This window comes from Equus asinus, chromosome 29, assembly GCF_041296235.1.
Source record: "Equus asinus isolate D_3611 breed Donkey chromosome 29, EquAss-T2T_v2, whole genome shotgun sequence".
NCBI classification, from domain to species: domain Eukaryota; kingdom Metazoa; phylum Chordata; class Mammalia; order Perissodactyla; family Equidae; genus Equus; species Equus asinus.
The window spans coordinates 35,328,096-36,374,978 of record NC_091818.1 but is presented as its reverse complement, the minus strand read 5'-3'; the positions used below and the strand labels follow the sequence as shown (position 1 = coordinate 36,374,978).

At 41.4% G+C, this 1,046,883-nt stretch overlaps 3 protein-coding genes and 2 long non-coding RNA genes across 56 annotated transcripts; 3 read left to right on the top strand and 2 right to left on the bottom strand.

Annotated features, from left to right (window-relative positions):
* Window positions 1-172,154: 172,154 nt before the first annotated feature.
* CELF2 (CUGBP Elav-like family member 2) lies at window positions 172,155-672,358 on the top strand. 42 transcript variants are annotated; one of them, XM_070501030.1, is made up of 17 exons: window positions 172,155-172,304; window positions 174,468-174,697; window positions 176,375-176,563; window positions 290,802-290,837; window positions 513,216-513,412; window positions 562,882-562,964; window positions 592,352-592,400; window positions 600,717-600,851; window positions 609,256-609,335; window positions 613,575-613,733; window positions 617,385-617,448; window positions 629,082-629,216; window positions 655,499-655,618; window positions 662,685-662,864; window positions 667,118-667,261; window positions 670,295-670,466; window positions 671,842-672,358. In XM_070501030.1, the coding sequence occupies exons 3-16, from the start codon at window positions 176,511-176,513 to the stop codon at window positions 670,420-670,422; spliced, it is 1,563 nt and encodes a 520-aa protein (XP_070357131.1). In that variant the 5' UTR covers window positions 172,155-172,304; window positions 174,468-174,697; window positions 176,375-176,510; the 3' UTR covers window positions 670,423-670,466; window positions 671,842-672,358. The 42 variants fall into 42 exon arrangements, with proteins under 42 accessions (XP_070357131.1, XP_070357127.1, XP_070357154.1 ...); XM_070501026.1 differs by having other exon boundaries at window positions 172,257-172,304; window positions 655,499-655,630; window positions 662,667-662,864; window positions 670,295-672,358; XM_070501053.1 differs by lacking the exons at window positions 174,468-174,697; window positions 176,375-176,563 and having other exon boundaries at window positions 172,257-172,304.
* A 36,569-nt stretch (window positions 672,359-708,927) lies between these two features.
* Window positions 708,928-714,070, bottom strand: LOC123281942 (uncharacterized). The gene is made up of 2 exons (XR_011499229.1): window positions 713,635-714,070; window positions 708,928-710,667 (listed from the first exon to the last, which is right to left on the bottom strand). It is a non-coding gene; the product is annotated as an uncharacterized lncRNA (long non-coding RNA).
* Window positions 714,071-752,034: 37,964 nt separating this feature from the next.
* LOC139042517 (uncharacterized) lies at window positions 752,035-770,487 on the top strand. Its single transcript, XR_011499308.1, has 3 exons — window positions 752,035-752,354; window positions 753,829-755,359; window positions 758,433-770,487. It is a non-coding gene; the product is annotated as an uncharacterized lncRNA (long non-coding RNA).
* A 361-nt stretch (window positions 770,488-770,848) lies between these two features.
* Window positions 770,849-1,025,407, bottom strand: USP6NL (USP6 N-terminal like). 11 transcript variants are annotated; one of them, XM_070501182.1, is made up of 18 exons: window positions 1,025,183-1,025,407; window positions 1,002,844-1,002,934; window positions 978,152-978,324; window positions 971,958-972,071; window positions 909,581-909,667; window positions 841,151-841,218; window positions 838,953-839,035; window positions 829,274-829,313; window positions 817,547-817,627; window positions 808,925-809,032; window positions 804,004-804,113; window positions 801,177-801,225; window positions 799,448-799,568; window positions 796,139-796,233; window positions 795,427-795,492; window positions 795,234-795,333; window positions 792,846-792,998; window positions 770,849-774,218 (listed from the first exon to the last, which is right to left on the bottom strand). In XM_070501182.1, exons 5-18 carry the CDS (start codon window positions 909,582-909,584, stop codon window positions 772,804-772,806), a joined length of 2,493 nt encoding a protein of 830 aa, XP_070357283.1. In that variant the 5' UTR covers window positions 909,585-909,667; window positions 971,958-972,071; window positions 978,152-978,324; window positions 1,002,844-1,002,934; window positions 1,025,183-1,025,407; the 3' UTR covers window positions 770,849-772,803. The 11 variants fall into 11 exon arrangements, with proteins under 11 accessions (XP_070357283.1, XP_070357289.1, XP_070357286.1 ...); XM_070501188.1 differs by lacking the exons at window positions 978,152-978,324; window positions 1,002,844-1,002,934; window positions 1,025,183-1,025,407 and adding exons at window positions 854,766-854,886; window positions 972,169-972,341; XM_070501185.1 differs by lacking the exons at window positions 971,958-972,071; window positions 978,152-978,324; window positions 1,002,844-1,002,934; window positions 1,025,183-1,025,407 and adding exons at window positions 910,463-910,538; window positions 911,342-911,452; window positions 930,727-930,916.
* Window positions 1,025,408-1,025,659: 252 nt separating this feature from the next.
* ECHDC3 (enoyl-CoA hydratase domain containing 3) lies at window positions 1,025,660-1,046,627 on the top strand. Its single transcript, XM_014849483.3, has 5 exons — window positions 1,025,660-1,026,061; window positions 1,030,155-1,030,276; window positions 1,031,701-1,031,798; window positions 1,036,060-1,036,260; window positions 1,045,789-1,046,627. The coding sequence occupies exons 1-5, from the start codon at window positions 1,025,889-1,025,891 to the stop codon at window positions 1,046,098-1,046,100; spliced, it is 906 nt and encodes a 301-aa protein (XP_014704969.1). The 5' UTR covers window positions 1,025,660-1,025,888; the 3' UTR covers window positions 1,046,101-1,046,627.
* Window positions 1,046,628-1,046,883: the final 256 nt, after the last annotated feature.

Below are 1,046,883 nucleotides of genomic sequence, written 5' to 3'. Positions count from 1 at the left end.
GTTCAGATGAGTCAATAAAGAGAAGTCTCTCTCCTCAGTGTTTGATTAGGGGAACCTTTATGCAATTGATTTTCCAAGCTCCTAGTCATATTGCAGAAAGGTCCCCATACATTTCAGGAGTATTAACTGTTAAAAATAGTTTTCAGTTGCTGGGTAAATACCAATTTGCAGCAATTGGGAAGAAAAATTTAGCATGACTGTTTACATACATTGTAGAGAGAATATTAACATCACCTTGAGCTATCCGTTGTTTGCTTGTGTGTGTGAAGGGAGAAAAGCCAATGCTTAATACAACACTTGGAACTCACATTTGCTATTGTATGTTCATAAATATTAATCTAGAGAGATAATTAGCTCTATAAATTTTACAATTAGCCTTTCAGAAAAGAAGTGGATGCTAATAAAAATAAGACATGCTTTTAAGCTTCTCCCCTGCAAATGTTTTCACTCTAACAACTCCGAGGCAGAGACTGTCTTTGCTTAATCTTTTCCTGAAATAGGCATGATTTACACTTATTCCAGCCCTCCCTTGAGACCATAACCTTGCAACAGGGAAAATAGGTTTTCTGTTCTTAAAATCTAGTTACCATCTATTTTTAAATCTTTTTTTTTTCTGAGACACGCTGGGATAACAGAAAGGCTGTGGTTCACCCCCTCGGAAATCGCTCTGAACAGGGGAAGTGAAATCTACATAAGCACCCTGCCCGCGTGAAATCAACATGTTTGTGAGCTTCTTTGCATGTATTGATTTTAAGCAATATTCTAGTCCTTTAATCTAAGAGTTAAACTCTAAAATTTAATGTCAGTCGTGAATTAGGAAGATGTTCATCCCGAAGAATTGTCAATGCCCCCTTTCAGAAACTATGCAGTGTAGTGGGAAAAGTATTCACTTGGAAGTCAGCAGTGTTAGTCCTAGTCTAATTGATATGAACTAAATGTGTAAACTTGGGCAAATCACATAATATTTTTCTTTGAAATTAAGAGGGTCAGCTTGATCAGTGGATTCCTAATCTTGTCTATACATTAGAGTCTATTAAAATACAGATTCCTGGGCCCCTCTCCAGCACTACTAAGTCAGAATTTCCAAGGAGTGGGGCTCATGAATGTATGTTTTTTTAACAAGTTCCTCTGGTGGTTCTTATATCCCAAAAGGAACCAAGTGGACTGTTTATGGCATCCAGGGGACTCAATGGTCTTTATTGTTCCTTCCTGTTCTAAATGTCTATAATTGAAGAGTACCCATAGATAGATACAGGGGCTAGGAAAGAGACCTTGGAAGACAGGCGTTGATAGTCTGGATCATGCAAATAAAACACAAAATGTAAACAGAAGCAGAGGCTGGCTGTGGCCTTTATTATTCACTGAAGGCTATTTCTTATCTGTCCAATGAAAATGGTTTTGTAAGACTGGTCAAAATTTTCCCTTGAGGCAGCCTAGAACATGCCCAGGATGGGAAATAGTTTTCCACTCTCATGCCAACCATAACTGTTCGGTGGTGGAGCCTGGAACCTCACATTAAGAAGAACAGCAAGGCCAAGTCCAAGGCCAGCTGAGAAAGACGCCAGAATGAATGATTAATGACAGAGTGGCCACATAAGCATCACCTGCTCTGCTTTTAGACCCTGTAAGATGTCTGAAAACCCCAGGCTTCAGAATCAGGCCTGGATTCAAACCTGAGCCCTACCATTCATGGTCTTGTCACCTGGAGGAGGTCTGCTTCCCCTGTCGCCACATTCATTAAAATATAAGGATAATAAAACTTACATCATGAAGTAGTTTGAAGAGTAAATCGATAATGTTTGAAAAGCTCATAACACACCTAGCACTTAAAAGGTAAAAATATTAGCTCTTCATTTCCCCACTTGCCTCAAGCAAAGGATTCACGTCTGATCCATCAACATACCTCCCAATTAAGCTAGTAACAATACCTGGAAGATGAGAGATGCTTGATTAATTACAAATGGATATGAATGAATAACAAAACACATACATAATGCTGTCTGTGTACCTGGCATTGATCTAAGCACTGAATAGACTCGTTCATTCTTCACATCTGCCTTTTTACAGACGAATAAAACTGAGGCACAAACGCATGACGTAACTACCCCATAGTCACACAGTTAATAATTGATGTTCTGGCATCTATGCTCTTAACCATTTTGTCATGCTACTGTTTAGAGGAGGGAGGGAAAAAAGGGAGAAAGGGATTTCACATCACCTGGCAGAATGTGAAGGCAACAGGCTCCACCTTGGGCAAAATGCACATTTTCTGTGACCTGCATGAGATATATTATTAAAATTTCAATGTCACAACTGTAGGTAGGACATGCACATACCAGTTGCTCCGGTCTCACTGCTTTGTTATTGTATAACCAACCTGCTTCACTCATTTCACTCATATATGTCCCTGCCTGGCCCCAAGAGTGTTTGAGTTTGAGAGTACTCTTAGTACAGCTAAGCAGGGCCCATAGAACCCTTGCCAAACAAGTGCCCGTGGACAGTGGAAGTGAGTCCTTGTTACCCAATTAAAGGTTTTGAAACTCTTCCAAATTTCTTTGATTTGTATGACCCATGTGCAAAACAGGTCACTTTTTTTAATTTAAAAATAAAATTAAAACAAACAAAACAGTAAGTAAATTCTAAGGATTTATTTTTCCTTTGCTCTTTTCAAGTCAAGTTCCTAGGAGCTCAAAACATCAGAACCGTCCAGTTTACTCACAGTGTCGCGTTCTGAGATTTCTAGCTCAATTCTTTTTGTGTTCTATTTTTTTGTTGTTTTTTTTCCTCTCATAATTTTTGTACGGAAAAGCCTGACTTGGCTAAGTGCAAGAGGAGAAAGGAGGGCTTGTCTGAGATGGGAAACTAGCTTATGGCTTTCTGGGATTCCTAGAGAAGATCCTAGGGCACATTATGAGTAGATATTTGCAGCCCTGAGAAGAAGTTTACAAGATGCCCCAGCCTGAGTTCATGTGATCTGGCCCCTACTCACCCTGAGGAGGAGGAACTGAGAGGAAAAGTACAGATTCAATTCTTTGTTTTTACCTAACACAAAATTTCAATGGTCAAAGATAAAGACATGACCTCCTTCTAACAGATTACATGTTAAAGTATTGTAAAAATGTTTCCACTGACTGAGCCAGATGGCCTGAAATTGTGTGTGTTTTGAAACTAACAATCTCTTCATGGACTGGTGGCCCTGTGACCCCTTCATTCTCCCAAATCTTGGAGAGGCTTGAGACACCCTGGGGCCTCCTGAGGATTACTATTGAAATTTTGAGTCACGGGAGGGAAATTGCTTCAACCTTGAAAGCTTTCAAAAGCAGGAAAGAGCAGGTCGGTGAGACAAGTGACTCTGGCTCCAACCTTGTCCCTAACTGCCGTGGCAGGCATTTACTCCTCCAAGCCTCAGATGAACCTCACAGTGCCGGAATTCTGTGACTGTGAGGTTGGTGCAGATGTACCACTGCACCATCCTGGGATACCCAGAAGCATCTGAGGGGAGCTGTGGCTGTCATCCTAGGCTTTACCCCAGAGCAGCGATGCTCCGTCCAGTGGTTAGGGTGAGTGGGATGGCAAGAGGCAGCTCTTTGACGGGTTGTAGACAATTTAAGTTTGGTCTTGATAGTCAATACATTTTGCCATTTCAAACAGCATTAAAGAAGCACAGAAGACTTATATTTTTTATCAAAAGAGGTCATGAGTTAAAAAGGCAGAGCAATATTTTCTCAAAGCCGTTAATGGAACCACGACCCCTCTGGCTGTTCTGAGGGTAGTCCAGGCTTTGATCACCTGATTTGAACCACATCCCCTTCACCCCATTCTGGTGTGAATGCTGATATTAGCAGAGCACCGCTCCCTTTGGTTGAAATGCCATTTAAACTCTCACTCTTCTTTCAAATTCATTCATTCACGCTGCCTCTAGTGCTTTTATACACCTTAACCTACTGGATCCCTACACCTTCCCACCATTTTTTTTAGGTAGATGCAGCAGATGCTGTTAACCTCCATTTGAGAATATGAAACTAAGGCTAATGGATGCTTGGTGATCACTCCAGGCCATGAGCTGGTGCCTGGCCCAGCTGGGGACTGGAATGTGTCCCTTCCACCACACTGGAGACTATGTCACTGTCTTCACTATTAATGTGAGAAAACCATGAGACCCAGAGGAATTAGGTGAGTTCTCAAGTCATTTAGTAGAAATACTAAATGGTGGCAGAAAGCAGGACTACAACCCAGGATTCCTGGCTCAGAGTTTTATATTCATTTCTCTACACCATGCTGCTTCTGAAACACTGGCTCAGGTCCTAGACTCTAGACCTCCCTGAGACACTAGGAGCAATGTCCTTGGGACCTTAAAAGTAGTGGGTTTGAGGTTCCCCACCTCTGGCTAGGCAACTTATCAATCATGGTAGGACGTCAGAGGCAACTTGGCCCAAGTCTCTTTATGGGCAGCTCAAGAACTTTCCACATCCCCACACAGGTGACTGCACGTGAGGCCACAGTACTGGGCATTTTTTCATCTATAAGACTATAAAATACTCTGACTTAAGTGTGACACGCCAAGGACACATGCAAACATACACACACTTATACACACTTTTCTAGAATCTCTCTGTATTTGAGGTGGAGAAATGGGGAGAAAAAGCTTCTTAAGTTAATTTGTTACTTTTTGTGGCAACACAGGTCAAGAAAGATGGGTTATCTGGAATCCAGAGATAATCCCCCCACCCTCCCTTTTTTAGCCACTATTTTTTAACATTTCACAGAAGCGTTTATGAGCCAGGAAGTGTCTAAACCTCACCCTGGAGCAAGAAAAACCAGGAAGGAGAAGAATTCACAAACGGAATTATTAGCCCCAACTTGAGAGTAAGTTATATAATAAAACGCAGAATTATCAGCCCCAAATCGAGAATAAGTGGAATAAGCAAAAGCAGAATTGCGCTTGGCTGTTTTCATCTCTGGTCTATTTGGTAATTTTCTTGCACTGTTACTACCACCAGCCTTGGAGAATCCCAATATCTTCACATCTCAGCTTTACCCTCTCTTGGTTCCCACCACAACAGCCCAGACAGGCCTGCTCTTCCTGGCAAAGCTCTGTCCCACCCCTTGTTCCACATTAGATGTCTGGGCAAAGCTTTTAGAAAATACCAAATTCTGGCCTTTCCATAATCAGTTAAGTCAAAATATTCATCAATTTCTCAACTGATTCTTTTGCCCAGCTATATCTAAGCTTTGCACATTTCTTTCTTTTCTTTCCTTTTTCCATCAAAACTTGCTTGTCTGTGTCCCATTCTTTCAAATCCTATTCCTTTCTAGGGCAAAATGCATAAGTTAAATTGCCATGGTAGACAAATAAAATTGTTTATCCCTACTTAGAGCAAAAGACACGAGGTAGGACTTTTCATTTATCGCATCGACAATATTTTAGGATATTTAATTCCTAGTCTTCACAAGAATAGGGTAAAACGCAATCTTCTCTACCATTAAGTGAATATAAATTAACGCAACATTTCTAAAACAGCAATTTTATCATCTGTATTAAGACCTAAAAGAGCTCTAATCTCCTGACCCATAAATTTTATTTCTTTGAATTTACCCAAAGGAAATAGTGAAAGATATGCAGAATGGTTAATTATGAGAATGTTCAATATTGTATTATTTATAATAGGATTGATAGAGCAATGAAATGAGACATTGAATAATAATAATGGAGTAGTTAAATATATCACAGTCCACCCACGCTATAGAATAAGTATCTAATCTTTAAAAGTTACATTTAGAAAGATAAATAGCAAGGAGATATGCTTTCAATATATTAATATTAGTGAAAAAAACGATACAAAGTTGTGTATATGAGCGCATACATGTATACATAAATATGAAAATATAAAAATTTAAAGAAAATGTGTAGAACTTTGAGTGGTTATCTCTGGATGGTGGGATTATACATAATTTTTATTATTTTTATCCCTTGGCTTTCTTCATTATCTAAATGTTCTGACAAAACGTGCATTCAAAACCAAAAAATGCATTCTTAATTGAAAATTGTTATAGAGTTAACAGTTTGATCTGTTCCCTTTCCCAGATAACATACTTGAACTTTTTCGGAAACCTGCCTTTCGTTAGGACACAGGGTTTCCCTGAGTAGAAATATGTGGCAGTTCAGATAGAGAAGATAATTCTGCAGAAGGAGTGTTTACCAGCCTCTCAACCATCATAGCCAGGAGCTGCCTCCTTCGCCAGCAGTTCCAGTGTTCCTAAGCCAGCATTTAGGACACTAACCGCTTCTGCGCTACTGTCAGACCTGATTCTGGCTTAGCGTGTGTTTGCCACCTGTGTGCCTGTGTCTGCTCTCATACACACACCCTCTTGTAGTTGAACATGTATTTGTTTCCTTAAATTCACTCAGTCATCCGTTTCTGCTCTAAACAGTCCCTGAGGCCAAAAGAAGAAAAAAAAAAAAACAGTAATCAACATACTACTTTCAAGTACAGACTACCAACCTATTTATAAAAGGAAATTAAGTAAAACCGGTAATTATAACTAGCGTACAACCTTTCAACATAGTCAATGAGAAATTCAATTTGCTTAAAATAATGAGATACTCTGGCAGGAACAATCTGTTCATGTGATTTTCCCAAGAGCCTCGGCATGGAAACGAAGCCCTGGCTGACATTTGATACTATCTGTCAGTTTATCAACTCCAACTCAGGGTGAGTTTTACCAGGGCGGGCTAGGAGGTTTGGGATGGAGAAAGTAAAGAAAAAACCTCTTTTTCTCTTTTCTACCCAGTTACAGGAAACCTGTTAGAAACTGGATTCAGATTTCTATTTTGAACACTTGAACAAGTTAAATAATCAACCTCAGACCTGCTTTTTGTGGGTTTAATTTAGCTACCTCCACTCTTCTGCACCATCCCCCAAAACCAAAGGTTGAAGTCTTTGAGATATCTGCTCTTTTGGCTACTGGTTTTTTGACCCTCTTTGCCTAAAGTCCATCTGGATTTTTGTTGCTAAGTTCATCCCTTATTGAGGTAAGATAAAGATATATAAAAGTTGAATTGGGGGTCAGCCCAGTGGCATAGGGGTTAAGTTTGTGCAATCTTCTTCAGTAGCCCAGGGTTCACGACTTCATATCCCAGGTGCAGACATAGCACTGCTCATCAAGCCATACTTTGGTGGCTCCCCACTTAAAAAAATAGAGGAAGATAGGCACAGATGTTAGCTCAGGGCCAATCTTCCTCACCAAAGAAAAAAAAGTTGAATTGAAGAGTGTCAATGCCAACCTACTGATTTGGGGCCTTTGCCTAGCTAGCTACAGACTACCTCCTGATTTCCTTTCTTCCTTCCTTCATTCATTCACTCAACAAGTTTTATTGACGATAGTTAAGGGTCAGCCACTCTGCTAGATGTTGGGTGGGGTGGGAGAGAGAGAACAGAGTGTAGACTGTGTCTTCAGAATCCTGCCATCTAGCAGGAGACTAGAATCATAACCAGGCCATCATGACACCCTTTGGAAGCGTGGTGATAGGGATTTTTCAGAATGGTTAGGAGAGGTGCCTCCCTAACCCAGCATGAAGGGCCACAGGGGAGGGTTAGCAGAGCAGCGTCAAGGAAGGAAGAGGGAGATAACATCGAAACTGAGTAGTAAAGGATGAGTCAAAGTTAACCAGGCTGAGAGGAAGCACATTCCCAGCAGAGGGCTCAGCATCAGCAAAGGCAAAGAGACAAGAATCAAAGGCCAACAAGCAGAATGCCATCACTAGATAAATAGTGGCAGGCAAGGAGTGGTGAGAGATGAAGGTGCAAGAGTGGGCCAGTGTATCAGTTGACTTCTGCTGTGTAACAGAGCTCCCCAAAACTGAGAGGCTTAAAATAATCACCATTTTCTTCGTTCATGACTCTATGGGTCATCCGGGCAGTTCTTTTGATCTGGGCCAGCTAGGCCAGAGATGAATGGTCTAGGATGGCCTTGATCACACATCTGAGGCCTCAGCTAGGATGACTGGGATGCGCTCTCTCATCCTGGAGAAGTTAGCCTTGGATTCTTCATATGGAAGCCAAAGGGTTCCTGGAAATCCATAAGAGAGGGTAAGGTCCAATGTGCAACCATTTTTCAAGGCTTCACTTGCATTACACTTGCTAATGTCCCACTGGTGAAACCAACAGTCCTTGTGGGAGAGGACCATTGAGGACATGAATACGGAGGTGAATATATTGCAGGCTGGTACTCTAACAATCTACCACAAAAGGATAAGGTGATAGAGGGCATTGAGTGGCATGCTAAGGAAATGGGAGACCATTTAAGGCTTTGAAACAGAAGAAATTTATATAGATATGTTTTGGGGGTTTTTGTTTTGTTTTCTTTTGCTGAGGAAGATTAGCCGTGAACTAATATCAGTTGCCAATTTCCTCTTATTTTTGCTTGAGGAAGATTACCCTGAGCTAACATTTGTGCCAATCTTTATATGTAGGTCACTGCCACAGCATGGCTGACAAGTAGTGTAGGTCTGCTGTGCCCAGTATTCAAACCCATGAACCTGGGCTGCTGAAGCAGAGTTCACTGAACTTAACCATTAGGCCATGGGGTCAGCTCAAGACATTTATATTTTAAGTGGACAACCCAGGCAACTATGCTTTCAGAGAAATCATAGACTCTGTGATAAAAGCACATTCTCTGAAGACTGGCAGACCTGGATTTGCATCTTGTCTCCACCACATTCTAAATGTGTGACTTTGAGCAAGTTCCTTGACCTCTGCAAACTTCAGGTATCCCATCTGTGAAATAAAGGTAATAACCCCAAAAGCCTACCCCCACAGGGCTAACGTGAGGATACATGAGAAGGCATCTAATGCCTTGGTCTATAATTTAAAGCTTGTGATAAACACCCACTAAACATTAGCTGTCATTGCTTTATTGTTATCATTATTAAGGATCTGAAGGAGCAGTGAGGACCTGATACTGAAGTTCAGGTGAGAGAGGATAAAAGATTGAAGTGGGCAATAACAGTTGAATCAGAGAAGAGAGATGAGCTTTGAGAAATATTTGGGGGTTGACATTGGAAGAAGAAAGAAATTGATTGTAGGTGGCATTCTAAGGAGAAAGAAGACTCAAGAGAAATCTCCAGATTTTCTAGCTTAAATTACTAGGTGAAGTGTTTGCTTCTAACTTATATAGTTAATATAGGAGGAACAGCTTATTTAGAAGGAAAAAGGGTGAGTGCTATGTGACTAGAGTTTGAGATGCCTGTGGACGTCTAGGCTCATGGGCACCCATTGGATAGATACCGTGAGTGTAAGTTCAAGCCTACTTGTACTCAGTCATGAGATTCCATAATGTGAAAAGAAACTCCAACTGTAAACTCTAACTACACTCACAGGCAAAGGGTTTCATTTTTATATATTTTTTCCATTTTTATTGAGATAGAGTTGACATACAACACTGTGTGAGTTTAAAGTGTACAGCATAATGACTTGACTTACAGATATTGTGAAATGACTACAACCATAAGTTTACTTAACATCTATCATCTCACAAAGATACAAAAAAAGAAAAAAAATATTTTGTGTGTGTGTATGTGTGTGTGAGAGATGAGAACTCTTAGGATTTATTCTTTTAACAACTTCCAAATATACCATGCAGCCGTTTAGCTATAGTCATCCTGATGTACATTACATCCTCAGTATGTATTTATCTTATACCAGAAAGTTTGTACCTTTTGACCACCTTCATCCAATCCCCCCAGTCTGGTGTGTTGTTGTTTTAGATTCTACATATCATACATTATTTGTCTTTCTTTGACTTACTTCACTTAGCATAATGCCCTCAAGGTCCATCCTTGTTGTCACAAATGGCAGGGTTTCCTTTTTATGGCTGAATACTATTCCATTGTACGTGTATATACCACAACTTCTTTATTCATTCATCCATCAAGAGACACTTAGGTTGTTTCCATGTCTTGGCTATTGAAAATAATGCTGCTATGAACCTAGGGTGCAGAGATCTCCATGACATAGTGTTTTCATTTCCTTTACGTATATTTCCAGAAGTGGAGTTGCTGGATCATATGATAGTTCTATTTTTAATTTTTTGAGGAATCTCCATACTGTTTTCTATAGTGGCTGTACCAGTTTACAATCCCACCAACGGTGCACAAGGGTTCTGAAAGGTTTTATTTTGGGAGGAGAATAGAGCATTATTGCTCTATAAAATCCAAACCCTAACAGGCAAGTGTGGGTGGCTGGAATTCCTTGTTTTGCTCTGTGTTATTTAACTGACTGCAGCTTCCCTGAAATGTAAGACAGTGCTTCCCTTGTCATTTCATCAGAGGTCTCTCTGGGAAGGGGAAATGCAAAGAAGACCAAAAGTGGCCAACCAGGGGAGAAGAGCAGGAACCTGGGGAAAGAGGGACAGGATTTTGCTTCCTCTGGGAGGGAACAACAATTCAAGACTTATCCAAACAAGGGCACTGCAGATTCCCAAGCAGATGATGAGAATCAAAAGTCACCAGGCAGGAAGAAAAGAGAGATGCTCAAAAACCCCGGGACTTCTACCGGGAAAGCGTTGGGTACCAAGTCAGTTCTTTTAGGAATTCTCTCAAAAACGTTAATTCTCAGAATTCTGGGGCAACTCAAGTTCCATCTCTACCCTCTTCTGGAAGCCATCAGGTCCTCCAGGCAGAAGATTTCTGGGGATGGGCTGCTTGCCCTGCTTAGACAGCATTATAGAAGTGGCCTTTGGCTTAGCACAGACAGGACAGTTTCCAAACCTGCTAGCAGACAGGTCAAAGGATCTGGAAATAGAGACCCACTAGGTCATTGGTTCTTAAACTGATGAAAACCGTGGACCATCTCACCATGAAATTTATTCACACACAATTACCCATACGATTTCAGGACTTGCCCAAGCCTCTGAAAGGCTGTCTCTGGACACATCTAAAGATCTGAGGACCGAAAGCTAGCAACCTGAGATAGAAAGTGGGTACAAAGTGGGGAAAAGTGCGGAGGGAGTAGAAGAGTGACCAGGTAATTGGGAGCTCACTCACAGGAGTTGTGCTGGGACCAAGTCAAGGCAAAGATACACAAGGAATGCACGATTTTACTGTGATATCAGCTGGAATGACTGAGAGATTGGACAATGACAAGCTGAAAGTACTCCATGAAAATCATCATTAGTGCTCCATTTTGGTGTCATGGGAACTGAGGCTAATAGGATTAAGTTTGGTGAAAAAGCAGGAAAACTTGGAATTTAAGAAGGAATTCCAACTTTTACCTGTAAAATTCAAACAAAAAAAGAACCAAAAAAAAAACCCTAACAGTACCAAATTCAAGTCTTCATAATAATGTTTGCTTTGAAAGAGGCATTTAAGGAACTTAATTTTCACTTTCCTGGGTTTAGATTACCCCTCCAGGACAGCCCATCCACTTTTGCCTTTGTCTCAGAACCGCACCCAGGGCTCGGTATCCTGTCAGAGAATATTGCGTGCATGAAGCTTGGGTCTGTTTTGCTGTGCTAGGTGGGCAGCAATGTGTGCAGGAGGAGACCCAGTTGCTATTGCACAAAGGGTAGGTGTCCTGGTAGTATCAGACAGTTCTGTATTACAGAGCAAATGGGGCATGGAGATGGAGTTTAAGTCCTCTCAGCCACTTCACAACTTCCTATTTTAAAGAGTTTGAAGTTCACCGGTGTGGGCTCCTGCTCAGCACCCCTGTGTGTATGTGTGTGTGTGCATGTGTGTTGTCCTTTTTCTTACTCAGTTCTCAGAGGTGAGGAAAGCCATGGTCACATTGCACTCAGAATGATGGTACATTTGGATATACTATTCTGAACAATGGGAACATTTCTGTTTTCCCTTTTTTTTTTTTTTTGAAGAAGATTAGCCCTGAGCTAACATCCACTGCCAATCCTCTTTTTACCGAGGAAGATTGTCCCTGAGCAAACATACATGCCCGTCTTCCTCTATTTTATTGTGGGACACCTGCCACATGATGGCTTGATAAGAAATGTGTAGGTCTGCACCCACGATCCGAACCCAGGAACTCTGAGCCACCAAAGCGGAGCGCGTGAACTTAATTGCTATACCACCAGGCCAGTCCAAGGAATATTTTTATATGTTTTAAAGATTTTATTTTTTTTTCCTTTTTCTCCCCAAAGCCCCCCAGTACATAGTTGTATATTCTTAGTTGTGGGTCCTTCTAGCTGGGGCATGAGGGACGCCACCTCAGCATGGTTTTGATGAGCAGTGCCATGTCCGTGCCCAGGATCCGAATCGACGAAACACTGGGCCGCCTGCAGCGGAGCGCGCGAACTTAACCACTCGGCCACAGGGCCAACCCCTCTAAGGAATATTTTTAAATAAGCCTGGAGAATATAATTTCTTCTTGTCTTTTCCATGTGTATTGTATAGACCAAAAAGCCCCTAGAGAGTAAACTCAAGCAACATACTTTAGCACACTGTGGAGAGAGCACTCAAAGCTTTGGGTTTATTGAACAATAATGATAAAGCATACTTTCAAATCCTTTCCAGGCAGGCACAGATGTGACACCAACAAAATAAATTCTAATGACCAAGAGAACATTTTGTATAATTACTCTTTGATATTATATAGTATTTATAATTAACTTTGAAGGACCAGCATGTGATACACAGTCCTCTAAAAACGCCTTGTAGTTCGTTGCACATTAATGGTAAGATTGGGCAAATGAATGCAGCGGAGTGCAGCGACATTAACTAAACTCGCCTTTCGAGGGCCCTGATCCCTGGGCGTCTTCTACCACAGGCTCAGTGTTTCCCAGTCTTTCTCAACTGCTTGTTCTAGTGACCCTGACACTTGACTAGAGATCAAGCAGCCTATTTGTCCTATTACATATTTTCTCTTAAATATTCCCCAGTGCATTCAAAAAGAAAATGGTGTCCAGGATTAAGGCATAAATATTATGTCTCAATCAAACCCAGGTGTGAGCCCTTTCTTTTAATGAATCTAGTCTGAGGAGACTACCTTTTTGTGCAAAGAGGATATCATTTATCAATACAGTGCTTTCTGGTTAAAAAGGAGCCCCTTGGTGCCTGGCTGAAAAGCGTTTCAAATAATACTTTCTCTTCAACAGATAGAAACCTTGTGCCCAGAGGGAGGAGAGATCTTAATGAATGTATCTCTTCTGGAGCATTTAGCTTCAAATCTTATATTCCACGTAAATATTTATTATGGACACTGATATGGCCAAAGATTGTGTTCTGAACATATTTATTGCATGTGGTTTCAGTCCCTCCTCAGGAAAAGCCCTTTATATATTTATATCACTCATCATTCTTTCAGAGGAGCTGTTTTTACCTTTACCACCGTTCTTCAGGGACATGGCAGTGGGTTATATACAATGGCTGTGACTCACGTTGGACAGCTATAATAATCAATATCAAAACACAAAATGGAGACACTGCAGCAAATGCTTCGCCTCACGCAACTTGGGTGTGGTGAAGTGGCCTGGGTCTCTGACCTGACAGCACATTGGTCAGGGACCACCTGCTTCCCATTACAGCATCACAATACATAAACATGTAGTTATGAGGGTACTCATATCTGTGTCAATTACTATGAACGTGAACGGATATTCAGAGCACACTATTTAGACTGATAACTCAACTGAAACTAAAGAACTTAGGCATGCAGAGCAAGCTGTGGGATTTTGTCAACTCTTGACAAAAAATTTTGAAAACCAAGGGCTGATTTTCTAATTTGTATGTTATTCAGCATTTTGCTTCTCTTGCTTCCCTGTGCTCACTTTTGGGCCTGATTTTGAGCTGACTAGTATATTGGTAAAAACTATTAACTAACATAAATTGGAAGAACAGTTGCTATGGTCTGAATATTTGTGTCCCTCCAAAATTCACATATTGAAATCCTAAGCCCCAAGATGATGGTATTAGGAAATGGGGCCTTTGGGAGATAATTAGATCATGAAGGTGGAGCCCTCATGAGTGGGATTAGTGCCCTTATGAAAGAGACCCCTGAGAGCTAGCTCACCTCTTCTGCCATGTGAGCTCACAGTGAGAAGTTGGCAGTCTGCAACCGAGAAGAGAGCCTTCTCCAGAACCTGACCACGTTGGCACCCTCCTCTTGGACTTACAGCCTCCAGAAGTTTAAGCAATAAATTTCTGCCATTTATAAGACACCCAGTCTGTGACATTTTGTAATAGCATCCCCAATGGACCAAGACAACAGTATAGAGAAGTTAATAACAGCAATGGCTTCTGATGAGCCTTGAATTGAAATTTTGGCTCCACCTCTTATAAACTATGACCAGAGCCTGTCCCTTGACTTCTCTGAGATTCAAGTTCCTTACCTATAAAATGGAGATGAAAGTAGTATATCCCTCTGAGATATACTCAGAAGTTACTGAGAGGATTAAATGAGATGATGCACTACAGAACTTAGCACAATGCTTGGCTCAGAATGTGTGCTCAATAAATAGTAGCAGTCTTTATGTTTTTTCACAGCAGACAAAGTCATATTATAAAGAATTTATTCCATTTCTGATTCCAATTGATATTATTGAGTGTGCCCATCAAGACTGTAAAACCACAGCAAGTGGACAATAAGAGAAACATGAGCTTTGAGCCTGATAGTCCTGCAAAGGAGAAAATGCTTTAAAGGGTGAAAAGATTATCATGATGCTCTTTGCTGCCAAGCCACCTGTGACATGTTTTTTATTTTTTTCTGTTGTCTTTATTGTTTCATCTCTGCCTCCTTTCTTTGCATGCCTTAATACTGACCTCCTGTACAAATGCACCATTAAATGTTTAACGTTATTACCAGCTAATGTGGTGGGGGCTAATGAACACGGGCAACTCTGCCACCAGGAAAATGAAGAGTAATTCACACAGCCCAGGAGGGAGATGCAAGGGAAGAGGAAGCTGGCTTCTGATTTGAAGATATAGGATTTTGCATAGTAAGCTTCCATTTAAAAGTTATTTTCTCAATTGGAATTCATAGGGAGTCAATTACCAAGATCTATTTTTCAAACTTCTCACAGGAGCCGGGTCTACGTCCGAAGTCTTTGGGAGACCACAGCGCTGTTCCTAACGTGTAATTGCCTCTCTACTTTGTATTCTTTTAACTGAAAGGATTAAAAGGAGTTTTGCTTATAGTATTTTTAAAAGAAATAATTTGGATAAAAGCAGAGATACGGAAGTTGCTTGCCTGGTGCTGATGCTTGTAGCCATGGAAACAAAGTCCCAAAGCGCAAGAGGAAGCATGAAATCTGGGTGCAGACCTTTGGGAAAAGCCTTCGTTCAGATGATGGATAGAGGAGGGGAGACAAACCTAATAGTCTGAGAGGGAGAAGAACCAATATATTTATTCAACACATAAAGCAAGGGAGGAGGCACAACTCGAGTAGGGATCGTCAAGCTTTTTTAGACACAGATCCTTCTTCTCAACCGATTTTACATGAAGTTCAATAAATTAACTAATGAACGCAAACCAGTGGGACCTATTCTGTGGCATTTTCAACTACTCTATATACAGGGACTCGTTTACATCTTATGCAACCTGCGAAATAGGTGCTATTCTCACTCGCTTATTTTCCAGATAAACAACTGAAGCACAGACAAGTGAAGCAGGCTGCCCGAGGTCACCCAGCCAGTAAGTGGTAGATCCAGCATTCAGATCCCAAAGACTGACTCTTGGATTAGAAAGGTCTGGGAAGAGATTGTGGAGGGGAAGGAATGGGCCTCAAAGGAGTCAGAGCAGGAGCCAGACTAGGAGAAACGGGGAAGAACAATGATGTCTTGGCCCCAAAAAGTTCAGCCAACATCCTAGCCTTTAGAACTCCTTTTTCTCTTCATTCTTCACAACCGAATGGGGTTATGATTTCCCTGCTGAAATCCTGTGGAAGATAGGCCCAGCCTCTCCACAGTGCTTCAGCACAAATCTCAAAGAAATGTTCCGAGGGAAATGGAGAGAAAGTCACTTCGAATCGTCACTGCTTTGGAGAGGGAGCAGGGACGGGGAGCAACAGAAAAGGACATGAGAGGAAGGTTTTAATGGTCCTGTAAACACTGCAGCACATCTCCAGTCGGGGTAACAGGATTTAATCACGGAGCATAAAGCACTTTTGATAGCCCAAAGCTGCGCTGCGCAAAAATGAATATATGTTTCAGTGGAAGACAGACCACTCCCTTAACCTTGGCCCAAGAAAGCTGGCACCAAAATGAGGCACGGTTAAAGTGCAGTTGGTTTCTCTTCAAAATGTCGTCTCTAACCTTTCAAATGTCGAATTGACTGCATTGTAAATCTAAGGAATGGCCTAGCTGTGCTCTATTCCCTCTTACAAACAAAAAACAAAGTTAGTTCCCATATTCTTGTTCCCTTAATAGCAATTTGGCTTAAACGTTCAGTTTCTTGATTCCTGGGAGTGGTGGCTGCACCCACTGTGATGAGCTGTGTACACGGGTTTTCTCTGAATTTCTCAAGGCTTTGCTGACCTTGTACAATTTCAGGAAGTCGCTGAACCCTGGCTTCAAGTCTGAGATCCTTAAATACAGGCACTCATTCTTACTCGTATCTCTTCACCCCCCCCCCAAAAATTGATCACACATTTACACATACAGTTGGTGCTCAATCACTTTAAAAAATAGAATAGAACTGAATTGCTTGGAGTAGTATTATGACCTGGATAAAGCAAAAGCAGCAGATATTGTGACTTGAAAATCCTTTACATGTAGGTAAATTCTTTTCCATTCCACAAATATTTATTGAGTGTCTAGTGTGTACCAAACTTTAGGTCTGGTGATGAGATTTCAAATATTAATAAATATATTATAATTTGTGCAATGAGCTCTTTCCAAAGCTGGAGGGAGATAAGAGAACTTTATTTCCTAACATGATTTTCAGCTAGTTTTTGATTGATTGACACTTGGTGAGCACACATCCTTTTTTTAAAAAGAGGCAGGCATCTGGCTGGCCCTGTGGCCGAGTGGTTAAGTTCGCACGCTCCGCTGCAGGCAGCCCAGTGTTTCGTTGGTTCGAATCCTGGGCACAGACATGGCACTGCTCATCAAACCACGCTGAGGCAGCGTCCCACATGCCACAACTAGAAGGACCCACAACAAAGAATATACAACTATGTACTGGGGGGGCTTTGGGGAGAAAAAGGAAAAAAGTAAAATCTTTAAAAAAAAAAAAAAAGAGGCAGGCATCGCAAAAGCATCAGTGATGGCAACAGGGAGCTGGTCTTGTGTTTTCAACCACTTATCGCGAATGAGCCACCAAATGGACAAACCATAAGCAGATCGTTCACAGATCATTTTTCCTGTCTTTTCCTAACTGATATTGTTTGGGGGTTTAGAGTTGTCTCTAAAACATGAGACCGTGCATATCAAGGAGGGATACACAGAGAGAATATAGATTTATGTTTAAAAATATTTTGGATCTCGTTTGTACCTTTGCCAAGTAGTCGTAAAGCTGCTCTTACACCAGTATTTTCATCAAATCACACTGTAACCAAATATCTTCAATTTCATTTCCTATGATTTCTAACTAAAAGAAGAGTCAGATAAATGTGTGCATATTGAAACACCTGGTAGATCTTTAATAGTGCACTGCTCTGTTGGATGGAGAATTGGAAATTCAGTCTTGTAGAGAGAATTAAATCTGTTTTAAAGCAATGTTAAGTGTACTGGCAAGACCCAAAATAGTTCCACACAGCTTCAAAATGAGAAAAATAGCCAAGAGGACAATGAACTGGAGGTAGAATTATTTTCCATATATTTGGCAAACCTGGGCAATGCATTCTCCATTCAAGCCACAAAATGAATGAATGGCGAAGAGAGCAACCTGAGATGAAGCCTCAAATTGCTTTTACCTCAGGGCCACTGTCTTCTGCCTCTTGAGATGCATTTCAATCTAAACTCTCTTCTTATTTTGGCAGAATGGGGAGAAAAAGGGGATAATTATCACAAAAGCAGACTTCATCCTTAATCTTATCACCAGAATGGAACCACTAACTTAAAGGAAAACCTTGGAATATTTTACTGTAAAAAAAAATCCATTCTCTGAATAAAATAAGAATCAATGTCTTTTCTTTAACAATCTCCTAATAAACCTCTAAGTCTTGAATGTAACCACAGAAAGTGGTCAGATCTCTCACTGCCCAAAGACACACAAAGTAAGGAAGCAATGGCTGGGATATTTTACACACACCAAAAAATCATTCTTAAAAAAAAAAAAACTTTAACTTATAAAATTAATATTTTAATTAATAAGTGATAAAGATTGGAATGCTTCAGAGAAAGATAAAATTAAAACATTGTTTAGAAGATTTATAAATAGTAGCTATCATAAAGTAAAATAAATGTTCTGGTCAAAAAGAAGTTTAATGGCAAAGAGAGCTTGACCAAAAGGATAAAAAATGGTGAAGATATTAGCTTCAGTGGGTTTCCCTCCTATAGACAGAGTAAAATGATTTCTAAGATTCTTCATAGCAGTAGTAGTAGTAAGAAGAAGGAGAAGAAGAAAGAGAAAGAGGAGAAGAAAAAGAAGAGTTCACGGAATCATTATTTAAGTTATGGTGAGCGAGCTGAGAAACGAATATAAATGCTTGGAAAAAAGATGTATCGAATTTACTCAGCTGTTCTTTCTACAAAGAGCTATTCCAACAGACTTGACTAGAATGACCAACCTGTTCTAGCCAGCATCCAATCAGTTAGTAGCACAGAAGTCTTGCTCAGATAATGGAAAAAATAGTCAAATAAGCATGTCTAACTTCTTCCTTGTTGATACAAACTTTTCTGTTCAAACTAATAATTATCAATGAGGATACCTTTCCCGTTGTATAAAAAATGGAAGTATTCTTGATGTCTATCCTTTGAATATGTATATTTGTTGTCAGTATCCCATTACTATCTTCCTAAGAATATTACTACAAATGAAAACACGTAAATTCCAACCATAGAATGAAGCTGTGGATTTTCCATATGATCTAAAAAAGCTCTGTCTTTACAGCTGAATCACTCCAAATGATTACTCTTTTGGCTGACTTATTGGTCAAATCAGAGTGGGTGGTTGATCCTGTGGTTTACCGCATAGTCAAACATGAAATCAGCTTAAAGCATTGACTGGACCACACCCTGGGCAATCTCAGCACATTGTGCGAGCAGGCTTACTCTGAGAAGCGACCAGGAAATGGAGATCATTTGCCTTTGCACAAATGTTCTGTAAAACTCTGTGTAAGAACATAGGGTCACATCAGCCATGAGAGAAATAGCAAAGTCATATAGCAAGTAGAAGGCATACTTTTGGAAGGCTTCCTGTCATCAGTCCAAGGGACTCAGTAAAGAAAGCAAATACAATGAATTATTTGGAACAGCTCTAGAGCATCGGAAATTACTAGCCTGTAATCGTGAGCCAAAAAGCATTTGCATCATGTGCTTGAAATGCATGATCCATGCTGAATGTTCTGCCAACATTGTCAGGGCTATAAGTCATTTTACAACACTGCATGTGACTCAGAGAGTTGGAAGGTGCTGGTGTTTTGTTGTGCTCAGTGTTCCTTCCCATTCCTTTCTGTCCCAACCCTTCTCTCCCCTTTAAACTAAGTAGATATGGCTGGTTTTCAGAGGTAAGCCAAAGGGTTACTAGGATTCACGGGCTGTGTTGATTCTACAAGTTAGGGCACGTTTAATGCACTATCTATAGCACCGAGATATCTGTGTTTTAGCCAGAAAAATGTGACTGAAGAAACTTGGCGGGGTTCACTCCTCCAGGAATCCTTGGGAGGATTTAGACTGTGATGGAAAATCCGCTACACAGAGGATAAAAGACCTAAGCTTTTGTCTCAGTCCCTAAAGGCAATTACATAATTTTTTGAGCATGATTGTCCTTTATATCAACGTCATGCTATGAGCCATGGTTAGTTGAGAATGAGTTTTGAATTGGACATGATTTATTAATGATAAACTGGGTACAAGCAGACACTACGGCCACTCTTCAGGCCAATGGCACATATTTTCACAAGTTACAGGTTTCTGTTATGGTCATGAAAGAGAAAACTAACTAGCACTGTATAGCTTTCGAAACAACAAATTTGGTTCCTTGTAACATGTTTTAACCAAGTGAGATTTTGTGAAATAAATTCTATTGGTCCCTTTATGAGCTCTTTTTAAAGCCCTCTGGAGTTGCTAGAGTAGAAGACCGAAATAATAATTTACTTGATAAAATTGGGATGGGTTAACTACCATAAAGATAGGGAAAAGTCTGGTTCCTCATCTTTCTAGAGATACATGGCTTTGTGGAAGGATGTCAGGACTGGAAGATGGCAGATTGGAGTTTTAGACTAGATTTGTTAAGAACCAACTGTGTAAGGGCTGGCCTGGTGGCGTAGTGGTTGAGTTCGCATGCTCTACTTCAGTGGCCTGGGGTTTACAGGCTCGGGTCCTAGGCATGGACCTACAAACTGCTCATCAAGCCATGCTGTGGTAGAGTCCCACATACAAAATAGAGGAAGATTGGTAACAGATGTTAGCTCAGGGCCAATTTTCCTCCCCAAAAACAAAACAAAATAAGGAGTGTGCAACAATTAAAAAAAAAAATCAACTGTGTAACCTAGGGAAAGTTTATCCTCACCATTTATCTAGAACTTATTTTAAAGTTCTTTCTAGACCTGAAATTCCATCATTATTTGAATCAAAGGAGAAACTGAGGAAAAATATTTCTGAGATCATCTTTAAACACTACTATGGTATTCCATGTTCTCCATAAATATTCAAAAGCTATTTAATGCTGGAAGGTGATCCTTGACCAAGAGCAATTTTATTTCCTTACTCAGTTTATAACCTTAGCAATACACCTAATGCTGCAATATTCAGCGAAGATCGCGCACCAACCAACCGCTTGAAATGAATAATGTGAGTGCTCTTTGGGGCACCTCATCATGTGTTTTTGCTCAGGTGTTTCATTTTTCACAGTGTTACATTTTATTTATGTAAAGAGAATGTTAAAAATAGGAAATGGCAGCGAAATGAGCTAACTGACAGCCTAACAAAATGCCTGCCACAGGAATTGTGACTTCCATTTGTAACCTGCAGATTCAGACTACAAGTATTGAGATTACAGGTTTATTCTTTGATAGATCTCAAAGCCAAGCATGGGTAGAATCCTGTTCTGAAAAGCGGCCAGTGTTTTCCATCCATCCTGATTGGGAACCCCCAAATCACAAAGGTATCCAAAGGTAAACATTGTAAAGAAAGAGGGGGAAGTATTAATAATCAATTTCCTGTTAATTTCAGAACAAGACCATTAGGTAAATGTTCTTCCTCAGATGCAAGAAATCAGAGGAGACGCAGAAAAGGTGGACTACTCTAAAACTAGTGAGTGGCTCATTTTCAATCAGCTTCAACTGCCAAAAAACACCAAAATGAGAGACCATGCATTTTAAAGCCACACAAGATTGTGTTTTCTTGGATACCAACAAAGGAAAGGTCTAAATATCAGTTGAGTAAGGAAAACATTTGTTACAACCTTCATCCTGGAAAGCTGTGGAATTACATGGAAGATATTGTGTTTGGGGATTTCCAGCTTAAAGTAGCTGTTTGATTTAGATGAGAGAGAGCATTTTTGAACACCAGATGTGTTTACCTTAAGACAACCAGATTAATACTGGCCTGGGGACCCAAAATCGTTCATTCTTAGTGACTGTCCATTACTTTAGGCAAAATAACATCCTAGACTTAGTGCATCCCACAGGATGCTTAATTAGCTCCAAAGATAGAATTAGACAATGCTGATGCCTCTATTTCATCTTAGAGCTTGAGGGGTTGAATGGATCTGGGAGCCAGACTATTTCATCATTGTTAATGGGTGTTCTTTAAGGAAAGATTTAAAACTCTATCCAGGTTGAATTGGAGGCAAGGGAAAAGGATCTGGATGAAATCAAAGCAGATGAGGCTTGACCTCACAGGCAGCACTCAACTTGCGTCCTACAATCAATACTTTTCCAGTTCCCCAAACTCTCCGCAGCCCAAGCACTTGCCTAATGGGTAGGTCTAGACTCACACTGAGACCAAATAGATGGTGTGAGTGAAAGTCTCAGGAAAGCTTTGATTCTGCCAAATATCTCTCCCTATTTTTGGAATTCCTCAGTGTACAGTAGTGATTCTTAACTTGAGCTACCCCTCTAGAAGTACTTATCAGAAACTTTTTAAAAATATAGCTATGGGTACCCAGGGGACCCCCTGAATCAACAGGCTTAGTATTAGAGATTGCAAATGCTCTGGGGATGTGGATGACTGTGATTTATGGCCAGCGTTGAGAACACTGGCCTAAATGGACTAGGATTGAAAAGCAGCCTTGCAAATGTGATCACCCCTGAGAGGACCACTGAGCTTTCCCACCTCGATTGAACAATTTCCATCACATTCTCCTATAATTTCAGAGGCAGCACAGTCTGAGTGTTTGTCTAGTCTACTGTGCCCTGCCTATACTCCAGGTGGGAGAATTAAGTCCAGAGAGAAAAAACACGTGTTAGCCAAGTTCACACAGGTTTGGTGGCGATAACAGCCAAAGCCTGAATCCAGTATTTTATTTCTGATTCAATAAACATTCCACTTTGCCACTGCCAGCACCACCACCATAAATTTCTTTATGTAGCATATATCATATGTATCATGAAATATGGTCCCGCTTCAATAAGTTCTAGTGAGACTGGAATAAGAAATGGTACCAAGTACCCAGAGCTGCATTTAGAACAGAGAAAATGGTTAATAAAGGCTTCCTTTATCAAGGATCTCCTTTACCACCTGAGTACACATACCCCTCTCCCAGAGCATCCTATAGCAGAAGGCTTTGTACAGCTGATGAGAATATTGTGGTTGGAAGCAAAGCGGGTAGGTAAGAAGGATGGGGTGCAGTAAGAATAGAAGAACAGGAGTGGAGAAGTCTAGGCAAACTTTGCTCTATCTCTACTAATATAGTCAGTAGATTCTTCTTACAAAAGAACAGATAATTGGCTCCCTAACTCTCGTTAAAGAACAGATGGGAGGTAGGAGTTGAGAACTCTATTCTAGGATTGCAGTAATCACTTTAGATGCTGTGGTTTTAGCCAAATCACCCAACTGGCTTGGGACTCAGTTCTCTCCATCTGCTAATGTGCTAAAAGAACGGGCTGCACCATCTTCTGCACGTTCTTGCCTCACAGATATGCTCTGAGGAACAATCTTGCAAAGCATCTCAGAGATGTTGGATTAATTTTTAAAACTACTCGAGGTACAAGGAACCCAACTAATCACTATTGTTAAGGGGAAACTAATTTTAATCTTTGGATTCACTGAGTTTCTGAGGTCCTTCCTAAATGTAAATATTCTTTTCAAAAGGACGATTGATCTCGGACCAATTCATGTGGATCAATATATTTTGCTGTGCATCATATCAATTAAGATAACTAGTTTACGCTGAAATACCCTTTAATATTTTGATCACAACTAAAGGACAGGAACAATATGAACTTTGCTTTTCTTCAGTTAGTTAAATAAGGTCTATTAAAATGAATAAGCTACAAGTTTGATCGAATGTGCCTCAACCCCCAGCATCGCTAATTAGAACCATATCTTTAAGATATTGATGGTTTAAAAAAATGAAAATATTCTTCCTACAGACATAAAGATACATCTTCACATTCCCTCTCCCTCAATGCTTTCTTTAAAATGGTGCCAAACAAAATTTTTCATTCTAAATTTTAGAGCATGTGTGAATATAATTTTATTCTGTGAGGGGCTGGTAATACTTTTTTTTAGAGTTGACATTTTTTGATGGTTCATTTAAATGATTATTGCTCCAAGTTGTTCTCACTAATGTGAGATAACTTTAAAATCTTAAACTTATCTTTGGACAGACTTACATGTTCTTTAAGATGGAAGTTAGAAGTTTGAAGAAAGAAATTTTTCTTTGATTCAAGTCCGCTTCACTGCTGGGAACCTGTTCTTTCATGCTAATAAAAGTTTTTGTGTATATGAGCCCAAAAGAGTCAACAGTGGATTCAGAAAGGTCAATAAAAAATAGTCAAACTGATAATTTGGCAGGTATAAAGAAAACCGGTTAAGTGGCTCAGCGTCTCACTTTTAGACCAGTTGCAGCGGTTAGGGGGAGTAAACTGTAGAATTCTGGGTTAAAAAAAGAGAGATAAAGTTGACAATAGAGCCAACACAGACATTTTTGCAAGTCAGTTTTGGTCCAAATAAAGATGGAAGCAAAATGACCACATGGGACCTTAGGACTACATTACTTTCTGTCACTTGGGAATGGGAGAGCGGAGATAAGGGTGATGAGTTTGGTGGAGGTACTTCCAAATGCTCCACTATGTTCTACTATGATCTGACTATGACGTGAGCTGGAAAGGAGAGTTGGAAACACCTTGTAGTGGGGACAAGTCAAGTGCATTACTCTGTACTCCCTGAGTTAGCATGTGTGGGAGGAATGCACTACCGCTTGGCCTCCAGAGCCAAGGAGGCAGCCAGAGGCTTGTGCACCCCACTTTGCTGCATGGAGCTACCGGGAGAAGACATGTGCAGCAGGCAAGTCCTTCCAGAGGGCTGATCCTATAGCCAGACATAGAGGCCCCCTGAGAGACAGCGCATCAGGCACATTCACTTGTCCTTACTTCCATCACTGAGTTGCATTCTTCTGCATCATCTCATTTCTTTTTCCACTTTCAGCTGCAAGGATGCCATCTCCAACAAATTTACCTTGGCCAACACTTGAAAGAGTGGCATCACTGAGGCATTAGTAATGCCTTTTAGAATCCATAAGTCACAAACACTTGAAATAAAGACACAGTCATAATAAGCATGTTTATAACAAAACATAACAAAGGTCACTTCAAATTGCTGCTCCTAAAAATCCTACCTGACTGAAGAGCCTTTTCCCTGAAAGGATCCTGAAAATCAGTCATCTGTGTCCATGTCTGACTTGATTTCCTGGTTTGGTCAGAGATTAAAGACAATGAGGCCAGAGACACGTGAGGCCCTTTAATTATGTATGAACACTCAAGCATGTACACACACGCACACACTTCCTCTCTCTCTATATATAATATATGTTACATATGTATATGTTATGCATACATATATAATATTTTATATATAATTTCTATTTTATGATCAGCCAACTACCTTGTAAAGGCAAGCTATTTGTCGGCAACCAGGCACAAATTTAGCACAGCCCATCATAACTGGGGGGAAGGAGGAAGCAGGGAGTCTGTATTCATTTGTAACATTATCTAAACAGTAAACATGACTCCAAGGACATCTATTATTTCAGTCTAATGTGTATTTAATTTGAAGAAAAAGAGAAAAAGAAGCACTCTTTCTACTTGTTACCGTATTGTGTAGCAGAAACAGTCAGTTGGAAAATTGAAAACTTCCCTTCGAGCCTAGTTATTACAGTATTAGGTAGACCCACCCACAAAATGCGACAGTAGCTTTTATCCAAACTATGGTCAGTGGTGTTTTCATGATAGAAATAACTACAAAAAGGCCCTGTTATATATACTGTATGATTCCAACTATATGGCATTCTAGAAAAGACAAGACTATTGAGACAATACAAAAATCAGTGGTTGCCAAAGTTTAGGGGGAGGGTGGGATGAACAGGTCAAGAACAGAAGATGATTTTTAGGGCAGTGAACCAACTCTTTATGTTACTATAATGGTAGATATACGTCATTTTAAATTTATCCAAACCCATAGAACGTACAACATCAAGAGTGAACCCTAATGTAAACTGTGGATTTGGGGTGATAATGATGTGCCAATGTAGGTTCATAAGTTATGACAAATGTACCACCTGGTGGAGGATGTTGATAATGAGGGAAGTTGGTGGGGGGAGCCTAGAGGGTATGTGGGAAACCCCTAAACATTCTGCACAGTTTTGCTGACTTCTCTGAAAATTAAAGTCTATTTTTTTAAAAAAGGCCCTATTGCCCAAAAGAAAATGCCAATTTGCATCATGGGTAAATGAAATCCAATCATACATTTCATCCTTCACTTCTCGGCTACTTTCCTGAGGAAATGATGAAATGATAAGCTTTTCTATAGATTCTGTGAAGAGGAGGAAGCACAAAGTAATAGGAGGAAAGCACACACATAAATAAATATGAGTTCTAATCTCAAATCTGTCACTAATTAGCTGTGTGACCTTGAGCATCCTATCACCAAACAATTATTAAGAATTTCATGTGCCAAGAACTCTGCTAGATGCAGGGACATACAAACCAGAGACAAAAAAGGGCAAATAAATCATTCTGATTAACAGAGACAAATCTCTGATAGAAGCAAGTGGCTTACTCTTCCTGGACAGAAGGAGCAACATGTGCAAAGATATAGAAGTTCTGCCATGAATGAAACTAACAGGGCAATAGAAGGAGGTTGAGGCATGATGAGCAAGCCTCTTAATTCCTCCAGGCTTCAGTTACAACATCTTTAACATAATTGATTTCTATCGGACGCCCTTCCTCTGCTAACCTTGTGATCTCCTTTGCGACTCTCGTTTGGGGCCACCACGTCTGACCAATTTGCATGTCCTTTCAGAGCCAGATTCTTGTATTGGTCTTCTTAAGTTAGCCAAGATGATTGGTCGCTTCCTCCTGATAAAAAGCCTTGTTTTCTACTAATAGAAAGGTCTTGTTGATGTTTGAGTTGCAAGGACAAAGTCCTAGCTGGATATTTCAATCAACAGTCAGATGAGGGCAAGTGTTTTGATCATCCAATTAACATGAAGTGACAGATTTAGAGGAAAACAAAATCAACATGAGAAGTAAGGCAGTGTAATAAAGCCTACAGCAAACACCCATTCAAGGCTTCATTGTCAGAAATCAAACTTTCTTAGCTTAAAAACCCTTAAACTTTTAGCTCAGTAGCTTTTAAAGGCAATTTTTTTTTTTTTTGGTATTTCTTTTTCCACACATCATGAAACAAATGTCAAGTGGAATTACAAAAGGTGTTTTCTCTCTTGGTACTGGAAGTGAGGGTGGGCCATGTGGGGGACAGGAATATTACTGTTGCTTGACAACATTATGCTCAGAAAATATCAAAAAGCAAAGAGAGTCTAAAGTGGGTATTTACATATAATATCCATGCATATTTACATTTAATATCATATTGGATTTAATTTTATTACTTTCTGGAAGGCAATTGGGAGAAAAATAAACACAATGGAATGTTATCTCACTGGCATGCAGAATCAATACGATAATCACATGGCTGATATAAACTCATAAGAAAATGCTTCTGACATTTCATCGGAGCTTCTTAATTTAGTATTTACAATGTCTGTGTGAAATGATATAGTAGTTCTATTGTTTAATTATGGAGATGGCAGAATGTAACATATTTCTGACTTTTTCCCCTTAATTACTATTAGCCCACTCTCAAACCCTTGAATGCAGAAGTGTATAAGTTGGTCTCCTGTTAGGCTTGCTATTGCTTGGATTTCAAATAATTTCTAATCCTCCCTGAAAATGCTTTTTTTTAAAAAAAAAAAAAAAAAGCTTTTCCTCTCCAATATGTGGACTTTTATTATAAGCAATAATGTAACACAGGGGTATGATTAAGGTAAGATAATCACAGTGAAAATAGAAACGATGCTTTGGAGGACCATAACCTGCCTGAAATGATTATTCATCTTGTTGATGTCCTTTAGATTTATTGCTTCTTCCTGTAAGGTGATCAGCTCTTTTGGAAACGAGGGCTGAATTTTTTTATCACACTCAATATGTATAATTTTCAAATGTCATTATTTGTGCTAGCAAATGTATAATAGAAGGTAAGGCAAAATGAGGAGGTAAACAAAATGCTTCGGCCTTCTCCCCAACTGATATAGAATTCATGAGCATGGGCTGTAACCTGGAGAAATGTCTGTGGAAGGGAGACTGAGCTTGTGTTTCTAGAGTAATTTGGGTTTGAGGACCTAGGTTAACTGATCTCTAAGGCTGATTAGGTTGACCAGATGTCTGCTTTCTCCCCCATTTCTCCTTTGGTAATTTTGACAATTTTTATTATGCCCTTGCATTTAACACTCATTTAGATGTCTGTTGCCATTCCTACTCTACTGCAGTAGTAGAAGGATGACCACCCCTACCCCATGTCCCTCCAGATAAGCCATTTTCCTCATCCCTTGGACACAGGCCCCCACTATGAAGCCAAGGTGATGTATGTCTCTCCCCCAGCAGCAACATCTGTAAGGCAGTCTCTGCAGAAGTTGTTTTTCTGATTTTAAAGGCAGATTTATCTTATGGAAAATGGCTCCATTTAAACAAAACAAAACAAAAGTTATAAAATTCCACTGTCTCCAGAGCTGATGGTGAGTGATTAACATTCCCCACAACTTCACAGAGGCTGCCACGAGGAACTCAGCAAGGGAGAATTGATTGAGTCACTTATTTAAGAATAAAAATGAACAGGGGGCCAGGCCTGTTGACAGGGAGAGATATGAGTCCAGCCTTATCTTCATGTTATTGCCCTTGCCAGTTGCTATCACACTATTAAGATAAAGCAGGTTACCCGGGTTCATAAGCCACTGATTGGAAGTTGGATAGTGAATTCTGAATTTTTCTCTCTGCAAGTGTTGGCCAGAGGCTAGACAATGGTGAGCTGGTAAATGAAAGCTGCACTCTCTTGGAAACAGACATAAAGAGAAAACCAAAGTGCTTGTATAGTGGAACAGAGTTTTTAGCATCAAATGGTGGGTTGTCGTCAAGTGATGGGAACTGATGAAGGAAGCTCTGAAGAGCTTGATGGTATCTATAGGCTCAGTTAAGTATGGGTTCAATTCAGTCAGCCTGGCTCCTGACTTCCAGGCCCTAGGAGCCGTCTTCCCATCAATAAATGAAGTCTACTAAGTTCTAGGCCTTGTTCGATGCCTGTGTGACCAATTCACTATTGTCTGTTATAATTTATGAAACCATGCAGTAGAGATAAAAAATATTTAATGCAAGTATTGAGGAGATAAGAAATATATCAAAGTACAGTCAATCCTCATTATCCATTGATTCCATATTTGTCAAGTGGCCTACCCACTAAAATTTACGTGTAACACCAAAATCAATACCTGAGGTACTTTTGCAATCATGTGTGGACATGTATAGAGCGACAAAAATACTTGTCACCAGATGTACATGTTCCCAGCAGAGGCTGAACAAGGCGACGCCATGACTTCTTGTTTTAACCTCCATACTGTAAACATGTCCTCCTCCCAGTCTACTCTGTGCCACATTTTCCACCTTTTTGTGCTTTCTCTTGGTGATTTTGCCATTTAAAATGACCCCAGCATAGGACTGAAGTGCTATTTAGGGTTCCTAAAAGCAAGAAGACTGTGATGCACCTTACGGAGAAAATACGCATGTTAGATGAGCTTTGTTCAGGCCTGAGTTACAGTGATGCTGGCCATGAGTTCAGTGTTCATAAATCAATAATATGTATTAAATGAGTTGTTTAAACACAATCACAGATTTCCTTAAATTTCAAACATATGAAAGAAGGTTATGTGTTGGTTCATTGATGAAAATGTTAGGACCAGGGGCTCATAGGAACGCAATCTTGCATTTCCCCTAGGAGCAATGGCTCAGTATTTGCTAATTCGGTGTTTGCAGCAACTTTCATAGAACATGACTACCACAAATAAGCATCAACTGTATTTTGGAGAGTAAACAGTACTATGTAGACTAAAAGTACTATGTAGTAAAAGTATCTAAAAGTTCCTCTACAAAGCAAATTTGGAACCTATTGCTCAGAGGAAATGGGAGAATGCCATGGCCTCCTGTCCTAGAAATGACTCTGATGTTAAATAGATGTTGGTCTTTAGCAAGTCTCTCAATCTTTCTGGGCACAGCTTGGTATATAAAATAAAGGGGTTATATAAAGTTTGCTTCCAGGTGTCAGGTTCTCTAGAAAGGCTTAACAAGTATTTGTTGAATGAATGAATGGAATTCTATAGTAATCCTAACATGAGAAACTATGCTATGCTGGTAATGTCATAATGCAGCCAAGCCATTCTCTCTTTAGGCAGAAAGAGGATGTTATCTACCCAGTACCCTCCAAAGAATGAGAGCAATAATACTGCTTCCAAACTCTCCAAAGTTCTTTTAAATTGGAAAAATCCTGGGTTGGCCAATATCAACTCATACCCATCAAATAGTTTCTCAGATCTCTGGCAGCTGCATCTTCTAAAGGAATGAGAGTTTTCATGGTGATGGGATGAAATAGTAACTTCAGGAGTATAGGTTCACAAAATGGGGATGAGAGAACGTGAGGCTTAAATGGAATGCTGAAATAATAGTTGATATTTATTGATCCCTCGCTCTGTGCTGGGCACTCTTTCAGGTGTTAACTCATTTAATACTCTCAACAACACTAGGAGGGAGAGACTGCTGTTAACCCCATTTTAAAGTGAAACAAGTGAGACACAAAGAGGTTAAGGAACTTGCCAAAGTTTACACAGCTATTAAGTGGCTAAATTGGGTTTTGAACCTAGGTCTTCGATGCCTTTAGCCATCAGATGAAGCAGCTCGCCCAAGTTTCCCTTAGGAAACATGAAAACACCAGAGACTCAACAGTGCCTTGAGCTTTGGAAAGGAAGAAGATAGATCCAAAAGAGAGAAGAAGGTACAGGAAAGGGAAATCAGAGAAAGAGGCAAAGCACAAATCTTTGCCAGGATGAAATAGCCACGACCCAGAGTGCAGTGGCATGGCCAAAAAGGGTATACATCTAGGGGCTGGCCAGGTGCCAGAGTGGTTAAGTTAACATGTTCTGCTTTGGCAGCCTGGGGTTCACAGGTTCAAATACAGGGTGCAGAGACCTAGCATGGCTTATCAAGCTATGCTGTGGCAGCATCCCACATAAAATAGAGGAAGATTGGCACAGATGTTAGCTCAGGGCCAATCTTCCTCACCAAAAAAAAAAAAAAGGGGGGGAAGGTGCAAGTCTAGTTTACATTAATAAGTCCAATTCTATAACACCTCATTCTTTCCTAATTGGTGCTAAATTTCTGTGCTGAAACCAGAAAGTAGAAGACTCAAAAGGGACCCCGGACATTACTCTTGACTGCTTCCTTTCCCTGATTCCTTCTGTAATCAAAGAAATCTTGAGTGCTTATCAAAGCACTATCTTAATACTTCATGACTCTGACCAGCTCTCTCAAACTCACACCTTCGTTTAGCCCACCACCACCTCACACTTGAATTACTGCCATAGCCCACTCTGGTTTCTAGACTTACAACTTTCAAACTCATTATCCATAATCTAGCTTGAAAGATCTTTTCAAAATGTAAATTTGTTACTCAAAACCATTTGATGGCTCCCTAGTGTCCCTAGGAATAAACCCCTTTCAAGATACATGATGACCTGAGCCTCTCTTTCTCCCCAGCCTCTTCTCCTGAAACTCTTCCATTTTGGCTCAGTGTTCTATGTCTTTCCTTGAAAGGAGCATGCTTCTTTTCACCTCAGGGCCTTTGCACTTGCTGGCCCTTGGCTTTCTGGCTCAGTATAAAACTTGCCTCATGGAATCCCACTTGTCTTTTGCACATCAAGTGAGCTATCACATCATCCAGGAAGCTGCCCTCACATATGATTGGGTTTGATGACTCCACCACGCAAGTGCAAAGCACCCCAACCAATCCCCATGGCGGCACCTCTCATGGAATATTGTGATGGTGTCTCACCTCCAGTAGACTGCAAATTCCCTGAGGCCAGGAACTGTATCCCCAAGGCCAACCACAGGGCTTGGCATATAGTAAAAAGGATTTCAATGAGGATTTGCTAAAGTGCCCTGCCACTTACTAGCTGTGGAGAAACCACACGGACTTTGAGTCTCAGTTTCAAATGTATAGAAATAACACCTACAAACCTTAGAGAACAGCTCGCACACTGGTAGTCAGAGGGATAACTTTAGTCCATAGGTTGGTTTTGTCGACAAACATCATCGTTTCTAAAGATTGATGCGAATTCTTCAGGCACAGTGTGCCTCAGTTCCCCTCTCATTTCCCGACTCCCTGTGGTCTCACCTACCTGGCCACTGCCTGATCTCGAAGGCGTTAGAGTTTTTGACCACTGCTTCACAAGATTGATGGGAGATGATAGAAGTTTAATGAGGCAGAGAACATTGTATTATCTAAATAGTTAGCACCAGAATCCCTTTCAATAGGAGAATCATCTTTGCTTGGAAAAACATCTTCATAAGAGTTTGGAGTAGAGCTTGACACCCAGGCGCTTAGGTACCACCAGATGCCAAGGTTCTGGAGACAAAGAGAGAATTGCTCCATGTAGGCAGAAAAGATAATTTAGGATTGTTGGTGATGATAGGGATGGCAAATAGGATTGACAAAAAGAGATAGAGAAGGGAGAAAGAACCCGCAAGATATCAAAAAGAATTTTCTAGGGCAAGGCTGGCAATTTTTAATCCACAGGCCGAGTCTGTCCTGCCACTTGTATTTTGTAAAGAAAGTTGTATTGAACACAGCCACACTCATTTGTTCATGTATTGTCTACAGCTGCTTTCACACTATAAGGGCAGAGCTGAGTAGTTATGACAGAGACCACATTACCCACAAAGCCTAAAATACTTACTCTCTGGCACTGGATGGAACAAGTTTGCTGATCCCGATTTAGGGAAAGAGAAAATGGGCCAACCCTTCCCTTGTTAGGGTGGCTGAATGGAAGTTTTCAGATCAAAAAGGCCTAATATGCAGTTGAATGTACAGGGTAAACAGCCTCCTTCAGTTTTGGGGAAGAACTAATTTGTTCATGAAGCTTTTTTTGAGACAACTTTATATGGCAAGTTTGATGGAAAGTTGAGTTTTGCATCCAGGGCAAAGGAGCAGATTCTTATAAATGGAAATAGTTTCTGCAGCCATGAGAGCTGGGATTCCTGCTCAGAATGCACAGAAATCCCTGAGAGGGGTGGATTTCCTGATTAGAAATTGAATAGGCTATAGATTGTGAGGAAGGGGTCCTGAATCCAAATTTACCCCCTTCCTGAGGGAGGAAACGGCGACTGACATGGGTTTCACGTATAAATTCCCTAGCACGGCGCCTGGTACCTCGGGTATTCAAGAAACAGCAGGAATAATAATAAGAAGAATTATTATTATTTAGTCCATTTTCACCCTTCATTTTATAGTTGAGAAAAATTGAAGAGCAGAGACAAGAAGCATCTCCCTCAAGAATGTGAAGAAACGTGCAATGAAATGTATAACGAATTTATTTTTGAGAGAGAATAAAATTAAGCCAAAAAGAAGGGATTGAATCTACTTGCCAGGAAAGCTAAAACAGATTCTGTGACTGAACCCAAAATTTCCTCTAAGCTTCCTTATGCCGGGTATAAAAAGAAATAAAGTGTATTATATAAGTCTCTCTATTTAGGAGAAGAAAGCAAGCTGAGTCTGTGTTAGAAAAAAACATTTCCTCAGCCCTAACTTCTGAAAGGAGTTTCTCCCGTTGGACAGTGAGGGGCAACATGAAGCTCATGTTTCACAGGCTGACTGTACATTGTAAACCCTGTGGAAGTCTCCAGAAGTGCCCATTGCTATGCCTCATCCCCACCTATCAATGATCTCTAGGGTTGAGGCCCAGACATCCCCATAAATCACCACAAGTGGATTCCAAGGCACAGCCAGGATTAACCACCGCAAAGACAGTGCACTCTCTGATTTAGATAATCCCAGAAGCAGACTTCGAATGAATATATTTTTGGTTTTGAGACTTACGAGGATAAAACTTTTAATGTAACTCAGTGAAGGATTAAGCGCCTGAAAAATGGACTGATTCTCGAAAAGTGCCAAGATTATTGCCATAGCTTGGGAAAAGCATCGAGCATTTGAAAGTTGAGAAAAAGATTAGCGATAGGGTGAGGAGTGAACTCCAGGCAGGATGTGTGTTTGTGTACCTGGTTTCGAAGTGAGTGGTTGGAGCCCTCTTTATGGCCATAAACAACCTTGCTTGAAACAACACGACAATTTGATGAAATGCTTTCACTCACACGGGAGATGCAGCCTGTGAATCCGCTCCTGTGAATAATAGCGTGGCTGTCTCTACTTGCCAGAGTTAGAAACCTATCCGCAGAGAATATGCAGAGGAAGCTCTCCTTATTCTCCAGAGGGCAGCCAAGGTGGGTAATCTGTGCCAGAAACACACGTCAGAAAAGAGCTCCCTATTTCGCTAAAAGTAAAAGGGCAGTTTGCAAGTTGATTGCAGAATGATCATTTAATTTACTCTGAGTTCTCTCTACTAATACTACTAACACAAATTCTGATTCTGCAAAGATGCTCATCTTAGCAGCGGGAAATTCTGTCATGCTGGCAGTATGTTAATGGCATCAAGCCTCTTTCCCTTAGGCAGAGTTGGCCGTCACGCCAGTTTCGCTGGCCACAATGTAACCCAAAGCCGCTGCAATAGGAAGTTCCCCTTGAAACAGCATGCCAGCTCTGGTGGCTTCGGGATCGCGGAGGAAGCATCCCTGAGCAGCAGAGGCCAAGACCAACCAGAGGTGATGAAAGGGGGAAGATATTCTGAAATCAGAATGATAATAAGGATAATAAAGAGCTTATATTTATTGAGGATTTAGAATGTGCCAGAGACTGTGCTAAGTGCTTTACATAATTTTATCTCGTCGAATAACACAACTTTATGAGACAGGCTCTATTATACCCAATTTACTGATCAGGAGGTTGAGATGCAGAAAAGTTAAGTGAACCCCCAGTGTCAGCCACTGAGTGAAACTGGCAAGCTGGGCCCAGAACCCAGGGAGTTTGAGCACAGAGGGATGCACTGAACCCACACTCAAGATGATGCAGTACCCGTCTGATAAGACTGTTGAAACTGGACTCCTCAAGTCTTTCGGGATTGTGCTCTTGTCTCAGCGTTTCCATTGACTATCCAGTGTTTCAGGATTTTTTACTTATCTCTGTGACTTGGAATGAGAAAGAACAGTATGTACTAGGCAGTGCGCACTAGGAAGGATATTCTCATGGGCAACAAAGAAGATCCCTTTCTCCATGGCCTCTGCTTCATTTTTACCATCTCTTCTTCTTTAGTGACAGTTGACATGGATCGAGGTTGAGCTCGTGTACAAACTTCTACAATCCATACCAGAAATCTGCCTCCATATCAATTTCTAAACCAGAAGAGCCTTTTAGCACCTTTAACCTTTCACCCTTGTCTAGTACGTGTGAGCCACATTGTCACTGCACACACGTAATACTCCATAATGCATTGCATTATTCTAGTCTGCATCTACACAATCAAAACGATTTTTATTTTGATACAGTCAATTAGCAAATCTAGCTACCTTAATCAATTCACATCACATTCAGCTAATTTGGTCAATCGATGCATAATGGCTTGTAAAAATGACCCAAATTAATGCTGCATCATGTTTTCAGCATATAAACCTAGTCGTGGTGCTATTATATATGTTGATTGCAGAAAACCCTGAGGGACAGCCTCAAATCCCAGTAGATGTGGAAATCTGTGAATAACATACTATACTCAGATGTTTTCCTGGAAGGTGACAAATTAAGACAATCATCCTGGGCACAGAGATTTTTGAGAGAAATTCTACACTGCTGAAAGCACTAGTGGATAATCATCTCCCTCCAGGGAATGAAGGGATGAACAGCAAATTCAGGGACACAAAGAGGCAGATGGCAGGAGGAAAGGTCCTGGTTCTGCCACTTTTGCTGTTAATAAGAAAATAAGATGTCACATAGACACATACATCCACTCTGCTAATGTCCTTAAGTAAAAATACAGGGAAGGTGGGAGATTTTTCCATAATTCTGTAGGAATAGCATCAATAGAAGAGACAAATTAAAAATATCCCCCATTTAGCCTTTAATCCAAAGGCTGTGTTATCTAATTGCCTGCCTTCTGAGTGTCATGAATGATGGAAATGCTTACTATGGAAATATGGCCGTAACAACCACAAGGACAGCAGAAACAACAGCCAGAGTTCATGGACCTTGTACTATGTGAGGCTGCCGTTAGGAATTAACTCATTTAATGCTTGTGGCAACCTTTTATAAGGTACTTTAGCAGGTACTATGATTAATTCCACTTTACAGATGAGGCAACATTGCCTGTGTCGGAAGCACAACAAGGTCCTATATTTTCAGAGAACAAAGAGCATCATGCTTTGCTGAATCAGCTGGGAATGTAGTGAAGTTTCAAAACTTCAAATCTTGATGCTCTAAACAGAAAGGTTTTTCCCATAATGAAATAGCCTCAGGGCCAAAGTGAAAACCCCTTACTTGATCATTTATAGCTCAGGCTGGGTTTAGAAAGCATCCTTATAGGGCCAGCTTCCTCCAGCTTCCTTTCTTCACTGCATCCTTCCCTTCAATCCTTAGCCTGAGCTCTCCATTTGGACTTCTTATCCACTCCCTATTGAAGAAGTGCAAAAGGTACAAGCCACACACAGCATCATGCTAAGCCCCAAAGGGACAAGATAGATCCAGTTGTTCGGGTATCTCTAAACAAGCACCATATTCTTAATTCACTTCACTTGTTTCTTTGAAAGTTCTAGCCATTGCATCTATTTCATGTGATTTTTTTCTCCTCTAAAAATACCAAGTTGTCTGCTAATCAGATTCAAGCCTAGGAGAGTGCAGTTTCATTTGGTTTCACCTGCCACTGCTTTCACGTAGAAATAGAAGGACATTCTGGTATTCGCTCCCAACTTGAACCAAGATAAAAACCTAATGTAGACTTTTTCTCACCTCGACTTTACTTTCATACACTGGTATTCTCACGTGCCTGCACCTGATTGTGAAGCATGCTAGTTGCTTTATCGATTTACCGCATAGTCCTGGTTTGGAGCTGCAGAATCACATCTTCGTCAAACAGCTCAGGAATTGCATCAGGGCTGTCACTCATATGAAAGGAAAGGATTATTGTCAAGTCAAGACCCACACATTCATGTTAGAATGAATTTGTATTAGTGATAGGTGTAGAGTAAATGCAATAAGACTGATCTTGGGCAGTAAATCTGCCCGACTTAAGTGAGTTTCATATGCAGTTAACAGCATGTAAATTTCCTAAACGTGATTAACAGCTTCATGCTTGTGAGAACCGTCAACTCCTGACAAAGCTTTCACAAGGGGGTGAAAAAAACAATCACAAATAAACAGATTTTCTTGACTTCTCCCTCTAGGGTTTTGTCTTTTTGCTATAGATTTTTATTCTTTCCACTTTTTTTCTTATTTTAGAACTTAAGAGTTAATGCTTTTAAGGGCTCCTATATTATTGAGTTGAAGCAGAATAATTCTTCAGCTGGCTGGCTCTGATAGCAGGCAGCAGTATATTTTCTATTTGGTGTACATTATTGACAGCTTTTTAAAATGCACTGTCTCTTGTATATTAATTTTGGAGTCCTCAAATCCTGAAAAATCAATGCTTAATCACTTGCTTACAATAGAATTTTAAGATGCTTGGTATTTTTCTCTGTCAATATCACTGATGTTCTGATGTCATATCAGGCGTTCCAGGCATTAGAGGGTTTGGGGAGGGGGTAATGTTTTATTTGTTTGTTGGTTTTAGCATTCTCTAAACCCTCGCACGGGGCTTTGTGAAATAAGCACAAGTTGTTGGAGAGGCCCCCTAATTCCAAGCTCCAGGTCCCTGTCGTTTAAGAAGCCACTGCTAAACGGCTGTAGTAACTGAACAAAAAATTTGTCAGAGGAATCCTAGTCCCAGGGTCACCCAATAAAAATGTATGTGGGGCCTCCACAGCCCCCCAAAAGAGCTTCATGTTATGCCGGAAAGGAGGTGAACAAATTTGCTTTCGTAGTAAGAATTGCTAGTTAGATCTCTAAGACTTCACATCGTAGAGCCTAACACTTTCTAACAAAACCTCTGAGTAAATGCATACACCTTCAGAGGGAAGGGGCGGAGCGTAGATCAGGGACAAAGGGGGCTTTTTAAGGATGATTAGAATTCAAGCAGTTACGTTTCAATGTCACTGACATTTTTAGTTGCTTGTTGGCTAATAAATAAGAGAGCGGTCTCAGAACTCCCTCCTGGAGTCCTGGCTGTGCCCAGGGAGCTTACACCTGAGAGCAGAGCAGGGAGAGAGCCTGCAGGAGATCAGAATTCCCTAGGGTGTGGGCCTGCAGAGAGCTGAGGCAGGGCCCTAAATAACTAAACATGTTAGGGCCAACACTCACATTATATATCCCAACACTCTTTCACAGATGTTTTCTCATTTGAGCTTCGTCATCTGCCTCCAGGCAAGCAATGAGCTCAGTGGCTGGTGACACTTGGGGCAGGATGAGTGAGGAGGAATGTGTGTGATGCAGCTCAGATCCCCACCCTGAACCCGGCAGACCCAACCCTCTCCCTGGCCTCCTGGTCTTTTGACCACTTCAGCTTCTGCCCTTTGAAGGAAACCTTCTATATCCTCTTAAAAATTGGGATTTTTTTGTCACTTTCTTCCAGAATAGAAGCTGCAGGATGGTAGAACTGTGTGCATATAATTTCTTCATCATTATATTCCTAGTATTTAACATATTATTTGCAACATTGTGGATGCCTAATTTTTATCTAACCCTCTTAAAAGCAGTAAACGCCACATGGCACAGTCAAAAACTCTTATCAGGATCCTTGTGTCTAGAGAAGCAAATATTTTATTATCATGTAGACTAAACTGTTCCCATCCCAGAAAAGGCAACAGAAGGCAAGGAGGCGAAGAATAATCCCATTTATGGAGCACCAACCATATGCCAACCACTCTGCTAGATCCTTTGTGTGTGTGTGTGTTTCCCAATCCTTCCAAAAAATGTATGAAGTGGGGAGCATAATCTCCATTTTGGAGACGAATAAATAAAGTCTCAGGGACATTAAGTAGCTTATCCGAATCACTGGGCTAAAAGTGGCAGACTCCCATACTTATGTGTCTATGAAGCTTTCCTCTTTACCAGGCAGCCTTCCCATAAATTTGTGGCTATAAAGAAGAGGATCCCCAGAAAAGGATGATGGCTTTAAAAAAGAGAATCACCTTCTAATTTTAAGGCCCTAAAGCTTCTAAAGAGTAGAGAGGAGCCACATTTTTAAGCCCATGGCATTAACAGACTGTGATGTGAAGACAGGGTATTCCATTCTCCCTAGAAAATTGGGTAAGGCAGAATCTCCCAATTACTCTGGGGGATAATTGCCTTAAACTTCTCCGGCACCTTGACCTCAGACCTCTGCCCCAAACATTCCTCAGTCCTCTCTCCCTGGTTCACTTTCCCATCCTCTAAAAGTAGCCTCAAGTTAATCATTTCCCCCCGACCATGATTTTAGGAGGAAACTGAGTTCATAAAAGTCACTCTTATTTCTCGAACCCAGTTTACAATTTATTGAACTAATGGGTACATTTGCTTTTTTTAATTTAATGTTAGGATCATTATATTCCCCAGAAAATCTGTAAACTGTTTTTAACCTCTTTTTTAAAATTTGATTTCCTTAAGTTTAATTACGCCTCCCTTTACATCATCTCAGATAAATGTCTAACTATCATGCTTTCTGCAACATAAACTTCTGAATCATTATTACTTGAGCTGCATTCTTTCTGGATTACATAAACCAAGATACTTCGGGAACAGCCATCTCTCCCACAAAAGAACCCATGTGCTCACAGATAGCAGAACTCTTCCAGTGAAATGCTTTCTGGTGAGAATGCTGGGGTGCCCGGCGTACTCCATCGCAAAATACTAATTGGAGGCATTTGTTTTGGGAATCTGCATGCATGGCTCTTGATGTCATGTTATGCAGGAGCTCTTTGCATCAGCGAGCCACTGTAAGGTACCAACGAAGACAAAATATCAAGCTTTTGTAAAGCTTTAAACAATAGCCTGTTAGTTGTCTTGGCCCTAAAGGAGTTTCACCTGATGGTTTTTTGCTGACAAATCTGTACCTGCTATTATTCTACATTCTCCCATTTCAGAAGTTAGGTAATCAAAGAATAATGGAATAATATCTTGCCAAGCAAGACACTCCATCTGCTTTTGTTTGTTATGTTTTTCCCAACCCATCGCCCACTTTCCCCAAATGCTTCCTCTAACGCAATGATTTTCCTTTAACACAGACCTATGATTTTAATCAGCCCATCTGTGTAGCTCTGTCTGGGGGAAGAGATTGTTCAATGCACATTTTGAATGTAAGGGCGTCTGCAAGCACACGGTTACCTTCCGAAACTCAGGATGAGCGATGGTAAAGACAGTCCGCAATCCTCATTAACTTTTTCTTTTTCTTAGTGAGAGTTATGTTAAATATTAGGCAAGGAATTGTGTATCCTATGGGAAGAGAGCAAATCCCTAAGCCCACCGTCTGGATCTCTCTTCAATAGTGATTGGACCCTCGCTGTAGAAAGACAGAAGCCAAAATCTTGACTGAATGTGACAGGACTCTGGGGACTACTTGGAACCAGGTCCATGAGGTAGAGCTTGTCACTAGATGCTATAAAACATTTTGTAGCCATTAAACCAATAGCTCATAAAATGAGCGAGATTTGGACGAGCGTAAACATAGAACCTGTTAATAGTTCTGGAAGATCTTATGGATTGGAAGGGAAATTAATGAGAGTAGGGAAAATGGAATAGGAAAAGCATTTGACTAACGTCTCTATAACACTTAAAGCCTGTGCAGTGCGTTAGAATTACTGAATTATAAGAGCTGCAGAAAATATAGCTGCAAATAAAGAAACCATATAGATGAAACATTATAGCTAAGATTTCAAAGAGATGGCTCCCACTCTCCCCCTAACTCTGTTCCCCCTACATGTGAATTTGCTGTGCAGTGCACAAAGGGCACATTTCATGCCTCATTAGATAAAATGTGATGTCACAGAGTGACAGTTGCCGGGAGAGCCCTAATCTGGAGTTACCAATGTTACACACCTTGAGATTCTCAACTATAAGGCAGCATTAAAACGCTTCTCACTGAATTTCTTTAATAAAAAACATAGCTGTGAGCATTCATTCAAATATGTACTTATCATGTTTTATTCCTATGAGTAATCACTTCCAGATTCAGCCTGACATTTGGAACTTTGTTTCTAAGTGGAAGACTTTAGAATTAATGAAGTTACCTTTCCTCATTAGAAAGAAAGCCAAGCTCACGGCAAGTTTGAACAAACTAGACTAGGGCTAAAGAAAAAGCTAATTTAAAAGTGTGTACATGTATTTCAAAATTGTAATTTAGACCTGATCCTCTTCTGTGTGTGCACAGAAGTGACTCAGAGGGCTTGGGACTCACCTACCAGCTCCAGCCCAGAAATAGACTTCACATCTGTCTCTGGAAGGCATGTCAGTCTGAAGAATGTTAGATTTAGAAAATTCCAGAAACTCTCAAAAAAGCTAGGATGAACAACAGCCATCCCTCACCCACCATTCTGTTGAGAAGTGACTTAACACTTGGTAGTAAAATTGCTTACAGTGCTTAAAAATAAGAAACATAAAACCTTCCTTTATCTGAGGAAAAGATGAGGGAAGCTCTCAATTCCTGGAATGTGAGTTGAGGTTTCAGTGAATCACCATAGTTTTTCATATTTATAAGAGCATCCCCATTTGACTTTCGCTCCTCTTCTGAGTTCTTGGCATCAAAATTTTCCTTAGCATAGGTGAAATTCTGCTAATGAAGGCATAATGATGTTCTGCAAAATGTGAGATAAGAAAATGGGGGAGTATTGAAGAAAGACGCTAGATGATGGCCCAAGCTCTGGTGCAGTGAGAATCCAGAGCTGTGCAAGACGGAGGCTGGGGACTTAGTCTGCTTCTTACCAGCTGCAAAGCTGCACTTCTCTTCATGCGTAAAATGGTAGTAATGCTACATACCTCTCAGTGTTGTTGTGAGGAGTAAATGAAACCTCTATGAGAACTACTGAGCACAATGCTCACCACACAGCAGGTGTCCCTAACTATTAGTTCTCTTTGCTCCCACATACCAGCTTTCCCCTTCTGCTTTGCTTTCAAATGCCGGAATGTTTTAGGCTATGTTCTCATAACTAATAACCAAGTGAACGAGTTATTATTTCTGAATTTATTTCAAGACATAAATTTGATCCATACCTTCCACACAGTGGAGCAAGGAAAATGGCGCGCTCTTCTCTCTTAGAGATGGATACAGAGGGTGGGGGTACAGAGAGGGCTCGAATGGGTTTTATATTCATCACTCAACCTTGTAAATAGCCACCTGGCTCACCCAGGGATTTCTTTGACATTCACAACTAGTTCTAGAAGACTCACATTGTATATTCTGCAAGTACGACTCCATTCCCAATTTTTGCCTGAAAATTACTTAAAAAGTATAGGCTTCTACTTTATGGAAGAGCAGATAATCTAGACCTACTAAGAAAGAGGTGAGAGAAGAGTAGAACTGCTCTGTCGTCTGGCAATTAGATCATTACGAAAAGGCAACCCTCAAGTGCAATTTGTCTTTTACACTTCTGTTAGAATTATTAACACTTAGTGGACCTGCACTCTCCATAAAATCTCTGAGCCTTTTTTTTGTTTGTGTTTTCTAATTTTTCTTTTAAAAACTATTTCAATGGTTTCAGTAGATGATTAAAAACACGTAGTAGGAAATTCATAAGGTGGAGAGAAAGTCCTTCTTCGTACTTCTGAGTATTCCAATTCCTATCCCCAGAGGCAGCCATATTGCCAAGGCTCTAGGATGTTTTTCCAGAATAATGCTATGCACACACACACAGGTACAAACACATACACCAACATTAGCATAAGTTACACCCTGCTCCGCACCTGAACCTTGCATCTCTCACTTAATAATATACCTTGTGGTTCACTCCATATTAGCACATATAGAGATGCCTCCTTCTTTATAAAGGTTGCATAGTATTCCACTGTATGAATATATCATTCTTTCTTTAAACAAGTTCTCTTTCTATGGGCATTTGAGATCATTCTTCAATCTCTATTATTATTATCATTATTATTATTCATTATTACAGAAACCATCTTGGGCTCTATACGTAGACCTAACTCATTTCACACTTGTGTGAGTATATGTGTAAGATAAATTTACAGAAGTTAAACTAATGGTTCAAAGACTATGGGCATTTTTTTAAGGTACATAGACATTGCCAAATTACTCCCCTAGAGGTTTTATCAGTTAAACCATCAGAAAGGCAGGCGAATTCCTGTACATCCTCATTCACATTGTTTGTAGGCTGTTTTGATCTTTTCCCATCTGTGAAAATAATCTCTCAGTGAGTGTTTGCTTGCATTTCCCTGAGATGGTATCTTTTTGTATGTTTCTACTCCCTTGTATGTGCTTTATTTCACATCCATTGCTCATGTTTCTATTGGATTGTTGGTGTTTATGTTGATTATATTGATTTGTAGTTCCTTTTATATTAAGGATAATAACTTTTTGTCATATAAGTTGCAAGTATTTCTTGTAGTTTGTCATTTATCTTTTGTATGTGTAATGTTTTTGTCACACAGAAAATGCGTTTTTTGTAACTACAATATTTCATTTTTATCTTTTACACCTTCTATGTCTTCTAAGCTTTATGTCACATTAGACGGACCTTCCCTACTCTGAAATTTTGGGGTTTTCTAGTATTTTAATGATTTTAGTTTTTCTAACCTTCAAAAATTTGACTCTTCTACCACGTATATTTGTGTAAGGAGAGAGGTAGAGATGTAATATTTCTCATGATACCTATCCATTGGTTATTTAATGAATATTACATCTTTTCCCACTGATTCAAAATATTGTTTTTATTGTTTATTAAATCCTTTATGTATTTGGGTTTATTTCTAAATTTCCACTCTGTTCCAATTATCTATCTGCTTAGTCAACTACCAGAATCATCGGTTTTTAATTACTGTAGCTTTACAATACATTTTAGCAAGAATTAAGGCTAGCCTACTCCCCATTACTCTGCTTTCCTAGAATTTTGCTGAAATTTTTGCTTTTTATTTTACCATATGTACTCTGGAATAAACTTGTCCTGATTTTTAATTGGATCACAAGAAATTTACAAATTAACACAAGAAGATTCTTAAATCATTATGATGCTGTGTCTTCCTATCCAAGAACATGACATACTTTTATATTTTTTGAATTTTCTTCTGAGTTCTTTAGTAATGTTTTAAAATTTTCTTTATATACATTATGTACATCTCATGAATTTTATTCCTGGGTATGTTTTCAAATTTGGGGGCAGTGACTGGAAATAAACATTTTTCTTCTGCCGTACTTTTATATTTATTTAGGTTGTATATTTGAAGGGTATTCATTTTGCATATTAATTTTGCACCAGACATCTTACTGAATTGTCATGGTAGTGGTTTTTCAGCTGATTCCCTGTGTTTTGCAAGTAAATAACGTGCCAATTGCAAATCTTCCTTCTTAATTTGGTTATTAGCTTGCGTTACTCAGGATAAGCTAGATTATGGTGCAAACTAAACATCCCCAAATTCTTGGAGGTTTAGCACAACAAAAGTTCATTTCTTGCCCAACCAAGTTCTGCTGTGGGTCCAGGTGATTCCCTAGGACAGCCGCATCCTCCGTGTGTTGGCTCAGCACTCCAGGTGGCACGACCTTTATAGCACATTCATATTAGACACACTTCTATGAAGGCCATGCAGCGGAAGGGATGGACAAAGAGCAGGATATCAGCAATTAAAATCCAGAAGGCCCATGCATCATTTCTGCTTACATTTCATTGTTCAACGCAAGTGATGCAGCTCCCCTCCAATCCAAGGGGTGGAGAAGTGTGATCCTATGCATCTCTGGAAGTAGAGGGGATTCAGAAACAATGCAATGTGACTTCTCCCTTCATTCCCTTGATGGAGTTAGCGAATCATTTGTCCAGTTGCCCCCAACAGAATTAGCTCTTTAATTTATTATCTTGCAAGTAAAAAAATTTATACATGAGTGATTCAAAAAGCCATTTCAAATGTTGCTAAAAGAAATCCTTATTAAAATCCAGTTCTCAAACATATCTGAGGAATGATTCCAAGCCCATTTCTCTTTCTCTGTGGAAGGTCCCATGTACCAGTTTATCAATGTTTCTTCTAGGAGACCATTCCACATTGTAATCGTATTCCACCATAGGGTTTATGCCCTTGATTTTTTCTTCCATGTTCTCTCGCTTTAATTCTAAGTTAACTTTATGCCTCTAGGGCGAGGAGAGAGACTTTCTTTCCTTAAGTGCTGCATGTTATATAAAATCTATTTTTAAAGATCTGTGTGGAAGGGGAATGAATGTACGTCTATGAAGACATGTATCTTTACCTTCTCTGTCTGGCCTCATCCAAAGCCACAACTTCAAAAGTAAACATAATCAAGTAATCTCTAAATAATTAGCAAAATTAAAAATGTTGGCTTAGGAAAAGAGTGATACTAGATGCCTATGAAAAGATTTTTGCACATCATTTTCTTCAAATTCTATACAAAAACAAGATAATTAGTTGATTGGTAAACAGATACCATCCCTGTGACCTCCAGATCCTTCTTTCCTCGTGGTTGGTGTGATGACTATGATAATATAATTTCTGATAACTCATGTTTTCTTAAGAATGGCTATTATCTTTTTGGAAAAATCTTTCCCTCTTCCCCAGACCCACTTGGGTCTATCTAGACAGAAATATATGTGACAAACATCCTGAAGAAAAGATTATTGGGCAGAAAGCTTTTTTTACATAAGAAATATGTCAAAGAACCTAAAGGAATGAATTTTTAACACTTCCAAAATGCCATCTTAATGGCCAATTAGTCAAAGTTTTTATTTGAATTATTCTATTCTGATCAATAATAAATACACAAGAAAATATCTGTTTTAAAGAATTCCCTGCACGATCCAAACAATATATAATTGCTACTTCACTTGACTTACTCTGTAGCAGAGCTAATATTTGGCTTTTCAACCTGCAATAAATACCTTCCTCTCTATTCTTTTCTGATTGTGCCATAATTAACACCAGGGAAGCACAAGTTTAACTGTATATGACAGATATTTATTCAAAATACCTTCTGCTGCATATATTAGCATTTTTCTTTCTACTTTTTAAAGTAGCCTTGAGTTCAGCAATAAAATCAGATTCACATTTCTGTTCTGTTAATAGCCACATGCTAGAGCAGAATATATCATTTCAGGGAAAGTCAGTGAGCTGCATCACAATAATTGTGTGTTTACTGCATTGGGCAATTTAAATGGAAAAAATGCTATGGAAATATGGCATCCTCAATCTCCCCTCCCATCACCAAGCACAAACACAGAGGTCATATCCAAGCTGACTAACAATAATCCATTAGATGGGTGCCTAGTAGTCAGTTTCTTTCTAATTTCTGAAAAAATGGAAATCCCCACTGCTTGAGAGTCTTTACTCTAACATCATGGGGTCAATAATTTAAGTACAAGGGTCCCCTCTTATCCACGGGGGATATGTTCTAAGACCCCCAGTGGATGCCTGAAATGGCAGATAGTACAAACCTTATATCTACTGTGTTTTATCCTACACATACATACCTATGATGAAGTTTAATTTATAAATTAGGCCCAATAAGAGTTTAACAACAACTAGTAATAAAATAGAAGAAGTACAACAATATACTGTAATAAAAATTACCATAGATCTTAGCAACCTCAGCATACGATTTTTTCTCTTTCCTCATTAAGCTGAGAACTTTCACTTTTTCACTTAAAGGAAGCACTTTACGGCCTCTCTTGGGCATACATGAATTGCCAGCATCACTGCTCTTTCCCTTTGGGGCCATTATTAAGTAACGTAAGTGTTACTTGAACACAGGCACTGTGATACCTCAACAGTCAATCTGATAATCCGGATGGCTACTCAGTGACTAATGAGCGGGTAGCGAATACAGGTATACAGTGTAAATCCATTGGACAAAGGGATGATTCAGGTCCTGGGCAGGACCAAGCTGGATGGTGTGAGACTTCATCACGCTCCTCAGAACAGTGCAATTTAAAACTTTTGAGTTGCTTATTTCTGGAATTTTTCACTTAATATTTTCAGATCGCAGTTGACGGCGGGTAACTGAAAGCACGGAAAATGAAACTGCAGATCAAAGGGGACTACTATATGTCAATTGTCAAAAACAGCTTCCATGTGAAGATAATCTGTAAGAGAGATTATGAAAGGAATGGTTCACCAAATTCTAGAAACCTAAATTTATGAGACATTTGCATATGTGCAATGAAAATATTAGGATAAAGAGAAACACGTGCTATTTTCATATTAGGATATAAGTTTTAAAATGTCTCTCTGCCTAGGGAAGAGATACAGGTGGACTACATCAGTGAAACGTACAAGCCAAAAGAGTTTCGAGGTGGAAAGTGCACTAGATGTCATGATAATTGTGTAAATGAGAGAACTGGGTCTCAGAGAGGTTTGATAGTCACACAGCTCATAGGCAGTGGCACTTGCATTAGAACCCAGTGTCCTGGCCAACCTAGATTCACTTTTCTCCATTACACCACGTGAGTGATCAACCTCTGGTAAGTTACTAAAGGAGAGCTATAAACGTTGGAGCAAAGTCTGCATCCTATAGGGATTTATTGTGTCCCCTCTACACATACTGACGTGGACCAGAACCCTAGGCACAGGAACATTCAGCTGAAGACAATATATTTATGCAGGGGTAGGATTGGGACTAGAATCCTGTCTTCCCAGGTCCCAGGCCAGTGCAATTTCCCCAGCACTGTGCTTTCTCCCTTACCACCACAGACAGAATCCATCCTGCAGCCGTCACACTGGAGCTTCTGTTTTTCTCAGAGCAGCAGAGACATTCTACATCAGCACTGTCTCTGGTAGCCGGTGGCCAGAGAAGAAGCTGTAGCCATCACTCAAAAATTAGAGAGCACAGGGGCCGGCTCCGTGGCCGAGTGGTTAAGTTCGCGCGCTCCGCTGTGGTGGCCTAGGGTTTGGATCCTGGGCGTAGACATGGCACTGCTCGTCAGGCCACGTTGAGACGGCGTCCCACATCCCTCATATAGAAGGACCTGCAACTAAGATATACAACTGTGTACACGGGGGGTTTGGAGAGATAAAGCAGAAAAAAAAAAAACATTAGAGAACACAGGGGCTGCCCTGTGGTGTAGTGGTTAAGTTCCCGCGCTCCGCTTCCAGGGCCCAGGTTTGCAGGTTTGGATCCTGGGTGTGGACCTAGCTCTCAAGCCACGCTGTGGCAGCATCCCACATAAAGTAGAAAAAAATTGGCACAGACGTTAGCTCAGCAACAATCTTCCTCAAGCAAAAAGAGGAAGATTGGCAACAGAAGTTAGCTCAGGGTCAATCTTCCTCACACACACACACACACAAAAATTAAAGAACACAATACTTTCAGAACTCTGATGCATTGTCACTTTGATACTTCAAAGCAGGGAATGCCAGGCAAATATAACTGTGGTAAAACTGTGCTCTTCCTCCATGGGCATGCAATCATAATGGTTATCTGAAACATTCTGATTTCACCTTTCAATTTGACTGTGAGTCTCAAATGATTTGAACTTACCGTGGAATCTCTGCTCTGCTCAAATTAACCTGAGCAGAACATTGTTGGCGCTTTTTGTTCCCTTGCATAAGAAGCTTCCTCATTGCTGCTACACTAAATTCCACATCCTAAATAAGGGTTAAGTAGAATTTCTGAGGTCCTAAAAATAAGCGTGATATTTACAAGGTTCAATAATAGGTGAGTTGTACTTTAAAAAAAAAAGAAAAGAAAAATCAAATGTTATTGTGTACAGTTTCCTGTTTGGTTCGACTGATGAATAGATCATCAAAAACAGAATCTTGAGAAATATTCAGTTTAATTAGGGGCACTGACATGGAAAGAGTGGACTATCTTTAAATATTGTAAGCAATGTTGCCAGCATCTTTCTGATACACAGAATAAAACAACACCCCCATCATGCTGTTTTCTTTCATTCATATGAGTTAATGCAACCAGATGAGCATCATGGACACTCTTGAGTACTGAGGGGTCCATGCTTATATAAATCCTTGGATCCTCATGGTTTCTGTATCCAAAGTTCTGCTGTAAGTATCCTCTGCTCCAAGGTTATAGTTAACTTTACCATCAAAGGCTTCATTCATTAACAATTCCTACATGAACTCATTCATTCACTCATCCATCCATGCATTCATTCATTCATGAATGAGGGGGAAATGGTCATATTGTGGTGTAATAAGAACTTGGAACTCTGAAATCATCTCTACAATATCTACTGGAAGGTCATGAATATCATGAATAAGATTAGTTCCAGATTCTCTGTTTTGAGACATTAATGGAAAATAACTGCTTTAAGGAAATGCTATCTGGAGATGAAACTCATTTTGGTGGGCATCCATTGCTATCATGACACGTAAAGTTCTAGAAGTAGGTGCTCACTGAAGAAGTTGCTCTTAGAAGCACATGATGAGGAGCACAGGTGCCTAATTATAGCATCAGTCTCAAACCAAGTCAAGACCTGCTGGCAAAGGACTAAATTCTCCATTCCTTCTGGACCAAATATTTTCTCCAAATGCAGAACTCTCTTCAAGACCGGGAAGAGTTGGTTCATATAGGGATTGAAAATAATGTCATTTTATTGTCAAACTTTTCAGCCTCACTCTGACTAGCAAAGTAGAAATCCCTTTATGAAACTCAGCAAACACAGAGCTTGGGTGGACCCACAACGAGGGAAGTCCTGCACTGTCCAGACCTGTTTCCTCACCTCCAGTGTTCGGATTGTCACATACATTTAATTAACATTTCCTCCTCCAAGATTCTGTTTGGTTCTTGGTTTTGCTCTTTCTTTTGAAAAAATCCAAAAGAGAACTTTTACTATCAGACTCCGGCTACCACTTTATGATCATAAGAAAACAAACTAAGATATATCCTAGAGAAACGTGCAATTGTTCTGGATTGAGTGATTAGCATGGACATTGTGAAATTCTTTCTAAGTAATTGAATACCGTAAGTGTCTTGAGTATTTTTAATAGCTACTATTATTGTCAGCTTGTGGCATATGGTGCTGTTAATTATGACAAAAGAAATATTTTCCAATCTGGACTAAACCACAAGCCGTGCTATACCTCTTAAGATTTCCCTCTTTGGATACTGAAATAATGGTTGCAATTTACAGGACTTGTGCCTTTTTGAAAATGTTCCTATCTTTTAAAAAATTAAATATAAAGTGAAAAGCATGTAGGGAATTTTATAAATGTTGAAGGAGATCTCTATTTTTACAAAGCATTGACGCAAATAATAAGTTCACTCTTTTTTATTTTTACCATTTCCTCTTGGACTTTGTTCAAACTGTATTTTACAAAAGAATTTAGAAAAACATAGATTTTAATTTCCCTGGTATATATCTTTAAAATCCTTCAAAAACGTTATTGAAATGATGAAAGAGCTCTAGGCAGTTCCCAGCCAATATTTGATAATGTTGTTTAGTATACTTTCTTATTGGGGCAGATAATTACCATATTTCAAAATAAATCTATTTTATTTTGGCAACTAATTTTCCAGGAGTTAACTTCCAAATGCGAGAACTTTCCTGTTGTCTATATCAAGCAAAGAAAATTCACTAGGGGCAATCAGTGAAAGTAAGACTGTCAGAGGAGATGCAATCGACATGGCCAGACTCATTTCTTATAACTTCTGTGTATGCCATGCTCCAGCCCACAGAATAGCATCCATTCCTGGAACAGGCCCACACCTTCCTGTCTTTGTGCACATTCTTCTTGCTACCTGTAATTCCTTCTTCCAATACTGGCTGTTGGCAAAACCTTCTTCATCATTCAGTCCCCATTTCAAATGCCATCTCCTCCAAAAAGCCTTTCCTAATCCCTTAATTAACAGTCCTTTCTTCTGGACTCTAAGCTTGCTATTTCCACCTCTATTTAACACTATTTTCATTATGCCTTTATTTATTTTATTTCATTTATACCATTATTTATATATCTGTCTCTCCAATGAGATATTAAACATGCTAAGAATGAAGACCCGGTTGTATCTTTGTATCTCTGCGCTCCTAACGTTTTGACCATATTAGGTGTTCAACAAATGCTTGGATTCGATTATTTTTGCAATTCTGTGAAGATATCATTCTTTTTATCACCTATATGCCTTTGTCATACTGTTGTTCCCTCTGCCTGGGATACCTTCTTCCAAGCCCTACTCCCTTCTCTAACCAAATCTCCTTCTCATGCATCCAGACTTCCCCAACTAGCATGCCCCTGTAGTAGTAAGACTTCTCTAAGTATCACCTTCCCCTCCACCAACAACCAGGAGAGATTTGAGTCTCTCCTCTGCACTTCCATAGAAATCTCTATCTTCCTCAATTATGGCAAGGATTGTGTGACTCTATAATGGCTTGTTTACACAGTGGTCTTACTCAGTCTTGTGAGTTCTTTGAGGACAGGAATCATTTCTTGTATCTCTGAATTTCTAAGACCAGTATAATAGGCACTCACTAAATATTTGCAGAATGAATTTGGCAGATAAATCAATCCATCTTGCTATCATTCTTGTAATATTTTCCAAAAGTAAATGAAAGAAAACAAAAATTTAATTGACTTAGCATGTTAGAAAATCCTTGACTTCATTTTCCTTCTACCTCTACTATTCATTACATAAGTATAATGACCCAGTTATGGCAATGAACCGGCCCACCTCACAGCCATCTTTGTTTTCTTCCACACTTTGCCTGCCACTCAATTTTATCTACTTGGCTTTGAGGAGCAAAGAGATTCTGATTGGCTAGAAGTCAACTACATAAGCACGATGCGTCTTCTTCAAAGAAAAAGAAAAGTTTAAAAGTTTCTGAATAGAGTATAAACTATGCTGTTGAAAACTTGTGGTACATCAATCTTAGTCATATCTCACTGGACATTCTGGATAAATATAAAATTTCACCTACTTCCCATCGTCTGACCTCATCAACAACATTAATTATATTTTTATTTGGAAAGCAGTATGTGGTAGTACAAAAAAGTATAGACTTTGTATACAGATGACCAAGGTTTAAACTGTATAACTCTACTTCCTAGCATGACCTTAGGCAAGTTACTTAGCCTCAATTTCTTCATCTGTAAAATGGAAAGAATATAGTACTTCATCTTGCTGTTCTTATGAGGTAAGCATCATAATATATGTCTATACTTAACACAGTGTCTAGAACATACTAAATACTCTTTTCCTTCTCACTGTTGGTATAGTGCTATAGAGTTTTTGAAGCAGATTTCTCATTATCTGTTTGCTCTCTCGTCACTCGGCCCAATCCCCTGTTATCATGTTTAGATAACAGTGGGTTAACATAATTATCAGGACTCAACTCGGTATCCCTCAGGCTGCATTAGCTCTCCTCCTTGTTCCCCTGACACATCCTATGTTGTCTATCATATCATTTTTCACACTGTTTATTTCAATAAGCTTTCAAACTAGATCATAAACCCTTGAGAGGAAGGACACTGCTTTTATTTCTGATTCTGAGTGCCTAGTAAAGACTTGACAATGGATGGTCAGTAAATGATTGATCCATTCATTTATTCAATAGTCAATCAAGACCATTCTGAAATAAAAAAGGAAAACAGGAAGCCTGCTACACATAGACTGAAGAGCAGAAAGGGGCACTTCCCTTTGCCTTGGCAAGAATATTTATGAGTCCCAGGATTGTTGGGTTTTGTGTTTACTATCTGAGGCAAGTTTTTACCCCCTTCACACGATTATTGCCCAGTATCTTATCACTATAGTGATGGAGCAAAAGGGACTTCAGACAGATCATATCAACCATCCTACTCTGAATCATTCCTCCAGCAAAATCCCAAAGCCAAATTCAGATTACCCTACAATCCACATTACCCCACAGACTTGGAATGTTGCATGGTTGCCTGCATTAAATAATGATGTCACAGCCAGACTGAGGATGTCTTTCTAGCAAGGAGCAATGGGGAAAGCGAGACAACTAGGGAGAGAAAATGTTTATTGAAATGCAAATGAATCCTTTGTGCCTGTTCTTTAGCTCTTTTGAAAAGGAAAATCTGTTAGAAGACAGCAGCGTCTGTGGTGCTCCCCTCTTCCTTTGCTTATCTCTATAATGTTATAGGGCACTAATAATATGAAAATATATAAGAATTTGGGAGAGGAAATACTTATTTTAAAAATGCATCCTTCTTCTGAAAATAGCAAAAGGAATGGTAAGAGTTCCCAGAAGAGTAAATTAATATTGGCTCAAAATCCTTCTTTTTCCCAATGGGTCTGTGTACGATAGGGATGTATGTGGAACCCTGCCTGCTCCTTAGTTAGACAGGAAGCCAGAGGCAGGGGTGTGAGTTGAGATCCCCAGGCCTGGTGGGCCATCTGACCCATGGTGTCACTCCACATGGAGTGCCTCCCAGCCAGCTTGGCGGCTGCTCCGCCTTCTCAAAGAACAAGGACATTTCTCATCTGCATCCGTGGTAAACAGCAGTTGTCATCCTGAGAATTGGAACTGGCACTGCCTTTGCGTTCCGCAGATAAGAAAGTTCTCTTGAAATGTAAAATATTAAAAAATGTTTTAACCATCACAAGGCTGCATTCACTGTAATGCTGAACAGGGCTAGCAGAGGACATCTCTGGGTTTCAACATCTCACTTGAGTGAGCCCTTTCCAGGGTCACATTTCCGACAATTCTGTAATTCTTGTAAATGTAAATTTTTGAAAAGTTGGACCATAGAGTTTCCCATATTTTCTTGGTTTATACCCAAATGTTTTGTCTAATGCTGTCTGTTATTAATCAGGGATCCTATGGAACCACATCTAAATATTGATCCCCGTGGCGTTCCTTCTAGAAAAGAGAACCCCAGGGATTTCTTCTGAGCCTACCCAACCTTCTCCCAGGCCTGAAATTGAATCTCTCTATTTTACTTTATGTCTTTATGTAGTCTCTGAAAATTCTAAATTGCATCAGTCTTAGGTGGCAACTTCTTAGACTCCATTTGAATTTTGGACATTTGACACAGTTACGAATTAATGAGTTATAAACAGTAAACTCATATTGTCCATAGTCCGAAATAATCTTAACTCTCCTGTCTTCTAAAAGATAATTTCTTGGATATTGCCTTAGCCCTGAGGTAGAAATGCAAGATTGTGGACATCCTCCCCTCTCCCCCACCCTAAGCCCAAGCTTTGCTTTATTTTCTATCGGGTGACAAAAGAGGTTTACCTATGGCTGGAAATACAACACTGCAATTTAAGCTTTCTTTACAAAATCACAGCTCCTCTCTACTACCCCATGATAAATAGAATCTGTACTGCCTGACACTTGTGAACAATGGGTGAAATGGATATTAGAAAAATCTCATTTATCTTCTGCTTTATTTCTTGATAGGGGTCCTTGTCACTAGGGCTGTTGTGTGACCAGCTCTGGAAAGGGCACCTCATTAGTTTTTCTTATCAAGATAGCAAGGTCCTTTTAAACAGCAAAGCACTTACATCTTAGATTCAATTAGGAAACTGCATCATGTGTGTGTGTGTGTGCATGCACTTCAGAGCTTCCGCGTTGAGACAGAGCAACGTCAGCTTTATTCTTACAGATTCCATGTTCACCGTAATTGGAGCCAGTGGCCCGTCACAGTGAACCACGCCCTGGGACTCAGCATTCACATCCACGATGGCAGGCTCATCAACTAACCTCATCTGGTCCCATGGTTTTGTGTGAGGCAGGATCAATCTGAGCAAGGTAGGGGAAGCAGGAAGCCATCTGCGTATTGAGGGATGTTCGTGGATTTCTTTTCCGAGGTGGTTTGTTTCAAAAATCAAACGAAAGTCCTTTTTTGTCTCCACAAGCTCCCAGAGGGTTCGTCCCCGTTTCCTCAGCCCCCTCTCACTCAGCGGGGTCTTTTGACAAAACCACTTTGGAATGTCTCACAGTTGCCACCCAGACGACTGGAAGAATGTCAACAAATCCACAACGATTTCGAATACGTTAGATGGAATTCAGCTTTTTCACTTCGTTTCAAAAATCCCCGTGACAGGCTGATGAAGTGGGATACCTGTACATCAGAGCACTGTTGGGTAAGGTTAGCCGGCACACTAACGGGGAGCTCCTCTCCACCAGCAGCTGTGAAAACAAACTGAAAATGAAAATATCCTGCCAGGGTTGTGAATGATCTCCTGGGGATACTGGCCTCTTTTGAAAGCACAGTGTTCTCTCAGGACAGTAGGATGCCGTGTAGCTCGCTTGGGAAGTGCATATGGGCTGCTGTTGGCTTGCAAGATTGAATCCCCCCTTGCTGAATGCTGTTGAATCCCCTCTTGTTGGATGAACATTTCAAGAAGAAGGTCCATTCTCTTGGAATAGAGAGCACCACTCATGATTCACACTCATCCCAATTGTGATGAAGTGATTTGCTCAATAGTAGATAAGCTTCCGGAGTGCTTGGAGAATGTCTTCTTCACTATGTATCTCCTGCATCCAGCAGGTGCCTGGCAGAGAACAGGCACTCAATATATTTTTTTATATTGGATGAATGATGGAATGCAAAGATGCTCCTGTCTGAAACGTTCTTTCCCTCATTGAAGCAACTCCAGTATGAGGTTCCATGAGAGCGCCATGTAGGGTGACTGAGTCCTGGTCTGGCTTTGCGCCCTGCTAGCTGGGACTGACATCAGGACCCTAGTTTCCTGGTGCCTCAGTTGACTCTCATATGATGAGGGATGTGAGTCAGATCTTTCCAAATGTTCTAATCCTAGTCCACTGGTTTAGGATCCTGGGAAGATTGACTTCTTACTCTCCTTTGAATCTGCAAATTCTCAGATCAGGGTTAATCCATGGGGTTGCTAACAATTTATCAGACTATGTTGGTCATATTTTCCCTGTGAGACAGGGCCTCTGAGGCTGCCTAAGTGTTCTGAGCATCTACAGATAAAGGACCACAAAGAGGGGAGCATCCTGACTGAGGACAGAAAGGGGAGAAGAAAACCACCAAAATCAAAATTCACTTACTTCACAATTTTCCCAATGGCCAGTCAGTAAACACCTATAGGAAAAGGCAAAGTATGTTCCTGGGAACAATGAAAATCAACAAACCCATGAAAATGCAAGCCACATCTAATTGATGGTAATTTCACAATTTTTCCATAAAGCATGGGTCTGTCATTTGTCAACCCCTTAAAGAGTTCTTGGTTTTCCGGACATCTCACTCACCCCCTTACCTTCTCCCACACTATTAACCAAGTCTCTTTCCATTGCTACAACACTTGATAATGTTAAATATTATAGCAGTCCCATCCATCTTCATGCTTAATTAAGAAATGGATTAGATGCTTTGGAAATGAAAATCACTGCCACGACTTCCGAGGCTAGAAAAATTATCCAAATCCAGTATTACTTCCTGAGTTTTGTTTCATGGAATATTTATGACAAGCTGTGATAAAATATTGAACCAGGATGTTCCGACTGGAAACAGGTGCCATCAAGGTGTCACATTATTATGTGGCACTTGCATGACACTTGTTTGCCAAGAGCCTCTAACACTTCAGCTTTGCTTTGTCCTCACTTTGTCAGCTCACTATTTCAGTGCTAAGAGTGAAGAAATGGAACCCAGAAGGGTGAGTGCTTCGCCCCACGTTAACGATTTCTCCCTGCCCTTCAGTAGCTATCCAAGTCCTGCCCATTCCACTTCCCTTCAAGCCTCCTCTCTGGTGTGAGCAATAATGAGCTGAAGAACAAATCACTGCCATCTAATAGCTCCATGTCTTTATAAACAGGGTCATGGGGACACGGCTGACTCTCCCCTCCTTCTTGGATTCAACCCTGATTTCTGAGTTTGTTGACCTGGTCCCTCCTCTCATAGCTCACAGCCCGGCCCTGCCCCTTCCCCCGCTTCATCCCCAACTCCTCTCGCCCCATTTCTCCTCCAGGCTAAACCCTGAGCTTCCTTTAGAGCTTGGCTGAAGTGGCACCTGCTATAAGATTTTCTTTCTAGCCCTGGTCCCTGAGGTTTCCTGTCGTTTGAACCCGCTCCTGACCCCACCCCATGTGTAAGTATGTGAATCACCACTCCCTTTTGATTTGATCTGAACTCTTCTGCGTGTTTTTAACAAAATAAGAGCTATTTGTACATGCAAACATAAATGTGGGTAGAATTTAGCCAACAAATTCCAAAGGCATTTTTCTTTCTTTTTTTTTAAAGATTGGCGCCTGAGCTAACATCTGTTACCAATCTTCTTTTTTTCCTTCTTCTTCTTCTCCCCAAAGTCCCCCAGTACATACTTGTATATTCCAGTTGTAGGTCCTTCTGGTTGTGCTATGTGGGACGCTACCTCAGCACGGCTTGATGAGCAGTCCCATGTCCGTGCCCAGGATCCGAACCTGCAAAGCCCCGGGCCACCTAAGCAGAGCATGCGAACTTAACCACTCAGCCATGGGGCCAGCCCCCAAAGCCATTTTTCTATAGCTGAAGTGTAGCTCTTGCTTTGTGGGGATGACCTATCAATAAATGATGATTACACAGGCTGGCCCCATGGCATAGTGGTTGAGTTTGCATGCTCTGCTTCATCCACCCAGAGTTCGTGGGTTTGGATCCTGGGCTTGGACCTACATACCACTCATCAAGCCATGCTGTGGCAGGCATCCCACATACAAAGTAGAGAAAGATTGGCACAGATATTAGCTCAAGAACAATCTTCCTCAAGCAAAAAGAGGAAGATTGGCAAAAGACATTAGCTCAGGGCCAATCTTCCTCACCAAAAAAAAAAAAAAAAAAAAGATGATTACAAATCATCAAGACCACCACAGTGCCCTACATTTTACCCAGTGCCTCCATAAACAGTACTCTCAAACTTTTCCTTCCTGGGACAGTGGATGTATATCCTTAGGGTGTGGGGATATAGCCCCAAAAGGCAGGCAGGTGTAAAATATTTTGTCTCTTGCAGTATTTTAAAACTTCACGTGAACTTTACATCTTCTATGATAAACTTTCTTACTTTCTATTTTAAAATGTTTTAAATTACTCAGCATCAAGTAAAAATGCTAATCCAAAAAGATCCCATGGGTCTACAATACCAGTTTGAAAACATTAGCATGTCATTGAACTTGATCCTTTTCACTACTCAATGAAAGGTGAGACATTTGTTATTAATTCATTGTTATGGGAGAGAAAGTGATCCTCAGCTTGATTCACTTCCCTGGGTCACAGATTAGTGACAGGCCAGGATTCAGACCCAAAAGTGTTAACTCTAAATCTCATGTAAAAATTTCTTTGCCCTTTGAGAAGCTTCCAGGCTCCCTAACCTAATGATATATGAAAGTGTGTCTTTTATCCACCACCAACTTCGTAGAAGCAATGAAAGAAATTACTCACTCCCCAGGCAGTGCAGTCCCCTCCACCCATATTGACTTACTCCAGTGGAAACCTTGCACCCAGCTCTCAGCCCTGGTCCCTTCTTCAGCCACATTCAGCATCCAACCTAGAAACCCAGGGAAGCTCAGCATGCACCCTGTGTATTCATATATCATAGCTCCCTGGAGCACTTTACTGTCCTTCTTATTATCATACTTCTGTCCGTTTTTTACAAGACTATAAAGTCCTTGGATATAGGAGCATCTCTTCTGAATCTTAGTGTGTTTCCTCACTCAGCTCAGTGTCTAGCCTTTCTGTACCTATTTATAAAATGAATGAACTAACTTACTAGTTTCCCAAAACTGGACAGGGAAGGTTGGAGTGGGTAAAAAAAAAAGTCACCATTTCCCCAAAAGCCAAAGCTAAAGAATTATTGCAACAACAAATACATCACGCAATGTTGCATCACTCCAGTCTATAGCCTTCCTTCTAATGATATATGGGGTTCTAGAAGTAATGGTCTGTAGCTTAAATGGGTCAGGTGTGTATTTTGATTTCCTCTTACTGCCGGTTGAAAAATATTTTACAGTTTTGTAATTTTGTTTCTTAATATCCAAGATGATTGACCATGCTGCCCAGCAGCCCGAAGGAAGACATCCTTAAATGTCATGATTATTTACCCCAAAATATTAGAACAATTGTAGTTGAAATTTGATCTTCTCAAAATTGTTACTGTAACTGCCTTCTGTTTGGCTCAACGACTGAAATAAGGCAGCGTGGACAGGCTGCTTACAAGCTATGCTCTTTTTTATTACTCTACTTCTCTCCGTGTGAGAACCGCGGAATTGAAATGTTACATGTTCCTCACTTTTTCTTATGATATATTGTAACTTCTCAAGGCTTGAGATTTCAGTCCTGGATTTTCCGCTGATAGGCTAAAACTGATTTCCCATCTCTTCCTCTTTGAAAGAGGTACTATGTCTAAGCAAACCATTATCCTCTGAGATTTTCACTCTGCTGAAACCAAGGATCGTTAGACTCCTTAATCCTACACAGACTTATACGCTCTCATAGCCAAGAATGGCGAGGCCCTCCTTTTCTAATAAAAGGTAACTACATTTTCTGAATATTCTCACCTTCATGATCTTAGAAGAAAAAAAAATGTCCATTTTTCTATTGGGAAGGTTGGCAATTGTTATTAGTAGATAGCAGGATGCCTCTTCTCTTACATATTTACTCAGGTCAATATTACCAACTGTTCTTTCTGAAAAAAAAAAAAAAGCAAGTGGGCCCCTCCCCAGGATTGTGTCTGTATGTTTCACGTATAGACCCTTCCTAGAGAGAGGGATATCGCCCCAGAAGCCCCACAGCTTGTCTTAGACAGCAGTTTAAATTCTCAAACAGCACCTCTGTGTAATAAAAGACTTGCAGAGCAGATTCAAAGTTGAATCTAGAGGTGTAATGATTCACGCTTCCAGAAGCTGAGTCCTATAACCCCAGATATCTCTGGAGTTCCGAAAACACTGGATGCGGACTATACACTTCCAGGCTCTGTATAAGACCCAGCACACAGGGGAGATAAACCGAACATCTCTGATGCTGCCCACTTGCTTTGGGGATATTCCGATGCCTGAGAGTCTGCATTCAGACTCCCCCAGATTGTGACAGTCCATCTGCTCTGCTCACTTCTGCCACCTCCGCATCGATCTCTGTGGAGGAATGATTTAAGCAGCGGTTTAGATCAATTCCTGAGACAGCTCAACAAAGATATCCACCCTGCCATAATCTGCTCATTCTGTATGGATAGACGTGGGCTTAGTTCCAAGAACTCCAACTGCATCGCAATCTGCCGAAAACTTTCAGACTATTTAATGCTCTGCAAATGCTTTTCCCGAATGTAAGGAATAATAAAGAACAATGCAAAGTACAGCCTTGTCCCTTAGTAGTATTTTATTAAAGCTTCAATTTGAGACAATAAAAGGAAATTGAAAACAAAAATAAACAAACAAACTAGAACAAAAAGCCCCCTGTTGAAAGCATTGTGAGTGTTCAAAGCATTCACTTGTGTAGAAATAGATGCAAAGAGCAAGACATCTTAGTAAGAGAATCAAAATGATTTTCGTTGAGCACATTCAAACTTCTGCTATCCATCTTACCTCCAGAGTGCTAAACCTATTGTTTTACTTAAACTCTTAGTTAAAAAATAATTACCATAATTTTTCATAAAGTTGAAGATATGCATACTCTACGACTTGGAAATTCCAATCACAAATGTATTCCTACAGGTGTGCAAAAAAGCTCATGTAAAAATATACATAGACCATTACTTATAAGAGCAAAAAAGGAAAGAACCTAAGTATCCATTAGCAGAAGAATGAATATTTCTTAAAATGGAATACTATACAGCACTTTAAAATGAAATAGCACCACAAGATGCCACTTCACCTTCTCTAGGATGGCTATAATCAAAAAGATAGAAAATAATAAATGTTGGCAAGGATGTGGAGAAATTAGAATCCTCATACCTTGTTGATAGGAATGTAAAATAGCACAGCCATTTTGGAAAATGGTTTGGGAGTTCCTCAAAATGTTTAGCCTAGAGTTACCATCTGGCCCAGCAATTCCACTCTTAGGTATATACCCAAGAGATATGAAACCATACGTCCACACAAAGAACTAATACATGAATGTTCATAGCAGCGTTATTCATAACAGCCAAAAAAATGGAAACCATCCAAATGTTCATCAACTGATGAATGGATAAATAAAATGTGGTATATCCATGCAATGGAATATTACTGAGCTATACAAAAGAATGAAGTACTGATACATGCTAAAACATGAACCAACCTTGAAAACACTAAGTGAAAGAAGCTAGAGACAAAAGACCAAATAATGTACGTCAATTTATTTGAAATGTCCAGAATAGGCAAATGTATGCAAACAGAAATAGGCTAGTGGTTGCATATAGCTAGTTGGGGAGGCAACATGATTGCTAATGTGTAGAGTGTCTTTAGGGGAGGCATGAAAATGTTCTAAAATTAGATCGTTGTGATGGTTACACATCTCTGTGAATATACTGAGAAAAAATGAATTGTATGTTTTAAATGGGTAAATTGTATGGTATGGCAATCAGATGTGAATAAAGATATGTTTTTAAATTACAAAGGCGAAAGGAAATAGAGGCAAAGTTATCATCGTGATTATTCCCACAACATAATGTTGAGTAAGAAAAACAAGAAGATCCACGAAATAGGATTCCAATTACATAAAGTCTAAATATACACCAAACAATACTAGATTTATATTAAAGATATATATGCATATGTAATAAAGAAGGGCTAAGAGGAGAGAAAGGGAGAACGTGCTCTGGGAGATTTACGCAAGGTTTACATTTCTATTTGTAATATTTTATTTCTTAAGTTAGGCTGAGGATACAAGATATTCATTTTACCATCCTTTATGTCTTTCAAATTTTTTGAGCAATTTTGTAACGTTTATATATTAATAATTACCACCAAGTACATTCACCCAGAAGGGTTAGCTGAATTTTCTTAGGCTGTGCTTTGCCCTATTATAACTTTCTGCTCCCAATCAGGTTCCACTGATTGCAAAATCAAAGAAAAGTTAAATCTCCTATGATTTTAGGTTGCAACCTTACCATCCCACTATGAAACTTGGAGGAAATTAGCAATATATTCCCACACTTGCCCCCTAATCTCTAAAATCCAACTATTGAGCCTTAAATAAAAAGATCTATTACATGGTTAGCTTATGGACCACTAGGATCATTGTGGTCTCCTTCTGCACATTTACTCATCTCAATCTTCTGCTACGAGGGCCTTAAGAGAGTTGAAGTATATGTTGCATCATCGATTATCAAACAGTCATTTAATCGTTTCTCTTTTGACCGCATCTCCACTCTTTGAGATTATCTTAAATTTCAAATCTGGAATCCAAGATAACATTGATATTTTTATAAGTACTATCACCCATTAAGCTATTTAATTAATATGCTTTGTTTCTATTAGGAAAATTGGTATAAATCTGCACGTGCTGGATCTAGGACCAGAGCCCCTACAGACGATCTAATCAACTGTGTGCATCCACCTAGTAGGAAACCAAAATCTTCTCTTGTTGGCCAATTTTTATAGATATTTTTATCAGCAAAGTATTTTAGACTTATTTTTCTGCTTTTTTTCCAATTTTCTGCAATAAAGCCAAATTCAGAAAGTTTGACCTTATAAAATGCATTCTGTATTATTAGAGTTTCTGAATATATGAGTATATTCCATACAGATTCTTCTGCTTCTTTTCCAAGTCAAGTATTTAACATTTTAACTGGCCTGATAGAGTTTGCTCTTCAGAGTCTAGATGGTTATTATCCAGTACTTGTCATGTTCCAGGACTTTGTACATCTTGCCTGGATAGTATGGAGAAAATGCCAAGGTTTTTTTGAGAATTGTAGGTTCTTCAAACAAAATGTGGGGACATTTTCTTTGGTTTGAGGAGTATCTGTAGCATCTTACCTAGAGGTGACGTTGAACTCATAAATCAGTTTGCGTTACTCTTTGAGAAAAAGAAGGAGTAAAGTAATGAATGTTCACCAGAAGAGTGCTTAAAAATTAAGTTTGTCTTCTGATTATTAGAAAAAGCAAGCATATGCTCCCCAGTCTCCTGTAGTAAAAATGCTCTTCAAATTATTTTATTGAATATAAAATGACCTCAAGAGCTTGATAATAAGAGCTTTGTTCTTTAAGATCTTCTCGCCCCATCTAATCCCTCAATTCATAAAGAAAACAGGAGCATATTAAGGAGATCACGTCCTGTATACAAATAACTTCTCACTGCTTTTATAATGAGGGAATCTTCTTCCAATGACGTTAGTCAGCGAATTGTTTGCTCTTTAATAAAATATTTATGTTTCCAAGTCTAAAATGTCCTCAGTGTTGCAATATTTAAAGGAATTTCAAAGTGAGTAATTATAACTAAGTCCTATGAAACTTATTTTCCTTTAGTGATTGCCTATTCTGTCAAAACTCTGAACATAGGAAATCCGTGTTTCTCCCTCCCTTCCCTTCTTCATCTTCTCTTCAAATCTCCTCCCTTGCTATGGTGATTCAGGGTGACATCCATTTTTGGCAAGATCAAGACACTGGGGAACTTCCTAGTTCATATCTCACCTGGCCCATTGCAATGACTTCCAAGGTTGTGGTGTCACCTCCGGTTCCCAGACGTTTCCTAGCCATCCTCCACCCCAACCAGAACTGGCCCCCTGAAGCACAGATCTAAGCTTGTCCATGAGAGGCTTCTTCAGTGTCTTCTGCTCCAGCTTCCTCTCAAGGGCATGAGACTTTTCCCTGGCCCCAAACAGCCTCTAATCTACTCTGTCCCACCAACCTTGCCTTTCAACTGCTCAGATTCACAAGAATGGTCTCAAGAGAACTCACATATAATCTGTGGTAGGCTGAATAATGCCCCCTCCCCAAAGATATGCACAGGCAATCCCCAGAACCTGGACTATAAAATATATACAATTTTTTTTTTATTTGGGAAAGATTCACCCTGAGTTAACATCTGTTGCTAATCTCCCCCTTTTTTTTCCTCCCCAAAGCCCCAGTACATAGTCATATATTCTAACTGTAAGTCCTTCTAGTTCTTCTCTGTGTGCCACCGCCGCAGCATGGCTGTGAACAATGGAGTGATATGGTTCCACTACCAGGAACTAAACCGGGCTGCCAAAGCAGTGAGAGTGCCAAACTTTAACCACTAGGCCATCAGGCCTGGCTCAGACCTGGACTATCTTACTTTACATGTTAAAGGGAACTTTGCAGGGGTGATTAAGTTAAGGATCTTGAGATGAGAAGATTTTCCTGGATTCTCTGAGTGTCCGCAGTGTTATCACAAGGGTCCTTATAAGAGGGAAGCAGAAAAGTCACAGGCAGAGAAGGCAATGTGATGACAAAAGCAGAGAGAAAGTAGGAGATGTGCAATTGGGAGCAGAGGTCAGAGACAGATTTGAAAATGCTACACAGCTGGCTTTGAAGATGGAAGAAGGGCCTGTGAGCCAAGGAATTCAGACAGCCTCTAGAAACTGGAAAAGATAAGAAAACAGATTTCGTCTTTGACCCTCCAAAACCAAAGTTCACCAGTAATCTTTGCTTACTATTAGACTGAGTTGCTAATTTAATAAAGCAAAATGTTAATGGATGATCGTGACTTAAATATATCACCTTTCCCAGGTGGTAATAATAATAGTGAGATATGATGTTATGGCAACACTGCAAGGTATTATTATCCCAAATTAGAAATACTGAGGTGGAGACTCAGGAAGGATAGTGATAGAGTGTGTTGGAGCAAAGGTCATAACTGAGGTTTGCCTACATCCAGCATCCTCATACTGTCTCAGCCCCATACTGCAGGACCACACTGTCTCTCAAGGTTTACTAAAGACTTGGGGGTGTTATTTCAAGCATCACCTCCTTTAGGAAGCTTTTCCTTACTAGGAATCCCCAGATGGATTTCTCCATCTCCCTCCATTCAGCATCTGCTGTGCCCAGTACAGTACAGATCTTCCTCAATTTACGATGGCGTTATGTCCTGATCGACCCATCATAAGTTGAAAATATCATTGTCAAAAATGCGTTTAATACATCTAACCTACTGAACATCCTAGCTTAGCCTAGCCTAACTTAAATGTGTTCGGAACACTTACACTAGTGTACAGTTGAGCAAAATCACCTCGCACAGAGCCTTTTTATAATACAGTGTTGAATATCTCATGTAATCTATTGAATACTGTACTGAAAGTGACGAACAGATGGCTGGATGGGTACAGAATGGTTGTAAGGGTATTGGTTGCTCTCCCTCATGATCACAGGGCTGACTAGGAGCTGAGCTCCCTGCCATGGTCCAGTATCACGAGAGAGGATTGTACCACATATGGCTACAAAATTCAAAGTTCGAAGTACAGTTTCTACTGAATGAGCATTGCTTTCGCACCATCATAAAGTTGAAAATTTGTACATCAAACCATCATAAATCAGGGATTCTCTACTTACTTCTACTATAGTCCATCCAATATTCTATCACTGTAATAACTACAATCAATTTCTTTAACACACTCCTTGAGGCTGAGAAAATGTCATGTTTCTTTATATTCCTAGCATCTATTTCAGTACCTAAAAGTAAACTACAGATGTTTGGTAGAAGAAAATGAATGAATGATGAAACTTTTTATATTTTCTCCAAATAAAGTGTCATCAAAGAGTATGACCTGTTACATTCCTTGTTTTAAAGCAATCTGGAGAGTTAACAATATTTCTCTCTCTCTCTTTCTTCAAACACCAAAGTAAACCTGAAATAAATTGAACCCTAATGGAACACTATAGAACAGAGGCATAGGCACGCTAAAATATTGCAACCAATCACTTTGGTCCATCTCTGAGCTAACTTTGTTATAGTCCCAGGTCAACACAAGTTAATGATCAAAATAAGACCCAGAAAAAGATGTGTTTCTCACATCCGCTTTTTCTTTTAATTGAGGTATGATTTACATACAGTGAAATGCTCAGATCTTCAATGTATTCTTCAATCAGTTTTGAAGAATACAAATCAGGGCAGAACATTTCTATCACCCCAGAAGTTCCTTCCTGCCCTTTTCTAGTCACTCCCACGGCCCCCTCCAAAGTAATCACTGATCCAATTCCTGCCTCTGTGGGTTAGTTTTGTCTACTCTAGACTTTCATTGCAATTGCATCATATAGCATATACTTTCCTGTGTCTGGCTTCTTTCACTCAGCCTAGTATTTTTCAGATTTACCTATGTTATGGCATGTCTCAGTAATTCATTCTCTTTATTGCTGAGTTGGATTCCATTTTAGGAACATACCACAATTTATATTTCCTTTCTTCTGTCTACGGTCATTGGAGTCATTTCCAGGTTTGGGGTTTGATGAATAAATCTGCCATGAACGTTCTGGTCCAAGGCTTTTTGTGGACACATGTTTTCATTTCTCTTGGATAAATACCTAGGAGTGGAATTGTTGGTTCACATTATAAACATATATCTGCATTTTACCAGGTGAATAATATACATCTAAATTTTAGAATGTTCAAAATATTTAAATCATCATAATTGTCCTATGAATGTTAGTACATTGCAATAGGAGACTTAGTTACCATGTGTCTCGGGTCATGGTTCTTTACAGTAGATGCCAAGACAAGGATTCTTGTGGAGGTGATATATGGAGATAGTGCTTGTGGGAGACCCCTGATAGGGAGTGAGGGAAGCAGAGCAGGGTAGGGAAGAAGCTAAGCAAAGAGGTGGTTTCAGCTGAAGCCCAGCTTCATCCTTATCCCACAGAAAGCTCTGGAGCATCTCATCTTGAGGTAGGTGCGCTGGGCCTTTGACCCACAATGTAGTCAGTCATTTGCTGAAGACTGACCTCCTCCAGGAGGGTGGAGTTTGCATGTAGGAAGTAACCTCCCAGGCATCTCTTGGATGTGGTGGCTCCTGTGGGGCCAAGAGCAATTCATTGGAGAAGAAAGCAGCTGTGAGCCATTAACAGTCAACACTCATAGCTACTCCGGGATGTGAACACTAGCCTGGTAAAGGGATCTGGGCAGGGCTCCAACAGCATGCTCTCTACCACGTCCATCACTAGAATACATACATTTTCTCCGTACTACAATTTACCTGCATTTGTTTGGGATAGAACAATCCATACAAAGAAATGCACTCAGACATTACTCTGAAGGGCTCAGCTGCATGGCCCAGATCAGATGACTAAGATGAGAGATATCTGTGCAGGCTAGTACATGCCTGACAACTTGTATGACTTCTCCAGGAGTAAAAGTCAACAGTGGCTGCCACCTTTGAACTTCTACCTGGTGACCTTGCACTTCAGGGATGGTGTGACTGCTCTCTCAGATCTTTCAGCTGTTCACCCCGGTATCTTGCTTCATCAGTCACCCTCATAGCACAGATTTGTAGGCCCAGCAGGCTTGGCAGGCATATGAGGAAGGACATGACTTGTGACCTGAAGGAAATTCATGTGCCTAAGAAGTCTCATTTCACACTAAAAACTGACCCCTCCTCCATGGGCCTGGTCTTCAGAGTAAGTGGTGTCTTTCTTTGAGGGATATTTTCATCCTAAATTGACAGAAATAGGTATGACTATCAATAAGAAAAGGTCACAAAAATGGTGAAAAATTAATAATTATCTCCTTTCCAGCCAAACCAGTAATGGTGGAGGGATCCATTGGCAAAGGGGACTTACGAGCCACCAGATGATCTTTTGACACAGTAGCTTGGCTTTCTGTTGTGTTCATTGGAACACACATTAACCACTTGCCGAAAGAGAGCAGTGTCACTACAACATCGTTATGCATGCATGGCAACTCCATATCAAGATGCCTTTCCATGACCCTTGTGGCACTTTGTATGAAGAAAGCCCCGTTCCAGTGTCTCAGTCTGAGCTCCACTGCTCTGGAGGGTCTTATTCTCAGCAATGTAAGGAGCTATTGTTTCACTTCTTAGAAATAAGATGGTGGTGGGAACGAGAGCTGTTATTGCGAACTCATCACAGTTTATTATTTCCATCAAAGAAAGGGAGGAAGTCCTCAGGCAGGCTTAGCTGAAGTATTACAGGGGCTAAGAGGTGAACTTGAGAAACCTTTCATTTTAAGCTTGCAGCTGCTGTGTACACTCAAAATACTGTGAGGAAGAACTGGCCCCAGAACAACCGCCATTAAATTGAGCAACGTTTATTAATCTTTGGTTATTTCTCTGTGGTTGTTCAATAGCAAGTAGCCACAAGTTAATATTTAGGGCTGTTCAGGTGGAATAGTGTCATCAGCTGCAACTCCTCTCCAGTTTCCCCAAAAGAATAAAAACACGAGAAAAATGTAGAGTATTTATACACCGATTAAGAAGAAGTCACCATCAGGACTCCCCTCATAACTCTTTAGATTTTGGTCATTCTCAAAGTCCTATGACATTGATTTTGCCTACTAAAGCTGTGCAATCCATTTAATAACCATGGCCCAAAAAATGTGTACGTCAGCAGCTGAACCAAGGCGAAAATAGGCAGGAAGAGATACCTAAAGTTCACTATTTCTCACATAACGCCCAGTACCTAAAGTTCATTATTTCTCACATAACGCCCAGTTGTTGGGAAAGAGAGACTTTGGATGTAGAAAATTACGCAGCAAGATGGTAAACAGAGCCTCAGTTGGCTGACCCACTGAAGGGTATCTTAAGGCTGACTTTATGTTTGAAATGACTGATTACCGATATCACAGGCTCACGTCCCTGGCCCTGAATATCCATCCTTTCCCTCAGAGATGAATCACAGCATGTTGCAGAAATATTATTACATTTCTAACTCAAGTGGCGACATGTTATGGAATTAGAGCACAAATAGATTCTTCAGCGTGTCATCTTCAGTTTACTACCGGCAGTTAACCTATTGGAACAAAAGAAATCCATTTTGTTCTAAGTGACATTTGGAAAGAGAGATTGACTTTGAAAACTTACATTGACTTAGCCTTCTGGAGCTTATCTCAAAGAACTTTGAACTCTCAAAACAAATTAGGTTAAGGAGAAAACCCCTTGAAGATGGATGCTTATTAACATGCTTAGAGTCAGAAAATTGGGACTCCATTCAAAATCTGGGTAAAAGAAGTAGGCAAAAGCACAAACACACAACTTTGGTGGTCCCAGCAGATCACAAGCTGAAGAGAAATTTACAGCAATTAAAAACAGTAGATATATTGAGATAATGATGGTAATGATAATGGTTATCTCTTCAGAATGAGATGAGGCAAGAAGTGAAACTGCTACTCAGTTTCAACATTCACTGTCACACTCTTTACTGCAACCAGTTTGGGGCTCAAGTTTTGAAAAATGAATATACAAATATAAATACAATGTGCCATGGAACAAGCTTTGTGATGAAATATTAACCATAATAGAGGTGTTTTAACCTGGAAAAGTGAAGCTAAAAAAACTACCCTCATAGCAACCCTTGGGTATTTGAAGCAATATTGCAAAGAAGGTACAATGTGAATTTTCTCTATTTTTGCAAAAGAGAAAGAGCAGAAGTAGAGTTTGGCTAGAAATTACTACACATAAATTTTTAACACTGGGACGGGCTATCAAGGAAAAGTTTGGGATCCTAGAGATCTTTAAAAATAGCTGCGTAGAAAACAAAGCAGGATAGAAAACCATCCGGACCATCTGCCTTCAGTTCTGCTAAACATACAATAAACTGGAGAGAATTTTTGCGTTTGCCTTGAAGGTCACAGCCGCAGGTGCGTGGTTTACGTGAATCTCTCCTCATCTGTATATCTCATGCCTGCATTCTTTTCCTCACGTGTTTGGATATGATCCTTTAAAAATTATTGAAATAGTTAAGACATTTTTGCAATGGCAGAGAGAGATTCGCAGGAACTGTAGCAACTAAAATCCTCATCATTCCTACAAATCAAATATAACCCAGGAAAATAACAATACCAACAAATGAAGCCAGTGTGAAGCCACTCAGCACTGTGGTCCTGGATTACTCGTGTTGCTCTTTGAGAATTTAAAGCTTTTAATCATGTAGAGCTGCAGTCTTTGGTTAAAACTCACGGGCACTTTATGAGTTTATTTTGGCCCCCTGGGCCCCTGTATTGTTCACTCCGTACAATGGAAACCTGTTAAGAATAAAGAATAAAAATTAATGTCAAACTGAAGAAAGGAGCTGAAAAGGTCAAAACTTGTTCCTAGGGCCAAGGAATATGCCTGCCAGTGGAAAAGACAGTGGAAATCAAAATTAAATAGAGACCTTATGCCCAGAGATTTGTGGAACTAGCAAAATTGTCTACAAATCAGCTTTTCAAGGGCTCTGCATTACAAGCACATAATATGCCTAAGAACATATTAGGGATATGAGTAAATATATGTATAAGCAAGAAAGAAATTTCTACTTTTTCTTGCAATTCAAATACCTTGAATTATATCTTTAATCATTAATCCTCAAGAAGATGGGGAGCAGGCTCTCCTGGAAGGCCCATTCTACCCTGGATGCATTAACCCACTAGCAGGCATTAACATTTTGGTATCCATTTTGTAGTTGAAAATAAACGTAATACTGACATAATAAAATATAATTCTATTTATTTATTTAATCCCAATTCCAATACATCACAAATTAGTTTGAAAAGAAGAGTGATGGCATAATTTTGCAAATCATTTATTAATAAATATTAGGATTTAGGATTGCTCAGGGAGGCAGGGTTAGATACATCAACGTCCTGCAAATTATTCCTAAGTGTTAAGGTCCACAAATAGCTCATTTGGTAGAAAAAGGTCATAAGATCCTAAAGAGAAAGAAAAAAGTATATTCTACAAAACCAGCAATCAATGGTCCACGAATGAAGCTAAAGTCCATGAAACTAATACTGGGTTTCACCCATCCTGACAAGGCCAGCGATCCTAGTGGTCAGGGACTTTCTCTGCAGGCTTCATCCTTCTTCCTTCTTGCAAAGGGGAGAACATCCTTCCATTACTCTGCTGCCACCCTGGCTAGACTTTCAGGCATCTTAGCTTTCCTTGCTTTTGTAGCCATTTTCTGGGTTTCCAAATCTATTCCTCAACTTGACAGCGCACATACCATTCTCTCCATTCAGGGCCCCCAGAGTTTAACCTTTCCCTACTCCAGGTGAAAAGTCCCAGCCAAGCACAAGTGACAGAGTGTGTACCATTTATAGATTCCACTCGTCAAATCAGTTCAAGGTTGAAGGGCCTGGTTGGCTCCATGTCTCCCCAGGATAAATGTGACGGAGGAGGGCAGTTCAGTGTTCAATGCCCACCACAGCCCCAGGCAGCCAAACACTGGCAGCAGCTCTATCTCCAACCTGTATGTGACCTCCAGCAAGCCACATGATGTCTGCCCCTTGAGCATAGTAGAAGAAATTGAGAGGGGTCTCAAGTGGTAGTGGAGTAGCAGATGAGGAGGGAAGGAAAGCCCTGAAATGACTTGTCTCAGAAACATCCAAGATTCCTACCTGGGGAGAAAGGTTGTATGCCAGCTAGAAAGAGCCTAGTTCAACTCATAGCCTGTTCTCAGGATTCTTTTTCATTTGTTGCACATACACAGGCACACACACACACCACAGCATACACTGATAAGCCAAAGGCCCTCCAAAATAAATCAGATGGAAACATATGGAGGGGTGACTAGTGGAAGGAAAATGAATATGCATTCTGGGCAATCCAAAGGGTCCCTATTCATTTGAAATGTTTTAAGATGTCAGTTTGAAAGGCACCATGCTATTTGAACAAATGAATTGATCCGCTGGCCTCATGGCTATGGTGGTTATGGTTATTACTATTCAAACAGCTGACTTTTTATAAAGTTATGCAATAGAATTAGGAAAACTGTCTGGGGTCCACTTCCTATTTTAGTAACTGCCTGTATCAGTGAATGTTATGAAACTTGACCAAGTATTTGTTTTAGAAGAAATAATATATTCAAAATGTATTCCTGCATTTAGCTCCTTCCCAATAAATGAAAGCATATGTGTTAGTGACTGTGGGCTGGTTTTCTCAGGTGTCGACATATTGAAATGGAGATGTTTTTAAGCACAAAAGGCCACAGGAATAGTTGCCAAGCTGGTCACAACTTTAAATCAGTGTTGAAATGTTTCCTGTAACTTAAAGAGCATGTAAGCTGGAGTTATTGAATATGTTCCCCAAGTTTCAAGGAGCCTTTTTATTTTTATCTGCGGGAGCAATGTTATATTTACTGATGGATCTTTTAAACACTCTGCGGTATGTGGGCTTATGCAAATTCAGTTTTACAAAGGTGCCTCTGTCGGTGCACATGCATTAACCCTTGATCCACTGGAACACCTAGGATAAGTGCACAGGGTGGAATCAGATGAAGCTCAGATTGAAATAAAATTGAGCCTTTCCGCTTGCGAGGGGCATTGCCCACATCATTTTCCAGTCGGGATTGTTCTGAGCATCTCAGAATGGCAGTTCGTTTTAGCTTATAACCCTTTAAACTAACCCTATGACTACATTAACTGCTCAAATTAGGTGCCCCAAAGAGGCACAGGTTCACAAAAGCAGCCATGCCAGTCCTTCAGTTTTCTCTAATGTTCAAAAGGATGATGTGGACAATTCAGGCAAAACACCAGCTTAGAGGGAGAGACAGAGATACCCAGAGATTTACAAATGAGCATTTCTATTGATCTATGAATCACTTTTACCATTAACATTTTTAACAGTTTTATTGCAGCATAGTTGACATACAATAAACTGTACGTATTTAAAATGCACAATTTGGTAAGTTTTATCAGGTGTAATCATCCATGAGATCATTGCCACAATCAAGATAGCACCCCAAATTTTCCTTGAGTCCCTTTGTAATCACTCCTTGCACCATTCCCTGCATTCCCCAACCCCATGCTCCGATGGATGCCCTTGATCTTGTAAGGAAGTCAACCCACTCGTCCTTCCAGAATGCCCTGCCTTCTGGATTTGACTGGTTGATACTTCTTGCCGCTATTTGGCTTATTCCTCCATCTTTCGTGTTTCCTATGAAGTGGAAGTTATATTCAGAGGCCTCATGGATTCATATTAAGCATTTTTGGCTAAAAACAATGTATGTGTTTCATGAGGCATCACGTCAAAGACACTTGGTATCTAGTTGACCCAACTATTTCTATTTTACTCTCTCTGATACTAGCTTTTATTTGTTGTTGTTCTCTTATTCTTTGCTTTGCTTTTAATGACTTCTTTTTTTCTTAAAAGTTACATCTAAAAAAATCTAGCAACCTGAACATGAATATTAGTTGGGTCATGGTTAAGGGAGTTTCAACATTGCCTCTGTTGCAAAATATACCCGTCCTTATTCATTCCTCGCTGTGAAGACAGGCAGGTTAATCATGGTTTGGTGGCAGTAGACGTGGATGTGAATTGTGGTTCTCTCACTGAAAGCAGTGTGACCTTACACAATTTCCTTTTTTTTCCTCTGAGCTTCAGTTTCCTCGCCTGAAAAACAGAGATTAAAATGCCAGTCCCGTGGGACTACAAGGTTGGTTGTACAAACCCAAAGAGATCACATATGACTTGATGTTTTGTGAAGTCCTAATTAAATAAAAGGTTTTATTCTGCTGTTCCTTTGAGATAAGGAGGAATCTTAAATATCATATTGCAGGGGTGGAAAAATTGAGACAGAGAGAACAGATGACTTTACAAGCTAGGGAACAGAGCATCATCTTCTTGGCTCCCACCACTGCAACGGATGCTGATTTGAAACTAGCAATGCCTCACCCGGAGCCAGGACCCAAACGCATAGAAAAATCACAGCCTACAGCTCTGTCATCTGCTATCACTCCCAAAATGCAATCAGCAGAACACCCAAACTGGATTGTGTGTTTTCTCAACACAGCCCCTGATTAACTGCCATTGCTAATGCCACCTCTTCTGTGACATCTTCATTTATCCTCACGAGATATAATTTCCTTCCCCTCTGAACTCTAGACAATTTAACCTGAACTCCTCTTAGAGATTTTACACATTTTTCATAGTATTATTGCTACTTATTTAAGATTGCATCCTCCTGTAGGCAAGGACTGAGTCACATTCATGCCTTAAACACAGCATATACTCACCATATATTTGTTGAATTAAACTGACTTTCAATCCAGTCTGAATTTTTCGTGAGTGTTAATTTCCCTACTGATTGGCCAGCCCAGCTGTGAGCATTAGACCAACAGATCACTTATCAAACACCAAAATTCTGATTAAAAATTGACAAAAAATAAAATAGATTTCTTATATTTAGCTCTTAGACTTTTAATAACTATGAATACCAAATTTAAATTTGGAGAATTAAACTGAACCAGTCTTTATAATTAGTCATTATTCTAAGGGCTGGCTGAGCTAAATACTTAACCTTTAATTGCCTCTATTTATTAACATTATAAAGTCTTTTAATATAGTCCAAAGAAAAAAAAAAAAGAAAAGCAGACTAGTTTGACCCAGCTGCTCATGGCTTTATTTGACAGCTGCAAGGTAATGATGATTGTAGCAATGTGTGGTCTGGGGCAAGAAATCTGCCAAGGCTATTCTCTGGTGACATTAGAGTATACATTTACATAACATTAATAATATACTTTGGAGGGTCACATCCTCCATATCCTCAAAATTATATAGAAGCCAAGTGAGTACCATTTATACAATGGCCAAATGAGTCTTATGGCTTGCGGATGGGGCTATTGGATGCTGGGTCATAGAATGCGTGAGGCTAAACATTCTGGAATGAAGCACATGAATTACATTGCAAGAGTAGAAACCAACTGCCCCTTGTGGAGGCCTAGAAGCAGTTCTAACTGTTTGGGCTACAGGACAAAAAGAAACTTAGTGTTTCTCTCAGGTTCGCTGAAAATATCAATATCAGAATAACTGGGGTACTTGTTGAAAATGCATATCCCTAGGGCTCCAATGCAGAATACTGAATCAGTATCTCTAGAGTGGGACCTAGGAACCAGAGTTTTGGTTTTTGTTTTTTTTTTTTTAAGGAAGATTAGCCCTGAGCTAACATCTGCTGCCAATCCTCCTTTTTTTTTTTTTTTTTTTTTTTGCTGAGGAAGACTGCTGACCCTGAGCTAACATCCTTGCCCATCTTCTTCTACTTTACGTGTGGGACACCTACCGCAGCATGGCTTGCCAAGCGGTGCCATGTCCGCACCCAGGATCCAAACCAGCGAACCCTGGGCCACCAAAGCAGAACGTGCGAACTTAACTGCTGTGCCACCTGGCCGGCCCCGGAATCAGAGTTTCTACACAAGTTCCATTAAATGATTATTATGCACAGGAAAATTTGAGAACTGCCAGTTGTGTGCCCCAGCTCTGCCTGCAACATGTGGTAGTGCCACCCACTGGTTTGTTCTCTGCAACTATATTCTTTACTTGGAAGCAGCCCCATGGTTAGTGCTTTAAATGGCCCAAATATGGCTGACTCAGGCTTTGGGGGAATCCGAACCACTATCTGCTAACCAAGGAAACAAGTTGCCACAGGGTCAATTTGATTGAGTTGTTCAGTTGGCCAGAACAAGCCACTAATCAATGAGAGTGGCCTGATTATTCAGGGCCATATGAACAATGAAATGAGATGAAGCCTGGTAATGCAATTACCAGGAATTGACTTGTGACAGTCAATCTGGGTGACTTTAAAAAGGCAATCACTTTATCAGATGACCCAGTAAGTTTCCACGTTCAGTCTACACATAGCCCTTTGTCTGAGCAGACCACTGATGGAGGCCTGTAGCAAAACTGCTTCTTTGGCAGACTTTGCCTACTCTACTCAGCTACATAGCCGCCATTTTCATAATCGTTTTCCCTTTGCGAACTATAATTACGTTATTTTATAAGAGATACCCGTGGACCAACATCTAGTAAAAATGCTTCCAACCTGTGTTGATATTTAGGTTATCTTCAAAGGTCAATAAGTTATGTCTGATATCTTAAGAAGTTAAATGAATACTTAAAATTGTCTTACCTGACCGTGATCATGTTACATCTCTATTTCTGGGCCTTGTCAGCTTTGTCAGATACTAAGCACTGGCAATTGCTACAGAAGTTCAGTGATCTGGCTGTAAGCAATCAGGAGCTTTTTTCAAGCTCCTCTTCCTACATGGAAGATGATGGCGGTCTTTCTAGATAACAATATTGCATGTACCATGTAGACACGTGAGGCTGCAAAATGGGCAGAAACTGGGCCTGAATGGATCTCTGCAGATGCAGGGAGCGGACAGTTGGTGGATTCTAATCCTCCTCCTGATCAATTAGTTTAAAATTACTCACCGAGGCCGATTATCTTGCCTCAGTAGCTGAGATTCTAAAGTCATCTGACCTGACCTATACAGACGGGGTTCATTCTGCTACAACTAAGTCAAAACAAGAGAAATCACATACTGTATTCCCAGATACACATATGAGCAATGGGGCAGAATTTCCAAGACTCCAGGAAATAGCAAATAAAATAAATTAAAGCCAATATTCTATCACATGACCATGAGAATTGAGATTATAATCCTTGAACAACTAACTGACTTATTCTTTCAAGAAAAATAGAGACTAGTCCTTGAGTAATGAGACTAAGGACAAATTGGTAATCTTTTGTGTAGCTGGATGCTTTAGTTGCTACACTAGACCCCGTCTGTGTGTGTGTGTGTAATTAAAGTTACATGATATATGTTAATACCCATTTAACCACCATCAGATCAAGAAACAAAATATTGCTACCGTCCTAGAAAACATGCGTCATACCTACCGCCCAACCCTGGTAACCACTAGCACGATTTTTGTGATTATGTGTATGTGTGTGTGCAGTCATGTGCCACATAGCATTGTGGTCAATGGTGGGCTGCACATATGACAGTGGTCCCATAAGATTAGCACCATATAGCCTAGGTGTGTAATAGGCTACTATCTAGGATTGTGTAAGTACACTCTATGATGTTTGCACAAGGATGAAATCACCTAATAATGCATTTCTCAGAATGTATCCCTGTCATCAAGCAACACATGACTGTATTTAACAAATTTTAAATGTACATATTCTAGTTTTCAGGGGTCCCCGAGACCACCTTCACTTCTGACACCAGTTGCAAGTTAGAGGGTCCCCAAAACCATCCTCAGGTTCTATAATTTTCTAAAAAACTCACAGAACACATCAAGGCTGTTACACTCACAATTATGGTTTATTACAGTGAAAGGATGGAGATTAAAATCAGCCAAAGGAAGACGCACATGGGTCAGGGTCTGGGGCGGTTCCAAGTACAGAGCTCTTAGTGGTCCCCTTCCAGTGGAGTTGTGTGGACAGTGCTTAATTCTCCCAACAATGATGTGTGACAATATGTATGCAGTAGTGCCAACCATAGAAGCCCACTCAAGATTTGATGTCCAGAGTTTTTCTTGGGGCTCAGTCACATAAACACGGTTGGTCATCTGCCAGGCTGACCTTTGTCTCCAGCTCCTCTAGAAGTTGCGTTGATACTGCATGGTCCACGACCCAACCCCCAAGGGCCATTAATCACATTGGTGGCTTAGATTATCTGGTGCAGCACAAGGCCCTCAGGTAAATAATGACACTCCTGTCAGACAGGGTATTCCAAGGGTTTAAAAATTATCTCCCAAGAGCCAAAGCCAAAGGCAAGGTTTGGGCAAGGTTAATCCTTTGCCGCTCATATGTGAATACATCTTTTCACTAAAAATATAGTTTGATCATACGTGTTTTTGAACTTCATATAAATGCTTAAGTATTATATGTATTATATGCATACTTTATATAAATACAGAAACTTTTTAAATTTCCTATAGATGCTTCATGTAAATCATTATATGCGTACTTATATATTGTTTTGCTTCTTTCAAGAATTGTTTTTCATTTATTCCATATTAAGTTAATGTTCTATATATTCTTATCAAATATTAAGGAGAGTGTTGAAGACTCATAATACAGTAAAAAGTAGACTCGATCAACCACTATAATAGAGCAATGAAGCCAGCCTAGAACTTCCTACACAAAAAGCCAAGGACTCTATTTGTTCCTGACTGTGCCCCTCTTGATCTACGGTGAGCAACCTAAATGACTCCAGAATAAAATACAGTCACTTTTATTTTAATGGTCTTAAAAGTTGTCACTTGGCTACCTAGAGTGATCAACCTCTATGATTAGGATCTCATCACATTACCCCCCACACACCTCCAACAAAGATGAAATCAACCGCAGCCTAAGCCAGAGGTCAATACATTTTTTCTTAAAGGGCCAGGTGGTAAATCTTCCAGCATTTGTAGGCTGTATCCTCTCTGTTCCAACTACTTACCTCTTGTAACTACTTACCTGCTTACCTCTACAGTGCCACTGTAGCGTGAAAGCAACCACAGACTCTCAAACAAATGAGCGTAGCTATGTTCCAACAAAACTTTATTTATGGACACTGAAATTCAAATTTCCTATAATTTTCATGCACTATGGAATAGTATTCTTTTTATATTTTTTTCAACAACTCAAAAAGGTAAAAAACCATTCAGGGGCCTGCTCCGTGACCGAGTGGTTAAGCTTGCACGCTCTGCTCCCGGCGGCCCAGGGTTCGGATCCTGGGAGCGGACATGGCACCGCTCATCAGGCCACGTTGAGGTGGCGTCCCACATCCCACAACTAGAAGGACCTGCAACTAAGATATACAACTATGTGGGGGCGGGGGGAGGGTGGTTTGGGGAGATAAAGCAGAAAAAAAAAAAAGATTGGCAACAGTTGTTAGCCCAGGTGCCAATCTTTAAAAAAAAAACAAAAAAAAACACCATTCTTAGCTCAGGCATCATATCAAAAGAGGTGGCAGGCTGGATTGGGCCCATGAGCTATGGTTTGCCAACCCCTGGCTAGACCAACGGATTCAGGGTTTCTAGAACTGTGTTCAGGTTCTCCACTTATAATAGACTATTCCTCACTGCTCCTAATTTATCAATCTTATACCACTGACAACCAAGAAAATGAATTGTAACTCGTCTAAAACATCTGAGCACCTAGTGTGCATTGCTTGGCCAAAAAGTAAAAATATTACACATACTAAATGGATATTAGGAAGCACTGGACTGAAAGAACCAGCTAATGTTCTAGGTTATACAACTGAAATAAAAGAGACTAAGCAGATTTGTATAATAATCCTCTGATAGTAGGTCCCTAGACAGAATTTCTGTGGCAGAAGAAGGGCATTCATTCTCTTCCTTTCCCACGATTCAGTCGATATGGATAAAATAAAAGGTAGCCATCGGCTATCAAAATCCTCAAGAAAATATAGACAGACTCTAGTAAAAGTCTTATCAGCATGGATGTGGCAGAAATCAGAAATCAATTATGCAGCACTGTCATTTTACTCTGAAGAGAACTGAACAAGTTCCCTGCAACTAAATTTCACTCTTGCCTTCCCTTTGGGTCAATGAACACAATGAGCAATTTGCAAGAGCAAATAACGCAAAATTCACCTCACCTGCTTAATTATTAGACTCTGCCTTCATTCCAACTTTTTCTTTAACAAAAAATGAGTAGTTTCTAAAAATTACATGTTAGCATAGAATATCTTTCTCAAATTAAAGGACTGAACTTAATTATTTCTTTTTTTCCTCGTCTTTAGGTCTACAGAACTAGAGAAGGAGTGACCCGGTCAAGCAGGTAAGAGCTTCCTCGTTGGCAGACTTAAGGTGGATTGCTCAAAGATCCCTGCTAAGAAGGTAGGGATGGTGCCTTACTCAGGTGGATGTGATTTTCTGATTTTCTGCTTTTTATGCTTTCTGATATACAAACATTTCTGTTGTTTCTCTTTGGATTTTTCTCTTCTGGATTTTGTTCACTGTTGGGTCTGATCCATTGTCTCTTTGGCTCACCTTTATATCAAAGCCTACTTGTTGTATATTGGCATTCCTGGATGGCTATTAGATTTCCCATTCCTATACTACAATTGGTTTTGTTTTATTGCAAGATGTTTTATTTTGATTTTCCAAAACATTGGCTTCTGTAAAAAAAATATTTTGGCAAGATTTTTGGAAAGATATTCAGAAAATTAGTCCTATGGGTATAGTTTTGAGTTTGGAAGCAGTGGATTATATGCCAACTCTGTCACTCTTGAGTTGACAAAATGGCACATCATGCCCAAGGACTCTTAACATCACTTTCCACCTGCGCATACCACTCAGCAAGATTCTTTAGAATGGGATCATTCTTATTTTTTCTTTCCTGTGATTCTGAGTATCAAAATAGTACTATGCAAATTTAAAAGAATAATTAATTCTCCTTAAATAATTTAATACAGGGAGCTTCCCCTACTGTAGTATTTCTGTATCCAGACCTAGTGAAGATTTATGCACTGTCCATTATGCAAGACATCCCAGAAGACACACAGAAACTAATCAACCATTTTCAAGTCCGCCTCACAGAAAGGCTGTTCAGAATGCTTTCCCTTCTTTTAGGTTTTTAAATATCATTGCAATTGAATATTGAGGACCACAAACTCTGGGACATTGTTACTGATAATTGATTCCTATTAATAGCAATTTCATTCATTAGAACTTTGTGATTCATTTTGGTTTTGTTGATTTTCATGCCTAATTTTTTTCATTTTTTTCAATACATTCCATTTTTCTGTTTCTTTTCAATGTTTTAATCCAATTACCAGCCCCGTAAACAAGCATTTGCCACATCTACGGTAGGGGCACTGAACTGTGAGTGGAAGCGATTTCTGATTACAGACGAGCTAATTTTCAAGGGACAAGAGGAACAAAATGCAGTGAACTGAATAAAAGAATAATGGAAAATACCTTGTTAGGTGACATATGGCACAGATTTGGAGCACAGATGGGAAAGGAAAAAGTTACTTAATCTTAAAATACATATGCATTGCATGGATAGGAATTGCAATCTGGGTCATATAGGATCTGCTTGATTATGAGAGGGAAGATATTTTACACATCTTATTGCTCAAGAGTATTCGTTAATATTAGGATTAGCCTCTCTAAGTGAGTGGGTGACAAAAAGCAACTTAGATCCTTTAAGTCCTAGAGTTTTGTCAGTAAGGCCCAAAACGAAGGTCGTTAGGCAAGAGGGTCTCCAAGATCTCTGGATTTTCAATTTCTTATTCTTCTCCTTCTTTCCTGGTCCCCTTTCTCTACTCCTTTTTAGAATTTCTAACTTCATGGCCTCCTACTCCCACAAAAAAATCCTCATGTAGTTCCCTCCCCTTGAAGTATGATTAATAACATTTTGGGGAGTTGTCAATGTTACCACCTTCACATATTGCCTAGCATTCATGCCCTGCGATAAAAAAAGAGGAAGCACTGATGATGGAGAATTTTGTTTTAATATGAGCCAACAGATGAGAAAACATTCTGGGGAGCAATAGGACTTTCACAGATCCCCTAAAATCACGGAGTCGTGCTACAAAAAGGGTTGCTTCTCCATCAATGTGATGGCAGACCATGATTATCTATTGGAGGCACAGTCAAAACAAAGTGAGTTTGGAAACTACATTGAAACTTTTTTCTGGCCCTGTTCTTACTTGGCATGTGACTGATGGGTGTGGGGTACAGCGAAGGAAAACTCTTTGCACTGGCAGAGGGCCGAGTAAAATAAAAATCACAAATAACAACGAGTGCTTTGTCACAATTAGGCCACTTTCCATCACAGGAATAGAATGTCCTGTTTGGAAGCTCCTAAATCAGAGAAACAAGGTTCATAGGCTACAAAATCGTCAAGAAAACTAGCAGGCACATGAGAGTCACAGCCCGGGAAGTAACTTCACTGAACCGTTATGAGTTAAGATTCTTACATAGCGATGAGTTCTCTTTGGTCACAGCAAAGCTAACAAAGACAAGGGGCTAAACATGAATAACCGCTGGAGATCAAAACATCAGTTTCTTATGAGAAAAGTAGAGCTTGAAAGTATTTTCAGAGCCAGTTAAACGCAGTGGTGGGAAAACAGGTAAACTCTTAATTTGCTCCATGCATGGTGCAGATCTGATGAGCCTCTGGGAACGGGGAGTCCAGAGGTAGATAGATCAGCTCAAACTTTGGCCCTGCCCTCCTCTTCTCAGAGGTCAAAGGAAACTTGTGTTAAGCATCTGCCTTCTGAGGAGTTTATGCAGCATACTCTGCCTCTACTTAGTAATGCAGCTTAACACATTTCTTTTAGTTCTTTAGGCAAACATTAAATCATAAAACTTTGCACACTATTTAAGAGACATTCAGCTGCCAAATGATGAATAAAATGGGTGATTTAGATACTGAAATCCAAAGCTTGATGTCACTTTTATCATCTCATTTCATTATATACTATAAAATACAGAGCTGTAACTTAAAATGACAATGACAATGACAATCACACACAATATATCCTGTAGATTCATTTCTAATACTAGCAGAATGTATTTTAGACAGACTATACAGTCCATATACAACTAACATATAGGGCTTTTGACTTTATATGTTCTCTCAGGGATCAAGACTCAAAAAATCAGAAGATGTTCATTTGAATTCTGACTTAATATGAGGCTATGTTAGAGTCCAGGACCCCTATTGATAAAAAAAGACTGTTCTGGATATGGATGTGAAACAGTCTGCTTTCTAAGTAGACCAAGGACGTTTGCACGAGCTAAGTAAAGAGAGTAAACCCAAGTAAGACTTTAAGTAAAAGAAGACATTTAGAAGCTGAATAACCTAGTTTGGTTTTCTACGTTGATCAAAATCACTGACTAATTGCTTTACTGTCCTCTTCCTCTACTTGAAGAGTCAGAGGAAAGAGGCCAGCTCAGAATGGTGCTGGTAGAACAGGGAGTGGATTGCCTTCCATGGTCTTTCTCACCCACAGCTGTCACAACAGTCTGTGCAGACCATGGTTCCATGTTCAGTCTCCTGCTGCATGATGCAATGGGGAATTTTATTTATAATTCTTCTGTCAATATGGTGGCAATACCATGAGTAGTTGGACTTCATCATTGGCAAAGAGTACCGGATTATTCCAACTTGTTGATAAGATGAGGGGAGTGTTTCACTTTGCGTGGCCCTATGCTATTTGCAGTTTACATGGGAAGGAGTTTGAAGCTATCGCCATGGAAGTCTAAATCAGCTAGCTTTAACAGGAAAAAATTGTTGGAAAAACTTGAAAGTTCTCTGTGTATGTGTGTGTGTGTTTCACAACTTCTCATTAGGTCATCCCTTCTTAAGCCAAGCAGGGCAAACTGTCCATCACATCTCAGGGTTGGTCTGCCTTCCAATGACTGGCCCGGTGATATGCCTTTCTCATCTTCCTGCATTTGGGACTCTGAGTCTTCTCTGATTTCACATTCTTGCTTAAAGCTTAAATAATAGTTTTCCTACCTAAATTCATGACCTCTAGTAGTTGTATATTTCTTAGCCCTTGTTTAAGGAGCCTGGAGCACTCACCTCTCATCTATTTTGGTTCTGTCTTCCTAGGCCTGATTTATGCCTGAGGACCACTCTTCCTTTCCTGTCCTCAGGCTCGTGAAAACATTCTATGCTTAAACTTGGGATCCCCTTTTCCATTTCAGTCTTTCAAAGAGTCTCTTGTAGGATCGCCACACAGACTGGCATAGCTGCAAAGCACTGATGCTGTGGATCTGAGCTGTTTTTCATTGGATGCGCACAGTCTATGCTGAAAAGCACTGCCACAGAAATACTAAAGGTTAACTTTCCTCCACCTCAGATTTGCTACTGAAATTAGCGGGGCTCATTTGAGAGATAAATTTGCTCTTTAAAAATTTATTTCCTCTGCATTCATTTTCTCTTCCTATAAATGGAAACCTGGGATCTCATAAAACTGAATTAAAATTATCAAATACTATTGAACTAACCTAATGAAAATTTTAACCAAAAGTCATTGTAAATTAGGTATGTGCTACACTGAGAATACAAGCCTTTGTAAAGCAGATATTGTTCTTATGTAAACTCATGAATGGAGACTTTCTTGAATAAATTACTTCTTAATAACATCGGAGAGTCATTGGCTGGGTAAATATCTCCCTGAGGCATTCACTGAGATTCTGGAATTTAAATGTTCAATAGAACTTCATATTTGTCACCTTTACTAACGAGTTTTTCTTTATGAAATCATTATTAGCATGAAAAAGTTAAATTTTGTGTCTAATTTCTAGAATTAATGCTATTTAAAAGACCCCAAGGGGCTGAAATTTGTCTTGCTGGAATGCAACATTTACATAATTTCTATTACCCAACATTTATGCTCCCCAATCCACTGTCAATTTGCTACCTGAAGCAGGAGGGGGAAAAATGATCAGAACAGCTCGAATGTCTGGGAATTCCTGCTGAGAGGAGCAATGGGCCTTCTCCAAGGACCAGATAGCAAAATCATTTCTTTCATTCTAACCTGTGATCAAAACATCTAAAACCTTTACAGCTGTTCTTTCTAAAGCCACATATAAGTTTATCAAAATGGTGAAATGATTCCCTGTTGTAAGAATCTGCTTGGTTATGGTTGGAGTTTTTTATATTGGGATTTAGGGTTTTACCTTCATTCCTTTCATTTCAACATTGCAGCAGATCTTCTAAGGATTCTCTTATCGAGGCAAAGAACTATGGGTCCTATAACTTCAGCTTGGAATTATGGAGAGACCCCATTCTGCAGAACTATTTAAGGTAGAAGATGAAATGCTTGCTTATTAACAGACCTGAATTGCTTTTTCCACCTATGGAGCAACAAAAAAAAATGCCATGAGATTTCAAAGATGCCACTCTAATGACCACACTCAGAAAGAAAGAAGCAAACAAGTTATAATTACTATTCTCCTATGCTTCTCAGATCCTGCCCAGGCTCCTGCTATTTGAGGCTAACCATATTCCCAAATTTAGATGACTTTACACCACAATGGAACAAGCCAATAGGATATTTGCTGCATGTCCAATACAGAGAAAGTCCTGGGAGCAACACAGAGACTTCAATGCATTGTTCTCTGCCCACTAAGTGTCCACAGCAACTTCACGAGATTTATAGCACTTAGCTTCCCTAAAAATTGAAACACCTTAAGACTAAAGCATAATGATATAATTGGTTGTAACAAAACAGCGACCCTTTCTGAGTGCCATAATTTCCTGTCACTTCTGTAATATATCAGGTCAAAAAAGTATATTTAACAAAACCATAACATGATTAATTAAAACTAGTACTTGAATATTCTTCATATTACTGTGAAATTTTTTAACACAAGCTAAAGATATTAACAAAAGTAACTCAAGGATGGTTTTATGCCAATGAATTTGCTCCTAAGCAATCATTCAAGAAGGCATGCAAGTCGCCACGGCACACGACAGATTTGCAAAGAACCCAGATTAGCCAGTAACGAGTGCACACTCCGAGATTCACAAAGAAAACCCTATATTCAGCCAAAAATTTTAAACAGAAGTGGAAGTTGGTTCCACATTATACTACAGAGTCATTGAAATACATATATTCTAACAAAATGCTATATATGTACATAACATTTTTCCACTGAATTTCAAATCAAATCAAATATGATTGAAATCAAATAAGAAATCCCACAGAAAATACTTCCCAGGTCAATGCCTGCAACATGTATAGATTGAGAACAGTCTAAGCACCAGACAGATTCTAGTGGCCGGAGTCAGAGAAGACAAGATTGAGAATGAGGTTTAAACGGTGACCAGTTCTGTGGAGCAGGAGGGGTGAAATGCACACACAGTTGCTAGGAGGTATGGTGTCTGGTCAATACTGTGGTTTCTTTCTGTATCATTTCTCCAAAGTCTGATCTCTCTCCTCTTCCTCATTACCCTATAAGACTATAGGGATTTCCTCCATGCCAGAAGATTCTGTGACCTCTTGAAGTTTCCAGAACTTTGCGACTGTCCCTCTTTTGACTGGTTTATTACAATGTCTGAGTTGCAGGTATCGCCTTTGAGGGTAGGATGTACTCTACTCTGAAATTCCCTTATGTTTGAGGCTTGAGTGATACAAAAGAAGTATGTTCCCTATCAATTTTGTGTGGTTTAACTTATCTGTATATCTTAGTTAATAAGAGTTATCCATATCTATGCTCAAGCAGCACACTACATATAATATACTGATTTGACGAAATCAAAGTGAAAAGCTAAGTCAAGAATGCCCATCTCTCCCATTGAGCATCCCAGTGGTATTTGCTTGTTGGCAATAGAGCAGGTCTTAAAGAGAGAACACCTGCATGCAAATTCCCACATCCATCTCCTTGAAGCTGTGTGTCTTTGGGGAAATTTTCTTTTGCTGTCTCAGTTTCCTTTTCAGAAAAATGGAAAATCACAATATTTCATATCTCACAGTGTGGTTTTATGGATTAGATAATAAAGTATGTTTAAGATGCTTGGTGTCATGACCAGGACATGTTGCTATAATGACATCACACCTTAGAACAAGGCAAGAGAAGTAGCCATCCCCTTGGAGCAAGCCTCCAGTTGAGTTCTGGGGGAAGGTGACTATAACACATGATTATGGAGTGTAATAAATGATGAGACAGGAACACCAACAACGAGGCCTGGGAATTACCAACATAGTAGTAGATTTTTGCAGGATGTTTTCAAAAGGACTGAGTTGTGGAGAATTGGTAATAAATTATCACAGCATCTCTTGAATGACAGCTGTCCTTTTCAAATATGGAGGACCACAGAAAACCCATCAAATTAAGAGAGCTCCTAAGCACTGCTTGGGGCGAGGTGTAAGAACTAGGAGCTGTGTACAGCTCTCTTGGCGTCAGAGAGGGTTGGCGTGGCAACCTCAAGCCCAAGCATGATACCAGTCATTCCATTTCATAAAGCCTAGAAACTCGTCTAATAGGGCAGTAAATCCATGGTGGAATATTCGCTTTAACTGGAAAATGGCCCCAGGAGAAGATCTTAAGCCAGTGGAATGATTCATGGAGCTCGGAGTGGTAGAACAGCTCACAAAGCAAGCTACTCCTGTTATGTTATGCAAGTCAATTGACTTCTCTGCCATAAATGTCAATTACAGTACCTACTTCTTTCAGGATGTGGGGAGGGTTAAGTAAGAAGGATAAGACATATGAAAGTGCTGAGCAAAGTCCTTGATGCAAACTAAATGATACAGATATATAACATTCCTTTCTTTGTCTTTCCCTAATTCTATCTACTTTTAAAAGGAGAAATCCTATGTTTTCTCAAAATTGCATACCCATTAGTTTTCGGGGTAACCATGCAAACCGTGGAGCAGCCTTCTCAGTAAACCACAGGTCTGGGGCTCTGGCCCAGTAACGTGCTGGTGCAACAAACACATTGTGGGCTCAACTGCTTCCCGCCTGACTTCTGTTTTATCCTCTCTCACTTTACAGAAAAGTCAGCAACGAAAGACTTCTCATAGCATCCATCTATTCATTATCACAAGCAAACAGCAAAAGATGGTGTAAAAATTAAAGAGACATTTTCACACACGCCAACACAGAAGGAAGGGTTGTCTGGAGTCAGCCTTTTCAAACACCCACGTAGAGTTATCACCATCTTAATCATCACTCTTGATTATAAAATTCAGTAATAGATTCTGCCTTTGCAACTAGCCTGCAGTGTAGCTTTAGATAAATATATATAATACACTGGTAAATTAGTGTATATATAACATAGATATATCTGTAATGTATGCACAATATATAATTATATAGTATACTGGTAAATTAGTATATATACAATATATCTACTATATGGTATATAAGACTATAGTAGATATCTACTATTACATACTATATGCTATACATATATATTCACATCTTAATTTCTTCACAATAAAATGCCGTACTTTCCACATAGAGACTTTTTGATGAACAAATATGATAGAAGATGTAAAAGATCCTTTGAAAAATCAAATATCATCCCAATTAGGCTGCACACTTATGTATAAATTTATACGCATACACATCAAACTTACCAAAAACAAAATAACATGTTTTGAAGACAACTCCATTTAAATTACTTCCTTCCTGATCACTAAATTAACCATCATGATAATAATTATTCAACCAGGATAGGAGAGAATTTCTGCAAAGCTTTTCAGGGTTTCAGTATAATTTGTCAGTCCTGTAGATTAACCATTGGTATCAGAACCACTTCTTGCAGCCCCTCTGCCAGACAGTGTCCTAGAGATGGGACATCCATGGTGAGCAATTCATATGCAGTGGCTGTCTGTGTGGAGATTTAGTAAATAATGGCACAAATAGATGTATAATTGCAAATTGTCTCACCGCTATAATGGATAAGGATAGAGCAAATAACAAGAGAGTGGGACCTGGTCATCAGAGCATTCCCTGAGAAAGTGAAATTCGCTCTCACATCTGAAGGATGATTTGCAGCTATGCAGATAGACAGATGGGGTGGGGGATGGAGAGCAGGTGGGAGGGGAGGATGTGCCTTCCAGGCAGAGGGAGGATCAGGCATCCGGGTTTGGAGGAGGTGGTGGCCTGAGGCAGAATGGCTTGCATGGTTGAGGAACAGGAAGAAGTCCATGTATGGAGGGCTCATAAAGCAAGAGGAAGCGAGGTTAACAGAGAAGGCTGGAATCTCCTGGTGCTTTGCTGATTGTCTTAAAGATTTTGGTCTTTATTCTAAGAGCCATGATACAATGTTTCTGGCTTTCAACTGGAGTGAAGACATTTGTGTTTTCTAAACAACAGCTCTGGCAATCGATTGTAAATAGAATGGTGTTGTCAACAAAAATAATCCATAACCAATCTATAAATGAAAATTTGGGATGAGTTTATTCTGAGCTAAAATGTGAGGACCATGGCCCAGGGCCTTTCTTCCCAAAGGAAGAAAGGACACTGAAGAAGTGGGGTGTACAGAGTGGTTATATACCCCCAAACAGGATGTTTCACATAAGATTGAAATGTCCCTTTTACAATAGTCGCGAGACTGCTCTGTCGGTACAGCGATTGATGGAAACAGCAGGTAGGTCTGCTGTCTCGGTGAACACAGCAGGATGGCAGGTCTATTGTCTCAAGCTGGGTGATCACAGGTGAGCTCCTGGTCAAAGGCAAACCCAGCAATCAGTTCCTAGCCTAAGGAAAGATGCTTATCCCTAAGGAAATGTCAGGGGAAGTTGCATCTTTATCTTAAGGGCATTTGTTCTTGCCATAGGAAATGTTTAAAGCAGATGCACAATGCATGCTCAAAGGCCATGGTCAGGCCCTTTTGGAAAAAACAAAGTCAGGCCGAATTAGGTTTACACCAAATGGCTTCCTCATATACTCCAATATATCCTATTGCTTGCCATTTCTATTTGTCAGTATCTTCAAAATATTTTCCAGATTTCACACCCTTACCTTGATCTTAGGAGAGCCTGGTCTTATGTATATAGAAATAGCATCTAAGTTAACATGGGGTTTTTTTGTTTCTTTTTTAAAGATTTTATTTTTCCTTTTTTCTCCCCAAAGCCTCCTGGTACATAGTTGTGTATTTTTAGTTGTGCGTCCTTCCAGTTGTGGCATGTGGGATGCCTCCTCAGGATGGCCTGATGAGCGGTGCCATGTCCGTGCCCAGGATTTGAACTGGTGAAACCCTGGGCTGCCGAAGCAGAGCACTCAGATTTAACCATTCAGCCACGAGGCCGGCCTCTAAGTTAATGCTAACTTAAATGTGGACATTCAATAATTCCAGCAAAAAACTTTAACTTCCATCTTAAATGAAAATATGGCTCCCACTGGATATCTGAAATTCCCAGACAAAAGGTTTAGTCCTTGGGTTTAAAGGTTTTGTCCCTATTATATGAAAATGCTAAAAAATAAAAAATAAAAAAATGAAAACCTCTAAGAAGTAGCATATAAACCCCATCTGTCGATTATACTTCAGTGTGAATTAATCATTGAGTCCTTTCACGGGGAGAGATTTGTTTAGGAAGAGACAAAATAAAAACCAAATATAGGAGGATGGATAGGATGAAATGAGTAACATCAAGACAAAGGAAAAGGAGACAAAGGGAAAGCCCAAATACCAAATTCACAGACTTTACAATTGATTCTGATCACTACCGTGTGTGAGGCAAGTTTTCATGAAGCCCTCACATACCAACTTCTGGTTCCATTATTCTTTCTGTTGTACCTCAACTCAGGGATCCAATCCTGACGTCTCCATTTTTCCCACTATAATAAATCATAACTAGGAGACCTAAACTTAGATTTATCAACAGCACTCAGGTATAGCAACTCATAAAAGCTCAAAGTAGTATTTGCATTTCTCCTGGAGTAGAAAACATCAGCCTCCAGGATTGAAGCCCCAGGCAGAAAGGGAGGTGGGCTTCTTTGAGCCTTCTACTGGTGAGGGGACTAATACCGCTTCCCGACCTGCTCACAAGAATTAGACAGACAAAGCCCAAACATAGAAAAAGATGCAAATATCCCCAGGAACTGGGGCAAGTATGAGCCTCAGCTCCAAATGTCAATTACTGGAAGCCTCCAGAGCCTGGTTAAAAATAGATATGCAGGTTTCTTTGTTCACTTGTCAGAAGGGTCATCCCATCAAATCAGATTCCCATCACCCTCTTTTCACTCAGTAGCTGAGTTGTCAACCATTCTCAACTGTAAATCTCGGTTACGGTGCTGTCACAGGGTCCAAATTAGCATGCGCCTTTTCAATTATATCCAAATACCATGGTCACCAGGTTGGCACAGGACGCACAGGATATGGGGATGCACAAAGACATAATATGCATAGACATTGCTCTACCCAGGATGTTTTTTTTTTCAAACAGCCTCTGTGTATTTGTGCAAAGAGGGTGGGAGCAGTCACTCACAAGTTGCCAACAGGCAAGTTAGGCAAACCAGGAGGAGGGGCAGGTGGAGATGATGAAAGCCACATCCCATTTTCCGTTTCTGCTGCCATCTCACTTAGGGACCTTTAGAAAGTCCCTTACACTGTTTTCCTCTTCTCCATACTTTCGCCAATCCCTAGCTACCCACCTTTGCCCACGAAATATTGTACAAATGAATTAGATTTAGTCTGAATGACTCATGAACTTCTCCTGCTAAAAGTGCTTAAATTTGCAGTCAACTCCAAATGAGACTTGGTAATTGAAGGAGCCGCAGTACAGATATTCCCAAATAACAGACGATCTAAAAGTCACTTTGACGCAATTGTGGCATGCAATGTTTGATTTTTGAGGGGAGCAGCGGATTTGCTTCCCTAATTCGTTTTAGCTTAAGCCAGTATTAAACCTGCATTCTCTATTCTGTGAGCCCTGCCTGACTTGAAACAAGAAGATCCAGAACAGGAAGGAGAGCCCCCAAATGGAAACTTTGCTACTAAAGGGGGAAATATCCACAAAATGAACAATTTACAAATTCTCAATAAATCTGGGTTTAACTTTAGAGAGAGGAATGGTGATGGCATGCTTAACTTTTTATTCTTGCCAGAAACTTCCTTTTCATTTGACTCACCTCTTTCTGTGTCTCTCACCTATGAGGTTTTGAAATTTAAACTTGGGGAGCCCCCACCTCACCCCCACCAACCCAAATGAGTCACTGGAGTTGTGTCGACGTTTGGGACATCTTAACCAAGCCTATTACATCTCTACAGTAGTTCCGTCGACAGATAAGCAAGCATTTTAAGAACTAGTCTTCCCTCTAAAAACTATTCCAGATCCATTTTGGGAGGCGGACAGAAGTTATTAGAGTTCAGGGATACCTCTCTTCAAATATAAGCAGTATTATTCCCCTAGCCCTTTTCTAACATAAGTTTTCTTCCCCAAAATAGGTACAAAAATAAAAGATCCTATAAAACCAACTTCGTTTCAAACCATTTATGGTCTCTACCCAAAGGGTCATCTTGTTTTTCCCAACAGCTCTCAGCAATTCTGCCATCTCCTGTGGGTCCCAGCCTAAGCTTTTCAGAACCTACAGGCCTTGTAAACAGACCTTCTGCTTCCTCTGTCCTTGCCCTCTGGGTCCCTCTGAATAACAACCAAGAAGTTTACGGTTCTTGCCATGTGTTGAGGACTGTTCTAAATCCTTTGTGTAGATTAACTCATTGAATCACAACTCTACAGATGGATACTTTTATTATCCACATTTTACAGATGAGGAAACCTAAACAGAGAGACATTAAGTGAATTTCAGTTCATAGCATGGCCAGTAGTGGTAGAGTAAGAATTCAAACCCAGTGTGCTAGTTCCAAGGATGATGCTTTTACACCATACTTCCAACTAACTGTGAGACCATCCCCTACCCAATCCTGAAATCACTTATCCTCACCGTAGTAGCCCTACTAAGGACACAGAATATGATAATGAAGATTCAGCACAAAAACATATCTATACGTGGGTCATTTCAACTATCAGTGGTCTCATAATGGCTCTCAATCATCAATTAAGGCAGAATGTCTGCACACGGGGAATGGTGTATTTAAACAGTGTTCCAGGTGGTTCCATGTACAGCCATGGTTGAGAACCAGCCATCAAGATTAATAGAAGGGAAAGGAGGAGGAGACAAGAGAAAATGATAGGTCATAAAAATCTAGCTGCAGCTGATTCCAAATCCCAACCTTATCCCTGGGCCTGGGTCCTACTCTGCATGTAAAAATGTGTAGTCCTTTCTCATACAAGGTAGAATTGCATGCAATTAAGTTGGACCTCCTTCTTTCTTGAAGGAAAAATCAAAAAATCCTAATGAATACAGCAGTGTAGTAGGCTAGGAGGTTGGTTAAGAGAACATAGATGAGATCTCTTCTGCCTCTAAAGAGCTGTGAGTGCAGAGAAAAAATAGTAATGCTAAATGACAACCATAAGATGGATTAAAATATCTTTTTACCTCTCTTCCTCACTTTGCATTTACAGAACTTCCATCGTTCTCACTTCAGTACTCTGTAAGCCAGATAATTATTTGAAACCCCCTGCAGTCCCAAAGCTATCTCTGAGCAAAGATTTAATGTCTGAGTTATATAGCGAGATTTCTGATTACCAAGACTTCATTATCTTTATGAAACAAGCGACAATACATTTGCTGATGTACGGGAAAGTTTTATCATAGACTGTTAAGTCTGAACTACCTCTGTCAAAACAAATGGATAAAGCATATTGTGTGATTTACTTTCCCTGATGTTTTATGTCTGTTTGCATACCCACTCGGCTGCAAAATTTGGTAATTCACAATAGGGCCCTCGTCATTACTCTGAATTAGTAAGTTTCTACTGTATTTTAGAAATCAAATTGAAGTCCTCAGGAGGTTGAAATGCTCGAAATTATCTAAATGATTTTCATTATTGTAGCTCAGATTTTTATTAAACATGTTATTACTTTTCAGAAATAATGAACAATAATACAATAATTAATAATCAAACATACGTCAAGGGGTACTTTATTTCAAACTAAAACAATTAAAAGGCTGATGATCAGCCTCTGTGGCAGTAGAGTGTAATCTCCAGTTTCTCTATGAGACTCTTTTGCTGAAAAGTTTGGGCTGAGTTAACTCCCAGGCAGGCACAATGCCTTCTCCCTCATCTCACTATCTGTCTACACTGAGGTCCTGATGCATCATGTCTATTGGGTCCCAGCACGTGCTCTTAACCATAGAAGCAGAAGTTTTAACAATGTTTATAGTATTTAGCGGCAAGAGAGAGCCAGCATTCCCATTAATATGTCCCCAGACCATCTCAGCAGACAGGAAGAAACTTGTGTAAGAATTTTTTCTCTTCTCTTTCCCCTCCTGTTCATCCACTCCCATTTCAGACTCTTCCATGGATGAACATAAACTCAGAATAAATTTGTGAAGCTCTTAAACTGTGTGAATGGATGAGACCCATTTTCTTCTCCTTCCTCCTATGGCTCAGCATCCTGAACTCACTACAATAGAGAAATTTACCTCTTTCCCTATATGAAACTGAGAAAGTCAAGGTGCGACTTTTCCCTAGCAGTGGGGTAACTCTCTAAAGCATTTGCATTTAAAATATTTAATTCCTCTTATGCAATGAAAGGCTGTGTTTGAACTCAAGGGAGGACCGAGGGAGTAATGGTGGGGGAGGGTAAAGAAACTCCACTTGAAATTATACACAAAAATCTCAAGTGGAGCCTCAGACTTCTCACTTACTCACTTAGCACATAGGAGATCCAAAAGACTATGAGTTGGCTCATAGCTTCCCCTAAAAGCTTCTTGGATTTCCCCTGTCATTCCCTTGTTAAAATTAGGATGAACTACTTTTAACTATTTTAAATTCCTTTAATTTGCTAATTATTCAAGGTGTTCCCTCAGTCTGGAGTAGTCTTCTCTCCTCTTTCCCTCCCCATCCCATCCCTGAATATATCAGCCCCATCTTTCAGGTTTCAGAGTAGACAACTTTTCCTCAAGGAAGCCCAGCCTGGGCTGGAGTCCCTTCTATGCTCACTTTTCCCAACAGTACGTAAGAAATCATATTGTTTGATGGTATCCTCCATGTAGACCCCACTCTGAGGGCAGGAACCATGTTTACTTAGTCATCCCTGTCCCTAGTCCCTAGCACAGTACCTCACACAAAGTGGACACTCACCAAATTTTTGTTTAATGAGAGCGTGAGTGAATGAATGAGTAGATGGATATCAGTGATGCTGGGAAATTTTGCATCATCCCCTCTCTCTGTTCATACCACTACTACTGGTCCAGATATCCTTCCAACTCATCTTACCATCCTGGAGCCATCCATCAATGAACATCCTCTACTTAAAGTATCTTAACTCAGAGTGTCTACTGTATGAAGGGAGACCTCCAGCCTTCATCTCTCTCAAGGATGGGAAGGAAAAGGGTGTGCAGAAATAGAAAGGATCTGTCAAATAGGAGAATATGGTAGAATTCATGCTTCCTCACCCTGTAAAATGGACAGCAAGACCCCAAGTTTTCCAAAGAGAAGATGCGAGTATCAAATGGTAATAATGATGTTGGTGGAGGGGGAGGGGAAGAAAAAGAAGGTGAACTAGTCCATGGAATCAGGGAATCAAGAGAAATCAGTGACATTGACACTGATTATACATATAAGAAAACTGACCAAATGAGAAACTGTATATTAAAAACTTGGACTGGCTATGTGGATGTAACACTAATTGCGTTCATTTATATAAATTGCTTATAAATTTTGTCTGAACGTGATTCAGTAAAAGAATAATGTTATTTATCACAAGATACAAATCAATGTTTATTCTCGTGGTCAATCTTCTCTTATTAGAATGGCAAACCCAACACACATTCCATTCTTCTTCAATTTTCTGTGTATTTAGCTTGGTCAACTCTCATAACTTTAAAAATCTAGGGAGAACTTTATGACCATCTATGCATGTGTTGACTTTTGCAAATCATTAACTGTTTTAAATAACTGAAATTGGCTTTCTCTAAATGGATTACTCCTTTAGGAATAAAGTAGTAGCAACTAACAAAATTTTTCTGTCAGGACCTACTTCTAATTCATCTGAATTCAGTTCAACCAAAGTTAAATGAATACCTTCCATGTAAACAATTGTAGAAATAGCAGAAAGAACATTCTTTTCTCAAATCTCCTTCTCCAAATAGGTCTTTTAGGAAAACCAACTCCAAACATAACTGGGGTCAATCACATAACCAAGATCCCAAAGAAATTGTCAACCTATTAGCAACCTCAACCCACCAACCTCAAACTGGATTCACAGCATTTAGAGCACCACTCTTTCTCAGCTTCTGCTTTCATAGTAATAAGAGTCACAGGCCTCAATTTGGTAAGGAAAGAACACGCCTAATTCATATTAGCAGGTTCTCAACCAAATGCAACCAACATTTAGCTATTCCTGATAATGGGAAGCAAGAGGGCACATGTATTAAAATTCTCAAGTAGTTCAAAATCCTTCCTTAAGAATATTACTGTTGAGGATGAATGGATCTTAAAGATATTTGACTAGATGCTCTCAGATTAGGTACTATTAGGAAACTAAAATCCAAATAACTCAACTGAATTGTCAAATGTCACAGTAGTTAGTGGCAGGGTTAAGGATAATACTCAAGCTTCTCAAGATACATATTCCAATGACCTTTCTTTACCTAAATTTTACAACTTTAAACTTTATAGTTTTACAAAAACTTTAGGCAGATAGATTTGCCAGCCACCCAAAGAGTCCCTCTCTCTGTGTCTTCTACTGATGTGAAGAAGAGAAGATAAAGCAGATGAAAACCAAAGTTTAGAAAGCCTTTAATTTTACAAGTAGGAGAGCAACTATTCCACAACTCAAACTTTTATCTTCCAAAAACAAACCAGTTTTCCAACAGAACCTCAATCTTTGGCGTAAATACTAAAATCATGAGCTCTGACTTTTGGGGTGATTGGTTTTCCTCCAGTTTATCAATCTGGGTTAAATATTCAAATACATTTGAAAGGCTGGCTCTTTGACTATGATGCTGTAGTGTAAATGTAAAGAATAACTCAATTTTAGGGTGCTAATTACAGAAGCCAGACTCTATAATCAGTGCACAATTTTATCTAGAAATTCTTCAATGGAGTGTGTACCCTCAATCTCCAGACACTTTATTAAATGTCAGCAAAAGCCTATAACCATGTGATACTATTAGGGGTTTTTGATACATCAGGCAGAGGAGAAATAGATTTATTTCCTTTGTTTAAGGCAGGAAAAATTGGTCCGTCAAATGAAGTTAACGTAGGGTAATGGTGAAATGATAGTTATCATTAAAAACTTGACTGGTGACAATGGTAGATGTGTTCCTTGTTAATCTAGAGGCAAAATTAGAAAAATTGGGTGAAGTACAAGGAGATAGACTTTCGATTCACCTAGAGAAAACAACCCTCCCCCACTTCCCCCATCAGAGCTGGTCAACAATATAAATGACCCACCACAAGGCTCTGTGAGCAACTGGTCACTGTTGAAGCAGAAGCAGACCAGATGACCGTCTGTCAAGGGTGGTACACATGCGATTCCTGCATTGTGTGGGAGGGTTGAATAAGATAATCCCCTTTTCAATAATTTCCTTCTAATAACAGGCATTGTGCAATTCAGACTTTATACATGATTTTAGTCGGGTTTGGATTATTAATTTAAGTCAACTATTACTAAGCATCTAAATTTGCAATTTGCTAGACCCTATAGAGCGAGCACTTCAGGGACATGGACGTAATCCTTATGGACTTAAATACATGTCACAAACAAGGGAACAGGCGGAATTTCACATTTTATGATTTTGGAGCTGATTTGAGGGACAGAACTTATGAAAACACTGAGTATTTGAGGCGGGGAACAAAATCAAAGGGCATAAAAGAGGAAACATTAGCATATTGTTAGATCCAATGTCCCTGTTGTACAATATTTCACAGCACTGGCCCAGTCCAAGAGCTGGGAAACACCGGGTCGCGTTAGATACTATAATGAACATGTGTTTTAAATAAATATATATATAATAAAATCTCAGAGCCAGAAGACATTCTAGAATCCCATCATCTTGCTATATAGATGGGGAAATTGAGACCCAAGAAGGTGAATAACTTGCCTACAGCTCATGGGATCATCCTGGTGCTGAGTGATTTGGGCACTGTTTCTAGGCAAACTAATTAATTTACGTAAGGGATGATGTCTTGGGACACAAGACAATGACATTAAATGGTCCTGAAGAAGGAAAAGCAAACAAATGACTTGGCACATATAAAATATTCCAAATTAAAACATAACAAAAATCATGTCAGTGTGTAAACCTAATAGGAAAGAAGAGAAGATTATAACGCTTCGTGATAAGAAAAGTCATTGACTCAAGAAAGAAGAGGAAATCATAGCCAAAGGGTTATAGATTATTCCATTTTAGAATTATTTTTCCTGTTTTCCTCTCTTTTTATTAACCATATCTCATTGTGAGATCTTGCCGTGGAGTTTGATATAAATGGTATTATTGAGCCAAGAATAAGGTCGAACATATATGATTGAAATAATATACTAAGAATGGTTGAAAATGTATTTAAGTTAAGAAATAATCCGGTTAGCATATCAGTGTTCACCTTGACCCTTCCAAACACACACACACAAACACACAGGCTAAATTTTTATCTAAAAAATGAAGGCATCATTATATAAACTCTATAAAGGCAAAGACTCTTTCTGGCCTGTGGTCTTTAAGCTGCCTGCCCTTGCAAGGTATTATATATGCAATATATGCTTAATAAATACTCATATACGAAAAGGATGATGATGATAACAATCTTTGCCAAATGCCAATTACAGGACGTCCAGTCAAAGCTTCATGGGTCAATACATCAGCAGAAAGGAAGCAGCAAATGGAATTAAAATAATGTATCTGTTTGTTCATTGTTAATGGCTGCTATGAATTTGAATTAGGCTAGTAATTGCTTCCCTGATATGAGAGCAAAATGCCAAGGTAAAGACTGTAATTAACATTCAGAAGGAACGTAGGCCCAGAGTATGGGGAGTCTTTTGAAAAGAAATCACCATTTTCCTCTATCCCTCTTCCAAATCTCTTCCTAATTTCTTAGCATTCTTTTCTCTCAAAATTCTATTTTTGTCATTTTTATCTCTCCCCACCTCTCCCCTCTCATTTGAACTATTGTTACCAATTTTGAAGTTAGCAAAATACCTGTGTTTAAGGAATACTACTTCTTTTCCATGAAAAGTTAGGGACTGGGGAGTAACTGCCCCACTAGCAATAATGGGAGTCTTGTGGAAAAGCCTCTGAGATACTCAGTTTTTTTGGGATTTTTTATTTTTAAAGATTGGCACCTGAGCTAACATCTGTTGCCAATCTTCTTTTTTTCCCCCCTTATTCTTCTCTCCAAAGCCCCCCAGTACATAGTCGTATATTCTAGTTGTGTGTGCCTCTGGCTCTGCTATGCGGGCCGCCGCCGCAGCATGGCCTGACAAGTGGTGCCGTATCCACGCGCAGGATCCAAACCAGCGAAACCCGGGCCCAAGGAAGTGCAGAGCGTGAACTTAACCGCTCAGCCATGGGGCCAGCCCCAGATACTCAGTTTTTAAAATAACACTTTTTGTCCAATCTCCTTGGTGTCCATGAGGAGATGAGCTGTTTCCTTTGGTCATATCTGATCACTGTTTAACAGGAAATGAATATGGCCAAACTTCTTATGCCCAAAGGAACCAATTGACTCAGTTACATTCATCATGAAATAAATAATAGTTATTATAATAATTTTAAAAATCAAGCATTTTTTTTTAAATTTCCATCAGTTGGGATCAATTTGGATCTCCTGCTCTTTTTACTGGTTTGGAATGTGACTGCTCGATATGTGTTAGATCATCTTCAATTTCGTCTCCAAGTTACACTCTTCTAGAAGGAAAATCAGTCTCCCCAAGAGAAGCTGAGGGCTTGGTGTTTGGGTGAAAAATAAGGCTAAGAGCATAAGCTTTGTCCATTCTTTTTCCCATGGCTCCTCGCTCTGGGCTGGATTCCTGGATCCTTAACAATGTTTTGATTGAGGATTCCAGGATACAGTCATGAAAACTCACAGAGCCCCGCCTCCCACTTTACAAGGACTCAAACTCCTATGGCACTAAAAGAATGCTTTAAATAGCAAATGAAAAACAGTTTTCCTCTCTAGGGTATGAGGCACAGGAACAGTACATTTGAAACAGAATAGTGGGAGGAAAAATGCATTTCTCAAAGTGAAATCTTCAGGCAGGTTGAAGTTGTTACCATCAGGAAGAGGGGTAAACAAATGAATCTGAAATAAGAGACTCAGTTGTCTGGGGATAATTAGTGTCCCAGGCAAAAATTTCCTAAGACCAGGATTTCATATCTCTAAGTAGGAATAATTATAGGAAAGCAGGAAGCACAATGTCATCAGTGGGCATTGCTTATTCAAGAAGCCTATACTGAGCATATGCTGCGTGGATTGCACTGTCTTATGTCTTACAGGCATAACTGAGTCCAACAGAAGTATGTTTTTGATCTGATAATATGATTAGGGAAAGAATTGTTTGGCTGAAAATCAATTGCGCTGGCAACCCACTACCCGGTGAGCTTAAAATCTGAATTTTATTTTTTCCATATTTGTTCCTCTCTTGGAGTGACTTTAAAATGTCAAATTTTGTCTCAGGAGCAGTAAGAGTTTCATTTGCAATATCAGCAACACAAAAACTTCACAAGAAATGCTAAAATGCATTAATGGAATCAGCAGAAAGCTGTGGGCATTCTTGTGTTCCTCTAATGGAATACTTTTCTCATTTTGTTTTTTCAAAAGTGAAACAAATGGCCTAAAACCAGGACATTGATATTGTATATAATGGTTTAACAGTCAGAAAAATGAACTAACAGGATCGTAGTCTCAATCCATTTTAAAATTAAGGCTAGTGCTGAGAATTAACTGTGGTTTTTAGAGTTTTCTTCATGTCAGAGTTTGTTAGCCTCAACACTACTGACATTTGGGTGAGTTAATTCTTGTTGTGAGGACTGTCTTGGGGATTGTGGGGTGTTGAGTATCGTCCCCAGCCTCTACCCGCAAGACGCAGCAGCAGCCCTCCAGTGTGACAACCAAAACTACTTCAATCTCCAGACATTGCCAAAAGTCCCCTGGGGGCACCATCGCCCCCTTCCCATTGAGAACCCTGCTGTATATTGATGCCTAAATGACAAATTGTGTGAGTTGCTATTGGCCATCAGAGAAAATTTTATCTAAGACATCATGATTGCTCTAAGTTTAACAGAGAAATTCCATAGGCAGGGAACTCCAACATTATGGAATTTATATTTTTATTGCGTGACTCTTGGGTTTCTTTTCTTAAGAAAAAGATGAAAGGCATCATGATGTATGGGTCTTGGGATGCCTTTCTGAGCTACAGAGTGGCATCTGCTGCCTGGTCTCCGGAGTCCACTCCGAAACACCACTGAACAGAGACACTCTGGAGCAGTCGCTCCAGTTTGCACACTGGGGGTTAGCTATAATGACTAACTATGTGCATCATGGGAGTAGAGGGAGATATGAATATATTTATTCTACCAGCGGCTCACCTCATGGGAGGATGGCAAACTATTTACCTCTGGATTTGCAAGGAAGAGAACGCAAGGAGTACTGAGGAGTCCTGACTCAAGCAATCCTTAAGGCCTTCATTTTCCTGTTTAGGAAACGGTTCAGGGGTTCTTTAGTCTCTGACTTTTCTCATCTCAAAAGATTCCAGCATATCTCTGTCGTTTTATGAAGTTCCTTAAAGATCGGTAGGATATAAATACACAGAACTGGAATCTATCAGAACAAGGCAAGTGTGTCGGTCTCCTTTTAATGGCAGGTCAGCCCAGGCTCACATTATAGATCACAGGCAAGCAAATCCGTCAGATGAGATTTGCATCCCCATGAGACACAGGGAGTTTTCAGAGTGGACAGTTCTGACCTAACATTTCAGTAGCACTTGTCTTGATGGAGTACAGTCTTCTTCTCTAATCATGCCATTCTCTTGACTTCCATGGTCTACATTTGCCTGGTTTTCCTAATACATCACAGGCCATTTTTTTTAATGCTCCTTTACTGGATCCTTCCTTCTACAAAACCCATAAATATTTCAGAGTTTACAGGACTCTGTCCTCAGCCCTCCTCTCTTTATACTCCACTCCTGCTGTGTGAGCTCATCCAGTCCCACGGTTTCAAATGCAATCCACATATCAATGATATATTTCCCCAGTCCAGATCACTCTACTGAGTTCTGTCTCGATATAGCCAACGCCTACTTGGCATCTTCATCTCAATACTGACTGGGCACCTCAAACTTAACATGGCCAATGTACAACTATTGACTCTCCATATTCACTTCATCTACTAGTCCACTCACACCCCTAATCCTCTCCCAAAATGTACGAATCATCCTTTCTTTGCTTCACACTCATATCCAGCTGTCCAAAATGTATTCCAAATCCAACCACTGCTCGCTTTCTCCACTCTTACACCCTAGTGCAAACCACTGGCATCTCTCCCCTGGATCAGTGCAATGGTTTTTGAACTGTTGCTCTGTCAGCAAAGTACTTCTAAAGCTTTAAATCCTCTGCATCCCATTATACTTGGTTTCCAACCCTTATTAAAATCTACAAGGCCTCCAAAACCTGGCCATCAGCTCCCACCACTGCCTACCTCACTCACAACACAAGACCTTACTTCTGGCACACGACACATCTGATTTGTTTTGATCACAAGGCCTTATTGCCAGCTGTTGCTTACGTTTGTGACACTCATTCCCCAAATCCTTGTAAGGTGCCTTCTCATCATCAGTAAGGTCCCAACTCCAGTGGTTGCTCCTCCAAAGGCCTTGGTAACCTGCTTAAGCAACCCCACTTCCTGTCATTCAAATAGAACATTCACCTCTTTTATCTTATTCATAGAATGGATTCTTGAAATTGTCCTATTTATTTGTTCCATGCCTGCTGGCAGTGACTCTATTTCATTCACTTTTGTATCCCTGGAGCCTAGAATAATGCCTGACACATAGAAAAGCTAAATAAACACTTGTGAGCTGACTATCCAGATGTAATACAGACAGTGGAAAAAAACCCGTGATAAGTTACATGCTGTCTAATAAGCCAACTGCTTGGCTCTCTCATATGTCTGCCCACCACCACAGTGCATTTATCCCTCTTGAGATCTGCAGATCATCCTGAATTGCCCTTCAGTGTTTTAAGGCCCATATATGAACTAATCAGATGAACTCCGGTTTCCAGATAGCTTGCTTCAAGACATGCTGGTATGTCATGCAATTCTGCTTTCATGTTTTTGGTTCCCTCTAGGACCCAGATGCCAGTGCTCATGCAGTTTAATTAAGGACAGCATGAGTCATTGTGAATGAATGGAACTAGCACCAAAAGAAAATATAGGTGTAGATGCTTTCAAACCAATGAGAGCAATACTTTCAGGCAATGTTTAGATGGTGATTAAAAACAGAATCCCCCAAAATATCAAACATCTTTTATCCACTAGAAAATACGGACTTTGCCTCAGGAGCAGCCTTTAAATTGAGGCAACTTTCTGAAGTGCGTTCTTTGCATTTATACCACCGTTATTTTGTCTTTAACTACTTTATTGTTGCCAACATGACCAGCATTATCACTGGTAAAAGCAATTTCTGTCGGGAAAAATAGAGAAAGTATGCCGTACAATTACCAATATTGACCTGAAATATAAAACAGGATGGTACCTGAATGATAACTAATTGGAGACTAGCCATCAGAATTAGGGAGCTCTGCTGGTTAGACATGTTCAGCTTCAAGAGGAAAAGAAAGTGTGAACTAGGCAGAAAAAAATTCACAGAATCTACTTTGCATCTTTACACAGTTGGGCAATTAAATGAAATTCACACCAATTGAGATCAAGGATGCCTGTGAGCTGACACAATAAAAGAAGGTTATATGTGCCCCTACGACATGTTGACAGAATTACAATCATTTCAGTGCTAGGACAGGGAATTTTTGATGAGTTCTTTACAAGGGATATCTTTTAATCATAGGGAAAATAACTTCTCCAAAATACGAAAGTGGGCGTGTTGAAGTGCTTCGTTTTGCATCCACAAGCTTATATTTTAATTGACAAATAATTACGTTGGCTCAGATTGACAACGCGCTCTTTCACTTCTCATCTCCACACCATACGCACATAAACATTAGAAAGTCATATATTCCAAAAAGAAATCTCATTTATTGGAAATAGTTTATATTACAAAGGGGTTTTATTTCCACCATATAAAAGGTTCATCGCTGGATGACTTTGCGAAGAGCTCTCCTGTGTTTTTAAGTGTTTGCTTAGAGATTATTATTGGACCCAGACGACAGAAAGAAGGGAATTTAGAGTTCACACTCTAGAAGCCGTAAGCAACTGCAGAGCTATCAGAATGAAAAGAAAGCATCTCTGAAATCATTAAGTGTGTCAATAGGAAAGTAAGTTAACATTGTAAGAACTTCGTGGATCATTTTAAATAACAAAACATGATATAAAACGGGACATTGGTAGTTAATCAAAGGCCAGTGAGTAGAAAAAATGGACCCTTTGCTTTCTCAGTGGAAAGAAAGGAATCCTTTCGGGAAGAAAACAATCCTTGTTCCACACCATCTCCACAGAATGTCCAACACTCCAGCCTCCAACTCATAAGTTAGACAATCAAATTGCACTTTTGAAATAAATTTTCATATATCAAAACTCTTCTGCTCAGTGTTTAGTAACCTCTTTTTACTTTCAAGTTGCTAAACTTTGTTCTTGGCCAAAGGTTATTTTCCATTCTTTTATGAAAGCATCTTTACCAATATTTACTGCTTACTACCTTTATAATGACAAGAAAAGGCTTAACTCATGGTTCCTCTTATTCTTCTGTGTTGCATAACATGCTGGGTTCAGGGAGTAGGTATAAATCACCATAGCATTGTTCTATGAAACCAACATACCCGACACATTAGTCAAAAACTCTTTGATAGAAGAGTTAATGACCCTGGGTTGAGTTTTGGTCCCATTACATAACCATCATTTTCCTCATCAGTAAAATGGCTCATCTATCTGCCTGCCTTGTAGGGTTGCCAGAAGGATAAGATGGGCTGAGCAATCTGAAAACTCTCTGAGAAGCATAAATAGTATACAAAAAGCTAGTAGAAATAGTGGTATTTAACCCTAGCATGTCATTTGCCTTTATAAGCAACAGAGGATTAGAAAGTTATTCCATGGTGCCCATGAAAGATCGAACCTTCTGTCATGTCCTCATTTGTGGTGAAGGGTCACTACCTCTGCCATGTGACCTGTTCTTTTGAAAACAGCTAGAGTTGATATAGTCCAGATAGGGTTCACTCTGTACTTTAAAAACAAACTTCATTTCCCATTAGTTAGAAGAATTCTATTTGAACATCAACACAAAACATGTGGAAGGAAATAAGAATGTATCCAGCTGATTTTCCTAGCTGGCCCACAGATATGAACATGGATAAAAATTCTGTCACCATCAGCACTAAAGAGAAATTTCGATCAATGATATTCTGTTACTATTCAACAGATATAGGTCAAATAGTTCATGAAAATTCTATCATAGTGTACTTACTTTTTGTAAAAATTATTGAGACTGATCATTTAAAAATGAATTCCTTTGTGGGGTTTTTTGCTCTTTTTTAAAAAAATTCGTGTCAGCGCTACTTCAGTTTACTGTCATGCTTTCATCTCTGTTTTCATTTTAATCCCAGGTAGTCACCATGTCTAAACATCTGAGGCCAAAGTGGTCAGTTCTAACCAAAGCCCTGGCAAAGATAACCTCCTGTTGGAACATACCTATTCCTTTCAACTTTTTTGACATTTTTTGCGTTTATTGCCATTCCCAAAGTTTGTACCTAAACTTCATGACCCAGATGCTTTAATTATGCCTAACATAACTAATAAATACCAGTGAAATGCTCCCATAATTTAATAGAGCAGATAAAGCCTAGACGCTAAGAGATAAGGATAAATCATGTGGGCATGTGAATCACAGTTTTTATCAGAGACTCAGTGGGATCATAATGTATTCTTTCAATCTGTACTGAAGGTAGTAGCAGGAAGCTATTTTATAGATTTCTTGGTAATCTGAGCTGATGTTATACCTGTTACAGGACTTTTCCAATAAAATAGAAACACAGCAGGATAAAAAAGATACAAATGGTGATTTTATAACAGTCAATAAAAGCATGACTCCGTAGTAATGGAACATTTGTTCACGAATTGTGGAGTATCCATGGCTCAGTTGGGGTGGTAATAAAATAATGTGTGTCCTGCCAATGGAACTTTTTTCAACGTGTTAGCGTGTACCTTTAATTTACTGGTTTTTTTCTTCCCTTTGAGAGAAGAGTCACCAAAGGCAATGGAACTTATTAAGAAAATAATGCATCTTCATCAAATGCAGGCACCTAATCAAAACAGCCTCTTGGATGGTTTTTTAAACTACTTTATAGGCCGTTACTTTTATTCATCAAAGAAAACTTCAGCCCATTATGTGAAAAATAAATTTATATTTAGTTCTCCCCTTTCATGTAAGTGGGAATGAGCCACTCTATGTATAAAATAGTTAACATCATGCCTCCCGAATTAAGAGTTTTCACTACATTTTAAGTCATACGTTGACCTATAGGAAGTAAAATGCAGAATGAATGAGCCATCGTCATTTTATGTGATGATTTAAATGAGAAAAAAAGAAAAAGCAGAGAAAAAGGAACTAGGGTCACTTGAGAGACGAGGGCAGAAATGATATATTCTGTTTGATGCATCAAAGTATGTTCTATGCAAAATATTTATCCCCAATCCTCTCCAAAGGGAATGTTATTCTATAGTTTTCTCTTAGTGTCTTGGTGGATGTTAATTTGCTAGGAAAACTTTCTTCACCCCCACCTTACCCCAGGGTTCCTAAATTATTATAAATAATTAAAATAATGGCAGAATCCTGTTTCCTAGTGAGGCTGTACTAACAAATGCATGAACTAGGATTATTCTCCTCCCGTGACAAGATGCATTCATTTAATTATAGGACTTCATATTTGCTATTAAAGACAGGGAGAGAAGATAATTATTATTTCTAGAATATAGTAAATGAAATGTCAAAGGGAGAAGCAGCCCCTTATAAATGCTTTCTTGCCTAACAAACCAATCCAGTTTTCTTTAAGTTTCTAAGATTTGAAGTAAACACATCTGAGAGCCATATTTGAGAAACTGAGTGCTACCCTGTTCTTAACAGGAAGCCAAAGAACACTTGTAAATTTGAACCAAGAGACATCTATTCTGTCTATTCTTTTGTCCTTTTGGTGACTTCCCTGCCCACGAGTCTAGGACTTCTTACCAATTATTTTTCTGTGATGGAAAAGCTTTAAGTGCCCAGCAGCATAGGTCATGAAGATGTCCCCAGCAGCCTGCGTCGTATTCTGTGGTGCTAATCAATATCATGTTCCTTTAAGTTGTTCTGCTTATCTCATCTTCATTGCTGTTGGCATTTCTCCTTCTTTCACTGGGCTCTTCTCAGACTGAGGTTCACCACTCAGACCCAGCCATGCCAAGGGGATAGGAGCAACATCAAAACCACTGCACTCCAGCTGGCAGTGTTTGCAGGGCCCTCAGAGGTGGAGCAGGAGCAGCTTTGCCATCCTGTGTTTGCACAATTAACACAATGCTAAATGTGCAAACAGAACTGGAGTGCAGACAACATGCCACTGCAAACACAATCATCGTCACACAAGGACTCAATGGTTCCGTGCTTTGGGAAACAGTGGGGTTTGTTTTCCCTCCCTCAATTCATTGAATAAAAAACCAGCTCTATGGGGGCTCACCACACTCCTGCTGAAAAGTTTGGTTGAAACCTACATGTCACTAGGAGTTCTCCTCCAGGAAGCCAACCAAAGGTAGGCCACCCAACTCCATGCCCTGGGCAGCTGTTGTCGGATCTTCCCCACACCCAGGCAAAGAGCCAGACCAGCAGGTTTCCCATAAATGGCAGAGAAATTGTCACCCTGGGAGAGTGAACCTGATTGTCCTCTGCACCAACTCCCCAGACTTCTTTACCCCAAACATTTTAAGAAGCAAAGAGAAGTGATTATGTAAATATTCCCATTGAGTCCAAGGAAGCCTGAGTAACTTCTTTCCAGAATAACTAATTACTGGAAACTTTATATTGCTTTTGTACATTGTATGACAGTGGCCAAGTGCTCCCTTCAACCCTATGAACTCCAGGATAGTGCAAGAGCCAAATTATCTGGGCTCCTTTCCTGATCCAACCACTTATTATCTCTCTGTGAGACCTTAACCTCTCTGTGCCTCATCTGATCTGTAAAGGAGGAATTAAAGGAGTACCTATCCCATAGGGTGATTATGAGGATTGATAGAGGTGAAATAGCACAGCATGAATGCAGCACACAGTAAGCGCTCAATAAATGTTAGCTATTGATTCTGATTTGGGTGGTGGGTATTACAGCAATCCATAGCCTAATTTGAAAAGGACAAAGGCAGCTGTTTCCAGTCCAATGACAGCCATCCAATTAGTCACAGGTTACAGTCTTGTTATTAGCTCCTTCATCTGCCTGAATTTCATCATTTCTTGGTATCTCGTTCAATTCTAAAAGAATACAACTTCACACAATTGAGTGGATCCAGTCGGGCTTCTTTTCATTAAGCAGGGCAGGAAAATGTGACAGTGAGTACTGGGTTGTCATCAGGGACCCTGGGATTCCTGATGTCCCAGGGTAAACACTGTCTTACCACTGAGTAGGACATGTGACAAGCAACTCATTTATAAATAGAGATAATAATAATTCTACTTATCTCAGAGATTTAGTGTATTAAACAAATTTTTAAACAGGATCATATTAACTATAGACTATCAGGCAAATATAAAGGACTGTTACCAACTTCAAGAGCATGTTCCCTGCCTGCAATTAATTTTCCTACTTCCTCTTTGCTTTTTTGACCCTGCTGCCAACACGCAATGCCTAGAGATAGTTCTCATTGCCAGCACCCGCTCTTGGAAACTCCATGAAATGATACTACAAATGATTACATGAGATCACTTATATAAAGCAGTTAAAGAACAATAGGACAGTTTCAAGCCAGCCCTAATGGCCTAGTGGTTAAAGTTCAGTGCTCTTACCATTTGGCAGCCCAGGTTTGTTTCCTGGTCATGGAACCACACCACCCATCTGTCAGTAGCCATGCTGTGGCAGCAGCTCACATATGAGAACTAGAAGGACTTACAACTAGGATCTACAACCATACATTGGTGCTTTGGGGAGGAAAACACACACACGCACAATAGGACAGTTTCTTCAGATAATTGGTCCCTTCCCTGATTCCTTTCTTCACGTGCACCTGTTCCCCTACTTAAGGAGAACAACCGGTACAGAATCTGGGATGCAAAGATTTTGAGAAGGATGAAGCAATGCCAAGGATTAGATCATCATAGCCTGTAGTAAATGTTGACTGGATGTTCTTGGTTAAAAAATAAAGAAATTCAGAGATAATATTATAAGCCGAAGAGTACCATTGAAGTCTGCTTATTTAAACCTCTTTGTCCAAAGTAACCTTTGTTAATCGTGAATCTAGTCATTTGATCTGGACTCAAGTAATCTTTCTTTTTTCCTAGTTACAATGTATTGAGAGCCTACCATGAGCTAGGTGCCATACAAGGCTCTTTGCATGTATTATTTCTCCTCCTCACAAATGCTCTGGGGATGACATATCGGCCCCGGCCTATAGATGAGAAAACAAGGCTTGGAGAAGTTTAATAACTCATCCAATCTCACATAAATGGTGAGTAACAGAGTCTGGATTCAAACCTGGAGCACAGAAACCCAAGCTCTTCCTGTATGCCACAGAGCTCCACTGTGGGACAGCTGGTATTGGATCCAAGTAATCTTGATGAGCAACTGCTGCACAGAAACTGGCTGGGTTCCTGCCTGAGATCAGGTTGCAAAGCAACTTTTATCCCCCGGCACCTCAATTGAATTTGGCATCTAGTGCACAAAAAAGTAAGCAGAAATAAAATCTTCAGAAAGCCAGTTGGGAAAAATATGAATGGAAATCCTAAAACTATCATTTAAAACCCCACTGGACGTACAACAAAATGTTCTGCCTGGTAACACAGATTAATAAAATAATTAAGCTGTGTTACACAGGTAATGTTTTAGTCAATTTAGTGTGGCTAAAGCACTCTCACACAGATTGCAACTTCTGCTCAGAGACTATAAACATTTGCATTTTATGAGTTTTTAAAAGCATATCTTAGTATAAATTCAAAACCTTAATGTCACATACATTGCATTTGATGAAAAGTTATTATTGCGCCATTTGGAAGAGAAGCCAAATCCTGGGTTTTGGCAGAAGTTTTGAAGTAGGGTGAGGTCAATCGGTAAAAGTAGCCAAGTAGATCCAGCTTGAAATATTAATCATTTGTTTACCCGTACTTAATGCATTTTACCCCTGTTAATCTACACTGAAATCTCACTTGGAATTTAACAGCAATCTATACCCGACCATCAAATATTTAGTGTCTGTTTAGGAAAAGTAATAGGTAGAAGTCAAAGCTACTATTTGTTCTGTTTGATTAATGTTTACCAAGTGGAAGTTTGGGAACAAAATAATACATCAGTGTTCCCCACTCGCTGTGGCTTCCTCTGCTTATCAATACCTATCGCCTTCTGAGCCTTTGCATCATCCTTTGAAAATGGAGCCCAATGAATTTTTGTTTAATTAAATTTTAATTTCTGTAAAAAGGTTGCATTTTCTCTGGAAGATAGGCATTCACCTTTTCAATTCACTCTAAATAAACTAATAGTATATCCACTTCTCACTATCTATTTGCTTTCTCTTCAGAATCACTAACAGCACTTATAGCAAAGAGCAGCCTCTCAGGCTGGTTCCTTTCTCACGTCACAGTGAATGCTGTGCTCTCTGGGTGTGGCACAGTACCTAACACGTGCTATGGGTTCGGGGTCTGACGACTGAATTAATGAGCGTCCTCATCTGTACGTTGAGGATAATGGCGTCCATCCTGCCCATTGGACAGGCTGTTTCAATGATTAAACAAGGCATCGTCTAGGGACCCATTTTTAAAATAGTAGAATGATGTATAAACATATAGTCATTAAAATTGAAGGCCTTTGTGTGGTAAGAAATATTTGAAAGAAGTTGAAGAATAGGAAATACCTGTAGGCTTATAAAAATTTGCAAAGCTTAAATAACTTTGTTCCCTGAAACAAATTAAATAAGTTAGTGTAGTTTCCTTAAAACCTGAACTGAAAAATTGAAAACAGGAGCCAGCCCGGTGGTGCAGCAGTCAAGTTCCCACATTCTGCTTCGGCAGGCCAGGGTTCACCCGTCTGGATCCCGGGTGTGGACATGGCACCACTTGGCATGCCATGCTATGGTAGGCGTCCCACATATAAGTAGAGGAAGATGAGCATGGATGTTAGCTCAGGGCCAGTCTTCTTCAGCAAAAGGAGGAGGATTGGCAGCAGATGTTAGCTCAGGCCCAATCTTCCTCAAAAAAAATAAATAAATAAAAAATTGAAATTAAAAAAAATTTGCAAACAAAGCAATGTCCTTTTCTTTTTTTTTTTCTTTTCTCCTCTGACTCAGAGCCAAGCTCTCATAACGAAATTGTTTTTGAAATTAAAAATTCTTTTTTTCAGGAATAGAATTTTGTAGCTTAATGCTTCAAAGGCGTCAACATACGAGTTTTAACAGGGAAGGATTCTGCTGTGTCTGAAACGTAAATGACACCAGATCTGCTATGACCAACCATCCAATGATGACCAGAAAAATTAAGAATAATTTGTATGACTGCATTGAAAGTCCTCACTACATTTTCAGAAGCTTTAGCATTTCCTTTTACAATAACCTTCTTGGTTATCTTGACTTAGGCAGGATGACACCATAGTGGGGTTTAGGGGCTGGACCAACTACGAGATAACGAAGCGTGGCCCTTGCTGTTCTGACAAGGAGATGACACTCCTCTTTCCTCAATTTTGGATGCTGATATTAATCTTGTTTTGATTCTTCTAAAAGGAAATACTAAAGTCTTACCTGCCAAATTGATTCCTCCCTCATAAATCTTTATGTACCGTGATATTCATGTGTTTTTTCTTTTCTCTGAATTTTAATTCAGTGGTATCTACAAGGAATATGACTTTTGACCCAGTTGTGGTCAATTGGAAATACTAAACATCCCCTAAATTAATCTGTTTTAATGTGAGCGTGTGCCAATGTCTGTGTTTCCTCAAGATGGCTGTTCTTCTTGTTGTCTTAATGGGAAGGGTTGCATGATGAATATGTAAAAGTGTGTATGGCTCTTTCAAAAAGAAGTCAAATATATCTTGACTTTGGGTAAGTGAAATAAGAAAGCTTTTGGTCCAAAAGATTTTCTAAGCAATGTCCCCAGCATCCAAGGAAGGAAATTCTCAGTGGCTACCCAAACAGATCCAGCAAAAGAGAGACACTCTATGAGAAACTGGTAAAGACTACGCAGCGTTTTGCAAATATGTTTTCAGCTCTAAGTTCATTATCATTTGAAACATATTTGAATTGCTGGCAATTCTTCCAGAAATTCCAAACAGTTCACCAATTACCATTTACCTTGAAATGTGAGTCAGCCTTTTGAAACTTGCTTAAGGCATCTAAAGTGCCCTACATCCTATATAGTCCCTTGTTTTCTAAAGCACAAAACCACACTACTTATATGGGAAAGAGAATTGATGATCTTAGGGAGGATAAAGGAATAAAGCATAGAGAACTCCTGGAAGCACCTGTGTGCCGTTCTGGGAGAAAAAGAGAGAATTCTAGAGGAAGTGAGAATTAAAAGCAGCCCTACCTATTCCAAGAAGAGCCAAAGCATTTGCAAATGATTTGTCATATTTATTTAAAATCATATCTTATTGGCAGTATTCTTCACATCTTGGTCAGATAGTTGTTCTAAATATCATTCGTCGTAAGGGTAGTAAGAAGAGGAGGGGCTGTTTGCTTCTTTTTTTTTAAAGCAAAAATGCATGTGATCTTTAAAGTAGCAGTAATATTACATATTAATCTGTTCAACCAAGCAATCTAGAGTCAATGTATTGATGTATTCAGTAAGGGAACATATGAGTTCATCACACTTGTGTCCTCAGCCCTACCCTGTGATGCTGCCTTAGAGCTGCAGAGAAATCCAAGCCCCATCCTTGAAATTTACAAGCATGGTGAATCACCTCAACTCTGTGTATTCTCCTTAAAAGTTCTATTCCTTTTGTTTTGAGTGAAAACAAATCAAAAACAAAACTAAAGACATCCGGAGGGTATTCACGACATATTTTTATCCCGGGGCCATCTCGTCTAGGACATACCAATTTGGAAGCATCATTTCACCTCTCTTGGCCTCAGTTTCCTCGACTAGAAATGGAATTCATAGTTTAATCATGGATTGTTTGACTGTTTTGTGCTTTAAAAGTGCAAGGTTACACACAACCTAATTATGTGGATTTGGTCAATTATACTCTTCAGCGTGGTGTTCATACTGAAGAGGTACTGATTGTTTGTATCTGTCTCTCGAATCCTTGCCTCCTGTAAATGTTTCTAGTCCATGAGTTTCTGTATAAATGGTTCAAGATGGCCCAATGGGATTGACTTAATGATTCTGTCTGTTGGGATATTTATAAGTGGCAGTGATTTTGGTATAAATTCAAAAACTTCTGAAGGAAGTGTGATTTTTAGTTTAATCCTAAAATGTACAAGATGGCAGTTCTACTTAAGTTTCATCCTGATTAGTATAACTACTTTTCAATCCCTGTTTTATGCCGCTTTGAAACATGTTCAATTTCAGCGCTAACTTTTGTGAATTATTCTTGGGTTTACTTTGCTTTTACCAGAATTCCAATTCTTAACTCAATTATGGACTGTAATTTCCCTAAGGGTGGCTTTCTTTCTGTATTACTAAAAAATCAATTTTTTGTTTCTGGATATGAATTGAAAAGTGACTCTAATTGGCTGCCACGCACAGGAATAATAATAATAACTACACTGGTAAGTGCTTACGTTTATGTAGGGTATTCTTTCTATCAAAGGAGGATAGAGTACTTCTGTTTGACAGGGTGATAAACAAACTGAATCAAAGTGATCGATTCCATCACCTAGGGTGAAATGTAGCAGCTATTAAATAGTCCACAGCAGTACAGGATTGAAGGGTGAAGAACAAAAAAGATTTCTTTATTTATTGCCTTATGGAATGAATGTCCACTGCTGGTGGCCCTCCTTAGACTGCCAGAGAAAATCCCAACTTGCTTGTAACAAATTTCATCTCTAATAACTTGCATTCCCTCCTTGGATGCAGGATTAAGACTCTGTGTTGAAATGGAACAAGCATGGGCTTAGAGCCAGATAGACCCATTTTCTAGCTCCAATTCTTCCACTTACAAGCTTGCCAACTTGGGTCAATAATACAACCTCTGTGAGCAGCATTGTCCCCATGTGGTAAATGCAGGATGTGATGACGGCTCTCTTGGCAGGATATTATAACCATTAAATGACGTACGATATCCAAGTTGCCTGGTGTATACTTCAATATGCTGCACGCGATAATTCCTCAGGGAGGAAAGTACAGAATTGGCATCCAGGGCTGAGAGCGGGGCTGTGGGTTTTTTCCATTGCGTTTGGCTGGTTATTATCTATAAGTTTTCTGTCTTGTTAGTTTGTCCCTTTCCTTGTCTTTTGGCCAGAGAGCAGACATTTCTTATGACACTCATTGTTTATTCCCATTGAAGTTTTTGGGTTGTCCCCAAATGTCCAAGATGCCTAGCTTGGCAGCCTTTGTCTCTCTACCTTTCAGAGTCTTCTTATTTCTGTTTATATTTTTTAAGCTTAAAGATTTTGTTTATTTATTTATGTTTTTGATGAGGAAGTTTGGCCCTGAACCAACATCTATTGCTGATCTTCCTCTTTTTTTTTTTCTCCCCAAAGCTCCAGTACATAGCTGTGTATCCTAGTTGTAGGTCATTCTAGTTCTTCTATGCGGGACGCCACCACAGCATGGCTTGATGTGTGGTGCTAAGTCCACACCCAGGATCCAAACTGGCAAACCCCAGGCCACCAAATTGAAGCACATGACCTTAACCATTCGGCCATGGGGTTGGCCCCCATGTCTGTTTCTTATACATAATGTCTTGAGTGTTTAGCTGTACTTAGCAGGAGAAATGTGTCTATGCCATCTTGGTTATGAACTTGAAACGTGGATTTTCTGTTTCGATGTTTATTTTTTGAAAAAGACATTTCTAGAGTATTTACCTAGTTTCCTACCTTTATAAGCATCCCATACAAAGCATGATTTAATCTTTTATAATTAAGAATAATGCCGTATTGACTATCATATGCATAGTATAGTAGATGTAGATGCTACAGGAGATTAGCCCCTACTATAAGTTAAATCCTAAAAATTACTTTCAGACAACATTAAGGCCCCTATAATAATTAAATCCGTTTGCTTCCATTTTCCTATGCCACTTTTTTTTTTTAATGTAGCCACCTATCCTAACATTATTAAAGGGTTTTGTAACTCTCCCCCAATATCTCCCACATCATTTCTAAACCACTCCACTTTCTATTGATACTGAACTGAACTCCTAGCTGGCTTTATAAATCATCATCAGCCACAGCACAAAACACCTGCCCTTGATTGCTTTGTAAAGAAAAACAGGGTGCTATCTTAAAGATTCCTTTATGGTATACAATAACTTTGTCAAAAAGAAAATATTTTCCATTTAATCCAATTCTTTTTTATTGAGCACTACAATAAGCCAGGCCCTGAGCTGCTAGGGACACAAAGATGAATAAGATCCTTCTCTCAGTTGCTTACAGGAGAGTGAGGTCACACACACTCAGGACAGGTAGAGATGGCATGACGAATGCTGACTTGGTTGGGAGAAGGCCACGGGGAAGAGCCTCTGAGTGGAGGTGATTTTTAAGCTGGATCTTGAAATACGAGAAGGGTGTTTTTGTTTCAGATTAAGTAAAGGGGTAAAGAAGAAATTACAGGCATGAGCACAGAGGCGTAGAAGTGCCCAGAGAAACCCAGCAGTCGGCACAGTGCCTGCTGCTCTGGAAGTCCCCAGCAGAGCTGTTGATTATGGTCACAGGGTGAATAGGAGAGGGTAGGAGAAAGTTAAAGGACTTTTATGACACATTATTTCTGTCATTTTCTACTACATCAAGTGCCTCTACTGTTTTCTTTCTTTTCATTTGCCTCTGCTATATGGTGATGATATACGCGCATCGCAAACTGCACAAAGTGAGAATTTACTCTTGTAGGAAAGCATACCACCAGTAGGTTCCTTTCTCTTTTTTTTTAAACCCTAAGAACATGAACTGGTTAAGATATTTTGCCGCCTCTAAATGTGGAGGATAGTTGAGTTCTGGAGGGGAAAAAAATTGATTGCCATAACAAGGTCTACTGCTAAACTGAACATATGTTGCTCATAATGTCACTTTCTAAATCAATGAAATTATCATTATAGAACATGTCGACAAATTAGACATGTAAAGTGCCGGCTGTATGTGGGAGAGATGTAATTTGGCTCCATAAAAAGAAAATTAAACAATAAAATATCAATGACAGATGTAGTTAGCTAAAGGTTTTGAGGTTTAAATACCAATTTGTGGGGAAAAAATTTACGCAGACAAACTGAGGGTACCGGATAAAAATACCAGTCTTCACAGGAAAAGGAAGATTCAGTCTTTTAACCAGATGTTCTAAGACCTTGGCTGTGCCCTTTATCTAACAGATGAGTATACTGACAAGTTTCTAACTTTTTCAAATCCAAATAGAGTAGGTTAACGATGATAAAAGAAATAAAGCCGATCAAATGTTTAACTCATGTCTCTGATTTGAAAGAGTAGAGTAGATTAGGTTAGATGGGAAAAGCCACGTTCTTCCTGTCCAGGGCTCCTTCAAGTGGAATTTGTCTTGTGTTTCTCTCCTTATAAAGCAACATGCCCAAAAGCCCCAGGTTCTGACGTATTTCTAGTTGTGGTTAATTTTTCCTAATAACAGTAGGATTGTGGAATTATGTAAGCATCTTAAAGATAAGTATGAAAAATAATCAGCATAATTATTGATGGTAAGCTTATTGTTATTACCATAAAAGCTGTATATTACTACTAGGAGAGTAAAATAAGTGAAAATTAATCTTCTTTTATACTTCAACTACATTAGTTATTCCATGTGGGTTTCAGACTTGCGACAGCCATAGCTGGAAAAGTAGATAGACTCAAACTTTTTTCAACATTGAAGCCTAGGACAGAGTAATGGAATGTAAGCAGTACAAAATGCCTGATGGGCTTTACAAATCTTCAGCATCTATAGATTAAGATAAGGAAAAGTGACTTACACCAAGATTATAGAAACATTGGAGCATTTCGACATCAGTGAGACTTACTAAAGGACTTCAGTTTTGCAGAAATCCTCTGGTGCTTTCTTCCACTACGCCCACCAATCTTGGGAACCAAAAGTGGGTTCACCATTCTGTCCCTGGGCACTTAGCGCAGTAATGTGCACATACTAGTAACTAAATAAACACATGTTAAAGTAATGTACAGATGGATAGATGCAGACATGAAAAAAGGAAAGTTAAAATATTTCCCATGGGAAAACCATTAATCCTGTTCGTAAAATAATTCTGCCTCTGTATGTTCTGGGAACTTGGGAGGGTTGTAATACTGGTCCCCACATAGTTGAGTGGGGCTGCATGAGGAGTACTTCCACCCATCAGTTGTAAGGGGAAGTGACCTGGGCAATTCCAGGCTGGACCATCTAATTGCTGGTGTGAGACCCAGCAGAAAGTTTTTTCTCTTTCTCAATGTTTATGCCAACTTCTCTGTCAGCCTGATTCCAGATTAATTATAATGAGTAGTCCCCAGCTAACATGTGGACATAATGCATGAATGAGAAATAACCTTTTGTTGTTCTAAGTCCCGAATGGTACAATAGGCAAAGATAGAGTGGCTACTAATATTTCCCAAGAAACATTGCTTCTCATATTAAAATGCCATACGATAGACATCTTTGCAATTATCTTAACCTCGCTCCCTGTCTCCATCACATTCCCAAAGGGGAAAACTTGATTGAACATTAAATATTGCAGTAGTCCAGAAGACTTTCCTCCAATGGAAAAACTTTTTTCAAAGCGTGTTTATTTGCTAAGGAGACAAGGATGATTCTGCAGAAAATTACAGATATACACATATACACACACACACACTGTCTTCTTAGACAATATAGAAAAACCTGATTTGATATAAATAGCTAAATTATCATGATCATTCAGGTAGATTTTTTTTAATTCCCATGTCTAACGTTATTGAAATGGTGGCTCCATTATATTGCACACAACATAATTAATAGGAAAAAATGCCATAATCATATAAAGCAGGAAGAAATAAGGATCTAACATAAGTGACATTCCCTTCTGAAAGTTGTGGATAGAAAACTTCTCTAGCATCTGTTACGGAAATATGGAAACTGATATTTTTAAATGCAGTGTGAAATGTAAAATAAGACATAAAATGTGGTTAGTCCATATTTGAGGATCCTTGCTTGTCAAAATAACACTTCCAAAAAGAAAATCATCTAGAAAGGGTACCCCTCAAAATACTGCCACCAACAGTGCTATTTTCAATAAAGGGTGTATTTAGTATATCCATACAAGATTCAACACTACAAAACTCAACCCAAGACCACCCAAGAGGAACAGAACAGGGAATGTACCAGTACAAATAAGTAACCTCCAGACTGTGCAAAAGGAGCCATATTTCAGCAGGCAGGTTGGAACTGCGGAGCCCACCCCAAAACTGCCTATGAAGAGGAAGAAGTTATGATGTGGGCCAATTAGCTAACAATGGAAGTTAAGACGGGAATATCAAGCAGTGAGGAACATGACGTAGCATAGAGTAGTTATCTCCTGGAAGTCAACGATAGGACCATTTTCTTTGTTTTAAAAAGTAGCGTTGGAGTGCGATCTATTAACAATCAAGTGATGGAGACTACACTCCTCAGGGAGAAGTGATGAAGCGCGTCTCAGCGCCTACATTCCACTTGCCCATAAGTAGAGTCTATGCCTAGGCATATTCGACCCGTCCGTTTCTCTAAGAGATTTGCTATTCTTGTTTGGATCTGCGTGTAGCGGATCCATAATCACATCCATAATTTATATTTTTCCCTTCAAACTTTCCCTCGTTCTATCTGCCAATAAAGATAAATGTTCCAACTGCAGTCATCAAAGAAACAAACTTTAAGCATGTAAAGAAATGGAAAGTGTGCCCAAAGGAGGCAGCAGAAGGAGGACAGCCTGGGGAATCTGTCTCCTCTGAGGCCTGAGATCCAGCCAGGCATGGTTCTAGGCATTGTGGGACCTAAACATCAAATTTGGTAGACCCTCTTTAAGAACAATACAAAATTATGAAAACAAAATCAGCTTAAAAGTAAGTATCTAGGGGCTGGTCATGTGGCCTGGTGGTTAAGTTCAGCGCGCTCCATTTGGTGGACTGGGTTCACTTCCCAGGCACAGACCTGCACCACTCATCAGTTGCCAGGTTGTGGCAGCGACCTACATACAGACTGGAGGAAGATTGGTAAGGATGTTAGTTCAGGGCAAATCTTCCTCAGCAACAACAACGACAACAACAAAAAGTATCTATTTAAAATGAGAAATCACGGGAAATTACATATTTTATTTTAAAAAGCCCATAAAAATAACATATATTTATTAATAGCCATTTAACATATCTCAAAAATACCCTTTCTCCTACATCATTTTTCTTACTGCATAGTCTTTGATCACCTTTTGATATGACAACAATCTTGTGGGTTTTTTTGGTGAGGAAGATTCTCCTTAAGCTAGCATCTGTTGCCAATCTTCCTCTTTTTGCTTGAGGAAGATTGTCCCGGAGCTTACATCTGTTCCAATCTTCCTCAATTTTTTTGTATGTGGGATGCTGCCACAGCATGGCTGGATGAGCAGTGTGTAGGTCCATGCCCAGGATCCGAACCTGCGACCTTCAGCCTGCCAAAGCAGAGCACACAAACTTAACCACTATGCCCCTGGGCCAGCCCTCTTGCGTTCCTTTCTGTGTAGAAAATGGAAAGGTAATTCAGTCTTCCAGAATGACTGACCAGAAATTAGTGGTGATTGTTATTATTACTGTGAGTTCTTCCAACTTCACAACTTGCCATTTTAACAGCATGTATAGGGGTCAGCCCAGTGGCAGAGTGGTTAAGTTTGTGCCCTCTGCTTTGGTAGCCTGGGGTTGGCAGGTTCAGATTTTGGGCATGGACCTACACACTGCTCATCAAGCCATGCTGTGGCAGCATCCCACACAGAAGAACTAGAAGGACTTACAACTAGGATATACAATTATGTCCTGGGGCTTTGGGGAGAAAAAATTTTTAAAAGAGAAAGATTGACAGCAGATGTTGTCTCAGGGCCAATCTTCCTTACCAAAAAGGTAATAGCATGTATATATTTGGAATTATTGCTAAATTTGGGAAAAACTCTTCACGTTTCTCTCCAATATGAACTGTGAGATTTGGAAGAATTTTCTACAGCAGAGCTTCTTGATCCATGCATTTCACATCCTGTTTTCCCTCCACCTCCCACATCCTTCTGGCGCAGTGTGCTATTAGGACGCATTTATACCATGATTGCCCATCATCATGTGGCAGTGCTAGGTGGGTTGGCCAGGTGGGCAAAAGAGCAGTCCTGGAAGCCATTCCTAATCTGGGATCACTGGCAAAGAACTAACTGCCCACAGAAGTAACTGTGAACTGCATAAACACGTCCCACTAATTGCAGCTCAGCCTCCTCTTAGCTCCAACCCCAAAGTGTGTGGGGCTATTCCAGCAACACAAGGGGAGGTAAGATGAAGGGGAAGAAAATATGAGTGGGAAAAGGCAGCTGTCTTAATCCATTGTGGTCATAATATCTTACTTTTTAAATTTTTTTGCAAACATATGACCCTTTATAATACGGTGGCCAACCATCCCAGTTTGCCAGGACAGTCCCAGTTTTGGCACCGAAAGCAATACGTACCAATAAACCCATTATCCCAGGGAAAGCAGGATGGTTGGTCACCCTCTCTTGTAAACACATTTCTGGGGCACCTCCCTGGGCCCTGGGGGGCCCATGAGTGAGGGGTCCTGAAGCTCAGACTTCACTACCCCTTGGTCAATCTAACTCTGCTTCCAAACCTTGTCCTGCCGGTTACTAGGGTGACATTGGGCAATGTCCTTTATCTTCTGAGTTCCTTCTCATTTAACAGGTATAAAATAGGGATGCTTGAGAGGATATATGAATTTATAAGTATAAAGTATCTTGCACAAAGTGGGAATTCAACCCTTGGGAATTATTATTACAGACTACTTTTAATATCAGGACCCAAATGATTTCCATGGGTACAAGGCTTCAATATTTTAATGTGAAGTCAATGGTAAAAAACAAAAAAGCTAAATTCTCAATGTGACTTTACAGTCAATTTTTCAGAATCCCATCCCATCCTTGTCATGTTTCATGGACTATTTCTAAGTAGCAATATGTTGTGGAAAAAAAATTGTCAGCATAACCAGAGGAGGACAGCAGCTAAATTGTTTTTATGAATTTTAGCATCTCAGAGAGAAGAAAATGATGAACTTTATACCCAAAACAGCTCTGCGCTTAAACCCCTTGGAATTAGTAGTTGAAATGGGACCTCATGAGAAACAAAATGAATAATTTGCAAGAAAATTAGAGTTGAAAACTAATGAATATCTATTTCATTTTATACTATCACAAAGTCCCTCAATAATTTCAATGCTTAATCACCATGGCATCCAAGAAGTTGTTTCTTCTTTTTAACTGAACTCTATTCTGCTGTACATGAACCCGTTTGTCTTCTCTGCATCCCTCTGGTGATAATAAATGGTCAGCATCTTCCTCAGAATATTTCATATCCTTGTGGACAGTTATTGTCCCTTAGTCTTTCCTAGTCTAAGTCAAACAATATTGTGTTTTCATCATCTATGAGAGAAGCAGTGTGACAGCCCGAATGTAAATGCATGACAGCTTACTTGCCGCTATCTTTTCTGTGCCTAAAATTCAATAATTCTCAATTCTCAATACATGCTCAATATATAGCCAATAAACACCTGCTAAATGAAAAACCCTGCCCACAGTTTAATGTATGAATTTAGACAAGTCACCAAACCTGAATGGATTTAATCATTCTCATCTTTAAAATAAGGAAATTAGATTTTCTTGAGCACTGGTCCAGTCCTGAAATTCTGCCATCTTAGGATCAGTTTTTCATTCTTCATCCTGGGTTCTTTCTGAACAGCCAGAACAAGATTTTTAAAAAACCCTAAAAAAGGATCTGGTCCAACATAATGGCAGAGCTTTCTCCTTGCCTCTCCTGCTATTTTGCTATAAATGTTCATTAAAGCCTGCTTTCTTTTAAAATAAAGATGCTAGGAGTGTAGCCCACTGTCTAGCTCAGACTTTCTTGCTGTAAGATCATTTCTGTTCATTTTTTGCCCACCTCTTAACTGTTTGGCACACCTGGTTACAGAGATGTATCAGGCATGTCAAACTGGCAAAATCTGCATATCTGTAGATCAACACCTGATAAAATACTCTATAGTAACAATTAATTTAACCTAAGGGAAACATGTTGAGGTTTTGTTTGCTTGGGCTCATAAAGCCATACCTATACAGTGAGATGATTGACTTGAGGGGGAAAAAGGGAAAAAGAAAAACTGTAAGCCCAGTCTTTTCAGCCTTCTTGGAGGACCAAATACGCTGACAATCAATTTTGTAGGATTTCCTTAGTAAGAAGATCTAATAATTTTTTTAAAAGGAGACAACCCAGACTAATCTGTTGAGTAGTTTCCTATGAGTATTGACTAATAATTTTGGTCATGATAATGTAGTACCCTGACATTCAAGTTTCTAATACTGTAGGGATTGAAAGAGTCAATGGGCCTTCCAAATGGCACAATTTAATCCTACAGAGAAAATTACTCAAGTGGGACGAGCTGCCCCTATCTGTGTAATTATAAATTATAAATAAGTAATTAAAGATTAATTCCAAGTCTCAGTAGGCCCTATGACGGACGGGCCATCTGGTTATTCCTGAGATGTTTAAAGAGTCCTGGTACTTATACATCACAGTCAATGGCAAGACTGTTGGAAAAAGTGCAAGTTTTAGCATTTTGTTCTTTAATGTATTTATTCGTCCCACCTAACTATTCCCTAAATGTTTAAAAAAGTTTCCTGATGGGTCCGTTTAATAGCTCATGTATTGTTCCTATAATTCTCTTTAATCCTTATTTATTTATTTATTTATTTATTTATTTATTGTGAGGAAGATTGGCCCTGAGCTAACATCTGTTGCCAATCTTCCTCTTTTTGCTTGAGGAAGATTGTCGCTGAGCTAACGTCTATGCCAATCTTCTTCTACTGTATGTGGGATGCCGCCACAGTGTGGGTTGACAAGCAGTGTATAGGTCCACTCCTGGGATCTGCACCTGTGAACCCCAGGGCCGCCAAAGCAGAGCACGGGAATTTAACCACTATGCCACAGAGCCAGTCCCCTAATCCTCATTTTTTAAAAGCTATGAAGATTTAGGAGATTCTAGTACTTTATATCAGCCCTTTCTCATCCCAAGTGTGATCAACATCTTTGTATAAAGGATTACTAAGTCACACCAAAAGATATATATATAGAATCTCACACAGAATTATCTCTGAACAGCTCTTTCTGATGCTACCTTATGTCCTCCTTATCCTGGGTAATGTATTTGCTGCCAGGATTCAAAACTAGCAGAAAACTGTCAGCTGTCTGGGAGTGGTTACTTTCACCTCCCCATTGCCCTTCATTTCAGTGCAGTACACTATGTACACGAGGCAAGTTTGAATTCATTAGCAGAGTTGTTTGGAAAGCCTTTAGCACTGGGGATGTTCTTCCCATTCTTTGCCCTATCCCTGCCACCTAATCCCTTCCCTTTGAATAAATCATCTTGTTACTCCCTCTTTTCTTTCCAGTCCTACATTCTGCATTTCCCCACTTGATGGCAAGTTAGATTGACATGAGAAAGAATGGCAGGTCATCTGTCACATTGCCTTTTTATTTTGATGACCTTGAGCCAAGATCAAAAGAGAAACACCCAGCCATAATCTAATGGACCACTTTAAGAAATGGAGACATGGCACACATCGCATTAAGCAGATGAGATCCCTCCCCTGCTAACAAGCTTCCAATGGCCTCCCACTACATTGAGAATAAAAGGCAAGCTCTTTGCACATCCTGCACAATTCCGCCTCCGCCCACCACTCCACCATCATCTTGCTCATTCCAGCTACATACACGTGGTATAAAGAAATGGCATGCTCTCGCTGATACATGCTGGTGGAGCTATGAGTTGCCGTAGATATTCTGAAGATCTATTTTGCACTATGTGTCAAAAGCCTTGCTGTACATAGTCTTTGACCTAGCAATTTCACTGCTAACTTTTTATCCTGAAGAAATAATAAGTGATACATGTAGAGATAAATTTTCTTGGCTAGGATGCATGGCAAGGCTCTTTATAGTAATTAAAAGTTGAAAACTCACTATATGTCTACCAGAAAAGAATTGCTTAAATATACTGCAATACGTTCATATTTCTGAAGCCATTAAAATTAGAGTGTATCCTTAAAAGTGGGATGTGCATAATAACTTTCTTCTAAAGAGTACAGTACAGAAAAATGGGGAAAATAGTAACTACAATGGAGAAACCTGATAAACTATACCTCAGCCAGGTGATCAATGTCAATGTCAACATGTTGATATAAATCATGTTAATGGTATACACCCTCAATCTGATGTTGTGAGAATGGCATTTTACCTCTGTGGTCTTCCTCCTACAACTCTATTACCCGAGTCTTATCTTGAGAAAATCATCAAATTCCAATAGACGGGCATCCTACAGCACACCTGACTAGTACTTCTCCAAACCACCAAGGTCGGCAAAAATAAGTACTGTCAGAGAAACCGTCATAGTCTAGAGGAGCCCAAAGAGACATGAAAAGTAAATGTAGTGCGGTATGCTGAATGGGATCTTGGACGAGAAAATGGAAATTAGGTAAAAACTTAAAAATCTGAATAAAGTATGGACTTTAGTTCATGATAATGTATCTCTATTGGTCCATTAATTGTGACACGTGTAACATAAGATATCAATAGTAGGAGAAACTGGGTATGGGGTATACAGGAATTCTCAGTATTCTCAGTTTTTCCATAATCATAGTAAAGTGAACAAAACTGGGCAGTTAACATTGATATAGTACTAGGAAAAAAACTATAGACCGTATTCAAATTTCACCAGTTTTTCTGCTATTGCCCTTTCTCTCTTCCAATCCAGGATGCCACGCCGCCTTTAGCTGTTGTTTTTTTGGTTGCCTCCAATTTGTGAAAGTTTCTTAGTCTTTCCTTGTTGTCTCTGAACTTGACATTTTTGAGAGCACCCATCGGTTATTTTGTAGTGTGTCCCTCCATTGGAGTTTGTCTGATGTTTTCTCCTGAATAGAAGGAGGTTCTCCATTTTGGCGAGAATACCACAGAAATGAGATTGCCCTTCTGAGAGTATCATATCAGAGTGTGCATGAGGCTGATACGCCTTATTACTGGGGAGGTTAACTTTGACCACTTGATTAAGGTATATCCATTAGGTTAGTAAAGTCACTATTTTTTTCTCTTGAAATTCCTTATCTTAGGGAAGATACTTTGAGACTATGCAAATATCCTGATTCCTCCTCAAGCATTTGCCTCCTAATTTTAGCATTCGTTTTGTGGCTCCTGTCTGCCATACTTAACTGTGTTACTTGTTTAATGATGATTTTTCTGTTTCATTCTCTCTATATTTATTAATTGGAATTCTTAAGGAAAAGATACTCCTCCTGTATTTATGTGTTTACATCAGTATGAACTTATGCCTTTCTATCATTGTTTATTTTAAAATAAACAATATACAAATATAAATATATCTAATTTTTCCAGACTTTGCCATTAGGAACATCTTTGGGTTGACTCCTTTGTCCTTTAAACATGCCCCTATTTGTTTAGGAGCAATGACTACTTTACGGCACCACGAGATCTTCCATGCTCCTCTCGTACTTCTCTGCTCCAATCCTGGAATCAACCACGTCTCCAAGGAGCCCTGGTCTCTTTTGTCACAAAATGGTGATTAGAAACCAAAACCTAGACCTAAGGTATGCTGTTAATACTGGAAAATCATTGCTTCAGAGCAATGGAAAATCGTAGGACTTCTGAGCAGACAGAGCTAGGAAATACGTGTATGTATACCAACCCACACATACACAAAACACCTATATTTCTGAATCCATCTGTTTGCATGCTTAGGTAGACAGATTCCACTCCAGCACCACAGGTTCGTTTTCACCGTCCTTGTTTGTGATGTCTTTCCCCAGCACTGCAGAACCTGGTCCTCATTATTTACAATGGATTTACTTATTTGTTCAATCCTAGTAAACACGTAAACTAATTTCAGAATTGCTAACCCATACTGTTATAACAAATTTAATAATCAGATTTGTATACAGTTGGGGGAGGGGTTGTTGGATTGGTTGTTTTTTACCTTTTGTCTTTAGATTTACCGTATGCAATCAAAATGTTGCTTTCCAAAGTTACCTTGGTTAGTTCTTTTCTTCCCTACCCCCTTCAGTGTGGTTCTGAAGGTTAGAAATATAATACATTTTTAGGTTCATTTGTTTTTGTTAATGTTTTTCTTGAGTTTTCCACACATCCTGGTTTGTTTTAAATTGTTTTTAAACTTTCTTCACTATGTGAAACAAAATTGTGGTTCTAAGAATTAGAGCTATACAGAAAGGTATACTCAGAAAAGTGTCCATCTCTCTTCATCAAACTACCCCATTCCCATTCTCTCACTCCCTTTCCCACCCACCCTCTGTTGGGAAACCAATCTCTTTAGCTTCTGTTTATCTCTCTTGTATTTCTTTCACACAAATAAGCAAATACTTGTGCATTTTCTTGCATCCTCCTCTTTCTTACGTGAAAGTAGCATACTATAGATTCTCTTTTGCACTTTGCTCTTTTCAGTTAACAATATATTCTGGAAATTTCCTCATATCAGTTCTCAGAAATCCCCCTCATTCTTTTTTTTTTTACAGCTGTACAGTATTCCATTGTGTGGCTGTACAATGGTTTATTTATTTTTTCTCCTACATATGGGTATTTAGGTTATTTACAATATTTTGCAATTATAAACAGTGCTATAAGGAAAATCATTTATGCACACATATTTTCATATCGTTTTAGGTGTATCTTCAGAATAAATTCCTAGAAAGTGGAATGGCTCGGTCAAAAGATAAGTGCATACATAGTTTTGATAGATATTGCCAAATTCCTCTTCAGAATTTTTATATCAGTTTGCATTCCTACTAGTAATGTACGACAACAGGAGGTGTTGTTATTATATTTTTTAATCATTGCTAATCTGATAGGTTAGAAATATATCAGGGCTGTTTTTTAATTGAAATTTAGTTTAAAATTTAAGATTAAACTCTAAACATATTAATATTTTTTCAGATGTTAAAGAGCTTTTTATAAATACATTTCATGAATTTTATTAGAATCCTTTCCCATTTTTCTATTGTGTCTTTGATCTATTGTCTCTAAGTTTTTAAGAAATCCTTATACATTAGGAATATTAGCCCTTTGTCTATGACGTACGTTGCAAATATTGTCTCCCAGTTCATCAGCTGTCTTTTGGTATTTTTTTATGGAAGTTTTTGCCATGCAAAAATATTCCAATTGTTATGCATTCAACATTTTATGACTTCTGGATTTTAGGACATAGTAAAAAAGGCTTTCCCTACCCCAAGATTAAGGAGGACTTTACCCATATTTTCTTCCAATGCTTGTATGGATTCATTCTTCCATTCAGATCCCATACCAAGATAAGGTCTATTCCTGTGTATGGCCACACGCCCCTTTCTCCACCATCTCTTTACAAGAACATTTTCACTCAGGTGAAATCAACTTGCAATAAATAAGCTTAGAGGAAAGATGGGGTATTAAGTTAGCCATGAAAAAACAGAAAAGCTTAACTTGAAATTGTTAGAGGCAAAGCCAGTGCTTACTATGGGTTACTATATGGTGTGTTCTCTACCTGCCTCTCTCACTTCATCTCTCCACAACCAGGGCAATGTTCTCTTCCCTAGCCAGGATCTCGGACCTCACTGGAAACAGACATTAAGGCAAGATTTACGATCTCTATTAGCCAAAAAGGAGAGTGGCAGCTTCCTGTGAATGAGGGATTCAAGTTTGTGCTCTTTGAAGTTAGAATCTTAACTTAGCAGTGAAACGTTCTCAAAGTTATATAGTAGGTATTTCCATCTTTGCTCTCGTGGTATCTATTGCTATGTTCGTTTATCCATTGACTTAAATACTTTTGAGCACCTGCTACTTGTGGTTAGACGGTGAAGAAAACGGTGTTGGCTCCCGTGGAGTTTACCTCCTAGTTGAGAAGATATTTCCATAGTTCATGGATTCCTCTGATCCCATAGTAGTCTTAGTCTTTACCCAAAAAAGTCCCTCTAAACTTGGAAAGGACCCAAGGACACCCACTGTGATTGGTGTGTGAATGCAGCTGGCAGTCTCCACTGGAATAAGAGGTCGTCTTTAGAGGCTGAGCAAGCTTCTTTGGACTGCAAGAAAGAACATTTTTGATGAAAAACAAAAATGACAAGTTACAGGTACACACAATAGTACAGTTTTTCTGCAAAGTGTTTCATGTTACACAGCTAGATAAAGGACTGCCCTTTGAGAAACTGAGAATAGCTCTAATCTCTAAATGGCTACGTATAGTGGGGCCATTATCACCCCTGATGAGAAGACACCATATGCCCAAACTCACATTTGAGGATTCCCTCACTGACAGGTGACTTATAAGTGCAATGAATTTTTTAATTGGAAAATACTGCTGTTCCATTTTGTCTATTTCCCGCTCGTTTATTTAATGCACAAGCAGCCTCTTTGTTTTAGTGACGTTACATGCTTGTTGCTTATCCCACACTCAAAGTCATAATCCTCTTTGTGACATCTTAACCCATAAGTGGTTGCTATGGAAATGATTGCAAAGTCATACACAAAGGATTATTACCTTTGGTTGGGTACCATCCAGACGATATAAACTCTGAAAGACACTATTTAAGACAAATGTTCCAATGAGAAATTAAGGAGAAAATAGATTTCTAGAAGCATAAATGTATTGATGAAAATAAAATGCTCCAGTTCAGGATTATTGGTCACCTCTGATAATTCTAGGGTGTGAAATATAGAGTTGAAATTTTTCTTAGTAACTCCTTTTCCTTCTCCTCATTAATTGAGTTCTACTCTGAGTTGTTTTTTTCTTTAATCTGTTTGTAAGTGGATTTTTTTCCTCCAAATAATTCAGATAATACTGTTTTACAAATATCTGAAACAGTGAAAATGATCCAAAGCCACTTTAAAATCTCAAACCCTTGTAAAAAAGTACAAATGTTATCAGTTCACTCCATCTCCTGTGTATTGGGAATAGCATTAGAAGCCACACTCCCTTCTAAAGACGTATTTTTTTCTCTCTTTGAGTTTAAAAAGATCAGTGTTATTTTGCATCCTAAATCATTCAAATGCGTATAATTTCAGTGCCTGGAGATGTTAGGTGTAATTATTCATATTTGCAAGAAACAAGAAGAAATCTTTTGGTCATAAGTTAGCAGTAATAGTACATGCAATTTAGTACTTATTTATATTAGTGCATTTCCAAAGTGTTTAAAGAGTACATTTCAAAGAAATTCCCTGTGATATCTCCTCGTACCCAATTAAAGAAAACTTGGCACAAGTGATTATATTGATCCTATGCCATACCAGCCATCTCTAGCTATTGAACACCACCATGGGTTGTACACATCCCTCATCCCATCCAACCAAGCATGTCCTACCCTCCATGCCAATTCCCAAAACCTATGTCATGAGAAGACATCACATTTTTTTTGCCTTAAAAATATTCATTTAGGGGATGGCCCAGTGACACAGCGGTTAAATTCGCACGTTCTGCTTTGGCAGCCCAGGGTTCTCCGGTTCAGATCCAGGGTATGGACCTACGCACCACATATCAAGCCATGCTGTGGCAGGCGTCCCACATATAAAAGTAGAAGAAGATGGGCACCAGTGTTAGCTCACGGCCAGTCTTCCACAGCAACAAAAAAAAGGAGGATTGGCAGCAGATGTTAGCTCAAGGCTAATCTTCCTTAAAAACAATTAATAAATACAAAAAAAATTAATATGCATTTATATCTGTGTCTATTATGATTTCACTATTTTTTTTTCAGCAAGTGTTTGTTGAGTACCTACTATGAGTTGGGCCTTTCCTAGTCTGACATTTAATTGGCAAATACAGTCATTAATTTTCTTTTTCCTTCATGCTCTGCCTACAGGATCCAGATTTGTAAGTCAGAGAGAGGTTCTCTGTGAAGAGGAGGGATCTTTTCCTACCTAAATTCACTCTCTACCAAAATTGGAAGCCAGTTAGCAGTGTTTCCTGTTTTCATTTTACGAACCTTTCCTGGTGTATGGGGTGTATAAATGGGGTTCTCAAAACAGCACACTCATAACCAGACTTCCAGGATGTAACCAGAGCATCAAGGCTTAGAAAAGCCCACTCAGAGACACGAGTATTGGTTTATTCCTGTGGGAAAGGCTTCTGCTATAAAAGATATGCAGAATGTGCTTGCTGTCAAATCCATCAAAACTATGCCATGTAAAGCTATAGGAACAAAAAAACGAAACTCTGATATAAAGTGAAGAGACATTTGCAAAGAGGCCTGTTTTACGAATGTGGCCTACTTGTGATTTTTTTTTCCTTCATCACAGCAAGCAAGCAGAAAAGTTACAGAATGAGGGTTAGAACTCACATGCAAAATAACACCTTATTGGTCAAAGCTGCAGCTCCATTGCCTCGATTTCTTAATAAATTATTTTCTTTCTTTATTCATATCTCTTTTTACTGTTTTCAAGACAATTTCCTACTCCATGTGAATTTGCTCAACCTCTTCTCCTAGATCCATGTAAACATTTTTACAAGTTCATCCAAATTCTTCTCTTCGTCCGCACCCCTACTGAGCTCTCTTTGAAGTGGGGAACTTGGCAGATCCTTCTCAGCAAAGCAGCAAGCTTCTTCCTGGGGGTTTGAGTTGTGTGTTGTGTTTAACCTCCTCCTAACTGGCCTGCTTGCCAATGCTTAGTATAATTTTAAACCAGTTCCATTTCCCTGCAGTGGGTATATCTATTCTCACAAAGACCACCTATCTTTGTTCTGCTTCACTGTTTATGGATTTTTTTCCTGCTGATCCCTCTCTAATGGAGGATTCCCTCTAAAAGCACCATGGAACTAGCCGATCGTCAATACTCCCTGTCATTGACCTTGACGTAGGTATCATTGGGTAAGTCGAATAACCCTTGATAATTTCTCAATACTTCTGTATTCGAACAGGGACGATAATCTGGTCTTCCCGTCTACTTTGTGCTAGAGGAGGGCAAAACATCTTTTAAGTTTGCCTGCATTATGTTGATATGATTTCTTGCCTGTCATTTGGATTGGATGACATAGAGATGGAAATGAACATTCTGAAAGATAGTGCCCTTATTTTGCATTTTTGCCTGATTATTAATTCCCTAAACTGCTTAGCTTCTGCCTGTGCCATTTCTCATTTTAATTAGATGGCCAGTCCAGGGCATGAATCTTGGTGTCGCCTAAATCTTAACCATTCATCTAAGGCAAATCAGCCGCCTTGCCTTTCTCTGCTTTCTTTCACTGGCTTACTTTTAAATCTTGCAGCAGGATTTGTTCTTATGAAAACTGAATAGTCTGTGTTCTTTGAAGGCAACAAGTAAATCTGCAGAAAACTAGGATAACAGAGAATACAGACAATATTGACACAGACTTTCAAAATCAGATGTTTAATATTTAATTATGTGTTTATTTGGCAAAATGTGCTATAATCAATCTGTTTGCATATGAAGACTATAAAAATTTGAGGAGTGCTGGCAGCCTCTTGGAAAGATGTTGTGTCACATAAGCGCAGCCAGAAAATGACCTAGTTTTGGGATAGATCAGCCATCTGATATAGAGTTCAAATTAAAAAATTTTAGTAGTTTAAGTCGAATTCTTTTAACTTTAATTTCTGAATGAGGCCAAATTCAAAAAATAAGATCTAACACATGTTGTAAGAGAGAATTCTCATTATCCTTCCAGTGTCTTTCTTCTTAAAACTGCACAGAAACCAACAATCATTGTCAAGCAGTTTCTTGATTTTTTTTTAAATCTGGCACTGAATCTCTTAGACCTCAAAATTGGAGATTTGGGTGAAATTGGTTTTAGAGTTGCTATCCTTAGTAAAAATTAATAAAATAATTATATTATTAAACTATTAAGATAGTTTAAATATTGCAAACACACCAAAAATAGGTAAGTGCCATATCACCATTGAATCATGTTGCTTAACTGTTTTACAAAGCATAGCCTTCACAATGTGTTGTTGCCGTGTGTGAAACAGAGACGTAAATGGTTGTGTTAATTTCTAAAGTGAGAATTAGGTGGCCTTGGAGCAGCACCTCCATAAGCTATGGCTACCCTGAAGTAAGTACTTAGAAACTATTTGTTGAATTTATTAAACAGGAATCAAGAATTTTTCAGTAAGCTTTGAAAAAAATACTAAAATAGTGCCTAGTGTTCCCCGACTTGGAAAAGATCCATCCTTTAGAAGCCTGTAAGTTGGTGGACCAATAGATGGAGATGTCCTAATTTATCCCTACACTGCCCTGGGGTGATGGAACCTAAGGTCCTGTCTCTTTCCACAAATATTTCTGAAGGGTGTACTATGTGCCAAGCTCTGTGCTAGGCATTGAGTAAAACACTACAAATAAAATCGATGGTATAGTCCTTGCTTTCTTGCAGTTTTCAGTCTCGTGAGGGCGACAAAGAATAAACAAGAAAGCCGATAAATAAACATGTTTGCAAATTATGGTAAGTTCACTGAAGGAAATGAAAAAGGCACATTGCTAGAAAGTGATGGGTGTTGTAGAAGGTGGCATATGCTTAGACCTGAAGTACAAGAGGGATCCAGCTTTGTGAAGGGCCACAGGGAAGGGGAGAGGGATGCAGAGCAAAAGAGGACAGCCTAGGTGAATATTCTGAGAAGAGAAATATTGGACTCTCCACAGAACTTACTAAAGGGCCTGTGTACAAATCAGGTCGTGCCTTGGAAGCCATGGTAAGGAGTGTGAGTTTGTATTATATTAAAACACTAAGTGCAAAGAGCGGTGTTGCACTGTGTCCAAAAGAAGAAGGGCAGGATCCTCTCCCTGGAAAAGGTCAATAGTGGAAGTGGGAAGACCAGAAAGAAGGTCTCACCATGAGCTGATGGTAGCTTGGACCAGGGTGATAGCTGTGGGATGGAGAGAAGTGATGGACTGGAAGTGGTCTGTAAAGGAAGCAACAGGACTTGCTATGTGGGGCGAGGGAGCTAAAAGAGTCCAGGATGATTCACAGCTTTCTGTTTGACAAGACAAGTGAATTGTAGTCCGATATATTGAGATGGGGAGGAAGGAGAGAGATGGGTGATTTTTTTGTTTGTTTTATGGGAGATTCATAGTATTTATTGAGAGTTCAGTGTATGGGTGTGTTAAGTTTGAAATGCCTGTAAGACAACCAAGTGAAATGTGAAATCAACACTTGGATATTCAGTGTACAAATATTTCCTTAAAGCCTACTATTGTCATACACTGTTCTATTATGATAGGAGGGAAGTGATTCTGGGTCTAGGGCAAGTTTGGACTGGGTATAAAATCATCCAGAGCTGCTGTGAGCTCTGGCTTCATCACAGAAGGTTCGTTGTCCTCCACCGCCCCACTGATAGGCCATGTCTTGAGACACATCATGAGAAGCTGAGAGTTACTCAGCGCTCCTATAAAAGGAACTAAGTTACACCTTTATATACTACCCATGAGATTGTGGATTAAATGACACCTGAGTGACAGGAATCAGTCAACAATGTTTACTAATAATTAACATGGGAAGAATATTGCCATTTATTTATAATAGTAAACTATCAATATAATCTAAACATCTAACACAGACGGAAAGGTTAAATAAGATATATTCATATGGGGGCCGGCCTGGTGGCATAGTGGTTAAGTTCACGTGCTCTGTTTCAGCAGCCTGGAGTTTGCAGGTTCAATCCTGGGCACAGACTAGACACTGTTCATCAAGCCATGATGTGGTGGCATCCCACAACAAAATAGAAGAAGATGGGCACAGATGTTAGCTCAGCAACAATCTTCCTCAAGCAAAAAGAGGAAGATTGGCAACAGATGTTAGCTCAGGACCAATCTTCCTCACCAAAGAAAAAAAAATTAATAATATTTTTAAAATTTTTTAAAAGATATATTCATATAAAGGAATGTTTAAGCAGCCAATGTAACTAATAGCTTTGAAAAATATTTGATGACATGAGCCAAAATATTTAATGGCATGAGATAATATTAAAATGTCTAAGTGAAAAGTAGACTAGTAGGGCACATTTTTAGGATAATCCCCATTTTCTTTAAAGACTAAAGATAATATATGCATAGAAAAAAAGATGAAGGAAATTAGTAAAAATGTCAATTATAATTATCAATAGGTGGTCAAATTTAAAGTGATTTTCATATTTTCTCTATGCTTTTAAGTATTTTTAAAATGTTTCGTAATGAACTTACCCTACAGTTCTAAATTGAAGGTGGTGGTAATTACTTGCGAGAAAAGAGGACCATGACGAGAACTTGGTGAAACAAGAGGAACAAGCAGATATGCCCCTACCCTCATGTTAAATGTATAGAATAGATTTATGAAAAACAGGTCATTACTTCCTCTTAAGTCACTGAAAAGATCAGTACTTTTGTTGCTACAGCCAGCGTATCATGTGGAGAGGGCTCCTCGGGAAAATGAGCAAAAGATCAGACAGAGATTCTCAACAAGGAAGAGAAATAAGATAACATGTGAAATTGTTACCATTAACTAACATTCATTGCACACTTACTGTGTGTCAGGCACTACTTTAAGCATTTTACACTGGAGAAAGACAATTGGAGAATGTTAAATTCATACTGGATTAATTTGCATTAAACACTATCCCTTTCCCTTTAAATGCTCTGACATAAAACAAGGAATTGGAAATTTTTAATTACTAAACAAACAAATACATATGTGCAAATATATGTGTGTGTGTGTTCCATCTTCCTATAAAGTTAATTAAGGAAGATAAAGTTAATATTTAATTAAAACTTTTGTCACTCATTCTGGCCCAGTGATAAGGTGGAGGAATATAATGGTTGTCACCTGTCTGTTGATTTATCATTAATTAAAGCCTGGCTACTAACAGTGTCCTTGAAACTGACATGGTGAGACACTGCTCCCATGCAGTTGCCATGGGTGCAGATAGTGAGGTCCCCAGAGTCACTAAATCCACTCTTATTCCAACTTAGATACCAGCATCTATAAAGTACAAATCCCTTTGTTAAAGCAGATAGAAAGACCTGTAGAAATAACAAACATCACTTCTCAAAATAGTTGTTTCAGGATTTCAAAGCTGTTTCAGAGATGTCTAGAAATCCCTGAATATTCCTTGTGCTCTTTATAGAATGCAGCAAGCTTACAATCCCACCGTGCTAACAATATCTCCTCTGAGAAATGTTGGAGTGTTGAGCTGGTGGGGAATCTTTCTGCAATCTTGGTTTGGGGGTCTGTTCATAAATCAGATTTTCCAGCAGCTCCTCCCCTTGTCCTTTTGTTTAAAAATAAGTATCACTACCTTACAAGCAATTGCACCAAATGGAGAGACTGCCCACTGGGTTCTATGAGCACCTTCGCTTTAAAGTGTCACCCGACTAGTCGGGAGGTGGAGGAGTGAACATTCTGGAAAGCAAAAGAACATAATTCCAATTCAGATATAAATCCACATCTGAGACAAAATCAAGTTTGCATCTGAGGGGCACAGAATCAACATAGCTCCTTAAGGGGTAAAGTAGACCACCATAGAAGAGTCATTGTATGTGTCAGCCATTTTGCAATTCCATCCAGATGGTGCCTTTGCCTTTTTCTTCCAGAGGTCCTTTGAATAGAGCTTCATGCTGATGAGCAAAGCACTGTATTCAGTATCAATACTGATCAGTCAAATTACTTCTCCTTTAGGGCTGTAAATTTCATGACCAAGCTTTATTAATTGTTACTCCCTGCTCACAAAGAAGTAAGGTGAAAATGGAGATAGATCAGCACAAGTCTTGTACTGGTTTTGGAAAGAACCTTACTACTATGCTTTAATGAGTTGAAATTAGGTGTATTTGTGAAATATATCATATTTCCAATTTGTGAGTGGAATTTCTTTAAACATTGAGTGACAAATTAAATACTCAAGTATGGGTTCTAGTACTGATATATTCTTTTCTTGCCCAGCCCTCCTGACCTCATCTTCATTGATTAAAGTTTAAAATACTGTACATTCCCAAGTCAAATAGACCAATATCATTGCTGAGAAAAGATGCACTAGTAACAACAAATTATCACCTGCTTAGGCCATTGAATTGACGAAGGTGAGGTTTTACTTAACCCACTGGTTCTCCAACTGAAAACACTCAAGTGAAAGCAGGGAGGGGCGCTCTTCACCATTACAACAGGACATGTACCCAATCCAAATCCTGGTTCCACTTGGCTTGTGCTCCTCCTGGGAGAGAGCCTGGACTGTAATCCAGTGAATGGATTCTCCCTGGATGTTTTCTGTCACCATCAACCATTGCTAATCTGTCACACTGTGGAATCTTCCTTATGCTCTGAGATGCTACCAGGAGCACGTGGACAGCTGGTGCTTTTACATAAATTTGGCTCTAGAAATATGACCTGGCAGGAGTGTTTTGCTTCAGTGTTTATGTTTCAAGATATTTCTGGAGAGCTAAAAAATGTTCAGGCTAAATAATTTATTGAGATTACCCAGGAGGAAAAAGTGCTGATAGTAAAAATATTTCCACCATAGTAGGCATTAAAAATGAAATGCTGAGGAGCCAGACCCATGGCGTAGTGGTTGAGTTTGGTGTGCTCCACTTCAGTGGCCCAGGTTCACAGGTTTGGATCTCAGGCGCAGACCTATACCACTCCTCAGCCATGCTGTGGTGACGACCCACATATAAAGTGGAGGGAGATTGGCACAGATGTTAGCTAAGGGCTAATCTTTCCCAAACAAAGATAAAAGAGAGAGAAAGAAATAGTATGTCTCAGAATTATTCTACTGGGAATCCCTCATCCAGGAGATCCCTAGTCCACACATTCACAGACCAGTATTACGTATGTTTACATATGTTACAATTGTCCACAAACATGACTTAATGTACCCAAAGACAGTGATTTCCAGTTGATGTGACCTGTTAGTGAGTTTTGAAAATAGTCTTGTGGGTTGCAACTTTCTCATTTTTATTTTTAAATGAAAGATATAGAATAAAAAATTCTCTGAGTGCATCTCATATTAAAAAGGCAAGTATGGCTTACTGAAACATTTGTTTCCGTTTCTATGTATTTGGTGGGCTTGTATCTCAAGTCACAATGTGAAATAAAATTTAAAGCCAATATCACACGAAGTTTATGTCCCTTTGAAAACAAAGGGTCACACTTTTTAAAATTCCTAAGAGTGAATTCTAATTTCCAAAGTGCTGTGTGTATGCATACACACACATGCACAAAGAACAAGACTATGTGTGGGCTTTTACTTATTCATTTGTGTGTGCGTGTGTGCGTGTTTGTGTGTGTGTGACTCTACAACAGAAAGAGTGATTCATTTTACCACAGAATTTCAATAGTCTCCAGCATCCTTTCTAACCCTATTCACTTAGAAGTAGTGGAACACCTTCTTCTCTTGCTTACTGGGAACATCATGGAAATTTGCTAATGAACAGAGTCTTATGAAAAGTGAACTCACTTCCAAAAAAGAAATGTCGTCAAGGATTGGGAAACACAACACCATGTTAATTGGTTGATTATAGCTTTTATTCCTGGGCAACTAAATAAGAGTAGCATTTCTTTCCTCTTTTTTTATTGAGATATAATAGACATATAATGTTATATTGGTTTTGGGTGTACAACAGAACAATTCAATGTTTGTATATATTGTGAAATGGTCACCATAATAAGTCTAGTTAACATCCATCACCTCACATAGTTACAATTTTTTTTCTTATGATGAGATAGCATTTCTGTTTCCTACATAAAGAAATTCAGGGGCCAGCCTGGTGGCGCAGCAGTTAAGTTCGCACACTCCATTTTGGGGGCCCAGGGTTCACTGGTTTGGATCCCAGGTACGGAAATGGCACCACTTGGCACGCCATGCTGTGGTAGGCGTCCCACATATAAAGTATAAGAAGATGGGCACAGATGTTAGCCCAGGGCCAGTCTTCCTCAGCAAAAAGAGGAGGATTGGCAGCAGATGTTAGCTCAGGGGCTAATCTTCCAAAAAAAAAAAAGAAATTTAGAAGTCTTTTGGAAGAACTCCTAGGATGAGCAGTTGACTTTTGTAACTATCAAATTCTTTGTGATGTCCCTACCTTGGGGATGTAGTCACATGACTTCCCTAATTAAAACTAAAGTTTATGCAAAGAACATAGACCCTTCCTGAGGTTACACAAGCAATTCCAGAGCAAAATTTATGACATCTAGAAAACAGGTTACATTGCTGAACATGGATGCGTAATTTTGTATTTTCAGTGTATATTTATAGGTAAAGGTTTATTCTGAACAAGATGTTCATCAGATCAAAAGCATTGATGTAATTAAATTGCTGCTTGTTGAGACATGTTTTATAGCTCTTATTGAAAGTAAATATAAATAAGCGTTGTTTAGAGATTTGTGCTTCTTTTAACATTTGACTTGAAAAGCATTTTAAATTAACCATTTCAATGATGAAGCAGATGTGCTCTTATTCATGTTCTTTAAGATACTAGAGGAGAAACGAAGACACTAGACCAGTTTCAAGTGGCAAATACTATTAAGCATGATCATAAAGAAATGACTTTGAAGTGAACTCTCCTGCCTTAGAATGTGATCATTTAAGAGTGCGTAGTCCTGGGTCTATTTTTGTTGTTCACAGGTTTAAGTCCAGATTCTTTAGATCTCTTTTCTTAGGCTTCAACTATTTTTGTCAAACCTCCTCTCCTGCTACATTCCAGCCCCAGCCCGCTTTGCAGATCTGAACTCTGTGCATTCTCAGAAGCCCAAAACACATCTCTCTGCCTACAAAGCCTCTCCTGGTTAGCAAAGCCTAAAAGTTAACGCCCTCTTGAATTCCCGAGCCACGAACTATCTGCTTCAGTCAATTGACAATAAAAATATACTTAGTAGGAGTCGGCCCAGTCACATAGTAGTTAAGTTCATGTGCTCCACTTCAGCAGCCCAGGGCTTGTGGGTTTGGATTCAGGGCACAGACCTACACACCACTCATCAAGCCCTGCTGTGCTGGTGTCCCACACACAAAATAAAGGAAGATTGACATGGCTCTTAGCTCAGGACCAATCTTTCTCACCAAAAAATATGCACATACTTTGTGTATTGTGTTAGTTATTATTGCTTTCTAGAAGTTAGCGTTTTGTTTCCCTAAATAGATAATTTGCCTCGTGAGCAGAGACCATCTTCACTAGATTCAAATACGATACTAATCAGTAACTTTAAATAGATTCCAAGGTCACGTTTATAAAAGACCAATATTGGGATGAAAACTTAAAAAAGAAATGAGGAAAAAATAAGAAGTGATCAAATATAGGCTTATAATCTCAAAATGTCATAAAAACCTTTGTATTAGGACATATAAAGAATTAACATAATTAATTACTATAACCTTTTATCATTATAGGCCTGATATTGGGAGTTGGAGTGAGAGCTCACATTTTTTCCATTCTCCTATTTATCTTCTGTTGCCTCTTCTTCATAGTATACTAATATTCCAATGATTTAGCTATTATTTAGGATGACTCTGGTTGCAAGAAACAAAAAATCCAGCTCAAACTCTCTTCAACAATAAGAGCATTTATTGGCTTAACACACTGGAAATCCAAGGGTAATACAGGCTTCAGATTTGCCTTAATCTACTGGCTTTGCTCCATTTTCCTGCAATTCATTTGGCTCTGCCTTCCTGTGTCTGCCAGCTTCCTCCTCAGATTGATCTTGAGATGGCAGCAATACTTCCACACCCAACATTTGCATAGGATAAATCGTCCAAAGGGAAAAGAGAAGGGGACATTTTTGTAACCTTTCCCAGAACAGCAGGGAAGAACTTTCCTACCATGATCCTGCACGTGATGTCCACGTGCCGTTGTGACAAGTTGCACCGCATGACCCTTCCTGCAAACTTAACCTGACCAACCTGGCCCATTCTTGCAACTGTGGGTGGGTTCTGATTCACCTGAGACACCTGAGCTGAGTGGAAAATAAGTAGGTACTTTAACAAAATTAGGGTTGTTTGGGCAAGAAGAAATGAGAGAAAAGATGCTAGATAGGCAACCAATCACAGGCCGGCTCCAACTTTCCAAAAGATCTTTTCTTCCCAAGTAGAACCAAAGCATAACATCCTAATGATCATCTCTCTATTGTTGAGTATTAATATGTATTGGCTTTGTTAAATATAAAATGTTTCCTGGGCAAAGAGTCTATGTTTCCCATAGTAATTTCATAGGTAGATTATAAGGGAGAAACTAGCAAGTAAATATTCAATTATTTTAGATGAGTCCATTTCATATATCATCAAGAATAATGTTTCCTTTGTATTCTGCATACCTGAAATAATACCAGGAACATGGTAATTCACCAAAAATACTGACACTGTTTCTTTCCATTTCTATATATTTTCTTTTGTAAAAAGGCTATACTTTGCAGGTCATTTAATATTCAGATGCAGCAGACCTTTCAAAGTTGCTCAGTCTATATTTAAAAGTGTTTTAGAAAATTTAGCTCACTGATTACTAATGATGATAGTTCTCTCTCACTGTTGCAATGATAGTTTTTGTTAGCAAGGAAATTTGATTTTCACCATTTCATTCTTAAGGACCACAATAAGAAAATATCTCTGCTTATAAGCATCACCCCAAATATCTAATAGTCCCATTATTAGTTATTTGAGGTAGAGTCATTATGTTTGGGGTAGAGCTTTTTTTTCCTCCCGAAAAAAAGCATTCTTGTAGTATTCAACTAGAGATTTTATTTTCACTCCTCTTAAAGTAATATATTAAATCTTGATTTATAAAATGTATACTATATCACATAGATTTATTTCATATTTGTTTAGTAATTTTTCACTGAACATCAGAGGCACCTCACAGGAATTGACTATGTCTCTCTGATATGCTGACTTTTAATGGCTTAGTTGTATCGATTCAATTAAATTAACTAGTGATACTAATGGTATTTTGATCGATTCTTTCATTTTTCTTTTCTTGAATTAACACTTTATTAAAATTCATTTATGATTAGTAATTTTCTAGAAATCATTGTCCTAGGACAGTATGAATATCAAGACCCTATAAATCAGATTGACTTAAAGAATCAATAGATTTGTTAATCACTAGACAAAAGGTCAATATTGGTAATAAAAAAACTATGAACTTACTGAATTCAACAATGATAACAACAAATACACAAACATATATGCATCTATGTGTGTGTGTATATGAAAGGCTGTAAAACCAAATAGACAAATGACTGAAAAAGAAAAAGAAATAATTAAGAAACATATGAAAAGGTATTCAACAGCCTATCAATAAAAATAAATACCAATGAAATCAACTATAAACTGTTTTCTAAAAGTACAAGGCTGAGCTACTTGTCTTTAAACATATAGTTTGAAGAGATTGAATATACACCTGTGATATAAAACATATACATTATGGCAAATACTCCTTTTTTTTTAGCATAAAATGAAAGCAATGTAGAGAGAAATAGAAGGTACAGTTCATGTCCTTCTTATCCCACCATTGAATCAGTTACAAGACGGTTACATTTCATCTAATTTAAAACATGTAGAGAATTCCTCAGTAATGAAGAACCAAGTTTGTAAAGCAGGCCCCTTGTAGAACTGAGTGGTTTGAGCCGCAGGAATTTCTCTCCATTTATCGATGGGTTCAGATGCCTACACTCAATCTATAGGTACCACAAATAAAGTGTTGTTAGCAGTTGAATGATATTGACAGAGCTATCAGCAATCTGCAGATTTTCATTTTGAACCGTGGCATCCTGAAACAAGTTGAAGCAGAAATAACGTCTCTGTTGAAAGATTTCAAATTCTTTTTATTGATAGGCGAAGTCCAGGACTAGATATGAGAGACTGAAGAATGCTTTGAGAGGGCAGAAATAACAACTTGACTGCTGACTACAATTCTGGAAGGGAAAAACAAAAGGAAGGAAGAGAAACCATCCGTGCTCTATGCTGTTTGGTATATTAAGCTTCAATTCACCTTAGGCACTTTATCTCCTTTTCATCAGGTTTGCCTCTCTGCTTTATTCTCTTCAGAGCTCTAGAAGGAATTATCGACGCCACAACCCTTTGGCAACACTTAGTGAGAAACCCTGGGAGGTCAGCAACATGAGCCCATGTAATGACATCTTCCTGCCTGGAACAAAGATAGCATTCGTCATCCTTGAAGTAGACACATGATGCTGCTAGACAAAACCTCAGCCATGGATTACATCAGTGTCCCATATGGAACCAGCCCGTGTACCAGTGTCTACATGGAGTAGGAATCTTAAGGCTGGATAGTGAGAGCCTTGCTAGAACTTTAAGGAAAATTAATGCACTAAATCAGTGGGTTAATTATGTGTATCATTGACCTTGGTGTCTTAATGGAAAAAGGTAGTTCAGACATTGCATGGCTGTAAACAAATAATTCTAATGTGGCATCCATTGCATAATTGACAGATGTGAGTGTGTTTAAATAGTGTGGAAGGAAATAAGCCCCTTAGTCCAAAACAAGTGCTTCTCCTTTTTCTTCCTTATTTCATACATTTCTTGTTCCCTAACATATGCCTCACTCAGTTTCCTTAAGATCAATACAATGTGTCTTCTAACTTTATTTGTCTTTTGATTAAAACTGACTTTGTTGAACAAAGCTACTCGGATAGCTTTCTCTATCTCCTAATTGTCAGACAGTCCTCTGAATGCTTTTAACCTCGCCAAAAGCTGAAGTTATTTTTAGTTGGCACAGATCTTTGCTTCGCAGTGATACAAGATATCTCTTCCTTGTTTGCTTCATAACACGGTTCGGTTCTTGCCATCCAGTCTCTGAACTGGAGCAAAACATACAAACTCGCCATTGAAGCCAAATCCCAAAGGCATAATACTCCACGAAACCAAGGTGAAATAAGAACACATGGATGAGATGCCAAGTTTGACACACCCACCCTACAATAAAGTAGGTATCAGCAAGTATTGGCTGAACTCAGTGACCTCACCTAGCAGCCAACTGTGGCTCATCCTGGGCCACACCCCTAGCCAGAGCCACATGGCCCTAGCGACACACAGGAGAATCACCATTGTCATAGAAGGTTCTTTCAGTGGTTTCATAGGTCTACATGTTTATCTTCCCCTCCTCACGAAAAAATAAAAGTCTCAATGTCAGATGCCATGTTCTTCCTAGATTCCGTACATACCTGCTGAAAACCATAGAGAGAAGACAAATGACAATCTTGAAAAGAGAGTGCTGTTTCTAATAGAAACGGTAGCTAAAATAGCTAGGTTTTTATCATCTTTACCACTGTTCTCCTAACTTTTACCCTTTCTACCTGGCACCTCCTCCTCTTTGTCCCTGAGAATGTGGGATTCTAGGAGTCATCTGTTATTGCCCTTTGGAGTCTCCACATAATCTAGACCGACACTTGGATGGGGAAGAGATTCTGCTACTGTTAACTTGGTTTGGTATCTGATTGTGTAGGAAAAGCCTGCCATTTCACTGGTTCATTCACTGCACTCATTCACTTGTTCACTAAATCATTATCCTTTGACTCACTAAATGGCTCATATCCTGTATGAGCCCTGTTTAACCTGCAAGATGAAAATAATTCAGACGGCTAAAACTTACAGTCTGGAACGGGAGATGGGCATTAAATATAATTACGAGAGCAGTGAATTAATGATGCCTAAGATTAGAGCTGTAACAGAGAAGCACAGGGTGCTATGTGTACACATCCACCTAACCATGTGACTCAAGATGTTCTGGGGGAAGTGACGTGTAAGCTGAGTCCTGAAGACGGTACAGAACTTGTCCAGGCAAAGGCAGTAAAAGGCCAAGAATGTTTTTAGCAGAAAGAACAGTATCTTTAAAAGTGTTCAGGAGGAAAAGAGCTCTATGTGTGGGAGGAACTGAGAAAAAACTCCCAGGGACAAAGTGAATAAGAAAGATCGACAAGATAAGGCTAATGATGTTGGTAAAGGTCACATCATGCAAGGCTTTGCAGGGCTTGTTAAGGAGTTTGGATTTATCTTAAGAGCAATGGGAAGCCAGAGAAGAATTTTAAGCTGGGTGCTAACATGATGTAATGAGCATTTTTAAAAATCACTCAATGCCTTCTGAAGTATGGGTTTGGCTGGTGGGAATCAGAAGCCTGCAGGTGAGTTTGGTCAATAGTCTTAATATTATGATGACCTGAGTTAAGTAACAATAGAAATGGAGAGAAGTATACAGCTTCAACAAACGCCTAAGAACTGGAACTTGAATTGATGGTTTGAGGGAATGTGAGGTAAGGGAGTATGAAAGATGGCTCTCAGGTTCTGACATAAGCCCTTGCACGGGCGGTGGTGTCGTTTTAAGTTTTCAGGAATACTTGAGGAGGAATAAATCTGAAGGAAAAGATTATACACTGATTTTTTGACGGGTAAAATTTGAAGGACCTATGTGAAATCAAAGTAGACACGGTAAATAGGCAGTTAGACATGTAAGTTTCTGAAAAGTTGTGATGGTTAATTTTATATGTCAACTTGCCTGAGCCGCAGGCTGCCCGGACATTTGGTCAAACATTCGTCTGGGTGTTTTTGGATGAGAGTAACATTTGAATTTGTGGACTGAACACAGCAGACTGCCCTCCCTTGTGTGAAGGGGCCTCATCCGATCGCTTGAAAGTCAGAATAGCACTAAAAGGCTGACATCAGTCTTTTCCTGTCTTTGGACTTGAACTGAAACATCAGATCTTCTTGGGTCTTAAGCCTGTTGACTCTCAGACTAGAGCTTACACCACTGGCTGTCCTGGTTTTCAGGCCTTCTGACTTGGAACTACTCTATTGGACCTCCTGGGTCTCTAGCTTTCCAAGGGCAGGTTGTGGGACTTCTCAGACTCCATAATCACATGAACCCATTCCTTATAATAAATCTGTTCCTCTGTGTGTGTGTGTGTACACATACACACATCCTTTAGTCCTGTTTCTCTGGCGAACCCTAATACAAAAGCTATCCGAGTGGTGATATGAATTTGAAAATTCTGAGCACATAGATGGTAAATGGAGCCATTGGAACTGATGAGACAGCCTAAATTGGGAGAGAGATAAGAGATCCTAAAACTGAGTTCTGAGGCATTTCAACATTAGAAGTTGGGTAGAGAGGGATGAGCCAACAAAGGAGACAGAGAAGGAAGGACCAGAGAGGGGGGAAGCAAAAGGAGACTGAGCCATCATGAAAAGTGGGAGGAGAATGCTGTGAGAAGGGGGTGCATGGGTGTCCACTGTGGTGAATTTAAGAAGGTGACCAAACAGTATTCATCAAGTTGAGTAATACGAAAGTCAGTGCTTGTAACTGTAGCTAGTTATGAATTGTGCTAGCAGAAGTCAAGCAGAAGTAGTTGAGGCATGACTTAGAAATGAGGAAATAGAGATAGTGAGTAGGAAATCTGTCTGAGAATTTGGTGTAAGAGAAAAGATTGTAGCTACAGTGATACTTGGAGTCCTGGAGGAACAGTCACCTATGGCAGATTTTTACATGTTGATAGAGTTCCAACTAGTGCTCAGGAACTAAGACCACATTCCAGCATGTTCTGGGAAAGCCTAACCTCTAGCTTTTGGGGGCCATTCTCAGGTCTCAGGAATTTTGAATTTACACCCAATATCTACACCAGCAGGCTTGTATATAAGTAAAGCCACTTACCCTCTCAAACAAGCAATTCCAGAAGAACACAGCAAAGAAAAATTTGAAAAAACAATCAAATTTTTACAGAAGCAGCTTCCACAACTGCAAAATAACTGCTTGAGCTAAAGTCGACCCATAACCACATTTTTGGAGCTGTAGTTTCCAGTTAGCACTAGAGCTTCATGTTAGAAGTTAGAACTTCGTGTTAGAAGTCCTAGATTTGAATCCAAGATTTTCCATATACAATCTCCTGTTAACCTCTCTGAACTTCAGTTTGCCCATTAAAAAATGTATACATGATGATACTTATCTTGTTGAACTTAGAGAGCAGTTGTGGGAATGAAATGAGATTAAGCATGGGAAGGTGTGTTGCTAAGTATAAAATGCTGGCCAAATTTCTATCTCTGGAGCACCTGCTTTTCTTTTGTGCAAAAGAAGTCATTTGAGCAGTCCCAACAGCTTGCAAAAGTTTTTTAACCCCCTGTTTACTGTGCTCAAAAGCAACCACAACCCTCGTAGTGAGCCTTGTGAAGTTGTTTATGAGAGATATTTAATAATGGATTTAGAAATTGAGATCCTGAAGAATCCAAGAGTCTGTAATTGTGAAATGGAGGCCCCGCCACTCACACAACCTGGGAAGGCTTCTCAGGTCAAGAAAACCCTCTCCAAATGGCTTTTTGACTGAAGAGCCCTTTTATAAGGAATCTTATACTCTCTGTAGAACTGCCCTGAATATGAAAGAAGAAGAAGAGGGTTGTAGAGAAGGAAAGATAATTTTCCATTTACCCTTCTAGGTTCTTGGCTGAGACCTCTGTAATAAAAGGATGGAGGTCTTTTTATTGTTTCAAACAAACAGAAGTTTAATAACACGTACACCTCCTATATACATGGGAGAGACCCGGGAAAACTGGGTAACTCCTCAAAAATGGCCCAAGCCATCATCTTAAATACCAGCTTCAGCTAATGACAAAAGAAAGATGTCAAGGACTGAGGAGGCCTGTTGATGGAGGCTACCAGGAAAAACACAGTAAGAAGTAACAAGGATAAGATTGTGATGCAGATTTAAGTCCTTGCCTTCTCCGTTGACAAGAGTTTCTGGAGATTTAGTCATTTTCGTCTTCCTGGTCCAGAGAGGGAGACACTTTCACCAACAGAGATTTCACTTATAAATGTTTATTACAAAAGGGTAACTTCTGGTCAGTTTCAGAGCTTTCTTTGTGTCTGCAATTTCTTTAAAATAATGAGCCTAAAATAATCCTTATGCCAAAGAGGCATATTTAGGGGTAACAAATTCTGCTCCCGTTCAGAGAAGAGGAGGCAGAAGGATGGGTCATGACAGGTGAGATTGAAACATATAAACCATTTCCCTTGTGTACATCATTTTTGCAATTGTGTGGTTCTTCAAACTGTGAAGCTGTTTTAAATAGAATGAGGCATGAGTATGAGAACAGAGGATCAATGTAGTTTCACTAGGTGAAAATATAAAATCCAGCTGGAAAGAGAACATTGGAACATGGAGAAAGAGGAGGACGATTAGAAATGCAAAACAGAAGGAGACTGTCTCCTATAATATTTATTTGTGACAGGTAAGTCAGTCCATCATATCACCTGAACCATGGAGAATTGTACTATTGTATTAATTACTCTCTTTAGTGGCTCTCTGAGCTTTGGACTATTTGAATTCCAGGATGAGAAAGCGCTAATGGATATGGTATTGTAGATGTAATGAATTAGTGTTTCACGCTGTGCTGCTATCTGAAAGAGTTTTAAATGGTAACCCACAGACTAGCAGCGCCCCATGCTTTTAGTGTTCATTCAGCCGTCCGTTCCTATTAGTAACAGAGCAACTCTGAGGTCATGTAAAAATTCAAAAAGGAAGAAAAGGAAAGTAGATGTCAGTGGGACACTTCGGGAAGATTAACATGCTTTGCTGTGAGGCTATTTATGATACACCGTATTGTGTACACTGACAGTAAAATCCCAATAGTTCGTATTTGAAAGGGAAGTCATGTGTCCTGCTTTGAATGGTTTTTTTTTTTTCTTTTTGGTGAGGAAGATTGTCCCTGAGCTAACATCTGTCCCAGTCTTCCTCTTATTTTGTATGTGCAGCCACAGCATGGCTTGATGAGTGGTGTGTAGGTCTGCGCCTGGGATCTGAACCTAGGAACCGTGGGCCCCCAAAACAGAGTGCGAAAACTTAACCACTTCGCCACTGGGCCAGCCCCTGAATGGGGTTTTTTAAAAGCTATACTTTCCCAAAAAATTCCATTTGGTGAATTAGCATGAATCCTATGTTGTGCCTTTACACTTAGTCATTTCTACCTGCCTAACCTGGGTTCCCACATAAGTAAGAAGTATAAACAAACATGCTCATGGCAGAACCTTTCAAAGCTCCAGCACAATTACTCATGAAAATCTGATCAAACAATGGAGGGACACGAAGTATGTTCTGAGAAGAGGCACGGCCAAGCTCTCCACAAAGAGGCATGAGCCTGGAGATCAGTGTCTCTGCAGGGGAAGGCACCAGGCTAGGTGTTAATGTCAGAGAATGCACATATGAAATGGTCCCCCTTCTTTACATGTCTCATAATCTTACTTGTCCATGCCTCTAGTGTCTTTTTAATAATATTATCAATAGTTCAAAATTTGTTGAACTGGAAAACAGAGTCAAGAAGAAAAGTGTCTGCCCCACCTTTCAGGCACATCTACCCCACCCCCGCTGCCTGCTAAACGTCTGCTTCTAGATCTTCTGTACAAACTAAACCTCTCTGCTTCAGATCTCTGTTTCAATTCTACCTGGGCTAGGCTCCCCAGAAAGCAAAGCCTGAGGCAAAAGCTCATGTGCAGTATTTTACTGGGGAGTACAATCCCAGGAAAACAGGATAAAGGGGAATGAGGAGTGATGAAGGGGAGAAGTGAGACCCAGCACAAGGGCAGGTGATGGGTACCAAGCTGGCCGCCTTTGGGGATTTGAGGGTCACTGATTGCTTGATCTTATAGAACTGACGGCCAAGGAGCCATATGAACAACTGTAATGTCAGACCTCGTGTCTCGGGGAGGAGGAAGGAAGAATTTACCCACCAGCTCCCACTTCTCATTGGTCAAAGTTCACTTCGTGGGATAACCACCCCATACTTCTGACTTGCACAAGATGTCACTGAGAAGATCTCAAGGCCTCTCTTGCTTTAGTTCTTGCCAAAATAGAAGGCCCAGGGCATGAGGCAAGAGTGCTTGGTGCAATGACATAAGGTGCAGTGGTTTGGGCCTATGTGAAATTGGCCAGAATCTAAGGAGGTCTGGTTGTACAGCAGTGGGTAGGCCAGAGTCCATGGCCTAGGCCCTGGGGGCAGTGAGTCTGTCAGACTCGTCCACATTGAATTGTATTGACTTGCATTGCATTGTATTGACTCCCCTCTTACAATTTGGGCTTAGTTGCTGAAAGAATGAGATGCCCTGAGAGGGGGTACCAATTTACAATAACTGCTTTATTGGCCTCTGGAACACTGACCTGAGTAACCAAGTGCCCCTACCACCATCCTGGAAACCAGAACACCTAACCTGGTAGAAACTAAGATTGCTGGAACAGGAAACACAAATTCCATAACCTGGTCATTGAATGATGGCAAAGAGGGACCAATGCTATTTCTGTCCCTTTGGTACCCAGGCTCATATATTCTAGCTACTGAGAACACCATATGTCAGACACTGGTTAATGTGAACTGCATGTATGCATGTATATATAGGATCGTACACTTACCCATAGGATGGTGTTCCTAAGCTGGTGCCTTAGCTGAGCCTTTAACAGGCCATTCCATTGCTCTATAAGGCCGTTACCCTTTCTGAGTGATGAGTCCCATAGAATAATGAGAGGATTCTCTTGCTGTGTGCTCATTATTGTACATTATTAAACAGTATTGTCATAAAATGCATCTGGGATAAACCAATAGGTTGAGGCATTGAGAAAAGGGAAGGTGAACCATATATGGAGAATATCTGGGTTCTGAGGGGAACAAACTGCTGTCTCCAATGGGTGGAAAGGGTCTGGTGCAAGTGACCAGCACAAGTGTCGGTCTAGGCTCCTTGAGGAACAGTGCATGTGAAGGCTTAGCATCAGTCTCTGCTGCTGGAAAGCTGGGTACTCAGCACAGGCAGTAGCTAGATCAGTCTTTGGGAGAGGTAGCCCATGCCATTGGACTCATGTTTAACCTCTATCTCTGCTACCATGGCTATTCTGTTCATGGGCCCATTACACCCCCATGGAGTTGTCAAAGATGCAGAGGCTGGGTGACATCACAGAATGAGTCATCCTGCCCCTCTAATTTTCAAGAGCCTGCACTTCAGAGGATGCTTTCTCGAGGGCATGACCATAAGACAGAAACATCTGCATCTGCTCTGTGCCCACTCACATACACCCACCCTCATATGAGTTCCCCAGACCTCCTTATCCATGATCTTCCAATTGCTTCCTTCTGAGGCCATGACCAACCAACCAATTTACTTGCCACTACCAAGAATCCATAGATATCCATATCTCAGGCCACTTCTCCATCAGTAAGACAGGAACAGTTAGCGTCCTCTGGGATTGTGCTTGACTGGGGCTGCAATGTAGCATTAATCTATTTTGACTAGTACCAATATATCATGCTAATCTATCAATGAACTGTAAACCAATCCCAACACATTCAACTGATCGTAAGCAACCCCCACCCACCACCACCATGATGCCTGACACCACAGGTGTGCATTGAAGGACAGGTATCCATACTTCAGAAGCGGATGACAAGGTAAACTGGGCTACATCTTCATGTGATTTATTCATGTCTTCTAGATCTGCTTAGGCCTGATTCCAAGCCAAAAATATCCAGAATGCCATCCTGAGGGTGTGTTTTCAAGGGTCATGCCTGGTACCAACTGTCTCATCCTAAGTCCCCAGAAAGCAGAGACGAGGATTAAAGCAATAATAATAAAATTAATAAAAATGTATATGCTACTACGTTATTAGAGAGTACAATCCAAGGGAAGCAGGATGGGGGAAAGAGGGAGTGAGGCAGAGAAAGAGAGCCTATCCAAAGTGTGTTAGTAAGCAAACCACTGCTTGGTATTCAGTTTGATTGATTGCTCAGTCTCATTGGAGTGTCTTCCAAGGGGCTATATGAATAGTTTCAGCTTCGGACAATCCATCTGTGGAAAGTAGGGAGTAAGAATTTATCTGCCAGTTTCTGTATCCAATTGGTCAATGATTTGCCCCATGAAGTTGTTGCTCCCAATCGTCTTGGGTTGCAGTTCATAGGTCTTTGCTGCATGGGGGCATCTCACACCTCAACCCCAGGCTGGTAGGTAAGAGGTAATGTGGGCATGAGGCAAAGCGCTGGGAGATTGAAGTTCCATGAACTTGGTTGGAGCTCATAAAGAGTTGTTTGCTGAAGCAACTGCTGGACAGGAACAAGCAGCCAAAGGCCCTGGAAACCAGTAAGGTCAAGAGGATCTGAAGAACGTACCTGTCTGATACAGGCTCTTTCTACCTCTGTCATTGCCCTTCTCCAGACCCCACTTTTTCTTTGCAGATTTTTCTTTTCTACCAGAGTGTGTATCTCTACTGATAGCCATCATCTGCAGTGATCATTACGCACTGTTCCCTCCATCCTTCCTTTCACCCACCAAATATGTGCTCTATTATAAAGAAAATTATAAAATAAGCAAAGGGGGTTTTTGCATTCTTCTCACTTCCCAATTTTTCTGTATTCTCTTCATCCTTTTGAGATTGTCTCCCCAAGATATCCTTCAGCTCAGTACAACAGATGTTTGCTATAAGCTTATTATGAGTTTGGCATTTTCCATGGAATAAAAAGGTAGAGATTAAAGATGTGGACTTGTCCTAATAAGCTTACAATATTTCACGAGAGACAATACAAAAGTGGAACACTTCTCCTAATGTGGAGCACCAACCAAGTTTTCCTGGAAAACATGAGGCCTGGACTGAGTCACAAAGGATGAGTGGGAATGGTCCAGCAAAGAACCAAGGGAAAGGCATTCCAGGCAAAGAGAATTGCCTGATCAAGGCACAGAGGCTAGCACAGGGTATGGAGAGAACTCCAATCAGGTCTATGTTACTTCCACATAAAATGTGATGCAGTGGGGCCGGCCCCACGGCGCAGCAGTTAGGTTGGCACATTCTGCTTCTCTGCGGCCCAGGGTTTGCCGGTTCGGATCCCGGGTGCGGACATGGCACTGCTTAGCAAACGCCATGCTGTGGCAGGCATCCCACGTATACAGTAAAGGAAGATGGGTGTGGATGTTAGCTCGGGGCCAGTCGTCCTTAGCGAAAAGAAAAGGATTGTCGGTACTTAGCTCAGGGCTAATCTTCCTCAAAAAAAAAAAAAAATGTGATGCGGTGACTGGCAAATGGCTAGTGGGTCATGGGGGATCTTTCATATCATAATAAGGGGCCAGGTCTTTATTCATCAGGTGATATCGATCCACTGTAAAATTTTAAACAGAAAAGATATTCAGAATTACCTCTTAGATACGTTACTCTGGCTGAAGAGTAGAGGATCAACTTATAGCAGAAGGGACGCTAACTGTAGTATTCCTGCAATTGTCCAAGCAAAGGATGATGAAGGTCTGAACCAGTAATATGGTTACAGAGGGTTAGAGAGAAAGAATTGTTAGAGATGTATTTAAACGGTAACATCAGCAAGATTTCGTAATCAATTAGATTTAGAAATCGAGGTGAACAGAGGTATGTTGGATAACTTGAAAGTTTCTGACTTGGTTCCAAAGAGGATGTGGTGCAATTAGCTGGAGTTGAGAATATGAGAAGAGATATAGCTTTGGCAGAAAAGATAATGCAATCAGTTCTGGCTGTGTTGAGATTGACATGACCATGCAACATCCAGGAGAATGTCTGGAAGGAGGCTAGGGCTGGAAATATTTGGGAGCCATCAGCATGGATTTGGTGGTTAAAAATATAAGAATATATGAGATCAGGGGCCGGCTGGTCAAGTGAGCACGTTTGCTTCTCAGCAGCCCAGGGTTCTCCGGTTCCGATCCCGGGTGCAGACATGGCACCACTTGGCAAAAGCCATGCTGTGGTAGGCGTCCCACATATAAAGTAGAGGAAGATGGGCATGGATGTTAGCTCAGGGCCAGTCTTCCTCAGCAAAAAGATGAAGATTGGCAGTAGTTAGCTCAGGGCTAATCTTCCTCAAAAAAAAGCATATATGAGATCACCTTAGGTAATTATATAAAAAGAGGAGATGAATGGGTCATGAATATATTCTTTACTAGGTCCAATGAGTAAGGAATGAGCAGACAAAAAGTAACCTACAAAGAAAAAGAGACGGAATACGGAGAGAAATAATATGGGACTCAAGGAAGAGTTTTCAAGGTCAAGAGAGAGTAGAGAGGCTCACCATGAACACGGAGAGGAAGGCTTAATTCCCTGAGGATAAAGAGAAAGAGATAAGTAGGGATCTAAGTACAGATGCCGATAAATTTAATGTTAGAGTTGGATGGCTAGGTGGCCCCAATTTTCTCAGTGAAGGAGTGAAGGATATGACGAACGCAAGGGTTGAGTGGGTGGCATGATGGGAGCAGGGCAGGCATGGTCTATGATGGTAATAAGATGAAGAGGTTGCATGATAAATCAAAGTCTGATGGATAACCTTGAGGTCAGGCTGATGTTATCCACCATGATTTGGCATGTCTTTGTACAGTTCCCTTAACAGTGAACAGCAGCTGGCAGGTATGAGGGAAGAAAGCAAGATTTGGGACTGATCCAGGACTGAAGTCTGGTGAGCTGGTGGTACTAGAAGAATGAGGTTACAAAGTAGTTGCAGCAGCTATATAATCCAGGCTAGTGAGGGAGGAGATCGAGCCCAATATGAAATTTTAAAAACTAAGAAATCATAAACTAGAAGTATGAGGCTGAAGAGCAGTTATAATAGGAATGAGAATGAGAGAGAGTTGGAATAATAAACTGTGGTCAGAAAATGGACTCTGAGCCTAAGCTCATTCTTAACTGGACAGGGCCCCACTGTAATGACACATCCCACCTCTCTACCCCTCACCCCAGACCCCATTTGTGCCAGCCCAATTTCCTCTTTTCTTCTTCATCAAATTGTATTTGTCCTGCATCTCATGCCTTTGAAATCCAGTTAAATGAATTAGGCTAATCTGTTGAACTAATTCATGATGAGTTGTAGATGGCTGATCAATGCTTGATATGTTATCCATCTCAGAAAATAGACTCCTGATGATAAATTTTAAAACAGTGGTTCTTAACTAGGGATATAGCAGAGTCCCCTGTGAGGCTGTCTCAATAATAAGTCCCCCCTGGGCTCCATCCTAAGAAGTTCTGATTCAGTTGCTCTGGGATGAGAACCGGGCATCTGAATTTTTGAGAGCACCTCCTTTAATGAGGTAGGTGAATGGAAGGGGACTGAGGAATAGATAAAATTTCTTCCAGCTCCTCAAATTAATAACTCCATCTATACGTCATTGACTTTTACAGTTACTCTCTTTGTCTCTCCAGGAAGCTGTTTTGTGCCCATCTTCCAGTTTTGTATCTACCTCTGACCCAACTTGCAGTAACCTGGGCAACTTTGGAATTCTTTTCCTCTGGATACCAAAGAACTAATTAGAAGCACATAAACTAATCAGAGACCTTTTTTGAGGTTCAGAAATAGATTTGGAAGCCAATGTTTACAGTGGTGTTGCTAATTTGGTATAAATCTCAGGCCGCTGATGGCCGTCTTCCCAGATGTTGGTAGGAGTCTATTTATAAAACAGGGCCAAGTGGAGGTAAGCAAAAATGACGTTTGAGTCCTTATTCCTGCCCCTGATTCTGGTTCCTGAGATTCTTCCTTCAATCCTTTGTGCTGCCCCAGTCTCCTTCCCAGGGATGGGAGCCAAAAATATCAATTTCAGTCACTTGCAATTAAAGAAGCCCTGTAAGGCAAATTCTTCCTAAACACATCGACTCGTCATTCATTTCTCTGGGTTCATTTATCTGCCTGGAGAGGAAAGACTTTTACATTCACACGTCTTACACTACAGCAGAATAGAGTAGATCCCCATTTGTGACCAACCTACAGGAAGGGAAATGAGGGGAAAGGTCTAGATTTGTAGAATGTGTTTTATGAGAATTATTATTACGTTCAAGAATAAAAACAGCTGGAACTAGCATAAGAGTTTCCTGAGGACCTGTTTGGAATGAACAAACGGGAAGGTCGCATGACACAGCAGTGAGCCTGGAAACCTGTCTTCTCATCTTGGCTTTATCACTCTCCAGAGGGACTGGGTAAACCTTTTGAGCCCTCTAAATCCAATTTCAACTGTTAAATGTAAATTACTTGATTCTAGATATTTAAAAATCAGCTTTCAAGTGTTAAATATAAATTAGATACATATAAACATTAAATAATTTTTAAATGTTTAAAGTTCATTCTCCTACTCTGGTCCCAGTTCAAATGGTATTTTTAAATTTTTTTATAGTTTACTAATTTGCTAAGCAAACCTTTGTGATACACGCGTCATACACTTCGGCCTAGTCCTGATCTGAATGTTCTCAAATTAGGGTCTGAATCAACGAGCTTGGGATGCACCCAAGTGAACAGGTGGGATAGTACTCTCACAGAGGGAGCTGCAAGAAATCTCTATCAACAGCCAAAAGCTGTAAACTCACCATTGCTTCTTATTTCTCCTTAAGGCAGAGCTAGAAAGGAGAAGCCTGGATTTCCCTTTAAATTGTCCCCGTGAGATAATTAAACACAGATCCTTTATTTTCGAGGAAATCTCCCATATGGGTAAAAGATGTGAAAGATCAAGGCAACATATGTGAAAATGTGTCAAGTAGAAAGAAAACTCACTTATTTGAACATCTTAAAAAATTGAGATAAAAAAGAGAGTGCCAAGGGAGTCATAAAAAGTTAGCTCTAGGCCAGAGAAATGTTGCTTTTAATTTCTATACAGTAGAAGAAAATTTAGTGCATGAATAACGTTTCATTAAAAGGTGTGCCTTTAAAGATTTATATTATCAAATTGGAATAGGCGAGAGAGCAGAAGGTAGTTTAAACTGTCTGACACATGCCGATTTGGCATTTATTCAGTAAACGGGATCTACCACTTGCTGTAAAAATATAGAGAGCATCTCTTTAAACACAAATGTGGTGTAGATTTCAAAGGAATATGAAACGGAGGGAAACATAACCCCACACCTTTTAAGACTATTCTCAGTCAAGGGGCTTGCTGCGTCGTGTGTGCCTAAGCTCATCTCTCTAAGGATCCCGTCACTTTAGGCATTAATACATACACAAATAATCATAAAAAAACTGAAAGTGAGAAATTCTCCTACAACTTTTCTAACAGAAACACTTCAACTGAAAGCCATTTGCTTCATTTTGTAGTTCAATCTCCAGCGTTATTTTGGTGGTATGTTTTAATTACGACGTTGAAAATTCCTAGACATTTTTATATATATGGGCTTATTCCTTTGTTTTAAAGCTAAGCGTGTCGCATCAGTAAGAAGGCCTTGGAACAACGTAAGGCTCATTAGTTGAGCAGCATGCTGAGTTTTAACTTGGTCAGTCTGAGACATTTGTTCTCCGACTTCAGTGGTTGTCAACCCTGGCTGTGTATTAGAATTGAGTGGGGCACAGACATCAATATGTTTTCTTAAAGCCCAGCCCACGTCCTCCCATTCTGTGATTCCTCATCCTTGACCTTGACCTTTCCCCTGTCAGTGAGTGCTCTCCTCTCTTCACTTTCTTCTCCACATGGCCCAGACCCCACTGCCCATCTTTTCCATCAATTTCCTCCCAAGATTTGTAACAAAACTGCCATTCCAGTTCAGTCCCACCCTCACCATTTTCTACTCTCATGGAGAGAATTAACCAAGATTGGTGCCACTAGAGATGCAGAGTCCCAGATCTAAACTTAGGCTTTCAACACTGCCTGGTAACTCTTTTTAAAGAATCTTTTTTATAAGTTGCTAACGCTTTTTAATCAACCAAGAAATATTCATTGAACCTTTACTCAGCACTGTTTTATGTGCTGGAAATACAATTTCAATCATGATAGATGGAGTCCCTGACTTCGAGGAGCTAACATTTTGGGGAGGGAAACAGACAATAAATATAGACAAATCAATGAACGTGCAAATATGGAGTACTGATACACACTATGAAGAAGCTAAAATAGGATCATGTGGTGGGTGGGTGACAGTGGATTGGGTAGTGGTGATGTGGTCTCCAGATTACTCAAGAGAGGACTCTCGGGTGAGGTGACTTTTGAGTTGAGACCTGCAATATGAGAGGACAGGCCTGAAAATATCTGGAGAAGAACATTCTGAGCAAAGGAACGGTAAATACAAGGGATTATGAATAGGGGTGAGCTTGACATGTTTGAAGGATGGAAAGGAGGCCCCTGTGGCTGTGGGAGTGGTAAAGGGAGAAAGTAGGGAAATGGAGTCAGAGGTAGCAAGCTCAGACCATGGGACCTTTTAGGTCATGGAGAGTTTCTGATTTTATTCCCAGTGTGATGGGAGACCAATAAGGGGTTTTAAGCAGGGGCTCTGGACCATCTGATGATGACTTCCTGTTCCATTGCCTCCTTGGCCTCTGGCTCTGGTTTCATTGTTCTTCTGACAATGGTCTGGCAAAGGTCACTGCATCCTCCTTGAGGCTTAGTCCACCACATTCTCTTCACTTCTCCTCTATGGCGTTTGTCACAGCCACCCAATCCCTTATTCCTAAATCTTCTATTCCCTTCAGTTCCATGACACCCCTGTCTAGAATTTAATTCCTATTCTCTACCTACTCCCAACTCTTCCGTCTCTTGTGTGGAATTCCCTTGTCCGTTTACTCTTAATGGTTAGTATTCTTCAGTATTGTGTTCTGGGCCCTGGTTCCTCCTCACTTTACGTACTCGACCAAGAAAATCTCTTCTACCCCACAGGCTGTAAATATATCTCTGTGCTAATGACACCCAAGTTGTAGCTTCAGCCCAGATCTCTTTCTCAAGCTTCAGGCCTGTGTGGACAAGTGGCTCCTATGCATCCTCACATGGATGCCCCTGGGTACTACAAATTTACCACATCCTAAACTGAATTCATAAGCATATCTGCAAAGCATTGCCTCTTTTTACACTTCCTCTCTTAAAGAAGACTATCCCATCTAATAAGTTACTCAAGCTAGAATTTGAGCTTTCATACCTGACTCCTCTCTCTCCCTCACCCTGAACATCCCATAAGTTGCTCAGTTCAGTCTGATTCTATCTTCACAGCATCCTTCTGTTCACCCTCCCCTCCTCTCCTCCCATGACAACTGCCTTGATTATCCTCCTCTTTCATCCCTTCTCTGTGTCAACGCCGTGCTCCCTAACTGATCCCTCTGCCTTGGGTCTTGCTTCCTTCCAGTCTATTTCTCAACTGCAGTCAGGGTGATATTTTCAAGTGCAAATCAATCATGCACTCCCCTCCTTAAAATCTGTAAGTGGTCCCCCACCCCAGCCCCCTTTGCCTTGAGGATGAACTAAAACACCTAAACACAACTTCACAGCTCTCCATGATCTGGTCCCTGCCTACCTCACTCTCCACATTTATTTCTTATCACTCCTGCCTCGAACTCCATGCCCCAACCCTGATGAACTTCCCTCAGAGCTCTGCTCTCTGCCTGCACAGTAGGCTTTGGTCACACCTCTTTTCTCTTTGGCAACCTCAGGTCTCAGCCTAGAGTTACCTCCTGCAAAAATTCTCCAAATTCACCCCTACCTCCAACTCTCGCTTTCCTTCCCATATGCTCCTATCATAGCACCACAGACCACATTTTTGAGTGAAATAGAAAAGACAGCATCCCCCTTCCCATTTACAACATCACCAAAAAGAAATATATCTGCCTCCTGATGAGAGTAGTCATTGGCACAGCTGGGTCCAGGAGAGAGGGACCTTTAACACATTTTTTGGAAGGAGCCCAGCATAGTAACAGCAAAACTATGATTGAGTTTTCCAGCCTGGAGGGGGTAAGGGGTGTCAGGGGATGGGGGATGTGTCCCACTTTCTTGGGCATAGTGACAGGCAGGGTTAAGCACCCAGGGAAGACTGACAGGAATCTTAAGCAAATACAATGACCTGAGAGAACCATCCAACCTGGTGCAACCAGGGAAGCAAGAATGTGAGGTATCTTGGTGCCTTTCTGCATGGATGTCCAAGCACACACCTGCATGGACAGAGAGCTCAAGCATCAGGTGACCCTTCTGCCTCCAAAACCTTAGTAAATTGTAAGCTCTCAGCACTTAGACCAAGTCTGGGAAAAGGGGAGAAATTATGAGTTAACTGAGAGTTAACTGAGCAGCACAGTGGCATGGGAGCTGAAAAAAAAGGAAAAAAAGCAAGTTGAAGAAAACTAATGACATATTCTTGCACACTTGAATTATAAAATGTGAGATTTGTATTGCTCCCCTTATTACTCAGAATAGTTATCATCTATCTACTTGTTTGTCTCTCTAACTAGACCATAAGTGCCTTACGGTATTATATCTTCTGCTTTGCCCAGAGCATAGGATCTGGCTAATAATGGGTGAGAAATAAATATATGGGAAAGGAATAAATAAATGAATACATGTTTTAGAACCGAAAATGAGTCATAATTAAAAACTCTGAGAATCTCAGTCTGTTGGAGAGAGCCAGGGATGTACAGGTAACTATGGAGCAGCGGGTTCCTGTAGAGTTGGCTATATGGGCAATAGGAGGATTGGAGGGAACAACTAAACTTTTTGCAAAGGAAGTCCAGGAAGGCTTCCTGGAGGAGATGACATTTGAGCTTTGATGTGAAGGTAGACCACAGGTTTTGATAACCAGTTGGATCCCGCATCAAGCCTAGCTAATGAAATCTGCCACCATAAGTTGTATACACACAACTCCACTAAGGGTTGGTCATCACAGAAAGAGCAAAGGAGGGCACTGAGTGCGGACTCAGAGAAGAGGCATTTGGAAAGAACCTAACAGAAGAGAACGCATTTGACTGAGTGGGAGTCGCCTTTTCTTCATTCGCATTTTTTTTTTCACCTACCTCCCCTGTGTCATCTTTCCATAACTTACATTTGTATCAAGGGTTACAGTTCACAAACCGTGTTCCTCTGACCCTCCCATGTTGTAGAATATTGCTAAGGTTTAAGGAATAGTTTCGATGCTCAGAAGCCAGAAATTTGCAGACTGATTTTGCCCTGTTTTCTCTGCCATGTTTTCCTAGGTCAGTTAAGCAACATATGGTTAATGTGGAGTGAAGAATAGAAATGGAAGCCAAATACTTTCCAAATGTGAGATTCTTACTCAAGGAGCAGTGGGCTCTTTTACTGTTTGGCCTCTTCCATTCCAGTCTTACAAATCTTCCTATCTCTCCTTCCTTCCTTCCTTCTCCTTCTGTGTTGCTCTCTGCTTGCTCTTCCTCTTGTCCTTTCTTGTTTCTTGTGGCAGCATGACACTTTCTGTTAGGAAGCATTGGTCCCAGCTCTGCTGGTACAAACTGAATGACCATGGCCATCAAGCCGAGTGGTTCTCAAACTTCAATCTTCGTCAGATTCATCTAAGGAGGTTTTTTAAAGCAGATGCTCATGGTCTCATCTCAAGAGCTTTGAATTCTAATATTCTAGGGTGAGGCCAAGGCATTGGTATTTTTAGATGCTTCCCCAAGAGATTCTAAAGTGCAGTCAGGGTTGAGAATCACTGATCTACACTTTCCCTTCATACCGTAATTTCATTTTCTGTAAAATGGAGTCATTGGCCTGAATGCTATCTAAGAAAGCTTTCAAATTTCCAGTATATGATGCCTCTTAAAGGCCCATATTGGCGGGTCCCTGGGGAAAGGTTTGGTCAGGACTGGGAGCTACAGAGGACAGGAGGGTGAAGTTGGCTGCAGATCAGATGGGAAGGAAGGGAGAGTGAATGGATTACTGACAACTTGTCTGTCCACCTTAAGTTCCAATATTTGTGCTAGTAAAGAGTTTAGTGTTTTTGTTTTGTTTTGTTTTTCTCAAGAAGGATCATCCACACTTCCTTTGAGGCAAATGCCTTTAAGTTATATATTTGGACATCCGATATGATTTAAATACTCTGGCTGTTTTGTTTGTTCTTTGTTTCATTTTCATATGGTGTCTAGAGCCAAAGAGTCATTTTGTGGAGCTTCCGGATCCCACCCAAATTCTATGCATGTGGATATCTGAAAGAATAAGAATAAAAGATTCTTGGAGGCACTTACCCTGGGTGTTTTTAATAAGAGGATTGATATCCAGTGCTTCTCGTTGCCGGATCAGTGGTACAGCTCAGTTACTCTAGAGATCTCTTCTCTTTCTGATCTAACAAAGTGACTTGATAATGGAGGGAAACACTTCGAAAGTCAAGAAGCTCAAACTTCTGTGTCTGCCAGTATCTGTAAGGGTTTCTTTCTTTCTTTGCTTATTTGTTTTATTGGGGTCATATTGGCTTATAACATTATGTAAATTTCAGATATCCATTATTATATTTCAGTTTCTATATAGACTGCATCATGTTCACCACCAAAAGTCTAGGTTTTTATCCGTCACCATACATATGTGCCCCTTTAACCTTTTGGCCCTCCTCTGACCCCCTTCTCCTCTGGTAACCACTAATCTGTTCTCCTTATCCATGGGTTTATCTTCCACTTATGAGTGAAATCATATGGTATTCATCTTTCTCTGTCTGACTTACTTCACTTAGCATAATACCTTTAAGGTCCACCTGTGTTAGCACAAATGGCACAATTTTGTCTTTTGTTATGGCTGAGTAGTATTCCATTGTATATATATTCCACGTCTTCTTTATGCATTCATCAGTAGATGGGCACTTCTATTGCTTCCACGTCTTGGCTGTTGTGCATAATGCTGCCACGCACATAGGGGTGTGTAGGGGAGGAAGACATTTCCTCTACCCACTCTGGGTTCTTCTGGCTGGAAAATGAATTAAATTCACATGAGACAGAATAGCAGGAGAAAATAAACAAAGCTTTATAACATGTATACATGGGAGAGGCTCAGGCAACCTGAGCAACTCACCAAAATGGTTGAAGCCGTCACCTTAAATATCATCTTCAGCTAAAGACAAAGGAGGATGTTGGTGATGGGGGGAGTCAGTTACAGGAGGTTACCAGACAAGTACGGTAAACAAGAGTGAGATTATTATGCAGATTCCTCACCTTCCGCACTGATAGAGTACAGAGATGGAGACCCATTTACAGATGGAGATTTCCTTTATAATGTAAATGTTTCTTAACAAAGGGTAAGTAAACTCTGCTTTTCAACACAATTGTAATTAGTTTAACTTGTCGATGGGTATTAAGTTGAGGTTATTACAGACTCTGAGTAACTGTTCTATTCCACTTGAGGCTCAGCAGGTTTCAAGAAGCAACATGCCCTGTTGATAAGAATTCTACTCTTCTTGAGTGATAACAGAAACACTAAGAGGGGCTGGCCTGGTGGTGCAGCGGTTAAGTTCCCACATTCTGCTTCAGCAGCCTGGGGTTTGCCAGTTCAGATCCCAGGTGCGGACATGGCACTGCTTGGCAAGCTGTGCTGTGGCAGGCATCCCATGTATAAAGTAGAGGAAGATGGGCATGGATGTTAGCTCAGGGCCAGTCTTCCTCAGCAAAAAGAGGGGGATTGGTGGCAGATGTTAGCTCAGGGCTAATCTTCCTCAAAAAAAAAAAAAAGAAAAGAAACACTAAGAAATCAAGCAACCTCATCAAAGAAAGCATTTTGTGAAAAGGAACCCTCTTACCAACAAAGCTAGTCTTCAGTGTCTGTCTCCCCTTGCCAATAAATAGTATCTGTGGGAAATTCATAAAGTGGTAGCATTGTGTTTTCCTTTTTTCCTCAGCATCTCATCTCTTCTTTTTGTTTGTTTTCTTGCTGAGGAAGATTCACCCTGAGTGAACTTCTGTGCCAGTCTTCTTCTACTGTATATGTGGGCCACTGCTACAGCATGGCTGACTAGTGGTGCAGGTCTGTGCCTGGGGTCCAAACCTGCAATCCTGAGCCACTGAAGTTGAGTGCACCGAACTTAACCACTAGGCCATGAGGCCGGCCCCCTAAATGTCTCACCTTGAGCACTCCACTTCCTGAAGGAGGATATATTCATCTTCCTTTGCCTTCTTGCAGCCAGACCATTTTCTTTGTGACATCAGCTCAGTAATTCTGAGTTTTCCCAGCCATCGTGCCTTATGGTCTGTGTTGAGTCAGGATGGACCCCTAATTTATTTGGGAAGAACAGTAGACATAGGTGGAGCTGAATGACTGAACTTCAACCATGGCTCCTCCCCCCAACCCCACTATCAGTTGTGTGGCCCTGAAGGGTTTAATTAAACTCTCTGATTGAAATGTTATTTAATAAATGTAAAGGGCCACTACAAGGATCATGCATTATTGTCTACGAATATGTTTTATAAGCCTTAACATCCTATACAAGTTTGAGCTATGGTTCTTATCTTTTATCCAAAAAAATAAGAAATTTCCTCTCATTAGGAATTTTCACAATTTCTGGTTAGTGATAACTTCTTTCAGTTGGCAGAAAGTATTTGTTATGGGTTGAATTGTGTCCTCCAAAAAGGTATGGAAGTCCTAGGCCCCAGTACCTGTGGAAATACCGTCTTTGTAGGTGGTTGTGTTAAGATGAAGTCATTAGGGTGGGCCCTAATCCAATAGGATCCTGTACTTATAAATGGGGGAAATTTGAACACAGAGACAAAGACATGTAAACAGAGAGGATGATCTGAAGACACAGGGAGAAGACAGCCATCTATAAGCCAAGAAATGCCCAAGGCTACCTGAAGCTGGCAGAGAGGCCTGGGACAGATTCTCCCTCACAGTCCTCAGTAGGAGCCAACCTTGCTGATACTTTGATCTCAGACTTTTACCCTCCAGAACTGTGAGACAATAAGGGTCTGTTGTTTAAGCTACTCAGTTGGCGGGCATTTTCTTATGGCAACTCCAGGAACTAACACGCTTTTATTTCTGGAAGACCTGAAATGCCCTGCAGCTGAAGTTCTAAGAGACAATCTTTTCAGTCTCCAGCAGGGCTGTTCTAAAGCTAAATAAGAACCAGAGGTCATGATCTCAAACTTGCTGCCCTGGGGTCAATGTTTTTGGAGTTTCAATGGCTTGAGATATTTAGCTAAACACACTTGGACCCATTGCACCTGTGTGGGCATGGGTTCCTGCCCTCCACATACCTTCACCTCTCCTGCTAGATTTCATATTGGCAGTCTTCGATCCATGAATACTTACAACTAAAATTGAAAGGGCTTAATTATGCAATTTTATGATTTTCAAGCAGAATTCCACTGTGTTTCCATGCTAAAACCACTGTGAAGGATTATTGTCAAATATCAAATGAAGATTGATAAAACTTCCCTGTGCACTTGACTCGAGTTTGAATTATAGCCAGTCCTCATCTCGACTTTTCATGGTGATCAATAAAGACATGCATGTAGCGAGCACAGTGCTATCAACCCACCCTGCACGTTAGCATCACCTGGACGTTTTTAAAAATACGGATGCCTGGGTGGTGCCAACCTCAGAGATTCTACTTCAGTGTTGTCTGGAGGGTGTCCTACATGTTGGAACTTTAGAGCTCCCAGCCAAGGTTGAGAACCGCTGGTGAAGCGAAGGTCCTGGAGTCAGCCACAAGTGAGCTTACACGGCTGCTCCACCACTTAATGGCTGTACTACTTTGGGCTTACTTCCATTTCCTCATCATGAAACAAGGGCAATAATAATACATACCTCATGGTTTTTCTGTGAGCCTGAAAAGACATAATGCACGAGGCCAGCATGGTGGTGTAGTGGTTAAGTTTGCGCACTCCACTTTGGTGTCCCAGGGTTTGCAAGTTTGGATCCAGGGCATGGACCTACACACCGCTCATGAAACCATGCTGTGGCAGCAACCGACATACAAAATAGAGGAAGATTGGCAACAAGATGTTAGCTTAGGGCCAATCTTCCTCACCAAAAAACAAAAAGAAAGAAAGTAAAAGAAATAATGCATGTAAAATTCTTGTACCATTTTAAGTGTCATCAGGAATAAAAATTTCCTTTGGACTGTCTTTTATGGATTTCTGGTCGTGTCAGGTGTTTCAAGGAGGCAATAAAAATGACCTTAAGCCACCACATCACAAAGGTACACGGTTGACCTATCATAAAACTTGGATCTGGATAATGAGAAGTCCTCAATGACACCTTATGATTCATCTGAAAAAAGAAAAAAATCCCTACAAAGGGTTAACTGTTTTAAAAGGGAGTTATACAGCCGAAACGCTTGAACTATTTCTGTGTTTCTCAATCTGCTATGACAACTGTTCTATACTCTGTGATTCAATGCAAAGAATGGGAATCAAGTCAACAGAAAACAAATGGCCCCATCTTATTTGTAGGCCACAGGGAAGGAAGGAGAGATTTGGGGAAACACATTTCCACACCGACCAGATACTCTGTCACCTCCCTTGAAGGTGCCACAGGAGAAAGAAGCATTCTATAATTAAGCAAAGCGAAAATCATAAACATAGTGAATTTACCGCCTCTTCACTCCCTGTTCCTACCGGAAATATTTACCTTCTTCTCCTTTCCATCTTTATTTGTCTATAAGGATTGTTATTAAAACACACGCACATAGGGATCGGCCTGGTGGCACAGCGGTTAAGTGCGCATGTTCCGCTTCGGCGGCCCGGGGTTCGCCCGTTTGGATCCCAGGTGCGGACATGGCCCACTTGGCACACCATGCTGTGGCAGGCGTCCCATGTATAAAGTAGAGGAAGATGGGCATGGATGTTAGCTCAGGGCCAGTCTTCCTCAGCAAAAAAAAAGGGGGGGGGATTGGCAGCAGTTAGCTCAGGGCTAATCTTCCTCAAACACACACACACACACACACACACACGTAAGCAGATGCACACACCCAAAGAAAAGCCCACCAAGTAATCTATCCTCATTTTTATAGCAAACTCATCATCTCAGAAACTATTTTCAAGTTTTCAAGTGAGTGATTTGAGATACCTACTTTGTAGAGACAAAACATGGACAAAATGGGGCAAGAATTACAGTATGTGGTTTGTGTTATAACTTTAATATGTGTTAAATATTCAGTTATAAAAAGCTCCCCCCTTGCATTTGTAATTATAACCTGACATATTCATTTAAACATTGTCAACAAGAAATCAGAATTCTCACTTTTTAATGCTTCAGTGGGAAGAAAGCCCTCAAGGTTTGATATCACACACTAAAAAAAAACAACCATTCCTCATTTTAAAGGTTATATCAAGCCTTGCTTTGAAAATGAATTACGCTATTTCCTGGTCCAATAATGTCAGCCTAATAGCTAGGATATACTTGTTTTCGTGCCATAATAATCTGAACAGTCTCATTTTCTCTTTTTTATTTAATACTTTTAAAAACACAATATGCTTCCAGTAAAATAGAGGAATTAGAAAAAACAATGGCTGGTTCAAAATGAAATCCAGATTTTTCTCTCTGTTTTCCCAATTTTCATAAAATGCAAGCTTTATAAACAAGAGAAATGGTCAAATAAGCTTGTTGCCAAGAAGCCTCACCCTTTAAACAGAAGACACTCGAAGGGGGAAGTGTGTAAAGACTATTATATGTGTGCAGCAGAGATTCTGTAATTAATTTGTTTTGAGCTTTGTGAAAAGCATTCTTTGTCCCTTCATAAAGAGAAGGCTTTGTAGTTTTTGCCAGTTATTTTATCATAACTCTCAATCGGCTGAGCCCGTTACATTCTTTTTTCCTAGATTGAGTACTGTACTTCTTGGCTACATTCCTTTTTCTTTTTTTAATCCCCTTTTGTAAGGTGACTATCCAGAGAAGCACATGTCGGAGAAATGGCATGGCAGTGCTAACTTCAACCTTAAAGCTTTCTTTTCTGTTTTAAAAGCCACGCCTGTCCAAACAGTTCTGGAATGTTCTAATATTTTAAATGATAAAAGACACTTTGGCCAGTGGTCTGTCAAAATTCTACCATCCGTGGACTCCACCACTAGATTCTAGAATTGCTTGACATCACCTAGCTCTAACTATAAAACTAAGATGATTGAAATTATGCTAACAATTGCACTTTCGTGTATTTCTTTCCAGTTGTTTTTGCATTCGTGCACATAAGTGTGAAGGTTGGAAGTCACAAACTTGAAGCTTCTCAAAGTGTTTGGTTTTCACAGTGTTTATATGTATATAAAATCTTATACACAGTGTATGTATGGGAATATACATAGAAATAATATTGTCAACAATTAAAAGTCAGAATTCACATAAAAAATAAGGTTTCTGTCATCCTTGAATAAAGTGCATGACCTGGCAACATTTGGGCTGCATTCTGCCATGGTGAGAATAGACTGGGTAGGATTCCTGCCCTCAGAAGGCTCGTCTCTCCAGCTAGCCACACTCCTCGCTCTGAGAGTTGTTCCTTAATGTGATGCTGAATTTCTATTGCCAGTAATTACATGTTCTTACAATCAAGATATATTTTTCTGTACTTGATCTTCAATAAGAATGGGAAAAAAGAAAGATGGGTGGTGGGGAGAGGAAAGATAATCGTAAAAGAAAAAGCTAGACTAAGAAGGCTGAATGTTTCCAGAAAACCTGGAGAAAGGAAGACTGTTGCATTTTAATAGGCATCTTTCTCGCAGCTTTACTCACAAGGACACCCCTGTGGACTGTTGGCAATGAAGTTTACAATCCCTGGTAGCAATACAAAATATTGATGATGCACAATATAGAATACGTTGTGTCCTGCTTTTTTCACTTATTTTGGAAACTTTTCAAAGTTATTCCACCAAAGCATGATTTTAATGGCTTCATTATATCCCATTTTATAGTTATGACATTGTATGTATATATATTTGTAATGTATCTTAAATTATCAGGCATGTAGTTCGCCTTTACTAGCTCGTTAATATAATTAGTACTGCAATGAATATTATTCTACATAAATCTTAAAAACAAAAACTTTTATAAGTGAAATTTCTAGGTCAAATAGTAGGAATATTGTTTTAAATTTTTGGTACATATTGCAAAACTGCCTTCTGGACAATTTAAACCTTCATAAGCCATATATGAGTGGGTCCATTTAATTGTACCTCATTCTACCAATACGTAGAAACGTTTAAAAGTGTTTACCAATTTGATGGGTAAAATACTGTATCTCATTTTAACTTATATTTTTTTGACTCTTGTAGAAATTTTATATTCGTGTTTTCCTTTGAATTCCTTCTTCTGTACATTTTCTGTTTCCGGCATTTGCCCACATTTTTTCTATTATTGTATCTACAGGATTTTGCTCTCTTACAGATGCATGTATGTTTCTTAATTTGTTTTCCCTATTTTAATGCTATATACATTGTTTTGATAAATGGATTTTTATGGACTCAAACATATAAAACTTTTCTTTATATTTTAAATAATTGCTTCTGTTTAAAATTGCCCTTTTTAATGCTTTTACTTAAAAGCAGAGAAATTATCAAGACAAAGATTTGTCTCCTTTACATTTTCCTTTAATTTTTTACGGTTTCATCTTTTACAGTTAGTTTTTCAACCTATCTGACATTTATTTTAGTTTGTTATGAATTGAGGGTCTAATATTTTTACCTCCAAGTTCCCACAATTTTTCAAATGACATTAGTTCAGTCCTTATTCCAGTTCCCTATCTGTTATGTTTTCTTTATCATCTATTAGTTTTTCTATTCAAGGCATAGTATAAATACTGTGAGGGCCATATTCTGTTCCACTGACATATTTGTTAAATTTTGTGCCAATAGAATCCCATGATAATTATTTGTGTAGATATGTCTTCTTTCCTTCCTTTTTTCCTCCTTTGGGACTATCTCCTTCATAACTGTGCTTACATGCATCTAGGTGTGCCTTATATATGACAAATAGTAATTCCCAAATTCGAAGTGTTCATATGGCTTTTGCTGCTTACACACTCAAGGACCTTTGATCCCTTTGTAAGTTCTGTTAGAGTATGTATAAATGGTACATATATGAGGGTTAGAGCAGCAGTTGTTTTCTGCTGTAAAGGACCAATTAGGGTCGAATGTTCACAAAGAAGAGAACGAAGGCAAGTGAGTGGCCATTATATTACTACAGTTATCTTACTCAGAAAGGATGCTGAGAGAAGTGGTTTTAAAGGGAGCTCAGTGGGTGACCAATGACTCTTCAGTGATCTGAGAAGAGTAGACCTATGGTTTTCTGCCTTCTGCCTCCACCTATGAATTAAATATGTTCATGGGAAAGTTTTATCTAAATCACAGTGCTCATTAATTTAATTGTCCAGTTGAATTACATTTATGATTTGAAAAATGCTTTACCTTTCTTTCTGACTGTCAGTTAGAGGATGCCCCTTGTAGATGGAATGACAGTATGACTCTAAAGCCAGACCACTTGGTTTCAAATCTTGCCTCTGCCGCCTACTCACTACGATAATCATTTACCTCATCTGTGCTTTAGTTTCCTCATCTGTAAAATGAAGACAAAAATAGAGTGTGCCTCATAGGTCGTGATGAGTATTCAATGTGTTAATTTTTGTAAAGTCTTTAGAACACTGCCTGGTACACAGTAAGTGCTATGGGTTTGTTAAGTCAATAAAATTCCCCTCTATTTTCACTTCTAGGCCCTTCTACTTATGACTGTGTCTCAATTGTTCAGTGATCTAAAAAAATGCTTTAAGTACATGAGTGAAAATTAATTATATTAGGAACCCTCCAAAATATTTTGAAATCTAAGTGATCCTTTGGGGAGTGCATTTGGATTTTTACATATTGAAATATCTTAAATTGTGGCAAACTGGCAGCTGTGTTTAGTTTTCTCTCTCTAGTGGAGAATAAAATAGGAATTAGAGGAACCGGTTAGAGCTGTGTCACAGGCAGTTAGTAATTTCCAGTCAACTTGCCAGTCAACAAAGAATTGTTTTCAATGAAAGCGAGGCCCAATTTTTAAAGCATTAATGTAATTATAAATGATTTTTAAATTTCTCATTAAATGGTGACTTTAGGAATGTTTGGCATCAGTTGGCTATTAAGTTAACTGATTTTAATTTTCCAGTTTTCACTAGACTAGTGTATTTTTTTCTTTTTATCAACAATATAAATGGGTATAGTTACTCTTCACCTTCAATCATACAGGGATTAGTTCAATACAGGTCCAAAACTATTCTTTAAATGTCTCTAGAAATTGTTTTTTTATTGTTTTTGAGTATTTTCATCAGTATCCCTCAGAGGGTGGAAAGCAGACCAGTGTGGCTATGTGGATTATTTGTTTATAACAATTAAGAGTTAAAAATGCATAGCAATTTTACGGAGTAATTTTATGTCTGTTAATCCACTAATTTAAAAAACTGGGGTTTATACTTCATATGAATTTGCTTTATTTTTTTTCCTAGTAATCCAATTTCATTGTATTTTACAAAAGTATTGGTTCATAATGTATTGGAAATTTAAAAAACAGAAAAGAGAAAGAAACGTGGTCCTTCACCATGGTGAGAAGCACTGCCTTACCTAGAAGACAAATAGAAAAATGCTTTGGCACGCTAATGGGTCATCTGATTGCCAAATAAACACTTAATACAATCAATTAATAAGCAATCAATATTTTTGTTTCTTGTGGCTACCCCTTTGAATTACGTTAACAAGTTATTAAGTATTTAAATCTGTGCCTTCAAGTGAATTTGTTGCACTCTTTAATCCCACTTAGGTCTGCTGGTTTTCCCTTTGGCAGTAATGACGGAAGGCTTATCTTTTCCTTGTAGTGACTCCACGGCCATGTTCCTGGTCAGGCACTTCCTGTCCATGAGCAGATGTTGACATGGTTTCATTGGCTGAAAATTCGGCAGTTGTGTTTGACTTCCCTCTAAAACTCAGATTTCTCTCTGAAAAACCAGTGAGGAGTCCTGTCTTTAAGGACACAAACACCAGAGTAATCTGAAACTACCATTTAAAGAAAAACAAAGCCAAACAAGATTTTAAGATCAATGTTGAGGTTTTTATTTCCTAGCCTGGGATATGGGGACTGTCTGAATAATACATCATTCTTCTGGGCATTCCTTTGTCCCTGTTGGTGTAAGCTGTGCATGTGAACAAAAGCAGACTGGAAATTAAAAGAAGGACATTACACAGCTTCGAAAATCTCATCTTCTGTGGCAGTATAGGAGTTAAAGCTCGAATCTTTTTTTTTTTTTCCCACTGTATGTACCAAATTTGGCCTGTGATTCCTTTGAATGGCATGAAAAGCAGCCGGCTGGGTGTGAGTCTCCTCCCCTCTCTTCCTTTCTCACTTTTAAAATATGCCTGGCAAAGACCCAACACTCCCCCTCCTCCTGCTTTAATCCATTTTACCCTCCTGTTCAGCTGACTAAGACTCCAGAAGAAAAAAAGCATTCCTTCTCAATTGTTCGAGAACCTTCGCACCAATGGAAAATATTCGGTACATTTGTAGGCTCTGGATAACACGTTTGGTCGTTCCCTATACTTAGCAGGTTTTGTTGCTATCTCTTTAGAGACCCTTTAGAATTTTTTTAGCTTCCATAATAGCAATTTTTTTAGTGTCCCGTAAAATAGCAATTCTCAAGTCACTGACAAAGCACCAAAACACGTATCTTTGTTCATAGGCTTTTCATTGTATCAGGTGTTGCAAGCCAAACACGAAAGCACTTGAAATTCCATTAAAGTTACATTCACTTATTTTTAAAAAGGAAAAAAAACCCACACCATCTTTGGAAGTTTGTCTCTATAGACGTTGTTAAAGTGAGGATATGTACAACAGACATTTTATGGAACTGAAGATGAATGGTTAACAGTTCAGGTGCAGACTCCTTACAGGAGGAGCTGATGCTTGGTGCAAAAACAAGAAAACACAGCAGCTGTGTTAACTGCCAAGTCACTCTGTAGAAAATATAGAGATGCTCCCAAATTTTCCAAAACGTCAATTCCAGTGCTTCTGAACACATCAATGGTAAGAACACTTAAAAATGCATTCAACTAGCCATTCTTAAGAAGGTTGCACGGCATTTCCTAATTTCCAATATTGGAAAATATAGGCATACTTTAATCATATCACTGCTTTGTTGAAAAAGCAACCTCAAATGGGGCTTTTATGTTTGGCTTATAGCAACTAATACAAAAAAAAAAGGCTTTAGGAACATTTAAACAAATGCATTATGATGCCTGGTCAATGACATCAGGATGCCTTTACAGAATTCCATAAATGAAAAATAACCATCACAGTGATGTTGCTATTTTTATTTAAAAGTCAATCTATCACACAGTTACCAGATTTAGCAAATAACTCAGGATATAAAGTTGAAGTTCAGATAAAAAAAAACAAATAATTTTTTAGTTTCAGTACATCCCATGCAATATTTGGGGGCATACTTATACTAAAAATTCCCTTGTGTTTCTCTGAAACCCAGCTTTACCAGAGTGTGCTCTATTTTATCTGGCAACCCTTGTCTATCATCGTTGCCACACTGTGGTTTGCTATGAAAGGCATGCAAAGCTAGATCTTATTTCCAGGGTCAAGAACAAGTGCTGGAGTTTCTGAGCTCACTCCATCTGCCAGCTTTAAAACTCTGGCACATCAACAAGACCGGGAAAGCTTCTTTTACGGAAGTAGAATGCATTTCCAATTAGTCATTTCAGTTTCTTAAAGGGAGAGAGAGACCTTACCCACTTGAGGAGAAGGTAAGAGCTGACAAATAAGAAAAAGAAAAAGGAAAAATCTGGGACAAGCAGAAGGGAAAGGAATCTTTATTAGGAAGTAACAGGATTAGAACAAATAAGTTAGAAGCAAGACTTTCTAAACGAAAAATGTATATATTTAGGATACTCAGATTCCCAGGGATCAGAAATTGGAGGCAGAACAAGAGAGGATGAAAAAAGGGCTTTAAGAAAATTTTATATGTTTTTCTAGCAAGGCTGATTTTTTTCTAAATTGCTGACTATCAGGAAGTTGACATTTTGTAGGAGAGAAATTTCCTGGGACATTATACCTGTCTCTCTGAAGCTGTTCAATAGTTGCTCTAACCTCTAGCTGATGGAGAGTGCTTGTTTTCTTTCTTTCTTTGGCTAATTCACACCCCCAGGTCCTTTTAGCTCCTCTACAACATACTAAACAAGCTTCTACCGATCTTTACTACTTGCTCCAGTGAGATTGGCCACAACCATGTGAAAACTCGCTTGGGATACTTTACGACCAGGGGAAATTTTCTGCTTGCTGAATCTGTATCAGCATTTCCAGGGTGTTCTGTGAGCACCCAGGTCTGGTGTGAAATGCAGATTCCTTGGTTCCTGCTCTTGTCTCCTGACTGAGAGTCTGCATTTCAATTTGTTTCTCCTGTGACTCTAAACCCAACACATGTGGAAACCACAGGCTCATAGGGTTTGGGGCTTGGGGTTCTGTTTGTTTGGATGGGAGAGGTATAAACAGTGGGGTTGCTTTCTGTTTGGATTCGAATTTTGGTTTCGGTTTCTGTACCTGGGAAGAGGAAGGCTATCACAAAAATTTTAGTTACATAAGTCTTATTGCTGGTAAGAATTCATGAATGTTGCTGTGTATGGACCGATTGTATTTTCACAAAGAGGGAATATTCAGAAGATCCCAACTGTGGAAGAGCCATCACAGCCATAAGCAAAAACAAAACAATTTGATTTAAAGGGGTAAATTGATCAAAATAAGAGAAAAAGGACACAAATAAAATTAAGTCTTGTAATTCACACAGTGACATGGAGGAAAATTATATTTCTGGGCCCAGGTTTCTCAAGGCTAAGCTTAACCTTTGAGTTTTATATATAAAAGTTTATTATTGCTTTTCCTGAGTTATACAGGAATAGTTGGCCCAATGTTGAACAGGGCAGTATTTTTGTTCCTTTGTTTGTTTGTTTGTATGTTTTTAGCGAGCATCCTCATAGTTGAAGGTGAATGAATCACTCTGATGGCCTTTTTCTTATCAGGAAATGGATCCATTGGATGTGAAGCATTCAGAATCAGGAATGGAACACTTAGGGGAAAGGGGAAAAGAAAATCTGCTAGATATTAAGTATGGAATAATCTACAGTGTCTATCAGAAAATACTTAGTCCTCAAAATTAAAAAAGAAAAGAGCAAAGTATTCAGCCCATTTGGGACTCAAGACTACCTGGAAAAGACCATTTCTGTCCCTCATCACCAAATACTTGCAGGAAGTGGATTTCAAAGTGTGTTCTCCTGAACACGAGGGTTTCTCAGGGCACCTTAGGAGAGAAAGCACGAGACTCATGCAGCTCCTCGTACCCACCCCAACCTGATCCCAGCCCAGGCCAACCCCAAACAGACTCTGCACTCCGCTTCAATCACACCTTCTAGGTTCCACATCGCCCCCTACGGATGACTAGCCCTGGGAGCTCAGGCCAGTTGCTTACTTTCTGCATGCATCAACAAAATGGCGGTGCTACTGGTAACGCACCTCATTATAAGTTAGATATGAGGACTAAACGAGTTAACACACCTAAAGAAATCAGAACGGTTCCTAGTAGCTAGTAACAGACTTTCACTATTATCTATTTCTGTTCTTGGACTTGATGGAAGATTTTATTCGATGGAAAGTTTCTACTGCTTTTAGAAGTTTTTGGAAGGACTACTGCTTTAAAACACTATTTCATAATTTATGAGCATGCTTTTGCCCTTTGTCCTTTGGTTGATAGCCAAGTCCCTCCCCTTTGCACCCCTTAACCCTGAACTCCAAGGGTAAGGACTCCTTTCTCTTCCTTCCCCAGATCTGAATTCAGGCGTGTGGTGGGTTAACGATATAAGGATGATGTCATCAGAGTCGCAGAAACTATTTCATTATAATCTTTTGTTTTTCTCTAGCTAACTTTCTAAAGGGAGAAACGTTTTATTAATTAAGCATTCGGAACCTTTTGGAGGTACACTCTATACAAATATTATCATCACCCACATTCGCTGAAGCAGTTGGGGCTTAGACTTGTTATGTAAATGTTTACACATTATGACGCTGTGGCCCAAGATCCACAGTGGGACAGCAAAGACAGCCCAGGAAGAAGCATGAAGCCCCAGAGAGACAATGGTTTTTGTAAAAGGTATGGAATTCTCTTTAATTTGAGCATAAAGATAGTTGCACTTCAGAAGAGAGTCATTTATAGCCATTACGGAAAGTAGACGTGACTAAAAGAGAAAGCGCGTCTGACTGAGTTTGCTGCCTATTTTCAGGACGGGTCCTCAGGGAAAAGGGTGAGAGGGAACAGATTTGAAAAGCTGTGAGGGGCACTTGGAGTTGATGAGAGAAGAACTTCCTGAGAATAAAAGCAGCTTTCTTCCCAAAGCTTTCACCACATCCTTCCCTGTGGAGACTCAGGAAACAGTGGAGATTCTCTTTCTTGGTAGTTTCTGCCTGAAGGCAAGAAATTGGAACCCCTTCTCCTGGCTGATGGTTGTAGGTAGTAAGGTCATTACAAAACATTGAATCACACCTGTTCTTTTTAAATTTTTACTGTTGCTTCCGGGGAAAGTCTCTGGTTGGCACAAGCACATCCTGAACACCCCCTAGCACTTACTAAACTCTCTTTTCAACCAAGAGAAAAAAAGACCTAAATCAGTGCCTTTAGCTGGCCCACGTGTCTAGGTACAATCGTAATTGTTCTCTTAGGCCAGTGAAGCTGATTTTCCATGTAGGGTAATGATCTTAAAAACTCCCTTTAAAATAAGTGTAAGAAAAAGAGGAATTTGATATAAAGAGAGAGAATGTAAAGTAAAGCTCACGTGGCATGCAGAGGTAATGAAAATCTTGATGACCTGAGAGACACTAGTCTGGAGGCTGCTGGACTAGATGATGTCAAGGTCATCTAAATGCAGGATCCTGTGGGGACAGGAGGCGGAATTTCTGTTGCAGAGTCTTAGCTAGAACCGGGGAGAGCAGAAAACGATGCTTAAGATGCAGCACTTAGGAAAATAAGAAATCTGGACACTCACAAAGAACCTACATCAGCACAGAAAGCAGACGAACTATGGATGCTCCAGGACAACAATCCTGCTCTTGCTATTTCTTAGCATCTGCCATGCACGGTTTCAGATGATTATTGAAAGCATGTTCAGTTTTAAATAAGGGACGAGAGGTATGCAAGTTGAGAGAGAAAAGTCCACACCCTTTTCTCTTGATGTTTAGAGAGATGCTACAACTCCCCGCTCCAGGTTATTTAAAAACACAAGAAAGCAAGCTGGGGCGAAAAAAAAAAAGCAGTGTAGCAAAATCTCTGCCAGAAAACACACAGTAAATTCTAGCTTGTTAGCAGCCGGGTTCCAAATTATTTTTAAAAAACAAATCCTAACCGTCATGTAGTTACAGCCTCTGAGAGAAGCTGTAAGCCCGATGCTAGTGTCCCAGAACCCGAACCACGAAAACGGGTAGAAAGCAGCCTAACCAGTCTCCTGAAAGCAAAGTCTGGGAATGCCCCACAGGAGCGGAGGACTGCAGCTTGCCGTAATCTGTAAATGATTGCTGGTAAAGTCTCGAGGCTTCGGGCTTGATCTGTGTTTGTTCCAACAGAAAGCCAAGGAGGATGGTGTTAATAAAGAGAGATTTAACTGAGAGCTGTGCTTGGAATAAAGTGGGCTACAAAAAGGTCAAATTTGATCAGTTGGAGCAGATTACAAGGGCTTTAAAAGGTGGTGTGGAGAAATGAGCTGGGCCTGGGAAGTAATATAGTGCAAGATTGATTGGGAGGTGGAGGAAAGCCAGGACAAGTGCTTATCAATCCTAGAAGGAGGAAGAGCCCTGCTGGGCGCCCAGAGGCTCCTGGCCTGAGTCGAGGAGCCGGCCTGCGTTTCTCTCCTGGTCACCCATCCCCTCAGCCCCTCCTCTCCGGATTGGATTCGCCTTCCACTGCCTTTTAGACAATGGTTTCCTTAATCTCTGACTTGGATCCACTCAAAGACTGGAAAGTTTTAAGGTAGGCCTGCTTTTCTTTCTTTTTTGTCACTGTTCCGGTTGATGGCCAAGTTCCTCCCCCACCCCACCCCCACCCCAAATAAGGAGCGCTGGATGTTAAATGAATGCCTGTGGTGGGTTTCGGTGACAACCAGATCTGCTTAGAGGAAGACTCTGTTTCGATAGGGAAACAACTTCCAGCAGCTGTGTGAAGAGAGGCAGAAGTCCTCAATTTCACTACAGAAGGGAGGGGAGTGTGGGTGCATTTTAATAACAGAGTACGCTCATTGACATCACTGCTGACACTCAGGGAACCAGTTCTCAAATTTATTATTGCATTTCCTGGGACACTGAAGAGGGGAGAGGGGATGTGGCAAATTTTCTGGGACTTCAGATAAAGAAGTGAACTTTTTCCAGAAAACATCATCCTGTCCTCTTTTAACAGAGTCTGTGGAAGTGTGTGTTCCTCCTGCGACCTCTCCCCCTACTCAGCGTTTTGGCAAAGCCAGTCATATAAAAGCTCAGCCGGCCTTGAATGAGTAGGATTTATGAAATGAGGTCTTTCTCTGAATGTTCCTAAAAGGGTGAACTCTGACCTCTTCATCTCTCAGAGGCTCAGAAAAAATAGAACCCAAGCAGCTCAAAGTGGCAAAGTTCACACATTTCCTCCACTTGAGTCTAAGCTGCTCCTTCAGTAGAGTTCAAAATGAGTGGGTAGGTTTAACTCAACTTACTAAATTGTATTTCCCAGCAAAAAGCATTTTTGGCAACTTTAAAATATAAAAATGTTAAATTGAGGGATTTCTTTTAGAAGTGGTTCTACACAATGTTATGTGGTCCCAAATACCTACCTCAAAACATAGTTCCATTGGAACTAAACCAAGACCCAAGTAAGGAGTACAACTAGAGATGTGTATGTTACTGGGACGTCCTATCTGACATTTATCTTGTATTAATTATTTATTATTTATTTCCCTCTCAGGAGTTCTGCCTCAGTGTCTTTCTAATCTTATTATTTTTAAAAACAACAACATCATAGAGAAAAGCAAAGCAACAACATTACAGAAAAAAGCAAATAAAAGGAAAAATGGCCAATAGCCATCTTACTTAATTTCTTTTTTTAAATTCTTGCATCTTGGGGGCTGGACCAGTGGCGCAGTGGTTAAGTTCACACATTTCGCTTCAGCGGCCCAGGGTTCACCAGTTCAGATCCCAGGTGTGGACCACATACTGCTTGTCAAGCCATTCTGTGGTAGGCGTCCCACATATAAAGTAGAGGAAGATGAGCACAGATGTTAGCTCAGGGCCAGTCTTCCTCAGCAAAAAGAGGAAGATTGGCAATGGACATTAGCTCAGGGCTAATCTTCCTCAAAAAAAAAAAAATTCTTGCATCTTTCTAGAATTCCACAGGTGTACATTTTGTACATCATATAGTATACGCCATTTTATGATCTGGTCATTTTCCAGTTAAGTGTGGAACATATTTCCATGTTTCTGCCTACCCTTCATAACCATAATTTTAATGGCTAAATAAAGCACCATGGTATTGATGTATGTTGTTTTACTACATTACCCTGTTTGTTGAAAATCTGGATTGTTTTCAGTCCTTGATTTGTACAACAACTCAGTGAACATCTTTATGCATATATCTTTTTGCTTTCGTTAAATAATTCCCAAAATTTCTAGATGAAAAGGCATGAACATTTTTATGGATCTGTCAATGATCCTTTCTTCTGTTCATAGGTTTAAATTTTATTTTATTTATTTATTTATTTATTTATTTTGAGGAAGATTAGCCCTGAGCTAACTGCTGCCAATCCTCCTCTTTTTGCTGAGGAAGACTGACCCTGAGCTAACATCTGTGCCCATCTTCCTCTACTTCATATGTGGGATGTCCACCACAGCATGGTAAATTTTATTTTAATTGGATGATGGTAAAGAACTTCCGTAGATGTTTTTATGAGGCAGCTATTAGAATAAATTTCATTCTCCTTTTCTTGAATTAGTAACCTATTCCTAAAATTGAAACATTTCTTGAGTGTTTTTTAAAAATACTGTTTTGGGCGATTAACGTAATAATGTTATTGCACAACTGCATAAGGTGGGCCCTGGCTCTTAGAATGGGTGTGACCACGATGACGAATTTGGAAAACGTAGCCCTCCAAAGGCCTTTTTAGATAATGATCCCAAGTCTTATCTCATTTCATAATCAGTGATAATGTTCCCTTTCCCCTGAAAGTGTCCCTAATGTAAGTGAAGTTTATTTTATGGCAAGATTAAATAATGCTTCACAAACTTGGGCTGGCAAGACTGGGGAAAGCGAAACATTTACATTGACCACTTTGTGTACACCAAGTTCATTCTGTCCACTCTCTTCTTGGCAAGCACTGTTCCACCAGCTTTTTAATTGTGTGTGATGCTCTCTTGAAGTAAGGAATTATAAAGGAGGTAGTGTTTATGAATTGCATTTTAAATTCCTTAATTGTTTACAATGAGGCATCCTTTTGGCTAATTCTGATTTATTGAACCATTCACTCATCAACAATAAGTCTCTGCTTATCATATGCGGGAGAAGCAAAGATATATCATGGCCTTATAAATGGAATAACCCAGCAGGAGAATGAAGATGTGTGTGCTCATACCATACAGGGTTGTATGTGATATGAGTTACATCAATGCAATGCTTCAGAAATCCAGGAAGGAGAGACTCCATTATTGTAAAGAACCAGAGCACTGTTACAGCCCTTGCCTGACCACAAATGAACAGAAGGCTTGGTTTATAACCACAGAAAGGCTTTCAAACCTGCATAACCTGGAGTATTTTCAGATGTTTGCTCCAGGTATGGGCCTGGAACTCTGCCAAACCTGTTGCTCCTGAAAAGTGATTGCAGGGCACAATTTTTAAATCTGCTTACACCACAATTTAGTGTTTTAAGATATGATCTGCTGGTGGGATACAAGTTCAGGTCATAAACCTTTCTCAAGAACTGTATATCTGACATCACTCCATCCCAGGTCCATTGTGTCAAATGGAAAAATCAAGGCTGGCAATGGTGCTGTTGGCTGTTTTAACCACTATCTTCCTCAAGGGGCATGAAAGAAACCCAACTGCCACCAAAAGACATGCCAACAATTGTCAACAGTAAGACTCCGCTCTTGACCATGGGGAAAGTGCAAACGCGAAAGCTCCACTCAAAAGAATCAAAATCAGCTAAATCAAGAAAAAATATTCTTAGTACACAGAAGTAAAAGGAAATGACAATGTCGTAGATCTGTGGTTAAAAGAATAAAACAAATGAACCTGGCAATATGATTAATACAAGATTTAATGTTCATCAATATGACTTGGGGGAAAGAGTTGACTGCGAGGGGAGTTAAGAGGGGCTGGAGCTCTGAATACCTGGCCTTTCCTCTACCCCTGCCCCAGCGCCTGCATCAACTCTGTGGAAGAGTCTAGAAAACCCCAAATCTAGTTTAACTCTGTCATTTAGAGATGAGGGAATTGAGCACAGAAGATGAAGTGACTGGATGAGGTCACAGAACTCATTAATGGGACGAGTTGTCTCTGCTCCCTTCTCTTCTAACTCCATCTTCTCTGTTGAGGGGTTTATTCACCACCTCCACTTCTGCTCCCATCTATCTTCCTGCAATTTAAGACAGCTCAGCCCAGACCCCTCCTCACAGTTCCCAGACTTCCCCTCAGCATAGCCAATTGGATGTCTTAAAGATGACTCAAGTTCAACAGGTTGCAAATTGTACCTATAATCTCCCCAAAGACCTGGTTCTTTCCTGGTGCTCACAGGCTTATGAATCACACAGCTGTCCAACCAGGCCGTCAAATTGGAAAACTGGGCATCCTCCCTTATCCCTCATTTTCCCTCTTAATGACATCCAAACCATCACCAGCTCCCGTTGATTTCAACTCTACACTTTACACCGTGGACTCTACACTTTTCTCCCCCTTTCCTTGCCATCCACTTGTTTTGCTTAGAACTCCCTTCTCCCTCTTAACGAGTCTCCCCACTTCAATTCTTGCTCTCAGAGTTTATTCCACACAAGAGGAATAAAAGCGCTTTGAAAGCCATATAGCAGATCAGGTGACTTTCCTATTTAAAAGCCTCCCCTTTACTCTCCAGATAAAAGCTAATGTCCTTATGCTGACCTACAAGACTCCATCTGACCAAATCCTTGGATTCTTTCCAACGTGTCTCCTCCCTCTTTCCCCACAGCCCACATTGCTCCAGCCACTCTGATCTTCCTTCTCTTCCTCAAGCCCAGCTTATTTTGGCCTTGGGGTATTTGTATAAACTACTCCCTCTCCCTTCCAGGAAGTCATCTTCTTAGCTATTTGCAGGGCAGGATGCAGCTTGTTATTCAAGTCTTAGCTCAAAAGTCACCTCCTCCCTGAAGCCTTCCATGACCCCCCATTTTAAACTCATCCAAAAGTCATTCTCTAGCTTACCTCCTTGAGAGATTGAACCTATAAAATTGCCAATATTCAACCATTATTTGCCTGTAAAAATTTCAATTTCATTTGGTTCAACTAATATTTTCATCAGAGCACTTACCAATACTTGCTGTGTTAATATGGACTTATTTATTTTATCTCTCCCTCATTAGAATATATGGTTTGTGTGGTTAACTGGGTGTGTATACCCAGTACCTAAAATATATCCTGGCACATAACAGATAATGAATGAGTGAATGAATGAATGAGGAATGAATGAAGGAATAAATGAGTGGTCACTGTTTGTCTCCCTCCATTGACTTTACACTCCATGAAGCCAGAGTCTTTATGTATTTCATTCACATTCTAACACCAGTATTGACCACAGTGGTGTATTATGTGGAATGAATGAGCGAATGAATGCTTCCTAACTCCCAGTTTAGCAATCCTGTCCTCAGTTCCTCATTTCTGTTTCAATCAGCCAAGTGTCTGGATTTGATAACATGGAAAATTTTTAAATTCTCTGATAGACATCTATTCATGAAACAGAATTCATTCTTTCTACAGAGAATGATCTAGATTAGGGGTTGGCAAAATTTTATAAAGGGCCAGATAGTAAAGACTTTAGATTTTGCTGGCCACACAATCTCTGTTGCAACTACTCAGCTTTGCGGTTGTAGCATGAAGGCAGCCATAGGCAATATGTAGATGACTCAGCTTGGATGCCATCCAATAAAATTTTATTTACAAAAACAATCAGTGGGCTGAATTGGCCCATGGACTATAGTCTGCCTCTCTTCCATTAACTAGGCTAATGATCTGACCAACAAGAAAATAGGAGTGGTTTTGACAGACAGTGGGAGAGCTGTTTCCAAAACTCATAGGATAAAGTGTATATCATAAATTTGCCTCATTACTGGGAAAAAAATTTGAAGGTGTCTTGGTGCTATTTCAAAGGTTAGAGATGTTTTAGGTCACAAGCACTTGATCTCGCAGAGATGATGATGGTCTGGAGAAAATTTATGGCTTACCACATCTCTTAAATGTTTGGATGAGCCTTAACACTATAGCAAAATAGACCTTTGCCTGTTCCCTTACTGAGTGTGTGAGAAACTTCCATTAATGAGAACAGCACATGTTGATGGAAAAAATAGACCCATCGCTGACATGTTTTAAGTCACTGCCTGGCCTTGTTTCTTTCTTTTTCATTGCTTTCTCTATCTCATTTAGGAGACATTCCCCTTTCACAGGCCTGATAAATCTCCTGGGGTGAATTCCAGATTTACGAAGGAAAGCATGCTGTATAATTTTGAATGAATGCCATACGTAGATACTCTTCGGCTCACGTTACATGACATCTTGGAGATGCATGGAGTGGGGAGAGGTTATGTGGAAGATCTCTTGGTGTCTGTTGAGGGTAGGCTGGCCATCTGAAGATCAGAGATTAGTCTTTTTAGATGATGATATAAGAATTACTAATGCTTTTGATGTGCCAGACATTATGCTAAGTGCTTTACATTTAACGTCTCATTTAATCTTTGCAACAACCCTATGAAATAGGTGGCAGTACTATGGCTCCCATTTGCTACAATGTGGACTTGGGTTTTGCTAACTGAACCAGAGCTCTTAAAAAATGATGCCACAGGGGCCGGCCCGGTGGCGCAGCGGTGAAGTTCGCACGTTCCGCTTCTCAGCGGCCCGGGGTTCGCTGGTTCGGATCCCGGGTGCGGACATGGCACTGCTTGGCAGCCATGCTGTGGTAGGCGTCCCACATATAAACTAGAGGAAGATGGGCACGGATGTTAGCTCAGGGCCAGGCTTCCTCAGCAAAAAGAGGAGGACTGGCAGTAGTTAGCTGAGGGCTAATCTTCCTCCAAAAAAAAACAAAAAACAAAAAAAAAAGACAAACAAACAAAAAAATGATGCCACAGAGGGCTGGCCTTGTGGCATAGTGGTTAAGTTCACACACTCTGCTTGGGCGGCCTTAGGGTTCACAGACTCTGATCCCAGGTGTGGACCTAGCACTGCTCGTCAAGCCACACTGTGGCAGTATCCTACATAAAATAGGGGAAAATTGGAACAGATGTTAGCTCAGCAACAATCTTCCTTAAGCAAAAAGAGGAAGATTGGCAATGGATATTAGCTCAAGGCCAATCTTCCTGAAAAAAAAAATGATGCCACATATTGTCCTGACATGGCACCTTTCCTTGGTACGTTGGTAACTTGAAAAGCATGTTGCCTTCACTATGCCTCAGATGGGAAAAATTTGCACCACATCATTCTTCCTTTTCCCGTAGGAAAGTCTGAAGCATCGTGACCCAGTTCCTACTGAGTACTTTTAAAAACCTTTGCAGAGCAGGGGGGAAGGAGGCTGTGAAAATATAGAGGACATCCAGTAATAATTCTCTAGGTAGAATGAATTATATGTTATTGAAAGTGAATACAAGACCTGGGCCTTTTAAATAAGTTATTATATTGGATAATAATCTATCTTTCCCAAAGCTGGCTAATGTAGCACAACATAACTAATGATGGCAAAGGTTATTATAAGATCACATAAAAATGTAAGATAGAGAAATCCTGTTATCTATAAGTTGAAATACTACTATTATATTTTCATCTCATTCCAGGATTCAGAAAAAACAAAAAAAATCTCGTGAGTTGTTTTCACTTCATTGACACAAATAATCAGTAAAAAAAAAATATTCGCTTGACAATCATTCTTCCCCCTCTTGAAAGGGACTGTTTCCCTAGGGGGCTGAACTAACAAAGTATCATAACAAAAGCAACAAATACATGATCTTTTGAAATCTCTCTTAGGAGAAACACAGGGAGAAATTCCTCGTGTGATCTGGTAACGTCTCCCAAAGGTCAGAGACCGCAGTGAAAATATTTTCCCAAAATAGAGGAGCATCATGGCCACTTTTATTCCACCATTTGGGAACAGAAAGCAGAATGTGCCACTTCCCTCCCTACACTCCCCAAATATGTGTTCAGGCTCAAAGTCCCAGGATACTAGAATCGTACACTATTGAGTACATTCTAAGAAGAGGACTCCGTGTGCGCGTTCCTGTCTTTTCTCACACAGAGACCCTGTGTAAACCTGCCCCTCTCTGTCTTAGTACAACAGGAGAAGGTACCTCAAGACATCAACTAATCACTCTCCTTTCTTCAAGTCTATGTGAAAAAAAATCTCCCCTCCCCAAACACCATATTATTCATGAGGACATGGACTCTCTGTCTTGTTTACCACTGTGTCTCCAGCACTGCCTGGTCCTGCCCTAGGTTTGATATTTCCTGATTTCAGCTGAAAACATCTCACTAAACCTCCCTCTCTGCCTTTCCCACACCATCCCAGCTCCCAACAAGAAGGACAATTTTCTTCCCCTGAATGCTTATAGCACTCAATCAAAACTTTAGATCCTCAAATGCAAGGGCATACATTCCACTTCGTAATGTTTATGTGTATCTTAGTTCCATTAGTAGGCTATAAACTCTCTGAAGACAGATTAAGGTCCGTGTCGGATTCTCTTTGCATCCCCTTGCATCCTTTCTATCACCAGACACCGTATTTTGCCTAGCCAGTATTTGAGCGGACATCGCACATTTCTCATTTGTAAGATGAGTGATTGAACCAGATTATATCTGAGGACCCCATCTATAAAATTATGTGATTAATGTGAGATAGAAGAAAGAAACACCCTCCCACAGGATCCCGAGTCCCCTCTCTGAGCCACACCATGCATCCTTTTCCTACACTGTCGAGTTTTTCTCGCAGCAAAGCAATTCTCTTTATATTGATCCTCATTTTCTTTCCAGGCTCTTTTATTCCCAGTCCTTCTGTAGAGTTGATGGACTAAACTACAAACCTGTTTTCAGATGTTCTGTCTCTGAACTAGGGCTATAATGTAAATCAGCTGTTCTAGCAATGAGTTTCGCTGACTCGTACTGACGTTAACAATCGTATGACTAGTCCTGCAGGGCTGAGTATCACAATCAATCCAGGTTGCAGGTGTGTCGGTTAACCATGGCTTTGGAACTCCATTTTGTTTTTCATTGCACTAGTTTTTCATTCTTATAGAGACACAAATGTCTGAGCCAGAAAGAATGGTTAGAGGCCCATGGAAACTGCAGTTTTCTATATTTTATCATGTTTCCTGGAGGATAAGTGAAATATTTTGTAAACTGGAAAAAAGGTTGCCCTCATTTAAGTTTGGTGTTTACAAATGGGACTTAAATGCTTCTTCTGAGCCTTTGCACATGACATTCCTTTTCTACCATCATTAGCATCATGATTGACCATAACAAGTTTTAGTGTATGCCCAAAAGCTGGAATGCTCTTCCCTTCGTATCCATAAAAACACACAAGTTTAAAAGGTTTACTCTCACCTGAGCTCCTGAACGAAACTTTGCTTGAAAACCCTATTCAAATTGCCACTTGAACTTAGAACCTTCTCAACATTCAGTTATCACTCTACAGAGATGTAGTTTAAATAACTATTTGGAATGTGGGCTTTTTTTTAAGGCATGATTGACATATAATACTATGTTAGTTTCAAATGTACAGCATAATGCTTCTATATATGCATATATAGCAAATTCATTGTCACATATACATTTTTTTCTGTAATAACAACTTTTTTTTTAAGATTTTATTTTTTTCCTTTTTCTCCCCAAAGCCCCCCAGTACATAGTTGTATATTCTTCGTTGTGGGTCCTTCTAGTTGTGGCATGTGGAACGCCGCCTCAGCGTGGTTTGATGAGCAGTGCCATGTCCGCGCCCAGGATTCGAACCAACAAAACACTGGGCCGCCTGCAGCGGAGCGCGCAGACTTAACCACTCCGCCACGGAGCCAGCCCCTGTAATAACAACTTTTAAGATTTACTCTCTTAGCAACTTTCAAGTATGTAATGCAGTATTATTAACTATAGTCACCATGGTGTACATCACATCCCAGGACTTATTTATTTTATAACTAGAAATTTGTACCTTGGACCCCCTTCACCTGTTTTGCCCACCCTCCACCCCTACCTCTGGCAACCACCAAACTGTTCTCTGTGTCTATGAGCCTATGAGCTTTGTCGGTTTGGGGTTTTTTGTTTGTTTTAGATGCCACATATAAGTGAGATCATATGGTACCTGTCTTTCTCTGTCTGACATTCACTTAGCAAAATGCCCTTGGGGTCCATCCATGTCGTTGCAGTTGGCAACATTTCGTTCTTTTTTATGGCTGAATAACATTCCACTAAGTATGTAGACCACATTTTCTTTATCCATTCATCCATTGATGGATGTTTAAGTTGTTTCCATATCTTGGCTATTGGGAATAATACTGTAATGAACGTGGGGGTGCACATATCTTTTCGAGTTACTGTTGTTGTTTTCTTCAGATATATACCCAGAAGTGGAATGGCTGGATCATATGGTATTTCTATTTTTAATTTTTTGAGCAACCTCCATACTGTTTTCCATAGTGGCTGCACCAATTTACATTGCCACCAACAGTGCACAAGGGTTCCCTTTTCTTCACATTCTCACCAACACTTGTAATTTCTTATCTTTTTGATAATAGCCATTCTAACAGGTGTGAGGTGATATCTCATTGTGGTTTTGATTTGCATTTCCCTGATGACTAGTGACATTGAGCACCTTTTCATGACCTGTTGGCCATCTGTATGTCTTCTTCTGAAAAATGTCTACTCAGATACTTAGCCTATTTTTATTGTATTTATTTACTTATAATTGAAGTAACATTGGTTTATAATATTGTACAGGTTTTGGATGTACAACATGATAATTCAACACCTGTGTATACTGTAGTGTGCTCACCACCAAAAGTATAGTTTCCATCTATCACCATACAATTAACCCCCTTTACCCATTTTGCCCTCCCCTCCAACCCCCTTCCTGCCTGGTAACAACCAATCTGTTGTCTACTTCTATAAGTTTGTTTTTGTTTTATTTTATTTGCTTTATTTTGTTTTGTTTTTTATATTCCACACATGAGTGGAATCATACACTGTTTGTCTTTCTCTGTCGAACTTTTTTCACTTAGCCTAATACCATCAACGTCCATCCATGTTGTTGCAAATGGCAAGATTTCATTTTTAAATTATGTTTTTCTTTTTGCTGTTGAGTGGTAGGACTTCTTTATACATTTTGGGTGTAACCCCCTATCGGATACATGATTTACCAATATTTTCTTCCATTCAGTAGGTTGCCTTTTCATTTCATTGATGGTTTCCTTTGCTACACACAATGGAAAGTGTTTTGATTTACTTATCTATTCCTTTGGGTTATAGAGTAAGCTCCATGAAAGCAGAAACCACGCCCCCATTAGAAGGTCCACTATGATGGGTATTTACGGAATGCACACATGTAAATGACATCATAAATGTAGTTCTTTTACACACAGATGGAAAGTAAGAGTGAGTGCTAATAAGTGGCATTATGCTCAGGAAACCCAAGAATATTTGGGTCCTGATGTAGACCACAGCCACCCCTCTTGTATAAGTTCCCAGAGGGGCTGGGACCAAGATGGAGCCCGTCAGTTTCTCAACTGAGGATTCTAAAAACCATGTGTTTGAGAATCTCTGGGGGAGCTGGAACATCCTGTGATACTCAGCCAGCTTCTCCTACTGCCAGTTCTGCCGAACCCAGACCCTCACAGCCTGAAACAATGACAAATTGAAGCAAAGTAATAGTTTATAATTAAGTGTAGCATTGGCTGAAAACACCAATACTATATATAAATTTAATGAGTTGGGCTGGACTATGTAGAACACTCATTTTTTCCTAATCTAATCTAGATCGTCCCAAATAACTTCTGCTCTATTTCACATTGAAATTTCAGTCTATTAGTTAGAATGTTTCCACTGCAGGTAACCAAATACTGAATATTTCAGCTCCATTTTACAATGGTCTAAACCAAGAGTTGGCAAACTTTTTCTGTAAAGGGCCAGTTAGTAAACATTTTTGGTTTTGCTGACGAACCGTATGGTCTCTGTCACAACTACTCAAGTCTGCTGTTGTAGCACAAAAGCAGCCAGAGACAATATATAAATGAATGGGCATGGCAGTATTCCAATAGAACTATTTACAAACACAGGCGGCGGGGTGGATTTGGCCCACGGGCCATAGTTTGCTGATTCCCGCATTAGCCAGTAGACCATATATGCTCCACTGAGTTTTAGACCTTTCAGAGCCAAGGCAGCCCGGACAGCAGTGGGGAAATTGAACCAGAGAAAGCAGCAAGAGAGAATACGTTTCCCCAGATGCAATGCACTGAGCTGGCCCAAGCTATACTGGGCTTTAGCCCCTGGGAAGAAGAGAGAAGGTACAAGGAGTGAGGGAGGGATAGCTGGACTGTCTCAGACCCAGGATCACCTTTCACTTTGGCTATATTGAGGCAAGAAGCAGAGCACACTTCGCCTTTTAAGGAAGACCCAGCACTCCTACCTGCCTGTCCTTTACAATGACCTGGAATCTCATCAATCCATAGCAGAAACTCATCCCATTGGGGAAGGGGCAGACAGATCATGAGATGAGGCCAAGGGAGGGAAGGAAAGAAAAGAGGATCCTTGAAAAAGCTTTTCTACGAGGATTATCTATGGAAAGAGGACAGCTGGGATCATTTATTGCCCAATGCTCAAGAAAGCCAGAATTGACTTCTGAAGAAATATAACCTGACTCTTGGTGCCTTTGGTCTGTATCCACTATTGCTGTCATCATCACCAGAAAATTGACCTCTTCTTTAGGATGTGGCCACGCATTTTATTATTAAACAAAAATAAAGCTCCTCATGGATTGAATGTGAGCTTGAATACATGCACGATCATAGCAAGCAGAGACATTTAGCATCTCCTAGAGGCCCACGTATCCTGCTATACGAGGTACATCTTTGTCCCCACCATGATGGGCCATTCATCACAATCACTACAGAACAAAAATAGTATTTTTGAAGCAATTTAGTGTTAAGAACTGGCCCCAGGCCAAATGCAGTCACATGGCTTTCCCAGCTTCCTCCTGCATTGTAAGTCTCTTCAGAGAAATTACCCAGTTATAGCTTACTATGAATTTAAACCAACATGATATGACATCAGGGAATTTACATTTTAAGACTTACTTCCAATTATGCAGCACAGAGTGGGGTGTGGAGATAGAAGAATTCAGGAGTTGGAAGAAGTTTGATGAGGCTTTCTGAATCACTGAGATCAAGCCCCATAGGTTCCATCTAGAAGACCCGAGTCAAGAACACTTGAGTGTGAGTTGAGTTCTGTCCTGCTTATGAGAGCTCTCTCCACTCTTGAATCTTACTTAATAAATTACCACTCACAGTAAATTACCCTTAAATTACTAGATCAAAAGTGTCAGTTTCCCATGCCAAAGAACTAGAATTATACAAGAATAGGGCTTAAAGAAGACCACTCAAGAGGGAAGGTTTGAGGCAGAATTTCTCTCTTGAAGACTTGAATTTCACTTGTAACTTCTTCTCGATGGGCAAAAAGTCCTCTGGAGCACCTGCGCTACCCTGGATTCTCAGCAGGTTCCCTCCAGCTCGCTGCCTTTGTCCTCTGCCTTCCCCTGGAGGGAGATTTTACATTCTGGGCACCTGGCATTGGTGATGGGGAACAGAAAACGGCAGGAAGGAACAGTGCTGCATAAGGCCTAATTTGCTGAATCAATATTTCTGTGGGAAAGGAAGGATTATAGTTTTCATCTTTGAAAGAGGGCTGGCTATGTTTGGCGACAATATGCCTTCAGAACTTGGATTTTGTTTCATTAAAAACCAGCAACTGCTCTGGCCCAGTGGTGTAGTAGTTAAGTGTACACGTTCTGCTTTGGCAGCCCAGGGTTTGCGGGTTCAGATCCCAGGTGTGGACTCACACACTACTCATCAAGCCATGCTATGGCAGCGACCCACGTACAAAATAGAGGAAGATTGGCACAGATGTTAGCTTAGCGACAATCCTCCTCAAGCAAAAAGAGGAGATTGGCAAAATGTTAGCTTGGGGCCAGTCTTCCTCACAAAGCTAAACAAACAAAAAGACAGTAACTGAGTTGAAGAGTAAAGCCTGTTTCCCCGGTTCCTGGACTAGTATCTGCCTTACTGTCCCCTCATTACAGAAGGCAGCAGCAAAGATGGTTTTCCATTTAATGAACATATCTTGGGCAGAACTCTTACAACGGAACTGGCATGTCGTGCCTTTGAATCCTGATTCTAAGCTCAGTCTGCAATCAGGCAGAGCTCTCTAGAGGATAAAGCTATATTAGGTTTTAATTTTCTAGGTAATTTTGTTTGTTTGTTTCCCTAAAATTGGTTTCCTTGTCTTTTGTTTATTCTCTGCAGGTCGCCATTCAGTAAATCAGCAGAATCACCAGCACCCTCAACAAGCCCATTAGTTAGATGGGGATCAGAGCGAAATATTTTGCATATAAACTTCAAACACCATAAAGTAGAAAAAGAGAGCGTAAGAGGATTTGGAGTCCTTGACGCTCTATTTCATAGCTGGGGTTTTTCGCCCTGGTAATGGGCTTAAATCCCTTTTGATCATCATTTCTTATTTTTTTGGCAGACAATGTTTTTTCTTCATAAAAACGGTGAATGTTTTTTTCTTTATGAAAACAGAGAATGTTTTTTCTTTATAAAAACACTGAATGTTTTTTAACTTGTGGCAACACCATTCTCCCGCATAGTTCTTGTGCTTTCATTGACCCCCGCAACAGCATCTGCTCTGAACTTTAACCTCCAAACCTTAAAAGAAAAGTTGAAAGCACATCCTGAGGCAGTAACTTTCTGCATTTGCCATCGGTACGCATGGGGGCTTTAGCTAATGAGAGTTAAAGAGGAAAAAATAAACCTGTTCTAGAAGGTCGTGGAAAATGCCCTAATGTTTCACAAATCCATCGATTTACATTTTGATTTGTCTTTATATCTTATTTTTTTAAAAGTAATCAGAGGCAAATTTAGTTAATGTTGTCTTATCAGGTGATTTTGAGAGCTGCCTCTCTGCTTCTGACTTTAGATAAACCTCTGTTTAAAAAAGTATTTGCTGAAAACCTAATCTACCTGATTATAGCAATCAAGATGTTTCGGGTATATCTGAGTGTATTTTGCAAATGCACGATTTAATTATGACATTCTCTGTGTCCCTTTTCCTGTAATTATTTTACTCTGCGTTATGCACATACTGAATAGCCAAAGAGCTGTCTGTAAGGGGAAAAATGAGTAAGTAGAAAATTAAATGTCCAGTTAAATAGCAATAAGCCTCTGTGTAGATATGGAAAACAAGTCATATCTTAAAAATACAGTGCATTCTTCTGAGGGCCCTTGAATAAATAAACTTAGTATTACTCAAGCTAATCATATGGTACTAATTTGCTGTCTTACTTTTCCATTAAACTCTCCACAGGTGACTCCATATAACAACCGGTTTAGTACATTCCAGATTCAGGTAATGGATTAAAGTTAAGCAGATATTCTTTTTAAAAAGACAGCATGTAACGAGAGTCTACTAGAGTTTTCAACATGAAAACCTCTAGTATAGGATAAATAAAGTATGTTAATGCACTATTCTGACCCTTCCTTGAGAAAGAAAATTGGGAGTTGGGAAAGGAAATTGGAAGGCTGTAGTCAGAGTTATGTGGTGTCAGCAATTCAGACAGGTGACTTGGAAACTGGTTCCAGAAGTTTCCATATGGTACACAACAAACATGACAGGCAGTGGAGGAGAGATTGCGTGAAGAGAATTGATGCTTCCCAGGAGTTGGAGCTAGAAGAGAGGGAATGGACACATCTATTTCAAGGCTTTCTTTGTCTTGAATTTTGAGCATTAATACTATTAAATAGTAAAATAGTAAGATTAGTGAATTCGCTCCCTTCCTCAGCATTTCTTGTTCTAATTTGTTCCTGAGGCCTGATGTGTAGTGAGAGAGTGGGCTTCAGAGCAAGGTAGATGTGAATTCAAATCCAGTCTGCCACTTAGTAGCTGTGTGACCTTAGGCAAATATAGCCTCTCTGAGGTAGCCCACCTTGATGGTTTGTGGTTAAGCTCACAGGTAATCTTTATAAAGCCCCTGGCCCATACCCCTCACTCACTCACCTAATAAACAAGCTAGTGTTGCTGTTAATATCACTTATACTTAAAACCAAACACTTCTGATCTTACTGGGATTTACTTTGTGGGAAATAAAATTGTTTAGGCAGCATTTATTCAGAAATGATATTTTGAGGCTATCAAGCAAAATTTTAAGAGGTAATCATATGCCATTAGTTTTGTGTTAATAAGCATTTTTGAGACCCATAGGAGCACATTCAGTGACCTTCACATCTGTTCTGCCTGAATGAGAAAGCCATGTCACCTGCAAGGGCATATCAATGATATGTACCAGGTGCCAAAGGCGGGGGACTCAAGCAGATTGAGCTTCCCAACCACTGAAGTCGTACATCCAGAAGAAATGGTTTCTCACTGGAGATGAGTTCAGTTTTCATTAAAGACATGATCATAGAAGCCACTTACTTACAGGAGCAGATGAGGAAAAAGCAGGCAGCCTGTTTCCTGGGATCTGAAGATGGTCCCAGCCTTCGTGGCTCCGACAAGCAATATGGTGTCTTCCAAGTGGAGAGATGAACTTCTAAACCATGGTCAGCTTGGCTTGCTGTGTATGAGTGTGTGTTTCCTGTGGTAGAGGTGTGCTTGGCTGATACTGTTCATAGCAGATCACCGAGTAGACTAACGAGGAAGCATCTAGCACACTGTCAATATGGGAGGAGCCCAGATTCAGGCCAATTGTGATTGGGGCATTTAACTGGTTGTGTGATCCCTGATAGATCCTTGACCTCTCTGAGCTTCTGTATTCTCATCTATAAAATGGGGATAATATCTATCCTATATATCTCTCCAGATTGTTGGGTAGTCAAATTGTGATCATGTGAAGCAGATTCAAAATTACTCTTGTTTGAATTGGTTTTAGTTATGTTTTAAAGTTTATTTGTTTTTTTTTTTTTTTTTTGCTGAGGAAGATTTGCCCTGAGCTAACATCTGTTGCCAATCTTCCTCTTTTTGTACATGAGCTGCCTCTACAGCATGGCCACTGACAGATGAGTGGCGTAGGTCCACACCTGAGAACTGAACCCATGCTGCCAAATCAGAGCATGCTAAACTTAACTACTAGGCCACTGGGGCTGGCCCTCTTTGGATTTTTAAAATAATATTAAAGAAGAATGTGAGATACTTATGTTTAGCAAAAGGGAACCTGAGTTAAATAAGGTCAGAAACAGCGCACTGTGGTAACCCTATTTGTTGAAAAAAATGCCAAAATCAACCTGGCTCGAGGGCTGGAAACCACGAATTTTAGTGTAAATTTAGCATGAAGCTGCTTTTATGAAGGTTAGTGATGCCAAATCCAATAGCCTAATTTTAATCCTTGTTGTACTTGAAGTCTCAGAAGCTTGAAACTGTTGACCCACTCCTTTCTCTTTGATAAGTTTCCTCTCCTGGCTTCCAAGAGACCATACTCCACTGCTTCTCTCCTCCACAATCATTATTTCTTCATCTCCTTTGCCGGCTTCTTCTCTGCATACCCGTGGTTTTACCTTTGGCCTTTTCCTCCACTCTCCAAGATGTCAAACAGCCCCCTCAGAGGGCTGAATGGAATTTGCAGAAGTGTTCTGTTTTGCTGATAGGATGATGTGTTTTCATCTGATTTTGCATGCCTGACAGCAGAGCATGCATCGTCCAGTTTCCCCACCTCCACTTGTCTCCTACTTCACCACTTCACACACATTCCTTTTCTGGGTGGTCCCTGGAGGCATTTGAGCTACAACTCTTCTTTGTATCTGCCCCCTTAGCAAGGCAAAGTTTCAAGGACATAAGCATCATGACTCCCAGTTTCTACTTCTCTCCTGAAACTATTTTTGTCTATCCCACTACCTCCTTGGCTAGCCAATGGAGACGTAAAAACGAAGTCTATAACTCATCTATCCAACTCTACCCATTGTCTAACTCTATTCTCAGCTTTGATCAATGACTTTATCTGTTCATCCACATTAGAAACTGTGGACTTATTCTTTATTCATTTAGCCTGTTTTCAGTTGAATATTTATTGAGTATCTAATATGTGCCAGGCCTTGTGCTAGAGGAGAAGAATTCCATGGTGAGCATCAATGTTAAGGGGTAGATAGAGAGGTACATAGTGCCGTGAGAACTGTATATGGTCTCTGACCTAGTTAGGGTCCTCAGGAAAGGTCCTCCTCTGGAGTAGTTAATTAAGCTGAGATCAGAACACAACATAGGACTTAACTAGCAAAGAGAGCAGAAAAGGTGTTAAGACACATTCTAGGCCACGTTGAGGATTTTGCTCTTTCATCCTAACGGCAATGGAAACCACTCGCATTTTTCAACAGAAAGAGTACCATGAAGAGATTTACATTTTCGAAAGTTCACTCAGACAGTAACAAGGAGAATGAATATGGATGCAGGAAGAGCATTTTGGACACTTTTGCAGATTTCCAGGCCAGAGATGACAGTAGTTTGGGCTGGCACAATAAGCAGTGGGATTGGAGATAAGTGGACAGATTCAAATGAGATTTAGGAGGTAAAATCTAAGGATGTGGAGTGATATTGGATATGGGGGTGAGGTAAGAGAAAGTATCGAAGATGACTCATGAGTTTCTGGAACGATGGAAGTGTCATTTACTTAGATTGAATCCTGCAAGAGAATCAGATTTGGGGTTGATTTTGAACATCTTGAGTCCCAGGCGCCTCTAATATACCTAAGAAGACATCCCAAGCACTGAGTGGACCCTGTGGATCTGGAATTCCAAGGAGAAGCCTGGAGAAATCTCTTTATTATTCATTGGTGTAGAGAAGGTAATTGAATGCAGTTGTGGTGGTTGAATGCATGCATGTGACACTGGCATGGAAAGAGAAGAGGAGCTAGGACTGAGGCTTGAAAACTGCCAGTCATCATGGCTGAGCTCCTGTCTCTCACCACATATATTTAATTGTCATTAAATTCTTTCACTTTCTTCTTGAAAGCACCTCCTAAGATCCTTCTTGTCCTTACTGTTCCTGCCATAATCAAGGTCTTCATTGTTTCTTTCAAATTCTGTAAATTCTTACAGGCCTTACTGCCACTTTCCTTCCCGACTCCAGAGCCTCCCATGATGCTGCTGCCTTTATTGTCTTCTTTTTTCCCAATTATTTTATTGAAATCATAAAGGTTTATAATATTGTATAACTTCTGTGTACATTATTATTTACCAATTTCTGTATAGAATTCATCATGCTCACCACCAGTAGTCTAATTTTTATCTGTCACCACACGTATGTGCCCCTTTACCCCTTTCACCCATCCTCCAGCCCCCTTCCCCTCTGGTAACCACTAATCTCTTCTCTTTATCCATGTGTTTGTTTATCTTCCACATATAAGTGAAATCATGCAGTATTTGTCTCTCTCTCTGGCTGATTTCGCTTAACATCATATCCTCAAGGTCCATCCATGTTGTTGCAAATGACAAGATTTTGTCTTTTTTATGGCTGAGTAGTATTCCACTGTGTGTGTGTATGTGTGTGTGTGTGTGTGTGTGTGTGTGTGTGTGTGTGTGTGTATATATATAGCACAGCTTCTTTATTCGTTCATCCATTGATGGTCCCTTGGGTTCAAACTTGACTTCAAGTTCTTTGGATAAATTCCCAGTAGTGGGATAGCTGGATTGTATGGTATTTCTGTTTTTAGTTTTTGGGAAATCTCTGAACTGTTTTCCATAGTGGCTGCACCACTTTGCATTCCCACCAGCAGCGTATGAGGGTTCCCAAACTGGACAGCCACATGCAAAAGAATGAAAGTAGACCACTATCTAGCACCATACACAAAAATTAACTGAAAATGGATTAAAGACTTGAATGTAAGACCTGAAACCATAAAACTCCTAGAAGAAAGTATAGGCATACACTCTTTGACATCTGTCTTCACAATATCTTTTCAAATACCATGTCTCTTCAGGCAAAGGAAACAAAAGAAAAAACTAACAAATGGAACTACATCAAACTAAAATCTTCTACAAGGCAAAGGAAGCCATGAACAAAATGAAAAGACAACAACCCACCAACTGAGAGAAAATATTTGCAAACCATATATCCAACAAGGGATTAATTTAAAAAATATATAAGAACTCATATAATTCAACAACAAGAAAACAAACAACCTGATCAAAAATGACTTTATCTTCTTTTTTTTTCCCAGTAGTTTTACTGAGATCTTAATGGTTTATAACATTGTGTAATTTTTGGTGTACATTATTATTTATCAATTTCTGATGAGACTTCATCATGCTCGTCACCAGTAGTCTAATTTTTGTCTATTACCATACATATGTGTCCTTTTACCCCTTTTGCCATCCCCCAACCTCTTTCCCCTCTGATAACCACTAATCTCTTCTCTTTACCCATGTATTTCTTATCTTCCATGTACAAGTGAAATCATGCAGTATTTGTCTTTCTCTGTCTGGCTTATTTCGATTAACATTACACCCTCAAGATCCATCCATGTTGTTGCAAATGTGACCATGTTGTCTCTTTTTAGGGCTGAGTGGTGTACCATTGTATATGTATACACCACATCTTGTTTATCCATCCGTAGAAGGGCCCTCGGGTTGCTTCCATGTCTTGGCTATTGTGAATAATGCTGCAATGAACATAGGGGTGCATAAGTCTCTTTGGATCATTGATTTCAAGTTCTTAGGATAAATACTCAGTAAAGGGATAGCTGGATTATACGGTATTTCTGAAATAATGCCTTTATCTTCTTAAAGACAAAAGTGCTATCTTGTTTCTCCCCTACTCCAAACACTGTGGGGCTTCCTGTCTTCTCTTAGAGATTGTTTATTGGTCTGCCTAGCAAGAATCACATTGTATGGTAGCTAATTATTCAAGAGTCTTTGTTTCCTCCTTGGCTGGAATGCAACAAGCTCTCTGATAGAATGAACTAGACTTCACCCACTTAAGCCTCCCCAAAGCCTGGAAAACCATTGGGCAACTCAGAGGTGTGCAGTGATGTGAACTCTGCTGCCATCTGACCTTCATCTCGTGCGGTACACATGTAGATGCAGCCCTTTGCCTCTTACCTTCCTTAGAGGCACATTTTGCTGCAAGTGAAGAGATCTCCCCTCCTGAAGGAGAGAAGTTATATAAAGAAAGCTTAGAAGATATAATAGTAACTCAAACGCCATCACGTATTTTTAAGTCAATAGTCAAAGCTACTCTACTGGTTTAGACATGACATTATTTTTACTCAAAATAAAATGCCCTCAAAACCCCATTGGATTCAGTTCCACAGATTAATTATATGTGTTCAGTGAGAAAAAGTTCAAACTTCAATTTGAGGAACCTCAGGGGAAAAAACTGTCTTCTTAGGCAATTAACTCTCTGTGCGTCTTGTATGTAGACCTGATTTACTGTTTTACTATGTTTTCCCTATTTAGTTTCTTTGCCTACTCTCTTTTCATATGGAAGAGCATGAGAAAGCACATGGACATGTTTCTGATTAAGTTTTGAAACCTAGTCATTTGGAATAAAGAAAATTAGATTATTTACTTATTACAGATTTTTGGTTTTCATCTTGATTGGAGAGCAGCTGGCTGGCCCTAACAGCTAGCCTAGAAGTGAAGCATTCGAAGAACCTACTTATAAGGAAAATTTCTGTACATTTCCAGGATTTTCACTTGTCAGGCAGTGATGGATGCTGACAAATCCAAAATGGAGTTTTTAGAAATTATTTGCTTATTTTGATAAGAGCCAAGATACATGTGGGCTCTTGAAAATAGAATATTTTCTTGAGACTGAACAAAAAGACCCTTAAAAATGCGTATATAATTCTATTCTTCTGTTGATTCCTTGGGGAAAAAAATCACAATCAGAAAGCACTTTTTAAAGCATTTTTTGGTGCATAGAAACATAGAGAAAAAATATATTGGTATGGCCTGTACCATCTAGAGTGGTAGTTAAAAATAAATGTATAATGAGCCTATAGTTGAAACTATATATTATTAGCACAAAATCCAATACCTCAGCAGTGTCTCAAAGCATTTTGGTTGCACTGATTCCGCAGTTCCAGACCTTTCCAGCACAGTCTTACAGGATGAGTAGGGAAGAATTAGCATCTAAGCCCCTACGGGGACAGAAATTGGTTATGGGATGGTAACCCCATCTGGGCTCTAGGAATGGGGAGGCACGATTCGTCTCTCGCTATGAACTTTCAGATTTAGATTTCCCTCTTCGCTGCACCTCGTGCTTTCTAACCTATAGGCAAGAGAACTAAAGTAAGATACTTAGTTAACTTAGCTGTGCGTGTGTATATATGCGTGTGTGTATGTGTGTTTCCTACAGACAAAAAAGTGGAGTGGCTGAGTATGTGAAATGTACATGCAAACCATCAAATCAATTGTATCCATTTAAAAATACTAAACTAAATGGGATGCAGGTAATAGTATTAATAATAAATCCTTAAAAGTATAGTATCAGCTGCCATTTGAGTAATAATCATACACCAAGCCTTATTCTAAACATTTTACATCTGTTATCTCATTTCATCCCTGCAACAATCCTATGAAGCAGGTATCACTATCATCCTCATTTTATAGATGGGAAAAACAAGGCACAAAAGTAGCCCAAACTCATACCGTTAGCATGTATGCTTATTTCAGATCTTTCGACAAATGAACAATAACTAAGCAAAAAATATATATACATATTTATTTTATATATGTATATATAATTATATATTTCTATATATAGTTTTAGAAAGAGAGTTTTGTGGCTGATAGAAATGAAGTTCACCACAACTGAGAGATAAAAGCTCATTTTCCCTTCAAATGCCATTTAGACGTTGTCTCCATTATAAGAATACTCTTAGTTATGAAAGTTTAAAAGCAGAAAGTCTAGCACATGAAAATCTATGCAAGAACTTTATGAAAACCCTTTGTTTTATCATCTAAATAAGGAGCTGTGTTATATGGGTCAGCTGCGCTAAGGAATGCTGTTAATAGCGTGTGGTTGTTATTTATATATTTATTTGGCCAGCAAACACAGAGTTTCCAAGCATTTTCCATTTGTCTCATCTCACAATATTTCTGAACCTTCAGCTTTATCCACAAATCCCCAAAAGTCCAAATGCATGTCTGGAACCTGAGGTATTCCACCAAAACTCTGAAGAGAAAGGAATACGAGTAAACTAAACTTGAGGATATTTGAAATCCCCTTCAAACCAGCCTTCAGCACCCATGCCAGATAGGCCTGTTTCCTTAGCTCCACGTGACTTTGGGATGATAATTATGCACAGTCTCTAATTGGGGAATTAACACTAATAATGTTAAGCCACACTTTTAATAAGAAGGCAAAGGGTAAACCCACTAAAAACGACTACTTTCTTAAGCCATGTCAGAAACCTTTAGTCTCTGTTGCTGAACAGACTGTGAGCGATCTTCAGCCAAAGGAGGTCAGCTCAGATATGTGCCTGCATGTTCAAGCTGCCAAAAATCGTAAGAAAATGTTCGGAACAATGAATTGTAAGTTGAAGGTTCCGAACTCTCGTGGAAAGTTAACTCTCCAGCCCTCACTCACACCTCCTTTAGCCTCTAATTAAGAGGGAAAACAAGGGGAAAAGCATGGAACTGGGCCACCCAATGGAAACATTTCATCAGGGAGTGACCTTTCTGTGTGTCATTGTTTGTCTTCTCTGCCTCCTTGGGCATACTGTTTTAATAAGCATTTGTAATTTTCATCGACGCAAGCATCTTAATAGTTTCCAAAGAGACTTGGATACTCGTTCGAGCTGTTTCACAATTGGAAATTGGCGTTTATTTGGAGATGTCTCCAGGAGGATCATTAGCTTCAACCTCCCTGGTGTCCCCTTGTATGATTGCAGTGGATCTTTTTTGGGAAAGACGCCAATGTTTTAAGCTTCCAATGGTGATAGTAAGATTTCTATGTTCCTATAAACTCTCATAATGGTACAGTTAATATTTGCACGTGTTTAAATATGCCTGGTATTTTTGCTTTGTAGGGGTAAATCCTTTATAAATTATATCACTTAGCTAGATATCCAGAGCATTAATGTACCTCTCCCCAAAGTCGTATGATATAAGAGCAAAGAGCACCGAGGACCCCAGGCTGTGTGCCTACCTGGCTAGGAGGCTTTGAGTAAATCATTTAATCTGCTTAGACCTCGGTTTCCATCTGTAAAACGATAAACTTAGACCAGATCATCTCTCAGATCTGAAGCTCTGATTATATGATGCTTGTAAATCCATCTTCAGGTTATGGGGTAGGTTATTCGTACAGAGGTATTTTAAGAATAACAATATTATTCCCTACATCTGATGATAACGATATAAATGATGATGATGAAAATGAACTCTGTGCCGGGAGCCATACTAATATCTTGAAGTACAGTCTCTAATATTAATCCTTACAGATTCGGCTTAAGAAGAGGTATAGCCAAATAGATGCCAGAGTAATCAAACCATAAGAGATTTTGTTTCTAAAAAATTAAAACCTTTCTTTTGAGCATTAATTTATTATTAAAATAAAACAGCTTACTCCTACTTTCACTGAATAAATTTCATGCAAATATTTAACTAATATATTTATTGGAATGGGGGAAAAATTGTTAGTCTTCCCAAGGACCCCATTTATCTTGAGCTGGCCCTCCTTTAAGGAAAATTATTATTATTCACATTCAACAAGTGAGGAAACCAAGGAGCGTGAAGGTTGTGTAACCTGCTCAGTTATTCATACAGCTATGACCAAGATGGACTGCACACCCACAAGACTCATGCTCTCAGGCTTGCAAGATTCAGCAAATAAAATATAGGACATTCAGTTAAATTTGAATTTCAGATAAGCAACGAATAGTTTTTTAGAGTGAAAATGGAAGTATCCACAAGAACACCTGAGTAGCCCTAAAAAATAAAGTTTTGCTTTAGGGACCCTATTTTGGACTTTTGCCTTTGGGGTCTAGAATTTGCACTGCTGTAGGCACCAGGGCAGTTTGTGCAAAGTAATCAAGAGAAGCAGAATTCTAGAATTTCAGTTTTGGGAAGTGGACGGCCTTAAGAATCCACAGATTCAGATCTTTTGTTTTATAGATGAGGACACAAACCATACCCAGGGTCAAAACTAGTTGGGCTAAAATACAATGTCCTGACTCCCTTCCCAAGGACCTTTCAGGGAATGAGAAATAAAGGAATGTTCCAGGTGGTGTAGGACCAATCAGATAGGACTAAATAATCCTCTGGTTTCCTGGAAATTTTACTGTGATCAAACTGTTTTTGTGGATAGTTAAGTAGGAAATTCTACTATCCTCACCCAGATCCCTGGACCACCGAGGGTCATGTTCTCCATTTTACAAATATTTTTATATTCCCATGAACAGGTGTTACTGTCCACCCATGAATGTTCAAGAGCTAAATATCCAAATAGTGGGTTACCCAGGGATTTTTACACTGCATCTCTCATTTACTAACTTGCTAAGAATTATTTCAAAACCAACACTCACTCTAACCTCTCAGTAAGGTCTCTTCTTAAGATAGGAGGAAAAGATAATAAAACATAAATCATTTGTCTTTACAACCTGAGAACTCTGGAAAAGCATTAGGGAGGGAAAAAATGTTTAAAGAAAGAGCTCAACAGGGTTTATCTGTATTTTTTCCAATTCATCATGTCCTGGACCCTAGCTACCAAAGGTGATCTAGAATAGTCAGTGGATTTGTTAGCCTTTGCTTTAGACACGAGAGTTATTCATGTTCCCAGAGCATCACAGTGGAGCTGGATTATGGTTGGGAATCTTAGTCACTCTTTAAAATACCTCTAAAAAGTACTCATGTCATATCTGGCAGTGATTTTATTTTCCTGTATGCAGAGAATATTGCTACACAAAAGTGTGTGTGTATGCATATGTGTTTATTACAAAAATGAAATAATGAAAGCAAAACATGCAAATCATGAGTGGAGAAGTGTGAGTTACAAATCTCACTTTTCACTGGTATAAATGTCTCTCCAGAATAGAATAAAATACCTTCTTCAAAAATAAAACTAATTTGGATTAGGGAAATGCAAAGCCAAGCCCCAAGATACCGCCTCAACCCATTAGGATGACACTCTCAAAAAAACAGGACATAACAAGTGTGGACAAGGATGTGGAGAAGTTGGAACCCTTGTGCACTACTGGTGGGAATGGGAAATGGTCCACCTGCTATAGAAAGCAGTACAGTGGTTCTTCAAAAAATTAAAAATAGGATTACCATACGATCCAGGAATTCCACACCCGGGTGCATACCCAGAATAACTGAAAGCAGGGTCTCAAAGAGATGTTTGTACACCCGTGTTCCCAGCTGCATTACTCACAATAGCCAAAAGTTAGAAGAAACCCAAGTGTCCATCGGCAGATGAATGGATAAACAAAATGTGTATATACATGCAATGGAATACTATTGACCCTTAAAAATGAAGAATATTCTGACACATGCTACAACATGGATGAATCTTGAGGGCATTATGCTAAGCGAAATAAGCCAGTCACAAAAAGACAAACACTGTATGATTCCACTTATATGAGGTACTTACAGTAGTCAAATCCATAGAGACAGAAAATAGAATGGTGGTTTCCAGGGGCTGCAGGAAGAGGAGAGTGAGGACTTGTTGTTTAGTGGGTGTAGTGTTTCAGTTTTGCAAGATGAAAGAGTTCTCGAGAGTGATGCACAGCGGTATGAATGTACTTAATGAACTGGATACTTAAAAGTGGTTAAGGTGGTAAATTTCATGTTATGTATATTTTACCATAATTCAGAATAAACAAGTAAGTAAATAAATAAAACTAATTTGGTACTTTATTCATTTATTAAACCAATATTTATTGAACATCAATTATATTCCAAACAATAGCAGGACCAAGAACGTCCAGGGCTAAGACTGATATTCTGAGGTACTTTCGTGGGCATTCAATAAATATTCCTGAAATGAATTAAGTAATAAATAAATGTATGGACTCCCTGGAACAGATGCTGAGCCCGATTAGGAGTATTCCTCATGGGCATGAGAGAAGGAGAAGTTGAAGTAGTGGCGCTTAACCATGTGTATGCCTCCCATCACCATCCACTAAGTCACAAATGAAAAGCAGTGCATGCCTCCAAGACCCTCAAAGTCTAGCAGAGGAGATAACAGTGGGAAAAAAATTGTAATGTGAATCTACAAGTCATAATACAGAGAATAAACCCATAGTGATGATCCCCTGTGTTGAGGGACTGTTAATTATTATCAGCCCATCTTCTTACATTTGTTTCATCAATGTCATATGGACTAATATTTATCTTGAACATGGACTTTCAAAACCTACCCATGCTGTCCACTTTTGATTCATTTTTGATGAAAGCTAAAATAAGACAGCAAAGAATGACAGGTTGTACAAAAATAGTCATAATTTTTTGTTTATTAAAAACAGAATTGTCTAAAAGTACTTTCAATTGGAAATCAATTCCCAATCCAGGAGTCGGAAAACCTGCGTCTATGTCTCTATAAAATCATTAACAAGCTGTAGATCCGAATTGGATATATCACATGCTCTCAAGATTCGTTTTGAGATTTATAATGTCCAGACTTCTGGACAGCGTTCTTTCCAGAGATGACTTGCTATGAATTTATGAATTTGAAATTTTGATTGATGACTTTCTATGAATTTATTAATTTAAAATTTTGATTGATTCTAATAAATTTGTGTACTCTATTTGGGTGCTATATATACATGTGTATATATACAGTTTTTCTTAATCCTTAATAATTTCATGTAATTTGGATGTGAATATCTTCATTCCTTACCAGAAGTTAATCCAGGGGAATTGCTCTGTCAAGTTTGTAGGTACAGGAGACTATGGGATATAAGGTACAAAGATTTCTTCCAGGTACCTTTCGATTAAAAGTTTTTAAGAGGTACTTTCGCCTCTAGGCTTCAGGCAGCCAACATGCCCAGGGCTAAGAAGCAAAAGGTGGATACTGAGGTGGTTGAGACGTAATGAACTGCACAGCGTGGCCCTGGTGGAGCTGAAATTGTGGCCCGTTGGCCCTGCAGAGGTGGACTTCTGTGAACGTGATGCATACGTTCTAATGGAGTCCCTTCATATTCCAAGTGGTTGGTTAATCTTTGGAATTTATGTAATACCATCTTTAACATATAACCGCATTTCCTAAAATCCAACAGGAGCAACCTGTAACCCATAGGCCAAGTTCTATTTGTTTCTCCCCATCACCGTTTACTTGGCACTCTATCACATTTGCTTTGTTGCCTGCCTGGCATCAGTATAGAAAGGTAATTGAACTACAGCCAGTTGAGGGTCAAGATACAGTGATTTCTATTGAGAAGTTTTATAAGACTCCTTTCTTAAAAATGTATGTATGATGTACAGTAACGGAAGTCCCCCCACTTGGATACATAAAAACAATTGTTTAGCCTAGGCTGTGAAAAGATTTCCAAAGGGCATACAAATTGTGGACTACTAAATGCCATAGATTTTTTTTTTAAAAAAAGATCAACAGGAAGTTATTGTAGAATTACGTAATGATACAAGTAGTATATATAGCAGAATGTTGGAGTGTGAGTTACAATGTAATCATAGCTATTTTATAGCAATAGTCTTTATTTCAATGCCAGTCTATTTTCTGAAAGGTTAAAAACATGTAACATCGTTCATATAATATGTCACTCCATAATGAAGCCAAGATTGACTCCTCATTTTATATTATTCTTCCCTGGGTCCCTGAAGGATATTTTTTTAAAAAAAAAATTAATAGCTTACAATCCCCTCCTTTTTTTCTTTTTACACAACTTCCCACTCATGACGCCCTGTGGGAAAGACTAACTAAGGAAAGAAAATAAAAGGACTGTGGGAGGGAAATCAGACAAAAACGAGCCCTCTAAACTCAAGGGGCTTTATTTCTTTTAATTTTTTTTCTTTTACACAGAGAATATTCGCACAAAAAAATAAGAGATTTATAATCCCCATAATTTGGCTAGAATCAGCACACAAGTACACACTTCCTGTGTGTTAGTCATTTTTGGTTGCCTAGCTGCAAAACACAAATATATCGCAAAACTATTTTTTCATCACAAAAGTCCACGTCTGTCAATGAATCTACTCCCCTAACTTGTTTTTTAATGTGCTAAAAACAATAGACGTCACCATATCAAATTCCAAATTTCTGATTACTCCAGACTTTCTTAACTCTGTATTTGATCCCCGATCTAGCTTAAATGTTGGGCTTGTTTGAGGCTGCATAAGAGAGAATTGCCTAAAATCAACCCAAAGTGCTGGAAATGGGCAGTGGTGATATCCTGAAAGACCTTTTCTTTTTTTCTGAAACCAGTAGAACAAAGAAAGAAATGTTCTTATGCTGAGATGAATTAAATTCCCAATTGCAAATTTCAAGTATGTTAGCATTATTCTAGAACAAATTGCTCCAGTGTTGACTTCTGATGGTGTAATGAGTATTCTGGGATACTTGAATACCATCCCAGATTCCCTGGTGTTTACCTCCTCAGGGTTGTCTGAGGGTCATGGCTAACACAAAGGGTAGCAAAGGCACTTCTGCAACAGGGTTCACAGAGCTGGTTCTGTCTTTCCTGTGCCACACGGTTGGCACAGGCTGATGTGCACCAACTTCCTACAAAGGCCCTCAGCCTGAAGAGGTGATTCAATACATCCTAAAGGAAGGTGTTGAAAGAAGGATGAGAATGTGATAACAAGCTCAGTTTTCTTGGACTTATCCTTTCCACGAGGTAGGGATATGAGACAGCTCTTCATTCCACCACGAACAAGGGGACCCCTGATGTTGTATTGGAAGCCTGACAACCTGTCTCGTGTCAATGTCCCCCCAAGGGAAACTAGCACAGTCCCTGGCACATGGTAGGCATTTAATAAATATTTGCTGAATGAACAATACTTGGAGAACTCTGTAGAAATGGGTTCAGCACAGGCATTCTAGAACTACTCAGAGATAGAGTTGAGTATCTCTGGAACCTCTCCCAAGATCCCAGATGTGAGGACAAATAGAATCACCCATAGCACAAGAATCATTTTCAAAAGCAAAAAAATAATCCAGGTCCTTCTCTTGCAGTTTCACATTGGATCTTAACTTCTTGACAAATGCCATTCTAAGAGCAGAACAAAGGAGGGAATGACCCTTTCTAAGAGTGATTGGAGTTTTGTGATGGGCATGCAGGAGAATGAGTTCAATAAAATACTGGTAATGAGTCGGTTGACTACATAGTCCATGATTCAAGATGGAGGACCCATCCTGATTTCAGGATCTTCTCCCTGGGGTCCTTGATAATAGTCTCAATGTTACTTCTCCCCTGCCCAGAGCCTTGTTTTTACAGTGGAAATAGTATTTTAGAAAAACAGAAAAAAAAAAAAACAACCTCTGAGAACAGGTATTCATCACACTAGAATTGGAGGGGAGAGAAGATGAAATGCAAATTCAGCCTATTACTAAAAAGAAAGGAATGAGATGCCCCCGTTATCAAATCTAGCTTTCTCAACCGTAGGAATCACCTCAGGACACCAGTTTAGAGTTCTCCATGCTGGGTGTATCAACTGGCAATTTTTGGAGTTTTTGAAACTAATTCACACGCAGAAGGGTATCAACAGGTATTTTTAAATGTGAGTTCTACGAAGCAAAAATTTCAGCAAAGAGAAAAAGTAAAGCCACTTTTTACCCTTCATAGATTTGAGGATCTGTTCTCGTGCATAAAACATTTGTGATAATGCCTCTGTTTATGGTTTTGTCTTCTCTCCAAAGAGCATTAAGTCTTTTCAGAATTGTGGCATGTAGCCCATTCTAATCAACTTGGTTAACGTAAATGAAGCAATAGCAGACATAATCCAAAACCACAAATAATTTTACAAGGCATTTATGCTTGATTTTGGAATGCACATGATATTTTTCCTTACCAACTGTGTTTATTAGACTGATATTCATTTTGAACTCCTTCTCCATAGCACACAGCAATTGACAATATACAGAAACTGCCAAGATATCTCTTAGGGCCAGGATGAGGTCAAACCAAGAGGAAGAGCTTGCTGTAAATAAGCTACAAAGTGGGTAATTAGGAGCAGACGGCATTATCTCGTTTATTCTCACACTGTCCCTTGAAACTAGGTAGGAACATAATCAAGGATTTTGAATTATGAAGATGAAGGGAAATATGGGAACAGAGAGGATCAGGTGTGGGCTGGGATTTATATTAACACATGGCAGGGGCCATGCCCACTGAAGGCTATGTGTATGACCTAATTTTAATTCTCACAACAACACAAAGTTGTTATCCCATTTTACAGAAGATTCTGAGAATCGGAGAGGTTAATTAACATTCCAAGGACACACACCTTGGGAGTGGCGGAGCTGGGAGTTATACCCAATTTTTCACTTGACCCCAAAGCCTTTCCTCTTTTCATAAGAACTGGAAGATCACCAGACATCTTAAACATCACACTTAAGACAGAAATTTGGTTTTATGTGGTACGAAATACAATTATAGAATTTCATTAACAGCCCTAAAGGAAACCTGATCAGTTTATGGTGCAGATACCTCATAGGCAGATAGCTCGAGGTGCTGGTATCCTGCTTCATCTCCAGAAAGCTTGTCTCAGCGATGAGCTGATGTGTCTGCCCAGGCTCCATGCCTTAGAAGCATCTTCATTCCTTCTCCTCTCTCTTCTCTGACCTTATCAAATTAGTAACAAAATTCTGTCTGTCTTCCCTTCCTGTTGTCTCTCATATTTGTGCCCCCTCCGTCCCTTTTTTCCTTTATATAGGAGGCAAGAGTATAAGTCAGGGATGCAATGCCTGGACTATCGCATCAGCCTCCTAACTTGCTTTGCACCTTGAAACTACCTGTGCCTTGTGACCAGATGAATGTTTAAATATTTGAGTCCTTACCATGCATCAGATCCTGGACTTGCATGTCGTGATAAGCAAAACAGGTATAGCCCTCCCCTTTGGGAGCTTATGAACCAGTAGGGGAAGTAGACAAAGACATGTAAACAAATTCATAATTATAAGACTATAGAGCTCCAGAGGATGTAAGTAGGGTGTTGAGATAGAGAACAGCAAGGAACCTACTTAAATAAAGTGGCTGGGGAAGGCCTCTCAAGAGGTGATATTTAAGCTGAGATGGAGCTGATCCTTTTAAAAGTCGAGGGTGAGGTTGCCAAGCAAAGGCAACAATGTGTGAAAAGCCCCAAGACAGAAATGAGCTTGCGTGGTCACGTGTCTATGGATGAGGGGGAACATGTCATGACACGATAGAAAAAGTGAGCGTGTGTCCATCCATACAAGGCCTTGTAGTCCATGTCAAAGAGTTTGTGTTTTGTTCTGTTTGATGGAGGCTATTGACGTAAGGGTGGTTGTACAATGAGATTCATATTTTAGGTTCTGAAAGAAGGCTGGTGTAGCAGAAGTGTAAAGAGCAAGAAAAAATGTGAAACAAGGTAAGGCCAGAGGTAGAGATGGGGCATGACCAAGGAGGGTGTGTTAAGTATTTTGAATTTTATCCTAAGAGCCACAGGAAGCCACAGAAGTACTTTAAATAGAGGGTGACTTGAGTGAATTTGTTGTGGCAGAGAAAAAGGGTTGAGATAGACAAGAGAGGAAGTAGGAAGACCAGTTGAGGGGCTGCTTCAGGTTCAGGCAAAAGATAACAATGACTTGGACTTGGAGCCAGGAGAAAGTGGACAATTTAAGGTAATTTAAAATAACTTTTTTTATTTACTTAGTTTTAATATTTTTTCTTTTGTACTTAAGAGCACTTAAGATAATATCTATATTAGCAAAATGTTTCCCAGCTTTAATGAGCTATAATTGACATATAACATGGTGTAAGTTTAAGATGTACAGCATGTTGATTTTATACACTTACGTATTGAAAAATGGTTACCAGCACAGCGTTAACTAACACTTGCATCATATCACATTATTATCATTTCTTTTTTGTGATGAGAACATTTAAGACCTACTCTCTTTGCAAGTTTCAAGTATGCAATACAGTATTCTCAACTGTAGTCACCAAGCTGTACATTAGACCCCTACAACTTACTCATCTTATACCTGGAGAGTATTGTTAACTATAGGCCCCATGTTGTACAGGAGATCTCCAGAACTTATTCATCTTGCATAACTGAAACTTTGTACCTTTTAACTGCATCTCCCCATTTCCCCCACTCCCTGCCCCTGGTAACCACCATTCTATTCTCTGGTTCTATGAGTTTGACGACTTTAATTCCTCGTATAAGTGGGATCATACAATACTTGTCTTTCTGTGTCTCGCTTATTTCACTTTGCATAATGTCCTCCAAGCCCATCGTATTGTCGCAAATGGCAGAATTTCCTTCTTTTTTAAGGCTGAATAATATTCCTTTGTGTATATATACCACATTTTCTTTAAGATAATTTTTAAAAGTAAAACTGACATAAAAGGCTAATGGATTGGATGGGTTGGGGAGAAGGGAAGCGGTGAGGCAAAGGGCAGAAACAACCCCAGGTTTCTGTATAGAACTTGGAGGAGGGTAGTGCCATTTATGAAAATGTGAAAGATTGGGGATGATTTGAGGAAGACAAAAGGGAGATTAAGAGAGCCATTTTGGACATGTTAAATTTAAGACAGCTCTTACATAACTCTTAGGCATCCACACAAGGGTGTCACATAAGCAATTGTATCTGAAAGAGTGGAACTCAGAAGAATTCTGGGCCTGAAATATAAATTGTAGAATTAAAACCAAACAGATGGAATGAACCATGCCTTGGGAATGAATGAGGTGAGCCAGAAAGAGTATAGAGAAAGAAGAAAAGGGAGAGGGAAGACCTGAAGAACCCTATCACTTAGAGATTGCATAGAGAAAGAAGAACCAGCAAAGAACAGTAGCCAGAGACATGAGGAAAAAGTCAGGAAAGGGTGGGGTTACAGGGGCTAATAAGAAACGTTGTTTCAAGGGGGAGCCATTAATAGCGAGTTAAATGCTGCTGAGAAACTGGAGCTGAAACCAGGAGTGTGACTATTAGATATGACAACACTGAGGTAGATAACGGCCAGCCGAGTGGTGGTTGGGCAGAAGCCTTTCTGGAGTGAACCGAAATGGAAGAAAATGTGTGCAGGTAAATCACTACCTGTGTTTAACTATATTACTTATTTAGTGAGCAACTGTAGGTGGCTTCCTATTTACTGTGTGAAACATAAAATCCAAATTTCCTAGCCTTATTTCCAACTTCTCTTCCATATGAATGCTCCATTCTGGTCAAACTGAACTACTCCTATTGCTTTCTTTCCTCTCCGCCTCTGCCCATGTAAATACTTCCACCGGGAATTCACTGCTCTCTTCTTTGTGACCCAGGTCCTACAAAGAGCCTTTCATGATTGCCCTGATCTTTCCATCCCCTGAATTTTTATATATCCCTTTATTTTTTATACTGTCTATCAAATACTGCTTTTATTCATGTTTATATATCCCTTTATTTTTTATACTGTCTGTATCAAATACTGCTTTTATTCATGTTATCTTTCATGTCTTATCTTACCAAAGGGTAGGGACTACAGTGGACATTGCATTTAGCTTTTTCCCAGCACAAACTCTTACACATATTAGTACACAGTATTAATTGTCTGACAGCTGGTGACATGCTCCACTCATTTATTCCTAACTTTGCAGTCAGTGTCAAGGAGAGGAGGCCTACCCATATACCTCCATAGATGTCTTCCTGAGGAAAAATGATGGCAAAGTGACAAGATCCTGATCCAGGGACTATGTTTTCTTTTGCTGTTAATAACCTTTTTTTCACTTTAGAATAGTTCTAGATTTACAGAAAAATTGAAAAGATAGTATAGAGTTTCTATATACCCCACATCCAGTTTCCACTATTATTAACATCTTATATTACTATGGCACATTAGTTACAATTGATGAACCAATATTTATACATTATTATTATTACCTAGTGTCCATACTTTATTAAGATTAGTTTTTACATAATGTCCTTTTTCCGTTCCAAGGCCCCATCTAGGATATCACATTACATTTAGTCATCATGGTTCCTAGTCTCCTCTTGGCTATGAAAGTTTCTCAAATTTCCATGTTTTCGATGAGCTTGACAGTGTTGAAGAGCACTGGTCAGGTGTTTGGTAGAATGTCCCTCAATTTGGATTTGTCTGATGTTTATCTCTTGATGGGGTTATGGGTTTTGGGGAAGAAGACCACCGAGATACAAGTGCCATCATTCTCATCACATCAAAGGTACATACTGTCAACATGGCTTGTCGCTGTTGATGTTGACCTTGATCACATAGTGTTTGCCATGTTTCTCCACTATAAAGTTGTTCCTTTTCCCACCTTCAATTTTGTACTCTTTGGAAAGAAGTCACAATGTACAACCCACAGTTAAAGCATGGAGAGATCAGCTCCACCTACTTGAAGGCTGGTATCCACAAAAATTATGTGGAGTTCTTCTGCCTGGGAGATTTGTCTCTTGTTTCCCATTCAATTAGTTATTAAACCATCTCTTTATATCATGATAGACTCATGGATGTTTATTTCATACTTTGGATCATAATCCAATACTAACTACTTTATTTATTTTGTTGTTCAAATTCTTCCAGCTTTGGCCATTGGGAGCTCTTTCAGTTGTCTTCTGTGTCCCTTTGGCATACCTGCATCCTAGCAGGCTTTTTGTTTTGTTATATTTTGAGTACTTCTTTGCTCAAAAACAAGATGCTTCATGTGCATCTTCTGTATTTCTTGCCCCAGTCCTGGACTCAGCCATTTCTCTAAGGAGCCCTGGTTCCGTTTATTGGAAAATGGTATTAGAAACCAAGATCAGGGCACTAAGTGTGCTCATTGTGACTGGGTTGTCATCGCATCTAGGCCTTCTCAGCTTACAGAGCAAGGAAATATATACACATATACTAACCCATGCATATACATGTATCTCTAAATATTTCTATATGTAACTATTCATATCAATATTAAGCTAAACATAAGTTCATACTGATGTCTCCAACTCTAATCCCTTATCTTCTCCTTTGTATGTTTGCAACCTCCCACTCTAACAGCAAGACACTTGGCTCTCACCTTACACCATCCATTTACTAAAGTGTTTAAATTTCATAGGTATAGTGGTTTCAGAATGTTAAGCCATACTTATACCCCATTGAGAAACAACTATATCAATTATAGTGTTTATATATAGTTCCTTTTGCTTTTAGTCTTACAGACTCCACTCATTTCCAAAGTTACTTAGGTCAGAATCTTTCCCCTCTTGCCTTTGGTAAGGTTGTTTCTTATGTTTATAACACAGATTCTTTTGTCTAACATTCTGAATTCCATCCTGGGATTCTCCGAACTCCTAACTGATTTCTTTTTAATTTGAATAAATAAGGTTCATTCTTCATACTGTGAAGTTCTAAGGATTTTGACAAATGCACTGTCATGTGTCCACCATTACAGTATCATACAGACTAATTTCACTACCCTAAAACTTCCCTTCTGCTTCTCCTATTCAACCTCCCCACCCCAATCCCTGGGCAACTACTGATATGTTTACTATATCTAAAGATTTGGCTTTTCCAGAATGTCATAAACATAGACTCATACAGTATGTAGCATTTTCAGACTGACTTCTTTCACTTCACAATATGCGCTTAAGGTTCCTCCATGTATTTGCATGGCAGCTTCATAGCTGATTCCTTTCTATCACTGAATAGTATTCCAGTATATAGATGTACTGCAGTTTCTTTATCCATTCACGTATTGATGGATATATCTTGGTTGCTTCCAGTTTGGGGCAGTTATGAATAAAGCTTCTATAAACATTCATGTGCAGGTTTTTGTGTGGGCATAAATTTTCAGATAAGTTGGGTAAATACCTAGGAGTACGATTGTTGGATCATAAGTTAAGTCTATGTTTAGTTTTGTAAGAAACTGCTAAGCTATATTCCAAAGGAGAAGTACCACTTTGCACTCCTCCCAGCCATGAATGAGAGTTTCTGTTGTTTCACATCCTCACCAGCAATTGGAATTGTCAGTTCTTTGGGTTTTAGTAATTCTAAAATCTGTGTGGTGGCATCTTATATTGTTTTAATTGGCATTTCCCAAATGACAAATGATATTGGGCATATTTCCATACACTTATCTGCCATGTGGACATCTTCTGTGAAGAAGAGTCTTTTTCATATAGTTTGCCTGTTTTTAAATTGGGTTTCTTGTTTTATTGTTGAATTGTAAGAGTTCTTTGTATATTTTGGATACAAGTCCTGTATCAGATATATGTTTTTAAAATATTTTTTACAATCTGTGGCTTGTCTTTTCGTTCTTTTAACAGTAGCTTTCTCAAACTAAAAGTCCAAATTATCCATTTTTTTCTATCATAGATTATGATTTTCATGTTGTATCAAAAATCCTCTTCATCCACCATACCCCAAATCATATTAATTTCCTCCTATGCTTTCTTCTAGAAGTTTCATAGTTCTGTATTTGAGTTAATTTTTATGGAAGGTGTAGGTCTGTGTCTAGGCTCATTTTTGTGTACATGAATATCCAATTTTTGAGCACCATTTTTTGAAAAGAGTATCCTTTCTCCATTGAGTTGCCTTTGCACCTTTTAAAAAAATCTCTTGGCCATATTTGTGTAGACCTATGTCTGGGTTTTCTATTCTACTTCATTGATCTATGTGTCTATTCTTTCACCAATACCATACTCTCTTGATTACTGTAGCTTAATTATAAGTCTTGAAATTGGGTAGTGTGAATCTTCCAACTTTGTTTTTCTTCTTCAATTTGGCTATTTAGGTCTTTTGCCTTTCCATATAAACTTTAGAATCAGTCTGCTGATATCCACAAAATAACTTGCTGGGATTCTGACTGAGATTGCTTCAAATCCATAGATCAAATGGGAACAGTTGATATTTAAACAATATTGAGACTTTTAAACCACGAACACAGACTCTTTCTTCATTTATTTAAAACTTTGGTTTCTTTCACCAATGTTTTGCCTTTGGTAAGTTTGTTTGGTAAGATAGCTTTTTTTGTATAGGTAATATATATTCTTTGTTCTAGTTATACTTAAGTATTTCATTTTCTTTGGTAATGTAAATGGTATTTTTCTTTAATTTCAAATTTCAATTGTTCATTGCTAGTATATAGGAAAAATTTGACTTTTGTGTATTGAGCTTGTATCCTGCAGTCTTGCTATACTTGGTGATTAGTTCCAGGAGATTTTGTAGATTCTTTGTAATTTTCTCCGTAGACATCTACATGTCATTTGTGAATAAAGACAGTTTTATTTCTTCCCTTCTAATCTGTGCACCTTCTATTTCTTTTGATTGCCTTTTTCCATTAGCTAGGACTTCTGGTATGATGTTGAATGGAAATGGTGAAAAGGGATATCCTTGCCTTCTTCTCAATCTTAGGGGGAAGGTGTCTAATATTTCACTATTAAAAATGATGTAAACTGCAGGACTTTTTTGTGGATGTTCTTTACTAAGTCGAGGAAGTTTCCTTGTATTCCTATTTGTTTGAGAAGTTTTTTTAATATTCTGAATGGGTATTAGAATTTTGAAATTCTCTTTGTGCATCAGTTGATATGATCATGTGATATCTCTGCTTTAGCCTGTTGATACAATGGAATACATTGATTGATTTTTTAATGTTGAACCTTAAGTTAAGCCTTACCTAACTGGAATAAATGCACTCAATCATGGTGTATATTATTTTTATTATATTGTTTGACTTGATTTGCTAAATCTTTTGAGGATTTTTGCATTGATATTCATGAAAGATACTGGTCTTTAATTTTCCTTTCTTATACTGTTTTTTTCTGACTTTGATATTAGGATAATGCTCCTAAAATGATTAATGGAGTTTTCCATCTGCTTCTATTTCCTGGAAGATACTGTGGAGAATTGGTATTATTTCTTTCATAAATGCTTGGTTGAATTCACCTGTGAAGCCACCTTGACCTGATTCTTTTTTTTTTTTTTTTGGAAGATTATTAGTTATTGATTAAATTTATTTAATAGATATAGGGCTATCTGTTTCTCCCACAAGCTTTGGTAGTTTGTGTCTCTTAAGAAATTGGTCCATTTCGTCCAAGTAATCTGATGTGTGGCCCATAGAGTTGTTGCTAATATTCCTTTATTATCCTTTTGACATCCATGAGATCAGTAATGATGACCTATCTTTCATTTATGATTTTGGCAATTTGTGTCCTCTGTTTTTTATTCCCACCTGGCTAGATATGTATCAATTTTATTGGTCTTTTCAGAGAACAGCTTTTGGTTTCATTGGTTTTCTTTGTTATTTCCTATTTTCATTCATTTATTTCTGGTCTAACTTTTTTTATTATTTCTTCTCTTCTCTTTGCTTTTGGCTTAAATTGCTCTTCTTCCTTTAGTTTCAAAAGGTAGAAACCAGTTATTGATTTTAGATCTTTCTTCTTTTCTAATATATGCATTTAGTGCTACAAATCTCCCTCTAAGCACTGCTTTTGCTGCATCCCACAAATTTTCTTGAGTTGTGTTTTTATTTTCATTTAGGTCAAATTATTCTAAAGTAGTCTTGAGACTTCTTATTCAACCCATGGCTAGTTTAGAAATGTGTTATTTAATTTCCAAATGTTTGGGGATTTTATAACTATCTTTCAGTTATTGGTTTAATTTAATTCTGTTGTGGTCTGAGAACATAGTTTGCATGACTTCTGTTCATCTAAATTTGTTAAGATGTGTTTATGACCCAGAACATGGTCTGTCTTGGTGAGTGTCCCTTGTGAGCTTGTGAAGAAAGTGTACTCTGCTGTTGTTGGGTGATGCATTTACAAATGTTGATTAGATCAAGTTGATTAAGAGAGCTGTTCAAATCATCCATATCCTTGATTTTCTGCCTCCTTAATCTATCATATACTGGCAGAAGGCTGTGAAGCAGTGACCATGTTTTATGATTTTGGAAACAAGACCATGCCCCAACGCTACAGATCCAACTTCTCTCTGGATCCACCCCAGGTGTCTTTCCATGAATTATGAAAATGAGTATCCTTGAAAAGTGATGATAGTAAATTCCTTGGCCTTAGAGCTATGAAAAATAGGCTGAACAGCCACTTATGGAGGATATTGTGGAAGGGAATCATGAATCAGGACAAAATTGAGTTAGACGATTTCTAAGATCCTTCTGACCCTGGGATTCTGGATTCTCTTAGTGATATTTTTTACTTGACTTTTCTACTTCTTTGATCCCATTCATGGTCCTGCCTCACAGTCCTGCTATTTTCGTTCTCAGTAATGGAAGTTATCTGTTAAATAAAACCTAATCCGGGCATTGGGAGTGGGCAAAAGGGACAAAGGGGCACATATGTATGGTGATGGATAAAAATTAGACTATTAAGGGTGAACACGATGAAGTGTATTCAGGAATTGATAAACAATAATGTACACCAGAAATTAGTGTTATAAACTATTATAATCCCAATAAAATTACTTTTTTAAAAAAAGCTAATCTGTGAGCTCTGAGCAATATACAAGAGTATATTCATTGGAGGACCTAGTGGTAAGCAATCCATGCCCTCTGTGAGTCGGACAAAGTGACAAGTCTGAAAAAGTTGGAGAAAAATAAGGAGTCTTTATCAATACTTCTGGCTAAAACACAAAACAGTTCATCTCTTGCTGCCTTCTCCTGGAATAAAACTGTTTAAAAAAAAAACTCTCAAAGACACCTGAACTTGGAGACACCTGAACTTGGAAAGTACAGAAGATTCTGCTAAGTGGGGAGAAATAGTCCACGGAGGATTTGCTCTGCTGCTATTTGCACTTTTATCCACGGAAAAATGAAGAGCCTGGGGAAACTTTGACAAATGACTCTTTTATGATGTCTGTAAATCTGTCATGCAAATTAGCATATGTCTCATGCCTAATACTAAAGAAATTTTCTAATCCTCTCCTCTCTAAGTACTCTTTGTTGAGTTTTCTTGGGATTTCTCTGACTTTAGGAAATTCTAACTATGTTTTAGGTCCATGAGGAAGGGGAGTTTGTTAAGTTTAGCAGGAAAATCTGGCCCAGAGCTTGACATATGATCTGACAAAGGGACAGAAAATTTGCAATCAAAATTGTCTTGGAAACTCAACAAAATACAGCTGCTATTTTACTGCTTACCTCTCTCACAAGGACTTCCTTTGGAGAAAGAGCCTTGTAACTATTCATTAGTTCTCAGAGCTTCATGTTAGATGGATGAATGACCAGAATTTTCATTCCATTTTTGTAGACAAGAGTGGGAAACAGCAAGGTTTTAATTATTTGCTCAAGGACAGGACTGGTGTTCTAATTCCAGTTCCTGTTGACTGCCTAAGCAGTTTCATAGCCTGTAATATTTAAGTTCCTGCTTAAATGTTTTATTTAATGATGAGTAGCTTTTGCCATCATAGATGGCAAATAGCTCTGGCCATTTTCTTGCTTGAATAACCAGAATCTCTGAGAGGGTAGGCTTATTCTTCTAGGGCCTCAAATGAGATATCTGTTTTAAACATGTTTCTAAGTGCAAATTAGCTTTCTTAAGGGAAGAAGGAAAGAAAACACAGTCCCAGCTTGCTGTCCATTAGCCTTCAGATCATTGCTCCAAAGAAAATGGGAGTTGTTTTTGCAAATAACCCTATGTTATTGTGATGATGTTTCTGGAAACTCCCTAAAACTTTAAAACAAAATAAAATAGCAAAACAACACACACACACACACACACACACACACACACACAGAGTCATAGCTAAAAGCCTGCCACACATTTCCCAGCTATTTCCTCCAAGAGGAAAATAGTGCCTTGGGGAGAGGTGTCAAAGAGGGATTCTAAACACTGAAGATAAAACTGGATATTATATCACCATTCAGTTCAGCGATGAGCAAATCATTAATTCAACAGAGTAAGTCAAGATGTAAGGGCATCTGTGTGTCTCCGTTTCTCCATCTGTAAGATGGCTCATTGACCTGTGAGGCCTCTTTTAGTGTAGGCATTTGGTGATTTGAACAGATCCTTCCATGTTCTCCGAGTTCAAATAGGAGCCAGCATTTCTTTTGACAGCCTTTGGGACTATTCACAGTGAGGAATCTGCTCCCTCCTCCTTTTCTGCTAAGACCTGGCATTTTCATGATTAATTATATAGAGTATGGCCATCTCATATCCCAAGGTTTCAGTGTTGTTTCCCAGCTTCTTTGTGCTTTCCAGGACTTGGTTGTTCCCAGAGCGTTTTTGCTGACAATGAAATCTTTCCACTCGCGCCCAGAATTTTTCACAGATGTTCCCTGTATCAACAGAGCAGCAGCTGCTGCCTGGTCAGTGAGAGTTGAAGAAATCTGCTGGTGTCTTTTCATCTTGGCAAATATCGTTCAGATAAGCAAATAACTTTCCAAAAATCCCAGAAGAATCTATGTATGTGATAGTTTCCCTGTCACTTTCTTTTCAGGAACTTGTCTACATTTTGATGTTTTTATCACCGGGGATAAAGATTTAGAAGGGATCCATAAATGGCAAGAGAAAGCAGTAATTGCCTTCTGAGTTGAGTGTAACATACAAAGCCAGTGTGAAGCCCTGAATGGTCCAGATCTGTAATGGATGCTTTATGCATTGAGTTTACTCTTAACACAAAGCAGAAAGACACACTTGTAGATATTCCTGCAAGCAGAATGCAGTATATATGAATCTTGAGATCAAGCTCCATTTTGCTGAAATGAGGTTTGAAAACAATATAAAGAAAAGTCATGTTTTCCTAAAATAAAAATTGAGTTTGGGCACCAAACGCTTGTACATGCTGTTTAAATAAGATTTGAGCACTTTCAAGTGATTGCAGGTTTTGGTTTTCTGTTTGTAATTCCCTCTTGCAATTTTCCTGTACCTGCTTGCCTAAGGTTAAGAAAGATACATCAGATGTGATTTCTTTTATTACCCACATTTTAATGCACAATTTTGATAGCTGTTCATTGTTAACCTTAAAGAAGGTGATCTCAAAAAACTAAACAGTATCTTAATATTTTTATTTGCATAAGATATATATATATGTTGTATATATAAACATATATAAACAAAAGTGGAAGATATACTAATATGTTATATGTAAATATAGTTATATATTATATATTATTATATAGAAGTATATATTGTATAAAGGTGATTTGTATATAAATTTATTTATATATCTTTATATATATACATATATGTGAAGAAGGAAAGCACCGGATTAGGTGGAAAGAGAACTGTACGCCTGTCCTGTCACAAAGATCATTTTAAAATGTCATTTCATTTCTCCCCGATTCCTCATCAGTCTGGAAAATAGAGATGATACCATCTGACCTACTTACTTTATAAGCTCAAATGAGAAAACATTCTAGGGAAAAAAATGTAAATGTGAAGTCCAGGTGGTATCCCTTTGATGCACATGTGTGAAGAAATGCATCTTCATTCTACCAAAGGTACCTCGCTTGGTAAACAGTCACGTGATTTGAAGCAGCTACAATGTAAAAAAATTCAGATTCACATTTCTGAAACGGAGGACGGCTTCCACGTTGAAAAAGCGTCATTGTAAAATGACTTTCCATATTGACTTCTAGTGAATTTTGAAAGGCTTCCGTTTTCAGGAGTGTGTTTATTGTAGAAAGCAGAGTGTATGTTTTAAAGCAGTCGTTCTTGGCCCTCAATATTCAACAGAATCACCTGGACCCCAGCTACCCACAGAGATTCTGATTCACTGGATCTCAGCTGAGACTAAGGAGTGGTGTAGATTTAAGCTCCTTCGGAATCCTAATGGGCAGCCAGATTTTATAGCGTTATCTCTGAATTTGAAGATAGGATATTTAACACACATTCAGGAAAAGGGACTTCATTAAAATGGCTACATTCAAGTAAATATTGTCAGCATTGAGTTTTAACCAGGGAACTATCACAGCACATACAGAGGATGATCTCTCTCCCTCCCACGCTCCCTCCCTCCTTTCTTTTACCCTCCAGGTATACAAGTCCATCACATAACTGGAGATTACAATTTCCTGCTATATTGTGCATATTAGTTCAGATTAAATCCTTTAGAGGAAATTTCATTTCCTTTTTCCACATGAAATTGCTCTTCTAAACAAGTGCATTTCAGGTAAAAGCTTTCCTATTTGATCTGTTCAGTACCTGTTTACTGCAGTAAAAATAGTGCGGTCCCGACTAAGTTTGAATGCTCTGGAGTTATGGGGAGAACCCAGTTTATTCATCTAAAATTCATGCTGATGCCTTTTTCCTTTGTGTACTGTAAGCTTTAAAATTAGCAACAGTGCCTTGAATATTGAGGTGGAATCATTTTATGTATCACACTCTTTAAAAGCATGACATGTGAAACTTAAAAACTACTAAATATTAGGAATGTTGCTTTTCACCAGAAGGTGCTTCAGGGGAAATTAAAGTTTGGCTTAAGGTTGTGAATGGGATTAAGACAGAAGTCTTTAATTAAAGCAGTTCAGAGCCATGCGTAACAGAAGGCTAGCTGTGTCAAGGGTTCTGTTTTCTCCCACTCGCTGGAAGACTCACACAGTGTTATGGGATTGTGCTGCTTTCTTCCCTTCAGAGAAGGAGGGGAAGTGTTTGTTTTGGCCTTGTGTAGACTGGGTCATCCTCCCAGGCCAGTGGGGGAGGCAGAGAAGAGATTTCAAAAGAGCAGGTTCCTATTCCTGCTCTATCAATCAAGTAAATTGAAAAAGCCATTTCATTTGTCTCTATCGAGTTTCTTCAACCATCTAGAAAATGGTGATTTATAGCACAGGGTTTGACAGGGAGTCTGATAGAAGATGCCATGATGGTTTAGGTGGCATCTGAGTCCCATGATTAAGGAGTACCTCCCTTCTCCAGGCCATGACTGTTGGTTGTTCTCACATGGTCTCCAGGAGAGAGTATCTGGGTAGGGGAGTGAAGGGGAAAAATCATGAGAACAGCGTCCCTCTTTGCTATAGACTGAATGTTTGTGTCCCCCCCCAGTTTGTATGTTGAAGCCCTAATCTCTAATGTGGTGCTATTTGGAGGTGGCCATTGGAAATGACCTGGATTACATGAGGTCTTGAGAGCGGAGCCCCCATGAAGTGATTAGTGCTCTTATAAGAAAAGAAAGAGACCAGAGCTTGCTCTCTCTCTCCACCATGTGAGGACACAGCAAGAAGGGAGCCATAAGAGGAATTGGCCTCTTACCAGACACCGGATTGGCCAGTGCCTTAATCCTGGACTTCCAGCCTCTAGAACCATGAGAAGTAAATTTCTGTTGTTTATAAGCCACCCAGACTGTTTATAGCAGCCAAAGCTGACTAAGACAGTCTCTAGCCGTGACTCCTCATTATTCTTCTGTATTAGTAGAGTTCTTAATTACAAACAACAGATTACAAATTACAAATTACAAAATTACAATTTACAAAATCCACTTTGGCTCATTTTTACGCTTTATTTTTGGTAACAATTTCAAACTTGCCAAAAAATCAAAGGATACTGCAAAGAATACCATATACCCTTCTCCAAGATTTCTTACTTCTTAACATTTTGCCACACTTGCTTTATCATTCTTTCCATACATTTTTTTTTCTGAATCACTTGAGAATAAGTTGCAGACCTGATGCCCTTTACACCTAAGCTATTCAGCATATATTTCCTAAAATCAAGACTATTCTGTTATATAATAATACAACTATGAAAATCAGGAAATTGGTGTAAAACAGCACTATGATACAATCCACCTCATTCAAAATTCTCTAACTGGAGGCCTGCCTGGGGGCATAGTGGTTAAGTTCATGTGCTCCGCTTCCATGGCCAGGGGTTTGCCAGTTTGGATCCTGGACATGGACCTACGCACCACTTATCAAGCCATGCTGTGGCAGGTGTCCCGCATATAAAACAGAGGAAGATGGGCACTGATGTTAGCTCAGCAAAAACAGGAGGATTTGCAGCAGATGTTAGCTCAGGGCTGATCTTCCTCAATAAATAAATAATAAATAAAGGAAATTCTCTAATTGTCCCAATAATGTCCTTTCTATATAAAATATATATATTATATCTGTTTATATATGTCTAAAAATATTTTCTGTATGTGTGTATATGTTTTTAAAAATGATCTATTTAAGCCATACACACACGCACGGTTTTTTAAAATTTGCTAATTTAAGTGGCAAGGGAAATTATTGAGTAATGTTAGGTAGTTTGATAATCTCTAAAAAGGTCAGGCAGCCACACTCTGAAGCTATACAACTAGGAAAAAAAAATCCCAAACAAAAGACAGGGCTCTCTCCAGGAAGAAAACCAATACTTTGATGCCCAGTGCTTATGTCACCTGGGACTGACTTCTGGAGTGGTGCCATGGCCGCCCCTAGAAGTTCTTTGAAAGAGTGAATTGCTGGTCCATGGCCGTCTGCTTTTATTGCTCACTCCTGAACCCAAGGCCTTTCTGTCTGCACCTAATTGGTAGAACCTAAGCCACATGCCTTTACCCCAGCCACAAGGAAAGGTGGGAATGCAAGTTTTGTGGCTTCTTCCTGGGAACTCACAATGTGGGAAATCATCAGAATGTAGGAAGGATGTCCAAAGATGTTGGAAGCCACACAAGATAATAGCAGCAACACCAATTGTAAACAATAAGAGCTAACATTACTGATCGTGCCTTACAGGCATTCTTTTAAAATACTTTGCTTTCCAACGCATTGAATTCTCATAGCAACCCAATGATATGGGCAATAGTATTGTCCCTAGTTTATAAATAAGGAAACTGAGGCACAGAGATATTTAGTAAATTTCCTAAGATTACAAACAAGGGAGAAACAGAAGCCAAATTCATGCAAGTTATTAACGCTTAAAAACATCTTCCTTTTTCAAATACATAATGGAAAATAGTTTGGCACTTTTCAATAAAATTCAGCAGTTGCAGTCTTGGGCATCTATCCCAGAGAAATGAAAACTTAAGTTCACACAACAAATGTTCATAGCAGCTTTTTAGTACCAGACTTGCCCTTCCTCCATAAACAACAAATGATGATGGAACAATTAGACATCCATATGCAATAAATGAACTTTGATCCTCATGCCATCTTCAACAAATTAACTCAAAATGATCACAGACCTAAATAAAAACTTAATATTAAAAAACTTCCAGAAAGACATTAGAGAGAATCTCTGTGGCTTTGTATATGCAAAGATTTCTTAGATATGACTCTAAAACCATGACCCAAAAGTTGGTATATTGGACTTCATTGAAACAAAACATAACCAAAAAAAGTCTTCTCTTTGAAAGATATCATTAAGAGAATGAAAAGACAAGCCACAGACTGGGAGAAAATATTTACAAATAATATCTTTGATAAATGAATTATATCCAGAGTAATAAAGAACTCTCTTTTGAGAGTTCTTTATTTATTTTTAAATAAAAATTGGATTATTTAAATAATAAATTATTTATTGAATAAATAATCCAATTTTTTAAAATATGCAAAAGATTTGAATAGGCACGTCCCCAAAGAAGATATGTGGCTGACCAAAAAGCACAGAAAAGATTCCAAAAATTATTAGTCATTAGAGAAATGCAAATTAAAACTAGAATGAGATATCCCTGCATACCTATTAGAATGCCTACAATTAAACACCTCACCATATCAAGTGTTGGTGAGGATGTGAAGGAACTGGAATGCTTGTAGACCAGTGGTGGGAATGAAAAATGATACAGCCACTTTAGAAAACAGTTTGGTAGTTTCTTAAAAAGTTAAATATACCCCTACCATCTTACTGTTTACTCAAGAGAAAGGAATTCATATTTCCATACAAAAATGTGTACATGAATGTTCATAGCAGCTTTATCTGTAATAGCCCAAACTGGAAACAATCTGGATGTCCTTCAGCACTTGAATGTTTAAGCCAACTGTGGCACATGCATACCATGGAATATTACCCAACAACAAAAAGAAATGAACTATTGATGTACACAACTTTGGTGGATCTCAAGGGAATTATGCTGAGTGAAAAAAGCTGATTCCAAAGATCACGTGCTATATGACTCCATTAATGTAAAATTCTTAAGATGACAAAATTATAGAAATGGAGAGCAGATTAGTGGTTGCCAGAGTTAGGGATCAGAAGGGGGCATGAGAGAGGTGTGTGATTATAAAAGGAGATCATGATGAATCCTTGGGGTGATGGAACTGTTTTGTATCTTGACTGTGGTGATAAATACACAGCCCTACACATGTGATAAGATTGTGTGAAACTAAACATACACACATAAATGAATGCATAAACAACCAAGGAGACCTGAGTAAAATCCATGGATTGTATCAATGTCAATATCACAGTTGTGATATCATACTCTAAATTTTGCAAGATGTTACCATTAGAGGAAAATGATTAAAGGGTGAAGGATCTCTGTATTAGTTCTTACAACTGGATATGAATCTACAACTATTTCAAAATCATAAGTTTAATTTTTAAAAAAGTACACATACATATCAAGACAATAGCATTAGATGAAATACCCTTAGCCAGGTCTTTGTCGATTCTCAAAAGCTGACATTGGAGGCAGGACAGGAGGTATATAATATATTTTTGTATCCTTTTTTAGAACACAGGATTAACATTTCAATTTTACTTGAACACAGGAGGGTTTATGCACATATGATGCAACTATTAGTCATTAATTTAACTTTGTCTTTTCCAAGTTTATCAGACGTGGAGTCTTGCTTGCAGTAATAAGAACGAGCTTAATTATCTGTAAGCAAAAAAGAGTATTTAGTGAAAGGATTTGGGGAGCTCAGAGAATCCACTGGAAAGTGACAGAAGCAGTTTTAGAAACGAGCAGAAACAAAAGCAACTCTGGAGGTCTAGGAAACAGAACCACGTAGAGCGGTCTCTTGATAGGAACAGGTGGCTGGGGAGGCACGATGGCTGGGAAGAATGCACTCCAAGCATTTTTCAGTCATAACATCACTTGCCCATGGCCCAAAGTCCAGCAAAAAAGGCCTCCCATTGGAGGACTTACATCACGTGCCTTCCTCCTGGCCATATAGAGACAATGAGAACAAGGATCTGGCATTCTCTGTCTCCTCAGTGAGGAGTGGACACCAGAATTTAATGTTGCACTAAATTTCCCACAGTGTAAGAGTGGTGGCTTCCCTCGAGAAAATAAGGAAGCCATTAGAAGGGAGAAATGAAGGCTGGCTGACCTGATAATGCTGAATGTCTGCCTCAACAAGGATGTTCAAAGGGAGAACAAGACTTATACATATGCAAAAGTCAAAAAGTGTGGGATTTAAAGAGTGCTGGAAAGGCAAGTTTTCTACTCCCAAAATTTCTTCTTCGTGTAGTTTCTAAAATTCCATCATTTGGGAACATTTTTCTGTTAAGCATTAACCCTCATTTGATAGTCCATTTAAAATACCCATTCTTCTGGCAGAGGCAAAATGCCAAGTCATGAATACCTAAATCTTGATTTCAGATTTGTCTGGGAAATATTTAGGAGGGCTCTGTGTCAACAGGAGAACAGAACCTGGAATGTGGAAGTTCAAAAAGAGGCTGTGCCTGCTCTAGTTTTGTCCAGAGCTGGTCCAACCTAAGGAACATTTTAGGAGTAACATACCTGTTACTTTTTAAGGGTTTTAAGGGTTGTCAGCCCCAGGCTATGAAAAACTGCAAAGCAAGGCAGAATCAGGAGTTAAGTTGTGTATGTGCTGTGACCACTAGCAAGATGTTTTGCCAAAACTGCAAATGGCTCCTTCTGAGTGGTCATTTATTCTAGAAATGAGTGTACATGTACCAGTCAGCTAAAAAACCACAGGTAAGAAATTGATTCTATTCGAACGTAACCCAAATAAACCCCAGGGTCCACATGGCCTCTTGTTGGTGTAATACCTCGTTCAGATGAACACAATCAAGAACCAAAAGTAATTACCGGCAGAAATGATTCCAGTTTTATTTACACTTCCCCAAAAAAGATTAGATGAATTGTGTTCAACTCATAATCCATGACATTTCTCAAAACCCCTTTCCTCATTTCTCTACTCTCTACTTCTCCACTAAACAGCAAACCTGAGGACTCTCTCTTCCTCTAACTTTCAGTTCTCAATCCAAAACCCATTCTCACCCCTCACCTTTCTGTCAACTGACCGTTTTTCCTTTCACATATAATTATTAAAATATCTAAATTCAAATCAGATATCACCATCCTCTCCTTACCCCCACCCTAATCTTCTATCTGGTTGCTTTGATCTGCTCAAGGGAGACAAGAAGAATAAAGAGCCTTTTTCACTCACAGTAACGTTTGGCCCTGTTACACAAGGATTTAATCATACATGAGTGGGCAGAGAGTTGATTCCACGTGAGGAAAATTAGGGACAGAGTTGTCCTGTCAAGCATGGATGAGTAAGCTTACATCACCAATACAATGAGGGTACAACTTGGCTGAGCAGACGAAAGTCCATCAAAGTCCATCTTCACCTGTGAGGAAACTTCTTTGGGTCATAAGTGTAAGTCCACCTGCCTCACTCTGGTTCCTGAATTCTTACCACCTTGTTCATCTGGAGTCCAGTCACAGTAAGAATCTGTACACAATGCACAAGCTGTATATATTTTCACAGCACTCACATTGAGGGTCTTCAGGCCCCCTCCACATGTCAAGATGCCCATTTGGCATCTATTCTCCCAGTCACTTCCTCCAGCCTTGTAACTCAGAGGGGCCTTTGGCATTTTCATCTGCAAGTGTGATCAGGTGTAAAAGAGGATGCAATACCAAAGTGACACTGCTGTCACCTAGGATGGACTTCCTGCAGCTGACACGTATGCACACAACAGCAGTGCACAGTTGGCCCATATAAATCCATTGGCACCAGAGTGAGAGCCAAGGACGGGGCCTCTGATAACAGGAAATATAGTGCCCTGTCACCAGAGACTAGCTGAGCATAGAAAGATTTAATCCTTTCAATATCCCTGACACATCAACCCTACACAGACTGTGACTTTAAAAGGTTTAGCTACCAGACTTAGGATACAGGCTGTTTCTGACAGATACAAAGCAAGAAAGCTTCCCATTCATTGTGCTACGGAAGGTCTCAACAGAGAGGAAAAGAATCAGGGTGGTTAAGTTAAACTGAATCATTCTCCATGACAGCAGTTCCCAAAATTTGTTCCCTGGAATACCAGGATTCTTGGAGGTGTTAACAGACGCTAATATTCAGCATTAATTCCAGCTTAATGTTTACTGAGTTCCTACTATGTGCTAGGTGTGATTCTAGGCTCAGGAGATCCATCAAAGAAGAAAAGAGACAAAAATCAGGAAAGGTGGTAACGAGATCTCAGTTGGGGTAAACAGGATCTAAGAATAATTCTAGGAAGGGTATTTGAGGGGGAAAAAAGAACAAAATTCATTAGACTTCTTTGGTAGATATTATCTAGTATTGTCTTCCTAGTTAGTTAATCTTTCCAGAGAACTTAAAATTTATAAATGCCAGACAGAACTGTGTAAGCCGTGACTTCTACTACCTAGGGAGGAGAAAAGAAGTTGGTATTTCATTGACCAGTATGATTGACACTTCATTATATTTTATTTTGATTCAAACACTAACCCTATTATGTCGATGTCAATCCCATTTTATACACAAGATTGCATTGGTTTTCCTAACTGGAAAACAATGGAAAGCTAATGTTTTATTTTTAAAAGTAACCAATAGACCAGCACCAAAACCCAGAATTCATCCACGACAAGTCATGCACATGTTGTATTTTTTAAAATATTTTATTCGATCCCTCTGGATACAGAGATCCTCAAAAGAAAGTATCTGCATAATGGAACAGAGAGATTTAATATTAAGAGATTTTTAAATTTGGGAGGGCAAAATGACTCCATTTTGACCAAAGATAAAGAACAAATGCTTTATCATATTTGCTGTTCTTCTCCCTCAAATTATTTGATCAGACAATAAATAATGGAAGTAGCCTTTTCATTACACACTAATTTTTACTCTATTACCCTGATTTTATTAGCATCTTACTTTAATTCTGAGTTACTGGATAAAATTCCCATTCTCGTTATTGAAGTCAAGCCCTCTGCTCACGCACTAGTTTATATCCATTCTCACTTTCTCAAAGGATTTGCTTCTGAAATATCATTTCTCTCAAGCATCATCAGATTTCCCTTCTTAATTGGGCCATTCTCATTGGCATATACCATTGCTATAGTATCTTCCATCTTCAAATAAGTAACAATCTTCTAGGCTTTCACTTCCATACTTGATGGGGCAAGTAGTATTGGACTTGCCCTCCCATCATCAACAATTAGAAACTTGGTCAAAATATATCAATCAAATTTGTTAGGACATTGTACAATAGGCATCACAGGATTCTAATCCTTTAGAGAGGGGAAAAAAGTGAGGTAAGCCTCATGATCACTCCACATTTCTACCATTCAGGCACTTTCTGGACTTCAGGACAGGAAAGAGAAACCCAAGAAGAACAGCAGTCTCAGTGAGTTTAGCAGACAAAGATTTGACTTTGGAGAGGCTTGGGCAGCTGGAATTTTCAGGGAAGAGAAACAGAAAAGAAGGTGCTTGCAGAGAAAGAGCTTCAGAAATCCATGAAATCACTTGAAGTCTTTGGCTGAATTCTAAGCTTCTCATACATTGGGTGAATCTCCATAAGGCTAGGAAAAGAACAACCAGGAATCCTACAAGCAAAAAAAGTTGCAGAGCTCTCAGAGGGCTGGGAGATGTTTGAGTTCCAACCAGATGGAATGGAGAGACCTTGTTGAACACTCAAACCATTCAAAAGAGACCCCAAAAAGATTACTTCTTAGCAGTAGGACTAAACTGGCCCTGGATAAAACTACTGTTGACTCACCCTAATAAAGCTTAAAAAAAATCTCAGAAGGATCAAGCTTCCCCCCAAGTAACTTAATGGCCTGCCAAAACACGCTTTAAAGAAAGACAACAGTGTAATATTAAAACATCCAAGATCCCAACAAAAATTGCTGGATGTACAAAGAGACAGGGAAATGTAACCATAGGTACAAGAAAAATCAGTCAATATAAAAAGACCCAGAAATGACAGTGATGATTAAATTAGCAGGAAAGGACTTTAGAACAGCTATTATAAATATGCTCATGGGTGTAAAGGAAAACATGAATGTAATGAGTAGAGAAAGAGAATATATAAAACACAACCAAAGGGAGTTTCTGGAATTGAAAAATACAGTTTTAAGTCATTAAATGAGCTTAATAGCAGATTAAATACTATAGAAGAAAATATCAATGAACTTAAAGACATAGCAATGGAAATTATCCAAAGTCAGAATGAAACTCAGGGAGAACAAATGCTGAGAAAAAAAAAAAAAAGAACAGAGCGCCATTGAGTCATGGACCAATTTTAAGTGGTCTTAAATGTCATTTGGAGTCCCAGAAGGGAGTGAGGGCAGAATAAATAGCCAGTGAAATAATGACTGATATTTTTAAAGTATGATGAGGACTACAAATCTACAGATCCAAGTGGGGATGGGTGGAATGCCTGAGGCCACTCTTCACCTGGCTTCTCATCATGTAGTAAGCTAACCCTGGCTTGTTTAAATGGTAGAAGGAGTAGCAAGAGAGAGAAAAGCCCAATGTACAACTACTTTTCAAGACTCAGCTTAGGTCCCATTTTCTAATGTCCCATTGGCACAGCAAGTCACATGACCTGAGCCTGATTCAAAGGTTAGAGAAATAAACTCTATCTTTTGATGAGAGAAACAGCTATGTCTTATTTCAAAGAAGCAGGCATAATGAGATAGAAAGAATGTGTGGCCGTTTGCAATGTACCCAGTCACTCACTTCCTGAGTATCTTATTGAAATATGTTCCCTTCCACATCCCATCACACTCTATGTTCTTGTTTTATTTTTCTGCCTAGCACTTGTAAGTATTCAAAATTGTATTAAATATTAATTTGTCTATTAGATAGAGACTCCACGACATTCTCTCTTTTCCGGTGTATTATTTCCAGTACAGGCACACAGTACTTGATCAACAAATAGTTGTTGAATGAATAAAAGAATACAGGAATGGATATATTTTCTAAAAAGTACATAATATGTACAGTCTCCACTTTTCAATAGAGTATTTAAAAAACATTATCCCTTTAATTCACTTAAAAGATTCGGAAAACCAGAAGAGTATATAAACCAGGAAGGGATATAATTTTGTCTAACAACTTTCGATAAAGTGTATGTATACAGGTATAATTTAATATTAGGTTAGGACACTATGGTCACTTTATCTTTTGTACAATTTTTATGTACCTACAAAGTACTCAGTAAATAACAGAGAATAATAAGTAAATATTTATTTTTCTTGGAAGGATTGACTTTCAGAGAGCAAATTCAAAATTATGAGCAGGCACTGTAAGAATTGGACTTTTTCAAGAAGTCTTATGAAAATTATGTGGGATTTTTCTTTTTCATTTTGGGGAGATTTTTGGCCATGTTTACTTATTCATTTCAATTTGGCTACAAATGTAATTTTAAAGACCTGAAAGCAAGTCATTAAACAAGAAATACAAATTGCACATTTCCTTAAAACTTAATAATCAGATCAAGGCTTGGCTGAAGGCTCAGGTTGGTCAGAGTGGTTAATTTTTATTACCCTAATTAGAATCTAATTTCAGGATTTCTTAATCAAAAGTGATTCAGTATTCTCATTTGTTGGCTAAGAGGCAAGAGGCTAAATGGAGTGAGGGTTACCAATCCTTTGGACTAGAAGGATGTGACCCTTTTTCATATTACCTACTTTACTAAGCAAACGAGGAAACAATGAAGAGCCACCACAGTGTGACTCTGTTATCTGGTCTGAAAAGAGAAAGAGGAGAGAGTTTCAGAGAGAAGATAACCTAATTCTTCAATCAGACACAGACACGCAACACACACACACACACACACACACACACGGATGCTGCTTTTTATACTAGCCAGAATCTTTGATTCAGAGAGTTCCAAATAACTGTCTGTCCTATCCAGGTCGATCAGTTAGGCCATACACTACACAATGATGTTTGTGATTCTTATGAGAATTTTTGAGATTTACAACAGAGCTCTGATTTAGAAGTTTAAAATTTTGATTTACCGAGAAGTATAGATGTTATTAGTTATTGTCAGTAAAATAATGTTTATTTTCTTAGGTAAGTTACTAACCAAGCAGTTCTTAAACAAGTTGATCTCAGTCCTTCTTCACATTTTAAAAAAATTTTGAAGATCCCGAGTATTTGTTTGTATGTGTTATGTCTCCCAATATTTACTTTAGAAATGAAAACTGAGAAAATATTAAAATATTTATTAGTCAATCATCAATATAACAAATCCATTACATTAATAATTTTTAAGAAAATGTAATTAGTTAATAATTTTATAAAATAGTTATATTTGACAGAAAAAATTAGCAATAAAAATGGCATTATTTGACATTTTTGCAAACCTTTTTAATATCTTGTGTAATAAGACAACAGGGCTCTCATGTACAGTTCTGCATTCAATCTGTTGCAATATCACACACCATGCAGCCTCTAGAACATGCCACAGCACACTCAAGGGAGAATGAGATGAAAGACGGCAGTCTTAACATTATAATGAAAATAGTTTTGACTTCACAGACTCCTGAAAGGGTCTCTGGGACCCACAGACATCCCCAGGCCACACTTTGAGAATGGCTGTTCTAACCAGTTCAAAGAACTTCTCTCTCTGACCAGAGACTCCTGATGGCAATTGTATGACTCATGAAAAAGGAATGAAAATTATCAAAATCATAAGAGAAACAAAGTAGATTCTATTCCTTGGGTTTCTATGGCAAGACTCCATTTTTATTCAGTGGATAAATTTTGTGTGATAGGACTTGGTATATTTTTATAAAAGAAAAATGTGTTTGCATGGTCTTGTGAAAGGTACTGATCCCTGGAATGTGTCTCAGCTCTGAAAGGTGCTGTAGGCAAGTCCATCAGAAGAGTTAGCCTGCAGTCACTTTCTTTCCCAATCCTCCTCCTTACCTATAAATTCCTAATATCTTACAAGAAGGGGAGCTTCCTACTTTAGAAATTATTAAAAATGTTTTATTTTAAAGTGAAAAGTGTTCAAAATTTCTCTCTTAAAAGTTTTGATTCTCCTAGAAGACATGATCAAGACAGACAAAATTTACTCACATCCTTGAGTTTGTGAAACTAAGAAGATAATTAATATGCTCAAAGTTAGACAAAGACCCTTGACTCCCTAACCATTATATAATTAGAAATAATTTTTTTAAAACAATAGTTCTAGTAAAAAGACTTGGCAGAGTGAACCTATTTTCTTTTTCATTCTCTTTGTGTCCAGCTCTCCAAAATGCTGACAGACAAGGTTCTTGCAACACTTTAATGAAAATGAAGCTAGCTTTTCCTACTAACATACGACTTCTATCTGTGAAAGTCTACTTCTTTGGAAATATTAATATATAGTTTGTAAGACTGTAAGTTAGACCAGATGGCAATGAATAAAGGACACTTAAGCACGTAATGGCTCTAATACCCATGTGTTCTGGTGTATTACCTGTGAACAAATTATCACCAAGTTTAGCAGATCAAAACAATTATTTTATTTTGCTCACAAAATTTGGTAGCTCAGAAATTCTGGAAGGACCTGGCTGTGAAGTTTTCACGTACAGTCTTTCATGTTGGCAGGGCCGCAACATGATCTGAAGGCTGGACTGGGGTACGTATCCAATTGGGGTCCCTCAGCTGCCTGGCAGTTGATGCTGGTTGTTAACTAGAACTCAGCTGGCCTGTCAATCAGAATGCCTAAATGCAGACTTTCCATTGTGACAGTGGCAAACTTCTTATGTAACATCTGGTTTATCCCAGAATAAGCATTGTAAGAAAACCAGGCAAAATCTGCTTGGTCTTTTCTGAGGCAGCCTCAGAAGTCCCTTGGCATCACTTCCCCTGTATTCTACTGATTACGGGACGAGTCATTAGGGTCAACCTGGATTCAAAAGAAGGGCACATGAATCCTACCTCTCAATGGGAGGAGTGTTCAGTAGTTTGCAGACATGCTTTAAAATCCAAATACCATATAAAGTTGAGAGTGCCTGCTTTAATGCTTTTCAAATGAGGAAAAATATTTCCCGTGAAGACTACGGAACATCAGTAAAATTCATTCTATCTTTATTCTAATTAAAAATATTCATTACCACATGAAAACAATTTATGTTCAAAATTCTTATTTTAATTCTGTTAAAAGTGTGCTAGTCTATCTAAAGGAAGCAAGCTTTTTCAGAAAACAGATTCTAAAGAATTTTATTCTAAAGTTAATTTGTTGAAAGCTTCGGACTGCTAAGCCATTGCCAGAGTTACTGTTAAATTATTGTACTAAAAATTGTTCAGATAAGCTCTAAGTCAAGAAACTATTGAGAGAAAGATTGTTCCACTCTTCTGGTTGTTGAAAACATGTACATAAGTGGAAAGTTTTTATATTCTCAACAAGAGGTTGACTAATGTAACCTCATCTTCTATGTGGAAGTAAAAAGGGACAGAGAAGAAAGCTAAAAAGAAATCTATGCAGAATTGCAAGCACTTTGGTGGTGGACAATAAATGAGGGAGGCTATTGACTTGATTCCCAAAACTAAAAATGTCCATTTCCTACAAGCTGAAAGAAACTCTAAGGGCTTTGGACATTGGATTGGCCTAAAGTCGAAGAGTTGAACCAGATCCAGGGCATATTAACTACCAAGACAGAATTTAGGGTGAGTTAAAATGGAACATTCTACTTTAGGACTGAGAATTAGAATAAAGTTCAATTAAGTTGAAATTCATAGTAATTATATTACTATGTTAGAAAGACAATATGATACTTCTATTTTAGATGCAGAAATTTTATGATAAGTCATAAGAAAAAGCTTGGAAACACAACCCCATATGAATTTTAGATAAAAATTCTCCCTTTACCTTTTGCTTGCATTATTGCTATCACCTCCTAGCTATGCTCCATACTTTTACCCTTGGCAGCAAAATTATTCTTTTAAAGCCTAAGTCAGTCTCAAAATTTTACAGGTAAGAAGCAAAGGCCTTACAATGACCTATGAGGCTCTCACAATCCACGTGTACCCCCACCACTCCTGCCTCTTGCATCCTTGACCTATTCACCCACCTCCTCAGCCCCTTTTCTGTGCAAGTACTCATGGCTCACTCTTTTCCTTCCTTCCTCCAGAGAATGCCATAATGGGTTTCTCTAACAGATAGTTGGAAATTTAAGTCTAGAAATCAAAATAAAGTTCTTGTATGGATATCTGGACTTGAAAGTTGTGAGAACTGCTTTCATAAAAGTAGAGATCCATGGAAAGAGAACATAATTAGAATAGAACAATTTGTAAGGATGGAACCTTGAAGAGGAGCTCAAATTTAAAGTGTGGTTAGACTAAATGAAATAATGTAAGGAGAGTCCAGAAGAAATGAGGAGAGAATCCTGACAGCCAAAGGAAATGAAAATTCTAAGAAGCAGAGAGTGGGCAACGGTGTTAAGTTTTCCTGCACTTAAATTGGGGAGGACCAAGAATAGGCCATTGACTTGGTAACTGAGCAACAGGAAAGTTATCCATGAGTTTGAGACAACAATTCAGTAGAGCCATCTTCTGAAACCATCCCATTGGGGTGGTGTTTGTACATATTATAATGTAACAATATGTGAGTTAGTACTCTTTTTCTTCAGCATTTCTCGGCTGTTCAGATTAAGAGCCAAAGGAGAAAGACTAAACTTATCTAGAGTTGGGGTTTTCCACTGTCAAAGAACAAAACAACACCAGGGCTTTAAAAAGATGCAATAGCTATTTATTAACCTTCCAGGCAAGAAAACATACACCAGTGAAGAAATACTCTGAGTAGTTAGCTGGCAGAAAAAGTCCGAGGTCATTAAGTATTGGGAGTGGGACGATTCGTAGAGATTATGCTAATTAAGGATTAAAATTTAGCCCTCTAGAAAGAATGGAATGAGTCCATAGGTCTGTACAGGGCTAATTTTTAAAAGTTTTGATGCTTATTAGTCAGAAAAGAAATTTCAAGTAGGTCTAGTAAAGTCTCAAAGTTTGTTATCAGCTTCAGCTGTTAGAACCAGTTGTCACAGAACACAACATTCCATTTGATACCTCGTAGGCAAGGGCTTCTGTAAGTAGGAAATTTTCCCTTCATTCCAAGTAGATGAGAAGGAGAGGGAAAGACAAAGAGAATGACACTGGTGGGGGACCATGGAATCTAAGCTGGGTAAACAGGAAAATGAAGACAAGAGGCTGAAAGAGATGCGTCCTGTCTATGGGAAGTAGTTCTCCATCCACTTGAAGGGCAATTTCAATGGGGCTGTTGAAGCAAGCAAGCTAGAAGAAGAACTTGTGCCTGGAGAATGAGGTGCATGAACCTGTAATTGCAGACATGATAGCAAAGTCAAAGATATGATGGCAGAGTCGGGGTGGGGTAGCCAATGGTGTGATCAGACAAGATCTGAGAGCCAGAGTATTGGATGTGTCATTTGCCTAGACTTTAGAGTTTCTTAAAATGATGGCAACAATTGGGATACTAAGGAATGATGGCACCAGTTGTGGTGAGAGGCTGGTGTAGCCACATATCTGAGCCTCAAAGTTGCAGAGGATTTGCAGTGGCCTGGAAACAGCATGGATGAGCAAGGAAGACTCTCATCCTTCCTCCCAGCTAGGCCATACGGAGTGAGAGAGAGAAACGTTTTCATTAGAGTTGCATTAACCCTCTGAGGAAGGTATTGCCCCAATTTTACTGATGAGGAAATTATATAATTTGTGGATTTTCACATACGTCAACAGTATGTGAGAAAGTGCTAGGGATCTACTGATCAGCCTTTGTTTATGATTTAATTTGTTCCAAATTGTTTTACATTTCTCACCTTCCAAAACCATTAACGTTTCATTCATATGGGTTCAAAGCCCACCTCTGATTCCACTAGCTATGTGACCTGGGGCAAGTTAGTAAATCTCTCTAACCCTCAGTTTTCTCCTCTGTCAAGTGGGGCCGGGGTGGTTGTGAGGATAAAATTAGATATTCATGTAAATGTTTATTATGTTAGTTAGCATAGTAAGGGCTCAGTAAAAATTCACTGAATAAATGGGTAAAAAATGTATTTATTCCTATAAATAAACACAAAATCTCAGTTAGGATTCTGGTTCTGCCACCAACCATTTTTTTGACCCTGGGCAAATCACTTTGACATCTGGGCACGGTTTCTTCACTTTGTCACGTTTAGGTCTCAGAGAAGAACTAAGTCATTTCTCAGTGCATTGCATTAGCACCTCGTGCATGCTTCTGCCTAAGTACTTATTGAAATCGTATGTGTACGCACTTCTCTTCTCCCTAGACTGAGCTCTTTGAAGACTATGTATTTGTTAGTGCAGGCTGTCATAACAAAATAACACAGACTGGTGGCTTAACCAATAGAAATTTATTTTCTTGAAGTCATGGAGGCTGGAAGTCCAGGGTCAAGGTGCTAGCTGATTGGTTCCTGGTGAGAGCTCTCCCCCTGGCTTGCAGACAGCCGACTTCTTGCTATGTCCTCACATGGGGAAGAGAAAGAGAATGAGCAAGCTCTCTCTAATCTCTTCTTATAAGGGCACTGATCCCATCATGGGGGCCCCATCCTCATGATGTAATCACTTCCCAAAGGCCCCATCTCAAAATACCATCACATTGAGGGTTAGAACTTCAACATATGGATTTGGGGAAGAAACAAACAGTCAATCTGTAACAGGCTTCCTTTAATCTTTATGTCCACAGTGCTTCACATGTCATTTTTCTCTCTGGGAAAGCTTGTTAAAATTTTAAAGTCCCTTCTTGTCCCTAAATTCTATCATCTAGACGTAATAAAAATAATATATATTCACAATATAGTAGTTTCCCCTTATATAAAATAAAAGAACCATGGGTGTTTTCGAAATCTCATAGTGTGTTGTTTTGATATAGCAAGCTTAATTTGCTGTATCATTGCATATTCATTTAAAAAATCCATTTTAATAAGTGCCCTTGGAAGGAAAAATGAGGAAAATTATTCTTCCTGGTTAGATAATTTTCATTCATTAAACAGAGTAACCATTAAACAGAATTCACCGTGTGCCTCACTTTTCATCTGTTCTCAGTAGGAAATAGGGTCTGTTTCCTACTGTAGTCAAGGGAAGATATGGAAGGAAGCCTTCACGAGACTAACGTAACACCTGCAAATGCCTAATGGGATTATCATTGAAGCCACCTGGATAAAGAATGTCACAAAACAGAATTCAAGTGTGATGAAGGATTTGTTAGTGCATTTCTTCTGTCTCAAAAATATCACCCTGCATTTCAACACCAGTTATTACATATTCATCTCTTCTAATTCTCCCCAAAATAAAATACATTAATGTGCTCCCATTTACTAGAAACAGAACAAGCGAAAATGCTTCTAATTTTAATGAAACCTTTCAAGTCTATATTGCAACTCTGAGTCACAAAGAACTTTATTACCCTGCTATTCACATCTAAGTCATTCTCAGTAAGTTTTTATTGCATGAATGGAAAAAAATATTAATATAGTTTAGTATACTAAGTAATAGCTCAAAATTCCCAGGTTTTGCTTTGCCTAGCGGATAGAATTTTTGTGTCTTATTTCAAACCTACCAGATTAAAATCCTCCGAGGACTATGCTTTTATTCACATTCCCAGGAACCTTTTCTTTCTATTGTGCTAATTCATTAATTTTTGTTACTAGCCTAAAGCTAAATGGGGAAGAAAAGTGCAGACAGTATTTGAAAGCTGAACTGAAAAAAATACCAAAAAGTTGAAGCAGGAGGATAAGCCTGTTTGGGCCCTAGATTGCAATATACTAGCTACACTATCGGGCAAATTGGGGAGATGAATAGGTTTTTTGAATGACTGGTTTATTTAGCGTTCTTTGCACTACCAATATTACAGTGTTTGCAAACTGAAGGTGGAGGGAACTGGGCATTTTGGGGTGGATTTCTGCTCCCATGACTTTCAAGTGGCATGTGGGCACAGACGAAGGAGAATGCTTATCCTGACTTCACTTCCTCTTCTGCACAAGCTCACTGTGAAGAGAGACCAAAGTACGCCAGTTTTCCCCCTTCTTAAAATAATCTTTTCACAGTTAATCCTCTTTTCAATTCCATAGCTGTTATGGGACCCACATCTCCACATGGCTGAACTTCGCTGACTTCAGCCTGTTTTGCTGCCTTTTTCCTTCAGTCTTGGAATGTTCTGGCAAAGGAAAGAAGAAGAAGTGTGTCTGCACATGTAACACATCACTTATCTTGAATCCAACAGCAGCTTCATGCAGTTCATAAAAGCACGGTCAGATCATCTTCCACTCACGTCCTTTGCGCCATACGACATAAGCTAATAGATACACATTTATAACAAAGGTACGAAATGAAATGCTCTTTCTTGTGTTAAAGAGAGTATGGGAAGGGAACGTGTCATGGTGTGCTGGTAAATGTTGAACAACCCACTCTCTGGGAAACAATAGCCCTGGTTTGTAGTGTCTGCAAATTTTTGTGGTGTGACTATTCCACTGTGGCCAATTTCAAGCTTCCAACGTGACGTTGCTGACCACAGACATAGAAGGAGATGTACACGATCCGCTCTCGCAAGTGGCTGTGAGCTGGCCCCAGCACACCACTGTAGGTGGGCAAATAAAAACCTCAGTCTCACCCTCCGTTGTGAATCATCTTCCCATCTAGGGGTGTTGACAAATTGATGACAAGTAGAAATATTAATTGGTTTGGATTTTTTTGTTTCTTAGTCTTTAAATATTTTATAGGTAAAACTCAATTACTAGTGAGGTTATAAAAACATACAAAGACAGAAAAGAATTCAGTAATATTCTATTTTTGCATCAAAACTTATTTCTCCAGCTTTTTCAATCGCATCTTTCACATAGCTAATCTTTTTACCTCAAATTTCTGCATTGCCTTTTCTTTTACTTCTGTTATCAGGTCTCTCCCAGTTTCATTTCCTTTCCCTACAAAGGCTAAAGCCCATGACCCATTGCTTCAAGTAATACCTACCAGAACCCACAGCTATCTTGCTCTCTCTCCCTTCCTCACCTGCTCGTTAAAATCGCAATCTCAGATCAATCCAGTCATATGATTTCTCTTCTCCTAACCTGGACAGCTGAGCGTACATGGAGAAAATCCCTACCCCCAGCATATGGTATTCTTCAAATTTATAGCTTGCAACATCACCATGGCCTTTAAATATGTCAGTGAACTTTTGCTGTGTTCTGTCTCCAGCTGCACATGTCTGATATTCCAAATATCTATCCCTTTCTTAAACTCACTACCCCATCTTTTTCTCTTTCTTACCAAGTGATATTGCTTCCAGATTCTCAGCTCTCATTTGTTATCCATTCAATCTGTGAATGTATCTATAGCTTGTTCTGGTCTCTTTTTCTGTCTTCCTCCCATCAAAGCCAAATTCCTATATCTGTGTTTTGGTACCTGTTCCAGTTATTTGTTCTTGGTTAGTATACCACTCCCAAAATTAGTGGCTTTAAAACCATTTATTGTTATTGCTCACAGTTCAGTGGGTTGACTGGACCCAGCTGGGCATTTCTCACTGGCGTCTCTCAGGCAATTGAAGTCAGACGTTGGCAGGAGCTACAGTCACCTGAGGTCTTGACTGAGCGAGACATCCAAGATGGTACTTGCGTGGCTGGCAGTTGATGCTGGCTGTCGACTGGGAGCTCAGCTAGGGTGAGACTGAAGCACCTACACATGGCCCTTCCCTATGACTTGGGCTTCTTACAGCCCAACACTGGGTTCTGGGAGAGAGCATACCAAGAGCAAATATTCCAAGAGGCAGGAAGTTGAAGCTACCAAACCAATTAGAGGCTATGCCCAGAAATGACACAGTATCCTGTCTATTGTATTCTGTTGGTCAGAGCGGTCACAGAGCCCACCCAGATGCAAGTGAGTGGAGAAATAAACTCTACCTCTTGAAGGAGAAGTAGCAAGGTCACATTGCAGATCACATGAGATGGGAGATATTACTGCTGCCATCTCTGAGACCTATAATCTGCCACCATACTTAAAATCTCCTAGTTTTCATCTGCTTCCTTTCTACTGGCTCCTCTCCTGCCCTAACCTATAAGTAAGCTCTTATCTCTATGTTGCTAAAAAAAGTACGTATAGAGATCAATGAATTCATCACTTACATATGTATACTTTTCTCTGCATATATTATACTTTAATAAAAAAAATTAAATGTAGTAGGAAAAAGGGAAGAATTTGTGGTTCACTCCTAGCAAGAGTGTGGCTCTTCATAATATGCATTTTTGGTACTAACTTCAATGCTAGGTGTTGCCCCAAACTTAGCACTTTTCTTTCTAGACTAGAGAACTAATTAATTTTTATCACACATAAAAATCAGAATATTATAGTAACACATACTAATATTATGATAAATACAACTACTGTATATAAACCTTTGCTATATGTATCTATCACCTATCTATCCATCCATCTATCTTTCTATATACCTAGAAAAGCAAAAATTTTCAGTTTTTCCATGCATACTTTCTTTCTTTTTTTTTTTTTGTTGTGAAGAAGATTAGCCCTGAGCTAACATCTGTACCAATCCTCCTCCACTTTGTATGTAGGTCACCACCACAGCATGGCTTGACAAATGATGTAGGTTGGTGCCCGGGATCGAAACCTACAAACCCCGGCCACCAAAGCTGAGTGTGCCAGACTTAACCACTATGCCATGGGGCCTGCCCCATGCCTACTTTCTTTAACAGTAAAATGAGATAATAAACTGGGCTCTTAACTTGGGTATGGAGGGATTAGATAAGGTGTAGAAAGGCTTTGTGGTCTAGGAAGAGAAAAAGTCCATGTAAATACAAGGTATTTGATTTCTATTATAGATCCAATGAAGTTAGATAAAATAATGTCCCTTAAAAATTGCAATAAAGATGGTCCTGCCATATTCATTTTAGGATAGAATTTCTCTGTCTCCAGGCAAGTAGGACAAAACATTTTCTAAGCCCTAGTTTTAGGAAAAATTACAAAGTAGGCAGTCTTTGGCATCCTCCAACTTTCCTTCTGTGTAGTGTTCACTTTCTCTGCACCCTCTCCTCCATATCGTATTCTTCCACCATGACTTATTACATTATGGATCTCTTAAAAAAAATCAGCTATTAGTCATTGAGATAATTTCACCCTGATGTGTAAATGTATGAGCAGTTGCAGGGTATGTACATTTAAATCTTCTCTGTAATTATACAGTATTTTGGTGGATTTTTTTTCCATGTTAAAGCAATTTGGGCATCAAGGCACAAAGATAAGTGTCCATAGGAAAGACTCATCCTAATGGAAACACCGTTGAGGCTCTCCATGTGACGGGTATTTTCCAAAATACCAGTAAATCACTGAGAAGTTTTACCTAGGCATTCATCCTTGAACCAGCTTTATGTGAACCAGTGACATCTTGTGATTCACTGAGTACATACATGAACCAAGATCAAAACTCAGAAGCTTGGGCCGGCCCGGTGCCGCAGCAGTTGAATTCACACGTTCAGCTTCTCAGCGGCCCAGGGTTCGCCAGTTTGGATCCCGGGTGCGGATATGGCACCACTTGGCATGCCACGCTGTGGTAGGCGTGCAACATATAAAGTAGAGGAAGAAGGGCACAGATGTTAGTTCAGGGCCAGTCTTCCTCAGCAAAAAGAGGAGGATTGGCAGTAGTTAGCTCAGGGCTAACCTTCCTCAAAAAAAAAAAAAAAAAAACTCAGAAGCAGAAGTTTCCAAATTAGCCAGATCCCTGCTACAAATTCTCGAGTTTCTTCTTATTTCCATTTTCAATACTTCAACCTTAAATCCGTATGGTCCCTAGCCCATTATCTGCCCAGCCTTCCCCAGCCAGGCATCAGCATACCGTCTGCCATATCCCAGGCAGAACCAGAGCAGAGTGGCAGCTGTGCTGGCCTGAAAGTAGTCTCCAACCAGTGGAAAGTGATTTACCACCTCTTTTTTGTTAATATATCTTGGTTGCCTCCAGCCTTGTTATTTTTCTCTAGATATTACTGGGCTTAGGAACGCAGTGGCCTGGAGTAGACAAAAGGCAGAGTACACTCCACCCCACCCCCAACTTGCTGAGAAGAGCAACTCCCTGCTATTGCACCATAAATAATTTAAAAATCTCTTCCAGGCAACACAGTCAAGATGCAGATTTAATTTATTCCCTGGGAGGACTAAAGGTGGCTATATAGACCTGGTTCACAGTCAAGCTGAGTTGGGGACACTAGTTCCTTTCAAAATGTGTCAGACTTACAGAGCGCATGCCCTGGGGTCTAACACGGAACTCTGTTGCAAGGAATGGTTGGGGGTTTTTTTGCTTTGCTTTGTTTTGTTTTTCCTGAGTAGTCACCATTAGGGAAAGAAACTTTATTCCACAACAGAAAGGGAAATAATACTGATGTCATTGTGTGGCATGTGGCATATCTCTCAGGTCACAGAAAGATGTATGCACAAATTCTAACGTTGCTGATTGGTGATTGTTGCATCTTTTTTACTTTCTTTAGAAGGTTTCTTTTTTTAAACTGACACGTGACCTGATAGCTGGAGTTGTTGTTTACATAACAAAGACTGAAACAGACACCTAGTAGGAGCTACAGTTTCTTTGCTCATATTCGTTATGGTCCTCACCTGAAAAGAAAGAAAGACATTCTAACTCAGATGCTTCAAAACACTTCTAAGAAGGACTCAGGGGTATACAGCCAGCAGGGGAGGTGGAGGAACCCAGAGACCAGAAGCAGAAGGAGATCCCAGGAGCAAAGAGAGGAAATCGTCTTTCCAGAGAGGCAAATATGCCAGAAACTTGATAACTCAGCCCAAAGCAGGGAGCAGCGGGGCAGAAATACCCCAGTCTCTCTCTCCTTCCAACCTTAGATTTCCTGCTGCTTTCATTGGCCCAACCCAACAGGAAGCCAGCTGTCAAAGGCTCCAGTGATGTAATCTTAAGGCTCAACTTCCCAGAGCCCAGAGGGACAGCTGAGATTGGAGAGAGGGAGGCAGACAAGAGGCGGTATGCAAAGAGTAATGGATACACAGCTGAAACACCCAAACGTACTTGGATCCCTAGTAACTACAAAATTGAATTAATTGATTTCCACATATGATCTTCCATCAATGTTTTACAAAAGCATATTTTGCATTTCAAAGAAGCATATATTTTAAAGATCTTCTTGTCTGCCTTTTAATTCCTCCTTTTAGAAAATGGTTAATGTTTTTCCTGTGAAGTGGTTCCTTCTGGAAAGCTTTCTTCCTACCCTCCCTCCCTCACCTTTCACAATGAGGGCGTTTGCAAACTACATAGAGTATGGCTGGAGCCTTTTTGACAAGTACTGAATAATCTTCAGACTTTGTTTTCAAGTCTGGATTGTTATGATTGTATTCCTAAGGAAGTTTGTTACGTTTTGGAAAGATGATATAACTCAGAGGCCTGACCTGTCTCTCTGACCTCTGAGGTGATTTGAGGAAGTGACTCAAACAAATTAACTTTTCAATTGTTTCGAAATGACTTTGAGATTCCGAGCGAAGGAAGTCACTGCAGAAGTTCAAAGTAGTGATGTTCTGCTGAATGTTTTACAAAAGTTTTAAGTAAAAGTTTCCAAATAACAGAAAAACATTCCAAATAATGTGTCATCTGATTCATTTCACACAGCTGTCAGCTGACTCCAAACATTTATGGTTCCCATTAAGAGCTTGGAGGAATAAGATAAGAGTGACTTCTGGTCCATCTAGACTGATAAAAGTCCAAAGCTGTGCCAACTCTACTATAAACATGTAAAATAAACCCACAGAAACAACAACAGAAAATTCTACCAAAACGTTAAAGACTCTCCCAAAGGCTAATGGGCTTTTTTGGCTTTTGGGGCACATGGAATGAGGAAGGAGGAGAATTTGGTTCTCCTGGTGAAGCTTCTTGCCATGGAAGACTTGTAACATATAAAATTACATCATTTCTGGAGCGATGGCTTGTGCGTTGTATTACACATACAGAATTTGGGGTTATAGGTCATAGGGTTGTTACGGGGTTCTGAGGTTCCACTTCACCGGGAGCTCATTCCAAGAGTTTCTGGGTGACCCTTCTTGGTAGTTAAAATATAACACAAACAAACCATTCAAGTTTTTCCCTCGCTTGCGTTGAGTCAGCTCTCCTCACTCGGTGCATATTTGGGTAAATGTACACACATCTACTCGTTGACTTATGTACACACATAGATTGTACCAAGCTGGCCAATGCAATATTTATGTTTGTACTTTGAGCTGCCTAAGATTTTGTCATAAAATCTAAGGCTGCTGTAGGGGAGAGAGCGCATAAAACTTTCATGACCAGTATAAAAAATACAAAATGTTATCATTAATATTTAATAAAATTTGCAGCAGTCAATGAGCAAAATCAATGTTTTTTAATTAACTTATTCATTTGTAATACGAGCTGTACCTTGGTGTGTTAGCGTGGAATTCAGTAGGTTGAACTTAAAATAAATAAATAAACTTAATTTTAGCCCTCAGGGTAATGGCATTAGTAATAAAACTGTTAATTGGTTGCCTTTTTTTTGATAAGCAAACAGGGTTTCTTCAGTGACAACATCTTGTATTCCAAGGTGTTTTATGATTCTCAAGCTGGCTGCTGTCCAAGGTGTTTAGGAAGATGAATTGTGGTTCAGACCGTTTCTAACAGGTACCTCCATGCTCCTAGCATATTGTCTGTTCTCACCACGTCTCTTTTGACAGGAATTAGGGCAGCTGAGGGGTAGAAGTTTATACAACATGAGTGGGCTTTTAACTAAGGTTTTAGAGTTATCATATGTTAAAGAAATCAGCAGTAAACCAAAAGCTTGTTAATCTCTCCACCTCTACGTTACTTGAGCATTCATTTTTCCAATCTCTAGTCTCTGTCCCGTTCTTCTTTCCCTGAGTCCTCGTTGTGGATTTTCAGAACCTTGATCCTTCGTCTGGCCTTCTTTTGGAGGGTGTGGAGGAAACAGTTTGCTAGAAGCAAAGTTGACCTGTGCAGGTGGTACATTGTTTTTGCTTATGGCCATTTAAAATACAGGTTTGTTAGCATGCTATTAACCTAGCATCTGTACATTTCCTAAACCTAGTTGATATAAATAATACATTGAAATTGTTTCTTAAAATATTTACAATACCCTTGGCCAGATTGCAGGGAAAAGAAAATACCTTACCTATAGTATACCACATTGTCCTTACTAGTTGTTAACCACGAATTGAAAAATATAAGCAGACTTCTAAAGACTTCTGACACAAAATTTTAGAGGTTTATACAAGAAAAATGCATTTTTCCATCAAGCATAATTATAAAAGAAATACAAATTATTCATATAATTTCTTTTTTTGTAATTTTTTTTCATGAGGAAGATTGGCCCTGAGGTAACATCTGTTGCCTGTCTTCCTCGTTTTTTTCTTTTTTTTTTTTCCTCCCCAAAGCCTCAGTACATAGTTGTATATCCTAGCTGTAGGTCATTCTAGTTCTTCTATGTGGGATGCTGCCATAGCATGGCTTGACGAGCGGTGTGTAGGTCCACCCCCAGGATCCAAACTGGTGAACCCCGGGCTGCAAAGTGGAGTGTGCGAATTTAACCACTTGGCCATGGAGCCAGCCCCTCGTACAATTTCTAAATGCAAAAAGTTTAAGTGCATTATTATACTTATTATAATTTCTGTTGGTTAAATATACCTAGTGGGGACATCATGAAATCTCTGAAGGCTCAATTTGAACAAAATAACTTAAAGTGAATAAAAAATCGTAGATACTGGTAAGAAGTGGTGTATAGAATTTGAGATTAACTTGATAACTTCTAAGGAATAAACAAAATGAGACATGCATCGTGTTATTCCAGGTTTGTTAATAACATGAAACTGAAGAAGTGAAGGACAGGGTGGATCTAGCGGGTAGCCGCAAAAAAGGATTTAACTTTGATTTGTTTTAAGAATCTCAAGAAATAAATATCAGGTGTAAACTGGACTTAATTAGAATAGATCAAAGGTGATTTCCTTATCAGAATTATCAAGAATGGTAAATATAGACCCTTTGAGGGTTAGAAGAATGTGGAAAGAAAGTGTGCTAGCTTACGTTATTCTCAGCTTTTTTAGCTGTTTATTGAAATGTGTCAACATTATTGCTAATATTTCACTGATGGTTCGTTCTTCATTTCGTCAATATAGAATTCAATTTACAATAAAACTCAATATTTCGTCCGAAAATTTCAATTCCTGCCACAAGTAAAATTCAATTAAGTTGCAAATATTTCTTTTAAAAATACAAAATAAAATCATTCTTTCTACATATGCTATTTCTGCTCAGTTCCAAAAGGATAAAAAACTCCATTTGTTTAGTTTTGGTCCATCTATCACTTTGTACATTTTTATGGATTTTTATGTGTAATCAAATTTTCAGAGGGTATTTTTATATAGTCTGCTCCATTTCGGCAGAGTTATTATCTTTCAGCCTTAAAATTATAAAAATTGATACACAATCTTTGGTTTCTCTCTCCTTGGGAACGTGATGCGTAGCCATTCATCACTTGTGGTGACAAGTTGAACTCACTTTGTTTACTGAAGTGAAAGACGACTTGTATTCTTGTTTCTTACTAGCAATGGTCGTGGGGATCACAGCAGCTTGGATGTTTGTGCTGGAGTGAGAGGTTGGGCATAGCCACCTTATTTCTAAGCCTCGGAAAGAATCTGCCTCTTCCCTCTAAAAGCTCGATAAACTATGTTACTTGAAAAAAATTTATAAAAGAATTCAGACTTCCATCTGCCTATGCTGTTGAGGCCACTCTCCATATATCTCTTCCCCAGCCTCTCCCTACCAATTTGCTCTTTATGAGATGACGGCTCTATCAGACAGAAAATGCTGCCTTTTTCACTTAACTATGCGACAGCCGCTCTCTGTACTTCTAGGGCAGACTTAATGGTGCATTTATATTCCATTCAAACTTGAACACAGCAAGAAAAAACCTACCCGCAGGGACCATAAGTACTGGTGGCATTTGTGGGGATCTGCAAGTTTTGCATATGGCATTATATTTACCTGAGCCATTCTGAAGTGTTATCATTAAAACACAATTGTGCTTTACAGGTGTCAGCTGGACACAGGTGAGGGTTAGAATCATTTTTATGCCTCTTCCCTATGGTTTATGTTGAGGCTCATCTTAATCTCTGGATTTGAGCAAATGGCCATATAAAAAAGCCTCACATACATCAGTCTCTTAGAAGTGAACCAAATGTCACTTTCCATTTGAATGCCAGCTAGAGAAATGCCTACTTCCGTAATATGGTAGGAGAAATGACAAGTGGTAAGAAGCAGGGGGCGCTTTGGAGGAAAACTCTCACAACGGGCCACTCTGGTGAGATGTCATCCAACTCAGAGTTAAATCCTCAGAGACAGAATCCCCAGCTTGCCCAAAAGAGTCCTGCCCCTGATTAGAATGTGGGTGCCTAATGTGTGCCCTCTGTGACTCTTTCTTCTCACGCTGTGGAGGCCCTCAAATGCATGGATAAGCATGTCTACCACAAACAAGATGTGGCAAAAACCGTTGCATTTTATGAGACCGATCAGTTTTAATACAGTTTGATCCCTCAGATTTTCTGATGGCTGCAAGACAAACTTGTGAATTATGGAAACGGCTTTTCCCTGACCCCAGCCCTCCTTATAGATTTGGGTTTCTTACTCAAGCGAATGTTCTTCCACTTAAAGGAGTAATTCTCTTACGGTCTTCTCTGCTTCCTTCCTGCTACTAAAACTTGCTGCCAGGAAAGGATGGTCATTGTGCATTCCTCCACATGAAGGTGAAATTTCAGATATGAATTAAGAGCTGTTCTTTGAAACATAGCAATGTTTCAGGTCAGAGTGTGTGTGTGTGTTTGTGGGCACGTGCACGCATGCACACACACTTACGTGTGCACATGTGCTTGCGTGTGTGTAGATAAAGATTGAGGTCCTTACCTAAAATTCTTGAACTCACGTCTCTTCATCTGAGTGGCATCTGGAAAGTTTATTTACACTACTCCCGTATATTAGCAGTTTCACACTCCTTTTAGAAGAGTTCTAATCCAGTGTGTGTCTAAAAATTCTCAGAAATTACTCTATAAAGGTGAGCAATTAATGTAGACTAAGAATAGGCAAGCTAGAGTGCACTTGAGTGGCCTAGGCCAACAGTAATTCAACCTTCACTCATCCTAACCTTCCAGGCAATTGGACCAGAAGTTTTTTGAACGGATGGAAGAATCTCTCATCTACCTGGAATCTGGGGAAGGAGAGCCAGTAAGGCTGGGAGACAATGAGTGAAATGGGAGAGTTGCATGGGGGGAGCCAGATTATTTCCATCCATAATGATGGTTGGAAAGATTCCCCATGCATGCATTCATTCATTCATTCATCAATTCTACTTCATGCCTATTATATTCAGTAGGCCTGGCATAGCCTCTGGCCTCCCTAGTTGACAGCATGCATTTCTTTGATTCGTTCAACCAGAAAGGACCTAATTTTTCAGCAGTCTGAACCAGAGCATGCTAATGAAGATGCACTCTTCCAAGGTAGGAAATTTGTAGACCAAGAATAGGGCATTGGGCCTCCCTGTCTTCACAGGAAGCTGAAGCAATCCAAAAGCTTGAGATTGCTGGCATGCCAGCAGGAATTTCTCAACTGTACACAGAAATGACTACCATCCCGTATACCTTCCAATGTGAGGATCCCATTAGCCCCCGACCGCACCCCCACACATAATGTGACTATATTTGGATCCATTATACCTAAACTAGATGGAAGAATATTAATTCCAATGTCAATATCAGTCATCCTGAGTCCAAGAGCTGCCCTGTTCTCTGCTACTTTGAGGGTTCATTCTCCTGGGCAAATCTGGTGGCCAGTCCCACATGGGAGATGAACCATAAACCTTTCTGTGAGTCTCTGAGCACTAGGAGTTACTCTCCCAAAGAGAAAGGAAGACACTGAGCAAACACTTCCTGTGTGTGTGAACCAGTTCCCTTTAATGAAACCTCCATTCTGACCTGCACTCTTGTGCTCCGCCACTGTCTGCTCACCTTCACAAGCGTGAGGTTCAGGGCTTCTGTCCCCTCTTTGAGTAGGTGGTACGTAAAGACCTTGAATACAAATGTCCAAATGGGCAGGCCTAGACTAGGAGCTCTGCCCTGGTAAGCACCCTCCGCAGCTGTGCAAACGCCCTCAGATCCAGCCCGAGTTCTCGCAAGATGATGGTGTGTGCTAACAAGACTCTCCTCTTCTTGAGGGAGTGGAGGATTTTCTGAGTAACAACACATAACGACTTTTGGAGGAGAAAGTGTTTATTTCCCGTTAGAACCGAGATCGCATAATTGTTTATAACAGAAAACATGGTTTTCTTTTCCACAAATACACAAGTACACAAATACTCCCCCCATACAAAAATGATATTGACATTGGAATTAATATTCTTCCATCTAGTTTAGGGATAATGGATCCAAATATAGTCACATTATGTGTGGGGGTGCGGTCGGGGGCTAATGGGATCCTCACATTGGAAGGTATACGGTAACTGAAAGCAGCTGTACTTAGTGCAGCCTGGTCCCAGCATTTCCTTGTCTCTGCCATGCCCTGGGTCAAGGTCAGGGTCAGGGGAAATGAAGGGCTATGACTGGTTTGCCGTTGACTCCCTCCCTCCACCCTCAAATGCATTGTCTAGAAAAGCAAATGAAGAACTGATCCTTTACTTTTTGCATGCCTAACTCCAAGGCTGTTCCACATCCAGTTTGTTTTTGCAAGAAGGCACGAGGGGCCATTAATTACTTGTCACTTTGTATCCAGGGGAATAACTGGGAAGATGGTACCCAGAGGTAGTTATCCTTTAGGTAATCACGTGAAAACAGTTCATTCCAAGCCCTCACAGCAATGTACTTCCTCCTAATGGAAAGTAAACAGTGTGTCACTTTTCTAGCACAGCTGAACATTTAAAGAAGAGACCGGGTGAATCCAACTCCATGTCTGGCAAAGACGGGAGAACCATGCTGGCAGCCGCTGTCTCTCTTGAAGCACCCACTCCTCAACAACTCGCCACTGTATAGAAGAAGCAGTGCCACACTCTGGCTAATATTTTTAAAGGCAACCTGGTTAAACCCAGCCTCGATTTAGAACTTCACTTTGACCTATCCATTTAAAAAGAAAGTTACGGGGCCGGCCCTGTGGCATAGTGGTTAAGTTCGGCGCACTCCTCTTTGTTGGCCCGGGTTCGTGGGTTCGGATCCCAGGCATAGACCTACACCACTTGTCAGCAGCCATACAAATTAGAGGAAAATCGGCACTTATTTTAGCTCAGGGCAAATCTTCCTCAGGAAAGAAAAGAAAAGAAAAGAAAAGAAAATTAAGTTGTTTAGAACTGAGTTGTTGCAAAACTCATTCTTGACATTGTTCATTTCATAGATTCTCAGAATTGTAAATAAAATATAGTGTTTAATTTACCAATACCCTCCCAGGAAGTCCTGCATTTAAACCATTCTGAACGGATAGATGGCAATTCTATATTAAAAGCTCGCTAGGAAGTCTACAGGGCCACTGCGTCGATCCTTTGACATCTGGTTCAAGAATCTCTCCTTCTGCCAGATCCAAATTCTTCCCAGTCAAAAGTAATCTCACTATCTCCTGTCAACTCTGCCTTCTACATGGGAATAAACACTGTCTCTCTTCAACTCTCCTTCATAATCTGTAGTCCTGTTCCTAAGGCTTCTCTTGACCACATTGATTTATTCCACTGTTTTCAAATAGTGTTGCTGCCCCTCGCCCACCCACCACCTCGCCACACACATATTTTGTGCACTCTCTTATCTAGTCCGACAGTAATGGCACCACAGAGATGACCATCTTCCTAATTAGAGAACCTGACATCTAACCTCCTGAGAAATAGGACACGGGGTGAACTCAAGCAGTTCAATTTCCATTTGTAAATCCATTTAGCAAATATTTATTCAGCCTGCTAAATAGAAGAAAATGTGCTCCATCTAATGGGAGTCAGGAAGGGTAAGATAACATTCCTATCTTCAAGGACCATACATCTTAAGTCTGTGAAAGTTAAATAAAAGAATATAGTAATGAGTCAAGAAGTAGCACAAAGGAGGGCAGCTCCTTATTCATTGAGGAAGGATTGGTTCCTACAAGCTCTGTGGAGATTATAAGGGGCTGTGCATACCAGGGAGATAAACACAGATTTGAGTTTGGGAAAAGTTAGATTTTCTTCCATGCCTACGGTTAACAAGGGATATATTGTAGTTTCTGCTGTCTTTTAACTTACAAGTGGCTGAAAAGATACATGCACTTACATTTTAGGCCTGAATATTTCAGAGCAGAGAGACAATGGGGGTAATAAATGTCCTATAGAAATTCTCAGGCCTCATTTCTTAGGATGATCAAATAAAGAAGGATGCAAAGGAGAACATCGCCATCTTCAAATCCTTTTGGGAAACTGTGACTCTAACCTGAAGGGTCCTTCAAAGTAGATGTGGGTTATAAAGACACACTGGCCGCACTACTACTAAAATATGGGGGGTGGGGGGGGGGCGGCATATGGATCGTGAGGAGGGCACACTTTCTGAAGCCTGAAAAGCAGACTGGGGAAAAAATAAAGGAAGACCTCTCATATTATACATCCTCCGACATCAGCGCTCTTCACGGAACTGCCACTGAACCAGATCAAAGCCAACAGAAGTAGAAGGAAGGTTCTCTGTTCTGTGAGAGGGGGAGGAAGCAGATGCCCTGGATGAGGAGAAGATGACATTTGCTCCCTATCTCCCAAACACAGATCTGAATAACACCTTCTGTCCAAAGGTGAGCGCCACGGAAGAAATGTGGGCAAAGCCGCACGTGTTTAGGGCCTGAGAGGGTTGTATGGCTGTTCAGGACAAAGAGAGGATTCTTCACAATGCCAATTTCAATCACAGCACTTCTGTTGCTTTCACTTAAACTGCGTGATAATTGTTGATTTAAGAAATATAGACATTTTTCATCATGTTAAGGAAGATTACTTTCGATCCCATTTTACCTAAAGCCTTTTTTTCCACACCTGTTTATCTAATATACTAACTCATAGATTACAAAATATGCAAACAGCGTTGCCTCTTGGTGGCAAACCTAATGAGTTCTTGAGATTTTACTTAGAATATTTTCACATCTATCCTCAAAAGGGGAATGTCTTTAATTTTTTCCCCTCTCTTTTGAATTTCGATAGTAGAGTTTTGCTATTTTCACCAAATATACTGGTTAGCTTTTTATTTTTCTATGCTCTGGAACAAATCATAGTAAGGATTAATCAGTTCCTAAAAATGTATTGGCTTTTTTAGAGTGGGGGGTTTAAGGCAAAAGGAAAAACTTTACCGGGAAAACTGATATGGGGGCCAATTAAGAAGATCATTTTTGGGGCTGGCTCAGTGGCGTAGTGATGAAGTTCACACGCTCTGCTTCGGCTGTCCAGGGTTCACTGGTTCGGGTCCTAGGCGAGGACACACACACTGCTCATCAAGCCATATGTGGCGACATCCCACATAGAAGAGCTGGAAGCACTTACAACTAGGATATACAGCTATGTACTGGGGCTTTGGGAGAAAAAAAGAGGAAGATTCGCGGCAGATGTTAGCTCAGGGCCAATGTTCATCACCAAAAAACAAAAAAGAAACTACCGAACCTTAAAAATAAAAAAGATCATTTTTTCTACTTCTTTTTGGTTTTCATTTTCTTTTTCTTTTTTTTTTCAGCTTTATTGAGGTATAGTTGACAAAATTGTGAGATATTTAAAGTGTATAATGTGATAATTTGATATACAGATATATTGTGAAAGGATTTCCCCCGTCTAGTTAATTATCACATCCATCACCCTACATATTTACCTTCTTTTTTTTTTTTTGGTAAGAACGTTTAACTTCTACTCAGAAAATTTCAGTTACGTAATATAGTGTTAGCAGCCATAGTTACCATCCTGTACATTAGATCCTGAGAGCTTCTTCATTTTATATCTGAAAGTTTGCATCCTTTAACCAACATCTCCCCATTTCCCCAGGCAACTGCTTTTCTACTCTCTGTTTCTATGAGTTTGACTTTTTTTTTTGGATTTCACATGTAAGTGATACCATGCAGTATTTGCCTTTCTCTGTCTGGCTTATTTCCCTTAGCATAATGCCCTCCAGGCCCATCCATTTGTTGCAAAGGACAGGATCTCCTTCTTTTCTGTCTGAATAATATTCCATTGTATATATATACCACAACTTCTTTATCCATTCGTCTGTCCATGGACACTTAGGTTGTGTCTGTACCTTGGCTGTTGTGAATAATGCTGCAATGAACATGGGAATATAGATACTTCTTCAAGATGATGATTTTGTTTCCAGAAATGGAAAGTACTGGATCATATGGTAGTTCTATTTTAAATTTCTTGAAGAATCTGCATACTGTTTTCCATAGTGGCTGCCCCAGTTTACATTCCCACCGAAAGTTTACAAGGATTCCCTTTTCTCCACATCCTCACCAGCATTTGTTACCTCTTGTCTTTTTGATAATAACCATCCTAGCAGGTGTGAAATGATATCTCTTTGTGGTTTTGATTTGCATTTCCCTGATGATTAGTGATGTTGAGCACCTTTTCACATACCTGTTGGCCATTTAAATGTCTTCTTTGGAAAAATATCTATTTAGATCCTTTGCCTATTTTTTAATTGTTTTGTTTTGTTGCTATTGAGTTGTATGTGTTCCTTGCATATTTTGGCTATTAACCCCTTATCAGATACGTAGTTTGCCAATATTTTCTCTCATTCCATAGGATGCTTTGTGTTTTGTTGATGGTTTCCTTTGCTATGCAGAAGCTTTTTAGTTTGGTATAATCTCATTTGTTTAGTTTTGCTTTTGTTGCTTTGCTTTTGGTGTCAAATCCAAAAAAAATCATTGCCAAGACCGACATCAAGGAGCTCACTACCTATGTTTTCTTCTAGGAGTTTTATGGTTTCAGGCCTTAAATTTAAGTCTTTAATCCATTTGGGGTTGATATTTGTGTATGGTCTAAGACAGGGCTCCAGTTTCCTTCTTTTTCATGTGGTCATTGATGGTTTTCTTTGCTGAGCCGAAGCTTTTTAGTTTGATGTTGTCCACTTGTTTATTTTTGCTTTTATTGCCTTTGTGGTTTTCCTTTTCTTGATTTGATTTACGTTTTTCCCCGCAAATAATCAGTTCATTCATTGATTCTTCAATTAATTTTTGTTTTCTCTTTCTATAATTCCTGCTATTATCTTTTATATCCTCCTGTTTTCTTATCTTTTTCTTACTCTCATAAGTATGTTGCTTAACTTATTTTTATACATTGGTTAATAAATCTACCCCGTCTGTAAATTTTTGTATGTTGTATTTTAGTATTTTTATTCTCTAATACTTTGCAAAGTTTTTGAAATTTTTCTAATAGTTTGTAAAGTTTTTATTTTTATTTTTAATTTAACGTTAGAGTTATTTAGCAGAGATTTATTTTTTCTTTTGCTTTATTTTAATTTCCAAGTGATTGGGTATATTTGCTTAAATTTTCTTTATAATTTCTGAGTTTATGGCATTATAGTCAGAATCTATGGCCTTTACAATTCCTTTTTTAAAAGGATTTTTACATTTTTTCATACCTACTATTGGATCAAGGTTTTTCCAATAATTCTATGATGGCTGCTTTGTACAATATAAATTTAGTTAGATATATATTTATTCAGTTCTGCCCATTTTATGATATTCATATCTTTTAACTCCTTGCTTTTTTTCAATTCTTTGTCTGTCAAAGACTGAGAGAGATGTAATTCTCACCAAATTTTGGATTTGTTCATTTCTCTTATTTCTAAGTTTTTTACTTAGTAAAACGCTACCTGAATTGTCACCTACATGTTTAATAATTTCTTTAAGGATTTTAACTTTTAATAATGAAAATTATGCTTCTTCTCATTTGATGTTTTTTGTCCTGAGTTCAAATTTACATTAAATTATTCTTGCCACCTCTGCTTTTTTTGGGGGTGAGGAAGATCAGCCCTGAGCTAACATCTGTGCCAATCTTCCTCTATTTTGTATATGGGTCACCATCAAGAATGGCTTGATGAGCGGTATGTAGGTCTGCACCCAGGATCCGAACATGCGGACTCTGGGCCAATCAAGCGGAGCATGCAATCTTAACCCCTATACCACCAGGCAAGCCCCTGCTTTCTTTTTTTAATCTGTAGTTGCCTAGTAAATATTAGCTCATCTTTTGGGTTTTTTTTCCTTTTTAACATTTATCTGTCCTTTTCTTTACCTTAAAAATAGCTTATAGTTGGATTTTCTGTTTACTAAATTCTTAACGGTGTTCATTTTTGAAGCGGATTTTAAACCTTGTTCAAACATTGATTTTCTGTCTTAACCAAAATGTTTGGACTAACTTTTATCATATTATTTTATGCATTCCATGTTTATGTGTCTCACCATTTCCATAATTTTTTGTCTTTTTTGCTTTTATTTTTCCCAGTGATGTGGAAGGATGTTTCTAGAAGGCAGAAAAGCCCTATTTACTCTAAAGATCTGACTCAAGAACCATTCTTTTAATTCCTCTCAAGTACAATGAGAAATTTAGACCTTTTACTTCTTCCTAGCCCCCTTCTGGCTAATCCTGGTGTGATATAGAATTCCACATCTGATTATTGCTACTTCACAATTTGTGTTACTAAATTGTTCATTGTTGCAGTAAATAGATTTTCTTTCAAAAGCTATTTTTAACATTCATGTTTGATTTTGCAACTTTATTTACAACCTTGATCTGAATGTAATTCTGTGAGATTAACTTGTTTAATTGCTCACCGCAGTCTTTTTACACTTGGACTTTCCCATGCTAAAGTTCTTGCCTTTGATTCATCTCACTTATAACTGGAATAGATTTGCATAAATTTTTAGAACTGGTACATAGATGATATATTTTCAGCGAACTTGCATATCTAAGCAAGACTTACTGTTGCCTTAAAATCTGAAAGCCATCTGGCTGTGTACGGAATTCATGAGTAACCGCTTAGTTCCTTCAGAAAAAAAGTTTGACTTCATTTTTTTCTGGAGTTTACAGCTGAGAAAGAGAAGTCTGAGCGAAGGGAGGCCTGTTTTAATTAAAATATGAAATCTTTCAAATTTATGCCACTGTCCAAAGATTAGTAAAATTAGACAAAGTTAAACCCACCATCCAGATATAACATAAGGAAATATTTTTTTTGTATATACCTCAGATCTCTTTCATTTTATAAATAAATGAAATAGTGAGAGTTAGCTAAATTCCCAATCTCATTTTTGATGAGAATATTTTGCTTTAGTCTTGACATTTTAAGAGTCTTAGTATAGATATGTGTCTCTTTACACTTAATATTCTTTTTCAGAACATAGATGACTCTTTTCATATTGCCTGGTTTTTCTTAGCTCAGGAAAGTTTTTACTGAATTTTTTTTTCTGTTTTGTGATGCCACTAAGTATGATATACATCACTGATTTAATTATATATGTATGTAAAATATACATGTGTGTATATATACATGTATACATATATACGTGTGTGTGTGTGTGTATATATATATATATACACCAATGAGAAGATAACCTCCCACTTTCACAGCTATTAAAAAGTCTATATGGGAGAGGGGAAACTGTCTTAGCATCACAGGAATGTGGTTTGGTTTTGTTTTATTCTCTCTGGTTTCTTTTTTATGTATTTTGTTTATTTGTTTGTTTGTCATTTCCAGTATCTTTCTTGAAAATATGGACTTGTCATATATAGGATTACCAGTTTTTTATTTGATCTGTTTTACTTCATTGTTATTTTCCTATAAAAGATCTGCAATTTTTTCAGCATCAGTGTGCTCTCCTACACACTATCAATTCTGTCTGTTCATTGTCTCAAACACATATTTTCATTTACTCTGGGGTTCGTGTTTATTTTCTTACATGAATTTCTTCTATGTCAGTTGACTTTTCACACTTTAGCCAGATCCCCTCCCTTCTAATATTTTAATCTCTTATTTCATAAAATCTATGTTTCCTTGGCATTTTAAGAGAACACTGAGTTGTATAGTTTCATATAATGATGATGGTGATGACAATGACAGCAAATATCGGGCACTTATTTTGTCAAGGGCATTATGTGTGTTAATTCATTTAATCTTCACACCACATGGTGCTGTTATCCTCTCTATTTCATAAATGGGGAATCTGAGTCCCAATAGATGAAATAACTAGTTGATGAAAAACCTAGGATTTTAGGCCAGAGATTTGGCTTCCAAACTCTACCACTCTTAACTATGGACGCCATGCTGTGCAACGTGTACCTCCATAGCATCCAGAGGACAATGGATCTTTTCTTTTATGCTAGGGTTTCTTTTCACAGACCCCCACATTCAATATTTGTTTTATTTTCTTCTGTTGATTCTCAAAGAAAGAAAGATTTTTCTATACCCAGGCTTGGCTGCTGACAGATTCATCTCCTTGAGTCTACCTGTGCTCCCAGCATCGCTTTCTCAGATCTAAAGCTTGACAGCAAGTTGTTGAGTATATGCCCACATTTCCACTACCTAACACTCATTTATCCAGTACGATTCTACTTTGTTGAGCGCCAGAAGTCTAGGCATGACTGGATATTGCTCTTCCTTCAATATGATCCACGTGTTTTACAGTTGGGGCAATTTTTCTCAAAGTTTACTAATGTTTTCAATTGGTAGCTTTCTTTGCTAGTGCTGCTACAAAACACATCTTTTAATGTGTTTTTTTGTTTGTTTTTTTAAAGATTTTATTTTTTCCTTTTTCTCCCGAAGCCCCCGGGTACATAGTTTTATATTTTTAGTTGTGGGTCATTCTAGTTGTGGCATGTGGGACGCTGCCTCAGCATGGCCTGATGAGTGGTGCCATGTCTGTGCCCAGGATTTGAACTGGTGAAACCCTGGGCCACCACAGCAGTGTGCGCGAACTTAACCACTCGGCCACGGGCCCGGCCCCTCTTTTAATGGGTTTTGAGCACCTTGCAGATGAGACATGCAGAAAGTGACCCTGGAAAAGCCAGCTGATCACCATCATAATTCTAAGAATACAATTGCTACTGTATCCATTTATTTGGCTGGATTTCACATTTTTTTCCAAAATGCTTGTGAATATCATTTAGACTGCTATTGGCGTGCATCTTATTACTCATTTTCAGTCTTGTCTCATAAAATGAAGCCATTACCAAGAAAACTCGATGAGGAAGGGAAGGGAGAAAAGAAGAGAAAAAGCACAACTCCCTAGAGGGAACCTAATGCTACTTAAATTGTCGTAGGACAGCAGAGTTGAAATGTGGTTTCCCTCATAGTTTGTTTTCTTAAATTCATCTCCACTCTCATTACTTGACCACAAAGCAAAAGTGTTCTGTTGTCACTAAATTACTTGCCTGAACAGGGAAGGAAGCTTATATTGGTTTAATCCTCATTCGTAGCTATGAAAATGTGGCCTCTCTTTCTTGTGAAATTCAATTCATTATTGGAAAATCCCATTGCTAACACGAACAAATTGAATTATCCCATTGGGTTTTATTGCTCTAAAAAGCAATTCCTTCATTGATGAGAGAAACTCTATAATATACCAAGAGAGAAAAATTATTATACTTAATGACAAGGGTGCCCCATGTGAATTTTCTCCCTGAAGGTTTTCTTATGACTTGGGCCCTTGATAAATAAATAAAATGCATTTTGTTATTCCATTCTTATTTTATTATTCTATTATTCCAATTTTAAAACATTGAATAAAAACCATCATGTCTGGGTACGACACTAAGCATTGGGCCATTTGCTTGCCCCCTTGATGAAACCTTAAATTAAGTATATGATCTGTCATGACTATATAGCAAAGCTCATCTTCCCCTAGTTTATAAGCTCTGGGTATTGGAGGATGACAAAAGTGCTTGTTGTCATTCCTCCTATCTCTTGAAGTATTAGTTCCAGGCTTTTTAATTAATGTAAGATAGCACTGGGAGTAAAAGATAGTTTTCTTTTCTTTTTATTATATTGTAACAGGCCATCATAAGATACCCACCCATACTCTGTCATTTTCCTAACCTAGTAACAGACACGTTCACCCTTTCACAGAGAGCATACATATCTATGTCACTTTTCAAGAAGAATGTCTTCAGAAAGCTTTGCGAACTTAAATACTAACTAGAGGAGCAAATGTATATTTAAAAAACAAAAAAACTGCAGAACAATAAATGAGACTGCATGTTAACAGAGCTTTGCCATGTTTATTTCTAGCTTTAAAACTCCTCATAGAAATTAGGCATTTAAGAAGTAACGTTTGAAGTATAGCATTTTTCATGTTCCAAAATTTTTTCATGCATTATAGGGAAAAAAATGTTATGTTCCAGCAGCTATGTTGAGATTCCCTAGCATCTGTAAGAGGATTCCTATTTTAAATGTGCATTCAGTATATGAACTGGCACTCCTTGTTCTTTCCTGTAGGTTACTATTCGTCATGATGGATGCTGCTGCCGAGAATAGCACTTTTAGACACTACCGAAATAAACTGCGTGCACCTCATGTTGCATCATTCACACGAGTCCCTGATAGGCTAGTGTGACACTGTGATGGGAGGGCCATCTACTCTGCTCTTGGTGCAATCGCTTGCCCCATCCACTGTGGCTGAGATGACGCTGAGCCCAGAAGTGTCTAGGGGAAAGTGGTTTTAAGGGGGAATGGGAGAGTAGAAGAGAAGGGTGGGTTAAACCGTATCAAACTGATGATATTTGACCATTTTTACCTACAAAAATGATGATTTCATATGGTCTAACCTAATACATTGTCCTCCTGCTGCCAGTATGAAAGAGATGGCATGGGCTGGGCACTGTTGCTATGACTCTCCTCCTCCCCTTCTCCTCCTCCTCCTCTTTCTCTTCCTCCTCCTCTTCTCAGGAAGAGAGAATATGTTGGGAATATGATTTAGGAATTAGCAAAGAACCCCACAACCTTTCCCTCTCTCCTTTTGCTTTCCATTACAGTCCGAAACAACAAACGCTGAAAAAACCAGCTATGGCTTAGCAAACAACCATCTTAAAGGTCCTTTTACAGGTTCAAAACTCTGTAACAGTGACTCCATGAAGAGTAACTATAACTCAGTTGGATTTTACTGACAGCTGGAGCTGTGTGTTCCCCAGAGGCTGGCTTTGGGAAAGTGGGACCTGTGCATGCCTGCCACCAACAGAAGTGATTGTGACGATCCCAGAGGTGACGAGTGATGTTTCTCACCCCAATTCTGCTGCCCATTGCTACCACTGCAGTGCTTTTAAATGTCGAAGGGCAAAGTCTCAGTTCACACAAGCCTGAATGACATTGTAGTCGCACAATTCCCTAATTTTTAATTTTCTTATGTATGAAGCGAAGTCTACATTCTTTAGTATGACTTTTAAGACTATAGACAGAGCGTATCCCACCCTTTCTTATGTATTTCATATGTATTACTTTTTCCCAACAGAAACACACACACACACACACTGTGCTTTAACCACCTCTTGACCCCTTGCCATTTTTAGAACATGCCTCGTACTTACATGATCACAACCCTTTACTCATAATGCTTCCCTGAACTTGAGAAAAATCTAATTAAATGAGGGCCCAGATGAAGTTCTATCTTCTTTGTGAAGGCTTTCCCAATAAAAACCAGCCCTCCATGTCTTCACACTTATACATGGTACCACTGTGTATTACTTTGGGGCCCTTGGTCTTTTTTGCATCAAGTGATTATCTATGCATATGCATGAATCTATGGGTTATTAATTGTTGCATTCTCTGTCTATGGGGTGGTGTCTGGCACATGGTAATTGCTAAGTAAATGATTTTTGACATCAAATAATAGGTCTTTACAGATGATATATAGGTATCTGCTTCACACTAGGGTATATATTAAAGGAAAAATGATTTCTACGAGTGCTAAAAAAATGAAGCAAAAACAAAGTTATCGGTAGTGCATGGCTGTTCTCTAAAATTCTCTGAGAAATGTCAGAAGTACAGTTCTAGTCTGAATCTAGAATCTAGGCTTTGGGTTGGCAGGAAACAAGTGGAAGATAGGAATTTTATTGTGATGGACTATATGATAGCCTCAGCTGACTTTCCAAAATTTACAAAAATAATTACATAAAAGAAAAAAACTAAGTCAAAGAACAAGTTTTTAAAACCACAAAAATGGTTCCATAAGCCCCTGGCAAGGAAAATAGGAATCTCCTTCCTATTGTTGCTATAACAAATTAACACAACTTAGTGGCTTAAAATAACGCAAATTTATTATCTTAAAGTTCTGGAGGTTAGAATTCCTTTTTGAGGCCCTAGGGGAGAATCCGTTTCCTTGTCTTTTCCAGTTTCTAGAGACCACGTGCATTCCTTGGCTCATGGCCCCTTCCTCCATCTTCAAAGCTAACAGAGCAGCATCTTCAAATCTCCTTTTCTCTTCAACCTCTGCTTCTGTCGTCACATCTCCTTCTTTGACTCTGAATCTCCTGCCTCCTTCTTTCCTTTATAAGGACTCTTGTGATGACATTGGGCCCACCTGGATAATCCAGGATATTGTCCCATCTCAAGATCCTTAACTTAATCATATCTGCAAAGTCCCCTTGCCATGTAAAGTAACATATTCACAGGTTCCAAGGACGAGGCCGTGCATATCTTTGAGGGCCATTACCTGCCTACCGCATCTCATGATACCAGGAAGAACTTAGTTTTCCCAGGTATTCTAGTGATCTCAACAGATGGAAGACAAAACAAGGAATGCCATGTCGGGTGACAGCCAAATCCCAGTAGCTTGATGGGCCTTCCATAAACAAGTTTGAGCATCATTATGTCAGAACACTTACTGAACATTTCAAAATCCAGAATGCGGGCAAAGTGCTGACAGAGGGGCTGCCCTCCTGATATTTATAGTTCTTGACAGATAAGACTGTTGAAAGAGATAAACAGTCATGTACTACTTAATGACATTTCGATCAACAGCAGACCGCATATATGACAGCAGTCCCATAAGATTAGTACCATGTAGCCTAGATGTGTGGTAGGCTATACCACCTAGGTTTGTGTAAGTGCGCTCTATGATGTTCACACAATGATGGAATAGCCTAATGATGTGTTTCTCCGAAAGTGTCCACGTCCTTCAGTGATGCATGTCTGTATAAGGAAAAATCTGACAACTGAGCAAGCACCAAACATTTCTGAGTGTTAAAAAAGTAAATGAGTAACATGTTGACATTATTTATAAGCTGTTTGTGGCATGCCCAGCAAGGAGCTGTCACAGGAATTGCATTTCTAGACAGGGTGGAATTTGGGGAGGGGGGTGCAAATTTTTGTCTGGGTGTCACAGCTTCCTGAATTTGCAGTTTAGAATGGATGCCTCGGCAGCTTCTCCGAAGCCTTAAACTCCCTGTCGCCAGGTCTAAAATAACCGGGGACTGGCAGTAGCCTAGAGCTGTTCCTTCCCAGATTTGTAGCATTGTTATTTTTTCTAAACTCCACTTGTGGAATATTTAATGCCAATCCAACTTGCAAAGCCATCTGATATGAACACATCACCCCGTAAGCATTTCTGACAGTCGGTGTCACTATGCATCTTTTTTATCACCCTCCTTTTTACAGGGTATCACAGATAGCATGCTAAGTTCAGCTGTGATTAATAGGTCTCTCTCACCATTGACTTCACCGGGCTCCAGACTGCTAAGAAAAATGTGGCTGCTGATAAGTCTCATGTGATAAGAGCTGTGTTATGTAAGCAGTTTGGGCAGGCATTTCAGTGCATATTACTATGACAGGGTGGTAGTTTGCAAAATTCAATTGAATCAACGAGGCCTCTTGTTCCATAGATTTTGCTAGGCTTCCGTAGAGTAAGAATAACAAATACAGTCCCTGACTCCCAGTGAATGCTTATTATGCTTAAATAGTTACATTCAACACGTGTGCACATGATGGACATTAGACTGGTTGCTCATATATATTTTTTGGAACACTTCCAGAGTATTATACACACTTTGAAAAGGTTTTTCTGCATGTCCTTTTACTTTTTTTTTCTTCGAAATGAATACATCAAAGCTTCTGATGGAACACAAATTTTGAAAAATTAAAAATTGTCTGGGAAAGTCCTTGGAACAAAGCTGGAAGCGCAGTTGGTCTGTTTCAACTTGTGACACTCCAGCTGTGTGTGTGGGGAACTGTTTAGTGTGTCAAGTTGTATATGTACATAAGATTTATGGATGAAATGGCAAATTATTTGGGTTACTAAAGTTCTAAATGACATGAGATTTAAGTGGTGAAAAAACACCTCGGGTTTGATGGGAGCATAAAGAACTTTCCTTCAAGGCACAACTTGCTTGCTGGATACATTCCGAAGGAAATTTAATTGTGCACACAGGGTATTAAGGGGCACAGAGAAGGCTTTGCTTTGAATTGAAGTCTGTTGGGGGAGCGGTTTCATCTCAAAGCATAACTTTAAGCATAGCTAAAAATTATCTTTTGGTTGTAGAGCAGCATGCCATTATAAGAACCAGTTAGATAAATGAATTCTAATGTTTGTGCATGTAACAAGTGGAGAACAGAGTCTCTATTTTAAAGGCCTCTTCCAGCAGCTGCCATCTGTATTCCATGAACTCATGATTGAAGGCACCCTGGAAAGCCTGCATTCCCAGAACTTGAACTTTTCCATGCCTCCACGCCTTTGCTTTGAGCTCTTCCTTCTGTTTGAAATACTGTTTTTTCTGCTGGTGACCTCCTACTTATTCTTTAAGACCCACAACAAATGGTCATCACCACCTCTCATTGAAACTAGTATCTCTTTTATGAAATCCACTAACAGGTTGTACGTACTTCTTCTATGACCGATTCATTGCTATTTATCTGCATCAGGGTCTGTCTCCCAGCCCTCCCCCCACAGATTGTGAGCTTCTTTGGGAAATGGCCATCCCACCAGTGACTTTCACTTTTGTAGTCCTGCCCTGCCGAAGCAAATCATAGACTCCCAGTGAATGCTTATTCAGTCATTGAATGAATTGTGCCCAGAAAAGAGACATCAGCCAGTCAAAGGGACAGCCCATCACCCTTTTTCTATTTCTTATCTAGTCCAAGAATGTAAAACTCTTAATGTAAAATCTTCTCTGATGAAGAAAGCAGAAAAGGGTTGTGGAACTTAAAATCCTCTGATATAAAATGTTCATGTGGGCAGATCCAACAGAGAAGAAATGAAGCCTAAGGGATTTTCATTCGGAAATCCATGGATTTGCTTTCTTGTTGTTCTCACCTCTTCCCAGTAATTCCATGTGATGGAGGCATTTTGCAGGGTTAATCTACACGTAATGAAGTTTCAAAGAAATCATATACTGTACTCCACTTACGGGCCCCAGGGTTTTTCTTTTCCAGGCAGCATGGTACAAAACAGTGATAAATAAGCTGATGTTTATCACTGTAGGTAATACTTTTCTTTTTTTTTTCTATTTTGCCATCCCCAAAGCAAGTGTGTATTATTGTGAGTGGTTTCTTCATTAAAATCAAAGGTTTTGCACAGACCCTGGCAGACCAGGGGAATATCTGATACCCAGAAACATGCAAGATCCAGGTGATATGTTTTCTTTTGAAAGACCTCCGGTGGTCTCTGGTCCAGGGCAATCTGACTTTTGCTTTCTAATAAAAGTAAATGTTCAGATCTAGCCCACGCTTGAGGACTGATATTAAGAACTCGATTCTGCCACCTCCAACCATATACTTGCTGGCCAAGAAAGCATAAAGTACCCCTCCCCTCTGGCCTTGCAGCAAAACAGTATACCATAGGACAGCCCCCAAAGTAACACAATATAAATCCTAGTTCTGATTCTGAGAAAAGTAAAGAACTCATCTGGAATCCTCAGTAATTGCTTACAGAGTATAGAGTCTTTCCCGAGCATGATAAATTTGGGGATGTTACAACTAGGAGAGTCCCACACAAATGTTGGTCAACCTTAAAGTTAATCTTCTAGTCTAAAATCAAAAGTATACAGATTCCTGAGAGGTAAAGAATGGGCTCAAAATGATGAGGAAGAGATTTTTTTTTCAAATCCCTACTAATAGAATTTTAATGACATATGGATGTGGTTAATTCTCATGACTTTTTTCTCCCCAGTTTCAAAATGAGAGTAAAATTAATAGCCAAAGAGAATGAAAATAATGACATACCAAGATTAAGGAGCATCCAATCAATTTGTGCAAATTTCTGGAAATCAGTAGTATTTGCATAGAGCTTTACATCTAGGTCCGGACTGCTCAGGGGTTAACTGTTCACATCACGGAGAGTGAGATATGGAGGAAGGACCACAGATTCAGAGTTTGACCACATAGAATTGCACATCCCATCTGCCACTCACCAGCGGCATTATTCTAGGCCAATTTACGAGACTGGCTGAGCTCCATAGATGTCATGGAAAAAGTGCTTTGTGAACTAAAAAGCATTATATAACATTCAGGTGGTCATTATTCCAACTAATCCTTGAAAATGTTACTTTACGATGTTCCTGATTTCTTCACCCAATCTGATTAACGTGAATGAAATTTGGTTTACTGTTTGTCCATTTGTGGAAAGACACCTCTCTGCCTTGGGAGGTAGGGTGTTTATGAGAGAGGTGGGTGGACTCTGGCTTTGATTGCCCTCCACATCAGTGTGTAAGATGGTATCTTCCATTTCCACAACAGAAAAGAGAGAGGAAAGTGATTAAAGAAAAGAGCGTAGCAGGGAAGCTCAATGTTCACAGTGATTTTCTCTTTTGTTTAAAATTATTTCCAGAAGATTAGACATACATACTTTAAGCCAGAACAAATGTAAATAATTTTTGGATTATCTGTTTGGGATTATTCATACTGCTTTTCCTTTCCATTAGCGTGAACAACTGGGAATGGAGTGTGTTGTTAACCCTCTCTGACATAAAGCCTTAGCCAAAGCAGGTCACTTGGGTGAGGAGCAAGCAGTACTTAACTAAGCCCAATAGGCAGACTCCAGCGAAGCATTGCTATTCGTTCCTCTAAAAGAGGTTTGAAAGAGTTTGTATTGGAAATTGAAAGCCGGAAATGACAAAATCCAGAAGCTTTAACTTTCATCATCGATACAAATAATAATACCAGGCAACTTTTACTGAATTTCTTTTTTTTTTTTTAAGATTGGCCCTGAGCAGGGGGCTGGCCCCATGGCCAAGTGGTTAAGTTTGCGCGCTCTGCTGCAGGCGGCCCAGGGTTTCGTTCGTTCGAATCCTGGGCACAGACATGGCACTGCTCATCAAACCACGCTGAGGCAGTGTCCCACATGCCACAACTAGAAGGACCCACAACGAAGAATATACAACTATGTACCGGGGGGCTTTGGGGGGCAAAAGGAAAAAAATAAAATCTTTAAAAAACACAAAAGATTGGCCCTGAGCTAACATCTGTTGCCAATCTTTTTTTCTTCTTCTTTTTCTTCTCCCCAAAGCCCCCCAGTACACAGTTGTATATTCTAGTTATAAATCCTTCTAGTTGTGCTATGTGGGATGCCACCCCAGCATGCCTTGATGAGCAGTGCTATGTCCGTGCCCTGGAGCTGAACCCGTGAAACCCAGGGCCGTGGAAGCGGAGTGCACGAACTTAACCACTCAGCCACGGGGGGCTGGCCCCTACTGAATTTCTTCTATGTGGCAGATGCAATACCAGGTACTTAAATTCATTAGCTCCTATAATTTCATCCTTACAATAACCCTGAGAGGTATGTATCATACCTCCCATTTTTCAAATGAACAGACAGAAGTTCAGATCGTTGACATAACTTGAACAGCGTTTAAGAGACAGAGCCGGGACTTCAACCCAGATCTGACTTCAGGCGTTAGTTCATTCCACTACTCCTGCTGCTTCAACGTTTATTAACTAGATGAGCTGGATGGATGGATTTACAGAGCTCCAGGCCTGAAGGTCAAATAACCTCTGGCTTCATGTCTCACTTCTGTCACTTATTACCTCTGTGGGCTTGGAAGAGTCTGTTAATCACTCTAAGCATGTTGTTTCATCTGTAAAGTGTTGTTAATATTGGGCCTTCAATCCCCAGAGGATTGTTGGGCGGACCCAGTGACATAAAGCAGGCTGAGTGCTAAATGGACAGCAAATCTTCTTGCGACCCTTCCCTCTTGAGTGGTATTGTTTGCAAGGCTTAGTCTTAAAAATGCGTTTGTCTTAAAGGTTTTGTATTATTCTGTGACGTGGACATTTGTCAAGTAGAGCAAGCAATGATATGCAATAAAACCTTCATTTAATTAGAGCCCAAATAAATAGAAACTGTTAATTATCTACCTTGCTTTTTGTTGTTTTCTTGAACTCTGCTTTTGACAGCAAGACACAGTCGGTAAGAAAATAAATGCGTAGCATGGATTTGCTAACAATCCAAACAGCTTCTACGGTATTTCTAGGGTCTCAGTCAGAGACTGTTAGAACAAGAATTTTCCCTAGAGACCACAGACGTCAAGTCACTTGTCCAAAGCCACTTCCCCAACCAGAAGCCTGGAACCCAGGATCCTGTGCTCTTTCCATTGCATCCCCCTGACCCCCGCCATATTTCTGTCTCATCTCCTTGACCTAATGTTGAGCACACACTGGTGTTAAGAGTGAGAGCTCTTCAGACCCTCTCCTTCTACACAGGAAGGCACACTTTTCAGTTCCTGTAGACTGTGCTTACTCACTGTGAATCAATTCATTGTTCAAAGACTTTCAACCACAAGGGCTAGAAATAGGAATTTCAAATTATCAAAATGTTCCATTCCCTAAACAGTCTCATTGGTGGTTTTCTTCAGTTGTTGTTATTTGACTTATATAGTAATGGCAAAATAAATCCACATGGCGACTTGAACTACCTGGAACACATCTTGAACTTGAACTAGTCATTGCCCTGATCCACTGTCAGGCTCTGCATATTGCCCCAATTCCCTGGAAAACTGCCAATCTCACGCCTAAGTTTTGTAGATCCATCATGGAGGAAAGCATTGTGTAGCAATATAGAAGATGAAAAGCACATAAAGAAGATTTTTATTGTTATTGTGTAAGGCCAACACAGGAAAATGTTGTGTCTGCAGAGCAGGGTTAGGTCTGGCAATTCTTTACTTTCGAGTGGAGGTAATAGCACTTGCAAGAACAGAACAAGTGCCAAAAAAGTAAAAGGAGGACATCATTTTTCGCCTTTCTTTTCTTATGCTCCTTTCCTCTTGACTGTTTGCTTTCTAACACTAGCTCCTTTAGGGCATCCCTGGATAGGAGAACCAAACATTCTAACATTTTGCTTTGAAGCAAGGATTAGAATTAACTGCCCTTTAAATACAGCAACAAATTAATCCAGCCCAAATCCCAAAGAGAGAGGTCAGTAAAATTCTTCTTATTTTACAGATGCAGGGCATTTCACACAGAGACACAAGAGAGGGTAAATTACTTGCTCAAGGCCACACAGCAAGTTACTGAGCGGCTTGGAAGCAATTACACATATAAAAAGATCTTAATTATTTGCGCCCTAAGATGATAGAAGTGTCGTGATATCTGAGGCATCCAACAGTTACTCTGCAGTCCAAGTGGTTGCCATATCAACTGCCATGAGGTCGGGAGCCACCAGCTTAAACCCAGGATTCAGGCAGGAGCAGAATGCAAGATTTATAAAGGTACGGAGCCGCCACTACATTCTTATACACAGCTGTTGGGCCTAAAACTCTGGCCTGGGTCTACTGTTCAGAGTTCCCAGAGCAAACTGAGCCTAGGAAGGTGAGCGCTGGGTGCTCTTTGTAGTTTCTAGAATCAGAGTTCTTGGACCCAAATGGCTGTGTTAACTGTAGCAGTAATGGATGTGAGTCAGAACCTTAAAGATAATTTTAATGAAAAATATTTTTAACCTGATTCTCAATGGGCAAAGAAAGTCCAAGTGGTAGATTTTTCATGTGGGGCCAAAAAGAATTGGAGGTAATCTCAGAAGTTTACGTCTTTGGGCCAGAGGCCAAAACTTGCAGCTGAAGGAGGAGGTATAATGTGAGCTTTAAAATGGATTATAAAGAGCCAAATAGAATAAAATCAGGGTCTGAGTATAAGCGTCAGTAGCATGTTACTGGATTTCCTGAGACGAATCATCTGACCAGTCCAATAGCACCTACATGATGGTTTTAATGTAATGTCTGAAATTACTAAGCTTTGATATTGTAAGTAGCCTGACCACGTGGTGAAATTCTAAGAGTAACTTGATTTTGCTGCTATTGTTCTAAAGTGGCTCCTCTTTATCAAAGCCACAGCTACACAGAGCAGTTTAAAAGATAATGTGAAAATTGCTCCAGCATAGAGACTTCACGGTTACTGGTTTATATCATCAACTTTCAATCATACCAATAGGTCTGGTTTATAGGCAGTTGGTTATAAAAGCTTGTCTGAACTTAGGAAGGGGATGATTAACTAGAAAGAGTAATCTTCTATGATCAACTATAAAATGTGCCACCTGAAAATAAAATCTGTATTAAAAACCAGCAGCCTGTCAGGTGCAACAGTTTTAAATGGCGCTAAGTCAATTCCCAAACTTATTCTGCATGCTATCCATGGTGAATCCCCTTATCCTATCCCATGGTGAGTCTACTCTGATGGCGGATCTCCTGGAAATCTAATATGATTTCATACTCTCTCTTTATAAGCTGGAAAGTGTCTGTCCATTGAGAAACCCAAAGCTGTATTTTTAAAGAATTTTTCCTACATTGTTCACAGGCATAGTCTCCAGGAAATAACATGAAGTAGAAGTAATAGTTAATATTTATTGAGAATTGAATGCTGGTTCACTGTATTGAGTGTAATGACATCTGTTATCATATGAAATGTCCACGAGAGTCCAGATTTACCTACATTTTACAGATGAGGACACTGAGTTGCAAAGATGAGGTAACTTGCCCAAGGTCACACAGCTGATAGAGGACAGAACCAAGATTTAAACTCAGGTGGTTGGACTCTTGACCAACATTCTTGTCCCGACTCTTAACGTCCTTCATGGACTTACCCTGTATAGCTAATTTTTTTAAGAAAGACATATTAGTCATTTTGATGTGAATTGGAAAGTGTTAACACCCTACACATTTTAATCTTAACTGTAATTGTGAAATTGAAAGCTTGTTTTCCAATTCAAGAAAAGTCAGCTAGGGGATTTCTGCTTCTGACCAAGATGGAGTGACAGAGACTGGATTCTTCTTCCTGTGTCATGAACCAATTTTAAAAAGACAAAATATACTTTATAAATATAATATAAAATTAAATACATTTTTGAAAAAAAAACAGTTTGCAAGGCACTGGACAATAGACAATGAAGGACAGTAATCCTTAAGAAATGTGAAACAAAGGTGATGAGCTCTAAATTACCCTAGTTTGCTGTCTTGAGAGAATTTCCAGGCCATGACTCAGGGCATTGGAACGGGTGCAGTTTAGAGGAGCCTGATGTGCTCCTTGAGTTGAGGAGACAAAGGTGAGAGTCTGGGAAGATCAAGGTGGCTAGAATTCAAATGCACATTGGAGAGCAGAGAGCTACAGAGAGAAAAAACTTCAGACGTCTCCAGAAGGTCCCTCTTGAGTCCTCAGCTGAGTACTGATCAGCTTAATGTATGTGAAAAAGAAACTGGAGGCTGGGGAAAGAACCATCTGAAAAGATTAGAAGTAACAGTGCCTGGCATTCACACAGGGCTGAAAATAGTGCCTGTTCCCATCAACCAGATAGGAAAACCTCAAGAATCAGGACAATGGGTGCAGTACATAGAAGGGTGTTGTCTTAATAATGGGAAATAATGAGCCATAAGTTGAGCAAGACCCAACTATATGCTACCTGCAAGAAATGCACTGCCAATATAAAAATATAAATAGGTTAAAAGTGAAAGGATGAAAAAGATACACCATATACATTGGGTTGAATAGTGTCCCCCAAAAATTCACATCCACCTGAAATCTCAGAATATGATCGTCTTTGGAAATAGGGTCTTTGCCAATGTAATAAGTTAAGATGAGAGCATATTATGGTAGGATGGGCCCTAAATCCAACCTGACAGGTGTCCTGATAAGAGGGGAGGACACACGGACACACACAGGGAAGAAGTGCATGTGACAACAGAGACAGAGACTGGAATGATGTTGCTGCGAGCCAAGGAATGCCAAAGATTGTTGACAATCACCAGAAGCTAGGAAGAGGCAAGAGGTTCTTCCCTAGAGCCTGCAGAGGGAACATGGCCCTGCCAACTCCTTGATCATAGACTCCTGGCGTCTAGACCTAGGAGAAAATACATTTCTACTGTTTTAAGTCACCTAGTTTCTGGTAATTAGTTATGGCAGCCCTAGGAAACTAATATAGATTTTGGTACTAGGAAATGGGGTGCTATTGTAACAAATACTTAATAATGTGGAAATGGCTTTGGAATTGGGTAATGAGTAGAGGCTGGGAGAATTTTGAGGCACGTGATAGAAAAAGCCTAGATTGCCTTGAAGAAATTGTTCGTAGAAATATGGACCATAAAGGTGATTCTGGTGAAGGCTCAGAAGGAAGGGAAGGCCATGGGAGAGAAAGCTTCCATCATTTTCGAGAATGCGTATATCATCATGAGCAGAATATTGGTGGAAATATGAAAATTCAGGTGCTTCTGGTGAGATCTCAGAATAAACACGTCATTGGTCACTGGAAGAGACACAGTCCTTGTTACAAAGAGGCAGAAAATTTGGCTGAATTGCATTCTAATGTTTGGTAGAAAGTAGAATCTATAAATGGTGAAGTTGGGTATTTAGCTGAGGAGACTTCTAATCAAAGTGTGGAATGTGTGGCCTTGTTTTTCCTTGAAGCTTATAGTAAAACGAGAGAGGAAAAAGATAAATTGAGGAAGGAATTGTTAAGCAAAAAAGAACTGGCACTTGAAGATTTGGAAAATTCCCAGCCCATCCAGAGCATGCTCTGGAAACAAGGCCAAGGGTGTGGGTGGACAGTCTTTTGCTGAATTGATTAAACGTGTGACTCACAGATCCAATCAATCATCTCAGCATAAGCCAGGAATAGAGATGGGGTTATCTAGGAATGGTCTGTATAAAATCCTCCTGTGTAATGGTTTAGAGCCCCGTGACATACATAGAAGACCAACAAGGTTTTTGAGAACATTATATCGGCAGAAACACTGAGAGCTTGAACTGAAGGGAACAAAGACAGGATGACATGGCAGAAGGCTGTCAGACTTCAGGGTTTCTACAGATGGGAAATAGGCTGATAGAACTACTCAACTACAGACAGTATCTGCTCTTCAAGAATATGGAAGACTGATTCTGAGGACAGGGCTTCAGAAACAGGGGTCAGATAGGCAGACCCAGTGGCGGGGCTAATGGTGCCTCCTCCATGGGCTCAGAGGCAGAAGTTGATGAGATCTCTGCCAGGCCAAAGGCAGGAGGTGGCTCAGCACTCCTGGACCCAAAGGTGGATCAAGCATCAGAGAATTATTCTCAGGCCCTGAAGCCTAATGGAACTTGCCCTGCCATGCTGCAAACTTGTGTAGACCAGTGACCCCTTTGTCCCTTCAATTTTCTCTCTATCTTTTGGTTTTTTTCTTCTTTTTGAATGGGAATGTCTATCTTATGCCTGACCCACCATTGTATGTTGGAAACAGATAACTTATTTTCTAGTATCACAGGTCCACACATGTACAAGAATTTTCCCAGGATGCATCATACCCAGAATCTTACCCATACCTAATTTAGATGATTTATATGATGATGTTTGGAATTTTTTTAAGGTGATGATGTTTAGATGAGATTTGGGATTTAAAGTTAATGCTAGAATGGGATAAGAGTTTGGGGGATATTGAGATGAGGTGACTGTTTTTTCCATGTGGTATGGATATGAATTTGGGGGGTCCAGAGGGCAAACTGTACTGGGTTTAATAGTGTTCCCCTACAATCTTGTCTGCACAAAACGTCAGAGTGTGACCTTATTTGGAAATAGAGTCTGCAGATATAACTAGTTAAGATGAGAGCATATTGGATTAGTGTGGGCCCTAAATCTGATATGACTCATGTCCTTATAAGAAGAAGAGAGAAGACACAGAGACACAAACACACACAGGGAAGATAGACATGTGATGACAGAGGCAGAGACTGGAGTGATGCAGCTGCAAGCCAAGGTACACCAAGGATTGTTGGCACTTACTAGGAGCTAGGAAGATGCAAGGATGAGTTCTTCCCTAGAGTCTTCAGAGAGAGCATGGCCCTGCTGACATTTTAATTTTGGACTTCTAGCCTCTAGAATTGTGAGAGAAAAAATTTCTGTTGTTTTAAGCCACGTATTTTCTGGAATTTTGTTATAGCACCCCTAAAAACTAATACACAATAATAACACTAACCAAAAGAAAGTTTGAGTGGCTCTATTAATAGTGACAAAGTAAATTTCAGAGCAAAGAATATTACCAGGGATAAAGAGGGTCATTAGATAATGATAAAGGGGTCAATTCATCGATTTATCAAGAGGACATAGAAATCCTAAACTTCTGTGCATCTAATAACAGAGATTCAAAGTACGTGAAGCAAAAACTGAAAGGAGAAATAGACAAATCCACAATATTCACAGATTTCAACACTCGTTTCTCGATAATTGACAAAAGAAGTCCACGGGAAATCAGTAAGGGTATAAAAGATTTGAATAACACTTGAACCAACTTGATCTAATTGACATTTATAGAACATTACACCCAACAACAGAATTCATATTCTTTTCAAGGGCATATGGAACATTTAACAAAATAGACCCTACTCTGGGCCATAAAACAAGTCTCAATGAGTTTACAAATATTCAAGTGATACAAAGCACACACTTTGAAAAAGTAGAATTGAATTACAGATCAATAACAGAAAATCTCCAAATATTTGAAACTAAAATAACATACTTCTAAATAATCCATGGGTCAAATAAATCAAATAGAAGATTAGAATGCATTTTGAACTGAATAAAAATAGAAACAAAGCATAACACTATTTGTCGGATGTGACTGAAGTAGTATCCTGGGGAACTTTTAGTATGAAACCCCTACATTAGAAGCAAAGAAATGCCTACAATCAATTAATTCAATGTCTACATTAATAAACTACAAAAAGAAGAGCTAATTAAGCACAAATTAAGTAGAAGAATGGAAACAGTAAAAGTAAGAGTGGAATAGAGAACAGAAAAAGAACAGAAAATTAACGGAACCAATGGTGTTTCTTTGAGATTAATAAAATTGCTAAATATCTAGCTAGAATGATTAGGGAAAAAGAGAAAATATTATTTACTAATATAAAAATGCAAGATGTGATATCATTAAAATATCATTAGAGACTCTACAGATATTTAAAATGATAAGGGATATTGTGAAAAACTTTATGCCAATAAATTTGAAACTTAGGTTAGGGGTCAATGAAGTTTTTCTATAAGGGACCAGATAGTAAAAATTTTATGCTTTGAGGACTACATATGGTGTATGTCACATACTTTTTTTTCAATCTTCAAAAAATTTTTAAAACATCCTTAGCTTGCAGGCTAGGGGCCCACTGCTGACTCCCATGAAACAGACAAATTCCTTGAAAGACACAAATTACTAAAGCTTACTCAAGAAGAAATTAAAAACCTGAATAGCCCTATATCTAACAATAAATTGATTTTGTAGTTAAAAACTTTCTCACAAAGAAAACTCCAGACCTAGAAGGGTTTGCTGGTAAATTCTACCAAATATTTAAGGAAGAAATAATATAATCTCTACACAGACTCCTCCAGAAAATTAAAAAGGAAGGCAGACTTCCCAATTCATTCTATGAGACCAGCATCACCCTATTACTAAAATCAGACAAAGACATTACGAGAAAACTACAGATCAGTATCCATTGTGAACATAGAGGCAAAAATTCTAAGCAAAATTTTGGCATGTTGAATCCAACCATATAGAAAAATGAAAATTGATGATGAGCATGTGGGTTTTATACCAGGAATGCAAACTTGTTACAACATTTGAAAATCAGTCATGTAATGCACCATGTTAACAAACTAAGAGAAAAACCATGTGATCATCTAATAGATACAGAAAAGGATTTGACAAAATTCAACATCTGTTCCTGAAAAAAAGTCTCAGCAGACTAGGAATAGACAGGAATTCCTCAATCTGATATGAAAAATTCACTGCTATTATTGTGCTTAATAGTGAAAGACTGAATGATTTTCATCTAAGATCAGAAACAAGGCAATGATATCTGCTTCTCCATTTTCATTCAGCCTTATACTACAGGGTCTAGCCAATACAATAAGGAAGCCTGCAGTATAAAAGTACAATCTAAAAGACACCTACATCGAAAAGGGAGAAGTGAGGGGCCGGCCCCGTGGCCGAATGTTAAGTTCCCGCGCTCCGCTGTGGCGGCCCAGGGTTCGGATCCTGGGCGCAGACATGGCCCTGCTCGTCAGGTCACATTGAGGCCGCGTCCCACATGCCACAACTGGAAGGACCCACAACTAAGATATACAACTATGTACGGGGGGGTTGGGGGAGATAAAGCAAGAAAAAAAAAAAAAGATTGGCAACAGTTGTTAGCTCAGGTGCCAATCTTTAAAAAAAAAAGAAAACGGAGGAGTGAAATTATTTTAAAACAGCATGATTGTATATATAAAAAACTCTATGGAATCCACAAAAAAGCTACTAGAACTAATAAATAAGTTTAGCAAGTTGGCAGGATATAAGATCTATATATAAAAGTAAGTTGTATTTCTATATACTATACCATTTATGATACCATCAAAAATATTAAGTGCTTGGGAATAAATCTGACAAAAGAGGTGAAAATCTATGCACTCAAAACCAGAAAACGTAGTGGAGAAAAATTCGGGAAGACCTAAATAAATGGAAAGCCACACTGATTCTTGGGTCAGAAGATTCAACATTGTTAAGACGCCAATTCTCTCCAAATGGATCTATGGATTTAATGCAATACCAATCAAAATCCCCGCAGGCTTTTTTTGTAGAAACCAACTGAATTTCATGTGGAAATGCGAAAAACCTAAAATAACCAGAGTAACTTTGAAAAATAAGAACAAAGTTGTAAGACTAACACCACATGATCTCAAGCCTTATTATCAGGCAGCAGTAATCAAAACAGTGTGATAGTGAGCCAAACATAGACAAGTAGATAAAGGGAACAGAATAGAGAGCCAAGGAAGAGATCTATACATATATGAACAATTGTTTTTCAACACGGTGCAAGGGCAATTCAGTGGAAAAATGATGGGTTTTTCAACATGTGGTGCTGGACCAACTAAACATCCACATGCAAAAAATAAATGAACAAGCAAACTTTTTGATCCTTACTCCATATAAAAAGAATTAACTCAAAATTATCACAGGACTAAATATAAAATTTAAAACTATAAAACTTCTAGAAGAAAATACTGGAGAAAATCTTTGTGACTTTGAGTAGGCAAAGATGTCTTAGATACAACTCTAAAAAGAATGATCCACAAGTTGATAAATTGGACATCATAAAAAAAAAAAATCTTCCCTTTGAGAGAAATCATTACAAGAATGAAGACAGGTCACAGACTAGGAGAAAACATTTGTAAATTATAGATCTGATAAAGAACCCTGAAAACTCAACAATAAGAAAACAAACAACCCAATTTTTTAAAAAATTGAGCAGAAGATTTGAACAGGCACTTTCCCAAAGAAAATACAGTGTCAAATAAGCACCTGAAAAGATTCTTAATATCCTTAGTTATTAGGGGAAACCAGATTAAATCTATAAAGAGCTACCACTCTACACCTATTAGAATGGCTAAAATTAAAAAGACTGATCATATCAAATCATAGAGTGGAAGTACTGGAACTCTCATAAAATTCCTGGTGAGAACGTAAAATGGTACAATCACTCTAGAAGACAGTTTGGCAGTTTCCTAAAAAATTAAATATACACCTACCCTACGAGGTAGCCAATCTGCTCCTAGATGTTTGCCCCAAAGAAAGAAAATCTTACAATTTCCATACAAAGATATGTACCTGAATGTCTATAGCAGTTTTAGTTATAATAGTCAAAACATGGAAAGAACCCATGTGTCCATCAAGAAAAGAATGGGTAAACTGTGGCATATTCATACAATGGAATGGTATTCAACAAGAAAAGAGAATGAACTGTTGACATAGGCTACAACATGGGTGAATCTCAAAATGATTATGCCGAGTAAAAGACGCCAGACCAAAAAAAATAATACTAAATGATTCTATTTATATAAAATTCTAGGAAACGCAAACTAATGTAGAGTGACAGAAAGCAGATTAGTGCTTACTTGGGAAAGGGGAAGGGATGGGGGAGGGGATTACCAAGAGACAGGAGGAAACTTTTGGGGTTGATGGGTATATTTGTTATCTAGATTGCGGCAACAGTTTCACGGGCATATACATACGTCACATTTAACAAATCCTACACTTTAAGAATATGCAGTTTATTGTCTATCAAGTATATCCCAGTAAAGCTGAGAGAAAGTCTTCCTAAAGGAGGAGGAGAAAGAGAAGGGAAGGGGAGGAAGGGAGGGAGGGCAGGAGGAAGGAAGGAAAGAACGGAAGGAGGGTGGGAAAGAAGAAGGGAGGGAGGGAAATTTCAGCTCTCAGAGAAGCCATCTGGGAGTTTAGGTTAGTGAGAGAACAGAGAATTTCCTTGAAGCTCCCAACATCATCTCCTAACCTGAGTAAGACTGGCCCTGACTACACATATAAGCTAAGTGACGTGTTCCACTGGAGTGTTTTGTTCAGATGGTTCCGTTCACATTCACTCTTTACAACTTCTCTGTAATATTTGTGGAACATCAGTGTCCCACCAGTCCGCCACCGCAGAAAAAGCTAACCTTCCTACTCCCACGATGGTAGATGAAAAAGTGAATCATTCCATGTAGAACTCAGGCCATAGTGGTCATCTAGGACTTATTTTTATTGGTTGAAATACCCCCTTCTTTCCACTTAACCCTTACCACAGAGAATTCTGTTAATTATGAAACTTTCCAATTAGTAAATCTGATTTCCCAAGATACAGTTTATAAAACAAGTGAGAGATTGACTATATTCCTTACCAAAACAGAGTCCTCAAAGGGCTCCTTTAAACAGGAAAGCTTCTTGAGGGCATCTAAAATTGATCAATACATAAAAAATTGGTTTTGCATACCTTTCAGGAATCTACCTACATACTTGTAGGCCAAACTGACCAAGTGAATGCGGTGTTTTGGTTTTGTGTGTATGTGTGTGAGGAAGATTGGCCCTGAGCTAACATCTGTGCCAATCTTCCTCTATTTTGTATGTGGGACGCCACCACAGCATGGCTTGATGAACAGTGTGTAGGTCCCCACCAGGATCTGAACCCACGAACCCTGGACTGCTGAAGTGGAGCACACAAACTTAACCACTATGCCTCCAGGCTGGCCCCAGTGAAATGAGATTTTGAACAAGCGCCCCTTTTTTTGGACAGGCGTTTCTGGTCATAGGTGTCCACCCTATGTCCCCTCAAACTGTCCCTGGCTGCCCTTGGTGAAGGTTGACCTGGAACAGTGGCATAGAGCTCTGATGCTGAGTGGGGATCTTCCCTAGCACCCCTAGTGGACGGGAGGACCACTGTGCAGCCATTGGGCAGCGAACCTGGGCTCACTGTCGCCCTTCTCTGGGCAGGCAGATCCCCAGGCCTGTGCACATCCCAAAGCCATGAGCAACCTGCTGGCAGTGTGGCTGGACCTAGCCCAGCCTCGAGTGTGGTTAGGTATCCCATCCACAGCCTGGTAGGTGGGCAGCACACGTGGAAGGCAGGTCGCGTGCACAGAGCGTGATGTGCACCCACTGTCCCATCACAAACCAGTGCCTGCAGCCCTCCCCTGGCAGCTGGGGCAGAGGGTGGGTGCCCAGTTCCTGCCACCCTTCAGGAGATGCCACAATCACTCATGCACCCTGGTGCCTTCTCTCCCTGGAGAACTGGAGGCCCTGCTGCTGCCCTGGAAATGGCAGGTCACCCTCTGAGCTCTTGAGTTGACTGAGTGACCTTAGAAAAAGCAAACTTTGTGTGTAAGACTGAAATTTTCTATGTCCATCACTCCCCTTTCTGCAGCGGCTACCATCTATCCACCTGCTGTCTTTCCTTCTAGGCCTGTATCTATACATTTCCATACTCAAATGGACCCGTGAAACATCTTGTTCTGTGTTCGTTTATAGCATCAACAGCATAAAACCCGACATATTATTCTACGCCATATTCTTTTTATCATGCAACATGCCTTGGAATTCCACCCATTTTTGAACACAGAAGCCTACCTCGTTCTTTCTAACTGCTCATGGATGTTCCACAGTGTGGGTGTAGCACAGTTTATTTCACCACTACCTTATTCCTGGCATTCAGATTGTTCAGTGACAGACAGTGCTACGATGAATGGCCATGTCAGCTCCTTCTTGGGTATTTGGGTGAGGGTGTGTACCCAGAAGTAGCTCAAACTAACCCCTAACCCTAGACCTGACCCTGAGATATATCACTGGACCCCCATATCTGCCCTCAACACCTCTGCTACATACAGACCTTTTTCAAAGAAAGTATCTATGTCTGAGAACCTGTGAGTTGAAAGCTTATAGAGCTATAAGGAAACTTCAGTTGGGGAGTGAAACTTTTTTCTCAGATCCCTGTTTCTCTCATTTCAGCCATTAGATTGCTACAGATAGAGGTCCACCCAGATTATCAGCCTACTTTTGGTGACTTTTTTTTTTTTTTTTTAAAGATTTTATTATTTCCTTTTTCTCCCCTAAGCCCCCCGGTACATAGTTGTATATTCTTCATTGTGGGTTCTTCTAGTTGTGGCATGTGGGACGCTGCCTCAGCGTGGTCTGATGAGCAGTGCCATGTCCGCGCCCAGGATTCGAACCAACGAAACACTGGGCTGCCTGCAGCGCAGCGCGCGAACTTAACCACTCGGCCACCGGGCCAGCCCCTACTTTTGGTGACTTTTGACAACGATTAGCCATGTTTTGTTTTGTTTTCTTGTTTTAACCATTTATTTTAGAGTTGGCCGGGTCTGGATTCAAATTTACTTGACTTCCCTAAGCCTCAGTTTCCTTATCTGAAAAAATGGACATAATAATAACTAACAGTCGTGGAGAATAAAAGAGAATTCATGTAAAGTGCTAAGCAAGGTGAAACATAGTAAATATATAATAATTGATGGCTGTTATGGACTAAGTGATTGACTTTACAATATAAACTGTATCTGAGTGTGTTTTGATATTTTGAATATTGAGATTATTTTTAATGAATAATGTCTCAATGTATTAGTATCTTTGACACTAATGATCTGTCCTGTGGATGGGGTTGCTATTTATCCACGCTACACAAAACGTCACATGCCCATGTTAATTGCCTTTAAAGTTTGGTCTAAATTCGGTAAACGATTAGATAATCTCAAGGTTGTAAAAGCCTTAAAAGATTATCTATTCCAACCCCCCTCCCCCGCCCCGCCACTCCCCCCCCCCACCACACCGTTTCCTCAGGCATGCAGACTTTGCTAACAGTTTATTTCCCAGGACAGCTAATTCAACCAGATAAGTGGTGAAAATATCCTTAATTTCCAGAGTTGTATTACCTAATTTTCTTCTATCTTCAAAGTCATTCAGGTGATTAATTTTCAATTATTCCCAACATAAATGGGAAAGACCTTAAAAAAGCCCTCTTCATCGATTCAACGTATTCAGTTTATGGAGCACTTTACGAGAGCCACACTCTGTCCTGCGGGCTGGAGAGAAAGATGGACAAGAGATCGTCCTGCCCTCATGGGCTTCACAGTCGAGCGGGGGAGACAGCGACAAACGGAGTTGAGTTAGAGGCTAGATTTATGAGAAGGTAGTGTTTCACTGATCCTAATTAAGCACTGATTCTATTAGGCTGATATTGACCCTGTGCTCCAGAGAATCTGTCACAATCCAGGGACTTCTTACTTTTAGCATTGCATAAACATGCAGTAAATAAACAAAGAGGACAGTGTTCTGTAATGTAGAATTAAAGAATACACCTTTCTATCACAAGCAATTTTTTTCCCAAAAAAATCTTGAGCAAGAAAACATACTCTATAAATATAGCATTTCTTTTTTTATTAAAAGACACACAGGCATACATGTCCACATGCACACACACACACATACACAACTAAACGGGAAAACTTTTTTACAGCTTTCTGCAGGCCCTAGAGATTTAAATACTGAAACCTTCCATTTGTACCAATAATTCCTATACAGCTATATGGGGTGAAAAGGTTAATGATGAAATTTTTTTTTAAGTATGTTCCATTGACTATAAATGGCAGATCTGACAGTTAAAATGAAAATTGTTCCAGAAGAAACTTTAGTCAAACTAATTATTTGAGACGTTATAAGGATGTATAATTATATTCTTCACCTTTTAAAAAAAAGTTTTATTACAAATGTGCTTTTAAAGAACAAGTAGAGAAATAAAAGCTGTAATTGTTCTTAATTATAGCTAACTATAATTGCACTCAATTGCAATATGCTGAATATCACCAATGGCTAAAGAAATCCTGGCATACAGACAGTGCACCCACATTCATGAGATGAGGTACAGTTTTATGAATATTCTGTTATCTGTAATTTAGCTCTTTTACTGTTGATTCCATTTCTGTGGCTTTATTTTATTTATTTATTTTTTTTTTAGTGATTGTAGAGATATAATTGTCATCTGTGAATGTACTGAAGGTTCATTCAAAATTCCCATTGCCACAAAAGACACATATTGGCGATTGTTAAATGAGAGATTTGGACCTGACCCACCGTAGTTGAATACACAGATTTGAATTTTCAGAGGTAGCAATGAATACCACACTTAATTTACCCAGCAGAGTCCAAGAAGTCCATGGAAAATGTGAAGGATCTAAAATAGCATTAACTACCCCTCTGTGGATAGCTCTCAGAGTCATGTTATTTCAAATGGGCACAGTTAAGGAGGGCAAAAGGATCCCATGAATGGGAGGATTTTCATCTCATTCGTCCTTTTGTGCTGAGAACACAGATGGAGTTCTGTCTTTCTGCCCATCCCTCTGATGGGCAGGGCCGCCTTTATAGTCAGAAGGGCTGGGCAGGAGTCCACGACTTGACTGTTTTATCGCCAACTCTCAAACCTCTTGGAGCCCCACTTGACTCGTCTGCAAAATGAGGAGTAATAGCGCCATCCTAGTCCTCATCCAGGACTGTGTAAGGATAGATGTTGTAGAAAATGAAAACACTACTGGAGAAAAGAAGTGGATTCTTAGCTTCAGGAGAAGGGAACATTTTATTATGTGTTTATGGTCACTGTTGTGAAAAGGAAAAAATAAAAAACAAACCAAAAAGCAAAATTCCCCCAGATCACATCTGAACAGCCTTTATTACTTTCCAGTTTCCATGACTGGCTGCTCTGAGCTTTCAACCCTACAGCCAAAGTCAGCGTTGACAGAATTTCTGGTACATTTTTTTCATTAAAAAAAGAGGGGCTCAATAATTTGGCGTGAGCCCCATTCCCCACTGCAAGTTGGAGGCCAGGTCCCCATAGAGGGAAGCCCTTTGAGGGGCTGTCCTTTTGGCAGAGGTCACGGCTACTCTGCCCCTAAATAGAAGCATAAATGTCCCTTACTTCCGGATATCTGGTGGAAACCAACAAGGCCAAGGGTCCTAAGTTCCAGCTTGTGTTCTTGAAAGCCCTAAAGCACGCAGCACCTGGCAGGGCCTGCAGGTCGTGCTGTGAAGGGGGAGGAAGTCATCAGACTCTTAGCCAATCTGAAACAGACCAGGAGTTCAGGAGCTGGTGTAACCCATCTCTCCATTTTTTTTCATTGTCACTTCATCCCGTATAGAGTTTCACTGCAGCTGTCAGAAGCCGCCATCTTTTTCTCCCTCTTCTCTCCTGCCCCCAATCCTCTGTATCTTCAGCCCTCTGATGCCCTCCTCAAGGCCAGAGGCCATCCTGGAAAAGCACACGATGTCCTGCAAGTTCTCACTGGGAAAAGGCAGCATCTGTAAGACAAAATATCCTTCCTCTTGTTCAAGTCTGTTTCATCAGTCATGACTTTGGTGTTATGTTAATGAAGTCTCTCTGGATTTGTTTTCCTAAAAACCTCCACAGAAGGGGATCATCATGGGATGGTGCTCATTCAATCTCATCTTGCAACTTACAAGTAGGCATTCCTCTGTGTGAATGTTTGTTGCCATGGCTTCCCCACTCAATGGTCCACCTTGTGGGGGAGGGGTCCATATTTGTTTATTGCCTGCTCAACCCCCAGCACATAGAAATTGGCACGTAGTAGGAGCTGAAGAACTATTTGTTGAACAAATTAATAAATAAATGCTAATAATAAATGCTAATGAACTCAATACCAATACTTGTTGGTTGATGGATTAGGCCATTAGTCAAACATTACAATGCAGGCTGGTGTTTGCAAATCCCTCTTTGATCTAGAAATGATCAGGAGTGAGATGATTTTCTCTCATTAAGAGGACTTATTGGTGATATTATGTCCCTGGGAGCTAATAGAGAAAAATTAGGCATTATTGCAAAATGGGCTTCCTTTTAAACTGATTTATCAAAGAAAAAATTTTGTTTTCGATTAATAATTTTTTGGTATATTTTTCCTTAAGAAGCCCCATTGTGAACTGCAGTAAAGCTTAGAGCACAATAACCCAGCAATATTAAATGTGGAGATCTTCTAGTGTCTGAAACCCCCTCCCCCTTGCAAAAGCATAGTATTTGAAGGAAATACACTTTTTTTGAGAGAGAGATGTCATTTTGTTAACAGAGCTTTGAAAAAAGACACATAGACACAGCCTTACATACGACTTGTCTGTTTTTTTGTTTTTGCCTTTCTTTCTGTCTCTGAGAGTACAAGTTGGTAAATGAAAGGTAATGTGCCATTTCTAGGCTCTGCGACTGTCCTCCAGGGCTGGTTGCATTTGCTGTTGCTAAAGGCTGAATAAGTGAGTTTTAATGAGCAGGAATTGTTACTAATGGCTGACTCGGGTCATCACTGGATCACATAATTTAACTGTGGTGGATTCACAGAGCATGAAGAGTAGGATGTTTAATAGGGAAACCCAAGTGTGTTGGAGACCTCCTCCTCCTAATGCCACCAGCAGTCTCGAGGACGTGCCCCCTCTTCCCAGGTGCATTCTTGAGCTAAGTGTCAAGATGACATTTTTGAAAGAAAAGAAAACAAGTCCTTCACGTCATCTTGAAAAGACAGAGAGACAGAAGCGCTATTTAAACAGTGGCCCCCTCACAGACGACGGTCAGGGCCAGATGGACAGTTTTTCAGAGTCAATTAAGAGAAACCCGCAGCAATTTTATTTTCAAGACACTGGAGCACAAGAACAGAAACAAAGGCACAAATCTGTAGCTGTATTTTCTAAAGAATACCAAAACAATCTGAAGAAATCTTGAATCGAAAAAAAACCTTAGCAAGGATTCTGGCTAGGACTTGCCTATTGAGATGGAGGCGGGATAGGCCAGTAATTACGCTAAATTGATCTTAATGCAGCACGTCTTCTGACCACCCAGATTGTGTGTGTGCCTGCTGCCAGATACAGGTTGCTAATTCCAAATGCGCCCCAGTACATCCCTGCTTCCTGATGGATTTGGTACATGGAAGTTCCGGCTCTCCACAGTGGCAACCCTCAGCCCGAGCTGAACACCAAGAGTGGTTGGAAGAAAAACTCCACCTTGTAGCCTTAATTTTATAACTGAGAGGTATGGAAGGGTTAATCCCTGTGAATGCAGGCTAGGCAGAAGGAGCTTGGAGTGGTACCTCTTGTGAAGTCGGTCTGTAGGCAGGACCACTTCTGCGAATGTTGCCGGCTGATGTTTCATCGGCTTCCACGTCGGAGTGGCTTTGAGAGGCTGGCCAGCCTCTGGAGTGACGTGAAGGAGCTCTTGTCGAAACCTGCAGTTTTCTAAGTGACAGGGTGAGTTTATCTCAGGGTCTCATCTCCCTTTTAGTTTGTCAGCATTTTGAACGTACAGATCCAGACCGCCTATCATTTTTTTTAAACCACAGCAACATCTACAATTGTCTGCTTCACGCAGTGGATACTCGGTGAATATTCGCTGAAAAGAAGGAAAAGCAATAGTGCAAAGGAAAGAAATGGGCATAAGAAGTTAAGGTGGGGGTAGACGTGGACGTGTTTCCTGCATTCCCATATTCACACAGTCTCCTTATCACGCAGCCCTTCCTGACCACCAGGTGGGAAATAATACCCCCAACCCTGCCTTTAGGTTCTAGCCCCTGCCTTGCTTCATTGCTCTCCATAACGTATGCTACGTAAGATAGTAATAAATCTCCATTTGTTCATTTGTTTTTTGTCTATCTCCTGCTTCTAGATTAGAAAGTTCCTAGGGGTGAGGCCATTTTTTGTTGTTGTTGACTGCTATAGAACAGAATCCAGAACCAATGAATGAATGTAGAAGATACATATCATGTCTGTAGCTTATATATCCTGACTAGCAGCAGTGTAGCACAGTGATCAAAGGCATAGGCTCTGGGGACAGACCGCCTGGGTTCAGATCATGGCTCTGTCCCTCACTAGCTGAGTGGCTTTGGGAAGCTACTCAGCATTTTTGTGTCCCATTTTCCTCATCATCTTGTAGTTGGATCATGGTGACGACTTCATGAGGATTTTTATGAGGATTAAGTGTGTGGACACATGTCAATGGCTTAGAGTAGTGGCTGGTATTAAATAAGAGCCTCAAAAATGTGAGCGTGTGTGTGTGTGTGTGTGTGTCTATGTGTGTAGATTTCACCACGTGGGAATAATTGCTAGTGTTTATATACAGGCACACGTGTACGCGTACACACACACACTGATATTTTAATCATGTGAGTGAAAATTTAGGAGGGCTAAAAGTGGAAGAGAAGAAATAAATAAGGGCCAAAATAAAACATAAGGACAAATAAATGATCTGAGAGAAAGTCAGAGCAAGGGGAAGGGACAGTGTCTTTCTTTATCACAGAAGAAACTTTCATTTCAGAAGTGTTTGGATTCCCCAGAGCTAAGGTTCACCTTATAAGAAATAGTTAACTGTGGACGTTGAGTGTATTATGCTAAGTGAAATAAATAAGTCAGATGGAGAAAGACAATTACCATATCACTTCACTTCACATCACAAGATTAACAAACATGGTGGAGATTAACAGATTAACAGATACTGTGGAGACCAGATTGGTGGTTACCAGAGAGGAAGGGGGTGAGGGGAGGGGTAAAGGGGCACATGTGTATGGTGACAGACGGCAACCAGACTTTTGGTGGTGAACATGATGCAGTCTATATAGAAGTTGAAATATAACGATATACACCTGAAATTTATATAGTGTTATAAAACAATGTGACCTCATTAAATAAAGAAAAAGTTAACTTTCTAAATTAATATACGGATTTGTAATGATGCCTTTAAGCTAATCTTCTTGGCTACGTATTATTTGGAAATAGATTCAACTTTAAAGACTCACAATTTGCCCCAAACCCAAGTGACCAACAAAACAGAAAAGAAATCTGCTTCATTGTTGAGACTTTCCCTCTTAATTAAAATAAAGAAAATCTCGCTTCTATTACAACCAGAACATTAAAATGAAATTGTTTGCAGGACAGGCAGTGAAAATAAAATATATTTTAAAGAAGTCTTTGTACTTTTGGGAGAATCAAAGTTACCACTGGAGAGAAACATTCCTGGTCTTAAAAATATTTGTCATGCTGACACACAATTAGCACCGGGGCTCATGTCCTCTGTTTTATAGTTGTTGGCTAATTTTGGAAACTGGCAAGCTGCACAGAAATAGATGGTGTGCTCTTGCTTCAACACTTCCTAAAAAAAGAACTGTTTGCATGGTTCGGGAATGGGAAGGGATAGGAGATGACGAGGAAGTGTGCTATTTCAGACAGCTGATAAAAGCTGGCACCACTCTGTGCACTGATGAATGTTCTACACGTTTAAAATTAAAGTTGTTTTTTAAAGATTGCTAAATAATCTACAAAAACTGTATATAATACACACGGGACATTTGTCTGCTTTTGCAAGGTACTTTTCTGGTTTTTTCCTTTGATAAAATAATTTTATAGCACAACTTCAAATTTGCAGAGGGCTGTCTTGTTTGTTTGCATTGTTGATTGATCCAGCAATTCTCGATCAAAGGGCAGCGTTATTATTACATTCTGGGACGCAGAGACCCCAAGCACAAGGCAGAAGGAATAGCAATAGGTTCACAGCAAAATCGAGGAAAAGGTACAGAGATTTCCCATATGTCCTCTGCCCCCACACATGTACAGCCTCCCCATTATCAACATCCCCCACAAGAGTGGTGCCTTTGTTATAATCAGTGAACCTACACTGACACAGCGTTATCACCAAAGTCCTCAGCTGACATTAGGGTTCGCTCTTGGCATTGTACATCCTATGGGTTTGGACAAATGTGTAATGACCTGTATCCCTTATTGTGGTACCACACAGAGTAGTTTCACAGCCCTAAAAATTTTCAATGTGTCACCCTCTTTAAGTTCTTTTAATTGAGTTATGAAGCATTATTTAGATGAAGCATAGCATAGTATGCTAAATTTATTTTCCTCAAGGATTTCTTGGCAAAAGGTGTAAATTCACGTAAACTTGAATAATTCAGATCAGTTGTTGGCAGTAGTAAGTGGGTAAAATGAACAGGTCACCAATCAGCTCTGGTGTTTCGCTGATTTCGAAAATGGCGATTGGTTGGTGAGTCGTGGCTGCATTGTTGCCGTCAGATACAGAGATTCTTTATATGTTTTTGTAATCGTGGAGCTACATGCTCCAATGGAATCTTCAGGTTTTTAGTTAACATCTTGTAATTTAAACTTTGTTCATCCATTCATTCACGTTCGCCAAAAATTACTTTTCCTATAAAGCAATACCTGTAAGTAAATTTTTGAGGACACAGTTGTGTAAAACATAACTTTCTCCTGCTAGTACTTACGATGTGGAGAGCATAAATTGTTCCCAGTATTTGTTTTTTGCTCTAAAGATAAGGCCAACACCTTGAGTGTGTGGGTTTCCCAAACGGAGTTCTATATTGTCTTTCATGCACAAATCACACCCATAATTTACCATTAGGAATTTCTAGTTTATTTTTAAGAGGAACAAGAACTTAAAGATGCTTGTGGAAATCTTGTCTCCCCCCGGCCATATTTATCGTTGTCTTGCCCCCAGACCTAATTCAGCATCAAGTTTCTTTAGCCACTTGTTGTTTTTAATCTTTGCAAAGAATCCAACTTAGTTTTCCTCGAAACAAGAACTTTTCCATACTCCTAGTTCATTGGTTTTATATCATGTTTAATTAAATTTAAAAACTAGAATGAGTGTCACTAACATAAACATTTTGGGGAACAAACACAACATAGACTTGGTAAGCATGCAAACTTAGGCAACAGAAGCTAAAGTGAAACAGGCATTCTTGAGAGGGCTCAGTCACTATGTTTCTCCACGAGAATGGAGAATGTGGATTAATCCAGTAATAAAACAGAGGTCCATTGTAGACATTTGCCTTCTATTTCTCTATGGCAGTGGTTCTCCACTGAGGGCAGTTTTGCCCCCAGGAGACATTTGGCAATGTCTGGAGACATTTTGATTGTCACAAATGGGAACGGGGCACACTACTGGCATCTATTGGGTAGGGGCCAGGGGTGCTGCTAAACGTCCTACAATGCATAGCACCACCCCCCACAACAAAGGATTTTCTGACTCAAGATGTCACTATATTGCCAAGGTTGAGAAATGCTACTCTACTGTGATTTAAATGGATTTATTATAATGTCCGTTTAGTATAGTTTTAAAAGATACCAGGGGGACTGATAATATTAAAATATGTATAACCTGGAAAGCAAAAATAAAGAGTTAAAAGATTAGAAAGAAGAAAAGGATATTATACCTTAACCCCTAGGATGCTGCTGTTACTATGAGCAAGCTCTAAACATAGACCCGTCCCTCAAGGGCAACAAGATCACAAAAGTTCATTAATTCATTCCTTACAAATTGAACAAGTATTTTTGGAGTACTCATATACGTTGGTCGCAAGTGACAAAATGATAAATAATGAAATCAAGTTTAAAAGATATTTCTGTTGTGATGTTATAAAGAAAGACTAAAGGGAGGGAGCCTTCTCAGCTGGGGTACCCACAATTCCAGATTCTGTTTGGAAGGAGAAATTTCTTATGCAAGCACTAAATTCTCAGAAGAGATGAATACATGTGACAATGCCTTCAACGGTGGTTTTGCTGAGGGAATGGAAATATTCTCTCAAAAGCCAATTTCTGGAGCAATAAAAGCTGAAGGTTTCATATTGTGTGGTTATTTGGGAAAGAACATTTCTATAGAAGCTGAACTCATAATCACTGGTATTTTTAAGGCAGCATGGCTCTATGGGAACAAGTACATTCCAACAGTGCTCAGGTACTGTCAGAGACAATAGGTGGGAGGGAGTTCTAGAAGCTGGGAGGGTCAGAGAAACTTCATGGAGGAGGAAGTCCTTTATTTGGGTAAACAAGATGAGTAAAGACAGTGTAAATTTAAAGCTGAGATTCTTAACTGAAGGTTGACAAGTTAGCTCTAAGAGGCTCATGAACCATCTACAATTGTGCACCACATTTTGTGTGTATATGCTTGTGTATATTGTTATTTTTTCTATGTAAGGTGTTCGCATCTTTACTCATATTCTTAAAGGGATTACATGATGTGAAGAAGATTACGCACTGCTATTCCTAAGAATTATACCTTTAATCTTTCCGTGTAAAGTTGAGCCCACCTCAGCTTTTAAAATATCCTAACGTTAAACCTCCATCTCTTCCTCCTCCTCCTTGCTCCCCGTTGCTTCCACGAGCACAGCTCTGATTGAAAGACAAGATATTGCAATTAGGAAAAAGTTAGTTTTGAAACTTTTCTCAAGTCACTCTTATTAATACGCTATAGAGCCTTCAGTGAGTGACTTATCTTTTGTGCCATTTGAATTGTCATAGCATCTGCCTTCACCAATCCCAACTGGTAGGACATTATAACAAAGAAATGAAAAACAATATGCTACTGAAAGAATTGGATTTTGCGTTAAACGTGTTCCTTCATGAACTTCCGGTGACAGAGATCATCAACACGAAGACACATCCTCAAAGGAGTTTGTTCCTAGGTGATTCTCGGAAAGAGCACACAGGTGCTTTGTTTAACTGGAAAATAACTAAAAGGTGGATTGGGATTTTTTTCCCCCTCCCATTTTCCTTCTGTATGTTGTACAGTTTTAAATTTTAATGTTTTAAACACAGTTAAGTTCTACCACCAGAAAGCAGAGGTAGAGATTTTGCATGTATGTAAAACTTCCTTTGACAGTAACCATTGAAATGTTTATGGCAATTAATCAGAAATGTGACTAGTCAATTTGAAATTTCTAAACAGCTGCATAGAAAGTATCTTCTGCACACATAGATACCGTCATGACTTGGTGCATTATATTATGGTTTTATTAAACATATTTTTATAATTTGCCAAAGTAAGCTATTCATACTTATCTTCTTTTTCTCCTCCAGAGAGACAACCACAGAGTTAGCTGGAAGTCTACCAAGGTGAGCAGGCGAACCTTCCTTATTCTGTGCATGATTTCTGATTCACCCCGAAAGAAGTGCTGTGTCCTCTTGGAAAGGATTGTCAGATTTTAAGGCCTCGTATTTCACTCTGTCAATTCCAGAATCTGTGTATGAGCCACATAGGCGTGAGGTAACCAAGAAGTAACGAGGGTGATGTCCATAGATGACTTAGGGAAACCATTCTCATTCTTCTGAAGTTATATGTCTTCGGAGATGTATATATGAGCTACAGTCTTCACAGAAACCATAAACATGCTGCTTCCTTTATTATATTCACGGGAATTGGCAATCTAAAACCACATTAAATTGTTTGTTTCTTTAGGATATCCATGACGGTTATTGTGTTCAAGGATTTGTAGATTTATGAGAGAATCCCCAGCTTTCTCTAAAGAACTTACATCATGGTTTTGATGACACTATAAATACATTTGTAATTCTTATCACCATTTAAATAAATGCTTAATATTAATATTCCACCAGGAAAAGAAATCAAAACATAAATTGGTCAATGTATTTTACGTATTTTTGATATTTTATGTCATTATATGAAATAAGATATTAACAGGATGCAAATTGTAGATGACAAGCCATCAAAATGATTGCCATTGTTTATTAGAGGAAAGAAAGGGAGTGGCAGTATTTTAAGAGAGATTTTAGTGGGCATTGCATAGAGCATCTAGCATCGGGCCCTAGTCTTTGGAGGTGCTCAATAACAAAAATGAATGAATGAATAGGCTGTGGGGTATTGCTGGCAAACTGTTGGAAATGGAAATCAGGAGACGCTCAAGAACGAGAAAAAGAGAGGGAAGAAAATGTGATAATGAACAGAGGGGGAAAGTACATATCGTTACCATCTGTTACAGAAGATAAGCACATTTGGTTGCTTTTTTTAGGTAAAGAAAATCTTTGCTCATAGGATCATGACTAATATTGCCAAAAAACTGTTTACTGTGATCCAAATATTTAAATTACTATATGTCTTAATTCTTTGGCTAACGTCCCCAAGAAACATTTCAACTGTTTGCTGGTCTACAGGGCTAAAACCGTCCGTGTGTTCTGGTGTGTCCCCAGTGAGTTTGTTTATCATTCTGCCTTCACTCTGAAGAAAGTTCACTGTGAAGACCTAAGCATCCATTATTTTCAGGGAGAGAGAGAGTTGTGTATCTGCCCATGTTTGTGGTGAAGAAGTTAATCCCAAAATAATGGAATGAAGAATGACTCAAACTTTTCTAGAATGGCTAAGAAACGGACCACCCTCATATTGTCAGATGAGACCTACACGGAGCTGTAATCATGCAGATAAAAATCACTCAGTTGTCTGAGAAATCTGGAGCATACCCTGAATTCTATTAAGTAGCATTGTATCGTGAATACCAAGCAGCAGTTGCCACATTCACTGCGAAGGATCTTCTATTGTAGCTGGTTTATGACTCCAGGGAGAGTCCAATCTCTTCTGGAGTTTGGTGGGAGGTATTTTAGTAATGAGCCTACTTATTTTTTTTTTCATGAGTTTCTGTTATTCTAATGTTGCATCACGTTGAAAATAAACATGACAACAATCCCATTCGAACTGCAATTCGCAGTCATTGTAAAGCTTGGCAATTAGGTTGTGAGAAATAATATGTCAGTTCTTTCTCATTTATGCTTCTCATAGAGCCTCAGGTATATTTTTGACTTTCTTCAGGGCAGTTTGGGGCATATCCATTGACAATTATTTCCCTTCCGCACATTAGCATGAAATAATATAATTATTTCATGATGAATACTTCTCTTGGCAGCCAGACTATTTCTTTTGCTAACGTTTGTTTGTTTGTTCAATCTTGTAGAATTCCATCCGTTGTTCAGCTTCCAGCCTTTCTTCAGATTTCTTCAGCCTGTCACTGGGAAAGTACAAATGAGCCCTGGAAAACCTTGGTGCTATTTAGAACAAGGCACCTGTAGTTATTTTGTTTGTTTGTCAGCTAATGATTAGCGGAACATGATGCTTTGGGTTTTTTATCCTTTTAGTCGTAAAAGCATGCTTATGCTATGACATCTAGGAAAAATGGAATATTCTGGCAACTGCTAACTAGTGAGATGCGGCTGGGAACAAAGACAGCGGCATTTTATAGCAGTTTTATGATTTGGTTTTCCTTGGCTTTGACTGTCTTGAAATTTTCCAAAAGGCCATTTACAAATATCGCACAAAGGTGGAGTATTTCAGCTTTAATTGCCTTACATGGCATTAATTTAAAGGAGCTCACCACTAGTTGATAATATTCTGTGAAAATGTACAAATCCCATAGCGGTAGATTGTGCCTTGCTAGTTAAAAATGCTTTGAAGTTGAAATGAGGTATATGCACAAGCTGCTGGAACGGGCACCAGGTTTGTTTCTCATTGCTAATGATAACCTAAATGTGTTTTGAATTCTTGCCATTGCTGAAATTAAATCCTAATAATAATAGGTCACCAGAAAAAATTAGATTATATGAGGAACATGCACTAAGCATTGTAATTATATTATAAATATTAAAACCAATGATCTTGTTGGGATTAAAACAAATATTTAAGCTTGCTCCACGTACTGTTCATGCTGTCCCGTTTATCTTGAGGCGTCCTGGAAATGGGATGTATGGTTTCATTTCTAGAACCATGAAAATGATCGTTTTCAATCTTATGTATGATTCCTTGCTTTTATTTTGCTGTAGCAAAGGACAACTTAGCAATCGGGACAACTGGTTTTTTTTCCATTACAAGCATGTCTTTCAAGATCTTTTTTAATGATCGAGGGTGTTTAGTTTGGGTAGATGTGTTTTAATTAAATCATGGTAAAACCCCAATTGCTCAAACAGAGTAGAGGCACTAAATTAGTTATGATAAGCTGGGGTTTTAATATAAATGATGCCTATACACAGAGATAACACTTGATTTTGGATAGCAGAGTAAAGGTATAAACAAGTTTTACATTAACAGAGGTTTTACTGTAATCGTGCACTATTAGTGGCTGTTTTTGAAAAAGAGAGCATTTTAATTCCTTGTTAGCATAGTCCACTGTTTCTTGACATAAGCTAAACAATATGGAAAATAAAGCGATTTAGTAGACCTTAACAGAGGTATCTTAAGTACTACTGTAGAGATTCACGAGCTGGTTCTTATAGCATAACACCCAAAAGTCAGGATGCTCTTTGGGGAATGTGAAGTATTGGTATATGAAGGTTAAAATAATTAAGTATATAAATCTGGTGCCATCTTTTGCAAGACTCTAGCATAAACCATGGAAGGCAGGGACCAAAGGTTAAAGTCAATAATCAAAGAGCTGAGCCTTTTTTCTTGTATTTTAACCCAATAACTTAATCTATTTCTATACCTCCTTTGAGGGGGTTAGGGAGCTCAAGTTTCATTCTAAGCAATGGAACCCCCAATTCCTAGAACACCACTGTGCACTGTAGCGTTATTGTTTGCAGACCTCCTACCAAGAACATAGAACTGCCTGGTTTGTGTGACTGTGGGAGATAAAAGTCATTATGTTGCAGTTTCACATATGGAATTTTGGTTTTAAGTTACTGAGCTTCGTTATCCGAAATTTGAAGCAAGTAGATTCCATGTAGTGGAAGGGCAAGACAGAACTTTCTGACTGATCATATTTCTCAGTCATGGGGGTGACTGACCAGGAAGCAGCAAGAAGAAAAGGTGGAGGCAAAGAGAATCCATGTGAGTTCTGCCACTCAACGCACCCCCTGTGGCTCTCGGGGGGGTTTAAGTCTGGTGTTCAGTGCACTGTGGAGGGCTGTGGTAGGTAAGACAACCTCATCTTTCTCATTGTCCTCAATACAAAGTGCTATCTTCTGAAAGACCTTTAGAAATTAGCAGATAAAAATGTTGGTGATACCAAATGCAAAGGCAATAGGAGCAAAAATCAACACATGGGACTCCATCAAACTAAAAAGCTTGTGCACAGCAAAGGAAACCATCAATAAAATGAAAAGGAAACCTGCTGAATGGAAGAAAATACTTGCAAATCATATATCTGATAAAGGGTTCATATCCACAATATATATAAAGAGCTCATACAACTCAATAGCAAAAAAAAAAAAAACCCAATTAAAAAAAATAAGCAGAGGACATGAATCAAGATTTTTCCAGAGAAGACATACAGATGGCCAGGAGGTACATGAGAAGGTACTTGCCATCAGTAATGATCAGGGAAATGCAAATCAAAACCACAATAAGACATCATCTCACATCTGTTAGAATGGCTATCATCAAAAAGATAAGAGATAACAAGTGTTGGCAAAGATGTGGAGAAAAGGGAACTCTTGTGCACTGGTTGTAGAAAGGTAAATTAATGCAGCTATTATGGAAAACACGGAGGTTCTTCAAAAAATTGAAAATAGACCTACCATATGATCCAGGAATCCCACTTCTGGGCATATATACAAAGGAAATGAAAACAAGATATTGAAGAGATATCTGTACTCCCATGTTCATTGTAGTTTTATTCACAATAGTCAAGATATGGAAAGAACCTAAATGTCTGTCAACAGAAGAATGGGTAAAGAAGATGTGATATGCACACATGCACACTTACACACACTGGAATATTATTCAACCATAGAAAAGAAGGAATTCTACCATTTGTGACAACACGGATGGACCTTAGGGGCATTATGCTAAGTGATATAAGCCAGACAAAGAAAGACAAACACTGTATGGTATCACTTACATGTGGAATCTAAAAAAAAAAGGCAAACTCATAGAAACACAATAGAAATGTGGTTGCCAGGGGGTGTGGGTGGGGGAAATAGGAAAAAAAAATGTTGGTACTTCCAGGCCAAACTCTTACTAAGTAATCTAGAATTGATGATCATTTCCTGTCTTCTTTATAATTCCTATGAAAGAACAATTTTCCTGGGATCCAAGCCTGGTCCACATCAGTGTTTACAAAATCCATCATTTATTCATTGATTCAACAAAGGTGTAAGTACTAGTTGTATGCCAAGGATGCTCGTAGGCTCTCTGGTAGAAAACAAATGATCATATCCTCCCCTAAGCAGCTTAGTCTAGTGTGGCAAGTACAGACGAGCACACTGCTAAGTGGAAAGTATTTAATGCCAGAGGAAAGGTAGAAAGACACATAAGTAAACAAAAGGCACTATGGGATTTCATCAGGAAGATGGGCCACTTCTAATGGGAGGAAGCAAAGACAGCATCCGGAATCAACCTTCTGAGCAGGACTTGAGTGGATGGGTCAGGTTTGGGCATGTGGCATGTGTGCCCTCTACACAGAGGGAACATCATCACTGAGGCCCAGGGAAGGTGTACAGGAAATGTGTGCAGGGAACAGGAAGTGGCACCATCTTGTTGATGGAATGCAGAGGCCGGAAGAGGAGCTTAGGGGATGACAGTTTAATGTGAAAGGTTTAGATTCCAGTTTGAGGAGCTGTTATTCCCTTTGATACCGTGCATATGGGGAATGTTCTAAGCTGTTCCTTAAGACGAATAATCTGGGCAAATCGATTGAATGGATTTGGGGAAAGAAAAAAGAGTTGAAGTTCTCCACACAGGACCCCATGGTACTCCCAGAACTTACATTCCCCAGAATCCCCTTTCTCAGATTCACTACTTGGCTAATAATAAAAAACAAGCCCTCTGACCTAAGTAATTAGTTTCCAAACCTTACAGTTCCAATTTTTCTTCTAGCACCCAGCCGTCTTACTGCACACTGACTCTGAGGCCACAGTTGTAGTTGTTAAGATGTATTCTCTCTTCCTCTCTGCCCCCACCCCCAGCTCCTAACTTTTCACAATGTATCCCCCACTCACAGTCTCTGACTGAATTCTTTCCTGCATGAACCTTTCTCTTGCAATATCCTTCCTTACTATTTTCCTCACTTAATCCATTTAAAAGGCACTGTACCTTTATCAGGCTGAAAAATACAGATTGAGTTTGTAGCTATAGTTCAAGAGGTCAGAGAAAGCCCAAGGTTAATTTGGCATTCTGGTACATTCTTTCTCTCCTCTGCCATCCTTAGCATATTGGGTATGGCACACCTTGTGCTCACAATATGACTTCAGCAGTTCCAGCCATCACATGGAGATCTGACCACATCCCATGAAGAAGGCATTTCTTCTTATGTATCTCTGTTTTAGGGAAGAATTTCATGCCCATGCCTAAGCTCTTAGGGAGGGGAAATTGGGTTTCTGGTATGTGCAGCCTTTATAATGGGGGCCATAGTCTGCCATCAAGGAGGAAGGTAGGAGTCAGAGTAGGGGGAAATGGCTTTTACGTACTTAAGGAATGATGTCTGCCAAAGCATTCTTCTTTCATCATTTTCTCCTCAACCTATTCCAGCCAGGCTTCTGACCCTTTCATTCCACTAAACTGGCCCAGTCAAGGTCAATAGCAGCCTTCATCTGGCTAAATCCAATGGCCTTTTATCTGTTCTCTTATTTGGCCTCTCAGCTGCATTAAGTAGGGACTCCTTCCTTCTCCATGAAATGCCTTCTTAGTTTCTGGCATGCCAAACTCTCCTGGATTTCTTCCTTTCTCACTGGCCATCCTTCCTCAGTCTTCCTGTCTGTTCTTCCTCCCCTGCTTGACTCTACATGCTGAAGTCCCATTCCTCTCTTCACGTGTAGAGAGGATGTGGGAAGTGATTGCATCTAGTTCCACAATCTTAAAGATCATCTTATGTGGGTAGTTCCCATCTTGATATCTCCAGCCCCACTTCTTCAAATCTTCAGAGCTCAAATCTGAATTCTCAGCTGTCAATTGAACATCTCCGTTTGGATATATAATCTTAAACTTGATGTGGCAAAAAAGAGAACTCTTGAATCACCCCCACCCGCCTTACCACCATGAACCCAACTGCTCAAATGAGAACCTAGAATCATAGATATTGTCTTTCCATTCATCAGCAAAGTCAATCGGCTCGACCTCCAAAATTTATCTTTAATTTGTCCACTACCTCCATCTCTTATCGTTCGTCATTTATCCACAGTGCCTGGAACATAGCACGTCCCTGATAAATATCATAAGTCTTTGACCATCTGAGCAAACAGATGTTTGCATAAATGAAGAAAAGTTTGAATTGGAAAATGTCTTGGTTTGCTCCAGCTGCTATAACAAAATACCATAGATTGGGTGGCTTAAATAACAAACATTTATTTCTCAAAGTTCTGGAAGCTGGGAGATCCAAGATGGAGGTGCCGGCAGCCCCAGTGTCTGGGTAAAGACCCACTTCCTGGCTTCCTGGTTTGCAGATAGCTGCCTTTTTGCTGTATCCTCACATGACTAGGGGTGGGGGGAAAAAGCAAGCTCTCTGGCTTCTTTCTTTTTCTGTTTGGTTTTTTTTTTTTTTTGGTCTCCTCTTATAAGAGCTCTAATCCCATCATGAGGACCCCACCCTCATGACCTCATCGAAAACTAATTACCTCCCAAAAGCCCCACCTCCTAATTCCATCACATTAGGGGTTGGGGCTTCAACATACGGATTTGGCTGGGGAGGGCAGGGGGAATGGACACAAACATTCAGCCTATAATAGGAAGGGAGGGAGGAAGCATTGAAGAAACCTGCTCCCAAAGAACCAGTGGTAGACCAGATGTATGATTTCTGCCTTTTCTCACCTTCCCACTCTGCTCACTGCTGTATACTCCTGGCATTCAGAAAAATTCATCTTATTGGCTGGAAAGTTATTCACCCAAATTTGACGCTTAACAAGCTGTTTGGAGCAGTTGCTGTTGAGTGTATGTTATCACAGAGGCTAAGAGATTGGGCTTTGGGCTCAGACATGCTCAAATCTTGTGTCTGCCGTATCTTAGTCATGTGAACTTGAGCAAGTTAGTTACTATCTCTGTCTCAGTTTTTCATTTGTAGATTTAGAATAATTATGGTACCCACCTCATAGTGTCACTGGAGAAGATAATCCACGTAAAGTATTTCGCTCAGTGTCTGGCACACGGAAAACCATCAATACACGGTAGCTATTATAGTGGCTCATTCAAAGATAGCTTTATGATCAGTATTTCTACCAGCACTTGAGCAGCATCTGGTCTAAGACAAGATGCCTTCTTGCACTATAAGAAGAAGCCTAGTGAGGTGGTTCAGCCCGTATGCTCTGGAGCCAAACTCCAGCATGTATTCAAATCCCAGTTTGGTGACCTTGGGTAAGTTTCTTAACTTTTCTGTGCCTCGTTTTCTTTATCTGTAAAATGGGGGTGATAGTAGGACCAATTGTTCTAAGAATGAAATGAAGTGATACGTGTAAAGTTCTCAGAACAGTGTTTACTTTGTTATTTTATTATAAGCAGATGAAACCTGCATGCTAGTTAAAATTTGAGGTGGGGAATGAAGGTGTATCAAGCCATAGGCCATATCAACCTGTAATTCATATATTAATTATTCAGTGGATAGATTTTTTGCCTTGCTATGAATGATTATTGATCTAAAGCAAAATACCCCACACATTAAATATAAAATTCCCTTGACCTTGCTATAATACATGTAAATAACAATTACCCAAAGATAATGTATATGCAATACTGCTCATCCATCATGGGCAGCTCGATCAAGAACATGGTTTTCATTAATTCTCCAAATTACCTAAATCAAAACATTTCATTCTTAATAGATGTATATTAGAGTCCATAGTGACTGAATTAAATTATACTTGTTTTATAATATAGTGTTTTGATGTATAACAGACTATCAAAGGAACCATCTTTACAAGGAAAACTTGAGAATATTGTTAACTCACTCACTGCATGACCTATTTAAGCTGCCCAGATTCTTCTTGTTGTAGACTGCATAATTAAATTTTAAATGGAACATGATAAAGAAATTATACTAGTGATCTCCAGAGATTTTGATACTCTATTTGGCTTTTTATAAGAGTATAGCAAAGGCATACTTTAAAATTTAATAAAGGCCTGCCCTAATTTTTTTCCTTTTAGATTTTCCTTATCTGCTTAGTAATTCAAATCTATATTGTATTATCCACAAGTGTTACCTGAAATGATCAAAATAAAAATTCTTAAAAGCACATTTATCCCAATTTGAGAATTCCATTATTTGCACATGAGAGCTTTTGTGAGCAGTTGAGTTCCTTTAAGAGAAAACCTGCCATTTCCTGAATTTGTCACCGTAGAGAATTGGGGCTTTATTCATTCTGTTTGTGGAAGCGTTCGTGTCTTCAGAGTTTCTAGAGCAAAGGAGTAGAAAATGGTTTCCGTGGAAGACATAATTTTGCAATTAGAATTTCTTATTTGCTATGTAAAAGTTACACTTCTAGAGAGGATTAAAGGGAGAACACACACACACAGATGCATGCACACACACATCCACATGCACTCACACAGGCACACACAAATACACAGCCTGCAGGAAGGCGAGCCAATGCAGAACGAAAAGAGAATCCTGGCTTAAGCATCCTAAGAGCCTCTTGGGTAAATAATTTTGTTTCATAACCTTCCATCGTTCATTTTCTTTTGTATTTAAAGGGACACCACCAAGATAAAATTATATGTTAAATACAATTTTCTCATCTTTACTTAATGAGGCTTTGTTGTATAAAGCACAGGCATGTTAGGAGGGAAGTTTCTCTGGCTTCCCTGAAGGGTTTCAGATTTTGCTGTCCACTGAGCTTTCACAAAACACCAGCTGGGAGAGTTTCTCTCCCTGTTCAGGGTTGGTTTGGTTTTTACACCTTCTTAAACATTTGCCTCCATTGATGTTTGGAATTTTCAAGCTACCAGGAGCATATAAATTAATAAAATTCATTCTCATTTATGCATACATGTTTTTAAACCTTGTAAACCTTTCTTTTCAGATTAGGTTTTGTAAATGTTTCTATTACAGATTTCCCTTTTCCTTCTTTCTGGCAAATATACAGATTTCCTTTTGGACCCAAACCACTCAAGCATCCTATGTTGTTTTCATTTTTCAAATAAGCAACATTAAACTCACATAACACTATATAAAACCAAACTGAGGCGGTGACACAAGCCAACAGAGAAAATAAATTCACCATTTAGCCTGACTATTCATCCTTAACCCTCCATTTGTCATGCTTTCAGAGAGGAGGGAGGGCGTAACTTTAAGGAGTAATGCTTAGCCACTTAAAGGATTCTGAAGAGAAATCCATATCGGGAGCATGATTATCCAGTGAATAAGTGGAAATTCTGCTTTACCACCACAATATAGCATTTGAGACCCTCCCTCACCCAGATTCAGACCTGTGGATCTCAGGCTAGCATCTGCAAGAGTGACACCTGGTGGCTTGTAATTCATTATAGTGCACCAAGTTCCCCTTCCAAAGTAGACAAATCCTTCCCAAATTAGGCTTTCCATGAAATGGGTTTCTGTGGTTAGCTCACAATTTAAATAAATGTTTAATGAATAATGAAGATGCTTATGGACATAATAAATAATGAAGCTTCAAAATGCATCTGTTGACGTTAACAGTATCGTTCTTACCAGTTGCATGATTGAGCACCCACATGAACAAGGAAATGTATGAGGTCTTACGGAGGATACAGGGTTTGATGAGCCCTGCCTTTAAGAACCAAAAGATCATGGGGCCAGCTCCGTGGCCGAGTGGTTAAGTTCACGCGCTCCGCTGCGGCGGCCCAGGGTTCAGATCCTAGGCGCGGACATGGCACTGCTCATCAGGCCACATTGAGGTGGCGTCCCACATCCCACAACTAGAAGGACCTGCAACTAAGATAGACAACTATGTACAGGGGGAGTTTGGGAAGATAAAGCAGAAAAAAAAAAGATTGGCAACAGTTGTTAGCCCAGGTGCCAATCTTTAAAAAAAAAAAAAGAACCAAAAGATCTAAAAGTGGAAATCAGAATTATAGGAGGAGAAAGCATGTTCTTCTTAGACCCCATTGTTTCACACAAAGTCTGTCACATGATGAGCTGAAAACATTTTTATTGAACACATTAAGTACCATATAAATTGACCAAATATTTAAGCTCAGAGGAGAGAGAGAACAATTTTTGTATGGCAATTACAAAACTATCACAATGGAGGATGTAGATCTTCTTGGAAAAGAAATAGCAGTAATAAAGCAAAGACGAAGGAATATGGCGTATCCTGAAGTGGAGATTCAACCAGCTGGTTTTAACCAGATGGCTTGTTGAGAGAATAATGAAATATGAGATTAGAGAAGTAGGTAGAGCCAGCTTGCAAGCTTTAAAATGATGGAAGAGTTTTGCTTTGGGTTTGCTTTGTTTTGTGTTCAGGAGGCCATTGGAGGCATTTGACTAAGACAAACATATAATTCAAAGAGTGTGTTAGCAAGGTCAATCTGATGGTGTCCTGCGAAGTGGATTACAATGAGAAGAGCTCCACCAGCCCATAAACTCCCTGAGGACTAGGACCAAGTCCATTCTGCTCACCTTTCCATAGCACAACCCCTAACACAGTGCCCACAGACCATAGGTGCTCAAATATGTGCCAAATGAATTAATGAGTAACTAGGAGTTAAGGCTTTTTCTTATAAATAGTTGCTTTACATAGTTCAAGTGAGGATAACAAATGTATGAACTAGACTGGTCATTGTAGGAAGAAAAAAGCGGTGGTTGACTACAGAAAATACTGGAAAAAACAAATCAATATTACCTGCTCAAACTCAGGTGATGAAGGAGAAAGCAATCCAAACGATGGTCCAGTTTCCAGTTTGGGAATGTCATGGTGTCACCTGCAGAAACCAGGGAGGTTTAGAGGAAGAGCTGGTTGGGAATTGTGGAGGCAGGAAGAGGGTTGTTTTATATTGCGTTTGAGATAAAGGCCAGATGAACATTTCTGGCGGAGGGGTGAGAGGCACTTTGGGATGTGGAACGGGAAGGTTGAGTGTTGAATAATAAAGTGTCTTGGGAGTTGTTTTCATGGAAGTTTAGTTGAAGTCGTTTTGTACATACAAACAGATTTTTGCAGTTGTCTTTCATGGTGGCATCCCTTGCCAAATTAGGCAAGATGCAATTTGATAGGCAGTCCTTGAGGACAAATAAGGTTGAGGCAGAGATAAGTGTAATACCCAAATGGTTTCTAATTCATTCTGGCAATTTCTCAGGAAAATAAAAAAAGGAGTTCTGTGGGATGACCTACATACAGACTATATTCCCTTTTAAGTGTCCACCTCAATTGCCATCTTGTTCTTGACTTTCGTTATGAAAATTTGGTCCATGACACTCTTAGAGGGGTTCTGTTGGCAACAGAATTGTGTATGCTGCCTGCTCTCACTTGGCCTTCCTCGTCTTGGCCTGGTGCTTCTTGGCTAATTCCGTCAGGTCTGAAGTTTCGTCTTTTCTGAGTTCTTGCCTGAAGCTCTGGCAGCTGACAGTGTTTAGCTGAGAAAGCTCTATCCAAGTTCTACTTCCATAAGGCAACAGTTTCTCCTTAAGACCAGGGTGACTTGAAACCGAAGTTTAATGCAATATTTTAGCTCTTCATTTTGTAACCTAGCTCCAGTATTGCCTAAATATTATAAATTTGGGCAATTAAATGTTATTACTGTTAAAAGCAATAATAGATAATAATAATATTAATAATAAATAAATAATAAAAGTGCAGAGATTAGTTTGGGGATGCTTTGGGACAACTTGAAGTATAATAGTTTAAGGAAAAATAGGTCATAAAGGAGCTTATACAGTGTTGTCAGCCCAGAGGTTGTTAAGCCATGTAGATTTTAAATTTTGTAATGTACATGGCCATTCAAACATCGCACAGAGATGCTTGTGAGGGCGAAAAAGTTATGCTCCTGTTTCTAGCTATAGTAACCGACAACAGGACTGTAGACTTGAAAATGAGACCTTGTGAAAGGAACTAAGGACTGGAGAACAGGATGAAGTCAGAGTCATTATCGTGATTTCTCATAACCCAATGACTGCAAAGATTTCTTACACACTTCACTCTTTTCTCTTCCTCTTCCACTCTCACTGGGGTCTCTCCCATCTTGGCTATACATGTGCATTGTAGTTGACTTTTTTAAAGTAGAAAGAAGCAATAACACCTTTAGAAGGAACAGAGGTGAAGAAATGATTACTCTCACTCAAAAAAAATTAATTAAAAAAAGCTTAATAAACAAATACTTTTCCTAAAAAAAAAAAAAGAAATGGTTACTCTCAGTAGAGCAATAACCACATTTTAACATAAAAATTGTCCAAAATCACAAAGTAATCTGCATAAGAATTGTGCAAATATTCTTGATATGTGAACGTTCTCTGTCCTAATATACGCCTAGCCTGTTATTTTTTGTGTGTGAAATCGTAGGACCTTAGAGCTTAGATGGAACTTGTTTTGTGTCATCTCCTTGTTTCACAGATGAATAGACTGAGCATCAGAGAGTCAAAAGCAAGTCGTGATAACCACACAATTTAGGCTTGCTGGGCAGGCCAATATTTGCTTGGTGTGGATGGAGTCCAGTTACCATTTCAGGGCCTGTTCTTGGCTCTATGGAGCCCTTTCTCTATTTTCTGGTTGTCTGTACCTTTTCCCCCCACTTCTCTGGTAACTTTTATCTCCCTCGCCCACCCACCTCTGGAGACAAAAACTTCATTTCCAGTCTTTCCATTTATATCATGTTATATCGTATTGTACAATAGTGCCTCTCAAATTTACATGTGCGTGTAAATCACCAGAGGATTTTATTGAAATGCGTATTGGGATTCAGTTGGTCGGGGGTGAGACCTGAAATTCTGCATTTCCAACAGCTCCCATAGGAGTTGTGAGGGTTCTGTGGACCACCCTATGAGCAGCAAGGGCCATGAGGGCCCCCAGGCACATCCTATTTGATAGAAGTAACGGTCACTTTCCCAGTTCTACACCCGTATCTTTAGGAATATGAGGCTTTTATTTATATTATTCTGCCTTATCTCTGGTTGGCTTTTTGCCATTTACTTTCTGAGGAGATGCTGCAAAGCATTTTAGAAACTGCCACTGCAGGAGTAATTTCTTTTCAAACCCTTGAGTTACTGGAAAACCACTGTAGAAGCCTGTGGATTGAAAAGAACTGTATAAAGGTGATATTATGGTATCAAGCCTGTACGAGTTTATGATACAATACCAATAAAGATTTGATTTTCAATTCTAAGTTTATGATGAGTACCTATCGCTGAAGGAGAGACCAGAAGTTTTGCTATTAGAAAGTTTTTATTTTATAAATATGAAGTCTTATTTATGTCACGTAATTGAGTTTCCAGATACTCTCATTCTGTTCTGGTGACTGTAGACAGTAGAGGTCTAGGTCGTATGACAGTTTGACTATATATATTCACATTTATATTCAGGAGTCAGCTTCAAAACTACAGTCACTTCACAGGCTCTATAGCAGATTCCCTGAAAATGACATTTATTGACGCCATAGATGTTAAAATTGTCTTTGTTTCATTTATTCCATGAAGCTGAAAAGTATTATAGAAGTAATATGGCTTCTCTCCTTTCACCCCATTCCCATTCATCCTATCCCCTCAACTAAAGCAAACTGAGATGTCTTGGATATAGCAATCTAATCTGGAATGACTCCAGAGAGATAGAGAGAGAGGTAACACTGAATATTCAGAATTCAATAATGAAAAATAATCACTTTAGTGAAAAGCCAGCTGTTCTTTCTTTTCTAATGGGCATGTGATGTTGATGAAAAATAGCATTCAAGTAAAGTTTACCAAGTGGAATTGGTTTGATTCAGGGTATTACACTATTTTGCAGAATAGGAAATGTTATTTAGGTTTAACAAAAAGCTGAACAGCACAGTCAGCCCAAAGACCCAAATACCAAAGGATTATCTTTAAATTTAGAGAATGAAAAATGCTGGTGCATTATATTTAAGGTATTGCATGATAATTCTTTTGGAGAATATGCCTGTGTTTTCTATGTCCTTCAAATTTCATTTAGCTGAATGCTTTATGGATTTTTGTGACGCTTAGGGATATGTTAAAATACCCTTGCAAACATACCAGGCAACTTGGGTTTAGATGATTCTCAATTTGAATTATATAGCATTCTGCTATTTTCCTACTTGGAAAATAGGAGTTGTGTGACAATTTGGAGTTACTTTCCTGTGTCTCCCTGATGCGTCTGTAAGTTCAATGAGTTCCCCCAAAGTAGACCCTGAGACAAGGATTGAAGTCCAAGGACATGAGGGAGTGGGGAAGTGAGGCAGGATGGGAGGACAGCCAGTAAAGCATATGTTCATGAGTGGGCTACTCCCTGAGCAAGGGGGCTCAAACCCACCGGGACCCTGTGGAATGCTGTCTAACTGAAGGCAAGCAAGCTGTGGTATTTTCCGTAATGCGTTGTCCAGTGGTTGACGTCACTCCAGGGGCATTAGTTCTTGAACACTTCCGTCTTCCCCATGCTCAGGTTAAGCACTCTTAGAGCCTGGGAAAGCTCCCTCTGAAAGGTAGAATGAGGCAGGAATCCATAGGTTTCTAAGGAAGGATCTGCAGGTCACCTTCAGGACAAGCTGAGGGCATACAAGCTGGGCATTCACAGTATCTTATCAGTGTGGTCACTATTGTATTCCCTGGTACCTAGCAGATCCTTAACATGAAGCAGGTGCTTAATGAAGAAAAGAAGAGAGGAAGACCGGGAGGGAGAAAAATGCACGACTCAAATAGAATTGGATGAGCCAGCCTGGGCTGCGAGTCAGCCAACAACATAGATAGATCAAAGATTAGAGATAGTTTTTGAAAACGGCATTTCACTCCTGACTTAGGTCCCCAAGCTAATATCTAAATTTTATGCTTGCCAGATTTATTATGAATGAGGAGATGAGAAAAGAAAAGGGAAGGTAGGCATGAGAGAGCAAATAGCTCTGTGTATCAACTACCTCAACTCCAAAGGTTGGCACTAGGGGACTTCAACTTTTGACATCAATAGTTACATTATATCCACATAATTTTTTAAAAGATTAACAGTATGTTGATCTTTGATTATTCAGTATATCTGAGTTCCCAATATTCCAGTCGATTCCCAGTTATCAATGAATCATTAAAGAGCTGTGTGAATTATCCACGCTAAGTCCTGGACTAGAAAACAGGAGAAATGCCTTGCTTCTTGGTTGTGGAGGAGGAGAAGTGGGGTGAACCGGGAAGTGCAGGTCTAAAGTAAGGACAGTAAGTGTCCAACATCCAGACAAAAATGGAAAGATTACTTTGATTACCTGGATGTTTGCAGATTTCAAGACGTTCAGTATAACACAAGTGGCTTTGCGTACATTCTACTAACATATTTGATTGAACAGTACCATGTTCTGTAAATCACACAGATATTTCAAATACCTGACACTAAGCATAGGAAGAGCTGGAAACAGCAATGTGATTGCTTGCATTTATTATTCTGATAGTTCTTATTGTGCAAATAGGTAGTTATCACCTGGGAGTGTTTCTCTTTAGCCGAGCATGGATCTGATTGTGTGTTTTATATGTGGCTGTAGTGTGTGTGTATGTTGGGAGGAGGTTGGAGGGAGGGATTCTTTCCAAAAATAAGTATTTTTTGGCTTATTTGCTGGTTTTGATCGTCTCTAACTTTTGTAGCACTCATGACTGTTCATTGATTCAGCGAATGTAAAAACCTCAAAAGGCCATTTCTCTACCAAACAGCACTAACTATGACAACTGTGTTAACTTCACAACTTACAGTCCGAATGTCCTTTTGTCTCTTTTCCTGGGGCCTGAGTGATGTTCTAGAGAAATCACAGCAGAGGAAAATGGGGCATGTGGGAAAGCAGCATCAAGTATGCAGAGTTTGATGGTATCAGCAAAGAGTTAGTAAGTTATAAATGCTTATTCCTTGCCAAAAACATGCACAGAAAGAACTTGGCAATGACTACTTTCTTTTTTCCTGGAGGAGTTTGGAAATGTGCTACGGAGACGCCAGGTCCAACGTGGACCAAGAGTACTGAAGTGTTTTCATGCCCCTGGAGCCTGATGCTGTCTCTCTCTCTCTCTCTCTCTGGGCCTCCCCTTGGCCCTGGAACTGGATGGCAGGCCAGTTACAGAGTAGTATGGGAGTTCAACCCATAAACATTTGCTTTCTTCTTGCAGGACTCCTAGCTACTCCTGACAATTTCCTCATCCTGATTTATTGACTTAATTTTTCGTTGGCAATGGTGGTAGTTATAAAGTCAATTTACCCCAGAAAAAAAAGATATTTTGGGAATTCATTAATGCTAAGATTGTACTTGGATGCTAGACTCACTTCCCGGCTTCCCAAAACAGCTACATAAAACAAATAAGTGCCACCAAGCAAGTGACACCTAATTGCCAAGGAGGAACCAGAGGTCAAGCCAAGGGTGGGCTCAAGGCAGGACCCTATATCTGCTCTAGTGGGTCAAGAGACGGGTATCACTATCTCTGCAGGATGGCAGGAAACTTGGTTGAGCTCTGAAAGGAGAAAGGCATGTGGATCTGGGACCTAGAGAAGTTGGCAGGAGCAGAAACTTAAGTGTGCACTTCTTACTAGAATGAGTGAATTATGATAGGGAACAAAAGGGAAACTGACCTACAACTAGATTAGGAAATATTGTGAGGCTCTAGAAGGACTCTCAAGCCCTGGGCAAAACACTATTCTCAAAAAACTAGTTCTACCACCTACCACCAAAACTAAGTCGGTCACCAAGATGGCTCCTTAATGGGTTGACTCTGTAACTTGACCATCTGAGGGTGGGCTAGCCATGCCTTAAAAGGTAGCGCTCTGCCCACACAGGAGAAGGAAAGCTCAGTCTATATTCACTATGAAATGACATAGTATGTCTTGGGTACAATTTAAATGGAAGTCAAGAGTCCCTATTCTAGACTGGATCTATCTAGGTATGCAACTTGGAGTCTCTTCAGTCACTTTGCCTGATTGGATTTAGCTAGCTGATCTGCAGAATGAGAGATTTGCCCTAACCCCATCAATAAAACCTTACAGAGGTTGCCAGTAACCTATGAATAGCTAAATCCAATCCCTTGTGTAGACACTTCAGTGCACAAATTGCTTAGTCTCTTGGCAGTATTCAATACCATTGACCACTTCTTTCTTCTTGAAACACTCCTTCACCTGGTGTAGATATAATTTCAGAAGTCATTACCAAACATTATCTTTGAAGCGTGGGGCCATTTTTGACCTGGGGAAAGTATTTTGCGTGCAAAGAGCGAAGGGCCTTGGCTAGCAGCTCAGTAATTACATGCGCTGAGGAACAGTGAAGAAGCTGTATCCAGCAGAAGTATTAACCTAAGAGGTAAGAAGGTAGCCAGATTGGAGTGGCTTTCAAAGTGAGTTGGAAGTGAGCAAATCTACAAGATTCAGTCAAGATGCTCAGCTTCAAAGGGAACAAGAGAGAGGCAGTGGTAGCTGGTGGGACATAATGGACTTTGAGGTAGGATGCTTCTTAAAGATAGGAGAGACTTACACATGTTTAAATGCATAGAAGGAATTGGTAGAGAGGGTAGAGGAAAGGGGCAGTCCCAAAGAAGACAAGAGGGCATGGAAGCCAGGGCACAGGTGGGAGGATTAGCCTGAGAGAGGACAGCCAACGCTTGCATGCAAGCAGGGTGAAAGGAGAAAAAGACGTGTGTGGATTCAGGTCAATCTGTGGGACTGGCAGCCTCGATAGGTCTCCTTGACATTCAACCCAAGAATAGACTAGAACAGTAGGACGATGGCTCCGGAGCAGCTAATGAGCCTGACACTGGGGTAGGAAGAACAAGGTTGGAGGGTGGCAGATGGGACAGCTCCCTCCTGCCTTGCCACATGCATTTCTGCAGTGGGATGAGGAGTTATGCACAGCAGCACGGACAAAAGAAAAGAAAGATGAAGAGGGGAAGACGTTCCTAATGCGGCCAGGAAGAGAGCAGTGAGGGCTGGTGAGGCAAGGAAGGCTTCATGGAGGAGGTGGGACTCAAGCTGGGCCTTGGAGGATGGTCAAGACATAGGCGTTCAGGAGAAGGAGGAAAGCAGGTAACACGTGCTGAGAATCTGCTCCTTACCAGACCCCGGCGTGTGTCACCTGTCCTCACCACAGCGTTCTGTCAGAGTAGTGACAAGACTTGCCTGTGGTCTTTCCGCTGGTAAAAGGAGGAGCCAGCCCCTGACCTGAGGCCTGTGAGTCTCCAGTTTATACCACACTGTGTCTCGAGGACTGTGGGCAAGTTGAGCGCCACGTGGGCTTGCTGGGCTTGTTAGAACAGCTCTGACATTGGCAAACTCCATGCCTAGCTGACAAGACGATGTCAGTGAGCCTGGGAATGTGGCTCAGGCTAAATGGAGGTGGCGAGAGCTCTAGGAGCCCCTGGGCGGATCTGAGTGGCAACTGGTGTTCATGGCAGTCTCTGGCATTAAACCCCATGGGGCTGTGGATGCCAGATACCTGATGTCCAGAAGGAGGTGACGCAAGGGCCTGTCAGCAGCTGTTCTAGGACAGAAGCCCAGGAAGGTGCCAGTTAACTCTGTTGACAAATTTCTGACTGGGTTATTATAGTATGTTAATGTGCATTCTCAAACAATAGGTTTCCATCTTCCACTTTTTCCCCCTGCTGGTTTGATTGAGAAAACCATAGCGACCAAAAGTGCAAGATTTATACAGATAACACGGCGGGGGATTGGGGTAAGGCGCAGGGGGCCCCCTCTGGGAGGAATTTACCTTTTAAAACTAGAGGGGGAACAGGTGCTCTGGAAATGACTCGTGACTGCATGAGGGTGGGGATGGCATTCCTGAAGGGAAAGGTTACTTAGATTAACAACACTCTGCTGAAAATGATGACATCCTGGCTCTGTCATTAAAACAGGTGGCTGTCATTATGGCCGCTCGCTCATAATGAGAAGATAATACAGGCTGAGAGAAATTTATATAGGCCCCAGAAAGATGAAATTGCACATAAAGGCGGAAACAAGGCATAAAGAGGGCCAATTTGGGGAATTTCTCTCCTCACAGGACTGCACGTGACACTCATTAATGGTGTACCATTTGTGTCGCTCTGTGCAGAGGCTTACATTACCTACAGAGCTTTCATTTATTCAGGTTTATTCAAGTATCATTTGGGAAAGATTTTTTTTTTCCTTTGGATGTTTTTCTTCCATTTAAGAGAGTAGTAAGTATAAAAATTTACTACGTACGACAAAACTTACCCATTTTCTTTTCCTATGAATGATAATACTGCTCAGTAGACTGCTGGAAATCAAGAGTTGGCTCCAAATAATGATGAAGTCATAAAGGGGTTCCTGTGCTTTGTGAGGTTACTGATGGGCCTACATGCCCTATTTTCTTTTTTTAAAAAGATGAAGGTAAAAAAAGGTTAGTGTTAAAAAATATTTAATTTAAAAATCACTTATGTGTTGCTAATTATTGCCAGACACTATCCCAAGTATCTAATAAATACTAACTCACTTAATACTCACAAGAACACTTCTAAGGACTGTTGGTATTTTCATTAAGAGCTGAGGCATAGAGAGGTTAAGAGATTCGTCCAAAATCACACAACTGGTCAGTTGTAGAGTTGGGATTCCAACTCAAGCAGACCCACTCCAGAGGCTACACTCCTAATTACTACAATACGCTGGCTACCCTCCACCCATTTTGTTTATTTGCAGTTTTAAGGGGCACTTAACTCATTTGTCCCATCTTTGAGTCTCTCCTCTGCTGAGAACAATTTTGAAATCTCAGCAGGTTTGACATTGTTGCATTGTCTGGTAAGACACCAGAATGGCACTGGAGCTTGAACAGCCAGAGGTGTTTTCCATTTCACAGGCCATCTTTAAGGTGTGCAACACATGTCACGGTCAGACCATCAGAGCCCAGCTCAGCCTGCTCTGTGTACAATTGGGGGAGGTACGGTAAACTTTTAAATCCGTTAGAAGTGCACCCACTCTCTCTCAAACATGAAGGCTCAACGCCGAGTTTCAGGTGTGCTTACACACTTACTGTAGCCAGCCCCTTCTTGACTGCACAAAATCCTACTTTTAGATGCACAGCTGGAAGGATCTTTCTTTGGCGATCCTGAGTGCATCTTTCCTGGAGATTTAGAGCTGACTGGGCACAGATGGGAGGCAAGGTAATTTACCCTTTTCCTCTCCCTCCTTGCTCACCATTTGACACAAGACGTGAACAGCTCTTCTGCCTTACAAGGCCTAGCCAGATTGCCAAGTAATTACCTTGATTCGTGAGGGCAGGATTAGAAGGTATAATGAAACCTAATTGTTAACTGAGGATGGTCAGATTACCACTCCTGTCATTTGCAAATTATTTCATGTTGTGTTGAATCCCTAATGAGCATATTAAAGAGGGAAACGGTATCTTATTACCTTTGTGTCCTCGGTGCCTAGAACAATGCTTGGCTTTTGGTGTTTGTGGACTAAAGAAAGTCGTGAATACATGAGCACCTAGCACCTAGAGTACTGCCTGCTAGATACTTGAAGAAATTCAAGAACCCCTTCAACTTTCTGCTTTCAAGGTCATAAGTCATATAATGGGACAAATATACACGTCTGTACTGCAAATGCTTAAGAGAAATATGGCATTTTAGAGGAGAGAGAAATTGCTTCCAGTTTGGGGAAATAATAAAGTCTTCGTGGAGAAGGTATTGGAGAAAACTGGGAGAGGATAAATGGGACTCTAGAGCCTGAGGCAGGAAGGTGCAGGATATGGTGGAAAGTTCACAAGTCGTCTGCCTTGGAGTGTTAGATATGTACACGTTATACAAGGGAATAATAAGGGAGACAGATTTGGATGTATTGTGGAAGGTATTGACTGCTAAGCTGGGGGCATTTGTATCTGGTACACCAGGCAATGAGAAACTGTGGAAGATTTTGAAGCAAAGATCACAGCTCACCTTGGACAACGTTAAGCTCACAGGAGCGTATAGTGAGGGGTGAATCTGGAATTCACCAGATTGTGAGTTGTCCAGAGGAAGAGAAATTGGAACAAAGATGGTGGCCGTGGAAATGTGAAGAAAAGATGTCTCAGAGGCATAATTTATAGGAATCAGAATTATTTGGAGGAAAGCGAAAAACAAAGGATTGAGTTACAACTAAAAATCTGAAGCAAGGGAACTGGTGGTCAAGATATAGGGCAGTAAAGAGGAAGAGCTGGTGTGGGAGGGGAAGCTGCGGAGCTGAGTTTGGTGGAACAGGAAAGAGAGAATCATAAATTACACTCTTGGAAGTTCCAGAAGTATGGGTGGAGTTAGGGAGTTCAAAGTGATCCCCACAGAAGTATCAGTTGAAGAAAGGAGAATGAATCAGAACCCTGGGGGAAATAAGTGAGATGAGGTATGCGTGAATAGCTTGTACACAAGTCAACAAGAACATGAATCATTAATATTTCGTGAGCGCAAGGCAGCCAAGAACGGAAACTCGTATTTCGTCATTGACCAGAATCTACCCCATCCTTTCCAGCCAGTCCGCAGGGGACACATTCACACAGACTTCAGAGCGACTCCAGGCAGGACAGTCAGGCTGCTGATCCCCATTGCCCAGTGACAGGAGAGGCGGCTGTTGGGTTGTAGGAATTCAACAATCCTCTAAATGCTTTCCCTCTTTCTACCCCGGAACTTCTTAGTCTATTCCCAACACAATAAGAAGAGTAATGATTTCAATATAAAAATCAGGCCATGTGGCTCCTCCCTTCAGACTTGCCAGTCTAAAAGCCACAGCCCCTCTAAGCTTTTCGGAGTCCTCTGCAGTCTGGCCAGGGACCTCTGCCTCATCACCTGCTGGTGCCCCCCTTGGTCACTTGGCTCCAGGTGGGCCAGCCCCTCGGGCCTCATTCTTCCTCTCTCCCTCCTGCCTTGGGCTTTTGCTGTTGAATGCTCTCCCCCCAGAGAAACTCCTGTCTGCCATCCTCACCTCTTTGCAGGGTTTTGCTCAGATGTCACCTTCTCAGTGAGGCTTTCCGTGATGTCCCTATTTAAAATCTCCACTCCCACCCCGACCCTCCCCAGCACTCCTTCCCCCTTCCCTCGGCCATACAGAGATGACAGACAACATGGACTCTGGGGCCATACTGCCTGGGGGGAACCTTGGCTCTTCTGTTTCCCAGATGCATGACCTTGGGCTGGTTACATCAATCTCCCGAGGCCTCAGTTTTTTCATCCTTAAAATGGGGATTTGATAATAATAGGGTTATGGGAGGGCAGAATAGCTTTACATTTGCAAAGTGCTTCCAACACCGCCTGACACATAGAAGTTCTCTATAAGAGGTAGTGATGATTGCTCCATAGCGTTTACCACCATTGCACATACTACATCTTTACTAGTTCATTTGTTTATCGCTCCATCTCTTCCCACTAGAATGTTGGCTCCAAGAAGACAGGGATTTTTGTCTCTTTGTTCACTCCCATATCTCCAGGGCCTAGAGTGCGACCTGGCGTGTAGTAAATGCTTCATAAATCTTTGTTGAATAAATAAATGTTGTTGTTTTTCTCTGTTCTTCTCATCTTTGTGTCTGGTTTGCTCCACCTTGGCATTAGGACGAATAGAATTCATAAGTTGACAAAATCAGCTGGTTCTGAGTCAGGACACTGTTATACCTGGGTTTATCTCCCATTACCTAGTGACTGTTTCTGCCAGCACCAGAATCCTCGGGCCTGTAGAAGAAACAAGCGTCTTCTCTGCTAGCTCCTTCCCTCAGCTCTCTCTGTAGCTCTGGATCCCCTCGCTTCTATCTTCAGTCCCATTCTGGTGAAGAGACTGCATACAAAGAGCCCCAGAGGGAGCCCCAGACTTTGAGCCAGGAGAGAGTTGCTCTTATATGACTTCTCTCTCCCTGGGATGATTGTGTTAGCTTGGCTGCCTGCAGTAGCATCAGCATCTCTACTGCTAAGCCCAGGCTGGTACGAGAGCCTGAAATTGTGGTCTCTCAACAGGTTCCAAGGCAGCATCCAATTTCACCCTGGTTAATACATAGGTAAAAATGTTAGTATCAATCCACTCTTGAAAAGTTCTTCACACACATAATCCTATACTTCTCTGTGAGAACTGTGGTTAAGACTAGTGAGGCGATCGATTTTGCTTTCAGACTCCAACCAGCCATTGCAACGCAATTCCTTCTCTGAAGGTCCTCTAGACACTGAACTCCCACTGCTCAAAACATGTTTCCATGTGTCATACAAAAGGCCCTTTGGTTTAAGTCAGTGCTGGCACTTTGACTATGTGGTCCACCAACTTCCCAAACGCCGTGTCTCAGTTCCCAGTGCTCCCCATGGTTCAGGCAAGCTGTGGACCTGCCCATTCCTTCGTCCATTCTTGCAGCTACCTCAGGCCATAGGTCAAGTCACTGGGCGGGTTAGCGATGATCTTTGGCAATACCCACTGAGCCCTCATACCCCACTTAGTTCCCCATGGTTGGTAGGACAGGCCTGTGCACAGAGCAGAAGTAGATTCTGGATCTGATTCCCTTTGTTAGCATATATGGTGTCCTGCATCACTCATGGAAGGGCCACAAAATTACCACACATCAAAAGCTAGTTTCAAACATACCCCTGTGGGACAGTCCAGTACCTGGTTAAGGCACCATTCGTTATGCTCCCCTAAAACCCTTCTAAATGTAATAATTTGTCAGAGAACACCAGTACCTCCCGATAGTTCATTTTCCCAACTGCCTTCTCCATTAGATGCTGAAAGGTGGCAGAGGACATGGGGTCCATTGAGGCATCCTCTCAAACTGGAAAATTCCATGGGCAGAGAGTGCTAGTCTCTTCCCCATATTCTCCTCTACCCACCTCTACCCACAACACAGAAGATGCCTGACTTTGCAGTAAGCCATTGAACACAGTCTAACCATTCAGTGCTCTAGGCCTCACCAGCTGGAGGGACCTAGAAGCAGCTTCTCTTCGCTCCCAGCCTCCATCTGGCTGTAGGTGAAGGCACACACACGGGATATGCAGAGGAAAGTAGCCAGTCACTGACTCGATACTGGTCACTCTAGGCTAACGCTCGGAAAGGACTAGAGTTAGTATGGACCCAGGATGCTCACCCCATCAGACCACATAATGAGAAAGTGGGCAAGTTAACACAGATGGAAAGACTTATGGGAACCACTTCCAGAGCACAGCCTGGCCATACCCTCTTTGGCTATGCTCCTACAATTCCATGTTCTTGGGCAAGCTTGCAACAGACCTTGCTGCCCTGCTGAGCCCATGCTGTTCTCATCTTCTCCACCACCAGGAAGGAAGCCTCTGCGAGTTGACATCTTGCTGTTAAATGTCTCTCTCATCCAGAATAGAAGCAAGAAATGGAGTAGCCTCAGAAGGAGGCCCTGTAAGCCAGGCCTGGAGCTCTGTGTCCTGGAAGGGAAGGTTTGGGTGGTCCCTAAACTTTGAGGCTGCTGCCAAAACCTCACACTGTCTTGTGATGGGACCTACTGTGTTGGCCATAAAACTTAACATTCTGCCATGTTATCATGTTTCTTATATATGTTTGTGGACTCCAACCTTTTCTTCTTCCAAATGAATTAGCTGTTTTCAGAACATTTCAGAGGGCCTTGAGGATATTCTGGCAGCCAAGGCTAAGTCTGGCCACCCTTCAGTGGGAGCCTCATTCTCTGCAACAGGCTCCGTAGCTACCATAGCTCCATAGCTTCCTTTCTACCCAATAGTCTGAACTGTGTCCCCTTCACTCTCTACCCACCCACATCCCACTCTAAGACAAGCAAACTACCTTGTCCAAGGCCATCACATCTTTACCTTCTAAATCATGGACCCTTGCAAACTCCTCATGGTCCTTCTTGATGTGACCAAACTCCTAACCAAGGCATATGCTGGATTTCTACAAATGTGCTTAGTTGTCTCTGTACTTACATAAAAGATGTGGAGCCTACTGATGGCCATCACAAAGAGGGAGCAGCTCCTTTACGTATTCAAATACTACCTTGAGCCGAGTTCCCCAAAATGAACACACACACATGTACATAGTAGGGGAAGCTGGTATTCAGTCAAAGAGAATTAGAGGGGGAGGGGGACAATCTCCAAGGGGAGGAGAAGGAAATTCCAAGTGAAAAATATTTGGCGTGTGCTGTGATCTGAATGTTTGTGTCCCCCCAAAATTGGTATGCTGAAGCCCTAACCCCCAAAGGTGATGGTGTTAGTAGGTGGGGCCTTTGGGAGGTGATTAGGTCATGAGGGTAGAGCCCTCATGAGTGGGATTGGTGCCCTTAGAAAGAGGCTCCAGAGAGGTCCCTTGCCCCTGCCTTCCATCATGTGAGGACACAGCAAGAAGGTGCCAACGAGGAACCATGAAGAGGGACTTCAGGAGAACACAACCATGCTGGCACCTTGAACTTGGAATTCCCAGCTTCCAGAACTGTGAGAAATAAAGTCCTGTTGCTTATAAGCCACCCAGCAATGCCGTGGTATTTTGTTACAGCAGCCTGAACAGACCAAGACAGCATGGGAAGTCTCCCCTCCCAGAACTGGAGAGTGTCCCGTATGAGTGTTCCCTCCTTCTCTAAGGCTGCCTCCTCTAGCCTTCTCCAACTTCACCTGCTCCCCATATTCTTTCTCTCTCCTGTTATCTCTGTGCCACTCCCAAATTCCCTGCATTTTCTAGAACAACCTATCAGTCCCCAAACCCCACTTTTGTCTTGTAGATTACACGGCTTCCCAAGTGGGCTGTGGCTCTAAGGGGTCTCTCCCAGCCTCATTTCACCACTGCAGATAAGAAAGAGGGGACGCTGAGTCCAAAGCGGAGGACAGGATGGTGTGGAAGTGGGTGGCAGGAGGGGTTCTCCCTCAGGGTTGCAGACAGTTTGTTGGGTTTGTTTTTTTTTAATGATGGTTATTTTATTTTTTTAAAGATTTTATTTTTCCTTTTTCTCCCCAAAGCCCCCTGGTACATAATTGTATATTTTAGCTGTGGGTCCTTCTAGTTGTGGCATGTGGGATACCGTCTCAGCATGGCCTGATGAGCGGTGCCATGTCCGCGCCCAGGATCCAAACCAGGGAAACTCTGGGTCACTGAGGCGGAGCGTGCGAACTTAACCACTCGGCCATGGGGCCGGCCCCTCTTGGGTTTTTTTAAATCCCACCTAGAAATTCAGACTCAGTTTACACCACAAGGATCAGTTCCTGGCTGAAAACCCTCATCTTGTCTACATAACAGATTCACATTCTTCAGGTTGACAGAACTTTGACTTTTTTATACTAAAAGAGCATTTGTCCCATTTCCGACCCTGGGTTGCTTGAGGGGCTTCTCTGATGACTTGACTGTGCAGGGAGCTGTACCTCATCATGCCTCCCTCCCCTCATTCCTGAGTTTATGCCCCTCCACAGAAGGGGGTTTGGGGGAGGGCTGGGGGTGGGCATCTGGCCACATTTGTGCATCTTCATTGGTTTACAGGCTCTGTGTGCCTCTGCCTTCATTGTGTGTGCTTGAACAGAGTGGGAAGCTTGAGGTGGAGAAGGGAATTCTAAGCATGTTCTGTCTCTTTGGGTTTCTAGAAGCCCAGAGAACATTTCTATGAGGGAACACAGAGGAAAGATGTTGCCGGTGAGAGCATGATGACTCACAGCCATTTAGGATCATCTGCTTCTGTCCATGGTCTCAGGAAACACCGGGTCTGAGCCAATGGAGCAAGAGTCTTAAGCCAGTAGGGACTGCAGATGGATGCCTGGACAAAGGGCCTCAGGAACCTTGCGACGTTCTCGTAAACAGTAGCAACCGCAAGGGGAGATGGGTATGGTCCTTAATATTCTGTTCATTTTATTGAGTGGGGGAGATGTCTGGTTCCTTTAATAATAGTGTGCCGCCCAGGGACTGCCCTACTCGGGGAAGATGGAAGATCTGTAAGGATTTCACAAGGGAGACGTGAAGAGTGACTATTCCTATGATTTCCCACTGCTGCCACCCTCTTTTGGAAATTTGATACCATTTACTTATTTATCATTTTTACATATAAAATTATAACTTTTGTGATTAAATTGCCTCAGGGCACAAGTACAAAACATAAAAGTTCAGTTAAAGTATATAAGACAGAACAGCAGCAACCATCAGCATGTATTAAAATATCGACTGTTAAACGCCTCTTATGAAGGTGGGTCCCACACAGCGTCCTACAGTCTAGGCCTGTGCTGAACAAAAGCAGAATTGCCATGAAAAACACCTTGCAAGTCAAACTTGTGAATAGTCGGATGTTAGCTTTGTGGGATGTGTACATGGCAGCAGTCATTCTCTAACTGATGCAAAGAGCTCGTGTCCCATTGGCAACCCTCTCTATTTCCTGATCTGCTGTTTAGCTGGACATTTGGTGTCTCTAAAAGCCATCAGAACAAATTCTTCAAGCCTGTTGGGAACTCGCCTTCAGTACCATCCTCTTTTTTGATAGTCCAAATATTCAAGCTCTAATTTTAAGACGTTTCTGTCCAGTGAAGAGCCACCGGCTAAGGAGAAGGGTGAGTGGCTGGGTGAGCATGCTGTTTTCCTCCTCTAAGGACACTAGTTTTGAAGGTTGAAAACCACAGCCCCCCAATCTCATGCCTTCTGTTCGGTCTTTCCAGTTCAGCTGCTATCTCCCTCTTACCCTCGGGCAAAGAGGAAGGAAAGAGGCTCCTGCTTTTCCATTTAGATCACACTCTAGTGGCCTTGGGGTGGGGTGGGGGGAATAAAGAGATCCTCTTCTGTTCTATCCCCCACCCAACCCACGCATCTGTCCCCCTGTGGCCCAGCAGCCCAGATGTAATGAAGCCGTGGCCAAGCAAACCAACGAGCGCCAGAGAGGAGAGCCCTCTACGTGAAGAGATGTCTAAGTCCAATCCCCAAACTGCCAAGTGCTTCTTCCTATGAAAGATTCTCCCTTCATCTTCTGCACTTTGAGCTTCTGAGGTTGTCCCACCAGCCACAGGGCACCTTGGGCTCCACCGTCCGAGGAAAGGAAGGAGAGTGGGGACAGACACAGTGGGAATAGCACTGAGCCAGGGCAGTTTTCCGTCTCGTGCAGGGGGTGTGGCTGCCCTCGGTCATGGGAGTGAAGGTCCCCGAGCTGCTCTGCAGGCATCCAAGGAGAATATCTTTGGACATTTTCAAATGTCAGGAAATAGCCACAGGGAATTAGAATGCCAGAATTACTGTCTTGGTTGTACCTTCTGAGGGAAGAGCCATGTCATAACAAACTCTTAATCCTTACCCGTTGAAGTTCTGCACCTGTGATGTACTTTCCTCATCACAGCTGTGCCATCCAGACCAGCCAAACACCCATCCCTTTGAAAAATTGGGTATTGGACCATCCCCCAAAGAAGGGAGCTACAGATGCTCACGGCTTCCAGTTTGGAGTCTCTTGAAGTAGAGAAGGTAACTGTTAAGAGAAGCAAGAGAAGGAAGAGAGTGAGGGAAGAAGGAAGACAGGAATTGGACTCAGGAGGAAGGGTGGCAGGGATTAAACTCCTGAGAAAGGATCTTTACTGGGGAGTCCCAGAGTCTCTGTATATTCTTCCCTCTCTACATAAATATTTTAACATTTCTCCATATCTATGTCTAGCTACATCTACTTATTTATAAAGAATTAATGAGTATGAGAAGGTTCAGAAAAAAGGATTACAGTTATTTAAGCGGCTACTTTAAAGTTATTTTTAATCAGGCGCTTGTATAACGTAATTATGGCCTATGGCTTTATGGGAGAAAAGTATAGTTTAAAAAACTAGGCAAAGATAAAGTGGTGAAGAGATGCCCTAATTGTTGGTCCATGTGTAATTAAGTTTCCTCATTGTTCCTGTAATCAGGCAGCCAGAATGATCTCTACATTTTTAAAAGGCTCAGGTTTGGTGGCAGTAAGAGATGATGCTAGAAGAAAACAGATTGGTGAGTTGGTTTAGATGTCTACATAATAGAAAAACAGTAATAAAAATGCCATCACCTACATATTGGGGGAAGATAAAACGCGATGCTCATCACGGATGAATGGTTAGTCTCATTCTGTCCTCGAGCCATAATCAATTGTACATCATTAACAAGACACAAAATCTTTACTAATTAGCTTTTATGATTATATTGCTATTGCACTGAGGCATTTAAAGCACTAGAGATAAAGGAGATAGGATGCCCACGCAAAAAGGATCATTTGAAAAGGGGCAAATAATGCCCCATCACCCATGTCATCTTCAGAAATTTTCGCTCACTGTTACCAACTGTAATTTTTAATTCAATTCACCGTGAAGATTGATATTTTTAGTAAATGAGTGACAACTGTTGAAAAGAGGGAGAAGAATACTGAGTATGCTTTCACACCAGGAAAACGGAAAGAAATTCAGCTGCTGCAGTTATCTAAGAAGAGCAATTGTTCATTTTCTCTTTGCTTGAAATTTCAAGGCTATTTTTTTTTCTTACCCTACATATAATTTCCTATAAATTGTTCTTCTCTAAATATAAGAATTAGAATTCAGTCAATTAAAAAAGAGTTCTATCGATATGCTTACACCAGGATACATTTCAAATGGATCAAAGATTGAAACGCAAAATATGAAACAATAAACTTAACAGAAGAAACCATGGGAGAATTCTTTGATAACATCAGAGAGGGGAAGCCTTTTTAAAACCATGGTACAAAATCCAAAGCCATAAAAGAAATATTAGATACATTCAACTCCAAAAGCAAAATTCTGCATGGCAAACTAACAAATACAGAACGAAACAGCAATAAGCAAAATCAAAAAATAAATGAGAAGCTAGAAAAAAATATTTGCAATTCTTATCACAGGCCAAGGCCTGCTATCTCAACTATGTAAAGAGTGGCTATAAATCAAAATGATGAAATCCAGAGGCCAGCCTAGTGGCATAGCAGGTGAGTTTGTGTGCTCTGCTTCAACGGCCAAGGTTCACAGGTTCGGATCCGAGGTGTAGACCTACACCACTCGTGAAGCCATGCTGTGGTGGTGACCCATATACAAAACAGGAGTTGGCACAGAAGTTAGCTTAGAGCCAATCTTCCTCACCAAAAATAAAAAAGATGAAATCCTACAAACCAATAGAGAAATAGTCATAGGATATGAATAATCATTTCTCAGAAAATGGTATTCAAATTGTTCTAAAACATGAAATTATGTACAACTATTCTCATAAAGTAAATGTAAATTAGACAAGATACCACTTTTTGATTATCAGATTGGCAGAGATCAGAAAGTTTGACAAGAGATTGTGTTGATGAGGGCACGACAAATAGGATCCTTTCCATTGGTGATCACAGTATAAATTGGTACAAAATCTTTCGAGGGCAATTTGGCAATTTCTAACAAACTAACCAAAGGACAAACCTTCTGATCCAGCAATTCCACTTCCAGGAATTTCTCCTACAGATACATTTGTATGAAAATATTTATTTAAAAGTTACCCATTTCTGCATTGTTTGTAAAAGCAAATGCTAGAACACGGCCTACATGCCCCTCAGTGGGGGACTAGTTAAATTATGAGACTTCAATTCAGTGTAATACTATCTTTCTGTACAATAAAAATGAGGGGCATTTCTTCTTTATGGCCTGATTTGGAAAAATCCCCAAGATATATTGCTAAGGAAACAAAAAAGCAATATGCAGCAAAGAGCACATAAATATGTTTTGTTCAAAAGGGGGAAAGAAATAACCTACAGATGTATTTGTTGTTTAAAAAAGATAAACCATCATTCATCGTTCTTAGAAGATTAACTACCTGTTCCAGAAGCTCCATTTGGCCAGCACTTCGCCCATTTCTATTATCTTTCCTTCTGGTTTGAGCAATCTATGTAAGGATAAGTATACATTTTTTAAACCATCATTTATTGATTGCCTGCTAGAGCTTTCATAGATCTCTCTTTGAATCTCACAACACTTTCGGAAAGGTGGTATTATCTCCATTTTACAAATGAGAAAACTGAGACTTAGACAAAACAAGCAACTTGCTCAAGGCCACGTGGCTGAGAAATTGCAAAGCTGGTGTTTGAACTCAAGGCTGTCGGGATCTAGAGCTTAAGGGCTTCTCGCTCAACCACCCTGAGCAAGGACGCCTTGCCTGCCCTCTCAGGGCCTTATGTGAACTGAGGATATGGAGCTTTCACTTCTAGCTGTGCATCAGGGTTCCCCACAAACTTTGCAGCTTCCTAGGCCCCATCCCAAGTCTATTGATCCAACCCCCTAGAATAAAGCCTTTCCATGCGGGCTTTTCAGAATCCCATGGGTGAGCCTCATACACAGAGGTACAGAACCACTGCCACTCAATAATAGTAACAATAGCTCACACTCCTATTCACTCATTTAATCATCAGACAACCACGTGAAGTAGGTACTATCAATATTCCCATTTCACAGATGCGGAAGCTCAGGCTTAGAGAGATAAGTTAAATAATATTCCCAGGTCACACAGCTGGTAATGGGATGGGGGCTGAGATTTAAGGCCAGGCAGTCTGGCTCCTGGGCTGTTAACCATTTTGCTATATTCTTAGCCATATACTGAGTTCATCCACAATAATTTCAATCATAAGACAAAACATTGGGATATTGTGGTAGGGATATGCTGGTGCTCATGTAGGCTGAGTTAAAAGGACCACAGGGGTTCCTTCATATTATTCCTAAGGAAACTGAAGCTCAGAGAGGCACAGGATGACGACGGTTTAAACGCTTAACAGAACTCTGCTTCCTTCCAGGTCCATCACTGCAAATCAAGTCATCATTGGAATTGTTCAGACCTAAGTTAGGAAAGATTACACTTTCAAGCAGAAAGAAAGGGTAACTGAGAATCCATTTGCCCTGGCTTTTAAAGTTGTCTTATGTGGATGGATCAGTTTACGGATATTTTTATAGCAACATCCTTCTTCCTTTTTCTGTGTTTGATGGGGAGCTTACTGAACATCGATACTGAGTTATTTTACTTTATCGCTGCCACAAAACTGCCCTTAATAAGAAGTGAAAGAAAGAAGAATGAAACCTTATGGTCTTTCCACTCTATTTCTTCAGGAAAAGCCTGTAATCAAAATTTTAGGGTTTTAAAATTCTTTTTAGGGAAAATGCCTTCCTATCATGAGTGGAAAATGTTCTAGATGCTGTGTTTACTTGCATATTTCTCTCTCTTTTTAGCAGTTATTTTTGCCAGGGTGTGTCCATCAAATGGGCACAGTCGTGTGAGTTGCCCACACTTGGATTGAATCCTAGTTCTTCCTCTTGTAAGCAGTGTGATCTGAAGCAAGTGTCTTAACTTCTCTGAATCTCTGTTGTTAAACTTCTCCACCACGGTGTTAAGTGATCTCTACAGGACAGGATTGTGAGGCTGGAGGTTCAGGGAACCACCGTTTGCAAAAGCTCCCACCGAAGTGACCCACACATGGTAGATGCTCCTTAGGTCTAGATTCTCTTAGAATGAGACAAACTCTGCCTCCTTCTAACCTCCTTGATCGGTCCCAGCTCTGCTCTCTGAGCAGAGTCCTCAAGATCAAGCGTGGAATCCTCCCCCAGGGCAGCTCTCAAAGTTTCTCAAAGCAGCCATCTTCTCCCCTGAATCCTCTTTGCTTTGGCATCTGGAGTTCTTGATTTTCCACATATGATAATTCTTAATCTCTTTCTCCTTTAACCAATTTTTCTACTAATTCATTCAAACTGGTTTATGTGTTTAGCTCTGACCTAAGGTACTGGTTAATTTATTGAAAGAAGTGTATGACTAGTACCGGTACATTAGTGCTGTGATGAATTAGGGTTCTTTTGTGTGTATGTGTCCTCAGGGAGTCATTCACTCTCTGAAGGATTATCCCAGAATGCCTTTTGTTTGAAGGTAAAAGGATGAATTGATTCACCTGTGAGGCAATGTGAGTTAAGGCCATAAGAATCCCACTGGAATTAACCAGGTTGTGCTTTAAACAATCGTTCAGGCCTAGTGGATTGTTGAATAGTCTATATCTCTCTCTCTTCTTTGAAAGGAATGACACGGGTCACAGGTCAAGGTCAGTGAGTGACCTCTTACCTGGAGAATACTTTAAATGATGACTTCTGCTCTCCTTGCCTCAGAGTAAAATGACTGATAATTGACTGAGTCATCCAGATTTTCACTGTTCTCAATATTATGACTCTTCAAAAGGGTCGATATCTGCTAGATAGAATCTGGTTTGGAGGTTAGAGCAGACACAAGTCCTTTACTCACAAACTGACTGTATTTCCCCCATCTTCATCATTAGGATCATATTCTCTACGACATCTTCTTCACACCATGCCATGGCGATATTATATGAGACTAAACACTGGAATCACTTCAAATTATTCCAGAGAAAATCATTTCGCAAGGTATTGTTAGTGTTGCTGTTTTTGAGATCTGTTTCAGAGGAGTGTCAGGAATGTTCGTGAAGCATTTAGCAGGCTGGGATGAAGTAGACAGATGAAATGTGAATGATTTTTTTAGGAGTTATTGAATCTGGCTGAAAGCTGTACTTTATCAAAGAAATAGTTAGACCAAAATAAGCATGTATCCATCTCTTTGTCCATCTGTCTAGAGAGTAGGATGTATAGAGGGAATTGAACAAGTTTCAACAAGAAAGAAAAACTTGTTCAAGCACGAGGAAGATACTCCCCTGAAATCTGCACTTGGCTTCTTCCCAGAGATAACGCTTCTCCTGGGCTTTGCAGCTGAATTCTCAGAGATTTTTCCTCAGAAGTACTCTGTGTACCAGTTCATCTGCTTCTAGAAGGAACCACATTTTAAAAGAAGAAAACAGAACAAACAAAGGAGCTGGGGAGATGGACGTGAGAAACCCAGCCATCTGCCCAGGGTATTTTGCAATTCAACCTGAGCTTCTAGAGCAAGTACATGGAACGTTGACGGTCCTGGCAAAACTGTGACAGAGGGCTTCTGATTTGGAACTGCCCCACCCTCCATTTTGAAGTGTCAGCTCATGGCTCTGCCTTTCAAATATGTTAAAAATCAAACAAAGAACAGGGCGTGATATCACCACTATGTATGTATGTACTGTGCTTGGTTGGCATGTCAAAAACTAAGCCAACACATTTTCCAATCCCAAGAAGTCCCAGATCCATGGACTGAATGTTTATATCCCCCCGAAATTCACATATTGAAGCCCTAACCCCCAATGTGATGGGTATTTGGAGGTGGAGCTTTAGGGGGTTGATTAGGTCACGAGAGTAGAGCCCCTATGATTGGGATTAGTGTCCTTAGAAGAAGAGACACCAGAAGATGATCTCTCAGCCACGTGAGCACACAGTAAGAAGACAGCCATCTGCAAACCAGGAACAGGGCCCTCGCCAAGAACCTGGCCCTGCTAACACCCCGACCTCAGACTTCCAGCCTCCAGAACTGCAAGAAGTGTTTGTTGTTTCAGCTACCTAGTCTGTGGTGTTTTAGTTAGAGCAGCCCGAACGAACTAAGTCAAGTACCTTTTGCGGCACTTCACAGCTATGAACTTCTGCATGTAAGTCATCAAAGTCCTCGATTTTATTGTGACCCTCTGGTTTCTATATGGCATTTTAATGTTAATGAGGGATGGGAGACTGTGATCACCTTCCATAAATATTTACTGAGCATTCAAAATACTTTGAGTTTCTGCTCAGAAGAAAACAAATTTTTTTTTAAAAAACTGTTACAGGCATTTTGCAAGTGAGACCAATAAGGCTCCAATTGGGTGACTTGTCCAATTTAGAGAACCAAGCTGGGATTACAGGAACGGTCTTGCATTTCCAGCCTGTGTTATTCAATGCAGTTCTACTGTCTTCCTTAGATTGAATATTACATCTTTCCTCCTTGGGCATTTATGGTCCATCTGCAGAAGGTGCTGTCATCAAATAAGTATTGTCTGGTCTTTTCAGAGTCAGGGAATGACCCCATACCCCAGAGGAGATTACCTTAGATTATTTTCCTTTGTAAAAAATGTTTTTTAGTCTTCTGGATGAAAAAGCATAAGCTAGGTGCCAACTGTTATAGCATTGAATTATCGTTTTCCTTTTCAATTAGCACCAGTAGCTGTCACCTTGTGTGACCCAAACTGAAAAAGGATTAGCATCAACACAATTTTATTCCAACACAGTGGTTATCAACATACACATGAAGCTGTCACGACTCCTGCTACAGGCTCTGTAACTCTCCGACCGCTCAGGATGGCTTTATTGTACAGTTCGGATTTTATAGCTAAATAGTTAGCTTCTTAGCAAAGAGCTTAGCCTATGGCATACTCCTCCTTGGGGATACTGGAACCCCAGAAGCATGAGATATTTACAACTAGAAAGCTTTTTGTTCAGTGCGCTGCAAGAACAATGGTGGAGGAATTGAAGCAGCTTGTACTTCTCTCTTCATTCCTACCCAGCTTAGAGAGAAGCCTCAGAGAGCCTTCATTCCCCAAATATTTATCCTTCAGACCACTTGAGGCCAGTACTCTTTGAGGCACTCACCCAATGGACTGCCATCCCATGGAAAAATCCAACTGATCGGTATTCATGTTTTGTCTAGGACCCACCCCATAGAAACAATATACTGTTAAAACTAGTTGTTAAAATATTCTGTCAAATAGAAACCTCTATTAATTGATATAACCGTGCTTCACTGGGCACAGTGAAAATTGAGGTTCATAATGGTGGCCTAGAGGCTGTGAAATATTCCGAAATGTCTTAAATCATCAGAGAAAGATTAAAATATGTTCAGTGTCGTTTTAGTGTTAAGTGTATTTTATTGTATTCCCTATCTTGCAAATTGGTAATGCGTACCCAGTATTTTTGATAATACTCTATTAAACAGAGTGTTTGATTTGACGCAACAGCTCATTTCCTAACAGAGCAGAGTAGAAAGAGACTACTTTTCCTATCTGGCTGGTTGTTCTGCTCAGGGAAGAGTTAGGCCATCCTCATTTTTTAGAGTGAACCTAATAGGTATGAGTTAGAATCTGCCTCCTTTCTCTTTTTAATTGGGCATTAGCTCTATAGATTTTAATACAGTAGGCACATTTTAGAGGAGGTGTTATAACTAGTTGTGCCCCTAGCCAGGTGAGTCACTGCTCCTAAATTTCTCAAGTACAGCATTTTCTTTGGGGTAAAGAGAACATAACAAGGATGGGAATCTCCTTCATTGCTCTAATGTCTCTACCTATTTCTTTAGCACAGCCCTCAACTGCTCAGTGGACTTCGAATTCCAATATGATCCCCTTACAAGTCCTTTTTTCAGGCCTAAGAAAGGCCAAAGAGTTAATTTGGAATTGAAATTCTTCTGTTCTTTTCCCTAAAAAAAAAAGAGAAGAGGTAAATTCCTTAAGTAGGTGAGGGGATTTGGAGTAAAGATAATGATCTAAGGTTTTAAAGGAGACCCAAAGGAAAGCTGACCTCATTTTTTGGCAGAAGATTACACTGTGTATTTATAGTTTGTGATATTGACTTCTTGAAGAGAAAAACTAAAAATATGTTGTGAAATATTGCCATATTAAAGGGGGAGTGCGTGATATTCCCATCCAGGTAAATTTCTTCCTTTGGCTAATTAAATAACGGTGCCAATGACATCCAAGATTTAGTTTGTTTTTCTGAAAGATGCTTGAAATTTTTTCCACACTATTTATTTTGGGCTTTTAAAGTTAATCTTTCATTGTCTTCCTGGATATACTTTTTCCTCTTTTGTTCCCCTCCAATCTTTTTTCCAATCCAAGTATGAACAAAAAACAGAAATCTAATCTAACATTTGAAAAGACTCTTCTCTCCCATTTTTAACCCACAAGCCCCATAATCCTGCAGGGTGGGAGTTTCAGAAGAAACAAAATGGGGTGCTGGGTATGAATCCTTAGCCCTGCTCTGTCTCCTCTTCCTTTCTACAGTCCCACACAAGCCTTTCAAGAGCCCTTGGAACCATTACTTGTTATAGGATAAGACCATAACTCTGCCCTAAGAGGCTTTTGTGCTTGAAGTCACAGAGAAAATATATCGTAACGAGAATCTCTTTCTCAACAACTAGAGTGAGGAAATGGAGGGAAGAGGGAAGATGATGGGAAAAAGTAGGAGACAGAATTTAATATTTCTTCTGAGCGCTCAAAAGGTCATCCAAACCCTTGGCTAGTGCTGAGGTAGTCTCTGTGCTGTTGTATGGCTTTCTGATCGCTGTGTTCCAAGTGTCGTGTCTTAATCAAACGTGAAATACCATCTTGGTAAGTCAAAAGGATTAACTTTCTCTATAGGTAAATTCTGTTTTAGTCAATACCAAACAAAAACACTTGCCTTCTATTCCACACCTAAAAGGTGTCATCTTTAACCTTGCCCACTTAATGGAGTCTTTAACATTTCTCACCATCAAAGGTTAGAGCTTTTCCTTGAAATTTGTCAGAAGTGTATATACAAGCAGTCCATGGAGCCAAAAACCACAGAAACTTATGTGAAAAAATGGAGGAGAGCACACACTGGCTAACTTTTGCCTGACAGTGTGAAATCTCTACATAATTCCTCTATTTATAGGTCTGTCATAGCCTCTATATATTTTTAATGATGAATTATTACTTTTGGGAGAGCTTTTAGTCATTGGTTTATTGGAGAATGATAAGATAGCTTGCAAACTGGACTTAATTTAAGACATTTCAGTGAGAGTGCCAAATTGAAGTCAGAGTGAAGGTCACATGAATAGGTAAGGGTGCCCACCTAAGGCGAAGAAAGGTGTTTATCCTGCTGAAGTTGTCACCCTGACCATGTTGATCCCAATCTAAATGCGGCAATGAATTCTCAACCTTTCCCACTCTAGTACACACGCAACCCCCTGGAGACTCCTCAGGGACAAGGTTATTGAGTTCCCACCGTATTCACAGTTCTCTAAAAAAATTCAGAATGATTCTGTCCTAGATCAAAATCTAAATTCTAATACAGAACAAAATCTAAATTCTAATACAGAACAAAATCTAAATTCTAATACCATACGCTCCCATTCAGCCCAAATGAATAAATTAGAATCAAGAAGATATTCAACTACATGTCTTCCTTAGCATCATAAAATACAGCCAATAAAAAAGAAATAGCAACATTTGGATAATATCATTATGCAATTATTGGGTTCCTTTATAATTAAAATCTTTGAAAGCCGTTGTATTCCTTTACCTTACTAAGGAAGTTCTAAAATCTTTTGAGGGGGGCCCCCTTGCCCTACCCTGACTATGATGTTAAGGGTGAATTTGATAATGTCTATAGAAGTGCTTTATGTTTATCAGAATCTAGCACTAAAGAAATTGAAGCTATTTGGACTGTTATCAGTGATTAAGGGGTAAACTGACCACTTTTTGACGGTGACAATACTTTCAGACCTTTAAGATGTCATTTAGTGACTTGGAAAAGGTAATCTGCTAAATGGTACTTTTGTAACTTAAAAGAATTAATGACCACCAAAAGAGAGCAAATTATTCCCTTTTTTAGTTTTAGGATCGGGTTTATAGAATTATATGTGAGGCCATCCACCTTCCAAAGGGATTTGATTTTACATCATTTCGGCAACTTAAAAAAATATCATCTTGAGAGCAGAAGAAAGCCTGAGGCTTTTGATTCATCTGTTGTGCATTTTCAGACACATCTACAGAAGGAATAAGAAAATAGATTTTTTTAAATTTTAAACTGAATGTGAACCTTCCTTTCTCATATTGTCACTTTAGAGTCAACAAAATTATTAAGCCTCTCATGCAGAAGCAGTGCACCTCTTTAAAACAAACAATAACAATAATAATAATGGCAATAAGAACAAATATCGAATTTTATATAACATTTTAAACTTTGCAAAATGCTTTCACATCCCACTATCTCACAGTGTCAATTATGAATTAGCTATGAAGAGAGTTTTTTTCTAGTCAATAAGAAAAGATTTCAGCTGGACACGAACAAACTGGCTTAGCATCAAGGTGGCAAAATATTAGCATGGTTTACTGAAAAAGGCTGTGGAGCCATTGTCTTTGATGATGAAAATAAAGCACATTTAGAGACACAATTAAATTTACCCCTAACCCAATTCGTGGAGCCCAGGAAAAATTGCTTTATCCTCTTCTTTCTCATTTATTAGAAGAAGCTCTTGCCTTTCCATGAATATTAATTATATATTTGAAAGGCAAATGTTGAATCATAGCCAAATAGATATACTCCAGTGAATATGGTCCTCTCCCTTGAATATCCTGTGGTACAGTTGGATTTGCACAAATTTAATTATTTATTGTCCTATCAGTTTTCTGTTAATTTCATGTGTGCGAGTTTCCCCAACTTGATTAAAAACTCTTAAAAGACAAGACTCATTCTTGGAGCTATTTTGGTACTCTCCACAGGGACTATTACATATAGGACGCTTAAAACAGTTTTAATTGACCGGTGATTGATGTAATCCCTGGCCTGAAGACAGTGGATAGTGAGATCAATGGTTTCCAAACTTGAGCATGGATCAGAATCACCTGGAAGGCTTGTTAAGCCACAATTCTGGGCCCACTCCCAGAGGTTCCGACTTAGGAGCTATGGCCTAGGGCTGAGAATTAGCATTTCTAATGAGTTCACAGGTGGTGCTGATGCTACTGATCCTGAGACCACACTTTGAGAATCATTGTATTAGATTGATATTTAAGTTAATCCTCCAAACTGTATTTGATAATATTTAAGCTCTGTGCCAATTTTCAGTTGGGATTTAAGAGCACAAAGCAACGTTGTTCATAGAAACAAATGTAGTCAAGGAACTTACTGCTAAACCCACAAGTTAAAAGATCTAAAAGAAACCGAGCTGAGTGCCAAATATATCAGGCTAGGAGCGAATAACTCTCGCTGATTAATGACAATAATAATCTTCTAAATGGAGATGTATCCTACATCATTAGCACAGCTATTACCCAACTTATGAATGGATCGTATTCCAAAATTTATGTGGAATCTGTTGTTTGGAACTCAAAATTTTTTTTGCATAGAAAACTTGTGATAAGAATCATACCAAATGTCTCTCTAACTCAGAATTCACTCAAAGTTGGTTCTAATAGTACCATGGGTCCTAACACGGGACTTCTAAAGGAAAGACTTTAGGATTTACAGCCCTATATCACCACCAACTATATGTGGTACCCAGATAGAAGAGCAGGGAGGAAGGAGATGGAAGTTCCGTTTTGGACATGCCAAGTTTGAGTTTTCTTTGGCACATCCAGATGATGTCCACTATACAACATTGTGGGAATGTCCCCACCTCCACTGCAGCAGACTCACTGATTCCATTTGCCCTTCTCCTCTGGTCAGCCAGACTGTGATGGGGGAGATTGATGTGTCTTTCTTCCATGAATCAATGAGCCTCGTACAATGGGGCTGGAGAGTTCAGGGAGAGCTACTCGCCATGTGGCATAAACCATGGATGATATTTCTGGTCTTCTTTTGCATAATTCCTATCTTTGCTTCTGAAGGTCCCAGCAACGGAAGGGCCTACTTAGATATGTCATCACCATCAATTATAGCTTCACTCCCTCTTTCACCTTCTCGTATAGGCTTCCTACTATGTCCTCCATCTTTCCCTTTCCTTTTCTTATACAGAGTTATGAAGGATTTAGCTGATAAAGATATTTCAGGGGGAAAGCAAAATCACCTAGAGCTGGTGTTGTACGTTGAGAAAAAGAAGAATGTCTGGAAATAGGGACTTGAGGAAATGGACAATCTGAGGTCCCCAGAGATAGGGCTGGCATAGCTGCAGGGCACCAGTGAGTGGGCATCTGTCGTGTAGCCCCATATCACTGTATGAACTGCCTTAGAACCACATTGGATCCCAGGTAACAGCAGCTTCTCTATCATCTTGGGGTAAAGGAGAAAGTAGAAGAAACTAATCATTATTGGCAATCAGAAAGAAAAAGTAATTCTTCTAGCCACCTGACTCAAATTGTTTGCGGTGAACCAGAACAGCCATTCCAAGTTGGCCATTTGTGAACCAGGGATTTCCTGAGTAAACACACACACACACACACGCCTGAATGGATTTCACTGATTACTGAGTCATGCTTTCCCATACCTGATTTTCACATAGAATTAGGAAGTGTATGAGTCTGGGTACTTTGAGAAGGAGGCACCAAGGGGGAAATAAATGTGCAAGGATTTTATTAAGGGGAGTGCCAGTGAGAGAAAATGGGGAAGGAGCCAGAAAAGGCTGAGAGAATGGCCAAACTGTAATTCATGTCTGACCCTAAAGGAAGGAAGGGCGTTAAGCACAGTCTAAGGAAGATTCCACAAGGCCTCTGGGGAGTCCTTGAGCCAAACTTGACGTGTCTCCCAGGATCAGGCCTGCCTTAATATCCCTTCCATGCTCAATCGGTGGCTGGGAGCAAGCATGACCTTGAGCAAATGTGCTGATGGATTTCAGGGCACAGCAGCTGGCCCATGGTCAATTACGCCTCCTGTATTGGAGTTTTGTGAGGGGCGTGCCCTCCACACAGACCAATAGCCAAGTGTCTTGGGTAAATGGGAATGGTGTGGTACTGGTTATTAAAGTAAAACCGAAAAAAAAAAAAAGTAAAGAAAAATGCTTCATTATCTTTAGTACTTAGAACGTAGAGAGCACAGGTCATTAAAATCCACCATGATCTGAAAATTTTACTTTAAGCCTGCAGTTTCAGCCTCTCTCTCCCTCTGGACTGGTATTAGGAGTTGGTAAGAATTGCAAAATGAACCGCCTTGGCCTCACTTTTCTCTCAGTGCTTAATCAAAGGGCAACAAAATGCCATGGAGTTGGCAGCCAGAGGGAGGGGGAAGTGGGGGAAGAGCAGGGCTGGATAAAACACCAACTTAATAATTGCTGCTTAATAATCAAGGATTGGTAGTGTATCTTTTTTTTTCAGATTGCTAAAATTTTCATTGTTTTGACCTAGAAAAAAATCTTGGCCTTTAAATGTGGAGCACCTAATTTTTCATTTTATAAATAATCTGTGTTCCATTCCACTGGGTGGAATGCGTGATGATGTTTAGAATACCAGCTGCCACCTAGCTATGTTCCCAAAGTTAACTATACATATATCATGCTGTATTTTAAATTATGTAAATAATTTGTTCTGTCTCTTCTGATGTTGAAATGGAGAAATGGGGAGTTAAGAGTTCCCAGACCCAACGGGTATTGTATATTTTATGCTGTTTGTAAGAGGTGACGATGCACAGGGAGCAGGATTTCCTTTCCATAACTTTTGAAAAGCTTAACAAATGCAAAGGTCCCCCGTGATAATGCACGTGCAGTGTATTCTAATCGCATCGCACTTCACTCTGTGTTCTTTTAGGCTTAAAATAATGTGTAACAGAGACAACAACATATCAATGGATTTTGCTTTAAAAGTGATAAAACCCATTCGGTCATAAGAGTAGAACAGTTGCTTGATGTTCAGTATTACTTTTCTTGGGAAAGAAGATATGGACTAAAGGTCAGACCATAATAGCAACTGATAAAGTTGCTATTTGTGATGGTTAAGGAAATACACTTCCAGTGAATGGAGTTAAACTTGATAATAAGATAATAACTCTCAGAAAAGACTTTTACATGAAGCAGCTCTAATTGTACACAAATAAGATTAACAAAGACCTTGGTATTTCTGAGAGGAAGAACAGCTAAGATGATGACTGTGATTTGACAAAAGTATCCAGGGACAGTTTCAAAATATGGGACTTGGGCAAACCCCAAAAGGTGTGAATTCCAATAAGTCGCAAGCTATGGGTGGGCGTTAAGGAAAAACAGAAACTTCGAGGTGTCTCTAAGAGTTGTGACTAGGAGGGGCTTCCAGTAATTCAAGAAGGAGTATTTTCCTATGTGAAATGGCGGTTTAGCCATTAAGTAGAGCAATTAATTGCCTGTAGATCAACCAGTCTATTTCCTTAGTTTACGTCATCGTAATGATCAAACTACAAACATTTGTGTTTTGTTATACACACAAAAGATGCACTGCCAATACTGCATGCTCTCTGTGTCTGTCTGTGTCTCACATACACACACACTCACTTATATGCACACTCATTCATTCACTCACTCACTATACAAAAAGGAAAGGAGGGTCTCTATAGTTCTTTACCTCGAATACATATCAAATATATCTTTAATATAGCTCTTCTATTTCAGCTCCTATGACTTTGGACAGGGCATTTAGAATTCTTTGTAAACTGGGTATAGAAATATCTACCTTATGGGGGAGCCATGAGGATTGAATGCAATAATTCATGTTAAGTGCCAAGCATATGGTGATCATTCAATAAATGGTGGTTATTATCACTTATTGCGTTGGATTCGTCTTTGCTTTGTGGACTGGATCTCTTCTACACCCATTCCTTCAGCAGTACTGGCAGATCGTATATATAAAAAACACAGCTCATGAGTTTCTTTAATGTCTTGCCTACAGTTATACATCTGAAGTCATGTGTACTACTTGAGGTCTACTTGTATAGCTTTTCCTGCATAAATAAGATGCTTATCCTTAGATAAGCTTAATTATCTGTGGCAATTAAAGATATGTACATTGAATGGTCCTGTTTTCAATAGGATGTTGGCTGACACTGGTGTCATAGGTTACCAATTCACCACCTAAGAATTGTTGATTAAGTACTTGTGTGGGATGGGGAAAAACTTTCTAGCATCGACTAACAATGAGGCTTCAGCAAGCAACTGAGTGGGGCAGTCTTTTGATTAAAACAGCATCTTGAGAACAGAGTAGTTTCCATTTCTGCTATTATCTTTAATATGACTTTAGCTAAAGAATTGAAATGCAAGGTTCTAGAGGAAAACAGCTGAGAAGCTTCTGTTTGTGCAGTCCGCTTAGAATAAAGATGTTTTGCAGAGATGTCCTCTGAATAGGAACACCCTTTGGGATTGCTGCTCTTCAAGCTTGATCCCCCATCACTGTTCTCTCCCGGCTCTCTGATCTCAATGGCTGTCCTATTACTTCTCCTCTTTTATGACATTTCCCAGAGTGCTGCTTTGACCCACTGCTCTTCTTTCTATATTTTCTCCTTGGGTGAGCTCATCCTCTCTACGGTTTCAAGCGTCTCCTAAATAATGATGATTCCAAGTCTAGGTCTCCAGTCCCGAATTTCCCGTGTACTTCAGACTCACATATCCAGTTTCCACCATACATCTCCACCAGGTGCTCTAACATACTTTCTTCACCTGGATTCTCCTCAGGCAATTCAAACTCAACATGTCTCAAATTGGTATGACTACGTCCACTCCCACCCCTCATTTTTGACCTGTCTCTGTTCCTGAATATATGGTATCAGTTAATGGTGCCCATAGAGTCATCCTCACCAGAAAACTTGGGGGCGCAGTTGATTTTGCCTGTGGCTTCACTCCCAATTCAGTCAGCGCTGCAAGACTGTCACAACAGGATGATCATGTGATCCATGAAAAGACATGAACAGGGATGGAGAGTTTCTTTAATGGCAAAGAATACAGACACCCAGGGAGACGGTTAGACAAAGCAGTAGACAACAGAACATACTCCCAGATGGGGATGTGACTTCTGGGCACCCAGCTCCCCGTGACGTGCCATCTCAGCAGAGTGTGCCTTCCACTGAGTGTAAGAACTTTGCCTGTGACATTTTTAAAGGGTATTATGCCCTGGCACCCACCCACACTTTGCTCTTCTGGAGGCTGTGCCTATAAGCCTGCCTACTCACCATGTGGACGAAACATGGCTTGAGTGGGAAAACGAGTCACCAGCTCTTTAAAGACAGTCTTGAGGAGCTGTCCCGAGGCATGGTGGTTCAGTTTGGTGTGCTCTGCTTCAGCAGCCCAGGTTCACAGGTTCCGATCAGGGACACAGATCTATACCACTTTTCAGCCATGCTGAGGTGGTGACCCACATATAAAGTGGAGGATGATTGGCACAGATGTTAGCTCAGGGCTCATCTTCCTCAGCAAAAAAAAAAAAAAAAAAAGACAATATAAAATTGTGACAGTTTGCCCCAGGTTTTCTCCTTGAGTCTTTGGGTCCTGATGCCTTCCTGGTTTGGACTTCCAGACTTTACAACTCCATTTTTGGTGCCATCCTCACACTTCATTCTTATTTTCTAACATACATTGATTATAGAGCAACATAGATAAATGAACCATCATGGACTTGGGATCTGACACACCTGTATTTAAATCCTGGCTCTTCTATTTCAGTTCATATGATTTTGGACAGGGCATTTAGAATTCTTTGTAAACTGGGGGCAGAAATATCTACCTTATAGACGAGCCATGAGGATTGAATGCAATAATTCATGTTAAGTGCCAAGCATATGGTGACCATTCGATAAATGGTGGTTATTATCACTTATTATGTTGGATTCATCTTGCTTCGTGGACTGGATCTCTTCTACACCCATTCCTTCACCAGTACTGGCAGATAGTGTATATAAATAATACAGCTCACGAGTCCATCAAAATATTCTCATCTTAATTAAAAGTTCTCACATAATTTTCTCTCTAAGTGCTGGGAAGGTGTTAGAGGCAGTAAGCCTGAAATTCAATACTTAGATAAATAAAAAGTACAAGGTATTTAGAGTCTCCGTAAGATAAACCAGATTTGGGTGTAAAGCCTTATTTGAGTCTCTCACATAATAAAAATCCATGAAATGTAATTGATCAAACTCAAGGAGATGAAGAGTCCTACAGAGTCTTCTGATTTGAACTTGAGGTTTTAAACAGCCTGGGCATAGCAAACCTGAAGCTTAGTGCACTAAGCTATGCCCTCTGGCTATGTGATTATATATAGCAATTTACTATCAGTGAAATGAGAAGAAATGCTCGCTGTATGGCTATTTTCCCTAGTTCCAACTCTCAACTATGGAAACGAAATTGAACATACCATCTTCAAGAAACATTGAGACCTACCGCATCAAATTCTCCTGAACCAAGACTGAAATTAATTTTCAGTTCACAGTGTAGAATTGAGCTTCTGTTTTTATTATAAAGGCAAAGCGCATGGTGATTTTACAGTGTTCTGACACAAAAACTTGTCTTTCCATATTGGCAGAACACTATTTAGATATTTATCTGAAAATGTGTAATAGTCACGTGTTGTAATCAACAGTAGATAAAGGATGAAGGAGAAAGCCAGCAATGTTGAGTTTTTGTGATCAGTAAAATCATAGCACAACACATTTTCCTGTCTCTTACCCCTTTTTTAGCTATGTGACTCGGGACACATTATTTAAGTGATTTGTTTTCCCCAATGAAAAGATCCAGGGATCAGAAGTTCAAAAACCGAATTTCTAATATCAGGTCCACAAACTGACCATCCAATTTCAATTTTCCTTGTAAAATGGGAACAACAGCTGAACGTCAAACTCATTAGAGATCTTAGACTTAAATTTGTTATACCAAGAAACATTTGTAAGCGATTGACATAGAGGAATCTGATTATCGTTTCAAGCTAACATTTTTGCATGCCTCCTAAATGCCAAGCAATACCACAAATGCATCTGTGTGGATAGCGGAAGGCAGACCCCTTTACTCCTATTTTGCAGATGAGGAAACGTTCGCTTGGAGGTGGTAAATGACAAGCCCGTAGTTATACAGTTGGTAACATAGTGAGCAAACTGTGGGTCTTCTGACGGCTAGCTAATGTCCCTCCCTGGCATTACAAGACTATGCTGCAGCCAGAGTTTATGTCTGCATTTATCTTCATGAAATAAACATGTCTTATCTCATGTTAGGCTTGGAGATTCTTTTTAATTAAAGCCATTTTACCCTTCTCCTCCCCCATGCCTTTAGTTTCAGGGAGAAGAATTTGAAATCACTTTTGAATTTTGTTCCCTTTATTCCCTTTTCTGAGTTAAGACCTGGTTTCACCTTCTGGTCCCACATTTCTAATCAGTCAAATGACACAATGCACCTAGCAAGGCGTGGGAATTCGCAGAGTGTTTGCAGACATGAGGTATTGATGATCATCAGCATTATGACTCACCTTGCAATTCACATGACAGTTCCATAATCATTTATATTGAATGTCATTCCCTTGCCTTTTAGGATCTGGCTTCTAGAAATTTCTCCTCTCTTCCCTTGAGGGAACTCAAAATGCTGCTCATTTGCAACCCTGGGTCTCTCTCTGGGCTCCTGTCATGTATGTGTCAATTCACATCGTTTACTGTGCAGTTTCCAGGTAACCATTCTTCAGCCTGCACTGCTCAGCCACAGTCTTTTCTGCCGTCCCCATCACTGTTATTTTTGCGTGCAGTTTCCACCTACGTATCTGTGTCCCGGAAAGATATTCTGGCACCCAAAAACTTCCTGCCGGTTCATTTCCTTCTGTCAGGAGCACTGCCCTGATTTGGACCAACTCTTGACAGCTTCCCATGAGCAGACACCTGCAGAAACCTGCCGGTACCACAGGTGGATTCCGGGAGCTGTACAGTGTCTGATGCTCCTTTAGCAAGTTGAAGTGTGGATGAAAATTCATCGATTCTTCCTGAAACTGTTGTGGAAAAGTGAGGGGAACCTCAGCTCCCCACAAGTCATTTTGTTACTCAAAGGGACCAGGAAGAGCCCAGAACGTCTGTTGTTTCAGACACATTTACACAGACACTTAGTGATATGGCAGGTCCAATGGTGTTTGCATGGTATTTCCAAATACTGTATCAGCGAGGAGGAATATTTTTAGTCTCTGGGGAATGTCGTACATGGTAGACTCATCGGTGACATCTGGCTGGTTCATATGCAACCACTGAGATCTTTCAAAACAAAACTGTTGCAAAGGATATTTAAACCCAGAATGTCACTTGGGAATAAAATGTTCCCTTCTCTGACTGTCTTTCCTGGTGTGAAATGTACAAATTTTAAAGATTAGGAGCGAGTCGATTTAGATATTCTGAAGCAAGGAAACAGAAAGAAAACATTTTTCTGAATGTCACTGTCTTTCAAAATTATGGGGGAAGATACAGTTTTTTTAAAGGACAGTGGAAGAATTTCGTACATTATCGTCACTGGGCTTATTCAAGTACAGCATTGTTTACCTGGCGTCTCGCTGTCGTGTGCCCAGGAACTGAGTTAGGTTCAAATTCAGCCTCCTCTGTTTCATGGCTATGTGGCCTTAAATACAATGTCTGACTCCTCAGGGCTCAGATTCTTCTTCTGTAAAGTGGGGAGATCGATGGTCCCCATGTCCTAGGATTGTTGTGAAAAATAAATGTCTTCCCTGCAAAGAGTTAAAACCAGTGCCTAGTGCTATAAATGCTCAATGAGCGTTAGCTGCTATTTTGTTATTACATAGAAGTAAATGTATTAAAGAAGGAATAAGGGGTTTTTTTCAGAGAAAGGTAGTTAACATTAGATGATTCTTTTTTGAAGTCGATAATAGACGTACAAAAATATTTCTATGAAGTCCCCATACTTGCTTATATCGAAATTATATGATTCAAAAATCAAAACAGAACTGCTCTCAAAGCATTTCCAGACTTCCCAAGACACCACTTTTATCCCACTGTTCAGTTATTCAGAAAACGAATATCCAATTTTAGCCTAAAGCTTTGCAAAATCCATCTCTGTCATGGTTTAACCATTTCACTGCCTTCTTGCAGTTCTGATCACATAAGTCTTGGGGGGAAAATGATCAAATGTTAATCAGACATGACTTGCTTCTTTTTAAAGGCTGTGTTAAAAAGGAGGCTAGCTCAAGACTTTTTGTTTCTATTTATGTTTTTATTGATAACCCGATTGGTGGCAAATTAAGAAGGCGAGAACTGAAGTGTCCCTTAGAGCACTTATCTCTGAGGTGGTTTTGTATTTCCAAGACGTGAAGGCGACAGGGCATCCACGACTACAAGTTGATCAGCGTCTAGAATAACCAACTGAATTGGAACTCAGAAGTTGTACCATATAGGCCAAGTATGCAATAAAAACAGTTTGGAATATTATAGTAGCTTATGAATGGAATTCCCAGAACAATATCTAGCAATTGCCTAGGAAGAAGGGAGCAGGAAGAAATTAGCAAGAACTCAGTAGGTACCACTTATGTTCTAGATATTTCCCCTAAGCCTGGAAACTGAATATGAAGAGAGGAGAAAAAGAGGAAAATAGAAAAGCACAGTTTTAAAAGCCCAGTGTTCACACAGTTTTAGCATTACGGACGCATATGAGGAAAATTAAAAATATTCATAAGCAAGGGAGAGCCTCACATAAGCATCTTTCTTGCCTTTGAGAAGTCAGTAACCAGACAGTTTTTGCTTCTTGGCAGGGCTCAGTTTGTGGTTACCTCATAGCCCATTTCCAGGATTCTAGGCTTCTTATTTCCGAAACCCTGGGAACCATTCTCCAACCTTCAAGTTCCAGCCTGTTGTCTGCCCTTGAAATTCTTCCATCCACTCTCTGGCCCCAGGTTTGGTCTGGCCGCCATTTTCCAGGAGAACAAGTGACTGAAACACAGCAGCCAGAGGACAAGGAAAGATCGAGAAGGTGTGTACTGGGGGTCCCTCTAGCATGCCCACGTTTTGCAGATAGTGAGTGGTATCGTTTCTATTCTCTTGGCTCCAGGCATGTGCCTTCCAAGTGTCCAGCTAAGACGAGGCTCAGAGAGTCCCAGACGAGCAAAACTTAAATTGTAAATCCGAGAAGGCATGATAGAGGAGAGCCATGGGAATTACTAGAATAATCATTAAAGATAGTAACAATTACAACAAAAATCACATCAGATTATAACTTTACAATTTGCAGAGTGCTTCAGCCAAAGAGCAAATCAAAGTGTATGACGCCTGTAAGAGCAGAACTACATCAGGACATATTTGGTAAAACTTCTGAAATGGGGGGAAATGGAGTATTGATAATAATAAGCTGAAAGAGGAAAACTCTATAACTGCAAAGATTTTAGTAACGATGTCTCCAGTCCCTTTTTGATAAAAAGAGATTATTTTTTCTTAGTGTCGTTGTTTTAATTTTTTTTTTCCTGAGGAAGATTAGCCCTGAGCTAACATCTGTTGCCAATCTTCCTCTTTTTTTGCTTGAGGAAGATTAGCCCTGAGCTAAGATCTGTGCCAGTCTTCCTCCACTTTATATGTGGGTCACCACCACAGCATGGCTGACAAGTGGTGTAGGTCTGTGCCTGGGATCGGAACCTGCAAGCCTGGACTGCTGAAGCAGAGCATGCTGAACTTAATCACTACACCACTGGGCCAGCCCCAGTCTTGTTGTGTTAAGAAAGTCGAAGGGCGTTGTTTTTAGAGAGAATGCTGACAGCACTTGTAGAGGCAAAGCAAAAGATAATAAATAAGGCAGTGTTAAGTCAGCACTGGATACACCAGGATTCTATGCCCCATAATTCAACTAAAAGACATCTGACTTCTTTCTTCTAATAAGCCGCTAAAAACAGAAAAGAGAGAAGAAAAACAGAGAGAAAGAGAAATTGCAGTAGCTTCAAATATCAGAGAACAATTAACAACAGAGGAGCAAGCACAGATTACATGTAACAGATTTTTAATTGTACAATACAGTATTGTTAACTGCAGGCACAGTGTCTACAAGAGATCTCTAGAGTTTATTCATCTTGCACAACTGAAACTTTGTACCCCTGGATTAGCAACTTGCCATTTCCTCCTCCCCCCAGTGCCTGGAAACCACCATTCTACTCTCTCCTTCGATGAGTTTGACTATTTTAGATTCTTCATATAAGTGGACTCACGCAGCATTTGTCATTCTGTGACTAGTTTATTTGGCGTAATGTCCTCAAAGTTCATCCATGTTGTTGCATATTGCAGGATTCTTTTTTCAAGGCTGAATAATATTCTGCTGTGTGTGTGTGCACATGTGTGTGTGTACACACACATTTTCTTTGTCCATTCATCATCAATGAACATCTAGGTTGTTTCCACATCTTGGCTATTGTGAATAATGCTGCAACAAGCATGGGAGTGCTAATAACTCTTTGAGATCCTGATTTCAATTCTTTTGAATGAACACCCAGAGGTGGGATTGCTGGATCATATGATAGTTCTATGTTTCAATTTTTTAGGAACTTCTGTACTGTTATTCATGGCAGCTGCACCTTTTTCCATTTCTGCCAAGAGGGCGCAAGGGTTCCTGTTTCTGCGCATCCTTGCCATCACTTGTCTTTTTCTTTTGAATTATGGCCATCCTAAAAGGTGTGAGGTGATGTCTCATTGTGGTCTTGATTTGCATTTCCCTGACGATTCGCGATGTTGAGCATCTTTTCATGTACCTCTTGGCTATTCGTATGCCTTCTCTGGAAAAATGTCTATTCAAGTCTTTAGCCTATTTTTTCATCTAGCTTTTAGGTTTTTTGCTATTGTATTGTAGGAGTTCCTTATATATTTTGGAAATTAATTCCTTATCAGATATATGGTTTGCACATATTTGCTCCCATTCCGTAGGTTGCTTTTTCATTCTCTTGATTGTTTCCTTGGCTGTGCAGAAGTTTTAGGAACTTCATCTTACACCACACACAAAAGTCAACTCAAAACGGATTAAAGACTTAAACATGGGACCTAAAATGGTAAAACTCCTAGAGGAAGGCATAGGGGAAAGCTTCCTGACATTGGTCTTGGCAATGGTTTCATGGATATGACGCCAAAAGCATAGGCAACAAAAGCAAAAATAGACATGTGGGACCACATCAAGCTTGGGTTCAATTTTATTTTTCTCCCTCTTCGAACGTCTCTGCTGGTGCTCTATTTTGTTGTGAATGAGAGTTTCTCTTTGCATATCATAGAGTTTTATCGTTACAGATGTGCCTGTTTATTTAAAAGAAGCTGCGTCTTTTTTTCTTCTCCCTCCTAAGATGGTATCCATCTTATTTTACAAGGACTATTATCTTCAAAGGCCTTCCTGGACCTTAGGCTCTGGTATGTCTCTATTTTGACTGTGTCCTACACAGCCCACGCTCTCTCTGGGCTAGTTCTCTAACTTACCACCCTCTGCTTGGCTCCTTCAGCTCCACTGTGTTGGCCATCTTGCCAGTTCTCAAAAACTGCCAACTAGATCCCCCCTCAGAGGTCTTTGTACCTGCTCTTTCCTCAAACTATAACGCCTTCCAAGGCTCACGTGCTCTCCTCTCTCTCCCTCTCTCTCTCCCGCACACACACTTGTTATTCAAGTATCTGCTGTCATGTCACCCCCACAGCAAGGCCTTCCTTTACTAGCACATGTAAAATATCCCTTAACCCACCCCCAACCCCTCTCATCTCCTTTGCCCTCATTTTCCTTTTTGTTTTTAATTCCAATACTCGTTGCCTGGCATGAGATCACACATTAATTTGTGTATATTTGTATATAGGTTTTTATGACAAAGGCGGTCACAAAATCCTGAACTACTAGCACATGGGGGCTATGGGTTAGTGGCACCTCAGGGCCCCCGTGCCCTCATGACAGATCAACTGAATTCCTAGAGCTGATATATATTAGGTGCCCGATAAATATTGTTAAATGAATATTTCCCACTGATTTCATTCCTTTTTTCTCATTTGGATTCCACTTTATTATATATACAGATATTTGAAATATCTGTCATCAAAGGGCTTTGATCTTCGGTCAGTGTGGAAGTCATAATGATGTCACCTGTTGAAAGGCTGAGTGAGGCATGAGCTCCCTAAATGGTACCCACCTGTCAAAACATTTATTGGGTTTTACCACCCCCTTCGCCACGCTCTATTGATGCTGCACTGAAAAGTAATAGCTGGAAGTAGGATGCAAAAAGTCTAATATAGTCAAAGTTAGAGAATATGCACCTACAGTAATTTGTGCAAGTTAATAAGTACTTCCCAGGCTGGCGGCTATGTGTTTTAAATACTGATTTTCTATACCTATTTTATAAGCAACAAAAATATATACATAGCGGTCTATTGTTCATTGCATGCATTATTTTCACTGAGACTCAGAAAAAGCAGGTGTCTTGGATAGTGCTGGCCATAGGTACCCCCATTTCTAGGACTTCGTTAATTTTGTTACATTTTTACACTAAGCCTTTCCCACTGAGATATGGTAGAAATAATGAGAAGAGCTAAAAATTTTGTGCCCTTTCTACACGTCAGGCATTGTACCAAGCCCTTTTCATGCATTTCCTCATTTAATCCTTTCTACTCTACTAGGTAGGTAAAAGTATATTATTCTCACCTTAGAAATGAGAACACTGAGTCTTAGAGAGGTCACACAGTCAGGATGCGAACCCTGGTCTGTCACGTTTCTAAGCCTCCGCTCCTAACTGTTTTGTGGACCATCTCTTCTGCTTCCTGGCACTCTGGCAGTTAACAACTTTTGGCACCTGAAGTCACATAGAAATCATAGGTAGAGGTTTTGGAGGTCTTACAATGACCCAGAAACCTCCAAACGCATACCCCTAATGTCCTATTTCTAAACCGACAAAACAAATGAACCATTAGCTGCTTCAGAAATTTATGAACCTGGCTCTCTCAGGGGCACAGCTGGGGTTAATCAGCAATATTTAGGTCTCTTGGAGAAAAGATGGGAGAACAGAACTTAGCCCCGCCAGGCTAGAGGCCCAAGAGAAAGGAGGTGAGGCCAGAGCAAGTAGGAACGAGGTCCAGGAAAGAGCTCCTCATTAAATCAGAGGATGTTAAGAAAGTATCTCTACCACCTTATTCCCCAGTACTTTCAGCTTTGATCTGAAGGGGGACGGTGGTTCCATTTCCAGACTAGATGTATTTTATGACCTGAGGCATATTCATTCAGGCAACTTGAATATTACATTTTTCCCAGGGCTATTTTAAAGCTAATTAATTTATCAAGCACTTGCCAGTTTTCCCATTCTTGTTCATAACGACCCCAGATCTTCAATTGCTAAAATGCTTTTGGTTTTGAAGTTACTTCCGTTTCTTCTGATCTCCTAGAACTTCCCCAATTTTTTTTCATGTTTGAAATTTTATGGTTTTCTGTGCTTCTGGATTTATTCATTGAAGTTGTCAAAAAGTACGATGTCAGGATTATATGCTGAAGAAGTTTTGCTGTATTAATAGGGTTAATGGGGTTATTAACCCTTGACTGACTTGAAGTCTGTGTCTTAACCCAGCAGGTTAGCTGAGGTACTAATTTTTTTTTAATGATTTAAGCTCTTTTTTCATTATATTTTTTCCAGTTTTTCAGAAGGCAAATTCTGACGCACAGGCTTGTATGAAGTGAAAATATTAAATAAAATTAGTGATACATTTGAACGATGTCCTTTAAACCTTTTTACTTAAATACCAAGCATTCTGACATAGCAATACATACACACATCACATTAAAATAAACTAAGGGTGTTTGAGGGATGGTATTCGGTAAGTAACTTGTACCTGAGTTGACACATCCTTCCTAACCTAACGGTTTCCTTCCTTGACTTGATTAGATAAGGAAATAGATTCAGAAAAGAAACTTGCTCAAGGAAACGCAGATGGTCATTAGGTCAGAATTTGACTCCAACCTCTGTCTTACTCTCAAATCCATCTTCTTTCCAGGACACTTCATATCCAATCATAAAATATAAAATTAAATAAAGTTTTGGTATCTGTCTAATATGATCAATGCGGGCAGCCAAATAGAATAATTAAGAAGCTAAAGTAGCTTTTTGCTTTGCCTGTTAGGCTTAACTGCCTGCAGTGGCAAGTTAAACGGATAATTGTAAAGTTGCTAAACTACTTTAGGTTATGTGGACATAAGCTGCTTTATTCTAACTCTGATTATATTTGATTTCATATTCCTGACAGCTCCTTTGTCTAGTGGGTTTCGTCGAGGGTAGGGAAAGGACCATTTTGACGATGTCTTCAGGTGTGTGTGTTCAGTAGAGCAGGACAGGTGCCTTCTCCTATAAAGAAACTCCATCCGGAGAAGTCAGGCTTCCAAACAGATACACCAGGAAATAATGATTTGCTTACGAAACGGCTCTTCTCTGTGAAAAGTATTCATCACAAATTTCATTTAATTAGTAAGACCTTCTAGTATATTTAAGATATTTTAACACATGAATGTGAATTACACTTCTTTTGAGAAATATATCTGTTATGTTGGGTGAGGGAGAGCTGTGCCTTGAATGGATCACATTCATCCTTTTAGTAATTTTAAAAGCAAATTGACAAGTGCAGAGACGAAGAGAAATACCGGTGTCAGTGTGTGGTCACCCAAGTTTATTCTAATGAGCAATATTTCAAATCTTCTAAAATTTTGGGAGGAAATGTAGTAATATGTTACCCCCACTCCTTTCCCAACTTCGGAAGAAGCATTTTGACTAGGAATTAGGTAAAATTTATTCTGTATAAAATGCATAGGAATATGTTTAAACTGCAATTGTGTGCAATGCGAAGGTAATGTTCTTGCAGTGGAATGAAGACTGACCTACTCAGGAATATTAAAATGTACAGGGGTTCACACTTTTGTGATAGTATTTTATCATTTTGAAAACTTATTCTTAATAGACCCCCGCATTACATTTCAGTAAAGTGGTTTCATTTTCTTTAACAACCATTAAAAGCTATTAAAGGTTAAAAAAAAGGGGGGGAGGGGCTTTATATAGATCATTAAAGTACATTTAAGTAATTTGTAATTGACAATTAAATCAGCATGGCAATGCATTATCATAAGTTTGATAGATCTGCCTTTTTTAAAGTACTGAGAAGAAAGGACCCCTTTGTAAGACGCCCCACTCCAGACTATTCTTGCATTTTAATTGATCACAAAGAACGCATTGTCTCCATGTACGTGCTTGGTAATCATCTTGCACAAGTTTCCTTTTGTGAGCATTTTGATGGTGCGTGGGAGTTCAGTTCATGCTAGAAACAGTGTCCTTGGTGAGATTCGGAATTATCAGCAGCGACCTTTAAACTTTTCTCCTTACCATCGTCGTAATATGTAAAATAAAAAGTTAGAGCTTTCAACATTGCGAAAACCAGGATTCCTTATTTTCTCTTTCCCTTTCCTGTTCCTTCATCACTCTCAAGACCGATGAATGTGCGGTCATGAGGCTGGGCCTCAACGTTACCATGACGATGGCCGTGCTGGCGCTGGCCCCCATTCCTGGGCAGCCAATGGGCATTGACCTTCTCCCATCAAACTGAGAAGAAGGATGTGGCCTATGTTTGTTTGTAAAATTTGGATTCTCCCCCTCCAAGCCAGAAAATCTGTAGACTTGCCATCTAGACATTCCAATTAAGAGTTTCTAGGTCAAGCTCAAAATATAGAAACATAACCACATTTGAGAAGGAATTCTAATCATTTGTGTGTATTTTTTCCTCAGGTGGAACTTCTAAAAATTTCATAGATAATTAATTCCCACTTTCCTTCATTTCCTTACACCATACAATAACAATGGCATTTATCCATTTAGTGTAAACCTTAAAAAAACACAGAGTTTGTTCTCTGTATCTCAAACTATGCAAAACATTCAAAAAAGTAATTTCCACATAATTTGCTAGACTGTGAGATAGCTCAAAGTACCAAGAGAGTTTTTGCCCTCTAATATCTAAGAAAGATATTTTATAATATGGACATAGTCAAGTTTTACGGGAGTCTGATTAATCTCATAAAGGTTTATCTGCTTTACTATATCTTCCTACTATTATTTAATTCATAGATTTTGTGAGTTTTCATGTGAGATAAATGTAACACATTAAAAATGAAAAAGGATGCTTGGTGATTTTTAAGTAGATTTAAAAATATTGAAATTAGTTAGATATTGATACCCAAATAGTAGAAATTAAAAATTTAATTTAACTAGGAAGGAGAAAGGAGTTTTGTATAATCAGACAGTGTATCTTTATACTGTATTGCACATTACAGCTACTCAGTGATATTTTAAAAATTAAATTGACTGCTACCCAGTGGCATAGCAGTTGAGTTCGCCAATTCAGATCCCAGGGGTGGACCTATGCACCGCTTATCAAGCCATGCTGTGACAGCTGTCCTACACATAAAGTAAAGGAAGACGTGCACAGATGTTAGCTCAGGGCCAATCCTCCTCAGCAAAAAGAGGAGGATTGGCAGCGGATCTTAGCTCAGGGCTAATCTTCCTTAAAAACACATGAAATTGAATTAATGAATTCAAGGAGTTCAAACCAGACTTAAAGTGACTTTAGTACAATTGTAATGGGTAATTCGACAGATCTCTCCATGCCTAGCTCACTGCAGTGCAGCCCGACTCTCTGGGAGGAGCGTGTGAAGTAAGTGTTAGCAGTCAGAATCACAATGGTCAAGCATTCCTACAGCCATATGCTGGGTATGAATGAGTTTACCGAAAAGGAGACCCTGCGCTCAGAGAGGACCCCCTACCCTGAGGACTTTCTGCAGTAGCAGGAGAGCAAAATCCAAGGGGAAACTGATGGCAGTGTTAAGAGAATGCTGTGGAAGTATATAAACTGTTTATTTTACAGGAAGAAGCTAACAGTCAAGAGATTTTCTGAAGGTCAGCCATGGACAGACTTCTTGGCAGTGGTGATCTTTAATTTTCAAATGCCGCCATCTCAATTTGGTTCTACTTCTTGAAACATGTTTCAAGGTATTAATGAAAGAAATTAAGATTGGCAAGGCTGCAAAGTCTCTTGATTACAGAAAACAGGCAGCAACATGGCTGAAAACTCTAAAATATCTGGTCAGTCAGTGGTGAAAACATTATAACTGATCCTCAGAGATGTTTCTTTCCTTTTCTGGTAGTGCATTAAAACCTCACTAATTCAGAACAGTCTTTCCTAAAACTGGAGAATTTCCCAAATGTAAACTATTTTTGTAAATATTATACTAAACTAAGGCATAAATATACTACTTAGGTGAATGAAGCATGTTAAATGGAAACAAATATGTCACAACAGGATTATGTGAAATGTGTTTCCTGAACTTTCAAATATCATTACATCATTTACTCTTAAAAATCTTACTCAATGAGAATTATATATTCTTTGGGATTTCTAGTTAACATGGCGTTTTGACTTGTCCTTGAAACAATTTAAAGATGGAGTACGTGAAAAGAAACTTCCACCATAACCAATTGTAGTTTGTGCCAAGAAGAAAGAGATGTTTTTGTTTAGAAAATATGTTAATATAATAAATCGCCTCAGTAGGTAAATAGGAAAAAATTATCTCAAAAGATACTCATTAAAATTAAACCCTTATTCTTTAGGGAGAAAAGCAGGGAGGGGAAACTCTTAGAAAATTGTGAAGGAAAGGAATTTTTAATAAAAGACAGCCATCTTTTTTTTTTTAAAGATTGGCACCTGAGCTAACCTCTGTTGCCAATCTTCTTTTTTTCTTCTTCTTCTTCTCCCAAAGCCCCCCAGTACATAGTTGTATATTCTAGGTGTAGGTACTTCTGGTTCTGCTATGTGGGAAGCATGGCTTGAAGGGCAGGGCCATGTTTGTGCCCAGGATCCGAATTGGGAAAGCCCTGGGCCACTGAAGTGGAACGCACAAACCTAACCACTAGGCCACGGGACAGCCCCAAGACAGCCATCTTAAACCAATCATTGGATGAGAGACGATCAGGGGAGCGAAGTATCATCATTCATTAAATAATGTTCTGAAAGCTCTAGTCATAGCAATGAGACATGGAACTGAAATAGTCATACACTAACTAGAAACACAAAGATAAAAAATTTATCATGTGAAAATGATATGCATATAAACATGAAAAAACAAGATAATCAACTAAAAATCTCTAAGAATTTAAGGAGAATGTGATAAAAAGTGTTTTAAATCAACAACTCTTCTAAAAACCAGTAATGACAGATGTGGAAACTATTTGAAGAAAACATTAGGTTCTCCCTGAGAGAGAAAGAATGAAGATTTTAGTAAGTTTAGAGTTAACCCATGTTTCTAGGTGGAAAGAGCAAGCACTAAAAAGATGCTGAATTTTCCCAAATAACTCTAAGGGTTCAGGCGAAATACCCATCAAAATCTCAGTAGAAATTTTTTTGAATGGAAAAGATTAGTCTAAATTTCAACTTGACGTTCCCTTTGAAAGGAAAGTATAATAATTATGGTAACTTGTCAGGCCAGATGTTATAAAACACAGCCACCAAGTTTTCCTACTTCAAACAATGAGGTATCCACGTAAGAAATGACAGATTCATTAGCACTGAATCTGGTACATCAACAGGCATCATACCCCAAAATCACTGGGAAAAGAATGGGTCATGTAATAAATGATACTGGTGAAACTGCCTATTTGTAAAAGAGGGAGAACTCCGGTGGGAGCTTCCTCTCCAAAATAATTCTAGATGAATCAAATAGTAAAAATAAAAATCCATAAAGGGGCCAGCCCCGTGGCCGAGTGGTGAAGTTCACGCGCTCTGCTTCGATGCCCCAGGGTTTCACTGGTTTGGATCCTGGGCACAGACATGGCACCACTCATCAAGCCACGCCGAGGCAGTGTCCCACATAGCACAACCAGAGACACTCACAGCTAGAATATACAGCTATGTCCTGGGGGGCTTTGATGAGAAGCAGAAAAAAAAAGATTAGCAATGGATGTTAGCTCAGGTGCCAATCTTTAAAAAAAAAAAATCCATAAAATACAAAAGTAAAGGTTAATCTACTTTCAGATGGGCAAGACCTTTCAAGTACCTTTTTTTTGGAGGCTGTTCAGGCTTTTCATCTTTTGTCAGTTTCCCTAATAGTATCCATGGCTACAGATAGGCATTGCCCATTTTATTGCCAGCTGCCTCCAAAGATTGGTGAGCTCTAAGAGTAGGAAAAAAATGCTCTTGGAAAATTACTGGAGTCACATGGAACATCTGTGGCCTTTTGAAACTTTGTCATCTGAAAATAAAGAGCAGATAACTTTTTTTTTTTTTTTTTTTTTTTGCTGAGGAAGATTCGCCCTGAGCTAACATCTGTGCCAATCTTCCTCTACTTTATATGTGGGTTGCTGCCACAGCATGGCTACCAATGAGTGGTGTAAGTCTGCACCTGGGAACTGAACCTGGGCTGGCAAAGCTGAGCATACCAAACCTAAGAACTAGGCCACCAGGTCAGCCCCAAAAGGCAGATACCTTTGGATTATATGATTGTGCATGAACCACGTTATGCTTACACTTGCTCCCAGACTCATTTCCCTCATTTCCATCCTATGTACCTCTATTAGTTTCTCCTTCCTATGGGCCCTTGTGCCATGCCTCTCTCTATTGTGTTTCTTTGATCATTTGGTCATTTGTTTTGTTTTTTTATAGTATGCCACAAACAATATTGAGCATGTACAATGTATCAGGCATCTTAGGAGGCATTGGAAATAAGAAAATTATCATCATGGTCCCTAGTCTCAAGGAGCCAACACTCTAATTGAGGCACAGAAAAGAAAACGAATTTACTAGTCATTTGTTGCAATAAGATTGCATACAAATGATCCCACCACACAGTAGCTTGCAAATATACACATTTATTCTTTTTTTTTTTAAGATTGGCACCTGAGCTAACAACTGTTGCCAATCTTCTTTTTTCTCTTCCGTGCTTTATCTCCCTAAATCCCCCCAGTACATAGTTGTGTATCCTAGTTGCAGGTCCTTCTAGTTGTGGCATGTGGGAAGCCGCCTCAACATGGCCTGACAAGTGGTGCCATGTCTGTGCCCAGGATCTGAACTGGCGAAACCCTGGGCCGCCACAGCAGAGCACACAAACTTAACCACTCGGCCATGGGGCTGGCCCCTACACATTTATTCTTACACTTAATGAGTCTGCAGGTCAACTGTAGTCTGGTGGATCTAGGCTAGGTAGCTCTCTTTCAGGCTGTGAGTCAGCTGTGCGTGCCTCCAGACTGTGGGTCAGGCTCAGATCTTCTCCATGTGTATTTGTTCTGAGGCCCAGGTGGAAGGGGTAGGAGATTCCCTGGGGCATGCTACTCTTGTGGCGGTTCACAGAGCTAACTAAACCACACAGCACAGTTAATATAATACCTGCTAACATTTTAACAGCTGAAGCAAGTCACATTATCAAGCCCAATGTCAATGGAGCGGGGAAATATATTCCACCCACTCTAGTGTGCTACAAGGTCTCATGATAGAAGAAGGGCATGAAGAATTGGCAAGATAATCTAATCTACCACACACATGATGGCAAGAGTATGATAAATGGTACAAGAAAAGGATATTCAAGATTTAGAGGAAGTACAGAGAAATATCTCAGAGGAGGGGTATATCAGTCAGGATTCAACCAGAGAAGCAGAGCAGGTAGGATGGATGGATGGATGGATAGATAGATAGATAGATAGATAGCAAGATAGATAGATAGATAATGGATGGATGGAGAGATAGAAGATAGAGAGATGATTAATAGAGAGACAGATATGATAGAGAAAAGATGGATGATAGAAGATAGATAATGGATAGATAGCTAGATGATAGATGAAGAAAGGAAGGAAAGAATGATGGAAGGAAGGAAGGACAGAAATAAGATAGATAGCAAGATAGATAGATAGATGCATGGCTAAATGACAGACAAATGTTGGATAGATGATAGACAATAAATAGGTAGATACATGCATACATACATACATACATGCATACATAGATAGATAGATAGATAGATAGATAGATAGATAGATAGATAGATGGATAGATGATAGACAGATAGACGGTAGACAGATCGATCCGTAGTTGTTACAGGGATTTGACTTTACGCAGTTGTGGCAGTAGGTTAAGCTGTCTCTGTAGGTTTTTCTGCATCTCATGCTGGAACTTGAGGTCCACAGGCCAAACAGTCAAGAAGGGAAACTGGATGTAAAGTGGTGGAGACCAAGGGCCAGCAAGAACCCACAGATACTGAATATTCATGTTCAAGGATGGACTGAAACTCATGTCGGTTCTTGTTGCCTTTGCCTTGGGACCTTGGTGATAGAGGTAAACACACGCCTGGCCTAGAAGTCAGAGATGCTCAGGGAGGGTCGGGGAAGGCAGAGCGGTTGCAGGCCCAGCTGCTGCTTCACACCAAAGAGGCGAGTCAGCATGTCAGCAACAATGTGTGTGCAAACTACAAAATGACTATCTCTTCTGTCCTTCACATCTCCCAAGAGTCCTCCTTGTGGCTCATCCTAACCAGAAACATTTAAAAAAAAGAAAAATGTGCTATCTGGGAAATGCCAGCCTAGCCAAGTTGACCCATTACAGAGCCATCACAAGGGAATCTAATCCCACTACTAGACAGAGTAAACTAGAAAATGCTTTCAGGGAAGGCAATGTTCAAACTGAATCTTTAAGGATGAACAGGAGTTACCCATGAAGAGGAATGGCAGTCTAGGCAGACACAAAGCATGAGAAAGATAAGGCTCAGGAATCTGGAAGGTCCTGGTGTGGAAGCCACCGGGAACACACCGGCAGTCAAGTTGTGCAGCTAAGGAGCATGCACATCAAGAGAATGATGGAGCATCTTAGGAAAAGGGAGTTGGAAGGGGCTTATTATAGAAGTAGGCCTTGGGTGCATGCCAAGGAGGTTTTAAGGAAGTGGAAGTCATTTCTGGATTGAGTGTTTTCAGTAAGCATTGGGTATTGTTACAAAGTGAATTATGTCCCCCCACAAAAAATTTCATATATTGAAGTCCTAACCCCCCATATCTCAGAATGTGACTGTAGTTGAAGATAGGGCCTTTAAGAAGGTGATTAAGGTTAATGAGGTCCTAAGGGTTGGATCTAATAGGACTGGTGTCTTATAAGAAGAGGAAGAGACACCAGGGATGGGTGTGCACAGAGGAAAAGCCATGTGAGGACACAGAGAGAAGATGATCATCTGCAAGCCAAGGAGAGTGGCTCCAGGAGACATCAAACCTGCCGACACCTTGATCCTGGATTTCCAGCCTCTAGAAATGTGAGAAAATAGAGTTCTGTCGTTTAAGCCGCCCAGTCTGCCATATTTTGTCGTGGCAGCCTGAGCAGACTAATACAGGCATCTTGGCAGTTTTTATCTAGAGACCAGGAAGATTAAGACAGAGCTAGAGTAAAGAAGCAGTTGAAAGAAGAGCATGTTTCATTATTTTGTGGTTGCGATCTCAGTCTCTCTTCCACCATGGTCTTAAGTCTAATTATCTTTATATTCTGTGAGAGTTGTTTGTGTTTCATTGGGAACATCATGGCCTACCTGTCAGCTACCAGCTCCCGGAGCTGTTTTGCCCTTTCTCATTGGCATATTCAGAAAGGAGTCTCATTTACTGATCCAGAAATTACATTGAATCTCCAACGCTTATTATGTTGAATCCAGATTCCTTTGTTCAATTTACAGACTCACAGTCTGGCCTCACCCTTCCTAGTTTCTTTTATTTCCCCACATTTGTCAATGCTTGTGCTATTCTATTCAGACTTTCTTTTTTCCTGTTTCCCACATAACTATCTTCAGCCTGGTGTCCCTTGCTTGGGGTGACCTCACACTTTCCCTCCAAGGGCAAGCACACCCTTCAAGATTCCTTCAAGCCTTATACATCCATGAAATGCTCTCAGATTCCTCCAGCCAATTCTTGTCATCTCTCCTTCCTTAGAACTCTCATGGCTCAGAAAATATCACAGCAATAGGCACTGTATTGTTCTTTGTTTCATATAGGTAAGTTCTGTCTTTCTAACATGGTTATGTGTTCCTTGAGGCCAGGGGCCATGTCTGATACCTCTTTTGAATTCAATTGTAGATAACTAACATTGTAGTCCCTCAAAAAAAAATATATATATAGTTGGTTTGTTGCATCACAGTTTTTTTTTTTTTTTCAAACTGGGACCACATCAGGACATCTTTCTATTTCCTTTGCTACTAAGATGATGTCCCCGACTTATTCATGTATTCAGCCAGCCAGCCAGCAAGTATTTTTGAGTGCCTATTTTTGTGCTCAGCACTTGACGTTTGAGCCGAGTAAGGATACACAGAAATAAACCTGGTGAGGGAGTGGGGATCATTGGAGAAGTTTGCGGGTGTAGGAAACAGCAGGAAAAGAAGCACAGAATCAAAAGAGACCATATACGTGAGGACTTGAAAGAGGTTCATAGTTCAAAGAGCATAACGTGGAGGTGAGAAAACCTGTAAGATGAGGTTAGAGATGTGGGCAGTTCTTGTGAACCATATAAGGTGGCTTGGCTTCATCCAAGGGCAGGGAAAATCTCTCATGTTCTAAGTAGGAGACAACTATGACCATATTTCCATCTTAGAGACCTCACTGCTGAGATGTGTAGCATGGATCAAAGCCAGCGAGAGCAGAGATGGAGAGGTTCCCTAAGAACTATGAGAGCCTGAAGTAGGGTAGTGTAGACGGCAAAATGAAGTGGGTGCTAGAGAAAGTGTGGTTCATCTGATTTGCATTGTCTCTCTGGCAACTTTTACTCACAAGCATTTGACTTCCTATATATTTATATTCATCAAATCACACTTTGGTTATGGGATTAAAAATGGACACTAGGTTTTGTTGACCTGGGTGCTGACTGCCTGGGTATGATCACTCTGTGAATACCAGGGAGTACTTTTCTCTAAGTATATGATACGTCACTAAAAAAGTTTAAAACAAGGCCAGCCCTGGTGGCCTAGTGGTTAAGTTTGGTGTGCTCCTCTGTGGCAGTCCAGGTGCGGACCTACACCACTCATCTATCAGTAGCCATGCTGTGACAGTGGCTCACATACAAAATAGAGGAAGATTGGCAACAGATGTTAACTCAGGGTGAATCTTCCTCAACAACAACAACAAATGTTTAAAACAATCGACCCAGGAAATGTTATCCAACTCTGGAGTTTATAGTGCCTTACAACTTTCGGAATCCTTATCTGGCAAAATTCAAAGATCCCTTCAGAAATGACGCTTTCTGTTGCTTTTAGGACTATTGGCTCCACGCGGCCTATTGGAAGCATACAAGATTGTTCCACACTGGTGCTTTCCTGTTCTGTGAGCTGGGTACAGCCCTTAGCCCCGCACCCCTCCCCCCAGTTGTTATTTCAGTTATGCATTAAAAGATGGCAAAGGACAGCAGGGTGCTTTTCACTTCCATCTCAGAAGTCAGGACAAGCAGCTGAATGCTTGGTTAGAGTCAGGCCAGAGAAAGCACGCATTTTATCTGGGACCTCACGGGTCACCTCCACCCCTGCCCGAGCCTCCTTGTTCAGTGAGTACGTGGGCAAGGAAGTAGCCTGCTCCCTTGGAGAGTTGTTGCCCCCGTTCCCAACCAATTCCTGAAACTTTGCGATCATCCCTGCTTCTTATTTGTGCTGTGCTGCTTTTTCATTTAGCATCCAAACAAATACTTGGTGAGATCATACACAGCAAGGTAACTCCAATCTTCATGTGCCTATATTTTCTCTCTCTGGCTAGGTTTAAGCCCCGTAGTAATGTATTTGGCCCCATCTTTCACTGGAGCATCTCTCTTTGCTTCCTCCTCAATTTTTGATTTGCCCTGGGGTTCGGATCTTGGTCCGTTTCTCATTTCTCACTCTTGATACTCTTCCCGGCTGATCCCACCCACTGCGGTAGTTCTAACTCACTCCTCCAAGCTGAAGACCTGCTTGCAGGCATCTTAAGTTCCACTTATCCCCAGTGGAATCACTTATCTCCTCCATCTACTCTGTTTTGGCTTTTGTGGTTTCTATCTCAGTTAGCAGTGTGATCATTTGCCAAATTCTTCATGTTAGAAACATCAGAATTACCTTCAACTCTTGTTTTCTCGATTCTACCCATTCAGTTGTCCATATAACGATTCCAGGCCTAAAATATCTTTTGACTCTCATCCTCTCTCTAAATAGCTACTGCCTGGACCAGGTGGAACAGTGAAAAGAGCTAAGCCTGACTCCCATCTGGGCCACTTACCGCATGTGTCAGCTCCGGCCTTTCTTCGTCTCCCAGACCCCCAATGTCCTCATTTGTGTGATGTGGATGATAATATCAATTTACTGGATTGTTCTGATAATTGAGTGATTTAATCTTATCCGGAGCATCTCTAATAAGCCCGACAAATAGACAGTGGCCCACAAACAGAAGAACATCCCATGGGGGCCACATCACGTGTTACCTGTGCCGTGGCTTCCCCACTGTCTCCCTGACTCTAGACTTTCTCTCTTCTTGGTTCATGCTCCATACTGAAACCACAGTTATCTTTCCAGAGCCAGAGCTGTATAAAAATCTTTCATGGCTTCCTTTTGCCAGGTTTTAGTAGGGAATGCAATGTCCTTCCTCCCTCAGCTCCAGGCTACTTTCTGCCTTATCTCTTTGGCCTCTAGGAACTTTCCTTTGAAGATCATGACTTAGTCATTTTCTTAGAACATTCCTCACATACACCATAACAATATTAATACAGTCACATCACTTAACTATGGGGATGCATTCTGAGAAGTGCACCATTAGGCAATTTTATCATTGTGCGAACATCATAGAGTGTGCTTACTCAAACCCAGATGGTATAGCCTACTACCCACCTACAGTAATAGTACTAATCTTATGGGACCACCGTCATATATGCAGCCTGTCATTGTCCAAAACGTCATGATGCAGCACATGGCTGTATATATAATAGGAATAGAGAAGTGAAAGTACTATTTAAGGTCTAGCCCTGCAATGCAAAACAAAATCAAATTAATACCCTTTTAAAAGTGAAGATAGATCTCATTGGGAACTGACTTCAGGAAATGTGTGTGGCATTCAATGGCATTCAATCTAGACCATCGTGGTTTTTAAGAGCAGGCAGAGGATAGAACTAATAAGAGAAGACCTTGCTGTAGCTCCCTGGGGGTCCAAGCGAGGTGAGAGAAAAGTAGGGCAGGACGTCCCTGGGAGAAAGGGTGGGACTTACCGACATACAGGAAGAGTTAAATACATGAAATAGGTCTACCGAAAATGAACGAAGCGAAAGTTAGACTGACTTCTAATTCTTGTTCCTTGCCCATAAGGACACTTGCTCTTTCTAAGACAACACGAACATCACCCTCCAACTCCCATTGCCGCTGCTTCTGAAAGTTTTGTCCACTCATCTCATCTTCCACGCCAAGTCCTACCTGCCTACAGTTTACCAACTCCCAAACTTCAGTATCTGTGGAAAGTAAGGAGGGAAATTTATCATTTGTTGTTTTATTTTCTTTGCATCGATATAAATGGTGCTTTAAAGTTCAACAAAATTATTCAAACAACAAGCTTATCACTCCATCTGAATAAATCTATAAAGTCCTTAACATGAGGAACAAGGCCTTCCTGCTCTTTCTTTCCCTCTCGGGTTCAAGGCGAATGACAGCTCATAGGTGAGTGTGGTGAGTATTTCACAAACTGTGTTAGAGAGCTGTAAGCCACGGAGATTAGGTCCCTTACCAGGAAGAATGCTTCATGGAGAGATCCAGCCATTGAACAAGTGTTCATTAAGTATCTACCATATGCCACATGTTGTTCTAAAGTGGTGATAAAATGGAGTCAGTTCCTGCTTTCATGCAACTCAGGTTCAGAAACAGATAATAAGTAAATAAGTGGATCATTTCATTTTAGAGAGTGATATATAAAGAGATGTAACATTTAAAGCACCTGCATATTCCATAAGAGCTGTGACTGTGTTGTGGTAGCTTAAAAACCATCTTTTCTAAACCATCTGGGTTTCTCTTTCATCACTGTCATATAATCACATGAATCCCCATCTTGATCTCACCTCCCCATAAGGGAGGCTAGTCGGCTGCACCCATGGCCTTCATTACTGTTGTGCTGTCTACTTCTGAGGATTCCCTAGGATCGAAACCACTAAGAAAGGGGGGTCCCAAAGTGCACCAAACTCTACATGTCCATTGAGGACTCGTGGATAATAGTCAAGCTACAGGATTCTCTGTCATGGCAGTCGGAGCAGGCAGAAAGGTGGCTGCGTGCGCATGTGTCTGTCTTAAAAATAGCAGTAATGCACTTGGCCCATTTTCCATTCAAATATTAATGCCTAACTTAGGCATATTCACCTGTGACCTTCTCAAGATTTCCCCTCTGCTGAAGAGTGGCCCTTGGCAAAGCATTAGGCCAGAAAATGACCATTCAAGTGTGAACGTTATTTGCTAAGTCATAAGAGTTCACAAACCAAAGTTAGTTATTTTATCAACTGGGCCATTTATAGTAGTCTGTTTTCATGGGAAATCCTTTACTTTCTTTGTCTTCAACGGGCCTTTCTCTGCCTACACAGAATTAGCTCTCTAAAGCCAGTCCTTGGTGTCTGCTTTCATCGCCCTTTCCTTAATCGCAAGCTGTCATTACTACTCTTTATAATAACACCTCTTAAATTTATCTAGTGCCTATTTTCAAGTGGCTTCTTGGAGCTCTAAGCACCGTATGGTTTATTATTTCCACCTACTTATTGGTAAACATGACGCTTTATAATTTTAAGGGGCTTTACAATTGTTCTTGCTAATTACTCACCCCCACGCCCCACTCATCCTAGTAAACATCTCCATTTTGAAAACAAGTAAATAATTCTACCATTTATAGAAGGAATGTCCATTTGGAACTCGGGGCCTTTGGGTTTGTCATCGGGACGGCCGTTCCTGCTTCTAAAGCCTGACTTGGAGGTAATTTTTGAGTGCTCAAGGGGAAGGAACTCATGTTACATAGATGCTCAGATTACCATCACACCCTTTCTTTACTAACGCTGCTGAGGTTTCACTTTAAACCAACTGTCAGTTTTATGTTTCAGGTAGTGATTTGTGATACCTGTGTCCTTTTGGTTTGGAGGTTTTTTTTCCCCTCAAGGCAGGAGGGAGCATTGAGTCTGAACAGGATTGCTCCGTATTCCCATTGGTTCTGGCTCCTGTCTGTTGCGATGCTCTCGGCTTGCCGCCGTGTGTAGACTTTAGTGCTTTGCCTCCATTCTGCCCATAGAGACCCCAATATATTAATATATATATTAAATGTATAAGACAAAGGTCAATGAGTTACTTATTTTATGAGGCTGACAAAGCTGGTCAGAGGAACTTTGTGTCTTCTGCTCCATACCAGCTCTGGATGGAAATTCATCCACTCACACACGGACTCGTCAACTTTACTGAGTAGCAAGTGTACATCAGGCACTGAGTGTGCTGGAAATCCGTTTCTTGTAGACTTTGGTCATTGCTTCATATTTATTTCATGAATTCTCTGTGTATTCTCTCCCAATTTTATAACAATGCGATACGTTTCCTAATTAGATCCGGCACTTCTTGGCATCTGCTGTGCTCTGAATGTTTGCATCCTCCCAAAATTCATATGTTGAAATCTAAAGCCTGATGGGATGATATTAGGAGGTGGGGTCCTGGGGACGTGATTCGGTCATGAGGGTGGAGCTTCATACATGGGATTGGTGTTCTTATAAAAGAAACCCCACAGAGATCCCTCACTCCTTCCGCCATGTGAGGACACAATAAGAACTATACTGCCAGCTGTGAACCAGGAAGAGGGCCCTCACCAGAACAGGACCATGCCAGCACTTGATCTCGGACTTCCAGCCTCCAGAACCGTGAGGAATAAACGCCTGTTGTTAATAAGCTACCGGTCTGTGGTGTTTTGTCATAGCAGCCCGAATAGACTAAGACGGAATCTGAAACGAGCAACTGAATAGATTTCACGTCCTTGGTGCCTGCACATTCCAAGACTGTTCTTTCAGGATGGGGAGCTGAGGGGCAGGCTAGGTTTTTATAGTGTCCTATCCTTCATCAAAGAAGGAATCGGTACTGCCAGGCCCTACATCTCTAGCACACTTCATATTGCACACTTCCATCAAAATGGTGCTTATTATTTGTGCACTATAAATGTCAAAATGCAAGACAAGGCATAGAAGGCAGAAAGAAGTTGGAGTCATTAATGTTGCGTTTAAAAATTTAGCTTTTGTGGGCCGGCCCAGTGGCACAGTGCTCTCTGCTTCAGCAGCCCGGGGTTGGCCAGTTCGGATCCTGGCCGTGAATCTACACACCACTCATCAAGCCATGCTGTGGTGGCGTCCCACATAGAAGAACTAGAAGGACTTACAACTAGGATATGCAACCATGCACTGGGGCTTTGGGGATAAAAAAAGAGGAAGATTGGCAATGGATGTTCCCTCAGGGCCAGTCTTCCTCACCAAAAAAAGCACTTAAAAAGAACCTTTAAAAATTTAGCTTTTTATTCTAAAAATTACCTATAACATAAAGAAATGAACTTATAATTTACCTTTTAAAAAATTTTTAGGGAGCTCAAATCTAGAAACGTTGAGGAATCTGGCTGATTCTCAGCTCACCCCCATACTCCAACATTACAGTACTTTCCCAGTATTTTCACCCACCAAGTTTGCATTATTAGCTACAGTTAAAAAGCATCTTTTTGGATACAGAAGGCTTTGAAATAAACTAAGTTTTTGTTGTTGTTCTTTGCGAACTACTACCATAATCCTTTTGAAAAACTTTCCCTTACAAACCAAATTTAGTAATAATCAGGAGTGTGAAAAATTAACTCCTACTGTAGAGGACCTCAAAAAAGAAAATTCAGCCCCAAAAGGGCTTAGTCTGTCTAGTTTCAACTCCATATTCATTTGAAATAAAGTTTTGAAAGGAATTAAGTACTAGTAGTCAAAACATAAATCAATTTTGCATTAATTTACTCTCTATCCTCTAAGGTTATTACTATCAAATTAGAAAAGTGTAAACTTGGTTAGACTAGACACTGCTTAGAAGCCACACCTTGCCTGAGTGTGTCTGTGGACCCCTGGGCACGGGAGGAGCCCTGGATCGCACTGCGGTACAGTGGAAAGAATGCGAGCCCAGGGCTTGGTAGACTGGATTCCCAAGCTCGGTCATTATTGCACGTTCTCTGGGCAAGTTGCTCAATCTTTCTTGAACTTTTTCAGCTGAGAGGGTAATGGTAGCAGGTCTGCCCGCCCCACAGTGTTGTTGTGGAGATCAAATGAGCTGCTGAAATGTGAAAAAATCCTGAAATTTAAAACGCAACAACCTGTAAGGAATTCTCGGTGTTGGCAGCTGCGCCAACGGGATGCCTGAATTAGAATAAAAAGTGGTTTTTTTCCCCACTTTTTGTTAAGGAAACTACAGAAAGGAACTTTGAAAAGAAAACGGTCTTCTCCCCAAGGTTCCAATAGTTAAAAATAAATGCAGTCCTTTCTTTAACAAAGATTTATGAAGTACCAGCTAAGGGAGAGTTATTCTATTGGGTGGATTAAGAAGTACAAAGAGTAACCCAATGTGGTTTTGGAGTCAAAGTCTTACTCTACAATATGTAGACGTTAGAAATCACATACCTTCTTTCAGTTCACTCATCTTTATAACCCCGAGTTCAGCGCATGCAACTGGCAGATGTCAGACCCTCAATCTGTCATCTTAGTGGAGTCTGGACAAGTACTACACTCTTACCTCAATAGCTTTCTCATTATTTAGCTCCCTAGACTAAAAAGGAAATGGAGAGAATATAAAATATTTAATGGTTTGATTCAATTCCAGCTCTTACAACTATGGATCCATAATTCGTTTCACTATAGGAATAGCTTCATATACTGCAGCGTTGACTTCCAAAGCTAAGAATCTATTTATGGATAAGCAAATGCGTTATTGTTATATGCTAGCATTTGCCTCACAGTTTCGCCCCTATTAGAAATTGTATGGGAAGTATTAAGAAAATGGCTTTGTGTGCTTTTTTCCTTTCTCTAATAGATAAAACTGTGGCCAATGTCAGTCCACGCATTCCACGTGTTATGAATATTTGCACTGACAGAACACACCAGTTTCATTCCAAGCTCTCCAGGTGCTTTAAAACAAATTAGCGTTTGTCACCTCCATTTAACTGCTGGTGCAAAAAGAGCCACAGAGAGGTTAAGTGACTTCTGCCTCAGCACTCGCTATAAGTCACTAGGGAGATGGCCTAGTGACTCTTTATCTCTTTCTCTCCCTCCAAGGTCTCTCGAGTTCCAAGCACATTTACATGATGTTTATCTTCCTTCAAAAGAACATCTTAGATTTTATATAATATCTTTCCCTGGCAAGATAATTCATTTTTATATGTTCACTATAACTTTCATATGCTATAATGAAGGAAGGAAATGTAAAAATATGGTTGTTTTAAGGACAAGGCTCTCATTTCGTGATTTGACCCTTGTCAAGTTCTCCATCGTGTCTTCTTATGGCTATCCAGAAGTACGGATGGTGACCACTATCAGTCACCATTGCTTATGATCCTCAGTCCAATGGATAGACTAAGCAAGACTATGCAGCAGAGATTAAAGACCCTTCATGACACTCCCGAACATCTCCATCGGCCTAGCTATGGGCCAGTACCAAGTTCAGAGGTCAGAGGTCTAGCAAGGTCTTGGAGGGTATTCCCACATAGGAGGGAAACAGAGCATGCCATTATTTTCCCCACCCCACTATTATTCCCACAAATGTTTTATAACCTTGGTTATTCCCAAGGTGCATGGTGGTGCTGGTGGAGGACAGGTGAAGTCCTCTGAGCCTGGGAGCGAGGAAACCAGTACTCAGTGATTCAGATCTGTTTTGGGCTGTGTTCTGCGTTGTTCCATCCAAGCTGAGAGCATTCTTGGCTTCCTGTCAGGACACACCTCCTGGAGTGGTGCCTTAGTTTGCACTTTTGGATGACTGACTCTTCTGTCCGTAGCATCTCGTCTTTTCTGTGTGTGTTTAACTTGCTGTTTTACTTGGCTAATCTGCATGGCATTCTTCTAGCTCCAATAAACAGAAGCACAATGTGCATTTCCCTGGTTAACTGTATATGCTAGGCCCAGTGTGTATAAGAAAGTAGGGAAGCAGATTTTTCTTATTTTGGAAAAGAGCATCTAATTGATCTTTTGAGGATGATGCTCCGGGGTTAAGTAGGACCTCAATCTGATCGAACAATCTTTGCACCGCCCACCTCCTTTGGAGGCTTCAGGTGGATCATGCTCTGATCTCCCAAGAACTCTGGTGCGCACAGAGTTAAAACAGTTCCAAGTGCCCCCACGTCTGTCCTCTGCGTCCATGACCCAGTGTGGGGCTAAGGGTCTTGACCTTGTCACTCTTCCTGAGGACAAGCGGAGAGGAACAGATGAATCCAGCTGTGAATTCACTGTCCCAGAAAAGAGAAGTAAAAATCCTTTTTAGCACACTGACCTGTCCAAATCTTCTTAGTCCTCTGCAATGCATGCTGAGTTGCTAGCAAAAAGAAAATGGGAAATTGGTTTGGCTCGTAAATGTAGGAGCAAAAGGTAAATGAGTGACTTATTTTTCTTTCCAATTTTTTCAGGTGGTAATTAGGAGAGCTCACACCAGCCAGGCTTGAGTGAATGCAAACAAGAGCCCCATAGGCAGCACGGTGTATTAATGTAAAAATATGCCTAGACAACGTAACTTGTCAAAGAGGATTATTTCTACTTAGTGAATCTGCAGGAGCCCCTTGGCTCCAACATTCAGAATTTGACTAGAGAAGAGAGTGGGGCAAGAGAGAGAGGGAGAGAGGGAGGGAGGGAGGGAGGGAGGGAGAGAGAGAGAGAGCGTTAGTGAACAGCTACCGTGGCCGCGATGTTTGAGTGTACTTCTGAACTGGCTTTTGTTGAGACTATCAGTGTATCAGTGTAGAAAGCATGCGCTGTCCCAAATCCGCTGTTACTATGAGAAATGAGGAGCTGCTTTTAAGGTATGTTGTTGTGTCCTTTGTTTTTAATGTATGTTTTTCTAGTTTCTAGAGCTGGCTGAGGCAATAATCATGCTCCGAATCAAGGAGCTTCCTTATCTTAGAAGGAAAAAAAAAAAAAGGATCAAGAGAGAGAGGGAAACGAAATCGAGACCAAGAGATTGAGAGAAAGCGAGCCAGCCGGAGAAAGGAAAAGGACTGCTGTGTGCGAGTTATATGTGCACTAGTTGCCTTTTGAAGGCATATCATGTATTTGCTCGCTGCTATTTGTGAGTGGCCAGCGGATTGTTTTAAAGGCTCCGAATCTGGCTCTTGGTTTGTCTTTTCCTGTGCAATGTCTAAGCCTCTTTCATTATTATGCACTCTGCATGGAATAATCATGGAAAAAGGAGCTAAGGAGACTCCATGTTAGACTTGCAGCCCAAATACCGCTCTAATCTGGACTTAGCCTACCTAAATAGTCCTTCTGGGTTACCAGGTTTGAATCACTTTATCCTGTTTGCCAAAATGTGTACCTGTTTAAAGACCTCTGTTCATGCATGGCGTCCTGGGTCCCTGTGTCTTGAAAGGAAATATTTGTTTCCTGCATCTGTGTTAGGGTTCTCTCGTATACCAGGAATGAGCCACCACTGACCTTTTGGGAAGCAGAGAAAGAATTATGATAGAATTGGCATCCTGCTTTGAAAAATGTAGTCTTTTGTTTATTTGCTAGCAGACATTGTAGCACTGAATACATCTTTGGGTCTGACAATGGGACCGGTTGAACAATGGAGCTGTCAAACTAGCTTAATGCATGTCTAGGGTTTTTTTTTTTTCTTTCTCAACACCTTTTTATCTGCTATAATCTTGTTTGTATAGACTATACAGAATGAAGAGCTTTTAGAACTGCTTGTTTGTGGTTTTATGCTTTTAAAAAATTTAATATCTACCATTTAGAGAGTTTTTTGCATTTTGCAGCAATCTTGGGTGGGTAAAGTTAGAGATTTATTGCTTACCTCTCTGTTAACTACAGAAAGAAACTTATTGATTGAGGCTTCTTGTAATACCGTTATCATTCAGGCAAATACCTTATTATCAGACATGCCTCTACAGAATTTAATGCTGGGGGATTTAAAATTTACCTGTTTGGTGGACTTACAGAACGTAGCATGAAAGAGAAGAGGAATATTTCTAATGCTTAAGGAAATTATAATTTCTAGTCTTTACCTCCTCTTTTGGCATCTAGTTAAACTAGAAATTCAAGGACAAGTGAGAACTTTTGCCCTTATAATTTTGGTCACAAACTATTATTATATAGGCTATTAAGTTGTTAAGCTAAAGGTCTCTATGGAATATATTGATTTTTGATATATGGTTATGTGCTCATAAAATGCATTTGCAGGGCAAACATTTCCACATCTTCAAAAATCTTTCCTTTTACAACATAAGCATTGGCTTCTAAGGTGAAAATAGTAAGACTTCAAAATGAGAAAATGGAAAAGTCTATTTCAAACTTCTCAAATATTGAAACCATTTTTCTTCTCATGCTAGATATAAAAGAACTGGTCCTAGAATATTAAATGGTAATTGATTTACATGAAAATCATCGTACTAAGGTTGGTTTCCTTAAAGAATATATCTTATCTCACATTTTGGTGTTTTCTTAATTAGCTATGTTCAAGCAATATATTGAAAAATATTAGTAAATTTATAAAGAAAGATTAAAGACCTACTTTTAAAAACAGAAGGGAAATCATTTTAAAGGGCAAATTTTTTTAAAAAAAAATCTAGTTACAAATATTTCCCCTTGGATTATATTGTATTTCAAATTAGTGATGTTACCAGTAAATGAGGACAAGATTTATTCCTTATGAAAACACAGTTATGAAACCTTAACTCTTTTTTAGAGTTTGGACAGGCAATTCTATTTTTTAGACTTAAGTTGAAATGGTGTGAAATATTTAATTCCAAATTATTACAATTAATGTTACAGGCTAAATAGCCTTCACAAGGATAGATTTTCTATTTACAATATATTCAGAGCCTGGGTGGACCTAAAGCATGTCTGCAATATAATAATATTTTTAAAGTTATCCATTGTGAATAGAGTGGATTTAAAATGCATCCTTATTATGTTCTCTTACTTCCAATGGGATCTGAACTGCTCATTCCATCGGATGCCAGTAATTGCTTTTAGGATGAGCTCATAAAAGGTAATTGGGGAAGCTTTATATCCGAAGCTGGCCCACTGTTACCAGCACACCCAGATTCTGCTTTCATGGGAAATGTTTATTCCAAAACAAAGGTGGCAAAGCAATTTTTTTGTGACTTGGGAGAAAAGTAGTTTACTGTGCTCCCTGGCTACTTGTCAGTAGCACGCTGAAATGAATAACTTGGAAGTCTCCATGTTGAATTTTCAACTAAATTATAATTATCTACCTGTCATCCATTCACTTCAATTCATAGTTAGTTCCAAGAACAAGGGAAATCCCTTCTCAATTTGCTTCTCCTGGCCTTAGATCGATGACCAGCTTTCAGAATTCGGAGACCCCCATTCCAGTATCCAACATACAGATATCTTTTCCTCTAGGATGTTGGGGAAGGTGTGAGGTTGCCCCAAGTTGGCAAACTTGTCTACCTCTATTTCCACAATAGTAACAAGATACGTAATCTGTATCCTGCCGTCAGCCTCTGTAGGTGAGGATCCCCCTCAACAGGGACCTAAACAAACGTCAAGGGAAATTTTAATTCTAAGCCCAGATTTGCAGAAAAGGAATAGCAAGAGATTCAAAGTGGGAAAATGGCTTCTTTCAGTAGAATAACGACTGCACCCTAGTCTCTCCACACGCGAGCTTGGGGAATATTCACATGGATGTGTTCAGCAGACCCCAGGCTGAGATCTGTAACCTCAGTGCATTAGTATTCTTTTATTTGTTCAAATGAAACCTCCCAGTTTTTCTCTATTTAAATGTGCGTGTATACAGCTGCAAAATATCCCTTTGGGGCGGAAAAACAAAGAAGAGCATTGGATTAATATCCATATCTAGAACTTTACAGCAAGTGCACATTGTGCTTGACTACCTTGGAAGTCATTCAAAGAATGAATCAATACTAATTATTGTAATCAGGGGGGTTAATTAGGTGAAAATGTGGCTGATGGAAAGTTCATTGCTCACAGCCCTGGAAACACCTAGGTTGATGAAGAGAGGAAAAATGCAAAAGGAAAAGTCTTATGTGGGAATGATCGCTCCATATTTAAGGGGTCAGAATTTGTAAATGAAAAACACACCTGGATTTGGTGTAATCGCAGTAGGGAAGAAATTAGAAATATCCAGCTTAGTTTCTTGTACAGAGATTTCTGTAAGAGTTGTTAGCAGAAAGCAGTGTGTTTAGGGCCATCTTCTGCAGCCCCCAAGCATTTATCTGCACCTCTTCAAACAGGAAAAAGTACAGCCCATTCAGTTGCAATAATGCCTTGGATCATCTTTATTAGCCTTCACTGAATTTCTTCCTACATTTTGGTGATTCCTGGGGGATTTCTTAAGGGGGAAGCAGGTTTCTTCTCTCATAAAACTATTGATTGCTTCTCTAATGGTTATTGGCTTCGGGAGTTTTTCTGAACTCACACTGACTTTTATTCCATAGGAAAGACAAGGCAGTGGTTCGGAGAGGATTAAAATTTGTGGCATTATATTCAACTGACATTGGGAAGAAGGTGTCAGAGGCAGGAAAGTGTCTGTGAGGGTTCAATGTTGTAGCACATTAAGAATTGAAGTGAAGTGTCCTAGAGCCGCAGCACCCTCTGATCACACGGTCACAATCTACAGAGATTGGACTGAGATGAAGCTAGATATACGTGTAAGACAGGGTGTGTGTGCGTGCACACACGCCCATGTGTGCAGACGTGTTTGAGCTGCCACTCAACTCAGAAACGTGCTGGTTAACCCTGATTTGGGATGAGGTACACTTGTTCCCAAACACAGCCTTCTGCTTCATGTGATGTCCTGAGGGATTATCATGTACAGGTATGTCTGTCTTTTCCATAGCTTTCTTCCGACTGTGTAACTGATCCGAGCACATTTTCTTGTATGTCAAGAGCATCATAGTTAATGGGAAATGGCATCTGTGGAGAAACAACAACACCAGCCCAGAGTGACATGTATTACCAGGGCAGCCCAAGCTGCCAGCTCAGCCCATTCCAAGTTGACCCGCCCATGACTGGCTGCTTAGGATTGTGGTGAATCACTGGAATTTATGAAGCAGGACTTGCCAGCATGCCCTCAGAGAAGAATAGAAACTAGAATTTTCCTGTAAAATCATTCAGTTCAACAAAGTTGGTGGTCATGGTCAAGAAGAGCTTGAGGTTTCAAGTTATAATGCTCATACACCTATAATATTCGTGGATTTTTAAATCCTCATCTTGAGAAAGGTTGCAGCTTACAGTTGGTAGAAACTCTGTGTTGAAACTTACAGGTGGCATCGCTGGCTTCCTGCTGGTGTGTGAAGCGACCAGAATGAACACAGTCATGCTTTATGCAGAAATGGATCAGAGGCTTCTCACCCCTCCTATGAAACTGTCCATCTCAGTAATAAAGGGGCAGGAGGCCCTGCAATGCCTTTATCATGCTTTGTCTTTTGAACATCTTGGTCAGGGACCCCAGCTCTTTTGGGTTCTGGGAGATGGCTTATCTGTTCATTCAGAGACGATTTCGGAAGCATCTCTGTAAGCGAAAACTCACTGAGCTGGAGGTGGGTGGCGTGAGTTCCTGGTGGCAGCAGTTAGGATTCATTGTGACCTTCTCTTTGGAAACTGAGCTGATAAAAAGGGATGGAGACCTCACGCCAAGCCCCAGGATGCTCAGTGTCTGCTCTCCAAACACCACAACTTTCCTCTGCCCTCCAGGTTAGGCTACTACCTTAGAAGTGGAATTAGCAGTGAAAATTTAATGCTGCAAGAACAAGAGGATTAGGACTGGCTTTCTCTTTTCCTTCCCAACTGCCAGTTCCAGGTTTAAACAAAGACTGGGGGGATGTGTGAGTGTTATGATTGGAAGTAAGAAATAAACCTAAAATTTATGGACAATCTCTTGCATGCCTGGCACCACACCAGGTAGTTTCTTTTATGATGTATAATGTAATCCTCACAGATATCCAAGAATTAGTGGTAGTTATGTTATTCCCATTTTAAAGATGAAAAACTGAGACCGAGAGAGGTAATTAATAGGCCTGTGGGCACACAGCTCGTAGTGGAAGGGATTCCAACTCAGGACTCCTCCAAACTGCTTCCCTGCCCAACTGGAAAGTATAATATTGAATATTTGATGCTTTAAAGCCATATCTTCTTCTGGAGTTGCATGTGCTTCATGGACTCTGATCTGTACATGCCTCGTGGTTTTGCCACTGAGGAAGCCGTACTGTAGGAAAGAAAACAATCACAGCAGTTGTGGCTTCTGAGTTCTATCAACTCCCCTCTATATCCTCACTTTTTCGCTTTATAGTTTATGGGGTCTTTGAATTGAAGCATCTTGTGCCTCACTTTTCTCAAGCTTTAATCTGTATAGTGGGAACAGATGTTGGAGGGAAAAAGAATTTGAAAGCGTTCAGAAATTGTGACTTTTTATCTGGATAAGGGGCCAAAATATGTCTTCCTGCAATTGTAACCCATGCAGCAACAAACATATATTGCGCTGGACATAAGACATGGTCTCAGCCGTCAAGAAGCTCACAACAGTTAGGAAACAGAGGTAGAACAGTGGGCAAGAAGGTATCAGGTGATGTAATGCAAAGGAAGGGAAGTTGAACTGGGCCTTGAAGGATGGATGAGTAGGAGAATAGGGAAGTTGTCCCCAGATTTATCTTTGTTATTAAAACAAAGCAAAACAAAATCCTTAGCTTCATCCCCTTTCTTCCTCAGATCCCAAGTCATTCACATCTCTCCTCGTCTCTAAACTTGCCATATTCTAACAAAATAGGGCAAATGTAGCTATTAGCTCCAGGGAGTGGGGACAGACTTAGTGATTGGGTGACATAAAGATTTACACTCAACAGCAGAGATAAGACAACATACAACACATTCCACTTAGCTTGGGTAGATGGCCATACTACTTTTCCATGAAGATTTTGGGTAGTTCTTTTAAGAAAAAGAAATGTATTTTTTTTTTTTTTTACCTAATGGACTTCATAGGAATTAGCATCAAAAGCAAATTTAAGTAAAAACTCGTTTAGGATTTTCAAAAACTTCCATCATAAGCTAAAAATAGATAGAGATTTGAACCATATTATAGGGAAAAAATAAATTTCCTGTGCTCAAAACCTTAATGTATTTTCAACCTCCATGTCACTTTAATAGCTTGGTTATATAATTGCTGTAGTAATAATTAGGTTAACCCATTGTTCTTCTTATCTGAGGATCACGGTCGATTTTGATTTTTCAGCCATTCATCCCTAAGAGGAAATGATTGCCACGCATATGACAAAGGTCTAGCTGATGAATCAGAAAATTAAATAACGTGTCCCCAGTATCAATCAACTCTTGGACAGAATCAAATGCAGACTCCAACAGGTTTGGTTCTTAAAACTTGTCATTTTCACTAGTTCGAGACTAGCAATTGGCTTAGAGTCTGGTCTGCACGCCCCATATCAGATGACTTCCCATCCTCATAATCAAAAGCTCTCTGATGGGGATCCGTCATCATTGTGGGTTGAGTTGATTCATGTGTTCTGTTTTACAGAAACCCAAGATTTGCTCTCTTAATCTTCACTCTTCTTCAAGATGTATTTGTTCAGAGAAGGGAGAGACGTTCAGACAAATGGGGCTGTCACGCCTTGAGAGATTCCCTCTTAAGTTGAGATTTTGATTCTTGCCAAGATCTGTCTCAGACAACCCCACCCTAAGGCTTAAAACTTCCATTGCTTTTGCTTCACCCCCACCTGTTGCTGCTTTCTCTCTGGACCCAACATTACGCTTACTACTAAGTCCACCCAGCTGTTATTGCTCAGCTGTTGGATTTCATCAAGAAGTAGTTTCTCCTTTTTTGATTTATCGACACGTGACAGTAAGATGAGAACTTTTGGCCAATTGGGGAAAACATTTTCTGAGGTTGGCAGTGTTGAAGGGCAGATTGCCAGGGAACTAAAAACCTCATTCTGAGAGGTATAAATTTTGTTCCTGCCTCCAGGCTGGCACCAGATAAGGGTAGCTGGTATAGTCTAACAAATCTCAGCATCTTCAAGAGGCCCCTGGAACGTTCCTTCGGAGGTCTTCTCTGAGCCACTTCGTGTGCAAATCATCATGCTAGACAGGCAAGCTTTCTCATCTCCCCACCCTCTCTCCATTCTTCTCCTCCCCAATTTTCATATCTTATTTACTCACTTCCTGGGACACAGTCTTACATCCTCCCCTCCCACCCCCTGGTCATGTCTAGAAAGGAATCCCATGGCTCCCTCCAGAGACAGCTGTTCCTAGTTCGGAAATCAGCCATGGTCAAGGCAAGGCAAGCGTGATTTCTCTCGCAGAGAAGCAACCCACGACAGCTCTCTTCACTTCTGTAGTCACCTGCCTCTTCAGACATGCAGCTGTAGAGAAAAGCTTCTGGCATTGTCTGGCTTCCATTTGAGAAAGAAAAGGGGATAAAGGAGAAAGAAACAGTAAAGCTGGGGCGGGGGGGGAGGAGTGGTATTATGGAAAAAGGTGGAAACTGGAAAGGTAAGCTAGAGAGGGAAGTGATGAGCTGGCTGAGCTCTGGGTCTCACAGATCTGCAGTATTAACATTTCATCCCCTTGGAATGGAAGCTTCTGAAAACTCTAGAGGGGCTCCTCATTTCCGAGTGCGAAGGTATGTATACAAAGAACCATCTTCAGCTCGAGGGCCTCTTCAGAAGGAAGATAAATTCACCATTATGTATTTTTGCTCTATTAAAAACAGATTCAGAAAAACACAAGATTGCAAAAAGCCAGTAGCAGCTGTTCTCAAGGGACAGTGCCTACTTAAAATTCCCGTAAAAATGTAAAATAAGAGGAGTTTAATAACTATTTCATCTTTGTTGGCATTTAATTTGACTTAAGTCATTTTAGGAATGTGATAAAGTCACCATTCCAGAAGCTTTTAAAATGGGAGGGTGGGGTGGGAAGAATAAGGTGATCATTTTAAACTTACGATTGTTGATATAAATATTTATTTTTTAAAGGAAACCATTCAGGAGCTAAGAAAACATATATTTACAATGTATCACTTAAGGATCTGTTTGGGGTTTTTTTTTAAACACATAAAAAAACACCATTGTTTATTTTTGCAAGTTGCTAATGAAACTGGAGTGAGCCAAGAACAAACACATGGCCGAAAGTCAGATGCTCTCCCAGGTACTTAAAATTCATGTGGATTTCAAATTTATTGGCTGGAAATGATGGGAAATCCCCTTATAGGGCCTGTATTTCTTGCTCCAAATGGCTCTGAGCACACTGGGCTTTTTTTTTTTTTTGAACCGAAACAGCTATGGTAATAAAACTTGAATTTGAAAATGTGATAGAGGAAAGATGTTCTGGATTCTAGTTTGTAAGGATGAGCCAGAAATGAGGGCCATAAAAACCCTTTTGTGATGGTACCTTTTTGAGCAGAGGGAAAAGGACGGGTGCCTCTATGTAGCTGCACAGCTGACAGCAGACTGCTTTTAAAGACATTGTGATGTGTGAAGTTATGTACGGGAATAATGAACAAAATGGAAATCTGTCAAAATATATAAGCTTGTCTGCAGGAGAGGAAAATTAACTGCTTGGTTATACACATTAATTACTATCCAGGCACCGGTCTTTTAGTTATGGATAAACTTTATGCAAAAATGTTGAAAGATCTATAACCAAGGGACAATATTCTGGTTCACTGATTGAGTAGGGGGGCTAGAAATAGGATTCTTCCACTTCAAGCAGTGAGTACTCTTTGGGCAAATGCATTTATTAGCACTCTGTTCTATTGAGAGAGTTTTTTTTAATGCCAGTGATAATTCAGTGCTCAGACAATGACCATTGGAGAAAACCCAGTTTGAGATGAGGCATGAGAGGGAAGCAGTTGCTGAAACAGCACTGTGCACCCGATTGCCTTGGAAGGCCTCGCAGAAAATGAGGTCATTCAGAAAGTTTCCCTTGAAGTGCTTCCAATTCTTGAATTGCCTTTTGTTTGGGAAATGAATAGCAAGTTGATTAAAAAAAAAAAGTAGACAATTAGGGAAGGTAGAGCGATGGGCCCAGGGAAGAGCTTAAAGTTTTCCTACAATGAAGCTAAAACGAGGAGGAAACTTCATTGTTCCCAACAGCCCCGTCCCTGGTGATGTCAGCACACAGGGGTGTCACCAACCAGGTCTCGTCCAGGAGAGGGGTCGGCTAATGGCCTCATCCTCTCTTACTGCTGTTGATAAGATCCTTGGCTCTGAGACAGCTTCATTGAACCCAAGTGTTCAACAGCGGCCCAGTGGAGCTGTCTGCCAAATAATTCCAACTGCCAAAACATGATACCTGATGGCTCATTACCGCATGAAAATTAAAAAAGGGGCCCCATTGAGTTGTTTTTAGATTTTTTTCCCCCTTCTGCCAAAGCAGTGAAATGAAAAATTTAAGCTTTTCATCAGGTGGTATTTGGCTGGGTGTGTTTGTTTTGTTTTCGTTTTTAAGCTCAAGAGCTTTTGAATTTTGTATTTTTTAAAACGGCTATTGTGTTTGTGCTGCCATCGTGGAAACAAAACCCTGTGGGGAGTGTGTGTGTGTGCACGAGCGCACGTGTGTATTTTGTTTCTTTCTGGCACTTACATCAATGCCTATGAAATCACTATATTATTTATGTATTTGGCAGCCAAACTATTTAAACTCAGCTACACTCCATAAGCTTTCCTCGGTTCACGTCATCACTGCATCCCATGGAAGAGCGAGTTCTCTTTTCTATTCCTGGTTTTGCTTCTAACTTTAAATGGCAGAAGCAAATGTGCTTTGAAAACTCTGGTACACTGTAGTTGTTAAATAAAGCAATAACCTGTGCACTTGTAATTCTTTCTCTATGACCTACTTACATCCTACTTCACCCTCCTTATAGTCTGATTAAAAGCTGCTTTGAATCCACTAGTCCCTCAAGGGATTTGAGGCAAGAATTGAACAAACTGCTGAGAAGGCTTAAGTTAGCAAGAGGGCTTCCCTACAGCTTCTCCCAACTAATTCGCATGCAATTAAAGAGAAAATAAATATTTCAGAAGTGCACATGTTAATGATGCTTTCTCTACCTTATAGAATGTAGATATATGTGGAGCTTTATTCTATAGCTGATCCGAAAATACTTTTCTTTTTGACGTGCAGTTGTGTTTTGCGTCTATTCTGGAGGCTGGTCCTGTTTGTCCATATGTAAAAGAAATCTGCTATATTGTCAGCTCATTCTATACATTTGGGATTTGTGGAAATAATGTATGGAAAACCAAGAACTGTCAAAGTTTGTCTCATTTATCCAGCTTGGTATTTTATTAAGATTATTGAAAGAACCAACAGTTCTCATCATTTCAAAGGCAGCCTGCAGTAGGGAGTAAAACGCACTTTAGTATTCTTAGGGAAAGTTGGGGCATTTTGGTGGTAAAGAATTCATTTTACTGCATCTGTTTCTCAATTCTTCATGAACCTTGACCTGGTTCCTCAGGCAGTATTTGAAAATGGAGGTTATCCTATCCCTCCATCTCACTATCTTGAAATTAGAACTATCTTGGTCAAAAGCTGGATGTACTGTTCAGTTGAAGAAGGAAATCAAGTCAACCAAGTATATATGGACTTAATTGAATACTTGAGGCCTGTTACTCCATATTGCTCACTGCATCAAGCCTGGATTTAAAATTGGGATATAAATATCTATTTTCCTGCATAATCTCTCAAGATGGTCAGTTCTCATTATCACACAAGAAATTGATGAGAAACGATAAAAACAATCTTTTCTCCATGTTATGGTGTCTGATACATTTTACTCTACATGATACAACTAATTCCACCTGATGAATTTAAATATACCTGACTCAGCTGTTTAACCCTGGCTACTGTGACTATATCCCCAGGTGTGATATGTCGTTATAAAACAGTGATGATACCAAAAGAGGCGAACTATAAACTTCCAGGATGCAATTTATGATGTTGCTTTACAATGTGAAATATGCCATTAAGAAGTTTACATACTTGTGACATTGTGAAAAATTCCGTTTTATTTAAATAACCAAACAACAAAAGAGTGAGAATGTCAATTACAATGTCACCATAGAAATACTTATCTTTCACTTGGGAAAATTAAACTCCCCGCTTCTATTCATTTGTGAAAGTTTTGCCATTTCTCTCAATTCTTATGAGTATATCAGTCACAAATCTTTATTTTTATTTATTACTGTCTATTTTCAGTTCCTTATACTTCTTAATGTTTAAGATGATACTAAAGGAAATACAATTGTGTAGAGGTGAGCCCTCTTTCTCCTTAAAGCCCTGAGATAAGTCCCTAAATGTCACTTGGGCCAGTTATCTATTTACTTTGGCTAAGCCACGAATGCTATCTCAGTTATTGTTAGTTCACACACTAGCAAGCATGTCGCACGGAGGAGCATTTAAACAAACACTCGTGATGATTCTGTCTCTTGTGGTTTCGGTTTGGGAGTCGGGTTTTGATGGGGACGTGAATTCGGCTTTGGCAAAACAGCCGCACGAAACCCACAAGCGGCTTGTGGGTGGGGGGTTTGAGTGGAACAGGACGGAGGCAGCGCGGTGCACGAGTGAGTCTGCGTTTCGGGATGCTTGGGGACCCTAGGAGACTCGGGCTATTTTTAAAGATGGTGAGCTCAGCGCCCCGCGCCGCCCGCCTGGGGCCGGTCCCTCCCTCCGGGGGCCGGGCCGGGCCGGGCGGGCCCGCAGGGGTTAAGCGGCGGCGCGGCGGGCGCGGAGCTCCGCCTCCGCTCGCCGCACCTGGCGCTCCGCAGCCCGTCGCCTCGGCACTGGATTTCGGAGGGGATTGGCGGAGAGCGGGCGGGGAGAGAATGTGACAAGTGCCGGCTCGGGCGGCCGCCGCGGGGAGGCCGCGCGCACCTGTCCCTGCCCGTCTCGCGCCGCCCGCGGCCGCTCGGACGCGCGCACCGCCGCCCCCCGCCGCCCGAGCGCAGAGCGCGCGCCGAGAACATGACTTCTGCCTTCAAGCTGGATTTCCTCCCGGACATGATGGTCGAGGGCCGCCTGCTAGTTCCCGACAGAATGTGAGTGCAGCCCCGGGGGGCCGTGTGGCCGCTGTCCCCGCGCACCCGGCCGAGGAGGGCGCGGCGCTCCTCCGCCCTGGATCGCGGGCGGCGGCTCCCGATCGGCCGCCTCCCTGGGCTTTCGGAGCCGGCGCTGGACGCGGGAGGAGGGACAGTGTCCTACCGTGCTGCGCCCAGCGGTGCGGGGACCGGGCGGGGACCGGCGAGCGGGGCGTGGGTTCGGGGCGAGAGCCGGAGAACGGGGATCGGGGTCCGGCGAGCGGGGCGCGGACACCGGGTGAGGACCGGCGAGCAGGATGCGGGGTCCCGGGGGTCTGGGCGTGAGGTCTGGCCAGCGGGAACCGGCGAGCGGGGCGCGGCGCCCCCGGGGTGGGGTGCGCGCGTGCACGCTCGTGTCATTTGAAATGCGGGGCTGATGGAGCTCTCGTGGCCCATTTAAAGATTCCTTCTTACCAAATTACCCGCTCATCTGACTTACCGTTTGTAAAGATTCCTTTCCTGTGGTAGGAGAAGTGGCAGGAGAGAAGAGGAGGAAAAAAGGAGGGGGGGGGGGGAGTAATTATAAAGCATTAAAATAGCCAGGTGAACTCTATTCAGACATTAGAGGTAATTTTTACGTAATCACGGTGGTTTGTCTGATATGTAGTCTATAATTTAATAATTAATGTGATTCTGGTTGTTTTACGTGTCGTCAAACTAGAGAGTTTACTGGAAGAAGTAGAGAGCTGGAATTCCTGAAGAAAGGAAAGTATGCCGGATTTCTAGCTGGCTCGTTAGTCGTGATAGGAAAGTTTCTCTTATCCGCTCAGGCACTATCAAGTCAAAAGGATCAACCTGTCTTTCAGGCGTGTTGTGAAAAGAAAAACTGAAGAGAGAGAAAAAGAATTGCCAGAAGTGGGTCCGAAAGGTCTGAGTCTACCGTAGACAGGGAATATGGAAAATTCTCTCTTATCAGGCAAGAAAGTGAATGGTGAATCTAGGCTACAGTTAATCTAGTGGAAAAAGGACTGTTATCCTTGCTAAGAGTACGTATAAAACCTTTCCTATTCTACACGCTGTTAAGACTTAACACCCATATTCTTTCTGGCACCTTACTGTACCCTTCGCAATTTTCAGGCCACTCCAAGCTTTATGATCCATTTCCCTGGCAACTGATTTTCCCCTGCGATGCTAGATTCTTTGTCTAGTGTGTTAAATGTTATGAGTTGAGAGATTCTTGCAAAACTCTGCAGTGGCCAATTATTTGAGCCCCTAGGATCTAAAAGAAAATGGGGGATGGGGATGACAGAATCTCTTAAATGTGAATTGTCCTTCCTGTCGATATGAAGAATGTTAACTTGCTTGGTTGGCCACACGATCAGATTCATTGTCTCAGCAAAGATAATCAGATAACAAATCAAAATATTGAATTTCCTTTTGGCAGTTTTCTCTGAGAAAGTAATCTTGATCAGTAACATTCCCATGATACTTGTTTTAAAAGGTTTCTGTCCTGTCCCCCTTAATATATATATATATATGTATAGATATATAATTCATGTTTGCACATTAGCTATTGAAAGTTTTATGTGTTTTCACCTCTCTAGAGGAGTGTCGGGGCTGAGCCAAAGAATTGGCTTGATCATGATTTTGAATTTATGGTCACCTGCTACTTAGGTGACCATAATATATCTAGCTAATGAAGGCTCTATGAATTTGAAGTGTTAATGACCTCTGAAAGATGCTGTCTTTTGTCAGTTAAATTATGAATTATGAAAGTTTAATTTGTCCCTTTCATTTGATGGATGAATGTGGCTCGTTCGAACTATTTGCTCTGAACAGAGCTTTTGTGTTTTAGCCACTAAATCTCCTATACAAATCCTAATGTGACTTCTACCCCACTTCTCTTCCAGATGTTATTTCCAAATGATATCCTTTGGAATCAAACTTAAAATTGTTTTCTGTCTTTGTGAACTGTTGCTTAATTGATCTTTAAAAAAAAAAAGAAAAATAGGGGCTTTGTAAATGATAATTTTATTGTTTCCAAGATAACTATTCTGTGTCTCGGTAGCCCTGAGAATACTGTAGCATCTTTTCCAAAACAGTTTGTAATTAACTTACTTTAGAAACTATCTTTGGGGAATAGAGGTGGTGGGAGGGCATATGACCAGTTGAAAATGCTTGAAACCCACCTAGCAGAATATCTTATAGCCATGTTCATACCGTTGGAAAGATAGCCGTGCAGATTTATTGTTTTCCGGACTGGGTGTCGTGTATGGTATATCACCGTTTGGACTAAATTGCAGTCGGCTGGTTATTGGTCTGTTGCTAAGGAACTTAAATAAAGCAGAGGGGCTTTTCCGGGGTTGATTTTCTAAAGCAGGAGAACTTATTCTCAATGGCGTTTTCCCACAGGAATGTATTAGATAAGTTTGCAAGATGTAATATGTTTGAGTCCTCAAGGCAGACGAACAAATAGCTTTTGAGATGAATTATTACGCTTGATGGCCCCTCGAGCCATCCAGTGTTTAAAGAGCCCAGACCATTTAAGGCTCTATGGTGGTATAGGATCGTTAGGACATATGCTTCAAAGTCTTGGAGTTTTAAATGTTCAGTATCAAAACTGCAAATGGAAATGGACCTTTTAAATAATCTCAACCATTGAATCTTTGTTTTGCATGTGGTGCTATAAAATATCATTTGCAACAAAGTGTAATGAAAATAGGAAGTGATTTTTTAAAAATTCTCTTTTAAACTGGGACAGTTAGTTTTGGGTTGGGGATAGGGATGTGTTTCCTCCTTTGACCTTTTTACTGATCACGTAGAAAGGTTTTTAAACCTTTTTTTAGGGTTTTTAAATGTTTTTGAATTTTTAAACAAAAATCTAAGAAATAATGTCTTGGAAATGAGAAATTGCAGGTGGAAAAATCTATCCATGCAGCTTTAAAAGTGTTAGTTCAGATTTATGACATTAGAATAAGATATTGGGAAGAGGCTATCAATAAATTAAAGTGAAATTGTATTTTTTTTTTCCACATTCGGTAGGTAACCTTTTTGAAAATGAGAAAAGTTATCGTGAGTGTAAATTCATCAACTTGGTGAATTACCATTTTGGTCATTAAATCCTATCGAGTTAGGAGAAGTGGAAAAATGTCTATTCATGGCTAATTGAACTGAAAGGTGGTTCTGGGGACTCATTGTTAAAGCTGAAAGGGCCTTTAGAGACCATCTCATTAGACCTCCTGGTTTTATAACTTAAGAAAATCTTTGAGGGACAATGCGACCCCTTCAGGGAGGCCAAGTAATTACTGCTGCTTCCTTTTCCCTCTAAACTGGCAAAAATATGAGTGGTGAACTGAATGCCTGCTGTGTGCCAGGACACTTCATTTACACTGTCTCTGAGCTTCACAGTAGATCTGCATGGTGGGTCTTGTACCCATTTTACAGATGATGCTTAAAGAGATTATGTGCTTGCCCATGCCACATAGGCAGTAAATGGCAAAGCTGTGGTTGGCTTGTGTGTGTGTGTGTTATAAATGCCTGTTCACGTGTTGATGGGGAGAGAGAATGTGAGTTAAATATATGACAGATTTTTGTTAGAAAAACAAAATTATGACACGTGAGAATGATTGAGCACTATAGGAAATAAATACATGTCACCTGTTCAGGATTGTCTCTCATTTGATTCAAATGAATAAATTTGAATCCACATTCATACCTTTATTCCATATGTTGATTAACGAGAATGTATTTCAATTAAAAATATTTTTTTGTTTAACAAGGGCCCCACAAGGTGAAGGTCAAAAGCAGAGCAGTCCTTTTATTTTTTTTTCTTTCAGTTGGCGTTTAAAGTATATTTGGAAAATACCGTTACAAATAATACACTACAGCAATAACTGAGATGTATCACCTCATTCGGTGATGGTCATGAGAGGAAATGAAAATGAGGAAACTCTAAAAGAAGGGCTATGCATATGGTCCTTTAAGGAGAATTTTAAAAATACCCTTTCAGCTGGGATTTCTCAGCAGTACATATTTTGGTATCAGCTGCTTCCTGAAACCAAAAATTCATCCCACGCTGGCATTTTGGAGCGCTAGTGTTATCTTTGATCTGAGCTAGAGGTATTATTTTAATTGTTAAGTCTTGCTATTTAATTGTAATTTGCTGGATTGAGATGCCTTTGCATCTGTTGATGAGATGCAGTGAACTGGAGGGAACAAGAACCTGGCAAGACAAGATAAAAAGGAGATAGGATTTTCAGATATAAACCTAGTAATTAAGATTTCATGAGATCATTTAGAGCGTTTTCCATCTCAGAGTCTTTTTCCCCCCAAGAGCCATAATAACAGTCTCTTTGGCCTCTGATAAAAGATTGCAGTCTCCTTCCCTTTTGCACGTAAATCCCCAAACTTTTCATTTCTCTTTGCCCCTTCCTTGTGGTTTTGCTTCTTACGAGTTAAACACTCATTCACTTCTCATAAAAAGACAAGTAATGTTTTCATGTGGACAATTATCTGATGAACTTGAGTGTCGGACAGCTAGCACACGATAGATATGTATGATCTAGATACTGTGCCAAAATTTGGGGTGTAGTGCTCATTGTTGAGGCTTACACGTAGCTGGGGAGACCAGATGTCAACAGGGGTCTCATATCATTGCAGAGAATTAAAAAAAAAAACAATCCTTACAGCTGTCGCACAATTCTCTAAGCATCCCTTATCTTATTTGCATTTCGATAGGAAACCTGATATTTTCAACATGTTTCCAGGAGCTACATTAATAAGACGTTAATGTGTTGTACTTCCTATGCTCAACTTCACCCAAACTTAAAAAGTCTTTATTTCCAATTTAGAGTTTTAATATTGGAGGGTTTGATTTTTTTCAGGAGAGGGTCCCATTTTGGCTTTTTGTTTGTGAATTAGGCCACCACAAAGAGTTGGCTATTTCTCAGTGTAGTTTTATCTTCTCCAGAATCGCAGAAGGCACGGTTTGGAACGTACTAATGATTTCCATTTCGTTAGCGCCTCCAAGTTCTCCTGCCTTCGTGTTTATTTCTGCTATCAGGGAGGTACCGGTAATATAGCGAACTTGGATCAGTGGTGTGCCACTTGTGTAGCTGTGCAGAAAATGTATTTTTATTTTTCCTTAAGAAAAAGCTCGTGCTAAACCTAAGAGAAATGGAGCTGCACATTCCTGGAAAAAACCTTTGTGGGAAACAAAAACTAATTAGCGCCGTAAATGGGATGCTCTCAGGTAATTGTACAATAATTATTCCCCTTTAGTATCATCACTGTTTAATTGTGCCATCCAATATTCTCATGCTCTGAATGGAGATGTGAAGGGATGGAAACCTCGGCCTCCTCCCGGGAATGCTTTTTTTCATTTACTGTGAGCTTTAGACCCCTCCTAAAGGACTTTTAAAAGGAAGGGGGAGACATTTAGGGAAGTTTTGAACAGCTTCACTCTTCCCATTTGTTCGAAATCATGACAGAAAGTGATTACTCCAACTAGTTTTATAGAAATACAATTCTTGTTCTGCGGCTGAAAGGCCTTGTGAGCATATTTGAAATTTACACGTTCGCAGTGCTACACGCGGCGTTTTATGAATGGTCTGTTTTATGAACTGCAGGCTGTATATCATGTTCAGATACCACGAGGGCTTTGGAATCAGCTGATAATTTAAAATGGAACGCTAATAAATATGTAATCATATGGCTCTCAAAATGACAGATGAGTACAAATTCGGATTTTGGTTAAATTTTAATTACTCCATCTGAATGAATGCCTCCGAGCCAACTTGCCAGCAAATTTGAGACCCATATTTTTTTCTCCTAAAGATTTATGTAAATTAAGTTTAGGCTGCATTTAGACTAAAATATTGTTTCGGTTTATTGTTCTGAACTTTTCTATGAGACTTATGGCCTTTTACTTAAGGTCAGATTTTAAATAAAGAAATCTGTTCTGCAGAGATGTCGGTTTAAATGATTTGTGCTCCCTTTTGGTCAGCAGAAGGGTGCGAGACATAGTGATAGATGACCGATTTACCAGGATTCCTTTTATAGTAATAGTGCTTTAAGAATAGGGTGCATGGAATGTTTTGATTTTCAGTCGTCATAATTAAAGAAGTCAAAGAGCTTTGTCTCGTCAATGAGACTGTTTATGGCTCTCTCTTTTATAACCACGGAAATTAAGTTCCCCCATCCTAGCAGCTGCTTTGTCTGACATTTATAGGCTCAAATAGGACTGAAGATTTCCTACTTTTGCAGAAGATGGTGGTGACTCACGACCCAGAGAGAATGTAATTAATTTCAGCTGATTTGTTTGATATTTTGATGTAACTTTTGCACAGCTTAAAAAAAATTTTTTTTTTTTTTGAGTATCGTAAGAGTGAATAGTTCTTCAACTTCCACACTAGGCTCTAAAATTCTGTGATTTTTATGCTGAAAGGCTTAAGTTTCATGCTTTTTCTAAAGAAAGTTCATAGCTTGACTTAGGCTCATTAAATTTTAAGGTGGCGTTTTGTATCCTTTTTCGTGAATTATATCTTTGTTTCTCCTAGTCTCCCTCTATAGCAGGAAAGTTGTACCACATTTATCTGACAAAATGAAATCAGTTTGTCCTTTAGGATAAAAGAGCAAGATTTTCTTTTATTGACATGGCTGTGGTTAATAGGCGTAAAATGTGTGTGTACACACATATGCATATGTACGTATATATTTGTAAAAATATATATATGGAAAACCATCTTATTGGGCATAGTTCTTCACTTTCTTAAAATATCTTCCCCTTAATGGTCTTTGGCTATAAAAGTTATGAAATTGTTGCACAGAATAACATGTATTTACAGATTATTACCTTCATAACTAAAAAATGTAAGATTCAGAAAGGTTTAACATCGTGACCGAAGATGTACTTCAAATTAGTGATACTGGTGTTAGAAATAGGTCTCAGGACTATGTTTTCCTCTTTGGCCCAGAACCTCAGAGTAGCTTCTATTAAAAGGTGAGAAGAGTTCACTCTGACGATCCCGTCATCCCCTACTGGGTGAAAAGCTGAGACCCGTCCCAGTTTAGTGGCCCTTTCTGTCCTTTTGGTAAAGTCGCTGGACCTGGGGGCCCCTTCTGTTTCTCAGTTGCAATTGAGATATTGCTGCTATCTATCAAGATCTTTTTGGTTTGGAGGAGGGAGAAAGAAAGACTCTTCACAGCAAAATCTGGACAGCAGAGCCTAAACCGATACTTTCTTGGGAAGACACAGCTGGTGCTGGCCCGACCAAATTCCTTACCTTGTGCTTCTTGGCTGCTGCCGCCATCTTGTATGATCCGTGTCATTATCCCCTAGCTTCCTGGCACTGTTGAGAGGAGTCCTTGAAATTTTGGTTGTGGCTTATGGGAATCCAGCCCGTACACTGAACATCTTAAAAAGGCCAAAGCTACAGGAGATTTATGGACCTATAAAGGGGTAGAGTAAATTGGTGTAAACCAAGTTAAACACGTGCATACACTCTCACACCCAATTGTTTTCTCTTTCCATCTCCAGGCTAAGTCATTGGGTGTCATGCAAGTGAAGCACATACAGGTCGAAATCTGATATTTCATTTTCTCCTTGAAAAATCATAGGGACATAATAAAAGAGAAAGATGATATAAAAAAGCATAAGGAAGGAAAGCTTTGGGTAGAGGACTAATGTATATTTATTTAGTTACTCTTCTTTCTTGTACTCTTCTCTCCTGATTCTGTGTACCCCAACCTAGATTCCTTTAGGTCATAAATAGTACAGCTATTTCTGAAGTTTTCTTTCTGCCTTTCTTGTGTTTTCCTGATTTGTATCTTTTCAGTTCCTTTACTTTAATCTTCTCTAAGATTAAATGGGCTTCTCTAAGCCCGTTTTGTTATCCCTTTCCTGAGCAGTGTCTTCAATTTCAAGAGTAGGGGCCACATCTGTCCATGACACAGTTCTCAGAATTGGAGCCTTGGAGGGGAGGTCAGGATCAAAACACGTCGGTCATCACTTGTAGTAAATTCCACTGGAGCAGCTGCATGTTTCTGTGCATAAAACTGTATTTTGACTTCCTCCATTAGAGAAGGGGTGTTGAGTTTTCTGGTAGAGCATGAGGGTAGCATATTTCAGAATGATTAACTTTATGGATGTCATTGTCTTGGCCAGCTATATTTGGCTATGCTGCAGCTGTATTTGCTTTCTCAAAATTGTCACCAGGAGGCCTCCGACTGCAATTATTCCCTTCAGTCCATGCTGGTAGCATCTTTCCTCGTGACTGCCATTGTCCACCCAGCCATCTTTCCTTGGTGTCAGGATTTAAAGGCAACGCATAAGTCCCTTGAAAAGCCTGAATGCTGGTTAGCACTCCTGACAGTTCCTTCTCAAAGTGATTTCTTAATATTAAGCCATTTTTATTTTACTGTCTAATGCTACTTGTCAGGATTCTATTTTCTTTTCACAGAAAGCTCATATAGTTCTGACTCTTTCCCCCCCCTCCTTTTCTCTTACTCTTAGATGTCAAAAACTCACTTCCCACATCTACAGAGGGGCAGTGTTTCTTCCCTTTCTGTATTGCTAGAGCACTTTGGAGCATGTTTTTATGACTTCTGGTGTCTTCAAGGTCCCTTACAGAACAATATGTTGGAGACCAGACTAAGAGGCAAGGCCATTTTTTTTTTCTTAATTGAGCACTTGCCACAGAATTTACTTTTCTCTCAGGAAGAATTTAGGAAACCTTCTTCTTCATACAGAAATGATTTTAATTCCATCGGCTGTGTGTGGGTTTTAACTTTTAGTTAGAAATAACTTCCTCTTGGAATGTTTCTGCTTGAAGGGGACCCTTGCCCTGCGCTGGCATCTGCTTGTGCGTAGCAGGATGGAATCCCTGGGGATGTGGGCCCGGGGTCTCCCCGGCAACAGGATGGAAGGTCATTCTTCAAGGTTAAACCTCCTTTACTAAACAGCAGCCTCGTGTATTCTCTTGGCTTGTCTTCTGGTTTGTTCCGTGCCCGCTTCAAGTCTCAGGCGACTTGTCAAGATTCCTCATCTAGAAAATAAGGATAACAAGATACGATTCTTACCTGTCCCACAGTATTACTGCGAAGCTAATGTCGGGGAAGGACTGACAACCTAAATATTTTATACCTTTGTGGTATTTCAGACTGCCCGCGAGTTCACCTACATTTCCTGCGAGAATCAAATAGAGGGAGACTTCATTACAACTGACCAGTTAATGGTTTCTCCCTCGGAACATTCATGCTTTAAAGTCTCAGCCAAAGACCCATAAAGCTCCCATATAAACTTTCAGAAAATGCTCGGTCCCCAGGACAACGTTATGAAGGCTGATTTTCTTTTTCTCTCCTCTTTCTGCATGATGGTTGAGAAATAAAATGCAGTTCATGTTCCAACTGTGAACTCGTGGCCAGACCTTCCATTCTGGATGGGGGGAAGCAAAAAGCAATATCTCCATGCAATATCCCCAAATGCGCGTTCTGAGAAGCCCGTCTCTACGCCAGCTGAAATAGATTTTGATTGTCTTCTGGGAAAGGAATCAGCCGCACAATAAGAAGGCTGGTTCTCACATAATGGGACTCCTCACCTTAGCAGACACCCAGCCGTTAAGCGCACCATTTCCATGATATGCATATGGAGGGGAATATTGTAGACCCTGCTGCCTGCGGTCTCCTTAGCGGCTCAGGCTGTCAGTGCCTGGAAGACATAGCAGGAGAGGCTCAGAAGGAGGAAATGACTTGGAGAAGGCGATGATTTCTGCCTTACGAGGTGGCACAGTGGGTAGGGGGTGTGTATCCAGGTGGTATCCAGCTGCAGGATGCTTCAGTTGTTCTGGTTTTGTGGTTTAATAAGCTGGCAGTTATTTCTCCTGACATAGCTGATAGGGCACTTAGAGTCCTCAGTGGGAAGATTTGCTCCTAATGTTTTAGGTCACTTGATTCATTAGACCAGACATGATCAGGGGCAGTTGGGAAGCCTAAAGCCTTGTCTGAGTCCATTGGCGGAGGAGTGCCTTCCAGGACAGGCCGGGGGGACACTGGGCTTCTCCTTTGGCCAAGACAGGGATGTTGACTGTAAGAAACTCTCCAGGCCCTGAATGTGACCTCCCGAAACTGAGAACCCCTTGCGTCATGTAACAGACCACTTTGCATTGGGGTGAACCAGGGACTTCTCTGAAGGCAGTGGGAGCTCGGGAACTGTCAGAGATGACTGCGGTTTCTGAGGGTGTCGGGCAGGGAAAACTGGGTCTGTGGACGAAAGCTGGCAAAATCTTTGAAGAAAGGGGCCTGCCGCACAGATACTACAACTGTTTCTCTACAAATTAATTGGTCCTTTGTAATCAGCACATTTTATCTTCCCAGTGTCAAAGAAGTCTAATTAAGTTTATAGGCAGCCTTTCAGTTGGGCCAAGATTTTGTGCCCAGCTGTTATCAAAAGTGACCAAAATTGGACTATTGTCAGCCTCGGAAGCCATGTGATGGCCTTTATCTTGCTTCTAACTCTGTCTTGTTTTCCAGCTCTCCTCAGAACGTGATACTTTTGATACAAATTGATCTCTAGTTGTCTCTTCGGTACAATCATGATGTCTTCCCAGAAGCCAAAACATGTTTCCCAGTGTCAACGAAGCTGTAATTCTTTGACAGCTAAATACTTCTTTTTTTGTGTGTTTCTCCTAATTCAGATTACTAATGCTTTATAAGAGGCTGCCTTCCTGTGGGCATAGTTTCTGAAATATTTTATGATATTAGCTGTTCTTGATTTAGGATACACTATGGGGCAGCCATTAGGCTAAAGGATTTATATAAATTACCAGTAATCTTCAGAAAAATTTTGCCAGGGAAGTTGTATCATTTCTATTTTGCAAATGAGGAAATGGGGGTTCTAGAAGGTGGTCGTGTTTCTCTGTCTGTCTGTTTCCCAAAGCCTGAGGTGTTTTGATTGTCCCACCTCACATTTTGGCCCAGGAAGTTGCTTTTGTCTGATGAGGAAATCTTAGATCCTCCTATGATGAGAACAGGTTGAATTTCTAGATACCTTGGCAAATTGGCAGCTGAATACGTGGATTCTGAGTGTGAAATATCGTTTCTTAGCTCTGACCTAATAATCTTCTGCTTTTTATGTGTTCTTTCACATCAATTGCTTGTTCTTGATTTTATTTCCCAGCCAGACCAATTTCTGAGTATGTAAGAGATGTCAGTAAAAAGGGGCATCAGAGCGATGTCAAGATCTCTTAATGCCCGAGGCAGATTCTCACTTACCGCAGAGATCAGGGAGCAATTAACATTGAATGTTAAGGTGCGTTCTTAGTCTTCATTTAAGATAACTGTATATTTCATGAAGAGGTTTCTGTTGAGGATTTCGTTAGACACCTGGCATGTCTCCCCATTTACTTCCAACTTCTTAATTTTTGCGTCTGATTTTGGGGAACACTTGGCCCTTCTCAGGAGTACCTCTGGCCCATAGTACACCTTCTTGTGAATTAGAAAATGGCTCTCAAGTGGTGTTCTGTCCCCACTGTCCCCTTCAGTAGGCGACTTTATGCAACATCCATTCTAGAATTACATGCATTTTTACCCTCTTCATAAAAATGGGCCAGATAAGTAGGCAATAAAATAAGTGAGGCTCTAAGCAAGATAATAAGTGGATTTTAGGTGAGTGACAGTTGTCACCAACTCAGGTATGATACTTTGTCCATTTCAAATGTCAGTACCCTTTCGACCTGTCCATAGCTTTTTGCTCAAGTGCATTAAACATTTGATAGGGTTCTGGATTTTTAGCCAATCATAGATTTTTGTTTATTGTGTAGATACCCAATGTAAAGGGAAGGATAATGGAAAAGTCGGAGTAGAATTCATGCATGGGTTGGTCTAACCCACAAGCCATTTCATACCAAATATTAGCTTGTCGAAATGCCTTTACTCCTGGCAGGAGACAAGCGTCATAACCTAAGAGGATGTGATTTGAGTGGAGTTTTCATCCCGCATGCTTATTGTATTCTTGCTACTGATGCAAACATTATCTATAATTACATTTTCAAGTGACTGAAAATTGCAGGCTTTGTTGAACAAAAATACAGCCAAAGAATGGAATGTATATCCACTCCACCCTCATTATAAGGCTTTCAGAAATCAGACTATAAGGCCCAATACCATGGCTCTCAGCTACATGATACCAACTCCGTTCTCTGATGTTTGAATACTTTGTCCAAATGCTTGATTCCAAAGATGATCATGTAATTGGAGGAAAATGCTATTACTCTTATAGCACTTCACTCACTCCATTGTCAGCTCGGTTACAGCGGCACCTCCTCTCGCAAGCCCTCTATTTCCAGGATGTAAAACAAGAAACCACAATGTGATTTAGATCCAAGCATGATGGGCTAAGTTGAGAGAGGTGGTTGAGATGCAGTGTCAGTTCAATGTTGTCAGTGTTCACAATGTCACCGTACTTTTAATTGTTGCTTTCCTGGGGCGGATACTTATATCCCTATGACATTACGTTGTCCTCACCCTGCCTTGCCTCCCATCTAAGGTGTGATGTAAAAAAAAAAAAACAAAAAAACCCCCAAAAAACCACAAGAAAGATGGCTCCTGTGGGGACCTACTACAAGATGGACTCTTCTCTTGGTGTTAGAGCCTGGCCATGGGACCAGAAAAACATCCTGGCCAATTTTGCTCTTCTAGACACAGGATAAGATCCTATTTCCAGTTTTAGTGGGAGCTTAAATACTTGGAATTAAAAAATAGAGAATCTGATGTGTTATACCTTAGTATTTTGCTCATCGTTGATTAGCATCTTAAAATCCAGAGAACCAATGAAATAGAAATTGTTGCTTGGTTTTGGGTAGAAAGCAAATGGGAGGAAGAAATTGCGGTGGCATTATTATTGTTATTCTGTTTTTAAGGTATTAAGTTTGTCATTTACATGAAGGTTCACAATGTTACAACTCACTCTCCAAGTCCTAGTAGAGTTCAAACTCTTTGAAAACCTAAAGAAAAATCACTGTGACACTTTAATCCAAAATAGGAGCAGAGCAAATGCTTGACTGAGGTTGCTCAGAAAACCCACACACCATCCCTGATTCTGTTATGTTCTGCCCTGACAGGTAGGACAAACATGTCATCAGAGAAGTGTTTATCAGGTCAGGGTTAAATTGTGAATGGTTGAAACCATTTAGGTCTGGTGTATACCTAGCAAAAGGGATGTTCCCCAATGTATATATATTATTCCCTTTTCTAACATAAATTATAAACCCAACTGCACATTTTTTGGGTTTAGGACAGACCACTTTATACTGTAGTATGAAAGTTGCCAACCATATTCAGTACTTTTAACATTCCTAGAGCTGAACTTAGATAACTTTGGGGTCCAAGTAAAATGCCTTCTATATAATAGAACATATCAACAAAGGTTGTGGCTTTTTTTCCCCCATTTTTTAAAATATAAGTGGATTGTTGCAGCTTTTGAAACAAGGCCCCTGCAGTGAAAATTCTGAGCCATAGCCAGTCTCCATAACATAATATAATTGCCCAACTGGAAGGTGTAAAGGACGGCAACTCGATTTGTGTGTTTCATAAATTCCCCTTGTGAATTACAAATGCTGTCTTATGTTCGGGACACTTTTTTGACAAGTTATGTGTTTATGTCTCCAGCTAAGTGCCTGGGCTTTATTTAATAGCTCAGGCTCTTAACCAATCAGCAAAACTTACTTTAAGAAATGTAATTAGCCTAGAACCAAACTAAATTAGCTTTTAAAGTTATCTAATTCGCGGGGTTTTTTATTTGCCTCTACAATAGCAAATTGATTCCACTGTGGTGCAGTAAATACAACACAATCAGAAAGTGCTCAGCAGTTGTACTGTTCGTACGGCAGGTTGTGGAGTTAAAATTAAGTTGGACAGCTGAGTTTAGGATTTATGAGTCACAGCTGACCTATTATTTGCCTGAATCGATCAGTTCTTTTGTTGTCATGTGGAAACCACCTAAACATTTTCTGTGCTCAAATCTAGCTTCCTTTTTTTCTTTTTAACCTCTAAACTGCCTGCCAGTGAACAAGAGTTGCAGTTTATCTTAAGCATCTTTCTCAACACAAATATTTAAAGTCTCCTAACATACTGGATGGTTGCTGCCTGTTCAGGTGTTACACAATTTTATGAAGTGTTAACAATGGTTCTTACTTTAAGTGCTACATTTGGTTACTCTGAGCTTTAGTCTGTCACTGTTGACTTTGTTTCTTCTTGGGGGAAACACTGGTTTAAGATGAAGAGGCATCTGTGCTATTGTGTTGTTTTGGGCTGTATGGGATTAATCAAGGATTTTCTTCTTGGGAAATAAGAATTTAACTCTTCCGTCTTTCTAAAGACATCATTCATTCTTCATCCTGTAGCTCAGACGAGGTAAATATTATAATATTGCTCCCTGAATTATTTTTTCTGTATCTAGATCTTTCCTAGAGTCCTTAAAAATAATATTTCATGTGTTGTTTATTGCTAAGAACACAGTGGAGGCAACACAGTCTCTTGGGGGGAAATGTGCATATACATTAGGACTTTTCGATCTTGGCCATTTGGATTGTGGAATCCAGGTAGCTTGAGAGATGGGGGGAATCAGCGTTCATCAAAATTGGTAATATTGCAGTTCTTTCCCCCCTAAGAAAGCTACAAGAGTAGTACTGTCCTACTCCGTTAGGTCACTTTGGATCTGGCATGATCCACGGAATTAACTGTGCAAGCAAAAAAATCTAGATTTTATGTAGTCTTTTTGCTCCCTAAGCTTCCTTGAGAGGAGCTCTTTAATTTAGGCTAGATCTAGAATCTTGCCAACGAGTAGGTGCTTTGGGTGAAAGTAAACCAACGGGATAGCAGCCATTTAATTGGCATTGCACCTACAACCTCATGCTCTTTTTCATGCTCTTGGTACTCGAAATACAGTGAGTATGTGTTGTGGTTAGCTGGGATACTCCCCGTTGATACCTATTGTCCTGGCATGATTAATAATATCTCCCTTTCACCCTAGAAAGTGTTCTAGTTTGGATGATACATTATGCGTCCCCTTTCTCATGTCTGATCCTGTATTGCTAGCTTTCTTAAACATATTTGCCAGCTTTTAAGAATCTATACATGGGAGTAACCCAAACCTTTCCACAAAAATTGTTATCCATGCTTTTAAAGGTTCAGGCAAAGCAATTTCTAACCTCTTTCTCTGACCCATTTCCTTACCTAAATCCTTATAAATATAAAAGTTACTCAAAATTTAGCAAAAGTTTATTTGGTGTTTCTAATGTGTTGGCACCCTGCTGGGCACTTTGGGACGTGGGATCTTGTTAACTTACGTTTTTTTTCTTAACCTCGATCTCTTGTGCCGGAAATTCCTGTCCACAGTTCTGTGTGACCAGCCTTCCCCTGGCACATGGGTTTGGTACTGGAGGACCCTGAGATGAGACTTTTCGTGCAATTCAGTTAAATTCATGAACTCAATTTTCTGCATTCTAGAAAGCTCAGTTATGCCTGTTAACATTCAGCTGGAGTGTGACCAGGGCCAGAAAATGACCTGATGACACTGCCCTTGTTTGTTCTCATGCTGTCCTTTGTGCACCAGTCACAGAAGAGCGTAGCCGAGGTATACTGACACCAGGGCGCCCAGGTGTATTTTTGAATTTTCGTCTCGGGCATACTTTTGCGCTCCTCAATGCTAATTGCTCTTTCTCCTTCAGTGCTAGAATTGCAGAGGATTTGTGCCATACGTGTGTTTAAAATCGATTTCCTGATTTTTACATTTATACCCAGCTGTTTGTTATTCCGTTCAGCCATCAGCATCTGAGTCTCAATGGACCATGTAATGTGCAGCTGTAGCCAGATGTAACGCTTCTGCTTCCTAAATGTTTCCGTTAGAAGCTTAGAGAAGCGGGCTAAAGACTGCTGATAACCGTGTTGCCTGCATTAATTTACCCTCTGGAGCTACACAAATTCTGCTTGGCAATTTTATTTCATGACCAACAAGCAGAGCAGTGTTTGTGATCTCCATCCCTGGTAGCGATGTTGACACTGTATATATCAAATATCCTGCACTGATAGGAAACGCACTTGGTAAAGCTAATTCAAACCGCAGGAAGCTGTCTGATCTGCATGCATAAATACTCTGGAAGCAAGGTTGTATTCAAGAAACATCAGCCGGGATTCATATCAAACCCTGGCCTCCATTAAATAGGTTCGTAAACTAGTCTTTCGAACAGAGCATTTCTTCGGAAGAGTAATTTTAGGATCGTTTCTCTTCAGTCTATAGTGAAACCTTGTTTCTAATTTGCATTTATTATTCAAATCTGTGTTTCCTTTTGTGTTTGTATGATGTATCTTTGTTTAGAGGGTACAGCTTCTACTAAATTTAATTACTTCCCTTCGAGGCTTTAAATCGAGGGCAGCTTCTATTAATTGTTAATTACTTTCCCCTGCCATTTACACAGCAAAGGTACGGTTGCTAATTGAGGGTCTGTTCTGTACAGTGACAAGAGGCTTCTTCAGTCTCAATATTTACCTTTCTTTGGGGACTGATTTTTTATTTCTCTAATCTTATGTTTTATTAAACGTAAAAGTAGACATTCTGGTGATACATTGGCCATTCCTATGATCCAATGTTGTTATATATTCTAGATAAATGGAATCATATTTGGCTCTGTGTTGCCATCTGGTGGTGTCTTAACTCTTTTAACCTCCTTAGACCAATTTTTGATGAGAAGATGGTACCCCTGGGTCTATTCCTTTGCTAATTTTACCCACAGTCCCTCTGGGGATTGAAACTAGCCTCGTTCCTCACTGGTGGCTGAGGGAGTGTCAGTATGGCTCCGTGTTTTTTACGTCATTAAGTAGTCGTTGCATGTTTTCTAGATATTTGGCAATTTTGACTGTGTCATCTTTAAAATTCCTCACCTGGCCCCTATGGCATGTGGTTCTTTTCCCCTTTCTGACTATTCTTCATCTCTCACCCTGCCATCCCCCCACGTCTGTGTCTTCCTGCCTCCTGACTGTGGGCATCTTGCATTACTTACTCTTTGGCTCTTAGCTCGTCCTTCTCAACCTTCCCTTTCTAGAAAGCTTATATCCTCCACCATCCTATCTAGGCTGATGGCGAGGAGGAGAAGCTGTGTCTCCACACTTGATCTGTTATTTCTAGCTGGATGTGTTTCCACCTCAGTAGCCTGGGCTCAGAGTCAGCCATGGGAGGTGGTGCATGGAGCCTGTCTGCTCAGTGATGGCCACTTCCTCTCTGTTCTTGGGTTGGTCACAGTCCCATTTCAACGATTTATTAAGAGCATTATGAATCTCACGAAGGGTTCTGTAATTTACAGAAAGAGCAGTGAGAGTTGTTGCTTCATTTATTCATGAGACTCAGTATTTCACAAGATGAAGTTACCTCACAGCCCAGCTTGGACTCTTTCGTTACTTACTGACATCTCAATCTCCACTTTGAAATGGGTTTGCTGCGACACTTGGTCTTGTGTTATGATGGACTTCTGTTCCAGAGCCCTAAAACTTTTAAATTAATTTTAAAAAATCATAAAGGTAGAGAGCAAGAAAGAATCAAGATATAGGTTGAATAAATGAGCAGTGGCAAAAGGAAAAGCATCAGAGCCCTTTTTATCAGGAAGCTGAGGTTTATCGCAGAACCAAAGTGATTTTAATTTGTGGTTTTTATTGGCTTTTGTAAAAATGCTCTGCAGTGCCATGTTAAATTATAAATCTGCCGTCTTTAGTGGTAATAACAGAGGAACTGAGGTGTGCCTGAGCAATGCTCTGTGTCCCTCTGTCCCTGGAGGTGGCTGCCTCTGGGAGGACCAAGCCACAGCTGCAAAGATGAGCACAGGTCAGGATTCCAGGGGGCACATTTCAGCCTCATTTGAGAAATGACTTCCCTCTTTGCCCCCTGTATCCGCGCTCCTCTTTGCGGAGTCCTCCTGCGTAGCCTCTGGCCTATATTCTTAAGTGAAAAATGTTTCTATTTTTAGAGAGCATGCGTCTGAGGTGGTTTGCACTATATCACCTTGCCAGGTGCTGGTGGAGGTATGTGGTGTGTGAAATTGAATGGTCTTTCAGACTGTAGTGCTTATTAAGTTATTGATACAGGATGGTTGTCGACTTAGGCAAGGTGTGAAGATAATCCTATTAGAAAGTGATTACTGTTCTACCAAAATGCATTAAAAGAGTAGTAGTTATGGTGCTAGGACAGTAGGAATTCTGACAAATCAACCCAGGATTATGCAATATACAGCCATAAAAATGAATTCTGGAGTGAAACCTGGAATATCCATTCCTCTGCAGATTTCGTCCATATTACACATATACATTTATATATCATACATAAATTACAAACGGAGGTGGGATAAACTACCCTTGAGGATTATGGTTTTAAAATGTGTTTATAACCTTTGTATAAATATCCCATATGAAGCTATTTGAATACTTGGAACCCCATATATGGGCTTGAAATAAGGATAATTATTTTAAATTACACTGGTTAGGTTCATTTTTATTAAAACATTTCTAGCAGCAATGAAACTCTCTTATTAAACATGATTTTGGAATTACAAATGGAAAGCTTTACAAATTCTTGGAAATGGAACTTGGTGGAACCTTCTGCAGGAAGCCAATTGCCTTCTCATTCCATCCCCCAACCACCAGCCAGCCTAAGCCAAGTGTCGTGTGCCCCCAGAGTACCGTGTCCGTGTATGTGCATGCACACATCAACCGCAGTGCTCCCCCAGCGTGTTTACCATGTAATGGCAGTGTCTTGAGTCCTGTTCAGTCTCTTCCGGTAGACTCTAGCACCCTGAGGGTGGAAACCAAGATTAGGTGAGCATTGTGACCATAGCACTGAGCACTCTGTAAGGCACAAAGCAAGCACCTCAAATCAAATGAAGAAGGAAGAAAAGTAGAGAATTAATATTGCTAGCATTGAAATGAACTGAGCAAATTCTCATGGAGCACCTGCCATATGCCAGGATGTAGGACATAGAGACAAAAAGCAGGTCATCGAAGCTGACATCAGCATGACTTCCTGAAATACTGGACCTCAGACTCCAAGGGCAGGGAGCTGTGTGGACAGCCAGTGTGGACTGAGGGTGCCCTATACTGGACTCCAGTGTGTAAGCTGTGGGCTTCCTTACTTACGTCAAGAGACTCCCCTCCACTTGTTCCGTCTTTGTCCACAGACACACTTTATTCCTTGTGTCACTTTATAAGCTTCTCAATGCATGTTGTTGAAGAAAGAATTTTGAGTCCCATGTTTATTTTTAAAGCTATATTTAAAGCCACTCAATGGAGGATAAATATTCAGAGTGCTTCGTAACTTTGGTCATTGATGTAGGAACTTACATGTCAGCTTTTCAGCCTAGTTCATTACAGAATAAGGGATAATCACATATTTATTACATTTTGCACTTTTATGCCAGTGCCCTTGGAGGAGACTCTGGGGCCATGCAACTCAAATATGCAGGTAGAAATATATTGAATTCCTGGTGACTTTGGAATGTAGCGTATGTTGGGGGCCAGGTCTGGGATGACAGCAGTGTCACCTTTTCTATTATCCTCTTGTTAAGCTAATAACATTGTCACCTCTACAGAAAGGATTTCAAAAACATCCCCAGGATTGAGAAGAACAAAATGTGTCAATAGTATGTATTTGGGCTATTACGAATTGGTTTTTAATGTAAGATTTCCCATTTTCAGAGAGTTCAGTGTCTCTTAGGAAAATGGTAAATTCTGAACAATTTTATAATTTTTTTTGTCGTTGACCATGGGACCACATGATTCTAAGGAAAACTGGGATAGGAGGAAGTGAAAGAATCCCACCCAGTGAATTGGCATCCACGTATCTGACCGCATCTTCTCTATGTTCTCTGTGTTAATTGGCTCCAACAATACAGAGATAATTCAAAACAAGCATTTACAAGACTTAGACACGGTGTTTTGGAAAAAAAATAAGTTCTCTGTTGTAGAAACATACAGACATATTTAGTGCTTGGTAAGATCTTAATCTGCTATAATAACATTTTCACATCTGATAAATTGCATCATATAATAAAAGGAACAATAGTTTATAGAAACTTTAAAGGTATAATTTGTATGGAATTTTAATTAGGGAGCAATAGAACTCTGAGCCACCAGGAAAAAACCTATTTTATGCTGTATTTCCTGTATGGTAACTTATTTTGTTGCAGCTGTTTGTTGTTCTGGTTCAGTTGGTCTCTCCCTTTTCCCTATATAAAGATTTTGGTGGTTATTTCTTGGTTCAGCAAATGTTTTGTTAAGTATTATTCTAGGTGCTGAGCGAACCCCACATCCTCAAAGTTGTATCCCCATGCGTAGAAAAGATAATTTTTTACTTGCCTCCTATTTTGTGAGTTCTCTTCTTCCAGAAATTTCACTTTCTGCCTTTTACGGTTTTCCATGGTGCAGCTGTCTTATGCCTGTTCATTAGCTCCATCGCTGTGAGAGGTTGTTTTCGTTGCTATTTTTCCGGCCTCCTGCACTAATAAGGTCTCAGTCAGCTCCAGCTGCTATGACAAAATACCACAGAGTGGGCAGCTTAAACAACAAACATTTATTTCTCACAGGTCTGGGGACTGGGAAGTCCAAGATCAAGATGCTGGCAGATTTGGTTCTTGATGAGGGCCCTCTTTGTGCTTTGCAGACCGTTGCCTTTTTGCTGTACCCTCACATGGCAGAGAGAAGAGATGCTTTGGCTCTCACCCTTTGATAAGGACACTAATCTTAATCCCATCATGGGGTCCCCACCTTCATGACCTCATCTAAACCTCATTACCTCCCCAACGTCCCACCTCCAAATATTGTCACATGGGGGTTAGGGTTTCAACATATGAATTTGGGGCTGGGTGGAGGCGGGGACACACGAACGTTGTGTCCATAACAGATAGTGATACTCCCAAGACATAGAAGCAGACCCCAAAAGGGAGCTGGAGGAAACTCAGTCTACATTCCTAAGAGGGTAGAGTTAGGAAGATGGGAGGTTAACATCAAGACCCGTTAGCTATGAATAGTGGTTTACTAGAAACACACATTTTTGGGGATTTCCCTTTACGAACGTGGAGCAGGAGCACTGGGGAAGCTAAACCAGAGAAAGTTCCTGAGCCCTCTTATTTCATGAGGCTGAGAAAATAACATTAAAATTGCAGATAGAGATGATACTGAGATTGTAAGCCCTCATATTAAAAATATGACTCGGATTTCTTAGTTCTCAACACACGTTTAGTTTCTGCTCGATCAAGTTACACGGACGTTCCTCATGTGTTTTTTTCAGACCATTTTCTTGAGAAAATAACCTTATGTAAAGATCTCTCTGGGCCCCTTTCCATGATGTTTACCCAGTGGAATCTCTGTAACGCTTCCATCAGGACATAACAGTAATCCCTCTGGAATTGAATGCATCCTAGAGATTTTACAGTATGTAAGCTGATATATTTGGATGTTCACAATTATATATAAAAAGTCTGTCAGGATTGTTTGGATTTTCATACATTTGGTACATACCTAGCTCTAGCTTTCAGAGATTAGTCCCATTATCCTGCATCTGGATTTTACTAAAATTATGATCTACTCCTTGAGGACACAGTTCTGAGTACATGGTTAGAATCAGGATAGACTGGAATGTTTGTGCCCTGATATTTTTGCACGATCAGAATCTTACTAGTAAAATGAAATGAAAAGGAACGCTGGGGGCTCAGCACTGTGTTGATGTATCAGAAAATTACCAAGAGGTTGGCTTTCTGTTGGGGAGAGAAAAGGAAATTTTGTATTTATGTCCTTTCCTTTCATATTTCTGTTACCATTCCACAGTGGACACTATATTTAATTCAGAGCTTTTTAAAGGCTGGCAGCATTGCTTTGAGTTGAATGACTTTAAGCTGGACCTGAAAAGGTTTGCGTTCCTTGAAGCAAGGGTCAGAGTCAAGGTGGAAATGAGAACACGATTGGAAGGCATCATGGCCATCCCAGCATACAAATGATTCAGCAGTCCCTCTTGACTTGAAAGAGTCACATCGATGTTTCTCCCAACAGCAGATTTCAGCCTCGTTTTCGTTTCTTTCTATCGGAGAAACTGTGACCGGCAGCCTTCCCTACCCACCCCTCCCCAGTATCATCATGGTTTGTTTCTTTTGTTTTTTATTTAATTGAGATATAGTTCACATGCCATCATAGTCACCCTTTTAAAGTGCATATGCTGTAGTTCAGTGGTGTTTAGTAGTACTCACAAAGGTGTGAAACCATCACCACCATTTTCAGAACACTTTTGTCACCCCAAAAGGAAATCTCATACCCCCTCTCTTAATTGTCACCTCTCCAACTCCACTAACCCTTGGCAACCACTCAGCTACTTTCTGTGTCTGTGGATTTGCCTATTCTGTACATTCACGTAAATGCAGTCATATAACACGCGGACCTTTGTGACTGGCTTCTTTCACTTAGCATACTGTTTTCAAGGTTCACCATGTTACAGCGTTTATCAGTACTTCATTCCTTTTTATGGCTGTATAATATTCCATTGTGTGTATACACCACAATTTGTTTATCTGTTCATCAGTTGAAAAGCGTTGAGGTTGCTCTGGCTCTTATGAATCATCGTACATGCTGAGAACATTCATCTACAGGTGTTTGTGTGAACCTGTGTTTTTAGTTCCCTTGGGTATATACTTAGGAGTGGAATTACTGGATCATATGGTAATTATCTATTTAAATTTTTGGTACAGTATGAAGTTCCCGTTTCTTCGCATCCTCACCAGCACTTGTTATTGTCTGTCACAGCATCATTCTTATGTTTAGTTTGTCAATGTGAAGGGCAGGACACAGATAGTAAACCTACAGTGCCCTGTGCAGGGCCAGGGTTAGAATTGGTGTCTTCTGACTCATACTCACCATTCTTTCTGCCACAATGTGTTTCAGGAACACTGGGGAAGAAAAAAATGAAAAAATAATTGTTCTGGAACTATCTATATTTATTTTCCCGTCATAGGAAGACAGCGTTTGTTTCTTCTTTTTCTATGATAACGTCTAGTTCTGTGTCTCTAACCTCAACCTTTTCTGTCAACACCAGGCTTGAATCACTGACTGCTTCCTTGCCTGTCTCTGCTTGGACGTGTAATAGGCATCTCAACGTTTGCTTGTCCCAAACCAAACTCTTTATCCCAACCTGCTTCCTGTCCCCATCTCACTAAATGTCACCCAGCTGCTGCTCAGGGCAAAAACCTAAGGTGATTTTTAATTTCTCTTTCTCCATATCCAACCCATCAGCAAATCTTGTCCGTTCTGTGTTAATCACGTAGTCACTGATATTACTGGTATTTGGGCCATTTCTTTCTCTCTACCTTGACCAAGCCCAGTCATCTCACCTGGACATCGTCTCTCACTGGACTTCAGCTCCTGCCAGTCCCCTGCTCAAAACCCCCAGTGGCTTCTTTTCAAACCCAGAAATCCAATGTCCTTACACTGTCCTAAAGCCCCACTGCTCTCAGTTCCTCCCAGTTTCTGGTTACCCGGCTCTGGCCACCGTGGCTTCTTTGCTCTCCTCTAAGGATGCCACAGTGTTCTCTCAGGCCTTCTGTCCTTAACCCTCTGCCCTGAGATGTTTTGCACTGGCTTGCACCCTCACTTCCTTTAAGTGTCTGCTTGAAATGTCACCTCATCAGAAGACCGTCCCTGACCCCCATTATCAAAAATGGCAGCCCCGTCCCTTTCTGTCCTCTCACTTTCCTTTATGTCCCTACATGGCATTTCTCACTATGTGACAATATAGTCGATATTTGTTTCCTTATTTGTTTAGTTCCTGTCTCATCTCCTGGGACGTAAGCTCCAGGACAGCAGAGACATCACACCTTTGGTTTACTGCTGCATCCTCATAGCCTGGAATAGTACTTCGTACATGCTGGACACTCAATAAATTACTGTTGAATGAGCAGGTTATTTTATCCTTCCTGGCATCACTCAGAATCCTTTTGCTGTCAGCCTCTGTTGGGTGAGCGTTTAATCTTCCCTACATTTTGCAGAAGACTTCCGTACGTTCATGTCTAAATTTGCGTCACCCGTTCTGTAGCGTGGTGTCTTCATGTATAAATTTGCAGTAGTGCTAGGCAGGCGCTGTGAGTCCGCATCTGAAAAATGTTTTCCCCCCAAGTACCGAAGATTATGATTATATTATTGTCATTTTTATTACTCAGTCTGGTTTTAATACATTATAACAGTATGGACCCTATTAGCCAAGGACGTGATAATAGCCTTGTATTATAATACCCTAGGATATAATATTGTAGTGTAATAATTTCTTATTACTATGGTTCTACGAATAAGCATCTCACTTATGTACACAGAGTGGTCTAGTAGTTTGATGATAAATATCCAGGCATAAGAATCTGCAGTTGAGAATCTTGCCTAAAACCTAAGATAACGCAGTACCGATTTGATGTTGACAGAATATGTGCATGTATTAAAATTGTACGTTTGTAGTTTAATTCTTCTTGCTCTATTGCCCATTGTGACCTAAGATTCCAGATTATTTGAGTGCCTTCTAGCTGCCTTCCTCTTGTCTGTTTATTCCATGTCATGCAATTGCCAAAAATAAGTGAGGCTAATATTAACTGAAGATAGTGTTCCAGGGCCTTCCAGTAGACTAAATAATTCAAGGGAACCTGATGCAGTGGGTAAGAACCTGCCCTCTACAGTCACATTTACCTAAATTCAAATCTTTACTTTACTCTGGAACGCACCCACGCGTACCCTAAGGCTTTATCTCTCTAATCTTCCATTTCCTCACCTGGAAAATGGGGTGAACAGTGGTAGCCACCTGTGAGGTTGTGTGAGAAGTAAGTGATGATTCATGTCAAGTACCTGGCACATAATAAAATGGTCAATAAATGTTAACTGCAATGATTACTGTTATCTTAAAACATTTGTGCACTATGCGTGAAGAAATACTTTAGCAAAGGATGCTAGGATGACTATCAGGTAAAGAGCAGTAAAAGGGCTTTAAATAGAGCAATAAAATGCAAATGTATTCCCTTTGCTTTTTTCCCCCCAGAACTGTATCTCATTCAGCTCGTTGCAAATAACAAATATAACACAGATAGTGACCCCTTAAGGTACCATATATGTTTATAGCCTATTTAAAGAACAAAAATTGATCTTTCTGTAGCAATGAATCTGACCAAGACACTCAGAATACCCATTAGCTTGTGTGCTCATTTAGTAGTTAAAATGGAAGTTCACATTCTTTCCTCTTATCTGAGCCTCCAGGGGTGGAGGTGAGAGAGAAAATAGAATTTAAAATGCCCTGGGTTTGTTTTTAAAGTCAAAGACTTGATCATAAAGAGTTTGCGCATACAGTGGGACTGGCTGAGCTCTCTAAACTTTCCAGCTTCATTTTTCACTGCATGCTGCTGTTTAATGGTTTCATGCCGCCTCAACTAGGCTGTCCTCCAGCGCTGCTCAGACATCACCGCGCAGCAGAGTCACTGCAGGGCTTGCTGAAAACGCGAATGCCAGCCCGCTCCAGACTTTCTAATTCAGTGGGGCTGAGAATTTGCCTTTTTAACGAGTTCCCAGGTGATTCTGCTGCTGCTGGTCGGAAAATCAGGCATTGCAAACCACCGCTGCATGCGATTGGCGAGCTCCGAGAGCACTGGGCCCTGAGTTGCGCACAGAGTATACACTCAATAAATACTTGTTGGTTCGCTGCGTCTAATGACACCAAAATGAAATATAAAGGGAAAAGGTATATTAAGGTTCTCATTAGGCGCACTGCCTGATTCTCATTAAGACTGTCCTGATTTCTTTTATGTCCTGGGCATGTGGGCTCAGTGCTAATTTTCATGGCTTCTGTGTCCCTAATGTACTATCGTTTCGTTGAGTTCAGAGTTCTCCTCATTTACCCTTTCCTTTCTTGACTCATTTTAGACAGAACGCTAATAATAGCCAACAGAACCCTCAGGACTAATACGTGAATGGGAATTCTTATGTCTCCCAAAGAGTTTTTCTAAGTCCCTTATCATTAATCTCATTTCACTCTCTTAACATAAAGCTGAAGCCCTTGGCTTGTTGCTTCATTTTCGGAAATTTTAAATTTGATTGAAATTGCCTCCACTAAGCTAACATCTGATTGAATCACTAGGGAGAAGAGAAAGACAGAGAGACATGATACAAAACAAGTTGGGCTTGTAGAGGAAGCATTCTTTGGAATTATTATATTGCCAAATTCATCATTTACTTCCCTCCCATTTTTCTGAGCGTGAGCACTTGTGTATTTCTTCAGCAGAAAATTTGGGGTGGGGGTTGTTTTGCACATCCTTTAAACTCTTCCTATTTAAGCATCAACAAATTTTAGAGGAAAGCAATGTTTTCCCTTATTAAAATAGAAAAAGAGTCTGTAAGTTTGAATTTCCCCTAACTCATTAGCCCTTACAACGGAGCCTTCTATGCAAAGATATGAAAGACCTTTAAATATGTTTCGCACTGAGTTTCTGAGTATAATTTTCACTCTTTGCTCTCAGCAACACATGAATTGTTTTTAGATTGGTGTTTTCCAAAGTAGGTTCCGGGGAACACTAGGAGGATGTTAAATGGATGAGAAGGATTCTGTGGCAAAAATGAAGGAAGCTTACAAACACAGGTTTAAGCAAAGTTAAACAGGTGTCTTTAATTCAGGAAAATCTTTCCTATAGCTCTTCGGCATTATGGCTATAGAAGGGAGGGGCGCTTCTGGATTCTCTGTGGCCCTGGAAACTTTTGGGAGCACATCCTGTGATAGCTGTGCGGAACAGACTTTGAGAAGTCCTGTGTGAAAATCCTCGTGTGGAGCATCAGCATTGATTCCTGCGGAAGCCACAGAGCTCCTGGATATACAAAGCTGCTCTTTTTCTGTACAGTCAGATACAATAGACACCATTTTGCTTCCTTTTCGAAGCAGAAAAAAATTCTTTTTAGAAAATTGAACGTACTAAAGAGATCCTATTTGTCGGTCATGCTGTCACTCCTTAAGGCCTCAGCACCTGTCCCAAATGCTGATTTCTGGTTAAATTTTTCTGGATTATAGAAATTTTCATCTTATGTTGTTTGTATTTAGACAAAATTTTGCTGCCTAATTCCTCTAGCATTCTGTGGCTAAATGTACTTCTAGGGTGAAATACTGCACAAAGGTCATGGGCGGGTTGGTTGGTTTTTCCTCCCAGATGTCAACTTTCAAAACTGTGGAAAATTCAAGTTAATGTTAATTTGAAACTCCATCATGAAGCCATATATCCCAATGTAAGAATTGTTGCTGGCCAGTTTGTACTCGTTCAAGTTCATTGTTTTCCCATCCCTCTACCCCCAACACCCCCAAGGCTGTATTCCCGTTGTCAATATAGTCACGTGTTGCTTAACGATGGGGATACATTCTGAGAAATGTGTCATTAGGCGGTTCTGTGGTTGTGCGAACATCATAGACTATACTTACATGAGCCTAGATGGGATAACCTACTACACGCCTAGGCGACATGGTACTAATCTTACGGGGCTACTTTCGTATATGTAGTCCGTCGTTGGCTGAAACGCCATGATATGGCACATGACTGGACTCTGTGTCTCATGTTGCTTTTCTCAGTCAGTAGAAGATGCTGAGGAAGTATAGTTTGAGCTGTGAAGCCTATTAATCTCTGACACCATCAAAGGAAAGAGTGGAGTTTTATAACTGCAGATTAACACTACTGACAATAGAAAAGTGGACTGTTTTTTTTTCCTTTGCGTTTGGGCTAGTGCTGCTTTTTAAAAAATTGTCCGTGAGCAGAGTATGCATTTTTAGCTGTTTTAATAGTGCATATGTAAAAGCTGTGAGAGACGAAACCAGACATGCACTTTATAAGGAGACTGCTGGCTTTCTGAACGTAGGGCATTCTCAGTTCCTTTGTGCAGTTGAACTTCTCGTTTCAGAGTGGTTATTTGTGACAGTGAATGTTTCAATGCCACTAATCCTTGTTTTCTAGGTTACCCCCACTTCCACCCCCCCACGCGAGGAATATTGGCATCTGTAAAGAGTTGGATCACTCCCATTTGACAGCAGTACTATGCTTGTTAAGATCCACTGAGCTGTGAAAACACATCCATAAAACACCAGCGGTAGAATTTAAGAACACAGTCTTCTTCCTCTCTCTTCTTGAGGGGCAATCCAAACTTTTTAACGTGATATATTACAGAGCCCTGTCATTTTCTGTTTCAGCCAATCTGGTTCTTATTCACTGACTGTAATTATGCGCGTAGGTGTCTGAATTAGTTGGTTAAAAACTCCAAAACGCACACACACGTCAATGTGTTGCGTGTAAATGTTCTGAGTACAGAATACCTAATTTAAGTGAATGGCAGGGAGTACAACATCATTGAAATTGTCAGGAAAACAGAAATTAGGTATTTTTCAGCCTGTTCGTTGTCTCTGCATGCTGCCTTCATGTATTAGAAGCCAGAGGAGCTGCAAAATATGTACAGAATTGAGTGGGATCTTGGGTGTAACCTTTTACTATGAAGAATTGGCAAGAAGGAAACCGGTTCTTGTTTTCTGCATGTTCTTATGTAACCTTGAACAGACTGTTCTGTTGAAGTCTTTACTTTTCCCTTGCCGAGAAGAAAAACAAACAAACTTCAGCTTTGTTTGTGATCGCTGCACTTATCTGTGGGACTTTTTAAATTTTTTTGGAGCTGCCTCTCTGCGGATGCTCTTTTCCCCCACAGCTGCCCAGGTTTTATCTTGCAGATGCGAGCTTGGACCAAGAGTCCCAGCAACTTGACTTTTAGCGATGTTTTAATTATTTGGAAGATTACAGTGTATTGAAGTGTGCTGGATTCCATCATCGCTTCCCTACTGCATTCTGATGTCAACAGGATTATGGTCATCTGGACGCCCTGCTTGTATCGAATCATTTTATGGCAAAAATAGATGAGGAGAGGTTAAGGACGGTCTGTGAAAACACTGCAAGCCTGGGCCTCTGATTGTACCTTCTCTGAGTCACTCAATAAACTGCCTTTATTTGGTGCTTTTTGTTCCTTTTCCTTTTTGCTTCCAACTTGATATTTTTTGGTCTCCCTTGTCCTTTGTTTTAGTTCTGGTCTCCTCATTCTTTTGCTTTTCCCAAACGATAAAACTTGCTTTAGCATTTCATTTCTTATCCCTCTTTTCACGCACCCCTTGCTTCTCGTACATATTTAGAGAATGTTGAATGCAGAGGTCTTTAGGGATCCTGTTGCTTGTGATGTCTTGCCTGCCCCCTTCAGGTGGTTGGTTGGTTCTTTTCTCTTTGGGTTGTGTATGCACTCTGGGTATTAGGGGAGGAAAATGCTAAATGTGACAACCCTTACAGAAGGTCCCTTCACAGTTTGGAGGAGAATAGAATATCATAAACAGAACTTTGGGAGAACGTGACCAATACGGAGGGCTGATGATGTCCTCTTGGATCTCTGCTGCCCTGTGCTCCCTCAGAGGTGAAACAAACATTGGCTGGTCCCACATGCCACCTGTGGGTCAGGAGCCCAGAGGGCCCACAGAGGCTGGCAGTACCTCGGTGGCTTCATCAGGATCTGCCGCTCAGCCAGGCTGCTGCAGCTCTCCTGCTCCCTCTGGTCGCTCCCTCCAGGTTCCCTGACAAACTGGCCTCCTGCTAAGGGCAGGGAACCGAATGGCAATGGGAGAAGGTAATGAGCCACAGAGAATGTGGCTCTCTGAGAACAGAACATTGTCTATGTCCCGAACTCTTAGCCCCTGCTGTTTTCAGAGTGAAATCCAGTGTCATGGGTTTTAAAACATCCTGCTCGTGTTGATGTCTTTTGAATCGTAAAGGAAAGCGCAACATTTAAAAGTCATTACAGCGCATCGTTTGGGCATCTTGTCGGGCTTGGGTTTCAGATCATTCTGGGACGTGCATGAGGTGCTTGACACTACAAACACGTGGAAACTGTGGCAAGTTGGTGATGTTTGTATTATCAGAACATGGCCTTTCTTGAACCGGGGGTGTTGGGCCTGATTTGGGTGTTGGGCCTGATTTGGTTCTGCTGAACTGGATCAGCTACTGTGAAGGGATAGGGGCACTTCCCACTGACCCGTGGCTTTGTGCAGACGCTTCATGTACGTTCTGTTCCACTGTTTGCTTTTCTTTCGTGTTGGGTTGAGCACTTTGTTCTGTAGAGCCTATATCTGATGAGTCCTCACCTCTCTGTTCCAGCATCGCCGCTCTGTCCCCTGAACCGTTGTGCCCAGCTCCGATCGCTTCTACCCAGCATGGCCAGATCAGTCTTCTTAGGGCTGTCCCATGGGGCCATGCCTCTTCTCAGAATACCAGGGGGCCTTCACCTCCCTGGCACTCAGAGCTTTACAAACTTCTGTGTCTCCCTTATCCGTCACCCCTCTCCACCCAGCAGACCAGCGAACGTGCCTCTCCCTTGCCTGCCTCCCTGCCCACGTCCTTACTCCCTCAGCATGAAGCTCCAGTTTGTGAGGGAAGGAGAGGCAAACAAAATCCCACACCCTGACAGAACCTCGCCTCTTTCCCAGGACTATGTCTCCTCTCAGCAGCCGGATCTTGAAGCATGAAAGTTGAATGAGTACATTGTGTGATCCGGGGACATTCTTAAAGGCAGGAGGCTCGGGGTCTGGGAGAGGTAAGAGTCTGAGCTGAATCTCCGTAGTCTTTGGTTTCTAATTTTTCTTGAAAAGGTTATCCTTTTGGAGCCTTCTTGAAAGAGAACTTGTATTGGGTTGAGTAGAGGCTGTACAGTGATGTGGATGCTCTCTTGAAAACATCCTTTCTAGTGCATTTCACGTGAAATGCTTACTTACATATTGAATATTGAAAACAACTGAAACACATACAGTTCTCTTTCAACTTTCCACTTATTTATGGAAAATATTTCAATCCAGCAGGGTCAATAGCCTAGCCTGTATTCGTTGGGTTGGCTTCTCCCACTCAGCTGGCTTAGATAAAGTATAATAATAACCTAACTAAGCAGTACATGCTAATGAAACTCAACCCAGTGCCTCCCCAATTAGAGAGTGCATTGATTTATTCATTCAATGTGTATTGAACACCTACTAAGTGACAGGCAGCACACTGTGTGCTAAGGTTTCAGAACAGATATGGTATATGGTGACTGCTTTCATGGAGCTTACACTTGAGAGGAAGACAAATATTGATCAAATAGTCACACAAATATATAATTACAAGCTAGTTTAAGATGTATAAGCAAGGGATTTGGTTTCATTGGGAGTGGAGCTGATCAAGGCTTCACTGGGGATGAAATATTGAACTTTCATAGGAAAGATCTTCATGTTGCCTAGTATTTAGGATTGCCATACAACTTCGTGACCCCAGTCACTTCCTAGATGTTTAGGATTCCTGTTGTTGTGTGTTTTGGGTGTATGTTTGTGTATTTATTGTTGTTGTTAATACTTTTGGCTTTGCTAAATTGGGTCAGTAGACCAGTTACGGGAACTCTCAGAAGACGTAACCAGTAGTGACAGTTACCTTTTTTCAAAGACATTGGAAAATTTAGTTTTTAGTTATTATTACCCAGCCTTGCATGATCATATGCCTAACGTCGACATTTCTTTACTCTATTACCAAACTCGCTGTTGTTTGCCCTTAGAAACCGCCAGATGGGGAAGAGCTGAGGTGCATTTCCTTGGGTGGTGATCATTGTTGCAAAGGCCTTGGGCGCTGTCCTGTGGCTTTATCAAGTGGACTTTTACCCTGTCAGAACCAAGCAGTGCCATGTTTAAAAAGGAAAAATGAACTGTAGATAGATAAAGTGTGATTCGCTTTATATAATCTCATAGTTTTGTTGTTAGTTGGCACTTCTCTGGATCCTTATAAATTTCACTGACAATTTCAGTGTAGGATTAGGATCCTTTACAAAGAAAGCTCTTTCACAACCAGTATCTTTGTTTGATCCAAGCAACAACTCTGTGAAATAGACGATCCTGTTATTACAGTGGGATTTACCGTAGGAAACTCTAGCCCAGGAAGATGAAGTAAGTGCTACAGCTAGGAAGTCATGTCTTCTCATTTCAAAATCTAGTAATTTTCTCACTGTAACACACAGCCACTCCATACCAACTCTTCAGAGCTTTTTGCTGTCCCTTAGAGTGACATTCCACGTTATCTTATTTAACTCCCTTCCTGACTAGAACCTGAGTTATTTTTTAAAAATGCTTTCTTCTTCAATATAATCTTGTAGTCTTGGGGTTTTTTGTTTCAAAGATTTTTATTTTGTGGAAAACCAAGGTCATAGCACAGTAAGTTGTATTCTCACAGGCTGAAGGAGTCCTTCAGAAGACTCCAGTTCATCTCTGCCTTTAAATTATCAACCATAAACACTGTAATTATGTGACACATTCTCTGGACGTTTATTGCTATTATTATTACAGTCACTTTCCCAACAAAATGTCACCCAAGAGCCTTCTTTTGTTCTTTGGATCAACTGTTAATTAGTTTTTCCTCCGTAGACCATCTCTTCAGTTAAGTGGATGGATGCTCTGGTCTTGTTCAGGATTTTTCTAGTGCTTGAATCCTTTCCTTAAAATTGCCGGTGGTCCTTTCTTTCACCTGAGAGGCATCGAAGGAAATAAGATGCATTCAAATACACCCAAAATCAAGTTCAACTATGTGAGGTGGCTGGATGAGGAGGACATATCTCATGTTGTTATCTTTTTTTTTTGAATTTTTTTCGTTTGCATCAACAGATTTCTGTCATTTTTGTTCTAAGAAACACGTATTTAAAAAAGACTGAACTGAACTGGGACTGGCCCGGTGGTATAGCAGTTAAGTTCGTGTACTCCACTTCAACAGCCCAGGGTTTGCCAGTTCGGATCCCGGGCACGGGCCTGTGCACCACTCATCAAGCCGTGCTGTGGCAGGTGTCCCACATAATAAAGTAGAGGAAGATGGGCACGGGTGTTAGCTCAGAGCCAAACTTCCTCAGCAAAAAGAGGAGGATTGGTGGTGGATGTTAGCTCACGGCTAATCTTCCTCAAAAAAATAAAAAAGACTGAACCAATTTATTTGAGCATTCGTATACATCCTCTGATTTCTCTATTAGCTCATCTTGAATCTATTTTGGCAGTTTTTGTTAATGTTAGTGTTATAAATAATGGAACTACATTTGGATAATTTGGAAAACAACAACAACAAAAATCCTATTTTGATACTGCCCAAATATAGCCACAATTAATTTTGATGTATAAAGGCTACTATCTTTAGAAAGCAACAAATTCTTGAACTCACCTCCTCAAGTTATGAGGAGTAATGAGATAATGACATAAAACAATTAGCACAGAGCCTGGCATGTAGATGGAGTGCACTAAAGTCTCTTTATGATGATTCTTACAAAGCTGGTGCATATTTATATAGTGCTGGTCTCGGGGTACACAGCCATGCCTTTCATTCCATTCTGCCTTTCCTTCACCAATGCTTTGATCTTTGATCTTTCCTTATTTTATGAGCCCATGGTTACTGCAGTGTCATTAGGAAGAGGTGGTTGATATTTAGGGCCTTGGTTCTTAGGCTGGGAGGGACATGCATAAGGTGCTAAGAGTTTATTTTGACAAGGAATGACATTAAAATATCTACAATCAGCTTTCATCATAATTTTTAAAAGAAATAGACAATCTCAGTGTGTATTAATAGGACTGTCTTTTAACTTAAATAATTTCAATTTATGAAAAATCCACTCTGTTGTCCTTGCTGATCTCATTTCACAATGAACTGGAGGAAACTCTGTGCACTGGCAGTGCTTGGGTGAACCATGAAGGTCAAATGAATGTCAGGACAGGAGAGTTAAGATACTGTTAAGGGAAGACTATAAACTCTCTTTTCTAGTATATTCTATGAGGTATAAATCCATGAGCTAGCTGTTGCAGATGGTGAAAATTGATTGAATTGCAGACATTACCACAATGATCATAACCTATATTCCATGTATTTACATAGCATTTATACAAATTTCCAGTTGCCCAGAATAACTTAAAAGAATGTTAATGGGAAAGGTGTTAACTCATGTTTCATTTTTCTTTTCTCCCTGTGTACTTTACTAGCACAGAGTGAATATAGCTGAAAGACAAACATACGTTTACACAAAACAAATAGGTAGACTATACCTTCAGAGAACACCTTTAAATAAAAGTCCAAGTTAGTATCTGTTGTTACTCTCTTTACTACTGCAATTTCATCGTCATCAGAGCACTTGATAAACAGGACAAATTCCTGTTTCTACCAAGTTTCTGCATTGGAATGACTGAAAGAAAGAACAATAAAGGGAATTATTTGGCTGACAAAATATAATCATTTCATACAGAATAGTTGTAACAGAGATACAGATACGGCAAGCTCACGTAAGTGCATTTTCTCCTTTCAGAATTCTCCTTGTCATCTATGTGCCCTCATACTTCATATGCTCCTGAGTGGGTGAGTGGGATGGATGTACTGGTCTTAGATGGTTTTTAAGATCTGTTCTAAGCCTCATGTTCTGTGGAATGGGTTCCGAAGAGAAAAAACAAAAGGTTTTGCCAAACATGACTAGTTTTGATCCCACTTGCTCACCTGGACTCTTGATAGTATTTAGGAAGCATGGTGGATTCAGTAAACCCAGGCGGATGCCAGCTGCCATCTTGAAAGCTCTCATCTGCGGATTTTTGCTTCCTTCCCCCCTCCCCATCTGGACCATCCCCTATCTAGCCATTTCTAAAGGTTCCTTTTCAGTCCCAACTGCCGTATTATTTAAATCCCATCTACAGTGCGCACTGCAAGCAATGCTCAAATCTGCTTTTGTATTTGAAAACAAAGCCTTAAAAGCAGCCAGGGGAGACACACAGAAGAGTGGTGATTTTGTGACAATGGCCTAAATCCAAGAAGTGCATTTAGAAAGAGTTTTTGTTTGTTTTAAATTGGTTTCAGCATGTTTGTCCATTGAAAATGGAGAATACTGAGCTCCTGTTTAATCTAAAAATCTCTGTAGGAAAGTGGAGATTTTTGTTGTAAGTAGGAGTCTGTGTGTACTGTGGTACCTTATATTCCACAATCCTATAAAACTATTTAAAATGTACTTTATAATCATACAAATAATTCATTATGTGCATAGAATGTGCCCTTTCACACTCTATATTGTTTTACGGTATCCTATAAATGGGGCTGTGTTATTCCTGTAGGATATGGATGGTTAGAATTAATGGTTAGATCTTCTCCCTTTTCTAAAATGCGTAGCTAGGAGGAGGTGGCTGATAGCATGCTCTGTGGTTTGTAATGGATCAGGTAATAATGGTTTATTACACTTGTATGAACTCCTCAGTGCTGTGGCAGTCACTGTACAAGGTGAAGAGAAGTGTAAGATGCGATTATAAGCATCAATTCCATAAAATGCACTCATAATGCAAAAAGAGAGAGAGAGGGAGAAAAGTAGACAGGGAGAAAGGGAGTGAGAGATAGAGAGGGAGAGAGGGGATGCAGTTAGTGGGATCTTTGAGGAACCCTTCTGCAGGAAGGGAAGGCATTTGAATTGTGTGGGAAGGAGGTCAAGGGTTATGACTGTTACCAGTTAGAATGAAATGTTTGCCAAGAGTGCTGATTTATTTCTTGATAGAAGCATCACAAAACATCTGAGAGGAGTCGGCGTTGGAGGATTCGTTTTCATTAAAATCGTACCCCGCTTATCTCGGAAGAGGTGAAGACACTCAGAACCATTGGTTAGAAGTGCATCATTTTGATCGAGCGGGGCATTCCAATCAAAGAAAAACAAATTAGAAGTCTGAAAGGGTGCAGATATTAGAAATGATTCTGTAAACTTAGACCAACCCCCCACAAAACCCAGATGTCATAGGACCAGGGGAATTTTATATACAGCGAAGAGTGAGGCTCATAGAGGAAAATCAGGATCCCGAGGCCAGGCTCCTAACCACACACTCCTGGAGGGGGCCTTCCCCCGACCTCAGGAGGAGCAGGCCATCTGAGCCAGCTGAGTGAGGTATCCAGTCACCTGCTCTCAACTGAATCCTGAGCGGTGGGCCTGGGGGCAGCTGGGCTAGGACAATTGGCCAGCAGCCACACCAGTAGGCTCTGGAACCATCTGTGTAACAGAGAAACAGTCTGCCCTGATGAAAAATCGATCTCAAGAGGCAGTAGATACAGCCCCTGAAAGAACGAGAGGTGCCGGACCCGACTTTTAGTGCGATGCCACTGGAGCTGACGAGCCCCGGATGTGAGCGCAGCATCTGGGCCTCTGAGAAGCTGCAGGAGAGGGCCACCACCCAGGAACGGGGAGCACTGAGCTCCCCAACCCACTGCCCTAATTCTAGCACTCTGTGAGTGGAATCCCTCGCCAGAGGCAATGGTACTTTCTATGAACGCCTTGAAATACAGCCAGGTAATTACCTGGAGGAAATTTTCATTTTGCTAAATGTTAATCTATAGAGAGAACAAGGGAAAAAGGAAAAACAACTTAATGGCACGATAAACAGCGACTCACCATGGAGCTCTTACAGAGCAGCCCCAGACAGGGCTTTGTGGGGGAGGAGTTCATTTGAATAAGTGTTAATCCAGGAATGCCTGGCTGTTATGGATACAAACACTAATTTTATGTGCAAATCCAGTGCAATATTATTCCTTTTTTTTTTTTTTCCCTGATGAAGTCCTTGAAGCTGCTTTTAAGTGTGAGTACCTAACTCGGGATGCTGGTCGTTGGGAGACAGTTACCTGGGGAATACAGGAGCCACAAAAGGTTTCAGCTTAATATCCTGCTCTTGCCCAAATCCCAGCATCGTTCCTCGAACCCAGTTCTCAGAAAGAGGCATTTTAAGATACTACATGCAGCAAGATTCTGACGCTGGCCAGCAGTCCATCATGAAGAATCATTCTATAGCAACACTAATTCTCCTTTTCACTGTTAGCAACATATATTAAATTAAATGGAATTTTCCCTTTTTTCTGGGGGGGGGGGGGTTTGGTCTTAGATTACCTGGAAATAAAAAGGAGGCCGCACAAAATGAAAATGCTTGATTCCCACCCAAATGGGGATACAGTATCTGAGGGGGAAAAAATCAAAATGAAATGTTAAAACTCCCTCTCTTGGAACCCCTGGAGAATTCAGCCTACCCTGGTTAGCTTTTGGTATTTAAATGCAAGGCAGAAGAGGATAAATAAAACAAGAGACCACGTTAGCCTAAACTCGGCCGTATAATGACATTTTAAGTACTATCTGTAAGTTGTCCTGTAGGTGGGATGTATTCAGCTGCCGCTGCTATCCTGTCCAGCTCTTTGATGAAAAGTTTTAAAGGACTCATTGCAGTGAGTTACACTGTATTTGCTTCCCACTTTGCCTCGCTGGCTTCGGAGCTCTGTTTTAATGTTGTATTAAAGGAGAGAGCGTTATTTTTCAACCACCCATATGAGCCAGTTGGGTGAGGCTAACTATATGTCGCATGTGAGAAAAGGAAGCTACAAACAGGTGAAATGACTCCTTCAGGGCTGGACACCACTAAATAGCGCTGCCCCCTAGACCACAGGTGTTCTGACCCTCATTCATGGCTTTTTCTGGTCTAACACCTGGCTTCACCCCATGATGATGCTGTTTTAATGAGTCAGCTGAAATAAGATATATTCTGATCCTGAATCCCTGACTTTTTTGTTTGATTCAAACCTCATGTCTATTTTAAGATGGCGATCCTGTGCTTGAGTTTGTTTCCAGCGGGCTTACTAATTTGGCCTGCCTCATAGGAATATGGGGAGGCTTGAGCCATTTTGCTAAAGGGGAAAGCAAATGATGAAGAGCTCTTACTAAACGGAGGCCGGGGGGAAGCAGGCCCTCTCCTCTCATGGAGGAAAGTGGTGTGCTCACGTAGCGAGTCCTTCTCAAGGCCGAGTCTGTTTGAAGGAGAACTCAGGTGGAATGGTGAACACAGAGCCCATGTGACCGCTTTCATTTCTCTGCATCAAGGATTTCAAACCTTGAAAAGAGGGCCAGGAGTCCAAAGAAAAGAGTTGTGCAATTGCAATAAGCAGGTAGCTGCATGCTCCAAGATAACAGCTGTCAGGCAGGGGAGGGAAGATGCGTGAATTGTATCAGCCAGAGGGATGCTGGCCCCGGGCACTGTAAGAGTATCACAGTGGTACTTCACTTAAGGAAACTTAACTCTTTAAGGCCTCCCAAACCCATTTTGTTGAATATGTGGAATCTCTCAAATGTGCAATGTTTCCGTCTTCTGACAATGTACCTAAATGAGGGCGTAGCACCTTAGCATTGAGATTATTTGAGTTAATCTGATTAAGTACAAGTTTCAACCTTCAGATGTCACAGCTTGGCGCAGCATGGCTACTAAAAAACAGTTGGCTTGGCCATAGTTCTTTTTCTTGGCTTCTTGTCCCTTACAAGCTTATCTGAAAGGCTCGTCTTTGAAATTAGAAGGTTGTGCTCAAAATGGAAGAGGAGGAAAAGAGAGATGGGTCAAGTTCAGGAGTGGAGGCTATTGAGTGACTGTGAGCGAGAGAACGGTACTTGAAGAGTCAAGTTCCACTTTGTCTCATCAAGTCTCTGAACAGCCCTGTGATCTCGGAGGTGCCGCCTACGATGACAGGGAGTACGCTTTGTAATTGAATTCACCCCATAGGTACCATATGAACTTCACTCACAACTCCTCCAGGATAGGGCAGCTTTCCCACCACAGGAAGTGGGGGCTTCCCAATCCAAAGGCGTTTTGCACCTCCTGAGGAATGAGGTGCCCTATGCTGGATTTGATCATTACAATCAAATAATTACAGGAAAAGTATAATTTACAAGTATTTTGTATGATGGGGTTTCTTAATGTTACACTGTTCTCTGCACTTCGCAGCCTCAGATCTGCCGCCTTAACTCTCTCCTTTGCCACTCTCAGAGTTCAAGTGCCATCCTTTCTTGTACTTTGAGATAGACTATTCAGAAAGATGCTCCATGTAGAGGAGGGGGCTGCCTTTTGCATACCCATTACTACCCATTTAATATCTGTGAAGTGATTTGAAATTGTTAAATGAGAAATGCTGGTTTGAGATGGTCAAACAGTTACCAGCACACTGGTGATTCATCTGTAAAATTGAGGCACAGAAATGTAAATGTCTGCATTTGAACTGTAGGATTTTATTTATCAATTTTTATTTGAAAGCACCACTTTGTGCCAGGCACCGTGCATAGCATTTCTATTTCCAAGTAATTTGAGATCACATTTTAAGTTAATGCATCATAGATATAAAGATTATTTCTTGATGTGAAATAAAATGTTCTTAGAATGTATTTGTTTTAAATTTGAATGTTCAGAGTCTTTCGAAGTCTTACATAAGTGTGGCAGATGTCTTTAAATGAAGGATACTGCCTTTGTTTTTTTGCTTGTCAAAATAGATAAAACATTATTGTATCAAAATGTTTAGGCTTAAGAATTCAGTTTTGTATGGATCAGTGGTTTTCATCTTTGGCTACACATTAGACTCATCTGGCTAATTCTTTAAAAACGCTGCTTCCTGGGTGCCGCTCCAACCACATACGTCAGGCTCTCAGAAAGGTGGAGCCTGAACATCTTAGTTTTCTTGAGGGGGATTTATGCCTTTTGCATTGTATATAAGTAATCCAGTGGAGCTCCTGAAGAGCAGTGTCCCTCTAATGGACTTGTACTCCGTTGAATTACAGGAAACTCTTTATTCCTAAGTCTGTTCAACAAATATTGTGAGGGTCAACTGTGTATCAGACGCTGTTCCAGCACCTGCTGAGGGAAGACGTGACGCCCTCCTTCTGGAGTTTGTATTTCTTGTTTTTGGCAAAAGATTATTTACTGAGTCTTCTCAAAGTATGGACGTACCACTAACAGCATCATCTCATTCCCTTGGTTTTACCTCGTTCTCGGGTCTAGGCTGGGTTGTCAGAGTCACTTCATAGTGCTTGACACTCGCCTGACTTGTGGATTTTGTTTCTCCTCAACCGCATCCAGTATTTGGATTAATTCGCTGTTTTCAGCAAGTCACTCTCTGCTATGTGCCCTTCATCGTGCACTGTGGTCATTTAACCAAGGGATCATTTTTATTTGCCTGTCACAAAGAAACAGATAGTCCATTGCTTTTATTGCTCTGGAACCCTAAGCTTCAAAGTTAAAATCAAACAATATTTCTTGTTTTTTAAAAAAACAAATGCTTAACACGGTGGCAGAAGTAATAGATAAGCAAGTAATATCAATTAAAGGAGAGTGATTCAGTTTATAGGTAAACCCATAATTCAAGAATGAAAGACCTTAAATTATTCCAGTATTTTAAATTGTTCTGCTTCAAACTGAGTAGTTACCACAGTCCCTTCTACATCCGGATACCAATATTTTCTCTCTTCCCCACCCCCAAGAAGTATCTACAATCTTGATATATAGAGCATGAACACCAGAGATAAAATGCACATCCAATTAGGCAGAGACTCTTAACTGACCTAAATAGCAGTTCATTCATGAGATAATGTGACCAGCAGTCACAGAGATGAAAATCTGTTGCTCGAGCTGGCTAAACCTGGCATAGTGCAAACTCTCCAGTGGTCAGAGAATCATCTAAAATTAGACCAGGCAGAAAAATACTGCAAAAGCTTTGCAAGCCTGGCCTCAATTCCAGGAATATTTCTTTCTCAAGATGCGCATATAATTCGTCACCTGGACTATCCCTGGTAATCCTTTAAAGCTCATCTCTATTAGCGTGAAGTGCCTTGGTATCAAACGAATGGAGCAATTAAGCAATTTCTATATTTTAAGGTTGGTTTTCTGTTCATATCTTGCAAATTGCACCTTCTGTTAAAGAGGGTTTTCTCTTTGGAGACAGTCAATATGTGCTGGGATTTTTGCGTAGCCGTAAGAGTAACGACCATTGCCATCACCAGAGCATCTGTACCGGTCCTAGAGGCTAATACTCTGTATTGTGTATGCAAGTGTTTGTTTTTTAATCATGATGATTCTGTTTGCAAAAACGTGAAATTATCTTTTTGTCTCTTTCCCATTTCCTCCGGTAAATCTGGCAATAAATTTCTATATTGCTGAAGGGAAATTCCTTACCACTGAAACTTTTTGGAAAGAAATGGATAGAAATAAATCCAATACACAAGTTAGTTTACTGCCTAGTGAACGATCTAATGTGGTGGGTAGACGTTTCCACCTCATTTAAATCACAAGAGGCTCCAGGAGTTGTTTTTGATGTATCCAAGTCAAAATGGGGAAAGGGCAGGGAGGAGGGTTTCTCTTCCCACTAGTAAGGAAAACCTTAATGGAAATCTAAAATTGTAAGTTCAGGCTTTAGTCATTCAACAAATATTTATGGAGCATCAGTGAACAAGACAGAAAAATCCCCCTGCCCATTGAGAGCATACAATGCAGTGGGGAAACTAGAAAATAGACGCTAAATGTAACAACTAATTTACATTAGCATGTCGTAAGTTCCATGGGAGTAGGGGCTGTAGCAGAGTAGGGAGAATTGGGATTGCCAGATCTGGTGTGGGGAAGGATTGCAGTTTTAAAACAGATGTCAGGATGGGCTTCATTAAGGAGGAGATGCTGAAACAAAACGAGGAAGGAGATAAGGGCGGTAGCCCGGTGGTCATGTGGCATAAGCAATCCAGGCAGAAGGCACATCCAACAGAAATGCCTGGAGTGTGCCTGGCAGGTTGGAAGAAGAGCCAGAGGCTAGTGTGTCTCGAGCCGTGGGAGTGAGGAGGCCTGGGAGGAGGAGGAGGAGATCAGGTCACAGAGGTGAAGGGGGTCCAGACCACGTAGGGCCTACTGGGCCTCCTAAGGACTTTGGCTTTGCTCCAGGTGACGTGGAAAGCCTTTGGAAGTGTTTGAGCAGAGGAATGCCTCGCCCGGCTTCACTGTGTGTCTTGGCACCCTCAGATGTTTGGTACCTACCTTTTTTTCCCTTACCTTTCATAACTTTTCTGGAACCCCACACTCCTTCCATCATTTTTATCTCTCTGAAAATTCTAACAATGGCTGACATTGGCTGTGTTGGGTATGCTGCTAGTCATTGGATGTGGATTAATCCCTGTGACCCTCGCAACAAGTTTAAGCAGTTGATATTATCATCTCCATTTTTTAGGTAAGGAAACTGAGACTCAGTATAAATGACTTACCCAAGGACCTTGGGCCACACAAGTGGCAGAGTCAATATTCAAGGCCCGGTAGTTTTCTCCAGACTCCTGGCTCCTAATCACAGTGGTAAAATTACACTCATGCCCTCCCCACCCCAGGTCATCCCCAGACCCCCTATTGACAGCCCACTTACTTGTCAGCCTCAGGCCCCCTCACCTTGCCACTCCCCAGACCTGTTTGGCTGATCTAAGGCCAACCTGGGGTGCACGTGGGCTGTACCATATGGATCTTGGTGTGTCTGCCAAGGTGTTAGGAGGGGCAGCTGTTGCTTGTGTGAGAGTCGTCTGTGTGATTTTGTCAAATTGTCATCTCCCAACAATAAGATTTCCTATGTGCTAGAAAGTAGGGGTGAAGGGAAACACAGAGACCTGTGTATGTGCAGTCAACAAAGAGCCCCAGCTGATGCTGGTGCTGATGTTGCTGGGTTATAAACAGAACAATCAGGGTGACACACTCTGCTCAGGTCTGCAGTGACTGTCACGTGGCGTGGCAGATCCTCTTGCCTACAGGTAGAAATCATAATGAGGGAGTTGAATTTGTGACTTTCTCTTCACTCTCAATTCCCTCCTGCATCCAGTTATTAGTCACTTAATGTCACTCTCACCTTTTTATGGCTATTAATGATGTCGTCTCATGAATTCGCTTTTGCATTGTGAAAGGAGGACCTCAGTGTCTAATAGGAATGTATGAGGTGAACTAAGTCCTAAGGAGGAAGCCATTATAACGTCTATTCAAGAATACATAAATGTGTACATGTTTGACAGATTTAGAAACACTGGGCTTACTTTCAGTCCTTATATTTTATGGAAGCGAGCATTATGATAGCCAGTGGAAATATATTTTTGAGGTTCTGGTAAAAGGCGAATCCCTCATTGGGGAACTTTCTTTTTGAATTTTCTAAGGAAAACTTCCCCACAGATGTCTAATATCATAGCACATTGCTGCTATTAATTTGTCGGAGCTGACTTTCTGTTTTCCAAGGAAAATGAAAATGCTGCTCAGTGCCTGTGTGGCATATAGTCCACTTCTAAATAAGATCCTACTCACAAGGTAAGGAGAATACAAGCTTTACAGAAAAATTAAAAACAAAATCAACGAAATCTAAATACTGACTGAAATTGAATCATAGCCTTTTAGATGACACCACCTGGTACACGTTGTTTCCCAGGCAAGAAGCTCCATGTTCTGGATCCTTGTGAAAGAAATGGGACACGCTTCCCTGGCGTATGTTTCAGTGGATGGAATAGAGGATCAGAGGGGAGAGTCAGATCGGGGGTGAGATGGAATCTCTTTTTTCCTGTTTATTGGTTCTGTGACCTTTGGCAAGTTATTGAACCTTCTCAATCCCAGTTTCCCATCTGTAGAATGAGAATAGTGACATTCACTTGGCACAATTTGGAGAACTTCAAAACAAAACAAATCAATGTAAATCACCTGTCCCCAGGAGGTGGTTTATAAATGTTTCTTTCCTTCACTGTGGTCAAGGGCCATGCGGTTGGGGTGGGGTGAGGGGAAGAGTGAAAATATGTAATAGTCTTGAAGGGAAAAATTATGAAGCAATATGGGCAATTACAGTTACTTCGCAAAGTATGGAGATAAAAGAAGAACTGAGTTTGGATCCATTTCCCTACACTCCCTACTGTGTGCTATGCTTGACTCTGGGTGCCGAGAATAAACTGGAGATCAAAATCATAGTGTCTGCCCTCATAATCTTTACAGTTTTGTGAGAGAGCAGACGCTGATTAAATACTCATACTAGTCAGACTAATAAATATCATTTTGGAACTGTGCTTAGTGTTATGAAAGAGGAAAATGATGCTATGTATGCATATAACAGCGAAGCTTGACATAATTAGGGAGATCCAGAAAACCTTCGCTGGAAAAAATAGCAACAATACTGGTATCTTACATGTGAGTAGGTGCCTTTAGTCCTCAATGTACCATCAGGGACCATTGGATCCCATTTTGGTCTTGGAATTTCTTTTTTGAGCAGTCTTCACTGTTTTTACAGATTACTATTCCATAAATTTTATCTTTCTTAGAGGTCTTCCAAGAACAAACAGAAGAATTTACCTATTTCTTTTAAAGCAGAAAACAACTCATTCTCTCTTAACATTACCGTACGGTTCCATTGGACTCTTGGAAATCTAAACTACATTGTAGGATAATAGTAATCTCTTCCTATATCTTGAAACATTTTGCTGTTTCATCATCTGAGGATGTGCTCATCCCTACTCATCAGTTATTCCCAACCATACTAAAAAAAGAGTAAAATAGTGAAAATAGTAAGAAAAGCAAAGAAGGGTAGGATCATCTATAAAGATGATACAACAGTGAAATAAATTTTCACTGTTATCCTTGAATTTTCTTATTGTGTTACCTACAGTTTTGCATCATCTTTCGAGAAGATATAAAAAGTCTAGAGACACCATTTTTGTACCTCTTTTTTAATAATCGTTAGTCTAACATAGTTGAGCATTCGTAATTTTACCTTTTCTCCAATGATAGAGCAAAGAGAAGAAAATGGACAGAGGAAGGCATCTCGTGATTATTGCATGATTCAGAAGGCAAATGCAAAAAGACAGGTGGAAGCACTCTAGACTCTGCTGGTGATAGGGAAATTGTATAAGTGAAATCTCAGACTGATTCTTCAGATAAAGATATCCTATGTGAATTTTCCCAACTCAGGAGACAATTAGTCAAGAACACATTTCAAAGAACAAAAAGCAAATATGGTATTCTTATCCAGCTAGTCATTCAGTAGGAAGTACTTCATCATAGGTTTTACAGCAGAAAGTTGGCTGGGGCTGGCCCTGTGGCATAGCGGTTAACTTTGCACCATCTGCTTCAGCAGCCTCTGGGTTTGCAGGTTCAGAACCCTGGTCATGGACCTACCTCTGCTGTGGCAGTGTCCCACATACAAAATAGGGGAAGATTGGCACAGATATTAGCTCCGGGACAATCTTCCTCAAGCAAGAAAAAGGGGAGGATTGGCAGTGGATGTTAGCTCAGAGCCAGTCTTCCTCACACACACACAATAAATAAATAAACTAAAAAATTGCATCATCCTGTTTTGCTAAAAGGATATGTAACAATATTCTTTCATCTTTTAGGATGTTCATGCACCAAAAATGTATTTCATATGGCTCATAAATGGACAAATGGTGTATACACAAAGATGATTGGAAAAAATAGATGATATAGAAATGAAAAATAAAATCATTGGATTGTCATTCTTGTTGGTGTGACTAAATCGAGAAATGAGTGTTCTACAATTAAGCCAAGATGACCGTTCTCTTATCAGTAAAATTATGAGCCATCAAAGTGTTCAAAAGTACTGTGTTTTGATGATGCATCTGCAAGAAAAACCAGAAGTAATGACAAGCTAGAACTTACTAGAGATGTATTTGAAACCTGGAATCAGCATTTGCAGAATGGGTGTGTTCCAGGTTCATTCAAGACAGTTAATGAGCAGTCAGTCACATTCAAAGGATGTTGCCCATTTGGGTTATCTTTACCTCCAAAGCCAGGAAAATATGGAATACAAATTTGGGTTTGCTGTTCAAGTTCTTATTAACATTTCTAATAAATTCTCTCTTTATTCTTCTGTAAATTATTCATTAAATTCATTCCCACAAAAGTTTAAAAAAATTAAGAGAGTCCATTGAACACAGATGGTAAGTGGTGATGACCGTTTTTCTTGAAATACAGAGGGTTCAGCAGGCACAATGTGAGGGAAGAGAAATTCAGGTAGAAGGAACCGAAGGTGCTGAAGCCCTGAGTTGGAGAGAGAATGATTTACTTTAGGAATAACGTAAAGGAAAACTCACGTGGCTGGAGTGCAAAGAGGGCAGTAGAGCAGACTGTGAAACGAGGCCACAGGAGGGAGTGAGGGCACGTGGCGCATGCTTTGTAGGTCTATGGGGACTTTTGCCTTGATCCTAAGAGCAAAGGATGCCAAGAAAGGGTTTTAAGCAGAGGACAGGTCTTGACACACTTGCATTTCAAAGACAGGTTGCTGCCTTTGAGGTGATTTTTGAAATGACCAAGGTGAGGTATCAAGTAGGCAGTTGGGTATGTGGGACTGGACCTCATAAGAGATTTGTGGGCTAGAAATTTAAAGTTGTTATTCATCTACATTTAGTTTGGTTGAAGATCTTTAGTTATTAAAATATTGGACAAGAGTGAAGTCAGCCAGGGGAGAGTATAAAGCGAGAGAAGATACAGGACCCAGCCTCTGGGACCAGATCTGAAGTCCGTGCATATGTCACCCCTCTGAAGTCCTGAGTAAATGAGGTCATGTTGGTAAAATATTTTGACGTCTAAGAAGGAAAACCATAAATGAACAGAAGTCATAACCAGCATCATCATAATGATAAGTCCACCCTGCAATGAAATAAAAATGGTGAGTTGATGGTGACAGCTATGGGCTTAGAGATGGCCCCCACACTCTATTTTATGATTTCACAATAGGATCAAGCTGACCAAGTGTGTGGATAGCTGGATTCCACATTTCCAAGAAAAACAGAAGAAAGAATGGATGGAGGCAAGGTGGAGCAGTACTGTTCTTTCGTCAGTTTTTCTTCAGGATCAAAGTTTCTGTTTAATATGCGCTTTCAGCCTGTAGAAGGCACTAATTTGAAAGAGTTGGGCATTTTTCTTTTCTAGAGTTTTGTTCCTTCTCTGTATCTCTAGTGGTACCTTACAGAATCTCTTTTAAGTGCCTGTGACAAGGTGTTTCTTTGCCCCGAGGGGAAGATTTTGGTGTCACAATCACAGTAAATGGTATTAAGGACCTGAGCATTTACGTTCTTTGTGTTGCTTAGACCATGACCACAGCATAATCTTCTCCTGTCTGCGCCCACTTTGTGAGGCTGGAGGATGACCACGGGCCTCTGCAGAGCCTGGACACCCTCCCTCCATTGTTTATTAGCCTCACAGCTGAGCACACAGGCCTGAGCACCGACCACCCCATCATGGGTGGCGTTTCAGCCTTGGGGCCTGGGGGCAAAATGATGTTGCTGATATTTCCTGTGCCTTGTCCTCGCTCCCTCTAAATTTTAAAACAAAGGTATGTAGAGAAGCAGCCCCTGCCATAAATATACAAGAGTAGTTTTCTACCCCTGTGGAGTTCGTAGATGATACATAAGTTTAAAGACACCTTGAGTTAACAAGTATCACTTTCCTTTAGGGGTATCCTTTTGGGTGATATTCTTGTAGGTGAATTCTGTTTTCCCATTATAAATCAGGTCTGTTAACTGTGGGTGGAAGCAAAGGTCCCTAAAATCTAATAAAATTCATTTTAAAAATGTAGAAAAAAATGGAAATAACATGTTTAAAGTAACTATGTTAAAATATTATGTTAATTATTATATTAATAGCCAGCCCTGGGGGTCTAGTGGCTAAGAAACAGGCACTCTCACCACCCCAGTCTGGGTTCGTGTCCCGGTCAGGGAACCACACCACCTGTCTGTCGGTTGTCACACTGTGGCGGCTGCATGGTGCTGGGGTGCTGAAAGCTCTGCCACCTGGATTTCAAATATCGGCAGGGTCACCCATGGTGGATGGGTTTCAGTGGAGCTTCCAAACTCAGACGGATTAGGAAGAAGGACCTGGCCACCCACTTCTGAAAAAACTGGTCATGAGAACCTGAAAAATAGCAGCTGAGCGTTGGCTGATACAGCGCTAGAAGGTGAGAGGATGGCGTGGAAAGACCGGGCAGGGTTCTGCTCTGCTGTGCACAGGGTCGCTAGGAGTGAGAATCGACTTAGTGGCACTAACAACAAAGTGTATTAATACAATTGTGTTACACAGATTATTCCACGGAATAGAATAAACACAAATTATAAATCATGTATTATACAAATTATATAAATATAATTACATATTATATAATAGGCTTAATATTAATATACTTATACTAAAATATTACAATACCAAATCTTGGCCATGATACTTTAATTATAAAGTGTTAAAAACTCTCAAAAGTTAGATAGTAGTACAGTGCTCACCCACAGTTTGACTCAGTTTCCCTCCCAGATTGCTCTCACTGTGAATGACAGTTTGGTCTCAAATTACCATAGCATTTTTCTTCTAGGAAGACTTTTTTTGGGGTTAGGGGGATCCAGGGAACTTTTAGGAATCTCAGCAATGTGTATGAGCCCAGGAGGTTTTCCAGCACTTAGTATATATCCAAGTTTAATGAGTGACTAACTCATGATGGTTGTAAACCTGGCCAAATTTGCTGACACCTACTGTATACCAGGCACTGTGCCTAAACACTGTATATGCAGACTCTTTGGTTTCAAGTGGCCTGGGTTTATATTTAACTCGGCTGCAGTTTGCTGGTTAGGGATTATCATGGCATTCAGATGGCCTTGAGCCTCGCAGCGTGCTGATCTTAATAATACCCGCCCTGCAGAAGAGGTGGGTTCTCTCCTGGGGCAGGTAAGAGAAGGTGACAGATGCAGAGGGCTGGCATGAAACCCACAGGTACACTTTTACATTTTATGTAGTTTTGTGAAGCCAAGAGACGCTTTAATTCAGGATTTCTTGACCTTTATTATTTTGGCAATTAATTTAAAATAATTAAAATATTTACACAACGTAACCAAATGTAAACTAAGTGAGAGGATATTTTTATAAGTCATAGAACTTGAAAGCTTAGGATTGGAAAGACTATTTTAGAGAAATTATTTCCAGCCTCTGTGCCCCAGGCCCCCCAGGGGACTGTGGAGTTATTACGAGAAGTTCTAAAATCCTTGAGCACGTCAAGCATTGTCTGTAGAGTGACATATAGGTGAGTGTGTGTATGTTAAAACATTTGTCCAATCCATTTTGTTGCTATTTTGATCAATAGGATAAAAAAAAATTTTGAAATGTGTCTCTAAATTCAAAGAAATTTTTTTTTTGTGTATTCCTAGTCATCAGATACCAAAAGTTCAACTATGATTGTACAAGGGGGGCTCAAATTTTTTAAAAGATGCATTCGTAAAGGGTGGGAATTACTGTTCAAGGGAGTTTTTAAATAATAGGCAAAGATTGGAAATTCCTGAGACTTTGGCTTCTAGCCTCATTCTCCATTCTTGGAAAGTATGTCAGCTTATTCAGAAGTAAAGTTTCGTCATTGAAATGAATACCTCCGTTCTCAAAATATCTTGGCACTGCCTTAGAAGCAACATGGAATTACAAGGAAAGATTTCCAGCCCATGTCTGGTTGGTGTTCTTTGGTCTGCCTAATTAATATTCGGTGTGAAATAAATTACTTGCTAATCTTTGAAACAGGCTGAAAGATGCCCTCTGTTCACTCTAGGAACCGAACCAGTGTTCTTGGCAACACTTTTTTAAGCAGAGACAGAGCATGTGGCTTAAAAATATATCAGATGCAGTTGAGAGAGCAGTGGCAGTTCTGAGTGCCACAGAAGATATGAGTCATGCATTACAAATCTGAATGAGCAAATGGGCATCGTTCTAGTTGAACCTCTGCCTAGGAAAACATCCATTTCTTTAATGAAGACTCACTGGTTGCATTCCCCAGCCCTGGGAACTGTGGGTTATTCTTAGGTTTGGATAGCTTGAAGCAAAACAACTTGATGATCTCGAAATGGCAAATTAGTCAAAAGTTCATTTCAAGTCACATATTTGACTTGTGGAACTTATTTTCTCATAGCGGTGGTTTACGTGTAGGTTCCCAATTGGACTATTTAAAAAAACCTCTTTGACTCAGAAGGGAACTGAAAGATGTTTTTGATAATATTCTAGTTTGCTGCTGTTACTATGGGAGGGTCTTCCTCAGTCCTAATTCCTGGCCCTAAAAGTGAGTGATCTCTCTCCTTGCCAAGTGTGACGCGATTGTCCCCTTCTTCCTTTGAGACTCTGTCTGGGTGCCGGAGGCACGGAAGCGCCCCCTGCTGTGTGGATCTTCATTTGTAAGGGGTACTCATCTGAAGACATGTTTATATTTCTTTTACCAAATAGTGAAAGAAAGCATAATGCTTACTCTGCCTCCATCTTTCATCCTCCTCCCAGCTCCTCTCTGTCTCTCTCACACAGACACACACGCACACACACACTTTCTAAGTAGCAAAAAGTAAATGAAGGTTAGTGTGAGAATAGCCCAATAAAAAGATTACATTCTATTATATAACACCTGTTAAGGATTAAAAATTCAGTAAGTTTGGGGTCCCAGTGTGTGGATATATGAAAAATGTAAGCAGGAGAGTTTGTAAGAGTTGGTAATTTGATCCTCAAAACCAGTCTGTTGGGGGTGTTTAATTCTGTGAAGACGTACAAGAAGCTGAAAAGAAGGCTGAATGAAGTGGATTAATGCCGTGAACGTAAGTATTGATTCAGATGTCCAGGGTCCGAAAGATGAATGTATGTCCTCTCTCCTTTATTTCCGGTTGAGTTAGTGTTTACTAGGGACCTGTCTTTTGGGGGATAAAATATTTGTAGCAAAGCAGGTGACGTCTGTTGGCAAGGATGAACTGGGTGGTGAGCAGCTGTAAGAATGCTTAAGAATGAAGAGTGATATTCGCAACGGACCCAGGCAAGCGGACACTATGAAATGGTGGTCGGAAACTTTTTAGGCAAGAAAAACTTACTTATTAGAGCACAATCTCAATTAACCAAAATCTTTAATTTACTGCTGATGTTAACATCTCAGAAAAAAGAAAACAAAAAACCTTTTCTTTTTCTTCCTGTTTTTTTTAAAGGCTTTTTAAAAATGATGGGTTGGCTTATTTTTTGTGTGAGAAAACACTGATTATTTCAGAACATTGTGGGTTTTTTTTTTTTTTTTGAGGGAGATTATCCCTGAGCTAACATCCACCGCCAGTCCTCCTTGTTTTGCTGAGGAAGGCTGGCCCTGAGCTAACATCCGTGCCCACCTCCCTCTACTTTATGTGGGGGATGCCTGCCACAGCATGGCTTGATGAGCAATACGTAGGTCTGCACCTGGGATCCAAACTGGTAAACCCCTGGGCCGCTGAAGTGAAACGTGTGAACTTAACCGCTGTGCCACCGGGCTGGCCCCTAATTTGTTTTAAAAGAATCTATTTTGAATTATTCAGAAAGAAAAGTCACGATCTCTTGTTTTTTGAAAAATGCCCAATAGCGTTGCTGGTAGACATCAAAAAGCAGAAGTTTCAAAAAAAGTTGATGGAATATTTATTGTCATAGACAGAGGAAACTTGTTAACAATACTGGCTGGGTGGGCAGATGCCAGGCTTAACTAGAGCAAACTTTACTCGTAATGTAGGGAGAATACTGGAGGTTAAAGAGAATGCCGTGTGGGGCCTTTATCTTAGAATCCTAAGTGGGATAGTGTAAGATTTAGCAACAAGCAGAAGGGGACAGAATTTTTCCTTTGGCGCGTGAAAAGAAAAGTCAGATGCTGGGAGGATGTATTTGCATAGCAAGGAGGTAGGCTTGATGTATTAGCCAGCAGCAGCTGGGGAAATGTGGCTGAGGGCTTTCAATGTGTGCTGCTTGCTTTAATATCTGTGGGCAGATTGAGATCCACAGCTACTTTTCAGTACTTGGGTGTTTCTTAGGTCAGCCTTATATGAATGTTTTACAACCCAGAATTAAATTGAGCAGTGATTGATAAGGAAAGTTTGAGTTCGTCACGCAACACATAACACCTAGCGTTTTCTTTTAAAAGAAGGCTGGCTCCAGCTGAAATGGAGTTTTTAGCCTGTCTTTGGTGTATCCTAAAATGATATGGATTCATTAAGTGCAAGTTGATGGGACAAAGAAGCATTGGTTAGATTGTGGGCATTATCTGTTTTCAGCTTCCTAAACTTGAGGAAAATTTAAATTACCTGGCTTGAGCTCCACACATCAAGGCATTGGTAGTCAATAGTAGAATTTCAGGCTTACAGGGGATTAACTGGAAGACACCTTACCTTACAGACCTGCCTTGGTTATTGATAGCATGTAGCTTTACAGAAAACAGGTTATAGTAAATGAGAGAGGTTGTGAAAGAGGTTTTGGACTTGTAGGTAAGTTCTGGCTTTGAATTCTTGCTCTCTCATTTAACGCTCAGTAACCTTAGGCAAGTCACTTTCTTTTTCTGGGCCTCAATTTCCTCACCTATAAAATAATTTCTAAGTCGTTTGCAGTTTTAAAAACCATTAGCTCTGGGTTAATGTCACCTTGGTGATTGTAATTCATACAGTGTCTAGGTTTATCATTATAAATATCTAATTTTCAATGTACAGAATGGTTGTAGGAACAACATGTGAAAAGTTGGGAGAAATATATGCCAACACCTCAACATACTGCCCCAAAAGGTTTTTCCTTTGCTTGTTTTGTTTTTATTAAAGTTTTTATAGTGACTGTGATGGCTATTATCTTCTTCTTAATGCCAAGTTTAGGTGAAGTAAGGGAATGCTATACTGGAAAGAAATCCTAAATAATCCCAAATGGGTCAGTTCTGATCAGCCCAGTTTTAAGGGGTTCTATATTAGGCTTTCATAACTAGGGACTTGATACCATAAATGTGAACAAAACATCAGAAGTAACTAGGTCAACTTGTCAGCGTTAGAAAGTTGCACTGTGCAAATATGCAGTCATGATTATGAGTTCTTTTGTCTCCTGGAAAATGATGCAAGTCCTCTGAGCCATATAAAAATATGTATTATTAGCTCTATTAGTAAAATTTAAAGTTGAAACTGGAAAGTCATTAGTTTGAAAGTTAGTTATTGCTGAGTGTTTTCAACATTCTGTTGGCTTCTGAGATAGATTGAAGTATAGGGTGAGCCTCTTGACGGACGTGTTATGAAAATTCACCCGTAATCTTAACCGTACAGTACACCATAAACATAAAAGTAATTTCACTTTTATGGACTCTGGTCCCATAGCTCTGGAAATTGTTCTATGAGTAGAAGAAAAATATGGAAGAGGAAGACAATAGTCTGATGTTCACACTGCTACATCAGGATTTAGATATAAATAATACTCATAAAAGCATATTAGGAGTTTTGCAACTAAAGCCCAAAATAATCCTTGAGAAAAGCACACCAAAGGGAATGAAGAATACAAATTAGTGTTGGGAAATGACCTGCTTAGGTAGACTAGAAAAGACCATTTTCTGCTAGTTCAAGGTGATTCCTTCTTACAGTACTTAATGTTTCATCATTTAAGCTTTGAATGCATTCCTTTGGAGAGTAATTCCAGAGTCAAATAGATAGAGATATTTGAGAGCATCTTTAAGACATTGAGCCTAAATTTTCTTTTAATTTTCTCTTCCAGTTCCTATGTAATTGCTCCTTCTTGTATTATCCTAAGAGGAGTTTGTGAGGAATGTATGTAATGGGAAGCAGAGTTCAACAACATTTCCCCCTTGGGTGCTACAAATTTCATCTTTTATAAACTTATTCTTTGCTTAGAGAAAATGATTATAAAGGGAATGAATTCATTGCTTTTCCAGAGTTGGACAAGTTCTGCCCATAATAAAGATGCCCATAGAGAATAACCTGGCCCCTGGTTCTGGAAGAGAGAGATTCCTTAAATGTATTTTTCACTGGCCTCACTTTAGCACCTGAGCCATTTTCTAGCGTCATCAGTTTTACTTCTTGATTCTTCTTCCTCCGAACCTTCCATCTACCAAAATCTATCTTACTCCCTACAAACTTACTGCATACTTAGAAAGGCTAGGTAGAAATGTAACACTACGTTGTTATATACCCAGTAAAAGCTTGATGAGGGGCTGGGCCCAGTGGCATAGTGGTTCAGTTTACGTGTTCCACTTCGGCAGCCCAAGGTTTCCAGGTTCAAATCCTGGGCATTGACCTAGCACCGCTGGTCAAACCATGCTGTGGCAGCATCCCACATAAAATAGAGGAGAGGGGCAGAGATGTTTGCTCAGCGACAGTCTTCCTCAAGCAAAAAGAGGAAGGTTGACAACAGATGTTAGCTCAAGGCCAATGTTCGTCATAAAAATACAAACCAAAAAAAAGGTTGATGAATGAATAGTTAGGCCATGAAAGTATGAGGAGTTCCATCTCTTCATACACTGCCCACAGAAAATATAAAAATAATCCAAGGCAGCAGTTCTGTATTCTCATAAAGAATTCTATTATGTAGTCTTGACCTGTGCAGGAAAGACTGTAAACCCTTGGATGCTCAATAGATATGATCTGGGAATGATGATGCTCTTGGGCATGTCCATGTCTCTCATTCAGAGAATCATACTGCTTCCATCTTTAGTATAAAGGTGATATGATTAAAGAATTAAGTAAGCAAACACTTTCAGACCAAAAGAGATTTGTTTTACAATTGATTAATTCACTTGAGTAGATTGCCTTCTCCTTTCAACCGTTATTCGTACGTATTCTGTGTGTACAGCTGAGGTGTGAGAGGAGTGTATGTCCTTCATGTACTGAATGGATAAAACCACCCTTCTTCCTCTGTTTTACCTCCCTACAGTTTCGAGGATCCTCTTTGCACTTACTGGCCTAGAAGTAAAAATGAAAACATTCTTAAACTTGGTCCGAGTGACTTGGGGGAAGGGAAGGCATCTGAAAAACTTGTAAATTTCATACATTTTTAGGATCTACTTGAAATAATGTCCTATCACCTAAACAATCTCTTATTCCATAATTTCCTTATAATCCATTCTTAGACCTTGGTTTTAGCACATGCCCAGCTTTTGGCTTGACACACAACTATCACCTCCACAAAAATATGGGGGAAACGCAGATGGATGGAATTTAGCTATTCAAAATAGAGAAGTTGTCACTCAGACCTCTCTCTTGGGTTCACTTTTGCTGTCGCCTGGCTGTATCATTGTGTGATCAGAATTATCACAATACAGTGCAAATGGCGACAGCAATTAGTAATAAAAAACCGATTACTGTGGGATCTGTTAGTTGCTAACCATTTGTATGACTCATAACGCTTAGAAACAATGAATCTGGTTGAATCATCAAGATTATAATCCACCATCAATTGTGCCCTTATTTGTAAATGTTTTAGCTATGCAATCATGCATCGATTAAGGACGAGGATATATTCTGAGAAATGTGTTATTAGGTGATTTCGTGGTGTGTGAACATCATACAGTGTGCTTACACAAACCTAGCTAGTATAGCCTACTACACAGCTAGGCTCTATGGTACTAAGCTTATGGCCCACTGTCATATATGTGGTCCGTCGTTGACCGAAATGTCATTGTGCAGTGCATGGCTGTAGTTTTGAAAGCTAGTAAGGTAGAATGGAAAGAGTTGTTCTTGGCAGACACGCGTTCAAACACTGGCTTTGCTATTAAATGTCACCTTAAGCAAGTTGTTTAACCTTTCACAGCCTTAATTTCTTCATCTAAAAAAAATGGAAATAATATAGGCTCGTTTATGAGAATTAAGTAATGGGTAAAAGGCCCAAGGCTTTTTCTCTCTTGGTTTTAAATAAATCTGTACGTTTACAAGTCTTTTACCATCATTAATGGATTATATTTTAGTAAGGGTCTGGTTCCTAGCCCATCCTGCTTGCTGAGTAAATGTCCATGGAATGAGGGAGTGGATGATTACATGTATTTAGTGGGATGTGGCTACTATTTCTTCTGTTGGACAAGGAACATGGAGTTTGCAATTTATCCAAAATTACCCAGAAAATGGATTCACTGCCTACGTGGGCTTCTAGAAATGTATAGACTCTGTAAATTTCAGGCAAAGCCAGTAGACTTGGAAGTTTCTCTCTGTGTTGACCATTACCTTCTTCTCTGTCAAACACTCATTTTGTGGAATATAATTTGTGCATGGCACTGAGTCAGATACTGAAGGGTCTCTTCATTGTGTATTGTTCAAAGAACCTCATCTGTGTGTTCAATTGACATCTTATGCGATAAGGCGGAGAAGGTACTATTCTGGAGGTGAAGGAGAATTGTGGACAGCCTTTGCTGGGACAGTCTTTGAGTTGAAGTCCTAATGTTCACTTACCGAAAAGGAAATTGTCTGAGCTATGGTTTGATCCATGTCTGTTATTAGAATTAAGTGTAGCCAGCTGCCAGCTCCTAGAGCCAGGCGGGCTACAGCTGTTTCAACGTGCTTCCATTTTCACTCTCTAAGCTGACTTTGTTAGATGAGTTAGTTTGGAATTTATTTGAAAAAACAGGTGTTGGTTGAATTTCTGAGATGTTGCTTGAGCCTACATTTCATAGAAATCAAACTTTCAAAGAATAAAATTATTCTTTAAAAGGTACTTATTTTAGAGGATGGGACAACCTCAACCTTGTAATAAATTCTTTAGTAAAGAGGAGAATTTCTACTGTACCTTTATACAGATAAGATTTTCCTATAGCAGGACATGTTCTCATGTTAATAGCATCAGCTGGAAAGTTAAGATGTTTTGAAGAAGCTAACTTTTACCGAGTGGTTTCCTATTGACTAGGTTGGCAAAAGACCAATAGGGAGAAGGGAGAAGAAATCTTGAGGATAGGTGCCTCAATCACAGTATTGTAATTGAAAGAGTACCTCTTAAAAATTCAAGTTTAACTAGCATCCAAGTTCACTATCTGGACTTACGTCAGTCTAAGTCACACTTGGGACAAATTGAGTTTAAAAACTAGCTAAAGAAGGTTAGGACAAGAGCATTTCCATTCCTGATAGAATTTGTTCCCAGGAAAGATGAAAATTCTACATCAGGACCCCCTGTGCTATTTTGGCACTATGGGTTCAAATACTAGCCAGAAACTGCGAGAGCTGGGATAGAAAATAAATAAGAGAATTCATTAAAGGGACACATCAGATGGGGCTGGCCCCGTGGCCGAGTGGTTAAGTTCGCGCGCTCTGCTGCAGGCGGCCCAGTGTTTCGTCGGTTCGAATCCTGGGCGCGGACATGGCACTGCTCGTCAGACCACGCTGAGGCAGCGTCCCACATGCCACAACTAGAGGAACCCACAACGAAGAATACACAACTATGTACCGGGGGGCTTTGGGGAGAAAAAGGAAAAAATAAAATCTTAAAAAAAAAAAAAAAAAAAAAAAGGGACACATCAGAACCTTTGAAAAGGTTCTCACGGGGGATCATTTAGAAATAGATGAAAATTTGGACAAGGGTATTTTGATTGATTTGTTTTATTTTCTCTGAAGTTCTTGACACATTCTGTTGCCCACTCTGGTAAATAAGCATCACTAAAGGGTTTCCAGTGTGTATCTGCTGGGCCTCCAGGATATTCTTGTTCTTAGGAAAGAAAGGTTTTTGACACATTGGTCATCTACTGATGCGTTTTCCCTGAAATCTAATTTCCCCGTAATATTGGTATTTTCTTCCATACATTTTGAAGTCATGCAGAAGAAAAACAAAACAAGCTTTGTTCTGGGGCCAGTCACGCACACCACCCTGGCCTGCTTTTCTTTCTGTGGAGAGACTTTCGAATTTGCCTGTATTTTTGGCCAATTTTTAACAACGTGGTCAGTATTCCAGTGGCCTAGGGGCTGAGGCTCTGGGTTCCTTACTTCTGGTTGGAGCCAGGGTTCTGTGGAGGAGAGAAGGAAGAAAGGTAACAATATTTGGCCTCCAGTCCTGTCCATTCTCTTACCCATCCCCACCCCATTGAACCCCCAAGTACTCTCTCAGAATTCAAAGTGGTAATTTCTTCCCAAAAAGCACCCAAAAAAACGATATCCAGGCGTTAGCTTCTTCCAACAGAAGACCCTAAAGAAAATCTGCCCAGTTATAGACAATGGGTGAACTCACATCTTTTGTTGAAACAATGGGAGTGATGAGCTCCCTAACCTGATAGCCCTTTCTAAACTCTCTTCCCTCCAGGTTTTCTAGATTTCCAGACCACTCAGGTATTTATTCAACAACAAAGTATTGGTGGCTGATATGGACAAAGTGTTGGGCTAGGTTTCTCGGCAGAGTGGAAAACATGGCGGGTTAGGAGTCCTAAACCTTGGGTTCCAGTTTCACTTCGCTGTGCTTGGCTGAGTAACTGTGTAAATCACTCCTCCTGCCTGGCTCTCTCTTCTCTCATCTGTAAAATGAAGTGATTACTTTGATGAGCTCTGAGATCCCTGCCCTTTCGAAAAATGCTGTGATTTTCTGATGACAAATCTCTAGAGCCAGTGTTTCACATTTCCAAATTTAAGCTGAAAACTAAATTCTTTCCACTCTTAGCATGAAGCACATGGCGGTCTGTGAATCGTTCCATGGTTTGTGACTTGGTTGTCTCATCCAGTAGAATGTAGAACCTACTGACTCTAAGATGCTTATTGTGGCTGGCACGGGAAGCCAACCTCCAAGCAGATACATCAGAGCTTTGCTATCTTTCACATAGTATGTGTTCAGCATCCCCTTTGCATGTAGTAACTAGCTGTTATGAAATCACTAGTAGTATCTTAATATTATTTAGAACAGAATGAAGTTTTTCACTTTATACTAATGTCTCCAAATAGATGCCAGATAAAGAATTGCATTTCTACAAGGAAAAATGTTCCTTTTCTCCCTTCCCAGAAGAGTCACCTATGAGGATGGATCCTAACCCCAGGTCCCATCCCAATATGCATCGTTTCCTTTGGCTGTGACTTTTATTCCATCCTGACTGGCAGTGAGGTCAGAGGTCATAATGACCCTTCTGTTCATACTACAGAATCTGTTGACAGCTGACACCTCTGTTGGGAAAGTAAAAGCAAGCTGGTGAAAGGACTGTTATCGTTTTGACAGATGCCCGTTATTGGGTGCCATACCAACTGGCAAATTCCTAATAAAAGGAAACAAATGTGTATTTCAACTTCTTGACTGGTTCTGTGAATGGCTTATAGGAACCATTGAACTTAAATGTAGTTGAACTTAAGTAACAGAGGTAGAGAAGCCAGTGGAGACTGTTGCTAAGGATAGTTTGGTGACTGTCGTATTTCTTTGTCATCAACATGAGTGAGAATGTGCCAAATAACCAGCCCATGAATGATGGAAAATAATTCAAGTTTTACATGAAAGCGTTTACTAAGGTAGTGTCATGTACCCTCTGTCAAAAACCTTTGCTCGGTCCTCTGCTTTTCCCCATCTTCTTTCCGTGTGCCTGATTCCCCTTTTCCTGCACTGGATGAGAAATGCATTGGTCACGTGACCCCTCCAGCAAAGTTTAGTGGTGAAGAGCAAGGGCTCTGGAGTGAGACAGCTTGAATTGGGATCTTGGTTCCATCACTTATTTTGACAAGCCACCTAACCTCTCTGTACCTCCGTTTCTTCATCTTTAAAAGGAGCATGATGCTTTTCTCAAGTACTGATAGGAAGAGTTAAATCAGAGAATGGATGGAGAGGACTTTGAAACAATCAGTCATAGAGTAACCACATTTTCATTCCATGCCTCCCATTGCCAATCTCATCCACCAAAGTATGGGCTGTTTCAGACCTTATTTACCATTCTGTGGATCCAAGGGGCTGAACTCCACAATCAGGGGTCCAGAGCACTTACCAGCCCACTGTGAAGTTCTAGTCCATGCTGGTTTGGGCAAATAATTGTTTGGCAAAGAAAAGAAACTGTCTCTTGGATCATTCATTTCCCTCTAGAAGAGGGAAGAATTTAGAAGAATCTACTTTCCAGTTCTCTAGTCGGATATAACCCCATGAAAGTGAAATTATTTAACTCTACAATATGTGCTGAGAAACAGCTTTGTGGATGGTATGTGCCAGGAACTGTAGTGGAAACAAACACTAATTAAGTCATAGTCTTTGTATTTTTGATCTTATTGGACAGACAGAGGAATACACAGACACGGTTGACTATATATTGGTAAATATGGGTTAGAGATGGTCCCTATACTTAGGGTCTTATTGGGCTGCGTGAAGGAATGTACCAGCACAATATTAAATGTGATACTCAAAATGCTGCATTAGAAGTATGAAAGGCTTTGGGGCTCTGAGAAGGGAGAAATGAATGTCATTTGGAAAGGTTGAAGATGACTTCTTGGATTTTGATTAGGGCGTAAAAAGATAGGCAGTATGTAAACAGGCGGAGTGAGGGACAGGGTTTGGAGAGCAGTGAAGAAATCATACTCTTAAATTCACAAGTGGTGTAATTCACCAGCAGGAATTTCTGCTTTTAAATTGAAAATAAATATATTGCTTTAAAAACTGGACAATTTGCTGTTGGTGTAGAGAGCTCAGTCTCTACCTGATGATGGTTAATGAACAAGTCCTGGACAAAGGGATAAAAGAAAAAATAATACTATTTTGTAAGTTCTGCCAAGAAAATGCAAAAATGATGGTCTAGAGAGTATAAACCCCTTCAACAAAAAGGCCATTATCATCTAACTGCTAAGGTCATCAGTATATATGCTTTTAAATAAACCCAATGATCCTCTTAATATCATTATGGAAATGCAGGCTCGAGCACATTAAACGTACCCTATTGGGATGCTTTGCTATTTGCTAATTTTGCAAAGTATGTTTTTAGATGCTTTGACTTGTTAAAATTTCTACAAATAAGCACTCTGTGGCTTTATTAGTTGGTAATGCCATAATCTTCTAAATATTCAAATGTAGTTTTGTTAGGGTTTCCTTTCTTTCATATAAAATTTCAGGTGTATTGCATTGGTTTTACATTCACTCCTGGTGCTGTCCCTCCCCCTATGTTAACAGAAAGAGCAAGTATAACCTAAAGGATTATGTGATAACCATTACTGAAGAGATTCAAGACCATTTTCCAATTCTGTATGTTAGAGATACGAAGACTAGACCCAAAGATATACAGTGCTTTGACCAACATGGTACTGTTAGTTGGTTAGACTCACCTGGGTCTAGAAGCCAGCCCTTTTAGCTCCTAATTTGGAGTTCATCCATTACACCCTCATTCTGTCCACTGAAAAACACTGGGAACTTAAAGATTTGAACCAGTGTGTTAGAACACTGTGGATTAAGAGTTCGGGAGATTTCAAGTATGTTTCCCCTGACGGATGGCTATTTAAAAATAATAACAATACCTAACATTTATGAGATTTTCCTAAGCACTTGCACATGTATTAATTCATTTAATCCATCACAACAACCTTGTGATATTGGTGCTGTTACTTTCCCCAGTTTACAGATGGGCCTTTGGGGGCACAGAGAGTTTACATATGGGGGGAGAGGGCGTTGCAGAGTGGGGATTCAAACACAGGCTGTCTGGCTCAGGGTCTTTGCCCTTACCTAATGCCTTATTCTGCTTCCTCCAAATGGGATCTGGTCATTGGGAGCTTTTTGTCACTACCTCTCCATCACCTTGTGTCGGAAGCAGTCTTGTAATTTCATATTAACTACACAGTTAGTACAATCCAGAGGCAGTGCTACTGAAGTTGCGTTCGCATCCTGGATCGCTGTTCCATTTCCAGAGATGCCTACGGTACAGAACTGTCATGGGTCAATCCAGCCATTCAGAACAAAGTTACCTCTACACAGCAGCAATGGTTCTGCCATCTACAACAGCCGCGATAGCTAGAGGGCAGTTCCATGGAGGAGAAAACAGTAATTCGCTGACTGAGCAAGTGATTGAAGGGCCCTTGGCATTTGCAGTCATTTCATATTTTTCTTTCCATCTGGGATAAACCTTGACTTTGGAACAAGACTCTTTAAGTGGATAGTCCATGTGCCATGGAGGGTGTCAGCTAAACAGTCCTTGGGTGTAAAGTGGGATGGGGACTAGACTCCAGCATCATTATGTGAAACAGTATCATTGGGAGAGGTGGGAGTGAGGAGTCCAAAATATTTGATAACATGGAAAAAGCTTTCTTCCCCTTCCACAATTAATCCATGTCTCCATTTGCATTTGTAAAAAAAAACTCCTGACAGCACCAACAACGCAACAAGAGAAATGCACAGCCCTAGCAATGAATCTCCCAAGGCATTCAGCAAGTGCCACAGGGCTCATTAATCTTGATTATTTCCCGTAATAGATAACTTCACAAATCAGCTATTATTCCTAATCACGCACATAAAGATAACGGACAGGTAATAGCTTCCTGCATGGCGAGACCAAAATAAAATTTCATTTATAAATATATTTCTGCAAATTCTGGGGGAAGGTGTTTTCTACCATCTTAAAGGAGCAGAAGGAGGTAAGGGAGCGACCACTGAAAGAGAAATCGATCCTCTAGGATTGGGTTTTTAAAAAGAATTAGGTATGTTTGATTTTCTTGGAGACGCTTGCTGGCTTGTGTGTCACAGTGTCACTCTGTGGTGAGTTTGAGAGACTTTGGGCCACAGGAGACAACAGAATTGTTCAGTTTCAGTCTCTAGAAGGAATTTAAGAAGAATACCCAAGAATAAACAGAAAGCACAGTGATGATAGTGTGTATTTATAAAGTTGGCATTTGGGTTTCAGAATTTGTGCTGAGTTGGGTGAATTCCTTTATCTTCACAGGGTGTGTGGATTACCTCAGGAATGCTCTTCAGATGCCAGCTAGCAGACAGTGCACAATAAAAGAGGGGTTTATAGGTGATAGTAGATATGTTTCATACGTAAATTTGATAGCGTATGGATGATAACATGTTTTTTTGAAAAGGTGACACTAGATTCTCTTAAACCTAAAAACTGCCAGCTCTTTTTCAAGGCAAAAATATATTATCCTGGGAAGGCTGCTAATTAAACTTGCCCAGGTGAAGGAAACTAGCAGTGGGCTTCCCCTCCTAATTTATGCCTTTCTGAATTCAGGCGTCACCAATGACCTGGGAAGCGGTTTTGTTATCATACAGCAACAAGCAGCGCCTGTCCATCATTTTATTACCAAAATGCCAGTGCGTCTCAGCACAGCCTGGAAGGAGGTGCATCCCCTTTAGGATGGGATTTGACTCCATATTATCCAGTCACTAGGAATCATTGGCCTATCACAACGGCACATTCCAATAGGAACATGGTCTCAACACACACACCTTTTAAACCAACTGCTTACTAGGTAGCACTATGAAAGTCTGTTCTTTGACAGGCCTCTTCTCCAGGCACCTGAAGTTAAAATTTCACTCTAAACTTCTCTTTTTCCCTGAAGTGAAATAGTTCTGCTTTCTCAGATCTTCCATAGGAGGAATGGAGGTGGTCATTCCCACAACCTTGTACTTTAGTCGTATTTATTAAATGTTAAGGCAGAAGAGTTTCCAGACCAGATGATTAAACTTTTTCCTGCCAACAAAATCTGTCTTTCTGATATAGTCTCAGCAAGGACAGAAAAACTGAGTGCCCTTTATGTGCAAGGCAGTGTATTAGGCCCTGGGGATAGAAAGATGTGCAAGACATGGTCTGGGCTCTTAGTGAAGGTAATGAGTTCTGAGGACTTTGGGGGAAGGCAGAGCTGTGCATTAAAGAGGCCTGAACTTTTACCCATGGCCATGAGGGGAAAGGCCACTTGCGGCAGAGTGAGCAGCATGAGCAAGGCAAAGCCCTGGAAAAATTTTGGACACCTCTAGAGAAGAGTGACTGATCCAGTTGGGTTGGAGCAGGCTGTGTAAAATGGGAGATAAGGCAGAGAGTGTGAATTTAGGCCAATTTAGAGAGAATTTTGCATGCCAAGCTTAAGAGTTTGGACTTTCTCCATAGACACTGGAGATCTGCTAAAGGGTTTGTAACAGGGGAATGACACGGTTAGACCTGTGGTTTAAAAAGATTAATTCAGCAGTATGCAGAATGGATTAGAGGAGAAAGCACAGAGAAGCAGAGCCCATGTGCATGTTGCTGCTCACCTAGACTCTTGCAATGATTGTCTGCCTCAGTTTTGGAAATGGACATGGAAAATACATGCCTTGGGAAGCAAGGGGGAGCCACGCAGAATTGGTGGTTTTGTTGAGTGTAGCGGCTGTCTATTGCCTCATAAGAAATTATTCCAAATTGCATGGTATAAAACAACAACCACCTCATTATGGAATTGGTGGGTCAGGCATTTGGACAGGGTATAGCGATGGCGGGTTGTCTCTGCTCCATGATTTCTGGGGCCTCAGCTGGAAAGATTCAAGTGACTAGCAGTGACTCAGTGGGCTGAGGACTGGAATCATCTCCAGCTTCTTCACTCACTTGTCTGTGTCAAAGATAAACAACCCTGGACACTGATTAAAGTGATTACAACAGATTTTAATCAGTACAGTGCTATTATGATAGAGAAGAGAGTCCAGCGTGAGCTGAACTCAACTTTGTCCAGAGGTAACTGGGCATCTTAAAAGGTGAGTGAGGGCATGCCAGCCCAGCGTTGTAGTGGTTAAATTTGCGCACTCTGCTTTGGCAGCCCAGGGTTCGCGGGTTTGGATGCCAGACATGGACCTACAGACTGCTTGTCAAGCCACACTGTGGTGGCGTCCCACATACAAAATAGAGGAAGATTGTCACAGATGTTAGCTCAGGGACAATCTTGGGAGAGTGACGGAATAGGGAGGGGGTGAGAGGAGGGTTCTGGTCCATGTAAAACCCATCTGAGTTTCCTAAGTGGCACTCATGGGAGTTAGGCTTCTGTCCTCCCACGGAGGCTGGGAGACCCTATCTTCACATGTTGGCTGGGACAAACAATAAATTCCTTTGGTCACCTTGAGCTTTCCCTCATAGGCACTTTAAGTGTTGGGGGGAAGGGGAGGGTCATCCTAGGGGTGCAGCGTTGAGCTATTAGAAACTGTGTAGTTTGTTCAAGTCCTTCTAGGCTAGGGTAAGGCCTGTATGAGAAAGGGCTCAGAGCAGACTGGCTAGAGTTTGGTCAAGGAGAGAATCTTTGTTGTCTGACGTGGAATTACTCAAAAGCTGAGCTCAGCTGGAACTGGCGACTGAAGCACATGCGTGGCCTCTCCATGCTTGTTGGGTTTCTGGCAGTGTGGCTGCTGGGTTGTTAGAGAGAGAGCACTTCTGGAGAGGGAGCATTCCAATACAACACAGGTGAGACTTACGTCATCATTTCTAACTATCCTCAGAAGTCAAACAGTGCCACTTCTGCCTCATCGTCCTGGTTACAGGAGAATCATTAAGGCCAGTCCAGGTTCACAGGGAGAGAACTGGGCTCCCACTCTCAAACTGGGGAGGTGGCAAGGTCACATTGCCGAAGAGCATGCGGGACAGGAATGATTATTGCAGCCACCTTTGGAAAGCAATCTGCCACACTGGAGGTTGGCAGTTGAAAGCAGCAAAGATGACTAATTCGGCTTCGCTCTTGCTGAGTTGAGGTGCCCATAGGACTTTGGAGGTGAAAAGGATATAGTAACTGAAAATACAGGAATTATACTTCAGACTAGAGGTCGTGAAGAATTTCAAGGAAGAGGGTATGTGCCGAGAAGAAGGTTAAGGATAAGCATAGCTCCTTCAGGTGTCCCTATGTTGAGAAGGTCAAGATGAGCCCAACAAGGGGGCAGCAGACTCAGGAGAATGTAGTTGTGGAAGCTGAAGGAAGAGTTTTAAAAAGGAGAGGTAATATGTCATCTTGAAAAGAGTGGTTTTGGTGGCTGGCGGAGGCGGAAGCCAGATGGCAAAACCTTAAGGAATAAGTAGATGATGAAAAGGTAGAAGCCATCAGAAGGAGCCCGCGGAGCATTGTAACTCTGCTAAAGTAGAGAGAAAGGGGACAAAGGGTGTGGTTCGGAGAGTGAGCAAGTTAAGGAGAAGATTTTATGTATGTATATTTTTAAAGGAATAAATAACATTTTTTTCCAGATTGAGACAATTGTTATTCGTGACCTTTGGAGAATGCAGAGTAAACTGTGTCCTTTCCTGGATGTTCATCTTTTTTATTTCTTTTCCCCCCAGTGAAAACACAATCAAATTAATTTCTGCATTTCTTCTAGTATTTCATAAAGAAGAAATATATAGGTTAAATATTCAGACATTGTAACAGACTCACCCGAGAGAACACCGAAAGATTGGTTTGTAATTTAGAAATGTAGGTAATGAAGTTACAGCATTGTCTATGACTCTTGTTCCTAGTTGAAAGATGTTCCTAATTGAGAAATTAGGAACAACCTAAATAGCCAGCCATTAAGAGAAGAGCTAAAGAAATTATGGCATCTCCACTTAATGGAATGTTTTACAGCCATGTAAAATTAGAATAATAATTAGGAAAAATGGCTAATATTGATTGATTATTTTCTATTTGGCAGAACTTGGCTGGGTCATAAGTGATCTAGTAGAATTTCACAAACAATTCTGTGAGTTCTATGAGGGTTAAGCCTTACTCTCACCAAATTATACATGGGAAATTGATGTCCTCTAAGTGAGAAATTATATGCGTGCATGTGTAAAAAACTTAAAAATATAGCCTGAAAATATATCAACAGACTAATGGTTATGGTAGAAGAATGAGGCCATATGTTTTCTTCTATTACCTCAATTTTCTATAATGCGTAGAATTCATATTTGTTTTTAAAGATGTAGTTGTTACCTTCAACCTCATTCTTAGTTTTATAACCCTTATTGAATGCGTGTGAGGTCGTGTGTAGACTGTTACGTATCGGTTACCTGAGTTACCTTCTGAAACTTAATTTCTTTCAAATGGGACGATTTTAAGGTATAAAGCGAACAATTTCAAGGAGAAGATAGAAAGCAGTAAGCCCACAGTGTGAATGTTTGATTCTAGTTTTTGTCCCACTTGCTTCCTAAAGTAACATGATTCTGGAACCACTGCCCTCCTCCACCCCCCAGATTCAGGTTTTCATCATTTTAACAAGCTCCTGTAGAGTCCGGGAGCTTGAGGGCATGAAGTGAAATTGCTTGTGTCTCAGGAGATGGTGCGTAAGGCAGTCATCCCGGGGGAGCTCTTCAGCAAAGGAATGAAGACTTTTGGGAAAAACATGGCCTCCTTTATAGAAGTTATTCAACCCGTTTCAGCCTTGAGAGAAGTCTGACCCACATGCCCCGGACCTACAAGAAATGAGGCCACGGACACGTGAGCCAGCCCCCGGAGAAAATTAATGTGCTCTACCTTTCTTTTAATGCCTTTCCCAGCTTTTTTTAAGTAGCTAAACCATCCTTGTGAGGAAATATTAAAATGTACATTTCTGCAGTCAAGTGAGCACGTTCTCTGCTGATTGGGAAGCAAAACAAGAAAAAGTTAAATCAAAGATGGAGGAAAACCCAAAAAAAGATTCTTTTTCCACCAGCCTAGTAGTTTCTTAACTCATTTGGTCAAATTAAACCCATAGAAAAACAGGGAAAGGTAAGCAAAAAAATTCTCCTGAATGACGTAAAGTGAGCTTAACACTCTGAAAACTTTCTGTAAGTTAAAAATGTAACTCTGAATCAGATATGGAATGAATGCGTGTCAGATTTATTTAGCTCATCAGTTAGGAAACCTGTAAGATGACAACACAGGCGTAAAGAGCATTTGAGAATTGAGTATTTATAGGCATTTAGAAAAGAATATTAGAATAAAATTTCATGATTATATATATTAAAGTGATTATTGTCCTAGAGAGTAATAAAACCATTATCTTTGGGGTATTCTTTTCAACTGGACATAAATCTAGAAGTTAACCGGTAACTTCTAATCAAATACTTAACAAAATCAGACACACGTACATTCTAGAGAATTAAATCATCTTTGGCCGGGCCTATTAAACAACGCCCCAGTATGACAACATGAGGACATACTGTATTACCCCCTACCTTGTCCTATTTGTAAGTTTTAGGTCATTTTTCTTACCACCATACGGTGTTCAAGTTTTTATTTGTTCTCAACTTTTCAAAAAGTTTTAAGAAATTTAATACAACTTTCAGGTCCCTTCATTGGAATGGTAATAGTGACCAAAGCAGAGTCAGGCTCTTGCAAGGGGGTCTTGTGGCTACCGCTTCATTGTTTTGCACCCGAATTTCAGGCCATGTCACCTTGGATTGATAAATGAATACTCACCCTCACAGCTGAATGAATACCCATCCACATGTGGGACCCACATCTCTTGTTTTATAGCCATCTCTGAATTTGCAGCTTCACTTGGCTTTGCACTTCTTAGTTAAAGAGGAGATGCGTTTCCTGGCAGTTTGGTTGCTGCCCGGTGCAATCCGTCCCTTCCAGTGTGTGTGACAGGAGGCCGTGCTTCATGAGTGGCATCAGTCTTAATTTCCTATTCTGTCAGGGAATTAGCGTGCCAGTATATGCAAGAGGATGCGGTCACTTGTGATTGTCTCCTCTAGCTTTTTATGTATCTCTTGGTCTGTTGATTTCCTTGACAGAAGAAGGAGTTAATGCTGCTGTCAATCATTTTGTGGGACACTGGGCCTGTTCCCCCTTCAGAGGGTGCTTATCATATGGCAACAGTTTGGTGTTTGGAAATTAGTTAATGTGCAAATTCCAGCTGACTGTGTCCAGGACTGAAGCTTAATCTTGAAAGTGCTGACAGTCAGCCTTGTTCTCACCTCCTCGTATCTCTGTCCTCACCAAGGGTGCTGTGAAATTCAAACTAGTATCAGTTTTAACTTATTTCAATATTTAAAGTAAAAATGTGCCGTACAAACGAGGAGTGTGGCAGGGGGCAGGGGGAAGAGGAGAAAGAAGAGTATGAGAGGTATTAAAAACCAAACCAATAGCCATAATGCATATCCCAGCTTTGTAATTTTAAGGAATCACTGCCTTAATGTCATCAAATTGGGCCTCACAGTAAAACTGTTCCAATATGTGAAGCAAACTTTGAAACTGTAGTGGAGGAAGAAATTTTCCTCCACCCTTCTAGGTTCTTCTGGCTAGTCTGAGAATTCACTTGACATGAGACAGATTAACAGGAGAAAAATCCCATTTAATTGTGTACGTACAAGAACTCCACATACATGAGACAGTCAGAGACAAAAAGGTAAGATGAGGTATATATGCCATCTTGAGCTAAGGAATGGGATAGGAGCCTGGGACTTCAGAGGGGAGGAGGGAATTCACAGGATGCTAAGAAGAGCAGATGTTCAGTAACTAGAGGTTTGCCCTGCCATACAGATAGGTCATAAAAATTTATTTCTAGTAATAACTTTTATTATGGGCAGGGCTCCCAATTTAAATTCTTTAAGGGAGAGGTAAAAGTTTCTCTTGAGCCCACAGGTCCTGATTGCCTTTAACTCAAAATATTCCACGTGTCAAAGTGGCCCATCTTGAGGAGACCTGTTCTGAACCCTTTCAAAACAAGCTTGATACTACTAATAATCTACATACGTAAAACAATTGAGTGAGTTTGAGTTCACCAGGGAGCCACTTCTCTTTTACTTGCATTATCCTGGCTCTTTTTTCTGATGGAATGAGCCAATCAATTCAGTTAACATGGCCCAGACTGTCAGCGTGAACTCATTTCTCATCTCTGTTTTACAGTTAGAACCCCAGAATGGCTAATTAATAAGGTCAACCTGTGATATAATTATGATAGCCTCAGACTGTATCTCTACCACTCAGACTAAATGAACTCTTCTGAGGTTGAGTCAGTGTTTTCCATCATTGTCATGGGCAATTAGTAGCCACTTACAATTGGTTACAGTTCGTTTCTGCTAATGGTATTAGGATGAGATCCTATCGACCACATGACAGTCCACATGAGTTCTCAGAGACTGAACGTCCAAATGGTAGATTGGAAGCCGTTCCATTTTTCAAGCCAGTTTGGAAAACTGCTTTCCATGGGTTCCACTGCTTTATTTGTACTCACGTTGATGAAAATGTATCTTTCTGGGAAATGAACTTACTGGAGACCTGGCTGCCTGACTGAATTGAACTGCAGAGCACTAACTTGACACTAAGTAGATAACAATGACAACAACTGTGTGTTATTTTAGAAATCTGAGAATCTGTGTTATTTTTCTCAAATGCCCTCATTTGTAAGAGTAGCTTCTGGAAGGAAACTGTGTCAGAATCTGCCGTGGTTGTGAAGATTGTAGTTACTAAGCTCTGCAGTCCATTTATGGGCAAAGAGCTACACTGTTTTTTGAAATCACCTTGCCTGTCTCTTCCTCATTCTTATTATAATGAACTTGAGAATGTTTAGTAGGTCAGGTGACTTGAAATGGTTGAATGTTTTCCAACCTTCTAATACTGAAGCGGTCGACAATGAAGCTTCCATAGCAACCAGCCTCTTTCTGAAAACATTTTCTCTGGAAGGGGAAACAAGCAAAAGGAAAGCAAGAGCCGTTTCTCTGTGTTAAACATATTTGCTGGTTTATTTTTGAAGGTAAAAAAGGGAGCGTTTTGAGCCCTGAGGGAAAGGACTGCCAGCAGTGTGGCCATGCCACAGTGTCAGTCATTTGGTTTCTGAATCTTCACGAGGAAGGCCGTGTTCCTGGCAGATAAACGCTAAACGTCCGATAAACGCATGCGAGACTTCTTGGTATAAACTCCAAGAGCAGGGGACGGTGGCAAGAATTCTAGTGTAAAACCTTGAAGGATACACTGCACTTGTTTTAATTGAATATCGTTTTGTACATTAATTAATGTGTCCGTTCTGATTTCCCAAAATGGCAAATAATGATGTGTGAAAACAGTATAATTGCATTTTGATATTTTTGGTCGAGTCATAACTGGATTCGATTTGCTTTTGATCTTGAAAGTTATTTATTATTCCTATCAATCATTCATCTTTTAAAATTGCGTTTATGTTCATTTTCCCATTTTTATTTTTAATTAAGCACCGAGTTCAGCACCGGCCTTGATTCATGGCCCTGTGGTATTTTGTGCAGGGGATTTAAAATGGAATTTCTTCCTGTGCTTGTTAGCAAAATACTTTGCTATTTCTGCTGGAGGAAAAGTGTGCATGCGCACACAGGTACACTCACACATGGAGACTTATTAGCCAGAGTTGTAACTTCATTAAAATGAGAATCCGTGCTTTTTTGGGGAGTGGCACACTGTCTGATTGTCTGCTGTGTATTTCCAGAATGTGTCATTTGGATTGAAGTCTCTGAGCGCCATCAGAGTTGCGGTCCGTGGTGCACGTTGACCGCGTTCTAGCTCTCTGGTGTTCGGCTCATTTTCTCCATTCGCTGGTGAGGGTTTACCTGGAGCCAGGATGCCACTGAGGGACTTTTTAATCCGTGACCCACAGAGGGTAGAGGCAGCTGAGGTTTACCAGAGGCATGTAAACCTCTGTGTCTTTTGCTCACATTTTAACTGTGACAAGGACTTGTCACTCGGAAACAGCCTCTCAGCTTGGGAAAAGGCCTTATTGCCTTTCAACTTGAAAGAAGTGGTGGTGGAATTTTTGTTTGGAGACCTGAAAAAAAAGAGTGACAGAGGCGAGGCGGACATGAGCAGCTCCCCAGTAGGGGAAGCATGGCTTCTGCATTCATCACAGTGACAGGCGACACTTTGAAATGAAATTCTTACAAAATGTGAAACCAACACTTAGAAGCAGGAAGAAAGCCATGAAACTACTTGTGAAACTCCCCTGTGAAAAAAGATGCATTTATTTTACCTGATTTTTAAAGTAAAACTATTTTTTAATTAAAAAAAAAGAAATTCCTTCGTATTCATGATTTGTTTGAACATTTTGCCATATTGATTCTATATTATCATGAAAGTCTATTTTGGACATTTGCCTCACATCCCTAGGCATGACTGGCCCCTTTTATGTCCTCTTGCCTTTCTACTGATATCAGATCTGATTTTGCAGAGACAAATCAGTAGACTCGTAATGACCTGCGTTTGTTCAAAAGACATTATGCACCAAAGGCAGAGGAGATGCGTTTAGTTCTGGCTCTAAACAACTGAGACTTAAATAATACATTTCAGCCAGGTAATCTATTAGAACAGCTCTCTTGAGAAGTGCTGTGTTATGAATGGATTCTGCATTTAAAATATCCATTTGGTTGCCTCCCTCCTACTAATTACTTCCTTCTTTGTCTTACCTCTCATTTGCATTGCTTAAGCAGAAGAGAAGGAATCCAGTTGGTTTTTTTCCCCTTTACAAATCCTTATACATACTTAGTAGCGGCAACTGTAATGTTGACTTAAGCTCATTTCTGTTCAAGAAAAACTGCATTGCCAAGGAGATGCTCGCTAATCGCTACGTCTAATTACAAAGAAGAGTAAATCACTAAAAACAAATTAAGTATCTTAAATAAAATGGAAAATAAAAGTAGTTAACAAGCATAGAGGGAAAAGGGCTGCCATTTCTAAGTCTGTTTCGTGTGCTAATTGAAGGCGGCCTTGGTTTGGAGGGCTGGCCATAGTGGAGGTTGGCAAAGCTTTTCTCCGTGGAACCCCTTTCAAAGAGTTCAATGAAATGATTCAGACAACCACCACTTAGATCCTAACAGTTCTGAGCATCGTTTGTAAATGAGGAGGCTGCAGGTACCCTTTCCATTGGACTCTGTGGACCTGCTCACACTCTACGTTCTTAGCCCAGGATGATGATGGAGGTGACTGTCAAATCACTACATCCCTAATTTAAATCAACTGGAAACTGATGAGAATTTTATACTTGACCTTAATCTGAAGAGGTCTGAAATAAGCTTATTACTAACCAAATCTTTCTTCTCTGTCTTGCATTTCTCTAGTACTGGTTCCTTATGTCTTCAAATGCATGCCAGTCTACTAGACGTTAAAGCCAACAGTGAAATGAAGTTTTTAATCACTGGTTCAAAAAAATGTGGTCCGAGAAATACTGTTGTTCCTCACAGAATTCTCCTGATCTTGTTTTAATTTGGCAATTTTCATATTTTTCTATCTGGTGCACTTTAGAGATTTATAGTATTTCCTATAAGTACCCCAACAAAAATAGGGCTGACCTTCCCATCTATTTTGATGATTTATCTGTGGGCATTGTAGGAAAAATTAGAAGAGCAAAGAGAGAATTATTTTGTTGAACTGTTAATGTAAGAAACTTGCCTTTAAAAATGTTTATATTTCTTCCCTTTGACTATATATCCATAAAGTTCCATTTGCTTCTTAAGTGCTTTGTCTAATCTTCATATATATGAAGAAAGAGCAGAAGGTTTTAAAGTAAATTTCTGAGCTTGAGGGTTTAGGAGAAGAGAGATGGATGGAAGATGGAAATCTGGTCTGGGAAAATTAAAATATTCAACAAAATGACCTGCTTGGTTCTATTCCTTTAACTGAAAATGCTTGACTCCCACTATAAGAAGGTTCCACTCTACTCTGAACTCCAGAACCAGGATATTTGAAGGGGTCCAGTGTTCTGATTCAGTAGCTAGGTCTCAGGTCGCCCTCACTGTCTGACTGTCTCGGACTTTATGCCTCAGTTCTGAAACCTGAGTCTTCACCTCTGTTCTTTGTGACCAGGTGCCCACATGTAGCATGTCCTGTTCTTCACTTCCTGCTTTTAGGATCCTTCTGGGCACCTGAGTTTCTATGGGGTTTTCCAATACTATGCTCACCTGCTAAGGACACCCCCTAACGGTGGGTCTCTCTCTGAGCACCTGAAAAACTCTGCTACCAGGGCCTTTCCCTGATCACCCGCAGGTCGGTGTCTCCTCCAGGCTCTGGTCTTCTGGGATATAACCCAGCCTACTGCCAACCACGTGCCACTCTAACACAGTAAGTCACATGAAGTTGGGTGTTGCCCTTCCGTGATTGTACCTCAGTCGTTACACTCTAACAAGCAGTCAACACTCACCAGAGGTGCTGAGGCCTTGTCAGTGAACCCCAGGTATTCCCAGAAAAGCAAATTCAGGATTATTATTCAAAGAAAGTTGGAGTGTGTACAAGTTTGAGTTTTGTCTTTTTGACGGGTGAAGTGGACTTTATATGCCTATATTTTAGATGGAATGGACCACATAAGCCAAGGATCAAGAAGCTGGTGAGTAGAGTGTCCTTTGCCATGGACAGAGACAGGCCCTCAGAGCCATGGCCTTTCCTTTCCATGAAGGCTCAGGAGCCAGCATGCTTTTGACTCTGCTTCAGCCAAGTGCATAGACTCCTTAGCACATCTGACTCTCCCTTCTGCTCTGCCCCACTCGGCCCTGGATCGACAGGAGCTACTCATCAGCTCAAACTCCAGTGTCCTGTAGAGGAATGAGGATGCCAGCCTTTGAAAAGGAATCACAGGGGAAAGAGGGCTTAGAGGAGAACAGAACCAAGTGGATAAGGAAGAGAATGAAAAAGGAGCTGACAAACACTGGCATCATCTTCTGTCTCTTTAGAAAGGAGACAGCATGGGCTCTGTTTTTTTTTCTGTTTCAGACAAATAATCCGTAATATGTTACAAGTATGTGTGATCAATATGTTGTTGTCTCTGTGAAAATGATAAAGGCCCCACTTAGTCTACCTGATCTCTCTCTTCTGTAGGTGGGGGCCTCCCTGTACTTCGTCAGTGAGGTTCGTTTCTGTGGACTGATGGACAGCTGACTCCACTGAGGCTAAACTCTGCACGGGGTCATGTACTAGCTGGGCAGTTGGCCAGTGGGGACAGCGTCCAAGTTCCCTGCACTTCTTTCGTCCCCTTAGTTTGAGTACAGTCCAGCAAGAGAATGTGTAAAATGAGGTTTGGTTTCGAATGAAGATAATGGACAGAAATGTAAATAGAGTTGTATTATCCGAAACACAAGGATGACTTCAGATGGAAGCTTGGCCAGAGAATTAGGACTGTCCTTTTAGGGGCAGTGTGACAACCCTTTCCCACAAGCCAGCCAGGACCTGCAGAGGATGTGAGCCGGTTGGAAGGAACTATTTGAAAAACCAAGGGAAGTGTGAAATGTGACTTGATGAGGAAATGAAGGTGTTCTCAGGATACCCTCACCTTTTTTAATAGCAGTATACACCATGGGCTGTTCTGCTCTTCAGTAAAAATGATTAATTGTCCCCATCCATCACGTTGTACAGTAGGGTACATCTGAGTAGCAGAGAACTTATAAAATATACTTGCAATAAGTCAGGAAAACGTTTGTATTTTTTAATAACATTTTTGAAGGAGAAAAATCTGTTTTTCAATAAATTCTGGCATGGCTTCTCTCCAGATTTTATTTCTCATTTAAAATTATCTTGGAGTCAATTTTTTTTTTCTGTTCATTGGCTTTTTACCAGGTTTCTGCCTAAGACAAATACATCTCAGAGATGGATTAAAAAGAGGGCTAGTATGTGGACATAGAATTCCAGGTTTCCTTCTGTTTCTGCTTTTGGTTAGTAATAATAGAGTTGTACCAATGTAAGCAATGAAATTTTACTGAAATTTTGTAGTCACTGTTACTTAAGATCAGGTAAAATTATTTCTCAAGTCAACACATTTCTATATTATTGCCCCTATATATTTGGCTTTTCTTTGTGGAATATCTTATTTCTGTTCACTGCTGGATGTAAATTACAGTCTTTATTATGAAGTGGTAGGTTGCTACCATTTTTAATGATAGAATTTGAATTTAGTATACATTGCATAGTTATCCCTGTTATTGGAAACGCCCTGTTCTTATTTTCTTAAATCACAATTTATATTAACAACGCATAATCTCCCAGGGCCGACAAGTTGGTGCTGTGGCGTATCAGCTGAGGGTGATGCTAATTGTAGAAGCTCTCCTTTTCCCTTCCTAAGAAATCAACACATTCTTCATAAGTGACAAGGGGCCTTCTTTGTGCAGGGCCAGATATGAGTTCCTACTAAATATAGGTGGAGTATACCATCTAGGAAATGAAAAAGGAACTTTTAGAAGTCCATGAAATTTGTTGTTATACCTGAAAGAAAAAGTGATACTCAACGCATCTTCCATTCTTCACACCCCAAACGCCAGTTAAACATTAAATCTAAGCCCATGGGTATAATAATGTACATGTTCCTGTCCAGAAAGAGGTCCCATAGCAATTTTATATTATGAGACGTTTTTAAAGCAGGGAAGAAGTCGCCAGCATACATACAAACGTTCAAACCCACTGAACAGGTAGGTACCTTGGGGAGGCAGGAAAAGTTAACTCTCCTTCTGTGTTTGTTGTAACGGGAGGTTTCGTATACCAGCTGTCTGATTTTCTTCTCTTACTTCTGTGAAATGGAACATTTCATTCAATGAAACAAAATCCATATGAAAGTGCAGATGGCGAAAGGTCAGAACACCAGGCAAAGGACGCATTTATTCCACTGAATACCTTTGGTGCTATCTAGTTAGATTCTGAGATTTGAAGATTGTTTCTAAAATATTTTGTTTCTGAATCCTGCATTTCTGTTAATTGGACACTTGGGAGATATTTAGAAGGGGAAATCAAAAGGACATTGCGATGGATGGTATGTGAAGGGTGAGAGAGAGAAGCATAAGTGATGGCTCCAGGGTTTCTTGTGGACTTGAGTGAATGACTGTGGTAGTCACCTAGAGAGCTAGGCACTGGGAGGGGACCAGGTTTGGAGGAAAGACAACGTACAGCTTTGGCCTGCACAGGGCAGGCGTGGGCAAAGATATGAATTGTGACTGTGTGTATGTAGGAATATCTTCAGGCGTGAGTGTGCATGAGATTGCTTCACGACTGCTCAGCTGGTAGGAGGGAGATGAGCATGCATAGGAGACAGAGGCGTAGCCCCAGAAGTGGGGAAAGTTCCAGGATCCTGTCTCCAAGACAGGAGAGCATTTCAAGGTCAGAGAAATTGACAACCTAGATGATGTGTGGTTTTTTCCACTAATTCAGGCATAGTCAGATGTTGGCAACATCATAATCTAATCCTTGTAGAAAATAACTGTGCTTTCTAAAACAGCAAGGCTTCACCCTTTCTGGCTGGCTGGTATATTTTTACCACTATGACACAACAGAAAAACTTCCAACCTCTACATACCAAGCATCATTTCTCCCTTGCCTGGAATAATTTTCCTTTAATATCATCCTGTGGGAAATGTATCTAGTTTATTGCTCCATTCTTTCTATCTTATATGGGATCATAATGATCTTCCCTTTTGTTGACAATTTGGATAATGACAGGATAAGATCATTATTGCTGAGGTATCCTGGTTTAAAGCAGTTTCCTGGGAGAAAGCATCAAACTCCTGTAATAAAGTTACAATCCAAATTTAATAAACGTATTTTTAAAAAGTGTTTTTTCTTCCACATCGAAGTGATGGGGCCCTTTACTGAACTAATTATAATGGTGGAGCTCCTGATGGAGCTACTGTAGTTGAATAGAGTAGTGGAGAGAGAAGGGTCCCCTCTCAATTTTCAAACGCATAGATGTTTCAGAGTTTCAAAGTTTGACATACTGTTGGAGTGTAATCCACTGAATTCATTGCATAAGCAGAAATAAATTCATAAAAATAGCACTTGTTGTTGACTTAAGCTTTTCACTCTGTGATCAAAATAAACCTTCAATAGATTGCAAGACATTTTCCCCCGTAGGCCAGTTCTAAAATCATTGATTGAAAGAAGAAGGCATTAACTGGTTCTTTTTGGGGGTATGAGGTAAGAAAAAATGTTAACCATCTGAGCAACTCTCAGTTCATGAAGTAACGTTACTTGCCCTATATAAACAATTTCTGCTGTAGCTGAAGATAGCACAGATGCATATTCTGTTGATTCCTTTAGCAAGTTAAACTCTGTGTTACTGTCTGAGTCTTGTTTATACTGAGGAGTCTTCAGATTTTAAAAGACATGGGCTTCTCTTCTGGCATCAGAAGCAGATGGTGGCCTGTAACTTTTGGGGGGATGTCTATTATTTGTCCCTGAAACTCTGGGCCCATTTGTCCCCCAAGTTCATTCGCCATGTGCTATGAATTATTCTAATCCTCTGTCAGATGATCAAACTCTATAATCTTCAGATAAAAAAAAATCTGGGTTTCAGCTTCCAGGAAACAACATACAATATGTTTTGATGAGGTTTATCTCATGAACTTCACATATTTACCAGGAATAGTGAGTGATAAGAAATACTCCTCTTTTTTTTTTTTTTTTTTTTTTTGAGGAAGATTAGCCCTGAACTAACATCTGCCACCAATCCCTCTCTTTTTGCTGAGGAAGACTGGCCCTGAGCTAATGCCTGTGCCCATCTCCCTCTACTTTATATGTGGGACGCCTGCCACAACATGGCTTGACAAGTGGTACGTAGGTCAGCACCCCGGATCCAAACTAGCGAACCCCGGGCTGCCGAAGCAGAACGTGCAAACTTAACTGCTGCGCCACCAGTCCTGCCTAAGAAATACTCTTGAACTAAGAAAAAAATTCACTTAAAGCACTAAGGAAGAAAAATTAGTAAAAACAAGTTACAGTTCCGTTTCTTATAATGTTCTTTGGAGCTGAGAAGGATGGGAGTCTTCTGGGGAAAATGATGGACTGTTCAGAGCTTTAGCATCCCTGTGTGTAGTTTGTGTGTAGACTGGCTCTCTAGCATGTGACGGGCACAGGTGACTTGGTGAGGAATGAGGAATGCGGAAGGTGGAGTGGACTACCCGTTACAGTTTTATAATCACCTTCTCTGAAGATCCACAAAGGATCAACACTCTGGTTCAACTGAGATGTAGCTGGCCAAGAGTCGTCTTTCCAACCCCCTGATTTCGTAATTAGCAAAATTAAGACAGTGATCCAAATCCATATCCAGTTGGGTTGTGGGATGGAAAGTAAAAATCTTAAAGTCTGGATGAATCAAGATATCTTCAAATTTCCAGTGAGTGAAAAATAAAAATCCTCCTTTTTACATTCTACATTAGTGATTCAGGGCACAGATTCTGGAGCCAGAGTGTCTGGATTTGAATGTGGCTCTGCAACTCCTAGATACGACCTTGAATTAGTTACTTCACTTCTTGGGGCTCAGTTTCTTCATCAGTAAAATGGAAACATTGAATACTTGTGTCCCTCCTGGCATCTCAGAGAGGCATGAAGTGAGATATTATGTGTCTGTAAAACTGTGCAGTAGTTCCTGGCGCGGAGTAAGAAGTGTGAGCGCCGTCGCTGCTGTCTTTCAGGATGGGTTAGCCATGACTTCATTTACCTCCATGTGTCCATCACCTAATTCATCTTCTCCTCCCCTCGGCCCACTCTATATGTTCTCCTCTTCCCCTCTCCCTGCTCACTCTCCAGCTCCTGCTGTTCTTCAAACACCAAAGGCCCGTCTCTGTCCTGGGGCCTTTGCACATGCTCTTCCCCAGATATCAACCTAGCTTGGAGGCTCACTCACTTGATTTGGATTTCTACTCCAGTGTTAGGTTATTGACTTGACTGCTCTCTACAGTATTCCACCCAGTCGCACTCTAGCTCCCAACCTTTTTCAGGTTTCTTCATAGCTCTTACCATTCCGTGAATATAGTATGTTGTTCACTTACAGATTCTTTTTAATGGGAAAAAAGTCAAAACAAAGCATATACAAGTATTGGCTTAACTTTGTTGGTTAGAACATTGTTACTGGGTACCAGGGCTTCGTATTTTGAGGAATTGATGTTAAGATCCTTGTCAATCCCATAGGTACCCCTTATCACATAATTTTGAGAAGGTACTAGGCACTTTAAAGACAGACTTAAGTGAAAAAGAGCATATAAACTCAGAACTTAGTCATCTTGGCACTTACAATATTGATCTTAGACTGTAAGCATTACCATAAGCATAACTGTGGGACAGGGACAAGGACCCAGCATCCTCAGAGCATTTGAAGTTGATGTTTTAAGCAAGGATGAGAAAATTAATATAAATTAAATAATGAATGGAGCCAACGTCATTGCTTGTGTTTATGTCATCTTGATGGAAGGAGACCAGACCTGAGCAGGAACCGGCAGCTACAGTTACAGGTGTATGTACTTTGAAGCGGGGACTGGCCCTTGAGCGTCGTGACTGTCCAATGTGCAGACGTCTTCTCAGTTCAGGCTTCCTCTAAACTCCCTTCAGAAAGGTTGTTATGGAACCTTATCTGCCTGAACGTCTTCCTAACCCAGGAGAACTGGAATACTTGCCTTTCACTGACCCATTTCTTTGCTAGTTCTGGTGCGTTCCAGAGGGACTAAGCCCTACCCGATGTCCCACTTGTAATGGGCTTATGCCGTTGTAAGCTAAGACTCACATCATCTCCGTTAGTGACTTGCTCCGTTACAATGACCTGTTTCCTCTGCGGCTCAGGGCTGAATAGTAAAGTGTCCCTCCTGGCAAGGAATGAGTGGCAGCCATGGCAGCGTCACCTGCCCAGAGGTCCACAAAGGCCTGGCAGGCAGTGCAAGCCGGGGAGCAGGACACACACCTGCCCTAGGAGGGCAGCTCTGCAGTTCCAAGCGAAGCTGGCATGGGGCCCATTGTCTTGGATTTTTCCAATTTTCCAGGAGAACCAGGAATCTAGACTTAAAGTGAAACCTAAGAGCCGGCCCTGTGGCTGAGTGGTTAGGTTCCCACGCTCCGCTTTGATGGCCCAGGGTTTAGGATCCTGGGTGCGGACATGGCACCACTCAACGGGCCACGCTGAGGCAGTGTCCCACATGCCACAACTAGATGGACCCCCAACTGGAATATGCAACTATGTACTGGGGGGATATGGGGAGAAAAAGCGGGGCGGGGGGGGGGCGAAAAGAAGATTGGCAACAGTTGTTAGCTCAGGTGCCAATCTTTATTAAAAAACACAACCAGAAACCTAAATATTGGCAGCTAATTCAATAACCTTTGTCTAAGCTGGATTCGACCCATGGTCTCCCAGCTTGTGACCTTTGTTCTTGAAAACAGACTTCACTTTATCCATCGTTCACTCAAACAAAAGGCATTCCAGGTCATCATGCTCCTCCTAGGGTAAGGAAAGGTGGTTTGGGATATGAAAAAAAAAAAAATGTATATATATATATGTGTATATATATACATACATACACATGTATACATACACTTCTGAGCTTCTAGGAATCTTCTCCCACCCGCCAAACCCACCTTCACTTTTTTGAGCATAGTCTTTTGGATGTGGGAACTTAGGCACCTAGCCTCTCAGAAATTAGAGGAATCTCAACACGTCCATAGTAGGGCTAGTTTCAGTTTGAATCTCTACCTACTACCATCTCAAGTATTTGATAAACACTTATTGACTGAATGCCATACTGTATTTTAACCAAACGTGTATTTCTAGAAATTTCTTCATGTATCCTCTTTTCAAGTCTTTCAGTCTAGTGTTTTGGCTTCTTAACCCTTGATGCTGTCCATATTCCAGTTTTCAAAAGAAGCGAGCAAGACAGCCTGCAGTGAGCTTTCGTCTCCCTCCTCCCTCGTTCCTCTCCCTCCTCTCTCTTCCCCATTTAGGTGCCCAGAGGTGGCTCATAGAGTCATTCTCCTCGTTTGTGGCACGTTACCATCATCAGGCCAGGCAAGGGTCCTCTCATTTCATTTTGTCTGCCCCCTCAGCCCTATCCCAATTGCCATTCCCCTCAGAGGGCATCACTGTAATGCGTTTAATGTTGCTTTAGATGTATATGTGAAATAGATTGAAAAGTACTTATTTGCAGAATGAATTTTATAATCTGCATAAATGGTGCTATAGATTCTGATTCCATTTTTTTCCTCCAGTCATTGCTGCTTTTAGAGCTACATGTATTGCTGGATGTGCACCGTATTCCTTGCTTCTGGCTGCCCTGTGGTGTACCAGGATCTAAATCCTCCACACTTTATTCATTCATTCCCGTATTAATGGTCACCCTAAGCGGCCTCTAATTCCTAGATATTCCGAACAGTGCTGTGATGAACATACCTGTCTTCCTCTGGCTTTGTGGGCGAGTTTCTGTGGATTATCATCTCAGGGTCGTGGGGCATGAGCACACTGCATTTCACGGGGACAGAGATCGCTTTCCAGAATGGCGGGACCTGTTCATCCTCCCAGCAGCTGCCAACGAGCCTTGCTCTTTGCCCATGCCTCCACGTGGCACTCTTTGTCTTTCTCCTTCTAATCTGATAGCTGTATCATTGTCATTTTAATTTGCATTTCTCTGATTACTAGTGAGATTGAACTTCTCTTTGTGCTTCTAAGCCATTTGGGTTTTTCCTTCTCTGAATTGCCTGTTCATATTTTATGCACATTTTCCCATTGGGTTTCTTATCTTTTTTCTTGTTGAGCTCTTGTATGGTCTGGATATTAATCTTTTTGTTCATTTTTTAGAGATGGCAAATATCTTCTGTCAGTTTTGTCTGTGGTATCCTTTGTTGTAGGCAGATCGATCAATGTAGTCCCTTATGACTTAAAAAAAATCATGTTTAAGAAATCGTTCCTGGGCTGGCCCAGTGGCGCAGCAGTTAAGTTCTCACGTTCCACTTCTCAGCGGTCCAGGGTTCGCTGGTTCGGATCCCGGGTGCAGACATGGCACTGCTTGGCAAAAAGCCATGCTGTGGTAGGCATCCCACGTATAATGTAGAGGAAGATGGACATGGATGTTAGCTCAGGGCCAGTCTTCCTCAGCGAAAAGAGGAGGATTGCCAATAGTTAGCTCAGGGCTAATCTTCCTCAAAAAAAAGAAAAAAGAAATCCTTCTTTATCCCAAGCTCTTAGGAATATTTTCCAGTAGACATTTCTGTTGGGTTCGTAGTTGTACTTCATATCTAGACCCTTACAGCATTTGGAAGGGAGTTTTTTGGGGGGATTTGTTTTGTTTTTATAGGGATGAGCTATAGATTCAACATTTTCTCTATGGTAAGCTAGTTTTTACAGTACCTTCCCCTAAAGAACCCATCTATTCCTCACTAATTGGTGTTGCTCCCTCTATCATATAACCAGTTGCCACATACCTGCTATCTGTTTAGGACTCTGATCCCATTTCTGGAACAGCAAACAGACTTGGGCATCCTAGGTACCAGGAACTCTAGAACCTCCTGCACCTGGGGAATGGACTCGAGGAGTTTCTGTCCAGAATTTTAAAGCTGAAGGGGCCTTTAAATAAAATCTACTTCGTGCTCTCATTTTTACACCAAAAGTCTGAAATATAGTGAGATCAAAGTGCTCAGAGTCACACACCAGTGGCATCTGTAGGATTGTGATCAGGTTGGCTCCAGTGCAGCCCAGTCTTCTCTCAACTACCCGTCTTTGCTCTCCAGGGGCCAAGCAGGATGGGTTTCAGGCCTCACCTTCTGCTTCTGCCTGTCACAGTTTTGTGGGTTTCTAGTGACTCCATTTAGTGATCGCCTTGTTTGCTATTTAGGCTGGTTATTTTCCTTAACTACTGGGTGCAGGTGTATTGTATTTTTCTGTCCTGTCTTTTCCTCTCTTTCCTTCCTTCCTTTTGTAGCAAAGGGGAATTTATTGATACCAGTCTAGGAAGCAGGTGGTTGTTGAGCCACGCTGGGGAGCAAAGATGACAGGAATGGCCTCTGGATGTTTTGTATTTTAATAAATGAATTTTCCTGGGACATATAACTGCTAGTCCTTCCTTGAAGCAGTGTGTCTTTTTTTTGAATTGAGGTCACATTGGTTTATAATGTATAGATTTCGGGTGTACATCATTATATTTTGCCTTCTGTGTTGATTACATTGTGCTCGCCGCCAAAAGTCTACTTGCCCTCCATTAGTATACATTTGTGCCCCTTTATCCCTTTCGCCCTCCCCCCGCCCCACTTCCCCTCTGGTAACCACCAATCTGTTCTCCATATCTATGTGTTTGTTTATCTTCCACATATGAGTGGAATCATATAGTATTTGACTTTCTCCATCTGACTTATTTCGTTCATCCTTGTTGTTGCAAATGGCAAGATTTCGTCTTTTTCATGGCTGGGTAGTATTCCATTGTGTGTGTGCGTCTCTCTCTCTGTAGACACATACACACACACACCCTCTTTACCCATTCATCCATCCATGAACACTTAGGTTGTTTCCAAGTCTTGGCTACTGCAAATAATGCTGCAGTGAACATAGGGGTGCATACATCTGTTTGAATTAGTGTTTTCATGTTCTTTGTATGAATAACCAGAAGTGGAAAAACTGGATAATATGGTATTTCTATTTTTAATTTATTGAGGGATCGCCATACTGTTTTCCATAATGGCTGCACCAGTTTACATTCCCACCAACAATGTACAGTGGTTCCCTTTTCTCCACATCCTTGCCAACACTTACTTGTCTTTTTAATAATAGCCATGCTGACAAGCATGAGGCAATATCTCATTGTGGTTTTGGTTTGCATTTCTGTAATAATTTGTGATGCATTATATCTTTAGATGCATTACAAAGATATGTTTCTCTGTGTGAGAATCTGTCTCTTTCTGTCTCTAGCTTTTTTCTTTCTCTCTCTCATTGAGTGGAACAGAAAAAAAATGTTCTGGAACAGAAAGAATTATATTTTAAGAAGCCATGCAAACCCCTTACACTTTTCCCCATCTTCCAAGTCTGGACCAAATCTTGCCTAGGCTCCTGCACTATTGCTTTGCTTGGTCTAGACACTGCTAGGTTACACCTATTTTAATTCATGAAGTAGAACCAGAGGAATTTTAACCGGAGGTGCATCCCCAAGCAGAGAATCAGATGAGAGGGAAGGAGGAAGGCTGGGTGACTTGTGTTTGCTGTTCAGTGAGGGAAGAGGGCAGTAAAGCAGCCAGTGAGATCTAGACGGTGTTCTCTGAGGTCACTGGCATTCTCCGCAGTGCACCATCAAAGGGCCACTTCTTCCAGAATACCACAGTCAAACGTCCCAAAGGGAGAGTCTCATCTAATGCCGTTTCTACTCACGTTTAGAATGCACAAGCCTGACCTTAACCGCCTCATCGTGTGACGCCTGAGTTTGGACACCTTGACCACCATCAACAAGGCAAGGCCGAAGGCCTTTGGGAATGCGGCACAACAATGCACGTTTTACCATATCCTGGTTTTCAAAACTGCGTAACTGCGTGGATGTGTAGCAGGTGTGTTGGGAGAGGGGCTGGCAGATTGGAAGATAATCAGCTCGGCCTCTCCCCACGCTGCAGACCATTTGGATAGGATGCGCTCTTCAGTCTTTTCCATTCTGTTGTCTGCCTCTGAAATGGGAGCTGTCATTTGGAAGTGATTTGAAATCCTTTGATGAAATCATAATATGTAATGTTTATTAATGGAGTGATTTTTTTTTTTCCCGCTCAGGGACTCAAAAACCCTGTGGGCCTCCTAATGTTAATCTTCGTCTTTCTGCTGGGTGTTTTATTTTTTAAATTTCCATGTTAAAGATGGGCAAAATGAGCAAACAAAGGTGTTAACCAACGTACCTATCAGCTGGCTGCTAGGTGCTCTAGTGACATCTGAAAAGAAGGTAACCACAGGGACTGGGTGCCGTGTTCTGAAGTTTTTCTTAATGACCCACGTTTCTCAGTGTAGTTAAGACTGATTCATAAGAAGAGTAAGCTTAGTTTCTTTTTGATCCACATTCGATGAAATCTACCTCATAAACTCAGAAATGTTTTCTTCCCAGCAAAGCCTAACAGAGTTGTAGGGAAAAGCTATTTTCAATTATGAAGAGGATTTATTTTTCTCTTTCTTTAAATGGGAAACTGTTCTTGGTTTATGGATTGAAGAGAGTTCTAATGCTGGTCTGTGTGATGGAAAGCGTTCTCTCTCTCACTAAGCATCTTGCCCTTATGTCATAGAGGTTATGGATGAAAAATGATTGAAATCTTATGAATGAATCTTCCTGTGCTGTGTCTGTAGTGCAGGCAAAATGCCTTGACTTTATGGTGGATACCTTGAAACTCGGTGTATTTTCACGAGCAATTGGAGAACACATCAATGCCTCAGATGGTGACGCATTTTGGAAAGAGACTTCTCATGTAAAGCAGTGGAAGTTGCATCTTAGGGATTTGGTTGGCTTATAATAATCAAATATTTTGGGTAGGAGAGACCAATCCTCTGACAAGAAGAGTCAGTGCATCCTGTGTGGTAGGGTGGCTTTTGAATGGCAAATACTTAAGTATTTTGAGGACACCCTAGGGTACCTTTTTTTAAGTCTACTTGCTCATTTCTTGTGTCCATTTTTGGCTTTCAAGGGGACCGCTTCCGTATTTTTACCTTTAAATATACGTGGAATACTAAAGCCGAATTTTGGAAAAGTCTTGTATTCTGAGCTGATGCTCTTCTATGTACGCGTTTTTATTGGATGCTCGTGTCTTTTCGAGAAAATCTCGCTTTGTAGGCTCTTCCATGTTACTCTTCATCTCAGCTATGGGGATAGTAAGCTTTTTAGTTTCCTTATGATGTGTCACAGGAAGTGGAAAGCATCAGCAAGAGATCATTAACTAGGAATGCATATAAAATTTGAGATTATGGGTTATTTGATATGGGAAAGAGAATTAGAAGCTGCAGGAGTTGAAGAAAGATGAGGCCAAATGGATAGTCCTAATGAAGTATACACACACACACGTTCAAGTGAGAAGGACTAAAGCTATCAGTTGAGCTAGTACTTGTTATCAGCTTTCCAACTGGTAATGGAAGTGAAGGATTCAAAATGGGCTGTATTTATGGCTTTTTGATTATATTTATATATTTTTTTAATAGCAAAGGAGGAAATAAGTATGATGGATAGCCAGAGAGATGCCTTTATGTTTATTTAAGGAAAAGGAATTCAAGTGGCAATAAACTATGGACAACAATATTTATTTGGGCGAAAGAAATAGTAATAATCAATTTTAATGTAGGCATCTGTTAGGCAAGTGAAGTGTGGGCGACAAAAATGATTTATAGACAAAGATATGGCAAGTGAACATGAAATTATAATGGAAGATGATTTTGAAACCGAGTCATAATGAGTAAAAGCATTGCATTTCCACACATGTAGCCCATATCTGAAGTCTGTGCCCCGACTTCAAAAATACTTTATTGTCTTACTACTGGGACTTGGAAAGCCAGTGAACAGGGAAATGCAATTTTCAATTGCTCAGTAAATCAATAGCTTCTTATTTTAAAATATAGATGTCTTTAACTTCAATTCTAACCTGGAGGCCATGTGATTCTTGTCAAGGTAATGTGAGCACTTTATGTTTCTAGGAAATGTTTCCAAAAGGAAAATCAAGATTCTGTTTCACTCACTGTTAAAATGGCCTTTTTAGGTGTTTTAAATTCATTGAGCTTACTGTCATCAGCATCATCATCACTATTAATATAATTATCATCACCACTAGATGGTGCATGGGGAATTGGGGGCACTGAATATTATAGGACTCATTCTTCTGTATGCTATCACTAATTGGCTGTTAAGGGAATATAGAAACGAATCAGAAGGTGGAGGAAAGGCAATGATAACGTTCTGTGGACTCTTCTCATTAATTAAAATCATGCTGAAGATTGAGGGGTGGAGTTGGGCATGGTGGGAGAGGCGGTCTTCCATATTTGCTCCTGTAAATATACGCAGAATACTAAGGTAGGGAAATGATGTTTAGATGTTATAAATGTCCTGTATCAGAAGTGGGTATGTATTAAATCAGAGTTGAGAAGGGCCTCTGCTGTTCTGGTGCAGCTGGGTTCTTAAGAATCCCTTATTAAACACCACAGTCTGTCTTGACTTTGGTTCCCAGCCTGCCCCCATGTGCAGAGTTGCCTGAGTTGGGGTCCTGGCTTGTCCCCTCCGTGCCGCTGACCCAGGAATTAAGGCACAGATTCAAGGTTCTGGCTTTGACAGGTGTCATTTTCCACTACCGTAACTTCCTGATTTCTTCTTTCTTCTGGTGATTTTGATAGACTTTCGGGAGTCTCTGCTGTCAGAAAATGTGCTGGCTTCTGGTTTCATTTATAACGTCTTGTGTCTGGCTTCCTCTAGACTGAAAATGTAAGTGGGAGGAATTATAGATAGTTCAATTAAAATAGTAATTGGGCAAAAACAGCCCATAACAAATCCAATTCTGGGAAATGCTTCTATGCTTTGGTTATTAGGTTCCTCCCTATTTCTCCTGCTTAATTTTTTTAAATGTGATATAATAGCTCAATTAAGGATTCCCCATTTCTCACTTGTCTTTTTAGTCCTAGTGCCCAGCAAAGGGTCTGGCTTTCAGAACATCTTGAGAGTAAAAAACAGTAAATGAAATGAGAGTGAATAATGATCTGAAGGACCTTTAAAAATGCCTTGAGGGGCCGGCCCCCTGGCCGTGTGGTTAAGTTCACGCGCTCCACTTCGGGGGCCCAGGGTTTCGCTGGTTCAGATCCTGGGCGCGGACGTGGCACCGCTCATCACGCCATGCTGAGGCGGCGTCCCACATAGCACAACCAGAGGCACTCACAACGAGAATATACAGCTATGTACCAGGAGGCTTTGGGGAGAAGAAGAAGGGGAAAAAGAGGAAAAAAGATTGGCAACAGTTGTTAACTCAGGTGCCAATCTTTAAAAATAAAAAAGCCTTGAACACGAAAGTAATGATTTCTTAATATCCACAAGCATAATAGGCCAATAGTATTTATGTAAGATACCAGGATAAAATAAGTGTCAAGGAGTTAATGAGAAAAACTGATGGTATCAATAAATATGTAGCATGTTGAAGAAAATTTGACAGTTTTAGATGTTATATCAAATCTTTTGATAACACCGAATTTGGGTTGGTCACAGGTCACTTAGTGGCTATTTAAAACTTGCGAACACTCTTACTTAGCCAGAGGGTCATAGAGTCGTAATCAAAAGAGAACTTGAAGTTAAGCCTCATGGGTAGAATTTCATCGCAAACACTGCTCTTTGTGTGATGGTGAGTGGGTGGATGATAGTGGTGGGTTTTGAAAAAAAAATTTTTCTATTAAGTGATTGTCTAGTTGTGATAGGTTGGCAAAGGCCCTTTAATTCTTTGGACTTCAGAATTTAAATGTATCCTAAAGTCTTAGACCTCACGAAGATGTCCGGAAAGACTCTTACTTTGACTCAACACCCACAGCAGAAAATGCAATCACCTGAGTATAACGCGTGTAATTTTAAGCTCTGATTAGCTAAAACACACAAACAACACATCAAAATTGTTTTGTTTTTTTTAAGGTCACCAGTTTAGTAGATAACTAACTTTCCATATTTCTGTCCATTTTATATCACCACTGGGTTTCCAACATGCAGCATATGGCTTCTGGCATACAGTGGGGGCTTAATAAACATTTTTGAATGGATGAATCCAAATTCTACACATAGAGAATAAAATCAGCCCTATGTAAATGTGTGATCTGCTTGTTGCCAATTGTCCAATATGCAGATTAACCACATGGCTATCTGGAGGTCAGGAAGATGTATATATACAAAAATTCAGTTTTTCTGGGGCTTCATTTTGATTTGTGACATTAATTCAGATAGAGTCATAAAGTGCATACTAATGGATTTTTAATGGGTTAAAAGGATGTATGTCTTATTCAGCTTTTTATATCCAGCCCAGCAGCTGCATAGACCCTGATAATACAGGCATTTAACATATTTTTGTTGGGTTGTTGAAAAGGGGAAAGGGAGAACGTATTGGGTCATTAAGAATCCTTGCCCTTTCTTGAATGGAAAAGAAAGGGCTTGCTTGTAGTAGGAGGGGGCTGCATTTGTGAGTATAGGGATCCATTATCCATATCTGCTGAAGGGCTGTCAGATAGGAAGTAAATTTAGAGACCTACTTGTCCCTTTGGCTATTCATCACTGTTGATTGGCTCCAGTGGCAGGCAGCGGTATTTTTAGCGAAGCGAATGATGTGGAATTTCTTCATGTACAGAACATTAGCTGATCCCATTACTCAAAACTACTCAAAAAGTCATAGCTGACACTTGACTGAGCTGCAGAGGAAAAACAATAGACCTAAGAAACAAAATACTGACATGTGTGATGAAAATATAGGTAGATTCAAGTTACTCATCACCACTGGTAATCCAGTTTGGTGCTGCTAGTTGCCAGTGGTATTAAAAATATAATTTTCATAGAAATCAATTTTATGTGCGTATCTTAGCTCTGTCGTAGAGTAAAAAATAGGTTGATTTTTCACATCTTGTACCACCCCCCCTTTGAAATATATCTGACATTTATGCTTTGACGATTGATATGTAAAGACAAAGCATGAAGGACGTTTCCTCCTCTAGCAGCCAGCGTGGTGCTAGGATATCCTGGTTTCCAAATGATAACTGCAGGAAAATAGCAAATAATTTTTTAAGTGGCCATAATCCTGAGGGATGGCATTAGTAATTTCTAAGATAAAATCCTTTTAATAAATAAACTAATGTATTTGAATGACTTCTCTGCAAGAACTCTGGACCACGGAAATTTAAAGGTCATCCTTCGGGAGATCAAAAGACCAATTGGTAGGCAGTTTTAACTAGCAGTAGATGACCAGGTCTTAGTCAAAGTAGATTCTCTCCAGCACTCTATTCTTTGAGTTAGTTTTTGAGACCTAAAGATCTTTAAGATCCGGAGATTCCTCTGTGAGTCTGTTAGGCTTGTTCAAGAAGAATTCTGTGTTTATTTGCAGACGTACCCTTATGTGTTAGGGCTAAACCAGAACTGACCAGCAGGACTGTAGGTCTCAAGCCATGATGTCCTAGTGCTACAGGTAGGATTGGTGACTATTTAAGCCGAACTCAAGGTTTCTTTCTTGGATCAACCCATCTAATTATTTGGTAAAATCAGTCAGTGGTTTCTCAGGCTATGGCGAGGAGAGTTAACCTGGTAAGTGAGAGGAATAGGTTGGATGTTAAGTAGTGATAGCTTTGCTTTTTAAAATTGATAAGGAAGGAGACAGAAGAGAGGTCGTCCTGTTGGTCATGTGGTAAAGGAAAAGTATCAGGCTTAGTCCAAAGAAACTTTTAACAACATACCAGTGAGGTGATGCCTGTTTATTAAAAATCCATCAGTAAGTTATTCATGCCAGTTGGAGAATAACACTCAAAATCATAGTAGAATAATTTATTCATTCATTTAACCAGTGCTTATTCAGCACTTATTATCTGGCAGATGTTATTCTAAATGCTTTCCAAATATTAATTCATTTGGTCTGCATAGTTGTCACGAGGTGGGTTCTGTTATCACCCTCATTTTAAAGATAAGGAAAATGGGGCACAGAGAGTTAAGAAACGTGTCTAGGATCACACAGCCAGTAATGGCAGAACTAGGATTTGAAGCTGGGTGGTCTGACTCAAGACTCCGTGCTCGATCCAGTAGGCTGTGTTTCCGACCCATCGTGCAGGGTATGCTCTGTAAGTCATATTGACAAGCAGTGACAGAGAGACCCTCTAACCTCACGTATTTTATTCCTTATATCATATCTCTCCACTAACATCTTTTATGAAGACCATTAAGAGGTTTTGTTGAATGCCAAGTGTGCTGATTTAGAAGTGCTATCTTTGAATTCTCATATTTACCAGCTGTGTGGCTTTGGAATAGTCACTCTTCTGAGTCACGTTCTCTTGCCAGATGGGTATAATGATATAAATCCTATTGCTATCACAAAAGTCAAAATGTTCTGTGAAATGTTAAGCACCACAGAAATTGGTTAGGCATCATTCAGCAAGAGCAGTGGTCCTCCAATGACGAGAGCACCCAAGGGGGCCTCGCTGTCTTCCTGCGTCTCCAGCTTTCCTGTTACTCCCTGCAGGTGATCTGGGGACCACCTCCAGACCTCGATCTGACTCTGAGGGGTTTATATTTAACTATTTAATATTTATGATAAAGACAAAGACCATGGATGTGATGGTATCTTGACATGAACATGATCCTTGTTCACATTAAAATGGAGAACGGAGTCTCCATTCTAGGTGATAACATATTCACCCAAATATTTTTTAAACGTTTGACTCTGCAGAGAGGGTGCAGTGGCTCTGTCACTGACCCCAAGTGATGTGATACTGAACTTCCAAAGCATCAGGCTTAGGTTGAACAGTATTCATCTTCGCTTCTGGTTCTGATCTTGTAAAAGCTAACTCATGCATGCACAACATGATAGGCTGTGTCACGCCTCACAGCCTTTTTCTGTGCTGTCCTTTTATACATTTTTTATAAGGCAGAATATATTCAAAGCATTCTGCCTCAAAAGGCATTTTGTTCTAATAGCTGTATAGAAATGTTTACTCTCTCTGCTTCTATGTTTTTAAAAAACAAAAGGGTAATCAGAAGCATTTAATTGTCTTAGATGCTCTACAAATAGTAATTAAAAGCTACTTTTTTTTCAGTCTTGCAGAAGTGCAAGCGTGTCTCTGAATTAAATAAGGCCCTGTGTCAAGCCTGGTTTGCACAGCAGAGGTGATATATTTTAGTAGTGCCTAAAGTAAGGGCTCATTGTCCAAAGCATGATCAGTAAACCCCATTCAAATGTGTGTTTATTCTTTATCCCTGTTCTCAATGGTCCTAATCCAAGGTACAGTGTAGTGTTTCCAGGATGCCACCTCCTCTTTATTCTTGTTTTCATCGTTAACTGGTATGCTCAAAAGCCATATTCATACCTTCCTTCCAAAATTCAAAATTTTGAGTAACAATACTCAAAGATATGTCATCCTGTTAAAAGATTAATGTATTCAATAAGTAGTGTATAATGTCCTCATTTCATAGAAAAACTGAGGCAAAAGTGGCCTCAAATTTTGGCATAAGGTTATAACTAGTCGGTGGAAAAGCTGCAGTACTAACTTTTGGGTTCTTGGCCTTCGATTTTCCCCACCAGTTCAAAAGCCTCTCATTTGTACGTCCTAAAGAAATGTTAAACCAGGTAAATGCCTTGGCTCATCCTGTTGAAGGATGAAAAAATCAGAAGTCTGTAGTGTTATTTTACAGCTCAGAAGTCACTTCTCTTGTCCTTGAATCATTTGAGCAAGAGACAAGGAGGTCAGCAAACCCCGATTCTATTTTGGTCCTGACCAATGACTGGTTGTTTGACCTTTCACAAGTCACTTAACTCCTCTGTCACTCTCTGTGAAATGAGGATGGAGCAGCTCTGGTCTCCTGCCTGTCGCAGAGGGTGACTTCATAAGGAAAGGTGAATGGAGATGCTCAGACAGAATAGAATGCTGAAGGCACTTTGCCGAGCACCATTCGGTTGACCAGCTACATAAATGAGGCTGAAACTAGATGGGGACTAATGGTTTTTCAATAAAAATATGCGCCAGAATGGCGGTGTAACCTCAACACCTTCTGTCTCCCTGTATTAATGAAGGTGTGATGGTCCACAGGTATGATTTTTTTCCCTGAAACTTGAGATATCTTGCGTAAACTTGAGCAGATAAATTTCAGAGGATTTTATAAAATAGAGCAATAAATGGAGTTGGTGAAATTCAGTAGACATGCTTCCTAAAAGTCAGATTTTATTTTACTGTCATCCATCTTTCTTGAGGAACAATCGATGTCAACCAACTGCCTCAGAGCTCAAGCTAGGAAATTTCCTACGATTCAGGATAGCATGTATAATTTCTTGAGAACGCATGTGACAAACACTCTCTTCGTGGGCCCTTTCATAGCGTTTTTTAAAAGAAAGTTTTAAGAGAAAAAAATTCTATTATAACACCAATCAAATTTATGGTTCCCTCTAACATAGTCTCACCATTAATATCTTATTCTATCAATTTCAGAAGAAATGTCTTGTTCACAAATATCATGTTTGTTCTATAAATCTTTAGTTTCTTTTTATTGACAAAATTAAAATAATATTTAAAAATCTTTTATAAGTTATATTTTAGAATTCAAAACCCCAGTAAGGAAATGAGGAAGGGTACAGATAGGCTTTTCACAGAAAAAGAAATACAAATTGCTAATATACACATGAAAAGACCTTCAGCCTCACTCTATAATGATCAAAGGAACTAGAACATTCTAACTGTCAAGAAGATGGTTATATCTGGGTTCAAATTCTGATCAGCCTCCTACTTACTTGGCTGTTGGATTTTTTTCCCTCCTCTTTTTTGTTTATTAAGGTATTATTTACATACAGTGGAATTGACCATTTTATGTGTACAGTTTGAATTTTGATAATGGTATGCAATAGTGTAAAACCACTAGAATCCATTTTGTTGGGTTTTTTTGCTTCAATTTCCCAGCAGTTAATTTTCCTAATGTTTGCAAAACATGGTTGGAAGCGGGTACAGCACTAACTCTACAGGTGAAGGGAGAGGTGCGTTCAAGTCAGCAGGTGTTCTTTGAGCACCTGTTGTGTGCCAGGCCCCTGTGGCAGGTGCAGGGGACCCTGACTTCAAGGAGTTTCTGTACCAGGAAGCATAGGCAGCTGAAGAAGAGAAAGTGTGTGTATTTAGCCATTAATTTACACATTGATGAAGAAAAGGATACCCGCTTATTAGTGCCAGGGAGCAAATATGTCCTGAATCTTTGGTTTATCAAGTGGCAAGACTGTCTGTATTCTCTACGCTCTTCCATTCAAGAAGGAGAAAAACTTTGCTGGGTTTTGCTCTAGGTTCTTAATATTCAAACAGGATTTCATTTCCACCACTTCCACCATTTTGAAGAAGAGGAAATTTACTGAGAGAAAATGAGACTTCCAGCTTCTTTCATGTTATTAAGATGTTAACCCCCGCCATCTTTGAAATTGACATTCTTGTAAATATCAAGCATCTGGAAAGTACCAGCTTCCATTCTGGGAGCACTCTCACTCTTCAGAAATCCGAAGGAAAGTGAGAGAGCTCCATTGAGCCATGAGACTCTGGAAGAGCCTGTGCTTTCACTCTTCCTGCATCTGGGGCCTCTTGATTCATCCTCCACCCCCTCTCCAACCCTTCCAACCCCTCCATCCACTCTGGTGGTGTGGGCCCTTGATTCCTCCTAGATTACTGTCTTGAAAAGGCCCCTAGCAAACCCTGCAGGAGCACTAGAGATATCGCGGAGGCTCTTACAAATACTTCACTGGTGCTCCTGTCTGACGCCTGCAGTCCTTGAAGTGCAAAATTACTGCAGGTGCGGTTCCAACGGTGCACGGATTGGCCAACCAGCGCCTCTCAAATCAACAGCTTTTAAGCGTGTCCATTTGCAGACGCACTGAGAGCTTGCAGGTAGATGTGCAGCCTGTAAATGAGCTCAATGTCTACAGTTTCCGTGCCTTAGACCCCAAGGCGTGTTCGTGGCAGGTAAAGAAATCAACGACCTACACCCAGATGTGGTCCCAGAAATTATAAGTCTACACAATTGGACTTTTCAACTAAATGCTATTTTGCAAATTCAGAAATAATAAAATTCCCACCAATTTCCAGGCATAGAAAACCAATTTCTCCCTTGATGGTTCCAATTACATGGTTGATATAAAATTTTAAGACCTATCTTAGTGTTTTCTGAGCCTAGCTACTCTCTGTGGGCTTATGAATATATAGCACATGTAAGATATTTGAGTATTTGTATGTCTGGACTATTTGCATGAAAGAAATTCGGCAAATTCTTTTAATACCCGACCATTAAGCAGCATTTTCTCTGCGTTTTCTCTCTGCCGTTGTTCCTCTCTCTCCTCTTCCTTTTCCTTCTTCCCTTCCTTACTCATCAAATATTTGAGGCCCTACTAAGTGCCAGTCTCCCTGTGATACTGGGGATACAGTGATCAACAAAAGGACAGCTAGTTCATGCTCTTGTGGAGCTTATGGTCAAATAAAGGAGGCAGAAATCAGCCAAATAATCACAAAAAGAAGCATAAATGACCAACTCCAGTGAGTGCAATGAAGAAAATGTGCCCAGTGCTGAAAAGTTAGTGTCATTCCTTGCTGTCTTTGACTGTTCACTTGTGGAAAAATGGTGGTGTGGTTAGTTTCTGAATGAAGGGTGCCCCCACAGGGCTTTTTGCAGAGGCTGTCTTTTGGGAGGTCTCATTCTGAGTACATAGAGCCCAGCATGCTAAGAGAAATATTCTGATGTCAGGTGAGAAGAAAGATTTTTATGTCTTTCATGGCAATTAGTATGCCTTTTACTGAGAAATTTACTCCTTAAGGAAGGGCTTCTACAAACTAATGAGGGGGATGTTATTTGTCTGTGTTTGCCAGGTAACTGAATAGCCTAGAATGATGGCTGGTTGTGAGTCCATCTTGACAGGTGCACTTCAGACCCAGGTGAGATACTTCAGGTGATTAAGGCATCTCTGGGAGCTGCCTTTGGTTTCTGTCCTGCCTTCCATCATATTTTTTAAGAAGCCACTGAGTGGAACATTCTTTTTTTAAATGCATAGCGCTGTTCAGCATCGGAGCAGTGTTTTTTGAAAATGGATCTCTGCAGCAGGGCCTTGGCTGGATACCTGGATCCTTTCTGAATGTGACATCCTGTCATCCCCAATACTGTGTAGAACAACCTTGCTCTGCAGCTTTACTCAACTTTTTTTTTTTTTGCAATAACGATGACAACCATTAGAATAATATAAACCACTTACTAATCAGTTTAGTAACCAAGGACATCTGCTTTACACAATACGGAGCCAAATTAAGAAGGCTTTTATGATGTTCAGAAATTGCCTGTTAGACAAAGTCAGAAAACCTAATGGTAAAATCAATTGACTCTTTGTGCCACATTCCAACCAGCTGTACCCTTTGAACAGTGACTGCAGAAAGCCACCGATTTTTTGGCATTCAAAATGTCTTCAGAAAGGAGTCCCTTCCTAGATAGATAGTATTCCAGAACATTCCTAACTTGATACCTTGTGGGTGGCCTTGGAGCCCCCTTTTCCCTCCCCTTAGATTTGCTCCTTTCAAACCAGGAGGAATGGGCCTCTTGAAAACAAGCAGTCATGAAAATAAGATTGTCTCGTTCAGATCTGTTAAAGCTTTATTTGTGCATCTCGGGTATTGATGGTGGCCAAGCTCAGTGGCTAGCAAGGTGTAATTATTGTCCTCAGGAAACGTATCATCTTGGATGCAAATAAAGGAAGTTATTTTAGAGTGTGAAATTGCTATCATGAAAGTAAGTAACTGATGTATGGGAGTTGGAAGCAAGAGTCCTGATCGTGTTTAGGGTGGGATAGGATGGAAGGAAGCTCCCTGGAAAAGGAGGGAGAGCATCTGTCCTAAGACCTAGCCGTACAGTTGCAATAACTGGGGCCAAAATTCACAACTTTGAATATCAGTCTCCCTAAAATGGCAGACAAAAAGAAGAAAAACAAGGGCAAATAAATTTGTCCCCTGGAGTTTCCCATTTTTTCCCAGTCCCTCAGTCTCCAGTTGCGGATCCCGGGGAGTGAGTCATAGATGTGATGGGAGGAGACATCTTCTACATCCAGGAAGACTTGTGGTCTCTAAAGAGTCCTTGTCTATAAGGACATTCTGCAAGGCCACCTTCAGGCATATGTAATGTGCAGTTTCTAAGACCAGACACCACCGTATAAGCCACCAAGTTTTCACGAGCCAGCCTCTCCATCTTCAAGCGTTTTCTGATGAGTCCTTCATGGTTGTCGTTTCTGACACTGTTCCTATGCCTGTCGTGTAGCCACTATATAATCCAGCCAACATCAGAGGTGAAAGAGGAGTTAAGAGGGATGGTCTGAGAAATCTCAGCCATGACCCTGAAAACGTACCCAGTCGTGTTTGGGGAGCCTGGTTCTGAGGCGGAGTTTGGATAAATGGCCAAGAATAAGAGTTTGGCGATGATACTCTGTGATGTTAGCAAGGTCTCTGCTGCTGAAAACCATATTGGGCCAATTCCTTAATAGTGCGGGATACTTGCTTTTCATGGAGAAGAACCAGCTATTCCTGTAGCATAGTGGCCAGCCTTCTCCAGCGATGATGACATTGATAGGTCACAGTCTGAGGGGACTTCTGCCGGAACTTAACCTCTGGTGAAGCACTTCTGACAAAGCCGGAAGACATGGAAACAATTAAAAAGCTAATATAGTACACAGAAACATGAAGATAAGGTGTCTTCTCTTCGTCCTCCCTTCCCCCTCCCTCCTGCCTCCCTCCCCACCCTTTGTCTCCCTCTCCCCCCTTGCCCCCCTTGCCCCCCTGCCCCCTCCTTCTTACTCCCTTCCCAGCTTTCTCTCTGTCCCTCCTTTCTCTCTTTCCTTCCTTTCTTTCTTTCCTTCCTTTCTCTTTCCTCTCTCTCCTCTCTTTCTCTGAATGCTGAAAGGTCAGAGATTTATGTGTACATACATAACTGCACACTCTTAATGTGGTCCTGCTTGTTATTCTTGCTGACTTTCCTATGAAATTAGATTGGTTCCAACTGTTTTTGTGCTTATTTTAAGAGAAAAATATAGTATCACTTAGCTCCTTTATTCCCAATAAGGATGGAAAACGGGTTGGGATAAAGGGTTGCTTCATTGAAAATAAATCGCAATACAAGTGTGCATGTAGTTCGCTTCATGTTTTTCATATCTAAAACAAACTGATTCAGCATTTTAAAATGTGACATTAAAGGACAGTGTTTAAAATTTTCCAAAATTTAGTGATCATTTATATCAAGCAAATAGGACATGTAAATAAAGCGTTATCACTCATCTATTTGTTCATTTATTCAACACATTGAAGTCCACTGTGCACCAGGCGCTGTGATAAGTTCTAAGCGTGTAGTGGTTCATACAACATTCTTGGTCCCTCCTCTCATGGAGCTTGCAGTCATCATATGTGAAATTTTAGAAAATGTTGAACAGGTTCAAAATCCCTTTGATACGTATTCATGAATTCCTCTGATAGTTACTTTCTGTAGCTTTGGACGACATACTATTTCACTGTGGTTCACGTCAGCTCATTTTAAAGAAAAGCATGAGGTTATTTCTTGTAGACCAGGATGGAGAAAGAAAGTGCTGACTGAAATTCCCTTTCTTGAAACAACAGGTAGATGGCAAGTAGATATACAGCAGAATTTTCCCACTTACTGCATGACATTGTTTTACAAGTTACTTCAATCTAAATGACTTCCTTTCTAATGGGAACCACTTAGCTGGACCATTAAGGAGGTGGTTTCAGGTTCAACCGCCTCTCTCTTGAAATTGACCTGATCAGTGGTGGAAATGGCCACGAACTCATACAAATGGAGGGTGAGGGCCTCTGGGCCCCAGCTGAGTGCAGATCATCAAACAGCAGGTGCTGTGCAAACCAAACTCCTGAGCAGTCATACACTCAGGGCTCAGAGAGGGAACGAATAGGCATTTCTTTTGCTGGCTGTGAAATTAATTTGCTTGGACATAAATCTAACCTTTTTTGAGCCAGGAATTAGGATTATTCAATGACTTTTGTTATTTATGATGTGGCCATAGGGGAAAAGCCCCTGAGTATGATACATTGATAAAGAGAGGCAGGTTTAGGTTGGGTAATTTGGTAAAAAATGAGAGTTTCACGCAAGCAAGTGAATCGCTCAGACGGCATAACTCAACCTTCACAACTAAATTTTGAAAATACACCTCCTGTGAGGGATTCAGTTCCTCCATTCACTCTCTTTTTTTAATAAACTGATGATCTATTATCTAATAACGGGCCTTCTTCATTTTAAGTTACTCTAAAATGGCACAGTGCTCCAGAGCTGATGCTATTAAAATAGCAATGGTAACGTTTTGTCACACTGCCTGTCACCACTCAGTTTCACATTCCCACCTCCTTACTTTGTCACCAGAGCCTTTAATCCCTCCTGCCCCCATTAAAGTGTCTACTTGTCTCCTGAAACTCATTTATACTGTTTGTTTTTGATGTCTTCGTTGGCAACTTAATTTATATGTCTGCTATTTTTCAAACAGAGTAATACTCTGTGCTTACTCTAATTTCCTGTTTTTAAAATCACAGCCTTTGGGTTTGTGTGGCTTCTACCAGTGTAAACCATTCATCTCATTCCTCTGTCAACACCCGCTTATAATTTTCAGAATATTTCCTCAAATTTTCTTTCCATCACTCAGAATAAGATCTTTCTGTCCATTTGACAGAAAATATTAAATCCTAGGACTCTGGCAACTTGAGCTACTGTCTACTTCCTTTGAGTGACCAAAATGTACTATCTAAAAAACAGAGGCCACGTAAGGACAATTCATTGGTGATGACCAGTGTCTCAGAGTAATATCTGTCCCTAAATTTCCAATTCTCCATTCTATATTTATTTCCATCATCTTTCACAGCTTTTTATGTGATAGTCAAGGAATCTTGATGTCCTTTCAGAACCCTGTGTCAGCCCTGTATCTGTTAAGTACTTTTTCTCTCACACATGACTACTCTTATGTTTCAAGATGTCAACAGTGGAGCAGTCTACAAAAATATCAATAGAGCCCTTGCAGAGTGAATTGTAATATTAAGCAAACTAGGAGTAAGAGAGGAGGGTGACATATCTCCAAAAATTTCCAAGATAACATTATGCATACAGGTAGATAAACATACATGTGTATGTATTTATAGTTAGAATACAGGAACCATCCTTTCAACCATTTTTGAAAAGGTTAACATTGGTGACATGTATAAAAGAATTGTCTTTCCCTTGGTTAATTCTGGTTGCAGCTAATTAGTATTATTCACAGAGCTCTGTCTAAGTCAGTGAAGTTGATACACAAAATGTAATGCATTAGTAAGAGAACAGAAGAAAACACTCATATCTGTGGACGCAGAGTGAGGATTCGAGGTTTGGCAAATTTGTGATGTGCAGGATATGAGTACTTAGAATTTTATATTTCCTATGGTTTTGTAATAATCTGAGTGTTTGCCTTCAGAGTGTATTATATACCCCAGGGAACATTCTTTCTCTTAGTCATCTTTGCTCATTCGTACTTTCAACCATTCATTCTACAGACGCGTACTTTATGTCAGCATTGTTACTGCTCTGCATTTTCCTAATTGTAGACCTCTAGGGGTACAAAATTGTCTCAAGGGATCACTGAGGAGGTAGGAGCCATATCCATCACATCCATCAAGCCTTCACAGATTGCCCCTCTTTCCTTCTCACACACCGTTATAGAGTTTTGTCTGCTTACTTTCATGTCCCGTAATGCTATTCTTCTAAGGCATTTATCACTCTCTATTTTGTATTAAAAATACTGAAATCTAAAGTATATATACATATATCCATATATATGTATATGTATATCTATAGTCATTTATGTATATATGTAATATATATTTGTATTAAAAACTTGAGTTCTGAAGTGTAAATGTTTCATATTTCTAACCAGATTAGGGGTGTGTGTGTGTGTGTGTGTGTGTGTGTGTGAGAGCAAGATTGGTCCCAAGCTAACATCTGTTGCCAGTCTTCCTCTTTTTGCTTGAGGAAGATCGTTGCTGAGATAACATCTACGCCAATCTTCGTCTATTTTATGTGGAGTGTTGCCACAGCACGGCTTGACGAGTGGTGCTAGCTCTGTGCCAGGGATCTGAACCTGCAAACCCTGGGCCACAAAGTGGAGCGCATGAACTTAATCACTATGCCACCAAGCCGGCCCCAAGATTACATATTTTTGAGAGTGCAATCTATTTTATTTTTTTGTTCCCCACAGCACCACTAGCATAATATTTTACATTTGTATGTGAATGCATTGTACATGTGTATTTGTATATGTGTATTTGTAAATGCTAAGCAAGTAATTGTTGGATGAGTGAATATTACTGATACGCAATCTGCTATTAGTCCACTAAATGTCAGAGTTTCTTCCTTTTTGTATTCTGTCTTTTCACTGCTAGTTTATACACAACTAGATGTTGACACTCAGAGAAAGGCGATCCATCTAATATTATGAATATGAGAAACCCCTGGAAGTGCATTTGCTTACTAACAAAGAGGTAATTCATTGGACATCCAAGATGAACTCAGCCATCATTACATATAAGTTGTGATTTTTAACCAAAAAGAAAAACCCATAAAATAAATTAAAATCACATGTATCAAATTGCAATTCCAGTGCAAACAGTTCAGGGTAAAACAGTTTGAAAGTCTGAATATTTGACTTCCTCAAAAACTTGGCAGGACAGTAATTGAGTTGGGGATAATATTGACACGATGCCTTAGAAGGCTAATGACAAGAAGACAATTTCAGAGATTGCAGTGCCCTTGAAGTATGTCCTAAAGGAAGCCAGCTCTCATATGTTTAGTTTTCTGGAGGAAACGCTGTACCAAGAAGCAAGAGAGCCCCTGGGGCTCATTATGGTCATTGTATACTTGGTCTCTAAACAAAAAGTGGCGTGATATTTTTGCAGGACTTCTGCTGCCCAATGTTAAGCTCTGAGATTCATCATCCCAGCTGAGTGAAGGTTCCAGTTAACTCCTGGGAGTTCTCTTGGGTTTAACAGACCTGTTCTGAAAATTGACTTTGACTTCAGTCTTCGTAACTGGTTTTTAAATTCCAAAGATATTAAATAACCTGCACACATTGTGTGGATAAAGACTCTTTGCCATTCCCCAGCATCGTCTTTGTACTGCATTAATATGGATCCATGAAGCAGGATGAGATATTCTCAGCCATGTTGTGGTAGCAGCCATAGGCAGCCATGGATGGGTGGGAAGAACAAATATTATACATAAGCTATACTTTGCAGCTAGGTATAGCTGCGGTTGGTCCTGGTGATTCCTTCAGGAACAGAGGAGTCCATGAAAGAGAGAAGATCATTTAAAGGGTTGGCCCAGGAATCTAGTTTTGCAGCTGGTTACACATAAAAGCCAGCGCTGCTAATGGAAGAATTGATTTTTTGCTAATTCGTAGATAAAATTCATAGCAGATTTTAGGTAATATTTTGGGTAGATAGTTTTAGGTGCGTGTTCATGGAAAAAACTTAATTTTTTAAAAAGTGGAAGATTTGTGATTATTCAAACTTTTTTTTAACAAAAAACTCAGTTTATATCTGTGTGCAAATGTGTGCAATTTAGTTCTCCTTGGGTTATCCTGTTGTTTCATCCAGGTCCCTTTCTTCACTCCCTCCTGCTTTGTTTTTGTGATTCTTGCTCCATTTAAACATGTCCACCAGTGTGTAGTCAAGAACAAGGAAAAGAAATATCATCCTGTTACTTCTTGCAAAAGATTTACTTCTTGCTAAAGATCTACTATTTAAAATGAACTTCTAGGCAGCTTTTAAGAATTATCTTGTTTCTCCGTTTGTACCACTTTTTACAAGCAAGTTATGCTTTTAAGAGGGCAAAAGCCTGGTATGCAAGAGGGTAGAATATCAAGGGATGGAAATATGGACATACTTTGGTCATGATGAAACTGAATTGACTCAAGAGCGTAGCCAAGGAATGAAAATAAACCACTTTCCTAATTCAGCAAATGTGGACAGTAGAGGTAGAGTCTTCGAAACCCACGTGATCCTGAATACTCAAGAGACTGTGTGTTAAACAATGACAGGACCCCATGCAATTGTCTTTGTGTTATAAATTTTCAATTGCAGAAAGTTACAGCTCATTCAAGATCTAATACCCATAATGCAATCTGACAGCAGCAAAGTCACTCCACAGGCAAAAGGCTTAAATGAAAAGCAATGCTAAATGGCTGCCTAGGAGAAAAAGCTGACACACTGTTATCTAATCATATGTCCAAAGGGTGTCATAGACCGCAGAAGAACAGGGCCACCAAGGGGACCCTTACGCTTTTGTTAATCATGCATCTAAAGTATTGGTCATTTGTGCAATGAAATTTGCTTTTGTTCAGGCGCCAGTAGAGTTCACAGCCTCACAACAGGACAAATGAGGATTCTGAATATTCTAAGAGGTGGTACTGGTAGTTACTTGAATTAAAAGTTACAGTGTTCCAAAAGGGACGGCAGAAGTGTTAGGCCGAATTTGAGTGATGAAAATGCCATTCATTAAATAGTGCTGTTATGGTTTGAAAGTATAAAACTGGAAGAAGGAGCTTAAAGAAGACAGGTGGGCTACATGTGTACTCTAGGATTCCCACGAGCTTTCAGTCATGAAGTTGGAAAGTAGGAAGTGTAAAAGTCTAGGAAAGAAGGCAAACATATCTAATTTCTTCTAAAGAGTGCACAAGCAACCATTAAGGAAGAGAGGGGCCAGGGAAAATAACAGGTTTTTAGAGCCTTGAGCTGACAGATGTCAAGAACTTGGATTTCTCCACTTAGATTGAAATTCTTTAAACAGAATCTAGAAAGCTAGAGCCAGTAGGTGCCCCATTTAAATATTGCTCCCTGCATTCAAACATTGATTCCCCCCATTGAAATATTGATCGCTCATTCAAATGTTGACCTTTCTCTCCATTGAAATACTGATTTTTTGATCCAACAGCTTCTGCTTTGGGACCAAGAAGATCAATAAAAATATACAGTTCTTCACGTTTCACAATTTAAAGGCCCATGCAATGATACCACAATTGATGGTGATAGCAGTAATGATAATTGTGAAAGAAAAGTCTTGAATGTACGTGTACAAGACAGAGAAGATATTATTAAGGTCTGAAAAAAGAGCAAACATCATATTCCTTAAAAAGGGAAAGAATGTGTATTAGGCTACTCCAAGACACATTTCTATCATTGTCTTTAATCCCCCTACAATCCAGTATCATTAACCCTGCCCTGCAAAGGAAATCTGATTCTCAAAAGGGCCGAGTAACTTCTGTGTTGAAGACTATTCCTCACCCTGCGGCATCTGTAGCTTCTGCCCGATGTTTCGGTCTTCCCTCACCCGGTCGGTTTTCCTTGGAGGTCCAGGAAAAGACACCGATTCCTCATTCCTTAGGAGTGAACCTGCAAAGGACTTTGAAATCTTTAAAGAATTCCCTCCCCAAATTAGCAAGTGTGAAGCAGAGGGCCTGCAAAACTCGAGACTTGTGCAACAGATTTGGTGTTTTCATAGTTGCCTTTTCTGTCACAAATAGGTTCTCTGTGTACTTTTTCGTTAGATTTGTATATTATTGGATATTTTCCGTAGAAGGTAGGATTACTAGCATAGTGATACCTGCATATGTTTTTGCTAAGAACGTCATTCACTCTTTTATAGAGAGATGAATACCACTGTCCTCCCCTCTCTTCTGCCCCAATGAAGGGCACGTTGTCGTACAGCCCAATATTCAGGCCTAATGAAGAGGTCCACCACTGCAATGGGAGCTTTTGCCTCTCCCATTTTTCTGTGAGTCTAAAGTTACTGCTCAGAGAGCTGTGTTTAGATCCCACGGTTCTGCTTATTCGTAATAGAAAGGTGTGTTGGAGCACTCTGAAAGCAGCAGTGATGAAAGAGCAGATAGTCACGTGTTGCCTCAGAAGATGCATCCCCTTGGGAATCTGAGATGGCCACAAGGAAGGCTTTATATAGAACTAGTTCTTACCTGTCAAAGGTGTGGGGCTTAGGTCTGATCGGGCATCACTGTTAGTCTCTCAAGGCATCATGCGCTTTTTTGCATTCTTGTGGGTACCCTTGGGCAAGCCACTCCTCCGTGCTAGGGTGTCTGTGAAGGTAGGGACCGAGTGCCTCTAGTTCACCACCTTCCTGGCACCTTGAAGAGTGTGCCTGCTAAGGACTGACTGAGTGGACTCTTGTCTCTAAGTACTAGTGTTTCTGTTGACGGTGGGATCTGCAAAGTACTGCAAGAGGAGGGAATCGGGAACCCATGGGTAACTTGCCCTTCCTCATCGCCTCCACTCGTGCACAGAGAGTCCTCCTGGGTGGAGGAGGTGGGGAGACCTGGGAAACCTAAGAAGGGTGTGCGTCTGTCATTTGGATTGAAACACTTTCCTTTTAAGTAATTGGAATAGCTCTGGCCAGTGGCTTGAAAGGATCTGACCCAAATCAGTGCCTAGCAGAGCATCGGTGCTGCTTGAAATCTTAGGTTCTCATGTGATCCTCCGATGCCAATTTCTGCAGCTTCACAGAATTCGTGAAGGTTAGGCGTTTATATTGACTGATGCTTTGAGAGGTGTGGCACCGTGAGGAACCTTGGAAGCCCTGGTCCTGACTTCCTGTGCGCTTTTCCTCCCAAGAAGTCACCTATGTCAGCCAGTTCTGGTATAACGTGCTGTGACATTATTTTACGCCTTCTCCTAACTTAAAATACTGCCTCATTTTTCTCCCACAGTGCCATTGATGTCTCTGTACTTGTTTCAAAATAATTTATATGTCGCTTCTGTATTAACCTGTACACCTCTTTTTAGCAATTTCTCCCTTCCTTGGCATGTCTTTTTTTTTTGTACATGACATGAAATAGCGGAGGTCAGGAGCCTGGACCAAGAGCATAGTTTGTACATTCTGTTTTCTTTGGTTCGTCAAAACAGTTGGACTGTCGTGTATTAAAAATGCATTTCTTCCAACTGGACGCCTCCATAGCTCGCAACTTGGGAAACAGATTTTCTAAAATGAAAGTAATTTTATCAATGCCCATGAGTATGCTTCTAGAAAGACCCTTGCCTCAGAAATGTTCTAAACATCCACAGTCATTTTTCCATCCTCAAGAGATAGTAGTACTTGCAGTCATAGAGCAAGGGATGTTCTCAGCTGCCATGCACTTAGAACTTTTCTTGTTCGTCTTTCCTTTATGAAATTCGTCATTACTGCTCCCCTGCATTTTGGTCAAAGAGCATGGGCTGCCCTGGCCAAAGGCCTTCCCCAGAAGTCCTGGCAGCAGATGAATAAGTTGATGCTTGTCAGTATGGTCTGAGGTCTATAAGGACCAGCATCGCTTGGGGCAGTGGTCCAGATTCCAGGATCTCTCCCTAGATCTACAGAATCAGACTCTGAGGGTGGAGCCTGGGATTTTGTGCTCTGCCAAGCTGTCAGGTGATTCTTGGCTCCTTGAGAACAGTTACATCCATTCAGCAAATATTTCTTATGGTCTATAACTTCACTAGATGCTGGGAGTAGAGAGATGCACAAAAACAGATGTGGAGCCTGAATGTGTTGCTTTATACTTGTTTAGAAATGTGACTCAGCCTTAGATGGTAAGGTTCAGAGAGATGCCTGAAAACCTGGAGCTGACATTTTTAATCATTCAGTCAATTAACAAGTATTTTTCAGTTCCTAGGAGAAAGGCACTGTATTTAAGCACTCAAGATGATAGAAAATATAACATGGTTCCTACACTCCAAGGATCGTATAGTCAGTCTAGTTGAGAAAACAGCATATGAAAAGTTAAATAATAGAGGAGTCAAATAATTCAGTACTACAACCCAAAGAAACCACTGTCTAATGAATGATTAATTGCTAAGTCAGCAGTTCTGACAGTAAGTACCAATGTCTTGGGTGTTACTCTTTCTTTCCTGTACTACTTCCATCTGGACTTTTCCTCATCCTGAATCCATCCTAGTTCTAATATTTTTTTGAGTTATAAAATGTATAATATTAAATATCTTAAAATAGTCCATATTGCACTGTAGAATATTTGGCATTTTTGAAAGAGAGCGCACCTCTGTTTTAGATAGCAAATCATTCTGCTGACTTAACATCCAACCACATAGCAAAGGTTAATTATCTAATTATATGGAGGCATATTCTGATAAAATAGGCATTTTTTAATTCTCAAGATGCTGCCTAGTTTGAATATATATATGATGTCAGAACTTTTGTCATCATTTGAAATACGGAGATTGCTACAAGTTGGCTTTGCAAGGGAGCCTGGAATATCCTCTCTTGGAAATTTTAAAGAGGTCAATAGATTAGAGTGTCTTAGAAATATGCTACGTAATACTCTTCATTAGCTCTCGTGGGATCACCCCTCTGTGATTTAAGTACTCCAATTTTTAGGGACATTCTTTGCGAGTTGTATGCTTATAAATTGCAGAGGGTGGAAGCCATGTCAATCCAGTGCTGTGCATAAGAGCGTTGGTTTCACAGTCAAGACAGTTCTGTGTTCATGTTGGGACTCTCTCACTTCACTGTGTGGCCATGGAACTCAATTCTTAGACTCAATTTTCTCACCCATAAAATGGCTTGAATATAGTACTTATCTAACAGGGGCAAAGAAAACATTAAAGTTACCAGATGTTAAGCCCTTACCCAAAGCCCTGACGTAGAATAATCTCTCAGTAAATATCGGCTCTGATTATCATCATCAGTATTTGTTAGTTAGAAGAACCCACTGTATATTTATTTGCCTTTCCCTAAAGAGTAAGATGTGTTAGTTTCTACAAAATAACTTATTGGCCTTTTCCAACATCCAATTCTACATGTATTTCAGCAACTTTTTTTTTAATAGAATTATCCATATTCTTTCAATTACCCGAAATCTTGGAATTGTGGAGCCAAGCTTCGATTGTGTTTCCTTGTAATATAGACCCAAAGGAGGGTATGAATATACAGATGCATTATTGAGTAATTCATAGTGCGTATACCAACCAGTCAATGCTCAATTTAGGATAGTAAAAATAATTTGAACAAAATTAGCACGATGTGAAGGTGTACTGAAGCAGAATATGACAATTCCCATAGAAGAGGCCTTGAAATAGCAACAGTAATGATGATGGAGTTTTTACTTCCCAGTGGCTCTTGTTTCTTGGAGCTGTTTACATATTCAATATTAGAACATTTCTTAAAAACTGAGACACAAAATGGAATTGTCCTGGCCCTGAGGCTAAGGCCTGAGGCACCAGAGGGGACATGGCCATACTGAGTGCCATTTCCTCGGTATTCCGCCTGTGGCTCTCGACCCCCCAGGCCCAACTTTAAGCTGAAGCACAGGGAACTACTGAGCAGCCAGTGCTACTAAAAGCAACATAACTCTTAACATGCTTGTCCTATGTCTCTGTGTAGGAGTTCTGGTCCCAGTTCTAGTGTAAGGGTGGGCGTTTCCCCAAGCCACCAACAGGCAATGCTCCGACACCAGCTGGATGTCCTAAACTCAACTCAGTTCTGACGCTACCTGGAAACAGCATCAGATTCCACAGTTTAAGGGCTCAGTCCTACAAGGCTGCCCCGTGACCCCTACTTCAGAAGCCAATCACAAGTCCAAGTTGCCACCTTTGCTTCTGACCTACTGGCTATAGATTGGAGGTTCCAATGAGCCCCTCCTTGGGTTCGGTTAATTTGCTAGAATGGCTCTCAGAACTCAGAGAAACATTTTACTTAACTAGATTACTGTCAATTATAAAAGGGTATAACTCAGGAACAGCCAGATGGAAAAGATGGAGAGGACAAGGTATGTGGGAAGGGGTGTGGTGCTTCCATGCTCTAAGACATGCCATTCCCCCCCCACCCCCCAAATCTCCACATGTTCACCAACTGGGGAGTTCTCCAAACCCCATCCTTTTGGGTTTTTCTGGAGACATCATTACACAGGCATGGCTGAATAAATCATTGGCCATTGGTGATTCATTCAACCTCCAGCCCCTCTCGTCTCCCCAGAGATCAGGAGGTGGGACTGAAAGTTCCAACTCTAGTCACGTGGTTGTTTCTCCTGGCAACCAGCTCCCATCCTTAGATGAGGTCCAAAAGTCACATCATTAACATAACAAATGACAGCCTTATGCTCTCGTCACGTAGGAAATTACAAGAGTTTTAGGCGCTCTATGCCAGAAAAGGGGAAGAAAACAAAACATATATTTCTTATAAATCACAGTATTACTCTCTTCCCTTAGAGACTTTATTTTATTCACTCTCCAGATACACTTACTGAGTGTAGATCATGCAGGATTGTGCTGGGTGCTGTGGTGGTTACCAAAATGAACCTAACCCTCAAAGAATTTAGGATCTAACCGAAAAGATTAGCCTGAATATGTGCTGCCAAATTTCTGTTTTAAAAAGACTTGGGCAGGTGTCGTGAACTGCCTTTGTTGAATGCACATCAAACCTTGTTTTCTTTTAGGAAGCCGGGATGCTGAAATGAATGGCATGTGTTCAATAGGAGACCATCTTTGGAGTGTGTTAACAGAGCCACGTTCTCCCTCCTAAACAATTTGTAATGATTTAAGATGGAAGCTTGGGTGCTGTGATTGAAAAAGGCCATAAATTACCAAGTCTAAGAGAGAAAGCCAGTGCTTATCATGTAACTTGAGCGTGGACCGTGTTGAAGGCATTAAGTGCAATGGTATGTGACTGAGCTGATGGGAGTTAATATGTAATTACTGTTTTTTACAGTATGGTTAGAGTGATTATATTCTATTTATTCTGTTTTCCTTTGGAAATACAGTATAATGTAATTATAATTAATAACTCTAAAGATAGGCTCAATTACTTAAGTCATGAAAATGAATTACTATCATCACATTGAGAATTTTTCAACCATCCCGTACAGGGAGTATGTATAGAAACAATAATGCTTCTGAGGACATTGCTTGTAGGGAATCTGAAATGAATAAATGCTATGTTTATGCTGAAATCAGTGCAGTTTTAAACAGTGAAAAAAATTACCAGAATTTTGTAGCTTGCTATTACCTTTAAATCCTTTTGTAAAGTTTATGCATCTTCATGCTTTCATTGTGACTGTAAATTTTTAAATTATAAAAATTACAGGGGCCAGCCCGGTGGTGTAGGAGTTAAGCTTGTGCACTCGGCTTTGGTGGCCCGGGGTTTGCCGGTTTGGATCCCGGGTGCAGGATCATGGCTTGTCAAGCCATGCTGTGGCGGGCATCCCACATATAAAATAGAGGAAGATGGGCACGGATGTTAGCTCAGGGCCAGTCTTCCTCAGCAAGAAGAGGAAGATTGGTGGCAGATGTTAGCTCAGGGCTAATCTTCCTCAAAAAAAATTATATTTCAAGAGGACTTACTTTTGCAAAATATAGTTTAAGATAGTTTAAAAAGTGACAAAAGAAACGCTGTTAAAATTCGGGATTATTTTGAACCATGGATCTACTGTTTGAGGCATGTTTTTAAGTGACTAAAAAACCTTACATTAATATGAGTAGCATTATGTGCTAGAAGGGGCCATATTAATGGTGACTTGTAAATATTTCAGTTACATTTTGGGATGAAACTTTCATGCAGATTATGTAATTTTTAAGTAAAAGTGAAACCTACAGGTAAGAAGTTACTATCACCAAAGTTGATGAATTATTTCAGTGCAATTAATATATACGTTTACCCATTATTATTCCAGGAGCTCCTTTTGGGCGCCATGACTGTCAGAGCTAAGAGGAATCCTCTTGAGTCTTCTAGGTTATAAAACCTATCAACTCTTTTACCCTTTTCTCCTCTCTCCTCCTGCCCCCACATCTGGTTACTTGCCTTATCCTATAAATTCTGGTCCTACAAATAGCTATTCTTTATCCCCACCCACTTTCCATTCCAAGCACTCTAAATTAGGCCTCGTCATTCAATTATCTTATTCAACAAACACCCGCCTCAAGTCGTATATATCAAGCACTCAATAAACCCTTCTATTCTGCCTCTCTAATTAGTTCCCTGCTTTTCATCACCGCTGTTACCACTCTACGCGAAGCCACCTTCAATTTCTCATCTGCATTATTTTCTCGGAGGTTAAAGTCAGGAACAGTTCCTTGGGATTTCACTTAAAGTAAAAATGGACTTTTCCAGTTTTTGTGGGATGGTGAGCCCAACATTACCTATTGGAACACTGCCCCCGTGCTTACTCTGTTAATGAGAAATATTGAGCAGTAGCTAAACTTGCCTTAAAAGAAATCTAGTTTGTAGGTTTTTACTCTTCCCCAGTTACAGGTAATCAAAAGGATAGGAGTTATATTTTAGACTTCCTCTTTTGATAAGTGGCCCGTTTCAGCTTTCTGTGAAATACTGTGGGTGTACAATAGTCTTCTGTTCCGCCCTGGTCTACCGTTTAGCCTTAGGCAACACTCTTCTTCAGTGGTTGTATTCACTTTGACAAGACACATTTCATTCTATGAGAACATATTTTTAATCATGAAGAAAATATTCTCAGGGGCCAGCCCAGTGGCATAGTGGTTAAGTTCAGTGTGCTCCATTTCGGCAGCCCAGGTTTGCAGGTTCGGATCCTGAGCCTGGATCCACACCACTCATCAAGCCATGCTGTGGCAGCATTCCACATCCAAAATATGGAGGAAGATGGGCACCAGGGCCACACTTCCTCACCAAAAAAAAAAAAAAAAAAAAAGGATATTTTGAAAAAATGTACAAAATACTGAGTTGTTTGTTTTGTCACATAAATTTAGCTCTTTGAGATTTAATGTCTTCACATTTGTTAAATGATAATTTTCTGAAATAATGCCCACCACTTATTTGCATTAAAAATAGACTTGCTAACTTTTTAAAATTCATTCTTAGAGTCATTCATTCAGTACAAATTTTTAGACACTCGCCATGTACCAGGCACCGTGCTGTGCTCTGGGAATGAAAATCTGAAGGCACGACCCCTTCGTCAGGACGCCTGCTGTCTAAGTCGTATATGTGGGCCTGCAGCTCTGGGCACAGTGCTTCTGAACCTATTCTGGAGTTAGGGAATGAGGTGGGAGAGAAGAGTTTTCTGAGGGGTGTTTCCAAGTCAGCTAGGATTTGGCCAAATGAGTGGAGCTGAGAGGCAGCCCCACGCTGAAGGACGGTGGAAGAGCGAGTTCTATCCACTCTGGAACCAGTGGGTCTGCAGCAGAGAGTTTGAGGGGTGAAGTGGTAAAGCGAGGCTATGGAATTAGCCACAGGCCAGCTCCTGAAAAGCCTTGATCATTCTGAAGAGCTTGAAGATGATCTGATTTTAAGGAGCTGGAGCAACTGAGGCAGACTTGTATTCTTGAAAGATGCCTCTGGGAGCCAAGTGGGAAATGAATTAGTGTGGTCTGGACTAGACAGCCCTGTGTGCAGGGGCGTTCAAAAGCAACAGGCCTTGGCTCCTCAGGCCCTTTGCTGTTGACTTTGAAGTACAAAATAATGAATCATTGCATATTTATTTAGCTTCTGATGCATTTGTTTAGATCCTCGTGGGCCTTGATAGAGGAAGGTGAGAATCCAAAGGACAGTTAGAGCTGGTTGCTGCCCTCAAGACATTTAGAGTCTAGTTGGGAAGGAAGATAAAAACATAAGGTATAGTATAGAGTGTTTTAATAGTTGGCAGAGTACCGTCACATACGATATCTCCTTTGATCCTTAAAACCACTGTGATATATCACATTATTATAGCCGACGTTTTTTTCATGAAAGATTGTAGCCCAGATGTATCCATGTTCTGTGGCCCTGTTTGTAAGCAGTGGAGGTCTTTGGACTCCTAGGCAGGGCATCTTGCCATTCTGCCACACTGTCCCACTTGTTAAATAATAATACAATAATTAGGTAACTGTATAAGATGAAAATATATGAGATTGCCTAAAATGTGATTACTTATCAGACAGCTTATATAGACAAGAACTATGCAGTGGGTTTGGAGAAGAATTAATCACTCTCTGTGTCTTGAATGGTAATGTGCTTCATGATGGAGTAGGATGCTAATTCTGGGGTGCAGACGTGAATGAAGAAATGGGCAGAGGCAGACGGCAGGATATAAAAGCTTATGGGGCTGGCCCCGTGGCCAAGTGGTTGAGTTCGCGCGCTCCGCTGCAGGCGGCCCAGTGTTTCGTTGGTTCGAATCCTGGGCGCAGACATGACACTGCTCATCAGACCACGCTGAGGCGGCATCCCGCGTACCACAACTGGAAGGACCCACAGCGAAGAATATACAACTATGTACCGGGGGGGCTTTGGGGAGAAAAAGGAGGAAATAAAATCTTTAAAAAAAATAAATAAAAAATAAAAAAATAAAAGCTTATGCCCTAGGGTTCTGGTAGGGGAAATAGAGAAAGAACTGGAATCTAATGGTGAGGAATTTGAAGGTCAAGATTAAAAGTATATGGGCCGCCCTGCAGAGAGTGGTGACCACAGGGCCTTAGAAATGTATAATTAGAAAAAAGAACTCAGCAGTGGTGCCTGGAATGAATGGGCAAGTGAGCTGTGACGTCAGCTCCTCCCTCCCCTCCTGCTTCTTGATTTCTTCCTGTTCTCTTTTGTGGGCTTCTAATTGTCACTCTTGCGTTCCACATCCCTTCGGTATTTGAAACGGTAGATGGATTTCCCCTAAACCCACCAATTCCTCTGGGTCTTCTTTCTGTTACTTCTTCCTGATCCTGATATCAGTTCAATGACTATTTTGCTGTTCTTTAAGAATCATGATTCTGGTATCTTGAAAACCTTCAAACCCTAGAAGTGCTCGAGACTTGCAGCAAAACACGTTCACAGGCACAGATTTCAAGACTTGCTTTTCCTTTCACCTCACGTGAATTTTGGCCTGGCTCACTTCCCTCCCAGGACTGTCTTCCTACCTTCATCAGCATTAAGGATATCTGCGTTTCAAATGATTTTCACCGCTGAGGAAATCACTGGAAGTTTTCTAAGACGCATGTCATTTTTTTTTCTTCTTCCCAATCTCTTGCATCCCTCACATTGGTTCCTTCAGTCCCACACACAGTTGAACACGCGTGGCAATGTTTTATGCTGTTTATTCCCCATTTCAAAATCCCTACCAAGGGCATCCGTCTTGGTCCAGGCCTCACATTTGTCTTTTCACCACCGCACGTTTCTTTACATTAGGAAGCCTCTAGCTATATCTTTGAGATTTATTGTTATTTTTCTGAAAATATATTTCTCTTCAAAGGCTATACCTTTTAAAAAAAAAATTGAGTGGTGAAACGTCTTTACCTTATTCTTCAAAAAAGAGAAACTCATAAATGAAATGCACGGACTTGCAGGAGACAGCTCTTTAAATAACAGAAGATATTTCTAGCACTGCCCTAGGTGCCTGGCCTTCCTACATGGCCTGCGAGAGCTGCTTACAGCATTTCCATGGGTAATGCTCAGCCACATGGTACATCTTCTTTTCATTTCCAGGTTCCCTCTCTAGGCCTCTGGTTGGTCTGCTTAATATGGACATTATCTAGTGAAAATGCCACATTTCATAATGTTGGAACCGGGTCTCCCTGTAATTCCCTCTGAAAGACATTCTCGGCTCTCCATTTACAACTCCATATCTCGCTAATTTATGACAAGGTCAGAAAAGCAGCAGGCTTGTGAGTGAGAGAAAAAGAAGAAAAATTCTGTCCCTCATGCTCATAATGATTTGTGTAGTTGAGCAATTAGGTAAAATATACAAATTGCAGTTTGATGGTTTATTAATAGATTTAGCCATGGGATATAAAGTTGCAAGGAATGTCATCTGCTCAGGAAGAAATACAGTGTGCCATGCAAAATTTTTAATATTTGGCTCTACAAAATAGGCAGTGTGTACTTTCCAATAGAATGATAGTGCTTATTTTACTGTGTTCTCCAGGCTCCTTTGTTAGCTTGATGTTGAGAAAGCAGATTGCAAAATGTTAAACAAAGGGCAGAAACTTCAGGAACAAATTTACAGAAACATTGGCTGTATTTGTTTTTGTGTGTCTTGGTTGTTTTTTTTTCCGAGTCTTCTCCACCCTCCCCCACAGTGAAGCCCACCCAGGGACGTGCTGATTGCGAGGCTGGGAGTTGAAAATTTGCTTTTGGCACTAACACTCTTGTTTATTTCTATGTTGAAGGCAAGGCAGGTTAATAGAATTTGAATATGGCTAAATCCAGCCACTTAGCGTAACTGTCTGCCTCCCTATAATGCAATAGCCAAAGGTAATCTGCTTGTTAGGCAGTTTCCTTTATGATCCCAGCAAGTCCCACATTCTGGAAGCAAATGTTGTATTTACCATAATCCACGAAAGGAAAAAGCAGGGGCTAAAAATACAAAACAGGACAAATGTAAAACATTGTTGCCGCTCCAGTCCCATAATTGGTCTAGAAATGATTCTCAGGCATCTGTGTGGCGGAGATACTTTTCTGTGTCATGGAAAGAGCCGGCTGCGTGGCAGATAGGTGCTCAGGGGCCTGCGGATTCATAAGCGGCTTGTTTTGTGCTGACCAAGCAAATAATAGCAGGTTGTGTGTAGGACTCCCACATTTGAAAACACGATTGCCTGGTGAGTGATTGCATTTAATATGAGAAGCAGGTGAAAGTGTGTGCACAGAACTGATGGGTGGGGTGGAGATATTAAAGGGGAGAATTGCTCTGGGAAATCTGTGTTCTCAAGCCAGCTACTGAAGAAGGGTGGGGATGCTGAGGCAGGAAGTAGAGAGAGGAAGTGAGCTGTGGGTAGATGCATGGTGACTACAGAGAGAGGAGAGGAAACGGTGACCTGCCTTCAACCCGAATGTGGGACAGCCGCACATAAACCAAGTAGGGTTTAGAAAATCCATCCAGGCCTCTGTAGGATATCTAGAAGTTGCCTATTTTTCTTCCTTTAGCATCATTACTAATATTAGTTAAGCTTTACTTAGCATTCTGGGTGCGTGGGATCATGTGCAGCCATTTAAAAAGTGGCTTTTAGGGCCAGCCCCAAGGCCTAGTGGTCAAGTTCGATGCTCTCCGCTTTGGTGGCCCAGGTTCAGGTCCCTGGGTGTGGACCTACACCACTTGTCGGTGGCCATGCTGTGGCAGTGGCTCCCATACAAAAAGAGGGAGGTGGACGCAGATGTTAGCTCAGGGTGAATCTTCCTCAAGCAAAAAGGGGAAGATGGGTACAAATGTTAACTCAGGGCCAGTCTTCCTCACAAAAAAAAATAAAATAAATAGTAAAAAGTGACTTTTATGTACCGCTGCTTACCTTTATGAGAAACAAATATTCTTTACTCATTTATGCATTTTTTTCCATTTTTCAGATATTATTTTACTTAAAAATCAGAGAACATTGTGAAAGTACCTGTACTCTTTCCAAGTGCTATTAAACCATTCGAAATACCTCATTTAATCCTCACAAGAGCACAGAGCTCGGCTTTGTCAGACTCATTCCCTCTCTGAAGGGTTTGGGACTCTGAGTCACTTGCGCAGGATTATGTAGCAAGAAGGCTATGTGGGGCTGGCCCAGTGGCACAGCGGTTAAGTTCACACGTTCCACTTTGGTGGCTCGGGGTTCGCTGGTTCAGATCCTGGGTGCAGACCTCTGCACTGCTTATTAAGCCATGCTGTGGCAGGCATCCCATATATAAAGTAGAGGAAGATGGGCATGGATCTTAGCTCAGGGCCAGTCTTCCTTAGCAAAAAAAGGAGTATTGGCAGCAGATGTTAGCTCAGGGCTAATTTTCCTCAAAAAAAAAAAAAGAAAAAAAAGGCTAAAGAGCTGAGATTTGAACTTGAGTCTGGCTGACATCATCTGGCCTCCCTCTTTTCCATTCAGTTCACTCCCCAGGAAGATTTTGTAGTATTTTCTAGACGTTCAATATTTATTGAATGAATGAGTGATTCAAATAATAGTACCTTATTTGGTAGTATTTTACATACATTCATAGGCAAGAGACATTTTTGTCATCATCTAAACAAGAAACTTTTTCTTTTTCTACTTTATTATCATCCCTTGTGTGGCCTGTGTATCCACCATTCGTCCTTAGCTGGCTGAAGGAAGTCACATACAGAGTGAATTGGAGAAGAATATCGTTGGATCAGTGAACCACATTCTCATCGTTCCCTAATGGCCACATGCTCACGCACTCTGTCTGTGAACTGTTGCTATTCACATTCCTAAATAATGGAATCTTTCCTATAATCTAAGAGGTCTTTTCAGGATTCTTTCCTTCTGAGGCCAGAGGCACTTTGACTCTCCATGTCCTTAGATAGCTCATCTTCCATTTACAATCCACAGTGTGTTTATCCACATAGTGTTCTCTTTGCCTCGTCTCCCTGATCTCTTAGGTGAAGAAATAAGGCAGTTTAGCAGCCAGCCCAAGGCCATGGCACATGCAGACAAAACTAGATCAGATCGGGTGTGCTTATTTAAAAGAAAAGGATGGAGTCAAAATGGTACATATAGTTTTACAGATTGGTATTCGAATTCAATGGTGCTTTAATGAAAGTTATTAGAAGTCATCAGAATTTTAGATCTAGGTACTTAATACCTGAACTGAGATTCATCCATCCTGATCTATCATCTGTCTGATCCATCCGTCCAGACATCCATCCATCCGTCCATCCATCCCTTCATCCCAGGCACATGGCTTAGGCGCAAAGATGCTCTAGGGTGATGACCAAAGGAATGAACAGGAAGTGATGGATTCAAGAGAAACTACTGCTTGGGATTTTCAGGTTTTTGTTTTCGTGAACGACAATACCTTGGGGAGAGGAATCAAAACTTTTAATTTGCTCTGGCCTTGTCCTCTCAGAAATCATCATGATGCTGGCAGTAATGGTACCAAGAGAAAACTGGTGGCTCGCCAAATCAAAAAGGTCACATTTTAGTTGGTTTCTGAATGTTTAAAGAACTCTTGTTTTAAGATGGTTAGCTTCAGAGGTAGAAGTAATTAAAAACCAAGGCTACTTCCCTCCTTTTTTGTTTCTTTTCATATGATGAGCCCCCAGAGCTTCTGTAGTCATTAAAAAATGAAATGCTTGTGCAAAGCTTGTCCCCGTAAGCCTTTTTGAGCGTGGCCCCCATGCATGCAAACCAGGATGTCTTTGTTAAGTAGGATAAGCCTGTTAAAACGATTGAGCTCAGTGTTTCATAATCACAGGGCAATAGATGTAAGGCAAATGGATTTCTCTTGCAGTGAATGTAGAGTCTAAGTTATAGAAACATATACAATCACTGGTTGCTAATTTTATTAGGGGAAAATTGCTCTGATTACAATTTCCATGGCATGGAGTGGATATTTCAAGTCACTGTGGCATTTGAAAATTCATTTACCTATTCATTTAAGAATAAGTGTAAATATTAGAAGTGAATTTTGCCCAATACGCTGCCTTCTCCTCTCTTTAACCAATAGAAATATAGGGCGGTAGATAATTGAAGCTGAGACTCATCCAGCGGTAGAGACATATATAAATTTTAATAAAAGCCAAGGATGGTTGGTACTTTGGCCAACTGGCAAAGAGTGACAAACCTTTTATATCTTGGGTCAGAATAACATTGTGTCCTTTCTAATTCTTAAGATGCTTGGCTTCCTAAAATGACCATCCTTATTTAGATTAAGGACCCATTTAGAATAGTTTTAATAATGTATGGTTTCATACATAAGTGGTTCCATAATTTATTTCATCATTATTCTTTGTCAAGGTTTTGAATGTTATTGTTACTTTCCCCCCTTCTCCTTAATTAATATCTCCCTTCAGCCAGTCAAGCTAGTTGTCCTTGTTTTTATCGATTGTTGTCTTAAAAACAGACCAAAAAACAGCCCTAGTAGCCTGTCAGTAATGACCCGTTAGTGCATTAAAAATTGCCTCAGTAAATCTCATCATTCTGGGTTCACAGGTGAACTGCCTCCTTGCTAGAACTCATTTATCATGAGTAACCCACTTACCAGAGGAACTTTCTACTCATTTACGCCCAATTCCTCCCTCCTACACCTAAATTATTAACGTGCATATTAAGGAGATCCCCTGCCTTCATCAGCTGATACAATTTGATTTTCCCACACAGCTGAACTCACAGATCTTTAGGTTTTATGTCATCTGTGTGAAAATTCACGAAGAACAAAGCCTTTCTAAACACAGAACACATGATTATAAGCATCGTGGTCAAAGGAGGTGGGATTTCCAGAAGCAATGTCTGCAATAAACACCAAGGGCTTTGCGCTTTCTGGGTGTGGCTCCAGGACACATCTGGCATTCCTGTTATTTCTAGATCTTTCTGTGCTCTGCGCTCATGGTCCCTGTGTGCCGAGGTGGAGCATTGCCAAGCTGTCCGTAGAGATCATGATGCTTTGGGTTGCTAATGAAACCTCTGTGTGGAAGCCTCAAAAACAAGCTGGTCTCAGAGCCTGTGTGCAGTTCTAAGTGCGTAGTTAGGAAGTTACCTCATCATCTTTGATTCTCCCTGGATACAAATGCACTCTGTCCTAAGGTACTCCTTCACTGGGGTGTACTTTCCAGTCAGCTGATCTCCAAAAATCCAAATGCCTTTCTGCTATTAAATATATTCATAATACTATGGACACAGAAAACCTCACACAGTTACATTTCCCAAGGGAAATGTGGTTCCCACAATTGATACCATATGACCCTGGGAGGGGAATTAAAATCCTTTTCTTAGCCATTTGGGTGGTGGTTGTTAATATTTCTGTATCATCTGGTCCTTGGTGAGTTTTCTGGTTTCAACATCGGTAGTGTTTCTGTTTCATTTTTGTTTTCAGTAACGTATGACACATCTTTCCAAGTAGTTTTGCTTGTAATAGTATTATAGAAAAAACAAACAGATCGTGGTTTTCAGAGTAAACACGGAGCTGAAGGCAAGATCCCAGGTATTGCATTTTTTTGTCGTTGATAATCTTGGTTTTGTCGTAGTTCCTAACTCTGTGACGCTTTTTCAGCATAGCGAGCGTGTCCATCTTCATATAAACATGAACCCATGTACCTTCTTATCCCGAATCCTAGAAGAACTTACTGTCTATTCAACGTTGTTATGGAAAGGCTTCTTTACTAGTATTTTAATGACTCCATTAGAGCCAGCCCTGATGGCATAGTGATTAAAGTTCAACGCTCTTCACTGCTTCAGTGGCCCAGGTTCAGTTCCCCAGGGACGGAACCACAACACTTGTCTGTCAGTAGCCATGCTGTGGCGGCAGCTCACATAAAAGAACTAGGACTTACAACTAGAATATACAACTGTGTACTGGGGCTTTGGGGAGGGAGAAAAAAACCCAATGACTCCATTGATACAGGAATTCCTCTTCAATTTATGGAATTTTGTTGCCCTTAGAACATTGTCTATAAAAACAAACACACAGACCTAACCTTTCAAAGTGGAAGGCATTGCTGTACCAATTGTGGTTGGCACTGACCCCATGCTTGCAAATCAGCAAAAGCTGAGCTGCCCACATGTAGTGGCACCCTCAACACTAAACAACAGCATCAAGAAAACAAACAACCTAGGCAGAGATTGGTTTTCAGCTCTCACTTTTGAACTCACTATTAAAGCTGTGCCACACTTAAATTATCATCTCCTGGTTATTTCCCACGTGTATAAGCTCCTTCTCTTCATGGAGTCTATTTAGCAAATACTGTCAATTCCGGAAAATTATGATTGTAATTTTGGTTGCCCCAGTTTAGAGCTGTCATTTTAAAATTGAAGAACTATCGTAATATGCTTTGCGTTGTTGTTATTAAAGATAACAGTAATTATGTCAATACTTAAAAAATACCAGCAATAATAATTGCAGGTGACTTTTTAGTTTCTCTATTTGACTCCCTAATACCTTCAAGAGTGATAGGAAATCATGAAAAGTTTTAACAGGAGCAAAAGGAAATGAGGGTTCCTAATTAACAGAAAGCTCCTTAAAGAATGAGGATGTTTAACTGATTAGACAAAGGCATGCTGTTTATCGTCTCTCTGTTGCCATGACCACAGATGCTCCTCAGCCAGTTTTTAGTTAAACAGTATTAGGGCTTGATTTACAACCGAAAAGTTTTCAACCTCAGGTCCCATGGTCCAAGTTGAGTTATTACATTTAAACCTCGTGAATTTTCCTGTATATTCCCTGGATTCAGATGACCACTTTGGCCCTATAGAGAATCATATGGCTAGTGTCTTGAATTTTGTGTGTACTTGAATTGTGTTTCCTTCCATATATTTTCCGTAGATGGGATAACAGGAAAAGAGATCAGGGAGCATGAGAGTATGTAACGATATTTTAGGTTTTCTTGTTGTTGTTGACAATTTTCGGTTTGTTTTGTATTGATTTGCCTTGAGGTAAGCATATATTAGGTCCTTGCGGTTGAGTGAAGTAGAGAGGATTTTGAACTCTGGAATACTCTATCAGCGTTACCACTCCTGCAGATGTACCCTAATGTGTGCACTGGGCACACTGTGTGTGGCCACAAGCCATGATGTGGAACCCCTGGCTCTGGAGAACCGCCTTGCCACAAGAGAACCGAAAGGTCTCTGTGTCCTCTGAGCTAAGCCTTACACTAAAAGGAGGCCTGAGGCTGTTTCTTCTGGACTAAACCCTAACCTGAATCCCTGGGTCTTCACCTCCTCATGGTGAATTCAGTCAAGGAGGAAAGCATGTAGGGAAGGGCTCTTAGGAAGTACTTGAGCTTCTCTCCTCAAAACCAGAGCATCTGGCTAAGCCACTCATTCTTTTCCTGCTTCGCTCTGGATATCACTCTGCCATGCTCGTTCTTGCAATGATGGGAGAGGCACCCTCCCATCAGAGTGGGAGGCAGCCCATACATTAGGCACTAGCCATATGGAGTTACAAGGGAGCAATCCAAAGAGAAAAAGAAACACTGTCTGGGGAAAACAGAACTTGTAGCTTCTTGAAAAGCTGCACTGAAAGTTCCTACTCCAATGCCACAGTCTAGTTATGTCGTAGACGTTGGGTTTGACCCCATTAATTTTCCTTCTGTACGGTGGAGTTGGGGGAAAGGAGTGAAGAGTGGTAATGAGGGTGCTCTGGACTGAATGTTTATGTCCTCCCAAAGTTTATATGTTGAAACCTAACACCTAAGGTGATTGGTATTAGGGTGAGAGGTGATTAGCTTTTGAAGGTGGAACCCTCATAATGGGATTAAGTGCCCTCATAAAACAGACCCCAGAGAGCTCCCTCACCTCTTCCACCATGTGAGGACCCAATGAGAAGACGGCCGTATATGAACCAGGAAGTGGCTTCTCACCAGACACCGAATCTGCCCAAACCTTGATTTTGGACTTTCCAGCCTCCAAAATGTGAGAAAGAAATGTTTGTCGCTTATAGGCCCCCTAGTTTATGGGATTTTTCTTATAACAGCCCAGATAGACTAGGACAGGATAAGTAGCAGAGGATTTGAGCAGCCAGCTATTCTCAGTGTAGAGTTGTAGCGAAAAGAGTTGCCTTGCCTCAGAGAAGTATAGTCATGTAATCATTTCAAAATGGTCCAATTCAGCCATAAAAAGAAGGAAATCCTGCCATTTGTGACAACATGGATGGACCTTGAGGGCATTATGCTAAGTGGAATAAGTCAGAGAAAGACAAATACCGTATGAGCTCACTTATATCTGGAATCTAAAAAAACGAAAAAGTCCCACCAAACTCATGGAAAGAAATCAGATTTGTGGTTACCAGAGGGAAGGGGAATTGGAGGAGGGTGGTCAAAAGGCACGAATTTCCAGTTACAAGATAAATAAGTACTGGGGATGTAATGTACAGCACGGTGACCATAGTTAACACTGCTGAATAAAACAAACAAAAATGGACCAACGTTTGCATAGAAAAAAAGAACACTGTCACACCTTATTTAAGACCTTGGATATTTGGTTGTTCAAGCTACGAAACAATGAGAAATGTAAGGGCAGTGACAATGTCTTGTTCATCGTTGTGTTATGAACACAGTGCCTGACCCTCAATAAACAGTTGTTAAATAAATGAAAAAGTATGATGGAATGAATGACATAATGGACTCTATGGCAAAGTCAAAGAGCATTAGCTATGTAGGAGAAGTTGGTATGTACAGGTCTTTGATCTTTTTGGAGAGACTTTGATTTGCAGAATAATCACCCTTTTAACTGTTCCGGATCCTTGAAGAAAACATAAAAATTTTGTTCCCTTCCTAAGGCGTCTTTTCCAAATAAACGGAAACTTATTTTTTCTTCAGTTTCTTTTTATAATGTGCTGTTGCTCATGATTCCATAGTCTCAACCTGTGTACTCAAAAGGCATCAAAGTTACATAAACCCATAGTTTTCCATTTTTTTGATCTCACTGATACTTCCTGGTAAAATTTCAGTGGCACATGTTTTGCTGTAGACTAGTCAAGGATAGTTCTAGATTCTAGATTCCAGCAATCCAATTATAGTCATTTGGCAACCTCGAGAGGGAAGAGGTAGGTGACGTGAATCCAGTTACCATGAGGTTGGCTGTACCATTTCTTTCTCTGAAGCTTATAGTCTGCCATGGTCAGAGTTAGTGAGTTGAGCTTTTAGCTTCTGGAAAGAAAACAGTTTATCTTAACCACATTATAAGAAAAAAATTCTGTCCATTACTGCATGAAGTAAGGCATTTCTGGATGTCAGCTAAAGCATCATTGAGAGCTGTGGCTGGTGCCTAATTTTCCCAAGAAACTGGCGATTCCTTTTTTTTTCCCCTTCTTGAAGTTGACCCATCAAATTTAAGCCATTCCAGAGGGGTCTGTCCCCTCTCTCTCTTAAATATAGATAGATAGATATTTAATTTTTAATATTCTCTTCCAGGTTTTTTGACAGGTTATACATATGCTAATAGAAATAAGCTTATTATTTGAAGCACAGAGCTGCTTGTCACCGAAGCTTCATTAACACCGTTATCACCGCCTGACATTTATCTTATAATTTTCTAGAGCTGACTGTTGTGTCTCCATGGAAACCCAAATTGCAATTGAAACAAGTACGGTAATAAAGGCATCCACCGAGATTGACAGCATGCAAAGCCTGGTTACATTTGTTTATAGTTCTTTCAGTAGCTAACACTAGAGAGAGAGAATATGCACTTTGGTTGTTTGGAATTAACTCTCGCATCACGTGTCTGACCGGACTGCATTTATGGCAAGTTGACCATAACATCGTTGGTTCTGATGTTAGTAATTAGGTCAGTCGTTTTTACTGGAATCATCTCAAGGCATTGTGAATATTGGATGTAAAATTAACCATGATCCTATTTGGAACCAAAAGGAAATTCTTCCTGGATGGTTTTGACACTGTGAAATGTCGGTCAGGCCTTAATGTGGCAGCTTGTGGTTCCTGAATGGATTTCTTTCTGGGCAGGGGAGCAACCACAGATGTGGACTCTTTTTCCGCCTTGATATTGAGGAACCTGTTCTCTTTGAAGTTCATGCCTTCACGTCAATTTGCTTGGTGCCTCAAAGTGAAGAGTCATGAAACTGGAGTGGGTCCAGAGTGAATTAATCTGAAATTAATTTGATTCTGAAAGACTCCATCTGGCTGTGTTTGGGAAAGGCAGTTAGACAGATATATAAACAAATGATCATCTGTATTCATTGTGCCAGATGTAGTGTCAAAAAAATGAAGAAATGGCTTAAAAAAAAAATCAGCTATGGGGAATTTTGATATAATGATATTCAGCCTCTTAGAATAACAGCCCATTATAATTTAGCACATAATCCTATTTTTATTCTTATTTGTTTAGGGGGTTAGATCTGATGGGGTGCTTTTTAAGAAATAACCAAATTAAATGTCAAAGTTTATTTTAATTGGTGATTTAAGATGCTAAGTGGAATTTATGACATGCTGAGAGAGAAGGAGAGAGCCTATAAATTTCCAAATCAAAATGGGGTGTTTGATATTGATTTCATCTTAAGATGTGAGTTAGGAATTTAAAAACTAGCAAAGTGGAGTGTCATTTGGGCTTTTCCTTTTGATAAGTGGTTTGTAGCATGACAAACTAGCATGTGTGTATCATAGGGAAACACAATGAGCTGGCATGCGTAGAATTATGGAAGTCTTCTTTGAGTAATTATACAAACTTGGCAGTGTTCCTTAATGTTACTTTTGCAAATTTCTTTAAGCAGACTATCAAAGGGGCAAATGTTTTGGATTGCTCTCTAGGAGTTTAGCACAATCACTGTAGAACATCCCATTGCCTTTTCTTATGTCAGAAGAGAAAGATTCTAGAAAAAAGATTCATGACTAGGCCTGTGAATGGTATCATAGTCATCTATTCTGTGCTTTTTGTTTGCAATTTTTAAACCTGAAACATCATCTTTTGTAATGTCTCGAAGAGAAAGAATTAAAGTTTTCATCAGTGACACATTATTTACTCTAGAAAAACAGGCTCCCGAGAGGGAGCAGTTCATCTCTCCCCACGTCCCCACCTACCTTCCTCACTTCTCTCAGCCAAACAACAACCCAAACCATGATAACAGGCAGGTAAAAATAGAGCAGAATACTTAGATAGTAAAAGTTAACCCCCAAAAGCTGAAGAGTCTCTGCAGAATCGGTTGCTGCGTTTAATGACAACAAAGTCGATGGTACACAAATCTTGAATTTTGATGCTCACTGTAGTGTTAGATTAAGAAAGTAAAATCTCAGATACCTGGAGCCCCTGGGGAATGTCAGTCTTATTAGCTAAGTTTGCAGTAGACTTGAAAGCTTATCCTTTAAGGCACCAATTCTCTTTATTGTCTCATTTTGAAGGATTTCTTCTTAACAATAAATTATATATTTCCCTGCCTTCTTAAACAGAATTTATTGAGCGTAATGTGACCCTTTAGATGAGACAAAATTGTTGTTAGGCAAATTAATTATTCTGCTGTGCTGCTGTCCTTGGGAACTCCTGGAGAATGTAAGTCAGCCCTAGCTATAAGTAGGCTTTCCCGCTGGATCTTTTCAGATTCTCATGTCTGTTGGCTGTCACTCCATGGGCCCACCCATTGTATACTCTCTTATTTGCTACTTCTAACCTCCTGTGTGTTTGAAAGACGGATGATCAAGGCCATGAAGAACCAACATAAAAAAGAACTCTTTGAGGAACGAATTAGAAGGTCCCCGAGGGTTTAAAGGGCAAGAACTTTGTGACATACATTTTGGCTTCTCTGAGGTCCTTTCTTTCTTAATTCTGTTGCTGGCATTTCACCTACATATGAGTTTGAAGGCATTATGAGAAAGGAGAAATACACGCGAACCTAATAAATTGTTAGCCTACAGAAATACATATCTTTCTTGACAAATGGATTCTGTTTTCTGATCTAAACTACTGTCATTAATATGACATAATTAGTTCCTGTTTACTGTCAACTTTTGATTTTCCAGATCAATGGAAGGAAACAGTGGCATTACTAGTCTCCAGCGCAGTTATATCAAACTTTATCCTGCTGGCTGCATCTCTTAGGCTGGCGTTCAATTTAAGTTGTATTCCTTGATTACATATCGTTTGTGACCGAGGAAGGTAGGCCAAAAGCACATTGAGGAGAGACCAGCCTGAGATTAAATTTTGCCATTGATAAATGATAAAATGAATAATAAATGGACAGATAATATTTAACGGAAGAGTGGATAGAGTTCTAAAAGCCAGGCAACCACAAAGGTCGGTGAAGTCTTTGTCCTTCAGTCCAGGGTAGGAGAGCCCATTGAATGGCTTTATGGTAGATTCAGGCACAAGAAGATGATAGCCAGAGTTAGGACAGGGGCTGTGTGGGGACAGTGGACCCAGAGGGCAATTTAGAGGAAAATAGGCGTCTCAGTGACGCACTGCTAATAGATGTATTGACCCTCAGATTCCATGGAACAATACCGGAAGGGATAACATGGTTCTTTATAATCGTGGTGACCAATTGCATAGCGTGCCGTTTAATTTTTACTGCTTTTAAGACTTCTCACTGTATTAAATCTACTCATTCAGAAAATGCGTGTTGAGCGTATACTGAGACTGAGCTCAAGGCACCATGCTTACCTCCAAAGGAGGCCTGCTCTGAACACCTGATTTAAAATTGCAACCCTGCACCAATGCTCCCTGTCTCCCTTCTCCGCTTTATTTTACTCCATTGAAATTCTTTTTCTGGTGTTAGGTTTCCTTACTTCGCTTATTTTATGCTCCCCTCTAGAATATAAGCTCCATAAGACACTTTTACCTTATTTTATTCATCGCTGTATCCCCAGCACCTTGAATAATGTCTGGCTTGTGGGGTCACTTCATAAATACGTATGGAATTAATGAGTGAGACACACCTGGCATCAAGAATGTCACAATCTCACCATGTACCTGATTGGGGGGCTCAGTTAATTCTTGTCTCTATAAGTTCAGCAGTCGGAGGAAAGGAGAGGGGCAGGCTAGCTGGGAACCTGTATTATACATGTGTTCTGTGTAGGGCATTGTTCCCATCCTTAGATGAGGGGGCGGGGTTAAACCAGTAAGAAAAACAGGGAATTTGAACTTGAAACCTAACTGGAGGAGATTATTTTTAGATGTGCTGATTTTGAAGTGGTTCTAGAGCCTTCTGTCAGTTGTGGCTACGGAAGGTCAGATTGGAGGGTTGAATGGACCAGACCAGGGAAGTGATTTTCACACAGGTGCTAGTGAATGACAGGAGCATTGAGAGTGGGTAACCACTGCAGGTGTTAGGCCAGCTGCCAGCGTGGGTATGGGAGGGGCTTCCATGGATGGAAGTGGGCTCCCAGTGTATGGCACTGCGAGTGTAGATGGGGGACAGGGCTGTGCCCCACAGTGCGAGGGCCAGCAGTGCACGTGGTAGCTGTCCCAGCTGTGGGTCTGTGCGGTGCTCTCTCTGGCATGGTTCATGTCCTCTGTCTCCAGTGTGTGCTCCGTGGGAGAAGGGAGGTACCTGCGTGACTTTCTCTCAAGTCTCAGCACCCTAGTTACCGTGGCCTTTTTCTTCCAGTTGTCTTCTATCCATCTCATTGCCCACTCAGTGAAATGGTACAGCTTATCATCCTTTGCCTCTGATTTTTTTCAGATTCTATTTAAAAATTCGACCATGGGATGAAGTTTGATTTGAAGGCTGAATGCCAGTCCCTGTGGCTAAATGAGTCACTTGTTGCTGGCTCACCTCGGGCCCTTATATATTGCTCTCTTCTGGGCCTTATGCCTTTGTATTTTGGTTTTGTATTGTGTCTCGGTCTGTCTCTTCTCATTGGCTGTCGGTGGCTTAGGGCCTCAATTACGTATCTTTCAACTCTCTCTTCTTCACACCTAGGACTGTGCCTGACATAAAGCAAATCTTCAATAACTGTGTCATATGAAGGAGAGTGAAGGACTGTGTGTGAGAATAAACCTCAGGTGGGTTGAAATCCCGCAAAGGTGAACCATTCTCGTTCACCACCAGTATTTCTTCAATGAGTAGAGAGTGTTGTGAATACGCCCTGATTGTTCCCTCTTGCATAAGTCCTGGCAAAATATTTTAGCCAGCACAGAAAGCAGGAGTTATTTGCCTTGAAAAGCACAGTTGGTGACACCTAGGTAGAGGGTAGCAGGCACTCTGTCCGTGTTCTTTGCCACTCTCAATGTACGTCCCTTGTTTTCATCATTTGCTCCTAGAATGTGAACATGGGAGACATTTTTGGTAAAAATCAGTGTGAAGTTTGGGAATTTGGGACCAGTGTGGAGTTTGCGCCCACATTTGTCTTCATAATGATTCGCATTTTATTTCATTCATGCGAACCAGTGTCTTCTCCATCATCCAGAAGGGCCGTGTACAATTACTTGCCCAAGCAAACAGGTGAATTCCGCAGCATTTAGCTGCGGGCAGGTAAATCAGACTGGGAGGGCACCTAGAAGGAATGCCCACCCACAGCCAGGTCGCCTCTCCCTCCCCTCCATTCCCTCATCTCTAAAGTGGGGGCAAAATACTGACCTCAGCCGTCCGGGAGGATTAATGAACGTGAGCTCCGGAGCACTTTGAAAATGTGAAGCCCAATATAAATCTTCTGTGTGATGATTATTTCCCTGTTGCCATTTCTAAAAGTTCATCTGAAAACCTATCCCTGTGCAAATGCCTTCTGCTCTGCTCCCAAGTCCACTGAACTCTTTCTGATAAATCACCGAACGAAATGAGTTCCCTATCCGCAGCCACTTTCTCACTGCCTTCTCAGCGAGGGTTATCCTGTGCTCAGACTCCAGGTATCCCCTGGATGCCTCCAAATTCACTTCTTCGTGGGGGTTTTCCAGCGTTCTGCTTTTTACTAGCAGTCCAGTTGAGAGAAGGTAATAAAGTTTCCCTTTTGCTTGGTGAGTCCAAACGCCCGTGAGCTGTGGCCTTTTCGGTAGGAATAGCTTTCTACAAGTCAAGGTGACATTTCACCCTGGCCAACAAGTGTAAAGTTTGGAGACCTCCATCCTAATCCAGTCCACCACTAACTCCAGCAGAAGGTCCATCACAAACGTGTCCTTTCCTAGTTGTCTGTGAATGAAATTGATGTCCTGTACGTTCTTAATTTTTTTTTTCAAATTTTGTCAAGGCACAAGGATGAGCATATTACATGTGTGTGTACTTGCGGGAAACTTGAACTTTTCTTCAGAGGAGCAGAAACTAATTTATTTACACTTTGACCATTTAGAGAAAGATTTTGCATCTTTCAGCTACTTAGGGTATTATTTGTGAGTTCGTGGGCTGGTCTGCAGAGGTCTTACCTCAGAGGTTTGGGGCTCCATTTCATAATTGGAATGGGTGTGGCTCACAAAACTTGGGCTACACATGATAAATGGTAACAACACCTTCCAGGTAGATACAGGAACGGCACTGCTTTTCTCATCTTACTGGTGAGAAAATTAGCATCCAGAGAGTTTTGTTAAGTTTAGCCAGAATCATTCAGCAAGCCAGGATCCCATGACAATTAAGACATAGGTGTGTCAGTCCAGTGGCAAAGGTGTTCTGTCAAAAGGCAGTCACAGAAGATGGAGGTGTCCTTCATGGTGACCCTGAAGTGGCGCCTTTTCAAAGGGAGATGCAATTCCCAGAGCTTGAGGTTGGATAACGGTAGTTTTCTTTTCCTAAACTGAGAGGCTGGGGCGGGTTTAGAGTAGAGAGTTGCGACTCCTGAGTGGGGCTCTGCCCAAGTCTCTGATGTGTGATCTGGAGTGTGGCATGGGAAATTGCTGATGCTGTACCCCGGGGGCCACATTAGTGGAGGTCAATTGAGGAAGAATTCTGTTCTTAAAGAGTGAACAACAACATGGACAATGTAGAAGAATGTTAATATTCCTGAATTTCATGCCCATCCTATTGCCCGCCAGAAGGCCCCTAGGCCCATTGCCAGGTTCTTTCTGCTTTTGCCTCATGCGGCTCAGTCTTGGACAGTTGCCTGTGGTCACCAGGCAAAGCCTGTTTCTTTGTGTGCTATTACTTAAGTACAAGTGATATTAAAAAACAATTCTCAAGCAGCCTGTCAGCTGACTGAAGTGATGGGACCGCATTTGGGATATTAGGAAGAATTGGCACAAATTGAGAGAGATGATGCTCTGGCAGCAGCCCCAGGCCACCACCAGCCACTGAGCAGTTCTGTCTGAACCTGCAGGCTACCCTCCGCAGTATAGGTGACACCTTGTCAGCTCCCTGGCTTGTGCCTTAGTCACCTGTGATCCCTGGGGACTAAACTGGACACAGGTAGGAAGTCACCCCAAGGTTTCAGGTAGCTGGTCATATTATCCAAATTATCTTCTCCATGATCGTCATCCAGGTCCAAATCATAATCATAGAAGGACAGAAATTAAGAGCCAGATAGGAGCTGCTTTTCTCTTTGTCTTCCAAGCAGGAAAACTGAAGTACAGAGTACTTACATGATTTGCTTGGGATCCTACAGTGAATTTAATGCTAAGCCAAGACAAGACCCCAGGCCATCCAGCCCACTGTCCCACTGACCTGCTGTTGGGTGTTTCAAGTATGGTATCATTTTCCTGGCCCCTCATTCCTGTTTTTCCCAAACAACCTCCTGACGAAATAATATGTTTTGATGAATCTCAACTCTACTTAGTTAAGGGAAAAAAAGTATATCTGCATTTAAAGGTATTTAAATTTAAATTAATTAAAGTTAAATTAAATTAAAATTTCAGTTTCTCAGTTGGACTTGCCACATTTCAAGTGTTTAGCTGCCACGTGTAACTAGTGGCTACCATATTGGATTGTGCAGATTGTAGAACGTTTCCATCATAGCACAAAGTTGGACAGGACTGATGCAGGATATTCCAAGGAACAAAAAGTAAAATGGATAAAAAGTATGGGAATATTAAGACTATCGCTAACTACCAGGGAGATTAGCTATCTTTGTACAAAATTTTTCCAAGACAAGGCATCTTTGTTTTGGGGTTGGTATATCTTCTGAAGGTGGCATTTTATGTCTTTTTTTTTCAGCGTTAATATAATTATTTATCACCACTTGGCGTTTCTCAGACCCGTTTTGTTTTTCTTCCTTTTATAGAGATAAAGGAGATACAGTGCAATAAGTTGCAATCCCCAAGGAACAAGATGAATTAATAGAAATATCAGTTCATTTGTTTCCTTTCTCCAAAAAGAAACCTGCTATTTGCTGAGCCTTCTAAAAGCTCGTTGTCCTGGAATTAATAACGATAATAATAATGCAGTGAATCAATTATTGTAATTTTTATAATATTTTACTGCTTAGAGGAACCTCAGAAGATTTAGCATATCCTCTGTCGAGCTACTTCTCTTTACTCGAAAATAGAATAGGGAAGTAGGTCAGTGCTTGTGCTAAAAGCAAAAAGTAAGCACTCTCATTTTTTTTTTCCCCCAAACGTCATTATATTTTCGTCTTGGCTCTGAGACTGATAGCACCAATGCCTGCTGGCTTAGTGCTCTCTAAGTTGTGGTCCGATTCCATATGGCATCTGTCCTGGAGGAGCCTTATAGGTGGCTCTTTGCCAAGAGCAAAAGCGGAATTGGTGCTCTGGATCCCGATGAGGTTTGTAGGTGAGGTGCCAGCAGAGATGTCTGTGCTCGCGTCTGCAAATGGCCACTGAGTCTACAGGAAGCATCACCCTAGAGAAACCCAGTTCATGGAATATTAAGGCACAACAGTCTGCCTTTATGTCTTGCTTCCTTTTCATCGTCCAGATTCTGCAGACACCTCTCTTTAGGAGTGTGACATAGGAAAAGTCACTTTACCTCCATGACTCTCAGTTGCTTCCTTTCCAAAATGGGGATAATGATTTCAATTTCCTGGAGCTATTGTGATATTGTATGTCAAGTACCTGGCAAAGCTTTCTGGCAAAGAGGAGCCCCTCAGTAAATATTTGTTGAATTTGAATCTAATTCCTGCACTCTGGTGGGCGCTGAGGATGACTGGGGAGTACAGAGAAGCGAGCTAGTCGAATTTTCTAAGCCTGAGATCAAATTCTCGTAAATAGATCTCACTGAGAGTCTTGCTTAGATTTGGGGTATCTGTTCCCATAATTACTCCTCTGTGAAGAGCACATTGGCTCTCCACGGCCTCTGGTAAGTACCCTGGAAGGTTTAACTATTGGACACACAGTTTCTGGCTTCCTTAAATGTGTCAACGCTTACAGCCCCATGAGGACCAACGAAGTCAGTAAGTCTCTGCTAGAAATGAGCATTAGCCAGGAAGAGAGTTGAGAGTCCAAAGAAGGAGGAGCTTACATAGATTAGAAGACAGTTAACCAGGCTGTTGTGGGATAGGACCACCCATCCGGCACAGAAGCTTTGATGGGGAAGATGTGCTCTTGCTGTTGATTTGTATAACAATTAGACCTTGTTGGATTTACTTAAGGAAGGGATTGTCATGCCTTTGGCATTTGACGCAAACCTTTGGAACAGTTGTTTACAAAATGGCAAGTAGCTGGGAAAGGATATAGGTGTGAATGAGAGGCCCTCACTGATGTGACTGTGGGAATGGAGAAGAAGGGAATCTGTGGAGATGCAGACACCGATATGTGATTATTGAGAAAATATAGGTCTTGAAGCAGTCTTAAGGGACTCTTAAGCTCAGCTCTTTTTCCCCTCCTTCCCACAGATAGAAAGAGGGAATTGTGTGTGTGTGTGTTTCTTTTAGTGCTGCCTTTTCTTTGGCAGTAGGACTTGCTCTTGGCCCTGCCTTACAAATTTGCCATGGGCTGTTCACTCTCAGCCCGAGGAACGACTTGTGCATCACAAGGTCAGAGAAGGGGTTAACAGTAGAAATAGCCAACACTTACTAACCTCTTACTCTGTGCCATGTCCTGTACTAAGTATGAGACTCCGAGATGGAGTTGATTGTTCCCATTTTACAGATAAAGAGTCCTAGGCCCAGAGTGGCACAGTTAGGAAGTAGTGGTGCCAGGATCCAAAGCCCGTGCCATGAACACTGACACCCCTCTGCTTCTGGATGATAAGAGGTCTCTGGGCATCTGTCAAGGATGCCTGATGGGGGAAGGATTATAAATATGTACTCACCAACATAAAGACCAAAGGTGTAAGGTGTAAGCTCTGCTCAGTTTCCCTTCCTTTATGCGCCTCAGTGGCCGTGTATTTTCTGAGAAAGTAAAAACGACCTCTCATTTAGAGAGACATTAAGCAATGCTTGCTCTAGAATTCTAAGCGTAGATATTAGGACTACCGTACTGTCGCCTAACTCCTCTGTGGTTATTAGCTGTGCTCTGTTCAGGCAACATGCAATAGCCCCATTCTTTGAACTTCCGTTTGCTGTTAGCTGAGACCTGTGGCAATGCCTTCCTCTTTTCATTCTAGCTGACTGTCAACAGCGGTAACCACAAGTCCTTCCTGTCCCAGAAATAAGTCTTGCCACACTCTCAGCTCTCAACGAGCTGTGAACGCTACATTCTGTTCTGCGTGGGACTTTGCCACCTCCACCCTGCCGAAATCAGCTCCATGGGATAAACGTGTTTATTGAATTCTCAAAGGGTGATTTGAAAATAAGTATAGGTGCATAAGAACAAGATAAACAATGGGGCTCTAATATAAACAAGCATTACATTACACCTAAATTGTTGAAAGAAGATTTTGTGCTCAATATTTTATTCAGCGGAACATTTTTTATAACAATAAGGTTGATTAGAAAAAGCTCTGAAAGTGCTTCAAGTTAGATAGTCTGATTGTTTATCTCAAGGATAAAAAATAAAATGGTAAAATAGGGGGGATAAGAAGAAGTAGAAATTGAAGCCAGGACCTAGTGAAGAATATTTGCCATCATTTTCATTTCTGGATTAAATTGAATACAAGAATTCTCCTTTCTGTAGGTTTTTTTTTTGTTTTTTTAGCCATGAATGTCTTTTTTTTTTTCTCCCCCCACGGGCTCAGGGCTAGCGTAGGTCCACAGCCAATTTAAGGTGCTCTGGTATTTTTTGATTGTTTCTTTTAACCAAATAAGGAACCCTGCTTAAGATCTTTGAATACCTTCTTACTATGACTCTGAAGCTACAGTGAAATGACACCTGCCATTTGCAGCAAAGTTTTAGTCCATGTGTCCCTTTAATGATCTTCCTGCCCCATTGGGCTGGGGGGCAGCCCCATGGCTCTGTAGATACCATATCTGCCGGGTTTCCACTTGTTTAGGTGCATTTTATTTTCACAGGCTGAGAAGCTAAACGAAGAGCACAGTCCTGCAAATGAATGCTGCTTAGGGCATTCAGCCTTGTCACTTGGCAGAGTAGGTGGGTTTAGAGTGCATTAGGAGGGGGGATGATGAAGAGGGTATGTGGTTTTGCTTTACTATTTACTGCAGCTTAAATTGGGGAGATCCAAGTGACAAATGAAAACCTTCATCATCATATTACATGATGGTGATGAGAATGGTAGGTTCTAAACAAGCATTCTCTGTTCCAAATGAGGGTTTTGGAAAACAGCATTAAGGAAGATTGATATGTAAAAGCTTATGGTCTTGTTCTTTGTATCAGCCCCAAATATTTATTGAAGCTAGGAGAAGAAAAAGCAGACTTTCCTCTTTTCTCTCCCAAACGTGTGATTGTTTAGAACTCAAGTGCAACATCTGGAAGTCAGATATACAGACAGCAATTTATGGAGTGTGAAAGATTTGAAATATTCAGTGTCCTTTAGCGGGAACTCAACTTTCTGGGGCTGCATTTTTTTTCCGGCACAAAGCAGGCAATTCTGAGATCGCCTTTGCCTCTCTGAATTAAACCCTTTGTGCCCGGGTTCCATAAACAATGTGCTTTTTAAACGGGAGCCCCCTCCCGGCCCCAGCTCTTTTCTCCAGCGTGGGCAGCCAATCGGCTGCACGGAGCCGCATTGCTGGAGCACTTTCCAGTCTGAGCAGCAACAACGTACTAATTTGATGCACACATGGATGCCTCGCGCACTCTGCAAATTCATCACCAGCATCTTGCATTAGTCATCTGACGGACTGCCAAGTGTTTCATTTTCTTTTCATGTGACTTTATTATTACCACCTCTCTCCTCTCTTCCAAAAACCTCCAAAAACAGGAGAGGGAGAGGGTGGAGGGGGGAAATCCAGCAGAAATCCAGCCCTGCCTTTCTTTCCACACGAGAGCCAGTGAGGGGCTGATAACGCTGCGGATGCGTTGATGGCTTCCTTGCAGAGCGAGACCTGCACTTAACTTGCAGCTGCCTCCTGAGCTGGGTTTCAAGATGTCCACGCCCCGGGTGACAGCCGGCGGGGCGCTGCCCTGTGCTCGGGCGCCGATGCTGAACAGCAGCCTGCAGTGAGAGCCCGCCGCTGCCGCCACCGAGGAGCAACCTAATGGTGCCTGTGCTTTGTTTTAGTTCATCAAATTTCTACGACTCATTAGGCACTTTGCCCCGTGCTCCTCTTCCTCCTCCTTCCGCCTCCCCGCCCTCACCCCTCTATTTTTTTTCTTCCTGTCCCTCGCCGTGCAGCCCTAACTCTGGCTCCCGGTTCCCTTTTGACAGTAACGGCACAGCCAACAAGATGAACGGCGCTTTGGATCACTCAGACCAACCAGACCCAGATGCCATTAAGATGTTTGTCGGACAGATCCCCCGGTCCTGGTCGGAAAAGGAGCTGAAAGAACTTTTTGAGCCTTACGGAGCCGTCTACCAGATCAACGTCCTCCGGGACCGGAGTCAGAACCCTCCCCAGAGTAAAGGTACAGACAGTGGGGACCCCGTGACTGGGGCGGGATTGAGGGGGCCGAGTCGTGGGCATCCCTGGGCGTCGCGGGAGGGAGGACTGTGAGTAGGAGCCGGCCCTCTGCCCCTGTGCCCCGGCGCGACCAGCCCAGCTCCTCCCGGCGCCCCCGCCCGCCTGCCTCCGGGACAGGTGGACGAGCTGGCCTGGGACCAGGGAGGGAGGAGCGGAGGGAGGGCGAACGGCCGCGCCTCTGTCCAGGCGCGTGATTGCTCTCCTGAGGTCACTTTCTAGGCAGCGCAGGCTCTTCACAGGAGAAGTGACTGCCTCTCTAAGGAATAGCGTTTCTCAGCCTTGCATTTCAGGAGCTAACTCTATCTACCCCTGCCTTCCTATTATTACCCATGTAATTACAATTGCATTTCACTTTTCCATAGCCTATGGGCATTCTGAAATGCCTTGTAAACTGTCAGTGTGATACCACTGGTGCAAGGAATAAAGGGTACACTTTTAAGAAGGACATCAGTTCTTGGGGTCTAGAGGAGGACCATTAAGTGAAATGTGCCTTTTGGGGCGGGAAGTAGCACCCTAGTGGCCTGAAATAGTTAGCACACTTTCAAAAATGCTTGTGGTTTACGCCCTTACCAGAGGTAAGATTCAAGTGTACAGTCTGGTGGTTGTTACTGCCTCCATTTTAAGATGAGGGTGATAGGGGGTTGCAATTACTAAAACAGAGAGAGGCCGGAAACCTCTCCGCCAGGTTAAAGCTTCTGTGTATGGGAGTCATCCTTTGTAAGCTCTGTGCAGACTGAATTTAAAATATCTTTGCTGCTGCAACCATTTGGTCTACGTTGATGTTTTAACCTTGCTTTGGTAATTTTGTTCTCTCTCTGTTCTCGATCTCTTGGTCTTTCAACCCAGGGCTCCATCTTTCTGTGGGTCTCACAGTTCCTTTTTGTCTGCACCTTGGGATTTCTGTCTGGCTTGTTTTCTTTCTCTATGGCTTCTCGTGAGAGCTCCTGCAAGCTCATTGCTTTGGCTTGTACTTGCCCTTTAGTTACATACTTTTATCTGAGCCTCTTCCTTACTGTCAAGGTGAAGGCCTGTGACTAAGTAATTGTTAAGACTCTGATGTTCTGTGACTGTGAGAAATGTTGAGCCATCTCTTGTTCCTTATAGTTGTTGAGGTCTGCTAGGACTTTTTAGAACCTTTTAAGGAATTTAAAAGCCCCCAGCGAATACTCATTTTATTAAAGTGAACAGACGTGCCTTCAGATTGTGTTCATAAGACTCTCATTTCTATCTCAAAACATATCGTGTAACTGGAGTGTTTTCAAAAGAATACATATAGAATTTTGTCACCACAAACCCGATTCTCTCATAATTTGAAAAATAGAAAATTAGATATCTAAAAATCAGTAGGATTAAAAACATCCAGATTAGGGCACTATTAAGAATGCTTATTAATCATATTCTTGAGTTAATTACTTACATGTTTTCTAAATGGAGAAGACTAGAATTTTTTAATACTTAGCTTTCATAGTATTCTACTGAGGAAAGGCAGTATAAAGCCCTGGACTGGAGCTGAGTTAGCCAATAAGGACCCTCCCACCATCTAGGATGGTGCCCACAGAAAACTAGGCCAGAGGCAGTAAACTAGTGCTTTAGAGCAGTAACCACAGTTCACCCTTGACTAGGAAAATAGGCCTCCAAATTTCAGTTTTCCAACGTTTTTGAAAATGACATCTGACTTAATGATCAGAGCTTATTTATTTTTATGATGCCTGGTTACTTGCATTTTAGCTTTTGATTACACGTCTTGCCTTAGCCAAAAAGACTTTTCTCTCAGTCAAGTAGGAACTTGTGCATGGCCTAGTTCTACCAATTTCTCTCTTTTCCCCAATGTTCCTCTGAGCAATATCTTTACCAGGCTGTTGAAGAATATACATTTTGATAACTTCATTCACTAGGTCTTAGAATAACTTCATTGAAATAGTTTGCATAAATCCAGAGTCTTGGAGGGGAAGGAAGGCCTGATGTGTAAACGAACTTTTCCCAGCACACGCTATGTACCAGCTCCTATGTTAGGAGCTTTCCTTATGTTCTCTCATTTAGTTCTTACTGAAATCCTGAAAGTAGATGGTATTAGTCACATTTTACAGATGAGAAAACTGAGGCTGAGAAAAAGTTAAGAAATGGAGCCCAGTTTACCCAACTAGCAAGTGGCAGAGTAGAGACTTGAGCACAGTCCATCTGTCTTCATGTGCTACGCCATCTTGCCTCTCAGTGAGATAAGGCCACAAACAAGCCTTGGTCTGCTCCGTTTCAGGACTTAGGTCAGAAGCCTTCTCCTTTACCAAAGAATTCCCCAAGTGAAAGGAAGGAATTTTGCCTTTTCAGGGCAGGGTTGATTTTGTTTCTGTCTTTGTGTATGGTTTTTATACTCATGGGTTTAGATTGTACATCACTCCAACTTATGGTATCATGGGATAGAAGTTACAGATGAAATCATTCAAATCTTACCTTTGGAAATATAGGTCAATTCCCATTACCGTGAGCTCCAAGTCTCACATCAAATATTGCTTGAAGTATGTGGGCTGTCAGCCAAAGCTTGAAAGGGTTTTTGTTATACAGACATCTCTGTTGTAACGGGATTTGTTGTGATGGGATTTGAGCTGTATAATGACATTCCTCTCGGGGGATTACAGCCCTTAGCTGCTTACGTATAGACAGCAACAACCAGCACTTTTCTTTACATTGATACCTATGTATGCCTTACGTTATTTCCCTGGTCGTATGTAAAATAGGACCTCACGTTTACGTTGGTCCTGACTCTGTCAGCGGAGTACAATTATCCTGTTTCCTCAGGGCTGATGTCAGAGCCTCAGAAATTAGAATCTTGGAGGCTCTTTCTAAAGATGGTTTAAATTTTCTAAGCAAGGCTTTTGGAATGACCTTACTGATAGCGATGGTTCCAAGGAAAGACAAAATCAGTCTATTACCTAATCCAAGTGAGTTAGGTTTTTTTCTCACTTTGCATCTGAGGTTCTATTTAGTCTTGAGGCATAGAAACTTTGTTCTGTTTTTGAAATCATCCTTTACAAGTTAGCGTTTAACCTGTTGATTTCTTCTCCCTGTAAACGTGTGTGTTGATCAAGCAGGCTTGGCAACCCTGGGAAACCTAGCTAAGTGAACTCTCCCGCCTACTAGGACTTAACGGAGAGGATGTTTTATTCAGTGGTTTTTTTTGTCAAGTCTCTGTGTGGTGAAAAATGCCAGGTAGTAGTTAGGAGCATGGCCTTTGAAGTCAGACAAGCCTAAATTCAATTTCTGGCCCTGTCTCTTCCTGGGTGTTGGCCTTGAGCACATGACTTAATCACGTCTGAAAATGAAATAGGGTTGCTGAGATGAAGTTATGTGCTCTACACAGAGCTGGAATACGGTAGGAGCTTGTTGTCGTGATGGTTGTTATTACAGTTATTGTTATCATCATTGTCTCCAAGAACTTCACGTCTAATAGGGACAGTGAGGCCAGCACACAGGTAACGATAATATAAAAGAACGTGAGATAAGAGTAAGTAAGAAAGAGATGAGCGTATTTGAACTATGGAAGTTCCAGGGAGGAATGAGTAACTTGGAGCTATGGAGATAGGAAAACATGGCCTGTTTCCCAAATCTTGGGGAGGGGGGAAGGATTTCAGTAAGTAAAGAAAAATGTTGAGCATTACAAGTGGATGGACTGGCCCGATTCAGGCGTGGAGATGAGAAAACGCAGGGCAAATTCTGGGAACTATGGATTCTCCCGAAGTTCAGAGAAAATGTGAAATATATGAAATGAAATGGAACAGAGGAAGATCACAATGCCTAGAAATAAAGGCTAGGACCAGTTCTTAGAGGGCCTTAATTCTCCAAATAAAATATTTTAATTTTATTTGTTGGACAATGGAGGCTCTGTGAAGGTATTTTAGCAAGGGGAAAAGGAGCTAGGAGACTGGTGAACCTGTTGACTTGTCTTGACAAGTACTTGCAGCCTGAACAGAGACGCTGTCATGACAATGGAGAGGGAGGAGCTGAGTGATACAGACATCACAGTGGTGGAAGGAAGGGGACTCGATAACTAAATTGGGGCAGTGATGGCCAGGAGGTTTTGGTTTAACCAGGAGAAGTGGGAAAGCAGTCAGCAATGGTGGGAACAGGGAAGGAGAGGAATATTAAGTTCAGTTTTGATTGTGTTGAGTCTGAGGTGCCACAGAAGAATCAAGAAGGATGTGGGCCAAGAGGAGCCATTGGATTTGGTGACTGGGAGGGCTTGAGAATTTCAGAAGGATAGCTGAGGTCACGGTGAGGAGAGGGATTGTGCAGGTATACATGTGGAGAAATAAGTGCAGACTCCCCTTTCTAGCAGTCAGATCACGTAAGGAAAGAGAGCTTAGGTCTTTTTTTGTCTGTTTTTTTTTGATGAGGAAGATTGTCCCTGAGCTAACATCTGTGCCAGTCTTCCTCTATTTTGTATGTGGGATGACACCACAGCATGGCTTGACAAGTGATGTGTAGGCCATGCCCGGGATGCGAACCCATGAACCCCAGGCCACCAAAGCAGAGCCTGTGAACTTAACCACTACATCATCAGGCCAGCTCCTTTTTTTTTTTTTTTTTAAAGCAAAAGATAAGATAGAGCAAAAGGAGAGAGTGAAGTGTAAGGAAGACAGGAATCAGAGTCCTGGAAGAGACGACAGGAGCGGTTGAAGAGTGCCTATAAACGGGTGGAAAGATGCTTCACCTGAGACAGCAGGGCAGTTTGGGGGAAGTCACAACACAGCATGGGAGGAATAGACAATACAGATCCCCTTGGTCTTCTCAGTAGACAGCACATTTCTGAGAAGGCTGGGCAGCATTGAAGACTTAAGGAGAATGGGAAAGGTTTAAAATGATACTTTGGAAAGTCCAGTTGAGGAAAGAATCACAGGATTATTGAACAGCTTGAGAGCCTGGTTACACTTAGGTTGTGTCAATTTAGAGCTGAGCCTAATGGTTGTCGTTCTGTGGTTTTCCATCCGTGAGTGAGCAGAGAAACAGAATCAGAGGGAGCCGAGCGTTGGTGATGACCAAGACAGACGTGGTAGAAGGTCAGGAAGGGCGTTGACTGTGTTGGAATGTCCCCTGAGATCTAAGATAGGGAAGCTGATAAAGGCTGGTCTGGGAGGAGAAGGAAGAGTTGAGGGGTTGGAGATGGTGAACGAGGTGCGGGGGAAGAGGTGGCAGGTATGGAGATTGTGTTCAGTGAGACCAAGGAACCCCTAAGTGGGAGGCAAAGTGTGTGCCTTGGATCATGACTCTGCTACTATTTCAGTTTAATCAAAATTATAATGCAGGATCATAGCACCCTGAAAAAGCTTACTCTATAATGAATGCTGGTTACATTTTTCTAAGCTCAAGTGGTTAGGTGGTGTTATCCTGATTTTACAGGAAGGAGAACTGAGGAGTCTGTACTAAGCAACTAGAAAAAAATCCTTTAAGCGTTTGAGATTGGAGGGTAGAAACAGACCCCCGGTCCTAACCCAATGCCTGTTTGGTTGCATTTTGACCATCTCTCTTTGGCGACTTCTCAGCCAAAAGAGAACTAGAAATGAGAAGTGGCTTGTGTCAACTGTCTCTACATGCCCACAGGCCTGAAGGGCAAAACTTCCTTTTTTCTAGAAATGTGCTCAGAGGTCGTGGCGTAACTGTTGTTCAGCTGTGGTCCTTCCAGTGCTAAAGAGCCCGGAGTGTTCTGGGTGGAACAAAAATTAAATTTATGGCTCCTCTGGGAAGGATTATTACCTTTAATTTTCAAAAGAGCAGCTTTTGGAGTGGTTTTGGTGCTGGTGCCATTTCAGCTTCTCGTCGGTCAGGCTGCAGTTAGGGTGACGCTGGGGACTGTTCTGGACAGCAGTTTGCCTTGAATCATTTGGTCCTCATCCCCTCCTCCACCGATCTTAGACTGTGACAGAATATGAGTCGCTTCTTTCCTCCTCGGAGCCTTTACTTCAGTCTTCAAGAATTCATTAATAAAATCTAGGTTTGTCCTAACGTCTTCCCAGTTCACCACAGTGGAAAATGTGCTTTCTCACTGGAGAATGAGATTAGATGGGTGGGGAATGGACAAAGAGAGGCAAGAAGGAGAAGGAGAGAGCTGAAAGCCAGCAAAACCTGATTTTACTTATTTCAGAGTTGGGCAGGAGGACAGCCCTGAGTCCAGAATGTTCTTCTGGGCTCTTAGAGAATGAGAGCAGGCCCTGGAGTCAGGAGACTTGGAGCTGCTATCTGTTATCTGAAGCCAGTTTAGAGAGCCGGCCTCCGTGTCTTTATCCTTGCAATAGCGATAATACCTACCGCAGAATTTGCGTGTTCAGTGAGAGAACAAATGTGAACGCCGCTAGTATGGTCTAAAGGCAGTTGATAATCTTAGAAAATTTATTCTTCTTCAAAATGTGAAGAAAGGTTTGTGAGGAACACCTTCAATCTTTTCCTTAAAGGGCTCATGTTGGAGGACTGGGGTGGGGGCAAAGAGGTTCATTTTCATGTTTTATGTCCTTTCTTCCTGAAAAACTCTGTCAGAAGCTTCCGTTAAGTGATAGAAATGGACTGGGAGCCAGTTTATTTAAGGGATGCCATCTCAAAGTCTGTAATTGAGAAAGAATTCAAAATGCAGGAAGACGAACCAATTTCACATTTTCATGCGCACAAGTAGAGGATAGGATTTCTGCCCTAAATTTCTGGAAAACTAGGATTGCTGCCCTAGATTTTCTGAGACAGCCCCAGTTTTGATGGTGCTGCTTCCGTGGCCCACAGGAAAGATGCTTTCATCCTGTATTAATTTTACATTAACAGAAATCACGGTGGAACTCATTGTGACATCCTTCCGTTGTCGGCTGACCGAGATCCTACAGGATCAACAGAAAATGCAGTCATAATTTTTATATTCTCGCAGGCATGGATCCTTATTCACACCCTCCTTGTGAGAGGTAGATTCATTCGCTCTATCATATGGTTATATTAAAAAATTTCACAATTCATTTTTTTGAAATGGAGTTTTAAATTATTTTGACTTACGTAGACTGCACTCGTGGACCTGATTGAGATGAATGAGAGAGAAATGTGAAATAAGGCTCCTTTAAGTAATAGTGAGAAGGAATCCCTTTAAATACCCCGTTCTCTGGTGCTGAGAGACTGGACTGTGCCTGTCTAGCACAGTGCTGAATTTCTGTTTCTTATATCAAAGGCTGGCTTCTACCCTGGCAGATGATATCTATCCTGGGTACATTTTGATCCTTACATCTCTGGAGGGAAAAAGAGGAAGAAAGGGAAGGAGAGAGATACAGAAGACACACAGAGAGCCAATATCAAAGAAGAAATGAAATTACTGAAGGTTGCTTCTAACCATTTTGTTTTCTTCTCCTCTGTCCGGACATCAGCTGGCCCCCAGTCCTCTCGTCCCGGTAGATTGGCATTTCTGGAATTAAAGGAGCAAAGGGATAAAAGCCTCTGGACAAAAGGAGAACAGACTTTTTGGTAGGAATTTGACATGAAAAGTAAACCCAGGGTTTCATGGCTTATGTCTGTTTGAGTCCCTCCAACACATATTGAAAAAGCTAAGTCTGGGTGTTCTCACAATTCACATTTCCCATTGATTCGGTTACAGCTTGCCTGCCTAACAGTCTTACTTTCCTTTTTATTTGCACCCAAAGAGATTTCTCCACATTAGAGACGCTCTGCCATTGGTTACGCAGTTATACCACTCTGGGTCACCATACTGTGGGTCATTATGAAACCAGTCTTTGGAAATGAGAAGTCCAGTTTCCTAGCCAGAAAGAGAAGTCTTCTCTTTGGGCTTATGCTGTTAGTTACTCTGAAACACACATGCGTTTCCTCCAAGTTGCCTTAGCATGCCCACCCTCCCTTACATAATGACTTCTACTCCTAAGACCCCAGATAGTAAGGCAGTCAGGTTGAAAGGTTTCCTTTCTTCCATCTTCAAACTTTGCTTCTAATGAAAATTTAAAATTAACCATTGTTAAGTTATATTTTTAGAAGTGTCCAGAATGCTAGCATTAGAAATATTTTAAAAATCATTACATGCCTTGCAAAGTTTATTATCTTTAATAATTCCAACCATGGTAAAAAAAGTACAATGATGTTAGCAGAATTGGTACCCTTTTGCTTATCTTGTGTTTCTAGATTCTTAAAAGATTGAATTTTCTTCCTTGGATGTATGGCCCCTGATGCTAACAAAATTTAGGCATGAGGTCTTGGGTTCTTTGCTCCTTGATCAAATTTCACTGATCCTGAGACCATCCATTCTCATGCTTTGCTTTCTGATATTGGAGAGCCCAAACCTCTTACTGGAACAACTCTCCCTCCAGTCAGACATAAGTGTGCCAGGATGTATCATTAATAAATGCAGAACAATCATTGGGATCTTCAAAACCATTGGAAGCTAAAAAGGGATGAAAAGAGAATTGGCCATATGGGAGAAAGTAGAAACTAAGCGAAAATAATGTAATTTAGCCACAGATTGGTAGGAGTTTATGTGCTTTGGTAACAAAAATGATGGATGATGCCACGTTAGCTGTCAGGACAGTTAGTCAAGAGAATTGAAAATGTTCTGGCCCGTACTGTGAAATTCACTGGAAAATCAGTTAGACATTAGGTATCTCAGTGTTACATTAGGTATCACGCTAGAGAAATTTGCAGTGAGCTAGGCCAATTAAATATATTAGAGAGTCAGAGTCTTGAATGTCTTAGGATATTTTCAAATCTGCTTTGATGAGTACATGTGATGGAGAAGGGAACGCAGGAAAAAAGCATATGTGGAATGATGGGTTATGATGAACTTGGATTTCACAAGGCCTCTTTTCACTCAGTCACATAGACAGACAAATATATAGCGAGCAGAGAAGCAGGTTTTGCTATAAATGGAAAAGGGAGCTGGTTAGCTGAACAGGGGAAGGTTATAATGGTGAAAACTAATGGGTCCGAGAGAATGGGGATGGCAATTGAGACGCCACAAGAATGGTATTAGGATCGATATTTTTTCACTCTCTATGTAAATTACTGAGAAAGATGCTCCTAATCCAGTATCCACGTTCTGGTATTTATTCAAACTGGAGAAACCCAATTGGAGAAATACACTTCGAACCGTCATCAGTTTGAAGCTTAAAGGAATATAATTTCTTTAGACTTCCATTAGAGGATCATAAATTGGAATTGGAGAAATGAATTGAAGGATTGAAAGAGAATATCCACGTGTCACACGCTTTAATTGACCTAGAATCTGATCATTCTAAAATATTTTGGGGTATGTTAGGCCTCTGTAGGACAAGTTCACAGCCTAACCTGCATGTGGCTTGAGACTGATCTCTGCATGGTAGACTTCAGTGTCGTCTGCAGTGTTCAGAGTCTCTTGCCAGCTAAGTCCATGAATTGCTACACTTTTGTTGAGTTCTTTTTCATTTTACTTGGGAGGAAAAATGCTTCCCAAACTCCTATAGTTTAATGGAAACTCCTACGCATCATAGACGTGTAGAAAGTCGTGAAAACATTAGGGACAGTGAGGAGAATAAGAAATAAGGCCTTCAACAAGTGGATGGTCAAAACGGCCCCCAAAATGCTAAACGTTACAAATGAAGATACCCGACGCCAAGTGTTAAGAAGAGGTAATTCACCACGTTTCACAAAGAACTTTCTCGCCCCTATCTAGGCCACTGTGCCCAATATTAGGAAATGCTATTGAAGTTGTATCAAGGAGATGGAGGCGTTCCGGAGGACAGCAGCATGAATCGCAGAGGTCTAGGAAGGTGAACCCATATGGAAAGCTCTAGGAGGTCAACTTAAAAGACCTGAGAGCATTGAGTCACAAGAATGAAAAGAGGGAAAAGCTGTAGCAAACATAAAAAGAGGGATTGTGCTCTCAAAAAAAAAGTTAGAAGAGAATGTGATTGAAGTTTTAAAGATGCCAAAGTGCAGAGGGAGCCTATATATAGATGAGCTCTTTCAATTAATGCTAAACCGCAGGAGTCTGCTGTGTATACTTAAAATGTTGGAACGGCAGGCAAAGTGTAGAGTTGGAGCCAAACTTTGACACAGAAGAGGTGCTGAACTTAGAGAACTTGATGAAAGTTAAGGAGATGGTGGGGGCAGCTAACCTACAGTCCCCAGGAGTGGACCTCTGGCCAGCGCTTTCGTGTGGCTTCATGCTTGTTTCTTTTATAACAGGATTTGGAGCTTAGGGTAGCCTTGAAAGCTCTGGGTCCCATTTAATGTGGAATTTAACGTAGAATAGAAAAGATGAAAGATGTGGCCCAGAGAGTTAACAGAGTGTTTACCAAAGTACCGGTCACGTGGCAATAACCATTTATCAGTGCCTTCTGTGTGCAAGGCATTGTACTTAATGCTGAGAATATAAAGGTGAACAGCCATGGTTTTTTGTCCCAAAAGGAGAAAAAGAATTGAGTGGTATTAAAGAGAGGGCTGCCATAAGTTCTTTTGAAATGTAGAGCCAGCTTTGGGTTGGCAGTGTCCACTTTGCGCGCGCGCGCGTGTGTGTGTGTGTTGTGTTTTGGGAGAACACGCTCAAGAGGCCCCATGAGCACAGAATCCTGTGCTGTTCATATGGTAAAGGTGAAGTGAGAGAGTTAGGGGGACCCAAGGTCATGTGATAGTAGGAGTCTGACGTTTTTTCTCTCAGCAACATACCCCATATGTCGTCTTTCCCCTTTTTCTTCATTTTTAGTTTTCTTTCTTCTTTCTCTGCCCGGTAGGGAGGTTAAGGCAAGTAGAGGCTGAAGTTTCAGTAAATGAATCTTTCTGAGGAGTCTTTGCTAAGTCTAAGGATGTGCAGTTTGCAGTGCTCTTGTTAGCGTAACTAAGATGGTGGCGGTGCGCCAGCTGGCCCTCACCATCCTCTTTCAGTATGCCACCGGTCCTGCAGGACAGCGTCGGGCCCTTAGCTCATGGACCTAGATCCTACAGAGCAGCTAATAGCCTGAACCCTCATGGGAGGTGTGGGTGTACATGTATACGACCCACACACACGTATGTTTTAAACTTTGTGGTAATTCGAAGTTAGTTTATTTTTTTGAACACCGTTTCTTCAAATGGATGTGTTCTTGCCTATGTGGTAGTCTTCTGAGGAATAAATTATTTATAGAATATTGAATATAAATTGCCTGGTGTGCAGTGCCTGGCATATGCTGGGGACTGAAAAGAGGGTAGTAGATGTGGACAAAGAAGACAAAATGAAAAAATTGGCAGCAGTAACGGTGTCTGATTTTGTAAGCTATATGTTTTAGGAAGGGTTGTGGGATTTTTTTTTTGTAATTTTTGGCCGTGGAAACTTTCTAATCCTTCTTAAGTAGTGTGCTAGAAAATTTTGCACCCAATTTATTTATTTATTTTTTATTTTTATTTATTTATTTTTTGAGGAAGATTAGCCCTGAGCTAACTGCTGCCAATCCTCCTCTTTTCGCTGAGGAAGACTGGCTAACATCCGTGCCCATCTTCCTCTATGTTATATGTGGGACGCCTGCCCCAGCATGACGTGCCAAGCGGTGCTGTGTCCGCACCCGGGATACAAACTGGTGAACCCCAGGCCGCTGAAGCGGAATGTGCGCGCTTAACCGCTGCACCACCGGGCTGGCCCCTTGCACCCAATTTAAATCGGCGTTATATGGGGCAAGGGGAGGACATGGTAGAACGAGGCAGGGAAGGGACAGTCTATAAAGACCAATGGTCTCTGGGCAAAGAGTGTAAAAGTGGGCAGGACAAATATTTGAAACTGAGAATCAGAGACTGTAGAGGGCCTGCTACAGATTCCAAACCTAAGTCATTATTCAGAGTTCTTGAACCTAGTGTCCCCGGCGCTGAGGACAGCACACTCTTTCAGAATAATCAGATGTCTGATTATCTTACTTGGGCCCAGATTTCCATGGACATTGTATGGTAACTATAGGCCTTACATCATATTGCTCAGCACACCGGAGTGTGTTTAATATCGTTATTAGACTTTCTGTTTGACAGTTTTCAGGTTTGGTTTAGTTTTTTCTTTGGCACACAGACCTTTCTGCACGGTTTGTTGCAAGTGGACATTGCGACTAAACTACCGTCAACAAGATGTTACTTTTGAGTTATTTTTCAACTTTTATTGCAGTTCCTTCCTTCTCTTTTACATAGCCTCTCTCCTTACCAGCTGCGCTCAGTTTTGAAGATGGTCAGTTGGCGTTAGAGAGGTGCTCTGTGACCCCCTAGTAGAGCGATGTTTACTGACTTTGATGGTAGCCATCTCCAAGCATCCTGAACTAACCATCGTCAAGATCATTTTCACACAGAGGCTAGTTCTTAACCCACCCCTATACCCTACCACCTGTACCCTGTTTCAGAAGCCTAGAGAGCAACTCATTTTGAACACAGTATCATTAAGATAATTATTAGAAGAGTCACAACTTTGAAAAGGAAATAAGTACGTTAACCAACATTAGCTTTCATACGCATTAACATCCTTCTCTAAAAAATAATCTTCTTACTAAGGCATCCTTATTGGGGACTTACATTCTGTTCAGTAGAAGTCTTGTACTAATTGTTACCAACTCTGAATAGATTTTCTTAGTGTAGTATATGGTTAATGCAGCCTAATAAAAGATGTAAAGTTGTTATTTTTCACTGTCTGTGTTGCTTCTTGAAGATTCTCCGAGTCAGGTTAGTTGGTGTTTGTTTTTTGTTTGTTTATGTTTCTGTGCGTGAATTTTTTAAAAAGAATTTTACGTCATTAAAAAGAGGATGTGAACCAACTTGTTTGCATGAGTTAAGAAAAATCAATGGAAAAGCATTGCTGAATATATACACTCCTGCTGTGCTGGAGGCATACCTTTTCTCAGCACTTCCATTAGGCTGGGAGCAAACAGACCCACTTAATTTCACTCTCTAGATGGAATCGAATACCTCAACAGCCAAAGGCAAATAGGGCTTTTGTTTTTTTAGTCCTCTATAAAATGCTCATTAGGAGCCGGCCTGGTGGTGTAGTGGTTAAGTTCATGCACTCTGCTTCGGTGGCCCAGAGTTTGTGGGTTCGGATCCCAGGCATGGACCTACCTACACACTGCTCGTCAAGCCATGCAGTGGCAGCATCCCACATCCAAAATAGAGGAAGATTGCTATGGATATTTGCTCAGGGACAATCTTCCTCAAGCAAAATAAAAGGTTCATGAGTTGTCCAGGTAGATAGGACATTTCGAGGTAAAGGACCATTGTTCTTGCCCTTTTTATTTAGGATTCAACAATAACTTGTTCGTTTGGGGTGAGAATGCTAATTAACCCTGGAGAAGTTAAGCAAGACCTTTCTCTGCCCCACGTGCTCGCCCTGATACTGTAATGGAAGCTGCAGAGAGTGTATCCTGGGCAGTTGCAGGCTCCATCAATCCTTGAGTGAAGTCAATATGTCCTGGTGGTAGTCTTCGAAGACAACTACGGTGTGGCTCGATAAGCCAAAACCTAGTTTGTAAAACCATTGCTTCTCTGTAGGATAAATGAGACGACATCTGAGAAGTGCTTCGAGGTGTTTGTAAGGGTTAGACGGATCGATTAACATCAAGTCCTCCTCTCAGAACTGCTGCCATACTACCTACCATCATCCCTCAGGCTGGCTTCAGCTCGACTGAGTAAGCAGCCTGGTTCTGCAGAACAAGGAAATGTGATTTCCATGCCCAGTCCTCTCTCCTCTTTGCCAACTAGGCTGCTGAGTATGATGCTCTCTTTGTGAAGTGGACATCTGTCTAATGGGAACTGGATTGTGACCACCAGTTCATTTTACGCAAGCCACCATACAGCTGCCAGATGGTGAGGGGTCGTAGCTATTTTGCGAGTCCATTATGGGTTGTGTTCCACTCTAGAGGTGGGACGTTGATGGGGTCCTTCCACCTAGCCCACGTCCCTGCAGGGCAGTGCTTCCAAGAGCCAAGACTTTGCTCTAATCTCTTTGAAGGAAGAAACAGACTTAAGAAAAGGTAATGAATAAGTTAGGGACATTTTTTTTTTAAATCGGGTCTTTTGGGTTTTCCTCTCTACTTAATTGTTCTCTAATCCATACTTGGGAGCACAGTTTTTAAGTGGGACGTGTCAGCCTTTTATTGCCACAGGTTAAACTCCAGGGCAAATAAAATTGTGACAGCTTCAAGGCGAAAGGAAGAGTTGCCATCAAATGGCAGAGCTTGATTGTGGAACCCAGACTAATCAGGAGTTGGAGGGCCTGCCACGTATCTTTGGGATGCTCTGCCGAGAATGCTCAGAAGATAAGCCAAGGGCCTGCCATGCTGTGGCTTTCTCTTCCCTGCATTAGCCGAAGAGCTGCATGAGGATGTGTAAAACTATTGGTCAGACTGCCCTAGCAACACGAAATGCTGTGTTGACACATATTCCATCAGGTGCTGGCAATGAAAATGCTGTATTTTTAGAACACTTTCAAAGCGAGGAAACCGTTAAGCCATATCGCATCCTCCCTTGCCCTCTGGCCACTTCCCCCCTCCCCCAGGAAAGTGGCCCCCAGTTTATAAAAGAGGAACCTGAGACAAAGATTAAGTGATATTTTGAGCAAGGCTGATAATGCTGGGGAAAATTGCTGATCTAGTCTTAAAAACCAAATACCTCCTTCGGAGTCACTTTTAATGCTTCCACTTCTTTTACCTAAACCATGTGTGTTCCACATGACCTGGAATCTAAGCCTTAATATTGTATATGGAGTTCAAAAGACAACTTAGTCTCCCATTTTCTTTCCCGGCATTCATTCAAATAAAAATAGGCACATACAATACTGTACTGTAAAAATCAAAGCTCCAGGCACACTTTGAAAATCTTTTGGAATTTTAACACTTATTTTCATGAGTGTCTTTCATGCAGCTAGCTTAAATCACTTGTTAGAAGACTGTGTGTCATCTCTCTGAAATTGCTGTGCCACGCTCAGTGCCTGGTATGCAGTAGGCATTCAAAATTAGCTACAGGTTGAATGAATGAAGTGAATACTGCCTCTTTAAGATCCAACGCCAACTTCCCCATTTTTATAGAGTTGCTGCTGAGAAGCAGAGAGAGGCTTTCCTTCCTTATGTGTTGAGTAGCTTACGTGCTGGGCGGCGGGCAGTGTAAGGTGTGGCCTGTGTCCACAGGGTGCTCAGTCTGCTGGGGGAGCTGTGAGGTGCACAGGGGCTGTGTGTGTCCTGGTGTGTGTGTATGATGGAGGGAATCTATAGCATCCTTCCTCTTTTTCCCTGAAAGCTCTCTGATTGGTTAAAAGTTAAGAACAACAGCAGTGTACAAATACGGGGAAGGACATCAGAGCTGTCCAACTTGTATGGCGTCCTGCCAGGTTCATGCTAAAAATCCAGCTTTCAACTAGGAAAGCTTACGAGGTGTTGGGAAAGGCTGCGCCCCGCCTTAGCCCTCAGTGCTGGTTGCGAGATAAAACTCTTTCACTCTGTCCCTGGAGTCCCCCAGGCGTCTCTCTGGGCACCCCGAAATATACAGGGCTGAGGAATTTCTCACATGAGACTCTATTTATTCACCTGCTGATGGTCCTCAGTAATTTGGGATCAGAAGGAAAAAAAAAAAATAGATCAGGCAGATGAAAGAGTTGTATAGATTGTCAAACTCCGCACACATGTGAGGTGTGATGTTTAGGCATGTCTCTTCCTGGTTGGGCTTGATCTCCATGCCTTGTTTAGCTTTTGTTTACCTTTTGCCTCAAAGGAAATGCCAGCTTCCAGTAAAACCCGGGTGGAACGGGACAGTGGTAGAATAAAGACAGTGTGGTTCAGTGGTTAGGAACAGGCCTTGGCGATAAAGTGCCTAGTTTCTGACCCACCTCTCCCGCCTGCTTTCTTTGTGACCCAGAGCAAGTTACCTGACGCAGCTATGCCTCAGTTTCTTCATCTGCAAAGTGAATAGGACTGTTCTGCAGATTCAGTGAGAGCATGGACATAGAGTTCTCAGAACGGCGTCTGGCACACAGTAAGCTGTTAGTATTCTGAGTCTCTTCTAGATAAGAAAACGGAAGCAGAGCGAGGTTAGGTGAGCTGGTACTGTCTAACTCTGTCTCCCAGCAACACCTCGGCATATGGCCTGCGTTCAAAACACATCAGCCTTTCAGTAAAAGCAGGGTCAGTGTTCAGTGTATTGATGATAATAATAATAACAATTAATGCTTATATGGAGTACTTGCTATGTGCCAGGTCCTATTCCAAGGGTTTAATGAACATTATCTTGTAATGTATGTCCTCACAATAGTCCTATCAGGCAAATACTGTTTCTTCTGCCCATTTTACAGCTGAGAAGACTGAAACTTACAAGACAAACACATCTCCATAAGTGGCAGGCATGGAATTTGAAGCTGCATAGTTTGCCTGTAGAATCCGTACTCCTGACCATTCCACTGTCCTGCCTCAGGGGTGCCCACAGCACTCGGGGGGTATGCCTATGCTTGATATTTATGATTATTCAACTGAAATTTTCACTGCAGAATGCATGCTCTTCTGGAGTGTGCATTGTCTTTGCCATCTCTGTGCGCCTACCCGTTAGCACCATGCGTGGTAACCAACGGGTGCTAAATGATGTTTGTTGCACAGTACTGAATTATTCCCTGAACACTCCTTGGGTTTCGGCTCCTGTGCCTGAGTCCTGCCCATTTCCTCTACGTGGAGGTATTATTTCTTCTTCTTCCCAATTCTGGTTGTTTATATCTTGGCCTTTCAACGTCTAGTGCAAACACCATTTCATCCTTAAAAGGCTCCTTCTGGACACCCCATCAGAGAGTAATGTCCCACTCCACTGGCATTGTGTACGCTTCGCACCATGCACAATGCTGTCCGTGCCATGCTGCAACTGGGGATGCCCTGGTATTATTGACCTTGAAGCTTCTTGCAAGCAGGAGCTGTTTTAGTCAATCGGTATATACCTTATAGAACCTCATAGAACTTAATACAGTGCCTTAAAACTGTAATAAACATTTGTTGAGTGAGTGATTGCAAAGCATCCAAGAGAAAGGGAAATTTTTTCCCACTTGTCCATTCTACCTTTTTTTCTTTCCCTGGCACGGGGAAATGGAGCGCCCCATTGCATCCCTGGTTTTGAATCAGCTGGTGGGCACTCTATGGAGCATGAAAAAATATCGTTTCAACTGAAGCAGCGGAAGGAAGAGAATCATTTTAGGGTGTCACTGTAGTGTGAAAAGCTTTGACATTTAAGATAAAATAAGGGAGGAGAAAAACAGTTCTCTCTGTAGTTGGAGTCTCTTGCCAGTAAAGGCCTTGAGCCCTCGCCACAGTGTGCTCACCTGAAAGGCCGGCAGACTTACAGATGTTTGCTTTGGCTCTGTTGTGAAGAACTGCACTGCCGTGCTCAGGAACGATTCCATTCTGGCAGCAGGGGCTGGTTAACCGAGAAGGGGACAGTAAATGGAGAATGACTTATAGGTCTTAGCCATTTCTAGTTTCTTAGATCCTGTGGTGCGCATTGCCTTGTCCCTTCCAGTTTTCATCCACCACTGTATTCATGTCGTGCCAGGACACACGGCCTTTTTGTGAAGCCATGAATGATCCCCTTAGCTGAGTGCATTTTTGGGTCTCTGTGAAGGGAGGATCTGATAGCTTTTACCTCTGGTTGTGATCCTAGAAACTCCTGGAAGGTCACATGTAGGTGAGTGGAACACTTCCAGACTCAGGTTTTCTTCCTTCCAGGACTCAGCTTGTGACAGAGGCAAATTTATCCGCCCAAGGGGAATGAAGAAGGAGTTTGAAGTTGAAGACGGCATGGAGATTCCAAAGGCTGTGTCTCTTGCCTCTGATTTCTAGTCCCTGGTTTTAAACTGCCCTTGGGAACGAGATGTTCTGCCAGCCTACTCTTCTCTTGGTCGTCCCTGTTGCCGTTAATGGGACCACCTTCCTTCGTGTCTACCAAGCTCAAAATCTTAGAGTTGTCCCGACTCCTGCCTCTCCTCGCCTTCACATCGAAATCTTATGATTTGAATCCTTGTACTCTTACATCTGTTATTTCCATTTCTGCTACTATTTGTACTACTTTCTTAGAGGATTGGAAGTAGCCTTTCAAATGGTCTTTTCCTCTCAACGGCTTTCTTGAGGCATAATTAATATACGATAAACTTCAAATACTTCAAGTGTAAAATTGGGTAAGTTTTAACACATGTATACACCTCTGAAGCCGTCACTACAAACAAAATAATGAACATATCCATCACCTTAAAAACGTCCTCACCTTCCTTCCGAAACGCTTCCTCACTGTTCCCCTCTCCCAAACGGCTGATCTGCTTTTTCTCACTGTATGTTAGTTTCTGTTTCCTAGAATTTTATATAACAACAGGCATACAGTATGGGCTTTTTTTGGTCTGGTTTCTTTCACTCAGCGTAATTGTTTCAAGATTCAGTATCAATAGGTCACGTATATCAGTAGTTCACTCCTTTTGATTGCTGAGTAGCAGTCCATTGAATGGATATACCACAGTATATCAGCTCTCCTGTTCATGGGCATTTGGATGATTTCCAGTTTTTGACTATTAATGAGTAAAGCTGCTATGAAGATTCATGTACAAGTATTTTGTAGGTTTTTGTTTCTCTTGGCTAAACATCTAGGAGTGGAATGGCTGAGTCATATGGTTGGTGTATATTTAACTTTTTAAGAAACTGACAAACTGTTTTCTAAAGTGATTGCACCGTTTTACATTCCCACCAGCAGTGCAGGAGAGTTTCTGTTCCCTCACATCCTCGCCAACACTTGGTATAAGCAGTATTTCTAATTTTAACCATTCTAATAGGTGTGCAGCAGTGTATGTCATTGTGGTTTTAATTTTCGTGTGACTAATGATGCTGAGCATCTTTTCATGTGTTTATTTGACACCTGTGTATCTTCTTTGGCGAAGTATCTGCTCACATCTTTTGCCAATTTAATTTTAATTGAGTTGTTTCCTTAATATAGAGTTGTAAGAGTTCTTGATATGCTCTGTATATGAGTCCTTTATCAGGTCAGGGTTTTGCAAATACTGATTGCCAGTCTGTAGTCTTGTCTTTTCGTTCTCCTAACAGTGTCTTCTTAAAAGCAGAGGTTTTTCATTTTGTTGAAGTCTTATTAATTTGTTTTGTTCCTGATTGTGCCTTTGGCTTTGTATCTAAGAAAGCCTAACTTACAGTCACATAGACACACAAAAGAGACAGTTTTACTTCCTTTTTTCAATATAAGTGCCTTTTCTTTTTTTATTTTCCTGCCTGATTGTGCTGACTAAAACCGCCAGTACAGAGTTGACTAGGAGTGGTGAGAGCAGCCGTTGTTATCATGTTCTTGATCTTAGAAGAAAATCATTCTTTTACCATTAAGTATGATGTAAGCTGTTGGTTATTCATGGTGGCCTTTTGTCAAGTTGAGAACATATCCTCCTAATTCCTATTTTGCTGAGCATTACGATCCGGAATGGATGTTGGATTTTGTCAAATGCTTTTTCTGCATCTATTGAGATGATCCTATACTTTTTGAGTTTGTAAATATGGTAAATCACATTGATTTTCAATGTTGAAGTACCTCACTGTTGCCCCCCCCCCCAAGCCACTGATCTGCTTTCTGTCATTGTATGTTTTGAACATGTGTCATTTCTTGCATTGCTGGGAGATAAATCCCACTTTATCATGATGGACGATCCTTTTGTTATTGGATTCTATTTGCTCAAATTTTATTGAGATTTTTTTGCTTTTGTGTTCAGGAGGAATATCATTATGTAGCTTTCTTCTAATTTCTTCGGCTGATTTGGTTTAATGCAATCCTGGCCTCTTGAGTGAGTTAGAAAGTATTTTCTCCTCTTCAATTTCCTGGAAGAGTTTGTGTTAAGTTGTATTATTATTTCCTTAAATGTTTGTTAGAATTCATCACATAAGTCATCTGGGGCTCAAGTTGTCTTTGTGAGAAGGTTTTTAAGTGCAAATTCAATTTCTTGAGTACCAATAAGGCTATTCAAGTTATATATTTCTTCTTGAGTTTCTCTCCTTCAGAGAATATGTCTGTTTCATCTAAGTGTTCAAATTTATTGGCATAAAGCTGTGTATAATATTCTCCTGTTATCCTTTTAATATCTGTAGAATCTATAATGATGTCATCTCTCTCGTTCCTGATACTGACAATTTGTGCTTTCTCTTTTTTTTTTTCCTTCGTCTGGCTAGAAGTTTCTCAATTTTATTTGTCTGCTCAAAGAACTTGCCTCAATTTTATTAATTTTCTCTCTTGTATTTGTTTTCTATTTCATTGATTTCCACTTTGATTTTTATTACTTCTTTTGCTTACTTTGGGTTTATTTGCTCTCACTTTCTAGTTTTTTAAGGTGGAAGCTGAGGTCGTTGGTTTGAAATCTTCCTTCTTTTCTAATGAAAGAGTTTAATGGTATACACTTCCCCCAAATTACTCCTTTACCTACATCCCACAAATTCTGATATGTTGTCATTTCATTTTCGTTCAGTTCAAAATACTTTCTGATTTCTCTTTTGATTTCTTCTTTGACCCATGGTTATTCAAAGTGTATGATTTAGTTTCTAAATACTTGAGGATTTTTTGGAGATTGTTCTGTTATTGATTTCTCATTTAATTTCATTGTGGTCAGGGAACATAACGGACCTTGAATGGCTTGAAGACTTGTAAATTTATTGAGGCTTGTTGATGCTCCATAATATGACCTATCTTGGTAAATGTCCCGTGTGTGCTTGGAAAGAAGATGTGTCCTGCTGTCCTTGGGCTGAGTGCTCTACAGATGTCCATTTGGTTGATAGCGTTGTGCGTATCTTCTGTATCCTTACAGAATGAGTATCCTATCTCATTCTATCAATTATTGAAAAAGGCTTTTGAAATCTCCAAATGTTATTGTGGATTTTTCTGTTTATCCTTGCAGTTCTGCCAGTTTTTGCTTTATATATTTTGAAGATCTGTTATTTGGTGCATAAGTGTTTAGAATTGTTAGGTCCTCTTGATGAATTGACTCCTTTGTTATTTTGAGGTGACTTTTTTGTTTCTGGTGTCATTCTTTGCTTTAAAATCTACTTTGACTGATGTTAATACAGCCACTTCAGTTTTCTTTTAACTAATGTTATAATGGTGTATCATTTTCCATTCTTTGACTTTTAAACTGTTTGTATTCTTATATTTAAAGTGCATCATGTACATAGCAAATAGTTGGGTCTTCTTTTTAAATCACTTTGACAAGTTCTGCCTTTTAATTGAAGTGTTCACATAATTAACATTTACTGTGATTGTTGATAAAGTTGGGCTTAAGTCTGTCATTTCACTGTTAGCTTCTTATTTCTCTCATCTGTTTTTTATTCTCGTTTTCCACCTCTTAAGATTAATTTTTATTCCATTTTATCTCCTTTACTGGCTTATTAGTTATAATTCTTTCTTATTTTAGGGGTTGCTTTAGGGTTTATAGTATATATCTTTACCTTATTGCAGTTTACTTTCAAAGGACAGTATACAACTTCATGTTTACTTTGAAAATCTTACAGTAATGTACTTCCATTTTTTTCTCTCCCAGCCTTTCTGCTATTATTGTCACACATTTTGCTTTCACATATGTTATAAACCCCTCAATACATAGTTATAATTTTTGTTTGGTCAAATTTCTTTTAAAGAGATTTAAATAATAAGAAAAATATCTTATGTATTTGTCCATGTAGTTACTATTTCTGGTGCTCTCTAAACCTTTGTGTGGATCCCTATTTCCTTCTGCGAGAAGGTCTTCCATTAACATTTTTTAATAGGGTAGGTCATCTGTTGTTAAATTCTGTCACATTTTGTATATCCAAAAATGTTTATTCTGCCTTTGTTTTTGAAATATATTTTCACTTTGTATGGAATTCTAGGTTGACAGGTTTTTTCTTTTATTATTTTTATTTTTTATTTTTCCAGTTTTGAGATATAATTGACACATAACATTGTATCAGTTTTAAGTGTACAACACGATGCTTTGATATATGTATATACTGCAAAATGATTACCACAATCAATTTAGTTAACATTCATCACCTTACGTAATTACAATATTTTTTTCTTTAGATGAGATCTTTTAAGATTTACTCTCTTAGCAACTTTCAAATATATGACACAGTATTACTAACTTTAGTCACCATACTGTACATTCCATCCCCAGAACTTACTTATAACTGGAAGTATGTACGTTTTGAGCATCATTGCTCATTTCCCCCTCCATCCCCTAGCTGCCCCCCGATCCACCCCTGCCTCTGGCAACCACCAGTCTGTTCTCTGTATCTGTGGATTCCTTTCTTTCAGTACTTGTTTTGTTCCTAATAAGAAATTAGATGTCATCCTTACCTTTGTTTCTCCATGTATGAGTCTTTTTTCCTCAGTCTACTTTTAAGATTTTTCTGTTTGTTACTGGGTTTGAGCCATTTGATTATGACGTGTCTTGATTTAGTTTTCTTCATGTTTCTTATACTTGGGCTTCATTGAGTTTCTTGGGTCTGTGAGTGTACATCAAAATTGGAAATTTTTCAGCACTTTATTCAGATATTTTTTCTGTCCCCTTTCTGTCCCCTCTCCTTTGGGGACTCCAGCTACTCGTATATTGGCCACTTGAGGTTGTCCTACAGCTCACTAATGTGCTTTCCTTCTTTTTTAAAAAAAAAATTCTTGTTTCTCTGTGTTTCATTTTGAAGCACAGTTCAGTGATCTTTTCTTCTGCAATGTCCGGTCAGCCATTAATCCTACCCAGTGTCTTTTTCATCTCAGAATGGTTTTAATCCCTAGAAGTCCATTTTGGGTCTTTTTTATGTCTTCCAAGTCTCTACTTACCTTTTGGAACATACCAAATACAGAGATAATAACTATTTTAATCTTCTTGTCTGCTAATTCTGACATCTGTATTCGTTCTGGGTTGAGTTCAATTAGTTGATTTTTCTGTCTATCGACCGTGTTTTCCTGATTCTTTGCATGCCTGGAAATCTTTGATTACCAAGAACTGGACATTATAAATTTCATCTTCTTGGGTGCTGGATATTTTTGTATTCCTCTAAAAATGTTTGAGCTTTGTTCTGCAATGCAGTTAAGATACTTGCAAGCAATTTAATCCTTTTCAGTCTTGCTTTTTTGATGTATTAGGCAGGTCTGGAGCAGTACCCAGCCTGGGGCTAATTATTTCTTCTAAGGTAAGGCCTTCCTGAATTCTCTACCCAGTATGCCATGAATTATGGGTTTTTCTGGTCTAAGTGGTGGAAACGGTGCTATTCTCAGCCTTTAATTCTCTGGATGGTTTTTTACTCCCTGGTCTTTGGCAGAGTCTTTACTCAAATGCACTGATCAGTACTCTACCAAATACTCCAGAGGGACCCTCTGCAGATGTCTGGGGTTCTCTCTATGTAGCTGTCTCCTCTCCAGTACTCTTTCCTGAGGATTCTAACTGCCTTCTTGGGTCCCCAGACTCGCAGCTCCAAATCCTCAACTCGGAATGTCTACCAGGTTCCACCTGGCTTCCGTCTCCCTGTGCTGTGGCCTGGGAACTATTTAGGACAGTCAGCTGTTCTCCAGCTGGAAGGTTATCCGTCTAGACCAGAAGCAGAGGACTGCTCTTCTGGATTATATTTCTTATCCCTGAGTCTTTTCTCACAATGCCTTCCTACATATCCAGAGGAGTCACGGTACTGATTATGGCACATGAACATTTAGTGTCGCCATATTGCCTAGTAAGTAAAGCCCAGATTCCTTGGCCATATTTTCCAGGTCTTCCATAAACCATCTGTGTTTTTTCTATTTCCCTTCATAATCTCCATTCCTATAGATCTGTTCTTTATAAGGTGGAATTCTTATATTCCATCTCTTTCTCTCAACAGCCTGCCTGCCTTCAGGACCTACCATTTTCTACAAAGTTGTCTCAGATCTCCAGGTTGAGAATAATCTTTTTTCTCCCAATGCCTGTGAAGACTTATATACACGTCTTGTATTTGATTTGTCACCTTCTAACATGTATTAACTCATTTACAACCATGTCTTATCTCTTCTATCTGTAACTCCCTTGAGAACAAAATTTGTGTCTCATTCCAGTGCTCTTAGAAATATACAGTGTGTACATATTAAAGAAACCTGTACGTGTCCGTTCAACACACGTTTATTAGAAATCTTGGGAGTGAACACTGACTAGGTTTTGATGAAATTTGAGCCCAATGATAAAGAACATCCTAGTCTAAAAGTAGCTGGAGAGATTCAGTTGTCTACAGGACGTTTCAACCCTGCTCCTAACTTAGCTGATACAGGTCTTGTTTCTTCTGTGTGTCTCAGTTGGCAAATGAGAATTGCCCGCGGCCCTTTGAAAGCATGACTCTAAAGGCAGGGATTTGTATATTGCTATCTTTGTGTTCCCACAACCCGGTACTGTACCTGGTTCAAGAAACAGCTCTTTAATCACAGCAGTAACTCTCCATGGGAGGTCCTCTCAAAAGAATTACTCTTTAAAATAAAAAATTCCGCAAAGTGGGCTGGCCCATGGAAGTGGCAGAGAGGGCTTTTGTCTTCCAAAAGCTGTCTGAAATACTGAAAACATTCAAAGAAGGAGAAAGCACAAAACTAAATTCTGACTCTTTGGGTTTTCTGTCTCTTTTTGAAATCCGTAGAAACCATTCCACTTATATGAGAAGCCTAGAGCAGTCAAATTCTGAGAGAGAGAAAGCAGAATGGTGGTTGCCCGGGGCTGGGGACGGAGTTTCAGTTTGGGAAGATGAAAAAGAGTTCCGGAGATGGACGGTGGTGATGGTTGCACAATAATGTGAATGGACTTATTGCTATTGACCCGTACGCTTAAATGTTGTTAAAAATCTAAAGTTTAAGTTACATCTATTTTACCACAAGAAAAAAGAAATCCATTGAAGTCCTGGCCATGTTTATGAAAAGATTATAGGTAAATCTGGATTAAAATTCCAGTTGCAGTACTTACTAGCTGTGTGAGGTTGGGTAAGCTGCTTATCCTCTCTGAATCTGTTTTCTCATCTATAAACGAGGCCCTAATGTCTTTAGAAGTGCCTGGGCCAGAGCCTGTAACATAGTGAACACTCACAAAAGTTGCTCTTGTTCTTTCATTTTTCGCCTTGGTGGCGAATGTCTTTTTACTTTGAGAATCCGGCTTGGACAGGGCAGGGCAGGTGGCTTGGGAAAGGGCGGGGTCTAGGTTATCTCCACCTATCCTCATGTTTTTAAGAGGCTGAACCACAAGAACTCTGAGCCTGTAGTCTTAGGACGTGTCGCTGGGCAGCCCCTGAGTTCAACGTGGGGGAGAGACTTCTGGACAAGGACTCGCCATGGGATGCTAGCTGCCAGCCTGGTGGTCTCAGGAAAGTGACCCATTGGGGGCACAAAATGGGGATACTACCTCAAAATCCAAAGTTCCTCGGTGATGGGGGAGGGGGAATGGATAAGAGCTCTGGGTGACCCTCTGCCTGCCCTTGCATTTTGTCTGTGTGGACTCCCCAGACCTCCCGGAGCTTCCTCATTTTCAGAGCTTAGATCTTTTCCAAGCCGCCAGACTTGACTTCTTTTGTAAATAAAAAATAGGTCGTGATTGTTTCATTAGTGTTGAGCTTTCTGAGCAAAGTGATTATCCGAAGTCTGAATGGAGAAACACAAATTTCAAATAAAAAGGGAGGGGGGGATGTGTGTGTGCAAATTCTAGATCTCTGGTTTGTGTTGTACTGCCTCCCTGCCCTCACAGGCAGATTCCCAGGCCCTTCTGACTTCTTAGAAACTTAACAACCCAGGGAATTTTCCTGGGGAGGTACTGAGTCAGCATCATTTTATGGGTTACTGCTGTTTGCTCAGAAGAGCCAATTAGTAGTGAGGAATTGTCATCTGCTCATCTCTGGCCTCACGTCCCAGAGATGTGTAAGTACGTCCATCAGTTTTAAGGAGCCAGCTGTCCCTTGTGTACAGCTGTGCGGCCCCTGGGGCTGTGATCTTGTCAAACTCAATCGTGCTAAATAGGGTGCCGGAGCCTAGTCATACTTTAGATGGGGCTCTTCCAGCACAATCCCACAGTGCCCCAGCTCCAGGCACTGAGGATGCACTGCCCTCTGACAAAGCACCCCTCTGTCCCAGCAAGGTCACAGGTGACAGAAAACCATGAAGCTAGAAGCACCAACCACACTGCTCCCGTTATTCCAGTAGGACTGTAGGGCTCCAGCTGGTTTTGATTCCCAGCAAGCCACTTCTCACATGCTGAGTAGCCTTGAGGCAGAATGCGCCACTACAGTCCTGCCTGATCCTGCCACCATGCGACTGACCATGGAAGGGGAGGCTGTGTCGGCTGCTAATACTGATGGGCTAGATGGCGGGAGAGCCTGGGTTCCATGGAAGTCAGCCAGTCTACTCTTTAACCCCGCCCCCCATCACAGCCCCGCCCCGAGAGAGTCTGCTGTAACAGTTCCAAGTGAGCGTGTTATTTTGGAAAGGCCCCGGGGACTTTGAGTTCTGATCTAGACTTAGAATTAACCTGCTGTGTGACCTGGAGTAAGTTGCCCCTTCTCTTCACAGAGTTGATATGAGATTCAAATGAGACACAGCAGTTTGCAGCCCTGTCTGTGTGTTAGAATCACCTAGAGAAATTAAAAAACAAACGTACCGCGGCCTGGACTCCACCCTCAGGACTTCTCATCTAATTCCTCTGCTGAAGGGCCCTTTTAAGGTGATTTGAACGTGGAGCCAGAGTTCAGAAGAACCAAGAATGCCTGAGAAAGTAGAAGGCACTAAATAAATTCAGTTTGATGTTACCGTCATTATATTTTTCCACTCGTTTAGGTGATGTCTGAGAATTTTAACCCTACCAATGTAAAGATACTGCAATCATTCATGACTTCGTTTTGTTTTTCTTAGCCTTGCTTTCAACACCACCCTCCAAGGCCATTTTGAGTGGGAATTAGATGGGGTAGTTCCCTGACCTCAGCACAGACACCTCCAAATCTTCGCACGCTAACTGGGCTTATAGTAACTTTTCCAGGGAATATCATAACAGCCTTTTCCTGGAGAACCTGATTTTACTGTGGGCTATGAGAAGCCAGGCTGGCGTCTCTAGGCACGGGGCTTCAGGGTGCAAGATAAGTGCAGTAATTATATTTAAATGAGTACAGAAGGAAATTTCATCACAAACTGCAAACTGCATTCACAAAAGAAGGGTCTCTGCACTGGGGTGTAATTGAATTAATGTTAAGATCTGTGTTCCTGCCAGTGTCCTCCCGGGGTAGCTCCTGTTTGTTCCACGCGAGGCCTGGGGTGGAGGTGGACTCAACCCAACTTAATGGTGCATTTTTAACAGAAAAGCTCGTTCCTTCTGAGGGTGCAGTACGGTTTTAACTGTGAGAAAAAAAGTAATGCAAGTTTAACCAGAAGAATATGATCTTTCAAGATACTGTTTGCGTGCATGTGTGTATGACTATTAATGAAAGAGCTTTTCTGAGAAATGCTAAAACACACGTGCTTGTATGGTCCTTCACATTTACAGATTTATAAAGGACTAATTTTCAGGATAATCCTGGGAAGGAGGCTGAGGAAACTAGTCATCCTCATTTTGTGGATGAGAAACCAGATTTACACAGTTTAAGTATGCTCACATAGCTAGGAATTTGGGCCTCTGGGGACTAGACTCATGATCCAAAGACTTTATTTTGGTCCTTTTTCTGTCTCATAATTTTTCACTTTTTTTTTTTTGAGGAAGATTAGCCCTGAGATAACATCTGCTGCCAATCCTCCTCTTTTTTCCTGAGGAAGACTGGCCCTGAGCTAAAATCCGTGCCCATCTTCCTCTACTTTATATGTGGGACGCCTGCCACAGCATGGCTTGCCAAGCGGTGCCATGTCCACACCCGGGTTCTGAACCTGCAAACCCTGGGCCGCCAAAGCAGAATGTGCTCACTTAACTGCCGCGCCACTGGGCCGACCCCTCACTTTTTTTTTACTTTGTGCTTTAAAATGGAAAGATTTTTAAATTGAGTTTTCATTTTGGAATGAGAAAATTAAAAATTTTGAAGTGAGAAAATTGGCCTTTGCCCAGGAACCCTAATATGCCTACGCCTTTGTCTTCATCTAGCCCTTTAGGATCACTGAGTCCTTTTTCTGCAATTGGGACCCTGGCACATTCAAGATCCGAATGTGGATCACGGAAGGGTCAGAGGAAAAGTGAACTGCATTAAGAGAAACTGCCTGGATCCTTGAGATAAACTCTTCCTAACCACCCTTTTGTTATTATAGGCAAAGTTCGATGACATATTAACTTATTATGCTATTTTACTAGGAATATAATGGTAAATTTTAATAGATACTCACAGAGTCAGTTTCTGAATCTGGAAGAAAGTGACATTGGTTGCAAACACCCATGGATATTATTTACCATGAAGAAGTTCGACTCAGTTTTTATTTGCGTCCATTTCACAAAAAATAATAAGGCCTCATTTTATAGTGCCATATGGGTTCCAGAAATACCAAAGGCTCTTTGCTGGACAAGCCATAATGTCAAGAGGGAGTGGAGGTGAGCTTTGATCTTGATGACCTCTGCTCTGAATTTTAATTTTCAGTGGGCCACTTTCAGACCTCCTGTGACACCAGTCCCATCTCAGTATAATGGGGACAGTAAGGCCTTTCCCTTGCGTAGTTCGGAAGGAGCTTTTGAAGTGCCCTTTTTGAAGCCATAGAAATCTATGATTTCCATTGTCAACATTCCACCGTGAACTTATACTCACCTTCTATCGCACCTCTAGATGTCACACTATTTCTCATCCCATTACAACAGAGTAGTGTCACACTTGGCACTTTTACTGTCCCTTTCCTGGATTATCCCCACAGTGCTCTCTGAGAGCGTTAACTGCTATGTAGCTCACTTTTCTACACCAGAGCAGAAACACTCCAGGCACCAAGAGGAGATTTAGCGGCAGTAAGTAGGTTGTTCCAAATGGCAGTGAGTAAAATTTGGCATTCCCCCACCCCAGCTTCTGTGCTTTTTCTGCTTCGGGTCACCAGGTCCTAATAGCCATGCTTAGAATAATTTCTTTTTATTCCTTAGTCTTCCTTAATCATCAGACTTGGTTCTCCACCTGCCACATCCATCCAGGCCAACAGCCATGCTTATGGAAAGCAGTGTCACCAAAGATAACAGGACAGGAGATAAATTGTGTTTCAACTTTAGCTGGCACCTGATTGGAATTAGGACAAAAATTAACTTACTATTATCTGGGTGCTGTAAACCAAGCTCTATTGGCAGGCCTTGGAGCTCCAACTCTACACTTGCTGGAAAAGAAGGAACAGAAGGAGTCGTAGTCACTAAGACAATACACAGCCATTTCCAATCTGGGAATATTTTATATGAACTGACACTGATATGCTGTGTGTCATTTATCTTCTGATTCCTTGTTTCACGTTGCCTCCCACTTGAGGCCAAGAACATTACAGCTGTGCCAAAGAGTGGGTGGAAAAATAGCCTTATTATTAACCTACGTTGAAAACATAATGCCTTTTTGAATGTCTTCATTCACAGATGCAGTCACACAAGATATTAATGCTCTTTCTTAAGCATGGCAGAACAGAGTCTTCATTTAAACCCTTGTCCATGTCTGTGGTGCACCAGTACCTCATGGGAAAAAAATTAGCCCCTTGACTATGACTTTATCTTTTACATTTTCATATAGTTTGAATTCATAATTGGGCTATTTTTATTGGTTAGCAGCTGTATCATATAAATCCATGAATGTGTAATTTAGACTCATTTAGACCAATCACCCCGCGGTAACCCTCTGAAGCCCGCAAGCAGAGTTATCCTCTTTGTAGAGAAAGAGAAGAAATAGAGAGTAATTTGCCAAAAACTGCTCAGCTTCCTTTACGGCCGATCTCGGTTTATCAACTCGAGAGTTTTGATACCCTGTTTAATAACTTCCATCTGTATGGACTCCATCTGTTTGTGGAGCATTTTCACGTGGTCCTCTCATTTATTCCGCATCAGGGGTCTGTGAGTAGCAGGTGGGGTTGGCATCTTCATTTTACAAGGACAGGAATCTGTGGTTGGAGGAGGTCAACGAGTTGCCACAGCTAGGGGACTTGGGACAAAAGCCACCATCTTGGACTCAGGCCAGCACCCTTTCTGTTAGGCCAGGCAGGCTGTTTGTTTAATCCAGGGTCTTTGCATTGCAACACAGGACACCTCCTTTCCTATCCATTCTCATATGTAAAAAGGCTTTGTGGCTTCAGTAGCGTCCATTTGCATCTCAAGTTTCAGTCCCCATAAAATAGATACTTGAGTATCAAAGGATCTCTTATCAAAATTCACAGGAGAAAAAGAAAACAAAAATCATTTTTCTGTGCTCTCCAGAACACAGTGCAGTGTCCACGTTGTCCCATACATCCAAGGAGAACAGCAGCATTTATTGGCCATCTCTCAATGAGCCACTTGTCTGTGAAACAATCCACAGTGGAAGTAACACAGACTGGCCTTTGGTCTGCCATGCTCGCCACACTGAAGAGCATCTCGCTTCTTTTTGACGTGCATGGTTAATGGCAGGAGGCGGGGGAGTGAGTCTTCAATCTTTGTTCCCCAATGGGTGTCTGATATTTAGGTTCATGTAGACAAAATCTGTTTGACTTCCCGCATGCTTGGTTTATTGGTATGTATTTACTGCTGATTTTCATTCATGTCTTTAGGAGGAATCTTCTGTATCTTTTAATGCTGACAGTTTTATTAAGGATATTTTTTATGTTCTGTTATTACTCTTTTAAAAATGTATTGTTGTGGCAGCTTCAAGGCAGTTGCAAAATACTTTTTTTAATATGGAAGTTGGATTAAAACATACAGTAGCTGTCACCTGGTAACCAGACCTCATATAACTATGTCAACATAGCCAGTGACTTATTGCTTCAAATTGGAATCGGCTGATATTTGGTTCCACGGTTTTTAACTCCGTTGGCTTAATCTGGAACCTGCTGGTACACATGAGATAGTTGTTTTATCTGCTGTTCTAAGCCTGATGAAATGTTTAAAAGAAGGCTGTGTAAGCAGTCACTTATCTCTTAGTGTTACGGCTTATTCCGTATGGCAGTATACAATCTCAAAAATAATTTATTCTGCTGTAGTTAAAACATGGGAGCTGAATGCAGAGACTGATAAAAAGTGCATTTGGCAAGTCCTTTCCCGAATTGCATAGTTCTGTTTCGTTATCTTCTTAGAGAGAAAAACCTGGGTTGTGATGGTCAGACCTCCTAGGAGCCTGAAAGCCTAGGGCAAGGCCTGGGAGACAGACCACTTAATCTATTGTCGATGACTTTTTCTGCCTTTGATCTTTTGTTTTTAGATAAACTTGATTAGACTAGACTTTCATTCACTCATCTAGACGTAGGGAGCCCCCTTGGAAATGAGGATGTGGATGCTTAGAGTTTTCTTTTGTTCTGAAAGCCATCAAAAGGTGTCTAAAGTTATGTGAATTTTTTAAAAATTCTAGGCCAGTATCCCACTTTTTAATGTTCTTCTTTCATAGCCAGCTATTGAAGAAGACCTGAAAGAGAGAGGTCACTTGGTTGGCCTCAAACCTAGCATTCACTACACAGCTCATGTGAAGGAAAAGCATCATAGCTTACTTTTTTTCCCATAAACTATGGAGTCTCTAGGGGTAATTATCCCTGTTTACAAAGATGTTAGCAGTAATCTACCGGATGACTTATTGATGTTTTGAGGAAGACCCAACTCTCAGAATAAAATCTTTTATAGAACGGTCTGATGATGAGATTACACCTGTCTTTGAACTGAAAGTAGAGTGTGAGTTTTTCAGTTCACAGAGAAAAAATATATGTGTAATGAATCATATTATGGGGCAGTTCTCCTCCTGTGGACCAAGAGTGGTTTATCTGTTGGGTAACCAGGAATACGTTATGGACAGTGCTTTGTAGAGCTGGGAGCAGCATGATGGACAGTTGTACGATTATTTTTTTACAGGTGACACATTATCAAGGAAGAAATGATAGTTTTATTAGAACCTAAGAATATTATCTCTAGCACCAACGTCTTTCATTGGAAACTAGTGAGAAGCCATTTGGTTAAGAAGACAGTTTGAGATGCTTCCTATTTGTTTCTATGATGTTTGCAGTTGCTAGTCATCTCTTTGCCCCTCTTCTTGCCCTCTTGAATATAGAGCAGATTACTTTCAAACAGACTCTTATCCCTCCACCAGACTCTTCTGTTACTCCTTGAATGGGCCCTGCTTTCTATTGCTGCCTAACTAGAAGTGTCAGTAGTGGATGTCAACCTTGCGAGCAGAGCAGGCCCATATGTTATTGCACTGTCTAGAGTCTAGATTAGATAGGTGCAGCCTAGAAAAGGGGATCGATGGACGTTGCCCATCCCCTTTCTCTGAGTGTGACTTCTCTTGAAAGATATAATTACATGAAGTCCATTTCTGGTCACAGTTAAGAGCAGACCCTCCAGACTCCACTCGGCTTGTCCATTATGAGGAGAAAGCCATCAACGTTTTAAAAGCCGCTGACAGGCAAGAAGTTAGCCTTGATGGCTGGAAAATTTGGAAATTTTTTTTAATGCTCTACAAAATCTCTTCATTGCTTCTCTGAAGCACTACTGAGGAAGGCTAGAACAAGGGGTGTGATGAAGACTAATGAGAGAAAACCAGTCCGAGTCTTCAGGCTTCAGATAACCTAGATGTGTCCTGACTGTATGGCCTGAATTTCTCACCTGGGAGCTTTCCAGAGCAGCCAGGACCCAGAGATGTTCCGGCATCGATGTCACAAAACTGGGTCGTGGGAGGTATGCTCCAGAGAATATATTTTAGGGCACGTCTTCCAGGGACAGATTTTTGACAGGCCTTCCAGATTTCTAGTTGTGGTCAAAGAGAGTAAATGATGTACAAATTAACCCACACTTTCCAGGTATCACCTTAGTGGTCAGATAAGAGGTTGGGGGCAGAATATTAACTTTCAGTGGCCTCTAGAGAAGTTTTACAATAGTTTACAAGAACCACTTAGCCTATATGATTTCCATTCTGCCTACAAACTACTCAGGGGTCATGTTTATCTGTAGGTATCTCTCTTGTTTTCGTTGTATACCCTTGCCTCCATTCCAAATAGTAATTTCTCTTTGTTCCAACGTCACAATGCTAAAAAACTAAAAGCATCTTCTTTGAGCAAAGATACTTAGGATTCTGTACACCTGTTTAGATCTACATGAAATCCCAACCAAAGGGGATAAAGAAAAGAGGAATTTATTCAATACCTGTTCCCTAGATTTTCATAGCATACACCTTGATATCTCTTAGACTCTTGTATTTGGGCATCTGCTTATTTTCAGGAATTCTTTGAAGGGATTTAAAACTATTGCAGAGCTGCCTAGGTACCAAAACATCACTTGCTAGCTCCTAAGTCACCCCAGGAAAGTGGTACAGGATACTGCCTCTTTGCTTGGCCAAGTCGGTCCAGACTCCCTGAGACCTCTCCGGGTCAGACTTCCATCCCCACCTGCACAGCGCCCCCATATCTGGGCCCCAGACTCATTTGAGAATGTTAATTGGTTAGAGATGCAGTAGAGACAGGGAGTGGGGGGATAAGGCTGAACTACTGGATCAGCACTTTCAGAAATGCTAACACAGAGGAGAAGGGAGAAAAGATTGAAAGGACTGAATCTCACCATACAAGCGGGCGAAATTAAGAATTATTTATCAATAAGGACTGAAATCTTAGACATGCCTGTCAAGAATTACATTCTCTCAGTCGAGTCGATTTTGCCAAGTGGTTTGTTCAAAAAAGTGGGTTTCCTCACCAGGAAACTGTTAAATACGGATGTAAATGCATCATTCACGTTATCTACCTAATTTCTCAATAGCCATCCACCAACTTCCAATTTTCTGAAACCAATTTCTAAAACATACTCACTTCGATCCTTCTGGTGTGTTTTTAATGTAGCCACTTTGGGCAGTATCCTGAAAATGTGCTAAAGGTGTGAGCAGAGCACTGAGGTGCTCAGAGTTCCCATCATTTCAATATATTTTTGTCTTTTTTTTTTTTTTTTTTTTTACCACTCAGTGTGGTAGTAATCAGGATAGACTGAACTACTGTAGCAAGTAGACCTAAAAATGCATTAGGACTTAAAACCCTGTAGAAGTTTCTTTCTTGCTCATGTCAGTAATCCTCTATGGGTGTCCTGGTTAGTAGGCGACTTTCCTCCCCAGGGTGATACATGGATCCAGTCTTCTTGATCTTGTGGCTCTGTCTGCCCCTGGGGCTTCTTTTGCCATCTGTACCCGTCCAGAAGAAAAGGAAAGAAAATGTGTAAGAGTCACATGTGCTCTTTTAAAAGCCCTGGCCCCAAAGTAGCAAATATCACTTGCGCTCCCTTCCCTTTGAATATATGTAGTCACATGGCAAGAGGCTAGCAAATGTGGTTTCAGCACACGCTCTGCTACCATCCTCGCGCTGCGGGATGAGAGAATGGATTGGGGTGGACAGGAGGCGGTCTCTGCCATAGGTGTCTTTTGTCGTACTGTTTCCTTCCTAGAGGATACAAATCCCTGGGAGCACAGTTAGACAGATTAGCAGGCCTTTCCTCTGAAAATGCTGACCCAGTAGGACCATGGGTTGGTTCCAAGAATCTGTGTTTTACAAACACGCCAGGTGATTATTCAAGAAAATTTGAGAAACGCTGTTTTAAGATGTAATTAGATTCTGGAAAGGTATTTTGCACATTTGTTGTGGTCTTAGACTCCTATGTTATAAGGAATGGTGGCAGACTAGATGGATGAAACCAAACTCCTGGAACCCTTGTTTAGCTGTCTTTAGTCTTAGAATTTGGCTAAGGCCTCATTGCGTAGACAAGATTATACTGTGACTCTACCATGGGACCTGAATACATCTGTTCAAACCTGAGTTTTTCTTTGAATTGGCTGACTGCTTCATTTGGTTGACCAAGTTTACCAGTCATTTTGACATACGGCTATTTTATGGTTTGTATCAGATACTTGGAATGTATTACCTTATGACAGCTCTTTAACGCATAGGTCAGTTTATAAGATTGACTGGTAATGAAATCTTAGGCATTTTTCTTTCCTCCTGTGGTCATGTTGAATCCTTTAGAAGCTTACCATGATGGAAATTAAAAGCATAAATATGTTGGACAAATAGTGGTTGAATTATTTATCAGTGACCCATGTCCAAAACTGAAGGATGGAAAGCTCCTCCACCCAGCCTTCTGAACATGCCAGAAGAATGACACCAGGTGTGTGGAATTTTTGTTTGGTTTGCTCTTCACGGCGCATTTGAATCCTAGATTGCTTTCCTTGCTTCCCAGCAATCGCGTGGGCCACATCCCTTTGGACAAATTGGAATGTGCTCACGAAATTCAAACCAAGTTTAATGTTAGCCTAAGACAGTCATGTTCAGGCAGATAAATCTTCCTCTCAACTAACATAAAAAGTATTCCTGGATGCATTTAAGATATTTGGAATATCCACTGATTGGGATTGCCTGAGCTCTTGATCTTCTGGTGATAGAATGAAATTTAGAACTAACCACGAGACCTTTAGTGGTGAGAGAATATCTCTTTTAACTACAAAGAGGTATTGTTATCATTTGTTATCTGCACATTAGAAAGCAAGAGAGTCCAACAGAGGCTTTGCGTGTAAATGATCTTGGTTGCCCAGAGCCTTTTAGCTCACTGCATAGTGTTTTACAACGTGCCTTTCTTCTCACCTCCATCTTAATAATCGTGTGTGTGTGTGTGTGTGTGTGTCTGTGTGTCTGTGTGTCTGTGTTTGAAATCCAACCAAGCAATGGCCCTTAAGTCCAAAAGGGCTAAAGATTTGGAAATCCATCTTCATCCAGTCATCTGGGGACGGAATGGGAGCCTGCGGGATATTTCTTCTCTCTTTTTTCTAAGAGTTTAACAGAAGAATAAATGTCATTGGCAATGATTGAGAAAAATGAAAGTTTTTAGATCAAATACTGCTTCGGTGTGTGCACAGCATGGGGAAGGCTGATAAATGACGTGTTCTTCCTGGAGTGAAACCCAGTGGCTGCTAATCAGTGTGTGGCTCGTAGAGTTTTCTGTAATTTTGAAATCAAGGAAATATTTCACTTTTCCCTCGGAGGTTTTCAAGGGAGAGATTCTGTGGCCAAGAAGATGAATCTTCTCCCTACCTACTCAAGAATGAACAGTTAACTTGGCAGTTAAATTTTAAGCACATCAAGTGCAAGGACCATGGATTATATTTTTATTGTATCCCAAATCAGTTATACTTACTTAATTTCCTGAAAAAGGGAAAGTTGTATTCAATCTATAGCGGGGCTGAGATTTAGAATAATGGATAAGCATAAGCACGGCAGCCTTTGGCAGGACTGAGCCTACCTAACTGGATTCAGGCCCAGGTTTTGTCAGTTATCAGGGTTGACTCTGTCAAGATGCCACCTCTGTGCCTCAGTTTCTCTAACTGGAAATAGGGACTTAAACTAGATGGCTGCTAAGGTCTTCACTCTCTCCAGTCCGGCATTTAAAGTGGATCACAGTCAAATCAGAACCAGCCTTGTTAAAATTACGATACGAGTGAAGTTTCTTTCCCACAGCCACCCCGTTTTTTCGGTTTTTCTTCCTCTTTCATGACACTGCCTCATGGCCCAGCACTGCTCTGGGGCGAGCAGAGGGGAAAATGCCCTGAGGACAGTCAATCAGTAAGTATTTACGAAGCACCTAGATGCCTGGCACCATGCTGTGCCTTGTGAAGGGGACCAGAACCCTTTCTACATGGCCCTCTGCCCTCAGAGAGCTTTCGTGGTCCTTAGGAAGCGTGATAATAAAGCAACAACCGAACTACAACAAGAGACAGCAATTTATCGGGTGCTTAGTGATTTTTTTTTTCTTGTGTCTTATCATTGTGTGACGGTAACTCTCAAAATGAAACCCAGTTGCTTGGAACCCCAATTTCAGGGGGTGCCCAAATATGCTTAGGGGGCATGGACCCCAGTTCTCCTCCTGCCAATCCCTCGCTTCTCTCCCTTGATCCTAGACATTTAGAGAGAGTGCTGCCTCTTCCTGCGAAGCCCAAGGTCGCTGCCTTTTTTCCTCCTCTGTTGTTGCTGAATTAAAGGGAAGTGACAAACTTGTGGTTAAACCCCTTTTATAGTAATGAAACCTGGGTGTGCTCATTAGACAGCGACAGTTTTTATTTCAAATAACAAACTGTTTTGGGGAATTTTTGCCTGGTGGTAGGGAATACCATCAAGTGTCCAGCTGGGGAAAATTTCGTTATACCCTGAAAAGGAAAGTCATCAGAATGATTCTCTTAAAATGGATTGACTGTTTAGAGGCCATGTAAATGGATGTTCATAGCACTCAAAGGCCATGCAAATGGGTGAACTTGGCTGGTTCCCAGTAATTACTTCAGAAAGCAAGACAACAAAATCAATTCCAAACCCTATTAAAGGGTGCGTGGTCATCACTTACAAAAGAGCCTCACTTGCCTGCCTTCTATCCAGGGACCGCCGGGGAGCAGCACGACATGGTGGCGGGAGTGTTGATGCTGTGTCTGTGTATGTTGGTGTCTTTCGTTATAACATTGGGGTGACGCTCCCTGTCCCTCACCTGCCTCATAGGGAACCTGCAGAAGGTCTCCTTGGGCGTGGGGCTTTGTCGAGGAACCGAACAAATTTCAGGTGGTCCATAATCTGTAACATTTATCAGTCACTTCGATGTATATGCCAAGAGCTGTGTTATAGATTTTAATAAATCTTATTTAATTTAATAACCCCGTGATATAGCTGCTATCACTAACTCCAGTTTATAAATAAGGAAACAGAGGCTTCAAGAGGCTAAGAAGTTTGTCAAACATACCATCAGTCTGAAATGCTGACAAAGGCTGACTGCTTTACTCACTGCAAAGCTTTATGAATGAAGCACGAGAGAAATACTCAGTGTCACTCTGGAAACCGTCACAGTCTCTGCCTTGAGGACTCTGGGACCAAGCATACTTGCCTTTTATCACAGGAACATCCATTTATACTTGGCTACGAAAGTGCATTTCTTATAGGAGTTCCACTGTTCCAGGCAATTTGCAAAAATATCTTCCTCCCCCGCCTGCATACACATGAAAGGTGACTTCCTTATCATGGGAGTGGGTGAGGCAGCTACAATGGCCATAAATATCAGCCTCTAGAGTCACATGCCGCAGGAAGACGTCTAAAATAAGTACAGATCTTTATTTAAGCCAGATGACAGTTTCTGTAGCAAAGCGTTTGCCTCTTCGTTTCACTTTGACCGTAAAGACCAGAGTGGGGAAGTACAGAACGACTTTCCTCATTCCAATTCCAGAAAAAAAAAAAAATGTTGGTTCTACTCTGGATTGAAATGCCTCTTGGAAGAGTTCAGCCCCACCTGGAAGAGGCCCATAGAGGAAGTTAGAACACCGTTGATAGCACTGGTGTGTGCTTAATGTAGAGCTGAGCTGTACTTGACTCAAGCTAACAATAAGGGGCCTGTATTCCTAGTCTCCTGAATATAAGTTGCTTCACCATCAAAGCAGGACAGTGGCGTTGACCTTAGGAGACTGGTCCAGCCGGGGAGCATCTAATACCCCAGTGTGCTGAATGGAGAATCATGGGAAAATAGATATGATTTAACCTACTCTCGTTGCCACTAGGCTCCTAATTATAATACCATCCTATCCTCAAGAGAATGCATACTCCGAAATAACCTTTTATTAGAAACTTCCTTTTAATGAGGTCCCTCAGTACTCTAGAAACTAAATCCTTTTTAATTGGATTCAAGATAGAGCTACCTTCTACCACGCTTAACCCTGAGTCACCTCCCTTAATCTATGTGAAGTCATCTTGGTTAACTTAGCCGGAAGCCCTGCTCAGACTGCTAGGCCCTTGGAGTTGCTGCCATCCTCACTGGTACCCTTTTCTGCCCTGCCGCCAAGACTCCTGGAAGAATGACCAGCCCAGGGAGTTGGGCCACTTACACTGGCTTTAAGGAGACTGCCTGATGCAGCCTTCTAATGAGCTTATTGTGTTCTTTTTTAGAGAAAATCTATGGTCCTTCCTCCTAGTCTAGAATTAGTGTTTAAAAAATGAAAATGTAGTCAAATCCACAGTTTGCTTATTACCTTGCATTCCAAAGGTCAAATGACGTTTTCTGTAACAAAGGCGACTGCTTGCGCGCTTGCTTCCTCCCATCCTCCATGGCTCCCTGAACAGACACACTCTCATCACCCATAAATCCACCTTCAGTGCTTAGAGCCAGAGTGGGAGCATTCGAGAGACAGCTAAATGCGGTGATTGGCCAATCAGGGGAAAGGGTGACATTAAAATTCTTCGGATACTTTTACAGCTATTAGATGTTTCAAGTGGTTTAACATAAGTGGCTTCTTTCAGAGACCCAGGGAAGGGGAAGAAGCAGATCCCCACAATTTTGCCCTTGATATCTCTTCTATCTGTGTCCTGCTCTTGTTGGGATCTACATCATAGTGAGTGAAGAAGTGTTACAGTGCACACACAGCCACCCACGTTCATCCTCAGTCGCTTTCCCGAAAGGCTGGCAAATGCAGTCGATTTAATCTAGGTCAAAAGAAAGAAAAAAAGAAGCTCAATTTTTCTGGCAGAAGATTTAGAGAGCGTGCCTGTCTTCACAGGACCAGGGGAGTATTGGGAGATGGTTGCTCCCAGAGAAGTCCCAGGGCAGCAGGAGGCTGGCAGTAGCCCACATCTTGTGGCCAGTGAACAGAATGTGGTCACACGTGTCGGGGGCAGAGTCTGAGGAGAGTGTGCAGGGGGTCCACGGAGCCTGTGAGCCGAGTGTTCTCTCCCTGGCTGAGAACGTGGCTCAGATATGCTGTATAGGAGTAACCCTGCTGGGGACGTGAGTTGGGATTCTTGGAGGAGCCTGGGACCCCTGCCCCAGCAGCCAGAAGTGATAAGTACGGTTCCTGCTTTGTCAGTGAAATTCCCAGGGGATTCGCTTGGGATGGCATGTGGCGATCCAAACCAGGGCATCCTCATAATTCAGGCACTGAAAGCGGAATGGCAGCGCTGTTTCTCTTCTTCCTAGGTAGTGGCCAGATGGTAATACTTTTTACATCAGGGTGCCAATTATTTCAAACTATAAAACTAAACTAATTTGATATGGTTTCATTAAAAGTTGATTTCTGGGTCCAGCCCTGTGGCCTAGTGGTTAAGGTCACACTCCATGTCGGCGGCCCAAGTTCAGTTCCCAGGCACAGACCTACACCACTGGTTGGTGGCCATACTGTGACCGCAACCCACATACAGAATAGAGGAGGATTGGCACAGATGTTAGCTCAGGGCAAATCTTCCTCACGCGAAAAGAGGAAGATGGGCAACAGATGTTAACTCAGGGCTGATCTTCCTCAGCAAAAAACAAGTTGATTTCTACAGGATGTGGTATTTGTGTTGGGCAGCTGTTATTCTAGAAGCTTCTATAGAAGTCCCACTTTTAGATAGAGGAAAAAAAGGTTTGTCTTAGGAGACTGTTAGAAGTTTAAAACAAGAGGGGTGTAGGTTATGAAAAAGACATTTTTGGTAGCATGAAAGGAGGTTAAAGAACTTCTGAGGATCTTACAGAGTAAGGCAGAACCTATGGGGGGTGGTTCATGGCATCTTCTCCTGTGGTAGGCATTGACTTTGAAGGGTGCTGTCCACCAATAATTAGTGGAATGATGATACCTTATTGGCTACTCCTGTGCCTGTGGGTAGTCTGCTGACTTCCTATGGGAGGTGGGTGGAGGTTAGAGTAGCGGAGTTAGGTAATTGTAAAATTCTGTGATTCTACAAAAGGGGCCTAGAAACCAAGAGAAAGCTATGCCGCGTTAACTTCCTCTAATTTTCTTTTTCTTGGTTTTGCTTTTAAAGCAAAAACAAAAAAACAAGTGGGGGTAGGAAGGGCTTGCAAAACAAAGCTCTTTCATCTTCTTGCAGGTTTTTCCCAGAACTAATTTTTGCTTTGATTGCTGCTTTTCTTCATTTTTTTCCCTTCTTATCTCTCAGTTTATGTCATTGCAGCCATCTTGGTGCAGCCCCCAGGTTCAAGGAGACACAATAAGGAAATTAAACGCAGGAATGTATATATGTTTTTAGCGGCAATGGGACTGAATTTTAAATGGCGCTTGTGAAACCAGTAACATTACTTGTGAAGCCCCATTGTGCACTGTTCTAAAGCAAGCCAACTTTTGAGGACAAAGTAGAAGGCACAAACATGTAGGACCATGGAGGCCACGAGTTGATAACAGTGCGCTTGATACAGTTTTTAACTGGCAGCTCCAGTTCTTGATGGGTGGACTGAGGAAGGGGTACTATCCATGCTTCTCCGGGGTACCAATATGGCACCTGAAGCATCCGCCTACTTTCCAAGAATGGCGTTTTGTCACTGTTTTTTCCCTCAAGATCTGAGAGTCACCTTCTAGACCACTGGAAAACTATTTCTTTTCTTTAAAGGTCAGTGTTAAATTTTGTTTAAAAATTTAATCCAGGGGATTTTTGATGGGGTTTTTTGAACCTTTAACTGCTTTGTAGAAAGTGAAAGTCGGGGGTCTTGTCAAGGGTGAGGCCAATGATTGATAGTCAAAAGCTTAGTGTGTGGGAGATTCCTTGAGCACAAAATGTACCATTTAGATCAACCACCTTTGGACTCTGGAAAAAGTATTAAATTCTCTACATAGTAGTTAAAATTAAGGGAGAAAATAGATTACAAGGGGAGTCAAATAAGGAAGAATATGTCCTCTTTTGACTTGACTGGTTGGTGTGCTACTGACTTGACAAGAAGCCAAGATCCCAATTGCAATTCCACTTGTGTGTGTAGCAAGGCACCTGCTTTGCTTGCAAATGTGCACACAAAAGAGAGCTTCATTCACAGAAAGAAACCAGAGCGAGTTCACTAACTTAGCCTTCCAAGGCCTTAGTCTCTTGATCTGGCAGCCCCTTAGAATTCAAAGGCAGCCTTTAAAGGAATTTTCAGCTCACAACATGATGACTTTGTTGACGTCCTGAATTCTAATATATCTTGAATTGAATTTGTGTGCAAGGACTCTTACTTTGTTTTTAAAAGAAATGAGTACAGGGTTCAATCATCAGACGATCACTCTGTGACTGTTTTCAAGTGTTCATTTGCTGAGATTTAGAGAGTAATGTGAATTTCTTATGGTTAAGATGCTGAATGGCCTTGGAGACATGGCCAGCCTCCTCCCTTGCCAGCCTCCTCCCTTGACCCTGCGGACAGAGTTCACTTGGGGAGATGGGTGGCCACGTGCACAACACTGCATGCTCCAAACTTGAAATACTTTTTATTCGACCAGCTTAAATAGTTGTAGGAAATCACTTTTTCACCCTCTCGCCTCCATCCTCAAGTTGGCCAGTTATTTTTTTGTATTTCAGGAGATGTTCCACAATTTTCCATATTAAGGTGTTAGAGAAGAGTAGCATCAGAAAAAGAATTAGCCGTTAGAACCAGAACATTCCAAAAAGGCCCTTTCTCCCATTTATGAGAGAGCCTTTTGAGGGAAAATTTATCCTCAGTCCAGGCTGGTGGCTCCAGGAGGGTCATGAGGAATATGTCACTAGACCTACCATATTTAGGGCTGGCTTCCTGTGCCAGTGAGAGTATAAATTGTAGGCATGTGATCTGAAATTTCTACCCTACAGCTGACAAGTGACTATTTCAGTAATGGAAAACCATTCAAGTCACTGACCTCCCATCTTTATACCTGGATTCTTTAAAACAAACACGTGCAGTAAAAACTGCTTTACTGTCCATTTTTTTAGAGTCAAAGACTTAAAGAGGACTGCCTTTTTAAAATGGTGTCTCCAGAGCATCACTCCTTAGTTCCGTCCTCCCCAGTTTGGCAAGCTTTAGAAATTTGGAAGAAGTTCACTTAATGAGACTGGTGTCAGTGTTCTTAAGGGCAGAACTAATTGTAAAATCTAGTCTTTGGTATCATTCTACCCTGTCTACACTGCCCTCCACACTGAAAAATGTAAATAAAGTGCTGTTTGACTCAAGGCAAGCCACGATAAAACTGGTTATCTGTACATAAGTGTGCATTTCTTCTTTCCTGTGAGTATTATTACCACGAGTTTCCAAGTAAAGATTTTCAAGAGAAACAGCTGTGGTTTGAAAAGATTTGTGATAATCCAGATGGTTTCTTTGAGGATAAATCTACTAGATCATTTAAAATTAGAGTCTTTCAGTGAAGTTAAGTGTCTTCTTTATGATTTTAAATGCACTGCTGTTTGTGTGTGTGTGTGTGTGTGTGTGTGTAGATACCATTGGCCTGTCTTCTTTGAGGCTTTATCTTTGGGAACAACAAGAGCCTTCTAACAGTGTTTCAACTTATTCAGCAATTAAGCTAGCGAAATACCTGAGGGAACTCTTTATGACAATAGGGACTATTGTGAAGAGATATAGGCAGACGCCATCTACCCTATTTGGAGTATGGAGCACATAGCCACTCTGGGAATTGCCATTCTCAACTCCTGATACAAGATGGTCTAATCATATCGCACAATTATACTGATTACACATTGCTTTACAAGCTGAACATATGCAACTAGGTTGCTAAACTTGCCAATTTCTGGGAATCTGGGCGGTCAAAGGCATGCAGTCCCCCTGACTCATTCTCTCGGGCCCATCTGCTCACCCAGAGATGCTCATTGTGAGGCCTTGCACCGGCCGGCCCCCACGGATAGCCCTCTGCACCCCAGGATCTTTCTCTCTAGACATTCTCTACCGTCAGAATTGATCTGTCTTATGTTGCCTTCCTAGGGGCTCTGCTAGATGTTCAAAGTTCAGCAGCAAAATGAATTCACAGGGAGATGTTAATGGCCAGTAAGCTTTAATGTGTTACCCACCTAAGGTGTGTACAGACTCATCAGCATCTCTTGGTGATCAGTAAAGGAGTCCTCAATAGTGGACATGGTAGGCTCTCTGTAGGCCTGAGACGCTGATACCTGCTTCTGGAATCACCTCTCATGTTTTACCACTGAACCTGTTTCACCTGTGAATTTCAAAAGCCCTGGTGAGAAATAATGGGGTGGGGTTCATAAATAGACACATGAAAGATGGATTTATTTTTTTATTCCAACCCAGAGCTCTTACTGATACGATGAATTATTGAAACTGTTGAAAAGTGGGACACCGTAAAGTAGCCTGGATGTGGAGTGGCATGTTTATCTTGTCTAAGCTGGCGACTGCCGCTGGCAGAAACTCCTGAATGAGTGGAGGAAGGCAGCAAGCATTGTCAAGTGCAAGTGCTTATTAGACTGTGTCAAATGGGCCGAGTAGAAAAATGTGAAGCAGCAAAAATTAGCAGCATTAAGCAGAGAGAGGAGAGTTGAGACTTGCTGAAGCACCTGGCTCATCAAGCTGCATTAGCCTCTGCTAATCCCCTGGAGTCCCCTGGCCAGTGATTACCCATCTTTGACCTGGGGTGCGACCTTTCTCTGCACTCCCTGGACACCAGGGAAAGCGTGATCCCAGGAATGATACTGAAGCTGGAAGGGTCGTCTCCTCTGGTGCATGTGGCCACCACTGACCGTGGAAGAGCACCTGTGGATCTTGTCAATGTTTAACCACCCACCTTACAATGATGTTTGAAACAGAACCTGCAAAAGGAGGGGGGCCTGTCCCCCGAATTAGATGCCTGAGCCATCTGGTGTTGCAGCTGACCTGAAAATGAATCCAGTAAATTTCAGACCTGAGTTACAGCTGGCGTGGGGAAATCTAAGAGACAGGTGGTTCCCTTAACAGATGTACTTGCAGTCAGGGTAGGCAAGAAAGAAAATTCCAACCTTAGTGAGGCTTCATGGGTTTTCTGGGATCTTGAGTAACTCCCTCACCTTTTGCCGTGATAATTGCATATTAGGGCAGATAATGATATTTCTCCCTTCCTGTGTTGAAATAATCTTTGCAGGTCAATGAACCTAAGATTTTAAGTGAGCATATCAAGTGATAGATGGATAGAAAAGACTGTGGTTAGCTGGGAGAGCACTCATAGAAACAACAGTCTTTCAAACCATTCTTATTCTGGAAGTGTACAGACTAAAGTCCCATTGGGGGAAAACACAAATTGTTCCATCTAAGGTGCCTATTTAAATTTGTAGCTCTGTATTTATCCTGCAAATTTTAGGATAACTTAATCAAACACTGTTTTGTTAAGTGAATTAGTATGCATACTGAATGACGCATAAGACAATTTTAGCCCACCAAAGGTAAAGAATAATTATGACTTTTAAAAAATTGGTTCTGAATGAAGCACTTTGCCTGTATATCCGTGTAGTTTTAGGGGTTGTTGGCAGACCTGGTTTTTCTTCATGGATTTAGAGATGATGGAACTAATGTAGCTAAGGTACAGAGAAGGAAGATGCTTGCCCTTGATCACTCAGGAGCCCAATGTATGAAACCAAAAGAAGAGTCTTGGGGTGATTTTCTCAATAATATTGTTTGACCCAGAATCCCCATGTTTGTGCAAGTTGTTCATTGCTTGAGGATGCCCAGCTGAGGCTACCAGTAGGGGCAGAAATGAAGCCTGGGCTCTGCTCACCAAGCCGTGGAGCTGTGCCCACCTGGAGATGTGGGTGTTTCTCAAAGGTTCCCAGTTTGCTTGCCAAGGATGGCTTCTATAGAGCTGGGCTCTTGGTCAGTAAGCAGTGAGGGAAGCATGTCACCAGTGTTATCAAGGGTATTCCATGTATTACAGCCCGAACTAGAGCTTATCTTGACATAACCTTTAAAAAAACCACCTTTGTTTAAGTGGGTCTAGAATAAATGAGTTAAGAGCTATGCATACTTTGAAGCGGATCTGTAGTGATAAATCCCTGATTTCACCATGTCAGTTGCACAGGCAGTGTGGGCCCTGGGTGAAATTGAAGAGAGTCTGACATCCGGGGTATCTTCCCATCTCCCCTTCTGTGCATTAGTCTCCTCTCTTCATTCCTCTTCTCTCCTCACCCCCTGCCCTGTACTGCTCAGAGATCAGCTTCAAACTTGCCCTTTCTCAAAAACAAAAATAATAATTTAAAAAACCCACCTGCTATTCACTAAGAAATTGTTCAAGGGGAAAACACTTAAAGACGCCAGATTCATACTAAGATGTAAATAGCTGGGAACAATTAAATGTTACCTTCCCCAAGGGTAGTATTTTAATACTTAAAGGGGAAATGAACTGCGCCTTCCTGGTAGAATATCCGGCTGTGGGAGATGGTAGGGATTTTGGTTGAGTGTTTTTAAGGCAGGAGAGCTTTCTTGATTCCTGAGGCTCCCACATGTTGGCCAAAGCTCTTCAGGTTGGCCCAACATACCAGGTTCCCTCGATTTACATCATTTTTGTTCCTTGTTGCTTTTATCTTATCATTGTCTCCATTTTCAGTTCCCCTGTCATTCCACTGTTCTTTTAGGCTAACCCAGGCCTTTCCTTCTTAACTCTGAGCGTGGCCAGAGTTGTTTTTCATCTCCTGAGCTTATTCTTCCTTAATTGCCTTCTTTCCAGGCAAGGAAACTGCCTTATAACTTCTACTCCATCCCTAAATCTTCTTTGTGTCAGTATCACACCCTCAAAATCTACCTGCTTGAAAGTATCTGATTCTGCCCCTTCTTTGAAGCTTTGAGGTTGAAATTCAGAGCTTTCCCATTGTTTCCTTATCCAGAAGGCAACCCCAGAAGCCCAGGAAAGGAAAAGGAGAACTTACTACTGAGAATCTGCTTGTTAGAAGCCTTGGAAGGCAAAGGTTATGGCTTCTCCTGTTTTTCTTTTGTAGGGGAGGAGGACATGTCCTCTCCCCAAATGGGGGTTCGTCTGGCCGGAGAACGAATTAAATTCACATGAGACAGAATAGCAAGAGAAAATTAAACAAAGCTTTATGAGGAACCATGGCCCGGGGCCTTTCTTCCCTAAGGAAGAAAGGGCACCGAAGAAGTGGGGTGCACAGAGTGGTTATATAGCCCCCAAACGGGGTGTTTCACATATGATTGAAAAGTCCCTTTTACAATAGTCACGAGGCTGCTCTGTCAGCACAGCGCTTGATGGAAACGACAGATAGGTCTGCTGTCCCAGTGAACGCTGCGGGGTGGCAGGTGTGTTGCCTCAGGCTGGGGGTGGGGGTCACAGATGAGCGCCACAGTTGGTTCCCAGCCTAAAGAAAGATGCTTAATCTTTAAGGAGATGCCAACGTTGGGAGGGGGAGGGAAGTCAGTTACAGGAGGTTACCAGACTAGCACAATAAAATGCAGATTTTAAGTCCTTGCCTTTGGTATTGATTAAGAGTTTTTGGAGAGTAGGTCATCTCCTTTCTTCTTCCTGGTACAGAGAGGGAGGCAACTTTTACAGATAGAGATTTACCTTACAAATGTAAAAGTGTCCTAACAAAGGGCAAGTTCCATTCCTCAGAGCCTCCTTCCCTGTCCCAGTTTATCAAAAGCAATCAGCCTCAAATAATCCTGATGCCAAAGAGACATATCTTGGGGTGGCCATTTCCAGGTCCCTACACTGTCTATACCAAGCCAGTGAAGCCTAGTTGGTATTTTTCCTCCTAGGATTATTACAATAAGTTACTGGAAGCTGGGACTTGACTTTCCTGTTTAAAATTATTCCTTGACTTGAAGCAATTCCTGTAGCTTTTCTTGGACGTACGTTATGCCAGTGAAGCTAAAATCATGCGTTAATTTGTTAAATTCAGTTTAAAAATCTACTATCAGACAGCATAGCCAAATGAACTCTGGTCAAAGAAGTCAGAAGCTGAAGTGAAAAGCTCATATAAAAATGATCAGTCTGTCCGTCTGTGACTCCTTAAAGAAACTTCATAATTTTCAAGTTCCTCTTTCATGTATATGACATATTTTAAGGGTCTCCAATCCTTGAAGGCATGGAGTTTTTTAAATGCCAGGAAGCTATGGTCACACTCTACTTTGTCCAGAAGGTGAAGATTTTGCATATTTAATCTTGGTAGATGCCAGTGAAATCAAGTATATGATGACAAGTTTCCAAGTTTCTTTTCCAAATGAGGAGGAAGCATCTTAGATGTACTAAGGAATGTTGTATGAATGGTATTGTACTTTATTTTCTTCTACTCCTTTGAATGAGTTTTTGTTTTGAAAAATCAGAAGGCCAGTTTATGATTCTAAATCTTCGATGGCTTGTGGGGCCAACTCTCTGCTCTCCAGCGGTGCCTTTTTTTCCTGCTCCGGGTATTATTTACATCATTCCCCAGATAGAACTGATGTTGATGCCTGAGTGCCGTGCATTTCTCTCATGCTTCTTGCTGTACTTGGTGTATGAGGACCTCTCAAAGCTTTCCTCATCTCTCAGACTCTCCTTGCATTAGGATCCTTCAGTGAAGTTGGGGTAAAATATGTACCATCTTGCTGAGTGCCTCTCTCCACTTTTTTTCTCAGCCCAACTTACCAAAGACAGCCCACATCAGAGGCAGCATTTTTTTAAGTTTCTAAAGTTTTTGGCCACCCTGTTTTCTCAAGCCTGGTTGTGCTAAGAAACTGAATGTGAATTAACAAATTATTAAGCAATATCTTTACCTGGTCTAACCAGATAATGTAAACCAGTATCTTTAGCTATAGGTTGAAGAAGCGGGCAGCCATCCTTCAGAATGCAGAAGGAATGGTCTGAGGTTTCGACGTCGTTTTCTTTGGTGGAGGGAGTTGGTTGGGGAAAGGATATTTTCTGACCTCTCTTGGGGGCCATCCAGTCTGGACTCCCAACAGCTCTTGGAAGTGAGGAATCAGGAGATTGCCAGTTGAAGAGCCACGGCCATATTTAATGCATGGCACAGAGTCTGCAAACATCTGTTAGAGCGCGTGCCCACCTGTGTCGTAACTTACCTTCTTAACTGGTTCAAATAGAGTCTTTCATTTTGGCAAATAAATATTGGGTATCTCATGTGTGGAACTTTCCATTATGTACTACGGTGGAGACAAAAAAGAATCAAGTGTTATCCTAACTTTTAAGAAGCTTATAATCCAGTTGTCTAAACCTTTGAGTTTAGAAAGTGTTTGAAAAGTGTGATGTTCTAGAGATAACCTTTAAGAAAATTATAGTTAATGTAAGTTTCCACTGTTGTCACTGTGATGAAACACTTCTCTTTATGTGGTTGCTCCACCACAAGTCCCATTAACAATTCACCCACCACCTCCCGCCCTCATTCCTGAAGAGCTGTATTCCAGGTAGCTGGTGCACAGTTATGAATTGATCTCCAACGCGGGGAAAGCTAATAAGTATGATTTAGGATGAAAGGCACTGTGTAAATGCTTGAGATGTTGTTATTACTGTGCTCATGCACTTTATTATTTTTAAATTGTGCATCCTTTTAAGTAGATTATTTGTTCAACACAGTCTCCATTATATCTAAGCAAAGCATTCACGGAAATTTCTAAAACCTTTTCATTTCTCTCTGTAGGTTGTTGTTTCGTAACATTTTATACAAGAAAAGCTGCACTTGAGGCCCAGAATGCACTGCACAATATTAAAACTTTACCTGGGGTGAGTCGGTTTACTTTTGTACCAAAATCACTTTATTGCTTGAAAATGGTCCTTTCAACGGAAGGTTCTAGTTATGGGCTCTTAGTGCCAAAAATGACTTTGGTCTTTTGAGGAGTGTGTGCTGACCCCGCTGATCCCCTGCCGCAGCCAAACCAGCTGGCCAGCCCAGAAAGAAGAACTGACATTAACGCTTGACGCAAGAGCTCTCAAAGAGTGTGTCCCCTGGTTAGAAAATCAGAGTGACCCCACTGGGTCGCCGTGGCTGCCAAAGAGTATTGGGTGGGCTAAGATTTTAAAAGGCTAAAAGAAAAAAACCCAACACACACAAGAGAGGCAAATGGAAAAGGAAAAGCTTTTACTCACCAGGAACCCCTTTTCAAATTTAGTCTTTAGATTTTCTGTTGAAAGGACAAAATGTACCCTGTACAGCCATAATATTAAACCTCCTAATGGTTTCTAAACAGTCAATGGTGGTTAACAAAGTCAATGTTTTAATGCCCAATTTGTGGCTTCATGTTGATAGAGAACAGAAAATACAAAGCTTACCATTTTTTTTCCATTTCCTTCCCAGTAATATTTGATGATTAGCACAGTTCACTAGAAATGAAGCGATGTGTTTCACTGCTTCATCAGAATACATTTATTTCTGGGCTTTTTTGGCAATTTTATATAGTGCATGCTAGTATAAATTTCCCTGTGCTGTTTGAATATTTTCCCTTGACCCCGGTCATCAGTGATGAGTTAATTTAATATCATAATGTTGTGCGTTGGTTGTAATGAAGAACCTGTGGTAAGCAGTACAATGAAAATGATTTTATTGAAACCTGGTTTGATAAGAATAAAAGAAAGATAACATGATGTCTCTAACGTTTTCAGGATATAGTTCTAACTTGGTGTCATTTAGCTGTCTCTGCAGATGTATGCAAACACCTCTGTGTGTGTACACACTAACATATGCATTTTATACCCACCCACCCCCCCACCCCCCAGAAAAGATAGCATTTGTTTAACTCACCTTAGATCCACTGAAAATTTTATAATGTTTGTCGTGGCCAGATACTCAACAAAAGATTTTTCAAAACATTAGCTTCTTAATCACCCAAAAGTTATAAATTATGGTCCTTGGTCTTGAATCACACCACTTTGGTTTTCCCCTTTTCGTGTGAGCAAGTCAAAAAGAAGGTTCGAAAAAGCAAGCGGGAGGTACCAGAATTCTCCCTCCCAATTTAACTCCTTCTCTCTGAAACGTCTAAGGTGGTTTTAGTAAGGCATCTTTTAGTAGGTCTAAGTGCTTTGCTGGATGACTTTAAAAAATAAATATATTATTTCAGTTTCATTTTCCATATAAGTGGAATCTTTCTGATGTAAATTCTAGGAGGTTGCAGCATTAGGTCACGTTATCGAATGAAACAACTGAGGCAAGTATCTCCTGGCTCAGCCAACAACAGAAAAAAATAATTTTTATTTCCCAGTCTCCTAATCAAACCCAAAGACCCCTTTGTATTCCTTCTCTTAAAAAGAAATGCAGTAATTAGCACACAACATCCCTTCTATGTTTGTTGAAAAAAAAAATACTTGAGATGGTGAATTTGTTATTTAGCATTTAGGGTATATTGATGCCAAATCACATCCTATTTTGAATTAACACAAAGCTTGGTTCATTTGAATTCATCCCCTCATCACTGAAGCACGGCTCCTGACATGCCATCTTCATATGTGAAGATGCTCTCAAGAAACCCAGAGTTAATATGATCAACGGGCCATGTTGAAAAACAGACAAGTGACTGATGAATACGCTTCTGTTTGGGACATCTTACTCTCTGACCGTTTTCTGAGCAAAAAATAGGATCTTCTGTATTAAAAGAAAAAATGTTGCACATGTCTTTCTCTTCTCCCTAAAAATTCTGCATGCAGAAATCAAGGATGGTGATTTGGGAGACCCACTATTAAGGACGATAATTCTGGGATTGAAAAAGATGGTTTGTGGACTGTTTTCGGTTTTCTTTTTATCCAGTTCAATTTCATCTGCCCAATTACTTGAGGGGGGTTGAATGAAAACTTTGGAATGTCAGATCTGTTTGGGAGGCTCATAGCCATCCCAGCGCACACACTGTGACTACATTTGCCATTTCAAATCAGGTAAATGAGATCAGAGTTCCACGTCTTGCGTTTTTGTATAGCTTTATCTGATAAACTTCACCCTTGACAGCGACAGGAAAAAGATGCAAGTGGTTTCCTTTCAGCTGTGAGCTTTCGGTGGACAGGAAGAATGGGACCAGACATAAAAGATTAATGCATATTCTTGGGGAAAAAATATTACAGGGTGCCTTGCTGTTTGATTACAAGCCTTGGAATTAGTCAACATTTCCATAATTCTAAACCAATATACACCTGTTTTCCCACTGCGATGTGAAGGCACAACTTAATTTAACAGAAACCCTGCTGTGCTAAATCTCTCATTAAATACCAAGTGAGTTCGGTAATTTAAAGTTGTACCACCACTATTTTAACTGGTTGCCTTCATATTATGAAATTAATAAGAAATTAATGATGCACTTTGCCATATGCCTTCAATTTCTTTCTGAATAAAAATAAGAGGGATAAAAAAATGCATCACCAGCTGACACTTTAAAGCTTTTCTGGTTATAATCATTTTCCTGCAGATAAAATCCATTAAAAAGGCACTTGCTGCCTTTTTTTCTAAAGTGTCCAAAACTTTCCATTTAAAACAAGATCAAATAGTGCTGGGTGTTTGTTTGGTTTTTTTTTCCTCCTATTGAATTTTCTTTTGCAGCTGATGTTTTCTATCATATGGAACTTTTATCATGCAACCAAACTTGATGAATTTTTAGGTACCATCTTTTGCTCTTGAGGGAAGTGAAGAACTTGGTTAGAATGGGAGGGGAGAAAAAGCTGATGGCATTCTTTGTTTTGTGGTTGAATCTGTGTGCTCTTAGATTTTTATTTAAAGGCACCGTTCCGCTCATGTCGTATATGGATTATAGACTCTTTACATGGAAGGTGGTGGGGAACAGGGTAAAGGATCAGGGCCTTATTCAGCAGCGCGAAGTCGTTAAGAACATGTTGCTCAAAGCAGCTATTACCTTGTAACTGAGAAACACACTGGGTCTTACATCCTCTGAAGTGCTTGACATAAATCCTAGAAACCCTATGTTAGAAATAAAGGGAGCAGAGCCCTAATGGCCTAGCACTTCAAGTTTGGCGCAGTCTGCTTCAGCAGCCCAGGTTCGTTTCCCAGTTGCAGAACGACACCACCCATCTGTCAGTAGCCATGCTGTGGTGGCAGCTCACATAGAAGAATTAGAAGGACCTACAACTAGGATATACAACCATGCACTGGGGCTTTGGAGAGAGGAAAAAAAAAAAGAAAGAAGGAAGATTGGCAACAGATGTTAGTGTAGGGCAAATCTTTCCCAGAAATAAATAAATAAAGGGAGCAAATTGGACAGCTCAACACAGAGAACAAGGAATGAGAGTCTGGGGTCATTTCCCTAGTTCGATCATGTTCTCTTCTAGAAGTAGTGGCTTGACATTTAAGCAACAGATCAAATCTTAGGTAGCAGTGCCTTATTTATTACTGACATTTCATTAGATGAACAAATCACTAATGATTATTGAGTGTCTGCTATGTGCTGGGCACTAAGCTATACCAATTATACACACACACCCCTTTGAGATCCCTAGTGAGTAATGCTTCCATAGTCTGAAGAGAACACTGTGACCACGTCTGCACAAGAAGGACTCTGTGAAGAGCTGTTGGGCGTGGTGAAAAATTGTTAGAGTGACCTTTTCCATAGCTGAACCCTTTGTGTTTTTGGACAAATTTTGGTTGCCTTTGTTTTGACAATATAGCCACTCGGGCTCAGAGATCTCCTTTATTTAAGATTTCAGGAAGGCCCAACCTAAATGGCAGAATTATTCAATAGAAACATCATTGCCTACCATTGTGTTTCCCAGAGAGAAATCCTTATAAAGGCAACTTACGAGATTCTTTTTGTTGTCACTGACCTAATTTAGCTTAATTAAAACATAAAATAAAGACCTTAATTGAGGCACAGAACAACTACCACAATCTTTTCAATAATCAGATGTGAGGGCCAAGTGTCCCTGTGCCAGTGACAACACTGTGCCTTATGTCATTCTGTTTTCAAGGTCTTAACACATATTGTCTCTAGCAATAAGGCTTTTTGATTTAAAATCTACAGCAGTATCGTTAGAGCATTCACTGTATAAATTAATTTAATTATGGATGTAATAACAGAGAGGAATACAGTTTTGAAAAAGCTCTTAAATTTTAACAGCAAGGAGGAGTCGGCAGAATCTAAATGTCTTGTAAAATATTAATTGCAAATTTCTTCCAGACATTTTCTCTGAATGTGCCTTCCCCGTTTCTTTTTGGAATCACTACCAGTTTTATTAAATGCAGTTTCTATTAAGGAGTTATTGCCCTCAGAGAACATTTGTTTAGAACACTCCGTTTTAGCAGTGGCATACTGAAAGGTGTTTTATAATAACACATGCATTGTGAGCAAGGACTACACGTAGATTTGAGATATAAAAACCAATGAACTTGATCCAGAAGGAAGAAGCTTTAAATAAAATGGCCTCGTGGGACAAGTGTGTTCACCCACAGAAAGTGAATGAGCCCCTTCCCAGCTTGCTCTGGGAGAGAGAATTTACCTATGTGGGTAGGCACTATCCTCCTAGGTGGCCTTTAACTCAACTCTCCATAGAATTGTCCCCCTGTGTCCTTTAATAGTGGAATGCTAGGGTTTAATATTCTTTCAGTAGAACAGCTTGGTTCTCCCTGGGACCAAATTCAATTTGCCCATTGTAATGCATTTTGAGGTACTCATTTTCTTTGAACCACCTCTTCTAATTATTAATATGTATTTAATGCCTTTGTTCTCAGAGCCATGATGATTATTTTATCATTATCATCATCATCAATTTCTGTCATAAAATCTCTCAAACCCCATCTCATCGTATCATGGAAATTTTCCCCCAAACCATCCCATTTGAATCAAAGCCTAACTAAGCCAACCTAAAGTTTTTTTCTCAGATGCCTTTTATATAAAATTGTTAGGAAAAAACAGCCAAGACAATTGTACAAACAGGTTTGAATCCTCAAAATTGTGTATCATAGAACCCACAGAATATTTACACGCTCATTCAACAAATATTGATTGAATTTTTGCTGTTTGCCAGGCACTGTTCTAGATATCAGGGAATACAGTAGCAGTCATGCCATTCGTAACTGAATCACCAAAGGACAAAGCCAGCCACTGTGCCTTTGCATGGTTAATGGTTAAGAAATAGCTCTTGGATATTTATGGGTTCATTTTATAAAATATTCCCAGGGGAGTCAAGTTTTATTCTAAAAATGGTCATTCTGCCCACACATATTTCAAATGTTCCAAAATCTATGAATATTGATTTGTTATTACTTGTGTGTGTGATGATGTAAATTGTTTCACATACACAGATCTGTAGATTTATGTATCTTTCTATATACCTACAGATAGATATCTATTCACACACGTCCACGTGCGGATATCAGTTTGGTCAAATAAATACAGGACTACATACCTTAAAATCCCATTTTCTATTTGGCCTGCCAACACACTCTTAATTACTGTGTAGTCAACTAACTTACTTACGGCCTCATGAACTGTGTAATTCTTACGCTTGTTTGTTTGCCTTTTGCTTTGGATTAGGATCATGGCTAGTTCACAGTGTGTGCGAGGGCACTTGAGAACTGTCATTTAATGATGATAATCCCCGCCTTCCACCTTCTTAACAGAAAAGTAGGTGCTGAATGAGATAATGTATGTAAAGCTTTCTGAGTCTCTGAAGAAATGTGCTTAGAAGACATTGTTTCTACTTGACAGTTTCTGGAGGTGTGAACTCTCCTTGAGTTGCAACCCAACATGGAAAATGTACTTGCTGTGGAGTGTGTAAATCAGGACATCCGTTTGGTGTATATTTGTTGTACATTCTTCAGATGTACATTTGCAGAATTTGGCTTGGGCTGAAATATTTGGCCTTATAGGATGGTCCCAAAGCAACCAATCCTCTGCTGCCTGTGTTGTTTTCATAAAACACTAAGTGTTTCAGAAATAAAAGCCAAACAAGAAGTAAGGACTTCATTTTTGAGATGACCATTAAGGACTGTGATGGAGAGCGCCAAGCTGTGGCTCTGGAGGAGCTCCTCTGGGGGGCGCAGAAGCCTTTGCCCAACCCGGGGGAGAAGGGCTGAAGGTGTGGAAGCAGCCCCAAATGGGACTCAAGCTGGTGTGGCAGGATTGCTGGCCAGCTTGTTGGTTTAGACCCAAGAGAGAAAGTTGGAGGATGGAAGAAACCCTTGGCCCAGTGGTTCCCAGTCTACAGGAAATCCCAAGGGATCTGGGAAGGTGTATTTTAGTACTTCATTAAGGCCACTGAAATTGTCTCTTTCACCCATCATAAAGTTTTACGTGCCACCTAATAGTGGGCTCTTCTACTTTGGATTAGCAGTCATTCAATTCAGTAACTTTGATTGGCAGTTATTGATGTATGGCTTTGATTAGGTAAAATGAAAAGCTAGTTCCTTTAAAACTAGGGCCCACTCAATACAAGGAAGTCTATGGGAGGAAATTAATGAGGGGTCCTTAGTGGTGAAAAGTTGGAAACGACTGAGCTACGCAGCCCAGCTAGCACAGGGTTAAAACAGGGAGCAGCTACACCCTTTTTTGGTAAGAGAACTCAGTGGGAGAGCCTCACTGTTTTGTTTTGCAAACTACGTGGTCTCAACTACATACTTAATTGGTAGGACTGTGGTGAAGACTTAGGAGAGCATGCAGGCAGGTGACCTGGCACACGTGCCTGGCCAGATTTGTAAAATTGCCCTTTGTCATTGTTTAAGGAATATGGGTATCTCATTGTTAACATGTTGAGGGCACGGTCAGATGGCATGATGGTAAAATGAAGTAATAGGTAGATTTCAGAGATAATCATTTCTCTGTGATATTTCAAGAGGAAATGGAGAATATGAAGTTCACTTTATATAGACCTCAGTCCCAAGAGGTTGATAAGATTTCAAAAGAAGATGGTGGAGAAAAAGATTTCATGAATTTGATTAAAGGTCTAGGTGGAATTGCAGAGGAAGGGCTTATGACAGTCAAATGGAAGGGAGAGAAGTTTGAAATACAGCTGGAAAATTGTCCCTGTTCTGTCTTTAGAGTATGTGGTCTCCATGAGAATCCATCACCTGAAAATATTACTGTTGGACAGAAGTTGAATCTTTCGCCCGTGAACTTGACACAGCTCGGGAAACTCTGTCCTTGACAGTTCAGGAGACCCTATCCAGTAGAAGTGGGCTGGCCAGTTCACAGCTTCAAGCTCTAGGCCACAAAAAGGTCTATGAGGTGGGTAGGTATGGAGAGAGTGCTCCTGGGAGCCCCAAGTTTCTTCCCCACCCACTGAGACGTGGAGAGTGGCTGAGCTGGGGGAAGGGGAGACCAGGATCAGAGGGAGTCCCAGAACCCCCTGCTGGGCTAGATCTGGTCGGCTTGAGTGCAGGGGAAGCAGACTTGCCTCTAGGAGTGAGGGAGGCAGGGGTAGAAGCTTCAGGTGCCCTTTGCTTGCTTTAGCCCTAGACTGTCATTGTACACACGTGCTCAGGAAGTCTCATTAGTGATATGACATAAGCTATTAAAGTTGTTGTGATAATAAAGCAATATTCAGGACCTTATCCTTACTGTTCTCACTACCCTCAAGCCACTGAAATGAAAGGATAAATAATAAACAGTACCTGCGGGAGACTGCAGAAAGGGACACCGTGACAAATGTTCTCTTGTATACACTTCATCGTTCCTGACTGTCATTACTTCCCATCAACACTCAAAACGCACATTCGCACTGTCGTCCCCTCCTCCACCAGCACTTCAGAATGCTTCAAAGTCCTTCCTTTCTTCACCTGCCAAACGAAGTGGTTGGACTAAAGGATTCTTAGAGCCCTTTCCAACCTTGCGAAAGTGTATTTGCCTTCCATGCATTGCCCACAGTAATGTCCTAGTGAATTAAAAACTTTGTCTATGTAGGTGGGCAGGTAGATAGGTATGACTTGACTTGCTTCAGTTATTGGATAATAACTTTGTATAGACAAATCTGGACCACTCAAGGTTTGACTGTCCACTCCAAGGTTCTCTGTGCCTCTGCTTCCCTCTCCCCTCTGGTTGAGAACCAACAGGGAGCTTAACACTCTTTAATTTTTCCACCGGGGAAGAGAGAAAGGAAAGAGAAGATGACGAACTCAAGTTCGTCTAATTCCTTGCCTACAGCCTTCGTTTGACAAGTCAAGGTGCTTAACCTAATGAGGTTTCAGGATTATTGGTGGATTTCCTTTATCTGTTTGATTCCTGTCCCCAGTTAACATGGATAAGTGAGTCTCCTGTGTTTGTCGATGGCTTTATGGTGTTGTTTATTTGTTATCCCTTCTAAAAATATTTCAGGTGATGTATTGATAGCATTCACCTTGTTGTACCGAGGACACCAAGGCGCCAGAAGATTAAATTAACTTCCTGACCTCCCTTCAACAAGCAGTGACAGAACTAGAATTAGAAGTCGCTGTTGCTAAAGCTTTTAGCTGGGCCTCCTGACGGGGGATTTCGGCCTGAGGTTCACATTTTAGGGAGCGGGGAGTGTGACTCAGGAGGCCATCACAGCACTACAATAAATTCACTAGAAAAGTGACCACTGTTTATTGATTGCCCACGTCTCAGGCTCCCTATGGAGGATCTAGGACTATGCTACTTGGAATTGTCACAACAACCCACAAGGCACCGGTCAGGTAGCCCCATTTACCGATGAGGAAGCTGAAACACAAGAGTGACCTGTCCGGGGTTACACAGCTGGTAACTGTGGGTTGACAGACAGTCGGGTTCAAACCAGCATCTCTGGCCTCTGATGCCTGGGGACTTTCCAGGCTGCTGTTCATGGGCGGAGGCTTGTAGGCCAGGCCCTGTCGGTCCCCACTGAGGAGACCTCCAGCAGGAAGTGTGCTCAATTTCATGGCTTCATTGATAAGCTCAGAATGACACCGTTCACTCCCTTTGGAGCTGTCCTAAAGCGAGTCTAAATCCTTGACTCTTCCACTACTACAACTAGCAGTGTCGCATGGTGAGCTCCTCCAAGGGGCGGAGCATCGTGCCCTGGCGCTTTGCCTGGTAGACCTACCTAGAAGTCAGCCAGGCACCCCACCCTCCCCAACGAGTCAGTCCTGATGCCGAAGGAGCATGGATTACCGTGGTTTGCAGCTTTGCCCAATGTGAAACCATGCTCTCTTACACAGGCAGAGGTCCCTGAAAACATTGGGTGGGCGAGGCAAGGTATTTGCCTGTAACTTGGGTAGGAGGTTACTAACACCAGGCTTTCTGAGAGGGAGCTGCAGATCAAAGGCAGTCATTACTGTGAGAGGAACTGCTTTGCACAAATGATTATAAATGCAACACCTTTCTTCAGAGGAGTGTAGCTTTACCAACATCCTCTCATTAACATTCATCTTATTAGGGTGGTTTTCTTTATCTGCATCCACAGGCTTTCCGTCCCAATCCGCAATCTGCATTCTAATGTCCTGTCTCCATCCAGCTGGCCTCCCCCCTCCATCTCTCGGCTCTGCATCCATCTGTGGGGGAAGGGCCGAGTGGGGGCTGGGGCTCATCTCTGCAGATTAAGTATAAACCCTATTACTTGCTACCTGAAGCATCAAGCAATAGGACCGACAGCGGGCTGTGGCCGTGCACTAAGGTTGGGAAAGAACTGCAAGTCCCAGCCCACCCTTTGTCATCACACCCTGCTGGGTGTGATGGAAGGATTGGACTCTCTCCAGAAACAAGGACAATAAGAAACGTGCAGTGAACCCCATGGCAGGATTGTGCATGGTCCCCACAGCAGTCCCGCTGAACTGCGACTGTTGCTCTCTTGGCCACGGCCAAGTCGAGGGCCCAGAGGGGATCTTTTCCTTGAGTCCAGGGAGTCAGGTGTTCCTTCTCCCTCTGTTGCCATCCAGCCACTGCTCTGTGCTCCCCCTTTGTCAAGAGGCAAGTTAGGATCAAAGGCTGAAGTATTGACTAAGATATTAGGGTAAGTTCTGTGGTTAATTCTGTGTAGCCATCAAGTTGTGATGTCTGTGTTGACATGAACGTGGATAAGTGGATGTACTGTGGAGGCCTACACTTCCGTCACCTCTGCCGTCGTCCTGGTTGTGGGAGCAGGAGCTAGGATGCTGTATGACAACTGGTGAATGGGGTTAAGCTAGGAATTCTGTGATCTCTAGGCCACCACTTCCTACATGACTGTCCTCCATCAGGAACGGGAAAGACCAAGTAAGAGCAAAGAACAGGTTCCCTGGAAGTTCATTTGCCCTCTGGAAGGTTAAACTGAGTGACTGAGGCTCTGTAGGGTATACTTCAGGCAGTGAAATTCCACACTTTAAGTACTTGCCCACACATACACTGCATCGTAATTCTTCAGAAGACCATATATTCAAATACATACCAGGAAACTGTGCCAGATATTGGTGCTAAGCGGTATATGGGGTCCAGTGTACAGTTGACGAACTGTCAACAAATCATGGATTGGGAAATAGAAAACTAATGGCTGTCGATACATATATATGATCTCTGGGTATAAAGTCAGCACAGTAGTTGTAGGACTCCAGAAGAAGTATGTTTCTAGCAAATTTTGGTTCTATAAACCTTTTGTCTACATGACTGATATTTTTCAATGGCTTTTAGAAGTTAGGTAATTTTAACCAAATAACAATAAATGTTCAATTAATAAAAATAATAGTCATAGTTCACATTTATTGAGTGCTGTCTTGTCTTGGGCACTGTGCCAAGGGCTTTCTATACACCTGAGCTCATGTAAATAATAAAATACAAGGCAAATAATCAAAGACTGAGAAATCATTTGTTTTCCCGGTCTGGTTGCCTTCTTGATTAGAAGTCTGTCGTTTTAAACCCAAAAGAGTTAAAGTAGCTATGACTGTTAGAGAAAATTTCTCTGACAAATCAGTGAGGATCTCTTCCGGCTGGTGATGGACCTGCCTGCAGGTGGATGCAGGTGTGATGTGAAAGACAGTGGTCGGCTGATTGAGGGTTACTTACTGACATCCTCATCCATTGCTAATAACTGTTTGATGACTTACAAATATTTGTAAGCTATCATTTAAATAGGAGGAGAAGCTTTAGCCTAAATTTTGGTGAGTTCTAATATTTCTTCTGCAGCTCAGGGAGGCATTAACTATTATGACAACTCCCCAAAACATTCACGGGTACCATTGAATCATTTCTTGGAGAATGCCAATTCTTAAGTTACCTAAATTACTTCTGCATCAGAGTTGCCCAGATGTAAAACCCCTGGAGGTCATTAGCAAAAACTAAATATCATCAATAAGGAAAATGAAAGCAAGAGTCACAAGTCTAGGCTATTCTGTGGCTCATTTCAGTAGATTTCTGTTTACTTGAATGTTGCTCTCTGGATCAGCCGATGAAGAGAGGGCATGTGGAGGAAAATAAACCAGATCTCATCATAGATCACAGACTAGAGAAGCTAAAAGTGCTTTTAGAAACAATGCTGTCCAACCTTCTTACTTTAAAGATGAGGAAACTGAAGCCCAGAAAGGTTAGGTAACATGCTGAAGGTCACACAGCCCCTTCGTGGTGGAGGTGGAACAGCTACTCATGTCTCCTAACTCTCAGCCTGTTGCTCATTTCAGCACTTCATGCCCCCACAATTTCTCTGCAGGATTATGCCAAACACATCCTTTTAAAGAATCAGAAATTCAGCCCAAATTACCGGTCTGTCCATGGCATTACACTCTATGATATGAGGCAACTGGACATGGTGATTCCTTTACTCGTTTCTACTTCTGAGAGAGACCCAGAGAGATAATAATAATATTCTCCCTGGCCATTTACCTAAAATGATATATGAGCTAGACGAGTTTATAAAGAATGGATGAAGAAAAAGGAAAGTCCTTAATATTTAAATCCATTTGCGTCTACAACTAGGGCAGTGATTCACAACTCCGGCTGCACAGTAGACTCACCCGGGCAGCTCTTGAAACTACGTATGCCCAGGCCACACCTCAGGCAAATTAAATGAGAATCTCTCTGGATGGGAGCCTGGCATCAGTGTTTTTAAAGCTCCCCGAGTGATTCCAGTGTTGAGCCAAGTTTGAGAACCACTGTTGGGAGAATGAATCTTCATCAATCCCAAGGGTTAGGTGCTGGTGATTAACTGGGTTCCTTCTATCACTGTTCATTGGGATGCATGGGGGTACTCTTATCTGCTGATTATCTTCCCATGAGTACAGCATAGCCTTGCTACTCAGAGTGCGGTCCATGGACCAACAGCGTTGGCATCATCTGGGAATGTGTTAGAAATGCTGAGTCTCAGGCGTCACCCCAGTTCTGCATTGAAACTAGATCCCTGGGTGACGCGTATGCCTAGGAAAGCTTGAGAAGTGCAGTTCCATGAGAACAGGCTGACCAGTGCTGTTATCCTGGGAATTGATCACAGTTCACTTTAAGACAGCTCTGAGTGTATGTGCATGCAACCACAGAATGGCTGTGTACCCTCATCTAAGTGCCAAAGAGAGCAGAGCTCCTCTGTGGGCTGAAGGTACGCTGGGGTGACCTGACCCTCTGGGACAGGTCAAGAAGGAGGTAAAGAGGGAAATGGGCCTATGAGGAGGTCTTTTGTTTTCCAGCATCCTTGTATGGGCAACTGTATTTTTCCATCCCATCAAGACTCTAAGACCTGCTGGAAAAGGTCACATGAATGAGACTTACGCAGAATTAATGCATCCCAATCTGTAAGAGGATAAGTAGAGTTGGTGCTATTTTAAGCCCAGTTTTTGTGGCCAGAATAAGCTAATTCTAAAGCAGAGGAACAATTTTCTGCCACAAAGAGTCAATCTGTAATACTCGGCAGCCCGGTCCCACCTTGCGGAAACCATAGGCGTGTAGAGTCCCTGCTGTTTCATCATTCGTGGACTTAAAATTCCTTCCCAGGAAAGCAAAGCACTTATTATCCTGTTTCTCTTGATAGCCGCAGCTTGAGAGACTTTTGCTGACAAAGACCATTTACCCACCACATGAATGCTGGGATAGAATGTGCTATCTCCTAATAAGGGATGCTGTATGTGTGTATGTTTCTGCAATTTGAGAGGCTTAAAAGGAATGTCATCTGCCCCCAGGAGTTGTAAGATTTCCCCTCAAGTGGGTTCTTGTTTTCCATCCCTACTTCTTGTGGATCTGGACATGTTTTTCACATTTTGGGTTAATCCTAATCACTTGGAGCACAGCAGACATCCTAGGTAGCGGTCCATAAGCACGGGGTCATTGGTTGCCCTAAAACTAAAACTTCCCCTGGCCAGCATTTGCCTGAGTCACAGCTGTTGCTTATCAGACCCGCATGAACTGTAGCTCATTGACCAAATAAGAAGCAGAAAGAGAACAGAGGAAGTGGAGGCGAAGTGGGGCAGGACAAGAGGTGGTGTGTGCCCAGAGAACGAACAAGTTTGGGGTGCAGTACCTGCTGATGGTGTGTTAGACCTGAACAGAAAAGGGATCCAGAAGGAGTACATCGAGTGGACGAGCAAAACAACCCAGCTTCCTCTGGAAGTGACACCAACACTTGGTGGTTTATTTTGCTCATCACAACCAAATGGCCAACTCTTGAGGGAAAAAATCCAATCCAGGGATACGTTCCATGCTCACCTTCCTCTACCTGTTTCTATATTTCAGTGTCTTATTTGAGCTGAATTAATAGATTTGGGGTTAAAAAGTAGCTTCTGCTGCTTCTAATTCTGCATTTTTGGAGATCCATACACCTTGTTTCCTCATCAGTGTTCACTGTGCCTCTGCGTCACATGGGTTGAGTCCCCTCCCGCTTGGTCTCGGAAAGAATCAGAAGTCAGTCACAGGGCAGCAGGATCCAGTGGTCACAATCAGCACGTCAGGTCATTAGAGACAATGAGCTCTAGACTCTCAAGCCAGGTGACCAACCGTGAAATCTTATTCCATGGAAAGGAGGGAAGACGATACTAAGGATGCGTCAGTCCTGGGGGCGATCTGTGGTCACACCTCCAAAGAGTGGCTTTGAGGATGTTGGCTAAGTAGAAGTAAGCGTGCTGATTTTAAGGACACGCCCATGTTGTATTTCTGTATAATTTGCTTCACAGGCAATAGCCACTCACGTTCATGGATGGGAAAAGGAAAATGGAAGACGACTTTGTATTCCAGTCAGGGAGGTCATGGGACGCGGGTCTCAAAGGCAGCTGTGCCCAGTGCCTGGTTCCCAGAATCGCATCCCAAAGTTTTGTGTGAGCCCTGACTTTCAGTCTCTTTGACAGCATTTGGTTGGACAGACATTAGAGTTTGCATTCTTTGGGGATGTTCATAGGCATTTTGTCTTGACTCTCTTCTCTGAACATGATATGCTCTTCAAGTTTTATGGTAATGCCAATATGAAATATTTCCAGTGGTAACTTCAAGAGAAAATTTAACTTAGACTTTAATAAAATTCTAAGTAATGGAAAAATAAATACACCAGCTGGCTAGGCCAAACATTGATTTAGGAAAGAGAAGCTTGGATCTGGCTTAAAGCTTGGAACATTGAAGAAACTGGATTAGAGCAAAGCTGAGTGTGGAAGAGAATGTGTAAAGATATCTCAAGTTATGTGCATTCCCAAGGCCTTCATTACACAATGAAGAGAAATTATTTACAACATACTTTCCCTCAATAAAAAGGAATTTAATGTTTTTCATAAGGTTAGCAGCAAAGAACCATGCCTTAAACATAAATGTGCCCTGAGGTTCTGTTTTCACCCCTTTATTCTCACACTGCATGACTTCCTTACGTCTCTGTCATTCCTTCTCATGGCTTCCTCTACCTCCCATACACTACTGACTTCCAAATCTTGATCTTGAAATCAGACTTTTCTGCGAAGCCCCAAACCTAGATATCCAATCCTGTTATTGGAAAGTTCCATCCAAATGGTCCAGAGGAAATTCCAATACTAAAGTCATCTTGCCACACAAACTAGGCCCTCTTCATGTATGACCTGCCTGAGTGGATGGGTGGTCCCACCGAGACAAAAAGCTGAAACCATCCTCGACTTCTCCTCTGCCTGTACCTCCCCTTTACCCCCCTTTCTAATCAGTGAGGGCATCCTGTGTTCTACCTTTGCAGCATCTCTAGAAGTCTGCCCTCTTTGTCAGCTGGAATTTATCAGTTGTCATCACAGCCAATAAAAGCACAGAAGAGATAAGGGGATTTTTGAAGTTATCCCTGTAGTAACTGTACTCGGTAGTCCTCCAGATGCTTTCTTGAGTGGGAGGGGTTGGGTGGAATTATAGTCCCTGGGAATTACACATTACCCTCACACACCATGGGAGTGTGTGAACACTGTTGTGTTGTGTCTTATGGCAGTAACAAATGGACTAACAGCTGAGTCTAAAGGGTGAGATCCAAACTCCGTACTGTGTCCCTTCCTTTCCCTTCCGCTTCCACAGTACTCTTGCTCACACACTGTATTCCAGCCATAGGACACTACATAAGTGCTGCCTTATGCTTCTAGAAAGGTAAAATTGAATATTCCTCCATTGTAATCCAGGTAGCATGTGCTGAAACTCATCCTGTCACCTGCTGTATTTTATTCCCCCTGAATGTTTACCTCTTTGTCTCTCTCATATTGAGCTCCAGATTCCTTGCGAGGAGGGAACATTCTCAGACCGCAGCATAATGCCTCACACCATAGGTGCTGCTCAACAGACGTTTGTTAAATAAATGAACTCTTAAGGATAGCTTTTATTCGTAGATACTCTCTTGATATAAAACCATCTCAAGAGTTCTTCACACACTGGTGAGCAGCGGTGGGAAGATGGTCTCAGTACTCTGATTCCCCATCTCAATCCTTTTGGTGAGGTTGGCCCCTACTCCACAAACTAGAAGCACAAGGTGAGATGTGGACTGACGCCATGTGGCGAGTTTTCTGATACCATCCTGGCTTCAAATCTGAGTTACTGAGGCTTAAAGAGGTCAAGGGGCTTGACTGTAGGCACTTGCAATTGGCAAAACCAAGATTCAAACCCAGACCTTATGATTCTAACTGTGATGTTCTTTCCAGTATAAAACAAACATAAAGTAGCCAAAGTTTCCCGAGGCCTCATTCAGCACAGAGAAGTAAGAAACCATTCAAGTAGAAGGTTTGCCATTGCAGATCAAGAGCTGGTCAATGAAGGTTCTTCCTTTATTTGCTTAATATAAAATATTCCTATTCTCATATATCCCCTTTCTGAGTTTACCTTTGCCATTTAAATTTTGGTTACATGCCATATATTTAAAGGCCTAAGCCTTGAATTTGGTCTTTAGAAGACTGAGGTTCAGAATGAGGGTATTTATAGAACAATTGAGCCATCATAATTTCCCTAAGCTCTGCCAACAAGTAATTTCCAAAGTTGGTAAACGATCTCACACGTTAGAGTGGAAGGTGGAAATCAGAATGAGAAATTAAACTCAAACTCTGAAAGAATTAGCAGCCCTGAAGGGGAGAGCTGCATTTGGCAAAGTAGCAGCCAAAGTTTAGTGCTACTGCAGAAGATGAGATGAATAAATATAGCTGCTAAAAACACTATCAGATGTCTTGCTCAGATGTTTAATGGATCTACATTTTAAACATGGGTACTATGAAATAGCCCTTCAGGCACTTTTGCAAACTTGCCGTCTATTTTTAGTAGGGCGTAATTTTTTTTCAGCCAGCCTCATATGTTTAAAAAAAGAGAGATTCTTCATCATTTTTGCTTAAACATGATTACGAAAGGAAAATTGCACTAGTTATCTGCTTTCATTCACTTACTCAGTACAAATCCCAAAGGCCATGGAGGTAGTTAAATAAATAAATGGAAAAGGACTACGGAGGGAGGGTGTTTATTTGTCTGTTGTAAATGAAGTTGTCATTCCTAAGCCAATCAAAGCATGCATTTTTTATGAGAGGTTGCAACTTGCAGAGAATGGAAATGTTAGACACCAGTTAATAAACGTGGCTGGCGAAGCAACTCAAGCAGCTCAGGACTCGGAATTGAAGCTATCGAAAGATCGTCAGAATATGAAATTCAGTGGTGCTTTCCTGTTGATTTGATGAAATGCCTATAGCCTGTCAGAAGGTTCAAGATAAAATACGGTTGGCTTAAATTTTCCAAGGTAGTTTTGAACCAGAGGTTTTAGAGATTTGCTTGTTAGAGGGGTATTCTTGTGGTAGCTTTAGTTTGCCTTAAAGTTGAAAGGAAACTAGAGATTACTGGATACGGCATCACTCATCTTAACAGAGCACCGAAGCTGCTAAGAGGGGATGAAGTGTGCCTTGTCCTGCACACGAAATACCTATCAATTCCACAGTTGCTTCAGAAGGTAGTATTGGTTCACATGATCAAGTTAATGTTTAATTTCACTCATACGACTTGTAAATATTGTAGGCGAATTACTGGAAAGCTCTCCAAATCTCTCAAAGGAGATAACTTACATGAGTTGAACTTTTGGGGCTTTTTATGAGCCGTCTCAAAAGAAGATATTGCAGCTCCACTGCTATGCAATATACGAGTTTACACCATATGAAATTGTCACTATTCAACCATTTTTAATCTCCATAAATGGCAGTTTCACATGGTTCAATCTAATAACTTGACATATGGGTGTTTCTGTATAAGAGATATACAATGGTTATGTTGACAAAGGAAATAGTGTGTTTATGTGCATGAGGAGGGTCGTTATGCCTTTTGGTGGATGAGCATGTGGCAGAAGTTCCAGTAAGAGGGAACTGTCCAATTTGACTAGAATCGAAGAGAAATGTGGAACGATCATGAGACATAACCTTGAAAAGGTAATTTGGGCTGAAAGCATGGAATTCTTTGAAAGACAGGCCAAGGAGCTGGAATTTATTTGGCAGATAATTGAAAGTTTTCGAGCAGGGAAGAGAAATTATTGGACTTGAATTTTCAACGGATTAAAAAGGCAGTGGGATATAAGGTGGTTTGGGAGGCAAGAACCAGAAGTGGTGAGGAGGCCATTGAAGGGATCTGAGCAAGCAGGAATGAAGAGCTAATGAGGGTAGCAGCGGTGGAAATAGAAAGGACCATAAGAAGAAAAGATATATTTAACAGAGATAGATCTAAACTGAGAATTCCAAGGGGAAGAGAAGTAAGCAAATGAGGGCCCAGCCAGAGTGTTCTGTGAGAGGTCTGGGGAGGCAGACCCAGCCGCTGCTCCCACCCAAGAGATGATGCTTCGTAAGCAGCCGTCTCAGTCCAGCACTAAAATTTTCCAGTGAGTGATGGAAGTTCAAGTCCAATCTGGGCAAGTTTCACTGTGCAAAGGGTATTTCCTATGGGGATGAGGCAGGGGTGTGGTTGAAAGACTCTGAGTAGAGATCATTCCTGGAAGCAGTACCAGGGATTATCAGTAACCCAGTGATGCTCTGGGAAGAAGGCGGAGAGGGCCAGGGGAGGAGGTCAGCTCACCGTTTGGCTAGGACTCCAAACTGGATACTCAGCGAGTAAACAGCCCCTGTGGACCCAGGTAGCAGGGCTGGTTTAACAAAATGGGCTTCCCCACACAGAGTGGAGCTTTGCAGGCTGTGCTGTGCCATCCACTCCCCAGCATGCACAGCTTGGTTCATCCCAATTCACTGGGTGTTGAGAACTGGGTAAGGACAACTGGCATGGAGAATGAGCCACCAGGAGCCTGGCAGACTGGGTGCTCCTTTATTCCAGGGCTGTGTGAGAACAGGGCCAAAGGTGGTCATTGCGAGCGGAGACTAATGTCAAAAGGACCATTTGTTTTTAAACCAGGCTCATTTATCTTAAAATAGGAGATTATCCTAAATTTGTGGCCCATAGAATCATAGTATTGGAAATGTAAATGAACCGCCAGGTCGTTAAACCACTCCTGCATGGCCAGGTCAGGCATTATGATTTCAGCGTGTATTTTGCAGGGCTTACTTAGGCGGCGTGTCTAATTTAGCATCTGGGTAACATCTGGAAGAATGACTCTTAGAGCATCCATCATCGATTTTGGAAGACAGCTCCACAATCAAAAAGAAATCATGGTTAGCAAGGATATCTCTCTATTCCCACTTAGTGATAAGGGCAAATTATTACCTTTCTCTTAATTTTGGCTCATCAATCAGTAGTGATTGTGATCTTCCAGCTGTCACATAAAATCCTCGTGTGGTCTTCTGCTGTGCTTGGAGCTGTCATAATATTGCCTCCGCAGCTCTATAATTCCACAAGCCTTTTCTTACATTGAGTCTTTCCATTTATCTCCATTTCCAAAATTGTTTTATACCCTCCAGTTTTTTGTCATTAAAACATATACGCCTAAACAGAGGATTCTAGACAAACCTAGGTACCATTTTTCAGTTTTAACTAGTTTTTGCTTTGCTTTCACCCAGTCTTTTGGGGAGCTCAACTGACTGGCTGAATTGTTTATTATATCCCCAAGACATAGTGATGGAGAGGGAAGAAATGAAATGTTATCAAAGAAATTGCTTTCTCTTCATAATAACATTGCCCAGCACAATAACAATACCTTCTACTGAAATAACAGCTAATTAGGCACCAGATCTGACTGGAGGGTTGAAAAGCACCATAGATTTACCTCTCTAAGTAATATCCTCTAATAATCCCAAGAAAAATTAAACTCAGAAAGGATTAACATTCTTATTGAATAGCAATGCTTCTAAAAGCATGACGCTCGTGCTTTGTCGTAACAATTATTTTTCATTCATGTTCTATGCCTCCTCTTTTGAGCCTATTCATTTTTCTTCTAATTTTAAGAATAAATAAAGCAAAATGGAAGTTCGTGTTGTTATTTAGTATGAAAACACAGAACCTAATCATCGCTAATGAGTGTAATAAATGCCAGACCATAACTCCTCTTGTTTGTATGTGTTTTATATACAGAAGTTAACATAGGCTGAGTAACGAGGATGCCACGTTACACATGGGGTTGTGGAATGGTGTTTGACAGACGATTAGAGTCATCTGTCAGAAATGATGACTTAATCATCATAGCAGACTCCAAATTCCCTTATAGAATTCCACCCAGAGTAATCTCATTTTCCTGCAATATTTTATTTTATTTTTTGCCAGGACTAAATGGCTACATTGCCTGTTTTTCCCCCTCTAGTATATACCACACGATTGTAACAGGGATGTGAACACGTCGTGTCCTTATAGCTGAGAAAGATTCCTTGGAGCTGATGAGCCAAAGCAGATGTATAATTCTGGGTTCTGTAGTTGTTTCTCCTTCCCTGGATTCTTAGTATATATGAAAAAGCTGAGAGTTGAGCAGTATAACTGTGTACTTCCCAGGTGACCAGGGAAGTCTGCTGGATATTCTCTTAACTTTCTAACAGGACCCTTACCTCTTTCCTTCAAGGAAACTCATGCTCTGTAATACAATAGCGATAACTTTCTTGAGCACTTATGGTGCCTTCAGTGTTTTAAGCACATCACCTGTATCCATGGCTATTAGGAAGAAATAGTCATTTATTTCCACTATGGTTTTTTTCCCCTGGCTGTGATTTGCCACAGGAAGAGAAAGGATAACTTATGTTCCTTCTTTGTTATCACGCTCAAATCCCCTTTTTTTCCTTGGCTTGGATAACTTTCATAAAAATATCTGTCAGCAAATATTGGTTGAAAGTGTTCTATGCACCTAGTATGTTAACTCAATTAATGGCGATGCACAAAAACGCAGTTCGGGATAGTACCATGACTAACGCGTAGATGACCCACACACTGCTTCCAACAAAGAATTCGCGTCTTCAGAGGGCAACTCTGCACTCAGTTTTCTCCACAATTTCCAAAGCAGTATTCAAGTAAACAGACATTGCACAATCGAATCATTGCACAAATACCCAGGCCTATCCAATAAGTGGTTCATACTTTGACTCATTCTATAGATTCCAGTGTACTTCTTTGCACTAACAGGTTGTGAAGAAACCACAAAATGTAAGCTCAGTTAATTTCAGTGATTCAAAAATACTACTTTCTTCTCACAGAATAATTGATAGTTGATCTTGCTCATCACCAATTTGCTTCTCATTAGCTTAGGTAGAGAAGATTTCAGATAGCTTGTCCCATGAAACAAAGCTCAGGGTCTAGTTCCATTTTGTGTGTCTTATTGAGAAGAGCCAGAAGGGATCGTAGAAGAACGAGCATTGCCTCTCTGGATTGGAACATACCGTTCCTTCACGGTCAAATGGCACATGGATTGGGCTGTAGTTTCCTACCATGGCTATAAGGCTGTGGGGTTTTTTTTCTTTCAATCACTACAGCCTTTTAAGTTTTCTTTCCTGCCTTTTTCATGGAGAAAACTCAGACAATAGTTTTTGTTCTGAGGCTAATTTAAAATATTTTATATGTGCATGTGAAATGCCTACATACTTAGGCATGTACACATGAATACTGCACACATTCATATCTGAGTTTCTAATTGGACAGAAACCTAGAGATTGAGATGGTCTTTGTGTCTAGTATGGAAGAGGAAAATTTTGGTGATTTTATAGGTTCTTAGAAACCTGAAACTCATGCAGCACAACTATCTGAATATATGCTAGGGCAGTATGGAGGAGTAGAGGTGCTTATACTCCGGCCTCAGTCCCGAGTTTGAATCCCTTCTCCACTTCTAACGTGCTATATGGCTTGGCCCAGTTATTTAATCTCTCTCTCCAGTTGGTTCCTCATAGATACCTATCTCGGGGTTGTTGTGATAATTATCACAGTTAACACATATAAAGAGCCTACAACAATGCTTGGCACAGGAAAATTGAGAGCAAAGGGACGATTTCCTCCGTTTTCACAAAAATTGCCTAAATGCTCCACTTTACTTAACAGGTATAGCTATTTTTGTCTGCATTCTTACGGAGGTGTTATTCTATTAAAGATATCTTAGCAGGTTTACCATCCTGTTACCATAAAAAAAAACATGAGAGAAATTCAAAATTTCTTGTTCAATACTGATAAGTCAACATTCCTCAGGCTACCTTTGTTTCCTCCCAGTGTCCTCTGTGCACAGAATAATATAACAGTGACTCAAATGGCAAAATTCCCTTCCTAGAGAGATAAGCCAGCCTATCTAGCTTTGGAGGCTCCTTCCTGTCGTAGAAGAACCCTTAACAATATTGACACTTTCATTTGACGGGATGATTTGTCTCCAGTTGGTGGCAGTTCTGGTGAAACTTCTTTTTGCCATTTATAAAACTTTCGAGAAAAATTCAGAAGGTCTACGTGCTTTTGGTATTTCATAGTCTACTGTACAGCAAGACATACAGTATTCTGCCTGAATCATTTGCATTGTCGTGAAAGAAAAATTCCAGTTTGTCTCTACGTGGCTGGAATCCTGTAATTTTCTCATTTGGCCCATAGGTCTTTGGTGAATTCACTTCTTTCCCTCCCTTCTTTTTCTCCCTTTAAATATTTTATGGGCAGTAAGCTTATAATATGGGCCATCACGGCTGCTCTCTCAAGGGGTCACGATAGGTTTAATAATGAGATGCATAACAGTGACTCTGTAAAACCCATTTCAGGTTAGGAATGGCATGTTTTATTGAATCTTGTGTTAAAGGTGGTTAACTCATCAGTTGGTGATGGCTGGGGTTAAACACGGCTCAACACAAGTTCTCCTCTGTGTGCGAAAGCAGCCGTATCACCGTCCCCTCAATCACGTCCTTCCCCCAGGTTCCTCCCCCCAGGTCCTCCTTCCAGGCCCGGCTTGTGTTAACGTTGGCTATTTAAACTCAGAATTGTATTCGTCACAGGCCTCAGGCGGAAAGGTTTGGGGGAATCACAGCCGACTTGGTCTGTAATGGGAACTCGAGAGAGTGTGGTTAGTGAATGCTGCTGCTCTGTGGCCCAGCCTCATCTCTGTCCCTGTGACACGATAGGACTCGTAATGGAGGCAGTGACAGCTGTTGCCTGGGTTATGTACAGCTCCCTATGGTGCAGTTACCCCCATAGACTTTGGGTAATGGCTTTGCTCCAAATTCATATCCTCATTTTCATTTTCATGAGCCACAGCTGGGCTCTTCTGTGACGAATCGAAGGTCAACATATTCAGGAATGAGGAGCGACAGGTCCTATCAGAGATCTGCCATTCTGAAGACCAGGCATTGGAAAACCCGGTTCTGGGGCCCTATGTGTCTACCGAGGGAGAAGCAGAGGGAGGGCCAAAGGCCTCTGCCTCATTAGGAGGGAGGATAAGGGGTAGAGGCTTTATTCTGGAACGTTGGCGTGCTCCAGCACTGACAGCTTCCCACAAGACTGGAGGCATGGATGGCAGCTCTGCCTGTGTCAGAGAGGAGGAGCCTGCGTATTATGAAAACCTGGTCGGCCCCTGAAGAAATGGCACCTCAGTGAGCTGTGATCACGGGACCCTCCTCTGAACAGGCTCCACCTTCTGTGTGTGATGCATTGCTTAATACGCAGATGGAACTGCAATTAAACAACGGATTTCTGAGAAACAGAAGGGAGGGAGGGGGGGAGTTCTTACAGTTTCCCCTTTTGTTAGGTTTCATTTGTTTTTAAACAAGTAGGACTAAATGGAGACCAAGAAGTTAACCAGTACCTTAATGCGTAGCTTGAAGCGAAAAGTTGGTCTGCAATAAAAACGAAAAAGAAATTCATGTGCAGTCATAGAGATCTTCAAGGAAATGGATTTAGAAGGCTTTCTCCATAAAAATGTGAACTTGATGAAATACATTAAGTCACATTTACTCCCATGGACCAGGATGTATTTCCAAAGTGATTGATCTTGCTATGTCCCTGGAACCAGCACTCTGCCAACAGGGAGCCTGGTTTAAGACAACTGGAGTTTGCTCCAAGGACAGCTGCCTTGAACACAGTCAGGGACGCACTGCTACCATTTCACCTGGCCTCAGGAAAACTACCCTGTGAATGTCACAGGCTGGGGTTCATGAAATTCCTGGACTTCTCCAACAGTATAGACAGATCCTGACAGTACAGGCCACTGAAGGTTTTTGCGGACACATCTAATCCTGTATCGTCCTGGAGACTCAGCTTCAGTTTAATTAATGCATGTCTCTTAGGGGACTTCTTGTAAAAATTCTTGCCGATCATGTGCTCACTCGCCATAGACAGGAGGAAGGACTAGCCTTAATCCTGACCCTGAGATTCCCTTACAACTGGTGAGACATTAGAAGATTGGAAGAGGGACTGCGTAATTCTTTGGCTCTTCCTCTGGCCACTTGCTGTCAACTGGGATCCCCAAGTGCAGAGCACAGCAGGGAGCTCCAACTCCTGTCCCATTCAACTCTGGCAGTGGAGACAGCTAGCTTCCCCAGTTGCGACAGCAGCAGTGTTGAGAAGCAACAGCTCTCACACAGGTTTCATCTTGAGTGTTTGAGGAAGGTGGCAAGGGTGTGGTCACTGGCTGCCAATCCTAGTTCCTAGGACAGTTTTAATGCAGGGTTGAGTAGACTTGCATTGATTTCTTCCTACTTGAAATTGTTCGATCCATGAATATATCCCTTACTGTGAGTCTTGTTGTGTTTAGGTATTTTGTATTTGGTGAATGATCTTGTAGACTTCTCTTGCTTGCCTCTGTTGGTTAGAATGTCATAGCATCATTCTTTAGTAACAACATAACCTATTTTCTCTTACTCCTTGCCTTCGAGTATCTCGTTCCTTCCCTGAAATCTTCACTCATGTCATGACTAGCATTAAGATTCCTTCAAGATTGGACTCCAACATGGCTTCAGCTGAGAACCTTCTCCAGGTTGCCCTTCTTTCATCCATGCTAGTATCTCTCCTCTGAGTTCCCACCCTGCACACGTCGTCCTATGGGAGATGCTTGTCTGTCTCTACCACTATATTACAAGCTCCATCACGACGAGAACTCTTTTCCATCTATCCGTGTATCCACGGCACCTACCAGAGTGGCTGGTAAAGGCAGAAATAAGTGAATGAATGAGTAGTCCTAGGAGTCATACTGGGTCAAATCTTTGAAAACATTTCCTGTTATAGGCAAAGAATCCCGCTGTTACAACTTGAAACTTTAAACTAGAACATTTGCTCCTTAAGAATAACTTCCCTCCTCCACTCGACAAATCTCCCAAAATTCTTGGAATCATGAGATTTTGAGGAAGTGAAACAACACTGTGAGAACCACTCCTCCAAACCGTTTTTTGTCTTCCTTGACATTTACATCCTGTATCTGATCAGAAATTTGTAACTCAAATGAACTGCTCACAATAATGAGCCATTCCTAATACAGCGCTGATTGAACACCTCTCTCCAAGAAGGTCACAGTGCTCTACATACGTTTTCTTAATTGTCTTCAGAGGACCACCCATTCGGAACTCACCAGGATAGGTGATCCAGATCTCTGTGAAGTTGACCTTCTGATCAACTGACCTTCTTTCCCACCTCTGGGCCCAAAAGAAAGTTCAAGTCTGCAGTGGCAATGGCTGCTTTATTACAACCCTGTGTCATTCCTGAGCCTTCTGGATAGTCTTAGGTCAGAAACTGATCCAGTTCTCTCAGCAGCTGCAAGGAAACCAAGAGTCAAGTCTTAGAGTAATACGCATCATAGATGAAGTGTAATGAGAGTTTAGAGAAGGGAAGATTGCTTTCACCTAAGGGGATGTTGCAGGCGCCTTCAGTGAGGGGAGCCTGCTGCTCTTCATGGTAGTCCCACGTTGGGTGTTTGTTGGAGAAGCAATGTGGTATGGTGGAATTGACACTGGATTAAGAGCAGGGAGCTTAGATTTCTGATCCCAACTCTGCCATCAACCAGCTGTGTGTCCTTAGTGAAACTACTTATTCCCTTCAGACCTAGAAAGGAGAGCATCAGACTAAATGATTCCTGGGGCCCTTCACAGCTTTAGAGTTGAATGAATTTGACCTTGCAGCTCCCAGATTCTCCCTGCAGACCTCCACGCCCTTCACAGATAGAACCGAACGCTCATGCACTCTGCGCTCCTTTTCTCATGTCGGTCACATTTCTTCATCCTTCTATGTGCACGTCAACCACCATGATGGATCGTAAGCTCCCTGCAAGCAAGAGTCATATCCATTTCCTTTCTTTGTCCCATACATGATGTAGGCACACTTATCTCCTCTCTCCTAGACCTTTAATCTGTGCATCTCATCTGAGTCTTTTCAGCATATTAACCTGTTCAAGTCTTTCTACCTGGAAAAGAAAGACTCCTCCACCCCATCTTCCTTTAAGCTTCCTATCTTCCCCCGTTTTCAGCTAGTTGTCTTGAAATAGTTGTCTACATTTAGCATACCCTCTGTTATCTTTCCTGTTACTTCCCCACTCCCTACAAACTGGCATTCTGGCCCCCACCACCCTACAGAAACTACTTTTGATAAATTCCGTAAAGGTTTTTTTTTTTTGCTGAGAAAGATTCATCCTGAGCTAACATCTGTTGCCAGTCTTCTTCTATTTTTCATGTGAGCCACCATCACAGCATGCCCACTGATAGAGGAGCAGTGTAGGTCTGTGCCCAGGAACTGAACCTGGCCCACCAAAGTGGAGTGCACCGAACTTAACCACTAGGCTACAGGGCCAGGCCCCCTAAAGAATATTTTATTGCCAAATCCAAAAGGATGCTCGAGCATTTTCACTGTGGGGCCTGGCAGCACTTGCTCTGACTACCATGTTCTTCTTGAAGCTCTCGCCACGTGGTTCTTGTGCAACAGTTGCTCCTGCTGCTCTGACTGCCCTTCCCTCTGTCCCTCTTAGGCTCCTCTTTCTGATATTCTCCATGGTCTGTCCCTGGCTCTTGTCTCTCTTCAATACGTGTTCTCTCTCTGTGCGGTTTCATCCATGGCTGTGGCCTCTGCTGCCACCTCCCAGAGCAATCTTTAGAGCTTGAGACATGCATTCCCAACTCCTCTCTACATCCGCAGTCACAGCAAATGTGGCACATCCAGACCTGCTCTCATCCGTCTCCCCCAAAACTACTTTATTACATTTTCCCTATTTGGGCGATGTTCCCACAGTATGTCTAGTGGTCTCAGGCTGGGCTTCTTTCTCCTGCTCATCCCCACATCCAGCCAGTTGCCTCTTTATACCTTCAGTTTCACATGGATGTTTGCAGTGGCCTCTTAACCATTCTCCCTGCCTCCTCCACCTCTCCTCTATAATCCATCCTCCACTGTAGCCAAAAATGACTTTCCTAGAATACAAGTTTCATGTCGTTGCCTTTGCTGCTTAAATCTCCCACACCTGACCATTGGCTTTTAGACAACCTTTCAGTGCCCTGGCGCACAAGATCCTCTGAGAGCTGGACACCCACGATCTTCGTGGCCTCTCCTCGTGTGCTTCCCCACAGACACTTTGGACCCCTTGCCAGGAGGAACTACACTCTTTCTCACCACTGTGTTTGTGTGGGATATTCCATTGGTTTCAAACGCCATCCCCTCTTCCTCTGCCAGCAAGCCCAACTTGGCCTTGAGGCCTCGAATCAGATATCACCTTTGCTGCAAAGCAGTCGCTTACCTCGCCGGGCAGAATGAAGTTCCTGCTCCCCTGGGCTCCCACAACGCCTCGTTCCTGTGTCTCCACAGCACTGACCGTATTGCTGGGGGCTGTTTACATGTCAGGCTTCCCCACCACATAGTGAGCCCCCAAAACCTCTTCACTTGGCCTTCATTCCCCAGTTCTTGGTCTCGAGCCTGGGACACAGGAGGCACTTCATACGTGTTTGCTGAATGAGTGGATGCAGGCGTGTTGGAAGGATAGCTTACTCAAGGACTTGGTCCATCTTCCTCAAACATTTATTATTATTTTTTTTTTTTGTCATTCTCTCCCTTACCTATAGGATAGAGGCCACACTCCTTAGCCCAATTCAGGGTTCCCACAGTTTAGTTCTGCCTGCTTTTTAGGTATATGTTCCAGTCTTTTCTGAAAAGACTGGTCTACTTACTGACCCCTAAACCGTCTATTCTCATTCTAGTCTCTCCTCCACAAATGGAACATATTAATCAATGGAGTGGAAATACGAGTAGACACCACATCTCAGGGCCTATGTTCTACGTGTAGGAGCATCTTGCCTTTTAGTATAAACGAAGCAGCTCTGAATTGTTTAGCCTCTTGGCCCCTGATAGTACTCGCTGTTTCCTCTTCCTCTCGTGTTTTGAAGACCCTGGCAAGCGTCTCATGTACCTGGTCCTGACTGCCGGATAATCGTTCCCCATCATTGAAGCGCCAGAGCCAAGTACCATTCCCCTTTCATTTAAATGAGATAAAACCCAGAGCTGTGGCTTGCAAGTGCTGGAAGTCCACTGGGGAAATTAAAGGTTCAGAGAGAACGGGACCCATTATAATAAAAGCATGTGTGCAGCCAGTGATTCCTTCTACCCTGTGGCTTCTGTGTTCCTTGGGGTGAGATGAAACATGAAGCAAGCGGACCTTTGAAAGTAGTCTGAGGAATTTAGTTTAATTGGAAATGCTGGTAGCATTCTGCACGTGGAGAAAACTGCGCATCATGCACATGGAGTGATCCGCGTTGTGTAAAGAGCTGTAGAGAACCCGGTTCTGCCATATTTGGGATCTTGGCTCCACTTTGTCTCGGGTTCTTTCTGCTCCTCCATATGTGCTGAACGTGATTGGAAGGTCCCTCGCTCCCCCTATTCCTTTGTGCTTTGTGCTTAATCAAAACTATGTAATGGTGCCTAAATCAATCAACTGCTAGATCTTCAGATTACCCGTAACTATGAGACCTAAGAAAAAGCCATGCAGCAGACATAGAATGGCCAGAAGAAAAACGAAGATAAGCTGCGTGTAAATTTGTAATAACATGAAATAACAACAGCTATTTTTTCCCTACACCCCGTTTACTAAGCACTTTACATGCATTTTCTCATTTAATTCTTACAACCCTATTATGCGGGTGCTATCTCCATTTCACGGATGAGGAAGCTGAAGCTCAGAGAAGTTAAGACACTTGCCCAAGATCACACAGCTATATGGAAAGGCAGAACCAGAACTACCTATAAGATAAAGACAGAAACTAGACTCAGTGGCAGAACCAGGGTTCAAATTCAAGTGCAACTGCAAAGCCCAAGCTTTTAAATACTGCATCCCGGCGCCCCATGACTTAAAAGGATTCTATTCCTGAACATTAAACGCAGGCTTGCATTTTAATGTGGTTACTTTTAACTGGGAGTGGTCCTGTTGTTATTGATGTGCCCTGGTAAGAATATCAGGACTCGAGTTTAACAGTATGGGATTTCTGAGACTGTACGGTTGTTCAATCTGCCTTTACTCTCTCACTTTTGTGTTTTTAGATGCATCACCCCATTCAGATGAAACCTGCAGATAGTGAAAAGTCAAACGGTAGGTGGTGACTGACTATCTCATTTCATGTCTGTTTCTTTAAGTTAAGAAGTCAGGTGGGGGAGGGAGGAGCCAGCCCCAGTTGCTTTTTGTCCCTGAATGGCAGAGAGAGCTGCTCCAGGAAACTTGTCGCTGCAGCTGGCACGTTTGGAGAAACTTGAACTTCTTCTCCTGCCTCATTTATCGTCGGTGTAGAGACCTACAGAGATATTATAAGAAATGGTTTTTCGTGTCCCTCTGTTTGGGACTTGCTCTGTGTGGTGACCCTGTGGCCTTTGGCTCTTGTGTATTTCCTCCCACAGAGCAGCACAGGACCCCCATTGGGAAGGAATGACCTTATCCTGTGCAGAGAGGAGCAGGAAGGGGCCACCCACTAAGAATTCGGATTTTTTCTGCTTTGTGTTGGCTCCTCGCTGGCTTGGAGACTGTCTTACAGCACTTTTCTCTAAACTGTACCTGTGCATTTGCATCCAAATTCATTCAGAATTCAGTCTCCTGATTAAATAAACTTACACTTGGTGCAGAAAGATGCATTTGATGAGGTCCCTGAAAGAATTGAGATTTGCCTCTCCAAGAGACGGGAGGGTTGATCGCCACATTTCTCTCTTAAGCTTTTGCTTCCATTTGTACAAACCGTCTGTCCCTGTTTTGTTCTTTGAATTTACTAAAATGTGTGTTAAAGGAATCTTCTAGCGTCGCAGACCTCAGGGCCTCGCTGTCCCACAAGGCTGACATAATCAGCACTGTTTCCTTCCACGGGCACCTCATTAATTAGTAATCAGGGCAGAAGCCATGCACTTGGAGATCTGCATATCTGCGAATGTAAATTATGATTGGGCTCTAAATCTCTCCACAAGGTGTTTTTTTGCTAATTGTAGTGCATCCCATTTTCTGGCTTCTTCACAGCTAGCAAGTTTTGAAGAAAATTCCAGGTCGCCTCACGGTGCTGCTGGCGCTTGATCTGTCTGTTGGGGAGTAGAGTCGGGTACTTTCCCACCATCTTGCAGTCAGCCGCACGCTTTTCTGAGAGCTGAGTCCCTTTTTCCTGCACTGCTTTATCACACACGTGGCATTAGTGTGGGAGGGTCTAAAATCTGCCACTGCTTTGTTGTGGGACCTTGATCAAGTCACATCTCCCTTTATTCACAGTTATTCATTGATGACTGACTGTGCGCCAGGCATGTTGCTGGGGGCTGGGGCAGCAGCAATGAATTTTTAAAAGATGAAGAAGAAAAGACTACAGAAGACACTGCCCCTGACCTCATGGCACTTAGTGACAGACAGTCTGCTGATTGAAGTATCTAAAAGTCACTTAAAGACTGAACTTTAATCTCTTCATTCATAAAACAGAAATAATGGTAATGGCCTGGCGTAGGTTGGCTTTTCTTCCCAAGTCATATAAGCTATTTGTTACAGTGCTTTGCAAGTGACAGAGCACTTCTCTAAAATGTTGATTATTGTCATCACCCAGATTTTTCCCTGGCCTTATAGGGCTCTGCACTGAGAGCTCTACCCACGCAGAAGGCCCTAGACAATTTGCTCCAGAAGTACGTGTTGATAGTCTGTTCTATTCCTCGTGGGAGAGAGGAGAGAGGAATCTTGTCTTTGTGAGATGAATCCTGCCAGTGAAGGTCATCTGGGAGCTTCTGGCCACCAAAAGATGTTCCCCGTCCTTTGGCCCCATAATTCTCCTAAACGGTGTCAGGACAAGGGCCATGGAACAAACATCTGTAGAGAAGGGTTTGTCTTATTTGTGAACCTCAGGTCATAGTTACAAAAACATGACGCATTAGAGAACTGAGTTGGAAATGTTTCACCTGAAATACCCAAATCGTTGAACCATGAAACGATTTCTTCTTTTGCCTTCTCTACTGCACAGGCATGAACCCTGACTTAGAGCATCCTGCCCACAGGATGGCTTCCGGGAGGTCTCAGAAGGCTTCATTGCCCTTGGTGTCTGCTCTGGAGCCTGAGGGTGATACTTGCCTTGCGTCTAGAGCCATGACGACAGAATAAATCTGCCATGGGCGCACCCAATTTGGCATGATCTCAGAAGACAAGCAGGATTGGGCACTGTTTCACTAAGATGAGAGACTACCTAAGAATGCTGTTTTTCAGGAAGCAACATGGAGTGGTGGCAGTTTAAAATTCTTTCGAGGGGCCCAGACTTGACCCCTGGCCCTGACCTGGTTGTGCCCTCGAGCAGGTTCCATAACTGCCCAGCCTCGGGGTCTCCAGCTCTAAGAGGGGGCCTCAGTGGTCATAGTCTGAACACCTCTTGTAAGACCTACCTGATGAAGTTGTTTGAGGAGTACGTAAGTTAACGTCTCTAAAGAGCGTACCCTCTGCTAATATTCGCTCTGCTAAATTATTGGCTTAATTCTGGCGAGCCGAGGCAGCTGAGTTGGTGCATTCTGAACCGCAGAGGCCGGCACTTCCAAAGCATAGATCTGTCCCCAAGAAGGAAAATCCCCCAAACCTTTTCGTTGGGCCAGTTCTCCCTTTGCTTTGTAGATTGACCTTCACTTTCTGAATTTCCAGTAAAGGAAAAAAGGCAAAAGGTGTCAGTGGGCTGAAAGCTGCCTTTAAAGCACTCTTGTTTATGAATGCTCAGATGGAGCCTCACCTTGCATAGACGTGAACAGTTTCAAGGTTCTCCTTGGACTTCACTGAGGAATCAGGGAAATGTATAATTTTTGAAAGCAAGTGATAAGAGCTGCAAGCCTTTTCTGATTTCACATGGCAGTCTTGACAGGTAAGCATAGTTTCCAAGCCTCAAAGAGCACAAAGATTTCTTTGGCTCAGAGGCTCTAAATAGCTCCTGTAGTTGTGAAAGAAATCTAACGAGCTCTAATTGCACTTCTATTGAGTTTGCTGACATTTATGGATAGCACAAAGGACTCATCACAGTTAGACAGTTAACTGTCTTCATCATCACGATGTTCAGATTGCTAAAACTTTGTATTTGCTGAGCAAGAAACGGCTGCTAATCACAGATTAATTAGCAATGGACAAATGGATTCCAGAAAAGCAATCGCTCTTGTAAGCCTTTGTCCACGCAGAGATTCTGACGAAGGGAAGCTCTGTGGAGAGCCCAGAAGTGTTAGCCTGCCCTTACATCTGCCCTGCGCTTTCATATTTTATTGAACTGTCGTCCACAATCTCCATGGCTTCCTATAATTGGCTCTGATTTAAGCTGCAGCCTCTAGCATATTTATGCAAACTTGGAACATTTTACCTCCTGCCCTTGTGCTTCCCCTGTGCCAGGTGTCCAAAAAAAAAAGAAATCCCACTCTGGATTAGCAATAAAATGTTGAGGCCTTTAAAAAGAACACACTGAATGAATACCCAAATTGCAACAGAATCCAACTTTGTTGTTGTTTTCCCATTGCATGTAGTTGAGTACTGGTATGAAGCACATTGACGGGCTGTGGATTTCAGGCACCAGCATAAACTAGCACAAACATAGTTACTCTCTTCCTTTCTGTGTCCCATCCCAGGGCCTGTTTTCCAGCTTTAATCCTCCGTTGCCAGGCAGAAAGAGATACCAGCTGTGCAAGATTGAAAATGAAATGCAGTTGCTGGATGGGAAGTTGGTCTAGCAGGGAGAGATGAGAGAGAAAAGCAGAGAGGTTGCCTTTGGTTCTGTGATGGGGGTCTCAGGGGCTGTGGTCGCTGTTCCCTCATATGTCCTGCTCCTGGTCAAGAGGATTGTTTTTCACTCTGTAGACAAAGCATAAATAAATCCATCCTGCTTTAACCGTCCAACCTCACAAGTTGTCAGGAGTCCTTAAAGCCTCAAATCCAGAAATGCCATTTAAGCCCACTCTTTTCTCAAGGCTGCCTCCGAAACCCGCTGTGTGCATGTGTCAAGTTCAGAGCTCGCAGGAGTCAAGTTAACTAAATATTGTTAGGGGAGGGTGATGACCTGCAAGCTTCCAGTAGAGAGAGGAAGCTCAGGGTGTTCCCATCCAGTCACGTTCCGATTTACTGGAAGATGAAGAAATAATTTTGAAATTCAAAGTGGAGAGACTCATGGATTTGGAGGCAGTAATTAAATGCCATATGTTAGCACTAACACATTGAAAAGTTGTTAATTAATTCAGGCCGCCCTGAATCCAGGTGTGACTTTGACAGATTGTACACCAGGGTGTTAGCACAGACTTACAATTAGGGTTTTTTTTTTTTATGAAGTTTCTATTCCCTGAACTTTAAAAAGTCCCCACTTGTAATGTTAACCCCTCCTCATTGATACCGTGGAAGGAGAACTGGAAACGGTCGCTTGTATGGAACATCTTTCAGTTCTGCTGTGGTTGGTATTGATGGCGGTGACCCCATCCGTGCAGCGCGTCCTGTATAAAGTATTTCTTACTTATCCATTGGTTATCCCAAAGGAAAACAGACTTTTTCCCTATAGAGTAGGGACTTTATCTTTTACCTTTTTTTCAATTCCTCTAAAGCATTTAGCAGAATACTATGAATATAGCAGATTTATTTAAGCAGTTGGCGTTCTTGGGGATTGAAAGAATGGTGAGGGACTTAACTGCCTGAATACTTAGGAGAAACCCACCAAGAAGTTCATCAAAAATGGGTGAGAAAGTTAAGTGAATTCAAGATAATGGTGTTCATTTAAAGTGTTGACAAAACTGTTTAGGGATCCTTAGAATGGGCATCTCAGGAATCAATTTTATGAATAAAATTTTTCACTGGAAAGTCAGGAAAACTCAAGGGAGAGGAAAGCTAGATGCATGTGTTATCCCCATTTTTCCATTAAAACAAACAGCGCCCGAGTGTTAAAACCACAGAGAGATGCTGGCGAGCAAAAGCTTGCGAATGTCCAGCTTCCGTTAGGCACGCTCACACACACACACACACACACAGAGGAGGAAGTCAGCATTTTGAATAGCATAAGGATGGGGTAGGTTTCCTTTTTTTTTTCCCTTAGCTAATGCTTGTTATTGAAAAAAGTAAGAGTTCTTGTCCGTGTTCCTGCCTGTGTGTGTTTACCTTTCCTGATACCTCAGAAGTCAGGATTTCTTTCTAAGTGGTTTCCATTTTCTTAATATTCATCTTAGGAAAAAATCATTTTCCAGCTTCCTCAGAAGCTGCCTAGTTCGTTTACTGTAGCATCACCCTAAAGCTCAAAATCTGCAAATTGTTTTAGCCAAATACCGTAATTGTAGGCTTACCAGTGAAACCAAGGACCAACTGGGAATTTATCATTTGCTTTTGTTTAAAAGAACTAAAACCAGATTCCTCAGGAAAAGAGGAAAAACAGCAGGAATTTTTCTTTTTACTCTCATAAACATATTGACCATAGCTTCCTCGGGGTAAGAGTCCCACAGATGAGAGGGAAGTTGTGGGGAAATAAGACCTACAACTAAAAGTTTTTCCCTCCCTACTCTGCCCCATTTCTCTCAGTTCTATCCCTTTCCCCTTACCAGTCAGGGGAACACGCATCCTCTCAGGGCCAACAGAATCCTTACATGGTAAGGAGTCGGGCATCCTAGTGGTCGTCCTGGTGTTGGAGATCATGAAGATGCCCATCTGGAAAGAAAGCTCCTTTTCCGGGGTACCTGATGTCTCGAACACTCAAATCATTGTTGAGCCAACACTGCCCTTGACCTACTCTGCTTTCACTAGTTCTGGTGGATCACTGGGAGTTCACCTGCTCTGATGGGAGAGGGAAGGACTTCTTAAATGTTAGATTTTTCATCTACATAAAGGAAGTCGGGTCCTCAACAGCCTCCCTGTGGGACTCAGAACCAAAGATGCCCATTGCCCATGTCTGTCTGATTAGTCTCGACTCAGGCAGTGGCCTTGCATGGTCAGTTACCTTCGTTGTACTATGAGCCCCTCTCTAGAGATGAAGCAGAAAATGGTGCATGGTGCACCAAAGTTAGGCTGCTGTCCTCCATCCTCCCCAAAGTCAGTCCCTACTTATTCCCAACTCTGTACCTTGCCCAGTGAGTATGTTCTTCCTCCCTCCCATCCAGATCCTCCCTGCGCTTCTTAAAGGCCAGCTTAAATCCTACATCTTCCATCCAGCCTTTCTCAGACACTTTGGTGCACATGTCAGTTTACAAGTGCAGTGGAATTGTAGTTTTCAACCTGCATTCCTTGGAGCCCAGGAGTTTCTCTGCATTGTCTTAGGGGCCGCCACAGTGTGGAGAGAGACTAGGCGTAAGGGATTCTGAGCTCCAGCATTCGCCCACCCCCAAGTGCCTCAGTCAGCTGAAGCATGTGGCTGGGCTGCCTTCTCTCCATTGCTTAAGAAAGAGAGTAAGGAAGAACAATAGAGTTTAAACCTTCATTTTATGCACAACAAGATTGAGGTCCACAGAGGTGAGTTCATTCTCCAAGGTCACCCATCAACGTAATGGCAGCACTGGAACCAGGACCTAGGTCCCTAATCACAGCATTGCTCTCCTTTCTAACCTCGTGTGCCTCCTCCAGATGTGCAGGAAGCAAGGAGAGAAGAACCCTGGCTTGAGAGTAGGATTCCAGGTCGGGGTCCAGGTTAGGCCCCCTGCTTGCTGAAAGCCCTCGGCAAGACCCTTCCCCCTGCCAGGCCTCGGATCTCTTCTAGGGCTGGACGAAACATCTTTCAGGTCTCTCACTTCCACTCTGGGGTCCTAGGACTAGAGGCGTTTAGCCGTCTCACCTGAGCCCCTCAGAGCTGCCCTGTCCACTGTGGTCATCACAGGTGGCTTCTAAAATCTAAATTAGTTAAAGTTCAATCACATTAAAAATTCAGCTCCTCGATCACGCTGGCGGCTTTTCAGTGTTCAGGAGCCACGTGTGGCTTCAGCTACTGCAGTGGGGAGACAGCACAGATAGAACTTCTCCGTTCCTGCCCAGTTCTGTTGTCAGCACCACTTCCGAGTAACGCGCCCCGGGTTATGTTACTGCTTCATGAACGGATCTCTCCCAGCTCCTGGAGGGCACGGGCCATGTGTTTTGGCCAAAAGCAACTGGCCCTAGAAGGTCTAGAATACGTTCTTGTTGGTTAAATGAAAATGAGGCACTGTCCAGGGAAGGAATAAGAGAAACAGAAATAAAATCCAGTTAAATAGCAATGACGAGATTACACTAGAGATACAGAACGAAGGCTGCTACATGAGCAGTATGTGGCAGGGCCCTTTAAGCCACGATTTTCCGAAGTGCTGGTATAGCTGGCTGTCCTTTTATTTTTAATTCTAAGAAATAGATTGAAGTGAAACATGGGAAATAAACGAGACTTCTCCCCAAAGGCTTCTATGACTGTCTTGCTTTCTCCTAAAAAAGGTTCTAAGCACTGTCCCGAAATCCTTTATAATCATGCCTTTGAGGCTGAGTGTAGGCCAAGTATGCTGAGCACAAGCATTCCAATTTTGATGTCAGTCGCCCAGGTCATCAGAGGTCAGCCTTCCGTAATCTTTACCCACTGTCAGCTTCCAGGGTTAGAATTGGCCCCTTGTTGTCATGACACCCAAAGTGCATTTCTCCTCATCCAGAATCCTACCTCCAAGTGGGTGGAATGGTTTTGTTCCCTCCTTGATGGTTTTTTGTTACGGGTGTCACCCGAGCCGGGGGCCAGCGCCTGATGTGATTCTCAAGTAGCCACGGCCCCATTCTCTTCATTAGAATTGCCTTCCTCTTTAGGTTGTAACACGCAGACCATGTGCTTTCCTGTTTCGGCTGCAAAGACAGTCTGCAGAAAGGAGGTCATTTACTAGCTATCTGGAGAAATGAGCATCCTTCTCATCTCTTATTCTTGTCTAGATCAGTGGGGACGAAGCAATGTGAAGTCAGGGGAGAAGAATGTTTTCTTCTGTTGAATGCTTTGTTAAAATTTTTGTTCACTGTTCCCCTACATCTGTTCCTGTCGTTTTTCCTCTCCTGACCTTTTTCTTTCCCTGTCGCTCTAAAAGTTAAAAGAACGTCTACAAAAACCCAAATGAAAATCCGTATCCAAAAATATCTCTATGGAATAGTGTTTAGCAATTACACAGAGCTTTCACATTTTAGTAAACACATTACTGTGAGTTTCCAAATGGGGGGAAAGGACTTCACAGAGTTCGTGTCCTGTGAAGAGGTTTTTATTAGTAAGGACAAGCTCACAAAGAGATGAAATGTTCAGGAAGGGCAAGGTGAGAGAGCAGAGGCAGGATGGCGCGTGTGGAGGAGAAAGGCAGACTGGAAGTCTGCAGTGTTAGCCTTGGGACCCGTTTTCAGTTGCACATGACTGGGACCCGGTTTGATGTGGTAATGAAGCGTTGATTACAAGGAAAAAGATGAAATGGCCTTTGCTCATTCATTATTTTTATCTCCTAGCTGTGGAAGACAGAAAATTGTTCATAGGAATGGTTTCGAAGAAATGTAATGAGAATGATATCAGGGTGATGTTTTCTCCATTTGGCCAGATAGAAGAATGCCGGATCCTCCGGGGACCCGACGGGCTGAGCCGAGGTGAGTGTGGTGTCTATAAAGTCTCTTCCCTTAAGTGCTAATTGGAGCTTTGTGTCACAGTCAAGGTAGCTGTAGGCACCGCACGCAGCAGGAGGTTACCCTGTAATCCGTCCCGTGTGATAAAGTTATCCAAGCTGAACTTTTCACCGAAGCTGAAATGATCACCTTTTATTTCTCCAGTTGAGAAGGTCTCAATGCCAACATATTCGCTCAGGCTATCACTGTCAGATGGGAGGCTGGCAGGCCGCCCTGTCGCTACCCAGCCTCCTTCTGTCTCAAATTAAAGTGGATTTTTGGGGGATGAGGGAGAGAGGTAGAGGATGAGAGAGAATATCTCTTGTTTCATCTTAGTCTCCTAACTCTCTGCCTGTGCCTGAGAGAAGTGTTAAGGGCTGGGCCTCTTGACAGTGATGTAAATCAAGAAGAAGAGGTCCATGATCCCCAGTTGGGCAGAGAGATATGGACTCAGAGGAACCAGACCTGTCTCGGGGTGTTAGGGTTTTATTTCAAAGAGCAAAACTCCTGGAGTCCTGAGCACAGGGAGTCCGCTAAGTGACAGAGAAATGACTTGGTCCAGAAGCAGATTGTAGGTTCCTCTTTGTCTCTGTAAGAGAAGCAGAGGCTGGGGTTCAGGGCATTGGTGAAAACCAGTATTTTTGCAAGCAGCTATACGAGGTAACTGGAAAGAACTGTTCTCTTTCCATGCTCGCCTCCCTCTTGACAATGCCACACACCTCCTTCCTTGAACCACTCATAAGGGTTGTCACTGAGTGTTAACAGTTGTCTGACTACAGTTTCCTGAGTCAGTCCAGGGAGGCTGAAGTGAAGGCATAGGTAAAACATTTTTCAGTTCTTCTAAGAAATCCGTATTTTTGCAACACGAAGAGGATTTCATTCTGTTAATGTAGTTATCAGTGAAATTTCCGTGGGGCTCAGTAGAAACGTCTTTCATTCCCAATCTCTAGTCTGGGTCAGCCATCCCAAACCATATGTTGAAAGAAAAAGTTGGGCCTTAAGTTGAAATATTAATTTCCACCCGTCTCCCTAGTTTTACCTAAATTCAGCACCACATGAGGATGAACATTTGTTCTCTTGACTTTTAGACAGAAAGCTTCATGATGTCAGCTGCTGGAATGGAAGGCAGAGAGAACAAAAGTTTTCTGCCTACTTCCGCCTCCATAGCCCCAAAACAGGGACAGTCTAGAGGAAAAGTAGAAGGAGGTGGAACCAGTCCAAACTTGTGAGCCCTATATTTTCTCCCGAAGGTGGTTTCAAAAAAAAGAGAGGAGGAAGCATGGACATCACAGTTGACGCATTCTCTAACGTTTCTGAAGCTGGTGGTGGTCAGCCCTCGTTAAAGAGATATGACTCTCTGAAAGCTCAGCAAGACACGATATTGAGTGTGATCCCTGAGCAGTGGCCCCAAGGCCTCAGGCTAATCTGTAGCTTACCACTCATGCCATCACCAGTGTCACCTAAAGAGGCCATCGTGCTGGTGGCCCACACAACATTTGGCTCCTGTACCACGTCACAGGCAGAAGGATACTAGGCTTCCTGTCCTACGTACCTCCGTGCCATCCTCCCAGTTTCACACCATGAGAGCTTCTAATCGTGTCTGATCATCCAGCTACCACAGTCACGACAGTTCTATGCCCACTTAGGCAGACAAACCAGGAGAGACACTGCCACCGTGGGAAAAGGCAGAGTGGCTAAACGAAGAAGAAAATGTAGAGGAAAGACACGATATTTTTGCAGTCGCTTGTCTCTTGCCAATTGAGTGATGAGAACCACCTTTCTCTCCTGTTATTGTTCTCACTCCCACTTCTCTGTTGTCATTGCATTTTTTCATTCACCAAGGCGTATAGCATGGAGGAAGAGCAGAGAGAAAGTTCCTTAAATTACTCCAAGAGACGTTTCTAGTGGCGTGGAGGTCAGAGACCACAGGGTCCAGTCCCAGAACTTCTCCTGACATGAAATGTGACCGTAGATAATTCATTTTCCCAGCTCTATGCCTCAGTTTCCCCATTCGTAAATGGCAGCAGTCACAATAGCCACCCTGCTCATCTCATAGGGCATCCTTAGTTCCCGCTCTGGTAGATTTTGGGGACAAGCGCCCCATCCGTGTGGTTTAGTGGAGACCTTGACTGTGAAGTATGGATGCTTGACTTCTGTTCTCCCACTGCTGGTCTGGGCCGATCCATGCAATGACTCTCCCTCTTGGTGGGGACAGTAATGACTAGCAGTGGGGCCTGCAGCATCTAGAGCTCCTTGAGCATACATGAGTTATTTCTGTAGATGAGTTTTTAAAGCAGCCAAAACTTTCATAGGAAAGAGCAGGACACAGTATTTGACAAGAGAACTTGGCTAATCTGATCTGCCATTTGGTTGATGAACCAGCATTGGACACCAGAAGCTCCTTAATTCTGAAACAACTTATGGGAGCTCTTTCATCAATATTTTATGCAAATTCTGGCCCAATGTAAAGAGTAGAACGCCTCCTTTTTTTTAACAAAAGTAATTTCTGGTGAACTGATGAGATTCCCTATGGCAAAAAAGAAATTACTCATTTATAACCATTTGTTCTGAAATAGAAAGACAGACAGTGGTAGGTTTTTCAATTAGCAGGACCCTGGGACCCCTGGGCACAGGGGGACTGCTCCTGAATCAGTGTATTTGTTAACAGAACAATTCTCTTTCGTGCCATTATTTTGCTTTCATTAAAGAATTGCAGTTTTCAATCAAATATTAATAAGTGTCTCCCATTAATGGCACTGCAGATAAAGGGCACTCAGCATTTCTGGTCTCCCTGCCTGTTGCTGGCTCAGCTGTGTAAAAAATAAATATATAAAATTAAGTGAAATGAAAGCTTGGCTGCTCTGAGAAGTACCATCTAATACTAACCCAGGGTATAAGCCAGTCAATAAAAAAGTTTCAGATCAAACCATTTGATGATGATGAGGGGCAGGTGCCCATTGGGTTGGTGGGTCCTTCTTTTTTTTGGCTACTGCCCAGTTCAGCTACAAGAATGAAGACAAATGAGGCAATTAGTATGGCAGCCTCCCCCACAGGTTTCTCATGTCGTTTCTTCTCTGCCACATCAGTAGTTTAAATTCCTCCCAAATAGGTATTAAGCTGAGGTTCCTCCAGGCTTCTTGACTCAGTACCCCCCACTGAATCAGAGTAGTGAGCTGCCAGGACCCACAGCTTTGTACCTGTCAAGCCCTGTTGTGCTTTCAGTTAGAATCACTGTCTTAAAAAAAAAAAAAAAAAACTCATAATGTACATTTTGGCGAGAAAGACTATTTTCAAAGTCTAGGAGCCGGTTACTCACCAGCACCTAGATCTGTGCCATGTCCCAAGATAGACCCCTCACCCCCCAGAAATTGTCATGACTGTACACGGACAGCACCTACCACCTGCCAAGCGTGATGAAGCCACTCAACAAATATGAGGACTTGTCTTCTCTTTGGGCTCTGTGCCCACATCTGAATGTGCATTTTACCCTTTGGGGGCAGCAACCCATTCTGCCATCTTTTTCTAATTTGAAAGACCTCATCTGAGCTCCTTCCAAGCACCTTCAGGATTCTCAGATCCTTCTGCAATGGCAGATTGACCTCCCAGGCCTCCTGTCTGAGCCTTCATTGAGAATGTGAGCAGGAGACTAGGAGCCCACACGTGGCAAGCCAAATAACATGTTTGCTCTCACAGTCAAAGCTTGAGGCTTCTAAGCCCATGCATTTATCTGACGGTGTCACCTTAGCTTGTTGATTTCCTAAAATACACGTTTTCACTTACCCATAATCCCCAGTCAGCATGGACTGTTTGGGTGCAATCCACAGAGTTTTCTGCACCATGACAACCGAATATCTGTAACTCAGAGACAATGGAGTTTATTTCATTTTTCTCACTCATAAACTGTAGTCAAATCTTCATTACCATTTAAGGTAACTTTCTGCTTGTTTAAGAATATTCCAGCTGTGTTTATGGTGTTCCAGCATTCTCCTGCCAAAACCCTTGACAAATGAATTGGCAATATTTGCAGAGATGTTGGTGAGCACAGACTGGATTTGGCCATTAAATCCTCATTTGTTTTTGTTCTATCTGATCAGGATATCAGGGGAGGGCTTTTGACTTTTCAAACACGTACACAGAGGGACTCAAGTTTTGATGGTGGCATTTTCGTCTTGCCCACTTGGTACCTAAACATTTAGATATGTGGAAACTTTTTTTCAAATACCTCCCAGATTATTAACTGCCTCTTGTCATCCTGCTTGGAATACAATCTTCCAGGCTCATCTCAGGGATGAAGTTTGGCCAGCTGCTGAGTCTTAGTCTGTCTTCAGCCTTCAGTGCCATGGACGAATGATGTCTCTGTGCCAATTTTGAATAAACTAACCCAACGTTAGGGATGGTGCATTAGAGTTTTAATTTTGCTGCTCCAATATCATATTGACAGCACATGTTGAATCAACCCTGCCACTGCCAGAAAGATACAGTGAGGAGCACTGGCTGCATTAAGATCCTTCTTTGGCTGGATGGGAATTTATAAACAAGTTTTCCATAGGTTGAAATCTCCTTCATGCTGTAGTTATTTTAAATGATGCTTCTTGCAGTTGAAATATAGCAGGCTCCTCTTTCAAAGAAGTAGCGGAAAAGCAAGAGACCCAGGCATTGTTTGAGCTTTTAAAAGTACCTGCACCTTTTTGTTTTGGCGGGGGAGGGTGTACAGAGCAAGAATTCATCTAGTTCTTGCAAAATTCTCTTGCAGCCAAGAGAAAAGGTAGAACACCTGAGTTAAGAGATCCTTTCATTTGAAATGACAGGTGTAATAGATGTGTTCCTGAATCTTCTCTGTGACAGGGCTGCATGCTTTCTTTAGATCTTGTCTGTGGGAGGAAATTACTTTGAGAAACCTTTCCCTAGTCAATCATTTATCTGTTTTAGCAGCAAGAAGGCAACCTCACCGAAATCAGAGGAATTCAGCCCCTTTCATTTCTATTAGCAATCTCTGACATTCTGAAAGTTGAGACAATAAATAATTGCAAGGTAAATTACAGGTTGGCCACATTGATAGAATTTTTTTTATCTATTCTATCCTATGTATAAAGGCTTTGAGACAGTAATATCCAAACTATCTTACCTAAACACCCCCCCCCCCAAAAAAATGTAGCTTCATTATTTGGGTACCTGTATCTTTTTTTCCCCTAGAATCTAGTTTCTCCGGCATTTTGGTCAGTAGCTGGAGAACTGATTGCTGAGATAGCACATACAACCGTCTAGAACAGTTAAGGGCTGACCCTATAATAGTCTAGAACAGTTAAAAGCTGACCCTACAAGATCAGAGCAGTTGTTCTGTCAAGACCCAATGAACTCCACTGCATCCAGAAGCCCATTTTTGGGTTTTGGGTGGAAGAAGGGGACAATTAAGACCTAAGTTATTTCCGTCCAATAGAGAGTCATCTAGTTGACTTGTAGGAGCAGCCAGCAACAAATCTTGGTGGTAGGAACTTTTGTGACCCTATGTTAGTGAAAAGCCACAGACTTGAGGCCTCGTCCTAAAGCAACCACATTGTTTTCAGTGGTGTTGAAAAGAAAATTAAAATGCAGCCACAGGACTATACCATGACCTCCTGTTTCAGAGAAATTACAAAGGTTAACAAGCTACCAACCCATGAAACATTTGGTTCTGCAGTTGCTTAACTTCATCCCGAGTGGCATGGAGAGTAAAATTTTTCAACCTACACTCTCACCTTCTAAATGACACAGTCATCTTCTCTCTTAAGTAACTGGACACAGCACACCATGCAGACTTGACAGAGCCCCTAAGGAGGTGAGCGCCCTCTCTCCCTGTACCACTGCCAATAGAATAAAAAGGTTAAAGAAGTCATCAGATTTGTCAGATCATTTTTTTAGATGGGCTAAGGATTGTATAATTAGAAGAGCTGTTAATTGCAGGTTTTATGGAGGAAAGGGCAGTGGTTTGAATTTATAGAGCTATAGTTTTATTGTTCTATTGCTAATACTTTTCTTTTGAGACCTGTTAATTGCTGTATCTTTCTCATTAAGTTACTTACAAAAGTTCTGCTTGTTTTGAAATTGTAGTAAATGCATAAAGCGTGCCTTATGGATTTTGTTGACATTTTGTATGTTTTTTATGCATTCTTAACCTCCAGTTGGAAACTGTCAGTTTGGCACGTGTTTCTGGATAATAAGAGCAAACGAAGTGAATACAACAATCTTCCTGATGATTTAAAAGCAGAGTTAGTCCAGGCTCACACGCTTTCAAATCTCTCTCCATGAGATGATCTTCTTTTGCCTCCATTCTGGTCTCAAGATAAGAAATGGAAAAAGAAAAATCTCTTCGAGTGATTTCCTCTGTTAATAATGTCGGTGATCATCCCAATGTTTTAAAGAGATATTACTTGGAAATGGATGTTAAATTTGGGACTCTCTAATTTTAAAGCTGAGTCTCAATATGGAAGCCAGTAGAGGTCCCGTCATCTGTCTCACACCCTATTACACACATCATCTAGATGCCTTAGGGAAGGCCGATAAATCGCTTTTATTGATGACAAAAGCTACAGCCAGTATAAGGACAGGTAGCATGTTTAAATAGTAAGCTTCACCAGCCACTATAGTGTCAGGGAACTATATGAAACAGCTTGGCATTCATAGCTAGCGAGATAAGACTTCAGGCTTCATAAGGCCAGCTTACCCAGGAGGTGAATGTGACATGAATCTCCCATGTACTGAGAGTTTTTGTGTATTAAAAATTACAGCATGATGCAAAAAAATGCATTGACTTATTTTCATGACTGGATGTTCTTGTGCTTTGGGGGGTGATGGGCACACATTGCTTTCTCTTATTGCTGTTTGATGAAAAGGTGCTAATACAGTATTGACTTGATAATCTCACCAGGTACATATGCAGAGCAAAAGAAGATAATTTATTTTATGGCTCACAAATTGATTTACAGAAACCAAACAATCTGTGGGTTGTTTGGGTGTAGAACGTTCTATCTGGCTTCCCGGCCACAGGGGCAACAATCTCGCATTGTTGATGCCTGAATTCCACTTTCACGCATCCACTCTGAGATGACAACAGGCTGCAGCCTCTTGGTGTTTAGATCTGCTTCATTTGGAAATCTTTTAAGTAGTAATAATAATAATGTCTTGAGGAAATTGAGTGGAACACTAAATTATTCTCTGATACCTAAGTTCAAACTGTGCAAGGCTAAAGAAGCTGAAAATCAATGCACTTTTAAAGTCATTAGAGATCATAAGTGAAATAAGTCTGCGTTGCTTTAGCTAAGCTTTTAGTGTGCTGTGGTATTATTATAAAATCAGCCTGAATCTGCATTAATTTCACAGTCTTTTTCTCTAAGAAGCCCAAGGGTGCATGATGAATAAAATGTAAATTTCAGAAGGCACTGTTTTTATTAGTGAAAAGGGCAATGAGCCATGTAGTTGGAGCAGTGACCTGCCTGGTGGCCAACGCTGCACAAGGAGCAGGAGCAGGCACTGTAGATTCTAGTTATTTTACAGCACATGAAAAAAATAGCCGTGGGAAGCTGGCTGGGTCTCACAGGAGACATTTAGAGAAATGTATGTTGTCTTGGGCGTGCTAGACTTTAGGTCAAATCTCTGATACATATCAGAAAGTTGCAACTTGCAAAAGTCATGAAGATTTTATATAAATAAGCTAATGCAGATTTTTAAATTTTACTTTATATGCACTGTTGAATATTCTCAGAGTAATAGAGCATTTGTTTTTGTTCCTAATTGATAATTACTAAATAGTTTGTGCAGGATTTGGTATGTTTGTTTGCATTTGAATAGCATCAATGTATATTTATACATACATATTTCTTAACTACCCAGAAGAGATTAGATACATTTATTTGCTGACATTTCAAGCTCTTGGAAATTTATTCGCTAATTTGCCCTTGGTGTGAGCATTTTATTATTTGCTGCTTAAAAATCAACGCTAAAATTTGAAATACAAAGTTCCTAACGTGTGGATGCCCTGAGTAAAGATAATCAGCCAAGGAGAAAATGTAAAATCGCAACTTTTTATTTTAGAAAATGCAAACTAGATGTTGCTCCTTTTAAACCCCCATGGCTAAAAAAAAAGTACCCCAATCCCTTACCCTCGTCTCCATTTAAAAAAAGAAACTAATCAATATATAAATCTTTCTGCTTTGGTCAGATTAGCAAGTCAGCACTGTGAGTAAAAAGCAAAATCAGATAAAACCAAAGAGCGAAGTTGTTTATTTTTATGTACTACTGAGAACAGTGTCGTCCTGTGGCAGTTCTCGTAGACTGTGTTGGTTTAACAAGCGTCCAACCCTTTTGTCTTGTTGTTTTTTTGTCTTTCCTGCTCCCTGTCCCTTGTTTCCCACAGGCTGTGCGTTTGTCACATTTTCTACAAGGGCAATGGCACAGAATGCAATCAAAGCCATGCATCAGTCTCAGACCATGGAGGTACTGTATCATCTGCCCTTTCTTTGTTTTCTTTGTGCAAATGATGGGGAATGGTAAAGCGATTCTCTCCTGTGTGGATTGTTCACATGACAATCACAGATTTCAACTTTCACCATCTCTCTTTTCATTCATTCATATTCATTCTCTCTCTCTTTCTTTCTCTCTCTCTCTCAATTTTTCCCCTAATGACTTGAAATGCATTTAGGAAAACCTTCCGCTTGTTCGACATTATTTTTCGAGCCTTTGATTGCAGCGGCCCAGGTCCTGCAATGTAAAGTCGTGATGCAATTTAAGCCAAGTATCGTTCTGTACGTAAAGGATGCAGTACGTCCCCCAGCCCAGGGTGATGTGGAGTCAAGATTAACAGCCCCACTCCAAATTGCAGCTTGCCCCTGTCCTAACTCACAAGGTTCTTCTTCTTCCTGTCTTTTTGTAAATGTGGGGTCGAGTTATCTTTATCTAGTCCAACAGAATTGGGTTTTTGCATCAAGAATGTTGGAGAAAGTTAATACTTCTCCCACTTCATTTAACCAGTGAAAATCTTAATGGATGACAGGCCCCTGAAAAATTAGATTTGTCTCCTCTTGAAAAAATGAACCATAGCAAACATAAAGGCTCAAATTTGGTCTCCTAATGAGAGATAGTGGCTTTAGGGGAAGATAAATACGCTGGTGTGGGTGTTCGCCCACACATGTAGATAGATGGGCTGTACTTTTTAGTCTGTGATTTGGGTCACAGCCCTTCAGAATTTTGCACAAAAGCATTCTGAGAGTGATACGCTGTTACTGATTCTGTATTGTCCGATAGAACCATTTGGGAGTGCATGTTCTGCTGTATTATGTATACTGTATCTTTGTGAATGGGTGATCTTTTTCCAGAGGTGGCCTTGTGGTGTTATCTGAAGTTATGTTTTTCCTCTTTTGAGAAAAAAAAATTTTTCAATTTTATTTAATGTGCCAACATTTCTTTATTGATTGAGCTTCTTTTTTCACCTCCGTTTTTTGGGGGGTTTATTTTTTGTTTGTTTGTTTTGTTTGTTTTTTGCAATGCTGCATCTCCCAAAGCATGCTGGGAGCTAAGTGATCATTATGCGTCATGTTTTGTGGGCGATTTTTTATAGCGAGCCACAAGGTGGGTGGAAGGGGGGAAAGGAGTGTGCATGGCATTGTCATTAAGTGTTTACTGTACTTTTCTGAGTTTTGATATCAGCATTGCAAAGCCTATTGTCTTTTTCGAACTTCATTTTGACTTTGATATTCCTAACATATCTTATATAATCACTGTGCTTTCCTTTCAGTGCAATGCATTTTTAAGACACTCACACCCCTGCACACACACACCTGAAGGCAAGCTCAGGTGAAAATCAGCCATGATAGGAAATAATTAGCAGGATCTGAAATATCTAGGAATCTAATCTTGTATGACATGCATTTACCTATGTGACAATGTTTTTGTTCCCATTTCCCCTAACTTAGGCTGCTCCATTCTTGTGGATCAGTCTCATTTCTAGCTAAATTTCAGTTTGGAGATTAAAAGGAAAATGCTGTTAGGAAAAGGAAAGTCTTTACCTGTATTTATTATCTTCCATATATGTGTTTCATTCTTATTATTTCATTTCCAGTGATTTAGTGATTTGTACCTAACTTGGTCTCACCTTAGATAATTTTTTAACCTAAATCCTTTCAGCTCTGTTAGAAATACTGCTGCCCCAGCTTCCTCACTCAGGGCTCCCCCTCCAGTAACGCCACAGAGATGGTGGTGTGGGGGTCTGTGTTCTCCTGTGTTCCTACAGAAGGAGAGCTCAAGAACATGAAGCAGAACTGGGTGTGAACCCAAACCGAGAAATAATAGGCTCTCAGAATGACAAGAATCTGCTAGAGAGAATGGGGTGTATTTATTCATAAGAAATCCTGGATCTTTCGTTTCATATTTCTATTATAAAATATCAAATTTGCACTTGTTTTTAAACGTGGACATCCATGCTTAAATAAAGGGGCCCTCAGACACTTAAATTTCTTGTTTAATTAAAAAATACTCACATTTAAATGGAAGATTATATATTAGGCAATCACATTATAGTTGTACAACTGGGGTTTTTTTTAACTAATTTTGTTATTTTCAGGCCTCTGACTCACAGCTTTAACCAAGATGAATTATCTAAGAGATCTGAGTTCAAAATGATGTGGATGTTAACGTTTAGAAGGACGCGTTCTTAAGAAGAATTAATTTTTATATTGTACCTTCTGTTTCCCCACTTTCCTCCAATCTGTCCCCGTCCCATTTTTCCCATCATGGTTGAAACAAGTTATTCTTGAGCCGTAATCCACTGGCCTAATATTCTGCTTTTCTATCATTTTTTTTGGTATTTAAGGAAGAAAAAAACAACCGTAAATGTCCTGTTAGGAGGAAGTGCTATAATTTGTTATGGAGCAGATTTGATACAAAATAACAACCCTTTCCCATGCAAAACCCTTTCTCTGTATAATTTCCATCTTCAGAGTATTTTGCTCTCTTTAAAGTATGAAGTGCTGAAATATGGAGCACATGAAGAAGAATGAAGTATAGATTTTTCAAATGGTGGAAATATCACTTTTATGCAGTTTAACATTCTGGCCTGTGACTGTAGCCGCCAGAGCTGAAGACCCACAGGCTGCAAGTTCACCCCGAAACAGTCACCTCACTTGTCACACATTTTTTTTTTTTGTCATAACAGACAAGTCAGCCTTGCATATTCACAGCTACATCCCAATACCTACCCAAGGTGATAAAAAATAAATAAATAAAGCAAGTTTGTTTTCTAGGAGAAAGAAAAATGACCCCAAGGAAGGGAAAAGCTCATTTAAATAGGAATATAAAATTTCTGAGAGGAGAGAGAGAGAGGTCTATTATCATGCTGAGTTTCGATCAAAGTTTTCTTTTTAATCACTTGGGTAGAATTACTTTTTTTTTACCTCAGCAAAATTTAGCAGCTTTAATTGTGATGAAATGTGTAGGCAAGGTGTTCTAAGAAGAGAGTGGGGAGGGAGGAGAGCGTGTTTCTGCTGAGTACTGAGCAAGTGGGAAATGTTTGAAAGGTGCTGTTGAAAGGAAGTCTTCATGCTTGAGGCGTGAGGCCCTTAGTCTCCCTGATGATTTTCCCTCTCACAAACTTAAATTTGTCCTATTATATGACCCTTGGCCGTTTCTCCCTCACTACGCCTACTCCTCGCCTTTTAAAGGAAGTGAAAACTGAAAGAAGCTTCTAGAATGGTGAAATTCATTAGGAAAGGAAGCCAATAGGATCCTCCCTCTGCCATTTAAGACCATCTCCTTTGACTAGCATTCTGGTTTTTTTGGTTTCCAGTAGCTCTGGGGATCGCGGATAGAGTAGATATGACACAGAAGGAAGAGAGACCTTTCTGAAAACATAAGAACACTTATGTTGGTCAATACTTATGTTCTCTGATTATCTCTTTCCTTCATCCATGTTCCTGAATGAAATCCATCTCTCCCGATTATATTGCTGGATCAACACAATTCCCATAGTTTCAAAGTTCAAAACTGTGTAAGCAGGGCCAACCCCAGTTGCCTAGTGGTTACATTCAGCATACTCTGCTTCGGCAGCACAGGTTCGTTTCCCGGGCGTGGGCCTACACCTCTCTGGTAGCGGCCATGCTGTACTGGTGGCCTACATACTAAAAACAGAGGAAGATTGGCATGGATGTTAGCTCAGGGCAAATCTTCCTCAACAACAACAAAAAAGCATAACTGAAAATTGGAAAGAGTGAAAAAACAAATGAATGAATGAGAGACATTTTCACTGCCATTACAACTCTCCCTGTGTTTGTCCCTTAATCACATTTGGAAACAGGCAGACACAAAGACAAGTCCATCTTTCAGACATGTGAACCAGGAAGCATAATTAAGAACAGTGATAAGGTCTCTGGTCTCTGAGGAGGCCCTGAGATGGTTGCAGGAAGACACACGAAGACAGAAGGAGAGGCAGTTTAGTAATCAGAGCAAGAAAGCAAATGGCTTCACCGACCACCAGATCTCCAGAGAAACCAGTGGCAGTATCTGGAATTTTCTCTTGATGGTACTCTTAAGAAGAAGGAATATCAAACCACTTTAAAACCATTCCAGACCATTCCATGTGCTCCAAGATAGTTCAGAGAGCTAGAGGCAGTGCTGACTGAGTATCAGGAGAGGATTCAACCAGGCTGTAACTCCCTCTCCGCTTTCCGCTGTGTCTGACCACAGGGCTGCTCTTCACCCATCGTGGTGAAGTTCGCTGACACTCAGAAGGACAAAGAGCAAAGGCGCCTCCAGCAGCAGCTGGCACAGCAGATGCAACAGCTCAACACTGCCACCTGGGGGAACCTGACAGGTCTGGGCGGACTCACCCCGCAGTACCTGGCGGTAAGTGCTGGAGAAGGCCAGTCAGCGTGTGGTCCCAGGAGAGAGGAGCCTGCCCACTGTAACTCTGACAACCTACTTGTCCCCTAAGGACGCTAAAAAATTCATTTTAGGGACATTTTCAATCTCAGGAAATTACTGAAATCAGCATTGATGCAGACTGTTTTTCCAAGTTAAATTGATTAGCATAAGGGTGTGACTAATTTAATTCTTGCCTGATGTGGGCTGAGTGGAGTCCCACAAGACTGAGTTTCTAACCAGTGTTTCAGAGGCATCCTAAAATCCTGCATTAGAAGGGGCGTGACAAGCCTGATAGATGGCTATTTAACGGTATGGAGGCAGCTGTGGTTGGAGAGCTCACTACCCTGCAGGTTCGTCTAGTCCACACCAGGACCTCAAATGAAGCCCCGTGGAACTTCCATTCAGTGATCCTGGGTCTTCCCAGGGGAGCTGTGCTGATGAAATCAAATGTTTCTTACTCTGTCTCTTTGAAACCAAAAAGTTAGATCCTATTTCACTCCACATAGACCCAATTCTTTCAGCCATCTCTTACATTTCATTGTTTCTAAACTTTCCTGTTTGCCCTAGTGTTACCCATTTCACTCTGGCAGTGTCTTCCTTAAAATACAACGACGAGAATTTAAGGCAATCCCCTCAGTAAGATCTAAACAGCACAGAGCAGAGACCCCCTAGTGTGGACTTTAAAATATCGTCATGTAGCTTGAGCGTGGCATTTTTAGTAACCATGCCACATACAAGATGGAAGGCAGCTAATTCTCTCAGTTTTTATTTATTGTTACATGAATTACTGCTAAACCATGCTCCTCTCTCTCATTTTTCTGCTTTGGAACCTAAATGCTGGACTTCCCATTTTTTAATATAACATCAGATTGAGAGAGGAGCCCTTTTATTCCAGCCTCTGTCAGTGTGTGTGTGTTTGTGTTGTGTCCTAATTCTTTCATTTGACATTTTGACTGTCCCTCTCTGGATGGGTGATCCCTGGGCCTTACTTTGTAGAGCCTTCCTGTTCTGTAAAGTAGTCCTCACCGTGGCCTTGAAAGGTCGGATCACCCTGCTTGTTGCACAGATGAGGAACAGGAGGCCCAAAGACCTTCCGTAACTTTACCCAAGATCGTGCTGCTCGTGGTCAAGCGGGATTTCAGCCCTCTGTGTGTTCTCTTTATCTTGCCATGCTGCGACTCTGAGGACAGATACGGCTCATATTCCTCTTTTTACCCCCCTGCTCCCAGCATCTAGTGGCGCCTGGCATGTAACAGCTATTCAATTGATGTCTAGTTAAGAAGGAGAAGCATCCTTCTCCGGTCTTCATCTGAGTCATTGATGAAGCATTGACTGAGTTTGCTGTCATCTTCTCGCCATTTCTCCATTGTATCCACAAAGACACCATGAGCGATTTCATGATATCGTGCTAAAATCTATATATGCTCTGCCACACCTCTTTCTTGGTCTGTCAGTCTAGAAACTTTATGAAAAAAGAAATGAGTCTAGCTTAATAATTATTTTTCACAAACTTGGGCTTTCAGTTGTTCACAGGCCCCGTTTAATTACGTATGCCAGAATTTTTATTAGAGATTGATGTCAAGCTAACCTTTTTGTCACTTCTAAGAATCCAGCTTCCCACTCCACCATTTCTCAAAACGAAGACACATGTGCCTGTCTCTGGTCTTCTGGCACATCTCCCATGCCCCATGGCTCACAAAAATCTCGGGCACATGTTTCTTTGATCTCATCTGCAAATTATTTCTGTATCCTAAAAGAGAATTAATCTCAGCCTCATTTATAAAAACACATTTTTATATGCTATTTATGATGTTTTCTCCTATGAGGGCTTCCATTCTTTCTCCGCCATGTTTGTTCTACTGCTTTCAATTGGAAGTCCATTTCTTTGAAAGAGCCTTTGGCCTGTAAGCCCTTGCCCGCCTCTGGCTCACCCGAGAATGGTTGTCAGTGGAAAGAAGCCTAGGTAATAGTTTAATGATGCTCCAGGTTTCTCCATTTACCTCAGTAGGCATTACAAATTCCTAAAAACATCTTCAAAGGTAATTTAATTTTAGTTTAATTTTTTTAAATATCTGATTTGAGGAGGGAGTAAGGGCTTACAATCACAAGAGAATAGGACAGCCAAGAACTCAAACCAAAATAAGCGATTTCTATCAAAATGCATAATCCCTAGTTTCTCCCTCCTCCTCACCCTCTTCTTGTGTGTGTGTGTGTGTGTGTGTGTGTGTGTGTGACACCTAGATAATATATTCCAATGAGCTGAGAAGCATGAGCGAACGTTACAGACATTCTTCTGGTACCTGTTTCTGTTAATCCTCACAGCATCATTGTACCTGAGACTTAGGTCATCAGCCACTGATCTTCTACCCAACTTGAAGCTTTGAGGTCAACTGATAGATGCCCATTTTTGAGTCCTATTTACCGTGGAGTTTTCTTCTCGAACTGCAGAGACCTCCCCTTAGCCAGAGGAACGACAGTGCTCCACGTTCTGTTCTGCAGAGCTCCAAATAAATTCTGCAAGCTGTTCTTAAAATAGTGAATTCGTCTTGTTCCTCCTAAGCACAACGTATCCTAATAATAATATTTTAATAATAAATTTGGTGAATCTGTGCTTTTTGATATCCATGTACATTTCAGTTTAGGAGATAACTATGTGCTTGCTCCCACATACAAATTACGTCTATATTGATCTACGTTACCAAAAGAGAATACCAATAAGTTTGGTCAAACAGTATAGCACCTCCATTAACCTATAATTCAACTGAATTAGGCAAATAAACACCTCAGAACAGCCACATGCCCGTACCTGGTGGGACCTACTGATTCTGCATGGGGGAAAAAATGTGTTTTTGAAAGTTCTAGGTGAGGCATGGGAGAAATGGGTGAAAGAGGTCCAAAGGTAAAAAGAAAAACCCCAATAAATTATACCTTAAAAAAAAAGCTCTAGGCAAAAAATGCAGAGACCTTTTCACAGGTATGTTAATTTCTTTTTTAAAAGATGTTAACATTTATAATGCATGGTGTCGATGTACCTAGCACCAGCTACTTCTAAGTTTTGACAAATAGTATGTTTCTGTCTGCCAGGGAAGACTTCTGAAAATGAGTGACCGTTGTCTTGGTTGTGTAGTCACAGCTGTAACTGTATGGCTGTGAACAGACACATTTATGTCTGTAGTTACCGTGATGATTTCTCTGTCTGCCCAAGAGTCAGTGAATCCATGTGCTTCTAATGAAGGTTGGAGGAAACTGGGCTGTGAAGGAAAGTGGAAGAGAGCAAGGGATAGACCTTGACTGACAGAGACGAGTTACGGTAACTAGTGGGCTACAGAGACGTAGCATTAGTCACGCCATTTTGGTTTCAGTGGAGTTAACACCTGGTTGTGAAAAAGAGTAAATTGATGAATTGTTTTAAGGCAGCAGTGTTACTGAGTTTCCCCAGTGTCTGCGTATCTTAATAGAGATTAGACATTAATATGGATTTACAGCCCCAACTCTGGGAACCTTCAGTCCATCAGTAGGCAGCAGCAACCAATTATGTGAATGTCAAAGATTGGATATGCCGCAGTTTAATTCGGAAGTCCCTTTGTCCTCATGTCCCCGCTGGTCTGACGCCCCTTTGACGTTCCTTTGCAGCTCCTGCAGCAGGCCACTTCCTCCAGCAACCTGGGTGCATTCAGTGGCATTCAGCAGATGGCTGGTAAGTCATGAACCGTGCCTTGCCTTTGACCATGCTGTGGTCTGAAGTGGGGGTGCGGTCAGAGGGCAAAAAAAAAGAAGCAGGAAAAAAGAAGAACTAAGAGTCATTACCAGTGCTCTTTGCTTTCTGGCTTAAGTGTGAAAATTAGAGTCAGCTGCACCCCTACCTCTGGCATTTCCAAGTTATGAAATGAGGGGGCTGAGAAATTCTGCATAGTATACTCAAGAGTTGTTTTGTTTCGTTTTTTTAATGGGATTGATTACTGGGGAATTTCCAACAAGGATTCCTATATCCGAGGCAGTCAAAATGATTGACATCCCTCTAAAATTTTAATAATAGGCAGCCAATAAAAAGGTTCTGAGCTCTGTAATGAAAGCCAAGATTGCAGGCCTGCCTTTGATACAGTCTGCAGTCCCTTGATAACCACAGACAATTAACAGGGTGCCTTTCTGACGTTAGTACCCCAGTTGACAGAATTGTGCATTGGGCGCTTGTATATGAAAGTAATCTTTGTTGTTGAGAAAATCAAAGTGTGACTGGATTTGAAAGCCAGCTCATGAAGGATTTCTGTTCATAATGAGCTGTGTCAGTAGTAACTGAGGCGCAGTGATTAGTGAAAGGTCACTCCTGCTGTGTCACCTTCCAGGCTGATATCCTAACTTAGCACTGGGCCAGGGAAGGTAGCCTGCGCCGCGTATCAGAACACAGGTGCTGTTAACCTGCGGCGAGCAACAGCAAGGAAGCTTTTTCCTTGTTTGATTCCTAAAAAGTGGGAGAAGAGGGCAAGGAGAAGAACAGATTTTTGGCACGTTCGAATCAAGCACAGTTTGTTTTAATCAAGGACACCCTGAGTCAATGAAATGAAACCTGAATGTGCAGAATAAAAGCCAGATTTCTTTGTTACTAAGAAAACTCCTTTTTTCCCATTTTTTAATCCAAATACACATCCTTGGGTTTTTTTCTTATTTCACATTGAATGGATCTGGAAAGATTTTCGATGAGCGGCCATAGGTTTCTGCTCACTTGTGTTCTGTGATCGCCAGCCCAGCCTTCCACTGTGACCTCACGGGCTAATGGTAACTTGTTGTTGGACAGGACAGACTGGCCTAGAGTCAAAATATTGCTGAGTTATTCGTTGGGCTTTAAATCTCCTGGAACTGCCAGCTTGTTCTGTTGTAATACAGCTTTTGGATTATTAGAAAAAATATATGTTCTAAAAGGTAGTGAAATCATTCAGCAGTGTCTTTATGAATACAGTTTGGGAAGCTGGCCTTGGAGCTAAGAATCACATTGAATGGTTAATTTATTTTTAGGTCTGTGAAGGGAACTGGAGAGACATAAGTAAAATAGTCAGGCAGTTTTCTGTCTTTTAAAAAGAGAAAACCTCCAGACTGCAAGCTCTAAAATAAATGCTAAGATTTGTCACATTTTCTACCAATGCAAGATTTGTGTTTTTCTGCTAATAGTACAGACCCACCCAGATCCGAAATTAGGATCTTCCATTAAAAGAAGCTTCAGGCTCTCCCACTCCCACAGTTGAATTATGCAGAACTCCCACAGTTGAACTATGCAGAGAAGGTCACTGGGTCCAGAGGCCACTGCCGAGCGCATCCTGGGTAGACGGAGTCCCCGTCATTTTTTATTGGACTGTGTGCACCTCTGCCTCGCCAACCCCAGGTCAGGATGTTAGCATCTGCATGCTCTGGTGCTCATTTAAAAACTGAGGGTATCTGGGAGTCACCTTAGAAGGTGCATGGAGCAGATGGCTAATTTAAAGGCATTCTTTAAACGTCTGGGATTTCCAAAATACGCTCTTCTTGAACCTTCAAAATATCAAATTCAGCACACTGAGTCTGCACAGGCTGTGAAATCAAATGCTGAGCAGTCCATCATCTACCATCACCTTGAATATTTAGAATATAAAGATGTGGATGTCAAGGCTCTGTCTGCTTGGCGATTTCTATAAAGGGTGCCCTACATTCATATGCATAATCAAGTCTCATCTTCCGAAGTGTTTGAAGCATTGTGGTTTGGGGTGTTTCTTTTTTCAATAAAGTCAAGTTATCTGGACTCCTGCTCTTTCGTCTTTTCCCAAAAGTAGGGCTTAACGTTTGTCTTTGCCAGTCATCTAGCCCAGTGTGGTAAAGTGAACATGGTGGATTGGTAGAGGTCACTTCCTAGGGAAGCTTCCCCACCTCCCCATATGTGGGAGGGGTGCCCTCTTCCGCGCTCCCCCAAAGCCCCATAGTTCCTTAGCTTCCTCCCTCACCTCTCTGAAAACTCCTGAATCAGCGGTGCTCCGGGAGGGCATGGCCTGGGCTGACGAACTCAGCCCTCACTCCTCTAAGAGGTGCTCATGACTGTTTTTGAGAGGATGAGTGAATAAACTTATAAACCGACAAACCCAAATTCATGTTTTAGATACATTCCCACTGGAGCTTAAGTTAAATGCCTGGTATTTGAATTAAGAAATTTGACTTTAGCCTTACAGCTTAGCCAAAAAACATAATATAAACTAATGAAAGTATCTTCACAGAGGAGGAGTTGAGGATTTGGAAATAAAGAGTTTGTACAACATCAAATGTGTTACAGAGCACATGGTACGTAACATATCCGGTAGAAGCAACATGAAGGAACCCAAGATGTCATTTATCCCAAACCCCACCTGAAGCTGAAATACTCATGGAGTGATTGAGATTCTGGCATAGTTCAAGTGGGCACCTATACAATTACACAATCGAAATGCGGTTTTTACATCTTACAGTGCCATATGATGAACTCCATATGTAAAACTCAAATAATCCAGCTTGGAACACTGTCACCAAAGAATGAAATAGCATTTCTGAAACCAATAATATTTTGTTGTGAACAACCCTCCAAACATAATGGTCTTTCCTCCAGGAGATTGAAGAGTCTAAAATGTGCCATTTAAATGAGTAAAACATTTTCTATTTGAGGAGAAAATAAAATAAAGCCAAAAAAAAGAAGCAGAAAAAGAAATTTTAGCAAGTTACTAAGTAGTTACATCAATAAAATCAAATGAGACGACTATATTTCTTTTTTCCCCAAAAAACTTATTTTCCTTTCACACTAAAAATAACTTCAGATGTGTTTCATGATTTTATAAAAGGGAACCTTTACTAAATATGGAATTTAAAACCAGAAAATAGATTAGGAAAAATCTTTATAAGCTTATGTTTATTTTTTTGTGCATCCTTGAAGTTGATTGATTTTATTTTCCCTCTTAAAACTTCTAATAAAAACTTGTCTCTGTCTCACTCGACCGCGATATTTGTTGCATGAATTTCTGAAATCTCAGAAACCTGGAGTCTGAGTTTGGGCTAAGAGTGTGGACTTTTCCTGAAGAAGAAGGAATAAGAGAACAGTAGCTTTCGGTCATTAATTTTGTTCTAACAACTATCATCTCAAAAGAATATCATCTTAGAAAAACAAGGGTAGTATTTTACAATTTTGTTTTTCACAGAGCTCCTTGGAATAATCATGCAGTTTATCCTCACAGCATGCCAAGGACAAAACCACCACCTCATTACTACATTACAGCTGGAGAAAGGGAAGTATGAAAGGATTAAATAACGTATGTGAGCCGGCAGCACCACTAAGTGGCATAATATGGGGAGGAATCAGAATGCCCAAGTATCACAACAACTTGATAAGGTAGGGACCCCTGGGATCCCAGTTTACAGGGGGGGCAGCTGAGGCTTGGTAGAAAGGTTCATTGACAAACTTGGCCAAAGTCACTCAGCTAGTAAGCGGCCAATTGAAATTTCAAATACATCCCAGCCCTGAGCTCTCTGTTGCCCCGAAGCTCGTAAAACAGTGCTCCGTGGCTCAGCAAATTCAGATGTGTTCTGCAAACAGAGGCTGCGGTGGCTCGCCTACGCAAACTGTTTAACAGGCCAAATAACAAACAAATCCGAGCCGTGGATAAATAATGCAGAGAGAGCCCCAAAACTGTTCAAAAACAAGCAATTTGGAGTCAGTAAGAGGAAAAGTGCCTCCCTTCATTCTGGACATCGTTTCAAATTTCTTACGAGTGGGTTGTTTTTTCAGGGGAATTTTTTTCCTAGGATGAAGAATTGTGATTAAAGAGATTATAGAGATGATGCAGCTGTGGCTGAAGAAGAGCATCTTTGCTCATAAACGGGGGAAACTGTTTCCCTTTGCTTCTGAGGTTCAGTAAAGCTGTAGTAATGCCCTTTCAGGATGCTGGTCTAAATTTGTAAAGTAACAATAAAATTGTAGAGTGCAAATATTTGCTTAAAACAACATCATAGTGATCCTTTGGTCAATTTGAGCTCGACTCCTAGAGAAGACTGTCTGAGGATGTCTGTGACAGTGGAGAAGAGAGAAGACTTTCGCAAAAACATTGCTGAGCATCTCCCACTGGAGACGCTCCTGAGTTGTGAGGAGTGCATCGTGGACCCACAAAGATCCCGAATGCTTCCCAAGGCTGGTCTCCCACCCTCGCACTGCAGACACTTCCTGCGCAAGTGCTAATAGGCCTTATGAGAACTTCCATAACCACCCATCTGTCACTTTTTAACAGACCTGATTGGCAAGCACTTGTAACAACTGACATCTGTTCTCGCTTATTGATATGCAGATTTATGGTAATTGCTATGAACAATAAGACACAGAATTACCTAAGGTGAACATTAAATTAAATTTTCATGCCCTTCTCCTTATAAATAATTTTTTTTAAATCTTAAGTTTCAAGTAGGCATATTGCACATCTGTTTTGTACATCGTTTCTTCATTTTAAGAAGAATCTTCTTTTCCCAAGTAATGAATGAAAAATCAAATCCCTGTTTTCCCAACTTTTTTTCTTTTTTGCCATCTTGATCTTGGTACACTGTTGGATTTCACAAAACTTATTTAAATTTTTGCATTTCTAGTCGTCCAGATTATTGCCTCTGGTTTGAGGGGTGCCCATCTGAGCAGAGAGCCTTGTGAGGTTAAAAGTGGTCATTTTACTTCTCAGAAAAGAGTTGTTTGCCAAGCCAGAAGCAGCTTCCCCTGTGGGCGCCCGCTCTCCGTCTGGTGCCCTTTCTGGATGATTGTGTGGGAGCCCAGAGAAGAGGAAGGTGGGATGGGTGGGTGGGAAACCAGGAGGTGCCTGAGGAAGGAGCTGGAAGAGAGGAAAGGAGAGGATGTGCTAACCCACCCCCGAAGGAAAAAGAAAAAGAGGGACAGAGAACCAGAAATGTGAATTCAAAGTGAGCAGAAGCAGAAACTCCCCTGGAGACGGCCCATGGGGCCACCATTGTCAGCTGGGCCCTGGTGACTGACAGCACGGAGTTCACCAAAGGCCAGGACTCCTGTGCCATCCAGGAGCAGCTGGAGGTCTGAAGAGACCGTGATGCTGTGTGCCCAGAAAGTCTGGTCCAGTTAAGGAGGTAGAGAATGAAACCGTGCCAGCACGTCCTCACACAGCTTCCCGAGCTGCTCTCCTGACTTGAGGCAAATGCCTTTTCTGGATACAGCGTGGTCCCCAAGCCCCCTTCCCTGAATACGAGGGGATGGTAAGTGAGATGCCCACGCTGCGGGGGAGGGATTCCTGGCCTTGGGAGGACTGGGAGCAGGAAGAGCCAAAACACATCACCGAGGATGTGCTGTTGGCAGTGAGGGTCCGGAAACAGTCGCCCTGTGAAAATCCCCCAGGCTCTAACACGCCCTGGGATGAGTCCCGTGATGCGAGGGTGGCAGGAGACGTCAGCGGCATTTAGAAGGCCTGGGAGTGGGGCGGGAACGCCCTCGCTGCTCGAAGGGGAGGTTTCTTCCTGGAGGGATGGACTAGCGAATGGGCCTTGGGCCTCGGCCCGGCTAGACAGAGGGACGCCCTGCAGGGCAGTTGGTGCCCTTGTTGCCCCACAGCCCATGTCCTGGCCGCAGTGGGACCCCCAACGTGGCTGGGGTTCCTGTTGGATCTCCATGTGCCTGCTACCCGGAGTCTCCTGCATCTGGCCGCCGCGTGGTCAGCTCGGATGTTCTGGGAGAATCTCTGGCTTCTTTGGCTTTCTTTCCATACCTTGTTTGTATATTCATCTTTGTTCTGAACGGGAGAAAGAGCTGTTTTCTCTCATTCTTTTCCTCTTTTCTCTGTGTCATCACTCCTCAGCTCTAATTTCTTCCTGATTCCTCATGTCACAGTCACCACACCAACCCCAGCCCTCTCATTTGGTGGTTTTCTTCTAGGACTTGTACCTCTTCTAAGTTATCTTCATCAGTCAGATGTTTTTAAGCTTTTCAGGATCTATCACCAAAAAAGTTGTGGTCACACATCACACCCACACCTCCCCCCCACGCACACATGTATACACATACTTTTTTATAAAATTTCATGGATTTCGCAGACCTCCCCCGGAATCTGAATGGTGGACCTTTGGTTAAGAACCCCAGAATTAAGGTGACAATCGTATGGGAGGGAAACAGCCATGCACTGTGCTTGGTATTGCGAAGAACGAGGCCACCGGTCCATTTGTTCAGAGGAAACTGAAGTGGCTGATCTCTGATGTCTGGGGTTCTGGGGATCGATGGGAAAAGGAAGTCACGTTAAGAAGTTAAAGGGCCGATTAAGTGGTCTGGAGAGCAAGACGTAGTAGTGCTAGCTGCAGTGCGGTCACCAATTCCCTCGGTTCTTAGCTCCCGAGGAAGTCAGGATCACAAGTTCCATCCCGTGCAGTCTGGGGCTCGAACGCCGGCAATTTGAACAGAGGACCTCTGTCAACGCCGTCCTCGGAACCACACTTCATCCCACTGCACTCAGACTCCTCACCCCGCAGCTTTTCCGGGCCCAGGACTCAGCAGGTGTTGGCCATGAGACCGTCCGCTTTCTCCTTGGGAAAAGAACCAGCAGGCTCCTTGCTGGAAGGTGCAGCACAGAGAGGCCCCGTTGTCATTTCCAAGTCCCCAGACCCCATTCCTCAGTCCTCATACAGACTGTGCTTGCGTTCAGGGGGAGAGGCTCCTGCTGCAAGCCCCCGAGGGACTGCAGTGTAGACGCCCCACCCCTTCCCTGCCGGCCTCTGCTTAGTTTAGTGAGGTCACTACAGGCAAATGTCAGAGCCAGTAAACGTTTCCTTCTGATGCCTCAGCCACATTTCCTCTGAAACCCTGTTCTAACACCCTTCCGTCCTCCCAGCCCCCCTCACCTCTCCAAGGTGCTAAGTTTAGTGAAGTAAGTGGAGATAAAGGCAGTAAGGAGGAGCAGGGATGAAGACCTCCAGATGGGCCAAGAAGACAGAAGGAACTTGCAGGGGAAGCCATGCTGGCTGGGAGAGAAAGCAGAACGCTCCTCCATTTACCCAGAGCTTTAACCTCTCCGTGCCTCAGTTTTCTCTATCTCTAACATGTTCAGTCACAACGGTGCCCACATCATTTGGGTTCGTTAAGAAGACCAAATGAGCGGTCCCATGCACAGCATGAGCAGCAGGCCTGGCACGTGCTTTTCTCTGAGTACAATTATCATCAATTGAGGTCAACTATTGCAATTATTATCTAGCTAATAGAGCTTCCTCTGTTAGCTTCCTCCGCACTAGGCATTGTTCTCGGAGCTTTGTGCGCCTTGAAGCATTTAATCTTAACCTGTTGTAGTCCCACTTCACAGCTGAGAACTCTGAGGCGCAAACAGTTTGCTCAAGGTGATGTAGGTTGGCGGGAGGCGAGGCAGAGCAAGGATTTGAACCCAGGTGCGGGAGAACAGGGCCTCCACTCCTCTTGACCAGCCCTCGCTGCCTCCTATAATTGGCAGTTATTGTCACCAGCAGAGAAGGCTGTGCATCCCAGGCCCTAGGAACACAGGATAGGGTGAAATTAGAGCTGAGGAGTGATGACACAGGATAGAGTGAAGACAGACATGCTTCTGCATTGAGAAAAGCAGAAATGTGGGGGTCAGGGCTGGGAACGGGGTCTTCACCCATAAAAGTTGGCGAGGAGACTGTCCACCGTCTCCTCTACTGAGCACTTACTTCTGAGAAATGAGTAGGGACAAGGGGCGCCCTGAGAGCCTACCAGGGGCAGCACCCAAGGACGGGAGAGGACAGGCTAGAAGGATGGCCAGGTCCTCCTGTGAAGCCCCCACGTCCACAGCTGCCGGCACTTCCCTGTGCTTCGCTGTCATCCTCATCAAACCAAAAACTCATGAAAATGAGTGTCCGAGTCAGGGCCCGTTTCCAGAATGTGAAGAAGTAGGATTATCTGCCAGTCCCTGGCTCCCTGCTCTAAAATACGGCCACCTCCTGATGCAAGGATTGTCTTGTTTTCCACTTAATTCCCAGTGTGGTGCCCAGGAACTGGCCCATCATGCCACTTGGTAACTGGTGGATGGGCAGACCGACAGACAAGACAACAGAGGTTGGATGGATGGACAGATGGGTGGGTGGATGGATGGATGGATGGCTAGACGGACAGGTTTGTAGACGGACAGGTGAGCGGAGAGATGGACAGATGGATGGGTGGGCAAATGCAGGTCCTCTTGCCTGCCGCTTGTCTCCCTCTGACCCTTCCCCTCTTCCTTTTCTTTCCATGCCGCTTAGATGCTGGCGATCACAATGGCCTCTTCTGTCCACCCTTCATCTCCTCTTCCTTTGCCCCTCTTTTTCCATTCCTTTCCTTGCAGTGTGATGGCTGAACAGAGTTGCCCCCCGCCCCAGCGAGGTGCCCCAGAGCCGCAATCCCTCTGCCTTTCCGGGTGGAGTCAGGGAGAGGCTGAACAGGAGGGCAGGCTCCCCTGGGTGGTGAAGCATGGGAAGGGGAAAGGCAGAGGGGCCCTGAGTGGGGACACAGCCCTGGGTTCCCAGCAGAGAGGCCAGTGGAACAGAGGACCGAGTGTTGTCCAGCTAGCCTGCAGGACATGTGATGAGTCTCGGTGGGTGAGATAAGGAATACGCATGGTTCTAATAAATATTTGTAGGATGGATTAATTAATGATTGAGGGAAACAGTCAATATTTGATGCTGTTATAAATACTGAAGAACTAACAAAGAACGGAGAAAACTGAAAACTTGGTCTGATCTATGGGCGATGCTCTTTAGAGCCACTGATGAAAATTTCCTTCTGGTTATTACCCTGTTCATTCATCCTACATAGAATCGTCCGTCACCTGCTGCGTGTGCAGTGTGTGTGTGTTTAGGCGGACTTGAAAATGAATAAGACAACTTCGTTGTCCTCGAGGAACTTAGTATCTAGTCATGAAGGTAAGAAATACCTACAAAGAATGTCAACATGGAGTGTGATGAATGCCACAAGAGTTTGCAGAAACATGCAGAAAGTACATGTGTTAAATGCAGACTTCAGTCTTCCTTGGAGGGAGGCTGTGAGGTGTGGCGGGAGCGCTGCCCCAGACTCGGAGGGGTCCCCTGCCATTGGCTCTGAGGGCTCGGCCTAGGATCTGAGGCTCTGACCCACATCGGTGGGCTGAGCTCCTTCCAGCCCTGGAATTCTGCCATGCCAGCGCCATGGCTCCTGCCAGGGGTGGATCACAGATGTCCTGGAGGACCCTCCCCCCAGGGCCTAGGAGAGTGGCTCTGCTAGTCATTCTTCAATGCCAGACGTGCGTGGTGGGTTTTAATTTCAGTGCTAAACCACTCTGCTGGTCTGCACAGCCGTCTGTTGGCGATGCTGCCTGGTCATCTGGTTTATATCATTAAAACATTAGAGGAAATGGTAGTCACAAGAGGGCCAAGAGGGGACAGATGGGTTGGTAGAGATGTTCCTCAGTCCTCGTGACGTAGCTCAAAGCCGGTGCTCTTGTCACACTCAAGTGACTGCTTTCAGGAGTGAGCCCCTTGCTGGGTCCAGGTGGGTCTGCACTAAGGCCAAGCGGCTCCCATATTGCCCCAGTTCTGCTTTCCTCAGGTAAACCTGAGAGAAGGCCAGTGCTGTGTCAGCTCCCTCATTCTCAGGGATCTGACCCTGTCTGACCTTTGATCAGAGAGAAGGAGAGAAAGCTTTGTTTCCAGTTGCATTTGCTTGAGAAAGCAGGGATAAGTTCACAGGATTCCACAAATACTTGTGCCCTGCTTCTAAGCACCCCCAGGAACTGAGTTTTGAAAAACAGGTGTCGGGCTTTCACGCTAAGCCAACAGGGCCGGGTGTCTCCTAGAAGAAGATAAAGTATCATTTTGAGCAAAACGAGAAGCCATTTTGCGGCAAAGACATCAGGACCTCTTTTCTGAGTAGAAATAAATCCTGATTAAGGCAGCCAGGCTGGAGGATGGATGGAGGAGCAGGACGAGGGAGCTCAGCAGCCATGCCTGAACCATGCTTAGGCTGAGGGCTCCCCACCAGGGGCTGGGGGCTGTGCTAGGTATTTTGCTGGAACATTCTCTTGCCCCTCAATCCATCCACCCCCACTACATATGGAAACTGTTGTCAGGCCACTTTCTCTAAAGCAGATTAAATTTGCTCCATAGATATCTGTTAAGTACCTGGATTTCAGACATGAGAAGAAGGTAAAATTAAGCTGATTACTTAACTCCAGTATCTTTCTGTATAAAATTCCTCTATCTAAGGAGAGCACCATTTTTTCCTGCTTCTCGAATGTACAGTAGCATGAAGTGAGTCATGGAGAAAGACTTTGAAGGTTCAGAAAACCTTTGGATGGAGACAGAGAAGGGCGTAGCACAGACACCAGGCCCGAGCGCCCTCAGGCATGGCCAGGCTCCCGTGACACATCAGCCCCCAGGTCTCTCAGCTGATTCCCACCCTCCTCCTCTTGCAAAATTTTGCTTCTCTCTGCTCTTCTTGTCTGAATTTTTACTAGCCGGAGATTCATTCTAGTTAGAAGTAGTCCATCCTTAAAATACAAGTACCTTGAAAAGGCAAATACAAATATTTTACAAATAAAAATATTAAGCCACTGCCATTTTTATTCATTCTTTCTTTTAGTCATCAAATATTATTGGAGTTCCTACTATGGAGACATTTTAGAATTCACATTTAGAATTAGTCTGGAGAGAGAAGTTCAGTGGCAATAATAGTAACAGCAACAGTAGTCGCTAATGTTCACTGGGTCCTTACGTTGGGCCTGTCACCGTGCTAAGTCATTTGCATTCGTCATCTTAGTTACTCTGCACAGCAGCCCTTTGATATAAGGTAGAGTTGATAGCACTGCTCACTAAGCAAGATGTGGAGAGGTTAAGTCACCTGCCCAGGGTCACAAAGCTCCAGGGCAGAACCAGGGAGCTGCATCAGTTCAACTTCAGAGGAAGAGCTTGTAACCAATGAAGTCTCGTTTCCTCTAGAGGAACCACAGGCTCACACAGGTGGCGGTGAGGGTACGGTCTGAGCATCTACCCTGAAGCCGTGCCTCCCTCCACCCAAGCCCACTTCCCCCTTTCTCCACAGCTGCATGGTAGGCGGCCAGGCCACACAGAGAAATGCCCTGCGCATCGTTCTGGTGACCTCTCCAGCCCTGGAGGAAGCAGCTGGGAAGAGTGCCCTGGGTTAGGACAGGCAGCTCCACAGGGAGGCGACTCTGCCGAGGAGACCCACAGTGCCGCAGGAGTCACCATCGCAGGGCTGGGGCCTCCTGCTCCTGTCGTCTGCCATCTCTTGGTTGGAAGCAGGCAAAGGGGGCCTTTGGCTAAAGTCGTGTTTCTCTTCCTCCACAGGCATGAATGCTTTACAGTTACAGAATCTGGCGACGCTGGCGGCGGCCGCAGCCGCGGCCCAGACCTCAGCCACCACCACCAATGCCAATCCTCTGTCCACCACGAGCAGCGCCCTGGGAGCCCTCACCAGTCCAGGTAAGGGGTGCTCCTCCCCGGCTGAGGATGCGGTCTGCGTGCACCTGGGTGCCAGGGGCAGGGGTGCTGTGGCCAGACAGGGCCTGCGAAGCTGCACGGTGCATCAGGGCCATTTCATTTTTTTTTTTTTAAAGAAACAAAGTTTGAATGCGTGTGTGTGTTATTTTCCAAGGATAAAAGGAAAAAGAGTTTCCTGTGGGAGAATCCACCGTGTTAGTGATTCTGACACAATCCTTTTGTGTAAAAAATGCCTATATTGTCAGTTCAATCCTCACTAAGTCTTCACCATTATAGAGAGTCTTATGCTTTTTTCCTCCTTTTTTTTTTTAAAGCAATTTAAGAATTCTCTGTTAAATCTCAAAATCCCTAACCATTCCAGTGTCATATTTCACACCAGCTCTGTCTTTCACGTTTGATTTTAACATCCACGATCTGGAGGGGACCATCCTTGTTCGTTTATGGTCATGTTCTGGGCTGTGTAATTTAACATCCTTTTCCTCAGAAATTTTGTTGCCTTATTCCAAAGCAGATGCCATTTTCCTCTTCATACAAGCCAGATGTGATGTGGTTGCTTAGATACCATGATTTGTTTTCTAAAAAATGTTTCGCTGGCTTTTCTTCCTCTCTGAATTTTCTAGACCTTGAGAGATGATCTCACCCCCTCTGGTACATGGAGGAGCTGGCCTGGACAATCTCCAATCTCGCTTGTAACTTTGAAAATTCCATGAAAATTCAGCTATGCCCAAAAGATTAGCTAAATGCTGAAAAAGCTTTTATGTAATAGTGAGGGGATTTCTTGCAGAAAAATGGAAAAGGAAAGAGCTACAGCAGACCTGCTTTCCGAAGGCTCTAGACTTTAAGGAGCCTTGAAGCCCGCTCCTTGAACCTGTGGCATGCTCAAAAGCAGCGGTCCTTGATTTGTGTAGGAAACATTGTGTATCTAATACATTTCCCTCTGAGTACGGTTTAGAGGGAGAAACCTAACAGATGGTTAGGAGAGGCTGGGAGATTCACCCTTAATACGTGGTAATCTCATAGCAACAGCAAATAGGTGCGTAGATTTCATTCTTCAAATGTCTTCAAAAATGTACCATTACTACATGTGGGTCGTGTTTTATGCAATAAACAGTATTCCTGAAAAACCAACTTTAAGTCATTTTTTTCAACAAATCAAGTTCTAGCTCTAATGCAATAATGTCTAAACTTGTTATTTAAATAAACCCTTTAATGACCCTTTTTGAGAAACAAACATTTTTGACATGATAAATTCCCCCTTATAAAATAAGTGATTTTTCTTTAAAACAAATTAAATATTTGACATCTCTAATGTATCAGCTTTATAAATCAGGTTGAAAAGTATTTTCTCAAGGAGCAATTTTTATCTCCCCTGTGAGGACCATGAAATGATCACGTTACAACAGCACAGGGTATTGGACATGCATTTTATTGCATCTTTAGTCAGACGCTGATATTTTTAACTATGTTTGGGGAAAGAAACTAAAAATCACTCAAAAATCTGAACACTTTTATTTTTGTTTGTTTATATGAAAATGAAGAGGGTTAGCTCATTTTTTAAGAGAAAGCAGTATTTAACTATATTTTGGCAAAAATTTTTCCAACGTGGGCCTTCATCTTCTCTCCCTTTTGAGAGTAACCAGCAGAAAATGACCAAATCATTGGTAAGCAGATGGAACTCTTTTTCTTATGAAAACTCTTTTCCTTGTGCAGCAAGCAGCCAGATAGCTCACAGCTTGGACCATCAATCCTTAAAGAATCTAACTTTGATATATTTAATGTAGTTACATTAAAATTATTCTATTCCGAAGGCAGACCATTATCACAAATGGACATTTTGGTTAACAGTCTCTGACCTGTTGTTTGCTTCTGGGGGTCATATGACTTCATTAAAAGATGCTCTTCCATTGTGATATTTGGGCTGGAATGTGCCTTGGTTCCAGGGAATCAGAATCACTATTCGACCGTTTCATTCTTCTTTAAGAGAAGACTGGTCAGTCTAAGAAACGCAAACGAGGATGGAAGCTGATGGGTGCAGGCGATGCCACTGATCAATAATCGTTATTAAGTGGCTGTCTAGTGTTAGGCACTGCCCTCAGGGCTGGGGACACTGGAGACGACAGAGCAGGTGCGCATCTTGCTCTCATGAGGCTCCCAGTCTGTTGGGGGAACTCAGACAATAAGCATGTGTGATGGGCAGGTGCTGTGAAGAGAGCTCAGACAGGAAAAGGGGGAGAGAGAGAAGGAGATTGAAGGAAGCTTCCCTCCTGGAAAGGTGACACTGGAGCAGAAACCTGAATAAAGGGAAGGAAGCCACATAGATATCTGGGGAAGGGGCATTCAGGCCAAGGACAGAGCAAGTGTAAGGGCTGTGAGGCAGCTGGGAGCTTGGTGTGATGGCAACCTAGCAAGGAAGTTGTGGTGCTGAGCGCAGGGCTGAGGGCAGAGGAGGAGCGGAGGGATGATAGGGGAGGTCCACATCCATGGATCCACGTGGGTTCCATCCAATATGGTCAGGAGCACGACTATGCTGTAACCTTCATAAAATGCAGGGTACTCTAACAGCCTGGCAAGAGGGCCAAAGTATGTGTTTAAGGAACTTTAAACATACTTGGCCATTTTCAGTTTCTTCTGAGACCTTAATGAAAGGGAGAATGTGTCCCAAGATGTATTTTCTTTCTTCCTGCTCCCGTCAAAACCTGCCACTGGCAAAGTGTCCTTCCCTTCGCTCTTTAAGTGGCATTCTGCCCTTCCCTAAATTCTGCTAACTGAGGTATCATGGAGAGTGAATTTGCTCTTCTCTATTGAGGAATGCTTTGCATAATAGCTGAAAGTATTTCATTAGAGTCCTGAAGTGTAGCAGCAGAAATGATTTAAATCTACATTTCAATTATTTTTCTTAAGTGTAACTAAAAAATCTGGCGTTTAAGTGAAAGTAAATTATTTGTCTAATTTCCATCAGGGACTTTTTCAAAGTCACAGAAAATGTGGTTAGTGGAATTCATGACTCTCCACTTCATCAGAGCAATTTCCTGTGAAATAAGGGGGGTAGGGCAGTTCCCAAGGCCAATGCCATTATTTCTTTTTTAAATGATAAAAAACAGGGCTTCCTATTGCACCATTGACAAGTCCAGTCAAACTGTGAAATGCTCTGTGTAGACCTTGGTTTTACCTGATTTTAAATGTCTCTTACGCTTCAGACAAATCCATCTAGAAAGAAAAGGGACAATTCAATCCCCAAACTATTAATTTTTTTAATAATTGTAAATTTATCATTTCAATTTTGCATACCCGGGAACAGTCTCCCTACAGCATTATTATAAATGATTTTAAACAGTCTATGCTTTAAAACATGAAAGATTAAGCTTTAATTTTTGTTAAAAAAAATCCCCTTAGGCAATAAATAGGTTCCTTTGTCTCATGGCCTTGAAATAAAAATTAAAATAGTCTAAATTGCCCATGGTTAGAATAAGTGTTTCATGCAATTATCAGATGGTAGTGAATAAAATTAGAAATTAAATCATGAAAGAATAAAAACCAGGTAAATGCATATTATGCCTTTTATGAGTTTCTCACGGGTCTTTTGAAGCCTAATTTAATCATGTTTCTTGTCTTTTATTTTGATATGATAATTTTTTCTTTGTTTACTTCAAACTCCTATTTAGTTAATTAATTCTTGGGTCATTTCTACTTACCCCATTTTGAACCTGTTTTTGAGGAATGTGTCTCTGTGTTGGTAGAAAGAGGCAAATTATCTCTAAGGCGTGTAGCTAGGTCTTAAAGAAAGATGATAATATTTGTCTTCTACCCAGCTTGTAGATTTGCTGTTTTTGCCTGGTGATTTTGAGAGCTCAGAAGAGCATTGTTAGTACCACAAATGAACACTTCTTTGGCATTTTCTGCCTAAAACATAGTATTGCATTCATGTGCCACATTCTTCCGTTGACCTTCTGTTTCCTTTTTTTAAAGGTGTTTTAAATTCTCCAGACGCTTCCTTAAGTCCACTCAGTCCAGTGCGCGCTTCAGGATAACAGATAATTTCTTTCAAATAGTGTGAGGCATTTTAAGATGCTAGGAAGCATTTTTCTATTCCCACCGTTGGCTTTTCAAAGAGTTTTCACTGTGAATTCTAGGCAGCATTTCTTCCCCATCTTCAGGATGTTGCCTGCCTCCTTGAGGCTGTGAGGGGCACAAAGTTACAAGGAAGGGGTGAAGCTTCCTTGTGGACTGTCTGAGACCAGAGGTGTTTTCCTGTGAGTCGGACCTCTCCTGGGCTCCTCATGTAAGAAGGACCAGTTACCAGTGAGCGGTTACCTTCACTGTCACATGCCCGTGTCACCAGGGCAGCGGTGGAGAACAGCAGCAGACTGAACAGCTGGATGAACATTGGGAGACAAGTTGTCCTCAGAGTCACCCCAGAGCCTCTCGGTGTTGCAAGAGGCTTTACCCTGGCCCCTAAGTGTATCTGCATGTGTGTCAGAGGAGAACTCGCATCATGGGAGGAGATGTAATTCTTAGGCTAATTGAACCCACATTTTTGAGCCTTCTACTTTGTGCATGAAAATGAGTTGGGCCCTGCCATGCCCTGTCCCAGCTGTCACATGCAAGGAGCAGGAACACAGGTAGAGTCTGATGGGGCCAGGAGAGAGGGACAGACAGACAATGAGCGCTAGGAGAGGCCTTCTCCCCCAGGGCTGCTGCAGTGATCCCGCAGCCTCAGGAAGTGTCAAAGGACACTTCTTCCACAACCCTGTTCTCCCCCTGCCTTCCGGCCCCGTTCAGTGGATCATCATCATCTCTTACCTTCCTCAGCGAAGTGATCTGTACAGCCAGCCTCCGGGTCGGTTGTACATCTCATCTGCCGCGACATCCAGTCGGTTCTCTCTCCAAAATAGCTCTTTCTTCCCCTCCGATCAACACTACCCAGATGGAGCCCTTGTTTCCGCTCCCTTTGTACTATCAGAGCAGCCTCCAGCTCCGCTCCTCCATCCATTCTGTACACTGTTGGCCAAACAGAGCAGCCCTGTTCAGATGCTTTGCATGTGGTTCACGGTTGTCTGGAGTAAAACAAACTCCGTAGCATGTGTTCAAGGCGCTCCCTGGTCTGCCTTCATCCCTTCATGCCAGAACTATCACTGCCCCCTAAGAAGCCCACCCTCCAGCCAAACCAGGTGATTCTTCATCCTCCCTGAACACACTGTCGGCTTTTCTGCCCTTACTCCTGCTCGCTTCTCTGCCTAGAATTCCTTCCCCTCATCTCCTCCTATGAAAATCTCCTACATCACCAATTTATTGCAGTGTCAGTTCTTAGATTAATGTACAGGCATAAAATTGGTGTTTTTAATGCACATTAGAAAAAGTATAGTTTATACTACTTCTGTAAATTAAGCTACAGTAAAAAGTGTTTGATAGTAACTAATCAAAATTGCTTTTAGAGGCTGGCCCCATGGGCTAGTGGTTCAGTTTGGTGCACTCCGCTTTGGTGGCCCAGGTTTGGTTCTGGGGCATAGACCTACACCACTCATCAGTGGCCATGCTGTGGCAGCGACCCACATACAAACTAGAGGAAGACTGACACAGATGTTAGCTCAGGGTGAATCTTCTCAAGCAAAAAGAAGAGGAAGATTGGCAACAGATGTTAGCTCAGGGCAAATCTTCCTCAGGAAAAAAAAAATTGCTTTTAATACTCTAATGCATATCTTTTAAGAATCAATGCAAATACCGCCTCCACCATGAAGCCTTCCAGAAAGGATTAATTGCTTCCACATTGTATTTCTAACAGGAATACTAACTCATTCTAGACCTGGGTCAAATGCAGACTCCTTCATAAGGAGCTATATTAGAAGGGAAAAGCTGAAGATGGAGGAAAGCTGAGGGGTTGAGCAGGGCAGGCATATTCTGTAAATGCCACCCATCCATCCTTCTGCGCTACCACAGTACATTCTTCATACTTCTGTTAAGACACTCGACATATCTACTTTGTGGGATGGTTGTTTAGGCACAAGCCTTGTCTCTCACCTTCTAGATAGTAAGTTCTTTCAAAGTAGGAACTGTTTGTTTACTTGTAATCCCCCTTGCATTTGGAACAATTAATCACACAGAGGCCCTCAAATGTTTTTTTACTCGATTGAATAGCAAAGTAAAAATGTTCTAAGACAAATGTTTCAAAGCCATTTGTTCAGTCTACGACATGTGCACATCGCTAAGAAGGAGCCTGCGTCTGTCATGGTGACACCTGACAGGGTCAGTGACCCGTGATTTGGTTCTTGAGTAACCCAACACTAGCCACACCCTAAGGGGAGTATTCAGGTCTGACAGGCTTCTGAAGAATGAATCAATATTAATTTACATTAGGACAAAGTCATATAAAGCAGTTTTTTATTCCAATAATTTTATGAAGATTGGCTTTTAAAAGAGTTCTGGTGTCATGATATAGAATAAGTGCGAGTAACATATCAAATAAAGGCATTTCATTTTCAGAAGAAACATCTTCTCTAAGTGGGCCTGTGAAAGATCGTCCTCAGAAAGCACTCCTTAACTATGTGTGCCTCCCTAACCTCAGATAGCCCTCGGGTGCCCACACTAGTTAGGTAAATTTAACTTTTCAGAATATTTTTTACTCATGCTGTACTTTGGTGTTTTGTGTGTGTGTGTGTGTGTGTGTGTAAGACTGGCCCTGAGCTAACATCCATTACCAATCCTCCTCTTTTTGCTTGAAGAAGATTGTCACTGGGCTAACATCTGTGCCAGTCTTCCTCTATTTTGTGTGGGAGGCCACCGCGGCATGGCTTGACGAGCAGTGCTAGGTCTGCGCCCAGGATCTGAACCCGTGAACCCCAGGCTGCCAAAGCAGAGCACACGAACTTAACCACCAGGCCACCAGGCCAGCCTCTACTTTGGCGTTTCAATTCGGGGAGCAGTTACTCATTTGAAGATTATCTGGCTCTCTTGCCCTCCCATTTCTCTCCATTGGCCCATCTTTTTTCACTGCTTATTATCAAGGAGAAGTAAATCTCAGAACAATCCACTTCCCTTTCATTAGCTATACTTTTAAGTGTTTTAGTCAAGCAGAGTCAAGTCGGTGGTTCAAATTAGCTATTTATTTATGGGGTTGAATCCGTCAGACAGCTTTACACCCTTATTACTACAGAAAGAGGACTGACATCCCATTCTTTGTTCATTTCCTGCAAATTTTAACATTCTGTGCTTTTTTTTCTAGTAGGTTTCCACAAGTTAACTTGTTCTTGACATTACAGGGCTCACTTTATTTTAATCAGTGTTAATGGAGTCGAATGTTGCATAAAATGGTCCATAAGGAAAATATCACTATAGTGTTTATAATTTCTTGATAAATTTTTTCATTCAGGCAACAAGTATTTATTGAGTGTCTACTATGTACTTGGAATTCTAGGCCTTTGAAACACATGAGTGGACAAAGCTGACAAAAATCCCTGCCTTCATGTAGTGTATATTCTAGCATTAACCTTTAAAAAATATTTGACTAATTCCCACTATAGTAAAGTGATTTGGTTAGACTTTAAGCATAAACTATATTCTACACCCTTTAAAAAAATTTTCATAACCAATTTTTTGCATACCTTATGTTAAAATTGTGTAAATGAGACCAAGGTGGGAGAGGAGGCATATTCTTTCTCTTTCTTCCTCTTCTGTAAGCTGTTTCATTTTTCTATCCGTTTGACGCAGCCAAGGGCTCTGAGAGTAGTCTTCACTGTTAGGGTGGGTTTAGTAAGTGGTAAGACCAGAAAAAAAGAAGGGTATGTGGCACTTCTGCTCTGTGGCTTCTCACCAGAAGCACTTCATGAAAACCAAGTTTTTCAAAAGTTCATTGGCATTTAAAACATATTTTTGAAAAAAGTAATAATTGGGAGTGGTCTGCTTTTCTAGTAAATGGTTCGTTATTTGGCATTGATCATCCTGCTTCTAGAGTTTTTTTTTAAAAAGAGAAAAAGGCATGCAGGGTCCAGCCCCATGGCTGAATGGTTAAGTTCATGTGCTCCGCTTCGGTGGCCTGGGGTTCACCAGATCAGATCGTGGGCACGGACTTACACAACACTCATCAAGCCATGTTGTGGTGGCATCCCACATAGAAGAACTAGAATGACCTACAACTACGATATACAACTATGTACTGGGGTTTTGGAGAGAAAAAGTAAAGAGGAACATTGGCAACAGATGTTAGCTCAGGGCAAATCTTCCTCACCAAAAGAAAAGGCATACAGATACTCCCAACCAGAGGAGGTTTGAAGGTCCCTACATGTGCTGGGTATTTTGATGTGGAATTACCTTTATATTTCACTTAGCATCAAGAAAATGAGAAGTCTCTTGAGCCAAATAGTCAGAACCACAGCTCATTCTCTAATTCATTCTAGTGTCCTGATCTGCCAGAGGGTTCTCAGCTCCCGCCATGAGAACAGCTTTGTGCGGTGGATGGGCAGCCCATGCAGTTGACGAGATGCCCCTGACTTAGAGCCGACTGCGGTCTCTTAATAGTCCTGAACTAATTTAAAGCTTAATAAAGCTGCCCAGCTACAGCGGGGCAGACATTGATGAATCCCCACTCCGCAACAGAGCCTGTACTCGGATTTGTGCAAGCTGATTCCCCCCGTGCCCTGAGAGCCGCTTGTTGGCCCACTGGCGGACAGATCCTGTCATGCGTTCTTAGGGCTGTCACTCACTCAGAGCTCTCTTCTCATTGCGGGGGGAGCGGGGTGCACTTCTCAGTATTTTAGATGTTGGCGCTCGTTCATGTGTCTGCTTTTGCTGGCTCTGGAGCCTGTGCTGTGTCCAGCTTTAGCTCCACTGTCTGCAGCGCTCTGCACACTCTCCTCCATCATGTGGCACATCCCCACAGATCCCCTTGTGATGGGTGTGTGAGATCAGAGGTGTGTTTCTGTACCACACAACCACTCTGTGAGATTGTTTTCCCCACTCAGTTATCCATGGTGCTGTCTGATAGCACCGTGTCATTGCTGCTAAAAAGCATGTCTTAATTGCTTAATTGTGTTTTAGATTGGATGGGAAAAGCCACAAAACTTTATTCTAGTCATAACTTCCCTGAGGTTTGTGATCCAAGGTCCATGTTTTAAGACTTGAAAGCAACAGAATAGAAACGTTTAGCTGTTATGTGGTTTAATCCTGTGAACTGCTATAAACTGGATACAGTGGCCACATGCAAAAAATAAGCAAAACGCACCAACCTCGACAATCTAGCTGAAGAGCAGAAAGTGAGATAAGGTACAAGGTGTCAGTGACAGGAGAGATTCTACGCTGAGGAAAGAGGCAACATTTTTAATAGAAGGGCTGACATTTGAGCCAAAATTTTAAAACTAGGTGGAATTTTGAAAGATAGAAATAGAATGGAAGATATAGGAAATGTGTCAAACATGAGAAAAAAGCAGAAAAAGGACTGACTCAGCAAATGGAAATTCATCTCTTTTTTTTTTCAAGGAAGATTAGCCCTGAGCTAACATCTGCTGCCAACCCTCCCCTTTTTGCTGGGGAAGATTGGCCGTGAACTAACATCCATGCCCATCTTTCTCTATTTTGTATGTGGGACACCTGCCACAGCATGGCTTGACAAGCAATGTGTAGGTCTGCACCTGAGATCCGATCCAGTGAACTGGGGCAGCCAAAGGGGAGCCAGTGAACTTAACCACTGTGCCACCGGGCAGGCCCCGAAATGTGAGATGTATGGGAAATAATCACCAGGGACGGCCCTGAAAGCTAAGGAGCTGGGACTTTCTCTGTAGGCAGCGAAGAACCACTGAAGGACTTTGTGAGCACAAGAATGTCAGTGATGGGACATGGGTAGCGAGTGGTTGGGAGGGAGGACAAAGGGGAAGGGGTTGAGGAAGACGGAAGCGAATTTAGTTTGGGCACCAGTCGCACAGTATTTTCATTAGTAGAAAGAGGGGAGTCAGGAGAAGGAAAAGTTTGTAGGAGAAGATGATTTTGCACATGTTGAGCTGAAGCACATGTGAACAGACCCTTCATTTAAATATGCCCAACGAGCAGTCTGTTATCTGACCCTCGAGTTTATCACAGAGATTGGAGCTGGAAAAGTGGATTGACAATGAACTGCAGAGGTGAGGCAGGCTGATTCAAGGTGGGCAGTGGGTGAGATCGTTAAGTTAGAATGGCCAAACAAGCAGAGAAGGGGCCTGGTGTACTGCCTTGGCTGATGACTGTTTTTGTGGGACAGATAGAGGGAACCAGGAGGTTCAAAGGGGGCTGCTGGGATAGCATGGTATCAGGGAAACCCAGCAAGAGTTTCAAGCAGGAAGGTGATGAAGGTGAGGGCAGGAAAGAGGTATTTGAACTTAGCAATTAGAGAGTCTGTTCACCCTTGAGTGGCCAGTTCATGACGGTGGTGGACTGGATGTCACAGTGCTGGAGGCAGTGAGAGAAAAGGGATGTGAGACTGAAGGCGAGAATATGTAGGACATTTTCATGAAATCTAGTGATTAAAAAAAAAAATCTGTAAAAGTAGTACATCAATGGGAGGAGAAAGTTTCAGATGGAAAAGATGCTAACATATTTCTAGGCTAAAGAGAGGGAGCCAGAACAAAGGAGAAAAGGGAAGTGGTCAACAAGAGGTGAAAATTGATGGACTGAAGTCAGAAGGCATCTGGAGCAGTGCATGGAAGGCTCTGTCACGGGTTGTCTCCAGCACGGGGACGGCTCAGCCACCAAGCTCCTGGACAGCAGCCCCTTGCCCTCCCTCTCCAGCTCTCACCCAGCGTCAGGTGTACATATCCATATACATGACGGGGCGTAACCCATAATAAATGATTGAAGAAAATGGATGTGTAGCCTTAAAAGAGGGAATGCCTTCACCTCTGAGATATGAGCAGAAAGGGGTCAGGATTGGGAGGATGTAAAGAATTTAAGACAAAAAGGTATTTATTTATAAATACCATATATAGGTCAAGAATTTAAACATCTAGGGCTAGAAACAAAAACAGGTCATACTCATGGCAGAGGTTTAAAAAATAGTTAATCTAAAAAACATAGTAATTACAATTTTATTCATATTTCTGGAGGATGTGGACTTCTTGACCAAGAGGTGAAAGACTGTGAGTTGGGGCGAGTCATTTAATCTTTCTTTCTTCAGTTTCTCCATTGCAAAATGGAAGTGTTCACTTTCCTTTTCTTATTGAAATATTGAGGTTAATGTGTATGTATAATGCATACTGTTGCTTTTTTTTTTTTAAGACAACATTAAAGGGTCATCAGGAAAGAGTATTTCATTATTTTGTAGTGATACTAAATTCTGCTCCTCTGGACAGCAGGAAACTAGGTTAAAACTGGAATAAGATGCAGTGATATTTTTCTCTGAACCTCCTGCCTTTAGAAAATGAATATCTCCCCACCTTTCCTAAAAATATTAGAATGTAAGTGCAGAGAGTAGACCCTTTCTGTATGTCTTTCTGCTTTGGGGCTTAGCTGAACACATTGCCAGTGAACCTCCCACAGTACCTCAAATCTGACTTGAGGTTGCAGAACCAACGCACCCTACTTACCAAAGAGAAGACGGCGCTATTGGACCACATGGAGCAGGATGACCATGATCAGGCAGGATTTCCGTGTCATTTAGAGTCAAGCAGTGAGGCCTTTAGAGAATCATTTGTTTTATTTCAGGCAACACACTGGTTTGTGCTCTGTGGTCGGCCATTTGCAAAGGTCACCACCCCACTGAAGTGTGGGCTTACACTGCACCTGCAGCTCACAGCTTTTCAGATCTAGAATTCTGCTGGATGATCTCCCGACCCCTGAACCTTGGTGCCATATTATCCAAAGGAAAATCTGCCTCCTAGAAATGAGTGTTATCCACCTGAGCAAACTGCCCGCTTTCCAGGATATCCAAAGACCAGGATTCAGACAGATCTTCAGTGGCCTCCTGATGACATGCATTTGCTTCTGGCAGAAGTTCGTTTTCCTCACTCTTTCTCTCCAGAGTCTGGTCAAGTCATCAAATTTTAGAGTCACTAGGAATCTTCAAGAGAATCTATCCAGGTGCCTCCTTTGTGGTCCAGATGAGGAGACAGAGGGCTGCAGGGTTAAATGATTTGCCGGGGGAGGGGGAGACAGAGGTTGTCAGCAACAGATGAGATGACAGTCAGTCCACCACACCATGAAATAGTCAAAAGCAGGAACTCCTGGGAACCCTCGTGAGGAAATCACCAGGGTTTTCCATCTGCGCCTGTGGCCGTCTGTAAAAACAAACATCTGGGGCCACCTAAGGGGAGAGATGTACTTTTATTTTGGTAAATTATAAGCACCATATCATTGGAAAGGAAAAAGTTTCAGTTTTCTCTCTCCTTTGTTCCATTCTTGTTAGATCAAAATATACTGAGTTTATATAAACTGACTTTTTAAAACTTGTAGCCCAAATTACACCTTCATTCTTAAGCGCCTGTCTTGATGGGACTGGGGAGGATACTAAAATTAAGGCAAGGTAAGGAGGTACCCAGGTTACTGACAACTAATGAAGTAGATTTCTTTCTTAGAAATATCAACTCGGGAGAGCTCCAGCAAGCATCTGGAAATGAAAATGAAAGTGAAGAACACAGTAGGACTACTGTGATACTGAATACTGAATGTGCTACTGCCCACCTTCCAGCACGTTTACTGTCATAGAATAATGCCTCAAAAGTAATTCCGAGTTCAAACAAGGAACTTTCTTCATCTAGTCCTTTAGACGCTGTGTTCCTCTTATGCGTCTTCTAGAGAACCAGTAATGACTGTCTGGCCGGCGTTGCACCAAGCTAAGTTGTTTACCAGCCTCCTTGTGAGCTGGAATTGGTGTAGTGAAAGAAGACACTCCTACAGATGTTTTGGGGTAAAAGGTACTATGCCTGTTACAGATTGTCAAGGAGTGAGATCAGAACACCTCAGAACCTTTTTTTTTTAATTGCAGTCCAAGTAGTTTATAACATTGCGAAATTTCAGTTGTACATTAATATTTGTCAAACACCATATAAATGTGCCTCTGCACCCCTTGTGCCCACCCTCCCCATTCTTCCCCGGGTTAGCACTAAATTGTTCTCTTTGTCTGTAAGTTTTTATCTTCCACATATGAGTGGAATCATATGGTGTTTGTCTTTCTCTATCTGGCTTATTTCACTTAACATAATGCCCTCAAGGTCCATCCATGTGGTTGTGAATGGGACGATTATGTCTTTTTTTATGTCTGAGTAGTATTCCAGCCATATGTATGTATGTATGTGTGTGTATATATGTATACACACCACATCTTCTTTATCCGATCATCAGTCGGTGGGCACTTGGGTTGCTTCCATATCTTGGCTATTGTGAATAATGCTGCAGGGAACATAGGGGTGCATAAGTCTCTTTGCATTGTTGATTTCAAGTTCTTTAGACAAATACTCAGTAGTGGGATGGCTGGATCATATGGTATTTCTATTTTTAGTTTATTGAGAAATCTCCTTACTGTTTTCCATAGTGGCTGCACCAGTTTGCATTCCCACCAGCAGTGGATGAGGGTTCCCTTTTCTCCACAACCTCTCCAACATTTATTATTTTTTGTCTTGGTGACTCAGGATTTTTTAACACCATTCTCAACACAAACCCCTCCTCCTACCCTCTCATCCCTCCTCTCCCCACCCCACCCCCAAAGTCTTTTAGGGAATAAATTAAAATGAGAGGTGTGGTTATTGTGGAATAATTAGACCCGATGGGAGAAGAGACATTCCGTATTTTGCTAATGCCGTAGGGTTGGGACTAGCTAATAATAGTGCCTGGGTCACTGCTTAATTATCCTACTTCCTTATAACCTTCTTTGTATTGTTGGAACACAGCATCCAAGCTTGTTTAAGGCAGAACAGCAACCACAGGCTCCAGTGTCCTGAGTATGTTTCGTCGATGCAGGCAATTTTCTCTCTTTGCAACTATTTTATTTCCTAAACCACAAAGCCACTATGCTTTCACCATCTCATTCTTCTGTGGAAAGTGTTTAATGAATGCGCTGAAGGCAGATCCTTGCTGTCTTCTGTTAATGTTGTTTCATTGTAGCTGAAAAAAAAATCTCTTGCTGTCTAGGAAAAGTGGGGAGGAGGATTAATATCAGGAAATTGATGCATTTAAAAGTGCTTAAAGGCACAGTTGTTTCTGGGATGGACTTATGCTGGACATGACCTGCTAATACACTGACAAAAGATGAGGAAAGGGCAGTGTTCATGAGGGAGAATGTTTTAAATGGAGAAGTGGTAAATGTGAGAGGTTGACAGCCCCCAGTGGCCACTTTTCTCCTTTTCTTGGTGGATCTGGAATCTGTAAAAGGATGGAGGAATAGCCAAGTTCCCTACATTCAGCAGTCAACTTCATCCCAAACTGGGAATCCTGTTCATCATTCCACCTTCTACAAAGAATGAGAAAGAAGCCAGCGTTGACTTTGCGTCCCTGTTCTTAAATGGAAAGGGAGGATGAGGGTATCAGGGCTGCTCTTTGAACTTGGCCCTGTGCGTGCTCCTCCCTTCACAGAGGATGTCCACCATAGTGGCAGCTTGGAAAACTGAGAGCGGGCATCTGATTCCTTCTGTGTAAGAGTTACGTCAGAGGAACGAAGGGTATCTCTGCTCCTGTCCTGGTGACAAGGAGCAACTGGCATTGTTGATTCTATTTTTAAAAATAGCCACACCCTTTCTCTGGCATGTGAGCCAAAAGGAAGGATCTGATGAGTCTTCCTCTTAGGCTCAGTTGTGTCATTAGGAGTCCTCTGTGAGGCCACAGCATGCGATGGAATGGGACACCCTTCATCCAGCTCATTAAGGCCTACACATTGGCCTCATCCTAGGAGAGACTAGCTAGGGAGTCCAGTGTTCCTGCCACAGCCTTCAGTAGGATTTTCATCTATTCATTCACTCAGCAAATACTTACTCTGTGCCTATTATGTGTCAGTTACTCTTATGGGTTCCAGGACATAAGACAAGCAGAACTCCTGCTCTGTTATAAGCTTAACTTCTGATGGGGTGTTTTTATATAGAAGATAGAACCATATCTTGCTCATGCCCCAAACTAAATTTTACATGCAGGCCTGTTGGGATTTGGTGGTACTGCACTCAGACACCCGAGACCAGTGGTTCTCAGACTTTAGTGAGCAGAAGACGCACCAACAGGGCGTGTTCAGAGTCCTTGGCCCCACAACCAGAGATTTCAGTTCAGCAGCTCTGAGGTAAACGCCAGGTGATTCTGACACAGGAGGTCCTAGACTATAACTTTAAAAAAGTGACATCACTCCATTAATCGTGTGCATCATTGCCACACCCTCAAAGGGCAATGAGGTCCCTGCCTCCAGCAGACAGAATGATTCTGACTAAATGGCCAGCAGAGCATCTTGGCATTCCCAGGCCCCAGGTCAGAGGGAGTTTATGCCCCAAAAGTCTGGCCTTTCTCTTGGTGGTCATCTTCTCCATGAACCAGTCACTTAGGATTTGAGTTGGGTGTGCTCAGTGGAGCAGCTGCTGCTCCTGGGGAAGAAGGTGGTAGAAGCTACATTCAGTCTTAAGCTTGATCAGGCTTGTTTTTATGTAATGCCCTCTGGTCTGCGGTCTCTAAATAGACCTGGGGTTTTCAAATAGTTCAGTGATGCTGTGGGCAGTGAAAATTAGAACCTTCACCGAAGTTCTGCTTCAAACCGGTAGAATTCTGCCTTCTTGGAGTCCTCATTTCCTCTGCCAGAAGATACAGCCAACATATATTTGGCACTCGTAGAAACGATAAGAGCTTTTCAAAAGTTGTTTATTGGACCTCTGAGGCCATTGAGCCTAGCCTCAGGGTCTGCTGAAACCCCCCGATACAGGACCATCTGGCGGCCTCTGCTTTTGTATTGCCACCAACAGGGAGAACGTGCCTCTGAGCAGCTCGGCTCACATGGGAAGACTTCAGTCCGTAGACAGGTCTCCTTTACCGTGAACCTGCCTCTCACAGCTTCCACCCACTGATCCTCATTTTGGTCTCTTGAGCTACAAAGAATGTCTTTCTGATGTCAAGACCTGAGACTGTGTTTTCCCTTTGTCTTCTCATCTCGAGGCTAGATTTTACCTTTTTATCAATAGTTTTGCTCTCGCTCGCCTTTTAGGCCTGGACACCCTCCTGCAGACAGTCCCGAAACTGTACCCACAGGTTGAGAAGCCTGCAGAATCAGTCATCATCCATGCAGTTGCCTCTCTAGAGGAAAAACGTTGAATCTTCATGTGAAATGTTGCAAAATGATGTGAAAAGAATGTAATTCCTCCTTTTGAGGACAGAATAACCAGGTTCTCATCCTTCAAATACAGATTGTCAGCAGTGTCTATTAATCACCTTCTGTGTGTCAGACATCAGTGCCACCTCATTTGATTGCATGATTATCATGTCACTTCTCAGAGATGGGTTGCATTATTCCCATTTTGCAGATCAGTATCAAGCCTGAGTAAGTTGAGTGGTTTGCCCGAGGTCTTACAGGTGAAAGGGACAGAGCCAGAAAACTAAGGATGAATCCCAATGACTGCAAGTTCATTACTTCTGTAAATAAATCTTTAGCCACAAGGTAGGTGCGGGATGCAAAATAGGAGTTTAAGTTCAATATCAGTATAATGTTAACTCTCTGTAGGTGGGGAGCTGGGTTCAATCCTGGCTCTAGGACTTGGAGCTGTGTGACCTTCCATCCATTATTTTACGTCACAGGATAAATGATTAAATGAGCTAACACCCATAAAGTGCTTACAACAATGACTGGCACATGGTAAACCCTCAGTAAGTGTTAGCTATCCTCATTGTTATCTTTATTCCTGATAAAACTAAATTGGAGAATATATTAGTTTTCTATTGCTGCTGTGACAAATTACCACAAACTTAGTGGCTTAAAACAACATGAATTTATTATCTTACAGTTCTGTAGGCTGGAAGTCCAACATACTCACGGGGCTAAGATCAGCGTGTCCACAGGGGCATTCCTTTCTAGAAGTTCTAGGGGAGAACCCATGTCCTTGCTTTTTCAACTTCTAGAAGCCACTGACTTTCCTTGACTCATGGCCCCTTCCTCCATCTTCAGAGCCAGCAATGTCTGCTCAAGTCCTTCTCATGCTGCCATCTCTCTGGTTCTCTCTTTCGATTCCCTCTTCCACTGATAAGGACCCTTGTGATTACATTGGGCTCACAAGATAATCCCAGCAAATCGCCCCATCTAAAGGTCAGCTGAAGAGCAACTTCTACTTCCTCTGGGTCGTGTATCCTCACATTGTCACACATTCCAAGAATTAGGACATGGACATCTTTAGGAGGACCATTATTCTGCCTACCACAGAGAACAGAGCAGTAACTCTTACCTCCCTCTCCAGACATACCCTGGGGACCCAAATAAGCTTAATCTACCTACCCAGAAATACAGAAGTTAGCACAAAAAGAGAACAGGAAGGCCTTTATCAAGCACCCACTCTTGTATCTCAGTTCAGTGGCTCCTCCCCAGGCCCAGACAATGTCAGGTCCTTCCCAGTCTCTCCAGCCAGATTAGTCACTGTTCTTCCCATAAGGGACATCAGGCTGGTGGGGGCTGGCAGGGTGGGTAGTCCAGTTTATCCATAGAGCAGAGAGAGGGCCTTTTTCCTGAAAAGTAAAGCAAAGGTCCTTTTCTCTCCGGAAAGCTGAGAAAAAGAAAATAAACATTTTTCTCTGGCACAAAGAAATGTAAAAAGAAAACAAATGAAATGTTATTTTTTACTTAGGTAAGATTAGGCTTGCTGGTTTTCGGGTTGGTTTAAGCAAGTTTTCCAAATAGCCCTTCTCCCATGACTGTTACGTATCTAAATGGCAGGCGATGTTTGGCCTTCTTGTCAAGGACTCACCCACACAGCCCGTCCTGTGCCACCACTCCCTCTGTGCCCTGGGCAAATCCATTCAGGCTTCTGACCCTCTGCTTCCTCATCTTCAAAGTGGAGAAAAGACCCCCTGTGTGGTTCATGGGCTGCCTGGGAGGATCCAAGCTGAAATGAAGGAATGTATGTGAAAGACTTACTGTTATTTGTTATTGTTGATGGGAGTTACGGAAGAGAAACGAATCCTTGAGCTGGGTGGGTGAGCCCAGCTCTCAGCTCTAGTTGAGATATTGGACAGTGGTTATTCCAGGGCTCTTCTAGAACTATTATCTGTCTTTTCTTTCCTTCCTTCCTTCACCCTGGCCTAGGAGGGGACCTAATGACCTAGGCAGTCCATCCGTGACCTGCAGTTCTGACCTGAGCCAAGAAACTCTTTTAGATAAATTGTTCATCCAAGACCGACCACAGCTCTGAGGAGAAAGGACCCAACTCACCCCTTAGCTTGGGAGAGGTGTTTAGGGCTCACTGAGTGGAGTCTTTCCAACAATGAACTAACCTGGTCAAGCAAAGACATCCTATGACCAGGTCAAAGTGGGCACATCCTCACCACCAGTCTCCCTTTGCCACTAGTTGCCCTCACTCTCTGACACCCCTACTCTCCCCCTCCCACATCTTTTCACAAAAAAGCAGAGAACTGTGTTTGCCATGTGAGGTAATAAAAACATGGCTTCTGTTTTTGGCATGGTGATTTTATTTCCTGGTTAGCCAGCTGGTCAGAACATCTTTTGGCTGGTTGGTAGTTTTTAACCAGTGGTAAAATAGGCATAAGCAGGACCTAGGACAGGTTATGTCTGCCACCACATGAGCAAGGTGAGGCAGGCTCTGCTTCCCCCACTTCCTGTGCAACTTCTTATTTGCATGGAGCAACCTTCTACTAAAAGAGGTGCTGTGGGCGAAGATGATCCGACATTTAGTTACCACCCTTCTCCACCCAAAATGTTCCTTTGGCGTTTTGGCAACAGTTTAATTGAGAAAGTGAAGGATATGGTTCTCAGTGGAGACGGAAAGGAATTTTAGGTGGGCAGAGTGCAATTACCCGAGGCAGCATCTTGCCAGTCTGCCAACACAAAAATAGGGAAATGTGTGTGTTGGTGGCATTTAATTTGTCTCTGCCTATTGTGTCTACCGTCTCTTTCTCTATTGGGCATCTGTTGAATATTGGGTTTTGAAGTACTTGATTGAGATTGGCTGTGTGACAAATTTGAGTTTTTCTTTTGCTTTAAATGGATTACTTGCTAGAATTCGAAGGTTCTTAAAGGCAGCTAGATATGTAATCGGAATATCTTCTCCAACTGAGATGCAAATTGGGATGAATTTTCAGAGTATTGTCAAAGATATGGAGCACATGGAATCTTCTCCTTTTAAGGCAGGTTATATAGTTCATTTTTCTTATCTCATGCTTGACTCCTCTCCCTCCTGTTTTCACCCTCTCCCCTTCTGCTGGGACTATCCAAAAACAGCTTAAGAGCTCAGAAAACTACATTCAGTCCAGTTCACCATAGCCAGTCTCCCTGAGTTTTTAAATAAATAGAAAACCAAGACATAAAGAGACCTCTAATTTGCCTATTGCTTCTTATTGTCAGTGACAAAATGGGCCCACTGAGTTCCCAGCCTCCTCACCTCTCCCATGGCCCCCTCAGCCCAGCGTCCTCTGGGCTCGTGTGGTGTATGTGTCTGTCTATAATGAGTTCTCTCTCCAACTCACTGTTCACCATTGTGGTTGTGCGTTATCATAAAGAGCAGAGTATAACTTCAACCCACCTCTTCCTCAAGCCCATCTTACAGACTTGAAAGATGTGAAAAACCACCTAGGAAACCTGACTTTGGCCAGTTCTGATGGCATCCAGCTCCTTTACCCTCTTTCCCTGAGTGCAAGAAGGTAGCTAGAAGTCGACATCCTGCTGCTTTGGATGCCTTGGATGAATGTGCCAACAGGCAGCGTCTGTGGGCCAGCAGGTCCCAGCATGGCTGTTGCAGAAAGATAAGGGCCTAGGGACTGGATGTGGGATCCTCTGTGATTTCCTGTGATGTAGAAGAGGGTCATCCAGCGGAAACAAGACCAATGGCCATGTAGTCATCAATAATTGAAGATGTTTACACTGAAAATGGAGTAGAGCATATCTCCTTTTTTGTTGTTTTATGAAATACGTCCTATACAGGCTTGTCTCTTCTTCAGTTCAACCTGGACCCAGTAATTGACGGGGATCTAAAAATCCCCAAATGGTATCAGATACTGTGCCAAGTTCATAAGATGGATGCATTATTTTTTTTCTCCATTTAAAAATGATGAAACAGAAGCCTGGGGAGATGAGGAAGCAGTTTGCGTCCAAAGCACTGAGTCTTAACTATAACCCGACTTCGCCTCCAGTTTTCTGTTTTTAAAAGTGGGTGATGAAGTTGTGGTGATGTGTCACCGAGAGCCAGAGCTTCATTTTTCAGGACCTGTGAGGCCAAGCCAGGAAACTTGTGCTGTCCTTCTCGGGGATGCCCATCCTAACCCATCTTTATGATCCTTCCCAGCACAGATTAGATGCAGGGTCACCCACCCAATGGGTGATGCAGAGGATTCGAGACTAATGAGGTCTGTGCTGTAAATGGGGTCTGAACAATTGAAATGGCAGAGACTAAGGTGAAGGCCTGGCATATGTTTGAGTTTCCAGCAATTATAACGAATGCTCCACATCAGCATCAGCATGATGACAGGTCTCATAAGGTTTTCTAGGAATATGATGGTGTCCCTTACTGATAAGGACTTTCTTCAGGTTATTCATCTTGGTGCTTTGGCACCCATATTTCTCCATCATTGGTGGGGATGGCAGCCAAGTCTGGGGACCTTTCTGATAATAGTAACTCATACATGTGTCTCAGATGAGTGCCAGAATATCCTGAGCCAATTCTCAATTTACTCCCCTCCATACCTCATCCCAGTTTCTGTCAAACTCATTTCCAGTGGTGTTTGAGGCATAGCTCATCTCCTCACTCTGTTCCTTTCCATTGATTTCCCTTCTCTTAGATCTGAATGAAGAGTCTGAGGGAGATAAAGAAAAATAGAGCCCTAAATCAAGTAGGGGTTTTCTGACAGTCATTGCATTCTGGCACTAGAGTTCTTTTTAGTTACATTTCATCAGAACAGAGATTTTCATGAAAATATGCTAAGGTCCTTTGCAATGCAAGAAGTTGACCCGATGTTCTTTCTCTCTAAAATTGTTGTAAAGTCTATATCATCTCATTTTAGTCACCAGTCCAGCTCCTGTGGTTGCTGTTTGCATAGTATATATTTTTCCATCCATTTACTTTCAACTTCTTTGTGTCTTTGTATCTAAAACGTGTCTTCTGTAAACAACATATATAGCTCTGGTTTTTGGGTTTTGGCTTTTTGTTTTTTTTTTTTTTTTACCCAGTCTGACAATCTCTGCCTTTTGATTTGATTATTTAATTCATTCACATTTATTGTTCTTATTGATATGGTTGTATTTACGTGTACCACTGTACTTTTTTAAACATTTTTTAATGGAAATATATTTGGCATATAACATTGTAGAAGTTTAAGGTGTACATGTTGATTTGATTCATTTATATGTTGCAATATGACTGCCATTGAGCATTAGCTAACACCTCTGTCACATCACATAATTATCATTCTGTTTTGTGGTGGGGATAATTAAGATCTAGTCTCTTAAAGTTTGATGTTTATAATACAATATTGTCTGTAATCACTGTACTGTGCATTAGATCTCCAGGACTTATTTATCTACTAGTTGCAAGTCTGTACACTGTATTTTTTGTTTTCTGTGGTGTCATATTTTTTTGTTCCTCTGTTTCTCCTTTATGGCTTTATTTTGCATTATGTGAGTATTTTCTAGTATAACATTTTAATTTCTTAAATGATTTTTTTAATGTTTTTCAAGTTTATTTTCTTGGTGATAGCTCTAAGACATATAATATATACCCTATCTTATCAGGATCTACTTCAGATTTATACTAACAATGCCAGTAAGATACGGATATGTTCTTCCTACATAACTCTCTTCCTCCTCCCCTTTTTGTGATATTATTTATATACATCTTACATCTATATATGTTCCAAACCCAATGATATATTGTCATAATTATCACTTTATACCATCTTATGTCTTTTAAAGAAACTGAAAGAAGAAAGGAGAGCAGGTATATATCTATAGAGTTTGCTTGTGACTTCCTTACTTACCATTTCTGGTTCTCCTCATTTCTTTCTGTGGTTACCATCTGGTGTAATTTCTTTGCTCCAATACAACTTTGTCTCCCTGCCCACCTCCTTTGTGCTTTTATTGTTTTAGGCATCAAATTTTAAATCAGTTACAAGAAGAAAGGAAAAATGCAATTATACTATCTTTTACAATTACCTACATAATTACCTTTATTGGTGTTCTTTGTGTGTGTGTGTGTGTGTGTGTGAGAGAGAGAGAGAGAGAGAGAGAGAGAGAGAGAGAGAGAGAGAGAGAGAGAGAATTTGAATTACGGTCTGGGGTCACTTGCTTTCAGCATGAAGAACTTCCTTTAGTACAGGCATACCTCATTTTATTGTACTTTGCTTTACTGCACTTCGAAGATACTGTGTTCTTTATAAGACCTTCCACCAGCAAAAAGATTACAACTTGCTGAAGGCTCAGATGATGGTTAGCATTTTTTAGCAATAAAGCATTTTTTAATTGAGATATTTACATTGTTTTTTTGTAGACATAATGCTATCGCACACTTAATAGAATACAGTGAGTAGAGTGTAAACATGACTTTTATATGCACCAGGGAAACAAAAAGTTCACGTGACTCACTTTACTGTGCCATTCTATTTATTGCGGTGATCTGGAACTGAACCTGCAGCATCTCCAAGGTATGCCTGTATTTCTTGTAAGACACATTTGCTAGCAGAAAACTGAACTTCTCTCAGTTTTTGTTCATCTAGGAATGCCATTATTTCTCTTTCATTTTTGGAAGATAGTTTTGCTGGAAAGAAGCTTCTTAGTTCATAGTTTTTTCTTTTCAGCACTTGAAATATGTCATCCCACTGCCTTCTGGTCCACTGTTTCTGCTGAGAAGTCAGTTTTTAATCTGACTGGGATACCCTTGTACATGATGAATCTTTTTTTTCTCTTGCTGCTTTCAAGACTTTATCTTTGACTTTCAGCATTTTTACTATCATGTGTCTGCAAATAGCTCTCTTTGTGTTATCCTACTTGTAGTTTGTTGAATTTCTTGCATATATAGATTATTTCAGTAACATTTCATTCATTATCTCTTTGATATTTTTTCTGCTCTTTTCTCTACTTTTGGTACTCCCATTACATGTATATTAATGTACTTAATGGTGTGCCACGTTTCTCTGAGGCTCTGTTCATTTTTCTTCGTTCTTTTTTCTCTCGTTCTTCAGACTGCATAATCTCTATCAATCTGTCTTCAACTTCACTCATTCTTGTGTCTGCTCAAATCTACTGTTGAACCCTATAGTGAATTTTTCATTTCTGTAATTTACTTTTCAATTCCAGAATTTCCATTCTCTTCATTTTTATAATTTCTCTCTCTCTGATATTCATTATTTGATGAAACATTGTCATCATACCTTTGTTTAATTCTTTAAGAGTGATTTCCTTTAGTTCTTTGACCATATTTATAAGAGCTGCTTTGATGTCTTTGTCTGCTAAGTACAGTATCTGGGCCCTCTCAAATGAGTTTATGTTATCTGCTTTTTTCCAGTGTGTGGATCACACTTTCTTATTTCTTTGCACACCCCATAATTTTTTGTTGACAGCTGGACATTTTAGATAATACAGCAATTCTGGAGACTAATCCTCCTCACTCTACCTCCTCTACCAAACCTGGCTCCTTTTTGTTTGCTTCCTTGCCTGTTTTCTTAGTGACTTAGCTAGATGAGTTCAGCCAAGTCTATTCTCCTTCTGATGTCACTCCTTAGAGGGCACAGCCTTAGGCTATGAGCAACATTCTTATATTTCCTTTTTTAAATGGCATAATTCTTCCAAATGGCTCTCTTTGACTGCCTCTCTGCCTGATCTCCCTAGAAAGCTATAACTTAATAAAACTGATTCAAGAGGAAAAAGAAAAGTTGAATAATCCTGTTTATTAGAGAAATGTAATTAGTATTTTAAAATCATCCCATGAACAAATATCAGATTTAGATCATTTTTACTGGGAAATTCTATCAGACATTTAAGTTACAAGTAATTTCAATCCTGTACAATCTATTCCACAAAATGGAAAAGTAAGGACAGTCTCTCAATCACTTTACGAGGTTAGGAAAGGCTTGGTAGCAAAACTAAGGACAGTACAGAAGGAAAAATAAAGGCCAATCTTATTCATGTACACAGATGAAAAAAATCCTAAACAAAATATTATCACATAATGAAGCCAAGGAATTATTGCTAATTTTGCTAGGTGTAATGATGGTTTTGGGGTTTTAAATATATATATATATATATATATATATATATACGCTATTTTTAGAGTTGCATACTAAAGTATGTAGAGGTGATTACATAAGGTCTCAGATTTGCTTTAAAATATACTTAGGGGGAGTAGATTGGTTCTCAAATATTCTAGCATCTTGATGGGAGTTTATGGGAGTTTGTCATGTTATTATCTCTGCTTTTTTGTGTATTTGAAAAGTTTCATACTACAAAAAGACTAGAAACATAGACTTGATTATGTATAATTTTCTTTTAAAAAGAGAAAGAAAATACATATTTTAAGGTGGCAAAAGCTAATGCCATACCTGGACAGAAATATGACAAGGTGGGGAATTCATTTTTTTAAGCAGTTGATCTGGCCTCATCCAAAAGAAATCCCAAGCAAGGTACACTGCAAGCACTTGCAGTCTCTGAAGGCAGAGCAGGGATGTGCTGGACAGGAACATTCTAGGAGGATGGATGAAGTTCCCAGCCAGTGTAGATGGAAAGGAAGTTCACATATGCACGGTGATTTCACAGCTAGAAATGGACCAAGTGCTTCCTTTAGCCGTCGTCAGTTACGTTTAGCCTTTATCTCCATCATCAGGATAAAGTGAGATGATGTGTGTGAAAAGTCAGTAGATTGTAAAGCTATGCAAATGTGTACAAATGTAAGATACATTAAATGTTATTTACAGAAGCAATTATACATGTAAAAGGGAGGGGAGTGCAACTACTTTGGAAAAATGTTTGGTGTTTCCCCAAAGTGTTAACCACAGATTTATCATATGACCCAGCAATCCTAGGTATATGTACTCAGGAGAACTGAAAACATATATCTACACAAAAACTCATACACAGATGTTCACGGCATCATTATCCAAAAGTGGAAACAATCAAAATGTCTACAACTTAGGAATGGATAAACAAAATGTAGTGTTTCCATACAGAAGACTATTATTCAGCAATAAAAAGGAATGAAGTACTGACACATGCTACAACATGGATGAACCTTGAAAATATTTTGCTTAGTGAGAGAAGCCAGTCACAGAAGATCACATATTTTATGATTCCACTTGTCTGAAATATCCAGACTAAGCAAATCCATAGAGACAGAAAGTAGATTCATGGTTGCCAGTGTCAAAGGAGAGGGAAGAATGGAGAATGAGTGCTAATGGGTATGGGTTTCTTTGGGGAATTACAAAAATTTTTTAAAATTAGATAGCGATGCTGGTTGTGCAACTCTGTGAATATACTAAAAAACACTGAATTGTCCACTTTAAAGGGGTAAACTTTATGATACGTGAATTATATTCCAATAAAGGTGTTATGTAAAAGAGTGAGTTAGGGGGACAGAGGAAGGAGAGTTAGGGCCAAAATGGTTTTACCTCATATCACTCACCGCCTCTATTCCCACCACCACCTGGGTCTTGAAGTCTTCTGTCAAACTCAGGAAGATGTATGATTCTTTTTTTTTAAACAGCATTGAGAAAATGCTAAAAGTGTAAAGCAGAAACAATAAGAAAGCCAGGAATTGCCATTTTACTCTCCCGCCCCTGCCTCTTTTTGTGCCGGTAATTTGCTCACCTGGACAAAGATGTGGCTTAGAAGACTGAGGGAGGATCAGCATTCCCAGAAGAATAGGCCTCCTGGTCTGGAATTTTCTCCTCCCAACCAGTAATGAGCATATTCGAGGTACTGGCAAAACAGAACCGAGATGATTATTTTTAATCACCGAATCTAATTGTCAAAATTGCCACAAGTACAATCCCACGTCTTTCATACCGAACTCAGAAGCATGCTCCCAGGCTTGGGCGGATTGAATGACTCCGCGTTCCATCTGCTGCGGTGAGAACAGATTACTTTCTGGACCAGTTGGCTTTCACTCATCTTGTTCTTTCTCTCCCCGTTTTCCTGTCTCCCTTTTCTTTTTCAGTGGCTGCTTCAACTCCCAACTCCACTGCTGGTGCAGCCATGAATTCTTTGACCTCTCTTGGGACTCTGCAAGGACTGGCGGGAGCCACTGTTGGATTGAATAATATTAATGCACTAGCAGGTACCATAAACAGTGAGTATTTGTTGCTCTGGTGGACAGCCTTCCCCCAAATTCGCCACAGAAAATGGGCAGCCAGAAATGACCTAAAAAGGAATTAAAACTTGGGATGGAGGAGCGCATGCTTTGATAGGCAAACTCTACCTACATTCATTTGCCTCAAAAAATACCCAACCCTCGCCACCCCTGGAGTCTTCTCTAATATGTCGCATGTGTATTCATCCATAGATTTCTGTGGTTGACAGATATTTGCAGGTTTCAAGGGTTTTGGTTTTGTTCTGTTCTTCTTGGAGGCAGGGTGTTATAACAGAAAAATTAATAGACTAGAAATCAGGATGCATGGGTCCAGCTCCAATCTGCCACCAGTCACCTACAGGATTTTAGGCAAATCACTGCCCCCACTCTGGGCTTTAGAGTCCCCATTTGAAAACTGACAGTTCTGGGTCATACAATCTTAAAGGTGCCCTCCAGCTCTAAAAGCTAAAGATTCATGACAGTTATATAGGCGGAAAAAGGAGGCCTTGGAAAGAAGGAAATGCAGTTGAATGGAGAGAAGCCGCTGCTAGAGGTGACATCATCTGGAGTCTTTATTAAGCACCCACAGGCATGAATCACCTACAGGAGTGCCTCTCCAAAGGGGCGTGATTCTCCCATGGCAGGCTGACGCAGAGGGGGGCAAGTCATTTACAGAATTACTTAGTTCTGAAACATGGGGACTCACCAGAGAACTCTAGGTTCTGTCCTACAGAATGGCCTCGCCACTTCTAGAATCTTAGATCTACTATCCTCTGTCCAGAATGGTACCTGGCTAGAGGATAAATATATTTTAGGCTTGTGCTTAGCTTTGGCTCCTATGTTGGGGGAAACTGATCCTGAACCCACAGAGGAGACATTTCACTTGCCTTTCCCTAGGTTCGGTCCCTACTGGGTGCCTGAGAGTGGCCAAGCCCAGCAGGTCCATGACAGCATAAAGAGATTCTAATGTGGGGGCCCAGTTACCTACCAGGCACCCCAGGCAACCCAACACCTGCCCCTTTGAAGCTTTAAGAAAGGGGACCTTGGCAAGTTGCCCTATTTTAAGCCATGATTCAATAAGTGAACTATTTTTAAAGTGTGATCAGGCAGTACAATTTTTTTTAAAGCAAAAAAAAATCCCAATGATTCTATACTTTGAAAAAGTTCAGAAGGAATACTGTGCAATTTATTTGGTACAAAAAGAACCTAGAACTCCCTGAAATGAAGACTGATAAGAAAATCACTCATATATTTAGAGGTGGGAAATTTTCAGGTTTTATTAATCCTTTTATTCAGATGTTCTGGGGAAAAGAAAAAACACTCGGCCTGAGTTTTGTCTGACATAGGCCAGAAAAAGAAGAAAAAGACTTTTCTTTCCAGATATGAGGGCTCTTGATTAGCAAACAGTATATGAAGTGGTAACCATGTGATGGCAGAATGTTTTATTCCAGAGACACTGCCTCCTGCTCCCCCTTCCCAGCAGTCCAGGAGGAGCCTCATTGCCTTGACTCCTGTTTCTGACCTTGTTCTGCAGACGCTCCAACCCACCTGTCCTCCCCTTGGGGGCAGATGTGTATGTGTGTACATCCCTTCATGCTGCTTCTCTTGCCCCGGGACCTAGTTCCCCTAAAACAAGGACTTTGATTTGATCATCTTCCTGTCCTTGGTCTGCAAAGTAACAGGCCAGTGGGAATGGCTGTCCTCCTCAGCATGTGCTCACCACTGCTGTGTGTTGTCCTCCTGTCTGTGTGGTCCCACCGCTCCATCCTGTTCTGTTGGACTTTGCTGGGATTTTCCCATCGTTATCATAAAGGACTAGAGAGGGACTTTGTTGAATGGCAGAGAAACCATGACTAGTTCTTGTGTGGGGTCTGTGTTGTACAAATTTTGCTTCTGGCAAGGACAACAGGCTTCAGCTGTTGTGTTTTTTAAATTCTTTGCCATTAGGTTGATATAAGTATGTATAGTTCTTGGAAAATTATGAATGTTTCTAGTTTAAAATAACCCCTACCAGAGAATATAAACCAGGAAAATGTTTAATTTAACCAAAAGTCATACCCAAACAAAAATACATTCCTTCTGACTTGGTGAATGTTACTAGTGCAGAGCTATTTAACAATCCCAGTATTGGTTTCGAGCAAATATTTGCATCTTGTCTCAAATACCACGAGAAAACCTTCTAATATAGAGTGTCCTCTTTCAGACCATTCTTCCTCCATAGACATGATGATGCTACCTGTCCTGCTGGACAATTCTCAAAGAAGGTAGTCAAGAAATGGTTACCTGGACAGAGGCCGCTTCTAAAATAGTTGGCCTCATTTCCATATCATTGCTGTTTCCTACCGCACACCATCCTAGAAATCATTACTTGCTACCGGAAGGAGAGTTTTCTGAATAGATCCAACTCTTTTTTCCGTGGACAAAGGAGCCAGGAAGAAAGCAGATGGAATGCACAGTTAATTTTCAAACTCACCTTAGCATAAATTTTACCCTCTTCCCTGCCAGAGGCCTCCTCACTTCCCCCTCAAAATAAAGTTTTGGTTAGTAGACAAGTAGCTAAATTAAACTGTTAGAGTTTGATATCCTTTTTCTTCCTTTATACATTCACAAAAGGAGTGACTGAAAAAGTACAGCATCCTAAAGCTAAAAGCAGAAATCCAGCAAGATCAAAAGGACGGAATGTGGGTAATTCACGAACCGAGCTTTCACTTCTGGTTTATTTGAGGGTTCTCCAGGCGTGTTTCGTTTGTTAACATCTGAACTAAGACAAAGAAAACATTTCTTGCAGATATGTCCGTAAGATTCTGCATCTGATTTCGTGTGTTTAAATATGTGTCAAGTGACATCCTTATTTTTCCTTGTTTAAATGGCATAATTCTTCCAAATGGCTTACCATGTGGCGCTTGAAATTATGGTTGTCCAAATATAAGCCACAAATGCCTGGTGAATGGTGTTTATGGAAAGATTTTGTGTCGAGAAGAAAAAGGAGAAGATGCTTTGGGCATATTATTGTGGCTTGTCACCCTTTATATACATTGTGAAATTACTGTTTTAATCTGTATTCTTGCAATATATAAAAGATATGTGTAGCTAGATACATGTACAAGCACACAACCTCACACACACTTGTGACCATGTTAACATAGGCATATGTATAAATGCCACTAATTGTACATACTCATATTCGTCTCTCCTGGTTCTAGACATTTTATACTTAAGTTCTCATTATCAGCTTGCTGCTTAGAAGGATATACCTTATCTATACCAAGGAAAGCTTATCCCAGTAAATAGATTACAAACCTATGAGAATATTAATCCAGTCCTCACTTCTCTCTTTTTTTATTTGGTATAAAACCTAGCAGAGTGGCTTGCAAGTAAATGTAGTTGGCTTATGGTACTCTGCCCCCGATTCTACGTTTTAGTACCATCTTCATAGTGGCCATGGTCATGTTCATGGTCATATTTGTGGGTGAGTCCTTCTCTGTCATTTTCACAGATTTACTCAGTAATCTCACAGCTCCTCAGATCTCCATCCGTTGAGGCCCTCTGGAGAGCAGTTAAGTTTAAAGCACACAGTAGTGAGGATAGGCACTAACTTTATTGATAGGCCATTGGTAAGGACCTTCCCTTGGTGAGGTTTGCCACACCTTCCATTTTGTTCTAGTCTTGCTGATCAAATAGCAAGCGTGGGAGTCTAGATTAAATGGGATGCAATGATCCATCCATTTGGCCTTTTCAAAGAAAAGCCCTATTTCTTTAAGGGGAAGCATTTCATTCAACTTAACCTTCTTCCAACCTCTGTTTCTGTTGTCCAAAGTTTTCAGATGTGATCAGATACCAGCAGCTGAATTGACAAGTGCTATCTTTGCTATAATAATTATTTAATGTAGACTAACCTCAGATAATTCACAGGAATAACTCTCAAAAGTTGAAATCTTTCTTTGATGGTTCTTCAAATTCTACCAGGTAATCCACTACCCATTCTACTTGGATTTGGCACACACACACATCAAATTTTCTGGGATAGTTTTGGTTTTAAATATTCTCAATGCACTTGTACTTGTTAGAATATTTACCCTTATTTTTTATTCAAAAGGATGGTTATACCGTGGAGAGGAAAGCCCTGGGCTGCAGAGGCCGTGGCTACTCCCCTCTTTGGCATCAACATCCCTTTTACTTGTTGCCTCCTCGACCATCTCCTTCCCCATCCCAGGCAGGTTAAGGCCAACCAGGACTACCTCCCAGACACGTGGAATCAGCTGAAGCAAGCAGAACCCTTCACAAAGCACATTTGCCCTGAGGTATAGTCCAGAAACACAGCCAACCACTGTGAAAGGTAGGCAGGAACCATGTGTGGATGTAGCCGGCATGTCCCTCACTAGAGCTGCAGGCCTCACAAGGACTCCAGTCCTGAAACATCCAGCCAGTCTTTCACGAGTATGAAGTTCATTCTGCTTCTATATTTCAAGAGAAAAAAAAATTGCCAAAAAGGGGGAAAGAGTTAGAAGTAAAAAGATAATTCTCATAACCTAGACAATTAAAAAAAGGTCCCATACCAGAAGGGAAGGAGCCAGGCACCAATGACCACTGCAATTAAATACCACCTGTGTGTCTAGCCCTCTGGAGAAGCCAGGTTGTGGAAGCTACAGATCACAGGAAGGCACTCAAAGGTCTCACATGGCAGGGCCTGAAAACTCCGAGGCCCTTAGCTGACAGGGTACCGTGGAGACGCAGTGCTCTCAACCACTCCATTGATGGCAGGGGGATCCGGAGACAGTCCTCGTAGTGGAGCCTCTGTCTTCAGTCCGTGTTTGTCAGACAGCTGTGCTCCATGTAGCTGTCAGCCAACGTGCACACCAGGAACCATACGCCTTGGGGTCTAAGTAGGGTAGCAAGTCACCGCTCACTTTCCTACTAGAATTCTCTTCCTGCCCATGAATCCACTCTTCCAGAGGGCTGAGCCCATGACGTGATCATCTGTATCCTTAGCACCTATTGACAGCCTGACAAAAATGAAACCAGCAGCACTTGTCAACAGTTCCTGGCTCTTCTTGGGTTATCTTACACCCTGTCTCTGAAAAGAAACATTGATGTTTCTTTGCATTCACACAAATATTGGGAAGTGAGAATGAAATAAGACCAAAAGGGGAAAAGAGAAATAAATACTCCCTACCTCTTCAGCAGCCATAAGAGTAACAGGGATGGAGAAGAAAGGAAGCACGAGGTAAATGTGATTAGTTGGTGTCTGAGGGGTTGTTTAGAGTAATTAGGAGGACAAACTATTTCCAGGCTCTTTAACAGCACTTATTTGCATGATGGGAAAGAATTAGGGAGAGAAACTTAAAGGAGAGTCAGCAGGACCTCTGCTGGCCAACACCCTTTTAGCTTAGCTTGTGTTTCCTAGATCTGCAAGAAGTCACTTCCTTCTTCAGTAGGCTAGTTACTCCATTCTTGTGTCCCTCTGACTGTCCTTGCCGCTCCACCCCACCCCACTCCTCTGCCTGAGCAGACAGTACTTGGTAACATCACCCAAGGCCCAGTTCTGTCTCCTCAAGCCCCCCAGGGAAGAATACCAGACAGAGGCACTATGAGATTCCTCTACTGTAAAGCCATGGGGTAATTCATATCTTGTATGTAGTCCTTTTAATCTAAGAGAGGAAGTTTGTCAAAATAACAGAGGCACGTATGGACTAAGTAAAACATTCCCCACCTCCTCTATTTCCTGTGGATGGCAAGCCAAAAACATTGACGGGAGTGTTGAGGTATTTAAGGATTAGATTTCTCTGTATAATTTCTAAGCCTCCTTATCTTAGTTCCCTATTCTCATTAGACTTACCTATTTTTTTCCCAGTTATCTTTGCTATTTTAATTGTCCTAATCAATAGCCCTAATCCCTTCAAGATTTTCATTAATGTTTTCAGTAAGTTCTTCCCAGAAACTTTAAAATGTTTTAATCATAAAAGGGAACTAAAGACAATTATGATGTCACCTCTTCCATTTCCTGAGTTTATATGAAAGTTAACACTCTATAAAGTATTGCTTGTTTTGACTCAGTATTCAGGGAAAATGTGACACAGTCAGCAACCATAATAGAGCAAAAGAGCAGCCAGGATACAAGGGAAAAAAATCAAAAAAGTGTGCTGGCCAACATCCAGTTCACATCACTTAATAGCCAAGATCCAGCTTACAGACACGTGTGTCACTTCAGTTGAGTGAAAAACATGACATCGAGCTCTTTCACTGGCAGAAACCCCAGTGACATGGGCACTGATTAATATTCCTATGTGTGTCTGTTTGCTGCTGAAAATGGCCCCATTCTGTTTCTAGCCCTTCATACTGAAGAAGGAACTTCACTTCTCTGCAATTAGAAGAAGGATCCACATTTTCTCCTATGCTTTAATTCTTAATCAGCTCGGCTCCTCCTAAGGTCCTAGTCCCTGACAGCATCCTTCAACTGCTTAGGAAAGCCGGTTAATGGAACTGCCGATTCACTGGTTTACTGAGTTCAGGGCTTGTCTTCTCTGCCACTTCCTCATCCGACAGCTTAAGGGAGAAAAGTTTTATTTTAACCTTTTCTCAACCCCTTGAGCCATCCCATGGCTCCTCAAAGAGCCCAGTAAATGGATTTAAGTGTACAGATGTTACAGGCCTCTGCCACTAATGTGTTTTTACATGCTTCTAGGCTCTAAGAAGCAGAAGGCTTTTATTTTAAAAAGATAACAACAGTACTTGCCAGTAGCACATTGCATGGAATTACAATGTGTTGTCTAACTGTGGTGCCTTGGTGAATCGTGATCAGTGGCCTGGGGAGTGAGGGTTATCATCACTCGGGGGGGTTGGTTGTTGGTGTTTGTATGTTCACCATTATTATGATTTATTACTTCATAGTTTTGTTTTTGATTTCATGTTGGTTGAATTGGTGTGCTGGCTGCATGCACTTGCTGTTGTACTTGTGTCAAATGATTCTCTAACTTCCTTTGGAAAGCACTAATGAAAAGTGCTATTTCTCTTCTCTATTGTTGGGTTTTTTGTAAAGTTGCTCAAATGCTCTCAGGTATGGCGGCTCTGAATGGAGGACTTGGCGCCACGGGCTTGACGAATGGCACGGCGGGCACCATGGACGCCCTCACCCAGGCCTACTCAGGGATTCAGCAGTACGCAGCAGCGGCACTGCCCACTCTGTACAGCCAGAGCTTGCTGCAACAGCAGAGCGCTGCGGGCAGCCAAAAGGAAGGTACGTGCCTCCCCACGGCCCAGGGCAAAGGTGCCGCATTCGTCTTTAGAGCAGGTTTTCAAAAAAACTAGATTGAGCCAGTATCATAAGAAAAATCGTTTTATTGCCAGCACTCATGGGTTTTTCTAAGAAACTTGAGAAGCGTAGACTGTTTCAATCTTCTTTCCTATGTTTCATCTACCTTTTTAAGATGGATTTCTCACCCACTGCGTGCTTGTACACGCTTACTTAGTATTTGCTGCCATCAAGAAATTGCCAGCAACCTGCTTTCCCAAATCAGCATGGACCACCTATTATTTCTCCCCTTACATATAAACTCCTGGGTAGTGGGAGGGATGAGCTGATACTGTCTTCTGTGGGTGGAGTGCTCTCTCTGGCAGGTCCCAGGTTTCTCAGAGTCCACATCCCCTGGGGTTGCCTCTCAGTAGACGATGGTTTCCAGCTTAATGATAAAATCCACTGTTGGGATTGACTCAGTCTTTGTTTAATTGGGGGTTTTCTGGGGAAGCAAATAAGTGATTGATTGCCTTGCTTCTCTGCCAATAAAGCAAGTAAACGTCAGGAAGTTAATGCTAAGAATAAATTAAAGCTAATTATAAAGTACTGAGCTTGTCCAAATAAGGAGAGCTTGTCTCTTTTTCTTTCTTCCTTTTGGTTTCTTCCTCCTTAATTGAAGTTGCTTTAAAGCAGAATCTGCAACATGATGTTTATTCTCTCCTTCTCTTTTATCCTCACCCCATCGTTGCAAACTGTTTGAATACTCTGACTTTCAACATGGTGTTCTATAAGAAAGAAAATAGTTTTACTTTGTAAAGTGATAAAGGGGACACAGCTTTAAATATACTTGTGTAAAAAAAAAAGGCTTTTTCTCTTTAAATGAAAGATATATGAAAGTTATTTTTCGTTATTTGAACTTTCTCTTTACTCTTAGTTGACAGTTATTGTAGATATTTTAAAACACGCAAAACTGTTCAGACAACTGCGCTTCCCCTGACATGTGGAGACCCTACGTCAGAAACACCAAGACTTCCCAAGGAAACGCCTGTATTGAGGTCCCTTTGTGTGGGGTCTACCATGGTGACAAGTAAGGGCAATAGGAGGGGTCCTGAAAGATAATGATGCCCTCAGAAGAGACCATGGAAGCCAGTTCCCTCCCATGCAATTTAGATAGCCTGTGTCTCTAGAAAATATCAGTCAGTCACCAGCAGACTCAAAATTTGGTCATTTAAGGATAAAGTCTGGGCCCTCAAACAATATTTTTCTCGGTTGCTTCACCCCAGCCCCCTGCCCTAAATCTCCATGCCTTGAGTTTTAGGGATTTAGGGCGTGTGCAGGAGTGAACCCTCTGGGATTAATGTAAAATAGGTGAAAATAACTATTGCCAGTTCCACATTATTTATATTTAGGTATGCAGGCTTCCAATAGCATGGTTTTAGGGTTTCTTATTTTTTGGTTGGTGGTGGTTTTGGTGTGTGCGGATATTTTAATCATCGCTCGCCTTCTCATCTGATCTCTTCTTCCCGCCCCGTTAACGTGTGCTCAAAGAATTCAAACCATCTTAATATGAGTTTAACTAAGACATAATTTAAAAGGCAAGTTATGCTGGAAAAAAACCCAATTAATTCCACTATGAAATCGATTTTTAGATTTTCTACTCTGTAGTTCTATGCTTTGGTCAAGAGCGTTGACAGTCAACTTGAGGTATGTAGTCATGTACCTGGTATATATTTAGCCACAGGAAAATGAGCCCCTCTGGCTTTGTAAAGAAATTGGTTTTCATTTTTCCCCAGCTAAATCTTCTGCAGGGTTATGGCAGTCCCCGCAGCTCTGAATCCAGGAAAGGCGGCCACCTTGTCTGCCATTCCTGAATATCCTCTCACCTCGTTCATATCTTCCCATCTTCTTTTATTTGCAGGAGGCAAGTCACGCACACACAAGTAGGTAGAGGCTCCAGAGACCCAACAAGAAGCGAGCAGGCGCGGGCAGTCTGATACAGACACCCCAAGTGCTTTATGCTAGAGCAGATGCCCTGTGAGAAATACAGAGGATGAACTCCTAACCAGCTGGGCCCAACAATGTGACATGGAGAACTCTCACAAGTTAAAATAACATGTACTAGGAGAAATCTGAGCAATGTACTAAACAGCTGAGGAGGATACGTAGGTGAAATCCTCAAAAAAGGGGTTTTTTTCCTTTGGTATCTATAGCAATAGCCACCTTCTGTGCATACGAGAGGTTTTTCCATATCAAATCACCTTAGAGTTAAAAATTTTGGCAGTTTGCAAAGTCAAACTGTTTCTTGGTGATGAAAAGACTGGAGGGTCTACAGTAGGAGATGCTCGTGGCATTTTTTTCCTGGAAAAATGATGAATAAAAGGACAAAGCCTCCTTTTGAGTTTACATGTCTTCATATTTTCTTGGTCTCCCTATCTGGCACAGATACATTCAGAATGTAGAGCCTTCTAGAATGCCAAGATTATCCAGGCATAGCCAGTAATCCATCATAGTGCATTAAAATTGCATTTTACCTCCAGGCGGTGAGATGACTTCAGAATCCAAATTGGGTCCCATTAATCCTCATTTGTGCATTTGGCCCTTTTATTTACAAGGAACATTAAATCTGGGTAGTACCAGATTTGCCCAATATACATATTGCAAAGGACGCGCGTGGCATGTAACACTCAGAACATCTGTTTCCAGTGTTTTGGTTTTGCATCTATTCATATTAAGTTTTAAGTTTTTTAAAACCAGGAAATATTTGGGGACCTAAGCCCTGCAATTGTGTCCTTTTACATACAGACTGCCTCCCTTGCACTGGAATGCAGATGTGTCCATGGAAATTGTGAGTGATATAAAAAGTTAAAGTGGTCAAGTAGACACTTAGGAAGAAATGCTTCATCTCTGTGGCTTCAGAAATTTGCCTCAAGAAGTGTTCCTGGTGAAAAGTCCCATCAATGAGAACATTTTTTCTTAATTGTAAAAGAAAAAATGTTCTAATGAATGGGACTCCTCACTCATCATGGTTATTATTTTTACAAAGTTCCTTTTCCCCCAGTTTTATTTTTCTCTGCCCCGTCTCTCCACTCAAGGGCACCCACTGCAGCCTGTCTCCTGGGGCTTCTCAGTGGAGCAAGCAGTCCTGGTTCCTCTCCTGTGAGTGCCAGTTAAGGTTCCATGAACCAGCTGCAGAGGTTACTTCACCAGTTTTTTGAGCTCCCTTCCCTCCCAGACACCATGCCACAACATTCTAGAAGCATCCCGCCCTGGGGCCTCTCCAGAACCATATGGGGAAGGATCTGCAACTACCCCCAGTGCCCTTCAAGCTGGGAGGCATTCTTATCCCTTATATATGAGAAGATGATACCTTCCATCAGGTCATTTGGAGTCCCTCCTTTTTCTTTTTTGCTTCTTTTAACCTTCAACTAGTTCTTGTACAGGTGGGTAGAGAGATGGGAGAATGAAATGGGAAGGAACTTAAGAGAGCTTACCTCTCCAGCCGGTATAGCTAAGAAGATCCTCCCTATTCTTCCCTTCTTTCTTATATTTTCTGGAAAGTAATGGGTAAGAGTGAACAGCTTGGCTTAGCCTAGTCTTTGACTAGCTTCTGCACCTCATGCACTCATTTCCAAGGCCAGTTCCCAGTGGTATAATTCCTATCACAGTTGGGAAACTCTAGCCACCTATTTTTCCCTGCCTTGACTCATAGCCAGTCATTTCTAATAAAGACGGTTATTAGACTGTGTGTTAAGAGATTTGGCAAATCAAAACTGGATGGATAATTAGGTAAATGATTGAGAAATCCAAGCAGCATTACTGCTTTATCCATTATTCTAAATTGCTGCAATTTGCTTAGAATGCACAGGACACTCTCCTCCAAGAGAGAGTATACGCACACTACAAAACATGGCTGCCCAGCAAAAACCCACTCTACCCCATGGCCCCCACCTTCACCTCCATGAAGGGGAGTTTGACAATATGTGCTAATATGCAGTAAGCAAACGTGACCCACAGAAGATTATCAGTGAAAAAGAAGCCATTCTTAACCAGTCTCTCTTTGGAAATTCAGAAAATCTGAAGGATGATTGCTTTCCTAACAGACATCCCAGCACTTGACATAGATCCATCTATTTCATCCTCTTTTAGAATGAGAAGCCCAGATGCTTAGCCTGTCTGTTGTTAGAGCATTCCTAAGAAGAGGCTTTGGGATCTAAGAAGCGAAGAATACCTTACTCTGATTTTTTTTTCCTCTTTAGGTCCAGAGGGTGCAAACCTCTTTATTTACCACCTTCCACAGGAGTTTGGAGACCAGGACATTCTGCAGATGTTCATGCCTTTTGGAAATGTTATCTCTGCTAAAGTCTTCATTGACAAACAGACCAATCTGAGCAAGTGCTTTGGTATGCAAAAGAAACCAAGCTAGAATATTACCCTGCATTCCCAAGTGAGGAGTCATGGGACGGAAAATGTAAATGGCAAATAGTTCAGAAGTCAGGATAGGGCTTTCCCTGTGTGGTGGTGGTTCCTGGTTTTCTGGATCCATGTAAGCAGATTAGGCAAAGTCGTTTAATCGAAAGAGAGAAAGGGCTGTATAAAAAGGAAGGATATGGGAAATGAAACTAAATGCCCATGCATTAGGTAATGTATCAAGGCGTCTTCCTACATATATCTAACAATGTGTCACTGTAGAGCAACAGCAGTTTCTTTAAGCCCCATAGACTGCAGATGGGAGTACACAGTCAACAGACTGTAGCTTTGGCTGTCCTGATACAGAATAGCATTGCAGACACTCTGCCACTAATTCCTTATTCTTCCAGGGTCAGTATGACTCAGACACTGTGGTTGTGGGTAACACACTGTCCTGGGGGCTTGTTCAGCATCCTGATATACACACACACAAACGCACATCCCTTCCCAGTTCGTGGTCACAGAAAGCACTGCCTTAGACTGGAACTCAGGAACCTGCAGACGGGATCTGCAGGGACTGCCTGAGTGGATGGAAAACACAGGAGTGTGCAGGTATTCCCAGAACCTTGGAAAACCCAGTTCCTCAGCACCCCACACTATGATTGCCTGCCTTCCTCAAGCAGCCCAGACTCTGCCTCCCAGGGCAGTTTTCGCTCCCTGAGAGAGGAAGGCAAGCTCACTGCAGGCACTAATGTTTCACAGCAGGAGAAGAGCATTCATTACACCTAGTTCTTGTTTTATTTTTCAAACCCTTTTGGTCCCCAAAGTAGTTAGAAGGTAGAATGTTCAGACTATGTATACTCGCTTGGCAAGTTCTGGCCCAGTCTGGGATTTTGCTTTAACCACTCCTCCAATTTAATAATTCATGGTGGTAGTAGGTAGTAACAGTAGCATAAAACAAAGTAGAGTAGATAGGGGCCAGAGGAAATACAACTAGAACTGTATGGCATAAAGAAAACATCAAAGGTAGCCGTGGCTGTCAAACAGCCAAAAACCCACACTTAGTATTTGGCTGACATAATGGGCAACCAGTCTAAAGAGAATGTGCTGGCTTCTAAAACTGCATTATCATAACGTCTTTCTAATTTCTGTGCCATCACCTAGGAAGTTCTGAAGCCTCTGTTGTTAGGGGAATGAGTGTGTCGAGCATTTAAAGGCCCTTTTTTTACCCCAGCGGAAAGGCTGTCAGCCTGAACCCATTACACTATTGCCGCTGCCGTGGCGAGTACATAAACCGCCTTGTAACGGCTCATGAGGGAGTGCAGTGGAAAGTGAGCTGTTACATGGGGTGTGTGCGTGTTTCAGCATGAGCTTACCTCTGGGAGCTTCCCTGTGCAAGGTTTTGAGCCAGACTTTTATATTCCTCATCGCGGAACAATGTCCTGGGCTTGAGAGGGACTGGACTTCGTGGTTTGATTTTGAGAAAATATTTACTGCCTTGAAAAGAGATCCTGTCGGCCCACAAACTACTTAACCAATGTGTTCATAATAATGCAAGCTATAGCTGTGTATCAGCAGACACTGGTATTTAGCATTATGGACTGTGTTTTCAGTTTCTTGCGGTCCCATGTTTGCTGGATTGCTAGTCACACCGTGGTACCCCATTCTAGCCTCTTAGTCAAGTTTCATTATCCATTTCACCCTTGACCCATTTCCGTTCTCTAATCATCTTGCTGCTTCTGGAGAAAGACCCAGAGGGGAAAGAGAAAAAATCTCGGATTCAAGATCGCATTTATTGGGAATTAGGTTTAATAAAAATTTAAACCACCATTTTGAAATACAGCCTGCCTCTGAGGCTTCTCTGCCTTATACCATATGCTCATTTTTACCAGCTGAAAGTATATTTATGGCCTTTTTTTCCTCCTCTAGTTTGTAAAGGAATTTTCTCTTTAGCTTTAACCTTTAATAATAGATGGAGAAGCTTAGTATAGAACCTCTGATGTTCAGAACTGAAATTCAATCAGTATAATAGCTCCCTTTTGATCCAAAACTAAGTAGGAACTGTAGAAGCTCAGCATTCACTGAAGAAAGCTCTGCGTGACCGCCCTACAGCTCCGCTCCCCCAGTCCTGTGTTAAAACAAACTGTGTGATCAAAATTCTGTTTCTGGGTCTTCAGTGAGCATCCTTGGTTCTTTTTCAAAAGCGTGCCCTCCCTGCCGTTTTGGTGGCAAGTGTTGGTACAGAGAAGACACTGGGAATTCTGTTAGGAGGGTTGGTAAGCTCCAAGCTGTTTAGACTGTTTATTCCCCAAGACTCTTGGGAGTACAAGGTAGCAATTTCCATTCTGTTGAATTCAGTGGAGCTTTGAAAATGGAAGTTGAGATAAGGAAAAAGGCCCAGTGTTTCCCCTGGGTCCATAGGTTCCTCTCAGTAATGACTCCAAAATGTTAAAAATCGAATATAAATTACTCTAGAGTTAATTCACTAGCTTACCCTGTCCTACAGCCAAACAGGCGTGGGCTCTGAATACGGATGGAGAACTGGACCGAAGGACAGGGTCTTTGGCAGCACAGCCTGGCATCCACCTGGGGGCACATGTGAGCCTCTGGGGACCCTTCCAGCCCTAGAAAAGTTACACCATCGCTTACATGAGCAGCACTTACTTATGCACCAGGAGTTCTTTCAGAAGGATTCTAAGGGACTTGAAACACAAACGGAATTGACTCAAACAATGAAGTCTGAGATTTTAGCCTCCTGGGGAGGGGTTTTGTTCTCTTGATACTAAATTACCAGTCCAACCAGCTTTTTCACTGCTTCTCAGTGGCCATTTCCAGTGTTGCCCCTAAAACAGGCCCTGTACGTCCATGGTAGGCGCGCAGTGAATTTAGTAAAGTTGAATTGAGACCATGGGGCACTTCCCATTTACAGTTACACGCTCCAGCTATTCCGTGAAGCCCTGGTCCCCTTCTCTACTCGGCTGCCTCTCCATCTTGATTCCCGCCCTCCTTCCCCTTGTGTTTTCCAGGTTTTGTTAGCTACGACAATCCAGTGTCTGCGCAAGCTGCTATCCAGGCTATGAATGGCTTTCAGATTGGCATGAAACGCTTGAAGGTCCAGCTGAAGCGCTCCAAAAACGACAGCAAACCTTACTGATCCTAACCCCAGAGGCTCCCTGCTCTTATTTTAGCTTTCTTAGGGTAAGTCCCACGAGCCAAGCCTGTTCTCAACAGGAAAGGCAGAGGAGGACCACAATGCCAACTTTTACCAAGAGAGACGGTTATTTTTACAATAAGGCTTCCATTTCCCACTCCCACCCCCCAACCCAGTTCGCCATAATTAAAACTTGGGCTACCTTGTTTCTATCAAGTAAACTCCTCCTCCAGTTGTGCCACTGTATTCTCCTTTGTTTTGCAATTTGAATCTCCTTTTACTTTTTTCGTTTTGTTTTAGTTTTTGCTTTAAAAAAAACCACACATACACAAATAAAAATAAATGACATCTTGAGAATTTAAAAGGCAAACAAAGGCTAATGTGCAATTCTAACTCTGAGACCCCTGGTCCCCCGAGAGCACTGCCTGGAGAATTCACCCCTCCTATCTGCGCCCACCCCCTAGGAGGGTGCCAGCTGATTAGAGGCTAAGGCAGTGGCCCAGCTCCACAGAAAAGCAAGGAGAAGCACTTAAAACAATACAAAACGTCTTTCCACTACATTTGGTTTGTCTTAATAAGTAGGATTTTATTTTAGGGTTCAAAGAAACATGACTATTGGTCAGATTATTACACTGGTTGTCTATTTTGTTATTGTTTTATTTTAGTTTTTAGAAAGGATTAATGTAAAAAAAAAGATTTAGAGATCTGTTTCTTAAAGCTACAGGGTTTAAAAATAAAATAAAAATGAGTGAAAATACTTGATGTTTCTTGAAAGATAAATTTAATAATAAATAAATAATACATAAATAATACATAAATAAAAAAGAAAGCCACAGGCCTGTAAATTTTATTTGTAAAAAAAGCATTTCTATTTTTGTACAAAATTTTTACTGCCTCAGAAATAATGGAAGTTATTTATTGCCTATTGTTAACTTATTGGGTACCTAAAGAGCAGTTCTCTGTGCTAGCTAGATCCTTTTGAAGTAGTCTCTAGAGGAATCGTCCTAGGAAGGGGCTTTTTTTCACCATTGAACCCTAGGCCTAAAGTTCATGCTTTATCCTCTTGTTGTTTGTATCTGTCTGATTATTTTGTTCGTAACTTCCATTATCTAGTTTACAATTCAGTCGTCTGACTTTCCCCGTATGTTACATTCGTTGAAACTGGATCCTCTCCCCTGTCCCTTGCCAGCCCCTCACCCCAAACACCCGGAATCCATCCCCTCTCCCTCTCTGGATGGATTCTCTTGGGGTTCCATTGTGCTGTGGATAAAGACTGTAAGAAATGCAAATTATGTGGATGGCTCCTAGACTCCCTAATGACCTAAGATTTGCATTAGTTTTTCTCCTGCACCCTTAAGAGTGATTTTGTTGCTGCTGCGTAGATTCTGTGTAACTTTTTACTCTCCCTTGTTTTCTCCCTAGACATCTTCATGCCCGTTAGGTCACCGTTTGCCTAGCATGTCCCTGTGGCGTCTCAAAAAAAGTTTCATCGTCCCGTCATTGTTTCTGATGTCTTTCTGACCTCACATCATATTTGGTTCTCCTACTGACCTTTGATCTAGTTTGACCTTTGAAATTTGCATGTGACCTCATCTAGCTATGAATTCTGGGAAGTCAATGTGAAAAACATTGCTGCATTCATGCAAGACTGAAATTTATTATTAGACAAATTAATTATAGAAAAAAACAACCTGTGGCAAAAATGTTTCTTTCTTATTTTTTTTTCTTTTCATAAAACAGACTTGAAAGTATTATACAGGGATTGGCATTCTTCCCGGTCACTGGTAACAATAGCAATATGTGTCCAGGGACACAGAATGTTGGTTTCTAACAGACTACTTCCAAAAACAGTTTGAGAAAAAAAACTGTCTGATTTTAAGTCTCTAGAGGTCTGTAATAGTTTTTACATTTTTCAGGCAGTGTAAAGTTTTTTGATAAGGCCATTTTAGGTGGCTCACTTTCTCATTAAGATATATATATAGAACCACTTTTTGTAGATTAGTATAAGAAAAATATTTACCCTGTTTTGGGGCAAATGCTACCTATTTGTGTCACCTTTTGCTGAACTGACTCACAGTTAGACAATCCATGGTTTAATGCACATGAAATTACCTATATTTTATACTGTCTCAATGTACAGGAGAAAGGTTGCTGTGAACTGTGTTACGTTGGTGCTTCTGTGAATTAAGTTGTGGTTTCATCATGAGTCTTACGGTCTTAATGTTCTTTGTTGATAAGACAAGTTTAGAATTGGTTTACTTAAAACAAAAAAGAATTTCAAAAAAAAGTTGTTTGCTTAAAAAAAATTTCATGTGAGGGGGAAAAAAAAAACCTATTCCAGAATAAGTTTTGTGTTGGCTTGTAAAGCATTGATGTCATTTTTTTTTTTATTGTGGACTATTTAGATGTGTTTGTGTTCAGCAAAATGTGATTTTTTTTTCTTTTAAAGAAAAAAAGTGAAAATATATAGTGCCAAATTCCAAAGGTACTTCCTTCCTAGAGCTTCAGTGTGTTTCTTGTGAGAAGTAATTTGATAACATGGGTATTTTATTATGTGTTTTGTATAAATCCCTAATATTTAAAAAACAAAAAACAAAAAAAAGAGGTTAAAAAGTTTGTTAACTTGCTATCCTGTGGTCTTGTTGCCTGAAATTGTTATTGTTTGTTATTTCTCTATGATGTTTTTTGTAAGACATTGTATAAGTGCCCATGTCTCACTTTTTTAACCACTCTGCACATCAATGCTGTGACGGCAACCTCACAATGTATTTTCTTCATAATATATGGAAACCTCTAAGGTGAGAAAGTTTTGAACTTTTAACCCTTTCTACCCAGAGCTATCTGGAATGTTGATAACTTTTTATACGGTCATCATTTTAGTTTGTTTTGGGGTGTTGCTAAGTTGGATTTTTTTTTCCTGCATATATCTTCTCTTTGAGTTTTTTACTTCACTACTTTCTTATCTTTGGTTTGAGACCCAAAAGAAGAAAACTCCACCAGGCAAATCTGAAGGAAAAAAATAGACTTTAACCCTCTCCAATTTCTTTTCCCTACATCTTTTTTTTTTTTTTTTTTTTTTACTTTGTATTATTTCTGGTCATTTTTAAAAAAAGAATTCTTAATGTGCTGCTGGAATTTCTTCTTCAGTTTTCATTTAAAACAGTTTATCAGATAAACCTTCTGAGGGGATGGTAGATGGGTTCAGCACCTAAATAAACCTTAAAGTCTGTACGCTTTTGAGATCAGGATTAGTGGCATGTTCTAGTTTAGAGTATTTTCAAATACCGTCCAGTTAAACAACAGTCTTTTGAGGGACTTTTGCTTTTGTTTCTTAAATACTCCTAAATAATCAGCCATTGTGCTGGGGAGTCTCTGACCCCTGTGGACACCTGAATAAGCAAGGTGTCTGGAGTTAGAAGCCCTGCCTTTTCATTTATCTTTTTTTTTAATGAAATGCATTTAGGGGGACTGACCATCTAAGTAAAACTCAGTTCTTTATCACAGACACTGACCAAATACCCAGCACCAGTTCCTGCTGCCACTTTTTAAAAGTGCCATATTACTTTGACTTCACGTGAACAGAGCCCCTGCTGTCTTGACAAACCCCAGTGTCATCCCTAGGGCCCCAATGCCAACTCCTGCCTTCCTGAAGCTTCTTTGTCTCTGACGGAGTTCAGAACTGCTGGCTCCCGTTCCTTCCTCCGTTTCCCACTCTCCACCCTCTTTGGTTTAATGTGTGTGGATGTGATAGCCCTGGGATGGAAAGGACTAGCCTCTCATGATGCAAAAAACACAAAAACAAGTTTCCTTCTTATAGCACATGCACTTCTAATGAAAGGATTTGTATTATCCTCACACGTGTTTACTACTGCTGGGGCCTTCCTTCATCCTCTGAGGGCTATTTTGTACTTCCTGCAGCAATCAGCTTCATAACAAAAGTTACCACACCTGGCTCTCATATCCATCCTGCGGTGGTGTGTAGATACACACAGAGGAACACAAGAGAACACCATTTGAACTGCTGAAGGCTGTTCATTCAGAATCTCTTCATTTATCAATTACACATAAATCTCAAAATCCATTTTGTCTGATTTCCTCCCTGAAGGAAACTGCCCTCCTCCGCCCTCATTTCCTTTCACTCAGCGCAGCTGGCAGGAGGCTCAGGGTGGGCACTCGGAGCTGTTTCTTATTCTGCAGGCAACCAAGACAGGATATTTAGGATTTAGGGGGAAAGTCCTTTTTTTTTTTTTTTTTTTTTTTGCATGTTTCATTGTTAAAAAGATAACCCTCCTCAGAGACAAGTTGTCCTTTTATTCACTTTATCTTTTCATATCAAAAGGAAAAAGCTGCAAGGGTGCAAAGGGCCCATGCCAGAAGAAACAACACACAGGGAAACTGCTTTTTTAAAAATCAAGCGTAGAGAATAGTCATTTTTAAACTAAATTAGAGAATTGTGATAAAATGGCAGTCCTCAAGGCGTAACAAGTTCATCTTTCTTTCACCATAGGGGTTAGAGTTCTTTGGCTTGTGCTACTCTGGAATCATTTTACTGTTTCTGTTTTTATTATCTTAAGTGCTAATTAACAAGAAAAAATAAAATTTTAAAAAAACCTGTAGTTTCATTACCTTTTTGAATAATGTCATACAAAAAATGTATTTGTGTTTTTTTTGTGCTGTGAGAATTGTTGTTTGTAGATTAACAATATTTTGTTTAGAATTACAAAATAGTTTTTAAATATTGTCTGAGAAAAGCCAAAGTTAATGCAACCTAGTGGAAACTGTAAGACCATTTGAGTATTGTTTCTGTTTTATTGATGCATTTGGATTTTGTTGTTTGATGGAATTTGAGCCAAAAAAAAAAAAAAATGCAGGCTTTCCTATTTCTACAATTGATTGTACTTATGCATTTTGTACCAGTGGAACTTTTTATACTGGAGATTAAAAAAATGGAAATTTTTGTGGCTTACTCTAGTGGGCCCCCTGACAATGACTGATTTCAAGTTTGATTTCTGGTTGATAGAAAGAAAGTTGCTTTTCTTTTGAGAATTAAAAACTTTGGCTTGATTTCTTTTTCCCTTTGCTTATATCTAGCATTAGAATTTTGTCTTAAAATACAGCGGTAAGTTTCACTTTTTATTCTGTATTGTGCAGTTACACAATAAGGTAATTAGATTTAGAAGTACTCAGTCACTTTAAGTGGATAAATGTATTAGTTAAAACTTTAGGGGTTTGCTTTTTTGCTGTTTAGAACAAAGTTTTTTCTGATTCTTCTGTCCTCATTGTGAACATAACCGTGTAGTTGAAACAGTCAAACTTATTTTTGTAACGTATGTTATTGTGTGATGCGGTTTTTTGCTTCTGTCTCCAATATTAAACCATTTTCCTAATACTTGTTTCTCTCTCTGCGTGTTGTATTGTTGGTAGTCATTATATGTTGGTGATACATCTACACACCTCACTGTTGCACGTATCTGTTTTTTTTCTCTATGTTGTGTAAAAGATACAGTCGATTCCACCTAAGTGAATATCTGATTTGGGGAAAAGGGCAACTGCACACCAGCCACCTCTGATTTATGTACAACAGCCCACTTTAACTACTGCTTCCAAGATTTATACTTTTTTCTATGGTTCATCTAAATAACTGCCTACAGAGTTGGATTTGCCAAGACCTTCGACGGTCTTCTGACCACACTGGTAAATTTCACCTTCTCTTCTCTCCCCGTCTCGCATGGGTATATGCATGCTGTTCTTAACATGCATTAAAAACTGCTGCTTTGCTGCATAACCTCAATAAACTTAAGAAGAAGAGCAGCAGAGCGGGGCTTTCTTTCAATCCACTCACCATTACAGTCAAACTCTTCTTAGACACTAATAACATTTTTAAAAGAGGTGAACTCTCGAGGGAAGAAAAACTTAGCTGGTGAATAGAAGGTGTGCAAAGGGTTAAACTTAAGTCTGTGTGTTGCCATCAATCAATCGATACGTATAGAAAAGTAACTTAAATTATTTATTTTCAAGAGCTAATTGAATCCAGGAGCAGCTTTAATTATTAAAGCTAATGGAAAAGAAAAGAACTATTTCCAAGTGCTCAAATGGAAGCTCTACTGGGTCGGGTGGAGTGGGAGGGGAGGAGTTAAAGGTTCTCATACTCAAGTCTTCATCACATACCGTCCATTTCCAAATGAAAGCTAAGAAAGCCACATGCAGCCACACACTGCCTCCTGAATGAACATGTCTTCTTTAAAAAGCCTTGTCCCCCACTATCACTCCAACCCCAGTTATCAAAGAGAATTAAAGAAAAAACGATTCCTTAGACGCCCTCTAAAACGGAAGCCACAGGCCCTCCTCCTCCTTCTGCCCATCTCTTATGCTCAGGAATCTGACTGCTCTCCAAGTGCTCTTACAAGATTCCATTGATGTTTGCTCCCTATGTCTTATCTCTCCTTCCAACTTTGCAGACGCACAAGCTCCATCTAACTCAGGCCACCCAGCACCTGGCAGCCTTCTGGCAGCCAATGAGATTTTCCCTGAAGGTGCTCAGGCCCTCCACCCTCTGGTTTCCGCAGCCCCTCTGGCCCTAGATTGTCTTTTCTTGTTGGCTCAGCAACAGAGGGGACTGGTGAGGTGAAGGAGAGGAGGCTCTTTTCCCCCAGAGGCCGAACACCTCAGTGAGTGACTTCCACCAGCTCCAAACCTGCACACATAGGAGCTGACTTCCTGCCAATACTTCTGCTTTAAATCTCATCAGAGCCTTCATGAGTTTGCCTCTGAAAACCCACTGCTTATGTTAGTGGGAAAAGATGGCTACGGGTGTGATTTCTTTTTTTCTTTCTTTTTTATTTATTTCGTGGGGGGTGTGAGGGAGGGGAGAAGGGGGGAAAGAGGGTGACCAGTTCTTTCCAAGATGCAAGTGTTTATTTTAAAATATATAACTTATATACATCCAGCCTTTGGCACAAGGCAAAATACTCATGCTAAGTAAAAGAAGGGAAAGACAAAGCCAGTTTTTTTTGTTGTTGTTTGGGAAAGCAACAACAAAAACAATAATTCTCCAAAGAAGGGGACAAAGATGCTAGTTCCCTCCAGCACTTAGGACTGTCAAGTTGGTCCCTGCTTAAATTCATCCTTACCATTTGGATTCTGTAAAACCCCGCTGCAGTGTTAGCAAGGTGTGTCTGTTTGCCATGCATGGACCACCTTGGGAAATTACAGAATTGTCAACGTTTACCTTGCTGATGGAAGCCACACGTCTGCCCAGCCCACAGCAGTTACGTGCAACCCATGGGCTGGGCCTCTTAGCTGGCAGGCTAGGAAACACAGTGAACATAAATGTACTGTGAATCGTTCCTGATAAGTGAATAAAACATTGTGACCAAACAATCAGCTTATTCACTTATCAGGAATCGACTGTTCTGCTAATTCGCTGTTCTTGTTTTTCATCTCTGTTGTAGTTCACTATTTTTGCTGTGTTCTGTTTTCTCCTCTCATGCTTGGGCAAAATCACTGGGAATATTATCTTCATGTGACCATGAAACGTTTATATCGAGTGAAAATGATATCTTAACAAAATCTATGCACTTGCTATCAGGAACACAATACTGGATGTGTCTTATATATATTGAACTATATAGTACTCGATTTCTTAAATAAAGCTTAAGAAAGGACTCTGTTGTGTGTAAAGTTAATGTGATTATTTTTCAAAGCAGTGTTTCTACGGGGTATTTTTGTTCTTTTAAGTCTTGAGTGATACAGGATATTTTTCATTAAAATTCTAGCACTGGCTTTATGACTTAATATTCAATAAATTGACTTTGGAAACAAAATGGAGTGGGGGGAAGTTCTTCCGAGTGCATTTTAGCAAGAGACATCTGGAAAACCATCCCCTTACTGATGACCATAGCAAACCTCTAGCCAGGGCACTGTGGGTGGCAGAAGAGAGCAATCCCTTCACCACCACAAGACCCCTGGAAAGCATCCAGAATCTGCCCAAACCTAGAAAACCCACTGCCTCTCTGAATGTGATCTCTTTAGGCTCAGAAGAAAGGGGACAAAAAAGAAAGGCAGAGCCAAGAATAATGCTGGTTTGCATCAATGCTTTTCCAAAAGGATGTGACACTAAAACTGGACCCTGCTGGAGAGCAATGGCAGTTCTATTCAGGACTGCAAAATGAGAGAAGGCGAGAGAAGGTGTTTGATCATTCAGGATGAGAAGGGTAACATTTCAAAGCAATATGAGAGAGAGACGTCCTGTAACAGTTGTGAAGCTTAAATGGGAGGCCTGCTGCTTGGCCCTTTGAAGGAACATTTTTGAAATTTTTCCTACAGGCCATAAGTCTGAACAGAATGGTGTTTTCTGTTGAATTTTTTTGCTTTGGGGTTTTATGTTAGATTTGTTTTTCTGGTTTAATGTTTGATTCTAACAAAAGTCCTAAACTTCTACTTTCAAAATGGCACAGGCATCCTAATCCTTTATAAAACAAATCTTACTTGTCCCTGATAATGAGGGACAGAGAGAGCATGGTTAATGAAAATCCACAATCACCATTCTTCTCCCAGTCTCTCCCTCCTCCCAACTCAAACCTCCTGCTCATAAATTTGTCACCAAAACAAAAAACTTCTAGTGAAAGTGAGGGATCAGAGAAATAGCCAAGGGTAGCAAAATCAAAGGGTCTAGATAGACTGCGCTTGCTGGGGCCATGCAGTTTGGGGTTCGGGGTAGAGGTTCTGTTTAAAAAAAAAGTTTAACATTTTGAAAACCACTGGTCTACATGAACTGGGCTCAGGTGCTGAAGAGCTGCCTGCACATGGAGGTGCCCTAGGAAGTGCCGTTTTCATAGTCTTGCCTTGAGCATCACTCACATAGCTAGAAAGCATCCTCTTTTTCAAAAGAGAACACATCCAAGGCAATAATGGGTAGGAGAGCTCTGAGCCTCAGTCAGGGAAGAAAGCATGAAAACCAACATATTCCCCTCTCAGTCTGCAGCCCCTATTCAGCAGTCCCCTAGCAGTGAACTCACCAGCCAGGGCTGCGTGCTGGGAGACCCAGCTCAGGGGGACAGCCTGAGGGTGTGTCAGGCAGGAACTGCGTTATGGGAAACGCTACATTTCTTTTAACCTTTCTCTACTGGGCAAAAAAGCAGCCTGGCACCAAGTTCTAACTACCTACATCCAGAGATTGTTTTTTAAAATAAATATATATATTAAATACATAAATATAAAAGACATCTGTGTTCTGCAACTGGTCAAGTATAGCTAAAGCCCCAAATAAGAATCCCCAATTTTGAGACACTGCATGAGCCTTCTGTCATGAAGCTGGTGTTAAAGGTATAGGTGGTGCTTAGGAGCATCCTCTGGGGAGCCACACTGCCTAGCTTTGAATGACAGCTCTACCACTAATTACCTGTGTCCCCTCTCTGTGCCTTAGTTTCCTCATTGGCAAAATGGGGGTACAAATATTACCTATTGCATGGGGTTCTTACGAGGATTAACTAAGCCAATACATACAAAATGCTTAGATCAGGGTCCATCAAAAGGTCATCTAGTTAGTTGTGGTAGCAGTGGTAGTATCTACCACCATGGCCAGCTAAGCTCCCCACTGCTAACCTAGTCTATTACTTTTTCCCACCAGGCATCCTCTCGGCCATCCCCAGAGAGCCCCACAGCTCTCCCTGGGTTCCTTGAGCAATTACAGATAAGGTCTGGCCAGAAACCACAGCTCCTCCAGCAGAGTGGTCTCTACACTGACAAATTCCAGAACAGGCTTTTCCCCTCATGAGAAATTATACAGTAGAGGCATGCCCACCTTATAAAGGCTAGCACACCCGCAAAGTCCTGCCCTAAGTCATGAGCCCAACAACCAACTCCATTCTCAGAAAAGGAAACTGGTTCCTCACTCTAATCCACCTCTTCCTACCTCTAAGTGTTAGATTTAGGTATTTCTTCCCCAGAAGAAAAGCATAGCTGTCCCGCTTGGGTCCTAGGTGGGAATGACAAAATCAACTGGAGATTGGCCTGAAACATACCTGAAGGTTCTATGCCCTTCCAAAACGAAGCTGTGATCACCTCTGACCACCTAGGGCAGCGCTCAGGGCTCAGAAGCCTGTATGTAGCCAAGCAGAGAGCTCTCTGGACAACCACCCCCATCTTCACCCCACCCCCAAATTAAGCAAACGTGCTCTGTTTTTGTTTTTTATTTATCAGTGGTCCTTGTAGAATTTTATTTAGCAAAACAACTTTGCTGATAAAAGCACAAAAATTAAAAACCACTGCTTTATAAGAGGGTAACTCTGAGAGACGCTAAGAGTTACCTAAGCCTGTGACAAATATTTATCTTTGGAGTCATTCTCTCTTTCCCTCTTCTTTCATCATCTCTCTACCCCTTCTATATTCCCATAGTTCTTTGTCTGTGATGCATCATAACATTTGCTATTTATTGTGTGCTGTTTACATGTTGCTTATGTCTGTCTCCCAAGCTAGAGTGTGAACTCTTTGAAGGAAGTGACTGCATCTCATTCATCACTTTATCCCCAGTGCCTTACATAGGGCCTGCCATATAGTCAGTGTTAAAACTGTTGGATGGATGGATGGATGAGTGACTGGGTGAGTGCAAGGATGGATGGATGGGTGGATGGATGGATGAACAGATGGTAGGGTGGGTGGATGGATGGGTGGGTGGATGTATGTATGTATGAATGTAGCAGGTGATCTTGGGCTAGAGGAAAGCATTTCATATTAAATGGATAACAACTCAGGAAATATCTGTGGACAGAGGTCTGATTATGCAATGGAATGAGGATGGTGGAAACTGGAGGCCTGTTGGCAAAAGTCAGGAGCCACTATGGGAGGGCTGGGACACAGAAGGGGACAAGGAAGAAGAAACTTCTGCTTGTGAGTCCCAAATACACAGGTTCTGCCTTGTTTGCCACAGAGCTAGTCAGCTATTGGATCCTGAATGGAAGGACATTCCTGCAATTAGGTCAAGCTACCTTGGATGTGTTGTCATCTTTTTTTTTTCTGGAGGAAGATTAGCCCTGAGCTAATATCTGCTGCCAATCCTCCTCTTTTTGCTGAGGAAGACTGGCCCTGAGCTAACATCCGTGCCGTTCTTCCTCTACTTTATATGTGGGATGCCTACCACAGCATGGCTTGCCAAGCAGTGCCATGTCCGCATCCAGGATCCAAACCAGTGAACCCCACGTGCGCACTTAACCACTGTGCCACCGGGCCAGCCCCTCCTGTCATCTTTTTTAAGCTAAATTTTGCACCCTCTCAGGAATAACTTTATATCCAGGGACTGTCCCTAGATAAATTGTTAATATCAAAGAGACCAGAAGAGCCATAGAAGTGAATACAAATCAACAGAAAACTATGAATAAAGGCAACTGATTCTAACGCATTCTTGAGAAGTAGGTCAACTCCCTTTTGCCTTCTCTCCCAGTTGCAGCTACTGTTCAACCTGCCAAGTTAGTACCTGGAGCAGGACGGGGCCCAGATGAGCTCACAAGCAGTGTAGTACTTAGAACAGCCTTGAAAAGGCAAAAGCCCAAGCTGCTGCTGGGATGACATTTAGCTCCAGGCATCCAGGAAATGTACTGGAATCCAGACAATGTGTCTCAACTTATCAACAGCTACCATAAGGACAGTGCATAATCTACTGATCATTCATTTGTTCAAAAGACATCTATTAAGCAGCTACCCCATGCAAGGCGCTCTGGCAGGGGCTGGGAGTGCAAAAAGAAGTACTATATGATCCTGCCTCCAGTAGTTTGCCATAATTAGCATATCTGCCAAGTAAGGAGAAACCCTTCAAACTGGAAAGAGTGCATGGTCCAGACAAAAAACTCCCCACAATAGACATTATGTCACCATGGTGCCCACACGGCATTATGTACTGAAGATCCACAAAGAGACAGCATCTCTTTCAGACTTTCTAGTCCTTGGTTGAGTTCAGTGCTACTCAGATTCAGTGTCGCCCTGGCTAGAGCTTAAAGGTCTGTCCTGGGGGAGAATGAAATACAATGGTTGATGGGGATGGAGAAGCTGGCCCTAAAGTCTTCTCCACACCAATGGCTCTAACAAGGGCAAACCCGAGCAAACTGGCCGTATGTGCACAAGAGTCGTGTTTCCCAACTGGTCACCTGTGGCACATTCTTACCAGTCTTCAGAATGTGTTCCATCCAATAACTTCACCTCTTTAAAAACTATGACCTGAATCAAATGGGAGCCTCCTTAGCAAGGAATACAATGAGGTTGGGAGGGGAGTGGTAAAAGGAGACAGAACCTCTACAGGAATGAGGGATGGAGTCTATGGCATAAGAAAATGTCCTACGGGGCTGACAGCACAGTCACCTTCCACCTCTAGCTCCAGGGCCCAAGCCCACAAGCTTACTCTCCACCCGGTTCTCACTGTGCTCACCTTCCCATCCCACTGTGAATGTGTGTCCCACCATCCAGGTGCCCCATTCAGTTTCTCCTATAGGGCTAGATACACCCCTATTCCTAGTTTCAACTTCAGCCCAGTCACAGTAAAATGTTGGTGACACCTGCCAGCTTTCCCTGGTGTCCCACTCTCTGCAGAGCAAGTGGCAGAGACAGGAGATTCCCAATTCAACTTCCCTTCCCTGAGATGAAAAGGTGAGAAAGGCAGCCCCTTCAGGTTGGCTAGAACAAACCAAACAGGAAAGACTGAGGACTGTGTCATTAAAGAATGTGATAGGAGAGACATCACCAACATGGTGACATAGGCCATTCCTGACTTCACTTCCCCTCATGAGAAGGACAACTAACAACCATGCATGGACAAGACACCACTGAAAGAATCCTGGAACTCGGGAGTGAGGCCAAAGCACCCCCTGCATCAGAGAGACCAAGACAGACTGCATTAGAAGAGTAAGAGGAATGGCTACACGCTGACCACATGCCTCTCCCACAGGCCAGCACAGCACCACACCAAGAGGTCTCTCTTGGGCCTACAGATCCTTCAGTGGGAAAAGAGAGCCCAGAGGTGACATCCAGGCCCCCAGCATTGTGGGTCAGGTCATGGGAGGCCCTACTGTGGTTTCACTCCACAAGGATCACAGGGGAATCTGTGGGGCTCAACCACTGGGAACCTGATTTTGACAGAGAGGCAGGGAGAGGCTTCCAATGACCAGCACTTAGATCCCAAGAGACTGAGTTCCTACCTGGAGAGGCCAAGTAGTCGTCCCAACCAGTGGCTCTACTCATCTACAGAGCCAAGTCAGTGGAGCAGTCTGACCAGGGAACTCAGTGGGGTGCAAGTCTGCCTGATTCAGGTCCTCAAATGAGGAATTTTGCCAGACCTGGAGCCTGGTCTGCCCATCCCCAGGGAGAAGAGCCAGTCAACCCACCCGCTACAGAGCTTGGCTCCTGGCCCCTACTGACCAGAAAGCCTGTTTGGGAAAATTTGGGAGTTGCCTAAAGTGGGCCCTCCCAGGCCTGCCCAGGCAGGAGAGCTGAATCACCCTACCCACTTCAGAACACGGCCACCAGCCCCAGCTGACAGGAAGGGCTGGCAAGAACACCTGGAAGCTGCTGTGTAACCCAGTAATGCTAGAGCTAAGAGGCAGGCGAGCAGAGCTGATGACCCCAAGAGCAAAGCCAGTGGCCTTGTTTGGCCAGGGAACTCTAGGCAGGAGTCAGCTTGAGTCAAGACCACAACCTAAGTGCCTTAGTGGCCTTAGAGCTGCTTCTCCTGCTGTGCTTGGGCAGGAGAACTAATTCATAACCCCACTTACTGCTGAATACACCCTTCAGCCTGCCCAACCAGAGACCCTTACCAGAGCATATGGGAAGCTGCACAGCCCATCCAATAGCCCTGCTGACAGCAACACTTGAACAGAGACCACAGTCCATGGCTTTCTCTTTCTGCAGAGAAAAATGGGTAGGCTCACCTGACCAGGATATTCAGTGCACACTCTTGCCTGATTCGAGTCTCCAAGGAGCAGTGAGGCTAACTCATAGCCCAAGCTACTGTTGAGTATCGTACCCAGTCCTGAAAGCCCACTAAGCCTGACCAGAGAATCCAGGCAAATGCAGAGCCCATCCTACAACATCACTTGAGCAGGGAACCAAGCCAGCAGTCCTATCCAGCTGTACTCAGCCAGCAATATACCTCCCTACTCTCAACTTCAGAGCCCAAATTGCCTCACCTAAAAACAGACCCTAATAGCAGGCCCCACCTGTCCAAGGACATTACCAGCAGACACATCCAGAAAGCCAAACTTGGCTGACTGATGAAGAACTGTCTCTGCCAAAGCAAACCTGCAAAGTCTGGAAGAGAAGACTACTTAGTCAAACGCACAGATACCAATGCAAGGAATCACTAAAAATCAGGTAAATATGACACCACCAAAAAAACTAATAAAGCTCTAATAACTGACCCTAAAAAATTATGCACTGTCAAAGAATTTAGAATAATCATCTCAAAGAAGTTTAGTGAACTACAAGAAAAAAGACAGACAACTAAATGAAATTAGAAAAAGAATGCATGAACAAAATGAGAAGTTCAATAAAGAAATAGAAACTATCAAAAAAAACAAAAACAAAAAACCTAGAGCTGAAAAATATAATAACTGAAATAAGAATTCAATAGAGAGCTTCAAAAACAAACTTGACCACAAAGAAGAAACAATCAGTGAACTAGAAAATAAGATGTTTGAAATTATCCAGTCAGAGAAGCAAAAGAAAAAAGAATAAAAAACAGCCTATGGGACTTATGGAACACAATGAAAAGAAACAGTACAGTCATGCATCACTTAATGACAGGGATACATTCTGAGAAATGCGTTATTAGGCAATTCAGTAGCTGTGAGACCATCATAGAGTATACTTACACAAACCTAAATGGTATAGCCTTCTACTCATCTAGGATATACAGTACTAATCTTATGAGACCACCATTGTATATGCAGTCTGTCATTGACTGAAATGTCATTATGCACCACAATACTGTATTCACTGGGAATTCCAGAAGGAGAAGAGAAAGAAAGGAACAGAAAGTATATTTAAAGCAATAATGGCTGAAAACTTCCCTAACCTGGGGAGGGAAATAGACATCCAGATCCGAGAGGGTAAAATGATCCCAAACAGGGTGAAACCAAATAAGACTACATCGAGACACATATCAAAGACAAAAAAAATTTTTAAAGCAGCATGAGAAAAGAGAACAGTTACATACAATGGAACCCCCATAAGACTATCAGTGAATTTCTCAACAGAAACTTTTCAGGCCAGAAGAGAAGCGGATGATATATTCAAAATAGTGAAAGAAAATAACTGTCAACCAGAAATACTACATTCAGTGAAGCTGTCCTTCAGAAATGAAGGAGGGATAAAGACTTTCCCAAACAAACAAAAGCTGAGAGAATTCATCACCACTAGACCTGCCTTACAAAAAATGCTACAGGGAGTTCCTTGAGTGGAAATAAAAGGATACTAGTTAACATCATAAAAACATAAGAAGACAGTGTAAAACTGGTAATGGTAAACATATAGTCAAAGTTAGATTTTGTAATATGTTAATGGTAGTGCATAATTCACTTACAACTCTAGTTTAAAAGTTAAAAAACAAAGTAAAAATAACAATAACTACAATAATCTGTTTGTTACACAATATAAAAAATATGTAAATTGCAATATCAATAACCTAAAACATGAGGGGAAAGAGAAGTAAAAGTGTAAAGCACGGGAATTCTACTGAAGTTAAATTTTTATTACTTTAAAATAGGGTGTTATAATTTTAAGATATTTTATGTAAGCCTCATGGTAACCCCAAAGGAAAAACCTGTAGTAATTACACAAAAGAACATGATAAAGAAGTCAAAGCATACTGATACCACAAGACAGCAAAACACAAAAATACACAGCAGGATAAGAAACAAGAAACAATGGATTTACAAAACAGCTAAAAAGCAATTAACAAAATAGCAACAGTAAGTCCTTACTTATCAACAATTACTTTAAATGTAAACAGATTAAACTCTCCAATCAAAAGACATAGAATGGCTGAATGGATTAAAAAAACAAGATCCAAGGGATACGCTGCCTAAAAAAAGACTCACTTTAGCCATAAAGACAAACATAGACTGAGGGTAAAGGGTTGGAAAAAGATATTTCAAGCAAATAGTAACCAAAAAAAAGCAGAGGTAGCTATACATATATCAAGCAAAACAGACTTTAACATAAAAATGGTAAAAAGAAACAAAGATGTTCATTATAGAATGATAAATGGGTTAATACATCAAAAAGGTATAACAATTGTAAATATTTGTGCACCCAACATCAGAGTACCTAAATACATACCAGAAAAACTAACAGAGCAAAACGAGGAAAAATCAGCAATATAATAACAGTTGAGGACTTTAATACCCCACTCTCAACAATGGATAGGTCATCAGGACAGATAATCAATAAGGAAACAGCAGATGTGAACAACACTATACACCAAACGGACCTAACAGATATATACAGAACATTCTATCCAACAACAGCAGAATACACATTCTTCTCAAGTGCACACGTAACATTTTCTAGGATAGACCACATGTTAGGCCACAAAACAAGTCTTAGCAAATTCAAGAAGACTGGAATCATACCAACTATCTTCTCTGACCACATGGTATGAAACTAACTATTAATAAGAGGAATACTGGAAAATTCATGAATACATAGAAATTAAACAATATTCTCCTGAACAACCAATGGATCAGAAAGAAATTAAAGAAGAGACAAAAACTATCTTGAAACAAACAGAAAGGGAAACACAACACACAAAAACTATGGGATGCAGCAAAGGCAGTTCTAAGAGTCAAGTTCATAGCAATAAATGTCTACATCAGGAAGCAAGAAAGATCCAAAGAAACAACCTACCTCTATGCCTTACGGAACTACTAAAAGAAGAACAAATGGAGCCCAACGTTAGTAGAAGGAAGGAAATAATAAAGATTAGAGCAGAAATAAATAAAATTGAGAATAGGAAAACAGAAAAAATTAACCAAACTAAAAGTTGATTCTTTGAAAAGATAAACAAAATTGACAAACCTTTATCCAGACTAACCAAGGTAAAAAAGGAGGAGGGCCCAAATCAACAAAATTATAAATGAAAAAGGAGACAATACAACTATACCACAGAAATACAAAGGACCATAAGAGATGACTATGAATAATCATACTCCAACTGGACAACCTAGAAGACATGGAAAAATTCTTAGAAACATAGAAACTACCAAGACTGAATCATGAAGAAACAGAAAGCATGAATAGACCAATTACTAGTAAGGAGATTGAATGTGTAATCAAAAATCTCCCAGTGAAGAAAACTCCAGGAACAGATGGCCTCACTGGTGAATTTTACTAAACGTTTAAAGACTAATTAATGCCAATCCTTCTCAAAATCTTCCAAAAATTGAAGAGGAGGGAACATTCCCATACTCATTTTATAAGGCCAGCATTACCCTCATACCAAACCCAGAAAAGGACACTACCAAAAAACTACAGACCCATATCCCTAATGAATATAGTTGTAAAAATTCTCAATAAAATACTGGCAAACCAAATTTGGAAGCACATGAAAAGGTTCATTTACCATGATCAAGTGGGATTTATACCTGAGATGCAAGGATGGTTCAACATACACAAATCAATCTGATACATCATACTAATAGAATGCAAGAAAAAATCATATGATCATCTCAATAGATGCAGAAAAAGAATGTGACAAAATCAACATCCGTTCATGATAAAAACTCTTAACAAATTAGGTATAGAATGAATGTACCTCAACATAATAGAGGCCTTATCTGATAAGCCCACAGCTAACATCAGACACAATGGTGAAAGGTTGAAATCTTTTCCTCTAAGTTCAGAAATAAGACAAGGGTGCCCGCTCTCACCACTTCTATTCCATAGTACCGGAAGCCCTTGCCAGAGCTCAGGTAAGAAAAGGAAATAAAAGGCATCAGAATTGGAAAGGAAGAAGTAAAACTGTCTCTATTTGCAGATGACATAATTTTATATGTAGACAATCCTAACGAATCCACAAAAAACTCTGTTATATCTAGTCAATGAATTCAGTAAAGTTGTAGGACATAAAATTAGCATGCAAAAATCAGGAGTGTTTTTATATGCTAACAATGAATTATCTGAAAAAGAAATAAAGAAAAAATCCCATTTGCAATAGCATCAAAAACAATAAAATACTTAGGAATAAACTTAACTAAGGAGGTAAAAGATCTCTATTCTAAAAACTGCAAGGCACTAATGAAAGAAATCAAAGAAGACACAAATAAATGGAAAGGTATCCCATGTTCACAGACTGGAAGAATTAATATTGTTAAAATGTCAAAACTACCAAAAGCCATCTATAGATTTAACGCAATCCCTATAAAGATTCCAAGGCTTTTTTAGAGAAGTAGAAAAAACAATCCTAAAACTTATATGGAACTACAGCAGACCCTCAAATAGCCAAAGCCACCCGAGAAAAGAAAAAAACAGGAGGCATCACACTCTCCTCATTTCAAGCCATACTATAAAGCTATAGTAATCAACAGATAAATGGAACAAAATCAAGAACCCAGAAATAAACTCAAACATATACAGTCAACTAATATTTGACAAAGGAGCCAAGGATACTCGATGGAGAAAAGACAGTCCCTTCAATACATGGTGCTGGGAAAGTTGGATATTGACATGTAAAAGAATGAAACTAGACCCCTATCTTACACTAACAAAAATTAACTCAAAATGGATTAAAGACTTAAGTCTAAGACCTAAAGCCATGAAACTCCTAGAAGAAAACATAGGAAAAAAGCCCCGTGACATGGGTTTTGGCAATGATTTTTTGGATATTACACCTAAAGCACAAGCAACAAAATCAAAAATAAATGAGGGACTACATCAAACTAAAAAGTTTCTGCACAGCCAAAGAAACAACCAACAAAGTGAAAAGACAACTATGGAATGGGAAAAAAAGTCTGCAAGTCATATATCTGATATGAGGTTAACATCCAAAATATACAAAGAACTCATACAGCTCAACAACACAAAAAGCAACAACCCAATTAAAAAATGGGCAAAAGATCTAAACAGAGATTTCTCCAAAGAAGACAGACAGATGGCCAACAGGCATATGAAAAGATGCTCAACATCATTAGCTATCAGGGAAATGCAAATCAAAACTACAATGAGGTATCACCTCACTCCAGTGGGAATGGCTATAATTAACAAGACAGGAAACAACAAATGTTGGAGAGGATGTGGAGAGAAGGGAACCCTTGTAAACTGCTGGTGGGAATGCAAACTGGTGCAGCCACTATGGAAAGCGGTATGGAGTATCCTCAGAAAATTAAGGACAGATCTACCATATGATCCAGCTATCCCACTGCTGGGTATTTCTCCAAAGAACTTGAAAATGCAAAGGCATAAAGATACTTGCACCCCTATGTTCACTGCAGCATTACACACAATAGCCAAGACTTGGAAGCAACCTAGGTGCCCATCAAGGGACGAATGGATAAAGAAGATGTGGTATTTATACACAATGGAATACTATTCAGCCATAAGAAATGATGAAATCCAGCCATCTGTGACAACATGGATGGACCTTGAGGGTATCATGCTGAGTGAAATAAGTCAGAGGCAGAAAGTCAAATACTCATAAGTAGAAGATAAAAACAACGACAAACAAACACATAGCAACGGAGAATGGATTGGTGGTTACCATAGGGGAAGGGGGGGAGAGCAAAAGGGGTGATTGGGCTCACATGTGAGGGGATGGACTATAATTAGTTTTTGGGTGGTGAACATGATGTAATCTACACAGAATTTGAAATATATTATGATGTACATCCGAAAGCTATATAATGTTATAATCCAATGTTACTGCAATTAAAAATGAATAAATAAAATTTAAAAGAATAATGTGATAAATATAATTATATAATATACACATTTATAATTACAACTGTCTGGTTTAAAATTTGGATAACTAACTTACAGCGTGGTATGAATTTGAAAACACTGACCTAAAGCAATGTTTTCCAAATTATACTCCACAGAGATTAACTTGCAAGATAATCTAGGGGGAAAAAAAGCATTTGGCAGCCAAGAAAGTATGAGAAATGCTATTTACTATAAGCTCCTTTTGGAAATTCACAATTGTGCATTAATGTATGAAAAACTCTGAGAAGTCTCTGCACCCCTCAGTAAAGGTCCACCTATTTAACTTTAACTCAATGTTTATTAAATTGGGCATTCATCCTTAAAACTTTGCATCATATAATACCTAGTAACTGGAGAGGCAATAAACAGTCAAAGGAGATTGCATCATCGTGCAAACATCCAATGTATTTACACAAATCTAGATGGTATAGCGCACTACGCATCTCGGCTATATGGTACTAATCTCATGAGACCACCATCGTATACAAGGTCCCTCACTGACTGAAACCTTGTGATGTTACATGTACATGTTACATTACATGACTGTAATGTGGTGGTTAAGAGTACAGTCTTTGGAACAGTACTGACTGCATTTGAATCCTGGCTGGCTCTGCCACTTATTAGCTATTAGTTTCTTCATCTGTAAAATAGATATCATAATAACAATACCTACCTACACGCCAAGTATGTATAACAGGATTTATAACACCATAAGCACTATATAAGTGTTGATTAACATCCAGCAGAACCAGTGTTCTAAAACAGACTTTGGGAAACAGTGGTAGAGAATCCAGCCCTTTAGAATTCTGGGGCTTCTGTCTCTCCATGTGAAGATTACCAACTATTTGGAGAGAAGGGATATAATTGTGACACAATATGTTAAGTCCTGAACAAGGAGCAAGTGTGGACTCTGGAGCCCAGAGAAGACAAGGATATTTCTAACAGAGAGGGAGGTTTCAGGAAAGAATCCACAGTCAAATTGACAGAAATCCTAAAATGCAGGTAGGATTTCACCAAGCAGAAAAGTGGAGAAGGACAGCAGCAAAGACCTGGCCTGGCTGGGAAACAGTGAGTAGCTCGATTTGACTAGAGGGCTGTCTAAGTCGGGAGATGGGGGACGTACTGGAAATGAGATTGACATTAGATAGTTAAGAGTCCCGTATTCCAAACTAGTGATCCTGGGATTTCTCCTACAGGAATTAAGAAGCACAAACGTGAAAAACAGATACTCAACCAGGGAAGGATCAGAGGATCAGTACGGCAAGTGAGTAAAAGAAGAAAAGACTAGGCGCAAGGATATTATAATAGTTCCGGTAAGCAGAGTAGACAGGAGCAGTCAGACTAGAGAAGGAGAAAACAGATTCAAAGGCATTTCAAACATAGCAAAATATCAGATGTGACATTTAGAGAAAGTTCAGATATGGCAAAAAAATAAAATAAAATAGGGCAATAATTAGGTGTAGGGGCTGAGAAGGCTAAAGGCCATGGCAAATATCCTTGAGATGGATGGATACAGCAAGAGTAGAAGCATATCCTGGAAGGGTTGTGGATAATTAAATGGGTTCATGTCAGGTTCAAATCTCTTCTGGTCTTGATCTCAAGAGGTGGGGGCCAGAGACAGATGTGGGAGAAATGAGTAATGGGTGGTCATTAAAGTGACAGGCATGGTTGGGCCCACCCTACAAGACTGTCAACAGGAAGCAAAAGGGCCTGTACTGAATAAGATACAGGATGGGGTTTTATTTCTCCCCTCCCCAAAAGGAGATCAGCGTGGGTACTCTGGAAAAGCTGGGATGGAACATCCCGAGACTACACTCCATTCGAGAGCCCACTTGGCCCCAGCAGCCTTTCTCCTCTCCTCGCTGGACCACAGAAGCCTGGGATTTCTATCAGGTGGATACGGTTTTAGTCCCTTCTCTCTCTTCCATGCTGGCCAGGGGATTGCCAAGCTCCAGGCTCATCCATGAAGCTCTATGTTTGAAATGGCTACTTGACACAGGACAATACTGACATAGCTAAATTTATAAGCCTAGATATTTTCAACATTTATTTTATTATCAGCTATTATGCTCGAAAACCCTCACCCTATCACTGATGCCCTTCACACCTTTATCCCATCCTTGACTTAACTGCACTCCTGCTCAGGGGTAAAAAAGGAAGCTCAGGATGGATCAAGGGTCAGCAATGTCTGACATGCACATTACTTGGTAAAGTGCAAAAAAAAAGTAAACACTCTTTTTTTCTTTTTGCCATGCCTACGTCCAAATGGCTGCCTCAAAAACCACCACAACAAAACTTCCTACCTTGACCTGATTCTTTCTCTCCTCGCCTGGATCAGCCAAAATCTCCAGGTAGTATTAGCTCATCTAATGCGCTACCTTCCCTCTCTGGCAGCTTCTAGCAGGACCAGATACACACCAGTCATGTCCCTCCCTGCGTGGAGGCCCTGTTCTCTTCCTGCTGACTTTCCACTTTGAGGCTAATTGCCCCAGCCAAGAATAGACATCTGCTGCAGTGTGACCCTGAAAATCCACAGGGTCACTGTCCGGAGTTGTGCCCGCCAGCTCCTAGCACCCAGGCATCTCCTGGCCAACTGCTGGAGACGCTAGAGCATCACCCTGTGCCAGGAGCAGGGCCCAGACCAGTGCCTAGCGTGCCGCCGCCTCGCTCCTCTCAGGCTGCACCTGCCATCTGCTACGATTCCCACAGCGGGGAAGGGCTCCCTGCTCCAAAAAATTCCTCCCTAACAAGCTCCCCTTAGAAACTGAAGCCCTGCATTTCAGGATTAGATACAAGGCGAACAGGCAATGATCCTGGAAGCAGTTAAACAACAGCGGTTCCACTTGGAAGCCTGAACGGCCCTTTGTGAGGTGATTTTAATCCAACAGGATAGAGGGCACCTGAGAGGAGGAGGAGAGCGGATGCGGTCAGAGGGCCGCGTGAAAACAAATGGCTTCTTCCCAATACAGCTGACCCAAGGCGCCTCTGCCCAGTGCCAGGCACTGCACTATACTGGCTCCATATACATTCTCTCATTCGATCCTCAGAAGGACCCGACGAAGGGGGCATTATTGTCTCCGTTGTACAGGCAAGCAAACTGAGTTTCAGATCTTAAGTATTTGTCTACGACCAAACTGCCAGTAAACGGCGCAAGAGTTGGGTTGCCTGGTTCCCCTGATAACCATCTCGGCGCACAGATGCCAAAAGCCTGGACCATGAGGGCAAGTATGGGTCATTCCCACTGCCCCCTGGGTGAGCCCTGGGTGCTCCAGGAGCACAGTCCGCTGTCAAGGGCCATGGGAGGAGTGCTCCGATAGACTTACGGGGCGGGATGTCACTGGACCCAGCCTCGAACGCCACCGGCAACACCCTTGAGAGGGTGGCACCTTTGACGGTGTGCAGGAACAAGCGTGGTGCCCAACACTACCCCAGGCGGCAGGTGCACGAACTCGGTGGGCAAGGACTGTAATTATTTGTCCGCTCCCAACCTCTCTTTGCGCCTCTCGTTCTCACCTTGAATCTGGTCAGTTTTGGGTTTTCGGCGGAAATGCGGATATTACGTTTTGTTGGTGCCACTTACCTCGGGCTCTACATGTTGGGGTCGGCGTGCCTGGTGGTAGGCCAGAAATGAGGAACCGCGCGACAGGCGCCCTCTTTCTGCGTCCGCACTTTCCTAGCGCAGTTTCTAGGCCGTTAGCCCTTTGACCTCGCCCTTGACCCTTGACCTAGCGGAGGCAGCTTTGCTCCCACTGCGCCTGGGGCCACCTTCAGCGACCGCGCGCACCTCCTTCCGGCTTGGCTGGCCTGCGAGGCCGCAAGGGACCCTGGGACATCCCGTTCCCTGCGCACAGCACTCTGGGATGGGGGCGGGGGAATGGGCGGGGCCACTGCATGCCACACCTGTGGGCCTGGTTCCCACGTCGAGACGACTCCTGGTACCCCGTGGTACCTGGAGAATCTATTTGCTATCTGTGGAGCAAAGAGAGGCGTAGGAAACAGCTACAGTCACCAATGTCGCTTTCTTCCCTGCCTCCAGCCCTCTGCCCCGTCCCCCCACCAGAGTTTTTTTCTTCTCGTGCAAAAAAAAAAAAAAATTGATTCAGCAAGTAGTCTTCCTAGTATTTCTGTTTTACACTAAACCACAGTTTTTAAACTTAAAAGCCAAGCATTTGTTAATTTTGTTGATTTCACTTTCCTTTGGGGTAGGATGGCCAGAGAAAATACAAGATATCCAGTTACATTTGAATTTCAGATCAAGGAGGATTTTTTTACTATAAGTATGTCCCAAATGTTGCATAGGATATACTAAAAATTATTTGTTGTTTATCTAATTCAGATTGAGCTGGGCCTCCTGTACATTTATTTGCTAAGTTTGGCAGCCCTCCTTTGGGAAAGCGGAGGTCTGTTTTCTGGTACCCTCCATCAGAGTAGTGCCGGGGGTAAAGGGGGTGTGTACTCGTCCTTGTGAGATGGGAGATTAGGTTAATATTTCACAGTATCATATTCCCACAAATAAAAATGCACACATTTCATGAATGTTTTTAAAGGAAGCATAATAGGGGAATTTTATCTGCAGCATCCATGGAGTTGCATACTGTCAGGAATTATTTGGAACAAATAAAACTGTCATATATTATGTAAGGTAGGAAGCACACAGTTCTGCAGTACGGTTACCACAACCTGCTCTCTTGTAACTGTGTTTCAGTCACTGACATTCAGACCCTGTAGACACAAAGGAATTCAACCAAATAAAATTCAGCAAGGCTCCAGCGATCCCTGGTCACACACATACATACTGATGCTTGTTTAAGCAAGCAGAATTGCAAAGTGCTCTGAAGCCAGGCGTTTAGTCTTTGTGTGAACCTGAACAAGGTACTTCACATCTCCACACTTCAGTAAAGGGCCTGGCAAGGAAAGAAACCCATTATAATATTAACCCTTATAGTCAGAATTGGTGACGGAACGAAAGTAGTGGATGCAATGCTTATAAGCAAGTTAGATCCACGGATACAAAGGAATTGACTGTGGTTACTCACCCTTCTCAGGAATGTCTGAGTGAGAGAGAAGGGGACTAAGATGGAACATTTCAAACAAATTATTTATAAAAGCAAAAAGTCAGTGTTTGGAGATGACTGCAGCTTGCCTCATGTTTGTCTTTGGCCCATGACAACCCTGGCTGTAGAGAAGGCTCTGCCAAGGGACTTGGGATGGGCATCCGGCAGAAAAGAGGGCTCTGCCACAAGACATTGGAGACCTAAAAGATGGACGTGCTTTTTCCAAAGATACACCCAGAACCAACCTTACCCAACCATCTCAGACCCTCCTGCCACTCCCACCCGTTCCCCCTGCATCTTCCCTCCACCAACCTGATTAATATTCCTTCCATTTCACACTTCTCCCTCGGGATCGAAGTTGCCATAGTCGCAAGCAGCTGCCTCCTGGGTGATAATACAATGACCGCTCACATGCTAACCTGGACCTCCAAACCATTTTCGTACTCTTTATCCTTTCTTTTTAAGTGTGTATGTGTGTGCATGTGTGTGTACCTGTGTGCAAGAATTTGAGAAAGGAAATGACTTTGGCCTTGAGAGAAAGGTTGATTTTTCTTAACACCAATGGGCTTTTTGCCCATATTGCTGATATAACCAGGGACCATTCTAGGGTTGAGTCAGTTGATCGTGCTCAAAAGAAGACTCACATAAGAAAGGGCCTTCATCCCACCCTGGGCTTAAGACCTGGCTCAAGGTCCCCTGGGCAGTAAAGGACAACAGCAGGACACTTTTAAAATCTGTTGTCACCTAGGGTGTCTGTAGTTCTGATCTTTTTGCATAGTCACTAGGTGGAGATCCCCCACGTACGCCCCTCAGCACTTGTTCTTCCCCAGCAAAGAAGAAAACAGACACAGATCGCCTAGAGGACTCTTCTACGAAGGGTTGGAAATATCCGTTTTCATTCTATTGTCTCTGGAGCCACAGACACTCTAAAATGGGCAAAACTCACCAAGAGTTGTACCTCTTTAAACACATCTTCCCTCACTATAAGGATATGCTTTATATCCATTACCACAATGACCCAAAAAATGAAAGACTGAAGTACTTCTTGAGTTCCTCTTATGTGCCCACCATGATTCTAGGAATTGTAGGTTGATAAATAGAGCAGGAATAGCACCTGCCTTCAAAGAGCTTCCAACACCGGACAGTCCCAAACGGGCATCGACATGGACAAATTTATCTAGTCAGTGGGGAGCTTCCACTACACCAGCCCCACCATTTTAGTCACCTTGTGGCCCAGCAGATTGTAGCCTGTGATGGCTGGGGTAGTGTGGGCTCTAAGCAGTTGAGTACTTGACCTTGGGAATAGAGTAGAGTGCAGGGAGAGGGTAAGAGACCAGTCCCATGAGTCTCCATTTGCCATATCATGTTCCCCTCCACTTCTTCTGAGGCATAAATTCCTCAAATTCTCCTTTCTTCAACTCCTCAGCTTCTCTTCATCTCTCGCAAAGGATGGGTTGGGTCTCCTATAAAGATTTAGAGGACAGGAATGGAGCAAAAAAAGAAGGAAAATTTACTCCATGTCCTGTTTTATTTCTAACCAAGACTCTTGACTTCAAAGAGCTCCGCAGATTGGGGAATGAAGGGATAAGTATAAGGGGTCATGAGGTCCTGAAGCATTTGACCGCAACTCCCTCTTCCTTCTTGCTCACACCTATAGGAAAAGTCAAGTTCAAAAGCAAAGCCAGGTTGGGAGGATGAGCAGAAAAACCATCAGGCAAAAAGCAGTAGCAGTTAACACGCCTTAAGCAAATGTTAAATACACTTATTATAGCAATAAATAATAATGCAGGATGGAGTGTACATGGTGTAAACACCTTTAATACAATTCTAATTTTCTCTTTGCTTCAAGAGCCACAGATTGTTATGGCAACAAAACAGAAAAACAGATCACAGTATTAATTTGATATCTCAGCTTCATTTGTTCCACATTTGCAATACAACACATGCATAACAAACAACCCAGGCTGAGCCAAAGCAGAGAAAACACGAAAACCACAGAAGGGCACAATGGAGGACCCCTCAGCCTTGAGTTTTGTTAAATAAAAAATAAATAATAATTTTCTACAAAGCATAGCAGTTCGCTTGCCCACACAATTTGCTATTTGATTGATAACACTCGAGAAGCAGATCGTCCCATCCTTGCCAGCTCAATGACAGAAGGAAGACTGTGAACAGGCTGCGTAGTGTTCGTTGCGCAGAAAGTTCTCCACTACAAGATTTGAGCTGAGGAAACTTGGCTTGCCCAGCTCCTAGCTCCCTATGTGCCTGGGCCCCGGTTGCACCCCTCAATGCCCACTCAACTCACTTTTTGCTTTGCAACCAGAGTGAGATTTTCGGAACAAAATCTGATTCTTATGTGGGGAAAAAGGAACTCAAATTTCTGGGGGGAGCATAAACTGGTAGCATCTCCTTTGGATAGAAACTTGACAATATCTAGTAAAGTTGAATATTCTCCTGACCTAGGACCCGGGCGTTTTCTGCTTGAGTATAGAACTTACAGATGCTTTTCCCCATGTCTCCAAGGAAGCATGTCTAAGACTGTTCATTCCAGTATTGTTTATAGCAGGAAAAATATTAGACAGAATCTATATTTCCATCAATGAGAGAATGGATGGATTATGGGTCTATAATCATAAAATGCAGTACTCTTCTGTGGTTAAATAAATAAACTAGAGCTGCATCTTCAACATAGGCAAATTTTGAAAACATCAGTGAGCAAAAGACCAAGCTGCAGAATGATACATACATTAAAACTCCATTTGCATAAAGTTTAAAAACTTGTAAAAAAGATACCACATAATGTATATGGATCCACAAATATGTAGTAAATGTGTAAAAACAGAGAAGAGAAAAGGAAATATGGCAACATGAGTTATTGGGCTGGTTTTGATTTGACGGTTAGAGAAGGCTTTCTGAGGAAACGCTGCTTGTGTGACAGGAAAGGGCTGGGTGCTGAGATGGGGCAGGAGCAAAGAGTTGTGCACATCCTGGGGTTTAAGAGACTGCCTGGAATCAAATCCTGCTCTGTCTGCCATTTAATCACTGTGTGACCCTGGGCAAGTTATATAACCTCTCTGTGCCTCAGTTTCCTCATATATAAACCAGCCTAATAATAGTACTTACCTCAAAGGGTTGTGGTGAGAATTAAATATGTTGATGTGTATAAATTAGAACAACGCCTGGCACACGGTAATGACTATGTGAATGTTTGCTATTGTTTGTATTCCAGGCAGAGGAGACAGTAAACTCAAAGGCAGGGTGAGGGGGAGAAGGATGGGCAGAAAAGCTTTGAGTATTCATATATGAACAAGTAACCCATGTGAATAGAACTAAGTGAGTCAGACAAGATTTTAGGGTGGACGACATTGAGGCTGGAGAGTCAGGGAGGGGTCAAATCCCAAAAGGCCTCAGGGGTCACGGCAAGGAGCTTGGATATCGTTCCACATGCTCCTGGCGAGGTAGGTCATGGAACAGTGTGATCCAATGTGTATACTTGAAAAAAGATGACTCTTGCTCAGCAATAAAAAGGAGCACACTATTCATACTCACAGTAATTGGATGAATATCTAGAGAATTAGGCAGAATGAAAAAAGCCAATCCCAAAAGGTTGCCTACTGCATGACTGCATTTATACAATACTGTTGAAGTGATAGTATTATAGAAATGGAGAACACATTAGTGGTTGCCAGTCATTACAGAGGGGTTGGGGGAGAAAGGGAGGGAGGTGTGGCTATAAAAGGACAACACACGAAGAGGTATCTGTACACATACGTTCCTAGCAGCATTACTCACAATAGCCAACAGGTGGAAGCAGCTTGAGTCCATTGACAGATGAATGGATAAACAAAATATAGCATATTCATACAGTAGAATATTACTCGGCCTTGAAAAGGAAAGAAATTCTGCCACAGGCTACAACATGGATGAACCTTGAGGACACTATGCTAAATGAAATAAGCCAGTCACAAAAGGACAAACATTGTATGATTCCACTTATATGAGATATCCAGAGTAGTCAAATTCATAGATACAGAAGGTAGAATGGTGGTTACCAGGGGAGTGGGGAATGAGGGTTACTGTTTAATAGGTACAGAGTTTCAGTTCTGCAAGACGAAAAGAATTCTATGGATGTATGGTGGTGACAGAGCACAATGGTGTGAATGCACCTAATGTCATTGAGCTATAGACTTAAACATGGTTGAGATGGTAGATTTTATGTTGTGTGTATTTTACAATCAAAAATAAATAAATAAAAAGGACAACATAGTGATCCTTGTGGTGCTGAAACTGTTCCATATCTTGACTTACCAGTGTCCATATTCTGGGTGTGACCTTATACTATTGTTCCTTAAGATGTTACCATTGGGGAAACTGAGTAAGGGGTATACAGATCTCTCTGTATTATTTCTTATAACTGCATGTGGATCTACCATTATCTCAAAATAAAAAATGTAACTCAAAAAAGAGATCACTCTGGATGCTGAATGGAGTACAGATTGGAAGAAGCAGTGTGGCGACAGGAAACCCAGTTGGGAAGCTGTTGTAGTTGTCTAGCTGAAAGTGCTGAGCCTGGACCAGAGCAGGACAGGGGTAGAAAAGAGGGTGCAGATGAAACATACTTAGGGAAAGCAGGCAGACGGGGCTAGAGGGCAGGAGATAATGAGGGAAAGAGAAAGGAGGTAAGGATGATGCCAAAGTTTTTTACTAGGATGACTGGGTGGGTTGTCGTATCAACAATTTAGAAAAATAATTCATGAAGAGAAATAAGTTTGGAAATAGGGGTGAGTGAGGGAGATGATTAGATCAATTGGGTCAACTTGACTTTGAGCTAACTTCCGGGTTCTATACATTACCAGCTCAGTGCCTGGCACTTGGTATTCGATGAATACATGATCCTTGTGGTAATGGCCTTCTAAAGGTGTCCATGTCCTACCCCCCAGAACCTGTGAATACGTGATTTTATGTGACAAAGGGGAATTAAGGTTGCAGATGGAATTAAGGTCGATTATCAACTGATCCGAAATAGGGAGGTTATCTTGAATTATCGGGACCAGCCCAATGTAATCACAAAGGTCCTTAAGTATGGAAGAGGGAAGCAGAAGAGTTGGTGTCAGAGTGATGTGATATGAGAAGACTGGCCATTGCTGCCTCTGCAGATGGAAGGAGGCCACAAGCCAAGGAAGGTGGGCAGCCTCTAGAAGCTGGAAACCAAAAGAAAACAGATTCGCCCCTAGAGCCTCCACAAAGGAACGCAACCCTGCCAACTCTTTGATTTTAGCCTAATGAGCTCGAGTTTGGACTTTTGACCTCCCAAACTGAATGATAATAACTTCGTGTTGTTTAATCCACTGTTTGTAGTCATTTGTTACAGCAACAATAGGAAAATAATACAATCCTTAAGAGGTAACAAGATGACCTGGCATGGGAAGGACCTTCGTAAACTCCCTGTCAACTTCCAATTCCCTCAGAGAGGAACGAGGACCAAACCGATGAGAAGGGAGTCAAAGATAATTCAAAACTAAGCCCAGCCCGACCCAAGCACTATCAACACTAGACAACATGAAAGCAGTGGAAACATCTATAGAAACATCCCTTAGAGAAAAAATAGCAATTGAACCACCAGGAATATTGTGCAAACTGCTACCTTTTCTGGCCTCACAGAAAGAATTTCTCCATCCATGACTTATGATACAGAGGCCTGAGGCCCTTTCTCTCCCTGGGCTGCCTGAGAAGAGCCTCACTTTGTTTGGTAAAAAGAGATGTGATTGCCCCAGGAGTTCTCTGAACATGGAATTTCAGGACGCTTCTTTCATAACAAAATACCATTTTGTATCATCGTGTATTTTACTGTTGTGCACATTAGTAGGATTCAGCGAACGCCTACTGGTTGGATAGATCTAAGTGTGTTTGTCTTATAGGGAGGGAATCTGTCTTCCTCTCTCTCCATTTTTCTGCAGGACCCACCATGGTTTTTATCCCATATATATGCCCAGATTGAATCCAAAGGCAAAGAGCTGATGTCCAGGGGAAAAGAACAGAAGTGAGAAATCAACACTTAGAATATGTTAAATCCTAGACGACAAAGCTTTGGAAATTCTGGGCTCTGTATCTCAAAGTGGGTAGACTCCAAAACTGGGAAACCAGAGACCAGGTTTCCAGGTTTGGGTCAAAGAAGCGCGAGTGACCTTTCATTTCTCGAAATCTAGGAAGTAAGAAAGTAGAATCATGGAAGGGGCCCTGGGTACATGCCTTTCTCTGCCACTAATTTCCTGAGAGATATTGAATAAATCACTTAATTTGTCCAGACCTCACTTTCCTCATTTGTAAAAGAAAAAGATTAAATTAGACCTATAGTAAGAAATGATCAAATCTGTAGCTAACGAGGGCATACACCAAACAATACAAATTATGGATGTTTATGTGTTCATTAATTCCTTATGTCCACGTCCTACTTGTTTATTTCAATAACTGTTTGATACAGAGAAGATTTAAAGCTGTTGGCAACTAGCACACAAAATAGAACAATATGACAAGAACTAGGAGTGAATGAGAAAGAAGAAACAAAGGCAAAAAGAGTGGCGGATAAAATGCCAACAAAAACAAGACTAGAACCAAAATTAAGTTCCATATGCTTTCTAAAAGCAACCAAAAATTGTGCTCTGAGCTATCTAGAAGCCAATGGGATAAGGGAAACTTACCCAGATAAAAAATAAAAGCAAACCAATCACTCAATAAAAAACAACTGGACCCTATACAAAGATAAGATGAAGACATTCTCCTGAGGATCCTTGCGAGAGAATACCATTTAAAGTAATGATCAAGGTCCTCAAAAGCTTCCTTACAGGACATACAGCAATGAGTTCTTTGGGACTTATAGGCTGGTGGCATCACACCAACATGAAACTGAGTAACTCAGGAATCCAATGCAGTAGGCTCCAGGAATGCAGATCTCTATGGCTCTGGCGAAATCCAAAGGAATATTTTAGATTACCCAGATGTATGAAGGACTACATATCTTTCAGCGATCTCCACTTAATATTGTTTCCAACGAGTTTCAAGACACCTGATAAAGATATTTCTGTCAAAGTTTCTTTTTAAATTCATCCCAAATAATAAAGAATAAAAGAAGGCAGAAATGCAGACTTGATCTTCAATGAAACTAAGGGATCTTTGTTACTTAGAAGGACATGAAATGAAGGCCAAAAGTAGATGGAAATGACCAAGCTGGGAGCGGGGAAGTCACACCCAAGAGCCTACAGTGGAGAGTGGGGTTGAGAAGAAAGTAGATTTACCATGAAGGTTTACCAGAAAACCTCTAGGACTGGGGACACGGCTACAGCAGAAGGCAGGGAAAGTAAAAAGCAGGAAGATTGCCTGAAAGTCTGTAGGAGGACAACTTAGACTCCTAGGCCCTAACCCCACCCGCTCTGGCAACCTATTTGCCCCCACTCCCCAACCCCCAGAACGCCAAGACCTTGATCCAGAGAAGGGGGCTCACAGTTACCAGACATTGAAGAGGGTGGCAATGGGAGGGCCCAGGACTGGACATGGGAAATTAAATGAAGGCTTGCACACTGACAGGTGAAATAGTTGGCCCTCCGCTCCTTCCCAGCTCCAGAACTCCAGCCAACAGGGTTACACTCCCAGTTAGGGAATAGGAGGGTCGTTCTCTAAGAGAAACGGAACACCCCTGAGGAAGGAAAGCCCACAGATAATGACAGCGGTCCCCCAGGAGAAAGCCTTCCTTCTCCAGTATAGCTCCCAAGACAATAAGCCATGCATGCACGACTCCAATCAATTTCTTGTACCTTTCTCTTAAACATGAAGGATGTTCAACTGTGAAGGATCACCAGGCATCAGAGGAATGTCTTCACCATGAAGGAGAGATATGAAAATGAACAGAAAACAAAAGTTGGGGAAAGCAGAAATTTCAAGGTCTAGAATAAAACTTAGAAAAGAACCTGCCTGTAAATAATATCCTTGGCTGGATAAGGAAAAATCTAAACAGATGACAAGATAATGCAGTTATTAACTCCAAGAAAAATAAAAGTTGAACAAGAAATAAAATATTGTCATGGTGCATTACATGACTCGGCACGAACGATATTCATAGAGTCACAATAAAAAATATGGAATCTGGATCTAATAAAAATGTGATTTAACCACAGTGGGAGCATAGGAAAGGAGAAAACAAGTGTAAGAAAGTAAAAATCCTCATCTTCCACAAAACTAATGAATCATATCTAATACTTACATTATTTAGGAAAGTGGCTTTAAAATACTAGAAGAAAGAGTGAACAGAATGAAAGAAGAGGATGGAAATAGGGGCTAGAAGACTTTTTTCTGATTTAACTCTTTAGCACCGTTTCACTCCTTTAACTGTGCATGCTTTACTCAGATAAAATAAAAATTGATTTTACATTGTAATGTCTCCCAGTTGCGAGTGAAATGTGTTAAGTGATGGTCCATTCACATCACATTTCCTAGGAGTCAGCCATTTGCTGTACCCAGTGAAGCAGGAATCTTGTGTTATCACAATCAGCTGAGCTGGTGAACCAAGGTCACGGTTGTAGCTCCAGACTGTAAGTTCCACGAAGGCAGGGCTTGTGCTGATTATGTCCACTTAGCACTGACCACCATACCTGCTAAATAATAATAGCTACCGTTGTTGTTGTTTACCTCTTCATATGTGCCAATCACCCATTCCAAGCATTTTACATGTGGGAAGCCATGTAATCCTGCCAACATCCCACAAGATAGATATGACTGTTATCTCCCAATTAATAGATGAGACAATTAAGGGACAGGGAGGGCAAGTAATTCACCCAACATTACCACCTGGTAAATGGTAGAGCCAGGATTTGATCCTAGTCTGACCCCTTCCCTCTCAACGACTGTGCGCTCACTAAACATCTGCGGTAGGAACACACCATGGCTGAAGACAGGAGGGAAGAAAAATTCCTAGGAAGAGAAAAGAGGAAAGAAAGGCCAACTCTTCTTAGAAAATAATTTGAAATCTGATAAACATGGAAGGTCCAAAATTCCACTCCAGGGAACAGGAATGCAATAATTTAAGCTTGGAAAGAGTTGTAGGCACATCTACTCAAAAGATGCTTCCAGACTATCAAAACCCAGCACCCGCAGACTGGCAAGCTTTGGGCGATGCTGTTTCCTAGCGTCCTCTGCAAAATAACCTCGCTGCAAAACGTAGCTGAAGCAATAAAGACGGCAACTCACTCCAGGAGGAGGAGGCTGGCAGGACAGCGAGAGTCTGACTTCAAAGGGCTCACCATCCAGACCTGAAGACGACATCTGCATATGTAATCTGAGTCTTCCCATTTGGAAAAAAAAAAAAAAAAAAAAAACAGAATCAATTGCCTAGAACTAAATACACACATGCATGCACATACAAATGAGTAAACTGGGAAACCTGCCTGAGCTCAGAGGACGGTATCAATGTCAATTTCTTGGTAATGCTATCGTACTATCATTTTCCAAAACGTTACCATTGGAGAAAACTGAATAAAGTGTACATGGAAACTCTCCATAGTCATTCTTCCAACTGCATGAGAATCTACAATTATCCCAAAATAAAAGTTTCATTAAAACAAAATAATAAAAAAAGAATCAACGTACCAGTTATAAAACAGGATTTCTCTGGCTCCACCCCTCCTGCTATTCCAGGGCCCCAGCAAGCCCCAATGTCCCACCCAGAAGATCTCTCACGTGTGCTCATGAGCACCATCATCCAGCCACCAGGAACGGGCCATTTTTCACCTCTCTTGCACCAGCTCCAGCTGCCACCAATGGCTCCGATGTCTGAGCCAAGGTCACTGCTGCTCATAGGCTCCTTCGTGTCACTCCACGGGTGCTGGGAACTACTGGTGCTGAGGCTCTCACAGGGATTTCCCTTCCCACTTCACTCCACTTCCAGGGCCCCCAACTGTGAATCCACATGGAGCAGGTCACTCTCCACCCCCAGGGGCCACCTCATCTCCCAACACACTTCAGAGACTCAGTGAAATTGCTTCCCTGCTTTCTCCTTGGGGTCTCCATCCTCCAGAATTCAGGCACAAATCCATGAGGCCTTGATTGAGAATATATCCCAGCTGTCTCCAAGCGGCAGGCATTGTCTCTGAGTCTAGCCTGGGGCCTGACCGTCTCTTCTCTGTTGGTCTTTGTTCCCCTTAATTCCTGGGGGTAAAAATCCCTGGGAATAATACTAGGAAAGATGGGCATGGGAGGGAGACTGAGAGAAAAACATACAGACTCTCCGTTTGGGGAAAAAGGAGACATTCTGCCCAGCTGAGTTGGTCGGGGCCTGCTTCAGGGAAGATGGAGATAAACTGAACCTCAGAGGAGGATGGATCTGGATAGAAATGGCACCCGCCTTCCAGGAGAGGGGGGTCCGAGGCGGGAGGCAACAGGGCACGTGATATCCCAGTGCTGGGAAGTTGGGAAACTGGGTGTGCTGAGCCAGAGGGACACGTAGGAAAGAACGAGACAAGACTCCAGATCTTAGGCCTTGAGTGCCAGGTCAAACAGCTGCAGTGAGAAGAATCCAGTTCTAGGAATGTCTCCTACAGCTCCATTCACACATACCCTGCGGCAGACATACTCTGAGGCTGGCTCACACACCGTTCCATCACCTTCTTCCTTGCCTTCCTCTACAATTGAGCCTATAAATTAAATAAATTCATTTCCAGCCTCCTTTAAGGATCGACCATGTGACCAAGTCTGGGCATTTAGATGGAGGTATGTCCCTGTAGAGGTTTCCCCTCCGTACCCACCCCACCCCGACACCCACACACACAACAGCAAATCCTCAAAAGCAGAAAGTGGCTTTTGCCCTTTACCTTCACTCTTCTTCCTTCCTAGCTGAAATATAGGAGCAGACCCTGGAGCTGCAGCAGCCATCTTTTGGCCAGGAGGACCAAAGTCATGCACTAGGAGGGCAGAAGAGAAAGACAGAAGAATATTCTTGAGCAGGCCTGCACTGCCGGCTTCCAGACTTCCCGTTGCATTTAAGAAAAGGAAGGAAGGAGGGAAGGAAGGGAGGGAGGGAGAAGCAAGGAAGGAAGAATCTCATTTAAGCCATTGTAATCAGATTTTTCTATTACTTGCAGGGAAATGCAATCCCAGACCCCACAGGATCGTCTGTAATATCATAAAATTGAACAACTGATATGGGAGTGATGACCTAAGTCACAAGCCATTCATACTATGGGATACTATGTCGTGGTTAGCAAGGATGATGTGGGCACACACATATATAGTGACATGCAAAGATCTCTACCATATATGGTCGAGTAAAACAAACAAATCAACAGAATATGTAGTCTTGGTCCATTTATGTGATTTTTGAAATTATATGTGCGCATGTGCATTTCTCTCTCTCTCTGAATATCCAGATGAAAGCAGCACACATACCAGCTGTTCACAGGGATTATTCCTGGCGTTGTAGGAGAGTAGGGTTGGGCGGGGGTGAAGAGGGGCTTTCACTTTGCTCTCTGTGCCTCCGAGGGAAAAGTACTTAGAGAGAACAGTGCCAGTCTGCTTCCTTCCCTTTGGCTAATTAAGTTCTAGACTCAGGAAACCTGAACAGATGACTTAGATGCCTTGGCGGACCTTTGAGTCTAGAACTCCAAATACCCCCATCAACTTCCCACCCCAGGGAGAGAGATGGAAGCTGTGTGGACAGGGAGCCCATCTGGATTGCAATGTTAATGGCATTACTGCTGGGCTTCTGTTCCCTGGAGAGCTAGCAATGGAGTTTTTGCACTCCAATCAAATAAGCAACTGGGCCATTCAAGGAGCTGCTTTTATGACATCCCAATCCAGACAAAGGTGGGGGGCCCTTGCCTCTTTCAGGAGGGGATGCTCTGCAGGTCTAGGGAATCTGGCCCAAGCAGCCTGCTACCCACGAGATTAGAGGGGAAAATGCCCCTTGAACCCTGGCCCCACCTTCCCCTCCAGGGACCTGGGAGTCTGAATCAAGAGGATTCCTCCTCGCTTCTCCACAGCACCAAGAAGGGTCCTGGTGCCAGGGCACTGGTGTGTTTCTGACTTTCTGGGCCCTGCTAAATGTGGCTCCCTCTAACGCCATTAGCAGGCTGAATGGCTGTGACCTGTGAATTACACAGCAGCTCAGAGGGATAATTGCTCTGTAATCTAAACCATAATGGGTGTGAGGGAGAGAGAGTTTTCAACACAGGCTGCACTCCGTATCTGAGGATGCTCACGAGACGTAGTTCCCAGGGAACAGAGCGCCGGCTGGGCACATGGGGTCCCACAGTGGTGAGAGCGCTACAGGGGCCAGGTGAGGAGGAGGGATCCACATGCAGGGAGCTGCCCAAACCCTTCAGAGGCATTGTGTCAAGCGAGTGCAAATTAATAACAGTGCGAATAAGTGGATGAGAGTGTGGGGCAGACAGTTTCATTTCAAAGCTGGCCCGAGGGCCAGCAGGAGAGGCACAGGTCTGTACATGTCGGTCCCTGCACGGCATCTCGGAGGCACAGGCCAGCCTCTGTCAACTGCTCATAGCCTGGCCCCCACTGGAGAAGGAGGGGGATCCCACAGCCCTCTCCCACTGGGTTCCTTGCCTCTTAGAACCAAGTCCCATCAGTCCAATACTCCAGCCACTCCACATTTATTGGCCACCTACTGTGTGCACAATCCTGAGCTGAGCAGATGCAGAGGGCAGCTTGGTGCCTGTACATGTGTGGGCAGGGGCATTGCGGAGCCTGGCAGGAACACGGTGGAGGTGTCACTGGCAGAGCAGCTGCCTGGGCCAGGGAGCGCGGGAAGGACACAATGCCACAAACGACAATTGAGCGCCTGTGAACGGGAAAGATGGGCCAGGAAGGTTTTGCACAACTGTCCCTCTCCACCTTCGGGTCCCCAGAGGGTGGCGGTCAGAGCCAGGGCTGTGCACCCTCCCCTCTGTTCTGAGGCTGGATGACAAGACCAAGGTCACCTTCTCATGTCAGCCTTTGGGGCTTTTGCACAAGCTGAGGGGTCCATGAGAAGCGGGTGGTGGGGTGGGACAGAGGCGCTGGAGGTGCTTGTGGAGGACACAGTGTGGGTGCCATTGCACTGCCCATCTTCATGGTGGTTCCAGAGCCTTCCAGGAATAACCACCCCTACCCCCTCCTCCTCCCCGATGCCCGGCCCATCTCCCTGACCCTTCCCACCCCTGGCACCACCAGCCCTGCTTGGCTCTCCTCCTGTCCTTCTCCAGGAGGGTGGAGTGGTACTGTTTGCCAAGGGGGCAGCAGACAGAAGGGGGGAATGCAGATCCCTGTCACCTCAACCCAGGCCACATGCCCCATTGTGCAGCCTTGATGACGCTGAACTCACTCATCACTCTCTCTGGTGCTCTGGCCCATCTGCCATCTGCTTTCCCCGCCACCCACCCAATGGTGCTTTTAAAGGAATCAGTTTAAAAAGGGGGAGAAGAAAAACAAAAAACCCTCCAAGTAACCAAGAATCACATAATTCCTTTGCAGCTACTTGTCCTTGGTAATTTGATGCTTGTGTTGCTATAATTCCACATTACATGAAGTTAGAGAATCACAGGGCTGGGTGGCCGATCTGTGACATCTGCAGTATTTTCAGATGGAAAACGAAGTCGGAGAGGGAGCCGGGCTGATGGTGCACCGGGGACCCCAAGCACTGGGCTCTGCTCAGCTGTCCACCTCAGCTCTTTGCCCCCAGCTGGATCGTCCCACCAGTCCCCCTCCAGCTTTCTGGGTGTCTCCTCTCCAGGAGTGCCCTTCCCTCCCCTTTCCCTGAGAAGTCTGTAAACAGTCCTGTCTTCTCTTTAAAAGAAAGAAGGTGGGGGCCAGCCCGGTAGTGGAATGGTTAAGTTCACACGTTCTGCTTCGGTGGCCTGGAATTCATGGGTTTGGATCCCGGGTGTGGACCTACCCATCACTTGTCAAGCCATGCTGTGGCAGGTGTCCCACATATAAAGTAGAGGAAGATGGGCACAGATGTTAGCTCAGGGCCAATCTTCCTCAGCAAAAAGAGGAAGATTGGAGGCAGATGTTAGCTCAGGGCTAATCTTCCTCAAAAAGAAAGAAAGAAAGTAGCAATAACTGTACCTTATTAAGAACACACTGTCGTAGTTTCCCACAGCTGCCACAACAAATCACCACAGAGTGGCTTTAAATAACAAAATTTCTCTCTCACAGTTCTGGAGGCCAGAAGTCCAAAATCAAGGTGTCCGCCAGGCCACACTCCCTCTGAAGGCTCTGGAAAAGAACACTTTCTCGCCTCTTCCAGCTTCTGGTGGCTCCTGGCATTCCTTGGCTGGTGGTGGCATCACTCCACTCTCTGCCTTCTGTGTCTGTGTGTCCTTTTCAGTCTCTCATAAGGGCACTCATGTTGGTCTTAGGGCCCCCCTAGTCCAGGATGATCTCATCTCCATCCTTACCTTAGTTACATCTGCAGAGACCCTATTTCCAAGTAAGGTCACATCCTGAGGTTCCAGGTGGACATGAATTTGGGGGGGATGCTATCCAACCCACGACACCTCCTATGTGTTTACCTCTATTACCCGATGGGCTTCCTGGGCCATGGTTCTTATCCTCATATTCAATGAGGAAGCTGACGCTTGAAGACATTCAGGCGTTGCCCAGCCACACACACGTGCTAGGACTGCAGCCACTGTCCTTGCTCGTCCCGTTCTGCTGTGCTGTGGCTAAAATGGGGTCCTTCCAGGACTGTGTCCACAGCTGGGGAAATGGCCAGGCTCGGCCCAGCTCCCTCGGCCATGGACCCTGCTCAGGTCTGTGATTGACAGGGTGTGGGGGGGGCGGGTAACAGCTGACAGTCTAAACTCTGAATATTATATAAACCTGGACACCGGAGAGGCAGAGAGCACAGAGAAGCCGGCTCGAAGCATCCGTCTTCCTCTGCTAGCTGGGGAGCATAAAATCGGTGGGAGAGGCTGTGGTCAGAAAGGTCTGGTTCTTTGTAGACGCTAGTGCTGAGGAGAGGGCATTTTCAAAGGTTTCTGTCATTCCAACAACCATCGAGCTCAGCCGTAGGCAGGGCGCTGTTTTGAGTCTTGGTTTTCAGAAAAAGCTTTCAGCAACAGTCCTTTGAGCTTTAAAGCGGAGCCAGTCACCTGGTTTCCGAGCAGAGAGCACAGATTCACAGAGGAGCAGAGGCCCCTGAGCTGCCCTCTGAGAACCGGTGCAGAGAGGCGGGGAGAGCAGCAGAGATGCCGACCTGGAAAGGTACAAAGGACAGCACACAACGGTGACTTTAGGGGAGCAGCCTCTGGGCCACAGGGACCACGCAGGAGAAAAGTGACATTGAGCCAGAACTCTCCATAGGAATGAGCACTCAAGGACAATAAGGAATGACATAGCTGGTCCAGAAAAAAACCGGGGAGTAGGTGTCAGGGCCCTTGCTAAGCGTTTCTGCTCTTCATCTGCGTTCCCCCGGTCCTTGAGGACGAGTCTTGTGCTCTTGGAAGGAAGAATCAGAAGTGGCTCACAGTGACTGCAGCTTGGAGATGCTTCTGTGAATGGTGGAGCTTGAGCGTGAGCGTGAGGGGCTGTGGGTCTGGGGCGGCTGCAAGGGTGTGAGGGCATCTGTGCCGCACCAGAGGACAGGCAGCAGGAAGCTCCCAACAGAACCCAGGCCAGGCCACCAAGAAGCACCTTTCTCAGGCTCCACTTCCAAGTGCCAAGCAGTCTCTTGAGGCAGCCAGACACCACTTCCTGCATTTCCCAATAGCAGGATGAGGATTGTAGACGATTTACAAAGGAGAAAGCTGAGACTCAGAGAAGTCAAACGACTTGCCCAAGATCACACCCCAAGTCGGGGGACAAGTGTGAGACTAGAACACAGACCTAGGGACACCCATGCTGCCCGTGGGCTTTCCACAAATGCTCCGGGAACCCAGGGCTGCAGACGCTCTCCCCGGGCCCTGTTCATTCTAATGTGTTGCTTTAATGAGATTGGAAAATCAGCTCCTTGTTAGAACTCCTATGGGGTGAGCCCGTGCAAGGCAAGCAGGAATCCACCAGCTATGCAGCCTCCACAATAAACTCAGCCCTGGGAAGAAAAGTAATTAAAGTCATGAATCCTGGGAAGAGAGGCAGCATTGCGCAATCACAGTAGCTCGGCCCCACAAGACTTCCTCCAGGGGGCCACAGGACGGAGAAGAGCTGATCTGCAAATGAGGGAGCACAAACTGCTTAGCTTTGGATTTACAGTCTGATAAGGGACCATCGATCATTTTCATGGGGAAATAATCACCTATGATCACCAGGAGCGCAGTCGGAGCCACCTCAGGAGGCTGGCCCGCCCCAGCTCAGCCAGGCCCTGGGAACACCTCCGGAATCAGCAAGAATGGGACAAAGGCCACCAGGGAAAAGCGAAAAAAAACCCCACCTTTCTCCCCTTCCCCATGGGTCTCTCTTCCAGTAAGATTTGCTCATGCCGTATTCCTTTCCCCTTACAGGAGACAGCCCCAGAGAGCGGAAAGAAGTCAGGGGAGGCTCATGAATCCAGCAGCACTTAGGAGAGTAACCACTATGCTCCCAGCACTTTGAAAGGAGAGTTTACGAGGCAAAGTGTGAAGCCTGATCCCTGCTCTCTGGCTGTGCGACCTGGAGCACTCCCCTTGCCCTCTCTGGGCCTCACTACCTCCTTTATAAAGTGACCCGGTTAAACTAAGCTCTGACACTTCATGACTCTGAGGACCATGGCAGGAGAGCCAGGTGCTCCAGAGCAAGGCTGACCGCTGCCCAGACTGGCCCTCGACTCCAGAGCAAGGACAGAGCTGCATCCGTGGCCTCCATCCAGCCCCCAAGGGGTGTGAGGACAAGAACATCACATTCCCCTGGGAAATGTTCCTTTAGAAACTGGGCCTATTTTGACCTGGGTCAAAAGTGACTGTAGTGGAGTCGTTTTAAAATAGAATCAGAGGGGCCGGCCTGGTGGCGCAGTGGTTAAGTTCGCACGTTCTGTTTCTCGGCAGCCCGGGGTTCACTGGTTCGGATCCCCACGGCACCGCTTGGCACGCCACGCTATGGTAGGTATCCCACATATAAAGTAGAGGAAGATGGGCATGGATGTTAGCTTGGGGCCAGTCTTCCTCAGCAAAAAGAGGCAGATTGGCAGTAGTTAGCTCAGGGCTAACCTTGCTCAAAAAAAATAAAAAATAAAAAAGTAAAATAAAATGGAGTCAGAGCTGCCTTTCTAGAGAAACTGCTTTGCTGCCTTGAACCTTGGACTGGTCCAAACCTCTGGACTAGCCCCAAACGGCAACTGTTTTACCAGCAATTCTTTGAGAAGTCAGCAGGAGAATGGACATCCTGATCACAAGACTGAGGATGGTGGACTTTCTGAAGATAGAATCAACAGTCAGTCAATGTTTGGCTAAGACCAGCTCTCTTGCCTCCAACTCAAGTTAAAGTTCTTTCTAATAACTCTCCCTTCTTTGGCTTTAAAAACCCCTGGCTTTTAGGTTTTGGGTTTCTACCTGCATCTGTGTCTCCCGAATTGCAATTCTAATCGCCCAAAGAAACAGCTGCCGTTTGGACTGTAGTGATGTTTTCCTCGGCCGGCACCTGGAAGAGTGGGAAACCATGGAGAAGTGTGGATGCTCGTGTGGGGCATTTAGATTCTCCTCTGTGGGGAACTGGGGACTCTGGGATTTTTGAGAGCAGTGAAACCACCCAGCCTGTGTTTAAGGATGGTCATAGCGGGGACACCAGGGGAGGTAAAGTCTGGGCTCAGTGCTTTCCGAAGGCGAGTGATGGGGGCTGGGGGCCTCTTGGAGCCGCTTGGTTTAGCCCTATGCGTTCCCATTAAATTTGAAAATTGGAGCCCACTTAAAGACTTAATATTATTTTATTTTATTTTTTAGTCTTTTTAAAAGACTTAAAGGCAAGAAAAGCAAGGGCGCAAGAGAACATGAAAACGTGCATCGGGGCCAGAGGGGGTTCTGTTTGCCAACCTGAAATCTCTGCTTCTCCTTAATTAGAGGAGCTGAGACATCACCCTTCAAAAACTGGCTTTTCAAGCAGAAATGCCAACTGCTCAACCTTTCGTGGGAACCGTGCTGCTGGCCCTCTCTGGAGCCTGAGCCCCGGATGGCAAAGTGCCCCAACCACATGATTGAAATATCCACTCGGTGCCACTCCGCCTGTTAATTGCTGTGTGGAGAGTGTCCCTCCTCACCTCTTTATCTGTCTGCTCCAGGAGCAGGCTCCTCCTCGAGGCTCCTCCCGGGAGCCAGGCTGGCTGAGCTGCTGCCCCAAATGCCAAGCGCTGGCCACAGCTCCTCTCCTGCTTCCAGCGTGGCATCTGGATCTCGGTTTGACTCCAGTCTCGCTCCTTGGCTGGCTCCGCTCCTGGCTGTGCAGAGCAGAGGAACAGCTTGGGAACCTGCGGTGGTAGGTGCTGGCAGCTCCTAGAGTTGGTCCCCCATGCCCGGTGGCCTCCTCTTCTGCTCAGCTCTCTCTGGCGTGGTCTGAAAGTAGAGGGCAGTGCAGTGTGGCCACGAAGGGACTCATGTGATCCTGGGTACACTATGACCACCAGACATATCGGGATCTCAGTTCCACATGGACAGGGAAGGGGAAGTCCTAGAAATGAGACTTCCCGTAATGGAGGACTGTGATATTGTGATGTATAATGAGAAATTCGTATTCGATCTTCATCTCAGACCTGGCACAGAGCTCCAAAAACCCCTGGAATTTCCTAAGTGATGAGAATGATAAAGGTGTCTTTGTTATGTTAATAAGGTGACTTTCGGAAAGCCCCTAGGTCACCTTAAGATGGGGAACTGGTTGGAGGGGAACCAACCTTGTGATTAGAGGGTTGGAACTTTCAGTCCCACCCTCTGACCTCAGGGGAGGGGAGAGGGGCTACAGGTGGAGTTCAATCGCCAATGGCCAATGATTTAATCAACTGTGCCTAAGCAGAAGCTTCCATGAAAACCCAAAAGGACAGGGGTTCGGAGAGCTTCCGGGTTGGTGACCATCAGGAGGAGCTGAGAGACAGGTGCACCTGCAAGGAAAATGGAAGCCCCGTGCCCTTGCCCCGTGCCCTGCCCCCTGCACCTCTTCCATCTGGCTGGTCCTGAGTTATGTCTTTTATAATAAACCAGTGATCTAGTAAGTAAACTGTTTTCCTGAGTTCTGTGAGCCGTTCTAGCAAATTAGTCAAACCCACAAAGGGGGTCATGGGAACCTCCAATCTATAGCCGGTTGGTCAGAAACACAGATGACAACCTGAACTTGTGACTGGTGTCTGAAGTATGTGTGAGAGGGAGCCACGTGCATAAGTCTGAGCCCTTAACCTGTGGGCTCTGACACGATCTCCAGGTAAATACTGTCAGAACTGGGTTAATTACTTGGTGGTGTGAAAAAAAACACACGTCAGAACTGGTTCCAGTATCATAGGAGGTTATTTCACCTGGAAAAGAGGAAATAAAAGGGACAGATGGCCAGCTTCTCATGAGAACTGTCATCACTGTACAAGGGATCGAAGTGATTCTGTATTGACTCCAAGAGGTTGAACCAGGACCTCTGAGTGGAAGCAACAGAAAGACAATTTCATTTCAATAAAGGAAAGAAATGTTCAACACAGGTGTGTGGGCTGCCTCTGAAGATGGCAGGTTTCCCCACAAAGGTGTCATAGAGGAAGTTAGGCACCAATGACGGGGTGTGGGAAGGCTGGACTCCACCTCGTTAGGAGTCTTCGGGTGCCGCTCCAGCCCAGGAAGTGTGCCTGTCTGCAAGGTGGAGGGGAAGGAAAGAGCACTGGCCTGGGAGTCAGACGGCACAGGATTTCACTCCCATTTCTGCCACTGATGTGTTGATGGTAGGATTTGGCAAGTGATTTAACCACTCTGAGCCTCAGACTTCTCCTCTGTAAAATGACAGGTCTCAGAGAAGACTAGCTCTGAGTCATTTCCCATCTTAAATGTGGTAGCACTGCCTGGCCCCAACTCTTACCTCTCTCCTTCAGCCAGACGGGGGCTGGGCACAGGGCCTTTCAGAGCCCAAATAATGGAGGAAGGCTTCTCAGGAAGTCATGGGGGGAGGTTATTATTAGAGCATAATAAGGTCAATGTGACCCTAGCAAAGAGGCTCTGGATCTCAAATGTGAAACTGATGAGGACTTGTGACAGCCATCACTCCTTGCAGTTGGAGATGTGGGTGATTGGTTTTAAGAACTTAAAGCAAATAACAGGAAAAGATGACTCAATGAGAGCAGAAAATCACCACCACCACACCTTCATTCCACCAAGCAGCAGAATGGATGGCGTGACTGGCTCACGACTGTATCCAGAGGCGGTGAAAGCTCACAAGACAGTGAAACAAACTTGAAACATCTCAAATTCTGGTGGAGGCTGGGGGTGGGGAGCGGAGGAGGAGAAGGGGACTTCGGGAAAGAGGAGTTAATAGGGCAGAAAAATTGTGTGGGAAGGAAAGACATAGCTAGTAAAGCAGAGAGAGTGCCACAAGCTGGCCTAGGGGACATCTACTTGGGTCATCCCAAAGGTCTGAGCCAAGATGGCAACACTCTTGGATGATACAAGGTCATAAGATTGCTAGACCAGGATTAGGGGTGGGCAGAATGTCTGGTGCCTGATTTTCTTCCATCCCCACCTCTGAAGTTTAGGTTTCTCACCAAAGACTTTACGATCTATCTGAAGACGCTTGGTACCTCCTGTGCTCATATGTGTTCACCTCCGGGCGATGATGGCCAAGTTGGACACAGCTAAGGGTGCAGAATAAATCCCAAGCCCCAGCTCCAGTCAACTCAGGCAAAAGAATCATCGTTAGCGTGGGCTGTGAGTCACTTTCAATGGCTGAGAAAATAACAAAGCAGAATCCTTTGGGCTCTCATCTACCTACTCTTTGCGTTACATCATGGGTGAAAAACGAAGGAGCATGGGTGACATGAGAAAAGTGGGAGAGGCTACCATCGTGGATCTCCAAATTTTGATGCAAGGTCCTGCTGTGCCTGAATCACATCTAGGCCCACAGAGTCAGAGGTGGAACCTGTCACACTGCAGAGCTGTCATGGTGTCCAGGGGTGTGGTAAGGAGATTGTAATAGCTTCAGGATGAGAAGGACTTGGTACGGGCAGCTGGAAACTTGGCTCTGGAATCTGCCTGGGAGGTGAGTGTGAGTGCTCATCTCTGGTCCAAAATTTTCAAGCAAAGACGTCTTCCAGAAAGGAGAGGCAGGTCTGTTGGAGTAAAACGTTCTGGGAAAATGCAAGCTAAATTTCTTACCTACTGGCAGAAAGAGGATGAAAAGACCTCTGAGTCAGAGATGAGATTGCAGAGATTTGTGGACAAAGCAGAAAGGAGGCAGAAAGCCTGGGAAAGCTTGTCCAAAGTCTCAGCATGACACAGTCAGGAGTTTGCTGGAGACATTCAGCATTAACAAATAACCTCAGGCTTCAAGAACTGCCTGAGGGCCTTCCAGAATCTTCACCATTAGTCTCGGTGGAGGAGGAGGAAGTAGAGGCCACAGAAATTGTAAAGAAAGAAAGTAATGCTGTAAGCTCAGGTCTTAGAGACTAAAAGAAAAATGTCACAGAGAGAGTGGTTAGTAGCTGCGTCAAACAGGGCAAGGGTGGGAAGCTCTAAACCCACGTCCTAGGACAGGGAGCCAGGCCAACTCTTGGCTCCATCCTCCCCTTTTTGGTTACTACTATACGGATTGGATGGTGTTAAAAGCAAGCTGCGTATAGCCTTTGGTGTTGGAGAATATGGGGTCAGTCTGAAAATAGGTTAGGGTCACAGGTCGGAACAAGCTGGACCAGGCCTCAGTGAAGCTCAAAGCTCCCCCACAATTCCTGTGCCCAACCACCTGCCTGGAGGGGCTTGAGGTGAGACAGGTGCAAATCAAAGAGCAGAGACATGGCTGGCCATGCCAGATGTTAGGTCCCAAGATTCCGGTCCTTCCCAAGCAGCATCTTGCCCAGGCCGTACTGCAGGACTCAACAGAGTTCATTCTCTGACACAGGTTGAGGACAGGCTCCCCTGTGAGGTGCATTGTGATGAGCCAGGAATTCCAGGTGTGGCATGAAGGTGAGAGAAGTTGTGTCACACCCTGATGGCCTGGCAACACGGCCCAGGTTGTTGGGGCAAATTTGCATCCATTCCCGGGCCTAACCATTATTTCTGGCAATATGGTTGAATCAATATCCAGCAACACCATGGCTTTTGTCCTTGGCTACTCATGCACAACTCCAGAGGGCCCAGGAGGCAGGGCTACACAATTTCCAACTCAACTTGCTGATGAGGAAGGCCTCAGGGAGCAGGGCCCAGGGGACCAGACTCCCACAGCTTCAAAGGGAGTAGTCTCAGCTAGCTCCAAGATCGCAGAGCACTCTAGAGACCAATCATTTAAGGAACAATATTGAAGAACATCCAATTAATGGCATTATATGGGAATATCACTTTGGCTAAAGTGCACAGAAGTAGGAGGAGGTGAGGTTTGAAAGTTCAGTTGATACCCACCTGCAGAGGGCCTTGCACACCAGGTTAAGAGGTGTGATTTTTTTTCTTGGAAGCAATGGGAAGCAATGGGATTTTGAAGCTAGGCAGGAGGCAGACAGATTAGAGTCCAGATCTGTGCTAGGAGCCACCTCTTGCTCCCCGAAAATGGCCTCTCTTCCAGTCTTCCTTTATGCCTCAATTCTTGCCCCAGCCAGCTTTCCAGACCAGTGCTTGGCACAGAAAGGATAGTAAAAAGAATTTCCTGAACACATGAATGGACAGTGTGATGTTTATGAGACTCCAAAGGGAGGGAGGCTAATGAGTGCGAAATATGACACAACATTTACAACCACCAATTAAAAAGTCAATAACAAAAAAGAAATTTCATTTGATTATTTCTCTTAGGCCGAGAAAAAATTTCTTTGAAATAAATATTTGGATAAGTCACTTACGGTGAGTGACATAATTATCAGAGATGATCATAAAACTGCCATTTATGGAAAGTGGGTCCTGTTAAGTGGGTAACTTTGTTTCGCTGTGGTCTGTATGGGATTTGGGTGCGGGTTTGGGTGTAGAAGCTGGAGAAAGCTGCTTTGCTCTGCATCAAAGAGGAGAGGACAGCCATCCAGGTCAGGCACTTCCTGGGGACAGGGAGATAGAAAAATGCTCAGAAAAGATTTTAGAGAAGCAAAACCTCGAAAGTGGATCTTTAAGTAGTTGGCTGTGATAGAAAGCTCTGTATTGCCTCCCCATGAGAGCTTCTGTAAATCTTTCTTGGTTCAATACTGCTGTGATGTGAGGGAATTCTTTCTGACTTCAGCTCCCAAGTTGGCTCAGGATAGAAATGGAGGCCTTTCCCACAAATGCTGGGGCCAGAGGACGAGGGACAGCCAACATCTGCCACCAGCAGATGGACTGTGGAGTCAGCCATGCTGGATGTGACCTGAAGACATTCTTTAGGAGGAGCTGGAGCCGGAGAGAGGCAGGGTGATGGGTATGAAGACAATCATCCCTGGGGGACAGACAATAGCATCCAATGGCACATTGATCTCTTAACTACCAACCCCAGCCCTGCTTGCGTCCCTGTTTTCTCTGTTTGTGCGATGATCTTTATTCTCCCAACTCAGCAGGCCAGCAGGGGTCTGGGGAGGGCAGGAAATCCACATGACAAAGACTCAAAGGAAGTTTTGTCATAGAACAAAATAAGTAATAATAGGCTTTCACACCAAGCACTGCTCTGGGAATCCAACTGTTCACCCCATGTTTTAAAAGTACGTTTACTAAAAAGGAAAAAATAAACTAGATAAAAGCAATTGAAATCCTCCCGGAAAGCAGGCTTGTCGTGCTGGTCGCCAGACGTCACTTCACCCTGTGACTCTCTCGAGCTTGGGACAGCTAGCCACGGAAATGGAAGACTGTAATTAAAATGAGACTGGCCAATGCTGCTGTTCACATTAAAATCCTTAAAAAAAAAAACATTTTCAATAAAGAGAGACCAAACTCAGCATGCCTTAGTCATTACAGTAGCACTTTTCTTTCAGGAGGATTAGCAAATACGAACTATAGGGCCTAGAAATTTTGATCCAGCAAAGTGTTTTGAAGGCTTTTATTTCCTCCCTCTTTCATTAAAATCACACTACTGTGATTCTCTTCTATATATAATATTGACACATACATGCATGCTCTGTCGCTTCTCCCCAATGAGGACAATAGGACCCTCTGTAGGAGCTCAAATCTCTTTTAAGATCTGTTGGGGAGAAGCCATTCATATAAAAATATAAATGAAAATGGCCCCATATAGAAATATATAAAAACAAGTGCTTATTTCCATCGCTAGGGTGGTGGTTTTGAACCTGGGAACATAAGGAAAATATATTTCTTAGCTCAGAGAAGCAAATCTAGACTTGGGAATGTGACTAATGGGGGGCCAGAGAAAAGAGCCTGGAGGTCCCTCTCCAAATGGCGGGGCCTGAGAGGAATTGAACCCCAGTACCTTAGAGGAACCCAGGAGAGAAGGACAGCTGATAGGGCAGCCTGGAACCTTCTCCATTCCTTAGGCTCAGTGACTAGAAAGAGAGGGAAGGAAAAAGAGAGGGGAGAGGAGAGGAAGTCAGAGGTGAAGGGAGAGAAGGGGAAGGATGAAGGGTGCCTTGAGTCACGAGTCGGAGAAACCAACTCAAGTCAGCTTAAAGGAAAAGGGAGTGGACTATAAAGACAGAGGCAGTAACTCATGGAAATCCACTCAGGTAGGCCTCTGGAATGTTCTAGAACAAGAACCCAGGTAATCAGAAACCCAGGCCACTCCTGGTCTCTCCCTGTCCCACCCCGGCCTGCCCCGCACATGACTTGTCCTGCTTTGTTGCACCTCTCTCGAGCCCAGCGCTCCCCACTTCTCAGCCCACGTGCTGCACACACAGGCCTCACGGTTTTTCCGATGATACAAGTATATCTCACTCACCTGGCCATGTGCAGAAGCCAGCTGGCTATCTCAAAATCCCAAGTCCAACTCTCCCCAGAGTGAGAATTGGTTGGCCCACAAACCCACCTCAGTCCAACACCAACAGGAAGGGGTCACGTGATGCAGACCTATGCCAGAGCCCAGTCCTGCAGGGAACAGATTCAGGGGAGGGAGGGCTTGTGAGCTAGAGGGAGCACCCAAGAGGTTAGGTGAGGGAAGGCTCGGGAAAGGGGGAAAGGAGGAACAGATACACCTCTTTATCTTCCTGCCCTGGGGAAGCTTGGCGCTCCCCCCTCCTCACTTGTCACCACAAAGAGAAATCTGGTCTAAACAGACATACACTGAGGTATGGGTCATGGAACTTTCTGGAATCGTTCCCTCCACATCTTTGCCTCACTCAATTGCTACCAAATAGGAGCAGCCTGCTGGTCCCCTCCTTACTCCAGGAAGACCTGGGGGAAATAAGATGTAGGTGAACTCTCTTCCCCTCCCAGCCCTACCCCACGCCCTCTCACCTTCTCACGGCTTCCTCTAGCTCCACCCTTCTCTGCTAACACCTTCCTCTTATCTGTTCTTTTCCAGGTAGGCTCCTCACCAAAGTGAGTAAATAGGATCTGATTATCGAGTTCACACTCCAATTCCCTTTAATAATGTCTTAAAATTTTGCTTTCATTTCACTTTACTCCTAAACAAGAAGTAGCGCAAAGCATATAGACAAGACCACGGAATCAGGGTTCTCTGTTGCCTTCCTCACACCCCCTCAGTTCTGGGGTCGGTGCAGCCTGAAAGAAGTGGGTGATGTTCCCCCTCAGAGGAGCCTCCTAGTAATACTTGAAAATCTGTTCACATGTTTATTCAGTCAGTCGTGCAACAAATATTTACTGGTATGGCTTCTGGATACCAGATAATGTGCTAAGCACTTGACACAGCCATGAGCAGGACACACACAAGTGTCTTCTTTCATAGAACCTTTAAGACTTGCCCGGAACATAGCCGCTGAAGAATAATTCCACACATACGAAGTGTTACAGAGGCTGGCCTGCTGGTGTAGTCATTAAGTTTGCATGCTCTGCTTCGGTGGCTCGGGGTTTATGGGTTTGGATCACAGGCACGGACCTACATACCACTCATCAAGCTATGCTCTGGTGGTGTCCCACATAAAATAGAAGAAGACTGGCACAGATGTTAGCTCAGGGACAATCTTCCTCAAGCGAAAAAGAGGAAGATTGGCAACAGATGTTAGCTCAGAGCCAATCTTCCTCATCACAAAAAAAGAAAAAAAAAGGGAAGTGTTAGAAAAGGGAAATCAAGGGTATGGGAAGAATTTAGGAAGGTGAGTCAAGGAAGGCCTCCTTGACTAAGTGAAATTTAAACAGACTTAAAGCCTTTTAGTCTGCTAGGGCTGCCATAACAGTGTGCCACAAACTGGGGGGCTTAAACAACAAAAATTTATTTTCTCATAGTTCTGGAGGCCAGAAGTCTGAGATCAAGTTATCAGCAGGGTTGGTTTCTCCTGAGGGCTCTCTCCTTGGCTTGTAGATGGCCGTCTTCTCCCTGTGTCTTCACATGGTCTTCCCTCTTGGTGTGTCCGCGTCCTAATCACCTCTTCTTATAGGGACACCCTAGGGACTTCATTTTAACTTAATCACCCTCTTAAAGACCCTGTCTCCAAATACAGTCACATTCTGACGTCCTGGGGGTTCAGACTTCAACATAGGAATTTGTGGGGACACAAATAGCCCATAGTAGCCTGTTAGTTGCTAGCTAGGCACCAAACCCTGGAAACAGTATTCTAGAAAAAACACAGTTGAAGAAGAGCAAGTATGATCATGAAGGGTCTAGTAAGTCAGCTTAAATATTTTAGACTTTACCTTAAAGATAACCCTGGGATTGTTGAAAGGTTTCAAGCTGAAGAGCGAGCTGACAGCTGCATGTTAGAAAGATCATTCTGGCTTCATTGTGGAAATGAAATGGAAGAACAAAGGTGGGTGTGTGGAGACCAGTGCTGCTGGCCGTCCAGGTGGCAGATAAAGGTGGCTCGAACCAGAGGAGAACCCTAGGTCTGGGGCGATGTTGGGATGGGAATATAAACTGAAACCACAGAAGTGGGGACACAGGGAGAGGCAGAACAGAGCCTGGGGAGCATCCACACTGAAGGATGAAGAAGAGAAGTTGGTAAGGAGGAAGCAGAAAGGTGCAAGGAAACCAAGAGAACATGTCATCCCCTGAGGCAGGGGACCAGAGTGTTGCCACAGAGAGTGGTGGACAGGGCAGAACGGTCAGACAAGGAAGGATGGAGCGCGGCGGTAGGGTTTATTTATCCAGAGGCCAGCGGTGCCCTGGGTGAGGGCAGCCTCAGGGAGTGGAGGGGGAGAGGCAAACCTCCATAGGAAGAGGAAGTGGGCAATCCTGACACAGTGGGCTGGGGATGGGAGAGAGACAAGGAGTCACAACTGGAGAGGTTGGGGATCCCAAAGGAACTTTTTAAGAGGGAAGGGATTTGAACACACTTAAGTTTGTTGGAAAAGAGCCAGTAGAGAAGGAACGTGGGATGCTGAGGGGGCAAGAGGGAACATTGGCCTTGGGAAAGGGAAGGGACATCTCCTCCACTTCAACACAAAGGAAGGAGGAAAAGAAGAGCCATCAGAGCCTGTTGTCAGAGCGATGGGATCCCACAGCAGTGGCATGTGCGGGGGACATGGCTGCCGTAGAGGGAATTTTATGTACATCACAAATGCAGGTTGAATGGATGAATTAATACAGAATGAACCGATGAGTGAATACCCAGCACGTTTGGTGACAGACATACAAATGAGGCTGCCATTTTTGTATAACATTCGTCCTCAGATTGCCACCTGTGCCCCTTGGCCATGTGGTATCTAGACCAGCAGGCAGGAACCATCCCATAACCACATGGAAGTAGGCCGTTGAGCCGCCCACAGGCAAGCCAAATTTTCTCTCCAGAACATTTTGAATTAACTATAAAGGCTGGAGGAGTGTGATTAAGCCCCTAAAGCTGCGAACCACAGAGCATGCTGGAACTGTTGCCTGGGCCGGGTAATTTTAAGGGCCATTGTTACAAGCAAAACAGCAGGCAGACTTCCTCCCTCCTCCTCTTTCCTCTTCCCTCCCTGCCTTGGGCCGTCCTCAACACCACTGCAGGTACTGGCTCTGACTGCTTCGGGACATCCGCGTCCCCATTCTGCGCGCTCTGGGGTCCAGAATAAAGCCCACTAGAATAACTAGGTCATTGAATTTCAAATTAAATCACCCCCACATTCTCCAGTTACTGGGCTCATTAGAGCTCAGATAATGGAACATCTCCTCCTGCTAACGGCCCATGAGCAAGCCAAGGAGAGACACCAGCCCCTCTACCGCTTCACTTAAAGAGAAACAAGGAGGAAAAGGTCACTGACTATAGCCCCAAAGTTTCTAGTGTTTTGGAAGAACTTTCTCTTGACCACGGGAGATCTAGAGCATAAAGAATGGATTTCCCGGGATGTGGTGGGTATAAACAGAACAGACATTCACTCATGCCCCCTAGTGACCAAAGTCCAGAGTCCTGGAATTGATCATTCCAGAAGGTTCCATGGCTAATCTCACTGGTAGGCAGGGGACGTGTGAGATCATTGGAGCTGGAGAGGCTTTTAGAATCTGTGGGGGCTATTTGCCAAGGGAAATGAAGTCTTCTAGGAACAGCCTGGTTTGTGTTGACTTGTCCCCATGACCCACAGGGTCTGAACAAGGACACCCGCTCCAGGGACAGTGAAGAATTTGACAGTGACTGCACAACTGGAAGTCCGAAGTTTACCAAGATGCTCCTAGCATTCAGCCATGTGCACGGGGCTGGCCCCTACATGTCTGCAGCTGCTGGAAAACAGAAAATATTCTGGGCTCCAGAGCATCTCCTGGGCCAGGACTTGACTGGGACCTCCGCCAGGGGCCATGAGAAAAGGGAGTGCCCCTTATTGCCTACCAGTCTGACCCTGAGCCCCAGCCCGCCTCCAGTCACCTTTATTTGCTTAGTATCAGCTCACCTTGAGAAACTGATATCTAATAAAGCAAAGGAGTTGGATCTGGGAGCTCCAGGCAGAAGAAAAGGCCAGCCCCTGATTGCATGCAGACCAGTGAGACTTTCCTTAGAGGACAACAGCAGAATGGTTACTACCACAAACAAGAAGTATTGCCAAGCACCTTGCATGCATAAGGTTAACTGTTTCTAACTGATCCCCTGAAAATCACTCACACTAAGTGGAATGGAAACAAAGGGATTCATAGTTCCAGCCTTCCTAGCCCACCAGGCTGGGAAGCATTTCCCACAGGCGAGCCATGTTGGGAAACGAGAAGTGGGACTCGAACAAATTCCACTTCAGTCCCGGATCAGTGCTTCCTGTTGTTTTCAGCTGAGAGGTGCCCCTTTGGGGCCAGCTGAAGACCCAAGCAATGCAATGGCCCACCTAAGTCCGGTCCCTCCCAGCTTCCCATCCGTCACCAGACCCACAAAGGGATTGCCAAGAATCCCCAAAGCTGCCATTAGAGGAAAGGGGATGTGTGGGGGGTGGGGTCACAAGTGGGACACGAAAGTTTCACAACCTACGGCCTTGGCCAGCTAAGTTACATCACACAGTGGGGGACCAGGAGAGTCATCCCCATGGCAACCAGGGGAACACAGCTAGGGTTCAGGAGCCCCCTGAGACTTGAGACCTCTTCTACTGTGCCACCCCAGCCGATCCCCTTACAACCTCCAAGCAGGGATGGGAGGCAGTCACCGAGGGGAAACAGCACTGGCGTCCCCTTCCTGTGCCCTGGCCCCACCCACTGTCACACTGTCTGTGTCCCGTCTGTCCTACCCCTCCCCCAGTTCTCCCCAGTCCTAAGCACCTCTTGGAGCCCCACCACTCACCTTAGAGGAAAGTCACTGACTAACAAACCACATTTAAGACAATATGAGAAAGCTAACATTTGTTGGACACCATCTTTGTGCCAGCACTCATTACTTCATTTCATGCTCAAGACAGCCCAATGACTCGGGCACTGTTATTATTCCCATTTTATAGGTTAGGAAACTGAGGTTCAGAGAAGCAAAGCGGCTTGCCCAAGACCACTGCCAGTATGTTAAACCTGGGCCATCTGGCCTCCGAGCTTTCACTCCTGCCCTTTTCTTCATTACAACTCCCAGGAGCACCTGAGAGCCAAATTTCCACATGTAGGAGGAGGGCAATGGTTAACCCCAGCCTTGATCACTAATGATTTTGCTCAGGACGTCTACATAGAGACCTGTTTCGAGGGAGAATCCCTCTGGACCCACTTAAATCGCTCTCCGGGTAATCACCTATTTCCCCCACTGCCAATTTGGAGAGCTGGGAGGGGATTCCATCCGATCTCTCACTTCATTCTTTCTCGTTTTCCACACGTTCCTTTCCCAGGGCTCCGGGTGCTATGAAGTACTTGCTGTTACCATTGCGGTGGGTAGTTCTGCACATTGGGGCGTATATGCGGTGATATTTCGGGAGAAGAATGCTAGAATGCCTTCTGGGAGAATGGACAGCCAGGCCTCCAGCCCATGTCCCCAGTCAGGTCACAAGGAAGCGGCTGTCCTCGGTTCCAGATGCTGTCCGGACTGCCTGCGGGGATCTAGGAACATTCCGGAGAATTGCTGCAGCAGAGCCAGGCTCCTCCTGCTGGATTCGGACACTGTCTCTCTCCTGGTGGGCGCACCGCCACATGGCACAGACATGGGGACTAACCTCCCCTGGCCTCCAGGCCCTCGGGCAGCTCACTCCCCAACATGTCCATGATTCCATAGCCACACTGGTCGGCTCCGTTCCACTCAACCCATCTGCAGGGGTATCCGACCCCGAGACAGTAGGCATCCTGAGGTGTGAGAACCCCCCGCTCCCTACTCACAGATCCGGAGGCAGAGGCAGAAATGGAGAGTGGTCTGGCTGTGCTGGGTGAGAACTGTGGACAGGTCGTAATGAGAGCTGAGTCCTGGTCCTTGTTCTGCCCCCTGACAAATGTGTGACCTTGAGCCTCAGTTTCCCCCTTGCAGAACGAAGGTCGGTGGGTTCCAGCTGTGTTCTGAGGAGCCTGAGGATTCCAGGACGGGCCTACGTGTTTAGGGATGGCACCACTGCCCAGAGCCCCGCACGAGCTGCGCTTCCAAGCAACACTGCGGGAACGTGCGATTTGATGCCCGTGGGAGTGGGAGGGCAACCAGGAGGAGAAGGAGGGGGAAGCCACCAAGCAGCTCCACTTTCCTCTCTTACGTATAAGAGTTTCAAGGAAAGTTCTGCAGCTGTGGAAGGTCTGACCATTATTGGACTGGATGCTTTCTGGGTCCTTCTGACCTGAGGGGCTCTGCATGCAGGAAGCCCTTGTTCCGCTCATTCTGCCCCGACTTGGCTGCCATGGAGCCAAGGGAGCCTTGGTGGGCCACCTCTGAGTGGCTGGCCTGGAGGTAACTCACCTGATCTCAGGTACTGAAACAATTCCAAGACTGGAAAGTGCATCACGTTAAAATTAGAAACAGACCTCAGAGGTACCCCATTCAGACAGCACACCCTGCCCGACGTCACACGGGGTGGCCCCACAGCACAAGTCTGTTGCTCAGAACCACAGCCTCGCTTGCTCTGCCCCTTTTGTGAGCTGCCCTGCCTCAAGCTCAGCAGAACCAGCAGACAGGGAGGCCCCCAGCAGCCCCTCACCCCATTCCCCAACATCTGTCCCCAAGGGGTCCTGGCCCTCAGCAGTAGGGACAGGGCCAGGAGCTCCTGAAGCCTGGGTCAGTGAGGCCTGGGGTTCTCTGGGTCTCCACCTTGTGAGACAGCTTCTAGGAGCCTGCTTTCTGCAGATGTCACTCCGGATGCTGACTCGCAAAAGCAAATCCACTGACAACAGTATCCAGTGGAGACTGCAGGGGGAGTTCAACAGGCGGAATGTAATTATGCAGCTTGGAAAGGGTCCAAGACAGCGGCGCCCCCAGGGAGGCCGTAGGGCTCAGCAACACTAGCACAAGGGCACACCACCGGCAGCCCAGCCTCTCAAAATGTGAGCAGAGAGGGATTAGGATGTGGCACGCAGGCTTTCTCCACCACTGGACCTTCTCTTTGGGTTCCCAGGGCAAGGTGGCCCCAGCCAGCTGCCCATCACAGAGCTGCTCACCTTCTGAACCCCCAGAGCAGAGTGTGGGGCACGTGGGGCACCTGGACTTACAGCATGACCCTATGGGAAGCAGCTTCGGGATCATTTTGTTCCTAGGTCCTCAATGCACTTGACTTGTGCATCGAGCAGCTCACAGCCATGGAAAGCTGAGGGTCTGGATTCTGGCTGAGCCTCTCCTGGCCGTGGGGAAGCAGGCCATGTCAGACCTCATGAAGGACAAGGCTGTCCCTTCCTGTCCAGCCCCCTGCCCTCTGCTTTCAGTTTATGGTCAGTGCCTGACTGCCCTTGTCTGCTGGGGGAATGAGGGGGCTGTCCGTTTCATATCCAATAGGCAGGTTTTGAAGGCCTCCTGTGTGGAGGGCTCTGGGCTCCCACGTGGACCCTGCTCCAGGGGGACATGCTGAAGTAGGGACAACGAACCGAACACAACTGCTGAGATGCAGGTCAGATGCAATCCAGGCAGGAGGTCTGAGTGAGGAAGCTGGTGAGCCTGGAGCAGGGCACGGTGGCTTCTGCCCAGGGGCAGTCCAGAGGTCTTCATGGAGGAGACCCGGGAGCTGAGAATATCAAGCAGATCATCAAGAACTGGTGGGCCGTTCTCCCAGCTGGGCTGGGGGCAGTTCTTAGCTCCCCACTGCAGAGGAGATTGTCTGCAGTCAGGCCTGGCTCCTGGGAGCCTGGGTCGTGCCAGGCCATGTTCCTGGCAGCACACCGATGGGGGGTCAAGGGCTTACACTCATCTGTGCACCTCTCTTTCTTTCATGCCCTGGATCCAGGTCTGATTCATTCCTCTTTCCCTTCTAAAAACGCCTCGTTCATGGACTGTTTCCATCTTCACTGCAGCAACATCATCATCCCGCTTGAAGCACATTTTTAAACACATACCCAAGTAGAGAAGATAATTTAATGCACCTTTATCATCTAAATTCAACAGTTTCCAACTGACAGCCAGTCTTGTTTCATCCATACCTCCCTCCCATTTCACCAAACTCCACCCCAGACGTCGTATCATTTCATTCACAAATATTTCAGAAGGTATCTCAAAAAGATTGGAATTTTCTTCACACACCTCCATGATACCATTATCGTTTCCTTTAAAGAATGATGATAATTTCTGAATATTATCAAATATCTACTCAGTGATCCTGCAGTCTGGATTTCACTGACTGCAACCCAACGATGTCATTCAACATGTTCCTTGCCCTTTGAATTTCCTGTAAATTGACTTTTAGATCTAGAAACTTAATCTGATTCAGGTACGATTATTTTCGGCAAGAAACATCCAAGGAGACGGTTCCTTCTATCAGGAGGCACACAGTGGCTGGTTAGCTCTTTTTGTGGTATTAGTAGGCCCTGATGCGAACTCTGTTCATTCATGAGAGGTTGTCACATGGTGATGCTCTAATTCTCTAATTCCTCCTTCATTTATTAACGCGAATGCTTCTAGAAAAGAGAAACTTCATGGGGGTAAGCAGAGGAATGCTTGATACTTTCCCTTCCTATATCAGTTTCCCAAAGAATGAATGTCTTCCCTCACATTCTCCAAACCATGACCAATGAGTGTTTATTTTTAGCATCATTATCAAGGCCTGGATTTCAACACCCTTGGTGTATTTTAATCCACTGCAGTCAATCCCTTGCCTTCATTATCCTAACTGATGTTTGAATTGTCTCGACTTTGGCCACGAGGAACCACTTTGGCTCCTGTATCTGCTTTGATGGTTTCCTTGGTTTTTGGCGTGACAAGGCCATCCAGGCTCATCTTATACATTCATCTCACTCCTGTTTATTTCAATAGCGGGTCCCCTGACCCCAGCTTCCAATCTGTCTGTGCCTTCACTGCAGCCAGATTAATCTTTCCTTTAATTAATTTTAGCTCTGTTTCTCTTCTTGGGAGGCACTGTGATACAGGGAACAAACATGAGCTTTGGAACTGGGGAGAAATGACTTTGAAAACTGGCCACATCAGTTACAAGTTGTGTAACCCTGGGCTGGTTATACAATCTCTCTGAGCTTCAGGGGCCCCATGTGTAAAAATAGGAATAATAATATCTTACCTTACAGGATGGTGTAAAGATTAAACAAATATCAAGCTCCTGGCTTAGAATCTGGCCAATGGTAAGTGCCTGTCAATATCCATTCCTTTTCTTTTTGTTCTTTTCAAGAAACATCAGTAATTGCTAACGTCCATCCCACTGTGCAGACTTTCAAGCCCCCTGTAGTCTGACCCGCCTTGTCCACCCAGCCTTGTTTTTACAACTGCTCTCCCCATCCACCTGCCACTCTGGTCCTACCAGCCTGCTCTCACCAGAGCTAACTTTCCCAGCCTTGATTTACACTGTCCCTTTACCTTAAAAGCCCTACGTCCTTCTGTTTATTCAAATCCTACATATCTGTGAAGACCCAGCTCAGATCCTTCTGTTGCCCCAACCCCTTCAGACCTCATATCCCTCCCCTTCCATGAAAGCCTGCCTGCCTGCCTGCCCACAGCAGGGGGCTATAGTTAACATGGTCATTTCCACCTGCCACCTACAAACTGGGACAGAATACACTTCAAGAACGCTCGCTCTTTCTGTAGTTGGACGGGTCTGCACACAGATTCTGGGCACCGTATCTATGTGTGTGACAGTGACCACAGCAGGGCCAGCTAACGGTGTGCTTGTGCATGCATACGTGGGTGTGCACTTTTGTGTGTGCATGTGCATACATGTGTGTCTCTGTGTGCACACGTGTGCATGTGCATATACGCATGCCTGTGTGTGCACCGGCGTGCATGTGCCTGTGTGCGCATGTGACCAGCACCCTGCAGGAAGCCAGTCGCCTGGCCTGGCCGCTCTGACTCAGAATCACAGAAAGTCCCTGAGGCTCTGCCCCGCCCTCAGACTTCAGCCAGGACGTCGGAGGACAACTGGACCCTGATCTTTACAGAGATCCAATGTTGGCCTCCTTGGGGGTCTCAGTTTTCCACACCAGATGTGACCCCCATCTGGAACACGGAGAAGAGCCATAAAAGGCTAGGGAACGCTTTCCTGTCCAGATCTGGCGGTCAGATCTGAAACCAAAGATGAACTCAGCACAGAGGTTTTCCCGGGAAGAACCAGCCCTTAGAGTCGTGATGAGTAAGAACATTTAGCAGGATGCCCTCTGCTGCCTGAGACAGGATAACCCCGCCCAGTGACTTGACAAACTGCCCCAAGGCACCGCAAAATCCACAGAGGCAACGATGACATGTGCTGTCCACCCCAGGCCCTTCCCTGGAGCCCAGAGTCTGCCGCAGGATGGAGTCCACAGGCAGATCCCAGTCGCTGCTCTTAGAAGGAAAGAAGGAAGTGCGGGTCCAGGTGAGAGACAAAATGGAACCCCAGGGAGGTGCAAAAATCCTCGGTGGGCTTTCTTGGGTCTTGGGGTTTAAAAGAAACACCTGCTTCTTCCCAGATCAAAGGGATTTAGCCAAAGCAGGGTTCAAACCTCAGCATCAAAAAGCAAGAACGATTCCAGAAACGAAACTGGAATTTCCTTGGAGGATTGGAGGAGTCCTGGGATGAAGAAAGGGTTGGGCAGCACCCCAAGGGGAAGGGGACCAGTGAGGAAATTCCTGGAAGGGGCCCCTTAGGACAAGGATGGCTGCATTTTAAGTGGTCTCTTGTCAGCTCTGCATTGACCCCACCTCTGCTGTCCTGGCTGGTCAGAGAGCCACCCTGGGCCAATGTGCTCCAGGGGACAAAGGAAGTGGGCAGAGTCCCCGGGGCTGGTGACTCTGTGCCCAGGGGCGCTGGAAAGCAGGCTGCAGCAGGGCCATCGCTGGAGCAGAGGGGAGACAACCCCCAATTATTCTAGAGGACAGTGTCCTTTGGAATAGCGGGGTGGGAGGAGGTGCTCTTTCTACAATGGACTGTAATTGGGACCTCGGGTTGTTTTATGGGGTGTTAAAGGAATGATGTCACCCTCCCCCCAGAATGGGTGGAGCTCGTGGGGACATCCCAGCGGGAGATGTGGGTTGCTGATTAAAGGAAGCAGCACTGAGGCCGGAACTCTTTGGATCTGGCTGACCTGACGTGCGAACCTGCTCTGATCGCAACCCACTTCCAGGGCTTTGCGGGGGTTGCGAGAACAAGGAGGAGGTTCCCAGCGGGGGATGCAGCTCAGCTAATCACCACGTGCCATCCCATAATAACATTTAATAGCCGCACACAAAGCCCCAGGTTGCACTCTAACGGCTGCTTGGAAAATGCCAGCCCCTTCCTTCACCGGCTCATCACAGAACAGCATCGGGGGCCTGACGACGGTGGCCCTGCCCCAGCTGCCAGCGCCCCTGGGGGAGACCCCGCACCCACCCCGCAGGCCGCTGGGAGCAGGGAGGTGTGCCCTCGCCCACCTCCAGGCGCTGGCCTGATTGAGACAGTGGCTGGTGCATGCGCCTTTAACAAAAACCCTGTGAACCGCTGTTTCTAACATATAAGTAGAACGCGCTTTTGTGCGTCTTTCTGGGGCAGGTCGTGGGCGCAGGCTCTCCTCCCACGGCTCGCCCTGCAAGCCTTCTCCACCAGGCACCAAAGCCCCTGCAAAGAGGCAGGGGCCCCGGGCCAAGCCCCCTGGAGGCTCCCACCTAGAGCTCCTCTCCCCGCTGGGAGCCACAGAAATCCAAGCTCAGAATGGTCGGTGTAGGGCACTCCTGCTGGGGGCCCAGGACACTCTTTATTGTCAGCTTGCTTTTTTATTTCCATTGTCTTTAAGTGAGCCAAAGGCGGGGACCCTCTCATGGGGATCATCAGAAAAACTGTGCTTGTCCACAGTAATGGATCTCACAAAATTGTCATGCCCAATGCCTTCTTCCACCCAGGACAGGCTCAGGGAATCCCAGAAAGGGCCACCTGCCCTCTCAAACATCACCCGACCAGGACAGGCCACGCTGACCCCTGGAAGCAGGGCAGTGACGAGGATGAGGCAGGTGAGGCATCCTGGTGTCAAACTTTTGGGGACAAACCCTCAGGTGCCCAGCCCGAGGGAGCACCTCACCTGCCCCCCCAGGACCAAGCCCTGCTTGCAAATAATCATCTTGTGTTGGATAATTTGTAAGTTCCAGAAGTTTTCCCAAACATCCACCTTAAATTCTGCCTCAAATTGAATAAGGCTTGTAGCTCTTGTGGAGAGAGCGGAGAGACAGGATTTCCAGAGACCAGGACAGAGTGACTCTCCCTCCTGCCCGATGCCCTTTATCTGATTCATCCACAGGTGGCTTCCTCCTCAACCTCAGTTTCAGTCCTTATTTTTTTCAGACTAATTTCTCCACATCTTTCAAGCTCTGCCAGTGGGATGGTTTCCATGAAACTTCCCACAAGCATCCCCATCGTAATGCATTTTCTATTTCTTATAGCTGTTTAATCCTTTGAGTCCCATCCCTCATTCATTCAGTGCCACTGGGTGCAAAGCCGTGGACAGGGCCCTGGGGTACCACAGAGAGCAGACGGCGGGGCCACGCGATGACCTTCGTGGGCTGTCCCTCCAAAGAAATACTAAAAGTTATATTTTATGAATGTGTTGGTATAAAGATAAATATATTAATAGCATATATGACATTTCCTCAACCTCCAACTTCTTTTCTTTCTTCTGATTTTAAAAGAAATGGAAATTAAACATTGTCGTGGGACCCTGAAAGTATCTGCAGGTCCCAGGCATGTGCCTGATGGATGCTGTGACCCTGGCAGACATCCCCAGCCTCAGGGAGCTGACAGTCAGGTTTAGGGTGGAGTCGCCATTCTCAACCCCACCACCCAGCAGAATGTCCTGGGGAGACCTGGGGCACCCCATAGCCCGAGCAGCACTCAAACAATGACCCAGACATCAGTATTTTTTTTTTAAGCTCCCCAGTTGATTAAAATGTGCAGTCAGGTTGTGAATCAATGGTTCTCATCCCCAGCTGCCCGACAGAATTAGCTGAGGAGCATTTTTTTAAAAACTCTGGAAGCAGGGAGCTCTGCATCAATATTTTTAAAGCCCCAGGCCATCTTAAGGGCGGTGGGTTGCGAGCCACAGGCCCCGTGCCTGCAGGGCCTCCACCGCGGCCTTCCAGAGCCTCTCTGGGGCCCACCATTCCTGGCCTTTTGTGTGGTTTCTGCCAGGCCTGCTTCCAGGCCCCAAGGTTGAGGAGGGCAGGGCCCAGGGAGAGGATGAGAGGGAGACCTGGGGATTATGACGTCAGCATCCTGAGGGATGCACAACTCGGCAAACCTAAAGGGGACACAGTTTGCTGAGTCTGTTTCCTGCCAGGACAGTCCTTTGTGACCATAAGGAGTGGAGGAAATAGCACCCTGGGGACAGGTGCCCTGCTTCCGGTCATTTACGCACAAGAGATGGAAAGAGCATACAGGGCTGCCCTGGAGAGAGAGAAAGCCCTCAGGAGATGATGAGTGGCTGGAAGGGGGTGAGGGTGGAGGGGGTTCTGGGGTCCCGTCCCCACAAAGCTCTGCAACCAGTGGGTTGAGGCTTTCCTGGGCACAAGGACCCCCGGGTTCCACTTGCCCCGGCTGATTGGCCCCTCCTCTCTGCACACACCTCCGAAGCTCCAGGCTCTGGCTGCTTGAAGAGGGAGCCGAGCAGGAGAGGATGGAGATTCTGACTCAGAAGCCAAGACACAGGGAACAGGCCCAGCGTGGGGAGGCAGCGGGTGCAAGAAGGGCAAGAAGTGACAATTGAAGGCAAAGCCCAACTTAAGAACCCCCTTGGGAAGTCTGGGGTGGAGACTCAGTTTATACCGCCCAGAAGGGATAAGGGAATCTGAGGCGCAGTCTGCCCCAGAGGAACCCAAAGGGGAGTCAGGCTCCCCGTGAACCTGGGCACGTGTTTCTCCTGTCTGTGCCAGGAGCCTCGGCCTCGGTTGTCATGTGTGTTAAATGGCCACCCTAAATTCTAAATTAAATGTAATCCGCTGGAATATGAACGTCTCCACTAGAACGTGGACCCCTTGAGAGCAAGGACTTTCTCTTTAAAAATTGTGATAAAATACACATAACATAAAATTTACCATCTTAGCCATTTTTAAGGGTGCAATTCAGTGACATTGCTTTGCAAGCTTCACCACCATCCATCTCCAGAATTTTTTCATCTCCTCAAACTGAAACTCTGTCCCCATTCAACACCAACTCTCCATTCCCCTCCCCCAAGCCCAGGCATCCACCATTCTACTTTCTGTCTCTATGAATTTGACTATTCTGGGGACCTCACACAGATGGAATCATGGAGTATTTGTCTTTTTGTGACTGGCTTACTGCACTTGGCATGATGTCCTCAGGGTTCACCCGTGTTGTTGCATGTGTCAGCATTTCCTTCCTTTTTAAGGCTGGATCGTAGTCCACTGTGCGCACAGCCCACACTGTGTTTCTTCATGGGATTCTGTCCACTGCTGTATTGCACCCCTAGAACCTTGCTAGCACACGGGAGGGATTCAAATAAGTGTTGAAAGAACGACTTAAATGAGATAAGCCACGGAAAGCACTACTCTCAGGCACATAGTAAGCCTTCTAAAAGTATTAGCCATTGGCATGACTCGCCATCTTCATGGTAATCTCATCCGTGTAAACACAACCCACAGGAAAGCGAGAGGTCTCGGCAGCGCCCAGAAGCAGTTGTATCTCTCACTGCCACCCCCGTGCATACACAGAGCGAAGCAGCAGAAGTCACAAGTTAAGAGTTCAATGTTCCCGGTGCTTCTGAGCTTGGCACCTATAACCTGAAGTTCTACCAGCTTCTGCCTGAAGAGGTGCCTCCTGGAAGTAGGCTGGTCCCTACCATCTTGGTGGCCTTTTCTGGAAGACTCATTGTGGTGGGAGCCCCTGGCTATGAGCTGCCCTCTGTCACCCTCCATCGTTCTTAGGGACACCCACTTTCCTTAGAGATGAGGAAGGCCCAGCCCAGCACAGGGCACGCTGTCAGCACTGCAGGAACGGCAGCCAGTGACACGGTGGGAGGCGGCCAGTAATGGCCCTCCTTGCTCCAGGGCTACCCCTGCAGAAAACCTGGGTTTATATAGGTCATTTTTCATACAGGAAGAGAGGGAATCCCTTTCTACTTCCTCCCTGAACAAATTCCAGGAGATTCAGATGATGTGTCCTGAAGGTGATGAGCTGGCAGCCCAAGGCCACCTTGTCACGTTTCCGTGGTGCAGACGCAGGCCCCAAGATGCTGCCATTATCTGAAGGCCTCTGCTCCACCACGAGAGAAGCCACAGGCTGGTGAGAGCCTGTCTAGGAGGCTGGCTTGGAGGGGGCACAGGAAAGAGGCTGCTGTGTCTTTCCACAGAAAGCTCGTGGACCTCTACCCGTCCGCGGGAGCCTCGTGGCCCAGAGTGGATGGGGCTGCTCCGTCTTCTCCTGTCAGCTTTAGACAGCTCAGCGCGGCAGCCTTTTGACATGAAGTAATAATTGTCAGAGAGGGTCAGGCCTGCACCAGCCGAGAAAACAGCAGAGTGACCCTTGGAAGGAAAGCAGGTCCTGCCGAATCCGTGCACAGCCCATTAGCGGGTCAGAGGACCTTCCCCCACTGACATTTGCGTCGTCGCTGCCTCATCAAGAAATCTGACTTGGGGACATCCTCTGGGCAGTCACCTTGATGGGGGCCGTGTGCCCAGCCTCCTTCAGAGTGGTGCTCGGCAGATGGTTTTAAACATCGTAATGAAAAAACAATAGAAGGCGTTTCGCGGTTATTTTTACCTTAGTACAAAAGGAATAAATAATCAGAGAAATTTTGGAGATTATGAAAAAGCACAGAGATGGAATAAATCGTTTACCCCTAAGAGATGAGATGAGAGCTGCTGCACTATGGCATTGAAGCCTCTGATCTTTGTCAACGCGTGTATATGTGTGAATGTCTATGTGCATGCATGTGTGTGTGTGCATGTGTGTGCACCCGTGTTTGTGTGTGGTGTGTGTGCGTCTGTGCATACATGAGTGTATATGTCTCTGTGTGTGCATGCATGTTTGTGTGTTCTGTGCATGTGTGTACGTGTGTGTGTGTGTGTGTGTGTATATATATATATACACACACAGTGATATTTTTATGAGAAACACTTGTGTGTGTAACAGAAGTCAATCACCAGTACTAGAAAAGATGTAATGAGATCAAGGGCATTTTAATATTTAAAGTTTTAAAAATGTTTGTAGACACCTTTCATATTTTTCTATAGCAGCACTTTTCAAATTGTGTTCCACAAAACACACACACGCGAATTAAAAACTGGGACACGCTGGGGACCATATAGAGATTCCCAGGGATCACAGAGACCCCGAGAAGCCCAGCGGCAGCAAAGAAACCCCTTACACCTGGTCTACCCAGCGCTGTGGACCACGGCCCCTTTTTTGTCTGAGAACACAGGCGTGCTGATCTGCATAACAAAGGGCGTCATATTTCCTTATGCCCTCTCCTGAGGCCCAGGTACAAATCCTTTCCAGTTCTGCCGGGCCTGAGGAGAGGCCAATCCAGGTTCGCTGGGGGAGTTTTGAGAGCAAAGAGGAGAGGGGAAGGGGCAGATCGGGGTCTGCTGGTTATGATTCTACGTGACGAAATAATAATTTCCCTTCACGCTCCCCCAACTCCTCCTGGGTAAGGGGTGAGGCAGATGACAGGAAAGGAATTAAAATCATCGGCTCCATAATACACGAGGTGACTCTCCCTGCCCGACCTTTTTCTCACATTCTCTCTCTAACCAAATAAGGGAGAGGGTGGGAGGTAGGTTGACAGGCAGCGGGAGGAAGGGAAGACATTTAGGAATCTTTTCGCTTTTTTTTAACTGAAGAGCTTTGCTCTGTTTTATAAAATGAGGATTACACTGTACTGATTGCTTTTGTAATTCACTTTTTCACTTAATATATCATGAAGATTTTCTCAAGGCATTAAATAGTCTTCTAAGACATAATTTTTAATTACGTCCTACAATTCTATCTTGCAGATAAACGCCACAGTTTTGTCCCAGTGTGCCAGTTATCAATTTGTTGGGTCCAAATTCACCCTCCAGTACCTGCTCTGGGATAATGGGCTGGACTCTTGACATTTCTCCGTCACCACCACTGGGCTGCCTCTCTAACAGGGGACAGACGTGATTGCTAAGACCTTTCATTATCAGAGTGCTGGAATTCTGTGGTAGCAGATAGAGAGGAAAAAGAGAGGCTTCAGAGCAGAGAAAATGAAAGTCTCAGAGAATTTAGAAATACGACCCATGAGGAATAATTGGAGGAGTTGAGAATCTTGAATCTGGAAGATTCTATGTGACATATTTGTTGACCCTACCCTGAGGAAGGGGGGGCTCCCTGAAGAAATGCAGAGAGAAAGACTGAGGACAGCCCGTCTATGCGGGTCAGGGCTCCTGCAGCCTCAGTTATTGAGGCAGTCCTGGTTTTGTATTATTCTACTTTTTTTAATGCAGACTATAAAATGACTAACTCAATATTTTTATGTGTCTCTTTTTTTTTTTTTTGAGGAAGATTAGCCCTGAGCTAACATCTGCTGCCAAGCCACCTCTTTTTACTGAGGAAGATTGGCCCCGAGCTAACATCGGTCCACATCGTCCTCTATTTTATATGTGGGGCACAGCCACAGCATGGCTTGATAAGCGGAGCATAGGTCCATGCCCAGGATCTGGGCTCCCAAACCCCAGGCTGCAGAGGGAGCTTGTGAATTTAACTGCTATGACACCAGGCTGGCCCCTGTGCGACTCTTTATGTTCTGAATATCTTCATAAATCAGGAGCAGTAAGTCCTCACTGTGGATTTGGGACAGACTGTCCACTACACCCCAGGCAAGGCAGTTCTTCTGTGACTAGGCCAGTCACTGGCGACAAGAGACAAACCCCAGCTACTGTTAGGAGGCCTAGAGGAAGGAGAGAGAAAACCCTGGTGGCCATTAAGCATGAACGGGAGTGGAGGAGGGTCTGGAGGGAGGCGAGCATGAGCCTTCCTCAGGAAGGGCCGGAGAACAGAAGGGCACGGCTGCCTCCACGGACTCGCCTCCCAGGGGCCATTCCACCACCGGGACAACCGCAAACAGAAGGACTGGGACGCCCTCTGCAGACGGGCAGAAAGGCGCCCCCACTCTCTCACCGAGATGGGACTGAACTGAATCCGGAGGGGGATTTCTCAGAGCAGGGCGTAGTCGTTTGCCAAGGCTGCTGTGACAGGAAGTGAAGCAGTGTGAACAATGGGGACTTACTGTCTCCTCATCCTGGAGGCCAAAGGCCGACACCCAGGGGAGGGCAGGGCTGGTTCCTTCTGACGGGGTGGGGAGAAGCTGTCCCCAGGCCTCCCCCACAGTCTGGTGGCTTGCCGGCAATCTCGGGTGTTCCTGGGCTTGAAGGTCTCTGCCTGCGTGTTGACGTGGCTTTCTCCCTGTGTGCGTGTCCACATCCAAATTTCCCCTTTTATAAGGACACCAGTCAGACTGCATTAGGGCCCACCCAATGACCTCACTTTAACTTAGTTACGTCTGTAAAGACCTTCCCTCCAAATAAGGTCACATTCTGAGGTACTGGGGGTGAAGACTTCAGCATGTGAATTTGGGGGGAGACACAATTCAGGCCATAACAAGGGACAGCAGTGGACCCATCCTCACTGTTGCACGGAGCACAGTGACTTAGGCTCCAAGGGGATCAATATTAGCTAGAAAGGGGTCTGCTGGTCTTGCTGGTAATCTAAGCAGAAGAGTCTGGGATCCTGGCAAATGGGACGTGCTGACTTATCTACAAAGGAGAGCATGAGGTTGAGGATGGAAACTTGTGAAAGACAGATGGAAGGAGTGAGAAGGCGCCCTGGGGAGGCACATTTTGCACGCTGGAAAGGAGGCCCCGGGAGAGCCTTGAGAAATGGTTCACACCTTCTCTGAGCTCTGCGTGGATTTGTAATTGGCTGAGAGAAAGCTCGTGCTGCCTGGGATGGCTTGAAATGGCACATCTTCCCAGCTGTTGTGCTGTGTGAGGCAGAATTACACACTCTGGCCTGTGTACAAAATGTTCTCGCCCCAGAAGTTCACATCCCTGGACTCCATCCTCCACCACGGGCCTGGGAGGGCTGTGGGCGCTGGGGGAGAAGCTGTGGCTAGCAGGGGTCTCCAAGCTTTTTGGATCACACACCTCATCATTTCCAAAGGTCTAGTTAGCGCTTCCATATTGTATTTTGATTTATAAATTAATTATACTTACTACTGTTCCCATTACAGTGTGCATGTCATAAAACATACACCCAATAGAAATGTTTAGAGGATAAGGTAAAAATAGGTAGTACGGATGAAACTTCTAAAGTTGTCTTCCTGCATTCCAGTGTAGTCATCTTGACCCCCCACCCCACCCCAAGGTGCCTGGTCCCCACTGTGGAGATCACTACTCTCTAAGACGTACATTCTACAGCAAAGTCCAAGTTCATTAAAGTTACTCAGCATACTCATGGGTGTTCTTGTCATGTCATCACCGGCCAGCTCTTGATGACCTTTTACAAGACTGTGTTGGACACCTAAGATGGGGACTCCTGGAGACAGAAGGTTGTGGGGAAAGTGCTCCAAATTACAGTTTTGCGCCCAGTATCCTAATATAGAAAATAACCATTTTAATACCTGCCTGGTAGGGTTTTGTGAAGATTAAATGGGAAAAGGCATATAAATCACTTAAAAGAGTAACTTTTACAAAGTGGACGTTCAATAGATAATAACTGTGTGTCATGGTCACTATCATTACCAGTCTCGGGGCAGCTGGGCCTCTGGATTAGGGAGGCCAACTAGAAGAAGAGACTTCGCTCCAACCAAAGATCTGACTTAAATCGTGAGCCACGTGAAGGGACTCTGAGGTCCAGAAAGTGTCTGTGTTCTGGACAGCGGAGAGTTAAGGAAAATACCCTGGGGTGAGCTCCAACCCCAAGGACAGGCTAGGTGTGGCAGAGACCGTTAATTGCATCCCAGTATCTATTTTCCACTTCTTCCTTTTAGTACGAGAACTCCTTGAATTTGAGCTGGGCACACAGCATTCCAGTTATAAATTACATTTCCCAGATTCCTTTGCACCGAAGTGAGACTATGCGGCTAAATTTTCACCAATGGACTAAGAGCAGAAGTGATCTGGGCAAGTTACAGATTGCTTTATAAGGAGATTCTTTGCACTCGCTTTCTTATTCTGCCTTCCCAGGGACTGGAATGCAGATATGATGAAATGATTCAAATTCAACCTGCAGTCAGAGAATGCAACCTCAGGGGTCGGAAGAGCAATAACAGTGAGGTCCTGGACCCCTGATGACCCTGTGGAGCAGAGCAGCCTGTGTCCCTGGACCCCTTCTGGGCAACTATATGATAGAGAATTAAGATTTTATTTTCTTTGGGCCCCCATCTTTTGAGATCTTCTGTTACGGCATCTTGTCCTGTATCCTAACTAATCCTGAAATCAGTATTGGAAGGGAGGAGCTGGCATATTGAAAACTAAATTATGCTGCATCGTCTTTGCAACTGGGTGGCAGGCGGTGAGAAAGAGCATATTGCAGGCTGGGAAGCAGGTGATTTCATGTTATTACGTGGCAAAATATTTGGCAAATCAGCTGCCTTCGATGGCTTGGAAGGCAGACTAGGGATCTAAAGAGCCTGTGGTTTCTAGGAAAAGTAATTTAAAAACACTTACACTAGTGACGTGTTTGGCTGTTCCTTGATGCATTTAGCAAGGTGCTGTAAGAGAGCTGTGAAGTCAGGTAAGTTTGCAGGCAAAGATGGAAGAATACAGCTCTGCTGGCAAGGCCTCTCTGCCTGTGGCCTGCGGTCAAAATTGACTAAGTGACCGGAAAAGCCAGTTGCTTCTGAACCCCAACAGCAGCGTCTCCTGTGCAAGCTCAGAGCCTTTCTCAAAGGCCTCCCATGGAGACTTTTCAGCCAGACAAGAGGATCCAGTCTGGAAGCAACAGGCAGATTAGGGATGTCCTTTCCACTCAAACTTATCATTTCAGATGGCGTCAAGAAAGCCACTGTCAAAATGAGGAAGCGGGGGTTGGTAGTGGAAGACTTTAAATAAAAGACCTAAGATCAGGCTAAAGGACTAAGCCCAAAAGAGATTTTTGAGTAGATTTTTTGTCCACGGAATGAACGAGAAGCAAATGGACTGGAAGATTACTAAGTCTGGGGGGCATTTCTGTTCTCGTTCCTTCCCTAAGAGACCGTCAGATCCCCAACCTGCAGCAGTGGTGGGAGCCTCTTCGTTTGGCTCCTGAGTCCCTCTGATGTGACCGATGGCAGCGTCTTTGACAACTTCCTCACTTTCTGGTATGACAAGATCATCTGAGCTCACCTAGAACATATCCCATCCTAAACTCAGAATCAGCCCCGGGTCCTTCGGGAGGGAAATGGTTTGGATATTTAGACACTTCAATTTGGGTTCTGCGGGTATTTCTTGTTTCCAAGCCTCTTTATTAGACAAAACCATGAAATACTTTTTTATAAGAGAAAATGCATGAGTTCCTACTAAAACTCCCAATTCAAATTCAGGACTATGAGGCAGATGACAAGCTTTTGACCCCAGGCACGAGTGCTCTTGGCTCAGAACCCCAGCAGAAAAGATAGTCCAATTCTGTCTCCATTTTCCACACCTCGTGGTCCAACGGCTTACTCCAAACACATCCAAGAGGCAATCAGAGGGAGGAAGTTTGGGGGCTGTCATTTCTTCTACATGCCCAGGTCGTGTTCAAGCTCTAAGTAAAAGCAGAAAATCGAGTCCTTCATCCATCATCCAGTCGGAAGGCAAACCGAGCATTTCCCCAAACAGCAGTTCTCTTCAACAAACAGTGGCCATAAAAGCAGAGGCTCCGAAACTTTAAGAGGTCATAAAGCCTTTAGCCGTGGCACAGGCCTCTGAGAACCCACACATGAATAAATAAGAACCCAAAGCTGCTGCTGAGCCAGAGCTGCGTCTGGAAGGACACAGATCAACAGACTCTTAGAGCAAAGGCACAGAGATCCTTCCGACTGACAGAATTTCACAGGAGCCAAGGGGCCACTGCCTGCCGGGCACCCAGCTGCCCCCAAGCCCTGAGCGAAGTCAGCAGCTTCCATCCAGCTGAACAGGGAGGATGCGTTGCAACACCAAATGGATGCCATTTCTTGGTCAATCAAATAGCAGCCTTGCTGAACGAGTCACAGGCCCGCAGACGCTCTCCTCTGAGGAAGGAGAGAGTGGCGATCCGTGTCTGGAGAGGCAGACGTACAACACCCTAAGTCACCAAGTTCACATTCAGCCGGGGACAATGTGCTTTGTGGCAAAGAGAACCAGTCGTCCAGGCTCTGCATTCAGTGATGTTTGTGGGGAAGGCTGTCCATGTGGACAGGCTGACATTGAAAGCTGGATTTCCCTATTGAGAACCGGCTACTAGGACCCGACAGCCTGCGTGAACCAGGGTTTTGTCCTCAATTTAAAAACATCCTTTTCCCTGTAGACCTCGGAGTGGGGGCTGCAAAGAATTGCAATGAAGCCCTTGAAGTCGGACAGAATTAACCAACTCGTTCCTCCTGCTGGATCTCGAAAGGATGCTTGAGACCCAGACCACATCCACTCAGCAGCTGTCGCAGGACTGCGTGTCAAGGCCGCGAGCATAGTGAAGCTTCAGGGACCATTTGTAACAGAATTAGAGTTGAGGGTTTTTTTTGGGGGGGGGGGCGGGGGCTCTTTCTTTTTGTCATCTTCTTTTGCCCTGCAAGCACACCTTTCCAGTCAAAGCCCCAAACGCACATTTTATCAGGGCTCAAAAATGCATACAAATCAGGACTCAGAGGAGGCCGGACAGAGAAAGGTTTGGTGAAAGCCGCTGGAAGGAGGCAGAGCTTGCCAGATAGGAATTTCTGCTTTAGTTTTAGCAGCCTTCAGGGGCGCAGGGGTCATCATAAAGATAAGGCAGAAAGAGACACGAACCTACCGGAGAGTCAGGCTAGGTTTCCTGAGCACTCGCTGTGTGCTGGTGCCCCCCGGGGGGGGGGGGGGGGAGATGTAAGCAATTCAGGGGCAACGGAGGAGGAGGCGGCGAAGGCATTGGAAGGCAGTTGTGCCCTCGGAATGAGGGGCCGTCATCCTCAGAGGGACCTGTTGGAGGACAGTTCTAACCCTTCACAATCCAGGGAAAGAAACTGAGGCACAGAGACAATAAATTAAATGTCGCCTTTCCAAAAATAACAATGAAGTCTGCAGCCGCTTCTAAATCACAGGAATTTGGGGTCAGGAAACCTCTGATTTGATCTGGGTTCAAATTAGCCATGTGAACACCGTCCACGTGATTCTGGGTCTGGTGAGGCGCCTTTTCCTGGCTTTCACTGTGCCTTCACATGGCAGAAGGGGCGAGGGAGCTCTCTGGGGTCTCTTTATAAGAGCACTAAGCCCATCATGGGGGTTCCACCCTCATGACCTCATCACCTCCCAAAGGCCCCACCTCCTAATACCATCACCTTGGGGGTTGGGATTTCAACATATGAATTCTGGCGGCACACAAACCTTCAGTCCATCACATGGACCAAGCAAGCAACATGGTCTGAGGACCACCTGATGGAGACAGGAGGGGCTCTGATTGTTCTCTGAGGTGGGGGAGGCACAGAAGTTCAGAGATCCTGCAATATCTTTTTCTACCTTGAGCTAATAGAGACAAGCTATCTAATTTTTTTCAGACTTGTAAACTCCACTTTTCCCCAAATAAAAACCTCCTTCCTCATTCCTAGATAAGGAAATTTAAATTTTTGAACACCTCCAGTTTGTCCAACATGGCATCAAATACTTTCTATTTAACCCTCCCAACACCCCCAGGAGGGTGGCAGCCATTCTGTGGATGAGGATGTGGAGGCTCAGAGACGTTAAGTCACCTGCCCGAAGTCACACAGCGAGCCAAGATCTGGACAACTCCAAAGCCCATTACACCCCTTCCAAATTATCAAAACTCTCCCAGATTCTGAGCGGGTTATGTCATGTCTCCGTGTCATGTCTCTGAGGGGCTGCTCTCAGGGACTGGTGAGGGGAGCAAGTATTGCTCCCTCTTGTGGACAGGAGGAGGAGGAAGCTGTTTCTAGCAGGGGTCATGATGGGGCGGTGCTGGCCCTCTCTGACTGTCATGCGCAAAAATGGCCCAGGCCTTGGGACTCAAAGGGGCTGCGTGATGGAGTGGAGGGATGGTGGCTGTGGTGGCAGTAGCCGCTGGTCTGGGATGCTGCAGCCTCCTTGAAAACAAGTGGACTCAGATTCCGATGGGAACAGAGATGGGACACCTGAGTTGATCCCTGTGTGCCCCCCCAGGACACATCTGGTCAACTGGAGTGACCTTAATCAGACACTGGTGTTGAGCTGACCTTGGTCATAAGCGCCTGCAGAGGACAGCAGTGTGCATTTATACCCATCTAACAGAATCCCCCTGGCATTTCCACCATAAAACTTGGGATGTGGCAGAGCCAATCTCAAGGGATCCACTCATTTATTCATTCATCAGACACTCTGGGGTCCCCTTAAACAATCTGCTGCTGATGCGGTAGAAATGTCATGGCTTCACAGAAAGACTTTCAAAGCTTGGCAATGCCACAAGCCATGTGACCTTGAGAGAACTACAGGACCTTCCATGTTCTCATCAGTAGGTCTGCTCCATGAGGCTCTGAAGGAATGAAACAGAACAGTGCCTAGAATGATACATGGCGTGATTAGGCTGTAAATGATGGCGTGACGCATTCGATGGCGCGAATGCTCCTGCACTCCTGCTAGTCAGGGTTCCCCACCTCATCCACATTAGACATACACCTCCAGGGACTTCAAATCATGGCCAAAAGTCTAAGAGCTGTGATCTCTGTAAGACAAGAAGGCTAAAGTTTGAGAAACTAATCACATACCCTCTCCCCCCATAAAAAGAGAGAGACAGGAAGAGAGAGAGAGAGAAGAAATAAAAAGATGAGGGATGGAGGGGAAGGAAGGTTTGCAGGGAGAGAGTGGGAGGCGTTTTCTGAGAAGAGTCCTTGTCTCTTGGTGTGGAAGTTCCCAGATAAGTTTGGGGATATTAGAGGAAAGTTTCCTTATCGCTTTGGAACATGGTAGTGAGCAGAAGCAGGAAGGACTTTGAGGAAAACATCAACAAAATCTTGAAGAACCTTAGAAAACTGTTTACAGGATCATCATTGTCTTTGAGGAGGCCTCAGGTAAGGGCTTAGGGGAAAAGGAAAAATCTTATTGGAAACAGTTATGCGGTAGTGGCAGAAAGTTTGCCAGCCCTGTTGCCTGGAATAACGTGGAAAGTAGAAAATGTACCCTCCCCACAGGATGATCGCTAAGGAGATGATCCCAGCAGAGCGTTGAAGGTGCCATCTAATTTCTTCTTGCTGCTTCTGGTAAAAGACAAGATGGGGGAGACGAGCTGGAGGAAGGACTGTTAAACAAAAGGAAGCCAGAACCTCCTGGTTTTGAGAGTTCTCAACCTCTCCAGAGAGCAAATGATATTACAATGAAGAAAGGGCTCCCGGGAAAAATCAAGTATGCAGTACTGTCAGGAAAATCTGGTCTAGCGATGACTCCAAGAGTGAGACTGGTCTTGGTCTGCCTGAGCTGCCATAACAGATAACAAATACCACAGACGAAGGGGCTCAAACAATAGACATTTGTTTTCTCACAGTCCTAGAGGTTAGAAGTCCAAGATGAAGGTGTTGGCAGGGTTGGTTTCTGGTGAGACCTCTCCTCCTGGCTTGTAGATGCCCGCCTTCTCCCTGTGTCCTCGCATGCCTTTCCTCTGCACGTGCACAAAGAGAAAGAGAGGGCTCTGGTGTCTCCTCCTCTTCCTATAAAGACACCAGCCCTATTGGACTAGAGTCCCACTCTTCTGATATCATTTAACCTAATTACCTTCCTGAAGGCCTTCTCTCCAAATCCATCCCCTTGGGGGTTAGAGCTTTAACATATGAATTTGGAGGGGGACACAATTCAGTCCATAACAAACTGTAAAAGTCGTTGATCAGATCTCAGGAAGATAAAAGGCAGTGTTTCAGAGAACTGTTCAAACAATAGGGCTTCTGAGAAGCTTAAGAACATTGTCCCTCAGGCTTCTCAGCAGAAGACCAAGGTAGAAAAGGACTTCTAATGAAGATATTTTCAGGTGAAGCTACTTTTCTAGTGGAGTGAGCCCCAATAAGATTCACAGGGCACCTACAAAGTTCTTAAGAGAATTGTATTAGAGTGAATATTGACAGCTTGGACTGGAAGGGACAGACAGTACAAATAGAAAAGATGCCTTTGCACTCTCTCTACTCTCTACTCTCTTTTCTCATGCTGAGAAAACTATACAAACACAGGAAAAGGAAGGACAATTTAGAGGGTGGAAACAAAAGCCCACAAAATGAAGCCAAGAGCAATGGAAAATTATTCCCAGGAACTGTCGATTTGTACCCTAGTAATTTTCAGAATTGCTGTGAACCAGTGACTTCTGTGCATCCCCCCTTTTCACTCTGTTGAACAGGAGGGTCTATAGCACTTATTCTGTGCTTGTCCTATCATTCTACATTGTTGGGTGAGGGAAGGGGGCAGATAACTTGTCTCTCTAGTTCACAAATTTCAGATCCAAAAGAAGTGGATTTGAGGACTCAAGGAACCACACCCAAAGAGCCTCATCAATATATGGACCTGGTTTGGATAATGAGATTCTGCACTTTAAACGGATACTATATTGGGATGAGACTTTGGGGGGCCTTGGGAGAGGCTGAGCACATTTTGTGTGTGGAAAGGACGTGAATCATTGGGGGGCAGGGGGAGGATTGTGGTAGCCAGCCTCCAAGATGGCCCCTAGTGATCCCCACCTTCTGGAATTCTCACCCTTGTGTTGTTCCTTCCCACACTGAATAGGACTGACCCATGTAACCAATAGGATACCAAAGAACCGAAGTGGGTGATTTCTAAGGCTACATCTTGGCGGACATGGTGGCTTCCCCTTATTCTTTCTTGGATCACTTGCTCTGGGAGAAGCCAGCTGCCATGTCATGAGCAAACTCAGACAGGTCAATGGAGAGGCCCACATGGTGAGGAACTGAGGCCTCTGCCAACAGCGAGCATTGACTGGCCAACCATGTAAATGAGCTGTCTTGGGCAGTGGGTCCTCCAGTTTCCTTCAGAGGGCTGTAGCCCTGGCTGACATCTTGACTGCAACCTCATGACAGAACCCGAGCTAGATAATTCTACTAAAATGTTCTTGGATTCCTGTCCCACAGAAACGATGGAAAACAATAAATGTTTACTATTGGTTTAAGCCACTAAGTTTTGGGGTAATTTGTTACCCAGCAATAGATAACTATTATGGAACTGAAATGAACACATGTCAAATATTTCATTCAATTCATTAAATTATGATGGAAATAGTAATATGGTTCCAAGAGCATTTGAGGAAATTGATGTTTATAGGCAATTTAATGAAGGACTGTTAGAATGTGAGTGCTAGGTTAATATAAAATAATACAAAACTGGCTAATGTCCTACAGAGCAATAAACGGCAACCTTTGGGGTTATCTTTTCTCCCAGACAGAAATTATTTTCATCTCTATCAGTCTGGGACCTTTAATCAACAGAAAGCAGGGAGTGGAATAATTCTTTGCTGTGAGGGGCTATTCTGTGCTTTGTGGCCAGTTTAGCAGCATCCCAGGCCTTTCTCCACTGGTTGACCGTAGCATCCCGCTTCTCCCCACCAGTCATGTCAATCAAAAATGTCTCCAGTCATTGCAAATGTTCCCTAGGGGGCCCCACGGTTGAGAAGTACTGCCTTAGATAATTAAATAACCCTTGGGCAGACCTATCAAACAAGGCCCATTTTGACACTGAAATGACAAGCCATCCACCTTTTTTCTTCATTTCCAAGTTTGAAATACTTTTCCTTAATGAGCATACGTGAACCAGGAGCCCTCCCGCTTGAGGAACTGCTTCCAAGGAAAGGGGGTCGGGGCTACTACTGCCGTCCCGGCTAAAACCGGATGTGCAACATGGCCTCCTTCCACCCTGCTCAGAGGGGACAGAGACGAACAGGCGAAGAGGGCCAATATGGCCGGAATCGAGCATGGGGTCAGAGAGCTCCCAAAGGGAAACAACCTGGTACTATGCAAAGGCTGTCTCAAGGCAGCCTTGGAAGGTGGATGAGTTGTGAGCTGACAGAGAGGTAGGAGGAAGCATGGGTGGATGGGGAAGAAGACAAACAGGATGCCCACATAGAACCCCAGGCCCTAACTAAGGATTTGGGGGTTTTGTTTGCTTTGTTACCTTTTTTTAATAGTTTAAAACATGCAAGCAGAATTTACTTAATAAAAAGGAGAAATCTGAATTCACTTTTGGGGCAGCTTCTTTGTTTTGGGAAGAACCATGAAATGAATCCATTTCTAAGTAGAAAGCAGATACTCACCTTGCTTCTGGTTGAGTCTATTGGCCTGAACACGGATGTCTGAGGCTGAGAAGCTCCATATTCTGTGCAGAGTAGATGGCACAGTCAGAACTGTCTCTGCAAAAAAAATTAATTGGCAGGCTGGGGGCTGAGGAGTGTTTCTTTTCTTGGAATGAGTTTGCAGGGGCTATACCTGTGGCCTGCGGTGAGGTGCATCTGCAGGAGGCCAGGGCTGGGTTGGAGAATTCCGCCACAGGGAAGGAAGGAAGTCCAGAGCAGGCAGCCTGGGTAGGGCTTGCTGTCTCTCCACCTTCGAGAATGCTGTGGCCCTAAGCTTATTTTTTAAGGCTGAGGCCCAGTGAGTGCTCGTGTTGGACAACCACGTTCTGATGGACCAGGCTTGTCAGGGACCAAAAGGCAAGGGAGCACTCCTGAGGCGAAGGGGGGTACCCCTTGAACACAGGGGCCATCTCCGTTGCCAGTCATCCTGGGGAGAGGCTGGTCTTGAGTCAGGGAGGAAGGATTAGGGAGGCCAGCCTCTGACTGGAGAGGAGGCCGCTCTGTCTGGACCCCCAAGCAGCTGGGCTGGTCCCGAATCAGTGACATGCACAAAACGCTCCCAGGAGATGGGCTGGCCTCTCCTTCCTATGAGGGCCACCTCAAGGCCAGGTGGGGGAGCCCCGTATATGACCCCAAGGACAGAGCCGCCTAGAGGCTCGAAGGGTAGCCACGTCCTATAGGCTTATCAGTTACCTCTACTGCTCCTCCTTCTTTCTCCCCAGCTCATCAGCACAGGCTGGTTTCTGTCACAGTGGAGGAACTTCAGGGAAAAGCCTGTTCTCTACTGGAAATGCAGCGCCCAGTGCCAAAGCTGGTGTGCTGTGAAGGACAGGAGCCTGAGGGAGAGGAACTCCGACTCAATGACAGAACATGTATGAGACACCACAATGCCCAAATCAGACCCCTGTGAGGCCACAGGAGGACTGAGACCCTGGGCAGGGAGGGGACCCAAGATGAACAATTGATAAGATTAACAAGCAGCTGGGAAATTCACGGAAAGATGAAGTGTGGTTTAATTGGTGGTCACACACCTGTGAGACCTGGACACGAGCGATGAATGAGACAGATGACGGATGATGGATAAGACAGATAGGCAGATAAAGATATAGGTATTGGATGGATGGATGGACAGGCAGGTAGGCAGAGAATAGATAGATGATGAGTAGATAGAGATATGAGTATAGGATGGGTGGTGAAGTTCAGAACGCAGCACCTCAAAATATGCTGCTCCGCCATATTGATTATTTTGAGTTAAAGGCAGTCGAGAAACAGTAGGTGTAAGAAGGACACTTTGATTCTCCTTTTTCTTCCTGAGAGCAGGAGACAAACTCCCATGTGCAAGGAGCCCTGCCTGTACCAGGAGGAAGGGAGACATTCTTATCACCAGAGACAGGACTTTGGGGCCGAGAGATCTGTACAAGCAAATCTTGTTAAACTAGCCCTTATCTTTCTAGTTACTTCTTCACGATTTACTACCCCAGCCCAAACCCCTTTGTCTTGTCAATTCCTCACAAATGCATTGCTTCTTTATCTAAAATGGATAAAAGCTTTCTGTTCTGGTCACTTCTTCAGGTCTTCACTCTCTTGAGAAGACTCCCATGTACATGCAAAAATGTAATAAAAACTTGTATGCTTTTCTCCTGCTAATCTGTCTTTATCCGTTTAATTTTTAGACCCAATCGAAGACCTAACAAGAGTAGAAGAGAATTTTTCCTCTTTATAATGTATAGATAGATAGAAAGATAGATAGATAGATAGATAGGTAGATAGATATAGATATAGGTATAGGATGGATAGAAAAATAAATAGGTAGCTAATGATGGATAGATAGAGTTGATGGATGGATGGATAGATAGATAGATAGGCAGATAGGCAGATAGATAGACATAGGTACAGGATGGATAGAAAACTAGATAACAATGGATAGATAGAGTTAATGATGGATGGATAGGTAGATAGATACAAGATGGATAGAAAAACAGATAGATGATTCATAGATAGATGATAGATAGGAAGGAAGGAAATTGTGGAGGAAACATTTATTTTTTTATCTTCCTAACATATGGACAAGGGGCAAAGGAAACATAAGTGAATGAGAACTACAGCATACAAATTACTTGCTTTTGCTCATCACACTCCGGAGGAGCTTTAGAGGTGAAGTTCATTGGTTCCCAGTTTCCCTGTTGTCTGGATATCTGAGATGGATATGTTTCACTGCAATTTCACCCAACACTGACCAGGAGATCAAACTTAACATAATAGAATTCTAAGAAGCAGAGTTTGCCTGTTTCTCCCCCAAATCATACAAAGGAATTTAAGATGAGGAGGTCATGCGGATGGGCCGCGAGGGAAGGCTGGTCCTTGCAGGTTCCACCTCGTTTCACCTTGAGCCCCACCATGGCCGTGTGGTTCCTTCAGTGTGGCCCCCTTCACACACAAAGTGAAGGCTATATTTTACCTACTTCCTGGGGCATGTCAAGCAGTTAAAAGAACCAATCTAAAGAATGTGGCTATTTGGGGCCAAAGGGCTCTGTGCAGGGGTAACTACTGTCACTTAATAACAACACGAGGCCCTCAGAAACGTGAGCGTCACATCCATTGTGCGGGGAGCAGAAGGCTTGTGTGAGGAGATGGGGGCCAGCGGGGCGGTGAAGGTGAGGATTCTAATCTCTGTAAAAGGCCTTCGTGGGGAGCCCAGCCACACACAATGGGCATATTTTCTATACATAAAGCTGATTATCTACCATTACCTGGAAACAAAGAAAAATTACTTGTAATTATAATAGACTGAAAAGTAGTGACTTTTGGAGGCTTTTTGACTCCCCTCCTATAATGCCCATTAATAGGTATAAAGAGGAAATAATGCTCGTTGATTTGGAGAAACGCAATAGATCAGAACATGACTCACGTCCTAAGAGGAGGTGGGCGAGAAGGATCTACCAATTAAAGCAATTGCCATTGTTAGACAAATTACTGTTTCTAAAAGACTGAAGTCCTCTATTGGAGAACACTTCAGAAAGCTGGGTGGGGGGAACCTCACATGACCAGTGCAATTAGGAGAACAAAAGCCAAGCATTGTGTGGCGGGAGCTGCTTAAATCCTCCCACGCCTCCGTCCCCTGGTGGGACGTCACCATTCCTGAAAGCCTGTCATACTTTCTTAAGCTTTCAAAGAGCTGTCAGCATATTCTCAAGGGCAGAGGGAGACCGACACGTGAGCGTGGCTGCACGTGGCGGGTGGATGGTGCCGGGTGACGGCTGTCGCCTTCTTTCTCCTCCTGAACTTCTCTTTGGACAAGGTGGCATCCTGTGGCTCCTCGTTCCGGACCAAGGAGTGGATGGACCACTGGGGACACCTGGGTCTGAGACTCTGCACTCCGACTAGAAAATTACAGGTGCCGGAAGAAATGATAACAGGCAGGGCCGGCTGCCCTGTGTGGGGTGGGGATGCTGGAAGGCCGTCAGGAGTCCGTCTGGGATGATCTTTGTGCTCTTGATCTGATGCTAGAAAGATCTGATGGGGGGTTTGATGTTAGCTGGGACACTCTCAAATTATGAGGGGAAGGACTGGTTCTTAAAAATTTCAGTGTGCTGCACGCAGATGGATATTTTGTGCAAAGCATCAAGAAAATTAATTGCTAAGAACATGAAATTAATACAACAATGAAACACAAAATATAAACCCCACGACTTTGTTATTAGGCTCAACAGACATAAAAATTACTCTATCCAATTGCTATAAAAGTTTCTAACTGCTTACTCTTGTGGGGGACTGGAATTGGCCATCCCAAGATATGTCTCTTTGGCATGAGGATTATTTTGGGCCGGTTACTTTTAAAAACTGCAGACAGGAAAGAAACTCTGAAAAGTAGAATTTCCTTACCCTCTGTTAAGAGACATTTACATTTGTAAAGGAAATCTCCATCTGTAATTGTGTCCCCCTCTCTGTACCAGGAAGAAGGGGGATGACCTTATCTCTAGAAACTCTTATCAATGCAGAAGGCGAGGACTCAAGTCTGCATAATAACCTGACTCTTGTTTACTGTACTTGTCTGGTAACCTCCCTTAACTGACTCCCCCCACCCCCAACATCCTCCTTTGTCTTTAGCTGAGGGTGGTAGTTAAGATGAGAACTTCTGCCCTTTTCGTAAGTTGCTTAGTTTGCCTGAGCCTCTCCCATGTAGACATGTTATAAAGCTTTGTTTAACTTTCTCCTGTTATTCTGTCTCATGTGAATTTAATTTGTTTTCTGGCCAGAAGGACCCAGAGCTGGTAGAGGAAATGTCTTCCTCCCCTACACTCTCAATTTCTGCAGCCTACCAATCCAGGGGTCACACTTTAAGTAGCTTAGGTCTAGGAGAGCACATCCCCAAGTTGTCACTGGAATACTGAGTCACCCAGAGGCAATCACAAGAAAATGGTTCCCACAGTCAAATGAAGTATAGAAAATGCTACATATCCTTTTGGTCATTCACAATGCATGGTTGTATAGTAAAGGCTCTGAGAAATCCTGTTTTTTTAAAAAAAAAGCAAAAAACGGGCTGGCCCCGTGGCCGAGTGGTTAAGTTCGCGCGCTCCGCTGCAGGCAGCCCAGTGTTTCGTTGGTTCGAATCCTGGGCGCGGACATGGCACTGCTTATCAGACCATGCTGAGGCAGCGTCCCACATGCCACAACTAGAAGAACCCACAACGAAGAATATACAACTATGTACCGGGGGGCTTTGGGGAGAAAAATGAAATAATAAAATCTTTAAAAAAAAAAAAAGCGAAAAACAACTTACTTTTATTGAATTCAGTTTTCCAAATTTATTTGCTTACTCTCTGTTTCTCTCTCTTTTTATTTATTTGCTTATTCATTTATTTTTGCAGAACACTTGCAACCTTGGCCAAACCACATTCCACCCATCACATGCTCAGAACTGCTCACCTGGGGTCTAACCTACAGGACCCTGGCCAGCCTGGGAGAAGTCGGGCCATAATGCTTGACCCAAAGTGGAAACGGCCCCAGTGCCAGTGAGTCTTCACCAACCCAACTTGACCCTGCAATGGAGGTGCCGGGACCCATCTGCAGACCTCGCCAAAAGGCCCAAGGAATTGCCTCCGGTGAAACTCAGGCTCCTCTTTAATTGTGTAGCCACAGAAGAGAAGACCTCCAGCTGTTAGTGCCACTACATTTTGGCACTTGCCTAGCACGCTGGGACATGGTGGCCTTTAGCGAAAGTCTGTGTGTGGAATAAACTCAATCAAGTGTAAGGAGACCACGAGTTATAATGGGGGACTCCAGCACACCAGCCACAGTGACACCAGTTATCCTTCCCTGGGCTCACCCATGCCAGGCCCAGAATGGGTTTTCCTAATTAGCTGGTGTCAGGCAAACATCCCATGGTGCAGTCAATGTCCTTACAGGAGGCTTTAGAATGTACTGCTTGAAGTACATTTGAATTCACCAAGGTGCCCCATGACCCTCTAACAAAACAATTATCTATAGCCCAATTTCCACGCATGGGACCCCAAATGCCATGGACACTGGGGTCAATAGAGAGAGAGGTCGAGCTGTGCCAGGACTCGGCTCGCTATTGGTTTTAACAGACATGGAGGCAACTGGCTACTCCAGTCAGTCTGGAATACTACTGTCTTTCAAAGACGTAGGATTTCTGCTCTTGTTTCACAAATCAAAGGCACATCAAACTCAATGCCTCTGCTTTCTTGTCTACTTTCAATCGCCTTACTATTTCCTGCCTTTTCAATACTATTTTGCATCCCCGTGGGATTACTATTTTATATACTCTGATATACGCCCTCCTGAGTCACAGGAAAAATGTTTCCAGGCCTGGGGGTTTTCCTGGTGACCACATAGACATAATACTTAGTCTCAGAAAATTCAGCTACTTCTCTCCATGTCACAGCATCCCCCCACAGGGCCAACAATTACTGCCAGCCACCAAGAGACTTTCCATTGACACGGGGTATAATTAGGAGGTCCCCAGACTATGTCACAGGCTTCTGTGTGGTTATAAAACATCCAGCAAATTCTTGGATACACTGCCCAGAAAAAGGTGTAGCCTGATCCCCTTTTGGTGAATAAGGGCCAGCTGTGGGCACCTGCTCCTGACAGATTGTAGCAGGAGGGATGGCTGCCCATCCCCCGAGCCTGGGTCAGGAAAGGGGTGCAGCTTCCTCCTGCTTGTCTCTCTCTCTGGGGCCACACAGCTTTGGACCCCTGAGCTGCCAGGTAGGAAGGGTTCCTCTGCTGAAGACACCAAGCTGGAAAGACCACGAGCAGAGACGACACAGAGAGAAGTGCCCGAGGGCGAGGAGCTCCAGCTGTTCCAGCCCAGGTGCCACACGTGGGAGTGAAGAAGCCTTTGAGATGTCCCCAGCTGCCCCTGGACTGTGACAGGTAATAAATTATCACAGCTGTTTTAAGCCGCTAAGTTTTGGGGTGATTTGTTACTCAGCAATAGATAACTAATATACTTCTTAAATGGGGTACAACTGGAGCCCTTTGTACTTCTCTTTTTCTCAGCACACACCGTTGGGCTGTTGAAGAATTTTCCAGCTAGTAAGGGTCCCATACGAAGGACACCTGCTCTCACAGCCGTAGCCTTGAACGACCCACCCCACCCCCCACATTCACACCTTGCTTCACACTGCTCACACCTTTTTCCCACGTGCTGACTCCTGTTTTCTATTTTGGAGGCTTCTAGTTATGAAGCCCAGTTGGCCACTTGGTTGCTAAGCTTGAACACTCCGTTCTCCTGGGTTGTCCGGCTCAGCCCTCCCTACCATGTGCCTGGCAGATGGACATACCCCACTCCTGGGCACAGCCCGAGGCCACAGTCCTTGCTTCGCCCCTCGCAGGAGAGCAGCACTGCCAGCTGCAGGCGTGTGGCTGGCGCTGACCGGTTCCACACGCCCGCTCTCTCACTCACTCGTGTGTTCATGGGGCGTCCATGAGGCTCCAGGAGCAGAACAAAGCTGATAATCCCTCACCGTTCAGTAGGAGCCAGGAGAAAACTCATATCTTCATCGATGCCGTGATGAGCCCATACCAGCCAGGACATTGTGCGGTCAGGACAGAAAAATTAAACCGGGTAGATTTATTTTTTGTTGCATGAGGTCTTGTAAGGCTGTGAATGGGCACCACTACCAATTTTCTTATCTCTAAAATAGGGAAAGCAATAGTGCTGTTGTGAGGATTAAATGGAACAACATATATAAGATGCTTCGCCCAGGGCCTGACATACAGGAAGAGCTCAATAAATGTAGGCTCTGCTTATTCTTATTACATTTTATTGCAAGTTTCATATGCCCAGTGCTGAGCTCTTCACAGCCCCTCTGCTCCTCCTCCATTTCCCCCACTCCGGTTGACGGCACATCATCCTTTGAGTTACTCAGCTAAAAAAAAAAAAACCCAAAACCTGGAGCTGTCCCTGTCTCCTTTCCTTCTCTCACATCCCACACCCAACTCAGAGCTTTTCGTTTCATATTCAAAATAGATTCAGAAGGGACCACTTCTCACCCCTCACTTCTCTGACCCTGTCCGAGCTCTCATCACTTCCCTTCAGTTTACAGCCAAGATGCGCCAAGTCCTCTGCCCGCTGCCCTCCGCCCTCCACACCCCCGTGACTGGCTGTCAACCAGCAGCCAGGAGAATTGTGTTTAAACAGAAGTCACATCACCTTCTTTGCTCAGAATCCTCCAATGGTTTCCGTCGTTGGTCTTCCTGTTGTCTTCAAGCACACTCCTGCCTCAGAACATTGCTATTCCTTCTGTCTGAGACTCTTCTCCGGATATCTTCCTTGCTCCCTCACCTCCTTCCAGTCCATTCTCAAAGGTTGACTTCTCCAGGAGGTCTTCACTGACCATCCTAATTAAAATCGCAACCCCTCCCCACATTCTCTCTCCCTCCCCCATGCTCTAATTTTTCCCGCAGCCCTCCTCTCCAGCTCCCCTGCTATGTATTGACTTTGCCTTGTTGGTTTCCCCACCGGAATGTCAGCTCCATGAGGGTTTGGGGTGCGTTGCACACTGCTGTGTTCCCAGTGCCCAATGCAGGCAAATGCTCAGTAACTGTTCACTGGCGGAAGGGAAGGAGGGAGGGAAGGGAATTCAGTGCACTACCTCTTTGCCTCAAAGGACCTAGAAAAAAATCCAAGCTGATAATGTGTGGACCCTTGCTTGGTTTCTACACTACAATGGAGAGACCATTTGTACTTCCTCAGCGGGAAGGGAAGTATGGTACCCTCTGCGTACCTTTCCCCTTCATCTTTCATTTGGTACGGGGACAGTGGAGTCACCCTTAGCAAGTGGCTCCCACCTCTGCAAATTTTAGGCGTCATCCTCATTTATAAATGGGGGCAGAGTTAACCTCTTTGGATAAAGACATTTGCCCAAGGTGAAGAGGTCAAGTCTTCCTGGGACCCTAGTTCTTAGGGGGGCCTTTCAGTACGGTCAGTGGCAGGTCTCTGAGTTAATCCACTACCACTGCTCGCTCACAGTGGGGTAAACATGGGTGGTACTGATTTCCTGGATGCGTCAACAGCTTGACAGATTAGAAAGCATGTTGGGTCAGGGGTCACAGGATATGGGTTCTAGTCCAGGCTCTGCTATGGACCAGACTCATGAGCTCCACAACCTGGAGGAGTCGACTGCTCTACAGCCGAGAACCCGCCACAGCCCCAGGAAATGAGTGACTCTTCACCTTCTCAGGGGGGCAACATCATAGATGTCTCCACAGGCCCCCAGTGTGTTTAAGTCAAGAGCATTTTGAGTAATTGGTGGGAAAACAGGAAAGAAACTAAGGTATTTGGTGGTGACCCCATGTGTCATATATGATAGTTTTTTCCTTCTTGCTTTTCTTGTTTTCACTCATTTATTCATTCAACAAATGCTTAGCGAACATCCATCTAGGTTACAAAGGTAAATTTGCAATGGCTCTTGCCTTCAGAAGGCACTCGTTTCCCCTGTGTCTTTGACTCCATTTTCTCTTCCTCTCTGGTCTCTATACCTTATGCCTCTCCCTGGGGTGAAGCTCAGGGACTCTGAGGCAAGAAAGGTGGTTGGCTCCTGCACCAAAATGTCAACACAAATGTTCTGTGGGGAAGCTGTAGCCCTCAAAAGGCCCAGATGAAGTCACCTGGCAAAGTCCAACATTCCGTAACCCCATACGCGTGACAAATGGGTTGGGCAACCTGTCTCCACGTGGACTTCAAAAAATACTTTCGGAGAAAGCCACGGGGGAAGGCAGGAGACAATGAGTAAAGATTTACTGGAAACAAACGTGTCAGGAGCTCTGGGTTCTGTAGGGATGGGTTTGTCAGAGTTGGCATCTACCACATGGCACGAGGCCCAGGCATAGCAGGTGGCATAGACACAGTCTTAATTGATAGCTTAATTAGGAAATTAGGTGGGTTATAACTTCCAACCTACAGCTTGGTTAAGCTAAATTTCATTATCCTCCTTTCCCGTAGAAACACACACATGGAAGTAAATGAGGAGTGGGTGTCATCCACCCGAGAACCGCTGCTAAAATGGTTTGGCCTAGCTGCACGCGTGATAGGAAGAGAAACAATGTGATAAGGAGAAAATGTCCACAGGCACTCCCTCCACTTGCTGGAAGCTGCTCCGGGAAACCTCCAAAGGTTTACCCTTTTCCCTCAAGAACTTGCTGAATTGCCTTCTGAGATGAGAAGCATCATCTCCAACAGCCAGGCTAGCACCTTCAAAGGGTCTAGGCCTGTGAAACAAACGAATTCTGCAGAGACTGGAGGATGAAGACATAGAGCCATCTCATTTATGCCCGTAGCTCTGCAGAGGCAAACCTCCATGTGCTTCATGAGCCCGACTGGCAGCTGCCTGTGGCCCCAGGAAGCTGCTTGGGTGTCTGGTGTGGGTGTGACGGAGGGCTGGCCCTTGGGAACTTGAGCTTCTTCCTGACTGCTCATCAAGGAAGCCAGCCTCGATCCTTGTTACTCACAGCGTGGTGCCCAGTCGAGCAGCATCACCATCACCTGGGAGCTTATAAGGAGTAGAGAGTCTCAGAGCAAACTGCAGATCTACGAAACCAAATCCGCATTTTAGCAAGATCCCCAGGTCATTTGTATGCACTTTAAAGTTTAAGAATTAGGGACCTGGGTAATAGATGGTACAGTCCAACTTCCAGTTAAAATGAAGCCTTCCCTAAAAAGTTCTGTGTAACTTGAAACTGGAGGAAGAGCGAGGTCTACGAAAAATCCAAGCTACTAGATAGAGACCTGTAACTGACATTTGACACCCTCATTTAAATATAAACATGATCTGGGGTTTGCAAGACAAGTGATGCCAGGTGGTAAGAGTCTTGATATGGGAGGCGGGTACAGAGCTATAGAGAATAGACAGGAAGGGTGCGGGGGACACTAAAGGCAAACCCTGCTTTGTAATGTTGCCTGGTAGGTGATGTACCTTACGGGTACAGTGGAAGGTGCTCTCCCCAGTGCACGGTGGTCTGGAGTTTGGAACATTGATCAAGCTCTTGAAACCTGCAACCCACAAAGCTCAGAGTCCAGCTGTGGCTCTTTGCTGATCTCTTATGCCAGCAGAGCCCCTTACTTATTTTCACACAAACACCCAACTTTGCTACTCCCAAATCCACCGTCCGAGTCATTTCCAAGGAGGCCCGGGGGCCCCAGAAAGCACAGACAGGAAACCCCTGCTGCGAAGGAAGTTCATGGCATATGTCCTGGACAGCCTTGACAGCCGGGCTGAGCAATGGGTATTTAATTTGATGGCCATGGGGAGCCACTGAAGGTTTTTAAGCAGGAAAATGACATAATCCAAGTTGGGCTTTAAAGGTACGATTTGAGATTGTAAGGTTGAGTAGAAAGTTATGACAATAATCCAGGCAAGTGTTACTGAAGACTTCAACTAGGGTTTTTGGTTTTTTAATTGGGAATGTAGCAAAGTGTGACTTTATTCTGATGGATATGCATGGGCACCCAGCAGACATCCGATAACACTGTGTAACATGAATGAACAGACGAGTGACCTGGGAACATCACCACACAGACCAATCAACACAGTCATGCAGTTAAGCTTTACATTTTGAGCTCTTTTCACCCATATCAAGTGGACCCAAAAGTCCTTTCTTGAATATTTGCACTTGGGTTCATTGTTTGGATGGTTGTACACGTAACCAGGTTTCTAGTCTCTTCTCTCCCTCTCAGGCTGAGGTCTGTCCACTGCAGGCAGGGGGTGCACATGGGGTTCACCTTCCTACCTGTGCATTTGCTGACGCAGTCTGCTGCAGGTGGGGCAGCAGTGGGGAAAGATGACATTGGGTCCTTTGCCCAAGGTCAAGTCACTGGGCCATTCTGGGCTCGGCTCTTCATCTGTAAACTGCCCGTCACAAAATGCGGAGAGCTTTAGGGACTGCTGGTTTGAGACATGGGGGACATAAGTGAGCCTTCCGGACTTGGGGTGTTCTTGAGGTTCAGCTCGGCCACCCGAACTGTGGGACATTTGCTTGGTTGGCTGGGTACCTTCTGGCCTCTTTGTCCTCAGGTAAAACTGCCAGGTGACCAGATTCTGGATAGGTGAGTTGTCTCTGCTTCATACCAACACACTTCATCCTGAAAGAACATCTAGATCCTTGCATGAGTCATCGTTTCTTGAATCGGCTTCAGTTAGGTTCTACTTTCCTATACTTTTCTCAGTATATCTCAGACTTCACTCATAGATGACAGTGGATTTTTTTAATACACTGTACAGATCCCTTCCCAGGACTCTGATTAAACTCACACACTCCATCTGGTGTCACAAAAGCTGTTTCAAGCCTGGATTCTCTCTCTGAGGTTATTTGCCAACAACCTATCTATAAATTAATAGTTATGGTACATTTATTAGTTTCCAGGACTTCTAATAGCATATCAGTTCTGGACAGAAGCTTAGCATCTGGTTTGGCCAAAGAATTTAATTTTCTACAAACCACATAATCTAATCAGATCATCTGGTCTTCAAACACTAATTCGGTGGCCTTGAAGTGCTGATGCGAGCACCAGGCCCGAGCCGGACAGAGTTTTCACCAGCCTGTAATGAGGGGGTTTTACGAAAAGGTCAATATAGTGGATTTTTTAAAAGGGTAACTATATTCAGCTTAAAGGACTGTCCATTTTTCTGAGGTTATGCTCTTTCTTCATTGTCAAGTGTGTTATAATATTTAAGATATTTTTCTTTAAATAAACGTATTTGACAAAATAAAAATGGACAACTCTGACAGTGCCTCAGATCTTGGAGAACGTTTTACTGATATGAAATCTAAAGCAATAGGCTATCCCAGACTGATGGAGCGCCCAGTGACTTTACGAAGATGGGACAAGCCCAGGTGTAAAACCTCCCCCGCCCCTTTCTGGTATCAGTAAACACCTGCCACTGTTTCTGGTCAGGGACGGCCAGAGATGAAAAGGTTAGCTTCCCAGATGGGCTTTTAAAGAGAAGCCTTTAGTCCAACATCGACTTCTTCTGCAGGAAGAGAGAATGAGGCATCTGACTTCGCCCATATTTCCCGGTCTTCATTTTCTGAGATATCTGCCTTTCAAAAAAGTTATTATTATTGCTTTTCTAACTTTCATTCACTGGGCATCAGTTTGACCTTCAGCTTCAATAACAAAAATAAGAGAGCGCCCTTTCATCCCCAGGCCACACCAGCCTCACGCAGTCAGGGTGTGGCTTCTATTTCATGTCCCTGGTCTCAGGGCTCCTGGCCTGGGACCACCCGCGGTCTTTTGCGGCTGTCCCCAGGAACCTCTCTGATTTTCTTGTCCTTCCTTCCTCCCCCAACCGAAAGAAGAGTAAGGGGAACAAGATGGTCCAATGGGAGGGAATGGCCTCCACTCTGCATCGAGGACCAGCTTTTGCTGAGTTCCACCCAAAGCCCTGTCATACTCATTCTTGGCTAAAACCTAACCAGGGGCCCAAGTGGGGAGTATGTGTTTGGCTTCCCTCCCACCTCCTATTCCTACCTACCTGGGACCCCACCCCCTTAGGGCTCTTTGCTCTTCCTCACCTCCCTGGCTTATTTCACGGCGGCTATTTCTTAATCTGGAGTGCCTGCCCATCATAAACCTTCTTCCCCGTCTGTCCTAAAAGGCTTCAAAGTCTTTGTGCAAACAGAACTTCCTTGACAGCCTGTGGTTCCTAAACCCTTCCCCATCCCACCTGTGACCTTCAACACTGCAACGCTGAGTCCTGCTTCAAGGCTGGTCTGAGGCCAAGGAGGAGCTGGAAAGCCCACCGAGGGCTATGTGAATACTGTTCTGTAGCTTTTACACTCAGCAATCAATCCGCCATCTTTCCACGTCAATTCACATAAAGCTACCTCCACACTTTTAATGGGTGAACAGTACTCTTTTATGTGGTTACGCCGTAACTTATCCTATCCTCTGTTGATGGATATTCAGGTTATTTCCAACTTTTCTCTATTACAAACAATGGTGCAACAAACATCCTTGTACATGTTTCTTTTTCCACTTGTCTTTCTGTTTATAGCAGTATTTCTGGACCCAAGAATACAACATATAAATGCTGATACCGGTAGGTGGTACATTTTTGGAAGGTAATTTTCCTCGAACAGGATATGAACATTCTTTTTGCCAATCACTGTTTCCATTTCAATTTCTCTAATTACTGGGGATGTAGAATCTGTGAATATGTTTAACTGCCTGTACTTTTTTTTTTTTTCGGTGAGGAGGGTATGCTCTAACATCTGTTGCCCATCCTCCTCTTTTTTTGCTTAAGGAAGATTCCCCTGAGCTAACATCTGTGGCCAATCTTCCTCTGTTTTGTATGGGCGTCGCCACCACAGCACGGCTTGATGAGTGGTGTAGGTCCGTGCCTGGGATCCAAACCTGCACACCCAGGCTGCTGAAGTGGAGCGTGCTGGACTTAACCACTCTGCCACGGGCCCAGCCCCTGCTTTGTACTTCTCTATCTGTACATTTTCTTTTACTATTCTTTGCCCACCTTCCATTTGGGGTTACAAGTCTAAAAGGAAATAAAGGTTCTTGAATATGAATATGAGCCCTGGCCCTCCCCATTTACATTCGTGGAGCAGCTAAGTCCCAGGCACTGTGCCACATGCACAGTATCTCAGTCACTCTTCAGAGCAACCTTGCAGGGAAGCCTCATTTTCCCGATTTTACTCAGGAGACTGAGGCCCAGCAAGGTTAGTGGGAGAGCTGATACTCCAAGTTTGTTTTCAGGCCTGTGGTCTTTCCATGATACCAGTCACACCCTCTAAACGAAAATCCCCCAATAGGATTTTAAGGTGGTTTCCAGATAGTAATGGGAAAATGATACGGGAGCTAGAAGACAAAAGAAATAGGGGTGGAGAGAGTGACACCTCCCTTCTTGCTGTGTGGTCAAAACACATCATTCGTTAACAGAGGCAGGTCATTCGTGGCTTCCCATGTTTCAAGCCCAAGGCTCTGATTGCAGTATATTCCTGTTCAATTGCATTCCACAGTTAGGTTCTAAGGGATGGATTATAGAGTCACGAAATGTCGGACTGTATACTGTTTAACTTAAAACCAAACCAAACCCCACTTCCCGGCCCAGCCCGAGATTCTGACTTCGTTGGCCAGGGGATGGCCTGGGCATCAGTGGTTTGGCAGCTTCCCGAGTGATTCTCATTTGCAGCCACGGCTGAGACCCACTGTCTTAGGTCATCTCTACTATCCCTTCTAACTCTAATGTCCACATTTCATAGCTGAGAAAGGGAGGCTCAGAAAGGGAATGTGATTTGCCCAATGTCACACTGCTCTAAGTGGCGAACTCAGACTACAGTGCAGGTTTGATGGCCTCCAGAGGGCACATGTCCAGGGCCCTCATTGTCCTTCCTTTTCAGAGGTGCCTCCACTGACAGTGTTATTCATGGGTACAGATAACGGTTGATAACAACATTGTTTCCAGGGTAAGAGCTTGAGTCATTTGTCTCAGTACTTGCTACTCTGCTGCCTTTGCTCCCGGCTGTACTGTGAGAGCTGCCCCATCCCCCATCCCCCATGGGGGCAGCTATGAGCCGGTTCCCTCTGCTCATGGTCATGGCTCCTTCCCCTGCACGTCCAATTCAAGCCACATCTTTTCTCGTGAGCTTCATCTTCGTGTGTGTCACTGTTACAGGTGCTGACTGCACCGGATCCTCCTCACTCCTGGTCCTTGCCACAATGCGGGTATTCATTTGTGTCGGGAACTGCATAATTAATTTCCGCCTTCCCCACTCCAGGAGACCAGGGTCCCTTGGGCCTGTGCCCACCCTTGTTCTCCAAGCACTTGGCACAGTAGCTAGCACAAGGCAGACAAATAGGCCTCGTGTCAGGGCAGCCTCCCCTTAAGAGTTTGGGGCACAACCTTTTCAAAGTCCCCTTCCCACCTCTAGAGTTGAGAGATCAGAAAACCCAGTTCCCAGAGAGGCCCAGCGACCTGCCCGAAGTCACACCATGGATTTGTGGCAGAGCTTATTAATTCACTCAAGACTGATTTAGCATTTTGGGGGCTGCAGTTCATTGCTGATTCCCGTTTACAAGAGAAGTTAACCCCCCATCTTTCGCACATATGCTACGTCTGAATCACGTCTCCCTCACCCACCCCACCCTCCAGCTGCCATTCAGTAAGGGCCATCCCTTTCGTCTGAGCCTCTGGAGAGAGCCGCATCACCTCCCACTTGTGCCTGCAACCACCGCCATCTGACTGTGGCTCTAGGAACGACAGCGGATGACAGCAACCTACAGGATGTCCCTGGCCCATCCTGCTGCACTTGACGCTGCTGCTCGTCTCCTCCTTCCTGGAACTCCCACTCCGCCAGCCAGGGCACCGTCTCCTCGCGTCGCCTTCCGTGCTCTCCCTTTTGTGCGTCCTGTGTAACTGTACTGTTTATCTCCATGCTCCTCACTACACTGTCAGCTCCAGGAAGTCAAGGTCCACACCCTCTTGGTCACTAAAGCCTAGCACTGTGGTGACATGATCATGGCTAACATTCCAAATGATCACCGTGTGATGACGCTGTGCTGAACACTTTACACCAATTCACTCATTTAATCCTCACAACCCCATGAATACTACAGAAATCCTACAATCTTCACTTTATAGACGAGGAAGTGGATCAGAGCACAAGCTCCATAGGACAGGGGTTGTTGTCTTGTTACATCACGATTTCACCAGGACCAAGAACAGTGGCTGGCCCACTGAGGCAAAGTTCAAACTCGAGTCAGTCGGAATCTGAAGCTCAGTCTTCAACCAGATGTGGCGGAACTAGGCCACGACTGTACTTACTTCATGCACTCCTTTCCCTCTGGCACCTCTGAAATGTCAGTGATCCCCTGGGCTCTCCCCCTCCTTAGCTTGCTCATCTTCTCCCTCGGCAAGTACTCTCCCGTGGCTTTACCTCCTATGTGCTGGCAAGTCCCAAATCTCTCTGGAATTGCCAGCTGCCTATCCGACAGCACCATCTGTCAATCCCCTAATTCCTCATATTCGACCTGTCAAAAGGTCATTTTCTCATTAAACCTAAACCTGCTCCTCCTCCTGACTTCTTTTTATCAGATGGTAGCCCCACTATCCACACTCCCTCCCAACCTGGGAATTGCAGAAATCGACCTTGACCCATCCTCTGCCCTCAACAGTACAACGTGATGTTTAAGCACACAGGCTCTGAAGAAAAGAATTCTCTTCACAAGAGCAAGAAAAATAAAATACTCAGGAATAATTTTAACATAAAAGTGCAAGACATATACTAAAACTACAAAACTTGCTGAGAGAAATTAAAGACCAAAATAAACGGACATTCTCTGTTTATGGATTGGAAGAGTCAACAATGTTAAAATGGTAATTCCTCCCAAATGGATCCATAGATTCAAAACAACACTATCAAAATCGCAGCAGGATTTTTCTTTTTTGCAGAAACTGACAAGCCGATCCTAAAATTTATATAGAAATGCAAAGGACCCAAAAGAGCCAAAACAATTTGAAAAAGAACAAAGTTGGAGGAGGTACACTTCCTGATTGAAAACTTAAACCTTTATATATATGGTCCATGATTTTTAACAGAGGCACCAAGGCATTTCAATTGTGGAAAGCATATCTTTTTAACACATGGTGCTGAGACCACTGGATATCCACATAATTTAGATCCTTACTTCACAAGATATACAAAAATTAATTCAAAATGGCTCATAGACCCATATGTAAGAGTCAAAACTATAAAACTTCTAGAATAAAATACAGGAGAAAATCCTTTGTGACCCTGGGTTAGGCAGAGATATAATACTAAAAGCATGATCCATAAAGAAAACACTCATAAATTGGATTTCATTAAAATTAAAAACATTTGTACTTCAAAAGACACCATTACGAAACTGAAAAGACAAGTCACAGACCGAGAGGAAACATTTGTAAATCATGTGTCTTGCAAAGGACTTGTATCCAGAATACATTAAGAACTCATACTATTCAAAAATAAGAAAACCACCCAATTAAAAACTGAGCAAAAGATCTGAACAGACATTTTGCTAAAGAAGATATATGAATGGCCCATAGGCATATGAAAAGATGCTCAACATCATTAGCTATCAGAGAAATGCAAATCAAAGCCACAATGCGATATCACTTCACACCCACTAGAAAGGCTATAATAAAAAAATACAAAATAACAAATGTCCGCGAAATGTGGAGAAGTCAGAACCCTCATACACTGCTGGTGGGAATGAGGTGCAGACCCTTGGCAGTTTCTTAAAAAGTTATTAGCATAAAAGCCCACAATAGCACTCCTAGATATAGACCCAAGGGGAAAGAAAACACATCCACACAAAGACTTGCACCCCAATGGTCACAGCAGCATGGGGAAACAGCCCAACGTCTTTAACTGGTGTGTGAATGAACAAAAGGTGGCAGAGCCATCCCATGGACTACTACTCAGCGATAAAAAGGAAAGTCACCATGGATACAGGCTACGTCATGGATGAACCTCAGAAACATGACGCCAAGTGTGAAAGAAGCCAGATGCAAAGAACACACATTATCTGATGCCATTTATATGAAATGTCCAGGAAAGCAAATCAGAAAGGTGGAAAGTAGATTAGTGGTTGCCTGAGGCTGGGGGCGGGAATGGAAATTGATGGTAAACGGCAAAAGAGATCTTTTCGAGGTGGTGGAAATGTTCTAAAAAGGTGTTGTAATGGTGGCACAACTTTGTAAATTTACTAAAAAGTCCTTTAAGTGCATACTTAAACGGGTGCATTTTATGGTAGGTAAATTCTACCTCCCTAAAATCGTCAGAGTTGGGGAGGGAAGGGAAGCACAGGCTCTAGATCCAGCCCGCTTGGATCCAGGTCGTGGCTCTATCACCTCTGAGGTGTGGGCATGTTACTGCAACTGTCTGTGCCTTAGTTTTCTCATCCATAAACTGGGAATCATAGTAGGACACACTGCATTGTGAGAATCGAATGAGTTAATACAGGTACAATGCTTAGCACAATGCCAGACACATAGTAAGCATTCAGTAACGTTAGCTGCTTTTCTTATTGTATGATTACATTCAACCAATTATCAAGCCTTGCCAATTTTACTTCGTCATTAGTTCTCAGGTGAATCACCTTTTCTTCCTAACTTCTTCCCTGGCCTTAAGCTCTGTAGCAGCTCTTAGAACACTTGCCGCAGTCTTCCTAACTTCCTCCAGGCTGGTTCCCTCACGGAGCCTCTGCAGCCTCCAGCTCAATGGCACAGGAGGCCCTCCCTGACCTCTGACCTCGTCTCCTGTGGTGTGGACCCCCACCCCCACCTCACATACACCATACACATCAAAGCGGTAGACTTGCCCACTCAGACCCCGCAGCTGCTCACGCCATGCCCTCTCTGGAAAGCGCCCCTTCCCCTCCCTTTGTCCGTCTGCTCTACTAATCCTCTAGGGCTGGGCTGAGACAGCTCCCCGCATGCCGTCCCTGACCCTCTCGAGCTGTGGCCTTCGCGTGCCTGTAAGAATCACTGTGCCTATCTCCAACATTGAACTGACACACGGATTACAGAACATGCCCCCTGTCTTGCAGCGGAGCCTAGCACAGTCCCCAGGACATCTAGGACACTGTGGGAGCAAGTTAAAATGTTGATGGTCAAGTGAACCACCAGACTACGCAGCATTTTCTCAGCTCCTCACGAGGGGAAGATGCACTTAGGCTTTTAAACAGCTTCGGCCTTTTGTTAACATGTCACTTACGGAAAATGACAGAAGTTGTCTAGGAAAATGGAACTCTTAATAAGGTTCTACATATTTTGAAGAACTACTGTAAGCAGTAATGAGATAAAGTACAGGGTCACACTACCTTCCATTTTATGCCACTTATACTTTGTACAACTGTCAGTAGTCCATCCAAATTTACAGAGACGGCAGGTAATGCGAATCTTTCCAGTGGAATTTTTCCTAACTTACTTGAAATGAGAGTTTCTAAAGAATGGAACTGATCTATTAAGAATTTTTGAGGAGGCTCATAGTAGGAATATAAGATAATCAACTTTAGAGGGATTTTATTTTTATTTTATTTATTTATTTATTTTTTGAGGAAGACTAGCCCTGAGCTAACATCTGCCAATCCTCCTCGTTTTGCTGAGGGAGACTGGCCCTGAGCTAACATCCATGCCCATCTTTCTCTACTTTATATGTAGGATGCCTGCCACAGCATGGCGTGCCAAGTGGTGCCACGTCTGTGCCCAAGATTCAAACCGGTGAACCCTGGGCCGCTGAAGCAGAACGTGTGCACTTAACCGCTGCGCCACTGGGCTGGCCCTGGATTTTACTTTTAAAAGAGCTTAACTGATTGAAGGGGAAAAAAAATACAATTACCCGGGTTCCACCCCAGAGATTCTGATTTACGTGGCTGAGGGGGGGAACCAAGAAAACATTTTTCAAAAGTTCCCCAGATAATTCTAAAGAGCAGCAAAGGTCATGATCCGTCCTATGAAATCTCAAATTTGTTCCTATATTTCTCAGTGTTCTTATTTATAAAATGGTGGCAGTTACACTTAGATTTATGCATAACTGAAAATCCTTCTCAAAGTACAATTTATCAATATATGTTAAATGGAATCCTTTCTTCCTATTCTCAATACCTTGGGTCAATGTAAAAGTAAAGTTGGACTTATTAAAACCACCTGGTCAATAAGCATTAATATCTATATTAGAAATGGACATTTAAAATCCATTAAAGGACAATTAAAACAAAAAAACAGACTGCAAAACCATAAAGTTAACCCACAACCAAGCACATACTAAAATAAAGGTGTGAGTCTAGAAGATAACTGAGAGAACATTTCCAGAACAGTAAACTGTAGGTCCTCTGTGAATAAATCCCTATTTGTGGACATGGAATTTTTTTCTCTAATCATGAAAATGAAAAGAAAAGAGATCTCAGCAAAGCACTGACTAGGTACTGTCTTGTGTTGGCATGAAATGGGCCCCGAGGGAGAGATGTGAAAGGCTTCAAATATGAAACTCAATTTTACAGTTACACTGAGTAGGACATAAAATGTCGTATTAGAATCTTCCTAAAACGAAAAAAGTTAAAACAATCACATCGCATCCTGCAAACATCTACTCTTCTTCTCCAGAAATGCCCTATTGATTGGAGCTCTTTTTGTTCTTTCCAGAAACATTCGATCATCGATGCTGCAGGGCATTAGGACATGCCACCCCAAAATGTGCCACTCTGGCCTAAGAATAATTTCAAGCTGAAGGCTTTTGAGTTTCTGAAATGCCTTCTCTGCCTAAAAGCAGAGCTTCCTGACAGACCTCAATTGTCATAAATCCCCTCCCAGTTTAGCTCTCATCTCCTCTTCTGGCCCCACACCCGGACACTGTCACAACTATCAGGTCTCCCATCTACCCTCCCAAGGGCTCACTTCTCTTTTCCAAAAAGTCCTGCTTCTCCACAAGTGTCTTTCTCTCCCCGCTTCTCCCTACTAAGTTAGTTATGTAGGCCCCAAGTCTACCTGCCTCCAAGTGGCTCATCACTGGGTACCATGTGAATGCACAATGCACATGCTAATGAACTTCTGTTGGTCTCCTGTGAATCTGTGTTTCATCAATCCAACTTACAGGGCCGGAGAACCTAGGAGGGTAGAAGGAAAAAACATTTTTCCTCCCCTACAATACTCTGATACCTGATTTTACAAACATATATACACTCTGTCTCCAAGCTTTAAAAAGCTGTCTATTTTTTTTAAATCCTATAAGAAACATAAGCATCAAAGAGTCAAAACCCTTTGAGACTCTGGGTCCAGTTTCTTTAACTTTTCAAACTAAATATTAAAAACTAAAAACTATACCAAAGTGCTTAGTGTCTTAGGCAAAACAGCTACGAAGAACAGACTTAATAATGGCAAACCATTTCCTCCACGGACACGCAGCCACAGAGTAAATCAGTCTCCACGCCATGGAAATCCTCACCGCAGATGTTTCCATAAACATAGTTTACCCACTTTACCAGTACATCCCGTCTTTTATCATTATGTCACTCTTTATCTTTTATTAAAAGATAAATTTGAAAGAGTGTATGGTGGCAAAATCACTTCAAATTAAATTTTCCCACTTTAAAACTAACAGAGAACTACATTTTATAATGGGGAAGACCGGCAATAATACCTTATTGCTATTAGTAATGGCAGATTAAATAAAGGAAAGGTGATGTTCTAAATACAGTCCTACTGGAAATGAATAAAGCATACAACACAGAACTGTGATCTGATCGAGTCACGTAGGCCAACACGGGCAGGGTCTACCCCGTTAGAACAGAATTAGCTTTAGGAGCACGACAGATGCAGCACTTCTGCCATATGAAAAAGCACATAAAAGACACAAAGCAAAATATAATTATTACTTTTAGCATGTTAAAAATAATCACATCAAAAAAAGTATACAGATAAAAAATGTCATAGATGACATAAGAAAATAGTGTGTGATATATATATTTTGCATATATATATATATATATATAAATCTACAGTATTTACCACTGTTGATATATATATTTTGGAGCAGCCCAGATGCTGCTATCATAAACTAAATTATACAGCTTGGTTTATTACAAGTCACAGAATCATGGTTTAAAAATTGGAATTACTCTCCTCAGCTACATTTTATACACATGTATTTCCAAGCTCCTGCACGCTCTGCATCAAGAGCCTGGTGCGAGCAGGACTTCGCTGGAGCTGCAGCGGAGCGCCTGGCCGCTCAGACACTGCATTTCCTTTGCCATTTAATAACATCATTACCGAGTTGATTACAATTACATTAGACTCATTATATACATAAAAAATAGTCACATTCACTAGCTAAACAAATGTTACTCTCATTTTAAAAGACAGACTTCTGTACCTTGAAAGCTTCAAGCTGCAACTTGCAACAAGAAGAGCCATCCATGGTAGGTTTTCTACTCTACTATTCAAATGTGAGCAAAGTCCTGTTGAAGACAAGCTCTCCAATTAAACACAAAGTCAGACTTTCTTGGAATGCCCAAAACTTTGTCAGTGTTTTAGTAATTGTAGTGTAACAGAATATATTTAAAGACATTGCTAATTTTTTACCATAAACCTGAATTGTTTTTCACTGAAAAAGAAAAGACTTTTGAAAGTGTAAAAGTCACACTTAAATTTTTTTCCGACTCCTAATAATTAGGATCATCTCTACAATTTTACATACTCATAATTTAATGGCCTAAGTGCAGCAATATCCATCGACTACATTCTTGAAAGAAAAGAGTGCCGGGAAAAGATCATGTAAATGACCACCCGGGGCCCTTTGTGGGGAGGCCCTGCAGGAATTTGAGGGGCAGAAGTAAGAAGTCACCATATTGTTAATTCTGCTTTCAAATGAATTTCAAAGGAGTTTGTTCTGCTGCCCCGTGTGAGTGCTTGGTGATCAGCAACTTGCAACTTCTCCTGCTGGCATCCACTGGAGAGTGTATTATAGCATTTCCTTTGCATCTGGCAAAGAACATTCTGCTCTGAGCTTTGCACAAGTCAGGCCAGAACAAAGAGCACAAATGCATTAAAACCGATTTCGTGTACACAGATACGGAGAGCGCGGCACCTGTGGCCATCAGCTTACTTTAACTGCCCCAAATTTTAAGCACCGTTAAGTGGTTAGCCTTTCTCTCCAATGTCTTTAATTTTCAGATTGAAAGAAAATGGCAGCTATTGAACAAAAATGATGAGCACTCTGTGAGATGCTGAATTAAGTTAGGGCAAACTCTGAAGTCAGTTTAGGACCTGGGTTAAAAATATAAGGAAAAAAACGACTAAAAAACAAGTTAAGAAAAAGAATAATAAATTATTCCATGGATCTAGATTAAAAGTAGTTTTTAAATGTTTCTTTAGTTCTGTGTTCAAATGTGTATGCACAGATGCCTATAATATCTGTTAAAGACACATACACCACATATAGCCTTGAAAATATCTATTCTACACAGAAAGTTTTTCAGTGCTTTGTAACATTACTCAAAATGGAATGGGCTAATAGAGTAAAAATGTTCAGGTTTTGGAGAAAGATATCAATGAAACTGAGTGATGAATTATTGTGCGTGCATCCCTAAATGCTATTGCTATGTTTCCATGTTAAATTCCTTTTAACAGGTTCAGTGATGACACAATTTAAATGCTCATCTTAAGCAGCATCTACGTGGGGATGGAAACACTTCCGCATAGTCTTATTAAAACTCTGCGAGTTGTTTACAATAGTATAAAATACTGCTTTGGCAATTATAAACATAGCAACATGGGTTTCATACAATTTCTACTCTTTTGTCTTTAGCAAGTACAGATGAATTCTCACAGCAATACTGATTCTTGAATAGAGAGCCCGTCCCGATTTCTGTAGTGATACGCTGGAGACGAGGGCCCTGAATATTGATACCCGGAGGAACTGGCATCTTCTAAAGCTGGTGAAGTTCTATACCGCACTGGACTATCGACCGAAACCGCTGGGAGGTTACGGTCCTGAAAGGAGACATGCTGAAAGGCAGAATATTTTGGTAAATTGCTTAAGTGGCTACGGTTAGGATCTCGAGTCCACGACTGTCCATGCATCTCAGGTCTGTATGCGTAACTCACTTCTGATCGTTTTCTGTTATCTGGCAAATAATCCACTGGAGGAATGATGAATTTTCCATTCTTTGGTGACCCTGAATTGCCCGAATATCCCCCAGCACCAATATCAACAGGGAGAACTTCTATTCGACTAGAAGGTAGTACAAGGGGAGCTGGGCGGCTGTAAGATTTTTCTGGAGAACTATCGATCGAAAGAGTAGAACCATAAGGCCTCCTGGAAGGATTCATTTGGGTCCCAGGGGTAAGTTGTGGAGACACAAAGCTGCTGTTAGCAGTAGGGATGTGTTTGGGAGAATTTCCATGGTAAACAGGAGGATTACTATAAGATGGCGGATGCACGGTCCCGCCGTCTTCCCCATCTAGGTGAGATGGATATTTTGCATAACTTGGAGGCTGCACTTTAAAAGTAAACTTGTTTGGTATTTTTGATGGACTAGAACTTGGCTCAGCGTGCTTTCTTGGACTGTGAGAGTAAACAATATTCCTGGGACTTTGAGAGTAAGCCCTTTCCAGAGCCTCTTCGATAGAAGTGCCATTTTCATTTTCAGGTACATTATCATACTGTGATGCATTAGAACCACGTTTCCCTTCATCAGCATCCCAAACCTTCATCTTTTGCCTTACATTGGACATCCGAGCATCAGCAGAACTAGGGATGGTGACTGTAAGCGTGGGGTGTGCTGATCTACCTTTGCCTTCAACGGCGTATTTGGCAGTTTTTTCACTAGTTGAAATATCTGACGGTTTATTCCATTTGGGCACAAATTCCTTCCTGATATTTGAAGTGGCATTGCTATTTTGGTTAGCAGCTGCATGATTATATTGCCTGGAATTGTCTTGTGGACCTGATGGAAGTTTTCTTTGAAAATTGGCCTCTTCTTTAAGCTTTTTGCTATCCTCGTCCGCCGATTTCCGTCTTAGCTGCCTTACTCTTTCCGGCGTACCAATTCTGCTTTGATGGTGAGGGGAATGCTCCTGTTTTTTGTGAGGTGATGAGCCACTTTCTTGTCTGCTGCTCATATGAGGACTTGACTTGCCAACACTTCTTTGTCCATTGCTCAGGTGACTAATGCCAGCAGACTGACATTCAGGTGGAAGTTGTCCCAAAGGTTTCTTTGGAAATTCATCTTCTTTACCTAAAGGGAAAGATACATGCATAAGTAACACAAATACATGAGTAAATAGTACCAAATATTAAGAATGACATTAGGAATAACTGCATATTCTTCATATGTGCACTCATACACATGAATACACCTACATACACACCACACAATTTTAGTGGCTTAGGAAAGTATTTTTTAGAGAATCTGATATTAAAACATACTAAAACACAAAATCTTATTAGGCACTATGAAGGTGGGAACATCTTATAACCTTATGAGTAAAGTTCACACAACTGTGTAACGTAGGATTCTTATATTTTGTTAAGACATATTGTTACATACTTTTTCAAGAAGCCAAGGCTGATATTCTCATTTCTATTCCTAAAACAATCCTACAGGTCAGTAATTCAGTGTCTTACCATTACATTACTTTCACATTAGCCTACCTCAACTGAAATGGTTTTGAGAACTCTGTAAAGCTTTTCCTATCAACTTCAAGTAGGTCTACCAAATTTAAAATTCAATTGATGGCCAACTGTGGTCTCAAAGTTGTCCCCAAATAGTTTATTATTATCTTAAGTACAGGCCACAGTATAACTTCAGGATAAAAAGAAATAGTATGGCTCTATTTCAAAGTTAACATTCTAAAAGGATCCTAACTTTAAATGCAAAAAAAGAGAAAAAGAATAAAAAAAGAAAGAGAAAATAATTTTGGATACTTTGAGTTTTATATTTTAAATAACCCACATCAGAAAATCAATGAGGAATTAAAGGAGGGTGCGATAAATCGGCAATTTAGTAAACAGTGTTTAAGATGATCTCTGACAATTTGGATACCCAAATAATATCTTGAAAAAACAACAAATTTCACTTATAAAAATTCTATGGTTTAAGATATATGTTTTGCACCTGTTATTACAAAATAATATATTCTCACTTTGTAAGCTGTTGCTCTCTTCAAATATCCACCCACCCATTCATCTCACAAATCTTTCCTGAGTAAGCTCTGCTTGGGGCACTGTGCTAAGCAATGAGCACGTGCGCAGTGAACAGGCAGACAGGCTTCTGTTTTCATGTCGCTCACAGTCTTGGTGATGATAATTTTGTTATTTATCCACATTTCATAATTGTTCTTAAGACATTTTAAAAAAGGATTTTTACATTGAAGAATTCAAAAAGTGGTAAAGTTTTCTGGGATTTATTGATTTGTATTTAAAAGCAACTGCTGGGGCCAGCCCGTGACCGAGTGGTTAAGTTAGCAGACTCCGATTCGGTGACCCAGGGTTTCGCTGGTTCGGATCCCACGCACAGACATGGCACCACTCATCAAGCCATGCTGAGGTGGTGTCCCACATGCCACAACTAGAAGGACCCACAACTAGAATATACAACTATGTACTGGGGGGCTGTGAGGGAAAGAAGAAGGAAAAAAAGATTGGCAACAGATGTTAGCTCAGGTGCCAATCTTTAAAAAATAAAATAAATAAAAGGAACTATTGACAGAGATTCACTGGAAACAATATGAACAAGTGCAAAAATAGAGTAAAAATATTCAATGAGCTTTTCTTTGGGAGGGGAAGGAGCAGAGAATGATGAAGAAACAACATCCTTTAAATAGTTAAGCTACCAGAATCAGAATTATTGAGCTAAAAGTAACCTTAGTGCTCTTCTAATTCAGTGGTTTTTAAACTTTCTAAAAGCAGACTCCTTTTTTCCAACCAAATTTCACATGAAACCGCAATACATAAAGGAAATACAAACAACATTGCTCTAGTTAAAGTGAGGGGCTCAGGGTGCCTCCCAGTCACCCCTTTTTCCTCTTCTTCAACTGAGCAGCCTCTCCGAGCCCTGCTTTGCAGAGACCCAGCATTCCCCGTGTTTACAGATGAGAAAGCAATCTCAGAAAGCCAGGCAATCTTTAGTGGCAGAAACGGAATGAGAACCAGGACCCAGTATTTTCACTCCCAGTTCATGGTTTTCTTTCCCTTCACCAGGTTCACGAAACTCCACAGAAACTTCCAATGGTTCTAACTGAAGCTAACTTTACTGTGACAATCTTTGTGCAAGCTTTTCATTTTATACATTGGAAAGCACACAAAGCATTAGGAGTGACCACTTGTTCCATTCCTTCATCCATTCAACAGACACACACCTATCAAGCAACTACCCGTACCAGGCACTGCTCTAGGTGCTGGCAATCCAAGGACGCAAGAAGAAGGTGACATCCCTGTCCTTATGGCACTACTTGTGGAGAGAGATATGAATACAGCGCCAGGATAAGGCAATGAAGATGATTTGGGGTGGGGCAGGACAGAGCAGGGAAGAGCTCCAGCAAGAACAAAGCGCTCTGCGCCTAGAGTGGGGGACGGCAGAGAACGGCTGGGGACGAGGTCAGAGGACTAGAAGAGACACATCGCGCAGGGCCGGGATACAGTAAGGCCTCTGGGTTTTCTCTGAGTTAACTGCAAACTACTGGAGGCTTCTCAGCAGGAAAGTCACATGATCTGATGTCTACCTTATAAAGTTCACTTTGAACGGCGAGTTGGACTTAGATTGTATGATAATTAATGATGATAATAACAACAGTAATAGCTAATAATCATTAAGCACTTACCATTGTCAGCCGCAGCTCAAAAGCTGTACCTACAGTGCATGTAACAAGGGTCACTATTATTATTCTCATTTTATACATGAAAAAACTGAGGTGGAGATGAACTTGCCCAAGGGCTCACAGCTCGTACGCAGAAGATGCAGAATTCAAACCCAGAGCTGATGCCAGCCGTCAACCTTCACTCCTACACTGTACTACAGTGGAAGTAATGAGAAGCGGTTGCTTCTTGGATACATGTTACGGTAGGGTCCACACACTTGCTCATGGGTTAGATATGAACTGTGAGGGTTGAGCAGAGTAATGACTTCTAGTTTAAAGATGGCAACAGACAGATACTATTCAGTAATGGTTGGCATAACCAACACTGTTCCTATACTTTTTTATAAGGAAGATATTTTATGATATGTGGACAAATTATTTTAAGTGATAATCCAAACTTTAAAATGCTTGTCATTGAGAAAAGTTTTCTTTGTTTATGAATGTCGTATGGGAAATAATCTGAAGCATTCCAGTTCAGCTTCTGACTAGTCTCATATGAAGTATCTGGAATTGAGGTGAGAAAGTTGACTCAAATGCTGCCTGAGTCAAGAATATTCACAAGTAGTCATTCAGCCTATCAAAAAACCTAACAATAAAGATAAAATTAAGATTTATCCAGTATCCCCAAAAAGTTTTTATCAGCTCCACAAATAGCTAACCATTAATCCTAGAAAAATACATGAATTCCTTCTTCCCTGCAGGCAAAAAACCCCAACAAACACAAATTCTCAAGAGGACATAGATCTATTTAATAGAAAAACTGAATTTATGAATTTTCTTTTAGTCCCCACTCTGACAGTTTTCTAAGGGCACAACACAGTAATCTGAACGGCTAATTCAATGGCTGGTTGATATTCCATCAGATAGTAATATCAGCCAATAATCAAAACACCCTTTTCAGGTTGGTGAGTAGGAACCTGATAAAAACATAACCATTAAAAAGAAAAGGAAGACAGCGGCACCCAGAGTGGTTAATTCATGCCTGCAAGATGTGCTGTTACACAGACAAAATGGAATTCGTTGTAGCCATTCTCACGCCGAGCCCTTTAAGCTGCTGCCCTTCTCATCACTCAGTGGCTTTTGGCAGCCTGCAGAGAGCGCCACCAACATTTTAGTTCATATGAAATAATTTTAAATGTTTAAAAAATTCTCCACAGCAGTATTAAGCCAAAAAAGGGAACAGATTTCAAAATGAACCGCTGTTGCAACTTGTACATGTACTCCGAGAACATCCATCCATCAGGGCAGAAAGCTTCAAATGTTTCTCTTAGCCCAGACTGCACATGCTCAGATCCTGTTTTCAATGTTTCAATTTACATCAATTTACAACTCGTGAAAACTAAATTCACTTGAAATTAGGTTTTTCCAAGGTTAGCTGCCTGCTATGGACTGTTGAAATTCCCCAATGTAACCCCCAGTGTAATGGTATCTGGAGACAGGGTGTGGGAGGTAATCAGGTCACGAGGGTGGAAACCTCATGATGGGATTAATGTCCCACCCTCAACCTCTCTCCAGAGAGGAGATAGGGCCACAAAGAGAGGTGTGATCTGCCCAGTTTTTACCTCCTCTGCAAAGGCTTCTAAAGGACTAGCCTTATTGTGCCACAGGGACTGCAGCCCATGGGTTCCTCCAAGTTGTGGCCAATAGTGGAGTGAGGAGTGGCCCCTGGCAGGACATGGGGAAACACCCGGTTGGAAGAGTGGTGGTCAGATGGGGAGCTCTGGACCACATGGGGACAAGCCATCTCTTTCTGCCATCACACCTTCCCAAATACAACAGAGAGGTGACACTTAAAAGGGAAGGCAAGACCGATACTTGATTAATACGTCTGAAGTACTGGACAGTGCCTGGCCCACGACAGCCCTCAGCAAAGAGCTGCACACTCTGGGTCCTGGGAAGTGGGACTGGGGACTAGAGTAAGAAATGATTCACCAGAGAACAAATGTGTGTGTTTCCTCTTCTTCAGCTGTGCCTAAAAACCACTCATTGTTATGGGCTGAACTGTGTCCCCTCAGAACTCACACTAAAGCTCTAACCCCCCAACCTCAGAATGTGACTGTATTTGGGCATAAGGCTTTTACAGAGGTAACGAGGTTAAATGAGGTCATTGGAGTGGGCCTCTAACCCAGTATGACTGATGTCCTTATAACGGGTGAGTAGGACACAGACAGGTACAGAGGGACGATCATGTGAAGACAGAACAAAAAAACGGCCATCTAAAGCCAAGGGGAGAAGAAACCAACCCTGCCAACACTTTGACCTTGAACTTTCCAGCCTCCACAACCGTGAGAAAATAAATTTCTGTTGTTTAAGTCACTCGGTCTGTGGTATTTTTGTTAGAGTAGCCCGAACTAAGACACCACCCTCAGGTCTACGTCTTAAATCCTAAGACTGATTTGCTTTATTAAAAGCAAATTTTATGGACTGCCCTTTTATGTTAGTAAAAGTCACATATTTCATTAATTATGATCATCTGCTTTTATGGTCCTAGCACACTTTCAATATCAACAATGTATTAAAACCAACTATAGTAATTAACATTTATTTTATATAACCACATCAAAAAGATACCAAAACACAATAAATGTGCAAGGTGGGCACAGGCAGTAACAGATCCATAGGGGAAACAAGAGCTCCATTACTGTGCAGATTCCCGTATGATGTTTTCTACGTCATGTGGTCACCAACGTAATGCTAGGGATGGTCAATTTGAGGTTGGCTTCCATAGTGTTTCTCAAAGATATTCAGCTATAGCTGCTTATTGACGATGAGAAAGATGAAAGGGCATCTTTGTCAGTGTGGTACTCAGAATTTCAGTAATATTCTAGATTAGTACTAGCTGAAACAGAGTAGAATGGGGTTTAATAAGGAACCAACATGGTGGAAAAGATTTTTAAAAGTTTTAGAGTGGCGGTGGAAGGAAGAAAGCAGAGATGAAAGAGGCCTAAGAGAGAAACTAGAACATCTTGGGAAAAAAATGCCATATCACATACTGTTCCTATATTGTAACATCCGTAAATTCTCATTCTGAAATCTTTTAGATACATAAGGGCACACACTGGTAAAGACTAACAGGACACAAAGTAAAATACAGGATCATGGATATATGGCATGTATTTCTCAGTAGAAGTATTAAAAAAAATTGAGAAGGAAGTAATGGAGAGACCGAGGTGGTAATATCATGCATGAAACAAAATGGAAAGGTATGTGTCATACATACGTGGGAGATTTAATTTTTCAATATAAAGGGTAAGGAAAGTATTCACCTTACACTTGACACTACTTTACATTCAAGTCAATACAGAAATTTCTCTAAGGGAAGAGACATTAATATTCTATGCACTTACACATCATATTAGAATCAAAAGAAAACTTTAACATGTTTCATTTACCGAATGGGCAAGAGGCCAAAATCCAGACTGGGGAAAAAATCCTGTGACTGTTCTAAAATATCCAAAAAGTAGCATCTTAAAGTTCTTTCATAGTAGCCCATAATACATTTCCTTTTCCCCCTAGTAGACAATAATCTACTTAAAGTGACTTCGACTTCTTTTGTATTTTTCCCTATAGTATCTAAAACAGTAACAGAATTACAAGTTACATGTTGACAAAATGTCCGTTCATTCATTTACCATTAATAGGAACTAGAGTAATGACGTACCGTTCATATAAACAGTACAGAAACATAATGGTTATAAATACCCAAGATCTACATAGCTAAGAAACTAGATGTAGTAGGGTTTGGAGAAGAAAAAAAAATCCAGTGCAGACAAAATGACACTATATCTAATTAATTCCTAAAAGGCAACCTCTCGTTAGGAACCAGGACTCTGTGTGAGGTACATGGCGGCTACCTCAAATGTACAAAGACACTTGGAGGATACAGCCTCTTTGCCCCATAAAGATTTCCAATAAGCACAGAAGAGGTGAAGTAATTTGAAAAAGGCAGTAGACAGAGCTATCAGAAAGAGCCTCCTAAGACGCTTAAAAAACCCAATTCCTCCCAATTTTAAGACAGTAACCCAAGTTAGGATAGGAGGCCTTGCATGGGAGGGTTAAGAATATTCACAGGTCCGAGGGCCAGACTGCAGCGCTGCGATTTGCTTCATTTCAAACAGTGTCCGGTCATATCTCCTTCTCCAGTGCCTTGTGACCAGGGAGCATGCTAAAGACCAACAAGTGGAACTAATGCATAGCTCACGATCCTGGCCTCAACATATATCTTCCATAATACTTGCTGACTGATGACACTGTGTGATTATGTCATGTACAAGTTATTCCCATAACTGACCAAGTGCCTCTGACTAGCATAAAATTCTCAGTGATTCAACAGTGATCAAATGTACGTATGTTGTCTGCATTTCAGGGAAGGTCTCCAATGAACCACAGGGCAACGTTGTCTGTGGGAGAGGGCTGTGTCTCTTAAGAGGAGGAGGAATGGGAAAACGTGGAAAGAAGGGATCAGAGAAGAAGGCAGGGGAAGAAAGAAGGAAAGGAGGAGCAGCGAGGAGGCAAGATCAGGGTAGGGCAGTAATAGAGAGGACCAGAGGAGAAGGCAGGCACACAAGGCACTAGGATCGGGAAGACAGAACACGGAGAAGGCTGCAGGGAACCTGTGATCAGAGCGTCTCCCTTCCTGCAGGTGCCATAACTCTGCTGTCTGAGTGGGGACTTTCCCATGCTTCATAACAACTGGGCAAGGCAGAGGCCTCTCAACTCCGACAGTAGTACCAAAACTCAAGGACTCTGTCCGGGCACTCTGACCTCTGTAATTATGAAATTAGGAAGAAAAATCAATTTGACTTTGTTACACAGCCAATTCTTTTTAGGAGATTAATTATTCAACTTTCAGTGAGCTGGAGACATACTGTATAGACCGTGTGAGAAGGACAATGCCACCACCAGTAATATTTTCATATGCTAATAAATGTTCTCTGCCCTTTTCCCACAGAAGTAGATCCAAATAAGCACTAAAGCTTTCTGCACAATCTCTTCATAGATCCATCTTAGCCTACTCGAACTACCACACACACACACACATACACACACAAACACTGCTGGACTTGGCCTTGTTTGTTTTAACCAACTTTTTTCACCCCTAAGCAATTCAGTGTAACTAAAAGATTCAAGCATAACTGATGTCAAAACAGATGGCTATAAATAGGCATAAGTATTAATATTTATTATCCATACTTTTATTCTGGACTTCTTTGCGATAGACATACTACTTTTGCTCACTCCATTCTAGCTCCACACCTAACATTTTATTTTTCCCTCCTGTGCCTGAATACCCAGAAATTTAAATGAAGAATGACTGCCCCACTCCTCAGAGGGCAGGAAAGCACCACAATTCCTATCAGATATTACAGTGAATGCCTTTATGAAAACACCACCAGTGTTCCACCACATAACGATATTTGTATACCAGTGCCAACAATAAGAATACTCTCCCCAGAAAAGGAAATATAACTCAATATATGTCAGAATAAAGGCAAAAAGGTTTATCAGTTGTTTTTTCTTAAATAACTTTTTTTTTTTCTTAAAAAGACTCCCTCAAGTCCCCTCAGGCTTGTCCATCTTTCACCTTCCTCAGGTCTCTGTCACCACCCAGTGGACACCACGCTCAACTACAAGCCTTGCAGATGAATTGCCTCCGAAGGCATCACCAATAAGAGACCTAACTACAGGCAAGGGCCCTCAGTGCCCTCGCGTGAGCAGCATCCTACTTTATAGCAACACAACTATGTGCTCGACTGTTCCAACGGTTTCCAGTAAGAAATGCTGGCAGCTGTTGTCAGGAAAATTATGCTGGGAAAGGGTCATCTTATTCCCCTCCAGAGCAAATATTAAGTCCAACAGAGTTTTAAAATATTGTTACAAAATTATTGACTTCAAATTTTATATCTGAAAAGTCAAATGGTTTTATTTCTGTTTAATGTACCATTAGGCAGAGGAATACACAATTCAAACATTATTATAGCTTTCAACAAGATGATCAAAAGAAATAGTTTGCTTTCTAAATTATAACTATAATAGTAAAAAAAAATTCAAAACATTATTGTAGTTAGATTCACAGGCTTGACTTTTTTCCTACTAGATTAAACTTGAAAGATAAGGGAAGCAGAAAGAAGACAATTAAATACCTTTATCACTATAAACCTATGTAATGCCACATAAATTCAATAGATCTTTGTGAAATAATTTTTAAAATCTACACTTTGTGTTTCCTAGTTTCAATTCACATATGCATACATAAAAAATGTTGAATATGTGAGAGAAACATCAGTTTCTATTATATGAACAGACAAAAGTGAAAACCCTCATACTCTCAAAAAGTGGGACAGAGGGTTTTTTAAAATTAATATACAATAAAACTGACGTGTGTGTGTGTGTGTATGCAGTCAGGATACAAAACGGTTCCATCATCTCAAAAAATCACCTCGTACTAACCTTCTATAGACAGTAGGGTTTCACTATCTAAAAAACATATTACACCTTCATTTGTTCATTAAAAAATATTGACTGAATGCCTCCTGTATGCCAGGCACTGTCCTGGGTCCTGGTGATAACAAAGACACGGTCACTGACCCCCAGCAACTCCCTGTCTAATGCAGACGTCAAACCAACACGAGTAGTGGAGCACTGCCTTGGTGAGGACGGAGGGAGGCAGGGGGACAGCTCTGGCGCAAAACACCAGCGACCAAGTTCCGTGGGTTTGGGAGGTTGGGACTGGCTGAGAAAGGTTCAGGAAGGAGGCAATGCTTAAGCCAAGTCGTGAAAACTAAGCAGAATGAGTGAGGAAGAGACATCTGGAGAATTCTCTGGGGCATTCTTGGAGGAGAAGCATGTCCAAAGGCAAAGAAACGTGAGAGCAGGACACTTAGCATCGTGAACCATAAGCAGCACAGCCAGTTTAGTATAATGTATGGCACTGGCTTGGGAATCAGGCCTGGCTTCAACTGTCAGGCCAGTCACTCACCAGCTGCATGACCCTGGGCAAATACTTAACCTTGCAGACTAAGTTTCCTCATCTATAAGTTACTAACAATACTACTGATGGCAGAATGACCACGAAAGCTATTCAAAATGAACAAATGCTGTTTAATGTAAGAATTATGGCACTTCCAGGTAAGAAACAAATGAAAAGAATATAGGATTCCATCATGTTCAGAGATCTGTAAAGGTAAAAGGTAAAGGTAAAAGACCAAAGAAATGCAAAATCCAGTTCTCCTGGGTGCGAAGATGCAGACTTCCTAAAGGAGAAGGACAAATAGGTAGCATGCAGCTGGAATCTATGACATCTGGACTGCGTGACTAAGCCACCTGATGGGCATCCAACTGGCAAGAACAAAGAGTGGTTCAGCCTGAGAGTTGGGTCACAGACAAGAACTCAACTGAAGTCCTAGCTCATATTTCAACTGACTAAGAAAGGAGCCCCCCCAAATTTATTTAAAAATACGTATTTTAATTCCTAAAGATCTAGAAGAACTAAGTACGGAAAAATCTAGGAGAATTAAACACGTGTCATTCATTCTGTTTTCAGCATTAAGGAATTTGTTCATATTTAGTATTTTACGTATTTACATCTAAGAGAATTTGGCCAAGTTGGCCTTTTCATGCCAATTAAAAATATGTAAACGAGTCATTGACTTGAACTTGTGATTTGAAACTTATAATAAACAGTATTGGAACATTTAAGAGACTTAAGGTTCCACACATTCTTACGTTTGAGTTATTTTAGAACTAGGGATGGTTTTGTTTTTAAACCAAAAAATTGAGACATTTAAAGGAAATTGGATATATTAAATTTATAAATGCAATTAAAAATGTTTGTAGGCGTTTACGTTTGTAAATGGAACCAAACACTAACTAAAGGCCCTTAAAAGAGAATGTAAAAATTTGCCACATTTAAAAAGTCTACTAACTTTTGTAAGCTGAATTAAAGAACTTAAAGAAGAATTAGGTTTCTGGATTTGTAACTGTAATAAACCAAATATTAACTTTAAAAACCTAAATAATCCTGTGCACCAAAAATTGTCCTTCTGGATATTTAAAAAGGAAAAAAATTTGTATCAATTAATATCTTACTCCAAAGGGCTACTGAAAAAAATTAAGCAATATGTGTATGTAAAGAAAGCATTTAGCAAGGAGTCTATCATATAAGACTCAAAAGTTTGCTCCTATTATTACTATGATAACAGTGGCTGGGGAGGTGGGATGGACGAAGTAAGAAAACAAGCAGACTGGGAGAGTACTGGGAATCAAACCAAGGAGTGTGGATTTTCTCCCATAAGCACTGAAGCGCCCCTGAAGGGGTGGCCATTCCACAAGATCACTCTGCCGCGAGGACACGAGCACTGGAGTCAGGGCTTCCAGTGTAGATGATGCAGTCCTGACAGTGAGGTTGGAGAGGAAGGAAATGCCAGAGAGATAATAAGAATCAAAGGAAACACAGAACTTGGTGACCAAATAGATTGTAACTAAATGGCGTGCTAGCAAGCAGGGGTAGCAAAGAGAAGGAGATGTTGGATGACTAGGAGGATGAGTGAAAGTTCAACCTCCTACCATGATAGGAAATGGACAGGAGAAATGGGAAAACGTTTGGAGGGGGGGTGGGGAGTGAGACATGAAGTCTGAGGGATCTGAATGGTAGGCAGGTGAAGATGCCCATGTAAGGTATCAGCTAGAGAGGTCTGGAACTCAGAAGTTCCCAGGACAGAGATCTGGGATGGAGGTACAGAGTTGGAAGTCTTTGAGATGATTCCTGTAACTGCAGGAAATGATGAAATTGCCCAAGGACAGTGTGCAGAATAAAAAGGTAAAGGACACAATTAGACGGGTTATAGGAAACATGAGCTAAAGAAAAGGAACCAGTGAAGGAAAAACAGAAGGAATGGTTAGAGAGGTAGAGGTGGAGAAAGACTAAGACAGAGCAGTCTCTGGAAGCGGGCCTGAAAGAACTGCAATGCAACGCCCCAACAGCACTGCTGCGGACAAGCACAAACGAACACTGCCTTCCTATGCTGCAGTCAAAAAGTCTGACGTCATTACAGAAAACATGCAAAGGAGAAAACGCAATACTGAAGATAGGAAAGATTTTTCAGAGAGAAACACAATAAAAATTCCGAATTTCTCTAGGACAAAAGAGGACAGCTATCAAAGCTCAAAGCAACAAAATGCTTTCTTTCTTAAAAAGGTTCCTTGAGTTTCATATTTTCCGATACCTAAAATAAAGGTAGATATTAAAATGGTTCTCTTGGGGCTAGCCCGGTGGCACAGCAGTTAAGTGCGCACGTTCCGCAGGTTCCGCTTTGATGGCCCGAGGTTCGGTGGTTCGGATCCCAGGGGCAGACATGGCACCGCTTGGCACACCATGCTGTGGTAGGTGTCCCACATGTAAAGTAGAGGAAGATGGGTACAGATGTTAGCCCAGGGCCAGTCTTCCTCAGCGAAAAGGGAAGGATTGGCAGCAGTTAGCTCAGGGCTAATCTTCCTCAAAAAAAAAAAAGGCTCTCAATTTTCTAAGAAAATTTTTCTCTGCATTCTTCTTTATAGGTCATAAACTATATTGGGTCAAATTGGCAGTGATAGTGGATCCACATAGATTTTCTAACCAGAATGACTTCCCTAATTGACAAGCCTCTGCCAAATGGCTTCCTCTGACTAGAAGACAGCTGAGGAGGACAAGGGGATATTTCTCTCTCAAGATCGCCAGCCAATGGGGTATGCAAGAAACTATTTGAGTCAGTTTAATACTCCACTTGTCAACCAAAAGAACGTTTATTTAAACTGAGGTCTTCATTGTTTCTCACATTAAGAGATGGAGAGCTAAAACTTTGTAACTGCTTTATACATGTTTATTACTAGCAATGGCAGAAAAAAAGGGAATTATAGAATTAATCAATAAAACAGAAACAATATAAGACAGAACAGAAATGGCCAGAAATCAGATTAGCAACATAAAGGAAAGGCTTGATATACTTAAAATAAATGAAGACTAAAAACACAAAAATGACATAAGACAGTGTCAGTAAATTAGGAATAGAAGAAAACATTTGTTGATAAAAGACATCTATAAAAAAGCTCTGCACATTTATGTAAATATACATGTTTACACAAAAGTTTATATGTAAAAGCAAAGGAAAAGGACTAGAAGAATATGCCCCAAACTGCTGACAGTAGTTACCTCTGAAGGAGAGAATGGGAGGACGTGAAGTAATGGGAAATCTTCATACTTCACTCAACACAGTTCAAAGATTATCTAGAGTGCTCATGACGATGTATTTGTGTGTTATTTGTGTAATAAAACTGAGGAACAGGGGATTTTTAGGATAAGAAGAGATGTCTTGCTGCACATAAAAGCAAGGAAGTATTCCAAGACTACTTTGAAGCGTTAGGTCAAAAGGACACAGGAATCAGTTTAACGGAGATGCCACTGGCCAAACCAAGAACAATGTGAGCACTAAAACAACAATAATTGTATCTGATGGAAACCTTCAGAATATATCAAATTCCATGGATTCACAGTGAGAAAGACAAAACAAAAGCTCATTTGCTGTCACTGGAGATAATCAAGAACATCAGCTCCTAATTGTGAAAATTGGTAAAGAGAAAACAATTCAGCATCTATTCTGCCTTTTCAGTAGGAAATACATTTTAAGGTAACCAAGAAGCCCCTGTTGATCAACAAGGGAAAACTCTTTGTTACAGAAGAAAATCTGCTGATAAATGTTAAAGTAGTAATAAAATTAGAAAATGAAAGATTTGTTTAGGCAAGGACTATCAATGGAAGCTAAAACCATCAGGGGAAAGGTTAAAGGAAACCGGATATCTCTACAATGTCAAAACATTATGCCACAGATCATTTGTTAACTGAAAAGTTTTCGTAATTAAAAAAAAATCTTACTTTTAAAATAAAGAGATCTGGTTATCATCACCTTTTACCAGGGATCAAACTCAGTGTCACTAATAGTAATAAGACTCGTCACTATGTGCCTCCTGTTTAACCTGAATCTAATTAAACCTCTACCTCTAACTTCTAGCTTATAGAAAATACAGAGGCTGGGGGAATGGGTTAAACGACTCCAAAAAAGAAAAGTTAGACTACTCCAGAATGTGGGAAATTCCACAAGACAATATGACTGATCACTTCCACAAAGTGTCACTGAAAAGAGAGAAAAGTAAGAGGCAGGGGTAGGAAGTGAGGAAAAGGAAGAGGCTGCTGCACATTAAGAGACAAGCAGCATATCAAACAAATACAAAGTGTGGCAGTGTAGTCTTTGGTTAAATTCTGGGTGAGAAAAACAGTCTAAGGCAATTTTGGGTACAACTGGAAAATTTTTAATATGGAATTGGTATTATATAACATTTGGGAATTATATTGTTAATTTTGTTAGGTTTGATAACGGCATTATGATTAGCCATTAGGATACAACATTAACCCACAAAAGTCAGTTGTATGTCTATACAGGAACAATGAGCAATCAGAAAAGGAAATTACAAATAATTCCATTTACAATAGCATCAAAGAGAATAAAATACTTAGAAATTAACCAAAGAGGTGAAAGATTTGTTCAATGAAAACTACAAAACGCTGCTGAAAGAAATTAGAGAAGACATAAGTAAATGGAAACACATCTCATGTTCATGAATTGGAAGACAACACTGTTAAGATATCAATACTACTCAAAGTGACCTATAGGTCACAGAATTAAAGCAATCACTATCAAAACTCCAATAACATTTTTTGCAGAAATAGAAAAACCCATCTTAAAACTCACATGGAATCTGAAGGGACCCCGAATAACTAAAACAATCTTGAAAAGCTCCAGGACTCACATTTACTGATTTCGAAACTTACTACAAAGCTACAGTAATCAAAACAGTGTGGTACTGGCATGAAGACATCCACTTTAAGACCAACGCAATAGAATAGAGAGCCCAGAAGAATATCCTCACATATATGGTCAAATGCTATTTGACAAGGGTACCAAGACCATTCAATGGGGAAAAAAGTGTCTTTTCAACAAATGATGCTGGGAAAAAATGGTTATCCACGTGAAAAAGAATGAAGTTGGACCCTTACCTAACACCATAAACAAAAATTAACTCAAAATAGGTGAAAGATCTAAATGTAAGTCACAAAACTATAAAACTCTTAGAAGAAAACATAAGGCAAGAGCTTTATGATGTTGGCAATGATTTCTTGGATATGACACCAAAGGCACAGGCAACAAAAGAAAAAACAAATTGGGCTTAATGAAAATTTTAAAATTTTGTCCATCAAAAGATAGTATCAATGAGCAAAAAAGGCAACCCATAGAATGGAAGAAAATATTTACAAATCATATATCTGATAAGGGATTAATATTTAGAATATAGAGAGAACGCCTAAAACTCAACAACAAAAAGACAACCCAACTCAAAAATGGGCAAAGGGCTTGAACATACATTTCTTCAAAGAAGATATACAGATGGCCAATAAGCACATGAAAAATGGTCAATGCTACTAATCATTAAGCACATGCAAATCAAAACTACAATAAGGGCCAGCTGCATTATTAAGTGGTTAAGTTCGATGTGCTCCACTTCAGCAGTCTGGGTTCAGTTCCCAGGCGCAGACCTACACCACTCCTCTGTCAGTAGCCATGCTGTCACAGCAGCTCACATACAAAAAGAGGAAGACTGGCAACAGATGTTAGCTCAGGGCAAACCTTTCTCAGCAAAAACAAAACAAAACAACTACAATGAGAAATTTCCTCACACTGATCAGGATGGTTACTATAAAAAAAGAAAAACAGAAAATAACAAGTGTTGGCAAGGATGTGGAGCAATTGTACACTTGCTTGCACACTGTTTGTGGAAATGTAAAAGGGTGCAGCTGCTGTGGAAAAGAGTACAGCAGTTCCTCAAAAAGTTAAAACTAGAATGACGGCATGACCCAGCAATTCCATTTCTGGGTATATCCCCAAAAGAATTAAAAGTGAGGTCTTGAAGAGAGATTTGTACACTCATGTTCATAGCAGCATTATTTAACAACAGCTAAAAGATGGAAACATCTCAAGTGTCTATCTACAGATGAATGAATAAGCAAAATGTGGTTTATACACACAATGGAATGTTATTCAGCCTTAAAAAGTAAAGAAAAACTGACATATGCTACAACATGGATGAACTTTGAGGACATTATGCTAAGTGAAATATGCCAATCACAAAAAGACCAGTACTGCATGATCCCACTTCTATGAGCTACTTAGAGTGTCAAAATCAGAGAGGGCAGAATGGTGGCTGCCAGGGATGGAGGGAGAGGAATGGAGACTTCTTGACTGATGGGTATAAAGTTTCCATTTCACAAAATGAAAAGAGTTGTGGAGATGGGAGGTAGTAATGGTTTTACAAAATTATGAATGTGTTTCATACCACTGAACTGTACACTTAAAAATGGTTAAGATGGTAAATTTTACATTATGTGTATTTTACCAGAATAAAAAAAAAAATACCAAAAGTTTTCCTAACCAGTTAGAAAAAAATGGAAGGAAAGATTCAACTTATAATAAGAAAGATAAAACTACCTACAGGAGTGGGGGTTGGGATGGGTGGGTAAGAAATGTGTTAACAGTCATATGAAGAAGATGAATTCTACTGGGGGACATTAAAACAAACTTGAACCACTGAAAAGCAAAAGCTTGTACTTAGAAAAACCCATTCTTTTAAATATCGTTTTTCTCTCAATAATCTTTAAATTCAATGCAATGTCAATTAAAATACTAGTGGATTCTTTTTTTGGTAACTTGACAAAATAATCCAAAAAGAGGGGAAATTAGCTCTAATAGATATTAAAATTGTTTGTAACTAGAAAAGTAGAGATCACTGGAATAGAATAAAATGCCAAGATTTAGATGTAGACATTTTGGGGGAGTTTATTACATGATAATAACAGGATTTCAAATCTCAAGAGGCTGTTAAGCCACATGCCTAGTCATTTGGAATACAAGCAAAGCTGAGTTCTTACCTCTCTCTTCCCTTAAACACAAAGTAATTCTAGATGGGCTAAAGATTTAAGCATAAAAAATAAAAACATAAAAGCTCTAAGAGAAAATATAGATAATGCAAAATTTTTCATTCAGCATGTGGAAAATTCTATATACAAAACACAAAAGTGAGACACCATAAAGAAAAAGACTGATTAAAATTTTTTAAATCCTATATGAAAAGTATCTACAACATATATAATAAACCGGCCAACACCCTCGTGCTTCTGGTATTACTTATCTATCCCTCTCCCTTTACCCCCCACCCCACTCTCCATGCCCATTCTACCATTTCCTAGTAAAAAGATCTCACGAACCACTGCTACTAAGTTACTTCATATATAAAATGCAGATGAGTTTTCCTAACTTTTTTCTGAGTTATTTTTAGGGATTAAATGAGATGGTGCAGGTAGGAGGTGACACATAGTCAGCAGTGAATAAATAACTGCTGCTAGTTAGATGCTAAATCATCCTTGTGCATACACAAGTTTTAATATTTTATCCCCATGTTTAAATAGTTCTACTATATAGTACATATTTTTTCTCCATTTGTGTCTTTTACTAAAATTTGTCTTAAATTCTTTTTAAAAGCAGGCAAGATATTAAAAAATAAATGTTAATGGAGCAAGAATACAGTAGGCACTGCTGTTCCACATGCATTCCTTGTTACAGGAAAGAATTAGTAGAAAATAGACATTATTATACTGAACAAGCAAGGGTTGAGCTCACTTAGCGAAGGGGGTGGTTTCACACAGCTACTCCCACACTCAATTATTACTGGGACGGGTTTGTTTTCCAGTGAATCTTGATGATGGAGAACAAACCTTGGAGAAACACTGATTAGACCCCGCACAAGCAAATAATTAAAAGCACAGCATCTTGGTTTTTACCAAAGGGAAAAAGATGTGTTTTCTATGAATGTACGCCTACTTGTTGTTCTGGACACACATGTCCAAGAAGACATCAAAGTACGTGCCACACAGACTGGGAAATGCTACATCCAGCTGTACCTGAGGTACAAACAGCTGGTCTCAGTTACTTTCATCTCTCCTGCACCACCTTCCACTTCCCAACTCCCTTACCACACCCATCCACTGCAACAAAGGTAAGAAAGGAAAAGGGCAAAAAACACACTTTTCTCGGGAAATCATACATTGTCAAGTAACATCTGGTCAAAACTCTTAAAAGTTACTCCTACTGTGACCTTTCTACATTTTCGTTTTTCTTCCCTCTCATCCGACCCTTGCGCTGATCCTTCCCCATTTATCCTGTACCCAGATCTGCTATTACCACATTCACACTCTACATGTAATCACTTGTATGAATTCTGTCTTTCCTGTGAACACCTGACAACAAGAAGCACGTTTATCTTTTCAGTTATTAAACCCCTTCTTGCACAGCGCCTAACAGAGAATCTAATAGGAGGTGCTGGAAGATATTTTAAAATAAATGAATAAAATATATTATCTACGCTGCAACATACTGCAAAGAGCACTGGATTAGTGGTCAGAAAACTTGGACGCTGGTGTCAATAGTACTATCTACTGCTTCTGTAGCTTCACATTTAAGCACTGAAGTATCAGTTTCCTCCTATAAAATTGGACCTTTACTTTGCATATGGTTTTACAAAATGAGATGATGAAAATAAAACATACTTAATGTTATGCTAGTTTAAAGCACTAGCCATGGTTACTTCTGTTGAACAATGTTATTAGTCAAGCAGCTTTCTAAATTTAAATAGGGATGGCACAGTTATTCCATTAGGAGAGGCGGATTTCATTAATGTAGGTAGATTTAATTAGTTTATTTGCTTTTTCTTAAAATAATAAAGGCATAAGCAGCTGGTAAGATACTGATTTATATCATTACAAGTATGTACAATACTTATGTTTTGAAACAGAAATGGCCCATGTTAATCGCGCTGTGTTTTCCAACGTCAATTATGATTTAGATGTAAAGTGGTTGGATATTTCTTACCAGGCTCTGGAAGGTCTAATTTCGCCCGCTTTAGTTCTGCCATAGAAATCTGAAGTTGCTCTATTACAAAGTCATCTTCAAAGAAAAAGTCCTTTGCCAGGGTCTCCTGAAGAAATTCTACAAGTTCTTCCATAGACAATTTCATTAGATGTTCTAAGAAAGGATGAGAGAAATAAAAATGCTAAGTCATTTTTAAATTTTGAGTTTGTGAAATTAGTTTTAGTGAAAAAATTCAAATTACAGATACAAAGCAGAAAGTAAAAATCAGCTGAGTTCCCACTAGTTACTGCCCTACAAGCAGATGTGTGCACCCATGTATCAATTTAAAAAATAAATCCTATTTTCCATGTTAGTCACCTCCTTGTTTTTTCCCCACTCAATAATGTATATCGCTGATATCTCTACTTCAACAAATATGACTTTACACCATCATTATTAATAACTGTATAAGAGTCCATTGTAAGTATGCACTACAATTTACTTAGTCTTCTAATACTGGATATCTAGGTTGTTACTAATTTTTTTTACTATTTAAAACCACTGTGTGATGAATCTCTAGTAATAACGTTTCTAAATATTGTTAAGGCAATCAGGGAGAAAACAAGAAAAACATCTTGGGAGCTTCAGCTCACTATCGGTTAAGGTGCCCAGGCAGTTTCTGAACTTCATCTAAGTCCTTGGACTTTGTCTTCCTAACCAGGAAAAAAAACACAGCAGCGGACAGATTCTTTTTCCACAGCTTATTTAGTCTGATGATACAGTAGGATATAAAGTATTCGTTACACTTAAAGTTTATTTACAAAAGGGGAAGAAACTTTTCACTTGTCAAAATTAATCAAAAGTCATATAAATAAAACATAATTTAAGAGGGGGAACAGAACCATGGAGAAATATAACATCATGTTTCCACTTTGTCACTGTTTAGGGAACATTAAACCATTAAGTATATATCTTTATAAAAAGTATACTCTTGTTCTATATCTTGGTCAATTCATAATCCAGAAGAGGGGGGAAAGGGAGCGGAAGGGGGTAGGGGGAGGGGAGAGGAGAAGGGGGGGAGAGAGAGACAGAGAGAGAGAGAGAGAGAGACAGAGAGAGAGAGAGAGAGAGAGAGATAGAAGGAGGGACGGAGGGAGGGAGGGAGAGGGAAGGAGAGAGATTGATTGATTCCCTGTGGTTACATGACAGACCCTAAGTCCTGGGAGATGATTCATAGTCAAATGTTTTGTATTTGGAGCTCTGCTTTGTGTGTTGGGGGAGTAAGGACTGGGTGTAAGAGAAATGAACCACAAGACTTCTGAGTCCTTTTCTTTCAGAGTAAACAATACAAATGTGATTTTAAAGGGAGTTTTCATTTCTATCTCAAGTTTGGATAAGCTCAAGTCCATGCTTTTCAAGTAAGCAATCAAACAATCTTATATTAAAGTACCTGACAGGTACTCAGAACAATGCCAAGCACAGCAGGGAGAAAAACTGCAAAACATGTCCCCAGTGACTCAATTAACTTCTCATTTAGCTGAGAAGCTGAACAGACGAGTCACTCAAGAACAACAGAAGAGAGTAATCAGTGAATGTGAAACGGCGTTGTATGACCCAGATTTGAAGTGCTATACAAAGTCCCAAAGCTTTCAACAATTCTCTTCTCCATATAGTTACAAGAGGAGTTACTATGAGGAGTTGTAATTTTAATGGGTGAACTGAGACTTTATGATGAATAAAGTTCTTCATATTCGTGAAGAAAAAAACCTCTTATTTCTTGACTTTTAGAGTAAGGCACAGCACATCAAATTTACAGAGCCCTTGAAATATGACAGCTGGAGACTTTTTAAAGGCTTGTTGCATTTAGGCGATGAGAGACATTGACCGTACTTGCCCCAGAGGCCACAATGCTGTCAAGCAGAGAGAGGAGCTGGAGGTTGCCCATCTCTGGTCTACAGCTTGGAGCTGGATGCTTTCTTCCGGATGAAGGAAACAGTAATGGAAAATGTGCTCTCTAGACCTTTTAACTAAGGGGGTTAGTTTCTTTGGTCTCTCTCTTCTCCTATGACAAACCTGAGATTCAGATTGGTAACAAGGAATAGGGAGTCCCAGTGGAAACAAGTCCTTAGCAAGAATAATATTATTGGTGAACCAACACATTGAATTTTACTGCTTAAGCACGAACTGAAACTGATATAGAGACCTTTGCAATGTAGTAAGTTTCTAGTCATGAGAAAGAACGAATGAAAGTAAATTACCAACTCAAGATAATTTCTTCAGTGATCTTCAAGAATTTTTTAAAACCAGTACAAAAAGGAAATGAATTTCCAGTAGGGTGGAGAATGAGAAATCAGAGTTAAAATAAGCCTTGGTTTTTTTTGAAATCTTTATAGTTAAACATTTTCTTACTTTTGTGTAATTTTAAGATTGTGTAAGACATAGCAGTAAGAACTCGTTCTCCTTCAAAGATGTAGATATCCCATATTCTCAGGTTTAGTGTAAAGGGAGTCTATAATTAAAAACAAAACAGAAATATGATGAACAGTTTGCTCTTGTCTGGTATTTATAATTTTATGAGGGGGTTTTGTAAATAACTACTCACACGATCGAGGAAACACTGAAAAAACCATTTCATTGTGTAAAAACTTGTGTAGATTTCTTGCGAATCCTGAAAAAACAAAGACTTCACAATTTCTGGATTGTAGCAAACAAAATATGACAATATAATACTAAAAGTTAGGATGGCTGTTGGAGGTAGCTGTCACAGCTAAACATAAAATCATTTTGTTATAAATCTTTTCAATGCTAGAGTATTTCTATTTTTTCTCTTCTTACTATTTCCTCCTTCTCCCTCAATTTTACTTTTGAAAATCACTCCAAGAATAAATACTTCTTATATATGACTATAATACAACATTTGATTCTCCTTAATATATTTTACAGTGAAGTATCTTTGCTTTACTAAACAACTGTGTTTTATAGTAGAGCATATATATACGGTTCACTAAGGATGAGTTTGACCTTAAAATATTTTTTGTGCAATAAAAAAACCTCCACAATTACTGAGAAATCATCTGTCTTTAAAAACTGTATTGTTGGTAAATATCATCTTCAAAGAAGTCGTTTGATTCTATAAGTTAGAGCTGTGATAGTTCATCAATACTAAATTTCACAAATCTGATGCAACTGGGAATTATAACTGCATAGTAAATGAAACGGACAACACTAGAAATCAATAAGGTAACTGAGACCAAAGGCTGCACTCAATTTATTCTTGGTATAAGTGGGTGTAAGTCAATGTCACATCTACCTACCAGGTGTTGCTTAAGCTTGGACAGAAATTTATTCAGTATTTTTTCATGATGTTCTTGAAATCTCAAGAGTTTGGGAAAACCTTGGACAAAAAAGCCTAGAATACAAACATAAAAACAATAGTTCATAAACAATACCAATAAAAACCCCTATTTTAAAATGCAACATATTTTTCATTTTTAAATGTCAACAAACAACACGTTGTTTACAACAACAAAAAGTCCAGTAGTTACCAAAATATTTTTCCTCCCCATCAAGGAAATAATTGTGTATAAGCTTTGGGTAATGAAACTTGTAGTCTAGTATTTGTTTGCTAAATGTTTCCTATAACCTTGTAAAAATAGGAAAGAGGACAGAATATTTCTGAATTAAAATGGAAACAAAGACGTTAAGAAAAAGTGAAACTGAAGCCACTTATTAGGATTATCTGTTCTTTCAAAGTACCTTACAGCATTTCTTAAAAGTGCAAATTTTTTATAGGTTATTCTAATCTTGATTACTTATCATTTTATAGTTAATACATTAGATAAACATTATTTTCAAATTTACTCTAGTAATTTCATTAGTATGATACTTCCAAAGTTGTTAGCACTTTTAAATCCTTTCTATAGGTGATATTTAACATCAGTTAAAACATACTGGTACTGTATGATCAAGTTATATCAAAAACTGTATTTATTCCAACTGATTATACAGTATAACCTATAAGATTTCTAGGAACTAATTGTAAACGGTAAGTTAATATTAATTTTATGTATTTAACTCACGGAACTTTACACCTATTTTTATTCATAAGTTTCCTTTCAGATATTCTATACAATCCATTAAAAATGACATATACTCAATGGATTTATGATTTCTCCGCATTAGTTATTTCCAACCTGGGTTCCATGAAACTGTGAAATATGCTAATAGATGTTCTATGTTTAAAAAAAAGAATCCAGGAGAAATATTGTATGTTATATATGCCCTACTTGCATATTCATGATGCATAAGAGATTCCTAATATTTTTAAGTTGTTTTATAGACTAAAGAAACTTAGTGGGTTTTTTGTTTGTTTAATTCAGTCTCCTAGACTTACTTGATCTTGGAGTCCCTCTCTTCCGCCACAGAATATCTGTTTCCAAACAGTGAAACCATGTTCCTTCAAGAACCAAGGAACACACTGTTGGGAAACGCTGCTTTAAAATCTTTGGGGAAGGACTATTTCTTAACTAATTTTCAGTTTTCTAAGGTGTGCGTGTAAAAATTTCCAGAGGCAGAGATTCTATTCCTCCCTTAGGAACATTCTCCAGTGAAATAATTTCATTTAAAAAAAATCTCTATTTCTCTATCTGTGCCACTTTCACGCTCAATTTGATAGGAATGGGAATTGGAAGAATTTCAAGAAAAAGTCTGATTTTGAAAAAGGCAATGCCCCTCAATAATAAACACTAGCTCAAGGATGCCAGGATACCTAACATTTCTCCACTTTTCAGTGATATCCCAGAATTGCTATTTTAAATCTCATTTTCTTCAGCCCTGATTTTATTCTATACATTTGTAAGTGATACCACTTTCATTTGGAGACGCAAAGAACTGAGGTAACATTTAGTTACAAAATTTCATAGGCAGACTTAGAAACAAATATCTCTAAGTACAAACTTGCCCATAATAATGACCTAAACTGCACTGTAACTGTAAATGATAGGATAGTAAAATTAATATTGCTTTACAGATTAAACTGGTGACAGTAATTGCTGAAAGTGAGCTATCAGGTATGTTTAAAAGAAATGAGCAGTCTTCTGCATAATTACATACTACTTAAATTATAATATTCCATTGTACTTCAACATATATCAGCACACCATCCTATGGTAAAGCCAAATAAAGATGGAAAAGAATTATTTTTCTTCAAGATGCCTTTTTAAATGATACTGTCTACTGGATGGCAGTTCAATATAATGTGTCTTACTTTTGGACTCTATTTATGGCATTGAAAGGGTCCAGTGAGCAGACAGATAGTATTTATTAAAAAAAATTTGCAAGGAACACTGAGGGAGTTTGCCAAATGCAAACACACATGCACATACCACACACGCACATACAATATCACCACAAAAACCACATGGTAAGAATGTGAGGGGTTTTTTTTTTTGAGGAAGATTAGCCCTGAGCTAGCATCTGCCACCAATCCTCCTCTTTTTGCTGAGGAAGACTGGCCCTGAGCTAACATCCGTGCCCATCTTCCTCTACTTTGTATGTGGGATACCTGCCACAGCATCACTTGATAAGCAGTGCATAGGTCTGCGCCCAGGATCTGAACCAACAAACCCCAGGCAGCTGAAGTGGAGCGAACTTAACCACTGTGCCTCTAGGCTGACCCCGAATGTGAGATTTAATAAACTATGGTCATAATTTCGAAAATGTTAAAATATCACTTTAAACATGTGGCAGGTTCCCCACCCCATAAAGCTTAACTATTCACAAACAGAACTTACATGACCCACTCTTAAGAGTGATTAGTGTTAAAATTTGTTTTTCATTTGGTATTATCACATGGATGGCACTGGGAAAATAATTTTGCATTATATAGACAAATGCCATTTTTATTTCCAAGAAAAGCTGCAACCAAACTCTTTAAAATAAAGTTTATTGGATATGCTTTGCAAACATAAGGAAAAGGTTATTAAAAACAATCTTCTAATCTGAAAAACAAAAAATTATGCAAGCTATGAAATATTAAATAATAAAGTGCCCAGAACATTTTATCAGCCTTTTATTGTACAATGGATATCAATTTAATGGCTGAGAGAACTAAAACATACTTGAAATACAAAACTACTTTATTATGTACCTTTCCTTTAAACGGCTAAATGTCATTTCTCAACTATATTCCTTGACAAAGACTTACACATCCCAATATCCAGTCACTAGTAACCATTTCCTGAAATAACTGCATGACTGTCTAAACATTTTGATAAAAATAAATCTATCTTTTATTTCTCCAAACAGAGCTTTTCCTAAATTCCTCCAAACTTAAATTTGTTTCTCCCGACTGGGGGCAAGTAAGGAAAGAATTTTAAACTGCCAACAGTATACTTTGGGGTAAACACAAAGGAATATAAATGTGAACACACAAGTTTGGAGAAGCTGAATAACGATGAATGGAATGAGAAATTAGTAACAAATGCTAATTAACTGAGAAGCCCCTAGGCATTAAGTTTTGTACTTAGCTTCACCAAGCGTCACCCAAAGTTTGACTGTGTCGTAACTGACCTTTGTCCCCCTCCTTGGTTTACTGTTTACGACAACCTGCGGGGTTTTCTTACCATGCATGGCATGTTTGGGGCCCGAGAACAGTTTGACCAGGGCCCAGAAGGCATCTTCTTCATTCATATACATAAGGAGTAACGCTGTGATCTGGCTCATGCCCTGACAGTATCCAACTTCCTAAAGAGTAAAGGAGAACAAAGAAACCGGGAGTTTTCAGACCAAGTTATATGTATACGCACACATAAAAAACGGAAATAAAATAATCAGAAAATGCCTAAACACATTATTTAATGGGCAATTCTACAGAAAAATATTACAATCTTTACAGCATTGAGCTACATACTATAAAAGAATAACCCTGTGTTCAAGAACAAATGTAGAAGTGTGGACAAAGTCTAAACCTGCATGTATTTTTAGTGTCCCCTGTTCAATACCATTATACCTTCTGTAAAGAGCCCTAATAGTTTGTTTTTCTTTTTTACGTATGATTCTCAACTCAACATTCCTGTTCTTTGCTCAGATGCTGGCAAATCTCTCTCCTCCTACAGTGTCCAATTTGCTGTCCTGTCTCCTCTAGGTTTCTGGACCCTTATATAGACACATTTTGGGATACCCATCCAGCCCCTTCTCTGAGAACTGCCCACTCTCTCCATATTCCCTGCTTATAACTGGCCTTAGGGACTCAATGTTTCTCCCATATGAACCAAAGCTGATGGAGTGGAAGAGGACACCTGACCCCAGGGGCACAATTAATTGGCTGCCCTGACTAATCAGATACTCTCCCTAGGAAATCTGAATACAGCCACAGAGACAGTAATCAGAATGGTCACGGTGAGTCTATGGGTGCAATTTTAGCCACGGAAAAACCCATAAGTAGGCAAAGAAAGCAATCTGGAGAGAGAAACAGTGGAACAAACAGTTAACAGAGATAATCAGAGTTACCATGTGGCGAGAGTAGAAGAGAGAGAAAGTGTAGCTATCTTTCTCACTTAAGGCTTCTCACTTTACAGCTTCAATTTCCATGAGGTTCGACTATCTGAGTAGTCCCTTTAATAAACTCCTTTTTAACTTGCTCTAGTTTGAGTGAATTTCTTGCAACTTAAAGGTTTTAATTACAACAGAAATTATACATCCCAAGGTTCAAGGTTGTCTTCCCTGGAACCTATTCAAGAAGTATTTCTTTAACATGCATATTAGATTCAACACTAATTGATTTTTCCCCAAATTATTATCTCCCCCAAAGTGTTAAATACCCTAGGAACAACATGTGCTATCACCAAGAAGTTTGGTTTAGCCTACTCCTGGGGATAGCCAGTGGGTACATATAGTATCCTGTTTGGACCTCACTGAGTGGATAAAATGTCACCTTGAAAGGCAACCTCCCAGGAGTAATGAAGAGTGATCAAAAGTCAAGCAAAAATCAATCTAGCCGCCAACTTCCTGTCCTTCTAATCCTGCTCATTCCCAGTGCTTTGCTTAAAATAGAAACAAACAAACAATACACAAAACATAACAAAATAAAACAATCTAGAGAAAGAGAAAAGAGGTGACAGTCACTGGCATACTGTGGTTTTTTCCGCTTCCAAAGCAGCTCTGCTCTCACACCCCAGGGTTACACAGGAGCCTTGAAAAGATCCAGAGAGTCAGAGACTGCAGAGACCATTGGGTCCTGAGATGAAGAGATGTGGCCCCTAAGGGCCTTGTTGGAGAGGGAGCACCCAAAGAGTTTTTCCAGTTCCTCACAATACAACTCAGAGAGCTGTGGGTAAGCATGTACCAACTTACCGTATTATAAATAGAATATGCAGCAAGAACATGGAACAGGGATTGTTGCCTAGAGAAAAGAAATTTACATTGAACACAATTTATTTCATGTTTAAAATTACAAACAAAAAAATACATGACATGTTGCTTAGATCATAAAGAGATAATCCAAATAATACTACTACTGTAATAAAGAAATGATCCCAAGCTCAAACTTAAACAATGCTGCAAATGGTCTAAATTTAAGGCTAGATAATATTCATTCTGATATAAAAAATTTACACCAAAAAACATAAAGGGCTTCACAAGCTCTTAAATTTGTTGCCTTCTTTCACTGAACTAGTCTCACTATAAAATCATCCCCATGGGAACAGCTAGCTTGATGGAACTATGGAATGGCCTTTTGAAGCCTCAGTTACAGTGCCGGCTGGGTGCCACAACTTGCAGGGCTGGGACAATGTTCTCCAGGAGGCTGTGTATGCTCTCCATCAGCCTCCAATATCTGGCGCTGTCTCTCCCAGAGCCAGGTTTCAGGGGTCCAAGATTCAAGGGGAGCAAATGGGAGTGGCATCACTCACTATCGTCCCTGGTAGTCCACTAGAAAAATGTTTGTTTCCTGTCCCATTAACCTTAGGCTCTGCTGGTCTAAAGGCGTTAGTTCCCAAGGGAGGAATGTTTCTACCAGGAGACACAGCAACGACTCCACTGTGCTGCAAGTTGAGACTGTCACCCAACCACTTCGGGCTCCTCATGCCTCTGAATCAACAGGCAAAGAAGGAGGTATCTGCACCGGCCAGAGTGATTGCTCCTGATTACTAAGGGAAAACTGAGTTGCTACTACACAAGGGATGCAAAGAAGAGTATGTCTAGAACACAGGAGAATACTTAGGGTATCTCAGAATAACTAAGCCTTGTGATCAAAGTCAATAGAAAACTACAACAATCTAATTCAGACAGGACTGCTAATGGTCCAGAGCCTTCAGGAATAAAGGATTAAGGTCTCCCCACCAGGTAAAGAATTATGACCAGCTGAGGCACTGGCTGAGGGCAAAGGGAGTATGGAATGGGTAGTGGAAAGGGAGTTATAAACCAGCTATGATCACATGCCCAATTGCAGAAATAATCATTATAATTGTTATGAGTATTTCTTCCTTATTTTGGTATGAATATGTTTGTATATATATTAAAAAAATTTTGTTTTCCTCCTCTTTTCCCTTTTCATCTATCATATTATATCAGTCAGATACATTAATAATATAATAGTTAACTTTGTTTTTAGTGAGGAGGACTAGCCCTGAGCTAACATCCATCACCAATCCTCCTCTTTTTTTTGCTTGAGGAAGATTAGCCCTGAGTGACCATCTGTGCCACTCTTCCTTCACTTAATATGTGGGATGCCTCCACAGCATTGCTGATGAGTGGTGTAGGTCTGCACCCGGGATCTGAACCCATGAATCCAGGCTGCCGAAGCAGAGCACATGGAACTTTAACCACTTGGCCAAGGGCCAGCCCCAGTAATAGTTAACTTTATATCACACTATTTAGGTTACAGAACATCAAAGCAGAAGAGTGAACATCGCCCAAAGACTCTGCCTCCTCTTGTGGGGAAAGGGTTAGCGTATTTTCAGTCCTAGGCAGAACAGCTGTATCATGTTAGACAGAAGTATGACTTCACTTGGAAATTAAGTTGACAAGGGTGGACTGTGATGGTCAGCTTTATGTCAACTTGGCTAGGCTACAATCGCAGTTATTCAGACACTAATCTGGGTGTGGCCAGAAAGAAGATATTTTATAGCTGTGATTAAAATTCATACTCAGTTGACTTTAAATATGGGAGATTATCTTAGATAATTACTGAATCAGGATAGGCCTGATTCACTAGGTTAAAAGGCTCTAAGAGGAGGTCTGAGGCTTCCCTGAAGAAGAAATACCTCCTGTGGACAGCAGCTCAGCTCATGCCCAAGAGGCCCAGCCTGCCCTTCCTGGAGGCCTGCCTTATGAAACTTCAACTTGCCCAGTCAGCCCCCCGACTGTGTAAGCCAATTCCTAACAACAAATCTCTTAATATTAATCTCTTACTGGCTTCTGCTTCTCTGGTGGAACCCTGACTGATACAGAGGTCAGCAAAACTGTACCTTTCATTCATAAACTGTCGTAGTAATTTCATTCATTCATTTCTCATTTTTTTTACTTTCATCTATGCATGGAGTCAAGTTTATAGGAATATACTTGTCACTGACATGGTTCTCAAAAAGTAACACAACCTCTAATTTCTTTTCTAAGACTTTCTTTTTCTTTTCTTTTTTTAAAGATTGGCACCTGAGCTAGCATCTGTTGCCAATCTTCTTTTTTCTTTTTTTCTTCTTCTCCTCCCCAAATCCCCCCAGTACATAGTTGTATATTTCAGTTGTGGGTCCTTCTAGTTGTGGCATGTGGGACACTGCCTCAGCATGGCCTGATGAGCAGTGCCATGTCTGCGCCCAGGATCCAAACTGGAGAAACCCTGGGCCACTGCAGCGGAGCGCACGCACTCAACCACTCGGCCATGGGGCCGGCCCTTCTAAGACTTTTAATAAAAGTATGTACTATATTTTTAAGAATTCCCAGATCCTAAAATGATTCTTCACCAATTTTATAGCACCTACACTAAAAGGTTAAAAATTTAAGTTAACTTAGATCCTAAGTTTCATACAACATGGAGCAAATGATCTGCAAAAGCTTAAATCTTTAGGACCTGAATCAAAATTATCACAAGACATCCTAAACACACACATTTTAAGTTAACAAAAAATTTGATAAAGACATTTATAAACACTATGTACACTTTATAACATTAAACTGTACTTACTTAACACCATATCTGTCTCTAAACATAATATGGTCCCTAAACGTGCGGTTGACATCAAGGTCTATTTGTCTGATATCAGGTGAACAACCCCGCGCTCTGTGTTTTAATTTCTGAAGAGAAAAGAGAGGGGAAGAAAGTACATTTTTATGGAAATCAGTTGTTGAAAAGTCTATGACAAATAGTAAGATAATTCTCATTTAAAAACTTTTTTTGGTTGAGGAAAATCATTCCTATGGTTCAAAAATGAAAACAACATAAAAAGGTCCATAGTGAAAGGCTTCTCTCTCATCCATGCCCCCATCTCTCACTCCCATCCCCTCCCTCCTCCCACCGCCTCTTTTCCCTCCCATACTGTCAATACAGTTGGATTTGAATTTGGGATAGAGCACATTCTGGAGTTTGCACCACTGAGACCATGTGAAAGTTCTTCACAGCTGAGCCATGCAGTCCACTATGACTTCTTTTTTCTTTCCAGTACAATATTTTTGCTTCCCTTGGAGTTAATCATTGCCTTGTTTCTTGATTTGCTTCATTTTCTACATACTTATCACTAATTCAGTCCCAAACTCACTTTAAGTTGCATAAATCTCCTCTGGCGATATTTAAATAGAACAGGTATTCTCCCACTTTCAACCTCTTGCAGACATCTCTCCCAGAGCTTTCTGACCTGCTCCAGTCTGGCTGGGTGACCGCTGGGCCTGCTGCGCAGCTGGTGTCTTGTGAGGGGAGGGGTCCCTTTACCATCTGCTAGGCCTACTCCTTTGCTTGGGTCCCCTGTTCCCCAGATCTCACCTCTTCTTTCTTGGTTTCCCTTGCGCTGGAGGAGCACACCCTCCAGTAGCTCCTGTGAAAGGGTATATGGAAGATAAATTTTTTGACAGTTTGAACATTTGATAATTCTACCTTCCTATTTAACTTTCTGGCCATTTTAGAATTCTAAGTTGGAAAATATTTTTGCTCAAAAGGCACTTCCTTCACTGTCTTCTAGCTTCCAGTGTTGCCACTCTAATTCTGGTTTCTTTATATGAAATTTGCTTTTTCTCTCTAGAAGCTTATAGGAGTTTCTCTCTCCATGTTCTGAAACTTCACATTTCTGTTCTTGGTTTGGATCTATTTTTATCCACAGGATCAGGCACTTAATGAAGGTTCTCAATCTTAAATACTCATACTCACATCTCTTAGTTCTGAGAAATTGTCTTCAGTAATTCCTTTGTCCACTTCTACTCCTCCTCTCCTATGTTCTCGTTTTCTCTTTCTGGAACTCTTATTATTACATTGTAGGATCTCCTGGGCTGTCAATTAATTTTCTTCTATTTTCTCCACTATTTTTCATCTCTTTGACTTTAATCATCTACTTTCTGGGAAGTTCCTTCAGTTGCTATTTTCAAACACTCCTCTAGAATCTTTCATTTCTACTATCATTTTTTATATTCATAAGCTCTTTGTTGTTCTCGAATGTTCCTTTTTAGAGCATTCTCTTACTTGTTTTATGGATGTAATATTTTGATCCCTCTGAAGATATTAGTGAGTTTTTTTAAGTTTTCTTCTCGCTCGATAGTCTCTCACAAGTTGCTTTTTTCCATTTGTTCTTGTCTGGTTTTCATGTTGGCTCCTTTCTTCAGATGAATAGTGGCATTTCGTGGTCTGCTTATATTTAAAGCAGAACCCTAAAAAGCCAATGGAAAGCTCTGTATGCAGACATGGGGCTTCACAACTGTGTCTTCACTGCACAGTGACCTGCTGTGCTGTTTCACTGGGGTTCCCCTGAAGTCAGAATATCTAGATTTGTTTTCTTAGGCTGGTCATATTCCCTGGAGAAGGCTCTTCTGATCTCCTGTCTGGAAGACAGGCACTTGGCTGCCAAAACTCCGGGACCCAAATGGAGGAAAAGGCTGGACCGCCCCACCCTCAGAACATTCGATTCCTCTGTGCTTTCTTTACAGCAGCCCTGCCCTCGGCAATGTCTGTGTTCTCTCCAGTTCAGAGGCCCCCTGTTTTATCCTCTCTAAACAGTCATGCTCCAGTCTCGGGCCAGGCTTGGAGTGGGACGAAGGGGCTCTAACTGCTTCCGCAATCGACTCTGAACCACTTCTACTGTCTTTAGCTTCACCTCCACTTTCAGAGGTGCCTGGAGTTGGCAATTACCAAGCATTTTGGGGATTTTGAGATGTAAAGCAGGCTGCTTCTCCAGTTTCCCACTGCCAGCTTGGATTTAGTTTTCTCAGGTTCACTAAGTTTACTAAATGTTTGAATTCTGGTTTCCAAAAATTGGCAGCTGTTATCTCTTCTCCCCTTTTCTTATTCCTTGGGGTTTGCCTTATAAAAAACTCTGCTGTCAACTTAGTGGCATTTCAGGGGGAAGGGAGCTAAGAGTATGTTTAATCTCCCAAGTTGAACCAGATGGGAGATTACATGCTTAAGCATAATTAAACATCGATACACATATGTCATATTGACCCATTTACCAAGTACTGATAATATGTATTTCTGCCTCAATCAATACAAAAATATATATATAAAAACATAACTGTTAATTCCTGACAAGCTAAAAATGAAAGAAGTAGGCTCTCTGGAATATGTGTGTGTATGTTACGAGTTTTGTGAGTACGTGTCTATTTGTGCTTTGAGGTGGGAGCTCAGAGAAAGGCAGCTTCTGTAGCTTTTCAAAACATGAAGAATAACCACAGTACACTTCGGAGTTCTGGCGACCAAGGAAGATATTTACACTATTGTGCTAGAATCATATGACCACTAAGACATTACCATATGCTGCCTCTGATGAAAGTCAGTCCAGAGGACGCTACAAAAATTTACCTTTAAAAATAATCATCTGTATGTGTTCTTTAAATATTTTTATATTTAATATATCACTAGATGCAAGAAAGTCAAATAACAATGAGACATAATTAAAAGAACAGGAGAAAGTTGCAGATAAGAGCAGCAGCTCAGGAGCCAGGACAAGTTCACCAATCCGAGAAAAATCTTAGCAGGTTAAGAAAAGGTAGATTTACTCCTACTGAATTCCCACCTTGAAGAGAACAATTTATACTGTATTTGGAGAGGGAGTAGGAAGGAGCGACTGGGAAAGGAAGACAGTTTAATGATGCTTGGGAAACTTGCAGTAAAAACAATGTTTATGATAGTATTGGAAATTATAAGCTTGAAAGTATTGATGGGCAAATCATTTCTTTTACTGTTGTTACTGTATGATTGGTTCTTACTAAATGATTCTCTCATATTAACCAGTACCTGGATAATTTTATTCTATGTAGAGAAAGTCTAAAATATAACTGAAACCACACTTCTACTATTAGCATGTGTACAGGGTTGAATAGGGACCCCCCAAAATTCCTGTCTACCCAGAACCTGTGAATGTTGACTTGATCTGGAAATAGGGTCTTCGCAGATGTAATCAAGTTAAGATGTGATCATACGGGACTAGGGTGGACCCTAAATCCAGTGACTGGTGTCCTTACAAGGGTGAGATACACTCACACAGGGCAGAAGGCCACGTGAAGCGGGAGGGGGAGGCTGGAGTGATGCAGCTCCAAGCCGAGGAACGCCAGGGATGGCTGGTGACCACTAGAAGTGAGGAAGAGGCAAGGGAGGATTCCTCCTTAGAGTCTTGAGAGAGCGCATGGTCCTGCTGACACCTTGATTTCAGACTTCTAACCTCTAGAACAGTGAAAGAATAAATTTCTGCTGTTCTGGGCCACTCAGTTTGCGGTACTTTGTTATGGTGGCCTGAGGAAACCAATACAGCATGCTCAGGAAAAGTAATTTTCTTTATTCATTAATTAAAGAAATATTTCCTGAGTACCTACCATATGCCAGGTGCACTGTACTAGACGCTGGGGTTAGATTTTATACATGTTCTCTCAGACAGCATTTTCAACACTGGCTCTAAAACTATGAGACTAAAAGCAAACATCTAATCAACAAACTAAAATAATTTAAAACTCTAAAATCCTGAGACATAAACTCATAGTCTCCGTAGGGTCCAAACAGCAAATTTTAAAAATCTTTTAGTCACACAAAATAAGTAACTCTTTAAATTAACCAGTATTTACTACCTTTCATCTTGATTAAATTTTATAAAATATGTATATATACATATATACATGAAAGAGAAAATATCAAGAGTATTCCAAAGCCCCTTTTATAATTGGTATTGGGTTTCGATGATAAATAATTTTTCTTTTATCCATTTTATTCTATTTTAATTTATTCTATTTATATACATTTCCTATTTCAAAATGATTTTTAGATATAAGCTTTTTATTTCTTTTAAAGGTTAATATAAAATTTAGGTCTAGAAAAGGTATAGCTGAGATGACAACAAGGTAAACAATGCATTAGCTAATTTTGGGAAAGTATTACTCATCACTGAGTGAAAAGTTGTTAAATAGAAAGTTATTTTTATTAATAAATAATAAAACCTAGAGATACCCTAATAATCTTGGAGGAAAATGCTCCTTTTTCACACTTAGATCGAAACATTTAATCACATACAGGCAGCAGGTGAATAAACTGAATTCTGCTGTTATTTTCCCATAAATTCTAAAAGTGATACTATAGATCTCTTTATTAATACTACATTTCAAATGAGCAGCTACAATCAGTCAATTTTCCTCACAAATATGTTCCAACATTGATTGATTATTTCAAGTATTTGAAAAGCAATCTATGCTTACTGATTCATACAGAAAATACTATTTTTACTGAAGTATTTGTTTAAAATTTAGGAAGCAAGTTGCAATAAACAAAACAATCAAGAAAAAGATAATAGGTCTATAAAACCTAATGTCATATAATTTTAATATAACTTCAAATGATACACATATCTAACATCACCTTGAAAGCTAAAGAGATAGATTTTACTTTTCAATTTCAAAATAACAGGTTGGTTTTAGATACTCACACTGTAAAGATCTCTCGTTTCTTCTTTCATTTTAGGGATCTCCAGGAGTAGAGCCCAGACTTCACCTCTGAGCTGGAGTGGGATTCCTTTGTAAATTCTCCTATGAAACTGATCAAAAGAAATATAAATTGAAGGTTATAAACTGATAAAATTTAGACTAGTCCCTTAAACCAAACTAATGAATGTTAGTCTTTTATTTTCAAAGCATCCAAGATAACTGATACATTGTAACATGGCACATTTGGATCCTATCATCTCTACTTCTCAGATCCTAACAGGGAGATAGATACAAAGAAAGGTGGAATAAACAAATGAGAAAATGTTAGGAATGCCTAGTACATTAGTATTTTCATTCTACTACAAAGGTACTCCTTAAGTAGCATGAAAGCATAATCAGGGCTCTTTTTTAAGTTGCGAACATTTGATTTACACTTTCCCTGTTGACATAATTAACTAGTTCCACATTTCTTCCTATTTCCTCATCCGACTAAAAGGCTCCAAATAGCAAAAAGGTTGCCATGTGCCAAAAGTCTCTTCATGGAGCATAGAGGGCTCTAATCGGAATCTCTTTCCCAACACCTTCTCTCTGGGGCTCTCTAGAACATATCAAGCTCTTTCCCTTCTATCTCATAACTCAGTTAATTCCACCCACACCTTCAGTTCTCTCTCTCACACATATACACACTCACTCTCCCTCTTTCCTCTCCTCTTTTCAATTCTTGACAGTTTCTTCAGGAAAATCTGTATCTTTTTCTTACACTGATCCTATCTGATCAGATCAAAATGGCAATAAATCGAAGCCAACCCTGTGGCATAGCGGTTAAGTTCAGCAAGCTCTGTTTGGTGGCCTGGGTTTGTGGGTTCACATCCAGGGCATGGACCTACACCACTATAGTCAGCCATGTGATGATGGTGACTCACATACAAAGTGGAGGAAGATTGGCACAGATCTCGGCTCAGGGCTAATCTTGCTCAAGCAAAAAAAGAGGAAAAGTGGCAACGGATGTTAGCTCAGGCTAATCTTTCTCAGCAAAAGAAAAAAAAAATACTAGTAAGTCTTCATCAAGAAGGAACACCACCACTTTTGAAAGAAATGAGGCATAAATCATCAGTATTATCAACTCTTTGGGTCCTTGAAAGTATACTGCTGCCACTCAAGAATCCTAAGACTCAATATACTTCTTGTTAATTCTAATTTTTTCCTCAAGGCTAATTATTCAAAATAACATACGCACCTATTACAGTCATTACAAAGTTGTGCATAATAAAACTTTGAAACTTAAAAGCAGATGTCCAAACAAGGAAATGATTAAGCAAATTATGGCAGAAATCTTACGGAGGTAAGACTAGGTACACAATTACCTATACAATTAAAATAGTATATTTAAATAGTATGGTTAAGAAAGTAAGATGCAAGTTCTAATAATTGAAATGCTGACGAGCTATGAACCAACAAGCAGAACTTCAAATTCTAGTATTATACTACTTAGATTTTTTAAAACCAGATCTTTAGTAACTAAGTCACGATGTAGCTTTAAGAAATTTTGAGTATGTGGTTCAAATGAGTGACACTGTAGAACAACTTTTATTGTGAAACAATGAACACTGTGAAGTTGATTCAATTAGATAATTACATAATTTCAGTTCTGTTCTTTTGGTATAAACATAATATGCCTCAAGTTTGACATTTCAGCAGATAGTGACTAGAATCATCAAAAATTTAACTCGTGCTGTAGCTCTAACTGGAAGAATCTAATACAGAAAGGCTCTGTGTAAATGAGACTGCTACTTGCAACATTTCCCATGTACTAAACACTTAGCACCATTAATTGCAAACTGAGTACGGTAAAAAAACAAGAGAATTTAAGATTTATTTTCCTAAAGAAAGTCTGTCATTTCTATTCATCTCAAAATTATAATACATAGCACTTTTTAGTGGACTATCATCCACTAAAAGTAACTTCAAATTATCTCCTAAATTTCTAGAATAAATATGCTGTACTGTAAACATCTGATAAAAATACATCAGAAACTGTGGAAATTATTGCAAATGTGAAAAGTGAATTGTACTAGTCAAGTAGAATAAGATGGCAGGTAAACAGATTAACTTCCATGGACCTGAATCTCCATTAGACTAATGTTTTTCAATGAGTAAAATAAGAGCTCTGAATTATATTTCTTGAAGTATATTACTTGAAAAGACTTTAGACATCATTTTATTGCTTTCATTCAACTCTGTATTCAACAATTATATATAAATTGATGCCCATTATTCATCCTGAAGTTAAATCCAAAATTAAAAAATCAGTTGAATTACTATGATTAAATTAAGAAGAAATAATAGAAAGCTTTCAGGTAGAAATAAAAAGTCAATGGTCCCAGTGCCACTCCAGGACTAAAATGAAAAGTGAGGCACATATGGAAAAGAGTGACAAAGGAACACTGCTGCACGGTCACTGTCATCATCAACAGCAACAATTACAGCCAACTTTCACTGAGCATTCACTATGTACAGGAAACTACTTGAAGCTATTTACAGATATTTATCTCATTTAATCAAATCAACAACTCTATGAGACACTACTACCTCAATTTTACAGCTGTTGAAAGTGAATCACACAGAGGTACAATAATTTGCCCAAAGGCACACAAGATGTTATCAGTTAGTAAAACATACTGATTTTACTTTTTAAAAAACACAAAGACCATCTTTCCAAGACCATGATGCATGTAGTATCCCTTGTTCTGCTCAACTGGACTTACTGAAATACGTGTAACAGAAAATATGAAGGAAATCCAAGAGTAGGAAGCATTAAAATAATAATACGATTGCACTTAAACCTTAAAAGAAATATGAAAAGGGATGTATCTGGAATTCAAGCTGTAGGAAATAGCAAAATGAAACATGTACACAAAGTCACACATAGTAGAAAAAGAATTAAATTATGAGACCCTAAAATCCAAATTTTAAGTTATGCTTATTGTTTTTCAAACACTTATACTGTTGTGTGACGGACTGACATCATGGTACCATAACTTTCCTCACAAATTTTCAACTACCATAGAAATTTTGGAAATTTTGTAAAGCAAAGCAGGAATTATACCAAAGCACAACAGTTATAACAAAATTTGCGTACTCTCCAGAACACAGTTCAGTAGTCCAGTTTACGTTTGTTGAGAATCTTTCCACTGACAAAGTAGTATCCCATATTTTCTATAACAATCTGTAATGCAGGCTGAGCGAGTGCTGTTCCACTTTAAATGGAAGGAAACCAAGGCGCAGAGAAGCGGCTTGCCTAGGTCAAAGAATTCCATCTTCTCACCTCTACTTCAGGCTATGTCTACCAAGTCACACTGCCTCTTAGAGATCACAGCTTTAGTAAAGCAGCAGAATTTATCCGCAGAAGGTGATAGCTGTTCCACCCAACGCACAAAGGAACACCATTCACTCATTCATTCATTCTGAAAAGAAACGTTGTAATGACTGCCTACTTTGTGGTCCACTTACTGGGTAACCGGCTACAAACATGAAAAGTTCCCTGGGCGCACAGTGCAGCGGGGAAGATAAATACGTAAGCAGATAATTATAACGTAAAAAGACAACCCTTAGTAATAAAACAAAGTCACATACACCAATTGCTATCAGAGCTGAGCACCACATCCTGATGGCAGAAGTCGTGAAGGAGATAGACTCCCCAGAGGCGGGCCAGGGCAGTGTAAGGGGAATGGTAGGCACTACACCTAGAGCCACAGGAACGGTATCAAAGGGCAGCTGGCCTTATGTAGCAGGACGCACGAGATCCTAAGAGGGAACCCGAAAAACTCTAGGGATAAAGGTGTTGGGGGTGAGAGCAGTGAATCTGCTGTGCTGGTCACTTTTTACTGGTCCAACAGAGTGGCTCTCATCCTGAGACTGTTAGAGATGCTATAACGGAAGAAAGGAGGAACGAATTCTACATGAGAGAGTTAGGAAAGATTTCCTTTAGAGAAGATGACAATAAATTCAATACTGAAGGAGACGTAGGAATTTGCCAGGAAGGCCAAATGAGGGCAGGGATGAGGATAAGGATAAAGATGAATCAATAGTAATAACAATGTTAATAACAGTCAACACTAAGATTTTCTGATTATTTATTAGGGGCTGGCATATGTGCTTCTAGATCAATTTATTCCAATATTATTACATTCCTAAAGAGGTAGGTACTATTATTATCATGCCCATTTTACGGATGAGAAAATTAAGACGTAGAAAGGTAAACTAACTAGCTCAAAGTCATACAACTGTGGAAGAAAAACTGAAATTCAGTCAGTCTGACTTCAGAGACCACAGCCTTAACAACCATGATATAGAATGTCTATGGCTGGATTTTAATGACATTTTAATATTGAAATTTGAAAATCAGTATCTTTAAAATTCTACTACAAATTTATTTTATAGATAATATAAAATCTTGAAAAAATAATAAATTAAGGTTGCCTGAAATCTACCTTTTGCTTTCAGTATCTTTGTTCACTTGCCAATAGAATCAAGCAGTCTATTTCAGTCACACAGATGCATTTAAAAATCCATCAACTAAAAAAAAATTCCATCAACTGACAAAGATTTTCAATACTTCTAACCTTAGTGATTTCAAAATGGTGATAAATGTGCCAGTCCACGTCATCATGGCTGCCAGTGAGCAAACTTAGTCCAGCAAGTTTGCCCCACTTCTGTGGAACTTTCAAAAGTGCAAGCGTTCGCCACGAAATAAACGTCCACTCTCTGAGCTGTTATGCTCTTTCCTGCCCCTTCATTTCCTTCAATCATCCCTGTTCCACTGGCTCCTTTGTCTCTGCCTCCAAATAGGCATGAGTCTCCTGATCTGAAAGAGTCTTAAACCATCCACAAGGCCCTACTGCCTCTTATAAGTGCATTCTATTTCCTTCTGACCTTCTATTGACGACCACCAAAAGGGAAAGCCAGGCTAAAAGATGGACAATAAACAAGCCCTGGAGTCTGGATGTGGGATCTCTTTCTTATCACTAACAAGCTGTATGGCCTTGGGAAATTTATTTCTAAACATTGTGCCTCCATTTTCCCATAAGTAAAACAAAATGTTGGCTAATATGAGTCCATTAGTTATTTGACCAACAACAACAAAAATATATGTATCTAGACGAATGGATAAAGAAGATGTGGTACATATATACAATGGAATACTACTCAGCTGCAAAACAGAACAAAATCATTCCATTTGCAATAACATGGATGGACCTTGAGAGAATTATGTTAAGTGAAATAAGCCAGCGAGAGAAAGATAATCTGTGTATGACTCCACTCATATGAGGAATTTAAAACTATGACCAAGAACAGTTTAGTGGATACCAGGGGAAAGGTGGGGTGGGGGGTGGGCACAAAGGGTGAAGTGGTGCACCTACAACATGACTGACAAACATTAATGTACAATTGAAATTTCACAAGATTGTAACCTATCAATAACTCAATAAAAAAAAATATATGTATCTATTGTAAGTACTCTGCGAGACATAGCTTAGACACAATCATATCATGACTAGTTAAATCATACAGGTCTCCAGTTAGCAGAGATAACGTCACTTCTTAGTTTACAACAGACTATATTTTAAAACTGCAATACTACTGTACATAGGTGGCAGTGAGAACTGAGTCACAGTGTTCACTGTGACAACACACAGACAACACAAACAACCTTAACGGAAACTTTTTTCACTTTAAGCTCATATTCCAAAAGTCCAAATATTCTCTATCAGAGTTATATTTTTATTTCAAGATATTTTTAGAAATTTCTTTGTATTACTACTCTATAAGTAAGGAATCTACGGAGGGAAAAATTACACTACCTCTTAGAGGACAAGAAAATATACACTACTTTTTCACTTAATGCAATTGAAAACTAGGTATGAAGTGAAAGCAGTAATTCTTTTAGACAGTGCATTCTGTTTCACACTGAATTGGACCATATATATCATCAAATAATTCTAGCATTGTAGTTGTGGAAAAGTGCTTTGAAATTATACATCAAAGAAGTAGTGCTGTTAAAATCTCTCTTAATGGGAACTACATTAGCCAGAGTTGCTGTCAGAATAATAGCCTAGCAGAATTGCTCATTTTTATAGAGGCTTACATACTCTCATAGATATACATATACTAGAGAAGAACAAGCCATAAAATTCTACAAATGTTTCATTAGACTGAATGTGAGAATAAAGCATAAGTACAATGCACTGAAATTTATCCTGTAATTACCACTTGAGCAATCTTTCCACAAAGACATAAGGTAAAGTAGCTGTCAATTTAGGCCAGTCTGAGAGACAGCAAATATGAAACAAGAGTACAGGTGTTGTAACTAACATTCTACTTTGAACTGATTCCTCTTAAAAACATCTTGAGTTCTAACCCAGTGCTAAAACACACAGACAATAAAGTCAGCAACACAAAAATGAACTCGCTCCTAAGGAAAATAAAATAAGAGTCTAACAGACTTTAAATAAGGATATTTAGGATGCTCAAAAAGAAAAGTGATGTTAGTCCTGAGAGATCTCCCATGACAAAACGATTTCTGTGGTTGAGTAAATGTCATGCAGTTTAAGGTCCTTCGTAAAAATTTCTACCACATGTTATAACGTTAAAGATTCTGAGGAGACTTGTAGTATGTAAAGCTTGCTTCACTCTGTTCAGCTCTAATTTTCCCAATTTTATTTAACCAGAGAGTCCTTTTCTCATGCAATAACAAGTAACACTTACTGACCGCACACTAATTGTCAGGCACTGTTCTATGCGCCTTACATGAATTAACTTATTTAATCCTCAAAATGATTCTCTGAGGCAGGTATTATTATTATCCCCATTTTACAGATGAACAAACTAGGGCAGAAAAAGGTTAAATATCCTCTCCTAGGTGACACAGCTAGTAAAGTGACGGAGCTGGAGTTTGAAGCCAGGATAGGCTGGCTCCAGCATCTTAACCACTAGGTTAATTAACCACTAGGCATACTGCTTCTATGTGATAGCCATTAGAACCCAAGGAAGTGACGCTCCCTGGAATTCTTCTTGGCAAATGCTGACATAGAACAATTTATATCTATGCAAAACGGGAAAAAAAATATTACTGAGAAAAGAAGTGTGAGGAAACAAACCAAAATCCTAGTTACCTCAGTTGTGTTTTACTGTCCAACTATGGAAGATTTCTTTTTTCCATTAAACTTCACTGTCCAGCCTTCCTTCGAAAAGCCACTGGTGGTAGCTAACATTTACTGAATGCTTGCTGCATGGAAGGTGCGATGCTAAGTGCTTTACAGGCGCTAAATCATTACATCTCCAGCCCTCTGAAATGGCTATTATGATCCCCATTTTACAGATGAGGAACCGAAGCTTAGATGTCAGCAGTTCTCAAAGCATGGTCCACGAGGTCAAAACTATTTTCATAATAATACTAAAATGTTATTGCCGTTCTCTGCTGACTTTGGCACTGACAGTAGACAAGCAATGCTGGTGAAACTACTGGCACTCGGGCAGAAATCAGACAGGAGTGGGACCACGCCAGCTGTCACTGTGTTCTTCTCTCACAGTTTAAAGAGAGTAAGCTTCACTTACGAATGCCCTTGAAGAAGCAGTAGAAATGATTACCTTTATTAAATCTCAACTCTTGAAAACACGTCTCATTAACACTGAGACGAAATGGCAAGAACACACAGAGTCCTTTTGCTGCATATGCAGGACAGTGTTGGCCTCAAGAAAAAGCACTTATTGAACTGTTTGAATCATGATCTGAAGCAACTGCTTTTTTCGTGGAATACCGTTATTACTTGAAAGAACAACCGACTAACCAACCATGGTTGTTCAGATTTAGGTATTTAACAGACGTTCTCTCAAAAAACAATGAAGTTCGCCTGTCACACTAAGGAAAATAACTCACAGTATCTGTTGCCACTGGTAACATTTGACCTTTCAGGCAAAAATTAGAATTTTGGAAAACTTCCACCACTATGAACTTCACAGTTACCAATAGTTAAAGGCCTTTCTTATAAGATTGGTGGTGATATTAATAGACGTGTATATTTTTTTTTAACTGGTTTAAGGCTTAGCACAAACTCAATGCAGGGCAAAAAGACTTAACAGGAAGTTTGCTGGAAGCTTTTGAAAAAGGAGATTGGCTCCTGCGTCAGGGAAAGCTTTTGGAGGCCAGCCCTCTCTCTCCTTCTGAGCAGTGTGAATGTGGATATGACGCCCAGAACCACTGCAATGATTTTGATCCCAAAGGGAAGCCCACCTCAAGATGAAGCTGCCACTGCAGAAGGCAGTGAAGAGAGATGGAAAGAAACTAAGTCACAGGCAGCATAACCAACTAGATGAATTAAACCACTCCTGAAACCCATCCTACCTCTGGACTGCCCAATGCATCCTCTTAATTGTCGAAACCAATTTGAGTTGGCTATTCTGTTATAAAGACCCCCAATTTGAGGCACCCCACTAAATTAAATTAAACTAAAATTTTAAAAAAGAATATGAATGTAATACTATTATAATCAAAGAGAAACTTTTAGTGAAAAAATCCACAGTGAACTTGTATAGTTTCATCAGGAAGTAACATTATTTTTAATTACCTTTTCAGTATTCTTGTATTTTTCCCATCCTTTCAGCATTTTCAACCATTTTGTAGTTCTTTCAATTTCCAGGTGCTTTTGCTGAAATAAAATTGAAATTCATTGTTACTATTTACTTGAGGCTTCTTTACTTACAAATTACAAAAAATGTCAAAGAAAATGCTGTTAAAAAAAGGACTACTAAGAAAGTTAAGCTATATTAGATAGCAAATATCTTATCTAGCATTTTACAGTTGGACGATATTACAGTTGTATCGACCAGTATTTCATAGGTAAAGTTAAGATACACAGGAGATGCTCCACTGGGATAGGTAAAGAGAAAGGAATTGTTTAAGTGTGCCAACACTTTTAAACTAATCACTGAAAATGTTGTATATTCCACAAATCTAAACAAAAAGGAAATTTTAAAATATTTTGAAATATTTTTTATGAAGCAACAAAAACACAACTTCAAATTCCATTCTCTTTTTCACATTTTACTGAATTCCAGCATCTCAATGTTTTCAGTGACAGAGTTGGTTTTTTAAAGAAGAATTGGGCATTTATTTATTTGTGAAGTGACTGATATATAACCAGCACTATGCTAGTGAAAATTACACAAAAATAAATAATAGTTGCTACCCTAAAGAAAGTTCACCATCTGCTAGGGGCAACTGACATGGAAATCGACAGTACTGTGACGGATGCTACGACACAGGGACAGAAAGGGTAATAGAAGGTCTTGATGGAAGAGCAGTCAAATCCACCTAGGCAAATCAGAGAAGATGAGCCCTAAATGAAGAACTGGAAGATTATTAGGGTTTTTATCTAGAGCAGTGTGGGAAAGAACATTCTAAGCATGGGTAGGTGCAGTGTTGAGATAATTCCGCTCCGCAAGGGCCTAAAAAAGGCAGCAGCAGGAGACGAGGCTAAAACATAGGCATGGGCGGAGGTCTTGGATGTCACACTAAATTGGGATTTGGGCAAAGCTGGAGAGTGGGGAAGGTGGTAGAGAAAATGCTTCTTCCTCACTTCTTCGGTTTCCAGCAAGGATATTTTTTTCCTAAGTACTTGGGCCTGCTGTCCAATCTCTTATTCACTCCTAAGGGGGTAGAGTGACTTACCTGATTAGTAAATTTAAAAAAAGAACTGAGCATGTACAGTCCTCTGTCCCTTTTCTTGGGAGCCTGACTACCCTCAGAAAGCACGCTGCACTCCATCCTTTCAGGCAAGAAAAAACACCCTCGTCAACCGAGAAGTCTGCAATGATCTCCCTGTCTGTGACCAGGTAAGGGAGCCTGTCTCCTTCTGGGGTTCGGGATTCGGAAGGCCACTGCTCAGGCACACCTGACCTACACTCCCCCAACCACTCTCTGCTCCAGGAAGGCTGGGACATCTGCTGTTTCCCCACTGCCTAGAGCAATGCTGGGCTCAGAGGAGGCTCCTAATTCATTATTTCATTTTCATGAGAACAAAACCCACCATAATTCTTTCTTAGGAGTGAGCTGAGATTATGCTAATTTATTAATTTTCCTCAATCCCCACATTTTCTTTTCTGGAGGCCTCTGTAAGTGTAATAAGTATATGAAGAGAAAGCAACGGAAATGGAAGACTACACAGGAAAGAAAATAGTTCTGAGGATACATTTTATGGTCAGAATGTACGCTCACGACAGCCCTATGAGGCAGGGATAATCACCCTCACTTTACAAATAAGGAATGAAGCGATCTGTCTAAATTCCCCAACCGAGGAAGTTCAAGTTTGAACAGGGGTCCACAGCTGGGCAGTGTGGCCTCGGGACCTGCACTCTTAGCCACCACGTCTTGTGTCTCCTGCTTCCATCACGCCCCTGCGCTGGCTCAGGCAATCACAGCTCCTGGGTGAAGGCAAGAGCTCCTTACTGACTGTCTTCAATCCAGCCTCAGGCAGATGGCGTATCCCCACCAACAATATTTTTAGATTTAAAAGAAGTATAAAATCCCAAAGAAAACCCTGAATTTAGGAGAAGATTCTCACTAATAAGAATATTTTTATAGAATTTTATTTTTAGGCATATTCTTAAAACTCTTTAATTACTTCTCAACTCTTTGTACAAATTTTGATGGGCTTTGCATAATAAAAGATGATCGCTTGTGAGCAAAAGATATTCTGTTATAATTCCCATTTTTCAAAGGACTAAGCATATTCTTCATTATATTATTAGTGATAAAATGTTGCAGATGGTTCCAGAAATATGTTTAATTTTAAAACTCAGTGGGGCACTGAAATCTAATTAATGTTTCTGCTAAATGTGACTTCAGAGAAGGCCAAGCTGTGAAAAATTAAGATTGATCTAAGTTGCCATTTGGTATTTTTTGTTCTTCTGCACTTCCTTCCCTGACTTCTTCAAAGCATAATCCCTTCCTCCACCCACAGGAAAACACCAAATAATTCAAGTCAACCCAGGAGCATAATAACATACACGTTGCTGGGAGCAACCCTGCTGAGACCTACCAGGTCTCTTGCTATCTTTCATTTTTATAACTATGAATTATCAATGAATCACTTTAAGAAGTATTTTTTAAAAGAACACTTTTGTATTCTAATGCTTATCATATATATAAATTATTTTAAATGCTACACATTCTCACATGCAAGGATAAAACACACCCAATTTTAAGAACCATTAAGCATGCTTTTCTTTCCCCTACAGCTTTATATACAGTTTTATATATATACAAAAACCTTGGGAAAAGCTCCCAGGCTGTTAAGATCTTAAAATTACCTATCAGTAGTTCAAATCAGGTTTAAATGTTAACTCCACAATGCTGCCAGTTCAACCACACCAGACTTGAATGCATGTGTCTTTTTTTTCCTCCACTCATGAATCTATAATTCATGGATAAAACTATACTTTATCTCCAAACATGCTACAGCTAATGATTCCAGAATTTATTCTGAAGTAAGAAGTAACCGAAAACAGATGTGACAAATGTGAACTTAAGTGCTTTAGAAAAACAGATGAAGGAACATCATATCTTGCCATGGACTCGGTAACACCAAAACACACTAAAATATAACAGCAAGTTAGAATCTCAACCTGGAAGTTCAGCAAATGTTTCCAACTCAACATGTCTGAAACTATTTCCCTAAACATGCCACTATTACCCTTCTTTTCCCTAACATGAATTCACAGCATCACTACACACTAAGTCAATCACACTAGAACCTTAAGTTGTTTTCAGTCTTCCCTTTATCTTCCTTGCCACACCCAGACTACACCCCACTGGCCCCCTCCACATCTCTTGTTTCCATCACGTCCTCTGCCCTAGTTCTGACAATCCTAACTCCTAGGTGGGCAGAAACTCCTTACTGGTGGCCCTAACTTTAATCCAACCTCCACAAAAGCTTCAGCTTTTTAAATGCATCCCAGTTTAAAATCTTCCAATGGCTACCCGTTATCTATGAATAAAGTTCAAACTTCTACATGGATGACCCTTCACAATATGGCCCCAATTCACCATCCAGTTTCACTTCCTGCTGCTTTTCTGATCTGGCCACCTTGAACTATGTGTCATTCCCAACACACATGTATTTCCACACCTCTTTGACAAATGTTTGCTATTCGTCTGCCTGTGATACTCTTCCTCACCATCATTTGGCAAAATCCTACGCATCTTCTTAAGACCCAGTCAAGGGTGTGGAACTTTTCCCAAATGCTTCCATGCTCCAAGCAAAATAAACTGTTTCTTCAGCATTTCGTGGCATGGATTAAGGACTCAGTTGGCCTGAGTTCAAATCTGAGCTCTGCCCCTTCCTATCTTTTTCATTTGGGGCAAGTTACTTAATCTTTCTGCATCTTAGTTTTCTTGTCTTTTTATAAAATGAGAATTATTATGATTATTGTTATAGCACCTAATACTTGTGTTTTAGTTGGCCTAAGTGCCCAAATATAATAATTATTATTATTAAAGTATGAACTCCTTGAGTACAGGAATCATATCATATATTTCCCATTTAATCTTATCAAACAAAACTGTAGTTGTTATATAAGAAAAGTTAAATAAACATTTTAAAGTTAAACACAGTTTACATAAGAAAAGACACATAAACAGTACTAGGAAGCCATTAATAGTATTCTGTGGTCCCAGAGGTAGAGGAGTGGGAAGAAAAATGAATATGAACAGACAGACCCAAATCATAAATACTCTTGATAGTATTTCAATCATTATAACATGGAAGTAACCAGAAGTGAATTATAATAGTATCTCTAATGTAACATAATGCTAGAAATGATATCATCTCATTATGTTGGCAACACTTTTCAAAATGCTGCCACAAGGCAGGACTACTGATGTTAGAAATCCATACAAGATTGATATTAAATAACTCTACTGACCTTATACACAGACATCCTACTTTTCCCAATTTTTATTTTGAAATATTTCAAACCTACAGAGAAGTTGGAAGAACAGTGTACCATATACTTATATATGCTTCACCCAAATCCACTGATTATTAACATTTTGCTAGCTTTCATCACCTATTTAGATTGGGTTTTTTTTTTTTTTGGCTGACCTATTAGAAAATCACAGACATCATGAGCATTTCATCTCCAAATATTTCAAGTACATATCACATAAGAACAAGACACACTATCCTACATAATCACAGTATCACTATTACACCCAAGAAATTTAAAATTTGTTCATTATTTTGAAGTAAACAGCTCATCTACCAAAATTCCCACTTGTCCCAAAAGTGTTCTTTATCGCTGTTTTTCTTTGGGGGGGGGCAGGAGGGACTCAGAGTCCAATCACGGATCATGCATAGCCTTTACTGGCCCATCTCTTTAGGTGCCTCCACTCTAGAAGAGTTCCCTGGCCTTTTTTTAACTTTCACGACATTGTCATATGGGAAGAGTCCAGCCCACACTATTTGGCTCTAACTGTTTCCGCTAGATTTTGGCAGGAGTATTACAGAGGTGATGATGTACCCTTCCCCTGGCATCACATCCAGAGACGTACCATGTCGATTTGTACCACTACCAATGACATAACTTTTGATCCCCTGGTGAAGTGGTATTTGCCCAACTTCTGCATTAATTAATAGAGAAATTCCCTTTTGCAACTAATTAAGTAATCTGTGTGGTATACTTTCAGGCAGTTTGAACATCCAGTTCCTTAAGAACTCTCCTGAGTGGTCTTATCATCCACTGATAATCCCTATCTAAATTAATTCTGATTCTGATTGTGGCAAAGGCAGGTTTTTCCCCCTAATTCTATGATTCCTTCTATATTATTAACTGACATCTTTCCATTAAATAGTTTTTCCTTTCTAGCCCCTCCCCCTTTTTAATATCACTATAGTATACAGGACTATTTTATTCAATGTGTCCCATCCATTATCATCTTTACTCTTTCTGAAGCTTAAATTGTCCCAAATTTGGCGGGACTGCCTCCTATGTGGTTGGAGACGTCCCCCTTCAAGTGAATCCTTCAGACCTGCCCCATCTGGCACAAAATAATGCAAGCTCACTTTCCACTTTTTCTACCCTAGACCTAGATCAGACATTTCTTTAGGAAACAGCTGTTCTTTTTAATAAGGAATGGTACTCAAAAACTAAGATCTCGGAACAAGATGTGTTCATCACGGCAATTTTTAAAGTCATATAGGACATCCCAGTATAAGAAAATTCTACTCCCCTGAGAATGTCAGAACCACATATATCAAAAGGAAAATAATGGGCAAGCCGTGCTGTGGTAGGCATCCCACATATAAAGTAGAGGAAGATGGGCACGGATGTTAGCTCAGGGCCAGTCTTCCTCAGCAAAAAGAGGAGAATTGGCAGCAGTTAGCTCAGGGCTAACCTTCCTCAAAAAAAAAAAAAAAAAAGGAAAATGATGCAGAGGTCTTAATTTCTATCTTATTTTCCCTTTGCTATCTCTCCATTACCTTCACTGACTACATAAACGGTACATTGTTGTGTATTTTTCTTCCCAGGAGCTGTTTTCAGGAAAGGATTAAACTTTTGTTTGAAGTTTGCAATCTGATACCCAATTGTCTCAAGTCATGTCCCCTCTGAGTCAGGACTGGCCCCTCCTCTTGGGGCAAGGAGGGTGTAAAGATTAAAACTGGGACTAATATATTCTTTGTTGCTTCCTAAACTCCAGTGATCTGAGACTGTATTTTTAAGCCTATGCAGGACCAGTTGAATAGTAAGTACTTCACAACTGCTGAATCACCCACATAGTATTAACTTATCTTCTATTTGGTCCAAGGTTCCTCTCACTATTAACATGAAAAATAATCCAGATGTAAAGGCTAAACACATACGCAACGCATGGATAGATATTAAATAGGCTTCTCTTCCAGAACGAGAAATCTTAGAACTTTACTGAAGTTCAAGTCTTCAGATGACTTTTTGTCTCTCCCATTCGATATTAAGAGGCGTGACTCAGAATGAAGTTGACCGGAGTGACGCACACCTAGACCTCACCAGCAGAGGTCAGGAGAGGATAAGAAGTACAAGAAGGAAAGTGGTGTTTTGACAGAATGACACTGAAAAGTCTGTGGGTCACGTATTTTGAGTAAGATTTCAAACCACATAAAATTAAGACGTAGTTTTTAAAGATATGTGTAGGTTCCAATATTCTGTAAGCCACGCAAAATACTGCACTATATAAAGGAGTAGCTGAATCCATGAAAATTCCTAGTTTTTACATACCCTTTCCTCCTTATTAAAAACATCAATAAGCTCAAAGAAACAATATAATCCATTATTCATATTGTTCTCTGTAGAGTAAATATAGTAAGTGTGGTTATTTATTTGTTTGAGTGCCTGTTTGGAGGTATCCAAAGCACTTTGCAAATTATCAACATTAATCCTCTTATGAGGGACTGCCTACTACTCTCCCTATTTTCAACAGAGAACTGCCTTATGTAAAATAATACACTGGCGAAGCTGGAACTAAAGCCACGGTTACCTGACTACGCCTTAGAGTACAAGTCTTCCCAGACAGCAGAAAGCGCCCTCTTCAAATGTATGCATTGTAAAGATTTGCACTTCAGCAAGGCTATCGTTTCCACTGATTTTATTCAACGAAGCAACACATAGAATTTTTATATTAGTTTCATAGAAATGGCAGAGCTTGACCATTAGGACTAGGCAGTCACCGAAGAATAAATGGACTAAACTTAAACTAGGAAAATTGGGGGAAATTCCAATAAAGTAAAAAGTTTCTTGCCTCAGACTGCTTTGCATGTGTGTAAAGTTCTCATTCCACTTTAAAGAAACCAAAACTGTAAAAGGCAGGTCCTGCAATATGAAAGCAGTTACATACAAAAGGCACAGTGGAGCCTCTGTCAGCAGCCTCAGAACCCTGCCCCTCTCCCAGTATAAGACACTGACCAACGGACATAAGATTAGGTCCTAGGATAAATGATGAAGGTGTGCCTGGGTCATTTTTTAGTGATTTCCTACTATATTAACCTCTTTGGAGTAAACAACCAATTAATTATAACCTTAATTGCACTGGGCAAGAGGTCTTTCATTGTACAGCAAGTCTCTAAAAAAAACAAGTAAAAATTTAAAAACAAATAACTTCCCTCAAGCATGCATCCTCCACCAGCTTTTGTCTCATAGTTCTTTTCTTCACTGTCACATGTCTTAAATCATCTATATTACTGGTTCCCAGACTTGGATTTTTCTGGACTAGGAAACGATTTTTAAAAACAAGGGGGGGAGGATGGAGGGGCCACCCCAGTAGCATCCATCACGCTCCACTTTGATGGCCTGGGGTTCATGGGTTCGGATCCCAGGTGTGGACCTACACACTGCTCACCAAGCCACACTGTGGCGGCATCCCACATGCAAAGCAGAGGAAGATTGGCACAGATGTTAGCTCAGGGACAATCCTCCTCAAGTAAAAAGAGGAAGATTGGCAACAGATGTTAGCTCAGGGCCAACCTTCCTCAAAGAAACAAACAAATTGGGGGGGGGGGGGGAGGAGGCACTGGAGAGAAAAGTCAATATTGGGTTGCCAGATTTTTATTTTGCCACATATGGATATCTTGTGTTAGAAGATACCTTCCAACTCTTCCCTCCCTACTTTCTCAAATAAAGGACACTATAACATTGGAAAGGACATCTCTATCAGTCTTTACATCAACATATTGAGTGCTCTAGAGCAGTCATACCCTCACTGGGTCACTCATTCAGGCACCACTTGCTGAGCATATATTATGTGTGCTGCTCTAGGTTCTGGGGACACAAGAGTGAACAAAGCAGATAAACCCCCCCTCACAGAGATTACAGCCTAGTGAGGAAACAGACAAGACAAAGACGGAAGTAAAACATTTAGGATGTGAAACAGTGTTAAGTGCTAGAGAAAAATAAAGAAGCGAGGGATAATTAGCATGTTGGGGGGGAGGGAGCTCCCTAATTTAGATATGGCTGCCAGGGAGAGTCTTACTCTGAAGGTGACATTTGAGTAAATACCTGAAAGAAATGGGGGGTTTCCTTTTCCTACCAGGCGGAAGAGCACCCCAGGAGAGGAAGCAGCCAGTGCAAAGGCCTGAAAGAGGGAATATGGTGGGCATGCTCGAGAACTACACAGGAGGCAGTGAGTGAGCAAGAGAAGGCAGTCGGAGATGAGATGGAAGACTTGATAGAAACCAGCTCTTAAATGGCTTTGCAAGGGATTCTAAGGACTTTCCCTATTACTGTGGATAAGATGAGGAGCCACCATAATGTTCCAATCAGAGAGTGACAGGATCTTACTTATTTTAACAGGATCATTCTGGCTCTTTGGGTGAACAGCTATGGGGACAATGGTAGAAGCAGGAAGTTGGAACTCCAGAAGAGAGATTACAGTGGACCAGCAGGCAGAAGTGGAGATGGTGAGAAGTCCTCAGATGCTGAATACATTCTGAAGGCAGAGCTCACAGGATTGCTGACAGATGAAATGTGGGGTATGAAGGAAAGAAAGTCAAAGATAACTCAGAAGTTTTGAGACTGAACAACTAGAAGAGTGAAGTTCCCATTTACTGAAACAGGGAAGTTAGTTAACAGAATGGGTGGGAAGAGAATAAGAGAAACTCTCATGTGGACCTTAATTAGACACGTAAGTATATAAAGTAAGTCAGATATCTAAGTCTAGACATTGTAATGCATATACAAGGACATACAAGTCTGGGATTCATGGAGCTAGGTCATCAACGCATTGTTGACACTTAAAGCCAAGGACTAGCTGAGATTACCAGGGAGGTACCACAAATAGGAAAGAGAAGTTCCAGGCGTAGGCCACGGGGCACCCTACAGTATAGAGATCACGGAGATGAGAAGGAACAAGAGAGCAAACTGAGAAAGACGAATGTGCAGAGTACGGGATTTTGAAGGCCAAGAAAAGAGACTGTGTAAGAATGAGACAGTGACCAATCACGTCAAATGCTGCTGGGAGGTCCACTGAGAAGTGACTACTTGATGCAACAGCGTAGAGTAATCAGAGACCCTGATAATGGCAATGGAGTGGAGGGTAAGGGCCAGGAGATAAATCTGACTGGAATGGATACAAGAAAGAATTGCAGGAAAGAAATGGAAAAGAGATATCAATGCCTCTTTCAAGGAGTTTTACTGTAAGAGCAACAGAGAATCAGGGCAGTAGCTGAGGAGAAAACGGGGTCAGAAGAAGATTGATGTTTGTTTCTTTTTTTTAGTGGGAGTAATAATAGATTTTACTCTGGTGGGAACAATCAAGTGGAGAGAGAAAGAATTCAGGAGAGAGAGAGAAGAACAGGTCGAGTGATGCCGCTGAACAAGCAACACACATACTCACGGTAACTAGAGCATGGAGGCACAGAGGAAGACAGGCGGGTAGGTGTGGCTGCGGAAGCTGGTCGAAGTTCTTTTCTGACTGCTTCTATTTCTTATAAGAAATAAGAAGCAAGAACATGAGCTGAGAGAGGACAGAGAAGGAGGTGCTGGAGGTTAAAGGAGGGAAGAGAAGCTTCCAACAGTTAAAATGGAAGCAGAAATTCCCCAGGCAGGAACAGTATGCTTCCAGGCAGCAGGAACGCTCCAGCTGTCTGTGATCTGAATGTACAGTCGGCACGGTTGTGAGTCTTCTCCCAGTTGCCCTTCGTCATGCAGCCACAGGCACTGCAGAGGCAGGAAGTTGGCTTTCACTAGGGTTGTAGGTGAGCCCAGAAGAAGGAAGAGGGGCGAGGGAGCTGAGGGTGCATGTGACTGACTGTATGGACCTACAATAGAATTTGAACTGGGAAGGGAGGGGACTGAAGGCACGAGCGTGGTGAGGGAGAATGAAACAGCGGCGGGATCGGGGGGACAGGTTTAGTGAAGCCAGGGCAGCAGATGAGAGAGAGAATGGTCAGAGCGTGGAAACAATTCCTGATGTTCCCATTTCACAGCGGACTGACAGAAGTTCACCAGAGGCAGAATTCAGAGAGTGCACACCGCTATTGTCACCTCCTTCTCATTCATTCCTTAGCCACGGGGATCTGCCTTCCCCACCACCAGCACTACCACTTCATTTCACTAATACCAGGCTCCCAAAGCCACCAATAATCTCCCACCTACTGTCTCACTTGATCTTCCTCTAGTCACTGGACAGACAGTGAGCATCTCAAAGGCAGAAACCACGTCTTATTTGATCCTAATATTCTACGCAGTATCTAGCCCAGTGCTTAATACTCAATTGCTATGCAATAATGTAGGTATTAAAAGAAAGAAATTCCTTTGCCAAAACATCAAGGTTAGGATATTGAGAGAGAATCAGGCAGGCAGAAGAGAATTCAACTGCAGGAAGTACCCATGGGGATCTCAATATACCGAAAAAGGCAATTTTGTCGACATTTCAAAGTTATGCTACAGTTTTTATTTTCATAAAATGTTTATTTTATAAAGATTTTCTAAAATATTTTTCAAATTCCAATTCCAATTTTACCTCCCTTATCTGAAATTCAACCTCCTTCCCCTATCAAATGCAAACAAACTGAGAATAATCCCCACCAATTACCTCCCTTTCATTCTACAATTTATTTGTGGTACAGCAAAAACAAAGAAGAGGAGGGAGCTTCTGACCAGCTGGAAAACATTCAGTCCCAAGTTTTCGTGCACACCCAGCTATGGACCCAGCTCCCTAGCCAAGTGTAATGAAGAAAGGGAAACACAAAGTAACCAAAAAAAGTGACAGGTTTGCCATATATAAGACTTCTCTAAATCCTTAAAAAAGCTAATATATTTGACTACAGCAAATGCTTGTTGTTCCTGTCTGTGGGAAATCTGATGAAAACTTCATGGACAGCTATGTTCCAAAGAGCCACTGGTCTAGAAGAGCGCTTTTTTCGCCACACGTACATGGGAATCACTGGTGAAGCTTTTTGCCAACCATCTCCCTGGGCTCCTGCGGAGTCTGACTTAACAGAGGGAGGGGGGTCCCAAGCAACTGTGCTCTTAAAAGGCTCTAGATTCAGAATCACTCCTGGACTGAGAAGCACCTGTCTAGAATGCAGGCTTCTGATAACTGCTGTCTTTCCTTTTTTCCAAGTATCTATCAGAAGTCTCATAAAATCTAAAATTATTTCACCATTAATTTAATTACTTTCTTACAGTGATATACTTAGGGTTGAATTCTAACAATGACTGTCCCATTTACACATAATATGACACTCAAAATCACAAAGGTGGTAGTTTTTATTCCTCTGATAAACCCGATTCACCAGTGTAGACAGATGCAGAGCTGGACTTACCCGTTCCATAGCTGCATTATGATATGGGAGCTCCTCCTCACTGCAGAGAAAAACAGCACATGTGAAACAGTTGAAATCATAGCGAACTTTTAAAAAATTATAAATCTAAGGAACATACTATGTTCAAGCATTTATTTGTCATCACAAATTACATAAGCTTCCATCCCACCAAATTCAATACCAAACAAATTAGCTATTCTGAAACCACAATGTCCCCTATCTTCAAATCTCTAGCCCTGCACTGTCCAATACTGTCATTGCCAGCCATATGTGGCTATTTAATTTTAAATGTAAATTAAAATTAAAAATTCAGTCACTCAGCCTCATTAGCCACAGCTCCAGTGACCGACAATCATGCAGACAGACAGAGGTTACTGAATTGAACAGGGCAGATACAGAAAGAACATTTCCACCACTGCAGAAGGTTCTATTGGACAACGCCACTCTAGAGCAAGAGTCAACAGGCTTTTTCTGTAAAGGTAAATATTTAAATAGTAAATGGTTTAGACTGTGGACCATACAGTCTTTTTCATAATTACTCAACTCCGATGTTGTACTGTGAGAGCAGACACAGATAACTTGTAAACCGAATGTGGTCTTGTTCCCACGAAACTTTTACAAACAGGTAGAAAGCTGGATTTGGCCTAAGGCCACAGTGTGTCAGCCTCTACTCTGGACCATCACCCACACTCTCTGTCTCAAACGATGGCCTATCATAAATGCTTGCTCAAAAAGAATAGTTTAAGGAAATAACTGCCTCCAACAGATTTTTTAATTAAAAAGAAAGGAACTTCTATTCTGTAAATAAGGAAAGCTTCATTTGCCAAAAGTTCAACAGGGATGATTTTTCTAAAATGCACAATGAAAGATCAAATTCATTTCTCTGATACAGTAATGCTGTGGTATCACCTCTAATATAAAATATTCTAAGACTCTGGTATTAACTCTCAGTAATAAAACAATGTGCTATCCATAAACAAAGATATGTGCTTCGAGTTGCTATCTCAGTAGCATTGATGTTTTGGGCAATGATATGTACGTATTCTTGCCTTACTTCCTCTTGAGGCCAAATAACACTACATTCAAGAGTACAATACATTTGTATTCAAGAGTCCAGTATTTTAAAGGCACTCTTTTGCTACTCTGAAGGTCCTTTGGTGAACTCTGAAGCTACAGCAGTGGTACTGACAAGAAAGTGCAACAGCCAAAAGAGATCTCAGAGAGATAGTCCAAACCTCTCACTTCACAGATAAGAAAACTAACATTTTCACTTAGCGACAGTCACTTAGCCTAATAAACAGGTGTTCAGCACTATCTAAACCAGCGGGTTCAAATTAGGGTAGACAACATCTTCAAACTGTGCAGGAACATATGAGAAAAGGCTGGAAAACCAATTCTCAAGAAAAAAGAAACTTTGAAGATTAAGTATAAAAAGTCTTTTTTTAAACGTAAAATGTCCACTCACCTTTACTGAATGTGACACCTCAGGGTTTTTTTATAGCTTTCTTTATACTCTTAGTCTACATTTCCCTGCTAATTTATAATCCTGATTACTAGGGCCACTGATGTATGAATGGTACAGGATGCAACTTTCGGTTTAAAAGTGTGCCTATCCATTCTTCATTCACCGGCAGAAGGGGGCTTGTTAACACTACTGGAAGATACTTCCTTGGGGATTAGGTCAGCGGGGGCATCTTGAAAGAATAAGACCATCTGGCACCTTTTGTGTGCACCAAGAATGGTATTTCTGGGCTGAGTGGGCTGCCCTGTGCAAGAGCAACCTTCTGTACAGCTAATTTGAGCTGATCCTGACAACTGCTTATTTGAACATTCCTGACTGCAAATGAAGTGCCAAGCATGGGTGCCTACCACAGGACAAGTTCTCTGAAGTTGCTGGGTACATTTCTTTGGTGTCCTCCTATTGACTAAACAAGACCAACGGACCTAACTGTGCCTACTCCTCAACACTGACTCAGAACCAGGTTTTGCACTTGTCTGTGGAATGATGCTGATCATCTGCTCAGGCTACATGGCCTATGCTGGGCAGGTCTTAGAGAAGGAACTGCTTTGTGAAATTCAAGACAGGACTGCACACAGCACCCAACTCCACCTTAACCTCAAACCACGCTATTGAAAACCCTGGGAGAAAGGGAGGCAGGAATACACGTACAACCAGGGTCAGCCTTAGGCAAAATCCAGGAGTAGACAAACCTGGTCTTGGATTTCCCTCCAGCCCAATATTTTACATCATTTCCTTTTGCATTGTCGCAACCCCATGAGGATCTGCCACCTATATAGTCCCCCATTATGATCCCCAAATAGTTATTGAACTCCTACTATCCAAGCCTCTTTAATGTGTATTTATTTTATTTATTTTTAAATTGAGTTATAATTAACATATAAAACGCATTAGTTTTAGACATACTTTGATGTACGTATATACTGCAAAATGATTACATTAAGTTTAGCACATCCATCGCCACATATAGTGACAAAGTTTTTGCCTTTTTCCTTGTGATACCTTTCAAGATCTACTCCCTTAGCAACTTTCAAATATACAATACAGTTTTGTTAACTATTGTCACCATTTGTACATTACATCCCCAGGACTGACTTATCTTATAACTGGAAGTTTGGATCTCTTGAACTCCTTCACCCCTTTCCCCCACCCCCCACCTCTGGTAACCACCAATCTGTTCTCTGTATCGATGCGTTTGGGATTTATTTTTCTTTTCTTAGATTACACATATAAGTGATACCATACAGTATTTGCCTTTCTTTGTCTGATTTATGTCACTTAGCATAAAACCTTCAGGGTTTATCCATGGTGTCACAAATGGTAGGATTTCCTTCTTTTTATGGCTGAATAATATTTCATTGCATGTGTGCACAGGTGTGTGTGTGTATGACATTTTCTTTATTCATTCATCCATCAATGGACACTTAGGTTGTTTCCATGTCTTGGCTATTGTAAATAATGCTGCAGTAAACATAGAGGTGCAGATACCTTTTTAAGATCATGATTTCATTTCCTTTGGATAAATACCCAGAAGCGGAATTGCTGGATCATATGGCAGTCCTATTTTTAATTTTTTTTTTTTTTTTTTTACAGATTTTAATTTTTCCTTTTTCTCCCCAAAGCCCCTCCGGTACATAGTTGTATATTCTTCGTTGTGGGTCCTTCTAGTTGTGACATGTGGGACACTGCCTCAGCGTGGTTTAATGAGCAGTGCCATGTCCGCGCCCAGGATTCGAACCAACGAAACACTGTGCCGCCTGCAGCGGAGCACGCGAACTTAACCACTCAGCCACGGGGCCAGCCCCTCTATTTTTAATTTTTTGAGGAATTTCCATACTATTTTCCATAGTGGCTGCGCCAATTTACATTCCTACCAACAGTGCACAAGGGTTTTCTTTTCTCCACATCCTCTTCAACACTTATTTCTTATTTTTTCAATAATAGCCATTCTAACAGGTGTGAGGTGATTTTATTTTATTCATTTATTTATTTTGGTGAGGAAGCCTGGCCGTGAACTAACATCTGTTGCCAATCTTCCTCTTTTTGCTTGAGGAAGAGTGTCACTGAGCTAACATCTATGCCAATCTTCCTCTATTTTTTCTATGTGGGACGCTGCCACCTCATGGTTTGATGAATGGTATGTAGGTCCATGTCTGGGATCCGAACCAGCGAACCCCGATCGGCCGAAGTTGAGTGTGTGAACTTAACCACTATGCCACCAGACCCGCCCCTGACATGACATCTCAATGTGGCTTTGATTTGCATTTCCCTGATTAGTGATGTTGAGCACCTTTTCACTTCCCTGTTGGCCATTTATATGTCTTCTTTGAAAAATGTCCATTCAGATCCTCTGGCATTTTTTAATCAGATTGTTTGCTTTTTTGCTATTGAACTGTATGATTTCTTTATATATTTTAGATATTAACTCTTTATCAAATATATGATTTACAAACATTTTTCTCCCATTCAGTAGGTTGCCTTTTCATTTTGTTGATGGTTTCCTTTGCTGTGCAGAAGCTTTTTTAGTTTCATGCAGTCCCACTTTTTAAATTCTGCTTTTGTTGCCTTTGCTTTTATGGTCAAATCCAAAAGTCACCGCCAAGACTGACGTCAAGGAGTTTACTGTCTATGTCTTCTTCCAGGGGTTTCACGGGTCAGGTCTTACATTCAGTCTTTAATCCACCTTGAGTTGACTTTTGTGTGTGGTGTGAGATAGTGGTCCAGTTTCATTCTTTTGCATGTGGCTGTCCAATTTTCCCAATACCATTTATTGAACAGACTATCCTTTCCTCATTGTATATTTTTGGCTCCTTTGTCATAAATTAATTGACCATATATGTGTGGGTTTATTTCTGGGCTTTCTAGTCTGTTCCACTGACCTATGTGTCTGTTTTTATGCTAATACCATACTGTTCTGATTACTATAGCTTTGTAATACAGTTTGAAATTAGGAAGTGTGATGCCTCCAGTTTTGTTCTTCTTACTCAGAATTGCTTTGGCTATTCACGGTCTTCTGTGGTTCCATACAAATTTTAAGACTGTTTGTTCTATTTCTGTGAAAGATGCCATGGGAATTTTGATAGGAATTACACTGAATCTGTAGCTTGCTTTGGGTAGTATGAACATTATAACAATATTAATTATTCCAATCCATGAGCATAGAATATCTTTCCATTTATTTGTGTCTTCTTTCATCAATGTCTTATAGTTTTTGGTGTACAGGTCTTTCACCTCCTTAGTTAAATGGATTCCTAGGTATTTGGGGGTTTTTGATGCAACCGTAAACGTGATTGTTTTGGTAATTTCTCTTTCTGATAGTGTATAGAAACACAACCGGTTTTTGTATATTGATTTTCTATATGCAATGTTACTGAATTTGTTTTCTCATGAATGGATATTCAATTTTGTAGAAAGTGTTGAGACTTCCTAGACAGATGATAGAACAAGAATGCAGTCAAGTCTTCCTATATGGATTTTCTTGCATTGTTGCTCCATACCTAAAAGCTTTTATACAAAATCTGCTGTGTGCACAACACTCTTCTTCAGAGAACTTTTCCTCCTTGAATCTCTCTGTTGGCATACATTAATTTTCACAGCCTTTCAAAGAGAAAGCAGGGGACTGCCACCTTATCAAGAGCCACACACAATGTCTAGAATACACAGGTAAAGCACTGTACCAGCCTCAGGCACAGTGGCTGGCTTGCTGAAGGAGTGCACTAATGCTGCTGAAAGAATGTAGGAAAGGAAGGATGAACGCACACCTGCACGCACATATGCACCTTTACCTTGCCACCTAAATATCCTTAAGTAGAAGGAAGGAAGGACCAAAGTCTGGGTCAGTACAGAGTATTCCTTTGGGTCAGCAGACTACAGCCCATGGATCAAATCTGGCCCACTGCCTGTTTTTGTAAATAAAGTTTTATTGGAACACTGCTTTGCTTGTTCATTTATGTGTTTTATGTGGTTGTTTTCCTGCTACAATGGTAGAGTTGAATAGCTGTGACAAAGACCATATGGTCCACAAAGCCAAAAATATTTTCTATCTAGCTCTCTAGAGAAAGAGCGTACCCCTGATTTAGAAAACAAAGGTTTGTCCTCTAAGGGAAGGAGGCAACCAGAGGCTACTTAAAGCAAACAATAAGCTGGCAGCAAGAAGCTATGCCTCATGGAAACACAGTAAGTAAAAACAACAACAATAATAGTCATCCCGGGAAACAGAGCGACTTTCACTGGATCTATTTTTTCATCTGTTATTAAACTTAGAATTACTAATTAGAGTATATGTGCCTACAATTTTTCAGTAGTTCAGGAGGAGCATTTCCGTAACTGTGAGAGAAACTTTCATTTGGAAACTTAAAACTTAACCTGTTAAAATTAGTAAGTTGAATATATTGACTAAATTTTATTTCTGTTTCTGTAGTAAATTTTGTCTAAGTTTAGACTGACTCTAGTCAAAACTATTAGATGGGTAAAAGAGTTCTCAAGCCTCTGTCATCAAAACAGATATTCTTTAAAAGCAAAAACACCTTTATTCTGGCTTTCACACATTAATGTAGTCATAGTAAACCAGAGACAATCTGCTAAATTTTATAGATATACACACTTTGATATGTAGTTGAAAATGTGAAGCTTGGTATTAATTTTATCTTTATTTTTGGTATGATTTCCTTCTAATCTTCTATTAGTAACTTTTGACCTAAAAACATTATCTATCATTATCCAAATACCAAGCATTCTTTGTTGAGCGAACTAGCAGTGACTATTTTTGATAAAAATGTTGAAAGTTCTCTAACTTCTTAAATAAGCCTGATTTCTCCATTCTCCAGATATAACTCCATTATGGTAAAGCTGACTGGGGGTCAGCTTTTCTGACCATTTCTGAGTACTAAACAAAGATATGCCTGTTCCAGCACCAAGCCAGGCTCGTGTGGTAACAGTTTTTATATTTATTGTGAAATCTGTTATAAAACCAAGTTAGCCTTGTACTGTCATCCCTCTTCATATATCATAACAAGTAATTTAACTTACTGAAATTCTAATTACATATGAAGGCGGCAGCCCTCAGAGAAGGCTACAAAGTTCTTTTTCCCATTATTATTGGATTGACATTGACACTTACAACCTAATTTCATTGCAGAACCAACCAAAAACTGCAAAGAACTAATAAGACAGCAGAAAAAAATGCTCTTTTGATCAAGGTGTAACAGGGAGCAGTATCTAAATGCCTAGGCCAAGTGACTTTTTTCAATAGCTCAAAAAACTCCAGACTACGGTGACAAGCAAGAAAAGGCACCAGCAGCAACCTCAGGAGAAAGTGTTTTATGTGAGGCTTTGTAACAAAATCAACGATGTCAGGGAAATTTACTAAAGCCTAACATGACACTACAACCCATTTCTCTGTTGTGTTATTTTCGTTTGTGCTGCCTGCTTTAGGACTACTGCATGGAGTAAAAACAAACAGCCAAACAGCAGTGTGACAGTATGAGAACAAGTACCAGTTCCGTTTTCAAAGAAGTGGTGAGCTCAGCTACCCAGTACACCTCCACAGGGACCGTTTCAAACAGTCTCCTTCTCTTCAGGCACTCTTTCCCCCACTCATTTTCCTTCGAGGCATTCCAAAGTGCTGCTTCTATGTTTCTCTTATTAAAAACACAGGAGAGTAGGAACAGGCAGTATAATGCAGAAGGTCAGGACACCAGCTCTGCTGTAAGACTGCCAAGGTCCACACCCCAGATCTGACACTTAATGTCAGCACAACTGGGGCAAGTTGCTTGACCTCTTTGTGCTTCATTTTCATCTAAAAAAAGACAGAAAGAATACCTATCTCAAAGAGTTTTGAGAGGAATAAATGAGCCAACCCATGTATAGAGCTTAGCACAGTGCCTCGCACACAGTAAGTGCTCAATAAATATTGGATACTATCATTCAGATACTATACTGACTGACTTTTTTTCCCACTAGAGCCAAATGGACAGAGGATAAAAAACACAAAATAACTGAGTGTGACTTCAGATTGCCAAATACAGGCTAAGCTCTTGGGCCAGAACCCAGCTCACATTGTTTCAATGAGAAAAGAGAATTTAGGTAATTACTAGAATACTTTTGGAATGCACAGTTTTTCCATACATATTTTGTACTATATTAGACCATTTTATGATAAGAACATTTCTAATTGTGGTTTGCTCCCATCAGAAACACTTGCGGAGGTCAAAATCAGCTGAGTTATATCCTTCCTTCTGAATCAAAATCTGGGACAGAACCCAGAAATCTGTTTTTTGTGAAAAAATAACAACAACAAACATTTCCCAGCTGATTCTAACGTGCAGGCAAGTTTGGGACCCACTGATCTTGACAGTGCTAAATGCTCAAACTGTCCTTCAAAACTTCATTCACTCAGATCTGCACATTAACTCACAAAAATGTACAATCATTTCCTGCCACATTTGTGGCTAAGTTTGATTTACTTAAAAAAGTGGAAGTGGCAGTTTAAATTAAGAACAGTATTTTCATCAGAGTTAAATACCGCTCTATTGGTTTGTTGAAGTTCAAAGTCCTCTAATTACAACAACTCAGGAGAACATCTGGGACATGCTAATGTCCTTTGGTATAATAATAACACCGTCTATCTGTCCAGACCTTTATATAACATTCTCTCATCGTATTTCTTACACGCTTCAGCTATACTCTAAGATATTCAGAGCAGTTAATAATTTGTTTTACAGATAAGGCAGGAAACGGTTAACTGGGACCAGCGAAGCCACAAGAAGAGCATATATTCTCTAACCTCTAGAACCATTTCTGTTTGTTTGCTTGTTTCACCCTGAGAAAAACATGATACAACAAAATACTTTCTAAATGCAAGAAAACAGAACAGAAGGAGAAAACAAGGTCTGAGTACTATAAGTTACTGCTATGAACTATATAAGAAATTGTATTTTTCCTTCAAAATTTAATCAGGGGCCGGCCTTGTGGCCAAGTGGTTAAATTCTCAGGTTCCACTTCAGCAGCCCAGGGTTTCGCTGGTTTGGATCCTGGGCACAGACATGGCACCGCTCATCAGGCCACACTGAGGTGGCGTCCCACATGCCACAACTAGAAGGACTCACAACTAAAATACAACCGTGTACTGGGGGGGGGGGGGGGGGGGGGCGCTTTGGGGAGAAGGAAAAATAAAAAATAAAATCATTAAAAAGAAATTTAATCATATATCGTAAAATAAAAATCCCTGGATTTTTCCTATTTATAATAAACAAGACTGGAAAAGAATAAATTTGAAAGAGAAGTAGGTTAATCACGAAATTGTATTGAACCAAACAAACTATAGAGATGAAGAGGAGTCTACAGCCTATGTGAATCTGAGTAAAAATACCATAGTCAGGGGCTGGCCCTGTGGCACAGTGGTTAAAGTTTGGAATGCTCCGCTTAGGTGGCCTGGGTTTGTGGGTTTGGATCCCAAGAGCAGACCTACACCACTGGTCAAGCCATGCTGTGGCAGCAACCCATGTACAAAATAGAGGAAGACTGGCACAGATGTTACCTTAGGGCTAGTCTTCCTCAAGCAAAAAAGACAGGAAGATTGACAACAGATGTTAGCTCAGAGCAAATCTTCCTCACCAAAAGAAAAAAATCACTTGAACGACTTTATAAGTGGTCTAGACCTCTCTCAACTCTTTATGTAACATACTTAGGATAAATGGAATTAATTTTGAGAAGCAATAACATGAATACATTTACAACTATAAGGGAGATCAATAGCACTTCTTTTCATTGCTCATTTTTAGGATGCATAACACTAAAGTTCTAATTGCCAATTATTTTTAAAATGCATTTATATAAAAATGAAATGTTTTATCATTATTTTTGAAGTACAAATTGTTATTCATTTCCATTTAATTCTTCTAAATTATTAATACAATTCATTTATTGCACTTAATGTTCTTACTAAAATACAACAAATATTAGAGACTGTATTCTTAACTATAGTTCGACTTCAATCATAGAGCTTAAAAAAGCCAGGAGTTTAATAACAAAAAGCACATTGCAGGAGCAGTCCTGGAACCTTATTCACAGCAACGTTATTAAAAAGAAAGAAAATCAATATAATAGGTGATCATAGAAACATTATAATAAAAAAGTTAGCTTTGAATATATGCAACTTACTGTAAAAAGCCAAATCTATCTGTGACTTTGTAAACAAGGTAATCAGCATCTTCCCAGGGTTCAATCTCAGCACCTTCTCGTCCCTATAATAAGGAACAAGGGAGAGTTATTGGGCATTCATAAAATGGAATAATTTCTTAAAATAAAAGGACAAAGAAACAAGAGTTATTTTTTATGTATTAATAATAAGAGCTGGAAATGAGGCATTATCAACTTTAATTAATTTTTTTGAAAAAATAAACTATCTTTGGCAATATAATCACCATTTGCTAGTTACAAACTTTGGCAACAGCTGACATGTAGCTAAGCCACAATTAAACTTGGGTTCCTGTGAAAAGATGATTGGGAAAGAAATGATTGGGAAAGAAGAGGATAAGAAAGCCACACAAGAATAAAGTGTCAAAGTTGAAAGTTTTAGAGTGAACATGTCTTAGAAAAAAGTATTTCCTGCCTTTTCATCCAAACTTCTCAGAAGAGTAAGCTATCCATTTGTCTCTCTACTTCTTTACTTCACAGCCACATCAGCCTTGATGCTATTCTTGCCGAGGTCAAAAATGATCTCCCATTGTCAAATCCAGGGGACAACCTTCAGGCCTCATCTAACGGATTTTTTCAGTGCACTTGTCAATGTTGCTCACTCCCTGTTCCCCAACCTGCATGACACCATCCTCTTTGGTTCTCCTCAACCCTCTCCCAGTCTCCTTTTGATGGCTTCTTCAAGGGCACCTCTCAACTGTTGGGGTGCCCAGAGCTCTGTCCTCTCTTGCTCTTCTCACTCTGCTCTGAGGCTATTAACTAGCACTGATCAGGAACCCCAAATGTAACAGTCTATATCAATCCCACAAATTTCAGACTCAACTTGTGGACCCCTCTATCTGAGTATATTTTATAGTTGTCTGCTCATGTGTTCTCCTCCGAGTAGGCTGTGAGCATCTTGTGGGCAAGGACTGCTGTAACTCATGTCTGTACCGTGAATCCCCAAGGCCTAGCATGATGCCTAGCCTGGCCAAAAACTGGTTAATGGTGTGAAAAAGAAAAATGCATGCAAGCATGAATGAATGATAGTTCTATTGGTTTTAAATCAGTTAAGCGGTAAAATAAATTAGTTGGGTTTTTCATGGACTACACTAAAACCTAATCACAAAAATGGGAGTGTCTGATGTTCCAAACAAGCAACTTGGAAACGAACTCTGGGAACCTAACTGTTAAGTTGAGCGCTGCCTGAATGCCTCCCTGGAAGCAGGGCACAGTCCAGATGGCTTTCTATAATTTCATGCTCCTGTTATTCTCATAAATAATCAAAAATAACAGATATGAAATTACATGCAAGTGATATAAATATAAAACCTGACACTTATAAATCACTGCAACAACTCATTATAGACATTAAGAGGTAAGGCAGTAATAAGGAGACACGTAAATTGCCAACAACTGTGATTTTTCTAGGACATCAAAAAACAGATTCCATAATTAACATAAGGATACAATGCTAATAGAGATTATACATAATGTATAAATTCAAATTTTCAGATCCTGTTAAATTTTTAATAGCACATATAAATTATGAATAAAATGAGTGTTTAATTCTATATACTAATGTATTCAAATATTTATTTAATACCTAGTATGAGTCAGGAACTGTTCTAGGTATTTAGAATACAAGAGTAAATCAAACAAAAGAAATTCTTACCCTCAGATTTTACATTCTAGGAGTGAGAGCAGACAACAAACAAAATAAGTATAATATCAAGTATGCTGATATAATAAGTGCTATAGTGAAAAATAAAAGAGAAAGGGGATACAGAGAGCCAGCGAGTGGAGGAGGGTATTAAGCAGTAGGTCAGAGAAGATCTCCCTGAGAAGGCAGCATCCGGGTAAAGATCTGAAAGAAGTGAGGGAACGAGGCCTGAGGATATCCAAGATACAAGTGTTCTAGGCAAAAGGAAAAGCCAGTGTGAAGGTCCTGAGGCACAAGCAAGGCTGGTGCGTTGGAAGAACAGCAAGAGACCAGAGTGGCTGGGGCAGAGGAAAGGAGGGAGAGAAAATTTGGAGATGAGGTCAGGAAAAAAAGATGACTTCAGTGGTCACAGGAAGTAAACAAACGCTTCCGTAATTTTAGCTCTCCAAAAAGCAAATCCATTTCTATTTATACGTTTTTTCTAATAAAACTTACTCAATGAGTAAATACGAATACTTACTCTGTCATATTTAGCAACTATTTCAGCTCGCTCCTGGGCAAGTTTGAGTGCTACATCCTGGTCCGAATCTGTGGAGAGACCAAATTTAGACTAACTGTTATTTAAAGAATCATAAAGTTAATTAATTATAAAACTAAGACAAAACAAATAAAAATAGTACAATAAACCAATACTGCCTAAAATGACAAACTAGCAAAATCAAATAAACTTAAAAGGATGAGTTAAGTATCTGTAACTACAACTTTGAAATATCAACATATCAACCATTTCAATATTATATATGATATTCAAAAGAAAGCAAATTTGTTAACATAGCATAAACTTAGGGGATAATGATAAATCTTATCCAAGAATCAATTTTGGATCTAATTTCATGAAAATTAGTATTAAAAAAGAAACTGAAACTGAAAACTCTAAGTTTTCAGATGAAATCCACTTGGGTAGATGATAAGAACATTCAAGATAGCTTTTGAAAATTAAGGTGATTTGTCCAAAAAATAAACCAGCACAAGATATACTTTAGGAATTAAAAAAAATTATTTCTCTTACAAGATGAAAATAATCATTTCTTCATTTAGCCAATGATAAGGTCCCCCTTATCAATTGCCCCAACTTCTATAAAAATCTCCAGTTTTACTGCCCACTTGCGCACGCACACGCATGTGCATACACACACACACACACACACACACAAACACACACTTCTTTTTTATTACCACCAGGTATCTCAAAAACACAAATCTGACAACAGAAGTGGAGATCATAACATGAAATAGTAGGGATATAATGACACATCCCAAGTACCATAAATAAAAATGAAAGACCAATGATAGACTATAGATCAAGAAGACAAGCATTCCACTGGAAAATTGGGCAAGGATCATGAGCAAGAAATTCACAAGAGTAACAACAGCAGAAACAACTAGATTTGTGATCCTACTAGAGACAACTAGATTTGTGCTCTTACTAAGTGCCTGGCAGACGGTAAGACACTTCCAGGCAGCAGATACTGTGAAAAGCACTTCACATGCCTTATCACATTTAATTCTCACAACAACACTCTAAGAGAGGTTTCATATTAATTCTATTACACAGACGAAAAAAATGAGGTTTAGAGATTTTAACCAACTTGTCTAAGGTCATAAACCTAGTAAACAGCAAAGCTGGATTCAAATTCAGACAGTTTTGACTCCATAGCCCATATTTTAACCATTACTTTATAAAAATGATTACTAAAGACACGAAAAAGGACTTCCAGTTAACGATGGGAGATGGAACACACACTTTTATACCCACTCCTCCTAAAAGGCCACTAAAACGACAATGTGGGGAGTCTTTAAATCCCCTCCCTCAAAGGCCCAGCAAGTGGGTTCCTGAGGAGAGCCAGGGGTGGGCTTAAACACAGGGAGTCAGACACCCCCTGAGAGTTGAAGAGATGTGCCATGGCTGCAGCAGAGGTTGGGTGCACAGAAGAAAACCAACTCCTCACCCTCCAAAGCAGGAAACCAACATACTGCCTGAAACTGCAGAAGCAGGAAGTGGCAACAAGGCCTGTATCCAGCACTCCGAAGTAAACAGAGAAAGAATCAGCTGGGGGGTGGGGAGAGGTTACTCTATGGGGTGGGCAGTGAGGGGGGAGGAGTATACAAGTCAGCTATTTTCCAAAACAAGTCTCACAGTCTGCTGAATCTTTAAACCAAGGATAGCTCTCACTAAAATAAAATCTAAATTTAAAAGCCAAGACATGGGAAAAAATCAAACTCATTAGAAACTAAAGAAATACAAGTTTTAAAATATCCCTTTGCACCTATCTCAGACTACCAAAAATTGCAGTGCTATTACTCAGTGTTGACAACAGCGTGGGGACATCTGCAGTACCTTTCTCTGAGGGTAGACATATAAGTGTATAAAATCTTTCTGGAAAGCAGTTTGATAATATATATCAAAAGTCTTAAAAACAGGCATAACCTTTACCCGACAATTCCACCTCTAGGAATTTATGCCAATGAGGTAAACGAGCACAAGGGTGTTTATAATAGTAAAAAGTAGCAAGATGAGAGCTTGTAAATTTTTCAGTTTACTTGGGAAAAAATGTTTATGTCACTGCTTTTCTCAGTTAGACTACAAAATGTCAATATGCTATCTCTTGGGGGAAACGTGAATAAATAATAGAATGCACCAATAAAAGTACAGGCTGGTTCAGATTGTCACAGTGAACTAATGCAATCGGAAGTCTGCAATAATCAACTGAATGATATAGATATTCATTATCCTATTTCAGACTTATGAACCTCTATCAATTCCTTTTTTCCTCCTCTGCTGCCCAGCTTTAAAACATCACATTCATACTTCTACAGATGGGTATAGAAAGTAAATTAATAGAAATTAAACTCAAAGTAGAAAACTTGACTACTTATTAAATTCCATTTCCGTTATCAGAAGAGTTAAGCATGAATTTCTATGGGGATTAGGCCAAATTTAATGGATGAAGGCTTTTCTTTGAATATATACTATACCAGTCCTTTATTCCTGCCACCAGTTGTAGGAGTCTCAACTGTATTTCCAACTTAGCAATGAGAAATTTAAAAGTATAAAGGCAAGAAGTGGAAATGGGATGAATCTGGAATGTGAAGATGAAAGTATCCCAAGAAAACGTCATTATGGCAAACTGTTAGATATAAAGCTTTACGCAGATCATTTCCCAACTAGAGATTTCCAGAAAGGAAAACCTAATCACATAATAGAGGCTGTACTGAAACTGGATGAAATTGTATCCTAATTTTATGGGAAAGATGATATACTTTATCATGATTCGAACAGTTGACACTAAATCAAATAAATAAGCTCTAAATCTTGAAATTCCTTTAGAAAATTTTTACCCTTATATTTCCCCATGGGAGAAAATTTTTTAATATTAATGAATGTACAGATGGTTCTTGACCTATGACGGTGTGAGTTGATGGTATGAAAGCAAGAAGCATTCAGTAGAAACTGTACTCGACTTTTGAGTTGCGATCCTCTCCCGGGCTGGCGACGGGCAGTACCATACTCTCTCGTGATGCTGGGCAGCAGTAGCAAGCACAGCTCCCAGTCGGCCCCACGATCGTGAGTGCGAACAACTGATACACTTACAACCATTCTGTTTCCCACTTTCAGTACAGCATTCAATCAATTACATGAGAAATTCAACATTTTATTATAAAATAGGCTTTGTGTGAGCTGCTTTTGCCCAACTGTGCACTAACGTGAGTGTTCTGAGCACATTCAAGGTAGGCTAGGCTAAGCGAGGATGTTCTGTAGGTTCTGCAAATGCGTTTTCCTCACGATATTTTCAACTTACAGGGAGTTTATCAGGACATACCTCACTGTAAGTCAAGGAAGATCTGTATTCTAAAAAGAGAGTGGGTTTAAAGTCAAACTAATTTTAGAAAATATAGCCAAACCTGCTTCTTTGAAGAGATTAAATGGAAATGCCAACCTTTCCCAACACTGAGTTTAGAGACATTTAATAATCTGCGTTGTGAGGCAATCATCTTTAGAGTATGAAGTGGTATTGTATCCTGATGCAGAATTTGCTGTAGTTAAATTACGTTTCATACGGTCTCTATAGTTGAGAAGTTCATTAGGAATTACCCTAGAATGCTCCCCTTGGTTTCATTCTGATTGCTTATACAGAAATTCAGTGCAAGAACAAAGAGCGTGCCCTAAAACACTGACCACAGGGCTTCGACAGCTGTCCTGTGTCTGTGTGCAAGTGTGCACAAAGTTCCAGGCACCTATTAAACAATGACAGCTGTGTTACTTGGTACTTACAGCACATGTCATTATCAAATTTGAAAACCCTATTACATTATTCAAGCCAAATTAAATCAAGTTATTTTTATTGACTTTACACTTAATATAACAAGGTTTCAAAGTATAAGAGGCATATTTTAAGTAGTAAGGATCAAAAGACATTTGGATTAAATACTCAAGCATACAGGAAAACATCTCTGGGCACAAATTTGTGGAAGAAAATGACAACTATAGCATTTTAAGAAGCATTTTAAAAACTGACAACCATAACATTTTAAGAAGACCTCTAATTCCACTTAAACACAAGACTTCTAAGAATCAAGTATCCTCCTGAATTACCTTTTTTGAAAGCAGGCATTGTAACTTAGCATCACTAACTTAACCCCAAATCATAATCCAAAATTAGTAAATTTCAAACTCAATCCAATAAAACTGACAGCAAACCATTTTTCCCAGTGTACATTTTGACAGATGAATGTTAAAAATACAAAAATCTACAATTTCAACTTAAAAAGTACTTTACCCTTTGTTAGATAACAAGTCTGGCCTTGGGAATTAACAACCGCTTCAGTCCTCATAGAGTAAACTTATCTATTCCAAGATTTCATTATTATTTTGTAGTTCTCAGGCACACCAAGAGGGTTAGGTGGTACCTGACACATTCTGCAACAAACTGAAACAGAAAAGCAGAAGGCAGATCTACTTTAAACTATTGTGAAACAAACACAAGAAAGATGATGTTTGAGATACATTCTCAGGGAGAAAAAAGACCTTGCTGTGGTTACATGGACTATAGATACTCAAACAAAGATGATATTTGTTGAGGGTAAAAACATGTCTTTCAGGCTAGATCCCAAGTATGAACCACACCAGCCTACACCCAGCATTCCATCTAATAACAAACAGGCTTTCAACAAGCAGCTTCAGAATATCCTCAATTTCGTATTTCAGAATTAGCCATGTTCTTATTACTTTTAATAGAACTTGCCACGGGGCAACAGGAGAATTTTTATTTAAAACATTAAACTAAAGCTAAGGAGGAATGCTCTTCTTCTCAAATACATATCTTAACATAGTTTCTAATGATCATTTTTAATGTGAAAACTTCAGCCCCTGTTTCAGACACTGAGCAAATACATGCTAAATTTTGGAATGTTTCGGAAAATTTTTAAACACACCACATGTACACAAGTGAAACAAATGTTTCATGAAACAATATGTGTAACTACTGTGGGATGGCCCCGTGACATTTTCTATTCTATTTATTCCTTCCTTCTTCCCTTCATTGCTTCCTTCTTTCTTTCTTTTAAATGGGTAGCGACCTACAATTTGGAAACCACCTTGGAAAACTAACAGCCACGTTAGAGGCATGTTTATGAACATTAATTACACTTAATTGGACACTCACGAATAAAATTTATGCTCAGCTTAAGCCAGTTCTAACATTCAATATGAGCAAAAGATCTCCAAAGCATAGAGAGAGGGAAAAGTTTCAAGTCATGTACCAATGAGTAAGAACCAGACTGGCATCAGACTTCTTATCATGTAGAAGATAATGAAGCATTATTTCCAAAGTTCTGAGGAAAAAAATATCATAAACTTCTAATTCTATACAAAGCCAAACTATCAATTAAGCATGAGGAAAAAATAAAAACATTTTTAGATATTACAAGGTATGGTGAGCTGAAGAATGCCCCAAGAAGATGTCTACATCCTAATCATTGGAACCTGTGAATGTACCTTACATGCCAAAAGAGATTTACAGATCTAATTAAATAAGGATCCTGAGCCAGGGAGATTATCCCAGATCACGCAGGTGGACCCAACACAATCACTAGGTACCTTATAAAAGAGAGACAAGAACATCACAGGAGGATGTAGGAGGGGCTGGTGCAGTGGCATAGTGGTTAAGTTCATGTGCTCTGCTTTGGCAGCCCAGGGTTTGCAGGTTTGGATCCCAGGCGTGGACCTACACATCACTCATCAAGCCATGCTGTGGCAGCATCCCACATACAAAGCAGAGGAAGACTGGCAGGGATGTTAGCTCAGGGCCAATTTTCCTCACCAAAAAAAAAAAAAAAAAAGGAGGCCATAAGAGATGTGATGATGGAAGCAAAAGGTTAGAGTGATGTGAGGAAGGAAGGAAGGGATCACGAGCCAAGAAAAGTAGGTGGCCTCCAGAAGTTAGAAAAGGCTAGGTAACAGATTTTCCCCTAGTGGCCCCAGAGGGAACCTTGACACTTTGAAACTGACACTTTGACTTTGGCTCAGGAAAACTGATTTCAACCTTCTGGCCATCAGAACTGTAAGAGAATAAATTTATGTTGTTTTAAGCCACCAAGTGTGTGATAACTGGTTACACTAGCAATAAGAAACTAATACAAGGATTCAAAATTCATTGCCTATGCAACATTTCTTTTAAAAAGAATTTGAGAATATACTACAGAAAAACAGGACAACAACAACAAAAAAGAATTGACAAAGACTCTCTTCTCATCCAAACTTTAGTCAGGCTCGTCTGAGCCCTCTTCTCAACTGGGCCTCGACCCGGCCTCCCATCCCGTCTTCAGCGTGCCTAGGCCCGCTGTAGTAAGAATCCTGCTAAGTCAGTTTACGGAGCGTCCCCCTGACCGTTGATATCTGCTCACCCTGCCTGCCTTTACCACGAATACCATTAAGTCAGTTTCGCAAGAGTCCCCCTACCCTTGATGGCTCCTCTCAGTATTTCCCACTCACCGAATTCCGTACTCTGCTCATTGGCTACAAATCCTGACTTGTCCTTATTGTATCTGGAGTTGAACCCACTCTCTCTCCCCTATTGCAGCAGGCTTGAATAAAGTCTTCTTTACTGCTTTAATAAGGATCAAAATAATTTTTTCTTTAACAGAATCAAAAAGAGGGGCAGATATAGGATCCATGAAATCTCAGGAGGCTAAAATTAGACATTTCCAGATGCCAACTGTGTAGCTGCCTAGAAGCAACTGGCCTACATTAGAATACGGACTACAAGGTGTCTTCAGGAAGAAAGTGGATTCTAGACAATGCATAGATCATGGCTATTATTAGCAATACAGTAAAAGCTTACATACAAAAGAAACCAAAAAAAGAGGGTGAGAGGAATATTAGAAATCTCAAAACAAGCAAAGCAGAAAGTGATAAAAGTCACAGTCAAACATGAAGTAATGGGGGCTGGCCCCGTGGCCAAGTGGTTAAGTTCGTGCGCCCCACTTCAGCAGCCCAGGGTTCCCCAGTTCAGATCCTGGGCGCAGACTTAGCAGTGCTCATTAAGCCACGCTGAGGTGGCATCCCACATAGCAGAACTAGAAGGACCTACAACTAGAATATACAACTATGTACTACATGGGTTTGGGGAGAAGGAAAAAAAAAAAACACAACATGAAGTAAGGTACAAAGAGGCATGGCTGTGAACTTGATGGCTTATGGGAAAAGTGACTTCATGCGACCTCGACACTTTTGACATTAGGATCATATTTCCTTCCTACATAGCTCATCATAATATTTGAGATTCAAATAAATGATATCAACAGTATTTTATGATTATGTAAAAACTGTACTGGCTTTTAATGTTCATAAGCAATGTATCAATTTGTCGATATAGACAAAGTGTCTAAAACTAAACTCTGATCTGCACCATCCCACTGTTACCTACCAAAAATATTCTCCACACTATACAAGAATCAGCAGAAATGCATGCACACACACGTATATTTAAATCTCCCTTTTCTATTCAAAAACTAGAATCATTCTATAAGTTATTCTACACTTTACTCTTTTCGGTTTAACAGTACACCTTGGAGACTGTGCGTGTTAACACCTATAGATCGACCCAGTGGTGTGCCAATAAAGGTTCAGCAATAGGTTCTTGGAGGGAAGAAGTAGAGGCTGTGATCCCTGGTTTGTGGCATCTGCCCATTTCCACACTGCACATACTCCCACTATGGTGGCCACTGACCAGGCTCCACATGTGCTGTCACCAAACGCAGAGTTCAGGCTGACTCCAAGACATCAATGGATCTACCTCAACCTTTTTCACAGCTGTGAAGTTTCCTAATGCATTAACATAATTTATTCAACCAGTCCTCTCTTAGCAGTCAGAACCAGGATAAACTGAGAGAGTCACTGTGTTACGGGAGTTACATGAAACATCATGAGGTAAAGAGCTTTAATGGGCAATGGCGAGCAAAGGCAAGCTGAAAAAGGGGGGAAGCAGAAACTACCAGCAAGCTGAGAAAAGGCAGCTGTTGCAGAGAGGAAAACACTACCTGATATGCAGAGCAAAGCAGTCATCATCAGAGACCTTTTAGCCTGAAAAAAGACAGAAGAGGCCATCCCTGAGCTGCTTCACGTTTCAGGTCCTGATGGCTTTCCTTGCCAGCTCAATGTATTCATACAGCAAATGCTTTTCTCCTGAAATAATGTGAATAGGTTATTCACGTCTGTGATTGGAGTTCCTTAACTCCATCTCACCTTTCAACCAAAAGAGACCGTAAGTATCAACGGTGCCTGAGCAATGGTTTCAGTTATTTGTGATCACTTTCTTAGTATACTATGGACTAGGATCTATCAAGAATAAAGATGTTTTTAATGGTAAAATCTTAATAGGCACCACTGCTAAAAACTTCAGCATTTCTTTTGCCATGCTCTAGCTCCAAGGCTGGAAGGGATGCTCAGAGGAGGAATAAGTAGTTACGCAGATCAACATCAAAACATAACTACCAGCAAACAAAATAAAGGAAGGTGCGCTTAGTCACAAGAGAACCTGAAATATCACTTACTTTAATTGGTCATTCTGTGCGAGATGAAATTAAAAACATGCAACTAAAAGTTGCATATACCTCCCCTCCCCCTGAGAAAGCTGATTCTGCAATCGCATCCCAAGATACCAAGGTATCCTAAGCCAAAGACACACCAGGGGTCCTGCAGGAACGGACCCAGCATCTCCTCCTGCCGCTTTTATTCCCTCGGCCGGGAGGGAATCTATAATCCAATACTCCGTTGCACTCCAGTCCAGTCCCATTCCCACCTCATAACTCCATTAATTCCATGTTAAACAAATGTCTTATCGAAAAATGCACAACCTTAAAAACCCATTTATCTCCTTCTTCCTTCTTGCACTAGGGTAATAATCTCAGAAAAATCATTTGGCTTCCCTCCCTCTTTCTTCTGTTCACCTGGGAGCAACACAACAACAAAAGATTCTGCAATTATAAAACAGTATAAATAATCAGGACCATGGAAGGGACAGCCCAAGGCTTTCTGAAAGCTAAATACATGGAAGAACCAAGGCCATAAACCCAAAAGTCCTCCGAAATGCCCAGGTTTCCTCTTCCAAAGAGCCACATGAGGACCCATCTACATTGTCACATGACTCTGGTTTAAAATGCATTGTCTGATAAAATAAAAGCATTCAAAATAACCCTAAACGCTCTTCAATTTCAGATTTTAATTATCAGTGTAAATATGATTTTTACCTTTCTATTAAAAATATTTCTATCACTACCAGCATTACATCAACATTTTCTATTATATCATGCTTTAATAGCTTTTACATTTTTCATTAAATTTGTAGCACATATTTCTTCAAACAAATTCTTATATAGAAGCCAAATTTTCAAGCAAGGAGGGTGAGTGGGGCTGAGGAGAGATGCAGCAAGGTTCTCCTAGCCTGACCTCCCTCTTTCCTCCAGTGACCACAGGACCTCTGCAGAACTGACAGTGCTAGACAGTCCAAGCAAGTAAGCGACCTTCTTTACTCAGCACGTTTCTAATCTAGTGCTCACACGATTTCTCTTCCAATTAGTTTCCCAATCGCCATCTCAACTACCCTTTCATAGTGTTCCCATAATTGTCCAGGCCCTCCTCTTCCTTTTACAAGTAAAAACATCAACATTTTATCATTGGTAGGTTGTTTGTTTTATTTGTAAGCATATATTTTTAAGAGCTTTAAGAACAGGACACACCTCCAATATTTTAAACATGGAACACTGAGCATCAAGTAGATATATAATATTTCTATAACTAATAAAATATTTAAAATTATACTTTTGGCAACAATTCTTGGGCAGGCTTCTATTACCTACTTCCTAATTTCTAGAAAGACGAGGAACAAAACAATTTTTAAAGTCCTAGAAACAGTTACTGACCAGGATTCATTGTAATAGAGAAGGAAATTATTTTCCTCAAATTTAATCATGAATTCTCGGCAGCGTCTACATGACCTGCCTTACCGCTGCCCATTGCCATAAAGGTAGAACTGGCCACTACTTCTTTGGATCTACTGTATTTCCAATCAGTTACCTCTAACATTGTACTGAACATATTTATTTCCATGTCTCTTATATTAATCTGTCATCTCCATGAACAAAGGACAGTATCTCATTCATCCTGGAATCTCCAGTATCTATCACAATGTCCAGCACATGGTAGCTGCTCACTAAATATTTCTTAAAAGGATAAAAAACTTACCCAAAATTAATTATTAATATGAATTATTCAACCAGGTAAACACTTAATATATCAATTTATTTTTAAAATTAGATTTACAAGCTATTTTCTTTTTTTTATTTTAATTTTTTTTTCCTTTTTGTCCCCAAAGCCCCCCAGTACATAGTTGTATATATTTTCTTTTTTAGCTGTGGGTCCTTCTAGTTGTGCGCATGTGCGATGCCTCCTCAGCATGGCTTGATGAGTGGTGCCATGTCTGCGCCCAAGATTCGAACCAGCAAAACCCTGGGCCGCCAAAACACAGCGTGCAAACTTAACCACTCGGCCATGGGGCCAGCCCCTACAAGCTATTTTCCAGATACACCTTCACTGCAAAAAGTACACCTTTGCTAAAGATTCTTAGCTTCCTCATATATTTTATTGTGTTTTTAAAATTCTATTTCAAGGTGGCACTTAACATTTTGTTAAGACTCTAAAATTCAGACATGAGAAGTCATAATCTATTTCTGTCTAGCATTTCTAATTATTACAAGTCCTTCATATCCATTAAGGAATAAATGAATGAGTGGATGGATGGATGAATGAATGGATAGGTATACAGATGGATGAATGAACAAATGAATGCACGCATGCAGGGTGCTCTTGAAAGATGAAGGAAACCAGAGCCTTGTTACGTCTGTTCCAACCTACTCCTCTCCTCACACTTTCCCTTTATCTGTCGCCCCAATCTACGCAGAGAACTCCACAGTCTCACTTTCTTTACTGGAAGGTCATGTTCACTTGGCTATGTGTGGTTCCACCTTGCTTCAAGTCCACATGGAGGGACTCCAGCTGGAGTAACACTCGGGAACTCTCTCCCCACTCTTCCCTCACTCCTCTCATGGAGGAAGAAGGACTCCCAGGGTTGGCTTGGCTGAGCTCCTTGCTTTCTTTCTCACCCACCCTGTCCCTGGGTGCATGCCCTCTGATCTGCTCTCCAAGCAGGAAGGCACCTGTCCTGAGGGGAGGCCTGCAGTTGCTCAGCTATGCCAGTCACCCATGAGTAAGTCTGTCTAAGTTAAGACCAGCTAATAAGTCCTTTTACTTCAGGTTTAATGTCATGCCCTCCAATCAGCCAATGGAGGGGCCATTTTGAGCTCCATCTGTCAGTCTCTTGTGTCTTACTTGTCAAGAAGAAGAAATAGTATCACCACTGGTTCCCTAGAATTCCCAAAATCAGACTGGTAACTCCTACATTTAGGTGTAAGACGATTCACAGAAAAAGAGGACAAGAAATAATGCAACAATATTTAAATACCATTACTACTGATGAGAAATATAATTACTAGTTGCTGAGTATGAACATAATTCCCACAACTGGGGGCAGGGTTGAATGACAAAATTACCAACAACAGATACTTAGAACCAAGACAAGCGTATGAGTCATTTTACTCACTTAACCCCACCTACAGTTGCTGGCAAGCTCAAGATTATACTTGAGCTGCTTTTCCAGCAGTATGATTGTTTTAAGAGATGACACAAGTCTGGTTTGTAACAACTCCTCATTGGCAGATACTTTATAACCTGTTTAGCAAGTGTTTACTATGTGGCAGACAGAGTGCTGGGCTTTACTAGGCATATCTCACATAATTCTCACAAGAACCTGCTGCTAGTTTTATGACTATCCCAGTCTACATACGGGAACCGGAAGTGTGGAGAGGTTAAGTGAGTCAGGTCCTATGGGAAGTAAGGAGCAGAGCAGGACTTAAAGTCAGGCTGTCTGACTTCAAAGCTCTGTTTCTAACCACCAGGCTGCTTTGCTGAAGGGTAAGAGGCTGACCTTTTATATTTCTTCTCATCTCTGAAAGTCCCTACATTTGTTTTCTTAGAAACAAATCTATCTGCGATTCCTGTGAGTTCTTAACAGTTGTGTTTTCTAGCTTCCAGTAGCCCTCCAATCTTATCACACTAAATTGTCGATTATTTGTGCAAAATGAAGACCAATGGTGTTGTACAGAATCCAAGAACTATTTATATGAAATACTCTCTGTATTCATAAGCAACTGTACCTCCTCTATTATAAGTTGTATTTTATAGGATAATAAAAGGAAATGATTGAGAAATAATGCAAAAAAATGGACAGAATAATCACCAAATGGATAGTGAAGTTAACTTTACTAAAATACTTTATGCTTTTACTAGATACTAAGTCAAATGTCTTCATGATTAATTTCTATGATTATAGAAAGAATTCTGTTGAATCTACTTCATTTACCTAACTTTCACAACTCTTTCAGCTCATTCAGAATTGTAAGCATGTACAGTTAATTCATTACAATAAAAGTTTGTGTTGAATTCAGCACAATGGGTATTAACAATAAATGATGCAATTGCAGCAAATTCTTGTAGACCAGATATAAGACAAAGGGGACAGAAGCGAATTCATAGACTGCCCAGCCTAATAGTAAATAACTAATTCCACAGATAGTTTGACAAATCCTGTTCTCAACTCAATGGTAATTTTGCTACTCTTTAAATCAAAATGATATGTAAAAACCAAACTGTGCCCGAAATGGCATACAAACTCAAAAACTAAGTATTACCTAGAACAGCTGAAAGTAGCACATAAGAACAACTGTATTAATACATCAATAAAGGTATGCACTATGCAAGTATTATTTGGTCCCTGGATGGCCCTTAGGTTCAAACTGGAATATAAGGCCATCAAAAGTCAGCAATTTGGGATGTGACAAATGTAAGTGTTCATATCACATTGAAGCTGTCATTCATTCCATCATTTAAAAAAAAAAAAAAAAAAAAGGAGTATCCTAAGATCCAAGCATGGCACCATGTAATTCTCACAACATACAGCTGCATTCAACACTTCTCACCAAACACACCCTAAGAACGTTATATATAAGTATCTCTTAGGTGCATGTGTGTTTAATATGATACGTATCCTTTACATTATGTTACTAATGTTGTGTTAGGGTGACTTGTATAAGTAAAATTTATTTTCCATAACAAACACCAAAAGTGCTGTACAGATATGGTAGTCACTGATCACGAATCTAGAAGAATTAAGTACCAACTAAGAGCCAGACGCTTAGGTAATAGCTGGCAGTGATTCTGCACAACCTAAATGTTTTATCTACATTATTTCATTTAATGTCCTCACATCAAAACTATGAGGTTGGCAGAATCATTGTTCATTTAACAGATGAGGAAACTGTTAGGTTAATTAACTTGCAAAGAGCACACAGCTTTGAAGTACAGAAGTGGCACTGGGACCAAGGCAGTGAGTCTCTAGAGTGCTCTACTAACTCCACATGGTCTTTGAACAAAGAAAGTGGCAGGCAAGTGAACAAAGGTTTACCAAGAGAATCGGTTAACAGGGATCCTCAAAGTAGCATCAAATGGGGGCAGGAGGCCAAGGAAATGCTCTCCAGTCAACCGGAAGCCAAGGAGGTGTTTCTGAACAGAAGAGGCCAGAAAAGCTGCAGAGAAAATGAAGACTACTGACGAAGGAAGAAGAGTTTGCTTATTAACAGCTCACATTTGTTGAGCTTTTACAATCCATCAGGTACTGTGCCAGGTAAATATATCACCTCATTTAATATTCAAACAGCTCTCTTATCATTTACATTTTACAGATGAGAAAGTGAAACAGTGAAACAGTTTCCACAGTGGATATCCTACTCCAATACAAGGAAAAATCATCCTAGATCTGAAAATGAAGACTTCCCAAAATTAATTATGCCTGTACACTTTCAGATATCCAAGTTTCCAAGGTTTCACTCCACTGATACCATAAAATTGTCATAGAGTTTTAAGGATATAAAATGCATTTTGACAGCATCCAATTATTATAAACAAGCAAATTTTTCCAAAAGCTAAAATGGGGCAGCTAAACATTGTTTTCATAGTCAACTAGAGACAATGAGCTTATTTTTTTTATGCTTCACTAAATCATCAACTGTGGAAAACAGAACAAAACAAAACAAGCCCCCAAAAAACAAAACTCAATGAACAAAAAAAGGACTGGAATGAAATGCACCAAAATACCAACATTTTAACCTGAGAGGGAAATATGAATAATTTTATTTTCTTCTTACACTTTTGTATTCTTTTCTGAATGATCAATAATAGGCATATGTAATATTACTTTTATTATAAAATATATCTTTTAAAAATATAAAGATAGATCATATTGATACCGTAAGTTATAAAATTTTAAAAATTTTTTCCAAATACATTTCAAGCTTTTTAATAAAATACTGTGCTGCCTGAAAAACAAATTTGCTCTCCAATTTTCTTATGAGGTTTTAGATGAAAAGCTATAAAACAATTTTTGAAGGAAGTCATCTACAGCCATCAGAATAATTCTGCCCAATCTCTATGGATACCTACCAGTTCCACTTGGAATACCTAGTAGTCAGTCATATAAGTTAAGGAAAATCAGATTAAGAACATAAAGACCAGGTTTCCCTTGGAAAAATGAGATGGATTAAGCTTTCTGATATTCACTAATTCAAAAATCATTGAGCACCAATTATTGCCACTGTACCTAGCTACTGTGAATACAAACATGGATAAAACACAGTTCTTCAAAAAGATCAGTCTCCTGAGGGAGTCAGACACATAAAGAATCAACTGTAAATGATGTGATCAATGCCCATTAACAGATCTCTTTCTTAAACGCTACAGAGCAGCTAATAGGAAAAGAGCAAAGCCAGAGAAAGACTTTACCTACAAGGCAAGATTTGACGCTGCCTTTGCCTTAAAAGAATGATAGAAACTCACCATCTGGACAAGGAGAGAAAGCTTCTTAATTAAAAAGCTGGAGTCCAAAGCAACAGGTACAGCTATTTCAACAGCACCCACCTCAACAGTTAGGTAGGAAAGATCAGTCTTTACACTTTTACCACTTCTCCTTCCCCTTCTTTTTCATAATATCCCCCCCACCACCACTGGAACAGAAGGTAATCCCTTAGAGCAAAAGTTAAGGGTATGAGAAAAATAAGAAAAGGAAAAGATTTAGGGATTAGAAATTCATTTGAAGACATGAAGAAAGCAAAATAAACTTAGTAAAAACTTAACTCATGTTTTGATACTACTAATATATCATTATTCCCTGGGTATTAAATCATTACTATGTGGGTCACTCAGAATTGAATGACTCAGATAATGGCAACTATAAGCCTTTTTTGGGGGGCCAGCCCCATGGCCAAGTGGTTAAGTTCGCACGCTCCGCTTCGGTGGCCCAGGGTTTCGCCGGTTTGGATCCTGGGCGTGGACATGGCACCGCTCATCAAGTCATGCTGAGGTGGCATCCCACATGCCACAACTAGAAGGACCCACAACTAAAAATACACAACTATGTACCGGGGGGCTTTGGGGAAAAAAAACAAAAAAAAGCCTTTTTTTAATGATGCAAATTCTGCTCAAAAAGCAAATTTTAAAAACAAATTTAAGCACATCCAAATGTATATTCCTTTAATTTTATGAACCATTTATATAATCTTCCATATACCAAACTGAATATATTTGAGAGAAACAACAGTAGTAGAATGTAGATTTCCAAAGAAACTTGCACCATTATATTCAGGATTTTTAAAAAAACAATAATAATCTTAGATGTAACTGATCCATAAAAGAAGAGGAAAGCGCTGCCACAGGGCTCCAGGTGACATCTCGTCTGGAGGTCCTGAAAATTCACATTTAGGTTTCTGTACTGAAACCTATACATCCTATCCCTATCCTAACGACTCACTCTCAATCACCTGGCCAAAAACTTATACACAGGTTCAGCCAGAGTCTAAATGAATTTTTCACACAGCAGTCAAAGACTAAAGAAGTCATGAAGTGGGAAAAAAATCTTCTTCCAGAATGTCATACTTGATGAGTTATGCCAATTTCCACCCGAAATATCACCATACTGCAAGGAGATGAACTATAAAAACATGTTTTACATAAAGGACCTGCTATCCTTCTTGTTGCGGAAAACACTTCTTAGAAAGCATGGTCTCCAACTCATTGAGTAAACCATCTGAAATTATAGAATGCATTTATAACAGCAACCCGAATTTCTCTTTTATAAGGAAACAAGCATGACCTACTTCATAATGCAACAAAAAAGACTGGGAAACATAAATATCCATCAGTTGAGCTGTTAAATATCATGAAGCAAAATCAGGCACTGATGTGGATTCATTTCCAAGATATACTGTTAATAAGGGGGGAAAAGGGCAAGATTCAGAACAGTGCCTATAACACACTGTTGGGGGTTAGGGGTGCACATAAATACACAGCGTTAACAGTGGTTGCCCTGGGGGAGGTTAAAACCAGGTGGTGCTGGGCGAAAAGGATACTTGTTTTTACTGGATAGCCTTGAGTACACCGTGAATTGTTTACATGTACATGTACTACCTTATCAAAATATAAAAATAAAATTTTTAACAACTGTAAAGATAACAAGAGAAAAATCCCTCCTCAGGAAAAGGTTGAAGATTTAACACTACCCCAAGAGAGCTACTTCTGCACAAGCAACCGATCCAGTCTCTACTGCGCCCTTGCCCAAGCCTCCAGTGATAAGAAACATCAGGAGGGTCAAGTACAAGGCCACCTCAGCTTTTTTTTTTTTAAAGATTTTATTTTTTCCTTTTTCTCCCCAAAGCCCCCCGGTACATAGTTGTGTATTCTTCGTTGTGGGTTCTTCTAGTTGTGGCATGTGGGACGCTGCCTCAGCGTGGTCTGATGAGCAGTGCCATGTCCGCGCCCAGGATTCGAACTAAGGAAACACTGGGCCGCCTGCTGCGGAGTGCGCGAACTTAACCACTCGGCCACGGGGCCAGCCCCCCACCTCAGCTTTTTTTGATGAACGCCTTCACGTTCCAGCTTTCTTTAGTATGGCTCTAGAGGAAGGAAAGGAAGAATATAAATTCAGAGACGGAAACTATGCCAAGGGCACAACTACTTCTCACTCGTGACGAAAAGAAAACCAATTAATACTCTCTTCTCCAGCAGGTCACGCAGGCAGGGGGGCTGTGACAGTGCAGAAAGAGGAGATTAAGGATCTATATTCTATCTTCTGCAATATGGATAGAAAACCAGGCCCAGAGAAACACATCATTATCCACTACAGCAATTCGTAAAAGGGTCCGCACTTTACTGAGAACTGCAAAAATTAAACAAAGGATAATACAAATGCCAAAGTCACTACATTTGATGCTATTAAGGGCTGGTTCAAATACTTTAAAAATAAGTACAAGCCAAATGACAAAATTTACAGGAGAATCTGCCTCAGCAGATCACACTACAACTTCCCTGATAATTCACTTACCAGATGAGATTTTTACTGCTGACAAGTCTGAATTGTTTTGAAATAGATGTCTTACAGACTTTCATTTATAGTGGTTTTAAAATACCTTTAAAGCCTTTTAGAGGGTACTTTTTCCTTTAAACTCATTTTCCATGACACTGATCTTGCCAACTGTACTTTCGCCAACAGCAGTCTTTTTCAAGAACTTTAACAAACTTGCTGACAAACATTACATTACTATCATCGTGAATGCTAAGTTGCTTTGACTGACCATTTTTAATTCAGCCAATCTAATAGGTTCTTTGATTTCTATTAAGACACAGTATCTGCCCTCAAGATGTTATGACCTTGTAAATGAATAAAACAATCTTTACCACTAGAGATGTGTTCTCCATAGGCCCTTACCAGCAATGAGAGAAAGGCAACAGTAATAATCCTTCTTAAAGCACGTCACACAACCTACGGGGACACCCTGATACCGTACAACACAAACTGTTTCTAACATGACAAGAAAATGACAGAGCATTTAATGAAGTAATTATAAGAGGTGATTATGTGAAGAGAGAACAGAATTTTAGTGAGATCATTTTTGTTTGCTTCAATATTATAATGAGAGCCAATCTGGATTTTTCTTCTAGGAGATGCCTTCATTTTGACTTATGTTCCTCTAGAAATCTACGCACCAGAAGCCCAAATTGCTTGGCAAGCATACTGGAATGCCAACAGAAACTAGTTAATTGCCTACTTCCTTTTAAATGCTACCAAGCACCATAAATCTTGTGGAAAATGTGGTTATCTTTATTTATAATATGCTTTAGAAAGAGCTTTCCTACTGAATTATGTCTGGAATGTGTGTATATATGTAAACACATGCAGCTTTCCGTAAATCTAGTCAATAAATCCACAATAGTCTGATGGATTCATTTAACAAATTAAAATGAAATCAATACTGTTTCACAAAATTAGTCCATATGCCAGTGATTTTACTCCATTTATGCTTTTGTTTTTGTCCAATTCCACAGAACTCCTAACTGCTTGACCACTTATTATTGACATAACCTTGAGCAAGTCGCAACGAGCACGAGCTTGTCTCCCTGTCTGTAACACAAAAACAATGACGGCAACAACAAGAGCAGCACCTAACACTAAACGTCTACGCTGTGTCAGGGACTGTTCTAAGCGTATTATAATGTTCTAAGCACATATTCTCAAGCACATGGTCACATGTAAACTCAAACCCTGATGCTCTGTCTGGCGGTTAGGATGCAGCACCGTCACTGCCGTGGCCCAGGTTTGTTCCGGTCAGGGAACCACACCACCCATCTGTCTGTCGCTTGTCAGACTGTAGCAGCTGCGTGGTGCTGTGATGCTAAAAGCTCTGTCACCGGGATTTCAAATACCAGCAGGGTCACCCATGGTAGATGGGTTTCAGTGGAGCTTCCAGAATAAGAGAGACCAGGAAGAAGGACCAAAAAATTGGCCATGAAAAAATCCCATGGACAGCAGCGGAGCACTGGCTGATACAGCGCCAGAAGGTGAGAGGATGGGCAAAAAGTCCAGGCAGGGTTCTGCTCTGCTGTCCACAGGGTCGCCAGGAGTTGGAATCTACACAATAGCACTAATGGCAAAACTCAAACAACCCTATGATGTAGTCACTATTATTATCACCAAATTACAGATGAGAAAAGGGAGACATTCAGAAGTTTCTAAAGGTCTCATGGCAGATGGTCCAGAATCCAGAACCCACACTCTAAATCGTTAAGATACAGCTGTCTAAAATTGTAAGACGTTTCCTGCCCAACTTGTAGAATTCTTGTGAACATCACATTTAATTGAGCTCACACAAGCATTTTAAAACTTTTAAGTGCTACATAACCATATTTATTATTAATAAAGTCTTAAAGACAAGATTGATAAAATTGGCTGTGGAGGTATCTAAACAAAAATTAAAATTAAAAAGTTAAAGGAATTAGAAAAAAGCTTAAAGTGTATCTAGCTCCATCTCCCACAAATAATGACATCCCCTCCATAATATTCTTAATAAGCGATCACGTAATTTCTCCTTTAATGCTTCCAGAGAAGAAAATCTCACTAGCTCCCAAGTCAGCCTATTCCACCTTGAAATGTTCTAACTATTATTAGAAATGTCTTCCTTTTAGTTCTAAACAAAATTAGGCTTTTCCACATGACAAGCCTATAAATACACGTCACTGAGATATTCCCACTGATCAACACATGACATTTTATTAAAGTCTCCTTTGCAATTTGACACCCACATTCAACACGATACCCCAGAACAGGTCTGACATGAGGAAAACAACAGCTCTAGCACCTCCCTTGACCTGCAACCGAACTCTTCACTTTCCTTTTCTGGCGGGCAAGTCAATTTAATGGGCTGATCTTCAGCAGATATTTCATTAAAATCTCTCAATCCTCTCTTAGGAGCTGTCTCAATCTCAGCGTAGAACATGACATTTTATCATTTTTAATTAAACCTTTTTTTCATTTTGGACCATTATTCTAGCCTATAGAGATCTCTATAAATCTTAATTTCATCACCTTACTCAAGCTATTTCTGTCAACCTTATACCTTCCCCTTTCCTTCATAAATCCAACGATTATAACTAAATTTTCATCCTAGCCACTGAAAAACTGTTGAATAAGCTAAGACCCTAGGACATACTGTTAAAGATCTTTACTCTGACCGATGTAAATATGTTAATTTAACTATGGTCCATCAAGCAATTACAAAATCCTTACATGACCTATCACTTCTTTTAGTCCACGGTGGCATCACAGAAGACTTTATCAAATACCTTTCTAACACCCAAATAAAACCTATCACTGACATTTCCTTACGTTGTCTATTCGACAACAAAAAAAGTTGCACTAGTTTGTTCTTCTTATACCCAGAAAAGCTCCGAAAGATCACCGTTTCCTTTTAAACCCATTCATAAGCCATTACTTAATAAAATATATACTTACCAATAAAACCAAGCCAGAATTCTGATTAGAATTAGCATGAAGTTCAATCGTTTCTAGTTACAAGAATCTACCCTTGCTCCTCTTTTGAATCCAGTCTTCTGGTACCTTCTTAATGTCCTATTACCCTGAATAGACTATTCACAATTATTCTAAAATAGTCTGAGACTATAACTCATCTAATCCTAAAGACCTGAACTTAAAGGGTATTACTATTTCCTAAGCTACCCTGGGCTTCGATTACCTCACATTTCTGCCCGTTTCCTTTTCTGTTTGAAGATAACTCTGCTTTAAAAAAAAAACACAAAACAAAAAAGCAGATGGAAGCAAAAGAGTGTGGGGCGTATGATGCTTACTCTTTCGTGTCTCTGAACAGCAGGCCTATCTGGTCATTACTGATCTTCAGGAGTCAAATTATGCTTTTTAAGATGCTTTTAACATGTTCCACACTGTTCACAGACATCAATTCATTTGTGCTTGATCCTTCCTGACACTATTTTTTTAGGCACCTACTACTCTTTTTCATTCATTGTTGGTTGCAAGCCTTTTCTTCCACCTTTCATTCAAGCCCTTGAACTCAAAGAGCACCTTAAGCAGCTACTTTATTTTGTGTAAATTCCTTTATCTTCTCCTTCTCATTAGACTCAGACTGTGGATTTTTTCTTTTATTGATCCAGGTCTCCTTTTAGAGTCTGTAAATGTAAGCAAGCTTACCTTTACTCTAATATTTTTGTAATTCACTTTCCTAAAGATAATCATTTATCACTAACTGGGTACAGAATTGTCTTCCTTAGAATTTTACAAATTCTAAGAAGTTCCCATCACTTCCACATTACCAACAAACACTTCCTTATTAGTTTGAATTAGCCCTGAAAGCAGTTCCCTTCATTGTTCCCACAATCTCCTAAAATATATACTTACCAATAAGATTACAGGATGGATTTATTTATATTTAAATAAGCTCTGTTGTCAGGCTTAAATTCTTGGTGAAAGAAGATGACTACTAATGATAGCAAAATCTCACAGTCTCAAAAGTGTCAAAATAATTCAATGGGGGAAAAACAGTCTTTTCAATAAATGGTGCTGAAATGAGCAGGTATCTATATAGAAAGAAAAAATAATAATCTTTGGCCCTTACCTCATACAGTACACAAAAATTAACTTGAATTAAGTCATAGATTGTATGTATGAGCAAAAACTATGGAACTTCTAGAAGAAAACAGGAAAAAATCTTTGTGACACTGGATTAGGCAAAGATTTCTTCTAATTAAAATGAGCACAAACTATAAAAGAAATATTGATAAAATAGATCTCATCAAAATAAAAAACTTTTGCTCTTCAAGAGATACAGTTAAGAAAACAAAATGTAAGCCACAGACTGGGAGAAAATATTTGTACAACACATCTGTCACATAACTTGTACCAGGAATATATAAAGAATTCTTAGAAGTAAATCAGAAAAAGACAAACTGCACATTTTTTTATGCGCAAAAGATTTGAACAGATATTTCAAATATCAAACAGATATCTTCACAAAGAAGACATTCAAATGGCCAATAAACATGTAAAAAGATGCTCGATGTGACTAGTTATCAGAGAAATGAAAATTAAAATCACACTGATATACCACTACAGCTAAAGTTAAAAAGACTGACAGTACCAAGTTTAACAAGGATGTGGAGCATCTAGAACTCTTATACAGTGCTAGTGAGAATACAAAATGGTACAGCCACATCAGAAAAGAGCAAAAGTAGCTTATGAAGTTTACCATGACCTTTACCACACTACACAGCAATCTCACTCCTAGGTATTCACCCAAAACAAAAATATATATTCATAAAGATTTTTATGTGAATGTTCATACAAGCATTATTCATAATGGCCAAAGACTGGAAATAACCCAAATGTCCATAAACTGGGGACTAGATAAACAAATTGCGGTTAATCCCTACTTTGGAATACTACTCAACAATACAAAGGAACAAATTACTAATACACACAACAACGTGAATAAAAGAAGGCAAACACACAAAGACCTCAATGTACAACTCCAATTACATGAAATTCTAGAAAATACAAAATTATAGTGACAGAAAGCAGACTGATTTTGAGGCTCTCTGAGGCTGGTGGCCAGGGCAAAGAGACACAAGAAAACAAGAATTTTTAGGATGCTTGATGGAACTTTTCTATATCAGGATGCGGTGGAGATTATGTGACTATACAGAATTATCAAAATTCATCAAGCTCTATGCTTCAAATGGATGAATTCACTGTATTAAATTATACCTCAATAAATCCGGAATAAAAAAGATTTCATCATCTTACATTTTTAACAGTCACTTTAAATTTTATTTTTATTACACTGAAACTTCTTGCTATTTTTGGAGAACCTCTAAATTCATCCCCCAATTTGCCACTTCTAGGCTGTTATACAAACCAAATAACTAAATTCATGTGAACTGCAAGAAAAACATTCACCAACAAGCGCTGAGTGAGGGCCTAAAGGCCTCTCTAAACAGCACACACGAGTTGGAAGGCACGACTTTGTGACATCTACTTTGGAAGCTATTTGCTTCCTTCAAGGTTTTCAGTGACAGCCTGTAAAGTAACCTCTAAATAAAGTAAGGGATCATCATTATCCTAACAAAGACAGCAACTAATACTAATCACCTTCCATGGGCCAGGCACCACACAGATCATGAACAGTTATTTATCCACTCTTCACCATTTGCAAGCAATACTCCAACCACACAGGCCTTATTTGAGTTCCTAACAGCACCTGTTTTTTTTCCTTCAGGGCCATCCCACACTCTATTCCCTCTGTCTAGAATTCTCCTCTCCACACTTTGATTAGCTGCTTCCTACAACTCTTCCCATCCCAACCTAAGAGCTACCTCTTCAGGGAGATCTTTCTTCAGTTATTCTTTTATGGCACCTTGATATCTTTCTTCACAGAAAATATCACAATTTCTAATTATTTTACATGTTTATTTGTTATTTCCTGTCTTCTCCACTGGACCCACAGATCAGTCCATGTCATTTTATTTACCACTGTAAACCAGTGCCTAGTACAATGCCTGACATACAATTGATGCTCAATAATCTTATTGAATGCCTAAATGAATGACAACAATTTTCTAATTTAATCCTAATCACAACCCTAATGACACAGGTGCCATTGTCGAGATGGGAAAATGAAGACTCAGAGAGGTTAACGCTGGCCCGAGATTGCATAGCCATTAAGCGGTGGTGCCACAAATCAAACCCAGGCCTCTCTGTCTCCAAATCTTATGCATGTAACTATGTGTTAATGTCTATACGTAGTGTAGCAAAACTCACTCAATTTCTACTATGGATTGTTTAGGTCTAGTCACTTAGTCTTAAGTTATTGGTCAGATCCTATCATAAACTCGAGGGACTATTAGAATTATTTCCCTGGAATTTTGCTTGATTTAATTTTTGAAATAATTGGGCCAGCTCAACTGTTAAGCAGAAATATTTACTAGGCCTGTCAGCACTTCCTGGAACAGGCTTTAATTGGGTACAACTAAATTTATAGCACATTCCTAAACAATAGACATATTTTCACCAAAGCAAAGTATATAGTATTTATACATTCATCCTATTAACAAGAGAGTTTGTTGTCTCACTACTCTTACACACTACTAACTCTCACTATACTATACTTCCTGCCAAGACTAAACTACAAAATGCCAGCCATCATAAGTAAATGCTTTGAATGTGCCTAGAGGCGTGGCATATACACACCAATTAAGAAAAAACAAAGGTTATATTCAGCAATGTGAGACTTACTACAATAATTCTATTCACTGGGGAAAAAAAATAAAAGCCAGAAAAAGAAAAGCAGAATGAAAGAGCTTTTGAACGACAGTGAACTTAAACAAGTGAGTCAGGATAATGAGTCATTCTGAAGCGTATACCTCAAAAATGTGAACAGATACTACCATAAGTCCTACGATGCTAATTATAATCTTTGTCAAATAAGGAAATAATGCTGCTTTATGTTGAATTCCTGTTTTCAATGGGGTCATAGTTTTGCCACATATATTAGAATTGTAAATGGTTTTAAGACTAGTCGCTGAAATTCTTTCTATGGACGGGGCAGCTATAGAATATGTAAGGGGACAAGTGCAACCAAAGGGCTCATAAAGTTCTATAACTTGCTTTATGGCGGAAATAAGATAAAGACATTCTTTCCCACTGGTGTAATACAATTGACGTTATGCAGAGGACTCATACACACCAAGAGGAAGAATGCCAGTTAAACACACTCTTAACTTTAAGTAATGAAACATTTATTTTCTTGCAAGGAATCCCTTCCTAATTTGTTTATTTCTACCTATAGCATCACCATTCCAGACCTTAATTAAGTTCCAAGGCTTAGTGTTATTTTTAACATTTCTTTTGCTTTCACCCCTCTCCATGTAATTTCTCACTAATTTCTGAATTTGTTTTCATCATCGCTTGATTTTTCATTTTCCCCACTACCACATTAGTCTATAACCATACTATGCCCATTGAATTATATTTGTTGAATGGAAAGAAGACGCTTCAAGGCAGTGTACAGTAATTCCCAACTATGGTCTATTGGGATCATTTGGTAGGTATGTCATAAGTAACTTGCCAATAACAATAACTAACAACACTTGAATTCAAGTTTTTCTCTACAGTAACATTCTTCTCACTAACTTGGATTTCCATGTTTCTTTGTGTGGGAATTAAAGTGATGGCATGTAGGCAAGTATGCCAGATATAACAGATAACCTGTTTGTGAGACTATTCACTCAGGTGAACGTCATTGGTTATATATATCACAACTATGTAAAAGGCTGAAAATCGATGACCCTTAATAAGTTATGTGATTATACACTTACGTCAATTCCCTGAACTCTTGCTCTATCAATAAGTATTAGATCTGCCTGGGTATAACACAAAACTTAAAATAGCAAGGCCAAAAAAAAGGATATATTGACTTCTCTCCTGATGTCTAGGAAATCTAAAACTAATCATCCAGATGTGATATGAGGACTTTAGAGTCAACAGGATTCCAAGCTCTTCAATCTTTCTTCTCCAGTATCCTCTTCAAGGCTTCCATCCTTAAAGTCACCTCTTGGTCCAGAGATGGCTGCTGGATCTCCAGCCATCACATTTGTACTACAGACAGTAGAAATGAAGGAAGACAGGTAGCAAGAGGAGGGAGAGATGTACAGGGGGAAAAGAGTAACAATACTGCCTGCCCCAGATAAAAACTGCTAAGAGGAAGAAAACTCAACAGTTTTCACAGTCTCACAGGGCTAGGAAGACAAATGCTGGCACCCAGGGCACCTAAGACAGCCAGGGCCTGAGGGCCAAGATCCCACAGAGAAGGAAAGGAAAGAGAAGCCAGTCTAAAATCTCAGCTGCTTAACTTCTCAATGCATTTGCCCATTCACAAGCATCACAGACTGAGAGAAGCCAAACAGGGAAAAGCAACGGCAGTTAAACAGAGTTTTTGGGCAGTCTCAGAGTCCTTGGAAGATAAAAACTAGAGTTCAGGACCCAACCAGGAGGCAGGAAACTAGTAGGCACCCCAGATTTTCAGCTCAAGTCCTTAAATGACTATACCCTAGGATTAAAGAGAACTAGAAATAAACAAGGTCTTATAAACAATAAAATTCAGATTTGCAACAGCTCAAACATGATGGACTAACTTGCTCTGTCTCTTCTCTAACTGCCTGCCATGAGCTAAAAGTTCATCCAAAACCTCTACAAATTTTTCATCTATAATAGCTGTCATTCAATAAAAAATTACCAAGCATATGAAGAAACAGTACCAAGAAAAAAAGGAAAAAAGAAAACAGAGATAGACCCACAAGATAAGACAGATATTGTAATATCAGGCACAGATTTTTTTTTTAATTCTATAATTAATGAGTTCAGGAAAACTGATGACAAGATGGAGAATTTCACCAAAGACTTGGAATTTTTTTTCCTGCTTTTTCTCCCCAAGTCCCCCCAGTACATAGCTGTATATTTTTTAGTTGTGGGTCCTCCTAGTTGTGGCATGTGGAACACCACCTCAGTGTGGCCTTGTGAGCAGTGCCATGTCCGTGCCCAGGATCAAACCAGCAAAACCGTGGGCCACCAGAGCAGAGCACACAAATTTAACCACTTGGCCATGGGGCCGGCCCCAAGGAATTTTTTTTTTTTTAAAGAATCATACGAAAAATCTAGGACTGAAAAACAAAATCACTGAAATTAAGAACTCAACAGACAGCCTTAACAGTGTATTAGACACAGCTAAAGAGAGAATCAATGATCTAGAAGACACATCAGTAGAAAATATATAGACTTAAACAAGAAGAAAAAAAAGGATGGAAAATACATGAAAGAGCACAGGAGGCATATAAGAGGCAAAGAAATGGTCTAGAATACACGTAATTGGAGTCCCAGAAAGGGAAGATAGAGCTCATACTGCAGAAGCAGTTCTAAACAGCTTTAAATAAGCAAGAATGGTAACTTACAGATTCAAAAGGCAAAATAAACCCTAAGCAGGCTAAATACAAAGTAAAAACCACCTGGACACGTCAGAGTAAAACTTCTGAAATCTAAAGACAAAGAAGAAATCTTAAAAGCAGCCAGAGAAAAAGACAGATAACCTTCAAAGGAGCAGAAATAAGTCCAAAGGCAAATTTCTAAACAGAAACTATGAAAGTCAGAAGACAAAGAAAGAAGACCTTTAAAGTGCTAAAAGAAACTAACCAGCAACTTAGAGTTTCAAAAAAGTTTTTAAACATCCTTCAAAATTGAATCCAAACATAAAGACATTTCCAGACAAACAACAATTGAGATTATTTAACGGTCGGCATACATACACTAAAATAATAAAGGGAGTTCTTCAAGCAGAAGAATATGAGCCCTGATGGAAGCATGGACATGAAGGAAGGAATAAAGAGCAATGGAAAAGGTAAATATGTAGATATTGAATACGTGGGGCTTAAAACATGCAGAACTAAAACATACATGAATAATACCTAAAGACATAAATGAAGTTAAAGTATTTTAAAGTTCTTAGATTCTTCTGGGAAATGGGTAACAGCACTAACTTAATATGCTACAATAAGTCAAGGATGAATAATTCAATCTAGGGTAACACCAAAGAATAGCAAAATAATTTATAACCAACAAGTTAATAGGTGTGAGAATGGATAATAAAAATTATTTGAACAATCTAAAAGATGGCAAGAAATGACGGAAAAAGAATTTAAAACAGGTGGGAAGATAGAAAGAGAAAGTCAGATTTAGAGCCAAACAGGACAGTAATATAGATAAACAGACTGAACACCTCAATTAAAAGATACAAATAATCAGATTAAATGTAAACATAGAAAGACACATTTTAACTATAAGGACACAGAAAGTTTGAAAGTAAAAAGAATGGGAAAACTTATACCATACCAACATGGATCTAAAGAAAGGTGGTATCACTGTACTCATATTAGACAAAGTAGACTTATGCAAGAATCATTACTAGAGATAAAAAGGAACATTTCATAGCACCAACAGTCCATCCATGAGGAAGACAACTATGAACCTAATAACACAGCTTCAAAATACATAAAGCAAAAACTGGCAGAATTAAGAGGAAAAACAGACCAATTCACACTCATAGTGGGAGATTTTAATGTAGAGAGAGGTCAGGAACGTCTTAGACCTCTCCAGACCTCTCTTTAACAACAAATCAATCACATTCAATGCTTTCAAGCCTATCAATCTGGCTCTCGATTTCAGGGGTACCAACAAACAAGGACCTAGATTTTTTTATATCCCTTGCATGAAAGAAAAAAGCCCACTGACTACTTCCTTTTGGGTCATAACTAGAGGATTTTAAAAGAATTCTAAAGCAACTTCATATCCTCAAAAGAATTTTTAACAGATTACTAAAACCAAAGCATACAACTCATCATCAATTATGGATATTATTAATTATACATCAGATTAACTTTGCTGAATATTTTCTTTCTATACTAAATTTTCCACATGCTAATTGTTTTCATGCTCACTCAGTTCAGTTATTCATTCACAACTTCATTCAACACATTAGAGAGAAACCTGAAAGCATCTCGTTGATCAAAACTAGACAACTTCTTAGTAGTAGAAAGGAATAAGTAATACTCACAAAAAAAGACATATGGAACATCTGACAAAGGCTTAATATCCATAATATATAAAGAACTCACACAACTCAACAACAAAAAATCAAACAACCCAATCAAAAAATGGGCACAAGACATGAACAGACATTTCTCCAGAGAAGATATGCGGATGGCTAATAGGCACGTGAAAAAACGTTCATCATCATTGATCATCAGGGAAATGCAAATCAAAACTACACTAAGATGTCGCCTTACACCCATTAGAATGACAAAAATAACCAAAACAAATAGAAACAAATGGAGAGGTTGTGGAGAAAAAAGAACCCTCACACACTGCTGGTGGGAATGCAAGCTGGTGCAGTCATGATGGAAAACAGTATGGAGATTTCTCAAAAAATTAAAAATAGAACTACCATACGATCCAGCTATCCCTCTACTGGGTATCTATCCAAAGAGCTTAAAGTCAGCAATTCCAAAAGTCCCATGCACTCCAGTGTTCATTGCAGCATTATTTACAATAGCCAAGACGTGGAAGCAACCTAAGTGCCCATCAACAGATGACTGGATAAAGAAGATGTGGTATATATATATACAATGAAATGCTACTCAGCTGTAGAAAAGAACAAAATCGTCCCATTCACAACAACATGGATGGACCTTGAGGGAATTATGTTAAGTGAAATAAGACAGATAGAGAAGGACAATCTCTGTATGACTCCACTCACATGAGGAATTTAAAAATGTAGACAAAGAGAACAAATTAGTGGCTACCAGGGGAAAGGTGGGGTGGGGGGTGGGCACAAAGGGTGAAGTGGTGCACCTACAACACGACTGACAAACAATAATGTACAACTGAAATTTCACAAGATTGTAACCTATCATTAACTCAATAAAAATTAAAAAAAAAAAGAGACATATGGAGCCTAATACTACAGAGCCCAGCAAGTATGATACCCAATATTTAACAATTGCAATTAAAATTTGTTACCATTTTTAGTACCTCTTTATGATACAACCATAGCAACTATAGATGGATGGTAAAGTCTACAGATTTGTATAAATATATTATACTTAGCACAGGAATTTAAAGTGGTGTGAATAACATACTCTAATTCAAATAAGACATGATTTACAAGCAAGTTTTAAATTGGATTATCTCCAATGTTAAATTGGAATCATGGGCTGAAAGTCTCACTAAAGCAGATTCAAAAGAAAATGGAAGAGGAGAAATTGAAGACAGCTCATTGGAGGAGCTTTACTGCAAAGGGGAACAGAGAAATGGAATAGTTGCTGGCAAGGTGCGTAGAGTCAAAGTATTTTTTAATTTGATGAGAGAAATAACAGCACATGGTATAATGATGAGAATGATCCATTAAAGGAGTAAAACTGATGACAGGAGAGAAATAGAGCTGAGTGAGCAATGTTTAAGAGTGGACGAGAGGACAGAGGATTCAGCACACAAGGAGAGGGGCTAGCATTACAAAGGAGCAGAGAGCTCATCTATAGTAGGAAGAGGCAGAGTACATGGGGTCAGTCGATGTGAGGTAGGTAATTCTGACAGTGTTAGTCTGTTAAGCCACTGAAGCAATTAGCTTCAAGTTTCTCAGTGAAGACAGAAGCAAGATAATCAGCTGAGAACTGGGTAGGGGGAAGAGATGTTGAAGTTTTGAGAAAAAGCGGGAAACTGAGATAGTCACTTACATAAATGAAGTAGGATAATACAGTCTGACTGTGAGGCAGCATTAAAAGCCACCTACACTTCACAATCATGAATTTAAAGTACAACTAGTCAGAAGCTGGTGGTGTATTCTCCAGCCACATCCAGCTGCACAGGTACAAACACAGTGGGTGTGAAGTTGGCAAGAGCCTACCGGGAAGTAACAGGCCAGTTTAGCTACCAAAAAGACTCTGAAGCCCTGGCCCCTTCTTCCCCTCTCCCTCTGCCCCCCGACTAAATGCCACTTCTACAAGTCTATGCACTACTGTCCATGTACAGAAGAACACCATCATTGCAGGGGGCTGTCTCCTTTACTACCAGTGTTCCCTTGACTTCTCTCTCCTTGTCTCCTCTCCCTGTCTTCAACAAGTTCTCCTGTGAGTGATGACATCCATTCCCAAAATGGTGACTCCTCTATCTATATCCCTCCACTCTATTCTATCTGAATGCTAAACTCATATCGTGCTGCTTTCTGGATGTTTATACCTGCATCTAGAGGATAAATCCCAATGTGTCTAAAAAAAACCCTTGACAGCCTGGTCCCAGTCTGTGGTTGTGGAATTCCAAATACATCTCCTACCACTCCCCATCCATGAACCCCATAATCAAGGCACACCATACTTCTTCCCCAAACACACCCAGCTCTTTAACAACTCCACCCCTCTACAGATATCACATCTAATTCACCTCATTAACTTTATATAAACTATATCCACTTAATCCTAATCCAATTGAAAGTTACATCATACTGAAGTTATACATAAATATCTAAAGAACTCAAAAAGACCCGCCCATCCTCTGCTACAAATACAGAGCAAATATAGTGAATTTTTTCTGGAGTTTTTCTACAATGTCTAAAATTCAAAGTATAATGTCTACAATTAACCATAGCTTATTTTGCTTACTATTAGTGCACGTTTTGTAATTCCCTAGATGACACATTCAGATCAACTACTAACATCATGTTTTTTAAAAACTCTACTTCTGAGAAAAAAAAAAAAGCATAAAAAAGCAATACAAGCCATTAAGTAAAGCTTGGCTACATACTTCTATAATCATGATGGTGTAATTTCAAAATATTGGAAATAAGAGACTACCAAATTTCCTAAGCTAAAGGTCCAAGTGTAACAGAGCAATGAAGGTAAGTTCCCTTAAGAATACAGATTTGTGTGTTTATCGGTGTGTACGTAAGGTACTGTGTAGGCAGTATATAAAGTATAATATATGAACTAAATTTTCAAGGAGTTTCTGAAGATTATAAATAAATGTGTAAAAGCTCTAGGATGTTTAAATTAAAAGCAATATTTACTGACCCAAATAACAATTTCTACTTCTTACTTTGAAGACACTTGAAGAGGAAAATTAGAATTTCAAAAATACCATAAAATAAGGATATAGCTTACCTAGCCATTTTTTGAGTAGAATAAAACGGCAACTTTAAGATAGGTTTCCAAACCACTCAGTAACCCAGCATCCAAAGTTTACATATAGTACAGTCCAAGTACCACAGTCATAAGACTTTCTACAGCTTAGAGAGTTACCACTTTGGGGTAGTACAAAGTCTCATTTTGACCTCAGTTATTACAATTTACCATTTGTGGAACTCGAAACATGCATATCATCTAAGTTACATTATACTATAATAACACATGGAAAAACAATGCACTAAGCCCAAACCTCCTTCACTTCCTTAAACAATCATGAAGCACAACCTAAACCTTGATCAAACATCTTATCAACACAAATTGTTGCACACTGATAATGGTGAGATGACAGCTTCCAGCGAGGTGGAGAGGGGAGCCTCACCTTGTTCCAAGGGTGCATCAGTCCTGACTAGAAATGCTGCCTCTACCACTTACCAGTGATTTCGTCTTAACCTCTCTGTCAGCCTCCTTTCCTTTATTTGTAAAACTGAGATGCCGCCACCCCGCACAAGCTTGTTTTAAGGGTTTAGAATCAAGGCTACAAAGCAAGCACCATTTGTGCATGGAAAAAGACTGGAACAAGAGACAAAATATTAACAGAGACCTTTCCTGAATAAGGAAATTACAGAGGATTTTTTAAAAGTCTTCTTTTTGTGTGTTCTGTGTTGTCCAAGTTTTCCACACTAAGGATAATAATTCTATAAAAATAAAAGGAAAAAGTAAAAATAGTTTTGTTTTGTTCAAAAAAAGCACAATACATTATGCGAATCTCAAATTGCACATTATCTTTCACAACAATAGTCACTATTTGAGTACTCATTGTGTGCCAGATACATTACATAAACCATCTCCACTTAATGCTCACAGTAATCTCTGAATGTGTCATCCAAGAAATTACAAGATACATACTAATATTAAGCAAAATGAGCTTTTAAATGTAAGAAAACCAAGGATCAGAAAGGTCACTCAGTTAGTCCATGACAGGGCCAGGATTCATACTCCAGTCTGATTTGTATGTTCTAGACACAACAGTCCACAGGGTTAATTATTAACTTGTCCTTAAAGACAATAATCATTTTACCGTTAAAGAACAGAAAGAAAATGCAAATATTTGAAGGTTCAGGGGCTTTTTCCTTACACAACCCTGCCCTAAAACTTCCAACCGCCTCTCCTTATGACTATAAGAAGTTTCTCTAAAAGAAAAAGCAACAGCATTGGGTTATGTGTTTTTAAAAGATTCCTAGGTTTAGCAAACTCCACTTAACAAGACATCTCAACTAACTAAAACACAGCTAAGATGCAAAGGTAAGCAAAGGGGGAAAAAAAAGAGGCCTCTAAAGAGTAAAAAAGAGGTATTCAAACAACAATAAATTAAAGTTTGTGTACCTTACTCCTAAAATCTCTCAAAACCTTCATTCAGAACTAATTTATCCCGTTTTTATTCAGAACTGTTTTAGACACAATTAAACCAGGTTGATGGCTGCCTCATTCCCAAGTCAAAGAAGATTAAAGCAGAAGAACTAGGAAGGACTATTAGAGGCAGGGACACTGACAATGTACAAGAAATAACTGCCCGCCTAAAGAGTCAGAAAGTTACAGAATCTAAAAGGAGGAGTTAAAAACGCATTTAACCTAAATCTACCTTGAATATATTCAGGCAGCTCTGAATCTCCCATCAGGCCCTGAGTTACTAAGAAAAATATTTAGTATACAGCATCAAATGACAAAATAAAATTGTAAAGAGCTTCACCCAGCATAGTTAAGATATAAAAGTTTGTGCTTCAAGCATCCAAAAAATCACATTATAAAATACTTCATTTCCCAATTGAACAGTTACTACATGTTTGTAAAATATTCAAGCAATACAAATATGTATAAATAAAAGTGAAATCTCTTCCCCTACACCCCCCCAAACCCACTCCCCAGTGTCAACTCTTTTGGGTGTATTCCCACATAGTCTTTCTCTTCTGCATATTCCAAAACAGGTACAATCATACCATGTAAATGCACGCACACACACAAGAACACATGCACATGTCTTGGAGGGCAGGTAATAGAACCATACTATGCACACTGTTCTGCAATTGTTTTTTCTATTCACATATGTTACATGGCTACTTTCCAGGCCTATTCATATAAATCAAGCTTATTATTTTTACTGGCTAGCTGTATTGTACTCTAATGTATGGATATACCTAATAATGTATCAACCTTTCTCCTACTGACAGACATTCAGATAATTCCTAGTGGTTCGATATCATAGAAACAATGCTATAGTGAAGATCTTCGTGCACATAGGCAGGAACAGTATTTCTACAGAATAGAGTCACAGATTTGAATTGATGGGCCAGGTGAAACACAATTTTGAATTGTGATAAAGAATACCAAATTGCCCATCAAAAAAGTATACCAATTTGTTCTCTTACAAACAATATGTTAGTACCTATTTCATCACACCAGACACTATTCATATTTTTAATTTTAGCCAGTCTTATTTTATTACTGTTTATATCTGCATTACTGTTTATATTTTTATTATTGTTTACTTCATTACTGTTTATATCTGCATTTTCCAACAAACATTGCTAGTTGCCTATCCAATATTCCTACATCTTCCTTACTAATAGAAACCCAAATCTTTTCAGCAAGAATGTTTCAAGTTAGAAAATACTTGCTTCCCAGGCCACCTTGTAGCTGGTGGCAGCCATGTGTCACAGCTCTGGCTGACAGTTTAAGGAAAAGCTTTTGTGTCCCTTCTACAGGTGACACCCATTCTCAATTTCCCCTTTTCCTTCTCTTCTGGCCTGGCTCTTAGACCTACGGATGGAGATGCAGCAGCTATCTTGCAAACATGAGGACAAAGATTAAGTGTGACGGGAGGAGAAAAATGACAGAGCTGGGAGAGTCCAGGCATTTCTCAACCACTGTAACTGCCCTACTGAGTCCCCCACCCCAAACTGTTTCAGCCATTCCGCCTGATTTTAAATTACTTGCATCTAGATGTAATTCTAACAGTAAACAGTCATCTGATTATTAGTGACATTCCACATGTTTTCATCTGTTACTACCCATTTGTACTTCTGTAACTTGTTTGTTACATCTGCCAAATTTTCACTTGGCTGTCTTTTTTTTTTTTTTTTTGAGGAAGATTAGCCCTGAGCTAACTGCTGCCAATCCTCCTGTTTTTGCTGAAGAAGGCTGGCCCTGAGCTAACATCCATGCCCATCTTTCTCTACTTTATACATGGGACGCCTACCACAGCATGGCTTTTGCCAAGCAGTGCCATGTCCGCACCCAGGATCAGAACTAGAGAACCCTAGGCCACCGAGAAGTGGAACAAGCAAACTTAACTGCTGCACCACCGGGCCGGCCCCTACTTGGTTGTCTCTTGATCTGTAGACACGAAATTCTGTAGAACACAATCATATGTGAATTGACTAATTTGTCAATGTCTCAGTTTTATTAGGCATTAGTAAATAAGTTTTGGAGAAATAACTATATTGGTTTTTGGTAATTTCTTGAAAAAGTAGACATCTACTTACCATTCAATCCACCAATCAGACTCCTGGATATCTATCCTAGAGAAGTGAAAACTTATGTCTCTACACAAAAACTATATATGAATGACCACAGCAGCTTTACGTGTGAGTCAAAACACTGAAACAATCCAAACATCCTTCAAAGGACAAATGGTGGGACAAACTCTGGTACCTTCAACTACGGAATACTACTCGACAGCAATAAACAGAAACAAATGATTGATATATGAAACAATCTGTGTGGATACTGAATGAAAACAGCCAATCTCCAAAAGTCACATAATATATGACTCCATTCATATGATATTCTCAAAATGACAAAATCATCAAAACAAAGAACAAATTCGTGGGTGCAAGGGGTTAGGGAAGGGCAGGGAGGGTGAGGGGCATGGGTGTGACTTTAAGGGGGTAGCTCTGAAGGTGATGGAACAGTTCTGTACCTTGATTGCAATGGTGGTTACATGAATCTACACATGTGATAGAACTGCATAAACTACACACACACACACACACAAGTACATGTAAAATCGGTGAAATCTGATAAAGTCTGTGGATTGCACCAATGTCTGTATCCTGTTTTTGATACTTAAACTACAGTTCTGTAACATGTTACCATGGGAGAAACTGGGTGAAGGGTACATGGGACCTCTCAGGACTGTGTTTTGCAATTTTCTGTGAATCTGTAATTATTTCAGTTTTAGTATATGTGCTACCAAAGTGAGCACTGTAATTGTTTCAAAATAAAAAAGTACTTGGACTTATTTTTCACAACCCCATCAATATACCCTTTCCCACTTCTCTACTTTCTCCCAGCCGAGCCTGGGTAAACTTTTTCCTTCCTTTCAACTCCACGTTTCCAGTCAAGGTTTCACATGATGATACTCAGAATGCACGAGAAAGTCATTGCTTCCCCCACCCAATGCTGCACACAGACAACTCTGAGACACTGAGAATCCAGCCCACGGGATGCCAGGATTATCAAGAATAATCATTCCAAAAGTTTTTCATCGACATTTTTGATTGTTCACTTTACAGAAAGATAAGAACTTTCTCACAATTATTTAAAATTTAAAGGAATGTTAAAATGTTCTTAAGTAGTAATTTAGACTAGCCTAAATCAGATTTTCAAAGTACAGCATCCATATTGAGTTGGATGTTTTTGGTAATTGCAGTGATGAAACCAGCAGATGTTCAGGTAATAGTCATTAAAAGCTCTCCACGACTAAGTAGCATAATGACCTTTATTAATCACTGCATCTGGTGTCTGCCAAATGGGAGAGAAACAATACTCAAGCAGCCTATTTTTAAAGGCTAACAAGTTATCTGAATGAAGATACTGCAGCACTTTTAAATTACATTTAAATTATATCAAGATAGTGGTATAAACATTTAATTCCAAGCAGCATTCTAAGTAAAATAACTCATTGCAAACCTAATTGTTCTCTAGAGAATGCTTATAATATCTACTGGGTAGTCTCTTCTGTAATAAAATAATATATAGTAAGAATTGAATCCTCTCGGTAATTAGCTAACTGATTAAACATACCAATTATCTATTATCCACATGTGCATTCATCACTTTGGTGATAAGTTATAGAGAAACAAACACCAGGCAAGCTTATAAACCACTACATTCTTCAGAATTAACATTTCTTCAAAATGATGAATTGTGGTCCTTGCCCTCAAGAAGCTCACAGCTTAATAAAGGGCACAATACTTTAAAAAGTAACCATAAGTATACGTGTTATAGGGTAATAAGAACAGATATATGCAAAGGTGACTGGAAATCATTGCCAAGTAGGGCTTGGTACCTCTGTCCTCCCGTTTCCCATCCCTCAAGCCACCTCTATAAAACCTAAGAAAGCAACACAGGATATTGAATCAATGCCTCAGAGAAGATGTCTGTATGTGTCCAATTACATTACAAGACCATATATAAATTTGACTCACATTATCCACTCTTTCCTCCATCAACATAATACAAGGTAACTTACACAACATACATTTGGGACAGCACATGCAATCCAAAACTCAGCTATCCACAGACACCACGGATTTGCCCCTGCTATTGTTATATATTCTGCAACTTGCAGTAACAACTGGGGATTCTGTATGATCTTACTACACAATGGTGCACACCATTCTACAGTAGAAGTTTACACTAAAGTTTTTACACTTTTTTCTCATATGGAGATAATACCTGTTTAAAGTGAAAAATAACCTAAATCATACCTAGATGCCATTATTATCGAAACATAAAAACTATGTTTTGCTTATTATAGTAGATGGTATTTTTTTCTTTTGACTGACTTTTTTTTCCTTTTGTTACACTCGTGATAAGCACTTGCGTATAATCAGGAAAAACACAGAAAGAAGCAACAAACAGCAGACCAGAGAATATGAGAGATAACGTAAAGAAGTGAGTAAACCAAGATAAAATGGGCATCCTTTAAGAATATGTCATTCAGAAAATCACCAAATACGTCACCAAATGGTGCTTTATATGTCACCATGTTGTGGGGTGGTGACCTACAATGATGAGAACTGTTATCCAGACCCCTCCCCACTGAGGAAATAGAGACAAGCAGTAGAGTCTTGAGAGAGGAAGAGCATTTCTGATGCTGGTATCACAGATGGTGGAATGGGTTTTGAATTCCCTTTACTTCAGACATTATCTGAACAAACGTAGTTTTGATATTAATAGAAATACTGATTGCATTTCAAAAACTGAAGATTCTTTTATTCAACAAGCATACCCTAAGCATTTACTAAGGCACGGATGATAATACTACACATTCTGGGAAAGCTTGTATATACCCATGTGAAGAGATCACCATTAAATATTTTTAACAACAAAGGCAGTGATTAACTAAAAAATGGAACAAAGGGCTAGAATTGGATGGTAGTGAGAAATGAGTTGGGAAGAGTAGGCTGGAACTCCCAAAACGCCTGACGAAGGAGACTGCTTCACACTGAAAGCAGGGAGCACTTACAATGAATTATTAAGCTGCAGCACGTGACAGAAACATTACTTCAAATTGTGGTCAAATAGAAAAATGAAAAATGCACGCAAGCAGGGCAGTATATATAATTTTTTCCTCAAAAGGACAATAAAAGATACATAAAGGGCAAAAAGATAACCACTGCACATTAATAAATTATAAAGCATAATAAATCTGAACTCTATGCACATTTGTTTATTTAACAAACACATACTTAATATGGTTCATTGCATTCAATTTAAAAAGCTTAAACAATTCAAAGAAAACCTTTCATACAATTGAGAGTTCCAAGCAATGAGTGATTGCAAAATTCACCACCTTACTTCCACAATTCTTTACCATAGTTAAGACAATGATATATTGGCCAAGGAACTAAATTAAATTGACCCAATTTTCTTTAAAATACTACTTTTTAAAAGAGGATATTAAGACCTGTACCTAGAAACATATTTCCCTAAAACAAAGTTTTGATAAAACTTTTATCAATTAACTTTGCCCACAACCCACACACAATTTTGACTCAAATATTACATTTCCAAATTTAGAGAATAGACGCACTGCTGAAAGTCTGCCAAGTGAGAAAGAACCGACACTGTAACAAAGAGTGATAAACATTACCACACTGCATCAGACCACTGCCCACGGAACCCTGTGCTCCGGCCCGGACATAAGCGCCCACAAACAACACGTGAGCCATCTGAGAGGTCAGAAGTAAAATAACAACAGTAATAAAAATAACCAACCAACAAAAATATTAACAGTCGCTTACATTTAGCCCCTACTGTGTGCCACCACTCTGTAGGTCCTTTATATGCTTTATCTCAATCCTCACCACACTCTTATAAGTACATGCTATTATTATCCCTACTTTTTGGATAAAGAATCTGATGCACAGGCAGGTTAGGTAACTTGCCAGAGGTCACACAGCTAATAAGTGTGTAGCAAATTCAGGTTGAGAGCCCAATTGGCCTGATTCCAGTCCATGCTCTTCTAGCCTCCTCTTCATTAAATCACTCACGTAACTGTGTATCAACACAGCAGAAAACTGTGAAAAGGCTCTAAAAGCTTTTTATAACTAAGCCAATTACACAACTTCCTAAGACTACTGTAACCTAATTTACTGTGTGTGTGCAGGAAGAGTAAACATAGTCAGGTAGACTATTTGAATTCGGTATTTTAATCTAAGAGGTTACCACAGAAAATCAAAAACGACTCTAAGAAAAGTAGTAGAAGATGACTGCCAGTGCTCCACGAGGTCAGCACATGAGGGATGGCAGCACCATGACACAGAGATACTGACTGACTGGCTTACTAAAGTCACGTGGAGGTAGAACCAGATCATATGCCCTCTGACTCCCAAATCATAGACGTCCCTCCCGCCATACTGTAACAGCCTTATCGGTCTCACCCCAGGGTGTATGTGCTCCTCATCATGACTGCCCACCAGCACAGCACGAAGTACACTGCAACCGTTCGAGTTCCACGCCAAAAGACTCTACTGTTTAAAAGGCACGCTTTCGTGTCTTATTTTTTATCAGATTGGATACCATACTAGTGAAGATTACTTGGACTGCGAGTAACAATCTAAGCAGTCTAGAGGAAAGTCAGGGTTGGTGCAAATGCTCGCTGGTCTCATTGGTGGCACCAAAGACCAGACTTCTATGTTTCTCTTCCACTATATTGCTTTCATCCTCATAGTCACATTATGGCTCCTACAACTCCAGGAATTACATTCACATTCCAGGTAGAAAGAAGGATGTATGAACGCAGAAGATGTGACAACTGTCGCAGAAAGCAAACCTTTCCCAGAAATCCCCAGCAGACTTTTGCTTCTACCTCAGGAAACAAAGTTTATTTGTTGGTTTGTTTTTTAACTGAGTATAAATAACATCACTCCAAACAAAATCAAGGTCCTGTTATTAGTAAAGATTTAAGGGAGAATGGATCTTGGGTGGGCAATGAACAGTGTTTGCCACAAGCAGCCATTTCTCAACTTACTAAATAACCTTACCCTGGTATTTTCTTTTTCGGTCAAGAGCATGAAACTCTTTGTAAATCATAAAGAACTTCAAACAAACAACTAAACAAAGTATACTAGATGCGATGACTTTAGTTCCTCAAGCTTTTTTTTTTTTTTTTTGAAAGATTGACACCTGAGCTAACAACTGCTGCCAATCTTTTTTTTTTTCTGCTTTTTCTCCCCAAATCCTCCCAGTACATAGTTGCATATCTTAGTTGTGGTTCCTTCTAGTTGTAGTGTGTGGGACGCCTCCTCAGCATGGCCTGATGAGCAGTGCTAGGTCTGCGCCCAGGATTCAAACCGGCAAAACCCTGGGGCGCCAAAGCGGAGTGCGTGAACTCAACCACTCGGCCACGGGGCTGGCCACCCCTCAAGCTTAAACAGATAACGTGCACGTGCGTAGAAAAACGAGTATATTTTAAATATAAGCTGAATATCATTATCTAACAGACCATTTCAAAATATCTCAAAGGGGAGTCACACATTTCTCTGTCCATTGTTATGTTATGAGCTACAATATTTCACTTATCTAAAGATAGTTAATGACAATCTTAACTATCTAAAACACAGGTGAAAGACAGAATGGAAGGAAAAATGTTCAGTTAGCCAAAACATTTATTTCAATTAATATTTAATGGTCAAATTAACAAATATAATCATAACGTAGAGCAGAATTTTAAAGGTGGAGTAGCAGAGGCAAAAGTAAAATGCTAAGAGAATACATGAAAGGAATGGTTAACTCCGACCTAGAAGGGTAAGGGGAGAAAAAGCAGGGAACACCTTTTGGTGGGGGTGGCAGCTGAGCCTTGCAGGCTGATCTGATAAGGGAAGTAATTGCTGAAGACAGTGGAAGAACTTGCCGTCCTGATGGAGCAGCGTGTCTGGGAAACAGCAAGCACTCTGGTATACTGAGCACAGAGTATGCGTGGAAAGATTCGGTGACACAGCTAGAAATACAGGCTGAGACCAAATCCCAGGTTGTCTGGCAAATTGTGTCAGAGAGCTATCTCAGACAGCAATGGAAGGATGGAGACAGAGTTAAAGATCCAAACAACATGACCAGTCTTCTTCTCACCTTCTCCCACTACCACCTTACGAATATTTCCAACCTTCTTCACACAGTGTATGATTCTCTTCATGTCTGGGTGCCTGAGCTCCCATCTGCTGTTTATTTTGCTTGGGATGCTTGTGCACACTCTCTCTTCTTCCCCTAGCTAGCCAGCTTTAATGCATCCTTTGATACTTTGCTCAAATGAGCACATCTGTCACTGCACCAAAGGTTTAATTCCTTCTCTCTCCTAATTATCAAACTAGGGCCAGTGCCCCGTTGGGGTTCCCATAACACCTTGTCAGCTACAACAACCATCACACCATTGTAATTACTGACTTTTGCCCCCTACCACTTGAATATGAGCTCCTTAAGGATACATCTCTGTACCGTTGCATCTAAGGTGTGATAAGTGTTCAATGCATGTTTATCAAATAAAATGAATGAGGAGGTATTTTAAATCTAGGGAGAGGCCTTGTGGCATGAAAGTGGGAATGAAAAGGTTAGCACACATACCAAAGCTCATATGGTTCACTAACCAGAGAGACCTTCAGGGCCTCACTCAAAATGTACTCTTATTTTAAAAATAGTTTTAATAAACATGGTCATCAGGTTTCGTAACCTACAAAAAATATATTTTTTAATAAAGAACCTGACTCATTAAGATTAAATTATACTTAGTAGGGACCGGCCCCGTGGCCGAGTGGTTAATTTCACACGCTCCGCTTCGGTGGCCCAGGGTTTCGCTGGTTCGGATCCTGGGCACGGACATAGCACCGCTTATCAAGCCATGCTGAGGCAGCGTCCCACATGCCACAACTAGAAGGACCCACAACTAGAAATACACAACTATGTACCAGGGGGCTTCGGGGAGAAAAAGGAAAAATAAAATCTTTTAAAAAAAATTATACTTAGCCTACTTCTGTTTAACAAGATAGAGAATTATGCACTATTTTCAAAATATTTTTGTCCAAATAAACACAAGGCTTTTAAAGGAGAAGACCGAGCTCTTCAATAATATACAGCTACGATGATTACATTTGTGCCTTATGTATATTTGAATAGATTGTACTGTTTTACTCCAGCCTGCTCAATGGTGTTTTGCCTCCCAATGTAGTTGAGCTTGACCCTGTAGACGCAGGCCAACCAGGAAATTCAAGAAGAAAACTGTGACAGCTTATTTTTCCATTTAGCATAGACTCACCCATCCTATCCCCTTCCCTGGTCCACAAGATTAAATTGCTTTAACTCTGCCCATGGTGATCTCATGGCAATACACACAACCCACTATCCTGCCCTGACTATACAAACACCTCTTAGACTAGACTGTCTTAACAAATGTATATTCCTCCATTCATTCATTCAGTTAACAGCTGAGCATCTACTATGTCCCAGGCATGGGCAGGAATCATAACTTATTTTGTATCCCCAGTGATGAGCACAGTGACTTGCAAATAGTGGACCCCTGATAAGGGCTTTATGGATGAATAAATGAGAAAATGAGGTATACATGCATATTTGACCGTCTTTCCCATCAGGCAAGGAGACTTTTCCAAAGCCCAGTTATCCTTTACCTAGTCTCCCTATATTTTGTCAAAGGTTACATCACAAAGTATCTATTCCTATCCATTTCACAAAGAATGTGGATCCATTAGACTTATTCTTCGAGTACCATTACTAGTTTTCTCCCTTTGTTATAATGCTGACCGTTGCAAAATTCCAAGTTCCTTAAAAGGCACTTCCATGAGCTCTGAGTGTGTAGTTCCCTGAGGGCTGGGCAGGTCGGGGTACCTGATTAACACTTCAACTACATGACAAAGCACATCTGGCAGACAGTTTGAATATTTTAGAGAAAATATTCGTGAATATTCACTAATTTCTCTCCCTCTCCAAAACAATTCTTAACTATACACTTGGGTCTTACTTATAACAAAATAATATTAAGTTTGTTTATTCTCTCATACCAAGGAAAACTGATGAAAATTTCTCAAACCACTTATCAGAATTATTTCATCCCCAACTTTGATACTTTCCTTCACAAATCAATTTTTCCATATTATTTACTAATATTAATGTGAATGTAATACATTGAAATGTTGCTCCCTCTACATCCATCCAAATGCATACCACATTTTAAAGAATTGAGTTAAAAACTCTCTTCTTATGAGTCATTGTTTTATATTTGTCTGTAGGACTTTGCTTTTCTCAAGCAGTTTATCAACATTAAAAATTGATACAATATTTTTCAAAAGGATAAAACTAACAGTAAATACGTTAGCTACAGGATTAAAAAAACTATTAGAACAGGTTTGAAAAAACAAGCTTCTAAGAAAAAGATCTATGTATAAGCTGCCTCTGTTATCCTCGGTCATAGAAAATTCTGTCTGAAAAAATAGGAAAAGAAAATCTAAGAACAAAAGCTGTTCTATTTTAGTATATAGTATCTTTCAGTACTTTTTTCTATATTCCTGTGATGTTTCCTGCCAAATATGATTACATTATTTGTGTGTGTGTGTGGTATGTATGCGTTCTGAAAAGCAAGAAGAATATTATTATTCTTTTCCTGGGTATATTCCAAGTACCAATAATTGTGACTGAAAACACAGAAACTAGAAGAAATATTCCACTAAAAAAATTCTGACTGTCTGTAAAGGTCAAACTATATGAATCTGACATTTTCAAACAGACTGGGATTAAATTAACTAATTTATATTCTCCTGAAATAGTAAAAGCAGTAAGCTTTCTAAAAAATGCCTAATTGTTGGAATCCTGATACAAAGTTAGGAATGCAGTCTTCTATTTCAGAAGAAAAGGGAAAAGAAACAAAATATAAAACAGGAGGCAAATAATTGTAAAGTATCCTAAATAACACTATCACATTTTCAAAGGTAAATGACAACAGTTTCTCTGCTTTTGGAGATGCATTTTTGTCCATTTAAATACCATGTTCCTCCACAAAATGAGAATAGACAAGAAGATTTCTAAGGTTTCTTTCAACTGTAATATTCTGTATATGGTGGATTATACTACATACCACAATACTATTTCATACCGTCACCCTAAATCATTTTACACAGAACTTAAGGAATCTCATAAGCTTTACTTTAAACACAGATCATATCAAGTTTTTCAAAAATCCAAAGCAATCTATATTTTATATCATCTGAGGTAAACTTATGCTATTCAGATCATATAAAGACAGAATGCTACAACATCTCTTACATATGAAAAAGCTGATATACAAATTTATCAACCGATTTTAAACCATAGATTAAATGAGTGAAATTGCCAGTATTATGAACTTAGTTGATGGTCTATATTTTTTTAATCAATTTCTCATTGCCATTTTTGGATATTTACTATTTCAAATGTTTAAAAGGCAAAATACACAAGTATTTTTTTCAAAGACGTTTCAGCATTAGTTCATTTTAAGATCTGTAAGTCAGACGTGCAATTAAAAAAGATTTTGAAAATGTATTTCAGCATATCCCAAAATGACACAGGCTATAAATATAGGACTATTTTAAACATAAACAGCATTGATTAAGCATATCATCATAAACAAAGTAATTATTCACTGAAAGGGCAATAAAATCTACCATACACTGGCTAAATTCATATTTATAACTATTATTTGATCAGCTCTTCACACAAATAAGAACCATCCAATTCTTTTGTCCTGCTATAAGCAGAAAACTAGCTTGTTCCCTACTGATTTCTGACATGAACACTTATACTTTAAAATTAAAAGAAAAGAGGATTATATAAATTCTTCTTCTACCTCCAAAATACATAATGCAAGAGGATCTTTACAATGTGAAAAATACTGTTGCAGCAGCTAGGTCATAATCTCTCCTTACTCTCTGTACCTTTTAATAAAATGATATGCTTCTAATTCGTGGTTTTAAAACAGTAATAATGAGGCGTGTTAACAATTATGCCATTACCTGATCCTTTTCAGATACCATAATGTGTCAGAAGAGTGAAAGCATACATGATAAGCCAAACTCCTCTTTCATAGCTGTTCTTTAGGTCAACATTTGCAAAAACCTCTGACTGCCTTAAAGCACTCCGACTGTTCATTCTGATGAGGCTCCTACCTTCCTTCACTGTGGCTGCTTTTTGCCTGGATGGTGTCACCAGCTCCTTTACAATCTGTAAGACTTGAATCATTGCTGGTTCACAAGCCAAAGACTCCAGCTGCTTCCTGCAGAAATCCAACAGGTTTCCTCACCAAGAGCTCACTGCATTTCTGCTTTCAGGAAGCTCAGGCACGAACACAGATCAACTTCAGAGAAAAAATGCTTTGCTTAGCTCTCCATGAAGGCTCTGAAGCAGTTAACCAGAAACACTGAAAGGACAGGCTGGATCTTCTTGAATTGATGGATTCAAAGTAATTCCAGCACATTGAAAACCACTAGCCTCAAAGACCAAAATGTATGACTTTGCAAAGCATTAACTAGTTATAAACAAAACCAAACAAAATGTGAGTAATCTTCTGTAAATCACTAAGCCTAGTGAAAACATTTCCTCACAAAAGTCATGGCAGGAAAAATAAAGTGCCGTGCTATAAATTCCCCTATACTGGATCACAGATGCTATGCGCGAGTTTTTAAAAACACGCTCAGAAGTAGTCAACCAAAATACCCTGCGCTGTCAAAGCCTTAATACTTTTTTCCAATTTCTCAAAAATTTCATATCTGAATCACAGAAAATAAAATGTGGATAAAAATAAAACTCTATCTTGCTGACTCTAAGCTAACTTGCTAAGCTCTCAGATCTGCATAAAAGATATGGTACCTCAAAAAAAAATCCACTCAACTCCTTGTCCTCCTCACACACACACCCAGTGCACGAAGAGCAGTCTAAGCTCCCGCTGCTCACTAGCAGAAACCCCCACAGGGGTGTGCAAATTCGTCAGTCTCACCATCAGAGGCATGGGCCAGAGAATTGCAAATCAAGTGTAACCACTGTTTCTGCCATATGGTCTTTAACAGCCAGGTTGCAACAATGCTCAATCAATATTTAATACCTTGGTTACATGTTCTATTTATCACCTAGCAGCCATGTGTTAACTAAAAGAGTTAACTAAGAGAGAAAAATGACATTCAGGTTAGTTTGGTTAGATGTTATATTCACCGAAGTGATTCTCCACCAGCACTTTGTTTCCCTTACTGTACTGCCAACTTTCCTCTCCTAGTTTTCTTTCCTTCCCACTTATGATTTTGCTATTTTAATATATTATAAAATAATGGATCCTAGAGCAAATCAAAGGCAGTTCCTTCGCCTCCACAGTTATTTTCCCATTTTGCATTGGACAACTGAGATACTCAGTGAATCAACCAAAGTTGGAAGTAAAACATAGGATCCAAAACTCAAAGGTCTGCTTTCTGACACCAAGCCACCACAGTACAAATGTACAGTTTTAAAATTCAGGGGGAAGTTTCAGCTCTTCAAAGAAGAGGTGCTATAACATGTGCATATATATCCACCCATAATGTATTCTCCATATGGGCGTTAATTTAAGACTTCAGTGCTACAAATCCATGATAGTGAGAAAATATTTGCAAATGGAGGACAAAACGGGCAATTATGCTAACTACCACTTATCTTTAAAGAGCATGTTTGTACTTGCAAACTGAATAAAGTAGGAGTTCAGATGGCTCACAGACCAAGTTGAAACCTCAAATCAAAACTGTGGCTCTTTAATGAGTCTCTCTGAAGCCGTGATATTGAAAAATCAACATTGAAATCAAACTCCTCAAATCAGGTGCCCCCAATTCTTTCTACTCTTTGCCCTGCTTCCTAGAGCAGTTCTGAACGTGAAATAGGTGTGAAGTATCTACTGGCTTTATTTTCCAGCTCTTTGCATGTCCAGCTCCTGAGAAATTATTCCACTCTTCTGGAAAAAATGTTTTTGAAAGGTACTTTCTGTTAGCTTTGCTCTCTTCCAACATTTTTCTCTTTCCACACGAGGAAGGGGATACACAGGACACTATCCTCTCAGTCAACTCTATCTTCCATATCTAATCAGTGCAGAGAGGAATATCTATATCCGTGTTTCCACAAATTTCAATTATCATCATCTCCTATCTCATTGATATCAGTATTGGTTTTGAAAATGAAAATCATATAGCAATCAGTCTGAACACACTGGTTCACTATTGTCAGTCCTTAGCAATCAGTCTGAACACACTGGTTCACTATTGTCAGTCCTTAACTTCTGCTAAACAACCAACAGCTTTTTCTAGTTTCTCTCATTCTCTTCTCATCTTTTTATCACACAGTAAAAATATTTGAGCACACATGGATTGGAAGAATTAGCATAGCTAAAATATCCATTTTACCTAAAGCAATCTACAGACGCAATGCAATCCCTACCAAAACTCCAATGACATTTTTCACAGAAATAGAACAAAGAATCCCAAAATTTATATGGAACAACGAAAGACCCCAAGGAGCCAACGCAATCCTGAGAAAGAGGAACAAAGCTGCAGGAATCACACTCCTTGATTTCAAAATATACTACAAAGGTATAGTAATCAAAACAGTATGGTACTGGCATAAAAACAGACATACAGATCAATGGAACAGAATTGAGAGCCTAGAAATAAATCCACACATCTATGGACAGCTAATTTTTGACAAAGGAGCGAAGAACATACAATGAAGAAAGGAAAGTCTCTTCAATAAATGGTGCTGGGAAAACTGGACAGCCACATGCAAAAGAATGAAAGTAGACCGTTATCTTTCAACATACACAAAAACAAACTCAAAATGGATTAAAGATGGTAAGACCTGAAACCATAAAACTCCTAGAAGAAAACAGGCAGTACACTCTTTGACATCAGTCTTAGCAGCATCTTTTTTAATATCATGTTTACTAAGGCAAAGGACACAAAAGAAAAAATAAACAAATGGGACTACAGCAAACTATAAAGCTTCTGCAAGGCAAAGGAAACCAACAAAATGACAAGACATCCTACCAAGCAGGAGAAGATAAGTGCAAATCATATATATGACAAGCGGTTAATATCCAAAACATATAAAGAACTCAAACAACTGAACAACAAAAAAACAACCCAATTAAAAAATGGGCAAAGGATCTGAACAGACATTTTTCCAAAGATATACAGATGGCCAACAGGCACATGAAAAGACGTTCAACATCACTAATTATCAGGGAAATGCAAATCAAAACTACAATGAGATATCACCTCACACCCATTAGATTGGCTATTATTAAAAAGACAAGAAATAACATGTGTTGGAGAGGATTTGGAGAAAAGGGAACCATCATACACTGCTGGTGAGAATACAAACTGGTATAGCCACCATGGAAAAAGCATAGAGATTTCTGAAAAATTAAAAATAGAACTACCAGATGATTCAGCTTTTATATATATAGATACGACTTCTGGCTATTTACCCAAAGAATATAAAAACATTAATTTGAAAAGATTTATAAACCCCTATGTTCACTGCAGCGTTACTCATAATAGCCAAGACTGGGAAACAACCTAAGTGCTCACAGATGGATGAATGGATAAAGAAGACATGGTGTATATATATATATATATATATATACACAATGGAATACTACTCAGCCATATAAAAAGATGAAATCTTGCCATTTGTGACAACATGGATGGACCTTGAGGGTATTTTGCTAAGCAAAATAAGTAAGATGGACAAAGACAAATACTGTATGACTTCACTCATATGTGGAAGATAAACACATGGATATGGAGAACAGATGAATGAAAGATGGGGGGAGGACAAAAGGGGTAAAGGGACACATTTGTATGGTGGATGGCAACTAGACTCATTGTGGGAACATGATGTAGTCCATACAGAAGGCAAAATATAAGGTACATCTGAAATTTACACAATCTTATAATCAATGTTACCTCAACAAAAAAAATATTTGAGCACATATTCTAATATACATAACTGAGCTGTACTCTAAAATGTCAAGATCATGAAAGACAAAGAAAGACTGAGGAAGAGGCAAGAGTCGGGATAACTAAATGTAACACACAAGCCGAGATCAGAACTTGGACGAGAAACGGATGAACAGAAACATATAACATTTTGGGACAACCGGCAAAACTTGAATACGATCTACAGACTATCAATGTTAATTTCCTAAGACCATTAAACTGTACTACATGACAGAACATCCTGAATTTTAGGAAATATACCCTGAAGTATTTAGGGGTAAATACTTTAATTTACTCTTAATGGTCCAGAAAAATAAAATAACATTAATATAGAATGAGAAAGCAAATGTGGCAAAATGTTAACATTTAGGAAATCCAGGTAAAAGAATATATGAGAATTGTTTGTGTTATTCTTGTAACATTTTCCTATTTGAAATTATGAAAACATTCTGACTATATATTCCAATATATAGATATTCTTTTATAAAGGATATATATGTATTCATATTTACATGTTTAAATCATACAAAACAGTAATTTTAAAGGATGAAATAAATCCTATAAAAAGAACTGCACATTTGTACATAGGCTGTGTGTCAGTTAAGCCTGTGTATGCACATATACATATACATACATACATATGCCTTCTCATGTTTGCTTCCTTCACCCCACAGATCATTCTGAACCCTCCTGGAATGTAAATTTTGAATGTACACATATCCCTGCAGTTACTTTGGCATGGACAGCCTTAAAAGAATAAAGTTCCAGGTCCTTAACTTCTATACATACTTGTGGCTAAAGCTGATCTGCTGGATCCTCCATTCCCATCTCCCTTTACACAATCTCCTTTCTCCCCTTTTACAAGAAAAAGGCCAACCCTCATTCATCCTACTAAGGTGCAGTGCTCCAAAGGGTAAAAACGTAGTGGGTTGGGGGTAGGAGAGAAGATAATTCAACAATTCCTATAATCAAGGCATAACAAGTAACATCAGCCCATTCCATTCATTAAGGTATGAGTTTCTAATAAAATATTAGAGTCAGTAATTATCAAAATTTATCATATATGTGTTGTTTTGATAACTGTATTAGGATACAACTCTGTGAGGAAAATATAATAGATATACAATTTCAGGGAAAAAAAGAAAATATGTAATATCTCTAGCTGCTAAGGAATAGCTTGTTCATCTTTTTAAATTGATGACATTTGGTATCAAACTACTCTGATAGTTCAACCCCACTGGATACACTTACAAGGGGAACATAACAGTTTGTTTATTTAATACTTTTCCTTTTTGGGCCTCTGGCACAAAGAATTGGTTTAATCACTTCTTAGATCTTATCATTGGTCCATGTATGACCCAGTTTTATTTATTCATTCCATTATTTAATTACTGTTAATAATTTAAGTAACACCACAAAGCAACCACCCAAAACAAAAACGAGGACCTTCTCAATAACCTATTTTTAACCTACAGTCCCCTCAACCATCAACTCATCCCCCTCCCTCAACCCAAGGTAACAGTCATCCTGAATCCAACAGTCACCAATCCCTTGATTTCATATAAACATATGAAATTAGACACACACACCTGTTCTTGTGTGTTTGGCTGTCCTGAACTTTACAAAAAAGGTATCATGTTTTAGGTCATCTTTTGGGAATTATATTTTTTCTTAGAGATTGAGACCAGTGGTTCCCAATCTTCAGTACACACTGAAATTGGAGAGTTTTAAAAAGTATGATGCCTGGTTCATCCACAGGGATTTTGACTTCATTGTCCTAGGGTGCAGCCTGAGTGCCACAAATTTTAAAAGTTCCCCCAAATGATCCTAATATTCAGCCAAGGTTAAGAACCACTGTTCTAGAAGAATGACATAAGAAAAGCTAACTATATGTAGAAAAGCAAACATGAAAGATACAAAATATTATAATTCCACTACTACCATTTATACATATATATCTATATATATATATGGGAGAAGAGAGAGAGTTGGGTGCCCAAGGAAAAAAGTATCAGAATGTTACCAGGGATTTTTCCTCTGAAAGGTGGCATTATACTGGAATTTTTACTTTGTTTTTTTGCTATATTTTTCAACAGAGAACACATTTTAGTATTGTTTTCAAAAAGAAGAAATTACATTTTGGTTTTTTAAAAATCCTTATCAACTCACCAAAAGAGAGATACAGATGGCAAGCAAGCATATGAAAAGAGGCTTAACAGCATACGTCATTAGGGAATTTCAAATTAAGACAACAATGAGATACCACTACACACCTGTTAGCATGGCTAAAATCCAAAACACTGACAACACCAAACGCTGAAGAGGATGTGGAGCAACAGGAACTCTCCTTCATCGTTGGTGGGAATGCAAAACGGTACTGCCACTTGGGAAGACAGTTTGGCGGTTTCTTACAAAACTAAACAAACTCTTACTATGCGATTCAGCGATTGTACTCCTTGTTATTTACCCAAATGAGGTGAAAACTTAGGTCTCCACTAAAACCTGCACTTGAATGTTTATAGGAGTTTTACTTATAATTGCCAAACTTGGAAGCAACCAAGCTGTCTTTCAGTTGAATGGATTAATAAACTGTGGTACATGCGGACAATGGAATATTACTCAGTGCCAAAGAGAAAGGAGTTATCAAGCCACAGAAAGACACTAATGAACCGTAAATGCATATTGCTAAGTGAAAGAAGCAAATCTGAAAAGAAGCCAATCTGAAATCATCCACACTGTATGATTCCAACGATACGACATTCTCAAAAAGTCCAAACTATGGAGACAGTAAAAAGATCAGTAGTTGCCGGAGGTTTGGGAAGAGGGAGAGAAGGTTGACTAGGTGGAGCATAGGGAAGTTTTAGGGCGGTGAAACTACTCTGTATGATACTGTAATGGTAGATACATGTCACCACACATTTGTCAAAACCCACAGAATGTACAACACAAAGAGTGAACCCTAATGTAAACTATGGGCCTTACTGAGCAATAACGCATCCATATTGGCTCATCAATTGCAGTAAGAGTACCACACTAACTCAAGACATGAGTAAGAGAAGAAATTGGGAAGGTGGGGAGTATTATGAGGCAGAATAAGGGAAATCTCAGTATTTTCCATTCTATTTTTCTGTAAACTTCAAACTTTTCTAAAAAATAGTCTTTTTAAAAAAATGACAAAGGATATCTGTATTTAAATATATTTGATCTACATCCTACTCGTCAGACTTTACCTGAAATAATACAAAGATAAATCCAAAAAGTACAGAGTTTCACTAGAGAGAGAGTGCTTACAACAGAAATACTAACTGCCTATATATATGAGAGATGCAACGTGGACTAGTGGATAAGAAATGTTATGGTTTCCCTTGTAGGGAGCTGCCTGCAAACAGCTGTGAACTGGTTCTTTTTTTAACAGAAAATTTCTTACCTCCATCTTGTTTCCTACATTTGTATTTCTGTTATACATGGCCACCCCCAAAACCACTAACTTTTGGCTAACCCCCAAAACCGCTGACTGACTTTTCCTCCCCATCACTTTCAAATCCAGCATTCCCGGAGTGGGACACAAGGGAGAAGGCCTGTGAAAGAACAAGAATGAGACACCCACAAAGAGAGAGGAACACAACAGGCTGGAAATAGAAGCACTCTCTGCAACTATTTACACCTTCCATCTTATGCCATTTTCCTTTCTCCAAAGGAAAACACAAGGCAAAAATCAACTTCTTTCTGACGAAAAGGGAGCAAGAACAGGAACTGCATGTCAAATGATGTAAAGACGAAATAGCCAGGCAGAGGAAAGAAATCTTTTCCCACCATTCCTCACTCACCAAAAAAAAAACGAAAAAGGAAAAAAACGGGAAGAGGGAAAGAACAAGATTGAATGTGACCTCATTTGCATTCTTTCTCTCATTTATTTAATACAACCATGAACAAGTTCACTGGAGCATCTCTTTTGGCCTTAAGTACAAAGGAGTACAACAGAATCATATTATTTTAAAGTAAAATTATACCACTATTTACAACAAATAATGCTGTAGATAATTCAAACCAACCCCCTAGAATCTTAAATTACAAACTAATTTAAAAGGTCTCTATTTTCTTCTTTTTGTCAATATACACCTTTTATAGTTTTTCGTATTACAAAAATAATGCACACTCACTGTAGAAAAGAAGTATCCAAAAATAAGCCAAAAGAAAACAAAAATCTCTCTTAGGCCCACCAAACAGAGATAAGCACAACTAACAACCTCTTTAGACTTATCCATGTATTTTCTTTCGTTGATTTTTACAAAAATGAGGTAATATTATGCATACTCTTTTGGAACGGATATGTGTTTTCACACTTTAAAATATTTCATCAACACTTTTTTATACAATAAACTCAGACAAGGATATTTGCCCGACGCTCTGTCCACAAAATTTTCTGCTCATATGAGTAACAACCCAGCATCTCTTCATTCTTGGCAACAATTCAGATTTTTTTCTATCCACTTTTCAGAAAACTTTTTCGGCTTTCCTGGAAATATATTTTAGAATTAAACTACTGTCATTTTTTTCAGGACATGTAGATAAATGAGAAGAAAAAAATGTAACAGGCCACATTTCTTGTGACAAAAATAATCTGTAAATACTCAAGACGTCAATTGGGTTGCAAATAAAAAAATTATTGAACATTAAACTATAAACTTATTTCTGACTGGTCTCCTCTCAGGTTAATAAATCAGTTCATATTCTTCATTTCTTTGTCATTCCACTTAAATTTTACAGGTGAGATATAATCATTTTGTTCTAGAATTCTGAAAATCAATCCCTGCAAAGACATCAACATAAAATACAACATGTGTTGTTTATAAACAATAAAAGTTGTTGACTTTTGTCTCTACATCTTTTTCTATATCTAAAATCTGTCATCTTTGCTGTCCAAATAGCGTTCAGGTACTTTTACAGTTATTCCTAATAATTCATACTGGCTACTTAAAAATTAACACTGTCAAAAGCTAATCAACAATCTTTGCAGATTTTTTTCATAGGAAAAAAGTAAGACAAAAACCAAGAAGATATGACGGTAAAAAGTCTTGAAGTTGTAGGATTTGGAAAGAGCCACAAAATACGTGTTTATGAATGACAACATTATTCTTCTTTCACATAACTTCAAAGCATATTAGATGATAGTAATTGTTTATGAACAAAAGCACCTGTATTAATGTAATTAAGTTACCAGTTTTCCCAAAACCAGCTTTTAAAAATATTTTATCAAAGCCTAATTCATTTTGCTTATAACAAGCCGTCAAGAAACTTCTGTACTCTCTGTAGCTCAGCAGCAACTATCACAATATGTGTAAAGTATGATTCACAAACATGAGAAATAAAAATATATTATCCCAATTTATCTTCACAACATCTAGAAATTCTTAATGTATTGACTATATACTGTAAGTGCATTTTAAAGGCAACAAATTCTTGCTCATCCGTACAAATGTATTAAGCACCTAGTGTGTACAATGCCTGGTGGGTACAATGCCAGTTGCTGGTATTACAGCAGTGATCAACCTCCTTCCATTCTACCAAAGACAACCCGCATTAGACACATAATCATAGAGTTAACAATTGAAATACAACTGAGATGACTCGCGCAAGTAAGCACAGGATGACAGGGGAGTATGTCCTCAAGTGGAGAGATACTGTGAATTAAAGGCTGCACAGGGTACATTATAAGTGAACATATTTCAATTTCTGAATTGCCACATTCTGAATTTTTAAAGGAAGCTTTCTTTTGTGAGGAAACAGCCTCTCTTCTGACTTTCCAAAGCCACATGAAGATGACCACACAAACATAGAGGGAAAAGAGACTTTCTAGTCATAATAAGGAAACATAAATAAGACTTTATTTTTAAAATCAAGAACTCAAAGAAAATACAGTATCCAAGCAATCTGACCTACTCCAGATTCTAACAAAGCTGTCAAATAACATTATTAGTTTTAAAAAATTCATTACCATAAAAAACCACATATTGGAGCTGGCCCCATGGCCTAGTGGTTACATTTGGTGTACTCTGCTTGGGCAGCCCAGGCTTGGTTCCCGGGCGCGGACCTACAGCACTCCTTAGCGGCCATGCTGTGGTGGCAACCTGCATACAAAGTAGAGGAGAAATGGCAACAGATGTTAGCTCAGGGCTAAGCTTCCTCAAGCAAAAAGACGAGGACTGGTGACAGATGTTAGGTTAGGGCAAATCTTCCTCAGCAAAAAAACAAAAATAAACACACATATTAAAAAGCATTTAAGTCAGGGTTGGCCCGGTGGCAGAGTGGTTAAGTTCTCACACTCCATTTCGGCAGCCTGGGGTTTACCAGTTCAGATCCCAGGCACAGACCTACACACAATTTATCAAGCCATGCTGTCCCACATATAAAAAATAAAGTAAGATGGGCACAGATGTTAGCTCAGGGCCAATCTTCCTCAGCAAAAAGAGGATTGGCAGCAGCTGTTAGCTCAGGGCTAATCTTCCTCAAAAAAAAAAAAAGCATTTAAATCTATATTTATCTCTTGGAATAAATCATAATTTAATCTGGAATAAATCATAATTCAATAGAATACATTTTAGACTAAATGTTGGTATGCACACAAATATATGTACATAACATATAAAGACATAGGTGTTTCCATAGAATTCACAAAAAGTGCTTGTGTATATAAACATGGAAGTCCCTCCACTGTTCAATGTAATCTTTCCAGAGTTTCCCCAATATAAAATCTGTAATCACCATAACACATTAATTACAACAGGGAAGGAAGACCACCAACAGAGTCCTTGACAGAACAGAACATGAGGCAAAACTGATCTTTGGTACCTATTACTGTCCATCCTTCTTCCCTTTCTGAAATCTTTTTCTACCTCTGCCTTTTCTGTGTTCTATGCATTATCTCTCCCGACCATCACAAAATGATCCACGTCCCCAAGGAAACATAAAATTCCAATAAATACATAAAAATTGCATTGCTTCATCATAAACTTTTGGAGATGCAAAAGCATCACCCAAAGCTAAAATCTGTGATTTTTCAATAAGCATTCTGGAAGAAAAGACTACTTTAGAAGGATATGATGCAAAAGAAAACGTAAACAGTGAGCACATGAAAAAAGTTATCCTAACGATGAGATACCACCTTAACACTCAATAGGATGTTCACCATCAAAAAAACAGAAAATAACGAGCATTGGTGAAGACATGGAGAAACCGCAACCTCTGTGTGATGTAAAACGGCGCAGCTGCTATGGAAAACCGTACGGCAGTTCCTCAAAAACTAACCCTCGAATTACTCATTGATCCAGCAACTCTACCTCTGTGTATAGACACAAAAGAACTGAAAGCAAGGTCTCAAAAAGATACTTGACATCCATATTCATAGCAGCATTATTCTCAACAGCCAAAAGGTGGAAGCAAAACAAGTATTCACCAACGGATGAATGAATAAACTGTGGCAATCCATACAGTGGAATATTATTCAGCCTTAAGAGGAAGGCAATTCTGGCACATGCTACAACATGGTTGAATTCTGAGGACATTATGCTAAGAGAAATAAGCCAGTCACAAAAAGACAAATATTATATGATCCCACTTACATGAGGGACCTTGATACCAAATTCATAGAGATAGAATGTAGAATGGTGGTTGCCAGGGGATGGGGAGAGAGGAATCAGAAGGTGTTTAATGAGTACAGGGTTTCAGTTTTCCACGATAAAAAGAGTTCTGGAGTTGGTTGCACAGCAATGTGAGTCTACTTAATGCCACTGAACTATACGTTTAAAAATGGTTAAGATGGTAAATTTTATGTTATGTGCATTTTACCACGACTTAAAAAAAGTTATCTTGTCTAAAAATCAAATATATGTAACCGAAAACAACTTCATAATGTCATTTTGAGCCTCCCAGGCCAGACATGGTGAAACTGGTATCCAATAACCAGAGTAACTGTAAACTGGCGCAGTCTTTTAAGACAGGAAGACATAGACAAAAACATTTCAATACCATAAATCTGGCCTAAGGAATTAATTCTACATTGGTTGGTTTCTTTTTAAGAAAAAGGGCAAATTCACCAATGACGTTCATTCTGCAAACATTTTTAAAATATTGAACCACCTTAAATACCCAAAAAATAGAGAAATGGTTAAACAAGTTATGAAGCATCATTACCTTTAAGGAATACGATAATTATGAATTACAACTAGGAAATATAACTGTCTACACACAAGCCAAATGTTAGCAATCCAAATAGAAAATTGCACATACACTATGAATTTGATTACCTAAAAATATATACTCTCCGGACAATATAAAAGGGTCATACGCAAAAAAACAAACGTCTGCTTTAATGTCGTAGGGTTACCAATGACTTTTTTCCCCATTTCCAAAATGTATTTATCTTAATGTTATCATTATACTTTTAAAAACAACAACAAAAGGGGACTGGGGAAGATGAAGAAAATAGATCACTTTAGACAAGATTAGACAAAATAAAATATGAACTGGAGGCAACAGTGGGGTGTTTATCTAAACCAAGGTTACAAACTTAATCTCTTCCAAACACCTACTTCTACCAATGCTGAATTTTCCTTAATTTCTTCACCTTACTCTCAACCTCTCAACTCCAGGTCTTCACACATGTTGTTCCCTCTGTTTAGAACCCTCTCCCTCCGCCTCTGCACTTAGCCAGGCCTCCGCTGGAACGTGATTTCCTAGCGGAGGCCTTCCTGCCCTCCCTGGGGATAGGTCCCGGTGCTCCTGCGGACGCCTGCATTTCCCTTTTGTATTAATAACGCTGTACTACTTGCACAGGATCTGTCATCCCCACTAGTTCTGTGCTCTGAAGCCAAGGGCCATCTTCGTCTTGTCTTGTCTATAACCCCAAAGACCAACACAGCAGCAGTACACGCGGAGGCGCTCATTAAGTATCTGTTGGTACTAACCAGTTAGTACTAAAGTAAAAACATAATTATTATTTATTCAAAATCATTTATTCTCTTCCTTAAAATTGGCTTTAAAACCAGACTCAAACACCATGACCGTTAAGACATTTTAGGAAATTAATTTATAGCATCATGTGTCTCAAAGTTGTCTAAAAAGCAAGATTTGAATCTCATACTTTGCAATATTCCAAGTTAATTTTCTAGCTTTCAATACACCTTGCAATTATTAAACTTTTAGGCGTCATAACTATAGATGGTAAGTATCCTGACATTTCACATCAACATCTAAGATAACCCATAAATCTCTATCAGTCTTGATATGTTCATTTATTCTACTTTTAGCTAAAGAAAATTTATTAGGGGGCCGGCCCAGTGGTGTTGTGGTTAAGTTCGAATGCTCCGCTTCAGCGGCGTGGGGTTTGCAGGTTCCGTCCCGAGTGCGGACCCCTCATTAAGCAACACTGTGGTGGCATCCCACATAAAATAGAGGAAGACTGGCACAGATGTTAGCTCAGGGTCAATCCTTCTCACACAAAAAAAAGAAAATTTATTAGGACAAAGAGGTAGCAGGTTATGCAAAAGGCTAATCTTTAGTGAAGCAATCTCAATTTATATATGAAGAGCTGCGGCTGGTTTATCATTACACAACAATTACATCCAATAGTGCTATACCTTATACCTTCACAGTATTTGTTCAACAGCAGCTTGAGATTTTGTCAGCATAATTCAAAATAGCAATTGTGCAAAAAGAAATTTCTCTTGATAAAAACCAAATGTCTCCTTTCAAGGTTATCTCATACTCTGGAAAATAGCTCATTGCGATTTTTCTTAAGCCTTTGTAAAAAAAGCAAAACAGAAACTAGTCAAGCAGAACAATAAATCCTGTTCTTATGCAAGAGATCTGAATCTTATTTCAATTAAAGAAGAAATAGGATTTTTTCTGTTGAAGAATTAAATGGGAAGAAATGGCGAGACCACCATGCAATCTTCCCTTCTCTTGCAGACAGGCTTCCTGAAGGAATGCCCCCAAACCAGTCCCACATGTTAGGACGGATCCCATGAGAGAAACCTTCAGACAATCCTAACTTGAGGGATACTCTAAAGGAACTGGCCTGCATTCTTCAAAAACATAGCATGAGGGCCCAGACCCGTGGCTGAGTGGTTAAAGTTCCACACGTTCCACTTTGGCGGTCTGGGTTCACAGGTTCAGATCCTGAGTGTGTACCTACTCCACTCACTGGCCACGCTGTGCAGGTGACTCACATACAAAATCATAGACGAAGACTGGCACAGATGTTGGCTCAGGGCTAATATTCCTCAAGCAAAAAACAAAACAAAACAAAAATATATATATATATAATGAAAGATAAAGAACATGTGAAGAACTGTTCCAGACTAGAGGAGACTAAAGAGACTTGACAACTAAATGCAATGCACGAACAACACTCGGCTGGATCCTGTACTGGAGGAGCAAAACTGCTACAAAGGACACTATCAGGGAAACTGTGCACAGTGGAACTGCACTGTACTGTGCCCTGTAGGCTAGATAAACGTAACTTAGCTATCTAATCGTTTTACTGTGGTTACGTAAGAGAGTATCCTTGTTCTTCAGAACTACACACTGAAATACCAAATGGGTAGAGGAGCATTATATATGCAACCTACCCTCAAATGGTTCCAAAATAAATAAGTGATATGTATTTTTCTTAAAATAGATATTCAGAAATTTAAAAAATAAAATAAAGAACTGATCCTGTTGAAAAAACAAGGTTGGACTGGTTGGGAAGGAGAGGTAGAATTTCATGCTATCAGAGGTAAAATTTCACCTGCTGAGAACAGAGACACACTAATCAAAGAAAAAGATAACTTAAAAAGGAAAACTCTGAAGATCTAAACATTGCTATTTTCCATCAGAATGCAGCTCACCACTGAGCTAGAAAAGCAAATCTTTTCAGTCAGACTAAAAGCTCTGATGGCTAACAATTTTTGCATCATCACATTTCAGGGGAAAAGAGAGCCAGGACTCCAGTTTTGTAATACAAATCAAACATTTTTAAGTAGCTTTTTTAAGTGCAGAGTCACTTCTACTAAGGAATCATTTGAGATCCAAGTTCCTTTTAACAAAATCAGCTTGGGCACTTAGAAAGCTGGGGCGGGGGTTTTCTCCTGTCCTGGGCAAAGTTCCCCATACATATAAATACATTTATATGATTATATCGTTTGAAAACCAAATTCAAACTATGTTGTACCATAATCGCCACAAGTAAGCGAGTCTGTACTGTTCTTCCAACACTGGTAATACCTAGCTCCTCCTTTCCTAAAACAGAATACTTCACATCTCATCTACACCCACGTATCATATAAAGAAAATAACAGAAAGTTATTACCTAAGAAAAAGACACGAGACCAACTACGGTAGGTTTACATAAAAACTTCATATATGTACACATGTTTGCTTTTTCAAATCTAAGTTGTAGTCAAGTAAACATATTCTACCTTACTTTGCGTTTATTAGAACAAATAGGATTAACCAGTGAAGAGATCGAACACAGTACTTTACTACTATATAGCGTCAAAACCTTTACTAATACATCCAATAAATTCTATTTCTTTTCCATTCTTCTAGAATGTGAAAGACAACTGTACTTTTTAAAACACATTGTGATTGAAAATGCTCTGCAATTTAATATAAATGTATACATGTACATTAGTGTCTGACTATAATCTTTCTGTATTCCACTGTTTAAAGTTTAACACCTAAATGCTCGAAATGTGTAAGCAGGAAAAAAAACTAGTACGACTTCAGGGCGCCTGGGTAATACCAGCAGAAGTCAGCTTCTGAATTTAGGGCGCTCCATCACCAACTGCCTGCACAATGACCGCTATCTTTGACCTGAATAAGCGATAACTATGTAAGAAGTTTTCAGTTCCATTTGATTCCCCTAACTTCTAAACCACAGTCATGATACAAACATATACCACATTTCCTTTTTTCTTAACTAATTTATGGCTCAGTATTTGAATTGGGAGTGGGACACTGGGGTAAGGGGTAGAATTGGGACCATGTTTTCACTCTATTCCTGACCCTTTCTAACCCACGGCTTCAAAGAGAGACTAGAAAGAATTATTTTCATAGTCACCTTGTCTATCTCCAAAAAAGAAAACAACGCAATACCAAAATGCTATTTTAGAACAATTTTGAGGGAGAAAGTGAAGGGGAGCAGAATCTGTCACCGCAAAATATGCTTCTTTGGCATAAGAATTATTTTAGGCTGATTTTTTGAAAAAACAGCAGAGCGGCATAGTGGTTTAGTTAACCTCCCATAACTGACTCCTCACCCCAACGTCATCTCATGTCTAGCTGAAGGTGGTATTTAAGGTGATAACTTTGGCCATTTCGAGAAGTTACTCAGTTTTCCTGGGACTCTCCCACATATACAGGAGGTATATGTGGCATTAAAATTTTGTCTGTTTTTCTCCTGTTAATCTGCTTTACATGAATTTAATTATTAGGCCAGCCAAAGAACCTAGAAGGAAAAAGGAAAAATTTTTCTGTCCCTACAAAAGACAGAGGCTAGGAAATTTTTAATATCAATTTCACATTTTGGGGAAACAAGGAGACAACTATACAAAGACATCCATCATATATATCGACAGGCCCAAATGCCCTTAATAGAAAATGTCTATTTGAGTTTAATACAAAAAGTGATAATATACAGCTGTCCAGATACTACTTTAAAAAAAACAAACTAGATGTTAACTATAAGTAGATCTATTAGTTACAGAGCATATAACAAATATTTTAACCACAGGCCCTCTAGGACCAGTTTTGAAATTTTAAGAATTAACCAGCAAAAGTAATTTAGAAGCTTTGCTGAGATTGTAATACTACAGTAATTTACATCTATACTAAGAATTTAATAATAAAATTTAATAAAAGAAAACTACGCTTGCACAGAAAATGTTTTGTTTAATTACAAATCAATTTCTTTTATATACATAGATAGAGGTGTATGTGTGTCAGAGAGAGAGCAAGAGAGAGAGAAGCAGATGCACAAAATGTAAACAACTAGTAAATCCGGGTAAAAGGTATAGGGGGAATAATTTGGCATACTATTTTTAAAACATTGTAAAAAAAGTCATAAGTTTGAAAAAGTATCAAAACAAGAAGATACAAAATACAGTTGTGCCCCCTTTCCTGAGGCTTTGCTTTCCCGGTTTCAGTTACCCTCCATCAACCGTGGTCCAGAAGATGATCTTCCTTCTGACTACTGTCAGAGGTCAGCAAGAGCCTGACGCTTTGTCAGAGTGCCTCCGTCACCCATCTCATCACGCAGGCATTGCATCATCTCACATCATCACGAGAAGAAGGGGGAGTTCAGTACAATAAGATACTTTGAGAGAGAGAGACCACATTCACACCACTTTTATTACAGTTCACTGTTATAATTGTTCTATTTTATTACTGGTTATTGTTGTTGATCACTTACTGTTCCTAATTTATAAACAACACTTTATCATAGGTACGAATGTATAGGAAAATGTATAGCATATATAGGATCTGGTACTGCCCGCAGTTTCAGGCACCCACAGGAGGTCTTGGAAAGTACCGCTAGTGTAATGCAAACCACCTCTTAACAAGAACTTAAAATATGGTAACTGAAGATGCTCTATAATAAATGCTACATTAAATTCATATTTAATTTCCCATAGTATCAAACTAAGAATTACTCACTTTGCTGCAGCAAGTGGTCAAAAAGAAGATAAATTAGCTAAAAGCAAAGTATATTCCATTTTAAATGGTCAGTATTAACACAGTGAAATGCCTTAAACTAAGAAACTGATGCAGTCAATTTTCTGCGAAGCCACTTTTGCTGGCAGTCTTTATCACCTTACCTACAGTTTATTGCTGCCCTGGTTCTGCTGGTTTACACACAGTGCTTCTCAACAAGGACAACATGTTACCCACTCTACCTCCCCCCGGCCCACTAAATGCCAGCAGGTTCCCCCAGCACCTGTGACAATCAAAAAGTCTCCAGACATTTCTGAATTCATCCCCCCAGTAAGAATCACTGATCATATATTCATTTTAAGAACAGTTGACATTTAAACCTTTATATTCCATAATCTAAACTTATGAAGCATAACTAAGTCTTAATATAACAAATGAATACTTGTTATACTTTACAAGGGGATTTCTTTCACTATTCTGTTAAATGCAGACACTCCAGTATTGAAATTACAATTAAATTCTTTTCTTTAATTTCTGCCTAACTTCTGAGGTACACAGCTATTCTACAAAACTGAATATACATCTGAATAGGGTATTGTGCTAGAGGGATGTTTCAGCCAATATTTAGGGAAAGTCTTATACTACTTCTTGTACGATTTTTCTATTTAATAAGACTTAAAAGAATCCTTACGCCACCACTGAGGGGTTTAGCCAACTACCCAATTATTTATAAGATTACCTGCTCTAACAAATGTTAAAACAAACTGTTCTTCACTTGAGTATGAAATCTTACTCTACTGCTGTACTGAGGGAAGACGTCTACTCCCACTCTTACTAGAAAGCCACAAATACACTACATCCCAAATTATTCACTGCCATTACTTTTTCCTCAGATAAACGAGAAACGTCTCACATCTAGAAGTGACCTCAAAAAATTCACTCCATTATTTAGGCCAAAGGGCAAGATCAAACACTCTAACACAACAGATTCACTCCTGGATTGCCCAGTCAGAGGACAATTAACATCAAGAAAGACTCTCTCAGGAAACATGTCATGTGATTAGTTACAGAGCAAAACTTTCCTGAAGAAAGTGAAATAAAACACAAAAGTAAAGATTAAAATTTTAAAATAGAGCAGATAAGCTCAAATTTTCTTTAACTTAAAACTTGGGGAAAGGAAATTTAGTAGTACCTTAAATAATCACTTTTCTTTGTTTTTTGGTGCTTTTTTGGCACTTTTTTTTTAACATATTCCACCAAAATAATCATCTAGAAATTGTTTGGCACTGCTTTTTACATGAACTATTCTTGTTATAATTCCCGTTAAAAATGTGCAAGATCCATTTAAAGTCACAGCCCCACTTTAAATATAACAACTTTATTTCATCTTTGACACCATCTGATAAAACAAAATCTGATAAATGTTAACACTGCAAAACATGCAAATACAGAAAAACGAGAACAATTTAAGTACTGGAAATCAAAAGGCTTTTTGTGAATTGTAATAAAGTTAACAATCCACAATGAAATGCACATCATAGTAGCATCATATATTTCCCACAAGATAAATACTCAGCCTCAGAATTTGACAGAATATATAAAGATCTAGACTAAAAGATGAAAAATATCTTAAAACACCTAACAAATCCTCTAGGCCTTATAGTTGGGGGCCCCAACTGGTATGTCAGCATATGCAGAGAAACTGATCCCCTCAGCTTTCAGGGCAGTGGGGTGCAGGTGGCAGCCTGGCCTGAAGTGTCAGAACCAGTTGCCTCCAAGCCGCAAACAACTCCATCAGTTTATTCCACATGCTGTACAATTATCACCATGTCCAAGCTACATGGTTCATGACATGGGCGGGGTTAGGAAATCCTGCAGAGATAAACCCACCCAGATATACAAGCATCCAACTAATCTTTTAATCTCTAGGGAAATACTGAAAAAAAATTCTAGTTACCCATCATTCTCACTCAAACCTAGGTCTAGAAATTCTATCTATTACAAATAGATATTATGAATGCATCTTCCTATTTTTTAACCTGTATCATGCTTCTCCAATATTTTTTTCAAAAACGAACTCTGATATACTCAGTTCCCACTGTTTTGAAAACCTACAACGCGCCGGAAACTGCAGCTTAACGTAGAGCACTTATGGTTACAGTGCTCTACTGAAGAATGATTCTATCAGCAGGGAAAATTATTAAATTGGCAAGAAAAAGAAACATAACTCAAAGTCTATTTCAAAGGGAGCCTGGAAAGAGCTGAAAACTAAGAACAAAGCTAAAAAAGGTAAATGCTGTCTATAATTGACCTTTTTAATTTACATCTAACAAAACTATCTGTCAGAGTGATTTTTCCAGAATGAAAGCTTAAGCCGCTCCCCTAATGGAAATCCTTCAATAGTTCCTTAAGCCCTACAGGATAGAATCCAAACATTCCCAAATGTTTACAACCTGGACCCTGATTTCGTCTCCTCCAGCTTTCTCTCTCACAGTCTCAGTTCCCCACCGCTATACTCCAGAATGTTGAACTACCTGGTAACTCCTATGTGTTGCCAGACTTTCATGGCTTTTTCACACTGCTCCGCCTGCTTAGAGTGCTTTCTCCTATGCCATACTCCACGCACACACTCTTTTCATGAGAACAGCACAAACTTAAAAATAATAATACATAGACAGCTACTACAAACTACGGACGTTACTTAGCAACACCCAAATCTATGCACTATTTACTGAGCACCTATTAAGTGCCAGGAACAGTGTTTAGCACTAGGAATAAAAGTCTTTGCCCTCCAGGAGCTTGCAGATTAGATTAGCTAAAGAAAAAGAGAGCATAGGCAGGTGATTTTAATACAGAATGAGAGGCACTAGAATGAGGCAAGCAGAGTGCTATGGAGAAGCAGCACGGTGGGGTGACCTAGCAAGTGAAGTAAGTGGTGCTTCGATGATAGAGGAGCTCGAGGAACTAGGGAACTAAGCAGAAACTGACTTTAAAAAAATCTTAAATGTGAAGTAAGGAGTTTGGACTTTATTGTAACACCAGTGGTTAAACCCCCAACAGCGCTGTTCAATCTTTGTGGCTCCTCTGTCTTCACAACAAACACAGAGAAATTACAGATAAAAAGTAAAAACAAATCACCGAAATGACATACCTATGCCCCAAAACACGTTAAACATCTCTATGGATCGGAAATGGAACAGGAACACCAAGTGTGAGCTAAGCTGAAGCCAGGAGAGCTGCGAGGCTCTGGGCCCCAAGCAGGAAAAGGCAGCAGGAAGTGGATCCCCGGGGGGAACTGTGCATGAAAGAGCTGCAGGAGAAGCAGGGTCCTAGCCAGAGTCAGTAGCCAGAACTTAAATCCAGGGACAGGGTGGCACTCCACCCTGATTATGAAACAGACTGAAAAGGCTTCTGCTAACTGCGCTGAGGCTACGGCCTAGAAAGCTGCTGACCTAATGCCAGCTGACTCAGTGACTGAGTCTGTGATATCCCCAAAGTCACCATGGGCCCGGGGCTCTGATCCACCAACACAAGACCTGATTCTGATCTGTGAACTCCAAAGCCAGGCGGAGAAACTGCAAATCTGCTAGACCAGCAAGGGAAATCACAAAGAGAGAGAGAGGAAGACACACACACACACGTGTGCACACACACACACACACACACATATAGGAGAAAGAAAAAACACCCCCATCACAATGTGCCTGCAAAACTACAGAACATGATGAAAACACCAACAGTATCAACAACCACAATATAAATTCACTGCAGACAAAATTTTAAAATTATCAAATGATCTGAAAAAGACTTTCAAATAAGCATGTAAAAGATCCACAAAGAGATAAAGGAATAATAAAAGAACCAAAAAATATTTAACATAAAAACAAGCAGAATGAGAGAACTAGTAGATATAAAAAAGACCCAATTAAAAATCTTGCAAATGAAGTATAACCATTGTAGTTTACAAATAAAAATTTTATGTGGTTCAGACACTTATTAGCTGTCTAACAGGCCATCGCTCCCCCTGCCTTCGTCCTCACAGGGCTCTATGAGCTTTAGGGGTAAACGGGTACAAGACACTGTGTTAGGCACTGAGATTCAAAAATGAAAGACACATGGAACCTGTCTTCAACAAACACTCCGTCCGTAACAGTGATGCTAACAGAACACTAAGGTTGCAAAGTAGAAAAAAATTTAGTTAAATTTCCAAAAATAGAAGTATTTTTTAAGTTAAAATGCTCTTAGTTTTCATGAACTCATATTACTATCTTTACTGGAGTTGGCACTTTACATGAGATAAACATTCTCACAAAATTTCACATGAATGGAGCCGAAATAACAATAGCTGCTTCCTTCTTGATCTGTATTTGAACTCGTCAACAACTATCCCTGTTTATTCAAAGTATACCACCAAAAAAGTACTCCACCGAAAACTCTAGAAAATCAAAGACTACTTCTGGCAATATTATTCTTAGTAGAAAGCACTCAAAGATTTCACAATAACAACTTCATTTTCATTTATCAACTGTCTATTTAAATTGATGAGGAGAAAAGCTAGTCTATTCATATTACTGTAAATATTAACAATATGAATAATACGTGAAAATTTTTAAACTCTCTAATATTATATTCCAATAAGGAAATGCTCACACCATCCTAAAGTTTCCATAATCAAAAAAGCTGCACTTTTTAACAGTATATCAACACCGTCACAGGATCCCAGTTAGGGTAAAAATCGTAATTCTTTCCTCACTCTTTAAAAGTAAACAGTTAATACGAAACAGTAAAATCCAGTTCTCTTGTTCATAAGCAGAAGTGAATAGGAACGAGAGAAAATATTACACATTTATCTCCTTACACCTGAGAAGATAAAATCTACCAAACTTGGTAAGTCAATACCATAGACAATTGGCTCCTTAATCCATCAAAGACATTGATAAAGAGACTGGGGTTTTCTCCTTAAATATAATATTAACCCATGTTAACCAATAATTAAATTCCACACAATAAAATCCCTGCAAATTATAGTCACTGTAATTTTCCCTCCTACTTCTGAAGAGTCATTTGCCAATGGTAGTCAACAGAAAAGTTTAGATAATAGACCCATATCAGCCAAGAAGCTAATGACAGAGATTTCTTCAGCATGACTTCTTAGAATAAATCAAACATCAAAAGTATCTCCTTATTTAAATAGGACCGTGTACAGTATTGGGCTGAACCAGATTATTCAACCTGTGATGAGATAACATAATTCTAATTTGTCCAATAACAAATTTTTCTTTTTTTGGTACCATACTGCAAATGCGCCTGAGTTTGCTGCGATGAAACACGGAAGGACACTTACTCATGACTGGAAATGTCTCTGTATGTTGTCCCAATCAGATCTTAAACCAAAATCTGCTGTCCAAGATTTCTCAGAGGAATACATGTCCTGGTCAGAAAACAAAGAGAAAGAAATCATGTTTTCTAAAGGTCAGTATTTAAAATAAAGTTTTCTAAAAAGAAATAAGGAAAAAATTTAGTTTTAAAACTTTTCTATCTCCAAAAGAACCCTGTGGCATCATCTAAATATAAAAGACTGCCAATCAATCTTTAGAATATCATATTTTCCTTTTTCTGTAAGAAGTTATCTCGAAAGCAAATAATATGTATAAAGTAATTACCACACAGAAACTCATTAACAGGTGTCCTGTGTCTTCAGTTACTAAAAACTTATTCCCTCCCCATTCCCAAGTAAAGAACTCACAGAAAGAAAGCACTCCACTGACAGTTAATCCAGCATGTTGCACCTGCCACAGTTATTTTGATTGTACATAAATGATTTATATATTATATGTCATCAAATAAAGATCACCAAAGTTATTGCTATAGACTTTCTCTGACAATGGGCATTTTCCTAATCATAAAAGTAATATGGGCTCTTCTTTTTTTTTAATTGGAAACAGAAAAGTAGAATGAAAAATTCTCTTACAACACAATGCCAGTACATCTACCCAATCATTTAGGGCATGTTTCCTTTCAAGGAATTTTCTGAAAGTACTTTAAAAATATACTTTATAGAGCCAGCCCTGATGGCCTAGCAGTTAAAGTTCTGTACACTCCACTTCAATGGGCCGGGTTCAGTTCCTGAGCATGGAACCACACCACTTGGCTGTTGGTAGCCATGCTGTGGGGGCAGCTCACACAGAAGAACCAGAAGAATTTAAAACTATACACAATTACGTACTGGGGGTTCGCTGGGGAAAAAGGAAGAAAAAAGGTGGAAGATTGGCAACACATATTAGTTTAGGGTAAATCTTCCCCTGCAAAAAAAAAACAGTGTGTGTATATATATATACACTTTATAAATACCACATACAAAATTTTGTATTTGGTTTTTTCCTCTTGAGTATAACATAAAGCATCACCCTGTATTAACATAAATACAAACTTAAACCTATGCTAAGATTTACATTATAAATCTTCCTCTCTTGATTAATATATTAAAGAAAATGAAGCATAAATTAATACTAATGCTATATTTAAACATAACCATGGATGCATAAATGCCTCCCCAAATCTAATATATAAAATTCCAGATAAGATCAGATTCGACACAAAATTTACACTTGTGCTAACTCATGTGTAGCCTCCTTCATAAACTGATAAGCTACTTCTTGCAATCACAAAAAGTGACGATTACTCTATTTTCTAAATCAAGTAAGAAAACAGCACAATACTAAGGACCTCTGCTTTTGAACAGACTAAAGTTAAGGTAACGGTTTTTGAAAAAATAATGCTTGCCCTCTCTATATACCTTACTCATGTTGTGTAACATACATGAGAAGTATAAATTTGCAAAATGAAAAAACAACGCATCAGCATCTGTATGCACAGCATGGTGCACACACTGTAATTAGCAGTGGCATATAATCATAGTGCTGCCACATGATCACCCCATCCTGGTCCCACGTGCTTCCTTTTTTATCTAGGCAGTAGATACTATTAAATGATTTTCATTTCCAGATACCCCAGTTATTCCAAAGGAAATGAGAAGTTGTATGGAAAATCTAAAACAACATATAATCCACATGTTAGTTTTAGAATACATGATGAAGTTTCTCACAATAAATACACTTTCTTGATGGTGCTTCACTGAGTTTATTAGATTTGCTTGTCCTCCCAGGAAACTATGAGGTCGAACATGCTGAAGGATGACACAGGAAGGCAATCCCACCTTACAAATAGACAAAGTAGATTAAATGTTCACGGATGACCCAGGAGGTCACTTACAGTTCATTTATACTTGTAGAGTCTAGTTTCTTTGCCCAGGGACTTTTCTCTTTGTTCTTGTTTATATCAAAGTTTTTTATCTTAAATTTAAAATTCCTAAGTGGCAACATCAAAGCACTTTGTACTAAGCAGGGCACCCCTCCTGCCCATAATCATAAGTTGTCAACCAAATACTTACTCAAGAATTGAAGGTCTTGAGATATTAAGAGTTTTCTCAGCACTAAAAATTGTAAATACAAAAACACCAGGATAATAAAACTTATAAACACTAGATTTATAACCTCGCCATCCGAGGTGATAAATGTGCTTTACAAATATGCAACGATACACGTGTTCATGTGTTGGAATGAATGTAAAACGTCATGGTGTAGTCCTTAGAAAGATATTTTTAAATTGCTTATAACTAAGTCACTTGTTCAAGATTCCTTATGCTAATCACAGCTTTGAAGTGTACATCCTCCCTTTTACTTTCAAAGTAGGTAGTCTTCCAATTCTTTTACGCATGGAGGCCGGTCAGTAGCACATAAGATAAAACTTTCACATTCTGTTCCTCCTACCAGAGATGCTATCCCCTCCCACTGGACACACAAAGAAGAAAGAAGAAAAACTGTAATTGCTGTTTTTCACACCATCCATGAGGGAAAAAGTAATTTGTCTTAAATCCACAATTTCACATAAAAGGCATATTGTGGTATTTCTGCAAAATCTGACCTCTAAACTCATTTTCCAGGAACTTGAGTCATTGCTATTTATTCTCAGCATGAGAATTTATACTCATGCTAACCTAATACTGGTTCTTTCAAGTGACTCCTCCAACTTTGGCGACAAAACTTGACATGCATGAATTACGGTAAGGCTACACAGGCCTAAGATAACCCACCCTCACAGCGGACTCAGGGTCTAGTTCAAAGGAAGGCAAGCTCCGTCATATCCTTTTCTTTACTGCAAGCACTAAACTTGGCCTAAAAATGATTTCTGCCACTCTTAGACAGTTAAAACCTCTGGAAGTATCTAAAAGAAATTCTGGTTTTTATAACACCAGATAATCTATTCTAGAACTAGTTCAGTAGGCCCAATTTCAATTATTTTAAAACTTTAATAGAATTATAAAACACAATATATGGTATCACATTCTATTCTTTCTAATAATATTCTTTCAGGAGACCAAATTAACTTATTTCATTATACTAACTTCTCCTGTGAAAAAAATACACAAAGAACCCCAGTCTCCACTACATGCTGATGTGATCTCCATTTGTCACAAATTCTAACTTTAACAAATCAAATTTAGGGGCTGGCCTGGTGGCTAAATTCACATGTTCCACTTCGGCAGCCGGGGGTTCACTGGGTTGGATCCCAGCTGCGGACCTACACACTGCTAGTCAAGCCATGCTGTGGCAGGCATCCCACATACAAAGTAGAAGAAGATAGGCACAGATGTTAACTTAGGGCCAGTCTTCCTCAGCAAAACAGAGGAGGATTGGCAGTGGATGCTATCTCAGGGCTAATCATCCTCAAAAAAAAAAATCAAATTTAATCTTAAAGACATTTATGCTACGTGAAGCAAGCCAGTCATAATAGGAAAAATACTCTTATGATTCCACTTAAATGAGGTACCAAAAGAGTCAAATTTATAGGGACAGAAAGAATGGTGGCTGCCAGGGGCTGGGGAGAGGGGAAACAGGGAGTTACTGTTTCAGTTTGGGAAGATGAAAAAAGTTCTGAAGATGGATGGTGATGGTTGTGAATATGCTTAATGCCTCTGAACCACACACTTAAAAATGGTTAAAATGGTAAATCTTATGTATATTTTACCACAATAAAAAAATACAAATTAAAAAAAAAAATAATCAAATTTACTTACGGTTCCAAAAGAGTAAGTGAATCCTAAAGTAACAGAGATTTATGACAAAGAATCTAGACGTTTTTATTAACAAACATTAAAAACCAACTGCACTTTTCTAAAACATTTTGCTATAAAGGAAGAAAAAGCGTGTATCTCAGAAATAGCTAGAATTCATTATTTAGGTTTCTTAAAATCCCTCTAACTCAATTACCAACACAGGTTCCTGTTCAATCCAGAAGCAAACACACACTGTCAACATTGAGTGTCAAAAGCCCTTTTCTCTTCCTCCAACACCCTCATTCTCTATGATCCCTCAAGCTCCCTTGTTTTTTTCCATCTACTTTCAAAATACTGTTCTCTCCAAACATATGTATACTTTTTCATTCAGGTGCTCTTGTACAGATGAAATACTTACTGGCACCAAGAAGCTGAAGATGATGGCTAAGACTTTAAAAAGTAGCCACAGCTCTATTTTTACCTTTCAGCATTATTTAATTAATTCTTTCTCATAATTTTTACCTTCATAGTCAGTTTCACTTGAAGAACTTCCACCACTCTGCTGTGAACTTTCCAATTTTTATCATTCAAGATAAGTACTTCTCCAACTAAAAATAAAGCTGTCAAGAATTTCTGTTTCTGAGATTCTTGTGTCCAAATGCCTTGTGAACCCTCTTGCTACACGACACCTAAAAATGCTTGATAAAATACAAGAATGATCTCCTTTTAAATGGACAGCAAAGCTCACAAGCAAATCAGAGAAATCCTCAGAGAACAAAAAAATGAACAGGAGCTTGTACAAAGAGAGTGGGAGGTAGGCAATGACACAGCAGCTGCCCAAGAGGTGTCTGAGTCTGCCACAACCAAGCTGCACTGCCCAAAACTGTTGCCACAGCCACACTCAGCTATTTAAATTTAAATCCACTAAAAGCACGTAAAATTTAAAATTCAGTTGCTTTGTTGCACTAGCCACATTTCAAATGTGGTTATTGGATGCTGTAGTAGCACAGATATACAATATTTCCATGATCAGAGAAAATTCTATTGGACAATGCTGAACAGCTGTCAGTGTTTACAGTCTCACACGGGATAAGGCAAAAGTTTCACCCTATACGAAATGGAAGTCAGACTACAGAGAAGTACATAAAAAGCCTGGCCCCTGAACGACTAGATCAATAAAAAGAACAAACTAGAAAAAAAAAAAACCTACCCCAAACGGATACTGAAGGAAAATTCTCCCCTGAGTCTAGGTTTATTTGTGTTTTGGGAGGGAAAGGGAAATATTCCCTGGAAATTTGTAACCAAAACCAACCTTCACACAAGTTTCAAGTTCAAATCCATACTACTCACATGCTGTGAACTTCTCAAGCCTAGAAATTAAGTGGCACTAGGTTGACAGTGTCCTCAACCGCAAATCTCCTCTGGGAGAAAGCACTCTTAACACAGGTCTCATAAGAATTTCCACAGAGAAAGTTACAATAAAAATGAGCTCAAAATTTAAAACTATGCATAATAAGCAAGGTTCAACAGAAATAAATAGATTAATCACAAATTCTTTAAAAAGGTCAGTAATACTACTTCAAAATACAACATGAAATGGAAAATATGAGCAAAAAAGAAGGCAACAGATCTGAAAAACAATCAAGTGAAAAAGAGAATAACTAGGGCTGGCCTGGTGGTGCAGTGGTTAAGTGCACACGTTCCGTTCCTCAGTTGCCCTGGGTTCACGGGTTCGGATCCTGGGTGCAGACAAGGCACCGCTTGGCATGCCATGCTGTGGTAGGCATCCCACGTATAAAGTAGAGGAAGATGGGCACAGATGTTAGCTCAGGGCCAGTCTTCCTCAGAAAAAAGAGGAGGATTGGCAGCAGTTAGCTCAGGGCTACTCTTCCTCAAAAAAAAAAAAAGAGAGAGACTAACTAAAATTAAAACTCAATGGAGGGCCAGCCCTGTGGCCGAGTGGTTATGCTCGTGCACTCCGCTTTGGTGGCTAAGAGTTTCGCAGGTTCGGATCCTGGGGGCGGACATTGCACTGCTCATCCAGCCATGCTGAGGTGGCACCCCACACAGCAGAACCAGAAGGACCTACAACTATGTACTGGGGGACTGGGGAGAAGGAAAAAAAAAGATTGGGAACAGACGTTAGCTCAGGGCCAATCTTAAAAAAAAAAAAAACTCAAAAATGGACAAGTTCAGCAAATTAGATACTGCTAAAGAGAGAATTAATGAGCCAGATGATAGATCTGAAAATATCCAAAATGCAACAAAGACACATAAAAAATGGAAAGGAAGAGTAAGACACGAAAAACAGATTAAAACATCTAATACGTCTATCTAATTGGAGTTTTAGAACATAAAGAATGAGGGAGATATAATATGCAAAAAGAGAATAGCTGAGAATTTCCCTGAATTGATGAAAGATATTAATGTAAAGATTCAACTTCAGCAAATTCCAAGAAGTGTAAATAAAAAGGAAATTGACACCTAGAGACATCACAGTGAAACCGCAAAACACCAATGACAGAGTTCTTAAAAGCAACTAGAAACAAAGGGCAAATTGCTTAGAGAGGAACAATTAAACCTGACAGCTGATTTAACAACCACAACAATGAAGGCCAGAAGACACTAGAATAGCATCTTCAAAGTTCTAAGAGAAAATAAATGTTAAGCTATAATTATATATCCATTTCAGCTAAACTATTTTTTCAAGAAAAAGGACAAAATTTAAAAAATTTCAGACACAAACTGAGGGAATTATACCGTAAACAGATCCTCATGAAGGATGTTTCTAAAACTGCAGTTCACAAAAAAATTGGAAAATGATGCCATAAAGAAGGTCTGAAATACAGGAAAGAACAGTGAGAAAAAACAATTGTAAACATGAGTAAATGCAAGCAATTATCAGAGCTATCATTTCTAAATTAGGACTTAGAAAAAAAAGCTAAAGTACTGAACAAAACCAGCATGTAATCTAGAAGGGAGGCAAAAGGAATGGAAACGTTCCAAGTTCCTTATGCTGTTCTGTAGGAGGAAGATACAGCAGACAGTGCCTTTTGTTCACATGTCTTCCTTGCTGCGGCCTCCCTGGGGGTGCAGGATACTCCCCACCTCATGGATGTGGGGGCCTGGCCATACGACGTGTTGGGATGCGGGCAGAACTGACACTGCACCAGCTCTAACCGGAGGCTTTAAGAGCACTGAGCTTGTCCGTGTTCTCTTGCCCTCCTACACTGCACTTCACGTAGCTGCTGGTACCAGAATCAGTAGAAACCTGGCACAGGACTGAACCCGACCCACAGCCAACCCCAGCCAGACTCAGCAGAGGCTGCCGAACCTGTGACCTAGAAATAAATGTCTGTCATTGCATGCCACTGAAATTTTGCAGCGGTTTGTTACACCATACTATTACAGCAAAAGATGACTAATACAGAGGGTAAAGATATTAACTTTAAATGCAAATTAAATGTGCGAGTTTTAGGGGCTGGCCCCATGGTGTACTGGTTAAGTCTGGCAGCCCCAGTTCACGAGTTCAGATCCCGGGTGCAGACCTACACCACCCATCAGCCATGCGGTGGCAGCAACCCACATAAAAAGTGGAGGGAGACTGGCACAGATGTTAACTCAGGGCTAATCTTCCTCAGCAAAAAAAGAGAGAAAGAAAGAAAAAGAAAAAGAAAAAGAAAGAAAGAAAGAAAGAAAAAGAAAAAAATTTGTGTTTTAGTTTTACTAAAAAGTTTTACTCACTAAATTTGAGACCATGTATATACACATATACACATATTCACACATATACATACATATACACAAACACACATATATACTGATACCATTTATATACAGTTCCAAAATATGTAAAATTAACAATGTGTTGTTTAGGGATATAGACATAGGTAATATAACCATAAAGAAAAGCAAGAGAATGCCAGACCCCAAATGGAGGATGATGGCTTGCTCAGGACAGCAGTAGGACAGAGCAGTCCTGGGGAGATGGGATCCAAGAAGGTATTGGTAACGTCCTATCACTTAAGCTGAGGGAGGGGATAGCATAGACATCATTATATTAGACCTTACGTAACACATATTACGTGTCTTTTGTACGACTGTAACATTTTATAATATTTAAATATGAAAAAGCAAAAATTCTCCAACAAAATTCAGAATGATATAATCGTAAATAAATGCAACATTGATTATAAATAAAGGAGTTAAATGCATTTATAATCTTTAAGACACCATTAAGAGGCAGAAGCAGTTGTGGTGACTCATTTATTCTTTAAAAGTGAAAGACAAATACAAGTGATAGCCAGTTCCATGACAAACTGCAAGAGAGCTTTCGTTTGAAAAGACTGATGATTGCACATTATCCACACTGTAGAAGCAGCTGGCCTACCTAGAGCTGTACCATTTGCGCTGTCTGATCTCAGCTGTCTGATCATTGAAGCTTCTGATCCCACCTTCACGGTTACAAAATCCACGCTTATTTTCCAGTAGAAATTCCTAGATCCTGTTTTGCTAAATTGCTATGTGTTGAACTGCCATGCCAAGAAAATTTCCTCCGTTGAAGTATTATTTGTAAGAGCAAAAAAAAAAATTATAAACTTAAATGTCCAATAACAAGGGACTAAATGAACTGTGGTTAATTTATATGTAATGCAGTCTCATGCATCTATTTTAAAACGTCTCAAAGAAATTTAATGACAATGAGTGAACGCATGCTCTACAATGTGCTTTACAGGACTTTCTCACAATCAGCAAGAAGTATCAGAAACGATGCCTCAACCAATTTAAATTTATTTCCCCAAAGGCTAATAAAACAATACTAAAATGATTAATGTTCAGCTTTTAGATTTAAAACAGACAGATAATATACAAATTTACTATTCATTCAATAAATATTTACTGAGCAGCTATGATGAACCAGGCAGTTTTCCAGGCTCTGCAGACACAACCATGAACAAAACACAGGCCCTGTCCCCAGGGAATTTACATCAGAGTAATTCTAGTACCTTCCTTTCTTAATCCAAATTCAGAGTTCGCTAGTCCAAATACGTATGTCAGGGCAGATTCCCAGGTAATGGCTTCTCATTCCAGATAAAGAAATAACTTTAGTAATTTCACAATGTTGTAAACTACCATAACCTCAATAAAAAAATTTTTTTAAAAAAGAAATAACTTTCGGGGCCAGCCCCGTGGCCAAGTGGTTAAGTGCATGTGTTCCACTGCGGCGGCCCAGGGTTTCGCTGATTCAGATCTTGGGCACAGACATGGCACCACTCATAGGGCCACGATGAGGCAGCATCCCACATGCCACAACTAGAAGGACCTGCAACTAAGATATACAAGTACATACCGGGGGGGATTTGGGGAAATAAAGCAGAAAAAAAAAAAAAAGATTGGCAACAGTTGTTAGCTCACGTGCCAAGCTTTAAGAAAAAAAAGAAATAACTTTAGTAATATTAAAGTCATTATTCACTGACACTGAAGGTCTTACCACTGTACTTTCACAATTCTTGCGCTTTCTATAAAGAAAGCTCTTTTTGCAATTTATACCCCATGAAACCCAAAGCTAAATACCCACAGCATTAAGTACTTTCCAGGCTCGAGAGAGGTGAAGCAAATTTTCATTGCTAAAGTGAAAGGAGATTTGTTTATCCCATTCACTCAGTCAACAAAGTTCTTCCTCCTAATAAGATCAGAGATGGACAAAATGAGAAATCTTTTGCTTTCCTTGGTTTGTTTACACGTGTATGTTAATGAGGCATCAGATAAGAATGAGGTCTAATTTCCCCTTCTACAGGTAGAATTTAAGTTAGGTTTCCAGGAAGACTTATCAAATTCTAGTAGCTTTACACTGGTCAATATGTCAACTGCTAGGTATTCAGAAAACAAAAGTCCTTTCCAAGGCTTCCTTACTTATCCGAGTTACACAGAGGCAGAGCCTATTAAAAGTGGTTTATAATTTGTTTACATGTTATATTTGCCTAATGCACTTGATACATCCTACCAGAACTGCACAAAATGCCTGAGCTCTGCAGATAAAAGCTAAAATGAAGGATCCAGTAGCTCTCATTTTCAGGAGGCTGGCATCATTTAAAAAGTCAGTTAAAAATTCCAGACTGCTCACTATAATAATCAGCACGATAGCAGACACCATGAGGATCACAGAGAAAAGCAGACATACTCCAGGCCCTATCTTCAAGGAATTTATATCTAGTTGGATTCTAAACACAAGAATGTATCTACCCATCCATTCAATAAATAGTAACTCAGTCAAACAACATACAAAAACTTCTCAAGGGCTTGAGACACAAGAATCAAGAAGCACCTGGTCCCAGCCACCCTGCAGCTAACAGAGCATATTCAGGACAAAAGTACTAGGAGAAACCGAGTGACATGGGAGTAAGGGCTTCAGCTCATGCAAAGGCCTGTGATGAATGAAAACGTGTAAATTTATAGGCCAAAAAATATACATACATACAGCTGAAGAAAGGAAAACTCATGTAGAATGTCAATAAAATTGGAATTCAGCAAGTTGACAGTAGCTGTGGGCCCTGCAAGAAAATCACTCAACCTAGAGGAAGTGCCAGATGCAAACGGTACAGCTCTGCCATTAACCAGCTCTAGGAATTCAGATCAAGTCACCTCACTTCTCTGCGTCTCAGTTTCCTTACCTGTAAAATGAGAGTTAAAATCTCCACCCGGCCTGCTGCTCAAGACTGCCACGGGATTATGCGTGAAAAAAGGCCTTGGTACACTAAATATCTTATGTATCTGACTTATGTCCTAGAACTGAGCTATTTTTGGTCTTATTACATAAAATAAAGGAACTGAAACACAATTTCTAAGTTCTCTTTCTAGCACTGTAAGATTTATGACCTAAAAACCAATTTTACTTCAATGGGTAACTAAGAAAGATTCTAACTTCCTTAGTAGTATACATAGGAGCAATCAATTAAATTACTGCAGTAAACCAGGTATGAACTGAAACAAACTAGTCTAAAATGTTGGTTATGTTTTTTAAAAAATGGGCTAGATTTAAATGACACTTGGAAGAAGGTCAAAATGACTATTAACAGGGAAGTAATCAAAGGTAACCCTGGGGTGGGCCCGGTGGCACAGAGGTTAAGTTCACACGTTCCGCTTCAGAGGCCCAGGGTTCGCCGGTTCAAATCCTGGGTGCGGACATGGCACCGCTTGGCATGCCATGCGGTGGTAGGCATCCCACATATGAAGCAGAGGAAGATGCGCACGGATGTTAGCTCAGGGCCAGTCTTCCTGAGCAAAAAGAGAAGGACTGGCAGTAGTTAGCTCAGGGCTAATCTTCCTCAAATCAGTAAATAAATAACAAAGGTAATCCTAAATTTGAGGGGAGAACCTAGACGACATTCTTTTGGCAATCCTCAGTGACAACAAATCATCAACTTTGGAGGAAAAATTTTTTGTAATAGAAAAATATTTCCCAAGCAAGTCTGGTGAATGAGCTTAGAATTCAAATGGATAACAAAACATTGGATCAAAAACAAAACACGATATAAATTGATGAGGGATGGGGCTCAATATCCCCAAAAAGTAATTTCTAAAAAGAAATTTCTCTTCAGCAATTAATCTAAATAGTGTGCCAATGGTAACTACTCTTAGCACTAATCTGAATACATATTCTAAAACATTGCTTTAAAAATTAGCCTATTACTTCACAATCAGACTCTTCTACCTGGTCCCTACATTCCAAGAACTAAGCATCCAGCTGGGAAAGTAAAAGACAAACACATAAAAAGTTATATAAAAGACAAGATAAGGCACCTGTATTTCCCACAAAGCTAGACCAGGTATTACAGAGCAACGCTCTTGCTTGAAGACAATAAAAAGCTAGATACAAAATATATATTAAGTATATTTTCAAATTATTAAAAATACCAGAGGGTAGGGGCCGGCCCAGTGGCGCAGCAGTTAAGTGTGCACACTCTGCTTCGGTGGCCCGGGGTCACCGGTTTGGATCCCGGGTGCAGACATGGCACCACTTGGCAAGCCATGCTGTGGCAGGCCTCCCACATATAAAGTAGAGGAAGATGGGCACGGATGTTAGCTCAGGGCCACTCTTCCTCACCAAAAAGAGGAGGATTGGCAGCAGATATTAGCTCAGGGCTGGTCTTCCTCAGAAAAAAAGAAAAAATACCAGAAGGTAGAAATTGGTACAACCACTTAGGAAAACTGATAGTTACTATTAGAGCTAAATGTATGTGTACCTATTACCCAGTAATTCCATTCCTAGGGATATATCCAAAAGAAGGGAGTGCATATGTCCAACAAAATACATGTATAAGCATGTTCATAGCAGCTTTACTGCAACAGCCAAGAACTGGAAACAATCCAAATGTCTATTAAAAGTAGAATGGATAAATAAATTGTGATATTTTCGTGTATTCGGTTACCACTACGGCAGACTGTAATTTCCAATAATGGTCACTGCATTATTTCTGCTCTCACATGCTCTTCCAGAATCTTGCCCCTCCCCATCAAGAGGCAGAGTGTGTTCCCCCTCTCTTTAAACCTGGGGAGGCTTACCACTGCCTCAAAGAACAGACCACAGTGGAGGCGCCAAGGCTGTCCCAAGAGGCATCACAGCGTGTGGCTGGCTCATGCGCTCTCCAGCCCTCTCCACACCACACGCGGGTGGGACACTTGCCCTTGGAACCCGGCCACCACGTAGTTAGCACACTCAGGCCACACTGAGGTGTTCTGTCATCAACCACCAGACATGTGAGCAAAGCGTCAAACAATACTAGGCCCAGCCTTCAAGCATCCTACTCAAAACAAAATGAGGCAGAAACAAGCAGATTGGTGAGGAAAATAGATGTCATCATTAAGTCACTGAGTTTCGAGGCAATTTTTTAGATGCCACAATATCTAAAACCAGTACCAAGCAATAAAAAAGAAACACTACTGCCTCAGGCAAAATATAGCTGAATCTCACTGATATAATGTTGAATGAAAGAAGCCAGACGCAAGGGAGTACATGCTCAATGATACCATTTTAATGAAAAGCTAGAAAATGCAAAACTAATCCTGGTGTTAGAAAACTGAGTAATTGTTACCTGAGGCAAGAGAGGAAGGTGGCATTGATTGGGAAGGAGACTGACAGAGCCTTCTGAGGTGGCAAAAATGTTCTATATAGTGAACTGAGTGTGATTATACACTTTACTATATTTATAAAAATTCTTCCAGGGTATACATTAAAGATTAGTGCACATTATTTTATATATATTATACCTTAATTTTAAAAGGGAGGTGGGCTAACAAGATAATGAGGAATTACCAGCCACAGTCCAAGTGAGGGCAGGAATCCAGAATGAGAAGCACGGCAGCTGGGGGCTTCTTTCTTCCTGGAAATGTCTGCCTAATCCCAAGAGGTGCCTGAGAGGCAAAACTGCACTTGGGCAGCCTTGCAGGCTAGGAAGACAACGGGTCAGAGTACAAGATCCACCAAGGGAGCCGCCCCTGCTCTGCAATAAGACCTCAAAAAGCTGAGTTCTAGAAGGAGGGATAACATGGAAGTCAACTAAACCAGCCCTGGCACAGATTCTCACAAAAATCTCAATTTGAGGGAAAAACTGACAGCCATCCCTCTGAGAACAGGAACAAGACAAGGGTGACCACTCTCGCCACTCTTATTCAACATCGTACTGGAGGTTTTGGCCAGAGCAATTAAGCAAGAAAAAGAAATAAAAGGTATCAAAATTGGCAAGAAAGAAATGAAACACTGTTTACAGATGATGTGATTTTATATATTAAAAACCCTAAAGAATCCATTGGAAAATTATTAGAAATAACAACTATAGCTAAGTTTCAGGGGACAAAATCAACTTGCAAAAATCAGTTGCATTTCTATATTCTAATAATAAACTAACAGAAAGAGAAGTCATGAATACAATCCCACTTACAATCGCAACAAAAAGAATAAAATATTCAGGAATAAATTTAACCAAGGAGGTGAAAGATCCATATAATGAAAGCTGTAAGACATTACTGAAAAAAATTGATGATGACATAAAGAAATGGAAAGATATTTCATGCACATGGATTGGAAGAATAAACACAGTTAAAATGTCCATACTACCTAAAGCAATCTACAGATTCAATGCAATCCCAATCAGAATCCCAATGACATCCTTAAAGGAAATAGAAGAAAGAATCCTAAAATTCATATGGGGCAAGAAAAGACCCTGAACAGTTACAGGAATCCTGAGAAAAAAGAACAAAACTGGAGACATCACAATCCCTGACTTCAAATTATACTACAAAGCTACAGTAATCAAAACAGCATGGTACTGGTACAAAAACAGACATACAGATCTATGGAACAGAATTGAAAGCCCAGAAATAAAATCACACATCTACAGACAGCTAATGTTCGACAAAGGAGCTATGAACATAAAATGGAGAAAGGAATGTCTCTTCAATAAATGGTGTTAGGAAAATTGGAGAGCCACATGCAAAAGAATGAAAGCAGACCAGTATCTTTCCCCATACACAAAAATTAACTCAAAATGGATTAAAGACTTGAAGGTAAGATATGAAACCATAAAACTCCTAGAAGAAAATATAGGAAGTACACTCTCTGACATGGTCTTAGAAGGATCTTTTTGAATACCACGTCTACTTGGACAAGGGAAACCAAAGGAAAACATAAACAAATGGGACTTCATCAGACTAAAAAGCCTCTGCAAGGCAAAGGAAACCAGGAACAAAATGAAAAGACAACCCACCAGCTGGGAGAAAATATTTGCAAATCACATATCCAACAAGGGGTTAATCTCCAAAATATACAAAGAACTCACACAACTCAACAACAAAAAAACAACCTGATCAAAAAATGGGCAGAGGATATGAAGAGACATCTTTCCAAACAAGAAGTACAAATGGTCAATAGGCACATGAAAAGATGTTCAACATCACTAATCATTAGGGAAATGCAAATCAAAACCACAATGAGATATCACCTTATACCTGTTAGAATGGTTATAATTACCAAAACTGAAAACAACAAATGTTAGAGAGAATGTGGAGAAAAGGGAACCCTCATACACTGCTGGTGGGAATGCAAACTGGTGCAGCCACTATGGAAAACAGCATGGAGATTTCTCAAAAATTAAAAACAGAAATACCATATGACCCAGCTATCCCACTACTGGGTATTTACCAAAGAACTTGAAATCAACAATTCAAAGACACTTATGTAACCCTATGTTCATTGCAGCATTATTCGCAATAGCCAAGACACGGAAACAACCCAAGTGCCCATCAACTGATGACTAGATAAAGAAGATGTGGTATACATATACAATGCAATACTACTCAGCCATAAAAAAAGACGAGATCGTACCATTTGCAACACTATGGATGGATGTTGAGGGTATTATGTTAAGCAAAATAAGACCAACAGAGAAAGACAAACACCACATGATTTTACTCATATGTGGAAGATAAACAAATATATGGACAAAGAGAACAGACTAGTGGTTACCAGAGGCGAAAGGGGTTGGGGGATGGGCATAAGGATAAAGGGGCACATATATATGGTAACAGGCAAATAATAATATACAATTGAAATTCCACAATGTTATAAACTATGATGACCTCAATGGAATAAAAAATTTTTTAGAAATCTCAATTTGGATAAAGGTGATCCTAAATGCCTGGCAAAAGCAACAGAAAAGTCCTTAGCTAAATCTATAATTTCATCTAGAAATAGTTTTTCACATATAATAAACAGTACACAATCAAATATAAGCAGGTGCACAAGGAGATGAGAGTCCTCAAGAAATGACAGACCACAGAAAAAAACTCTGCATGACTCTGGGATAGAGTTGCCATGCTTATTTCCTCTGCCCAGAGGGATACGTGCAAAGCTTGAAAATTCTGATAGGGAACTGGAAACTATAAAGTGGCACTGCAGATTTCTAAAAGATCAAATAATTCTAGAATGAAAAATATAACAACCAAGATTAAGAACCCAGAAAATACATTTAATAGCAGATTGGACAGAGATGAAGATGAACTTAGTAAACTGGAAGATAGGCCAGAAGAAAATATCCAGAACAAAAGAGAAACAAAAGAATGGAAAATAAAGAGGACAGGTGAAATACATAGGGGATTCACTGAGATCTAACACTACGTAACTGCCGTCCCAGAAAGATTAAGCAAGAGAATGGGGAAGAAGCATATTTGACAGGCTGATGGCTGAGAACTATCCAAAACTGATGAGAGACATCAAGTCACAGCATCAAAGGTAAATAGCCCACAAAAGGAGAGAGAGAGAAAATCATCTGAAATCCAAAGACAAAAAGAAAATCTTAAAAAACAGCCTGAGAAAGAAACAAATTACCAATAAAGCAGCAAAGACTACAGCTGACTTCTCAATAGAAACAAAGCCAAATACTACAGAATAATCTCTTCTCCAAAGAACTAACATATAAAGATCTGTATTATGTATTTCCAATCTAGAATTCTATATCTAGCAAAATGTACCTTTCAAGAATGTAGGTGAAATAAAAACATTCTCAAACAAAAAGATTGAATATTTGTCAATACTAGATCCACTCTAAATAAAATACTAAAGAGTATTCTTCAGACAGAAGGAAAATTATTCCAGATGGAAGGTCAGTAATGCAAGAAGGAATCAAAGAAAAGAAAATGCAGTAAGTCTCATTGAATAATAACAGCATAAAATGATAGAAATACATCTTTGGGGTTTAAAATACACATGCTTTTAAAAACATGATAACAACAAAATAGGTAAAGAGGAAGGAAATTGACTTCAATGTTTTTAAACATCTTGCATTACCTGGAAAAAGGGTGAAAGTTTCAATTAATATTACACTTTGATAAGTCAAAAATACATTTCAGAATTTCTTAGGCAAACACTAAAGGAGTAGTAAAAGAATATATAACCCCAAGCTAATAAAAAAGGAGGAAATGTAACAAATATTTTTTAAAAAATAAATCCAGGGGTCAGCCTGGTGGCATAGTGGTTAAGTTCACCTGCTCCACTTCAGTGGCCCAGGGTTCGCCAGTTCGGATCCCAGGGGCGGACCTACACACCCTTCATCAAGCCATGCGGTGGCAGCATCCCACATACAAAAGAGAGGAAGATTGGCAGAGATGTTAGCTCAGGGACAATCTTCCTCAAGCAAAAAGAGGAAGACTGGCAACACCAATCCCAAAACAAAGCTAGAAAAAGAAAAATAGAACATGGAACAGGTGAAACAAATAGATTTTTTAAATTTTTAAACATTAATGTCAATAAAGGGTTATTATATGCCAATTCACTAATTTTTATAATAGAAATCAACAAAATACACAGAAATATCTAGCCAGGGCACACATACCTAACTTTTATCAATTTTAACCTCCACATCTATTCAGTTTTTTCCATTGTGACTGACTTTTCAAAATCTTATTTCATCTTATCTTTTCTTACCACAAATATGCTAATAAGCATTAAAAAGGCCAAACCCAAACAAAAAAAACAGGAACAAAAAGCCTAGAGAGCCAAGTGGCTTATAAATACTGCATTAATTCCATAATAAAATATTAATTTGCCATTACTGATCTATACAACATTACTAACTGAAATTCATACAATAAGCTTAAAAATGATATTCTTTCACTTATTTCATGAAAAATGTTACTCTAATATTTAACTCAGTGAAAGGAAAATTCCAGGATAAAATTATAACTTTTTCTATACTCATATCAATGTGAGCAAGACACAGGTACAATGTGTACCTCTATTAGAGAATAATTAAATAATCTCTTTAGAGCCAAAAACACTTAAGCAAACAAGACATGAAACTCGAGTCACTCTTGATCTTCCTATACGCAAGTGAAACTACCTGCCACTTACTAAACATTTTTTATTTTAGGGTGAATTGCTACTACCATTTTGTGAGGAATAGATTTTTTTGTTATTGTTGATACTGGCAGCATTCTTTTTCTTTCTTTCTTTCTTTCTTTCTTTTTTTTTTGGTGAGGAAGATTGGCCCTGAGCTAACATCTGTTGCCAATCTTCCTTTTTTTTTTTTCTCCCCACAGCCCCAGTATATAGTTGTATATCCTAGTTCTAGGTCCTTCTAGTTATTCTTTGTGGGACACTGCGTCAGCATGGCTTGATGAGCAGTGCTAGGTCAGTGCTCAGGAACCGAACAGGGGAATCCCCGGGCCGCCAAAGCAGAGCGTGTGAACTCAACCACTATGCCACAGGGCCAGCCCCAGGAGAAGATATTTTAAATAAGACAGTTTAATCTCTTCCAAGGGAAAATGCTATCAAAACTAAATCAAAATACTATACTCACATCATATAGTATCTCCGTAAAGAAATCAAAGAATCTTTTATTTAACATTTAATCCCAGTTTTACAGCTATAGAAACTAACAAGTAAGCCGTGCCCGAGTTATGACAGTAGACACCAAAGTGTGCAGTCCTTTCCGGGTCTGGCGTGGTTAGTCGATTAGACGGACTCCCCCTTCGTAACGGCTATGGAACAGAACTGAGCCCCTTCCTCCAGAGGACTGGAGGACGGTGCCGAGAGCCTTTTCTGTATCAGTAACAGCAGCTGATGGTGTGCCAGGGGGCACGATCTAACACACACGCATTCCCATTCAATCTTCACAGCCGTCTCTTCAGGGATGGTGTACATGCTCTTCTCTCAGCCTCAGAGCGCCCCACCCGCCCACTTCCCCTTTTCTCCCACTATCTCCCCCTCATCCTCAGGTCTTACAAGCCCCTTCCTCAGGGAAGCTTGCCCTGACACCTCCAAATCAAGGGAGGCTCCCCAGTCACAGGCTTTATAGCTCCCTGGACTGCTTTTCAAAAAGACTTAGCCCACTTGTTGCTGAAACCAAGGCACCTAACACGAAGTCTTGGGGCATACAGAAGGCACTCAAGAAATATTTGTCGAATAAACAAAGTTGAATGTATGATTCCCCCCAATTTTACAAACAAACAAGCTTTAAAAAACTAAGTTATGTGCAGGAAGTAACATAGCTTGGAAATGGCACAGACCAGTGGACAATCCCAGTGTTTGTGACAGTAATTCCCAGGCTCTCATCCCCACATCCTACAACGGAGTGTGCTGGAAGTCAAATTCCTTTCAAATTACTATTACTTTTGTACTGACTTCCACAGTAAAAACTGAGATACTTTTTAAAGAAAAAAAAAATGAGACTCTAAATACAAATAAATCACATCTAAAAATGCACTATACCTTGCAAAAATCGCACTGAAGGAAAAAACTACAACTTTCTGGTAACAGATGGCCTGAGTATTGTTGATAACATTAAAGTGAAATTGCAAACATAAACCAGAGAATGTAATCACTTGTCTCTTCCTAACTGAAGTAGCAATTCCCAAAGTTTTACACTGTGGCTAAGTCTTTTTGCCAGCTTCAAATTGCCTTAACATTCCTCGCACTTTCTAACCAAAGTTATTTCGTTTCCAGTTTGCCACTACATGAAGTTTACCGACCTCTTTTTCACTGGCTACAAAATGGAACATTGCCTGGAGATAGACTTGCACACAGGGGCAAAGACTGACTAGTGCAACCTCTGCTTGGCACCGGAGGCCCAGATTGGACCTGCCATGCCAGGAAGTTGGCTTGGTTCCCAATGGAGCAGTCAATTAACAGCTGGTGCCAAAGCCGACACTTCTACTTACTGGCTTCTTTAACCAATGGCTGTGTCCTCACCAGGAGCTATTTCATGTCAAAACACTGCTAATCTGGTAATGGGCTATCCTCACCAGAAACACGGACTATACATCCAGAGAGTCCAACAGGCCAGCTACAAAGAGTAAGTAGACACCAACACCAAGACTCGGGGGCTAAATCCTTAATGTTTGGCAAACTATGCTTCTTTGAATGCCTTTGTGACAACATACTAATTCTTTAAATACATAATCAGCAAAGGATTGTCTATTAACTCAAAACACCTGTATTTGCAATTAAGACTATGATTTTCCTTTAAAAATTTATACTTTTACTAGTATAATTTTTCTCCTTTTATATTTTGACACGTTTCAATTGTCTATGTAGAACACAACATAGGATCAACATCCCTCTTCAGTAATAAACTAGTTTACAAACTTTATTATAAACCAACAGCAAAACTCAGAAATATTTTTTCTAACTTTGGGGTCTGACGGAGGGAGAAATAAAAGCAAAGGAACCACTGTTCATTCGCTGCTGGCTAATTTAATTCTTCTTAAGATGACTTAGAAAAAAGTACCCTGACTTCCCTCTAACAGAACTTCCCAGAGACACAATACATGAGCGAGTTGGCCAGGGTGCTCTCTAAAGTTCTGTCCAACTTTTCTGAGCTACGAAGTATTAATTACCTATCCCCAAGACTTCGTTCTCTTTATGTATGGATTAATACAGCACTGAAATCACTTTCTTCCAGCAAGCGAAATATTTAAGATCGCGTCCCCACTTTTTTTTTCCCATTTGTGTCACATTATTTCCAATGACTGAGTATTGCTCCCATTGAGAAATCCTTCCCAGCGCCATAAGGAACTCATCTAACTCACGTTCAAGTCTACCGAACTAAAAAGCATCTGTGGATTAAGGTGAGGGGGGAAAGGGGGGCGGGCAGAGTTTAATCTCCAGTTTACAGAAATGTCCCCCCGCGGATGCACAGACGCCTCGCATTTTCTGGCATGAAAATACCTGCGAGTCACCATTCTCCTGCGTTAGAAACGCCGCACCATCACCCGGCGGTTAGCTCCAAACTATTGTGCAAACTTTGCCAAGGCGCACCGACTTCCAGGCAGCCTCTCCGGCTCCCTCCCTCACCCCATCCTCCCCTCGCCTGGCCGAACCAAAGTCCCGCGGCACGAAGGCAGTAATTTAAAAGAACGGAGTCTGCCCGGGTCCTGCCCGCTTGGACTCCGGAGGACGCAACTGAAACTTGCACGGGAGACACGTCTCCCGGGGACCGAAACTGGCTCGGGGGGAGGGGGAGGCGGAGGGTCTCCTTCCCCGCAGAGCCCGGCGAGCCCGGTCCCTTCCCCGGCCCCCAGGCCCCATCCCGCGCGGTGCCCGCAGACCCTCCCCGCACGCCCCCCGCGCTGCGCCCCAGCGCCCCCGCCCCCTGCCCAGCACGCCCGCAGAACCCGCGATCCAGGTTCCGGGGGGACGGGACGACCGCTCGCAAGTTTCCGCAGCCTGCCCCCGGGAGGGCTGAGGAGGCCGGCCGGCCACTCCCCCGGGGTCGGGAATGGCGGCGTCCGGCTCCCCGGGGCCACCTCGGAGGGAGGGAAGCCCGGCGAGCCCGCCGCCGCTGGCCGGCCCCTGGCGGCGGGAGGGGAGGAAGCGAAGTTACCTCCGGACGGGCCCGGCGGCGGCGGCGGCGGCGGCGGAGGGGCCGCGCGGGGAGTCGCGGGCGGCCGAGCAGCTCCGGCGCGGCGGCGGCGGCGGCTACCGCAGTGCCCTCCGCCCCATTGTTTCCCTTCCAAGAGGATCCCGGCGCAGCCGAGCCCGGGAACCAGGAAGTTCCCCGGCGCGACACCTCCTGCCGCCGCTATGGAAACGGCCCCCGCCTCCCAGGGCGGCTCGCCCGGGGACCCCGCCTCCGCGCCGCCGGCCCCGCCCGCCTCACGGCCCGCCGCCAACCGTCGCCGCTGCGGCCGCGGCCGCCGCCATCTTGGCGCGCCCCGGGCGGCCCCTTCCCGGCGGCACGTGCGCGCCGCGGCCGCGTTCCCGCCGTCCGCGGGGGCGCGCTTCCAGGGCTGCGGGGCGCGCGAGCGCTTCCCGGGATCCTCGGCCAGAGCGGCGCGTCTGTCCCCCGGGAGTCCCGGGAAGGAGGCCTGGGCCGGAGCGGAGAGTCAGGACCTCGAGCGGGCTTCCAGGCGTTGCACAAAACGACAGGCTTAAGCTGGTGTCCAAGTGACAGGTCAAGGGATGGCTGAGAGCAGGCGTGAGGTCAACAGAGCAATGGCCAAGAGCATGCTCTCTGCAGCCAGAACGCCCGTGCTTCATTTCTGGCTCAGCTACTCACCAGCTGTCAGACCCTGGGCACCCTTTTAATTTTCTCTCTGTCCCCGTTTCTTCATCTGTAAAGTGGCATAATAATTGTACCTGCCTCGTAGGGTCGTTACCTGGAATAAGCGAGTGCTGGGTAGGTAGTAAGTGCAAAATAACTATTCTTTCAAGAAAAAGGCATTGCTTCTGACAAAAGTCGCATTTCGATCATTCTTCGGGAACTTCATCTAAGTGTTCAAACCAGCACTACTTTAAATAGGCTACTGTGTAAGATCCCCTTGCTGCTTAAAACGTCGCAAAGGTTCATCATTTGTCCCGTCTTTCTCTAGGTCAGCTTGCCTTTTTTATATCAGGGAAACTGTCAAGAGATTTAACCTCCAGGGTCTTCCATTAAGAGATGCCATAAAAAGATGAATGAGGTAAACTTTCCGACACTGTAATTAGCTGACAGTCAAATGATTTATTCAAGAGACGCTAGAAAAGTTAGGCTGTGCAAATAACTAAAAGGCTTCCTGTCCTTGATTCCAGGAACTAGAATTACTAAAGCTGGCAACTCTGAACCGTTGTTATTATCTCTCTTTTCCAGCTGGTGAAAACGGACACCAAGAAACTGGGTGTTGTGTGCAATATGGGAGACAGGGATGGGGGAGGGGGTGTCACAGGCTCTTTGGAAGGATGCAAACTTTAAGAACTGTGCATCAGGCTAGGTCTTAGCTGGTCTCTAAGGCTCCCAGCTCACAAGTGTTGTGATCTTAATTGTACACTCTTTGACAAAAATACATTTATACTTGCCTTTGGGTCTTCATTCATTTAAACCAAATTCATGAAGACTAGTGTTTATTTTTATGATCCCGATCCAAAAATGGCATAAATAGTTTGATATAAGAATTGGGGTAAAAACAGATCAGGAGTTGGCAGGATACGGGAAACTTTTTCAACACCCAAACACTTCTCCAAAAGTTATGGAATGCTCTGATTATGGGTCACCCAGATGGGGATGTTCTGAATTTCTGGAAGGCGGGAGCCTCTACTCATACAGCGGGTTGCCCTTAGTGGACCAGCAGATTGCACTTGCTAGGCCGTCAGTGAATGTCCATCGAATTAAATTGCCATGTTTGTGGTTGAGCTCTCATCATTTCAGGAGATGCTGGGAACCCCAGAGACACTCAAGAGATCTTACTCAAGACACATCACTGCAAACATCATAACCAAAAACCCCAAGTCCCTAGTTAATGAGTTTATGGGACTTTGGAAGAACAACCCTGGCCACAGGCTTATTGGGCAAAACAAAGTGGAAATTCCAGATACATTTTTCCATAAATTATATGGGTAATTTTTAAAACTTTATTTTGGTCTTAATTATGAGCACCATTGACTCAATTTTAGACTTCAACGATAGCACACTGACGCTACAGGATTATTAAGATTCAGAAATCCCCACATTTTTCCCCAGGTCATAGTGTCACCAGTGAGTTGTGTCACCTCATTATAAAACCTGTATTTGTTCTTAGGTATAATTTCAGGGGCTTGCCATCATTTTTGTTATTAAGCATCTTAGACGTATTGTTAAACTATAAACACAGATTTTTATATTTCTTTAAGTGCCAAGTCTCCAGAGAAGTGTTTGTCACGTGGTAGGGATGCAAATTCACTGATCTATGGCCAATAATAAATATGGAATTTATATCAACAACTACCAAGGAAATAAAGATAGAATCATTTTTCCTCTATTTGAGAGATGGGCAAATTTTTTCTTAAAGGGTAAAGATAGTAAACACAAAAGCAGCCATAGACAATATGTAAAAGAATGAGTGTGGCTATGTCCCACTAAAGATTTACTTGTGGAAATAGGTGGATTTGACCACAGGGTCTTATTTTACCAACTCCCAAATAATTTTATTTAGATTATACTTACCCCATGATTGTATCCACTCCAACATGAAATGCCAGATGTTAAACTACCCTTTAAATGACAATAGGGTAAAAGCTTGATATCCATAAAGCACCAAAAAGTGAGAAGAGAAATGGAGTAACAGTTTGTAATACCAATTAAAATATTTCACAAATACCAAAGGTTTAGAACTACATCTCATGTGTCATAATGGAATAAGATAGATGGATATTTGCATTTTATTTTTGCAAAAGTTATATGTTATGCTAATGGAAAGACTTAAAATGTGGCCAGAAGTCAAAGTATATGTTTAAATCCCCCACAGGATGCCATAATAACTAAGGCCAGGAGTACAATTTGTGGTAAAAACATAAGAACATAGGACATAGAGAAAAAAATTCTCCAATGAGAATCATGCATCTTTCCCTGTCATCTTCAGAATATGGCTGAAAGGGTAAGTCCTTTGAGTCGCCTGTAAATTGAGACTTCCAAATGTGAATCCAGGGCTATTTGATCCATTTTATTTTGCTTTAGGAGGGGGAAGCAGATAGTTCCCTAAACAGGGAGGGGATTTTTTTTTTTTTTTTAATAAAGCTGTGGAAAGCCTTGCAGAGCACATCTTCATCCTCACCAGCAGCAGTACTTTCTGAAATTTCATAAGGAACCAATGCTCTTCCATTGGTTAGGAAAGTCAGTTTCAATGACACTCCACATAATTGTTCTTCGTGGTTGAAAAAAAAAACAGTCAACATCTGTGTACTCAGTATAAGCGAAATAGCCATGGATAACGGACAGCTACAACCACACTGCTTGTATTAAAAACATCCTTTGGTTTAAAAGAGAAGCTATTGATTGCAGAGCAGGGAAGAAGAGTCCATAGAAGGAGTGCGAACCGCACAAAATTGTGTGCAAGGTGTTGTATACGTAGTTTGTTATGTACAACTATCTGAGATCGTCTTATCTATTCATTGGTGTACTTGGGTTTTGTTCCGTTTCCCTGTCTTAAGAATGTGCACGCCATGAGACTGAGGAACTTCTCTGTCTTCTCCCCTACTCTAGCGTTTGGTCCAGATCAGTGCCTGACACAGAATCAGCCCTCCATAAATAACTATAGAAGGAATGAAGCAAGGGAGGGAGAGAGAAAGAAAGAGAGGGAAGGAGGGAGGAAAGAATGAAGAAAAAGAGGAAGGAACAGTATCCATTTTTTCTGGACAGAAAGTTCCTAACTTTTCTCATATGCTCAAAAAGGTCTGTGACTCAAAACAAAAAGAAAAGAAAAGAAAAGGAATGACTGGTCATTATCTCCTCTGTTCTTTTGCTCACAAGCCACCCTGCTCTTGATTACATATCAAAACGGTTATCATGGTTTGCCAGAAACCTTAAATGATGCCATGTCATTTGAAAACTGTCTCCTTATGTTTTTATAGCTTTGGAGAATTTCTTCTGCCTGCTTAACTTATAGTTGCCAGGCTTCAGTTCTCCATTTGACCACTTCTTAGATGTCAAGCCACTTATTTATTTTTTGTTTGTCTCATCAAGCAGAGTTAATACATTAAAAAGTATTCTAAGATATTGAAAAACTTCAAGTACAATTTTTGTCTTCATTGTAGGGCGATAAAACTCTTGCCTCTGTGTATATGATTTTTGAATTAACTTTTAAACTCTTGTACACATAAATCTGAGTAAATTGTGCTAGCTAGTTTTCAGAAATGGCTCCCAAATGAACCATGCCTCCATATTCACCTCGTTTTATATCCTCCTCCTCTTGAATCTAGGCTGGCCCTGAGGCTCACTTTTGACCAAAAGAATAGGGTGGAAGTGATGTTAAATGATTTCGAAGGTTAAATCATAAGAAGGCTTGCAGCTTTCACTTGGATCTCTGAAATACATACTCTCAGTGCACTCCCTCCTCGAACTCAGTCACTACGCTGCAAGAAGCCCATGTCACATGGGAAGGCCACATAGGGGTGGTCTGAACCTTCGCTGAGCCCCCAGCCAACAGCCAGCATCAGCTGCTAGCCATGTGGATCTTGGACGTCCAACACCATCAAGCCTTCAGATGCCTTGAGCCTCAACTGTGCAACCCCATGAGAAACCCCGAATGAGGACATCTCAGCTGAGCCCAGTCAACTCATGGAACCATGAGAGCAATAATAAATTGTTGTTTTAAGCCATTGACTTAAGGGGGGGGTTTGTTACCCACCTACAGATAACTGGAATAAGTTCATTGAAAATAAAGTGTTAAAGCTATGTTTACCTATATTCTAGCTAAAACCTTAATAAATAAATAACTTTATCAAAGTAATACCATATAAGGAGGTCAAGTTATAGAGGAACCAGGTAAACTGTAACATATCCTAAAGTATCCCAGGACTTGTTTTTCACTACTAAGTTGCTGATTTCTGTCTGGTTCTTTCTTCTGAGGTGGGGTAATACATGGGGCATTGTGAAACAACTTGATGACCTTAACCTTTTGGTGTCTGCAAAGTAAATATACTTGCAGTTACATTTGACTTAAAAGGACATGAAATAAGTCCTTGCCCACATGCTTTGGCTAAAAAAAAGGAACAAAGGAGTGGTCACAAGTGGCCAGACTAAAGACTCAATTAAAATAATAGATGGAAAAAATATATATTTCTTTACCTACTCAGCTTATCTTTTCTGTTTGCTAATAGTTCCTGAAACCCTCAGGTCCATAATTCCTAATCTGCAATTTTGAAATCCACAAACCTCTGAAAATCAAAAGTTTTTTTCTTAAGTTTGGCACCTAAACTCATTTGGTAGCAACCGAACTTTCTTTTGGCTATTTATGTTCTTTATCTTATTTAATATGAACACTCATTTGGTAGCTGAACTGTTTGATTACAAGTTCCTGTCCCAGACACCACTTACGCTGCCCCACAAGTAAAATGCAGTATATGTCCTGTGTCACCCTTCTAAAAACTGAAACTTCCGACTTCCAAAATACTTCTGGTTTCAGACCTGAAGTAGACTATGTTGGAGACCCGAAGTAAACTTTTTTGTGCAAGGGGAAGGGCATTCTAGTGTGGCGTCACTGCGCACTCGCTGGATTCGGACAGCCCGAGTTCAAATCCTAACTCCACTGCTGGCCGCCTCTCAGACCTGGGTTAGTCTGTAACTCTCTGCCTCAGTTTCTTCCCCTGGAAAATAAGGATAGTAATAGAAACTACCTCATAGGGTTCTTAAGAGAACTAAATGAGATTATGCATGTAAAATGATTAGCCCATTGATGAGTAGTTAGTAAACACTCAACAAATGTTAACTCTTATTGTATTATTATTAAATGTAAGTTTTTTCTAAATTCTAAAAAATTAATAATATCAGTAACGGTTTAGTGAGGAATACACAAGGTATTATCAACAGAAAGATATTTAACACAGGGAATCTGATGCATGCAAAGTCTTTGGAAGGAGTGGTGGATGATGGTTGAGAGGGGACCACCACTAACTTTCTGGTTATTCCACATCAGCTGTGGACCTGATGTCAGGAAGCTGCTGTACCCAGAGGTCAGAAAAATGATAGGAAATCACGGTCAGTGTCAGAGCTCCCCTGCAGTGTAGAAACTGATAACTGTTAGGGACACTCATTGGAGTCTAGCTTCGCTGCAAAAATTTATGTCTATCAAAACTTCATGTCAGCTGCTGCTACTGGAGGAAGAATGACATGCTCCTTACGCTGTTGAAAGCCCATGAGTGCATCTCCCTGGCAGAACTTAAACCTTATCAGACCTGTGCTGCCAAGGGACTCTAGGCAATGCAGTTCCTGCAATAGACAATACCCAACACAAATAACTTAATAATAATAACTAACATTTGTAAAACACTTGCCATAAAAGCTCTGTGAGGTAGGCAGGAACTGTAGCTCAGAGGGGCTAAGTGATGTGTCCAGGATTGCACAAACATGAGAGCCTCAGGTCCTCAAATTCCAAATGTAGAGTGTGTTTCTTTATGCCAGTGTGTCCTATTTAATCATCTGAGTTCCGCTATTTCCTGCAAATCATTAGTCCATTTGTATTATTATTTACTTATTGTTTTTCTTTAAGCTGACTCACATTTCTACTTAAATCAAATTAAAGAGGAAATTTTGCATCACTATCTAAAGTATAATGCGAATCACTAAAACGGAAAACAGGTGTCACATAGCATAAATGGAAGATGAAAGTAAAAATGAACACACCGAAAACAAGACAATGATATTAAAACTACTTAGCTAGCGTTGCCCACAGAGGGCTCTGAGCTAAAAGCACACTCTCTCTTTGTTGAAAAGGGGATTTGCACATGCTAGAGATGTTGGACATACTAACAACCATCATCCTAGCACCAAACTGAGACCCTCTCATTGATACATTCACAAAGACTAAAAGGTGACTACAATCTCGGGAAAAAAATTAGACTTCTCACTATGTGGGGCAATGTTATTTAAAGCCTTGTGCATCTTACCTACTCATTCATATAAGATTTTTTTTTTTAGTGAGGTGAAATTCTCATAACCATTTTCATAAAATTCTCATAAAATTAACCATTCTAAGAACAATTCAGTAGCTTTTAGTACATTTACAATGTCATACGACCACCACCTCTATGTAGTTATGAGACATTTTTATCACCTCAGAAAGAAACTTCATACACGTTAAGCAGTTTCTCTCCATTCCCTCTCTCCCCACACCTAGCAACCACTAATCGGCTTTCTGTCTCTATGAATTTACCCTGGATATTTCATGTAAATGGAATCACACAATACGTGACCTTTTGTGTCTGTCTTCTTTCACTTAGCACAATATTTTTGAGGTTGATACACGTTGTAGCGTATATCAGTACTTCATTACTTTTTATGGCTGAATAATATTCCATCATATGGATATACCACAATTTGTTTATCCAGTCATTCACTGATGGACGTTTGAGTTGTCTCCACCCTTTGGCTATTGTGAATAGTGCTGCTATGAACACGTGTGTACATGTATTTTCTTCAGAACCTGCTTTTCAGTTATTTTGGATATACACTTAGGAGTGGAATTGCAGGGTCATATGGTAATTCTATGTTTAACTTATGGAGAAGCTGCCAAACTGTTTTCCAAGGTGGCTGAACCATTGCACATTCCCACCAGCAACACACAGGGTTCCAATTTTTCCACATCTCTGCCAACACTTGTTATTTTCTGTTTGTGTGATTATAACTATCCTTGTGAGTGTGAAATGGCATCACATAATTTTGATTTGCATTTCCCTAGTGACCCTGAGCATCCCTTCATGTGCCTGTTGGCTATCTGTATATCTTCTTTGGAGAAACATCTATTCGAGTTCTTTGCCCATTTTTTACATTGAGTTGTCTGTCTTCTTATTGTCAAGTTCTAGGAGTTCTTTATGTATTCTGACCATTAGCATATATATGATTTGCAAATACTTTCTCCCATTCTGTAGGTTGCCTTTTCACTTTATTGATAATGTCCTTTGATGGACAAAAGTTTTCAATTTTGATTAAGTCCAATTTGTCTATTTTTTGGTTGTTTTTCTTTTAGTGTCATATCTAAGAATCCATAGCCCAAGCCAAGATCATAAATATTTACCCATGTTTTCTTCTAAGAAACATATGTTTTAGCTATTATATTTATATAAGGTTTTTAAACCATACTATAACATTTTCATAGAAACAAGGTAAATCCATTGACTTAGATTAACTGTAAACTTTGAAATTTACTCACCATTGAAAGACATTTGTTTGTTTAATAACGTGTTTGTTTAGCTATGACTGTGGACAAATCACTGTACTGCACTGCACAGATGGTATAGATATTTGTAGTATATACATATATATGTATATTTATAAGTATGTATTCATTAGTATAGGATATTATTCTTATATGCTAATAGGAAGTATAGAGAAAGTATTAGGAGAAACTACTAAGGAGAGAGACTGGTTGCCAGTTTATGAGAAGAGGGGCAGTACAGTGATAAATTTTTTAAAAAGCCAACTCAAATTGGCCCAAATAATAAAGACGATAATTGGCTCACATCACTGAAAGCTTGGTGGAAGATGGGTTTGTGGAACTCAACGATATTGTCAAGGACCAGCTTCTTTCTCTGCCTCTCATCGCGTCGGCCCTATCCAACCAAGATGGCTGCCAACAATTTCCAGTGCTACATGCCTCCTTATCTCAATCAGAGAAAGTGAGCAACCCCAGCAAACACTTACCTAAGTCTCAGGCTCTGGTATGCTTTGTATCACATACTCATCCCCGAATCAACATTTATAGCTAGAATGTAGGATTATGTTAATTGTTCTCACCCCTCTTTAGCACCAGTAATGGAGTGGGGCTTCTTCCCACGTGAAGAAGGCATGGTTCTCAAATGGAAAATTGGGCAAGTGACAGAGAAAAGAGGAACAGTTATGGGGAGGCCATCACAATGTTCACCCCAGGTAATCTCAGAGAAGTCTTAACAGAAGAGATGAGATTTGACCCAGTCAGAGAGAATCAAATAGCAGAATAGTGTGGAAGTCCATTTTTAAAAATTTGGAATAATCATCCATTTCAGCTGGACCACTGGTGTGAGATGAAAGTTAGCAATCCTAGGAGGATAACTTGAGAGCATATCCTAATAGAGGACTTCAAATGCCTGACTAAGGAGTTTAGACTTAATTCACTAGGCAGCAAAGAGAAAAAGAAAATGACTTTCCTCTTAGAAAAAAAAACATGATTTCTCTAACTCAAACTGTACAGAGATGAAAGAAGAATTCACTGTTAGAAGAATTCACTTTAATGCTAGGTCTTGGTATTTGATAAGCTATATTCACTTACGAAAATTCATTCATTCATTCTTTCATTCAGTCAACAAATATTGAGTACCTAATGTGTGTTCAGCTCTGTACTGGCAATAGCTGGTTATTTAATGGTGAGAAAACAGTAAAGTCATCGCCCCTGTGAAGGTTATAGGCCAATGGAGGGCTTATCATATACGTCATCGTGTCATAGATTCTAATGTCTCACCTGCCTTTGGAAAGCATTAAATTCCGGGCCAGAATGGCTCATTCACAGTCAATGGAAAGCAAGGCAAGAAAGCACTCAAACCACGGTTAACAAACCTGATGAGTGGCAGCTCAGAGACCAAGAACTTTCTCATAATCTCCATGCCTTACCAGGTTAATCCATTCCTCTTCTGAGTTTTCTGAGTCCAGTTGATACTTCACTGCAAAGAGGTGACTCTATAGCCCTAATTGGATGAACGGACATGAGCTTTGCCCTGAGGTTTCATTTACCTATGCTCAACATACTCATCTTAAAAATAGATGACTTTTGCTTTACCTCAATCATAGACCTAAATATTGTCAAGTTAAAATCAGAGCAGAGGGGCTCGCCTGGTGGCATAATTGTTAAGTTCGTGTGCTCCACTTCAGTGGCCCTGGGTTCCTGGATTTGGATCCCGGGTACGGAGCTAGCACCACTTGTCAAGCCACGCTGTGGCGGTAGCCCACGTAAAATAGAGGAGGACTGGCATAGATGTTAGCTCAGGGACAATCTTCCTCACACACACACACAAAAGTCAAAGCAGAGACTAGATAATTAAGTTTCTTTATTGTTTATCTAAACTAGATATTAAATTTATCTATCTAATAAACACAAGTTTATTATCACAATGTGCTTAGAGGTTTCCTTCTTTCCTCTCTCCCACTCTTCCTCCTTTTTTTTCAACAAACCTCTGTTGAGTACTTACAAAGAGACAGGACTTGAGAAGAACAGCTATAAAGTCTCTTAACTGCCCAACTCTCCATCTTTTATTATGTGCCACTCTTTCTTCCCTATGTTACCTGAGCTCAGAAGGATGTATTTGAAATGACAACAATTCTCTCCTCCAACCCAGGAAATGTAGCTTCACATTGGTCTAAGAAGTGAAATGCCTAACTTAAGCTGGCGATAAGAAGGCCACATACTGTGTGATTCCAACTATATGACGTTCTGGAAAAGGCAAAACTTTGGAGATGGTAAAAAGATCAGTGGTGGCCAGAGGTTGGGGTCGGGTGGGAGGGATGAATGGGGGTGCACAGAGGATTTTTAGGGCAGTGAAAATACTCTGCATTATACTATAGTGTGGACACCTCACTATACATTTGTCCAAACACACAGAATGTACAACACCAAGAGTGAACCCAAATATAAACTATGGACTTTGGGTGATGATGTTGTGTCAGTGTAGGTTCATCAATTGTAACAAATGTAACACTCTAGTGAGTGATGTTGACAATGGAGGCTCTATGTATGGGGGCAGGGGGTATATGGGAATTCTCTGTACTTTCCACTCAGTTTTGCTGTGAACTTAAAACTCCTCTAAAAAACAAAGCATGTTTTTTAAAAAAATGAAAAAATGGAGTTTATTAATCCAACCAATACATATAAAGCCCTTAATAGTGCCAAGTACTGTATGACACACTGTAGTATTACAGATGACAAGACACATATGGTTCCTGGCCCCCAGAGAACTTATATGAATGTGTTCGTCAGATAAAGTCATTGTGCTTAATAAGTTGCCCTTCCCAGAGAGTGTAACTCTTTGTCCAATTAAGAGTTCCAGGCATCCTCCAGCAGGTTGCTATTGGGTAATTCCAGTTGGCATAAAGGGGGCAGGCCTTGCAGCCCCTGAGAGAGAACACCCCCAAAGCCAGTAATTCTCACCTGAAGCTTTTGAAAAATACTGTTTCTGCGGTATCATCCCCAGAATCTCTGATTCAATAGGTTTAGGAGGTGCCTAGATGCCACATTTCTTAAGCACCCCAAGTGGTTCTGATGCACGAGGTTCATCACTCAGTAGTCAGTTTCACTCTACATAATAATGATAATCACTGTTGATATATTGAGTCTTAACATGAACATTCCAATGGAAAACTGGGCAACCACCAACGTCCATGGCAAGGAAGTCATGAAAAATAAAAACACAGATGATTAATACATGTTTAGCTCCATAAGTAATCAAATAAATCTAAATTGAGGGCAATATAATGCAATTATTCATCTATCATATTGACAAAGATTTTAAAACGCTCAGAATGTGTCAAGAATATGGTGATATGGGCTTTCCATACATTGCTGGCTGGAGTGTAAATTGGTAGAATTTAACTAAAGGGCATTTTGGCAATATATATTAGGTTTTATAATGTAAATAGGTTGATCCAGTAATTTACTTTCTAGGAGTATTTCCTAAGGAAATAACTCTCACAGACAAAAAAAAACTCCCACAAAGATCTATGTATAAGGCTGTTTATCACAGCCTGTTTACAATACAAAAAATTGGAAGCCACCTGCCTCTAAATAAAGGATTGGTTGAAAAAGAGTAACTCAACAAATGGAATGCAATGCCCTTAAAAATTATGTCCATATATATTTATTAACAATGAAATATACCTTTAACTGACTTTTTAAAAACTACCTATACAGTATAATCTTATTTTTAAATAAAATATATGTGAGACACATAGACCAAATGAGAAGGAAATTATTGAAAACGTTAAGAGTGATGATTTCTGGGGAATTATTACTGGAAATTTTATTCTATTTATACATTTTTACATTTTCTGAATGATTTCTACAGTGAGCATGTATCGTTTTTAAAATCTCCTCCCCTCTGAAAACTTTTGTGTTTTGTAATAAACATCGGGACATGTTACGCCTATTTGCATGGAGTTTTCATTGAAGGAACAGTCTCTAAAAGACAGTCTGTGTAACGCTCTATGGGGAGAAGTTGGGGGCACAGAGGAAGGAGGAAGAGAACAGCAACGGTCTAACCTACAGCCCAGGCCCCAGACTAGGTCCGAACCGAACGGAAAGACAGGCTGCAAGCAAGGACCAAAAGAGAGGTTTTCCCAGGGGCCACTGTGAGACACAGAGGCATAAACAGTATTACTTCAGTGCCCATAGGGCATTTGGCAGGTGATACAGAGTAGGACAAAGAGTCATCCTCCTCAATTCAGAGCAGCAGGAAGGAGCAGTGAGGACTTATGGGAATGGTGCCCCATCCTGATATTGTGAGGCCAGAAAATTGGAGTGTTTCTGAAGGATGTGGCAAGAGAGAAAGCCCTGGTGCCTTAGCAAGAGCAAGCTCAGTGGGGTGGCAAAGCCAGGTTGGAGAGGGTTGGGTGGTGAACGGTAATGGAGTGGATGAGCGGTCCAGAAAGGGTTTTCCAAAGTGGGAAATACAGGAGCATGTTTCACTGCTGATAGACTCATCCAGCAGCGGGAGAAAGGCTGAACACGTAGGAGAGAGGGAGCTCCTCTCTTTCCACCCACAAGTCCTGATTTGTTCTCATCCACACCATGGCTTCAACTACTTCTTGCATGGGAATAGTCAGATTATAGCTAAAGCCCAGCACATAATAAAATTTTATTAAATAAATGACGCTTTCTGCTGACTTCAGACCCAAATAACTAACTCATCATATCCCTCACCAACTCCTCTACTACTGCACGCACGCAGGCACGCACGCATGCGGAGACCCACCATTCTTCCTTAGGCGTTCGCTCTCAATGAATGGCACCGTTACCCACTGATTGCCCAAGCTAACTACCAGCGCATCCTCTTTAGTGCTCCTTGTCATCTCTCCCCATCTCACGTCCAACAAGTCAACAAGTGTAGAGTCTATCTTTGGCTAGCTCTTGAATCCATTCCATCCTCGTCATTCCCACCACCACTGTTTTAATTCAATCTCTCATCACTTGGCATTTGGATTACTGCAAATCTTTTCTTTATCTCCAATCTATCCTTCACTCTATCAAACACAGCAATACCTCACACTAACAGCATGATTTTCCTAAAATTTAAATCTGACTGTGTCATTTATCTGTCCATTCAGAGTTTCAAAATAAAGTCCATGTCAAGTACTCAATAAATAATTGACTGGCTGAATAAAGGAACGATTGAGCTTACAGCAAGATTGCCCGTCCTTTGCCAATGTGGGATAACTTTGGGCTAATAATCCTTTGTTATAATAACCTAATGCCTGCTGGTTTCCAGGCAAAGACTCAAAACAGGCATACCCAGGTTTTGTTATGTGTTACCATTCATATTTTCACTATCGGGCAAGAAGAAGTTCAAGGGGGGCAGTGGTGTATATTATAAAGTCATGACAATTATTTTATGGATATGATGGAGGACCCATAGTGCCTAAGACTGGAAAAAGGCATTTTTAAAGTGGGAACATAAAACACAGCTTTAGTAATTACATATGATGCATTTAGCTTTGCTACCAGGGAGATACTAAGATAAATTATAAAATTATTCATTTCCAAATAAAAGAAGGAATCCCAAAAAAAGGACCGAGGAGTGACTCATAATAGAGCTTTGAAGACAGAAAATCCTGCAATGGCAATTGCATTTCCTTCTAGGATAAAGTGGCAGGCTATGCTGATAAGGAGGAAGCAATAGCTATAATCTATATAATCTGCTATTTTCAATACAGAGTCCAATGTGATATTATCATCGAAGCTGGAAAGATGCAGTTCAGTCAAAGAATGGCTAATTGCACATACATGTTTGACACCAGCATCAAGCCATTTCTCAAAGTCTAGCAAATATACTCTTTTCGACAAGGAAAATGTTAAGAGCCACCTTTTGCAATGTTACAAAACCTAGGACAAAGAAGCAAATCAATACAGGAATCCTCTTTTCATTTTCATTATATCAATGGACTAAAATATAACAAAATCTGTTCTGGGAGATAGACTCAAAATGGCATTGATATTTTAGATAATGGCTGATGAGAACCTTTCTACATTGTGTATGTATTTTATTTAATGTATAACCTGTGACTGTCTTTGAGTAAACAGGGCATATACAAATGAAACTATTAATAAAACATAACCATGGTGAGGTTAAAAAGAATGTCACCATTTATTTCAGCAGTATTGAATCCTGTCTATTTAATCTTGGAGTCATTGCTATCCTTCCTCGAAAAATTAATAATGATAAAAATAATCTGCAAAGGCATTTAAGCAAAACATTTATAATACAATTTTTTAAATAAGCAGGATACGTATTTTTTAATACCAATCTAAGGGATTTCTGCCTCCCTCATCTCTGAGAGAAGATGCTCCAGGACAAGATGCTCCATCTCTGAGACAAGATGCCAACAATGGAGAACTTGTCTCCATCACCTGAGTTTCATTTCCCTTTGGGGTTTTCTCCAGTGGGTGTGATAGTCATTAGTGCTGTTCAACAAATATTTCTGGCTCTCCATCTTCCGGACATATGATGGGATTGCTTCCTGGCCCCCTTGGGTTGGGTGGGGTCATCCTGGCTAATGAGTTGTGAACAGAATGTAGTATATTTAACTCCTGTGCAGAACATTGAATTACTAGGGTGAGACCTTCCAGAGTGAGCTTTCCCTCTGCCACAACAATAGCCATGCTCTGCATGGTGGTTCTCCATCAGCCTGGATTACAAAACAAGACAGAGAAGAAACCCCCAGCTTTCCTGTTGTAGAAATGTAATATGCGCAAAAGCGAAATCTTATTTTTAGCCACCAAAATTTTGAAGTTGTTTGTTATTGCAGCAAAGTCCAGCCTACCCTGACTAATACAGAAAGATTATTACTGTCACTAATACCCTAACCCTCATTATTAATTTTCCCTTAACTCTGAGAGCCCTGCATTGACAAAAACTCTTTCTTAGGTTCCTATTGACTTCACTGATAGACACTGGAACTTTTGAAATGGCATTAATGAACACAGTCGGAGAAAAGAGGCAACAGAATACAAAGGCTCAGAGAGTGAGCCAGGAAGACAGACTAACTGGGTTCTGCCACTTCTCCCAGTGTGACCTTGGGCAAGTTACATCATCTCCCCAATGATAGATAGAACCTATCTCATTGAATTGTTTTCAATGCTCAATAAATTCTCATTAAAAAGATATCTTCTCAGTGGGCCCTTCTTTGCCCACTCTCTTTAGCTTAGATTCCCCAGAAAACAGAATCTGAGAAAGATGCTTTTGCGTGAGAACTTCATTGCAGATTATGATCCCAGAGATCAGAAGACAGAGGGAAGGGAGGCAAACAGGGCAGATGAGAGAGCCAACACAAGGATGCAAGGTAGCATTATGAAGTTGGTGACTGGTCACTCAGTCCTACAGGACCAACTGAGAAGACTTTCAAAGGTCTCTCAGGACCCTCCATTTATAGAGGGGTGGAGAAGAAAGGAGGAGCATGTATCCATCAGCTCTGGTCCCACATTGGTCAAAGGTTAGCCCCAGGGGGCATTAAGTGACCTGTGCTTCTGGGTCATGCATGCATGGGCACAGGCACTGAGAGATGTGTCCCATACTTTGTCATCAACACAGCCGCCCTAGAATGGGAGACAAGAGGCAGGTGGTGCTACTAGGCTGCACCTGCATCAGGCTGGTCAGAGTCTGCCTATAAGAGATCTGAAGTGGCACAAAAAAAGGTGTGCAATCCACCACCAATTAATTTTTTTTTAAAGATTGGCACCTGAGCTAACATCTGTTGCCAATCTTCTTTTTTCTTCTTCTCCCCAAAGCCCCCAGTACACAGTTGTATATTCTAGTTGTAGGTCCTTCCGGTTGTGCTATAGGGGACGCCACCTCTGCATGGATTGATGAGTGGTACTAGGTCCACACTCAAGAGCCGAAGCTGTGAAACCGTGGGCCACCGAAGCGGTGGGCGTGTGAACCTAACCACTTGGCCATGGGGCAGGCCCCTCCACCACCTATTTTAAATTGCAAATACTTCACTCTGAAAATTCTTATCCTTCTACACTGCTTATTTTTCTTCATTTCACCTATCACCATCTAATATACAATATAACTTACTCATTTAGTTTATTCTGTCTGCCCCTGCGAGGACGTAAACTCCATGACAGCAAGAAATTTTCTCTTGTTAACTGCTATATCTCAATGCTTAGAACAACGTCTGGCATATAGTAGGTCCTCTAGAAAGACTGTTTTTTAACATTTGGGTTTTGATAAAATCTCAAATGTACAGAAAATTTGCCAAAAATAAAAGTACAAAGAACTCCTGTCTATGCTTCACTCAAATTTACCATTGTTAACATTCTACATTTGTGCGCTCTCTCTCTCTCACTCACATATTCTGAACCATTTGAGAGTAATATATAAACACCATGCTCCTTTACTTTCATATACTTACACATGTACCTTCCAAGATAAGGAGAAGCTCTAATATAATCACAGGACAATTATCAAAATCAAGAAATTTAACATGCTGTTGAACATATAATTCACATTCAAATTTTGTCAATAGTCCCAAAAATGTCTTTGATAGCAAAATTTACCCTAGCTCAGGATTCAGTCCCTCATCACACATTGCGTTTAGTGGGTATGTCTCTTTAGTCTTCTTAATCTGAAATACTTCCTTAGCCTTTCTTTGTCTTTTGTGACTTTGACATTTTTGAAGACTACAGGCTCATTATTTTGTAGAAAGATCCTTTAATTTAGATTTATTTGACGTTTGTCATGATTAGATTCAGATGATAAAAAAATACGTGAATAAATTATTATTATCAAATACGGTTGTTTTCAAAGTGCAGGGCTCTGATCCCTGTTATAAGTGGCCCCTCCCAGGACTCACAGATCCAATTCTGCCTCCTCTCTTACAATACCTAAACTCTAACCCCAAAGTGCTGACACATTTCCCGGCAGCACCCAAATTCCCTACTTGCCAGCTTCTATCTAGCTGCACGTGCAAGGCCAGCTCTCCACATCCCACTCCCCAGCAGGTCCTCCCTATACAACTTCACACTTTTTTGGGAAAATTGAGGAAGAAATTCCCTCTCTGCAGCCCACTGAGGGTTAACTCATAAAACTGACAGGAGGCCAGGGAGATCCTCCACTTCTTGAGTGAAGACCAGGAAGTTGTCACTCAGAGATGAGCCATTGCCCTGAGATACTGTTCAGGATGATCATATGTGACCACATGCATGTAGTCATATAGCCCATGGAAAAACAGGGAAAGGAAAGTCCCCATGACAACAACTCCTAGTTCCAAGAGAAAGAAATCCTTAATCAAGTACACAGTGAGAGTTTTCCACTGCTCAAAGGAAAACATAATCTTTTTTCCCAAAGGCTATAATGCTCAAACATAGGAAGTTAAAAAAATGTATGAACAAGCACGCATGTGCCCACAGGCCGTGAACACCGATTATCCTCAGAAAGGTCATTGATCAATGAAGTCCATTTTTTCCACAACATTAATTTGAGAAACATCAGTCAGTTGTCTGTTAACAGGTAAAAGCATATTAAGTTTTAGTTGATGTTAGCTGAGAGTTCATTGATAATAGTCTGAGTCAAAGACTGCTGGTTATCTGCATGCTGTTCATTCTCCCCATCTTCCTGGGGTAACAATACACCCAGTTGAAAGAACACATTCCCCAACTTTCCCTGCAGTATGAGTAGCCTCTGAGATACAAGAAGAAATCCTTGATTTAGGCTTCTGGCTTCCTCTGTCCTTTTCCTGTCTCCTTTCTTCCTACCAGAAATGCAGACACATTGATAAGGACAGATACAAGGAGGACGTTTAAAACACTGTAAATGGAATCATGCAATAGGTGGCCTTTTGCATTTGGCTTCTTTCAATTAGCATAATGTGTTCTTACAAAGAAGAACCAAACAGAAATTCTGAAATTGAAATGCAGTAATGGAAATGAAAAAATCACTACTGAGAGGCTCAACAGAAGTTTTGACCAGGTGGAAGAAAATCAGCAAACTTGAAGATAGATCAATTGAGATTATCCAATCTGAAGAACAGAAAGAAAAAAGAAAGAAGAAAATTGAATCTATTCACAAGCTTAGAAATGTGTGGAATAGCATCAAACATACCAACATATCTATAACGAGAGTCACAGAACAAGAGAGAATGAAAAGGAACAAAAAGAATATTTGAAGAAATAGTGACCAGAAACTTCCCAAACGTGATGAAAAACATTAATCTACACATCCAAGAAGTTATTATCCAAGGGCTCCAAGTAGGATAAATTCAGAGATCCACATGTAGAGACAACATAAACTGTTGAAAGACAGAGAATCTTGAAAGCAGCAAAAGAGAAGTGACTATCACATACTAGTGATCCTCAATAAGATTAACAGCTGATTTTTTCATCAGTCATCCTGGAGGCCAGAAGGCAATGGGATGACATATTCAAAGTGTTAAAGAAAAAAGTATCAACCAAATTTCAAAAATGAAGGAGAAATTGAGACATTGCTATATAAACAAAAACTGAGAGAATTTGCTGCTAGCAGGCCTGAAATATAAGAAATTCTAAAGAAAGGCTGAAATGGAAGGACACTAGAGAGTAACTTAAACCCACATGAATGAATAAAGAGCATCAGTAAAGACCACTAAATGAGTAAATATATAGGCAGTATACATGCATTTCTTGTTTGTAACTTTTTTCCTCCTATCTAATTTAAAAGACAACTACTTAAACCAATAATTCTAAATCTGTGTTAATGGGAATGCAAAATATATAAAGATGTGATTGTATGACAATAAGAAAACAAAAGAGGGAGGAAGAAACAGATACATAAGTGTGAAGGTTTTATATACTATTGAAATTAATTTGGTATTATTCTGAACTAGAGTTTTGTAAGTGAAAATTTAACTAAAATCCACCAGGCAAACATCAAGAAAATAACTTAAAAAATATAGTAAAAGATACAACAAAGAAATTAAAACCATACACTACAAAATATCTTTAAAAAGAAGATGGTAAGGGAGGTACAGAGGAACAGAAAAGGCATAAGACAAACAGAAGACAAATAGTAAAATGGCAGATGTAAATCCTACCTTACTAATAATTACATTAAATGTAAATGGATTAAACATTTCAATTAAAAGGTGGCAAAGACTGGGACAATGGATAAAAAAACACAATCCAACTATATGTTGTCTACAGAGACATACTTTTTAGATTCAAAGATACAAATAGGTTGCATGTAAAAGAATGGAAAAACATATACCATACAAACAAACAAAAATAAACCAAAAGAGAGCTTAATGGCTATAGAAATATCCAACACAATAGACTTGAAGTCAAAAATTGTTACTTGAGGGGCCAGCCTTGTAGCCAAGTGGTTGGGTTCGTGCGCTCCACTTCGGCAGCCCAGGGTTTTGCCAGTTTGGATCCTGGGCATGGAGCTAGCACCGCTCATCAAGCTATGCTGGGGTGGCCTCCCACATAGAAGAGCCAGAAGGACCTACAACCAGAATATACAACTGTGTACTGGAGGGCTTTGGGGAAAAGAAAAAAAAAGAAGAAGATTGGCAACAGATGTTAGCTCAGGTGTCAATCTTTAAAAAAAAATTGTTACTTGAAACAAAGAAGGATATTTATTTTATAATGATAAAAGAGTCAATCCATCAAGAAGATATAACAATTATAAACATTTATACATCTAAAATAGAACTCTAAAATACATGAAGCAAAAGCTGTCAGAAATCAAAGGAGAAATAGACAATTCAACAATGATGGTTGAAGACTTCAATATTCCATTTTTAGTAATGATTGAACAACTAGATACAAGAGCAACAAGGAAATAAGACTTGAACAACACTAGAAAACAATATATAAAGAACCCTTACAGCTCAACAATAAAAAACCAAAATTTTTATAAAGACAAGTGAAAAATGAACAAAGGACCTGGATAGACATTTGTCCAATGGCCAAAATAGCCAAAAAGCACATGAAAAGATGTTCAAAATCATTAGCCATTAGGGAAATGCAAATGAAAACCACAATCAAAACAACAAAAATAACAAATGTTGGCAAGGATGCGGAATTTCTCCACTTTTCTTCATTGCTGGTGGAAATGCAAAATAGTGCAGTGGCTTTGGAAAACAGTCTGGAAGTTCCTCGAAAAGTTAAACATACAGTTATCACATGATCTAGCAGTTCCACTTCTAGTTATATACACAAGACAGCCGAGAACACATGTTCATACAAAAATTTGTACATGAATGTTCACAGCAGCATCATTCATAATAGCCAAGAAGGGGAAACAATCCAAATGTCCATCAACCGATGAATCAATAAACAAAATGTGGTACATCCATACAATGGAATATTATTCAGTCATAAAAAGGAATGAGGTACTGATAGATGCTACAACACAGATAAACCTAACACATTATGCTAATTGAAGGAAGCCAAATACAAAAGGCCACCTATTGTATGATTCCATTTATATGAAATATCCAGAATAGGAAAATCCATAGAAACAGAAAGTAAGTGGTTACCAGGGCCTCGGGGAAGGAGAATAGAGAGTGACTGCTAATTTTACGGGGTTTCTTTTCGAACTGATGAAAATATTCTGGCTTTAGACAGTTGTGATGGTTGCACAGACTTGTAAATATACTAAAAACCACTGAATTGTTCACTTTAAAAGGGTACATTTTATGTTTTGTGAGTTATATCTCAATTCAAAAAAATTAAGCGAAAAAATACAAAATGAGGCTGGCCATCGGGAGATATTAACTTACTCAAAGCATTACTGTGAAATTTAGAGTATGTTCTAAATCTCACTTTGACTAAATATAATCAATTCAAACTAAGCTGTCACTACGTAGGAAACAAGTCCTAAAAATATAAAGGTAGCAGTCTACACGAATTCTTGAGAAAGAGGAATTAAATGGCAAGAATTTGTCATTACTCAACCTTGTCCATCAAAGGGAAATGCTGCACCTAGTAGATGTGAATAATTCTACAAGAAAAAGGTATACTACATCGTCTTATAGGGGTGATTTTCCAAATTCTATCATGGCCTGCATGAACCATCACTAAAAACCCTTAAACTCCCTTTACTCTGACTCCATGTTCTCTGAACGATTTTCTGGTTGCTATCAGGGTCCTCAGGTAAATTCTTACCCGAAAAAAGTGTTCTCAATGGAAAGCAAAAGAGTTTAAACCATCAAAGATTTTATATTTGCATTTGAAATTAATACAGGGAACCAAAACCAAGAATATGGTTCATCAGAAAGGGAAGCTAATACAACACTGAGACCAAGAGTCGGATATCAAAGTCTAGAAGAGTGTATCGAGTCAGGTCCACACTGAGAAGTCATGGCCATGAGGGGCAGCACTTAAAAAAGAGAGAGAGGGCAGTGGGTAATTCTGTGGCTATGTGTGACCCGTAGCCTCTGGTTTATACATGATACCTTTATACATTCCCATGTGTCCTCCCTTAGAACTTAGTAGTCTTCTTAGAATTTAGTAGCCATCTTATCTCAGCTATATGACGATGGGTTTTGTTTACATTGTGGGTAGGATGTTCACAGACAAAGTCCCTTTGGGCATGGTGGTGACTATGGCCATCACAGCTGAGCACCCCAAGGGATAAGTGAAATGCCCATGTTTCATGGGAAGTTGTTTGCTTCCGGGCTTGTTGCACCTTCAACCCCCCTACACTTTCCCCCTGCTACTTCCCAAGCCAAGAATTTAGGGGTTTTGTGACTTGCTTTATAAGCAGAGATGATTCCCTTACAGTCTCTACAAGGAACTCTGACACTTGAATCTATCAGGCTGGAAACAGGCTAGGATAGGAATCCAAGCAGTACCCTAGTCAAGACACCACTCTGAACTGAGGGTGTGTTCTGAGATGCTAAGATACAGGCTAAGGGGGTCAGAGTAATGAGTGGGTAGAATAACATGGCAGACACTAGTGCACATTCATCAGACCGTCTCCTAACGTAGCACACAGCCACATTCCATTTCCAGCCCCTGCGCAGTCAGGTGTGCTCATGAAACAGTTCTGTCCAAACTGGGCAGAAGGGACGTGCGCCACGTCTAACACTGGTCCATATAAACCTCCCATGGGCAATTCTCTATGCTATTTTCCCTTTCCAGAGTAACTTTGGAAGCCAAGTGTGGAAGATGACATGGATGGATGAGCTTGGGTCCCTGCATGTCTGTTGGAGAACGTGACCACCCAGGAGGAACACTCAATTTTTACCTTCACAAGAAATAAAACTTTAATTGTGATAAGCACTGAGATTTGGGGGTTCATCTATTGCAGGAGCTCACTTTGTCTTACAATCACCTTTATATATAACAAGGAAACAACAAAAAAGATGCCCAGAGAAGTTGGACGAGAGAGCAATAATCAGCAAGAACGCATGTTGCAACACTGCTGTCGGTGGCCTCATAGCAGAGTCCTCTAGGCTGTGTCCCCCTCCAGCTTCCAGCCTTTATCTCACCTTCTATTCACAGCTAAGTTTCTCAGAATAGCAGTCTACACATGTTTTCTCCACTTCCTCACCTCCCACTCATTCCTCATTCCGCAAAATCTAGATCTTGCCCCACACTCTGCTGAGATGGCACCTATGACCTCCTAGCTGTCAAATCCAACCCAACACTATTCAGTCCTTCTGGAGTGGCTTTTAATATGCAACAACACACAGACTTTAAGACATGTTATACCTGTATGCTTCTCCCTCTAAAAATTAATCTGTTTCTAAGCTTCTTTTCCCACTGGGTAGGGACGAAATCCAATCTCAGCCATTATTGGGGTTCCTTTCCAGGTCCGGAGTCATGCAAGATTCAAGAGGGTTTTAGACAGCACAGAACACTGAGACTGGGGTCTTTGTTTCATAAGAGTCAGGACTGACGTGCTTCTTGTCCAGCCCATACGCCTCCGTTGGGGATGAGCATCTCCCCTGCTTCTGGTCTAAACCAGGCACAGGGGATGCTGTCTAGACTTGAAAACCTGGTGCCCTCTAGGTAGACACCACACCTGCCACCTGCCCTGGGGTCCTCAGGGGAAGGCCTTGGGCCCCACTGCTCTGATAGTCCATGGGCCTCAATTCATTTTCCCATCCTTTTGGACACTCCCTTCTTGGTAACTAGTGTACTTCCAACTCGGCAGTCTCCTGGGGCCCTTCCTCTGCTCTCAAACAATTCAACTCTTTTTGAGCCCTAAAGGGGCAAGGGAATCTTTGATCTCCAAACTCAAAATCCCGACTTGGGCAGGGGAAAGGTGAAAACATCCCCCAGTGACGCACACACTCATGAATTAAAGCCTCAGCAGATTAGTTGGTGGCCCTTGCCTTGCTTGAGCAACCTGGGGCTCAGAGCAATTTGCCCTCCTTGAACGCCTCTCCTTTCTGTGAACACCTCTCTGAGTTTTCCTTCTTTCTCTCTGGTTATTCTTTCTTAGTCCTCTTTGCTGTGCCCATCCCCAGAACAATGGTTTTCTTTGCCATCCCTAAAAGTGCTTTGAAAGATTATGTACTGTCTCTGTACATTTTTAAGTTGACATTTAAAAACTATTATCCTAAGTCTGAATAGTTGCAAAGAATGAATTTTCTAGTATGTTGTAAATATCAATATTTTTAAATGAAACTGTTATATCATTCTTTTAAATAAATCTAATGAAATCTACAAAACATGGTGATTTGTTATAATCGACTATGGTCCATATTTTAAAATATTTGAACAACCGCTTTTTTAACAGTTGGCGTTTTATACGGTTTCTTTCTCCCTTTGATATCATATTTCCTTTCCCACAGAATTTAACCTTAATATATTTTATACTATGCAGCCTCTGATCAATCACTCTCTTACTTCTCTGGAAAAAAGTTTAAATTTAAATTTGCTGTGTTTCCCATAAGCACAAGCCTCTACGAGTTAAAGAGTTTGTCTGTGTTGAATTGTTGTTATAATGATTATTGGTACATAACTGATCAAAACAGCACAAGTATTATAAATTTGATAAATAATTATTAAACAGAAAAGTAAACCTTTCCCTCAGCTTTACTGAGGTATAATGATGAGTTTGGAAAATTATGTTCAGTTATATAACCAACACTACAATCAAGATCAAGATATAAAACTTTCCTTAACTCTAGAAGTTCCCTCTTGCCTCGGCAGGAGATCCCCAACTCTTGTCCCTGACCCCAGGCAACCATTGATTTGCTTTCTGTCACAACAGTTTTACCTTAAAAAATAAATTTTTATTGGAAATGGCCATGGTCTGAAGGTTTGTGTCTCCCCCAAATTCATATGTTGAAATCCTAACCCCCAATAAGATGGCATTTGGAGGTAGGGTTTTGGGGAGGGGATTATGTCATGAGGGTAGAGCCCTCACGAATGGGATTAGTGTCCTTATAAAGGAGACCCCAGAGAGCTCCTCAGCCCTCCCTTCACTTGAGGACACAGGAAGAAGGTGCCATCGATGAACCAGGAAGCAGGCACTCACCAGCCAGCGAATCTGTTGGTGCCTTGATCTTAGACTTCTCAGCCTCCAGAACTGAGAGAAATAAATTTCTGTTGTTTATAGGCCACCTAGTCTGTGGTATTTTGTTATAGCAGCCCAAATGGATAAGACAGAAATGCATCTCGTAATTTATGGGACTGGAGATAAATATATTTTCCCCTTAGTTCAGTCACCTGCTGGTAATATTACTTGTCACTGGAATGAGACAGGGTTCAGCATCAGTTCTATTCCTGTTTTTCGTTTTTACAGATGTAAGCTTTGGGAAACCTTATTCATGTAAATAAATGGATGGGAAAGGAAGAAGTTTTTTTTTTTTTAATAGCCTTGTCTCCCAAATCTTTGAACTCTTTTTGAGTTATGCCAAAAATCACAGAGTGATCTGCAAACACAAACTACTTGGGATAACTTACCAGCTGACAAGTTAATAAGGTCCTACTTCAATTCTGTTGAGAGCAAAGAGTTGGAGACCACTGGCTGGTAAAGCATCTCTCACTTAGTCACTAGAGTCATTTGCTTTCTCAGAACCAGTATGTACCAACATTTCCAATTGCCCCTTTCTTTGATGCCCTAGAGGTTTTTTACCCTCCAGGATAATGCAACATGGTGCCCTGAAGGGTGTGCCTTTGTTTTGGAAGGTGGAAGAAAGGCAAGGGTGAAAGGATAAGAAAGGAGCACTGTCCCCTACTCCCCAACTCCCATCACAGGCACGTTCTCAGGCAGAACAACTGAAGGACAGATTAGAAGTGGAAGCTGCGGATCTAGAAATGGATTCCCTTAAAACACCCGTGCCCATATACCCCTTAGAACCTGTTCACACATCCCCAGAAATACTTCATCCCAGCTTGGAGACCTCTGTCTTGAATAACTACTGTTAATTATGTTCAGCCCAGGTCATCTTCATCTCTTCTAGTCCTACACACTCTCCTTACGTGACCTAATCCACACCTTTGGCTTCAACTATCATAGAGAGACTAATATCTGCCAAATCTCTTCTCTCCAGCTCAGACCTCTATCAGACATTCAATTAGCTTCACTTTCTACTCGTCTGACTTAGGTTCCACATGCTTTCTTTTATAAACAAACTTATCCTATCTTAGATTTCTGAAAAAATATTCAACCTCATAAATTGAATTGGGAACCAAGTTGCTAGCATTTTTCTATCACTGTACCATTTAAAAAGTGTCTTCATCTATATACATGTGTATACAGTATAAAGTATACATATGGCTCACAGTAAATGCTTACATTTTACAGATGAGGAAATTAAGACTCTGTTATGTCAAGTGAAAAGTCAAGTACATTCAGAAAAACATGAAAGAAATAAAAGATTTGTTTTCTGCCTTGACTTGGTTGGATAGAAGTCACTTAAATAAAGATATTGAAAACCAACAGAAGCCCATGCATACTGGAAGCCAAACTAATGCTCAAGTAGATCTTACAAAGGATATTTTTTCACTAGTTTTAATAAAAAGTAGCATAGATTTACAATCTATGTAAAGGCACTGCATCTCATTTCCTTACAGAAATATGAAAAAATTAAGATTGGTTGGCTGGGAAATAAAGAAATTAACCCATAGTAGCTAAGATCCAAAACAATTTGATAAACAATTATCAATGATTTAAGGGTTGTTCAGCCAGAAACAGGAGGTGAGATGTGTCACTTCCTTGGCTTTTTTCCAACAATTTAATTCCATACAAAAGGAAAATAAGTAAGGTTTTCCCGTTCTTTTATGGATTGTGTTTTCGATGTAGTCATTCATTGAATGTACATTTCCTGTCCTGAGTAAGTGGTTGGTGGTTTGTGGGAAAAAAACAATGTCCTAGGCTCTACACATCTTAAACAAGCGTTGTTTGTAACAAATCCCAGGCAAAGGGCATCTTGGCCTTTTGAGTCATTTGAGTTCCCACACAACCCAAAATAAACAATTTTATATTTTCCTTAGGTGATGGTCAAGAAGTGATCAAGCAAGTGTTTGAAAATATACTTCTTTTCTTTTCTCTCTTTTTTTTTTCTTTAGTTGTTTCCACATCTTTAGTCTTCGGATCTTATTTATCATTTGTTGAGATGTCTGTAGTGTTTATTTCTATTGTCTTATCTTCACACATAAATCAAACTGTCAGTTTCCTTAGTCGTATTTATTACTCTCGCTTTCATCTCCATTGTTTGCGCATTTTTGGACTTTGGAAGCACAACTCCAAGCTTATGTTGGTTGATAATGAAGGAGGCCTACTCTCTTACCATGTCTTTTATCTGGCAAAGAGCTGCCAAGGCAAAAATGCCGCCAGTCAACAAGGGGAAGTGTGCTTGAGTAAGAGAATGGATGCATTCCAGCCCAATCAATTTAAAATTATATGTCATACTTGAAATCTTCGACTCCACTTTTTTTTTTTTAAGATTGGCCCTGAGCTAACATCTTTGCCAATCTTCCTCTTTTTTTTTTTTTTTTTTCTTCTCCCCAAAGCCCTAGTACATAGTTGTGCATCCTAGTTGTAGGTCATTCTAGTTCTTCTATGTGGGATGCTGCCACAGCATGGTCTGATGAGCAGTTTATAGGTCCACCCCCAGGATCTGAACTGGCTAACCCTGGGCCGCAGAAGCAGAGCATGTGAACTTAACCACTCGACCTGACTCCACTTTTAAACTGGAAATATTGGTAGAAGCATAGATTCGATTTCAAGGGAGCCAAAGGGAAACTGATGATCTCCAGGATCTAGTAGGTCCCAGTGCCCCCGCTTCCGTCTCTGGACTTGGAGATGCTTCCAATGTTTCCAGGCCAGCTGGTAGTGGGTCCTTGAGGGAGTGCAGAGCTCACAGGGCTGAGGTGACTGAGGCCCAGATGTGAAATATGCTCCACACGCATTTCCCCATTTCTGTTACACTGTCCTCTGCCACCCCAGCTTCCTGGCTTCATTCCCTAACTCTGTCTTACTCAAACCAGAAACATAAGACACGTGCCACTGATTCTCACCTTTGAGTGGAAATTAACACTGTAGCAACCTCAGTGGTACCAAGAGTACAAGGACATTCCCAATATCACTGAATATAATAATTTAGAGTACTTTGTACTCACAAAAGTAATGTTTATTGTAAAAAATTCAGATAAGACAGTGGTATGCAGAATGAAAAGTCGAAGTTCCACAGGAATTTGCTGTTAAGAGTCTGAGAGCAATCATTCCATATCTTATCTATTTCCATGCATCTACACACACACAGTATATTGTTTTTAAAAACCTAAAAGCTATACCATTTACATTATTCTGTGATTTAGATTTTCATTTAACGATATACTTTAGAGCTCATTTTATGTCATTCCATACAGATCAACTTCATTCTCGTTAGGAGTTGCTGAACATTCCAGATGTAATTTAACTGATTATTCCTCTATTGGTGTGCAGTTAGGTTATTTGCAGTGTTTGGGTATCGCAAACAAAGGGGCAAGAGACATCTTTGTATATAATTTTGTGCACATCTGCCAGAATTTCTGCAAGATAGATTCAAAGAAGAATCACTGGGCTATTGGGTACCTGCATTTAAATTCGGAGAGAATCACATAGCCATTTATGGTTACCTTTTCTTTTTGATCTTCTGCTTTTAACGTGAATAATACAATCACACACATTTCAAGCTGGGAGAGCTCACGCCAGTGTTGGGAGAGGCCTGATCTCCACATTGGGAGTGAAATCTCAACCCTATAAATAGATTTTTCTACTGTTAACGCCAATAGCAGTGATTTTATTTCAGCAAGACAATACCATCTGTCATACTGAACGTTAATTTCTATTTTATGAGTTGTGTAGTTTTGCTGGTTCTTAATATGTTTTCATTTTATAATTGTATAAGAGCTATAAGCATAGCTTTATACCTGGCTTGAAATATTTAAATGTATGTGTCATCAAAAATCTTTCCATTATAAGTGACAAATCGGCTTGGTTGTGGCCAGTCCTCACAGCCCTCGCATGCTGGCTCCACTCAGCGTCTTGGCCCAAGACTTTATAGCTATCTCTTCTACTCCTCACAAGGAGATACAGGCGTCACCCAAGATTCTGTCCTCTTTTCTTCTTCCTCTCTGCACTTTCACCGGGGGCACTCGTCCGCTCTGGCAGCTATGATCGTGAAATGACTCCCTAATCTCTACATCACCGTCCGTCAGCTCTTCAAACCCACGTCTCCAACTGCCTGCCGGACATCCCCACCTCCCCTTCAATGTAACAAACACTGACAGTGACCCCAGAGGCAGATTGCTCATGACACTAAGGAGCCCACACTGAGCCCCCCGCCCCTACTTGTACCTGCCCCTTACAAAGCCCTGGAAGGGGCCCTGGCAATTTGTCTTGGGTCATCTTTCTTTCTTTCCTTCCTTCTCTCTCTCTCTGTCCCTTTCTCCATCTTTGTCTCTCTTTGTCTCTCTTGGTCTCCATCTGTCTCTCTCCCTTTTTTTTTTTTTTAAGTAACATATTTCAACCATGATCAGTGAAGACTATTGTCTCCTTCCTCTTGGAATTTCCCTCTATCGTACTTCCCCTTGCACGGATACCCCTGGAATGGCTGCCGCATTTCGGATTCCGGCTAAGGGGAAGTTGAGGTAGCAATGCCCCTTGTTGGGTTTGGCGGGGTGTATCCATGTTGTTGACAGTCACTTAGGTGTATGGTTATTGCTAACCACCCTGGTGTGGGAACAGCTTCCAGGGACATCGCTGCTGTCCATTAGGCTGACTCACCGAGAAGGCATGTCACAATGTGAGCATGTTCTACTGCACCCAGCCCTGAAAGGACACAGGGAGTGGAGGAAAAACAAGTTTGAAACGTGCAATCCGTTCTCACTGAAACCCAGTCAGAAAAAAAGTCCTCTCCCATCAGGAGTACTCAGTAATGCAGTAGAGACCTTTTTTTTTTTTTTGACAGGAATTGTGTGAAACAGAATGATGACAAGTTTTGTGTTTATAGGACACAAACTATCATAGAACTACAAACAGCAAGGACATCAGTAACAGCTCACATATGAAACAAGTCATCTATATTTCCAGAATACAAATCTATAAAGTAAAATATAATGAGATAATCTGTAAAATAATAAGATAAATCTGTGAAATAAGAACATTTGTCTCACACGTTATCTTATTTGATCTCTGCTACATAAGCAGAACAGAATATTTTCACCAATTTTCAAATAAGACCCAAAGAAGTTGTCTGAGCCTGAACTGGCACCCGACTTCCTGCTCTCTCATGGCGCAGAGGAAGCTAGATCCTGGCCAGCTGGTCTCCCAGTCCCCTCTCGGCTCTTCTGGTTTGGCCATGCTGGGGACAGGTTCTGATCTTACACGGCTGTCGGCTCTCAGCTCTGCTCTGCTCACCACGACTGACTGTGCTGTGCACACAGACCGGGAGATAACAAGAATGATGCTGAAGTGCCAGGTGGTTTCTGCTGCTTCCGAGGTCCTGCCAATCAACCGGAGAGGCTTTCTGCCCTGGATATGTGACTGTGTTCCTCCTCGACATGTGCTTTAACTAGGAAAACTTTCCCCCAACTTTTTATTTTAAAAAAAATCTCTCTCCTACAGAAAAGGGAAAGAATAGTACAAGAATAGCTGTGTGTTCCTCACCCAGATTCAAACAATTGTCAACAGTTTGCTCCCTCTCTATGCCCCTCTCTCACTTCTCCCCTTCTCTCTCTCTCCCTCTCCCCTACTCCCTTTTCCTCCTTTCTCTCTCCACTCTCCCTCTTTCTCCCTTTCATTTGAGACTAAGTTGCACAAATCAGGGCATGTCACCCTAAAATCTTCTGCATGTATTTTCTAAGAACAAAGACATTCTCCCGCACAACCGTAACCATAATCATTGCCAATACCATCATCACGCCCAAGAAATTTAACACTGATTCAACAGCATTATCTAACGGGCAGTCCAAACCCCAATTACCGGAGTCACCCCCTAAATGTCTTTCGTGCTCTTTTCCAGTCCAGGACAATCAAGGGTCACACAGTTCACATATTTCTCACATCTCCTTAGCATCTTTTTATCCAGAAAAGCTCCCTGTCTTTTTCTTTTTTTCTTTCACGACATTTTTGAAGAGTTTAGGCCAGTTGCCTTGTAGAATGCCCCACAACCCATATCTGTTTGCTTGTTTTCTTGTGATTAGATTCAAGTTAAGTATTTTGGGCAAAATACTGCATGGTGTACTTTTCATTGCACCACATGAAGAGGATACCATCCTGCCTCATTATCCGTCACACTAAGCTGATCACTTGGTTACGACAGTTTCTGCCAGATCTCTCTATTAGAAAGGCATCTTTTCCCGTTTGTAATTAATAGGTAACCTATGGGGTGATGAAAGGAGACTTCATAAATAGTGTGAATATCCTGTTCACCAACACTCTTTAACCCAATGGTTTTAGCATTATTATTACATTGGTGACTACAAAAATGGTAATTTTTCTAATTCTATCATTCTGTCTACATTTATTAGCTGGCCTTCTTCACAAAATTTTCCCTCCTCTGCACACACACCTTTTTAGTATCACTATACACACATGGGTTCTTTTGTAATTCCGTGTTTTATAATCCATTGCCACTATTAATATTATTATTATTTTTAGTGCTCAAATGGTCCAAAATTAGCCAGCAGGAGCCTCTTCAAGCTGGCTGCTCTGAACCTTTAACTTGTCTTCCATTACCAGGGCCAGCTTCATGGGCGTGTGATCCATGCAGTTGCACAAGACTCTTGCATGGTTCAACACTCTGCTGTTGCTGTCTTGACATCCTTAGTAATTTTCCAACAAGGGCCCCTGCATTTTCATTTTGCCCTTGGCCCTACAAATTATGTAGCCTGCCCTGCCCATTGGTCTTTGAGCACTGCCTTGCTTTGTGGCGCAAGAAGATGTTCCAAATGCATTCCCTATCCTTGGTCTGGAATCAACCAATTTATCCAAGGAGGCTTGTTCCTTTTGGAAGGAAATGGTACTTAGAAACCAAGATTTGAGTACTAACGTGTCTGATGGTGCTGGGGTGATATGACTGAATGGCACTTTCAAGGCTGAGAAGTGCAGGTAATGACTCCGTCCAAACCTCTACGCTAAGAGATGACCAAATTCCAGCATGGCTTCAAGGAGCATAAGGCCATGTCCCTAGGATGACCCCAGCCCCTCCCTTAAATGCCTGCCTGGAAAGCTCAGCAGCACCAGGAGACTTTAATGTTTGTTCCAGCCTACACCTGAGATAGGCTGCTGACCACCTTTTCTTAGAGCATTCCCTAAAAACGCCTTATAATTGTGAATCCTTCCTCTGAAACTTTGAGATATATATGTACCTCCCACAACTCAAGCCTATCTTTCTCAAGGCCCTGAAAGCCATTCCTTTGAAACATAATCATCCGGAAGGGTAGGGCCCCGTCTCCTGGTCTCCGTGGAAGAACGAATCCTAACTTCCATCATTGACAGCCAGCAGACCCAGCTGGCCTCAGCACGTCTACACTGACCTACCCTTTGTAATTATTCACTGAGCCCCTCCATCTCCCCATCTCGACTCCTTCATTCTCCCTTTAAAATACCCAGTTACTCTGCAAATTAGAACGGAGCTCAGCTCTTTTCCCTATTGTCAGGAGGTAGTGAATAAAATCTGTCTTCACACCTTTAATGAATGTCCCACTTTATCTTTGACATTGGATAGAGCTGGAAAATCATATATTCCTACGGATACCTCCAATTCTAATCCAGGAGGATAGCATTTCTCCATCGAGTGTTCCCTCCCTCCTCCCACAGTGAGAGCCTTAGGTCACCCCACACTATCAGTGAGTTTACTCATTTGCCGTATCCTACAACATACACAAAAGAGTTTCAGCCTGATGACACTAATATGACTATCAATGACAAGCCCAATTCATAAGCCTCCTGCAGGTCTTTTTTCCCTTAGAATATATGCCACTAGTCAGAGTACAGGGGTCAAAAGTTACTTGGAATTCTTATCTCTGTGTTGTTTGCCATCAATCTGCTAACCACTTAAATTCCTTTGCTTCTGCTTGCATTCAATTTTAAGGGTTTTTAAAAAGTCATCTTTGATTGGATTTAATTTTTTGAATATTTAAAACATTTATGTGGTTCAAAAGTCAAACCTGCAGGGGCCAGCCCCATGGCCGAGTGGTTAAGTTCACACGCTCTGCTTCGGAGGCCTGGGGTTTCGCCAGTTCAAGTCGTGGGTGTGGACATGGCACCACTTGTCGGGCCACGCTGGGGCAGCGTCCCACATGCCACAACTGGAAGGACCCACAACTAAAAATACACAACTATGTACCGGGGGCTCTGGCAGAAAAAGGAAACATTTTTTAAAAATCTTAAAAAAATAGTCAAAACTGCATAGAAAGACATACTCAGATATCATGACATTCGCATCCCTATTCTTTCCACTCTGTTCCCACATATGCCCAATGGGTGATTATTTTCATTTGTTTCTGGTTTATCTTTCCTGTGCTTCTTGCAAAAACAAGTAAACACATACACACACACCTTCTTATTCCCACCCTCCACTTATTTCACACAAATGATACCATGCTTTATATATTCTTTCCCATATTGCTTTTTTCACTTAACAATATAGCTGGGAAATCCTTTCATATCAGTTCACAGCAATTCCATCACTCTTTTTTATGGCTGCATAATACTCCATTATGTGGCTTCTCCAGGCTTGATTCAACCAGTCTCTTATGGTTGGGAACTTCGGTTGTTTTCAAGATTTTCCTATTATAAGAAATTCCACAATCAGTAACCTTTTTCATATATTGTTTTGCATTTGGGCGGAGGGGCGGGGTTTCTTCAGACTAAATTAATCTAAGCTGGATTGCTGGATCAAAGGGAACACAGCCCTGCTGACACCTTGATTTCAGCCCAGTGAGACCCATTTGATGTTGTTTTATTAAATGCTGCTAAATTCCCCTCTTGAGTTATTGAACTGCTTTGTACTCTTGCCAGCAGTGCCTGAAAGCACCTCCTTCAACTGTGGAAATGCTGACAAAGAGAAGCGTACCTCCTGGAGGTGCCTGAGATCGGAGGGTTTGTTCTGTGGGTATCGTCTGTTTAATCCGTCCTGCCATGAGTTTGCTGTGTTCGTGTGTCCAACAAGACTGAAATGAGAGTTCATGCTGGCAAAAAAAAAATGGCCTCAAAGAATAATAAAACCTTGCTTGATGGATTGAATGTTAACCTTCCTGTAGGGAGAACCCTAAAAACACGCTGTGGGGGCTCAGAAACGGGCCACAGCACTGGGCTCTAAAAGGAGGCCAATAAAGATGCGAAATGAGAATCACAGGCTTTCTATTGATCAAGGAATCAGGATTACAGATACACGGGAACGAAGATAAAAGGACTAGTAGCACAGCACTGACAGCAGGTGGGAAGGCCTGGCCCCTGGCTTAGCTGGGGTGAGAAGTTGAATAGTTTAATTGAAGCTCTCATCAGTAAGGTTTACAGGTTGAGCTCTAAATATGGTATTTAAGGTAATTAGAAACAGCTGCATTTTTCAATCCAAAATTTAGCTAACTTTGCCCCAAACTCATAAAACCCACGTGTATTAGTTTCCTATGGTTGCTGTAACAAATTACTACAAACTCAGCGGCTTAAATAGTGCAACTTTATTATCTCACATTTCTGAAGGTAGAAGTCTGACATGGGACTTACTGGGCTAAAATCAGGGTGTTGCAAGGGTTTTTCCAGCTTCTAGAGGCTGCCGCATTCCCTGGCTTGTGGCCCACTTCCATGTTCAAAGCCAGCAATGGCGGGTCAAGTCTTCCTCACATCATGTCACTCTGACACGGTCTCCTCCGCCTTCCTCTTCCCCAGTTAAGAACCCTTGTGATTACAGGGGCCCACCCAGACGCCCAGGATAATCTTCTTATTTCAAGGTCGGCTGATTAGCAACCTTATTCTATCTGCAAACTTAATTTCCCATTTCCATGTAACCCAAGGTACTCACAGGTTCTGGGCATTGGGATGTAGACGTGTTTGGGGGCCAGGATTCTGCCTCCCACACGAGGTCATACTGGACTTCCTTGTTCCTAACTGTGCTTTAACATAGTGTTACATTCAAAATTCTACAGAAGCCATGAAAATAAAGTGCATCTTTACTAAAGTCCCTTGAGGACACTGAGAAGGAAGTTTTAGCTCCTCACATAGTTAATCCTCTTTAGACGTCTCTTCTTCCTAAAGTTTCTTCCCAGCATTCCTCACTGGACTGTCAAATCTCTCCACTTTGTCTTCATTCTCCCCGTCTTCTTCCAGACCTATTTTTCCTTGCCAATATCTCCCACGCCCTTTCTCCCTTAGAGAAACGCAGCCCACCCCTGTTCTCAGGTTCCCCATTTTGCATTCCTAGTCACCCCACCCTTAACTCCTTGTAGAAAGCAAGAATGCTGGGTATACTATTTGCTTCTCCAGATCCAATTTCCATCCTTTCCCACCATGCTCTGTGCCTGGGAGGACCAATCTTGCCTTCTAGGCTCCTGGTTGGGTTGGGTAGTGCAAAGCAAGGGCAGAAGATTGGGAGGTGGAGGAAGAGGGAGGTGGGGGTCTATTCTCCCCCCTCCCAAGGCTTCAGCTCCTCTTTGGTCATCTTATCTGCATCTACAATTGTCCCACCAGGTTCTGCTAACCATCACCTCCCCTTGTCCCTTCAGGACTTGGAGTGGTGACAGTACCCTACTGTTGCTAGCTCTAGGGGGCTTCCCCACCTGCTGTTGGTTTCCTTAAACCCCACCCACATCCTTATAAATAGTCCCTTCAATAAATTCTGCTCAATCTCCATGTCAATATCCAAAACCATGTGTTTCTTGCAGGGACCTTGACAATACAGTGGGGAAGTGGCCTGGTAAATATTCCTAATTTTTAAAAAGACACGTGCAAATTTCTGACACAGCTGCAACATGGATGAGCCTTGAAGACGTTACGTGAAGTGAAATCAGCCAGTCACAAAAAGATGAATACTGTATGATTTATGATTCCACTTCCATGAGCTATCTAGAGCAGTCAAATGCGTAGAGACAGAAAGTAGAATGGAGGTTACCAGGGACTAGGGCAAAGGGGAGAATGTGGAATTTGGCTTAAGAGGCACAGAGTTTCAGTTTGGGAAGATGAAAAGGTTTGAAAGATGGATAGTCGTGATGGTTGCACAACCATATGAGTGTACTTAGTGCTACCGAACTGTACACATAAAAATGGTCAAGATGGCAACTTTCATGTTATATATTTTTTACCATAATCAAAAAAAGAAAAAGAGGGGCTTGCCTTGTGGTGTAGTGGTTAAGTCTGCACACTCTGCTTCGGCGGCCCAGGGTTCACCAGTTTGGATCCCGGGCGCAGACCCATGCACTGCTTATCAAGCCATGCTGTGGTAGGCGTCCCACATATAAAGTAGAGGAAGATGGATACAGATGTTAGCTCAGGGCCAGTTTTCCTCAGCAAAAAGGGGAGGATTTGTGGTGGATGTTAGTTCAGGGCTAATCTTCCTCAAAAAAAAAAAAAGAAAAAGAGACAACTTTTTAAATTCCTATCAAACACACAACAGATATCTTGGCTTAAGTTCAGACTATGACCTTGTCCTATGACGGCATATTCCTAGGCAGGTCTGGAGAACTGGTTGGGTGGCCTGAGAGAAGTTTATTTGCAAGAAGGCTGAGAACTCATTGTAAGGGAAGAAAGACTCAGGCACCCTGAGCCTGACCCAGAACCCAAGTCTTGCTCATCAGAGGGTAAAATCAGTTTTCCAATCAGGTGGTGTCCGCTGGGAGACCCCTTTAGCGTCTTCACAGCACTTCCTGCAAGTATAGCTAAATCCACGTGTAAGGCCGAGTTCTCCCAGGCTCTGAAAGCTCCAAGGGCAGGCCCGCTTAGGCTGCTAGTACAGAATGCCACAGACTGGGTGGCTTATAAACAGCAAGCACTCATGTCTCGCAGTTCTGGAGTCTGGCAGTCCAAGATCAAGGCCCTGGCAGATGCAGTGTTTAGTAAGGACCCGCTTCGATAGACAACTGTCTTTTCATAGTGTCCTTTTGTGGCAGAGGGGGTGAGGGTCCCCTTTATAGGGCACTAATCTCACTCATGAGAGCTCCACCCTCATGACCTGCTCCCACCCTAGAGGCCCTACCTCCTAATACCATCACACTAAGGGTTAGGACTTCTACTTATGAAGTTTAGGGGGACACGTTCAGTCCATAGCCAGGGCCATGACTATTTTATTCAAGGCTTTGTCCCCAGTACCCCGCTTAATCCCCCAGGCAGTAATATCTGCTCATTCTGTATTTGAATGAATGAATGAATGAATGAATGAGTTCTGAATACAGTATGGTCGTGGTTACAATAATCTGTTCTTGAAAATAAAACGACTGTTGCTGTGAACTCCATAACACTCCAGGAGCATAAGGAGCACCAAGTAAAAGCTTTAGAGAACACGACAGACAGATGAGAGCTCTCCAGGACGAGCTTGAGTCTCAGAATTTCAGAATTCACAGCAGCATATCACCTGACAGTGGAGCATGGTAAACCAGACCCTGAATTTTCTTCTTTCTTTCCCATCCAACCTCAAAATATCCCAGTGTCAGCCATCTCAGAGCTTTCAAATGGCCTTTCTCTTTTTCTATATTAATGTTTTGAAGCCACATTAATCAAGTTAATTACATTCAACTTTAATGGATTTTGTAACTATTAATACAACTTTTGAGATATTTTTGCAAGAGGGGAACTTTCCCATCCTGCTCATATAGTCCTTTCTTAGCTTATGGTTCATATTCATGCCAATGGCTTATCAATCTTGACTGCAAGCACGGTCAGCTGTTTCCGTTGTGATATCTTAAGCCGGTTTACAGTGTGAGTTTCTGAGAGATTTCTGACCTCTGCCAAGGCAACGAAGGAAATTCAAGACACCATTTCTTTGAGTCCCTCACCACACATACCTCCTGAAATTGTCTCCCAGCTCCTGGGCCTGCTGGCTCTCCATCTCGCTATGGCATCAGGCTTCGATGCCAGCTGGTCTCCAAGCTCTCTCTTATCGATGTCGTGGGCCTTTTTCATCTCTCCTGACTTGACAACATCTTTTTTATTTCAAAAAGCCAACTCAGTCTAGCCATGGCCTAATGCTTTCTCATGGGGGCCCTTTCAAATTCCCAAAAAAGAAATCGATTCTCTCCTTCTTGACCAAGACTGGAACTTAACTACCAGACATGGGGACACCTTACGGGCGTACTGTTCCATGCAGGAGGATGCTGGTCTTTTACACAGAAAGACTAGAGGGAGAATTGAGATTTTTCAGGGAAAGAATTTTCTGGACTGGGCCTCTCCTCAATTCTGGAGATTCTGTCATATCTCCTGACAGCACGTATTTAATGATGCTCAACACGATTTCAGCACTATTTTTGGCAGAGGCGCCACATTGATTTCGATATCTATCACTTTGCACACCTCTCCTCATGATGTGTCTTCCCTCTCATCACATCTGACTCGTGCCTCTACCCTCATCTGTGCCACATGGCCACATGGACTCTCTGGGTATCAGCAATTGAAAAGAGCGAGGTACTGATACATACTACGACATGGATGAGCCTTGAAAACACTGGGCTAAGCGACAGAAGCCAGTCACAGAAGTCCAAATACTACAGGATGATCCTATTTGTATGAAATGGCAAGAATAGGCAAATCCATAGAGACAGAATATAGAATAGTGGTTGCCAAGGGCTGGGGGAGGGAAGGGGAAGTGACTGCTAATGGGTGCGGGATTTCTTTTTTTTTCCTCCCCAAATCCCACCAGTACATAGTTGTGTATTTTAGTTGTGGGTCCTTCTAGTCGTGGCACGTGAGATGCTGCCTCAGCGTGGCCTGATGAGCCGTGCCATGTACGCACCCAGCATCCGAACCAGCGAAACCCTGAGCGCAGAAATTAAGCACTTGGCCACGGGCCGGCCCCAGGATTTTTTTCTGGGAGATGAAAATGATCTCAAATTGCCTGTGGTGATAAATACACATCTCTGTGAATACATTGCAAACCCTTGCATTGTATACTTTAAATGGGTGAATTGTATGGTATGTGAATTACATCTCAATAAAGCTGTTACAAAAAAACAACTCACGGTAAGAAGAAACGTGGAAAAGGAAGAAATCTGTGGAAAAGGAAACGGACAATCAGACTTGGAGAAATCAGAGGGAGATAGAGGTTTTTTTAAGAGAAAGGAAAAAAATATGCTCTCTATTAAAAAATAGGACTTTTCACCCAATTCTTGAGAAGAGTACTATGTCTAAATTATGTTCTGGATACTGTAGGAACCAGCAGGAGGGCAAAAAAAAAAAAAAAAAGGCGTGGATCAAGGCAACAACAGGGCAAAGCTAGCAAGGAGATGAGACCTGCCAAAGTGAGCAGTCAGAACATCAAGAAGCAGAGAGGGAGGGACAGCCTGGAACAAGCGACAGGAAAAGAAGTTCGAAATAAAATTCAGTTAAATGGGACAAGAGAGCCCACTTTCTTTCTCTTGGCCTTTTTTTTCCTAGCCCTCTACCATCACACGTCTCTCTCTCTCTTCCACTTCGAGTCCCTATTCCAGCTCTGTTCACAACAGGCTCAAGGCGGGTCCTGACCCATCCTATCCTCCAAAGGTGTCCTTCCCCGAAAGCCCACCTGGCTCGCTCTGATGGAAGAGCCCAGGAAGTGGCACATGGGTGTAAGCAGTGGAGAGGCTGGCACGAGCTTCTACCAACATCCAGGTCCTGAGTGGCCATGTGCCTGGTCCCCACCGGAAGGTTACTGACACATGGAGCCAGGAAGACACCATCTTCACAAAGTAGCCAGGGAAAGGCCCTTGATGCTGACCCATCGGTCGCTTGCAAGAGCAGACAGTTTCTTGGAGCTGGGTCCTTCTACTTCCTCTTTCGCCAAACGTCTGGCCTGGGCACTAGACCATGAGGCAGGAAGTCCTCAGCTCTTTTTTTTAGCTATGACATGCAGTCTGGAGGCAAATCCTTTAAACACGGGGCTCACTTTCTAGTCTGCATTCATGCAGCAACCTTTTCGTCTGACTCACACTTGACAACTCTGCAACTTGAACAAGGAAACCAATGGTCTCCATGTCGCAAAGTGAGTCCCTGGGTCGGGCTGGGGTTAGAACCCCTGAGTCCCCAGACCAGGTCTTATCAAACAGATCTGATATAATTGTCAAGATGACACTCTGATAGTGCCATGTGAGGGAGGCCACAAAGCTACAGGAGGTGAGGCATTCATCTACTCACACTTTTGTTTTTTCAATGTTATTACACCTGTTTTATTGTGAGAAATGTGAAGCTTAGAAAGATTAAATTGCCTAAACTGAAACAAACAGCAAAAAATAAAAACTCATACCTTTTTCTGATTCTAAACCTTATATACCTCCTCTAAAATGTTTATCTAGTCTTCAATTAAGACAATATGTATACCCACATCACTCCCCAGCAAATGTGTGTCACACTTTTTTTTTTTTTTTAAGATTTTATTTTTTCCTTTTTCTCCCCAAAGCCCCCCGGTACATAGTTGTGTATTCTTCGTCGTGGGTTCCTCTAGTTGTGACATGTGGGACGCTGCCTCAGCGTGGTCTGACGAGCAGTGCCATGTCCGCGCCCAGGATTCGAACCGACGAAACACTGGGCCGCCTGCAGCGGAGCGCGCGAACTTAACCACTCGGCCACAGGGCCAGCCCCTATGTGTCACACTTTTAAAAAATTCTTTAAATTGTATAAACTTACACAATTATTTCAATTGTGTAATTCTAGACAATTCTTTAAATGATAGAAATTTACTGCTTATAAAGAAAAATCTGACATAAAGCAAAGTGCCCTGCCCACATACTGACTTGAGAGAAGCCCCAGGGATGCCCCACTGGGAGGGCACACGGATGGGGAAAGACTCTTGCCCTTCATATTTTATTTGGTTTGGGATGACAAATCTCCAAAACAGATCTGCAACAACATGATGCCCAGAAGGGGATGATCTCACTCACGTTTGTTAGATCTGTGCATAGCAACTCATTCTGGGACTCAGCGTGACCTGGTTCTGTAAATACGATTTCCATTTCCAGAACTATGCATCAAATCAGACCCTCTAAGGAACCATGCATTTGAAAATTAGCAATTCAACTCCTGGAAAAAGTTTTAAAAAATAATGACGCCATTCTGCTCCTACTCCACCTACCTTCCACCCAGTTCAAGAGTTAAGTTCAAGAAAGCCCAAGAAATGCATAACTGAGGAAACAATTTCCTGTAGTAGTATAGCACCAGGAAGCATTTATTAAGTACCTAATTGCTTATGGTTCTGGGCTAAGCACTGTGTAAAGAGAATTGCATACATAGAACTAGTCTCTCTCTCTCTCTCTCTCTCTCTCTCTCTCTCTCTCTCTCTCTCTCTCTCTCGTTTTCAAGGTCTTACCATGTAAGGAAAACAGCACTCACCTGGACAAACAGGTTCAGGACACAAGGACAGCAGATGAGAACTCGAAAACATACCAGTGACCGGATCCTGAAGCATTCAGCTGGTCAATGCCAGCACATTTTCAGGGTGGGGACCTAGGAAAGAGCACACAGGGGTGAGTAGCTGTTGGGTTTCCTAGGGGTGCTTGGGCTCAATTGCAGACACTGCCCATTGTCCACTGCCCACACCCACAATTTGATCTCCTGGTAGGCAGAGAAGGCTGCAGGATCAGGTTGCGAACAGGAGGGAGAAGGTAGGGGGTAAATAGCTGGGCTGGAGTAGGAGGGGGTAAGGCAAGCAGCATGGGTGTGGCCAGCAGACAACAGCGAAGCAGAGACGTGGCTCTTCCGAGAGAAGACCGACAAGCAGAACCTAACAGAGACCAGCTGTTGCTGGCAGCTCCACCCAGGCCTCTGGGCCCAAGGGGTTTCTCAAGCCTTCTGCTGTGCTGAGACCTAGGGTGGATTCTACACTGCTTGTGGTTGGTGGGAATGGGGAAGTGGAGAGCCTAGGTAAAGGTCAAAACGTGTATTGGAAGTCAAGGGGTGAAGAGCATGAAAACACATCCTGCTCAGAGGGAGTGCTGATGAGTGACAGGATCAAAGGTACCCAGGCGAACGACATCTTTAGATCCACCCTTGATGGTGAGAAGACCTTAGCAAAGCCTTTGGTGTTTCTGTGGATGAATGAAAACCACATGGACACGGATGAACAACGCTCAAGTTTCGGTTGACCAGCTGACTGTAGTTTAGAATCAGGCCTTGTAAAAAGGGATATGAGCGAATAGTAAAACCTGACTGGACATCATAAAGTCTCAAAAATCAAAGAGAACTCAGTCATTAAAAGCCATCACATTTACTCATTAACAACTGTAAGCTTCCCAAACTCAGGTCCCGCCACAGTCCAGACCCCAAACACAGACACCACACCTAAGGTGAGGGGTCAGGTCCCGGAGAGAAACGTCTCCATTTCAACCCCCTCAAATAACCCACATCTTTCTGTAATTATGCATGCACGTATTTGTTAAAAGAAACACCTAAGGCAATCTTACTGAGAAAAAATGGAGGAGGTGGACGGTAGGTGGCTAACAAATTTGCTCAACCCCCACTGAGTTCTTGAGGAAATACAAATTATAATAGACAGAAAGATACTATGTTTTTGCAAAACAGTGGTAAAAAATTCAAGATTGTCCATAGGCAAGGTGGAGAAATAGATTCTCTTGTAAACAGTGATGGTACACTAACACCACTTTTTTGGGGATGGCAATTTGGCAGTATCTATCTTTATGAAAAGTCCATGCCTTTCAGCCAGCAATTCATTTCTGGATGTCTGTTCTGGTTCCATCTGTCCTAGAGAATTACTCAAGTGTGTGCACAAAGAATGTTTATTATAATGTTTAAAATAGAAAAGAAAATGGAAACAACCCAAATAGCCATCATAAGGGAGACTGGTTAAATCTCCGCACATCCGTGGAATACAACGTAGCAATAAAAAAAGAAGGAGGTAGGGGCCGGCCCAGTGGTGCAGCGGTTAAGTGCACATGTTCTGCTTCGGTGGCCCAGGGTTCACTGGTTCAGCTCCCAGGGGTGGACATGGCACCGCTTGGCAGGCCATGCTGTGGTAGTCGTCCCACGTATAAAGTGGAGGAAGATGGGCAGGATGTTAGGTCAGGGCCAGCCTTCCTCAGCAAAAAGAGGAGGATTGGCAGCAGATGTTAGCTCAGGGCTAATCTTTCTCAAAAAAAAAAAAAAGAATGAAGTAGATTTATATGGAAAAGACCATATAAATAGTCTTATGGAAAGACCTCAAAGACATATTGTTCATTAAAAGCTGCAAATTGCAGAACACTACAGAAAGCATGACATTATTTATGTAAATTCACACACAACACTATATATTTCTCTATGTAAATATGGTCATGCAAATGTATATAAGAAAATCCAGACAGATTTATACCAAACTGATATTAGCAACTATCTCTAGGGAAGGAAGTAGTTTGGTGACTGGGGAATTGAGGGGGATTTTTGTCTTTATCTGTATAGAATTTTTTTTTACAGTGAGAATGTATTCATGTGTTACTTGTGCAAGCAAAAATGAGTTTTAAAAGAGAGGGGAAATTAACAGAACATCTGTCTTCATGAGCCAGATAAATAAATAGAGTTGACTGAGGAACTGTGTGTCAAGAAGAATGGAACTTCTCGAGGAGCTAAGTGAGAGCACTCGCCTCCCTTCTCTCCCCAGGCCCTCCAGAGTTGACTGTAAGTTTAGACACGTGGGTCCCACACAGCTCCATTAGCTGGGTGGTCCTAGCAATCTATGCCAAAGCAGCTTGGTATCCTACACCACTCTCTCACCCCCTCAGAATGAGGAATACACACTCCTAAGGACAATGATGGTGGGAACCAAATAGCTAGGAACCTCACTGGGATACAATTATCTATAGCACCAAAACTCAGCGTCAGATCATTTATCTTGACCTCCCCTCCAGGCAAGTTTCTTTACACAGAAAATTCAAAGGACCTCATTATCACACCACCCAAACTTGGTGAGTCGACAGTATCTATCTTTCAAACAGAGACACTGCAGCATTTGAATTTACTGAACCGGTATTTTAACAAGTCACCCACGAGAGAATTAGTGAGTGACGGGGTGAGGAAAATACAGCATCTCCCCAGGCTAGAATTGATAGACATGGAAAGTAACACCCGGTCAGACTGGAAAAACTAATAACTAGCGACAAAAACAACCTAAAACAGGAGATTAGGGAAAGGAAGAAACTTAGAAATAAGAAATAACTACATATCAGGCTGGTAGTACCATTTTCCTCAGTATTTTCACCTTCATACTTCACTCCTTTGCGCTTTTTTTTCCACATGAGAGGTTAAAATGGTGCAGCATGAATGAGCCCTTCATCCTCAGGGAATGTTTGTCATAAAATATTAACTGCATAAGCTTTTATTTTCTTTAGAGGGGAACAAAACAATATTTTTCATCTCAACCCAGCTAACACGAACGTTTAAAAAATATTTTGCTGGCAAAGATTACAATCGCAGATGCACCAAGGCAAACAGCTTCACACTGTGCTCCTCATTAATTTAATGAATTGTGACTTCATATGGAGGTTCATAGTCAAGGACTAAATATACCAAAAATGATATTATGGTCTTGACTGTTGAAATTATAATGAGAAAATATGATCAGATGTTGAATCTGAGGTCTTCTTGTGACAACTGGAAAAATATTCTTCTGTATAGATAATGTACCTACTGTAACCCATCATTTGTAGGTTCTTGGTAAATGAAATAAACCCCAATTAAAATTCTGTTGTTTTAGTTGCTAAATAGAGGCTGTTTTATACACACACACACACACACACACATATGTCTAGGTATAGTAATATACTATTCTTTACATATTTCTGTATGTTTGAAAATTTTCATAATAAAAATTGGGGAAAATTCTGTGGTTTCTTTCAGATGCCACCTTACTAGCACCTGTTCAGCCCTTCAGCTGCTGTGGGTGACAACTTCACAGCAGGTTTATCTGGCTCAACTTTGCAGCCCAGCCTATTTATAGCAGCCACATGACTCTCTTAAAGCAAGCTTGCATGGCCACCCCCGTCTCCTCCTGGCTCACCACAAAACATCAGAACTCCTCTGCCCGGCTTTCCCGGCCCTCAGAATGCAGCCCGTCCCTCCTGTTTCCCCTGAGTTCCCTCATGATCCGCAGGCTGGTCTTCTCACCCACACTGTTTTCTCCTCAGTGTCTCCGCCCACAGGGCACCCTGTGGGAACATACTCCCTCTGGCCTTCACTTTAAACTTGAGCTACCAACGTCCCACCCTAAGTCTGGCTTCCCCCGCTCATCCCCTGTCTTCAGCACTTGCAGTCGAGACCGGAAACAGCCAGCAAGAGTACACACCTGGCGCTTGGATGCGAATGGAGCATTTCTGTTAGCGCTAAAATGACCACCTCACCTACTTAAAAACCAGAAAACAAAGGAACAAGCACCAACTAGCAGATGTCAACAGGTAAATTATTGATCAATTTCAGTTCACGATGCTTCCAAAGGTGTACAGAAGTGACTTCGCTAAGAACATGCGACCACTTCATACATTTGTTCAATGTATCTTTATTTTTTATTTTTATTTTTTTATTTTTTTGAAAGATTTTATTTTTCCTTTTTCTCCCCAAAGCCCCCCAGGACACAGTTGTGTATTTTTAGTTATGGGTCCTTCTAGTTGTGGCATGTGGGACGCCGCCTCAGCATGGCTTGATGAGCGGTGCCATGTCTGCACCCAGGATTCGAACTGGAGAAACCCTGGGCCACCAAAGTGAAGCGCGCAAACTTAACCACTCGCCCACGGGGCCGGCCCCCAGTGCATCTTTATTGAGTAGCTACCACAGGCAGGCACTTTGCTAGCCACTTAAGGTACATCAATTAATAAAACAGGTCAGCCCTCAAAGAATGTAAATTCTAGTGCGAGCAGCAAACATAACTAAGGTACAAAGTAAATAAGTGTGTTATGTAGTGTACTGGGAGATGATGAATGCTATAAAAAGAAGAAAAAGTTGGAAAGGTTAAAGGGGATTTGAGAGAAGGTAGCGAACGTGGCAGAGGGCAGGGTGTGCGATTTTAAATAGCCTGCTGAGTGTCTTAGTCCGTTTGAGCTGCTGTAACAGAATATCACAGACTGGGTGGCTTAGAAACAAAACAAATTTATTTCTCATGGTGCTGGAGGCTGGAAGTCCAAGGTCAAGGCCCTGGCAGATGCAGTGTCTGGTGAGCACTTGCCTCCTGGTTCATAGTCGGCCGTCTTCTCGCTGTGTCCTCACATGGTGGAAAGGACAAGGAAACTCTCCGGGGTCTCTTTATAAGGGCACTAATCCCATTCATGAGGGCCCCATCCTCATGACCTAATCACCTCCCAGAGTCCCCACCTCCTTACACCATCACGTGCTGGGGCTTCAACATATGGATTTGGGGGGATGGGACAAAATGCAGACCATATGCAGATAAGGAGGCTTCATTGAGAAAGAGACATTTGAAGAAAGACTTAAAGGAGGAGAGGGAGTTGGTCATGAAAACATCTGGGGGAGCAGCATTCCAGGCAGCCACGCAGAGGGAGCCCATGCAGGAACGTGCCTGGTGAGTCTCTATCATCTCTCAGTGGGCACTTGGACCTCACCCCAGAGACACCAAGTTTCCGAACTGACTTCCTCTTTCCCTTCTTCCTGAAACTCCCCACTTCAGTGTGTCGGGCTTTCCAGCTCCAACACTGTCTTCTGCATTGCATACGACAAATATCCAATAAATATGAAGTAGAGAACAAATAGATAACGCTATGTTTGTGTAACTCACAAGCGACTACCTCACAGATCTCAACGAAGACTCTTGAAACACATTCGTTTACTAATTCATGGCCTCCTATGTTACCAAAGTCTACAGTACTATTCTGGAACCCTTTTTTCAATTGATTTCATATTGTGTCCTTGGGAGAAGTGTAAATAGAACTTAGTGCACGGTAGAGGAACGAAAGAAATGTCCGATTCCAGACTTCCGAAGGGAACAGGTCAAGCCAGTGTGTGAGAGGAGAAAGAGAGGAAGGAGGCAGAGGAGACAGAAGGAGGCAACTTGAGGGCCTTTCAGAAGCAGGGGTGTGGCCTGCGTGTGGGAAACCCAGCGTCAGGGACTTCCGATTCGCTTGGCCCAGTGACCAGGGAGGCCTCAGTGCTCAAGGACAACTGCCCTAGGAGGACGTCTCTGCAAAGGGAAAATAATGAGGCATTCCAGAGAGCTACAATTTCTATGTTTTAACCTAAAAACACAAGTTATGAAGCATGTTTATCCCCATATGGAAGTCATTACGGAAAGTGAGAACGGAGAGAATTGGAGAGTCAAAAATTAGGATTTCATCTGTCCTCAGGCTTAGTCATTTCTTATCATGGAGCTACACACACACACTTGAAAAACCACAGCACACAAAATTACCAAACTGGAAAACACCTTGTCATCTTAATTAGATGGAATTTTATCTTAGCCATGACAGAGAAAAGGTGATTTTTCTAACTAGAAGGAAAAAACACCTTTCTCTTCAGGATTTATACTTCTTGACACAGATTCAGACAAGAAGGTTATTTCTTTCTTTCCCTTTCTTTACTTTTCTTTGCCTTACCCTGACACTTTTGTTGTCTTCTGCAGAACATCATCACTTCTAGTAAAATACCAGCCAGAAGCACTGGGGTCCATGCAGTCGTTCGTCCCTCCATGCATGGTCCTGTGCTGCATACTGGGACTACAGGATTGAACAAGATGGTTGTGGTCCTTGCACTCAAGAAGCATATTGCCCTGGGAGGGACACAGACATTAGATGAGTACATTTGCACATAAACATTTAAATTACAGTTCTAGTAAATATTAGGAAAGAAGCTTAGAGGGACTTGGACTAGTAGGGGAGAGGAGCGTGCAGAGGGGTCAGGCTTTCTTAAGGACGTGATGCTTAAGCTGATACTTGACGGTGGAATAGGGGTTAGTCGGGACGGGCAGGAAGGGTAGAGGGTCCCCACAGAGGGAACGGGCGTAGTGCTTATGAGGAACTGAGAGGCCCCAGTTGCTGTGGATAATGAGAGTGGGCAAGGATTGTACCAGTCGGAGTTCTCAGAGAAGCAGAAGCAATAGGATTCACAGAGAGAGAGAGAGATTTATTATAAGGAACTGGTTCACACGTTCATGGAGTGGACAAGTCTGAAGATCTGCAGGTGTGTCGCCAAGCTGCAGACCCACGAGAGCCAATGGCGTCCTTCCAGTCTCAAGTCCAGCGGGTTCAAGACTTAGGAAGAGTCTTTTTACGTTAATGTTTTAGTTTGAGTCCAAAGACAGGAAAAAAGCCAATGTCCCAGTCCAAAGGCTGTCAGGCAGGAGGAAATCCCCATCGCTCAGGAGAGGTCAGCCTTTTTGTTCTACTCAGGCCTTGAACTGCTTAGACGAGGCCCGCTGCATCAGGGAGGGCCATCTGTTTTACTCAGTCAAATGACATAAGTGTTCCTCTCACCCAAGGCAGCCTCACAGAGACACCCAGAATAATGTTTGACCAAATATCTGGGCACCCCATGGCCTAGTCAAGTTGACATATAAGATTAACCATCACAGGGATGGTGATGAATGGGGCTGGAAAGTAAGATGTGGGACAGATGTACATGGGCCTTGTAAACAACGCTGAGTTTTGATCTTTATTCCGATAGCAACGGGTAGCCACTGAAGGGCTTCAAGAAAGGGAAAGAAATACTCTGATTAGTATTGGCAAGAGGTTTGATTGCTGTGTGGGGAAGAGACATGAGGGAACAAATGCAAGGAAAGCTCCATAGAAGAAGTGACATCTCAGGACTTGAAGGTTGAGAATGATTTAGTTATTGGGAGAGGATTAAAGGGCATTCCAAATGATAGAAATGCCATTAGCAAAGAAATAAAGATGGAAAGTGGAGGGGCCAGCCCAATGGCACACCGGTTAAGTTCCCACGTTCCGCTTTGGTGGCCCGGGGTTCACCGGTTCGGATCCTGGGTGCCGACATGGCACCACTTGGCAAAAAAGCCATGCTGTGGCAGGCGTCTGACATATAAAGTAGAGGAAGATGGGCACGGATGTTAGCTCAGGGCCAGTCTTCCTTGGCAAAAAGGGGAGGATTGGCCGTAGATGTTAGCTCAGGGCTAATCTGCCTCAAAAAAAAAAAAAAAAATGATGGAAAGTCCTGAGTATTCAGTGATTAAATCATCTTGACCAGAGAATAGAATACGTAAAAAAAATATGTAAAAATATATTTTTAAAAAGATATATGTATAATGAAGCTAGCAAGGTGGCTGGAGGCAAATCACAGAGTCTTGAGTAATGAAGTAAGAAATGCATGACTTTATTTTGTAGCTAATGAGAAGAACTTGATGGTTTCTTTGAGCAAGTAGACGACACCATCAGATCTATTTTAGAAAGATGACCGTTGATGACAGTGGATCGGCAGCTGGGAAGGAGACCAACAGAGTAGACAGCACTTGGTAGGGTACCAAGAAACCATTAAGGACGGAAGGGGAAGAGGCAATGGGCGTAGTAAGGAGGAAACAAATTCAGGAGACTTATCTGAGGTCAAGTCAACAGAACTGAGCAACTGACCAACTGTGGAGAGTGAGGAAGGGGAGGCAGCGAAATACAATTCTACATTTCTAACCTGCGTAATTAAGTAGAGAGTGATGCCCTTGACCATGAGAGAGGATTCAGGAAGGAGAGGGCAAGTCTGCATTTATTTCACGAAGGGGCATGAAGGAAGGATGGGAAGAGGGAGGAGACAAAATCTGACATTGGATGCGTTGAGTTGGTGGTGCTTATAGCATTTCGAGGCAAGATGTCCAGCAGGCAGTTAAGATTTATGGATCTGGAGCCCAGGAGAGAAGTTGCGGCTGGAAAGACAGAGTTGGGAGGCATAAGTATAATTATAATTGTTCTCAGTCTTTTGGATTTCAAAATTTAGTAAAATTTCTCAAAAGAAAGGTAGTTCACATGATTAGCTTTTCTGTTTGTTAAATATTCCATCTACTGTCACCACCACTTCACAAAAGATCAGACATTATAATTCCAAAAAAGTATAAAAGCTGTCATTTCAGAATAAAGGAGCCTCTTTTAAATTGAATAGATTTAGCCTCATGAAAAACTCTCTCCATCATCCTCATTTAGCTGCAAACCTGTGAAACTTGTGTCACAGATTGTCTAGTTTGCATTTGCCCAGTATGGGCTTAAGACATGAGGGTAGCCAAAACTGTGAGATTTGATGAGAAAGCCTTGGAAGAGAGTTCAGAACTTAGAGAAGAGAAAATGGAAGAGAATGAAACCTTAGGAAATCAACGTTGAGGTGAGGCAGTGGGCAGAGAAGCAGAGGAGTGAGGGAAAAAAATTAGGAAAAAATGAAAAAAAAAATAGAAATAAGAGACTAGGCCAGTGGGATAGTAGTTGAGTTCGCATGTTCCACTTCGGTGGCCCGGGGTTCACAGGTTCAGATCTCAGGTGTGGACCTATGCACTGCTCATCAAGCCATGCTGTGGCAGCATCCCACATACAAAATAGAGGAAAAATTGGCACAGATGTTAGCTCAAGGCCAATCCTCCTCACCAAAAAAAAAGAAATAAGAAGAATGCTACCACCTTTTAACTGCAGTCTTATAGAAACCCTTACTCTCATCTCTGTTTCTGTAAAGAAGGGATTTTGATCAGCATGGCAAAGAGGAAGTCCTGTGCCCCTGGTGGCCAGGAAGAAGATTAGCATGAAAGCCACAAACTATAACAGGGGTTGGCAAACTATGGCCTGTGGGCTGAATCTGCCCTGCCCTCTGCCTGTTTTTGTACACCACCTGGGCCAAGAACGCTTTTTACATGGTTTAAAAAATCAAGAGGGGCCAGCCCTGTGGCCAAGAGGTCAAGTTCGCATGCTCCCACTTCAGTGGCCCAGGATTTCACTGGTTCAGAGCCTGGGCGTGGACATGGCACCGCTCATCAAGCCATGCTGAAGTGGCATCCCACATGCCACAACTAGAGGGACCCACAACTAAAAACACACAACTATGTACTGGGGGGCTTTGGGAGAAAAAGGAAAAAGAAATTTTTTTTTAAAGTCAAGAGAATAATACTATTTCATGACGTGAAAATTATTTGAAATTCAGATCAGTGTCCATAAATAGTTCTGTTGGATCAGTCACCCTGAGTAGTTTGCGTGTTGTCTGTGGCTGCTTTCATGCTACGTGACAGAGTTGAGTAGTTGTGAAATAGAGCGTAGTCCAAAAGGCCTAAAATACTTACTATCTGGCCTAGAGTGGGCTGTTTGTGTGCCTCCAAAATTCACAGGTTGGAACCTAATCCCCAAGGTGACAGTGTTAGAAGGTGGAGCCTTTGGGAGGTGATGAGGTCACAAGGGTGGAGTCCTCATGAATGGGATTAGTGCCCTTATAAAGGAGACCCCAGAGAGTTCCCTAGCTCCTTCCTTCCATCGCATGAGGTTACAGCTAGAAGGCACGGTCTAGGAAGTGGGCCTTCCCCAGACCCCAAATATGCCAGCACCTTGATCTCAGACTTCCCAGAACCATGAGACATAAATGTCTGCTGTTCGTAAGCCACCCGGTCTGTGGTATTTTGTTAGAGCAGCCCGAACAGATTAGACATGGCCCTTTACAGAAAAAATTTGCCAGCCCTTCAACGAGAAGCTAGAGGGAAGGGGGTGGGCAGGCTGGAAACCCAGGGAGGGAAGAGTCAGGCAGAGCTGTAGGAGGGGATCCCTCCCGCCTTCATCCAGGACTGAGACTGTGTCAGAGAAAGGGGTTCTCAGTGCAGTATGTGGCACCATTCAATGTCTCCGGTGTTCAGAGGCCCAGGGAGAGGAAAAAGAGCATGTCAGCCTGTTACAAACAGATTCACGTTGGGCTTGTTGTTGTTGTTGTTGTTTTATTTTATGCTTGTGTGTTTTCATATTAACTTAGACAATGTTCCTTTAAGCAAAAATTCACTCTGCTTTTAGAGCGTGACCTCCCTCCAGTCCTAGATACTGATTCTTGGGGAAGAGTGACATTCCCCTACAATGCTGGCTCATTATTTTCCTTCTGGAATTGCAGATCCAAGGATCAAATGGCACAGTCTGAATACATCAAGGAGGGGAGGGAATCCCACCAGAGGTGCCTTGAAACAAAGGAAACAAATAACTTCAAAACTGCATCATGTGATCTGGACCTGTTACCGGACAGATGGAACTTTGGATTGTTCCATTCTATCAGAACAACAGAGGAAGGAAATGTTTTAAAATGAGATTATGTTATTTTCCTCAGTTCTTATTATGAAACCTTCCTGAAATGAACTTTAAATATCAGCAGCCCCTTTCATGCGGGTGAATGGGATTCAGTCAGCAGGAGCACTGCAGGAAAGTGGGTCCATTATGAAAAATGTAGAGAGGCAGAGGTTTCGACAAACAGCGGATCCCTATGGGGCCCTTTGGCTGGTGAAAATTCAGGCTCTAAAACACAGCTGCGTGTGTTAGGAAGGGACCCGTGTCTTTGAAAAAGCTATGTGCCTCATATAAACGGTAATTAAGGGGTCCTTTTTCAAAAGACATCAATTGTAATGAATAAAAAATCTTCTGCACTCTTTGCCCTCAACAAGAAAATGACTGACAACCAGTTATTGTATAGAGAAGAAAAAATACCCTGGAAGTTTTGAAAATCTCCACCAAATAAAATCACTCAATAATTCTTTCTAATGCTAGACTTCCTATACAGAATTTTCCAACGGAAGTTGTTTGTATTATATAGCCCCAAACCCTGCTGGATAATGAAAAAAGATGTTTTGCTAGTGTTCTCTAGTTAAATGACTGTCCAAGACCAACCAAGGCTTTGTCTCCTTGTCTCTTTGTATGGGGGCCCCTCCCACACCTCTAAATGTTGTGGTTCCTAAAGACCCTCAGAGTACCAGAGCCCATATCCAACTGCTCACCTGACATTGCCACTGAGAAGTCTCAGAACATCTGGAATTTAATTGCCTCCTCCATCTTCCTCCCAGTCTTCACTGACTCTATAAATGGCACCCGCATCCATCCACTCATGAAGCCAGAACTTGGGATTCATCTCCAATTCTTCTGGTCTCATTGCCCAGCCCCCAGACCATTCGCTACAGTTCAAAGCAAATGACTTCCTGCAACATAAATAAGACCTTATCGTGGACCTGCTTAAATCCTGCACTGACTTCCCACGACACTTAGAATACAATTCAAACTCTTTTCCTTGGCCGACAAAGCCTCTGTGATCTGGTCTGGCAATTTCTCGAGCCTTTTCTCAATCGCTCCTTCCTCACTCATGATGTTCCAGCAATATCTGTGTTTTTCAGTCTTTGACTTCTCTTGATCCTTTCCACTCTGAGCTTCTGTATTTTCTGTTCCCTGTGCCTATAGAGTTCACCCCACACACTTCACAGACTGCCATTTTGGATACAGAGCATACTCTCAACCTCCTTTCTCTTTTAATTATCAGGGTTTGGGGCTGAGCTGACTGTCACCATTGGAGTTCAGCATGGACTCCCAAAGAGCATCCTCCTCTATCCAAGTTCTGAGTCCTTGAGAAATAAATCACAGAAGCCAGGCAGAGGGAGACCAACATATCACCCTCATTACTGACAAAATCAATCTTGAAGCAAGTGGCTTATAATATCTGCAGACAAGTGGCTTCCTAGTACTAACCCTAGGTTCAGGTAGACCTACTCCCAGTCAGGCTGTGCTATGACCGTGTGGGGGTCTTGCCTCTGGAATATTTACATTAAGGAGGGGGCAGTGCAGACCTGTGTTCTCCTCAGGCAAGTTGGCTCTCCAAGAAGAGGAGAGGATATATCTGGACTGCAAACCTAGGTTCTCTTTCCAAATGTAAGTATTCCTCTTCCTCTAGGAAGTGACATGCAGAGGAGACTGGAAGTGTTATGCTGGCAAAGCTCCCTCTACCCAGAAGGAAACACCAGGAGTTGAGAAGAAGCGTTCCCTCCTGCGCCCCCTGCCCTCAAAGCCACCTTCTCTAAAACAGCCTCTCTAACTCCCCTTCCCTGGGCTGGGCTAAGGACCTTCATCTGGCCCTCCTGGCACCCTCAGCTTCTCTGCAGTCACCTACTCTTTTGCCCTATATGATGGGTGGATTCATAGGATTTCTATGCCTGTCCTCCCCATCAGTCTATGGACTTCCACAGACCAACAAGAATAAAGAGTGGGGGGAAGAAATGTTATTGTGTATGAGTTGGAGGTGTTTTTCTTGCCATATTCCACAGGTTAGGGGATGACCCATGTTGGGAATGGAATCTAAGCTAGGATGGGACTTTCCAGAAAATGAGAGCCAGCGCAGAGGACCTCAGCACAGCTGGCCCATGCATGGAAGCCCATTTCCTAGAGCTCTGTCTGTCTCTCCTGGCCTCAGCTGGAGGATGTAAAACGAAGGGCAGTTCTGTCCTCCTCACACAGGGTTTTGTGAGACTTTTTTTTTTTAACATTCTGAAGACAGGAAAAGTATCCCTCACACAGATTGCCCGTGACTCCGAGGTTAAATGGTTCAATCCATGTCGCGATGGCTTCGGCTCCCTGGTGAGAGAATGTGTTCTCACACATCAAATTGGTCTTGCTTTCAAAGCAGGGCACCTGCATTGGAAGGATCCCTCTTCCATGGGGATTTAGCAGCCCCCTCCCCACATACATGGGGTAAAATACATCCGCAGTGCTAATCATCATGGAGGGATTACTGAGAAAGTGGTGTAATCACCATATATAATCTACAACTGGTGCAACATTGGGCTGTCTCGCTCCAGCACTTACATTCTCTGCAAAGGGCAATACTGAAGCCTGAAATATTGCTGAGAACAAGGAAGAATGCATTTACATTCAGGGCAAGCAGCCCATGCGGGAAGTCTAAACTACCAGACTGAGGACGGCAATAAACAGAGTTGTTAATATGTAAGTCACAACCTAGATGGAACAGCGCTGTTGCCAGGACGGAGCAAAGCTTAGCCCCGCTCTAGCTCCCCACTCTCGGGGGCCCTGGGAAAGGGACTAATCAGGGAGGCGGTGCTATTCATTGCTACTGAGAGAGCCCCATGACTCCTACAGAGCTAGGTCTGCACGCGCACTATACACATGGCCCTACGCATGTCCATTTGTACAATAAATCCTTAAAGAGCCACCAGTACCCCACACACAGCTTCCCATCATGCTGTGGCCTTTAGTGGCTTCTTTCTTTCAAAGGCTTGGTGTTTCTGTTAAGCTTCTTCGACTTAACATAACTGTCCTGTTGAGGAGCAAATAGATGCCCAGTGGGACTTACCTGAGCCCACACCCTTTGTAGGCATGACCCTGCCTCTAAAACAATATTAAAAAGGTGCACGCATTTCACCTTGAGCGAGAACACTGGGAATGCCATTCTCTTGTTAATCCATTAGACGTTTCTGAGTTCTGACTCTGCCAGGCCACACAGGGAAGGCTTTCTGGAGGAGTGGATCCTTGCGCTGAGTCTTAAAGGATGAATTAGATCAGGTAGACATTAGAGGGGTGGGTTTGGGGTGGCAGGTGGATGGTTTCAGAGGGGACCACATGAGCAGGGGCATAGAAGGGGCAAAAGCTATGGTGCAAATTGCAAGGAGTGGGGAGGTGTGGTCAGGCCAGAGCTTGGCCCGTATCCTGCAGGCAGTGGGAAGTGACAGGGTCACATCTGCATTGCAGCTGGATTAGTCTGGGCCAATGGGGGAGATGGATTTGCACAAACCGGGACAGGTGGCACAGACCCATGTTGGAAGACTGACACGGCAGCCATGCTCCAAGGAGCCCTTGTAAAGTGAGAGGTTTAGGCTGATCTGAAATGCTCCAGATGGCGACAGGCACTGGCCTAGGGAGAGTAGAAGTCTCTTTGGGGTGACTGAAGACCCACTAGGGACAAGAGCCAGGTGGGCGGTGGCCTCATCTATGGGCTCCGAGTCAGGGGCAGGGTGAATAGCTGAGGGTGTTACAGACAACAGCTGGCAGACTCCCACTTCCATTATGTCTATTAATGTTCCTGAAAATAAAATATGCTAAAGGTGTTTCAAAAGAGAAAGCATCCACTTCTGGGTGTGTACACAAAATCATTGAAAGCAGGGACTCAAATAGATATGTGTTTGTGCCCCCATGTTCACAGCAATATTATTCACAGTGGCCAAGAGGTGGAAATGACCCAAGTGTCCATCAGTGGATAAATGGATGAACAAAATGTGTTATAGACACACAACGAAACATGATTCAGTCTTGAAAAGGAAGAAAATTCTGACACGTGCTACAACACGGATGAACTTTGAGGACGTCATGCTAAGTGAAATAAGCCAGTCACAAAAGGACAAATGCTGTATGATTCCACTCATATGAAGTTCCCAGAATAGTCAAAATCACAGAGACAGAAAGTAGAGTGGAGGTTGCCAGGGGCTTGGGGCTGGGGAATGGAGCGTTAGTGTTTAATAGGGACGGAATTTCTGTTTGGGAAGATGAAAAAGCTCTGGAGATGGACGGTGATGATGGTCGTGCATCAGTGTGAATGTGCTTAATGCCACTGAACAGTATGCTTAAAAGTGGTTAAAATGGTAAATTTTGTTATGTATATTTTACCACAATTTTTAAAAAAAGAGAGAGAAAGGAAAAGTGAATTAACATTCATTGAGCACCAAGTGTATATCAGCACTGCCCTAATTGCTGTAGGTGCTGCAATTTATTTAATGCCCCTGAAACGCCCTGGGCTCTGTGCAAGGCGGCCAGCAGCCACACCTGGTCAGGTGTCCAGAGACTGCCCTCCACTCTGGACTGCAGGCCTGGCCTGCTCTAGGAGGAGGGCAGATACCATTATCTAAGCCCCTCAGGCCCCTGTCTGTTTGCCCCCGTCCCCAAGGCAATGATCAAAACAACTGCCCCCGCCTGCCAGGCCTTCATGGAAGGAGCCCCACAGCTGACTGCCGGCTCTTTGTCAGCTGACCAGGAGGAGCTGTGGGCTCAGCCTTCCAGGCCCCACCCCGCCTCTGCCTCCCGACCCAGATGTGCCTGTGCTCAGAGAGAAAGGGGTCCCAAGTCCCGGGGATCAGAGCTCTGTGTGACCCGGGTGGCCTGTGTGGCGGGGATGAGGAGAGACGGACAGCCTCCTCATGAGTCGGGCGGCCTGCTGTTTGAGGATCTCCTGGGCCCCCTGACAGCCTTGGTGGAACCTGAAAGACAGTTCAGAGAGAGACTCAGAATCCTTCTCAACACAGAATCCTGGGGTCAGAGTTGGCTCACCAGGTGAAACCACTCTGCCATCCCTTGTTCTTCGGCTGGCCTGGCCTTGGCTTTTGTTTTGATTTCTCCTAAAAAGGCTGCCTGGGCTCCAGGTCCTGTTTCAGGCCCAATCCAGGCAATCAAGATACTATACCCGGCCTGCTTCTCGGGCAAGGCCCTGAGCAGATGTCTCTCTACCTCCCGTAAAGGCACAGAACTGGGAAATTAAATCTGCCTTTGTCCCATCTCTCTGGTGCATCTCCCGTCCTCTCTGCCCCCATCACTAAGTCAAGTGAAACAGAGTGACTTTCATATGACGTTTCTTTCAGAATCTCTGCCTCCCACTCAGAGGCCTGAGCTAGTCCGTTTCAGAGTCTGGCGGAAGCTTCTTTCTTTGTTCGTGGAATAACATCTACTTAAGTCTCTTACGCTTCCCTGCTCCAACTGGAGTGGAACAGAGGGGACACCTGGGAAGGGAGATGGTGTTCTGTCCCCTGCAGACTGTTCCTCTCTCTCTGTCTCTCTGGCTCTCACTCTCCAGCATACACACACACACACACACACACACACACACACACACACACCTGTTTGCAACAAGAAGGAAAAGAATCTACCTTTGAGATTCCAGGCCTGCTTGATCATGGAGATAAGCACGCCCTTGCTGTCCACTGGCCTTGCCCCCGAACACCGGGCCACCCCGGGACTGCCTCCTGGGCTGTGGGAGGGCTGGGCCGAGAGACACCGGGCTGCCTCACCCTGGCCACTTGCACAAGCAGCTTTCAAACCAGATCTGCAGGCTGAGTGTGCTTTGTTCTTTTGGACACCCAAGGCCCACGTTAAACCAGGGCTCCCACCGCTCCCGCTTGGAGGGGAGAGAAGAAGGCTCCATTTTTCTTAAACGAGCCGGCTGCCTCACACCTTACGATCAAAACTAACCTATGAGTCACCGCTTCACCCCTGCCAAGTCCTCAGGACTTTGTGGCTCCCGCTGTCTTCGTGTCCTGATAGAATCTAGAATCCAGGAATTCCAGGCTTAGGAAGAACCTGGGCAAAGTGGAGAAGACTGTCTGTGCACCTGCCTCCAGGCAGGACCCACCCAAAAGCCTTCCAGCGGTGGGGGGACTATTTGCAAGATCAGCTTTGAAGGTCTCCAGGGAAGTTGTTTCCCCCAGGATGGAGGATGGAGCTGTGAACAGAAGTTGTTTCATTTATTATGTGCTGGAAACAAAGGGGCAGTTCAACCTGTTCTCACCGCGCCAGTGGCTTAACAAGCAACTCAAACTATAATTACCTTTTGCCAGTCGGACTGGTTGAGGAAATGGATGGCTTCCCCTAGAGCTGGGGTGACTGCCAGCCCCGGGGTTCTTGGGACTGTCCCTGAATGTCTTGGTCTGGCTTCTAATGTGCTTGATTTTGGTATGTGAGTCACTGTCCACTCAGAAGAAAATGGCCAAGCAAAAAGAATGGAGGGAAAAGACAGGAGAACTGCTATGTAGAGTGTCCAAGGCAAGTAAGCATTTAAGTCACAGGCAAGCCTTACTGTAAGCACAGCCAACCCCAAATCTCAATTTACGATACTTCGATGGTCCAGTATAGAGGCAATGGTACTCATTACTGAATTATTTTGTTTTACCAACAACAAAAAATCCATCAGAAGTTTCCTCTTGGCGGCTCCTCTAGGGACTTGTCAGAAATCCAATTTACGGACAACTTTTTGGGACCCTCCTCTATTGTGTAAAGCAAGATAGTCTTGGATTCTGAAGCTGCCTAAGCTTGGAAAACACCAAAGCTTTTGTAATTCTAGAGAATAAGAAGGGCTCATTTGGCATGAAAGAACATGAAATACAAACACCAGCTCATCAAAGGGCTTCAAATGTCTTAAAAACGAAAGAAAACAATACAGTCCAGGAGCCAAAAGTGGTAACAGCCCAACCATAGGAGAGGTCTTCCGTCACCAGGCAGACTCCATGGGGCACGAAGCCAATGGCGGTTGTGCTCCTGGGTTCTTCTCCATTTGTAACTGGACAGGTGGGGTGGGGGGCTGGGTTCCCCAACAGCCCTCAGAGCTCATTCCAGCTCACCATTGCATTGATCTTATTTTTAAAGCAAGGTTTAGCTTTGGCATGGGCCCGGGAAGAGGTGCATAGGGTCCCCATGGTCTCCTGTTGCTGGTGGCCCTCTTTCCCACACCTGGCCCAAAGCTGGATCTGTCAGGAGCCAAACTGCAGAGTAGGTACAAAGAATCTTCAGCTTCCCCAGCCCACCCACCCTAGGTCTGTCTCACTCCTTCCCTTCTTCCTGCAGGCCCCAGCCCAGTCCTGCATTCACCTCAAGTTTAGCTTTAAGGAAAAATGGGACAAGCATTCATCAAGATGTAAATGGCTGATCACTGACAGCTACGCTATTACCTCTCTGAGCAGCATCTGCATTCTTGACAAAACCTTAAGGAAAGAGAGTGATGGCTAATTTTATGTCAGTGTGACAGGGCCAAGGGGTGCCTAGATCGCTGGTAAAACATTATTTCTGGGTGCATCTGTGGAGGCGTCTCCAGAAGAGACCAGCGTTTGAATCAGTAGACCGAGTAAAGAAGATGCCCTCATCTACGTGGGTGGGCACCATGCAATCCATTGAGGGCCTGAATAGAACAAAAGGGTGGAAGGAGGGTGAATTTGCTTTCTGCCTGAGCTGGGACATCATCTGCTTCTGCCCTCGGACGTTGGGATCCTGGCTCTCGAACTCTCAGACTCGGACTGGGACTTACGCTATCGGTACCCCGGTTCTCAGCCCTTGGGGTTTGGACCCGAACTACACCACCAGCTTTCCTGGGCATCCAGCCTACATCCAGCCAATCGTGGGACTTCTCAGCCTCCATAATCACGTAAGCCAATCCCTCATAACAAATCTCCTTTTGTATCTATCTCTACATATCCTATTGGTTCTATTTCTCTGGAGATGTCTGACTAATATAAAAAGGAATATGATCTAACTGGAATTTCAGATGTCAGAAGGAAAAGAAGGCATAGAGGAAGGCAAGGGGTGGGGCAGAACCCCACAGAGAAGCCTTGAACTCATACTGAGGAGGTGTCACCAAGGTGAGCCACATATAAGACCAGGCCGGGTATTACAAGGTAGACCAGTTGTTCAGGAGAAACCACTGTGCCATGTGTCACAGATCCTTCTCCTTAACCACCTTTGATCTACTGGTTTCTGAAGCAGGGGACATGGGTGACCCTGACTGCTGCTGGCCTTGTCCGATGTGGCCTCACTAGTGCTCTATGTTGGGGAATGGGGTCTATGGCTCCCAGAGGAGATGACCTCCCCTACAAAGGGGCTTCACCCACAGGGCTGAGGAAAGTATTTGGCATCGGCAGGAGTCAGACTGGCTCCAGGTGTGTCCCGTCCTCCTCATTGCCCTGGGAGAAATGCAGGTATTCTGGGCTTTGCCACTGAAAGACGAAGGAGGGATGGCTCGCTGGTGACCTCATTACCGTCATTACCCAGAGAACCAGTTACACCTGCTCACCGCCCACAGCCTGCTGACAGTGGGCATGGATGCCAGGGCCAGGCAAAGACCCAGTTCCTGGGCAGAGATGCCTCCCTTTACAGACACATCAAGGCCTCAGATATATTTCCTCTAGGGTGGGGAAAGAACAAGGCTTTCTGTGTTCATCAAGAAAGGGAGGCCCTGTGACTCTTCACTGCTACGTGCTCCTCTAGCACTGTCCACAGAGTTGTCCATACAGTGATGGGCCCCACAAGTTAGCAGTCCAGAGCCTGACCTACCCCCACGTCAGCATTGGTCCCACCTTGAGGCACGGGGGCCAGCCTTTTGTCATCAGGCTGTCATTGGCTTCCAGCTGCCCTGGGGATGGGAGAGACTGCATGGCCTCCTGGGTAAAGGTGACAGCTAAGTGCTGTTAGCAGCCACAACGGCCTGTTAGAGGGACCTGGGGGAACTGCCTGTGTCTACTACACAGGGAACATCCAGGGAATTCGAATTTACTTTTGTTCCTTTGGTTAGGTTTTTTTCCCAGACAGGTTTCTTCATCTGTCATTCGCACGAATGTTTCCTTCTTCCTTTTTTTCCTTTATTATTTTTGCATGCTTGCTGTTCCAACCTTCTCCTTCTCTCTTAGAGCGGGGCTGAGTTCTCTGTGACGTAGTCCACTCCTTATCCGATCACTTTTGTGTCTGTTCTGAGCCACAGTTTGGCGACGGGGGTTTTGCAGTCACAGCCGCTTTCCCGTACCTGGTAACTTGCGGGGGAAAGGACAGGGAGAGTTTCTGTGGGGTTCTGCACAGCGTTTGCAGGCAAAGCTGCCTCCTGCCTTCTCTTCTGATCCCGTGGGAAATGTCCCATTCCAGATTTCACACACCCTCATTAAGAGTGTTTCTTACTACTGGATGGATTTCTTGGGTCTTTCGGTCATGCCTCCAAATTTCGTGGAGCTGAGGTCCTGAGAACCTGGGGGTGAGTAGAAGCTTTTATCCTCACACAATTTCCCTTTCAACCTTGTCTGGGCTGCTTCGTTCCCTGAGAATTCTCAGGATTTTATTGATTTCTCTTTATATCCTGCTTCAGGGGTTGGGGGTGGGGTGAAGGTGGAGCTGGGAGCTATTTTGAGTATCATGTTTCTTTCCTCGGAGACCACTTTTCAATTGACAGTGCAGGATTGTATTCTTTTCCACGTTTGATCGCTGACAGTGAGGTTTTTTGCTGGACATGACCATGTTCTGTTGATTTCATTAGGCTCTGGGGAGAGAGGGTTCTGGTCCGATTTTATTTATTCTTGGGAAAATGCAAGTCCATAGAGTTAGACACCAGCGTTCCACCAAGCAGGGTGTGGGCAGCAGAGGAAAGAACAGGACACCAGATGGTGGGGTCACCTCGTGGTTCTGAAACAGTGGCCCCAGTGTCATCTACAGCCCGCCTCTGCCAGCCTTCGTCCCCTCCTGGAGACAGACCTCTCTTAGCCTCAACCAGAGCCAAGGAAACAGGAACCGGCTGTCAACTGAACTGACATCTGAGAAAAAGAAAGCCTTTCAGTTCTGTTGGAAGACTCCATCCTCAAAAATAATCTCTCTATTCACACTTCACTGGCCATCACCTTGAAACCGGCAGAGAGTGAGCCACTGATGATTAAGTAGCTGGGAACTAAACACTTTTTCCTTTCTGCAATTACTGATTATAGCTTTTAGCCATTTAACCCACCCATTGTTAACTGTGCTGCTGAGGCAATATGCTGTCTGACTCCCCCTAGGCTCCTACAGATAACATCTCCCTGGAGCCTGGGTCGCCATGGAAATGGGCGTGTGAGCTGTTTTTCAGGAATTAGAACTCCTTGTCCACTTCAGGCCGGTTGAGACCACCAACTCATCAACCAGGCCCACGCAGAAGTCCCATAGGCGACCTTTGGACGTCAAGAGGCTAAAAACTCCACCCTCAGATCATGCTAACGCCACCGTTTTGTGAACATTCATCCTGTGAAGAAGCATGGAGTCTGCCTATGCTTGCGCAGATCATCATTTACCTCCCCTCCCCTCACCTCCAATCGCCTATCCCCACATTTCAGACCACCTTGCACCCATCCCATAAATATCCCTGAGTCCTAATTTTCAGGGAAGCGGATTTGAAGCTCGTGCTCTCAATTCCTCGCATGGCTGCCTTGTGGGTAAACCCTCTCTGCTGCAATCTCGTCGTCTCGGTGTTTGGCTTTCTGGGCGGCGGGCAAAAACGAACCTGGTGCGGTAACAACCTCAGCAGGACCTTGTAAAGGACCCACATTCCCTGAAGCTTCTGCCTATTCCTTCTCCAAACGCACAGGAGTCTATCTCCCCCCAGAGAGAAGCTTTTCCCAAGGAAATAATTAGCAATTTTGGCATTTGGGCCTAGCAATATGAAAAGTGCGCTCGAGCCAATGGAAGGACATAGTTAGCATGGTGAGGTGGCCCCTATATAGGCAAAGTGCCCTCCGTGCACCCTGCCATCTGTAGTAGCTGACTCAGGGACAGGGTCACCTTGCCACCCCAGCCAGAGGGCTGCACTTAGGCTGGAGATGGGAGAAGGGGCAAGCACGGTTGGGCAGTTCCTCCAGAGTTACCAGGTTACAACTTTGTACAGTCTGTTAAAATCATTATTGCAAAACCTGCACCCTCTAAAGTTTGGTGTCCTGTGGCAAAGCATAGCCTCCCTGCCCTGACTTGGGCTTCACACTATCTGGAAGGTTCCCAGTTGACTATATGCCCTTGGGTCGTTCCAGCCTCTCCAGGCACCAGATTCCCCCTGTGGGGCATTATCACATATTCCCTTAACTTACACTCACAGTGTATGAAGTGGGCATGGGCGCAAAGAATACCAAGGAAGAACTTGCCAAACAGAGCAAGAAGATCAGGGTGCCCAGAGCCAAGTGCTGCCATTGTCTTGGAGCAGGAGAAGGCATCTGGCAAGAAGCGGAGCCTCTATTTGGCAAACCCACCCCCATGCCTGCCAGGGATGTCAGGAATTCCTCACCTGACTCCTGGCCACAGATGCTCCTGTAACAAGCAGTGATCCCTCCACCTGGCAGCACCAGGGAGCCACCTGGCTCTGCACGCATGGCTTGCTGGGTCCAGGGTCTGGCATAGAGGGAGCAGGGGGTGGGTGTGAGCCACAGTCTTCAGCTCGGGGGAGGGGCAGGGCACACCACCGTATTCCACCACCCCATCTCTGGCTTAAATAATAATCACTGTTTTATTTTAAGCCTTGGAATTCCTGCATTGCAATAACGCTTGTTTGAGAGGTGGCTGCAGGAATAGAGATGCGCGGAATCTCCACTTTCAAAGGCAGCTCCCAGAATAGACCAACCTACCCGGGGAAGGTCCAGCCTTGAGTGACTAGCAGACTGTTGTCCAACCAGCGTGCACATTGGGTCACAACCTCTTTATTTTTACTGTTAATCACTCGGACCCTATCTAATTCACAGGAAACCCGTTTATCTTCTTCATGGGGCTCTCCCTTCTCCTCCCCACCCCAAAAGGTCCACACCATCTGATAAGAGAAGACCCTGAAGTCTAAAAAGACGTTGCTTCTGGCTGCCACACAGCACTGCTGCTGGCAACTGGTCCTCCTCGATTTCACCAGCAGCCTCTGTCCGCCGCCCAGCCAGAGCCGTGCACAAGTTGCCTGGGTTCTTGGAGGCGTGGGCATCCACTCCTTCGGGACTAAGTCTGGCCTGGAGTTCCCCAAGGGTGAGTTCTCAGCTGGATTCCTTTCTAGGGCTGCCATGACAAATGGCCACAAATTGGGTGGTTTAAAACAACAGAAATTGATTCTCTCTTGGTTTTGGAGCCCAGCAGTATGAAATCAAGGTGTTGGCAGGGTTCGTCCTTCTGGGTGCCCCAAGGGAGAATTCATTCCATGCCTTTCTCCCAGCTTCTGGTGGCCGCCACAGTCCTTGGCGTTCCTTGGTTGCTTCCTTCTTCACACGGCCTTCTGTTTCTCCTCTTCTCTTCACTGTCTTATAAGGACATGTGTCATTGGATTTAGGGCCCACCCGGTTAGTGCAGAATGTTCTCATCTTGAGATCCTTAACTTAATTACACCTACAAAGAGACTTTTTCCATATAAGGTGATAGTCACAGGTTCTAGTGGACATGTCGTTTAGGGAAACATCACTCAACCCAGGTGCAGTCTGTAGAAATATGCCTTGTCCTATGATCCAGGGGGAAAGTCTTCAAGAAATACCCTCATTGTAGGCAGAATTATGCTCCCCAAGGAGATTCCACGCCCTAACTCTGCAGGCTGTGAAGACGCTCTCACATCCACGAATATGTAACCTTACGTGGCAAAAGGGACTTTGCAAATGTGATCAGCTGACCTTAAAATAGAGAGATCATCCTGGATGATCTGGGTAGGCCCAATATAATCACAGGAGAGCTTAAAAATAGAGGCGGAAGAGGGAGTCAGAGAAACGCGGAGCACAAGAAGGATTCGATGCACCATGCCTGGCTTGCAGATGGAGGAGGCCCCGTGAGAAGCAGTGGCTCCAGGTGCTGCAGAGCGGCCCTCAGCTGCCAGTAGGCCAGGAACGGGACTTCAGTCCTACCGTTGCAGGACACCAAATTCTGCCCACAATCTGAGTGAGCCTGGAAGTGGAATCTCTCCCAGCACCTCCAGAGAAGATTCTTGATTTCAGCCTATGAGCCCCTGAGCAGAATGGCCAGCCCAGCCTGCCTGACTTCGGACCTACAGAGCTATGAATGGGTGTGGTTTGAAGCCACACAATTGCGGTGATTTGTTCTGCAGCAGGAAAAAACTGAATACAGTGAGGTGGATAAGTGTATTGGTGAGTCTTCTCCAGAGAAACAGAACCAACAGGACATACAGAGATGTATAGAGAGAGCTTTGTTATGAAAGATTGGCTCACGTTACTGTGGAGGCTGAGAAGTCCCACGATCTACTGTCTGCAAGCTTGGGGCCCAGGAAAGCCAGTGGGGTAGTTCCAGCCAAACCCAAAGGCCTCAGACCTGGGGGGCTGATGGTGTGAGTCCTCCTCTGAGTCCAAAGACCCAAGAACCAGGAGCACGATGTCTGAGGGCAGGAGGAGACGGACGTTCCAGCTCCAACAGAGAGAGCAAATTCGCCCTTCCTCTGCCGATTTGCTCTATCCAGGCCCTCAACAGGTTGGAGGAGGCCAACCCACACTGGTGAGGACTATCTTCTCTCCTCAGTCTACTGACTCAAATGTTAATCTCTTCCAGAAAGACCCACACAGACATACCCAGAAACGATGTTTTACCAACTCTCTGGGCATCCCTTGGCCCAGTCAAGTCGACACATAAAGTTAACCATCACGGCCCCACTATTGCCCTGTTTTACAAATGAAGATACCAGGGCACAGAGAAGTTAAGTGACTTGTAAAGGGTGGCACAGCCAGGAGACAATGGTGCTGAGCTCTCCAAACCAGGCACTCTGGCTGCAGACCCAACACGCCATCCTGGGGAGGAATGTGGACTCAGCCACACACTCGTTTTCCAGCTCTGCGGATGGAGCGGGCAGGTCTCTTGGAGGCGTGAAGTCATCAGGGCGGCGGACATGTAACTCAGGCTTCAGCGCATGCCTTCCAGATCTCACTTGCCAAGACTGGATGCACAGCAAAGGGAAGGCTCGCTCTTCATTTCCAGAGCAGCCAGCCTGCGAGGCCGTTGTGATGGAGTTTCTCCTGTTGCCCTTTAGCGCGTTCAGCTTTCAGAAGTGAATTAAATCTGGTTTCGCCATCTGGTGCAAGTGGGGACAACAGTGGTAACTAACAACCACTCTGCCCCCTCTATGTGCCAGGCTCTGCGCCACATGCCTTGTGCAAACACTGTTTCATTCCCAGGAGCCCCCTGAGACCGACGGGGAAGCTTCTCAAAGCACAGGTGAATAAACTCAGCCTCAGAGAGGCCTAGTGATCTGTCCAAGGTCAACCAGCCAGTAAGCAGCAGAGCTGGGCCCCAAATTCCAAAGCCTGAACCATCACCCCACCCGGCCTGCCAGGTGGAAGGGCAATGACAGCTGAACGGGGCCTGGCCGCCTCCAGATGTGACAAGAGTCCTGACAGGAAACTTAAAGAGGGTGTGTGGCGACACGTGACTAGGGCCTGGCTCTGCAGTGGGGACTAAGGAAAGGATGGACACAAAAGAACGTCATTTCCTTCAGCGTGAGGTGGTTGGCACCACACCGTGTTATGGGCCTTCAGTAAGTGAAGGACTGGGTTCACAGTGTGACATTTTGGGTAGGCTTCAAGGCCGGGGGGCACACCACACTTATCCTAGGGCCCTTCTAAAAAACAGTCCTGAGATCTACCCCACATCTATTAAATTAGAACCTGTGGGGGTGTCACTGGTACCTCCATTTTTAACAAGACCCCAGGTAAGCCATAGGAACACTGAAGCATAAGACTTCCTGGCTGTTATAGGTTGAATTGCGTATCCCCAAAATTCTTAGGTTGGAGTCCCAGCTCCCCACAGCTCAGAATGGGACCTTATTTGGAGATAGGGTCTTTAAAGAGGTAATCACATTAAAAGGAGGTCATTAGAGTGGGCCCTAACCCAACAGGACTGATGTCCTTATAATAAGGGGACATTGGGACACAGACATGCACAAAGGGAAGACGATGTGAAGACACAGGGAGAAGAAGGCCGTCCACAAGCCAAGGAGAGAGGCCTGGACCAGAGCCCTCCCTCACAGCCCCCAGAAGGAACCAACACTGCCGACATCTTGATTTGGGGCTTCCAACCTCCAGAACTGTGAGACAATCAACGTCTGTTGTTTGAGCCACTCGGTTTCTGGTACTTTGTTATGGAGCACCTAGCACACCAATAGACCGTCTCCACAGAGAGGGACCGTTACAGCACACACATCTACCGTGGGGCTGGGGTGGGGGCGCCAGGATGCTCTGAGTCCCAACTCAAAGGTAAGAATAGTGTTCCATTTTCGTCCGAGCAGGGAGGAGCTTCTCACAAAAACCTCTTCGAAGGAAGTAATCTGAGAGCAGCAGAAAAACCAGTGAGGCTGACCCAGCCTCTGTTTTCTGGGGCAGAGAGGGAGAAATGGAACGAAAGGATCTGGTTCAAGGAGCCGGAAAAGGTGGGAGGGAGAGAAAGAGATCAAAAGTGGAAAAAGAGAGAAACAGGGAGCCTGGGAGGTGATGGTTTCCATTCATTATTTGTTCTTAACTTCCAGGCTGATGCTCTGGGGGTCTTCTTTTCTCGACCTGCGGGAGTTTGAAAAATAGGACTCTGTTGGCACTCTGAGTGAGCGTGTTACTTTATACAATAATTGCTCCTCTAAAAGTCTCCTGAACGGGAGCCAGCGCCGGGTGGCTTCTCCAGGATTCCAGGTCGCCGTGGCTTCTGCTCCAGGGTCTCTGTGCACCTGGAGGGGGGCAGGGCTGGCAGGAAGTGATGCCCACGCTTACTGAGCCGCCCTCAGGCCTCTCCAGTGTCCGACAGAGCCCTTTGTCCCCAGTGGAATCCTTCAGGCTTCACATCCCTGGAAATCTTGCCTTTGAAAGAAGACAGCAAAGGGAATAAGGGCGTGCTAATTCCAGAGTTCCCTCCTGACTCAGCGCAGGGCCTGTATCCCCACAGCAGCGGGCTGAGAAATGCGTGTTGACACGAGGGTTGAGCAGGTCCACCGCACCTTGACCCGGTCATCTAAGGCCTTAGGACGGCCACCACGCTGCATTTTTCTAGCTCACCCTCCACAGGGCTGAATACTTCCCTTCCAGGCTAAAAATGCCCCTGTTGACCATTAGCTTGACTAAGAAATGAAAGTGAGTTCACAGCATGCCACCGCCGGAAGAGATCTTAGAAATCATGTCTTCTGCCCCTAATTGTATTGATAAGAAAAATGAGGCTCTGGGGGCTGGCCCTGGGACCTGGTGGTTAAGTTCTCACGCTCTGCTTCAGCGGCCCAGGTTTGCAGGTTCAGATCCTGGGGGCAGGCCTTCACCACTCGGCAGCCATGCTGTGGTGGCATCCCACATAAAATAGAAGATTAGCAGAGATGTTAACTCAGGGCCAATTTTCCTCAGGAAAAGAAAATGCAAAAAAACAAATAAGGAGCCAGCCAGGTGGCACAGCAGTTAAGTGTACAGGTTCCGCTTCAGTGGCCTGGGGTTCACCGGCTTGGATCCCGGGTGCGGATATGGGACCACTTGGCAAGCCATGCTGTGGTAGGCGTTCCACGTATAAAGTGGAGGAAGATGGGCTTGGATGTTAGCTCAGGGCCAGTCTTCCTCAGCAAAAAGAGGAGGGTTGGCAGCAGATGTTAGCTTGGGGCTAATCTTCCTCAAAAAAAAAAAAACAAACAAAAAAAACAAGAGGCTCAATGAAGTGACGGACATTGTCTCTGAGACAATTAATGGTAGCACAGCAACCACAGCCCAAGTCTCCAGAATTGCCACCGGGGGTCTTTCTAGACCACCAAAGCCAAATTCTGGTCCCACAATACACAGTGCAGAACGGGTGCAGAGAAGGAGTTCCCTGATCAGATTTGTTTTCAAAACACTGCAGAGATGCCAAGCCCTTTCCCATTCAGAACCCCTGCAGAAATCGTCCTCCCGCTAAAACACTTTCCACCCACACCCTTTCCCCCAGCACACCTCTTCTTCTTTAGATCTTAACATGAGCTTCATTTTCCCAGAAAAGCCATTCCTGATTCCCCAGACTCGATTAGGATCTAATGATCAACACTCTCTCAACCTCTTGCTTTTCTCCTCCGTAACACTTACATTATCATTGCTTTCTTTTTTTTTTTCGGTGAGGAAGATTGGCCCTGAGCTAACTTCTGTGCTAACCTTCCTCTATTTTATGTGGGACACTGCCACAGCATGGCTGATGAGTGGTGCAGGTCCACACCCAGGATCCAAACCCATGAAACCCAGGCTGCCAAAGTGGAGCGCACAAACTTAACCACTGCACCACCAGACTGACCCCTATAATTGCATTCTTATTGGAGACTTAGTTATTTCATGTCTGTCAGCTGCTAGCATATGAATTTCACAGGGACAGGAGCCACATCTTTCTCATCCCCGTGTTCCCAGCACCTCACACCATGCTATCCACATGGTGGGCAGTCTACGGATCTGTGCTGATTTGATGGCTGGATCAGCATGGGAAGGACTCTGAGTTCTGCAATAAAGCAGCCTGCCTAACTTCACTTTCATTTAGCATTTCCCAGACCTACTGGACCCTGGAACGCTTTTCTTGAGAACCAATGGCAATCTGAGAACCGGCCCTATCCATGTCACAGGGACACACTTTGGGAAACACCATGCTGTGCTGTACACAGACTGCCCTGAATAAAAAAGTTCTGACGCTCCCTGCACGCCGTCGCAGAGAGAACTGCACACGGCTGCTTTATTAGAGATGGAAACGAGTATGAACCACAGTCCTCATCACCGTCAGAGAAAATAAAGCGCACGGTCATCATCCCCAAATCTTCACTTTCGGCTCCTATAGATCTTGAGAATCTCAGATTCTTCAAAATCAGAAGTGCCATCATTTGGTTCCCACAGTAATGAAGCGGGGGATCTGAAATGCCTCTTCATCAACAGCTTTTCCAAAGAAGCTGGAATTTTTTCAGAAGTAAGTAAAATTAGCACCAGCTGTGAGTTCTAGGCTGGAGCAGGGCCTGCCTTTCAGTCAAGGTGGAGGAGAAAGGCAGCTATTCCAAGTGGGATAGTTAATCTTATGCGTCCATGTGACTGGGCCAAGGGATGTCCTGATAGCTGGTTAACCATGATTTCTGGGTGTGTCTGTGAGGATGCATCTGGAAGAGATTAGCATTTGAATCAGTGGACTGAGTGAAGAAGGTGCCCCTCTATGTGGGTGGGCCTCATCCAATCTGGTGAGGGCCTGAAGAGAACAAAAGGGTGGAAGAAGGGCAAATTCACGGTCTGCATGACTGTCTGGACTGGGATATGGGTCTTCTGCCCTCGGCCATCGGCACTCCTGGTTCTCCAAGCCTTCCGACTAGGACAGGAGCTCCACCACCAGCTTTCCTGGGCCTTCAGCTTGCAGACAGAAGATAGTGGGACACCTCAGCCTGCATACTTGCATGAGTCAATTCCTCATAATAAATCTCTTTAGATGATAGATAGATAGATAGATAGATAGACAGATCCATCCTATTGGTTCTGTTTCTCTGGAGATCCCTGACGAATACATCAACTGATGACTATTGCTTGAGGAAACGAAGTACCCACTAAAGGACAATATCAAGGGTACCAGACCCTCTTGCCTGGGAAGATTCACTTATGCACAGGATCTGGAACAATGCAGAGGGAGCAGGGCTCAGGGTTCAGGCCAGCCTGCAGCAACGTGAAACCAACAGGAACAAGGACAGAGACCGAGTGGAGGGAGCAGAACCAGAACAAACCAACATCCTGGGCATCTCTTATGAAGTCAGAGCTGGCTGAGGGCCGTGGGCGTGCAGGGCAACAGCAGCTGGGCCCAGCCCTCAGGGGCCTTACATCTCGATCCAGGAGGCAACGACGTCATATGCAACAGGAGCAGCTGGAGAAAGAGCCGACGACAATAAAGAAGGAAACGGAGAGGACCACGACTGTGGTAGGAGGAAGCTCCTAAAACGAGAGCTGTCCAAGGAGGAGTGGTGAGCTGGCCAAAGGCAACACAAAGCTCAGAGAGGTGGGCATGCAGAAAGACCTTTGGCTCCTTAAACAAAGATGTTGTCAGTGACCTTTGGAAAGAGCAGCCTGCTGCCAAGCGTGGGAGGGACATTGGGAGGCACTAAGGGGGAAGGACAGAGAGGAGACGAACGTGGCAGATGTCAACCACTCCATCTACGAGTTTGTAGGGGAAAGAAGAAAAGTGTGAAAGCAAAAGAGGCAGCAAGTTCAGGTTCAGATTGTTTTCATCTTGGGGAGAACCTCAACATTCTCCGGCCAAATGATTATGGCCCATCAGGTTTCCTGTAGGTCCTACCCAAAGGCAGGATGGTGGGGGAACCAAGAGCAATGACCTTAAGGTTTATTACTAGTAATATTTCAGTCATATTTTAAATCTGGAGTTGTCCGAAAGTGTTCTCCCTATAAAGAGGAAAATAAATGCTAGGAATTGATAAGGCAGGTAGGCATTCCTGAGCATTCCATGTTCAGTTCATTCAACAAATAGTTCTTGCTGAAACATTTACCAGGAACTATTCTAAGCACCTGGGATACAGTTATGGGTAAAAATAGGTGCTCTCATGAAGATCCCATTCCAGTGGTTTGTGTCATTCAGGGCTCCGAGTGGAAATGGCTGTCACATGGCCCAGAAGAGAGATTAGAGGAGCGTTTGTTCACCAAAGGATTAGCTGCAAAAGTGTAGACGAGGGGCTGGGAGAAGAGGTGCAGTGGTGACCACCACTTGGGGACCAGAATGGAGGAGGGAGGGACTGTAGGCTGGACCTCAAGAGGAGAGACTCGGAGGGGCAGTGACCTGTGGCTGAGGAACCCAGCCTCACCAAGGTGACCTTGCAGGAGGGGAGCCAGCTAGAGGAGAAAGTCCCCTGACCTCACCCTCCTTGCCCCTACCTGGAAGCCAGCGGGCGAGAGAGTCCATGGATCCCTTCATCCAGGTCAGCCTTCTGCCACAGAGAGGAGTGTGGAGAACACGGAGGACCATCTGGAGGGGCAAACAGAAGCCATGCAGCACATGGTCATTTCAGTCCGTCTTCCGACAGCTTTCATTCTGGGACCTCTGCAAGTTTAGGAAGTATGGGGAGGAGAGGAGGCTGGCTGCGTATGGAAGGGACATGGGCAGCTGAGGGGGACATTCACACAAGGTAGTCCTTTCTCTCCTGTGCAAACGTGATCACACAGGAACACTCCTATCCTCGCTGTTCTATCCTGATCCATTCTCGAGGAAAGAACTCCAGAGTAGGAGTCGCAGAATCTGGATTTTAGTCAGCTCTTTCCGCTTCCTAGCTCTATTCCTTTGCTAAGGTTGACATAACAAATCCCCACAAACTTCGTGGCTTAAAACCACAGAAATTTACTTCTCACGGTTCTGGAGGACAGACATCTGAAACCAAGGTGTCCCAGGGCCATGCTCCTCCGAAGGCTCTGGCAGGCATCCCTTCCTTGCCTCTTCCGGCTTCTCGTGGCTCGTGGTGTTGCTTGGCATGAGGCAACATGGCCTTCCTCCCTGCGTTTTGGTGTATCTCAAATCCCCCTCTCCTTTTTCTTATGGGGACATCAGTCATTAGATTTAGGCACCCCCCCCCCATACAGAATGATCTCATCTCAAGATCCTTAACTTGATGGCATCTGCAAAGACCCTATTTACAAAGAGGTCACATTATAGGTACCAGAAGTTAGGGCTTGGACATATCTTTTTGGGGGACAAAATTCAACCCACTATACTAGCCATGTGGCCCTGATTCTTCTGAGCCTCGATTTTCTCACCTGTGAAATGTGGAACCCCAACTTGACAGATTAGGGTCACATGCTACGACATGGATAAACCTTGAGGACATTATACAAGGGAAATAAGCCAGTCACAAAAGGACCAATACTGCATGATCCCACTTATACGAGATATCTAGAGGCGTCAAATTCATAGAAACAGAAAGTGGGACAGTGGTTGTCAGGGGCTGGGGGAGGGCGCAAATGGGAGTTAGTGTTTAATGGGTACGGAGTTTCAGTTTTGCAAGATGAAAAGTTTTGGAGATCTGTTTCACAACAATGTCATTATACTTGACACTACTGAACTGCACACTTAAAAATGGTTAAGATGGTCAATTTTATGTTGTGTCTTTTACCGAAATAAAAGAAAAATGCATAAAGAAAGAAAAAGATTAGGTAATTGAACTGAAAACCCTTGGTAAACTGTAAAGCACTGTACACATGTAAGGTTTCATGACGCACATATCCCCAGTCCTAGAGCAGGGCCTGCTCCATAGTAGGTGCTCAATAAACATTCATTGATTGGGTGAATAATCTTTATATCATTCTTATTATTCAAAGTGGGAGCAAAAAGGCCACTCGAGAGAGGAAAAGAAGCAGTAGACCCTTGCCCTGGGGAACAGATACAGGACTTTCAGAAATAGGACTCCCTGGTCACCCAAATCTGTGCCATCTGGAAGAAACGTTGTTCCCTGTGTAATAAAGTGTTGGAAGCACGGCCAACTCCTAACAGAGGTCCCTTTGAATTCTGCAGTCACACCCTTTCTCCATCACCTTTTCTGCAGGGAAGAGCGGTAGTAAGTAGGAGGGATCCTGAGACCCCAAGAAAGAAAGGCGGGTGCCAGGGAGAGGGGTGCTGCTCATGCAACCTCGTGCAAATTCAGGATCGCCCGGCTGCATTTTGGACCATGGCAGGAGAGACCCTCCAGAACATCTTAGCGATCTCAGAACATAACAACTAAAATCCAGGGTCTACTGGCTTCTCTGCAGCCAGCACTCAGCAGAGCTCAAGATGAATAACTAGCACATTAGGGTTTCCCTCCTCGAAGGGAAGCGTTGACTCTATTTAGTAGCTCTGGGCCCTCCTTGGCAGCCCATCACTTTCTCGCCCACTTTGGCATTGCTCCAAGGATGTGGGGGATACAGTCATGCCTGGGTATTTTTCTCAGTTTGCGTGGAAGCATCTCTGGCATCAAATCACTATAAACATGAACTTATGCTATCTTTCCTGATGGAAAGATCGTTTAAAAATCACAGCATCCTTGCTCTATTTGTTTACTTTGAGAAACATCTGTTATTTCGGGCATCCACAGGCCCCCAGCTGCTCTGGAGTTCCATCGGTAGCACCCTCTGGGAAGTCTACTCTTGTGAAGGTGTCTGCGTTTCCAGAACTCGAGGTACAGAGAGCTGGATTATGCATCGCACTTGTATGAAGTCACGAGGAGCAGATGTGGAATTTGCATGAAGCCTAAGCCAGGAGTGAGTTTGTTTGAACTCCTACCCCTCTGATTGTACAAACACGAGCGAAGGGAAAGCCTGGGTAGGCATCACGATCCAGGCAAAACTCTCCCCATGCATTCACGCGCACCAACATCCACACCCACGCTGCGAAGAATCTGCCAGACTCCAACCACACCTGAGGACAGGGAAGCCCATGACAGCTAGACTAAGAGGACGGTATTCAGGGGGTTAGCAAAGACTCTGGCATGGTCACCCCACACCTGTCCCTTAACCTTCTGGACCTTCTTTACCCCCATCCGGACCTTTCGTAAGAGCTACAGAACACATTACACATCTACTATCGGATGCAGTGGAGACAGAATCTATGGACATCTCTGAAAAACTTAAAGATCCTGGCTGGAAAAGATTCTTGCTGCATTTCAAGGGGGCAGCTTAGGAGGGAGGAGTTTTAGGACCTAAAGAGGCAAAAGTGCTGCCACGTGGTGGCTTGCGTCCCAGGATCTGAATTGTATGTACAGATGTTTTCCTGTGACATCGTGACATATGGCCTGGGGAGGCTGCAAAGTCTTCACAGGTGTCCCACAGGGGCTGGAAGGCCAGTCTCAGCCCAACAGGGAGCTCCAGGCCCGGAGAGGAATGTCAGCTCAAGGGCAAAACCCCAGCAGAAATCTGAGCTCCAGCCTTCGTCCCCCATGCAAATGTGCCTGAAAACTCGCCCCAAACCACAAGGCTGATTATTTTGCCCCACAGACAGGCCCTAGACCAAGAGGCATCTCCGAGGATGGGTGGAGTGGAAGCTACATTTGGCCCCAAATAAAGAACTGGCCTTTCATAAACGGAGCTGGCATGGTGGGAAGTCAATGGATGAAGGCCCAGCTGGCGCTGCGGAACAAGGCGGGAATGTCTGTGCTCCAGGCCCTGCCCAGCCAGCAGTGTGAGGGCCTGCCTTTGTCTCAGGTCTCCCCACTGGGCCCCACTCCCACCCCTGCCAGCGCAGGGCTGACCAAGTGCCAGAGACCAGCAGGAGCCAAAAGGAAAAGACTGTTCAGGACCTTGACCCAACCACCTCACAGCGGAAATGCCCTCTCTGTTTTGACACAAAAGATGAACCAAGGCCTCTGCCTGACACAGCGTGTCCAATCTCAGAGAGAGAGAAAGCAAGGCGGCAGGAAAGACGGACAGCAAAGGGAAAATACAATAAGAATAATTGTTTTTTTCTCTAACTGGTTTAGAAAGGGGGTGGTTGGGACCAATCAATGGTGACTGGAGAGAAGAGGAATGCTAATGGATGTTGCCCAGCTTAAGAGAGGAAATTTCTGACACCTGAGCCAAAAAAGGACCCCGCTAAAGCGAAGCCGGGACATGAGTTGCAAAGGGAAACAGTCTGTAGGTCCCATCAGAGGGGAGAGAAGGCCAGGAGGAGCCAAATAGAGGGGTGGAGGGTCAAGGCCAAAACCAAGCCAGGGCAGCTGAGCTGAGCCAACCTGGGGCCCAGCAGGGGTTTGGGGAGGAGGCAGCCAGCCAAGAGCAAACAACAAGATCAAGGCTGGGGAGTGGCTTCTCTCATCACATGCCTGGGCCCCACCCCACACAGACAGAAGGAAAGAGCCCACTGGGGAGTCAGAAAGAGGGAGGGGGAGGAGCCAGCGGGGGAGGGCAGAACTGTCTTCAAAAAGCCTGTGCCAGACACTGGCATTCACCCACCTGGCAGTTTCCCTGTTTAGGGAAGGCCACCTGTTGGCACCCGCCCGCGTTAGCAGTGGAAAGCTAATAGTATCTCCTTGTTCTCAGGAATGCTGTGAAATAACCTGAACGGGATGTTCTTCACTGAGAAGCTGATTTTTTAGTCTGGTGGAATAAAATGTGTGTCCAGGGTCATGCATGTCATCGCAAATGGCAAGATTTCCTTCTTTTAAGGCTGGATAATATGCTAAGTGAAATAAGCCAGACACCAAAGGAGAAACACTACATGATGCTGCCGATATGAAGAATCTAAAGAGTCAGCCTCAGCAGCAGAGAGGGGAATGGCGATTGCAGGGGCTGGGGGAGGGGAAGGGGAGAGACGCTGGTCAAGGTACGAAGTTTCAGTTCTGCGGGATGGACAACGTGGAGACCCACTACGCAGCATAGTGCATTTAGCTGACGATACTGGACTGATACTGAAAAATCTGCTATGAGGGTAGATCTCATGTTAAGTGATATTACCACACACACACACACACACACACAAGAGGGTGGGAGGGAACTTTTGGAGGTGATGTCTGTGTTTATGGCATTGATTGTGGTGATGGTTTCACTGGGGTACGCTCATCTCCAAACTCATCAAGTTGTACACATTCAATACGTGCAGCTTTTTGTGTGTCAATCATACCTCAGTGAAGCGATTTTTGAAAAATGTGCGTCCACTCCAGGGGCGGCCTCTAAGCCGCTGCAGACCTGGCACTTCCTTGAGAGAAATGCTGCTCCGCTCTGCCTGCGTTTAGAGGACACTTTGCGGGAACCTGGCCTATTCTTTTGGTTTGAATGTGGGTGGTTTCTGTTGTTTTGTTTTGCGAGTTGTTTATTCTCACTGGGGCAAGGATGTGGGGAAAGATCCTCACCTCCCACTCGAGAAGAAGCTGTGAAAGCCACCACATGGGCCACCTGCTCAACAGCTGCCGTAATGTTGTCCAAGATGGAAGGACTTGGAAAGGACTGGGTTTAGACCATCAAATCCTGTTGGAGGCCGCTGGGCAAGACCACTCCCCCATGAGTAAGGGGTGGGGGGCATTCCTATGGTCCGTCATCCCAGAAAAGGTCCATCCTGGAGTGAGGAAATAAGGAGGAGGGTGGCTTGGAGAAGTAGCTTCCTCTCTTTGGATCCTGTGAGGTAAAGGTTGGGATTGGTTCAAGGGGAAGTTGGTTCCCGCCTCACAGAACCCTCACGGGCAAGGAGTGGCCGGGTCTAGGCCTGCGGGCTGGGAGTGCAGTTCGTTTACTCAGCAGATAGCTGTTCAGCCCCTACCCTGTGCCAGTCACCGTCCTAAAGTTACTCTCTGCTGTTACAATCTCAAAAATGACGTCTCAAGTTGTCACTTTCGGGGAAGAGCAAAGGAAGAGTCTGTGCCCACCTTGGGTGGAAGCCCTAGGGAATTCCCTGTTCCAGAAACTGTGAGAGACTCTCCCACAGGAAGAACAGAGAGCCATGGGTGGCAGTGGCCCAGGCATAACTAAGAGTTCTGCACAAGGTCCAAGGGCAGGGTGAGCAACAGCCCGCATGGATTTACAGGATGGGTCGGCATCCTTGGAAAGCCCTGGAAATGTTCAGGAGACCCTAGGAAAGAAGTTCTTCTAATAAAGCAAGATTAAAAACACAAACACAGCCTTATTGCAGGGTAGGGATGAATGTATGTGAGACCTCACCCACGGGTGATGCTTGGGGACATACTGGTTGCGATAAGGAAAGTGATAATCCATTTCAGAAGGAATATAAGAGGGGGAGAGCAGTACAGTCAAACACACACACAGACACAAACTTGCTCTGCTCTAAAGTCCACAAAATCTAAAATTTTTTATCAGGATCAATCACAACTGCATCTACAACATGTCATAGTAAAATGGGAACGGGATCCGTACTTGTGGGTGACGCAGATTTGCATTGGGCCCCTTTTTACCACTCACTTCTGCTGAGGAAGTTCGTCTGGGTAGGACATGAAGGAAAGGAAGTGACAGACACCATTACGGTCATAGACAGATGGCTCAGCGCTCTGGGGCAAGTCCCGCCGAGATTCTACTCTCCTCTGGAGTATGTTCTTCTGTTTTTTTCTGGAGTATGAGTTTTACGGTCATGACCTCACATGTGCAGGAGTGTGCTTTCTATATTTTTCTAGAACATCATTTCTGTCTTGATAGCAGAAACTAATCTAGGCACTTCCAGGCAACCCAAGTCAATTTAATGACTTCCCAGTCATTCTGAGTCAGTCTGATCAGGGTTTTCTGTCCCTGCTTCTCTCCAGAGGGGAGGTCCCTCACCCAGCAGAAGTAGGGGTGAGAGAAGAGGTCACCTTCTGTCCTACCAGCCTCTGCAGAGATGTCACTTGCTCTAGCAGAGATGACTTCTCTCCAAGGCTGTGGCTTCCTTGGACTTTTCCAGAAAATCAAGATGTAAGTCCTTTTTTTCTGAGATCCTCCTGAATCCATCTTGATTTTTTTTTTATCCTATGTGTCAAATTTTTAAAAAATCATGGTGAAATACATGGAACACATAATTTACCATCTTAGGCATTTTTAAGTGTGCAATTCAGTGTCATTAAGTACATTCACGTTGTTGTGCAACCATCACTATCTGGAATTCCATCTCCAGAACTTTTTCATCTTCCCAAACTGAAACTCTGTCTTCGTTTCAACACTAACTCCCCATTCCGCTCCCCCCAGGCCCTGACAACCACCTTTCTACTTTCTGTCTCTACGAATTTGACTACTCTCGGTACCTCACATAGGTGGAATCACAGAGTACTTGTCTTTTTGTGACTGGCTTATTTCACTTAGCATAATGTCCTCAAGGTCCATTCATTACGTAGCATGTGTCAGAATTTCCTTCCTTTTTTAAGGTTGAATAATATTCTATGGTATGTATATGGTACATTTAGTTTATCCATTTATCTGTCGATGGACACTTGGGTTACTTCCAATAATTTTGGCTATTGTGAATAACACTCCTGTGAACATGCGTGTACAAATATCTCTTTAAGTCCTTGCTTGTAATTCTTTGGGATAAATACCCAGAAGTGCAATTGCCGGATCATATTGTAGTTCTACGTTTAATTATTTGAGGAATTTCCATACTGTTTTCCAGGACTGCACAATTTTACATTCCCACCCACGGTGCACAAGGTTCCAATTTCTCCACATCCTCACCAACACTTGTTATTTTCTGTTTTTTTAGTAGCCATCCTAATGAGTGTGAGGTGGTATCTTGTTGTGGTTCCATCTTGAATTTTTAAGAATTTACTTCCAGTCCCCTTAAGACTCCCCCAGGGAAAGCCCTGTCCCGGGCATCCACATCAGAGTCTCGCTCTATTCTCTGCTATCTAGACATCATTCTTACGTCTTTCTTTTATGGGAAATGTAACTCTGGCATCATTGTGATTCTTCCCAACTCTTGTTTATTGGGCAGAGCTCCCTGATGTTGGGCAGCAACCAGAATGGGTGGGATAAAATGTTGACTTATTCCACCCTTAAGTGACCAGGTGGGGCCCGAGCTGGACAGTCACCCTGGGTGGGCAGCCAGTGGCAGTGCCCAGTATACTCTACAAATACAGTGTCACCATATTTTCTATGTAAGCCACAAAATGGAAACTTTTTTTGGGAAGCTCTGCCTTATGGTAGAACCTTTGCTTGCTGACTTCTTTGGGCTCAGCCTCTTAGCGCTTAAGGTTAGACTTCTGGAACTCCAAAATCTTTTCCCTTTCAAAAAATTCTGGAGCCAGCCCTGATGGCCTAGTGGTTAAAGTTTGACATTTTCACTACTTCGGCATCCCAGGTTCACTTCCCAGTCGTGGAACCACACCACCCGTCTGTCAGTTGTCATGTTGTGGTGGTGGCTCACATAGAAGAACTAGAAGGACTTACAACCAGGATGTACAACCACGCACTGGGGCTTTGGGGAGGGAAAAAAAAAAAAAAAAGAGGAAGATTGGTAACAGATATTAGCTCAGGGCGAATCTTTCCCTGCAAAAACAACGAACAAAAAAACTCTGCTCTTGAAACTGAAATGGGCCTGGGCTTTTAAGTCATGAACGATGATGACGAGTTTAAACATTATTTGAGACTCAATCAACTGCCTGGTTGTCTCTGGGTTATTCTGTGATGTCCCCTTGTGGCAGCACATGAATGTCCCCAAGGCAACGAAAGGCAGTCACTCCCATAAGGTAGAGGTGGGGCAACAAGGGCAACCTCACTGACTGTCTCCTCCTTTAATGGGCCACACAGGAAAAGTGTCATCCCCCTCCCAGAGGCTGAGAGCTGTGTCTTTTGACTTTGAGGCCCCGCCCTTCCAAGCCCAGAGGCTGCCTCCATGGTCACTGCTGCCAAACCAACATGGCTGGTTTCCCAGAAGAAGAGAATAAAAAGCGAAAAGCACTCGGGTGCCATTGAGAGATCAGAAAAGAGAAATAAGGCTTTCCATGACAGAGTTACATTTAGCAAGAGGGGAAGTGTTTTAGGCAGCTCCAGTCCTGACTCACTCCTGTTGACAGACAACGCTTGTTGTCTGAGGTCAGCCGCGCATCCTTTCTATGTCCCAGTTTCCTCTGCAGAACAGGCACTAAGCACACTCCAGCATGTGCTGTGGAAATGGATGAATAATCAGGGCCTCCCACAGAGGATGAATGCCCCAAAATGCAAAGTCAGGAGTGGCGATAAATACTTAGCTCTGGACCGGGGAGAGACGCACTGGAATCCTGAGTTTCAGGATTGGCAGTGTAAGCGTGCTTAAAGGGAGGGTTTGTCCTTGAAGACACACTTCTGACAAAAGGAAGGGGTAGCCCGAGCATGGCAGGTTTCTGTAATTCATAAAAACCCCTCTCCCTCTCTTGCAAAGTTCCCTGGGATGTCCATTAAGAATAAATTAAACCCTCAGCTTTCTTTAGGCTGACTCAAAATCCTAAAATGGTGTTACCTGGAAGGGTCTTCCAAGATCTGCTGGTTTAATGGTCTTCAAAGTTTGAAGAAAGGGTTCTACTGATTTCAATACACAAACAAATTTGGATAGAACCCAATCTATCTGGCAGACAAGAGTGGAGCTGTTAGGCTGACCGGGAGACTGGGGCTGTCGACCGGGGCCTCTCAGCACCACCCTCCTGCAATCCACAGTCCTAAGGCCCCTCCTCAGAGCCCCTAGGGCTTCTCATGACACAGTCTGAAGACATCTTGACAAAGATTCTATCCTTGACCAAACTCTACTCAGGCTCCCTGAACTCTTTTTCCACCAGGTCTTGACTTTTGGACTCCATGTTTGTCTATGCATTGTCTAATTTTAGCAAGAAACCTGCTAAATTGGTTTAGCTAGAATTCCCCCACCCTCCATACCTGATCACCCTCAATATCTGATCGGGTTCCTGGCCCTCCACCATCCCCAGGCCATGTCTGATCACCCTGGTTGCCTTCAGCAAGAATCCTGCTGGGCCGGTTCACCCCTGATGTTTCTTCTTAGTCATTTCCCATCCACAGACACCCACCCTGCTCCTTGGCTATAAATTCCCACTTGCCCAAGCTGTCTTCAGAAATGAACTCGGTTCTATATGGAGGTCTCTTTCCCCTATTGCAATAGCACTGAATAAAATTTGTTTTTACTGCTTTAACTACTGTCCAGCTCTGATTTTTTCTTTAACAATCTCAATTAGCTTAACAGTCTCATTTGATAGATGAGTAGACACATCTGGAGAGGCGAGATTACTGGAACCTGGATGTCTGGATTCCAGGCCCGGTTCACATCCCTTTACACTATGCCGAGAATGGTGGAAGCCAATGATAACGGTGTGATGGACGTGGTGATGGCAGGGAGGCAAGGGGAAGACAGACAGAATGCAAAAGAAGGAAATGAGCAACACTTTTACCTAAAAAAAGTCAAGGGGGACATCTGCCTGAGGGAGGTCACAGGCCATTCCTTCATATACAAAAGACAGTGCAAAAAAAAAAAAAAAAAGAAAGAGACCCCTTTCCCGTGAGTTGGGGAGAGAGGAGACAATGCTATGTTCTGTTTTGGTCCCTTGGGCAAAAAGACCACATCTCCTGTGTTACAAAGGGGCATAAGTTACTGAGATCATCTAATTACTGAAATAGGCATTTTGTAAAACACTGTTTCTTAAGTCAATGATAATCTAACCTCAAAGTTACTTGGGTCTTTCTCTGGAGTTTTTGCTAATCAATCTGTGAATGGTCTGGAATGGTTAAACAATGCAGTAAAGCTGTAGTGATACTTGATTTCCCTGTTCACCCCTGCCCTTTCCGTCTCTGCCACATTCCCTTACAAACGCATAGGAAGTTTTAAAAACACCTGAAAAACTGTCCATTCTACAAAGTTGGATGGATGGATGTGTACAATGTAAAGCATCCGGTGGGCATTTTAATCTTCGAAGAGCAAACTCAACCATATCAACAGGTGATTTCTAAGTCTGATCCAAGGCCACACCCTTTCTCTTTAAAACACCTGAGAGAGCAGAGGAACTGTGTTTCTGGAAAACAACTCGGCAACAAGTACCAGAGGCCATCAAATATCTTCATATCCTTTGATCTCGCAACTCTGCTTCTAGGAATTTGCCCTAGAGATATATCAGAGACCTGTAGGGAGATTTATGCAAAAGGTTGCTCCTTGTGGTATTATGTATAATACTAAAGATTAGGAACAACTTAACAGTCTGCCAAGAGAGATTGGTTAAATAAATGATGGTAAAACTACATGATAAAATAGCACGATGCCATCAAAGTCATTCGTAGAAGAATATTCGGTGTCACGGGAATATTGGTAATATATTAGGGGAAAAAGCAGGTGGCAAAACGTCACACCGTATTATTCCAAGTTTATGTCACATGCTATAAAATACACACATTTAGAAAACATGTATAACTTAGACATAAACTGGGACCGCTCTACTTCTCACGATTAGCCACTATGGGTTTGGTCCCTCTTCATCAATTCCCTGGATTGTGGAAGTTCAGAGCCTTCCCCGAGATCCTTGTGATTTCCAAGTAGGAGGGTGAGGGAGGAGAAACTCACATGTTATTGTGGCTACATCACTGACCCAGATTGTGAAACTCAGCCCATCTTTAATTTATACACACATGCAATTACGCTCCGACACCCACACACAGAGACGTGCACACAACAGCACAAAGCGCTGGGTTAAGCGGGTGGGGAGTGGGGATGGGGAGGGACGAGGATGGGAAAGGAGGAGTTCACATTTCAGCTCGTAAACCCCTTTAAATTGCACCTTGGTCTTGCGTTCATTAGGTGCCTTTGAATTCTGCCAATGCATTCAGCTTACTGAAATTCAGTTTTTCCAAATAAATAAACATGTAAATTAAAAAATAGAAAAGCCTTACAGCAGCAGGGAGTAGTGACAAGGGACTAGGTGAGCCATGGTTTGACACATGTATATCCAGGCATGCCAAAGGGCCCAGGGAGCAGTACAGTGGCTATTGTTGTGTAGACATCCCTGGATTAATCATAATCAATGCTTTGCACATTTAGACCAATAGAAAAAAACCCCTCAATTTAGCCCAGGTGACAGAGCTCTCACTGCCCATTTCCAACATAATGTCCCAACATTAAGAATGGAATGGATTACATTCAAAAACAGGAATAAAATTCTGGTCCAAACAAACTAATGAAAGAGATGTGTCACCAACATGCTGATATAAAAGAAGAGAATAGTGGGGGCCAGCCCTGTGGCCAGGTGGTTAAGTTCACAAGCTCCGCTTCGGCGGCCCAGGGTTTTGCCGGTTCGGATCCTGGGCGTGGACATGGCACCTCTCATCAAGCCACACTGAGGTGGCATCCCACATGCCAAGCTAGAAGGACCCACAACTAAAATATACAACTATGTACCTGGGGGCTTTGGGGAGAAAAAGGAAAAATAAAATCTTAAAAAAAAGAAGAGAATAGTGGCACTTTTTTATTATACTTAAGACAGGTCTTCACAACACCACAAATACTTTAAGAAAACCAAATCAGAAGATCTGATAGGGGACTGAAATCCTGCTGTCTGTTCCTGACGTAGGTTTCAGCATTTTCTTATCTGAATATCAGTTTCTCTATGAAAGAGAAAAGAGCTTGAAAGGCAGCTGTCCCCTGCACACAGCCTGACTTAGTCAGCTCGGGCAGCCATAATGAAACACCCCAGGCCCTGTGGCTTAAACAACAGAGATTTATTATCTCGTGGTCTGGAAGCTGGAAGCTGGAGACCAGGGTGCTGGCATGATCGGTTCTTGATCCCTGTCCCTGGCTTGCAGACAGTCACCTTCCCACTGTGCCCCACAGGGCACAGAGCAACTTCTGGTCTCCTTCTTCTTATAAGAATACTAATTCCGCCATGGGGCTCCACCCCCATGACCTCATCTCAACCTAATCACCTCCCAAAGTCCCCACCTCTAGATACCATCACACAGCAGTTAGGGCTCCAACAGACCCATTGTGAGGGGACACAGTTCAGTGCATAGCACAACCCCCAGTCCTTCTTCTTAGGGAGGCCCAGGATACCAATGTTCTATCCACAGTCTGCGATCACAGGGCTCCTGGTTCAGAGAACACAGGAGTTGTGTCTTGCCTTGTCTCTCTGAACAGATATTGTCTTCAGATCGATTTACTAACTCTCCTACTTCGCCCATGAAATCATCCTTTACATTTCTTTCCTGTCATCCACAGCTGGTCAATATAACCAGTGAGACAGGCTTCCAAAGGGGCCCATCATCTTTAAAATAACATAGAAACGAATCCAAATAGTGCAGCCCACGTCATTTCGCTTGGTTAGGGCTCCCCCGCATGTCTCTAAAGGGAACTGCTGTTTAAGTTCTTGGAAAAATCATAAACGCTTTGAATCAATACTCCATAATAATTTTTGTCTTCGCTTACATTGATCACCTGCTGTCGCTGAAGCACCACGGTGGCAGATAAAAGGTGATTAGAACATGGGTCTTTCCCTCAAGAAACTCGCGGTTTAGTATGGTAAATCAGACACACAGAAAGGAAGAGGTAGAAAGAAGAGGTAGAAAGCGATAAATGCCTTTACGTGGCTACAGAGAAAGTGCTCTGGAAGGCTGGAAGAAGGCAAAATTCATTCCAGCCTCGGGCATGGCTTATGTGACATTTGACATGGGTCTTGAAGCCTGGGTATGACATAGGGCCAGCCATTCATTCGTTCACTCGTGAAGTATTTTAAGTAGTGGCCAAACAAAGCCATCAAGGCAGAAACATGCAGGACCTATGGAAAGCAGAGAAGGAGTTTCATGTCACTGGAGCGTGGATTTGTGAAGGGTCACGAAGTGAGTTAAGATCAAATGAACTTGGACTTCTCTAGGGGATGTGGTAGGGGCCAGAGAAGGTTTCTGAGCAGAAAAGAGATGCTTGTTTATTCTTTGATTTGCTCAACAGTCTCATTCAACAAATATGAGTTTGCCTATCCACGCCAGGCCACACATAAGCCCTGCTGTCACAGAGCTTATAGCAGAGTCGAGGAGAGATGATAAAGAAATACCCATACAAATAAACACCTGGTTAAAGATTACAATGAGGCAGATGAAGAAGAAGAAGAAGATCCTATAAGAGAATAATGAGGGGCTGGGGCTTAACTGAAATGGGAGGGGTCAGGGGGCCGGCCCGGTGATGCAGTGGTTAAGTGCGCACGTTCCGCTTCTCAGCGGCCCAGCGTTCACCGGTTTGGATCCCGGGTGTGGACATGGCACCACTTGGCAAAAGCCATGCTGTGGTAGGCATCCCACGTATAAAGTAGAGGAAGATGGGCATGGATGTTAGCTCAGAGCCAGTCTTCCTCAGCAAAAAGAGGAGGATTGGCAGTAGCTAGCTCAGGGCTAACCTTCCTCAAAAAAAAAAAAAAAAGGAAGAAAGAAATGCAGGGGTCAGAGAAGTCCTCTTCGAGACAATAACATTAGAACTGAGTCCTGAAGGATACATGGGAGATGGCCAGGTAAATATTTGGGAAATGAACCTTCCATGCTCGTGTAAAGGCCCTGAAGAAGGAAGGAGTTTGCTGAGCTCAAGAGACTGGAAAAAGGCTGATGGGACTGGAGGGTAGGAGCCAGAGAGGAGGGTGGCAGAAGGTAGCATAGAGGGAGAGAGGCACTACTCCATGCTAGTCTCCTAAGTCATGGCACTGAGCCTGGATTTGAAGGGCCATGGATCACTGGGGAGAACTTGACCACATCTACAGTTCATAAACATCACTCTGGTACAGTGTGAAGAACGCACCAGAAGGGGGGACCGGCAGCTCTGGGACACCTGTTATGTGGCTTCCGCAGTTGTCAGGTGAGACAGTGGAGGCTGCACCAAAGCAGCTGTCAAGGGAGATGAAGAGAAGGGTTCCCAGAAGGCTATTCTGGCCCCAGTGTGGATTTTGAGGGGAAAGGCTAGAGGCAGGGAGGCCAAATTCTGAGGCCATTGCAACTGCCTTAATGGGGCATGGGAGTGAAGTATGAGAGGGAGGGATGGCCAGTATGTGGTTTGGAAAAACCTCACCCAAACTCCCAGAGTGGGGAATCCTCAGTCTAGGGGGAAAGTTGGGGTGAGAAAGGCGTTGAAGGGGACGTGAAAGCTTCTAGGCTAGGCAGGATTAAAGGGGAGAAGTGGGATCAAGTGAGGGCAGAGGATGAGTTTGGATGGGGACCTCTCAACTGTGGGGAGCAAGGACAACACTCAATTAGAGATACCCAGGAGGAGGGAGAAAGGAGGCCAGAAGCAGTGATTTAATTAGACTGTGGTTCTCTAACTTCTGGCCCAGCTAAGTTTCACTTGGGGAATGGGAGAGCAGATACCCCTAGGGGGTTTGGGGGTGCCATGGAAGGACTGTGAGGTGTGAGAGTATAACTGTGTGTGTGGGGGGGGGGGGGGTTGGGCAGGTAAGGAGAGAAAGACAACATAAAGGCACCCAGAGTCCAAGGCACCTCGACTAAGAAAGAAACAGAAATGCAAATGGAAGTTACCTGAAGGAACTCCCACCTATTTTGAAATTGTATTACATTATGTTATACAAAAATAATAGCAACTCAAAATCGATTGAAGACTTGAAGGTGAGACCTGAAACCATAAAACCCCTAGAAGAAAACATAGGCAGTAACCTCCTTGACATCAGTCTTGGCAATAATTTTTTGGATTTGACATCCAAAGCAAAGGCAATAAAAGCAAAAATAGATTACATCAAACTAAAAAGCTTCTGCACAGGAAAGGAAATCATCAAAAAAAGGCAACCTACCAAATGGGAGAAAATATTTGCAAATCATATATCTGATAAGGGGTTCATATCCAAAATATATAAAGACCTCATACAACTCAGTAGCAAAAAAACAAAACAATCCAATTAAAAAATGAGCAGAATAGATATTTCTCCAAAGAAGACACACAGATGGCCAACAGATCCACAAAAAGGTGCTTAACATCACTAATCATCAGGAAAATGCAAATCAAAACCATAATGAGATATCACCTCACATCTGTTTGAATGGCTGTTATCAAAAATACAAAAAATAACAAGTGTTGCTTAGGGTGTGGAGAAAAGGGAACATTTGTGCACTGTTGGTGGCAATGTAAATTGGTACAGCCACTATGGAAAACAGTATGGAGGTTCCTCAAAAAATTAAAAATAGACATACCATATGACCCAGCCATTCCACTTCTGGATATCTACTGGAAGGAAATGAAAATGCTAAATTGAAAAAATATATGCGCTCCTATGTTCACTGCAGTATTATATACAATAGCCAAGATATGGGAACAACCTAAGTGTCCATCAATGGATGAATGGATAAAGATGAAGTGGTACATATATATAATGGAATATTATTCAGTCACAAAAAAGAAGGAAATCCTGCCATTTGCAACAACATGGATGGACCTTGAGGGCGTCATGCTAAGTGAAATAAGTCAGACAGAGAAAGACACAAAGGCCATATGATCTCACTTACATGTGGAATCTAGGGAAAAACAAAAACAAAAAACAAGCTCATAGATACAGAAAACAGATTGGTGGTTGCCAGAGGCAGGAGGTTAGGGGCGGGTGAAACGGGTGAAAGGGAACAAAATGTACAAACTTCCAGCTATAAAATAAACGAGTCTTGGGGACGTAATGCACAGCAAGCATGATAACTATAGTTAATAAAACTATATTGCATATTTGAAAGTTGCTAAGGGAGTAAATCTTAAAAGTTCTCATCACAAGAAAAAAAATTTATAACTGCGCGGTGATGGATGTCAACCAGACTTCTTGTGGTGATCATTTTGCAATATATTCAAATATCAAATCAATACGTGGTACATCTGAAACTAATATAATTTTATATGTCAATTAACCTCAATAAAATTAAAAAGGCCAATGAGCTTTAGAGCCACTCAGCTCCACACAGGGCTCATCAGATGAACACAGATCGAGAAGGCTGCCCCGCGGCGGGTACTGGCTCACAGCTACTCTCTTTTAACGTTTTTCACTCTATTACAGTCCAAAGCTCCCCTCCAGAATCCAAGAGAAGTCAGCTCTGGCTGCTGGCCCTCCAGTTTTTGGGAATTCTGGAATTCTAGTGTTTTTCTTCTGTGTGTACTGCTGTTAAGTCATCTGGCTTCATAGTCCTTTCACCTCTTTGGGGCTTTGTTTCCTCGTCTCTTAACGTTCAGTTCATATGCTCCCTCCTCTACGCTTAGCAACCCCTAAGTGTAGCCCCTTTTCTGTATGCTCCCATTTTACTTTGCATAATTATCCATTTCAGTCCTTACTATTATTACATGCAAATTGTTGTCTGTAGGTCCAAATCCCCCCTAAGTTGTGAGCTTTTGGAGGGCTGGAGTAGAATCTTTTCAGTTTACGTCCTCATAACCGTGGCCTTCACCTCAATAAATTTCTGTTGAAAAAAGAATAGCAGCCAACCATTTACTGCATTTCCCAAGCTTATATGACACATGCATGTATATGCAAACATTACACATATATCATTTAACAGAACAACAGCAAACACTTATAGGGAGCCTGCCATATGCCAGCCACTATTCTAAGCTTTTTACATTTATTCACTCACTCTTGAGGTAGGTAGTGTTGCCATCACCATTTTACACGCAAAGAAATGGAGACAGAGAGGTTAAGTAAAATGCTCCAGTTCACACAGCAGGTCAGTGGTGAAGCCCGGATCTGAACCCAGGCTGTGTGGTCCCCGTCAACGCTCATCAACAGCGTTCTATACCACTTGCCACACTGTAGAACAATCATAACAGCTTTGGGCTAAAAATGAGTTGCTCAGGCCAAAATACTGAGAGTCATCCCTGACTCCCTCCTTCTCTTACCCCCACACCCGACTTATCAGCACATCCTGTCCACTCTACCTTCAAAATAGAAAGACGTGTATGCAGACTTTTCCGCTTGCTCCCAACCCCTCCCCCAGCCCCACTCCCCTCCCCTCCCCAATCCAGGTCCCTGTCTGACCCCATCCTCTCTCCAGTGGATTAGCGCCATTTCCTCCTGGCTCATCTCCTGGTTTCTGCTGTTTGCCACCTACAGTTTATTCTCAACACAGCATCCAGGGAAATCACTTGAACATGTAAGTCAAGTTGTGTCACTCACTCCCCCTGCTAAAAACCTGCTGTGGTTCCCCACCTCGTTCAGTGTCAAAAAGCCAAGAGTTCACTGCCCCCTAAATGAAAGACCCCGCCACCTCTCCCTCCCCCCTCCCTCTGTCCCTGACACCCTGCAAGCCCTCCTGCCCTGCGCCTCTGTGATTGTCCCCTGGGCCAGCTGGCTCTCTTCCTGGACACTTGCCTGACTTGTTCCCTCACTTCCCACTTCCTTCTGGTCTCTGCTCCAACATCCTCTTCTCTCACGTTCCCTGACCCCCTCCCTCCGCCCCTTACTCTGCTTTACCCTTCTCAGGGCATTCATCACCATCTGAAATACCATCCACAAAGCTCTTCATTTTCTGCTTCCCTGTACTAGAATTCCAGCCCTCTGAGAGCGAGGACACAGTTCTGTTCACTGCCTCTCCCTAATGCCGAGATCAGGACCTTGTGCCTAGATCAGCACAAGATACGCTCAACACATATTTTTTGAATGGATGAAAGTACTATTTCTCCCATTTTACAGATGAGGAAACAGGCTCAGAGGCAACTTGCTACAGTCCTCAAACTAGGACTCTAGTAACTACCAAGAACTAAACCTGCCCCATGCCTTCCTCCCGGCAACCAAGCAGGAAGTCACCCCTCCTCTTCCAGTCAAGCACACACTCCCTCTCCCCTCCCCACCACCACCTTAACTCTGCGCTGAGGTTATCTGGAATATTCCAGCAGTAGATCACTTGTACAGCAGAATGCTCCATTTGCCTGAAGGTTAACCTCTTCCATGCCTGGATGTCCACTGCTTTTCCCTCTCTTCGTAAAGTATTGAAATGTAATTTACCTTCTCTTCTGTCATGGGATTATAATTATTGTGAGGTGTGGTGCAAATGCAGGAGACGTGGAAGACAGGAACCAGGGGGTCCCACCCCTGCGGTGGCTCTGTGACTTGTTTTTTGGAGGCTACCTTGCTCTGTGATCTCTTGTCCCTTCCTCGCCAAGGGACCATGAACGGTGATGAGCTGAATGACTCTGTGGTCTCCGCATGGCTGTCGTTCTCTAGCACCAATTACTGGATCAAACGTCCAACATTCCTCTCCCAAGCGACTCCTTGCTCTCCAGAAAGTCTCCAGCAATGCCACTATTAGGATCCTTCAACTTGGCAAGCTCATTCAAAATGTTGTCTAGGGGCTGGCCCAGTGGTGTAGCGGTTAAGTTCCCTGTGCTCCGCTTCAGCGGCCCGGGGTTTGTGGGTTCGGATCCTGGACAGCACAGACCTATATCACTCATCAGCTATGCTGAGGCAACGACCCACATCCAAAACAGAGGAAGATTAGCACAGATGTTAGCTCAGGGCTAATCTTCCTCACAAAAAAAAAAGAGGAAGATTGGCAAAGATGTTAGCTCAGGGCAAATCTTCCTCACCACAAAACAAAACAAAACAAAAAACATTATCTACAGCCACGACCATGAAACACATGCTTCTTCATCAGTTTACATCACTCTTCCACATCCGCTGCCTGAAGTTACTAAGTTCCTTTGTTTCAAGTTATATGAGTAAACTCAAGAATTTGTGCTAAGTGGGGATAAAAGGAAGTTCAGGAAGTTCATTTCATCCACGCATCCCCATCCTCAACCCATTTAATTTCTAAATTACTTTTCACCCACCTTGAGGCATGGGTCCCTGTGAAAAAATTTTAGGTTTGCAAAAGGCATGGATAACGACTGGTGGATTACAAACAAAATATAAAATAATAGAACCGTGACATCGACAACCACCTGCAGCTGTTTCTGGTTTATGGGTGCTTGACCCTCACATGACATTTTTTGGGATGAGGGGGGACAGATGTGGGGAGAATGAGGGTGGAGAATCAGCCGGATGCCAGAGGATGTCCACTGAAACCCAGCTCCCCTTTCACGTCGTACCTCTGAACCGTGTCATTAGATGCCTGTCTTAGAAGGGCCTGCAATCAATAAAAAGAAGTTCAAAAACCACTCCATCAGCAGCTGAAAATCTGCCCTTCACTTTCCTTTCTCTGCACCCTGAGGAGTTCTAAATCTTCCTTCCTTCCTACATTAAGCCGGAGACACCAGGCTCCCTGGAACCGTCTTTTATTCTGCATTATTTCTGCAACGTTCTGCCAAGCATCTGTAGGTCTTTAAAGGAACCGTGAAAAGGTAGCAAAGACACATCTGTACGGCAAAGACATGTGGCCCAGGGAAGGAGCACATAAATCAAAGCCAGAGAGAAGCCTGCTAGCAACCTGGAAATCAAATTGTGTCAGGGAGAGGGCCCGTGTGGAAAAATAGATTAGAAGGGCACTGAACAAGAGAGAAGAAAGACACGCAGCCCCTATCAAAATTAATGAGAGGGAGAGGAGGCCTGGAGAAACAGCCCGAATGAAAAGACTCTCGCACTGCTTAAGGATGGACGAGCGTTCCAGCAAGCGACAGCGACTCCAGCTTGGATAATGCCATAGCCGTCCATCTCCACTCCCCTCTTTGTGTGTTTGACCACCCTCAAACCAGGGCTACAGGCTCTGAAAGAAACGTGGGGAGGAAGGAGACATGAAACGGATGGGACAGCAGGTGCAGGAATTTAGATGAGCACAGAAACCTGTCCTTCAGTGACCTCCAGCTCCCAGTCCCAACTTTGTAACCACTGTGCTGAGTGGGAGCGGGGCTGGCAAAACCTCTCTGAACTGGGCTGGTGATACTAGCTTCACAAGCTATCCTGAGACGGCAGAAGTAAAGCGCCTAGTGCAGGCACTGGCACAGAGCAGGGGCTTCTTAAAGAGCGACTGTTATTATTACTAAACAAAATTCAGAAGCAGGTGTCTCTGAAACCTTCCACTTTCATCTGCAACTTTCAGGCTCCAAGCGCCCTTCTAATTCCTTCTTTTGCTCAAAAGCCTAGATTCCAGTTCTCGCCTCTACTCCAAATCCTATGTTGGGATGGAGCAGTCTCTGCTTCTCCCAACCAAATCTCCCATCCTGCAGGCGAAACTAATCCTAGTCCGAAGGTGAGAAATGTCCTCTGCTGGTGGACTTTGGCCCATGATGGTGATAATTCTGATCAGACTTCTTTATTCTGCAGGTCCTGCAGCCTTGGGTAGCACGCTCTGCCTCTTCTGCATTTGGCATGACTAAGAGGAGAGATACAAATTCGAGTGTTCTGGAAATTTAACTTCATTCCATTTACAAGCTTAGTTTCTATTTTAAACCCGCATTCTGCCTGACAGCAGAAACTTAATCTAAGCCAATTTGGAGTTGTATCCCTGAGTAATAACCATAAGTCAGATTATAACACCAAGACTGTGCTGGCTTGGGCAATTGTGGTAGTCTTTAGGTAGCAAGTGCTTGAAAAGATTCTGGCTCCCTTCTTCCAAACATCAGGGAGGGTTGTACTTCCCCACACACCTGAAGGCAATGACTGTGGCCACATGACTTGCTCCAGCAAATGAAACTCAAGAGCAAGTGGCAATTCCAGAAGGAAGCTTTAAGTGCCTGTTCATGCTTCTCCTCATTCTTTTTTTTTTCTCTCTGCCACAGAGACTGGCAACCTTCCAGAGAGAGGCTGCTCCATCAGGTCCCTGGGTGAGGACAGTACTGACTTGGCACAAAGCTTTCTGCTGATCTGCAGCAGACCTGTAGTGTGAGTGAGAAATGAGGCTTTGTTGTTTGAGCCACTTAGACTAGTTTTCACTGTGGTTGTTTTTCTTACCTGGGCACATTCTAGCCTATCTAAAGGGTACAGGTGGCATCATCTATCCAGGATGCCCTCATTCCCACCTTGTCTTCCACTTGTCAACCTACATTGCTGAGTCCTCCTCTGTTCCCCACCTCAGGGCCTCCTGGGGTCCAGACCTCTCTCAGAGGACAGCGACCAGTTTGCAGTCACAGCATCACACTGGGCTATGGGTGTTCAGGCCCATCTGCCTAGACATTCCACGCCACCCAGAGCCTCATGACTCCACTGGGGTTCTACCAAGGAAAGGCAGAAGCCTGCCTGGGCCCTCGCCGGGGTTCCTGCCATCCCCACTTCTTATCCAGCAGGTTTTGGACCACTCCCTCTCCCAAATCCCCCCCACAGTTACCCTCTTCTGGCTTTTCCTACACATCCTACTTGCCCTATTCTCACTCCCAAACCTGGGGGACCTTAATCTGGCCTCAGGCTGGAGGCCTTGTTCTGATTCCTCAGTGCCCCGCGAGGTTATTATGCCTGTTTGGTGTTCTTTCCAACCCCCAAGTGCTGGGCTTTTAAAACTCAAAAGCCAAGAATTGCCCCATTTAAGTGTAAGATCATGAGGCCCAAGACCATTTCTTCCACGTGTCCTACACATCTCCAGACTTTGGGAATTTAACGAATACAGGGAAGCAGTTAACTAGCAAGTGACCATGAGGATATTCTCATCAGCCACAGGATATGCCCTGTCCAGCCCCTGCCAGCCACTTACATCCTGAAAAGGGTCTCCTTTTCCCTCCTGGGTGCATTTGAAAAACCCAAAAAATACATGCAGATCCCACCGGTTCTCGGTAAGAGAGGACACGAAGCATGCAAAAGTCAACGCCTGAGGGGGATAAAGTTCACGTTCTGAGAGACCTGCGTCCACAGCTCACATCAGCCACTGCCTGAGGACACTCCTGATTCTAATCTAGGCAAGCCTCCACATTCTCGGCGTCGGTGCTGACAGGAATAAGCCAACCCACCTCTCGCCTCCTTTAAACTCTTTATCCGGTCTTGCGAAGGCCAACAAACCGCCTGGCCAGCCTCCAGGTTTAAGCGTCGGCACCTTTCACCCCGGTCCCACCCCTTCCAAGTGCTAGGGGCACCAGGCCGGGTTCAGGGGCTGCGCGGGGAGCCCGGGGCAGACGGCGTCGGGGCGGGGCGACAGGGCCTGGGGGCCAAGGTGGAGAAGCGGGCCGGGGTCGGGTTCAGGGGCGGTGCAGGGAGCCCGGGGCAGACAGCGTGGGGGCGAAGGGCGGGGCGTCGGGGAGGGAGTCAGGGGCGGGGCGACAGGGCCTGGGGGCCGGGGTGGAGCAGCGGGCCGGGGGCGGGATCAGGGGCGGCGCAGGGAGCCTGGGGCCGAAGGGGTTAGGGCGGAGGGGCGAGGGGCGGGGCGTCGGGGACGGGACGGGGAGGGGGCTCAGGGGCGGGGCAACAGGGGCCCGGGGCCGGGGCGTCGTGGGGGGGCGGGGCCGTGGACCCGGGGGCGGGGCGTTAGGGGTAGAGGGTTGAAGGTTGGGGGCCGAGGGGCGGGGGAGGGGTCCCTCCGGGGAGAGGCGTCCGATAGCGGCCTGGGCGTGGGAGCTCCCACTCCGTTGTGCCAGCAGCTGGCTCGCACCAGCGCCCCTCGGAGCGCCTCCGTCCCGCAGCCCTCGGGTGTCCGGCCTCCGGACCGCGTCTCTGACCGCCATGGCCGCCGCCGCCGCGGGCGTGCGGGCTTTCGGGGCCAAGGGGCCCGGCTGGCTCCGGCGCAGCCCGTGGTCTCCGCTCGTCGCCGGCTTCTGCAGCCGCGGGACGGCCGGGGCCGGGCAGCCGGAGCCCGGGCCGCGACCCACCAGCGTGCGGCAGCAGGACGGCATCAGGTCAGCGCGGGGCGGCTGGCGCCCTGGCCCCCGGACCACCTGGGGCGGACGGCGGGGACCGGGAGGAGGGGTGGGCGGGGGGCGCCCGCCGCCAAGGTGGAGCCTCCGAGGCCGGGTTGGTGGGCGCGCCGTCGGCGCCGAGTCCCCGTTGATCGGTCACTGCCCGGTCCGGCGGCGGGAATGGCCGCGCATGCGGGGTTTGCAGAGGCCTCGAGCGCGCGCACGGTAGTGTTGGGGACCCTGCAGGACACACGCGGGGGATTTTAAGTGGGATTGTCTCAGACGGCCCAGCACTTCCCCTAAGCCCCTCGGGGGCCGAGTTGTCATTGGACTTTGGAGCTCAGCGTGGGCCGCTGTGCGGGCGGCCCACCGCTGCTGTGGACTTTGAGAAAGCCGGTCAGGAGAGCTGGGGTGCCTGGCGCAAACCTGACCTGGCTGCGGGGTCAGGTTACGCTTCGGGGAGCTGCTCTGTGGCCCTCTCCCCAAGTGCCCGCGTGGTGGGGGCCGGTCAATAGGACGAAGGATACACCACTCTGAGCTCTGCCCTTTGGCTCAGCAAGCCAAAATCCCTTAAAAAAATATGCCTGTGCACAAACTGGAAACTGGACGATGAGGCGGGCAGTCAAGACTGAAGGGCCACTGGCCCCATCCGGGCCTCGCTGTGACGTTTGCCTGGCCCACGGCAAGAGAGGCCTACATTGCCCGTCTAAATATTTAAAAGTTAGGAATCCAGCTAACTGCTAAACATGTTTTCTTCCCCTCCCCTGACAAGTAGATCTTCATAAGACCTGGAAGGCTGTGTTTGAATTTACAATCTTCATGCTCCTAGGAGTTCCCCCAGAAGCAGTGGAAAGCCAGCTGCTGGCCTGCAGTTTTTTCCTTTTCTTCCCACCCTGCACTCACCCCCTCCCACCTCTCCACCCCTCCTTCTGCTGCTCTGCCAGGAGCTTGGCACCCCATCCAGTATGCCCATATTCTCTCTAGCCCCTCACCCTCTATAGACAACTGCTCTTAGCCACCCCATGGTCCTAGGGTTGCCCAGTGCAGAGCCAGGGAATTCCAGGGTCTCAGGTAACTGCAGAGGGGTTTGGAAGAGGGTGGTGATTTCCAGGTGGGCACACCCATTATCCCAGTGGGCTTCTTGCTGAGCTGGAGGGCCACAGCGGGAAGAAGGCCTGTCAGGGTGCTCTAAAGAAACACAGGGCCCAGGTGGGCGTCCTTCTTGCCCATTTTAAGGGTGGATCTGGTTGCATCTGGTCAGAAGCCGGACTGCTGGCATGGCAGCCGGTGGACGAAAGAAGGCCTGGTTGAGTTCTCCAGAGTTAAACATGAAGCAGAAAGGGAGATGATGGACAGGATCTGTCATAAATGCTGAGAATCATTTTGGAGGTAGGAAAACCCCAAATCCAGCAGTACAACATTAGGCACTAAGTAGGTGAGCTTGAGCACCCCAGTCATGCTTCGAGTGTCCCTCTTGAAAGCTGTTTCTCTCGGCAATGGTACTGCCATGTAGTGAGGGCCAGCTCTGAGCTGGGTACCGTGCTAGACACTGCACGTTCATGACCCCCAACCCTTACAACAGCCTGCGACATAGAGAATGTTATCTCCACTTAACGGTGAGGAAGCAAGTTCAGAGAGGTGACAGCCTGTGCAAGGCCACACAGCCAGGAGCTAGGAACGCCAGGAGTCAGAGAAAGGCCCCCTGCCTCCAGACCACCTCCCACTCTGCTGCGCCATCTCACTGTACTCAGCAGTTAGGTTTCAAAGAGCTGGCAAAAACCTAGATGAGAGGAAAAAATCACCGCAGTTGGTAGAATTGGCTGTGAAAAATAGATACTCTTTTTGGTCTTTAATGCAGTCAGCAGGTATCCGTTCAGTGTCTCCTCTGTGTGTAACCATGACGACACCTCGCCTCCTGGACCCTCTGGTGGTTTACAATAATGGGAGATCTTCAGACAGCTCATCAGGGCATCTACAAGGCCCATCTCTCGCCTCGTAAATGCAAACATTACACTTTTATCACATTCCCTGACCGTGACCTCACTCTCTGAGAGATTCCCTCTTACGAGTGCCATGTTGGTGAAGCTCCAGGTGCAAGGCATCACGGGTTTTGAAGCAAGAGAGCCATTAGGAGAATTCAGACTGGTGAGATTTTTTGGATGTTTTATCAACCAAGTTTGATGACCAGTTGAACAAGGAAGAAATAGCAATCGAAGGTGGCTTTTGGTTTCTGACTTGGGCATCTGAGTGACAGCACTGAGATAAGGGAGAGAGGAGGGGCAAGTGTGGGAGCTGGGAGAAGGTGGCCAAGAGACACCGCAATGGTGAAGTCCAGGAGACATTTGAATGTACTTAGAGAGCTGAACCTCAGGAGAGAGGTTTGAACTAGGGCGAAGATTACAAGTCGTCAGCATGGAAGTAGTCATTGATACCAAGGCCATGGGGAAGTTGCCTGGGAAGAATGTATGGAACAAGAAGAGGACGAAGGAGGGAGCTCCGAGGATCGCTGGCATTGAGGGGTTAGCAGAAGGCTAGGAGCCCATGGAAGAAGTCTAGAAGGACCGGCCAGAGAAGTACTAAGAAACCAGGAGAGGAGGAATGTGCTTCTAGAAGGAGAGCAAGATCCAAATGGCCATCGGATTTGGTTCTGGCAAGAAGGAGATTCTCGGGGAGACCAGTTTTAAAGGAGTGGCAGGAACAGAAGCCTGGTTACACTGGGTTGAAAAGTGAACTCAGCAATCTCGGGCACTCTGGCAGCGTGTGTGACGCACGACCCAAAGGATCGATGGGATGCGTCTGAACAGACACTGCCATGCAGCAAGGGCGTTTGGGGGCTGGCGCCTTTTTACGCAATGTTGCCTGAAGCCTTAGAATTTAATTTAAGCATTTGTCACTGATGGAATGGCAGCTTTTTAGGTTTGCTGCAACAGGCACACTCATTATCTTACTGGAAAGGTTATCAGCAGCTGTCTAACCACCACTCCCCAAATACAGGTTTCAAAGTCTATCAGCCTGTCAGCTACAAGTCACTTCTGTACTTAGGAGAGAACCTGTTTATGAGAAACAAAGCGATGAAGACCACAGCCACCGGAAGATGGCAGCAAACCTGAAATGGTCTTCCAAAGAAAATGGTTATTCTTACTGCATTGAAATAAACTCAGTCATCGAAGTGGTTTTCCAGAAAACAGGGATGCAGGAGGATGTTTATGGAGGATCCTAGTTGACACATAGCAGTAGGATTGTCAGATTCAAAAAAAGAATGAGGAAGGCAGAAAACGTGGGTGGACGCTGATGGGAACCAGATTTAAAATATACAACAATAATCTGATGTCTGGCTTGCCTCCTGTTTCTTATAACAGCAAAAGTAAGACATTTCTGTGTAGAGGCAGTAAGGTGACAATACAGGTTATTTTAATCAGCAGGTGGGGTACCTTAAAATAGCAAGCAGGGCTTTTGTGAAATGACGCGCACGGTTCCATCCTTTTCATCTTCCCATATCCCGTTCTCGGGCAGCATGGATTATTTTGCGGAATCACAGGATGCTGCTATTAAAAAAAATGGGAAAATGCTGCTGTAAACGTGTATTGGCAGCTGCACCTTCCCTGCCTCTTCTGTGGGGTGGGTACGAGGAGATCTGGGGGCGTATTTCCTTCTTGGCTCCTCTGCTAGCCTTATTCTTTCTCAAGAACAAGAAGAAGAAATAAGTGGAAGGTAGCACTGTGTGGCAGCTTCCTCTGGCTCCCACCGCTGTCTTCCAAACCTCGCAGCTTCCCAGCGTGGGCAGCGATGATTGTGGAGCTGCTCTGACTTGCCCTCTCTGTGGAGGTGGTGGTCAGGTTTCTGACAGCAAACGTGGAGAAAAACAGAAGCAAATCAAGGGAAAGGGGGAGAACCCAGCCTCCATTTCAGGTGGTCCCCGCATTTGACCTAGCTGTACCTCCAGAGAGTTGACAGACCCTCTCAATTGCCTGTGAGCACCTGCAGTTCTCCTTCTGGTGTTTTAAAAATAGTTCCCAATTTAGGAAGGAATTCCAGGGGTCTTCCCTTGTTTTGACAGGTGCATGACCCAGTAATTATAAAATGTTCTTTGCAGGAACATCGTCTTGAGCAACCCAAAGAAGAGGAACGCACTGTCACTGGCAATGCTGAAATCTCTCCAGAGTGACATTCTTCATGAAGCCGAAAGCCAAGATCTGAAAGTTATTGTCATTTCAGGTATTAATCTGATATCCGTCCTCAGTGTTCTGCGGGACCCAGAAAAGAGTTCTCAAAATTCTTCGGTTAACTGAGGCATTCCCTCACTTAATGGGAGAATTGTTTTAAAACTCCTTTACAAGAACATTAATTATGGAAAACTCGTGTGTAGTGGGAGCCTTGGTCCTAACACTGTGGAAATTATAGTGAAGACTACTGTGCAGTGAAAATATATGTCTTTTCCTTTGTATCAGACACAAAACATTGCACCATTTGGCTGTGATGGTCTGCCCATCAAAATCAGAGAATTGACTTCCTGGTGGACCTGATGAGATGGGTTTAATCCTAACCCTTTGGGTAGACTACCTAGTCGGCGAGGGCAGGACTGCTAGGGCATTTGATTGGTTTGTTTTTCTGTTCTTACCAAGCTTTCAACCGATATCTGCAGTCTTCTTCAAGAGAGGGTGCCATATTTTGCTCATTTCTGTCCAGGCTCTTTTTCCAGTAGGAATTTTTACCAAATTACTGGCAATGATGGTGGTGGTCTAAAAAGATAACAACGTCAGTATTTTAAAGCAGCCACAGAAAAATAAAATGGATGCTGCTCTCTGATGCACTTTTTTTAAAAATTAAGCATCAGTGTTTCTGGAGAGTGTTACCTTCTTATCAATGGTTGTATATAAATTTCCAACTGCTTTATGTGGCGAAGGGAAAATAACTAGTAGAGTCCAGCAGCCGTGTGGGTATGACCTGGATGCAGCAAAGGCAGCCAACTTCTGAAGGACACAATTTCTGCACTTGTTTAAAGGGAATAATGTTGCCTATCAAGAAAGCCACCATGAAAGGAAAATATGAGAAAGCGTTAGCTTACCAGTGGAATCACATCTTGTCATTGTTGTTAATGACAACAATAACAATAAAACCACACCCTCAGATCCCTTGTTTATATAAATAAAGGGGTTCTCTTCACACTCTCCCTTTCCCAGTGCCAACCCCGATGGGTGGCTGTTATGTGTAGACTCAATGACAGGGACACTGCATGGTGGGTTTCGATGGACTTGTATGAGTCGATACATTCAGGTCAGATCAAGTCAGATCAAGAAATAGAAGTGTGAAACCAGAGGAACAGCTCTGAAAACAAGTTGCTGAGCCTTCTGTTTGTAATTGCCTGTCTTCATCCTTTTCCACCTGTTTTCATCTGTTTCCACCACGGACCTTTCAGAGTACAGATACCTCCCCTTGTGTTGTCATCATGAAATACTGGCTGTAACTCTTCAGGATAATTGTGGTTATTCTTATCAAAATTGGGCCATTCACTTTCTCTGAGGGTCCACAGCATCGCTACCATTGTTCGCTCAAGGTATTCAGTAGACAGGTAAGGGAACTTCTCCGCTTTGGGTGTTTACATCTTTTTCTTCTCTTTTCTCAACTGGAAACATTGGCAGCTGAGGGGCCTGTATTTTCTTCTGGGCATGACCTAAGGGAACTGACGGATGAGCAAAGCCCAGATTATCATGCTGAAGTGTTTCGCACCTGTTCTGAGGTAAGTCAGGATGACGGTCGACATTGCAAGCCTGAAAATGATAATTGTGTTAAATATGGAATTAGGCTTCTAGTTTACAGATAAGGTTTTATCTATGAGACCTACCACTGCAGAACCACTGAAACCTCTGTGGTCATTGTGAATCCTTCATCCAGTGTTTGCTGTTGATCTTGTTATATTCAAGAAAGTAATATATATGCTGCTGCTGACAGTGCCACCTCCAGCTTCATGGGGGAATCTTTGTATACACGTAAGGAAGAGGTGAAGGATGGAAATATCTTTACAGAGGAAGAACCTGAGCTGATTATAATTTTTAAAATTTTAAAACAACTCTGTTAATGGGAAAGAGCATTCATAAATGGAATAAATATGATTTTTAAAATTATTTTCAAACTCTTCTTTCAACCAACCTTTATAATGACCACCTCTAAGTAGGAAAATTAAACCTCTTAATTTCGCCTCTCCTTCCTTTCTGTCTCTTTACCATATTAAGGAGCGAAATTGCCAACAGACATAGAGGAGGACGAACAGAGAGTTTGGGATGTTTTATAAATACATCAAATCAACCCCTAGATGATAAAGAAATTGAATATAGAATCCAACTTTAAGTAACACATTGTTCATTTCATGAGTATTTATTGAGCACTAATATATGTATAATACTTCAAAGAAATACAAGGAAAAAAGGTTTTCTGCCAAACTGAAACTGGAAATGTAGTTGAGAAACAAGACATATAAAACAGGTTCATAACCTGACCCTAAGATTATTTGACCTAATTTTTCACTCATTCATTGACTTATTCATTTGTTTGGTCATGAATAACTCAACAGATATTAACAAATACCAACTATGTAGACAGAGGTGAGCAACAGGGAGGTGGACAGAAAGGTGACTATGATGCCTCGCTGTCCGCCCTTTGTCTTCCTTGCCCTTCCAGAAACCCATAAGGAGATCAGATTATCGTTGTCTCATTTCATGGAGGGACAGACTGGAAAAGCGACTGACTTGAGGCTTCATGGAAAGGTGGGAGCAAGGCCGCCTCTTTTTTGTTTCACATTAATGATGTTTATGTAACGTTCTGCTCCTGTATTTGCCAAGGCTTCGTGCTTTAGAAGTTATTTTTCTACCAATACCCAGTATGTTTGGCCAAATAGACGCTCATCGAAGACAACCAGTAGGGCTGTCCCTCCTCCCTCGAGGGCCTGCGTTTATCCCTCTGCAGGGGTGTCGGCAGGAACCAAGGTCTAAATGGGTTCGCAAAGGGCCACAGGGGAGCCAGGGCTGCTTCAGAGGATGGAGGCCGGGTTTCGGGGAGGCCTCCAGCCCACGATGCCCCTGGCTTACTGGAAAGACCTGTGCAGAGCCTGCACAGGACCCAGCCCTAAAGCGGTGAAATCGGAGTGAAAGTGCATTGATTTCTTTAATACTTTTCCTAAGACTATTAAATTATCCTGGATAAACATGAGCGCCATGAACTTGTACAAGATGTCAATTTCCAAGTGTAATCAGCAGGCAGATTGGAACAGAATGAGCTAGATATTTCATTGTTTGGTTCATGCATGAGAAAATTTGATTTTAGAAAGGAAGATAAAGGTACCTGCATTGGCTCAGCAGCTATAAAAACTACAGCAAATTTGTTACCAACCACAAGTACCGCGTGATGGTTAATTATTTACAAATCGGGCACAGGGCAGGTTGAGAATGAGGAGAAACCCTTGGTTATGGAAGAGCGAAAACAACCTTGTGTGAGCTGAGGGTGCGGCCCTCACCGGACACCTGTCCCTGTCTCCCTTCTGTCCTGGTGAAGCTTGAAGGTGGACACCCTGGTCCAGAGAGAAACTCTTCTTTCTCCTCACACCCGCCACTGAAATGACAGTGGGACAGGCCTCTCGCTTTTCGAAACAACACGGAACCCTCAGTAACGCTGTTCTGTTGGCTGGGTCAGAGTTAACTTTATGTGAAATTTTGGAGTAAGCAGGACCAAAAAAATTACCCAATTCAGGAGGCAAAACAGGAGGCATAATCAATTCTTGACTGTCAAGGGATTGATGATCTCAGCTTGCTTATTATCTAGATTCCCTTTGTTTTTTCTGAATTGCTCTCTAACTTTATTTAAAATATCTTATAATTATAAAAGTAATAAGTACGTATTATGGGAAATTTTGAAAATCTCTTAGAACCAAAGGAAAAGGAGGAAAAATGAAATTACTGATATTATACCATGATCATACCACCTAGAGAGAACTGTAATTGATATTTTGCTATCTTTCTTTTTAATCTTTTTCCATGTGTACCTATTTGTCTGAATAATCATACCTCGGTGCGATTATACTGTATAATTGTATAATATGATTATAGCATTGAACGCTTACTATGTGCCAGGTAATATTTTAAGTACTTTAGACATACGAGTTTATATAATTCTCATGTTCTGTAAGGTTGGCACTACTGTTATACCCATTTTACAGATGTGGAAACTGAGGGTTAGGCAGCAAGTGAGTGAGAGAGTGGGCATCAGACCCCAGCAGCCTGGCTCCAGACCACCACCCAGCCCCAGACCACCTTGCTGGCACTTCTCTGGGAAAATTCCGTAACGAGAACACAACGTTCCATTAAATGGATATTGTTTAGTTTGCATAGCCACTTTTTATTTTTATCTATGTATATTACTTATAGTTTTTTACTCTTATAAAATAATGATTCGGTGAACATCTTTGTGCAGACAGCTTTTTACCCTACTTCAGCTTATGTCTCGGAAGTAGAATTCCTATAAAAGGTATGAGTATTTTGAATGATGTTGGTGTAGGCTGGATCCCCTAAGCATTTTCCCACCAGGTTGCATGGGATCCCAGCCCCTCATAGATGGCGGCCAGGAGCCCACACTGATCAGCTCTACTCACAGTCAGATGGCTTTTCATAAGTAACTTCAGCTCGTTAGGTGACAGACGACACTCAGAGCTGAACAAAATCTGTTCCTTTTTTGCTGCAAGACTTTAGACGTTCTTGCTCGTTCCTCCATGCCGTCGCAGTCCTCTGAGAATGACTCTGTAGTAAGCACCCCCTCCTCACCTGCAGTGCACGAACCCCCTAACCCCAGGAACTCTTTGGGGTACGGGTGTGTCCGTGTGCATTCTTCTAGGGAGAGGGGCATTGCATTTATAAGATCCTCAAAAGGCGACCCCCCCAACAAAGTCAAGAACCCCTACTCTTGAGTACGATGTTCTATCCTTCAGTGTATCATTAGTTATTTTACATAAAGCTGACAAATATCAAATGTTTATGAAAACAGAAGGTCCGTTCCTCAGGCACAATCTTCAAATCAGTGAAGATGCGTTCTCTTTGAGCTGCCACCTGGGAAACAAGGCCAGATGTCACTGCTCCTTGCCACCCTCCCTGCTGGGTTCAGAGAGCAACTGTTTATAAATTGAAGTTACCATAGCAGCACAGTCTGTCTAGAGGGTCATGAAGAAATGGAGAAATAAACAAGTTGTTTCGTGAGCTTCCAAAATAAGTTGAAGTTCTGGAGATTCACGGGAGGGAGGGGTGTCCCATGAGCAAGCTGGCGCTCCCTCTCTGTGCCCATGGCTCGGTTTCAGGAATTTTGTTTATTTGATGACAGCAGGGTGTTCCCAGAATTTTAATAGAATTGAGAGACTATTCATGGTGGTAATTTGAGCAGTAATGACTAAGGAAATTGCCTTCCAGTCCCTTTCCACCTTAATTTTTCAAGGAAGTACCAAATACCAGTTTCAGACTTTTGACATGAGGGCTCCGCGCAGGCACCGTTAGAACAGAACGGTTTGGTTTGTGCCCCGGAGATCGCAGTCTGCACTGTCCTCCAGATGGGTTCGTAGGGGAGCAGTCGGAGGGGACTGCTGCCTCGCAGCGGCGACGTGCTGGAGTGGAGAGACCAGTGACTTGGGGTCCCACAGATGTGGGTTCACACCCCACAGCAAGCGCTTGCGGATCTTGTGGCCTGAGGCGAGTTACTTCCCCTCTGAGCCTTCAAGTCCTGGTTTTAAAACAGGACTCCTTCCTCCTGGGGTCTCAAGAGACCACATTGTACATTCTGGTTCATCGTGGGTATTTCATGCAACTCAGTTCTCTTTGTGCCTCACTTCTTTGACCCTTTTTTCATAGAATGATACACTGATGCCTATAAAAAGCGTTCCGAAAACAGTAAATTCATATCAAATACTAAGCATTAGTGCTGCCCCTCACTCTTGGCTGAAAGTGAACTGGCTGTGTTTGCTCCTTCAGGTCATGATGCTGATCCAGAACCATCCCGTCCCCGTCATTGCCATGGTGAACGGCTTGGCCACTGCTGCCGGGTGTCAGCTGGTTGCCAGCTGTGACATCGCCGTGGCAAGCGACAAGTCGTCTTTTGCCACCCCGGGTGTGAACCTGGGGCTCTTCTGCTCCACCCCCGGGGTCGCCCTGGGGAGAGCAGTGCCGAGAAAGGTAATTGAATTCCCCCCAGCGCCGTCTCCGCTGCGACCCTCCAGTGTGTGTGAGGGTTAGCTCCAGAATTCTCTTGTTAAAAGCACCATTTGAATCAGGACGTCCTGCCCAATGCACAGCTGGCCAGATGTGCCACCACATTCCTTCTAATGTCTTGTGTGGGGGAGGGAGCAGCCAGCCGCTGTTCCTCTGCAGCTTTTCACAGTGGGCTTCGACCACATTTCACCCTTGCCTTGGTTTTGGGATTTCTTTTGTTTGTTTTCATGAAGGTACACATTTGGGGCCGGCCCGATGGTGCAGCGGTCAAGTGCGCACGTTGTGCCGGTGGCCTGGGGCTCACCAGTTCCGATCCCGAACTGCACGTGGGTGCAGACACAGCACCGCTTGGCATGCCATGCTGTGGTAGGCGTCCCACATATAAAGTAGAGGAAGATGGGCTCAGATGTTAGCTCAGGGCCAGCCTTCCTCAGCAAAACGTGGAGGGTTGGCAGCAGTTAGCTCAGGGCTAATCTTCCTCAAAAAAAAAAAAAAAAGCACACATTTTTGTAATCTTATTTGAAGTGCACTTGAGACTCAGTTTTGTTGCACTGAATGGTTGCCCATGAGAGATAATAGCATGGTGACAGATGCCGGTGTCAAGAGGCCAGGAGCCAGTGCACTGGCTTGTTGTTGGCTGACAATCTGTCTGGTTCTAGAGTGGACTGAAAGTAGCTGAGATATGTATATATATCTATATATATAGACTGCGTATGTCAGGTTCACGACAGTTGAGTTTCAGGAAGATGCGTATCCGTGCATGGTAGGTTGACTCTGCCCCAGAAGGAGCCATATTACGAGAGCTGTTATGTCGTTGGTAACCAAAGTGAAGTCCATTTTCTTCACGAAGCTTTCTTCTCTTCCTGTAACATCGAGAAATTATATGTACTAAACATCTCTTAAGTGGAAACCAGTGGTTTCCCTGTTCTAGAGAAAAATACTTCCTCATTCTCAATTGGAAATCTATTTTTAAAAGGGGAGAGGGAGTCATATACCAGAGCAAGTACAGAACCTAAAGTGCTTTCTAGAATACAGTATCCATTTTAGCATCAACTGCAAAAATTAGCAGTTGCTCATATGCCTGAGACGCAAAAGAAATGAGACCCAACGGAAGTCAGCTGACAGGACCAAAAAGTTTAGAGAAGACTCCTTTCTTCCATGTGCCTCCTCATTAGTTTTCCCAGAAATGTGTGTTCATAAGGAAATTCTGAAGATAGATGCCTACAAGCACACACACTTAGGAAAATGGGCTGAACATGGGCTCCACACTGCAAAAGTGACCTGTTCAAACACAACAGCTAAAATGTCCTCAGACTAGGTGGTGTTTGGATCCTGTTAGGATACACATTTACCTTAAATGTATATATACTAATTCAGTAAATAGTTCTTAAGTCTCTACTTTGTGCCAGTACGTTAGATTAAAACGCATTGTAAATATATTGTCAGAGCTTATTAATAAACTGTCTCATAATTGTGCAAGTGACATCACAAGGCCTTCTGCATTGTCAAAGGCAGCTGTGCTGGTTAGCCTACCTGCAGCTGTTCCTCTCCTTCAACACCTGACATTCTGGAAGGTTCCATGTCAAGGCATTTGAAACCTTTAAATCAGCCCTATTGTCAGGATAAGAATCCATTCTTTCTTAAAAGAAACTTTTTAAACCAAGGCTTAAATTGAATCCTAGAAACTTAAACATTACTTCATCTTTGTCAAATTTTAATTAGTTCTTGAGAAAAAAGAGGGGGGAAGTGTGACAAAATCATGCCTTAAGTTCCCAGGAAGCCCAATTCTCAGAATCACACTACATGATTGCCCATGTGTGACAGAAGAAGGGGCGGGACGTTATAAGAACCAAAGTAGCTTTTACCTTCCAAAGACGGTTTCAGCAAGGGCCAGGCCTGCTCAGGAGACAGGCAAAGAATCTCCAGTGTTTCCCGACTCTCTGCGCTCCACGGGGTCTGATGCCCGGGAGGCCTGTGGATCCCTGTGGTCCGTCCCAGCATTCTTGTTTTCAAGCCTTCAGAGTTTTTTCTTGCTTGGCCATCTGAAAGTGGTTCCAAGTTGTCATCAGATGCCCCTCACCTCGGGCTCGTTGATGTTGGGCTACGTGGAGGCATGAAGCAGATAGAGGGTTTGGGGTCAACACCAAGCTGAAATTGCAGTACTGACAAAGGGAATCTAGTAGGAGGAGAAGTCTGTCAGAACTTTCCGCCTCTGTCAGGTTTCTGGATCTGCAGCTCTCACCTTGTGGCCCCCTTTAGAGGAAAATAGGGGTTCACAAAAATCTAAACCTGCCTGTCATCATTGCTCGCTTGCACCCATACGAACCCATCCATACAGAGGCCGTCAACTGTGTGTGGGTGGTGGCGCATGTCCGCGTGCACATCCACAGGGACACAGCAGGTGCTTTTGCAGCCTGCCCTGGACAGGACGCTCGGCCCTTTGCGCACCCGCTGAGGCTGCATGTGTGGGTCACCAGTGCCCTCTGCTGGTCACCGTGGGAAAGTGCGCAGCCGTGCTGGAGACCGAGGGCTGCGGTTTGCTGCTGGGAGCAGAAACAACGGAGTGGAGCCCTTGTGTTCAAGGCAGACTGAACCTGGGTGTGAATAATTTTCCACACTTGTGAAGTGTTTCTCTCCTCCAGCGTGAGTTAAATAATGCATCTTTATGGCACCACATAAACAACCTCCCTGGTACAGCTGCTCCCTTCCCCAGTCAGAGCTGGCTGGCCTTGCTCAGAAATGTAGGGCCAGCGCCTCAAGCAGTTGCATCACGGGAGAGCATCCACAAGATCAGACCCCCTCTTCCCAAACCAGTCATTTCTCCATGGCAGAAACACTTGCTTCCACCTATTCACCATGGTAACGTTGTGTATCTGCAGAATCAGATTTCCTGAGAGTCTAATTAGAACAGAGCAGAACTTCCAAGCCGGAAAGAGTGTTAAAGCTTTGCTGCTCAGCCTGGTGGGCTGACCACCAGAGCGCCTGGGAGAGACACAGGGTCTCAGGCCCGCCCAGGCCCGCCGCATCAGAATCTGTTAATAGGGGCCTCTGCATTTCTCAGGTGCCCGCTGAGCATCCAGCACTGTGGTGTGAGCCTCACCCGCACTTTCTCTAATCCTCACGATTCTGCAGGAGGATGGAGGGCTCGCTCCCGTTGTTCAGATGAGCAAACCGACTCGGAGCCTTTATTCGCTTCCTTAAGGCCCTGTGGTTAGCGAGTGGCCCATCTGGGATTGGAAGTCGGGGACATCCGACTCCAGACCCAGGTCCCACTGCCCCGGGGTGAGCCTGGGCCTCAAGGGCCTTTGGTCACTTTTTAAGTGGAAGCCCTGGGAAGGGGACTATGAACCCACCACCAGTCAGGGCGACCCAAGAGGGGCCGCCCTGAGAGGCCACAGAAGCTGATTGGCGAACGGGGTAAGAGGGCATGTTTTCTTCTCTTTCATGTGAAGTTTCGAGGGCACACGACACAGAAACTTTAAGTAAAGATGGTACTGATTCACTAGAAAATAAACAGGCTTCTTTTTCCTAGGGAAAAAGAATCTAGTCTCTTTGGGTAAAATCACTGTAGATCAATATGGTGCTAGATAGTATTATCCCACTAGGCAGATTGGGAAACTGAGGCCCAGAGAGGGGCGTAGACTAGGTAGGGTGACTTAGGAAGCAGAGGGCAGGACCGGGGACTCTGGCAGTGACCTTACTCCAGTCTGGACTTCTTTCATGACAGCTTCGATCCCATGCAGACCGTCTTGGTCTTCGGGATGCAGGGAGAGGTGCAGGAGGGCGGAAGCACGAGGGAGGGTGCCCCCGCGCGGTCCAGGCGGAGGCTGGTGCCTCCATTACCAAGGGCCCTCAGGCCTTTTCTCTCCTGTTCGCATCTACTCGGACGCATCCAGGAGTTCACGAGAAGGAAGCCCCTCAGCCAGCCCCTCTAGCATCATTGCAGCGTCTCCACTTTTTCTCTCCACTTCTTTCTTTTTAAAAACTGGCATTCCTGGGACACAACCCGGGAGGCGATGTGTCTGTTATGCTGCCTGGGTTTGAGAAGAGACTGAGAAGCAGAGCTCGTGTGCCTGACTCCCACCCCATGACCAAGCGGAGGCCACCAGAATTGAGTTTCGAAACCGAGGAGACGTGGTGCACGGTGGAGACCAAGGCCTCTTCGTCGTCCCTCCTCATCCCCTCCACAGGAGCGTCCGTCACTTTAGAAGGAGAGAGGAAGAGGATGGGTGGGGACATAAGGAAAACCTCCTACTGTTGAATGATTAGGATTTTTTTTATTGCCCTCATAATACTTTACGTCATTGTGAAATTTCTGTTGTACGCTATTACTTGTCTGTCACCATATATGTACTCCCCTTCCCCCCCATGCGCCCCCCCCCCAGCTCCCTTCCCCTGGTGACCACTGAACTGTTCGCTTTGTCCGTGTGTTTATCTTCCACGTATGAGTGAAATCATGTCATGTTTGTCTTTCTTTGTCTGGCTTATTTTGCTTAACATCGTACCCTCCAGGTCCCTCCATGTTGTGAATGGGACAATTTTGTCTTTTTTATGGCTGAGTAGTATTCCATTGTATCTATACCATATCTTCTTTATCCAGTCATTAGTTAATGGGCACTTGGGTTGCTTCCATGTCTTGGCTATTGTGAGTAATGCTGCAATGAACACGGGGGTGCATAAGTCACTTTGGATTGTTGACTTCAGGTTCTTTGGCTAGACACCCAGTAGTGGGATAGCTGGGTCATGTGGTATTTCTATTTTTAGTTTTCTGAAGAATCTCCATACTGTTTTCCATAGTGGCTGCACCAGTTTGCATTCCCACCAACAGTGTATGAGGGTTCCCTTTTCTCCACAACCTCTCCAACATTTGTTATTTTTTGTCTTTGTGATTATAGCCATTTTAATAGATATAAGGTGGTATCTTAGTGTAGTTTTGATTTGCAATTTCCTGACATCAATAATCAACATCACTAATCCTTGATGTTGAACATCCTTTCATGTGCCTATTGGTCATCTATTTATCTTCTTTGGGAAAATGTTCATATCCTCTGCCCATTTTTTGATCGGGCTGTTTGTTTTTTTTGTTGTTCACTTGTGTGAGTTCTTTATATATTATGGAGATTAACCCCTTGTCAGATATATGATTTGCAAATATTTTCTCCCAACTGGTGAGTTGTCTTTTGTTTTGATCCTAGTTTCCTTTGCCTTGCGGAAGCTCTTTAGTCTGATGAAGCTCACTTGTTTATTTTTTCTTTTGTTTCCCTTGTCTGAGAAGACACAGTATTCAAAAAGTTCCTTTTAAGATAGATGTCACAGAGTCTACTACTTATATTTCCTTCCAGAAGTTTTATGGTTTCAGGTCTTACCTTGAAGTCTTTGATTCATTTTGTGTTAATTTTTGTGTATGGCATAAGATGATGCTCTACTTTCATTCTTTTGCATGTGGCTGTCCAGTTTTCCCAACGCTATTTATTGAAGAAACTTTCTTTTCTCCATTGTATGTTCTTGGCACCTTTGTCAAAGATTAGCTGTCTGTAGATGTGTGGTTTTATTTCTGGGCTTACAGTTCTGTTCCATTGACCTGTGTGCCTATTTTTGTACCACCAGCATGCTGTTTTGATTACTGTAGCTTTGTAGTACATTTTGAAGTCAGGGGTTGTGATGCCTCCAGCCTTGTTCTTTTTTTCTCAGGATTGCTTTAGCAATTCAGGGTCTTAGGTTGCCCGAATTTTTTTAGGATTTTTTTATTCTAAGTGAATCCATGTAAGTGATAATAAAAGAAGTTTCCATCAAAAATAAGTGATGATGAATCCAAGAGTAGAAGGGATGTGGCCAGATGCTGTGGTCCCCGCACCTGCCTGCAGGCGAGGCTGCAGAGTATTCCAGAAAGATGAGTCTCTTGCATCTTTGAGAATATTTCCATGTGAGGTGGTTTCTGAATTTGGCAGTCCTTGTAGCCACTGGACTGTCAGTAATAGGAGAGGCCGGGATGGTGTCTGGGCCCAGAACACTTAGTAGGGGGACCTATAGAATCTGACTATGTTCTGACTGATTTCTGACTATCTCTCTTGTTCGGACTGTCTATCTATCTCTGTCTTTCTCTACTTGGCTGACTGACTCACTGACTGAAGGGGAAAATATCTTTTCTGTCCAGTAGGTCACGTCCTTTTTGTTTATGACTAGAGATCCTGAAATAACATTAGAAATCTTTTATCTAGAAGGGAATTTAAGACATCATTTAATTCTCCTATGAACAGAACCATCTCTCTGTGACAGACAGGGGTCATCCCTATTCACATGTCTCCAAGGGGACAATTCCACATTCTCCCAGAGTGATTCAGTTCAGGGACTTAGAAGCTTTTTTTTTTTTTCCTAAAGCAAGTTTTTGGAGTTGCTTTGGAATTGAGATATTACAAAAATCCATAGTCTTCCTGTGTGTATTAGTCAGCTTGAGCTGCCATAACAAATGCCACAGACTGGGTGGCTTAAGCAGCAGAATTCTCACAATTCTGGAAGCTGGAAGTCCAAGATCAAGGTCCAGCAGAGTTAGTTTCTGGTGAGAGCTCTCCTCCTGGCTTGCAGATCACTATCGTCACTCCGTGTCCTCACGTGGCAGAGAGAAAGAGATTCCTCTTCTTATAAGGCCACTAATCCATTTGAATTAGGGCCCCACCCTTAGGACCTCATTTAACCTTAATTCCTTCCTTATTGACCCCATCTCCAAGACAGTCACATTGGGGGTTAGGGCTTTAACATACGAACTTTGGAGAGACACACTTCAGTCCGTAGCACTATTCTCGATACATAGATTTCCTCTATAAATATTTGTTGAGTGAATCAGTGAATGTACGAGAGGAAGTTATGCTCTGATTCGAGTTCCTCCCTATGGGAGCTGGTCACCATCCTCATAAACGCAGACTTGTGCCACATCCCTCGAGCTGCTGGTCTGCAAGCAAAACCATCACAGTTATTTCCTGTGGTTTGCATCTCACTCAAATAGACCGTTCTTTCTAGCATTTCCATTGCACTCGATGCGACAGTGTGCCCTGCAGTCCTCAGTTAGCTGTTCTTCACAGCATCCCTGGGAGGCATCATTTGTGATCCTGTATTCCAGTTGGGAAGGTGGGAGTTGAGAAGCAACCTGCTCGGGTCTTTTGGAGGACACGTGGCAGGGAGGACGAGGGCCCCGGGGAGCCCTGCCCGTGCCCCAATTTGCAGAAGCTTGGACTCCAATGGATTCACACAGAAAACTTCTTGGGGCACTTGGATCCTGTGCAGCTGCAAAGTCTGAATCCGACAGGCGCTTTATAAATATGTAATGGAGCCTGGGAGGGAGAAGGGAGACAAAGAGGCTCAGGGAGAGAGAGAGGGACATGCAGGGAACAGAGACTCCCTGAAGAAGGTACCTAGTTCCTGCCTGCCAGCCCCATGTGGACTCCATCTGTACCCGTGATGGCAGGAGTCCTCAGGCCAGCCTTCTGGCCTCTCCTTCTCCATCAAAGCTCAGTCCTAGATGATCCAGTCTAGTCTCAAGACTTAAAAAAAATCTAAATCGGTGGTTCTAAACTGGGAGCAGTATGGCCCCAGGGGATATCAGGCAATGCCTGGGGACATTTTTGGTTGTCACAACAGCTGGTGGGGGTACGACTGGCGCCCAGTGGGTCAAGGTCAGTGATGCTGCTAAATATCCTACAATGCACAGGACAATCCCACACAACAAAAAATTATCTGGTCCAAAACACACAATGGCACCGTGGTTGAAAAACCTAGTCATTAGCATGAACTCAATGCCCGTGACTCCCAAATTTATATCTCAAGCCGGTCCAGTTATCTGTGACTGCGTAACAAACTGCCCACAACTTAGTGGCTCAGAACAACGACAGTAATTTATTTAGCTTGTGAATCTGCAATTTGGACAGGGCTCAGCAAGGAGAGCTTGTCTCTGTTCCACAGTGTCTGTGGCCTCAGCTGGGGAGAGTGAAGACTGGGGGAGTGACAGCTGGGGACAGTCATGTGAGGGCTTGTTCACTCACATTGCCCTGTCAAGGCTGCCTCTCAGCTGGGACTCAGCTGGAACACCTCGCACAGCCTCTCAGGGTGGCTTGGGCTCCCTCACAGCATGGCAGCCGAGTCCCAAGGCTGAGCAGCCCAAGAGGAAGAGCGCAGGAGCCTGATAGAAGCTGTCTCACATTTTGACCTGGCCTCTAAAGGACTGGAGCATCCTTTCCACTGTCCTCTATCTGCCTTCATCCATTCGTTCCTTAAATCACTCATCAGCAAATGTCCAGTCGGTTGACTGCTATATGCAAGGCCCTCTTCTGGTGCTGGGGATACAGAAATAAACAGAACAGTGAAGAGAAAATCTCTGGCTTAGTGAAGTTTACATGCTAGCACAGGAGATAATGCAACAAATAAGCTTGCAAAATATATAGTTAAATGGTGTAAGTGCAAAGGATAAAATACAGCCAGAAGGGGGGATGGCACTGGGGTTTGACTTGCGGTTTTTGTGGGGTGTCATGGACGACCTCATTGATAAGGTGACCTGTGAGCAGAGACCTGAAGGAGATGAGGGCACAAGCCACGAGGACACCTGGGGACAGAGCATTGCAGGCCAAGGGAACAGCAGTACAAGGACCCTGGGGTGAGAGCACACCTGGTGTGTTCGAGGAACAGCAGAGATGCCAGCAGGGCTGCAGGAGAGTGCACACAGGGAGCGGGCAGTGAGCGAGGAGGGGCATCTCCCTGCCTGTGTGTTCCATGTCCATCCAGAAACCCCTCCTTTAAATCATAAATTTGAGTTTCCAGGAGCCAGGCTTTACGGAATTACAGAATTGAGGCAGGCTGTAGTGCAGGGGAAACCAGAGAGTGAGGAGGTGCAGTCCCTCTGTCTGCAGACCTTGAAAAGGGGGGGCAGGTTGTGCCGGTCGTCCCCATTCGGAAGTTAAGAAGGTGCTGGGCCCCTTCGCCGGTCCCGGGAGACACCCCCTTTCATGCCCGCCACCTCGGTTTACAGGAGGCTGCTCTTTCACATCAGACTGAGGGGGTGGCAGCTGCGAACGATTTCCTCCCCCTGGAAGTGGATGCCACCCTGGTGCGTGGGAGGCCCTGGGCCTCTCCCCTGCAGCATTTTTTTCCCTTTCCTCCCATCAGATGGGCCACGGTCCCAGGCTTGGCTGGTGAAACAGGCAGATTAGTCTCCCTCCTTGGCTGGCAGGGGCTGGGTGCTCAGATCTGGGAAGGAGTGGGAGAAACTAAGCACGCTCCCTCTCGTGGGCACTGACATTTCCGTGCTCTGAGGAAGATGCCGTCTGTCTCTGGCAGGAGTTTGGGTATTGAAGACGTCATGGGTGACGGGTGAGATGCTATCTGAGGATGCAGATAACTGGGCCAAGGTCGCAGGGAGGTCAGAAGAGGGGCGTGGACAGGGTGGGATGTAGGGGGCAATGGGTCACGAGGAGATGCCTTAATAATCGCATGTGTTTCCTCCCTCAGGTCGCCTCAGAAATGCTTTTTACTGGGGAGCCCATTTCTGCTCAGGAGGCCTTGCTCCATGGGCTGCTCAGCAAAGTGGTGCCCGAAGGGCAACTGGAGGAGGAGACCATGAAAATAGCGAAAAAGATTGCCTCCTCGAGCCGTCACGTGGTGTCTTTGGGCAAGGCCGCCTTCAACAAGCAGCTGCGCCAGGACCTTAGAACGGCCTACCACCTCACCTCCCAGACCATGGTGGACAACCTGGCCCTGCCGGATGGGCAGGAGGGGATCAAGGCCTTCATCCAGAAGAGAAAGCCCATCTGGGCACAGTGAGCCGGCCTTCCCAGAGGAAGGGAGCGGAGAGAGAACAGTGCTCAGGAAGCCCCCACCCCTGCCTTCTGGGCCCCAAGCACCACTGCTGCCTTATGATTATAATGGAAGACAGCCTGCTTTTCTAACATTAGTAATGGCTGCACTGCATGTGTCTGTGTTAAAAACCACAGTCCCATGGGGAAAGGATGGAATGGAGGGTAAGATGAAGTGCTTAAGGGTAGTGAGCGCCTCTGCTGGCTGGCTCTGGCAAAAGGCTGCTATTTGGTATGCTCCTCCATAGAAGCTTCCATGAGGGACCACCCTGACATGGGAGGAGGTGACGATAAACCGAGACGTGAAAGAAGGATGCCAACCAGACCTTGCTCTCAGAAACGTTCCCTAAGGTGGAGGTTGTTCTGGTTCCCCCAGAGAGCTGAAACATTTCCCATCTCCACGAGATACTCTCCACACTGAAAATCTTCTTGAGTCTTGAGAAATCATCATGCCTATGGCCTTGGAATAAACTTATATGATTTTAAATGATTAAATATTTAGAGAGACTGCTGATTTTATCTTCCCACCCAGACTGTAAACTATCTGAGAAAAGAAAAATATCAATTTACTCTTTCTTTGTAAGCCCAGAACGATGGACAGGTCATAGGTGCCTGATGTTCCTGTAAGGAATGTCCTGGCCGTCCAACATACTGTGAAACTGGGACCCTGGGCCAAACCTGAGGACAAACACACGGAGGAGAGGTGGGAGGGACGCAGAACACATGTTCCACCCACCGAGAATCACCTGCC

Coding starts and splice junctions, on each gene's coding strand:
- CELF2 (XM_070501022.1), top strand. CDS start 174,594: ATGTTTACACATTATGACGCTGTGGCCCAAGATCCACAGTGGGACAGC. Junction 513,413..562,881: donor GAACCCTCCCCAGAGTAAAG/GTACAGACAGTG, acceptor TTCTCTCTGTAG/GTTGTTGTTTCGTAACATTT. Junction 562,965..592,351: donor ATATTAAAACTTTACCTGGG/GTGAGTCGGTTT, acceptor TTGTGTTTTTAG/ATGCATCACCCCATTCAGAT.
- USP6NL (XM_070501181.1), bottom strand. CDS start 845,523: ATGAGGACTGAAGCGGTTGTTAATTCCCAAGGCCAGACTTGTTATCTA. Junction 799,569..801,176: donor CATATTCTATTTATAATACG/GTAAGTTGGTAC, acceptor TTTACTCTTTAG/GAAGTTGGATACTGTCAGGG. Junction 792,999..795,233: donor AATCTTAAAATTACACAAAA/GTAAGAAAATGT, acceptor ATCCTTTCTTAG/AACATCTAATGAAATTGTCT.
- ECHDC3 (XM_014849483.3), top strand. CDS start 1,025,889: ATGGCCGCCGCCGCCGCGGGCGTGCGGGCTTTCGGGGCCAAGGGGCCC. Junction 1,030,277..1,031,700: donor GAAAGTTATTGTCATTTCAG/GTATTAATCTGA, acceptor AAACATTGGCAG/CTGAGGGGCCTGTATTTTCT. Junction 1,036,261..1,045,788: donor GGAGAGCAGTGCCGAGAAAG/GTAATTGAATTC, acceptor TTCCTCCCTCAG/GTCGCCTCAGAAATGCTTTT.